Raw genomic sequence first — 1,153,433 nt, 5'->3', positions numbered from 1 at the left:
CATCCCGACGTCGAGATTCCATTTCTCCGAACACTTGGCCGGGGGTCAGAACGTCGCACATTAAATCAGCCCGGCCGCGATTTCATGAATCGACAGTCGAAGTTGCTTGGCTGGCCGTTAATACCCTCGTGGACCTAGCCTCGCTCGTGGATGCAACAACGGTAAGGGTCGGTCTCGTCGAATCAATGCATACGCGTTGAGGGAACAACCGAGGGACCGAGGCTACCTACATACCTACCTACCTACCAGCCGCAGTCTCTACCTACGTACAACCATCTCGTCTCTCGGCTAGCGAAACAGCCAGCGGTGGCTGCTGGCAGCAGCAGCAGCAGCAGCAGCAGCAGCAGCAGCAGCAGCAGCAGCAGCAGTACCAGCAGCAGGCAGGCAGGCAGGCAGGCAGGCAGGCAGCTAGCAACACCGGCTACCTCCTCCACCTCCACCTACTCCATCTCCTCTCGCTGGTTCTCTCCATTTGCCTTCTCCCCCGTGCTACACACGACCTGTCTTCCCCCGTCCTCCCTCTCCCACTCTTTCCCACCCCCTGTGTGCGCGCGCGCTACCCGTCGACCTCCTCCATATCGTCGTCGTTGAAATCACCACCACCATCCAGGACTACCTACCTACCTACCTACCATACCGCTACCATCACGGCACGGTACACACGGTACACTCTGGTACTATTCCGGAATCGCATCGCGGCCACTCCAGTTGCATTGCGGACAACGCCGATCCCCCCGCGTGCACACGCGCATGTACACACATGTACACCGTGTACATACGCGTACACCTACCTGGCCGTACACACGAAATCCGTAGCCGCGGACGCTCGCACACGATTACGTACTCATACGGTACGGTATATACACTCGTACCGAGCGATGCATACGTGCATACGCGTGCGTACACAAGAGCACAACGGCCTAGCGTTGCCCTCTGCCTCCGGCCAGAGATATCGTTAGCATGCCTTGCTAATCACGGACTCGATAATAATACCGTGATTGATAGGACGAACCCCGTTCCTCCACCACCTCCTCCTCTTCTTCCACATCCACCTCCTCCTCCGCGACCACCACCGCCTCGTTCAACCTACCTACCGCCTCCTCGAAACGAGTAACGTTCCACCCCTCGGAAGAGATGGAGAGAGAGAGAGAGGAGAGAACAGAGGAAGAGAGATAAAGGAAGAAAGAGATAGAGACCAACCATTCTGCACCCTTCTGACTTTCTCCCGTCCGTTCTCTTCGCTGATACCCTCCCTCTCCCTTCAGCTTCACCCCGCTGCGATGACCTATTGGTCTTTCTCGCTCTTTCTCTTTTTCATTTCGCGATTTTTTATTTCCTCCTTTATTTCCTTCTCGTCGGCGAGAGGCTACGCGTGTCGTGTTCTTACCGGACGACCCCGGTTCGCCTCGCTCACGGACGGGTTTCGCTCGCCAGACGCTGCACTTTTTTATGTAATTAGAGCCGATATGCGCGAGAGGAAAGGGAGAGGGCAGGCATGGAGAAATCGTTGATCCGCACTCGAAGATCTCGCGGCCGGCGCATTTCGTTACGTTCCCGATCGTTTAATAATCCGCTGTCAGCGAAAGCCGCCTCTTTTCCCTCTCCCTTTCCCTTTCGCAAAACGAATCTCGCATCGTTCGATGATACTATTCCCTCAATTTTTCAACCCCCACGCGCAAAAGCCTTCAGCTCACTCACGCGCTGATTTGATCTTCACCTAAATGCGGCGGGTAATACAATTTAGGATGATAAAATCATATCTCTTCGTATATATATATATATATGTATGTATTAAGTTTGGACGACGTAATTTGTCGAGCGTAGAGTAGAAGATAAAAAGATCTCGACGAGTTTCTAAATATCCGCGAGTCTTAAAGGAAGAGTTGGCGGCCCCGCGATAGCGGGATACGCATGACAAAGGGTCCATCAAGGATCAAGCTATATTAAGCGCGCGCGTTAATCTCAAAGGAGTATCGGGAAAAGTTAAACTTTGAGCCATTCCGCTTCTAAAATTTCAAATGAAACGCATTTATGAATACACGTCGAGCTTGAACTTGGGCCCTCATTAAAATAAGATCCATTTAAAATTAATTAATAAGACCTCCTTCCTCTCTCGTGTCTCGTATTTGCATCGTCGATTTTTTGCCAATTCATTCGTAATAAAAAAATCCCGACGTTAAATAGTTCCCTGAATATAACACGTCTTGGATCTCGCTCGCTCGTGGGAGAGGAAAGTCCGATTATATTTCGCCGGAGTCAAGAGAGAGAGAGAGAGAGAGAGAGAGAGAGAACACGCGCTCGTCGTCTTACGAAACACCTAGTATTGTTCGAGACGTTTTTTTTTTTCCAGGCATGCCCCCGATGTCGGCCATTCCTCGCTCGCGATAACGAGAGACTTACATACGGCCGATGGGATATATAAGTGGAATACATTTCCTCGCAGTATTACTGCATTCTAACTGTTCATCCATTGGATCTCCGAGCTGCGCTATACGTGGCTGCGTGTGCGCGAGCGAATCAAGGATCAAGATAGACGCTCGACAAGCGTGTGTGTGTGTGGAGTGTAATGCGCGTACGTTTGTACGTGTGTGCGTAGGTTTTATACACGGTAGCTGTCTCTACGAACAACGCGCGCGCGCGCGCACACACGGGAGAGAGTACGAGCCAGCTATGCTGGCTATGATACCATTAGCATCAGTGATTAATGTATGCTGCGGCCTGTTCCATGGCGATGTGCGCGAGTTTCGTGTATACCCAGTGATTGACTCGTAGTCGCGAGAGAGAGAGAGAGAGAGTGCGAGAACGGAATGGAGATGAGAGGATATACGCGATGAGAAAAGAGACGCAGGCTTCGAAGCTTGCTTCGAACTGTCTCGATAGATCGGCAGGTAATTAATGGCGAAATACCGCGCGCGCGTCATCCGGAAAAAAATCCACAGGAAGGGAAAAAAATTCCGCCTCCTCCGCGCGAGCACCGAACGAATCCCCCGGTTTCGCGCATGAAATTAATTTAAAAATTCAAATATACTTTCGTGGCAGAGTATAAAAGAATGTTACGTACAAACGGTCAACTATCATTCTTCAGGTCATGTCAGAGAATTTTTGGCGAGTGAAGGAAGTTTTCCCTCGTTTATTGCTTGAAGAAAAAAATTAATTAAGCAATTATATAATATATGAAGAGAAGGAGAAAATTATATAAAGCTCTAAGACTCTTTTTCTTGTTTCTTCAATTGTTGCATTTTAATTTAAAACAATTTTTCGAATTAATAGATAAATATATATTTCAAAATCTTATGATATTCACTAAAACGATTATGTAATATAAAGAGGAAGAGAAAATTATATAAAGCTCTAAGACTCTTTTTCTTGTTTCTTCAATTGTTGCATTTTAATTTAAAACAATTTTTCGAATTAATAGATAAATATATATTTCAAAATCTTATGATATTCACCATCAAAACACATCTGAAATATTAGAGAAGCCAAAGTTCAGCTCTAAATAATTTACACATCGGTATATAATTTAACCAATTAATGGTACTAACATACCATTTGGGTTAGCAAACATCGAGTTAACATAATATTCTCGTATATATCAACTCACGTTAACTCTCCGCGTTGCGATATTTATTGTTACAATATGCGGCTTAGATTATCATTGCCGACGTTTCTCCTACAGCCAGGAGAAATCGGGCACGAGGGAGATCGCTATCGGCGCACCACCCGGTAGACGAGCCAGGGAGTATCTACGCGATGGATTACACGCACGGTGCGTGCGAGCGTGTTCCGTATTTTAGGCTAACAGGGGCCGCGGAATCTCTTCGGGATGGATCGATGATGTCCAGGTAGTTTTGATCTACGATGATCCGCGCGGTGAGATCTTGCGCGAGCGCGCGCGGAGCGTGTCCTCAAATAGATATTCCGGCCGCCCGAGGAGGAGCGGAGGAATTAATTACCGAGAAACATGCGTTTCCATTAACATGCGCCGCGCATACGAAGAAATTAATAACGCTCCTTTCACGCCGGGAAAAAGTCAGGCCGCTGGTAGATGGATAGGCTTTACTACGGTGTTGTCGATGCCTGTATTAACGCGAGCGCACACAGAGCGCGAGGAGCGTACCAGGCGCGTCGGCACGTACGTCATTCCACCAATCGCGATTACGTCCTGCGAGAAAAAAAAAAAGAAGAAACGCCTAACAATAGCCGGAGACCTACATAGGATTCGAGAGCACACATCGCAGGCCACTTCCGCGATGAACTCGCAAACATAATTTACAGCCAAGTGCCGTTATAACAATATATAGAGTGTCTTATATTAGCTCTCTCTCTCTCTCTCTCTCTCTCTCTCTTTCTTGTTTCGCCTTTGTACAGGGTGAGGCTTTTTAATCTTAACAGGCAAATGTTCGACATGGACAAAAAATTAAAAAAGCATTTTGTAGCTTGGAGTTTCAGCTTTATCAATAGTTTGTAAAATTTTTTTATTTTTCTGTGTTTTAAAAAAGAATACATTGCTTTGTTCCTTAAAATTATGTATTTTTGACATTCTATATAAAAATTATTGAAATACCAAAGATGTTTATTTCGCTCAATCTGAAAATGTAATAGAAAATATGGATTTCCACCTGAGAAAATTAAATTGACCTTCATCTGACACTTAAATAGACATTTCAACATCAAACCAAGGTCATACAATTTTTATATGAAAAGTTTTTTTTTTGTAAAATCGTATATTTTCGAAATATTTGCTGTTAAGATTAAAAAGATCCATCCTGTATATCGTAAATCTTAAAAAAAAAAATCCAAAAAGAGAAAGAGAAATCGACTTTCTCTCTTATCGTTAATAAAACAAATTTATTAGTTGCAGCTCTTTTACAATATAACATTTTAATGTTTAACTTGGAATTTCCCTGCAAGTAGGATTCGAATCAAAATGAAAACAAACTGCAGTTGAAATTAAAGAGTAAGATAAATATTTAAATATCAATTTAATTAAATTTAATCCGTGTTATAAAATTTAAGAGGTTGAAAAAAAATTTCTTACCACGAGAGAAGGATTTACGTTATGAGGATTCTCGCGGCCTGGGCGGATGCTTCGCGATCGTAATATATTTTCTACAACTCTACTCGGACAGTTATGACAATCAGCTTGCCGGCGCGCTTTTTCCCCTCAATAAAAAGAGACGCGGCCTCATTTACACTCGGGTAAAACCGCGGCCGCGTTAGCAACGCGCGATTAATACAGAACCCAATTACGAGACAGGAATGAAGACGCCAAATGACGTCATAAATAATACTTACGCAAACGCCGGCCTCACCTTAACACCGAATAAATATTCGACGTGCCTTCGTGCATCTTTGAGGACGAGAATAACAAGGAAGATGACATTTATATGTCGTTTTTAACATCGACGTTTATATATCTCGCTAATTTATACATCTATAAATATTAATTGGATATCGTCGCGATATCGACTCCGTTTTTCGTTACAACAGAAATTCGGGAGTGCCTTTCCCGGAACGAGCGAGGTGCCTTTACCTCGACCTGGCACGTCTATAAATCATTCCTTCGACATGTTTAAATTTGTCTAAATTGTATGTATTTTTAGCCAGCGAGGTGTTCGATCGATCTCACATGACACGCTTATATAATTTCTCAAATCTCTGAATTTTTTTTACCACAGGGTGTCTATTCTCTGGAAAAAAACATGGATCTCAAATTTTCAGGAAAACTTTTTGTACTTGAGAAATTAAAAAAAAAAAATTCTCTCTTTAATAATTTTGTTTTTATACCGTTATCAGTCTGTAATCTGCCGATAAATCGTTGTGAATTATTTATGATATTTAAATATAGATAATTATATATGTATTTCTGTTTATGTATTTAATGTGTTTAAAAAATATTGAATATGCAGTAATATTCTTTAATTTAATTGTTAGTAATAAATAATGATGTTGTATGAAATTAAAAATTTTTATCTTAACAAAAGCTACTTTTAAAAATTTTTATCTTAACAAAGCTAAAAGCATGAGTAAAAAGCGTTAGAACAGACAAGAATTTATTTTAGGAAGTTGCGTCGAAAAATCTTTAAAACGTTCTCTCTTTACCCGGAATTTTGAATAAAAATATCTGAAGGATCAGAGAATTTTCAGGAAATTTTCTACAAGATTTGAGAAGATAGATCTCGTATTAATTCCGACACACAACTAAAATAATCTACCAGATTTATTGCACTGCGGGAATTTTCGGGAGATATTTTTTTTTTTTTCCAAAATGCGAATAATCGCGATCTCAAAGAATGATACAAATAAAAAAGTAATACAGGGACAATATTAATAAATACATAAATTAAATATAAATACATACGTATCTTATCCAAGGGAAGAGAGGTTCCTCCGAGCGCGGCTGCGATCCATAAAAATGTCGGAGCTTTCGAGTGACGGCCGGAAGCTGGGAGACGGACAGGGCCAATTGTTTATATTACTCGCGGTGCAACAACAATGGGATTTGTTCACGGTGGTATTGCAATGCATACCTCTGGTATGTCGGTAGTGCTCCATGCATACGCCACGGTGCTTGCATTCCTTTTCCGGCAGTTCGACCGTGCGTCGCTTGACGCGATAATGCCGACTAATGTCCCTCTCCCCCCGTCGCCGTTCACGCTCGCCTGATTCTTATCGAGTTCACCTACGTGCCAGCGGGAGCCGGCGGATCGTGTGTGTGTGTGTATCGAGATTTTACCTTCTCGCCACGTGAGACGGCTCGCGAGCGAGTCAAGCTCCAGTGACTTCCACTCGGCAATTGACTTACTTTGTTTCAAGCTCTTCTTCTTGGAATTTTTGCCGAATTTGTCGTTATTTTTTAGGAAATCTAGCGGCAGCCGGAATGTCGATAAATTTTACCTAACATCCAATGTCAATTTTTCAAGATCCTTAATAGCGTTGATTGCTCGATATATAACGATACATTACCTACGGTCTTTGATGCAAAGAGCGAAATTCTCAAGCCCAACCCTTGGTATTAGCGTATCGATTACGCTGGCATAATAATCGCGAAACATCGATGAAATTACCGTTTTATTGCTATATTTATCGTAATCTTTCTACGAATCGTTTACCGGAATAAAGACAAGCGGTGCAATTCTTCGAGGAATGAACGGAGGACAGGCAGGGCCAAAATTTCACTCGTGAAATTTTCACGAGATCGAAAGATCTCCGGGTGAGAAACGAGAGAGGATAGAGAGACGGAGGAGGGGCGGGAGGGCGGGGGAGGGGAGGGGGTAGCCAGAGGGAGAGACAAAGAGACCGAGAGAGGGGTTCCTACCTTTACGGTAAAGTAAAATCTACAGAGCGCCGGGCGGGCTACAAAGCATGGCTGGCCATTACGTATTTATTAACTTTAGAAATTTATAGATGCCTCCTGGGCGCGCGGCCCCTCCCCCCTCCCCCTCGCTCTCGTCGGCCCCCCGCGACTAGCTACGCTCCTGTCTCTCCTCGCCCACCCCCGCGCCTTCCGTCAACCCCGCGCGCCTACCCCCGGTCTCCCTTGCCGCCGTCTCCACGCGGCGGTCTCCACTCCCGGGAGGGGGCGGGGGCCGCCAGCCAGTATTAAAATGAATTATTTAATATTAAACTTGGTAATTTTTAACCGTATTATATCAGAAATTATTTACGCGCCGGCTTCAGCGCGCGGCTATTTCCCGCTCCTCTTATCCCACCGGCTCCCCCTCCCCTCCCCTGCTCCCCCGGCTTTCCTCTCCTTGTATCCGCGTTTTCCCTCCCCACCCCCGCATCGAGATTCGCCGAGGGTTTATCAGTAAATCATGCCCCCTAGCGGTTTTTTCGTTCCGGATTATTGCTGCGAGTGCGAGCCTACTGATGTCAGCTGATTCTCCTCGAAATGTCACTTCGTCGTTTGTTCGAAGCTCAAAGTCTTCAAAGTTTGTGGTTACATGTGAATAGTTATTTATTTATTTTTTAACAATTTGATAAAAATGATGTTATCTTTACGCATATCTTCAGATACAGAAATATTATAAATCTTTGATATCTTTATAGATGATCGTTGATTTCATTTGTTTAATGGGATCGATACTAACGAGGGGAATTGTTATTCAAGCCTCGATAATAAGACAATTTCATTTTTATCAAACGCAAAAGTGATAGAAAATCACCAGCAACTTATTATATCAAAATCATCGAGTGTACGTCATGAAAGATTCGTGTAAATACCGAATAAGGGATAAACTCCAAATTTATCGGAGAATCAGAAGATTTCCGTTAGAGTTTCTGGCAAATGATAAATGCCCTATCCACTAAATGATACAACAATTGTAATTGAGATCGCTTGCAGTTCTCAATACTTCAATTGATTACTCTTTAACGCGTGCGAAAATGCGAATGCCTCGATAATACGGCGGATAATGTTATCACGCGTTCGACGACGGAATTATTCTGACAAATAACGACAAATAAACGAACGGTTTGTCCACGCTTAACCATTCTAGCAATTTCAATCCGCCGCATCTCTCCCCGCGACATACCGTATAGATAAATCGAAAATACGAAAGATATAATTTTTAGGGCAAAGGAATCGGCTGAGGAAAATGTTCTCCGCTCAGAAGCTTATGAAAAGCTCGAAAGAAGGAAAAGAGATGAAAGAATTTTTATCAACGATAGTAGATTTGAAGAAGAACGAGAAAGATTACGATGGTTAACGTTACCTTTGCTAATATTAATTAAAATCGTCGATAATATCAAAACTGTATCTAAACAAATGGCCGAGCACTTGCAGGTCTTGCAGGTCGTATGATTAGCGCTCGGCAAATATTGGCGCGCTCACATACAGACGTACACATACGTATATATACAGGACGTTTGGAAAATTAGCATTTACGAAGCGTGCAACAACACGCACGCACGCACGCACGCACGGCCGCATGCTTGGTCGCCCTCGGTCCACGTGCGCGAGCGCGCCGCGAGTCCGCGATATTAATTGTTACGACGGGAAAGGTAAATAATTATTATAATTGTCCGGTATAATAATAGGATTTCGCGTTGGAGTGCCGCTTACATATCGTTCGTCGTAATAAAGCGCCCATGGATTTCGAGCTCTCGTCCATCGATATCAATATATATCGGGGGTGGCGGTGGGGACGGGGGTTGGTTAACGCGGAGAGAAGGAAAGAGAGAGAGAGAGAGAGAGCACTTTCGGTGTGCGAGGGCATGCGTATGAGCGTTTATGTGTGCTCGTATAATTATACACGTACATGAATACAGGGAGGCAAGGCACTAACTCGTACTCGCGCGCACGCCCGTGTATAATGCATATCGAGCGGGGTTATATTATATGCGCGCGCGCGCCAGCGCGCCTAAACGAAAAGCCTAAATATACCGGGCGGCGTGTGGGGATCACGCCTATAGGCGGCTATTTGAGCGATAAACAAGCGCGCTCGCGAGCGCCACGCGGATGTGTGTGTGTGTGTGTGTAGGTTGGTTACGGGTCCACCCGATGTGTCACACGCGGCGAATGGTAAAATGTATACACACACACATATATATATGCATACCGGGTGGTACGCCTCTCCATTGTGCGCAGCACCCGCCCCGTCGGTGTATCAATTGTGATTAGGGACAAAGATCCGACGAATTATTCCCGTTCCCGGTCTCTAATCTGATAGCCGTGGCGCTCGTGCGCGCACACGTCATTGCATCGATTGTTTCTGCATGTGGGAAATCATAAAGGGCAATGCGTTCCAAGTGTCTTCATTGTGCGATAATAATGAAACGCTAATCAAGTGTATCTGGGCGCCAGCGAGAGCTGGCGTCCCCCCCCCGCCCCCTTCGCCGTTTCCACCGTCCCGCGGATTAATTACCGGCTTTGCGATGCTTAAATTATTTTCCTCCCAATCGAAATAAACTCACCTATCGCGAGGCCGAGTAACTCTATCTGCGCGGCTAAGGGGATCGCCCGGGAGATCGCCCCATAAATCGAGAGCCATTCCATTATACGAAACGAAACGAAACGAAATATGTACGTACGTACGTACGTACTTTCGGCCTCTTGCGAGCGAGAGATCGAACGATCTCGCGATCAGCATTTTGCGCTGGAAAACGCGGCTGTGTTTCTCTTTTTTCCTTATCGGTCCGCGCCATTGTCAATCTTGGATGGATCGCCGAAGGTAATTGAACGGTGGATATCGCCCCGGCAGCGCAGCTTTTTTTCTAGCTCGACCCCCTTAGATCTCAAATTGGCTGTTGCGATATTCCGATGAATGACACGTGCAATTAGGTATGCTCGATGGGATTGTCTTATCGCGTTCCTGAATTATGATAAACCGATGATGGAATTACAATTTCGTGGAGGCTAATATTTTATCGTCGTTCCTTCCATTTTTATTTATTTGAAAATATTGTCAAACTTTTTATATAAATAAAATTGCAAATGCAAAAAATTACGTAAGATATTTTCAAAATTGAATAATTGTTTCGTAAATTAAAAATATTTCTAGAACTACAACTTGTCAAAATGATACACAACACATAGTAGAAAAAAGAAATACATTCGCAAAATTACATGAATAATAAAGAATTAAATTATAATTAATAAATAATAAAAATGTAAAAAATTTCCATTATTTATCGTGTAATTTTATACATATTTATTATTCACGTAATTCCGTAATATTTTTTTAAATGTAATTTTTAGAAAAAATATATTATTAAATTTAATTATATATTATTAAGATTTAATTTCATATGATTATTGAAATTTTTCAAAGCAGAGCTTACACTTTTTTTTTCACACACTTTATCTATTTTGCCGAATCTGAAGGAAAGCTTGTGAATGACACGAGACTCGCTTGCAAATGTCTCATAAAGATTCTTGGACAACCCACGGTGGTATTTTTATGGCTTCATCGAACCGTTTCCACGGCTGACACCGTAATAGTATAAGAGAAAGAGAGAGAGAGAGAGAGAGGCGCGCCCCAAGGGTCGAGGGATGAAAAACCGAGGGATAGACGAACGAATCAATCGCAAACACGGGAGGGTTTCGGCGTTTCCAGTGGTGGGTCACGACACTGGGTTACCGGGTGTATGCACCCCTCACTCGAAGCTGCTATTTCGCTCTTCACCCATCGAAATTTGGTTCGCGAGAATTCAATGTCTCGTTCACGAGGACGATTGTTCACGTTCGCAATGAACCGTGAATCGAATGGTTTTTTACCGGATGTCCCATTTTTGTTGTGTCATTTTCATTATTCGCCGAATTCTCTTATCAATTTGGAGTTTTTTTAACCTTTCCTCCACCAAAATTGGTTGAAATCTATATCGGTCGAATAAATAGCTAATAAAATTAGAAATAATACTAAGGAATAACCAACTATTATTTTAAGAGACAAGATACGATAAGAATGACGAAATCAGATATTTCGAGTAATATTAAATGAATATAATTCTAATTAAATTTCATTTTGCAGCTTATAATTGCAATATTCAAAGGGGAAAATTAGAAAATAATAATACCCTTAATCAATCATAAAATAAAAAATAAAAACAGCTGGCTTATATAATATCAAAAAGTTAAAAGCTCTTCATTTCTCGGAAAAAATAAAGTTGTAGCATTTTATACGTAACATATATTAAATTTTACATACATATACACTCACACATATATCAACATAAATAATTACAATAAAATGCTCTCCAGAAATAAATTAATATCTAAAAAATAAATTAATAAAGAAAAATAAATTATAAATTTTAATTTCGACATTTATATTAATTAATTAATATTATATTAATATTAATTAAATTGATATTATAAAATTTGGATTAGCTCATCATCACTTATGGGATATGTGGATTCTCACGTGATTTTTCTTACGAAATATTTATTTTCATTCCCGCCATGCGGGATCGCCATCAAACGAATCGATGGTACAAAACCAATTCAACTCGCTGTCCAAAATCGACGCGCCACGTTACGTAGCGGTTTTGCATTGAACGCGAATCGTAATTCTCCTATCGCGGATTATAAAACCCGATGATTCTATCCCGCGGGATATTGTTTGTCGTGTAAATATTACCAAAACACTTCGCGGCCAGGCGACGCTGGCCGGCCGCTGCATTTATACAAGCCCCGTGCGTGGAGGCTTCCGATACCGAGCTGCGAACTTTTGGGTTTCCATTTGGCGGCGCGTCCCGATTGGACGAATCGACATTGTCAGAGGGTCAGGCTCCCTCCCCTCCCCGCCCCGCCGGCGCCCCTCCCGGACACGTCACGCACATTCGCGCGGACTTATGGCATAATTCGACGGTATTATTTGCGAGGGGGAAAATCGCACGAGCGCTAACCCAGCCGTGTGTGTCGTGTTTTAATCCACAACTACGCTGTGTTTACCGGCCTCTTCTACCCTTTGTCGCATCCCTTGCTCCTCGGCGAAGCCCCTCGAGACTCGATCGAACCGGGGGGGATTCATCAGTGACCTCGATTCGCCAAGGGCGCGGATGCGCGACAAGTTCGCCAAAAAGTGATGAAAATTTACAGGCAAATTAATGTGTGATTTAAATATAAATTAATGTAGGTATAATTAAAGTAAACAGGGTGGTGTCTATCCAAAGCTTGTGAAAAAAATTTCCTGATTTTTCAGACAATTTGTCCAAAATTCCAGGTAAAAGATGGAGCTTTTTTAAATTTTTTTTTTTTTTTTTTGTGTTCTCTAATGCTTTTCACTCAATAACAGAAAAATAAAATACTTAAATTTTAAATATTAAATTTAAAAATGTATAAATTTAAAAAGAACTGATTGACTTGTAAGATAAGCATTTTTCATTTTCTATCATTAATTGTAAAAATTACAATAAAAATATGTACTCAGTATTGTGTATTTAATATTTTTTGCTATGACAATAAACAATGTAATCAAAAAAAAAAAGAATATTAAAAATATTATTATAATTATAATTAAAATTATAATTATAATATATTTGAAACATATAATTCACAATCAGTCGCCAATCGGATTGCCGATGCTTGCAATATCAAAACAAAATAATCAAAAAAAGAATTTTTGAAAACATTCCCCAAGTTCGAATAAAATTCCATGAGAATTCTCTGATTTTTCAAGAAACAAAACTCCAAGAATTTTAGATTTTCTAGATTTTTCCAGGGAGTATAGGTGCCCTAAATAAAAATCAAGTCCAATTTTTTATTTTTATTGATATTTCCAAAATATTTATATTATTTTTTTTCTATTTCATCGGAATATCAAGGAGGATAATACCTCGTTGAAGCAGTAAAAATTAAGAAAAATACAGGCAACACTTTCTAAATTTTCTGATACTGTCAGTAAGTATATAACACTGTGTAGTCGGGAAAAGCTTTCACTCGTCGCATTTAACAGTCGCTTTGAAGCGACAGTAAGACGTTAGAATTTCTATTCCTTTTTCAGACTGTCCGCGAGCAGACACGAAAACACTGGGCAATTACAAGCATGCGATGCCGGGGAGGGAAGCGACGAGAACGATAGAGAGACGGAGAGAGAGTGAGAGAGAGAAAGATAGATAGATAGAGAGAGGGTACTTGCAGAAGAAGTGCACAGCCGCCAATCACGAGGTGTCAGCGACGGCAGGCTGTCATTAGGCGATTAAATTCCCGTAGCAGCCGATCTGTCTTCGTTCGCGTAAATCTTCATCAAGTTTCGATTTTCCGCTTGTATTTCGGAGCGAGGCGACGACGGACGGCGGCGTCTCCGCGTCGAAGGGCAAAAAGCACCGTCACCCCCGCGGCGCTGATCAATAATACATCAAAGAATAACGGTGAGAATATCGGGTACGGCCGGCCGAACGTGGCTAAAGATAAACTCTATCGGGACGCGTCCTCTCACTCGCGCTGAAAAATATTTATAACGACAGTCCATCTCCGCGAAATGCACACGGGAGAAAATAAACGCTTGTTATTATGGTTTCGTGTCCTCAATGTTACACGTGTAATTAATTCCGGCTGATTCAAGTAGAATCGACGATTGAAATCCTCCGGTAAACAAGCTTTCGAAGTTTACGCTTTACCTTTTGACAATTGTGACATGTTAATAGTTTAAATTAAGAGCGTTCTAATGTCTCATTCCACGTGTCTTTTGTAAATAAAAGAAAAATAATGTACGCCATTTTTTTTTTCCAAACGTCAAAGAACGATATTGCTTGTTTCGAGAAAATTATAAACGGATGCGTGTAATCGAAGGAAGTGTAGTCTAAATTCATCGGAGATAGCGCTAATTGAAATATTTCGCTATCGCAACTTGCTATCAGACTATGCATAATTAATGAAAGAAATTACTCGGCGCTATTTACCTCAGATAATCGCGTAAGCAATGTTTTATGGTTTACGCACGATGGCGGGTCACGACCCGTTTTAATAATAAATCGTCATATGTGCGCATTTAATGATTTATATCGAATCGATAGAATGAAATTTATACATTGAGACAATATGTTTTGTGTGACGACACTTATAAATATTCAATTATTTCCAAGGCCGGACAACGCATTTACTTTATTGTCGTGCAATACATTAACTATATTATTGCATTTTTTGTTTATAATAAAACGCCTATTTTTTTTGCCTTGATCTTTGACTGTTTTAGTCTTGTGCTAGAATTTATTCTCTATTTCTGATTGACGTATAAAATTTATATATTGTTTATGTGTAAATTTAAATATACTATATATATATATATATATATTTATTTATAAAATATATATAAAAAAATATATATATATGCATAAAAAATATGAAATTTATACGTCAATTAAAAATCTGGAATTTGAATACTCATATATACAGTGTATATATATATATATATATATATATATATATATATATATATATATATGCTTTTCTTGATCACTGTAAACTAACGTTGTTTCAGATTTAATTGCAAACTATAAATCACAATTTTTTCCAATAAATATCCCAATAAATAATCTTAAAATGAATTTGCGCGCACAGTTCTGTCAAAGATTCTTAATAAATAAAATTATTTACCGGCTCGAGAATTTCAACAATAATGAAATAGCCGAATTTTATCATTCATCTCCTTCTGCGTCTTTAATTCCGAAATTATCAGCATCTCTCTATTCTCCGTAAAGTAAAAGTGCCGCGAGAAAGTCCCTCCTGACTTGGCACTAGTCGCGATAATTTACGAGATCTCTCTCATTTCTACCGATCGATCGATCGATCGATCGATCGGTCGCGATCCCAGCATAAGTGTAAGCGTGAAACACACGAGCGTGTTTGCGTAGCGGCTGCTTAAAAAGGCGTGTCCTCGGTCGCCGCACGGCAATCACCGCGAAAATTGCGCGGTTTCCAATTGCGCGTATTGAAAACGGCCAACAAACCGTGGATGTTCTACTTCCCCCTCCCAACCCACACCCCCACCCTCCCTTCGCCCCCTCTCGCTCTTACCTCGCAGGGACCGGGATTCTATAATATTAAAGGTAAATATCCTTGAACGCTCGGTCATTAGAGCGAGCGATGCGTCCCCCGGCCCGGCCCCGCAATGATACGGTACGGCGTGCGTCTTATGTAAATTTCAAGGCACGCACTTCGCCGGGGAGGAGAAAAATTCATGCCTGTCCATGGCGACCAAGGTCCCGCTTCCTCTTCCTGCGCGCGAGGCAGGACCCGCGACGACGACGGGCCGGGAAAATCCCGAGGAGATGGGAAACGAACGCCGGAGAAAGATTTACGAACGGGGGACATTAGGGAGCTCCTATCGCTGTTCATTAAAACGTCATGTTTTTTCTACTGATAACGGGCTGTTCCGCTTCAGGACGATTGTTTTTTTTTTCTTTTGTTTCTAATGTCTTCATAATTTCACGCGTGGCTATTTTACCGTGGCCGCTCGCTAAAGTCGAGTAAAGAAAAATAGAAACGCGTTGCTGTTTGAAAGCTTTGACAATTGAAAGTCTTCATTTATTGCAATTTATATTATATAATTAATTAACTACATTATAATTAAATGAGTTTCCGTCGTTTCGCGGCGAAATAATGGGGAAGAGGAGCGAGCGTCCGGATAAGACAGGATGGAGAAAGGAAAGACAGAAGAACGAGGGCGGTCGAAGAAGGAATCAGAAGTGGACCACACGCACACACGATTTGCGCGACGCGCAGACACACACAAAATATACATACACACACATATACATACAGGCGACGGTCAAGCGACGAACGTGATCGAGGCGGACCGAGTTGATATTGTAATGCGGAGGTATCTATCCATCCCGATGCATTATCGTACAGTCCGCGACAGCAGCAGCCGCGCACTGCACTCCGCTGCGCTTCCGCGAGCGTGCTCCCCGGCACGGAACGATCGGTATATACACGATCGTGACACGAACAGCAGGATTCTCCCTGCCACCCCTCCCCCCCCCTCCCCTCGTCCCCGACACAGAGAAACCGAGACGATAAATCCTCGTATAGAGCGCGATACTTTTATAAAGCGACGAAAAAATTCGCGACAAGCCTCGTATAACGCGACCAATCACTCCCGTAGATATGTTTCAAAGTTTTTTTAATTTCTTTATCTAAGAAATTCTTATGTATTCTCTTATATAGTTTAATTATATATATTCGTCGTGCGAATATTACATAATGAGGAAATTTTGTTAACTCTTCTGTTCTTTTTTTTTTATTTAAATAAAATAACAAGAATATATGTTTAAGAAAAAGTTTATATATATTTGTTTATCTATTTATTTATTGTCCAGCAATTGCGAGCTCTTGCTGTCACGACATGTACGTGAGATGAATCTCGCGGAGCGACTCCCTTCGAGCTAAAGATCGCGAACGTTGAAGGGGCGAATGGGGGTGGAGTAAGGGGGGAGGGAGGTCAGGATGGATCTTTGGGGGTATTCGAAATATGAAGTCGTAACCTGTCTGTGGCCAGATGGGTGGTCGCATGTGAGTGGGTTTGCATGCACCGTCGCCGGGCAAATGCAAAATCGTCCGTACGTGCTCGAGTCCGTCCGTCCGTACGAGCGCGAAAGTGCACTCGTGTGTGCATACGCCGTGATACGGACGGATACGGACGACGATTAGAAAACCGGAAATGAGCGTGCGGATCGAGCCAGTCCGCTCGATTGTCTCTGTCGTTTTTTCTCTCTCTCTCTCTCCCTCTCTCTCCCTCTACCATCGTGGGATCTCTTATGGAGATCTGAGGGGGAGGGAAAGGGGCGAAGGGGAGGGGGGAGGGGGGCGAAGAATGGTAATCAGTCCGGCCGCGACTGTACCGAGATAAACGAATCACGTATTATTATAATGGCCAGTTGCTAAATGGTTTTTTTCAATCCGTCCATCTCCGTCCGTCTGCGTCGGTCGTTCGTTTCCCTCCCCCCTCCCCCTCCTTTCTTCCCTTTCCCTCCCCTCCCCCGCGTGTCCCCCTGTTCCTACCATAGAGTCTCCTCCGGACTCTCGTCCATCCGCCTCGCCATTAATACTTCATTATAACCGTAATGAAAATAATAAGAAAGATCATTTATCCGAGCCCGTGTAGTTCGCTATTTCTTCTTTCGTTCTTTCTTTCTTTCGTCCTTCGTCGAGTCCGCTTTTCTCTCTCTCTCTCTCTCTTTATCTCTTTCTTTCTCTCCCAGTCGTCTCGCCTTATTACTTTATACATATATTGAATAGAAATCATATTCCCGTCCCTGATGAACGACTTGCCCCGTCCCTGATGGAAATCGCAAAATGTTCATTAGACGCAACGATCGCCCGGATAGTAATAACTTACTAATACTGATAATATTAATAACTTCGTATATTTTCGAACGCGATGTTTGCCAATTGCGTGTTTCGCTACTTTCCATTCTCGTTGCTGGAAACTCGAGCCATCTCGCGTTTCTCTCTCTCGCACACACACACACACACACACACACACACACACACACGTTTACTTATAAATCTCAGAAAATTTTTCAACAAATTTAGATAACGCAACGCGATAATTTCATGTCCCACGGTGCCCGTAACCGTGAGATCCCTTTCTGCTTCTTGACCTCAACATCATTTCATATTTAATTTCGTTAATCCACCTCTCATAAATTCCTTTTTATTTCTCTAGCGTATAGAGGAACGCATCATCTCGTGCCTCGCCGTTCGTTTTGCGTGCGATTCCTTCTTGAAGTATTAATAAACGCACATTCGGTTTTACACTATCATCATGCATCGTACAACGCATTCGGCTTTGCCGCATTCATTTCGCTTCTCCGGGACATTATGATACGTTCAATTTTACAAACCGACCGCGGTCTCGCGGCCCCGAAGCGTGTCCTTTATTCCAGTAATGATCGACGGCGACGACAACGAAAAAAATCACCGGCCGATCCTCGACGATTCTGTTCTGACATTTAGCCTGCCGGAGAAAGAGAGAGAGAGAGAGAGAGAGAGAGAGAGAGAGAGAAGGAGGGCGGAACGAGGCATTTTCATTAGCATAAGGTTCTTTTTAGTAATCTCACATAATGCCTCTCTCTCTCTCTCTCTCTCTCTTCGCCGCCCTCCCCACCCAGCCGGAAAGCGGGAGCGGGCATGCCAGAGCCTATCATTATAGAGAAGGAATCATTGGATGATCTTAATCATGCGAACTGCTCTCCGTGCCTTCGTGCCGGCCAATCGCGTCGGCCGATTTCGAATAATGGTTTCCAGCGGCGTTGAAACTAAACTCGGAAATGCATCATAGTGATGAGGGTTTCGAGGGCGAACGTTGTCCCTTCGATGATTAGAAAGAGATATTTTCAAACGTGGATAATAAATTTATTAGCGATAGTCGCAAGTAAAGCCCCCTGCACTTATCATATATAATTAATTAAATATATATCGGAGAAATTTTTGAAATTATTTAGTAAATAGATGAAGCAAGAAGATATATCATGATATCGTGATATCAGACGATAAGATTACATGCACGAGATAAAGGAGATTATATATATATATATATAATATCTACAATTCCTTTTTTTCTAATTAATCATACAACTTGATGAAAAAAGGAAACGGACGCGAAGGAAACGAATGCGACGCGAACAGATCCGGTACTACCCCCTTTAAAATCGGTCGCGGGTCGCTTCTCTCTTTTCTCACTCCTTTCCCTTCTATCTCTATCTCTCTCTCTCTCTCTCTCTCTCTCTCTCTCTCTCTCTCTCTCTCTCTCTTTCTCCGCTCTTCCCGCAGCCCCTAATCGCGAGAGGTCGGGAGCCTTGACCGTGGCAGCTCGACCTATCTCAATCCGTAACGCAGGCGAAGGGACGGGGAGACCGCCGCCGCCGCCACGCCGTAAGGGCTTCCACCCTTAAATTCCGGACAGGAGCTTTGTGGCCGTTAAGGGGCGGCGTGGGTACGGCGTGGCGCGGTAGGGGGTGGGGCAGGGGAGAGGGGAAGGGGAGGGGGTGAGGGGAGATAGAGGGTGGCGGCGGTGATGCCGGCGGTTTCGTTGCCGTGGAAGTGGAAGTGGCGTGGGACTCCACCACACCGGCTCGACCACCGCGCGCGTTTCATCCCCGGGAAAACCCGTGAAAACCGCCACTTGTTGCATTACCTGCTCTCTCAGTGTGCCTGCGACTGAACGAATATATATATATATATATATATATATTTTTTTTCATCGAAGCGTATATTTATATACTCGTCAATCCTCCCTCCCTCAACCTCCTTTCGCCGATTGATTCTGTTTCGGCAAAAATCGCGCGCTTGTATTATATACGCCGGTAGCTCAATGACATTTGGAATATCGCGGGAAAAGTCATGTTACATCAATGATTTAGTTTAGTGAATTCTTTCTTAATTCTTTCGACAAGATACGTGGCTCGATAAAATAAATCGGTTTGATGAAGATCATTGAAGAGATGGAGCAGAATATTATTTCTTGAGATTATTATTACTCTTATACGATGACAGTTATGTTCACGAGAAGGTCGCGTTCGGGAAATCCTATTTTCGACTGTCTAGGATCGACCTTGAAGACTCGGAAGATTCCAAAAATCGAATCAAGCGTTGAATGAAAGGAGTGGCGGGCGGGGAAGGCGGAGGGAGGAAGGATCCCGGTGCTTCGGTAAAAGGGGCCGACGATAGGAAATGAGAGGGGGAGGGGAACGGTAAGCTTGGATTTGCATTCGAAACGTGCAATTTCCGATGTTTTTGCGCCCGATTTCTGCGCGATTTCAAACTTGTCGGCCCCGATTTCTCGATATAGGTAGCTCGATTCTATCCCCCTGCGCGCCGTACACCGCTCTCACCCCCTCCTCCCACTCTCCTCCCCCCGTCGACGTATAAAGAGTCCACACCCTGCACTTACTACCGGCTAGACGCAAAAATGTCGACTTCGACATCGACGTTTTCGGGAATAAAATGTTCCCTCTCTCTCTCTCTCTCTCTCTCTCTCTCTCTCTCTCTCTCTCTCTCTCACTCTCGCTTTCTCTCTCTCTCTCTCTCTCTCTCTCTCTCTCTCTCTCGCTCGCTCGCTCGCCGTGATTTTCGATGTAGGCGCTGATCACGGGGAAGAGGGGGTAGGTAGATAGGTAGGTAGGTAGGTAATATCAGTGCCCCGAGGCCGCCACCGTCCAAACAGCGCGCATAAGGGCTACGCCGATCATGCTACCGGGTATCGAAGCCGCCGAATATCGAAATTACCTTCCCCTCCCCCTTCCCCCGCCACGCCGCGCTGGATTCGCCCGCCCGTGGAAGTAAGACCTCGATCGATATAATCATCGGTCTCTCACCTGCGGCCACGAATCGATACGCGCGCCCCCATACGTGCGCCCCATCGTGGAAAAGGTGGCCCCAAACCCCCTCGTCGAGAGCCTAGCCGAAGCAGGAGTTGTGAGATCGAGGGAGACTGCGGTACAGAGAGGGAGGCCGGGGAAGTAGGACATGCCGAGGGGGGAAAACCACTGCCGCGAATCTGAAATCCCATTCAGAGAGGCGAGTTCCGAATTCCGTGATCGGCGAAAACTTATATCCCACGTCAGCCACCAAAAGTCTTCTTCATATTTCAAGGCCTGACTTTATAAACTCCTTTGCCCGTATACATATATATATATATATATATATTGGAAGATTTATTATATGTATATATAATTCTTTTATACACACAATATATTTATTATTATATTTAATCCCCTTTTCATTTATATATAACTTCTTGTACGTTTATATATTTTTTTGCACGTAAGCTAATGCAAATATAAAAATATCAGACAAGGCTTACATTTGTAGTCTTGGTTTTATAAATAATTAAACATATCGATAATCAATTTATAAGCCGAAATCGCACACGAACAAAAAGACTCACCTTCCTATTTAAATATTGATAATTGATTAAAAATCAAGATCGTACATAATGTTACTTATAGAAGGATTTACCTTTACGATGATTAAATATTAATATAGATGAAAAATAAAAATCTCTCGATGTTAAGAATTGACAATATCAATCGCTAGGGAGGGAGGGGGGAGGGGAGGGAAGTGTCCTATATAATCGTCATTTCTTATTAATTCCCGGAGACGAAGCGTTGCAGTTTTTATCGTTTCTTGTTATAGTATTACCTCATCTATTAAGGATGACAGCCGATAAATAATACAGCCGCGTACTATTGTAAGCGCGGCAGTCCAGAAAATGACGTAAGGAGGTTAATCGAGTCCTCTCGCATCGCGATAAGGAAACTATACGCTCTTGGCGCCTACCAGACTCGATTTCCGCGTCGGGATGCTTCGATTATCGATTAAACGTAACACCAATATTATTCGCGACAACGCGTACGCGTGTGCCTGCGGTATGATTAAAATCAAACTTTCCAACGCGATGTGCGACGCGCTTCCGCGAAAATGCCAGGCCGATTGATCCGGGACCTCGTTAATAAAATAAAAGGATAATTAATTTACCCTCTACACGGATTAGACTTTAATCCTTAAGAAAACTAAATTATATAATTAGAATTAATAACAGCAGTTAGATAACTTCATAATTAGATTTATATAACTTTAGCAATCGAGGATGTAATTGAATAATTAGACACATTTAGCTAGTCGTTGCGTTGAATAATTAGATACAGGGCTATTTAACTATTCTAAATTATAGATTTAACGATAATTACACGGTGGCGGACACGAGCAAATTTTTGGAACAATATTCTAAATAATATGTACTCTAAAAATATTCGTCATTGTCAACGATGACGTTTGAGCGTTTCCGCGCCTCGATTCACCGTATTCAATACGGTGTCCCCTGAATTCTGGGTCAGCCGTAATGCATTGTTGCCTATATACTGAGACAATCGCGACGTTACTCGTACAACACACGGTGCATAGCATCGCGAAGCAAGCTTCGTTCCATTAAATCTTTGCACGGCCGACTTTATTGGAATAAAAAGTGCGATATTAAAATTGCAAATTAACTTTTGTCCAAATCTCCCTCCCCTCTGCCCGCGCCCCCCCTCCCCCCTCCTCCTCCACGCTTCCATCCCGGCAACTTGCCTCATGTTTCGCGGTAGAACGGCGGTAACGTCGGCGAATTGGACTTGCATATATATGCATAGAACGCGGCACAAAGAGACGTTTTTAAAACGACGGAGGGGGCCGTAAAAATTTCATCGTAATAACCTTAGAAATTTTATAGAAGTCGTAAATTTGCCGGGGCGGCGCGCTCGCCGATCTACCGGCACCGCGAAGCCGGCTACAATATTTAAATGCCCTTCAGAAATAATTGGCCGACTGGTTGTTCCACGGTAAAAATGCGGTCCGAATGCACAAGGACGAGAGCAAAGGGTTAATTACCGAGGAAAAAAGAAAAAAAAAAGAGAGAAAGGAAGAAATTCTTTTTTTTTCCCGCGCTTACGCGAAAATGACGCGAAATAGGGAGGCTCAAGGAAATATGAATAAATAGACTTGTATATGTATATTCGATCTCGGAGCTCTCGATCGAGAAGAGCGGATTGCAAAAATAAGATAAGGGCGGATCGATCTCCGTATCGAGGGGGATAATCCGTCAGGATCGAGGGAGAAAGACAGAGGGAGAGAGAGAGAGAGAGAGAGAGAGAGAGAGAGAGGGAGAGTCCGGCTGTAAATTTCGCGCGAACGAAGCGCGAGATGCGCGCGGGATAATGATATGGTATTTCTGGTATTCCGATAATCCGCCGCGATAAATCAGGCCTAAACGAACGCTCGCGATGTAAACACACGTTTGCGAAGCGCGTACGTCGATCCCGAAAGTCGAAGATTAATGATATTTTATAAGTTCATCGGCGTGGCATCGCCTCGAAGATTCGAGGGACGCCCGCCTCGAACAAGAGAGTCTCGTAACTCGCTCGATGACTTACTTTAAGGACGAGATGATTCGCCAAAATCCCTCTTATTTATTTTCTAGGAAAATAAATAATATTTATAAATCATATCAATAATATTAATAAATAATATTCATCAATAATATTAATAAATAATATTAATAAATCAATAATATTAATCAATAATATTAATCAATAATATTAATAAATAATATTAATAAATCAATAAAATATATTAAAATAATTTCGCTCGTATTTAGTGCTACCTTTTTCAATACAATCGAACGATAATTTCGACTGTCTTTAACCTTCATAAATAAGGTCCGTAAGGCAAGGAACAAGAAACCGAGAACAAAACGTCTTTATCATTTATGTCAGGAAGAGAATATATAAAAATATATATATATATATATATATATGTATAATATATGCATACATATATGTTTCACGGCGGCGCAAAGACATCGAAAACCGACGTCAAACGTTCCGCATTAAATTACATTGTATTTCCATGGCGGATAGACGAGGGACGCGGTGCATATGCATACCTGTCCTTTGTCCATGCACCAAAACGATATACCGGGTGGCCAGTCGCGAAATTGCCACGGTCATCATCGAGGCTACCGCGAATCTCAGGAAGCCATCATCACTCCGAAATGACTAACATGAGCCGACTCGGAATTAATTTTGTTACGATGCGCCCGTAACTGCATTTGCATAGGGCGGCGATTCGTGTCGGATAGACGTATCTTTACGTATCTCTCGGCACGAATCGTCCCGAGAGAATCCGGCAACTGGTTACTGAAATTCGCACGCACCCCGTAGACCAGGAGGGTACACACAGAGGAGAGACGGACACATGTATAAGGAGCGTCTCCGGACACGTGGTAGTTAAATCGAATTCCCCTGCTGTCCTGTCCGCCGGAGACACAAAGCAAAGGTTGCCGGAGTGGATGGGTCGCCCTGGGCGACCATCTAGCAAATTGCGGTATCTAAGTGCCCGCTGGAAACGGTCCGCTTTATCGCACGGCTCTCGACGAGAATTTCGAATTTCGGAAAGTCGCTTTCTCGGGGGTGAAGGGGTGGGGAGGGAGGGGGCAGGAGGAGGTCCTCCCCGGAAGCGCGGAGGGAAGATTTCCCTCGAAATCGCTAAAGTGACAGAAATCTCGACGGATTTTCATCGTTTAAATTACTACACTCTCTCTCTCTCTCTCTCTTCGTCGTGATAATTCAAGTCGCAATGTGTGAGTGAAACTTAATGACGGCACCATATGTGGAGAATTTCTTATTGAATTATTAAAAAAAAAAAAAAAATAATAATAATAATAAAGATGTAAATATTACTCGTAATAAAAATCTGAATAAAGCAAAAAATAAAAAATTAAATTAAAGATAAATATTGCGTGATATTTTGCAATGTACAAAATAATCATTAGAATTGATAGAAATCATTTATTAATTTCGCAATTATTCCTTTCTGCGTTTAATAGAGGTATAATAGCTCGGTCGAGCGGAACATGAATCAACCGCAAAGTATACTATTCATATCCCGTTCCGGTGCACTACTCATCCTGGCTCCGTAATGCGTTTAGATGCGAGTAATGCGAGAGCCAAGCATGCGACGTAGGGTTAAAACAACAAGTCTCAGTGACAGATCGGGGCGGACGGACCACCGGGCCGGGGTGAGCGAGGGATCATTAGGGACAGATTTTCCGCCGCGCGATTCCCTGATTGCTTCACGTACGACGGTTACGCGCGCGATCATTCGGTTCAATGATAATTCCTCGAGCACGTCCGACTTGGGGACGAGAGAAGGAGGAGGAGGAGGAGGAGGAGGAGAAGGAGGAAACGGTGGAGACGGGTGGGACGGATCAGGACCAAGGGGCGATCTCCTACGATCGTACGCAATTACATGCTGAATCTTTAATGGAACGTTTCGAGCCTGAAATTAGTCGAATGCCATGGAAAGCCATCGCCACGTAATGCAGCTATGGTATTTCTCTCTCTCTCTCTCTCTCTCTCTCGCACGCGCGCGGGTGAGCGGGCCTTTCTTCTGGGTCTTACATGCCCCGAGTACGTGAGTCCCGGAGACGAACTACCGTCTTCTGGATCTTCTAAGTGATGGGAACTCGAATGAACGCATTCCTCCCGCGGATCATGGATCATCCATCGAATCAATTAATAATCGCTATTGAAAAGAGCTTTCGAGAATTGGAGACATTGAACAATTTAATACTGCCAATTAATTTAATTCTGCTCATATACCCGTATTATTGTATTTGCAAGATTTTTATTTTATTCGAAATTTTTTACATTTAAAAATTTTTCACATCTTATATTTTTTATATTTCAAATTTTTTTTTACATTTAAAATTTTTCAACATTTCTGAGAGACGAAACTTCTTTATTTCACTTCACTAAATCTTGTGGATAATTTTAGAACGTAAATTACAGAGTCTTTATGTTACACATGTACGGACGCACATCTTGACTCTTTTAATTTTGTCGCACGAATAATTTTAGCCACGCTAAATATTATTCTTAAATTCCGTTCGAGAGATTACGGAGACTATGGAGAAACAAGAGGGTGGGAGGGAGGGGAGGGAGGGGCTCGAGTAAACGCGTGAATACGCTCCTCGTGGTCTCGGCCGCCCAAGGTGCACGCCCGTACGTCTCTCCTTTTCCTTTTTTCTCTCCACAGAGTATTATTCCGGCATTATTCAGAAGATCGGAATGCAGGTGTACAGTTACGGTTACCAGTAACGCGACAGCATAGGCCCCGCAGTTGACAATGCCGCGACTTCTCGCGTCGCGGGGGCCTCCCCCTTCCCTCCACTCCCCCGTCGTCGTCGTCGTCATCCTTTCTTGCCCATTCTTTTCCACGCGCCGAGGCTCTTTATCCTCGGCAACTCGTTCTTCCCCTACCACGTGGCCGCTACACGACGCGTGTCTTTAACCTCCGTCCACCTCATTGTCGGGTTCGTGGGTGCGTTTGTACGCGCTGTACGTGCTCGTACTTAGGACGACAATCGATAACGTCGTCACGATCGCGGAGGACACGCACGTTCCTGTCCCCTTATGTTAATGAGCTCTTAATATTCCGCGCGTCCGACTTCTTCTCCTCCTCCTCCTCCTATCCTCCATCTTCTTGATTTCTTCATCTCCCTCGCCCGCCGCGCTTTATCATCTCCACCTCATCTTTCGTCCTCCCCCGCGCTCACGACACGTCCGAGCAATGTTTCGCCGTTACAAAAAGCGAGAATTGATTCCGCTCTAAAATCTGTCCTTACCAAGTTGTTACCAACTTTCGGCAAATCGTCGCTGACGCGTACGGTCGCTTCCGAACGAAGCATCGCGAATCTGATGATACTGCCTCATCAATCCGTGATTTATTCTTATTTATGTTAAGTGTTCGCGTACAATAAAGACAGAGGAAGTAAAGAAATAATCATGGCCTTTTCGGAAACTTGATAAATATCGCTACCATTGATTCATAGATAGATCGACTAATGAAAAACGAAAAAATCTAAATTGTAATAAAAAAGAAACAAAAAATATCTTCTTGTTTTGGATTACACAAGTTCCTCTACGCAGCGAATTTGGGTGATATTGATTTGACATCGTCTTGTGGCCGATATTCCTTTCAACACCGGAAACGCAGGGGGGAGGCCATTCTCCTCGAAAATAAAACGACGGCCTTACATAAGAGCGGAATCCTCGCCGTGAGACGAAGAAAAATAAGTTTGCGACACGTTCCCGCGTCCCGTTTAAACGATTCTCCATTCTCCGTCTCGTATTAGCCGTTTCATCTCAGCCCCTGCAAACGGGCTATTTATCATCGTCCGATAGATGGACCGCCTGCCTCGATCGAAAAATTACCATCAACGCAATAAATAACGCCGCGAATTACTGGACGTCTTCGCGGCTCGCCGGCCATCAATGGTTGTCCGAGATATCCCGAGATATCCCGAGAGGACAGCTTGCTCCGCGAATTCTCATTTGTTTGATCGAAATGATTCGTTAAAGCTTGATTAATTCTGTCCGTTACTTTAAAAAAAAAAAAAATCTCTTCCTGCCAACATGCATGCAACCTCGTTTGCGAACGTAAAGACTCTGACGTTTTCGCTTCTCACAATTTTGTCCTTGTTTTAAATTCAAATTTTCTCTTCTTTTTTCTTTTTTTCTTAGAATTTTCGAAATATATTCCAAGTGTGTTTCATTGTAATTATATCGCAATTATATTTTATTGCGATTGTCCCGAATAGCAGTCTTTACGATTGTATACTCAAATCATTTCTCTGCATATTACATTGAATTTTTCATAGAGGCGTTCGGAAACTCTTTTCAAGCCGGAACAAAACGATAATTGACACACTAGTCGGCTTTCGCGTTCTTCGGGAATCGAAGAGGTTGACAACCGCCATTTGGAGCACGCATACGAGAGAAGAAAAGAGTGTGTGAGAGAGAGAGAGAGAGAGAGAGGACAGGCGCGAGGAAATACACGGGTATAAGTTAGCCGTAAGTAAGTATAAGCGTCGTTCGATCGGATATCTCTCGGGCGCGCGTTTAAGCCGCGGTAAGAGAGACCCGATATCATTAATAATAATTATACAATTACATATAGGTACGGTATCGAGGGCCCCCTGGTATAGTTTAGTGCCGTGTTATTATCCCGTTCTCGTCTCGAAGGCGGCGTGAGAGGCACAGCCGTAGAGAGAAAGAGAGAGAGAGAGAACTCGGCTCTCTTGCCCCGGTATAGATATATGTTATTACTTATAATATTTCATCTTCGGAATTGGCGGTTGCGCTTTGTTTATGCCATGGGAACGTCATAGGCGGTTATAACTAAGGGTGGAAAACGAGCCGCGCTCAACGGAGGAGACGAACGTTGCAGCACATTTGCACCGACTCTTTTATATACACTCGTCCTCCCTTACATCAAAAAGAGAGAGAGAGAAACGTATTTTTGCGGCGAGTATATACGGTGGCTTTTTTAAATCGTTCGTCCGCCCGTAGAATTTAATTAAACCTACTCTAGCCTCCCCCGACCTCGTCCTTTACGCGGCGAATTTTTCGCCCAAGAATCGCGCACGCGCAACCGTTTTACAGTTATGCAATCATAATGCACGTAACTAAGCTTTGACTGTCGCTGAATAATGCAGCCAGTTCCACGAATTCCGCTCGCGGCGGAGAAATATTATGTACACAGTGCGGCGGGTGTGTGTGTGTGTGTGTGTGTGTGTGCGCGCGCGAGCAAATAGTAACGCTGCGCGCGTCTTACAATTCGATCGTATCGCCCCGCCTTTCCCGTGGATGAAGCACAGCCGTAATTCCCTTCAATTGTCATTCAGTAATTACTCGGAAAGTGTGGAATGAAATGAAGGGCCCCGGGGCGGTAACGCGATGAGCCACGCGAGAGTGGAAAAAGCGTGTGAGGCTCGGAACAATATGTTTATGCTTAGCATAAAGATCATAATTCTTCGGGTCTGCTACGTTGCAAGAGAAAAATTAAATTCCTACCCACACACATGCACAGCCTTAACACATGCCTTCGTGCGCTGAGGAAACAATGCTCTCCATCGTACGGTATATGTACGGACATGCTTCTATTTTCATGCGATTTCATTGACATTCGCGTGAACTGCCTTTACGTAAGCAATGGCCTTTAACAAATATTCTATTCAAAAATGCGAGAATTGCGTGAAATTCGAACAGAGACAGAGACACGCGTCCATTGAATATATTGCTACGTACGGTATACTTATACAGTGTGTGCCGTTCGTACGCGCCGAGCGACTTTTAAAGGAACGCCAGAAACGCAGGAGCGAGATATCGGCTCGACGACAGGGCGACACAAATTATAGGAATCTTCGTGTATTTCCCATAATACATACACTTCTTGGGATCGAGGCATCGGGTGTATCATTACTCGCGCGTCGATTACCCGCGGTTTTTTTTTCTTCTTTTTTTTTTTCTTCTTTGGCGGCGAGAGCGCTCGCTTTACATACGTCAAGTATCATGCGGAAAAATCGGATGCGTGTGTACGAGAGAATCGTCGTTCGCCGAACCGGACGGATGTGCATTCGACGTTTGCACTAGGAAAATTTATAACCCGACTGATTGAATATAGGCGGATGCGTTCCGAGAAGTACTATGCCTGATTAGAAAGCCCGGCATGCACGCGGCAATGCATCTGCAGCCCCGCCTATCCCGCGCACTCCTTCGTTCGTACCCTTTTCTATATGTATATATATATATATATATATATATATATATATGAATATATATGCGTTATACAGGGTGGCCCCGGGATACGCTAAGGTACCGTCATATAAAGGTATTTTACGAGACATAACAAGCTGGCCTCATAAAATTCTTTACTCCACAATTTTGTTTTTTTTTTCTTTTTTCTTTTTTTTTTTTTAGTTTATATGTCCCTTTGCGCTACACTTTGATATTATTTTACTTCTATTTTGTGCGGCAGTATATTTTATATTATTATATTAAAATATAGTACACTCGCCGTGAGATATATAAACTAGAAAAGAAAAAAAAAAATTAAATTGTAGACTAAAATATTTTATGAGGCCAGCTTGTTAAGATTAATTATTACTTTTCAATTTTTTGTCGCGTTTGAAATTAATAAATCTGTCATTTGTATATCCGGTTTTTCAAGATATCAATCTCGATAATATGAAATGCAAAAATACGCAGAAAATTCGCATAAAAATCTGAGCACTCTAAGGTACGCAACGCTTAGGATACCTTGTATACGCGCGTGCGTATATAGAAGCGTGCCGGAGCTACCGCGAGGGGTGGAAAATGATGGACCTTCCACGTCGTTCCCAAGCACTCTTTGAAGTCAATTTCACGGTGGATGTTGGTGGGGGGAGGGGGAAAGGGGGGAACGAGAAGTCATGGCGCGCGCAAAAAGTCGCGTTCTTCGCGGAGAGTGAGAAAATGACACGCAAAGCCGCTCGTTCATGCGTGAAAATAAAACGTCCTGTTTTCCTCCCGTGGGCTCTCTCGCGTATTACTCGCGAAAACTTGGAAGCCGACTACTATTTCAAGAAGAAAAGAGAAAGGAAGAGAGAGAGAGAGAGAGAGAGAGAGAGAGAGAGAGAGAAGATAGGACTTAGCTCCTCCGACAACGACCTTCGGTCGTCGCTCTTTTAAACGGCACTTTAACTTTCGTTATTAATCCCATCCCCCGCATACTTGGCTAATAATTTAATAAAAGATAAAATAATATCGAGGAAAATCGCAAGCTTCAAATGATCTATCCGTTACATTTCCTCGATCGAAGATCAGACACCCCCAATACGACGGAGAGTTGATTCGACAATCCCGGTCCCCCCCCCACCCCCTCCTCTCTCCCCTCGCCTCGTTGCTTTTGTCAACGTTTAACCTGCCAATTTCTATCGGCGGGGCAAAAGCTAGGAAACGCGGTTAGGTGGTCGATCGAGCCTGTGCGTCTAATCGCGCACGTGCACGCGACAGCACGACGACTACCGGCGGCGGCATTTCATCGACAAGCAGCGCGTAGGGGGTTTGCGCGAGTCGCACGATGTAAACTAATTACCTGCCACTTTGCACACCCGAGCGTCCACCCCCTCCCCCTCCCTCCCCCTCTTATCCTCCTCTCTCCCGTCCCCTCCCCCGGTGCGTTTTAATCACCTTTGGAATCTTTGGTCGGTGGCTAATTGACATACCGAGTTACCTTTCGTTTTCTTTTTTTCTTCTTTTTTTCTTTTTTTTTTTTTTTTTTACAAGTGGCTAACTGATATTTGTGTTTCGATAGGAGACGCGATTGCGCACGCATTTAATTACGATTAATTGCGACGGAGAACACATAAAGATAACGTTGAAACGAGATGAAAATTGTGGAAATTTGAAGCTAGAATATTGTTTCTTTGTCATTTTATTTCGCTGACAAAACTTGAGCTCCTTAAAGCAAATTGGGTTTCTCAATTTTGTAGAAATCATCACACAGGCTCATCAAATTCAATACCAAAGGTCCTTTAATGATATTCTATTTATGTAAAAAAAAAATGTAACACGATATCTCAAAATTTGCGAAAGCTAAAACACTTCTCAAATAATTCTAAATTTTATAAAAAAATAACTTTCGCCAATTCTAATCAATACTAGTCATTCTTTAATGATGTTCTATTTGTAAGAAAAATTTAACTTGATATTTCAAAAATTTCGAAAGAGATTGTACATGCAATATACAATTCATACATACATACACACATATGGAGGCTTGAAAAAAATATAATTTTTCAATGTGGAATATTTTAAACATATTGGCAAAAAGAATTTGTCACGAAAACAAAGATTCTTCTATGAAGAAGCAAAATAATAAATCGTTTCTTAAATGATCCGCCTCTGGCGGAGATATTAGAAAAATTCATTTTTTTTTTTTTTTGCACAATTAATTGTTTTATAAAATTATTATTTCATCTCGAGAGCTTACTGGATTGCGACTTAATGCGTGTATCATAAACGGGCATCCTCGGTACGCGTGTTTCCTCGAGTCAGTTAGACGAATGTCGACACGCGTGTTGTGTTCATCCATCGCTGGGAAAGCGCTCGTAAATAAAACGATCAGCGCAATATCTCACAGCGCGATTATGCAATAACAATCGCGGTCGTATTCGCGACCATTACGCCGCGGCGGCTCGATACCCGCGGCGTTATCTAAAATCGCTTTACAAGTATGCAGCCGTCGTTCGGCTTATCGTTGCCCCGATAAAAATTTACAGCCCTAAAATTCTAGGGAAAACGGACGCGTTTTCTTTTCAGTCAGCGATATTCGGAAATCGTAAAGATAGCGCGCGACGAGATTTCTCGACGATGCGAAAACTCGACCGCCAAATTAGAATAAAGAGTGACAGAGCGCAAGCTTTTATGGAGGCGAGAATCTTTTCGCGAGTATAGAGAATCTGCTTTTATATCTCGCTCCATTGATCGATAATTCAACGGGTCTACGTCAATCGTAAATCTGCCGTCTTCTTTTTTTTTTTTTAGAAAAATAATAATAATAAGTTCGAAGTTATTTCTCGCAGCGTTCAAAATGTTTTCCAATATACGAGCATTTATATATCTACTCTCATAATTTACGGCTTTCTGTTAATAATTTTTGGAGGACAAACCTCGCGTATATCTCCTCTTCTTTTTACTTTTCTTACCTTCTTGTTTTTACCGGATGAGCGTACACATGTACATAAAATACATACGCTCGTACGAGATGTACGACGAGGTCCGCTCGAATTAGGTCACTTTATCCCGCTAATGGGAAATATAAAGTCGTATGCACAAAATACAAGCGTAAATTAAATTTAACAGCCGTCCCGGCGATACGTGTGATTTACCGTTGTGTTTGTGCTTCGCATACAGCCACGAAGTATGTAATAAAATAAACGGCATTCGCAGCAAAGTGGCCGGGGGAGGGGGAGGCACTTTACAGTTTATCCGGTGAAACTGTGCGGTTACAATAATTTACACATTTGGCCTCTTTACATTGTTTACATATGTATATATAAAGGAAGAAAGGAGGCGAAAATGGGCGCGACAGCATTACGTCGGAATGTAGTAGCAATATTGAGGCTGCCAAACTCCGCTTAATACGACGCGATAATTGAACCTGCTTGTGGGTGAAATGTCAATGGTGATCATATGTTTCAAATTTTTTTTGAAATCAAATTTAAACATAAAATATATTTCATTTGTGATATATTATAAATTATTAAGAAAATAATTTATAATTTTTTATTATATTCTTTTTTTATTCTATTTTATTTTATTTTTACATTTTATTTTTTATATTTTATATTCTTCATATTTTATTGTATTTTAATAAATTCTATTTTATTTTAATATATTATATTTTTTCATTATTTTGATATATTCTATTTACTATATGTGTATATCATAATTAATCATTATTGTTATATATATTTTATTTTGTTACGCTATTTATATATATTTGTTTTTATTTCTTTTTTACTTATATAAATTTCTGTAATTTATCGTTTAAGTAAAGAAATATATTAATAATTTTTTTAAAGAATGACGAATGTTGTACGTGAACTTTGTCCATTCACTTCTTTCGTTGCTTTTCTTATTAACGATCGACTGTCCGAGCGGAAAAAAAAGCGGCTGTCGGACGCGGTGCGTCCTCGTCTCCGAGTGCGCTTCCATTCGCGATTGTTATTGCTCGACGAGAACAACTGTTGTAATTTCAGATAATTCGAGCGATCGCGGCGGATCGGCCACGCTCGAAACCGCTCTACAGCGGTACAGAGTTATTTGTTGCCGGCGAAGTTGGCGCACGGCGTAGAGCCGATCGCGCCGCGTGTCGAGGGCTCGAGCGATAATATTCGCGCGGCGAGTGTTATGAGAGAACGCTCATCCGCGTCTGTTATTCTACGAGGAAGTACGCGGACTTGTTCCTAACCGGCCGCCCCGCATATCGTCCATTATCGCTACGTAATACGCGTGTAAAGCGCCCCCCGATCGATTCTCACGGCTCTGCGCCGTGGAAATATTCAAATTTATCGCCGAATATGGATATGTGAAGTTCATCTCATTCGTCGGTACTTTGTCGAGCGAAGATCTCGACGGGGAGGTGAGAATACGTCGGAACGAGGCCTGCATATTTTATCGTAGCCGAAAACGATACTGTTATTTAAACGATGACGAAAGAGAGGAGAGAAAGAGAAAATATTTATTACCCTCTAAGATAAAATCCTTTCGCGGCAAAGTGAATCAAAGTGTAAAGTACGTAGATATATGTATAATAGAGAAAGGAAGGGAGGGAGGGAGGGAGGGAGGGAGAGAGAGAGAGAGACAGTAATATCGCAAATAATAATTGAAAAGATACAAAATATATGTAACAATATTTTGGAAAAATTCTAATAAAATATTTCATATTTTTTTCATAAACAATCGTTCTCAAATTTTGAATTATTCATACATTTCAAACGTTTTACAATAATATAAAATATTGTATTATAAAATATTATATTGTAAAATAATATAAATTATTATATTGTAAAATATTATAAAATATTATATTATAAAATATTATATTACAAAATATTATAAAATATTATATTGTAAAATAGTATAATTATTCAAAGATTTAAACATTTAATATACATATATAAAAATTCTCTCTCTCTCTCCCCACACCCGCACTACGTGCATATATAAAAAGGAGAGAGGATTTTCATATATATTAAACGTTATAATAATGCTACATATTAATAAAAAATAATTAATAAAATTTAAATTTCTTACTATTAAAATATTGAACAATTTTTAATTATTACTAGAAGTTGTCTCAAATCTCTTTCTCTTTCTCTCCTTCTCTCTCTCTCTCTCTCTCTCTCTCTCTCTCTCCTGCTCGTCGGTCCGGTCGTTACGCATCGACCGAATCCGCGATGGAGAATGATCGATAGCCCTACGCGCGCATAGATATTCATACAGGTATACCTGTATACGTGTATATATATATATATATATATATATATATATATATATATATATATATATATATGTATACGCGCAATCATTTCCAGCAAGCGTTATCCGTTTCAGGAACGGCAGAGTGAGCGTGGATCATCCTATATAATTATATCGCGACGGTGATCATTATATTATTATAACGTCACAGTAGATACAGCGTTACGTTAATAATAACGATCATTATTATTACAGGGCCATTTCGAAATATGGCATACCGTCCTTCTCCCTCGCGCGCCCAATATGTATCACACCTCTCTCCTCTCTCTCTCTCTTGCTCGCTCGCTCTCGTTCATACGCGCGGATGCATATACACGTACGCCGCCAGTGTCTCTGTTATGTCATTGTCGAGGGACCGGCGGATAACGCTTGTTCATCTTGCTCGCGGTATATAAACCCAAGTAAGTGCGCGCGGCTGCGTGCGGCCGTCGTGGTCGTAAATCGCGAATGATTCCGCCAAATTTCCACCTCGTCGAATGCGAGATGATACTAGCGGGCGGAGGGGGAGGGGGAGGGCGCTTGGAGCAGTAGGGGTTGGCCTCTCGTCGATGCCGGTGGATGGATAATGTACAGGGTGAATGATGATAATGCCGCGTGCGTTTCACGGCGGTGCCTTGCTTGCCGCGCGCGCGCGTTGCATTCCTTTGCGGGATTGTTCGAATGTGGAAAGGGTGGAGGGATTTGGCGGGGGATGGAAATTTGGGCCGGGAAATGCCCGAGCCCTCTGAATTTAGAATCGCGAGATTTTTGTAAAAGAAACCAGACTGCGCCTCAAAACACGGGCGATACAATCGCGGGGATTATATAAAATAAGACAGGAAGAGATATTTTGAAAGTGCGCGTGGATGGAGAGAATATATGCGATTAAAAATATTGCGGATACTTGTGTGACTTCCGTTTAAAGCCAATAGTTTCGATATAAATACGCTTATATAAGCGCCAAGGATCCGCAAATGATATAGGATGAGAGAGAGAGAATTAAAGAAATTATTAGGAGCGCTAAGTAAAGATTATGGTACGACGCTCGTCTATAATTAAATAATAATAGCAGCGTTTGTGAAAGAGCAGCGCGCGCACACATATATATATATATATAATATATATATATATATACATAGCTCTCCTGCGCGTTATATACTTATCTCTCTACTAAAGAAACCACGCGAAGCGTATCGATGCGCCGCGCGCATTTTGATTCTAGGAAGGAAGACGATTTCGCGCAGAAACACGCCCGATCATAATGCGCCGTTTGCGCGCCTCCTTGCCCTTACGCCGCGTCGGTAATTTTGATAATTCTGGGTTACGGATAAGGGCCCCGCCTGGACTACGGCTACCAGTCTTTACTCGGTCCGATTTTATTATTCTTACCTCAAGGGTCGTCCTGCGATGCGCTGATGCATCGTATCGATGCATTGTATCGGTAGCGCGGTAGCCGATCTTTGGCCGTCCAATCGCTCTCTAATTCCCCCTCACGCCGATCCCGTCCATCGATAAACTTCCCCAGATATTTGAATATTCCGGCCGACGTATAGTATGATCAGAAGTTCAAATATTTCAGGGATCTCGCAAATCTATCATATATGTTTTTATTGAATAAAGATAATGAAATTTTATATCTATATTAATTGTTCCAATATTTAAAATGTGTCATTATGGTCGGAATAGTCGAAATATAATAATAACAGTTTTTCAAATGCAAGTTTCAAGAGTAATGTTTTTGTTGACATCAGAATCGGACGCATAAAAAATTGAAGTGCCTAGTAGAAAAATTCATAAAATTAGAAATTCATCGGAAGAAAAATATTTGTTAAATAATCTATTGTTATCCTCGATAAGAGCCTGACACTCTGCTTAAATGGAATTTAAACTAATTTAGGACGATCCTATTTCATATTCTATATACATATACTATTATCTGTCAACATCAGTTGGAAAATTCCGAGTAAGTGATTTTTTTTCTCTCTCAACTCGTCGCCTCCTTGCCGCAGAGACATAAACGAGATATAAGAAAGTTAGCGGTCTCGCGCATTGTAAAGGGAAGTCTGCCGAGCCCGCGGGACACGTAGGGAAATAAACTTTTTGTAGTCATCGGTGGCGGGAACGTATAAAAGTAAGGATCCCCCGAGTCAGCCCACCAACCAGCCAGCCACCGTCGTCTTTAAGCTTCCTTTCCTCGGCGGTAACTTTCACCGCGCGCATCTTCGCGCGCGATAAGAACGACGGCGGCGACGGCGACGAGAGAGAGCGTTATCCAAGAATGGAGATTTCGTTCGTTTACGGCGCGAGCGGCCGATAAATCCCCCGAGACATCTCCATCGCGGTCGTACGGACACGACACGTGAAGACCGCAGACGCGGATGGGGGGAATAATAAACGAGGGAGAGCACGCGGCTGAGAGAGAGAGAGAGAGATGGGAGAGAAAAAGGGCGAAACGACGCGGTAGAGGGGAAGGCGGGGGGACGGAGATCGGAGCCGGGTGCACTTATGCAGCCCGCCTTTATGCACCGTACCGGTCCCTAGCAATGGTCGAGTCGGTCACGAATATCTAATCAATAATTATTACCGCGAGACTCTCTATTTTTGCAAAGAGAGAGAAAGAGGGCCGAGGAGGTTCCCCCCCCCTCCCTCCCTCCCTCAATCCGTCTCTTTTTTCGCCATCGCCCGCTTCTCCCTACTACGCAGAGGCCCCGAGACCCCTGTTTCCCTCTCTCTCTCACTCTCTCTCTCTCTCTCTCTTTCTCCCGCGCCCGGACTCCTTACCTTCCTCCCCCTCCCCGCCCCCTTACGCCGTGCACCGTGCCGCGCCATATTTGCATATTTATAAGGGAATGTAATCGCAGAGCTCGGTTTTCGCCGCTCGTCGCTGCCGTGGAAAGAATTCCCGCAAGATGGCGGAAAGATTCGTGGTAGACATGCGATCCGATTTCCTACTCCCCACACCCCCCCTGCTACCCCCTCCCGCCGCCCTCTTCTTCTTCTCTCTGCGTAACGTATCATCAGCCGCGCGCGGCCGATCTAGAAGAAACAATCGTCGGTTTGGTTGCGAGATCCATCCATCGAATAGCGGAGATCCACGGAGAGAGGCGGATGAATAAGAATTAGGCATTTTATGCACATATATCGGGGGGAGGGAAGGGGGGGGCGACTTATTAAACCGAGACCGAGGAATGGCGATCTTCTCGTGAACGGAGAGGCGGAGGAGGGGGGAGGGGAGGGGAGGGAATCGCACGGCGCATTAATTCGTTAACGGATCGTCGATAAAGCGTAACGCTACGTTACGTTACCTCTCGTCGTCTGGCAAAATACGGTTACGTAGGCGAATCGATTAATGCCCGCGACCATTGTTGTAATGCTATAATAGAAGCGTACGTTTTAACTCGTACAGCATCGTTGAGCGCTGATATCTAACGAATTGGATAATGGATACTTAAAAATTGGCGGAGTTACTATTAGAAGCGCAACGAATATAACATGAGAGCACGATATGAACCTAATAGAAAAATGCATCACGAAACTTCGTCTCGGAATCACTCGCGACGGTTTGCCCCAAGCTTCGATTAAGCACGTCGATATTTATATAAAATAATAATATTATTAGAATTCACTGACAGAAGTGCGACAGGAAATAATCCAATGTCCAAAATATCTATTGTAATTAGAGAGCAATGTAATTGAGCATCAATTTTGAGTCCGTGTGCTTATCCTTAAGCAGTGGAAATTAGCGAAGATAATTAAAACAGCAAGCGAGATAAACTTGACCCCGCTGTGACACTGCATTATTATCAGTGCCTGATTGGAATAAGTTCAATTAAGTATTCGATATGAATTTATTAAGTCTCGGACAATAAAGTATATTGTATTATTCGATGGCCTTTTGAATTTACGTCATATTATCGTGTCTGCCTTGCATTTTGAATCTTATGCAGCTGAATAGAATTCTCAATTAAAAAAAAGCAAGAGGCAAAGTGAAACTTATGAATGTCAATTTATGTCATAGTTATGTCGAATCCTTTCTGAAAATATGTTTTTATATGTATAATCAATTAAGATCAACAATCTTATAAAATCGCATTGTTTTATACGTTTCATATTTTAAAAAAACGCTAAAACATAAAAATTATTTCTACCCCCTCCCGCCTCTTCCCCATTTATATTACAACTTTATTTATATATTACAATTTTATTTATATTTTTATTTATATTTTTAATTTTATATATTACAATTTTATTTATATTTCTAATTATATTTATAATTAAAATTAATGGAAAACAAGGTGATCGGTAAGCTAAGAGCTAATGCTTGGAATATGTTGGATGGAGAGGAAATGGTTTCAATTTATCAGACAAGATTACAATTTCGGTGATACTGCGAGAGGAATGTATAACGAGGGCGAGCGCAAACGCGACCCGTGCCTTCGATATTAATTTATTAATACCCGTGCGACCGAGGATCACGCTAATACGTTATATTATTCAATAATTCGGCGTTAGGGCGTAGATTGAAGTTCGGTTAATACGAATGCCGTCCGCGCTATATATCGGAAGACGTGATTAAAACGTCGGTCGCGCACAGAGATTAGAACGAGTGCCCGAGTGCTTTGATCGTGGACCTATCTCCGTTATCAAATTACTAATACTAGTTATCAATACCGGTGCGCATTATTATCGATTAATTTATTTAAATCGTATCTTCCTCAGCATCGTCAACTAGAATTATATATTAATGAGTCGCCCGTTTTATGTTATGTCATTCTCGTCTCTCTATTAGCAAAAAAATATTTTAATTTTTTAATTCAAATAGATATCTTGATTTTTTTTATTCGAGCTGCTTCAAGTACAAAGTATGAAGAAATTTAAATAGTTAAATATATTCATATTTATTTATTTATTTAAACTCGATAAGATCTTATAATCTATCTTATAAAAAGAAAAGATATATCTCGTCTTAGAAATATGATTGTGACGATAATTTTGTTCAAAAGATAATGATTTATCCAACAATGATTCTTAACCAATTTTTTACTAATATATTTTCCTTCTAGGAAAATTACATCAATAGCCACACGTATTGGTAGCAAACGCAGCCGGAAAACTCTATCCGAGAATCAGCTGACTTACGTCAAGAGGCGCGGGCACGATTAGCGAGCCCTTCAGTATCGAGGAGTCTCGAGACTTAACGAGAGTTATCCCGCTGACAGTATCGAATCCTTCGACAAGAAGGATCCTTATTTACGCCGGCGTCGTTAGCGCATTCTTTTCCCTCCGATATCGACACGATAAACTTCCCTGTCAGTCAGTCAGTCAGTCAGTCAGTCAATCGGTCGCTCGGTTGGTCGTTTAGTTGCTCGCATGTTTCTTCGTTCGGATTCGTTTCCTTCTCGTCATGCCATCGTGGCACTTTCCATCTCTCCGTACGTGTGTCGCGATCGATTGCCGGCATCGATCGACCGGCTTCTGTGCATTCGCATCGTGTCATGTGTAAACAGAGAGAAAAGAGAACGAGGAGTCTACGTGTGCGAGCTGATAATGGTGTCTGATGCAGGTTACAATGAAGGGAGGCCATAGTACTTTGCATTTAATCACAAAAATATATCTATTAAAAAAAAAATTGTCTTAGAATTCTAAGGTAATTCTATCCTTCATTCTTCGAGCTTCTTTAAATTTTGTTTGATTTATAGTCAATACACTATGATCATCAGACATGTAGTTTCAAGCGAGGGAGTGATGAAAAATGAAAGAAAGAGTCTGTAAAGAGAGAGTACTGAGAATAGGGAATGGAGGACGAGGTGAAAAAAGAATTCAGAAGCGTGAAAGGGCATGCCTATCGAAGCGGCGCATTATTGTGATTCGAGCCGTTACACGCTCATCTCGCAATCCATAGTTTTCGTTCCTCTCTTCCATCACATTTCCATCTTTATATATACGATCGCGCATGGACGTTTCTAAATCGACTAAATCGTTGAACCGATTTGGTGGTGAGCCGGCCCGATAATAAGTGGCCGCGATAAAGTGGTAGTTCTCTCTCTCTCGCTCTCTCATTCTCTATTCAAAGGAAGGCTATTCCGCCAATGGGACAGTGGATTTCACCGGGTGCTGCAACAGCTCTCGCGAATAAGCTACCGTACGAAAGCATCGAGTCACGATCGGCTTGTTACCCGCGCGGGTTTCCCTCCACCGCGCACCTCTTACCTTCTTCACCGATCCTCCCCCTCGATATATTCGCGGATCATGAAATCACCAAGGATCATCTACCCACTGAAGAGCCTCCGCCTATATCGCTCTCTCTTCTCTTCCCTCACCTCCCCCCCCTCCTCCTCCCCGCTACCCTCTCCCTGCCCCCCACCTCCCCCTCGCAATTGCCGCCACCGCCGCCATTTCGGCCGATCATACTGCTTAGCGAGTGCATTCGGCATAATGCATAATTCTATGGCCCGCGGTCTGCGCCTCGATGCCGCTGCATTGCCTATCGGTTACCGATCATCCGCGCAATGATGCCGGTGATTCGCGATCGCCGGCTTCCGCGAGGAAGGGGGGGAGGGAGAAGGGAGGCCGGGACGGGGAGACCGTCTTCTTCTTCTTCTTCTTCTTCCTCTTCGTGAGAGAGCATCTAGCGTAAGAACGCTCTCTCTCTCTCTCTCTTTTTCTCTCTCTCTCTCTCCCTTCTCGTATTTATCGTACGGAGTACCACGTACGAATTATCCGATCGATCCTCCTCCGTTGAGGGAAATCGTGAGAGAGATCGTTTCGAATATTCCACGAGAGAAAAGTTCGACCACGATCCATCGCTCGTAGCTTCGCGCGATCCCTCCCCCTCGTGTCACGCTCTCGCCCCCCCCCTCCGCCGCCTCTCCCCCTCCCCCTCTCTCCTCTCGCGAAAGATTTTTTTTTTTTAGACGATCAGTTGAGCTCGCGCGAGTTGGTCGCGGGGTCGAGGAACGCTAGATTGAGAGTACTTTCAACGGATGATTACGCGAAAAAGAAAAAAAAGCTCCTTTGCACACTTTCTCCAAGATGGAAATACTTTGTCTCTTATGTGCGGCTGAATTATTATAAGTATATAAATCGTATGTATAAAAATACTTTCTTCAAACTCATTGAGATCTCAACAAGGGGAACAAATTCTCTCTTTCAATGTTTTTTTTTTTTTTTTTTTAATATATATTTCCTCAAGAAATCGAAAGCGGAGTATAAAACACATACGTAAAACTTTTGTATTTACATTTATATTTAATATTTAATCGCCGCATGATATTGAAACGAGATGCAAAAAAAGTATTCCCCAAAATACTACTTAAACTACTCGGATTTATCACAAATGCGGAATTTTATCACGGAATAATAATAATAATAATAATGTCATAGCGGGCACGGGCACTCGAGGGAAAATTTGGCCAATCTTAGGAGCAACTGTTCAACAAGCTCTTAGATCCCATTACATCAAGTTCCACGAGTTGTTCGGCGCGTATGCCTATGGAAATTCACGGTTATCCTTCTAACAACGTGCCCGAAATCGAGTTTCGGCAGATCGGTCGAGAACCGGCACCCCGGACAGCCAATTCGTACCTCGGGAAATGCGATTTCGTTTGACGGGGGAGGGAGGGGTCGTTACCTCCCGTCGTAATCTAACCTGCAATTCGCAGTAGGCACTGATTTTTGCTCGGCGGGAGGTCGTCGCAATTCGGCATTCAAAACGTCAACGAGCCTCGGGGACGAAGTGTCTCGAGAATTATACTTCGCAAATCAACTTATACCTCATCCAAATCACGAATCAACGGAACGCCGTTTCATACGGTCACTTTATTACGATCAATTTATTTTATCATATGACAAAAAAAGTTTTTCCCCTCAGTTTATCGTAAAATATTAATTTATAAGTATTTCATCGAAGACAGAATCAAAAAATCAGTGTTTAAGTTTCTGTGAAATCATGATGAATTATAATTAAGTGTAATTTTTATAACAAGCGTTTTAAAAATATTTCAATAAATTATCCTGTATTTATTACTCTTTAAAAATCTCTATTGCTCATTCTAATTCGTTAGAGGATTCTGAATAAATAATAATAATAATAATTAATAATAAAAATCTCTATTATTTTATTCTGATAAAATAGAAAGAATAAGGAGTACAAAAAAAAAATCGAGACAGTGCGAATCTGCATCCTTCAAAACAAACCGTTTAAGTATCTATGAAATCATGATTAATTATAATTAAATATTATATAATTTTAAATATAATAAATTTAAATATAATTTTTATAACAAGCGTTTTAAAAATATTTCAATAAGTTATTCCGTATTTATTATTCTTTAAAACCTCCATTGGTCATTCTAATTTACTACAGAAGAATTATAATAATAAATAATAATAAATAATAATATAAGAATAAATGATAATAATAATAATAATAATAATAATAAATAATAATAAAAATCTCTCTTACTTTATTCTAATAAAATATTGTAGAAAGAATAAGGAATATTAAAAGGAAATCGAGACAGCGCGAATCTGCAGGCTTCAAAACAAACCGTATCCGTGGCACGGTGATAAATATTAGTCGACAAAGTGCCGAAGGGAGTTTCCGGTCACGTCGAGAGACGCGGCGTCGCTGGGACTCGTGTCAGGGGTAAAACTCGACGGGTGGTGGCTTCGGGGGTGATGCCCCCCCGGGGCCCCAGGGATAGAGGGCGATTACTCGGTTAAGAGAGCGATTACAATATCTATTCCCGATCTAGTTGACCAATAGGAAATTTAGGAAAAAAAAAACCCGCCCGCGGGGCGTTCGAGTGGCGCATCTGTCAGACGAGCGAGTCGGCGAGCTTTCTATACGAAAAGGAAGGGAAGGGAGCGGGGGACGGGGGGGGGAGGGGAAGGAAGATTCGGGGAATCAGGAGCAGGCCACCCTCCTCATCCCCGTACACACGTAGATTCGCTATAACCAAGTATATCTAGGATAAATTCGATATGCGGAGAAAGTTGTCGCGGTTTCGCGGCTGGGTCGGCTCGACGACTGCGGGCTCAACGAGCCCGAGAAATGCGTAATCGCTCGTAAACCGACGTCGTGAACCTTCTCGACCCGTACCAATCGAGCCGTGAGAATCGGATACGATGTTGTTCTAATAATCCGAGGGCTCTTCGCGTCGAGTCGAGCACGTTCCGATGAAGTGGAATACCGTCGCTCGAAGCAACCGTATGATGCTTTCATTCATAATATAAAATTACGTCATTTGTTGCGAAATATAAAGATCGTATAAAATTCAAATTTAAGAGACTGCCCTGGCAATCTCTTGAATTGTAAAATCGAGTTGTCTTCTACAAGATTTGAGAATTCAGCGTGATTATAGTTGTTAACACATTAAAAAAAAAAAAAGAAGGTCCTGTGCGCGAATTAAATTCTAAAGAGATGCAAGATGTGAGAAAGAGAACGATATTTCTTTAACTTTAATTTAAAGTAGAGATTGCATTTTCATAAAATTCAGAACATTCTTATAAATGGCTGAGAAACGCAGAGAGTATCACGATTATTATTCTAACTTGAGGATCGATAATCACAGAACGCTATCAGATATCACGTGGCAATATTCTTGCTGTCATTCCTACAGACATAATATTACAGCATAACCGCGTCTGCGAAAGCATCTCTTTTTGCTCCTCTCGACGAGATCTCCTTACGCCAATGAAAAACGCGTCCTCGCTTTTTATGTAAATCAAATAATAATCGTCTTCGCGTATGGAAAGCTAGAATTGTGTTAACGCCCAGTGTTATGCAAAGGACTACAGTTCCTATTAACTATTTACATACAATCGAATCTATCGCGCATACATTTACATACTGCGTAAATGGGTCGTCAAGGCTAATGAATATATTATATAAAATATTGTCAGACAAAGATATATATATATATATATGTTAAATGTTCCCGATGACTTTTCTAATCTTTCAAAAAGTGAGAAATCCTTTTCCTCAAAACCCACATTCCTCGAAGGATCGTCCGCTCGATCGATCTTTGATCTCTCCGCCGCTCTGATTTTTCCCGCGAGATTACTCGTCTGTGAAATGTCTTCACGTACTCTCGCCAATTTCACAATCCGATCGGCGAGCTATTTCGCCAATCTTTTTCAGTATTGCACATATTGACATCCTATTTAAATTATCTAATATAATTTATTTAAAATTTATTTAAGTATTATTAAATTTATTAAAATATTATTAAATTATTAAATTTATTATAATATATAATTTATTTAAATTTATTTCATGTATTGTCCATTTCAAATTCCATCTTTCTTTGTATGCGATATCAAAATTTTAATTCAATTTTCATATATAAATCAATAACGATATATTTTCAATTTTGTGTGCGCAAAATTGCATTAAATATCTCGATCTACTTCGACTTAAAAAAACTCTACCTAAAAATCCTAAACCTAAATATATTTGAAAGTAATGTTATTGGCGAGATTTTCAAGCTTGAATGGCTAATATGAAATATGAAATATTAATACGAATTATATTAATATGAATTATTTCAATATAAATGCGTTATACTTATTGCGTTTTTGAATTTTAAATTTAATATAGCAAACAAAAATTAACTGCGAGTTCGACGAATCTATTATTAAAGGGGCAGACGGCGAACTTGGGACAACCCGTATAATTGCCGCTATCTATCAAGAGCGCAACCCGGTAATTTTAAGTAATGTCGCAAGTTAATACGAGTGTTTTGTGCCGTATGAGCGTTTCTTATACCGTCGTACAGCAACGTAGCAATCTCAATAAATTTCAATAATTTTAATTAGCATTCTCAAATAACTGTTATTGTCTGCATATGCTACTATTACATGATCTTATACCATGATGTACATTCATATCGTAATATTATACCGGTTTATTGCAGCATTATAATTGCAATAATATCGCATATCTATAGACTAACGTCACAATCGCGTTCTCATTCCTTCGCTCGCATACTGGGAATAGCATTTCCTCAAATTAAGAGAAATATGACATCTTTAAATCACTGCATTACATAATTCTCTTTTTCAGGAATGTATAAATTTTCCTTATATATATAAATAAAGAATTAAAATTACTGAACAATTATTGATTTTCATTTTTTTTATAAAAGATTTATATGTTATTTATATAGTTGTATGTGTGTGTGCTTCCTTAGGTCTTGAAAAAAAAAATTTATTCTAAATTATAGATTGTGATTTATTCCAGTAAACTAGACGGATTGGTGCATCACAATTTTCTACAAAAAAACTGCACTGTCATCGTCCCCGATTTATTTTTCAGATTCATCAATATATCTTTCGATCGATGAGGATCAACAAGCGGAAATGTCGAGCAATCTAGGGGAATGGATATTCAGTGGATTTGTTTTCGATTGGCTTTTCTGCGCGAGGCATTGCTGACGGCACGAGCGAGAGGGAACGGGAAAGGAAGAGAAAAAGAGAGAGAGAGAGAGAGAGAGAGAGAGAGAGAGAGAGGAAAAGCGACGAGGCGATAGAAGGCAGAGAGGGGTTGGCATAAATATTAATATAATAGCACTGATTGCGCTAGATCGCGGGGGTGCGAGAGCGTACGACACGTTGCAAATAACACGCGGCGGGGAGATGAGGCGAAGAGGATGGCGCAACGAGAGGAGGACGCGAAAAGAGAGAGAATGAGAGAGAAAGGAGAAAGCGCGAGTTGGTTATGTCGGTAGCATAGTGACATATCCGAGAGCAACAACGTGATGACGCGAGAGCGAGAGCAAAGGGGTGGCAAAAGGGGTTGGAGGGTCGGCAAAAGGGACGAAGTGCGATGAGCGAAGAGAGAGAGAGAGAGAGAGAGAGAGGCTGAGAGAAAAAGAGAGAGAATGCGAGAAACCAGGAGGGAGATAAATAGACAGATAGATGAATAGAGAGAGAGAGAGAGAGAGAGAGAGAGAGACAGAGAGAGAGAGAGAGAGAGAGGCACCGACGAGGGAAAACGAGAGGAGGTGGAAAGAGAGGGAAAACTGTTCCACGTCGCGGATGTCGGGCGGCTTTTCCGGGCGCCGCGGGATGAGGGAGGGGGCGGGGGAAGGGGAGGGGGGGGGATGGCACCACGGGCATTAAATATACACGCTGATTTGTCGTCCGCGGATTGTCACCTCTGATAGCTTTCATTTTGTTGTATATCGGTGCTCGCGTGAACGCCCCGCGCTCTCGCGTCCCGCCGCGCTTTTCGACGTAATTCGGCCCGCTTGATTGACTTTTGAGCTGGCCTTTATGACGATATCCGTGCCTCCCACCGCCCTCTCCTCCTTTCCCGCCTAAACCTTTCCGCTCTCTTCTCTCGTGCCCCCTTCCCCCCCCCCGCCCTCTCCCTCCCTGTCGACGATTTATCGGGTACCGCGCGCGCTCGCGCTCCTCGTTCTCTGCCCCGCTTTCCCGCGAACTAGGTTCGGGTGCCCCCTTCGTCAACTAACGAATTCGGTGCCCAGGGCGCGACGTTCTCGGCAACGACACCACGGGGCAAACTGACAATACGGGGGAGTACGTGTCAAAATGATCGCGCGAGAGTACGCGATCGGCACGATGATATCTCCCCTCCCCTATCCACCTGGCTTTTTCGGTAAAATTTATACTCCAACTCTAACGTCAATCAGTGTAAATCCGTATTATCCGGAAAATACAATTAGCGGCGAATAATGACGATAACGTAAACTATTGCGTCCGGGATACATTTCAATTTTATCGTCGATAGACGACAATTCTTTTGACAGTCGTCAATTTTATACCTTTTAATTATACGAAATATTTATAATTGCAGTTGTGTAATCGATTTTTCTTCAAAGATTTCCCTTCCGATTTCCGAGAACGATTATTCTCAAAACGGAAGTTCCTTTGTGCGACGACTCTTGGATACTTTTATTCGTAAATCGATGTAAGCGCGATGCCGCTCGATGCAAATTATTACAAACAGGTACAAACGAGCGTTCGTTGTCATTTGCAATTCATTTACGTGCGGCCGAGTTCCTTTTCTTCTTTTCCCCCCCCCCCCCCCTTTTTTTTCCATTTCATTTCACGAAGCGTAAACTCGTTCCGGATTAAATCGCGCGGCTTTTATCGCGCGCGAGCCACCATTCGTTTCCTTAGTTATCCTTATCGCAGCCTGTTTCCACGAGCCGCGTCGCGGTATATTTTATCAACAGCGTCGGTACTCACAATGATTTTGAATAATACGCGGCCGACCCTCCCCGCATTTGTTGAATGTCCGAAGAATTCCGCTCGTATTGTCCGTCGCCGGAAACATCGCGAGTTTGTTTCCCATCGCGTTTGTCTTCGTGCAAGAGTCGCACCGTGTCGAAGAAATAAATATCCTTAATTCCTCGAAAATCATAAAGCGCCTTTTAAAGCCTTCCACGGATTCGCGATAGGTTTCATCTGTACTTTTTATCGGCAGAAATATTAATTTATCGTCGCTAAAATTAAAACGTCAGAATCAGCTGACCATCCATAGATGTATATTTTTTTATACGTCGACTTTTTTTTACGCTTGCACAAATGAAAACAAATCATCGCTCTTTAATTAAATCGCTCGTTGGTCGATGATATTATAATTTTGGAAACTCCGCTTTTGTGATTAGAGTTTTTTGACAGATATGATTATTGTATCACGTTTCGGCGTGACACGTGAACGTCTCTCCGCGCTTTTACGGGAATGAGAAAATCATCGGCCCTAATGAAATTAACCCTTAAAGCTATCGATCGACTATAATTTTGGAAACTTTGCTTTCATCAAAATTGAAAGCTGATAGATACACGATTACATATTACAACGTGACACACGATGACACTTCTTCTTATGCTTTGAATAAGAAAATCATCTGAATTAAATTGTTCGTGAATCGATTATAATTTCGGTGTCTATTATTGGCACTTCTTTTCTCTCTCCCCGATAGATGCAACGTTATATTATTTATACGTGAGATCGTTTTACGGATAAGACGGAAAGAAAGACATCATTTACTAATCATCGTTCCATATACAGAGTTGGCAGTTGCAAATGCAAAAATTGTTATATGTGTGTGATTGGCAAAAAACTGCACGCCAGATGGATAAGATGAACGACTGATGAATAATGCGATTGGACGCTGATGAATAACGCGAGGGACCGGCATTACGGCAAATCTACCCTTTCTTCCTTCTTCACGCATTTCAGCCGAGACTGCGGCATTAACCCTCTTGTCGAGCACAATGGTCACTATAACTGCCGTCATCGCAAAAGTAATGAAACGCGTTCGTCTCGACCCGATATGGAAGATAGTAAAGTAATTTCTTGAGATAGCAAAAAATAAAAAAAAAGTGCGCGAAGCAATTCATTTATTTGCTTGTCAAATTATTCAACAGTCAACAAAAGAGCAAAAAAATATTCTTATTTACTCTATAATTCATTTTTAATAAAAATTTTATCCAGAGTATCTAAAAAATTCCCTGAGAATTCCCTGATCTTTCAGGTATTTTTAATTATTATTTAATTATCATTCTTATATTTTAACTAGTATTTAAAATTCCAGGTAAAAAAAATATTTTAATAATATATATTATTACAATCTTTTTTATCTGGAATTTTATATATATATATATATATTTAGGCTTTCTATCTTTTAATTCTTAAAAAAAAATTCCTTGAATTCCAATAAAATTTCACAAAAATTCCCTGATTTCTCCAGATAAAAAAAAAAAATTTTTATATTTTTCTAGAGAGTAGACACCCTGTTATCAAATTTCGATATAATTTTTTTCTGAAACGTCGAGTATAACATCGTTAATTACAAAGAAATCAAGGCCTAAGCAATATCGCGTAGAATTTAATTTTCGCGCACGAATCGAACACGTTCCGGGAGATTTGCACTTGTGTGCACGGCCTGAACAACGGAGCGAAACTCTTATCGCGGCGTGCGTGTTGCGTCTATGCGAATTACGCGGCGAGTCGCTTTACGTCTCGCGACGAGAGAAGTAGACGGCACGCGAACACCAACCACGGCGGCGCGCGATAAGCGATTTTATTGTTTTGTCATTCTATGCTCCAGATAGCGTGGAATGCGAACTTCATGACTTCTCCTCTCGCGTTATATTGTCGCGCGCATGTTGCCCCGATACGATATACAAATCGCCGTGACCCCTCGGGGCGATCCGTGCTAATAATTCGCGACAACTCGTTCTCGCAGCTAATCGCGAGTCGACCTAATCACCGATGCTGTGTATCTCGCGCGGGGGATCAACTGATCATTTCAGACGGAACTTTATTTCGTACCAAGTAATTTACAAATTAAGAGTGCAATCGTAGATCAGTTTTAAATGACATAAAAATTTTTCTTTGTTCCGATGTACATATAATTATTGATATTATATCGATAATAAAATTATATTAGAATTTTCGTATGGTTTTTCTTATCAAAAAAATTATGATGAAAAATATCTTAGATCGATTTAAAAAAAAAACTGTATATACGAATTTTGGCAAATTAATGTTTCGCTTTTATTTTTCAGGTATTTCTCTTGACAGTTAGCGGAATAAATAGAACTAATTTATAAAGAAGCGGAAGTAAGCCTAGTTCCTAACTCGAAAAACACATCTCGCAGCCCTATTCAACGACCTCTGATAACTCCATTCCGTAGGTTAACTCGCGTAAAACAGATAGGGCACGAGCCGGCGACGAGCGTCGACGGGCGACAATCGACGGAAACGAAGGGTGTCGCCTCCTCCTCCTCCTCCTCCCCGCCCCTTTCGGCCTCGCCTTCTCGCGCTGGTCTTACGTTCGCCTATCGCCCCGATAACGGGGCGCGATACCGCGCGTTGCCGGTTATTGGAAATAGCCCCCGTTCGTTCGTTCGGTCGGTCGATCTACCCCCGCCGTTTGAAATACACACAAGTCTAGCGCGCGCGAGCCTACGTCATACCTTGGCGTGTGTACATTATTCATGGCCATCGGTGAAAAGGGCGCCAGCCGTATTACGTATGCCGCGGGTTATTATGCCCACTAAATGTTTAATGTGTTTGCCTTCCTTCGCCGGCCACGGACGTGGCTTTATGTTTTAGTAAGTAAATTACTGTTTTTTTTTTATTAGTCCTCCTACCGTTTATGTTAGTTCAATCGATTCACGGCTCTGCCTACCCCCTTCTCTCTCCCCCTCCCTCCCACTCTTTCTCATCATCTTTCTCTCTTTTCTCTAGCGTATGTCTGTATAAATATATACATACATACATCATATACATATACATATATACATATACATACATATATATATATATATATATATATATATATATATATATATATATATATGTATATGTATATGTATATGTATGTATGTATGTATATATTTATACAATGTAAATATGTATGTTGTGTGTGTGTGTGTGTGTTCGTCGCATCTGTGTGGTTCTCTCTCTCACGCGGCCGACTGTGGTGAATTTTTGTTTCGCCGCCGCCGCTCTCGGCGAATATTTAATCGCTCTGTCTTATTCATTTTTAGTGCGTCGTACCCGGCGCCCTTCCCCCTCCTCCTCCTCCCCCCCTCCTCCTCCTCCTCGACCCCGAAATAAGGGCGACGCGCTTACAATGGCGCGCAATGAATTTCAAAGTTCGGCCTTCCTTTCACCGAGGGGTGGAGGAGGAGGGGATGGGGAGAGGGGAGGGCATCGCGCCGGTCGCCGGGAACAATGTCGGAAGGAAATAGGCGACGAATCGCGTAATTGTTTTGCAAGTGCCCCCTCCCCCACCCCGTTCCCCGTGTCGTCGGGGAAAAATTTCCGCGGCTCGCCCCGTTCGCGAGATACGCTCCCGTAAGTCGTAACGACAAGAAGAAGGGGCGGGGGAGGCTCGCGAGATGAACGAAGGGGGCGTAAAGCTTCTCTCGTCGACGCCGGAAGTTCGTTATTTACAAAATTAATATCCGGCAGAGCTTTTCCTCGGACCTCCGTTAGCCGAACGAGAGACTGAGAGGGTAAGGAGGGGAGGGGAACGGATTGCACGACGATATGGATGGGGGGGGGCGGAGAGGGTCGTTAAAACCGCGATCGCAAAAACGCGCAACGCCGAAACGGCGAAGCTCGGCGAAAAGTTTGGAATTTACTGCCCCGACATATTGGCTACGAAAGCACACGAAATTAAGGCTAGTAAAACACTCGGCTGACACGTGCCCAACCCCCGGCACACGTCGAGACCCCCTCCCCTCATCTATCTACCTACCTACCTACCTACCTACAATCCGCTGCCTCTTTCGCTCTCGCGTACGTGTCTCGCGGGCGAAACGTTCGACGGTCGGTCGTTCCGGGGAAGACCGTCTTTCGCGTCGGAAAAATTTGCGCGTGAAATATTTCGCGACGTCGACGATGGCGGTGGCGGGAAAAGTCCGCGGCCGTTTCCGCTAATTCGTCTGAAAGGGCGCCAGAAATGTTTTGCCCGGATCTCGGATACACACAAGTCGCGCTCGTTCGCGCGATGAAATAACGCGACACGGTATAAATGCGATTTAATTTTTCATCACGTCAGACGTCGGGCGTGAGAGGGCGGGGGCTTTTATTTTTTCCGTTCTCCGTTCGAGGATCGGCGTCCCCTCTTTATTCGCGATGTACGTGCACGAACTCCGCTCGTCGCGCCGTTCAACGAAACACTCGATATTTTTGTATTTTGTATCTTTTTTTTTTTTCAATTTAACGCGATATTTTTTATAACATCGTCGAAAACGACCGATGTATCTTTAACAATGATGATCGCGTATAAATTTGATTTGCTGCACGTTTGAAAATGCCATGTCTCTTACTCGCGACTGGCATAACGTAATCGTTATTTCGTAACTTTGCACAAAATACAATATTATTCATTATAAAAAATCAATAAATTTCATACTATATATTAAGTTTCTTAAAATTTGTTTCTGCAATTTTTGGTAATTTTTCTTCAACTCAAATTCATTTTCTTACAACGATACTCATATTTGATTTTGTAATACATATAAATAATAAAAATTCAAATTATCTGAGATTATCTGAAAATATTAATAATAGTATCTTTAATCAATTGAATGTTACTGGATAAATTCGCTTCGATAAATGTTTCTATTTTTAGATCTAAAAGTTAAAGACTAGTTTAGTATGAAACTGATGGCGACATCTTTTAGCTGCGACGCGAGCTGCATTCCGATTCTCCGAAGTTGCACGGTAATACAGACGATCCACCAAACTGTTACAGTCGACTTAAATATTATTTTTTGATTTCCATGATTCCATAGTTTTTTGTTGATATAAAGAATGCGAGTGATGTCATGTTCAAACGTATGAAATCATTAATCGCATATATAAATAGATATGAAATATATATGTAATAAATGTGCAATTAATATGGGACGACATAAAATCAGTGAATTAAATTAAAAGACGACGTAAACAATACGTCGAAAAGGTAAAGATAAACAAAACATTGGGCTTACCAAAACGCTGAATGAAAAAGAAGTGTGAGAGATGCGGGAATGTGCGAGGAGACGTGTGTGCGTCTGTAACAACGGAAAAAAAACGTTTTGTAAATAAAAAATGTAAAGGAAGTTCGAGGATATTTCGATCGAGTAATCAACAACAGCTCTTGTTAATTATCAGATGTCAATTTATTTATAAATGTCACATGTTACACTCCAACATCGTCATCGATAATAAAAGGGAAAATTTGCTGTGAAGGAAAAATCGTATTTTCACAACTTTATACAAGTCATACATTTTTAAAATCATTTTGTTCTCCTCAAAAATAAATTTTAGAAAAGAAATGACAAATGTTTACAATAAATTTGATTGCAAATAAAAAAATTAGTACATCATATCAAAAATTGTTAATAAAAATAAAATTTATATTTCATATTTGCATCTCAAAATTTAAATTTCTCAAAACCTTCTCTCTCTCTCTCTCTCTCTCTCTCTCTCTTTCATCACGAGGTGTCTCTATATATGCATCAAAATTGGAAAATAAATTATAACAATTTTTTCTATAAAGAAATATAATATTAAAAAAATAATTCACATCTGCTCAGTCTATTTAATCTAATTATTCAATAATAGCTTTCGAAATATAAACAAACAATTTAAGAATATTTATAAATTATATATAATGAAAAATGATTATACCGAAAAGTGCAGAAATATTTACAAGAGAGAGACGACAAATGCCAAAAATGGTTTCAAATTCAAACGATCAGAAGAAATCAAGGCCCGGTTGCTTTGGGTTGCGCGAAAACAGCTCTACCGCAACGAGTACTAGATGCGGCCCTGCTGCTGGGACGACCGGATCCTCTCGAGATCGTGGCGTCGCGTCGCGGCGCGGCCTGCGTCGCGGCGGCGCGGCGGCGTGACGTTTCGTCGTCGTCGTCGCGCACGCACGTACGCACACGTACAATTCGCTCGCTCATTCATCTATCTCCACGCACACGGACACACACATACACACGCGCACCGCGACGCAACCACTTGTGGATTTCCCGGTGGCGTCGCGACGCGTCGGCGGACCGCGCGGCTTTATTTCGACACTGCGGCGTCCTCCCGGTCGGCGATCCCCGCACGCGTTGTCCGGGACAACGCGCGGGCGCGCGCGCGCGCGCGCACGCTACGTCCGCGAAAATCGGACACGGCAGGCACGCGCGCGCGGGTGTCAAACACACGGCCATGTCAAACTCGCAGCGGCACGGCCGTCGCACGCGAAAAGTACAATGAGACCAGCGGGCTTACCGAAACTCGTGTGATCGGCTGGGACCGGCGAGTCGTCGAGAAGCGTCCCGTCGCGAAAGCCGTCTCGCGGAAGCCACGATAAAAATCACTGCGAAAAAAAAATCTACTGCGAGAAGTTCGGCGCGGCGAGACGTTCCGCATATAAGACAACTTCATGTACACACACTGCGACGGTGGCGCCGCGGCGCGGTGGAGCGCGCCGCGACGCCCGAGACACACTCGCACTCGACGGAGCACGCTTTTCTTTTCCAAGCTCGCTCTCTCTCCTCTCGTTCCACGAACGTCACGATGCGTGTATAAAATGTCACGCATGATTCCTCGCAGGATGCGACGAAAGCGCGCGCGAAGCGTCTCCTTCTCTGAGAGCCCCACTCGATACTGTCAGCGAATTATTGTATAGTTATGTTTATGTTTTCATTTATGAAATGAAAAAAGTAACATCCACTGTTGTATAGCGAGAACTGTAAAGGTAAATAAACAAAAAGAATTTCGACTAATAAAGAGAGAATTTTTGTTTTTATTATTCGCAATATAGATTTTATATAATTGGATATGTAATATATTCAAATATATAATTAGATAAATAAATTATAAATACACAGCTAATGGATGCATGCAATATTATTTACCGACATAATGCAATATTATCAGCTGACGCTAGTTTGGCGCGTATAATTCTGTCACTTTCAAGAGATGACGCCATATACCTGATACGCTAGTTTCTCGGTACATATTCCTATGTCGCTCGAATGAATTATTTAAAATATAGTGCGCTATAATAATTGAACTTGATTATGTATATTCCAATGGATAAGATTATTTATGCAAATATGTGCTTTACAGTACGAGAATGTCTGATAAAAAATTTCTGGTTCTTTTTTGCTGTCTTGCATGTAATTCCTAAAAATTTTATATTTTTTATTAGTGTGTTGCATGCACTTTAATTACGTTCTCGCTAATCAATCATTTAACATTAATATATTCTATATTAATAAAAGTTAGAATATTTTTATAATTATACATATCATGTATTTTTCCAAAATTATTTTCTCTTACTGGGTATAAAAAGCTCTCAAAGTATATAAATTGTTATATATATATATTACTATAAATGACATTTGAGTTAGAAGCACGAATTATTTCGAAATGACCATAGAACTCTCGAGCAACGCCGTTCCTGTACGGGCACCGAAGTAGGGTCAGGTTTCGATGAATTATATATCCATCTCTTTTCACGACCCGTACGCGCTTACGAGAGAAGGAGACGAAATCATCGGGCGAGTCGGGACGCAGCAAAGGCCGAGGAAGGGTGGTGCGCGGTGCGTCACGGCGCCTTTCAACATGGCAGCGAGCCGCGTCTGAGTTACGAGAGGGAAATGAGCGAGGTTTCGGGGGTGAGCGTCAGTGCCGGGTAGATCGTCCGCGAGGGGGGTGTCTCTCGCCGAGGGAGAAGAGTGCGCGTCTTCTTCGAAGAAGAGGACGATAATCGGATCCCTTCGGTGAAAGAGCGGCGTAGAAAGAGATAGAATCATCATGCGGTACCGTGGCGCGGGACAGGCCAATCCGGTGGCGGTCATTCTACCCCGTGTCGAGTGACAGGCTGCTTACGTAACGGATTATTCTCGCTATGATAACGACACTCCAGGCGCGAACGCGACACGTCGTGAGACACAAGCAGCGGATCATCGGCATCGTCGTCGACGCGACCCCGACAAAAATAATACCGTCGACCCGAATCCCGGTATCGCTCGAATACCACGATACCCGTCCCTCGAACTGAGCGTCGCGACGCCCAGCAGTTTTAATCACGAACGTGCGATAAATGATGACAGCGTCAGTCGTCATGGAGAACGTTAACTGGGATCCCGGTAAGTGCGGCGCGAGGGGAAAGAAGCGGCACGATGTTCTCGGCAATTCGGGGATGACGGAAGAGCGGCGTCGAAAGTTTTTCACGTGTGATCGATTATTGACACGATTGGATGGCGTATCGAAATGGGGGTGGCGGTGGCTCGAGTGACAGGAGTGACTTCGATCGAGTTATTGTAACGTGCTGATAAATTTTTTTTTCATTCTTCTGTAAAAAATAATAGAGAGAGAGACAGAGTTATTGGAGCAGATTGCAGAGTATGATCCGATGTAACTCTTCAAAGACACGTATTAATAAAACGTTTGCCGAGAGGGCACGAACACACACGTTGTACGTTATAAATATAGAGCGGGTAAAACCGTAGGAGGTAAATAAACGCGATCGCGAATAATGTGACGGGGTCTGCTAATAAAATCATGGCTAGGAGAATACGCCGCATTGGCGGATATTCTAACCATCACTGCACATTTCCGCGTGCTCCAATTTGCTGAATGGAGAGAAGGTCTTGGATGAGTGTTCTGTGCTTAGAAATTAATTTATTGATCGACACATAAATGACGAGAGAGAGAGAAATCATCGTATTCAGATTAAAATAATTATGGAAATAAGAGAGAATTTATTATTTATTGTCGTTTCTAATTTTAGTATTCTCACATCGCATTAATTATGAAGAATAAATTAATATAATTGATCATAATAATAAGTATATTAATAATAATAAAAATATATTAATAATAATAATAGTAAAATTTTTTCAAATTTATTTTGTTTTTGATTTATACAACATTTTGGGAAATTTTATTTTAAAATCGGTTCTCTAAAATTGGCGCATCAAAGTAGATTTAAATTTTTATTGTTGTTAATCAAGTGTTATTCGCTATTGTCAATTATTTCAGCATTGTCCAAGCTGCTAAATTCGCTGCAGGAAAGCAAATCGGAAATACCCAGCTGTACCGAGGAGGAATTTGGATTTTTGAGCGAATTATTACAATCGAAGGAACTTAACGCCCTGGTGAACGTTCATAATAAGATTCTCAATAATGTCAAGGATGATAAATTCTTTCCCGTACTGTCAAACTCAATGGATATTGACGTCGAAGTCCTCGATTTATTGTCAACCAAAACGCACATCTCGGCCGATTGCAAGGAGCTCTTTCACCTTCTACAGAAGCCGCATATTCAGGTAGCAGAGCGCGAGATATTTTGATAAAATATTTTACCAGTTGATTTCTTCAGAAACCATAACACATAGTAGCATTTTTTTTTTATTTTGAGGAATTCATTTTCACTCTCTTCGTAAATTATATTTCCTATTAATTCTTATTTATTATGTATGCAAATATCTTATAGGAATATATTTTTATCTATCTTTTTCGTAATCTCTATATGCCTTTGCAATTGACAAGATCTTTGTTAATTATCTTGAATGAAAATTTATTTCTGAAATTTATAATTTAAAAATTATTTTTGTAAAAAAATGACATTTTTAAACGAATGCGTTTTGTATAACTTTCTTTATCACTCAAGGGTCTTCTGTGCGCTCACGACGCGGTGGCGCAAAAGGACTATTACCCGAGATTGCCAGACATCCCATTGGAGGTGGACGAAGACGAGGAGACGGTGAAGATAGTCCAGCTGGTGAAGTCGAACGAGCCCCTGGTACGTCAGATCAATCGGCATTTGTGATAACGATATCTCGTTCTGAACCTCCTTAACTCGATTAATGCAAGAGTGTTAACAAGAAGGAGAAAAGGGTGATCGGTTAAGTCGAATATACACGTTTGCGTTTAAAGGGGAAGAGGAGAGGGGAAAATTTGAAGAGAAATATTTTATGAAAGATTTGTTTTTTTTTTCCTCCACATTTTTTATTGTATATTCGCGTCGACTTGCATGAGACGCTGCTCCCCAGTATCGACGTAGACAGACGAGTCACGTATTTGCGTATTTAGTTTGCGATTTTGATATCGCTATCCATTCTTCTCGAGAGTAATGAGAGAATAGTCTCACGAGTACAAGTGCCAAAAAAAAAAAGAGTAACCAAGTAATTACGTGTTTCTTTCATCGTCAAACTTGCTTCGAAGGGCGACGGCGGCGTTGAACCGATCGTGGTAAGTCGCCGTATAGAACATATGTACTGAACACCTGTGATACGAACACCTGACTCCACGTACAAAATTTTTGTTTTTATACTTTTGCCGCTATTTTTTTATTTTTGCCTCACTTTAGGACCTTATGACAGGATCGAAACTGGTAGAATTTTGATGAACACAATTTTCATTGTTAAAGATAAGCGGAAATAATAATGCAATCGGTATGCCAAACAAAAATTTAAATTAATCAAAATTAAACCGATTTCAGTTCCTGCTCTAGCCATCTCCAATTCCTCGTTAGTGTGTTACGATCACAGGATATAGATTGAGCTGTAAATAAGGCAATGTTATGTTTTTCTCTTTTGCATAAATTTGATTCTGCTATTCGCTTCTGTTGCGTCCGTATATAATTATTTGTTGAGTTGTTTTTTGATATTTTTGCTCGTAAATAAAATCTGTTGTCTCCTGTATCTGTTGTTATTGTCCTGCATGAAAATGTGTATTTTGAATACTAATGAAGTGGAATTATTTATCCTGACAAGAGAGAGTATATTTTAAAAATATACGTGACTTAAATATTTTTTACAAATAAAATTTAAGCTTGTAAAATTATTTTATATTTGAAGAATACAAAAAGAGACCCAAAGTTTATATTTTTGTATGATACAATCATCATTACAAATAATTGCACTTCACCTATGACGTTTCTCGAGATGCAATCCGATTTCCGATATGTTTCTTTTGCAAATAGTTGGAATGTCTGTTTCTGTTTATCTCGGGAAACGTAACGAGATAAGAAACACTTCAAACAACACAAAATGAGCACACAAACAACATCAAAAAAGATTTAAGAGTCTTGTAATAGAGATAATTGAAAGATCTCACAGACCTTTTAGATATCTTTCCGACGTCATTTGAACACTTGTATTATCTAAAAACTTATCGGCACGCAATCTTCGTCTATATTTTTGTATTTATGATTTTTCAATCGATTGATCGAATCATGAAAATTGACGAATGCGCTCCGATCTTATTATAAATCGTGTCGCGTATCCGCCTTCCTTCACGAAAAGGCTTTTCTTTATTTTTATTTATTTTTTTTTTAAGAAGAAAAAAAGAAGGCGTTCCCCTAGTACGCGTTCGCGCGCGAGAGATGCAACGCAATGACAATACTAGTTTACACCTTGACATTAGGGGGCGACTATAAAAACCTGCGAGGTCACTGGCAAGATTGTGATCGCGCGGATAATGCACGGCGGCGCGGCCGACAGATCCGGTCTCATCCACGTTGGTGATGAAGTCTGCGAAGTCAACGGAATCAGCGTCGAGGGAAAGACGCCTAGTTTCGTCCTGCATATTTTGGTAAAAGAAATATTTTTCTCTATCTCGTTGTGAGCAAATTGTGCGACGAAATTGTGCACGGAAGAATAACACGTTCCAATTCGAATTTTCAAGTCTAAAAAGCGCAAGAAAATTTAAAGATTGCGAAAATGTGTGTAAATTATTTTTATATTTATTATTTTGTAAAATAAGACATACATTATATTTTATATTTATTGTATGATTCATCTAAAGGCAGATGATTGATTAAGAATTATGCAAGATTTCAAAACTTTTAAATTACTATATAAATGCTTTGCTTTTAAGATATAATAAAGTATTTATTACAATAGCTTAAATTTTTTTTAGACTGCTTAATAAACAGATGGGTATTAATAATGATTTTTACAAATTGAATTTTTTCTAGCAAAATTCGGAAGGGACAATCACCTTTAAAATAGTACCCGCGGATAGTAAAAGTGGAGTCAGGGAGAGCAAGGTAGGTATCAGTAGATGTGATAATTGCAATAGATTTCTAATACGATAAAATTTTTCTGAATATCTATAATCTTTTAGGTTCGCGTGAGAGCGCATTTTTCGTATGTGGCAGCCGAAGATCCTTATATTCCTTGCAAGGAAGCCGGATTAGACTTCGTCAAGGGAGATGTTCTGCATATTGTCAGCCAAGATGACGCCTACTGGTGAGATATGATTTGTTATCAGAAGAATATAATTTGTATGTGCATCTTTAACTTATAATTATGATTCGATAGGTGGCAAGCCAGACGAGAAGGTGATCGAAATATGAGAGCGGGTTTGATCCCTAGCAGAGCCCTTCAAGAACGTAGAATTCTCTTTGAAAGGCAGCAGAAGGAGAAACCAGATGGTGAAGATAATATAAGTACGTGTTTAACAAGTTTATTAATTCAGATGAATAATTCGCTTTGTAATCATTCATCTCATCGAATCAAATAACGTTGTCGACAGTATTTCCATCTTCATAATGTTTTCATTGTGTTAGCGACAGATCAATGTTGCACGAAGTTTGCAGTTACTAAAGTAGTATAGATGCTGTTCGGAGTACCTTGATGAAATTTCGCGCTTTTAATAGCTTCATATTTCTTTCATTCTTACTAAAATTTACTTTAAATTTTTCATAGATATATTTTCTTTAAAGTAAAACTGAAAGAAGATTTTGATTTTGATACACGAAATGTCAATATACTCCGAGAACGCTATGTTTCAATGCTGGCTAATGAAAGCTTGATATTAACACTGTTTAAACTCTAGCAATGTTGCATAATGAATTACTCGTTCGTTAGTGACCACCTCAAGTGTAGGATGAGTCAATGCTCGATTGTGTACGCGCGACAGAGTTGTGTCCGAGGTGGTTACCCGTTAATTCGGTAAGCTAATCTCGGCTGCGCTTCTTTAATGGATGGCCTGACGACCTAACCGTCGGTTAGGCTTGTGTTCTGTTCCAGTGCCTTTGCCCGCATTGTGCCCCCGTCCCAGTACCTCTTTGCACGCTTCGCCCACAAAGTGCAACTTGCAGGGAATTAAAACTAAAAAAATCATGTATGACGCTGCAGAGAACGACGACTTTGACCGGGAAGAGATACCGACCTACGAAGAGGTCGCGAAACTCTATCCGAGGCCGGGTCTGTATCGACCGGTGGTTCTCATCGGGCCACCGGGAGTCGGCAGGAACGAGCTCAAGAGGCGGCTCATGGCGACCGATCCTGAAAAGTACAAGACTCCTGTGCCCTGTAAGTCTTTTTCTCAAGACAAAAAATTTATTGTAATAAATTGTATTTATATTCATATTTTTATTTATTATAAAAATTTATATTTATATTTATTATAAAAAATTATAAACAAATTTATTATAGAAAGAAAAATGTAAAAAGATTAAAATGTACAAAAAAAATTAAATTTTTGAATCTTTTTCTACTTTTGATAAATTTATTAAACTAAATATATTCACATACAGAGTGAATCACAAACCAGTAGTTTAAGTAATTAGAAACTAGAAATTAAGAAATAAGAAATACTAAGTTTATGCAAAAAATTAAAATAATTTATAAGCGTATAAAAATTATAAATAAATTTTATGGGATATTAATATCAAAATAAGAAATTTTACATTAAATAAAGCAATTGTTTTGTTAGATACGTCTAGGCCACCGCGACCAGGTGAAATAAACGGCAAGGAGTATCATTTTGTTACTCGGGAGAATATGGAGGAAGACATCGAGGCTGGAAAGTTTATCGAGTACGGCGAATACAAGGGAAACTTGTACGGCACCAGTTCCGAAAGTGTCAGTTCACTCGTGAATGCTGGATACGTGTGTCTTTTGAATCCTCACTATCAAGCTCTCAAAATGTTGAGGACACCGCAGTTAAGGCCGTACGTCATATACATAAAACCGCCGACGTTCGAAGTGCTAAAGGAGACTAGGAACGAAGCCAGAGCGAGATCGACCTTCGACGAGAACAATTCTCGAGGCTTTACGGTATATATATATAAGCTATTATTAATATCACAAAATAATTTTTATTTAATTTCTATTAGACATCATTAACACCTAACATTTAATATTTTTATTTTTGTAATAATAATAACTTTATTTTGAGTCTACAATTATAATCTAAGAGACTAAAATTGCATTTGTCATTTTATTATTATATTATTTATTATTAATCTTATTTCGTTGCAGGATGAAGAATTTCATGAGATCTTGCATAGCGCAGAGAGAATAGAGTTCCTGTACTCTCATCTCTTCGACGAGGTGATAGTAAACGCTGATCTACCCATGGCATTTGAACAACTAGTCAATGCTATTCATCGAGTCGAATCTGAACCGCTTTGGGTGCCAGCCTCGTGGGTTCAATAAAATGATGATCTTCGAGATTCAAATGACAAAGCATCGCAAAGAAAGAGTCAAAAAGAAAGACTTTCGTCGTTGAAGATACGCAACTGTTCGTTCTGATATGACGAGATCGGGCGTTTTTCGATGCCACCTTACTTCCACTTTCGGTCCACGAAGGATGCTCGTGTTTCTCGTCTATCATCTCACCGAATTGCAATTTACTACCTAGTGTTTTTATCGCGTATTTAAAAAGACTTCGTACTTTGAGCGTTTGCGAATCTTTGTCGATTTCACACAAAGACAAATTAAATAAAATTTTCTATTACGGGATGCCATCGTTTGTTGTTGGCAGTGGTTGATAATCGTAACGATTCATCCATCGCGACGCGATGTGTCTTTTTGATGACATCGTTGCCATAAATTAAGTAGCCAAAAGTACGAGACGTTGAGATAATTTCGCAGATATTGTGATTTGAAGTCGTCCAAGTTCCGCAATTCTTTTTGGGTAACTATCAGATGTCTTTAGTAACACACTCTACGCATAATCCTTAGAATCCTTACTGCCAGAAGCTTCGCCGCTAGCGAGAGATCTCGCATATATGATCAGACGGAGGAGAGCGATGTGATTTCGTCACTAATCTATCTGCGTATCCTATCAACGTGTCATGAAATTCCATTTTTGAGACCTTGGAAATCTCGCATACTTTGGGATCAACGCTCGCGAAATGATGATTGTGTCAAAGTTATCTTCAAAGTTACACCAAAGTTAGGAGAATCGTTATCATGAACGATCTTTGATCTCGATTGTTGTTAATTGTTGCCAAATAAGTATTGTACCTAAAGTGCGACCTGAAGAGTCGCTCCACACTGTATTTACCGTATTTTCCACTCGATCGATATTATTATAATATCGTTGCTATTTTATTTTCTTTTCCATGAGAACGGAATGCCGATATGGAACAAAATGAAAATGTTCGCACTATCGAGTTGATGTTGCATAATTCATCTTTGATGTAAACTCTGTATGTTATCGAAATATAGCATTGAACTTTGAACGTGTGATTATGCTAATCCTTTTTCTTATCGTAGATATGATTTGAATTGTAAAAGGAATTTAATTATTAATAACTATAATCTTAATATTACACATACATAATGCATAGGTATTATATTGTTTCACATCACTGTACGCTCTCACCTGCATTTTTCAATTAAGCAAGCAAATTAAAAACGTGAGAGACAACTGAAATATTCTTCTGAGAAAACTTCTTCCAAGAAACGCTTTCTCGAGTTTGCTTAATAAAACATAACAGGCCTTCGTGTGAGTTTATTGATGGACAGCTGACGTGTTTCACGTGCCTTAATTTCGTGTAGCAACTTTTTTCTGCGTCTATTATTTTCAAGGTCAGTGTCAAATGCCTGTCAAATTGACCAGTCGGTCATCCGGCAGAAAAATTACACGGATAAGTGCGACAAGATTTTGTGCAAAAATAAATGGCCTAGGCATAGTTTTTATTTATCATAGACTTTTGAAATTCTCACATTGTGTGACACAATGTAAAGAAAATGCGCATTTTTTAAAAATATATTTTCTTATATAATTAACAAGTGTAATTATAACATTAGAACTATAAAAAAATCGAAATCATTAATTTTAATAGTGGACTTTATTTTTATTTATTCGATTTTGAATAAATTAATCAAAAAATAATCATTAGCGAAGGACAAAGAGAGAGAAAACTTTAGGTTTCTTTTTATTAGAAATAAATTTCTTTTTTGAAAAATAGATTTTTTATATTTTTTAGGTTCCAGGATTAATTGATGTATCTCAAAAGACTAATGCCGCAATAATAACAGAATAATGAACATACCTGCACTCTTTAGCGGGGCTAATAGCTCGTCACGAGCAGGCACGGAAACTACTTTGCTCTTCGCGCCAACGACTTCCTTTCGAAATTACAGGCTCTTTCATTGGAAGTGCCGGCAAATATTGATTCTCGGACGTGGAACGCTCGCGTGCGAGAGTTTGGCGCTCATTTTCGCCGCGAGATTTCAGAATTTCTCGGGCAACTTTTCGCATGCATGAAATCTCGCTGTTGTTACTTCACGTGTAATGCAATCTCGGATCGCAGGCATGCTTTCGTTTCGTTACTGTTGCCTATCGCTTTAGTTACGGAGAGATTTCCTATGTCCATCTGATTAATGTATACACAGAATTTGCAAAAATAGTAGCGATAATTTGTCGAAGAGATCGTGATTCGCACAGAAACTCAAACTTTACAAGATATGCTTTCTAAGAACACTGTGTATAATATTAAATAAGTATAAATATATGTTTTACAATTTCTTTCTATTTTAATTGTGATTATGGTTTCAAATTTTTGAGACATCTAAATATAAGTTTATTTTAAAATAATCGAAAAAAAATATTTTAAAAATTATTAAAACATATACGTATAATTATTATATGGCGTAATTTTTTGTGTTAAAAAATGTATTTTTTTTTTAATTATTACTACAAGTATTGCCAAGTTTATAATATCTATATGAAAAATTATATATATAGATCCCTCTCTCACTCTTTCTGACTCTCTCCCTCTCTCTCTCTCTCTCTCTCTCGCTTTCTCAAAAACAGAATTGTAACAGTATCGAAACGAATAATACTCGAAATTTATTTATAGATGATTCTACAAACGCTGCCAACTCGAAGTGTTCAGTGACATTTGCCATTATCTCGTGGCGAGACATAAAATTATCCTCACAATCAGACCAATTGTCATTGCTGCGGCTCGACGACACGTGTCTACAGGAAACACCATGATCGGGCGATTGGAATTTAAAGCAGCGCGAAATCCAATTATCCCCTGATTTTATATATATCCAGCAGTGCGACAATTTAAATCGCTGCGGTCGATATTTTTCTTGACCATCATCGTCACATCATTTGCTTTTATTAATGCACGCACGATCCACAAAGGAACGGTCAAGCAGAAATAGCATACGCGCCGCTCACCGGCCGATACTCTCTCGTCTCCGCGCAAGATAGAAGCCGCCGAGCGCCTGTCACTAGATCACCTTAGTAGAGAGTACGGCCACATACAATGCACCATAACAATTCGGAAGCGTCCGCCGTTTACGCGAAGCGCGTGTGTTGTACGTATTTCCGCGACGCAATCGCTCGTGGTAAACCGAGCATGATCTGGGACATCGTCTCGACGTTAATAGGTGGATCATCAATTGTGTGGACGTCCTCGGGCAACATTATGTAAATGTTTCTCGCGACATCCGACAATCCCGGTTAACGATAACACCGACAATTGTTACAGTTTGTAGTCAGGAATTTCGGTAAGTTCGCAATTTTGAATTATATGTACGTATCGGAAAAGGATATTTTTTGCTAATATCATGTGTGTACATATCAATAAGATTATAGAGCTCGATAAAATTCTATAGTTTTTTAATTTTTATTTTTATTATTTTTTTATTATTTTTATTTTTATTTTTAACAAACTTTTTTGCTAGGTGTAAAAAAGGGTTAATGAAAATATTTAAGACAGTGTCATTTTAATGTAGTGATGAAGTTTTCTGAAAACTTTTATGAAAAAAAAAATATTTACTATTTTTTATAAAAAAAAATATATCCACTCTTGACTCTAGTATCAAAAGTATCGATTTCCGCTGGATTTACTCAGCTGTCGCGTCTGTAAATAACAGTATGATAACACAGTATGACAATACGGTATGATAACACCGAAATATCGTTGGTACACAATGAGAATTCCTTAATAAGTTCCTTCATCAAGTCCATGATACTTTTCAGTTCATTAAGTCCATGAACGTTTACAATATTTCAGAAAAGCGAAAGAAACATTACGTTCTTGCATCGTAGACAAGTTTCTCGTTCGAGTTCCTGTCGAGATACGAGGCGTCAGACAGCGAAGATACTTTTTAGCAAGTCCTCGTAACCTTGACGAGTCGTGCAACCTTGAAGAAAAATTTAAATCAATATCAAGGGAGGATTTATCCAATGATCTTGTCACTATATTTTAAGCTTCGACAGATTTTCTAATTGATCTTGGATTTTCTAATTGATCTAACACATCGGACGAGCACGTGCGCTTATCGCGTGTCGCGTAAAAATATAATGAAAAATGAGAAAGGGAGAAATTTAATTTTGTCTTGCTACATGCGATTTTCCGATCAGACATCGTAAATTCTGTGACATATAAATGAACATTCGCCGCTAGACTTTTAGCTGACATTTTATTAATCGTCTTAATTAAGACAGGGCATTTTGATTTGACAAATTATAAAAGACGATTAAATGAATAAAATTATTGCAAATAAAAGCAAATATATAAAAGCTATATTATATATATATATATAATTATATAATATATATATAATATATATATATATATATATATATATATATATATATATAATATATATATAATATTATATATATATATATATATATATATATATATATTATAATATATATAATTATATTATAAGCGAAAATTTAAAAGCGAGGAGGAAAAAAATTTTGTATGTCGAAACGTAAAGTTGGATGAAGAAAAATAGAGCTTTATTTATGACATCATCCAGGAGTGAAACAGGTATAACTCCTATAAGTTCTCGATGGTGTAAATATACAAAAATAACCCCTTGCGTTTAATTCGCGGAAAAGCGCGCGAATTGACACGAGATTTATTTTTCCGCGAGAACTAGAATTAAGCTCGTTAAAATTACACCCCGAATTTGATTCCCGTTCTCCGTTAAAATAGCGCTTTCGTCTCGCTGCCAAATGATCCTTCTGCTTTAATCAATTTCAAATCGCGCTACAAATCGAGACGCGATTGAAGTTTCGCCGCGAGCTTTTTCCGATCATCTGGGAAACGCGACGCGGCTCCTGAAATTCGCTCGCGGAAGCACATCTTAATTTTCCATCAACGAGGCATCCTGACACCTGGCTGAAATTCGCGCCTGCGTGATGACGGAGGGGGGGCCTCGCTCCAGCCCTCGTGAGACTTTCGGTGCGAGGGTGCAATTTAAACTTTGGCCCAGTAGCCAATCAACCCCTTGACGAACGGACGATCCGAAGAAAGTCGGTCGGTGGTGGAAGCAGATCCGATTCGCGCGACTCGACTTTTACTGCACGCGCAAATGGTGCCACTCGTGCCGCGAACTTTGTCGCATTGTTTCCATAAAAAGACTTTCGCGAGAATTGCATTTCGATCGTAATTCAAGAATTAAAGACATCGATTGCGTGCAAGGTAATGTTTTTGATCTGATTGATGTGTTTAACCTCGGTTAAATTTAATTATATTTAGACGGCATTTTGAAAAGAAACAGAATATCTCGTTTATTTATAAAAAGATCAGAGAAACAGTTATATATCTTAGGATTATAAGATATTTTAACATTATATATTTTTAAATTTTAGAGAGAGAGAGAGAGAGAGAGAGAGAGAATGTCTAAACTATATTACATTCTAAGAAATGTTATAATATATAATTATATTATTTACCTAATTATATAAATATAACATTATTATTAAAATTTGTAATTATATTATTTAAAACTCGATAATATATTTAGTAATGATGCATATAATATTTATATATTTATTATTATAAAAATCTTAATGTAATCGCAGTAACTTTTGAAATTTTTTATGCACAAGACGCGTGAAGAAGCCGCGACGAAATTCTATCGCTCGCATCTAAAGCGCTTAATTATACGCTACGGATTTAGAACACGCATGGCGTAGAGAATATCTGGCCGCGTAGACACTCGCGAAAGAATCATGTTTCAGACCGTGACCCAGAGCGCATCCATGAGATTCGGTTTAGCCGAGAGGTCAAACTTTTCTGGCAGAGTTCACTTCAAGTTTCGGTCAAGATCGCAATCCAATATCCATTGAAGCGTAATGCACATTAAGCGCGAAAAATCTTTTCGTAGTTTATTCATTAATGTTCAATAGAACACTGACTTCTCATTGCATTTTTATTCCTATTTTAAACAATTAGATATTTTAAAAATAATTACCAAAAAATTATTATATATAACAATTATTTAGTTTAAAATTAATATAAAAATATTTACATATTTTTATCACACATTTATTATGATAAATAGACTAAAATAGCGATCTGAAACAGAGAAAGCTTTAGTAAAATCTAAAATTAAATTTAATCATTAAAAAGGATAAGGGAGATAAAAGCTAAATAATTGAAAAGGAGGATGAGTATTAAAAACTTGATTTAATGGTTTTAATTTTTTTCAGTGATTCCCAAAAGAGAAGATCATAACGTGAACGGGCACGGTCATGGTCTTGAGCGAAACGCTCACAGACTCCAGCTTCTTGGCTATCACACCGTTTAAGATCAAATTTAAACCGGTCAGTAAGATGTCTCTTCGAATATATTCATATTGAGAACAATTTTAATGATTGAATGTGTCGATTTTGGCGAACATAATTTTTCTCGAGATTGTTTCTTGAAAAATTTCAACGATACGATGCGTGTTACTTCGAAACAAACATTATTATTATTCCAGGTGATATCGCGTGGGGCGTCTATTAACACTTATTAGTAACCTCGAATTGGCACGCGAGAAATCTTAATAAGCCGTATCGCGTCTTAGTAGATTCGTCAAGGCTTTCCTTCACGTTCGCTTCGTATGGCATGTTGGCATTCGGCCGCTCAATCTGATTACAATTATTAATTAATACCCGCCGCATTTAAATACAGTCATCAGATAATATTTAAAATCATTTTTCCTTTTCTTTGTTATTATTGCATAAATAAATATTTTTTTATGTTGCCAAATGGCATAAATCTTTTTTATTTAAAACTAATTTTAAAAAATAAAGCGCGCAGAATTTATTTTATTGTATGTCACTAGTAAGATTAAAAGAAAATTTTTAATGTATATTATGTGCGTACATGAAAATATGAGTTATTTTAAATTACCATAAATGCTTATTATATTATTATCTTGAAAGATAAGCAAACAAATTGCACGACATAAAAATTCAAAATAAATTTCAAAAGTCTTGGTCATTCGCAATGTAAATAAAAGTCCTTTCGCTTCACCATAAACAGAGAAGTTCGTTCACATCTGTTAATTAACAAATTATATTTTTAATTCGGTGTCCCGGAATTAGAGTTTCGCAGAATTCGCGTGCGTGAGCATTGTTTCGAAAGAGGGCCCCCCTTTCCTCCTCCTCCCTCCCTCCCCCTCTCCAGTTCTCTCTGAGTTACTACAGCTGAGTGATTTTTAACGAGGGATTTTTTCGCGGCCAAAGAGATGTCCGTTCGAGTTCGTTTGAAACGCTAAACTTGTCGAGGGTACCGACCTTGGCACGGAAAGCGTCGCGTCTCTCTTCGAGACGAAGCGATTAGAAGCTCGCGTGTTCGGTTTTACACGCCTCACCCTCCTGTCGTTCTCTTATCAGAGCTTTCTCTCCATTATTTGACACACGTTCCTCATCCATTTCTCGATTCTCGTCAAATAGTCTTATCTACTTATAAATGTCACTCACGAATGACGTTTGCCACCAAATGTAATATTTTCTAAAATAATTCTCTCTATTTTCCTCTTCAAATACGCGGCTATTTTTTATTTTTTTTTTTTTTTTTTTAATAATTTTACTTGTAATAGATATTATTTTTGTCTCTAATAATAAATATTACTTTTTTTTCTTATAATAAATATTATTTTTATCTCATTTCTTTTTCTTTTCTCCCTGATATATTTTATTATCAATTTAAATATCTGTATAAATCAAATATTATTTTTAAATTAATGTTAACTTTCGATTAAATTGTAATATTGAAAAGAATTTATATTACAGTCTACTGCGAGATCAATAATCATTGCAAATTAAAATCAATAATCCCAAAGTGTCGAATACAAATACAAGTTATTTTCATTCGTTTTGAAACAATAACTCAATTTAGTTTCTGATGCGTTTATTCGCCTCTTTCGTAAAACGGCCGTGGCTAATGACAGATAAGGTTTGTTCCGCGTTCGAGATTTCGAGTAGGCATTACGTACACCGTAACGTAGTGGCTGGCAGAACAACGATTTCTCATGCAGCTCGGTCAATCAACGTCAAAAGGCACGCACAGCTGAAAGTCAATCAGACGAAGCTTCCGCTGATCACTGACGTTTCCGCGATCGAGTTATATACAGCGGCTGAAATGACGCTTATAAATCAGACTCGCGTAATACATGCATTTGTATCAATCCCGATGTGGCATTGATTCCGGATATTCTTTACCCGAACTTTGTTAATGCAGTCGTGACGCATATAAGACGCCCGCTGTTTCTTGATAATTTTAAGAAATAATAATTATCCCCTCGTTATATCCGGCACATGAAGAAAGTCGTACAGGGTGTGGTACCTCGCGTATCCGATGACAAAGTTAATAACCACCTCGATAAAAGCATACGCAATAATATTAATGAAGTTTTATTACTTTCGAAATAATTCCAGCTGTATGTGCACGAGAACGGGAGACAACTGTATACAATATGATATCAAATTGCGATACATATATACTTGATTAGTATAGATCGAACTCGACAAAATACGTGTCTTAAGCGTCTGTAGGATGATAGAGTCCCGCCTGACGTCATATTATTGAAATTTTAACTGCAAGCTAGCTCCGGAGATATGACATTTACGTGCCGGCGCGACTAATCTTCCGTCGCGATAATATACGGCCGCTTTGATTAATCAGCTGCTCTTATCGTCCCTCGCGCCGACTCGCTTTTCGAGGGACGCGAACGGTTTGCATAAACGAAAATGTCGGGAGAATATGAAATTTGTTGCGCTCCACGAGATCTTTTCTCTCTCTCTCTCTCTGTTTGTGATAAACGACGATCGTTCTTCCGGCCATTGATCATCGCGTAGAGGACCATCCCTCACGGGGATGCATGTGAACGTCATATTTTACAGCATCCGATATTGTTCCATACGGTCGGCGTGCTTCGCGCCGACATCCAACGGAAGCTTTCACGGAGCGACGCAATTGTTTGGATACGAAACGGTCTATTCAGGGGGGAGGAGAGAGAGAGAGAGAGCAAACACGGGAGAATCGAGCGATGAAAACTCGATAACTGGGGCGATAACTATGTGCCCATTTACCATAGTCGGCTCGTGCCAGTTTCGTTCAATTCACGTAACGAAGCGAAATCTCGAGGCCTCCTATATAGGGGGTCGTGATGTGATAGTTATCGCTAATTTCTCGCAAATTCTCTTCTTCGTCCCGGTATAAGCTACGCGTACCTCCCGAAAATTATGGAGCGCTCGATAACCAAAAGTCAAATGTTTCAAAAATTTTATTACGTCTTCTTTCATTATTTCCTATTTTTATATATATATATATATATATATATATATATATATATATAATTATTAAAAATTTAAAATTATATATAAATTAAATTATTATAAATTAAAATATATATATATATATATATATATATATATATAATTATTAAAAATTTAAAATTATATATAAATTATTTATAAATTAAATTATTATAAATTAAAAATTATATATATATATATATATAATTAATCTAAAAAATTTAAAATTTTGTTTATTTTCAAAATTAAAGAAGAAAAAGCTTTAGAGTTTTAACAATAAAATTTTGCACGCAGTCTTTATTAAAACCTTGTCTTTTTCCAGATATTATCTCGGTTCAAGGGATCAATAGATCTCCAAAAATGAAGGAAGATCGAAGAAGATCGATACATGTATACATATCGGAAAATTCAAAGTATTGGCGAGTGGTAAAAAATTGAACGATTATTCAGCAGGATTACATCGCGCTCTGTAACGATACCGAAATAACCGTACACGCGTTAGAGAGATGAAAGGGAGATTTTATGCGAGTATCGCGAGAGTGAGATGGGTTTTACTAGTGGAATCTCGCCTTGCTCGCTTTTTTTTTCGCCTAGGATTTGGAGTAATTTCCGCCGGTCGTAAAGTTAACGGCGCGCCGACACGAGCGCAAAAGAGAGAAAAAGATACGGAACCTTCACTTGATTAGAAACGCCGAATAAACGAACGAAATGGGAAATTTCTCCTTTTGATCGATAGACAAAATAGATATTTATTCTGGAATATACTCTTGAGAATCCTATAATCTTGTGTGTGTATTATGATTAATTAAAAATGTGATTAATAAAATATATTGCTTATATAATTTATAACTTGACATTTTAAAATATTTGTGCAAAAAGTATAACAGAAAATTAAAAAAATTTTAAATGTGAAAATTGAAATACAAATTATTTTTTAAAATGTATTAAGGAGATAATTAAATGCGATTGAGTTAAAATAATAAACACACAAAAGCGATTAATAATAAACACTTATTAATAATAAACAATCAATAAACGTTATTAATAATAAACAGAAAAAAAAGGTAGAATTCTTTTTCTCAATTTGAAAAAAAATTATAGAAAATAAAAATAATCTATAGGTACATCAAATTGCTTGCTCAAGCATTGTCGTATATTCTTCATGATTTTCAACGTGTGTGCGTCGATGAATCGTGGAACAAAAGGAGATGTAGGTCGAAGAAGCGATTCCAACGCGCTTTGCCGGAAATCGCGACATTTACGTGACAGGAGAGACGATTCGCGTGGTCGCGGCGATAAAAGTGTCTTCCAGTGAGAGAGTGCGTTTTAATTTATATTACAGCCTCCACAGAGAGTACCACTATAATTCTCGGTCAAGCGTAAATCTTGTCCAAGGAAATATCGCGAATAACGGGTCCCCTGTTAACAAAAAACGCTCCTCTTTCCTCGTTGAATTTTACGATTTTGTAATTGTATAATGTCAACTTAAAAAGAGAAAAGTACAAAGATTTGGATTATATACAAGGTGGGCCCAGACATTCCTCAGACTTTGAGATTTTATAGAAAGTTTAAATCAGTTTGATCTCATTTGAAAGATAATTTAATTCTCCACAACTTTTGTTTTGGCGCTTTTCATTAAAAAAAAACGCATATTTTCCTTAATATTTATAAAAATGTATAAAATAACCGTGATTTTCAACGCTAACTTTTTAAGTTAGGAAATTTTTCGTTCAAAATTAAATTTCCTATAAAATCTGAAAATCTGACCGGCACGCTCAGCCTAAACGTCAAACAGAGTTTCTCTTTCTCTCTTACGTCAATTATACCAAATTATCACCCTCGAAATCGCACGCTATTGAATTATAATTATCAAGCTTGCGATATCTTTTTTTCCAGCCTCGCAGCCGATCTTCGACGATGGTGGGCGATCGTAAAATGAAGCTTGTGGCGAGCAATGGAACCACCACCACGTCGATGGACACCGGCCCCAGCAACCACGTTGCCTCCACTGTACAACCGACCACCACTCATCAAGTAAGCTTTCTCTCTCCCTCTCACTATCTATCTCCCGTCGTGAATTCTCGTTTTCATTACGTCGACGCGTATCATCGACGGATCGGTCGCGCGGCGTCTCGTGGCCTCGAGAGAGCCACGGTAGTCTATCTCGCGGGACTCCTCCGCAAAGTGTCGCGAAGCGCGGTATCGCGCATTCAACGGACGCAAAGTTGCACACATTGTATGCGTGATTATTCCGTAAAAACGAACGGACACTCTCGTTCAGTTGACAGGCACTTGTGCGGTGCGCGCGTGTAATGAGCGAGATGCTCCTGCGTCCTCGAGATCTAGATCGCTCCCAAAGTAAGTTGCTCCACTTTTTCGCGCTTATTGTCAACGGTAATTATATTCGATCGAGATATCAAGAGCGATGGCACCTTGTAGTGTCGTTAGAGGAAATATTGTGCGTCTCTATTTATTGCGATTTCAATATCCGCGAATATTTGAGCAATAAATATATTAATAATATAAATTTTAATTAATAAATATAATAGTAAAACGATAATAAATTTTAATTATAAAAATTCACAAATTGTGATATAATTTTTACTTTAATGAAAGAAATTATTTTCTCTATTCAAGCATCTCTTGTTGATTTCTTTAATATAAATTATGTGTTTATTTACGATTCAATTTTTAAAATCACAGTAATTAAATTCTGAGATTTAATTAAAGGCACTCTATCTATTTTTTACGGCTTGTGATTTTTTATCAATTATTTCACGACTCGCGGGATTTCCGGAAGTATTCCAAGACGCTTAGTAAGTGCTCAGGATGAAATGCCCGAAGACGCTCGCGAACGTAATAGGAAAACGCGAACGTGGTTTAGTGCGTTAATGATTCGTGTGTGTACGTATGCGTATACAAGGCACCGACCGACTCGGTCTTAACTGACGTATAAATAGCGCGTTCAAAGAGAGCCGGCTAGAATTCTCTCGCGTGTAAGTCTTGTGGGCCGATCAGGAAGGCGCGAGTCGCTTGCCGAGGTGGATCGCGCGACTGGAGAGGATCCAGCGATTGGAGGCTGTGCGCGATCGATGTTCACGGAGAGTTCGAGATCGCGAAGAAGGAACGGTCCTTTTCAAAGTGCGCCTCATTCGTTAATTTCGCTTCCTTCATATTTGCGACGTTCGATGAGGAATTTGTGATGTGAGTAAACAAGTGTGAGACGAACTGTACAACCTTCGTTGATATCGTTGACATCGTTTATGATACGCGTGTCTCGTAAATAGAGTGATGATGTTTATTATTACGGTGGAGAGAAAATAAATCGAAACAAATCGAATGTATATTCTCGATAATGACAAATCCATTGTCATCCATTATAATTACGTAAATTCTTTCTGAGGTTATATTATAATAGTTAATAATAATTAATAATTAATAATAATTTATAAATATTAATAAATAATTAATAATAATAAATAAGTAATTAATAATTTATAATAATTTATAAATATTCATAAATAATTAATAATAATTAGTAATAAGTAAAATTAGTAATTAAAAAGACAGAAAAGATTAAATATATAGATATTTAGTTGCGCATTTTATAAATTAAGGAACAATATGCTATTAAACAAATTAAAATAAATAATGTTTACGCATTACATTTTAATTGAATGCCCATTTTTATCGCAAATATTAAATTTGAAATTTCATTAAATTACATAAAACTAATCAGAAAGATCTTATAAATTTAATTATATTATATTTTAAATAATAAATTGCAAATTTAGGCAGATATAAGCAGTAATGTAGTTTATTGGATTTGCGATTAATCCGAATCGAGATTAAAAGCAAGCTAAGACCCGCAGTTCGCGAATATCATATCTTTTTCTGTGGAAAATAAATTGCTATTCTTTCGTGCATCCGACAGAAGGTTCAACGAATTCTCGAGGAGCAGGCCAGGTGGCAGGAAAACGGTTCACGTAGACGCGTCAAGTGCACATCGGGCACTGCTTGCTGCGTGGTTAACAACTACAGCATCATCGCCTCTAGGGGCGAACTCGCTCGAAATAACCGCGTCACGAGTGAAACAACGGCGACCAGCGTCATCGCCAAGAAGCGGGCATCGTCGATCGTCAACGGGAGGATCCACTCCAAGGAGGAGACCGCACGGAACGGCACCCTCGCCGAAGAGGAATCAAGAAGATTAAAGAACGCGTCGAAGGATTCGACAAGATCGCGAGGCATCCAGCGAGGAATAATCAAGTCCGCTTCCGTACCTAAGGATTTGAAGGAAAGTACGTTGCATTTAATTTCTTGAGATTGTAATCGAGATTATACAGTGTGTCCGTAAGAGAATATTTTTTTTTTTTTTTAATTTTCTGACACGCAAATAATTTTGCAGCCGTTTCTTTTGACACTGTTTTGAAGATGTTTACTTAATTAACAAGCAATATTCATATTTGATATTTAATGTCTGTTAAATTATATGTAATTATGCTTTATGACAATGTAATTTTTTTTTTTTTATCTTTAATGATAAAATTTATTTTAAAAATTGTTGTTGAACCGTTATTAACTATTTGCGTTTGAGTATGTGCTAATTTGCAAAGGAATAATTTTTTATGGAAATGTTAATTTTCTGTATTGTTAATACTTTCTTAAGGACTACTTAATTGTTGAAAAAATGACAATGACGTGCATGCTTTGTATTTTATATTTCAGTTTTCTTTATACAGATTACTTGCAAACAGAAGCTAACAATATTTCGTAATTTCTGATTAGAATTGCAAACAGAATCCTTTCAACTTTACTTATACTCGTGAAACAATCATAAATATTATACAAAATAAATTAACTAGAATAATTAAATGTCACTAAAATTATTCCATTTGGTACAAGATTAATCGAATTAATCATGCAAAGAATTTTTGTATTGGAATGTAATTATTTTTGCAATTTTCCTCAAGGAAACTTTATTTTTATATATGCGATTTAAATTTTTAAAAAATTTATGCAAATTAAAACTTGCCGAACCGGAACAAGAGAAAAGTAAAGGTTCATTTTTGGGAAGGATAATAAATCAATTCACGGGACACTCACGTTATAATATATTTGACGACAGCCTACATGCGCGAACATCTGCATGCCGTTTATACGCGTCTATTTGAACTCGCAATCAACGTGGACGGAATGAGACACGCCTTGCGAAGTGACACCGGCCAAATATAGAACTGTGTGGCTCGTGCAGGTCTTCCAGCGAGAGAGAGAACGTTACAGCGGGCGTCGGAGGAGGGTATCCTCAAGAGGTCTTCCGCCTTCCTCACGAGCTTAGCGCATCCCTCCAGCAAGCTCGTCGCCGAGAGAAACTCGCCGGACGACGAGTCGATCAAGTTCCTCAGGCCATCCGATCGCTACGAGCTTCGCGGTACCTCGGGTCTGAAGGGATACTTCTCGATCCTGACGAACGGAGACGCCGCCCAAGCGCGAGTCCTACGACAGTCGCCCAGCGTTCAGACCCTGTCGACGAGCTGGAAGAAGAAGGGCGTCGGGGTGAAGAAATCGGTCTCCTTCAGCTCCGACACCAGCTTCGAGGAGAAACGCGCGCCTTACCGGAAGCCCGCCGTCCACGAGGCCAAGATCTATCGCAAGGGTGTGCTCCAAGGTGAGTTACAGTACCCAGAGGAATTTATTAACTTTTCTAATAAATAAAACTGAATTTATATTAGCAAATATTATGTTTTAATAAGAATTTATTCTTTTTTTGATACTGCTACTTTTTTTATTTAAATAGTTAAATTTTATTATAAATTTAAGATTTTTTTATTATAAATTTATTATAAATTTAGTTATTGGATTTTAAATTTTAAAGTTTAAATTTTATTATAAATTTAATTTTACTATTTTTCTATACAAATCGATGTAGGATCATTGATTACGTTTATGCGTCACCTCTAGTCTGGTTTAATAACATTCGTAGTTCTAGTCACAACTATTCCCCCCTCCCCCTCACCTTCTCCTCTGAAGAATGGAGTGATTGCCCAGTTTTAGAACTACGGATGTTATTAAACCCGATTAAGGATGCCGTGTAAACACAGTCACCGAATTACGTAAGCAACGATGACTTGTTGATATTTTTGATATGCACAAGCTTCTCGTTGACACGCGTCACGTTTGTTAGGGAAATTGATCTCAATGTGTGACTTTAACCGTGATAAAGTACACTAACTGATAAGAACAATGTTTGAATCTCGATAAACGTTCGTCTCGGCGTTGGGGACGGCGGGGTGGGGGGGATCTCAGAATTTAGCAATGACATTTTAATAAATTGGAACAAATTGTCGATATAAATTAGCGCGAATTTTGATTTACATATAAAATAAATGTCTATGTAATTTAATAATGAAAGAGACAGTATTCGTCTGGAAATATTAGATGCCTTTAAAGTGTCGCTTGCGATTTATGACCGTGAAATTTGGAGTAACATGCCAACTTCAAATCGCGCTCCTGTATATGCAGAACACGATTGTTTATTCAGTAATAAACTTCTGATGCATCTCGGGCTGATATATTAGACAGTTAGTGCTACACAGAGTAACCCAATAGAGCTTATCCGCGTGATTAAAATGTCATTCTTGAGACGTCATGAAGGTATCGCGACAAATATAAATTTTGCAGATCGCGTGCGCGAAGAGACGGCTAAGACGAAAGTGCCACCCTCGTGGGAAGTACCCTCCGGGGGCCCTACGGCCCTCCTGAGGGCCGCCAGAGAAGCGGACGACAACGGTCTCAAAGAGATCGTCGCGCAGGCTCGGAAAGTAGGACTCAAGGGCATGGATGTCAACGTAGTCGACAGTAGCGGCAGGGTAAGTGAAATTTTTCTGATTAATCTTATTAGTTAATTAATCTTATTAGTCTGTAATTGTCATTTCGCGTTCCGTAATTTTTAAATTAATATTTGTAATATTCTCCGTTTACCCTTTCATACTGTGGGGCAAAATAAATAAGAAACCTTATTCTGTCAAGCTTACAGATTGTCAAAAAAAATATAAAGGAGAAAATTTAAAAAAAAAATAATAAAAATTAAAAAATCTTTTAAATGTTAAAGAGAAATTTAAAAAATTATAAAAATTAAAAGATGGATAAAAAGCTATTAAATGTACACCGAAAAGATCGATGTTCGAAGTTTCCTCAACCATTGCAGCACCATCGAAAGGGAGAGATAGACATTTTTGGATTACGCTAAAACGAATCCGACGGATTGGGAAGCCGACGGCAATCTGTAATTAACTGCGCGCGATTTGAGATCGATGAAAGTGCAATTAAGGCCGAGCGAGTCGTGCGCGACGGCAGAAAACAAATTTCGCCTTCGAATAAATCTATTTTTAAATCACTGAATTGTGTGTGTACATGTGTGGCAAGGATTCCCGGCATCGATGCGCGCGAATTTCGTCCCTCGAAAAATGCAAGCAACTGCGACAAGTCCCTGCGGACCGTCCGACGATTGATTGCTGACGAACGGGAGTTAACTGTGGCGTGAAATATGGAGATGAATATCTCGTTGCTCTTTTTATTTTATTTTTCTTTTTTTTATTAATTAAAGCAGCATAAAAAATAAAAAACTTTTACACCATTAATATAAAAAAATTTGTATTACATTATTTTATATATGAAAAAGGTAATAAATTGTGAAATAATTTCTCTTTATTTTAAAATATAAAACAATTATTTCTTACTATCAACAAGATTTAATATTGTTTTTAATTTCAATATTATATTAACAAATAATTTAAAGAAAGAATGAATAATGTATTCAATGTAATTTCGCGATTTATTTATTTATTTCATCTTTAAAAGCTTTTTCTCAAAAATATTCATTCAATTAATCTACGATGATTCAGTTGGTTTCGTGCTGCTTGGCACTGCGGCACACCTCGATCAGATAATCGGCGTAATTATCATAGCACGGTGTGTTTGAAGAAGTTTTCTAATCACTGACGAAACTCTGTATATAATTAGCTAGTCGGTTTTCCTGCCAGCTTGCAGATTTAAGCCGGTAGAAAATCGATCCGACGAAATTTGACGGATTTTGACAGTTCGCAGTCAGGTGATTTTCCGACATTACGACTCGACCAAGAATTCCACGCTCGCGGTGGTTTCATTAGCGTTTACATACGATCCTCCTGTGCATATAGCCTCGTGGAAAAATACCGGATTGCTCGACGACACTCGACTCCGCGACAAACCAAGCGTAAAATCGCGAGATATATAAAATTACCACATTTCGTGAGCAAACATACGATATCGCCCTGGAAAACGGGAGGGAATATATTTAGCGAATCTAGAATTATACCTTTATCTGTAAAAGTTTCAGCGAGCGCGAGCTTATAATTATATGTGGACCTCTATTAAGTATTTAGGAAATTTAAAATACTTCGCTTCAGAAGCGATAAATTTTCTCCCAATTAAAATAACTATATTGCCTTTCATAAAGTATGTAACGCGAAGAGATATTACCAGACACCGTAATTATTCTCGTCTCGAAGAATACTCTTGATAAGATATGATAATTTAATATCTCACAATAATAATTCGCAATCATTATTATCAAAAGATTTTTTTGCAATCCAACAGCTTCGAATTCGCGCGCGGTTTTTCCAAACTAATCGGCACTTTTCATTGCGTTTATGTATTCCGAAGGCGCGTATAATCTCGATCCCTTACGGGAATTTTTCCGCTTCGTGTGACCGCATTCCTCACGCGGCGACGTCGCGCAGCAATTAAAATCACTTCGTCTCGTCTGTCGAAGGTAGAATTACGGTCGACCTTGGCTGCATTAAGGTCAGAACGAAGGGAGGTAATCCTTCGTTGTGGGTATTCCGGATAATCTCGATTTCTAAGAGGATGATCGCGAGTCGTCACAAAGCGCGTCGCGACGAGAAATTACGATATCGATCTCGATCATTACAACCCTGAAATGACATTAGAGAGATACTCGATTTCCTTAAGCGAAACGAGATGAATGTCGATGATTCAGCGAGGCTGCGGATCGAAAGATTCGCGCGAGGTTGACATGAGATTTGCAAAAAAATCATTGAAGCAATAACGATGTAGATTTATTTGTTATAAAATTTTTTTATTTTAAAATTAAGCTAACTTTAAACAATCTATGATTAGCAACAGAATTCAGGACAGAATTCTATCTATAATTTTTATGTGTGTAATATATACGACACAAAATACGCGCGCGCGCGTATCAGAAAATATAAGATATAAAATTATAAATAGAATTGTGATCCAAATTTTTTTATAAAAAGAGAGAGAGAGAGAGAGAGAGAAAATAGAGGAAAATGAGAGAAAATTGAAACGCTAGGGAAAAGTTAAATATCTCTCGAGTACGCAAAGTATAATCAGTTTTTATTTTTTAATCATTTGAAACTTTGTGTTGATACTTCTCCTATTTTTAAATAATGAATAAGAACTCTAAAAAATATTTTAGAGGAAAGAATTGAGAATGATGTAAACTGTTTAATTCGCTCGTACGGTCTTGTTTAAATTGAACAATTCGTTGTGTGTTTGTCGATTTACATTTACGATCGTCTTACAAGCAAATGCGTCTTCTTGCGATCGTTTGTTGGCATAGCTCGCGTTTTATGTTTGTATTCTGGCGCATGCTGACGCAAGCAAAGCAATAATGTTCAATAGCCACTTAATAAATTGATTTTTAGCGGATATTCCATTGTGTATTCCGATGTCGACGACGGTAGCAAACAATGGCGGAATGAGAACATCTTCCTACGAGAAAACATGTTGTACATTTTAACAATCAAGATCTGAAACATGATTTTTACTCCTCCTTTTCAATATATTTACATGTCAATCGGATATAGTAACATGTGAATAACATTTAAAGATAAATCCTTGATTAAATACTTCATTAAAAAATATAGCCATTAAAAAGGATCGCTTAATCGATTTGGAAAATTAATTGAATTAAAATCAATGGACTTGACTTAATTTTAATTTAAAACAAGTTTAATCATTGATTTAGATTTAGCGGATTAAATTCCGCAAACTATAACATCTCGCGTGGTTTTTCGTGTCACGGACAAACGCGTGAAAGAGACATTGGCGATCTGAAGCGGAGAGGCCGCAAAAGTGAATAATGTTTCGCTCGAAACGCGAGTTTACGTAATCGAGAGCGTGCTTTCAGTGTAAGCTAAAGCGGAATTATTTGTTTACGATTGCAGACGGCCATAAGCTACATGGCCGGAAACGGTGCATCGACGATGCTGGAACTGGCGCTCTCCTTCGAAGGCGTCGATCCGAATCTGCCCGACAACGAGGGTAACACGCCGCTTCATTTTGCCGCCCAAGCCGGTGAGTGCGATCGATTATGTTATGAATAATATCTAAATACGTGATGCTCGTAACATATTACATAAAAAAAATTAAATGACCACATTCTTTCTTCTGTAGAAAAGGCAATTTTCAAGTGCAACTTTGTTTATAATGGCATTGAGATCAATAAAGAAACGTTACTTGAAGCTTGAAGTTTTTAGTCAAACTTAATTCTTATTTGTTACAAAATTATGAAAAAGTGACAGTCGATTGATCAAATTTTTCAAAAGTTTGACGAGGAAAAAAAATTATATTACAATTTTGTCAACTGGATTTTGAAAAGCAAAGTGCCAGTATTTCTCTTTAAATTGCTTTTTTAATAATCATTGTGTGATAATTTTTTTACTTGTTACGAACGCTCAAAGTCAATAGAGTTCGATTTTACTTAAGTAGTGAATGACTCGGCGAAAAAAAATAATAAAACATTTATTACAAAAACAAAGTAAAGATAAAACTCTGCTCTTTAAAATGCTCTAGTTAATAAAATTGTGCTATAATTTTTTTTTGTCAAACTTTTAAAAAATTGTGTTAATCGACAGAACGTCACTTTTTCATAATATAATTTTGTAGCAAATAAAAAGAATTAAACTCAACTATAAAATTCTGAAATTAAAAATTTCAAGCTTTGTAGCTTTTTTATCTCAATCCAATTATAAAAGCGTCAAAGTTGCAGCTTGAAAATTGCCTTTTTATAGAAGGATGGAAAGTAGCCTTTTTTTTTTTATTGTACGTTGATCTAATATTTTAAACTTAAATGAAATTTGGAATTCAAAATATCTTCGACAATTATATCCAATGTTCCAAAAATGTATCTGGCAAGATACGAAGGAATAGAGCTGGCTGCGTTTCACTCATAGGAAAAGTTACAAGAATAAGTATTGCATCAATCGACCAGCGAGCGTAACTATCAGTAGGCGTCGATGATGATGCGTTCCAATTTTCGTAGGAATCTTTAAAATTTGTTAATTCCGGAATAGCCTCTCACCCTTCCTCGCAGCTAATTTGGAACATAATTTATCTCGGTGTTTATATCTGCTTCTTTTCCGTCACAAGTATCCCTTCTTAATGAGTAGTAAACGGCAGCCACGTGGTTGCTAAACCACTCTCGATACAACCGTTGAATCAACCATAGGCATAAAAATATAACGAAACGAAGTTCAAAGTACTTGTTTACGTTTATGACTCGAGGTGTTTATAGTCGCAAATAAAGTTAGAAATTAATGAACAGTTAAAAGCTTTTAGCGCATTTTCTCTCGCTTTATATTTTATTTTATAACACTACTTTTTTTATTATACGTATATATCTTTTAATACAATAAAGTAAAATATAATATATATTACTTTAAAAAATAAAAAATAATGATTTATTTAAAAAATGAGGACATTTAGTCATATAATTTCTTGTCTGCCAGATTTTTCAAAACTCTAAGATTATCCGTCATGTTATATTTTTATGTAAATAAAAATAATGTTTGGCGCAGTGATATAAAAAAATCGTATTTAGAAAATATCGGGGATCTGATCTAAGCCTAATGCCAAGTCTGGCGGCAGAGTTTTCGTGTCGGCACAGGGATCCCATCGCGTCACAGGCGCCGAAAATAGCGAGAACATTTTCACGCTGCTCCGCGATGACGCGTGCCATGAAACGTTGCCGAAGCCAAAACATTGCGAGTTATGAAATATAATCAGCGATCGCGCGCGAAAAAACAAACGGCATCGATGATGTCATGTACATGTTCCTTGTCACATGTCTGCGGACAGGACAGACCGAATGCCTCAACATCCTCCTGCAGAGATGTCCGGACATCGAGGTGGACGCCAGGAACATCTTGGGCTTCACGCCGCTCATGAAAGCCGCCCTTCAAGGTAGAACCAAATGCGCCAAGATCCTTCTGTTCGCCGGTGAGTCTAAAATTCAGTGCAATTTTAATTAGTGTCAATATTAACTTTAGAATATATATTTAACTGATAATTTATAAAATTTATACAATAGTCCCGTAAAATTCAGCATTATTTAATATTGCATAAAATATATAAATTAATTACACATTGCTCAGAAATATTTTTTAAAATTTATTAGGCGCCAATCCTACGTTACGCGATTACGGTAGAGGTTTGAGGGCCGAACAATGGGCGAGATTCTGCGGTAGATACATGTGCGCCGAAGTGATCGAGAGATTCGCGAGACATCGTCTATTGGAGAGGACGACGTCATGCCGTTGGGGCAGCGAGCCCGAATTGGCTGCGAAAATATTACAAGGAAAAGTGCGTTGTCATTGAATATTCTAACCGGATCTCGTTATCGCGGAGGGCGTAAATTTTTACGTAAATTATGCAGGTGACACCCATACCTACGACGCCTCTACCGCAATCTTCCTCGGGATTGAAGTCGAAAATACGGAAGGTCTTTCGCACTACCTCAAGCCCAGATCGAACATATTCTCTGGTATCGCAACTCACCAGCGCGGCTCTCTGCGCGAGCAGTCCAGCCCTGCCGAAACCGTCACCCGTTGTAAAGAGTCTTCTGCGTCCACTGAGTGTGCCCCAATTAAGGTATGACGTTCATTAGCCAAAATTAGTCTCGTCATTTGCATAAGTAACATGTAGATATTCTTCGCGCAACTTTCAAATTATTTATTAAATATTAAATAACTTAGATGAGAAAATTATTAAAAAAGAATGTGCTATTTTTCAGGGTGACATTAGTTTCGCCGCAGGATTTCTTGGACAAGACCTCGGAAAAGTACGGGACAAATTTTACGGGTAAAATCGAGAACTCCATCGCGAAGCCGCAGCGCTCGAAGAAGAAGAGCAAGTAGTCTAACGTGAAGCTGTATCGCGGCCTCGAGTCGCGTTTAGCCCGTTTTGCGTCGAACAATCGCGAAGAGAGATTATGCAAGCATGCTTGACGTAAGACAGCGAGATAAAAAGAGTGATTTGTGATCATATGTTTGAGATCATTTACATTTACGTGTTATCCGATTTCACTGTTGCCTATAATCGAACAGTCGATCGTTGCTCGGATCTGCGATCCTCTAAGTAGATCTCTAAGTAGGTTTCCCGGTTTTACCTCGCCAAGAAAATATTAGCGATGCATTTTTCTCGGACGTGGACGTTCGCGAAGATCAAAGAGAGAAGATTCTCGAAATCGCTCCCGATAAATCACCAATCGATTCGGTGTTTGAAGTGTTTTCACGTTTACGGGGCCCGTACTCGAGATTGTTTTTGATGTAAACCATCGCTACGGCCGGATGCGCGAACATTCGGGAAAGTCGAATTTTATTTTTAGTTTAAGCTTAGAATGAATCGTGTGACGTGGAAAGAGAGTGCGCAAACGCGATTACGGGAGATTCTGCGAAATTACGCTGAATGATCGTGATACTGGAAGATTCATTAAAAGACTTCCCTGCCTTCATTGTCTTACCGGTAAATAGAATTTCGATTTTCCCAGAAAACGCAAGTGTGATCTTGAAGTCGAAACAAACTCGAATGAGATTTACCGGTTAAGAAGAGAATAAGAGAGAGAAAAAGAAGAGAGAGGGTTATGATTGAAGAGCGAACTTGCGATCAACATATCGCAAGTGTTCTTCTAACTTATAATACACGTTTTACCTACAAGATTTTATATCGATGCAGTTATTGTCAGAGATGGTTGTTTAAATAAATGTCTTATTAATCAAATGCTTGATTGAGTTAATTATTCTATTATATTTCAGATCGGTATTGGAGATTTTTTTCATTGGTCCACTAATCTTCAAATTAATATCATGCACGATTTATTCATCGGAACGGCGATTTCGACGTTGCCTGCGAGTTTTGGCCTGCGACAGAATCTCATACGCCTGTTGGATCTCCATGAACTTCTCCTGCGCCTTGCGTCTTTCCTCCTCTGATCCTTTAACCTTGTCGGGATGATTATCCCTGGACAGAGTTCTCCATCGCGCTGTGACTTCGTTCTGCGAAGCGGTTTGCGACAGGCCCAGGACCTGCAAAATGATAAAGTGTCAGTTTCACGCATATTTTATATATTTTTTATATATTTTTATAAATTCAAATCTCTGATGAAGTTTTATCAAAGACTGTATTCGACCTTATAAGCGTTTATTTCGCCTCGAGGATCCGTAAGGTCCACCAATTGCGCCCACGTTGCCCAGAAACCTTGATGTTTCGCTTGATTCCACGTGGCTTCCAGACTTGCCTGTCGCACGGCAAAAATAACCGCTTGTAAAATTTCTTTGAAGATTGAACATTATTGTGTATCTACCTTGAGATCTGTCCATATCGGCGAAGTTAGAAAGTGCTGCACCGCTTCCGACAGTTTGATTTCCTCGCCTTCGCTATCCGTGATAACCGCATTGAAATATAAATAACTGCCGATGACGAAGAAGTAAAGCATAAGAGCTAAACCTAAAACCGTCATCCGCCGGACAAAACTTCTTTTCTTTTTCGGTTTCAGTCGCCATTGCTTGCTGAAGGAATCGAAGCTCAGACTCGAAGCGATCACCATGAGAAAGATCCACATGGAATCGTCGCCGATGTAATACAAGGTCGGGTACAATACATAAGCAGTAACAAGGGCTACCCATATCGAACCTTGTTCTCTCCCAATGTTTCCGACGATCCATACACCTTTTGAAGCATTAACACTGAATAAAAACTTCGCTAAAATGCCTGTATATATATACATTTTTTTTTTCTAAAAAAACTTTCTAATTATTGATATTTTTTTTTTAAATAAAAAGAGAATTTTTTTATAATATATGTTTATAATAAATTTTTTACAAAAGATATTTTTATAATAAAATTTGCATGAAATAAAGAAGATCTAGAATTTGTTTCTCTACTTAATACTTTTCGTTGACTCCTGATGATGTCATATATTTTTAACGAGTATTCTACGTTGCTATCGCGGCTATATAAAGCATTATCATTCGAAGAAATGATAATTTGCAAGGGAACGCGATAAGAAAACGTACGACGCTTTGTGATTTCTACTTTGTTTCTATTCGAATTCTTACCTAGTGCGATCACAGCTGGTATTAAGATCAACAGATGTCTGAAATTGATGCCGTATATTTCCTCCTGCGGAATCGCGCTATTGAACAGCTCGGCCCAAAAGTAGGCGACGGCCGTTTCCGCTATGAATCGCACCGTGGAAAACGGCGGCTGTAAAGCAGCAAGTTTAATTTCGTCATCACAAGATTTACGAAGTTTTCAATCGCGAAATCGCACACGTATGTACACATATTTGCGTTCATCAATTTCGATTTAATGAGAATCGTATTACCCAGCGTCATCAATTTCGAGAATATCGGACACGAGAAGCCATAATTACGAAAATTTATGTTAATGTAATGCACTTAGGTATTTCAAGATCAACAGCATCAATCGCAGCTGATTCTAAACGAATATTTCTTTACCTTTCGATTAGCTCTGACTTTTCGCTTAAAATCCTGAATAAATGCCGGATCATCGTTTGCATCGGCCACGTACGCGGGTATCCTGTAAACATCCCTGAGCCAACCGAAACCAATGTAGCCGCCGAACGTGCTGATGTACACAAATGCCTGGTCGTCCCTACCGAGGTACACGTGGTGCGCTCCAAAAGGCCCGCCAAACAGCCATAAGAAATAAGCGAGGAATATCGATTTTCTTTCTTTATTCTCGCTCACCTCGATGATCAGTTGATCTTCTTTCGCTTTTCCCATATTAATATTCTCTAAAACTCTAAAGCAACAAGTCACAAACTGTTCATCTTGATTTACTGTTGATCACGTGGACGGATGGTTGGCGTCTCACTTGATTTCAGTTCGTGGATTAACGGAATCGCGCGAAAAGGCGTGTCCGCGTGTTATTTACACATTTTCACAGATGATATGATTTCTTTTTACCGATCGTGTTACTCAGGTACCTGTTCCGTGGCGTATCATGGAATGACGGTCGCGATTCTCCTGCACGTCTTATGGTTCAACGCTCCGCCAGTTGAAGTATAACGGTACCGGTTCAGGAACGTAACAAGCACGAGTACATTAAACTTCCTTAATAAGGAGATTGGGTAACAATCCGGCAAACGTCAGCGAAAAGCAAATTGGGAGGGTATATGTGTGTATAAATATTTATTAATAATTTAAAAAACTTACAAATGTGCATCTTTTTCTTTTCTGTCATGACATTTGTAGTTGATCAAATATATATTTTAAACATATAAACATATATTTTAAATAAGAAATTTCTTTATATTGTTAAATATTAAGCTCGATTTATGCATATTTATGAAATCAATTGTGTATTATATTTCATAAAATATATAATGGAAAGAGACCGTAAGATACCGTTTAAAAACATTCAATTTTGCCAATGTTAGTAGAGAAAAAAACCTGACCACGTCCTCTGATTATTTACAAGACAAAACATTCTTTTGAATGTTGACTGATATTCGCAAATATTTTCGATAGTTTTTTGCAATGATGCAGTTTCTTCACTGTAAACATATCAGACATTATATTACATCGAAAAAAGCAAAAATTGGAATTAAAATAATTATTGTAACGCTACTGGGTACGGCAACATAAGTTTTGTGAATAAATTCATACATATATACTTTACCTAGATCTCATAGACGATTTCAGTTCGAAAATGATAAATCATAGAGTGACTCCATCTTTTAATAAGATTACAAACTTGTTGGTATTAATCTTAACTTAATCCTTGGTACATCTTACTCTTGGGATAACCATCTATTTTTTATACTTAAAATAATATACAATGCTATGTATTTAATATCAAAATATTTGATAAAGTATAATATATATTAAATATACTATCTCTCTCTAATTAAACTTAATAAAGAAAATATATATGTTCAATGCATTCAATTAATACACGACTTAAACAGAATTTGATGCTGTACCAAGCATTGATATCACATAAATAACATTTTGCGATCATCTCCCATATAATTATCCTTTGCTTGAGACGAGTTTGTACATCGACGATTAGGTCACATCTTCGACGCTGCCTGGAAATCAATATGGCGTCGGCCATGTGTCGTTGCTCACGCCGAGTCCAACAGCTGGTCGCCTTTCTATTTCAACGAGATTATTCTTGAGTGTCCTGTATATTATCGAGCATACTCGCTGACGTTTCTGAGGATGGAGGAACATCGCAAGACGAAGCCCAGTCATAAGGAATGGCGTCGTGTCGCGAAGAGGGAGCGTCGCAGACGTATCCGACAGAAGGCCGCTCAGGAACGTGATGTCAGCGAGGAGAAATTGAGGGCAGCACTGATGTCCAATATGGAGTATTTGATTTGGCGCGCCGAGCAGGAAAAGGAGAAGAAGGAGAAGGAAGCGCGGGAACAAGAGGAACACGAGGAACGGAATAGACTATGGTTGGAGGAGGAGGTAAATACAAATAAAGTGTTTTGTTTAATTAATTTAGTTATACATATGTATCTTGTGTAATTATTTATTTTTTCAGTTACGAGTTTCTTTAATTGATTTCTGATTTTCTTTTATAACTTCTTCATGTGTATGTGTGTAATATCTTAATAATTAAGATTTTATTAAAATATATTTGGATATTTTAATGAAGAATATTTGTTATACATTATATTTAAAAAAAATCAATTTACACACAGGAAGTGCTATAAAAAATTATATATTTTCATATATGAAAAATTAATTACAATTAATTATTTAATTGCTTAGCAATAGGTTATATAATAGATATACAAAAATCTTAGAGATTTATTTATATAATTACTTATATAAATATAATTACATAAATGATATTACATAAATGAAAAATGTACTTCTTGTATATATGTTTGAGATAAATTATTAATTTAATAACTTCTTAATTCAAATATTTGATTTATTATTTTTTAATTGTTTAGGCAAGAGCGCAACAGAAATGGCAAATTCTTCAGGAACAAAAGGCAAAAGAAGAGCAGCAAAGACTCGAGCAGGAGATGAAGATTCGTAAAGAATTTGAGGCAAGGCTGGAAGCTATACAGAAGAAGAAAGAAGAAGAAAAGCAAAAGCGTGAGGAGCAACTTCGAAAGCAGGAACAATTGCAGAAAGAGATTGATGATTACATTGATAATGGAATGAAAACACCTGAAGCTTTGCGAGAAGTCATTGACAATCAACCTAGCAAAGACATCTGTCCATTTTTTACGAAAACAGGTGTTTGCCGGTTAGTATAAACAGAGATCTTTATAATATAATAATATTATAATTGTATGCTCTGTTAAATATTCATAGAAATTCAAAAATCATTTTGTTTACATTAAGATTAATTAAAGTTAAATATTTTTGTCTTTAATTTTCAAATCTGCATTTAATTTTTATTGTTTTTAGATACGGAGATATGTGCTCAAAGAACCATCGTAGAGTTTTTTTGAGTAAAGTGATTCTTATACCCGGATTTTATACACATTTCTCGCTCGAGAAGAATTCGGCAGAATATGATACCGACATTGGCCTCGAATTTGAAAATTCAGAGACTTGGCATCATTTCCGCGAATTCTATGAGGATGTAATAACCGAGTTGGAATCATTTGGTAAAATCAAAACGCTTAGGTGTTGCTGTAACACCGAAATCCATTTGCGTGGCAATTTGTACGTAGAATATTACACGGAAAGAGAGGCGGCCAGGGCTTGGAGAAATCTAAAGGGACGCAGCTACGCTAGCAAGCAACTCAACTGCGAATTCGTCAACCTGACTTCCTGGAGGAATGCTATCTGCGGTATGCCCAAGTGTCCAAAGGGTAGCAGAGCTTGCAATTTTCTTCACACTTTCAGAAACCCGCGCGATGAGTATAGTGTTAAGAGTCCGCCTCGACGGGCGAAAGGTACTTCTCAAGAATCGAATAACAGCAAGAGAAGTGAGCGCAGGTTAGTTGTTATTATTTATTCTATGCTTATATATCAAAATAATATATACATACATATATACATACATACATATATATATATATATATATATATATATATATATATATATATATATATTCTGTACAATATTGAATTTTATGAAGATCAAGTTTTTCTGCTTAAGATTTTTAATTTAATGTAATATAAAATAGTAAATAGATAACATTAATGATAAAATAAATTTAAAAGAAAGAGATATAAAGACAGAGAATAGATATATAAAGATTTAAATAAAAAGACTTAATTTTGAATGGGAATGGGAGGGAGGAGAAAGAAAGCTGCCATTATTATTTATATACGTTTATTTATTTATTTGTTAGTAATAAATCCAAATTGGAGGAATCTATTCGAGACGATAATGGGAAAGATCGCGATTGGAGATGGTCTTCCGAGTCTCCGGAAATTGAAATAAACGATTATTCGGAAGATTCAGAAAGGAAACGTTCCTATTCTACAGAGAGAAGATCGCATAGATCTTTACGTGATAAAAGACACTCTCAAAGTGAAAGATCGAGCAGTTCTAGAAAGAGAACATCATCCAAAAAACGTCGATCAAATCACTCCAGGAGAGTTTATGATGATGAAGACCAGGATAAGAAGGCAAAATCAGACAGGAATTCATCCAAAAGACATGAAAAAGAGTCCAAGAAAAGAAGAAGTGATAGTGAAAATGGCCATAAAACCTCAAAAAAAAAGTATTAAAGATATTAGAAATCATGGATACGAAAAGAAGGAATATGTAAAGGAGGACAGTTCCTAAAAAAGATCCAAAGATAAATTATAAAGTTGAAAGTAGTGCTTTTAATATTGCAAATAATTTTATTAAGATGATAGAATATGTGAAAACAACGAGCGACAATATTTTGTATCTGATCTTATTTGGTCAGTATAATTTTTTTATTTTTTTATTTTGATTTTAATTTTGCCAAAAACTGTTATTCGATTCTGTCTCTTTACATATAACTATAATATAAATAAGATAATGTTTTTATAAATGCAAACCGATAGGAATATTAAAAAATAAATCGGCTGTGATTAATTATTTCTTATTTGGATTAATTATCTAAAACGATCACGACAAAATAATATAGATTAAATAAGCTTTCGCTTAAGATATATTTTATCTTAATCTGTGCATTTAATCATAACACTTCTTATCTAGCGATAAAGATTTACATCCGTGTTTGTCGAGCAATACGTTTTAATTGCTAACCCTTGGACATTCCGTAACCGTCAGATTTCTTCAATCACGATTATTTAATCAATGTATTATTTTCTATTTTATCGGAGTAATACAATAAATATTATCGGTCGTTCATGAAAGATATCGTATCGATGATTATGGTTGATCATAATTGAAGAAAATGGTAAATATTAATCAGTCGCATTTAGAGCATCCATCTAGCGTGCTTTGAAAGATACACACGCATTCTTTGTTCTATAATTAAAAAGATAGCAAGTTATGATTCGATTAAATGTTCTGTTGCTTGTTTTGTATCTGATTTATCCACTCGTGAACGGGGTAGGTTTTCGTGGATTTACTTTTCAAGGTTTGGAAGAGCCAGTGCCACTAAAAAAAGATGCGGACAAAGATATAATCGAGGGTTGGATCACCCAACCCCTCGATCATTTCAATTATCGCGACAATCGCACCTGGTTAATGGTAATTATTGTCTTCCACATGATTTTTTTTCTTTAAAGTACACATTTTTTTCTTAAAAATTGATATTTATGAATTATTTTATAGCGTTACCAAGAAAATTCCGCATTTCTGAGAGAAAATAGTTCTATTCTAATTATGATCGGTGGAGAATGGGAAATATCAAACGGATTTCTGCAAGGTGGATTGATGTACGAGATCGGATCGAAATACAAGGCATTAATGTATTATACCGAGCATCGTTATTACGGAAAGAGCAAGCCAACGAAGTATATAATCTATATAGTTTCTCTATTATTCGAAATTTTTAGAATTCTTTTTAAATCAATATTGCGTAAAACAAATTTAGAGACATCAGCACAGAGAACTTGCAATATTTGAACGTCGATCAAGCACTCGCCGATCTCGCTTATTTTATCGAAACGAAGAAGAAGGAGAAGAATTTAGAGAAGAGTAGTGTGATAGTATTTGGCGGTTCTTATGCTGGAAACATGGCGGCATGGGCACGGCTTAAATATCCTCATCTTATTCAGGTATCATTTTTGAATTTTCTATATTTATTTATTTATATTTATTTATTATATATATTTTATTATATATATTTTATTATATATATTTATTATATATATTTTATTATATATATTTATTATATTTATATTTATTATTATTATATTATATATATTTATTATATTATATTTATATTATGTAATCAAATAAAGAAAGATATTTCTAATAGGGTGCATTAGCTAGTAGCGCTCCAGTTTATGCAAAGGCTGATTTCTACGGTAAATCATATAATTACTAAATATGTTTTATGAATATCGCGTTAAATAATGTTTTATTTCTTAGAATATTATGAAGTCGTGACAAAATCACTTGGTAAATACAATGAAAAGTGCGTTGAGGACGTAAAAACGGCATTTGACTCGGTGGAGGAATTATTAACAGCACAAGATGGTCCTGACAAGCTTAAACTATATTTCAAGTAAGATTAAACATAAAAACTCAAGCAATTTGCTAATATTTTAATAGGATAATAAAATAAATAGATAAAATAGAAAACAATTAGAAATAATAATGCTAATTGCTAATAATATTGATTTTAGTTTGTGCAACGTGCCTAATGTAAAATCCCCTAGTGATCTTGGTTACTTGATGAATACACTGGCGGAAGTACGCGAGTCATCATTATTCATAGCATCGTTTTATCTTTTTTACTAAATTGCGTTTTACATTTTTATCCTAAATTGCAATTGTAGGTATTTGCCGCAATCGTTCAATATGATAATGTCGTGGATGGTCAAACCAAAATTGCGGCATTATGCAACACAATGACAGCGGCGCATTTAGGCAGTCCTTTACAAAGACTCGCGCGTGTTGTTTCGAAACCGGACGTGTGTCTCGATGTAAATTATAATAATTTTGTGGAAAAGTATCGAGACATTTCGTGGAATTCGTCGGTGATCCAGAGTTCCAGTAAGTTAGATTAATTAGAATAATAGAATAAATTAAATAGCAATATGATATATGTGTTGCATAAGAAGAAATGATCTCTCTTTGTGTGTACAGTGAGGCAATGGTATCATCAAACTTGCACGGAATACGGTTATTATCAGACGACGAGCTCAGATAAATCGATCTTTGGAACGCTGTTCCCGTTAAGTTTTTACATCGATATGTGTACAGATTTATATGGAGATTAGTAAGTACATTTAACATTATATAATGTTCTTTCACTTTTCATCGCTCATCTATTCCAATATTTGTAATTCGTAATTCATTATTTTCTCAATAGGTTTTCCAAAATATTAAACAATTCTTGTATTGAATGATCTATTTGATTATCGAATGATTTATGTAATCATCGGTTTTTTTCGTTGAAAAATAATAATCTTAGAATTAATTCCAGCTTTAATGATAAAATATTGGACTCTCGGGTCAGAAGAACGAACATAATGTACGGAGGGCAGTTACCTGATTTAACAAACGTCATTTTTACGAACGGCGATATCGATCCGTGGCATTCATTATCGGTATTGGAGGATCTAAATACTTTTTCTCCCGCTATCGTTATCAAAGGTAATTGTACAGTCGAGTGGAAACTACAGTATAAGAAACTCTGTTTTTCATAACGCCAGAGAAAGAAAAACAACAATATTTTTTAGGATCTTCGCACTGTCGCGATATATACAGCGATGAAGTCACGGATTTGGAGGATTTGAAAAAGGCCAGAGCGAGGATTCGTGAGATAATCAGCAAATGGATTTCTCTGTGAATGTTTTCGAATTTTCTGCTATTTTTTTAGACTTAGAGTGAATAATGGAATTATATTTATTTTTTATGCATTCATTGTGATGTATTAACAAAAAATATGTACAAGTATACATCTGAAGTATATATATATATATATATATATATATATATATATATATATATATATATATATATATATATATTGTAGTGCGGTTCTAAATAATATACACACATGTCAGTGATATCTCTATATCTCTACATAGTACAAAAATAAAATTATATCCTCTTAATACCATCTAAGATTGTAATTTCCAAAGCAGTCTGTCGCGATCTCGCGCCACTTATTATCTAGATAAAAATGCATTTAGCAAAGAGTATCTGGTGTGCATCAATCGACTTCGAGCTTCCGGAAAGATCCGGTTATTCCGTATATCGCGGAATCATTAGAACCCACGCTGGAACAACCGAATCCTTGTTTCAGAGCCGAGACGGCACCTTCTCGCGCCTTCTCCGAGTACAACTCTAGGCGGACTCTCATCTTATCGTTGTTCAATAACATGGGTCTCATCGCTAATACTTCTTTTCGCCACAGATCTGTATTAAAGTAGTAACATCGAGAAAAAATTTAGAATTTATTATCTCTAAAATGTAATATGATAAGAAATAATACTCGAAGAGATGTGTACCTATCATTTCCTTCATGGGAATTGTGCCACCGTATTCCTTGGGCAGCATGCTCACATCCATCTTGTGATTGATAGCGTCCTCAAGACTTGTATAAATCCTTACGCGACTCCTAATCTTATCAGAGATTAATGATAGTCCGAAATCCAAGGCGAATTTTAACGAAGGATGCGAATTGATAGCGTGGACTTCCTTATGTCTCATCGGTACGGTACGCTGAAAGAAATCACTTTATCTCTGTCTATTTTATCCTTTAATATTCTTTAACCGAAAAAGAGCAATTCACTCTTCGAAATTGTCTAAGGTGAAAATAGAATTGATCGTTATATGTTGAAATGAAATTTGTAATTACTATTTTCTTACTTCGAAAATCTCGATAAAAGACAATAGAAATGGAGCATTTGTTTTATGTTTCAATAAGAGACTTATATTTCTGCTAGTGTAAAAAGAATATTAATTTTCTTTTGAATAGTTGAAGGATTTATGCAAATGTATACTCTTTTCAAATGTATAACTCATTGATTTGTCTAATTCAGTAACAAATTACATTTTAATGTTAATATGAAGTTATCTTGTTGCTGCCTAATTATTTTTTGTAGGACTTTAAATAGAATTATCGTTCAATAGGCTTATGAGAAAGATAATATTGAAGAACCTAAAAGAACCGGTTTATTGGCTGATCTTTGGGAAGCATTATGAAACTCATTACATAATGTCGCACTTGGCCCGTAAAACGTATAGTTATGTCAATTATGCCTCAATAATGAAAATGATGATTTTTACAGAAATTTGGAACTTAAAGCTTGATATGATTAATAATGGTTTGAAAGTAAAGCCACAACGGTGTACCCATTTAATATTATCTTTGACAGATATTAACATAACTAAACAAAATTAAATCAATATCTACGTTTTAGAAAAGTTTTAGAAGATGGAGAATTTGAAATGCTAACGATTAGCTTTAGTTCAAGACTCACTTGAATAAATTTGCCGCACTATGATGTTCATACATATATACCTGCGTATATTAATTTCTATATATAAAATTCTTACAAAATAAAAATAATTTTTAAACATGATTTTTTTGGAAAAAAAAAAAATTAGAATTTTAAAATAAGAAAAGGACTATTTTAGAAATTAATAAATTTGAAATAAAACTTATTGCTACTTTAAATTGTTGATATTTAATTATCAAAAGTTTTATTTTACTTATTGATTATCCATAATAACAGTTTTATTCATAATATAACATTTGTTACAGTACCTCGCCATTTTTCACGATGCGTACAGCTTCTTTTGGAGTGAACAGAGTCAGATGAGGGAAACTGACACCGGCCCCATCGGCAAAATGCACAAAGCCACGTACTTGATTCTCCTCATCTTCCATTAACGTCTCGTAAGTAATGGCATGAATTTTGCACATGTCCACGTTTGTATATTTGTGAGGATCAAAAACACCTTAAATTGCGTATTCAAGTGATTAGAATAAAGTAAATATGATGAGAAAGAAGATCCTGAGAATTAGAGAATAGATTTCTCTTACAATAGAATTACAATTTTTATCATAAAAATCACTTCCTATTTTTACAATTACTTTTATAATTATAAATTTATTATAAATAATATACAATTATAAATAATATATAATAATATATAATTATTATAATTATAATTATAAATTTTTATAATTATAATTATTTTTCCATGTTAAAAAATAATTATATGGTCAATGAAAATTATTTATACTGATTTACATAATTTTTCTTGTTAGTTTGTTTTGCTCTTAAACTTCAAAATGAATTTATATGTATGAGATTTTTCATATATATAATACTCAGCGCATTTTATATATGAGAGATAACATGTACCTGGTCTAGCGATGATTACACGACGACCTTTTGCATCACGGTCAGGTGCGGCGAAGAGATATCTATAAAAAAAGAGATTGTGCAAAAACGAATAATTTTAGTGGTAATAAAATAATTTAAAAATATACTCACCCCAATGACAATAACTCTTCCATATTTGGTTGTGTAATATCCAAATTATGAAATGCCGGTTGATACACCTGACGAAGTAACAGGTATCTTTCTGTAGCTTCCTGGGCCATCGGGACGTTGAATTTTTTACATCGCAAAAACTTTAGAAGAAATCGTGCATCTGATGAGAAATAACAATTTAATACCAAATGTCAAATCACTGTCTTATAAGGTAATTATTTAAATTTCTTTTTCAAAAAAATTATATAAAATAATATTATAATTTAAAAACACTTGATTACAATTCTAAAGTAATTAGATATATGTTGTCAGTTAAATTATTATGCCTTTAGTATTTAGATTTTTTTTTTACGTAACGTAAAAACTATTTTTATATCAATATTTGTGTCAATTACAGGAAATTAATTATAAGACGGAAATTGCAGTTTTACCGAGACGGCAATTTTGAATGCGAGGATTCATCTTGATCCAATTGCGCATTTGCTCGAGAGCTTGATCTCTGGTGTTCTTGTCCTCTCTAAGCTCCTCCTTAGCGATTTTCTGAGTCTCCTCCGAGAGAGTACACACATATTCATCCTCATCGACTACCCATTCGACCGCTCCCATCTTGGTTTTGTTTTGAAAGACTGGTGACCTATTTAAATCTGCAAATATCTGGAAAAGTTTCAACAAAGGCTGTTGCGTAAGCACATTTTCTATCGCTATATTTTTCTTATAGAGATAATAATTATTTCAAAAAATTTAATTAAAAATTAAATAATCAAAAATTAAATAATGAAATTTAAAAATTAAATATTATATATATATATATATATATATATATATATATATATATAATTCTCTTAAGACGCTTCTATAAATAAATATTTTTGTTTCTGTTAAAATAAATTTTTATTTTTTAAATAAAAGTCTTGGAATAATTGTAAAATTTAAATGTAAATATTTAATTTTTAAATTTCATTATTTAATAGATGGTTTATATATATATATATATATATATATATATATATATATATAAACCATCTATTAAATATATATCTATTAAATATGTATAAATATATGTGTGATATTTTTGAGTAAAATAATGCATAATTGAAATTTTTATTTTTATTATTTTCTCTCTATTATTTTCTCGTAAATATTCAGCTTATTTAATTATGCAACTGAAACAATGCGTATTTTCACTTTCTTCTGAACCGCCAGATATCATATAACTGACCGGCTGACCCAGTTCCTGTTCAAAGCCACGGCGAAGGTGTCTTGAAGAAATGCGTTTGTCTTTCTCTCTCTCTCTCCTATAAAACGGAGTGGATCGGTTACGTTGTGAGTTGGCTGATCGCTGATGGGAATTCTCGAATCTTTCGTCAGTTCGTGACATAACGATTATCGAAGTACAGCCGAGTGTTTCATCTCGCACCACGTGTATGAGTGTGCACCGGCTCGTTTCGCAATCGCTTTCTCCGATTATGCAATAAGCTCGTAGGTTGTTCACCCATCTTTGTTCGCCGAAACAAACATAGTCGCGCGTCTCCAGAAGAAGTGTCATTATCATCGCGTTATTTTTTTCCTACTTTAGGTCGCTTCGCGCTGCTATTGCGGTAGAGATGCAGCACCGATTTTTCTCGCTTTATGCAACATAAAGTTCTACAATTGAAGAAGTGGGAAAGATCTGCGTCTTTAAGAGAGAAATTGGAACGCTGCCTATTATGCAGCGAGATAATCATTTCATAATGAACGTTCATTCTTTTTTGAATACGCTTATTAACTGTATGTTGTTGAGAGAGTTTTATTCTCCCGTCTCGCTTCAGTTTATTTCTTCGACTAATCATATATCATATTCCGGAAGATAATTAGAATTGTATAACTTTATTACAATCCTGCCTTTGTCTAACGCAAACTTTCTGGAACGATAAAAATTTTATCGAGTACGTAATATCCCTAACGTTATGTCACCGTTCAAGGAACTTCAACCGAAAGTGAAAAATCGGACAAGTATATCGTGACGAGTGCATATAATGTTTAATCATGAAATACTCGCTAATCTTGATAAATCGGTGATAAACGGAATGACTGCCGGATCGCAGATACATTATATGTATACGTTACGTTTACTCTTACATACACTTACGTGGATAAAAGTAATTACGGTCGAGCTCTCTGCACAAATGACGCTGTACTACGATGATTATGATGGAGCTGGTTAAGGGTATGGAGCCGTTCTTCCGCGTAGAAAGTGCCACTTATCATATTATTGCCCGCGAGCTTTTATCTCTCCTCGACGTCTATCATGCTTATAAAAGCTTTTTCATACGGACGTTTCATTATGACGTCGATTGCGTCACGTCGTGTATTTAATTCCCTTGATTTTTATAACAGCGTGACTCAACGTTGCATCTCGTTATTCTTGAAACACCGCGATCATGCAACGAAGGATTCCCGCGCGTTCATATTACCAAGATTATGTCATGGTGCTTTTCATACTCTCTTGCAGCTCGTTTGCGGTTGATCTCGAAACGAAATCGCCAAGTCGAATCCCACGCGATTTTCCGACGTGTAAGTTTCCTTCAGCCCGCGAGATCGCACGAATGACAATTCGTGTTTCCGACCTTTACTAATGTCGACCTTTACGATCAAGGATGAGATGTATTGCCCCGAAGATTAAAATTCGCGCGACGTTTCGACATTTCGTCGATTCCACACATTATTCTAATGAACGTGATCGGACAGTTTAAAACTGACGTCACAGACAATGTCATTACATACATGACGCATTTTTGTAATAGCTTTTAACTTTTTTCAAAATAAAATTTAAATAGATAAAATATTAATATTTTAATATTTTAATATTAATATTAATATTAATAATTTAATATTAATATTTTAATATTAATATTTCAATATTTTATATAAATAATTATATATATAATATATAAAGTAATAATAATATAACTTAATATTATTGTAGTATGCCAAAAACACACAAACTCTTTCTTTATTGTCCGCGTCCATGAAAAAAGTAAGAAAAGAAGTGGCAAAGTACTCATAATTATAATTGCAACATGAAATTAAAAAGTATTATTCAAAAAATAATTAGTACCTTTAAGATATTGCGAAAGCATTGTGTGTTTATCTTTCACCTTTAGAATTTTGTCAATTTAAGTTTGTCTTATAAGATCTTAGAATAAAATGTTTTATTTACTTTATTAAAATTAATATTCATGATTTATTAAGTTATATTTTAAAGTTCTATCAAAAGGCAAAATTGAGTAAAAATTAGTCAAAAATTATGATCATATTATATACATTTCTATTTTTAGAATTGCACTCTTGCCTCCTCAAATCTTTTAAAAATTTTATTTATAACTAAAAAAGTATCAAAACATTGATATTGGCATAATCTTTTCATTTAATAGGACATTTTATATTTGAAATTTTTAAAAATATAAAAATTTTTTTTATAAAAAGTTATATTGCTTAAAAAAAAAATAAAATAAGTAAAAATGAAAAAAATAAAATAATGGACAAAAATAAAAAGTAAAATAAAATAATGAATGTAAAACACATTTTCTAGAAAAAAATTATATAGAATTAATTATATAGAATAAATTATATAGAATAAATTATATAAAATAAATTATATAAAATAAATTATATAAAATAAATTATATAAAATAAATTATATAGAAGCTATTACATATATTATATAAGAGAGGAATTGAAGAGTGATTTAAATCCTGCTTTCACGCTTACTCAATCCGCTTATTTCTTAGCCACATGAGCCCGAGATCTATGTCTCAAGCACTATTCTAAATAGATAATATTCTATTTGATTATATGAACATACCCCGATCGTGGTGCCCCAGGTGCACAGTTGGAAGTGACTGCCCCACTCTCGTCGAACGTTCGCTCTTTTATAATTTTCTGCGACGCCCTTCCTCTCCACCAAATGTCGCCAATTGCGCCTGTACCTTTACGAGAAGCGTGTCCTCAGAGCGAAGACCGAATCCTTCGGGGTACAAAGTGTAGACCAAGACGCTCTCTCGCCTTGATTTCCAACACACGGCGTAGATCGAATGTAATACAAACTTTCTGTTATTGTCCGCACAGGAACTTGCGAACTACGCTAGTTCGCTGGTCTCCTGCCTTCTTTTATAGATATCGTCGATAGAAACGATGCGCGATATGATTTCGTAACGCGAATCCCCGTTTGTACCTGCAATCGCTCCCGGAACCGGAACTTTCTTCGAAAAAAAGTAACGAGTGGGCATTAAAAAGGTTTAAAACAAAATCTCGCGATCTCCCATCTTTTTTGCATCGAACTGTAAATCTGAATTAATAAAATATTGTTTACTGGATTTTTTAATACAATGCAGTAAGTGATATTATCTTTTCCATTAGATATGAAGGCAATAACAGCAGATGAAATATTATTACTAAAAATATTAAAATTTTATTTGACAAATTTATTATTGCTTTAAAATTAGTTAAAATTTATGCCATTTTTTTTGTATTTAACCATAAATTTATAAACAAGCTTTTGTCTCTGTAGGCTCTTGTTTTCTGTTATTACCGATATTTTGCAGAATTTAAAATCCAAAGTACTTAAAAGAATGCCTTTTATTCTATCTTTTTATGTCGAATAAATACGTGGCCTTGTCAGCTGTCTTTATCTTGCATACTTTTAACTTCTTTTATTGTAAAGTTTAGTTTACAATGAAGGTAAGTTCTGATAAACGCTCAAGTTTTTATTCTATGTGACGGATATTTGGAATTTGATTGGTACTACAAAAAAATTTTCTTTGATAGATAAATATTTTTCTCTCAATACCGATATGTCAAAATAGAGATATTTTTGCCCAAAATATTATTAAAAAAATTAAAATTTATCATCAATATTTAAAAAAAATAGAGATATTATTTTAATATAATTTTTGGAACAATTAATAAACATTTAAATTTTCTTATTATTGTAAAATTAATTAAAATATTATTTAAAACAATTTTGATTCTTAAAATTTTAAATCTTTTTTCCCAATTTTTTACATCAAATCTATTCTAGTGAGAATTTTAACTCCATTATCGATTTATTCATCTCGAATTATTTTGAAGATGCTTTACAATTAAAGACAAAAAATTTAATTTTAACTTGCAAAATGACACGGACTCCTTATACATTCCTCTTACTTTTTCATCATAGATAAATTTATTGTTAAGATTTAAATACCATCGCACTCTGATATATCCAAGCTTGTTTTTATTTTAATGTCTGGCTTCTATGGTTTTGATTTGGTCGTATGTCATTTCGCACTACCTCATTGTAACCGAGCTTATCTCTGCGTTTAAACAGTTATGTCAACGAACTTTATTACTTATATTGCGGCTTTTATGATTTTAAGTCTTTGTAATATAATTTATATATGATAAGAAATCTTTTTCCCTCCCTCCCTCTCTCTCTCTCTCTCTTTCTCTCTCTCTTTCTCTCTCTTGCTGTCGATGATTACGTGATGATGAATTTTAAGAATCTTTTTCATTTATTATATGCTTATATATTTTATTATTTTTAGCACAAAACAAAGAAATAATTTATTGAGTTTGTTGTCTTTATTTCGGGAAGACGTGACAGTTAATTTTGAAGGACAAATTAAAGAAATCTTCACCATCTGTTATTTATTTGTAATTATTCTATTTATTCTGTTTATTTAATTTTATTTTTAATTTACACTAAATATTTGTAATTTTTCTTGAACGATAATGTCTACAATTTTATGTAATTATATTATAATTTTGCATTGACGATAGCCGCTGACTTTGACTTTCTCTAATGCTCATTTCATTATTCATTCTTATCATCAGAGCCTTGACTTTTCTCTCTACATTGTTTGACGGACACCTGACCGATCGTCCGAAAATGAACTTGACGAATAAGATATTTGTACTTGGTTCACCGCAATTCCGACAATATATCGCGACAATATATTTTTCTCTGCTCGAGCGGTTCCATGTTTTACGACCTCGCACGTAAAACATGCGGAGCGTTGCCGCATAATAACGCCTCGCTGAAACATTACATAAGGAGAGAAATGGAAATATATGGCTTAAAATAATTGATCAGCCGTCTTAACGTAGCAGCGAATTTTACGACGACAAAGGATGATTATATGAGACAGAGGATGATTATATTCTCAAAGGGAGAGATTCTCTCATTGTCTCTCATAACTAGAATGACGTGACACTGATACGATGATATTTTGTTGCACAAGGAACGCGCTCGAACCGGGAAAGCGATTATCGCATCCGATGTCATCAAAAACGGACGTTGTAGATGATGATGATGTCTAGTAATCAAGCTGCAAAATTGTCGGGTCGCATTTGCATGTGTCTTCGTACAACTTGACTGATGGAAGAGACGAACGAAACTCCCGCGGCTTGTCGGCGCACATACATAACATGCCTGCGTATCATGTCATGTGTCACTGCAACTTTAATGAATCGTTAAAACGTTTCGTTTCCTGACAAACAGGAAGCGTAACTCATCGGTACAATTTTACTCAACTGAAATTGCTATAATAAAATAATTATTAATTTTCTAGAACGTAGTAAAATTGTAAACATTCAAGGAAGTGGGATAACGGGACGTTGAAAGCGCGCGCGGTGTAACGTAGGCATTATAGAACGAACGTAACTCCTGACCAGTTGCATCATCATCGATGTATACGTAAGAGGCAAATAAGGTATCTTCATTATAAAAAGACGTAACACTATATGCGGGCACAAAGCAAAAATTTTAACATCGATTGATCTCTTTTTAAGTGAGAAGATCATCTAGAGTGTAATTAAAAAAGAAATCAGTAGATAAAGTTATAATGTAGGAAATTTTAATTATTAAAATATATTTAATATAAAAATACTAATTCAAAATCAATTTATGTGAAATATTTGAAGCACTTTTGAGTTTGTCTCACATTTTTTATAACATATAATATTAAACAAATATTATAAACAATTAATTATAATATACAAGCAAATATCTCAGGTAATTTTTATATAAGATAGTTTATAAAATTATCGCCTAGAGTTTTGTATTAATTTTAATACTAAATTAATTACTTCTTTTAGCAAGCTTTTATTTATATTATTATATCATAACAAATATTATTATTATATTATTATATTACAAATATTATTAAATATTATATCATAACACAATTCAATCAAATTTTTGTTCGTAATCTAAATTTTTTTTATAATAATTATTATAAATTACAAAATAGAAAAATTGAGCAAAATATAGTTTTAAAGAATTTAGCAAGTTTGATGTGCTTTAAAAAAAAATCTATTATAATTATATAATTCCATTTTATATAAATAGATTACAAAAGAAAGATTTCTATTTCTCTCTCTCTCTCTCTCTCTCTTTTGATATTGTAGATATAACAATGTAGCGTAGATTTATACATACGCGATGGCCTTAATTGTTCGTTTATAAATTCAAGCAATCACAGAAAAAGAAAGTTAACAAAAGTCCGAGATATTACGTATATTCGGAGTCCTAATGAATGTAAGGTCGCTTAACCGTGCGTAACAGCTGATTACGCGTTTCACCGACGTGTATACTAAACGACACATTACACGTCATCTCCTACAAAAACCACCGCTCGTTTTTAATCCGGAAGTGATGCGTACGAAAGTTTCATCACGCGCTCAGAACAATGGACCATGACTATGAATTACCTGCAAGTTGACTTTCATCGAAATTAAAAGTCACATTTCATTGATTATCGCAGGTAAATTTTTCTTTTTTTTTTTTTTTTGACACTGAAGTAATATATCAATGATCTAATTAAGGAACGCGGAGGAAAACGCGATTCGATACGCATCTAGAAAATTAAATTATTTTTGCTTATATTATATATATAATAGAAAATATATTTTGCCATCTTATGATTATTGCAAATTAAATTAAATTAAATTACAATCGAGAATGTATACAAAGAAAACAAATGTTATTTAATTGGATATTGTTAATTCAGATTCACAATCAATCTTACCGCAAGTTCAAAGAATAAAAATGTAAAGAATAAAATATTTTATTTAATATCATATATATAAAAGCTAATGCACAAATTACAATTATCATATAAAATATAATTTAAATAATATTCGCGTTTATCATTCACAACATATATCTAACATTTAAATGATTAGCTTTAAAAATAAAATAACATTTACAATTTTCTATTTTTGTGTAAACTTTAACGCTAAATTATTTATTTTATTTGCATTGTTTTAATAAAAGAATAGCAATTTTTCAATTACAAAATTGATCAGTAATAATAACAGTAGAGTAACATCTAATTGAATATTACTAGATTATAAAGATTTTTACATACGTAATAATCGCGATCATTCGTTTAAGAAATATAAATTGATTACAAAATAAAATATAGCAACAATACAAGATATTACTTATGCCAGTTTAAATTAATATGAATTTGTTTAACCATTCGTAACAACACACTGATTCAGTGCTCTATTCACGTATGCGCTAAACAAATTACACATTATCTTCTACAAAAATCACCATTTGTTTTTAATACAATGCAAGTAATGTATACAAAAATTTCGTTATGTATTTATTATCAACGAATTATAACTGTAAATCATTTTCAAATTGGTTTTTAATGCAAAATTAAACAAAATTATTCGTTTCATCAAAGCCAAAAGAATAATAATTTAACAATATAAAATGCAATTCAATATATTTATTCAAAAAATATGATCAATAATTTGTAAATATTGGAATATGTTACAACTAGGAATGCGTGCATACAAAAAAATTGTTTGTATATTGTTCAATCGAATATTGTTACGTCGTACTCAATATAATAATTTAAACAGTCTTGTCTTCTGGAAAGTAGTTATATATGATCTTTATAGCAACCATATTCTTTTTGACAGTTGGCAAAATCATCTATTAAACGTCGTTTATTATAATCGATTTGATCTTGAGACAATGTTTGCCCGATATTTTCCGCAGTGTTTATGATGTATTTTTCTAATGCGTCTTCGCTCAAAGGTTGGAAGGGAATAATTTTCATAATAATATTTGCTTCGATAAAAATATCTTTAACTTTGTTTATAACGTGGTTAATATCTGCACGCGTCAAATCGTCATCAATCTGTTCAACTTTAAAAACGGCCACTATGGTAAACTCCTGATTGCTATATGCTTCTTGATACGTTTCCACATAATCTATAACGACTGTAGAATGCTCTGCTCTCAAATTCTCCAAGACAATAAAGCTCGGAAGCGAAGGTGAGAAACTATTATTTCTCCTTTTGCGTAAACTCTTTTTTATGATGTCCACCGTGTATGGTTTGTCGACGCTTGTCTCACCGATGAGAGCTATTACTTTTAAAAGAGGTGTATCTCGCTCAAGATATTCGGTCAAGACTCTTACGGTTGCATCGTGATCGAGTATCCCTTCCTCCACTTCAACAATGGCAGTCGCAAAAGGGTCAGCATGCTCATCATTCTCATTCTTACGTACAAGTCCAAAAGGGAAATAAAATAGAGATATAAGTACGGATACAATTGGAACTAATAAGAACAATATTTTGACGAAATATTTTGACGAATATATCTTTCGACAAACTTTTACTTTTGTATTGCGAATGTCTTCAGGTTTTTTGTCTTTTTGAACTTTAAACAAATTATCATAATTATCATAAATTATCATAAACATTGGTTTGAAATGTCTGAGTTTTTTAATAATCTCGTGCATTACTGACATTGGTAATATAGAAGTAAAAAAAATTATAAATGTTATTAATAATTTTGATTTAGCGATTACAAGTGCCCATTGCAATAATTCATACGTAGACATCTTCTGATACTTCTGACGATTTTCTATTTTCTTATTTTGACACTCCTTTGATTTTTGGTCGCTTTCACTGCTTTCGATCATGTTGTCTGAATTGTCCTCTTGAGGGATTTGCTTCATATAAGTCGTCATGAGTTTATGCTCAGCAAATGGAAATTCTAAATTCTGAGTTATGGAATAGTTAAGAATATCTTCGAATCTTATTGCAATTTTTTTAATTTTTGTACGCGAAAAATCTAATATGCAAGGTTGTTTTGACTCGTTCAGAGTCGCTTTCAATGATTCCGTAAGAGAAGATTCTGCAGAGGACAATTCCGTAGAAGACGGTTTCGTACAATGCAATTTATCATAGTTTTCCAATTTCTTATCACTTTTAATCGTTTGAATGTCTTCTTGAAGAGAAGATTGAGGCTTTAGCTCGAGTGCGGATTTTGATGAACTCGGTTTCGCGATTTCGGTAGCGCTCGATTTCGTAGTAGACGATTCAGGTAAGTTCATTGTTTCGGTTTCAGGTGGATTACATTTCTTAACATTTGCGTCTGCATCATTGTCTGCTACTTGGCCACTATTGATTTTAAATAAACGAAGAAGATTCGTTAATCATATGTAATATCTTATATTTTTTTGTTACTCGCATGTTAGACCTCCAATAGTCACGTTATAAAGACAAATCAAACTTTTAATTATAAATAAAAAATATTTCTAAATTTTATTTTTGATGATTACAATAAATGTAAACATTATTATTTGTATAAATAATTTGGTTTCTGCATTCCTATTATATTAAACGATTTAATTTGGTATAGAAATTGTTTTGATTGCAAAAATATCTTTCATAGAAAATTTTAATTTTTAATTATACAAGAAAATAATAAGCGTACATGCAGTATATTATTCTAAATAATTGAAAAATTATAAATTATTAAAAAATATAAAGGCAAGTAAATAAAATTTTGTTTACAGATTAAAATTCATTACATCATCAATTTTAACAATAATAATTTTTAATATAGTATAGTATGCGATATTAATAGTTTGAAGTAATTTGAATAAAAAAATATAATACCTAGCTTGATCCTCTTTATTTGAGGAAGTCTGTGTCTCCAAAATATTATGTTCCGGTATGGAAGGAGACGATGACTTTTCGTCAGATTTGGAAGAGTTTTCATTGTTCGAAGATTCGTGTTCCGTCTTCATAATATCAAATTATAATGGTTTTCTATGAAGAAAAAAATCGTTTTGTTAATAATATAATTACATCAATATACGTTTATATTACATTTATATCCATTTTGTAAATCAAAACATATATTTAAAAAAATTTTATTTTTATTTCATATTTGATTAATCTTGTAAATAAATGATGTAAAGCGCTTATATAGAAATCATTTTTGCAAAATAATATGTGTGTGAGACAAAGTATATTATCGCGTTAAGATAAAGCAGAATAAAGCAAAAAAACGTTTTTCAACTCTGCGATATTAAGATAAAATACAAATAAAAAGTTTTTAATTATTTTAACTTTAAATGTTATTTTCTAAATTTTTGAAATATTTGTTTGTGTGATAATTATTGCATTTCAATATTACTTTTTAGTGAAGAAATTCCATCTTTTAAAATATTTGCCAAATATCCTTTTTGTTAATTTTTGTAATCTTGAAATACATTTCTCCTAAAAATATCCATTATATTTACCTTCTTTACCTAAAATCCGACTGTATGTTCTTGTCTCGATTATATAAATGATGCAAATATGTACGAAAATCGTTAAGAATCCACGAGTCGTTAAGAAAGTAATTCGATCTTGCAAATACAATAAGAATAAGAGAGTTTAGAAATATGTTAGCACACAATCTAGTCAGAATATAACTGCCATCATATTGATTGAAAATCGGCAAGTGTCCTCGAGACTCGCAAAACAAAAATATGTTATATTTGCTGTTTTTTTTTATTATTCTACACGATTCTCTGGCTTGTTGACAACACTTATTATTAGGTCAAATATGTCTACGTTTCATCAAAATTTTCTTAATAAATCTTTAAATTCTCTTAATAAATCTTTAAATTATCGGGTAAAAATTGATTTTGAATAATCAGGAAACAAGACTGTCTTTTCTTATTCAATCATTTTATTCGTTGAAAGTAATACAATTATATTTGTTAAAATATGTATTTTCTTTTGCTGGAATACACAAGGAATTAATAAAAGCGCGTTATATGTAACATAGTTTTCTGATTGTAATTTTATCGGACGAATTCAACTACAGATTACTTGCATCATTATTGACACACACACACACACACACACACACACACACACACATATATATATATATATATATTTGACGATTTTTTTTATTATGGTATCCTTCGTTATTTTCATTATTTTCAGTTTGGTACAATACATTGATTCAGACTAAACTGCTACGTCTAAATAATATAAGAATTTTTTATACACTAACTCATCTTTAGTAGAAAAAGTTTTTGATTTGTGAAGATGATTTATGATCATGTTTAATGGTTCCATATAAAATGGTTTCCTAAAAGTAGATTCTCCCAAATACAATTTTAGAGAATTCTTATTCTCATTTCTCATCTTTTTAATCAATTCTTGATAAAATTTTGTTTCCACTGAAGTCTTCGCAGATTTAAATGACAGTTTCTCCTCAGTCTCTTGATGACGCATTTGATGATTCTTTCTTTCCTTATTTTGATTATTTTTCGATCCTTCATCGTTTTCATTGCTTTTAATCATTCTATCTGAATTGAGTTTTCGAAGATTTTGTTTACGATCATCTATTGAGATTATTGTACGTTTTTACATATTCTGACATTTTTTGAGTGTATAAAGTTTCTGTCTTTTGAATATCATCTAAGATCATGTTCCATTGGGTATAAAATAGTTCCGTAAAGGAAGACTCTGCAGAAGATGATTCTATAGATTTCTCATGGTTTTCTGATTTATTTCTCTGACTCATTTCTTTAATATAAGCTCCAAAAGGAAATGTTTTTTCTATTGCTTTTGCTTGTTTCTCTAAATCATCGGTGATATTTCTGAGAATATTTCAAATTTTTTATATAACTTCGGAAAATCCTCATTCCTCTTCTTTATCGATTCTTCTGTAAGGAAAGACGATTCCATATTAATAGAGTACGATTTCTTATAGTTTTTCGATTTATTGTTCTTCGATTTTTCGTTGCTTTCACTATTTTGGGTCGAATTGTTTAATTCTTTATGTTCTTGAGGTGTGCATTCAATTCGAGTTCCAAGGAGAATTTCATTTCATTCATTATTATTACTTGCCTCTTTAAATCATCATTTCTTTGTCTTATTTTTTACTCATTGTTCAAATTTTCCATATAGTTTGTGAAAATGTTTATGCCTGTTCTTCATTGTGTTCAATTTTTCTATAAGGAAAGATTTTACAAGAGACGATTCCATGGATTTTTTATGGTTTTTTGATTTATTGTCACTTTCAATTTCTTGAATGCATTGTTGAGAAAGTTCGGAGGAAGAATTTGAATGTAGATTTTGATGTTGGTCGCTCTAATCTAGTAGCATCCGATTGCATAACGTCGTCGTCAAAGGCAGCTTCGAAGCGGGAGTCATAATACTTATCAAAGTTCAATGTTTGAATCACATCATGTAGATATTTTAACATCTTTAGGTGTTCTTCATTCACCGACAATATCCGGTTGCTTTTTTTAATGAAAAAATGCTTGATTAAAGATATGTGATATTATCTTTCTTTGTTACAGCATGTGTTAAACTCGAATTGTCATATTACATTAATAATGACAGTTCAAACTTTTTTACAAATTAAAAATATTTCTAAATTTTACTTAAATGTTATTACTTGTGTAAATAAAATGTTTGCTTAGCATTTATCTCAAACAATTTAATCTTGTATAGAAATTATTTTATATATAAAAATATATTTCCTCAAAAATTATAATTTTTAATTTTATAAGAAAATAAAACTCGCACAAAGCAAAATGCGTATATATATATATATATATATATATATATATATATATATATATATATATATAGTATTATTCAAAACAATTTTTAATAATTTAAACAAAACCGAATTAATAAAAAATACAAAAAAAGATGAATAAAACTTTGCTTACAGATTAATATGAATTTCGTTACAAATTTTAATATTAATATTAATTTTTAATTTTGCGTAATGTGCAACAGTTTGAAATAATTCTAATTGAAGAATATAATACCTATCGTAATCTCCTTGACTTGATGAATCTTGCTGGACGAATGGCTGCAAATTATCATGCCTTGGTGTAGAGTGAGACGATAATTTAATAATCGTTTAAATAAATTAATTAGTTTCTTGTCGGACTCGGAGATATTATCGAGTGAAAGCAAAGTATTCTTTTCGACGCGACGTGCGTCGATCCTTTGTGATTTGAATAGAAATAGAATGGGAGATGATCAAAAGCAAGAACAAATGTAGCCAATCACTATATAACAGTGGATATTTGTGTTCTGCTTTTGCCAATAGTGATCATAGCAAGTAAAAAATTCGCAAGTTTTATAAATTACATGAATTTTAAAAAATGAATATATCTAAAAAGCAAATGACAAATATTTTCTACCATAAAGAGACAAGTGTGTACCAAATAAAAATATTGACATAAATTAATACCGCCTGAAAAGATCATGTAAAAAGTCAAAAGTAAAGGGCAAATAAATATATGAAAATTAAATAATTATGCAAAAAATCAAAAAATCATATTTAATAAAACAAATATATAAATGCTAATAAATAAGATAAATTATAATTTATATTTAAATCTTTATATTAACATCTTCGTTTATCATTCACACTATATATCTAATATTTAAGCAAGAGATTATCACGAATAATAAATTATGATATTTACAGTTTTGTCATTTTGTGTAACTTTTAGTATTAAATAAAATAATAGCAATTTTTTAGTTGTATAAAAATGATCGATAATATCGACGTAATGTAGCGTAACGCTTAATGATTGAGCATTACGTGTTATTATAAAGATACATATATACGCAATAATTGCAGTCATTCGCTTCAAAATTATAAATGTAACAATTACAAAATAAAATTTAGCAACGATAATTATACGAATATGAAATATTACCTATGTCGGGAGTCCAAATCAATGTGAATTTGTTTAATCATTCGTAATTGCGCGCTGATTCAGCGCTCTTTTGATGCATTCTAAACAATACACAATTCTAAACAATTACACATCATCTCCTTCATAAATCACCGTTCGTTTTTAGTGCAATTTAAGTAAGGCAAAAATTTTTATAAAAATTGTATCACGTATTTACGTCAATAGATTTAATTGCAAATCGATTTTGTAAATTGGCTTTTAAAAAATTATTATAATTTTTAATTTTATAAGAAAATAAAACTCGCACAAAGCAAAATGCGTATATATATATATATATATATATATATATATATATATATATATAGTATTATTCAAAACAATTTTTAATAATTTAAACAAAACCGAATTAATACAAAATACAAAGAAAGATTATTATTTGCAAAATTATTAACTGCAAAATTATTAATTGCAAATCAAATAAAGTTATTTTTTTGACCAAAATCAAAAGAATAATGAATATAATTTAACAACGTAAAAACATAGATCAATGTATTTATAAAATTCGGAAAGTATCAATTATATTTCAATTTTAAATTCGATTACGATATGTTACAATTGGAAGCGCGTACAAAAAAAATGCACATTGTTTAATCGAATATTGTTACGCGGTACAATATAATAATTTAAACAGCCTCATTTTCTCGAAAGCTGTTATATATATGATCTTTATAACAACCATATTCTCTTTGACAGTTGGCAAAATCTTCTATTAAACGTCGTTTATTATAATCGATTTGATCTTGAGACAATGTTTGCCCGATATTTTCCGCAGTGTTTATAATGTATTTTTCTAATGCGTCTTCGCTCAAAGGTTGGAAGGGAATAATTTTCATAATAATATTTGCTTCGATAAAAATATCTTTAACTTTGTTTATAACGTGGTTAATATCTGCACGCGTCAAATCGTCATCAATCTGTTCAACTTTAAAAACTGCCACTATGGTAAATTCCTGATTGCTATATGCTTCTTGATACGTTTCCACATAATCTATAACGACTGTAGAATGCTCTGCTCTCAAATTCTCCAAGACAACAAAGCTCGGAAGCGAAGGTGAGGAACTATTATTTCTCATTTTGCGTAATCTCTTTTTTATGATGTCCACCGTGTATGGTTTGTCGACGCTTGTATCACCGATGAGAGCTATTACTTTTAAAAGACGTGTATCTCGCTCAAGATATTCGGTCAAGACTCGTACGGTTGCATCGTGATCGAGTATCCCTTCCTCCACTTCAACAACGGCAGTCGCAAAAGTGTCAGCATGCTCATCATTCTCTCGCACAGATTCAAAAGGGAAATAAAATAGAGATGTAAATAGAAATACAATTAATAAAACTAATAGACTCGTGAGTCTACACTCAGCAAGCTGAATTTCTTCTAAATCCTGAGTTATGGAATAGTTAAAAATATCTTCGGCAGACATTGTCAATTTTTTAACACGCGAAAAATCTAATGTTTGAGGACGTTCTGGCTTGTTGGGAGTCGCTTTCAATGGTTTAATAAAAGAAGAATTTGCAGAATACGATTTTGTAATAGACGACTCCGGTAAGCTTATTGTTTCGGTTTTAATTACATAATTACCTTCCGCAGGTTTTATAAAGTTCTCATCATTTATAGTTTTTGGTTCCTCATCTATGTTATTATTTATTTCTATTAATTCCGATACTTTTTGATTATATGAAGTTTCTATTTTGCGAGTGCTATTTGAGATCGTGTTTTTTGGCGTCAATGATTTCGTAAATGAAGATTCTGGAGACAATTCTGTAGATTCCTCATTATTGTCATTCTCAATTTTCTGAATACATTCTTGCGAAGAATGATTTTTTATCTCGAGTGCAGATTTTGATGTACTCGGTCGCGCTGCTTCGATAGCGTCCGATTCCGTAAAAGATGGTTTCGGAGTAAACGTATTTTGTAGTAAAATTTGTTCTTCGTCCTGCTCGACTGATGACTCGGTTGTACCATCTGATTCTTTAATGTCAAATGTTTCTGCTTTATGGTAGTTCCTTTTTTTAATTTCTAAATACTCTTGAAGTTCTGCGAGCAGTTGGCGATTACGATTTAAGACTTTTTCACTATTTTCGATTGTACCGTTTGAATTAAGTTTTCGAAGTATTTCTACATAACGATATATGATTTTATTTAAATCTTTTTTAGATATTTCTGGAGTTTTTGTTTTACATTTTGAGATCATGTTCTTCAGCGCGCTCGATGATTTCGTAAAAGAATAAGATTCTGTGAAAAATGATTCTTCCGAGTTTTCCAATTTTTTGCCACTTTCAATCTTCTGAGCGCATTCTTGCAAAGATTGAGATTTTAGCGCAAGTGTGGATTTTGATATAATCGATTGATCGGCGATTTCACTAGAGTCCAATTCCACAGCAGATGGTTCCTCAATAGGCAATCCTGATAAGTTTGTCTCAGTTATCAATGAATTGTTAGTTCCCGTAACATTTATGTACGCATCATTTTCTGCTAATGCGTCGTCTCTGTTTTTAAAATAAAAAGAAAGTTAATGACACTTGGCGTTTTTTTAATTAACCGCATGTGTTAGATATCTCATATTGTCACGTTACGTTAAATAAAGACTAACTTTTAATTATATATTAGAATATTTCTAAATTTTTAATGATTACAATAAAGACAAATATTATTATTTAATTCTTTCGTCCTGTATTTCTATCTTAAATAATTTGATCTTTTATAGAAATTGTTTTAATCGTAAAAATATTAAATATTAAAAAATATAACAGTAAAGTAAATAAAATTTTATTTTATTATTATAAAATTATATTATTATAAAATATATTTTATATTATTATAAAATAATTACGTAATATACAATATTAGTTTGAAGTAATTTTAAGAATACAATACCTAACGTAATTTGTTCGACTTGGTGAAGCCTGCTCGACTGATATCTCGCTCATATTATCTAAATTGTTTTCTTGATGGTTTTGTTTAATATCATGTGATTGTTTGTTCTCTCTTGATTCACGGAATTTTTTTCTCTTTTCAGATAAGTGTGGAATTTCTTCGAAACGTAGTTGATTTAACGTGTTCGGTGACGCATACAATGGTTCCGTAAAGGAAAATTCTTCAAAAGATGACCCCGTAGAGTATGATTTTTCATTGCTTTTATTTTTCCATTTATCGTCGTCTTTAATTTTCTGAAGGAATTCAAGCACAAGAAATTTTTGCGGATTACGTGCAGATTTTGGTGTACTCGATAATATAGTGATGCACAATTCTTCTTCTGGCTCTTCTTTTGATTCTTTTTCAACTGTATCGGGTTTTTTAAGTTTTGCTTCCGGAAGAATATATTTTTCAATATCAGCGATATCAATAAACGATTCCGATTCAGTAGACGGGCCTGGTAAGTTTATTGTTTCGATTTTAGATGGATAGTTAGACCCCGTATCAGTTATGCGTGCATCATCGTCAGCTGACACCTGGCGCGTACTGTTTCTTAAATTGAAAAGTAGCTTAGTTAATGACATGTGATAGCTTATGTTTCTTAAGAGTTTATGCCTAATCAGAAATTTTCAAATTTTTGATTTGGAAATTTTACATTTTTTAAAATTATATATATGTTAAATCTTAAATCGTCACGCTTCGTTAAATAAAGATAGTTCAAACTTTTAATTATATATTTAAATAAAATTTAGAAATACTTTAAAAATATAATTATATTTATATAATTTTATTTATATAATTATTATTTATATAATTATTTATATAATTATAATTATTATTTATATAATTATTTATATATTTTATTTATATTATTATATATTTATATAATTATATTTTTAAAGTATTTCTAAATTTTATTTTTGACGATTGCAATAAATGTGAATTATTATTTATGTAAATAAATTTTTGCATTTCTATCTCAAACCATTTAATCGTGTATAAAAATTATTTTAATTGCTGAAATATTTTCTTGGAAAATTATATAATCTTTAATTATACAAAAAAATAAACGCATGTATAATGTTATTCTAAACAATTTTTAATAATTCCAACTCAAATTATTAAAAAGCATGAAAAAAGTAAATAATATTTAGTTTGTAGATTAATATTAATTTCATTATAAATTTTAATAATAATATTAATTTTTAATATCGCGTAATATACGATAATAATTTAAAGTAATTCTAATCGAAAAATATAATACCTAATGTAATCTGTCCAACTTGAAGCCTGCTCGACGGATGTTTCGATCGCCATGACTAGTTTGATTTTTCGATAGAGTTTATTTTCAAATATATTCAGTCTTTTATCCATGAATAACGTTTTTTTACAGAGATAATTATTTTCTCTTTTTGACGAGAGAATCTTTTCATGTAAGTCGAGAGTACTGTTTAAGACGTTCAGTTGATATTCTATCTTCTCCAAGATAGATTTTGTAAGAGGTGACTCCATTGAATATAATCTCTCATAGTTTTCCCATAGATTGTCATTTTCATTTATTTTAATGCATTCTCGAAAAGATTTCGATGTACCCGGTCGTGCGATTTCAGTAACATTCGATTCTGTAGTAGACAATCCCGATAAGTTCATTGTTTTGATTTTAGTTGAACAGTTATATTTCGTAATATTTACTCCTGCTTCGTCTGCTAATGTCTGGTCACTTGTTTTTGAAATGAAAAGAAGATTGATTAATGTCTTATCTTTGTTTTGATAATCACATGTGGTAGATTTCCACTCGTTAAGTTATATTAAATAAAAACACATCAAACTTTCAATTATAAATTAAAAATATTTCTAAATTTTATTTTTCATGATTACAATAAATACAAATATCATTATTCATATAAATAATTTAGTTCTGCATCTCTATTATATTAAAAACAATTTAATCTTGTATAGAAATTGTATTGATTGCAAAAATATCTTTTTTAGATAATTTTAATTATACGCGCATATACAATATTATTTTAAATAATTCTTAATAAAAATTCAAAAATGTAAATTGCTAAAAAATATAAAGGCAAGTAAATAAAATTTTGCTTATTAAAATTAAAGATTAAAGATTAAAATTAATTACATTGTAAATTTTAATAATAATAATTTTTAATAAATATCGTATAATATGCGATATTAGATTGAAGTAATTTCAAAGAATATAATACCTAATATGATCTTCTCTATTTGATGAAGTCTGCTCAACGGGTGTTTCCGAAACACTATGTTTCGATATAAAAGGAGACGATGATTTTTCATCGAATTCGGAAAAATTTTCAACATCCGAAGATTCGTGTTGCTTCTCCATAATATCAAATCATAAAATTTTCTATAAAGAAAAATTTCTGTTAATAATATAGTTACACATTGATACATGTTTATATTTTATTACGTTTATATCCATTGTGAAGAAATCAGAACATATATATATTCCAAAAATTTTTAATCTATAAATTTATTTGATATTTGATTAATTTTGTAAATAAATAATATAAAGCTTAAAAAAAATGTTTGCAAAATGATGTCAGTGAAACAAATAAATATATAATTACGTTAAGATATCGTATTATATAATCTATTTTTTTTATATACATTATTAATATCTCTCTTAACTTTACCTTCTTTATCTAAAATCCCAATGTTCTTGTCTCGATTACGAAACGGTGCAAATATGTACGAAATCACAAGTCATTAAGTATCTTAATTTGATCTTGCAAATATAACAAGAAAAAGAGAGTTTAAAAATATATTAGCACACAATCTAATCAGAATATAACTGCCATCGTATTGATTGAAAATCGGCAAGTGTCCTCGAGACTCACAAAACAAAAATATGTGATGTTTGCTATTATTTTTATTATTTTTTTCGCGATCCTCTGGCGTGTTGAGAACATTTATTATTAGGTCAAATATGCCTATGTTTTATCAAAACTTTAATAAATCTTTAAATTATCGGGTAAAAGTGGATTTTGAATAATCAGAAAATAAGACTGTTTTTTTCTTATTGAATCATTTTATTCATTGAAAGTAATACAATTATATTTGTTAATATGTATATTTTTTTTTTATGGAACACACAAGAAAATGAAAATACGAAATTAATAAAAGCGCGTTATATAGTTTTGTGGTTGTAATTATATCGAACGAATTCAACTACAGATTACTTGCATCATTATTGACACACATATATATATATATATATATACATATATTAACTTATTCTTAGACATTCGTGATATGTTCAATGGTTTTGTAAAGAAAAAAATCTGTAGAAGTTTTCATAGATTTTTCATAGATTTTTTAAATTTATTGTCATTTTTAATCTTATTAAAGCATTCCTGAAAATTGCGATTTTAATTTAAGTACATATTTTGGTGTTGATATCAACAAAAACCATAGAGTCCATAAATTTCATATTTATAGTTTGATTATCTAATATAAATGTGGATAAAATATTTGTAACATTTGTTATTGAATCTGTGGATTTTTTTATATATAAATTTTTCATTGGAACATGCACAGATCTATATGACTGTATATCATGAATTTTCTGATATATCTGACGATTTTTTTTTTGTTATGGTATTATTTTATCCTTCATTATTTCCATTATTTTCAGTTCGGTACGATACAACGATACATACAAAAATTGTCTACTAATATAAGAATTATTTATACAATAACTCATTTTTAGTAAAAAAAAGTTTTTGATTTGTGAAGATGATTTATGATCATGTTCAACGGTTCCATGTAAAATGATTTCATAAAGATAGATTCTTCCAAATGCAATTTTAAAAATTTCTTATTCTCATTTCTAATCTTTTTAATCCATTCTTGAAAAAAATTTGTTTCCACTGAAGTCTTCGCAGATTTAAATGACAGTTCTTCATCAGTCTTCTGATTTGACAAGTCCTTCTTTCCTTATTTTGATTATTTTTCAATCCTTTGCCGTTTTCATTGCTTTTAATCATTCTGTCTGAATTGAATTTTCAAAGGTTTTATTTATGATTTTGATTTTCTAAGAGAATATTGAACATTCTTATATTCTTCGGACATTTTTTGAGTGTATAAACTTTCTATTTTATGAATATCTAAGATCATGGTCCATTGGGTATAAAATAGTTGCGTAAATGAAGATGATTCTGCAGAAAATGATTCTATAAATTTCTCATAGTTTTCTGATTTATTATCGTTTTTAATCTTCCAAATGCATTCTTGCGAAGATTGGGATTTTCCTTTCATTAGAGCGTCCGCAGATCTAAACGATGGATATTTCATCAATTTTTTGATACACCTGACGATATCATTTTACTTTATTATGATAGTCCTTCGATTCATCGTCGCTTTCACTATTTTGGGTTGTATTATTTAAAATATGTTCTTGATATGTGTTCAATTCGAGGTCAATTAAAGGTCCAATGAAAAGTTTATTTATTATTTTTACTTCCATCTTTAAAAAATTATTATCTTTACTTACTTTTGACTATTCTTCAAGTTTTGAAATATCCATGTTTATTTTGTCTTTTCTGCTCGATTTTCTCAGAGCAGATGTTGGAAGAGCCGATTTCATAATTTGATCTTTCATAATTTGCAATTTATTGTAAATTTCTTGAATGCATTGTTGAAAGTTCAATGGAAGGATTTGGATTAAATGTAGATGTTGGTCGCTCTACTCTAGTAACATTCGATTGCATAACGTGGTCGTGGAAGTGTGAGAAAAGATACTTAAACTCTGTTTCTTGAATCGCAGCCTGTAGAGATTTTAACCTCTTTAGGTGTTCTTCATCCGCCCTCAACATCCAGTTGCTTTTTTTAATGAAAAAATGTTTGATTAAAGATATGTGATATTATCTTTCTTTGTTATAGCATGTGTTAAACTCGAATCGTCATATTACATTAATAATGACAGTTCAAACTTTTTTACAAATTAAAAATATTTCTAAATTTTACTTAAATGTTATTATTTGTGTAAATAAAATGTTTGCTTAGCATTTATCTCAAACAATTTAATCTTGTATTGAAATTATTTTATATATAAAAATATATTTCCTCAAAAATTATAATTTTTAATTTTATAAGAAAATAAAACTCGCACAAAGCAAAATATGTATATATATATATATATATATATATATATATATATATATATAGTATTATTGAAAACAATTTTTAATAATTTAAACAAAACCAAATTAATAAAAAATATAAAAAAGGATGAATAAAATTTTGTTTACAGATTAATATTAATTTCATTAAAAATTTTAATACTAATATTAATTCTTAATTTTGTGTAATGTGCAACAGTTTGAAATAATTCTAATTGTAGAATATAATACTTAATGTAATCTCTTTGACTTGAAGCCTGCTGGACGAATGGTTGCAAATTATCATTCGGTGCATCATTATCACTCGGTGTAGAGGGAGACGATAATTTCTTGTCGGACTCGGAGATACTTAAATATTGAAATTGATCCATCGTAATATGAGATTTTCTACGAAGAAAACACCAATTTTTTACTAATATACATAATTACATTGTTCATATTTTATTATGTCTACATCTATTGTGCAAATCGGAAAATGGACTCGAAAAATTTGTAATCGATAAACTTTTTCGATATTTTTTTAGATTTACAAATAAATAACTTAAAGCCTAAAAAAAATTTTGCAAAATAAAATATCAGAATGAAACATAAATATATAATCGCGTTAAAATAAATTAAAACAAATAAAATAATAAACGTTTTTTAACTCTGCTATATAAAACGCAACACAAAATCAAAATTTTTTATTATGCTAATTTTAAACATTTTTCTAAAACTTTTAAAAATTTATGTGTGATAATCATTGCATTTTACATTTCAATATTATTTTTAGTAAAAAAGTTCTCTTAAAATATTTGCCAAATATCATTTTTGTCTCATCTTTGTAATCTTGAAATATATATTTTTCCTGAAAATAAAAATTAATCCAGAAATGTTACAATCTGTGTTAAAATTTTTTTTTTTATACTTTATTAATACTTCTATTATCTTTATTTCTATTACCTATTATCTTATTTCTATTATCTGTTTTATCTAAAATGCAACTGTATACTTTTGTCTCGAGACAGACGATGCTAATTCGATCTTATAAATGGCATAAATTTGTATTTATTAAAACAAAATGCAACGAAATGCAACTAAATTATGACTGTCAAATATCATGTTAAAAAGAAAAATATGTGAAACATATCATTGATGAAAAAATGTTGAAAACGGTAAAATTAAATTCTTGAAACTCACCACAATGCTGTTTTTTTAGTCTGATGTTACTAAATACGTGCTCACAATTTAATTTATCAGTGGATTTATCAGCAGATTCACGTTCCTTCTTGCGACACTGTTAAGACTATATTTTATAATATCAACGCTTGTAAAAATATTTTATTCTAATTTATTAAAATATTAGAAAGCCGAATATCGTTCCAGAATGTTACGATCGTCAAGCAAAACGTAGTCTAACTGAGAGCGATTTCAATGGTTTCAGCTTTTCGGGATGATTCTCTTCTTTCAGATAGTGGCGACCCTCCTCTTTCAGGTAGAGGCGAATGAAAGCGAAGCATTCTTTCCTGCAGCGTGCGTCGTTTCTTTACGATGTGAATTTGAAAAGAAACAGAGTGGGGGAGATGACTAGCTCCATAAGTTAGCCGGTCTACATTCATTTTTATAATTTTTCTTTTTTTACAAATTGTTTGTTGGTGATTGTTGGCCTAATTACAACGTTTGTTGGTTAATATTTTTTTTTTTGAAAACACAAAAATAAAATTTTCTGTGAGATTAGCCGGAAAGATATTATTTTTGTTTCAATCTTAGTTCAAACGATGCACAATCGTTTGTTGGTCACGGAAAAACTAATTAAAACGTTTGTTGGTTCATATTTGCCTTGTCGCTCGTTGCTTATTAAAAAATTATTAACAAAAAAAGTTTTAAAAAGAAATATACCAAAGTACATGCATAGACAGGAAGCACGCGTGCGCGCGCGCACACACACACACATACGGCGGGAGGGGAGGGTGCAAGGGGAGCCTTCAGCCCCTCTCCCGCACCCTCCCTGCCGTTAGGCAGAGTGCACCTCGTTTTACAAAATACATGCTACGTTGTAAAGCAAAGTCCACCCTGCCTACCGGTGGCGAGGGTGGGGGAGGGGGGCTAAAGGCCCCTCTTGCATTCCCTCGTGTGTGTGTGTGTGTGTGTGTGTACGCGCGCGCGGTTCCTGTTCATGTATGTACTTTGATATATTTTCATCAAATTTTTTTGTTAATAACTTTTTAATAAGCAACGGGCGACGATTAAATTAGAAGGAAAGGTAACTCAGAATTATGCCCTTGACAACATATATCAAGGTCATTGAAATCGGTGAGAACGCCCTTAATTTTAAGTTTTAACAATCCCTTTTTCGCCACCATTATTATATTAGTTTTTTTTTTGTTTCTATAATTATATATTACAATTTTATAATCATGAAATGGAAAGTAAAGTAAATCTTGATGTAGCCTTTTATTAAAGTTTGATGTCAAATATTAATGTTAAATTATATTAATAAACAAGTGTTTATATGACCAAATTGGCAATTTATTATTTGATTATTCTATCACGACGTTTCGACCATATGGTTTTGGTCCTTATCAAGTGAAACTAAAATAACAATACTATAAATAATGATAGTCAAGTTACAATGAAATAAATAGAATTAAGCACTTACGTTATAATTAAAAAGTAGAAAGAGAAAAATCGAAATGTCAAACTGACATTGTGTCAACCACTATGTTTGGAATACTGAGAACGACTAAACGACCTTTATTAATTTATCGTATATGTTGTTTAAATTCTCTGTATCTTTTTGGGAGTTAATAGTGTTGTCAAATTTTTTAATAAAAAACATTTCAGCTATTTCTCTCTTTCTTACATGTTTTTCGTTATGTAGAATATCAGGCGCTGACCAATCGAAGTCATGATCAAATTCTAATTTGTGTTTGCTAATTACGGATAGATTACTTGCGTGCATTTTTATATTATTACAATGTTCCTTGACTATCATTATTTATAGTATTGTTATTTTAGTTTCACTTGATAAGGACCAAAACCATATGGTCGAAACATCGTGATAGAATAATCAAACAATAAATTGCCAGTTTGGTCGTATAAACACTTGTTTATTAATTTATTTACTGGCGACATTTTTAAAATTAAACATAATAATTAAATTATATTATTACTAATAAGTAATCAAAAAGTCTGCGTGTCGATCTTGATACTCTGATATATATATATATATATATATATATATATATATATATATATATATATATATATATATATATATATATATATATAACAAAAACATTGGCGCGCTAATGTTTAATGTTTTATTTATCGGCTTATCATTCGCACGGCGACCCTCGATAGTAAAGTAGTAGAGCGCGAGACACTCCGTCAAATTTCATTTTTAAACGCCATCGCGGCAAATATCGAGAAATAATTTGAAATGATAAATAATTAATTATCTTTTACCTTAAATAATACGTAATTATATCGCAACGATAAATGTTGAGGCGCATATTTCGGGCGTGATGTATGCATATATAATCAAAAATCGAAGTGACAAGAATCAAAATTATAAATTATAAATTATTGTTTGCCGCGATTTTTCTTTTTCTCTATAAGCAATAATTATTTCTTTAAAAATAGTTAAAGTTGAATTATATCTCGTCTAATACTTTATCATTTCTTTTCGACGATTTAAATATAATTCGAATTGAGAACGCGTAATAAAATAGTTGAATCGCAAATCCGAGTAATTAACATAATGATAAGCTCCGCGATACATTAATCGATTATTAAATAAACTATAATTTAAAATAACTTGTATAATTTAATATTCCATTTATATATACGTTATAATACGCAAAATAATTTTGGCTGCGAATTAACAATAATATGGTGCGGTCTTGCGGCATAAATAATAGCACGCTAATGTTTACGTTTTACGGTTTGTCTATTGTTCGCATGGCGACATTTTAATAATATTGTAGTAGTGGGGGAGACACTTCGTCGAATTCCTTTCTCATTCTCACTTCTTATTGTTTATCAATCGCATGGTGATAATTAAACAGTGATATAGTAGAGATGCTTCTTCAAATTTCTTATATTGCGATGATAACTTCGAGACGCGTATTTAATTCGCATAATTAATTTTTTTAATCTTAATTAAATTTTATTTTATTTATTCAAGTAAAGGAAACATAGTGTTAAAAGTTAGAAGTTCCAAATAAAGTATTATCATTGTGTTGCTCTTTCTTTATGAGCAAAAATTATTTCTTAAATAATATTTATTTAAATATAATCTAAACTTTTAAATTAAATTTAAATTAAATATTATAAATTTAAATATAATTCTTCCGGAATTTTATTGTTTGACTCTTCGACAATCTAAATATGATTAACATTAGGAAGCGTAATTAAATTAATTGCAAGATGGAATGATAAACTGAACAAAAAACTTCGTGATACATCCTACTGATTAATAAATAATTAATCTATAATTTAAAATACTTATAATTTAATATTTTATATTAAATTAAATGATCAATTAACTTTTGATAAACGACACAAAATTGTATCGCGATAATAAATCTTTATCGAAGAACTGTACATGCGATTGTTCTGCGGTTGGGAATATCGTGTCCCACGATGTCGTATCATCATCATTCGAGTAATCGTAATTAACGTTTTGTTTTCGCGAGTAAATGTAAGTGTTATATGGATAGCAAAGGAACGAGAGAGGAAAATTTGACGATGGACGGAATAACAATATGTATGGTAAATAATTTATTTCTATTTACCATCAATTTCAAAATATACACATTGCTCGGTTTTTTTTCGTTTCTTCGATAGTGTATGAGATCCAATCTAAATTATCATATAATATAAAGCATATATTGTTTTTTAGAAGCATATCTGCATTTCATCTCTTTTAATCGAGAGAAAAGAGATGAGATATAGATAATCTCTCAATTATGAAATAAATGTATTTCAAATCATTATTATTATTTTACAAAATTATATACATACAATAAAATTTCTCCTTGGGCATAACCTTGACGGGATGGAAGGCTTAAGTATCTGGATAGTGCCTTAAGGTCCTAAGCGTCCTAAAGGTTTACTGTGAAGGGGAAAACCAAGTGCACAACGCCGTCGTTGCTGTCATCGCGCCGCGGATGGCTCGTCGTATCGTTGATGCTGTCATCGTGCCGCGGACGGCTTATCGTGGCGTCGGTCCCGTCATCGTGTCATCGCGGATGGTTTACACGTCGCGTCGCGTGTCAAGAAAGTATTTTTTAATAAAAGTGCGGAAGTGCCGTTTAAAGTATCGCGCGTGTGAATAAATCTGAGAGGAGGAGGAGGCCTAGGAAAGGCATCGAGTATCAGTGGAGCAGCTCTGTGGTAAGTAATTTGTTATTTACAAATTAATTATTTATTAATTGCGTGCAATTTGAATTGAGCAATTAATCACGTAATTTAGTTTTTTATTTATATGATTTAAGCAAGAGAGAATTAGAGAAAAAGATTTTTATATAAAATTTAAAATCTTATAAAAGTTTCTACTTATAGATTATAACTTTATATGAAAATATTAGAGTTATTAGTAATGTTTCTTTTTATATTTATTATTTTTATTTTGTTAATTTATTTATTATTATATTTATTATTATTTATTATATTTAATATAAAATTTAATGTGTATAATAAATTTTTTTTTAGTAATTATCTTTTTTTTTAGTAAATTATATGAAATTTTTAAAATTTTGCTATTGTCGGGTTCGATTTGCCTCGACTAGTTGGTACCCGAAAATTATTTGTACTCGTATATTTAATACTAGTTACAATAATGATGCATGTGTTTTAAATATAATCGTTCGTAACCACATTTTATAAAATCGTTATATTCATTTATTTTTTAATATAAAGATATATTTCTTAATAATGGAAGAACACATTTTCTCGCGGAAATTTTAGTCTGAATTGAGGATAATGACAATGGTAACTGTCATTGATTCATTACCGAAATCATTGCTATTGGGAGTAGTCCGGAAGCTCCGGGATTTGTTCCTTCCTACAGCGAGGCCCTTGATATTCAACGGATCACAACTTTTCTTTGCGGATTGATTTTGTGAGATTTGATGTGGAAGTAAGAAGTTGATCGTTCTCCATCTTTAGGATTGTTATTATCTCTGTCGAATGTTAACGACGTGTTATTTGGCGGAGGGACCTTGATCTGGTCAAACTGTTGAGCCAGTTATCCTCCATTGAACTCGGCAAGAATGTATAATTTTTTTTTTATAATGGTATTTTAAGACTTACATGATTTTATCTTGTTTAGTCAATCCTCCGCGAAACGGTACATATATCTTATTCTCAATCGCAAAATTTAATTTAATTTAATTTAATAAAATCACGCATTTAAAAATAAATCGGGCATTAGATTTTCACAAGACATGTTCACAAATGTCTTTTATTACAGACGCGATTATGAAAAAAGCTCCAAATGTCCGTCGGAACATTTTGTTTAAATATGTAGTAATTTTATCGTTTCTTTAATTGCATGTACATTGAAATCGCGAATATTACAATTATCGTCGATTTATTTATTCAACGTGTTTTTTTTCGCAAATAAAGTGCGGTTTGTGTTGTGATTTAATCGTTGATTTACATAGAATCTTTATCTATCTTTTCGCGTTTTGAATTTTTTCTTTGAAAGTCTGTGCAAAATGTACTAATAGTTTTTTTCTTTTACAATTAAAAAATGATTAATAACGTTATTAATGACTCTTTTGGTCGCGATTATTCACATTATATAACCCTTATAAAGCTCTATAATTGTATGTTGATTATTAATTATAAATATTGCATAATAAATTGTTGCTAAAAAGCCTTGTCTATTCTAAAAATTTCTAGTAAACTTTTTATTATACACATATTTTGAACATTTTTGTGTAATTCCGTATAATAAATTATTTTGTATTAAATTTTAAATTAAATTTTGTAAAAGGCGAAAGATTTATGCGTAATTTGAAGGAAAATCAGAATAGATTATATTTTGTATTTTTGTTTTTTTAATGAGAAAGAGGAAAAAGCTTATCCTCACACATTTTTCCTCCTCGATGGTATCTCCACCTTAACGAAGGCATCTGCCGGGTGAGGAGGTTTGAGTTCTCTAATGAACCTGAGAGCTACGCCGGCGGTAATGTATAGCGTTTTCGAGTGAAACAAGTTTTGATCGATTATTGACATCATATATCTTGGTTATTAAAAATACTTGAATTATTAGATTAATCAATGAAATATTTCAAGTAAGCGTTTGATGATTAATCAGGGTAAAAAATCTTATTCTTTGAAGTCAAAATAGCAAAAGTCAAAAACGCATGAACTTTATATTATTTATATTATTATTAATATATATATATATATATATATATATATATATATTTATTTATTTATTTATATTTATATTAATTTATATTATATATATTTATATTAATCAAAGTCTCTCATAATCTATTTTTGGTCGAACATATATTTATGGCAAATTGGATTTAATCGCTCAGAGCGATTAAATCTGCTTCACTTGAAACATCAAACTTCACTTGAAAACACTAATAATTACCGGTAGGGTCACCCATGTCGGACAGATCGAAGGGAAAGAGTCAGACTAAAAGAGATACTTATTACATATTTATTGTATCAATATTTTTAAATAACATAAAAGCAAAAAAAAAAAAATAGAAATAATTGAGAGAATTAAGAAAAAAAGGATTCCAAATTATTTTTATACCCCTCTCGGAACTTTTAGATATATCTTAATACGTGATACGGCATACGACATACAAAAAATTTATTTATTAATAGTTAATACACATATTACACATATATAATTTTTTTATAATATATTCAGATTGTATTGAATTTATAATTTATTCTAAGTTATTTCAAGATATCTCCATTCAGATTTTTCTTAATTTACACTCAATATATATACATTTTAATCTCTAACATTAATTATTTATATTTAAAAAAAAACACTTCTTTTACAAAATCTATATTTTTATTTATAGCTAATAAAAAAATACAAAACATTTTTTTCGGAAGCGAATTTTGTATAAGAACGACATAATAGCAACGTTGAGCAGCGTTAACATCTAACGTTTCGGCTAGTGTTATTACAAAAATGTATACATGCAGCCGGTAGTGTAAGTTTGCGTATTGCTTTCACAATCATACTCAAATAGCAAAAAATAATAAAATAGAAATAGAAGTAGACATAGAATTAATAATAACACATCATGGATCATTTCAAACAAGTGAGACATTTCGACGAACATTTCTCTCGATCAATCTTTTCTTTCGTATTTTGAAGTGAGTAATAAAAATAAAAAGTTCTATTTTTGTTTATAAATTATAAAACTTTTAGATTAAAAATTAAAGAAATAATTAATTGACTATTTAATTAAGCAATGCGAAATTGCTATATGATATATTTATAAATTTTGAAAATATTTTAGTTTCAATAGAAACTATCTGTTACATGTCATAATTGTGAATGTATATGGAGGAAAAATATACATCATTTAGTATTTATTAACATTAATTATAAGTTTTATTAACATTAACATAATTGCATATTGTTAACTCAGACACAGTGTTGCTAATCTTCCTACGAGTATTTTCTATTAAACGTCTTTTAATAATATCACTCTTGTTTTTGGGAAGTCTGATATCTTCCTCCGTATTTGAAATATATTCTTCTAAAGTTTCTTTGTTTAAAGGTTTGTAAGGAATAACTTTGATATTAATATTTGCTTTGATGAAAGCATCTTTTACTGTGTTTATAGTTCGATGTAAATCTATACTAGGCGTGAAATTGTAAGCCTTGTGTTCGACTTTGAAATTCGTAATTATGGTAAATCGGTTATCGCTGTTTGATTTTTGAAACCTTTTTATAAAGTTTATGATACATTCCGTAAACTTTATATTATAATGCTTGACTCCCAAGTTCTTCAGAATAATAAATTCCGGATACAAAGCTAATGGGAAATTCTCATTTATTTTTCTTCTGCGCAAACTGTTTCTTATAATGTCCACTGTGTACGATTTGTCGCAGTCGCTCCTAGCATCGATGAATGCTACTACTTTTAAAAGAGGTGAATTTTGCTGATGATACTCGGTCAAGAATTGTACAATTTTATTTAAATCGAGAAAATCTTTTGTCCATTCGCCAACAATGGAAGTATTATTGTCCTTATGATTGTCATTATTATTGCTCTTATGGAAAGAAACCGTATATTGAAACATAAATATCAAATATAAAAATAACAATATGATATAACACGATATGATAGACATATAAAACATCTTCTGTACTTTTGGCAGACAAAGGAACGGAACCTTTCTTGGAACGAAAGGACAAATTTTATTTTTTGTACTTTGATAGTCCAATGGTTTTTTGTTATCTTTGTTTTCATCCATACTGTTTAAATCATTTTTTCTTGCAACTTTTTCACTCATGAGAATCGCATCTTCTTTTATCTCTAAGGGCTGAGATTTTTGCGATGATTGGGATTCTTTTGCCACTGCAGCGTCCGTAGATCTAAATGACGGTTTCTCATCAATTTTCTGATCCATGTGACAATTTTCTTTTTCTCCATTTTGATAATTCTTAGATTTTTCCTCATTTTTACTGTTTTCGGTCGTACTATATAAATTGTCTTTTTGAGAAATTTGCTCAGTACGAGCTTCAAACGGAAGTATTCTCTCAATTCTCGCTTTTACTTCTCTCTCTGTTATATTATCGAAAATAATTCTTATTTTTGATAATTGTTCAAATAGTTCATATAGTTCATGAAGACGTTTATTTCTTTTCTTTATTGTGTTTAATTGCATCGCGGAGGAAGGTTCTGAAGGAGACGATTCTGTAGAGTACGATTCCTTACAGTTTTCTGATTTATTGTCCTTTAATTTTTCGTTACTTTCACTATTTTCAGCTGTACTGTTTAAATTGTCCTCTTGAATAATCTGATTCATGTAAATTTCATAAAGAAATTGTTTCTTAATTTTTACACTTGCTCGCATATCTACGAATTTATCGTATATTTTGGATACTTCTGCGCATTCTTCTAATTTAAATATGGAGTCTATATTATATTTGAAATTTATATTATTCTCGTTTTCTATCGCACTTGCCGGTTCCATAGAGAAAGATTCTGCAGGTAACGACTCTATAGAGTATAATTGATTAGAAGTTTCCGATTTATCGTCCTCCGATTTTTCGTCGCTCGTACTGTTTTCAAAGAAAAATATATCGACAATTGCTTTGGCATGTGTCTCTACGAGATCATCATATCTTTTTCTCACTTCTGACAATTGTTCAAATTTTTCATATAGTTCGTGGAGACGTTTATTCTCGTTCTCTATCGCGTTCAATTGTTCGGCGGTGGAAGATTTTGGAGGAGACGAATCCACAGCTGATTCCTCATAATTTTTGCCTTTATTATCCTTCGATTTTTTGTTGCTTTCGCTGTTTTCAGATGTACTGTTTAAATTGTCTTCTTGAATAATTTCCTTCATACAAACTTCATAGAGAAATTGTTTCTTAATTTTTTCACTTGCTCGCATAGCTATTAATTTATGATACGTTTCGTTTATAAGTGACGTTTCCAAATTTAGCACGCCAAAATCTTTTATTCCTTTTCTCATCACGTCCAATTCCTCGTTATACCATTCATTAAAACTGTGAATATTCTGTAAGTATTCTTGAAAACGATCGGAATAAACGTTCCGTGATCCGGCAAAAGAAAATTCTGCGCGAGATAATTCCATGGATTCCTCATTTTTCGATTTACTGTCACTTTCAATCTTCTTAACACGTTCTTGCGAGGATTGGGATTCTTTTGCCACTGGAGCGTTTGCAGATATAAATGACTCCTCATCTATCTTGGGACGCATTTCTTTATCTTTATTTTGATAATCATTCGATCCTTCGTCGTTTTCATTGCTTTCGGTCGTATTGTTTAAATTGAGTTCTCTAGGCATTTGTTCAGTACGATCTCGAGAAAGCAACGTTTCCTCAAATATTGCTTTTACTTGCTCCTCTGAATCTGCATCTGCATTCTTCCTTCTCATTTCTGACAATTGTTCAAACTTTTCATATAATTCGTGAAAACGTTTATTCCTGTTCTTTATCGCGTTCAATTGTTCCATGGGGGAAGATTCTGCAGGAGATGATTCCGCAAAATTCGATTTTTTATAGTTTTTCGATTTTTTATAGTTTTTCGATTTTTTGTTACTTTTACCGTTTAAAATGTTTTCTGGAAAAACTTGATTCATACAAGCTTTGTAGAGAAATCGTTTCTTAATGTTTACACTTGCTTTCATAGCTATTAATTTATCGTATATTTTGCTTATTGCTAACAATTTTTGAAATTCTATTTCGAAAGCTAATTCTCTCCTGTTCTTTATGTTTATTTGTAAATAGAATGATATGTCAATAATCGAATTTAGAAAGTGCCAACTTGATACCTTTATCAATTTATTATCACTTTTAATGTTCGGAATATATTTTTGAAAAAAGTCAATACAATTTTTTTTGTAAAAAGAAATTAATTGAACTTGACAGGATAATAATTGCTGAAATTCAGCGTTCGAGGATATACGATACCACAAGATACGCTTCTGTAATAAACATTCTTGTAAGTTCATTGTTTTGATATTTAATAATTGGTTATATTCCAGATTGTATTCTTCATAGTCTCCAAATATGTGGCCTCTATTGTTTCTTTAAATAAAAAAAAAAAAAAAACACTTGATTAAAGACATGTATATAATAATTTATCTGTTTTTGATAATCGCATATATTAGATATCATGTTACGTTGAATAATGACAATTTAACCTTTTAATTATAAATTGAAAATATTTCTAAATTTTAATTCCGATAATTACAATAAATGCAAATAATATCATTTACTTAAATAAAATTTTTCTTTAGCATCTGTATCTCGAACAATTTAACTTTATATTGAAATTGTTTTACCTGTAAAAATATCTTCTTCAAAAATTATAATTTTTAATTCTACAAGAAAATAAAACTCGCACAAAACAAAAAAACGCGTGCATGTTAGTGTTATTTTACACAATTTTTAAAGAGATCTCTCAATTATTAAAAAATATAAAAATAGATAAATAAAATTTTATTTACCGATTAATATTAATTTACAAATTTTAATAATAATATAATTTTTAACTATCGTGTAATGTGCAATAGTTTAAAGTAATTCTAATCAAAGAACATAATACCTAATGTAATTTGTCCGACTTGGTGAAGCTTGCTGAGTGAATGTCTTCAAATCATGATGCCTCGGTAGAGATTGGAATGATTTCTTATCAGATTTGTAAGAATCGTCGATATTCGAAGATTTGGGCTGCTTCTCCATAATATCAGTTTGTAAAAATTTTCTATAAAGAAAACTGATTTATTAACAATTAATTACATAATAATAGTCACATTGACATACGTTTATATTTCATTACGTCCATATCCATTGCGAGAATTGGAACATGAATTCGAAAAATTCTTAGTTAATGAACTTATTTAATGTTTTTTTAATTTTGCAAATAAATAACATAAAGCTTAAAGAAAAATTTTGCAAAATAAGATGTCAGAATAAAACAAGTAAATATATATATATGATAGCATTGAAAAAAAAAAAAAAATAAAACAATAAACGTTTTTTAACTTTGTTATATAAATATTTATTATAAATGTTAGCGAAAATCTTTAAAAATCAGGATGACAATAAAATAAATTAATATATGTACAATAATGTTAATTCTTTAATAATCTTTTATAAACATTAATCTGTAATAGTTGCATTTTACGTTTTGAAATGATTATTAATCAAAAAGTTTATGTTTAGTACAATTTTAAATTTTCAGTTATAGAAATATATAATAATTTAAATTAATATAAATAAATAATTTTAAATTAAGTTTTCAGAACAATATAAATTAGGCCGAAAGCGTTAGAAGATCTGCTTTTACACGTTTTATGAATAGTATAGATGGATAATCCAGTCAATTTTAAATAATCAAATTTCTTTATTCAGGAAATCACGCATCACGAATACGTGAATAACACGACATTAAATTAAACTATCCTCTTTGTTATCCCTCCTGTCTTCATTTGACACATGAATGAATTCTTTTGTCTCACTTGGAATGTAAATATGTAACCACAGACATCTAAATCATAATTTGATCTTACTAATGGGACAAGATTTGAGCTTTAATCAGCAATTAAATTCTGACTAAGATCATGTTAAAAAATATGTCAAACGTATCTTTGATGTAAGAGCGTTGAAACTCACCGCAATGTTTGCTGTATTTTAGTTTGATGTCATTATGTAACGCTCACAATCTAATTTATCAACAGTCCGAGTTCAGGAGTTTTTTTTTTTTTTCTCGCAGCACTGTTAGGCCTATACTTTATCTGACGATATCAACGCTCATAAAATGATTTTATTCTTGATCATTGAATAATAAAAAAAAAAGGAATATCGTTGGAGAACGTTGTGATCGCCAAGCTAAACGTAGCCTAACTGAATCCGATGTCAAAAATTCCGGTTTTTCGGGAAGATCTTTTTTTCCTTTCCAGCTACCTGCGAGCAAAAACGGAGCGTTATTTTGATGACCGCGGAAATGCCAAAAGAGCAGGTGCAGCCACTCATCGTAGTGCAATGTCTGCTGCTTTTGCCAATACATAAGAATTCGCTAGTTGAATATATGGGTTGGTTGCACTAAAAATGCAACTTTTAGATGACGCATTTATTATTATTAATATCATTAACGCGTGTTTAATGACGATTTGAGAAAAGTTAGGCATTTCTCGAAATGTCTTAAAATCTAAAAACTATTTTAATTTATTGAAGCTTTCTTGAAAAGTTTATGGTTTTGAAAAATATTTTGAAAAAATCATAAAGTAATAAAAAAAATTCGTAATTATAAAGTGGAAAATAAAATAAATCTTGATATAGTTTTTCTTTTTTTTTTTTTTAATATTCATGATAAATATTACATGCAAATTTATGGTACTAACAAACAATCGAAAAGTCTGTCTGCTCGACGATATTTCGATACTCTGGTGAGAGAAGAACGCGCGCTCTCGTTTGAGATCGTCAATGACGACAGAGACGATACCAAAGAGATATTTTTTGAGTAACAATTATATAATTAAATAATTATATTTTTCCTTCTGTGAGATATTGACTCAGTCATGACTTGTGCGGCTGCATCGTGATCTAGAATTTTTTTCTCCAATTCAACAACAAGCAGTTGCAAATGTCAGTGTGCTTATCATTCAAAAATTCAGAATAGAAAAAATGATGACCTAAACAACATTATGAAATTTAACATGAAAGAATATATTTTGACGAACATTTTATTTCTTCTTTTTATTTGGAATTTTTTTCCGTCTTTCGTCTCTTTCAATCTTATCAGTTTTTCTAACATTTGATTCTGGAAGAATATATTTTACTTTACGAAAGAATTTATTTTATTATTAACGGTCGTTCTGAAATCTTGGGTTCCCGCAGCGATAATCCATCCTCAGCCATTTGTGTAAATAACCAGTCCATGCAATCCAGAGGATCCTTGGAGCCCGTATATTTCTCGTTCGTAATATTTGATTGATTGTCTGATGTAGATGAATTTAATGTAGTACAATGAATATTAGTCGTTGAATCTGTAGATTTTTGTGCATCCAAATTTTTCGCTGAAGCGTCCGCAGATTTAAATGATGGTATGTCAGTCTTCTGATGCTTCTGCCACTTTTTCTTTTTTTTCTTTTGAAAATCCCTCGATTTTTCGTCGTTTTCATTGTGTTCAGTCGTATTGTCTAAATTGTCCCCTTGAGGGATCTGTTCAATGCAGGCTCCAAAAAGAAATACTTCTTCAATCGCCGTTTTTGCCAGTGCTTCTATCAGATTTTCGTACTCCTGTCTTATTTCTGACAATCTGCTAAGTTTTTTATTTAGTTCATCTAAACGTTTATTCCTGTTCTTCGTCGTGTCTAATGATTTCGTAGGGAAAGATTTAGCAGCAGACGATTTTTTAGAACAAGATTTCTCATAGCTCTTTGATTTATTGAGCTTAGATTTTTCATTGCTTTTACTGTTTTTGATCGTATCGTTTAAAATGTCTTCTTGAACAATTTGATTTTCACGAATCATGTAGAAAAACGTTTCTTCCATCTTCACTTTTGTTTGCGTAACTATGATCTGATCGTAAATTTTTCTTATTTCTGACAAATGTTTGAATTTCAATTCGGGAACATTTTTTGTCTTGTTTCTTATTACATTCAATAGTTCCGTAAAGGATGATTCTGCTGTAGACGATTTCGCAGAGTACGGCTCTTCATAATTTTTCGATTTATTATCGCTTTCAATCGCCTGAATGTACTCTTGAAGAAGTTCAGAGAAGAATTTCTGCTTGAATGTGATGTTTAATATTGATCGCGCTAATTCAGTATCATTCAATTTTGTATCGAATGATTCTGTAAAAGGTAGTTCCATAGAAGATGATCTCGGTAAGTTCATTGTTTCGCTTTTACCTGGGTAGTTACATTTCATAACATTTTCGAGTCCATTATTTTCAGCTAATACCCGGCCTTTACTGTATTATTACATAAAATGAAAAAAGATTAAAGACATATTATATCTTATCTTGGTTTGTAAATTGCATTTGTTAGACATTTTTGTTAGACGTTGAAGACGTCACGTTACATGAAATAATGACTGTTCAAGTTTTTAATTATAAGTTAGAAACATTTTTAAATTTTATTTCCGATGACTACAAAAATGCAAATACTATTATTTTTGTAAACAAAATTTTTAGTAAGTATTTATATCTTAAATAATTAAACCTTATATAGGAATTATTCCACGTGTGAAAATATATTTTTTTTTAATTCCAGTTTTTAGTGTATATATAATGTTATTCTAAACAATTTTTAATAATTCAAACAAACCCAAAATATTAAAAAATGTAAAAGCAAGTGTGTAAACGACATTTCTTTTATAGATTAATATTAATTTTATTATAAATTTTAAAAATAATATTAATTTTTGATATCGCGAAATGTGGAATAATTTGAAATAATTTTAATTTTAATTTAATGGACAACATAATACCTAATGTAATCTGTCTGACTTGATGAAGCTTGCTTGACGGAGGTCTCCAAAGTATGATATCTCGGTATAAAGGAAGACGATAATTTCTCGTCGGATTTGGACAAAGTGTCGATATTCAGAGCTTTGGGCTGCGTCTCCATATCAAATTGTAAAAATTTACTATAAAGAAAACATTTATCTGTTAAAAATATTGTTATATTTACAAAAGACGCAATCACGGAATTTATAAAATTTTAGAAAAATGTTTAAAGTTAAAAATATTAAAGATTTTATGTTTGTGTTATGTCTTTATACATATAACAAAATTAAAAAATGTTTATTGTTTTATTTGTTCTGGTTTGCCTTAACGCGATTATATATTCATTTATTTTACAAAATTTTTCTTTATATTTTACATTATTTATTTACAAGAAAATTTTACATTATTCATTTGTAAGAAATTAAAATTTTTATTTTTGTTTATTAGTTATAAAAATTATTTCTTTTTCAGATTAAAAATTAGAAAAATAATTAACTGATTATTTAATTGAGCAACAGGAAAATGTATTTCCAATGCAAACATGTTACCACTAAAACGTAATTAAGTTTTATAAATGACACAAATTTGAGATCTGACTAACACTAAATGCAACTGAATTATGACAATCAGAGATAATGTTAAAAAGAAACAAAAATATGTCAAACGTATGTTTGGCATAAGAACATTAAAAAAACAATGAAACAAGATCTATGAAACTCACCACAATGTTTGCTGTTTTTTTTTTTAGTTTGATGTTACGAAACACGCACTCATAATTTAACTTGCGAACAAATCTAATATTTTTGACAGCACTGTTAAGACTATATTTTATGACAATATCAACGTTCGTAAAATGATTTTATTTTGATTCATTAAATGCTACATAGAAAAACGAATCTCGTCCGAGAGCGTTGCGATCGCCAAGCAAAATGTAGTCTAACTAAGTCCGGTTCCAGCTTTTCGGGATGATCTTTTCTCTTTCAGGTACCGGCGAGCGAAAAACGAAACCTTCTTTTCGACGCGGTCGATTCTTTGTGATGTGATTTGAAAGAAAATAATATGAGAGATAACCAACAGGAAATGCCAAAAGAGCAGATGCACCTAATCACTGTAAAGTAATACATATTTGTCTGCTGCTTTTGCCAATTGTGATCATTGCAAAATCATTGGCATATGCATACAAAGACTGTAACATATCTATATTTTAACATATGTTTATCAGAATATTAATAAATTTTTTAAATAATTATTGGATAAAAATCTCATTTGATTTAATCAGAAAATAGTAATCTCTTATTAAATTATTTTGTTTGTTAAAATTATTATAATTATTTTGTAAAATATATTCTTTTGATGAGATAAAATAAAAAATGGAATATTTATAATATATTTATAATATATATATAAAGCACATAATAAATATTTTTTATCATAAAGAGATATAAAACTGCATTAAATTATTAACACAAACTAATCTATTACTAACAAACTGCGTGAAAAAATCATGTAAAAAAGTCTAAATAAGGGACAAATAGATATATCATAGTACTTATGTAAGAAATCAAAAAATTATATTTAATAACTCATACATATATAAATGCTAATAAATAAATTATAATTAAAATTTAAATAAAAACATTGTTGGTCATTCACATTATGTATCTAATATTTAAGCTATTATCTACAAATAATAAATTAAGATTTACAGATATGTATTCTCTGTGTAATTTTTAAGTTACTTATTATAACAATTTTTCAGTTGTATAAAAACAATTGATATCAACGTAACGTAGCGCAACGCTTAATGATTGAGCATTAAGTGTTATTACGAACATATATACATACGCAATAATCACGATTATTTGCTTCAAAATACAAATGTAATAATTATAAAATAAAATTTAGCTACAATGCGAGATATTACCTATGTCGGAAATTCAAATCAATGTGAATTCATAATAGCGCGCTGATTCAGCATTCTTTTGATGCACGATAAACAACACGTTACACATTATTTCCTTAAAAAATTAAGAAAGTTCGTTTTTAATACAACGCAAATAACGCATACAGAAATTTTATCACATATTTACATCAATGGATCATAATTATAAATCGTTTATAAATTGGTTTTTAGTGTAAAATTAAACAAAATTATTATTTTGAATCAAAGTCAAAAGAATAAAGAGTATATAAATAATAATATATTTAATAATTAATAATTAATAATTATTAATTAATTAATTATAATTAATAATATATTTAATACACAATTAAATATATTTATAAAACCTAGAAAATATTATTATCGATTATTTTGTAATCTTAAATTTATTATAATATTTATAATTAAGAATGTGTGCGTACAAAAGAAACGCACATTACTTAATCGAATATTGTTACGCCATACGTAAAACGTAATATATTAATACATTATTATTTAAACAGTTTCTCGTTTTCTCAAAAGCGGTTATATATGATCTTTATAGCAACCATATCTTTTATTGCAATCTGTGAAGTCTTCTATTAAACGTCGTTTATGATAATCGATTTGATCTTGGGATAATGTTTGCCCGATATTTTTCGCAGTGTTTATAATGTATTTTTCTAATGCTTCTTCGCTCAAAGGTTTGAAGGGAATAATTTTCATAATAACATTTGCTTCGATAAAAATATCTTTTACTGTGTTTATAACGTGGTTAATATCTGCACGCGTCAAATCGTCATCAATCTGCTCAACTTTAAAAACGGCCACTATGGTAAACTCCTGATTGCCATATGCTTCTTGATACGTTTTCACATAATCTATAACGACTGTAGAATGCTCTGCTCTCAAATTCTCCAAGACAACAAAGCTCGGAAGCGAAGGTGAGGAACTATTATTTCTCCTTTTGCGTAAACTCTTTTTTATGATGTCCACCGTGTATGGTTTGTCGACGCTTGTCTCACCGATGAGAGCTATTACTTTTAAAAGAGGTGTATCTCGTTCAAGATATTCCGTCAAGACTCGTACGGTTGCATTGTGATCTAATATCTCTTTCTCCAATTCGACAATAGCAGTCGCAAAAGAATCAACAAACTCATCATTCTTATTTGTATCTAAAGATTTAAAATAGTATAATAATAACATCAATAAAATCAGGAATAATATTTGTGACATTATAAAACTTAACAAAATGAGACATTTCGATGAACATTTTATTTCTTTTTTTATTTTGTCTGGATATTCTTCCAGTTCTTCGTACTTTTGAGCTCTATCAGTTATTCTATGTTTTGGAGAAATGAATTTTACAATTTCAGTGGTCGTTTCCAAAGATTGATTGAGGATTTCTTCTTGTTGTCTATCTTCAATTATTAATGTTGGTAACCATTCCGGAGAATCCATAGCATCTATAAATTTCTCATCACTTTCAGTTTTCGGTCGATTATCTGATATAAATGTAGATAAAATGTTTGCAATATCATGAGCATTTAAATCCGTAGATTTTTGTACTTCCAAATTTTCCACTGCAGCCTCGGCAGATTTAAATGACGGTATCTTATCAATCTCCTGAGGCTTCTGGCAATTTTCTTTTTCTTGATTTTGATAATCCTTCGATCCCTCGTCGTTTTCACTGCTTTCGGTCGTACGGTCCGAATTGACTTTTCGAACTTTTTGTTCAATATTTTTTTCGAGATTTTCATGTATTTCTATAATTTCGGACATAGTTTGCATTTCTGATATTTCTATGTCGTGAATGAATTTTAAATACATGTCTCGTACGAAAAGAGAATCGTTAGATATTAATCGATTTTTTTCTTTACGATAAATTTTTTTCAAATTTAACAAGCATTGATATTTTGCACATAGTATGTAAATACATTTTGACGTGTTTGGTGACGTGATGGATAGTTCTGGGAAAAAAGATTTTGCGGAAGATGATTTGCTAGAGCGCGATTCCTCATTATTTTTTAATTTATTGTCACTTTTCTTCTGAATGCATTCTTGCGGGGATTGAGATTTTAGTTGCAGTCCTGATTTCGACGTACTCGGTCGCGTAATTTCAGTGTTCGATTCTGTGAGAAATGATGATTCCATAGTAGATGATTCCAGTGAGTTCATTGTTTCTTTTTTTTTCAATAGACAGTTACATGTAGTTACGTTTATGCTTGATGATCGTCTGTGAATACTTGATTTCTATTGTTTTTTTAAACAAAATAACGATTGGTTAATAACATATGCGATAATACGAAAGCGAATAAATAAAATTTTGTTTATAGATTAATATTAATTTCATTAAGTTTTTTAATAAAATTAATTGCACAAATTTTATTAATAATATTAATTTTTATTTTGATATGCAATTAATTTGAAATAATTTTAATTAAAGAATATAATACTAACTCTGTCTGACTTGGTAAAGTTCGACGGATGTCTTTATTATGTCTCGGTATAGAAAGAGATAATAATTTCTCGTTGAACTTAAAGGAATTGTCGATTTGAAGATTCGGACTGCTTCTCCACAATATCAGATTGTAACAATTTTCTATAAAGAAAAGATTTGCTAAATATATTTGCTAAATAATATATATTATATATATTATATATATAATAATAATTATATATGTTATATATATATAATAATAATTATATATGTTATGTGTAATATAATAATTATTATATTTATTATATATTTAATAATAAATATATATATTATAATAATTATGTTGACATATGTTCATATTTTATTATGTTCATCTTTATTCTGCGAATTGGAAAATATATTCGAGCAATCTTTAGTTGAAGAATACATTTTATATTTCTTTAGTCTCTCTCTTTCTTGCAAATGAATAATGTGAAGCATTAAACAAATAATTAGCAAAATAAAATGTCAAAGTAAAAGAATTAAACATGTAATTACGTAAAAAAAATGAAATAAGATAAATCAATAAATGTTTCTAAACTCAATGACATAAAAATATAATATAAATAAATTTATAAAATTCCTAATTACAATATAATTTGAAATATTATTTTAATCTTGAATCATATTTTTTTCCAAAAGCATAAATTAATCCAAAAGTATTATAAAATCTGGCTTTTTGTACTTGCTACAGTTTTAACATCTTTATTTTTACCTGAAATGCTCTCGTATACTCTCGTCTCGATTACAGTTGGTGCAAATACGTACGAAACCAACGTCGTTAAAATCTTGATTCGGTCTTGCCAATACAAGGTGAAATAAAGAGCTTAAAATTATACCAGCACACAATCTAATCAGAATATAACTGCTACCTCATATTAATCGAAAAGCACATCGAGTGTCCTCGATACTGATGAAGCAAATTTAACGAAAATATATGATACTTGTTGTTTTTCTTCTTTTATTATTTTTCACAATTTTCTACCGGCTTGACAACATATTAGGTCAAATTTTCATATACAAATGCTCACTATGTTAAAAGCTTAACAAAAACGAAAAACAGATATACCTGAAAATAGTTTTTTTCCTATCTATTAGCACCTGTACAATGACATTGTAAGAATTATTTGTAATTAGAAGTAAAGTTTAACATATCCATTATTAAACCTTAAGCTGTTCTAGTTACATTTCAATTTTTTTTTTTATAAAAAAAAAGCAAAGCTTATACAAATGTTTTTTTCTCTTTTTATTTATTCTCTAAGCTACATTATTTTTATTATTGATTATTATTTTATTATCCTCTTTTAATTACTTTTAATTACGTTTACGTTAACTAAAAAAGAAATAAAACAAAACAATCGCAAGCGGCTTTTCAGTTGCAAAAATGATGACAACTTAACGCAACGTAATATTTAATGCTCGAACACTTCATATCATTATGATGAATTATACATACAACGATCGTGATCATTTGCTTATAAATTCAAATGCGTTTGCAAAAGAAAACTTAGAGAAATTCAAGTATATTCCGTACGTAGTAAATCCTAATCAATGTAAATTTGTTTAACAGAATGTAACAGCGCGCTGATTACACATTTTGTTAGACTTTAAGCAACACATTTTGTACAAAAATCATCGCTTGTTTTTAGTACAATTCAGAAATAAATAATTTCATCGTGTATTTTTATCAATAAACCAAAAAAATTACAAATCAAACGCAAGATGAGTTTCACTGAGTAATAAAAAATTCTATCTTTGTTTATTAATTACAAAAATTATCTTTTTTAGATTGAAAAACTAAAGAAATAATTAATTGACTATTTAATTAAGCAATACGAAATTGCGATATGATATATTTACAAAGTTTGAAAATATTTTTGTTCCAATAGGAACTATCTCTCATATGTCATAATTGTGAGTGCATATGGAGGAAAAATATTATTATTTAATCGCATATTGTTAACTCAGACTCAACATTACTGTAAAGCCTCCAATCAGTATCCTCTATTAAATGTCTTTTAATAACATCAATCTGGTCTTGGGAAAGTCTCAGTCTGATATTTTCCGCCGTATTTATAATATATTTTTCTAAAGTTTCTTCGTTTAAAGGTTCGTAAGGAATAATTTTGATATTAATATTTGCTTCGAGGAAAGCATCTTTTACTGTGTTTATAGTTCGATGTAAATCTGTACTAGGCGTGGACTCGTCATCCATTTGTTCGACTTTAAAAACTGTAAGTATGGTAAGCCGTTGATCGCCATATGCCTTTTGATATCTTTTTACAATGTTTATGACACATTTCGTAAACTTTATAGAATGCTCGTCTCTCAAATTCTTCAGAACAATAAGATCCGAATACAAAGATGAGAAATTATTACTCTTTCTTCTTCTGCGTAATGTGTTTCTTATAATGTCCACTGTGTACGATTTGTCGGAGCTCGTACCACCGATGAGTGCTACTACCTTTAATAAAGGTGAATCTTGCTGAAGATACTCGGCCAAGAATTGTACAATTTCATCCAAATCGAGAATTTCTTTTTTCCACTCGCCAATAATAGAAGTATTATTGTCCTTATGATTCTTATGGAAGGAAACCGTATATTGAAATATAAATGTCAAGTATAAAAATACCAATATGATACACATATAAAGCATCTTCTTTACTTTTGGCAGGCATCTTGGAACGAAAAGACAAATTCTGTTTTTTGTATTTTGATAGTCCAGTGATTTTTTCTCATCTTCGTTTTCATCCCTACTGTTTGAATTATTTTTTTTCGCAACTCTTCGTCTCGTGAGAATCGCATCTTCTTTCACCTCTAAGGGCGGAGATTCTGGATGATTAAGAGCAGAGCTTAATGTTTGTTTGTTTACAACAATATTACAATTGGACACAATCCGGGACTGTAATTCATCCGTAGAGATTATTGGCACTAGTTTTGGTAAATTCATATATTCTTCACATATTATAAGATTCATAAATTCTTCAACTTCCATAGCTTCCGTCAAAGATGTAGATATTATTGTATCATGGTCACATATTATTGTATGTTCCGTTGAATCTATAGATGCGTAGGATGTCATATCGATCTTTGCTTTTGGATCCAAGGATGTAAATATTTTTATCGTGAATATTTTCTATCGAATGTGCATGGATATGGATATTGTATCACAACCACATCATTTATCTTTTTGTGCACCATTTTTATGTCCTGTTATATTCATTCCATTTGATTGTCAATAGATTTAAACGCACCTGTAGACCATATCGTTAATATATAAACATCTCTCAAGATGCTCTGGAATTATTAAGTCGCATTCGTAATATTTTCTTGAGTTTGTTCATTTCTACTTGCAACTTCCATAATCTTATTTAATCCCTGGTTCTACAAATAAAGCGATATTTAATTATTACCATTTGATATGCTTTAGATAATTGCATATCTAATACTTAAATTATGTTAAGTTAAATAATGAATGTGTCACATTTAAATTTCGCTAAGATATATAGATGAAACAAAGCAATCAAAACTTACCATGATATTTGCTGTTTTTCTTTTCCTTCTTTTAACATGATTTTATCATGAAACGTGCTCAGAATCAAAGTTAATCGGGTTAATTGCACTTACTTCTTTTTAGACGACACAATCTATTTATTATTATAATCGCTTAAATGCGAAGAAATTAAGGAAGGTCTTGAGGTGTTTTTATTCTCGACTAAACGAATCAACGATTATATTTAACGAAATTATTCTGTAGAAAGTATGAAAGGACGCCGGCAACACGTGTATCGTATATTATGATTGTATAAGATTTCTCTCTTTCTTTCTTTCTCTCTCTCTCTCTCTCTCTCTCTCTCTCTCTCCCTCTCATGGAAAATAATATCGATATTGCAATGTCATCGCGTATCACGCGCGATAATTTCGAAGCATATTACATATATGTAATGCTACTTAAACTTACTTCAAAAGAGAAAATTATTAATTTTGTTAACTTGTTATATTTATAATTGATCGGTTAATAATGATTAATAGACATAACTTAATAATTGCACAAGATATTTTCCGGGGTAAAAATTAGATTTAAAACTGTGATAAATTTTATCTTCTTATATGTCAGAAATTATGATAATTTGCATCAATATAATTGTATAGAAAAGGAATAAATTAAAATGTTTTCTAGAAAAATTCGAGTAATTTTAGTCAAAACTGTTTGAGGTAGAAAAAATTTTTAAAAACTTGTAATTTTGATAGAAAATATCTAAAGAAATAAAATAAGGAAAAAACTAAAAGCGTGTGATGTAACTTTAGTTTAATGGCATTACCAAACAAATATTTTTTTTTTGCATCACATTATCAATGTAAAAAGCAAATAACAGATACCTATATCAAAAAAAGATGTAAAATTATGTGCAGGCTTAAAAGCTAACAATAAGTAAAAGAGAAATAAATAGATTATTAAAAAGAGGACATTTAGGAAAGAGAATTACTAAATCATAAGAAATTTTATAATATCAGATTTAATAAATCAGATTTAATAAAATCAGATATATAACTTATATGTTACTTCTATTATTATTAATATATTACATATATGTTTCTTGTAATGCTAAATTAATTATTTTTATTTTACTCGCAAGCACTTATCTAAACGTTTAATACATTTTTTTAATTTTTAAATATCATTAACTTACTTCATAATTAACATTTTATTTTACACACATATAATAAAAAATTTATTCATATAAATATATAAAAAATACTATTACAAGGTAATGTTTATATATATTCAAATTATTGCTCATAATCGAGACATTATTACGTAATTACGTAATTATTCTTATAAATTAAAAATAAAAAAAGTCAGTGAAATATAGTTTAAAAAAATTAAGTAATAGATTCAAAGCGGTTTTTCTATATATTTATATAGTGTAAAAAAATACGTTTTTAAATAAATTAAATTAATATTGATAGTGTAATTTGTAGAATTTTATAACTAAAAAAAAAAGAACAAAACAATTGCAAATAAACTTTTTAATTGTATAAGAACGACCGATGTAATATCAACGTAGCGCAACGTAAAGCCTATGTAAGAGCATTACATATTTACGAGGATTTATACATACGGAATGACCGCGGTCGCTTGCTTATAAATTGCCATAAATCCATAAATGTGATTAGGAAAATAAAATTTAGCAAAGTCGGAGATATCACGTATGTCGGGAGTCCTAATGAAGGTGAGTTTGTTTAACCGTGCGTAGCGGCACGTCAATTACGCCGAACGTACGAGTGAACAATACATCACGCATCATCTCCTGTCAAAAATCATCGTCCGTTTTTGATACAATCCGAAAGTATATTTTCGTATACGAAACGCATACGAAAATTTTATCACGCGTTCACATTAACGGATTATGACTTATAAATCATATGCAAGTTAACTTTTAATGCAAAAGTGAAAATCTTGTTCTTTTCTATTAGTTATAAAAATTACTTTTCGAAAATTGAGACAATAAACTAACGGTCTAATTAAAAAATGCTAAGTGCAATTCGACATATTTATGAAACTAAAAAATACTTTCAATTAAAATCCTATTTAAAAAATAGCATGAAATTATTTCAATATGTTACAATCGAGAATGTACACGAAAATAAATACTCATTGTTTAATCGGACTGTTATATCAGACGCAATAATTTTTTAAAATACAATAATATTAGCAATCTCATTTTCTTGGAAACAATTATGTATGCGATTTTCACTGATCTTTGATGCAATCATATTTTTCTTGACAGTAGCTACGATCTTCTATCAAACTTTGTTTAATATTATAGATCTGATCTGGAGAGAACGTTTGTCTTAGTTTTTCCTCCATGTTTATAATATATTGGTCTAAAATAGTATCGGTTAAAAGTTTATAGGAAATAATTTTGAAATTAATATCTGCTTTGATAAAAGTATCGTTTACTCCTTTTATAATTTGATTTAGTTCTAATCTACGCTTCAAATTGTCATTCATTTCTTCGATTTTATAAACTGCCAATATCGTAAACGGCCGATCATTATATACTTCTTGAAATGTTTCTGCGTAGTCTACAACGGTTAAGGAATGCTCTTCTCTTAAGTTCTCCATGATAACAAAGTCCGGAAACCAAGGTAAAGAACCGTTTCTTCTCTTTCTGCGTAATTTTTTTCTTATAATGTCCACCGTGTATGACTTGTCGATGATTGAATCGCCGATGAGAGCTATTACTTTTATAAGAGATGTATCTTGATCAAGATATTCGTTCAACATTCGTACGGTATTATCTTCATCGTATATTATCTTCTCCAATTCAACAACGGCAGTCTGAAGAATGTCAGTATGTTTATTCTGATAAAAATTCAAAAATCCAAAATTGTGTAATAGAAATATTAATAAAGATAGATATATTATTAACGAGATTAACAAAACGACAAGACAACATTTTGATGAACATTTTATTTTCTTTTTTATTTTACTGTCTGATTTTGGATCATCTTCCGGTTCATCGTCTTTTTTAGTCTTATCAGTTGTTTTAGATTTGGGAGAAATATCTTTTACAATATCAGAGGTTGTTTGCAAAGATTGATTGTTATTCTGAATCATTGATGTCGTAGGATCCATAGCGTTCTCTTCCCTATCGCTCGTAGTTTCCGCTTGATTATCTGCTGGCACAAATGCGGGAAAATCTAATATAATATCGTGTACATTTTCCATCAAATCTTTAGATTTCTCTGGTCTTGTAGAAGACGATTCCGTAAGGCACAATTCCATAGGAGACTTTTCAATGATTGAACGATGTTTTTCTTCTTTCTTATACAAATTGTCTGTCGACTTAGTATCACGTTCATTCTCCTGAATGCATTCTTGTAAAAATGAAGGTAACTCGTAGGCAGACCTTGATATCGGTCGCACAATTACAGTAGCATCCGAATCCGAATCGCACAATTCCGTGTGCAACGGTTCCGTAGAAGACAATTTTGTAGGAGACGATATCGTAGGAGATGATTCCGTAGGGGACGGTTTCATAGGAGACGATTCCGTAAGAGATGGTTTTGTAGAAGACGGTTCCATACGAGACGGTTCCGTAGGAGACGATTTTGTAGGAGATGATTTTGTGGGAAACGATTTTGTAGAAAACAATTCCGTAAGAGATGGTTCCGGAAGAGACGGTTCCGGAGAAGACGGTTCTGTAGGAGATGGTTCCGTAAGAGATGATTCCATAAGAGATGGTTTTGTAGAAGACGGTTCCATACGAGACGGTTCTGTAGAAGATGATTTTATAGAAGACGATTTTGTAGGAGACGATTTTGTGGGAAACGATTTTGTAGAAAATAATTCCGTAAGAGATGGTTCCGGAAGAGATGGTTCCGCAGGACACGGTTTCGCAGGAGATGGTTCTGTAGGAGACGATCTCATAGGAGATGGTTCCGTAGGAGACAATCCTATAGAAGATGGTTCCGTAAGAGACGGTTCCATAAGAGATGGTTCCATAAGAGACGATTCTATAGAAGATGGTTCCGTACGAAATGATTCCATAGAAGATGATGCCGTAGGGGATGATTCCATGCGAGATGGTTCTTTAGGAGACGATTTTATAGGAGACGATTTTGTAGAAAACGATTTTGTAGAAAACAATTCCATAGGAGATGGTTCCGTAGGAGACGGTTCTGTAGGAGACGGTTCTGTAGGAGATGGTTCTGAAGGAAACGGTTCTGTAGGCGACGGTTCTGTAGGAGACGGTTCCGTAAGAGACAATTCTGTAGAAGACAGTTTCGTAGGAGACGGTTCCTTAGGAGACGATTCCTTAGAAATTGTCTCCTTAGGAAACGGTTCCGTAGAAGATAATTCCGTAGAAGACTTTATGTTATCAATAGTTGAACAAGGTTTTTCTTCTTTCTTATACTGGTTGTCTATCGGTTTAGTGTCACTTTCATTCTTCTGAATGCATCCTTGTGAAGATGGAGATTTCAACTCGAGCGCAGATTTTGATGTCGGTTGCTTGATTACAGTAGCATCCGAATCTGACTCGGACAATTTTATGTTAAATGGTTTCGCAGAAGATAAATCCATAGGAGACGGTACCATAGAAGATAATTTAATAAAAGACAATTCCTTAAGTAATTTTGGTGAGTTCATTTTATCATAAGGATCGATCTTTTCCATAATTGTTGTCCTTCTTGCATAGTCCGCGAACGGTTCACTATTGTTGTTTTAAATGAAAAGAGCGCTTGGTTATAGACATGTTAAGTCTTAATTCTCTTTATTAATTGCATACGTTAGACTTTGAATTGTCATTTTTACGTTAAATAATGACTGTTAAAATTTTTAATTGTAAATCAAAAATATTTCTAGATTTTATTTCTGGTGATAAAAAATAATTTTTTCTTAGCATTTACATCTCAAACAATTTAACCTCGTATAAAAACGTTTTATTGTAAAAATAACTTTTCTCGAGAATTATTTCATTTAATTGTACAAGAAAATAATTAATGAGTCAAAAAATATAATACCTAGGAGAAAATTCACTCATTGATAAAGAAGAAGACAATGATTTCTCATCGGTCTCATGTTCTTCGATATTTATAGATTTGGACTGCTTCTCCGTAATGTCAGATTGTGAAGGTTGGCTATAAAAAAATATCAATTTGTTAATAAAATAATTAAATTGACATATATTTATATTTTGACTGTCCTACAAATACAGAACATGTTTTTAAGAAACTTTCAGTCAATGAATATATTTTATATCTTTTAGTTTTGCTTTCTCTAGCATATGCAAAACTTATGTAAAACTTAAAGAAGAAATTAAATATCAGAGTGAAATGAAAGAATATATAATTGCATTAAGACAAACTAGAATAAAGCAAGAAATGTTTCTCAACTCGCTATTGTAGTATGCAATATTATATACTTTAAAGTTATTCTATTCGAAGAATATAATATTAAACACGATCTTTAGAGATAAATTAGAATAAAGCAAGAAAAGTTTTTTAACTTGATATCGTAATATGCAATATTATTTTAAAGTTATATGTTTCGAAGAATATAATACCTAACAAAATCTTCTTGATTTAATGAGGCCTGCTCAATGGGTGTCTCCGAAACATCATCATCCAGTATAAAGGAAGATGACGATTTTTTATCGGATTCGTTGCTTTTTTCCCCATTTGTAGATTCAGATGTCTCCTCCGTAATATCAGATAGAGGTTTCCTGCAAAAAAAAAAACATTGATTTGTTAATAATGTAAATTGATTGACATATATTTATATTTTGTCCATTTTGCAAATCGGAATATGTTTTTGAGAAACTTTTAATCGATGAATATATTTTATATTTGTTTAATTTATCTTTTTCTAGCAAATGCATAATGTAAAATTGAAAGAAAAAATTAAATGTCAGAGTGAAATAAAAGAATATATAATTGCATTAAGACAAACTAGAATAATGTAAGGAATGTTTCTCAACTCACTGTTGTAGTATGCAATATTATATACTTTAAAGTTATTCTATTCGAAGAATATAATATTAAACACAATCTTTAGAGATAAATTAGAATAAAGCAAGAAAAGTTTTTTAACTTGATATCGTAATATGCAATATTACGATATTATTTTAAAATTATTTATTTCGAAGAATATAATACCTAACAAAATCTTGAAATAATAAAACCCTCTCGCTGTATGTCTTCAAATCATCCGATATAAGGGAAGATGACGATTTTTTATCTGACTCGTTGCTTTTTTCCACATTTGTAGATTCAGGTATCTCCTCCGTAATATCAGATAGAGAAGGTCTCCTGCAAAAAAAAAAACATTGATTTGTTAATAACATAAATTGATTGACATATATTTATATTTATAAATTTATAAGGGAAGATGACGATTTTTTATCTGACTCGTTGCTTTTTTCCACATTTGTAGATTCAGGTATCTCCTCCGTAATATCAGATAGAGAAGGTCTCCTGCAAAAAAAAAAACATTGATTTGTTAATAACATAAATTGATTGACATATATTTATATTTTGTCCATTACATTTGTTTAGATTTTCTTTATTTAGCAAATGTATAATGTAAAACTTAAAGTAGAAATTAAATGAGAGAAATGAAAGAATATATAATTGGATTAACACAAAGTAGAATAAAGCAAAATATTTCTCAACTCTATATCGTATAGTTTGCAATTTTATTTTTAAAGTTTAATTTAAAGAATGTAATACCTAACAAAATCTTTTCGATTTAATGAATCCTGCTCGACAGGTGCTATATCATATATTACTGAAAGGAAAGACCAATCGAACTTATTTTTTTCAATATTTCTAGATTCGGCCTGTTTCATCGTAATATCAGATTGTGAAGATTTGCTGTGAAAAAACTAAAATTAGTTACTAACATAATTAAATTGACATATATTTATATTTTGTCCATTCTGCAAATCGGAATATGTATTTGAAAAACTTTTAGTCGACAAACATATTTTATATCTATTTAACTTTTCTTTCTCTAGCAAATGCATAATGTAAAACTTAAAGAAGAAATTAAATGTCAGAGTGAAATGAAAAAAATATATAATTGCATTAAGACAACTAGAATAAAGCAAGAAATGTTTTTCAATTCAATATTGTGATATGCAATATTATTGTAAAGTTATTCTCTTCAAAGAATATAACACCTAATAAAATCTTCTTGATTTGATGGAGCTTGCTCGATGAATGTCTCATGACTCGGTATAGAGGGAGACGATGATTTTTCATCGGACTCGTTGCTTTTCTCCACATTTGTAGATTTTGGTTGCTCCTCCGTAATATCAGCTTGAGAAGATTGGCTGCGAGAAAACATCGATTTATTAATAACGTAATTAAATTAATATATGTTTATATTTTGTCCAATCTGCAGATCGAAACATGTATTTGAGAAACTTTTAATCGATGGGTATATTTTATATCTGTTTAGATTTTTTATTGTAGCAAATGCATAATGTAAAACTTAGAGAAGAAATTAAATGTCAGAATGAAATGGAAGAATATATAATTGCATTAAGACAAACTAGAATAAAGCAAGAAATGTTTTTTAACTCGATATTATAGTGTGCAATATTATTTTGAAGTTATTCTACTTGAAGAATATAATACCTAATAAAATCTTCTGGATTTGATGGAATCTGCTCGATGGATGTCTTCGGAACATCATGACTTGATATAGAGGGAGACGATGATTTTTCATCAAACTCATTGTTTTTTTCCACATTTGTAGATTTGGGTTGCTCCTCCGTAATATCAGATTGAGAAGGTTGGCTGCGAGAAAACATCAATTTATTAATAACGTAATTAAGTTGATATATGTATATATTTTGTCCATTCTGCGAATCAAAACATGTATTTAAAAAAATTTAATCAACGAATGTATTTTATATCTGTTTAATTTATCTTTTTCTAGCAAATGCATAATGTAAAACTGAAAGAAGAAATTAAATGTCAGAGTAAAATGGAAGAATATATAATTGTATTAAGACAAATTAGAATAAAGCAAGAAATGCTTTTAAACTCGATATCGTAGTGTGCAAAATTGTTTTGAAGTTATTTTACTCGAAAAATATAATACCTAATAAAATCTTCTTGATTTGCTGGAGCTTGTTCGATGGATGTTTCTGGAACATCATGACTCGGTATAGAGGGAAACGATGATTTTTCATCGGACTCGTTGTTTTTCTCCACATTTGTAGATTTGGGTTGTTCCTCCGTAATATCAGCTTGAGAAGATTGACTGCGAAAAAACATCGATTTATTAATAACGTAATTAAGTTGATATATGTTTATATTTTGTCCAATCTGCAAATCGAAACATGTATTTGAGAAACTTTTAATCGATGAATATATTTTATATATGTTTAGCTTTTTTTCTAGCAAATGCATAACTTGTAAAACTTAGAGAAGAAATTAAATGTCAGAGTGAAATGGAAGAATATATAATTGCATTAAGACAATTAGAATAAAGCAAGAAATGTTTTTTAACTCGATATCGTAGTGTGCAATATTATTTTGAAGTTTTTTTACTCGAAAAATATAATACCTCATAAAATCTTCTTGATTTGATGGAGCTTGCTCGATGGATATCTCTGGAACATCATGACTCGGTATAGAGAGAGACGATAATTTTTCATCGGACTCGTTTTTCTGCACATTTGTAGATTTGGGTTGTTCCTCCGTAATATCAGATGGAGAAGGTTGGCTATGAGAAAACATCGATTTATTAACAACGTAATTAAGTTGATATATGTATATATTTTGTCCATTCTGCGAATCGAAACATGTATATAAAAAACTTTTAATCAACGAATGTATTTTATATCTGTTTAATTTATCTTTTTCTAGCGAATGCATAATGTAAAACCGAAAGAAGAAATTAAATGTCAGAGTGAAATGGAAGAGTATATAATTGCATTAAGATAAACTAGAATAAAACAAGAAATGTTTTTTAACTCGATATCGTAGTGTGCAATATTATTTTGAAGTTTTTTTACTCGAAAAATATAATACCTCATAAAATCTTCTTGATTTGATGGAGCTTGCTCGATGGATATCTCTGGAACATCATGACTCGGTATAGAGAGAGACGATAATTTTTCATCGGACTCGTTTTTCTGCACATTTGTAGATTTGGCTTGTTCCTCCGTAATATCAGATGGAGAAGGTTGGCTGTGAGAAAACATCGATTTATTAACAACGTAATTAAGTTGATATATGTATATATTTTGTCCATTCTGCGAATCGAAACATGTATATAAAAAACTTTTAATCAACGAATGTATTTTATATCTGTTTAATTTATCTTTTTCTAGCGAATGCATAATGTAAAACCGAAAGAAGAAATTAAATGTCAGAGTGAAATGGAAGAGTATATAATTGCATTAAGATAAACTAGAATAAAACAAGAAATGTTTTTTAACTCGATATCGTAGTGTGCAATATTATTTTGAAGTTTTTTTACTCGAAAAATATAATACCTCATAAAATCTTCTTGATTTGATGGAGCTTGCTCGATAGATATTTCTGGAACATCATGACTTGGTACAGAGGGAGACGATAATTTTTCATCGGACTCGTTTTTCTGCACATTTGTAGATTTGGCTTGTTCCTCCGTAATATCAGATTGAGAAGGTTGGCTGTGAGAAAATATCGATTTATTAATAACGTAATTAAGTTGATATATTTAATAAGTTGATATATATTTTGTCCATTCTGCGAATCGAAACATGTATTTAAGAAACTTTCAGTCAATGAATATATTTTATATCTTTTAGTTTTGCTTTCTCTAGCATATGCATAATGTAAAACTGAAAGAAGAAATTAAATGTCAGAGTGAAATGGAAGAGTATATAATTGCATTAAGACAAACTAGAATAAAGTAAGAAATGTTTCTTAATTCGATATCGTAGTATACAATATTATTTTGAAATTATTCTACTCGAAGAATATAATACCTAATAAAATCTTCTTGTTTTGATGGAATCTGCTCGATGGATGTCTCCGGAACATCATGACTTAATATAGAAGGAGACGATGATTTTTTATCAGACTCATTTTTTTCCATATTTGTAGATTTGGGTTGCTCCTCCGTAATATCAGATTGTGAAGATTGGCTGCAAAAAAACATTGATTTGTTAATAACATAATTAAATTGACATATATTTATATTTTGTCCATTCTGCGAATCGGAACACTTGAAAAATTTTTAATTGACGAATATATTTTATATCTGTTTAGTTACTCTTTCTCTAGCAAATGCGTAATGTAAAACTTAGAGAAGAAATTAAATGTCAGAGTGAAATGAAAGAATATACAGAGTGGCTCCGAACGTTTCAGCCAGACTTTGACATCTTATAGGAAATTTAATTCTGAACAAAAAATTTCCTATAGACATGGGTCAAAAAATGCTTCCTTATAAAGTTATCTTTCAAAAACCTCTGATAAAGAAAGAGCAAAAGGAAAAGAAAATAAAATAAAAAGAAAATGAAACTTGCCAATTTCAGATCGCGCAACATTGAATGGCGCCCTACCGCATGCAAGCAACGTACCGTATTTAGGTATGCGCATCTAACAAAAGCACTTTTTGTACATTTGAAACTGGTTATATCAAAATCTATGGAACATACAACAATCGTTTTGATTTCATTTGAAAGATAATTTAATTTTCTGCAACTTTTGTTTCGGTACTTTTTGTTTAAAGACGCACATTTTCCATGATATTTGGAAAAATGTGTAAAATAATCACGATTTTAGAGGTTTTTGAGCGATAACTTCTTAAGAAAGCATTTTTTGACCCATGTTTATAAGAAATTTTTTGTTCAGAACTAAATTTCCTATAAGATATCAAAGTCTCGCTGGCACGTTCGGTGCCACCCTGTATAATTGCATTAAGACAAACTAGAATAAAACAAAAAATGTTTCTCAACTCGATATTGTAGTTTGCAATATTACTTTGAAGTTATTTCATTAAAAGTATATAATACCTAACACAATCTTCTCGATTTGATGAAGATTGCTCGGTTTTATCTGGAACATCACTGCTCAGTATAGAGGCAGATGACGATTTTCGATCTGACTCGGAAAAGTTTTCGATATTCGAAGATTCTGACGGGTCCTCCTTAATAACAGAATGTGAAGATACGCTGTAAAAGAAACGCCTATTTATTAATAACATAGTTACATTGATATTTGCTTATACATTTGTTATATCCATATCTATTTTGCAAATCGGAACATGTATTTGAGAAACGTTTAGTTGATGAACTTATTTTATATTTGTTAATTTTAATTTTCCTCTTCTACAAATAAATAACATAAATATTATAGAAAAATTTTGCAAAATGTAATGTCAGAGTGAAACAAATGAATATATAGACGAGTTAAGACAAACCAAAACAAAACAATAATCTAAAATAAACCTTTTTCAACTTTGCCATATAAATACACAGCATAAACACAAAATTTCAAGTTATTTTATCATAAAAATTATTTTCTTAATTTTGTAAATATTTTTATATATAATAGTTATTGCGTTTTACATTTCAATATTATTTTTATTAAAAAAGTTTCATCTCTCGAAATAGTTGCTAAACATTGATTTTATCTATCTATATAATCTTGAAAAAAAAATTCATCCCAAAAATAAATTAATCGAAAAATATTACAAAATTAATATTTTTTTTATACAATTTTAATCTTTGTTATATCCTTACCTCATTTGTCTGAACTCCGGTTTAGAATATTTCGAAGATTTGGGTTGTTCCTTCATAATAGATTCAGATGTTGAAGGTTTACTGCAAAAAAAACAATAATTTGTTAGTAACATAGTTTTATTATACGTTTTAGAGTCCAAATCCATTCTGTGAATCAAAACATGGATTCTGAAAAAAAACGTTAATTAATAAATTTATTTGGTATGTATTAGTTTTGCAAATAAATAATATAAAGCTTAAAAAAAAATTTGCAAAATATTACGTAAAACAAATATTATAATTGCACTAAGACAAACAGGAATAAAATAATAAATGTTTTTCAATCCTGCGATAAGAGACAATATAGACTTACGGTTTCTAATTACATTAATCTTAAATATTTTTCTAATAGTCTTAAATATAGTTTTTTTTCTAAATTTTTTAATACTTGTGCGATAATCGCTGCCTTATAATATAATTTAATGCGAAAGAATTACAAAACTTGATACTTTTAATTTTTTTATTATATTTACCTTTTTTCTTCGAAACTTGAGTTTGGAGATTTCCTCTGTTTTTCCAAAAGTTTTTTCCGAAGATTTCTGCGAAAGAATGACGTGATTTGTTAATAACGTTGACATATAGTCACATTCATTTATATTTTTTTACGTTCATATTCGGTTTGCGAATCAAAATATGGATTTTTAGTCAATGAATTTATTTAATATTTTTATAGTTTTGCAAATAAAAAGAATAAAAATTAAAAAAAATTTTTGCAAAGTAAAATGTCAAAGTTAAACAAAAGAAAATATTTAAAAATATACAATTTTTAATTATATTAACCTTAAGTATTATTTTCTAAAGCTTTTAATATTTTTACGGTAATCGTTACATTCTAATATAAATTAATCCAAAAGTGTTATAAAAAATGATATTTAAAATTTTTTTATTATCTTTACCTTCTTTCTTTGAATTTTTCTTTTTCTATTGGAGATTTTTCTACACCTAAACAAGTATGTTTTTTGGAACGGTTTCTGTGAAAAAAATACTAATTTGTTAATAACATTAACATATAATTACATTGACATTCGTTCATATTTTTTTACGACCATATCTATTTTACGAATCGAAACATAGATTTTTAATCGATAAATTAATTTTTTTAATTTTGCAAATAATTAATATAAAGCTTCAAAAGAATTTTTGCAAAATGAAATGTTAAAGTAAAATAAAAAAAAATACATAAAGGTATGCAATTTGTAATTAAATTAACTTTAAATATTATTTTCTAAATCTTTTAATACTTGTGCGATAATTGTTGCTTTATAATATAAATTAATCCAAAAGTGTTACAAAACTTGATACTTTTAATTTTTTTATTATCTTTACCTTTCTTCTTCGAAACTTGAGTTTGATTTGCTCTGTTCTTCCATACTACTAGATTTTTCAGGAAGGTTTCTACGAAAAAAATATCGATTTGTTATAATATTTGATATAATATTAACATATAGTTGCATTTACATTTGTTTATATTTTTTTACGCCTATTATGCAAATCGGAACATAGATTTTTAATCACTAAATTTATTTAGTATTTTTTTAATCTTGCAAATAAATAATATAAAGCTTAAAAAGAATTTTTCCAAAATGAGATGTCAAAGTGAAACAAACGAAAATATTTAAAGATATACAATTTCTAATTATATTAACCTGAAATATTATTTTTTAAATCTTTTAATACATGTGCGATAATCATTGTGTTATAATATAAATTAATCCAAAAGGATTACAAAACTTGATATTTAAAATTTTTTTATCTTTACCTTTCTTCTTCGAAATTTGAAGATTTCCTCTGTTTTTCCATACTATCAGATTTTTTAAGATTTTTAGGAACATGTATTGGAGAAACTGTTAGTTAGTTGGTGAATTTATTTGACATTTATTGAATCTTCCTCTTCCCTGCAAATAAATAATGTAAAGATTAAAAAAAAAAGTTTTTGAAGGGAGATGTCAGAGTGAGCATATTATCGCGTTGAAACAAACCAGAGCAAAACAATAAATGTTACTCAACTCAGATATAAAGACACAATGTGAATAGAAAATTTCTATTCTTATTAATCTTAAATATTATTTTCCAAAACATTTTAATATTTGTTTTTTGCGAAATTGTTGCATTTTACATTTCAAAATCATTATCAGTGAAAAATTTTTGCTCGAAAAATCGACTGACACTATCTATAATCTATCGGTTGATATCTGTAATCGATTTTTATCTATCTTTGTAATCTTGAAGGAAATAAATTCCCCCCAAAATAAATATTAAACTAAAAGTTTTAAAAATCTGCTTTATTATACATCTTTATTATTTTAATTATCGTTACCTTCTTTTTTCGAAATGCCACTATATGACCAGAATACTGTATTTCTTGTCTCGCTCCGATAACAGAACGTTCAAATATGAGTAAAACCACAAGTCGTTAACAATTGTAATTTAATCTTTTAAGTACAACGGGAAAGAGAGAATTTCGAATTATACCAGCACACAATCAAAATATAACTGCCAGATCATACTAATCGAAATACACGTAAGGTGTCCTCGACACTGATGTAACTAAGCTAACGAAAATATCTGCGATGTTTACTGCTTTTTTCAATCTTTTTTATTCTGTCGTATCGATAGCATATTCTCGCATACATGCTTGAGAATATGTTTTGTCTTATTTTCCAACGGTTTGATTTTAACGAATTTTTAAAACAATTGTCGAGTAAAAATTCCGTTTAAAAAAAAAAAAAAAAAACAGAACATGACTATCCGCTTAAATTGAATAATTTTATTTCTTAAAATTAATATAATTGTTTTTTAAAACATGTAAATATTTTTATAGACCATTTAAGAAGAAATAGAATTATGGGATTAATTAAGTTATGTGAGAAGATGATATGAAAATGCATAAATAAAGGATATATAAGTATAATTATGAAAAATGTATATTTATGCAAAAAATCATATTTAATAAAACATACATGTAAATGCTAATACGACTAAATTACAATTAACACAGAATATTTAAATAATATTCGCATTTGTCTTTCACACCGTATATCTAATATTTAAGCAATTATCAATAAAAATAAATTAACAGTCAGTCAATCTATACAGATTTGTAATTGTGTGTAATTTTTAACGCTAAATTATTTATTTTATTTGCATGGTTCTAATTAAAGCAATTTTTCAGTTGTATAAGAACGATCGGTGGTATATTAAAGTAGTGTAGCGTAACGCTTAATGATTGAGCATTATGTGTCATTACGAAGATTTTTACATACGCAATAATCGCGGTCATTTGTCTAAAAATACAAATGTAGTTATCAAATAAAATTTAGCAACAATCCGAGATATTACTCATGTTGGAAGTTAATCAATGTGAATTTGTTTAACCATTCGAAACAGCACGCTGATTGAGCGCTCTTGACATATGTTAAACAATTACACATTATACATTATCTCTTGCGAAAATCACTGTTCTTTTTTAATACAATTCATATAAAATTAATGCATAAAAATGTTATCACGTATTTATATCAACGAATTATAACTGTAAAATTTGTAAATAGGCTTTTAGTAGAAAATTAAAGAAAATTTTTCTTAGATTATAAAATCAAATAAGAATAATGAGCTGACGATATAATTCAGAAAATGCAGTTCGATATATTTTATAAAACCACAAAAATACTGTAAATTATTTTTAATCATACATTTGTTACAATCAGGTATGAATAGGAAAAAATATACATTTTTTTAATAAAATATTGTTATGTCAGATATAATATAATAATTTGAGCAGTCTCGTCGTTTTGAAAGCAATTATATATGATCTTTATAGCAATCCGTATCCTTTTTGGCAATCGCTAAAATCTTCGATCAAATGTCATTTATTATAATCGATTTGATCTTGGGACAACGTTATTTTCCGCAGCGTTTATAATATATATTTTTCTAATATGTCTTCGGTCAAAGGTGTGAAGGGAATAATTTTTACCATAATATTTGCTTTGATAAAAGTATCTTTTACGGTATTTATAACGTGATTAATGTCGGCATGCGTCAAATTATTATCGATCTGCTCAATTTTATAAGCAGCCAATATAAGGAACTCCCGATTGCCATATTCTTCTTGATACGTTTTCATATAATCTGTAACAACTGTAGAATGCTCTGCTTGCAAATTCTCCAAGACAACAAAGCGCGGAAGCGAAGATAAGCAATCGTTAGTGCTTCCCTTATTGCGCAATCTCTTTTTTATAATGTTCACCGTGTATGGTTTGTCGACGCTTGTATCACCGCTGAGAGCTATTACTTTTAAAAGAGGCTTATCTCGCTCAAGGTATTCGCTCAAGGCTCCTATGGTTGCATCGTGATTGAGTATTCCTTCCTCCAATTCAACAACGGCAGTCGCAAAGGTGCTATCGTTTTTGTCCATACGCACAAGTCCAGAATGGATATAAAATTTATATAAATATGGAAATATACATAGAGATAGAATCAATATGGACGGGATTATAAAACTGAAAAGACAAGAAAGAGAAAATTTTGATGAATTCTTTGGTCTTCTTTTTATTTTGCATCGAAGTTTCTTTGGTTTTTCGTCTTTTTCAGCCTCACCAGTTGTTGTAAGTTTTGGAAGGATATCTTTCACAAAATCGTCTTTTTGAGCCTCACCAGTTGTTGTACGTTTTGGAAAGATATTTTTCATAAAATCGTCTTTCGTAAGAGGTGGTCTTGTAAAAAGCTGTCCCAAAGGAAACTTTGTATTATCAACGATTAAAGGATGTTTTTCTTCTTTCTTATATTGATTGTCTGTCGATTTAGTATCACTTTTATTCTTCTCATTGCATTCTTGTAGACATGAAAATTTTAACTTCAAGTCATATTTTGATGTAATCTGTTGTTCTTTTATAGCAGCATATGAATCCGAATTAGACAATCCCCTCTCATCCTGATTTTCATTCGATTTATTGTCACTTTTATTCTTTTGAATGCATTCTTGCGAAAATTGATTATCATTAAAGAGTTCGGAGGACACCATAATTCTTGAATAATTCGGCATAGATAATTTCGTGAATTTAGAAGAATTGTCGATATTCGAAGATTCATTTTGCTTTTTCAGACAAGATAAAAAATAAGAGTGTAAAGAATTTCTGCAAAAAAAAAAAAAACACCGATTTGTTAATAAAAATAATTACATTGACATATATTTATATTTTATTACATATCCATGCTGATAAAATTGGAACATATATTCGAGAAACATTTAGTCTCACGATAAATTTAATTAATCTTACAAATAAATAATCTAAGGTTTATAGAAAAAATTTTACAGAATAAAGTAAAACAAATAATTATATAATTTCGTTAAGACAAAATAGAATAAAGCAAGAAAGGTTTTTTAACTCGATATTGTAGTGTGCAATATTATTTTGAAGTTTTTTTACTCGAAAAATATAATACCCAATAAAAACTTCTTGATTTGATAGAGTTTCCTCGATGGATGTTTTCGGAACATCATGACTTGGTATAGAGGGAGACGATGATTTTTCATCGAACTCATTGTCTTTTTCCACATTTGTAGATTTGGGTTGCTCCTCCGTAATATCAGATTGAGAAGGTTGGCTGCGAGAAAACATCGATTTATTAATAACGTAATTAAGTTGACATATGTATATATTTTGTCCATTCTGCGAATCGAAACATGTATTTAAAAAACTTTTAATCAACGAATGTATTTTATATCTGTTTAATTTATCTTTTTCTAGCAAATGCATAATGTAAAACTGAAAGAAGAAATTAAATGTCAGAGTGAAATGGAAGAGTATATAATTACATTAAGACAAACTAGAATAAAGCAAGAATATTTCTCTTGATATGTAGTATGCAATATTATTTTGAAGTTATTCTACTCGAAGAATATAATACCTAATAAAATCTTCTGGATTCGATGGAATCTGCTCGATGGATGTCTTCGGAACATCATGACTTAATATAGAGGGAGACGATGATTTTCCATCGAACTCATTGTTTTTTTCCACATTTGTAGATTTGGGTTGCTCCTCCGTAATATCAGATTGAGAAGGTTGGCTATGAAAAAACATCAATTTGTTAAAAAATTCAATAATAAATCAAGTAAATCAATCGATGAATATAATACCTATCATAAGCTTCTAAATTTGAAGCCTTCTCGATGTATGTTTCCGGAGCATCATGCTTCAGTGTAAAAAAAGACGATAATGTCTCATCGGAGAAGTTTTTGGTATTCGAAGATTCAGATTCCACCATAAAATGAATTACTATGCGTTCTCTGCAAAAAAAAAAAAACAGCAATTTGTTAATAACATAGTTACATTAACATATGTTTATATTTTACTTATTAAGTCTTTCTGCGAATCAGAACATGTATTCGAAGAACATTTAATTAAAGACAATACTTAATATTATCTTCCATATTTAGTGAAGCCTGCACGATCGATGTCTCCGGAACATCGTGCCTCGATAAAGACGATGATTTCTCGTCGGACTCGGAGGCATTTTCGATATTCGAAGATTCAGGCTTCTTCTCCATATCAGATTGTGAAGAATTGCTGCGAAGAAAATATTGATTTGTTAAGGGGATCCTTAAGCAACTGGCGAACTCCGATGGGTTAGCGCCCTCATCTAAACGTAACTAAAATTGCCGATAATAACGGCATTTGTAGTTCCGCTATTATCGATAGTATTCAATTAATTTAAACATGCATAATAGAAGATGCAATTTTTGCATTGTGTTCCATATATTCAAATGAGAATATTACAATATATTTTTACTGCTTTATTTATCGTCTTTACTTTAATTATGGAAAATGATTTATCGATATTTATAATAAACAAAAAGATTATGCATTTTAACTTAATATTCGCGTTTTGATCGGTAAAACAGACCTTAAGAATCCCCTTAATATCATATTTTCATTGATATATGTTTATATTTTATTATATCTATATCCATTCTACAAATCGGAACATTTAAAATTTCGAAAAAATTTTAGTCTATACGTTTATTTGATATTTGTTTAGTCTTGCAAATAATGTAAAAAGTTGAGACATACCAGAAAAACAATAAATGTTTTTCAACTCTGCTATATAAAGACACGATGCAAGCACAAAAAGTTTTAATTATTTTAACTTTGAACATTATTTTCTAAATCTTTTAACTGCTTGTTTGTGTGATAATCGCTGTATTTTGCATTTCGAAATTATTATAGTAATGAAAAAAAAAAAGTTTTATTTCGAAAAATCTCGAGAGGAATAAATAAATTTCTCCAAAAAGTATAAGTTAATCCAAAAGTGTTACAAAATCTGCCCTTTTATACATCTTAATTATTTTAATTATCCTTACCTTCTTTTTTGAATTCTACGTACTCTTTTATCTCACCCAGATTACAAGAAAATGCATATGCATACGAAACTGCACGTCATTAATAATCGTAATTTGGTCTTGCAAACACGATGCGAGAATTTTAATTTATTCCAGTACACAATCTAAATTGAACTGTGACTTCCAGAGATCATATTGATAGAATAACATATCGAATGTTCTCGATTCTGAAACGAGGAACTAAGAAAAATATCTGAGATATTTATTTTGTATTTTTTTTTTTTTTTTTCACGCGATTCTATGTCGTATTGACAATATATTAGGTCAAATTCTCCAACGGTCCTTATTTATACGTTTTTTTCTTCTTACTACGTTGTCAAGTTAGTCATATGGTTCCATATCAATATTATCATCTTTCGAGATTTCAGTTTCTGCTCGAGTGTTGATCAGCGAAAACGAAGTGTTCAATAAGTTTTCAATAAGCGCTGTTTAAAAGGCCTGCAAAATATATATAGTGTATATTATATATAACACGATACGCATGAATCAAATAATATTGTATAAAATCGCTCCTGATGTTGCGGTCATTTTAGAGAATTTCGGAGAATATTATATGTCACGTTACTTTGTGTCATTTGAGAAAAGGAAATTATTTATCAATCTGTCACATTTGTAATTAGTCGCAGTTAATATACTTGAATGATTACGCGAAATAATTCTTGTGTAATAAATTTTGTAAGAGTTATATGTGAGCGTGTAGTGAGCTGTGGACAAAAAACATTTGCATTCAAATGCAAATTTTTGTAGAAATATATTTCTACGCCTTTTATCTGCTTAATTTATATTACGCAATTTATTGACTTATCTAGAAGCAACAAGCAGTTTCCAGGGCAGTGTTAGCTTAATTCAAGTTTCTAGTACGAAAAGTGAAATGACAACAAGAGATAACACTTCCGCTGAACCACAAGCTGAGGGGATTTTTTCAGCAAGCTCCGAAGTTTCCGAGTAAGTTTTTTCAGAAACCGCGCTGTATAATTCAATACCAAAAAAAAAAAATAATTCAGGTTTCAAATAAAATATCCTTAAGCGTAACATATAAATGCATTAACAAAGTAAATATATAATTTATATACTATATAATAATCCGGTAATTTTTATAGAAATTATTTATGAAGACAATTTGTCTTTGTCTTCAATAATACCGGCTATATCAACGATATCAGCTATCAGATATTAGTTATTTCATTTTCTACTAGCGATTATATTACTGTCAGAATTATAAAAGAAAGCTAAAATAAGTCTCCGCAAATTGATAAATCTCCGCGAATTGATGCCAAGTGCGAGCATAAATCTTATAATAAATTAATGTATAAGCAAGCGCATATAAACTAAGCTGTTATAGAAAAAAAAAATTAAATACAATTCTCGCAAATAAGAATTTTATACATTATTATTTTTTTAACAAAAGATATTTGCATTATTAATTAAAGGAATAATTTGGAAGTCTGTAAGATATGTGAACGTACTTTCAAAAATAATATTATCAGCAGACATGAAAGAGCCTGTATGGAAATAATGAATATGAAGAGGAAATTTGTTTCGAATCAGAAGAATCAAACTCGACCCTGTTGCCAAAAAAGCCAAGAAGGTAAAAACAAGAGGTTAGTATGCTTTTTTCGTTTATTGATTTATATCTTGCATCGGCGGTTTTTTTTTTATTACAAATTTTATTGAGTTATTTAATAATCAACATAAAAAGAAAAATCATATGGCGATTCTTTAAAATTTGCATCACGTTATTTTTAATCTATTTATTTTTAATTTATTTTTAATCAACGAATATCTTCGAAAATCGAAAAGCTAAAAATATAAAAAATGTATAAAAGAGATAGTGTAATATAATTTTTGATGAAATTTATGTCTTATAAGGTATATATTTCAAGATTATAAAAATAGATAAGAACAATGTTTAGCAGATTTTTCAAGATAAAATTTTTTGAATAATAATAATCTTGAAATGTAAGAGGTCAACGATTATCACACAAGTACTAAAAAAATTAGAAAATAATGTATAATAAGATTTTAATAATTAAAAATTTTTAATTACTCGACAATTGTTTTAAAAATTCGCTAAAATCGGATCGTTGGAAAATAAGACGAAACATATTCTTAAGCATGTGTGCGAGAATATGCTATCGATACGACAGAATAAAAAAGATTGAAAAAAGCAGTAAACATCGCAGATATTTTCGTTAACTTAGTTTCATCAAGGTCGGAGACACTTTACGTGTATTTCGATCAATATGATCTGGCAGTTTTGATTGTGTGACATAATTCCAAACTCTCTCTTTCTCCTTGTACTTACAAGGTTAAATTACAATTCTTAACAACTTGTCGTTTTGTATTTAAACGTTCTGTTATCGGAGCGAGATAAAAATACAGTCGCATTTCGAAAGGAAGAAGGTAAGGAAAATTATAATAATAAATAAAGACGTATAATAAAACAGATTTTGTAAAACTTTTCTATTAATATATATTTTTGGGGGAATTTATTTCTCTCAAGATTATAAAAAAAGATAATTAAAAACCGATTATAGATATCAACCGATAGATTATAGATAGATGTCAAACGATTTTTCGAGATGGAGCTTTATCACTAATAATGATTTTGAAATGTAAAATGTAACGATTTCGCACAAACAAGTATTTGAATGGCTTAGAAAATAATATTTAAGATTAATAATAAAATTAATAATAATTAATAATAAAATTGGAAATTTTGTATTTATATTGTGTCTTTATATCTGGGTTAAGTAACATTTATTGTTTTGCTCTGGTTTGTTCAACGCGATAATATGTTTACTCTGACATCTCATTTCAAAAATTTTTTTTTTAATCTTTACATTATTTATTTGCAGGGAAGAGGAAGATTAAACAAATGTCAAATAAATTTACCAATTAACTAACAGTTTCTCCAATACATGTTCCTAAAAATTCTAAAAAATTTGATAATATGGAAAATCAGAGCGAATCATCAAACTCAAATTTCGGAGAAGAAAGGTGAAGATAAAAAAATTAAAATATCTGGTTTTATAATCCTTTTGGATTAATTTATATTATAAAGTAATAATTATCGTACAAGTATTAAAAGAGTATTAAAAAAATAATATTTCAGATTAATATAATTAGAAATTGTATATCTTTAAATATTTTCTTTTGTTTCACTTTGACATCTCATTTTGCAAAAAAGCTTTATATTATTTATTTGCAAAATTAAAAAAAAAATACTAAATAAATTTATTGATTAAAAAAATCTATGTTCCGATTTGCAAAATAAATATGTAAAAAAATATAAACAAATGTCAATGCAATTATATGTTAATATTATTAACAAATCGGTATTTTCTTCGCAGAAATCTTTCTGAAAAATTTGATAGTATGGAAGAATTGAGCAAATCTTCAAACTCAAGTTTTGAAGATAAAAGGTAAAGATAATAAAAAAATTAAAAATATCAGGTTTTGTAATCCTTTTGCATTAATTTATATTATAAAGCAACAATTATCGCACAAGTATTAAAAGATTTAGAAAATAATATTTAAGATTAGTATAATTAGAAATATATCTTTAAATATTTTCTTTTGTTTCCCTTTGAAATCTCATTTTGCAAAAATTTTTTTAAGCTTTATATTATTTATTTGCAGAACTAAAAATATAGCAAAATATATAATTTAATAATTATATATTTAATAATTAAATATTATATATTTAATAATTAAATATATAATTAAAACATAAATTTATTAACTAAAGATTTTTCAGAATCCATGTTCTGATTTACAGAATGAATACGGACATAATAAAATATAAATGTATATGTCAATGTAATTATGTCAATGTAACTGTGTTAATAAATAAATTACTGTTTCCTTTACAATCTGATGTTATGAAGAAGCAACCGAAATCTTTGAAAGCTCATTTCAGAGAAATAAGATAAAGATAATAAAGATATTAAAATTGTATAAAAAAAGAAACAAATTTTATTTTGCAGAATGATTATGGACAAAATATGAACATATGTTAATGTAACAATGTTATTAACAATGTTATCTTCTTTGTAGCACATCTTCAGCATCTAATATTATGAAAATGCAATATGGGTCATCGAATATCGAAAAATGGCTCAATGAGGAATCGTCTCTCTCTATACTGAAGCACGATATTCCAGAGACATCCATGAAGCAGGTTTCATTAAATCAAAATATTCACACAAATTGTTCTGATTGTAGAACTCAAACAATTTGTCTTAATTGTGTCAGGTATTATTTCCTTTGCTGGCACTTACTTCAAATTAATATCGCATACTTTAAATTAATATCGCATACTATGATATATTAATATTCAATAATATTATTAAAATTTATAATGAAATTAATAGTAAATTTAAAATCTAAGCGAGACAAAAATATATCATCGCATTTCAACAAAAAAGCTAATGATAAATAAAAATAGAGATAATAAGATAATAAATATAATAATAAATAATAAATATAATAGTAAATAAATGAAGATAATAAATAGAAACATGTAAAAAGGAACAGATTTTGCAACATTTTTGGATAAATTTATATTTATACTTTTGGAAAAAATATATTTCAAGATTATAAGGATAGATAAAAAGGATTTTAAAATTTTTTGAGATAAAGCTTTTTAATATAATAATAATTTTGAAATGTAAAAAAGCAACTATTATCAGACAAGTATTAGAAAATATAGAAAATAATGTTAAGATTAATCAAAAATTTTATATTTATATTTTGCATTTATGTCGCCGAATTGAAAAACATTTATTGCTTCATTCTGTCATCTCACTTTGCATTTTCTTCTTTATTTATTCATTATTTGTAAGAGAAAAAGAGATTAAACAAATATCAAATATATTCATCAATTAAATGTTTTTCGAATACATATCCCGATCCGCTGAATGGGCATAATAAAATAAATATATAATCAATATAAATATTGTACATTATTAACAAATCAGTGTTTTCTTCACAGCCAAATTTTCCAAGATTTTCTTATAAAAGCGCAGCTCCATTCTTCGAATATCGAAAACTCCCCCGAGTCTGACGAGATATGGTCATTTTCCTCTATACAAAAGTATGATATTTCGGAAATATCCGTTGAGCAGGCTTCATTAAATCGAGCAGTTTACTTCAGGTATTATTTTCTTTGATTGTATTTCAAATTAATATCGCATACTACGCTATATTAAAATTTAATACTATAATTAAAATTTATAATAAACATTAATTTAAAATCAAAGCGAGATAAGAATATATAATTGCATTTAATAAAAAAAAGATAAAGATAATAAATAAAAATAGCGATAATAAGATAATAAATAAATAAAGATAATAAGTAGAAATATAAAAAGGAATGAATTTTGTAACACTTTGGAATGAATTTATATTTTTGGGAAGAATATATTTCAAGATTGTAAGAATAGATGAAAACTTTTTTAGTAGATTTTTCGAAATAAAGTTTTTTTCAATAATACTATTTTTGAAATGTAAAATGTAACTATTATCGCACAAACAAGTATTGAGAAGATTTAGAAAATAATGTTTAAGTTTAATTAAAAATTTTATATTTTTTATTTTATATTTATTTTATATTTATATAATTTTATATTTATATATTATATTTTGCATTTATGTCGCCGAATTGAAAAACACATTGCATCATTCTGTCCTCTCACTTTGTAAGCATTTTTTTTATTTATTCATTATTTATTTGTAAGAAAGAAACAGATTAAACAAATATCAAATAAATTCATCGATTAAATGTTTCTCGAATATACATCCCCATTCGCTGAATGGGCATAATAAAAGATAAATATATAATCAATGTAACTATATATTATTAACAAATTGGTGTTTTCTTTCTTTACAGAGAAATTTTACAAGAATTTTTTATGAACGCGCAGTATCGACTCAGATTTCCGAATATCGAAAACTTCTCCGAGTCCGAGGAGAAATCGCCATTTATCTCTATTTCAAAGCATGATGTTCCCGAAATATCCCTCGAGCTGCTTTCATCAAATCAAACAGATTGTCTCAGGTATTATTTTCTTTGATTGATCTTACTTTCAAACTAGTATCGCATGTCCTACGCTATATAGAAATTTAATATTATTATTAAAATTTATAATAAATTTAATATTAAATCTAAAATCAAAGCGAGACACGAATATACAATTGTATTAAAGAAAAATATAAATATAATAAAAATAATAGAGGTAATAAGATAATAAATAAAATAATAAATAAATAAAGATAATAAATAGAAATTTATAAAAAGGAACAGATTTTGTAACATTTTTGGATAAATTATTAAAATTTATATTTTTGAGAAGAATATATATCAAGATTATAAGGATAGATGAAAACTATATGTTTAATTAAAGTTTAATTAAATTATAATTTGAATGAGAAACACAGAGACATTAATGCGATTATATATTAATTTTTTCGCTGAGATTTACATTAATTATTTGCAATGAAAGTAAGTTAAAAATAATATAAAGTAATATCATATAAATTTTTGGAGAATTTCTTAAATGCCTGCTTCGCTTCACAAGATATAGACAGTTGAAGTAAAATGTAAATACATATCAAAGCAACTTGAAACTTACATTATTAATAAATAGATTTTACATGTTTGCAGAAAATCTTTCGAGATGGATATTGTAGATGGCAAAATCGAAAATATATATACGGATAACGTGAAGATCGAAGATTTATATGTTGAAGATGATTCTTCCAGTTTAGAGACAGCATCAGATAAAGAATTAAAATCAGATAAAGAATTAGAATCGGATAAAGAATTAGGATCAGATAAAGAATCAGGATCAAATAAAGAATTAGAATCAGATAAAGAATTCGAATTAGAAAAATTAAGATCAGCTAAAGAATCAGGATCAGATAAAGAATTAGAATCAATTATAGAATTAAAATCGGCTAAAGAATTAGAATCAGATAAAGAATTAGGATCGGATAAAGAATTAATATCTATCGAGGTAATCAGAATTATTTTTCTATGTAGTTTGCAAATTCGTTTATTTTATTACGTGCACATTTAGAATAATATTTGTGCCAATCATCTTTTCAATTTAATAAAAATTTAATTATAATTTTAAATAAAGATAGTTCATTACAATTAAAACAATTTACATAAAGCTTAATTGTTTTTGAAACAGAAAAAACAAAATAAAAAATTTACTAATTTTAATTATAAATATTAAATTAATTGTTAAGATCAAAACAATAAAATTTAGATTTATTTTTAATAAGATATATTGTTAATAGATTCAAAAATATTTGAACGTGGTGTTTTCATTATACGACACATGCAAAACGATTCGAAAATTGGAACATACGATTTTAAAAAGATAAGATGTCATATCACATTAATTAATCATCTTATTATTTTTAGAGTCTAGAACTAGATAAGGCAGAGATACAAGAAACACTTGAAATGCAAGAAAGAAATTCGAATTTTACATCGATCGCAGAGTGTTATTGGAAAGAAAATGATTATGAATTTAATAAATTACATCCACCATCCATTTGCTCAAATTTGTCTCGGAAGAACTTAAAAAATAGGCAAGAATATCCTCCATTTTCACCTGTATCATTAGATGATGTAGATGAAATAGATAGCGCAAGTATAGAAAATATGGAAGCTACAGATTATACGGATGTAGAAGATAGCACATCAGAATCTAAAATGTTTTTGGTTAAATTACGGTGAGGATAATTCTAGTTTATTTGAATTAAGAATGTTTAAAATAACATTACAAAGTATTATATTCTTGTATAATTCAAAATTATGTAATTTTCGAGTACAAATATTTTTGCAATTGAGACAATTTCTATACAAAGTTAAATTATTTGAAATAAAAATAGAAAAATGGAAAAAAATTTATTTACAAAGATAATAGTATTTGTATTCATTGTTATCATTGACAATAAAATTTAGAAATATTTTTAATTAAGAATAAATATTTGAACACTGTTTTTATATTTTAATTTAACGATTATTCGCGAGGTTTAATCCATACAATTAAATAAAAAAAAAATAAGATATGTCATTAATCAAACTTATATTTAAAAATATTAGACAGGTAGAAGCAGATTTCAAAGCACAAACAAAAGATGTGGAACTTTATAGGAATTATTCAACCTTACCCATTATCTTGAAAACCGATAAAAGGAACTTATCGGAATCGTCTATTATGGAACCTACGAAATCTGCAGAATTTTCCTGTATGACCTCCATTGAATCAAGGATTGCGACACTGCATACACTAAAAGTTGATTCTGGGTACGCTTCAATGGAAATTTCGGGAAAAGAAAAATCTGCAGATTTGGTGACAAATATTAATGATGCAACATTAAATCCATCTACGTCTATGTCAGATAATCTATTCAAAATTATAAGCGATAAGAAATTTATGGATGGTACAAAATCGATATCGGAAGTAGAGAATAGACTATCACGGGATGAAATCAACAAATCTTTAAAAACGAAATTGTCCTCTACGAAATCTTCTATGGAACCGTCTTTTACTAAATCATCTCCTATGGAACCATCAGAGGACGATCAAGTGAAAAATATGAAAACTCAGGAATCTAAAAATTCGACAAAAAATGTATGCGTTAATACACCAGATTCACATGAATCTGAACCAGCAGACAATCAAGCGGAAACTACGAATAATAAGAAATTTGAGAACGCTATGGATCCTGCATCACTGACCAACCAACCTTCGGAAACAATCCCTGATATGGTAAAAGATATTCCTCCAAAACTTAGAACAACTGATGAGACTCAAAAAACAGATAATCAAGTGGAAACTACGAGCAATATGGAATTTGAGAACGCTATGAATCCTACGTCACTGACCAATCAATCTTCGGAAACAATCCCTGATATGGTAAAAGATATTCCTCCAAAACTTAGAACAACTGATGAGACTCAAAAAACAGATAATCAAGCGGAAATTACGAGCAATATGGAATTTGAGAACGCTATGAATCCTACGTCACTGACCAATCAACCTTCGGAAACAATCCCTGATATGGTAAAAGATATTCCTCCAAAACTTAGAACAACTGATGAGACTCAAAAAACAGATAATCAAGCGGAAATTACGAGCAATAAAGAAATTGAGAACGCTATGGATCCTGCGTCACTGACCAACCAATCTTCGGAAACAATCCCTGATATAGTAAAAGATATTCCTCCAAAACTTAAAACAACTGATGAGACTCAAAAAACAGATCAAGCGGAAATTACGAGCAATAAGGAATCTGAGAACGCTATGAATCCTACGTCACTGACCAACCAATTTTCGGAAACAATCTCTGATATTGTAAAAGATATTCCTCCAAAACTTAGAACAATTGGTGAGACTCAAAAAGCAGACAATCAAGCGAAAATTACGAGCAATAAAAAATTTGAGAACGCTATGTCACTAACCAATCAATCTTCGAAAATAACCTCTAATATTTTAAAAGATATTTTTTCGAAATTTAAAACAACTGATGAGACTCAAGAAACAGATAATCTAGCGGAAATTATGGGCGACGAAGAATTTGAGAATGCTATGGATTTTACGTCATCGTTGACCAACGAACATGACAAAGAACCGGAAGAATATCCAGACAAAATAAAAAAAGAAATGAAATGTTCACCGAAATGTTGTCTTATTATTTTGTTAAGTTTCATAATCTTAACATTATCCCTGTTTTTATTTATGTTGCAATACTATTCTAGACCTTCAGATATAAATCAGAATGATGAGTACGTTGATACTTTTGCGATTGCTATTGTCGAATTGGAAGAAGGGATATTAGATCACGATGCAACTGTACGAGTCTTGACCGAATATCTTGAGCGAGATACACCACTTTTAAAAGTAGTAGCTCTCATCGGTGATACAAGCGTCGACAAAACATACACGGTGGACATCATAAAAAAGAGATTACGCAAAAGGAGAAATAATAGTTCCTCACCTTCGCTTCCGAGTTTTGTTGTCTTGGAGAATTTGCGAGCAGAGCATTCTACAGTCATTATAGATTATGTGGAAACGTATCAAGAAGCATATAGCAATCAGGAGTTTACCATATTGGCCATTTTTAAAGTTGAACAGATTGATGACGATTTGATGCGTACCGACATTGATCGTGTTATAAACAAAGTTAAAGATATTTTTGTCGAAGCAAATATTATTATGAAAATTATTCCCTTCAAACCTTTGAGCGAAGACGCATTAGAAAAATACATTATAAACACTGCGGAAAATATCGGGCGAACGTTATCCCAAGATCAAATCGATTATTATAAACGACGTTTGATAGAAGATGATACCGATTGTCAAGCATGTTGTTATTAAACAATAATTTGCATGATCGTTGCAAACAGACTGCTCAAATTATTGTTTTGACATAACAATATTATATAAGACTATTAAGTTTGTACTAAAAGCAAATCTGCATATAACTTATGTCTCGATTCGTTATTGTAAACACGTGATGAAATTTTCGTATGCATTATACTACTTTTGAATTATACTAAAAACAAGCGATTGTTAACATTGATTGTTCTTATATAATTGAAAAGTAGTTAGTGATAGTTCCATTTTGCATTTTTAGCTATATAATTATAAAATAGTTTGATTCATAAAAATCGTGTTTTATATTATGTACATAAATAACTTTAAATTAAAATGTTTGTTGAATATATATATGTATACTAAAAAAACTGCGAATATGTCCAATCTTGAAACTATACAGAATGTATTCACAAATTTGATAAATATTTTATTATCATTTATTTATAAATAGATTATAAGAAAGAGTATAAGTTTGAATATTTTATAAACGTATATTTATTATAACATTTTGATTTTAAGATTTTAGGAAATTATTTTTGTAAATACGCATTAAAATTGTTCATTAACTTTTTAAAATTATATTTATTCAAATAACTTATAATTCATAATTTACATAATAATAATTGCATGTACATAAGAAAGTTTAGATAATAATTAGATTAAATACATTTTATAAACATTGCGATTATATATTTACTGAATGAATAAATTATTGAAACAAAATGTTAATCGTGCGATGAGATAAATGATACATTTTTTTTAACTAAATATTTTTTTAGATAAAAACTTGCATTTGAAATATAAATAATTGATTAGAATAACATTGACGAGCTGTTTCTTGCACTTTAATTTATTATTTTTCTTTGTAACACCATTTATGCCATAGAAAGATAGTGCTTATCTAAAACTCCTCGCTGATACTCGAGCAGAAACCAAGATCAGAATAAATTGATAATATCGATTAAATCTGATTAGTTCGAATACTGTAATAAAGAAAAATATAAAGACAAACTATTAGAGAATTCAGCCTAATATGTTATCAATACGGTATGGAATCGAGTGAAAAAAAATTATCTCAGATATTTTTATGAATTTATATAATATTTGTTTAGTCTTTCTCTCTTTTTCTTGCAAATGAATAATGTAATATATTAAAAAAAATGCCAATTATGAAATAAATGAATATATAATCACGCTAAAACAAACCAGAATAAAGCATTAGACAGTTTTCATCTCAGCGAGATATAAAGATGTAATATAAAAACATACAATTTCTAATTATATTAATCTTAAACATTATTCTAAATCTTTTAATACTTGTTTGGGTGATAATAATTGCGTTTTATATTTCATTTATATTTAAATTGTTATCATTGAAAAAGCTTCGTCTTGAAAAATCTACTAAACATAATTATATCAAAAATCACACTCAAAGAAGTTCAAAAAAGAACAGTGTCCTCGAGTAAAATAGAACTAAATAAAAATTCTTCATATGTTTGCTATTTTCTTTTATTTTTAGAGCAATTCTATTGTGTTGACAATTGCGTGTTGACAAGCTTGATATGATAGGCTCGATCAAATTTATTCGTTCTTTTCTTACACAACATTGTCATATTTGATTTCGATGTTTCCAATGTTTCGAGACAGTCTCATTTTTCGTTTCGATACTGATCACGAGAACAAAGGACTCTTAATGAGACGTATTTTTAATGCTGATTCAATTACTTTTATTTTACGCGCAAATTTTTATTTAAAGTACTTGTTTCACACACACATAGTCATTTATTTGTAAATATATAAAAAATACAAATATAAAGTGGCAATCATAATCTAATTTTTGTCTATATATAATCTAGTTTCTTATTATATACATATATTAATTCTTATTACAAATACATATAAATAAAAAATAAAAAAGATTGAGCAACATATAGTATTAAAAAATACTAACAAACTCAATACGCTCAACGCTTCTTAAAAGGATTCATAATCTAAAACATGAATATTTGTAATAATTAATATATTCATAAGGCACTAAGGCGCACGCTTTTTTTGTATCTATTCAGATTATATTCAATTTACTGGTTTGATATAGTTTATTTTCTGTTGTTTCAAAAGATTTCATACATTCAGATTTTTCTTACTTTATATGCCTCTTCTTTTATCTATTTATTCCGATTATATTAAATTTATTGAATTTATAGTTTATTTTCTATTATTTCAAAATTTCACACACAGATTTTTCTTAATTTATATTAATCTTATCTCAACATACTTTTTAATTTATAACATTAACTATATAATATAACTATAATATATATTCGAAGAAACATGTCTCTTAAAAAACAAAAGTTTATAGTTTTTATAATTAATAAAAAAATACAAAACATTTTTTCACAAGCGATTTTGCATAAAAACGATCGCTGTAATAATGTCACAATATAACTATACACAGTAGTATCACTGAGCTATCAATATCTTTGATAGAGTTGTCTCAATTCACATATTTGTCGCATAAAATTGTATAGAGCTTAAATTTGACATACATATATATATATATGCACAAAGGCGTCAATTGGATGACCGATGCATGTGTACTAAAAATTTGGTCTTACAAAGAACAAAGACACTTGTATATAATTATTAATTATATTGTCACAACATAGCTACTAAAAAAATGTAACGTTTGAGCATTATGTATCATTATGGAGATTTATACATATGCAATAACTTTGGACACTTGTTTATAAATCGTTTTAAATTAAAATGTGATTACAGAATAAAACTTAGCAAAATCAACTTTTTAACAAAAATATTTAAGATATTATATTTACGTATGTCAGGGAATCCTAATCAATTTAAGTTTATTTAATTGTGCAATGCGTTATACATTTCGCCGGATGCATACTAAACAATACATCACACATCGTCTTTTACAAAAATTATCAATCATTCTTAATACAATCTGGACACAATGCATACAAAAATTTCATGTATTCAAACCAATGAATTATGATTATAAATCATGTGCAAGTTGAGTTTTTAATGGACTGACGATTTAATTAAGCAACATAAAAATGCAATTCGACATATTTATAAAGCTTGAAAAATAGTGTTTCAATAGGGGAATTACCTTTCTTAAGATTATTACAATATATTACAGTGAAAAGTGTAAACAGAAAAAAAATATTGTTATTTATTATAATTATTTTATTGAATGTTGTTATATCAGTCACTAAATAATAATTTTATAAGTCTTGTCACCTCAGAAATAATCACATATAATCCTTTTATTGTCTACCAATCACTTGAATTTTGCCATAGGCTCCTTTGCAACCGGTATTATTTTCTATCAATTGTTGTTTAATAAGAGCGATCTGATCTCGAGAAAGTGTTAGCCTGATATTTTTTGCTGTGTTTATAATGCATTTTTCTAAAGCATCCTCGCTCAAGGGTTCGTAGGGAATAATTTTGATATCGAGATTCGCGTCAGCAAAAGTATTTCTTATTGTGTTTATACTTTTGTTCAAATCTATACTGCGCGTCGAATTGTCATTCATTTGCTCGACATTAAAAATAGCTAATATTGTACCATATCGATGGCCGTATGTCTCTTGGTGCGTTTTTACAAATTTTATAGTGTCCAACAAATGTTCTTCTCTCAAATTTTCCAATACAAATAAGTTTGCGCGCGAGTTAAAGAAACGATTACTACTTCTTTCATAAAAGTTCTTCCTTATAATTTCCGCCGTGTATGATTTACCGACACCAGTACCACCGACAAGAGCTATTATTTTTAAGAAAGGTGAATCTTGCGGAAGATACTCAGTCAAGACTTCTACGGCTCGATCTTGACCGAAAATCTGTTTCTTCAATTCTACAACGGCAGTCACAAAAGTATTACTGTGCTTATCGTTCTGATCATCTTGCAAGGATACGAAAAATAGAAGTACAAATAACAAAATTGCTATAAAAGATACACGAAGTGCTTGTTTAACTTTCGAACACTTTGAAGCATTTTTCGGACAAATTTTTTCTTTCATATCTTGATAGTTACTCTGTTTCTGTTCATCCTCAATGTTTTCCTTTATGTAATCTGGATTGTTTTGAGTCTTCCAGAGTTTTCGCCTTGTAGGAATCGGTTTTGTATCTTCGTTCGTTTCCGAAGGTTGGGATTCTAAATTGTAAACAGATTTCAACATTGTCGTGTGTGGTTGTGCGATTACAGCGAACGATAATGATTCTATAGAGATTGTTTTTGATAAGTCCATGCATTCTGCAGGATTCATAGTATCCATAAGTTTTTCTACTTCCATAGCTTCCGTTCGATCGACCGTTTCCGTAGGTGCGGATGTGGACGATATAGTATCATGGATAGATTTTGGTGAATCTGGATATTTCTCTACTTCCATATATTCCACTTGATCGTCCAAAGGCATGGGTGTGGGGACAGATGGTGTTTTATCGATCCTTGGAGGCCAGAAATGTTCCAGAACTTTGTTATTGTCATAAAAGATATACTCTGCTTTTTTTATGCGTGCCTGCATCTCCGATAATATTACCGGTCTCCTGATTTTAAGAATAACAAGATACTTGATTAATGCCATTTGATATCTTATCTTTTTCTGATAATTTTTCAATTCTCTAATCGTCTTGTTAGATTAAATAAAAGCACTAAGTTTTTTACTCTTAAAAATATTTATAAATTTTATTGTCGATGCTAATAAATAAATATATTACTATTAATATTAATAAATTTTTTGCTTTTCTATCTTAATCAATTATTATGATCTGCATAAGAAATGTTTTAATTATAAAAGTATTTTTATTTAGAAATTATAATTATAAGAATTTAATAATTTAAAGACTATTAAAAGACTAGCAAATCAAATTTGGTTAATAGATATGTTTTAGAGATATGATTTATAGATTGATTAAGAGATATTAAATTTTTGCATATCATGCAATATTAAATTCGTAATAATTTTAATCAAAGAATATACATATAATACCTTGGGTAAATGCTCGGATATATTATTTGCTCGCTGTAATGCCTGTCCAGCTTGGGTAAATTTAATTCTTCGGAAGCCTTGATAAAATGGATTTGGCTAGATGGAAAACTAAACGTCCTGATTATTCTACGCGGTGATTCCTGTTCCGACTCAAGGGAATCATCGATATTCAGAGCCTCGAGTTGCTTTTCCATAATATCGAATCTGAAAGACTTCCTGCACAAAAGAAATTAATTTATTAATGACATAACCCTCAAGTTACAATGACATACACTTTACTCCGTTCGTCTGTGTTCTGCAAATCGAAACATGCATTCGAGAATTTCTTTTATCCAAGAATTTATTTCATATATCCGTTTACTTATTGCGAATAATTAATGTAAATCTTAGCGAAAAGGCTTGAAAATTGAGACGTCAGTGAGAGAAACGAATATATAGTCGCATTAGATAAACCGGAACAGAGCAATAAACGTTTTTCAGCTGAACGATATAAAAACTAAAACACAAGTTTTCGAATTATTCTAATCTTCAACATCACTCTCTAAAAATCATTTGGGTATCTTTTATGTAATAATTTATTATCAGTGAAAAAATTCTATCTTGAAAATTTTATCGATCATTTGCTTGCCTTTTTAAATTTCAAATAAATTTTCATATAAAATAGAAACTACGCCTAAATCTGCTATTTTTCACAGGTCTCATACTTTATCGTCTCTTCCTTCTCTTTTGAAAACGCGACTCTATATTTCTGTCTCCGATTAGAAGATGCAAACACGTACGAAGTCGCGGGCCGTTGAGAATCGTATCTCGGCCCTGAGGACGCCAGACGAGCTCGGATACTTACCAGCACACAATGGAAACGAATTGTAACTGTCGACGATCATATTAATCGAGAGACACGAGTCGAACATTCTCGATCCTGATGGAACCGAGCCAACGAAGCTCCCCTCGACGTTTGCTGCTTTTTCTCCTTTTTTTAGGACGATTCTGTCATGCCGACAACACATGCTTGACAACACGACAATGCCCGGTCGAGTGTCGGGTTCGCTAATGGCTCGCGTTCGCACGTTCCTCCTTTTCACAGGCGCTGTCATGTGTCACGTGTCACGTCAGTCTGCTTCAATTCCGACGTTCCCAGCATTTCGGGAACGCTCTCCAGTCCCTGCTCGGTTATCGACGAGCGAGGGTCGAGTGTTCTAGACGCGACGCGCGCCGATTCCCTGTGATGTGACACACGAGACACGAGAGCGGTGATACAGCCTACAGCTGGAGAAGACAATTAGCGGCGGTGCCAAGAAGAGAGCCGAAAAGATGCGGTCGAACGTTGTCACGCTGACGTGTGTATGTCTGTCGCTTCTGCTGATGGTGGCCGTGGCTAGTGCGAGGATTCACAAACTGGATATACGGGTTGGTTGCGCTGGAAATGCGATTCTTTTTGCACGACACATTTATCATTATTATTATTATTATCGCGTATCTAATTGCGATTCAGGAAAAGAGAACCTCCAAGCGTCTGCGTTTTCGTTGAATCGTCTCGACGGATCGGAGATTATTTTGTGTCGCATAACGGAATAATCCTGTGAGAAATGAAAGGCGAAGGACGCCTACAATAGTGCATTGTGCGTATCGTTACATTGCGATCGTACGCGCAAGAATTTCTCGGCAAAAAAATAATATCGTAGGAAATCGCCCGTGGCATTGTCATCGGGCGTCATGCGCGATAATCGCCGAGCATGTCATATGTCATATGCTACTGTACGTCATTTTGAAAGAGAAAATTATTGAAAATTCCTTTATCGATTCCTTACATTTATATAATTAGCCACAATTAGATATGTCTGAATAATTATAACAATATTCGAATATTCTTCGAATATTCGTGCTGGCAATTGCTGATAAAAAAAAAAAAATCAAATCAAATAAAATCAAAGAAATAAATAAAATCCAAGAATTTTCGAGACGCGTGCGATCTGTAAGTCTGTCTATGCTTTTATCGGAGCAACGGTACTTTAATCCACGCTGCACTTTGTTCCCTTTGCCGCTCTTTGGCCGATGCATTTTTGTTTCCGCTCAAAGTATCGTTCGTATTTCAGAAAGACAGAAGGCATTACATCACTCTGAGCACATTCGGTTTCTACAAGGGTGGCATCTTAACCGTAAACCTCACGAATTTCAAGTTCGAGCCAGCAGACGTAGACAAAAAATTGACGCCGGAAAGTGCTAACAAGGCTGTGGTGAGTTGCAATAAATGCATTTTTAAATTATTTAAAGCTTTTTGAAAAATTTGAAATCGATCTTTGCTTAAAAAAAAAAAAAATTTTTTTTGGAGTTACGAGCAATATTATGTGAAGTGGAAGATAAAGTTAATCTTGATGTATCTGTTTTTTCTCAGAGAATTTTTTGAAGTAAAATAATGCACTACTATTATGCCAGAGTCATATAAGAATTTTGCAACACATTCTCTCTGTAATTTCTATAATTCACATATTTTTATTATAAACTGTAAATTTAATTACAACGTAAAAGAAGATAAAAATTTCAATCTGATAGAAGATCTCTCTATTAAGCATATTAAGCTCTGATTACAAAACAGCGCATATACGTCGCTTTGCCGACAGACACCTGTTTCTGCGTCTTCCGTACTTTGATAGTCCCGCCGAGATCCCGCGTTTATAAATAAGCGTCCAGGATGCTTGGTATGTATGTATATCATCGACTTGTTAGACTCGTGAATGACTTGTTCACACATACAACACTTGCAACATAGAATATAAACTGGCATATGAAACTTCCTCGTGTATATCGTTACCTTATCTTTGAAAGCATTCATTTAAACAATTTATAACACACATGTTTCATTATTCGTTCTAGACGAAAAGAAAGAAAAATTAATTTATATATAATTTATATAATATAAAAATTAATTTATATATCTTTTTGCGGAAATAAACAATCATTTTTATATTGTTACAAAATGACATTTCTATTTTGATTACAGTTCGGCTTCAGCTTGGGTCGAACGCTCATCGACGCTATCAATCCCTACGTGCACAATCATCTGGATGGATGTCTGCTGCAAAATGTTTCGACCCTCAGGACGGAGCAGAAGGACGACAGTTCCATTATATATTTTACCATGGACTTGAAGAATTTAACGTAAGTGACGCGACGCAATCGCCAGCGTTAGATTATCCCGGATGAAGAGTTAATCTCCATTTGTAACGAGGAATAATTCGTAAATCGTTGCAGGATGCAAGTAAACTGCAGTCGCAATGTACGAGCGGCACATATTTATAGAGACTCCAGCACAGTGCTGATGTATCGAACAAAGAGGAGCTCGCTGTCGGCGAGATTCAGCGATACCGCTCTTCCCACGGAGAAAACGAAACGCATCGCATGGTGAGTCGTCGCGTATGATGTTAAATTATGTGCAAAGTTATTTTCATTTCATACACGTAGAGGCGAGAGATATATACGCATAACAAATATTCAATCAATCACGTGTCTCACGCTTCATCGATTTTTACGATCTGATTGGTATATGTAATGCGACCAGCGTTTCTATTTAATTTTATATAACGTTGCACAATGTAATAAATTGCGAGCGGCAGTTGCAACATTTGGCATATGCTTAAAGACGTGGTAATTATGCGAGAAGATGTGATGAGATAGAGCGAAAGATATTTGACTTAGTCTCCGCGAATTGCGCAACTCAGTCAGAATTACTCTAGACATGGTCCGCTTCGAAAATTTTCAATCTAATACGTTGCTGTTCGCTATGAATAGAGTAATGAAATTTCGCATAGGAGTTAAAAACGACATCTGGTAAATGTTATCAGCGATACATGCGGTATATCGAAAATAAACCATCACAGCATACGCCAGATATTTTCGACACTTCCTCACGGCCTAATATTAGAGATGTAATTCGACTGCAACGGATAGAACAGGTGTAAACTGGAGATTTGGCTTATGATCCTTCGCAATGCAAACATATAAATTGTCACGCGTAATTTATTATCCTGACACAATTTCATTATAATGTCAATTATTATTTTCTTAACGAAAAAGATGTCTCAACGTGAAGAGAACAGGTAACAATAATAACGAATGTCATGCGTAATAAAAAAGGGAAATTTGTAATAGTTAGATTACCATATCAATGTAACTATTTATCATAAATCATACATCATATATCACGCATAAAGATGTTTGAAGACGAAATGTCATAAACTGCTGTAAATGCGATTCGAAGAATTCGTGCGATGGATGAATCTATAACGATCGAGACGCATTATTCACGCAGAAGATTTTAACGATAATCGATGAGCGACAGCATACCGGTCTCGAAGCGACAACGTCGATCGAAGCATCGCCGCAGATGAGAGACGCTATAATTAACGCGACTCGTCCCCGATTTTATAAATAACGCGAAACTCAGGTATTTTTGTGAAGGTTCCGTTAGGTAACTATCTTTTACGCTGAGTACACATCTCCATCGTCATCTATATCTTGCCTTAATCCACCTTTATTGTGTCGTTGAGGAAAACAACACATCCACGAACAATTTAATGATAATGAAATAAGATCATAAAGGAACCCTTACTTTTTCATAAGTTCATCAGATAAAAATGTTTTTATGCAGCGATCGAGAAATCCGTCGTGTTCAGCGATGCCCCGAGACTTGGGTCAGAGAGCAACGCATGTTCTCATCTGAGATTGCCGATGACGATGGAGACAACGTCGAAGGGCGAAAGATCGTACAACACGAGCTTCGTCATGTATGTGGCGAGCGAGGAAGAGGAGGGTCTGTACAATCTCTATTTTCACAACTGTCAGAATTATGAAAATAATATGGAACCGCTGCTTATGGATTTCACGGTAAGATTATCTGGGTATGATTAGGAGATTAGAGGCGCGATTGTTTGTCATTGCAAGAAATATTTCTCTCGTAGGTGGAAATAGCGGAGATTAATAACGACAACTTCCTCAGCGCCGGCGAGATGCCTTTGCCGGCTTTGTACTTTACGATGGCACTGCTTTTCTTCTTATCAGGCTGCTTCTGGGTGTTTATTCTTAACAAAAGCAAGTAAGGGAAACAGCATTATAAATGTAATGATGATACATTAGCGCGGAACAGAGAATTAATGCTACTTTTGCGATACAGGCATTCTGTATTCAAAATCCACTATTTAATGGCGGTCCTGGTGTACCTGAAGTCTTTCTCATTGTTATTCCACGGTATAAATTACCACTTCATCCAGACCAAGGGTGAACACGTAGAGGCGTGGGCGATTTTATACTACATTACTCATCTTTTGAAAGGAGCCGTTCTCTTCATTACTATTGTACTTATCGGCACGGGATGGAACTTTATAAAGCACATTCTCACAGACAAGGAAAAGAAACTCTTTATGCTGGTCATACCGTTGCAGGTAAAAATATCAGTTTTCTTTACTAATATATAATTTGTCATCTTTCAAATATTTTTTTTTTTTTTAATTTAAAAATGTTTGGTAAAGCAATTACATAATATATGATGGCTTTAAAGACGTAATGGCCTAATAGAAGCTCGTTTCTTCTCTAGGTATTGGCAAATGTGGCTGAAATAATAATCGAGGAAAGCGACGTAGGTAATTTGCGCCGCGAGACTTCGCGGGACATGTTTATACTTGTTGATTTGGTCTGTTGCGGAGCAATTCTATTTCCGGTAGTGTGGAGCATCAGGCATTTAGAAGAGGCTGCCCGCACGAGCGATAAGGCGGCCATGAACTTGCGAAAGCTCATGCTGTTCAAGCATTTTTACATTATGATAGTTTTCTATATATACTTCACTCGAATTATAATGTACATACTCAAGGTGTGTGTTGCGTTTTATGATTTATAGCGATTTATATATCGATTATTCGCAAAATTGATATTTTGATGTAAACTGCTCTCGCACTTATAGATCACCGTACGCTTTGATTATCAATGGCTGGACGAAACGTTCCGAGAAATGGCGACCTACGCATTCTTCGTCCTGACAGGTTATAAATTTCGCCCAGCATCCGCGAATCCATACTTCACGGTGCCGAGTGACGAAGTAGAGCCGGACGAGGACGACAAGGTTGACGTCGTGTATGTATCTTAAATTAATTTGCCACAAATGTTAAAAAAATTCTTTCCTTTCTATATTACTCCTAATTTAAATAATTTCTCTTACATTTCCATTGTTTTATTATTTTTAAATATTAAATTTCTTATCCAATAATAATAATATTCATAATATTTAAAACAAAATATATCAAATTAATACATATTTATACTTATATATTTAAAGGATAATATTTTGCATAGATTTTGAATAATCTTTACGAACAGTTGACACAGCTTTATTTCATTCTTTCATCTTGAGGACTATGAAGTTTAATATGTCAATATATTTTTCAGTATTTCCGGTGGTAACGGAATCAACCGGGATTTCAGTAAAGTGAGGGCGGTTAGAACCTCAAAGGTTCCGTCTACTGAGGAGGAAAGGCATAATCTCTTCCACAGTACGGAATCTTCTCGCGAGTACGACTGAAAATGATGGAGATAAATTGTGATAGATCGCGACACGTGACCAACACGCCTGCGAATCTTCGAGGCCACACTCTACGGATTGAAGTGGGGGTTTATATAAAAGCGTGATGAAAAGAGAAATTAATGAGAGTGCGACTTTAGCAACTTTTCTATCTTCAGACTTATTTTATATTCCTCGGAAAAAAAATACTGGTTTGTATTCGCGAATCACTACGTCAATGCGTCGCGTAGCAACTGGATAAAGTTATCTATTTCATTGGATCGCCGATTTCTCGATCCTCTTCCGCTTTCGTTGCCATTCAATCCGAAACGTTAGTGAGACACTTCTTCCTTTTATCTTTTTTTTTTTTCCTCTTTAATGAGATATTTTAAAATAGATGACTGTTCATCTTTCTCTCTCTTTCTCTCTCTCTCTCTCTTAATCACTTAATGTTTCATGATACGGCTCCAACATGAGAACGCGAGCAGACGATAAGTACGCGTGCTTTTTTTCGACGCGCCTCTTGTAGTCATTTTTCCGTAGGCATTTAGAGAAACATTTCCATTCTCTTCTTTCCCATAACGCACGCTTGATTACCTCGGTAAGAATCTCATTTTGCCGATGACGCGGGTACTTTTGTATCGTACTTCGTAATCTTACGTTTAGACAAGGACCGAATTGAACGGTGCAATAAACTTATCTAACAATATATGTCCTCTCGCGATATATTACACGAGATATTATAATACTAGAGTTAACGGTACCATTGATAATATTCAGTGGCAGATCTATCGGTCAGCTAAATTTAAGTATTAGGGCCAAAAAATCCTCGGCGGATACATGTATCGTTTCCTAAGCTGTAATGTGTTTTTATTTTCTTTTTTCCAAGATTTATATTAAAACATATTATTTTCTTAAATAATTTTATTTTATTTTATATACTTATACAGGGTAGTTATACATATATAAAAACCTTTCTTTGAAACATTAGATCATCGAAAATATATACAGATCCGTGACTGATTATTATTACTTGGTACTTATTATTATACAAGCGTTGTCGTTTCGCTGTCGTTACATCTAGGGCCATACTTACTTACAGCTGAAAGTTTCAAGAAATGTTCGCCAAAGGTAAATACGGTCCTAGTTACATCTGTTACTACCAATAACTGTATCGTATATATCGAACGGGACACGAATAATTGAAAGAATAAAGCGGATATTTTTATGAAATATTCATATTTCATCTAGATCTATATTTATTTCTTCCTTTTGCCGATACGATAAAATGTCGTCGCGTGAAAGATTAGACTTATTGTTAGTAAAAAGTTCGGAATAAAATTATCAATTTTGTGTCAAAAGTCAATTTGAACTTATCCTGAAATTAATCGGAAATTTTTTGTCTCTTTAGTCATAATTTAGTCATAACTGAAACCTTCATAAACTTATTGAATGCCTCCTAATACTTGCAATGTATTGTATTTTTTATCCTCTTTTATACCTGACGTGTACACCTATTTAAATCACCTAGATACATCTCGATAATAACTATACTTCTCTAATGATATCTCATTTGTCAAAAAAATAAATATGAGGCTGGATAAGATGAAAATTCCTTGCTCGTTTCCGGTGACGGATCGACATAACAATACATTGTGCGTTGCGAAAGAAGGTACCATTCTATCTTCAGTTCTTTAAATCGATTCGAATCATAATAAATTAAATTGGCAGCCGAGTGTTTAAACGATTTGGCTCATTCGATTTAACGCTTCGCGGTGAAACCGCGGCTGAAAAAGGCCGCGAGGCAATAAAATAGATTTAAAGCGACGCCACTTCCATCGTACGTCGTATACACGTAAGTTTTTATGATTGCTATAAACGTCGCCTGCGGTTTTGCATTGAAACGCCAACGGGGGCGGATTGTCAGTTTCCCTTCGTAAAACGTGTTAGAGGCGAAAGTTAAAGAGATCCCGCGGGGGCCTCGCGCAGTTTCCACAGCACATGAAACATGACAAGTACACACATCTAAGGAAAGAAAGGAAAAATTTACCGCGCAATATATAGCTGATAAAACTTTTATTACAACAGACGTCATAACAAAATGCATGGGACTGATAAATATTTTATTCTCCGAATTCGCGACTCAATTGTTTTTACAAACTCTGTTCTGTCAGTCCATTTGTAAAGAAATATTACTTTTGTGATATGTAACATCACCATACGTAATACAAGATATAGAAAATAATGACAGAGGTAGAAAAAAATCGATAAAAATTAATCAATTAACCAAAATTAATCATTAATTAATTAAATAATAAATAATGTAATAAATTTTTAAATTTAATTAATAAATTAATGTAACGCGTTACTCGAGATTAAATTATGTGAGAAAGAGAGGTCGGTATTTCCTCGCAGTATCATCGTATGGTCGCCATGATTCATTTCCAGATAAATAAGCGTTTTAGAATAACGATCGAATATACGAGGGTTTGATGTTCTTGATAAAATCTATATTCATCACGATAATGAAAACATTGATTCTACTGAGCTGCATTGGCAGCTTGCCACGTGTTGGAAAGTACGTAGAAATCTCTTCTCGTCGACCCCATGCCGAGTACATACTCTTAAGAGTCCTACTCCCCATGGGACGAACGCACAATTCGTCCCGTTCACGGTCAGAATAGCCCTCCTGAGGATCTTTTCGTGCGAAACACGCCGATGATGTCGGGCTTATTACGTTCTTGTTCCAACACGTGATAAATATCATTTATTTATGACATTTATTATGACACTCGAAACTTACAACATTTAGCACTTAGGGTCGATTACAGGATCTCTCCTGTTTTCTAAGGAGGATTAAATACGGAATATTGATATCTCAGTTTCTCTTTATATGCTGCGACGAAAATAAAAATTTACGAAGTACAAATGTATCGATGAATTGGACACAGGAAATGTAATTAATAATTTCAAAATTATTTCGAATTAATATTTATTCAAATTCTGCTTTGTAACACATCTTTTAAATAATTTGTAAAATTTGCATTGAAAAACATAGAATTTCAAATTCGAATTTTGAAGATTGAGAGAGACAATATGGATCATATAAATATCAAGTCCCGAGAGCTTCCAAATCGAACGGACAGTGGAAATGTAAACGTTCTACTCTGCTTCCATTTCTCTATCATCTTAATATTTCTAACTTTCTCCATCTACGTCATAGTTAGCGCGACGACTTGAGAAAGGGATGGGAAACTGGAATTAGTTAATACTTGTTCGAGTTAGAAACTACCTGGGATTAGCTAATCAAGGCTATCTGAAAGGGGAAGACGAGGGAGGAGGAAAGGGCAACTGACCCTTTTGCGAGTCGGAATGTGAAAAGTTCGACGGTGAATCATCGAAGGATTCGAAGGTCATAAGAGACCATCATACGCAATTTACTATGTCGATATGAGACCAACGTTCTCCCCTCTACGTAGTCTGTGCCATTCAGCGAAAATGCTTACGAGCCATAAACCTCAATCTTACGCAGCGGAACGACGTCTAGTCGTCCAGGTAGCCGAGACGCACAAACGTATATTATTTTGTCCCTTTAAGTAGTAAAAGTTATTCTTGCGCGTCGCGCAATCAAAGTAGATTAGAGGCAATCGACTCGATCGTTGAAGTCTGTATGAGACGTGAAATTTTGCCACCCCGAAACAATACATAGTTTTATAACTTTTAAATATAATATAAGTAAATAATTAAATATAATATAATTTAAAAGGAAATTTTTTTTATATTTAATATGAATTTTATTAAATAGATAAGAAACTTTTCATTTAAAAAATAGTTAAATTACTAATAAATAGTTAAATATTATCAAATTTAAATAAAATTTATATTATATTATATTAATAATAAAATTTCATATTATTAATAATTTAAAGTTTTATATAAATTTATAAATTTTCAGAACTTTTGATAAAATTGAATTTTTTAATAATAATTTTAACACACTTAAACATTATTTTATTTATAACATATAAAGTAGAGGTAAAATTTTATTTCATTTTATTTCAGAATAAATTATGGAAATAATACACATAAAAAAATATTAGATGATTTTATCTTCATGTGTTTTATATATATGCAAAATATCTAATAGATTATCGAGTCATGTAAAAAGAACTTGAACACGACTCTTCTTCGAATCTCGGAAACAATCAAAAAAAAAAAAAAAATTATACTATAGTTGTAAGTATATAAATATTAAATAAAAACTCAAGGGTGTGATACCAATGCGTTACGTATCAGATTAGGAATTGATATTTATAGATAAAAGCCGGCTCGTCCGTGATTAGGATCATCTTGTTATCCGCGTTTCGCAACGTCATCTCATTAATTCCGCCGCCGTCACCGAGATAAATCCTCACTTTCGTGCGTGTATCAACGAACGGGGGGACGTATCTGATCTTTCAATCTGGATCGCGAGTCTTCACGCGACCCTACGATCTCTTCCTTATACGATGATATCACGGAACGTTTTTCCAATATTGTGTCAGAAGTCTCTCCTTTCTTCCATTCTCCCCCTCGTTTTTTCTTGCGAATCTACAAAGGCGAGAGAGAGCGACGCATGCGTCGCGTAGCTGGACCGGCCGACTTCTCGTGCACTCGTGAAAATTCTCCAGTTAGCGCCGCGACGCGCTCGAAGGAGCCCTTGTTCGTCGGACGGTGGTCCGTAAAAAGCGACGACAAAACTTTTGTCAACATTCTTGTGATAGCGGAAAAGAAAAGAGGATCCGGGAGAACAAAAAAAAATGTTACGCGAAAAAATTATTTTCCGGAAGTAGCGCGCGCGCGCGCGCGCGATTCAGCCGCGAAAAATGCAACCGGTACGCATCGCGAGGTAATTATAGCACACGTTTACTATCCGGAACGTTTCGATCGTCAAATCGATCGAGACGATCCGTACGGCCTGCGAACATATGATTTTCATCGTGCGCGCGAAATGATTTGCACGCCGCATGCGGCGATGCAATTTGCGACAGATGATGTATGTTAAGCGTTTCATTCTAATTGACGAGTGAAGATAATGAGCAATTAATTATATCATTTAGCGAGCCGCAAATAGACGCTAATGACAATTTCTTGTTCATCGATTCGTACTGTTATCGATGCATGTTTCTTCTTTCACATTCTTTGACAGATCAAAGATGACAGATCACGATGCGACAACTGTCATTTATTAATGTAATTCACGATTCAATTTTGCATTATATAAAAGATTTATTCCATACAAAAAAAAAAACATTCTTGTTGGAATGATTTTATTTAAGCAACAATCAATAATATTTTATATATATCGTTATTTTTTTTCTACTTTAGATTAATTAATTTAAATAGCAAAAGCTTGTTTTATTAAAATTAAAAAAAAAAATTGAACAAATTCTGTTGAAAATATTCAAGTCTAGTGTGGAATTTAATTAGCGCATATTATAAACGGCCGCGGTTTGGAATTAATATTTCAGTCAATATAAAATATTTAAAGGATTACCTTCACCACGCGATTGCATTGCGTAGCGGGCAAGTGTGTGACGTAAATTAAAATATAACGCGGCTTTCAACGGCGACGGGTCAGACGGATGGTTCGCGACAGAATATTCATATATTTCGCGTTTTCGCGCGAATATTTATTGTCTATACTTAAGAAGTTTTATTGTGTAAAAATGTGCATAACGCGGTTAAAAGAGAAAGAAAATAGAAGAGGGTGAGAGAGAGAGAGAGAGAGAGGGAGAGTCGCGTGCATCAATGACGCCGCGTAAAATTAGATTCGGCTAAAAGCACACTCGACCTTCGGCGTAAAAATCACTTTATATCTCGTTATGTGTATGAGAGAGTGCGAGAGTCGACGTTTAAATTGTGAATGCAACGAAAAGCACCGGCGCCTCTTTCTAGACTGACCCCAGGTGCACATGAAAAGTAAAGCTGCAACGAGGAGGCAGTCATAGAGAGAGTACTTTTCTCATCGACGAGTTCGTTTAACCATTACACGCAGTTTGAAATGAGTTTAGTTATCTAAGAAAAATGACTTTAGTTATCTAAGAGCTTCGAAAAAAAATCTTAAGGTACGATATATATATATATAATAATAATAAAATTTCTTTCTCATTGTTGACATGGATATCAGCAACATTGTCCATGATTAATTATAATCGTATAATTTAGAATCTAAATAGAATGTCTTACGGAAAGGAAGAGAATATTATATTATTATAAATATAATATAATATAATATATATTAATGTAATAGAATTATATTTATTTATATTTTACGAAAGAGAGAAATAGAAAAAGAAAGGAGGAGAAGGGAAACAATAAAATGTTAGCACAATTTTTTTTTTCTCAATGCAAAAGATATAATGATCCGTTTAAGAATCTAATTTATATTGCTTTATTTAAAAAATTTTAATTTGTTCCTTTTGTATCGATTCGAAAGCACGATTTCGGAAAACGCATCACTATAAATCGACGCTCTTTACGCGCGATCGAACAGAGATAAAAGAATTCAGGTGATGAATGGAGATTGTTGTCTGGAATATATATATATATATATATATATATATATATATATATATATATATATATATATAGAGAGAGAGAGAGAGAGAGAGAGAGAGAGAGAAAACGAGAGGGCCAAATAAAAAGTATATTGCACGTTTCGAGGGATCTTCTCAAATGTGCTCGTTGAGCGGAGATCCTTGTCAGCGCGTGCTCAAGTGCTTCTATCTCGCCAAGTTTAAAGGCCAGCTTGTCTCTATCATTTACTGCAACGGAGAATCCGGGTTCCCGGATCAATCGAATATATTTCGAATTCTGTATGAGCTCGCTCGTATATCGAAATGAGAAAGCGGGATTATTATTCGTTTACCGGGTACACTCGAAATTGTGATCTAACAACGAGCAAACGTCAAACGCGATCATCATATCGAATTAGTTAATTTTATATACGTATATACAGGGTGCGGAAAAAAATATCGAAGCCTTTTGTATTTAAAAACTTTTCTATTAAACATTTTCCTCCAAAATCTGTTCCCTCCGACATATTTTAGGGTCCCCGTATTTTTTCGCATCCTGTATATTAAAATATATATATATATATATATATATATATATATATAAAAAAATATATATATATATATACAATATATTTATTTATTTTTCGTGTACGCGCGCATGCACAATGCATACAATAGAAGACATAATAGCGCGGATCAACGACGATAAGCTAATAAAGTTGGGGCCGGGGCTTGTTAACGTCTTTTTTTTTTTTCTTTTTTATCGCGAGAACGTGCCCCACCGAGGGCGCGTAATTATTGCTGTATAGCTGCGGCGGCGGGGCGATTTAATCGCCGCGTCGAGCTGCAACTTGCGCGCCTCAAATAATCTTAAGCGAGCGCGACTCTCCGACTCTCCCCTTTCCTTGTTCCTGCCACGCTCGCCGTATATTCGGGTTTTAGGGTCGTATTCGAAATCCGGCCACGATTCGCACAGTGGGCGGAAATTTTTTTTTCTCCCCCACCCCCCTCGTCGAACTTAAATTAAAAATGTTGGCGGGCGCGCGGACGTGACGTGAATGAAAAAGCGTGTCCCACTGACGGAATACGTACACGGATGCGTCGCCCCTTGCTATCTCTCCATCTCTTTTGATAGACGGTACTGGTAATATTTATAGAGAAGAAAAGGAAGAGGGAGAAAATGATAGAAATTCATAATACTGCCAGCAATGTGTCGAGGAGATCTAAGTACAACGTGTGGTGGAAAAACAGATGGGGATGCAATAAAGGTTGATTAGACACCTGACGGGGGGTTATAATATCTTCGATATGACATTGATGCATTAATATCAACGTAAAAGGGTTGAGTACGACAAAAAAATATCGATATGTCGATCAAGAATCGTATTGTCGCCACGCGCGGCTACTGGTTATATTTTTTTATATTTGTTTTCTTTTTTACTTTATATATTAATTAATTTGTTAATTATATTAACTAAAATAATTGTCTTATTTTATTTTATTTTATCTTTGACAATCTTGATAATTTTGTTTTTACAATTAATTAAATATTACCGATTTAGTTAAATATTTTAAATTTAAAATAAAGAGACAGCCAAAAAAGGTTTAATTTTTGAAATACTTTAATCTAAATTCTGAAAAATTAATATTTTTAAATATCCACGTAAAAAAAATATAAATCTATTATAAAAATAAAATTAACGAAAAGAAATTAAAAAATTTTAAATCGCGCGTTCGAATAATAGAAATATATAATTTAATTAAATAAATTTCTCTGTCAAATGCTCGATTATTTAAGTCGTGTATTTTTACAAAATTATTATTATTATTATTATTATTTTTTTTTTTAATTTAATGCGTACAAATTTGTGTTTTTAATTTAAAACACTGCAATGTATAAGTAGAGATACATACATCTCATTAGCCGGCAGCAATAGCTGTTGTTAAAATTGCGCAACTGGTGCGCGAAATAGTCTTTCTTCACCAAACTAAGATTCTCCAGACGTCTTTTATCAGCGTGAAAAATATTCCGTCGTGAAAGCTCGCGTAATCACGTTTTAGCCGCCATTGAGGATAATTGCCCGGAGTTCTCTAAGCAGATCTAATAAGAAATTCCCGGAGCGCGTCCCGACGTACTGCGTACCTAATTAAAAACTTAAATTTCGCTAAAATTCCTCTGTGTGCCAGGCAGAATTTCGGTTCTTTTTTATCTTTGAAACCGAGGTGGAAATGAAAGTTCCCTAATCTTCCGGCGGAAATCTCAATATTGCAAATGTTCCTCGCAGGATCTTCAAACGGAGCGATATCATATGATAATTATCTAAGCTAGGAGAGACAATTAAAAAATTGTGATCTCTACATTTGATATAAAAATATATATTTTTCTGGCGAAATTATTCGCGAGTGATTTATCACGTTTGTCACGTAATTTTACCCCCCTCCCTCTACAGCATAACTCCATTACCCGTTTACGGGAAAATATTGTGCCAAAGACACAACATCTGATTTTGATGGATGCGAAGATGACACTTTAAGAGGTTCAAAAAAAAATTCCTTTTTACGTTCGGCATGCATGTTCAATGAATATTGAACGTCTTCCGTTGACAAGGAATGGCATTCTGCGGTAAATTTGCGAGGACAAAAATTGGGCGGATGAAACCCCGGTCAACTCCAGATTGATATCATCGATTTGCAAAAAGATAAGATCGAAGAAAAGGAAGGCGCGTGTGATATCTCATCGAGAATAAAATCCGTTGTGCAAAAATATGACTAGCATTTATTTAACGCAACTCAATGTCGATCGATTAATTAATTTCGAATGTCTTTTCAATGAGAGAGAATTCAGATTTAAATTTCAGAACAAGAGAGAGTGAGAAAGTGATTAAATTCAAGGGCGACTCGAAATGTCTTATTGCGGTGGTTGAGTGGCTCGAACAAAATCCTCTTCTCGATGAAGTACAAGCTTTTATCAATTGTTATTTCAAATTCCAAATTGCTCGTAGATCGCAGATTGTATTCGAGTTAAAAGCTTCTCATGCTAGATTATTTCTGATCATATATTGAAAGAGAAATATTCTCTCATAATTATCATAATTAATATTTATCTCAAAGAAAAAAGAGGAGGATGTAAAAAAAAGCCGTTTACTTCTTCTTATATAATTTATAAATTTTAAAAAATTTATAGATTTTTAAATCCGCTGGCTCTTTTCGATTTCGATTATTTATTCGAACCACGCGCTCGATAATCGCGATCGAACCAATCGAGGGATATGGAGCAAATATTGCGAGAAATGTAACCGTCACAGCGGATCTCCCCAGTTACTTGAGATAAAACCAAATAAAATCCTGTCCCCAACGTAGGTCTTGCTTCCCTCATTATTATTCCTACCGTGCGTTATGGAATATTATAGGTAGCAGAGAGAAAAATTTCGATGCGACGGTGGAAAATTCGTGCCTCGCTTGTCGAATCTGTTTACGAATCCTAAAATTTTATCGCGCATAAATTCCATTTTACGGCCAAAAACATGTAAATGAGAGATATAATTGGGTTTCTTGACGACAAATCTGTGAAAATAAATTAACGTCAAAAACGTGTTCTCATCCGGCGCGCCGGATGAGAAAAATATTCCGTCGTGAAAGCTCGCGTAATCACGTTTTAGCCGCCATTGAGGATAATTGCCCGGAGTTCTCTAAGCAGATCTAATAAGAAATTCCCGGAGCGCGTCCCGACGTACTGCGTACCTAATTAAAAACTTAAATTTCGCTAAAATTCCTCATTCAATTCCTATTCCTTCACATTTAAAATATGTTATCTGGCTGAGTCATTGCAACGGCAATATAATATCGCTGACAGTTTTTAGAATCTATTTAACGTACACAAGACGCCACTGTTGCAGATCCGAATACCGGATGGGCAATAAATTTTATTGCTCGCCAACCCGTCCGAAAATTTTCAAGTGACGTTATCAGGAGTTGACCCGATAGTACAGTATTATTTTAATTGTAAACAAAATCACCGAGGACGCTATAAAATTGTTTAATTAACACGGTCATCACCCACATGACAGTTTAGTCCGCGCGTGGCTTTTCCCATATCTGTCTCATCACATTTCTCTCTCTTTCACTCGCATTTTTCGTCTTTTGTCTGATAAAACGCGCGTGCGTCACTTCGTTCGTGAAAGCTTTACCAAAGCAGTTAACACACACATCGACCCGCCAATGTATATTTAATCGGAATACACAAGATACCACGTCGTGCGATCGAAAATCATGTTGATTGATTGTTTTAAATAGCTGCGGAAGTTGATGCATAGTGATGATATTAAAAAAGTGTAATATAATAACGCAATGTAAACGTAATATAAACGCACCTTCCCTTCCTTCCGTTTCAAGAGCAATACATTTATTTAAAGAGAAAGAAAAATTCGAGAATACTTACTACCTTCGGGAAAATGAAATTTTAAGGCTTAACAGCAAAAAGAAATTCTTGAAATATAAATATGCCTGTTGAATAGACATCTCCCTTTGGAAAAAATTTCCGCTCTTGGATTCTCCTTAGGATTCTTGGATTCTTCAAGTTCAAAACTTCATTTCGAGACAAAGCAAGGAAAAATGAAGTTGTATTACAACTAAAATAACGCCCTTGGCCGCCTTGTCTCCGATTTTTTTTCTGAATACGCGCATAAAGTTGGTGAAAATTAAAAATTTGTTTCCCTATCTTAATATGATGCCGATAAAATCCGGATGTCATCCGCCCGAAACGGAAATTTCCATCGCCATCATATTTATTTTACTATTTGCCCGTATTAAAAATTTTTTCCCACCTGCAAACAGCAACAGCTGATTACAAAACAGCTGATTCCGATCAGCTATCCCGATTCTTCCTATAAGGACTCACCGTTCCGGGCTAGAAACATCCTCGTGAAAATGAGCATTCTTGAAATTGACAACGGCAACGATTCGTTTGTTCAACCTGCCCTTAGCTTGCAAAAAAACAAAGAGTCAACTTTGCCCCTCCCCTCTCGCAGCGCAATTAGTTCCGGGCGACGAGGAAGTTGTAATCGCGTTCGCGGCCGTTCGCGAGTTTCGTCCCGAGGCTTGGCGTGGCGAGTTTTTTTCCTCCCCGGGATTTGCGGCACCGACCCTGTATTTCCTTCCACCGCCTTCATTTCCCGCGTCGCGGCCGCGAGTAACTCTCCCATTTTCGTAGCGAATAATTCTCCGGAGCCATTCTCGCGGAGAGATCGGTCGCGCAAACTTTTCGTTTCATAATCACCCGATAATTATTAAGAAACACGGAATTTCTCAAATTTCTTCATTGCTATGCTTTCTTTTTCGCGAGCTCCCGCGATCGAGTTACGCGAGAACGCTATTGCGCTCCCAGACTTTGTTCATTAATGACAGCGCTGAATAAATAAGGGGCAGAGAGAAGGATATTTTTTTTCTCATATATAATTTAACGTTAAATAATTCCAGCTGTAAAAAAAATTAAATCTGCACTGTTTATGCCATCAAAATTAGACTTTTAGACATGATGTATGAGCAATCTTATAAGAGCTCGTATATAAATAATTATAATAATTATAATATTAATAATTAAAAATAATTATAATAATAATAAATAATTGTAATAATTGTAAATAATTATAATATTATTAATCAAATAATCTTTTTTATATTTTATTGTTTGTACAAAATTTTAAAATTAAATCTTTCATTGTTTCGATATCCTAGTAATTGCAATCAATTTGTTCATTCAAATTTGAATGAGAAAATTGATTTGCAAGAATTAGAAAATGCTTGAATATTCTTACAGAAAGCATGACATATATTCTTTAATAAAATTTAAAAACATGTTTGCTTACAGAGATATTTGTATTTATCTTTCTGAGATTAATCTAAATATTAATATTTACAATGATAATGATAGCGTACAATTTTTTTACACAAATTTCTTCCGTTAATCGAAAAAAATCTCATATTATAAAGGCAGTTGCTGAAAATTTCGATTGAAGCTTTAACGAATAAAGATACGACATTCACGCACACGGACAATTTTGCAGAGAGCTCGATCTCCCGCTTTAATCTGCGCTTTTGCATCTCCGTCCCAGATGCTGCAATTGTCACGGCGGCGTCTTAATGATTTCCGCGTCGCTCTGTCTGGCACGAGGCGTAATCATCCCGAGTCTATCTAGCATTATCGATACAAGAGGAGGACAAGCGCTCTCGTTAATTAGCTCCAACGATTTTCCGGTCAGCGACTACTCGAGTGATTGCAATTTGATCGCGAATCGCGTGTACGTTTCTCGCGAATCCATCTCGGAAAGTTCGACGGTGTCTTCGTCAATTACGATGTAATAGCTGCGTGAGAGAATTTACAGGGAATCTCAAAAGTCATTACTTCTTCTACGAGAATTAAAAATCAGTACAATATCGCATTAATCGGCAAGAGTTAATTTTAAATAAACATTATGTTATTAAAGAAAAAAAATATTCTGATTATATAAAATAGTATTAAAATAATATTAAAATATAAAATAATATTTAAAAAAATCTAATTAAATAAAATCTATTAAATATTGTTATTAAAAATATATTTTTATTAAACATATATTATTAAATATATATTAAATATATATATTAAATGTACATTATTAAATATATATTAAATATATATTATTAAAAAATAATATTAAAATATAAAATAGTTAAAAAAATCTAGATATTAAAATTTTAGATGTCAGAGCAATATTAAATAAAAAATCACAAGCTGCCTCACGCGTGCAACATTACTCACAAACTTAAAAGATCGTAAGTAATCCTTTTTAATGAAGTGACAGGAATTTTGCGGAGATCAAGAGAGAGAGAGAGAGAGAGAGAGAGAGAGAGAGAGAGAGAGAGAGAAAGACGAAGAAAGGATTACTGATGATCGATGTAAGGCCGAACGCGGATGTCATCCTGTCGTGAAGGGAAGAGACGTTTTATGACGTACGTCTTCTGATATATAAAAGTGATATATTATTTTATATCTGAGATATAAAAGTGGATCTCGTTATCTCGGTTACTATCGCGACATAATCCTTTCGTCGCTCTCGCCAATCGGCGAGTGGCATCGCGGTGTAAAGTTTATCACGCGTCCGATACGGCGCCGTCCATTTTCATGTGTCAGATTCAGCGCTACCTTGCTCTCTCTCTCTCTCTCTCTCTCTCTCTCTCTCGTTCCTAAGAAAAAGAAAAGAATAAAAAAAAAGGAGAGAAAAAAAGAGGGACTATTGCTAGTCTTCGATCGAGCCGCGCTTTCCCAGGTAAGGGAGCACCGTCGTGGAAAATCCGCGACGCCCGCGATACTTCCAGACACTTCCAGCTCTCCCACTCGAATCCCCGTGATGGATATAACGATCCAACAATGATATAACCGCCATTTATGTCGCAATCGTCGACAAGTAGTGGAGAGTCTCGTCGCGATAAAAGCGCGCGCGCGTTCGCGGAAAAAAAAATGGAGGGATGTAGAGGGGAAAAAAATAAAAAATAGATCATTACTCCCGATTTGACCCCGGCCAAACCTCTCCCACGATTATTTCGCATTTGTACGCGCAAAGCGATTTTCACGTAACGATGACGATGGCGATGAGATTACGAGGGACGCGCGTAAACCTCTTTCCCCATTTGCCGATTAAACGAGCGCGACGCAGCTTTACACGCTGACCATCGGTTTTAATCACGCTATCGATACCTCGATAAGCACCCACTAATATTTTTTTACCCGTACCTTGGCCGCGCCGACCTAATTTCGCTACCAGCGATAAAGTTTAATTACCTCTCAACACACAGAGAGAGAGAGAGAGAGAGAGAGAGAGAGAGAGAGAAGGGAGGAAATCAGCGACGGATCGCGTTTAAAAAATAACGATGATTTAAATAAATCGTTCTGTCAAAGTGATTAATCAATATGTATGTATATAAAAACAAAAGTTCGATATGGTAATATAAAGAAGCCTCGAAAATAATATAGACGTTACTTTAATATGCCGTACGTTGCGCTGCATTAAAATCGAGAACCTCGTGAGGGGCGGGGAGGGAGGGGGAGGGTGTGGCGAGGGGAGTAATAAATAATGAAAATTAACGGAGGCATTTCGCGAGCGGAATAAATTCGTTAAAGAATTAAGCAAATTATTGGCGTAATATGCAAATGGCGCGCGCGTGGGCGTACAGCCGACATAATTGAAGTGCACGCGCCAATAACGCGCAATTAATTCCATGTATATATATTTCCGTCGGCTGTTGTACGCGCGAGTTTTGCAAGCGTGTTACATGATAAATAATGCGCAATATACAATGAAGAAATAAATTAGATGCGGCGCGCGTGTCGCTTGTCCCGCGTTACTTTTCGCGATAAATCTCTTCTTTCCTCTCGGGTGTCTCTGTTCCTCAACTTGCAAGATAAATTTCTATCTTTGTAATACGCGACATCGTGATTTATTCATCACCATAGGAGACTAGACGCTTAGTTATCAATTATTCGCGAGGCGCCGCTAATTTCTTCCACTAATAAAAGAGAAAAAAAGGGAGCGAGGGAGAAAAGGTCAAGAAGCGCGCTTTGTTATCAAGTATTTCAACAAGCTCTTCACAATAAACTTTAATCTTCAGGATATTCCATCATAACTTTTACAATCATTTTAAGTGAGTAATTATTGACCAGACTATAAGAAAATATCGAGCGCACAAATTGCTATCGGAAATGCGATGACTAACTGTGTAACTTGAATGTACAATATTAGGTATACTATATACAAGTAATATGAAATTATTATTTAAATTAAACAATTATTGATTAATAAACTAAATTATTGATTAATAAATTAAGTAATTAAATACTTCATGAAATAATTATTAAAATAATTAATTAAAAAAGTAAAAGCTTAAATAATATTTAAATAAAAATATTTAAATAAAAATTATATTAAGTTATCGTTGAAATATCTCTGATACTGATTTGTCGTTGTCAAATGCATAAAGTATGTAAATGGGAAAGATATTAAGGAAATGGGAACAGAATATGCAACACCAGGATATTCATCAAAATTATTTTGAACCATTATGGATCCTGGAGATTAACTTTTCCCCGAAGAAGATCGGAAAGAGGGATACGCACAGAGAGAAATTCGGAGTAAAACGGAGCAAAGTTGCTCGAGAGTGCTCGCGAACTCTATATAGGATCAACGACCTACGCCAACCCATCGAATAGCGGGAAGACGCGTTGCGAGCCGTAAAATCGGCTCGATTCCGTACCTCGGTGCTCCTCTCGCCCGCGATTCGGAGGGGAAAAGGAGGGGGAGGAAGGCGGGGGAGGTCCCCGCGGAAGGCGAATGCATAATGTCTCGGCATGCCAGAGTTTCGCTGCCGCGTATTTTAAGTCACAGCTGCCGCGTGGATTGAGAAGCCGGGTACGAGCATGATGGGAGACTCCGGGGAGAGGCCTCTTTCCTGCCCCCCTCCCTCCCTCCCTCCTCCCCGATGCAAAACTTGCAAGGGGAGTTTGTCACCCCTCCCCCCTCCCCCTCCCCCCGTGTCGCGAAACACACTCGCGCACGTGGTCGAGGAAATTGCAAAGTTTCCTGCGGCACTTTTGCGCCACATGTCAAATCCACAACGCGGCTGCGCTACTCTATGCACTCCCGTCCTATGTATCACGCCGGAATATTAACTGCCGCATATTTGTTGTCTTCTACATTTTTTTTCTTTTCTTTTTTTTTTTTGCTTTTCTATCTGTAAGCATCCGGATGATGATAAAAAAAGACGGCTATTCTACAAGTGGAAATGGAGAACCGCCTTGCGACTCTCAAGGAAAAGAGAAAGTGGATAACAAAAAGAAAGAAAAAGAAGAAGAGTGAAAGAAAACTCCCAAAGTGCTGTTATTAATACGTGTTATGTCAATCAAAGTTTCACGTCATATGTTATACTTAACTTTCTTTCTTTGTTTCGCGTACGTGAAGAGTTGCACATTATTAATAAAGTTAGGACAAGTTCAAAGGGTCAAGGTTGAAAAGATTCGAATGTGGAAGGGACGGTGCCTTGTAAGTCTCTTCGCGAGAAGGTCTCGTAAGAAGATCCCTTTACAGAGTAAAGTGCATGCGACCTTATTTTTACAACCTCGCGTTTCCTCGAACAGCTCATGATTTATCGCCGGGATATTTTTGCAATGCACGTGACGGCCACGTGCCGGCGAATAACAACTGACACGTGTGTACACGAGGATCGAATTGCGAACGTTTTAACGTAATGATCGTAAGCGTTTGTTTCGCGTCATTATCAGACGACACTCTTCGCATGCCATCCATGCATCATTTTATATCATTTTATATCGTTTTATAGAATTTTCGCCATTTTTGAGCAAAGATTAGCGGCTTGATAAGTCATTTTGATATCGAAAAAGGAATAATAATTTTTTTTTGATGATGATAACCGATAAGATCGATCCTTTGAATTAAAAGCAAGACGATTATTCTAATTTGATTAGCGATAATGAGAAAACGATCATGAATGGGACTCAGAATTAAACTAAAGGAAACAATCGAGCAGTCTGATCAGTAGGCAAAAAAATTCTATCTTTTTTTTTGTCTTCATTTGACTTGCCATCGAACAACTCGATTTAATGGAAGCGCTATGGTCTTCTTAATCCTCAGCGGGCATATTTTCTGACTGTAAGAGCACGAGCAATTTTTTTTTTTTACAAAACTTGGCTTGTACTAAAGTTGAAACAGCAAAATCGACATAAAGCACCTTGAAAGAAAAGCTATCTGTTTTAAAGACGATATTTGAATATTTCAAGAATTTCCTGCGAATACAAATTTTAGCAATTTTAATCGCGTTCATCCCAATTCCTTGAATATTTATCTAACATTATGTTAATAATATTCCAATAACATTCGTGCAAATTCGTAATTTTAAGCTTGTTGCCCGGGTGATAATGCGTCGGAATAATTCATCGGGATCTATCGAGTCTACAGCCCCCGTTTCTCAAAGAGAGAGCTTCAGAAACCTCAAAGGCTAATTCGCTCGTGATTTACTCAAAAATTTCGTCACGTCCTCTCGCGAGTTTCGGGAACTCTACGAGCAATCTCATCAGCCCGGGTTATGTTCCATCAATCCATAGTGCAATTTGACGGTCTACCGATCGCGATTTTATAGCTTATAGCGAGGAACGAGGTCTATTAGACCGTAAACTCGTCGCCTCGAACGCACGATCGAGGCGAGAAAAGATATTATAAAGAATTTTGCGGCGGCGACGCGGGGCTAACGTGACTCGGCTAAGTGATCGATAAGCTATCCGTGAAACGGCAGCGAGCACACACGCGCTCTATTTGCTTTATCGCTATTGAGTTTACGATCTCGGAGAGGAAACTCTCTTGCGCGTCGAGAAACATTTGCGAAGCAAAGCGTAAAACGCGCGCGGATTTGCAGAACCGAGTTATCCCGGAGGATTAATCATAGTGATCCCCGTACACGCGCAGGCTCGAGTAATCTCCGTATCTCGACGAACGATCTTCGAGCTGTCATTCTTGAATTTATTACGACAGGCGGTCGATTATTTTCATATTTCATAATCTGTCGATCTTATATTATTCTTACAGGAATTATCAATTTTATGAAGTGTTTGTGAATTAATTTACATTTTTCAATCGCGTGATGGATATAGAGATCGTAGAAATTTTTTTTCTTCAAATAAGGAATAATAATATATTAAACAAGAAATCATTTTTTTTTATGTCGAGATAGTTGCAATTTTTGTGACTCGTAAATAGAAGCTTTAAAAAATTGATTAGATAATGGGAATAATTATATATATAATTATAACAATAACAATAACAATAAATAGCAGAATTTTACGCAGCCCAAAACTTATATAAAGTAATAACCGTTCAAGATGTATTTTATAGCGTTGCCGTGCATTAAATTCTCAGTCGCGAAATACGAAAGGGTTGTTAAGCCGCTGCTAACCCCGCTTGCGGATGAGCCTTTTCTGATCTATCTCTCTATTTCTCTCTCTCTCTCTCTCTCTCTCTCTCTCTCTCTTCACCAGACTAATCTACGACACGACCGTGAAAATGCTCCCTCTTACAGTTTTCCGTTTACGATCCTCGTGGGCTCCATAAGGCGCGTCTTACTACGAGGAGCGGAAATAGATTGGGGACAGCTGTCTTCGTCCTCGACACTTGGAGAAGAGAAGACATTTCTTTTCCCAGACTGCCGATTGCCGACGATAACTGATAGCATCACATAATATTTCGATTCTACATTTAATGGCAACAACATATTTTGTATATTTTTCCACAAATATTTTCGTAAACTTAAGAAATATTTTCACGAGTAGAGACAAGAGAAGCTAATGCAATAGAGAGCTGCAAGATCAGCAGGAAAGAAATTGAGGGGGAATATTTTGTTTTCCCCGCATAAGAAAAATCGTTCCAAACTCTCCGTGGAACTCCCGTTTCCCAAAAACTTTTCGGGAATACTTCTCGCGAGGAAGTTCCCCGGAAATCGCTGCGCACCAGGAACGTCACCCAAGTGAAACGCCATCCCCAAACTTCGGGGAAACTTTCGCGAAAACGCACGCGGTGAACGTAGGAGGATGCATTTTTAATATTGACAGCGAATCAATAAATAAATTATATAGACAGGATGCACTTTGGGCACTACACGTAACGCGTTTTCCGTTTGAAGTTCGAGTCGCAAGATTATAATATTCGTTTGCGAACGACAGGCCCCCTCCCCTGCCCCCTCTTTCGCCGTCGTCCCCTTCATCGTCGGCAGGAAAATATTTCAGCTCGAAGGAAATTCGCGGGTCGAGCGTCTTGAATATAAACCGGCTTAGGGAACGAGGGGGGTCCGTGGTTGCTCGCGCCGAGAAGTGTCACCTTGGGAGGGGAGGGGGGGGGGCCCCTGGATAGGGGGCTGCCGGATGGACGCGGAAGCGCGCGCTATCCATTTTCGCTCGGCATCTGAATTTCAGCCCCGTTTTCTGAACCGCAAACTCTCGAGATCCGGAAGCGGGGACGAGAGTCGGCTGCTGAATCGAAGTCCGCCGTTGCTAAATCTGCCGCTGCCAGCAGCAACAATTTCCTTCCTGCCACGAGATCCCGCGGATTTCTCAATCTCCTCCGCGAGGGTAGAATCAACGAAGAATCACGCCCGATTCATTAGCCTCCCTTTCGCGACGGAGGATGTGCGGATTTTACTTCCAATCATCTCGCATTTTCGCAGTTTCCACAAATCGTGGACATAAATTTGCGGAGAATACGTGATAAGATAGATAAATCTCTATCTCCATCTCTATCCCTCTCTCTTTCCACCCAAAATAACTTTATTTAATTCAATAATATTATTTATAAAATTAAATAAATGGAATTTAAAAAAAAAAGCATTAAATTTTGTAGCAATTGTAAATTCTAGAAATTAATAACTTTTGCATATCCTCTATATTTAATTAGACGCTATAAAAAAATATTTTATCTATAATAGAATATTATTTTGTATGATAGAAATAAATTGCGCGAATATTTTTTCACTGTAAAGCAGATAAAAAACTCGATTATAATTTCCCGAACGCAAGAAGTACGCGAAGAAATATATGTATAAATATATCGCCGTGACAAATATATTAGAGATTTGCAGAGGAATGCAATACTGTTTGTTTTCAGGATAGCATGGAATAGCGCAGCTGCCGCTCGAGGATGGCGGCGTACAAATTGTCATGGAAGAACACGTTCGGATTCCTCGGTGAAAATAAGCAGTCGCGGATATCGAGAGTAGTAAAGCCGCTTATTCGCTCCGACAGACTTGTTCGGAACTTTCAGAAAGAGGTACTCTCTCTCTCTCTCTCTCTCTCTCTCTCTCTCTCTGGCAAAATGAAACTTTTGTCACACCTGTTGCACGACAGGTGTAATTTTGACGGATGCTCGCACGTTCTGGATCACAATGTGATTCGCTTCAACGTCGGTCTAAGGATTCCTAATTTTTATCAATTTTTTTTCTAAATTCGATTCGCGATGAGATGTCATCGACCCGCGACGTCACTAAAAAATTACGGCTTGTGTGAACGAGATGCGCGGAGATGTGCGGACGGTGGTTGAGCGAAAGAGTTCGAAGATGGGCTCGCGTATACGGTGGGACGGGAAAGTTCATCGCTAATTGTGAAAGGTGCTGAAGAGAACCGAGGGAGTGTGGCAGGCAAGATGGTGGACGTGTTCAACGTGAGTAAGAGTCAAAATATTTGCGTGCTGCCGGAGGACTCGGACATACTGGAGGACCCTCGAACGCCGACTTTGAGAAGGATCAGTTACGGCATCGTGCTGCCGACCATTTGTTGCTTCGGCATCATCGGAAACATCTTGAATCTCGTCGTTCTCACGAGAAGAAACATGCGCGGCACCGCTTACATCTACATGCGAGGTGAGCATCATCTATACAGGATGGGCCCAAATGTTCCGGCCGGACTCTCAGGTTTTATAGAAAATTTAATTCTGAACAAAAAAAGTTTTCTATAAACATCGAAAAATATTTCCTTAAAAAATTAGCGCCTAAAAATCTCTGAAATCGCGGATACTTTTATACATTTTTACAAATATAGAACGTTTGCGCCCACCCTGTATATTTATCATTATCTATTTCCTTATCAAAGCCTTGTTCTTTCCGTAAAAATTTTCATTACTTTGTAGATAAATTTCTTTTTCATTAAAGGAATAATAATTATTAATATAGCCGATTCACAAAAGTTTCTTTCCACTTTTAATTTTTTAAATCAATTTTTATCTGCCATAAAGCTATTCGATTTTTTTTTCTACGCTAAAATAGAAACGATCTCACGAAAAGTAAGTTTGGAAGTATCTTTCTATGTTGATGACGTCCTCTTTTAAACCATGAGGAAGAGGCGAACAAGGTGTATTGAAATAAGAGACGAAGGGGGGAAGAAGCGAGATGCCATTAGCAGAGAGAGCGGTGTAATAGCTTCTAATATAATTATTCCATGTTTACGTAATAGCGGTACAGCAAGCTCAATTGCATTACTTTTCATAGAGTGCATTATCAGACATACCACACAGCGTGTACGTTCGCGTGCAATGTCATCGTTAACGCGCGCTGATTATCCGCAATTTTCACGATTGAAATCTAAATATCGGAAAAAAACACAGAATTGAGAGAGATTCGAATACGTATTACGCGTCTCAATACAATATCCGAGAGAATTTTTCGACTATACGCCAAGAATGTATTTGGTTGTCAAGCATAAAAGGCGAGTACTGGAATTAGAGTTGAACTAGATAACAAGACTAGTTTTGATATTGTATTGTCTTATTTCGAAATTCGAGATAAGATTAAGACAAGATTTTTAATTAGTTATCAAGGTAATATTAAAATTAAGATTGTCAAGATTAGAGAACTCTAAAAAAGCTACGATATATATATATATATATATATATATATATATATATATATATATATATTGTGTGTGCGTATAATTGAGATGAGAAAAAATCACTGTATTATATACAAAATTAAAAAATTCTATTTAATAAATAAAAAAAAAATTATATTAACAAATTTATTATAAAAATAATTGATGCAATACAGTAAACGAAATTAATTATATAAATTAAATCTTAAATTATTATACAATGTTATATTATTAAATATTATTTTAAGCAATTGTTCAATATTGATAAAAATTATTAGTACAATTAAGACAAGACAAAATAAATAAAAGAAATAAAGAGATTTTTGCAAAAACCAATTTAAGTTTCCAAAAATTTTTAATACCAATGCAATATTTTTATGAATTTTTACGAATTGTCTCGTCTTGTGCAACCCTAATTAGAATATCGGGGATGCACGCGTTTCTCTGATATAAATTGAACGATCACGCGTCTGTACAGCATCAAATTTATTTCGAAAAATTTCAAACCAAACGTCCTCGACCAATCCTTCCTTATTCTCTCTTTGCTTTCGGAGAAAACACTCTATTCTATGAGGTCATGCGAAGAGCTCGCCCGCATTTTTTGGCTCCGGAAGCAACGAAAAGATATTTTCTGGCGCGTCGAAAATTTGACATTCTACGTCGCGTGAATAGATGGCGATAAGAATCCCAATCGGCCCAGTTGTTTTTGTTATAAATTGATAATATTATTATACTAATAATATTAATAAAATATGTATATAAGTTGTATTGAAATATTTATTTTTTTATTTACAACAACAAAAACATGACTTCAGTATTTTCTGTCTTTCGATATAAGTACGTAAACAAGATTACACTAATGGAATATTGTTGGTACATCAATAAAATAAATAAATAATAACATCTAAATAAATAAGAAAGCTTATCTCTTCAAATAACATTCCTAATAAAATATAAAATAGACCATATCTTGTACTGTAAATGTGAAATAGATTTTTTGGAATAAAATTTATTTTTTACTACCCACGTATTGCAGTACTACTATCAATTTTACATATATTGCCTCTTATCTAATCATACATTACATGTGTAAAGATCTTTGTGATACACAAATATGCTTTATGAAAAAAAAAAAAATGAAAAAAATATTCTTAAAATGCAAAAAAATGCAAAAAAAAAGAATAATTTTTTTATGACTTTTGACGGTCAGATCTAAGTCTAGTTTATTTCTTAACAAATGATATTAAAATAAAAAAAAAATATATTTTTATATTTTTAAAACTCTATCTTCCATATTTACTAAAATATGAAAGAAAATGCACATATTAAAAAAAAAATTTCATCTTACTCCGAAAATAAACAGCGAGATTCCCGGGCTGATAATTAACGCGCGCGGATTCGAGTTAAAGTTGGAGTTGGCTCACGCAGAGACTGCGCGATTATAACCGGCAAGCATCGCGGTACTGGAGACGCGCGAAAGTATCGCCAAGTAGACACACAAGGTATTTTGACACAAGGCCAAAGTAATCGGAGTCTCGTTTCCGCGCGTCCGCCCGACCGAAATTCCGAAATGCTTACGTCCTCGACGATCCGAGTTATTTTTTTCTGATGTCGCGCCATTGTTTGTGGCCGATTGTGCCGCCCACAATTTCGTCCATTAGCCCCATTTCACCCTTATTAATAGCCTTTTCATCGCCTCGTATATTTATAGACACTTCGCAAATCAACAGTGCTATTGACATTGAACCTGTTGGCGTGGCGGTCGCCCCGCGATAAATTAATTTCTCCTAATTGTGAGTGGAAAATGCTGGAAAATTCGTTATAATATACATTTATTAGACTCACATAATCTCTTTACTTATCGAAAAATATATCTGCAAAATCTACCTAATAATAAAAGTCGATATCTTAGCTGTATTCATTTAATAATTTAATTTCTCAATTTCCAAAAGAAAAAGAAATAAATATATTTTTATAAAATAAAACATTTTCAAATAGCAACAATTTTTCCCTCTACATATATATTTCACAAAATCATCGAATAAAATACTTCGCTTTTGAAATCGATAAATTTATTTTTTAATTCCGAGAGTGGTGGAAATAAATCCGCGTATGCAGAACGTGATTGCTCCCGAAGAGAAGCGCTTCGGGAACAACGGAGCCGAGAAGGTCTTGATGAGATCGGGACACGGGGCTTTATGCGTTGCTCGCGGCGAGCTGTCTCTCTTCGTACAACAAGCTTCCGTCTGTTCTCGGGGCAGAGAAGATTTGGCGGTTTTTGCGGCGCCGTCGACGTCCGCGCTCGTTTCCGGGGCAACGAGAAGCCGGTGCATTAGGGAGGAAATTACTCGGCAATTCGATTTTGGTATTTTCGTTGACTGGCGCGCCGTACCGTTTCGAATGGCACTCCGGGTTGGGGTGGACACGTCCCCGTGTCTTTATCGCCCGGTCGGGTTCCTTAAGGATTATAGATACGCCCCACGACCGTAACACGTTCCCGCGTATATGAGGCTTTCTCCTCTTAACGCTTAACTCCGTCGCAGCTGCGGCAGCCGCGGAATATAGCCCCGAGGCGCTCCGCCTCACCAAATCGTGCCGCAAGAGTGCAAAGCCGGCTCTAAAGTGGCTTATGCCACCGAGATACGCTCTCTGCGAAAGTATTGTGCTCACCTAATTTCGCCTCATCCAATCGCACTGACTTTTTTCTTCTCTGTAGCCCATCGTGAAGATCTGAACCTCATCTCAATGGATCGAGAGATAACAGATTCATATGTCACGTTTAATGAGATGAGATTAAAATTCCAATTGTCAAATAAAATTATATAAGAAGCCTGAAAGATACGTGACCTGTGGAAATTCTTTGTATGAACCTTGAATCGCGATCCTCTCAGCTGAGAATATCGCGAGATTCAAGGGTGAAGTGTTGCTGATTCGATATCGATATCCGATAGAGTTATCTCGATATCAGGCGCCCGAATACAAGAGATCGCGCGAAATTTCCGTTTTACTCGATTTTCTCGTACACGCGAGAGACATTGGAAACGTAGCCTTATGAAGATTTTAGAAGAGATTAGAAGAGAGGCGAAACAGAAAAGAAGAAAGAGAAAGAGATATGATAGTACGATCTCTCGCTCGCTCCGCGAAACTTTCTCTCTCTCTCTCTCTCCGATTCATTCTTTTCCTTTCTCTTTCTTTTTCTGTTCTCGATTACCTTTAGCCACACATATATATATATATATATATATATATATATATATATATATATATATGTATTCTAGATTTTAATCGCCTTCCTTCGAGTTTCCGGCTCCGGGTTTCCGTTCTTAATCCCGGTATCTATCAAGGAACTTGGTATCCGACGTAAGTGCGCCGATACGTCTCTCCCCATGTGAAAATTCTCACCCGCTTTCACTATCAGCTGTTCATCAAGATTAATGATTTAACTAACAGTTCGCGGGTAACGGCTAATCAAATCTCATTCAAGAGTGCCATTGCGGATAACATGACAGCTCGTTATCGAATCGCAAATTACAATACGTTACTCGATAATGAATAATATTATCAATTAGTATTAAAAACTTATATTTTACATTATGTAAAAGAGCGTTCCATGAAATTTTCAGAATATGACATTAAATACGCAACCCAATAATTACGAACGTCTGGCTCCGTAATTATGAAACAAAAGAGATTTCAAGTCAGCTTCGAGACAATTATTATCGAATGATAAGAGCCGAAGAATACATACTACATACATTTTCCTAAAAGAAAATTTTTCAAGATAACTGATTAGGAGATATATAATATTCATTTACGAAATATAATTAATTCGTAATGAATTAAATTTTGTCGATATTAAAATAATCTGTGATACAAAAAGATATATATATATATATATATATATATATATATATGTATATATGTATATAGTATACATATAACCCAGATTCATGAGGGAGTAGCGGAATAAAAATTCCCATCCCCTCGCTGGCGTAATTCGAGTTTCCACAGGCATCACTGCCCTTGTGATCTTGCTATCAAACAAGATACTCAGATATGTGCCTACGCACAAAGGAGATTCGCAAGCGGGGATTTGCCCCTCATAAAATCCTTTCATCATACATCCTATATTGGTTAATGTCGGAAAAGAGCCCGAAATTTAACTGTAATTTGCGAAATGTCAATATGACAGGAAAAAAGAAAAAAAAAATTACCAATAAAAATAACAGAGAAAGAGAAAAAATAAGGTTTTGTAATTTTTATTACAATTTTTCATTATTAATGTTTCCGCGATGTATTAATATTAATATCTCTTCAATTATTTTCATCCACATTATTTCGATAAAGGTCAGTGTCATTGTGCTATCATTTATCAACGTTAACTTTTATTAACTTTTTATTGTCTGAGATTCTAAATAAACTATATTTAATTATTGTATTTTTTTATTAATTTTTTTCTTATTTTTATGTATTTATTTATTATTAATGTTTTATGCGCTTCATGATGAACAAACATTTGTCTATCAAATAAAGAATTCTAAAAATAGTTCTGCAAATCAGTTGGCAAGTTCTAGAAATACTTTAGAAGATTCATCTTACATGACAAATAAGATACAAAAAAAAAAAAGGTTGAAGAGAAAATGTAACCTTCACTATTCCACCGATATGACAGACGATGGCTTTCGCGTCATTCTCTATGGAACAGGCAGTCACTTATACATACAAAAATGCGCATGCACCGAGGTCGTGCCCCATCGTCGTTAGAATTCCGAAGAAGTCGACGCCAATTCCGTTAGATAAGCGAACGTGCAGTGTACCGACGTCTACGTATCCGTATACGCCGGCCTGGGCATCAAAATTCCAACGGCATGAGATATCAGAGCGAGGAGCTACCACGTCGACGCGAGTTACACGTCACGACGCTCCACAAAGTGTCAAAGAAGGGAAAGAAAGGAAGAAAGGACGCAAGTCTTTACGCAATCCCGCGCATCACGTGTACAATACATACACACGCATCACATACGTATGCACCGACTTGTATGCAAATAAGCGAACAGCGGCGACGTGCCTCGTCACGTGGAGCGAGTGCATCGATATGCGCGACGTACGTCGCCGAGGACGAGAAGGCAGGATGAGAGGATGTGCAATCCTCCCCCCCGTCCCTTATCCCCCGAATGAGGGGTAAAGGGACGTGCCTTTGAGTCTGGAAATATTGTGCGAATCGCGGGATGCGTAGGATTTGTGCGTGAAGAGGAAAACGTGCGCGGAAAACGACGGATGAGTCAAGGCACATTGGAGGAGATCGTCTCGCACTCACAGATCATCGTCGACTTTACATCCCCTAATGGGATGGATGAAACATCCGCGATATGTGCGCGAAAACTACGTCGTTAAAATCATAAGAGATAATAAAATAATAGAGATGCCGCCTCGCGAGATAACGCTCGCGATGATCGCGACGATATCGAATCAAAGGCGAGGATAGATACATGTGTCCTTCTATCGCGCCCCCATAACCGTTTACTGTATTCCATTTCTCGAGATGTTCCCGCCCGTGACCCACTTCGTCCTCCGCTTCCTTTTCGAATGTCACACACGGTAGATAAGCGATCGTCCGCGTGTCTCCTCCGGTTCTCTTCTTCGCTCGCTTCTCGTGCCTATTGTTGTCGCGACTGAAACACAGCGGCTTTTCTATACCGCACCAGATGGAGTCAAGCCTCGCAGTTGGCGAAATTATTTCAAGAGCGCGTGCCGACGTCACCGGGCGATTTATTTGGAATTCGCTAAATCTGGCAAACAGCGAGAATGCGAAACAAGTGTGTATTATGAAGAGAAAAAGATCACCTTTCAATATTTATTGATGGATGAAAGACGCGCACGCTGATGCTCCCTGAAAGATTCTTATTCGGAACTCGTCGAATCATTTTTTTTTTTTTTTACAAAAGAATTGCGGTAAAATTGCAGACCATAAACAGTCCTTGTTGAGAGAAAAAAAAGGACAGGACTCGCGTTCTTTCAAAAGAATCTTTTGTGATCTCTCTTACAGTCCAATGATTGATACCTACATCGAGAGAGAAAGGGGGAGAGAGAGAGAGAGAGAGAGAGAGAGAGAGAGAGAGAGAGAGAGAGCAAGATAAAAGGGACCGTCCAAGTTTGATTATTCTGCCGAGAAGACAATCAAGCTCCCGCAACACGCGCTGATCAAAGGAATTATCAGGAAGCGGAACACGCATCCGAAGTAATTCCTTTAACATGTCGCACCTGCGCGCGCGTGCAGATTTATTCTATTTTTGACAGTCCGAGAAATCTCGTCGCGCGCGCAGTCAGCTGAAAGAATGGGAGATTCGGATTCGGATTATAAAAAAAGAAAGGCCCATTGTCCTTAATTTTTAAATAAGCAGCGGCAATTTAATGAAAGGAATTGCTCGTGGTCTGAATAAAAAAAAAAAGGGTAGTCGAAATAAAGCACGGTATAATTAAATGTACAAAGAGAACTGAAAGTATTATTTCGTCAAGATAATTCGAGGCGTAATAATTCTCTACTAATTAATTTATTCGCACCAATGAAAAGGAAAGTATCGCAAAATTAAATTAGTGTTTCTAAAAATTTTAATGACTGAACTTTTCTCCAAATTTTTCTTATTTCTTTTCTAAGGGAGCATTTAAAACCTCGAAAAATGAGTACATTTTCTAGATTCTTTTTGCAATGCAACGATTTGATAAAAATTTTTATTTTTTTTTTTTTACGATATTATTAACCACTCAGATAAAAATTTGCAGCTTAAAAAGAATTTGTTTTTTAAGTTACGCGAATATTCGCAAAGCTCCTTCAATTTTATGATATGCATGAAAATGTTAATTTATTTAATTAAATCAAAAATACATATTTTTATGCGATTTAATCACGACAAAATAATTGAATAAATGCACGTATAATAATTATGAACCATTGCAAAAAAAAAAGCGGCATTCCGTCATCTGAATAGTTAATTCACGAAGCCATGTCATGATTAATTACGAAAACAAAGCTTGGAGAAGACATAACATTTACAAAGCCAGATATATTTATATATAAATGCAGAGGTAGAATAAATAAGCCCCAGTGGGAACAAATAAGCTTTGTATCCATCGAACTGCGCATCTATAGAGTCTCGTTCCCGAGCTCTTACTTGGGAAAATATTTAGGAGAATACTAGTATTAAAAGGAAGAAAATATCCTTTCTGATTCTTCGGAGAAATCATCTGACTCTCGAAATCTATTAACCTCGACTCGCGATACAAGGTCGCTGGTCTTCGCCTGGCTTATGGATCTCCCGCCCTTGTGTTGCCAGCGGAAAAATCTGCTGAATCTACGCGGCCTGTCCGTGTTACAGATCCGAATAACAGCGTACTCGAGCTACTTCTGGGCTTTATGAATATTTACGATCGCACATGAGAGCACTGTCGCCGCGTCCATTCGGGCAATATTAATTCTACCAAAAGCTAGACGAAACTCGGCCAGAGCGAAATAGTATTCGATTCCGAAGGAGCGATGTGATCGTTACGTCAAAACAAAACTCCGAAATTCATCCGTCATTCGCGACGTGTTTTCCTTTGTACAAGTCGACCGCAAAATTATCTCATAATTTGCTATCGTCGTGCTGAGAGATGGATGTAGCGTTCGCTCCACTTCACAAGAGATCGACGTTTGCCTGCGCGAAAGATAGGTCAAGATATAATAGCGATACTTCTTATTTCGTAGTCGCCTTCGCGTGTCCACGTATCGTGATGCTTGGTCTGATAAAATAATATTATAGAGACTCCAGGGATACAATTTTCCGCCTTACCGTGGTCAGATAAGAATGTAATACGGTTAACAAATCGACTTCAGAAATCGCGGCGATGAATGTGACGTATTAGTCGCGTAGGCAGCTTTTTTAATGCGAATTTATTTTTTCAAGAGTATACTATAATTTAATCTCAAAGAAGCTTCTCAAATTTTTACGCGAATAAAATTTTAAACTTTTTTTAAATCAGAGATAATTTTTCCATTTTGATAAATAATTAAATTCAATGAAAAAGAAAAAAAGAAAATAAGAAAAATATGTAAAATCGGATTTTTTTCAGTACATGTTATATGTCAAATTAATATTTATTAAAAAGAATTAAATATTTCTTTGTAAAATTGAATCATTAATTATTTTTCAAAGTTTCGAGTTGCAATAGATTTTGCAATTTATCTGCGATGATTAGCGAGAGCGTTTGTCTCGGCTTATCCGAGAGGTAACACGTAGTCACGTGTGACAGATGGCTCGACGTTGACGCAGAATGATGACAAAGATAGAACGGTCAGTCATATAAAAAAATCAGTTATCAGAAACTGCACAATCCAAAAAATATATCTTTATTGAATAATAAATATTATTTCACTTTTGAAAAATTATATATCAACCGCGACTTTTCCGTATCCGTCATTTCTGCAAAATGATATATAAAGTGATAATCGATCGGAAATTCATAAATTCATAATATCTTCCACGATGGTGTCGACATGGATTTAAGGATTCGATATAACGCCCATATATTAAGAAATTGCGGACCATCTGGCCCATAAATATTCATGCTCACGGCATTATCGCTTAAGATAATAATTAACAATTCAATTTACTTAATGCCGCTGTCACGATCGCTTTTTCTTCGCACGACAGGGAATCTCAATATCGATACAAAGGTCTTCGAGTTTTCTCAGCTTTCTTTTTTACAAAAAAGCCAAAAAAATCCTGTGCAAATATATTTTAGCGATGATTATAAGAAGAGAAAATTTGAAAAATGAATATTATTCAATTTTCTCTTTCACGTCTCTCTTCTTCCTCTTTACTTTTATATGCAAATGATAATCCATCTTAAGGCCGCAATATCATATTTTTTGCGTTTAAATTTTAGTTATTGAGAAACAATTTATAATTACCAATGTGTTTATTTTTTAAAGAATATATGCTACTCCTACAAGAGCACGTCCCAGCACTTTCCGAAGCGGTTAAACAGCTGTAACGTCGTTCGCTTAAACCGGGCATTTGCATGACGGCGACATTGCATTTCAACCGGCGACTAAGGAGATTCAATGGCTCCGATCTTAAGATAAGACATCTTGAGATTACGAGGAATAAACGAACGATTTGCGCTCAACAGTTCCATCTCCCTATAATTCTTTGCCCCATTTAAGGGGCCAGGTGGGATTGTTCGCGAGCCATTAAAAATTCATCAAAAAAAAAAAAGGGAAGCAGAAAAGATCGTGTAGTTCTTTCATGAGGCATAGAACATAAATAAATTATCGTTCCATAATAGTTTATTTTTCCATTGTATATATATTTATCGCTAGACATTTATTTGATTTTCGTCGAATTTCGTTGATAATCGTGATCAGCATAAATAAAGAAACAAAATTTATATGATTACATTCTGCGTTAAATGTGCAACGAAAATATTGGCAAAGCGGATGATTCCGGTCCTTACAGTCGGTCTTCGATATATTACTAGCACGTGATAATCGAGCTGCACGTAGGCTGCACACTGAGAGACTATTATAGCTTCACTTAAAGTTCCCACACTGCGTCATTCCAAACCACACACGCTGTACATTTTCACCGTATATATATATATATATATATATATATATATATATATATATATATATATGGCGAAACCGCTCCTCATGTGTGAGTTTTCTTATTTCCGCGCGTGCTATACGTCAAGGATCGTAACGCTTATTTACTAAGGGAGGACTTGTCGTGAAGCTCGCGAATTTACACTCTCATTACACGGTTTAGTGAGAGGAAAGTTACTGGCAGGAATGCTTCAAAAGATACGGAAAGCAAAAAATTAAAACGACGCGCGAAAGTGTTCATAAATAATAAATGTAAAAGAAAAATTTATTTCAAATTTATTAATTTCCAGATAATTATATTTTTAAAATTGTTTAAATTATTTGTGATATAAAGATATATCCAAGTGTTAGATAAATATGAATAAGTAGAAGTATGGATAAGTAGATTTTATTTTGTATTTCCGGCTTTTTAATTTAAGTTTTGTGCAGCATAAGTATCTCTCTTAGTCTGACTCTTCCCCTTCGACCTGTCCGGCATGGGTGACCCTACCGGTAATTCTTAGCATTTTTAAGTGAAGCAGGTTTGATCGCTTTAAGCGATTAAATCCAAATGAATATATGTTCGATCAAAAATAGATTTTGAGAGACTTTGATTAATATAAATATATATAATATATATTAATAATAATATAAATAATATAAAGTTCATGTGTGTTTGACTTTTGCTATTTTGACTTCAAAGCATAAGATTTTTTACCCTGATTAATCATCAAACGCTGACTTGAAATATTTCATTGATTAATCTAATAATTCAAGTATTTTTAATAACCAAGATATATGATGTCAATAATCGATCAAAACTTGTTTCACTCGAAAACGCTATACATTACCGCCGGCGTAGCTCTCAGGTTCATTAGAGCACTCAAACCTCCTCACCCGGCAGATGCCTTCGTTAAGGTGGAGATACCATCGAGGAGGAAAAATGTGTGAGGATAAGCTTTTTCCTCTTTCTCATTAAAAAAACAATAATACAAAAAAATACAAAATATAATCTATTCTGATTTTCCTTCAAATTACGCATAAATCTTTCGCCTTTTACAAAATTTAATATAAAATAATTTATTACACGGAATTGCACAAAAATGTTCAATATATGTGTATAATAAAAAGTTTACTAGAAATTTTTAAAATAGACAAGGCTTTTTAGCAACAATTTACTATGCAATAATTATTATTAATAATCAACATACAATTATAGAGCTTAATAAGGATTATATAGTATGAATAATTGCGACCAAAAGAGTCAATTAATAACGTTATCAATCGTTTTTTAATTGTAAAAGAAAAAACTATCGATACATTTTGCGCAGACTTTCAAAGAAAAAATTCAAAACGCGAAAAGATAGATAAAGATTCTATGTAAATCAACGATTAAATCACAACACAAACCGCACTTTATTTGCGAAAAAAAACACGTTAAATAAATAAATCGACGATAATTGTAATATTCGCGATTTCAATGTACATGCAATCAAAGAAACGATACAATTACTACATATTTCAACAAAATGTTCCGACGGACATTTGGAGTTTTTTTCATAATTGCGTCTGTAATAAGGGACATTTGTGAACATCTGTCTTGTGAAAATCTAATGCCCGATTTATTTTTAAATGCGTGATTTTATTAAATTAAATTAAATTAAATTTCGCGATTGAGAATAAGATATATGTACCGTTTCGCGGAGGATTGACTAAATAGGATAAAATCATATAAGTCTTAAAATACCGTTATAAAAAAAAAATTGTACGTTCTTGCCGCGTTCAATGGAGGATAACTGGCTCAACAGTTTGACCAGATCAAGGTCCCTCCGCCAAATAACACGTCGTTAATATCCGACAGAGATAAGAACAATCCTAAAGATAGAAAAGGATCAACTTCTTACTTTCACATCAGATCTCACAAAATCAATCCGCGAAGAAAAGTTGTGATCCGTTGAATATCAAGGGCCTCGCTGTAGGAAGGAACGAATCTCGGATCTTCCGGACTGCTCCCAATAGCAATGATTTCGGTAATGAATCAATGACAGTTACCATTGTCATTATTCTCAATTCAGATTACGATTTCCGCGAGAAAATGTGTTCTTCCATTATTAAGAAATATATCTTTATATTAAAAAATAAATGAATATAACGATTTTATGAAAATGTGGTTACGAACGATTATATTTATAGATAAAACACATGCATCGTTATTGTAACTAATATTAAATATGCGAGTACAAATAATTGTCGGGTACCAAGTGTTCGAGACAAATCGAACCCGACAATAGTAAAATTTTCAAAATTTCATTTCAAACACTTTGTAAAATAAAATAAAAGTTGACATAATTTTAAATAATTAATTCTAAGCTATTTTTCTGTTTAAATAATTTAATTTGTCGATACTTTACTGATATCGGGGTACCCATTCGACTTGTCTTGAAGTTTTTAAGTATTCGCACACTTTACATTCATATATAATATTTTGTGACAAAATACTCAAAAAAAGTATAAAAGTTTTTCGAAATAATATATTAATTTGCGCATGTATTTTATTATATTTATAGAATGATATATCTAAAAATAACTGTCCAGAAAGCGGGAAGTTCACCTGCAAATAATTTCTTAAAAGAAATCAAAACTATGTTAATATTTTCAGAACCTAAAAAGATTTTCTAAAAAAAAAATTATATTAATTAAAAATTAATCAATAAAATACATTCGTTTGTAACCATAATATTTGTATTAAAAAAGGTTAATGAACAAATTGATTACAATTTGAAATTGCTTGAAAAATGAAAAGTACCTACAAAATAATTATATTCATGTTCAATCTATTATTAAGTCTTTTCAGCATTAATACAAAAATAATACTAATATTAATAATAATAAAAGAACAGTTTCAACAAAGAAAGAGAAATATATCTTTTCTTCAAATTTAAATTAATTTCGATTTCAAAAAGGCAGTTGTCGTTGAGTTACTATCAAAATCATCGCTTTTAGAAAGCGCCAGGAAAATCTGGGTTTAATTCCAATCCTGCAACGAACGTCCCTAATTTTCAACAGAACATCGAATTAGACGTCACGAATAGATCTTACAAAAATCGACAAGAAATAATTCTTCACGATGAAGATTGTTTCGAGTCCGCGCCGATACGAACTACGCAATTTTGCTAATGTTTATCTGACGAGAGGGACAGTGATAAGGCCTCTAAGTTAAGACAGCGATCGCGACTTGAAGAACTTGGAAAGAATGCGGTGTTTTTGCAACGTAGCTAATTAATTAATTTAGCGAATATTTAATTCTGACACAAAATATCAATGAAATCAAAATTATACCATGAAATTCGGAATAATTTACTCACGATTCTGCAGTGTCAAAAACAGTTGTCAAATTTCGTGAACGAGAAGCTAATATTTAATCGTTGACTTGACATCAAATCTTCACACTTTTATTCTTATTTTAATAATTTTTCTATTAAATGCTAGAAAAATTTGCGAAATGCGTGATATTTATAAAATTTGAAATATAATTTCCCGAAATTATCAACAATTGTTTGATATAAAAATACAAAGTTTTTATATTTATAAATATTTTTATAATAAATAATATTGAAATTAATATTTAATAAATATATTAATTTAGAATTTAAATTATATTGTCATTATACACATTTTTTCGATAAATTTTCGTGTAACTTTATGTAAACAAAAAAAAGAAAATTATAATTTATAATATTATTAATATAATTATACTATATATAAAATTGTAAAATATATATAATAATTACATATAAATTACAATCATAACATAATTATAATTACAATTAAATATTGTACAATATAACATAATAAGAAAATAGAATTTACAATTAATGATGCTACCAGCATCAGAACCAATATATCTAATGATGCAGATAATTTAGTACTGACAGCATTAATTTAAGTTCAATTACATACATGTAAATAATAATATTATAAATATATATATAAGTTTAAATTTATATAAAATAAAGTATAACATACCTCTTACATTTTATTTTGTACATAATAAATATATATACGCAATTTTTGATTTATTAAAAAAGTATATATGCCATTTTAAAAATTTTTTATTATTAATTCTAACTTTTTTAGTTTTCTTAAAGATAATATTTATTTAATTTTTCCTAAAAGCAATTTTAATTTTATATTTATAATCTATACAAATAAATTTAAATTTTATATTATTTATGTTTTATTTTTTTGCTCATTTGTCCATATTTTAACAGTTTTAATATTTTTTTAATTCCTGCCCTAGTAAGTATTTAATTTCGTAAGAATTTTAAGGAATTAAATTCTTAAGAAATTCAATAACTATTTTAAGTTAAGATAGTTCTAATAGTTCCAACAACCCTATTTTTGCTGGCTAAGCCAGCGGGAATTCGGGATCAGCAAAATTTTGGGTAGGGTGCCCTAATTGCGTGCCCTAACCGCGTGTCCTAACCGCGTGCCCTAACCGCGTGCCCTAACCGCGTGCCCTAACCGCGTGCCCTAATCGAGTGCCCTAATCGCGTACTTTAAATTTACTTTATGTATCTTTTGCTACGCATTATGGCCAGTATTAGCCACCTATTTTGCGCAGCTTATATCCATTCTTCAGGCCAGTTGGACCTACCTTTCGTTGCTCCTGGTCACTTTCTGAATTGATCTCTAGCCAGAAATCGAAAAAGGAGATGCATACTCCTTTTATGGCTGGCTATTTATTAGCCGGCGAATAATCGCAAGATTTTTCTTGCGCTCGTAAGGAGATAAACTCCTTTTGGCGGCTAATTATTGTCGCCGACAGATGAGCGTAAATATCTCACGCTCGTTGACGATCATATGATTTTACGATCGTTTGTTCGATATTCATTTTAATATAACTTTATTTTAACCGAGACAAAGCCAAATTATCAATCAAAATTTTGATTAAAAAATTATAATAAATTATGATAAATATATAAATTGGAGTAAAATTCAAAATTTATATAACATAATAATATACAAAATTAATTTATCTAATAATATATAATTTATAATAAAATAAGATTAATTTTTACACAACAGTTATGCTGTTTATTATCATATTAAGGTAATTTAATTGATTGAACATTTGGTCTTATATCAATTAAAACAAAGTTTAAGAACAATCTACAAACAAATTCTACTATATAGATGAGCTAATATGAAATTAGGATAAGATTGGCGTGCGTTATAAAAATAAATTACCATCATATATATAATTCATAAAATTACTAGCGTTTTTTATTTAATAATTTAGGTAAAATCTGATAAATTGGAAAAAAATATTTTCTATAATCTTTTTTCAATTTTAACTTTAATTTATTTTTGCAATAGATGTAATGTATATTAACAGAACTTATTAAATGTTATTCAACTTAATCCGTTTTAGCTCATCCATTTTAAAGCAACGGATTTATTTACAATCTATAATCTACAATGTACATCTACAATCTCTAATAATCCGTTACTTTAAAATAAAAAAAATTTATCACTCACCGGCACTGATGCGCAACAGCGGAGTTGTTGGACTTGAGGCTGCGTTGTCTGTAACATAAAAATATACAATCCAAATTATAGCAACAACTTATAATTAAAATTTTATGAAGAATATCTTATATCCGATACATACAATATTAAGAAATTCTATATAAATATGGAACAATTTTATAAATTATAAAAAGACTTTTTTTTCAAATAAAGGCTTTTATAAGATTTATGTAAAAATCATTTTTTTTTAATTTTCTCTTCTCTCTTTAATTTATTCCAATAAAGAGACTGATTTAATGCGCGTACGTGATTTAACAACTCATATACAAATAATAAATACTCACCCTAGGGTTGCTCCGCTGGTGCAGGATGCCTTTCCTAAGTCCTCCTCCTCCTCTCAGGATGTCGATTGCTACATTGATCTGTAACATATAAATAGAAGATCCAAATTAGTTCAAAATAATTATTAAAAAAAAATTTATTATACACATTGAATTTTATATTAAATATAATAAATAATAATAAATATAATAATAAATAAATTAACAAAATAAAAATAATAAATATAAAAAGAAACATTACTAATAACTCTAATAGTTTTATATAAAGTCATAATCTAAAAGTAGAAACTTTTATAAGATTTTAGATTTTATATAAAAATCTTTTTCTCTAATTTTCTCTTGCTTAAATCATATAAATAAAAAACTAAATTACGTGATTAATTGCTCAATTCAAATTGCACGCAATTAATAAATAATTAATTTGTAAATAACAAATTACTTACCACAGAGCTGCTCCACTGATGCCCGATGCCTTTCCTAGGCCTCCTCCTCCTCTCAGATTGATTCACACGCGCGATACTTTAAACGGCACTTCCGCACTTTTATTAAAAAATACTTTCTTGACACGCGACGCGACGCGAAAACCGTCCGCGACACGATGACAGCATCAACGATACGACGAGCCATCCGCGGCGCGATGACAGCAACGACGGCGTTGGGCACTTGGTTTTCCCCTTCACAGTAAACCTTTAGGACGCTTAGGACCTTAAGGCACCGTCCAGGTACTTAAGCCCTCCTACCCCGTCAAGGTTATGCCCAAGGAGAGTTTTTATTATATGTATATAATTTTGTAAAATAATAAATATGATTTGAAATATATTTATTTTATAATTGAGAGATTATCTATATCTCATCTCTCTTTTTTCTCGATTAAAAGAGATGAAATGTAGATATGCTTCTAAAAAATAATATATGCGTTATATTATATGATAATTTAGATTGGATTTCATACACTATTAAAGAAACGAAAAAAACCGAACAATGTGTATATTTTGAAATAAATGATAAATAGAAATCAATTATTTACCATACATATTGTTATTCCGTCCATCGTCAAATTTTCCTCTCTCTTCCTTTGCTATATAACACTTACACTTACTCGCGAAAACAAAACGTTAATTACGATTCGAATGATGATGACATGACATCGTGGGACACTTTGCACGACACTCTCAACCGCGGAACAATCGCATGTACAGTTCTTCAATAAAGATTTATTATCATGATATAATTTTGTGTCGTTTATCAAAAATTAATTGATCATTTGATTTAATATAAAATATAAAATTATAAGTATTTTAAATTATAGATTAATTATTTATTAATCAATAGGATGTATCACGAAGCTTTTTGTTAAGTTAATTATTCGAACTTGGATTTTTAACATTAAAAACGCGCAATTAAATTATTTAATTGCGCGTTCCTAATGTTAATCATATTTAGATTGTCGAAGAGTCAAACAATAAAATTCCAGAAAAAATATATTTAAATTTATAATATTTAATTTAAATTTAATTTAAAAATTTACATTATATTTAAATAAATATTATTTAAAAATAATTATTGCTCATAAAGAGAGAGCAACACAACGATAATTCTTTATTTGGGACTTCTAACACTATGTTTCCCTTACTTGAATAAATAAAATAAAATTTAATTAGAATTAAAATAATTAATTATGCGAAATACGCGCCTCGAACATTATCATCGCAATATAAGAAATTTGAAGAAGCGTCTCTACTATATCACTGTTCAATTATCACCGTGCGACTGATAAACAATAAGAAGTGAGAATGAGAAAGGAATTCGACGGAGTGTCTCCCCCACTACTACAATATTATTAAAATGTCGCCATGCGAACAATAGACAAACCGTAAAACGTAAACATTAGCGTGCTATTATTTATGCCGCAAGACCGCACCATATTATTGTTAATTCGCAGCCAAAATTATTTTGCGTATTATAACGTATATATAAATGGAATATTAAATTATACAAGTTATTTTAAATTATAGTTTATTTAATAATCGATTAATGTATCGCGGAGCTTATCATTATGTTAATTACTCGGATCTGCGATTCAACTATTTTATTACCCGTTCTCAATTCGAATCATATTTAAATCGTCAAAAAGAAATGATAAAGTATTAGACGAGATATAATTGGACTTTAAGTATTTTTAAAGAAATAATTATTGCTTATAGAGAAAAAGAAAAATCGCGACAAACAATAATTTATAATTTTGATTCTTGTCACTTCGATTTTTGATTACGTATGCATACAACACGCCCGAAATATGCGCCTCAACATTTATCGTTCTGATATAATTACGTATTATTTAATGTAAAAGATAATTAATTATTTATTATATCAAATTATTTCCCGATATTTGTCGCGATCGCGTTTAAAAAAGGAATTGACGGAGTATCTCGCGCTCTACAACTTTACTATTCGAGAGTCGCCGTGCGAATGATAAGCTATAAGTAATATGTCAACAATAGCGCGCCTATGTTTACGCCGTCAAGGCTGAATACTATGTTATTAATAATTGGCAGATAAAAATATTCTGAATTTTATAACGTATATACGCGCCTCAAGATTTATCGTTGCGATATAATTACGTATTATTTAAAGTAAAGAATAATTAATTATTTATCATATCAAATTATTTCCCGATATTTGTCGCGATCGCGTTTAGAAAAGAAGTTTGACGAAGTTAAATCTCTCGCTTTATTACTTTACTGTTCGAAGGTTGCCGTGCGAATGATAAGCCATGAGTAATACGTTAACAATCGGGCGCCAATGTTTACATCGCCAAGGCCAAATAGCATGTTTATAATTTGTTGTTGAAATATTTTACGTCGGTTATCGACAGTAGAGCTTTTTAAAAAGCTGATTATCTCAAGATCTATAAAACATACTACAATTATTTTAATCTCATTTAAATGATAATTTAATTTTCTACAACTTTTGTTTCGATACTTTTTATTAAAAAACGCATACTTTTCCTGGTATTTCTAAAAATGTATAAAATAATCGTGATTTAAATATTAAATTATTTTTAAAAAATTAATTTTAAATATTAAGGTAAATTTTTTCGCAATTTGGACTTTTTATTTAAAATTCTGGGTAGCATCTCATGAGATATAGAAGAAATTAATTACAATAAAAATGTGTTCTCTGATACCAGAAATAACCGGAATTCTTCGACACAAAATACTCGTCCATTTTTTAATTCGATTTAATTTGGTGCCAAAAGAATCACTAAGGCTGTTAAAAAGTAGACGACTACACTACTTTTCCGCGACAAGTACAAGCAACTTTTCCGGGAGAAAAATTCGCGCCACGTTGTCCTAGAGAACAAGATCCGTCTTCGCCGACAGAAATATCCGTCTCAATGTCATTTAATTTTTTGATATAACGAGACCGAGGAGGGGACGAGGACCGGATTTCACGGGCGGTTATATACGGGCGCCGGTGTCCGATTGCCAAGCGCCGAGATTTAGGACAACGGTTAATCTTCCGGGAAAGTTTCATCGTACCGTCCGACGTTCGCCCAACTTTTCTGACACTCGACGTAGCGAAGCGCTCAATCGCGGCTGTCACGTCTTCCGCCCGCGATCCTTTTTGTCCTACGAAACTTTGTCCGCTTCGCGGCGGACGACGACGACGACGACGGTCAATCGTAATTTCCGACATGCCCGACGTTTCAGCGCGCGCCCACGTGGTTGCGAAACGTCACACGATCAACTGGATATATCCAGCGACCGAGCGAGATCCTAATTTAACATAATTACATATGTTCATGCTCGCTGAAGGGAAAAAGTTACGGGACTATAAATTCTGATCGTTCCGATCGATATTTCCGTCATAAGCTCCGTGCGAATATGTCTTCGGTCGGTTTATTCTGATAAGACCACGCTCACATTATTGTCGGCGCCATGTAATGTAACTTTGTGAAATTACGACAACGACGACGAATAAAGTTGAATTTTACTACTTATTGTTAGCCAATTAAATTGTTCCCCGAGAAATTTTTCCCCCAGAAATAAATTTCGTAATATATTGATTAAAAATAAGTCTATATACTTGCTATTATTTAAAAAAAAATATATATATATATATTTTTTATTTACAAAAAATATATAAATTCCTTATATGTATATACTTACAAACTAAACACACAAATCTCAAAGATAAAATATATGAAATACGTTGGAGAACGTTTTGATCTTGCAATAAAAGAGTTGCAGTAAAGATAAAGTTTGCGAATAAGGTTGGATCCATCACGTTGTTCAAGTTTAGCGTCATTCGTATCGTCTGGAGCTGCAACATTATTCCGCGAGTGCATTCCCGTCTTGCGTCTCGCTCCGAAGAAGTAATGGGACAAAGGGCGCTACGATATTTCATCAAACTTCGTCCCTCTGTACAAGGCGCGATACAAAACGAAAATCCCACCACGGCGAAAAGTTTGTCAAGCCGCCAACTGTCAGTATAACGGAGTAAATTGAGCGCCGAGTAAATGTAACGCCGGGCGTCCCGGCGTCGACGTCCCGGAATCCCGGATATGGATAACGATTTAATTCCTTTCGCGCCGGAGTCTATTCCCGGACGTAAAGCCCCCGCCGAGGGGCTCCCACGAGAAGGACGACCGCGCAGTAAAAAGGATAACGAGAGCCGGCGGCGCGGAGAATGCACTTTGTATGCAAACGCACGGGGGATGATCGTTAATTCCCCCGGCAACGAACGAACCGAGCGAGCGCTCGTCTCCTTAGATAACCCCTCATTATGTCGAATGACTAGTTAAAACTTCTCTTCGACCGCCGCTGACTCGGGGCACTTTTCAAATCCACGGCGCGCGCGTTAACGTTAATGTCATGAAATGATCTCTTTTGTCTTGCGAGAAATTATCACGAAAATGAGAAATACAGCGAACTGTCAAGTTTGTGCTATTTACATATTATTTCAATGACAGATAGAAAATAAGAGAATTTATTCTCAAGAAGTTCTTACCATCTTTTCGAATATTTCATATATTTTAATCGAACACGCGCAAGTATTGAGCCGAAATGTCATTTTGACAGTCGCGAGGGTAACGGGAGGGAAAAGAGTTTGAAATTGTAATCCCACGCGCGTCTCTATCTAAGGACAATTCCGGATACTCGGAATATCGAGCGATATGCTCGATCTTATTTCCCCGGGGATGCGTGTCGAGGACACGTGCGAATTAGATTCTTTCAATCGTATCAACGTGCACTTTTATCGGCGCTGTCGCTTGCAATTCACGAGCATCGACGAGATAAAGATCTTTAAACGTCTCGATCTAAATCGGTCACTCGCGATCGCCTCTCCTCTTTCTCACCTCCGCCGGAAGATTCGATGGAATCTTCGCGGAATAATATCTCGATATTCGCGAGATATTCCACGAGATTTATCTGAAATCTCACGGAGACGCGTCTTCCTTCAATCCGCGAGCTTTCCTCACGTCGTCGAATACAAATGGCAATTAAAGGGGACGACGAAAATTCCCGTCGTGAATTACTCCGGGTCCGCGACTAATGTCCCGCGGACCCTTTTTTCCTTGTTCTCCTGCACCACGATATTACCGTGGAATGGTTTATTACCGAGTGTGTGCAATATTGCAGTACTCACCCTCTTTTCTCCCGTGCTCTCCCATTTCTAGTCGTTATGAGTTTCCAACGACTGGGTCACTGTCCCGGTTTCAACGTTGGTCTCTTTTCGTTCCTCTCCTCAACAGGTCTTCCCTCCCTCCCTCCCTCCCTCCCTCCCCCTCCCTTCCCACGATGTCAACTATTTCTTTAATAAATTTTACGGATCGCAGCAAAGTGCCACAGATTGTCCTCAGTCGTCCGATAATAATAAGTCATCCGTTCTTAGTTTGATCCCATCTGTAACAAATCATTAATTTATTTTAAATTTATATTATAATTTATATTGAAATGTTGACTAATTTTTGTTATAAAATTAATTAATTTAATTAATTTTATTACACATCGTAGATTAACAGAAATCCTATGATATGTCAATCAAACTATGGATATGCTCACGAATATCTATTCCGTAAAGCGAGTAAATGGATCGAGAATGAATTTCGCAATTTCAAAGCAGAAAGACTTAGACATTGCGTCTACAAAAAGTAATGGAAACTTCGTACTACGCGTGTTTTTCAACAGGTGGTGTAAATGCCGGCGAAGGCTGACTATAGGAAAAAAGAAAGGCTTTTTTTAAGGCAATATTAAATATTTTTCATCCTCGTATAAATGAAACGTAATTTAATAAAATCTCTCAATTTTTTTCTCATAATTTTTTAAATATTATTTCATATAAATTATATCAAAAATAAAATTTACTTTTGCACACAGCAATTTGATCTCCGTTTATTTGATCGAGATGTAAATTTCGTCAGCCTTATAGCTTTCACCGAGAATAACGTCAAATGACAGGCATTCGTCTTGATAAAAAGACATTTCTTTCCGATATTATTTTTCGATACAAAGGATCGATGTATTCCATGGATGTCGGGCGATGGTGATCTCGACGAGGACCATGCCCGGCTTGCTTCGTCTTAAAAATTAGACCGCAATTTATTATACCGGAACACGCGTGTACCTTAGTCGCTGCGACGTGATAAATGATAGATTAACGATCCGCGTGGGAAACAGAGCTGCTTTTATGGAGTTAAACAGCCGTTCAGCCGTACGCGACGTCATCGTATAGTTTCGTCGCGCGGATCTTGACAAATGGACGCGGCAGCTGGCTTCTCCCTCAGGATTTCAGATAAATTAAACATGCCGGGAGAACGCGATTTGTAAAATGTCGCCGCAGGATGCCGAGCAACAACGTCGCCCGACGAGACATCGCGACATTTTTCTTCATTCTTCCTGCTTTCGTCGACACACACACACACACACACACACACACACACATAACATTTGCATACACGCAGAATGGATGCAAAATATTAATTTTGAGCATGCGATATCTCTTGCAGTAATGTATAATATTCACCAGAAAATTTTAACACGCAATTTAAACATGACACATAATCGAGTTGACAATAATTTCATAAAAGTATTTGTATATCAATATTTGTTTTATCAATTGCGCTCAAAATTAATTAATATGACTCATTAAATTAGATTTTCATATATCGCAAATTTTTTTTAGAAAATATATTAATATTTATCATTCCTATAATTATTTCCTCAAAAATTCAAAATTTTATAAAAAATGAAACCTGTCACTAACCTTCATTAAATTTAATACCAATCATCCTTTAATAATATTCTAATCTATAATAATCTTTAATAATATTCTAATTATGTAAAAAAATATTTAACCAGATATTTAAAAATTTACGAAAGTTAGAGATTGTAAGTACATTCTGTACATACATATGGACATTTTTTTTAAATATGATTTTTTAAATATGACGTTTTGCAACTTCTTCTAAACGTATTGGCATAGAAAACTAAAAAAAAAAAAAAATTTGCCACGAAAACAAAGCTTCTTCTGCGAGGAAGGAAAAACATTAAAAAAGGAAGAAAATTACATCCATCAGCGAGAAGATATGCGGATGTTTCGAGATAAGAACATCGGCATATTTTGTGTGTCGCTCTCCCGAGATGGGGGATGAATATTGTAGGATTTATTTCTATCGAGCGATTCTTCTCCAATCCAGATTTGTTACATACATCTCTCGCCTCTTTCGTGTCCCTACGTCTCGACAGCGTGTGTACGAGAACGAACAAGAAAACGCCGGGCCGAATCGGCCAATCAACGCGATAGGATTTGGTAAACGAACCGTGACCCTAAAACGGGTCACTGACACATTAATTCCCGTCGCAAGCGTCTGCGTGCGTTAACGAGCACGACGCCTACCTCATCCGCTCTTCCTACCGTCGAGAAAAATGAAAAGCGCAGATCAGCCACGGTGGTTTCCGGTAAATGAGAAGAGCTACTTTGGCATTGTTCCTCTTATATGCAATTTAAGAGACAGAGGTTCATGTTTGAAAGGGGAGACCCCTGGCAAATGACTCCGTTCTCCGTATGTAACAAGGGAGATAAGTCAAAAGTAACGATGGTTTTAGGTATCAAGTTTACACGTGAGCTAAAAAAGCTTCAATCGTTTAAAGAATTTAAAAATTATATATAATTATAATAAATTTAATTTAATTAATTTAATTAATTAAATGTAATTAATATTAAAAATTATATATAATTATAATAAATTTAATTTAATTAATATTAAAAATTATAATAAATTTAAAAATAGCTTTAAAAATAATAATTAATATTTCGATTTTAAATGACTTTTCTTTTTATATTATTTTTTATATTATTTTTATATTCTTTACATTATTCTCTTGTATCACTTTAATCGATTATTTTACTCAGTTAAGATAACATGTAACAATCTTTTCAATCCTTTCTTTTTTGTACAAGTGTCATAATTTGAGAGCAATGTATTATTACATGCGCGTGTTACACAAATGAAATGTAGATTGTGCCGTTACTTGGATTACATAATTTTGTTCGAGCACTCTTGCCTTTATTTGCCTAAAGTAAAACGTTACGACTCATATTTATATTCGTGTTGCGTTACGGAATGAGTTTAATCAGACGAGTGATATGTCAAGGGCTTTATTTCCGAGAAAATGAGAAAACGAAGGGAAAGGTTCTCGAAACTTTCGTGAACCAGAAACTCGACCTCGCCTGCTCGATTCGCGAAAAGATCTCGGCGGGGGACTTAATAAAACTAAGCTAGTTGTTGGCCGTTGCTGACGGACGGTAAGAAATTGTAATTTAAATGGAAAGATGCAATTTTACTTTAATGCCGGGGCTGCGGCGTAAAAGTTTTACCAGCTCTTACGATGCGTTGTGTGTAGTCGGATGGAAAATCCTCCCGACTTTCATTCGCGCGACATTAGCCAATTTCCGGCTTCTCGCGGCTTTCGCATCCCCCCAGCGAGCGTGTATCGCGCTCTTTAATAAACTTTAGGGGAAGGATTCGAAACAGAGAACTCTCTCTTTTCTCCGTTTCGTAATTAAGGTGCCTGCCATTCTACGAGAGAAGCGCTTAAAAAGGCTCTACGAGAGGGAGAAGTTAGATCGGATGGTAACAGTATCGACTGACGAGGAACTGAAAAACCACCCCTTTTCCTCCATCACTCGGTTATCATCGACCACGGAAACGTGTTACCGGCGAGCTTCTCGAGTTTATCGGCGGCTGGGAGCGGCTCGAGGGATGATAAGCCGAAGCGAGGGTTGATAAAAGCACCTTTGCTAAAATTTGTCTATCAGATACATTAAATCGAAGATAATCCAGAAACAATTTCCATATCCTAACATAAGCAAAGTTTACAAATTTTTTTATTCACGTTTTTATTTATTTTATTTATTCTATCATTATTATCATTATTAAATGAGACAATAATTTAAAGAATTTGTTAAAAATTTTATTGTATTGAAATAAAATAAGGAATAGAAAGATTGTCTTTTTTAAGCAACAAATTTGCCGTTAATGTACCGTTAATAATTGAAGAAGTTTCCATAGGTCTTTTATTGCATTCGCAATTTTCTATGGCAATTATACGGTGCAGGAGAGCAGCGTCAACAACGTCTAATTGCTCTCAGGGAATTTCGCGAAACAGTACGGTAAATACGGGCGTTAATTGGTGTCAATGGGCAGTAAAAGCGGGTAACACGAGACAAGGAGCAATAAGCAGCGCGGTCGACCATATGATAACAGTAAATCGGATGGAAATTGGCAAAGAGAGCGTATCCAATTGCGATTATCTGGAATCGCGAGCAAAGGTAGATGGAAAATAAAAAAAAAATGCACAATGCAAGAAATTTTCTAAAAATTCAAACATTCATTTTTTTTTATCTGAATTTTCAGATCTGAAAGAAATTTCAGACAATCTGTCTTAATCATCAGAGTTGTTTTTCTAAAAATTCAAAAGAGTGTGTCTAAAAATTTTGACAGTTCTAGAAAATCTTTTGACAGTTCTAAAAAATCAGACAGAGTATCTAAAAAAAAAAAAAAACTACGGACATTTTATCTGAAGTTTCAATCAGTTTTCTTTTACAATGCATTCACGCAAATAATGCTGACAACTGACTGACAGTAAGCGAAATATTCGCGACTTTTATGAATATAATTGAAGTATCGGACGCGCGAATAAAGAACTGCCAACGATACCAAACGAAAGGACAAAGAAAAAGAAATGCGAGTAATGACTCGAAGTAAATCCTGAAAAATAATTTAATCCCATTCTCTCGTTCCACGCGAAGCGGGATGAAAAATTTCCCGGCGATGTTCCCGGGAATATTCAGGAAAGTCGCGAGAATGATTAAGTAAATCGTGTGCCATGTTCCCGCTGTTTCCGGGTTTATGAAATCAAGTTAACTCGATCTCGGCGACCCGGCTCTTATTTTTCCCCGTCCGACGATGATTCTTCTTAATCCCCGGACAATCCGCTTCTCTTTTTGTTGCAGGCTATTCAGCGGCGGCGCTTCTCGCGATCCTGTTCTGCATCCCGTTCGCGCTCAGGGTTCTCATCCACAAGGACATCGGGGGATGGAGTAACTGGCCGCAGGCCTTCTATCACGTTCACCTCGAGCTCTTCCTAGGCAACGGCTGCCTGGGTACGGAACGAAACTTTGTCGAGAATTCCGCGCGACTCGCGCTCGAAAATTTCGCGGAGAGTCCAAGAGCCAGGCTCACTCTATCTCTCTCGCTCTTACCTTGCGCGTTTCCTCTCTCCTATTAACAGCATTTTCACGGAAACGACTGATATGATTCTTACAGAGGAAATGAATTTATCCCGTTACCTTCTCTCTCCCTCGCGCTGTACGCGAAAGAAATAGAAGATGCTCGCTGGAACTTTGTTTTGAACGCGACGAGAAACTTTTGCTCTCTCGCATCTTGGAGCTCTTTTAAGTTGCAGCGATGTGATAACGATTAGAAGTTTGCCTAGATGCAGTCTAAAGAGGCGCGTCGGAGTGAGGAAAGAGGGATGGACAAAAAATTAAACGACATTTTGTAATAAAAAAGAATTGTGAAACTTTTTCCTTTACCATACATATACACATGCATGCGTGGAAACGTACACAAGTATCCGACGACAAGAGCTTTTAAGGCCGACACGGGCACTATATTTGAGGGATATAGAGGTTAATTGTATGCATAGGAGTTGGAGTAATGATGCTTCTGGCATTGACAGTGGAGCGTTATGTAAGCGTCTGTCACCCCGGACAACACACGCGACCACTCTGCGGACCACCTCACCTAACAGTGGCGCTCATCCCCCTGGCTACATTTCTCGTTTATCTGCCATGTGTATTTCGGGGTGAAGTTACGACCTGCCTGCTGGAGCCAGACGGTCCCCTAATCTATCAGAAGGGGGAGAATCGCACGTTTCTTCATTCCTGGTACTTTCAGGTAATTTATATCTCTTTCCTTGTAAACGCTATGTCTCGTCCCGCTAATAAAAAGAGATCTCGAAGAAATATTTCAAAGGCGAATAAAATATGTTTATAATTTATCCGCACAAATAAAAATATCGTTAACGATAATTATACGAATATTAGCTGGAAATTGATACAAGTACCTGATATTTGAAAAAAAAAAAGTAAATCTGACATTTAAGTTAAGGTCAGAATTTGTGGAACGCTTTACATATTTAATCCCATTCTGTTGATGATCTTAAAATAACTGTCCACCGTATTTAACTGCGTATCGTAATTCGATGGCTCTTAATCTGCGATGCAAATGTGTGCTTCAGATTTACAAGATAATGCTGGAAGTCGTTTTTAAAGTGGCACCGACGATCCTTCTCGCCGGATTCAATCTGAAAATAATGATAGTGTACAGAAGATCCTGCGAACGACGTCGAAGGATGACCTTATCGAGAACCATTAGCAACGATGAAGATCCGAGGACCTTCGCCGAAGAACGAAGGCTCATTCTTCTCTTAGGCAGCACCAGCATCCTATTTCTGGTCTGCGTCAGTCCTATGGTTATCTTAAACGTCACTCTCAACGAGAGTAATCTCAATCATTACTGGTACCAGGTAATCAGATCCATTTTTTTTTTCTTCCTACGTATTATTTCTCATTTTCTCAAGAATGCACAGAGTATACCTTTACACCTTTGTTTATAATTTAATATCAATAATACAGCTGAATACTGAGTTAGAAATTAATTTAAAGCAACAAATCCATTTCCTAAATCCTTATCATTTCATCGTCTTGAAAGAGTAATTTACTTAATCAAAATTCGCTTATCCTGATAAAACGGTTCAATTATTCCCCCGCACGTCCTCGCCACCCTAATTCTCGCTTCATCAATTATGAATCCGTCCATTAATTCGACGCATTCGGTTGCAGGTGTTCCGGGCGCTGGCCAATCTGCTAGAAGTGATCAATTACTCGATCACGTTTTACATTTATTGCCTCTTCTCCGAGGACTTTCGCAATACGCTGATACGTACCCTGCAGTGGCCGTGGGTCAAGAACAAGCGGGATGGTAGGAGTCTGCCCATGAAACGTTCCCCGATACCGCGACCCACGACGACTACGACAACCCCACCCACCACCACGATTGCCACCCCCGGACATCTGGCTCGTGCGAGCGTTTAACACGCATTTCTTTGCCATCGATGCCTGGCGAATCCGTGATAGTATTCCGCTGATCGGATGCGGGAGAAAGGACTCGAATCTAGCGCGAGGTCACCGAGAAACTCTAAATGAATTGTACGAGTAAACACTCTCTGTAAATTAAGCCGAGTATCTCAACGATGTACGAAAATACGGTTGACTGTGCACAATAACGTTGAACAATTTCGCTTATATGTGTACAGAGGCTTGATAGTGAAATATGTAGTAAATCCTTGCGGAAATTTCTTCTGGTTGAATATCCGTCGTTTCTTTTTTTTTTTTATAATATAATTATTGACGAAAAGACAAAGTCTCTCGAATTGCGTGCGTTATTACAGTTTACCGCGACGCTCTCTGAGAATTGCTTGATTCTTAGGGGCCGATCTACGGAGGAAGTATCCGAACTATGTGTATCCTGTGTACCAGCGAACTCTGGAATAGTTGCAGACTACCGAAACAGCCGCATCCACGAAACATTCCTGTGTATAGCTAAAGCCGGGTATGTCTACACCGGGCTGCTGCTGATGCTAAACCTGAACGTCCGACTACGACGATCAAATCGAGCGGATCTGATTAAACAGCTCGTATCCAAATAATTCTCTCTCTCTCTGTCAAACGATGTACGTTTAACTCGCCCCGCGAGATCACGAGCACTGAAATCGGCGGGCTCGATGAGTTTTCGCGAGACAACAACGGAAATACATAAAGGCAAGAGATTGTGGGTAAGCCACCCGTTTCAAGGATCCCTTGGGACCCTCTTTTGCACTTTAAAGTACAAGCGGGGAAAAGTTTTTAGCATTGTCGATCGAGTTTGCAGGAATGAGAGCAGAGAGGGAAGGAGACGCAGACGAGAAAAAGAGAGAGAGAGAGAGGGGGAGAAGAAACCGCAGACGGGAAAGAGCCACCGCAATGCGTCCGTGTGCATTGTGCGACCCGAGGAATTTGTCAGAATTCACGTGGAGACGCGACGACAAGGCTTGTGCATTGAATCGCGGGCGATCGAGCGTTGAAAATTAAAAGCACGGGCGCTCGTGGGAGCGGCGAGCGGGAAAAGGGGAGGACGAGAAAAAGGGAATCTAAATGTGTCGAGTACCTGAGAATCGTGGGAATGTTTTTTCTCAAAAAAAAAATCCACGCGAGCTGAAACCGAGATGGATGGAAATCGCGTTAAATTTCGGAATCACCGGAGATGGAAGGCACCGACCGGAGAGACGCGAAGTTTCTCCGCCTGGAAAATTTAGGATTGCAAATGAATTAATGAAGGCGACGTCGTGAGAGATTTTACGCTACGTGCGAATTCGTCGTGATTTATTTCCGAGTGTTATGCGCCCCCAATGAGAGGGATAATGAAAATGGCGTCTCGTGTAACGCGTTATCATCATTAATCTTTTATACGCGATATACCCTCTCGCTGGCCGATAAATTACGTATCGTTCGATTAGATCTAAGCAATTTATGTACAGCGTTCGATACCGAGATGGGAATTGAATTTCAACGAAATCTATACATTTCCGCGCCGTATAAAAGGAAGGAGAAAAAGCGCCATGCGAGCGAGCGTATACATATCGTTGGATTCGATTTTCGAATTTAGTGAAAGGACTACGCTGCCGGCTACGATAATAATATTCCATCGAACTCTCCAAAATAAACCGCTACCTCTCGGTTGCATTGCGTTTCCAAAATAGACACTGTATTCCAGAAAGATATTCTCTCTCTCTCTCTCTCTCTCTCTCTCTCTCTCTCTCTTTCCCGGGGAATCGATAATTAAATTTGTTGCAACGGTCCGTTCGCGTTCGATGGTAATATTATTTCGCTCATTTGCATACGTAAATCCCGACAAAGAACATTTTGCAACTCCTCCTCCGGCGTCCCAGTTAACTTTGCGAAACGCGCAAGTAAACGGAGAAAAATAAATTCAGAGAAATATCTCATCTATATTTTCCTATCCTTTCCCATAAATCTTTATCTTTATACGAACTGAACGATATGTCATAAGAGTTTCGAAATAATTGTTTAAAATTTAGAAAATGCTGATACAAAAAATAATATGAGGGCTGTTACTCTGTCCTTTCTTAATTTCTTATCCGCAATTCTCGTTGAAATGTGACACGCAAATTTTATAAATTCCACATTTGCGAATCAACCATATATATTTTCCTCTCTGCCTCCGAGTAATTTATTATTTTCCGACGACTTGAAAAAAAAAAAAAATGTCCACGAGATGCTTCACGAACACTCGTCACGTGTCGAATGTGACAGCAGCGGTTTGCTATCGAACCAGATGACGAGTGCATGACGAGCGCGGTCGGTGTACACCCAGCCTCGTGGAAAGAGCTCGTGCAAACAGACCGCGTCCGATCGTTGCTTCCATCGATTTTCGCGTCAGCCTGTGAAATTTTCATATTTACCGCGCGGATCGATAAATCGCTCTTTCTCTTTCTTTTCCTCTCGCCTATGAAAAGCGAAGATGTAACGCGCCGCGTTTTTACAACAGACAGCAAGGAGAATGGTCGGTGGACGATTTCCGTTGCATTGACGAGCACGTGGGAAAGCTCGTTTCTGGGACTCAGCAAAAAATACGAATAGAATTTTCGCGGAGTTGAGGCAACCGAACTCCTATATCGTCATGGTTCGCCGCTATTTGGAAATAATTCAGACCAGTGTACGGAGGGGTTCGTTACGGGCGCTATAAACATGTCGCGACGGTCGAAATGTATCACATGCATACGCAACAAGGTCGGTCGGTGGGTTGGAGCGGATTGGATCTGTCATCGTTCGAGGAATAATTTAAGCGAGCGCGCATCCTCATCCGGCAAACTAACCGAGAGATATACGTGTGAAGTGTGTTACGGGAGGCGGCTGTACATGCCGTATGTCATAATAAAATTTCAAAATAACGTCGGCGATATTTACCGTCCACGTTGTATATCACGCGCTCATGTTTGTAACGCCAACGCTCGCTCTTTCCCGAGGCGAGCGGCAAGATATTCCTCCAAAAGGGATGGCGAATGAAATCGTTTCGGAAGTTCAATAGTCTAAGCGATAAACTGGGAATATGACCGGCGGCTTCGATGGCGGAGGTTTAGTAATGCCCCTCGTATTTTTTATATAAAGCTGTACGCATGGAGATGTACAATACAACTGACGTGAAAAATTTCGCCGCATGATTTACGAGGATATTTTCGGAGGAAAAGAAAAAAAGGACAATCTACACTTGTTCGTTCCCGTGTCGTAGCTTCCTTTCATTCAAAATTGTCTCGTAAATTATTTTTCCGACTTTGTTACGCTAATCGTAAATCACTCGACGAGATAGAATTCAGAGAAGTATGTTGTTCCTGGCACGATATAATTCAAATCTCCCAGCCTACATCTCGACGTATCGCATCGCGTTTTCATTATCGTATTCCCATGTTTGTCCGAGTCTGTGTCACGTCAATGTCACGATCCCAGGATCTGTCAACAACGGTCATTGCCGCGCCGACACATTCGGTATCGTGGCCCGATCACGTGGCGAGCGGATAAAAAAGCAGCAGCGATTTGGCGCAACGCGCTCTGAAATTTTTGGACCAAATGGTACCCGTGGAGGTCATCCATGGGTGGGGGTTGCTCTTTGGGTGGGCGTCGCTGGGTCGATACAGGGTGGCTTGGTTCGCCGACGAAGGCACCACGAGGTAAACGAGGATTCTGTCTACCCTTCGACTCTTCGTTCGGTGACTACGGACAGTCTTCTCCTGGCAAATTAGCTCCTTTAAAAGCGTTTCATTGCTTGTCAAAGGAAACGTCAGTCAAGATTATATCTTAAAATTGCACGTTTGTCTAGTTTATTAATTGCCTTACTATTTTTTATTTTTTTCTTACAAGCAATGTGCGAGTTTTCTTTAAAAATCGCTAAGAAAGCATTACTTAATTTATACAGACGTGGAGCTCGTCTGTAGAAACATAATAGACGCTTAAATAAATTTGAGAATTATTTCAGTGATTAATAATGATTATTAACAATTTACAATTACAGATAACCTACATTGATATTCAATATTTAAATGATTAGTTATTTCACAGTATATTTCTACTGGAATTTTTTCATCAGACATGCATTTGATTAATTATACGATTAACTGTAATATCATAAACGAGCTTGTACAAAAATAATATCAATGTGATATTTAGATTAATTATTTCGCAGTATATTTCTATCAAAATTTTTCAATCAATGCGTCTAAATTTATATTAATTATGATTAACTATAATATCATAAAGAAAATTATACAAAAATCTGACTAATAATACGATCAACATCGATTGTAATATCATAAAAAAATTTGTACAAAAATAATATCAATGTGCGAAATTGCGAGACGGATAAATTCACAGCATTATAAATAGTTTAGCGAAAAATAATAAACGAATGCAATCAATATAAAATTCCAAAAGTATATACAGAAACCATTCGCACGCAACGCATAATTCGATTGAGCCTCTCGATTTACCTGCACAACGTAACGCGCAGCGATAAAAAAGGAAGGAGGAGGAGGAGGCAATAATTAACGTCCGATAATTATTGCTGAACATTTATTAGGGTGTAAATGGAACCGCGCGCGCGCGCGCGACAGACTGCTTATATCGGCCTGCACATATAGTGCAGCACGCGCGAAATTGACGGCCATGCAAATTGCTCGCGTGCACTTCGCTGCCCGTAGTTAACGACTCTTCCGGTCGGCTGAACCCCTAACGAAGCCGCGCGCTTGCTCGCACGCGGCTGATAAAGAAGCGACTGCGTAGCGACTGATAGAGACAGTCGACCGGAAATAGTTCGATAAATCAGTTCCTAACATTATTAAAGCGTCGTCTCTCTCTCTCTCTCTCTCTCATCCTAATTGCTACCGTCGTGAAGACTCATACGCTAACTCGCAATTACCCTAACTGTCATGAAACGTAAATGAGACGCATTTACATGCCTTAGAATTGTATATCGAGGATTGTACACGAGTATTGATTGCGTCAATAATAATTATTTATCATTTCTGAACGGCAGATAAGGAAAATAAAGAATTAAGGTAAGTTAAGTATCTCTGTTAATTATCTAAATTGAAGAGCAACGTCTCTTTATTTTATTGTAAGTGGATATTTGCAATTGACAAATAATCGTAAAAAGAACTTGGTGTAATTAAATTTGTAAATAAAACTTATTAAAATTTTATTCTTTTCAAAACATATTGGATATAATATAAAATATATAAAATAAAATAAAATGAAATAAAATAAAATAAAATAAAATAAAATAAAATAAAATATATATATATATATATATAATTAAATAAAATAAAACATACACAAAATACCTACGTAAAACAACTTTCAATTTACTGGGAACCGACTGAGAAGCACGGAATTTAATGCAAATGTAAATGGATTAGTCGTCGCACGGGAGCGACTCAAGAGTTGACTTTAAAGTGCTCGAAATTCGAGTCGCACCCTCTTGAACTGCGTTTGAAAGAATACCGACCACTGCCCGTTTGCCTCTCGCCTCAAGCACGTAGAGCTACAAACGCCAATTAAACAAAGGATCTAAGCAGAGCCGCCAGTCGACTGTGTAATCCTCAGCCGGTCCCATATTTGACCATGTAAAAGCAAGATTCCGACAAAGATAAGCTACAATCGAGTTTATCCCGCAATTAACGCAGTTATATATCGCGAGAATGAATCCCCGCGCGGATCTCTATCTCGCGGCTGCAAAAACTAAATGTGACATTTCAGCGAACTTAACTTGGCGGATGGGAAAATTACCGGCCGAACCGTGAAAGATCAAATTTTCCCTATAGAATTTTCCTGCCCGAGATAGTTAAATATATTTTGAGCGACGGATTAATCCGATTTTCGCGCAAACTTTCTGCACGCACTTCCATAATTACTTTACTTGTTACTTACAAAAATGCTCAACACAACTGCGACTTTGCTCTCCGGCTTAAGAGCTTTATATATCGCCGGAATAAGGAAATAAAATAAAAATAAGAAGGAGAAAAAAAAAAGAGACAAAGCGCAAAACAGCAACAACATAAATTCGAGCGATGCGTCGTGGCGGATATTCAGATTAAATATAGCGGCGCCGCAATTCCGATCGCCTTCCAGGTGCGTTTTAGCTTCGCGGATTCAATTTTTCGCTCGAAACACCCCTCAGCCATATCGCTCATATCGTCGCCTCTCTTGGTCACCCCAGCAAATAGAATCATATATCGGTTGGATCACGTTTCCCCGCGCGATTTATTTCTTCGGCGAATCGAGCAGCTCTTACCGCAATTTTCGCGCGACACCCAGGCGAAAAGCTCGCCAAAATATCACCGAGATTTCCTTCCAATTTCATCACCTTGCGACAAGGAAAGTACTGCTGCATCAGCAAAACTTTCCTCTTGTTTCTCTTTATAAGAAGATTAAATAGATTGAGATCAATTTTCAACTTTGAACGAGCACGAACAATAAGTTGCGAAAGATATAAATTAATGCCGATAACGCCGATAATGCCGATAAGGATTTAAATATTATTATTTTATTTTAAATATTAAATATCTTATAAATTAGATTATATTATAATTATTTTATAAATTATGTTATCATAATTAATATATTTTTTAAATATTAATTAAATATTACTTTAAAATAGCTATAAATTACTATTAATATTGTATCAATAATTTTGGAAAAATATTATTATGCTAATTTACATAACTGTGTGCGAAAGAATAATTATATACTCAATTATTTATTAATCTACTATTTCGTAGAACAATTATATTGAAAAAAAATTAATATCGTATATGTCTGAATATTTATACTAGCTAGTAAAGAAACAGCATTTTCTTTTCTCGTTAGCGTACTTTTATCCAGCAGGTTGATGGTCTAAGATACGACTTTAATTTCATAGAACACAGCATGGATCTTTCTCTCCCACACGCATTCCTGCCGAGACGTATATTTTTAGCATCTTTTTAAGATTTTAATAAAGCAGCGACGCGAAGCTATCAAAAATTCATTAGGCAAATATGTCGCGTATTAAATAATAAAAATCTGCGACGCTGAGAAATTGCGGACGAATAATACGAGGATTAAATCGTCGTAAAAACCGTGATGTAATTTGCACGTGACATCCGTCACGAGGAAAGTGTCACTTCTTCACGCTGCCGCGTCAATTATCACAAGCGCGTATTTCGCACTTTATCAACGTACCTCTTTTCCTCGAGCATAAATCGAAAAATATCGCGCGCTCTAAGCTGAAGTTGAGGAATCGTCCTGCGAAAGAAAGGACGTGGCTATCACGCGGGATGAGCCGGCGAGCGAGCAATTATTCACCGAAGGATCGCGAACCGGCCGTAAACAGTTTGACAAATCGCAACACAGTTTTACGCTCGCCCCACGACAGATGTATCTGTTATTGCCGTCGTCATTGTGTTGTTGATCGTTAGGGGGAATGGAGGGGGGGGGGACGATTATTGACGTTTTTATGCCGAGGATCGTCGGGACCGCCGACGTGCTCCACTTTGGCGTGCGCTTTGTCCATTACTGTGCTCGACGTATGTCGCGTCGGGCAACTTTTGTTATTACTTCATGAGAGAGAGAGAGAGAGAGAGAAGGAAAATGGCATGTTTTCCAGAACTTGATACGTACTCGGTAGTTACGGCATTCGTGGCTGACCAATAAGAACGGACTAGAAAGTAAATCGGATTCTCGCAGCATCCACGATGGCGATGGTCAGCGAAAAACTGCACGACTTCCTTCGCAGAAAGAAACGCCAACGCGCGCTCTTGGGGCTTTTATCTCGAGAAGATAATTAGACGTCGCTGAGAATTTATTACCGCGACGTCGCCTGATTAATTACAATCGCGTGAGAAAGGATTAAGGGTAAAAGTAAGCCGTAATGGGGGAATAAGCCACTCTCTGTGCGAGTGACTGCCAAATATTTCACAAAATATTTTTTTAAAATATCGTGATTTTTGTTTATTACCAGTCATTATTATGATTATTAAATCTAATATTAGTTATTATTATTAAATTTATATTAGTTATTATTGTTATTAAATCTACATACATTGTAAAAAGATTGGCTGGAACTTCAGACAAAGTGTCCCCAGCTTTTTTGCGAGATATACTCTCTAAATTTTCAAACGCACTTTTCTGAATTAAAAAAAAAATTTCTAAAATAGATTATTTGAAATCTTTTGAAACACCTAGATCTGAAAATTTTGACAAAAATATATTCGAATTTTTAGAAAACTTTTTACAAGTGGTTCATCAATATAATATATGTGTAGGCAGAGCAAGCAGTTATTTTTTTCTTTTTTTTCGAGCATTAGCGGAGGTAAAGGTGGAGATTGAAATAAATCGTTTTGTCATCGAGCCAGCGGTATCACGCAAACCTTTTCTCTTATTCATGGATCCGTCGGCGTATCCGACTTAGATCCCTCGCCTTGAATTTGCCAAACAGATCTATACGGTCGACGGGCAAAAACGAAAATCCGTTGCCGCTGAAGTATACACTACACATCGAACATATCCTCCTTTTAAGTTTCGCTCAATCGAAAAATGTTATTTCGCGCGAATACGTTTCTCTCTCTCTCTCTTTCTCTCTCTTTTCTTACAGATTCCCGCGGCGTTTTTAAGTGATTGATCTCATCAGGATGAAGCACCGGGTAGACTTTCGCCGCCTTTCGCTCCCCCATATTTTTTTTACTTTACACTTTATATCTTTTTCTCTTCCATTTCATTCTCGGAGTAAAGCTATCAGCGCGAGATAGCGTGGTCATTATTAAGGTTTATTTTTTTTTCTTTTTTCAATTTCCCAGAATATTCTTTTGAATAGCGCAGCTGTGGATGAGTCACGTCACTGTGAAAGACCAAGAGAGGTCTCATCATGTTTCTTTACCTTATTACTTGTTCTCCATGATACGTAATATTTTCCAAGCTAAATCTGTCAACGTATTTTATAGTACGGTTTCTTTTTTAGTTTAACAAAAATGGTCAAAAATTTCAAGCGCCAAAGCGGATGGACGGAGCAACCCCCCGCAAAGTGATACTTATTACGGTTCGTGATAGAGTTAGAAACAGGAACACAGCCGAAAGTAGCTACGAGAGGACAATGATAAATAATAATAAAAACGCGAATTCCCTTTTGACTACGAATATTCGCCCGGGTTAATTTCATAATAAAAACTTCACGAGGCACGTCGGGGCGAGCTCGAAGTTTTCTCTGAATGCGACTAGGCGCTAACAATATTTGTAAGACAAGAGTTACGGTCAAATGGAAGTGAAGAGGTAAAGGCATTTCGTCACAGAAGAACGAGAAAAAAGGGATGAAATGGCAGAAAAGAATCCGCAAAAGAAACGGCGCGTCACTCGTGCGAGGAATCGAGAATGGAAAAATGTTGCACGAGAGAAGGAAAAGGAAAAGATGACAAAAGTGGACAAAGGGAAAGATTGGGAAAAGACGGACAAAAGTGGAAACGACGCAGAACGCGATCGACCGAGACGGCGAGAGTGTATAAGGTACGAGAGAGAGAGAGAGAGAGAGAGAGAGAGAGGAACGGAGAGAAGGAGAAAGCGCGAGGAGGATCGAAGATGGTGGAATCGGAGGAACTCCGTTGTAAAGGAGGGAAACCGGGGTGAGGAGGGAGGATATTCGAGCATCCCCCTTCAGGTTCGAGTGACGCGCTTGCGCTATCGTAATCCAACACACATCCACGTAATGCCACCGCCAAGCCAGTCTGACGCCAGGCGCCGCGACGTTATGACGTCACTGGTCCGCGCTTCGACGACGAACGTACTCCGTCAGTGGTGAGAGAACTCATGAATGAAACCCTTACTTACCGTCGTCAAGTCGCCGGATAGAGTCCTCGTGAAGGGACGCGCCTGCAACGCTCGATCGCGCATCGACGGGACGTCGTCCTCGATCCTCGTCTGGTTTTTCGCTCCGCGAGAAACTGGGACCAGTTGGTGGAGGCCAGTTGGTGTTCGCCAGCCGTTGGTCGGCGCAGCATCTGTTTTCGCTAATCGTGTCGACTTGCGAGTGGTAAAGCTGATCTCGATCGATTTCACGCGATGCGATCGCGATGGATCGTCGACGGCAGATTCCAATGATAGTGAAAATTTCGATTCGCATCCGCGGATGAGCTTCCGTCGAGCGAGCGTGTCGAGCGATAAGCGATCTATCCGAGCGGAACGTTCTTCATCGACCCCTGTCAAATATGATCTCTGTCAATGAGATGAATCTTTAATCGAATAACGCGTGCGTTTCACGGTTGACGCGAATAACGTTCTCCCGCCCACCAGCCCGCCATCCTCCTCTTCATTCAGAGGCTCGATGGCGTTCTCCACGACCGTTCTATCGACGTTTTGTACAAAAGTTGCGCGAGCTGCTAGTGGTACTCGCGACGATAACGTCCTTTTAAACGCGCGCTATCCTCTCTATCGCGATCGAACGCTGCTCCGGACACACACGACACTTTAGTGCACTTCGGAGAGCAGCGGGCTCGTCGATATCCGGTTTGTTTTATGAATGGGCTACGCTGCTGCGCTAGCAGAAGCCTCTCGACAATCAAGCTTCCGCTACTTTTCAGCGCGAGCGTTCTCCAGAGGATGAGAGAGAGAGAGAGAGAGAGAGAGAGAGAGCTGGAGAACGCGAAATTGCAAATTGCATGTCCACTCTTTTGTCTCTCTTTCGTCTCTCATATCTTCGTCTTTTTCGCCGCCAATCGGTTGAGGCTCTTCGTTACGACGTAATAATAAGCGCGGAAACGCATGCTCCGAGTGTCATCGCGATGCGGCGCGAGGTCAAGGATGTAGCACGACCTCGACCGCAAGTTAATCATTCGGCAAGGCTCTCCCTCTCGCGTCCTTCGATATTCCCGAATTCTGTCATAGGAACTGCCGTCGACGAGCTTTCCTCTTATACGAATCAGTTTCCGCAAGACGCGACGTCACAAAGGCTGTCACGCACGCTTCCTTGCGGAGATAACGCGATGTCGTATATGAATTCGCATTAGCCGACTGATCTGCATTTAAATTCGTGGATGCGCTTACTCGCTTCCTCTTCCCCAAGAAGTAACCGCGTAACTCTCACATTCAGAGGCTTCTGCGTATTAAGGGGAAAGAGGAGTGAACTTTGCGGTAACTTCATTCCCGCGTACTCTCGGAGAGACGACCATTGTTATTCGTCTCAAGTTTTTGCCAAGTTTTCGACGTCAAACGGACATGGACTTCGTCCCGAATCGAATGATTTTCCCTCCTTCCTTTGCGAATAAAACTTTCCCTTTTGCTGAAAATTTTCCTCGCCTTCAATCGCGATTCATTAATCCGTCCGACGAGCGACGTTGCGGCAAGATTACGGAATAGATATAAAAGGCGCGGGGAATTCATTATTCAACCGCGTTAATGACTTCGCGATAAATACGCCGATATGATCCATGAGACTAGATAATTATCTCGATTTTAACAGAAATTGATTGCTTTTTTCGCTTTCCTTGCTGTAGATTTAAAAAAAAAGAAAAAAATCTATTGATTTCTAATTTTTTTTACCCAATTTGCAGATATTCAAAGCGCTTTCGCTAAATTGTTTTTAAACTTCCCACATTAAATAGTTTTATACTTTATTTCTCTTTTACTTTTTTTTTTTTTTTTTACTTTACTCATTTCATCGTCAGTTGAAAAATCCGTGTAATAAGCGAAAAGGAAACATTGGAGTAATGGCTATTGCTTCGAAGTAACAAACGATATAATATTTTTTCGTGGCATTCGAAAAGCGGAGTAGGATTAAAGACAATCGTGACATTAAGAGCTAAGGAAATACATTTAGTGGAAATTCCGTTTAATCCTAGGATAAGATGGGCGATATCGCCGCATTGGCCTTTAAAGTCCAGCTCATATAATAGCCTAGGAGGAATTGGCTGAAGGTATCGGTCCTCCGGTCTTATATGCCATCTTTGAAACTTTAATACGATCGTTTTGCGACAACGATATGTATTGTTGCCGATTCATTCTCATTATACTTGAATATATTCAAAGATCGCGTCACGCGAGAATTAAAGATTGATTTGATGCAAATATTATTATAGGAGTCATTTAACCTTTGTCACAGCAGTTCGAAATAAATTTATCGATTGTGATACTCGGTTGATGAAATTCCCGAGTCTTTTCTCCGAGTTTGTCTTAATTTTCCGATACGATCTTTGCGAATTGGAAGCTCGTCTGCGCGCTGCGAAATTGCTTCGAAGAGACCGAGAGAGGCGCGATTAATGACTCCGCGAAGCTCATTTATCGCAATCGGAAAATTATTTCCCCCCCCCCCCCCTACCCTTAATGCGTAATTCGAGCTCAATGTCAGGCCTCGAATTTTCAGCTCTGAAAAGGCTTGAAAACATCGCGAGCGCATCGAGTGACAAATGAAAAGTTTAACCGATTCATGGGAGAGAGAACTCGCGTTCTCATTAAAATTCTCCCTTCTTCTTCTTCTCCACAGAAAAAGCAATATCATCGAAAGGAAAATCTACGTGGGAGGCATGTCAACGAATTGATTCTATAAGAATAAGACGATAAAAATGGAATGATCCCGCGTAATTAAATCGATTAATTTGCGCCCTCCTCCCCGAGGAGCAAATTAAATCAAATCCCATTCGATCCTTCACCGCGTCTTCGAGATCGAAGAAAGTTTCGCGCCTTCCTGCAAACCTCCCAATTGAATCCATCGGCGAAACTTCTCCCGAGACATAGGAAAATCGACTCGGCTCAACGGGGGACGGAGAAAGTTACAAACAGCAAACTTATCGAGTGAAATCTGATAGAGCACCTCCGCGACCTCGAAGGAGGAGCCGAAGAACCCGCGTTTGAGAGAAGAATTCTTTCTTCGTTTCTTCCGTTGTCGGAACGTGACGCTATCATTTCCGGTCCCTCCAATAATCACCGAGAACATCAAACTTTATCTTTGTTCCGTCAACCGCGATTCGGCGGGCTCGGGAGATGCCAGCTGGACGGTGAGATTTCTTAATTAAAGAGAGAGAGAGAGAGAGAGAGAGAGTTTCTCACAACGTGAGACAAAAAGTCGGCGATTCAAGAGGCCGGTGTAAGTCGCACACGCGTTAAATTAACGCACAGCACGAGGCTACGAAGATGGGCAAGAAGAACAGCAAGCTCAAGCAGGATACCATCGATCGACTCACCACCGACACGTACTGTAAGTAGTAATAACCCGCCGTAGCCGCGCCATCCTATCGGGCCCGTTTATCATACTGTCGTGTGCAAAAACGCGTGCGGATTCGCATCGCCCGCGAATCGTGCATATACGATGGAGACTATCGCGCCTGTGCTCGATCCATAAATTTTTGCGTGCTAAAATTTTTGCGGTATTTCCATGCTCGAGTGGAACGTGGAATTAAATTCGCTCTCGACGCTCTCGGCTCCCTTGACGAACGGCGTGCTCCCTTCGGCGTCTTCTCTTTCTCTAAAAGTGGTTCTTCCAAGTTCGCGGATTCTTCCGCGCGAGCTGATGAGAGGATCTCTTCCAAAAGAGGAGAGAGGGGAGAGGAGGGGGGGGGAAGGGAGGGAGTGGGGGGCTTTTTGGTTTTTCCGACTGACCTACCGCGTTATTTTGAGGATCCACGCCGCAGCCTCCAGCATATTTGAGCGGCTTTGTATCTCTCTCTCTCTCTCTCTCTCTCTCTCTCTCTCTCTCTCTCTCTGTCTGTCTGTCTGTCTGTCTGTCTCTTTCTCTTTACATTCCCTCTGTCTGCACGCTAAACGCGCATCGATCGCGGTCGTTCAATATGTACGTCGCAACGACGTACTGCCTCTCCTGCATTCGATAAAACGCGTTTAATCCATTCCACTACCGTACAAAGTTTGCCTGCCGGAAACGACGAGTACACCGCGCTTTCCACGCTTTCCACGTGGCTTTGTTTCCGTCGAACGAGAGCCCGATTCGATAGCGAAAGCGACGTCGCCACTTCTTCTGTTTAATTCAGTAAAAAGTTGCGCTAGCAACTGCATTTACGATCGAGTCTAATATTTACGTCGCTGCTTTACACCAAACTGGAGGCGAATGGTCTGTTCATCGAGTAAAAATTAATCGCGTTCCTCGATAATTCTATCGTGAAAATTGTCGCGTCGTTAATGAACGGCTAAATATTTCCAGCCTCCAGCCCACAGGTGGACGGCGAGTTATTCGGGTGAAAATGCGAAGGGCGATTGTATTTTAACATAAATATTTTCAAGTGACTTGCGTCATCGACGATAAACTTCGTAGGCCTTTACATAGACTTTCATCCTCGCCACTGACAAGTGCGCAAACAAATTTAATTAATAAATATCATATGTAAATCGGTTAACAAACTTTTCCATAAGGCAATAATGACAGATCTGCAATTCCAGATCAGCTCTGCTTTTTCAAAGGAAACATTTCTAATGCCAATCGTACACGTATTGTAATAAATAATAATAGGTATCATTATATTATATGCTAAAACAATTATATTTTATATATTTTATTTTATAATTTTTATTACAACATCTTGCCTAATTTTTTGTTTTTAATTGGTTATTAAATATTAAATTTTTTTTAAAAACTCGATACGTAAATTTAAAAATAAAATTAATTGAATTAATAAATAATAATAACAGACATCATTGTTAAATTCAAAATATATATTTTATTTTGTATTTTATATTTTATAATTTTTATTACCATCTTTTGCAACTTATTTTTTTAATTAATTATATAAACGTTAAAAATTTATATATAAAAAATTGACTGAATGTGAAATTAAAAATAAAATCAAAATTAATAAATTTGAATTGATGAATTAAAATAATAAAATTAATAAATTAATAAATAAATTAATAAATTTAACAAATTTGCAGATTTTAAATCGGAAACATATCGCTAAACAAAATTCATATTTCTGAATTGTGTCATTGATAGATGGTTTCCCTAGTGAGAGGAAACTATATCGGATATAGACAGACGAACTATGTATACAATCTGACAGCTTGGTGGTCGCGGCCTATTTGCCTTTGCACTTCAATACCTGCCAATTTGTTAACTCGACCGACTGGCTGACCCAGTATAATAAAAAGTTGCGTATACGCCGAGGGATATACCGCGAAATATACAACCGTTACAAGCTCAACTTTATTAAACCACGTATCTTCACGTGAAGTTTGCGGCTGCATCAATAATGCGTGCCAATGTATTCTATCGACGAGTCGCATACATGTCACGCGTTATACACCATTGCTCACGTCCCTGCGCTTTGATCTCGAAAATGAAGTACATAAATCCGGCCGGATTGAATGTAAAGTGTGCATACGATAATACACGTGTAAAAACGTTTACCTTGTACTTTTTTTTTTTTTAAAGTATCAATATAAAATATTAATTCCGTTAAACATTAATTTATCGACATATGAGAAAAGTAATCAAGTTTTAATTAATTCACAGTATATATAGACTTGTCTTTCTACAAATGTAATAACTAGAGCGATCTGGAATAACCTTCGCGTCATTATCTTGCTTATCAGACACGCCTTGTGCATAATATAAATTAACTAACAAAGTGCGACTGCTTGTCGAAGCTGACTAAGATCTGAAAGCGTTTATTATGCTGTCCATGTCGAGCGGCGTCGACGGAAAAAAATGTAATCTCGTTCGACAATATTCTCCGGTTTGCCGCTCTTCTTTCCAGCATCCCCAGAGGGTGGCCCAGCGTGCTGTAAAATTCGCACATCCACGTTCGTTTACCGTTCCACTTCTGCCATATTCGCCATGCAGGAATAATCATCCAGCGCTTCATAAAGGCCGCGCCTAACGAACATCAACCTTTCCTTTGTATTGTGCGTCGCTTCCCACACAACATTCCATTTATTTGTTCGCATTGCAACGATGAAAGAATAATTTCCGCTTTTCATATTATCAATTTGTGCACATCGTGAGTTACATGCGCTTCTGGTTATGAATAAATTTTTAATATCAAAAGTTTATTGGCATCTTTCTATTACAATGAAATTTATTACAAATTTTTGTGAAAAATTTTCTCTTTGATTATATATTTTATAGATTTAAAAAAAAAATGAAAATTGTGTAATTTAGAAGCTTTCTCATCATTTTATTTCACTAAAACTTAACTTAAACTTCTTAAAGCAAGGGTTTTTGATTTACTCATAGAGGAAGATATCTTAAAATTTGCAAAAGTTACAGCGTGCAGACATTTCTCAAAAAATTAAAAATTTTATAAAAAATTAATCCTTTCACCTATCCTCACCAAATTTAATATCAATCATTCTATAATATTTATTAATTTAAAAAAATTAGCACATCGGCATAAAAAACTTGAAAAAAATTTTGTCGCGAAAAGAAAACTTCTTCTATGAGAAAATAAAAATATGATTTTTCTTCTTTCTGATTCTCCGATATATCCGATAATATTTAACGTTTTGAAAATAAACTTTTAGTTAAAATTAAAATTAAAAATAAAAAAACTTAAAAATAAATTAAAACTTAAACATAAAATTATAGTTTATATTATCTGTAATGATGCTGAATTAAACAAACAGAGTACGTGAAGTTAAAATAATAATGTCTTCCTCTCTCTTTTTTTTTTTTTAAATTGATAAATTAAAATTAGTTTTTTGCCAATCCAATACAAGATGACTGCTACTGATATATAAGTCTTTACATTCTTGAAGAAAGTCACACGACACAAAAAAGATCCGACCATGATGGATAGCGTGAAGCTTCAAGTAGTTAGACGCGAGTTTAAGTTCTCCTTCCCTTAGGGACATTTAAAAGAATCTTTGTCAAAAATACGCACACTTTGCTGCTATCAGCAAGTTTAAAAATCTTCCGCTTGCGTGTCTATTATTCGCTTTGGATGAATAGATCTTTTTACGCCCTGCTTTTTCGGTAACTTGCAATTCATATACGACTCATCGTCGGAGGGTACTCACTTCCGAGAGCACTTTAAAAATCCTTTAAAGAAGTTTGATGACGGAAATTCGCTATAGATTACGTCGTTTGCAGCGGGGCACTTTTTCTATCGCAACCGAGATTTTTATATATTATTTACGTGAAAAAAAAAAGAAAGAAATCTCTTAAAAGTCCTCAGAGAGAGAGAGAGAGAAACGTGTTAATTGCGATCGTCACGTTGGCACTTTCACGAAAACAAATTTAAATTGCGCGTTGCTTTTCGCGTGTTTAACGCGACGGAAAATACCTATCTTGTCCGAGAAGCAATTTGGGAGTTTGCAATTTCTGAAGCAGGATCGATCGATAGCAGAAGGGATTTTCGCCAATACCTTCGTAAAAATTTCCATAGACGCATGAATAGCTTCGACAGATAGATCGGAGCATGAGGAACGATATCTCTGACCTTGCACGAAATTCAATCTCAGATTAAAGAGCGTCTCGGCAATGAATCGTCGATTACAAAAATTGACGCAATCACCTCCACGCCGATATCAAGTCTCAACAATATCTTTTTTCTAAATCACATTAACACTAGATGTCAAAAAATATATTATGTGTGTGTATGTGTGTAATAAAGGACATGTACAATGCGTTAAATGTCTCTCTCGATGTGGAGACAACACGGCATAAATTACAAAACGGATGAAATGGGAACACATGACGCTATAATATTCGTAACATAAATCGTCACGAGTGGATGGTGTTGGCGATGCAGCCGGACGTGATGTTGGCGTAATACTCGAATTATGCGCGCCCTATCGATGTAACATCTCCGCGCGAAGATACGCGAATGTCAAGCGGTTGGCATTGTTACGGTTTAACGCGATAGCACGAGAAAACGTTCCGTGTGTATAATACCGACGATAAATTTGTCAGTGGGACAGAGGGAAAGATGCGGTGGTCTCGTTACGAGAATAATAGCTATGAAATTACGAGCCATTACGGATTACAAGCTCGTTAGAAACCGGTCATGAGAAATTTCACACACCAATACACCCTTAGCCGCACCCGCGCTAACGTCCTCTCGGATTATAAATTCTGACGTGGCCGAGTACGCTTGTAACCCGATTCAACTTTCGCCGAGCGAGCGAGCGAGCAAGCCAGGATGCACCGCCCGGCTGCAATTGTTGTGAATAATTAACGATTAGTATTTAGTATTAATTATGAGCGAAGAGTGTTTCGCGAATATTATAAACCCCTTAACCATTGTACTTATAGGATATTAGCAATGGGGCGCATAAATCTTTCATGAAATTTCAAATTTCCTTCAAGCATCCTTCACATAAATAGAAAATATCTAAATGCGGGCGTAATGGCATCGCCTCGCGTACGCGGTTATTATATTTAGCGCGGTCGCATTTACAGCAGCCCTCCATCTGTAATATGTTCGCGCGAGTAAAATTCCATTTATTAACCATAGCGTCCAATATAACAAATTATTCGATGCTGTGATATATGTATATACAATTATTCGATATAGACAGAAATTACATGATCAAACGATATACGATTTTATTATTTATTTGTATGCATATTTTTTTTCTCGCCATGTAATCCACAAAATTATGACAAATAATGCAATATGTTGCAATGGCAAATTTGATAAAACAATATTACATCAGAGAGGCGATAAAGAGAGAGAGAGAGAGAGAGAAGTAGCACTTTAATCCTATTTAACGCTAGTGTCCTACAAAGAAAATTATATTAATAATTAGATTCAATTAAATTTTAATGTAAAGTAAATCGAATTAATCGTTATCTACAGTCGAGCAATCTCAGATCTTTTATTTTTTCTATAACAAGAAATCTTTAGTAAGAATAAGCCGTTGCACATTATATAAACAATCCCATATTTGTCGAAAAAAGATCTCACTCGTTATCATGGCTTGATTTTCGCGAACAATAATGACGACGATTTCGTTGATGACATATTCGTAAAAAAAAATTCGAAATAATTGTTAATTATCCTTCAAAAGCTTAATGGAATATACACTCTGTGTAATGAAACTCACCGCATATTTCATAACCCCAAGCTTCCCGAAGCTTCATGCATCAAGACAATAAGCGTCATTGTTCGGCCATGCAATTTCCTTTAATAGAAAATTTTCCATCATCGTACCATAGAATCATTCCATTAAATGGACGATATATGAAATATCATAAAATCGATCTCGAAATAACTGTTATAAAGTGTCTTTCAAATCGATGATTCGAGAGGTAAATAATATACAAAAATAAAAAATTTGCTTCACAACATTTTGCAACTTATCATTCCAAATGAAAAAAAAACCTAATTCTAATTAATTTTCACTTGCAGGTATTCAGTCATGAATTGAGTTTCACGACATTAATTTGGCGTATTTAAAGAAATAATTTATGTCTTCCCAATAGCAAACTACGTAAAGCTGCTTAAATAAATCTTTCAATTAATTTTTATTACACAAAAGTACCTGATATTGTAATCTACTTACCGGCAGTAAATGTCCGGCTGTACGAAAATTTCGTGCTTTTACATTCTCGTAAGGGATCGAGCATCGTTCGCGCAGGGAACTTCCATTTAATCCGCTCGCGAAAATCAATATGTCTGCAAAACAATGTGATTCGACTAGGCAACATTACAATCGTGCATTACAATCTAAACGACGGAGAAATTATGTGATTCGTTTTCGTGATCACATGATTCGCGCCCGGCGTTATCACGGACGGTTTATTAACTCTTGTCACGCGAGACTTCGCCCTTAACGCACTGTCGCTTCCCCCGAGTTTTATCTCGAGAGTGCGTGGACTTTTTATTCCGGCTTATTTGTACTTCACTTTTGCGCGCAATTTATCTGCCACGCAGTTAATAATAATTCGCGCCTTTAGCCTCTTCGTGATACACACGTACGCGCACACGCGTGACGGTGTCGTTGAGAAATTGTGGGAGCCATCATTTATCTCCGGTTACTCGCGCGAGTGCTTCCGTTACTCAATTTCTCTTCGAAAGAACCTAGCCGAAGTACATATCACCAAGATGGACGATCAAGTATTGCTTACAAGGAAGTTTTAAGTTCTCTCCAATTCTTCCCAGCCTTTTCTAACCGACCGAACCAACATGTTTATAGCTTCATTTACGAGCATTTAAAATGAACGCCGGTTAAACTTCCCTGATGTTTACTTCGTATTGCCAACTTTATTCAATATTGTAAGAAAGAGGGAGAGAGAGAGAGAGAGAGAAAGAGAGAAAAATTGAAATACTTGCGCGGAAAAAAGCCGCTTTTATTTTTATTACCGTATGCCTCTGAGACACATGCCCTTGCACCTTATATAGTTTTCTTATACACTCCGTTATGTGCCCATATGGTATTGAATACTTCGCTTCTACGTCATATTACCAAGTCAACAGAAATAATAAATTCGCAGACACTTTTACGGCCCGCATATCTCCCATCATTTTTTCCGCATCAACTTTCCGCCCAAGCGAGATCCTCACTAGCTGCTGGAAGTAATACTCGCGACTTCAATCCTCGACTTAAATCCCGTCCGCCGAACGGCATCGATCATGAATCATCCAGAAATTCTCGCCATCGCGTTTCGTCTTTTGGGAATAACGGGAGCGAGAGAGAGAGAGAGAGGAAGAGGAAAAACTTTGTACGGTAATTTCGTCCCACCCGCAAGATTGGCCGCATCAATCGCAAATGGTTTATTTAGGATCGCGTTGAACGCTATTCTTATCGGCGCCATCCCTAATCTTTCTCGAAGAAAGACCAGGGAGAAGAAGAATCGAGCACAAACGTATCGCGGAACTCGGCGATATTGGCTTTGATTCGCGCCGACAAAACGCCTACGCGACGCGTCGGCGTCGCGTTAACATATAAGACCACCCGCGCGACTTCTCGTCGTCTTCGATATCTCTTTTTCTTTCCCCCCCCCCTCCCTCCCCACTTCCCCTTGTCACCAGAAGGGAGGTAAACGGAAAGGCCTGGGTTGGTTCCCGCCTTTTCCCATCCGTCTTTCAACTCTCGACGACGCTCCAATCATCCTCCGGGAATGAAAAGGGCGATACGTAAAGTTTGAGCGAACATTTCTTTTTTCTCTCTCTCTCTCTCTCTCTCTCTCTCTATCTGTCCTTTATAGACACTAGGTCTTCGTATATAACGCAACGTTATTATTCATTTGCGGCGTTTTCCCAGCCGACCTCTTCCTCCTCCTCCTCCGCCTCTCTCGCCGCCACGGAACGTCCAGCCGGATCGTCGTCGTCTGTCACGGTGAACGATCGATGCACGTGATGCTTTTCCACTCGTCGCGCACATCTAGCAGCCTGTATGTGTATGCACATCGTGACATGCATACGTGTACGAGCCAGACGATTACCGGCTCTAGCCGCAAATGTAGTTGCCTCTGTCGAGTTTCGCAATTTGCAGCGAGTTCTACTTTGCACGCGTGTGTCAACTCCGCGTCATATCATCTATGTCAGAGATGCGCTCAAGCAATTTCGGGATATCTTTCCGTTAGCCGCAGTTGGGTAGAATTAAATTAATTTAAAACTCCATTTTCCACGCTAGCGCATTAATGTAGTTGCAATTTTGCGCATTGCAGTTATATGTAATTTAATATTTTATCTAAGTTATATCAAAATATTTAACTTCACATATACATGAGCGCCTAACAAATCCACTCTTCCATCTAAATTAAATCGATGGATGTAACTCAAGTAGCATGAATAGCTAACATTAAAAGAGTTCGTATTCTTTAAAGGTAAACATTCATTTAAATGTGCAAATTGATGACTATGCAAAATTCAACATGAATCGTTAGATATATTCCCTTTAAAAATGTTAGATATTATTCCCTTTAAAAAAGCAAATGTATAATAAAAGTTTCTCTCTCTCTCTCTCTCTCTCTCTCCCTGAAATAATATAACTATTAAATTAAAATGTCTACGAAATTCCCGTAAACTTAGCCAAATAAAGTTTAATAAAAAATCGCCACACGCGCGCCAAGTATTTTGAAAAGCATGCCAGAGAATGGCTTGTTTATTCCTTTGAAATAAAAAAAGAAAAAAAAAACAAAACGTCAACCGTAAACGTAAAATATGCTTTATGGAATGCCACGCTATCACGAAATGCTCCTAAATTTTTCATTCACATACGAGCTTGGGCGTGTACGGATTTAATTTAATTTCTCGACGCGGAAAGTGCAAACTCTTGCACGCGCGTCGTTTAGGTCACATTATAGTTACATCTCCCGGGGCAAAATGAGTCTTTGCGGGATTTCGCCTATTCCAGCGACGGCATCAGCTGACTGATGAGGAAGACACGAGCAATCCCAGCAATCAGTTCGACGGAGAGTACACGTAGTAACGCGACGAGGCAATTACATTCTCCATGGAAAATTGAATATCCGTGGGAATAATGTCTCGAATAAGCGAACAGCAACGAACGACATAGTCTGGAACGCTCGCAGGCCAAACGATTTATCGACGATTTATGTGTGGGTGTGTGTGTGTGTGTGATTCGTTAAACTAGCGCTAATTGACTTGAAGCAATCGGTCCCTTCTCGCACCCCTCGACCAACCGATAACGCGTCGGCCGAAGTTTCGCCCAACTTCTTGAGCGAATGCAATGGCATCTCGCCTCCTCCCTTCTCCCCGCCCCTCGATGTTAATTTCGCAGTCCCTGTAATTTCGTTACAGTCCCCAAACGCGGTTAGAACTAGAATCTAGGACGGGACGATAGATACTCGCTCGCTCGCCGAAGGAACCGGATGTGCTCCGAGAATCCCCGCCCTTTGTTCAAACGAGGGTGAATTTATGGGATCGTACCCATAATTCTGCGAGCTCTCGCGGCGCATACAGTGCGCTGATATCATCGAATGTCCCGTTAATGATTCATACGTCAGTGGCGAGAGTACACTCGGCGAGAGAGAGAGAGAGAGACGCGAAATTTCTATCGCAATGGAACGACTGAATAAAAATAAAATATCGAAGCGCGCGAGGTAGCGTAATTGCTTTTCGCCGAAAGTATGCAGATATTTCCTCTATATCGCGGCGCGAAACCATGTACGAATTCGTATACTACGATATTTCAATCTACGCTAAAGAGCATTCTACGTGGAACAGTGGAATACATAAAAGGAGTTTATAATACCATGGCGTGCTTAAGAGACTTTTTATTAAACCGAACAAAAATATCATTGCATTCGAGTTATGACGAATAAATCTTGTCGGGGAGAGATAATTGAATTTGAAAATATAACTCGCGTTCCTTTTACGTACTGTAGGATAAAGGCGATAAAGATAAAATGATTGCTAGTATCATGATTATAGCAATGAATCTGTTTACCGACGATTCTGAATTAGCGAGATTATTTGATGGGGAAAACTTTTTATCCCTTATATCGGATAAGAATAGACCTTTTTTTCCATTCCAGAGTTTAATAGTATCGGATACTGTTATATAACTTTTATCGAGACCAGGAAGCTGTTTCGCGATGAATGTTGGAAAGATCCGATCCGGCGGTCTACATATAACCTTTTGTAGGCTGATAGTAGAATGGGAAAGGTCGCAGTAGCTCAAAGAGAAATATATCGGACGCCGGAAAAATACCGTCGCGACTCGCGTCGAGAAAAACAAGGCGATTAAGATACGGGGTAGATTGTAAAAATTTTTAGCGCTTAACTCACTCCAATCACCGCGCAGTTTTTTCTCGTGAGAGATACTGGATAGATTATGCGTACTTACATTTCTTTACAAAATATCACGTATATATCAGATTTCTGGAAAAATTCCGAAGAATCCCGAGCGTTTTAACAATTTTAACGAGATCAGAGCACTTGATCCCCGATAAAGAAAAATTGCCCTTAGTTACCGTCCGATCGATAATGGAAATTCGATTAATGATCGTGAACGAGTGTATTTTAAGCAAACCGGAGAGAAGAATCCAGCTCAAAGACATATCCGGGCGGTCGATTTTAATAGAACGATGGCAAAAGCCGATCGCCTTTTATAACGCGAAAAGCGTGGCTTTACGTAAAATAATATTAATTAAATACCTATCGATGAAAAAAAAATTCCAAACCATCTCCGATAAATCACAACTACGTTATCACGTTTTTTGAAAAATAGATTTTATCATCAACCGCTGTATCAAGTTTGCTCCGCTATGTCAAAGGATACAATGCAAAATTTTTGCGCGATATTTTTGGCCAATATATATTTTCTGCGGCGTTTAAAAATGCCGTTGCAAAAATTCAGAAAAAGAAAATTGTGAAAAAGAATAGCTACATTAAACTCTATTAAAATAGTTTCTTTTCTTTTCATATTCGGATAGCTCCTCATTCTTAAGCCATCGAACTCCATTTCTTGTCGTCTTTCAAAAATAAATAATCGAGATAAATCGAATCATTTCATTATTAATATCGATATATTTACGGGGACAGAAAAGTGACTTTTATTAGGAATAAAATCTAGGATATCGAGTACCAGCGGCGGTACACTATAATATTTAGCCGACTTTTAATGCTGATCACGTCTGGTCTTGCGAACTGATGCGGGTTTCACGTTGCAGGCACATAAAAGCACGAATGCACTTTGCTGGAATACATACTGCGAACTACGGATAATTTAAAGTGGTCATCGGCGTAGATCTTTCGTTTTCTCGAAAAAAAAAAAAACCTCCGCGAAAAAATATTCTTTGTTTTTTTGTGACACATTAATCTTGTTGGCACTTGAGGGAATTCAACCTCGATTCTTTCATGAGTCGCGAGTTTTTTAAAAAGTATTGTTATTTTAATGAGAATTTCTTGTAATTGCATTTAATTATTATTTACAGAAAATAAACATATATCCATTTAAAATTCAAGATGCCCGAGATTTAAAATTAAATACTTATAAAGAGCACGCTGTATAGACTCTATGTATGTTATAAAGAATTCAGATATTATCAAGAAAAAAAAAGTTATTAATTTTTTTTAATTACAAGCTCTTTGTTCCCTAAGACTTTGTTAATAGAAAAATTGACACTTCTTCATATTCAATAATCAATTAATTGCAACCTGGTTTCCTTGGAAACTTATATTTTGTAATAAAAGAAATAATAAGAAATTTCGAGATAATATAAATAAAAACATATTTATTCGGAATGTCATCTCGAAATTCGATTCGCGCGAGATGTTTTTTCACGGTTGTTCGAACGCATGTATCACACGTTATATGCGCCTGCCATTTCATCTCCAAGTGATTTGAGCAGTAAAATCAGAAGGCAAGATGCACTCCATCGAAGGCGCATGCATCGAGGCACCGATAGAGTACGATAGTTCTTTATTCTAAGAAAATGGAATAGAGATGAGAGAGCTAAGTCTCTTGCTACGTGCCGGGGCCGCCTCCTTTCTTCTTCTTAGAATTCTCTTTCCCTTTCTTATGACCGTGCAAACACAATTCTCATTTTTATGCCAAGAGTGGAAGATGAAGATAAGGAGAACAAGGGTGACGGACAATTTAGTAGAACAGACAAATGAACGAACAAACGAACGAACGAGCTCGTTCGTTTGTTAGATCTTTATGCAAAATTTCACGATTATTACTTCTCTTATATTTTCTATTCCCTTTTTAAGTTCATTCTTTTTTTTTTTTTCAAAAACTAAAGCCACGCCACGAGAGATTTATCGTAGCCGGAAAAATTTATTCCGAGAGTCAATTCTTATTTACGAAATTATTTATGAATTTTATAAGAGGATGTATATGTCGGGAAAAAATATAAAAAATATTCAAAACACTTTTGCATTTAAAATCTGGCATGGTCGATTCGATGAGATCAGAAATATAAATCCTTGTATGATAAAGTAAACGAGAAAGCGTCTAAAAGACAATTCCCGTGATAATCCAATCATCGCGTAAGTAATTATAATATCGCTTTGTTTCATGAATAATAATGATATTGATGCAGCAGCGCATATCTAACTAATTAATAAAGTTAAAATAAACAGACTCACTCGCGACGTTAAATATCTACCAGTTGAAGATCACTCGTTCACTTGCGCGATGAAAGACGACTAATTACGCGCGTTAATTAACAAGCTAGGATAACCCGACATTTGGTTCGGCATTTCATTACGCGTGCGAGAATCGCTTTCGAGTAATATTAATGAACTCAGACGCAACAATAGCGGCGATATAGAACTGCGCGCTTTAATTAACGATCATTGAAAATTTCATAATAAAAGTTTTAGACATTCTCTACATTCATCCGCGATGCGTTTTACGGATACCGAATATCGAATCGCTAATGAATGATTGAGATCGCGCGGCGCTTTGTCCGACACCTCCTATTCGTTTGAACGCGGCATTTGAATTAAGAATTCACGCGGGAAGAAAATGCGACGCGATTCAATAGGCCGAGCAATTGAAACCTCAATTTGCCTCGTCGCCATTAAAAAGAGATTTAAAAATCGGCTTGACATCATCCCGTTCGATTGGACGTTTCTAGCACGTGCGACTGATGCGTGCCGTTGTTTTGTCACATTTCAACAATGGCTGCGTTTCGTGTAGCACCGGAGCGCGAACCGCTACGCGCGCTTCCATCATCTGTCAAAGCGATACGTGTATTCGGACAATTTGCGAGAGAAGAGATAAGATACAATGCGTGAGAGTCAACATGGACGCAAATCAATTATCGATCCGCGAATCTCCCAAATGTTTACTCCGCTCGCTGTTGAATCGTATTAATTCGGTGAAAGAATTAATGTATTGGCGACAAAGATTTTTCATACGCGATTCCCAAATGACATAAACAGCTGATTGAGCGTGTAGTCCTAATTTATTAATAATTGTTATTAATTGATTCATTCCATTATTGTTAATTAATTGTTAATTAATTGTTAAATAATTGTTTATCATCTCCATACAAATTATTACTAAACGTTAATTATTCAAACAATTGCAACATCTAGTCAATTGTTTAATAATGGAGCCTGCAATAGTATAACTGTGGATCTAATATAATTGAATAATATATAAATATAATAATGATACAATGTTTCATAGAGAAAGAATAAAAGCTCTTTGATCTTCTTTACATTTCTCGTTGGCCACTAATTATGTATACAGATCCAATATCTCGCTAGACCGCACCGTGCACGAGCGACTACAAATTTAATTTGCAACGCGCCGCACGTGACTGTCATATCTCCGCCCAACGACGTTTTATTACAAAATGAATAATGTAATAGAACGCTACGTTTAGCTGCGTTTTCCACCCTCCGTCCGACGTGAGTTTATGGCGCGCAAAAAAAGAAAAAAAGAAAAGAAAAAAAATCGTAACAAGGTAGCTCGGGAGTCGTCAAGATCTAATTCAATCTGCCCTCTATCAACGCGCGGCGAAATATTGTTCCAATTGTATTATCGTGATCGCGACATACGTGCACCGCGTTATATTCGGCCGCGTAAATAGTTTGCGCGAGTCGTTACCGTATTCGCATCGTGGTACATCGCGATGCGTTTTCGCGAAATATACTCCGCTGAATTCGCGTTACATCCAGGACAACGTCGTTAATTCAAGCGTACCATTAAAGTGCACTTTATAAACCGTTGTTCTAAATGCGAGAAAGTTGCTCGCGCATTTGTTCGCCAAATTAATTTAAATTCGAGTAAATTCATTTGAGAAATCACAAGTGTGTTTCTTCAACTAATGGTAAAAAGATGATTACACAGAGTGTTTCTAAAGAAGGTGAAAAGGGGGAGGTAAAAATTAAATTTCTTTTTTTTCAAATTTTGAACAAGTGAGAAAAATAAAATTTAGTAGACGTTTTCCATTGGTTGAAAGGATACTTATTAATATTTTTTTTTTTTTAATTTTCCCCATTTTTTAATTTTTTTAAAAATTTTAATTATCATTATAAAGGGATAAAACTAATAAATCCTAATCAATTTTTTATTTTTTCTTTTTTTAAATCAATACTTTTCAAGAAAACATAAAATAAAATATATTATTACGCAGCACCTTACCTAACTTAAATGAATACGAGATAACGAAGTGTCGATGAAGCGGGATCCCTCCTTGAGCGCATTAAGATTGGCATTTGCTCGCTAAGAAACAGCCGCGACAATTTTACGGTGCGGCCGTTATCATCCCTTCGTCCTCGTCGTAATGACGCCGGTTATCGTCGCAAATTGCGGAGGCGTGTGTTACAACACGTGCACGTGCATCGGATGGCATCGTAAATTGTCGATGCCGTTGATAACGAGAAGGGGAACGGATCGCGCGATCTGCATAGCGGCAGACTAAGGTGGACCTCGATAACGCCCGCTATGGAAATTGAATTCCGCCGGAAAGAAACGAAGAGACTCTGTCGCCGAACTGCGGCTCCTGTGCAACTCCACCGATCGGGGGGGGAGTTGCATTTTCGTGGATAAAACCCCCTCAACGAAGGAGCCGCAGTTATATATTTTCACGGAGATAAAATTGCGCGATTACGTTCATAGCCTCTCGTAACCCTTTCGGCCCCTTTCACCGTTAATAAACGTGGCCTATAATAATCCCGATCAAAGGGTTATCGCACGAATATCGGATTCCCTTCGTTAACGCTTCCGCTGCGATAATTCGTTAAACCACAAGGGTCGCTTAGATCGACGATTGCGCGATAACCCATTAAACTTACGGCCACTACGCAACAACACCACGGGGGGTGGATGGAGCGGGGACGAGGAGGGGTGTCTGCATTTCCGAGAAACAATATACATAATGGCGAAACTTTCGGTTACCCTTTATATATATTCCACGTACGTTTCGTTCCAATTACCGGGGGTTCGAGAAGTAAGGGGCGCGCGCATGTGCTGGGTAACGCCATTGGCGAAGAGAATTCTCGTAAACGTACAACAACTATGTGCATAAATTGCGCTTGCACTTGCGCGCATAATAATCCCGAAATTCCACCCTCGTGTGAAGTTACCGTCCGTCGCGTATTCGCGCAATCGCTGGCGTTCCCTCGCGCCTCGCACGTACAAACGGAATGCACGCTGCGCCTCCCTAAGTATGCGCAGCGATGATGCAGCCGCGGCTGCAGATTTCGCATTTATGCACAACCGGGCGTTGTATATCCCTGCGGAGCGGGCGGGCTTATGTGCAGTAGCGCGTATTACGACGTACTGCACATTTTGCAAGGATCGCGGGCCGCACATATTGCGCCCTTTTTAACAAACCGTATATCTCGTCACGCCACTACACGCCGTGAAAGAATGAAAAACAGCATTTTTTTTTTTTCACTCGCAGCAAAAATATTTGTTTCCTTTAATTCTCTACTAAAACGCGAGCTTTTATATCCCATGTTAATTTCTACGCAAATTCTTTGATTGATCGTGTTTCATATATCCCGATTTTATTTTTTAGATTAATTGGAAGTGTTGATAATCCGAAATATATATCTATTTTGTACATTCATATATACTCCTTTAATATTCTTTTATTATAATAAATATGACATATGCATTATTGCAGACTAATAGACATTTAATTAAAGTCTAGGAAATTTAATTAAAAAGAAATTTAGGTAAAAAGCTTTTTTCGTTCAAAAAGTAATAAAATAAAATAAAAATATCGTGTAATAATTGACGGACTTAATTTTCACTTTTCGAATAAACAGACAGTTTTGTCGACACTTTTTAATCGCAACCATATTTTACAAGCCATTTATAAATTGGTTTTTGACACATTGCATGTAAAAATTCATTTTTATTTCCATCAGAAAGACATGCACATATTTTTCTCACAATATTTCATTTTGATCTATAAACATTTAAAATCATATATATATATATAATATATATTATAATTTAATTTGATTAAATTAATGAAATTTATTTTTTTCAATTAAAAAACAAAATTTTTAATAATTCTGATGAACCATAACGCGGATAATGACTTTTCGATTATGTGTCTCTGAAAGCGTAAATTACGTCTTCCGGTTTAACGAGACTTTGAGAGGCTGGGGAGATTAACCGTAAGCTTTCAGAGAGATCGCCTTTTGTGGGCGACAGCCGTTGACATCGCTCGAAAGTTTTCCCATCTCCATGTCATCGCGCGCATCCCGACACGCTAAAGTTTTCAAAAGCTATTTTAATTAACGACTCCGGGCTCCCGGAGAGACATCTTAACGCGATCGAAGAGGACGCGGGACGCTTTTTCAACTTTTACGAGCGATTATCGCGAGAAAGCGCCGTCACACGCGGATAAAGTTGCTCAATTATCCGCCGCAGTTTTCTCTTAGTCGACTACTTGTTCGTTATTTTCGATTCATTTTAAGCAACTCGTCTATATGCCCTTCGTTACCGCCCTTAATCGCGCAAAGTTATCCGCCGATCCCCATTAACGGGAATCATAAAAGACGGAGAATCATAAAAGTACGCGAACAAATGTCTAAAATTTTATCACGCACTTTATTACAATAATATCTGAATTAATAGATGGAATAAGTAATTTATCTCCGTCTATTTGAAATTTTTTGTAATGACCTCGACAAATAATTCTGCCGTTTGATTAAACTTGCCCGACCAGAACAAATCTCTCTGGCAAAAGTTTTTATGCTTCCTTCCAGTTTTTCGCCACCGCTCCCGCTCGTAAAGAATGGCATGACCTGCGAAAAATACACCGGCGACAATCGAACGACTCGAAGACGAAAGAGGCGAGAATATCCTATTCAGCATCCGTCGTGAAAAGTGGGTAGCTATCAGATCGGGGATTCCTTCACAAATTTCCATCTGATCTTTTTTTTCGCCATTATCCCGGCCGACCGGTTTATAAAATTCGCGCGAAGGCCAACGAGGCTGGCTTCCTTCGGGGTCGCAGGATGGATTTTATAATATATAAGAAAGGATCAGCCGCGTGCGATCGATCGATATTCGTACTCGGCAAATGCGGAAGATTCTCGGGAAGATTCTTCGTCCCCCCCGGTCAAGAAAATAAGCAGAGATAACGTTCGTGAAATAAAAGCGATATATATATCGAGATGAGTTTTCGAAGCAGGTCTTTGAAAAGGTGCACTTCTACGAAAGCTTCCTTCCGCTTTTGTTTCCTTTTATCTACTGAGATCTACTACTAGTGTGTTTCAAATGATTAAATGGATCTCGGAGCTCGGCAAATTAAAGTAATTAGAAATAATATTTTTTACCAACACTTTTTTTGCACGTCTGTCTGTTCATCGTAGGAGATAAATTGCGACAAAATTGTAAAGTTCATTCAAAAAGCTGTTAAAATATTTCAATTCGTGCAGTCATGTTTAAATTATTATAAAATGTCAGCAACCTGATTTAAATGTTTGTTTCAAATTAATATCTGAAAAGTCATTAATAACATTATATGTATATTTAATAAATTCGGAGAGAGAGAGAGAGAGAGAGAGAGAGAGAGAGAGAGAGAGTGGATACTGTGAATTAACGACTTAAATATTCATTTATTTAAATTTGATTGTTATTTAATATATTTGTTAGTAAAATCAAACATTAAACACACATGCTTTTTTGATAATCTAAACAACACATTGTAGATAAATTGTCAAGCATGTAGAAAATTAAAATCTCTAATATCATCATAACATATATATTTTTAAAAAATTATAAGTAAGATATCGCGCGTTTGAATCCCCAAAACGAAAATGATCGCGTCATTTTGATAAATGCCTCGTATAGGCTTGACTGGTGGCACGCTCGACAGTATTCCCTTGATGAAGCAGCGAATTTGAATAACGGCAAAGCGTAAAGGAAGCCGAGCCCCGTGGAATTAATTCAAGATACTCGGGTACTTATGACGTGCGATTAACACACATACAGCTTTATGCCTCCCGATACTAAATGCAACGCGCAATATATTATATATATATATATATATATATATATATATATATATATGTGTGTGTGTGTGTGTGTGTGTGTGTGTGTGTGTGTGTGTGTATGTATGTATAAAATATGCGTTTACACATCTGGTTTATATCCTATCTAAAAATTCATTGCTTCTGAACTTTTCCGATATCCGGCGTTTGTAAACGTCGTTGTCATATGTACGCAGCGTGTCTGTTCGAATGAATCGCAAGTAGAAAATATATGACACACGAGAATACGGAATGATGCGATTTGCAAGACGAAAGAATATTCGCGCGAAGCGCGAATGTCGATTGGTTTGACAGTTTCGACTTTATATCGTCCAGGCGAACGAAACGGACGGCGGCAAAAAAAACGCCAATCTCACGCAAGCGTCGGAAAATAAGCTGAGATTACCTTAGAACGGTGAAAGAGATGGTGACAACAAATATCGTTGAATTTCTTCTCTTTGACAGTCCTCGACAGCTCCTTCATAACCCTCTCTGATGAGCGTCGTTGAGTCTGTAGATTAGAAAAACTCGCGACGACGGAGGATGCCCCCGAGAAAAGTGGCTCCCGAGATTATTAATGGATGGAGACAGATGGAAAGAGAGAGAGAGAGAGAGAGAGAGAGGGAGAGATGGCACGAAAACCAACGCGCGAGCGAGTCTGAAGGAAAAATACCAAATGATACGTAAAAACATGACAGAGATCTACTACCCGCGACTTCCCAAACACTCTGCCAGATAAACAACCTTTAACTGAAGGTCTTGGCAAGCTAAACTGTGTTGTATTATCTTTTCATTCTTTTGTTGACAGTATTGCGCTAGAGACAAAAACTAAATACAGACATTTTGAAGGGATTCCAGGTGTTTAACAAAGAAGTGTTTCTATTTAAATTTCAGCCCTTATTTTCGGCAAACTTATATCACTTTAAATGTAAACGTCAATAAATTTTGCTTTCATTCAATACTTTTAATTGTTTCCATCTATCGTCACGATGAATAATCTTTTTTTAAAAAAATTTTTCTATCAATTTACAATTTATTTATACATACTTACGCATATTTAGAATTATATATTCATTTTTATCGAAAAACTCTTTTCCTTTTTTAAATTGTTTAATAAATATACAATTCATCAATTTAATTATTTAATGAATATATAACTCATCATTGATATATACAATTTAAAATATAATGCAGTGATTTATATACAATATGTCAACTCTTTTTACATATAGTATCTCCTAAAATTTGCATTCTCCATTACGTAACTGATTTCCCCAATATTTTATTGCAGCGATTAAATATGCAAGCGTACCGTAATAAAATAATTTAAACAATAAATACCACAAGGTGGTTACAGGGTCGGCTAATTCTTACTCCCAAGTTTATACGAATTAACGCGATAAACTGAATTATCATTTAGAGAGGCGCGCTTTTTCCCGATCGAGGATATTGCTTCCGCAGCCAGAAGGATATCGAGAGATTTAAGGGACGGCAAAAGGAAGGAAATGGACGACGGAGAAAAAAAAGATGCAATTTAGTCCATAAATCCGAAGTCCAGTGGACGAGTAACTTCAGTCAATTAAACATTTTCGATCCTCAAACCAATTACAAGATTCGAATATATCGATGACGCGATGATATTATATATCTGTTTCATATTCTAAAATTATTCGTTGAAACGAGCAGCCACAAAATAATTACCATTATACCGCTGACACATGCGCAAGTGATTAATTAATCAAACCTCGTGAAAATCAACGACTTACACGTCATTTAGAACCTCCGCCACGAGTCAATCGCGTGAAAAACGAAAGGAATTCTCATTCCCATTAAAACGTCCACCGTTTTTCGAGAGTTGCGTGACTCGCTGCTACACCTTTATACATGCCCCGATCAAGTTCACTTAATTAACGAAGGTTCCATGTTGGAAATGGCAAAGTGCTAGATCATATTTGAGATTAAATACGAAATTAATATCCCTCGAGATACGTGTAATACTTTTCATGAAATGACATCGCGCCGAAACTGACAGTTAACAGCTGATCGATCCGCCGAGCCCCGACCGTAAAAAGTCGAGAACAGGACAATATCCCGAACAAGATCAATCGATTTATATCGGATATCGTGTACTGCGCAGACTACAATGGTGATTCGAGTTTTAAATAAGTTTTTTCTTGCGGCGTCGCAAAACCGCGAAGTCACGAACACAACGGAATCGTTTCGCCGACGATACCTCCAGGGCAAATTTTATTTGCATTGCAAAAGTATTTTAGCAGTCTATTGTTATCGCTTCGTCAATTTTGAGGAATAACGATTGGTCTGCGAACTTACACGATAACGATCCGTTTCGCTTAATTCTCGACGAGTATTATAATTTCTGCGAGCGTATCTAATAAAACAAAAGTGATTTGATTTTCGCGCAGATAAAAATGTGCTTGAAATAATTTGTTCGGCGGTAAACAATTTTTCGAATATTCTTTCCGTCGAACAAAAGAGAGAAACTATTCTGATAATATTTTGATTAGGCAATCTCTGATGAGGTCGCATGTGTTTTCCGAAACAGTTGGAACACTCTTCTCATGCGAGAGAAGTTAGTTCGCGCTGTACTATTCGTAAAAGCTAATGGTATACGGGGTGACGCAAGATTATCATATAAACCACAAAACTCTTCACGTTCTGTCGTAGTTCTATCGACCCCGAATGTTCGTCCTTCGCCCTTTACCCTTTGCCCATCCTACCCCACCATAACACATTCGGCTCAGCTGACGTAGGAAGCAAAGCGCTTTCCTCACGACACGTGTATTTGACAAAGTAACTATCATCTGGTTACCAATTAAGATAAAATGTCAAATGTCATCGTTAAAAAATTTTATTAAAAAATTCTTTTGATAAAAGAAAATTATGCTTTAAAAAATATGTTAAAATCTTTTTGTGCGATTTTGACATATCGAATCGCATTAATATTTTCCAGCTTTTATCAAAGAACAAACGCTTTGATAAATGTAAGCGCTTTTATCAAGAAACAAGTTCAAGAAACGAATCGGCAGGATGGAAGACTGTAATTGCCATTCGTTACTAGCTAATCTCCCTTTTCTATTTTGTCGATTCTTTTCCTCGATCGCCGCCGTAAAAGAACGTCGAGTAATCCGTTCGCTTAAATACAAAGATTGGAGGGGAAACTTTCGTTATTCCAGCAGCAATACACATCCGTCTTGGGAATGCCGTTATCGATTGTCTTTCGTGTTTCTCTGGCTTAAATAAATTCAATCGACCGATTGAATCCTTCTGCATCGCGACGATCCTTCTTTTTTTCTTTCAATCCATCACTTCCACCATCGCGATACATTTTTATTCCGTGTCCGAAGTAAAAGAGAGCGACGTTAACAGCCGGCTCTTCGCCCTTGGACTGACACAACAAGGAACGATGCCCGTCCACATCCACATCCGCACGGCGCCGTATAAAAATTTGATCGAGACAATCGAGTTTTTCAATGAGACACAGTATCTCCGTACTGAATTTACCGAGAAAATCCGTCGTGCAATAAATCACACGGCAGTTGATACCACGAGCCTGGCACAAGCACCGGAGAACAATAAATAATTCTCTCTTTCCCTCCCTCCCCCCCGAGTTTCTTCCTTCGCGATTCTTTCCCTCGCGCTTTTTCTTACCGAACACTTTTCACGCGCGGAATAACTCGATCTTGCCATGCGTGGGCCAATAATTAATTACCTCTCCAAATCTCCTTTCTTGTTTCTGTTACAGTCACCGAAAAGGAGATTCGTCAATGGTAAGTTTGACCCTAGGAGAGACAATAAGCCATTAACTGAACTTGTACAAACTCGGACAGGATGATTAAAGATTTCGGCGATAAAAAATTAATTTTGTTGACAGAATTATCATTAATTTAAATCTATGTCAAATTTAGATAAAAAGTTATTAGAGAACAAATAGATTCTCAAGAAATTATTTCTTAATTATTAACGACGCAAGATAATGCATTTTTGCTTTGTAAATAATTATTTATATTAGGACTGCTTTATATTATTTAGGCACAAAGGATTCTTGAAAGATTGCCCCGATGGACTGCTGACAGAACAGGTATTTATATCTACAGTCAATATATATTAAGTGCATTAATTTTCTCCTTCTCTTTTGTTCAGTTTACGAAAATTGTTTGTAACAAAAAATAAAGATTAACAAAAAGTTTCAAGCTAATGTGTGAATAATTGAATGTATTACTCTATAAAAAAAAAAAAAAAATATGCACATCAATCACACGCCACGTGGCAACAACAGAGGAGGAAAGGGTTAATCACCTCCCCCAAATAATCAATAGCTGTGTAAAAAGCTCGAGATATAGCACGAAACTCGCGTGATTTTCAGGGGTTTATAAAGATCTACAAGCAGTTCTTCCCGCAGGGTGACCCGTCGAAGTTCGCCTCCCTTGTCTTCAGGGTCTTCGACGAGAACGCCGTGAGTTTCCTGTCACGTGTGTACACATCGCGGCTTTCCACAAACTCTCACGCTTCTCAAATTTGCGTTCGCCATGTCGGCGATTGCGTGCAAAGGACCATCACGCGATTGCGCTTTCGACCATACCTTGCACAAATTATTTTCTCCTCTCTCCCCACCGTAGCTGTCGTTGCCCCCGCAGCGTCTTTATTGCCGCGTTTAACCAGCCGGTTAAGCATTTATTTAGTCTGGCATTAGATAAGAATAGGTTGTTAATTTGCATAGTAAATCGTATACGCTGAACGAGCGCTCGCGATAAAGCACAGACGAACACGAATCAAGCCGAATCGCGAATTGATCGCGATGTTTAATCAGCGCTGGCTCGCTTTCCGAGTAACTGAGTGATGAATATTTCTCGCCGCAAATCGACTATATCTATCGAATATCGAAGATACTGAACGATATTCGAGACAGAAATTTTCCACGGATTTCTCTCGCAAGATTAGTCGAACTTGCGAAGTCCCGAGAGAAGATGAAGATATTCCAGAGGGAGGAAATTATTTGCACAGTGTATGATCGATAGTCGCTAGACTTAGCTATAACCTGGTTGCTGTTTGTCTTTGAAGAATCGCGATCGCAAATAACTCGCGATTCTCGAATAGTTTGCGATCGATAGGGGAAAAAAAAAAAAACATCTCGCGTGCGACATCCGGGGCGAAATAAGGAAACGTCGGAATTGTTGTTTCAGGACGGCACGATAGAATTCGAGGAGTTTATAAGAGCGCTGTCGGTGACGTCACGCGGCAACCTGGACGAGAAGCTTCACTGTGAGTACCTTGTTCCTGATCCCCCCGCCCCCCCCCCTCACCCCTCGAGAAAACTTATCCACTGGAATTTTTGGGGGAATTCACTCGCGAGCTATGTTGTTTGCCCATCTACTTTGGATACATCGCACACGCAATCGTCGAGATCCCTCTATATTCCCCTATTTGATTTATTCAAGATAGTAGAAGCCTCGAGAACTTAAGTCATTCAACTTTATCTGAAAAAAAAATAAAAAAGTTCGCCGCTCTCAGCTTTTCATGATTAAAACAGAAATTGTTAACTAAGAAGTGGATCTCACAAATAAATTGCTTTTGACATTTCTTTCAGAAAACTGGTAAAATTGTTGATAAATGAATTTTCGATGAAATTAAATTTAATTACGTGGAGATTGACTTTTTTTTACTTAAATAATAAATTCATATTCATATTTTCTGCAAAAAAATTTATTTCGCGAAAAAAAAAGGATATTCGAGATACTGCGAAGAAAAATTACACATAAAATTCGAGACAAGCTATGAAAAATGATCATCGCTATGCGAGACGACGAGACTCTCTCGACTCTTGTCCTTCTCCACGAGAATAGCTATCGATGAACGATCGCAATCTGAACCAGAAGTGACCAATGAAACGTATATAGCTTCGCTGGGGTTATCACAAAATTATTATTGTATCATCGCGGAGAAAACTTGCAAGTTCGCGAGAGAGAGAGATATGAACGCGAAACGAACTTTCTCCTCTCCGAACAAAGCGCTCTTTCGGACATCTTCCCAGAAATTCAGTCGCAAAAGTCAATAGCGTTCTTCTTCCCCTTTTCTCCTTTCTTTTCAGGGGCCTTTCGTTTGTACGATGTGGACAACGACGGCTTCATCACGAGGGACGAGATGTACAATATAGTTGACGCGATATATCAGATGGTGGTAAGTATATCCCTTTCAACGTGCTTAGCCCGCAAGGAAATCTTTGACGTGAAACACATTCCATTGCTCGCGTCTCGATTTTGTTAGCCTCCCTTCATCCAATCCTCTCAAGGTAACATAGACCTATCTCCAGACAATCATGAATTCTTGGCGAGGAAGCTGCTATTAAAATTCTGATAAAGATGAAAAATAAATAATCTATTCGTATTTTAATATTACACTACTCAATTGCGTGTTTCGTTTATTGACAGCTATAAATAAAATCGTTTACGATGACAGTTAAGATTTATGTGGCTGCTTAAAGACTTGCTCGCTATAATGTAATCGCAATCACTGACGTGCTCAATATCAAGCTAATATTTTATCCCAACGAGCGCGTTATATACGTGTAACCTAGCGGAAGTTATAATCCTATTGCGCAGCTTCGAACCGGCCAACTGCAAGCGAGTTAACGACACAAACTATAACGTCACCCGTCCTTGCTGCCGCTCCCGACACAAACGCGATCTACGCGACATATTTGAAGTTACACAATGTGTCACCCCCCCCCCTCCCCCTTATTATGCAATGCTCGCTATAATATTTCTGCATATTAACTCTTTAATTCTTTCATCCCGGCGACGACATCATCGGGCGTTGAACGAACGGAAAATAAGTACCGGAGGACGTGCACTTCTCCCGGAAACAGGCATTACTATTATTCACAGTAATTCCCCGCGTGCTCTAATTAGAGCACCGACACGCTAAACAAGGTCGCGCGCGTTCGTGATTGCGCACTTTCCAGCCAAGCTTTACTTGCACGGGGAACGTTAACGAAAAACTCTTCGTGGAGGGAGCGAAATTTTCCCGGAAGGATCAGGCGTAATATAACACGTCGACACTCACCGGGTGTTGTTGTTTTGCGCGGATATTGCGCGCCCGATGCGAAATTTCAGCGTAAAACTCGTTGGAGCGTGGCTGCGGAAAGTCCGTCGCGCGACAACGATTCGCCATTAATCACTTTGAAGCCTCGTTAATATTAATTTCAAAGAGAAATATATATACAGTGGCGCGTTATTATACACCCGCAAGAGGTTGGGCGGGGGGGTGGAGAGGGGGAGGAGTGGGAAACTCACGCATGGTAATCCATAAACATGCGGGTTGCGGACGAACGGAAATTTTATACGTCGACTTTGAAACAATAAGCGCGATCGTATTATAATACGCGATTGAAAGCTAAATGCAACTGATAAAGCCGAATTACATTATCGGGAATTAGCGGGCGATTTTAATCAGAACTCGCGAGATCAAACGAATGCGTTAAAAGTCAATATACCGTGTCATAAACCAACATGGACACTCATCGGCAATAAATTCGCCGCAATAAGATAATAATTGATAATAAAATTCTATCCCTTTCTCATGTCATCGAAGTGACAATAAAAAATTCACGATGCAATTAAGTTCTCTGTTGTAATAATTTTCGCATATTTAGAAACGAAAATTTGCAAATAAATCGTTCGCGGGTAAATTTTTTTTTTTTTTTTTTTAAATAATCTCGCTGACTCGTTTTCAGTTTGAAAAATGCATGTTATTTATAGATTCACATAATCTGTAATAAAGAAGCGCTTTAGCACGCTCCTGCTCTCTCCAGTAAGGATAACATGGCAATTTGGAAGCCCCATTAAGTCCCGTCGATTAATTAAATTCCAAGGGGAGGATAACGTGGGGATGTTCCAGGGACAGCAGCCGCAAGCCGAGGACGAGAACACCCCGCAGAAGAGGGTCGACAAAATCTTCGACCAGATGGACAAGAACCACGACGACAAGCTCACGCTCGAGGAGTTCCGGGAGGGTAGCAAGGCCGATCCCAGGATCGTTCAGGCGTTGTCCCTGGGCGGCGAGTAACCCCGATTTCCATCATCACAGACGGCGCACGACCCTTCGAAATCGGAAGTCTCCACGCCGTCGTCATTATCGTAATTATCGGCGCGAGACTGGACGAAACCGCTCGTCCCGATCGGCTCGAGCCGATGAGAAACGATCCTGAGTAAAGGCAAGTCCACATCCGCGCGGTTTGCAATGCACGTATAATAGAATAGCGTGATAAAGCGAATGTGAGATGTAGAGATTCGCGACTATTTTTGAAGAAATCTCTCGTCAAAGAATTATAATTCTCTCTCTCTCTCTCTCTCTATCTATCTCACGTTTTTCTACCTTCTATCTCTTTCTCTCTTTTTATCTCGCTCTCGGAGAAGATCGGTTCTCGTTCCCCGTTGGTGAATCGATCTCTCCATCTCCATCTTAATGCTCCGATTTCGAGAATCTCGATCCTAATAAATAGATGTGTAGCGTTGAAATAATCGTAGCTTTCAAGGAGACTGGACGTGACAAATTACATTCTTAACTAGAGAGCATGCGGGACACTTCGATATGAACGAAGATTGTTAGAGTACGAACGATGAAGATAATAAATCGAGATAGAAGGGAGCATTCTCTCTCGCCTCGAAAGAAGCTTCTTTTGTCGCGTTATTCCTCCTCTGCATTTTCTTGCTTATTCCATCGACAAAGCAACGTCACGGTAATGAGATAACGAGTAAAATTCAGAGAAGGCACTCAACGAGCGCGACGCTCGAATTTCAACGAAGCTCCACCGGCGTTATTTCCGATTATTGTAGCGCGGTTCTATATTAGGTGAAAAAAAAAAAAGAAAAAAATGAAAGAAAAACGAAAAGGAGTAAGCAGGAAAATTGCAGCTGGGACGAGCATTCAAATGCAGACACAACTGATCGCGCATTGTGCGGCGTTGCGTGGCGAGTACGAAGAAAAATTCCAAAGTCGCACAACGAGCACGTACATATCTCGACAATACCGACAAAAGAATCGGGAGGCGTGCGATTTTATTTTGGACGATGAATGGCGCAATAACAACGAGAAAGTGCAATTCGTCCCTATTCTTCTACCTTCTCTCTCTCTCTCTCTCTCTCTCTCGTTTTTTTACGCAACGCGCTCCCATTAAATATATTCTCGTCACTCAATCAAGAGTATAAATATCGCGATACGTTTGGAGACATTTATATAATCCTATTTTATATAAGATCAATGCTTCAGAAGCGCGCTGTCGATTATTCACTTTTAAATGTCAAAAAAACGATGTCGGATATTAACGAGCATTGCGTGCCACTAACTAAAATTGCACCAGCCATTTGATCGCCCGGTCGCACCATTTGCGCGTGCAAGTGATTTCTTAACGAATTGCGGCGCCATCGGCTCGCCTTGCGTAAGATCACGGCATTAGACGGCGTGGCAAAAATTCGGCGGACGGTGACTAGGCAAAGGAAAGAAGATGGATAATGGCAATCTCCACTCTTTCCTATATTAATGAGTGTTTTACGTCACTTACGCGACCGTACAATTTATCCGCCGCGGTGCAGCGTATCATCAATAGAATCCCCGCCGGATTGCGGAACGAAGAAAAGCGCGGGGAACATAATTAAAGTAAGTATGGAAGAAGGATATACACGCTTGCCTCGAATCGCAAAATGCAAAGTTATGTTATTATATTGGTCGTGAATCTCGCAAAACGTACTCCGATAATGGATATTTTATTAGAAAGTGTACAAATATATAATTATAAAGAAAGCGAGGCTAATGAGAAGATAATAAATAAGATTATTAAATATGAGTACCGCGTTGCGATAACGATCGACCGTCGAATATTAATGAGCAAAATTACATCCACTTCGTAGACCTCTTAAATCAACGTGCTTTAATTATAATCATCGACACACTCTTCAAGCACCATTTCCAAATTTCAACGATCTAATTTTCATTCGAGATGAGTAGAATAAAACTTGCAATCGATAAAGAGAAGAGTACCTGGCGTCACTTGGAACCGGCACTTTTACCTACAATAAGCTGATTAAATAAATAAATAAAGACTTTATTTATTACAAATAAAAGGAACAAGACTGAAAGAGCACGCGATAATCTATATTTTTCGCGTAATGACGATCGATTAATCATTATGTAATGTAAGACGTGCTCCCATAAAATATTAAAACAAAGTCAAAGTAAGAAAGGCGGAAGGGATAGAAATATCAGATTGAAATAAAGTGAACGTCAAGAGTGATTAAGGTAAATGAGGGAAAGATCGAGCTCATGGGACGGATCTGTCTACATTAGGCGATTAAAAGAAACGAAGGAGAAATAATTTACGTCGAGAATTCGAGTCTCGATTGACTCGATTGATTGTCTATAATCGCACGGTGTATGGAGGAGACAATAAAGCGAGGGGCACACGGGGGAGGAGAGCGAATAGCGATAACGACTTGCATTTAGTTAGTCGAAAGCGCCCACGTGGCGTGACATTATTGGTACACGGATTTATCGGAATTTCAGATCTCTCCTATTCTCCGATATTAAGGTGAGCGTCAGATGTTCGTCGGATAAGAGCGGGGAAAATCCAACGCGACAGAGCGAGAGAGCCAAGGACGATTAAAGGGAGAAGCTAGACAGGAAGTAGGTATGTCAGAGACGCGCCAGACATCTCCTGGATCGATCCCTTATAATACTCTGTGTTCCGCGAAATATAGTCGAATGACTTCGAACTTACGGGAAGGAGAAATAGAGATAATCGCGCGAGAGGGAGAGAAAGCAAAGAAAAGCGGAAAGCGAATGCGCGCTTAGCTCCATGTCGATGGCATCTCTTATAGACGCGAGACCGGACGAGGATAGATTCCACAATAAGGAGACCCCGGTTGGCGCGGTCATAAATCTTGCACGGTTCACGACCTCTCGGTCAGCCCTTTTAAAGAATAAACCGACGTTTACACACGTGGGAGAGGAAGAGAGTTGTCGCCACCACGAGGAAATTGGAAAACAACACGTGGGAGAGGAAGGGAGGAAGCAAACGATGGACCGGCGTATGGGAGATAACGGAAAGTTAAATAAGGTCCGAGAGGGCGGATCGGCCGACGACTTATGAAAAATGCAAAAGCACACGATGCGGTGCCGCCATGCAATATACAGGGCGTTGCTGCCAAAACACGTCTGGCTGTACTTTCGCACGTAAAAACCAAAGGAATCATGAATTCGGCGAAGCTTTTTCGGAAACCAACGAGGTCTGCGAGGAGTCTCGGTTCTTATTCAGTGACGCGGTCTTCCTTTCAATCTTCAAGTTTCGCATCGTCCGAGAAAAAAAAAATATCTTGTTTTGAAAATATATTTAGTTTCAATGTGGAAATCTTAAAATGAAATTATATTGCCAAGAAAACTTGCTTGAATAAAATCATTTTATATAATTCAATCGGGAAAAATATATTCTTATTATTTAAAAATAATTTTCTTGAATGGAAAGGAAAAAATATTGTATAACATATTTTTAAATCGAAGGTTATAATAATAATTATCAAGATAATTTTATTATGTTTTTCAGACAAATATATTGAAATAAAAATAATATTGCTAAAATTTAAGATCATCAAATTCTTATAAGAAGATTATAAATTCCTTCATTCATACGAAACAATGGATACGTCAAGTTTTGATTTGACATTTCTTTTTTTTTTTTGTACAGAATCTGAAACGCAATAAAATTGCGAGAAAACGAGAAATCCACTCATTTCAACTAAATGGATAAAATAAATACGAATGTGTCAATAAGCGAGATTGAAAAATAAATTTCCGACACATGCTCCCAATCTTAGTGTCGCGGAAAATTAACACGTTAGCAAAGGAAGAAACAAAATAAGTTTGTGCAAAAGTGAATAAAGAAAGAGATTCCTTTGAGAAGCTGAAATGTAAGGTATCATTGAATTTTCAAAGCGGGATTTCTATCTTTATCTATCGCTGCATCGCTCGCTCTATTCTACGACTGGATAAATATAAAGCAAGAAGAGATACGAGTCAACTTGCACAGGAACGAGTCCGTGACAGAGAGAAATGCCGCATAACCGGCAACAAAAATTCGGCCTGGAATATATCTAGAGATTTAAATGCGACGCTACGAGAGAAAAGCATACGTTATTGTCCCAAATATCATTCACATATGCATATTTGTAGGTGGATAAAAATATTACGCACTCGATACCCAGTGCGTAAAAATAAGCACGATTGACATAATAAAACGATATTTGGCTTATATAAGAGGCAAACATTAAATTCGCAAAATGTATTCGGCAAATTTGCGAAATAAATCACCGACTGTTATCCCGCGTGATTTATAAGATTTAAGAACCTTTATCCATTTCGCGCACGAGTATCAACGGAATGCAATACAATGAAGTTCCATGAATCTTCCGGGCTTGTTGTTTTTTGTTGGACACTAAAAAGCTAACGAGCTAGCGCAATGTGTTCGATATATTTTTCGTTCGTTTCAGCATTCCATTTAATTTCTTCACGCGCGAAAAGTTACGCATAGACCCGCACCGAGTTTTCCGCATAATTTTCCAAAGAATTACGAATGGTTCGCCTAATATTGATAAATACCTTCGTCTCGTGCGAAGCAATCTCTTTTTCATCCGGCAAAATAAAAAAAAAAAAACGGCGATATAAAAATTCTCTACGTAACTTGTCGCGACGAATTTCCTCCGCGCCATAAAAGCTGCTAGCCGCCCATATTTTCGCGATCCTTATCTCCGCGTGTCGCGACGACATGTCGTGCTAATTTTTTTTTTATCTTGCCGCGCCAAATCGATATCGTGTCCCGTCAGTGTATCCCTCGCGCATCTCCTTCTCTTAATTTTTTTAGAGAAACTCGCTGTCGCGTCGGCTCGCCATAAATTCAAGGCGCACGTGCTCGCGCCTTAACGTCATTCCACCCCGACGGGGGGTTTATTCCCCTCCCCCCCCCCGCCCTCTTACCCCTCCAATATTCTCGCCTAAGTTCTCACGTGGCTAGAATTTCAGTTCGGTGGGATAAGTCTATTTCCGGAATAAAACTTGAACGACGTCCAAAGCGCCTTCGGTTCTCCCAGGCCCTCGAAACTCATTTACCACGTAATGTATATATATATTCGACGGTAATGTTTCTCACAGCTCGCGGCCCCCCTTTATTCCACACCGCTAATTTCGTTGCCCGCGACTACTACTAGTTGCTAAATTTTTCCATCGCTCGAGATTTACAGCTGCCTGAAATTTCAGCTATTATTTATTCCCTCCATCCTTTATTTTTCTTCCTTCAGTTTCTATTCGTAAAACTCTCGGGCATTTTTCATCAGCCCCCTGTATACATATTTTTCTTTTCACGCTTGCTTTACTCCTTCCCTCGCTCATTTTATGCGTTTCTTTATCGAACGATGGCCTGCAGAATGCATAGAACGAGCAACAATGCGGTCAGCGATATACGCGCAGCGTTAATAAAAGCGCGGCGATAATAACAGGATGGCGGAGGAAATCCCAGGATATATGTTTGCATACTATAATATCTCAGCAGCGAGGAGCGCAACGATTAATTATACTCACGATAAACTCAAAAACCGTTCTCGACCGTCTCTGTGTTTGTTCGTAACTTCACTGGTAACTTCAGTTTTAAAATTCATATCCGTACCCGACACTTTTCGTCCTTTTCTCTCTCAGAATTCCAATGATGATATCATTACTCTCATTTATAGAGTATTATAGAGAGTGAGCAGACGTTTCGGCCAGACTTTGAGAATTTATAGAAAATTTAATTCTGAAGAAAAAGTTTTCTATAAATATCGAAAAATGTTTCCTTAAAAAATTAGTGCCTAAAAATCTTTGAAATCATTTTATACATTTTTTTAAGTTATTAAGGAAAATATAAATTTTCTAACAAACAATAATTTTTCATTAAAGATGATTCTTCGATCCATCTTCAACCCATCCTATATATGCGATTTCAAAAGATCCTTAAAACAAACAATACGCCGCGCAAAGCAATCGCGAAATTAGCATCGCGGTCATCGCGCGACCTACTCGCACAAGCAAATATTAACCAGTCGCTTGTCCTGCCTACCATTTGAGTTGACTCGATCCTTCGAGGCCGAAATTAATCGTAAGACGACGAAAGGATCGATATATCGGAAACTCATCGAAAACGTCATATGACGTCCGCGCGCACTCAGCAATATCGCGCCGATCCAGGTATCAATCGTTCGTTACAGATTGACGTGTCCCCTCTATTTAGCCACGCCAAATATTTACGATACTCGGATACTCGCTTGAGTTGGGAGAGACACGCGTGTCCTCGGCGAAATAGCGCGGACGGGCATTTTCTCCGCGTGACAGGCATCGCGGAGCGATGCTCGATATTGTCAAAGTTCCCGACTGTATATTTTTTTTTTTCCCCCCTTCTATTTGTTTCCTTCGCCAGCATCTCTTCGAGAAGCTCGAGTCGTGTTGATAGAGAGACAGTATTGGCAAATATCATTCGACGAGAATATATGACATTAACATTATTACCTGCGATTCGCTACGAAAAGCGTGCGATTGCGACTATTGACCGCGATATTCGCTTACGTAATTTCGCAGGTCAGGGATTATGACGCATCGCTTCTCGAGAGAGGAACCTTTTATCAATCCGCGGGATACGCAATTAAGAGTCCTCGACGCGTACGTCAATACCTCGTCTTATATGTTTCGAATGAAGAAATTCAAGTGTTATTAAACGAGAATTACTTGCGAGTGAATTTTTAACATCACCTCCATTAATTTCCGATACAATAACGATGAGCGAGTGTGGGATGGATAAAGTGGACGCGGCATCATCAATAACATGCACAATAGCATCGACTTGTTGACTTGGAACGTAATCGTGAAGTAAAGGGATATTTTTCTCGATGATATCGCGTCCGTCTCTCGAGAATTTATGTGTCATGTTTGCGTGGATGGGAATTTTTACGTAAGTAGATCGCCGCCGCGGAACTTTCTTGTATAAGGATCTTACGTTAAAATCCCCAGACAAAGTCGCTCTCCTTTTCGTTCCGTCATCCGAGTTAGTAGACTCGGAGTTTTGCGCTCTCGCAAAAGTTGAAATCGACGAAGCTGGCAAGCGGATAAGCGGACGGTAATCGGGCGCGGGTTTAAGTCGTCGAATCGAGCCGGAGAGTATTCGGAGATGCAACCCTCTTTCGAGTGATACTCGGTCCGGAAATATCATAGCGAGGCTAAAGGACATTCCGAAGCCGGCGCTCCCGATACTCGCTCGATTGAGAGAATTGCTGCGCTAACTTTCGCGATGTTACGAACTTTACAGCGGTGTCAGAGTTCCGCTCCAGATCGCGATCGCATCAGGAAATTTGCCAAGCGCCTTGGGCTTGTCCGTGTTACCTCGCAATATCTTCATCCCACGCAAACAAATAAATTGTTATGAAACTCAATGCTGCCGATATTTATCGTTATTTTTCGCTTCTATATCCCAGCCAGGTCTTAACCAGTCTACACGCATCGCATGATGATAGCAAGTCATGTTGGCAATATGTATTATATACTTTCTACCGACGCGATGAAAAAGAAACACGGCGGAGACAATATTTATAAATCCAGAGAAAATATTTTATAAAAGCAATAACGGTGGAGAAAAATATTTCGAGCGACAGCAACGTCAGAAATTGGTGACGAGACGCAAAATCGAGCAAATGTTGGCAAAACGCCGAAAGCGAAAGAGTTTTGATAACGCAGTTTACGGAACCGCCTTGATTGTCACGCGCGGATCTATCTTTAATCACTCTTGAGCAACAAATAAACAACAACAAGCTGAGATGTTATCCGCGATGTTGACGCGCGGTTCGCTTGCAGAGCGCAAATTCTCCTAACACGAATATAAATATTAGCAAAGATCAACACGTGTCGTGCACGCGCATCAGACTTTAACGGAGCTCGCGGCAACCCCATTTAAATAACGACTATTTCATGACTCGTATTTTACACCGGTGAGCAAATTTACCCACGTCCCGGTGCCCCCGGTCGCCATGATTTATTCGAGAACCCGTCATCAGAAATGTGAAAAATGTTTCGTATTATTTCTCGTTCTCCAGCGCCTCGCTAATAGGCATCACGTAGTTATATTACTGTCAAAAGCTCAGTACTTTCTTCCTTTTTCTTTTCAAGTCTTTTCGAACACGATTTTGGCGTGAAAATTAACAATGCAGATATTGCATTTCATTGAATGGTCGATCCCAAAATAAAAGTGAAAAGTCTAACAGGATATTTATGTGAGAATCCTAGAATAATATATAAAAATGAAAGCAGTTAAATTATGCAGCGAAAAATGATTTATCAAAAAATTATTATCTTCATCGTTCGTACGCGTAGATTTATATTCCTCGAGAAATATATTAATATTGTTACCACACTACAGTATAAAAAAAAAAAGCGTCATGAAAAATAGTACTTAAGGAAATATATCTTGCAATTTAGAGAGGATTCAATCTTATCACAGTCGCTTGACTTACTTGTGCATTTTCAGTCTCTTACTTTGAAAGTTACTCGCACGTGGAACTCTCCGGACGAATCGTCAGCTCGTTATTTTTATGCTTCTACGTTACAAAGGTACTTCAAGGTAAGACTTTAAGCTCCCCGACTTCACATTTACTATCACCGTACTACGTATGATAACTACATTCTTGCTGACGACACTCTACTTCGTAAGACTTTACAATTTATTCCTCGCGGACTTACGTGCGTGCTTGCCTCGCGGAATCGTGGACGTGGCTTCTGAAGGGCTGCATTCTTTTTTCGTATCAATCATGCCTCGAGCATGTCCTGCCTCTGACAAGTCGGAGCGAGAAACTTTTCGACGCGAGAAAAGCGATTTTTTTTCTCTTCCTACCGAGGTGGAGACAAGTTGCCGAGGAGGAAGGCCGTCGATGGACGGCTTCGTTCGCTCCGACCTGTCCGAAAGAAATGGATGCGGCCGCGTTTAAAGACTGCTTCGAACGCGGCCTGGATATCACTTGAACTCTAGCAATAATCGTGGAACACTCTGTTAGATCGTGGCGGAGGTTTTTAAGCGCTGTCGAGCGTTAAGTGCTGGTTGCACCAGCATCAGTTAGCGTAAACTTAACATTTCCTCTCTCTCTCTCTCTCTCTCTCTCTCTCTCTGTCTGCGCGCAGAGAATTTCTTGTAAATTTTGCAGCAAAGTTTCAAGCTCGTATATTTTGATAAACTTGGAGAATATTGAAATTTTGGCATTAAGTATCTTCCCCCCTCTTTCCGCCCCCTCCTACTCTCTTAATGTGATCACGTCTATCAGATTATAAGATTTACTTAAAATAAATTGCAATCACACTTGAGATCAATCGAGAAATAAATATTTTATTATTTATTTATTTCGCTGTAATTTCAATTTCACTTAAATTAATCGAATCCACTCTCCAAATTTATCAAAAAGTTCTTCATAAATAGTATTATCCACCCGGAGATAATTAATTACTGATCTCATCGACTTAATTAAATCAGACTTATGGTGCAACTCAGCCCAAGTTGCGAGCGATGCGTATAGGACGCTCGCGCGTCGAGCTCGTCGAGGGGATGGAATCACTCCGGTGATACACGGAGACGATCGGGGTGAAGAGAGAGTCAACCATCTGATCTCCCGCAAAAAACGAACGCTTCACCAAGAGAGAGAGAGCCTCCCTCTTCCCGCAGTATCTTCAAATTTTTTTTACGAAGTTGCCGCAGCAATCGAAAGTTTTATCTCTCTATCACGCTATCCGATTTTGCTCGCAACGCAGCGCGCCATCCGCAGCATCGTTGCGTCAAAAGTTGCAGGAAGAGAGGGAAGATCGTTGTCGATCAGAGAAGAAGTCCTCGCGACCGGGATTTTTATTCGCGCATCGATCTCGGCACCGGCAACGGCTGTCAGATGGGAGAAAATTACGCCAGCAGAAGTGAACCACGCGCCATAATGAAGAGAGATTTTTCGAAGCGTTTTAATGGGAAAAGAAGTAATCCATCAGCTTTAGTAAGCTTAGCTTTCGCAATATCCGCGGCTGCCCCCGCGTCGATTCTCCTTTAAAAGTTGGATCTGAAACTGTTTTCCCACATTGGCGCGATGTTGACCCCGCCTGATGGACTCTCACCCCCGGTCTTCAGGATAAACAGAGGCGCAAGACACGGAAAGACACGCGCGAACGGCGTATCGGTATGTGTATCGAGTTAAGTTTTTATCTCTTCGTATAAGAGATTATTAAATAACAAAAAAAAAAGAAAAAACAAAAAAAAAGAGAAAAAGAAAAATGTCGTTTTAAGCAATTTTTACAATTTTCAACGGGAAGCGCATAAGTGTAAGAGCCAAATCTCGCTTAGTGAAATTCCTAGATGCTTTTCGTGTTAAATGAATTCTCGTAGCAACGCTTTGTACGAGCTGAGGGTCTCTTGTAGCTCGCGTGAAGAAGAAAAGGGGGAAGGGGGGAGGGGGAACGGACGAAGGGAAAAAAGGAGGATAAACGTGACGAAAAGTGGTGGGAAGCAAAAGGGAAGGAAATAAAAAAAAAAAAAACACTACGTGCCTGCTCCAGGCGATGTTCTCCAATCTCTACGTTCATCTCGGCGCATCTTTCTCGCGAGCGACCGCCCGCACGAGGTGTCAACGTATAATAATTAGCAATTAACAAGCTCGAGCGCGTGTGATCGTGGTGGACGAAGAAAACGAGCAAAATGCGAAAAAATACAATAAAGCGATAAAATCCCCGCGGGGGCCCCATTATGTAACTATCAACCCGAGATAATCATTCCATTTGTATTCGTTAAGCTTGTTTTGCATATTTATTTGTGCGAGAGGCAGCGCGCGCTATAGAATACCTGGTTGTATCGTTTGAGCAGCTTATTCTTTACGATTTACATAATTTTAAACCGCTCAAACCGACTCGATTCAAACCATTTCGATTGTGCTAATGGCTGTGAAACAGGAGTTCTCAATTGCAAATTTAATTCAGCAAACAGATCCCCCGATGTCACATTTATTCGTTAATGGCTCGCGGCCATTCGTCGCGTACAACATGATATCCTTGAAGCGCGTTACAGTAATTAATTTAAGGCTGCTTTAATGGATTTAATTTTATCATATTATGATGAAAATGAGATACTGGTCATTTCGCAGATAGCTTTCCCGAGGATAACTCTAGCTCGGCTTCCGCCTCTAATTTGCGACAAAGGTTTTGACGCTACCCGGAGAAAGAGGGGTGAAAGAGGGGGAGGGGGGAGGGAGGGGTGGAGGGTCAGAGGGATACGCTCTCAAGAAAAAAGACAAGTTTTTCAAGGATAAAGCCGACGGATCCGTCGCAAATTCGCGGAACACCCGTCCATGAAATTGCACCGCTTTAACCCCGAGATTTCGGAATTTTTATCGCCGTCTCACGCGCTTGAGAATACGATCCGTGTTTTCAATGCCGTATCGCGAAAACAAATGGAACGTTTATGGTGATTAGATTCGATCGATTCGACGCAGAGACGGTTGGACTTCCCTGTGTAGGAGTTCCCAAGACTTACATACCGTATATCTACCGGCCTTCATTCGCTTATTCGGTATTTTTATTAATGGTTAAGAGAGATAAATCTGTTGCAGTTTTACGTGCCACGAGGACATTTGTGAAGATTAACCTTCCATAATCCATTTTCCGACTGTTATTGAGCCACTCTGACTATATTACTGTTCTGGAAAGTGTTTGATATCATGAAGGTGCATGAGTCACAATATATCTATCACGATAACTTGAGTTATAGAAGGTTAATGTAAGAAGAACATCTATATGATTATGTAAAATGTCTTAAAACTATTATTACTTCTTTCATTTAACGAATTCTCCCATCATTCTCGAGTCAATCTTTTCTTAGCAGTAGTAAATCATTTTAACAAACAATTATATAAACTTTCAAATTAATCCCCAAAGATTCAAATGATTATGAAATTTCTTAATTAATTCGAATAATTTCAATATCTATTTTGACAGAATTTTGCGGCACTTAATTGTCAAAAAAATATTTAACGTTAGCAATTAAAAAATTATACAAATCATCATCAAAGTTATATAAATCATTTTAACAAGCAATTATATGAATCTTTAAATTAATCCCCAAAGATTCAAATAATTATGAAATTTCTTAATTAATTCGAATAATTTCAATATCTATTTTGACAGAATTTTGCGGCACTTAATTGTCAAAAAAATATTTAACGTTAACAAAAAGTTATACAAATCATCATCAAAGTTATATAAATCATTTTAACAAGCAATTATATGAATCTTTAAATTAATCCCCAAAGATTCAAATGATTATGAAATTTCTTAATTAATTCGAATAATTTCAATATCTATTTTGACAGAATTTTGCGGCACTTAATTGTCAAAAAAATATTTAACGTTAGCAATTAAAAAATTATACAAATCATCATCAAAGTTATATAAATCATTTTAACAAGCAATTATATGAATCTTTAAATTAATCCCCAAAGATTCAAATAATTATGAAATTTCTTAATTAATTCGAATAATTTCAATATCTATTTTGACAGAATTTTGCGGCACTTAATTGTCAAAAAAATATTTAACGTTAACAAAAAGTTATACAAATAAAAATATCACACACATATCTTCTATAGAAATACATAAATTATATTGATAGAAGAACTCGTAGATGAAAGAAGTAACAGTTCTCTGTGTATTTAGGTTTCCCTCTTATTTAACTGGCCGAGTTAAATACACTATTCTATTATAAGTCTGCGGAATGTAAATACGACGATCGATGTTGTAAATTATTTATATGTTTCCTTTGATAATCACATTGGAGGACAAAGAGCTCTAGGAGGCGATAAACGTAAAGGAATTGCAATGGAATTGAACAGAGATACATATTGGAATATAAGTGCGTTGATTTTTTTTCCAACATTTTTCTCTCCACCATTATCTCTCTCTCTCTCTCTCTCTCTCTCTCTCTCTCTCTCTCTCTCTCTCTCTCTCTCTCTCTCTCCTCTCTCTCTCTCTCTCCTCCTCTCTCTCTCTCTCTCTCTCTCTCTCTCTCTCTCTCTCTCTCTCTCTCTCTATCTCTCTCTTTCTCTATCTCTCTCTATCTCTCTATCTCACTCGTTTCACGCATCAGTGATCTCGAACAGAAAACTTTTCGATATGCTAATGTTAAATGGAGAAAAGTATATTCTATTATAGTAAGATTACTATTCATAAGCACTGCGAAGTACGAGGAGGCTAACTCTAATGTGTACCGTTGTACTTATATCGCTACTTGTACCGCTACTATTATCGCTAGTATGTACTCTTACGCTAACTATATATATATATATTGTTACTATATTTGCAGCAACGCGCGAAACTTTTCCGTCTAAAAACACAATATACACGAGAGGCACGCCCATATAAACGTACACGCATACATACATATACATATATATACATAGACACGTACACGCGCGCATATATATCCGAACATTGCATCCGTACAGGAGAAACACGAACAGTGACACTTAATAAACGTCAACATCATTGTTTTACGAACTTTCTGTGATAATTATTAACAATCACTAAATACGAAGAGAAACACTAAATACGGGAGTGAAGCAAAATGGGGAAGGTGCGAGAGAAGCGAAAAGTCAAAGGAGGGATGGAAAAAGCATGCTGAGACGATGGGGGGAGGGGGGGGGGAGAGAGTACGATGTTGAGAGATGGGACAAAAAAAAAGGCTTGTTAGGTGATGTGAAATTATTGTTCCGTAATTTGTTGTACGCGAACGTATGATAAGCTAAAGCGATTGCAATTGCTCTGATTCGATACGATAGTGTGGAAAGAGAAAAGGAAGAAGTAAGGAAGCAGAGAGCGAACGCAAAAAAAAAAAAAAAAAAAAACGCGACCTCGAGACGTTGCTCGGTTATCACAAAAATCTAAGCGCATTGTTATTTTGTATAGTCCCATGCGTTTTTTCTAAAATGACGAGACATCGTGACATGCGATATAATGGTGATTAATAAAAATAACTTCAAGCACACCGACTGTCTTTTCGTATCTTTCGTAACCTGTGTGTTCTTGGCCGTTCCCTTTCAGTAAAATTACTCGACTTCTTAAACATGCAGTCCACGAGCTTCATTCTGCTGGTAAGAAACAAATAAAAGTCTTCTTATGTACTTCTTTATAAATCCATATAAAATCTATCTATATTCCTATCCTTTGCTTATAGTTTTTAATAATTTTATAGAGAACTTGGAAGTCGCACACAGAAAAAAAAATATTAGTATTTAAAGAGAGAGAGAGAATTCCAGAGATAGAAAGAATTTTTCTGTACATAAGATAATTTAAAGAACTCCATTCGCACGGGACTATGATAAGTAAATTTTAAACAACATCTAAGCGATTACGTAATGCTTTCCGCGCACAACATTGTGTGATGCCATATTTATGCAAAATTTAAAATGAGTTAAGTCCCTCCTTCTTTCCCTCTCTCTCTCTCTCTCTCTTTCTCATTAAAATATGTTTCCATAAAAAAATATTTTCCTTGAGAATAATTTATGTTCGATAGATAAAAAAATATCCTGCACTTGAACGTGAGATATCAAATTATCTCAATCGAAAAATCGAAGCGAGCATATGTAATAAAAAAAAAAGCATGATTGATCACAGATGACAGTATCCGTTAAATGTGGTCTTGCAAAATCGCTCTCGCAAATTCGACTCCGGCTTACCGCTTGAGCCGTCGCAAGTGCCAGATGCAGCTCGTGCAGCTCATCCGCGCGCCGAACGTCCTCGTTCAGTGCCCGTATTCTGAATCGAATCTCCTGAATAGCCATCTCGGCGATTTTCACTTTCAGCCGCTTCTCCTCGGTCTGCAACATAATCGTTCCCTGTAGTCGTTCAATCTTACTCTATATATATATATATATATATATATATATATATATATATATATATATATATATATATGTCCAAGTCGGCGAATCACGTACTTCCAGTCGATGCAGCACCAATCGATAATCCAGCTCGTCCCGCAGCTCCGATTGAAGCAGATCGCTCGCGTCGCGATCCCATAATCCCACATTTGGAATACGCGACCTCGCGGTGTCGTTCGCGGTTTCCACATCCAAGTCGTTTGGCGGATCCCGCAGCGATGACGCCGCGCTCTCGTGAATCTTGGATTCATCGCATCTCCCTCTGCGACATATCGAATCGCGAATGTCTCGGGTATGAGAAGGGGCGAAATCCTCCATCGGCAAATCTTCCCTGCTAGTTGCGGGAAAGACGCCTTTTGCGTCCGATGGCTCCGAGCACGAAATCTCGCTTCGCCACGCGAATTTCGACGGTGGAACGATAGATTCTTTCTTCGCCGACTCCAATTTCCGGCGCGTCTCATTTTCCCTGCTGCTAATTGCACCGTCGTGATTATCGGTCTGCCGGGGTTGCAGCAGGAAGCAGCGTCCTTTTGTCGCGACTGCAACGGCCGGGAAAATGGAATGATCGTCGTTCTTGCGTTTCTTATTCGGCGATCCAGCTGATGGTTGAACAGAAAGATGAAATGTTTTTGTCGCCAGCGACACGCCAGCGATTTGTCTGTCTGCGATTTCGACTTTCTTGCGACCATTTTACTCGCTCCCCATCATGTGAAAACGCATTTATCCAAGCGCAAAAAACATTATCTTTCTTTTCAATAAAATAAATTTCCGTCAGATTGAATGTAATTGTACCGCATTTATCGTCAACGATGAAAAAAAAAAAAAAAATAAAAGTAATTATTAACAATTATTTTTCGTGGCGTTTACGAAGAACGCAAAATTGGCAAAGAAAATCGAGAGCCGTGAAAATTAAATTAAATTCTATCACCTGAAGCGAGGGAAACGTTGCTTTGAAAGGAGGATCTATCTAATGGCACGTCGCCCTCGCGTTTTCTTTTCGGCTGCTGATTCCGATTGAAAGGCTGCTCGGCAGTTCTTTCCGGGCAAATCACCGATACGGTGACGCTATTGTCCATGGCGTCGGTGTTAGACACTATCACGTCGGTGCCTATTGGTTTTTCCGTCTTATGTTCTATCACATTCAATGACTTTGATTCGTCATAAACCTTACTTGAAAATCTCTTTTTCTGCGACATCTCCGAACTAGATTGATTCTTTCCAAGTGAATCTAAATCTAAAAATTATATATCCGTTAACAGACGTTCCTTTTTTTTTTATATAATATAAAATTTGTGAAAAAAAGATAATCTATATATATATATATATATTATATATATTAATATATATATATATAATTAGATATATATCATATTTTTATATATATATATATATATATATTTTATCAATGGAAGGATTAGAATTTAAATTTTATAAAAATGTCATAGAGATATGAATCGCAATATATCGAAGAACGTACATGTTCGATGGGATAAGCGATATAAAACGGCGAATGGCTACTTATAAAGGCTCCTTTTACGACGATAGCCCCATACGTAAGTCTAAAAGGTTCGTGAAGAAAGTCACGATATTCTTTGCTACTCTTAACGATAAACGAGTAGAATAATAAAAAGGATAAAGAACTGCGGAGCATTATATTGAGCCTCTTGATAAAAGCAGACCGCGGTCTCGGAACGATCGAACGAATTTAAAGAGAAAGCTTATCGACTCTCACGAGAACTTGACATTTTTAAAGAAGCACGAAATATTCTTTAAAGCGACGACGACGACGACGACGACGACGACGACGACGATAAGCGAGCCGAGCCGTAATAAGGATAAGGAAGGTAATAAAACTTAGGGCGTCTTAGAAACGGCCAAGTGCTTCCGTAGAAGCGGCTTATCGTCACGACACACGCTAAGAGATTGAAAGTTGGAGATATTTTTCGAAATGCCCTTCAAGCGACGACGCTGATATTAGAGTGAAAAATAAGACAAATAAAAAAAAATCATTATTCTTTTTTTTTTAAATATTATACGTAAATCATGTAATACGAGATTCTTACGCTGTCGTTAATAAAAAAATCATTCCGATGTTCGTGATATCAAGTGTACGGCATAGTTTCATTTTTCATGTTATAATTTAGTGCCGTAATTTTATATTTTAAATCATACCGTATTCTCAGATATCTATCTTGTTAGACAATCCTATTTTACAAAAGTGAATAATTATATGGCGAAAAGGATCGGTAGACGGATTAGACTTTAAAGAGGAGACATTGGTTTAAAGAGGAAGGCGATAAGCGAGGGACATACCGGTGGAGAGAATCGTCGTGGCACTTAATTTCCGGAAGAACGTTCCATTATCCCCGTATATCTGACGCTGATGACATCCTGACTCGGTGACGTTGCGCGGCGACGCGTCGAGACGAAGGGAAACGCAAGGAGCGGCTGATTCCTTGGTGATCTTGGTGATTTCGAGATTACCGCGATTTTCAGCAAGTTCCGAACGTAGCGGCGACTCCTCCATCGCTTCTTTCGAAGTTGCGTTCGAGTGTTTCCTTACGCCCTGTATAATTTTTATATAGCCAATCGAGATTTTACACGACCAAGAGAATTTGCGGTAAGATAACAGCGTGTAAGGATACGATAAAAAGGATGTAAACGGTATTTTGAGTGACTCTTGGCAAATACTCAAGCACTTTGGCACGAACGTGCCAAATCGTAAATTCGGCGGGCTATGTAGCTCGCGGAAAGCGAAAACGATCGTCGAATGAGAGTCATCTCTCTCTTGCATAACGTCTAACGGACCGTACAATAACGCGCGAATTATTATATGTGTCTAACTTATTATTATCTTACACGAGTTTACTCTCATCCGCTTCCAGCCACCGCTCGCGAGAACGAGAATTAAAAAAAAAAAAAGTCAGGAGAAAGGAAAAGAGCACCGATAAGAGAAACAGCCGAAGGCTGTCTCCGAGAGAAAAAGACGAGCGTCATTTAGCAAGGCGAATTTCAGGTCAACCTATCGGACGCTAATTTCATGCGAGCATTCCGTATGCGAGAAGAAATCCTTTACCGTCTGTGCTCTCCTGCCGTGGTACTTGTAGTTCTGCCAGTACTTCTTCAACTGGGCGGAGGTCTTGCCGGTGAAACCCGCGAGATGAAAATCCCGCTCGATCGCCCGCCAGATCTCCCGGCGATCAAACACCGACGCGCTCGTGTCGTCTAGCAACGGCGCGTACTGGCTCATTATGTTCAACAGATGCAACCGTTCGTCCTTGCTGAACTGATTCCTCCTCCGACCGCCGTCCTCCTCTTCGTCCTTGGGGAGACGGCGTGGCAGCATCCTCCTCGCGAGATCCGAGGTGATCCCGAATTTCTGCTCCCGATAAACTTTTCCGCCAGACCCGACTTCCTCGCCAGGACTCTCCGCGGCGAGTCACGTGCGTCGACTTTTATCCCCGCTTTTGTTTCGACATGCAAAACGTGCTATCGCGATGCGCAGATTTTTTCTCCACGCAATGCGTACTCGTTATGCCACGTATACGTTGATTTGACAAGCGTTTTGAAAACGCTTGACCCGCGCGGCAACGCGATGGAGAAAAGAAGAAGACGAAAGAGATGCGTCGTCAGGCTCGATTTGATTGAAGATACGGCTTAACTATCTTGCGCAATCCCTCCTCGAGATTGTATTTTTTACGTATGCCCTCGAATGAAATAAGTAGCAATAATATATTGTAATGATTGTATACGCGGATTATCCATCTCTTCCCTCCAAGCATCTTCACGATACTTATCCGTTACTCCGATATTACAGGAGCGTATCGCTGCCTATTGTAATTGTATGCCTACGGGACACTTAACTTTCTATCATCCGAACACGCGTCTCCTGCGCGATGACTACATATCGTTGTTTGCGTAATGTTTGCCATCCTCGGCTTCCTCAAGAGGTCTTAGCCGCGGCTGCGGGCGACCAGGAGTTTAACGCAATTTGCGGCAGTTCGGGAAGTAGTTTCCAAAAGGAAAGAAAAAAAAAATCGGTAAACTTTATTTGCACGGCAGAGAGAAACCAAACAGGGTGGGGAATACGCGAAACAAATGCCACGAGTGTCGCTGCAAACGAGAACGGAGGATGAGAGACGACGAGCCTGCCAGGAACATGCATAACGAATGCAATCGATTATCGAAATTTCTCTCGCAAAAAATTTTTTTACCATTTCATTTTTTTCAATCTTTATCCTTTTTTTTTTTTCTCGCACGCGACGACCGTAACATCCCAGGATCATTCGGTGTTCTAAAAAAGAGCGTGGCGCGAGAAAGTGACAGCTCTTTGTGCGCGACCGTAGTAAGGTCGTAAAATGTGCGCGCGCGCGCGCGCGTGCAACCGTCACGGCGAAACGTTCAACAATATCCGCTGATTAATTACACATTTTCTCCGCGGTCCACCGCCGGCTCGAGACTTTGCATAATCCCGGACGAACGACAGGTGGTAACCCAGAAAGCGAATCGATAGACGAATCGTTCACGCTTCAGGAACTTCAAAGAAGCAAATTCGTCTTTAGCTCCTCTCTTAGCGCGCCTCATTCTTTCCTACGAGATTTTTTCGCTCGTAAAACACGGCGTCTCGTCTTTGTGTAGGCCGTATTGCATAGAGCGGAATAATTGGTGGACGCGAACAATCGCGGGAGAGAAAGAGAGAGAGAGAGGGAGATAGAACCATATTGGATATCAGTATTGCGAAAATCACAATCGAACGACATCGATGTGGACGAGATTAGTGTCCTGGCGAGAAAGTGCGATATACGTTATAAGCTGTTGGCGAGTAAACGGCCGGTATTGCACGAGAGAGTTTGCGCGTATACCGCAAAATGACGCGGATAAAGCGAGACTGCTTGCGAAATTGCTCGCTCCAACAACGCCGAGGCAAATACGGGCTGGCATGGATTTTTCGGGACGATAAGGAGCTTGTGCACAGCGTCGCGTGAATTTTACGATTCCGTTTGATACGCCCAGTTTTTCAATCTCGCAATCCCGTTATCATTATGATCCTCGGATTTTTCCTCGGTAAATCTCTCGCTTTCCGCATTCGCACGGTAGAGATTAAAAAAGTCTAAGCGTATGTAAGGACGTAGCGGAACGCAGCTTCTCCAGCGTTATGGCAAAGCCAATATTCTGAACGTTATAGAAATTTTTCGATTTAAATTGAAACCGTAAATCAACTTTGCTGATCCCGCGTTGCACATGTTCGGAAAACGGCTCGTTGAACATCAATAATGCATTTATTAAAAAGCAGAGATTGCATGATTTTCTTAACGTCGTCGAATAAAGCTAAGAAATTTCTAAAGAACAAAATAGCGTTATAAGAATAAAATTTATAATAAGTAACGCCGAGAACTTTCACCCAAAATCTCTCAATCGTTTATTAGGAAAATACTGTTGGCAAGTTGATCCTATTCATCGTCGAAGAAAATCGCTGAGTGATAAGTGCGACTCGGGTGAACTGATTAGCTTCGAAATATTGGATAAAGTTAAAATAGCCATCGGATTTTCCTCGCGGAAAAGCGACCGAGTCGTTTTTCGTCGTGACACAAATTAATTTGCGAATTATCGCTTATCACGATTAGGAGGCTGTCGGCGAAATTTGATCCTTATCTAGGAGACAAGCGCGCCAGCTGGGGGCCGGTAATCTCGGATTGAAAGCGCAATCGCGTTATGTACGAGAGGAAGCCGCGCGCCTCGCTTCCGGAAATATCGCGAAATAAATAACGAAATAAATTTCATCCATACGCGTGCGAATATTTGCATTGCAAATATCGCGTCTGGCGAACTAATCAACCAACGGAATTAACGCGCGATGACCCTCTCCGTTACGTGCTCATGAAATATTCGCGCTTATAATATAATACGAACGTGTAAAATGTACACAATCAGCTCAAATCAATACAAAATTTAAGATAGAGCCGTCCTCCCTCTCGCTCCTCCTTCCTTTTTGCTTGTAAATCGGCCGGTATAACATTTACAGATCAGAAATCGGTTCGCGAAGTTTACGTGCCGGATGTCGGAAAATTGAGCCGGAAGCAATCGGATATTAAGTGCTCGTTAGAACTTGATAATTATCACGAAACTTATCCGAGATGCAGCACCGCGCACGATTGATAGCCGTAACGTAGAGATGCCGATAATTAATAATCTCGTGCTTCGAAATGGAGGCGAGCAAGCACATATCCAATTTTGCCGACGGCGTGTCGCTGCGCGATGGGGACCGTATGTTTCACGTAGGGGGACAACACTACGGAGGATTATGATGCCAAGTGATTGATGGCAGGTAGTTATCATACGCGAAGCCGATATGACGCTGCGTCGACCGTTTCGATATGCACGCGGGACATAAGGCGCATGGAGATCCAGCCGGATTGTGTAAATGTCTCTGTCCCGGCCGTAATGCGTCCCGGCTAATGTTTTCATATCTCACAAATAATTCCGTGCGTATCTTATCGTGAGAAACGCGCGGCCGAACATTACAATCCAGATTAAAGTCTCCGACAATCAGATTCGCTCACATTTTTCCTCGGTTTTACTAGTGAATACTCTCGGTTTACTGTTTTTTGTAATGAATACTGTAATAAAAAGCGCAATAAATGGAAATCTTTTTGCCACGTATTATTGATTTGGGTTTTTATCGCGCCGCTAAATACAGAGCTCTCTGTTTATTTACTATGTCGTAAATAATGGTAAACTACACATTAAGGAAAGACAATACTACATATCATGGAAAATATATATGTTTGTTTCAGAACAAAATGATCATTTCTATTTCTTTTTCCATCTTTATGCTTTAATTTGCAACTTATACCTTTGTTTTCCTTATTCCAAAATCACAAATTAAAGTTTCGTATAATATCATTCCTCTCTCATTTATTATATACATATAAATATATAAATATAAATATATATGTATATATATATATATATATATATATATATATATATATATATATAATCACATTTATATTCCATATTTCAACATAATTTTATTTCCATATATTTCTATATTTTTCCCCCTTTTATGTTTCTAAACATACGTAATACGCGTATGTCTTTGCTTCATTATCTGTCTTTAAAACATATGTTTAAGACGTCATAATCCGCGAGGCTCGGATAATTTTTCCTCCGCGCGCAAAGTGCACGGAGGTAATTGGTGCCAGAGCACACATGATGGTTTTATTATTTGACGCGGGTGACGTAATGGGGATGCTTGGGAGAGAATTACGGTAACGAGAAATAATTACATAGGAACGGGTAATGCATCGATTACGCGATAACGGATATTATTGTATTCTTAAACGTGCGGAAACGAGGAACCGCTGATGGAAATATATTGTATTCTTAAATAAAATATCATTATTCTTCCGAAAGGAAACGTGAGATGTGAGATGATTAATTTCATTGCATTTCGCGCCGTAATTTTCATCGCGAGGAGCTCGGCCTTGCGCTGAGAAAACGTTGAAGCGAGGAGGAGGAGGCGAATGAAACTCGCGAAGCGTGAACAGCGCGTGTGTGTGAGTAATCCTAAGTTATCTCGTTAAATTTATTGAGCGCACCGTTGAAACGGGACGACTGGATTGCGGCTCGCCGTGTGCGCGAATTATTCCGGAAAACGATTCTACAAAGACGCGCGCCAATAAGACAGAGAACATTCTCCCTTTATTCGTCCGTTTCCTGACGATGTTGCGGTTGCTTAACCGATAATTGCGCCGCAGACCACGGGAGAAAATTCTAACCACGCCGTTAAAACTTTTTCCTCAAGCCCGAACGTAACGAAGAGTAACGCGACTTAATAACGCGCACAAAACAGACGTGTCGATATGGAGCGCGGTATTATTACAAGCGAACAGCTGGTAGGGCGTTCTACTATCGCTGCACTTTGTTGCATTTCGTGAAATTGCACGAGGAGACCGGGTGAAATGCATCTCCGAAATGTTCTCGCGAAACCCGGGGTGTCTAATGACACCTAATGACGTATGACAGCGCCACGTGCATCGATGCACTCGCATCGCATTTACTACCCTCGCGATTAAGCTCTCTGCACACGTTGAATGTCAAGCTGATGGACTGTTGAATTTTTCACAAGAAGATACTTCTTTCTCGCTTTAAAGTTTCTCGCGAAATTTTTGATCGACAGTCTCGACGTCGTGGTTGGTTATTTTATCGGACAATCGACGTGCCCATAAATATATTTTCGTCTGAATTGTTCCTACATCCACTTTCTCTTTTATAAAGTCGTCGTTCTCTCGGTTAAAGGTCGTCATAAAACTTTAGATTTTGTCACGAGTTTAGTTTTCATCATTCCATATTTGGTCGAACGTGATTCACATAAGACTAATCTCATAATCTTAGTTACCGTTAACTAAGATTTGATCTCTGATTCTCTTTATATCTCTTTATATTTTTTTCTAGAAAGAGACAAAGAAAAAAATGCACCACAGAAAGGAATGTTAAACCTCTTTTTCATTCAATTCTGGATGATATTTACAGCAATACCATATATATTAATAAAAAAAAAAAAAAGACAATAACAGAAAATTAAATTAGGATTAAATGATGCTAAATCATCTGAAATTCTAACATGTTGTTTTTTAATAAGCACCAATGAAACGTGGAACGATTCATTGTATCGAACCCGTAAGCAGCATAATTCCCCTTTATTACTTCATTAATTCAACTAATATAGATGCCATGTGATTATCATAGAATACCAAAGAACGTGTTTCAAGACACAGTTGCATAAGAATAATCATACGATCCATCTGTTATGTGATTATAAACAAATTTAAGATGGACAAATTAGGTCGCGTCGGGAAAATTTATTTATTTATTTAGCAGAAAAAGACAAAGAAATATAGATTTCCCATCGATTGCCAAATTAGGAGCGTACTTTATACCCGGAAAAGATCGCGGTATCGTCTCTCCTTGTAAGGGGTAACAAATCTCTGTGGACGTAGGAGTTCATATATTATCGTCATTATTCCCGAATGTATGATTAAGAAAGCCACTCTCTGAAGCGCGAATCTCAGAAAGCGATGGAGCACATAAATCATTTAACAGGTGTTCACATTGATTTGCATTTATTACACGGAGCACTCAATCAAACCCTTGTGGAAGATGTAGGACGATGTACATGATATTATTTTTACACAAAAGAATATTTCTGATGTTTTGTCGATGACCCAAATTGTATTTATGTCGTCTCAGAATTTTAATATTTTTGTCTTTATATGAACTGAATGGAAATATTGAAATAGTTAAATGTACGAATAATTGTAAAATATACTGTTAATTATATAAGTATAATTAATTAACAATAAGATTATGTAACATACACAAAAAATTGTAAGAAATATTATTTCATGAACGTACGTCGCATATAATATTTTGTATTTAATTTTTCCCATGTCTTTTAAAATATCTACTTATCGCTGAAAATTAATTTCTTCGCCGGTATCGTAAAATCGAAATATTTTTTTAAACAATAGCATTAAAGGAGGTAATTAATTTTACGACAAGGCTAACGACAAAAATGCATAGGCTGTAAACTTGGGTGGAACTTCGAATGTGGGATATTTTCGCCTAATGCAATTTCGTCAGCGAGTGCTTTTTTCCTCCCGTTGATGATAAAATTACGGCAGGCTCGGTGATGGCACGCTCTTTCTACAGAGTGTGCCTAGGTAAGGGGGTACAATACCTATATAAAGCTTGAATGAAGATGCTCCCAGCTATTCACTCTCACCTTTCTCATAAGCGCGCGCACAGCACAACGTAAATCTTCCGGCCGAATCGTGAAGGAAGATCGACTTCGGTGGCTACTTGGCGGCAATAATTTTCCGCGGAAAGGATTTCACTTACAGGTGAGTTTGAATTTAATATTTATTTACGATATCGCATCAACATACGTTCGAGTAAAGAAATAAATGCAATTAATATTAATTTATAAAATATTTTATGTCATTTTCCTTTGGCACACGATATATAAATATATGTTGATTATTTTATTCTCTTTGAGTATGATTAATTATTTTTTCTCGTGTTCATAACATAACAAAATATGTACTTTAATTCTTATAAATATTAACTAAAGAAATGGATATATATATGTAAGTCACAAACATGTTGTTTCTTATTCAGGTTGACAATAATTCACATTAATTAACATTAATGGTGTTTTTTTCATAACCAGTGCTCATCTTGCACTTTTAGATATTATCTAAAAGTGACATATAGATATATATATATATATAGATATATTTTTTAATAAAATCATTTTATTCGTACGTTACTTTCCTCAAACGTATGTGATGTCAAAGCCGCAGGCAAACCTCAATTGAAGGAGAAAAGAGAAGCGAGTGTGAGAATCATTGTGCGAGAGTGAGAGTGAGAAATGATGATTGCTCGTTTTGGTCACCGCATCCTCGAAGAAAGTGAGTACGTGTGTGAATATAAAGATACACGCACACACACACACACACACGCAAGCACGATAGTGTGGATGCACACTTGTTGCACGTAGGAAGGATACGGATGCCTTCTTGTTTTTCGAGTATCCGCGGCAACGAGCAGTCAAACACGTCACAAGTATCGAGGAACAAATGACAAGTCTTATAGAGTGTTCGCTATTAATTGAAAGATAATCATTTCGAATATTTTCCTTCTTGAAAACACTATTATTGTAATCATAATTAAAAAATTTCTTTTTGTACATAATTTAAAAAAAAATAAATAAATCTCAGTATTCTTATCTTTTTATATTTTTTTGACTAAAAAAAATAATACCATGATTCAAGAGCGAGTTTATTTTATTTTTCATCCGCAAAACGTGGAAAGAAGATAAAATCGTATCGCTCATTCGTTTCTAAAATCATCTTGCATTGTGACTTCACGCACGAATATTAAAGAAAAAAATAATTATTAGAGATATTACTTGTCTCGTGACATTTATCTTCGCAAATTACAAAATTTGCGCGAGAGAAGAAGATGAGTTTACGACATTCCTTCGTACCCCGATAAAAATGTAAACGCAATGATGCAAGGATGACGAAAAAATATTGAAAGGTGTTTCAACTTGCTTTATGGCACATCGTGAAATATGTCATTATTACTTGTAATAAAGCAATTATTAATTATCTTTCAATCCGCCACGATTACATCGCGCTCATATAGTTATAGAATTGCCGGCGAATTAGATTACAACATTAAAAAAAAAGAAAAGAATTCGCATACAATTTATTCATGTTAAGTAATATAAATCATCAATTATATGAATATAATAGCATGCGAGGAGAATTGTTGTTGTGCAATATATAAACTTTCTAGTAAAATTCTTGCCATCGCGATTGATTGATTTCGAGTGCTCGACTGAAAATATTCTCCAATATTGGAATATTATATATGTCAATTATAATTTGACCAATTTTATAGTAGATGGGTAAATTTATCCGAGAAGAAAATAATTTCGCTTTTATCGCATCGACAAATCAATGGCCTACTTCAAGAGATGACATTCGAAAGGATTTTTAGACTAGATATTTTTTGTCATAACAGAGATTTTAATATAGTAATAACTCAGGTGGCATCTAGATACGTCATCAATGTTTCCCTTTTGCAATGTTTAAATATAAAAAAAAAATGTTAAATGTTAAAAAAAAAAACTGTTTTAAAAAACAAAATGTTTTAAAAAACAAATTGTACCAAAAGCAGATATACATATAAATGTTTTTCTAAATTAATTGTGAATCACGCATCAAAATGATCTCGCAACGTTTACAGCGTCGCTTTATACAATGACATCCTTTCGCTAGTCGCGGTACTTAAGATGCGTTTTCTACAACTACTATACACGATAGTAAGGACACGTGCGTCAAGAGGTTGACAAAAAAAAAAGAGAAAAGATGGTAAACATAGAGGGAGACAGGAGAGAAAGAGAGAGAGAGAGAGAGAGAGAATGGACCATGCTCGTACATACGCAAAGAATATTAAATGTCAATGAACGGGCTTGAAAACGCTCGTGTCTCACCATCCAAGGAATTTAACAGCAAAGTTCACGCTTTCCCGCCGTGGGGCACATTTTTGCATCTGAATAAAAATTCGCAAACGACGCTTGTTGAAAGATGATTGTCTCGATGGGATAAAACCTCACGTCAAATTCTCTGCCGAGTAAATTTGTAAATTTTTGCGAGTCGATAAAAAGAAGCGCTCGCCGTAACGCCGTATCGTCGATGAGACGAACTGAAAAAAAAAATAAACGCGATAATCGTTTCTCGCGTCGAGATCGAAGGGGCTCAATACCGTATGTATAAAATCAGGAGTCAATTAACACGGTGAGAAAATTCCATTCTCTCGCATGTGAAATTTTCGCCGAATTCGGATGTTGGGATGAAATGCCATTTTCTCGACTGTCGCGCATTATATACGGAGGTTACGTATTTGGTGTTCGCTGCCGATTGCTGACATTGCACGGTAGAAATCACGGCGACGGTGATTTTTCACGTCGCGCGAAACACGGCCGGTTTCAGCGCGGGCGCACATCAGCGTGTACATACAGTACACAGTATGTGTACTGCCGATGTATAAGGAAATCGATGTCCTCGTAACCCAGACCTATTGGACGTAACAGTTTTCACTGCGCGAGATCCGCGGCCGCAAATCGCTGCCTCTACTTAAATCGTTTCGTCATTAGCGTCATTAACGTCCGGCGCATCGCGAGCGGATTGCCCAGCTTCGTGATTTCGAATTTAATTGAAACGCGCGTTACATACAATTTCGCGCGCGCATCGAGATAATGCATCGCCATAATTTCATCTTTACGCATTATCTTCTGCAGCACCGTTGGGAGAAACAATTTCTTTCTTTATATGAATAACGCCATACCTTTCTTTATAATATAATAAAATATATATTTCTGCATTGAAAAAAATATTTTTGCGAGAGCGATATTAAAAAAAAAAAAAAAATTATATAGCCACAAATACAGAAAAGAATTGTGATAATCTCTACAAAATGTAGAACTCTGTCCCAGTCATTAGAAACATATTAGATTTGAAATTTCATGAGAAGAATTTCACTGTGTTTTAATGAAGTTTAATTCTATCCTCGCGGAGTCGCATTCAGCGACTAGCAGCTTGAATTATCATGAATAATAAAATCGTTCCTTATCACAATTGACGTTCTCAGCTCTCCGCTTACACAGTTCCAACGCTGTGTCATCTATCCAGAAGATATTTCGACACACCTATTAGAGGGACCCGCGTTCGGGAGGGATCCCCGTTATAATTGCCAGTCGATGACCCCGAGCGGGCTGTTTAGATGTGCACGCATCGATTCTTAAAGTCCGAATAATAACCCCGAGTAGCCCAGTTTCCTCGGCGCGGGACGCTCGTTATGAAACCTCCGTAATAAACGTGTGCCTCGTTATTAAAATGCCGACATCGACGACGATGTCGGGCCGGCGAGAGGAAAACCGCAGCTTCTCAAGTGCATGCTACACTTGCCTAATCGCGCGACCGCAAAACAGCAACTTTACGGCCGGGTTCGCCTGCGCAAAAGCTACACGAATTTCGCACACGATAATTGCACGACGCGGACGCGAGCGACGGCCGTTGTTTCTCGAATTATGATATCCTAATATACGACGCCGGAGTCGGTGAGGATTTCGAAAGAGACCGCCTCTCCCCACGCAATGCCGAGGAGCACGGCGGGCAGAGACGGATGTTAATTAGAACGTAATTAGTACCGACGCGTTAATTTGATTTGCGAAGTGACGCGACAAGAGGGGTGGAGGAGGGGGAAGGAGGGAGAGTCAAATCGGGAGAGCATCGTCGCGCGTATATCGCGTACATCACGAGTGTAATGTTTCATTGGCCGAATTACGGGAACAGAAAGAAATATAAATTAAATGCGTGTAACAATTACGTTGAATAATTTTCTCGGACGTGACATGGAGTGCTAACTTCGTCGAGATGATGACGATTTGATCGGTCCAACGCGTCACGCTAATCTCGCGTGACTTTTTCGTCCGCGAAAAGTTTGTCAAAAGTTTGTTGGAGAGTATGAAAATTATTACAATGTGCAGCGATGTGTTACGCGATAATCTCTCTTCGTTATTCTCACCTGAATCAACTGCTCAAATCGCAACCGGTTTTATCTCACCATCGCGCTCTCTGTACACATATGTGATTTTTAATTTTTATTTAATTTAACTTAATTGGAATCTCATTTGTGCAATCGATCCTCTGCTACTATCGCAACGAAAATTCTTCTCTCATAGTCATTTTCGCAATTAAATATATCGTGAGACTTGAAAAGAAAATGTTCGCCTATACGCGTGTCGATTCCTGTAATAATTTTCGATTGAAAAGTTTGCAAAATTTATATATTTTATAAAAGTAGGGATTTATAAAATTCTAGATATATGAAACATATTGATCATACGCGGAATCACAGATTCAGAGAAACCAGAAATTTATGCTATGAAAATTCAGCGGAAATCCAACAGCTATATATCTACGACCCATAAAATATGAAAATAATATTCAGGAAAATCAAAAATCTTCTACGTTGTCAATGTGTGAAATAAATAAACCTATAAATAAAAAAGAAAAAATAGATTGTAGAGGAATTTATCGAACGATAGATATATCTCGCGATGCGTATACGAAACACGTGTAAAATCAAGACGTTTGCCGGTACCTATACGTTCCACCAGCCGGCGCGGTACGACTTTCACCTTTCACCTCGCTCGAGCACGATTCCACTGTTGACTTCTCGAACTCTTGCTCCACCGATGCAACGATCCGATGCACCATCGGCTCTCGGATACATCCGAATGCATCGTACGAGTGTTAGACGAGCGCAGAGACGGCGCGTCACGATTCAGTTTCACTGATGAATTCGTGGCGTAAAACTAAGGCGATGGAAAGCATCCGCGCACAAGCGCTCTCCTACAAGTACGTACTTTCGATTTAAAAGTTTGCAAAATTTATATTTTATAAAAGTAGGCATTTATAAAATTCTAGATATATGAAACATATTGATCATACGCGGAATCAAAGATTCAGAGAAACCAGAAATTTATGCTGTGAAAATTCAGCGGAAATCCAGCTATATATCTACGACCAATAAAATATGAAAATAATATTCCCGAAAATCAAAAATCTACAACGTTGTCAATGTCTATGTACGCGACATCGGATTAATCGAAAGTGACCGTAAGATTTCGCGCTCGTTGAACGACGAGTTGATGATGACACTCAGACGCAAGATAAAAAAAAATATGTTTGTTAAACCGAAAGAAGCCGCTATTTTTGCACGTGTATTTCGCAATTACTTGCGAACGTGCCGAAATTATCTATCAAGTGTGCGAATGATTAATGCTACGCAATTTAACTGCCGCAATTATCATAATTTCAATTTCAATATAATGATTATTATTATTATATATTGCGTATGCGTGTGAATCATTAATATTTATGAGTTATTAATTTATTTATTGATTAAATATTAAATCCAATTGTATTTTAATCGATAATTGTATTTCTCACATTTTCATCTCTGATAAATATAACAACATTGTTTTACGCGAGACTAGAAAAGAATTAAACGCGCGCAAACAAAACAAAAAAAAAATCCATAGTTAAAACCAGATTCGCAATAATTCCGGTCGCTATAATATTAATGAAGGTCGTCGTCCGTGAAAGGATGCCGCTTTATTTTCACGGAAGAGAGCAGCAGCTCTACAACATTCGTATGTTCGAAAATATGAGAGATTAAGTGCTCATGCGAACACGTCCATAAATTATCTCAACAAGATGGTCTAGAATTTATGAGACGTGTGAGACGAGACAGCGCGATTATGCTGTGCGTAATCCATCCTGACGAAACATGCCGCTAATACACAAGTCGCCGCACGTGAGAAGAAGCAAACAATAATGGAAACGGCGCCGGCTCCTAAAGTAAAAGAAAGATATTTAATGATCGCGATCCGAGATTAAAGCAACGAACTCCATTACTCGCACGCAAAATTTTCCGCTAAAGCTCTGTCGAAATAATTGCGCGCGATTTCTTTTTTTTTTTTTCCTTTTTCTACGACGATTAATTTCGCCAGCACGCCGGAGGACCTTGGAGATCACTCAGCCGGCTGCAACTTGCCCGGGACAATTATCCGTACAGTCATCGCTTGCCGAAATGATTCTCAGACGTCAATCTTTGCCAGATGAATTTCATTTCGCTTGCGCGATCTCGAACCTTGGATATCCGCCGGCAATTACAAGCCAATTAGAAAACCGCGAAGATGTTACTTTCGAAATGAAAACAAGTCGAGCTAAAGGGGAATACGCTCTTTACATAGCATTCCAGCACGCACGCGGAGACCTTGAAAAGGCGTCTAACGCGCGTCTAACCGTGTAGACATTTTCATAATCGCGTCGTTGTTTTTCGTATACCTACACCGTCTTAGAACGCGGAAACCGAGACCTTGAGGAGAAATCACACGGCGCGCATCGGCTCTCGCTCCTCTTCTCACAATAAGTCATTCCGCCTGCACGGTGACGTCAACTGTCAAAAGCTGCGATCACGGCCATAGATTTCATAATGATCACTTTCTACTTTCGACGAGGAGACCGGTTCATCATCCTTGAATATACCTTTAGACGTACTATTTTCAACCACGTGTCAATGACACTTGACCCTCGCGGCGTGATCTCACGGATCGATTATTTTTAAGGATGAAATTTCGCTCGAAAATCGAGAGTGATTGACATATCGTGATTCTCGCGGAGAGAACAAAAGATTTCAATTATATTAAATGTAGAAAAAAAATTTACAGGACGGTGATGAGGCTCATCGCGGTGATCCTCGTCGTCGCTTTTTCGGGTGCAGCGGTGGGCCAGGATTTCGGCGGTCATGCGCTCTTCGTGAGAACCCCGGACGCGGATCCCGGTAAGAAAAAAATGCGAAAGGACTCTTGCGAGTCCGCTCGGCGGAGGAGAGAGGCCATACAGTTGTTCTACGGTGGCAAAATACGAACCTGATCGCAAACTGAATGGTTTGAAATTCATTAGCTCGCTCGAGAGTCCAGCGGGCTGCTGCCGCGACATCGCCGGCAGACGTGATGGCGCAAAATATCCTAGAGTGGATTCAGGGGATCTACCAGCAGGGCGCACGTAAAAGTAGGTTTCCGACTTTCAGCCGTCGACGGGAAACGGCGAGATACGAAGCCGCCGCCCCATCGCGCGAATAACGAGTATTCCTTCTATCTTTTTTTTTTTATTACTTTCCACGACAATCAAATTTAGCAAATCTGACGATGCGCGCTGATTTGTAGACAGTTCAGTGTCGCTGATGGTCAGAGGGACGCTACTACCCCATGGACTGGTAAATTGCGATTTCATGCGCAAAAAGCTGCGACTATGCGCAGCCGACGCAATCGTCGCACCGATTTAGATGCTATAGACGCGCAGAATTATTAATCCATAACTGCCCTGCTGCTAATCAATCATTTCTATCATGATACCTTGACGAAAATTTTCTCACGCTCGACGCTGAGATTAGCTTTGATGCACGCTTAATCCAACCGACAGCAAATTATTTTCACTTACAGCACACGCGAGTCAATGCACTCTTAATTAACTCACAAGCACATATATATTTCATTATCTTTATTTATATTCTTAAAAAATGGTTTTTGTATTCAAAGAGACTGAGAGACGAATACGCACAAATATTTATAAAAATTAATTTTATAAAAATTTATTTAATACTTTAATATCAATAGCATCGATACGAAAAGTATTGCAATTGCATTTTTAATTAGAATCATTGTTCAATATTATTTTATCAACAAGATGCATAAAAAATATTGAAACACTAATCGACATAATTTTGCATTTTACTTAATATTTTATTTCTGTTGCATAAAACTGATAAAAGATTATCGTATAAACATTTTTTTTTTGAAAAGATTTTCAGTCACAATACTTCTCATTCACATCGTCGTTATGTCGATGAGAAGCATCAGTGGATTCTCACTCTCGACGAGCCCACGTTTTCTTACAGCTCGCCAACAATCGGAGTCAAACGCGTACTTGCCGCCGTTCAGCACCCAACGACCGCCCGAGAAACCCCGGCCCTTCCAGCCATCAGGGGTGACGAGTTTTCCAATCCAGAGGCCGTCATCACTCTATACTCCGCCGAATACCGGTGGTTACCCGGGCTCCGTACAACCCTCGTACACCCCGAGACCGAGCTTTCCCAGCAGCCAGCAACCTACGTCAACGTATGTGCCGCCAAGTTTCAGCGGCTCCACGTCCTACAACCCTCGGCCGAGTCAACCTTCGTACTCTAACACGGGCTCGTCGGCCTTTCCGCCGCTGAACTCCCCGGAATCGTCGAGCACTTACCTTCCGCCGCAACCGCCGTCCTTCCCGTCGACCAGTCCAAGACCCGCACCTTTGCCCGGGTCCATAAGTGGGGCCAACGGCTACCAATCTTCCGTCGGTGTCGGCAGCACAGCGGGAGGATACTCGCCTGGAGGTACTCCTGGAACATTACAACCGCCGGTTACAGGATATTCGACCCCAGGCGGCTTCTCCACATCGTACGGCTATCCATCGGAGCGGCCCACGCCAGGTTTTCCAACCCCGGGCGGTGGAGGATATCCTAGTTCAGGCTACCCTCCAAGCGGAGGGGGATCTACTTCGACTGGATATGCACCCTCCACTCCCGAAGGACCAATCCCTCCCTTCACTACGCCAGGTGAAGCTGGCACTGGTACTGCTGCGCCAGGGGTTCCTGGTGCAGAAACTGGAACTGCGGAGACAGGCACTGCTTCTTCAGAAGAAACTGGAGGTACGTTCTCCTTTTTATTGTGAAGTTACAATATGTATAGACACACGTGAGACTATATAATTTGATTTTATCATCAAGCCGTCACGGATGAAGATCTCAAACATCCCCCGCATATTCATAGTCTCGACGTCGAGTGCAGTAAAACCATGATGACGATCAATATCGAATTCAATCGCGCTTTCGACGGCGTTATTTATTCTAAGGTAAAACATCAAAAAATCGAGAATTCTTTGTACCGAAACTCATCGGTAATAATCTCTGCCTTGAATTTCAGGGATTCTATATGAACCCGGAATGCAGGTATGTAGAACAGAATTCGGGTCAAACGAAATATTCCTTTACCGTGAGTCTAGAGTCGTGCGGAACTCAATTCATCAATGATTTCGAGGGTGAAGCCGGTCAAGCTTATCTGGAGAACGTTCTTGTATTACAGGTAATACGGGATCAAGCCAACAAAATTTATTACTTTTTCAATTCCTCGATTTACCTTAGAAAGAAAAAAAATCGCCTTGATATAAAAAATATTCATCGCTTCAGAACGAACCGGGTATACAAGAAGTCTGGGATACAGTGCGAAGAGTACGATGCCTCTGGGAAGGAAACATTAACAAAGCCCTAACAGTAAACTTCTCAGTGGACATGTTGAACCAGGAAATCGTTACCTTCAGTGGCGATACGGCTACAGCCAAATTGGATATTCAGATCGGTAGAGGACCTTTCGCACCTGCAGCTGATGGACTAGTAAAGATCGGAGAGACAATGACCTTAGTCGTTTCCGTGGAAGGCGATCCCGGCTTCGATCTTCAGGTACGCACCAACAATTAATAATAAAGTAAAAAAAGATGAATATAATAAATAAATAAAAAATAATAATAAATTGGTAATTACTTCTCGACGTTCTATGATTATTCTTTAAATGACAAAGTTTTAGGACAATTTCTCCTTCAATCACAAATAAAAAATATAAATTAAAAACAATGTTTAATTATATATAAATTATTTTTTCAAGGTACGCGATTGTGTGGCGCGAGACGAAGCCTCGACCAATATGCTGCAGCTCACCGACGAAAGAGGCTGCATCTTGAAACCGAAATTGTTCGGTGCCTTCCAAAAGACAAACGATACCGGAAATACAGGCGCTTCTATTATTGCTTATGCGTTCTTCCAAGCTTTTAAATTCCCTGATGTTATGGATCTATTCATTGAGTGCAATATCGAGCTATGTAAAACGGATTGCGAGCCTTGTCCAGGAGAGCAAGTAAGATGCATATAAAAGTCAGATGATAATTTTCTATTCGTTAATATTAATACGTGTTCTAAAATCTAAAATATTGATAGCATATTCCAAAAAATTTCACATTATTCTACATTTTTTAATTACTTTTCATTTTTTATATAGTTTATATTATATAAATTAATTTGTTTTAGCAAATCGAACCAGGTAGACGTCGTCGATCGATAATGTACACATCTACAAACACTTCGACGAATCCGGTTTTGCTATCGGACCCGGTTCGTGTCGGACGTCGTTTCAAAGTGATCATGTTAGATGACTTGAGCACAGCATCCAGTCAGATCTTGGAGAGCATGGAGGAAACGGCCGTCGAGACGATGACAAAGGCGAAAGATGTTTGCATGAGTAACGGCGGCTTTTACACGACTTTCTCTCTTATGTTGAGCACGCTCTTCGTCGCGACCATAAGCGCGGCTGTGCTTTACATTAAATTGCAACGGATTCGTACAACAAAATTTGTGGATTCGTAGAAGGATATTATTTACAACACCTCGATAGTTACTATCGTAACGAAGTTAGAAAAGAAGTTGCGTAGCAAACGATGAACGCGTGCCAGTAATCAAATAATGCTTAAGCAGTGAACATTACCCTTCATCGCTTCGTAATCATTTTTCCTGCAAAAGAATTTATAGAGAAAGACCGAAGAAAAAAAAGTATACACCGAGATATCTGGAACAAATGTTATTACAATTATGATAAATTAAGACAATTTTTTTTAATTCGTTGTTCCCGCATATCTATAAATTAATTTTTTTACCGGAATATATGCTAATTTCATTTTACTCGACAGAGGTGTGCAGCCATATTTTACATATCAGTTTACGAATATAATCTAACAAACTACTCGTGCAATCCTCGAATGACGATAGTGCTCATTTTGCGTAATATTGAATACCGTTACGATATGGTATTTATTGGATACTTTGATATCAACAATGTAGATCTTAAGGATTTTAAATAAATTATGATATTTGTAAAAAAAAGCTGTCTCGTTATCATTATCCCCTTTTACAAACGCACATGATCGCTATCTCTTAATTCCTAAAGATGGAATAAAAATATATGGATAAGGAATTATATTATATTTCTAGGGAATATAATATAATATTATATTGCAATTTTTTATGATATATATTTTATAAATAATCTAAATAATTACGTTATACGCATATAACAAATATATACATGATTCAAGTAAATGCAATGTTCCATCTTCAGCATAATTCATCGCTACAGAAATTAATTGAGTATATAAACACATAAAATCAATGAAGTAATATATCCTATTCTTTATACAATATTAAAAGTATAAAAGATGTTATATCCCTAATATTTATAATATATGTTATATTTCTTTAATATAATGTTAATTTATTTCATCTGATCTAACTTTACAAAAACGTAAAATATATAAGTACTCTCCTCTTACTTTCCTTTCACGAATAATTTTACCAGACATACCTAATTTTTGGAAAACACTCAATATATATTCGGGATCATTTTCTTTAATAACGACCAAATAAAATAAACCTGCGTCTGATAAGATTTTGGGAATAATAGTAAATATCTGTTCCATAACTTGCCTACCATTTTTGCCACCTGCCCAAGTCTTAAATATAAGTCTATTGTCTAGCACTTCTTCATATTCTGTAACTACATATGGTGGATTAAATAAAATAACATCAAATGTACATCTAACCTGTATACAATCTAACAAATTCATATGGAGAACATCTACATCAACAGAATTAACTATACTAGTTCTTTTAGTGGCCCTACATGCATCAGGATTTATATCAATTGCAATACAATGAGCATTATATCTTTTCAATGCCATTGCTAGAGCTGTGATAACTATACCAGAACCGCTACCTATCTCTAAACAAATCACAGGCTTCATCGCATGCAGAATCTCCAAATCTGCTTCCAAAGCATCTATTAAAAGATACGAATCTTCAGAAGGATCATAGACTGTTTTGAGTTCTTCCTCTGATAGATTAACTACTGGAGTTTCCATTATGTATGATAATAAAAATAATAAAAAGTATTTTTTTTATAAAACTTGTGAAGTAGTTAATGTTGAATAATAATTTGAAATATTAATAGTATAGTTAATTACATTGAAAATTATTGTTGTTTATCAGCTTCCACTTTGGTTGATTCTTCTTTATCCGGGTCAACAATAGTACTACTATACGCAGAACTATTATCTAAGAGTGTCTTTCTCTTAGCTGTGCTCTTTTCAACAGCTTGATGTATTTTGTTTAATCGCTCTTGAGTGGTTTGCAAGATGTTGCTAACAATGGTAATTTTATGTTTAGCGTTGATGAGTTTCTTTACATAAGAATCTGTTTCCAATGGATATTGTAATGCTTCATTAATTCTCTGAAGTTCCTCTGTTAAAGATTCAATCCGCTGCTTCAATTCTATTTGACATATCCTATAATAAAAAAAATTTATGTATAAAAATAATAAACTCTTTATAATTTTTGTGCGCACCAATTCAATATAAATTAGATGAACAAACATAACCTTTTACAATAATTTCAATAATTGTACACAAAGATTGAAATTAAATTTTAAAATATTTGGGAAATCTTGTAAAGCTATGCTTGTCAAATAATAATAAAATATATTTTGTATGCGAATAAAAAAATCGCCATTGTTCATCATCACGATTCAATAAACAAACCTGTATTTTGCAAATAGATAGCACATCTCATGAAAGAAATGCGAGAATAATAAATATACAATCATAAATTTTGCAAAAAAAACGCGAAAAAGAGAGAATAAATGTTATTACTGCGTGCGCGCGCTGGAGCGAATCGTAATGAAGAACTTGACATCACCTTGTGGCGCGAATTCTATCGTCCAGCTGATCCACTGTAGGTTTCAAAAGACTCATAAGACCCTCCGTTAACGCATCCCGTGTAGGATTTTCGCAAAAGTCGTCTATTTTGTCGTCGATAGACGTATTGTCACTCGCCGTGTCCACGTCCATGTTATGGCGTAGTGAATAGTAAAGACGAAAGAGAGAGAGAGAGAAAGAGAGAAGAGGAAAAACTCTCGCCTCTCGCCGCGAGAGGCGCAGCGACCTGAATATCGCCACTAGATTGCCACTTGGTGACTTTAAATATTGCGCCTTCATTCGCCATATTGATTGATTCGATACTTCGAGAATCGCAATATTTTCGATAGATTTCAAATCGCAGTCATAGAACGGTCGTCGGATCGTGCAGTGGCGTCCGAACTGAATCGCTTCGTTCTCGCGATTTTTACCACGAAGAAAGACGAATTTTTATCACAATAGAATCTCTCGTGCGAGAAATTATTGCAGGTATCACGTGAAGTGTCGTATGTTCCGGGTAACATGTTAAATTCCATATATATAATTATTATACAATTATTACCACTTCTCGGCATCGACGATATCCATAGTTCTCGATAAAAAAAAAATTATCTTTACATATTTCAAGTTATCTTTCTTTGCAAAACGCAACGAAAGTGTATTGAGAGTAAGATTATTGCCAGATAAAGATCATAATTATTTGCGTGTGGCCCGAAATGATATTAACGAGGTACATTACATAAGGTATGTAGTTTCTTAGTAAACGGTTAAGAATTTAATTTCTATTTTGTAAAAAATAATTCGAAAGTGATATATGCAAAAAATAATCATATATATATATTTACTTCAGATGCTGCTGCATTGCTCCTCGTACTGTTTAACTATTGTTGCAGGATGATATATGGCTTTTATATAAAGACTGGTGAGTAGAATAATTGAATTTTGCAATAATTAATTATTATATGACTTGTCTGTATAAATTATGATATAAATTTATATTATATTTTTATTATATAAATTAAATTATTATATAAATTTTTATCTTAATTTTTGCAAAAACATAATTTAACATAATTTTAAATTTTATTTTATTAAAGATAAATAAGAAATTTATATATAAATTTTGCAAATACATCAAAATCTACATAGATATATAAATATTTTCATAATTTATTTTAAAGACAGTTTGTTGTTTATTTTTATGAAAAATATCTCTTCGTGAATTTCTATGGATTGACAAGTCACGTAGTAACAAATTTCCACAATATTATATTATAATATTATTGTTTTGCGCGGAGGAAAACAAAAGGCCAGAAAACGATATCAAAAAACACATTAAAAAAGGAAACACTAGCTGTCTGATAACTTTGAACTTTTGAAGGTTTAGTTAAAGATGATTTCGTAACATGATCAGCAAACTTCGATATTCCATTATTCTTTCCCTTTGAGTAAACATTTTTATAATTAATAGCATTACAATCTGACATTAAATCCAAATCTTCAGAATCCATATCGATAAATTTGCGATGTTTTATTGGTTTCCTGCACATAAATTTTTGCTGTAAATATATTTGCTTAAATATAATGTAAAAATCGAAAGAGTTTTCTATATATTTTACGAAATAAATGTATTACTTTTTCTCTCTTTTCATTTCGGGAGAACTCCATTCAGTTTCGGTACATCGAGTAGCATGATAATCACATTTTAATGTTATGCTTTTTAATAATGTGGCGGAACGTAGATCATCGTCAGTAATTATCTGCGATTCGGTTGTCGGTGAATCTTCTTCGAGTTCTTCGTCAGCATCCATTTCTGAACTTTTCTCGGGATGCCAAATATTCCTAAATAAAAAGTATTTTTATCTGTTGTTTATACTCTAAAAAAATTATTATATCATATAGAATATGTCGATATCCATTTTTTGAAACATTTGACTTACATTGAATTTTTGGGAACAGTTTGCAATATGTTTGTAATATTTACTTCTTGATAGTCAGCTACTTTCAATGTTTCCTGTTTCAATATTTCTTCAAACTCACTAAAATTATGCATTGATGTAGAGATTGTTTTGATAATTTTAATTATATATATTTTTTGCTTCAATAAGACAGAGAAAAAGAGATAAAGCATTAGTAAACAAATGTTCCAGTAAATAATCATTTTTATTAGTAATAAATTAATTAAAGATAAATAAATATATATTATATATCCTTATGTTTAAAAATGTAATTATATTATTTTGATATCTATATAAATAAATATAAAAAGATGTAATGTTATTTTCTCTTTCCTTAATAAGATTATATACTGGTAACATATACTGGTAACATTTATTCTACTAATTACTCTCTCTTTGCCAGATTCTCTTATTTTACTATATATTTAAACACTAACTTTTTTTCTTCACTGCATTCCATGGGTAATTCCATATTTATAGAATATTTTAATTTATTCCTCACTGGCACTTTTTTATTCTGTTATTTAAAATTAATAAATTTAAAAAATAAGTATATTAATACATGTCTTAACCGATAATAAATATGTCAAAAAATTATACTGAATAAACGTGAGATTCTTCATATGCAGATGAAAATGAATTAGGCTTCATGCGCGGAATTTTGCTAGCCTTATTTTGTGAAATATGTAATTTTGCATTTTTATCAATTTTATTAGAATTTTCTTCATATGAATTTCCCGTTCCTTGAGATGCAACTACGTTCATAAAATTTTTATCATTTTCTGCTACTTCTGGCAGCTTCTGAATGTCTCCCGAAGGTATCAAATTTTTCTAAATATTACATAGATTAATGCAAAGTTAGTAGATCTAATTGTAAGAAAAAAAAATTGTTAAAACAAACTTGATGAAGATTAAGCGATGCTTCGCGACTCACAGTAATAGCGTCAATCTTTTCTTTTACAAAACTTTCAACATCACCAGTAATTTCCGAAGTAGATATCGATTCTTTTTTAATCTCGACGACATTGGAAATTTGCTGCGGTTGAATCTTCGTAATCTTTTTCGTTTGTATTTTCGATTTAAAAATGCCTTTCTTTTTAGTAGTTACATTCTTTTTTCCGCGAGTATAAAGATTTTTCTTTTTGGTCGGCGCCGATAATCCGTCGCTCGAGTCCGACCAGCTCGGATTCTGCGCATTATCATCAATTTTCGAGGGAATATCGGGTTGACTAATAGCTGCCTCATAATCATAGGATATGACCACGGGCTTTGATTCCAATTTACTTTTCGTAGCAACTATCGTGTCAGTCGGTCCTTTATTAATTGCATTTTCGCGTTTACTGCGATGCGATGGTGGATTCATCGTATCTCCAGCATGACTGACGCTATAGCTAAAATCATTCGTTCATCTCAATAATAATTTTTATTTACTTTTATATCTTTCACTTTTAATTTGATAAAAATTCGAATTTTTACACGAAAAAAATTATAAAAAATTAAAGCGTTTATTAATATGAAAAATATTCGAAATGCACAAAACATTTTGAGATTATTTTGTATAGATCTATATTGATATCTTAGAGATGTTGCTCTAGCGTTAATAATAATAAAGAAAATTCAGTTATTATATTATTTACTTTTCTATTTTTAATTTAAAAAATCCAGCAATTTTCGTTATATTTAATTCTTACTTGGAAATCACGGATTTGCAACTGTTTGACTGCGCTCGACTTTTAGATGATTTGCGTATTTTAAGTTTAGCCAAAAGTTTTAATATCGCCTCAGATCGCCTGCGCTCGATCTTGTAGGAGTAATCGCGACACGCGATGACGTTTACGCATTCCGCCTCTTTGTTTTGCTTTCTTGCATTTGCTTTGCGCGTTTGCAAAAGCGGCGGCACCAAGTGATTCAATTTGTATCGAAATTGCGGTCGAAAACGATGCTGTGATTTTCGTGATCTCGCCAGTATCTCACGCGAGAACGTTCACATTTTTCTTGAATACTCTCATAAATTCCGTCGTCCGATTAATCATTTCTTTCTGTGACGCGTTGTCATCGAGCTCGATAAAACTAATCGCACGTTTCAATGGCAATTCGATTCGCGAATGATTCCTTGATTTATGTAATTAATTTCAGGCTGGTCAGCTTGACGTATATCTTTTTGATTGATGATGATTAGCATGAAGTATGCAAAATGTGCATTTAATTATTTAACCCCCAGTATCATATATAATTATATATATTTTATATATAATTTCATATATAAAAATGATCAAAAAAAATGAAAATTGATATAAATTCTTTTAAACTTTTAAGAGTGTGAAAGAGATCTTATTGTAATAATTTTAATATTAATATATTATATTTGTGTCCCATAAGATACAAAAGAAATAACATTGGAATGTATGGAATTTCTATGTATGTATTTATATTTATAAATACGCATTTGATTTGAAGATCGTGTAATTTAAAATTACCTAATAATGTCATTATTAAAAACAAATCGTTATCTAAGAATAGGTTTATGTAAAAGTATGCGGAAAACGAATCGTGCGATCTTTTCGTAAGCCAAAAACATCAAGGCAGCTGTGAGGACAGTTTGCAAAAGTTTAGCCTCCATTCCTTTGTACAGTCCAGCCATCCCTTGCTTCCTGTATGCAAAAATCACGCGCTCGTTAACGGCTCACAAATTATATGTATATAAATGAAATATATAAATATTTTCATATAAATAAAGAAATTTTCACTTACTTCAGAATGTAGAATAGTATTTGCAACGTGCCTGCGTTTGGAGGTAAATTAGGATACTTGTGTCCATGCTGAAATTACAATATCGATTAGAATCGTGCAATAATTTTTCTAACCAAGTCCATTTGTTAATTAAAAAAAAAAAAAATAATAAAAAAAGTCATTAATATTATATGTTATCGATACCCTCAATTTAGTTTGCACAAGCTGCAGAGGATATGTTAATGACGTAGCAATCGTTTTCGCTATCGCCCCGATAGCGAAGAAGACCCATGCCGGTGGCTGAGCACCGTCGAGAGACACATTGATTCTTCTTTTAATACTCTCGTACGTCATAAATTGTATAGCGGGATTCGCGACAAGCATGAGACTCGGCAATGTTCCTGCCCACAGCTGTTTCAAACCTTCGTGTTTCCATATATGCATGAGACCATCTGTAAAAAGTGATGATATAAAGTAATTTATCAATTAATATATCTATCAATTAATAGATAAAAACAATGTGCAGATAGAAACAAAACTGACAACTATATTAGCACTATATTGCAGAGTAATTTTAAAAATAAAAATATCTTTAAAAAATTTTGATTTTCGAATATATTGATTTTTAAAAATTTAAAGAATTATATATTTTAAACAACGTATATTTAATAACTTATTAAATGTAATCAAATTTAATACATTTAATAAATTTAATTAAATTTTTGTATAGATAATTTGATAAGTTTAGTTAAATAATGTATTTAATAATTTAAACATATATAATAACTATTTTCTTTCTTTTTTTTCTTTCTCTTTTTTTTCTCTAAAATTCCGAAAATTACCATGTTTATTGCAGGACTCAGAAATTTATTTGCCGCTAATAAATTATTTATACGATTTTCACTGAATATGCAGAATTTCTTGTCTGATACATTTTTAATTAGCATGTATATAAATGCAAGAGAAGTGCGCTCAATTTTTACAATAATTTCAGTTGATAATAAAGCTATTTTTAAGATAATTATGGATTATTTAACTTTTTTATACTACATTTCAATATTTATATCTTATTTCTTGTGTTTTTTGAGTTTATGAACTCGCAAGATAATTCACTTGCTTTCAATAAATGCATGATCACGCCACTTATTGAATGTCGTAAGCGCACTTTAAATAGTGATGCAGACATTCCTAACATAATTCCTATGCTCATTTTCATATATACATATATCAGCGACATACATCACATTAGATAGGGGACGTATACGCATTAATATTAATTGAGATGTAAATAAAGTGTTATTGAAATTGAAAATATAAAAATTAATAACAAATAAGTATGACATACATATTTAAATACGTATTTGTATATTTTTGTATGAAATACCTACCGTACAAAGTAGTATATTCGTTATTATTTCTTTCTGAAGTATCTTCGATGCCTTTCATCTTCAATCTCGTGTTTACAACCCATAGAGGTGTTGTTGTGAGAACGTTGATTATACCTGGAATAGATAGATGTAGATTTAGAGTGTCTTAAAGTTTCTAACAATACATGTAGTAAATTATACTCTTTTCTCATATTTTCCATTTTTCAATTTTCCAATATAACGTGCTTTAATATTTAATTTTAATTAATATTCACTTATAATTAATAATATTATATGTCATCGTCACGTTAAAAGTCCTCAATTAAAATTCTTTTTTGTAAATAAAGTATATTTAAAATAAATTAAAGAATATTATTAGTATTATTACATTTATTTTAATTAGTTTATTTTTTCTTAATTGCTTACAATTTTTAAAAACTTTTAATACTTTACTTATCTGCTATAAAAATCGTATGTTATTATGCAAACCGTGATTTTGCAATATCAAGCAATTCTCTAAATAATTAAAGAACTGAAATTACCAGCGATCGATGCGATAAACAAGTCGTTGCCAGCCGTTTGATTTCTTTTGCTTCTCAATTCTTTTAAACCATGGAATGTGTAGAAATAAACAAAATTACTCGCGCATAAGCTTTGCAGTACAGGAACTATACCTCTGTATAATGTGCACCTTGAAGAAACGAATGACAATTAAATTATTTCAATCATATGTTTCAAAACTTTGATAATGCAAAATAATTTCTCATCCAAGTTTTTTTATCCTAGAACTTTTATCCTATTTTTTAGAAATATTTATTATAATTTCCATAGTATTTTATTCATAGTAAAAGATACGTAGATCTCTCTTCACAAAAGAAAAACAAATTTGTAAATACGTACGATCCTTCTTTCGCAACAAGTTCTCGTAAAATCGCCAATGTATTTTTCGACTGTCGTGCCTCTTCCACTATAAATAGAAGAACAAGTTGTTTATGAGATTATTACGTAAATCAAAGTGTGAAAAAGATGAGACCTATATAATCATGACTTATTATATATATATATATATATATGAATATTTGTAATGAATGAATTTATATGCAAATAGTGCCGTTTTTTACAAAGCTTTCGCAGTTTTATGTTTCTATTTGTCGTTCATTATAAAACATTACAATTATTAAAATTGTTACTAAATTATCATTATCATATTTCAAATGTTTTTATATAAAATATATATATATATATATATACATTTTATATTAAATGTTCTATATCTTATTCTTATTATATCTAAAATAAGAATAAAATATTTTCTAGTTTTAAAATGTCTCATAAAAATTAATTATAAATAAATATAAAACGGTTTCAGGAATAAAAAACAAATCTATAAAAGGCACAATCAATGAATATTCACAATTAAACATGATAACGCAATTAAATGTGACTGCAAGCGTTAATGGTAATGAAGTCATGAGAATAACAGAATATTATATGAACATCGCGTTTATCGAAAGCTTGTTGTCAATATCTCATTTCAATGCACATTGTAGAGGAAACAAGTACAAAATTGGCATGTCATGTATGTAAATTCGATAGATATAAATATGGATTACATTGTAAACGACTTCGCACGGTATCCAGAGGGTAGAAGGCTGCCATCGCGATCACGCTACCCTGAAATGTCGAAATGTCAAAGTTACTTTCGGCATAGAAATGGCATGTGTACGATATCGTGTAAAATACAATATACACACCGCTGCACCGGATATCGCGTGTACCAACGAGTCGTAGGTAAAGATGCTGTTATGTCCATCGGCAACCATTTTAAGGAGTTTCGAACGCGAATTAGAACCGTGAATTGTAATATAAACTTGACAGTTCACTCGCAATCTCGAGGAGCTATTACATCGCGGATTAATTAATACGATTCAAACCGCATCGTGACACATAAATATTTCGATTCGATCGATGACACTTTTAAAATTTCTTCCTACAACATACTATCTCCTAATCGTCCTGGAAAAAATTAGGTAAAAACAAAATATATATTATAATCTATCAAATTTGGAATTTGTTTCTGAGATTCTTCATCTCTTTATAACATATATTGTAAACGATTTATTTTTTTTTTTTCTCTTTAATTCTTATGTTCTTTTTATAAAAGAATAAAATTTAAAAAATTATAGAAAAAAAAATTCAACATTTTTTAATTGTCTTAACTCGATTAATTTAATTCCTCAATTTTTTATTTCCAATGAAACTAATTCTTGCTTTTTGAACATAACAAAAATATAATCTCTAAAAGATATATATTACATATACAAAATTTTTTTTTACTTACTTTTTCAGCATAGCAGAAATATTCTCGTTCTATTTACCACTCAATCTCATAGAATTCACACAAATCTAAATAAAATTATCTCTACGCGGTTTTTATCCTATATTGCGATTTTATGTCTATTCATAATTCTCACAATTGCACTTGCTTTAAGCTTTTTGTAATTATCGAATCAGCCGCGACTATATACCGGCGAGCGTTTATTTATCGCGACTGCTCACTGCGTGACGAACGCACTGAAACTATCATGTGTGTATAAATTCCGAGCCGCTTATATAAGAGGAAGTCCATGACACACTCGTTCGGTGCTAGGTCTTTCGCGACCAACGCGCGACCTTGCGCAAACTGCTGTAACGATACGCTACGTATGTTATTTTCCTTCAGAGAGCGCCTATCGAAATTATCGTTTCGTGACTTTAACAATCTTCGCCGTTGTTCGACCGCATTGATTCGCGTCCACCAGCACTCGAGATATTGCCAATGTGGCGGACAGACACACAGCTAACACGCTTGCGCTCTTAACGCGCGTATTTAGAAGTGCAGAGGTCGATATAGGCAACGACGTGCATGCGCGTTGACGAAAGGGGTGATCGTTGGTTTTAATAGATAACATCCTCTTGTGTTTTTAAAGGGGAAAAAAAAAAAAAATAGAACGCGATTTCGAAAATTATGTGAAAATACGTATCGCTTTTTGCGGGCAAACGTTATGCCCGTAATATGATTTTATCAAATATTTATAATCTCAGTTTTCGCGTTTCTGTGAAATTCGCAACGTACATGGAAAAATCTTTGGAATACAATTTTGAAAAAAATGTTGAGAAAATTTTGAAACGCAAAAATTGCGCGAGAGTATACGTCATTTTAATTACAATTTTTATAAAAAAAAAATAAAGATGTATTGGAGAATTTCAGGATATTAAAGAAAACGTTAAAGAAAAATAAACTTTTTAAAATATAAACATACTTATATAATTCCATTCGAAATATAATAATTGGTGCCTCAGAAATGTATTTACGCATATTTACGATGTCAATATAGTTTCATATAATTTATATTATTTCATTTCTAATGGAGGGAAAATATTTTATATTAATTAAACTGAGTTGCGTCAATAGCTTTATACAAAAAATTAATATTTTTTAACATTACTATGTATACTTACTATGATTGCGAATAGGATATATTCTGCTATATGTATTTCCCATAAGAAAAATCTTTCCAATCATAAAAAACGTTTGGGCAACTTATTATTTCATGTTTAAACAATAGTTTTTTTTTGTTTTCATCGAAACTATCTTCTAAGATAAACCACGCTGTGCGTGGAATTAAATTTGAAAACCAATATCGCAGTTCGTTGCAAAGATATAAATTCTACGTATACATAGAGATTTCTCTGTTGTGTCGCACATTGTCTGGAATTCTCTCTAAGTTCTCGTCAGAGTTTAATTAAACATTCCACGACTGTGGAATGCGTATGTTGTGCCCTTCTCCTAAATACAAACTGCTGTTAACGGTGATGGCTTTTTTCAAACATCCCATGAGTCATGCATCCTTGACAAAATATAAATTTTGAATCAGAGAAGTTGAAACATCTTCAATCTTTCATCGAGAATTTCCCGCGGGAAATCTACATGATATATATACATATACCGTCATTAAAATTAATGTTAATACTCATGTTTATTATCAATTTCTTTGTGCATATATTAAATGGAATTTATCGTTAAAGCAATTAGCAAAATAAAACAGGACAAATATATATAAATAAAATATAAATTATTATGTTTTATCGATAAGCATTAAATTAAATTGACTGCAAAGTCGTAACAACAGGTTTCTGTTGTTTATATGAAAAATAGCAATATGATTGAAAAATATAATTTAAATGTCAAAAAAAATATAGCAACATAATTGCAGTTTACAAAATATTATTGAATGATATCATAAAATGCAAGATATATTAATATCGAAAATTTCGATTGGACTTGTGAGGAAGTAAATAATTCTAAAATTATTTATATATAATAAAGTTAGTTTTATATTATTAAATTAATTCATCAAGTTAAAAAAAGATCTTATTGTTGGCATACTTTGTGAGACGCCGTATTTTTAACACGGTTACTTCGAGTGTACTATTTCTGTGCGTCGCTGTTTTCAATCAACAACGAAAACTCATTCACTCAATCTCTTTTTGTTCTAGTTTTATTGGACTCTTGCGCTTGTGCTAGTTTTCAGATCGATTCTTCTAGTGCTTTTAATTTCAACGAGAATCGATGATCTTTTCTTATTGAAAACGTCAAAAAATAAATGCTCAATTTTTATTATAAAAATCGTATCAGTTAAATATATAGTTTCCTTTTTCCTTTAATTTAATTCACGATATAGATTTGAAAATCTTTAAAATATGACTTTAGAACAAAATTTAATTTAATTTAACGAACAAATTTTGAAATGCGAAAAAAATACATTGATTTAATTAAAATACTTATATTTTCAAAAGAATTTTTTTTTTATTTTTATTTTTATGACAGAAATATACATTGTATAATTTTGAAAAATTGAAAAAAAAATTATAAATATACAATTTTAAAACATTAAATTATGTGATATCATTTTATTATTTTAATATCATTTTATTATTTTATTTATATAAAATCACGATCAAATGTGTTTCTGCTGAAATTATCACAATGCGCGATGAGGTTTTCCCGAAAATTTAATGCACTGAGGTTTATATCGTTTTCATCTAGTTGTAACAATTATTTCTATTCCGCCATATCAAAGCAATTAATAGTTGAGAAAATTCGATTGAAGAGTTATCGATCAAACCAATAAGATAGAATTGCCGAAGGTGATAATCGACAAATTGTAGCCCGCAGCGTTAATGATGAAAATCTGGTTTAAATCCATTTCTCGCTCGAGGCGATCGAAGCACAAGCGTCCAATTATTAAATCCATATCTCGCTTTGGGAACTGATCGCAATGTTATCTTTGGTGTGAAAAAGCTTCTTTTCTTTTTTTAGAAAAATGCAGATATATCGGTTTTGTTTGGAGACTAGATACAAGTACGGCTGAAAAAATTGTAAAAAGACATGGAGAAAATGTCATTTATTTGATACAAAAATGCGAGCACAATCGCGCATGATCGCGACTATAATCATTTTTTTTTTCACTTTGTTCTTAGCGATTGCAGCAATGTAGCTCTGCGCTTGCTTTCGGTTGTAATCGATTTACGGGCCGCCTAATTGGTCAAATCATCGATTGTACCTTAGAGAGTAACTATGGCCGAGTCTATGGAAAGAGAACGGATTGCTTATCCATATCTCGGATACTCACAAATCTACATGTGCCTATAATGTCCCATCGGTCCAAATGCATTTATCGAATAAATAATATACAGGAAAAATGTAATTTTTTTAAACGGACGAAAAAGTTTCTCACACACACACACACATACACACAATTTCAATAAATTCATCTCTCTTTTCGATAATTTGACAAAAAGAAAAAAGAAATTATTATTAGCTTTTCTCATAAATAAATTTTCTATTGTGTTGCTAAAATCTGATATAAAGTATTCAAATTTAATCTTTGTAATCTTTTTATCTGATTATTTTGCTTAATTATATAAGCAAAAAGATTAAATTGTATATTTTTCAAATGCATACGCGATAGTAGGAAAATTTTCACATGTTTGCCAGACTCGTATTAACAGATTTAAGATGCATAAAAAAGAAGGTTGAGATATTAAAAATATCGATTGACTTTGTACGAACGCATGTAGAATGTAATGCATGGTCTCGTCACTGACAAACCGAGCACGAACGAAATGTGCCATAAATGTAATAAAATTTATTTTAGAGCTATTTGTCCTCAACAAAAATTCGCTAGATATATACAGAAAAATTCAGCAAAAGAAAAAAGATGAAATTCATTAAATCGAGTGCAATTAATGAAAGTAATTTTAGGTTTTATGTGAAAGTGAACGCTCTCCTCCAGAACTCGAATAAGACTACGATGGGCGCAGTTAACCAATTCGATAAAAAGCTTTTTTTCATCGTGTCTTTTTGCAATCTCATATAATGACATAACGCTGACAAGTTTCGATCTTGCGCTATCGTCGTTCCATCGTGAAGAATTCTCCAGAATAATTTCGATAAAAATTTGTTCTAATAGGAGGAGTACGTGCTCTCTTTCTCTTTTTTTTTCTTTCCTTTTTCTTTCTCCCTCTTGCAACTCAATCATCTTGCTAACCGGAGAACCCTCTGATCAAATGTCAAACGATCTTATCCTCCTTAATCGAGGCATCGATTTCCCATTTAACGTTTGATCGAGGACGATTAATTAATGTAGCGGCTTACCTCTCTCAATCTCTCTTTCTTTCACTCGATCACATCTTAAGTTAATTATACATATTTACCTTCGGGACATTACGCTAAAGCTATATTCCGTTAATTAATTAAGGCGAGTAGCGTGGTCGGTTTAAATATGATTTTCCCTTGCGATCTTCGTCCGCGAGTATTCGCTTCGCGTTATCTGCATATTACCAGTGAAGTCTGACAATTGTAGACCTAAAAGTTTCGATCGTATATATGAGGTTTCCATTAACACAAAGTTCAGTTATCACTATCTTTTTCGTCCTGCAAGAAATATTGGAAGAAGATCGATTTCTATAAAAATTAAAATTAATATAATAATAACAATAATAACGCCTAATTATATACACAATAAATGAAGATAAACATATTACACACAGTTATAGTAAAATTATAATAGGCAAAAGCATACAAAGATCGTATAAATAGAGTGTATACTCGTTTCTAAAGATCGCTTTAAAATCGCGTTATCATATTTATCATATATCTATAGAGATTTGTTTCCGCGCGCGTGACAACTTGTTTGAAATATCACTGTATCGTGCAGGCCTTCCTGGACTCGATTCTTCCTGTTCTAAGCGTGATCCTGGATCCCGGCGTGTTGTTCTCGTTCGCGGCCGCGAGCGAGCACGTTTTCGTCCGCATGATCATTAAGTCCGTTCTTATGCTGGGACGTCGCACGTTCGGCGCCACGACGCCGCAGGCGTCGCTCAGCCGACGTTTTATGCTGAGAGTGGCTTTGTGCCGCGGCTGGAAACAAAAAGCGTCACTCTTTGAGACTCTTCAGCCGTCGTCCCTCCTCCTCCCCTATCGATATCGTGAAAGGTAATCCTCGTTTAATCGATCGCGATGCGACACCGAAAGGACAACAGACCCGCGTATCGTTCCGCGCGCTTCGTCGACCGTTAATCGGATTTTACGCGAGGCTTTCAAATACAAGAGTGTTGTTCGATTAATCATGGGAAAATTAAATAATTTGAGGAATCCTTAAAAATGCTATTTATTAAAATCATTAATTACCTGCGACGGCGGTAGCATAGTCGGCGAGCCAAAGGTAAGCGGTACTTTTCTGTGATGATTCGGTGCCATCTCGAGAGGTAGACCTGCCACTACGAATAACTGATAAAATAATTCGTCCACGTGATAGTTTCGCTTCGCGGATGCCTCCACGAAGATGCAGCATTCGTCTTGACTTACGCAATATTGCTCGGCCTCTTCTACCGTGACCGTTCTGTAATATAAAGGGGGGATTTGTTGAAATAATTACATGATTGAAAGAAGCGATGGTGAAAGGATATTATTCACAAGGCCAAGGTTGAAAATGGGGGGAAGAGAACGTACTTTACATCTTTATCACATTTATTCCCCACGATGACCATAGGGACCTTCAGACTGTAGTGGCTCCTTCTGCTCTTCGTGGCACTTTGAGTCGCGCTCACTTTAGTCTCGAGGATCGCTTCCCTCAGCCTGATGGCTTCCTCGAAGGACTCCCGACAGTCCATACTGAACACAACGACGAAGAGGTCCCCTGCCAAATCGATTATCGAGCTGGTCAATTCGTCGAACGACGCGCTTACTCACACGTGTTTTTATTCTTAGAACGCTAAATATTATTGAATATATAATGTTATGAATAAATACGGCCCGAACAATTTGTATTTTTTACATGAAGCTTACGTAAAGCGAGTTTATGTTAACGGTTAGTCTTGATCTCGTATTAACAGATTTAAGATGCATAAAAAAGAAGGTTGAGATATTAAAAATATCGATTGACTTTGTATGAACGCATGTAGAATGTAATGCATGTCTCGTCACTGACAAGCCGAGCACGAACAAAATGTGCCATAAATGTAATAAAATTTATTTTAGAGCTATTTGTCCTCGACAAAAATCCGCTAAATATATACAGAAAAATTCAGCAAAAGAAAAAAGATGAAATTCATTAAATCGAGTGCAACTAATGAAATGTCTTGTGTCGAATTCCGAAGATTTTTAATTAGTTATCAAACTTAAGATTATTAAGATTATTGGTTTTAAGAAAAAACTGAAATATGTGTGTAAATTAGATAAAAAAAAAATCACTATAATGTAGACTTAAAAAATTTTACTTAATAAGTAGAAACATTTACGAACATTTAGAAACAATCAATATAACAAACAAAAAAAAATATAAAATGTTATACAATTATTTAGTTAAACGTGCGCTCGCACGTATTTGTGTAATTTTTTGGAAAGTAAACAAATATAAATAGCAATATTATAATCATCTTAAATTATTCTTTAATTATTAAATATTATATTATATTACAAAATATTATATATAATTATATAATTAATATATATAATATTATTATATATATAATAATAATATATATATATATAATTATATAATATATATTATATTAAAATATTATATTACAAAAATTCTGTATATTGTAAAATATTATCTTAAAAAATTGTACCAAAATTCATTCAAAACCAAGACAAGATTCAAGTTTCCAGAAATTTTCAATAGTAATAAAATATTTTTAGTCTTGCTAACTCTATTAACGATATTTCGCGGTACGCGCAAAATACGATTTTAAAATATCGAATCTCTTTCGCATGTCTCTTTCGAGTCTCCATTATTACGCGACATCGAATGCAATTATTTCGAGCTGGACGGGAGAGTCTTTACATACACGCTGTTGCATACGGACTAATTATAACGGTCACGCGAGTCACATGCGTGTGCTGCAGATTATGAATATTTATCCTGACTGATTTATTTCCATAGCGACAAGGTGCGGCCTCTCTCTCTCTCTCCCTCCCCGTATATACTTATTTATAAATCCACCCTAACGACGGTAGTGTAGCGTGTAACGATTCCGGGTCTCGTGTTTACGAAGCGCACCGTTTCCGCTTGTTTCCGACAAAAATGTCGCGGACAAAAAGGCGAGTAGGATCAACTGGCTGCTCTTGTGGACGAACAAAAAGCTTGTCCGATGGGGAAACTCGACGAAGCGAGCATATAGAACGTAAGCTCGGTAATAACGTAGCTTTATCAACACAGGGTTCCACTTGCTTTTATTATCGCATATTTTCTCGCTAAAAGATGCCGCTAAGTATCTTATGTAATAATAATAATCGTCTTTAATTGCGCGTTGGTGGGATGAAATTTGAAAAATATTTTATGTTTTGCTATCAAGAATCTATCATAATTTTATATTATTATGTAAATTTTGTCAATTTTAATTAAATTAATAGTTATACGCTATTATAAATTGAATTACTCTTTTATTTATCTTCCCATTTATCTCTTATTAATTTTATGAAACGCAACAGAATAGCTTGATATATCAAATATATACTTTTCCAATTTGATCTCACGATAAAGGCATGTGTCAGTGCTAAACTCTGCTTGTAAGCGTAAAAATAATTTCTATTCAAGATAAATTTATAATGTGATTAAGTCACGAAATTCTATATACGTCACACTATTAAATGCTTAACGTTTAATTTAATTTCATGAGATACATTTACTTTTGTCTTAAAACTTACTGTCTATAACAAGATTCCTCTCGCAAATACAATTTTCAATCAACAAAAATAAACCATTAAATTTATCTTTGCGCTTCCTTTTATCGTCGCTACATTATCGAGGAGCCTTTTAAGTTCAACCTTCATATTTCGAAAATCCTACCCACTCATAGCTACCACGTGGAGCGTCACAAAACATTTTACTCCCACGAAATACGCCAAGCTGGTCCGATATTGTCCTTGCGCCGCGAGATGAAAATATATGTATGTCAGCCATTATGCGGCAAAGTTCGAGTCTTTGGTGTCGAAAGGAATTCTCTCTTCTCGCAACAGCCGGAGCCACGTCTGAAGGCTCATTGTCTTCGAATCGGGGTCATATCGTTCCTATATGTTCACGCATATTCCGACGGATTCTCGTAAATCTTTTTTACTCTCTCGACACGCGCAAGTCGCTCTTAATTCTGCGAGTCATCGCATTTGTGGCAAAAAAAAAAAAAAAAAAAAAAATGACGTCGCGCACGAAATTATTGCACACAGCAAAATCATTATTATTAATATCGTTATATATTTATGACTTTATATATATTAATTATTATACCAAGAGAGGATTCTCGAAAAGAATTAACCCGCAATTACATATTTATAATAAACGAATAATTCTTGATATGAACGCGATGTTTATAAAATACGCGGACGTATGATTAACGTGGCGAACTGATATTGATGGATGAAATATTTTCGACAATCGGCCGAGAGATTTATGAATTATTAAAAGATTTCCGTGGAGCTGTGAGAAAAATATGACCGAGGAAATGTGGAGTCGTGACTCTTTGCCGAATGCGCGGAATTTCTAAGCGGCACGAGAGTCGGACGGAATACAAAACTAAAAACGCCGCGATGAAATTCTCATTTCGACGGTGACTCTCTTGATTTCCGCACGCACAGACGGCAATTTAAAAATTCTTCGGATTTACGTGTCTAATTCTCGCCGCGAGCTTCTACGTAAGGGTCACCTTCACTGGCGACATGCGACGATACATCGTCATTTCCAGGCTCATGTAGAACAAATTCGCCAGAGACTACTATCGGTTCTGTCCAGTGCAATTTGTACGATACCGCTCCGACAAAAAAGAAAAATAAATAGCGGATTGGGGTCTACTTACGTTAGATCACAGGAGAAAAGTATTGCTACCGAGCATTCTCAACCGTGTAAATTTTAACGAACGTTATTATCTCTTTTTATATAATTCTAGAACTGGAGAGAAATGTATCGGGTATAAAATATTAACCGTACAAAGCCAAGGAAATTGTTGCTGTAATAATTTCGAAATTCATTTAATAAAAAAAAAATAATTGTAAAATTAATATAAATAATATTACATATCTATATATATTAATAGTTGTAAAATTTCTTCAAGTACAAAGTCTATTTTTAGTATCTTCCTGTCTAAATTGTATATCACGCTCTCCTGTAACTTGCCATTGTTTTGCGGGATAGCGTCGTTTTGGGAATTGTGCGTTATACATAGATAGCAACTTAGATTATCATAGTTCCGCGCCAGTCGACGTGACGGTTTGCGCGTATGTACGTCCGAGCGTAAATATGTATTTTCAGTTCGGCCCATCTCCCATCATGACAAGCGCGATGCTGATGCAATTGTTGCGCGTCCAGCGGCCGGCCCGATATCAGGTTATCAGGTGCAGGTGGCAATGTGACGTGACGCAAGGGACAAGGCAGATCTACGTGGAAAATCGATAGAACACAAACGACCTTGTGTGTGCCGTAGGGACAAAGCTACCAGATGGCAAAGAAGGGCGAACGAAACTGAGTTATCGAGCAAACGTTACCCCCTTCGTATACCTTCCCTCGCATTTTCGCGAATACCAGATCCTTCGATACTATCAGCCACTTGTCACAAGCGTCTTCACCCTCGTCCCTCACGGACTCACGACCCGTTTACCATCCCGTTTTCCACGCTTAACGCGTCGAATATTGTGACGAACTTTGGAGATTGCCACTATATTGGATTGTCGTGTCTCTCTAATATATAAATAGAATGCAATCTATTGTTTGAGATTTATATGTACACTGTGTAGAAGGTCAATTAGTCGAACAAGTATAATCGAAAAATTCATTTAAATAAAGAAAACTATCTAGTTTAATATTGTTGTTAATATAAAAAGAATGTAAAATATATAAGAAAAAAGATTATATAATTTATTGAAATTTATTTAAATGATAATCTTATTTATCATTTAAATAAATTTAAATGATACAATTTTTAAAACATGCTAATTTCACTCCATTATATTCAACTTTGTAATAACATGTTTTTACACGGATATAAACAAGACGAGAAATAAATAAATAAAAAATAGATGAGTTACGACCGTTTCAATATTTATAAATTCGGCTATGTATTTGTGTGACTGTAAACTGTTTTTATTGTCAAAAATTGCATTTTTTGTGTAACGTATAAACCTCGATTTTGCAAGATAAATCGAAATTCATGCGATACTTTGCGTGTAACTTTATATCTCGAAGCTTGCAGAAATTCCGGTAACAGCCGACATTACCCCTGGCAGGCTTTCCTCGAACTTTTCCCATGTGCACGGCGGGCGTATAGCAAACTATCGTTGCCGGGGATATGAGATTTCGCAAAAGTCGTGAAACCTGCGAAGCCGCAAGTTTGACGATAAAAAGTGTCGGTGAATTTTTTCATTGTAAGATTAGTTGTACGACGCTAAGCATCTTTTCGCTTCTATCGAGGAACAAAAGCTTCTTCCGCCGTCGAAAACGCGCCGATACAAAATTCAAGTATTAATTAAGTAGGAGCGTTAATCCTTAGACGAACATCTCGTCGTATATCCCGCCGCAACCGCGTTCGCGTGTTTAAAGATTTAAGGCGTTCAAAGATTTACGAAACTCTATATACACGGGCTAAAAAAGAGTCTGAAGGTCTTCCTGGTTGATCCACCTTCCATCCACCACAATCTCGCGTATTCTCATACAAAATGTATCGCGCTATATTTGCACATCGCTCGCAAGCGTGCAATTTTTCATCCGCTCGTTAACAAGAGTTAAATGTCCATTAAATTTTCCCGTGCCATTAAATAAAAAGCCAAACATCATTTTGTCCGGCATTCTTGGATTCTAATATCGATAGAAATGTAGCTCCTCGAAAACTTTTCACGGTGCCATAAATGCGAGTCATCTCCTTGAGACGAAGCAGAGCATTTCTCCCCAAGGGGAGGTAAGTCGACGGACTTACCCGTCAGGAAGGACAATCGTCGCATTGCCGGAAACGGATGGTTTCCGCTTGTATCCAGCAAATCAAGCTGGTGAATCTCGCCTCTGATCCTGTAGAGTTTCCTGTGAAAATCCTCTATCGTCGGCGTGTAACTCTCCTCGAATTTGTTGAACAGAAATCTGAAACGTGAGTGGCAGAAATTTTAACCGCGCGTTTCCGTTTCATCATTTCAGGAGAAAGAGAAGGAAATCTCTATGTTTCTTTATCCTTTTCTCTCTATTATATATAATAATTATTTTTTTAAATGTATAGTTATGTTTTGAATTTTCAAATTAAGATTTACTTCTATTTCTGTGAAATATCTTTTATACAACCGATTAAAAAAATAGCAACAATTTTATATTGTTAATTTAAATATAACTATTGCTAATTCTTGTAATTTTATAATGTTCTCTGTCACCCTGAATGTTGTAAAAATTATATATATATATAAAAAGCTTTTTTCCCCATTTAATCAAATACATAAACGTATTTGCGAAGCAAATGCAAATCTAACGAAGAAAATAAACGTCTATCTTGCTTTTTGAAATAAACTCGTTGACGGTTGTTATGCACACGTGCGGACGAAAAATGCGCTTAGCATTTAAGGATCGCATAATTGCGATGGATTCCGAATAGTCGACATAACTTCAAGCTAGCGAAGCTACAAATTTTCGACATTTCACGAAATTCTCAGCATTCATCGAGCACAATATCGAGCGGCAAACGAACGAGCGAGAGTTTTTATCGTTTCTATAATAACTCGAAATCGCTCTCTCTCTCTAATTTTGTCCCTCGATGAGAAAAGAAATCTGATTAGCTCAGCAATTTTAGCAGGCCGATGCAGTTGAAAAGAATTACGCTTTGTTCCTAGGAACACACGGCGGCCTCGCTTTTTTCGATATCATATCGCGCGATGGCAGCGGTCATATAACAATAGCAAACACAATAATGCGGCACGTAGCGGTGAGGTCGACAGCACGGTTCAAAGATTAATTGAATCACATTGTTTCGCGCTATTAGTAATCGATCTGCGAATGAGAGCGCGACGAAGAGAATTTAAATGGAACGCAGAGAAGGCAGTAACAAAATTCGCACAACGCAAACAAGTCGATCGGGAATCTGACAATTATTCATGGAAAATATTGGAGAGCCAAATAACAATTATAAACAAGATGAAAATTAAACACAAATTAAAAACTTGCATTTTATTTCGTTCACAAAGTTCTTAAATTCTTTAAAATAAATGAGTTTTTTCAATTTTGACATAAATGAAGATATTTCAAAATTTGCAAAAAATTATTGCGTGTACGGGATTTCTCAAAAAATTCTAAATTTTATAAAAAAAGAACCCTTCCACCGATCCTTACCAAATTCAAACCATTTTTTAAACTCTATTTATGTAAAAAAATATTTTATTAAAAAACTCTATTTATGTAAAAAATATTTTATTACATTATATTATGTAAAAATATTTATTTCTTTAAGTATAATTTTTCGACATTTTAAAACATTCTAAAAACAAATTAATATTGAAAAATCAAAAAAAAAAAAAAAAGTTTTCTCATGAAAACAAAGTTTCCTCGATGAGAAAACAAATTAATAAACTATTTTTATTTAATATTGAATGTAGAAAATATTTATAAGCATATCCGAATATTTTTATAAATATAAAAATATTTATAAAAATATTTGGAGGGAACGAGGACGAGTAAAGGAGGGAAACTCTCGTCTCAAAGCATCGTTTAACGTCGGTTCGTCAATTTTGCGCCAGTTTACCGTGCTACAATGGCGGTCTTTCCAACACGAGCGCTGCCGAGCATAACGAGGCGGTAGCAGTTACGCGGCGGTGGTTTGCAGGCGTCCTCCTGCGACGAAGTGGATGCGGGACTCGGGCTGACGGGCATAGCGAGCATTCCATCCTCCGGGCCCGAGGGACCCTGACCCTCCACCAGCTCCGGCTCCGCTTTCGCTCCTCGACGACCGCGTACGTTGATCCGATGCTCGGCGGGCTCGTCGGCTGCACTTCTGCCTCTGCAGAGCCTCTGCACGCAGCACAGAAGTCGGCCGCACGCCTCCAGCTGTGGAGGAAATGGAAATTTACACCCTACGCGAATGCGGTATTAGCCCTTAATCCCTTTTACTCTCCACTCTCGGGGACTCACCCATGTATCGCGTTGAATTTCAAAGTTCTCGCATGATTTAATTAACCAAAATGAGACGGAAATTCATGCAGAAATAACTTGTATTTCATGTAATAGAGCGCTATACTGTAAAAAAGTTGACTGAAATTTCAGAGAAAACGTCTGCAGTTTTTTTGCAGACACACCGTCTGAGTTTTCAGACACAATGCTATCAGATCAATAATTCTTATATATATACGTACACTGTAAAAAATTTTCTAAAAGTTTAGACACCTTTTTATGTGAAGTTAATCTGAATTTTCAGATACACTTTTCTGAACTTCAAATTAACTTCACATAAAAAGGTGTCTAAACTTTTAGAAAATTCTTTACAGTGTACGTATATATATATAAAAATTATTGCGTGACACTTTATGTTTCGACAATGCACTTTTAAAGATACATTAGATTAAAATACTCTTTTTTATTTTGTAAAACCACAAAACCGACAATTAACAATAATATTAAAAAATATTTTTATCAAAATAGATAGTTGGTATTGTTTACACGTTTCAATAATAAATGTTGTTTGCGATATAAATTCCCGATTGTTTACGTTTCATATAAAACTTCAATAATAAAGAAATTTCATTAAAGCGAAACTGCAAACAAATTTTAATCAAATTTCGAAAAATTTATTGAATTAAAAAATTTATTTGTGAATTCAATAAAATATTACATAGATCTTATTTTGCACAACGTGAGGAACAATGTTGTCTCTAATAGTCTCAAGCTTGGTTTTCCTCCAATAAAGGAAGAAGAACAATCATGTCCAGACATGCAGACGATATCGTATCCCGTAGGAATTGCGAGGCGTAGAAAGAATGGGATATTCGAGATCCAAGCATGAATGCACGGGGCACGAACTCCGATTGGATTTTCTTGGATTGATTCGTGGCAGAAGACTTTGGTAAAAGCATTTTTATTAAAGTGCCAAGGGAAAATAAAGTGCAGGGCAAGCACTCCAGATACCAGTTTTAGAGTCTCATGCAAGTCCTCTTGAATATTTTTCTTGCTTTCTGCTGATATTAGAATATCTGAAAGTTGTTCGTGCAATAATAATATCGAAAAAAAATTTCATTTCATCAAAAGAATATGAAACATGACCCTAAAATGTAGCGCAGGGTATTTTTATTTTTTATTTTTTTATTCAATATGATTTTTACGATTAAATTCTTTACGATTCCTAATAAATCATTGCTACGCCCTTCATGGACATTACATATTTTACAAAGTTTAACGAGGGTGTTTGTTATATCGGCGAAAAAGTTTCAAGGGAAAAAGCTAAATAAACGTGAACTTTGCGCGATAGCGTAGGTGCCATGGGAATCGGAGGGTTCCTTAAATGTGCATCCAGGAAGATCTTAAGATAAATTTGAAATATCTGACACACACCTCGCATATTCATGCATGTTAAATTTAGCAGACAAAAACAAGCATCGCATGATCCACATAATTGAAAACTATTTATGTACCTCTATTACAAAAATTATTATAAAGTACAAAGATAAAGAAAGTGCAAAAATATTTTTTTTTTTTTAAATTATACATATTATTCAAAAAGAAAATAGATTTTGCTAAAATTATCTTATTTCTTAAAACTTGCACAGTTTTTTTTTTTTTTTAAATATTAAATCTTCGAAAACTTATTAAAGGAATAATACTAGAATTTATTTCCGTATTTATTCACGAAAATCTACGTCCTTTGAATGCTTATATCCTTCGAATGTCTGTATCAGGAGAGGCTTGGCACTTGAGCAGCAGGGATCCCTTACGATAAACGATAACATTCTTCTTCGTGTTCGTCTTTGGAAAGTTTATTTTCGCGACTTGGATTCGCAGACGCGACTCAGTTGCAGAAACTGGCAGGATAATAGAACGCGTTATACCTTTACCATAACGCTGCGCATTTCTAACTTAGACGCCCTGAATGGAGGACTAATGATTGCAAGGAAGCAAGTTCTGTGAATATCGCTTAACACCGCACGATAATTAAAGAAGAAGACTTATTAGAGGAGACAAAGACAGTATTATTTTTACGAATGATAGCGACGTTGCTATTCGAGCCGTTTTATCTAATTATAAAATTTCTCTTGGGGAGAAAAAGAGAAATTAAATAATTTTATGTTTTTATTAAAAACTAAACATTTTTTTAATGTTATTAACTTTATAAAAAGCATTACATCAACTTATTCGCAAATAATTCACCAATAACTTCTAATACCGTAAATATCTTCGATTTCTTTTCATTTTATAAAAACTGTAAAAATTCGTCATCAGTCATACTAATCGTCAAATATAAATTAATTCGAATTTTCCGCAAAGATTGAATAAATAGAGAAAAATTGTAGAATACGATACGGATCGTTGATCGAGGATCCCCGCGGACGCGCTTCTTTGAAAAATACACGAAGTAAACTCGATGCCCATCACCATTGCTCGGCAAATTTACCTCTCTGGACAAAGCTTTGCGTACTTTAGTTTCGAGACGGTACGCAAGAGGTGAAGCTTTATAAATATTTAAATAAGACACCTGATGCCCGCCATGCTAAGGGTGTGGGTCGCAATTATTAAAGCTCCCATTAAAACACGTTGCACGTACATTGCCTCCTCTTTTTTTTCCCCCTCTCTCTCTCTCTCTCTCTCTCTTTCTCTTTCTTCAGGAATGCGGCAACCTATTTCGAACGTAATTGAACGCGTTCCATCCTCGCTACGGTACACACAGGTGACAATTATAGGTACGATTCACTCTGACACGTTCGTTGTAATTTAACGAACGACGAGACGTAAATCACGCGGCGAGTAAGAGGAAACTTCGTTTCGTCTTTATTTCGCGCAACGTTCGGGAGCCCATTTGTCCTGAATTTCGGTCATTAACGCGTCGTCGAGCTCTTAAACCACCGAGAGAGACCAAGATCGCAATTACTGACCGCAATTGTTTTAGCGTCGAGGGCTTTTACTGCGTCTATGCCTCCGAGCTTCTATTTCTGTTCCACGTCGGAAAAATGAAAGGTTACATTTATCCTCTTTCGTCGAAAAACGAAATACGGGAAAGGCATATGTATATTAGGCCGCTTGAATCGCTTCTAACGTCATATTTTATCTCCGCGCAAGTGTGACGAGTGTTATTCGTCTCGCGATACGTCTCAGTGGTATCGACGTTTTTCTTCCATTCGTGTATCTTTTCCCGTCGCGCGAATATATCTCGAAATAAAAGTCGAACGTGTCCCTCTTTACTATTTTTAGGATTTATAAACGCTTTCAGCAAAGTCGGTTGACTTTAATCTCGCATCTACTATATCTTTTTATTTCCTCTCCTGAAATTAGATTTAATACATAAGAAAAGAAGATTTATATTTTCTCTCTTTTTCAATACTTCTGCGTGAAATTCTAGAAAGGGACAATTAAACTAAGGTAACATTAAATCTTTTATCACATTGAACATTTTATTTTTCTAATAAACCATTTTTTGCAAAGCAAGCATTTTTAACTTCACAAAGGAAAAAGATGTGTTTCTATTAATTCCACTCCTTGTAGAAGCAAAAGGTAAAAGTTAAATCAATCGATATTCACGGATTGACATGTTGAGATTTATGTGAATGTATCGCGAGATGATTAAATCGAGATGTTTTTTTGTTATAACTCCCGGATCTCTGCCGAGCACAAGGACGATCCCTGAGCAGAGTAATAACGATCTGCTTACAGTCTAGTAATGAATCTATGTCTGCAAATGGTAATAGACAGCCCTTGATGACAGGCGGATGGAAACTAGATTAAACTACGAAGACTGTAAATGCAGATGTTGTAGCTTGTCACCATCTCTTATCTATCCGCGAATGAGTCATGGATAATCAATCTCAATTGAAAATATCGAAAGAGAGTTTCGAGCTACTCAATCGCACGATGTATCTTTTCAGCAGTGACATTAAAAACTTGCAAGCTAAAAAAATCCGCCGGTGAGACATGCAGATTTCGATGATATCTCTCCGCTTTAGAAGAGATTAAATTAAAAATAACTGAGCTGTTGTAAATTTTAATCTTTATTTAACGATTGCATAAAAAAAGAGTAGATTAATAAGAATTCCACGTTCCCAAAGGCTTCGTTACGTTCGCGAAACTTAAATCCTCTGATACACTTTACCGTATCGTTCCTGTCATTGATATAATACCAGGTAAAAAGTACGAGCGACAAATGTCTACCTATGCATGTGTGTGTGTGTGCATTATCGATTTACGATTACGGGCAACGACAAAGCTCTTATCGGCGCACGAGAGTTTGAGGAACATTGATCTCTTAACGCCGGCGATCCGTCGCACAGGCTTCTGATACAAGCGAACAACAAGGCGTATCGATTGCGTCCGGATAGTGTCGGCAATCGGATTATCATGGACGTTATTCGACCCATCCTCGGATGCGCGGTATCAAACAAAGCTACGAGTGTATCGCCAAGCGTTATCCTCTTAATGTTACGCACCTTAATCGCGCTAAGCGGATTCGTCCGTCAACGTGCGTTGAATGTCTCCCCCGCGCGTGTTTAACGACTCGGTGACATAATATTTTCTGGGCAAACGAGATCGTAGGCCGAGCGTAGTGGTGGCCGGTGTTGTTTGCGCAGGTGTCTTAGCCGTAGCTTAACAAAACTTACGTAATATGCCATTATTACGCCATTCGACAGTCCTAAGGGCGATCGATTATACGCCGATATAACGTTTTATTCATCGCTAGTGGTACGCGATAAATTTTGAGCGCAATTTCCTCCCCGTTTTCACATATCGCGTATATATTTGTAATAGTACACATGCATTTATAAACCACTTGTAATCACACACTCTGGATACGTCATGCGTTTCGCCAGATACACCATCCAGTGATATTTCATATTTAACTCCACTGTATATTTTATTTCATAAATAATTAATTATTGTGTTGACGATAATATATACATATTTCATTTATGTATTAATCGTCGAATATTTCATACGCTCGATTTGATACGCGATTAAAAACTTCCGCACCACACGCGCTTCCTATAATATTCCATAACTTTCCATAATTTTTGCCGCGACGGGCAGTAGTATTACATGAACCTAGAGTTATGCAAGTATATAATTACGGCGGTAAACGATTACTCCGCCCCATTTAATCCTAAGGGTGATACTACCCCCGCCCCCGCCTTTGCCGTCAGGTCGTTCCTTCTGATATCGCCTGAGCCACGGAAACAAGGTGGTTAAAGATGTCAGTTAAAAGCCATTCTTCCAGAAATCTTTCTGTCCAGAAGGTCCGAGGAAAATTATCAAATATGCAGCGCGATTTTTCTATTTAATGTTTCGCTTATTAATTACTTATTTAATTTTTACTTCTTTAATTCATTACGTATATAAATTTATTACTTATTTTGTAATTAATTGTTTAGTTTATTCATTTATAATTTAATTTATATATACATATACTATCTCTCTCTCTCTCTCTCTCTCTCTCTTTCTTCTCTCTCTCTCTCTCTCTCTCTATCTCTCTCTATACAACACACAAATATTGCCAACAGAATGTGGTAAATAGCCTTTAAGGTCTGCCTAATGCATGCGATAATCGAGTAAAGATGAATCCCCCGGAGCTCTCAATTTGCCAATAAATTGACCGTCGTAATTAGGCGGTACAGATACGCTGTTCCATCCGTTCCGAGCAGAAAAGTGATTTCGTCTCTCTCACTTCCGCCTCTCTTTCCCTCCAGAACTCTTGCAATTCGCCTCTCGTTACTTAACTCGGGACTAACTATTCGCTAACGTACTGCCACTGAGTGCTTTTGCTTGCTCGCCTCGTAATTTGAGAGAGAGAGAGAGAGAGAGAGAGAGAGATTCGGCTCTCTCGCCGACTGTGTATTTCGTTTGCGAGTTTCAGACGACGTTGTTATAGCGAGTATTATTGTTATTGTCGTCGTTTCCTACATCCTTATCCTCGAGTTGTAATGTTTGAATAAGCAACAATCTCTCCGATAACAGCGAGAACTGAGAGATTCATGACTTTACGAGCAAACATTATGTAGATAGACACATGTCAACGTCAGCCGCGATAGCTAAAAGAGGCCCGCGCTGACGTACCGGAAGTAACTTCAGCAACACCCGCCTGTATAGGGATGTTCTAAATTTTATGCGCGTATTTTTGTTAATTAATACAACAACAACAAAAAAAATCCATTTGAATCTGAAGTAGATTCGTTTTGAAGAGAAATATATCAATCAATATAATTCCGAAGTTAAAGTCTAGAACATTTCATGAAATAAAAATACAATCGCTTATTATCCAGTTAATTTGAAGTAAAAGTCAATTACGTTAGGAATTTAAAAAAGAATTGGAAGAGGTAGTAGAATTGAATTATGCCCGATTAAATTTTCATTAAATTGTCTCTAGAAAGAGAGGTCAAGGAAATAGCGGACGAAGGGAAGTGACCAAGGTACTATTCGCTATACGGATCGTCGTCATCGTCGTTCACCCGCGAATGTATGCTCCTGCACGTGGGATACGATATTTCGCGTATAAATATATATATATATATATAGGATATATCTAGCGTGATATAATTTTAGAGGAGAAACTGGACGTCAAGCTGGACGCAAGTTATTTTCAGCCCGCGAGTCGCTGCGAGTAAGGAGAGATGCTTTCGCCCGATGAAATTAATCGACGAAAAGCTCGGCCATCGAATTCCGACCGACACGCCAGGTCACGTCCCGGTAATTAAGAACTTGATTGTCTCTATTGATCAATAATCGCGATTCAACAACCGCATTCGTCGCGCTTCGAACGGAGGACTCGCCGCGCTTTTATTCATATACGTTTGTCTTCCCTCCCCCCTCCCCCCCCGTACCTTTACACGTGTCAGAGATGGAACGCAAAAAGAGTGCAACAATCCCGCATCGCTTGCTGATGAATCGATAATCGATTGTAATCAATCAGCCGGGCGTAACTCGACACGTCAATGTACAACTGCCGTTTTTAGTTGCCTGCGGTAAACATAGAATTTCGTAAATTAAACATGGAGGTTTTTTACACGCGCGTTGGAATTTTTAGCTTTAATTTTAACGAGAGAGACTGATCTGCGATCAATCTTCTCTTTCACGAAAGTGTAAAGACCGGCTACCGAGAATATCGTTGTAAGAGCTCGAAAGTAAAAGACCTTTCTTTCAAACTAATCCTTTGAGGAGAAATTGAATAACGAAACTTCATTGTCCATCTAGTCTCAAGTCTGCTTCTTGAAAATTTTAATTTGACCAAGATATTCAATATTGAATATATTAAGAAGCGGAATTTCGCCAAAGGAAATATCGATAACCAAGCTCGATAACCAAAAAATAAACTGCATTAAATTAAGACCGCAAATATGATGCCCGCAGCGCATACAAATATCTTTTTATTTTGTATCCGCTATGCCACGCCCAGCGTTATTTCTTGCGACACGGGATGCGACAAGATTACTGCCCTATTGAGTAATTGTCATTTGAACCGAAAATTCGCGTAACTCCGATGCATCGGAGGCATGCACAAAAAGCGCATTGCACAGAGGCGCCGTGCTCGACGTACCGCGAGAAATTTCACGACACGCGGATTATTGATACGGAAATTTGTGCTTCTTTTTTCTATCGCAAATAGTCTTTCCTCGCAAACAGAGTTCTGTTTCGAAGTTCTTTCATCGAACTAAGAGAGGCTTCGCGTCCCCGCGGCACAATTACGATTCGTTTGAGATTCTCGAGACGACGTTCGTGTGAATGCATTTACAAGTGTTGCAGATAATCTTCGCGGTAGCCTACTTTCTGAAATAGCTAGAGTTTTCCCCACGACCTCTACCCCGCAAGTGCGATAAATTTGGTTATTGGGTCGAGAAATCGAGCGGATTTCAGAAATAATGTCTTTGCTTTCTATGCACTCCAAAGATAGTTTCTGTCCAAACTTGTTTCGAGAGAAATAAAAAAAAATAATCGACATGCGTTGAATTAAAAAGATAAACACACGAAAAAAGAAACAGAATAAATGTATATATTTGCATATATTAATATTTGTATGCCAACTGCATCTCGCGAAGTTAATATTTTCCGAATAAATATATTTTCCGGGCAAACTCTTCTCTAAACTACCTACTACTTTTTGTCTATGAGTCGACACATTTATTTATATTTTGCCTAGGAATATGTATTTCGAAAAAATGAGATTTTTAAAATTACTATAGATAATTGAATGTTATTGATATTATCAATTTTAATAGCATTGTATTATCAGCTATAAAAATCATTAAAATGAGAGAATCCAAGATCTTACAATAAATGTATATCCCCAATTTTTTATAATAAAAATAGCCTTACATAAGCTTAAATTTAGAAACATTTATTTGTCTCTTGGAAAAAAAAAATTATATTTCATAACGAGAAATAAAAAAATTGAGAGAGAAAATAGAGATACAAAAAAAAGCTTTCAAAAAATATAATGTTATTTATATAATATCGTTTAATTTCAATTTTAATTCACTTTAATTAAATTCTATTGTAATAACACGATAAACGTTATAATTAACATTTATATTGTATTTGCGTGTGGATTTACCTTTCTATTTTAATAAAATTAATACATTAACATACACATTCATCCATGCAAAAATAATAGAAATAATAAATTTAACTTAATTTTCCATTAATATAATATGCAACAAAACGTAACGAGCAACAAAGAGTTTCATCTGTCAATATTTCAAGTTTAAACATGAAATTTATATAGTCACATAATATTCATAATTTCTTTCAATACTCATAATTATTCGGTAAAGAAGCGTCTATTCGCGGTAAAATTCACCAGTTGCAGCGCGTTACATCCGTTGACGATGCAACAAGTCGGGTTAACAGCTGTTTCGGCTGAATATAGTTATATGCACGACGACGATAGTGCTATGGCATTTCGATTTGGCCCAAGTCCAGGCCGAGTTTACAAGACTTTAGTGAACTTGGGCGTTACGTTCGTTGAATAGCGGGAGCCCTATCAGTGTACGTATAGAGCTAAGTTACAATGAATGAAATAATTCTCAAGTTTGAAGATGGGTGTAGCGAAGAATAAAATAATTACAGTGCGTAGTAAAATATAAGAAACATTCTCGATACTTGATACAATAGTGACACTACGATAAGCACGCTTACGTTAGCATAATTTTGGAGTCATCGGAGATAAATCGCAACACGTTCTTGGATCTTTAATAAATATATAAGGGAAATAATTATAAATATATATATATATATATTTCTTTCATCATTTTACATGTAAAAATTCGCATATTTGCAACTGGCCTAAAATATGTATCGATTATTGAAAAATACAGGCATGAGCTCCCGATCTCTCTGATTTTTCCGGGATTGTAAAGCTACAAATGTCACATTTTCAAATACGAGCACGTGTCGTAATGGCTTATTACGAGGTGTACGATGCGACCTACGGCTTGCGAATCAATAAAGTCCGCGTTACACGGGCACATAATTATTAACTCTTTCAAAGCCGCGCGTTTTTCTTGAACGAGAAAAAAAAAATGTCGCGTAGTATGCTTTATACGTGTGCAGACTTTGCGCTATTTGCGGAAGGCGAGTACATAATGTGCGTATACGTAGGGTTTTCAGAGATTATCTCGACCGCTTAGCGGAAAATCTCTATGTTCAACGAACAGCCATGGGGCTTTTTTTTTGATTAAATCGGTTTTTGCGGTAGATGCGATTTATAAAATCCACGTGGCTGCGGTTTGAAGCTAATATTTACAAAAAAATATCAATTTCTTTAATCTTCCATCTATTGTATTTTTGTAGAAAGTACATTCGTCCATGAATGTAACTCAGTTACTCTTGAATCCTATATTTATAATATTCTTACGTAAAATAAAAAATTCGGAATAAAAAAATATACAAGTAAAAGAAGGTTTCTATTACTACATAAATATTTTTGAAGAAATTAGTATATATTCTCTTTAAAAATCATGGATACATTTTTTGTTGATAAATGATACACTACAGTAATATTAGGCAAAATTTGATAGAAAATATTTAATATTTTAAAACTCTAAAATATTAAAGAGATTTCAAATAAAAGAATTTGTCATGTGTCAAATGATCTGTCCAATTAAAGATAAAATATGTAACAAAAATTAATAGCTGGATAATTAATAACTACATATCTTTAGAAAAATTTTTCTCTTTGAGATTCTACAACTTCAACAATGAGACGCCTGAAAAATTTCTTTCTTTCAAAGTAACGAGGTAAAGGACTGAAAGTACAGAAAGACTCGAATTTATAGACGAACAGACAGAACATTGAACAAATAGACGATCAAATCATGAATTGAGGATCTTCTCTTGAAGACGTTTCTCGCACTGCCAATATATCACGGGGTTGATATATGACACTCAAGCGAACGTTAAAGCGGCACGTTTAACACGTTTATGGCCGTATTCAATCACGGTCGCTAATCATCGAGATTAATTGCGACATGATGTAACATGTGTTTCTCAAACGTAAATTTAAAAATATAATACTATAATATAAATATAATAATGTAATATGGCAAGTTTAAAATAATATAAAAATAATATAATTTCATAATTATTATGTTATAATCTCGTTGGTAGAACGACTTTTTTGAACTTTTTATTTCACTTCGTCTCCAAAAAATATTTTTCCCATCTTACAAATATTACACAAAGTTACTTCCATCTATCATCTAGTGTATTAGAAAATGATTGATGAGCAATCTGTCGACATTAAAATTAAAAGTTTATTAATCACTTTCATAATTCATATCGACTGAGAAGAGTTGTAAAAATGCTTTTTTTTATTGTGAAACAATTGAAGAACCAATATGATTACAATATGAAACGATGCGGTTGAGAAAGATAAATCTCATTATTCTCTTATATATTTAACTTGCATGCTAATTGCACATAACTTACCTCAGGAAAGTGGACAAAGCGTTGCCGGAGGAAAAACTGAGAAGCGGGGTCCGAGACATGCACCGTCCTGAACGTTAAGGACCCGTACAGGTCCTCGATTCCTTCTTTCGATCTCGTCCACGCTTTGACACTTTTCGCTGCACGTCGTGGAACACTCTCTCCCTCGTTCTCTCTCTCTCTCTCTCTCTCTCTCTCTCTCTCTCACACTCTCTCTCTTTCTCTCACCCTTTTCCTAGCTGCAGCGACAAGTGGCAGCTTTGATTCTACCTCTCGTTTGATTATCGTCGCAGCAGCTCTCTTTCTCTCGGCGATTCTCCCGTTACGATCGCGACTTTACGATCGCGGTTTACTCGAACGAGGCCCGGATATGTGCCTGCCGATATGTCGCGGGCTCATTGATTTCGCGAGACGACTGGGGGCACGCGACGATGGTCGTGCACGAGGACGTGCCCGATGGGAATCTCGAGCGAGAAGCGAAGCGAAGCGACGCCGGTGCGAAGCGCTGACTGAACCACTGGCGAGGCAAACGAGGGGTGCTCCGTACCGTGTGCTCCGTGTTCCCCCTTGTTGCTCTCACCCTTGTGATCACTCTCTCTCTCTCTCTCTCTCTATCCATCCTCCCTTTCTCCTCCTCTTCTATCGAAGCATCCCTCCTCCCGTTTTACTCTCCCTCTTGCGCGCACATTTTCTCGTTCCTCCGTGCCGTCCCTCCTCCTCCCCCGAGACGCGTACAACCCTCTCTACGCTACTCACCGTCCTCACCGAGTTATAATAGTGTACACACGCAGGAAAGCACAGGGAAGCACTATGCGATCCTACGATCCTGCGCCCTGACTTTGCAGGAGGTATCTGTGTGTGCGTCCTTCTCTTTCTCGCACGCGAGAGTCGGCAAGATTTAGGTCCTCCTCACAGGGCGATGGGATTCTTAATCAATGCGATTTCGTATATACCGTTGCTCTTACTCTCTCGAAATCACGAATGCGGAATTGTGCAGCTTACTGCTATTGTTTTTCGAAAGTACTAACAGAACAGGCTTGTAATCAGGGTCTTCGAGTATTCAATTTATTATCCGATTGGACGAACGTTAAATAATGAAATTCTTTTTATACCGATACTTTTATCACTAGTTTTTAACAATTTTATAATATATATATATATATATATATATATATATATATATATATATATATATCGCACATTTTAATTCAACAATCTTTTATAAAACGATTACATTTTTTCGTACAGTAATATTTAATAAGATATTCTGTTACTATCATGTCGGCTTTAAATAAAATGCAATAAAATTATAGTTCAAAGTGAAAAATATCACCCATTCGAGTTCCTTGAGAATGACAATATGTGCGTAAACGTTTTGCCTCGCTTTACAAACAGTAAATAAAGAACATGAAGGGAGATAGCCGGAATTAAGTGATACAAACTCTTCGTTTTAATCCCATAATCCTTCATGACACGTGAAGAGTTTACCCTCTCGGCACAGACAAGAAATTTAATACTAAAATGAATATCGAGGGGATACAATAGAAAAGGGGAAATTTTTTTCACGGATCTTTTACGGAAAAATCCACAAAATAAAATCATGACGATACAATACAAAATGTCTAAAATATTTATAAAAAAAACGTCTGACGAATATAAAAATCAAAACACTTAGTTTCCGCGATATATTTAGATTATAAACGTAATTGCTCAATTTAATTTTTTTTTTATATATTTTAAATAAACGTATAAAAAGATTCAAATTCCTCGCGCGTGTAATTCATATACGTAACGTAAGCATCTTTTAAGAGTTTCTGAAGATCAAGAGATGCAATATCGTCTTGATGTTCAGAATATAAAAGAGGTGTATGATCATCGTATCTTTAACCGTCAATCGCTTTCCCTTTATTGCAATCTTATGAGAAATATTTTACGATCGTGATTTTTCAGAATCTATCACATACACACACACACAAATCCGTGATTATAAGTTTAATATATCTATCACGATATCAGAGCGACTGTAGAAATGTTTGTTTCAGAGAAAAAGAAAGAAAAAAAATGTATGCCATTTTTCTTTGTATAATATTTTTTGATATAAAAATTAATGTTTCTACAAAACTAAAAGAAGAAAACTTTTAATTTCAAGATGAAACTGATTTCACAGAGAGAAGGGACACTCACATTAGATGGTATAATAATTTACACATTTATTCGAATAATAATTCTACAATATAGGATATAACAGCTGTGTATCATAATATAATGCTATGAAAATTCATTAAATGAAAATTCATATTTTATCAAAATCCGAGACATAACGGATCGTCTTAACTCGCGGGTCGTCCGGTCTGTAAACTAAATTAAAACCCAATTAGCATCAACGCATTAGACTACATCAGAGTAAGTGCCAAATGTTATCAGCGATTCTGTTTTATCGACGTACACGCTCACGATTGCATAATGATTACACAAAGTCCGATGAGAGTTCGAAACCAGAAAAAAATAAACTCGAAAAATGAATGAATATTTCATTACTCACTTCTTGGCGTTCGAAAATATTTCGGAGTCATATCGTGCGTGCTAGAATAATGCCACGCATAACAAGCCAAGGCAAGGCCTGTTAGCATGAAGAACGAGCCTCCCATTATCACTGGCACCTCTATCCATCCTTTGCGCCAGAAATATTTCACTTTTGTCGCTGAAATCAAACGACAGGCGATAAACGATAGTCTATTTGCGTCTGTTATTTATACGACATTTTTGACAGATGTATTCGATCTTACCAAAACTAGTCCCTCGTAGAATATTAAAGTCCTCGGCGGTCTTCCATCGTATGTTGATTTTCACCATCGTTACTATTTCACCGATATACCTGACAACTAAATTTAATATAAATAAATTAACGCGATTGCTAATAAATATACTGAGAATCCACAAAACCGATTCAAAGAAAAAGATTGACGGAGCGCTTTGAGGTTAGGAGAAACGGTACAGCTGTTATTTTTGTTGCGCGCGCCGCAGACGATGAAAACTGTAGTCAATCATAAAATCTAGTCGATACAGTCGCATATGTTTTTAAAAATTCCGATTATTTTATTGATGAATTTTTATATGAAATATTAGAATATTTAAAAAATCTTATATATAAATATTTCGAGTTTCCGTCAATTATATTTGTAGAGATATATTATAAATAGCATATATTATTTATTTGTTTATTCTATCTAAAAAAGAGAGAAAGAGTTAAATGGATGAGTCAAGTATTATTATATATATATATGTTATGTACATATATATTTATGTGTGTTTTTAATATTTAATTTTTCCTGATAAATGCGTGCTCGAAAATTAATAAATGTATTTAATTATGTATAGCCACTGAAAGATATTTAAATGTTTAAAATATTAATCAAGTATGTGACATATGTGTGTTTAAATGTGTTAAAAATATTTTTAAAAATATTAGATACATTCTATTTGAATTAATAATGCAGGATATTTTCATATGCATATTTATGTGTGAATCATTTCTCGTGTGTCAGTCAGTTTTATTTTTATTGCACTATTTTATAACTGGTTTGATGGCATATACGTGTACAATAAAAATGAAATCATTCCGACTCATCTCGTCTCATCGTCAGAGATTCCGTTATCATTGGAGCGCGTCGCGCGCAGCGCCATCTCGCGAGCTTCGCTTCAGTCAGACGGGTCGACATCAGTATGGCCGCCGTCGCGATACTTTAACGAACGACGAGTGAATCTTTCCCGTGTTTTCGCAGTTCCTGGGACGAGGGAGAAAAACGGCATCCGGCCGCTACGCCTGTGACAGACTCCTCTGGATCCCGATGAGTCGGTGAGTGACGAAATCCGATTATATTAACGGCGTGATAAACCGCGAGCGAGCGAGCGTACGAATCTCGCACCCAGGCTCAGTTTCCCACGCAGTTCCTTTTTTTGCGACACTTATTAGCGACGATATCGTCGGCTCGTCTGTCGGCGGCCTTCAACGCGCGCATTCTCGCGCGGGAACGCTCGGGCGTCAAATCTCGCGAGAGCGAGATTGACGGAGAGTTGACAAGCTCGGTGTTACGGTACCCGGAACAGCGCGCATTTCAATTATATCTTATCGCGAGTCGCGCCGCGACGATAAGTAAACATTTTTTTTGTTTTGCGTCCCGCGAGACACGCCCGTGACGTTTCACGAGATTGAGGAAGGAGCGGGCGAAAGTGCGTTTGATCGATCTGAAGAGACAATCTCGCCTCGATGTTTATTGCATTTTGAGATTTCGGCCTCCCACATTGTCGGAAGGAGAGATTGTCGGTTCGGAATGTGTGTATCGAGTTGACGACGTACCGCGCGATGTCGCCACGAGGGGAACAGCTGGGTGTAAAGATCTCGCATCTCTCTCGGTTGCAAGAGAATCGTGCATACATAATTTTTTCATTTACTTCTCGCTTTTTTTATTTCGCTGTACGGATTATATTAACATTTTGCTTATCTCGCAAATGATTGAAATTGCGCAACGATCGATTTATCTATCTGTCAATTTTTAAATACATGGTTTATCTCGCTATCGTGTCAACAATTTCGTAGTAGTTTCTTAACGATAATTTACTGTTATCTTAATTGATAAATGGCATGGCATTTGTGATACTTGCACAGTTTATTTAATTTTTACATTCCTGATTATCACGGAAATATTTTAGAATATTATATTAATCGTGTAATCATCACGATAAGCAGCATTCTTTAATAATTTCACAGCTGTTGGCAAATATTTTTACATGCAAATGAGGTCCAATGCTCAAGAATGCTTTTTTAATAAATTAAATAAAGTAATTAAATAAGTTTTAATATTATTTTTTTTTTAATTCTGTTATTATATATATAAATTTTCGAAAATATAAAAAGAGAAAAAAATTTATATACAACTTATTATATATTAATATATGTTTTTATTATATATACGTATATTTAAACAAAATAATTATTTTAAGTAAGGTTGATACACACACATAAGGAAATCTAAATTTATTTTGAAAAAATGCTTACGAAAATGTATAAGTTTTGCGATTATCGTTAGAACATCTGTCGACATTCTGAAATATGCTATGATGCTGAAAATGTCACACGGCGCGAACACAATCATGTCACACACGGTATTTCTGTTTTACGGAATATGTGCCAAAAGATGATATTTATGTCGTGCTATTGTATCTTTATGAGATTCGTAGATTAAAAATACTCTACTAAAATTTGACATTTCACGGTGGCGAGTTATTCCAGAACAAGATTAATTTGACCAATATCGATTACAATTATTTGTAATAAAGAATGACATTTATCTAAGATAATATAAGTTGTCGGCAATTTTCTCAATTTAGGAAGTAATTATTTTTAAATCAGAAATAAAAAAAAAATTATTTTTGTTAAATTTATGACAATTATGTTCTTATTGCAAGATAGAGAAAGTTATATTATTGTTGTATGAATCGCGTGCGCATTCATTATTTTATTATAACTTTATCTTGCTCGTCGTGTCGAAAATGTTTAACGGGAAACGAAAGTCTGACGAACAAAAATCGATACCGTAGAAAGATCGCGTTTCACGATAATCTTCACCGTTTCTTACCGCTCTCGCGAATTCCACCAATCCCGAAGGGAATCCCGTTGGCGGAATCCGTGACTTTGGAATTTCGGGATTCGGCGTCAAAAAACGGGTTCGTTTGCGCGAGAAAAAGTTACGCTCGCGTTCGACACGTGCCCCATCGAGACCACACACGTGGTTCCAAGCAATCGGAAAAATGCATCTTTTTCGACACTTTTAATTTTAATTCTCGTGCTTGATGACGCGCGAAATTTTATCGTATTATTTCAACACGCGTAGACTTACTAGATACATGCCTATTGAAACACGTGGTTTGATTGTTTAACGAATTCCGAGTGAAATTTTTCTTATCGAGATCTGCGGCGCTCATTATCTGTCGCAATTTTTATGTATCATTTTTTATGCGTGTTACCCAGAGACACCTGATACTCTTTGTATCAACCTGTGTCTAAAATCTTTACAAATGTATTCAGATGAGATCCTTGACACATACATCTCGATATGCACTATCTGGTCGAACTGATTTATTCATGAACTTGCCTACACAAACGCGTTTGCACCTGTATCGAAGTCTTACTGTGCCAGCGATAAAATCTACGGTTAACGACACGATTCTTCGATTAGTCTTATCACTCTTGTCGAATATATTTATGTCTCTCTGAATCATCTGTTGCCGTGAAAATTGGTCTCAATTAAATACGATATTTAAGGATAATTATTAGAAGGGGAAAAAAAAGTTATTTAATTCGCTAACAAAATATTAAATTCTATATTGCTTCTAAATTTTTAGAAGCAGCAAATGCAAGTCCTTGTTGCCTGACTTGAAGCGCAAAAAAACGGAAAAGATGTATCTTCATTGTATCTTGGCGTTAAAGACGTGGATAGATTACACATTCGCGTGGAGTGAACGTAACTCGAGATAACTATTGGCATATATTAGACAGCGGATGAAAGGCTAACACGCACCTGTCCGTCGTACGGTATTCATTCGCGAGAGAGCTTTTCCTTCGAGAGCTTAAATCGCATCGCAAGGGTTAGAAAATCCGACAAATCGTCGTCGCTCCCCCCGTTCCTTGGCACACACAAGCAACGGTACGGCCGATTATTTATTCGTTGCCTGTTACGCAACGACTCGGGACAGCCGACAAAGCGTCAGCCGACAGAAAAACGATGTCGAGTCGCAAGAGAATTGTTGCTAGAACGACGTGTCGGGGGTGGACGCGCTTCGTGGAACATTCGGGTTAGATTTGCATCACAAACGGAACCCGTTTTCTTACCTTTAAGCGTCTTGTCGACGCTTTTGTGGTGCTCGTTTTTCGCCGTCCGTTTACATTCGACGACATTTTCCGGTTAGCCGATGACATTAGAAGTGAGAAAATTGCATCTACATGCGCGAGAGATAATTCCCGTAACTTGTATTTACACAAACGGTTTTTCCTTAACGGAATCGTTCTAATTTTATAGAATAATTTTGCAAAATATATTTTTATTTTCGAGCTAATAATTTTGTAATATATTAAATATATTTTCTATAAAATATATTTTTATTATCGAGCTAATAATTTTGCAATATATTAAATATATTTTCTATAAAATATATTTTTATTATCGAGCTAATAATTTTGCAATATATTAAATATGTTTTTGCAAAATATATATTTTTTATTGAATTAATAATTTTGCAATATATTAAATATGTTTTTTGCAAAATTTTTCATATGTATTTTCTCTATTTTTCGTCTAACTTAACATGAGAGCAAATATTGCCAATTCTTCCCGATATGTTTATAAATGAAAAAAATATATACACAAAATTCCCCGCTCTTTTGCTTTTCCTTACCGAAAGCTCGACACATAAATTAATCTGATCGTTATCCTCCGTCGGTTTTTCACGCGTGTATTCTACAAGAGAACTCACTGAATCGCGGGTACCTTAAAGCGTGCACTACAGTAAATCACGGAAATCACATGCGCTGCCAGAACGACAGTAATACTCAACGGTACGACCTACGCTCGTGTATATTCCTCGCATAATAATGCGCCCCGGCGTGCATATAATCCGCGCTTGGTTCTCGCCATTGCCAAACTGAAAGTACGAACTTAACTACCCAGGTAAGCGTTCCGCGCTTCTGTTCGCCGATGATATACACGCGGTCTCTTTTTGCTCGTCGCGAAATGTGTCATCACCGATTAATCAAAATCATAATTTAATATCATTGTTGCGTTGACGCTAATCTTATACTGAACAATATCGGAGTGCATCCGACTTTGTAATAAAATAATTTGGAAACGTGTATCTTTTTTGCGTCTGAATTATTTTACAAATTTTAATTTTGTTTATTGAATTATTTTAATTAAAATTAGTATTTTTTTTAATTTAATTTAGATAAAATTATTTCAAGTGCAAGAAGTTGAAGTACGGACACAATTTATAATGCACTTACAAAACATAGTGATTTGATCAAGCAAATCAAGTCTAACTTTGTGTTTTTCGAAAGACATTTCGACTCGTCACATTAATAACGTGTAACCTTGAGAACACATAAACACAATGATCGGCGATCGTTTATCGTCACGGTACAAATTATTGTAGGCGTATCGTCGAAAGAGCGCGTGTCTCTTCTTCGTCTCCCTTCTCACTTTTCCATCCTACCTTTCGTCTCGCGGTCGTTCTCTTGAAACGAGACTGCCACAAATCTCCCGGCGAAAGGTCAGGCCTCTCCGACCTCGCGAGGTGCACGCAGCGCCCGGGTCCACCGGTAAATTGCGTATTAAATTATTTTCAAATTGGCCTCACCGCTTTTTTATCCGCGCACCTTTTCCTCGCTTGTCAACGCTCGCGATAATGGATCCGTCCGGAGGCTTTAATTTCACGTAATACGCGTCGTTATTAATTTCGTCGGGTCGCGCGTAGTCGCGGACATGCACACGTCGATAAATCACAATTACCTTAAGGAGCGAACTGCGAACTTTTATCGGGCTTAATCATCGCCCCGTGGCGAGATTGTATTTCGGACTAACTTCGCTTCTAATTAGAGACTCGCGACGCGTTCCGGGATATCGATCACACCTGTCTTCCGCTGTCCAATGTCCCGCATCATTAAAAGAGACACGCAAACCATTGTGGCTGAGGTATGTAGATATATAGAAGCGATTCTTGCGAAGGACGATTTGCTAGATTTCATCTAGATAGATAGAAGTCGACATTTCTTCTGAATTCGAGCATAAATTCGAGTTTCCATAATAAATGCCGTTAATTAACGAATCGATTAAGCTTGAGATACCGTAAATAGAATAGATATCTTTGTTTCTTAAAATAATAATTGCAGAGAAGACTGCGAGTAATCTATAGTAATCTTCGAGATAAATAGATGCAGAATTATTTTTTAATTAATAAAAAAGTACTTAATACAAAAGAAAAAAAAAGAAAAAAAGAAAATAGTATGAGCTAAAATATTTCAATTTTTGTTTCTATACAAACGGGTTATTAAGTATTATTTATTTAAGTAAAATTAAAGACCATTTTATTGGATTTGGCATTCTGTGGCAAGCTTACTTTTCCGACATTGGCGCACACATCTTGTTAGTACAACATTGTTGCGCGTTGCCAAGGTGTGCGAGAAATTCTCTTGTTACTTATTTATCACACGTCTGGCTGTTTATGGAGCATTTTTGGGCTGACTGAATTATTGCGTTCGGGCTGCAATCTCGAATCTTCGCAACAAAGACGAGTTTCGGTCGTGGAATCTCGCAACGCGGTGAGGAGGGTGGGGGGAGAGGGGAGGGGGCGCGACGTAGCAACGCTGAAAATTAGAATCGCGAGTCGCTGCGCTCGGGGCCTATATTAGAGAATCCGCGCACACCTGTCCGACTTCGTCAAGCCTCTAGCCCGGATTATTAGCTTCCGAGTGGACCGCGCGAGCTCGCTGCAGATTCACGTCCGTGTATGCGGATGAATTAGTCTGGCAGGTGGAAATTACTGTTTCCGAGAGAGGACAGCAACGGCCGTATATTCGCGCGCCGACATTTCGTACACGAAATTATTTTACCGACGCATCGATGTGAGGCGACAAATGTAAAGTGTCAGGCAACCGCATCGGATATCCTTTACACACAAAATTAGTTTATTAATTCGTCGCGTCCCTCATATTCGTGCTTGACAGAGGACATCCGGCGGATTTCGAGCACTTGATATATAATTGCATATGTATAAAGTCAATCCTCCAACTTCTCTCGCTCCAAGTTGACCGTAAAAAAAAAAAGAAAGAAAAGAAAAGAAAAATATGTCTGCGTCTCGTCAATCTTTTCTTCTTCCCTCCCTCTTTCTTCCTCGCGCCGCACCAGGGGGTAAACCAATTACATTATTTATAATCCAAAACTAATCTGATTACGCGACGCTGCCACGCGTTTTGTTTGTCCCCGTGAGCCGATGGCATCGGGCGTTTCAATTTAGAGCTTCGGCTTACCTCGGTCACGAGCATGAGAGAGGCGAAATTGAAGTTGTCTCGTGTAATTATCAGCGTGAGGCAATTTCTCCCGTCGATATTTATCCCGTCGTTAAAACTTTCGAATATGCAGTAAGGTTACGCAACGCGTCTTCTCTTTGAAAATAATAAATAGGCCAAGTTGCAAAGTTCACGTGACCTTTTTTTGCGCTTGTTTTCGGCCGCGCAGCCTTCCCGTGAAATTTTAAAATAAGACCGAGCTTCTCTTTAGTTTCAATAGAGAATGAGGGAGGAGAAATAGATCATCTCGACCGTCGAGCTGTCGGCGCGAAGACGTCAGAGGATTAACGACTAGGTCAAGAATGCAAGAGGGGTTTCTAATCGTTTAACACTCGAGAAGGTTTGCCGGTTTAAAAAATAATCCCCTATCTTGACGCGATGCAAAAATAAGAATTGTTTTCCACACAATTAAAATTTAATTTCTCTTTCTTTTTAATTTTTTTTTTTTTTATATATATATTAATTTTAATTAAAATGGAAACAAATATTTATAAAAATATTTTCTGGCTAAAGATTCTTTTAATTGTTTTTTTTTTTTCTTTCGATGTTTTTTCGACAAGCCAAATAATGCGATGAATATCGAACCTTCGACGAGCGATTTGCTGCGGCCGTACACAAGTCTCGTTTCTTTCGTTCGACAAGACGTCCCTTTTCGTCGAACTTTTGCTAGACGTAAACATATAAAGTCGGCACGTATAAATGCATCTTCTCGCCTTTTACGATCGCCGTCTGTAAATTTCTGTTGGCATCGGCAAAACGAGCGTCCAACGTACGCTATGTACGCGCGCATGCCCTGTTGTTTTATGCAAAAGTTCAGGGTGTGCCCCGTCGATTCACGACGCCTAAGGAAAAGCTTTGTTTTTCTCCAAGATCCGCTTCGCCAAGGCCGCTCTAGATTTGTCTGAAACTATTTCCGTGCCGCGAACGAACGTTGCGCGAGAAGGAAACGTGAAATAAAATGGAACAACTCTTTGAAAAAAAAATTAATGACAACAATAAATCATCTAGCAAAATTATAACAATTTTAATGAAGTCATATCTACTTAATAATCAGGATTATATTTTTTCATTTTTTTTTTTTCTTTTTTTATAGATAGCGTTTATTTATCTTACATTTGTAAGACGCGCGATAGATGGTACAACCATCTATTATCCGCCCATAAAGAACGGTGTACGTGTATTGCCAATGCGTTGTAAGGCATTTACATTTCTAACATCGAGCATTACCACCCACGCGGTATCCGCGTGCATAATGCAATCCGATGCACAGTTGGCTTAATGCGAATATGCACACACACATGTCTACTCCGATAATATTCCGATATTATTTATTCGCTGGTATTTAATTTTTAATGCAGAAAATCACGTCGCAAATAACATCATTTTGCTTTCTCTTTCGTATTTGCTGAATTTTGTATTCGATCGAATCCGACTTGGGGTATTTTATAATAATAATAAAACGCAACTAAAATTATTACACTCGGTAGCGACCAATCGCGGTCCCTTTCATGCTTTACATATAATTCATACGATAATACGAAAGGAAATACACTGTGGGTGCTATTTGTCCTCGTCGCGGGATAAGCTAGCCGGGAGATCAACGCCGTAAATCAGGATTTTATTTTCGTGGGAGGAAAGAACGAGGAGAGAAAACGATGTATATGAACGAGCGAGTCTGTTGCGAGAAACAGATGTTTGGGCCGAGTGGCTTAATTAAGGGATAATTACCTATCGTACGGCGCTCGGTTCGGAATACATCGTGAAATTTTCGTTAAATACGCGCGGCAATTAATACGAGACGAAATCTCGTTTGAAACAGAGAGGACACTTTGATGTTTTATTTTTACGAAATTTTTTATTCGGCTCTTTTTATCGCGAAAGATGAGATCGTGTCTCTCCGAGATAACCGGACGCGCGTATATTTGACGAATAATTTAATCTCGCGCGCAAACGCAGGTGTTACGTTCTCGTGAAAGGGTATAAAAAGCGGGTTTTACGATCCGCCATATGCGTGGTGTAATTTTAAGAAACGAATTCATTGTCAAATTATTCGCGGGCGACACACACATGCACAGATCGCAGGATGATCGCTTTTGGTCGCGTGATGCATACAATATCGTTTAAAGAAGCGTCGAACACAGAAAAAAAAAGAGAAGTGATAAAAATACTTTTTACGTAATCTTCATATATCTTCTATGATACTTCGTTGTTCACGTAGAAGACTCCACTGTTGCTTATTGACAAAAGGCTAATTTTACACCGTAGTGGTTATTTGCCACGCCTAGCTGCATCTGTTTTCTTTTTCTTCACTCGCCGATTCCTATTCTGAAAAAAAAAAAATCTGAAAGACAATTTAATCTTTCATATATTTTCTCTGTACCCAAGATACGTCACTTTGCAATCTATATTATCTTTACGTCATCCGGAACGTTTAGGATTATATTATCGATAATATTTGTTTAAATAGCTAATAAAAAATTACTCATGTATATTTTTATTATTAATTACTCACTGTATATTTTTATTATTTATTATTATCTCTATATATTTTATTATTACACTCATTAAGTAGCATATCTTAATTCAGCACCAAGAGGATTATTAAAGGATTCTTGACCGACGATTCATCGTGAGTTATCCAGGTTTTATAAGGTGTAATTTATTCAGTCGTCGCCGATTGGTATTGTAACTGTGCGGTTACGACAATAATGAGACACGTCGTTCATCGTACAATTCGAATTGGCGCGCATTTCGTGGCCAGTTTATCGCCATTAGCACCTTGTAAGTCGCGCGCGGACAATAGAAGCGATACGGATTAAGGATGGCACGCGCGGTGCCCGGCTATTTGCGAATTAATGTCGTCGTTTTATTGGGACCCCGTGGTTTGACCTCGCGAGTAATTGAACGTCGCGCGACTTGGCACTTAATCGTGACTCATCGCGGATTATCTTGCTCGGGAAAGATTATCCGCTCTCGATGAAGCTGGAATACGAATCGCCGTTACGGATGCGGCGCGGCCGCGAGAAATTACGGGTATTACACGATAATGACGTGTTAATACGAGTTTAACACGGCGCCCTTGGTACCAATCGCGCAATTTTTCCTTTTTTTCATCTTGCCTGCTTTGCTTTATTTCTATTAATGCAATAAGCTATCCATTATCCTTAAGTGATGCTGCAGCTCGGAGCAGATCTTCGATCGAGATAAAATAATCGCGTTATATCGACGTGAGATATTTGAAAAATATTTGAAAAATGAGGATTATATGTATATATATATATATATATATATTTTTTTTTTTGGCACCGCGTGTCACGCGCGTAGCTAACTGACGTTTGATCCGCGAACGTTGAATTACGACGGTGTCAGAAACGAGTGGCTGCCTCGCTAAACTGTCGCACGCGTGTCTCGCAACTGGCGTTTACACGTCGTACCGGGCGCCGACGTATCGATGCGTGTCACAAAAATCGATGACGCCATCGCACGGGTAATAACCGCGAAAAATCGAGGGGCGGAGACACCGATGACGTTCGTGTTTGTTGTGAATGTCGGAAAGGCGCGGGGTATTTCTGGCCACGATGAGTCATGCCGCCCACGCAATCTCACGCACACAGAAATGCGATACGACAGAGAGAGAGAGAGAGAGAGAGAGGAATACATACACGTAATTACTTACCTTGCTGCATTTCGCGAAACGCGTTCAGCGCCTGGGGCGGAACATTTTTTGTAGAATTAAAGATTAAGGCTCCGTATTCGCACCCCATATTTACCGCTAAGTACGGTCGTTCGGTTCCGAGTTTTATTAGCATCACGCGATGCTCGCAAACAATATTACCCCGAGCACGGCATCTCAAACGATCGTAATTAAGGCTAAACGTCGGATATGAAGGCGCGATAATACGCAAGATAATTAATATTTCACTTTGCGTCTAACGAAAAAAAAAAAATAATACGACAGATCGTGCTCGCCCGAATATTTTTCATCGGAATTACTCGTTCAAGGTTCGTCGAACTTCCGTCAACTCGCGTAGCGAGTGCCGTAAGCTGGTGCACTTAGCGCGGTATAGATTCCCCGAGAAGATATTAAAAACAGCTGGGTCACGTTACGCTCGTACGATCCGACGTGTCGCTTACAAACGACGAATTTATCGCCGTTGCCGCGAATTTAAGTACCTTCCCGCGCTCGCGACCGACGCTTCGTCGCTTTCGATAAATTGGCTCCGCTGCTCTCTTCGAGGCGCGTTTAAAAAAATAGTCGGCTAACGAACGCTCGCGTCCGTCGTATGCGTTTTCGAAGAATTGCGGGAGTTCATGTAAGATTATCAGTTAATTCTTTACATTTCACTGATGACATAGCTATATGTATGCATCATATCAATTCACACAGTAGAAAAATTTAATCGCCTATCAATAGAGATAACTTTACGATGTTCCATATCAAAGATTAAATTATCATTATTTTATTTAATGTAATATATATAATTTAATGATAATTGAGAGATTCTATCAGATTATATATATATATATATATATATATATATATATATATATATATGATTTTTTATTTAAAATAAAACTTTATTTGATTTATTCTATTATCATTTTAGGATTTTATATAAATTAAAAATTGAAAAATTAGAAAAATTTTATATTGTATTAAAAAAGAATAATTATACTGATGAAAAATACGTGTAAAAATTCTATAAGAAGTTATTTATGATTCTAATTTTATTTTCTAAAACACTAAGGGATTTTAACTGATTATTCTTTCAACTACTTTCAACTACCTTCAACTATCTCATTATATCGTTTTACCATTTCTATAATAATGAAACCAGTCATCGCGTCTCTCATCTCATTACAATAACGAATATAACGTCCGTTAGTGTTCCAAAGACGGGTAAATGATGTTAAGAGAAGCGAGAGGAGAGACGTATACATTCGCGGCAGAGATGCTGTTGCTGCTGCTTGCACACGCATATTACGTCACGCCACCGCCACGCCACGCGGTCACCAGATCAAAAGCAAACGAGGCCTCGAACAGCGCCTCGAGGACAATAAGGCGTTGAGTACTCGTGGCCGCGACTCGATTCGCTAATTACCCGAAACAGCTTAAAGCATCGTCCAAGAAAGTACGTCGGGCGATATCTAGGTCGATCCGAAAATAACTCCGATACCACCGCGTCCACCCGCCTCATCTCCTCCTCCTCCTCTCGCTCTGAATGAAACGCATCTTCGTCTCCCGCATCAGGCACATCGCGCGGATCTCTGCCTCTTTCCACCCTTTCCTCTTCGTCGTTTTCTTCGCCGTGCGTTTCTTTTTTTCTTCCCTCCCCCTTCATTCTCTCTCTCTCTCTCTCTCTTTTTCTTTGCCACCGAGTTCTTAAGAGGCGATTAATTTGCGAGACCGCTACTTCGGAGCGAGACTCGATAGCTCTTAAATCCGACACTCTGTATCTCGCAATGTAGGAGCCGCTTCTGGTAATGCACGATTCGACTCGGACCATTTGTAATGACGCAATTCGTGATTCTCCTTTACGGAGGAGGCGCTGTTGCGATTATTTACGATGCCGTGCGCGGGTTCCACGCGGGTGCGTGAATTATCATGGAGGCGCGAAAATTACTTAATTTTCGATTTTGCCGATACAAGTCGCCTAAGATGACGATGGGCCGAGACGGAAGGAACGTAATCCCGCCTTCTTCGTTATTGCAATCGTCGTGATACGCGAGTGCAACATATTAATTTCGTCCGTGGTCCGACAATTTCTTGGCTGCCGCCTCGCGTTTGCGCGAAGAGGAAGCGAGGAATGCTCGCTTAAGAGAAACGCGCGTTTTACACACCCGTGGCATCATTAAAGGGACGAGGCGAGAGAGAACGACACGTGGCTGACGACGCCTGTACGTTACTCATGAATTCTTCCTGAATTATGGCACCACTTTGTCCACTCGGCCAACCGTCGTCCGTAATCCCTGTAATAACCGTCGGTACTTAAAACACGCGCGAGAGCGAAAAGAGGAAACGCCGATGTCCGCACGCAGTCGCACGCTCGCTCCCTCGCTCCTTCCTTTTTATCCTTCATTTCCTTACCGCCTTTTTCTTTCCGTCGCCCTTCTTTCTGTCATCCGTGTATCTCTCGCGTTCGGCGACGCGGATCGTTTTGCCGCAATTAGTTTTGCGACCCGCGCCTCTAAAACGGGCAACGATCGTAAATCCGCGCCGACACTTCGCGACTCGAAAATTGCTGCGCCGCGGAAAATTGGAGCGCATCGCATCGCCACACGATGCAGCTTTACCGCGGGGTGGTCGGCGTCAAAAATTTGACGTTCTATGCCGGAGGAACGGCGATTTTTTCGGATATTCATTTCGCGATCATGCGTATTTCTGGCAGTCTGGAAGACTGCTCGATGCCATTTGCGTTTACTTTGCTACGTGCTTCTTTTAATCAATGTTTCCGGAATCTAATTTTCCGGATATATTTATAACTATTATGAATGAAGAATCTTGAAAAAGCATTTTTTTCCCCATAATCATCTCTAAATTTTGAAAGACATGTTTTATATTTTTATAAATTTTTGACATGTTTTTAATTTTTTAGTAATGTTTTAATATTTTTATAAATTTTTATAAAAATTTTAAATATGAAATTTGTGATTTTATAAAATAAATCTAAAATAAATATATTCATCTCGATAAATGCATGTGTTATATGACAACTCTTTTTAAAGGGAACATTGTACTCTATAATTACGTGAATAGGAAAATTAGGAAAATTTCACTGCACAGTATGATGGATCGGAATCTGCGGTGAGTTTCGGTTCGGTCGTTGACGTGATGTCGTGTGTGGATAATAGTCCGTTCGAGAAGGCCGCTCGTGAGAAATTAATCTCGGCATTATATTGCCACGGCGACGTCTAGCTGCCGCTTTATTTCGGACTTTTGGCCCATCCTACCCGTTACAAGTATATCTGGCTACCGAAAGTGTTAGCACCTTCTTCTTGTATTCCATAATCAACAAAGCAGTGCATGCCGCCAGATGATATCTCGTACAATGCGAGTCTAAATTCACCTTGATATTAAGCGCTCTCGATCTTTACTGAATATTTTTTCTTGCGACATACATATATTTGGCGATTTTTTTTTTTTTTTATTAACGAGAAAAATCAATTACTAATTTCTCTTAAATTCTTCCTTCTTTCTTCCTTTTTTTTTTTTATTAGATTACGTTCGGATTTTACGAATTATTTTTCTGTGTCCAATACATGCCGAAATCGTTCCATCGACCTCGATCAAGATGTTATCGATTGTTCGACGTGTATCTCAATGTAGCGATTGACTGACGTCCCCATAATTACGGGAAAGGCGCGTGTCGCTCTACCAAATATAAAGTTAGTCTCGACTTCGCCGCGAGATAACTTGTCGCGCTTTCACACGCTCCTTTCTCACGCCCCCGCGTGTAACGTGAAGCCTTTCGAAATCCACACGATATATATGCATATAGATTTTGACGATCAAAACCGATAGCGCAAGCAACATCTGTAATTTTATCTCTTATTATTATTGCGATAGATTGCTAATTTGTTCGAGACTGATATGATGTCGGTATGAGTTGAAATTTTGACATTGTACAATCATAAGAATTGTTTATAATTGTTTATGTCTATTTATGACTCTAAAAATGCGACTCTAAAAGAGCGTGAATTATCAGTAGGGATGAAAATATTATAATATATATTTTTTTTATAATATAATATTATATAATAATACAGTTATTTTGATGTTAAGGAGTATAAGCTCTGATGAAAGGGAATTTATAAATCTCTTAGATTATAATTATTATACGAATAAAATATAATTTTGCGGAACAACTCCATATATAGCTTCGTCTAGAATTTAGATATACAGATAGAAGGTAATAAAATCGTAGATGGATCCTATCCCTATCATTCGCTATAATTTAGTGAAATTTGAATTCCGCTGGGAAGACGCTTCTTCAGAATAAGATTCTTATTAAATATACTTGTATAAGGAAATCATACAATTTATAGATTGTGTTATCAGACCAAGCTATCTCACGGTTTCTTCACCTTGAAATACTAGGTTCGCTGAATCTTAATTTTTTGACATTGAAAAAATGAGCAGTTTATGCAAATTTAATTATTTGACTTTTAATTAAAATATATATTCTGTAGATATCTTTTTTTTTTTGTAACTTCTTTTTTAAAAAATATTTTAATAAAAATTCAATTATAGAAATAATTAGAGATGACGTAATTATTTTCTAACGTTCTAAACATCATAATTTATATAACAACAGAGATACTTCGTGATTAAGAATTCTAATACATAAGTGCTAATCACAAACTTCTGCAAAAGATATTTCTATTATATAAATGTAAATATTTTGAGATTTTAAAAATTTGATACATATTATACGCACCGATTATAATTATTCGAATGTAACATTGGCGTACGAATTGGGGGAAGGAGGGGGAGGGAGGGGGACAGGGGATGAGTCGTGATCGTTACAAAAACACCCTCGCAACGGCCGGCTGCTGTCCGTTTGATTCACCGTTTCCTGCGATCGTCGTATTTTTGTCCGCGCGTGCCTCCACTTCGTTTCTTTCGCTGCTGTCTCTCGCCTCGTTCTTTTTCCTCCCTCTGTCTCTCTCTCTCTCTCTCTCCTTCACTCACTCAATCTTTTCCTCGCACTCGCTACGACCCTGGTCGTATTTTCTTACTTTTTCAACCCTTTCTTTTTTGCCCGCGGCGCTCTCAGCCCTCCCACGCGCCGTGTCACTGCTCGCGCGTTTATTCGTATGCGTACGTTTTCGAAAGGGTGAAGGCACGCGCGTTCGCGCGTGGAGGTGAGCCTTACGTAGGTTTAATGAGCGCTATTATGACCTAGTTGCACTCGACATCGCGCGCATAAATCCTCGCGGCACATTAATCCTCGAGCCCAAGAGTCTCTCTCTCTCTCTCTTTTTCTCTCCCTCTTTCTTTCTCTCTCGGCGCGCCGAGGGTAGGCAAGCCGCGGAGAATTTATTAATCGCTAACAAAAGAAAAGGAACTTCCTGCACGGAAGAAGAATGATCGCTCGCGTCCGGAAGTGATGAGCGCGGATCGCCGGCGCGACGCGAAAAATTAAGAGATTCGTGAGGAGATCCTCGACGAAACTCAAGCAGCCTATAAATAAGCGAGCGAGTCGAGATTTCGGAAGCGCATGCTTAAGAGAACATGATTTTTGACATGTCTATTATAGATTGCACTTATTTCATCATTAATTAAATGTCATACCGAAGACTTTGTTTGCTAATTAATGCCTGATACATCATGCGTTATCCTCGGGAGATTTTTTCCCCCGAAACGGCATAAACTTATCTTTTTATCTGTCTAGTTGACTCCGCGAGTACATTTCTGCGAATTTAAATTGACTGCATAAATCTTTTTATCTTCTTCGATCCTGGCATATCACGAAGATACGATGTACAACGTGTGAGAAAAAAAAAGAAAAATAACAAGCGTACGAAAAGAAATACAAGAAAAAATAAAAAATAATTCCTCTATCTCTCGTCATCGCTTTCTCCCCGGCGGCATGATTTACTCCCGAATTCTCTTCCTTAATTAGATCAAAATTTTGATCCCCCTACTCGTACGAGGGGAAGACACGCAGCTTTCGAAATTTACCCGCGAAATTCGCATCGCGCACTCCGCTTAAAACCATTCCATGGTTCGTTATCTCAACTAAGAGACCGCGTAAACTTGCCAAGCTCGCCTAATTAATCGTCTTTCGTTAGTATCCTTTCGCCGTCACCGCCGACCATTATTACGCTTCATCGGTAACTTTGTGCGATTCGCTCTTCACGAGAGGAGAGAGAAGAAGAGAAAGAGAGTGACGTTTAACGAAGCATGATACGGTAACCGACGACGGCTTAAGTAGTAACCGCCTTCTGTGCCCTGGTTGGTCAGCTGTTGCGTACTCGCGGTTTACCGAAGGCCGTTCTAGGCCGTTTGGTAGTCACCGTTAGGCAATGCTTCTTGTGCACCGGTTACCTTAAGCGTTCGCCTCAGCGCGCCCCGTTGTCCTTGCAAAGATTCGAGTCGCCGTATATATCTCCTCGAAAAGCGCGCGCGCGCGCGCGCTCACACATACACATACGGCGATATGTACGTAATCACCGTTGACCCGTGACTGCAAGAAGAGAAAAGAACGAAAGGACGCTGTAAAAGCGTTCGCGATCGAGTAAAGATTTATATTTTCTTCCCGTAAAGGTAATTCTTTTCTCGTACTTTGTTCGAAGACATCCACACTACGACACGTTTTTGTTTCTTCGCGACGCGTTTCTTTCGCGCGCATTTTAAGTCCGCATCCTTTCTACACGCTTTGACAGGTCTCTGACGCTATCTTTACGATGCCTTCCTTAGATCGTAACTCGCGACGCTTTGCCGCTTGATTTACACGACGGGACGAGAGCGCCGCGCGTTTTTATTAATTCGCGGTCTTATGGACGCGCGATTTAGTGAAAGAGCCGACGTCGTTATTTTTCGCGGTAAAACGTGAAATCTCTCTCTCTCTCTCTCTCTCTTTGTGACGCGTCGTGCGGGCGCGAAGATAAAAGCGGCGACGGAGATGGTCCGGGACGCCATCGTGGTACCCCCGTCGCGCCCGGGAGGGAAACTTCGGAATTTATTAACTTGTAAGGTACGTTCTTGCGCCGGCAACACACTGCCACCCAGAACTCAATAAAATGTACTTTCGTTACTTTCTCGCGGTCTCTTTTTCTCCCTGTTCTCTACGCTCGTTTATTTGTTGGCCGCGCGATAAAACTTCTCTCTCCTCCCCTCTATCTCCCTCTCTCTCTCTCTCTCTTCGTTTCTTTTCCCTCATCCGGGCGTTCTTCCCCCTCTCTCCCCGCGAGGTCTTTTCATTTAAATTGCCCGCCGGTCATAAGAAATAATGCTGGAAAAAGTCGTTGCTTGCTCGACTCAGTTACGAGATATCCTTTTTAACGATCGCACTTAACCGCGTCTTTTGACGCTGACGTACGACGTACACAATATTCGCGATTGCAATGGGAATTAAACCCGATATAAATGCAGTCCCTTTGGTGGCCGATACGATGGTGAACGGAGGTACATCGTATACGTTTCTTCGTGCTTTTATAACGTTCGCGTAACGAGTTCGCTTCTCTCGATCCTTTTTTTGATCTCCTCTTCTTTCGAAAGGGGATAAGCGTGAAAAGAAAATTTAATCGCCTTGTCAGTAAGGGCAATATTAATCCCATATGTATATCATTCGCGAGTGGATTATACGTAAATTTCTGTAGGTCGATCGCAGTTGTTTTTGACGAACGTCACTTTCGAGAATTATTCCCCATCCACGCGCGATGCTGGAAACGCAAATGGACCGTGATAATGGTAGGTTTTTTTTTTCGCGATTCCATAATACACACGATTGTTGTACAGGCGAACGGTAGCACGGTCTACGGTCAACTATAAAGGCCATCTGTTCGCTTTTAGAGTCTCCTCCTTTATACCGGCATACGGTGACGTCACTCTCGCGCCGAGATAAATCGAAATGAAATCGCCCACTCCAGCTACTATCTAGTAGTCATGTAACACCTTGCGCTTCTCTTTGTCTTTTCCTCCTTCCCCTCCCCTCCACCATCCTTGTCGTGTTTTCGCGAAGAGCTATCGAATTTCTCAACGAGTCGTATTGACTGACGCATGTTATACGAGACGGGACTTTAACGAGTGTTCGTCTAATCGTCGTGAACTGAGTTTCGAGGAAAGTTTTAGGCGAGCTTGAAGATGCTCTTGGCACGGCTATTGTCATCAACGTCATTGTTGTTCGTAAATCATTTACCTGCGCTCGTTTCGGAGCGTTTCACAGCGTCGTGAGCACTAAGTGCTCTGAGAGAAAACTCGTCGAATCTGCAAAATATCAATACCCCGCTTTTTCATTCATCTGTCTTTTTTTTTTTTTTCTTTTTTTTCCGAAGCAAAAGATTTGTCAGATGAACATTTAGAGTGACGAGACATTTATGTGCGAATCAAGAGATGCGTATATTGTTCTAAATAACGCACATAATCACATTTTACAAATAGATTCTATCTGCGTTTCGAGATTTGATTTTTATCTTACCTTTGCAAAGTCCAAGTATTATTGATTTCACCAAATTAGTTTTTTTTTTTTTTTTTATTATATATTTTATATGTCTAAACATTAATTGAAACATTTTAATGACAAATAACGAACATATCGTTGAAAATCATTTGCGATCTCGTGAGAGAGCACTCGGCGGGGTCTGGTAAGATGGCGTTAACGCGCCTTCTAGCGAGGATCGATCGAGTCGGAGAGCCTTGTACGTTGGCACGACGCCAGCACAGGCGTCCCGACGCTTGCCGAGATGGTGGACCGAGTCCGGCCGAAGGCAGCGTCCCGGCGTCAGCGTCGGCGTCGGCACGACGGGCGTCCGTCAGTGCGCGTGTGACATGGCTGTGAGGCGCTACTACGACGACCTGGACAACGTCCTCCATCTCGCGATGTGATACACATCCCGTGGCACCCTCGCCTACGATTCTTGCGCCACTCGCAGCGGTGTATCGATAACCCAATCGATACGGGAATGAGTCATAATCGTCGAGCGTTGCCAAAGACTATATTGTCTCGATGATGCAGTCGATCGTGTGACACTCTCGATACATCAGGAAGAAGGAACGAGGATTGGAATCGCACGGAATATCCTTTTATTCATTGTTGACGTTCTCTCCAAAAGATCTTATCCGAGAAACGGTCGTTTGTGTGAGAGACGAATCAGAACGAAGCTTGTTCTGAAAGTTTTCGATATATTTAATAATTATTATGTCGGGCCTTTGATCGTCGGGGCGTGAGGCACGGTGATTGCGTGCCGAGAGATCGAGACGCGTGGACAGGAAGAGCGGAACGATGTGAGAGATAAGTGACACCAAGATGACAAGTCGATGAATTAATCTTTAGCAAGTGCGATTCTTATCTCGCGTGTATGAAGGCGCAACGTAGCATTCCTACAGATAGACGAAGCTGCATTCCCTCTAATCTCGATCGCGGACGAAACACTGTTTTCGAGAAATTGTACATAAATGCTCGCGCGGAGAACGCATAGCATTAGCTAGCGCGTACTCTCGAATTCCTAATCGAACGTTAATGATTCATTTACTAAGGTTCGCCGCTATTCAGTGCTACACATATCGTGGTCATTGTGGCGCCAAAGAGTATGACTTATAAACGGCTATGTAGAAAAATCGAAAAACTCTGTTGATACGCGAGCTCTATCGCTCGCGCCAAAGCTCTACATGCCTAAAACTTTTCTAATCTAAAAATATACACGTGATTCGGATAAGACGACATAATTCGGATGAATCATGGCAGGATTTTGAGCGCGGGCAACCGCGAGGATCCGATTATCCTCGGGATCGATCATCGCGGACAGTGTGTAATACGAGCTGCGAGCTGCGCGTCGAGACAATTATTCCCTCGGATCTAACTAGAATAATAATCGGGCGCGTCGCGTGGAGTGCGAGGGAGGAGAGTGCATGTGAATGTGCGCGCTCGTGCGTGTCTGTGCGCGAAGTGCATAAAGCGACGATGGGATATCGGTGAGATCACGAGGTCACCGCAGAATGCCTGAGCCTAGGGCAAAGCGCTGTAAACACTGTGACGGTACGGCACACGCGTGACTTGCCTGGATCACGGCCGGATGAGTGATTACGTCCCTCGCTAAAACACCTTAACACACCTCGATTGCCGCCACTAACATCTGCGTCGACTAATAAAGAATGTTACGTTTGAGATTGTGTGCACTTCAGTCCACCCCCCCCCTCCCCTAGCGTCGTATATTCCTGTGAGAGACGCGCTTCGTTTGCGCAAAGTCGATAAATAAGTAGCGTATTTAGTCGCTGAATGTAGGCAAGTAAGTAACATCCTACTTGATTCGCCTCCTTACACGACTTCGTCATTAATCTCGCGTATATTTAAAAAAATATAATTTCCCACGCTCGTACGAGATTTTAATTAAATTTGTTAGGATTGAAATTAAAAATAATATAATAAAGTTATTTAAGAATTTTATAAGAATTCTAATAAATTGAACGTATGATAAAAAATTATTTAATTCGCGTGGCATTTTAATTGTAAGCGACTTTGATTCTAATGAATATTTAAATAATTTGGTGGAGCGCGAAAGTAAGGTTCTTTCACTAATACGAGAGATCCCAATCGGGATGGGACGCTATTTTATTTGTAGGTCATTTATTCCACGACTGCGACCGGACATTTGGACCGCGTTTGAGACGAATGAATGCGTAAAGCGCATTCCGGATCGGGCGGCGACCACGTCCAACTGTCCTCCTCCTCCTCCTCCTCCTCTACCTCTATCTCGTTCTCTTCCTCACGCTTTTTCTCTTCATCCCTCTATCCTCGTCTTGCCCTTTCCCCCCCCCCCGTCACCTCTCGCGCTCTACGCCATAGTATTTTTATCCACGGTTATTCACCCTCTTATCTCGTAGATTCTCGCGGCGATTGACGTTTATCCACTTGGAATAGCCATCGGATTTTGCATATCTCGCGTAATCTTCCGGAATATTACGCGGTATTTGCGAATGATCGCGTCTAAAAAAGCTTTTAGAAATGTAGCTTCTATTTTAAGACTCGAATTTAGAATGGAGATCGTGGTAGCCGGGTTGCGCGATGGTTTATTTAAATTTCTTTCGTGATTAAATCGCCTGTAAACACCGAGCAAGTATGCTAAACGATCATTCCTTTTCCCGGTATTGGCCTACTTACTTTCCTCAATAATTTCACGCCAGGATCGCGTCCGCTATCTTTATTGCCGTATCTGTTGGTAGTTTTATAAACAACGTTGTACGAAAGACAGCCAAATATTCGCCATAAGTGTCAAGTGGCACGGCTTAAAACTCATATTGCTTCCTATCCAAAATGGAAAATGTCCCTTATTTCCCGGGAGGACCAACTTTACGAATGACAAATGAACCGTATTTCCGTTTCGAAGAGCTAATTATATATCAGATATACGCAAAGTAGGTTTTTTTCCAATGGTCGATCCTAATTCAGAAAGCTTTCAACCTAACACGATGATATATGATATTTTAAACGCCAGGCATTTTTTTTATTCTCCGAGGAACAAGCATTAATAAATATCTTAATAAATATCCATTTTTCTTTTAAATCATCAATCGCATTAATTATTGTATAAGAGAGGCAAAATATATCAACAGTCACGTGCAAAATCGAGAGAGAGAGAGAGAGAGAGAGAGACAGAGAGAATCTTCTACTCTAATCTATAAATTTATACATTTTACATACAAAGTTTAAATATATATACGGAACTTTGAGTATACTTACAAAAAAACATTTCTTTTTACATTTTACGAATTTATTTATTTATTAAATATATTATTAATAAATTATTTAAATATATTAAGATTTATGCGCATTTTTTACACTATTTAATTTTTATTTTGGATAGGTACATATCAAAATCTTTACGTCATTCCATGAGTATAAAACAAACGAATCATTTTATTTTCTGAATGTATTGTAGAAACGATGATATGATCTTGTTGAAAAAGATGAAGATTGCATGTTTAAGATTCGTCTCATACGAACGCGCACAACGACAATATATCGTTCATTTTTTCTCGTATTTCAAAGAGAAATGATAACTGGAAGGACGACAAAATGCTATTTTCTCGCTCTATCGGACTTGGTTTCTCTCTTTTTTTTTTTCTCTCTTCTTTATTTCCGTGTCTCTTGATCGCACGGTTGCGTAACGCGAAGCTTATTTCTACGCTTTTTCCTCGCGATGATCACCGATCGTCCTCGCGATCAATAAGCATAAAATCGTCGGCAATCGTGGGCGTTGACAATCGTATTATCGCGAGGAGGCTCGTTTGCCTTGTCGTAGGAGACGATCGATAAATCCCGATCTAAATTTATCCTCTCCTCTCCAAGGTGTTGCTCGTAATCCGCGTGATGCTTTTTTTCGATTTATGGGCCGGTGCTTTCCAACGGCAGTTTTACAGCTTCGCGCTATTGCATAAGCACGCACTATTCCGTAATTTCGTGGCAATTGCTCAGCCGCCATCGGTGATTATTATAGCGCTCTCTCCAACGAGTGGCAGTTTTTCTCTTTACTTAACGCACGTCCGATTTCTGGAGGCGAATTTTTGGACGGCCTCTTTCGGACGCGAAGTCTTAGCGCCCGTCTCACGACGGTATAAAAGTGATTCGTAGATACGCGAATGGCTCATAAACATCGGGTCGAGCAGCTGTCGATGGAAAACACGGGTCTATATTTAAGCCTGACTATACGTCGGCAATCCCATGGCCCGGTCTTGACAATAGATCGGACACACGGAATTCATTTCGCCAAACGAGATACGTGCGTAATCGAAACACAGATGTGATTAATCGTTTTCCTAAAAACCGACGCTTTACATATATATTGATAAGCCGATCGATAGCCAGAGCGAGGAAAGTATACCGACGTCTAAATATTATGAGAACAGGTCTAAGAATTTCGGGACATTGACGGCGCGAAACGGCCCGCGGCGTACATTTAAATGGCTTTTAAAGAGCAAACTCTTTTAAACGACTCGGAGTTTACTGTATAAACATTATAAATCTAGGCCCGTAGGCGAGGGTGTGATCGCGAACGCGACGCGCCAACAGGTGGATCGTACATCAATTTTATTTATCCTCCGTTATTATTACCCTCCCTCCCTCCCTCCCTCCCTCTCCCCTCCCCCCCCTCAACCGTCAACGTATATGCGGTTCACTTTTACGACGATCTTATGTATGAGCGAGAAAATCGAAATACAGATCTCTCGTCCAGCGACGGTGCGACCTTCGCGAGGATCCGCTCGCGACGTCGCCGATTCGTTCGTTCGCGGGATATGAATTTGGCAGCTCATGATTCTGGACGACTCTTTCGATTATTTATCGGCACGGTATGCGCGAAGCGTGGGCGACGCCTTTCCCCCTCCCCACCCCTCCTCCCTCCTTCGTCCTTTCCCGCCGCTTTCTGGCCGGACTCCAAACGGCAGCGACACCCTCACATCTATGGATTATTTCTCAGTACGACGTATTATATGCGTCTGCCACACTGACGCATTCGAGTTGAAGTCTTACGCATGAACGCCCACACGTGCACGTTACAGGCTTACACGCATTACGTCGTCGCGATTACGTGCTTCTTTTGCGTATCGCGTGGCCATGCTTACCGTGGCCGTGTTTACGAACTTTCGGATGTGCACTCGCGATGTTGATTGCACAAGCGTTACAATTCATTAATCATATCGAGGCCTGTTTAATAAAAAGGAGATATAAAAATAATATTCAGGCGAAAAATCTTGTCAGCGTGTTTGGAAAATATATATATATATATATATATCTGCGTTTTTTCTCGTCGAAAATTTCATTTTTGCATTTTAATTAGACGAAAATCTTTCGAGCGATGGTCGAGAAATGGGAATAATGATATGCCTAACAGAAATGCTTACGAAATGCAGATTGCACCAGATTGGAACCACGAAAATAATACCGTGAAATCGGTCGGCCGACTATGCGCCGAAACTATGCGTGAATATTAAATTGTGTTTGTAACTGGTTCCAGCTTGTTTATAATAACATTAGCTGCATCCTCGCACGTTTCATATGTACAGTTATTGTCTAAGATTTTTTATATCACTAATATATATGATGTCCGATTTCAAATACTATTTTTTTTAGATAAAAAAAAAAAAAAATTATATATATAACTCGCAAATCTTAAGTTAAGTGATTAATGAATTAATGAGAAAAATTATGACAATGAAGGAGGATTTGATAATTGCAAATTAAAAAATTATAAATAAGAAATCACAGATAAAAAGAATGTATTAATCTTTCTTTTCTTCTCTCGGGACGTACATTTTTTTTTTTTCTTTCTGAAAAATCTTTTTTCGTTCTGATAGCGAGAATCACGACACGAGCTCGTTATTTCCGTCGTCGTGATTAAACTTGTTTATGACGGTGTGGCACGAAACGAGGGTAATCTCATTCAAACAAGGAAGTCGAGTCTATTCGATATATATATATATATATATATTTAACGCTGTACGTCGTTGTCGATTGTTCGGATGGAGCAACGTAATATCCGCCGTCTTCCTTTCCCCGTAGTCTTTTCCGCCTCCTGTTTGGATGCGCACGCGCCGCGCGTTCCTCTGTTGCTCTTGGCAGATACAAGCGTGGTTTACGCCGTAACAGCTGTGCGCGCACGCACTTTGCTCGCGCAAAACATTGCTAATGGACCGACAACCCCGAATCCGTCGGCCTCGTATATGCTTATATGTATATATATGTATCATGGCGCTTTATCTACGTCTCTTGTATTTTTATCGTTCCTGAGATTATTATCGATGAATGAAGACGCATGAAAATAAAATACACCCACTAACGAAATCCGCACATTAATATCTTTTAACGTTAAAATTTTTAAGAGTTATATCTGTATGCAGATTAATTCATATATTTTTTTTTTTTCTTAAAACCGAATATTTGAAAATAAATTTATGGTGGATTATTTAAAGAACTCTGAGTGATTTACTTTAAACAACACTTAATAATAATTTTCATTATTAAGTCTTCTCGACTGTGTATCTTAAAATTCTACAGGAATTTACTCTCAGATTAACAAAGCGGATTTCAACAGGAAACTGCCGCGGAATGAAGAGTAAAATGAAAACGTTCGGGCAAACATGCCTCGTTATCTATAAGCTATAGCGTTCGTTTTCCGCGATTCGGCACGTTCGATTTTGCCATTGAATCCCGAACGTTTCGCGGGCGCTGTGAATGGTATTGCGCGTCGTGCAAATCATCGCATTTATTACGCACGCCAATGAAACTCGGTTCGTTACGTAGATATGCGCATATACGTACGTATGTATAACGCGCGTATGCCCGATGTACCGAAGCTAAACATTCCGCGGAGCATTCACCCTGGCATTGCTGTAAAAATAAACGGATCGCAGTAACGCGCTGCACACACCCGCCTCGTATCTACAGAGATCTCCGTTTCATTTACGATACCGAACGTGTGATATCATCCGTTCCCTATCTCTTTGGCTTTTCCAAATCGACGAACGACCTTCCGCGATCGATGACTCCGACGGATGTTGACAGATCACCCTCCGGCGAGAATGACATATGAAATGGCTATCATAACAATGGCATCTAGGACGCGATTCGGTCTCAGGATAAGTCCTTAGGCGAACGTCATGAGACGCGCGCTGTGCGATTCCTCGATTTCTCTAGACGATACTCTCTTCTACTCGAGTAGAACACGAAAGTCCGCGTGGCCTTCGCGCGATCCGACGATCCCCCAGTATTTTCCGCGAAACGAAAGCGAAGGAAAGAATACCGGCTATCGCGGATACGTGCCAAGTGAGTCAGTGAGCTGGATGGCACACGAAATTAGATCGCGTAGCTATTACGCGCGCGACCACCGACGACGTCCGGCTGTTCCCGTCCAATTTGCATCGTTGGAACGATACCTGTGTTGATTCAGCGGTCGAGTCGCGGCTCGTTCTTCACGTTCCGTCACACCTATTACATTGTCGTCTCGCGCGCTAATCGAGGCTGTCGGTGAATTTTCGACCACGCGACGTTTTGCTAATTACGCGCACTTGTCAAAAGAGCATTGCGAACGAAGCGTTCATTCGGGCTACAGCGTCGTCGTTGCCCTATCGCCGTACATCATTCGCTATACTTAGAATCGGACGAGTGCCTTTTGCAGCAGGCGAGAGCAGCGAAAATATGCGACTAGCTGATGGTCGGAGGCCAATCCGCATTGCTGCAAACTTCTTTCGCCCGTAAATCAGACGAGGACACAGAAATTGAGGAAATATTTCAGAATATATATGTATCTTTATTAAGAAAAAAATTTCACTAGAGAAAGAGGGAAGATACATATTTCCGTCATTTTATTCGTTAAATTCTCTATGGAGATATAATTATACTCGGTGATATTTAAATACTTCAAGTTTGACGAACGGACAAATCTGTACTGTAAATAGTACGACGACAAATCTTTTGGCATTACTTTGTCGGCGCGCGCGCGCGAAATATCCATATACATGTACTTAATAACGTGCCGGAGTCCGCGAATGGAACAACAACGGAATCCGAGATGAAAAACGATGATGGGACGAAGATATGACGATGCCTGGCGTGGACTTGGCGAGAAGTCTAGGAAGCGACGCGGCTGTTGTTGGCCCTTAATGAGCCCAACGTGAGATCAGTCCAGCCTCTTTAACTCCGTCGCTTCTGTCAACCGTCTCTATCCGCTGAGAACTTTCACTGTCTTCTTCTTCTTCTACTCCTCCTTTTCCTTCTCTCCTCCTTCTCCGCCTCTTCACTTTCGTCCGCGGCACGTCGTCCGGAGGATGACCTGGATGGTACCCAAACGAAATACCACCTTCACTCTTTCCTTTTTCACGAGCCATTTTGGAGAAACTGTTGCCGTTCGTTGCTCCAGCTTTCTTGAATTATAATGTTTTAGGACCACCGAACGGATGCTGCAACCTCGTTTTATCCTTCGAGGCGCAAATGTGATCATAATGTACATTACTAGTTTCTCGATTTCTTTCTTTTTTTTTTTTTTTGAGCTTTTATGGTACTTGTAAGATTTCTAGAAATATTTATTTTAGAATTGAAGTACTTTCTTTCCTAAAAATATATTATAACAGTAAGTTCTATTTATTTACTTTTTGTTTTAAATACACAGAATATATACGTCATACGCTTTAAAGAGTGAATCTTTTTAACATATCTGTCACTCGAAAATATGATTGATTGCGTTTGGTGAATTGGCTTGACCGCGATTGCAACGTGCCAGAAAGTTGATTGAATAACTTTACGTTCTGCGCTGATATAATTTTGTCGGGTGGATCGACGTCAGTGCCATTGAGTACTATTGAGTGCCAATGAACTGACCTCTCGATATCTATGTAATCGTTTGCCGAGGGTTAACGTACTTCTAAACATCATTTTCGCGCATTTCCGATTGATCATAACACCTGTCGCATAGATAGATTAATTGAAGGATAGGCAATAGGCGCGATTTCGCGAAACTTGGCACGAATTTTGCCAAAAAGCTTTCCCATTATCTACTTCCTGTTAGCGTCATTGTATACTCGCTAGCGAGTAAACTGTAGCCACGAATTGGCTGCCTTCCGGGCTGCGTTCTCAGTCGAGTTAGCCGACACGAAAATCGTTTGCCATGTCGGCGAAGGCGGCCAATCTTTGCGACAAATATTTTCAGATATTTTTGAGCTGATTAGACTAGACAAAAAATATGGCTGAAATATATGGATAAACGACGAGAATGTATGTGTTGAAGGAAATATTTTGAGCTTACAAATAACTGAGAGGACACTCGAAAACTCTCGGATATCGATTAGAGCGTAAATTAAACACATAAATTTCGGATTGAGAAATTTATGAGATTTCTCGATCATTTTGTTATCTTTTAATGAAAACTAAAATAATGCTACATTAATTAATATTTCGTATGTGTTGACAAAATTTTAAATTTTTCTCGTTCAATTTTCTAATTCATTTTGAAATTAGATATCTGTCAAAATACATTTTGCATTATATGAAGAATCTGAAATCTTTTCTTTTTTATTTTATTTTATTTTATTTTTTTTTAATTTTAGCTTGATATTTTCATCAGAACATAATTATCCGCACAATTATTGATAGAAAGATCTATAAAGACATGCAAATGCAAAGATTTTAAATATTTTATATATATTTTATGATTTTATATACATACGTCAGAGAGAGAGAGAGAGAGAGAAGTTGTAAATATTCATTAGAAGTAAAGTCGTATTTCGCAGATATAGTTACATAATTCTCGAAAGCAACAACATTCATGGCTGGGCGCCACCCACGTCCATCAGGCATCACTCATAATTCTTCGTTATCCTGTGTCTTTAACACGATCTTTAACATTTTGGAGCGCGTTGTACAACACACGTGTCTATCTCTAACTTTCGCATAATGTTTACTGATTTTATACTGAAGCTGTCAAATGCTATTATAGGGCAGATTAATAAAAGCGGAACGTATATGACGTATATCTGATATCATGATATTTTGGCGGATCGTGAATTCAGGCGCCGCAAAATAAACAAGTTGATCGAGCCGTAGAATCGCGTGCTTCTAGAAAATTAGGCGACGAGATATATTCCTGTCATGATGGCGGCAGGTGCTTACTCCCTCGCACTACCTTATAATTCGCCGATTATTTCACGTAATAAATCCGTTGAACAATTGTTCACATATTAATAATATCGCACAAAATTTCTCGATATTAATATGAAATTTATTTGTTTTTATATAATGTTATTTGCGTGAAAATAGGATCGTTAAGGAAATTTATTATTTATATATTCTTTCTTTTGGAAAATAATTTTATTATCCATAACTCTATCAATTTTTTTCATAATTTTAATTTACACTGTACATAGTTTCAAGGAAAATAATTTTTATATTTCTTATTACTCTGGGGATAAATTTGCAATTAATTTAATTATTTGCTTTACCTGAATAAAACCCAACCTTGAAAATTAATGGGCGGAGTTTGTCGCACGAGCCGCAATATTCGTCCGATTTCGTTAAAAGCCGCCGCGTGTCTTAACTTGGCTCTCGACTACATTGTTGCTGCGAGTTGGCCTAATTTCGAAAGGCGCCGATGTACAAGTTGGCACTAAAGTCCATCTCATGATAAAGTTGAAACATGTCTACATTCTCGCGAGACGCGATTATCCAAGATCGCGTTTCCCCTCGCGAACAATCTTGTACTTTATATACATCGCTGCGAAAATTATAACGATTCCCGAGCGAGCTTCGTATACATAATTAATCAGCTGTTTTTGTCGAGGTAAGTAAATTCGTAAATTCGTATTCGGTCGCAATCGCTCCGACGATTGCGTATCCCAATGTTGTTATAAGTCGAGTAAGTTGCGAAATACGATTCAACGTGACGATTCCAGGCATCTTTATACGAGTTACCGGACACCCACGACCGTGTTGATCCGCTCCAACTCCGACGAAAAACGGGAATTTGTCTCGAGTTGCCGCGCGGATGCGGCTTGCACGCGAATGCTGTTTCGTACACGATTGATGTCTTATCCGTTTATTCGATTTCACGCGCAGATGGTGCACCATTAATCAGCGGGGAAAATATAAATCCGCGTCACGTACAAGTTACTACGCTTTTAAGAGATGGCCGTGGCACGCGGGCGACGAGACCCTTCGACATTTCACCTACGCGCGAAACGAATCACATTTGGCCGCATCTTTGCGGCGCGTTGTGAGTCGATGAGCTGTCAATCGCGGGAAACAACGACTCGACACAGATATATTTTGAATTTTAATGTCTACATTTCGTCTCGAGCGAACGCGTGGGTCGCATCGGATGCACGTTACATTTCGGATTAAAACGACGGCAAGTCGAGCGTCAAGTTCACGAACGGGCCTTAAAATGGCAAGTCTGACGTCGGCGAGTTTTCGCGTTTACGCAAGCGGAAGTTGCCATTTGTCGCTCTTTGATACGCGAAATTCCGCGAATCCGATCGCTTGCGTGTGATTCGCGACTGAAGGCTGAAATTTACTTTCTCGCGTTTATTTTCTCTAGATGGAACATTTATAAACGAGAGTCGAGACCTCGCGCACACGCTTATCGAATTCGATTCGGCCGAGAATTGCGAGAGTCGCTTATCTCGCGCGGCTTGGAAAGCTTGGCTCGAATATTTCGCGTTCAATGCGAGCGGCTGAGCTAGAGCCGCCTGCTTGTCCTTGCATTACGGATATTTCCGTCCAAAGTATTAGCCGGTATAAAGGCAGAAGGTCTCTCCCCTCTGCCATTCCCGGCATGGCCAGACGTTGGCAAATGCTATGTAAAGCGTCCGAGCGACGCCTTTCTGCCCCTTTCGTGCCTTTAAGCGCCAGCAACGAATAACGCCCCTTTTTCGTCACTCGATATATTACCACGAGTATTTTCTGCTTCGTATACTCACATCATCTATCGCTAAATATAATTATTAAGTTTAGCGTAAAAAATATTCTGTACCAAGTCAACATTAATTTAGAATATATAATTTAAAATATATTAAAATCTCGATTTTTTGTCATGAACGATTATATTTATTTATCGCGGAAAAAGAGGGATGAATGCAAATATTTATTTTACATTTGTTCATTTTTTTTTTCAGAATAATAATTTAATAATTCAATAATTTAATAATAAGATATATTATAATAATTTAATAATAATGGTCATTTTTTCGGAACAATAATGTAATAATTGTTCTTATCGAGTCGATGTCGGTTTCGCGGTCGCCATCGGCAGAAATAGCAAAGTAATTACTCGGCAAACGGCGCGAAATTGGTACGATGCAATTTTCATGAAACAGCGAGAAACGAGACGAACACTTTCGATAAATCGAAATCGATCGCGACCCGTAACGAGATTCGTAAAGTTCCTCGTCCTCACTTTACTTACCGAGTTGCTTGTTATCGTTATCAAAATCCGCTCCCGTCTTTTTCCCTCTCTCCCTTCGCGTCCGTGATTTCGTTACTTTTAGATACCTTTCTGCTTCTCTCACCTGTCGATAAGTGCGATATTACGAGCTCGACACGAATAAGGTAACGATTATTCCGTCGATTCTCTCTCAATTGGCGCACACTCGCTCGGCAGATCCGCGTGTTGTAGGTTTTTCTTTAGGACTTGAACCTGTTTTAAAACGTTTAATGTACGCATGGTGTTAGACATATTTCTCATCGGCGAATACCTATGAGCGCGCGACAATGTTTACATTGCCGCCGTACTATAAACAAAGCTAAGTACGATGCTGAGGGAGGGCGTAGTAGATTTTTTTTTCGCATTCCATCGAACGTTCGACTTGCCGTAATTGCCAGTTGCTTCCCGGCTTCCACCAACACAAGTTCGCAGATTCAGTAACATCGGCAATCGGTGCTAAAGTTGTTGAAATATTCCTCAATTATGACAGGTATGCTAGTGTAAAGTCGATACGGTAGGCGGTTTAGCTATATGTATATTAAAAAAGTATATTATGATTATCAAGTGAGAAGATTTTCTTCAAGCTTTTATAAGAACCAGTGTAATTACGGACAATTTAAAGTGCAAGATGTGAGATGAGATTGGTCAATTCTAAGAAGCATATAAAAATTCACATATGTAAATTATTTATAATGGCTAATCAGCTGTCATAACTCAGCTGATTGTGACATCTTTTTTCTCAATTTTAATGTTTTATATTATATGTTAATTTAGTTCCTAATACGTCTTTTGATTGTTTGTTAGTTTTACAAAATATATCTTTACATTGTTTCTGATATACAGGGTGGGCCCAAACGTATCGACTTTAAGATTTTATATAAGAAATTTAATTCTGAACAAAAAGTTTCTTATAAACATAGATACATCAACTGTTATTGCAAACTTGAAAATTTTTGGAAATAATTGCAAGCGACTGTGTACGTCGTTACGTGCAGAACGAATGGGTACGTGAGTATAGTCGCGATCTCGCTTGTTAAACAGTGATCGATCGATCGTTCGCAAAGTAATTCGAGAGCGATTAAGTGCATTATCGAGCGTTGCGGAACAAACATCAACGGAACGAGTTCTTCCCCTGTGTTCGTCATTCCGCCGAGACGATCGAGGCGAGAGCGTGCAAAATTGAGCGAGGCGAAGAGTGTGTGCGAAGGTAATATTTCCTTCGACAGGAGGGGAGGACTTCTTTCCCCGTCGAAGTAATTTTCTCGCCGTCGCGGCGGCGGCGGCGGCGCGTGATCGCGGATGAATTTTAGTTATAGAAAACGGGCCCCAACCGCAGTTCCTCCTCGCGATGGTCGTTCTTTTTAGAAAAATACGGGAAACCTGGAATTGTCAGGGAACTTTTTTGTACCTGCAGAAATTAGGAAATGCTCATGGATTTTTCTTTTTTGTTTTTGCGATAAAAACTGAAAACGTTACACAAGTTTTTTATCAACAAAATTTTTATCTTAACGAAAACTATTTAGTTTTTTTTTTCTTTATTTTTTTTTTGTGTGTGTGAATAAAAAGCATTAGAAAACGCATACAACAAAAATTTATTTTAAGAAATTGCACCAAAAAATCTGCTCTCCTGTAGTTTTGAACAAAAATATCTTGAAAAGAGACTTTTTTTTCACGAGATTTGAGTAAACACTCTGCGTTCGTTTATCGCTATTTTATTATTTCGCATCGTTATCTCTCAAGAGAGAATTATCGAACGCGCGATATATTTATGTTTTATAATTGTGCGTTTTTTTGCCGTTAAAAATAATCGAGCGCCGTCTGGCGATTATTAATTATCCGAGCGCGTTTTCATCGCCACAACAACAAGCGACGCAAAAAATGCGAGCATCGTACGTCTCGTATGCAAATTTTGTATACGCGGGGCGGCCGTGACTTCGTAATCACACGAGAGCGAACGGTCGCGCCGTACAACTTTTTGGTGCAAAGTGCAAACGAATACTTATACACTCGTTCGTTGCCGATCGATGGATAAACAACTCTTCGCAGCGACCAGTTAAGACATTATCCCGACGGTTTTGTAAAAAAAAGCTATTACGAAACGCATCGACAACTCCCGTCTCATCGACGGGCATAAATTTGTACTTTCTTATCGGATAGCCTCGAATTCGTTTCGCTGCTCGTATCATAGCCGCGAGATACGATAATATACATAACTTACGAGCTGATATACGGGCCACAATTTATGAAGCAAAGTTCGTTAAGAGTATTATTTTCAAGTAATATATATTTTATATTCCATAAATAAATCATTTTATTTATTTTCTGTCAATTATATTTGATATTATCTTCCGAATTAAATAGATATATCATAAATATGATTTAAAGAATTTTTTTAACATAAAGATCTAATTAAATAATATTTTATTTTAAATAATTTTTTTAAACACACTAAAAAGGGGATTTATTTTCAATTCGCGATTTCGCGATTTCTGTTCGTAACGTGAAACGTGTGAAGAATAAAGAATAAAATTTTCGAATTACTCCTACGAATGCTCCTGATTCTTCAGGATCCGAGGACGTGATCTCATCTTGCATGCTCGGATACGCGTCGGCCTCGGGGAACCTACACGCGTCCGAGGATTATGCACGCGTCTGCGTACCGATGGGAGAGGCGGGAGAGGACGGCGGGGAGGAGGGGAGGGGAGGGGGCGGAGGGTCATGGGGAAGGGCAGAAACTCGTGCAAACATTTCACTTTGCGGCTCGCCGTGTTGCCGCGCGCGAGAGCGTGGGCTAATATTTTTATTTAACCCTCGTAACGAGATCGCGCTCGTGAAATCTACGGGAATATTTCTTTTCGCGATGCCATTCCCGCTATTTTTACGCGCGACTCCCGCATTTGTTGTGCGACGCGTGTCGAAGTCGCGCGGGTGCGAAAATCCAGGATATACACATGCAATTTCAACGCGTAACGCCTTCATCCGAGCGCCTTCGTACGTGAAATTTGACACTGCCTCTTTCTGTTGATGCTTTCGCGTCCGCCTCCGTCCTTCGATGTCGAGAAATAGAAAATTGAAACGAAATTATCAGTCTGGAAGCATTTGGGAATTTGTCGTAGCAGCACGAGTCTCGATAAAGGGTGATCATTGTTTTTCCGCTCACTGAATCGAACTGAAGTGAATGATGAATTTAGAGATATGTGTGTCTCTTTCGCGCAAAATCGTCGTTCTCTCGTTGTTTTTATCTCGTCGTTAAACGTTGTCCTCGTGACCATGGCGGTCTGGGTGCAGTAATTCAATTTAACGCCCCCGCGTGGAATTTTATTTATCGAAAAACTTCTCTCGCCGAAGATTCGTCATCCGACATTCTCATTCGTACGTAGTAATCTGTTTTTCGCGCCCATCGCGAGTTATGTCATAAATCGAAAATTCCAACGTACATGGAAAGGAGAGAAGAAGAAAATAGCGACGCGACGAAATTACTCATAACGCAAATACGAGCCACGCGACATTCTTCGACGCATTAATGAGGACTGGGAATATACTCTCTTTTTTTTTTTTTTTCTTCTTCCACACCAAAACTATTTTCGCGTTCGTTTACGCGTTTTACGGCAACCGCCTGTCGCCGGTGGAAAAGATGGATGGGCCGAACGACAGCGGCCGAATTTAGATATCTGTTAGACGCGATGAAATGCGGCGGGCAGGTGGCGCGAAAGAAATGGAAGTGTCTCGGATCGACGATTTCTTTATTCGCCGAAATACGAGGGTGCGAGCGAGCGGCACCCTCGACTTTCTCTTATTCGCGGACGAGGAAGAAGCACGGTAATCGCGCGGGGCACTGATTTCATAAAGCTGTCGTCGCCGTCGGCTCCCCCGTAACAGAAATCTCTGGGGGCGATACCCCGGCGGCGGTGGAAAGTAAACATTATAAGGCCGAGGAGAGAAGAGAAAAGAGAAAGGACAAGTCCCCCTCTTCGCTCGATGCTCCGATAGTTTGGCCGGCTGAGTCATTGTTCATTAATTTTCTTTTTCACTCTTCCGCTCGCTCTCCACCTCTCGTTTATCGCGTCAAAATATCGCCTTGATGCGTTTCACTCGGCCTTTTTATAAATTATCGATATTATTATTTGAATATTTATGGTAACGGTTGATTTTGCCCGTAATTTGTTCCGCTATAATCTCTAACTCTTATCAAATTTCCCCTGACTTTTATAGCAACTTATATCCAATTGTAAGATTAGCGTATGTGACTTTTTATCTGTAATGGATGCGCCGCCGCGTTCGACTCGGCGATCGCGCGCGATGATGGGCAACGAACGGACGTAGGCAAATGCGAAAAGTGTCGGCGGGGCGAGGAGAGAGAGAGAGAGAGAGAGACGGGGAAAGCTATGGGCAGACGAAGAGAGAGACGTTGGTTGGTAAGCGCGCGCGCCAGGTCCAACTTCCCTCTCGATCCGCCTAGCAAGACCGTTAGGCTAACTTGGGCGTTCTATTTGCGTCTTTGACTTCTTACGTCTCACTCCACTTTACTCCCCCCCCCCTCCCTCCTACCCTCCCTCTTTCCCGTTTCCCTCTTCAGCATCCCTCGAAGAACCCTCGCCTCGGTCTAGCAACGCGGGGCCGGTCAGCAACGCGGTCAAATCCAAACCCGAATTACCGTTGCTATCGAGAGGAAAATGCTTGGGAAACGTTCCGCAGCTTTTTCGATTCGTTCTACTCTCCCCTCTGTTTATAAACATTCAATTTTTGTCTACGCGCGATTCGTCGCTGCCATCATTTGCAATATAGCCGGATGGGCTCAAGCGTTCTGGTCTGACTTTGTGATTTTCAAGGAAATTTAATTCTGAACAAAAAATTTTTCATAAACATGAGTCGAAAAATGCTTTCTTAAAAGATTAGCGCCTGGCTGGATCGTTTGAACTCACCCTGTATAGAAAATATTTAGAGACTTAATTTTAACAACAGACATTAATATAAACATAGAAGCTCGTATGGAGAATTGAGAACAGTAGCAATTCATCTGTCATCACGTTTATTCATCGAATTCAAATTTTCACTGCGCGATTACGATGTAATCGATAATGAACGCATATTTACATATCCGATATATCCGTCCGATGAGACGGCAAGTTTCGATACTTTTTTTTTTTACTCTTCATTACGCATAAGATGATGCAGTTGATGAATCACGCGCGCGGAATGCTCGCGATAAAATTCGGAATAGGTTTCAAGAGTACTCCGCGATTTTAACGAGCGGCTCCGAGGCTTTGCGAAGGCGGCGGGAGATTTTCCCGTGGCGTTACGAAATAACTGGCACGGTAAACCGGCCAGTATCGCGCTCGCGCGATCGCGTGCGAGGGATGCAGGTAGAGGAGACTCTGTAACTCTCTCGGACTCATGGAGGAAAACGAAATGAGAATAGATTCGTGATGCGCGGCCGCAACCGTCCGAAATCTCGTGGCCTCCGCGAAAACGCGCGCGTCTCTTGGAGAATCAAAGCAAAGCGCGGCTCGTCGTGAATATCGCGCGAGCCTCCGAGTAAAACATATTTACACATCCACTCGCGTGTATCTTTTGACGAGGTATTACGGGTTATGCAATCCCGTATACATCCCGCTCGCGTCATGTGCATCTCCCTTCTAAGATGCATGTTGCATTTGTAATAAAGCGCTGTATAAATGTTCCGCCTAGCGAATCGTTAACCAGAGTTCGAAATAATATGAAACAACGTTGAAAAATTATTTTACTTCTATACAAATTTTAGAAATTTTTTTTTTTTTTAATTAAAAATATAATTTTTTAAAATAAAGTAGTTTATGTCTATAATAATTTTTAAAAAATTTTTTAATAATTTTTAATCAAATAGTTTAGATTTGTAAAATTTTTTAATAATTTTTAATAAAATAGTTTAGATGTGTAAAATTTTAAAAAATTTTTTAATAATTTTAATAAAATAGTTTAAATGTGTAAAATTTTAAAAAATTTTTAATAATTTTTAACAAAATAGTTTATAACTAGTAATAATTTTTTAATAATTAAAAAATAATTTTAATAATTTTATATAGTCTCTTATAATAAATATATAATAATGAGTGTGTGAATGGAGTATCGACAGGTTCGATTTGGCTCGAGTCCGCGGAAAACAAATTCAATTGACAGTTGTTGGCTGCTAATACGATCCGCAAATTGATCTACGCTGATATCGAACAACATCGGGAATATATTAAACAGGGTAGCAAAAGCGAATTTCTGTCGGAATCGTTTCGTTCTCGCGCGGACCATTGGCAGCCTCCGCGTTATTATTTTAACGTGAATGTTTTGGCGATCGTCACCAAGATAAATAACAACGCTTACGTAAGGGGCATGTAATGACTCCGAGGAGAGAATATGTGCGTATGTCCGTTCTTAAATGTTCTATTGCTCTCCAACGCTTACTCGTAGCCTCGCACTTTAATCGCGAAATAGCTCCTTCGGCGATTAATCAGTTCGTTAAATTTGGCGGCGCGATATTTGCCGCCAGGTCGCGTCACATAAGCCATTCAGAATTCGCACCTCTTCAATGACGAGGTATGCGAAAAAAGATCGCGCCGCCGATCATCGGGTCTCGCTCTCGGTATTCGAGCAGCGAGTTTAGAAAGGCGCAGCCTTGAATGCGGTGGAAAACCGCAAACAAGCTGAGGAATTTCTCGAAACTGAGGCGATATCTACGAATGGGTCCTTGAGTGTGAAATAGAGAAAAACCGCGAATCCTTAGCCCGAAGGAATGTTAATTTCACCGCGATCTTGACATGCGCGGTGAAATTAACATTCCACTCGACAGCTTGATCGTAACGGAATCGGCGCTTGAATTCTCGCGAAATGCATTTTCTTTCGAATACATAACGCTCCGAATATAGAGCAATAGCGTGCATAAAATATGCGAGCGATCCAAGACGCGCGCGATTCGCGAAGATTAATCGAGCGGAACAAAATGTTCCTCGGCGGGTAAGCACAAATAACCAAAAGATGGCGACCACTCTTATACGTACTATATTCTAACATATTTGCGCTTTTGCTGCTTTATTAGCATATGTATATACGCAATCTAATCATTTGTCATATCGATGCAACGCTTCTCTTATAACAAGCTCTAAAAGCGAATGCATGACATTTCAACGCGAATTGTTATGATTTTATAAAATAATACAGTTATACTTTTTTTTTACATAAAAATATCATGTGAATTTTTATATAACTTATGAATTAGAAAATAATCATTATTTTTTTTTTTTAACTAATAACACGTTTCTCACGCAAAATTAACGGTTTTCTAAAGAATGTTATCTGAAGAGTAGAGTACATGAGTTGAAGAATAGTGATTTTATTCAAGAAAAGCATAGACTCATCTAACGATGTTGCTTCATTCACTAATATACCGGTCCCATTTTTCTCAAAATCCCGGCACGAGCCTAACAGTCGACTACCGGCGGCTATGAGACAAGATGAAATTTTCTATTTCCGTGTCCGTACGTCCAACGAGTTTGTTGACGACTACGAATGCCTTTTTATTCATTTGTCAGATGACGCGTGGGCGTACGAGCGGGACCGATAAGGTATGTCAGCCTCCGTTAGAAGGGCCGCTATTAAATTTGTCGTGGAAAAAAACGAAATAAAATTGTACAGCGAGAAAGAGAGAAAGAGAGCGGGAACGGCTTTTTTTTCGTTCCGCGTGTCTGGAGGAAGATCACCGTCCCGAATTCCTTTCCGTGCCGGAAGCCTCGCATCAGTCTTCCCCATGTCTCATCAAGAGATGGAATAAATAAATATAAATTTATTAGCTTTTATAGCATTCTTATTATTGACTTTTTAAAGATGATAAGACGGAATGATTTAATTTTAATAAAAAAATCGATTATACTTTTATTGAATAATAAGAAATATTTGATAACTGTCAAACGTAATAATTTCACAAATTAATATTGAAATTTTATTTGTGACAGTCTCCCTCTTTATTGAAATTTATTTATTTCTTTCTACACACACATCTATAAAATTCAAAGCTATTCTATTACCAGAATAAGGTATTCTAGTTTTTATCAAGCATTCCTTTGTATCTTGAAAAATACCTTACCTTCTACTATGTCTACATCTAGCATTGGCACAAAGCGCTCGTCTCTTCTTTTCTATTCGCGTTTCTGTCACCTGTTACGCAACCAATTCCCAAACTGGGTCTGCACTACCTAACACATCCGAGACACGTTATGCCTGAGACATTCCTTTACACTCGTTGGTCTTTCAAGAATATTTTCGGGAAGTATTCTTCATTATTTCGATATTTTTGTTTATCTTTATTTGTGATTTTCGATATTAATACTTTCACATCCGTCAATTTTGTCTTTGACCTAAAAAAAGTCGCCTGCTCATATTTCTAGTCATTAGCTATACAAAATATCCTTGGTGCGTCGAGAGACGTTATGACATTCTACAAATAATATTTGATATTTTTCGTCGCTCCATTTACGTGTAATAATCATTGAATGCGCGCGCTCGAATCGATATATTTTATCATGATCTTCGAACACAATATCCTTGACTCCCATAATGATATAATATATGCCTTTCATTTCTTTTCGTTCGCTTTTCGCGCAGCCGATCGCGTTGTTGATTTTCGAATACAATCGGCCTTTTTGCCACATTAAACATATAATAAGAGTCGCAATCGGTGACTTCAGACGAAGGTATAAAGGCGAAATGACGAAATGGAGAGGAAGGGAATAAGGTGGGCGCTTTGGTGCGAACTTGTGCGCGAGTCGGCGAATCGAAGGAGCAAAGGAGGCGAGCGCCGTTTAATTCTCGGCTGAGCGAAACGGGTTGGCGAGGGGAGGATGGAGGAGGAGGAGGAGGAGGAGGGGGGGGGGAGAGGCGCAGGCAGGCTCTGGGCTCGATGCGTTACGACCCTGGGCTTGAAATGAATCGCGAGGAGTCAGCGAATTTTCGAGAGAGAGAGAGAGAGAGAGAGAGAGAGCGAGTATGCCGGGCTCAATCAGTCGCCGCCGCCGCACGGACGTCATTAACTGCCCGTTCGAATATTAATTACCCGGTCAGGTAACGCGCACTTATCTCGCACTCCGCAATTCCTACCTCCGGGTGCAACCTCCTGTTACGTTCTCGAATGACATAATCATTAAAGTGGCGCGGCGACTAGTAGCCTCGATTATCTCGCCGTTGCACCGTCTGTTATCAATAGCGGCGATATTGTTTAGGTTTAATTCTTGAAAATCTTGTTTAGGGTGTCTGGTCTCTGGAGAAATCATGGGAATTATCGTGGAATCTTATTGGGACTCGGGGAATTTTTGAAAAAATTTTTGCTTCGATAATTTTGCTCTTATACTGTAAACAGTAGGCAATTCGCCAATACGTTAAGTTATGCGAGTCATGTATTTAAAATATATTATAAATATTTATCTATCTCTGTTTATATATTCAATGTTTTCAAGAAATATTGAATATGCAATACATATTTTTTATTTTTGTTTTCAATGATAAAAAATGAAAATGTTACGCAAGTTAAAAATTTTTATCTTAACGGAAGCTATTATTTTAGTTTTTTTAAATCTATAATTTTGAATCTTTAAATCTAATTAAATACATTTTTAAATCTAGTATTTGAGACTTTGTTTTTTTTTATTTTTTATTTTTTTTTTTAATGAAAAGCATTAAAAAATACAACAAAAATACCTTATTTAAAAATTAAATTAAATTAAATAAATAAAAATAAAATTAATAAAAAAATTGCATTAAAAAAATCTTTATCTGGAATTTTGAACAAAAATATCTGAAAAATCAGAGAATTCTTTACAAGATTTGAGTAGAGAGGCATCCTGTTACATTCTTTCTAGAAAGATTTATGTATTTTATATTCAATATTGAGGCTTTAAAATGCAGCCAAGTTTATAGATCATTTTTTAACATATCCCTGCAGGCGTGATGTAAACGTCGGCAGCGTTTTTCCAGCTTACATAGATCTTACAATGATTAATTCAGAGCAATATGGATATAAATGATGATGCGTTCCTCCAGGTCATACTCCGCTTTCGCGAATATGAACGAATATATAACGTCGAATTGTACGTTTGCTCCATTTTAGCGGCTCTCCGGGGACAAACGAGTAATGGTGTACCGCCGCCGTTATTATTATAACGGGAGGTCATTTATTTCAGTTGTTTACTTTGGGCGTTTGCGAACATCGTTCTGTCGTTCCCGCAAAATTATTTACTTCAAACAAATTCATCGCGCTAGCATTATAACCGCGACACGAAAATCGCGATCCCAGTTGACTGTTCTCTACCAACATTTACAAATATGATGAAGCGGTGCCTCGGGTCAAATTATATTTTACACTTTGCGAATACATCAACGAATATTTGTCGTGCTCATGAACCTCGCAATCGTTTAACTTTAATTCTCTTATTTAATTTGGATATATATATATTTTTTTTTTTTATGAAGTTTTTTGCAGATTTAACGGTCGATGTCAAAAATCTATCTACACATATAAAAGCGCAAAATTATAAAATCTTTCATATCGTTTAACGCTTACAATTTTGAAAACATTTATACTTAATCACTGTTTGAATATATTAATAAAAGTCCCTTGGATGAGCTCGCGAGTCATCATCGGCCTTTCAAAATTCGCGTGTCGTGTCAACGCGGACACACGCGAGAAAAAGGCTTTCGGCACGGCGTTCTTTTTTTTTTTTTTTGATCCTCTATTCAGGTGTCGTCGTGACCTTTTCGTTCGAACGCAGGGAAAGGGAGGATACGATTGGTCAAAGGCGCGCTTTCCTGCAAGAACAGTGCGAGAATGTGTACGAGGATCGTCCTCGGGACGCAACAATGCGCTTAATGAACCTCACCCCCAGAGAGGCGGGGGAGGCTTATTACCGCCGTATCTCAGGACCGAATACTCGTCTCTCTCGCTCTTGTTCATTGTCCGATCCTTCCCGATCGTAACTTTTCACTCCTCGCGCGAAATTCCCGATGTACAGGGTGAGTCCAAGCGTTCCCGCCGGACTTTGAGATTTTATAGGAAATTTAATTCTTTTTAATTTTTTCTCAAAAAACGCATATTTTCTCTAATATTTGTAAAAATGTATAAAATAATCGTGATAAAATAATCGTCATGATTTCAGAGGTTTTTGGGCATTAACTTTTTAAGGAAACATTTTTTGACATATTTTGACATTTCCTATGAAATTTTTAAGTCTGACCGGAGCGTTTGGGCTCACTCTGTATACGACAACAAGGACAACGATATGATAGTAAGAAAAACGGTGATTCAGCTACGCTCTCATAATAATGGCTAACGAGCATGGCGTCCGTCTACTCATCGCATTCGCGAATTGCCGTTCAAATTTTGACGACTTTCGTCACACCGTCGCAGGAATGCCGAGTAATTCACGCCACGATATACGCACCGGTGATGGAACGTACCTTCGAGAGCGGGACCGCGAAAGATATCTTATATCGATCGTAGTCTCTCGTTAGTTTCTCTTTGCGCGCCCGTGATATCGATAATTATTTTTCTTCGCCGGTAGAGAAATCTGTCGCGGTGACATTAATAATAATTCAGTCTTTTGCGCTTGCAACCGATATCGCAGAATTGCGTAAATATAATTCGCGTGCGAGAGAAATATAAATATTTAATCCTTGTTAAGGTTAATCAATTGACTGGCTTTCTATAGTAGGAAAAAAAATGGCCTTCTCTTTTGAAGATCCCCTATCTCGCGCGTAACTCAACGTAAAAACGTCGAGTGATATTTAAATAAAATTTAAGAGTGCGATTCTTAAATCGATATCGCGTTTACAAAGCAACAAAATTATCGCAATATTTCTCTCGTTGATATTAATTAATTTCTACCACAAGATCTGCCTCACAAATCTTGGTGTGAATCTTTGTACTAAATTAAGATACATATTTTTGACAATTTGAATAATAATCGATCCGACTCGCCATATTACGAATCGAGAGGCTTGCTCTTAACAAAATGTATATTAACTGGACGAGCAGGAGAGCGGGAGGAGGGGCATTTTGGGAGGCAGACAAAAGCGGAGGCTCGTCCAATTGTGTCACCCATTCCTGAGACTTTCGCCGGACACGGGGAGCGGGTTTCACCACGATGGATGGATTGAGGAACGATTCGCGGGCCGAGGGGAATAGTGCCAAGAAACCAATCGGCCGCCTCGCCCAGCTATTTCGTTTATGCGAGCGCGCGCCTCTCTCTCTCTTCTTCCGTAGAGAGGAGAGAGAGAATTGCGGCATCATCTCGCGCGCGCCGACAGAAGGCGAGACGGTGTCTGTATGTGAATTGTTACTGCATCGCCGGATCTCTTTCGATCAGTATTTTAACGAGCGAATTATCGAAATAAACGACTCGCATCATCTATCGGGATCTCGCGCCTATTTCTAACCAGAATGTGCACGATTCGACTCGCATCTCGTTTCCCCGCTTTTTTGTCTAGGCGAGACGGCGACGTAAACCTCGCGAGATGGGCGCGATACGTACGAGAAATCGCTCGTGTATCGCAAAATTTATCGCACGGCTATGCAAACGGAATGAAACGCGTTGCTCCTTCTTTAAATCGAGTGTATTACAGGGTATCCACTCCCTGGAGAAACATGGAAGACCTGGAATTTTCAAAGAATTTTTTTATATCTGGAAAAAACCGGGGAATTTTCATTGAATTTTGTTGGGACTCGGGAAATTTTTGGAAAAATTCTCTCTTTGATAATTTTGTTCTTATATTATATAAGCAGTTAACAATCCGCCAATAAGTCATGTTGTGAATTATTTGTTTAAAATATATTATAAACAGATATATATATATATTTATATATATATATATATATATATATATATTTATTTTACTTTAACTTTTAGTGATAAAAAAAATGTTATGCAGGTAAAAAAATTTATCTTAACGAAAACTATCCAATTTTATTTTTAAAACATTATAAAAAACTTAGAAAATTACATAAAAAAATATTGAAAATATTCTTTTTAACTGGAATTTTGAACAAAAATATCTGGAAGATCAGGGGAATTTTCAGGGAAATTTTTTACAGGATTTAAGTAGGCATCCTGTATTAATTTATAAAAATTGCGCGCACTTTTCGCAAAAATTTTCTTTCTGTATCAATTTTATCACACTTGCGTGAATTGTAATATTGCGACGTATTTTTTTCCCGCCAGAAAAATGCTTGGAAAAAATTCCAACGGCCTTGCGCATCGTTGTACCACAGCGACGAATGACAATTGTTGACTTTGTCCTCCTCAAGATAGGATATACGAAAATAGTAGGACAGAAATAAAATTACACATATTTTATTCGCGCTTGAAAAAAAAAATTGTCATAAAATTTATACGATCTATGAAAAGAACTTGTGATTCTCGCTCGCTATAAGTGTACGTCTATTTTATCGTGTCTCAAATTCGAGATGCGATGACGCAACTTGGAAACTTGCATTTTAGAAACTGAACGTGTCGAGAAAATTTCTTCTTTTCCATCCGTAATTGACTCGGAAATTACGGACTTACTGTTCGAATAAAACAAATTTCTATTAGACAGTTATGCGAAATCGGAATTTTGATCGTAAAATCAAACATGAATTATCAATAGAATCGCGCGAGATAAAACTATATTATTACGATATCCTAGACGAGTTTTGGCATGACGTCTTCGCAGGGAAAGCCGGGAGGGCCCGATTCGCGGCGATCGTAAATCAATAGACCGCGCGCGCGCGCGATCGACCGTGATCGCTGCCGGCAGATAATGCGTACCGGTGGATGCGATTTCACGCGTGAGATCGGTACACCTCACGCGGAATCCTGCGCGGAATGTTGCTTTTCTTTTTGTACCCCGGCCGGCGCGCGGGCCTCGCCCAAGAAAAGAGGGCCGGGAGTTTACGGCACCGCAAACGCGCTCTACGGACTTGTAACGATTTGTAACGACTGATAATGCCCAGAGACACCGACACGGCTGTCATGAGATAATTGACAGTCTGCGCGCGCGCGATTGAATATATTATCCATTTTATCGTTCCTCGATTTCGTCTATCGATGATATTTCCTTTTTATCGCCTATATCGTAAGTGACTAGTTCGAAACGAATATACTGTCAATTGGTATTAACATTGAAGGAGAAACATTTCATCTTTGTATGGAAAAAAAAAAAATCAAAATTTTGTTTTATTTTTATTTCACTCGTTTAATTTTTTTTTCAATGATCATATCTGAGTTCATAGTCGTGTTTAACAAATTCCTCCCTTTCTGTATTACGTAACTATAATTCACAACTGATCATTCCCGATAACCCGAAATTAGTTAGCTCAAATCATGAATATGGCTCGATTCATAATCAAGTGATAGCCGGACGCGAAGGAAAATAAATATGATCGCGCGGGCAACGAGTGGGTTAAACAATTGTAAGGCAAGGCTGCGAAAGCCTATTTTCCTCGCTCTAACATAAGCGGCACGCACGCATGCGCGATCGCGTAGGCGTCGTGCCGTAACAGCCGAGAGACCTCGTGCACGTGATGATGGCGCTAGAATAGAGATGCATACAGGGGTGGGGAGGGAGGGAGGGAGAGGTCGAAGACTGTAACGATGGCGAGCGGTTACATTAAGCGAGCGAGAATCGTTTCCCATGGCCCGCTTGCCTCGGAACGTGCATCGCGAGAGAGACAGCTCCGGCAACCGGGCACGGTTAATCCACGCTGTAATTACAAAAGGAGGAAATCCAGATCATTAAGATTATGGCCGACGTTAAGTTGCACCTTGTGACCGGTACTTTGGCAAATGTATGGGATGGCGCGTTGATGCACGCGCGCATTTTATGTCCGGGGCGCAGAGAGAAGAGCGCCCAATCGCGAGTTTAATTTTATCGGCGCGCGAGAATGATTTATCATTGATGTTGCGAATTTGTAATTTCAACCCAATTTACGCAATTTTACCATTATCTTTACTTTTATGATATAATGATATTCACGGTACGTCGAAAATATTGACATTCGCAAAAGTCGTAAAAATCGATTTTAATTTCATTGTTCACGATATTTTTTTTTTCACAATAAACGATTCCGATAAAAATGTCCCGGACCTCGTCTGGCCACATCGGAATGTTACCACTTAAACGCGTACGCGAGAGAGGAACCGATAAATTCTCTTGGTAAACTCCGCTATAATTTATGCGACTTTAGCCGCGCGCCTTTGCAACAGTGTTTCGTCCGGGCGTGTGCACGTGAACACGCTCGCGAAAGTGGTTCACGGCGCTTGATTTGTGTACCCGGTAGGGAGCGAGAGAAAAAAACATTCGTCGGCTTAATGTACGCTCGGTCGTCCGAATCGAGTCCGCACGTCACTCGGTATGAATGGAATATTACGTTTTCCAAACTATATAAATAAATATTAATTCGTTAACAATCCCGTGTCCAGATAATAATCCTCGCGAACCGATTGATTAACGATAATTATCGTAGGTGAAATTATTTATCCAACGAATCGAATCGCACAGTAAAACGAACGCGTTTTCCGCTACATCCTTGTCTTATTTTTAGAAAACAATGTTTCGTTTAGAGCACGTGCAGAAATTCGAAGTCGGATGCGCACCCGATATTTGACGTACAGAATACAGAGTGCGAGAGAGGGAGAGGATTTATAAAGCGTTCTACGCCCGTGAATCGTGTTTACTCTGCAAACTTGTCAGCTTCCTCTTGTCATCCTTCCGCGATTGTAACGATCTCTCGAATCTTGCGAATCTGTTAGAAGGTATTCTATCTGAAAGTTGGAAGTGCACGAACGACGACATTAATAAACCTTAGCGCTACTTTCTTCCGTGAAACACAATGTTAATGAAGCGACATTACAAAGGTTTCCTCATTCACTTTCGTGCGATAATAAATTAGCCGACATTGCATGAGATTAATTTGACATTCGCGTGACGAATGTTGCGAGGAATTATTGCTAAAGTATTTGAAGCCATTTATGGGATCGAGATGCCAAAGCCAGCCAATCAAATATAAGAAACGCTTGTATTAGTGCATCTAAATACCCTTTTAATATATATATATATATTTTTTTATTTTTTTTTATTTATATATATATATATATATATATATATAATTTCTAAATACGTCGAAAAATATAATAATACAGAATATTATATTTTGAAAGCATAAGGAGTCACGTGTATATAACATTTATCATATAAATTTTAATTTTTTTCTATATTTTATGTGTCTTGTGTATACGATTATAATAACGATTATAATTACGTAAAATTTTTCTTATCATATATTTTATTATGCAATATTGTACGAGGGACATTGTCGTGCGCACGCGTAAACGACCGCTATTAAAATACCAGATTCATACAGTTCGAGATCCGGAGGAACGATATAGATTGTTATCGGTAGCGTTACCGAATCATACCAATTCGCTCGGCATATTAACGCATACGAGTTTCGAAATAGTCGTATTAATCTCGAACATAGGAGGTGTTCGGCTTTATGCTCCCGCGATTACGCAAAGCGCAGGACAACAGGCTCACGATTCTCGAATGCTGGAACATTTTATCAGTCGATCTTACATTTCTTCGCGGAGGCGTAAGCAAACCATAAGACATGTGAGTAAGTACGAGAGCAATTGGAAAACTCGACGATCATTTCGATGAGCGTGTTTCGCAGAAACTTGTCTAATTTCGACAGTAATTGGTCGGTATAAAAAAATTTTTAATGAATTGTAAACTTTTTTAAAAGGATAACATAATATTCGATAAAAAAATTAAATTAAAAATAATGATATATATATTATATTATTATAATAAAAATAACTACGTATTTTAAAATTATATAATTTAAATACAATGTAAGATTCACCAGAAAGAAGTTGACGCAGTTAAAAGTCAAAAAAGAGCATTAATGAAGAGAACGCGCGTTAAATGAATGCAAGAGAAAAAAAAAAAAATACAAAGATAAGACGGTTGGATGCGATTATTCGACAATAAATTGCCGAGTTTATTTCACCGCGTACCGCTGTGTGCGTGTATCCGATTATCTGTTATATAATTTCCAGCGTAACCATCCCGCAAATGCCGCCAAAGAAACCGAGCGCGGACAGGATTTCGATAATATTTGCGGCGAGACCTCGTAATCGACCGAATTACGTGCTTATCTGCGTAGGAGTAGCCCGAGTCGAGGAAGGAGCTTCAAACAAACTCGGCCGCCTATGGCGATTTTCGGGATTATTTTTTTAAACAATCGCGGTCGTGCGAGGGGGCAATATCTGGCTTGTGTTGTTACTAAATTCAATTCATGACGTCATTGTACGCGTTCTATGCGTCCGCCTTTGTTATTACGCTGTTGCAGATGGAGTGTTTCATTATAAGTGCGCGATAGGAAGCATGTGACTATAAATTATAAGATATAAATATCTTTTTTTTTTTTTATTTCTCTATGTAAAATGCGTACAAAAATATACCAAATTTCGCAGAATATACATTTTCCATTGGAATAACAAATTCCTTGTCGAATTTCAGAGCAATTGTGTATTTGCTTAGGCAACATTCGCCGGTAACCATTTTTTAAATATATTTTAGGTTTGTAAAATTTTTTATAGGCAATTAAATTGAAATTTGTGAGAAATATTTCTTTTCTTATATGTATTCTTATATTTATTAGTTATTTTCTGCTATAAATTTGGTCCATAGGCATCAAACGTCATCAATATTATTTGATAAGAGTATCGATTTTATTTATCAATAGAATAGATTGCACGTCAACAGACAGTAATCGCTTTAGCGTGAATCGAAACGCTGTTCTTTGAGCCTGCAATTCTTTATTATGTCAAGATACAATACGTGCGATGATAGAGAATTATCGGGTGGAAACTAATTACACCGGCTAATTACTGCCGCTCGAAAGTATCACCGGCTATGCCTTCCATTCTCCGACGATTGTACAATGAAACAAGGTCGGCGCTTGAGAAACATTGTCGTCACAATCCTACAGATCTCATTCAACTAATTGGCTTAAAAATTATCAAAAAAATATACTTATAAATAATTTTCTTTAAAAGCTGAATTATAAATAATAATTTGAAAATAAATAAGCCGTACACAATCTTAATCTTCTTCTCGAGAATTAAATTACCTTAGCGATCCTCTCGATACGCGCTCCACGATTGCATCAATAATAGAATCAAATGATTTGAACGGAGAGCGTAATCGTTGGCTTGTGGAGCTTCGCCGATACCGCCATCAACGCGACTCGCGATTTCCATGGGGGGTTGTATACTTCTTTCTCGCGCACAATAAGATATTTATCGTTCGCGTTAGACGGGAGTTGAGGCCGCGTGGCCCGAGGAATGCCCCGAAGTCACCATTGTATCTACTGGGGAGTGATGTATGGCCATGGAATTGGTAGGAATTGAAACTTGTTACCGCCACGAGGAGAGATACCGCCGAGATTTAAACCCTGTCCTTATACCATCGCCGCCGCCACCGCAACTTGCCGCGCCGAGATAACAGCCCCCTTTCGCGAGCCTGTAATAGCAGCTGCGGCAACCAGTAGAGCAACGAGCTCGGTTCCTCTTCTCTTGACAAAATTCACTTTGAGCTAAGAAATCCGTCTTTGACGTGCGCTGACTCCCTCGGCTAAATATAAATCAGCTGGTATCAGATATTTACGCTTCTCTTCTCGAAGTAAGATTTTTATCATAGTAATTATATCGTAAAAATCTTTCAAATTTTTAGTTAGACGAATTTTAAGAAATTTAATAACGACAATTTTACTCAATGTCAAAATAATAATTTTGAAGCTTTTAAATTGACAATTTATTAAGATGATTTATTATGACAGTTTGGTATGGAGTATGAAGATTTTTCTCGATTTTATTTCGCAATGATTCTCAGCTCCAAGGACTCGATCCTTGTTGTTTCTTTTACACTCGTTACATTCGGCATCGCGAAGCCGAAAAAATTTCTACGACCGGTCGTCATTATAGAGATTCGAGACAAGATTCCACCGCTTCATTTTTTAACTGTCCCGAGGGCCGCGCCAGCGGTTCTCGGATAAAGACAGACATTTGTTATCGGCGATTTCCATCTGAATCGCGATTGTAATTCGAGATACGTTTTATCAGGCTAACGGGTTAATTCGAGAAGCTCACGAAGCTCCATTTCATGGCGGCTCTCGTAAAGAATTTAATTAACAAATGATGTAGCTCTGCCTCTCTCGACCTTTACGCCATTTAGAAAGTTCTGTTTTACTTTACGGACATTATTTAGCAACAATATTATTTTTGATACGCAACAATCGATAAAGTGCTTTATGTACCATGTGTGATCATCGTCCGAGTCCTTAAAGATGGCTAATGTAATCGTGCGTAGGCAGGAAGCGTGCGTGGGCTGTCGAGAAGCCGTGGCGCCAGTACAACCCCAAAGGCGATAGCGAACGAGGAGCAGAGAGCGTTCGCTTAATTAGCAATAATTAGTAATCGTTCAACACGCGCATTGATTAGCAGTCGCAGCAGCGGCGAGGCCAATTATCACCGGCGGGCCAAAGAATAAGATACTCGCGCTTTTTTTTTCCGCCCGTATTCTTATCAAGCGACTTATTAATTAGCCGCGAATATAATATTAGAATTTTTTTTATTATCGCATTATTTTACTTGTCCTCTTTAACAGTGATTCGACGCATAATCCGAAGGAGGGAAGAAAGGAATCGACACACGTTCACTGTCTACGGTATTTTTTTCCCTCGTAGCCGCTTTCGCGGAAAAAGCGTCACAATTTATATTTTATCGGCGCGATTGTAAATACGGGAAGTTTATTCGCGTTTCTAAATTGTCGGGCGCAATAATATAGAGTCGGTCGGATATCTCGCGCGCGTGGGTGGTGACGTTTGTCACGATTTAAATATCTGCGTGAGATCGGCCCGCGCTATCGATTTCGCTTCGCGGCTGAGGAACTTTTAAGGGTCATAAAACAACGATAAAAAGACTCGACGGTGATATTTTACTATTTTACTAGACGTCCTTGTCGGCCGGGAACCCCCACGTGGAAATCGCGCGGAGTGCGTCGAATATTCCGTTATCGGCATCTCTCGTCGGGATATCGTTTACGCTTTCTCTCTCTCTCTCTCTTCCTCTGTCTTGTTCTTGATGCGAAATATATGTTTATAAAAAAATGAAGGGACAAAAGTGTACACGGCGCGAATACGCACTCGAGCGCGATCGAGCAATGATTCCCCTCTGCCTTTTCCAGTTCTTCCGTTTGGCGGCTGACGCCATTAATAACGTACGAATTTTTCGTGCCTCGACAAGACAAATTGGCGCCCAATCGATGGTGGCCTGGTCTCGATTAATCAAAACTCGACCGTGGTACGAAGCACGGCTCCTCCGCCGTTCATTATTCCGCTTAATTCGCTACCAAGGTAGGTGTACCGTAACGAGTTTTATCGCGCCGACAAAAGTGCCGTTTAATCGACGATATAGTGTAGCCGAACCCCGCGCGTTTCTTCTATACCAGCGTAACTCTTCCTGGACTCGTGTTTCTTATCGCGCCGTGTTATTGGTCGGATTTTATGTAGCATTTAATCATTGCGGTCGAGACGTTATTACAAGTCGATATAGCCCTTAATTGAATTCCTATAAATTGTATATTAATAAAAATTTTAAATAATCAGTGATAAGAGCGATAATATAACGATTATAATAGCGAGGAAAAGAAAAAAGTATCACGAAGTAGAAATTTAAATGAATGCAAATTATCTTCAACTCGGGTATCGCAAAATTTTCAGGCGATCCTGATTACAATGACGAGATAAAATCGCGAAATACCTACGTACAACAATTAACTTCGTTCTCTGTGGAGCATTCATTTATTAGACGCGCTCGTCGCTTCCGCCCACGATGCCTCTTTTCGCGCTCGCTTTCCGTTCGATACCAGCTCGATCTCCCGCGTACTCGTATCCGGCGTGGATCTGATAAAGCCGACATAAACGTGTTAATGGCACCAGCAGGATACTGCGCGTTATTACGTTGCTCCAATCCACGAAACGCCACTCCCGGATAGATAATCGTGTAAACGCGTCTTCCTCTCCGATCGCTGTATGTACGTCCCTCGTAAAAGATTACGTTATTTACGTTAGTTATAAGCGGCGTCTTATCCCGTCGATCTTGCTCCGAACAACGAGATTCGCCGTGTAATAGCTATTACCGGTAACTCAACTATCGTTTCGCCATCGTGACCATTTTTTGATACAGCTAAAAAATAGCTAGACAAATATCTGTAAGAACATAAATCATACATAAAAAACGTAATATGTGTAATTATTTTAGCAGTCAAGAAACAATTTGGTTTTCCTTTACCACATTTTTTTTCTCTTTGTTATACGGAGTAAGCGCTCCAATCAAGTGATCGAGGTACTTTAATAAAGTATCCGGTCCCTTGATGAAAAAGTACCTTGGCAGCGTTTATCGCGCATCGTTACGCACGTACAATCTTACGCTATATAAATATTTGCAGACACGCGATAAGGCTCATTTAGCGCTCTAACTAGCGTTTTAATAAAACATGCCCGCGCGAGAGTTGGAACAATCGAGCGAGCTGACAAAACATTTGGCCGACGAGCGAGCTGACATTGCCAGAATCGCAAATTTCGGTCAACGATCTGTCAGAATCCCGCGCGTTACGCTAGATGCTAGATCGATCCGTTCGCGCCATTTTATTTGCGTGCCACGTGTTTTTGAACATTTTTTCTCGATCGTGCGATCCCCACAAGCGCGAAGTCCGAAAATCATGCGACGAGGTTCTTTTGTCGGCGCGCTTTCATTTTCGCACCATTTTTGGCCGAAGGCCGCTTTCGCCGGTTATTAGTTTAATTTGAGATATAATGCTGATGTAACCCCTGCTTGCAATTAGTTACCGACCTTATCGATTGCTCTTTACCAGTCACACGAAGGCCGCCCGTGAGCCGCACTTTCGAAAACGTACGCTCGAGCCTCGATTTATCATCATTGAACGCCTGATTACGATTTACGTTTGTTTGCCCGATGAATCCGGTGCATTCTGCTGGAAAGGAGGATCGAATCCCTTCGAGAATCGCGCACATTTACGGCGGACGTTTCGAACGGATCGCGAGGTGTAGTACGACGATCGAGGAAACGAGAGAGTGTCTCGCGAGAGAGTGAAAATAATTTATAGAAGCCTATAAAAGATGGGGGGCAAAGTAACCGTGAAATTTAACGACTCTAGTGTGACTTAGGAAAGTTCGGGGCGCTCACTTATCGCCGGACGGGGTAATACCTACTATCTCCCTACCCACCTACTTGGACCGAATCGTTATTCACGCGATCTTTATCTACCTCTCTCAGGATCGACGTTTATTTCCAAGAGAGTCCCGCCAGGCGCGTGGTGTATACGATTTCCTAGTCGATGCCGGTTCGTTTCGAAGCCAGCTCGTTAATGGAGCACGCGCGCGGCTCTGTAAAATAATATAATGCCGTAAATGATCGTTATCGCATTCACCGTATTATGCGCGTTGAAAAGAGACGGCGAGATACTCTTCTCAAGAATCTACAGTTTCGTCTCTATACAAGAGATTCCTTTAAATCCCCTATATTTTGACACGCGTTTAGAAATTTGATACACGCGAGCTTAATTACAGTGACCGTACAACCTATTAAAAGTAAGATGTTACTTAATTTTTTTAACGATTTTTCTCTCTCGATTTTGTCTCTTTTTTTTTTTATATTCGACACCTCGTCGTTGCTGTAGCGATATAATTTTATTCGCGCCACGCGCCGCCACGTGGCATTAGGCTTACGTTCGTACTTTCCTTGCCGTAGGTCTTTCGTCGATTTATGCGTAAATAATTTACGAGCGCACCGGAAACGCGCGCGAACGGCGGCGAGAGAGATTATCTATGAAACACCGTTATTAAGGGGACGTTATTAATGAGATACCGGCGGCTGCGCGCGTTCTCGCCGCGCAGCTCTGATGTAATGGTGGGTTTTCAAGATAATCGCAGACGCGCGCACTCTCTAAGCGACTCGCGACAGGCGATGACGAAGAGGGGAAGGAGGTGGTGGCTGATGAAGGAGCGAGAAACGACGAAAGCAGCGAGGGTTCCAGCGCGAGGCTGGCTGGACTGGCTGGCTGGCTTTGGCGCGAAGGTGTCGATGGCTGGAATGCGGTATTACCATATCCAAACCTGACGTAACTTTCGTTGGGCAGTGACCTAGAGACGATCCTTTCGCGTGCAACTGCGTCTCTCATTTACGACACCCGACCGCTCTCTGTCGCGCGCTCCATTCCTTCCATCCTTGCTCCATTCTGTTTAGCGGCCTATCGCTCGGTCGACCGCAATCGAAATGAGAGAAATGATTTCGTGCGGATCTATCAACGTAATCGTTCGCTGATTATCGTTCTCTTTCACTTCTCATTGATTGATGTCGCAATTTGATTCCCTCCTCTTTTTCCTCGATGATCGCTAACATTTTTTCACTGGCTTTCAAATTATTTACATTAATCTAAATTGTTTTTAATAATTTATTAATTTGTGCATCTTATTAATTTTTTGCACATTTCTTTTATTAAAGAATTAAAAAATTAATTTTACGAAATAATGATTTATTAGTTATATTACGGAGATTAATTAAAGATTGAGATGATTCAATCATTTATTTCTCCGCGCTGAAGCTTTCTAGCGGGATATGCTATTTTGCACAAACAGTCGCGCTTTGTTACGCGTCGCGCGAAATATACGTGTGACAAAATCTATCAATTAAGTATTTTCAAGTGACAGTCTAGTGGCGCTCGCGGCTCGTAGAGTACACTATGCGTTTGTTGTCATTAATAATATCATCCCGCGCAAGATATTGCGATGCTTGGCTGGCATCGCTTTTTTTATTCTTCTCCGCTAATGCAACACAGCTGGCTTAGATGACGTCATGCAACTCCTACGTAGCCGCGAGAGTAGCGATGTACTCAATTATGCTGAAATCGCCACGGAGGATGATTACTTAACTTTTGATCTCTGCATTTTTATCCATAACAGTTTTCACAATCTCATTCTAGATTCAAAATCATTATTATTACAAAAAATCATGTTTATCTTTCAAATCGCCAGTCTTTAAAATATCACAGATAATAAAAACAATTTTACGTTATCACATTGTGATGAATTTAAAACATTCTTGTAGGCACACACACATCACTGTCGAGCTAACAGATAACGAAAGGAGAAGAATTTATCTCAAATTAAGTATTTTCCTAATCAGAGTTTAAAATCGCGCGAGAGATCTCAAGTTGCGATTATATTACGGTAAAGTGAGACGCGCCGATTCGTTTTATGCCGCTGTTAAAAAAAAAAAAAAAACTATTGTTTATATCTTGCGGTGCAATCCTTCGGTTCGCCGTCCGTATGCATCGCCCACGGTGCGCGCGCCAAAGTCAAACGTCGCCTCGTCGCTCGAGAGCCAGTGTTTGTCAGTCATCTCGTCAGGCCCGACGAGTGTTTGCGATGTTTGCATAGCCTCGAGTGAGCTGGTTAATGCTCGTGCGATAAACGCAGTCGAGTGATTCTTCGCCGCTCATCTCGTTTCCTTTCCCTCTCTCTCTCTCTCTCTCTCTCTCTCTCTTTCGCGCGCGCGCGCGCCTTCATCGGCCACGTCTCCCTCGTGTTTGTACCTCTTCGTGTTCCCCTTTCTACCCTCCGCGTTCTCCGCGAGGATAACGTTGTAGCCGTTTAAGCGCGCGACGACTTTGATTTATGAGGAAATCGAGCGTACTCCGTGTTACGCGTCGACTGGAGCCGCGAATCCGCGGATAATATTTTCGCCCGGGATATCATAATCGCGAGAAATCTTGCTGCCGCTCCCTCCGACACGATATGCTTCCTGTTTTCACGATTTTAAATTTATCCTCGGCTACTTCGTGATACGAACGCGTAGAATTATTTTTGAACGGGCAAACCACGTTTGATAATAGAATAGGTACGTCAGTGAATGCTTTATTATTTATCAATAGATAGATACTGAAGCTATGATTATATATTATAATTTATAAATAATTCTATTTTTTTTTAATATTAAAAATATTTGTTAAAATATATATTAACGTTTATTACAATAATTTTTAATTACATATACGATGGTCTTGAATTTTTTTAAATTTTATCACGAGATGATAAATATGCAATGATAAATATTATCAAAATTTCAATTTTTTTTTTTTTTTTGTTATTGATTTTAGTTACGTATATGAAATCCAAATTCCTCTCTTAATCTAACAAAGAATTGAAATATTAAGAATATTTTGCAAACACTCTTTCACTGATGCAACATTAAAAAATAACTTTCTATTGATGCGATTATCATAAAGGTGAATTGATTCATCGATTCGGAAGTAGCTCTCTCGATCGAGAACAAGGAACCGATACTTTCCTTCCACGAAATTCGTTATCGGCAGCGTTCAATCATCCCGAGGATCGTGTTCCTCGCTCGATCGATCCGCGGATGCTAACGCGATGCGCATTCTATCGTTGCCCGTGAGAGAGAGAGAGAGAGACAGAGGACAGTCCCCGCTTGTTGGTACATGCAAGAGGAAGGCAAAAGGAACCCGAGGAGAGACTTCCTCCCTTTCGCGCCTTCAAAGGCATCGGAGCGGAGATCAGATAGGGCACCTCGGCCCCGCGGTCGGACTACAAAGTGATATCCGACGGAGATATTGTGTGTGCACACCGTGTTCGCCGATTACGTAACTCCGCGGCAAGGCTGATTCACCGCACGACCGCTCGCAGGGCCGGTCTGCGATGCAGCAGTCGGTGCAATTGCACAGAGTCCCGCGCACCTAGTTGTAATATATATATATATATATATATATGTAATAAGGAATGCGTGTGTAACGAGATATGAATGATAATGGCACGATATATGTATATATAATATAACAGGAGAAAAAGGGCTGCGACGGACTTTCTCGCGTCAGCGTTTTTTTTTTCAGATTGGCGAGATTAAGGAGGCGCGATATTTACGAATATCGAGTGTGCGAGAAGGGTGTGTGCACGGTGCATAACCGGAGCGGTAAACACTTATCACGCTACGTGCAATTTTAATTAATCAATTTGCATTAATCGGGACGCGCCGCGTCATCAAATAATTGGACTGGCGAAATAATTTAGCGACCGTCACTCCTCTGAGTGACGGACGATGTCCGGTAATTGAAAAATGATGTTCGGATTGAAAGTCGAATTTCGCTCCTTGAGGTTAATTAACTTTATCAATGGGCTTGTTAGGCACGCTGCGATTTTTCACACCCGGCCCCCGATGTGTCTGTCGTATGTGTTGCTAGGATTTCATTATTAAAAATTTCTCGACACATATTACACACAGAGTTGTCACATTATTTGTTTTTTTTTTTCTATTTCGTAATGAATCATGATGGTGACTTATCACATGCCAATTAACGCACACATAAATCTGTTCGTTTGTCGTACAATCTCAATCTGGCCGATTTAAAAAGACTTTTCGAGAAAATAAATTGAACCCAATTTTCGTAAAATTCTCTCGTACAATCATAAATTTAAAGATCCAAGATCCGCGATCTTTCGTCAGGCGATAAGGCGATAAAGGCGCCCCTGAAAAACGCGAAAACGGGATATATCGCTCGGTCTCGTTTGGACGATAGTGCTGATGCGTCCGCGGGCTCCTCCTCGAACCGGCACACGGAGCAGCGCCGATCTTATCTCGAAGCGCGTACATACATACGACCGCGCGTACACGCGGTATCTCGATCGTGCCTTCATCTGCATGCCGCGGTAATAATTCGGCCGGGACTACACGAGGGACGCGATGCGTTTGTATTACCGGTCCTCTCGTCGGCCGGGGCCCGGCCGCGGAGAAAACCGGGCCAGGGATCGATCTCTCGCGATCCCTCTTTATCCTTTCCCCCGCTGGCCTTTCCTCTCGCCGTCTCTCCTTTTCTTTTCTCGTCTCCGGCCACGACGGGATCAACGTGTATTCAATTACCCCGACAAAATCGCATCGAGATCGCTCCGGCTCGAGAGGTGGTGGCCATTTATATTAATTCACGCCGGTGATCTCGAGCATTAATGACAAATACCCGTTTGCCGTGGCCTGACAGCCACGGGCAGCTTGTCGTAATCGATATTTTTCCATCCGAGGCGCTATTAGACGACTCTCGTCGATTGCAATCGCGAGATTTGCGAGATCGCGAAGATTAGAGCAACGCGTGAAGCAGACATTTTTTTCATAAAATTCTTTTTTTTGTTTTTTTTTTTTTACTTAAAAATAAAGTCTCTAGAAACTGATCTAAAGTAAACTTAAAAGAATTTTGTATGAATAATCGTTGACGATATTAATTCTATTTATTTTTATCGTTATTTTCCCTTTTTTTTTTTTTTTCAAAGCGTGAAATCAGATCTCTGATAATTTGTCTTAAGAACGGTGTTGATGCGAAACATCAGACACGCGAAAAGAAGTATTTCTTCGGAAGCTCGTCACCGCATAATTTACAGTTTACATAGACGAGAATTGCAGAATTAATTATGCGGAACATTGACCGCGCCGCGGGAAAGTTTGTTGACAATATCATTTAGCGTATTTCCGGCGCAAAGTTTACGATCATTTTTTACACAATCATCCGCCACTTTGATATTCATGTTTGCAGTTGATAATTATGACCGTCAAAAATTATTTGTGCGCGCATAATTTTGTGCCCTTATATATATTTAATAATATTAATAATATTATTATTAATAATTAATTAAAATATTAATTAATATTATATTAAATATTAAAAAGTTGCAACTTTTCAACTTTTTATTATTTAGTAATTTTTCTCGCGTAATAATAATTTTAAAATCAGTATCAAGAAAAAAAAGTTATAAAAAAATTAGTTAAATTTGAAATTTTTGTTTTACAAAACACTTCAAAATTATAATAATAATTTAACTATGAATTATACTGCAATTAAGACAAATCTTATATCTAGATGCTTTTTTTATTCCAAACAAAGTATTATATAATTTAATTCTATTTATTTATTTTTAACAAGGGATTTTTTAACAGGGATAAATTAAAAATAATCATTCAAAATAAAAAAAATATATACGGCTGAAATTTTACAATACTCGAAACAGAGCTTGAAACGATAACGGGATCATCATTGCGCGCTAGAATTTATTTTTTATTTCTTTTGAGGGAGAGAGGAGTTATCGACCTCAAGGTAATTTCCACGCGTGGGCGGACGAGAGAAGAGCTTTCCCGACGCGTTGGCTCTTTCTTCAATCGAGTTTACGAGTCTACGCTTACGAAGTGATTCGCGCGTAATTGCGAACCGATCGGCTCGCGCCACGCGAGTGTGAATACCGACGCTTAGAGAAGATTTCCTCGTCTCGAGGGAGACGAAAGAAAGGCGAGAGAGAGAGAGAGAGAGAGAGAGAGGAGCGTAGGCGTACCCATTGATAATCCGACAGCTGATGTCTGAGCGCGACTAAGCGCAATCTCGCGCGACTCTCAAAGACACACATTTCCGAATGCCGAGTGTATGACTTGCAAACGATCGCGTGGAGAGGAAGGTCTAGAGATACCCGTTATCCGTTCCTTATCTTGACTGGCGTTAAGAGAGACCGTAGATATAATCTACAGAATTAAACTGGGGGGAAAGGGTCCGTTTTAAGAGAAGAGATTTCATGGTGTATTGTAATGATACGAATACAAATTATATGTGGACCACACCGCGTTACCTCTCCAAAAAGATTAGAAATCTCGCTTTCATGTTGGAAATTTCTACTTTGCATATTCTCTTACCTTCTCCTCTACCAATCAAATAAAATACGTACTCCTTGCATTATGAATCTCAATCGCCACGCGCCGTTCACTTTCATTGCACATAGGGAGGGGGAGAGAAAGAGAGAGAGCGAGAGAGAGAGAGAGAGAGGGGGAGGGGGGATGTTTTCTCATTTGCGTTCGGGAAATCTATTTTCTGAAGGCGTATAAGAATTAAACGACCTTGCGAGCGGCTTGACTCCGGGCCGCCTCGAGAGGGAAAGAGGGACAGCGTGTCGATCTCTCGAGAAGGCGCGTGGGCGCGTTCATTGATAGCGCCTGGTAGTCGATGCGTAACCGACTACGCTCGCTGTACGCCGATTGATCGAGGCGATCACGCGCCAAGGCGCACTCGCGTGCGTCGTTAATTTTACGTCTCCGTTTATTGCGAATTGAATTTTCACTATATATATATATATATATGTATGTATGTATGTATGTATGTATGTATGTATGTATGTATGTATATATACGCGAACGCGACACAACGAGTCGTGCTCGAACGGAAGAACGTGACACGGCCACGGGGCCCTTAATATCGTGCCGCGGCTGAGTGAAAATTAAAATTCAGTCCGCGTGTAAGCACGCACGTCGTGCCGAGCACGCGTATGCAAACCACCTGTCCTCGGCTCTTTCGTCCCGCTCGTTTCCCCGTCTCTTTTTCTCTCCTTCTTCCTTCCTCTTCTTTTTCGGTCCCGCACTCCCCGCTTTTTTGATTTTTTTTTTTTGACGGCGCGCGTTTATTCTCTCTCTTTCTCTCGATTTTATTACACCTCTCGTTTTGCACGCCGAGAGCGTGCGCACTCTCCTCTCGTCACATCGCCGGCACCCTTCAAATTCGAGAGGCAGTTTGTACCTTTGTACGTTAATTGACAGCTAATTGGACGATAGAGTCGGCCCCGAGAGCGTAATCCGAGCTTGTAAATGCAGATTCTTTTTTTCTTTTCTCTTTTTTTTTTTTATTTCAAGTCCCGAGAGCGCAGAACGAATGCGAGACGAACGCGATCTCACGCCGCATCCGCGCATTTCTCATGTTAAACCTTCATTAACCGAAGTAATCAAGGCGACCGTACGCTTGAAAGAACTGGATTAACGAACGCGCAGCACGCCTCGACGCTTCGTCGTAATAAGCAGATTAAGTGTACCTAACCGATTCCCGAGCTTGAAAAAATAATTACGAAACCGCTACGACGGACAGGCAGAGTTCCGGGGGAGGAGGGGAAAAGACATCGGGGATTAATCTGACGGCAATATCTCGGTGGAGCAACGGGGCGAATTAATTTCGTCGGTGCAATTAAGATATCGTCGAAGGTGGACCGTCCACGTGTCTGTGTGTGTGTGTGTCTCACGATCGATCGATTACTTTGAAAAAAAGCAGGCCGGGCACGGGTATATACGCGCTGTCAAATTCACTAAGTAATATGTACGTTCGCATTGTAAATCGGAATCGACGTGTTATTACCGATACATGCACTTGTCGTCATAAATGCCATTCCGTGTAAAGATATATTGCTTGCTTATCGTATCTGATATCGATCCGTTTCGAATCGTTACGTAATTGAATTCTAATATCGCTTGACAAGACAAATGTACGTTCCCATCCGTCAGAATTAAAAAAAAAAAAAAATCTAAACTTCTATTTCGCTGTCCCTTTATTTGACACAAAATAATCTTTATCTCCTTCAGTCTCAATATTTTAAATACGACACGTGTCAAAAAAGACAGGCTCTTAGTTACCGCTAATACGGGGCGCCACTCATTTCTTTATTGTGACCGATGATTTATGGATATCTGGACATTTTCGAAAAGCGCTCACCTAGTAAGTAGCGAAGGCATTTATGACGATATAATGAAAGTTGTCTCCCTTGCGGGATAGACGACGGCTTACCAATCTGGCGTAAGCCCCCGACACTTCTCCTGCCTACTTGGGATTTGTCTAATGGGTTGACAAATCGAGGCCAGCGACGGTAGCTCGATGCACGTACCGTACTCTTTGCTTTCGTGCTCTTGCTAAGTCGGTAGCTGGAGAATAAGAGAAATACAAGAGAGAGAGAGAGAGAGAGAGCGAAGGAGGCGTTGAAAATGGCGGTCGTTAGAGTGGCTCGTAATTAATCCCGTCTAACGAGACGTCGTAACGAATACTTTCAAATATTCCGCGCCCCGCGTTTTTTTTTGCATCGCTCTCGTCGAGAGTAGATTTTTCGCAAAAGCACTACGAGATATATATCGATCGTACGGAACGGCGCATAAGTTACATTGCAACATTCGGCTGTGCGCCCCGTGTAACTGTAACGGTTAGATGTAAACGTCAATGACTCGTCACGACCAGCAGTCGATCACCGATTTCACGTTGTTAGATCGAGGATGCCGATAGCGCATGTTTTGGCATAATCATCCTTCATTAGCATGACTCTACGAAACGCGCTCGTTCCGAGGTGGATGCAGATGTAAGCGTGGAGAGAAAGTGAGCTCTATCTAAGAATAAATCGAAAAGATAGTTGGCGTCACGGCGATCATTGTGACAACTTGATCCGGCGACAAGATCCGTAATAACGTTCGGGGGGAAAAAAAATGTACGACGTCAAAATATTAAATTCGTATCGTCATGGTACAAATATCTGGCTTGTATTGCGCAGAGAATAGCAGTATTAGTAAGAATAAACGTCCGACGTATGTCAAATTATCTTTGGCTGGAATTAGTAGATTTTCTCTTTTGTAGAAAAGATCAGCTGATTTTTACGTTATATGTCATATGTCAAAACATGAAAATTTTGTAGGTTGTTTTACTATTTTTTCTAAATATCTGTGCAAATCTGAGCACATTTCTCTTAACGGTTTGATAATTTTTTAAGTTTTAAGTTACTTATTAATTTTTATGGAAAATCATATATTATAATACTTACTCACAAATCTGACAAAAAAATATTGCCACATATATTAAGAAAATTTTAATAAATATTTGCAAAATTTGACATTGACTCGTTTAAAAATTAACTAAAAAATTCACTAAAAATTTAAAAAAAAATATCTGTCTCTCTTTTTCATTCTGCAAATTCCTTTTTTTTTTATTTTTTTCAAGAAGCATTTATGATCAAAAGTCATAAATTAGAAAAAAATATTACAATTAAAATAATATTTTCTTTTACGAAGACGTCAAAAACCATATTATTTTATGATACTTTAATTCTTTTTATAATCTGGATTTAATTAATTTTTTGAATAATATAAATATAAGAAAAATATAGAAAATAAGATAAATATAGAAATGTTTTTTTTTTTTTCTAATTTTAACAGGCTAAATTTTCTGGCTACTATTGTACAGCCAACACATCCTTAAATACTTTTGCAAATTCAACTTTTATTTTTTCAAATACATGATTAATATTTCGCGGAAAAATGATTTATCGCGCTGTTTCACTCGACGATTCTGGAGACAAGTTTATTAGGAATCGCGGTCTTTTCATGTTTTTTTTTCACGCTAAGTATGTTAGAAAAAGAGGATTGATCGTTCGAAGGTTACGCCTTTCCCCATAGCGGGACGTATCGGTCTTGCCTATTTAAGGTGGAAAATTCACTCGTTCGTTACTATCGGCGCGATACGAGCCATCTGCGTCGAGGCTGTTGGATCGTCGGCGCGCCGATCACGCACGTATATACACGCGTGTGCGTGTGTCCCGTTGCGTAAGAAAGTAGATGCTGGACTTTAAGATCGCAACAGTTACATTAACGACAAACAACTCGCGATGAAACCTCGAACGCAGTGATCTCCGATTCGCACATTGCAAGCGTATATATATATATATATTTTTTTTTTAATGATAGAATTAACTTAGAAAAAAAATTATTGACGGTCTGAAATTCTCACCCCTATTATAGAATAAAATCATTTTTTTTCTAATAATTTCTTTAATAATTATTTTTTAATAATTTGACATTTGAGCTCAATATTTAACAAATGTGTTAAATATTTAACAAAAAAATTTTAATATATTTTTTAATAAGGAAATATAAATTTTTTAACCATATAATTTTTATTTTAATAATAAATTGAAATAATTAATAATTTAACTTATAAAATAATTTAACATATAAAAATAAAGTTATAAAATTCCAGACGTCCTCTAAGTTTTGCTGCAACTAATTTTATCGTTTGTATATTTTATTGTTTGATATAGATCTATACATCGTCGTATATATTAACAATGTCGCAACGACAGACATTATTTTATCTCTCAGTGTTTTCCACGCGAGCTAATCTAAATATTTCTACTGTAAATAATAACTGAAACATTTAGCGGGCTTTTGGCAACCGCGATCTTTGATTTAGCGACTTGTCTAGCAAATGTAATTGTTGCGCAACTTATTTGCTACCAGATCTCGCTACGTTATCCTCCTGTTTTTACGCATATGGACGATCACATCATTTGTATCTACCGATAAGGATTTTCTACGCGACACACTTGAATCTACTTTGCCGCTTTATCTATTATTATGCCGTTTAGCCGCACGCCTTAATAGAGATTCGTATGAAACTTCGATAGTCGGGGTCTTAAGCTCCGAATACGAGGAAGCATAAAACCCGAACTTGGTAGTTGGCGTTGCTGATTGCGCCAGCGGACAGCCATGTCGCGTTTGTGACGAGCGGATCAGCTTGTTTTTCTAACGCAATTGAATTTCGCCTCGCGAGACCGCCATTCCCCCATTCCCCGTAATTGATCACCGTCTCTCGCCGTTCCCTCGTACGTCGTATAAAAAAAAATCGGACAGGGCACAAGATTTACCGATTCATTTTTTCCGAAATTTGTTGCCACGAAAAAAAGTATCCCCGCGAGCAGCCCGCGATGAATCGTAGTATTATATTATGATGGATGCGTGTAATTTATTTCGTTGCGCCTAGAGACCGAACAATGTCGGCGATGTCGCGATAATTTATTTACGAAACATTTTCCGAATCTTGAAAAATATTTACGCTGCGGATATTACTTTGGAAACCGAAAAAGAATCGGGAGATATCGTCGTCCTTGACATATGTAACTGAGTCGTGTGTGTGTACGTTACACAAGCGCGGCAGCAACGGCCCACTCCGGCGATAGGCAGTAACGATTTGTTTTATTTACTTAGGAGATCGAGATTGGTTCGCATCTCCGGCATCGTGTATTTTTGTTCGCTGGGATACATCGATATATGTTCGATATACCTATTTATGAGTGTGTGCGTGAGAGGATTTGATACGAGCTTTCCTGTATCTCTCGGCCTCTGTTCATCTCACCAACGCACGCCGAGATTGCTGCACGCGCAATATCGTACGGTGGAATTCCGATGGGTAATTCCTCCGAGAGCACGATCGCCTAAAAGATATATTTTTAACCGCGCTTCTCTCGTCGGAGAGAAGCCCGTTTTCTATTATCGGCCGGCTCGATTGTTTTCTAAGCGAAGCGAAATAATCGACGTTATGAGAATACATTCTCTCTTTCTCTTCATTTTCGTATAAATATATTTAATAAATTCAAAAAAAAAAAAAAAAAGAGATCGTCTTGGAAGCAGCTTGGATTGCAGAAAATTACAAACGTCTTTCAGTTTTTTTTCTTTTTCGCCGCAAAAAATATATTTCTCAGCTTGCATGATGAATCTTCTTTTCTGCACTTCATTCTCACTTATCTTCTCACGTTCCCCTCGACTCTCGGCTCATTCTTTTTCTGGTGGTAGCGTGCTCGCTGATTGCGATTTATAATGTCAACCGAGCCGGCAGTCAAAAACCCATTGTCGAGGGATCGAGAGAATCGGTTTCGGTCTCGTACGTATAGGAAGCGATCGGGACCAGTCGTCTTCTCCGAGCTGCGTGGGCGTGTAAATTTCACATTCCCGCGTACGTATATATATTCAATCTTCCGAATCTCAAATTTTGATCTTCTTAAAGTTTATTATTTTTCTGAAAGTCAAATAAAAGTTAAATTTTTATTATTTTTTGAAACATCCAACTTCCACCCTTTCACGCTTTCTCCCTTTGTTAAATTGAATGTGCTTTAAATTGATTAAACAATTCATAGACGAAAGATATTCATCGCGATACGTTTGTGCTCGGGAAAACTGAATCTTCTCTCGAAGAAGTCCTCCGCGAACGGATGTCGGAGGGAAAGGGAATACGGGAGAAGATGACGAAGAGAGTCTGCGAAAGAGAGAGAGATAAGGAGAGCGAGCTTGTAAGACGGTGGGAGGGAAGGGGAATAAATTAAAGAACGGGTTCTCCCTCACCGCAGGACCTCATTACGTCCAACTTCATTTGTTTCCATTTTAATCGGGGCTTGTCCGACGGCGGTGGCGGCGGTCCAGAATCCAGTACCAGAAACCAGAACTGCAACGAGTCCGGCATCACTGGCCGCCGCCACCGAATGCACCGGAGCCGGATTCTAGGGACGAGAGGGAACAGGATGTGCTCGGCAGCGACGCCAAGTACACGCGATCGGCGACGAATCGACGCGTTTTCAACCGGGAATCGATCGACAGCCCTGTATCTAGAATATATTACGGATGTGTGTCCGTCCACTGCGGGAAAATATTATCCTCTCGAGATGCACGCGAGAAATGAAGAATTACATCGTCCCACGGCTGTCGACACGTCGTCGTGTAACGGGTATCAAAAATAATTGCCCCGTGAATTACATTCCGCGCTAATTGGCGGCGTGAATAAATCGTGGCTATAACCCGCCGTAGTGACTTCATTTTCGTCATCCCGCGTGCATGAAAGATGTCATGCTTGTAAATTAAATCGTAAATGAAAAAAATATCTCTCTCAATATGCAGGGTAGGCCCAAACGTTCCGGCTAGACTTTGACATTTTACGGAAATTTAATTCGGAATAAAAATTTTCTTATATAAATATAGATCGAAAAATATATAACTGAACGCCGTTAAAAAGTGTAATATTGATGATCGCTTTGCACGAGCGAAACGCGCATATCGAAGACTTCGTGACATCAACAACGAGACCGCATTCGCAAAGTTAAATGCCATGAGTCTCGGTCCTAAATTCCATTTTTACGGCCGAGCGAAGCGATTTTCCAGCCGCGGAGTAAAATGATCCTTAACAATGTGGCTAACTTTTCTTACCGGTAGTGGAGGGCTTGTGTCAGAGAGAGAGAGAGAGAGAGAGAGAGAGAGAACGCAGAAAACGCCAGTATGCGCCGGCACAGAAAAGAGAGAAACGTAGAGACGCGGCGCGGTTGAGATAACGAGAGTCGGTCGCGTAAGGTAAAGAAGAGAGGAGGGGAAGGAGGGGAGGTTAAAGACAATGGGGCAGGGCAAAGGAGGAAGCCGCCTTTATTACAGAGCACGGGCCGCGATGGACAGTCAAATGGACACCTCTCCCCGACTTCTCCTTTTATCGGTCCACTTCGCTTTATTACTGTTGGCGAAACGTGCGGCCCAAATTAAACGCGTTTCATTAAAACGGAATTCGCGAATTTTTAACACTCACGCCGCCCCGTAAATCGCGCTCTCTCTTTCTCGCTCGCTCGTGCTTAATTAGAGCAAATACTCTCTCGGATCGCTTTCGCAATCGCAATGACTCGCTGCACCGAATATTTTCGAAGCATACGTTTTGAAAGCGGAGACACTGTCTCTCCTTGACTTTTCGAGCATGCTGCAATTTTGGTGATCTCAATTTTCGTTGCTGTAGATAAAAAAAAAAATAAATAAATAAATTTGAAAAATCAAGTCTCTTACGTTGTAAATTTTGACAGAGAGAAATTTGATATCCATCTTATACGAATTTTGTGTTGAAAAATTTAAATTATACATTTTAAATTTCTCTCTCCAAGCGCATTGCCAATAATTGCGAGTTGTTAGAAAGTCGAGGAATTTCTTTTATTTTCATTTCATCTGCCGTACGTCTCAGCGAGACTGCGCTTTTTTTTAAATCGACATCACGTCCCGCTTCTCTCGCGCGAGCGTGCCATAGTCGCCGATACCAATGGACGCCTTATACTCACGACTGAATCATCTGACGATTAACCTTGCCTGCCTTAATCAGCGATTAATTCCGCGGGACGAAAGTGCCGCTCTCGGCTCCTGGAAATTGGAACGGAGGGGTTGTGCGTCGTACGTGCGTCGAATCGAATCGATCGCTTTCGCGACAGAAATCGATAGTGGACCGTGTCGACATAGCTGCGATTTCGTAGAACGCGATAATATATACAGAATGAAACACAGATGTTCTAGGTAAATGATTCGTCGAGCTATAGGCCTTAACCCTTTCACGCACATGTATCTTTACTCTCGCAACATGGCTAAGGCAATGTGAGTAATGGCTGTTTTCTATGAAACAGACAGATGTAGAAGAGACGGATATAAAAGACAAATTGTCGTGTTCTTCAGATGATTAATAATAATGATTGATGTATAGAGGCGAAGAGAAATCAATGCGACTCGAGAAAGGAATGAGATTGAGTGACTATTTATTCATCTAGCCGAGTGTTTATCACGAAAATATATTCATTACGACTCTTATGAGCCTCGAAAACACTTTAGCGCGATACGAGAAAAATATGTAAGATACGTACATAATGGCGGATAAACGCTCTTAGAATGTGCATTCTTCTTACCGCTAGTTGTTACATCAGACATATACGCAGCTACGTTAGATTAAGGAAACTCGCGCGCGCGATCGTCGAATCTCACGGTTAGCGGAGACTTCTCGAGTTGAAAACCTGTACGGGCAAAAGGTTGCGAAATTAGTCGGGGAAAAAAAAAAAGAAAAAAAATGAAAAGACTCGTGCTACCGGCGATGACAAAACTTTCTTGGAAACCGCTGACCGGTGAGTCGCCTTTGCCCTCGAATTGTTGCGGCTCTTGCGAGTTTACATGAACGGAAGATTTTTAATTCTACGCATTTAAAAATTATTTTAAATTACTTTTACTTTATTTACTTTTTTCACCTAATATATAATATAAATATATTTATAATATATAATAATATATTATTATAATCAAATTTTTTTTTTTTTTAGTAAATCTTTGAGAAGACCTTGCGGATTTTCTCTTCCGAAAAATACGATAAAGTTCGGACACTCGGTATAGCTACAAATTATTTCCGCAATGTGCGTAGGGCTCTCGCCATAGTCGATAAATAAAAGAGTCGCGCAAAGCCGCTGGGAAATATTTTCGAAATCTCCCGACCCGGGCGGATCGTAAATATCGCAAATTTTATTGCGACGCGGACTTAAGGCAGGGCAGAGAGCAGCTCGCGACGTCGCCGCGAGAGAGATATCGACAATAAAAAAGTCTCGGGTGGCGCGTTACACGCGTCCCGCGTACGGATACGCGTCGTTGCGGAGCCCGTACGTCCGTTCGTTCATTGCGACTAAGGTTTATTTTATCGGCGGAAGTCGATGTGCGTATGTGCGTGTGTGTGCGCCCGCGACAGGCAGTAAAATCAAGTGCTCCAGTTTTATGGTGTCGGATACACCACCTTAACACATGTTTACGTGCGAGTCTCGTCCGCGTCTTTTTTCTCTCCTTTTCTCTCTCTCTCTCTCTCTCTCTCTCTCTTTTTCTCGGCGTGTGTCCACGCTCGGCTGGGCGTGTGAGCGGTCGAGATAAATCGCGAACCGAGTCCTTTTGACTTTTTCGCCGATAACGCAAACGCGCGCTGGACGACGACGCGACGATCGCGACGCAAAGGCTCCTTTCGATACGCGGGCTGAACGCGCGTGGATACACGCCGGCGCGTTTCCTCTTGCGCCGGCCGTTCTACTTTCACGTTATCGCGCGCCGGCGATCTTAATTCCGGAATAAATCACCGCGCCGCGCCGAAGAGAAGTCGCGAATTAATCTCGCGGTCTCGATAACGCTTCGCGCTCGAATTTCAATCCTCGTCGATTTTTCACTCTCGCGTAGATCCTGCCAGCTCCAGCATCCCTCCTCGCTGAATCCTAGCATATGATTTTTCATAACTCAGTCGGCTGAAAAGAGAGTTTATTTTTACAATAATTTATAATTGTATGTTGCAATTTGTAATATATATTAAGGTTAAAAAAATTGATATTAACTTCCTCACTCTTCATTCTTATTTTAGAATACGATAAATAAAGATAAAAAGATACGTAATTAATAAAATAAAAATAAAACAAAACTGCTTAATTGAAGTACATGTAAACCTCATATAAGTGCAGTATGACGTTATTCTCGCGCAGTGAATAGCATTTCGTATTTTTCCTTTATCTCGAGTGCGAATAGAAAAATCTCGAATGGGAGAGGAAAAAAAAAAAATATTAAATTGCCGCATTTGTGCAAAGCAGCCTCGACATTTCGACTAGACGCCTCCGATAGGAGAGAAGTCTCAAGCGTACTACGTCATCGGCCAGTTTTACACCGCTCCGTCGCTCTCGGGTCATTTTTTTTTTTTTCTACGGCGCCTTTCCACCTCCGTGAGTACACCCGATCGTCGCCCACGATCGCTAATCGGCGGCAGTTCGCGCGTGTCCGATCCTATACGATCTGGTGGACTACGTCATACAGGTGAATGCGTCGGCGTACACGGGTCCGTTCCGCGGTCGACGGCGTGGCCATAATTTGCCGCCTTACGAACAGGTATCCTTGCGCCGTGAAAATATTTTGCTAATGTCTAACGGGTGCGTCGAAAGTATCAATCGGATTCTTTTTTTCTTCATCCGAGCAATTAAGAAAAAAACGTACATAATATTTATATATATATATATATTTTTTTTTTTTCGAAGGAAACACGGGAGATTAAGCCTCGTAGAATTTAACGCATGTCTGACGCAGTTGTTTCGGTCTAAAATTATTTCTGCTCAACTGAAACTAAAAATTACGCGCAAAATAATAAAAAAATTGATAAGATTATCAAAAAGCATCTTGCGAATCCCATTCGAGCGTCTCTAGTTCGCGACATCGCGGACATCCGTTGGACGCAAATTGCGGAGGCAGTCAATCGACGGAGGTAGATGCGGAGGCAGAACCCGTCGTGTGGGTCGTCACAGAGACAGCCTCTGCCCTTCCCAGCTTCGGAAGAATCGTGCGAGAGTCGCGATCCCTCTCGGGAGGTGCCACGCGATCGCCAGTGTTTAGTGTCATTCTCGATCGTCCGCCAAACGAAAGAGAGAGAGAGAGAGAGAGGGAGGAGGGATGATAAAGTGCGTGCGTGTTGCAACGATCGGTTAATAAAATTCACGCTTCGTTACATCTCGGCTAACATTATCGCGGTAAATGAAGCGTTTAAAGGATAATGCGATTCAAACGCATCCGAGTGCGGCATTGAAGGGGAATCGACTTGGCACGGCGAGTGAGAGGCAAAAATCGAGAAAAGTCTGAATTCGTAAAGGAACGACCGCGGGAGGGGAGACGAGAGGTACACAAGAACGGCTCAAGAGAGGATCGTCCAATAGGGAGGATCGATCGGTCGAGAATGATTCGAACGGTGGGGAATATCGTCGCTGCCTACACCCAACCTACGGACGATTGCTTCAAGGTGACGAGGTATAATACCCCTGCCCCTGTCTTGAAGATCGAGAGGCGGCTTCTGTAACACGCGCCTTTCGAAATTAAGCTAGATGGATCTAGGCGCTCGAGATTTTTCAGCGTCGTCGATCGTGGATACGTCGGGGCCGCTACTACTCGGTAGCGCCCGCGTTCAGAGATAAGATCGAGACGCGTGTGGAAAGAATTCTCTCAGCTTTATCGATCGTTAATGTCGTTTATAATTTACTCTCGCGGCTGATCGACATTATTTTAATGAGCGTGCCTCTTCTAGCAATCTTCTTCCCTTATCGAATATATATTTTATACTATTTTAATTTTTATTAGCCTTTTTCTGAAAATTTTTTATATAATTTTTTATACGCGCCGATATCTAATATTTCTCTATTTTTTTAATATTTATTTTTATAATAAAAATGTATTATTTATAATTTTTGTTATAAAAATAAATATTCAGTACTTGTTTTATAATGAAAATTAAATAAATAATATAATTATATTATTTATAATTTTCATTATAAAATTCAATTAAAAAATACCTCGTAAAATTCAATTGTACTTATAATTTTTATTATAAAATATAATTACATTATTTATAATTTTCTTTTATTATAAAAATGAAATATATAATGAAACAAAATCTAAATAATTAATAAAACATGATTCAACGTGAAAATTATAATTTGGAAAATTATTCGCCAAGTTCATTAGCCGCGTAAATTGGAACTTGGTAGATTTGAACTGCGGAACCGAAAACGATCCCAGACGCGTTTCCGTGACTCTCATTAAGAAAGATTCCGCAAAAGATAGAAGGTATTCGTGTCGGGTTACATCTTAATTTTCGAATCTCCTGTCGTAATCCACGCCCATCGCGTGCCACGAGGTCGTTAAATCATTAGCAACCGCGGCCACGTGGCCGACAATCCGGGCTCCTCAGGAATATAGCGTACTGTAATTTTACCGGAGTCGAGATGTTTCGGGGAACATAGGGACGTTGCTGTCTCGTTGCACTTATTTGTCACACCATTTAATCGGTCGCTCAAAAGAAATTTTGATGTAATATCAGTCTTCAATTTTAAAAGCATAAAATATCTGCAGATGTAAAATATTGATCGTTTTTCTTTCGAGGACCGGTACTGCTTATATCGAGATATTAAATTTAAATGCCTCGTGAGCCAATGCGGTCACGTCAACCAATCACTTGTCAACGGTTACCGTTTTCATAATAAAAAAAGACTAGTTACATCTGCATATAAATCATGATGCTAATCGATATCGATCATACTCGCTCTCTCTTTCTCTCTTTCTCTCTCTCTCTCTCTCTTTCTTTCTCTGCAGCTCGTATACCTTATAAAATAAAACCGTGAAGTACGAAACCGAATAAGACTGCCATAAGGAGGTAGGAAGTGGAATACCGATCGATTTCTAAAGCGCGTTCTATGATATATTCTCGAAATATAAATAACCGGTTAAGGCAATTCGCATTTAGAAATGAGATTCTGATCGTCGGATAAATTCCATCGAATTCCCACAGCGTGACTCGTCCGTCCCAGATGTAACCTTTACGCGGAATCGTCAGGAATATCGGGAGGCTCGCATTTTCTTTAATTAGGCCCGATCACGCGATCGCGATCACATTTAAATTCGTGTACAAATATCGCTACCTTCGCTACTCGTCGTCCTCATCGTATCTTCTCCTTATTGATGTCTCGCCGTTTTGTTTTATTCTATTCGTCGCATGAATATTGATACGGTGCAATTTAACGTAACGGATAAGATCGTAAATCTCGAGCGAAATTAATTAAGGAGCCTTGAAGAAAAGAGAGTAACACGACGCGCGCGCGCGCGCGCGATCCGAATTGTACGCGCGCAGAGGAAGGCGGGGGGGGGGGCCTCTCTCATTTGCAGGGGTAATTCTGCAAATCGTAATTGAATTTCGAATCATTCGTCAAAAAAATGAATGGGCCGGCAAACGATTTTCTTCCTCGACGAAAGGCGCGGGCGGGACGAAACGCAAATTGATCGGCGCGCGTCTATCCTTTCTTACGCGCGATATAACCGCGTATTTATCGCGACATGGAAATTTGAAACACCTTGTATCGTCGATCGACACGAGATATTAAACGGACAAAACTGCAACGATTTGACGATGATTATAATTTCTAGTGTTGTACGCCGGTGGCTTTTAATCTTGCTTAGATCGCATTTCTTTCGAAAAATTTGACGTATCTGTTATTATTGTTATTATGGCGTATATATGAAAATATGTCAAACTGTCAAGCCTCCGTCCGCGCGCGCCCACGTCCCGAAGAGAGAGAGAGAGAGAGAGCATCGACAATCAATCGGATCTGCGATTGCGTATCGCGAAACGCAAATATCCGCAAGAATGATGAATTCGCGGCGCGCGGCTGTCCCATTAATTTTATTCGAACCTTCAATTATGCGGATGTGGCGTTCTCCTCATTCTGCTGTCACACCGCGGCCGCGAGAGAGTAGACGTGTGAGAGGCAATTCGCAATCGGGCAGAGATATTCCCTGTCAGACATCCGGCCGTAGCGAAAGTTTAATTTGCACCGTCCGAATTTTAATGGATCCCGACATATTGTGTCCCGCGCAGGTAATTCCTGTCGGATTTAAAGGAACCGCCTGGCACCGTCGGTGCGCGCACAACGAGACTGCTCCCGAGTCGCATCGGCAATCAAAAAATCCCGAGAGAGAGAGAGAGAGACCGACCCGGTCTTGGCTCGTTGTCGGGGCGAGATAAAGTCAATCTTCGTGGCACTTTCGGCCGCTTGCCGTTCTTACCATCTCTCGCCTCCTCGATACGTCGCTCACCGATATCGCAACATAACGCGCCGCCACTGATTTCTCTCTCGTGTCGGACTTTGTATCATTATGTGCAAACTTGAAATTTCGCGATCGAAACTCTGTCGGGAGGAAGGCGCGCAGCGAGCATTAAAAGTTAAATCTCTTTCTACTCCTCTTTTTCTCCTCCTCGCAACGAGTCCGCCGTCGTCTCGATAATCGCTCGCGCGATGTAGGTAGATATCGTCAAGAGCGATATATTCGATACATCGTAAATTCAGACGGGTAACGAGGCGACCGTCGAAAGTGACTGGAAATAAACGACAGGAGGAGAGAGAGAGAGGAGCTCGCTCTCTTCCACCCTCTTCTTTTTCATTTCCTTCTTTTCGCCTCTGCCCGAATGCTCGTGCGCTCGACGTTCGCGAACGGTCGTAAATCAAAATGCGCGACTCTCCCGAAAACTCTCCTCGCGAGAAGGCGAAACGTGAGCGGGAGAAAAGGAGCAGGAGAGTTCTCCGGAGGACGATGCCGCTCGAAAAGAAAAAGGGAGGATGCGGGAGTAGCGCGAAAGAGGATCGGAAGCGACGTTCCCGCGGGATAAATCATGGACGGTGTAAATTAAAGCGGACTGCCTTACCACCGTCTTGGCCGTATCTCCTTTTCTTTCTTTCTTTCTTTCTTTCTTTTTTTTTTTTCTTTTTCATGTGACTTATCGAGCGAGATGCCGAGTCCACGAATTCTCGAAAGTGTCGCGCGGTCGTGATAAATAAAATCGCGCTTCGGACAAATTGTATCGGCGTTACAAGCTGCTCCAGACAGTTACGAAGGAGAAAGATTAAAGCGAGAAATACGAGCTATGCTTAATTCAATTAGCAGGCGGAGACACAACGACGCAAACGGAATAAGACAGGAGAAAAGACTTGAGCCTCGACGATTTCTTGGACAGAATGGGTCCAAACGATCCGGCTTTGAGATTCTATAGGAAATTTAATTCTGAAGAAAAAGTTTCCGATAAACATCGCAAAATATTTCCTTAAAAAGTTTGCGCCCAAAAGCCTCTCATTTTATACTTTTGAAGTTGAATCTTATACATTTTTACAAGATCAATCAGAAAAAGTATTCGGTATTTTTTTAATAAAAAATATTTTTTTATTTAACAACAAAAATTGAGATAATTAAATTATTTTTTAAATTAGATTAAAATAATTATAGCACGTTTTGAAATAATCACTTTCAAAGGTATACAAAAAAAAAGTGTTTTTTCTCTGCTGATCGATGGCTATCCTCTTCCTCTGGTGATTGATTTAAACGATGCTAATTTTTCTGACAGTCTGTATTTCATTTCATATTTTAATGGGAATGGGAAAGCAAATCTTCTCACGCGATCGTAGATACTCTCCGTGCTTTAAGCCAAACGACACACTCGAACGCGACGATGTCTTCTCGTGGCTGTTTATCCTGCTCCTTCTTTGCACGATTATTATCGATTTGAGTAGCGACATTTCTCGAATGCTTTCGCGATTCCCACAAGTCTTATCTAATTTTTTACGAATACTATATTTTTTAACTCATCTTAACTTCGTCGGTATAAAAGTGTGAAAGATATAAAACTCGCATTGTGATTTTTTTTTTTTTTTTAATAATGAAAAGGTGACAGTGAAGAAGTTAATCAATACATCGCCGCTTAAAAAAAAAAAAATCCATCGATTCTTAAATGCCACGGCGAGCGCGCCCATACAAAGAGATCGCAAGAACAAAGATCAAAGCAAGTCGCGCATCTGCATTCCGACGGTATAAGGCCGATTGTAACTTACCTAGGTCTGACTGCGCACATGCAGGTGTCTCTAATTGGTTATTTATAAGCGATTCTTATAAGTCGGCGCTGATTTACTGCGCTTAGCGGCACGCGCAGATGGATTTTACACGAGCCAATTACAATCGGCACGATTATCTTAGTCATCATCGGTCACTTGATCTGAGGAGATCTGCGGAGGTTCGGGATGGTTGTCCGCGTCGAAGATCCTTCGCGCTAAATGGACATGTCGTCCTCGATGATAAGGTCGCGATACGCTTTCGGAATCATTCGAGGAAATTTAAAATTAATCTTAACAATTATATGCTCCAACTTTCTTGCTTTCGATTTATCTTTAGATATATCTAAGCACAGGTAATTTCACGAAGTTCAACTCTCTTCGTGTTACAGAAAAATGTATCAAATGTCAATCGGCGTAATCGTGAAATTTTTGGCTATTAATTTTCCAGTAATACATAAAATGGTAAACCCATCGATAAGGATCGATCGAAATTACACGGCGGTGTTTCGTTCGCCGAGCTTAGATCACGCATCCTCGCAGTCGCGCTAAATTGCTAAATGATGGTCAAGAGTCTCTCTCTTTAGGAGAGACCTTAGAAAGTCTACGACATCCTGACCGAGAATCGTCGTCCGGCGTGCTTTACGGCGTGCTTCGACGTTTCCGACGTGGAGGATCGTTGTCGTTGGCGGTAGCGCAAAAAGTCGAGTGATTTAATGGAAATGCGTTCCCACGCACACGCGCATCTTCCCGCGTGTTCCGCGTCGCTCTTTTTTCACGCTCGTCCCTCGCTCGACTCGCGCGTTTCGCATGCGATTTTTGTCTATTCCATATTCCGGCTTATACGTAAGTCGCGTTATGTGCAAGCTTAAAGAACATTTGCCGTTATACTGTAAATATACTTAGGGGAGATTTATTTCACATTTATTTCAGTAAGGTCAAGTGGAATAATCGAGTTCGCCGAGTGAAAAATGTACAATATATTTTAATATTAAACTCTTGACGGTTATATATTGTAATATCCGTTAAAAATAATAAAGGATAATAATTTTATAAATAAATCGGAAAAAATTGTTCTTTCAATGACGCAGCTATTAATTTTTCCTTCGTCATTGGAAGATGTTGAGCTATTCTACTTATCCGCATTTCAATAACCATAATTTATCTCGCGCTTTCTTACCGCGTATTTGTCAATCGATTGAATACAATCTTTCTGATCGATCGCGAGGGAATCTCTCGTTTATAATTCTCTCTTGAATGTATCTGAGAAGCGGCGTTTTCATTCATCGATAATCGATTATTATATCCTAACGGGAAACAACGCATATTCTGAGGATAAGAGAAGAGATGAATGAAATGCAGGACGTGCTCCGTTACGATCGATAATACGATCGATAAATAATCATTTTAGCGGTTACAAAGGCGTTTTATCATATCTCGATCTACGCGTTACTTTCTCAATTCATCTAAATTCGATTAGCGTGCGCATCGCGCGCAACATTAAATAATGATTAAATATTAAGTGACTGACGTAGCTAGTGAGAGATGTAATCTCAGTGATAATATCGTCAGTTCAATTAGAAGACGATTATCGACTTATCGACGCTGGTAGTTGAACCGGTATCGGATCGATTTCACAAACGGAGATTAAATTTGAATTTTGATCGCACGTGCGTTATCACAAATTATCGACGATTTGGTCTATTGTTCGAATACTCGTTTCTAATTGCGGTCAGCGAAACGGCCTGTAATTGTGCGTGACCATTTGCTGAAGAAACAGGAAGCGATAAATTACCTAAACTTGTTCACTTATTCCCATGCCGGGCCCTCGGAAAGCCTGCAATTTTCTATTAGTATTATAATTAAATCAGAAGTCAATCTTCAACATGTAAGATGAAGTATCAGATGATATTTCTTTGTCTCTGCGAAAAACAAAAAAAAAATTATAATAACAAAGAAAGTAATTTATTAATTTTTTTTTTATTTAAAATTCATAAAAAAAATTATTGTTTTCTTTAAATAATAATCTTAAGTATCCTTTTTGCCTTCTGATGATTTTCAAGCTCTTTTAAAATATTTGACGCAAAGTTGTTCTCTCTCTCTTTCTCTCCTTTGTAAAGAGAAATTTTACATAATAATGAAAATGATTGTACTGGAGATAACGAAAAAGAAATCTTTTCCACGTTTCGGCGGATCGAAGTTGACTTTACGAGGCAACCACATGTTGTATTTCATAAAAAGACAATTCCACGCTTGACAGAAGTAACGGTGCCATGCCGAAGGGCCCGCTGAGACGTCGCGGTAAAAAGAACGGGGATTCTTCGAAGATTAAAGGATCGTCGTTCGAGTAACTGCGACGATGCTCATCAAGACTCGCCTTGAAGTCGTCGATTCCTCGGACAGTAATCGAGCCAGTTACCGGTCATTGAATGACGTATAACAACATTAAGGATAACTTATAAGCAACTTGAGCGCATCTATTGTCACCTGTGACTTTCCGCATTAGTAATTCACGTCCCGCCACGTAGAAAAAGAGAAATGTCATTCAACTTTTGTTAGCATAAATTAGCCCATAGCTGTCATATAGCGTATCGATTGAAATTCGCATGGCTTGCGAAATTTTTTGACATATTTAATTTCTTATTCAATGAACATCAGACTTGAAGCTGCATTGCGTTTATATGTTGCGAAGCGGGAATTACAATACAATCTTAATTCTTTAATTCTCTTTTGATTCTGCGAACTTTTTAATCGATGCCGTGAAATAGTTTTGCGGTCAAGGAAGAAAGAAGAGTGATGCTTGATTCGCACGCGAATCGGATTCACGGTGATGATATTATTAAAGGATCCACCCGAGGAGTGGATGGGCGCCATCAAAAGGACTAATGAATCGCGTCTTGTCCGAATTCGAAAGTCCTCGGAGACAGAATAAAGCGCCTCCTTGTCGGCACGCCGAGATCGGTTCTCGAGGCTCACTTTCCAGAGTCGGCGAGCTTGGGCGCTCAAGAGAGAGAGAGAGAAAAAGAGGGAAAGAGAGAGTGAGAGAGAGAGAGAGAGAAGGGCACAAGAGAGCCGCTGATCAATAGCTATTGGTCGGCGGGGAGCCGTCGTGTCGCCGGCGCGGTGGCGATGTCGTCAATTTTTTTATTACGAGTCCGGACACGAACGCAGGCGCGCACGCACACATGCCCGAAGGAGCTGCCTCGAAGGAGAGTTCCTTCACATCGGATTTCACAGATCGCGATCCCCGCTGACTCGGTTGTCTCTCGGGCTGTATTATATGTCGATTGGTACTTTGTATCTATCAAATGCTATCGCGCGCGACCGGATCAACAACATGCAATTAAAAATGATCTAAGTGATGGAAAATGCGAGAGTTTAAAATAATAAAAAAAATTTGAATATAATAGAAAGAAAATTAATAAACTTTGATATGAAGTCAGTTTTTTTATTTTTCTTTTTTTTTTTTTATTTCGAAAAGTAAATGCATATTTTCGTATACTTTATAAAAATATATAATCTGAAATATTCTTCTAAAAATTTGTTTAATTTAACAACAAAGAGAATCTAAGTATGAAATAACATTTAGAACATTTTCTAACGCACACGCATAATTTCACTTCGTATTTTACTGAACATTAGGAGAAACAAGTTTGCCGTCTATAATTCTATCCGACTATTATAATATCTCTTTCGGAAGCTATTAGAACGGCTTGCTGGACGTGTACTTCATCATAGATCTACCTTCTAACAAGCGTTGTGTGTATACGTCCTGCCGAGTGCCTTAATCCCCGTTCTTCCTCGCCTCCTTCGGGAACAATAGCCGCTCCGGCAAGGGAGTTAATCTACATACGCAAATTCCAACGATAGATCTTAAACGGCGAGAGAGAAGGCGGCTGCGTATTGCGGGACGTACACGCGTACGTCTTCAACAATAGGTTCCATTTCGCCGCCCTGGCCGGCATCCCCCTGAAGGAAGGACAATAAGCGCGGCTTGATGGTTATTGTACCTAGTCGAGTTTGTGCCGAGGGGAATCGACGCGAGAGAAGTCGACGCCCTGTAGAGGATAATGAACAGCTTCTTGAGCTTTAAACAATTTCGAAGTTGTCGGGCAGCGCTAAAAATATTCCATATAATAAAAAAAGAAAATATTTTTACGCTGCTTCTGTGATAGCTTTAAAATTATTTTCAAATTTCTTTAAACCTTGTTAGAATTATTAAAGTCAGGCCTATCCTAGGGCAATCTCGTAATGTCATTCTCCGGTCACGGGCTCGCGAGCGCGTCGAGATTTTTTGCCAGGTGTGTTCACCCATCTCAAGAGGCGCAGGGGGAGAGAAAAGCATTTCCCTCGCCTTTAGCCGCGGCGCGCGGTGACCGTAGGTCGAGGATAGCGCAACGACCTTAGAGGTCGATGCACTTCTCCTCGTGTACAATCGGTCTCGAGGCGGCGCGGCGCGGCGCGGCGTGGCGTCAAAACAAGACCGGCTGACGTGCCGGTTCGCGTCCTCGTAAGCTGGTGGGAAACGGTTCCCACCGTCTAGTCATCCGGGTGCTCTTGTGACGCAAGGGGGAAAAGCGGGCAGACTCCTCTCCTGGCCATTTTCCATATCTCCTTTCCAGCTCCTCATCATTCTCTTCCTTGCGCGAGTATCCGCGCGATTCTCGGAAATTCGCGGAGGCGCAGCGCTGTCTGGTCGAGTCTAGGATCCAACTCGTCTGCGTCTATCTCCGTGGGTACAAATACCCACGGAGATGCCGTGAAGAGGGTGAGAAACAGAGATGAGGAGGAGGGAGAGGAAGCAATGATGGTAGAAGAGGTGATGAGGATAAAGCGGGACGGAGAGAGAGAGAGAGACGGTGAGGAACGAGTAAAACCAGGCTGACTCGTTACCTTGCCGCATAGAAGAGAAGATATCTACGGTATAGAAGAGAGGAGTCGCTTCTAAGTAGCTACGTGATCAGCGATAATAACGCGAGTTGGAAACGTGGAAGATCGTATACTTCCTAGCCGCTCCGACTCGCCTCTCTTCCCCCATCCTCTTTTTCACATCGGGAGCGTGTGTACGGAGTTGTATATCGCCGGTTGTTTGGATTCGCGCTACAATTGACGCAGTGCCGACTAGAGTAGGAGGTTTAGGTCCCATCGTAGGTGCCCCGAGAGCATGCATTCCCAATTCCCGGAAACGACAAGGTAACGGCCATAGCGTTGCTTCGCGTTCCACCTGCTCTTCTTCTCCTTCTTTTTCTTCTTCGTCGTCGATGTCGATCCGCGCTCTCGCGATAAAGCGCAGAACGCGACGCACTTTTACGCAGATTTACGATGTTACGAAACGTGTAAGAGGGAAAGAGAGAGGATCGACGTTCAATATCAACGATCTGCATTATTAATTGAATCGTTGAGCGAAATGGCACACGTGAATAAAAAAAATAATATTTTATTTTTGAGAGTATTTTTTTTCTTTTTAGAATTATAAAAAAATTGTATTAATAAAAATGGTTAAACATTATATAAGATACTTTTATAAAAGGCTCGATATTTAAAATGCCATTGAATAAGGAACGAACTAGAGATTTCGAAAATGTATAATTCCCCTCTTTCTTCCTCGTAATATTTCTTAGCGTTATATAGTATTAATCTGTCTAGAGGATAATTATAGACTCGCGATGAATCAATGGAACGTTGGGATAGTGATTAGCAACTCGACGAGAAACGAATTCTCGAAGCTACCGATTTCTCGATCTTAATCCCGATATACGCAACGAACCAGAGAGATTACCCATCCTGTTCATTAATTCGGACAACTCGTTAATGTGAAGGAACGATGCTCGCGCTAAATGAATTTCAGCGATCCGTTTCGTGAAACACATCCCGGCACATATACATATATATATATATATATATATATATATATATATATATATATATATATATATATATAACATTGGCCTGCGGCAAATTGACGTCAATCAAAAGCTCATGGGGATTAGACACGGTTAAACAAATCCTTCCCCGATTATTCTCGGTATGCGTTAAATACATTCAACCCGCGGCGAAGTGTCGGTGTCGCCGACTGCATTCTCCGCGCCGAGGAACCAGTCCTGACAAGAATCCCGGTCCCGGTTGATCGGCGGAGCTGGAGTGCTATCCGGGGCCTCTCGGGCCGGTATTTCCAGCTTATATTGGAACGGTTAGGTTTCCGATACAATAGGGCGGCGATCGTTTGTACCGAGGGCCCCGGCCTTTCTCCTCCTCTTTTCCTCTCCCCCTTCCTCGCCGCCGTCGTCGTCCTCGTCGTCGTCGTCGGGAATATCTAACTCGCGTTGCCGATTTAAACCGCGATTTTGCTCGTTGCGCGCCCGAGCCAAAGTCCCGGGATTCCAGAAGCATCCATCAGGTCTCGTCAAACCAGCCAGATCGGCGCGCATCAGCGGATCGGCATTCATTGGCCACGGACGGATGGAGGAGAGAGGAAGAGAGAAAGAGAGAGAGAGAGAGGAAGCGCCGAGAGAAGAGACTTCTTTCGAGAGTCGTCGTCGTTCGTCTGCACAAAACCTCCTCTCATACCTTCGATTCCCTTTGGTAGCGAGCCTCCTCGCATACGGAGGCGAGACGATCGCATGCGGTAGCGGAGCCTCGCCGCGCCTCGCGCCGGCAAGAAAAGCCGCGGTAAAAATATACGCGGCTACAATCAGCTGACAGATCACAGTGGGCGCAGTAAATATTCTCATCGAGTCAACGCGCGGCGAACGTGCCTTGTCAAAACTAACGATATTCTCCCGGTCACGGGAACTTATCCACGAACTGTTAGTGCGAGCGAGCTCACTGTCTCACTGTACTGTCCTGACGTCTCCGCGATCTCCGTCACTACGGTGCTCCTGGCACGTCGATGACGTTGATACTGATTGGCGACATGGGATGAGAAAGTCCTGAAATCGCCTTGCGCTGTCATATTGTAGAGGAAGAAGGAATACACATGAGAACTCGTTACATTTTTTATTTTGAAAAAATATAGATAATCATATAAAAAAACGCGTTTAATAAAATTATTATTATTAAATAAAATTTTATATATTTTTTAATATAAATGTATAAATTATATATTAGTTATAGTTAATACAGATTTGAATCATTTTTTTTAACAGCAAATATTTAGAAACTAAATCGGCTTTAATTCTCAGGAAAACGATTCGTAAACTATTACATATTAAAAAGTTTTGTATTTTTATTAAGCATATATTAAATGTTTACAATTTTTATTCTATCTATCTTTAAGAAAGAAAAGGATTTTTCTAATATTATTGAGAAAAAAGAAATTTTCCCGCATTACACATTTTTCGTGTAAACAAGAATCATCGTCATCCTCGACGTCTATGTGATGACACTTGACATCCTGTGACGTTTCGTGACGAAAGTGCGTCCCAGATCGTGGCTCGGGTTTCGTAAGATGCGCGTGAGCGAATCCGGAGTGGAGAGAGAATCGGCGAATAGCAATCAACGGCGACTCTGAAAACGGATGCGCGGCATTAGGGCGCCTTGATGCGATGATAATGGCTCTGCGTTACTTGGGAGCGGTTTAGGATCTACGATGACAGGTGTATCCGCTAATCGTTTGATGGCTCCCGCGCGGCGCGACGCTATTACGTTACACACAGAGCTCTGTCTGTCATCCTCGTTTGCGCTGTCGCTGACGAAAGCAGCTATGATAGCCGTAATCGCTCCTAACTGCCTGATGGCCAGTAAATGGATGATAATTGTGCTAGAACGGCACGAAAGAGAGTGCCTTCGCGGCAGTCTCGATGACTCCCCCTCCCCCTCCCCACCCTAACATTCACCTCGACCGATGTCATCGTCGTCTTGTGCCTTACGTTCCGCTAGAAAGATGAGATTGTGCATGGTAGACTCTGTGCCTTTCGCAGTCTGTAGACATTGCCATTGACGTCTAAATTCAATTCTCTTTATTTATATCGCAAACGATAAATAATCGTTTACGCATAACAATTATATGTGAATAAGAAAAAAAATACATATGTGAAATTTGTTTAAAAATTTTTTTTTGTTATACATAATTTTTTTGTTTATAAATTATATATAAATAATAAAATTAATAATTAACAAAATTTTTTATAATTAAATATTTTGATACTATATCAATTACATGTCAATCTCTCATCTTAATAATAAGATCCGCGTTATCCTTAATAAAGATAAAGCTTTTGTTTTGTTAAAAAAAAAAAAAAAACAATGCATCGCTAGAAAATTAATTCAAGCAACATTCTGCGATTGTCACGTTGAATTCCGATGATACCGGATTACCTGCAATCATCGTCGACGCCCCATTCGAGTTCGCTATCCGCACGTGCAACGGGAGCATCATCTTTTTTTATTTTTAACAGAGAAGAATTTTCTGCGTAGAGTAAGACTCTTACTGCGTACGTGATAACGAGAGACAAACCGCGTAGAATCGCGAAGCGTTATCAAGGGGAGAAGCCGGTCCAGACAGCATAGCACTCTTACTCTGGTTAGTTGTCTCACGAGGCACGTCTCTCTCTACCAAGAATCATCCGGACAGTCTCGATGACTCGTTCCTCATCCTGGTATCCAATGTGAGCGAAAGACGGCTCTTCCCCGATCTCTCTCTCTCTCTCTCTCTCTCTCTATTTTTCCGAGGGTTCCTGAGAAATCACCCATCAATATTATTAAATTTTACATATTCTCGATACATTTTTCATATATATTTTTCATTTTTATTGCTCAATTTTTATTTGACATGAGCGATCGCAAATTTTTTTTTACACGCTAAAAAATTATTGTTTTGCAGATAACTTAATAATAATTTTATATTGCATTTATTCTAAAATATATAAATAAGATAGAAATATAAAAATAAAAAGCCATTTATTTACAGCAGCTGAAAAAATAAAAAAATATATAATAGAGCTTGCTCTCATGAGTGACTTTTTGGACTTTCTCCTGCGAGTATACACACGTCGGAGAGATCTTATTTTGAAGCACCTCTTCTCGGGATGCGAGAACACGGGCCGACGGCGATGTTACGCAACGCGTTATCGAATCGATGAATCTTCGGCGAGGTGTAATCAGCGCTTAATTGCGCGTTTGCGACGACACGTCGGAGGAGACGCCCGGTAATTTACACACAGAATCTCGCCGCATCGTTGCATATACACTGTCGCAAGTGTCTCCAGTGTACGAAATTTGTTTTTCGGTCAATTTCACACATTACGACGCGACACGCATCTTGATCATCTCATCTTGATCAATCTTATCTAAGGAACAGTGCGCCGCGGACTGTCGACCCCTCCCCCTCCCCTCCCCCTCCTTTCCCCCCCTCGAGCGATAAACGAATTACAATATACCTTGTATACTCGATATACTACGCCTAACAAGTCAGCGTACACACGAGACGGAATAAACGCAGGGTGTGGCGAGGAGTGGCCGCATTAATCCGGAGCAAATGTTTGCGACTCGCGGCTATTCGGCCTTGAACCCGTCGCGCTTTAAACTCCCGTCGTTTTTGCGATCCATCGTGCCCCACGATCTTCTTCGTGCGGTCGGCGTCCCGCGGTTAGGCCGCATCGAGATTCGGAGCGATTGCCATAAAACATATAAAACGATGGAGCGCGCGAGGAAATGGTCCATCCGTCGTCCTCCGGGAGGGCCGTTTCTTCCCGTCTCGTTCGCGGTGTACGACGTCGTTACTCAGAACCTCGACTCGATCATTCGCAGCATCCGTCGCGGATAAAGAGAGGAAGCGGGGCCGCTCTCCCATAGCGACTGTTGCGTCAGTTGTGCAAGCCACTTTCGCCTATGACACCCGTTAGATGGAATCTCCACGTGTATCGGTTCGTCGAGATTTTATCTCTCTCTCTCTCTCTCTCTTTCTCTCACGATACCCCGGATCGTAAATTCAGAGGCGCCGACCGCCCAAGGGACGCGAAGAAAGAGGGTAGGGCGTTCTTTTTTTTTTTTTTTTTCTTCTCCGGGACGCACGCTCGCGCATATAACGACAACCAGGTCCCTCCGCTACCGTCGGGGTTTTACTTGCAAATCAACTCCTAAGCACTCGCGACTCGGTCGCCGGAATTCGAGTACCCGTGCGGCTCTCCGTGCTGCGGTCGAGGCACGCTATCGCGTTTCAGGGGAGTTGCCGCCCGTGTTTTATCCGACGTTCGTTATGCCCGCTACCCGCGGGGCTCGTACATCGGGATATCGACGTGTACCATGTTTGTAACGGATGCTTTACTGCCTCGCGAGGCAAGCTTCTGATGGATCCCCCCCCCCTCCCCCTCTGTGGGTGACGACACGTCCCGCTGATCGCGTTCCCCTTCAAGATCGTAAGTCGTCGCACACGAGTTGAAGGGCCGTATTTTCATTCGCGCATTTAACGCTAAGTGCGGCCATTTGATACCGTGTTTTATCGGCGAAGCGCGAAGTCGCCTTTAATATATAAAACTGATGCAATTAAATGCGGAGAGCGGAATAAAAACCGTGATGTGTCGAGTAATTTATAATCATGATATAACGCTCAATTTATTTGCATTTGTTTTCACGAAAGATAGTTTCACTTTGGAATATCGCAATTTTGCACAGTATATTTATTTTCTTCATCTTTTTGCGTGTATGCAAAGAATTATGATTCTTTTTTTTTATTCCCACCAATCTGATAAATTAATTTTAGAAGAGATGATATAATCTCGATCTTTTCATCGAAATTACATTTACTTTTTTTTTTTCTAGAGAATATTTTTTTATAACCATTATTTATTTATGTAAGATTGTTAATTTATACATTTTTTATTTTTTTTTTTTGTTTTTCATTATGTTCGTGATGACTAGAACTTTGCTATCGAGGATAAGGTTGAACGAGAAGATGATTTCGTGCGTGTTGGAGCTTGGGAGCGAATTTTTAGCGTCTGAATTCCATCCTGTATCGCGATCTAAAAACACCGTGAGCCCGCGGGCCAAAAGGGGTACGCAGAATATCAATCGTCATTTTGTTTTGTCGCGAGAACCGCGCCGAGAGACGCGTGATGTATTACCGCTGCTTGGCACACATTCCACGGACATTGGCCACCGTGGCAGATTCTTATCGGACCCGTGTTCGCCGTCTCCCCGCTCTTTATCTTCTCTTCAAAAAGGTGGAATCCCGGAAGACGGCGATAGCGGCGCGGGAAGATCGGCCGAAACGAGTTTACACCACGGTGCCGACAACGAACGTATTTTTTCATTAGTTACGAGACGTAATAGCAATAAGTAATATCATGGAGAAAAAGAGGGAAAAAAATTCTGATTCTCAGAAGTATTTTTTATTTTCAAAATCAAAGGCATTTCTTGCCGCGATCTTTTCTCCAACCTTACTTCTTCGAAGCGCAAAAAGTGAAAGCTTCGAGAAAAGCGAATACTTATTAATCATATATTTTTACTTTTGCATATAATTTATAAATTCAATTTTTTTTTTTTTTTTTCAAAGAAATCGATCGTCGAAATATATGCAAAACCTGTTGCGCTCAAACAGTCGAAGATATACGACTCCCGAAACTCGAGGTGAAATTACTTTGTACGTTACTTCGTTGGCACGATATTCTCGATAGTCGGAAAAAATAACGAACTTCTCTCGGACCATACATCGATCGTTCTTCTCTTCGCGAAACGCATTTTCGAGTCGATTCGTCCCGCCGGCGACGAGCGGCCAGTACGAGGATCGCTTACGAATCGTCTCGTTGGGGCCCCGCCGGCTCGGAACTCGCGTCGCTCGGCTGCTCTCGGAGTTCTCTCATCGAGAAGGTAACCGATGGGAAGGTGGAGGAGGAGGAGGAGGACGAGGACGAGGACGAGGAGGAGGAAGCGGTCGAGTACCACGGGGGGAACTCGTTTGTTAGTTTTTGCCCGCCTACCCAACGACGGCCAACGATCGCCGTAGTTGCTCGCCGCGGTTGCTCGGCCCTGGCAATCATCGATTTTTATAATTTTCCGTGTCCGCCGTTTTCAGAGCTTCCAATACCACTGTTAACGCACGCATCTCCCCAGAGACGAAGCATTCCCATTATCTCTCTCTCTCTCTCTCTTTCTCTCTTTCTCTCTCTTTTGGCCTATATTCTTATGACAATTCTTCCGGATACCTAAGGAGTGTGCGAAAAATTTTTTATTTTGGGGATTCATCATAATTGATTTATTTTTAATTATAAATATCAGCTTAATAATTACAAATATTGCGTCATTAAAATATCATACACTAGTGATTGCTATCGCAGAGATTGTTGTGACAAACTGGAAATTTGCTCGTGTAATGAAGAACTAATGAAATTTATAATTGAGCCGCATAAAATGATTTTATTTAAGTGTGTATCTATTAATTTGAGTCTTATATTACATGAAATAATGAATCAGAGACAGATCTTCAAAGAAAAATATATGCTTTGATATCGATATATATTTTTTAAGAGACATGATAGAGCTTTTAATGCATATATCCGGACCTTATCGCGCGACGACCAACACTCGATCTCCGGGTTGTCGCCCGGAGGAGGTACCGAGAATTTACGAAGAGATCTCCCTCCCTCTCTCTCTCTCTCTCTCTCTCTCTCTCTCTCTCTCTCTCTCTCTTTCTCTGGGAGCGACGGTTAATTACAATTGGCAAACGTAGTGCGCGCGCGCGCGGGGTCGTTGCGGCAATTAGTCATACACGACAACGGCATCGCGGACGTGTAGGATGATCGATAGCGATGCTATCGGCCGATGGGCGCCACAAACTAGCGGATCGCCCTTATGCCGTAATAATCTTCCCCTTCTCGCGAGAGCGCGCGAGAGGAAACCGTGTGATTAATACTACCTCGCCCACTTAATCTATCGCCGCGAGGCGCTTCCCGACAATCAAACCTCCGTCCTGTGTATCCCTCTACTTTGCCTTTGCTCGCACGTTGCACTCCGCTAAATTTCAATAAAAAATAAAGTAGAGAAATATCGCATTTTTCGAGACGTTTATGAATTATTATTTCTTTTTTTTTTTTTAGGCGCCAACTGTAATCTGGCAAATTTTTCGTTTTTGTTAATAACGCGATATTTATTCGCCTTTCGACACGTGGTTTTTACATTCTGTCGCGAGTTGGACCGATCCACTTTCTCCGACAAGCGACGACGTTGCAGGCGCGCGTAAGATTTAAGGCGAGCAAAACGAGGGGAGAAAAGGTCGACCCCTTAAAGATCACGGGAGCACGCGCGGCCACTGGCCGTGTGCGTAATTCGGCGATAAAAGCGTCGTACCCATGCACCGATGGAGCATCGAGGCGATCATTTAGGTCAGCTGCTTCGTGACGTCTCGGGCGTGCAGCTTCTCGTGGACCGAGAAAGAAAAAGCAAAGCGAAACGCGCGAGCGGCGGATTCGTTCGCTTGCTGCGATCGGCTCGCGATTCGTGCGAGAGAGCAAAAGCAAGAGAACGAATGAGAGACCGGTGGATGGGGTTCGAGCTGACGGTGACCGGCCCCAGACGGTTTCGCGAATCGCGCGCTTGTAACTTGGACTTTTATATCCTGACCGATGCAATAAAATCCTTCGTCGGTATTTTGGCTTCTGTTACGCTTCTCTCTCTCTCTCTCTCTCTCTCTCTCGCTCTCCTCGTAGTCGCTTTATCGCGAAGAATCGTCCGCGTTTGTTTTTATGGACGTCCTTATGTCAATTTTCAATCTTTTCGATGCGCCTTGACGTAATCGCGTGTCGAAAGTAAATATCGAAAGAATTCCAATAAACGCGCGACGTAAAAAATTTTATCTTGAAATACCACAATTATCATCGATATAACATACTAAATAATACACCATTAAATTATACGTAATATTCATGATAATATAATGGAATTTTTATGACATATTTTTACGCAGGTTGATTCGCGTATCTTTTTTCCTCGCAGCTGACAGCTGTCAAGGAGTTAATGGCTAATTTATCGATTAGAGGAAATTATTTAAATCTATTTGTTAATTAATATCTTACTTTTTTCTACGCCTAATCCTTCTCTCGATCGTTCGCTCTTCGATTTTGCGAAAACTTTTGCGAAATTCAATTAAAAAAAAATTCAATTTGAATAATAGACGGGCCAACTGCATCGACCATGCACGGGCCGGCTTATTGCTGCCTCCAAGGGTTTCTGTAATTACTTAACGTGTGCACACACACACACACACGCGCTATATCAGAGTGAAATATCTCTCGGCCGCCAGTGTCTCAGGTCAAGAATCTTGTCGCGTAGCGATACGTTCGCACGCGAAGGTTAAACACGCGCGGACTTTCCCCAAAACTTGCATCGGCGACAGTTTGACGGCGAACGGACGACAAATTTCGCAAAATCCACCTCGCAGTTACTCACGTCTCTCGCGGGAACTCGTGGGCGGATTTTATGCGAAATCGCGTTGACGCACCGTGTCGCGCTGTTCGAGTATTTTACATCCTCTTGTTAAGAGAAAATACAACGCGTGTATACGCTCACCGTCTTTAACATACGCGCGATTAATCCTCCACCGAGGTAGAATCTCGCAGGCTCTCGCTAAAAACTGCAATTTCTCCTATGCCCGTGAAATGAAACATTGCAGTCGACACGTGTAATTATAAATTTTATTTGCTATCACTCTTCTCTATTACAAGCTTGATTACTTAACAAGACTGTGTTGCGGGAAGTAAAAAGAAAAAGTTTTTGTAAACTGTATACTATACATAATTCATGTGTGCAACATGAGTTAAGCGCGACATTTTTCAAATAATCGAAACATTGAATGACTATTTCATGAATCGTCTCTTCAGAATTTTCATAAAAATTCTCCAAATAAAACATGATGTCCATTCCTTGGGAAAATATTTTTTTTTTTTTGGTAGGCAATTCTCATGGAATTTTATTGAAATTTCCAGGGAATTTTTAAAAAAATTCTCTTTTGATAATTTTTTTTTATATTGTAAACAATTGGCAAGCGAAGTAAATTATGTGTTTGAAATTTATCTATCTTTCTCTGTTCATATATTCAATGTTTTAATAAAATATTGAATATACAGTACATATCTTTTATTTTAATATTTAGTAATAAAAAGTGAAAGTGTTTTGCAACTTAAAAATTTGTATCTTAACGAAAACTGTATACTTAATACATTTTTAAATCTAGCACTTGAAACTTAAGTGTTTTTTGTATGAATGAAAAGCATTAGAAAATGTGAACAATAAAAAAAAAATTATTTTAGAAAATTGCAGCAAAAAAATCTTTAAAATGTTCTCTTTACCTGGAATTTCTCGAACAAAAATATTTGAAAGATCTGGAAATTTTTTTACAAGATTTGAATAGACACTCCTATAAAAGATAGAAAAAATGCTTATATCAGACAACGCTGTATGAATATAAATATGAATATTAAAAGAGAAATAAATAATCGTTTATCTGCTGAGAAAAAAAATAATTTGAATTGCAAGATAGTCAAGATATCAACGTACGATTCGCCTTCGAATAGTCGCCTCTCGTTCGTATTGTGTATTTGACTGTCGTGAAAAAAAATGAGTCAACTGGCGAACGAGTAGTCGTCCTGAGAGAGCGACGAAAGAGGACGAAGGAGTCACTCTCACGAACTGTCTCCGAAGTACCTTGGACGGGTCCTCGGTTGCGCGATAGGTGGGTCAACCTCTCTTCTTGGCCGGTGTTGTTCGTCTCGGTGAGTCATTCCTTCAGGCCCCGCGGCATTGCGGCCTGGCGCCAACGTTGCGCAACGTACGCGAGACCGGCACCCTTGGCGCAGAAGATCCGCGCGGCCCGCGAGATACAACGCCACGTTATCCAATTTATCACGGATCGACGGAACTAAAAGGGGGATCGTGTGCGCTCTTAATTCACTGCGAAAGCTTTTAATTCGCGAAGAGTATTGAGAAATTTTTTCTTCAAGGCGTTACTCGAAATAATCGAATGTTGCGTCTCGAGAATCCTTCCCTGAGGATTATCTCGTGAGAGGGACCAAAAACATTTATCTTTTATTTCTGTCGACAAAAATATATTACTACTCTCTGAGAAATTTAACATTGCAAAAATTATTCGTCTTCGTGCAAATTCTGTCGATATTAAATATGAAAATCTTATCTTATGACCGAGGCGCGCGCGTTAGGATGGAGCGTGATGTAACGTATGTCTCAGCATTATTCGTATGAAGGAGAACGCGCGCAGTGATAAACTCGAGAATATATTTTCTTCGTGATACGTTCATGCGCGGCGCGAGAGAGGAATCTCTTTATGTCGAGGCTCGCTTTCAAACAGCACGATGTTCCAAGGTGGAGGCGATCGCTGTCTTCGCCGACCTCTGTGAAGGATAGTGATTTGCGCGCTCACAAAACAATCGCTGTCTTACAACGTAATGCGAGACGAGATTACCATCGACGTTTACTTTTTAGACTCTCGTTTTTTTTTCTCTCTCTCTCTCTCTTTTTCTTTTCGTGCTAGCTAGTAGGTGCGAATTCGCAATTCAGCTTCTTTCGAAACACCATACCATGCCTCGAAACAGCAATCGTTGTTCAATGTGGTCGCGCTTTTTATTTTATTTAAAGAGGCTATAATTTCGCGCAAGGTATACAAGCTACATCCAGTGTTTTGTAACACCTGAATTTTATGACGGCCTACGTAGCACGAAGTTTTACATCGACTTTCTTTCTCGAGTCTCTCATTTCGCTTCTTCGAAATAGCGTCCACACTTTTACATCGTTATTTTTTTTATATAAATATGTAGAAAAAGATTTAGGGATCCGAAATATAAAGATGATGATTCTCTCTAGGAAAAAAAAAAAAAAAAGAATTGATTTTATCGCTGCATAAAAATTGATAAATAAATATTAAAAATAAATAGTCAAAATCGATAAATAAATAGTCTATTTAGAGAGAAGCTATAACTTTAAAGTTTGCCAACGATAAAATTCAGTTAAAATTCGATAAACAACGATTTACAATAAAAGAGCTTCAACACATCCCGACAATATTTCCAGAGATAAATCCTGTTGATGAAGCTTAAAAGGCGAACAGCTTACACGCACTCTCGCACGCAGGAATGGGAGTTCCGAGTCTCACGCCTCCGCTTTGCATGGGGCATGGGTTCCTATGAGATTTCGAGAGCCACGCGAACGGCGAGAGTAACTCGACTGGATCGAAGGAAAACGATGAGATACGTCGAGCTCGGGGAGAGAATAATATATATAATCGTCCTTAATGAGGTTAGACGAGAGGGCTTCAGTAAATTTGACCTGCGCAGAGGCGGCCAATGATTTGTCGGGGCATGAAGTTAATAATCGTTAGGATATAAAGGTATCAGGTATTTAGATTAATAATTTTCGATATAAAAGGAGATAAAAAAACGTTTATTTCATTTAAAAAAATTTATGTGAATAAAAATAATGAAAAAGAAATAATTAAAAGAAAGTTATTTACCTGTGCAAATTAAAATGAGAAATATTTAAATAATAAAGTAATTACGTCTGTGAAAATAATAAGAAATATGTTAATATAAAATAAAATATTAAACAATATTAATTAAAAACATAACATGAAAAAGACGATGAAGATAATTAACGGAAAAGATATTAAAAGATAGGTGTTCTCTTTTATTGCGGTAAAATTTTTGAAAAAATCGAGACATATTTTTCTCTCAATTATCGCTTTCTGTTAGACAAGAATTTAAAGCTCAAAAGGGATTTAAACTTCGTTAGCTTTCGTACAACTTCGTCCCTAGAGGCGTAAACTTTGCTCATCGCGAAACGGACAACCGTTTATCAGCGATGATTTTCACGACCACCCACAAGGGAGCAAACTTACTTTCGGTAATTGATTGCCTTAAAAAAAGTGCTTCTCACGTTTCCTCAAGTCTTTTGCCCGCCGTGTAAATGCATATTCGATCGATCGAAATCTGTGAACCATCGGCCATTTAACAATTATTTCTCAATTAATCCATAATTTATACGCGCGTTGTCCTTCGCGTTTACCTTCTCAACAAAATTCTCAACCATCAATAACGAACTTAAAACTCGCCTCGCGAGTTCGAGAGGCACCTACAAATATTCGGCTCAAATTTCTGTGGCGAGCAGTTATTATCTTCGCAAGTGAGTATGCGTTTAACGACAGTATTCTGGACGGAGGGGTATTGCATGTCAAGTCGTTTGCATAAACAAATAATACAAGTGGGTTAATTTTCATGTCAGGGAACCGCTTTCGTCGTCCGAGTTGAAGTTTTCATGGGTGAAGAAAGGGACTTGGGTGGGGAAAGGGGGAGGGGAGGGAGGGGACTAAATGGGGTTGCGCGAGGTTCTTTTTACAGTGATTGGGTAATTTATCGGTCTCCTCATTACTAACGAACGAGAAGGGCAGAACGAGAGGGGCGGGCTCACACAACAGTTCGTCGACTTCGTCGGTAACGTATAGCGCGTCGAGGATATCGCAATGAATCTAGGCGTCTCGAAGAATAATCGTTATTGCTAGCATCGACGGCGCTTCTTGATATCGTTTGCCGGATAGAATCGATGACGACAAACCGATTGCGAATCCGTGCAAGACTACAGATTTTCACGTTTATGAAAATTATCACGAACACTTTTTAAAACAATTCTCACATTTAAAAATTATTATTTAAAATAATCATTAAATATTAATTGAAATGATAACTTGATATTAACATACATTAACTTAACTTTATTTAATTAATATTTATTTAAATATTATTTATTTATTTATTTAATTATTTAATTATTTATTTAATATTATTTATTACGTGACTATAATAAATTTTCTATAATTATATTCTATAATTAATTTTGTCATCGTGAATTTTAAATTAAATATTTATCAAATATAATATATAATAATAATTCATTTTCTATAAGAAATATATCATCGTTTATGAATAACGTCAATGATAAATTAAAATAGGTGATAAAAATCAAGATATTAATATTTTTAAAATCTATTTTCGATTTTGTTCGCTTTCGATTTGTTCTCGAATCTATCGGCAGACGAGGATGAGATCACGTGGTATGGATGGCGAGCGGCGAGAGAACGGGTAACGAAACGAAGCCCCCGGGTGGCGATCAGGGACTATAGGTGCCCGGAGAGATGCTCATAAATCTTGTCTTAACGCGCGGTTTATTACTCGTAATCAAGCAACCATGAATTCTGCTGAAATCACCTACGTTATAGTCAGCGGCCTTCTACTTATCCGCCCTTGCGCTTCGTATAAGCGACCCCGTAGCCGCGGCCGACTACCGAACCGATTCCTAAGAAACTTAGAAAAGAACGTTCGCCTCTTCGCGGAAGAACTTTCTTCCTCGGTTCAGGTGAATGATGGGCTTGCCAGATTAGATTACATGTATTACGCGTTAACGACATTGAATAAGCTGGCCGATTGAATAAGCTCCGCATACGATAGGTGGAACAAGTGGGGAGGGAGGGAGGGGGCGCGAGTCAATATAACGCGAGCAAATTTCAATCCGGCGTCATTTTATCGAGATCGAATGATGATTTGATAGATCTTGTTTTCTCTACCTTGTTAAAAATAAACTGTAATTGAGCCTGAGAAGAGTAGAGGGAAGATGCTTATGTAATGTAAATAACTCTTGCATTTTATTAAAATTTTATTAAATTTGTTTCACAAGCAATATGTATAGTATTCGAATAATATTGATACATACTAGCTAGATTTTATAATTAACTCTTTAAAAAGAGTGTTAGATATTGATGCGTGTTTTCAATACGTGACAAACTACATACTTGTGAAGAATCTGATCCCTACTCTAATTATTCATCCCATAAATGGTTTCATACAAATATCTTCGATTTCACATTTTTATTTGCCGCGAGATTTAATTGCCTGGCGTGAAGACGATGCATCTAATGATAATGAGGGTTCGACGGACCTTCTGCATTTACGAGAACTACTTTGTTTTTAGTCTCTCTCTCTCTCTCTCTCTTCATATTTCCCTTTTCATCTCCGAGATTGAAAAAAAAAGAGTGAATTAGTAACGGCGAGTTAGGTAGAGGGTACGTTAATTCCGATTGGTGTTCCTCCACCTTCCATCGATCTTGATCCCTACTCCAGATACCGGGAGACGAGAAGGGACCGACCGGCTTGCGTAACCGCGGTATTTAATAATCCGCTGTGCGTGATAAATAACGTCTGTTAACCTGAGTGCTCGTGATATTCAAAGGAGCCGCGCGTCTATTTTTCCCTCCCTTTTTTTTTTTACCCCATCTAATCGACTGGAGAATCTCGACGAAGTGTCTGTCGCGCGGGCCTTCCTGCCTTCGCCGTCGCTCATTATCACCACTTAGGATAGACCGTAATCGCACCGAATTAATTTAATCCGTATAAACGGAAAACTCTTGCGTGTAAATAGAATCTGAGAAAGGGAACAAAAGAGAATTAAATATTTATAGAGAATTAAATTATCTTTTAAATGAGATTAAAATGATACGTTCCACAAGTTTTGAGATAACCAGTTTCAAATGTATACGAAAAAGTTTTTTTTTTTTTCAGCTATCAAGTAGAGCTTTTTAAACCAGAATATTTGTACTCACCCTGTAGAATAACACTCGACGTTATAAAGATTTTTGTCGAGCGTCAAGTTTTTGGTGTTGACAATATACGTGCCGCTAACTCGGCACGTATATTGTCAACACCGCCTCTCTCTCTCTCTCTGTCTCTCTCTCCGAGATGATAAACACAACACACGCAAAGGTCTTATCGCGCGGCTCGTAATCTTCACAGTCAGTACGACTCTTCGTCAGTTATAGGACACATCGTCTCCCGCGGAGTTTTCGCAATCGAAGCGAAGCAAGCGCGCCGATCTTTTTTTCGCGCACGTGGGACCCGCTCTGGGGCCAAGTTTCATTACCTCTACGATCAATCACACCGCTCATTATCTTTCGAGAGCGGCGTTACACGGTGATCCTACGCTCGCCCGTTATACAGAGGATCGACGAAATGGAACTTCATCTTTACTTTGTAATTTCGTTGACGTTATCGGAGAACTTCTCAAAGTGCGGTCCGGTCGGAATTATCCTCGATGTCTCCAACAGCACGTTCCTCTTATCCGCGCCTCAATCGAGAATTCGTCGTTGTTGGAGGTGAGTGAGAAAATTTCATCTTCATTTAAATCACCATTGAAGGAACGATCAATTATGAATTGCTGGGTGACACAAACTCAATGTCATGACAATTACACGTGCTCGAACGAATTTTATATGCTCTGACGGACGCCATTATTTATTCATGCTTCAGAATTCGTGTTTTTACGTTTTAAAAATTTCGAGAATTCGTATGTTAAAAAAGTACGAAAGGCTTAAATTTTTTATAAGCGTCTGAGAATCGCGTTTAAGAAACTTAGATCGATAAAATAATCGCGGCGATAGATAGGGTGCAACTCGAATCATTTAACGTCTCTCGTAAGCTGATGGATTCGTAAATCAGTAAACTTGACTTTGAAACGCGTACGCGCGGCTCGTTTCCCCGACGCGATAGAGGCGCAATTAGTACCTGTCCGTGATCGATTAATAACATCCCGGTGTGTAGCTAGAGCTCCTCGCCGTCGACGTCTTCTTGGCATTCGACGTGCCGTCGCACGACGAATCCACTAATTAATCCGCATGCGGACGCCGGATAATAATTAATCACGTCTCCCTCCCTCCCTTTCTCTTCTTCTTTCTCTCTCGTCGGAAATTCGTCGTCTGTCACTCGATCGACTGTTCTCGCGCGTTCGATTGGTTCTATTATCATCGATATTATTATAGACGAATAGATGGGCCGATCTCGCGGAGGTCCTCGACTTTCGATTCGACACGGTCGCCCGCGAAGAATGTCTTTCGCCGAATAATGCTCGATTGAAAACCCGCTCGGGGATAATAATTACGGCCTTTCTCTCTCTCCCGTTACACCGGCCGACCGCTTAGAAGACGCGCATTAGGAATAATTGTCGGCTGTCACGCGCCTCACCTCGCGTCTGACCCCTCCTGTCGTATTTCACTCGATAATAATTGTCGGTGATAATTCATTTTATCCGACACGAAGCGAAGTAAGAGCGTATTTTCCGGCAACGTATTAATTACGGCGGGGCATCGCGCATCCGAGGAGATGTTTTGAACGATGATGTTTGATGTCTCGCGCCACGACATCCCCAACGTTGCGACGCATTATCTTTGACAACGTACGTGGTGGTTGTTGACGCTCGACGAAACCACCGTAACGGTATTAAACGTACGTCTCGAGGTAGCCGATTAAAGGTGGCTCTCGGAGATATATTTTGTAGCGTGCGGCACGCGAACGCGCGCCGTAAATACGTCATTTTTTCGTACGCGAGGGTGAACTCGGAGAGAGAGAGAGAGAGACAACAGATCCGTCGTAATTTCAGGCACCTCTATTCGACAGCGGAGATCGCTGCTTAAGCTTAATAAGAGGACGAAAGGGAAATAATGGTCCGTCGCGAGGCACTGTAGCTCGCGACACGTGACACTCGACGAGTCACGAGCAAGCATTTCCGCAGCGGTTCCGCAGACGTGACACGGTCTCTTCCACCTTCTTACGTGCTCATACGTCGTTTCTCTTTCTCCGTCCCCTTCCCGCCACTCTCTGCTTCGTCGAGAAGCAGGGACGAATCGGCTCAAGTTATATTTCGCTGTTTAAAATTTTTATTTTTAATTTAATTCTGTTTTATTTTGGATGAAAAATGAAAAAAAAAAATTAAAAATTTTTTTTTACGAAAGATTTTAAGACCTTTATTCAATTTTTTATAAATCTTTTTTTTTTAAATTTTGATATTAATATAAAACTACAAAATATATTAATTGTATATATTATTAAATCATTATAATTATATCATATATAAAAAAGTGCGTATATAAAATATAATTATCTAAATAATTCATATCTCTATAATAGCGATTTATAAATGCTTTTTTGTTTTTTTTTTTCTGTTGAGTCATATTATTAATCCGTTCCTGGCGAATTATTGGTACGGGAGCCCACGTGATATTCGGCATTGGAAATGCACATCGCGAAACGCATTCTTCAGGCAACTCACGTGCCATTCGGCGACGATTTATAAACGTTAATGGGTTAATAACGCCGCGTGGTTCTCGGAGAAATACACTCAGGAAAGGTCAGAGAAAAAGGACGAGGAGGAGGAGGAGGAGGAGGAGGAGCGATATCTTCAAATGCGCGGGCTCGATCGAAAAACGCTGATCGTCGAGATAAAAAGCGCGGCTTGATTGGGCTACGCTACGTATAATCTATAGCTTCGCATTTGACGAAGCTACGATCATTCGCGATAAACGTATATTATAATTAATCACGGCACGTACCTGAACGAATAATTGTAAGCAGAGCTACTTGAAGAGAGGTTTAAATTATTTATAAAATATATAAATAATCAATTAGAGGCTTATACGAAACATAGAGCAGTAAGCATTAGATTGGAATAGAAACGCTCTTATCGCGCGATTAATAAAATACCGAGCGAAAAGGTCGTGGGAAAGTCGCCGCTTGTGATCTCGATGGATCGTATGTATCCGCGAACGAAGAGCTGGATCATGAAGAGAAGCAGCGAGAGATGAGGGGGACGCGAGAATCGCCTCTGGTGGTCAAGCGAGCAGACAGGAATCCCGATACTTTCGTCGGACTCGCGCGTACCTACGCGCGCCTCGACAAGCGGGATCGATACGATCGATACTCTCCTGTCCCAGAGAGATACGTACACGCTGGACCGGCCTCGGATTGATGGATCTCCTCGCGCCGACGTTTTCGTAGTCGAACGCCATTGTGCAAGCAGCGTCATCGCGAGAGAAAGAGAAAAAGAGAAATTACCCGAAGCGAAACCAAAAATCTATGACAGAGCGCGTATTCTCGCATATATTAAACAGCTGATTTAATTGCCTCAACTTTCGAAACAAACGCGGACATTAAAGTGCAGTTTCATGTCGCATCTTATATCTCGATTAAGCTTTTTTCAAAAGCAAAATCTCGTTATATGAATTAAATAATGATAATGATTTCTTTTCATATTTTTAATAATGTCATTTCTTTAATAACGAGTTCTTTTCATTATGAATATTTAATATTAATCGGCTAAAAAAAAAATCGTGAGATTGTGAATAAAATAACTGTGATTTCAGAGGTTTTTGGGCGTTAACTTTTTAAGGAAGCATTTTTTTAATCCAGGTTTATAGAAAAACTCTTTATTCGGAATTAAATTTTCTATAAAAATCTCAAAGTCAGGCCGAAATATTTGGACTCACCGTGTATACAGAAAAGTTGCTTTTCGACTTCGTTACGGCGTTATTTACAATTGTAAAACGATAAAGGGGACGATCGAGGTATGTAAAAAGTGGCGGCTTGTTTTCGCTCTATAGAATACACGGCTTCGACATGGTCGACAAACGTCGAAGGCTATGACGCGATGGCAAACGACGTCGATCGTGCGCGATGTTGTATACGTAGAGAAACACGTAGGGCGGCGGAGGAAAAGGATGATCGCGAACCTCCTCAGCAGGCCGGTACAAAGACGCGCCTTTACGAACGATCGGTAGATCGCAGATAAACGCCGAGCGGACGGGAACGTATCTCCTCGTTTGCGCCGATCACGTCGGACGAACGCCGCCGAGCGTATTACGCGAGAGCTCAGCGACGAGTATCGCAATCTTTCGAAACGCGATACGATAATGACAACATTAGCGACGCAACGAGAGTTCGATTTGCAGAGAGATGTCCGGTTAATCTCAAGGTACGATCGCCAAGAGGAGAAATCAAGACTTGTATTTAGAAAAAAAAAATATAAAAATTGTTAGGGATCTAGTAAACACAGACAGCAAAATTTTTATCAAAATTTTTGATAAAATTATATTTTAATGATTTAGATGGATAATGGAATTTTATTAAAAATTTAGCAGCTTTTTTTTAATTGATTAATCTTGAATTCGCAATTTATTCATCGAAATATTTGACGTTGAAGAGTTTTCGCTTTTAACGCCCACTTTTTCGCAACACGAACCGTTGAATCGTCATCGCCGCTGTTGTTGGCAATATTTTGATTGCGCCAGCTTGAATTGTCGGACACGCGAAAATCGGCATGGCAGCGAGAGAGACCGCGCGAAGAGGAGGACCCCAGGCTTCTCCAACTCTCTCTGATCAATGGCTCGTGGTAGTTGCAACGCGTGACTATACGCGGGCCCGATCTTTAACTTGTTAGCCGGGGATATTGCCGACCTGTGATTAAGGTAACGGTAGTCATCAATTCGGCCACGTGATCGTTAGGCTGTCAGTCGGCGACCGACATTTATAAGCGGCCGCCGCCGTGAAATCGTTCGACGGTAATTTGCCACCGTTCGACGGCTCGGGTGCGAAAATGACCTTTTCGAATGTATTCACCACGATGATTCTCGTTCGGGCGGCGTAACTCGAGTCCTCCGCCCTTCCTTGAAAGAGGAACACATCGTCGACTATGTCGATGCAAACGCGCCGACGTGCGCGACGAAATGCGTCGCGTGAAACTCACAATGTTACGTTCAGTGTGATGACGTTGAATGGATGTTAATTATTTTATTCCTTTACATACTGAACGAGTAAAAAAAAAACGTTTATATACTTTGTAGGACAAGATGTATATAATAAATATTCGTTATGGGAAGAATCCGTGTGTATCTGATAGAGATAAATCGATATATAAATTTTTTTAACATTTACATACTAAACAGATAAACTGCCATTTATCTTCTAATGTTACAAAAAACGATGTAAGATGTGTCTCGGAGATCTACTATTCTTAAAACATAAGCTCGCGCAAATCCCGGACTTACGCGCTCGTTCATCCAAAGGCTGGAAAGCTTCTTTCATGATGTCGGGAGAAAAAGAAATCATCGCTCATTTTAACGAGCTGCTAAAGAGGCAAGATTTTCTACCTTTTTCGCCTGAGATTAATTGCATTTGTAAAAAATTAATTGCTATGCAAGCGTTAAGTATTCGAAGAATGTCTCAGACTTTGATTTTATTCTTAATAAATTTCTAAATTTTCATCGATTAAAAGTGTCATAATTTTTTTTACAAGTCGCAATCTTGCGATTAAACTCAAAATATCATCTACACTTTGATTCATTAAAATATATTCAACTGCTAATAAATGTTGGCGTTAGCAGAATATATTCCATCAATTGCGCACTTTAACGTAACACGGTGATTAATTCGAAGCGGATCTACGCTTGATCTATACGGATTACATACGAAATCACTCGCGCATTAATATTCAACTTTGGACGGAATGCTCGACTAATGACGCGAATGTTACAGTTTATCGATGATTCGACGACGTGACGAAGGAGGTATCGTGGGCGAGCTGGATCGATCGCCGGAAAACAAATTCTGTTCGCCTTTTTTTTTTTCTCTTGCTCTCACGTACTTTTTCGTTCCTGCAAGATGGCTTCCGGAGACGAATCGCGCCGATTGGTGGCCATTTTGTCGCGCAATTATGGACATATCGTGGGCGAGATATCGCGTCTCAGGCTGCGCGCGGATTTATGCGAGCTCGCCAGGATCGGACCGGACTGTCATTCGACGCCGTTCGATTACGTCGCGTCTCCGTCTTTCGCAATACGCGCGTTTTCGATCTTCATCGATCGCGCGTGAGTAACGTGTTTTACGACTTGGAAGAATCTCCGAGGCTATAACTTTATTTCTCTCACGCAACTAACGAATCGTTTCTCTTTGGTAAGGATCGCTTAGCGTCTTTTTGCCAAGTCCATTGACTTAATTTTTCATCTTTTTCACGATGAAGATTACCTTACGATATTTTTCTTCCGACGGTAGATAATTCTCTCTCGTGAGAAATAAATTGTATGGGATACAAGATCTTATTTTTTTATATAAATGTTTTATCGCCTAATAATTACGAAAGCAGGAAAAGTCGTGTCACAAAATATACGTAGTTTAACTGTCTTTAAATATATTTCTTAACAATATTTATAGATCGATATTTGTAGATGTAATCAGTCACGGAGTGACTGATAATAATGCCTCTTTTTTTTTTACTTTGAGAATTTTTTTTTTTTTCAATTATTTTCTTCCGCACAGATGAGCCTATGCGTATCGATCATGCATTGAGTCGTCGGCGTCGAAAATCGAGTTCGCGCCACCAAATCATTAATCATCGTTGGCGATTAATAGCTATCTACGGAAGTGCGAACAAACGGGTTTGCAAGTACAATAGTGTCACGGCGATGATTAAGATGCCACGCCGTGATCCCAAGTGTGAGATCCAAGGGGGCGATATATGCGGTACGTACCAATTTAAATCGAGATACCGCTCGATCGTTGGTGCGATCACGTGAAATCCGCGTCTAAGAGAACGGATAATTCCTATCAAGACGAATGATGCGACGTTTGCGATGTTACCGCGCGCCGTAATCCCAAAGCGATATTGACGGATGCTATTGCGACATTATCTCCCATTCGTCGGTTATCAAGTCGCCGGTTCGCAACCGCGCTATCTGTCGCTCTTGCCGCGACGTCAACAATCCATTTGACTGACACTTGACGCTTTATGATTTATTTGCGCACCGAATATAGAATGGACGGGAATAGGCGGATGAGAAGTTGGACCTTTAACCCGCGAGTCAGTTAAAAGTCACAAACGTCGAATATAAAATTTTCTTTTTCTTAAAGGATGAAACAAATTCATTTATTGTAAATAATATAATTATTATTATTATTGCTCCGGCATAAATTAATTTTTTATAATTAAATCAATCTTTTAATTATATATAATTTATTAAATTGATTTATTTAGAATTTATTTGAATAATATAATTTAAAATGTTTTTCTCGAAGTAATTATGAATAAAATATTGACTTGCGTAAACTTTCCACTGGAGGCCGCAACAAGACCTCCAACCGTTCATTGAATTTATATACGCTGTATCGAAGCGTTAAAGGCCGCATTATTTAGATTAACGAGGGAGATAGATTATACGGATTTACTTTATTAGAAAATTAATACGATGCCGCGGATATCTTAACACACGATGCGAGTTTAAATGGATGAAACGATCAATCTCGAGTCTCGTGTGAACCTCATTCATGTGAACGAGTGCCGAATGTCAGATAAACGTAACTGCATCGTCGTGCTTTGAGCACGGCCGATCATAGATTAAGACACGTGGAACGGTTACGGCTTATGACAAATGTAATCTAGAACTTGACAGCTCAATCGGCGCGTCTAGAGCATACCTGCGAGGGTAAACATCGATGCTCGTGTTTTCTCGCGAGGCCTCCGACCGTGTAGATCGGCCGATATATCGAAGTAGGTTATCCCCAGTCGTTCATTTCAATTCATCGCTTGTATTATAGATTTTGATCTTTTCGAGAAATTATATTAATTTACAGAGTAATTTTGTGAACAAAGGACAACTAATTAAATTAATTTTTGCTGAAAAGCTATTAACTGATTTATGAAAATGCTTTTCTTTTTGTCAAATCGACAAAAACGCATTATAGATGATAATTTTTTTAATTGATTAAATTGGAGAATTTTTATTTTACATCCATCTTTAATTCTTTCTTCGCCGTTTTTTTTTTTCAACCGTGTTTCTCGAGGTTCCTTCGCGCGCGGCGTGAATCTCGAAAATACGCGAGACGGAAAAAAAAAGAACGTGAACGTTCGAAAGTGAAAGAGAACGTGCATGCGGGGAGAAGGGAAAGCAGCTGGAGTTAATTATACGTCGTGCGAAAGAAGATTTATCGGGCGTTTCCACGAGGATTGCGCGCGCGCGCGCGCGCGATTCTCCTACGCTCGCTCTTCTTCTTTTCATCCCTTTGCAGCCCTTTCCGCTTCGTCCTCCGTCGACCGCGTGGGTGTGTCATCCTGACGACTCAATATTACCACTATACGAACCACTCACACGCAGCCACGTTACCGCGGACGAGAGCAAAACCACGGGCGCGTACCGTGGACGCGCGACGCGACCGTGAAACGAGATAAGGAGCCGAAACGGATCGCGCGAAGTGTATACGCAGCAGTACGATGAAAAAAAGAAATACGATGAAAAAAAAAAAACAAAGTGTCGGCGGATGACGGTCGTGGTGCGACGGAGGAGGCCTCGAACGGCGCCTTAATCTCGGCAAGTTACGACGACGGTAAACCCACGCCGGGATTCGGGAATATTTGCTCGCGGGGCATCTCGGAATATCTTCGATGCGCAAGATAAACAATCTCTCCCACGCCACGAGATCGCCGATCGATGCTAATGAAGGATCTTTCTCTCTCAAGAGAGAGAGAGAGAGAGAGGAGGAGATTTCTCTCTCCGCGCGTACATCTCCCTTTAGTGAATGGCGATTTTCTCTCCTCCGGATAGAATTCGCCACGCGAACCGCGCGAAAAGTTCCTCGACGAGACCGACTTCGCGTTTCTAACGTACCATAGAAATTTCAGACAGGATCGCTCGAATTCTTCGGGTCCTTCGCCGCCGCGTCGGCATCCTCAGAATTCCTTGTAAAGTCGCTCGGCGCGCGAATATTTGCGCGCTCGTGAACGTAAGGCGGATGATGCGATTACACGCTTGAAATATTTGCGAGCATCCTTCCGGGATTGCGGCTACCGAGATATTTCAATTAAATAATTCTGAAAGAAATGTTAGAATACAAGAGAACTAATATAAACGAAGGAAGCAGTATTTATTTTAGAATAATTTTTACGTAACGAATTAAATAGATTTAATAAGGAAGAGAAAAATATGAAATATTTGTTAGATATTTTAAAATTCTCGTCATACGGAAACGTCGCTTTTCTCCGTAAAGAAGAACGGCGATCTGCCGGTTAAATCCGCGGCGTAGATTTTAATATAATTTGGTTGGAGAGATGCCGGCGAGAGCGAATAATCGAGACAGGCTGATGCATGCTTCGAGGTTCATTGTATTGTACCACGGGAGAATCCGGCATAAGGAAGAGAGAAGGAAGAGGAGGAGGAGGAGGAGAAGAAGAAGAAGGGCTCCTTTGTGAAAGCAGCGTCAGGAAATCAGGATTGATATAGGGCTGCGGTAGGTTCGCTCGTAACTTTGTCCCGCGGTACCTGGGACTCGGGGTCCCCGATCCATTAATCACCCTCGTACGAGGCCTGAACTCTCGGGTGATTAGCAGGCGTGAACACCGGCTCACCGGGGATATATGCGATTGGCCGCCATTGTCGACCACCGCGGATGTTCCGCGACTCGGCGATTGAGATGTCCGTCTTCTTCGTGGATTCTGAAATCCCCTGACGACCGGAATGAAATCTTCGATTTCACGGCCGTAGCTCCGTGTCGTGATTCTCGTTTGATCTTCTCGCAAACAATTACGCGATCTCCAAGGTCTATTGAACGTTAACATTAGAGACATCACGGTAGTCAAATAAAAATTATAAACAAGCTAAAAGTTGCCTTCTTATACAGGGTGGGCTATACTGGGAAATTAAATTCTCTATAAAATCTCAAAATTTAGCCGGAACGTTTGGGGACCACCTTGTATATCGCGCACTTTTCGCTACTCGTTTTCATAAATATTCTCGTGATCCATCGCGTGATGGTCGAGCAGAAAAACAGATAGCGCACAATGCAATATTAATCAGCGCTTTAAAGCTTGTTTACGATAGGTATGAAAAGCGACGTTGGTTGCGCGATGCTTCACAAAACGGGCGCTCGTTATTCTTATCTGTAAACATTACGTTCGGCCTTAAGTCATTCCCCCGGTTTGTCCGGCTTCGTGATACTCCGCGAGGCGCTCCTAAAAACAGGCGCTTAATTGTATGGCGATTTAACCGGGAGAGAGGAACCACCCGTAGAGACTGCCAAAGATTCTCGCGAGTCTCTCGTGGGTGTAACTTACGAGGTAATTAATGCGGCCGTAAGTTGCGAGCATGTCGAGGGCACGGGACTTTTGCCTCGTGCTTCTTGACGTACTAAAGCTACAAACTCGTGGTAGTTAATTATTTAGCGCGTACATTTTGTACACACGTAATCGCATTTTATCACACATTTTTACGCTGTCAAATTAAACTTTTTAAATGCTCGTATCGAATTATGTTCTTAAAAAAAAAAAAAAAAATAATATAATTTTTTGACAGTTTATTTTTTCTCAAAGGTTATTGTTTAATTTAAATGTTGCATTGTTTCCTTCCCAAACATTGCGTGCGTGTTTTCCTTTATTCTATCCTTTTCTGCCTTTCGTGCAAATTGAAATTCGCCGCTCACATATACCGATCTTTCTTCTATGCTCTATATTCATGCATCGAGAACGATCTGCTTTTCGAATCCGTCGCAGATATCGGACCAACGTCCGTTCCTTCGTGGAAGCGAAAGCTTCATCGAAGATCGCTCCGCTCGATTTTAACGACGAAACCGGCGGATACGTCGAAATTATTAATTAGACGTTTCTTATATCCGCGTCGCGCGGCTCACAGTGTGCTTCGGAAGGAGGGGGCGGGGGCGGGGGAGGAGAGGAGGATCCACGAGGATATAAAATTTGCAATTTTATATACTATACCACCGCGCCGTTCGATCGAGCCGGTTAATTCTCGGACTCGTGCCAATATCGATTATTGGACGGGTTTTTTACGCGCCCACGGACCACAACCGTCATATCGACCGCGCGATGAAATTTTTTTCTCACCCTCGCGAGGGTCCCCTTTTATTACCTCGCTTAATTATCTCTACGAGAACACGATCGCGCGATATCTTTCTTCGCGATGGGAATTTAATTAAGAATACGTTTATCGATGATACTCGAAGATGATTTCGATATATCGTTATCATGATGTGTCTGTCTCTTTCTTGCCAAACAAACGACTTTCGCTTCTTTGCGCGATTCTAGAAAAGGACTTGATGGATTTCGTAGCAGGTACACACCTGATGCACCCACACGTGATAGGAGCACGTGTGTGCTGCCTATCACGCCTCCTCGCGTGACGTCACATCTGGCTATATCCGTTCGAAGTGCGCGGAGAGGAGGGAAAGGGCGAGTGAAAAAAAGGCCTCGATGAAGGGAAAAAAAAAAGGAGTGACCCGAACCGGTCCACGGCCAGGTCAACAGCACGCATACCACCCCCGTAAGACCGATCGTACATCGGTCTGATGCGCATCTACCGGGTGTACGAGCGAGAAGATATCAGTAGAATCTCTTAACGCGTTGCGTTTTCGAGAAAAAGGAATTTTAATTTATTTTGTAGAGAAAGAACTTTTTTATAAGCTATAAATATTAATAGAAAATTTAAATAAAATATCGAGGTATATGCACGGCGTTTTTGTTTGCCTCGCGTCATTAGTGTTTATTACATCTTACGCGCATCGATTACGCGAAACACGCGATTGCGGTTGATATATCGGCAAAATCTGCCGCCGCAGGCCTAGAATTATTTTAAAGGAAGGCCCGTCAATCCAGTCCGATAACAAGTTATTAACGCAAATCATCATTAAGCTTCTCGTCACCGAGCGTTCTTCACATTCGAAGAGATCTCACTTCTCTCTTTCTCTCGTTCGCTTTTATCGCGATTTTACCGCCGTTCAATTACCGCAAATATACGCGAATAATAGTCGCGTGATTATTGGCGGCGTTTCGGATGCCTTAATGAAAAGGACGAATGAACGAGCGAGTATTTAAGTCTGGTAGCAAATTATTCCACTCGGCGGTCCCCAACCCTCGAGAGCAGCCGGCTTTTACTACTTCGGCGCGCATCCTGCCATTTATCATTTGCAACGTGCAATCGAAGACGAAGGCAGCGCGTAACGAGAATGTTGTACACGATTCCGACCGCGCGTGTGGCGTATGTGTCTTGTAAACTGACGACTGGCGAGAGGAGAGCCGAAACCAGATCGCTATCGAGGAGCCGTTAGGCTGTTTGTCACCTCTCACGAAAACGCGTGGGTGCTCGCGAAAACCGTGTTTGTGATTTTTAATATTGCTGTCCCGAGTATCCTGATCGTCGCAGGCGAGAAGCCTATTCGAAGTTAATCCGATTGTATTCATGTAATAGCATGTGAATATGCATTTATCGCTCAATTTTGCATGCTCTTTACGCGACGCTTTGCATTTTTTTTTATGTAGAGATATTTTAGATAGATATGTGAGAATCGCGAACAAACGTAACAATGCGAAGAAGATAAATGTTTTATCATCTTATGTAATTTATCGTGAAACATCGGGGTAATTAAATTATAATTTTTGCAACAGAAATAAATTAATGCAAATAAATTTTTTATTACAAATAATTTAAGTGATTTAATTATTATTGCTATTAACTATTATATATAATTTAATCTCTATTATTTAATTATTATTTAACTATAATTTATTATAATTTAAATTAAATAATAATTAAATAATTATTATATATTAAATAATTATTAAATAATTATTATTAATTAAATAATAAAGAATATAAAAGCAGAAATTATAATATTATAAGATTCTAGTCTTGATAATTTCTAATTATATTATAAATATTATTATTCGAATATTTTTTTATTTGAACACTATTTTTAATCCCAATCACATCCGTCCACATTTTTTTTTTTCTTTAAATAACGGGGGATAAAACGAAGGGTATATTACCCGGTAGCAGCCTATTAGCAAATCGCTGCGAGGCTGTTCGTCATCTCATGCTTGGCTAGTTATATCGCGGCATAAGCTCGCCTCGCCGACACGCGATCTACACATGGCGGGCGCGCGACAGCTCTCGCCATCCTTTTCCCACCCGTGGAAAAACAGCACTCGCTCTACGGGCGTCCTACTCGCTCTTTCCCCAACCCTCTCGACGAGAGATCTTTTCCCATTCCCTCTCACCGTTTCGCGGCGTGCAGCTCGCGATGGGGAATAAGACGGAAATAAGATACAACACAGCTGATACGCCTTCGCCCACCGATTACGCGCGCTAGATGTACGCCGGAGATTGTCGATGATGTCATTTTCAACTATATACTCCCGCGGCGAGCCAAGTGCAGGACGCCAGTTGGCCGATTATAGAGGCGGTCTTGTCGAGAATATGAAGGGCGTCGCGAGGGGAACTTTCGATGAAACGTGCAAATCTCATTATCAGCTCGTGACTGATACGAAATGCACTTCAGTTAATAATTGAATGCTTCAATAATATTTCGAGATATAGTTTCAACACTTTGAAGAAGACGAATGATTTAGCAGATAAAAGAGAGAGAGAGAGAGAGAAATGACATGAAGTGTCAACGATAAATTTCCAGTTTTTTTTTTTTTATTATTAACCAAAAGAAAAAGATAGGAATGATAAATTTAACTGTTAACTAAATGACATAAATATCTGTATATTTCTGTAAATACTTCTTATCATCGTCGTAATTTATTTAATCGACTTCATCTCCGCGATGAGCGAACCCCGACGAGATGAAATTCGTGTCGGCGACAAAGTGAAGGGAGGCTCGTGTTGTCCAGCCGCGGTGCGGGCTACGCCAACGATATCAATCATCATGTGTGCCGAGAGCGTGACTTTCACCGACCATTCGACGACGACGACGACGACAATGTCGGACCGTAACAAAACTTTTCGATTCGAAAAACATCCGGGGCTCTTCCGTGCGATCACCTCGCGCGATCGCGTCCACCCACGATTCATCATCGCGCTACCTTCGCCAAGGAGAAATCACGCGGCGCTCAATGATATCCGTTGATCCGTTCCGCACGGCGGGGATCGGTAGCGCGCTCGATTCAGCCGATCGAACGTGCGCTCGATCAGGACGATCTCCCGCCTACGCGCGATCGCCGAGATAGCGCGCGATGAAGAAATAAGCCGAGCGGAAGGAGAGTATAGAGTGTCTTCTATTTGCCTCTCGCGGATGATTGCGTGAATTTTTAAATTTATTCTCCCGTTTCAGAAAAATCGTACTTTTAATTTATTTTAAAGTTTTGTTAATATACATAATAATATATACAGTAATATAGAGTATTTTATATAAGTAGGATAAAGATTGGTACTCTACTGTACTTCTTGTCATAAAATAAGAAATTTTATCTTTTTTCTTTTTTTAATGAAATAAAACGAAATATCTTGAAGACGATGTTAATATATTATTTGTTGACAAGAAATTATACTAGATATAATAAAATATAATATATAAGTATAATATAAATATAAAAATAATATAAATAAAATAATAAACATAATAAATAATAATAATACAAAGTAATATCCTATATATATAAGAGAGGCTAATATCCTATATATATAAGAGAGAGAGAGAGAGAAAGAGAGAGCGACATCTTATAGATTTGTATATATATTACAAAACATTTAATACTAAATCTCGAGAAAATGAAATATAAAAGAGGATGTGTTAAAAGCTGCTGCGCTATATTTCTCTGAGCGAATTTCATTACGAAAGTTAGACGGGAAGGGTTGCGGGAGGAGGCAGTAGGGCGGGAAGTATTGAATTCATCGGTACGCATTGTCGACAAGATATACGAAGCTGGGGGTTACGGGTTAAGTGGGCCCTGGTACCTCCGGTAAATAAGTCTCCCCGCGCTCTCTCGTACGTGTTTCACGCGAGAGAGCGCGAGCGATTCACCTACCTGTGTGTTGTCTCTCGCGTGCCCCCGAGAGTGCATACCGGATGCCCTCGCATAGACCGGCCGCGCTTTCTCAGGGCAATTTATAATCGTACGGGTTCAATGCGAGTCGTGTGGGATGCCCGGGAACAAAGGGACACCCCGTACAGCGGGTAGACAAGAGGATACGTGCCGGTCCTCTTCGAGAGGAACGCGCCGCGGACGCCATCTCCTCGCCATCAGCGTGTCATTGATTAGTCGCTTGAATACGAGAGTACGAGTGTACTCGTTAGAGCGATTCTTCGGCATCCCGAACGTTGATACCTCTCTCGAGATCGCTGTCTCTCTCGCGTGCCGCGTCAATTAAAACTTTACGACCGACGGGATGTTTAATAATTGAAATGCACAGGCATTAGTCGCTAGATACGTCCGGAAATGCATTCCGCGATTTATTTGTTTTACGCATCATTATTGTCTTTGCAGTAATATTTATACTACCCAGGGAAAACCGGTTTCTCTCTCTCTCTCGCGCGCGCGCGAGTCACAGAGGGAGAGAGAGAAAGAAAGAGAAAGAGAGAGTAATGATAAATCAACAGGAAAGATTGTATTTGAGATCCATCGAGCCGTGCGATTGACATTCCTCGAGAGATATTTGTTTCTTAATTTTTTTTTACGTCAACTTTATCCTTTATATTGAAAAAATGTTATGCTTATCAACTTGTTCGCGGCGAAAATAAAGGAAAGGACATGTCGAATTTTTTTGTCGTAAAAGAAGAAACGTTACGCGAAATATTAAACGTGCGCATACGATTTCGATAGAAAGGAATTAACATTGTGTTGAGTTTTGAAATCAGAGATTTTATATCTATTGTGGTTCCCCCGTTGTAAAGCGATCTCGGTATAATCCAGGGAAAAGGGATATCTCCGCGCGTGGATATTGTTTTGTATGTAAGTTACATATACAGGAACGAAGCGGTACAAAGCGGTTCCACGTGACCCGCGACCTCGCCTCTAATGAGCGGCAAAGCTTACGGCTATTGTAAGAGAATCTCCTCCCGCACTCGAGAGGATCTCCTCTCTCTCTCTCTCTCTCTCTCTCTGTTTTCTTCGTGCTCGGCTCTCTCTCCACCCAAATCCTTTCTCCGACCTGCCCGCGAGGCTATGCTCTCGTACTTTTAACTCGAGTATACAATAAGACAGAAGAGAATTCAATCCCTCTGTGATTCCACTTGGAAGTGCATTTATCATAGCTTACGTATGCTAATTTGCTCGAGCTAAATTACCCAAAAGAAGAATGATAAATATGCATTTAAAAATTAATATGCAAATCGTCATAAAAAAAAAAAAAAAATCTCGCTAGTTTTGGTGATTTTAATTAAAAATAAAATTTTTCTTTCCACTTAAACTCAAACTGTCAAAACACAATCTTGCAAATTTTTAATTAAAAAATGAAATTAAATAGACTAGATTATTCAAACATTTTTATATTTAATTAAAATAAGATGCAGTTTAATTTTCCCACGCCATAAATTCAATAAAATAACTGATAAAAGTTCTGACGTTTCCAAATCGCAACGATCGCGCGATTATCGTAGAGAGGAGCAAGGTCTTGGGTGATTCCACGAAGAGGTAAGGAAGAAAAAAAGGTAGACGCGCATAAGAGAAAAGAAAGAGAGAGAGAGAGAGGAGGGATGATTCGAAGAGCAAAGTCGTGCAGCATCGTTCTTGTCGAACGGATCGACGGTCGCGATGAAGGGGAACACCCTGTACATGCCGACGACATTCCCGAAGTGCAACGCGCAGTTTTTCGCGGCTACCAGTGCGCGGCGGGTAGCCTGTGACGAGAGGGAGCGAGTGACTCAGAGGACTCGAACGAGGTAGACGCGACGAGAAACGCACGTGCTCTTTCTTTCTCTCTCTCTCTCTCTCTCTCGTTCTCTCGAACGCATCGCGAGGTCTACGTATGCTGTAACGAGCATACGCGTATGTGTACGCGCGCATCCGCGATTGTATCGCGCGATCGCCGAGAAAACACAACGGGGGGGGAGGAGAAAAAGGGGTGAAGGGAGGCGCGAGATTTATTTGCCCGAATTTCGTCGGCCGCCGCCGCCGATGTCGCTTCCGAGGAACGCATCTCGCATTCAGAATCTTTCGCTAAATATGTTCGGCGAGTAAGAAGTTCCCTCTTACATGCGTTCGATCGATCCTCTTCCATCGCTGCTGATTTCGTTTCTCCCGTGCATTTAGAATCTTCGATATCTATTTCAAACGCAATGTCAGAAACGGGAAAGAGGAAAAATACTCGAGGAAAATATTCAAGATTTATATTCGATAATCTTGTGAAATATAAATATTGTGTTTTGGATTTATAGATAAGAACAATTCGAGCCCTAAATTATCGTACTCTTGTTATCATCGTCCGATTAATTCTAAACTTGATATATCGCTTGACTAATGTCGAGTCTCGTGTCGTTAACCCCGAGCTGGATCGCGACGACATCCGATAAATCTATTCGATGAACGATCGGAGAGACGCGGATCCGCTCGTCGATGATGTATCGCTTTACGCCGTGGATTCTCGAATCGGCGCTATTAGGCCATCGGCATCGCCGATACGCTTTTTTGTGGGAGAGGAGGGGGATCATGCGGGATGGACCCCGCGAGACGTGTGTGTCCCGTAAACGACCCGGCGACTCTAGTAACTCGCGTTTAACTAATGTGTCGGACCGGTTAGGAGCGTGTATTGATCGGCTAGATTTATGTCGGCGAATGATTCACGGCGCGTGATTTACAGCGGATTGTCCGCCGCGCGCGCATACTGATTGAGCATTTATATTTATACCGCTCTCCCGGCACACTAATCATTTATTGGGTTAAGGTGAAATTCTTCTTCCCTTCGTCGCGGGATCTCTTGTCCCCTTTCCGTCCCTCCTCGTGTCTCAGCGCTAATCGGCCAGAAAATCAGATGACGTATTTATGAAAATAATTAATAATTTTAATTTGTGTGTATAACAAAAAATGTCTTAAGATATAGCAAAAATTGTGAAATGATACGTTTACAGATATTTTTTCAAATTTAATTAGCGGGGCTTTTTGATGAGTAACGTATTTGATTCGCCGCGTTTACGTTAAAAAAATATAGAAACACGACGGCCATGCTTACATTTTAGAAAGCGCGTTTACCCTAACGCGGCGTAGCGCAAAAATCGCGTTTCTGTCGCCGTCCGGGATATTCGAAAGTCCCTTGAGAATAACGCTCCTCGTTTTTCATCTTCCACTGTCCTCTCGGGTCGCGATTACGCAGGCTGGGCACGCGTCCCGCCCGTAGAATGTCGCCGTAACGAGGAGAGAACCTTCCCCCTTTTTTTTTTCCACTCTCATCTCCCTTCTCGCAAGGATTGTGACGCGGTCGTCGAGAGTCGTCCTTTGCCTCCTCCAGCATCCCATCCGGGTGATCCCTCGGTGTACTCGACGAACGTTTAAATTAGGCAGGGAATCCCTCGGAATGCGCGAAAGAAACCAACGAGACCGGCGTGCCGCGAAGTTTTGATACGCCTTTTGGGCGTATCGTGCTCGTGCGGCATTATTAGCCCTTATGCGGCGACAGGAGTGACTCTTAAGGGCCCCCGATCCGCGATCCTTCGCGCCGCGGCTACGAAACTTGCGCATTTTAAATCTTCTCCGCGCGCAGCGAGTTGATATATTTACAAGGTGCTCGCTCCTTGGAAAAACAGGGAAAATCTGGAATTTTTGGGGGTTAAGAGATTTTTTTAGAAAATTTTTTCTTTGATAATTTTTGCTTTTATATTTTGAACAATCGACAAACCAAATAAATTATGTGCTTAAAATATATTAATTTAATATTTTTTTATAATTAAATAAATTATATAAATTATTAATAAAATAATTATATAAATTAATAAAATATACGAACAAAATATTGAATATGAATACATATTTTTTATTGTATTTTTAAAAAACTATTTGTATTGATAAAAAACTAAAAATTTTATACGAAAATGAAAAATGCTTATCTTACGAAAATTATAAAAAAAACTTATTTTAGAAAGTTGTATATAACAAAAAATATTTTAAATATTTTTTGTACCTAGAAGATCAGAAAATCTTTTTACATGATTTGAATAGACACCCTAATTTATCTCGTTACGTAGAGTCATGTATATATATTACACTATCATATTAATATTAATTAAATAAATTAATTTTTTACAATATTGTTTCAGAGTCTGGCCACAGGTTGGACAGCGGCTCCCCGTTCTGGAGGATTCAACTCGATCAGGACCTTCTGGATACCATCAGTGCGATCTATCCGGAGTGGTTTAAGGTAAGCTTTGAAACTTATATTTCTCCCCGGCGTTATCAGAATCGGCGGCATCGACCAGCCGACCGATCTTTTTGGCGCGCTCGTTGAACGAATGCGGGATTAACGAGGTGTGCGCTCCTCGTACAGGATTACACTAACAGCCGAGCGGCATCGGCATCCTCGTCCCCCACGTCTTCGGGCGCTTCCAGCGCGCAATCCTGCGACGAGAACGCCGCCGTGGTCGTCGCCAGCGAACGCGGCGGCGAGCACAAGATCGCCAAAGGCGACGCCAAATCGAGACCCAAGGTGAAAAAAGCGGACGGCCACAAGGATAAGGATCGGGACAGGAAGGATCCTAGGCGCGACGCCAAGGACGAGAGGTGAGATAATTTGCATGCCGCGCGCCGTATGCGGATCGCAACGACACGGAGCGAGAAGGATAGAGAGAGAGACTCACTCGCCGGGAGAGAAACTCGAATCATATCGTCCGAATATTAATAAAACCTCGTGAAATCGCGAAATGAGGAGAATATTCGAGTCGCGTTATCACTTTCTACGTGTGTGCGAGTATAACCGGTACGCGCGACATCCCGTATAAATAGAACAAAGTATGCGCGCGATTTCTCGATCGGCGCGAGGCCGAGGTGTTATCGGGATCGAAAAATAGACGCGTCGCTCGACACCTGCCTCTCGATTATTTTAACAAGCTCCGAGAGAGCGAGCCTCCCTAACGTTTTGTCGCGCCTCTACCATCATTACTACCTCGGCAGACATTATTGCTCTTAATCCGCGATCGCGGTCGCAACAGAAAAAAGACAAGTTGTTAAGAGCGAAGATTATCGGAGATCCGGGAGAATCTCCGAGACACGCTGAGAACACAAATTTGGAATTAATATTTAATGCGAATAATATTGGAAATTATCATATTTAATGCTAGTGTAATACACATTTTTTAACAACACGATTACGTGGGGGAGATTTAAATCTTATCAATTTGCGATAACACTCGAATATTTGATGATAATATCTGATTTCACGTAATAACTAAATAAGATTTATACTTTTGATTTGAGAGAATCTTGATAGGAAAATCCTTAAATGGGAGGGATTAGGAATTACTTCTCGCGCACGCCTTGGGCCTCCGCGTGCCTTAATCCGCGGCTGCGAGTTGCGAGATCGCGCGTTTAGAGCCCGCGCCGAGCGAGCGATTAACCCGCAATTTAGTATCGGTACCGCGTGTAATCGTTACGCGAGAATATAAACGCTCTTTAACGACCGGCTTCCTATCTCCAGCTGTGACGAAGTAATCTTTTCTCGCAACTTTCCCCTCGGGATCTTTAAACTACCTCGCTCGAATCTACCTGGCTCTCGATGCTTTAAAATCTTTAATCGACTCGCCACTTTCCTACCTATCTACTTACGGACCATGCGTAATTTTCTCTGATATTTTCGCGAATTTTTTACGTGACATTTTGCTCGCGCGACGCACGATCTCGTCTTTAGGTGCGTCGCGAGCCACCTGGACCATCGAGATAAATGTTTTCACCCTCCGATGACTAAAACGGTTATTCTTACCCTTTCGCCGGAGGAGGGACACGACTCGATATTCCCTCTATTATACCCAAGATTATTCCGCGACATTTATTTTACAATATTTACGCGACGTATCCATTTTATACGGTACTTGTGTTATCTGAGAATGGATCGATAGAAAATATATTCGTTATTGTGGAAACTTGAGGCGCTGCGATATCGAATAAAGAATTCCATTTCTTGCAATTCTTGATATTTAAATTTTTTTTTCTTTTTTTTTTTTTTTGTTCATAGTAATTTGAATTTTTAATTTATTCAAGACCGAATGTTATAATATATTCGTGAAATTTTAATTTCAACAAAAGATATACATAATATATTACTATAGATTTTTAAAATTTATTCAAATTTAAATATATATATTTGTATGTGTGTGTACACACACTCCGGATACAAATTCTCGATGTAGATACAATTCGATATTGTGAGAGATATTTCTTACTCGGAAAAGATCCGCGTCTTCAGAGAAGAAAAGAGCAAAGTCGATGCTTTTTGATGAAAACGTCGTCCGATTGAGTGTCGATTGATCCGTCATTCCATCATCCGCGACAAAAACATGCCTCGACGACGAAGGATCCGGGATCCGATTGACACTCCGATCGGTAGCCGGCGCTGAAACGGTCCTCTCTTGGAACCGACGCGACGCGACGTGGCGCACACGCGGCGATGTATGAAAGATTAATTCACAAATCTCATTTTGCTCGTTTCGGGGCCTGCAGGGACGCTGGAAACGGTAAGAAAGGGACGAGGCCCTCGCCGCAGCAGGATAAAGCAGCGGCGGACGCGGCAGGAAGGAAGGCCGCCGGTGCTGCTGCTCCAGAATCGGGCTCGGAGATGGCCGAGGGCAATCAGTCGCCGCCGAAGGCGGAGGTCGACGATTCCCCTCTCCAGCACGCCATGGATCGCAACAAGGAATGTGAGTACAAATCTTTCATCGGCTCTGACCGAATATTAACTTGATGTGAAAACTACTTGAGGAAGCAATCGAATTCTATCGATTGGATCTTAATTTGTTAAATTTTTTTAGAATATTCTATAAAGAATTCTTATACATATATACAGGACATCTTGTATAATTCATTATGTAATGAATTATATTATTATATTATTTAAATATAATAATTATAAATATATAAATTATTATATTATTTATTAATTATACTATTATTAATTATATTATGATATATTATTATTTGAATTTGAATTTTAATCATACTCTTCCAAAGAGATATCTGATTGGGTTGATTCGGTTATATAAAATAAAAAGTAGATTTTGGAATCTTGTTTACAAATTAAGATTCGTCGATATTAGGCTTTTCTTCACTTACAGTCTACTTTACTTTGCCTTTCGAACTTTTTACTGCCGCATTCATTTCGCGGCTCGTCGTAGAAACGGAAACGTCGCCTCTCGACGTCCGGAATAAACGATGAATAAACAGTTAACGGTTGCGATCGCTTCCGATCGAACAATCGCGCGAGATTCGATTATTATGCGATGCAGTCCGAGCTATCTATCGCGCGTGTGCTCGTTCATTGCAGTTATACATATACTGTTATAATACAATGGAACGAGCGTTCTCTCATTGTTTGTAAGGAAAGAGTTAAATGCGAAGGGGGTTCTTTTTTTTTTTAACATTTGCGGGCAACTCGCCATTATATTCCACGACTATAATCATCCGCTCGTTATTCGGCGCTCGATCGTCGATTCGGAGAACCTGATAGCTTTTTAAAATAAAATAAAAAATATGCGCCGCGTGGTATACACGAAATTTTTATTTGCGCGCAACTGCTGTCTTCCATCAGGCCGTTCGCCACTTCCGTTATTACTACCGCTACCGTCCGATCCTTCCTCAAGTTAGAGACTCGTTTTGTATTCGGAACGCAACTTCCCACAAGTAGAATAGACACATCGGTCACATCGACGCTACCTTGCAATTGTATATAATTTTTTTTTTGTACGGCGAATTTCGAGCGCGAATAATTCCTGACTTTCGATTTTATAAATTGATATAAGAGTTTTGAAATCAATATAATGGTTTCTCATTTTTAAGAAACTCTTTTTTAAAGAACAAAACATAATTATATTTATTCCGTAGTTCTGTTTTACAATTTTACTTTCTAAAAGCAAAATCTTTTTTTTTTTTTTTTTTTTTTGGTTTTTAAATATTAAAAATTTCGTAAAAAGCTGACGTATCATTTCGTGGAAACTCGTAAATAATTAAGAGTTCTAATTTTATTGTTAAGTTTTATAATTCTTGATAGTTTAAACAAATAATGTTAAGGAAAATCGCAGATCTAAGACAATGTAAACTTGACATTTCAATTTATCCTGAGACATTTTTTAAAAATTTATTTACCGAAATAATCAAGACTATATAAAATAAAATTATTGAAAATATAAAAGGAGAACTTTTTATTATTTATGAATTTTTATGAAATAATAGAGGTCAGCTTTACGTACATAAAATTGTTTTTACATATGTTATCTGAGATGTTTTTAATTTACATGGATTGAAAGAAACTAACGTCAACATTGTCCGTACGCAGGTATATAATTGATGCCTATTTCAAAATTTTTAGACAGATTTCTACAGTGTGATGAATCGTTCGCGTGCCAAGTTTTTTTCATTCACGAGTTCCACGATATATATCCACAATAACAATTCACATAAACATAGATTTACCATCGCGAGTCTCATTAAAACTATGGAAGCATCGGAGGGACACTCTTTAGAATCTCATTTTGTCGCTTTATCAGTCTTTTTCTGTAATTATTTCTTGCCATCAGGCTTTCTCGAAACGCTCTCCCTTCACAGGCAGTGAAGGACGCGCATCATTGTTCAATGATAGTACGCAATGCGTGTGTGCTCGCTTGAACAATGTGCACGTACCACTTTTACGTGCACCTGAAGGAACATTATGTCCGTGGACGGCCATGGAAGTTTCATTAATGCCATTCCTTATATCTTTTCAAGTAAAATTTCAAAAACGTATCACAAAAAAATCATTTAAAAAACATGTAAATCAAGACATTGATATATAAAAATATGAATATTATTTTTTTAAAATATGAACATTATTTTTTAAAATAAAGCGATCACTTTTATTAAAAGAAAAATTACAAGAAAGCAATTTTTAATAAATTATTAAATCTAAAAAAAATATAAATAAAATAAATTCAATTATAAATAAAATAGATTTCTGCAAAATGGTCCAATATTATTGTCAAGTTTCGGAGAAATTTGGTAAGCATGTCATCGATATTACGCGATCATCACTATATGTGTTTACGCGTCCCTTAAAGTTTACATGTGTGCGTGGCGGTCTGCAGGAAAGAGACAGTGCCCGGACAGGTAGGTGCAGATTCGCGTGTGCGGATCGTGTACACGCGTATGTTGCGCGCACGCGAGAGACAGGAGGCGTGCCTATTTATAACGGTGATATCATCGCCGATTACCTACGCTTTCGCGTGGACAGTCGTAAATTCTCATAGCAGGAGGGTGCGGGGCCGATTTGAGGCACTTTACAAAATATCCGTCGTAATCCTTTTTCTTCTCCTTTCTTCCCTTACGTCTTCTTATTTTTCTATTTTTCCACGACTCTCATTTCTATTTCTTTTTCTGACCAGATCGAGTGTGACCCAAAATTTTTCGTGAGTAATTTCTCGAATCTCCTTTGTTCGACTATAAATATCTTTTTTCATTGACTTTTACGAACCAATTATATTATTATTTATTATTATCCAATTATATCTACGATACTTCAAAAAGGCGATTAAAGAAAGGGAAAGGAAAATAAGAAGACATAAATTTGAGATAAAAATAATTTTATTAGTTTTAATTATACCTTTTCGTAAAAATTACAACTAATATTACGACTGGCGATAAAATTGAGATATTGACAAATATTTTTAATTCAACGATTCTTTTGTATTTATTATCGTTCTACATTTTTTTCTTGATCGCTTTTCCGCACCTTTAAACGATTTTCACAGTTTGCAAATTATTACAACAGCATCGTATTACACATCTCTGTAGAGATGAAGTATTCGACGGAAGAATATTGATAAAGTAAAGATATATTCAGTCTGTCTCGACCGTATCTCTATTTTATAACGCTATAAAAGGATATAATGAATTTCTTAATGCTCATTCGCGGGAGTATCGCGCATTTAAGATGCGAGCATATACCGGTCGCCGATTACTGGGCTAATTATCCTCGGCTAAGTGTCTCGCCCTAATCGACGACCGTCCATGCATTCGTTATGTCGGCTCGCGCAAACCTCGTTTCGTAATGGAAAATTATGTCAGAATTATGCGCCGTATACTCGAAGGGGTCTCTCTCTCTCTCTCTCTCTCTCTCTCTCTCTCTCTCCTTTCCATCCTGTGAAACCGATAACCTCGAGCAGCACTGCAATCGCGTGTTTAATGAGACATCATCATTAATGGAACGTCCCACGCGACAAGCTCGTTCGATCGTTACAAAAATGGCCGTATTTTTTTTCCAATAACAACAGCTCCGGATTTACAAATAAGTGCGATTAGAGTCTCTGTTATTCTAAGAATTCTTTAAGAAAAATTAAGCTTTTTCTAAATTTATATTTATTTATCCCAGAAAAATTTTTTAATCTACACAGGTTTATTTTATAAATAATAAGTAATTAATTTCTGAATAAAATGTCATTCTATTGAATAAATAGTGACAGAAATTATCGTTTTCGAGATATCATCGAAGGAGGTCTGTTGCAATTATTAATAATTTCTTAAATTCTCTAAATCCACCATTGCGTAGAAAGGGAAATGTTTTTACCGTGAAACGACTCGAGCGGAAACGAATTTTGTCAAATGCTAATTGGCGTCGGCGATAAAATGTATAAGATACTTCGGAGGTTTCGTAATTAAAAAGAAGACAGAGACTCAGCTTCTCTTCTCTTTCCGTAAACTCGTATCCTGATGGCGGAATCTCGCGCCAATCGACGAAGGCGATATACTTTGAGTGCTTCTTAGGATAATTTTTTTATCAGTGTTGAAATTTCGCTTCCTCGTATCGTCAGTATATCGAGGAAAAATGGGTTGTGTATTAAGATAAGACGTTCTCTCGACGATTTATTGCAACAGCTGCTGAGTTATGAAGACAATTTTACACTTAACATATGTTTAAATTTTTCTTCTTCCGATTTCTTCTCCTTTTCTTACATTAACATTGATTGCTTAAAATACGGATTATAATTATTCGACAATAAATATATATTTACTTTTTATCGATAACCGTTTCGTTGACCTCTTTGTGTAAGCAAGTTAACAAGATGGATTTACGGCATCGATCGTTACTTTTGATTCCGGAAGGTGCTTTGAAACAAGAAGAAAAACCGATTCGATTAGCACATACACATTCGCGCTTTTTCCTCTAAACGCCGAAAGCCACGCGCGCCTTTACCGAATTTAATTATATGATCGTGTTCATTGGTTCCACACTTTGAAAAGTCCACCGATGGCCAATTACGTGATCGCGGAAACCGCGTTTTTCATCGTCCTGAACGACTTTCCTCGCGTAAATAATGGTGCACAGTCGCCTGATTTTCGAGGGCAGTCGTGTACGATGATCCGTGGTCATCATCGGCGATGACGGCGGTGAGATTAATTAAATTGAAAAACAAGATCGTAACTTTCGGCTTTTGTCGGGCCGTAAAAGCGGGTCTTTTACGGTTCTCGCCGAGACTTAAGGCGGCCCTGAAGACACGCGCGTCACTGAAATTAACAACTTCGTGCCTGCAACAACCCTTCACGCCAAGTGTTTTGTCCGTGAATTTTTTATTTTTCGTGAATATAAACGTAAAACGCACACGCTTAAAAATTTACGAAAAATATCCTTTACTCTTTTCTTTCATATCCAGCTCTTTATTTTAGGCTAAGATGATTGATCTCTTAGTTATTTTTTTATACGACAAGGCAAAAAAAAATTTCAATTTGATATATCGTATACTACACTTTTACTGGATGCAAGACTTTTCCAACGTCGTCGGCGCGATCTTGTGTATTTCGACCGTAAAGCGCACGCGATTTTCCGCTCGCGATCGCCGTGGAAGGATCGATCTCCCGGCGTCATACTTATAAATAAATCGCGGCTTATCGTTGCATATTCATACGGGCACCGCGGTGCCCCGGGTACACGTGGGCGAACCGGATCGAGATATGTCGAATCGGAGCCGTACGTAGCCAGAAAGTATCGCATTGAAACGGACGAGTGTGCCGCGGCGCGGACGCAAAAATCGCGCGCGAAAAAAAAGAGGCACACGCTCTCGATGGTGGTTGCGCGCACGGCCTACGCAACGTAACACGCTGTTTTATAACGCGCCGCGCGCTCGCTCGCTCGGCCACGTGCCTTGGAACGATCGGGACGATTATTTTCCTTCGAAGCGGTTACCGCCCCTTCTTTTTTTTTTCATATTATCCTCTCCCTCTCTCACGAGCGGTTGTAAAAATATAATAATATGGGCAAACAACGCAAGTTAAAAATTTCGCCATCTACATCGAATGACCGCGGTATATTATATGTGGAGTAATATTTTATTTATGCATGCAAATTTCAGGGAATGTAAAAATGTTGAAACAAAGTTCGAGTTCACATCGTCAGTTCTTGGAGTATTAATTTCACAAGTATGTCGCATATGGGGAGTAATATTTTTTATTTATGTAAAAAGTGTTACACGAGAGATGGAAAATTAATTAAGAAATCTACAGCGTTGATTTTCACTTTGGGGAAATTTTCGGAGCAAATTTCGCGCGGGGAATATCTCAGGTATCGCAATCTCGAGTCGCACGCGTGACACGTGAGGGCGAGGAGAGCGACGGAAGAATGCGTGCATGGAAACGGGACGGCGAATTAAAATTCACTGGCCAACGGCGACGGAAAACAACGACGAGAGGAAGGAAGTGACGTTCGTTAGTATTCAAGGCTGGCCGATCGAACGGCCGCGAGCAAGTTGCGATGAGGAAAAGGACGAGGAGGGTGGTGGAGGACGAGAGCGAAAGAGAGGGATCTCTTGAGCCAAAGAACTCCGGTGACCGAGTGTTAACGTTAGCCGCCGCTCAGAATCGATTCTCGTTCACGATGCCCACGCGTGGCGAATTAAACGGGACATCCTCTCTTCCTTCCGAGCGATCGATCGTGCCCGGAGACGCCTAACTCGATTGTTCGCCGATCGCCAATTAGTGCGACATACTCGTATCATGCTTAACAAATAACTAATGAAGATAGATAATTATATAATCAATGAAGTTTCGGATAAAGGAGGTTAATTTTAAATCAAAAATATTTCAATTAATTATTAAATAATTAAAAGAACGAAAACAGATTATGTTTATTTTTCTCTTGAAGAATAAAAAAATTTGTTTAATCAAGAAATGTGTGTGTGTGTGCGGCGATAGAGCGACGCGAATCTCACGAAAATCTCGCCGCATTTCGTCATCGCCACGAGAATATAAACGAGGAGATGCAGCCAGCGCGCGCGCAGGACAATTCCACGGCCCACGCGCTATTGTGGTCGCGGCAAATCAGTCGGCCACCTGGTCCGATCCCGTCGCGTCATCGCGCGATACAGCGGCCTTCCTCCTTTTTTTTTCCGTTCGCCGTCTCGTTCTCTCGTTTCTATCCGCAGGGGATATCGCCGTTGCATTATACTCTGTACACCTGAAGTAATTCGGTGGCTGAGAGATGATTATCTCCTTAGGTAGGATTTAAATCACGAGCGTTATTCTTACTGTATTGGAAGAGAAAAGTCTCTCGAGGATTTTTCAAGTAGAACGCGAAATATTTCGCTAAACTGACAGTACGCACGTGCCTACTTATTTCTTATATTTTTTTTTCTTTTATTTTATTTTTAAATTATTCGATTAGATCGATAGTCCTTCGAATCCTCGAACGTGTCCTCTTGAATTTTAGTTAATCGCATGGGCAATTGAAGCGAGACGATTTAAGACTCACTCGACTATTTAAGATTCATATCGCTTTTAAACACTTAAATCCGTCACGCTGGCGCGGCGGCGATTTCTTACCGCCGGCCACGGCCGTGCGCACGATTTCCCACATTAGCGACGTAATGACGATGGTCGGCGACTGTCCGTCCCCGAATCGCGAACGTAGTTATTACCATTTCATTACCTTGCGGCGAAAAGGCGGCGAGCGACGCATAAATTACGCATTCGTGACATAAAGTACGCCCAATTTGCCGCTCGCACGTATCGCCGGCACGAACACGCCGGCGCACCTGCAGACACTTTTCACGAGTGTATCGCGATTAATTGTCGCGAGTCCGCGACCCTCCCGCGCGACACATCGTCGATACTTCGACACCGTAACGCACCACACACGATCTCGATCGACGTGACCTCCTCTCTCTCTCTCTCTCTCTCTCTCTCTCTCTCTCTCTCTCTCTCTCTCGGCGAAAAAAGGACGTCGAGGAAGATAATTATCGGCCTGCGAGTAATTATTCGCACCGCGCGAGAATCGGGCGAAAAATGACGCTCGATAATCTCGGCTTTTTTTTACGCTGTTTTTCCGTCCATTTTTTTTTCTTTTTTATTATTTTTTTTTTTGCATGCACTTTCACGAGTTCCGATCGAGGCGAGAGCCAATCCGCGAGACTTTCCTGGCGTCAAAATACGCGATCTCGAGTGCGACGACGGTGTGGGTTACGCAAGGGAAGGGGGCTCTTTGATTGAGGCGAGATACAAATTGCTAATTACCTAATTAGACCCACTGACCCACAATGGGTGAGCGGGCGACCACCCATGGGCAAGCGTGGTGCGAATTACGTCGAGGAATCGTGCCTCGCCTCGCGCCTTTCATCGTCTTTATTCCTGCAATTTTCACCAGGTAATATCTCTACGAAGCCTTCAAGCTCGCGAAACACGCTCGACGTATGATGGAATAATCTTGCGACGCGCTGAGAGCCGGGATTTTTAAATCACATGTGTATTTATTGATAAGAATGCTTACATATTTATAGAGACTCAATCTCTCGTTGGCCATTGAAATCACGGTCGTCAAATTCGCGCGCGCATCCTTTCTCCTCGCGCGAAAACGAATTTCACCGAGCGGCGACAGATAAGCCGCGCAGCAGTATGGCGTCATAAAGAAGCGATTATCTTAATTAACTGGAGAATTGTTTTGGCCCACGCGTTTTGCGGTACGCTACCCACGTGCGTAGTGTCTCGATGTCAGAGTTTGTGACGTCGTCGAGACGCAAAACGTGTCTTCAAGAATGCCGATTGTGTCTCTATAAAATTTGTGACGCATTTTAGATAATATTTATGTTAGGCATGTTTTTTTTTTTTTTTTTTAAACTTTGACTCGTGAAACGCAGTTTAAGAGTTGTCGCTGTAATATCCAGTAATAGCTCGCGATCGACACTGTTAGCTGAGAATGCAAAGTGATAGAATTAATTACCTCTCATCGGGCGATATTATATTTTCATATCGCTTAAGTATCATTGCGCAATCTCCGAATAATTAGTCGCGAAACTCCGAGTCTGATGACGATTCTTACACAATTACAGGGGCGGTATGTCTCGCGGTTAGCCATCGCCGCTTCTACGGGGAATTATTTTATTCTCGACTTGTGTTCTCGCGCCGCGCGCGAGAAAAACGGGAACGAGCGGAGGAGGATGTTTACCTCAGGTGGAGCTTTAGCTCGTCATCGTCGAGGTGACTGCCGTTGTCCACGCGTTTAAGTCCGCGTGATAATGATGGTGCCGGGATGCTGTCCTTGAGTATAGCTAAAGGCCACGTAGGTGGTGTACGACACGCGGAAGATGGAAAAGCCGTTCTCCTAACGCGTGTGTAGGCGAAATGTATCAAGGCTAGCGCGATCGTTCTGTCGACACTTGTCGACCGTTCGTGACGTTTAAATAGGTGAACCCGCGTGACAAACGATTGCAATGAATGAACCCGAGAAAGAGAGAGATAGAAAAAAAAGGAGCAAACTCGGTCTCTTGCGTGTTCGATTTATCCTCAGGATGTCTATCCCCTGGAAAAATATGGAATATGGGAAACAGGGAATTCTTTTGTATGGAAAAATTAGGGAATTCTCATAGAATTTTATTGGGATCCGAGAAATTTTTTTAAAAATATAAATATATATCTATTCTATTTATATATTCAATACCTTAATAAAATATTGAATATTGCATATTCCCTTTACTTAAATTTTTAGTCATAAAAAATGAAAATGTTATGCAAGTTAAAAATTTTTATCTTAACAAAAACTTCAGTTTTTTCAGTACATTTGTAATCTAGCATAAGAAGCTTAAGGCTTTGTGCTTTTTCTTTGTATTAGTAAAAAAATATTGAAAAACGCGTATAATAAAAAAAAATTATTTTAATAAATTGCATCAAAAAATCTTTAAAATATTCTCTTTACCTGAAATTTTGAATAAAAATATTTGGAAGATCAGGAAATTTTTAAGGAACTTTTTTACAAGATTTAAGATTGAGATGCACCCTAATATCCTGCATATTGATAATAATCACAGGTCATTTAAAAATTCGACGAAACTAAAGAATGACAATTGCCTTTTCGAATATTTTAGTTTTTAAATAGATTATTAAATATGAATTAAACGAATATTTATACTAAAGATTTAAATAAAAAAAAATCTTTAAAAATCCTTATGATCCTTTCTGCAGAAATACAGAACACAACTTTATATTTTCATTACATGATGAATATTTCTTGTAATTACGTTAGTTACATCTCGCGAATACATGTTTCTTTCATGTTTATACGTGCATATCGTAACACGCAGTAAGAAAGTAACGTGAAGGTACCCGAGGTATTTTCGAACATCGTGATTGAAAGACGTTTCAACGAGCTGGTGCTTGTACCGTACGGCGAAACATATCTTTATTACCTCAGTCGGATGTTAAACGCGCAGGAGAAGAGTAAACTGTCGGCGTCAAATGTCTTGTTGCTACCGAGAGGAGGAGGAGGATACGTCCCGCATTAACGTCGCGCACTTAACGCTTATAAGTATTTCGTTAACTCTTATCCCCGGATTCCATTACTTTAATAACGTAACGTCGTCGGGCGGAATTTATTTTTTCAAGAATGATGACTCGTGCTCGGGCATGTTCTTGGCTGTCCAGAATTTCAAGAGATTTTGGTCCTCCCGTATCCTTCCCGTTTCTTTTTTTCCTTTCTCTCTCTCTCTCTCTCTCTCTCTCTCTCTTCCTCCTCTCGAGGAAGGGGAGGGAGAAGACGGGTGCTGTAATAACAGTACGGCGCAGAAATTTGCAATTAACTTCTGACGGTGGTGTCGCGTCGGCGTAATTGGTTTTGCAGAAAACTTTTACGTGTTTTCGCGACATTTGCATAATGTGCGAGGTGAACACGGCCCGATCGATCGGTTAATTTAAATACCGAATGCAGAACGCGCCGCCACCGCGGCGCGTACCGGACGCGCGAGCACATCGCCTCCATTAGCTTGTAATTATCGTTAGTTATTGCTGGTAAATGCCGGCTGGGGCCGGCCGATCGTCCTATACCTGTCGATGCGTAAACTCGTAAATCCTCGATCGAGACTTACGCCTCGATCGTGCTGCAGAATGTATAGATTAGGGTGGAATAGAGTGATTACGATTGATATATGAAAGAATATGTGTGTAGAAGAGAGAGAGAGAGAAATTTCATTACATTTTCCGATAATATTTTTTATGCGTAAATAAATTTAAACGCGAGCTTTTTAAATACCGTATCGTCGAAAGTCACGTTTTTTTTGTAAGGCGTTTCTTATCCTCCGTTGTATTTCGACGAGACGGATATCGCGTTTCGCGTTTGAAATTCGACGTGGCGGTGAGTTTCGTGAGGAAAGAGAGAGAGAGAGAGAAAACAGGCCCTCCGGGGGTATATACGCGCGCCGCACCGTGTCGGCATGTTTCGCAGTTTGGGACCGAAAGGCTCGCGTCCGACTCTCGACGAGCACACAGAGACCGGCACAAAAACAGCGGGGGGGTCAGAGGGGTCAGCAGCCGGGATCCTGTGTTCCCGTAACTCGTCTTGTCATGCGATATGTTGCTCGTACATTATGATAGTGGCGTCAGTGAGCCACGGAGCCCCGCTTGTTTTGTCACTGACAATGCTTCGCGAGATACCTTTGTAGCCGCGCCTCTCTCTCCGTCGTTCCCTTTCGTTCTGTTCGGGAGAGAAAGAGAGCGAAGGCAGAAGAGTACCGTTTAAGAAGAAGAATAATAGCGAGAAAACGGTGCCGCGTTAGTCCCGACTCCCCACGCATTAGAAATCGTCCGATGTATGAATATAGACGTCTGTGTGGCCGCGTCTGTGACAGACGTTCGTCCACGTGCGTCGTGGCGAATCTCGAGTATTTTTCACGAGTACCTTGGGTAAAATGCCAGGAATTCCTCACCCAACGACGGTCACGCGAGCAATTACTCTTATCGTTCCTACGTATCTCGCCGCTTCCGGGGCTGCACGCGAGATAATCAGCTGTCTTGTCGCGCTGATGAAGACTCCCTTCGGCAACTCGCGGTTTATAAAATCGACATTAGTACAAATTATATCTAAATGACACTACTCGATACCGATATCTCTGCTTAAGTTCTAGCCGATCTCTCTTGGTCCATAAAGTACGGATTGAATTTTTCAAACACGCGACTTTGTAAGAGAAAGATGCCTTCAAGTGTAGATGTAGAGTATTTTGCTTCTCGAAGAGAAACGTAATTTGTAAACGTTAACGGACGAATTGTTGTATCTCGAGAGGAACAGCTTGAATCTAGCGGGACCGGCTCGTTGCTTTTCACTTTGACCGACACCCCGTGGACACATTTTATGTATATCCAAATATCGCACACGCCACGTGCATTCTTCGTGGATGCTGCGGGGCCGCCGAGGGGGAGAGGATACGATGTGGTAACGTCGCACGAAGGGGGCGGGGGGAAGAATCCCGGTACAAATTTATCTTTGTTCCAAACTTTCACGCAATGACAGCGACGCCGTTCATAAAGTCGAACGTGACACACCGGCGTTATCCGGACTATATTTTTCTTGCTTTCTTTTCTCCCCGCGCGTCCATAGACACGCACGCATACACACATATGGTATTTTTCTTTCACCGGCGCTTGCGATGTTCTAATAGTGAGAGCTGACTCTTTCTGGGATCCAAAACCGCGGTTCGAGGAGATTCAAAGGAGATTGAAAATATTTTATTTTTTAATGCATGCATTGCAGTTGAAATTTAATTTTATACATTGATTTATCTTTAATTTTTATAGAATCTATTAATCGTTTGTATTCCGAGAAAAATCAAAGATTATATTCAAAATAGTTTCGGAAAAAAGAAAAAATATATGTTATCAATAAAATCGTAAATATTTCCTAATTAAATTTTTTTCGAAAATATTAGTCCATTTTTTGTCGAATCTAATCAATTTACATAAATCTTATCATACATGATTGTGGTATATTATTTCTCATCGAGTGAAGGGAACATTGTCTTATATCGAGGACGGATAAACGCGTGCCCGTCGGGAGAATAAAGCTGGGTGAATCAGCGCATGCAAAGTTCACCGCATCCGCACCGGCGATCTCGCGAGTGCGCGCGGCGAGGACGAGCGAGGAGAAGAAACGGAAGGAGAATAGCGGGAAAGAAGGCAAAGTCGGAGGAAGAATCTAGAGAGAAAGCGAGAGAGAGGGAGAGAGATAACGAACAGAGGAATAATAATAAAACGAGATATGTCGTACGTGGGCGGTCGTATTGTTAGCGCAACAAGGCATGCGCGGCGCTTCTGTGTCCTCGCGCGCTCTCATGCGCTGCCTGCGCCCTTAATAAAGGACACGCGTGTGCGTGCCCGCAATATATACATGCGCTCGCGAGCGCGTTTAATAAGAAGGAAAGCCCCGCGCGCGCGAGATGTGAGTGCGCGCGGGACTCGGAGCTCTCTCGGCCTTATGTAAATCGGTCGGGCCCATCTGCGTGAGAGGGTCCTCTCCTTGCGTTAAGGAGAGAAAGAAAGAGAGAGAGAGAGAGAGATAGATAGAAGAGAGTAGCGCACGAGCTGCTGCCCCGGCATCAAAAGCGGTGCCGCCACCGCCACCGCCGCGATAAACACGCATTTATTCCGGTGTGTGCTACGCGAGGCGTGGGCGCATGTGCTCGTGCGGTAGCGCATGTGCGCCGCGATAAGGCCGCATTCACATCGCGACGCCTCTGACGTTCCGTAAATCTTGCTCGGAAATTCCCGACCCTCTGCGATTCTTCGTTTTTCCTTTTCCCCATTCAAATCATCTCCCGGATCTTATGTGATCTCAGATTTAATGATTCTTTTACGAGTTCCTAAAGGAGATCGTTCGAAATCCGAAAGGAATTTGACATTTATCGCGTATTGTTTTGGTAAAATGACAGGAAACACACGTTCTTCTTTTTTAAAAATTTTTATTTCATCATATTTCTCTCAACGTCGTGCGTTTTATCTCTTGTGTGAGACGACGTTAAGATCGGGAAAGAGACTAGGCTGCTATCGCGACATTACATTGTGTTTGTATCCTAACCGCTGTGGAGACGCATGCTGATGATTTTTTCGCGGTCGGCAGATAAGCAGATAGGTGAATGGGTGTACATGTACATGTAGGTGCGCTCAGATAACAACCAAAGACTCGAGATGAAAGTCAAGTAGATACTTGCACCGCCGTATGATTTTTTCACTTGAATCCGACCGCCCTGACATTGTCGGTGAATTCAAGAAAAAGCTCCGGGATATTGGAACTCTGTTCGGTATCCAACTTAACATAATAACTCAGAGATAAGTTAACATTCTAAGAATGTTGAGCGATAGTGGAATTATTGAAATTTGATCGCATCTATTGAAACTTTATTCTCGAATTTAATTAGGCATTATTTTTTGCAATTTTCGACATTAAACATGCCGATGATTAAATTTTAATTGAAATTCTATCAATTATATATGTATTGATGTTTCGAGATACTTTATTAAGGAAAATTTCACAAACGTACGGTTTTCGGAGAAGGAATATAATAATACCAAAAGTATATTTTTTATTATTATTTGCTTTGATAAAGTTATTTAATAAATTATCTCGCCTAGGTTTATTGATTCGAACTCGTTATACTTACTCTTTTTCGAAAAATTAATAGGTCAGTTTTTCCTTGAGATGCAGCGTGATTAAATAACCACGATTGCTTCGTAAGTTACGCACAGCATTCTTTTCTTCGATCGTAGGCAGGTACGTGTAAGAGACAGAGGCCTTGACCCATCTAATAAGTCGAGAAATTATCCGGGGCCCACGGAAAGTCCTTCGAGAAATCATTTTGTTTTTTAGCTGACTCTCTTGCTTGTATTTTCTTTGATTTATTCGACTTTTTTTTGGAAACTAGCTTTTCATCATAACAGCAGTACTATTTCATTACGCGTGTCGATGAAGTAGAAGTATATTAAAAAGTAATTCTAAAAAATATTATGGGATTATTCAATTTTTATATTTATATTTTCTCTATCGTACAAATGGATATTATCAATTGTAACATTTTTTACATTAATATACCGCTCAATTTATTAATTTACAACCAAGTCGTTGAAATGTAATTGTAATTTCGAAGTAAAAAAAAAAAAATCGTATTTACATTAATTTTAAACGGAACATGTCCCAGAAATTGCGGTTTTGACACTTCCCGTGGAGGATGTGGCGACGACCGGTATACCAATCTACGAGTAGCCGTAACGTAATTGACGTTACCAGTTTATCGCGCGAGATTACGGCCGACGCATATAAGGAAGTTTGCAACAAAGATAGCATCTCGATTAATCGCGCGCGATGGTGAAAGTGTGCAGTTTTGGGCGAATTTTCTTCGCGATTACCTTCCCGTATGCGCGCGATAAATCACGCTCGCTCGTTCTGCCTGACACCCAGAAGGTAACTTTCGGAAGCGTAATTAAACGACCGCGGCGTGGGCGGTGCTCGTCTCTCACGCGCGATTTCTTTTTTCTTTATTTTTGTATATTTCTTTTTTACCTTTGCATCAACTCCTCGCGCCCACTATAAAAGTTTTTCATAATAGACTCCAGTCATGGTTCAGGTCGCTTTGTCTGATCAGGGATATAAATACGATGGCGCTAAAAACAACATAAAACACGTAAAGCATATATTAAAATTGACATTCATTTAAATCGTCAACCGGCGACTGTAGAAAAATATATGAATCTGCAAAAATCTGTCTAGATTTAATACCATAATTTTTTAATGATTTATTTTTTTCGACAATATCAAAATATCTGCGAGACAATAATATCTCGATTAAAAACCGTTTATTTTTTAAATTCTATACTGCAATATTTTTTGAAAAAGTCATAGGAATCTATTTCTCTTTCTTTCTCTCTTTTTCTCTTATTCCACCTGACACACTTAAAAAATAAAGATACTTGTACAAGGAATTTTTGCGCGTTTTTCTCTTAAATGCTTCGATTCGAAACAGCGAGCAGTGCATTCGCACTCGGATCTTTTAGACGCATTTTGATCGATCTAAAATCTCGCGAATTGTTATTAGGTCATGCCAAAAATGAAACGCTTCTAATTGAGCGGAAAGTTCCTTTTTACGTGAGTCATCGGCGTCAGATATACGAAATTCAGTTGCTCCCGGGTGTCACAATTTATGAAACCAGATGGATTATATCAGGAGCTCGAAACGAGGGCAATCGGTGTCTCATTCTGTGGAAGTAGACGAAGGAGAAGAGACACCATGAAATACATAACAACAATCGCGTATTTCGTGACTTGAAATCCGATGAACAGATGTCTGGGGGAATTTTTCCTATCAATTTATATTCGATTTCTTTTGACATTATTCTAAGCGCCTTTTTATAATTTTTATACAGGTTTTTACCTTTGTGCAAGAAAATTCATGGGGTTATAAATATCAGACTATAATGAATATATATTTTATTGTCAATATTTAATTAAATTGACTGATCTTTTTGTCAAAACTTATCTCTGCATTTTTTATAAACCTGTCTTAAGCAAGACGGTATTTTTTCTAAAGTCACAATATTCTAAAAAATATTTCTGGTCTCTTTAAAACATTAAAAATTTCACATACTTAGCTCAATACTTAATTTTATTACAATTAACTGCTTAGGATCGGCGTAAAAAGTTTAAACTTTGGCTGTAAGATCGCGAGGAATGCGCGTGGGATCGGCGCTCAATCTTCATCCTTCGACCGTGCGAAAGAAAATGGGGGAAGAATGAAAAGACAGCTTTCTCCGTGATCGATAATAAGTTGGTTCGACACGCCGTCGAATTAACGGCGTTAACCGACAAGGCGGTGGATTCCTTTGCGATCGCGTTACTTCACGAAAAAGCCCATACGTCGTGTATCGCAGCTGTCCGCCCGTCTGTCTGTCCGCGGTGTGTTGCTTTATGTCTTGGCGTCCCGCTTATTCCACCACGCTCATTCGTGCACACCACCGCGAAAGTTCCCTTAATCACTGCCCTCTCATTAGTAGGCGTCAAAGGCACCGACGACCAGGCGCAAGAGAAAGAGAGCTCAAGTCGCCTTTCTTCGCGATTCCCTTTAAACTTCGATTCTGCCTTTTTCTGTTGGCGATCGGGGCCCCGTGAAACCACGGGGCGGGCAAGCGCACCGCATTGAAAGAAGATCTCTTTGGACTTAATGAAGCGTAGGAGCCGCGCGAAAAGTTGCGAAGCGCGCGATAAAAAGGTACACAGCCAAGCCTCTCCAACCTCGTACAATTCGGTTGTGCTTCACGGTCTTACGTCGTCCTCCTCCTCGTCGGAAGCAGAATGTAGAACCGGAAGTTTTCAAACGGATGAATTATTATTTTTTTTTTTTTTTAAGAAAAAAATATACTCTCTTTAGGAATTGCGCCGAACTGCGATTAATCTCTCGCGTTTCAACTCCCGCGAGTGACATTCGATAACGCGTGACGTATTATCGAGATTATCCATCGCATGTAGGACCAAAGTGCGGTTACAATAGCGCCGCTATATTTTCCCTCGACGCCCACGCGCGATACGCTCTCCGCTTTACGATTTGGCGAATTGTGGGTTGGGACGTGTCGAGAGCGTCTTCGAATAGTCGCAAAGAGAAAATAAACTTCCGTCACACTCGCTTCCCTTTGTCCCCTCTGTGCCGTCCCTCTACACGTGGATTATGTGGCCCACTCTGTGCAAAGTCGGAATCTATTCCGAGAGCTATTTCAAGTTGTCTACGATGGGTGATGCGCGAGCCGCACCGCCGTCTTATTAATGCAGCGGCGCTACTCTCCGCGCGAGTATATAGTCACTTGTGACGATCAACGGGGCTAACAGCTGCGCCCTCAAGATACTTCTCTATAATAAAGGACGTATACTTAAAATCACATTTCGAATCTCTTCGTCTTTAAATTTCTTTCTTCTTCCATGTCGCTATAACATCCCCCCCCCCTCCTCCGCCCCAACCGGTGACAAAAATAAATTTTCAGATAGTATTTTGTTTTTTATTTTTATGATTTTTACACAGATAAGTCATTCGCGCATGATTCTCTCAAAATGATAAAAAATTATTGAAATTATTACGCTGAGAAAATCAGAGAAGAACTCGAGCAAATGGCATGAAAGAAAATTGGCTTTGAATATGGTGAGAGCAAGTAAGAGATTGCAAAGCGATTATCGTGCGAGAAACGAAGAGAGAAAAGAGAGTGGATCGGCAACAAACGACTCGCAAATTCTCACTGTCAATTTAATCTCGCCACGAATCCCGAAGAAATGTTAATAAGGACTACATTCTCCCTCTCTCGCAATGCTCTACGCAGGGACACTTTATTTTCGCGCAAAGATACCGCCGACCACGTGGAAATTGTGTGCAAAGCGAGCCTGCTGCCGTCGTCGGTTTCTCTTTTCCCGGCTCCTTTTCTCCTCTTTGCTACCCCTTTCGGCCTTCCACCCTCGTGGATTTATCGCGGTCATGCGGTGGACGCGCGCGGCGAAATCTGTAGCACGCGAGATAGGAGGAGGAAGAGAAAGGGGGAGGAGAGGAGTGGACGAGAGCGGGGAATCCAGGATCCGCAATACTATCGTTTTGCTTCGATCATTCGGTCCTCTCCACCTCGGCCACTTTGCAACAGAGTGCAGAGCGATGCGATGAAGAGATCGCACGACTCTGGATGCAAAGGAAGCGCCGCCAACAACACACTGATTTTCGCGCTCGCCCCTTTAATGGGACTCGCCGGGGATCGCGAAGAGGATCTGGAAGAGAAACAACTGAAAGATCTAATGCAGTGAGTGGGGAAGAGAAAATTGCTCAAAAGAGATAGAGAAAATAAATATGAATAAACGAGCATGTTTAAGAAAAATTCGCTATTAAAAAAAGGCATCTTTAGACAAAAATTAGATAATTATGTTAAAAAAAAACAAAATTATTTGTTATTCATTTAAGTGTCTTTTTGTGTAAATTTGAACTTAAAATGACACTTTAATTGAATATTGATACACGCGAAAATTTTACTTTGACTTTTATCCCCATATTATTACTTTGTCCAAATATTTAATCGGGCGCGGCCGATTTTGGCACGAGACAAATTCGACAAATACGTTAATCAACTGGTTACATCGTAAGAAAGATAATTCCGTCCAATTATCAAAGACTCGCTAAGTATACCGCGTGGGCGGATGTAATTGGCTCGCGGAACGGTTACCAGCGCGCGTTTTACGTCGTGACAATTCCTTGAAATGTGTTTTTAGCGCAACACCCATGAGAGAGCGTTATAACATCGCGCGTAATCCGCTAAAATTTAATTGCCCAATAAAAAGATCGTCGATGCGATTTATTGAATACATCAGTTACACGGCAAGCTTTTTATTGCTCCGTGGCGGTTATCACGCGGTTATCGGACGCCGAAATACATTGGCGGTAAATACCTTTCTTTTTTTTTTCTTTTTTTTTTTATCACGGAAATATTTTAAGTGCCTCCGCCGCCCCCCTCTCCCCACCCCTCCTCCCTCCCCTCTCATATATTTCCGACGCGAGAGCGGCGATGAAATAATTTTCTCGTCGCAATTATACGAGACTTACTTCCTAACGCGCATCGCTATACGTTTTAACGATTTCGTCGTCTCTCTTTCTCTCGTGAATATAACGCGATGACTTAAGTCATCCGTTTTAATTAGGGGAAATTTTTACGCGCTCGTATATCACGGGACTCTCCAAATTGTCGCGGCTGCTTGGCGCGAGCAGCAGGCACACCGTGTTACACCCACAATTAACCGGTCATGTGTATACAGCCCTCCTGTTTACAAGCCTCTTCAGCGCTTCCACGTGGTGCGACGACCATCGATTCTTATCGCGACGTTGAAATCTGGCTCCGTATATAGGTCAAGTGCCGTCTGAGGATATGCGCCTGCGTGAGAAAAGATTTTCTTCAATCTTTCTCTCTCGTTGTGTAACCCTAACTGATCCACTCTGCTTGTTAAACAATATGTGAAATGTAAGTAAAAGAGAAAGTTTATTCATACTTTAAATGTAATATATTGCAAGAAAGTCAGAGAGAGAGAGAGAGAATTTTATTACAATGAATGAAACATTATCGTCGTAAATGTTTCGATTTAAATTTAATTTAAGAAGGATAAAATTAACGCACGAATAAAAATAAATGATTGCAGCGTTGCAGGAAAATCGGAAAGATCAACGCGACCGTTAAACCTCGTGTCCTAATTTAACTATGGCGATTTAACGCTTCGTTGCCAATTACTAGAATGTATTTCGCATTTAACGACGTTTCAGACTTTACTATCGACGTTCGTTGATGGTCTCTTCGATATCGCAAGTAATTAAAAAAAAAAAAAAAATCCATGAGAAGCATCCAACGCTAAATTATACTTCGTTATCAGAGATAAGGACGAAATCTTCTAATTGATCCCGGATGTTTTTATAGTTTAAATCAGCCGTGGCGTTCCGGGCTTAACAGTCGCCGCTGATGCAAGCGGATGATTGATTATTGTTGTCGACGATAGAACTCCTACGTGAAATCGCATAAATGCCAGAGAAACATAACAATATTTATGTAACATCGACGTAACGAATGTTTTGCTCGCACGATAATGGAACAGGAAGCGATTCGAGGGGATTCGCGTGGGCTTTTGCCGATCATGTACGCGCGAACGCAATATTATTCCGGCTGATATTCGCGGGCGAGATCTTTCGGCAAGTGCCTCGCGAGGTGCCATCGACATTTCAACGAGTGGCTACTTAAGGATCGAAACCGGACATCGGATTACAGAGCGCGACAAAACGAGGAGAGATGGAGAAGCGAACGCGTATCATTAGACATTAGTCACGACGAGATCGTATGTCGACGGAGCCCGAAAAAAAGCCCCGTGAGATAGATAGGAAGATACCCGATGCGAACGATTTGTCGACTCTCTCTCTCTCTCTCTCTGTCTCTCATCTCGCCTCAAGCCCTATTTTCTTAATCCGCCGCGTCGATGCAATCGCTCGATGCGGTTCTTAATGATTTTTGCGAAGCGAGATTAGCCGGCGGATTCGAACGATCGCAGGACATGCGTGCATTAAACGTACTCGTCATTTTTTAACAAAAAAAGAAAAAAAGAAAAATCTTTACCCATCGATGTGTTACGTAGCGGAAAAAAAAACGTATCGAGAGCCGGAAGTAATAATAAACCTTATCGAAAATTAGGGGGAGCCACCCGATCGAATATTCAACGCGTCGCAACGTTTTCGATATATACGCAGACGATCCATATATAGCTTCTTTTCGTGTTCGCGACGATTCGGTTAACATAAAAATCTAGTGTTTTATTGCGAGAGGACAAACGAGATAACATCGTCATCTGTCGAAATTAGGAGACGACGTGATCGTCTCTATGAATATTCAACGCGCCGCAATAATTTCGGAAACGATGACGTCCCACATGTAGGGTCCCCTTCGATAACGGTAAGAGAGGGGGGGGGGGCAATCTCCCAGAATCGCCGGACAGACGCGTGGCTCTCTATCCGCTGAACTGTCAATGGGACCTAAACGGAACGTGGGCGAAATGAGACGGTTATTTCGGCAACCGGGCCCCGAAAGACGGATTCTCGCCGCGTGGGCGCATCGCGTTAAGAACAACCGAGCAATTCCGAAATCGACTTTTCGACTTACAAAACATTAACCGAGTGGTGGGCGAAGTTGGGACTGGTCGCGAAAGATGGCAAGAAGGGGGGAAGGGGGAAGGGGGAGGGGGAGAGAGAGAGGCAAGGGGGGCTACGTGCGCCTCGCCAACACGTATCCCCGTGTCCGTGGTCCAGCCCTGTCTATCATTAGTCGAATCGGTCGCGTGGGCGATCGTTTCCGGTTGAATCACGGTCAAATGAAAGTTTTTGAGGTAGCAAAATATCCGTGAAGTTGCTTAATGATCGGAGCAATCGTTTTGAATTAACGAGCCATCATCGGCTATTATTTTTCTTCAGCAGAAAGCATAAATTAGGATTAATCATTTAGATAAGAGAAAAAATAATATAATCTTAAAATTAAAAAAAAACAAATTAGCTTCTAGACGATTGGAATAAGCTATTTATCTATTTGCGCACACATATGTACATGATACATGTAACGGAGAAATCGAAAATTAATTTTAAGGGGAAAAGAATAAAAGGAAGAGAGAATATTTTAATTCTCTTTTACAATTTAATTTTTAATAATCCAATTTTTCCAGTAATTATTCATAGAAAATTCAAAAGATAATACATTTTTTTTCATTTCATCATCACACAAAATATACATAGATACACATACACATCTCAAGATAATTATTTCGACATGATGACAGTTGGCAATTCTTCCAATACCCAAGAACCTTTCTCTCGATTATCCTCGTGATCGATTCTTTCTCTTACCGCGATTGCAAGTGCGTACTGATAATTAATGCAGAAACGAGGCGTATTCATCATTCAAGTATCCATCCTCTCATCATTTGCGCCACGACACGTTTAACCTTTTCTCTGCGGCGATCGCACTTGTCGGCAAACCGTTTGCATCGTTAACACGTGGAAACCGAATAAATACGCGACTTTTTCATTAACTTTCCGCTGAGACCTTGCTTACCACATACACATGCACGCAGTAAGAATCGATGCTTACAATGCTTTCTGCGGTGCGGAAGGGTGATTATATTAACCCTTAACGGTTTTTTTTTCCACAACGCGTTGCATCATGCAATTTATTCGGCATTCGGTTAAATATGATTTTTATAAAATTTTTAGTTGTGAAGAAGAGATGTAATACGATTATAATGAATCTAATGCATATCATTACTCTTATCTATTTTATTTCTCAGTTTATTTAACAAATTTTGCGTAATTGTGTGCCTGTCAGTGTTTTAAATTGCATATTTTTCGAAAAAAAAAAATTGTAATAATTATAAGCTATAAAAATATTTAACTCTTAAAAATTTATTCATGATTCAATGATTTATAAGTGAAAAATAATTAATTATTTCAATATAAAAAAATTATTTATATTTATTACAATATTAATAGTGTTTGACAGAACGTCCATCTTTAAAATATCCAAGCAGATAGTCTTACAATAGACACCTTTCTTTTTTCGAGGTCGATATTTCGCGCTTCGAGCAGCTGATCGTTTATGATTCCATCCGGCTTCCACGGAAATTTCGACTTCCTCGTGGGCCCGGTCGTTCCGTGATCAGGCAATCGCGTCACGTGCCATGTACTCCTCGCTTTTGTACCTTTTTTTACCTTCGGCGAACGAAAAATTACGCCGTGAACGACGTCGTGCTTGACGCGGTGAGTTTCCGCGACTCTCGACGATATTTACGAGTCTCGTTTATGCTTTTAAAGCACCTGAAGCCCTTGCTTCCGGTTAAAAACTGTAGTAAGAGGTACTATTTATATGACCATTAACGTACAATCTTCGTTTACGTTTCTATAAATACTGCGGCAACCAACGGCGCGATGCAGTAGACTCGTTTCGTCATCACTCGTCGCCGCGGCGACTCTCGTAAAATCCTCCTGACAGTAAAATCTGGCTCTTGTCTCGATCAGCGTCTTTTTATCCGCTCTCCCGCTCGTGTCGTCGCGGGAAAGTCCACAATGTCGCAAACGACTTAAAATTCCACCGGTACGGTTTTAATTCCGTTATTCCGCGCCAATCAAGCGAAGACGGAGATCATGATGAGCTTCACTTGTCTTCATGCAAGCAAGGCCCAATCAGTGAAATCCTTAACGAAAATATTGTATGTCTGCTTGATGAGAGAGATATTTAATATTTTCTTCGTTTTAATATAAAAGGAAGAAATTAAATGAAAATTTAAGAATACACGCGGAATTATTTTCAAGAAACTTCTCTTTTTTTAGAGATTTTTTGAAATAAATAAAAAATTTTATACAAAAATAATTTCATAAAGAAAAATACAGATTAAATTTTCTCATTTTTTTAAAAACAAATTAATGACAAAAAATATTTAGCATAAAATGTGATATTATTCGAGACATCTGAAAGGAACATCTCGAGTTCCATTTTATTTTGAGAAACGCGAGAATATGTTCTGAAGGGTTTGTTCAAATGAGACATGAATTCCGTACCGCTGCAGCATCCTGCTCAGCTCGCAGCGAGTCTGAGAGCGGCAGTCATCTCGCGTACGAATGACTAAAGGGGCGCGTGCCCGACCGGTTCCCTTTAACTCGCCTCTTCCACGAAATGTTCCCCGTGACCATTTAGTTCCGCGTCCCCCGGATTGCGTCATCGAAACTATAAAAGAATTATTTCGGAACAAATTGCTCGGCGTCGTCGCACTTGTCAACTCGCGCTTTACAACCGGCCAGGGTCTGGCACGCTGCGGGGCGCGCAACATTAATCGCTGCAACATATATATACATATATACATCTCTCTCTCTCTTTCTCTTTCTCATCGCGCTAGTATCTAACGTACCTTATCTAGCAGTTGTATCTCGCTATCTTGTATACCGTTAACTCTCTTGCTCTTAACGCTGTTAACGCCCACGTCCCGCCGTGCATTTCCTTCGGCTTTCGCGTACCGGCGCGTTTCCTGGCTGCTGTTCGCCAGCATGATTGCATCTCTCTGTATTCGTTTTTGGAAGATTTTTACAGGAAAATGTTAAAATCAAATTTTTTTTGTTTTTGAAGATATATATTTCTCCATCTCTTATATACATAAAATATAGTATACGATTAATATTATATTATAAATTTAATATTAATATTAAAGTAAATAAAGTATATAATATAAATTTTATAATCATGTAATATTATGTATAAATTAATATATTAAATATAAAATCTTAAATATAAAATATATAATATATTAAATATAAATAAGTATAAAGGAAGATTGCGCCTTTGTAAAAAAAAAAAATCACAATTGTATTAAGGAAATATTCTCATAAGAATATTTCAGGAATACTGAGTGGCTTCATAAAAAATGAATCATTATAAAGAATGACGAAGAATGTACATTTATAATGCAATTATATTATTGAATGAGTGCAAATTTTTAAAATTTCTAACAATAACTCTCGATAATCGGCTTGAATATCTCGAATGTATTAAAAGTCCATAATTTGCATGATCGAAAGTGTGTATATTGATCCGCCTATATGCGGTTACGAATAATCTCTGAATAAAAATCAGTGATTATATTCATCGCGATGCAGCCACGTTATCAATCGTGCGTAGAGTAGACCAAGCTGACTCGGGGCACGCGCCCGACAGGGTCGTAGGCCGCCCTACCTCCTTACCTCGGGTCTCCCTGCGCCCTTGGGATCCCCTCCCCCTCTACCCCACCTCACCGTATTTTCCCGCATCAAGTAACATCGCGAGAGAGAAAGAGAGCGAGGAGAGAAAGAGGAGACCGAGGGAGATAGCCCTACTCTCGCTGGAAGCGGGGCCCGCGGACCCAGTCCTCCCACTCGGCTCTCCCACCCCCTTTTTCTCAACGCTTTCCTGTTCCCACTCTCACGTACGATTCCACCACCTCTGGCCCCGCGATCGACGGCAGTTCCCCTCGGCCCGCCTATGCCCCGCTACACAATCCCTATGCGCGAGATGCGAGACGGCACAGGCCGACTTGTATTTGCGGCCTCTTTTTCCCTCTCACTCGCACACACTTCCCTCGTCCCCCTTCTATTTCTCTTCGATCTGTCCTCGCGCTCCTTATTCTTCGCTATCCCTGTCGCGCCACTCTGCCACTGGTCGGTCTGCGCTCTTGCTCCGCGGAGTGTGCGGTCCTACCTCCTGCAGGGGACTGTGTCACGTGGCCCCCAGGCCGCAACGGCACGCAGCACGGGCTGTGCTCTCGTGAGCCGCGCACACGACACCAGTCAGAGACGAACCGAGAGACCGGACCGACAGATTGCACTCTTTCTCCCAGGAAGCGCGTGTGGTGCTTTCTTCTCCCTCCCTCTATTTTCGATTCTTTCTCTCTCTTTCCTTTTTTTTTTTCCTCGCACTCTTTCCCCGCACACTACGCTCACTCTTCTCTTCTTCCCTTTCTGTTCCTTTTGTTCCGGTGAACGCACGCGCGATACGTCCCGCGTCTCGGAAGCTGCGCTGCACCCCCGCAGTTGCTTATATCAGCTACGTGTAATCCATCAGTGTTGTGTGTTTTTGACAAGGACCGACGGATCGGTCAGCCGGTGGCATATTTCGTGGTTCACCGACTCAGGTGGTGCCGGAGGGGAGGAAATCACGCGAACCAATCGTGCAAAGTGCGATACACACGTCGTGTTCGTTCCCCCATCATGTCGAGATGGAAACGACCTTAACTAGTGTGACTTGGTTGTGCCGATATTCCACTGTGTATCGTCGTCGCCGTCGTTGTTGTGAATTGTGCGGATCGGTGTTGTGTGTCAGCGTGTCATCGACGACGCGATCGCCGAGACGCAGAGAGAGTTAGAGGCCGCCGTGGCTCTCGTTAGAACGACCGACGCTCCGACTGGCCTTCACGGATGAAAATGAATGGTGTGCATTCTGCTTCTCTATACGAGACCGATCGATGCGAGATCGATCGTCGTCGTCGGCTCGTGCCTCTGTGAACGCGTCGCGCTCGGATGTTAACGCGTTGAAGATGTCGGATAGAGTTGATGGAGATCAACGATCGCGCCGATAGCAACATTAAAATCTATCGCGATATTTCGTGTTGCGCTAATGACATTCGTCGATATTCCTATAATTATTAAAAAATGCATTCGACATATAATTATTTAAAAAATTATTAAAAATAATTATTAAAGTAAATATAAAAAATAATTATTAAAAATAATTAAAAAAACATTTGACACGTAATGATTATAATATAATAAATTGATACTAATTTCATACATCGTATTTCATATACAATCAAGAGATGCATAAATCGTGTTGATTTACCGCTGTTGTTGACGCAAACGTCAACATTGATTACAAACGATGTTTGTAAATAATTAACGAATACGACTACCAGTATCGTTAACACAACAGAGAATATCGCAAACATATTCCGCTTGTAATGAATGAGAAAAAAAAACGGTGTTTTGGCAGCTCACGAGGTTCAAATCAAACGTGACGCTGTGCCTCGCGAGCACGCAATTCCTTGAAAATCAAGCTTGCCAAGATCGTGACAGCTTCGATCTTTGTGACGATGACAGCAGTGACAACGTACCGTCGGATGTCAGACATTAGGTGTGCTAATTGCGTTTGAATGATGGGGGACGACAGAGGTCTCTCGCTAGCACTGCTAGATCGATTTTTATCGAGGTATGCCGTAATTTCAATCAGGATAAATTGTTATCGCGACGTCGCGTGATAAAAAATCGGGGATAAACGTGATAATGAAACCTAACGCTGAAAACGCGTGTTTACAACCGACGAATATTTTTACGTCGTCGACTCTTGGTCGTGATACGCGAAAAGTGCCTGCGATAAAAAGCGCGTATTAAAACCTAAACCCTCACATCCGCGTTTTAAACTCGTTAAAAGAAGCGCATACTTGTCACATCTTGGCGGTCAACATACGAGACAGATAAAATCCGGCCATGATGTAGGTTCCAAGAAACTCGGATTCGCGCCTCCGCGAATCAACGTAGGACTAATGGATCGCGATAATTACACGGTGTCCATTTCGGAGCGACGACGTGTCATTTTTCTCTTTCTCTCCTTCGATAGGCATCACAATCTGACTGGAAATATGGCGCGCGCTTAATGAAGCGATTCCTATCGGCACCAGTTGAATCTGATAATTAAATCAAGCGCCGGGGCCAGTCGTATATTAATTGAATCGCGATTCCTCGAATTCGATCTGCCTCGTTTCGCAAACATGTCCGGCAGACCCGGAGCTCGTTCGCGACGGCTCATGACGCTCTTCTACGCTGTAAGATCGCAGATTACGGTCGATTCAGTCATTCGGACCTTTTCTTACGCTCTCGATCCTTCCTTGAGCGGGATTCATCTTTCGATCTGCATCGAAACGTATTAACGGGCTTGTTCGGATAATAGACGGATTCAATAGTCCCCGCGATCATGTGTTTCTTCATTTGGTAAATTAATAATCGAGATGAGATCAATTGTGTCAATTGTGTTGAAAATTGTCAATGTCATCTGAGAAAGCGAGATATCCGGAAGAAAAGCTAGAAGGTGAAATATTTTTATTTGCAAAGCGTTAGATTGATTATACATATTTTTTTCCATAGATTATATTAAAGATTAAAATGTTGAAACGATTAAAAGATATTATCTGATATTATTTTTTGAATATTTGAATGAATTTTGGACATTTTTATCGTTGATATCTTGTTTTATTATTTGCAACATCAACGTGGACGTTGAATAGATAACAGGATATTCATCAGAATGTTGGAAGTCGCTAATCAAACTCTATTTTTTGATAATACTTTGTAATGTAGTATATAAAGTGAATGTTAAATATTGTGAATGTTTACTCTTTTCATATTTACAAAAGTTTTTATTATTGTTTGTCAGAGGTGCTTGAGTATTCAGGAAATTATTGATACATATAAAAGATTTAAATACATTTACACATAGTTGATTAATTTGACGAAAAGGAGGATTTCAAAATGTGTTTTTTTATTTTATAAGATTTTATTAATCATATTTTTAATAATATAATTCTAGTTCTTTATCAGAAGAAATCTCTCTCTCTCTCTCTCTCCGTGGCCTTATTTTAGTTTTATAAGATATGACATGCTTATTTTTATTGCGCAAGTTTTGAAAGAAAAAGAAAAGATAAACATATCGAGAAAGAGAGAGAGAAAGAGAATGTCTCGTAAACATAATCGTAAACATAAACCGAGCTAAATTCCTATATCGATGTCTCTTAATTAATTCGGAGCATTACATCGTTTATCGGAAAATGTCCCAAGGTATTAATCGCCAATTAACGTTCTGTCGTAAAAAGATATTATGGCCGCGGCTGCGCGTTATCGATATAAAGTCGACGTCAAGAGCCGACAGTTAAAGTATCACAAATCGTGATTCGGCTTCGCCGATACTCGAATTCGTCGCGGGAATAAATTCGCGTGTGAGTGGGGCCTCTATACATCGGAGGAACATGAAGATCGGCACGACGAGATAAGAATCGGCTTGGTACTCCGGGGGCTGATGGGACCGTGACGAAAAGACTCTTTAAAAATGCGTGTCGAGGACGCCGCCTTCGTGGGAGGGGTCCCGACTATTCCTTACCGGTGCAGGGGGTCCGTTTCCCGATTTCTCTTTCGCAACCCTTCTGCATGGGGGCCGTAACGAACGCATACCGCGGCCGCTTGTTTATCGAAAAGCGCTCGAGAGTCTGTCATACAATAAAAACGTCCCGTAAATTAACGCCCGGTGACTGTCACGTCAGCCGAGAGTCGCCTTCGTTTTGCGGTCGAAAGTTTTGCGCGCGAGTAGCGCTAAAGAAGAGCTTGATAATTTAACACTCCTTCGCTGCGATGTATCTTTTCAATTTGGAATAGAAATAACAGTTTGATATTTATTAATTTTTTAAATTCTAATTACATATTCTTTTATTATCAATTTATTTTTAGTTTCTGCATTTTATTCTTTTACTTGTTTTATTAATATTGTATAATATTACTATTTATTTTACTTTTTCTTTATACCTAAAATTTTTATTTTTTATATCAATTTATTTTTAATTTTTATTTTTTACGAATAATAAATTTCTTGATATTATTAAATGCGTAGCATAACAATGTATTAGTTTCTCTCTCTCTCTCTCTCTCTCTCTCTCTCTTTCGCTAAATATCCGATTAAATATTCGGCGGTATAAAAATAAAAAAGAATAGAGCGCACGGGGTTAAACGAGGTTCGCCGCGGCAGATACTCACCTCATCTAGATCTGCCGCGTTAATTTCGTAACTTGATACATCATTAAAATAACAAACGGCGCTATTAACCTGGCCACGGTTAATTAGGGGAGGCGTAAATAAATGGCAGAAAAGTTCCGCGAATTAATCAATGCTCGATCGCGCGCGACGGCGATTGCGCTTCTTCCGCTTCTTCCTCGTTCCTCTCTTCCTCGTACCTTCTTCGTCCGTTAATAACCATAAGCGCAATAAGTAGGTTGAAAATGGAGATGAAATAATTTTGTGGACCGACCCGCGACGAGTGCAATATTAACGAACGGCCGGCGGCGGAACGAGTGCATTATAATAGTAATTACGCTAATTACACGGCGTGTAACTACTCGACTAAAGTAAAGATAGCTCGATAAACTTGATTGTAATGGCACAATTCCATTGTAGGACGAGTTAATTCGACGACAATGTATTACGTACACGTAATTTCAGTATTTATGTGTAACGAAGAGTGTAAAAATATGATTTTTTTAGTGAGATGTCCTGTCACTATAGCCGACTGCGAAAAGTATTAATTTGTAACGTAAAAAAAAATTGAAAAAAAAAACATTCAATAAAAAGAAATAATTTTATTCGATTTTATTCAATTTTCTTTAGATTAAATAATTTTTCCAGTTAAAACTGGATATTATTATTATTTTTTCTTGTATATATATATATATCGAAAAACATGACACATGGAGAATTGGCTCCACGCGAATGACCTTCTCGTCGAATATCCAAATTTTTATAAGCGCCCATTCGAATTAATTGCCAGTGCCGTAATTAAGAAGATTTTTTTACATAACGATCGAATAGCAGGAGAGTAACGGTGCACATATACGCGCGTAGGCGGTTATTTAGTACGTGGACAGTGCGGAGCCGTCTTTAATAATTTCGGTGTTAATTAAATGCCGATGCGTGGGTGCCGGTGGGATCACGAGGCGAGAGACTCCGCGCACAGGAGGATTCGAATTCATTTTGTCAACTTTCACTGCGGCATCACCGCTCTTCTCCGCGAGCGCGTCTTTATAACTCCCTCCGTTATGCTAGTTATTAAACGCTGAAGCCGGTCGCGCGCATCCGGTGGCAAATTGAGTTTCACCTCTCGAGCATCAAATAAACCGCGATAATCGCTTAATAATATTTCTCGCACCGGCGTCCGATATCAATTTGTTGATCGGGAATATTATACGAAGCTCGAAAATTCGTTATTATTTGCTCGTGGATTAAACCATCGCTGATCGATCGAGTACAGGTAAATCTTCGCGCTTCGTGATTTCGCTTATCGCGGCGCGACGCGGCATTTAAACCGGTAATAAACGGCCGAACGTTCGGTAAAAATATTCAAAAACTTTATTCACCGGCGATGAAATATTTTTTGTCTCGCTTTCACCTCTCTCGATTTTCCTGAATGAGGAGCCGTGCGGCGGCGGCGGCGGCGAACGCGCTCTCTGCCTCTCACGTTTTCGAAAGTTACGCGACTCTCGTTCGTTCGTCCGCTCGACTCCGCTCTCGGCTCCTTTTCACGTTGCCGGTAATTTTACCGTAATTTACGACTCCGGAATGAATCCCTTCGCCCACGCGCCGACCAAGGAGAGAACACGGGAATGAGTTCGCGGCGCGGTCGCGTCGCCTCGATTCTATTAATTCAGTACGATTAGTCCGTACGACTGCCCACGATTCTTCGCGCTAATTGCCCTGAGGTAATAGGGCTACCCTCATGAGGAGCTGGGGAATGGGGAGGAAGGGATTATCGAGGGGATTAATTAAATTGAATCGAGCTTAATTAGCCGTGGTCGCTCGTGACTCCTCGAGGTGCGAAAGGGCTCGCCTAAGATGACAGTCGGGATAAAAAGCTCGACGATGAATTGAATGTTTGATTACGAAGAAAAATACTTGGACATTATAAAGTATTTAGTTAAGAGTCGAACGGTATTTAGATAACAAAAAATCACAGATTTTTCTCTAAAGTTTTGTAAAAAAATTTTTGTGCCATTAGAATTGGATCAATTTTTTTTCGAAATTAACTCCCGACTTTGTATTATCCAATAGTAAAAAAAAGAGCGTATAAAAAATTTCTCTGATATATCTTCGTATATAATAATATCGATTAATAACATGATTATTATTCGTGCGTTAGCGAGTTTTTTTTAACTCGAGCGCTTATTCGCGCTCGTGTCACCACGAATGCAAATTTCTCTCAGCCGTGATTCATATAAATTATGAAAGGCGAGCATATAACTCTGCTCTCTTAGTACAAATAATCCAGAGAATTGACAAACGCTCCGCTGTCGTTCTTATTTTGCATGAGAATATCGCGTGCGCGCTATCCATACGTGGCACGAGTCAAGAGCTGTCCATTAAACGTTCGTTTAATGTCAGCGGAACTCGCCCGCATTATCATAATTCGTTTCCCCGAATCGCAATATCGAAGCGATATGCAAATGATTAGTGATCTAACTAATAAAAAATAAATATGCATGTCGCGCCACGTCAACGTTTGCGGTACTCGCGTCCAGCTTGTGACGCATTAATGAATCAAACGCAAAATAAGTTGTCGAGAGAGCATTGTATATTAAAATATTTCTCTCTCTCTCTCTCTCTCTCTCTCTCTCTCTCTCTCTCTCTCTCTCTTTTGTCGAGGAGAGAAATTCAAGTGCGAAATTCGGACGCGATGGCGTAAGAGATTCAGACAAGTTTATGAATGAAAGTGTTACGTCATGATGAACGATTATTTAATTACGGAATTAGTCAGGTATTAATTAAATCGTAGCATAAATATTAATTGTAACGCAGCAAGTGCGATGTTCCGAGGTGCAACGTCCACTTTCACAGAGGCTCGACCGACAGAAAGTATCGATCTCGCGGAAGCCAACGTACATTAGGAGGCATTGAATTAAAATTAAAGTGACATCTCGATATTTTTTTTTTTGGTGTAAAAAAGTTTACTAAAAATTATCTCATCGCGCTTTGTTAAATGCCTCGTAATGCTCACACGTAGAGTATCGTCGGCGAATGTGTCAATAGTTGTCATCGCACTCGATACTCAACGAATCGTCAATTTACAGGAACCGTTAAACGCAGGAGCATCGATCATCGTTCCGAGGGGTGGATCGAAAAAAATAATTGTTTCTCGTCGAAAGAATCGTCGTTCATTGACAATTCGCGAGATCAGCGATAAACGCGCGACGCGTGTAAAGGAAAAAGAAAATCAGTGCACATCTCTCGTGGGTGTTTGTGTGTGTGTGTGCGTCTCGTCTCGTTCTTCTTCTGGAGGAATATGTATTTCGCCGAAAATGTGAGACGAGAATGAATCCGAAATGAGTCGCGCGTGAAGGGTTAAAAAACGCAGTTAATACATATAATCCTCCGCGCGTGTGATAAGAATATAATTTATCGAGCCGTGCACACCACGTATAACACACCACCATGGTTACCTTGGACACCGAGCAGAAGCCCGAAAGGCAGCACTGCGGCCGACGTATGTGCGCCATTTGCCGACGCATCAAACGAGATAAAGGTAATGAACGACACGATTTTTATCTGCCACGTCACACGTCGCTTAACGCGTTATTCGCGCGTGCCCTGACATAATATAATAGGACCATCATTTTATTCTTTCTTATTTCTCTATCTCTCTCTTCTTTTACTCGCGTAATCACAAACAACTTTCGATTGAAAATAAGTGTGGACCAAAAGTCCGATCCTTCGATTACTTGAAAACGTTATCTGACGGGCTCGTTATCCGACGTCGATCCATTAATATCGGCAACTTCGACGGACAATTCGCCTCGTTTCGCGCGGAATTTTAAGAGCCGTTATTAAAAGCGTTTAATTATTTCTTTTTTTTTTCCCCCGTTGCCGTTGCGCAATAATTCATAGCGTGCGTTGCATAAAAACCAGCAGCGAGAATGAAACGCGTGACAGAACGTTTCGCGCTATTTATGTAATGAAGGGGGACCCCTTTCTCCTTTCGTTCCCCCTCCCCCCCCCTTCTCTCTCTTACCCTCTCGATCTTTGGTTATTACTTTCCGCGTGTGTTCACCTGTCACTGTACGCGGTATAATTACGGACGATGAATGCGTTTCATGAAATACACTCGACAAAAATATATCACGAGATTGAAATACGTTCAAAGAATCCATCAATAACCATATTAACATTCGATGATTCTTGTCAGACATCCTGCTGTATTTTTATATAACAATATTCTGTGCTATTTAAAATTAATAATATAATAATTATATTGTTAATTAAAAATATAATTGCATCAAAATTAATCAATTTCCATTATAGAGAGCTTTGTCATTGTTATTATTAGTACAGCATATGTTTAATTAAATTCACTGCAATTTCTCTCTCGCGCTGCAATATTTCGAAAAAAGAAATCAAAAGAAGAAGAGAGGATAGGATACTTAGGCGAGCCTATCGGCTTACACGCATTATAGAATTACGAATGTGTATCGACGCGATTCGAAACTGGTTCGTTCTCCTTCGTCGTGCCCCTCTACGTCACCGTCGTACGTCCTCGTTGTTTCATGCAAATCGCTCGTTAGTCGAAACACCTGAAATTCTCGTGTGGGACGCACATTGTCTCTCTCTCGGGCGCGGGCGCACGCATACGAGGCTCCATGGATTATTCATCCCCGTGGCGTATTCGTGTTAAGATGACAGACTGAGTGACGGACTTACGAAGAAGGGAGAAGCGAAGGAAGCGAAGGGAGGTACCCTTTTGCGCCTCGGGATAATGGCTGTCCGTCTTGTTCGATCTGTCAGCGCGAGGAAATCACGCGGAATAGCACAGGACACCGAACATTGAAAATTTATTTCTTCAGTTAATTATTTTCCTTTCGAGAGATAAATCAAATTTTATTTCCTAAACGAGATGAATTGATGATAGAAATTGATATCTTTTTTAGACATAATTTTTTAAATTTTTATACATTTTTATTTTAATATTTATTATAAATATTTATTATAAATATTATTTATTTTTATTTTAATATAATAATCTTCCAGTATTTATGTATAAGAGAATTTATATGAAAATTTAATAAATAAGTAAATATATATATTTATTTATTATTTATATTTATTTTTATATTGATTAAATATTATATGAAAAGATTATTAAATTTTATTAGATCATCACCCAATCGTTGAATCACTCGATCAATTGCAACAAGGTTGCCTGAAATCTCTCGCAGGTACTCGCGTTGAGGAAGGATCCCTTGAAGGCGTGAAAGGGCGCTTACGAAATTGCGCGGGCGCGTGTATGAATGGAGGAACGGCCGTCGCGGTTTCATTCATCCGCGACACGCAGCACGCACGGCAATCCGCGTAATCGTCATGGTGATCGAATAGGCGAACGGACATGTTCGATTTCACGAGCAACCTTGCTCGATGTATGCCTGGGCAGTTATGGCAGGCGTGACTAGGCCGGAGGTCCCGATTATGATAAAGCGCGTGGGGGCTCGCCCACGCTCGCCCTTCGCTCGTTCATTCATAAATTCAACTCTCACCGCGCGCTCGCGCGCACGTGCGCGTGTCTTTCGGTGGCTCTCGCGTTACACCTCGTTGCTCGATGAAGCGTGTCGTCCTCGCTTCTCAAGTAGGGTCGTTTCATCCGCTAGCTATACGAGATTCGCTCGTGATCCAGCTAAAAAAATAAAGGGACGTGTCGCAGACAGAATAGAGAGATGAATCTTGCTGAAACTTTCGCGTTGACAATTAACAAAAATTAGACGAATATATCAAAACAATTGACATTATGTATTAAAATTTAAATATTATTTTTTTCACGTGTTAAGTGTATTATATATATATATATATATATATATATATATATATATATATATATGCTGCGATTTATATCGACGATAAACAAATATTAATTCGCGTATCTGAAAATTTATATTTTGCTGCTTTCTCGCGATTCGCTTGATCTGATCGACTAGATGAGGCGTCATTTTGAGAAATGTTTTCCGAGATGAAGCAAGCGATCGGACCATATGGGTTCCTTTGTACATGGACCCCATGACGATATCGCATTTCCAAAGCGATCTCGGAATCGGCGTCCAATTATACGGTCTATTTCTAGAAGCTCGTCGTCGACGTATATACTAATTATTTTTTATCGTGTCGTGTCGTATCTTTGACGGACGAAGTAAGAAGCCAGATAATACAGAGATGCAGAAGAAGCGTCTGATACATACTCGAAGATCGCAACCCGGGATCTCTCTACAAGAGAAAGAGAGAGCAAACGGGAATGGGGTAGGGCGACGGTGTATCCCATACCGACAAATCCGCGAGGTATCGCAATCGAGTTTGCAGCGAGCGAGAGAGAGGGAGGAATGAGGGGAAAGCGACAGAATCATCGCGGAGATGAGCGAGAAGGAGAGAGCATGCCGAGAGCGATGGCGAGGAGGATGGCACGAATCGGAGAGAACAAGCGTGTTTGATATCGCGAGAAAAAGAGAAGGAGAGAGGCGGAGAAACAATTGGCATTCTGCACGCACGCCCGATCGAGGGACGAAGGGAGACGAGGGGGAAGGTGAAGGGTGGTAACGATGATGCAGTGGAGGAGGGGAGGTGCGGGGTACTCACGGTGGCATGCACCTGTGCATTGCCGCCATATACGATGCGGAGTTATGGCGTTTTTCTCCGCGTACGGCCCCGCCGTAACGATATGTGCGCTCGCGTACACGTATACGATCGTATCTCAAGCGGCGAAACCAACTCCATTTCTGGAACGATTCGCGTCCGTCCGTCCGTCCGTCCGTCCGTCCGTCCGTCCGTTCGTTCGTTCGTTCGTCCGCGAGCGCTGAACCTGTATGAGAGAGCGCGACTTTAGACCGCCCCGAGAGGTAAATTAATTGTCCGCGAAAAGCGTGTGCATAACCGCACGCACGTTCGCGTTGCATCGTGAAAAAAAAAAAAAAACTTAACTCAAACGATGTTAAGGAAGAGACGCACTTGTATTTATTAGACACGCTAGATGAGTGCCTCGCTTTCCGCGGAAACGAGGTCTCCGTCCTCTATCTTTCCCTATATCTCCGTCTCTTTTTCATCAACCACTTTTTCGTGGGAAATGACACGAAGATGAACGCGCTGTTCGATTCTTGTTAATATATTTTTAGTCCAAATAAATACGAGATATTAAAAATTTGTTAGGAATTCGTCATAAATAATATTGTAGAATAAATCTGATTTTTCAGAGATTTTGTGAATATCTAATCTGTAAATTGCAAAGCAATCTAAAATTAAAAAATTATTTATAACATCAGAAGAAAATATTTTTTTATTATTTTCATAAATTCGTGTGTGGCAATCTTTTCAATTCATTATGAAGGGAAATAATAAGAATAGACTTGACGTTGCTTTACCAGTCCATTAACATAAATTATAATGCCATTATTTATTGGGGTCAAACAAGCCCCACTATATTAATTGGCGATTAAATTTAATTACTGTTTTGAAAATTTAATGAAAATATGGAAAAGCAGTCGTCACGTATTAATTGAAGAAAATATCAAAACGGTATTTTTCACTTTCCCCTATATACTTCTATATATTTTTAAATATCTAGAAATTGACATCGATTGACAAAGAAACGATACGCTTATCAGAGGGCGACCATATGTTCGCTTCCGTGTTAGCCGAAAACCAGCCAGCCAGTCAGCCGGCGTGCTGACGAAGTGCCCGGGCAAAGTGTGTACCTACCTGGCGTGTGCCTCTTCTCTGTCGCGGCGTAAAGTTGGAGCGTAGTTGTGGGTGTAACCAGTTTCCCGTGGGCTTAGCTGTCAAGCCCACGTGGGCCGCCCACGCGGACCAGATATATTACTACGTCGTAAGAGAAAGAAGACGGCGCGCGAGCACGAGCGAAGGAGCCGCGAGGGGAAGTGGAGAAAGAGAGAGTAACTGACAAGAGAGAACCCTTCGGGAATGAGAGATGCGGCTTGCGACACAGGAAACAGTTTCACCTAGAGGGGCGAGCGAGAGCTCCAGCACGCAGCATCCAGCGACCAACGTGAAACTATAAGCGCGGACATGTGGGTGTGGATGCACGCGCATCGCCTTCTCGACAACTTCGACGAAAGGCTGCGTGGATGATGATTAGCAAAGGCAGGTTATCAAGAATACTGACGCACAATAGTGGCATTTTAGAATTTCTTCATTTTGAAAATTTTTCACATATTTTCCTCGAAGATGCGAACTGTCAAATCGTGACAGCGATTTTTGACATTATTATGAGTTAATTTTTAAAAATCTTTATATACATCCGGAGAGAGAAGCTCGCGCGATTATAAAATGAAAGCCTGATATTTTTCTCTTTATTACGTCCTCTAATATTCGCGACTTTGCACATATTTTCAGATGTAACACCCCGTTATTTATGGTTATCCCACCTTTTAAGGGATAATGACGATTGCGCGCGATTGACTCTCCCGATCGGGTCGGCATCGCGCGCGCGCGCGCGCGCGCGCGCTTGTTCCTGTAATAGACCTTGCGAAATCATTCGCGAGACAAAAAGCCGTGAGTGAGTGAGTTCGCGACGTGATACGAAGTAGCGCGCACGATTCATTTCTCGCGCAATTGCTAATTAATATACCCCGAGGCCGACTTTCGCCGTAAGAAGCCGCCGCGTCTGTCGCGTCCAGTCGGCGGCAGGTGTTTATCGCGCAAAAACACGTTGATTTACCGGCACGATAGTCGAAATGTACGACGGACGAACGATTTGAGAGACAATGCTAAGGCTTTCGAGCCGTCGTATTCGTATTGTCAGCCGGCTTACACGCGTAGTAATTACCGTTGACACAGGTATCGGAAATAGTCGTGCGATTTCTCCCGGGCTGTCTCTCCGACCGATTTATCACGGCAATCTAAATACGCAGTCACGTAATCGCGGAACTAACTTCTCGCCAACTCGCCGTAATATTCGAAGGTTTCTCGGTTACTCATATCCTAATGAAGAAATTGTCGTAATTTAAAAATACGAGAAAGAAACGTCGTTAAAATCCGTTAATAAACAGTATTTATTTTGTCTTATCGTCCCAGTGTCGTTTACGATCTCTCGAAAAAATACGCATCTCGGATACGCCTTGCGTATAACATTTAAATGTGCGATGAGAATCGTGGAAATATCGAGAGTAACGGTGAAGTTTTACAAGCTTTGAGTAAGATGTAAAGCGCCAGACGCCCATTCGGCACCTCGTATGTGCCGAAGACATTATCATCTCCAGTTGCTCGTGTTGCACGTCAAACGTCATCGCCGTCCTCTTTCGCAAAGAGCGAGACGAATTGTCAAAGGAAAGCACGATATCAAGAAAGGAGAATAAAAAGATGACAAAGACAGTGAAGGACTGAGAAATGGATTTCACTGGATGAGAGTGCACTCGTGCTGAGACTGTCCCAATCCGTAAAATATATCAGATTGTCACAATATTTAATTTATCTAAAGTGATGTGTGTATGTGTTGCTTCGATTTTAACGAGGTACCAAAATGGACTTTGCATCACTTTCACAAGACGACTTGTACAATATAATGCAAAATATTAATTTACATATATAATTTTTTCTTTCGTCCGATGCGACAAATTTTTACGGCGTCTAATTCGCTAAAAAAAAAAAAGAAGCAAAAATATGATCGAGAAAAGCGACCGTAGTCGTGGATGAAGCGGTGAAGGCAGGAAAAAAGGTCTTTGCGGGAAGAAACGGAAACGGGGAAAAAAAAGGGAAAAGAGAAGGAAACTTGCCTCGCCGATTGATATAGCGCTCCGATTTGCGTAATATACGCACTGTCGTAAAGCTTCCGGTGATTTATCCCGCTAAATAAATAGATTTCGGTGTTGTTAACCCCATTTTTATTGGTGGAATCCGCGCGCGCATGCCACACGCGTTCCTCATCCTGAGAGTCCTCCTCGCTTTGCGTACTCCGTCGTGCGTGCGTGCGTGCGTGCGTGCGTGCGTGCGTGCTTGCGTGCTTGCGTGCGTGTGGTGCAACGTTCCCCGTGCGTGGGTCGCGAGAAGGTGGAGCGCGAGAAGAAGCGCGTTCGCGCGCGCGATTAAAAATACTGGTTCCTCCTCGAGGAAAGAGAGGACGGGGAGGGGAGCGAGGAAAAATAGAGAGAGAGGGAATCGTGATATTTAAGAATTTCGGACAGAATTTACGAGCGCCAGACGGTCGACTCGATGTCTCCCTCCCTCTCTCTTTCTTTCTTTCTGTCCTTCTCGGAGCGGCATAGTAAATGGTACAGATGCCGACTGGACCGACTTCTCTCTAGCTGATTGACTCCAAATTCTTTCCACGCCCATCGCACGCGATGATCGTACGATCCGGAGACCTATATTGGCGTTAAATGCCGGGTACGAAGTCAAAGTATGATAAGTCAAAGAATCGTATAATCATCTCAGAACTAAAATTATATAGCAAATTGAATTTATTTTATATTTTAAGATATAATTCTAGGATAATTCTCAGCGATTTAATAAATATAAAATATATGTTAGACATAACAGCATAGAAAGAGAGAGAGAGAGAGAGAGAGAGAGAGAGAGAGAGAGAGAGGGAGAAAAAGACAGCAGATTTTGAAGAAAATTTATAGCGCGACACTTATTTAAAAAAAAAAATTATATTTTAAAATTTTATTATTATTACTTCTAATTGCAGGAATGAAAATATGTTGATATATCTTATATTTGTTAACGGAGGTCATACATTTGACTGCGTAAAATAGATGTTTAACAGCGACGATCAATAAAGATATTATTTACTCTAATCGATGCATTAGTGCGTATAAATTGATCGTAAAGTGCGCAGAAGATTCAAGATACGATACACGCTCGGTGCGCAAGGATCTCTCGTAAACCCAGGAGAAAAATGTAAATTCACGCTTCTCTATCGCTCCGAGGGGGACATTACGAAAGACAAGTGCGCACATCAATTAGAAGGCGTAGCCGATAGGCGGAGCGTGCTGAAGCCGTGTTAAGCTTACATAGAGCTCTATAATATACGCGGAGCGGGCGCGAGAGCGAGCTCTATAAGTCACTTATAAGTACGTGCGTGTCCGCGCTTGTGTGCGTATCGCACGATCGACGCATTAAACGACGTTCCTCCCGGCTACCGCGCGCGACGCCAAACGATCCATGGCCGCGTCCGGAACAGCTGGAGGAACATGTAGGCGCGCTGGCTCCGACATGAAAATGAAGTAAATCGCGTCGGGTATTCTCCAGCACACCGATAATTATCCTATTAGCGAATTAACTAGTAAGATGATTAATATGAAAGTTATACGCGCCTCTTATGCGCGTCGCGATCGAGAAGATACGCGAGTCTTCGCGCGTACGGATCGTATGTAATTTGCCGATGGCGGTGTGATTTTATATTTATTTTAGTTTGTTTATCGTACAGATTGCCAGATTTTAAAATAAATCAATATTATTATTTATTTTATTGAAATAATATTTGTCCCGGTGAACAAATATAATTGAATATGTTAATTAGAAATATAACAATTGAAATTAATTGATAAAAAATAATACATTATCATCTGCATTTTTCTCTATGTTTTGTTCATTTCTTTTCATTATTTTTTTTTTATTTGATATATTTTAATTTTTCTCTGTATTTAATTTGTAATTATTTTATGTATATTCTAATATTATATTGCTTATATATATTTTTTTATTTTTGTTTGAAGAAATATTTTGCATCTGTCATTATTATTTGTACGATTCTTAGAAGATTAGTTGAATCAAAAATACGAATACAAAAGCATTAATGTGATCTTTTGTAAGTTTACAACGTCTATGTATCCATACGCGAATAACGCACGGGAATGTCAATTAAATATAAATATGGGATAATGAGCGGAATATGAATTGTGACGAGAACGTCAAACGGACGCCATCGAGCATTCGTCACGACGATATTCACGATTGTAGTCCTTCGCAGTCCTTCCTCGCGCTTTGACGTAAATGCACTCTTCGTCCAATTATGCGTGGGGAAAACAATAGCGGGAAACGCGCCACTTTGAAAAATTCAAGTGGTTGCGCTCGATAAATTCATCGATCAATTTTAATTAGTATTCTCGCAACGACGAATCGGCCATCAATGTGTCAGCCAGTAAAAATTTAAACGAAATCTTACATTTGTCGATTTGTATGATTCGCATTGCGATGGAAAGATAAAAGTAAATCATCGAAGATTTTATTAGATCATACGCTGACGTTAATTTAGAAAATGACAATATGTTAAATTAAATTAAATTTCCCTGAACTCAGGCGCGTTTTTAGAAGACATTTTATGGTCCATGAGGGAATAACGGAAGATCAAAATAGTTTGCCAGAGAAATTACAATGTCTCCATCAAAAGTTTCGCAATCGTGTTGATAAAGTGGACTGTTATTTGGGGAATGGAATATTCCATGGGGCGGTCACCGGAGACGTGTGTTTACGCCGGAGATGTGTGTTTATGCCGCTCCATCTCCCGAAAATCACGTAGGCGTGGAGGAGCAGGAACGGGAGGGAGGGCTTTCAGTTTCTATTTCGAAAAAAAAAAAAGTCACATTTCGCCTTGTCTAAGAGGAAGACGCGAGGAAAAGAAATAGGGATCGCGCGCGAAGACATGAGTGGAATTAGAAGATCGAAGACCGTAAAGCGGTGGACAAGAGAGATAAGCGATTGCGTGAGGAGGAAGAGGACCGGGAGGATGGCAGGGAGGAGAGAAGAGAAGACGACAAGACAACTTCTCTCGCGATCTCCGGGCTCGCAGGCTTTATTTATACCCAAAGCTGCCGTATTATTGGATCACCCCCGCCTGACACGTAAACGTGTCTTATGCGGGCTTACGTAGTCCGCTTTTCTATTTCGTGAATGCCCGACTTCTATCCATCTACTCGGTGTCCCTGAAAACGCATGATTCTATCTGACGATTGTAATCTCTTGCTCTCTCCTAAAAATATATACGGCCCTTAGAATTTTTCCGAGTTACGGTCATTGGCATGCCCGTTGTGTGTGGATAATGAAATCTTTTGGAAAGTACCGTGTCTCGGTAAACGATAAATTTATCCGAGTGAGAGTTCAAAATTGCCATGACAATTCATGATTACCTAGCGTTTACGGCACCGTACGTACGCGTATTGCGAAAGCTTTCAGCATTCATAGACCTTTGCACCCAATATCGTCCGGAGGATAATTTCTATCTGCGCGTTACAAGAGTTGTCATCCTATTAAGATGCAATATCTTGCGGTCGCGGAGGTCTATCCAATAAGCGCGTCACAATTTACCGTATCCGAAGCATGACATATACCCCCGAATATTCATGGACGTGTTTCTACGTACGGTACGGTATCGATCTGATAATAATTCTCGCTTAGGCGCTGTAAATTGTTCTATTAACGCCGGAACGTAATATCTTCCGGCTACAGACAGGGTCTCCGGTAAATGCATCGCGATAAACGTAAGCGTCGCGTTTTATGCGCGTTTCTTGTGACACAATCTCGAGAGGCACGCGAAGAGGATGTCGATGAACAGATGGTGGAACGCGGCGGCAATTTGTCGAATTGGTTTAAGGATGAGGCCGAAAATTGGGGTCAAAACGGTAGCGTGCGGTAGAAACGAATTCACCAAGACTCTAATATTTATGGGATTGTGTCGAAGGAATCCAGTGTCTTCCGGAATTCTTTAACGTCGCGTTTAAGATTCCAGTCTCCGTTGATTTATTTGCCGATCGTCGTAAAGCAAGTGTCGTCGTAAGGAACGTGTTAGCGAGATGATCGTAAAGCCAGCGACAACTTTCGATGGCATTTATAGGTACATCGTAGATCTAAATAATCGAATATCGATTGCAGACGCAACTTGCGTGTGCACTTTGATAGCTTTATCTCTTTTGTCTCGACGAGAAAAAACTTTTATTGAGTCTTATTTCATTTTGCAAATCGATTGAGAAAAAGCAAAATTACATCCATTAACGATACTTATCACGAAACATAGATTTTATCCAATTTTCTACGATATCAGAGATAAGATTATTCCTATGATTATTAGCCACCCGTTAAATTAGCACGGCGATTCATAAGAGCGAAGCGAGAATCAAAGTGGCAAAGGCTGTATTCGAATGCGCCATTGAGGATAATCGCCTCTCAGGAATGCGCCACGCAAATTTGCATTCTACGGATGTCGCGAATATTTGCGGCGGCGCACATATGTGTGCTTCCCATATCTCTCCCCGCGGCCTTTAGAAATTTATAGCAATTAACACGAGCCAATGCGTGGGAGAGTCCGGTAATGAATTTAGTTCGAAATATACACACCTCGAGACATTCGCGTAACACGCAAAGCGCGCGCTCGCATAAGAACGAATATACGTCTCGCAGATCGATGAAATGCATATGCGCGTAAAGTGATAACCGTAATAACGTTGATACGATGTTACGCAGTTGTAAGTTTTATTGCAATCGTAAAAGACGTGATTTATCGTGTTGACTGTGTAAATATTTGGAAACACTGAAATATGATAGATGGCTCGGCCAATGTATCGCGATCGTGTTTATCACTTGCGTGTATTCTTACACGCAGCTCCACATAGATAATAACAGCTTAAATTGATGGAAATATTATAATAAAAAAAATAAATAAATAAATTTCAAAATATTATAAAAATCCTTAAATACCTCGAATAACGAAGTCTGTCTCATATATTTCACGAAAAAAAAAAAAAAATAGGAAACGAGATGGACTATATTATTATAATATTAATATTATTTATTTCAAAATATTTTACCGCTTTTCCGTTATATATTTTGTGATTATATTCAACTTTATTACTTTTAATATCTTTTACAATCTATTCGTAGATCGCGGAATATTTATTTTAGAGTGTACGAAAAATTTCAAATAAAATGTTTGCAATTTTTTCGCAGACACATTATTTAAATTTTCAGGCATATTGTTCTGAACTTTTAAAATAATGATTTTGATTAAGACAGATTGTCTGAAATTTCTTTCAGACATCCAGATCTAAAAATTCAGACAAAAATATGTCTGAATTTTCATTAATTTTCATAAGAAAAAAACAACATGTTGAAACCGAATTTTGCATATAATTTGGAGGATGCTCGACCCTGCGGGGTTAAGAAATTAGTCGTTGCAGAGAGGTTTTAGCGAGGCGAAACAACGCCGGAAGCTCCCGGAAATGCGAAACACGGTGGAAATTCCGCGTTAAGCGCGATCGAGCCACGCGTACCACGAAGTCGTAACCTGCCATGCCATCGGCATACACGGTACAACTATGCACGTGCGCAGCTATGCACGTGCGCACGAGAGGGCTCGAGAGGGAAGAAAAGAGAGAGAGAGAGAGAGAGAGCCTCTCGTGATGCGGCGTTTGGTCCAGCGTATCTCTCGGTAGCCAGCGCCGCTGCGGTCGTTAGCATCTATCTTCTCCGCGTCTGTTAGCCTCCCTCTGGTGCTTCCGCTCAGCTCTCTGTCCGTATCCTGCTTTGTTTCACTCGCCAGACAGAATTTTCAATCTGTTCGAATCCTCGTCTTTTGATTATACGTGGTCGGAAATTAAAATCAAAAATTGGAAAATGGAATAAAATTTGAAATTTCTCTCGATTTTCGAACTCGCAGAGAAATTCTGTCTAATTTTTTAAAAAATTTGACAGATGTTCAAAAATTTTTGGCTTGTTTATATTTCGACTTGAGCATATATATTTCAAGGTTTTATTTCATCAGATACTCTAATACATAACTCATAAAACGCGGTCATAATTGCAACAGAGGTAAAAATCGATTGGCCATAAAGAGTAGCGATATTATTGCGACATGTTGCTGAGCCTGCGTTGTCGTGTTATTAAGAGACTAGATGAAGTTGAGCCGGCAAACTTATCATCGGTTTCGTACAACCGAACGACCTAATTTAATTCGACAGCACGGAATCGCCAATTAGCGCGAATTATTACGATACTCGAGCGATAGTCGCAAAACACGCCGATTCGTAATCTCGCTCGAAGGGACGAATTATTATGACCGTAGATACAAGGTGCAAGCAAATGTTTCAGAGTCTTATCGACGCGCTTTAATCGCAGTTTTATCTCTTAACGAGCATTCCAGATCGGTATCCCCGTTATCGATTCTGGAAATCATACTTGGAACAAGCATGGCGTTGTATGCGCAATTGCGCATTTTGCATAGCTTGTACAAAGGAAGCATTGGCGTTTCATAGAGATGAAAATTTTAAATATTAAAAATACGCTTTAGAAAGCAAAAAAAAAAATTATGAAATGTTAAGAATAGATTTTAACGACCATGATGGCACCAACTAGCACGAAAAGAGCACAAAAAGACCGAATTCCGTGATAATTTCGTCTCTCTCGACACACACACGTTGCCTATGTGAGCGAGACGAAATATATGTTAGCTCCAATAGATTATATTCTGTCTCATATGCAGCATCGCGGACTCGTGTTATACGATTAATGCCAAAATACAATGTTGTCCAAAGCCTCAGCAATCACATTTTAATCTCGAAGCAGTTGTAATTAAATTCTTAACTGCAATTGTGCGACGAATTAAATGTGCTGACTTTTTAAGGAAGCATTTTTCCACCCATGTTTATAAAATTTGTTCAGAATTAAATTTCCTATAAAATCTCAAAATCTGGTGTTTCCAGAACGTTTAGGTCCTCCCTGTATACGCAATTGATATACAGAAATTTTACGTCGCAATATTATAAGCATTTTATAATTTTTGCCAAATATCGACGAGATCGTGACTGTTTTCAAAGACGTAGAAGATCGAGAGAGAATTGCCAATGTAACACGTTTGTTGACAAGTCGAGGGGAACCTGAATTCTGTTAATCCAGCAGCAGCAGCAGCACATAAAGTAGCGAATCTCACCGCGGATGAGCCATTATGCTCAAAGGCAGTACGCCAGGCATTTCGCCAGGATATTGGCCGCTTTGAATTCAGATTGCGCGGCCATGCGGCCTCCGTGTTTTCGTTCTTCCTCTTTCGCAGACAATTTATGCAATCTGGCCCGAGCGTTGTACGCGTATTTATAACCACCGGCCCTTTGTGTGTTAATTCTCTACTTGTGTGTTACTCGATCCTGCGCGGGGAAAAAGACCCGTGCATCTCTTCGACCTTTGATTCCCGGTGCGTTTTCGCGGCTCTTTGTATCCACATTTACAATTAGCGCAAATACAGATAATTAATTGAGGAATGTTAAGTTAAAAATATAATAGTTTGATTAGAAACTACTTTTCGTTTAAATATATGAGAGAAAAATTAATGTCATTACATAAAATAATAAAATATTTTTTATCAGAAAATAACACACATAATATATTTCATCTGTGTAAATTTTTCAGCTTCTTAACGATAAAGACCTAAAGACTTTTATTTTTGATACTCATAATTATGTTTATATATTGATTATATTATTGTTTAATATGTATTTTAATATATAATCTTCCTTCAATTACATCGACTTGTTAGAAAAATGTGAAAACATAAAGCCATCGTCGCTCTTTAAAAGGATCAGAAAGACGCGTACGGTATGCGTAAGGAAAGAGATCCAACAGGAAAAAAATCCACGCCGAGTTAGGGCGAATGATCGACTTTGATCTCCGTGATTTTTATAGAAGCATCTCTCGCGACGCGCGGCCTGATATTTTGCGGCTGTCGCGACTCTTCGGCGGAAATCCCGCAGAAATTGGAGCGGTGCCGTCGAGAGACGGGAGGATTTCGCGAACGGCCTGCCCCTCCCCCCTCTTCTCCCTCCTCCTCCCCTGCTTGTTGCCCGATGTCTCGCCCCGAGGTGCAATGCACTCGTTGAAATAAAAGTTCCACGAGGATGGAGGAGGCCGCTCTTTCGAATGGCCCCCTAATTTCTTCCCCATAACTAAGGAGACGCACTTTATGACGGGCGGCTCGCTTTTTCTGTTGCAGCGTTAAAGGTGAAGCTCATGCTGAGGCGACCCATCAATCAGCTGGTTGCGCAAGGCATCATGCCATGTAAGTGTTGATCCGTTTGTTTATTACGCCATTTATATTTTTTTTTTTTTTTTTCATTTTTAAATCTTCGCCGATATTGCGACGGTTGCGATCTGCGCAGCTGTTGTTGCGACCCGTTATTGGACCCGTCATTGCCGGCCGGTCTCCGCGTTCTTAAAAACATTTTCGTTCGGACAGATTGATGCATGTATGTCATTTATCGAGCCTTTATCGGGAATTATATACATATATAAAAAGTAAGGCCCTGATATATCTAGGACAATTGTAGATTGTGATAAATTGCTTCGCGACGATTAAAGAAATTGATAATTATTATCAATCGTTTTTTGTGAGTTTTGAGAAGTGAAACGAATTGGGTCTCTACCGAGTCAATTAATCTTGTAATAATTAAATCGATCTATCTCAGAAAAAAAAAAAGAACACAAGTTGACTTCTCTACAGAATAACAGCTGCAAGAATATTCTCGCTTCTTTATAACGCTTGCCTTTCCCCCAATAAGCGATTCGATCATTCTTTTTTATTATATCGTGGGCTCAACTAAATTCTCGTGGCATACGAGCAGCGGGCTAAATGAAGAAACAAAAGTAAAAGCAGACTCGCGCGACGCGCTCGTTCGCACCCGAAATCCCCGAAGCGATCATCACGGTATAAGAGTGGCAGTCTCTAGTTGCCGGGTAGATTTACGACGGATAGCAAATGTTTACCAGAACGAGAGCATCCAGTAATTATTTGGGTCACACCCTAAAATATTACTCTTGTTACCGCGCCGGCGCGTTTTATAGCGCCCGGTATACATATATAGTGTGTCGGCCTGATGAAAATACGCACTTTGATAGGCCTCGTTCGCCTTTATGCGCATCCGTGTATACGCATTTCCATACCGTGCGGGATTCATTCATTTGCAACTCCCTTGAGGCTTTAAAGTCGCTTCGCATCTGCGTCCGAGGGTAATAGTCGCTTTCGCAGAAACCGACCAGGGAATTATGTTATAAATCCAGTTTCTTTCCAGAAATCGATGCATTTCTGCGAAAAGTTTTTTGGAACCAGGAAAGTTTCTCATTTATCACAATCATTACTGCCATTCGTATTTTACTTGAATATTTTCAATGTTATTTAAAATTTCGTATAAAATTTGAAATTTAATGAGAAGTAATGATTATTAAAATTTAATATTTTCTTACATCTTTCGTTACAATTTTTTAACAATATTATTTTATTTTTAAATCTATGAAATTATATTACATATGAAAAAAAAAAAATTAGTTATTCTATTCATAAATTATATACATTATTAAGTGTCTATTAAATATAGCGAAAATGTTTACGTGTAAAAAATTGCTCGTTAAATAGCTATAAATACGTAGTTGAATGAAAAATTATATATTAATATGTTTACAATGATATTAATCTGTTCATATTAATTTATTTACGAAGTTTATTGCTTCGCGAGATGCTTGCCAGATTTGTATCGTATCATCAAGTGTGTCCGCATCGTCATACGAGTATGCAACGAGCGAATGCAAATAGATCTACACGATTTGCTCCCGAGATGTCAATCGTCGCGTAGAGAGAGAGAGAGAGAGAGAGAGATCGCAATTTCGTATTTTATTTCCCGAATCTTGAGCTCACTCCAACCGCGGAAGACGACGTTTATTGCGGCAAATTAACGACACCCCTCAGGCACTTCGCGTGAGATTAGAATAGGCGTCGCAAGGACGTCAGACGTCTCGGTGTCTCTGAAATCTCGCGCTAAGAAGGGAACGAAATGAGGAAGCGAGAGCTAGATATTTAAGTACTGCACGTATATACATATAAATAATTTATAATCATCCGGGATATTTACAGTACAATTTCGGAGCGTGTAGCGCGACAAGTAGCTTCTCTCTTTTTTTATTTATTCTCGCATCTTTGTAACAGTACCGTAAATTCTCCGTAATGAGTCGAAGAGTAATATTCGAGGAAACGTTGCATCTCTCGCGGGACAACGACATGCAAGGGAATTGCATTTGCGATTAATCTCGAAGCCGCTAAAAAAAACGCGATAGGCGGGGGAGGGGGGAGAAAAGAGTCACCGGCGTGTCCTGTCCAAGACGAAAACTTACGACGCGCGATACGTTAAAATACCAGGACGGGCTCATGTATTTTCACATATCCGTGGCTATACTGTTGGCGACGAGGAGATCGTAGATGATGCGTACACATGTTTTTATTCCACGCAATGACAACGTCCGCGGCATCCGCGTCCGGAAATACATAGCGGTAGAAACACGCTTCGGGGATCATTTATTCGGCGACTTAATGGCGTTGGGGAATGCGAGAGTAGGAGGGAAGAACGCGTCATGTTGACATGAAAATGGCGCCATGCGGACGCATTTTGAGAGTCATCATTAAATTGAATGCTTGCAACATGCGCCATCGAGGAAATGGGTTTTTTTTTTTTTTTTTTCAAGGTAATCTAGTCCGTAAAAATTGCGACCCAGAATCAGAAATGAAAAATTATGACAGCCTCGAATCAGTCCCTCTTCTGCGATTGCTGATTATTCCGTTATTTGCGAAAAAAAAAAGTTTGCGATGAGACGTACTAGCACGACATGCCGTGCGTAAAATTAATCGCGTCGGAAAGAGGAAATAAAATGCGATATAAAAGAATGTTTTCCTTCTCGCACACGCAGCGCTGAAAACGCCACCGGCGTTTCACGAGCAACGGAAGCAGCTCGAGCGGGCAAAGACAGGCGATCTGCTGAAGGCGAAGATCCAGCAGAGACCAGGTAGGGACGAGCTCGTCCGACAGCACATCCTCGAAGATGTGGGTCACGTGGATCCGAGTCTGGCCGAGCGGCAACGGATGCTGAAGAAGGCCAGGCTAGCCGATCATCTCAACGATCAGCTCAGTCATCGACCCGGACCGCTCGAGCTCATCCAGAAGAATATCCTTCATACTGAAGAGCCCATCGAGAGGGCAGTCAAAGGTATCTCTATCTCGATGGCCTTTATTAAAATTAAATAGCATTATACGATACGATTATTTATGATATAAAAAAATGCAATTTATAAAAATAAACAGATTTACTATGTTTTATTATGATATTATATTACGTCAGAATAATATTAATTTCACGATTAAATTCCTTCCCCAGAGGGCCACATTCCCTTCAAGGCCACCTGTGAGGGGCAAGTGACGAAACCCCAACATCCGGACCACTACATTACCTTTGAAGATGACTCTCAGAGCTCGGAGGGCGCACCCTCGCCGCAATTGGAATCGCGATCGTCGGATGTCCTGGAAACCGCGGCGGCCTCCGCGGGTATCGTCACAGTTTCTCTCAGCATACCCACGACTGGCGGCGCCGTTGTGGTCTCGTCAACGTCCCCTGTGTTCCAGCAGACGTCCACGGAATCGACGATACAGACCTTCGCCGAGCTTTGCAACACCGTTGTAGGCACGCAGCAGCAAAGTCAACAGCAACAGATTCAGCAGGTCCAGCAACATGCGTCTACGCAGGTAAATTTCGAGCAACGGCGGTGATGAAACTTTAACCGCGTTATCGCAGCAATTTCTTCAAGATTGATTTCTAAATATTTAAACGACAATAAAAGCATTAATCGAGCAAAGATTGATTGTAACGACGATAATTCCAGTGCATACTTAAGTTGTCATCAATTACGTTCGATAGCAATTTATAATGCGGATGTTATTATGGAAGTTTGAAAAACTAACGGGCGATCTCTCTGTCTCTCTTTTTAGGCGAGTCAGACGACGAATGGCCCATCGACAACCCTCCTGCCATTGGCGCCGGCGCCGAGCCCGATGTCCCTCGGCTCAACCACATCCAGTCTGAGCCCTCTGTCCAACATCTCGATAGCGTCGCCCCCGGCGCCGCCGCCGGCGGCGATCACCCCGCGCCCCCAACCGAGCCCGATTGCCGCCGCCGCCGTCACCACGTGCCAAAGGAGCGACGCCCCCGGAAAGGACAAGAACAGAAAGAAGTCGAAGACCAAGAGCCAGCCCAAGACCCGCACGATTAAATTCCACGAGTATAAAGTAAGTTCGCTTTCAATTTATTGTGTCAACATTTCGGCGAGACCAGAACAACCGTGTCATTCTGTATGACTTGCACAAACGAGAGCAATACGCGAGACGTACACGCGTCTCATTTCTTTCTTTCTTTTTTACTTTTTTTTTTTTATCGCCAAGAGCTGCAGAATGATACTGTTCGTTCTGATCTGGAGATATCGATTTTATTACACGGAGCGCATTATGTTTGAATAATCATTGAATCGCGACGAAAATTATTAAGGGATATTCTCGAAGAGCGACGAAATTTTGACATTGCTGTTCACATTAGCTTCGTGAATCTTTAGATATAATTCATGTTACGTAATAACAAGCTTGATTGATGAATCCAAAATTTGCATTTTTTCTTATAATATATCTATATGTACATAGATATTAACACAATCAATAATTATACAATAATACTCTATTAAAATAGAAACAAGAATTTCTACATCCTATATTTTTTTATATACTAATTAATTTAATGGATAAAATCATGGGTATAAAGATTAGCAATTACTAGTGAAATACAAGAAGATTAGATTTACTAATTAAATATATATAAATATAACTTTCCATTAAAATATTGTTTTTATAAATATAGTAGGGTATTAAAATTTCTCAGCTTAAATTGCCTTTCGATATAAAATTTGAGGGAAAAAAAAATTTTACCGGAAATTCCTTCACGATAAACGGCCAAAACGCGACGGACGAGATGCAAAGTATCTTCTTCGATCCGAGGCACGGCCTCGAAGTGTATATACAGAGGCGCGCGATAATTATCGTGTACTCGGGTCTGCCGGGTGGCACTACAAACTAGTTCCCGTGCCCGGCCAGTGCGGGCTAACGGAGAGCCGCATTTCGGCGTGGCAACAAGCACGGCGTGGCAAAAAGATGAGACGAGCAAAAAGGACCGGCTCGAGAGCAAGAAGAAGAGAGAGGAGGAGAATAGCAGAGTAGGAAGAAGGCGAGGTAAAAACGAATACGGAGCACGGACCGTGAATCTCGGTTCCAATGGACCGCCGCGGCGGAAAGATCGGGGCCCGGAGGAGCAACCACGAAGGGAGATCGTATCGGGTGATTAACTCTCGCGATCTTCCGAGAGAGGGAGAGAGAGAGAGAGAGAGAGAGTGAGAAAGAGGTGGACTCCAGACCCACCTCGTTAGCTCTGAGTAATTCGAGCGCTAATTGCACCTAAGAGCGAGGAAGCCAAGGAGCGAGAGCGAACCATCCGCGCGGGATCTCCTTCTCCCCCGATAGATCCCCGAGCCGAACCAAACGGAGCGGAGTAGCCCAGGCCCCCAAAACACCCGAGATATAGTTTGGCCGGTGTGAAAGCGAGCCGGGAATGGGCGTGCAAATGAGGGCGCAGAAAACATCTTGATGTATCATTTATCACTCGGCGCGGCCTGAAGCGGAGCTGCGTCACTTACCTTTGCCCCTCTCCTCCTCGCGATGCACAGCGAACGCCAGACGGTGATGTCAGAAAAAGTATTTCAAATCTGTTGACGAAGCGTGAGTAGCGTTACGTTAATCGAGATGCACAAAGACGAGGTTTATTTGTCGGGGTTTTGTGAGTCGTCACCGATCATTTGCTGATCAAGCGAATGAATGCGCGTTGGGTTTCTATTTTCTTCATGATATAACGCAACTTGACTCTTTGTTGTAGGGTCCGCCAAATGCGCAGAAGACACCGGTGTCGTCTAGCACTTCCAGTCTTGGCGCCACGCAACCCGGTGAGACCAGTTACGAGCTGCTCCTGCAGCAGCAGCAGCTGTTCCTTCAATGGCAAGTCGAGTGGCACCACAAGGTATTGACTCACGATTTGTAGCAGTCAATTTTTTTTTTGCAATAAAATATTCTACATTTATCTCAATTTTTGGTTTTTCGTACAAAATAGTATTTTATCATATTATATTGTTTTTGAAAAACTTTGTTGAAAGTATTTCTAAAGTCATTCTTTGAATATATTAAATTAGCATTTAACACGAAACAAATATTGTATTGATAAAGTTACAAGATTAAAGCATCTTTCTTTATTCTTTTATTTAGTATCCACACATCTTGCCGGCCGTGCAGAAGCCGCTGTCGCTTACGAGTAGCGGTGTAAGTGACGCTGGTAGCGTGAGCGGAAGTAATGCTAACGCTGCCAGTCCAGCTCCTTCGAATTCCTCGAACAATCCTTCAGAGCAGCCTCCATTGAGGCCCCTGGGCAAATTGGAGGACATGAAAGGTACCAAACACAGTACTAATACGAGAAAAATTCGCCATAAGGAGCAAAAAATTATTTCGCGCATCGCATTCGCAGTGAGCGATCTCAAGGTGGAATTGAAACGACGAAACTTGCCGGTATCGGGATCGAAACCGCAACTGATCGAGCGATTAAAGCCCTTCACGGAATCGTCTAGTAGCAACTCGATCTCCAACGGACAGCACGTAACGCATATGGGCCATATCTTGATGGACACGCCTGGCCCGATGGCGACGGACGAGTCCAGCTCTCAAGCCAAGAGTCCGAATTGTATCGTGAAGGACGAGCCGCATAGTCCAAGAACGATCTCGCCTCACAGTAGCGAGCACGACGATCCATCGAGTCCACCAGGTAAAAAAACGTCATCTCAATATCTCTTTGTTATGTCGAACACCATTTTAAATTTTTGGAAAGATGATGAAACTTTCGAGCGAGGCCATTGATTCGAGAGACAGCACACACGTGGGTGTTTTTACGATGAAGTTCGTGTTTCAGGAGATGATATCATCAAGGTGCAGAGGAGACGGATAGAAGAGTTACAACGTGAGCTGTACAAATCGCAGCAACAGCTTCAACAGATCCGCCAGACGCAACCAGCTACGGTGCGTGCCGAGAAACTGGTCCTGCAACAACACCTACAAAACAAAATGCAACAACAACAGTTACAATTACATTTGCAACAGCTTCAACATTTACAACAGCAGCAGCAGCAGCAACAACAGCAGCAACAGAATCAACAACAGTCGCAACAACAAACGCAGCAACAAGCCACGATCCAACAATTCAATGCGAAGGCGAGTCTCGCGGCCTTTTTACAGGCACAGCCAAACAATGCGACCGCTATTCTCGATTCCGCGACTTTAACTGCGATCAACAACAAGAAGAATCAATCCAAGAATAGCACAACTGTTCAAATACCTACAGCGATCGTTCTGAATCTGGCAAAGCCGACCAAACTGAATAGCTCGCTGCTCAATGCTCTCATGGCGCAGGCACAAGTTCAACAGCAGCAACAAACAACTACTACCTCCGACGACATCAAGCCACCGCCACCGCAGTACGATGAAGCCGCTAAGTTGCTTAAGGTGAGTACAATCATGATTTTTAATTATAATTTTATTTATTGTATATAAAATAAGTTTTATAATATTATAGTATATAATTATAATTTGAATTATAAAATTGTAATTTATTTTTTGCAATGTCTTCTAATATTTAATGTATAGCCTTGTAATGATGCGTTTTATTTATATAAGGTCAAAATCGAGCCAGTCCAGAAGAGTCACATAAAGAGTCAAGTTGTCGACGATGTATTAGAGATTCTCATCAAGAATGGTGAATTACCGCCGAGTGCCGCGCAAGATCCAGCTACTCCTACGACTCCGAATCGTCAGCTGCAGCAGAATCTGGTCTTCACCGCGCCGGCGGACAGTCCAACTCAATCGTTGGTCTTTACGGCCGCTAGTCCAATGAGTCCGATCAGTCCGATCAGTCCGATACCGATGGAAGTATCCCAGAGCGGTTGCTCGAGTCCATCAACCCCGGCACCGCCGCCGCCGCCGCCATTACCGCTAACGGCATTTTCTATTCAATTACCCAACGCGTTACAACAATTGCAGCAGCAGGAGGAGATCTCGTCTTTCAATACGGATCTCTTGACTGCCGAGGCCGAGATGGACACCACCATGTTACTCAGTCCACAGTCGACGCAACAAACATCTCCGGATCCTCAGCCACCACAAGAAGTAACTTCTTCGGACAACGCAAATTTGGATCTCAAAGTAAGCCTTCTTTTTTAGGAAAAAATTAGATTGAGAATATATAGCTATATTTTGGCGTAATAATTACAATAATGTAGTATAATTATTCAAATTGATATCTTATTCCTTACATAGGAACTAGGTCTGGACTTGGAAACATTGGATCCAATGGACTTTGTCCAGTTGGATTGTGACATGCCAATGGATATGGACGATCCCGATTGGTTAGACTCCCTGATGCCGCAATCGCCCACAACTTCTACAACATTGTCATCCAACCATCAATCTACCACACCGTCGATTAGTCTCTCGTCTGCTACAGATATCTATGATCCGCTCTTAGGAAGCAATCAATACTCTTTTGATCTCTTTAACATGGAAGACTCTGACTTCAAGATGTCATCCGACTTATCTCCAATGACGTGGGACAAAGTAGATTTCGCGACCTAGCCCAAGATATTCTTTCATAATTCGGCGTTATGTACTTAATTCTCGGTAAGCAATCAAAAATATAATTCGAGAGAAAGAGACAAAAGGATGCGGACAGTCAGATTATTATATTGCCGGATGTTTTGGTGAGATCTATCCGGTGCATTTTATATAAATCATTTGGCGACATCTCTCTTTACCTCTGATGCATCTTATGACTTATATCGACATTACATCGAATATGTACTTACACGCGCTCATCGAGACAAAAAGTATTTCAGCACATTTTTTACAAATTAAGTGAAAACATAATCATACTGCTGAAAAAGATATAATTACACTCGATCGTAATCGTAATTAACAAGCAAAAACGAGAAGAATATCGAAATATGGATCAGTTTTCACAATGTTTGACGCGCGTGTGTTACCGCGTATTCTTCTTCGATCGATGATCACTAACTATATAACGTTCTTTCGGTCGTTAAGCGATCGTTTTGGCGAGAAAAATAATATCTGATAAATGCTTGAAATGAGCTTTGTGAGTATTATTCTTCTTGCATTCTTGCGAATTAAAATCCTCGATTAAATAGCAATGTGCAGGAATCAGGATGCGGTGAACGCTCCTAAATATTAAAGGGAAAAAGGATGATAGTTCCGGACACAATTGCGATACTTTCAAAATTCTCCAAAGAAACAGTTTACGATACATTTCTAAGCTAGTTTTTACTGTTCAGTCGTGTGTTGCTTGAATTTTAATAATTGCGAGAAATAGCGTGTGTGTCAAACAAAAGAAGACGAGAAACAATACTTCGTATATATGATCTTCTCGAATAAACCCTCCGCCCTTTAAATCGCTATCCTTTGCTCTTCTTCAATTATAATCAATCGTAACATAACCGCATAATTATACATACTTACAAAATCTAATATAATACGATAGTAATAATAATTATTGTGTTAAAGTATACATATGTACACACACTTATATATATATATATATATATATATATATATATATATATATATATATACGTATACACACACATATGTAAAATATATTTCTATATGCGCTTAATGTCTGCGAGTCGACTAACATTCGCATATGCGAGTTCGAGGACCTTTCAGCGCAGCTATAAATATTTTCTAAGCCACAGAGCATGTGATGTTAGGAATTATTGCGTATTTTAATCGATAATCATTAATAATAAAGATGAAAGAAATTGTGAAAAAGGCTGCGCGCGAACGAACTGCACAATCGTGCCGGGATCGGTTGCCACGGCGCGGTCCTTCGATCCTTCTTCCGCGACTAATTAATCTTTTTGATGTTTTGTAACATTCCATGTTTCCAAACTACGAACAAGAGAGATCAAAGCCACGCGTGTCGCGAGCCGCAACTATTTACGCACATCGCATGAGCGATCGCTATATTAATCGGAGGATCTCGTCTCGGGAATGCTGTGTCGGGTCATAGTTACTCTATAAAACTCTGTCGCCATGCATCGTTTCTGAAATGTTCTTCGAAGACCAAGCGGTTTCGCGCGTCGACGTAACGACGAAGGACCACGCCGACGAGCTCGGTTATAAGGGAAAAAATATGTATGTATGCATGTATGTATGTATGTATCTGTATGGAAGATTTGAAGCGCGTTTTGAAGAACGTGAGTGCTTATCTGAAGGAATATAAGAGAATCTCAGTTTGATTACAACATGAAAAAATTGTAACATTTGCATGATAAATCGATATTTGGAAAAAATCCGCAAACGTTTAGACAACGTATGAAAAATATCTGAAAATATTTTTCATATAACAATAATGTTTTCTTCTTTATATGATTTCCTATTTTAGATAGTATTTATCTAAAAATTTCTATTTCTATTATTTCTAGTATTTTTTAAATAATATTAATATTTTTTCATAAGATTTAATAATAAAAACATCGAAATTTTGTTAAGATGTTACGAATGACTGCAGATTTTCTTCTATGTATGTATGTGTATGTGATATGTATTAATGCTTATGGACAGCGATGGTGCTAATCGAAACCCCAATACATATTGCGATCGACTTTCTTCGAAAATATTGTGGTTATAGTTTTTAGAAAGCCTTACATAACGTTCCGAGATTTCCTCGCGACGGACATGCCTTGAAATGTCAATTCGCGGCGAGCTTTTTAGTTCCATGCGGGACTGATATTATTATAGTATGAAAAGAGAAAGAATGTGAGAAAATATTGTATTCGAGTTGGTAGTTTCAAATGAGAAAAGAATAACGAAGTCTGTTTCCACGGTCTCATTAGTGAAACGGCATATTGGTCCGCGATCATCATTTCCTCTTTCCGCGTTCACCAGAAGTAGCAAAAGAAAAAAATGCAACATTCCAGACATATTCATGCTCTACGGAGAATCCTTAAAATCTCGAGGTACTGCCATGTTCCGTGTGCACGAGAAAGCCTGATAGAGAGATGAGGAACGCGATGGGAGAACGTGCATCGTAATGCACTGTTGAGTTCGTCGAGACACGCGCAGAAGTAATTAACCCGGAACTCAGTGCATTTAATTAGGAGCCGGTTTATCTTTCCTTCCCCCAGATGTTCTGATTCTTTTATAGCCGGTCGCAAAAACGTTTCTTTTTTTTTATCGGACTGATAAGCGAACTTGATTCTGCAAAACTTATGAATTTCATAGCCCATTTGAGATATTAAACATATCAATGGAATCAATGTATCGAACACTTGATACTCGCTTGGATACTTTATAGATGCTCTTAAAAGAATTTTTTTCATATCAAATGGCTGTTATTAATCAATTTGCAATGCTGATTTATCATAAAGACCGCTTTGTAATCGCGTTTTGCTAACATTTGCATTTAATGTTTCGCTATCGAGTCGTTTTCTTCCGCCGTTGTCTGAAGCTTTCAATCCCGAATCGTATTATTAAAGTTCCAAGTTAATGATACTTCTAAAAATGAGTATGGCCTGAAACAGCGATATCTATCCAATTCAAAATCAACGGAACATGGCATCGAGGTGAACAACAAAAGGTGCCAAAAAATGAATATCCCTTACTATTTTAGCATCACTTAGAAAATCATCACACATCTCACCATCCCTTGCCATGACAATAAAAGTTTTATTGTTTTGTAAAATATTGTATATATATATATAATATTAGAAAGAGAGATAGTGCATGTGTATGATATATGCGTGCTTGTATGTGTGTATGTATATGAGTTATGCAGCGGCGAGCTTGACATAACGAATTTATTTAAACTAATCGAAGGACGCGCGCGCGATCAGATAATAAAAAGATTATATTATCGTAAAAGGCCGCGCCTCTACTTTATCGAGTTTGCGTCGCAGCGAGCACCAACTGCTTAACGTTGCAATCGCGTAATTATTTCAATTACAAGTCGTTCATCATGATTTTGCCGATGATTGATCGATCTGTCAGGCTGTGCGAATCTGGTAGTCTGTCGTTTGTAGTGCGTCTGCGGTGTATGTGCGTATACGTGTGAATAATGAATCTTTATAACTTGCGAGAGCAACCCAGGACGAAATAAACGCAGCCAAGCAAGGTGTAAAGCACATAAACCGATCGCATCTATACATATATACAAAGCTTCATCAAGTATATAATGAACCGCGCGATTGCATCAAGGGGAAAGAAATAGAATAGTGTCGCACGTGAACACACATTTTATACGCGCATTGCAAGAAGAAGGAGATGGTATACATAAGTATTTTGTTATTAAGTATCATTGAATTTATTGTAATGATATACTCTTAAGAGTAACGATCACGTAATATTATTGCTAGAGAGAGTGTTATTTATTTTTATTTGTTGCGAATTTATCGATTGCCTTCCATTTGAGTAAAATAAATAAATACAAAGTTATTCGCTAAAACTTCATATCTTTTTTCCATCTTCTTTTTTCTTTCTTTATCGATAGAACTGTACATTAAAAAAGTATTAGGGGAAGAAGCATAAAATTCATAGATTTCAAGATTTTTCTAATTCGTATTACCTCTTTGCTACTTATATTTTTTTGATACTTCTCGATTTTTAAAAGTTTAATTTTCCCGATTCAAATTATCAGTATTGAAATTTTAGGAATTCCTAGAATTGCGATTCGTAGACGATTTAATTCCAAGAATCGTGTTTCTACAATTACTACTAACAATTTTTAGAATGGAAAAATTTAAACTCTTGAAAATCGGAAAAGTCTTAAACTGATAATATTTAGTATAATTGTATCGTTTAATGTAATCGGTAAGTATAATGAAATATGTATAAAGCATGTTTTTCAGAAAATGATTAATGTTTTAACATGAATTTAAAGATAGAGAGTATCTTGAAGATTTCGAACAATATAAAAAATTTTGATGATTTAATTCGTATAAAATATTTTGCAGCGTGGCAAGATAAAACAGTGGTCAGCTATTTTCGGGACATTGTAATTAGCTATTGTCGGAACATTGTAGCTGTTTTTGGAACACTGCAATCAGCTGTTTTTAGAGTATCGCTGCGATCAGCTGTTTTTAGAAAACGAAGTCAGTCGTTTCTTCGCGCGGTGGATTTATCTCACTCATTTCCCTAAATTAGTGTATTTTGTTTGCGTGTTCCTGATTTATTACAATGTGCATAATTTAGAAAATACATTATGGGATGCAGTTAAAATGCAAAATATTATAATCCGATAAAAACAGCACCGTTTGACACATGTGTGCTATAGGTTAGAATTAACCTCGCAACTAACTGGCAGTATAAAGTGTCAAAATTGGGTATGAGAATTATTATGTATTTTGGCATTATTTGCTATTTATAAGATAAATATATTTTATAATAACTATAGGATGATTTTTCTTCATATCTATGATTTTCGTTTAAAAATTCTGTAATAATGAAATAATTAGAAAAATATTATTTGTAAAATATGGTATTGTTTGTATATATTTACTTTACATGTGTAGGTTTTTTTACGGTATTTAATAAGAAATTAAAACCCCTTAAAATTGTGATAATGAAACGTAAATTTGAATCGGATATGAGTAAATCAGCGACTTCAAAAAAAGGTCACTGGTCTGCTGGTTTACTTACATCAATGGAGGATCCTGAATGTATGGTCAAGGAAGATGATAAAATAGTTGTCATTAAAGATAAGTATCCTAAAGCACAATTTCACTATTTGGTTTTACCAAAAGAGAATATCCTTTCCATACGACAAGTGAAAAAGAATCATCAAGATTTGCTAATGCATATGCATGAAGTTGCTCGTGGTCTTGTAGAAAAACACACAGATCATGAATTCATGTGAGTTTTAGATTAAAATAAAACAGTAATATTAATAATGTAATGACAATAATAATATAAAAATATAAGGAATTTTTTTTTAATTCTAAGATATATATATATAGATTAATTGTCTTTGTATATATTTTTGATTATATATTTGAGTATATATTTTTGATATATTTGATAAGTGAAATTATGCTTTGAAATGTTTATAATTCTTGTAGCATGGGTTATCACGCGATGCCAAGTATGCAACGACTACACTTACATGTAATAAGCACGGATTTCTGTAGTCCTTGTCTTAAAACCAAGTACCACTGGAATTCATTTACGACACCGTTCTTTTTACATTCGTCAGGTTTGGACCGATATCATTATTTGTATAAGCGTCTTAGATACAATTAGATATAGATTGAATTTTAGATGTATCCCGTCAATTGCACGAGGAAGGCGAAGTCAAAAATATTTCTCCGCAAAAATGCAAAGATTATTTAAATACGCAATTGAAATGCCACAAATGCACACTACAACCAAAAAATATGCCAGCTTTGAAAAGACATATATTAACACATATTGATAAACAAAAGCAATAAAATACTGAATGCACGTAAAATGTAATCAAACATTTTTCTCTTTGATGTATAAATTATTTCCAGAAAATAAATTATTTTTTACAACACATAAATCGTGTAAAAAAATTATATATATGTCGTTCCGTATTTATATGGCTCGATAAAAAACTTGCAATTCTCAAAGTAATATTTGATGATGTATTTTGTTCGAAAAATAAGAAAAAATTATTAAGTTTATAAGATACACTTTAAGATTTATGTTACATAAATTATTTTTTTTAAAGAACAAATCTTTAATATTTTTCATAATTATAATCTTACGTAACAAATCGTATTTAAGGATCTTTCTGGGATAGGAATTTCAGTTTGCAAAATGAGAGAACACAAGTTTTTTTTTATGCGGTATTTCGGAAAATTTACTATAAATAAATTTGATGTTATCCTTAATAGATCTTGGCGCCTATAATATCAATTACATTCTAACTATTTACAAAGTCTTCTCGTAGGTTGCGCGAGTGTACATTGACGATGTGTGTTTGTACGTATAAGTGTATTATAAGTGTGTCTGTGTGTACGTGTCGTATATATATTATAATTAATCTGTATACATTTAGTAATACTGCAATTTTTTATAGTTGAAGCGTTTCTGCTGTATCGAAACAATAGGCATCTGAATATTCGCAAGGCCTTGCTGTTATTGCTTGCGTATTTCGCAGATTCATACGGTTCCGCGGTAAGGATTCCGATTTAAGTATTCATCTCCTCTGGGCGACTCTTTCTAGCTTAATTAAATTAACTATGTCTTCTCTTAGTAAACGTAGCGCCCCGCCATGTCTCCTTACGAAGTCATGTTCGAATCGACTAACTTATTATGATATAATATAGTGAGAAGGGGGCATTTTTTAACGCACTGAGTCCGAAGAAGGCGATAGGAATCTCGAGAGCGATGTTTGACGATGCAAAACAAGATGTTTGTCAATACCTCTAGCCCTCTTCGAAAGATCGATGCGTCATCGATTTCCCCATCGACTACCCCTGAGAAGAAGCACGCGTTCCCATCTGAAAGTTTGCAATGCCTACATAAAACGTAGAACCTGCAAAGTTTGCCGCGATGGAAACGACGCGCTCGATCCGTTCTCCCTATCTCGTATATAGAAAAGGAAAAGATTTTGACATATGTATATGTATATGTGTGTGTATATGTGTATATGTGATACGAGATTGGCGATCGGATTTGTAGTTCGTAGTCTCTCTCTCTGCGGAAAAGAAGCACAACGTTGATGCGTGTATGATATATATTTACATATACTGGGAAATATATTATATATAATATATTATATTTACCTACGTTCGAAAAAATATATATATAAAGACTTCGCGCACGATATATTTATATATATATATATATATATATATATATATATATATATATATATATAAACCAAAGGGTTCCGCGACAAAAGCACGTGCTTCGTTTGCGATGGAGAGATTACGATGCTGCTAAAATCGAGGCGCAATTCACTTGAAGCAAAATTTTTAACTAGGATTATTTTCTCTCTCGCGATCGGTTCTCACTAGAAAAAAGAAAGAGGAGTCTGATCGGGACACGACGATGGTTGATCACCCGTTCTCCGTTTTCGTCCGCTCGCACCGTGCGCGGCCCGCCAAAAGCGGTCATTTTGACAAAGCCACTGGGCAAGCGAGGACAATGCCGATCCGTAAAAAAACGAATCACCATTTTTTCGAACATTGCACGGCGCAACGCGCGCAACCACCGATCAACCGTTCCAATCGTCCTCCCAATACCCTGTTTATGTCTCTGCATCGTGCGAGAGAGAAAGAAGGGGAGGGACGACTAAAGGAGATTCTTTCGTTATAGCGGAATCGCGAACGAGCCGTACCGAGGATTAACGAGAATTAAATCTAAGCGCGGTTTTTTAATCTACGAAACGTTTATACACGGTGACTTTCCCTATCTATTATTCACATTTCTGTCTCATAAATATTTTATACATATGTATATATAATATATCTGTATATCTTTTCTTGGGCGTATATATTTAGTAATATACAACTTTATGTACACGTTCGGTTTACGGCTCGATTGCGATATTTCTAGTCGAATCGCGCCTCGATTTTCCCTCTTATCAACGCGGCAGTACGTATTTACAATAAACGTTTATACTTAAAAACAGCTAAGTCTAACGACAATAGTTGACGTATAATATAGAATATATATAATATATATATGTACGCAGTAACGTATAGCAACAACGCAGTGGCGATAGTAATAGTAATAGATAATAGTAGTAAGAGCGATATATATATAATAAGATAAATAGTAAATATAGTCGCAGAGTGTGTATGTGTGTGTGTGTGGTAGTAGCGACATAGTAACACTAGTCTCTGTAATCTCTATCTACGACGAGTGCGCTACGATTCTCGCGATATTTAAAAAGAAGGAAAATAATAATAATAGAAAATAAATAATTCGAGGCAAGTAAAGATAGGAATAAATTAACAAAAAGCGAGGTCATATAATAATTAAATATCTAATTTATATTTTATATGCGAGGGAAAAAATGAATACTCGTAATACTCGTATGCATACTCGACTGCAACAATTATACGCGAGCGATAATAATCGTAATTTCGCTAAAAATTATATCATAATAATCGCACTAATGACAACGACAATACGCTCTAAACAAATTTTACTAGCGTCTCTTAAAGCTAGCAACTCTCAAACATGAGTCCATATTGCTATCTAAGGTTCTTTCTCAGGTGTGTAAAGTCTTTTGCAAAGGAGGGAAAACGAAGTCCTTTTTTCTCGTTTCTCGTTATATAGCCCGTGTTCTCCACCGCTTCCTCTTTGTACGAACGAACGTGCGGAAAGGAATACACAAAGACCGATCTCTCCCTTTTTTCAATAATTTTCACCTAATCACCGATCGCACACGCTCGAGTCCGCGAAAACCATGACGAAAAGTGGAACTAGGCAGGGACAAAAACATATCATTTGGTAAGACAACGATACTTCCTTTTTTCCTACTTACGTATTTACTATGTTACAGGATAGTGCTTTTACGCGGCCTGCTCTTCGTAGAAACGTGCTACAAAATAATATTTACAGAAAATATTTACGAAGGGAAACAAGAGTACGAACGAGAGTAAGGGGGAATGACGATGGACAATGTGACGAATACTATTTATGTGTGTGTGTGTGTGTGTGTGTGTGTGTAACAGAGCGAAGAGAGCAAAGATCGCCGGAACGTCGCGAGATTCCGGGGATCCTTTTCAGGCAACGTAAACATTTCGTTAAAGCTGCATAGTAACTTGTTATCCTCCATTGCATTTTTCGTTTACTTTTTGGCTAACCTCGACTAAATTGACTTCTAATTCGTGGAGCGACGTACGCTGGGATCTCGTTTTTAATTTTACCTAAATATTGCGCCGACGCGTGTGAATTTGACTACACTTAGGAATAAAGTATAATAAACTATAATAGCGCCGTGCGACGCTTTACGAGATGCCTGACGTGGGCTGTGATTTCTCAAAAGCTTCCAATTCGAATAAAAATTTGATCATATATGGGATTACGTGTGTATCGCGAGAATACTAAACAAATCGAAATTTATGGGTGTGTGGACTTTATTTTTCTTTGCCCCCAGGCGATCTCGATCTCACGCCTAAGTTGAGTACGTCGCACGGCAGCAGATGCTGCGAATACACACAGCCGCAAGCCTTAGCTAAAAATTTCTCTAATCCTCCGTCGTTCTTTCTTTTACACGCGCAGCTCGGAACAGCCGCGCGTATCGTGCGTTTCTCTCGCGGGTGATGCGATTCTTTTTAAAGAGTCTGACAATAAATAACGAAATGTAAATAAGATAATAAACATCGCACAATGATTCTCGACGACGGAGAGATCGTATTTCGGAATTTTTACCTAATGAATTTTTGCCTAAACTGTACAGAGCGCGGTTCAGCGCGCGAGTCTACTAGTCTATTTTTTACAATGGGCTATATACGCGAACAATCGGTTCGCCGTCTTTTCTCGTCGGGAACGGATCGATCTTAGTGATCGCCACTCACTGACTTTATCATTGCTCACTATATGTTCTGTGTTTCGAATCTCTCCCGAGCGTCCCTTTCTAAGCGGCGGTCGTCTCCTGCAGGCCGTAACAATGGACCCGCATCTCTTCGATAGCTCTGCACCATTCCAATGCAAATCCCTCGGGATCTTCGAGATAGTACGTCCTGTTTGGCTGTAAACAGTAGGAAGATAGAAATTTAGATATGTTGCATCTTCAATATAGGTATAGATAGAATAGTTTGAAGCATCTTCAAATACGATTTTGTAATTTTTATCAGAATTGTATAAAAATACAATATGTGTGCGTGTCTCATCTATTATTTTTCTCTTACTATAATAATTCAAAAACACTCACCGTATGAACGAAGAAGATTTTGAAATTTTTCGGCTCAACCCTCAATTCAGGGCTCCAGGGTATCTCGCCTTTGAGCACCATATTGATGGGATCAATGTAGTATAGATGCGGTCCGGTAGTGAGTAGGAGCATTCTCCGTCTGGTGAACAGACCCTTTCTTTTGTTGATAAAGCCCTGCTTCAATATCAGATTGCCTTCGACGAAGGTGTCCCACTGATTCGTGGCGCGTTGTTTCTCCAGCCGCATCCTGATCTGCTCCGGCGTCAGATCGGCAATTTTGGCGCCGCCGTCGATGTTGTTGTTGATCCGTCTTCTTATTGGCTTCACCGCGGCCGTGATAGTCTTGCTGACGGGTTTGTTGACGACGCTCTGTTCCACACCGGTAGTATTGGTGGTGACATCATCGTCATCGTCCGTATCCTCGCCGATGCCCAGTCCTAGGAGTCTAGTGAGCTGTTTGTCGTCCAAACCGGGTTCGAGATTGTCGGGCACTCTGTACTGCGATCTCAATTCTTCGTGCTCCGACGTGCCAGGAAGATACGGATAGATTGGTGGTGGTGTCTGCTCATGGAGGGTCTCGAAATCGACGCCCTCGAAGAAGGGATGCGCCCGAATGCTGGGATAACCGGCGCCATGCTCATCCAGAGCGCCCAATCGCTGTGTCGGCTCCAGAACTAGGAGTTGACTGACAAGCGACTTTGCGAGCTCGCAGAAACCGTCCGGTATTTCGTATTCGAGTTTCAGGATCTTTTGGAATATCATGTACTCGCTCCTGGAGCGGAAAGGCGGCAGGCCGGCGACCATCTGGTAGACGATACAGCCCAGGGCCCAGAGATCGGACGCCCTGCTCGCCGTCTTGTCGGTCAGTAACTCCGGTGACACGTATTGAGCGGTACCGACAAAGGAGCCCCTGCGTTCCCTGCGGTATTGCTGTTGCTGCTGGGCGTCTGGATCTCCGTCCGAGGCAGTCGTCGTCGTCGTCGTCTTCGTCAGCACCGTTTCTGGATCGTCGAGAATCTTGGCGCTGCCGAAGTCGGTTATTAGCACGTGCATCTTCTCGTCCAGCAGAATGTTCTCCGGCTTGAGATCCCGGTGAATGATACCGAGACCGTGTAGGTACTCGAGACCGCGCAGAATCTCGGCCGAATAAAACTTGGTGCACTCGATGTCGAAGGAGCCCACCTTGTTGATGTACGGCAGGAGCTCGCCGTTTTTAGCGTACGACAGGACGAAGTAGAGTCTCTCACTATCCTGGAAGGTGCAGAACAAACGCACGAACGAGTGCTTGGCGTCCGCGAGCATGTTCAGCACATCCTTCTCGCGCTTCACGTACTCTGACTTCTTCTCCTTGAGTATGTGACGCTTCTCGCATACCTTGATCGCGTACTCCTTGCTGGTATGGATATCTTTGGCAAGATAAACCTGTCGAGTCGAAGAAAATTCGTGCTCAGTTATTTCTTCTTTATTATTTTCATAATTAATTACAAAAATCTCTTTTTACTTTATATTAAATATAAAGAAGTGCAAAAAAAGAGACTTACGGTAGAGAAGCTTCCTTCACCAATCACCTTGCCGAAGATGAAGTCCTTTGGAGTACGCTTGTGCGTTGGTGGGTTGATGGTGGTGAGGGTCGGGTTCGTCGTCGGTGGAACCCGGGGCGCCAGGGTGCTGGGAGGCGCCACCACACCATTGGTCACGTCGTTCGTCGGTGGAGACATTCTAGACACCGGCCCCTCCACCGTTACTGCCGGCTGTGGCGAAGCGGTAAGCGCCTGGTTCGCCACACGCTGCAATCAAATATACACCACTTGTCAGGCACACTGTCTTTGATCGTTCTATTTTCGCGAGCGGATAGCGATTTGCCAAGTGGAACCTACAACCTTGTCGACTTGTAACTTTATACTGATAACACGTCGGCTGTAATATAAACTTGATAATAATGTCGCGAGTCAAAAGTTACACGCGTGATAACTGTCGTTTTGTTTCCAATTGCGAGATTAATTTAAAATTAAGGCAGGTCTAAGTTTCTCCGATTATCTTACGGTCGAGAATGAAGAAAAAAAAAAAAAAAGAAAAAGAAGAAAAGAACGAGCGATAATCGCGGGAATCGGAAAATCGCGGGATTCGACAACGTTAAGACGATCGCCTCTTCGCCCCCTCGCCGCGCACGTTCGCGCGCTGCGGCCTCATTATCCTTTCCGCTCCGGAAGACGCGAGAGACATTCGCGCAGAGGAGGAGGCACGAACCTCCCGTGTCCGGCATTTAACTCCTCTCATCCGCCAACGGTCGTCCGGTACCAGGAAATCACGTACCGGAAGCATGACGTCAACCGCGACTGACCGACCGACCGGCCGACACGTGGTCGCGCCGTGCGGGTCAGAGGATGATGACAGAGGCGGGAGGAGGACAGAGGCGTCGTCGTTCGAGCCACGCAGAAAAGTAGAAACGCATTCGCGCGTGCACGCACGGCCCACGCGCACTAGAAGATCAAGGCTGCACACACGACCGAAGTCCAAAGTTTACGAGATTAATCGCGCGCGTTTCGCCATTTCCATATATATACATATGTATATATATATATATATATATATATATATATATATATATTTATTTATTTTTTTGCGGAAGCGCATCCGCTCTTTCGAAACTCACAAGCTATACATGTATATAGACGAGGCAATATTTTAATCCGCGTTAGAATTTAATGAGTAGCGCTGGTTGAATACATTTGCACGTTTGCAGAATGGTTTTATAATGATGAGAATTTCAAGATGTATCGAGGGGAAGGGGATGAGAAGCGCCGCTACCGTTAACAAGATTGCGACGCAATATCGGAAGGAACAGGAACGAGCCGTTTTCCCCGACGGATTTCCTTCGTTACAACGGAACGATATTATTGTCAGCTACCTCTTTCTCTCTCGAGACAGAGAGAGAGAGAGAGAGAGAGAGACAAAACGTGATGTAGTGCGTAATTGCGACCCGTTTGCGAGACGCTCTTTATAATACGCTAAACGACTGGGCCGCTCTCTCACGCGCGCGACCTCCGGTTCTTCCTCTTCTCGTAACAGAAAAAAAATCGCAAAGGGATCGGTACTGGAGTGTAAAAAGGTATTATAGCGCGATACAGGTTGAGCAACAGATGTTCTCTACCTGGTACCTGCTCGCAGGGGGTTGAAGACGTATTAACTACTGCTACGTTTAGAGAGGTATGAAATTCAATGGTCGAAGGGGTGAGAAGATCTGAAACCGGCCCCCGGATAGAACGTGTCGAGTGCCCGAGTATTTCCGTTCCCGAAGAGGAAGGATCACGATCCGCGCGTGTTCTCGCGAGATAAATGTCCCTTTACCGTGCCGTCCTACTAATCGTCCCTCATTTCCGGCTCGAAAGACGATCGAGCTCTCTTCTTTCCGCCGTCATTATCATTGCACTTCCGCCGAAAAACGATCCCCGTAGAGTCTCGTATGTACAAAGCATCGCAACAGGTTTCCCGCCCTCGACAGGATGCGCGGCAATTCTTTATTCATCCTCCTTTCTTTCAAGAGTCTTCATATTGATAAAAAAAAAAAAAAGATATTGTAAAATAGAAAAATCTAAGCTTCAAACTTTGAGCTAAACAAGATGTCCTAAAAATCCCCTTTCTACTTTTACAGTGTTTTTTACTTAGCGAGTCTTTTTAATTAAAGGAAAAATTCCAACAACTCGATTGCCATCGTCACAAACACCTGTCGCAAAATAAAATAAAAATAAAGAGCACCAAACGTTACAAACTCGACTATACATTCTTGATTATATATCCATATCATTAATCTTTGCGGATAACTTATCAGAACTAAATAATGACGGAATAATTACGTCTACTCTACTGGAAATCATGGGATGATGGATGACGCGAAACTGCAACTGGCGACAGCCTTATATCCGCAGCTCGTTGAATCCAGCTTTACGATTATTTGCGACAGCTGTTCGACAAGGAGAAACACTCCTCGCGAATCTGTTTCTGAGTCCGTAGCGATGAAGAATCGATATCCGATAAAAATAATAATAATCGCGGACAACAAAGTCACGCGTGAGGAATGATATGACGAGAGAGGAACGATCGGTAATGAATTGCTCGCGAGCCGAGTTGATCTCGGCTACACGTGTTTTCGCAATTGTTTTCCCGAGACGAGCGATTTATCGCAGGCTAGGGGCGATTTCGGCGAGAATTGCATAAGTCGACGACGATAAACGCGGATCGGCATTTCTTATTTTACCCGCCCTTTTCTTGCGGCCTGTCGTAATTTTCGGCGCGCGAACCCCTGGCACGAAGGGTGAAAAAGAAGCCGCTAATAAAAATAAACCGTAAAACCCTCTCAGAAATCGTAAAACGAGAGAATGGACGAAAAACACGGACGGGCATTGTTGTTTGTATAACAACGGTGCAGGCGAATGAAGTTTTATCACTTCATCGAGCATTCGACTTTTTATGATTTTCCCAGCTCGCCTTAATGAAGCACTTCGCATTTGTTAGAGATGCAACGAGGGCGACGATGACCAACAAATATTACGCATTACTCCGGCGTCGAGTTTCTTCGCAGATGAAGAAAAGGAAGAGAGAAAAGCGTTTCTCTAAATCTTGAAATAAGTATCCTCTTAAAAATACAGTGACAGAGAAAAAAAGAGAGAAAATTAAAAAACAAATACTACGGATATATTTGTATCGAAAAATTTTCTTTAAAATCAAAAAATTTTCATAGTACAATAAATAAGATTAGAATATTAATGAAATCGTTCGGCAAGAAAAATGCATAAAAAAATAAACAAACAAAAATCTCGCTAAAAATTAAAAAAAAAAAAAAATAAAAATAAACCGACGTATATTTTTGCTGATCGATTTCGAATAAACACATCGAGTGTCTCTTAAAACAATTAATTGACTCTGGTGGAGTCAATAATAACGAAGATAAAAATAGAAATCGAGGAGGCAATAAATCGCGGGGTGCGAAGAAGCCACGGATTAACGGCGCGCGAAAGAAATCTAATAAAAAATATCGGTCGTGTGTCGTACAAGTCATAACGGCACGAGAAAGGGGAGAGAAACGGACGGACGATAAAAGCCCAGGGTCGGCGACGAAAAGCCGCAGGTACGGTAAATAGCGGCGAGATAGAAGCGATAAATACGCAACGCCCTAATTTCGTGCTACCCGCCCGTCGTCGTCGGCCATCGATCACTCGTTTACGATGGATGGAAGAAAGGGGGGAGAAGAACCATATGAGGTCGACAGAAATGGGGATATATAGTATATACTCGAGGAAGCACTCGCGGTGTACTCAATGGAGAGAGCTAAGTTGATAAGAGCTATCGATGTCACGGTAAATCCACTCAAAATCGGTCGAAGAATAAACTGCTCATTTATCTTGAAGGTATTTAGAGAAAGCGATCGCGGTAAACTCTGTAGAATTATATATTTTAACGTCTTCCCTCTATAATCTATAAAGAGAGGTCTAATACCGGACTACGGAGGGGCTCTGCTGGCTGACCCAGAGTGATCACCGAGCCGGGTGGTACCGTCTTCGCGGAGGGCGAAAACCCACAGCGGCGGGCCCTTTCCTTTCCTCTCTTTATCTACCTTTTCTCGTTCTTCTTCTTCTTCTTCTTCTTCTTCTTCTTCTTCTTCTTCTTCCCAGGCCGGTTACGAGGCGGGCCCCACGGCGTCAACCATCCGTGTCAGGCCGTCGACCTCGTCGACGAGCATTCGCCCGAGAATCAGCGGCCCTATTCGCTTTCTTCTCTCTCTTTCTCTCTCTTTCTCGCCTTGACTCCGCCTTGCCCCGCTAGTTTATTTATTTGCTTATCTATTCCTTTTGCCGCCAGTTCTCCTTCACATTGCCTCCCCGCGTGCCGACGACGAAGACGACGAAGACGACGATATAATTCAACCACCGAGGCACCAAATACCGAGCGTTCCGCAAATGCGAAGCCTCGCCTCGATCGTCAGATATCGAGACGAGGTGGGGACCTCGAGTATATCGAAGAAATAATCGATACGCGAGCGACAGTCCACCGTGGAATGACCTAGGAAGATTTGCTTAGATCGCAGATACCGTGGCGGTTTGCGCGAACAGGAGTGGGGTATTTCGCTGAAGTATTTGAAAAGCAATCGGCGATATTTGAATTTCGGCCGATTGAGCAAAGGCCCTCCGAGAGGATGTGGCCGGCGACCCACGGTCCCGCAAAATTTTGTAACTGCTATTTATAGAACGAGTACGCGCGCGAGGATCGCGTCAGTGGAGGATTTAGAATCTGTCGGAGTCCTAAGTAAAAGAATATTAAAAAAAAAATATATTACGGGCATAATTTTTTTTTTTTTAATCACGAGAATATTTTTGCCAGCATTACTTTATCATTGTTAATGAGAGAACGAATAATTTCTATTTGTAGATTCCAGTAATCGAATATAAATATAAATAAGTTATGAGAGCACAAAAATATCGCATGGAGAAAATAATGTTCTATTTGAAAATAGCACACTGTGCAAATCGCGCTAGCGTTACATACACTATTGCAGTGACTACTGCTCTATTCGTTTCGTATCTCGCGACGAAAAGGTTAAAGACTATTCTTGGAGCGCGTCGATACGCGAATCTATTTCCGACGACGAGAGTATAAAAGGCGTGCGAAAAAGGAGCAGCGCCGGAGAAAAGAAAATGGCAAAGAAAAGAGAAAGAGAGAGAGAGAGAGAGAGAGGCTTGCGCACAACACACACAAGATCGACCGCTTTCCGGTACCCCCAGCATACCGAGTAGGCGCTCGTTCTTCGTCGCATATCCGCTACGCGTCCTTAGGGGCCTCGTCCCAGGACGAAATAAACTATCCGCGCATATCTTTACTCTTTCCTTCTCTCTCTCTTTCTTTATCTCACTCGCTGAATCATCCTGTATACGCCACTACCATCCAGCGGCATTCCAACGGACATTCTAATTTTAGCCTCGTGCTCGTCTCCTCTTTCTCTCTCTCTCTCTCTTTCTCTCTCTCTCTCTCTCTCTCTCTCTTGTACATTCTGCCGTCTTTTCTCCATCATCGTCTCTTCTCTTTCTTTCTCTCCTCTCCTCTTATGACGTTCTCTCTCGATACGCGTAGTTTTACCATTTCCTCTCTCTATCCCTTCGCGAGACGAGCGGAGGATGAGGGAAGGCGAAGGAGAGTGCGATGCTCTCTGTATATCCGCCGTCGTCGCCCACCCACCTCCCCTCCTCTTTTCTCTCGCGTCCTTTCTCTCTCTCTCTCTCTCTCTGTCTCTCTTTCGCGCGCCGCTACTCTCGTTTTTGCCGCTCTCGCAGGTAAGGGACTACGCCTATTGGCGCAGCACTTTTGCTCGTGAATGAGATGTTTTGCATTCGCAGACGCTGAGAAACGTGTCGCGAGTGAGCGAGCGAACGTTGCTAAATTGGATCACGCGCCGCCGATGCCCGACGAGTAAAAGCGTTCGTTTGACGGAGAGAGACCGAGGGAGAATGGAATTGAATAGAATACGGTTTGTCCGCGGCGGTTCTAGTAGGACATAAGACTCCCTCTCGTCTCGTCGCGAATGCAACGAGACAAAGATAGGCTTACGAAAAATAAGCATATTAATAGAACGAGAACAAATAGTAAGAGAGAGAGAGAGAGAGAACTCGGTATATACATATTCTTAATTATAAAACTCATTAATTAAAATTCGTTGATTACAAGCGAGAGAGAAAATATTTATTAGACTTTGCAATAAATGTTTTCCCCGAGCGAATAAATGAAAGTACAAAGTACGCGATACGTGTGCGACAACACGAGTAGTGATAAATAAAGAGCCAGACTTCCAAGTATCAAGAAAAAATTAGGCGATAAGTTCAAAATATAGATCAATAATATCGTGTTAGTGGAAGAAATGCGATAAGACTTGCAACGATATGTTAAGTGTTTATATCGATCATAATATTAATCGCCTTATCAGAGATCGCGAAATCAGATAATGAGATTCTTTTCTAATTTAGATTTTCGGCCATTTTATGGATCTATGTCAATGAAAAAATATACATGAGTAATTAATAAGCATGAGATTAAATTCTACTTTGGAGAAGAAGGTGGCTGGTTACAAAGTCCTTCTACGGGAAAGTCAAGTGCGTATGTAGAGGCTCGATTTCAAGGGTAAGAGATTTTAACAAAGCAACAGTCGATCTATGTAATATATTTCGACTTTGTTGCTATCTGCCTCGAAAACAGATGAGACGCTAGTTCGAGGTCTTAAAAATAATCTTTTTATTCGAAAACACACACGCTCTATCGAAGGTGTATTTTCCGAACATAAGCGGGATAAGGGTCAAGGAGGAAGAGGGGGATAAAGACGCGCGGCAACAACGTTTCTAATGCACGTATGTACCGTTATTGCCGTAGAGCGTGCATATAGGCAAATATATAGCTAAGTGTGCATATATATTGTTAAATTGGATACTTGAGAATTAACGGGACCGCGATACACGTATAGATATGCGATGCGGAATAAATGTGAAATTAATATAATAAAATATACTAGGTTAATTTCTAATTATACAATTCTAAAGAGTGCGCTAATTATGTAAATTATATATATTTTTCATTGAAAAGAAAAGTAAAAATAAAGAAAATGCGAGATTGTTTAAACATAAGAGCACTTACAATATCGCGTAGTTTCGTTGCACTACGCGAGTACCCTGAATTGTTTTTCCATTCGCATGCAACTCTCGAGGTGAGTTTCCCGCGTTTCCTTGCTCTCCATCGTATAACCCGAGCAAAGTTTCGAGAATTATGCGCTAGATACGAGCAGGGTGGTTTAATCCAGAGTGAGGTAGCTTCCCCCTCACGTAGATCATAATTTTGCCAGCGTTGGTATTTGCATTATGATACATTAATAGGAGCATTATCTACCGTAACGTTCGCGCGCACGGTCTGTTTGTGTTTACGTCGAGTAGCGTCAGAGAGGAATTATACAAGCGGCGGGATAATAACAACAAAAAAAAATCGACACTTCGCCAGCCTCTCTCATTATTTCTTTTTATTTTTATCTCCGCAACGTCATCGAGATAATGTCATCCAATGATCGAGGCTCTCGAGGCCTTTAAAGTCTGTTTTCCTTTTCACACAATATATCGCATAAACGAGCGATCGCGGACCAAACATGTTTTTTCGGACGCCGCTTATACAACGGCATTCTCTTCACACGCGGGCGTGACGGAATCTCGTTCGATCATTCGCGGTTCACGTGCCATGACCTTACGGCCTCCGGTCAGTTTTGATAATCTCTTTTTTTTCCCTTTTTTTTATTTCTATTTTCGGCCACCGGACAGGATATCGCACGCGCGACAAACTGATAGAGTCGGGGAGAGAAGACGCGATGCCTGTTATCAGATTCGTATCCTCAAGTTTGCTACTTAAATAAAACGGCTCAAAACCTCGGCGAGGTGAAATTTCGATCGAAATTATCGTCGCAATTATTGTCGAATTTCTGCGAAAGAGTCGAGATCAATTTTTCGATTGACAAATGTGAAATGAAATTTTTTTTTTTTTACAAATTGTGGCTTTTCTCCTATCGTGTTATCCTCGCTATTTCCTCGCAATGCTATATTATTTCTAGCTTACGTCACGCGTTGTTTACGAGCGTTGCCGCATCGCGCGTTGACTTAATTGACGGGTCTCTAAGTAATTTCGCAGAATAATATGAATAACCCCGCGATAACGAACGTGACATCCGCGATATCCGGCGAATTCGTTTAAAATTAACTGCGACTGTAAACAACTTTCGAGGGTCCTCCCCCCCTCGAATCGACCCCCGGTCGTACGGTTTTTCGAAGTCGACGGTGAACGAATTTATTTAAATTCGAGCGAGTGTAAATTATTCATGCCGCGAGGCAGTATATTAACCTCTCGCTTTCTCTCTTTCTCCCTTTCGCCCCTCCTCGTCCCCCGTTATTTATTTTATCGAGAACCGTCCGTTTCCCTCTTTCTCCCGAAAAAGAACGAGTTTCGCTCTTCGTCAGATCTCGCATTCACTTTTGAAGTTTAATAATACTTGCGTAAACACCAATTTATTTCGCGACTTATACGAGCGTATTCTTGTTATCGAATATATATATATATATATATATATATATATATATATATATATATGTTTCATATCAAAATAAATATTGTTCCTACAGCTAGCGAAGAAGAATGTGGACTCTGTAAGAAGATACTTCAAAGTTTCCGCATTCACGGCGAATATTTCCTGATCGAGCAAACGGGAAACGTTAGACGCTAAATCTTCGCCTCGGCAACATCGGCATTTACAAACAGCCTCGTCATCGTCGCTTGCTCCGATCGCTTATCACGCGCGCGTTTCCTCTCCGTGTTATATATACATATGTACGTATATCGAGACAAGTCAAAGCGTTTCTCTCTATCTCGATATATAATCCTACTTGCCTCGGCGTCTCGTTCGAGACGCAACGATGGACGATCGTCGAAACCAAAATTCAAGCAGATCCATCCGAATTTCGAGCCATTACATCGATTACCGCATATCTCTACCGCGAGTAAACTGTCACACTGATCTCGCGTTTCTGTAGCGGAGCTAACTACTTAACCACCGTATGTGTGTATACTATCGCGCCCCTTCGATCTGCCTCAAGACGATTTATTATGATGAGATATATACGCGAGACGAATCGACCGAGAGAAGAAAGTAAAGGTCTCTGCTTACCTTGAATAGTTTCTTAAGCCTCCGGTAGCCGCGATGTAATCGCGACACGTACTGCTTGTTGGAATCCAGTTTGATTGATTAAAGCCACAGTTGCGGGAACGAAGATGAAGGACCGAAACCGAAATGACGGGGATGATATTGTTGTAGAGCGGGATGGAAGAACAACTTTTTTTTTTGATCGCGGAATTGGGTGCGAGTATGTAGACGGATAATGATGTAGCGATGAAACTTGAAAAGCGGATCTGTGTCGCGGTTGTTGTTGTTGTTGTACGATCTGACTGTCACGTCGTCGTGGTCGCCGATCACCGACTGCGTATACCCGACGACAGCGTTGTTTCTCGCGGGTCAGTCTCGGATGGTACATATATATTGTCGTATATATATGCATGCGCGGGAACCGAAGAACGAAAAACACGTTCGTGGCCGTTAAGAGCCGTTCGCTTACTGAATCCGACGGTTGGCGTATCCCGGCTGCTAACCCGCGCTTTCTCCCCACCACGGCAGCGCCCGAGTTGGCGGCAAGCGTCCTCCCCTCCCTGCCCTACCTTGGACCCGACCCGTGTTCCCCACTGTCGCGCCGGGATCCGAGGGAAGCCGGCGATGGTGGGGAGGCCCGCGCGCCAGGGGCTCCCCCGGCACCCCTTCCGCGCCGGTAATCTTACCGCGGATCGTAAAGCACGCTTACCCCTGCGGTCAAGTGCGAAAATTGCAACGAAAGCACCGGGAGGACGCGTCTCCTCCTCGTAGTAGCGCGCTTCCTCGCGTCGTTTCCCGCATTCCACGCATCGACAGTTTGACAATCGATGATCTCGGGAATGCGTCGGGGAGTTTGGGAGAATGAAAATTATACGAGCCGTCGTACGGCGTTAGAGAGTATATAGAGACCTCGATGTATAGCCGCCGTTAGAGAGAGAAAGAAGCGAAATCGATTCCGAATCAAGGATCGAGATGCCCATTTTCTCTATTAAAGTTGAAGGATCCTTCTCGCGAGTATTCTCCCTTCGCATTATCGATGATGAACAGCGTCGACCGTTTGTCACATCGCTCGCGACGACTTTACGTTGCGATCTCGAGCGAGCACCGCCGGAGGGGAAGCTGTGCGCGCGCGCGCGCCCATATGGTAGGGGACAGGACGATTTCGCGCCCAACGGATGGGGGAAACCAGGGAAACCCCACGCACGGCGCATGCACCGATCGCCGGAGTTGGTGGAGTTGCTCAAACGACGGCGCCAGAATCCACCCCTCCTGTCCTCCTATCTCCCTCTCTCTCCTCTTTCCCGCGTCCGGCGGCGGGGGGAGGAGATAGGGGGCGAGAGGGGTTTGGTTCCTCGTCGGTGCATTCTCGCCTTGGAAGGGAGCGCACTGATCACACGCGCGGCGATATTCGTTCTCTCTCTCTCTCTCTCTCTCTCTTTCGTTACCTCTCACGCTCCCGCCCCTCCCTAACCCTCCGACTCCGATGTGTTTGTTTGTTTATAGTCGTGTTCTGGGAAATACCCGATACGAGTAACGGAGTCTCATACGCGCGCCATGCCATGCCATGCCATGCTATGCCGTCGTACCGTGCCGTGCCGCGCGCTGCGTCGCTTGCATTCCCATTCTGGAGTTGCATCCGGTCGGTTCTCGGATTCCTCCGAGACTTCGAAAAGCGGCCGTGATGCGTCCCGTGGTGCGGCGAGGTTGTTGGTATGCGCCTCGGCCCGGATTTCGGAATCCTCTCGGAGATCCTCTCTTCTCTTCCCGCCCTTTTTTTCCCGTTATCTGTGTGTGCGTGCGTGCGTGCGCGTGTGTGTGTGTGTGTGTGTGTGTGTGTGGTGCGTACGCACTCTTCGGTGCCTTTCAACTTTTTCCAGGAAAAAGAGATGATTTTTTTTTTTTGAATGAACGTAAAAATGCGGACGTCTCCGAAAAAGAGAGAAGAACATACATCTCTACTTATACATATATACGCGTCTCTCCATTCGATCATTAAAATAATCGACGTAGTAGAAAGATATACTTTCTCGTCAGAGATTTCTGTAGAATATTGATCGAAGAAAGAAACTGTCCTATATAATACACTCATATATTTTTTTTTACATTCCACATTCCAATACCCTGTAGTCCAGTTACTTCGGATATCCCCGACATCCGTCCGTTTATAATTTATTAATACAAACGGAACGATCGAGAGTGCACGGAGTGTGATCGTTGATCATCGTCGACGGCGCGGCCGCGGGTTCCCTTCTCCGTAAATCTTCCTGACGCCGTCGATAGATAACCCTCTCGCCCGCGACTCTCGTGCGGCGGACAAGCGTCGTGTTCCCGGGATCGATAGAGGAGAAAGAGAGAGAGAGAGAGAGAGAGAGAGAGAAGGCGCAACCGTTTATCTGGCTGCGCGTTTCGGAAAAGTAGTCTACCTGTAATCTCAGGAATGCACTACGTCATCGCCTGGCAATCCGCGTAATGTGTACACGCTCTCGCTCGTCTATATATCTGCAAAATCACACGGCAAATATTGTACAATGATGTTGTGTAATGACGCATGACGGTGGCGTCTCTCCGCGTGATCCGTACGAGGAAAACGTTAGTGGATGCGTGTACGACGATAAGGCAACCAAGGACGATAATTAATTAGGGGGAGGGGCGATGCCCGGACACGCTGAACCTACGGAAGGCGCCTAGAGGGATTATGTTCGGGATGAACGGAAACTTTCGGGACGTTCCTTTCTCAGCTTTCCACCAAATTTTTCCGACACGGACCTCCCGTAGTTTTTGGGACCTCGTGTGTACATCCGACAATTTTCCAAACCATATTTCCGCACTCTCTCTGCCCGCGTCCTAAACAGATCTTTACAATCCACGGAGTATACTTTAGATAACGTCAAACAAATAAACTTACGCAATCGATCTATCGGTTTGCCTACGGCTTGAGAATGCCAGCTGTTCCTCCTGTTGTTTTTCCGTTTTTATCTAGTTTTTCAGACGGAGGAAGGTCGGCTCTGGCAGGGGGGAATGTCCACACGGCGTGATATATCGAAGCGAACGTTTCCACGACGAGAAAGAGAGAACTCGCCGGAATGCTTCAGCGCGCATAACAACAATATATAACGACCGGCAATTATTCACCGAACGCTATAATAGGCTGCGATTTGCGGAAGAGTCGACAACAAACGCGGCGGATATTCCCTTGGACTTTGCCGTATCGTAAGAGAGATGGTCGCGAATAAATAAGACATATTGATGAGCGAAAGCGAAACAACAACATTGTTCGAACAATTGATAGAATATTAATTGATCGCGTCGATTAATCGGCAGCAACATTGACGAACAAGATGATGACGTGTTTACATTCGTGTAAAAATATCCTCGTAAACGATCGTTAGATTCAAAGGACCGGAACCCGCATTCGCTTGCTGACCATTGATTGGCAATAACGTGCGCGAAATATGTACATCATGTGTGTCCCGGGCTTGTAAAATATTTTAGAAAGACCGGAAGTGTGGTGTAAAGAAGACAGGGGACACAAAAGAGAAGAACATCGTAAAAAGTTTTTTGACTTTGGCGGTTTTTTTTGTTTTTCTTTAAGAAACCTCCGAGGCCGAGAAACTGTTTACGGATTAAGCGTTCAGATGTCTTTTAAGATATAGCCGTATTGCTTTTATTGTATAACCGAGACGTGAAAAAAAGCCGGAGAAATCAATGCTTAGACACAAGGCCGGTCGGACGCGATATCAAGATATTTTGAAAACACGAATACTATGAAATGTATTGTGTGAATGGCGTATCATTATAAGACCTATCCTCGCGTAAATCGCAAAAAGATTTCACGTTTGGGAAAATATTGTTGATGATGCAATAATATTTTCCCCTACGTCCATTTTCACGAAATTCAAAATATTTTTACATCAAGCGGGAGGAGAGAGAAACATGCGTGACAACAACAACAACAACAACAACTTGACACGTCGTATGCTTTGCTGTCGTAGTCCGACACACGACATAGAGAGAATTTCTCCGCCGAAGAGAATACACTTTTTGCGAAATCAGCCGGTTGTTCTGGTATGTCAATGAACAGAAATCCTTGTTCCCCTTCGGACGGATTCCCCCGCAATTTCCGTCGCGTCCCATCCCTCCCCCGTCGCCCCCTTTCTCTTTCTCTCGATCGCGGCTCTCTCGGCGAAGGCCGCTCGCAATTTTCAAATACGCGCAACACGGTGAGAACAGTCGAATCATTGTTTGCATGATCGCGTCGTTGTCGTCTCTCCCCCTCTCCCTCCCTCCCTCCCCTTCCCCGGTCCCTTCCACGTTCCTAATCGTCTCGTCGCCGTCAATCTCCTCCTCCTAAGCGAAATGATGATAACGCAGATTCTGAAATTCGACCGCGGAATATTTTCTTTTCGCGCGTCGTTGACATCTTAGTTCTCTTCCCTTATAGTATTATATTGTTCTTTGGCTATGACAAAAGGATTAGCAAGAGATACAGCAGTATTTTAAATAATTTGATTTAAAAAAAATAATGCAACGGTGATATTCTTTCTCTTATTATTTAGCGAGGTTTGACAGTAAACGCCAGGGAGCATGAAAATTTATAAAATATTTATGGTAAAGAAAATAAACAAACACAATAATACATACGCAATATCGAAATATCGATGGGAAAATTGACGTATAGGAAGTAGAGCACAGAGTGTCAGACATGTAAACGACTTTCCTTTAATTTCGCAATTCACATGTAATAGAAGATGATCGAGTCGCGCAGATGCGCGAGCTGGATGGTGGTGACTGGCGTAATTAAGGATGTGCGAAATCGGGGTCGCGCGACTCGAGACTCTACCCACGGCGCGGCTCGACGGAGTCGCCTCACAATGCGGAAGGGGCGTATTTAGCTCACCCGGTATATAAGCGGATGGCGCGCGTCTTCTCTAGAGCGGCTTTATCCGCATCGCTTTACATAGATACGTCGCGTCGGTGCCAGAAAATCTGCTGGAAAATCGGTCACGGATGATTAATCCGGCCGGAATTGCCGCTCGCGCGTTCGCGATTGTTCCGCGGCTCGAGTCGAATCGTGGGAATCGAATGGTCAGATCGGTGCCGGGAAACCGGGAACGCGAAAGCAGAAATATATGGCGCATTAAGGCATCATAATTCATTCGCGATGCAGCAGACGAGAGAAACGATCATCTCTTTTTCCTTCTCTATTTCTCTGTTACAATTTCTCCGGAATAAATTCCGTGAATAGATACACAGATAAATCATCCACAGTAGAATTTTTTCGAATGAATTTAAAAACTGTAGAATTATATTTAGATATAATTATAAATGTATCTGAGATTATATTCGTTAAAAATTATAAGTTTATCCGTTCAAATAATTCTGAACAAAAAGTAAACCATTAAGAGAGAAATAAATATCTAGAATGGATTTAGAACGGATAAGGATATTCATATTATTTAAATACATGACATCCGAATTGCTTCGAATATATGACGGTGAAGATAATTCTCGGTACTTCGTGAAGAAACTACTTATATCGATGATTTACTGATGATAATTGTACGGTAATTTAATTCAGATTTTTGTTCAGAATTCCGGACGAAAATGCTAGAATCGAAGAGAGAGGCATTATAATTCCTTCAACCCCCATATTAGACCTCCATACTGAATGTACACAAGCCATGTTTCGTGTGCGTGAGCTCGTTATTATTCATTTATCAGGACCGTTTATTACGACGGCGAATGACTACCGCTTTACGAAAGGAATAACGTATCGTGGCTTTCTTAACCGCAAACCGTAACTCGAATATACGTAGCTATACACAGTGGTCGCGCCATACCACCATAGGAAACGTAGCCCCCACGCAAGCAAGGTGCACCGTCACACGACGCCCGTGTGTCATAATGATACGCGATAAAATTATCGTAACAATAACTATCTCGCCTTTGTTGGATCGCCGAGCGAGCCGAAAGAGCAGCGGCCACACATTCGTGTAACGCTAAATAAATGCACGACTAATTAATGGATGCGTGCAAGAGAGAGAGAGAGAGAGAGAGGGAGAGATCTATGGAACGGCATACAAAGGCGCAAATAAAGGAGCGTCTACAAACTGTGTCGCGCGCAATTGTCATAATAATCGAAATTGCGTCCATTGCAACATGCATTGCGAAGCATCAACATTATTTTTTACTCTTTATCCTCTTTTCCGACGAACCTATTCGATTGTTATTAATTTTTACGATAATTAAAGACCTCTCTCTTTTTTTTCTGTTATGAAAGCATTGACTTTAATTCCTCCAGAGATATCAATTTAAATAAAGTGAATCTCGAATTACACAAGACTTATAAGACATTGCATTCTTATTTTCTTTACAAAAATAAAATTCCTCGCGGTATTTATGTTCTCTGTGTGTTGTTGTTTTGATACGATCTCACACGCGTCAATTAATTGGCAATCAGCTGTTCATCGAGTCCATCTACGCAACGATCAACGTCCACTGCGTAAAATTCCGTCGCCCGATCATCGAATTCCAGAGCGCGCCGATTGTCGGTTACGGGATTTAGCGCTTACGTGACTAATTAACCGGGAATTCGAGCGATATCGCGTCTTACGGACTGTGCTGATAAACGTTCTCTCGAACTCTCGACTGCGTTTTATCGATCATAGCATCTTACAGTGAAGGAAAAACAAAACCGATCGCGGCTAATTACCGATCGCCGCGGTTAGAGCATTGCGTGACTTTGTCAATTCTTGCGTTAATCGCGGAAAAAACGCGTTATCATAGCTATAATTCTCAAACTGTTTGCTAACAGCATGCGCCATTAAGCTATTAGAATAACAAGGAAGACCAATCTTAATGTATTTTTATGGTCACGCATTGGGGCGATTGCTTTAATTTGGATATTTTCCTTTCATTATTAATTTTAAGAGCGATGCAGTGGAAAAGTTTAATCTTATATATAATTAAAATAAAATTAGAAATCAAATATAGCAAGATACAATAATGCAGGATACCATAAGCGTCTCGTGAATTTTTCCATTAGAAAAAAAAAAATATACACCTCTAACGTGGAGACAAGACGTTTGATTGGCATGACTAAGGAGTGAAACGAGATAGGACGGATTAATCGGCGGAGCCGCTTGTTTGTGACAAACAAGCAGCTGTTTGCAGCCGGTCTATCGGTTGTTTATGACGGGCGGGCGAAACTCTCACTTACAGCAGCGTAGTAAATCGCGTAGGCAGCGTGAATCATTCGACGATCTTTGAACCTCATTCACTCAGTCTGACACTCGACAGCGATTGCTATAATCGTAGCGGCGGCGGCTCTTGAAATTGCAGAAATCACGTTTCTTAATTAATCCCCGAGCGAGCGAACTTTGCACGGACGATGGACCCGATAAGGCGCACGTGGTGAACAAGCACGAGGAGAGGGAAGGATCGGCAACGGAATAACGTCTACCGAGTTGTCTCGCGTTCGCCTTCACGTTACAGTGTGTCGGCAGCAGGGAAATGTCTTCATCTTGAAACCCTTTCTTTCCTCTCTCGCACGTGCGAGGATTAAAAATATGCTGTATATTTATAACGTATATTTTTTAGGCTGTAATTACATTAAATATTGGCGTGTTGGGTCATCACAAAAATAATCGACACGTACAAATAATATATCCTGTCTTATTCGCGTACACGTGTTAAAAAAAATTGCAATGATTGACTTGCCAGCGAATAAACAATAATTTATTAATAAACGGCGACAAATTTAGTCACGAGCTGCAAAAAAAAAAGGGGAGAAAAACACATAGATTGCATCGGCGTAAATGTTATTTGCGCGTTAATCGAACGCGTGAAAAACAACTCGCCGGTCTAAAATAAGCGTGATTACGCGGACCGGAGCGGGGAGTCCGGGATTTTGCCGTCGCTCTTTCCCCTGGATTGATCGATCACCTCCGAGATTTATCGCGACGGACAGCGTGGTCCGGTATCCTCTCGGATACGGAAACGAGACTTTGATGGTCGTAGATCGTGACGTTTTGCCCGAGAGGAGGTACCGCGGAACGAAACGGCCGTTAACGAAACCGTCACTGTGTCGACTGTAGTTAGATTGCCTTTCGATCTTTGATTCGACCCTTCGCGGCTGTCGTCGCCTCGATGGCGACTATTTATTGCCGATCTGCCAACGGAAATTTGGCAGCGAGGCTATTGGGATCATGATGATGGTCGGCACTTGTGTGTAAATGAATGAAGCAATTAATGTTTGTAATGAATATTTTTCTCCCAAATAATTAGCATATATCAGTCTTTTCAAGAAATGAACAAAATTATAGTGAAAATTGAATTAATTAGTAGATTTTCTTCGCGTGGGGGAACATATCTCTACTTTTAAATCGGACAATATTTTTTTTATTTAACTTCTCTTTATTTATGTTATTGTGTCATCAATTTTTAAATCTAATTTATTAACTTTTATGTCGCGGTTTTGTTTTTTCTATGTATTTGATTGTTATACGAATATCTTTTATTTATTTCTTAAACCCTTCTTATCGATTGTTTATTAATCTAGGAGCCTTTTGTTATTTTATTATATTAATATTTTTTTTTTATGAAAGATCTTTTAAAGACTTCCATTTACTAATCAATTAAGATGCAATGTATAATGGGATTTATTCGTTATTTTCGTTAATTGTTAAAACTTGGATTTAGCAGAAAGATTAAATTCCTCTCTCTCCTTATTAGCGGTCGCGACCTAATTTCCGCGAACTCACAAACCTTGAACCGCCTTTAATGATGCAGAGGTTTAAGCGAGAGATCGGATCTTGAAAATGCAGCTGAATCTTCCTAGCAATTAAGCCCGATAATTTGACGAACGTGAAAGGCAAGAGATTCCGTGGGGCGATAGCGATTACCGATCGTTAGTATCGCGGCAAAGATATCGCAAAGACATAGAAGGGGGATAGATTGAATGAAACTTGAACTTCATAGTCCAGAATATTGATCAGAAAAGTATTGAACCGTTTCTTTTCTCCAGCTACTGTCATGCCCCAACGTGTTATGTTGTTTCTCGTGATAATAAAGTAAATGATCCTCGTCGTATCGGGGGAGATCCCTCGATCGATCGTGGGTGGCCGCACATTCGTTGCGGCAACTTCCGGCAGCCAGTAGTGAGTGGACAGAAACGGACAGGTATTCTCCGCGCGAGAGGAAGCCGAGAGGTGTGTGTGTGTGTATATATATATATATGTATATATACACACATAGATATCTATATATGAGGCAAGCGGTACATATACCAGGATGACCTGATTTGTATTCGCCGACGGAGTGCCGCGTTCGCTAACTCCGACGAAAACCCACATCTTCCGGAGAGTTTCGGCGCTTCTCTCGCTATTGGTCACGCTTTGAATGCGAAAGCGACTGAATTGTCTCGACAATAGACAAAGGAGAGCGTGTAATTTTCTGCAAGTTTCAGCAACGTCAAGCCATGCTGGAAATATCGCCGAGCTTTCGACTTCCCCCGGCTTGCCGTTTCTGGGACAGACACGCGCGCGTAAAAATAAAGAACGCCGAGGAGGTAGGTAAGAGGTGTATCGGCCTCCGCTTCCGCTTCATGTTTTCACGACAAAATATTCGATGAGCTATCAGTGACGTAAATAACGCGAATAATTCGTTTTATTTGCCGTATCCTACTTTTCAAAGATCTCAGGGCATATGATATCACTATATTCATATCACTATTCATATTGTAATAGAGCATATGATGTATGTGATTTTATTTGAATCGTCTTTCAATTAATTAAATAAAAAAATGTAATTAATAGAGAAAAACATTTTTTATTTTATAAAAAATCGATTAATATATATTTTATGATAAATATATATATATATATATATATATATATATATATATACACATACATATAATATTGTAGAAAATAATATTTTAGTGAAAAAGTCAATTAATATATATATATATATATATATATATATATATATATATATATATATATATTATGCGTTATGCGTAACATGTTAAAGATGTTAATTTTAACGCGTAGAATACGATTATTTGCGACGCAATTATTTGCTCCTGCGCATAATTTTCGCGTCCCGGTAACATCGTATATCATGTCCGTCTGGCGAGGCAATGTCGAAATCACACGAGAGTTTCGGGGTCGGTTTAAACAGCTCGTCGCCTTGTAACCGATGCAATTCGGCGCAATTTCGGCGCGCCCGGACGGCCAGACGGCCTGGAGAGTGCGAAAATATTTTTTTTTTTTCGCCTTCAACTCTCCTGCGCCCGCGACGACGTGTTTTCTTTCCTCGGTCGGGATCACGCGCGTGAACAAACTGACAATCGCGACATCGCACTTCACGGCGGCTTATTCGAGCTTATTCGTGCGTCATCGTCACTCCGTCGTTCGCAGCAATAACAAACCCGCCGTCGAAGAACGGATACTCCTTGACGGCAAACAACGATTGAGCAATTGACGCGTTACAAAGATCGATACGGTGCGGTACGTGCCACCTGTTAGTGAATCGCGATTATCAACGGCTCTTTATGCGTATCATCGATCACCGTCGACGATCCGGATAAACACCTAATAAATAGCTCCGACATATTTCGAGAATGAGCTAAGACGTTTTTTAAGCCTACGACGGAGAGTAAAGTGTAAAAACAATGTACAGGGTGGGCCCAAACATTCCGGTCAGAATTTCATTCTGAACAAAAAGTAAAAATTAGAGAAAAAATACTTTTTTGTAAACAATTTAATTCTCTACAACTTTTGTTTCGGTACTTTTTGTTAAAAAACGCATACTTTTTCTGATACTTGTGAAAATATAAAATAACCGTGACTTTAGAGGTTTTTGCGCGCTAACCGTTTAAGGAAGCATTTTTCAACCCATGGTTATAGAAAAAACTTTCTGTTCAGAATTAAATTTCCTATAAAATCTCAAAGTCTGGCTATAACGTTTTTGGCCCATCCTATATATGTAATGATTTATTCTTTAATATGCTCCGAAAGTAAATTCTATTATCACTGAAATGGAGAAAAAAAAAAGAAATCTATAGCTCAGACTCATTTATCTATTCCTTGTTCCTTATTTTTATTGAATTTATTTACTCGACAAACAAAACAAAATGAAAAATTCCAAACCCAAGTCGATGCGATACGTAAATAGAGGCAAAAAAGAGAAATATCTGAAAAATACTTTCGAAGATTCTTCGTCATACTGCATGGTCATATCCTTATCATATCATTATCAAACATATCCATTCATCTAATTATCGGACACATTTAATCGACGAACGAAACAGAAAAAAATGTTGGAGTAGTGCGTAAATACAAAGGAAAAAAAAGAAAGATACTTTGAAAAATATTTTTCAAGATCCTCTGTCGTGCTGGACATCATTGTGACTGCGTCCGCTTTGCCTCTAATTATCGGACATGCTACAAGGACACCCAATCTTGGGCTTTTGTAAACGGTGCGATTGGCGGCGTCGCTTATTTTCCCATAAGCAGGTATAAAAATTTAAAAGGTTCACTACGCTTGGGCGGAATTTGAACGGACGTCGAAAATATTTTTGAATGCAGATGCCGGTCAGGTGGCAGGTAGGCGCCGTAAATCAAAAGAGAACAAATAGAGTGTATCGTCTGTGCGTCTGGCGGCTCCCCATCGGTAACCGAGTTAAGTCGCCGGCGTGCAAACAAAGGAAAACGCGGAGCGGATCCTGGACGAAAAATATCGTAAAGTCTCAGATGCTCGTCAACGGCGCAAATAGCCGTCTACGAGCAAATAACGGCACCGTTAACTATTCAAAATCTAATTTTATCGTAAATCCTCTTGCAGTGCCTGCCGTCTCGAATCGAGATGAGTCGATGACATTTTCCTCGTCGTTCGCGTTTAAATAGATTATCGCAGGCATAATGAGCGCTGCGTAAAAGCACAAAGTATTTAGTATTATTAAAAATTATATGTAAAAAGAATATGATCTTTCATTTTCTTGACCGTACTATCTACTTTCAGATTTGACACGCGATGCATTGTGATATACGGAGTGATCAATAATAATTCATCTTTCTCTCATTCGTAAGACAGTTGAGTCATATCCTTCCTGCAATGTTTGCTTTATTTATAAAGTAACTCGGAATTATTTAGGGCTTTGCAAGGACGGTAGCAGTTTCGGGAAAAGAAACTAGACGGTAACTTCATTACTAAAAAGTGAGGCGTACACAAGATGCCTGTGGCTTGACGCTAATACTTTATTTATGATGCCGTTACATTAGCTGCAGTCTTCCCATTACGTATTTAAGCGCTCAGCCTCGCCCGTTACATGTTTAACATGCGGCTGCGAGTTTGCGCGTAAATACAAAACGCTAATCGATGTTAAGGATCCATATTTTCCATTTATTAAGACCATTATTGCTTAGAGGCTGAGGAGTCTCTTCAAGTTTTAACTCCAACGCGTAGAGATAGAATAGCTCGCTCTCTCTCTCTCTCTCTCTCTCTCTCTCTCTCTCGCGTGTACATCGTGCGATCCTCGAGCTTAACTGGATTATTAACAAAATACAATGCGCGAAGAAACGGTCTCGATATAAATTCGTACAATTGCGTAGAAAATCGCGCGTATGGCGTAACGGCACTACACCGTCTGGGAGAACCGTCTGGCGAATTATCATTCGTCACCCCCCTAACGTCGGCCGGTCACGTACATTCTTAGAAGTTTAATACGCGGCGCGACCACGCGATCTTCATTAATTAAATTCGTCGCGCGTCAGCGAGAAGTGCGTCGAAAGATAATGTGCGAGATGCGCGCCCCTCCCCTCCCCATCCCACCCCACCCCACCCCACCCCACCTCACCCTCTCCCCCGTATCCTCCTGCTGCTTTTCGATGCACTCGGACTATTTCATCGGCGCTTCCTTTGCGCCCGCGTTCCCATTTTCCTCCTCCTCCTCCTCCTCCTCCTCCTCCTCTTCCTCTTCCTTCCTACCCTCCACCCCTTCCCCGTCCCCCCCTCGCCGCCGCTTTAATAATACCGTGTTTGCAGTCGGCGGAATTATGCGCCTGGGAATATAAAAAAATGCGGCACCGCGCTCGAAATACCACCACCGGACACTTTGCATACCGGCGAGAATTCAACTCTCGTTTCTAACGTTATATTATGCCATAAAGCACGGGACAAAGAAGAGGGAGGGAGGGAGGGAGGGGGATAGGGTTGATGCATTATGTGCACGCACACACCAAAGTCTCACGTGCAACTCGATGCCCGGCTCTAAAGAGGCCAGTAATAGCCACCATAAACAATGATTTCGAGTACGTCTACAATCGTGCGTGCGGCGCGCGACGATTGGATTAAGGCGGCGCGAAATTTCCGGTCATTTTACGTACACATCGTCCGGCAATGTCCAGGAGAGATTGTGGGGCCCTAATGATATCGATCCTGTGCGCCAGGACTCTCTCCATCCTTTCGCTCGTTTTGTTGGTTTCTCTCCTCGTAATAACATATCGTTTCGCGTTCGAGTGTGTAATCTTCGAGAAACGCCTTTCGAATGTTTCGCCGAGTATATTTGAATATTTCGTCGACTTTAATTTTAACGATAAGCAAATTGACAGTCTTGAATACTTTCCGAAGATATTAGCGCGCGAGATGCCAGCAGTTTCTCGAATTATGAGAAATTTCGTTCGAAAATTAATTACCCCGTGATGTTTTATCTTATTTTTATATACGCTCGAGGCTTGAATTGTGTCAACAGAACGAGATGTTTTTATTCTTTAATAACGGCCTATTCATAGCCATAACACGCATGATCACTGAGATAGAATGAATCGATACGCGCGAGGAGTCAATAAGTATCTAATTAACGATATCTCGTATCAATGATTGTTTCGACGACACGGCGCCAGAAATAGAAACGACCCCGTCTAAATTTCATTCATTATCACGGGACAACCGCAGGATCGATCGATTCTCCTTCTCACGAAAACGTGTTCCGAATGAGATTTCCATGATTATCTGAATGATTTGCGTTACGTAAGGTGTCGGGTATTCTACGCCGGAGGCATTTTGGTCGCTCCGGAACAAAATATTTACGTTTCCCTAATCGCGATGTCACCATGACGTGCGATAACACGCGCGACAATTGACGCATGGCTGCGTGGCCACGACACACACACGCTGCCAAAAAAAAAAAAAAAAAAAAACGAAAGAAGAAATAAAATCCCCCATAAGGTTGGATAATTTACGATGAGCCAGACGATCCGAACGCACACATACCCACGCACGTTATCGAAGGCGTATTTCTATTTCGTAATCCGAGAATTATGAGAAATACGTATTTAAGCAGCGTAGCTTTTGCCAAGGGATTTTTATCGCTTTCTGGTTTCTTCCATTTCTCGGATGAGAAATCAGAAGTGTATCGGCCGTTACTAAACTTTCTTATCTAACTCTCGCTTTCCTCCCTTTATCCCTGTTTCCACAGGGACTTTTCCTATAGAGAAATATAAGATAAGATGTATAAAACATTTTTCACGCACACATACGTACGCAAGCTCGGTGACATTAATTAATGATATCTTAATTGTCGTTCATTCATTAATATTAACTTTTATTTTTCGATAAGGACGCATATTATAATAATAATATATTTAGGAATAAGGAAAGAGCGTGATAAATCGGATATTGATAAAAACAGGAAGGATGGATCTCGTTAAGCAGCTTTGCATAAGAAGTCGCCAATTCCGACCACGTCATACCAGAAGACGAGGGAAAAAAGCTCCTGGCTTCACGTCGACGAGAGTAACTGCGGATGCGAAACGCTTTATTTTTCCACGCGGTTTTGCTCTCCCGCGCGAGCCTTTCTCCGCCGCGCGATAATCTTTCCGGATCGGCCACTCTCGCATCTCGCGCGATTATACTTGGCGGCCGTGGCATCTGGCGCGCGCGCGCCGAACAACATCCATCACTTCTAGCTTTCTGGCGCTTTCGGAGCAATTAATCACGCGGCCATTGTTCGGCATCCCTCCCTCCCTCCCTCCCTATGCCTCCAACCTCCTCCCTCCCCAACCCCGACCCTCCACCTCCTCATCCTCCTCGGCCCCCCAATGACGCCGTCGCGCGGCTCCGTGATAACGCGTTATCGCGATCCAAGGGTGCGCGTCGTCGAGCCATGTATAAATACGTGTCGATAGTATCGCCGGCGGTGGTTCACTTTGCGCGGGATCTCTCTCTCTCTCTCTCTCTCCCTCCTCGTCGCGAAACTCGTTCGCCTGTCGATATAATCTATGATATAGTCCCCCCCCCCCTCCCCTCGTCTCTCCCGCCGTCGTTACTTCTTCTTTCACCGATTATTTATCGCGTCTTCGCAACGTGAATCTCTCCCGCATTCGCAACTTCTTAGGAACGATGCGGGGTGCAGGTGCACGCAGCCTGCAGCGCGCATCTTGCAGCCGCGGATATTTAATGCACTCACACGAGAGATTTCCCGCAGTCTCTCCCACAGCCTAGATATGTATGTGTGTGTGTGTAGAAACGGCGCAAAATGTGCACGTGCGACTACCACGTGGAATTTGCTATTGGACGATCAAATCGAAGGGTAGAGAGAAACGTTTCACCCTCCACCCTTCGTCCTCCCTTCCACACCCCCTCCCCTCCCCTCTCCTCCCCCCTTCCTCCCGCTCCTTCATCTCCCATTGGCAGTCTGCATTCACGACGTTTACCCGGGGCAAATGTTTGACAGTCACGTGTAAACATGCAAATTGTGTAACTGCCCCCTGTGTGTGCGCTCGCGCGCACACGCACGACCGGCTTATAAATTTATCGAATCCATAGATCGAGAAGATGGTTGAATTATATTCGCGTTTGCCACGAATCGGCAGTGTAAAATCGGGTTTGGTTACAAAATCGCCGACTGTGAATAATGTAAGCACGATTAATGTAACGCGATTAATATCATGATGTAATACGACGAATTATAATGACGACGTGTAGTATTAAATTCTCGTAAGAGATGCAAAGAGAAAGAGAGAGAGAGAGAGAGAGAGAGAGCAAAAGAGAAAGAAAACATTAAAAAAAAATTATTCTGTAAAATTTGTCATACTGCCTCTGAAATTCATATAATTTCAGCTTCTCCAATTTCTAAGTTGATGATATATGGAGATATTTTTCGCATAAATCCGGTTCGTTAATATATTGATTTCTTCAAATTTATATTTAATTATTCCTATACTGCACTCTCATAAAAAGTATTGACTCGGTGTTGCAATAAAATACCGCTATTAATAGATTTGGCTCGTTTGTAATTAATTTTTGATTAATAAACAAACGCGAGCGATTGTGCGATAAGATTTTGAGTTTGAATTGATTGAAGATTTTGAATTTGAGTTTTGCGACAATAGCATCGCGAAATTCTTCCATTCCCAAAATAAAAGATTCTCCTGAAAAAAATTTATTCGCAAATGTTTCGCGAACGCGCGCAATATACGTCAATATTGGCGCGAACGCGTTTATCGCGTGCGACTAATGAATTACTGTAAACTCAATTAATTTTACGTTACAATTATCACGGTTTTACGCAAAACGAGGTTAACATGAATCCCAATTCGGCGATCGTTCTCGCATAGCGTGCGCGATCTAGATCCACAATTTTAGAGCATCGCTAACGATTGGGGAATTATTTTATTTTTGGAGACTCTAAGTATAGAGGATGCACGTAGTAGTAATAAATAAAGTGCTCGTATATGCGTGTATGCGTGCGCGAGATGAGCAGCCAAATGGGTCTCTCGGAGTTCACCTGAGAACATATCGATATTACATGCCTTTATACCTGCCGAGAGTCGCCGAGCGTTTTTGTAAGTTTCCGACACGCGTGACCTCGAGCGTGCGAATTTAATGGAGCTTAAATCGAGTATTTTGTGATAAAATGTTATTGCCGGGATCTCGCGCGTCTCTCTTATTAATGAGCGGACAAGTATTGTCGCCGCGAGACGTCATCGCGCGTTATCTATCGCGACTGACAGATCAGCACAGCTGCGAATTGCATAATTTCTGCTTATTTCTGCTACACGATTATGTATTGTATATATCGTGACGCGCATTTTTATCAGCGACATTATATGTTTTTCCATACGTGCGAAAGATAGCATCGTTCGAAACGTCGTGCGTGTCACGATCGCTCGATAATGTGACACAGGTTAATTTAATTTTTAAGTATCAAGCTCGGCGCTATCGCGAGCCCTATTATCGCTTTGGCGTTTCACTTTATCTCGCTTCTGATTTAATCTCCATTCGCGATTCGGGCCTGTCGGCGAGACGACAGACGAAATTTGATCTATATGCGGGCACACATTGACATTGTTTTTATTAAGTATACCGTACGTCTCATTCTCGCTTCCAACGTGACGTCGCGTGCCGTGCCGTCACGTGAACACGGAAGCGCGTGTAAAATACTCGCGAATGTGTATTAGTAACCGGGCCGATCGCCAAAAAGCCGAAAGCGTGAGAATCTGACAGTCGATCCTTGGAGAATCGCGCGTGTTGGTAAAAGTTAAAATTATCGGCTAACTTATACGATTATATCAGTTTATAAATGTGCCGTTATTTCGGGAACGAGTCGATGATCATTGACGGATCGCTGCTTTCATACGCTTTTAAATTCGTAAGGATTCGAAATTCTGTTGTAATATAAATTAGATCTAATCTGATAACGCGGAGCGAAAAATATACCCTCGTACTCTCCCCATTCATAGTTTATCGAAACGCTCGAAGAAGCGTGGAAGAAATTCAGCTTTGTAACTTTTATGACTCACCGAGAAGTCTCCTCGACGTCTTCGTGAAGTACGAGGACACATTATGGCACTTCTTGCAGGCCATCGACAGAGCGATGGGGGAACTGTTATATAGCGTGAAATTTTTTTCTCCCCCGCTGACTCTACATTTCACCCCTCCCTTGTGTACCCCGAGAGATTGTGTACAACGCCATATTGAAAGCCATAATCACAGATTCGCCTCGCGGACAATTGACGTGAGACGTGTCGATGAGTATCCGAAAAAACGGCGTTCAAAAAAAATTAAGAAATTTACGCTACAATATATCCGAGATCTCCTGCGACACATTGGCCACGCTCCAAGATCCAATCTACAAAACGAGGCGAGAAACTTACGGCACGAGGAACTTACGTGATGGTAGTGTTTCGGGCACGGATTCGCGCTCGCGCTCCAACGTAATATCCCTCCTGTCAAAACTAAGCGCCGTCGTCATCGGCGACGTAAACCTAATCGGGAACTGACAAACTGCGGCGGGAAAGCTGGCAATTAAATGTGCCAAGTCGACGGGTAACATCGGCGACGTCACAACGCTCGCGAGCGTTTCGATCTGCGCGTCACACAATTCCGTCATCTTTTTATCGCTTCGATTGTGTCGCGCAATCACAATGGGTGATCATGGATCCCGTAAAAATCCCGCGGTCGCAACAATGCATAGTCGTAGATTTACAGCCGCAGTAATAATAATAACAATAATAATACACGGCACAATAGGCAATATATAATATAGTAATAACAAATGCAATGTAATATCTTAACAAACTTGAAAAACATGAACTCTCGTGGAATAATTTGGAGAATCCAGTTAACATCGACGATGTGAACCGCTCTTAATTATCAGCTCTTAAAATCAGTCATCGGGTGCATAGCGGTGCATCGGGAAAGAAGTTTACTCCGTGTGACTCGCGATGCATCGATGACGACATTCGCAACACGCGCCTTTCGTTTTGTGACGAAAGTGCGTGTAAGCGAAGTCGAGAGCATCAGGCTTCCTCTCTCGCATCCCGATTGAAGACAGACCCTTGCCTTTCTAGATAGAGTGATGTACAAGTTGAGGAAAATTAAGAATCTTTTATTATCCTGGAGCTTCTAATCGATAAAATAGAACATCAAGTATAACGCGTAGAACGAAAAATTGAAATCGCAAAACAAACTGCATTGACAATCGACGATTAGATCTAAAAAAAATGTAAAATATAATAATATATAAAATAAAGAATCAAATATAAAAATAAGATGAATAAAATCGTAATAACATATAGATATATAAAATAATTAAAAAATATATAATTAACTATAATTAAAACTATAATTAAAAAAATGATATCATGACTTGAGCTGTGAATATCAACTGGAATACTTTATTTATATAAATTGTTTTTATTCGACATCAAGACATCAAATATTAGGAAGGATCAAGTATCAGATTTCTACTAAGTGATTCGGCATTTGAAGAAATCGATCCCCTAATTACTTACTAAAGAAATATAATAATTCCTGGATTCTAAGAATACGAAAAACAGAAAACAAAAAGTAAATATTTGTTGTACCCTGGGGTAAAATCGAGCACGTTCGCCCGACTTTCAGAAAATTCCATTAGCTTCCTGAATGTGTAACGGCGGCGAGAAATCGTATAACGCTGATATGTCGGTTTCATCAACAGTGTTACGAGATAAAATTGTGGGCGGACAGATAGGATTCGATTAGACCGCCGGCAACGTCAACAACTACGGCGTTAGATAGTGTTACGGTAAAAAAAAAAGAGCGTGACGTCAACGGCACACAATCGATGAAACGTGTGCGAGCTACAATAAAATGGCATATTTACGCGCTTTTTATCAGCAATAACAATTCCCGTACTCCTCCCATCGGTAAGCCTATGTAGATAATCTGCATACACAGTGTCCCACAATTTTGATTTAATGACGGATTCTTCGATGTGAGAATTTAAAGTAGAGACAAATCTCTAACGGAAAATATTCCCCAACTCTCGAATTCTTAACTCGGGTATCTCGACTTTGTTCCCCACAATTCGCGATACGTTAACTCGTTTTGCTCGTTACGCATGCGCGGCATTATTGTCAAAGCAAAGGCGATATCGCCTGCGAAAACAGGATGTTATTCGCTCTTTGAAAGTGGAAAGATGTACAGAGTCTCTCGGAAATCGCCAATTGAAAAATAAACAGTCTCGCGTGCAACGCTATCTCTGCAATGGAAAACTCCCGTCATTCTCGGTGTTCTATCTCCCGATCCCGGCTCTGATCGGAATACCATTATGTTACTAAACGGTTTAATCAACTTTCTTAATTATTATCTTACTTATTATTTTATTTATTATTTATTATTTTATTAATAAAAATTATTATTTAATTAATTCTTATTTGTTATATCCCTGACGAACTAAATTGTGTAACACGATAATTGTACGGAATAAAAGAAGGCTTTCTAAATTAATTATATATATTTCAAGAAATATCTTAATTAATTTCTTAAAAAAAAAACGAATTTTATAATCTGAGTTTATTTCCCTAATATATTCAAATATCTGGATATTCTTTTAATTCACCATTAATATTTTGATATTCGTATAATGCAATAAATTCAAATTTGATTTAAATAAAATTGTTAATTGAAATATAATTCGAATTTATGCGAATTATAGAAGCTATGCAGCATAACCGAATAATATGGCTATTCAACCGTTCGGTTCGTATAATCAAGCGAGAGCCGAGATTAAATGCTAATTCGCGAGCATGTTGATGTGCGTGAAATATATATAGAAACTTTTATACATACATGTATATATATATTAATAGAATAGAAATTTTAAACACTATGTAGCAATACTCTTATGGAAGAGAAATAGCACCGAGCGATAATGTGTCGCAATATTTAATCAACGTGCCGCATTATTTGCGCACGTACGTATATATTTGAGCGCGGTTGAAAACCGCCGCGTTACGCTGCAGAATCCGCTGCAAACCGGCGCAGCAAAAGTCACACGATCGGAGAGTCGCGTAAAATTGAAAATTAATTAACAATCTTGCACTGTTGAAGCCGCCGCGGGTCGCTTCAAGTAAGCGAGGCAAGAAAAGTCCGCCGGGGCCCGTACGATGAAAAAAACCGTCCGGTTACGGTGCATCATGCCGGTGTGCAGTTTTATTCCACCGGAATGGTGGAATAAAAAGGTGAGGTGCGGCGCTGGCAAGAGTATCCCGGGACCCGTTCGCGTTCGTAGAACTTTCTTTTCCAGGCCGTTTCTTGCTCGCATAATTAAATTTCTCACGGACAGATCGACTGTGAACAAAGCCCCCCGGGTCCCTCGAGTCCGGGAACACGGCGGAAAAGGAGAAAATGAAAAACCAACCAACGCGCGCGGGCGGTATATAATACACACCCCAGCCATGTGAGGGATTGGGGGAGGGGGAGGGGGACGGAAAAGCCCGCTGGCGCTGGCGCGACCGTTCGGCGGGAAATTATGTGTCACCGTGTAGGAACGCGGTACGGCTTAGACGACAGATAAAGAGATAAAGCCTACTGGAAAATCTATTTCGCGTACTCGGTCCCTGGTGAGTCCGGCTCGCTCTCGAAATGCCAACCAGACAGCGATATTTCCTGGTCCATTTCATATGAAAGCTGATCGAGAGAGGAAGAAAAAAAGAAAGAAAGAGAGAGAGACAGAGAGAAAAAGGTTCGATAAATGTTATAAAGTAATTATTTCGCGCGTATCGCTCATCGGACGCCACTTTGTCCGAAAATGTGCTCTCTCGTTTTTCACATGACAATATCATTATTAAAAAAAAAAAAATTAAATAAAAATTATATATACATAAAAAATTAAATTATATACATATAATTTATAATAAGATAAAAAAGTTAATTATATTTTATGTACATTTATGTACATATATGTAATAATAATATGTAATAATAATAAATATAAGAAGAATAATAATTGCGCATGCGGAAAATAGAAAAGCTCTATCGCCAATATGGAAATGTCGCGCCAATCCTTTAAGGAGCAACCTCGTCGATTACTATACTTCCTCTTTCTCCTCTGTCCCCTTTGACGGCATCGTCGCGGCGCGGTCGCTATATTTAACGTAGGAAAAGTCATCTTACCAAGTCGAGTAAGGTGTCGCGCGAGAGTATAGTAGCCGATGCACCACCGGAGCCGAGTGTGCCTTCGGATAAATCCGGTTCGATGCCAGAGGACGACGACGCGTGGCATAAACATAGGCCGAGATAAACGTGAGAAAGAGAGAAAGAAAGTGAGAGGGAAGGGAGACAGAGAGAGTGGCTTCCACAACGGGCGAATTTATCTCGTTGCACGATACGCGAATTAAGACGCTCGTGCTCGTCGCTTTCCTCCAATTAGCATGCCCGCATGAACGAGACGAAATAGTGTGGCCGAAATATATCGACGATCGATCTCGAGAAAGGAAGATGCGACGATAGTTCGCGTATATCGTCGCGCGTGATTTCGTCTCCCCCTCGGGAGAGAATATTTCTGGCGCGTGTTCACTGACGGTTGCGTCAATTCTCTCTTAGATTATGCCCGCCAGACATAACACGAGAATTAATAACTATTAGTCACACCCGATGTTTCTTGTATATATCGCCGCGAGTGATGCGGAAATTGGAGTGGACTCTTAAACTTTATGGTCAATACGACCCGCGCTCGTATCCGTGTTATTAATTATGCGATATTATCACCACGATCTTAAAATACGATTAAAATTCCAGTTCTTTTTTTTTCTTTTTTTTTTTTTCAAAGAGTTTACAAGTTCTATGTAGATCGACAGATGGATTTCCAAGCGCGCAATTAGCGCCATCAAAATTGTATTTAAAAAACGTGCATGTTAACTTTTCACATTCACTATCGCGAGACTTTTAAAGAGCAACTGGAACTCTTTAACCGGAGTCATCGAATTTTAAAATGTCGAGGTGTCAATTTCACAATCGCGTATTATTGTGCCGGCGCGATATACGCATTTGCAACGATCTGAAAATAGACGGCGACAATGCATTAGCTGGCTAATAGCGGATTCTATTCACCGATTTCCGGCTCGTTTACGCGTGAGTGGTTTTGGATGACGCAAGCGCTCACGATCAGGAATTCTGGTCTTCGTGTGAATGGGACCTTTACGTATTTTCGTAGACCCAGTGAGGGTAAAAAGAGTAAAGATAGCATCGCGGGCACGGACTCTCGACTTAGTCTCGCTACGAGAGTTAGGTCGGCTATTTCTGTTCAGGTTCTCTCTCTCTCTCTCTCTCTCTCTCTCTCTCTCTCTCTCTTCTCTCGCGGGGTTCACGAACCGTGGCCCTAACACTCTCTCGTGACGTAATACGTCACAGTGACGAGCAGGTGAGGTCGGGCCTGGAATTGTACTCGGCCAAATTTAAACGGAATCTAGCAATTATAGATAGCTCCTTCCGGCGAGGGATTCTTCTCTCGCGGGACTGCTCTTCTTGAATCATTAGTTTATCAAGTGTATTCCGTTTGATTTGACTAGATTGGAAAGGATTTAACTATTATTATCGTAGTTAAATTTTTTTGTACATTAATCAACTTATTTTTATATTATTATATAATTAGCGAATTATTATTATATTTGCATTATTATCACAAACTATATTATTTACATTATTATCAAGTTATATAGTAATTATCGAATTATTTTAATAAAGATTTTAGTAAACATATGATATACCTTGATTTTTATTACGCATATAATTAATATTGTATAAATAATTTTGACATTTTTTCGTTGCAATTCTCGAAAAAAGGGATGAAGGAAAATAAAGCATTGTAGAATTGAAAATCTACAATCTTTCCGAGAGCGATAGATTAATTGTGGATATAGTTTCAATGAGATTAACAATGAGGACGAGCGATAATTAACTGAGAAATTGAGCGAAAGTCGGGAAAGCGCATGCGAATCCGTCTCTCGTCAGGTATCGGAATAATCTCGGAGTCGAGAGTCGAGAGTATCACGGTAATTTGTTTACTTCTATTCGAGACGAGAAAATGCTCAGCAGATGTACGAGCTGCCGATACACGTATTTTAGATTCGGACAATGTCGCGTGCGTGTTAAAATTATACAAGAGAGAGAGAGAGCGGGCCTCCTCTCGTGCACGTTTTCCCGGAAGGAAGAAAATTCTCTCTCGGGAAGACACGACATCGAAACCTTCCGGCGGAGAATTCCCGCATTTTCGATTCTCCATTTCTCTGAGGTCCGTACCGGAACCTGAGACCTGTCGAATATGGTGTCTTCGGATGGCATTCCGTGGACCACAAGTGGCGGTTAAATTAAACTCCGTCGTGTTATCGTTCTGAATTCGGGACGTAAAGTAACAATTTTGCGGCGAATTTTACGTATCACGACGCGGACGTCGAAGTCGAGAACAGAAGCGAGAAGCAAGGCTCTTTCGGCCTTCGAATTTGAATAAACTCGCGCAAATTTTATATTTATCAGAAAGTATCGTCTATCTTTGGAGATGTAAAATATGTAGAGACGAGTGACATTTCGAAATCTGTGTAACTCATATCCCCTTTGAACTTTTCGAGAATATATTTATGTGCATTTTGAGATCTACTGTTACTTTTTTTTTTATTAAATTAGTCATTTTTGATCAGCCATCAATTTTTCATCAATATATACCTTTCGAGTCAACTCAATAACGAGATCCGTCATGATGCTACATGAGCGCAAGACGAATCACCTGTTCATTGTCGCGCTACGCTGGCAAATTGTATCGCGTGCCATATAATAATCCGATATACGAGTAAGACCCGCGAAAGACCCGGCAAATGTACGCGGAAAATCGCGCCGAAGCCCTCGTTTTCTTGATGTTTTCAATGAGCGTCGTCTCCGTGCTCAGCAGCCGCGAGGGAACGGAAGAGGAGACTCCTCGTCTCCTCCTCACGGAAAGAGAGCCCTCCACCGCTCACATACGTACGAACGACAAATGCCAGGCGTAATAAACAGCGTTTTGCTCCTTTTTTTTTTCTCCCCCAGGAATTCCCCCCAGTTTCCCTTACCCGCTCTCTCTCCCGCGTACGCGGGCGTTCGTCAACCTCGCAATTTCTACCACATTTATGTGCCGCTGTTGCTGCTGCCCGGGCTATTTTCCACTCGTCACGTCATCTGGCTGCACGCGTCGGGAAAAGGGAGGGGAGGAGGGCGGGAGGGGGGGGGCAGGAGGAGGAAGGCGTGTGGTGCAACCAACAATGTATCCGCGTGCAACTCAGGAATCGGTATACACATGCCGCTATACAGAGTCAACGACAGTCAGATGGTCGCTCGCTCTCCGGTTGTATGCTTATACCGAGAGAACCCGTAAGCCACATCCGGTACACGATGCATTTCTGCCGCTGCAACCGTTCCAGATAAATAATACCGGTGTATATGCGGTGACCGTCACCGTCGCGCTATCTCCATGCTCTTATCCGGACAAATCAGACTCGTTACGCGACGAGATTTCTTATTAAAACGCAATTCGCGGTCGGCTTTTTTTCTATCCCACGATGCGACGATCCCGGCAATGCGGTGTGTATCGATATTATTAGATACTGCGACGTGTTACGACGCAAACACGCACGATGCGTACGCTTCGACCGTGACGATATTTGCGAAATTGTTCTCCCCGCAAGTCGATTTTCGCAATTTTCCTCCTCGCGGCGCAGCGCGACGCAATATCACCGACAACGTTCTTGTTTTTTACCCTCGTATATCGATGTCGATGAAGTTCTCAACATCGTCAAAATATTTGTGAACACTTAGCAAAATTTAAAATATCATTGATTTTCAACGTAATTTAAATAACGCTGGGCGGCACTTCTTTTTTTTTACTGAAAAAAAAAACTGAATAGTTTTCGTTAAAATAAAAATTTGTATTTATTTTTATTAGCATATCATTTTCATTTTTTACCACAAAAAAATTAAAATAAAGTATACGTAATAAAATTACATGAGAATTCCCCACGTTCTTCCAAAAAGTAAACAAATAATACCTTGAAATCAAATTTCCAAAGCTTACTAAAAATTAGTAAAAGCGTTTTGAGAAAAGAGCCGGCTATCTGCTTGTCGCTTGTAGCGCGCGGCTCGCGTGGAATGCCTCGCGGGCCTTTTGCGGCATTCCCGGACAGTTATTCGAGGCCAACGTTCGAGAGCGCGGGGGCCCCGCGGGGCCCGACGAACGTCGTGTTAGCGTCGAAAGCGGGGAGACAACGACGACGAAGGGAGAGAGCGAAAGGGGTTCCGCAGCGTGGTTCGGCGTACTCGATTTCCATCATCGTCGGAATGCGGCGATGTTCTGCAGTTTTCTCTGACGCGCGGCTAATATGCGCAGAATCGATGGATGCGTGCTCGCCAAATAACAAGGTGCTAGGGTAAACGCCAATCAGCAGCCGGGGTAATCGCGCCTTTCATGATACCGCACACAAGTTTCAGGCTTGAGAGATTCTCTCTTTTTCTCTCTTTCTCTCTCTCTCTCTCTCGTCATTCCTCCCCGTCTGCGTCTCCGTCAAAACGATCGCGCCGGACGTGTAATCAAACGCGATGCCGACGTGTGGGAATATATTTTCGCAGAGGGGTCTATCGTACAGCAAGGAGAGCATATTGTGCGATACGAGACTATATGGTTTAAGCGAGACCCAGATGTTAACTCGTGAAAATTTAATTATTCTTTCAAAAGATGTGGATGTAAACGAATTTAGAATTTAATCCAAGAATTAACTTTCCATCAATTCGATATTTGCTTTCAAAATTAATTCGCGCACTGATGTGTTATCTTAATAAAAAAAAATAAATAAATAAAAATAAATAAAAAGAATTAAATATTAATTTTTATTATAATTACATATGGGTTCAATAATTATATATATATATATATATATATATATATATATATATATATATATATATGTATATTCCTTTAACTTTAGTCGAAATTTTTCGAGTGTAACATGCACTTTTAGCCAAAGATTTAGAGTCCATTTTACAAGTATCGGCGCAAGAAAATACTTTACGAGCGTTATTCACTATTCGCCTTATTCTACGAACGACCTCGATCCCCTGAAAGCGGAGCGATCGGCAAGCGGCGTAGTCAAGCTCCGAGTAAGCTCAAAGTGGCTTCGTTTGCATCGTGGTAATTAGTACGGCCCGTTTCGCGCCTCGGCCTTTGGCGCACACCTTTTCACACTTACACACGCATCGACAGCACGCGAGTACGCGTGCACCTGCGCTAGCGAGCAGCGCGGAGATCCCGAGGCGCGCTAATTGACACGAATAGCACGGATTGTTCCCCGAGGACAATGTTTCTCGAGACACTTATTGAAATTATCCTCGACCGGTTTAGTAAACGAGAGAATTTTAACGATTAAACGATGAAGTGCTTTTTCGCTTTTCTATATTATATATTAAATTATATATATTAATATATTAAAAATTATATATATTAAATTTTATTATATATATTAAATTATATATATATTAAATATATTATATATATATTAAAAAAAGAAATTGATTAAAACTTCAGACTAAGTGTCCGCAGTTATCTCGCAGACATACTGTCTGAATTTTTACACAGAAATGTGTCTAAATTTTTATAAAATTTTTTATATAAACATGCCTCCTGTATATTCTTCGGATTGCAAGTATGTGTCGCTTTGACGGAGAAATTTTAAACGGGAAATTTTTCAAGTCGCGAAAAATGTACCGGAGCAAGGTTTAATAAATAGAATGAAGTAAAACAGCACATTTTTTTATTCAACAAACATCAACAATCTTAATGAATTCTTTATCAATTTTCACAATATCTCAAAAATTATGTTTTTAAACATTTTTCTAAATAAAATCATCTCAACTTTCTTGAAGAAAAGCATTCCGCATGCCGTAAATACATCGCAGCAGGACACGCTCGATGCAAACGATCATACAAACCCGCCCGAGAGATCGTTATATAAATTTCTTCGCTGTTCGCTCACACAGCGCAATACCGTGCTGAGACAGCGATCTCTTATAAAAGATATGCTGGCCACGTTATCTTCCTCTTCCTCCCCCCCCCCAATCCTCTCCCTCTCTCTCTCTCTCTCTTTTTTCCCTGCAGTCTACACTATACTATTCCCTCATCCCGAATACATTGCAACCGAAGCACTGAACGACGTGTGTCGTTCTACTACTTTATTTTCTCGATTTTGACATTTATACTCGCGAGCGGTGTGTGTAGTTTTTCATGCCGGAGGCATGAAAGGAGGCTTTACCGACGATCTACCCTTTGATTCGGAGGTAGATTTAGATTCCCGCGAGAAAGAGGGACGTTAAGCGAAATCCCCCCGCGATAAATCATACTTATGTTGTGTCGCGCGAAGGAGCGGATTACGCGAGACCGGCTGTAGAGTATCGCGCGATCGCGATACTCGCGCATTCCATCGGCGACGAGGAAGAAGAGAGATTACGTATCGCGCGCGAGCTCACTCAAACGTCGATCTCTCGATTCCGCTGACTTCTGGTTTATTCCACCGTTTCCCGTTTCCCGCGACCCGATCCTCCCCGAGGGGAGGAGAGAACGAGGGGAGGGGGGGGGGGCGCGGGCGGAGGCTCTCCTCCGCTCCGGGTTGGAACGGAGATGACATCGGGGGCCTCCGCACCGCGTGCTCCGCCGGATATTTAAATGCAGTTACGGCGCTTACGTGCTTCCTCCGCGCGCGTCGTCTCCGATTGCGTTGCTATTTTCTCGAGGCGTATCCGCGCGGACGACGAGGACATCCGCGTCCGGCGCGACGTAAGCGATTCCCGCGGCGAGGTCTCGCCTTCCGCGGACGACACCGTTTTCTCGATTCAAAAGCCGTTTTACGCCGTTTTAGCTTTTCACGCGAAGATAAGATCGGACGACGAGATACGAATTACGTGAGTTTTTAATCCTAATAGTTTTCAGAATAATTAAGAAAATTATAATTAAAAATAGAATTTTTATATGCGTTCCACATAATTGTGTGTAAATAAAATGCAAACTATCTTTTTGATTTGCTCGATATGTGAATTACTGATGTGATTCACTTAATTTTGTAATTCAAAAGTGTATAATAGTAATGTATAATTTTTATTTTTCTGAGAATATAATGGAAATTAAATTGCAATATATCTCAAATTTCTTCCTCTTTTTTTTTTTTGTCACGATATTTTCATTTTCTCCTTCATATCAACGCTCCTATATTTTTGTTTCAAAATTTAAAAACATTTCACATTGCGAGAAAAATAATAAAATAAATTAAGAATCCTGTTATACGAACGATATAGATGTTTTTGTATAGAAAATATTTTAATGAACGCATTTATTTACGCTACCTATTCGAGAACGGCTGCTCGACTCGATTGCCTCCGCTCGTCGTTTTCGCTGAGAATTCAGAGTCACTCGATATCCCGCGCGTGGCTGACATTCAATCGCCGTCGCGATTCTAGTCTCTCGCTCGCTGTTTTCTCCGCGGGCATTTCGGAGAAGAAGAAGCCAGCCGAACGTCCCATTTGATCGCGTCGCTCGTACGCAGAACGTGACCTGCGCGAGCAATATGTGTCCACGGAGCTCTCTTTCTATTTATCTTCCTCCCTCCCTCTCTCTCTCTCTCTCTCTCTCTCTTTCGGAGAACGACTTTTCCTCGCTTCTCCCCGTTTTAATAGCACGAGGAAAATGTCGAGGCGCCACGCGCGCACATTTAGCATCTCTCGGTGCGCGCGCGGATGCGGTTTCGCATATCCGCATGCTGCTTTTCCTCGTAGAAGCCCGCCGCGGCGAATCTCGGTCAACGGCTAACTCTCCAACACTGGCGCGGGTGACATATGTCCCGCGTCATTAACCGCGTCATGGCCAACGCAGTTGTTATTCGTATTCGCTAATTTAAGGCACCCTCCCGAGGACCTTCTCTTACGAAATACCGAGAGATTTATTTATAACATTCGTATAAACACGCTTTTTCCCGCAGAATTTCTTCAAACCTAATTTACTCTCATAATTGTATGTGAATTTATATCTACGCAAACATATAGTTTTATAATTAGAATTATTAATTATATAGAAATGCATTTATTACGCGCATATATTTATCTGTATGACGAATAAATGGAATATATCTTTATTTAAATAATAATCATAAAATGCAAATATTGCAACCATAACAGGATTAAAAATAGCGATCACTTCCGATTTACTCAGTTGTCATTTTGAAATATATATTCGTGTATAATTTCGAAAAGATATCCAACAGTGATAGCAATGCGGTATTCGCTGCACTTGCTCTAGCACGAGCGCATATCTCGAGTGCACTTTCCTCATCGATGTGCCGTTCCCCTCCCCTCGCACGCGAGACGCGCACGGTTTTGCTCGAAGCAAAAGCAAAGAAAACCTTTGGTATCCCGAGAATGCTGTCTATGTAGGAGCGGCCCTCGCGCGAGGACACGCGACGATCTTCTTCTAATCGTGAATTCAATCGCTCCGAATTAGGGCCGAATTAAGTGTATTGCGGATTAATTTATATAATATTTATTACTTGTGATTTTATTTAAAAATGTCAGTTGACAAGACTATGCTATTAATAATCATTAAAAATATCGACTCGTTTAAATATTATACATATATTACAAATATTATGTTTGTCAAGTTTTTCATATTTTTTTTTTATATATAATTATATTGACATTATTGACATTATTGCAATATATATGTTGTAAATATTTACGCATTTTACTAATATATCTCATAAAGTGATGATATATACTAGAGATATGCAAATTATCTCAATAATTCAATGAATATGCAATATAAAAAAAAATCAATATAGAGTGGAATGTCACGCGGCACAAGTCAAACTGAGAGTGATAAGAGAGAATGTAACTGGCGCGTGCTAAGCAATAATCGTAATGAGATCGAATCAGGGCGGTAAAAGGCAATTATTACGACGAGGCGACCATTAATCGACACCGATAACATAATAAACTGAGGGAATGATTTCTTTTCTCAAGATATAATGAATCATTGATGTATCCAATCGCGAAACTTTAATCGCTAAATAACGTCATCGAAAGACGTGATTGTTTATCGGCGAAGGCAATTGATAGACGCGCGGCTGGCATCCATTGCCACACATTGATGGATGATGATGGCAATGAAGTCATTAAAGGTGCATAGGACTTTGCGAAGGACGTAAAGAGATAGGACGGGAGATGTCGGCTCTCGCGAGGCCTCTTTGCCGAGTCGTTTGACTTCGGCCTTTGATCAGCGCGTACACGCGGGTCGTCTTCATCCTCGCGAAGCGACCTCGACTCCCCCCTTTAATAACGTCCAAGTCGTTAAGCGCACTACTCCCGAAGCGAAACTTCGCGCCGTAAATTCGTGATTTTTGCCCGCGAACCCGCAAAACACAGTGACAAGCGACTAAGCACGGCTAAGTCGAGCTTGGCCAGTTTGGTTTCGCGAGAGCTAGCTCAATTAGACGGTTAGAAGCTTATTATTACTTGGCTTTTCCATGAAAGTCATCTAGCGGCTATGAAAAATTAATAGCGCGATGATCCGTCGCGGCGCGGCATCAATTGAGCTATTAATTCGCCGATAGTAATAACATCATCGTTAAAAATATTCCTCTCACCGCGAATTTACGATCGTCCGAACAAAGTGGACTTGAAACGTCTCGCCGAACCGTCCCGTCGGCGGCCATTACGGATGCACGATATCCAGCAATTTATATATTGATAGTTGATGATAGTAATAAAGTCGCTAGACTGACCCTAATGCCGTGTGCTGAGCGAGCGAGCGACAAGAGAGAGAGAGAGAGAGACGAAACTGGCGAATCGGCTTGCACGTGATCGAGCATACTTTCCGCGGGCGCCCTTTGATCAGCGGACATCTACAATCTCGCACAATATAGATTTCACGGTTTCTACGAATTTCGCGCATTGATATATGGCGGTGGTAAGGGAAATTGCTAGGTTCCCCGACGGCTTCGAGTCCGGCTGGTGCCCGTGGAAGATGGAGGCGCCAGGTAAATTTCGCACAAAATTAAAGCGCCCCGTCGAAAAGCGAAGCCTTTCGCTAGGCTCGCTAGGCGTCGAGACACGATCGACTGATCGATCGATCGATAATGATAGTGATAAAGCTCCGAGTTAGAATCTTCCTCGAGTTTAAGAGCGGCTAAGTGCTTTCTCGGATGATCTAATGTTAAATTATGACGTTATATCGACGCTTTTCGTCAACTTGTAACGAAGATAACAGTAGCGTTTTAAGATATGAGAATCAATTATCACGGGGACGAATAAGCGTATTGTTCGTATTCTCCGATATAGCCGATACGCAAATGTCGAGATGATCAGTTTCATCGACATCAACTCTGATCGTAAATTAATTATAAATTTAATATCATAATTTAATTATAAATTTCAATTAACTAACGTTGTAGCAAAATCGACGTTTTACAATAAGGAAGGCTGTCGATATCATGATAATTTTAGCGCGTACAGATTAATTCTAAAGAGTAAAAGCACTCGACGAGAAATCGTGCGAGAGATTAACTTGGCAAAGTCTTATAACTTCGATTAACGGCGTAAAGATGCGCGGCAAGTTTCCATCGCAGAGTAGAGACGTTTATCATCATTTAATGCATCGACAGATAATAATAGTAATAAAATCGCCTGGTCATCGAATTCGTATGCACTATTCCTTCGATCATCGTGACGAGTAAATAAATTCTCGCGGAAAAATCGAGACGAGATCCTCGCCTCGTCTGTCTGGAAAGCATCCCTCTCGACAATAATTATATATTATACGAAGCGATAGACGCGTTCGCCGCTGATATATACATATATATATATATATATATATATATATATATATATATATTAATAATAACGGTAATAAAGCAGTTAGGTCACTTGAGTCACGCCGCTCACCGCCGGAGGAGAAAAACGTATCTCCTCGTAGATGAAACGCAGGCGACACTCGGTTCTCGATATCGATCAGCAAAAACAGAAAATTGACAATGCTCGCAAAATTGATTGCCAGCTGATGTGTCGATCGATAATTTTAATTATTAGCGGTTAAACGTTCTTATGCTCGATCGACAGTCGTTGAGACAAAAAAACCTTTTAAAATTTTAAAATCTTGTTTTTTTTTCTCTACTTCATCTATCGGATTATTTCAAGAAAATGATCTTGAGGTAAAAATAATCTTGATGCGGATAAGAACGATTAGAATCTCGCAAATTTCTGAAGATCCAAACGAGTTCTCGGTAGAGACCGATAAGTAGAAGACGGCAAATAGTTGCAAGAATCTGGAATTTCGCTCGCGTTATCGGCAACAGACGCGAGTATATCGCGTATAAAGTTCTGCTGGAAGCAGAACTACGAAAATAAAAATGCATCCGCGTTGCAATTACCTTTCACACCGGCTCACCTTGTACGTAGGTACGTACGCTCGCGGACGAACGTTATAACGGAATATTATTAAACAATCATTTCTAGAATATGTTCCCTACAATCGCGAGCCTGGCAGAGCTGGCAATCTTTATCGATAACGGGCGCATAAATTCCGATTAAATTAGTATAGGCCTATGGTTTTGCGCCTGCTCACTTTTACTTTCCGCCAGTCGAAAGAGAAAGAGAAACCGAGTGGTGTGTGCGAGGTTTCGATGACGACGACGACGACGACGACGAGGTGTGTCCGCCAGCGTCCTTCATGTCGGAATACACCTTTCGCGAATCACCGATTTGTTCCGTCATCGGAGGAACACGCTCTCTCGTTCGCTCATCACTCTCTCTCTCTCTCTCTCTCTCTCTCTCTCGCGCGCGCGAGCGCGTCGCCCTGGAATTTCGTCGATTCATCGTCGGCTAAATATAGAGAATCTCTCACCTCGCTGGTATCACTCGTAAAAAGAGCAACGAAAGGTCATAAATGCGCTGCCAATAGGTGCACCTTGAGCCAAGATCCATCTCGAGAACGATCAAGAACGCCTCTTTGAGCTCGCTCGCGAAAAACCATCGCGGAAGATGCGATTGTCTCTCTATCTATCTTTCTCTCTCTCTCTCTCTCTCTTTCTCTTTCTCTTTCCATCCTTTGCGAAAGACTTCGCTCAAGAGCGCGACGATACCTTTCATCGTCCCAACGAGGTAAGAAGTATCCCGCGCCGCGAGGAGGAGCGAGAGGATCGGAACGACGACGACGCTGGACGGAAAGGAGTGCGAGGGGGGGAGGGAGGCGATAGATAGATCGCGGATAGGAGCAGAAGTGAGTGGAAAAAGGTGAGGAGAGTGGCGAGCGTTTGCTCGACGCGGCCTTAGAAGGTCGCTAAGCTCGAGCTAGCCTTCTTTAGCATCCTGCACGGCGCTCTCCTTTCTTCCACCATCTTCCTGCGCGCCTCCCCCCCCCTCTCTCTCTCTCTCTCTCTCTCTTTCCCTTTCGCGCGATCGTTCTCCGTACTCCTCTGTTCTGTACTATAGCATCTGCATCGAACCGCGGCCAGTCGCAGGCCGTGCACTCGATGCACGTATGCACGTGTGAACTGACCTCGAGTCTACCTCGACCTGAACTCCCTCGGCCGTCTCTCCGGTTCATGTGAGATATATACGAGCGAGCGAACGCCGATGGTGGATGCACCTGCGCTCGAGTATCCGGATGCAAGGTGCTCCGGTCGGTCAGAGGCTCCTTTTCCTTCTTCTTCTTCTTCTTCTTTGTGCGGCTTAGGCATACCTAGCTTTGCACGGGGATTATATCGGAGCTGTAAATTAAGTAACGAGAATCGCATTCGATGTGTTTTGCGTCGCGTTAAAAGGGGGCACGTGACGCGATGAAATTACGAAATTCAACTTTCATTTCCCAGACTGATACTTCGAGGCTCGGCATAAATTATTATTATAACAGGAGAAAAAAGAGTGAGAGAGAGTTAATTATGTAAATTACACGTAAATCAAACATATTACGTAAATAAATAAAAATAGAAAAAAATGTAAATAATAAAATTGAAGTTAATATATACTAAAAAGTTTCGTATCTCTCTAAAAAAAATTAATGAAGAAATTATTATGTACCGTGCGGTGTTCCACGCTTTTCCACGAAAATAGGGCAGTACTTATTGAGTCACGTGAGTTACAAGAATATACAAAGTGATATTTTATACTTGCAATTAGAGTGTTGTACACAGCAAGACTTAATTTAGCTAAAAGCAATTAGCGTATCGTAGGCGATGCGATAAGGACCAGATAAAGGTTAAGTAGGGCTTACCGTATGCAAAATTACATTCGCGTATACATTAATTATTATCGTACCGTGCCAATTACGAACTCAACGAACGATCCCTCGCGTGTACGAATTGAATGCGCAAATTAATTAAGAACGTCGCGGCGAATGGCTTTGGTTAACGCGAGCGCAACGGACGGGTATTGTCGCCAAACGCAAGGTTAAAATTTTCTTCTTCGCCAATCCATTTAGCTCTAAATTTCGCGAAACTTTCTTTAATTGATAAACATCGATTCTGATATTAAAGTTGCATCTTCATCCATTAAAATTAGAGAGATTATTTTTGTGGCAACAAGTTGACATTTTATAATCTCTCATTTATTAATCTTATTCTTTTCCAAATAAACGAAATAATTTGACACTACATATTTCCAAGGACAACGACGTAACAAAGGGAGAGCAAATAAAGCTGAATAGAACGAGGAAAAAGAGGGGACGAAAATCCTGCTTTGACAATTAAAGGCAGGTGATTGTTACGTCGAAGCCGTAGGGTCATCGAACTGTAGTGTAGTCATACGCAGGGGATGATTCCGTGAATCATGCCGGATTTCGGGATAGAAGCTATGCGTCACCGTTTTAACGGATACAAGAAGGTAAAGAGAGAACGACGGGAGGGGAAGATGGTGGGAAATTCGGGCCGCCCGCGGGTCTTTGATGACCGCCCCGGGAATCCGAGGACCGCGCTTGATCCAATCGACGGAAGTGAATTAAGATATCGGGGATGACCGTGCTGTGGCTCAGCTTTCGGATGAGTCGGTCGATGCTTACCGTGCGTCTCGTAATTAAGAACCACGAGCCGGGAACCAAGATAAGCCACGAGGCACCCAAAAGTACATATCCAGGGTATCCTGGGACCATCGATGAAAGAGAGCAAATTAAGAAGAATGAGAGTTTCAATGGCAAAGCATCAGCAATGTTGCGGGATTATTCAATATTAAACATTGTGAGTTTAATTTTCTCTAATTAGGTATAGGTACACACATTATGTGAAAAATATATAATATTTTAAATGTCATATTTCCTCAATTTAGAGGAATAAAAAAGATCTAATAAAATACCTAAAATGTAAAATTCCATCATTTTCGTTGCATTTCCATTTATAGAAAAAAAGAGAGATAGATAAAATAAGAGTATTTGTATGATGCAAAAAGAAAGAAAAGGAAAACATAATTAAATAGGAGTGGAAAGTGATATACGTCGACGTTTGAATTTTAGATCGCTATCGTACCATCAAGAAACATACTCGAGAATAATATCACGTCGATAAATCCACCTGATAATTCCGATGCCGGTGTTACGATCGGCGCGCGGGGGTCGCCGATCGCTTGTTCGGGCTTTTCACAGAGTAATGCGGTGAAACCGCTAGCGCTCAAAGGAAGCCGATTCGTCCACTTTCGCCGACCGATGATTGGTCATCCGATTGCGAACGGCACGATGCCATCGGATCGATACGGATTCGCGATCCATATCGGTACACACAACCGCGATAAGATCGTCTTTCTCTTTCTCGCCGTTGCGCTTTCCGTACGCGATCCCGTGGCGTGTTTCCTCGCGCCTCGATACACATCCGATCCAGTTTCGTGGATCGTGCGAACCGCCTGCTATCGAGTTTCGCACAAATCGCGCGCGTAAGCCAGCTTTATGCTCCATTACACGGTGGCCGCCTGTGTGCTTTCTATTATAACGCGGCTGCCTCTTACGGCGCGTACGGCTCTTATCGCAAACTGCCAACGTGACTTCCTCCCGCGCAGGTAGATCTACCGCTATCACGCCATGGCGATTAACATCCTAAAGCTTGGCGTATTTTTAAACATGCCTTTAAATACCTCTCTGTATTTCTCTACCGGAAAAGATTAAATTTATGTGCCAAATAATATAATAAATAAATAAATAGCAGTTGCTTTATGCGTAGAAATAAAAATAAAAAAATTAATAATAAAATAATTAGTGAGAGACGCGCATAATATTGAGCCACCGGGATCGAAAGATTCACAAAAGAAGAAACGCGGGATTAACAGCTGCGCGAAAAGTACATTAACCCTTTCGAAGCTAACGATCGTAATCGTGCGAAATCTCGACAAATTCCTCGGATTATCGTTCGATGACGCGTCGTCGAGTTTGATGACAGCTTGGCCGGAATGCGACACGTGCCACGAAATCGTGCATTATCCCCGAACGCGGCGAAACGATAACCGAGAGGAGCGATAAAACATAAAGGACGTTCCGCTAACCTGCCTCCGCTGCAAGTTCTTTTTTTTTGTCTCGCGACCGGATGCCGTTGTGATATACACATAGATAGTTAAAGTCTGTCGGTTAAATGTGTGCGAAACCGCGGTTATAAATTTTCATTTTACGGCTTTAAAGAGACTCGCGCGCCGTTCAACGAGATCGGTCGAAACGATCGTACGTGGCGAATACAAAAAAAAAAGTCCACGGGACAATAAATACGTCAGAGTGTAGATGTATAGTGTAGTCAATTATAATTGTCAAAGTGATGCCTTTAATGTATAGCTATTAACGGTAATGCGAATAATTTCGCAGCAGAATCTTTGAATGTGAATAATTGCTCATATTTCTTTACGAGAGGTCTCGAAGAAATTTATCGAATTCGTCGCAAGAAAGTCTCGCGTGTCGCGATTAATCTTTGCATCGTTTGCGTCGTTAAACAGTCAAAACATTTTTTTTTTTCTCTATACATCATTATACGTTTATATCATATATCAATCATTCCTCGAGACATAGTTGCAACTCTTAATTATTATTTCGTCGAGAGTATCGTAAACATTTAAACGCGGTAAACGGATGCCTTGTCAAATTGGTTACGACAGTCCATCCCTATCCAATGACAAATGAAGAATTAATAAGAAATTTAATGCTCTCCTTAGCATACGCTGAAACTATCAAATGTCCCTTTACTTACAGATCCTAGGATAAAGAAAAAATTATACACATATACACATTTTTTTGTCCTTTTTTTTTCTTTTAATGCTCGAGTGCATAAAATATTTCAACAATTAAATCTCGAGTTGAATTTCTGCTAAGAGAAGAACAAATTAAAATTACATAACATTACATTCTATTACAATCCCTTCCTCGACATTTAATTAAATTCCTTTGCCGTTCGATATTAAATAATTCCGATATAATAATCATATCGCCGTTCGTAAAATTTTACGAATACGTCAAAATTTTAGCCATTTTCTTCTCTTTCATCTACCATCTTTGAAAAAAAAAAAAAAATCGACTTCAAACTAATCATCCGAAGCATTGAAGGAGCGGCGATTGTTCCGCCCCCTCGCCCCGGTACATATTCACAAGTCGCGCATCAGCGAGCTTTCGAGTCTCCTTCTCGTGAAAGTCACCGTTCACCGTCCAGGGGGAGGCGGCCGTTTACACGCTCGCGCGTGTGTCCTCCCTCCCCTCCCACCCCCTCGTTTCTTCCTCTTAGTGACCTTAACACGACACGGCGGAGATACTTTCCTCGGTAATCCTTTCCCGCGGCCGACCGTCGTCGTCGGGAACGGTATCGAGAAAGCCTCGAGAAAGTCACCCGCGAGCCGATCGTCGATCATATTCGTCCTCGGGAATGAAATCCGGCCATTTCGCGTTGCCAGGTGTGAGACTTTTTTTTCTTAGCGAGTTCAACTCAGCTAAGTTCCCTCCTCCCTGGTCTTCCTGGTCATTGGCACGACCGAGTTGAAAGAGGGGTGGGAGAGGGGGAGGGGAGGGAGGGGAAATAGACACGATCGTAACATCGAGCCGGTCCTAATGTTTTTAATATCGCATACACACGGTCGAGACAGGAGCCTCCCAGCTATACGTCACATTGTCTCGCGCGGTGAAAGGATGTCCGGGAGGTGTGCTGCTGCATCGGCGCCAATCTCCGGATTTACATAGGAATGAAGCACTTCCTGCTTTTATTCTTGACTCGACGATTACGTTCTCGATTATATCCGCTTTTTCGTACGAGCGATAGAGAAGAGGGTGGGGAGGGAGAGGGGAGGGAGAGGGGAAATAGGAGCAGCACGCGGCGCCACGTGAATATTGCATCGCCGTAAATAGACCGGCGCGGTAATAAACCGTGCAAAGCGCACTGACGGGAGAAACGAGCTTCTCGCGTTGCCGAGTCATCGGCTCGGTTCTTGCTCAGCTTCCGCGGTACCGTCGTTAATTCTTGCCTTTTCGGCAACGGCGAGAAGACGGAAGCGCGCGCGAAGCCGAGCCGTAAAAGAAAGTAACCGGTCGATCCGTTAGACCCCGCTCCGAGACGGACGCTTAGAACCGCGATATGTGTGGTCTAAGACCTCTCTTCGTACTTCTGATAAAACGCGCGGTGAAAGGAGTGCGATAAAGTAACGTTCGCGAGATGCGAAAAAAAAAAGAACTCGTCTCGGAAATCGGCTCCGGCTTTCGATAATCCGTTCGACGAATCGTCGATCCTGCAGGCGTTATATCGTCGTTAATTATCGCGTGAATTATATCGCCGATAGATCGGGAGCGACGTGGTATGCAACCAGGTAAATACCGCAATAGGGCCTGCGGGACTCGCGCGTAAAAATCTCTCTCTACGGGACTCGCGATCGTATCTACGCGGTATTTAAATCGACCAGCCTCCGGAGTCAGTCTGCCGCGCCGACGGACGGACGGACGGACGGAGTCAAGGACCTCTTCTTCCTCTCTATATACCCTCCGATCAGAAAATCAGCGGAGGCGTTCATGCGCTTTCATTCAGCCCTTCCCATTGTTCGACGCTCGCCGGGCCTGGCCAGACCTGTCTGACGCGAATTATCGGCAGACCCGATTTAGAGTTTGCTTAACGAACGCAGCGCCCGAGTCGATTCTCTCCCGGCTATCGAATTCCGACAAGGATGAATTTAGATCATCCGCAATAATTGCTGAATTGTAACCTCATTTTATCGTCCAAAACTGACAAATTTAGTTAAGGGGACATATCCGCTTGAAATCTGGAAAAATAAATACACTTTCTAGATTTTTTTTTTTTGCAGCAATGCATCTTGATAAAAACTTTTTATTTTTCTATAATATTAATACAATATTATTATATACCTACTTGAATAAAAATTTTCAGCAGAAAATTTTTTTTTTTTAGTTATGCGAATATTTGCAAATTTATATTTTTATGCACGTGTGATTTTTTTTTTTTTAACAAAAAAATGACACTTAAAAAAAACCTTTTTCAACACGCCACTATTTTTTTTTAATATTGAAAAAACGCTTGGATAGTAAATATAAATTGTATTGATATTTAAAAAAAAATTAAAAGAAAAATACACGAAAGAGATATTACTTTTAATACACGTGTTCATCTTGCTTAATAAAATTGTGGAAAAAAAAAGCATGCTACTGCAACGTCCACATCTTTATCTCGATCGAAATATCTCTTATCAGAGACTAGCTCGGCCGAGATCCGCGCTTGATCTCTTCGAAAATCTCCGGTGTTTACGTCTCCGTTTAACCGTCCATTGTTCCCACAAAGGTGTAGGGAGTATCTGTCTACCGAGAATACCCGTCCATCTAACTGCCGATGTAGGTTATCGCGAAATACACGATTTAAATCTGACAATGCGCAACCTACTTTCGGGGGGGGGGAGGGGGGAGCAGGGGCAAGAGAGAGGAAGGTAGGGGAGGTGAGTGCACGGTATATGCAATACGCGTCCCGTATTTCAAATTCGCGGGATGGAAACACGCCCGAGTTCCTTTACGCCCGCGAATAATAACCTCCTCCTCATCCTCCTCCTCCTCCGTAATTTCCGAGCGAGATCGTAACTTTTGTTTAATCCCCGAGCGAATGGCGGCCAGCTGGTCTGACTAAACGATCCGTTACGCTCATCCCGTATATAACGTCCGACGTTTTTGTCTTATTCGCGACCGCGTATCGCGAAAACTGGTATCGCGACCTGGTCCGTGGTCTCAGTCGAGTGACTGCTGAGGAGGCATGGGCCTTCGGCCAACGACCGATCGTATGCCGGCGTTATTTAACTAATGAATCGCTATATAGACTACGACAGCCGTATTTGTCTTCCGCCCTGCCTTGCCCTATCTCGTCCTGCCAACAGCTGACGTCGCTTAATGCTTTCACGATCGACGACGAATCGTCTGACACCCCCTATAAATGCAGTTCTGAATTTCCTGTTATTTTTCCTGCGATTTCCATGCATCTTCGAATGCATTTCATATATCATTATTGCGGGTATCATTACCATTGATAATTTTCCAATCGTTGTATAGTATGTAAAAGATCAGCAGAATCGTAAATAGATATATGTGATTATATAAATTATTAATGAAAAAAAAAACAATTAATTGTGAATAAAAAGGTACAAAGAATGCATTTCTAAATCGCCTAAAAACCACATGATAAGAATCACGCTCTTTTCACATGAAATTTAAAATATTTGTTATAATTATTGCTTCAAAGATTTCTTTTTTTTAATTTTAATGTTTGTCGATAATAATTTTCCTTCTTTCATTTCTGAACGCGATTATAACTCGATTTTTTTATCATCGATCTCTAATTTTCTGAATCTCGCAAGCCGATTGAATGGAAAATGCAATATGGAATTCACAGAAGAAAAATATTACCCGCATACTTTGTTATAAAAGCAGCTACGTCACGGATCTGAACGGCTGTCTCTTTTGTGTCTGCAACGGAGTTGGCAGTTTCCTCGTTGCAGTCTGCATCGTTTCGGAACGCAGGGACCCAGAGTCCAGCAGAAGCCTGAATCCGAGCGTAGGGTCGGAGGAGCCGTATCAAGGATACGTACTCGATCTCTCATCTCCTTCTCTCCCTCTCTCTCTCTCTCTCTCTCTCTCTCTCTCTCTCTTTCTCGTGTGTTCGTGCGTACGTATGACCCGCCGCGGGGCCGGAGGATGCGGAGAGGACGGGGTCCAGAGTGGCAGAGTGAGACGGGAAGAGCAGCCCACGGAGGCGAGACAGGCTTTATACGAGCGCGGTGGTCATCGGGGGGAGAAGGGAGAAGGGAGGGGGAGGGGGACGCCTCCCCTCTAATGTTTGATAGTTGTGTGTGGGCCCTGGCCGGCCGCCGTCGCCGCCGCAGCGTGAGAGAGGAATGCGAGGATGCATAGTCGACTCGTGTTGCCGTTTCTCGAGTGCAACGCGCCCGAACGCGGCGTCGTCGTCCACCACTTCGGGACAATCGACAACGCTCTTCTAGAGCGTTGGCCACGGGAACTCGAGACGTGCGACCGTTGTCTCTCCTTCTCTCTCTCTTTTGGTCTCCCTTTTTCTTTCTCTCGAGATACATGCGTGCAAGCATGAGTCATGCTCTCTGTCTGTTGACCTCGGGACAGTGCTCATTGATTTCGTAATTCGGCGGGAATAAAGGATATACGGCCGTTTTTCTCTTTTTCTTTCTTCTTTTTTTTTATTCTTTTACGAATGTATCAAAATCGCAATCGCGCGCGAATTTTTTATAGCACGCAATTTCTTACGCGACGGGAGAGCCTTGTATAACGAGACGGGTGATCTTTGACGCTATAAAAGAAAGACGCGCAATATAGCGCGATGTTTATTTTGAAAAAAAGTGCTCGTTCGCGCGAAATATAACATACAATCCACGGTTTATTCGGCGAAAGGAAGAAAAAAAAAGGCCACGCGATTTATCTCCTCATCACACTCGTTAGCACATCGACGATTTATTCGGACAATAGAGGGAGTCTAATGGAGCGTCCGCGATTGAGAAGAATACGTTTGGACCTTTCGATCGATGGCCGACATTTGGAAAGAGTATTCGATCGAATGCTGTAAGAAAGGACAGGATCGGACGGAGGGGACTTTGTGGATTATTGCCTTTTTACGTTGTCGATATTAGTTTCTCACACCGACCGCTCCGGTTTTTTTTCTTTCTTTTTAACGAGCGATAAGATTATAAGGGCCGTTAAAACCGTTTTACGTAGCGTACACTATATCGAGGTAGCCTAATTAAGCGTGTGCAAATACGGTTATAAAATCGCGGAAGCAAGAAAGCACACACAGTTGAAACTGTATGATCCACTAGAATCATAAATCTATTTCGCATAATAATAACGTTCACATTGATTTGCAAATGATTATCCAAAAATTCAAAACTCATTTTTTGACAAACGAGATATATAATCTCAACATATATGCATACGCATTTATACACGCGCACGTGTTTGTAATATATCTTCTGATGTTGAATAATTCGCTTTTCATAGAAAAAAACATGCTCGTTTGTATTATATAAAGTTATTTATCATATAAAGTATCGCATTATACAGATTGTCTTGTTTACGAGAAATTTATCTTTTTTTTTTTTTTTTATTCGAGAATATATTTCAATATTAAATTTTATTTACGATTCCATACGTTTATTGTCAAGATTTCGATCGACTCTGTGAAGGTTTACTTTTACGCACATATTTATACAAAAACACGCAGTGTTTTGATAGTAAATGCATTTATTAAAATTCCCGAAAATCGAACGATAATTAAACGAAAAGTTGGAAGGAAAAAATTCCATCGCAAACGATCGTTGATCTTTATTCACACGGTGTCGGTGAATAAGATAAGCGGATTCACCGACTCACTCACGGCCGGCGACATTTAACTCCCGACGGTCATCATCGATCGGAAATGCGAGATTAATATACGACCGTCACTTCCGCATTCGTTAATAGCTCGATTAGCATAACCGCGTAACGCGATTGAATTAGTTTGCGGCGACTGTTTATCCGGAGAACCGCGTTCCGCTCCCGTATTCGCATTCCCAGTCGAGCAAAATCGAGAATATCCGATACGTTTTCGGCTCGGCCGTGCCAAATGTGTTTTTTTTTTCCCTTCCGCCTCTTACGCCAGATATATTACGGTAGAAAGTAGAGACTCTCTCTCTCTCTCTCTCTTTATCTTTCTCTCCGCACAAGCTAGTAACAGCTTTGAAACGCTCGGAATTGTGCGATGCCGCTCTCTCGGCATCTCGCGAGAAGAGGGCGAGAGAGATCTTCCGCCGCTTCTTGAATCCCGTGACTCGTACTTTGCCAACTTGGCTTATCGGCACTCGGCTTTTTACTCTCTGCGCTACACCTTTGTGAGCTGGTCCAAGAGCCATAATTCTTCCTCATTCGCCACAGGCTTCTCTCTCCCTCTCTCTGTCTCTCTCTCTCTCTCTCTCTCTCGCTCTTTCCTCTCTCTATCGTTTTTCTCTATCTCGCCACGCGCTCTTACGTAACCGGTGCGACGCGTCGCGGCGACGGCGGCGGTCGTTTCGCTGCCAATTCTATTATCGCTAAATATCGTATGCTTTATTATGTCCTGCCCCCCCGACGGGGATAAAGTTTCGGCGTCCATTAGTCTACCGGGCGATATTTTATCTATCTCGCCATTCCCGACATCGTATATTCTCGAATGAACGGTTGCCGGTGAATGTATCCTATCCTAGTTTTTTTTTTTTTTTTTTTTTTTCGAAATTCCGAGATTAGGTATTTAAATATACTTCAGTCCGGTTTATTGAAATTTTAATAGATCACATATAACAAGTTATCTCACACACACACACACACACACGTTGTACTTGTGTTAATTATAATTTTAGATTATTCATCATATTTTATATTAATTGATTCATTATTAGTGATTATTTAAAATAAAAAAAAAATGAAAAAAAAAGAACAAAAATGTACAACTTTGCGCTTCGCAAGATTTATAAAAATCACAGAAAGATTCAAAACTGATAAAACTTATTAACTATAATCCTTATTTTCCAAAGCAATGTTAACTTGGAAGACAAATGGTCAACATATAATTTAATTTTTTTCGTAACTTTTATATCTACATTTATATCTTAATAAATTTTCTTTCCTCGTTTAAGATCAATCCTCGGTAATATATCAGTTAATTGACCATGTGACCGTCGAGCGAGTAAGCAAACTTTGATCGGAAATTTTGATATATCTCTCTCCGTGAATAGAAAGCGTGATAGAAAGCTGCGCCTCGAGCATAATGGGCGGTACCAAGCGTCTCTTTATCAGGTTGTCACTATAATTAGTTGAGATCGCGAGATGCAAGCGACTATCGCCGACTATCGCGATGTATGTACACAGGAACGGACCACCCGTGGACTCGAAAGTGACTCATTGTCAGAGGAAAGGATCGTGTCGCAAAAAATCCATGATTATATAGGCCGCTTTTGAAATGACACAAAGTTATCATTAATATGACGGAAATTAATTCAGACCCATCTGTAAACATCAGAATTTACATTCGCGCACACGCTCGACGTTTATTTATATCATCGATGGTTATTTATAATTCCATTTAGCGATGCGCGTACGTGATTTTTAACGTTCGCCTTATCAGATTTTGGCGATTCGTAAGATTCGGCGCGGATTGTGAGCATCGCCTTCGATATTTCGTGCCTTCGCTATCAGGAGAGATCAAGGATCCGTGAGACCCTCGATCCGCACGTTCGCCGACTTGGTAACAACATAACGTGCTACTCGGTTGCAGTCGACACTCAAAGTTGGCCTTGGCAAATCGGACTTGGCTTAATAATACGTGTTCATTAACAAAATTGACTGAGTATTATCGAATTAACGACTGCTTGTTTCAAATTCGCTGAATTTCGACGAATACATAATCGTTCTCGTGTACTCGGCGGTGAATAAATTACTCGATTTAACAACGCCTTCCAGGGAACAAACATCGTTTCGGCTTCTTCGTCATCGTCGTCATCGCCGTTTTCTCTCCTTCGCATTTGTCCGTGCGCTATACCCGTAGTAATATAAATTATTCGAAGAACTCGGGCAGACGATCGGTCCTGCACGGGAGAATCCGCGACGATCTCGACTTCCATCGGCACGACAACTGGTTCCGCACATAATTATCGTGGAATAAATAACGCGAGAATAATGGGAGACAACCGGTCTCGCGGTATACAAAATTTCCATATACCGCGAATGAATTATTTATGTCAATATAAGATATTTTTGCAATACCATTTAAGTCCGACCTCCCCTATTTTTTTTTCCTCCAGTTATTCTTAACGGGACTGCTAATAATAGTTGAAGGCTGATCACTTTCCTCGGAGTAAGATTGTCGCGACGAATATGACAAATTTTTTTTTACATGTCATCTTATACACGTTTAATTACGTGAGTTTGAAAAACAATTTTGAATTTTAATGAGAAATTCCTTTCAAGTGTCATATATTAAATGTTTTTCAGATGTTAAATATAACTTTCGAGAAAATATATTTACATATACATTATATAAGATGTGATAAGTATTTATTTTAATTTTTAAAGGCATTAAAAAATAATGTGTCTATTATATATTTATATGTTATAAATATAAACTCTCGGAAAGATATATTTATGTATATTATATAACATGCGATAAGTATTTACTTCAATTTTTAAAGACATTAAAAAATAATGTGTTTATATAAATATTATATCTTTTTAATATAATATATTCTTCTCTTTCGAGTCAATCAAAATCAAAACTCTTTTGAAAACATTAATAATTTGCGGTCCTTTAAATTGTTAATCTAATACAATCTAAATCTAAACGCACGTCTTTTTAAAGAGCCTTTAATATAAAATAAATCGCTAATATCTTTTAGTAAGAAAGGCAAGAAAAAAAAGAAACTTGCTAATTAATTTTCATGCATCGTATATATATCTCTTTGAATGTGTAGCGCGAATGCAGCGTGTATCGTGCTTCGATATCGATAAATTCGCGGTAGTTGTAATTCTAATAATTCGCTTGGCCATTAGCACAGCTAACGAACCGCTGCTAAAGATCAAGGCTGTCCGCTGCAACCAAGGCTGATGCCTCCTCCTCATGCCGATGCACTCGCGTATACATATAAACATGCGTGCCGAGTTTACACGCGGATCCGCATACGAGCTCTTCGTGATACTCACACGATCGCACCTACGTGAAATATTTCAAGGCCAAGGTGTGATATTTTTTACGCCGGTGATCTTTGACCGGACCTCGCGATTAGGGTGCGAAACTCAAATTGGCTTAAAGCTCGCGCCACTATTGTCTATCTCGCGAATCGTGGAAATCTCCGTTCTCGGCGAGGATTATCGTCGAGTTAATTAGGAATTCTCTAAACTATTTTTAAAATCGCGACGTTAATTTCAGGCAGCCTTGAATGCCGTTCTCTCCCCCTCCTTTCCCGAGTTTTATACGCGTCGTATCTTAATACATGTGGTTTAAACAAATTGAGGAATTTTACAACTTCCTTATTCGCTCACGCAGCATTGGCCAGGCGAATATAAATGTAATACGGTACGTCTTAACTGCTCGTCGCCGCGTACATACAAATTTGTTCATTTCGGGTAGTTTTACTTAACGTGAAAAAAATTCCTTTATCTGCCTCTTCGTAATATCTCTCGTGACGCGCGCACGAGTGATTTCAAAAATAGTTGCGATAAGCGCTTCCTTCTTGTCACACCGCGGACAAATATATGCTATTATCGTTATCGTCGGTTATAACACTTCGACGTATATACTTGCATACAAAAAAATGGACGTAAATATAATATAAATCGACAAGAATAGAATTTTCGTTGGTTATCGCTGTCGTATAATCGATACGTTCATTTATGTCGTCATTATATCGGTAATAAGCCTTGCGCGTTAAATTTTTGTTAAAAATTTTTTGTCACTTTTTTTTATTAAAAAAATTATTTATTTTTTATAAAATACTAAAGATTTATTGTGACATAAATTTTAGTATCTGAAGATATCCTAGATATTCAAAGAATTCGATGACTCAGAGAATATTTCGAGGAAATTCATTATTTATTTATACTTTCTAATAAGACAAAATAGGAAAAAGACAAATAGATATTTTACATTAAGAATTTGAAAAATTAAATTCCACTTATATTTAAGTGAGCGATAAGGTTTTGTTATTTAATCATGAATCAACGATTAATATAGGAGATTAATATATATGATTAGCAACGCTGGTTAATTATCATCTATAAACTTACTTTCAAAAAATTCACTTTTAATGACGTGTATCCCATGATTTTTGGTACATCGATAAGAAAAGATCTATTCGAAGTTATCTCAAGAATCTGCCGATAGAAAGCTTGGGGTAGCCTAGTAGCTCGCCGGATTCGTTCAAACGGCAAAGAGCAACGCGCGGATTCACGTAATGGGACGACTCTTCGTCGACTTCATCGGGACACGCGGTGCTCTCTTTTCTTTTTTTTATTTTATTTTATCGCGAGTCGACGCTGCTGACACCGCAAGCACGATTCGCACGTAGAGATAGCTGGCGTAGTACGATTCACGACGCCGATAACAATACTCTGGGGGATAAGGTACGACCGCGCGCTGCACGCACATATACTACACACAGATATATGTGTATGTGTGTACGTACGAGGTATCCCATGTGAAATACCCGCGAGCGCGACACGTGTCCACCGGCGTGTGATAAAGCCCCCTGTATCGACTCTCCGAAGTTACGGGCGAGCGTTGCGCGATTGAGAGAGTGAACTTATAGTATGTAGAAGAATGCTGTTAAGTTTATGGGGAACATTATGGGAAATGCCGATCTCGGAAGGAGGTCTTCGGACTAAGATATTTAACCAGACGTACTGGTTTCCACAAAAATGTCCTCTTTAGATGTCTTCCTTCGAACGAAATTATTTTCTAATTTAATTTTCTAGTTATGTATATTAATAAAATTAACAAAATTAATAAAATTAGTAAAATTTTATTATAAAAATATATAAAATAAAAATATTTAAAAATATAAGTCAAACTTTCAAAAAGTTTCAGAATATAAAATATAAGATATAAAAAATATAAAATATAAAAAAATATAAATAAAAAGTAAAAAATTCTTACAAAAATTAATGCAAGCTTATATATATATTCTCTCTGGTGTAAACATCTTAAGAGACATACGAGTAATGCGTTAACGCACGAGCAAATTATGGCGGTACTCGTGAAAACTCGCATCAGACCAATGACCGGGAATGACGTCGCATACCCGAAAGACGACGCGTCTGGATCGTCGAGGTGGTCTCCCGGAGCCGAAGCAAAGCCGATGACCGGCGCAAGCAAGCAGGCAGGCAGGCAGGTAGGCAGGCAGGCAGGCAGGCAGGCAGGCAGGCAGGTACGCAGGCAGGCAGCGTGCAAATGTCGCAAAGAAGGAGCAATATAGGGATCTCCATAGTGGACCATAGTGGATCTTTGGATTAATGGCCAAGGATCGCTTTGGTTCTAGGTGAAAGATGCTGCATAACTTCGCGAAAGGAACGCAGGAGATGAAAGAAAGAAAGAGACGGCTTTAGATAGAAGGAGAGAAGAAGAGAAAGAGAGAGAGAGAGAGAGAGATCACACCGGCCGTAAAGAAGCAAAGCGAAGCACGAAGAGAAAAGAAGACAGACAGAGGGAAAGAGGAAGGGGGTTGGAAAGGAGGAAGATGCTTGGAGTGGGCAAGACAGGAGAACGAACGGAGGACATCGAACTGAAATGGCCTCTGGGAGCACATTCCAGTATTCCACTCTCGCTACCTTAGGCCATCCCAGCCTCCTCTGCCCCTTCTCCCCCATCCCCTTCTCCTTCTCCTTGTTCTTCAGCATCCTCGATCTCTCTCGCCTTCTCGTGCCCGCGCCTCGTCCTTCGCATTCTTTCTCTCTCTATTCTTCTCTCCACTTCTCCTTCTGTCTTTCCGTCTCTCCTCCATGCGGCTGGCTCTCTTTCTCCTGTCCCGATCGTTGTCCTCTTTCTACGCCACGATCTCATCCCTCTCGGACCGAAGCTCCAGCATCCTCCTTTGGACTTAGAGTCCTTTTATTTCGCTCCTCCGCATTCTTGAGTTTCCGCTCGCTCCAGCCGACTCCAGCGACGGACTTTCCTCCTTACGGCGACAATGCGGACGAATCCATTCTGCGAACTTTATCGAACGCATCTTCCTTTCTTTCATCCCTCTCCTTCCCTGCCTCTTTTCGCGGATTTCCCATACCTCGTCCGTGGATCTCTCGATCTTATGCTTACTTTTCGATTAAGTCCGGAGATTAAATCTCTCTCGAGGAAAATCTTTTATAAATTTCATGTCGCGAGCGAGAAACCGGACGTTGAGAATCCGTAACGAGATTCGTAACCGGCGATATCTCGAAGAGATTCTTGTTGGATAATTCAATTTAAATCGGTCTATTGTTTAAGTTTTCTTTTTTTCTCTTCATTCGCAGCTTCTTACGCATTCAAAGGATTCGCCCTTTGTCGGCGCGATACGTTTTTAATTCGCGCATTGTGGTTCTTCCGCGCGCGTTTGTCTTTCGCTCTCTCTCTCTCTGTTTGCGTGAATTAGTCTCTCGTACTCCGCGAATTCTTCAGGATGCGGCTTAGCATCATTCGATAAGCTTCGAATCCTTTTGTTTGGCTTCGCGTTCTCGGAATTCCATTCTCTACTTCGACCAATTTTATCCCGCAATCTTTAATCAACATATTTCGAATTTATATAATTATCGATTAAAATCCGGATTTTTTATCCTTCTTCTACTTGATCCATTAACGATGTATAATTTATTTTTCTCTTTATTTTAATATTTATTTTTCATGTTATATATTATTCATGATATATAATGCATAAAAAAAAATATAGTATAATTACATTCATCTATAATATGTATTTAAATTTATTTTTCTGCCCTCTTTCTCTCCAATTACCAGGATTGTTATCGTTTCAATCCATAATTAAATTAGCGCATTTGAAATATTTCTTTGGCACATTTTCATTATTACCGTGCTTTCAACACTCGCTCTTTTTCCTTTCGTCGTCGAAAAATCGAATTTTCATATCCGATGTTGCAGATAAACCCGTAACTTTTATCGGATAGAAGCCGAATTTCTGGCCCCGAGACCTGACATTCCTAAATTTTCATTTTCGATTTCATTCCCCGCTCCCTTTCTATACGGTGTTCAGCATATTCCTTTGATGCCAAAATCGCCTTATATATATTTCGTCCTCCGTGTTCTCTAGTGTTCTATCGCTGACGCCGGCAATTCCCACTCTGCAATCCCTTTCCCAGTGATTTTCCGTGACTGGTAATCCGTTTGGTATTCTTTATAAGATCGTTGTATCTCAATGATATATATTATACGATTTGCGAAAATTCCTTGCCGCGATAAATCGAAAATTGCTCCTCGCTCGTATCTATATCGCGCGCGCGAATTTTCATCCTCGAATATTATATGTGTGTGTGTGTGTGTGTGTGTGATCTTATCTCTAGTTTTCCAACTTCTCTCTCCATGTAATACACGAAGAATCGATACCAATCGAAATTGTCCATCGAGCCACATCCACCGACATTTTTTTTTTTTTTCCCTTAATCTTAGAACTAGAATCTGTTAGAGGCTGTTTGTAAAAAAGTTGCAGAAAAAATGAAAAATCGATTTTTAATCGATAAATAAATAAATTTTTTTTTCTACCGTTGGCATTAATCTGTTATTGAGAATTCTATTTGCTGCGAAAATCTATTCTACTATTTGCGCGATCTAAATAAGTTAAGTGATATGTGTGGGAGTGCACATTTTTTGATCTACGAATTGTAGAGAAAGGAAAGCTGCAGTTCCTCGTAATATTAATCGAGACAAAGTTTATAAAAACACGCACTTGGCGACTGAAAGGAAAAGGCACTCAGCGATCGCAATGACCGGTTCAGTCGCTCCGGTGTTAAGACACGTGCAGCAAACACATCGTCGATGGTATTCTAGCCACTCGCGCCTAGGCGACGTAAAATAACTTTTATTACTCCGCCGTTAGTTCGTGAGTTACCGGCAACCTTGGCACGTGTGGTAATACCCGAGAAGAGTGAGGAATTCTCCGAACAATGCTCCATGCAGCGAAATTAAACTCGACGTCCCTGAGTCGGCTAATGCGTGTCGATTCCGCTCTGGGAGAACGTCCGCGCGCCGATTATGCGACCCGTGGTTATTATGGTGACACCGTGGCTACTATCGTTCGACGTATAACCGGATGATCAAGTGGGTAATCTGATTCGGGAACTTTCAAACTGGCAATGAATTAAAAATATATTTCACGCTGAAATTCGTTAAAGAGACGCCGTTCCTGCGAGAATCGCGAGCTTAACGCGTTGCCTCCAGCCACATTTCAAGCGTCGTTAATTTGATTTAGGGGGGATAAGCTCGCGCGCGAACCAAGTCGATCAGGGCATCGATTAACAATAAAATATCATCCTCCCGCGCATCAAAAGGATGATTCCGCGGCGGGGGTAGGGGAATGTGTTCCCTAGGCTAATATCCTTACCAGGGCATCGAGGGTGCGCGCGGAATTTAATGGTCGCGTCAGAAGTTCTCTCCGCAGCGAGATCCCCGCGCCACCTGACCGGAAGATAAATCGAAGCCGCTTTTGTTCTCCCTTTGCAACTTTCACGAAGGCGATGCCGCCTAAACGTGGCCTCTGGGCTTTCTGGCGGTGTTACAAGGCGCGTACGTATCGATCCGCGTGGTATCCATTTTAACAAGAGTCATGAAATAATAACCACGAATCTGAATAGTCGTTTGTTTCGGCAAAATCAATTGTTGTCGAACAATCTCGCCAATAAAAATATGGAACGTAAACATTGAAACGCTTTGTAAACATGCGAGATTATCTCCCCAATTTTCATTTCATTATTCGAATAAAATATCGCTTTTGTTATTATAAATTTATTTTGAGACACATTTATATTATTTTGCCTCTTGTATTTAAGTAAGCATTGTGTTAAAAATGAATGAAAATTGTCTTTGATTTTTACCGAAATATAACGTACCGCTTAATTTTGATGATCATTTCGTGACTCCTTGCCATAAAGCCTCTCCAGATATATACGGATCAGTGCGCCTTTCATTCCCGTGATATTGAATCAACCTCGTTCCATTTTTAATGAGCGGCACGCTCGACTTTCCTATCTCGCCATCTGTCGTGCCAAAAATCGCCGATGTAATCTCGATAATGGACGTCCGATGATGATTACGTGGCGATTCGAAAACCCAAGAGCTTGAAATTCAATTTTCTAAATTGTACTACAACGCAACGAGCGTGAGAGGACGTCTTTGGCGTTCTTCGCAACATTTTCGTTGTAATATGCATTCTCTGCATCCGTTAGCAAAGACACAAAAATGGCAATCGACCGGTGCGATGCCGCGCAGCAGATTGCCCGGAAAGTTTTTAATTAAATTTTGCGAGACGCGCGCGTATATACCCGGGGAAGGGTTCGCACGTCGCGGTGGTTCAACTATAACCGTCGGTTACGAAATGGTGTGTTATATAATCATAGGCAATAATTCTCGGTACTTCAATTTTAACGGAAACTTTGCGAGAGATAAATGCCGCGCGGAGTGAAACCTCCGGGCGAACCGCGACATTTGCCCCGTTTCTTACGCGTCTGCTCTTGTAATAGTCGCGATCTTATCTCTCCTCGCCCTTTCATTCCTCTAAAACATCTCTGAGTATTAAAATAAAATGTTTATACAGTATTCTTTGGCTATATTTAGCATAGATTGTAGATTTTTATTTCATTTCTTTAATTTGTAAATGTACAAAAACGATTTAATTTTTTTTATCAAAAAAACAGCCTTGCAAAATTTCATACAAATTTTTAATCGAAGAATTTTTAACACCACTGCTCGGTGAGATTAGAGAGAACATTTTGAAAAAGTTTAATTTAGAAATTACACCATGTTCTTCTTTTTCTAATTAACTAGATAAGAAGAATCGACTTTTTCACAACTGACGTTTCGATCTGTCAAAGTTTTAGCGCGCATTCTGACTCGTTGACGCGGGGATCTCTCAAGAAATGCACAAAGAGTAACAGCGCGACTGTCCGTTGCTCGCGCGTTGTTCCTTTCGTGAGAAGCCGAGAGAACAAATTACAAAAACCCTTTTCCTCTCGTGAAAAGGGCCTCGTGTGCGACTTTCGCGACACACGTTCGAGAAGGAGCGAAACATCTCGGGCCGGCGGCGTGTGCGTTTCGAGAAATTCCACCGTTAGTTCAGCCATTACCATTCGCTACATGTCGACAGCGACCGACCAGTTCGCGAGCGCATTTTAGCGTGTTTACGGCACTTTTCGAAGAAACGGTTAGCCCGCTCTGTTCCCCGCTCCTTTTGGCCCGCCTTTATGCCCGCGATCGAACAACGACGTACGAACGTATGTTTTCATTATTGCGATCGTTTTATGACAGCGGGAAAACGCGGCCGAGAGTCGCCGCGGGGACGAAATACCGTTCGACTTACCGTATAAAAGCGAATCGATCTTATCATCGGAAACACGCCCGGAATGTGTCACGCGTGTTTTCTTAGCAAGCTCATCGGCACATATGTTTGACGACAACTGCGATGAACAAAGAAATAAATAATTAGCATAATGACACGTGTAGTCATAACGAATAGATATCTTGAATTTTTCAAGATAATTTTAAAATTTTCTGTATAAAATAAGTCGTGTAAAACAAGTAAAAACATATCTCTAAAGTTTCAAAATTTTATTCAGAAGGAAAAAAAGAAACGTAAACTTTTTATAAAATGTCACGTTACTATTTGCATGTTAATTACTTAATTATCTCGACAACTATTAGGCAATTACAAAAATACATAATGATTTATTGATTAAATTAATTTTTGATAATTGAATACACAAATTGAAAGGCAATACTAACATTAATCCTTTAACGTCGAGATCAAGTATCGTTTTAGCCACGTTTTTCTTGCTATAGGTCTATGATATATAAGCAATATCTACTTGACTGCTCTATGTATCGGTGTGACAAGAGTGAAAGCGTGAAATCTGCGAGAATTATATGCTTCCTCGCAAAGTTAGCGCGGAAAATCAGTCATGAGAGTATAAAAGCGCGAAAGAGTTGGTAAAAATTTTAATTTCGCTATGTTTTTTTTTTCTTTTTACAACGGAAACTGCAATTAGCAATCAATGAGCCGATCATAGTCGATACTATTTAATCGGTAATTAGAATCTGTTGGAATCTTTGAAATAGAAAATATTCATTTGCTGTTTGAAACAAAACAAGCTCGATCGTTAATAATAAATCGGTTAGGCTTTAATTTTAATTATTGTCGTCTTGATTCACTTGCAATTCTAAATAAAGTTAACAAATCACTTAAAATAAAAAATTAGTGATAACGATGAAAGTTGACGTTTAAGCGTTTTGACATTTAAATGTTTCGACGTTGTCAATCGTATGCGTTGAATTAAATCAAACATCAAGTTTTTCCGTTATGTGGCTATCGAAAATTCCAGCTCGAAGAATAAAAAACTCTTCCCAAGATCTCTTTCCGACGAAGTTACATATTACGAAACAGTCAGGAAATTCCGATTACGAATCGGCATGCGATGCGTCAACAGTCCCAACGATTGAAAATCAACTATTCGGGTCCCCCCTTTCGTCGAAACGTGTGGCCTCGCCGCGCCTCCTCGCTTGATCGGCCATCGAAAAATTTATAACGAGCTCATTCGCATACATCTCGACGATGTGGAGTAAATAAGAGGATGTGGATGAGGGAAGGGTACGGTCGACGGCTCGTGAGCCGGGTTTCTCGAAAACACTCGCAATCGAGCGCGGTGCGAAAACGGGGCCCCGATAATCCGCCGGGCGATGATGATGGGTTCGCATTCCTCACGCCGATCCCCGAATCGATCCGATGAGATACGCCGATCGTTTCCTTGAGTCGATTCCTTCGTAAAAATATTTTTCTTAAACAATATCGCAATTTCCGACCAAAATTCAACGCGTAACATCTGTATATATAAGAGGAACGCTCAATACAAAAAAGAATATATATATACACGCGTCGTAAATAAATACTCAACAGGTTACTTTAGGCATCTTATGGAATGCCAGAGAATTCGGACTCATGGGCGAGAGAGAGAATCTCCGATGAAGGAACTCTGCGAGACAAGTGTGTGCGGTGACCGGTAAATGGATCGCGTATCCGCGATTTCGCGACATTCCTTTCATGCTAAGCGACGCCGCGAAGTCACTGCGAAGTATAATTATCATAACATGTTTCTCGCGAAAGGTAAAACCGCGATAATTTTTTTTTTTTCTTCCAGATTTGACCCCCTCGAACCCGGCAGTGTACAGTTTAAGGCACAGGTTTTTAACGGGATATATAAAATACCGACGGCTTTACTTATAACCGACAGGTATGATTCGCACGCTTGTAAAGTCGTTCACTCTGTGTAATAATATAATTCTCGCGAGAATTATTCAAATGCGTTATACAATTATACAAACTGCGGTGACGAAATCAAAACGATCGGTTTTTCAACTCTTTAGAAATCGTTAACGTCGCGGAATTAATCGCCGTGTATCCGTGAAAACGGCGTGAGCGCCTGGGAAGAAACGACAAACAAATCATCGAGCGGCAATAAGCGGGCTTTATGCGTGAACTCGCCGATGCAGGCGGCCGGCGAAGAGAAGCGATTGCGCGCAATAAGGCCCCGCGTTCGTTTCGTGGCAGACGCCGTGGCTAACGGATATGCCGTTACGGGGCCGCATTCCACGGAGCCACGCATGCGCGACGCGACACATTCCATTGTCTTTTACATTCTTCCAGGCCGTTTCTCTTCACGGTCGGTATTCTTAGCACGCTCGCAGCCGCCAGCCGCCCCTAACGCAGAGACGTAAGGCATGCGAGGCTCCCTTCCATCCCCCCCCCTCCTCCCTCTCTTTAGCCCTTATCGGATATGTGTATCGTCTCTTTCTCTCTTCTCTGTATTGTCTGGCGAACACTCTCGCGACATCGACATTTCGCGTCCAGCTGCGAAATCGGGAGTTATTTTACCGCAAACGCACGCGAGGGGATATTTTTTCGTATCTTGGCATTTTATTCCAAGACAGAGAAAATGACAAGCGATGTATCTCGTTGCAACTTAATCTTTTTGCCGAAAGAAAGCTGATTGGCCTTCGATATTTGTCTTAAGAAATTATTTAGATTAATACACGTACAGATAAAACTTCAATTTTTGGATTTCTCCTTCCGACATCGCTCCGACTGGCATCGCGGCGAGAGCAACGTTTTCTTTTTTTTCTTTTTTTTCTTTTTCTTCGTTTGCCGGAAAAACCGAGGGCGAAGGAAAGCGACCCGGAAAAAAAGGCGAGACTTCCAGGATTTCGAAGGCGGCGGAATTCCGTTCGGCTACGTCGTCTGCGATCCGCAACGATGCGTGTACGTCGTTCGTGCTGCTCGCCTTCTTGCGCGCGTCCGGCTCCGGAATACATACTTACATGTGTATGTGTATGTGTATGTGTGTGTGTCTATATATACAGATAAGAGCGAGTGCATGCGCGATGCAGCCAAGTGTGTTCACAATGCATAATCTTTGCGTAACTCGCCTGCGAGAAGGTACTTTATTGCCGATCGCGAAATGATCGGCTCGCTGAGAACCAGGATATGCTAATGATCGAACGCCGTGCCTCTCATTTGCACGTGTGCCTTAAAACGCTCATATGTGTATGCGCTTCTCGCATAACTGATACACCGACGGATACGCGCCGCAAGAACCGGAAACGGCTAGTAATGCCGAGCGGCAAAATCAAGAGATCCGCTCGATGATCTTAACGAAGTGAATGTACGAGGAAGATGCAGTAAGACGTTGCAATCTTCGGTTTCTTCCTTCGCTCCTTCGGCAAAAGATAATATAGAGAGTTGAGCCAAGAATTGGAGAAGAACTCTTTCTTTGCCCTGCCAAATGAGGCTCTCAAGTTTTTAGTGCCTCCAGAGAATTCGGAGTAGTACGCGAAATAACGAGAGTCGTTTCTTTTTCCTTCAATAGCGATATTCTTTGATATTGGAGCGCGAGGGGCTTTAAAAATTCGAAATAATTGCCTGGCACATCGTTATACCGAATCGACTCGGTTTATATAATAACGAACGTTTGTTTATATAACGAGAAAGAGATACGCAGAAAAAACCGAGTGGAGTTAACACAAGATGCGTAAAAGTAATTCCCACGAAGTGGACCAGAGCCACTCCCTTCGACATCCACGACGATCCTTATCTTGTCTGCGGACGCGACTTTTGTGTTCTCACGTGACGTCAACGTCAACGATTCGATCGATACTTGATTTATAAGGGAAGATCCGTCACAAGAGAGTCGAGGGACGAGTTTTGACAGGCGGTGGACCTTTTATGGCAATCGCGCGCGCGACCCCCAGTATCCGCCGTCTCTCTCTCTCTCTCTCACACACACACACACGAATTGCGGGACAAGGATTCGGTGACCCCGAGGAATGCGCGTATGTTCCCGCGCCTAAAAGAGTGCCCGCTTTATTAGGCAAGCGCGGTTTTAAATGACAAGCCTCTCCAACCGACAAGCTCTCTTTCTGAGTCAGCGTGATCTCAATTAGCCGAAGCGATTACCGGGCGCACCACGTCCGGGGGCACCGAGTGTGTGTGTGTGTGTGAGTGACTCACGTCGGAATCCTGGAGTGGCACAATGGCCTTTGACTACGTAGCACGCGCGTGTAACGTGCCCGAGAGCCTAGGAGAGCCTCGCTCGGCTCTCCTCCGCCACTGTCCGAGACTGGAACGAGGATTTCTCTCTCTCCCTCGAAAGTATGGCTAGTATGACTCGTCTTACATAACGGATTTCGTTAAATATGCTAGGAATTTGTCGCGCACCACGACGAGCGTTCATACTTTGGCCGCGAGTTTCTCAAGCGCATTGTTTAGCGGTGGTTCGTACATTGTTACGAGTCGCGAGTTTTGCGACGCAGGTACCGCTCGTCTTGCCCGGAGAACGACGAGCAACGTGAATCCACAAGATTCTCTATGTACGTATCATCCGCGAAAGAATCCGTCTATCGGGATACGGTCTATCCGTGTGTTTATACGGCAGGATCGTCTCCGCACGCGAGTCGCGGAGAAATGTTTTTGTTCTCTGCATGCCTGGTGTCGCGGGGCCGCGTAAGCGGCGCGCTCCTTTCTAAAGAAACGGCTGGCCCGAATACCACCGGTTGAAACGGCCTTGCGCGACTCGCGGTAAGAGCTCGGCAAGGCTCTCCGGATTTATGCAAAGACAGCGCACGCCGATCTATCCCCGCGCGAATTTCACAGCCGAATATCGATACGAGAAATTGCCTTGAATAGATTATTGAATAGATTGTTTGGCGAGATTATCTATCGCGTCGATTTATTACTCATACTTTTCTTTTGAGATTTTCGTATGTACTTACCGATGCTTCGGATTTATCCTGAAACGATACACTCTGTGGTACTCAACCGCAGTCTTTTTATTTTCTGCAAATCATATATAAATTTGCAATGATAAATAAATGAATAAATAAATAATATATATGCTTTTTACGAAATATATTAATTCATATAACAAATTTTCCTCGTTTTTTTTTTATAATAAAAATATAATACTTTTTATTATATATAAATATAATAATAAAATCATATGTATACATAGGCAGGAAAATATTAATTTTTGATCAATTATTTTCTGGATCAAAATTAATATTTTATCATGCTCGATATTTAAATAAATAAAATTGATATTCATCTTAAAACATCGCAAGTCTTTCCCAAAATAACATCAAAATTCAAACTGACGTGTCCCACTTTTAGCACACACGAAATTTCAAATATTTTCATCCCAATGAGTCTAATTTCAAGTAATTTGATTCTTAGATATTACGTGGTTTTACAATCGTCCCGTATCCCTCTCGATGTCCTATTCTATCAGTTTTATTCATGCAAGAGGGAGAATGTGATTCGGCAATCTCGTCATCATCGCATCGATCGTTTTCCAGTCTCGAGAGAATTCGCCATTCCGGAAAATGCGCAGAGTTAATGCGATATTTTTCCTCGGCTAAAGGTTCATTCAGAAAAACTTGACGGGAAATTTGCGATCGCGTTGCACGGCCATTTGGCTATCGTGCCCCGGCGAGCACGAATTTTCCTTCGCAATTCAGAAACGTCGAGGATTATACGACGGCTGGCAGAGAAGCCCGTGTTCTCTCTGCCTCTCCTTTTCTACTGGAAGAAGCTCAATTATCCTCGGATATTGGAAGCGTATCGTCGCGATGCAGGGGAGGATCCAGGTCAGTTCGGACGAACGCAAGTGGAGCTCGGATCGATTTTTCACGACCGGCCGCATTGTAATGTCTTTCATGTTTCGTAGTTACAAGGAAACTTATCGGCATGATTTTCACGAAGCTGAGCGGAATATTTTGTGTGTGAATAATCGATGGCAGATGCGGCCGAGAGAAATACCTTGAGCTCTCGAGCAATCTCCAACAACAACTTTGAGATTTAAGTCAGCGAAAATATATACATAGCGTCACTAATCTCGCTTTTAAACGTCTTCTTTTCCGCTGATGCAAGAATATCCGGCGGAAACAAGCATCGGGAATCTGTCGAATATGAGATGCGTGTAGGATCGACCGCGTGCCGCGTGGGATCGACTCTCGAAATAAAGTTACTTGAGTTATAGCCGATCGGGAGATAATTCGCCCGTAACTGCCTTAATCGCTTTTATGCTGTACGGTGAGTCTATCTTTACTTATCTTTCTCCGCCTCTCGCCGACAACATTCCGCTTATAAAGTTGCGGAATTAAAAGTCACCTGTCTGTTTCATGCATTCGGGATTCTTCATTCTTTTCGAGAGATTTAACGATTTCAATTAATATATGGCACGTCTGCTATATATTTGCAATAATAATATACAGGGTGGTCCCAAACATTCCAGACTTTGAGATTTTATAGGAATAATATAATAAATAAATCTATATAATAAATTAAATAATATGTATATATATATTTAAAAATGTATATATAAATTCATTTCCCGAATAAAATAAAATTTAAGATATTTTTCAGCCTATGCCAATTTATCTTAAAGGAAATTAATTACGGTGAGAATTTATTGTGTTCAATTATTGAACAACAAATGGAAAGAAAATGTTTCATTTGTCAGTTATTTATGAATATCGCGTGAAAGAGCGCGTGTCTCAATTGAATTTGTTGCCCGGAAGGGATTAAAATCTAGTTATCATGAAATTATCACTCCGGCCGGTCGCGCGTGTTTTAGAATACGCCGGCGCTGCAATTACGCGCTCGCGAGATATTTATCTCGCTTAGAGAAGAAAGTGTACTCTAGATACAGCGCGCTCGTGCGGGGGGGAGGGCGGCGCGAATAGATTTCTGTAGTTTCATAACTTAGCGCGGCCGACATTCCGCGGAATTGCACCACTAATAATGGCTATGACATCATCGCGCGCGCGCGCGGCGGCGCCCTTTCCCCTTTCCCCGTAATTGGCTCCATAAATTAGAAATATTAGATTTCCCCGGGAGCACAGATCCCCTTTGTCATCCGCCGATCTAACGGTGCCCCGAACGTCGATTTACGCCGAGTCGGTGTGCTTTCTAAATTGCGTAAAAAGCCGCCAAACGGTATCATTACGCTCGCGAATTTATTACGGGAGCAGGAATTCTCGCGAGAGTATCTGTCGCGGAGCCGGGAAGATCTATTCGCCGAGATTCGCCTCTTGCGCAGATAGATAGCTCTCACGTAGCATTTATTCCCCACCAAAGTTGGCGATACGTTGAATTTATTTATCTCTATCCAGAGGAGAGAATATCCGCGGCAGATTATCCCGTGTATTGCTGCACGATTCATCTCTTATCACTTATCGACATGATAAATATACTATTCCATGTTACTCCATTTTCCCTTTAAAATTAATTTATCCTATTATCGTTTATTTTTTAAACAAGAATATTTTTTTCATCGTAATATATTGTCCATCCTCTTATAAAAAATTTTTATAAATTGTATACGCTTATTTATTGCCCGCAAGATAGGCTTGGGTAATACGCAATATTAATAACACAGACTTCACATATGGATCGTTTCTCGTCGAGGCCACTCCAAATACACGTATATCATACGGGAAACGATCACACATCATGATGGGGACAGGTACCGTTAGAATTTCGAAGGTAACGAGTCGCTGCTATAGAGCGATAGATACGAATCTGGCCGCGATGGATCAATCTGTATTATTAGAGGCCGCCTAATAGCTTTTCTATTCCGCGGCTCAACGTCGGTATAGAAGAAGAAAAAGAAAAAAAAAAAACGAGAAAAAAAAAGAAAAAGGAAGAAAGAGCTGCGCAATACCGAGGAGACATTTGATCGACGCGGTTATGGAACGGTTTCGGTGTCCCGGGGCTGATTTCTTTCGACAATGCCGCGCAATAAATCGCGCGAACGCACGCGCGCGCACGTGCGTGCTTGAGACACAAGGTGAGCCGTGTGTCGCTCTTTTGAAAGTCGAACCCGAGACGGAATTCACTTTCGCCGCGTTTCGCGTTCGCACGCTCGCCGCCCTCTTTTTGTCAACTGTTTCGTATCTCGCTCTCGAAACTCGAACGAGAGACTGGGCGCGAGGCCTACAAGAGCGTATGAATTCCCTCACTCGGCTGTTATTTATTTAAAGCTACGGGAAATTGGGGTGATTCTCCGGGACCAGAAAGAGGACGATGTCGCCGATTGCGTAAACAATGGTGTCTTAAGTGAGCGCAGTCCTCTAGTCAATAAGCGGGATTTAGCGCTTCTCTAAATTTATAAACGCCACGGCTGTTTACAGCGCGTTTCTAAAAGCAGCGACCCTCGCTAACCGTAGACGGTTTTATTCGTGTCGGAAGTCAGGCCTCGACGTCTACTCGTTCCGGGTTTGGGGCGCGTTTCCTTGACCCGCGACGAAAGAATGCCGCATAATGAGATTATGAGAAAGTCCCAAAATAAAATCACGCGGTGTAAAATTAATAAACATTCTCGGATATCCATTAAATGTTTCAATAGCAATATTTTAATAATGATTAGATGTATTATAATTATAATTAAAAAATATCTTTTTAAATTTATTTATTATTATCGTGAAACTTATAAGAAAAGGAATATTTATTCATAATTATTCTATAATAATTTAGCATCATTATACCTTTGAAGAAAAAATCAAAGTCTATTGCCTACAAGTCCATGAAAGATCTTCGCATCCGTTTTACTCTCGACGAATACGTTAACGTTATTTAACGATTATTGCCGATCGTTAGAATATTCATTCGAACTAATAAGTGCCGTCTTGTTTTTGCCAATTATACCGTGACGTTAAAACACTTGGCTGTTTCGCAATTATTTGCATAGACGACAAATATTGTGCGATACCTCAAACTCGTCACGAAAGTCTAGACACGGTCCCTCCTGTGTTTGTTTCCTTAAGAATTAACGTGTCTATAAATAAGTCGGAGTTTCCTGTTATTCGAGTTTCTTGCTATTCGCATATATTGTCGATTGCAATGACAACGATCTGTTTTGCAAAAAAAAAATTCTATGTCATTATTGTATAACCTTGTTTCTCCCTGTATCCTTCATTGATGTTCGAATTTTATAACGCACGTGTTTAGTTTTTGCATTTAAAACATATATTTAGCATTATTATTCCTTATTATATTATGATATTAGCATTATATCCTGCCGATTATTTATATTATTAATGTATTATTTATATTTATTTGTTAATCATTAATCAGATTGAAAATCCATATTCCGAAAAAAACTTTGCTTCACTCGAAAACATTATAAAATACTAAATAAGACAATAAAAAAATTTAACTAAACACATCGCATTTCTCTTGCAATGCATCTCCACAAAATACAGCGTCAAACCAACTTATCCATGAATTCTTCTTTGATTTCGATGATTGAAAATCTCGATATCGCTGCGACACGTAGTAGTGTCTCTCGCATGAGTGGCGGCGAAACACACACTTTCCCGGGTTGCGTGCGGACCCGAAAGAGAGAGAGAGAGAGAGAGAGAGAGAGAGAGAGAGAGAGAGAGAGATGGAGCAGCGGCGCTACCAACTAACCGGCAAGATTAATGATCCAATATAGGTATCACGGCGGCTACAGGCGTCGTATGGTGTGGCGGTTCGTAGAAGAGATGAGCCTCGGCCTTGCATCTCGCGCGAAGATCTGCCTCCGCTAATTGACTGCGACCTCTTCCATCGCGCCGGCCAGGATCGACCGAAATCGCCGGAACGAAACGTGAACGCGTTTCCAGATCTTCGCGTGACGTTGTGCTGCCGCCAGTCGCAAAAATGCCCGTCGAAAGTTTGAAATGTAGAAATTCGATGTAGGTATATATATATATGATAACAATGGATTGCTCGATAAGCTCGAGATCCGAACGACGAAAGATGGAAAAATTCAAAAGAGAAGCGCGAGATTACATTTGCATTCTCTCCGTTGAATAACACTCGCGTGACTGCTGCTATTATTGAATCGTGTAAATTACGAAAATAACTCTACATTTTGCCGCGAAATTATTTTCGGTCGTTTCTTAGTTCACGCCAACTATCTAAAATTACCTTTACGTGTTTTCTAGGACTATTAACGAATTTATTATAGAATGGGAGTATAGTAGAGAATACCGCGTAATCATTCAGCGGAAAGAGATAAATGCTCAGAGAACTTTGCCGATCTGGAAACCCTGATTTTTTAATGAAAAACTTTACAGAGGTATCCACACAAAACGTCTACTATATATTTAGTTACTAAATGCTTTCGTAAAAAATAGTATATTTTTTTTTTTTATTCTAGCATTTACCTTCTCTTTGAAAAAGAATTTATGATTTTTAAAAATACATTCGTAAAAAAAGAAAACTAGCCGAGAAAATGTGAAAATATTTATGGCAAAAAAAATTTGATAAAAAAATGCTTCCAGTTCATCTCAATCATTTTTTAAAAGGCTTTGAGATGCGATAAATATTTTTCCAAGATTTCTTCAACAACGTTCGCAATTATTGATGTAATAAAATGATAAAGCCATCTCTCTCTCAATTAGTTAAGACTACGAATTACAGTATGAGTTTTCTAAAAATAATTGCTCGCTGAAGAAATACAGCTGAATTCTTTGCAATTGTAACATTTTCTCGTTTCTCGTCCAAGAAGGAGTTACGAAAGCCCGATGACGGGCAGTCAAGCGGCCAGACAATCGCCTGGTACGTGCGAAAAGAAAAAGCACCGAGCTCATTCTCTGCAGCAGTTGATCTATTTATATAACGCGCAAATCCAGATCTGCATAAATAGTTAGACGCATTATGCAACGTCACAGCCGGCATTGCGGGTCTGGCGTTACGACGCGATTCGCACGTATAATATAACTCCTCAATAATAAAACCCTGCGAGAGCGTCGCGGAAAAAAAAAAAAAAGTTGCGCCTTCTCGCTTCTCTCGTCATCGTTCATTCGCACCGTCCGTCCGCGAAATGTTATAAATTTACTCGCGACACCTTCGCAATAAAACCGGCAATATTTAAGGCAACAGCGGGACGTCGTAGCCGCCGATCATAAAATCATCGTGAATCATCGTAAGCGACGGGTCTGCCAATTCGAACGTGTTCGGAATCGACGGCGAATTGAAGAATTTTAAATGTTCCCAGCACGGCGTTTCTATATTTCTTTTAACATTATTGAAAAACTAATAGGAGTGTAATCGAAGCATTTTATCGAATAAATTAGAAATGAAAAACTGCGTAAACACAAAAATGAATTATTAGCTAATGATTGATAAAGGCTCTATTATATGTACGAAGATGTATTATGTCTGGATAATTTGCCACTTATATCGATCTATATATTTTTAATGGACGGTATGAAAGAGATATGCTGTATCGAAAGCGTGTACTAATTAATTATTTACTTTTTACGGCACGCGCGTAATTAACCGCGTGTCAATCCTACGCAGCTGTCATAAATTATCCCGTCATCGTGAAGCCGAGACATGAGTCACCATAACTGACATACCAACTGACTCGATTATTATTCACTGCTTACCACGTATTTCCACGGAATGCGGCGAGGATGACGCTTTCGCGGAGATCATCCTCCAGAGATATCCTCGCAATGAATCGTCAATTAGAATCGTCAGATATAGCGACGTCTATTCGGGGAAAAGAAGGTTTTAAGAAAAGCAGAGTTAACATGATAATAAATCATTGATAATCTCCGTTAGATTTCTAGATAGAGCGATTAAATTCGACACGGGAGAAAAACTCGCGTGCGACCGCGTAATTTGTCATTGACAGGGTAATTCGCGTCTTAAAGGGCGCACCTGCGTTTTAATTAAAATATTTCGGGAGTTGTGGCCGAACCGATCGACGATTATAAAAGAGATCGTACCGAGTCATACCGACTGGCAGGAGACAAATGGCTCGTTCATGAATGCGTGCCTGCAATAACGATAAACGGGACGTACGGTGAACTTTGTCTTGCCTCGGAATAATTCTTATCAGTGAGAAGCGTGCTCCTCGAGTATATTTCTAGGTATCCGCAGGTATTCCCGCTCGGGCGAGTACGCGTGCGTACCAGCAAATACTTTGATGCGAGCGTTTCGAGGGATCGAATGCTCTGTCTTTTGAATGCGAGAGCGCGAGAAATACTTGCTTCGCACGCCTTCAAGATTCCGATCGATGGGTTTTGATTGTGTATGTTATATATATATATATATATATATATATATATATATATATAAATACATGAGAATGTTATAATTATTAATGCCAGAATAAAAAATTTGATTCTTGGAGATACTATTGTCTTTCCTCCATTTCTAATGTATTTGTTGTAATGAGATTTAATATCTAAATGTCTAAATGTGTGATTTAAATGCCGAATAAAAAAAGATTTAATTAAAATTCTAGGTTTGAGAATTTAGCTTTTTTTATGTGTAAATTGTATATAAATATTTTGAGTATATAAAATTTATTGATATTTAATATTTTTTAAATGTACTATGTAAGATGGATATAACGTGGAATAGAAAAGAATAATAAGTCAATCTCTCTGATTTTAACGATTAAAAACTCATAATCTCACAAAATAAATTCCTATTAATTCCTTTAAATCTATTTCATTTCGCGGAATAAATGTATCCTCGTAATTAAAGACAAGAACACGAATACTTTGCCGGATCCCATGAACGCGGGAGGAAGCGCTCATTAAGGAATTCATTAGCATAATTCATTCGCGTCTTTCGATGCACGCGAGAATACGGTAGTTCTATAAACCCTTACGTGTTCCGCCGACGTTTGAAAAAAAAAAGAAGGAAAAAACGCGAACGTTTCGTCACACTTCGCGCGCGTCGCTCGTTATCGCCGGCGCGATATCGAACTCCCGTCTCGAAAAAAATAGAAACGTCGAGTTTCACACACGCAATACGTACGTCGTTTCCATGAATGAAACGCGCGCCGTGTACACACGTTCACACGTATATACGCACACGGCCGTCTTTTATCAGCCGTAACGAACTCGCGCGCTTCGATGTGACGACGCGGTGTATTTGCGCCGATAACGCCGACTCGCTTATCGTCACCGCGTCGTTCCCGACGCCAGCTGGCTTAGTTTTACAATTCCCGATGCTGTCCCCGTCTCCCCCTTATTTCATCCGAACGCGAAGGGCCGCCACCGCTGTATTCGCCCACGCAAATTAGATTGCTCTCTTGACGCGCCACGTGTGCGAGTAAACAAGCGGCGACGGGAGGAACCAGCGGTGGAAATCTAGCAAATGTTTTATAAAGAAAAAAGATGGATTCGAAGGAAAACTTTTATATTCAAGAGGGGAGTTCCCGAAACCAAAGAAAATAAATGAATAATAAAAAGACTGGTAAATATCAGTATAAGAGGGCGGGGTATTTTCTCATTGAATTTTTCAATAATAATGTTATATATGTATTATTGTGTGTGTAATTTAAAATCCTCAACTACGAGCTTGGCTATTCTAATCTTGATTATAAAAAAGATTTTATCGATATTATATATATATATATATATATATATATATATATATATATATATATATATAATGCAAAACAAATGTTTGTATAATGTATTAGTAGCTGTAGTGCCTGAACATTTATTAAAATATTCAAATAAATTTTTGAAAATATATACAGAGAGAGAGAGAGAGAGAGAGAGAGAGAAATCAAATTTCTTGAAATTCTGTCTCCCTATAAGATAATTTGCATAAATATTTTTATTTTGCACAAAAGTCTTCACCGTAGAAGAAGAGGAACAACGCGTTTGACAAACGGATTACAAAGGTTACGTGGCCGTCATCGTTATCCGGTTACGGTCTCGTATTACATAACGGGTGAGATGCTTGAAACGGCTTCCTCTACTCTCCCGCAAAGAAAGAAGATCTATTAAAAGCGGGCGTGACTGGAGGCGCGCTATATTTTTGGCGGGCAACCCATTGACCGACGCTCTCGCACGCTTTAGTCATCATATGACTTGGTACGTTGCCCGCGGGCGCATACTTGCGCAATAATATATCACCAAATCGTAAAATGTCAGAGTATATTCTCCGTCTTCTTTTCCAGAGAACGAACATAAAAATCGCTCGCGCCCCCGCTTTCCTTTGCAGAATTTCGCAGTCAAGGTTGAATCGAGAAGACGACGTGACTTTTGTTCTCGTTGCCTTTCGATAAAATTCCGTTTCATTTCCGTTGCGATATAGCCTCCTGGAATTTTCAGAATTTTCATCTTTAACTCGTACAACTTATTTTTCCCGTTTCGAGAAATGACGAGGACGGAGAGGTGGTAGCGAGAGAATTTGCTAATCGATAGTTATCTACAAACGACCGATCGTGCTTCGTTCATTCCCGGAAGATTATCTGGCCGCGATTGTGAACGTCGGAACGTGCGTAACGTGTGAAACGAGTTTGCACCTTTCGCGCGTATCTTGTCGGTCGCCGATTCCAGGTACATCCGCTTGGCCGTGCAAATTGCATCGCGGATACGTGGAAGTTTCGCGCACTACCTTTCTCATTCCCTCTGTCTCTCTCTCTCTCTCTCGTTTTTCCCTCTCTCCCTCTATCTCTCTCTCTCTCTCTCTCTCTCTCACGAGCGCGGTCGCTATCGATTCCGCTCCCGTTTCCGGGAAGCGTTTGCACAGCCTCGATCAATATTTACAACGAGACTCGGAGTTCCGATTGCACGCCCCTTCCTATTTGGCCGGAGTCTCTCGCGCCCGTGATTCTTGGCCGACTTCCGGCGATATTCACAAAGCGTGGACATTGAGCGAGCATCCGGATGCGCAAAGTCGCGTTTATGGCCCCAATGTGCTTTATGGGGTTGCTAATACGACTGCCGTCTGCGTTACCGAGGGTCGCGTCACGATATTTAGCATGCCGATATATGACCTTTGCGTATGAAAAAATATTATTTAATTATGTCTCAATGTTGTATTTAATTCGCGTTTTTTTCTTCTTCATTCAAAGATTGACGAGGCCACAATTCAATAAACGTACTTCTTTTTTCACTATCTCGCTTTCTGTTGCCCTTTATCCGATATGTTGTAGTTGGTTACCGCGGAATGTCAATATTGGCGGGAAGTACCTGTTTTTATCGAGTACACGCCGGTTTCGCTTGTCGTCGATAAGACTTGAGTTTCTTTCCTCGTGGTCTCCTAGCGCTCGGATACTCGTTTCCGCAATAAAAAAGGAAAAAAAGAAAAAAAAAAAAAGAAACAGTTGCGATGGCTTCGCTACGTGTGTTAATTATCGGCACGTGATACGCGGATTGACGTAATAGAACACGATGATAATAGTAGTCGGCGTTGCCGATAATTAGATGCACGCGCGCGTTGTGTAAGCAAGGCTGCGAAAAAAAAGGGCAAGGCCGTGGCTCATCGCGACCGCGAGTCTTCGTGTTATGTCATCGCGATTAAGGGATTAGCGAAATAGGCGTGCTTCCTTCTTCTTCCATTGAGCGCGCTGTGACATGCGCGAGCAACGGCGTCGCGGAAATGGCGCGGATATGGCGCTAACAGTTAATCAGCCTCGACATAAATCAACCGGTCGACGAGGCACTCGTTATTGAATACGGTCATTAAAACGCGCTGTTATACCCGGACTCCTTTATTTAAATGTCACCTCGATGAAATCTAATTAATCACGCGCGTCCGACTTCGTGCGCGGCGCGAAACGCGAGCGGCAAGTAATTGCACGCCGCGATCGCGATAAGAAGCATTGATCGTGACATCCGTGGTTGGCTAAAATTAAAAGCTAAGCACATCCTTTCACAAGCGGGCTTTTACTTTCTTTTAAATTACATACGCGAATATCGATATTCGCTCGTTTAATGACTTTTAGATACGCGTTCCGCGGATATCAACTACAGCATTTATGAATGAAATAAATTATATATCTATTACACTACGGCTTGCGTATCTCTAACCTTTCGCTTTCCGTGTCAGTTTTATAATATTAATAAAAATAATACTGCGGAAGCTCCTGCGAGGTGAACAAATGGTCGATGATCCGGCAAAGCGCGTTATAAATTACACAGCGAGTTTTGATGGCATTAATAATTTATGGGTTACTTGTCGCACGGTATGTCGACGATAAATAAAATAAAACTGCACCCCCGGATCCGAGAGGAGGCGGGGATAAGTTACGGCGGTGAGAAACGATGCGTAAAGAATGCGCTTTAGAAAATGCGAATGCTCTTCCTACGATTCAGAGAATTGATTGTTATAGTTTCATAAAATCTGGTACACCGCTCGTTAGTCGATGACCTAGACGCTGGCCTCGCGAGCACGGAATGTGAATCAGCTGTTCGCGGTGCTCCCACGGGCGTTGTTTACAATGTGCCGCGCGACTGAAATGCACATACGGACGTGCGTGCACGCAGTCATTATTAAAGCGCAGTCAGATATGTATGTGTGTGTGTGTTGTCGGTGGTCGTGTACATCGTCACCACCTGTACGAGGAAAAGTAAATATAGAAAGGTTTGTTTACGGCGATGGAATGACGGTTAACAATAGTCGACGATAAAAAGAGATATTAATAGACGCGCAATCGGCAAACTGCGTACACAATGCATAAAGCAATACGTGATTATCGCCGCAATTACACTAACATTACGTAAACAAAATCTACGAGGATAAAGCGAGGACATGATTCGCGTGACATATTGGAAAGAAATTGCTGATATGCAAATGTCTAAGCATTTACGCATGAAATATTTACAAAGTATAATTAATCTCTCTATGTATATATAACTTTCTATTCATGTTATTTTGAAATTTCCTCCTCTAAAATACCTAATTTTTTTAAAACGACATTACGCAATTGTATTCGTATATATTTCCGTAAAAAAAAAAAGAAAAAAATCGCTGTAAAACCGTCAAAGACGTAAATCCTCTCGATCGCGCGTTACAATGGGACGGAAAGATAAAACGGAGAGAAACAACGGAACACATTATGAATTTCAAATAAACCGATGTATGCAAATGCGACATTTATAGGCGCGCGTGAGTGATCTTCGCATATTACCGATAGTATTAATCAGATGCAAACGCGCGATGAGGCATTACGATGTTATTTATGCCGCCGACGCTGTTATCCTCGCCGCGCTCTCGCCTCTTCCCCTCCGCGCAATATCTCACGTTTTTCCAAGCGGAAAAAATTACCGTCTCTCTCCGGCTGGTTCTCGCGCGGTTTACGGTTGACCCAGGTCAAGGCGAGAACGTCTATCTCCTATCGGAGGCCGCGACGCGTACAGGAAGCGTCGTGACAAGTGCGAACAACTCCGCAAATATCGCAGGACCTGCTCCGGGGCAGGATCGTGAGAAATAATCGCGTTGATTATTATTCGCGAACGTGAGGGGACCTCTCGACGAGTCTTCCTGTGGTAGTTTCTTCCTTTCAAAATTTTGCCCCGATTTTTTTCCTTCAAAAATTTCGCTTCGATGAATTCGCGAGAAATATGGAAAAGTCGCGTCCCATCCTCGCGCATAATCCTGTTATCGCACGTATTATATGTATCTTCGCGATTATCGGATTTATCCCTTTTCCCCGTAACGTGAGAATTGATCGTGACAAGCGGGACACGATACGTTTTAGCGTGAAACGGCTGTTTGGAGTGCAGGCGCGAGTGAGAAATCCGGCGCAGTTTACTTTGGCATGATTGGCGCCCCCTCGCTCTTCTCGTGTAAATGCGCAATCGAACGACCACGGTAGGCCTCCGTAGTCATAGGGGCGTGACACGATTCCTCCCACAGATTCCGAGAATATTATTACCAGCGTTAGGCGTCTACGCGCGTAGTTACGCGGAATATGTCTGGACTATCGCGTCACACATCATCTAAACGGAGGAGTGAGTCATTTGTTGTGAAAGTGGCGTCCGCACAGAATTTAAAACACTACTAAAACTGTACGAATGACATAAATAAATCGCGTAAATAAATGCTACTGATGACTGAAAAAATGTCTATTTCCTATTCCTATATTATTGTCCAATTTATACACGCAAAATGGGGATTTAAGTATTTATAGGCACGTTTATTACTCAAAATAGGATCGAACGGGGTTTAAAAATAGGTGTTTCAATGCGCAACACCTAGATATGCAGCACTGATTACACCGCAGAATGCGATCCGATCGGAACAATTTGCACGTGGCAAGATTTAAGGGCAGTAGGTCAGTCCCGAAATGGTCAGACGTCCTATTGATCCAGGACGGCGCGGGCGGTCTCGCGCTTAAGTACCGACAATTACTATTATTTAAATTGGCAGATCGTTAACGGGCACGATATCGCCGAGCCTAACGACGAGCCAGCGCCGTTGGAAATTATTACGCCCAATTGTTATGGAATATTCGAGAGACTATACTCTGAGCGACACCATTAATATGTGCAATACCATTAGCTGAATCGGCGGCGGTAGTTGATTTATACGGGGGCATTTGTCAAAGAGAGAGGCAAACATATCTCGCATAATAATAATCTCGCCCGGGACACGTGTGCAATATTCATGAAAGTGAGACGGGATATTTTGTAGGGAAAACGTACCTACGTAAAATCGAGCCGTCAACATTGGCATCATATGGCGCGGCGTGTTTCGCCTGTTCGCGTTTAATTGCCAAAATCGCGAGTTAGCGCTCGCCCTTACCATTTATCTATGACGCGCGTACGTCACGCCCGGAACGTAAGTCAAATCACGCGGAGCACGCGCTGGGTGAAAATCATAGAGAAAGAGAAAGAGAAGGAGGGAGAGAGAGAGAGAAACGTCAAGCGTGGCTGGAAAAAAGGAGAATATTTCAAGACCGCACAATTATATATAGGCGCCGCACAATTTACGGCGGCCTCGCAATTATCTCGCGCCTTTCCTCCGCAATTTCGAATGACAGGAGAACCGTACAAAGCGCTCGCTCGCCGTAAGATAGTAATTACCGTTTGACAATATTCGCCCGTGCACGAGCTAATAACATGTATCGCGCCAACTCGATATCGCTACAACCGCATGCTGATTTTCATAACGCGCTGCTGTCCGCGTTAATCGAGCGATACAATTAACGGCGCGGAGAGAACGGATACTCTCTTTCCTTTTGCGTGCGACTGTCACGAGAGTATCCGAGCTAGCGCCGCCGTCACCATGGTTATATACCTCTACTAGGAATATCTGCCGAAGCATTAGAGCGGCGCGAGGTTTGGTGGCCGCGACGGATCTATTTGCGGAACACGGCATCAGACACACCGGACGCGACTCATTCCCTCGTGTCTGGGTCGAGTGCAGCAGACGCGTTCGTTCGGCTGCGCGACCCGAGAGGCTGGCCGGCGCAAGTCGAGTAGGTAGGTCAGTCCGGAAATAGTCGAACAATCGAATCGGTTCTCCTCTTAGTCAAGCGGTGACTTCCTCGCGACGCAAAAAACGCGACCGTCTTACTAATGCGCAGCGTACGCGCGCGCGCGCGCGCCTTGCCTCTGCATGTGTGTGTATGTAACGCTATTATAATTGCGACGCGCGTTTATCAAGTCGCGAGACGATACTATACATCGTATCGCGCCGCTATGCGAGTTCCCGTTAAGCGCATTCGTTTACGGTAAGACGGGATTCGTTCCGGCCTCCCAGCAAGTTGAGCGCGGTCGGCCGGTACAAAACATCGGTTTACTCAGACGGATGTGATAGATTATTGTAAAGTATATAAAAAAAAGGAGCGTAAAAAATTATATTCTTTCTGTATCGAAATCCTTTCACGTATTCCCGGCCTTATTAAAATAAAGTTATATTATTGACTCTTATTTTTAAATATACAGAATGGGCCTAAATATTCCCGGCAGACTTTGACATTTTATAGAACAATCTATCGATATGGCCAAAGAAAACATTTTTTTTTTGTACATTTGAAATTGATTATCTCAAAATTTATGGAACGTACTACAATCATTTTGACCTCATTTGAAAGATAATTCAATTTTCTACAACTTTTGTTTCGATTTTTGTTAAAAACCACGTACTTTTCCTGATATTTGTAAAAAATGTATAAAATAACCGTAATTTTAGAAATTTTTAGGCGCTAACTTTTTAAGGAAGCATTTTTCAACCCTTATTTATAGGAAACCTTTTGCTCAGAATTAAATTTCCTATAAAATTTCAAAGTCTGACCGGAATGTTTGGGTTCACCCTGTATATGCATATGTTAACGATATTTTTTATGTATCTTGCATAAGATTCTTAAACGATTTCTTAAATAAAACTTGGAAACGATCGTGCATCATAAATGTTACTATGAAATTATGACTTTTGCAACTCTTATTACGTTACGGCGCTTCGTATCTAGACAAGGAGAGAAAGAGAGAGAGAGAGAGAGAGAGAGAGAGAGACAGAGATAGAAACCGAGCAGGATTTCATCGGAGGCTTATTCCTCGCTTTATTCGCGAACCTAACGACGAAACGGACATGGCGCGTAGCCGTTCCGGTCTCGAGCAGAGTGGATCGAATACGCTCGAACGAAGACGGCGACAATGATGCCGGCGACGAGGACATCGACGAAGGCGACCTGGTCTCCAAGCGCTGCCGCGTCGCGGCTTAGAGACAGTGGGTCAAGTAGGTCGTTCCCGCAACGCGCTCAGACGACCGACAAGCGCGCAAGCGGAGATTACGTAACCCTCGGAGGGAGAAAGTCTGCACTGCTTCTCTGTCGTTCTCATCGCGTTTCCTCCTCCTCCTCGTCTCTCTCTCTCTCTCTCTCTCTCTCTCTCTCTCTCTCTCTCTCTCTCTCTCTCTCTCTACCACCAGCAACTACTGTTATCGCTACCGCCTCCTCTCCTCCCTTCTTCGCCTCCTTTTCTACCTTCACCATCATCACCATCGTATCTTCACCAACTGCGGTCTGTTTACAAACAAATCCCCCCACCCTTCCAGCAGATTTTACGATCGTGAGCCAACGAAGCCTCCTGGACTGGCTTCCCTAGATCAACCTGCTCGAAGGAAAGAACAAACGAGCGAGTAACAGCCGTAACGTTTCTGCAGCTGGTGAAGCTCACCAATGCAGACTGCATTGCGCAAAATTGCAGACAGCCGGAGTATCACCCGGCCAAAGAAAGAGATTCTCGTCTGTGAGCGGGCGCTTTCGCTCCCCTATCCTTCCACGTACCAGACTCGATCTCGCTCTATTCTCTTCATTAATACGCCTCGCTTTCTCACCGCCGTTACTTCTCTTATCTCTCTTTATCGTCCTCTCCATCCCTGCATCCCTCGATCTCCTCTCTCGCGCGCGTGCTCTTCTCCCCTTCCCTCCCCACTCGACACCGTCTCGTCACTGTCGAATGTCGTCGTTTCTGTCTCGAATCGACTGCGAAAGACTCCTTCGAGAACGAGATGAGAGATAGAATGAAGAGGAAGGAGGTGGTGGATGTAGAGAGAAGAGACCGGGACGAGCAAGCGCGCAATACCGCTTACTTTGCTTTTTACAGTCGCGTTCCAGATTCCTCAGAATCCGGTGCGCTCTTATAACTGTAGTTAATTGTTGTTTAGGTCGCGGTGCCTCTCGGTGGCAATGAGAGGCGGAAGATGAAACGTTGGAACGGAATGCCAACGACTTCCGGATCGACGGGCTTCTCACGCGAATCGATGAATAAAAATATACCTCACATAATTTTATATCGAAAATTACGAAACGTAACACACACGCACACATACACATACATACACAAGAGGTAAACGCGTATTTTATTAAAATTATTTCAGTATTAATTCAAAGTAAAAAAAAAATATCGACAAGAAAAATTTTATTCAGCAGTAAGTCGCGCTTATATAAATCGTAGACGTAAACAAGACACAAAGCGACACATTAAAGTCAAGCTTATGCATTTCTGTGCTGAAACACATCTAGATTTATGAATCGTAAACTAGTGGATGGTAGCGTAAACATTTTCAGAGTAATTTGTTTTATCATTTATACAATTTACATCTCATTGTTAAATCGTATAGTACAAATTATGCAATATAACAAATCGTATAAAAAAAAATTCTTTAATAATCTCATTATTTTATACAATTTATAAAGGGTGTATATATTAAGTCGTACAAAAATATCGTAAAGCATAACAATCATCATGTGTACAATCCTCATTCTATTTATCTAGTTTCTCGAATCATTGGGAAAGCCGGCAACTGTCTCTTCCATACGGATTAGATGCCTGTTCGTGTTCTCACAGCGAGAGAAGTCGCCGCGCGATCGATCGTTGCATAATTTACTGCGCCGCGGAGCGCGCGTATAGACGATCGCGTCGCGAGGAGAGCGCAGTTAGCTTACGAGCTCGAAAGAGAAGGAAAAAAAAGAAAAAATGACAAAAAGAACGAAAGGGAAGACTGAAAGGGGAAACGATCGATACTCGATTATGCCGTGGAAAGGGTGGCGGGGCGGGGAGGAGGGAGGGAAAGACGTGCGGCGGAAAGCGAGCGTATTACGTATCGTCGGAAGGCCGGGTGGTCTCGTTAACGTCGCAATTATTCCGCCGCGGCGCATCCGTTTCGTCGAGGAGCGCAGTCGGGAGAGAATCATAAGAATCGCAAGAAAGGTCGATTGCGCGAGATCCGCGCGCAAGTGCGGAGAGCGTGGGCGAGCGCGATTCCGCGTCCTCTTTCCCTCCCCTCCTCCCGCCCCACTGATGCATACCGGACGACGGGAATTTCACACAAAACATAACCTGCATATAGAAACGCAGACACAGTGGCCTAGACAAGTAGGTCGCGGCGCAGTTCTCCCTGCTTGAGCTCGCGTGCGCGAGCTACATCCACGTGTATACGCGACTTACGTATTGGAAGAAGCGTGCGCATGAAGAGGAAGAGGGGGAGAGAGAGAGAGAGAGAGAGAGAGAGAGAGAGAAGGAGATGGGCGCATGCATTTGCGTGCTGCACACACACACACACACATATATATATATACACGATGGAATGATGTACCTACGGTATTACATAAACTAGGTGCTCGCTGCTACGCCACACACGTTACATAGGATAGGCGCGTAGCGGAGGAGAACGAGGAGGGAAGGGTTGAGGCCGGTGCGGGACAATGGAGCAATTTTTTTGTCGGATCATCCCCCGCGCGATTTTTCTTCGAGCGTGCGCTGTTATCGATCCCCTCGGTGCAACGGGGGAGGAAATTTCGCTACGATCGCGGATATGAGGAAAGTTAAACTCCGAAGAGATCGACTGTGAGAGAATAAAATGTGTAACAAAGTATATGTATATATTTATTATATACTTTATACGAGAGCACTTTAAGGTTTCTTTTCTCTCTCTCTCTCTCTCTCTCTCTGTCTCTCCTTCTTCAATAGCTCTGAATAAAGCAAAAACGAATAGATCGATTTTTCTTTTCAAGGGTATCTCGATTAATTTGTCATATTTACTTTCAATCATGTAGATAATATTGTTATATTACGGTAATTTGTATACGCGTAAATTATCGTGTATTACAGCCGTAGAGAAAAGCGAAATGCTGCAGCGATAATAATTATTGGCCGCGTAATATTAGCGTTTGGCAAATATAATTCCAAAACGCTATCGTGACGTCGAGTTATAATAGCACACTGTCGAGTTAAATTCACTGTTAGATTTTCGCTATTCAGGTAACGGCCCAATCGAAGTTGCCGCAATAGCGAAGTTAATGTTCATACATACCTCTCAATGCTGCAACACGTACGTTACGTACGTGTGTGTCGTATTAACATAACTTTGCCGTTGCTGCAACTGAAATTCTCCGTTTGTGCAACAGGGAAGTTCCGGCATAAAATCCAATGTCGCCATCGCATTGACACGAAATGGTGATATTATTATGACATAGTTCTTTCTTTTTCTAAATATCGAGAGAGAGAGAGAGAGAGAGAAATCTCTCTCTTCATCTTTCTCCTGGACGAGAATTTCGTTTCGAGCTCACGTTTGTTCGCGCTCTAAGATGGTATGGAGCCGTCATTCTCGTCGCTCATATGTATCGCACGTAAGTGCATCGTAATGTAGAGTGCGCACACAAGTGAAAGACGATCGTGTGGATGGAAGGGAAGAAGACGAAGCGGTCGGTCGGTCGGTCGGTCGATCGCTCGCTCGCTCGCTCGCGCAAATTGTCTCTTGTGTGCGTCGAAAGTTTACGGTGAATTATTGCGACGCAACATCTATACGTAGGAGGCCTTCTCTTCCCCCGAGAGTTCGCCGACTATCTAGCCTACTTCCATGTTTTTAGCCGCGTCGATTCGTAGTAGCACGCTTGTATATTCGCGCGTAAATAGCCGCTAGCTAGTACACAGGTGCTCTCCTCTCGTTCCACGACGCTGCGACGTAGAGACCGCCGAATGAGAGCGCGTTTGTTAGACGTATTGAAATGCAGGTGAGGCCTTTATGGAAGGCCCGCGCGTGCTTTTCTTGGCGATGATCCTACAGTGGGCCGACGATGACAGATGCCGGTGAACCCTTTAAAATATCACCGATTTCACTCCGTCGAGTCTCTATTGACGGCGACCGTTATTCACGTTAAACCTCGTCTCGTTTCAATATTTTAGAATATATATATATATATATATATATATATATATATATATATATATATATAGTATATATATATATATATATGTGTGTGTGTGTGTGTGTATGTATATGTATATATATATTTGTAGAAAGAAGCAAAACACGTGGAGAATAAATCGGATACTATTGTGGCGTCATAAGAATACAGGATGTGTTTTGTAACCAGAGATTTTAATTTTAAATGTGTCGTTGGAATTAAGTTTGGTCGTTCTAGGTCACGCTAGGCGCGTCTAAAGATCGAAAATAATACGGATAACGATATTTATCGGCCTGATAAATAGTTCTTACGAAATAAAGAGCGCTCCTCTCCTTGCTCTTATTTAACATTTAACATTTTCGCCGCACTCTCTAATAATGAATCGCGGAAAATTGTATCGCCGACCATAACGTAAATGGTTTCTGGAAGGTACGACGACGTAAGCAGTGACCTTTTCGACGATTCGTTAGAATTTAGAGAATCGACGGTATATACACTACGCGCGAGAGAAGACGATCGTCTCGGCCTCATCCGACACTCAGACAGAAGAGAAAGGGTGAAGAGAGAATATGATCGTGAGCGACGTTTACCTCGATGATTGATCGCATAACCGGTCGTCGCGACGCTGCGTACAAGTCGCAGTCGGATTTTCTATAATTTTAGCCAGCAGTGTCGACGGAGAGCATCACTTAGAATAACTTTTCAAAGGTCGGGAAGCAGCATGGACTGCGTAGCATACATTGCGCAAATGTTTGTCATTTATGCGCCATCGTTGTAGACAGGTCATTGTCTGATTTCAAAGCAAGCTTGTCATCTTGGAAAATCGATCAATGCTCTATTCTTATTTTAATTTATTGGCATATTTAAAAATTGTAACCTTTGTCATTTATGATCTCCCTAATAGACGTTAATGTGTGTGTGTATCTGATACATCTGTAGGTATTTTTAGAAGAAAAATAAAAAAAAATATTTTTTATAGGACTTATTTTTTATGCGCCTTTTCTTTTCTCAATTCTTTTAAAAGGTATCATTAAAATTCTATTAAAATAAAATCTCAAAATTAAGTAGAAAATATCCATTCTATTGATCGTTGAAGCTTTAATTTATAAAAAATGGCTCGTTTACAATTCAAAAATTATTTATATATTATTGTGAAAAATTGATTCTGAATTGAACAAAGAATTCCTAAAAGAAGCCTGTCGGTGATATGCGTTAGAAAAGATCGTAGTACGTGTAAAATTAGCATAAACTGTCGGTGACACTAAAAGAATAAAGAGCTGGAGTTAAGACGTTCGCGGTCAACGTCGACGATTGCGAGAAAGGAATGTATCTCTTTGCGTATCGCTTTTAAGATTCCATGGCTAGTTACTGCGAATAGTTTCGCTAAAGGGCGAGAACGCCGGGAGTGTGCCAATAGCATTGTGCAACTATCGACGATAATGTTGCACATTACGAATGGCGCCGGCCGCGATTAAAGGATGCGATTACGCCGTTATTATCTCTACTCGCGCGCGCAGATTTGTTTAATTTTAAACACGCGTGGAATACCGAGAATAGCTCGGAGAGTATCTAAAGGATAAGGACGATCGTGTGTGGCTTGCGCGAGCAAAGTCTCCACCTGACATTATATAATTGCCATTGGTACGCCGAGGTAACGGTGAACAACGCTCGTGCCTTCGTCCCTCGACTCTTTCGTTTCGACATTCACGTCGTTTTACAAATCAAATTGCTGGGGAAGAAGATGTATCTCTACACGGGGCGAACACAAAGCTTGTCGCTTAACCGCGTGAAAAACGACGCGAAAGACAGAGGCGAAGAATTAATGGAAACGGAATTTACACGGTGGCAAATGTCGTTGCGTTATCGAAACAATCGTCGGAATGTTGGTATTTATGACGTCATGCGGAAGAAAATGCGAAACGCAAGCAAGAGTTTCTCGCTTAAGTGCGACCTGGATAGGTAACGATACGTACGCAACATTGTGCAATGTGTCGGTAATTGTTGACAACACCGTTGAGAAGGATGTCGTCAAAGCAATAACCGCTCGTAAACAAACTGACACTCTTTGACGCAAATGCCTAACAGTTTCAGCTGTACATACATATGTAAACATTTTTTTACACCAAAAATAGATCCATAATCAAACGTTACAATCTTCTTTTACATATATTCCTTTAAATTACTTCTCTCTAACTTCTCAATGTATATAATTATTATGTATTTATGATATAAGCTCTCAATGATGTTGCGTAACGCTCGACGATACCGTAAACCGAGTATCGTTATTCATGAAGTACGCAGGCATCATCGAGGGCACGTTTCTCCATATTTATGTAGTTCTTCGCCGAGCGATCCGCTCCATGTTATCCGTCAACATCTTGTTCAAGTTCCATTCAACAGGGTCCCGCGCGATTACGCAACATGGTGTAACTCGTCCGCTCTCGATCCAGTCTACGGCGATATGTAAACGCTCGCCGTTACAGCTGACGCAATTATCGCCCGCTATCGATTCCCAATATTGGCAATCGCCGCAATCGCGACGGACGCTGATTGCGGCTGTCCCGCTGTCGTCGTTATCGAGACTCGTTTCTTCTACTCAACATCGCGCACCACCATATGTAGATCTAGGTTCTATAATGATTGCGCGAGATTGCGTTAATCCCCGAGAGAGAGAGAGAAGCAGATGGGCCCATAAATATCATGTAATTATCCAAGTGTACTTATCTGTCAATATCAATCGAAGATTTCAAAGTTGTATATTACAATGCAAGGCTACTTCATTAGAATGGAATTTCTCGACATCGGCCCTTCACATGTGGAAGAATGTCCTAAATTAAGTTTAATTGACTCTAGAGGATGGATAAATTGGCATACATAAATTGTCATGGATTATAATTATAAAAAATAAATATAACTGTATATAATTAAAATTCAGTTTTACCGGATAAAACATAGGCCTATTTAAATTCTGAAAAAAAAAATTCTGGCGAAAAAGATAATCTCCGCGCAACGCTAATTTTTTTTTCACCACAATATATTCATTTGCCTTGTCAAATTTAAAACAGATATTGTTCGAAGTCTTGTTTTGGCCGAAGCACCTCCGTATTCTCAAACGATTTTGTCGAGGAACACGTGGCGCTTCACACAAGAGCGTGTCTAACGCGCATTGCTTAATACAATTATGCGGTATACTTTTTTTTTATTGTGCACAAAAGAAAGGAAAAAAAAAAACAACCGCACTCGGGTCGTTTGCAATGTTTCACGGCCGTGCGTAACGGCGTGGGATTAAGGATTAACGCGTGAATTACGTGCGCAAAGTCGCGTTACTCTCTCGCGAGAAAAACACGCGTTTAACACGGTTATTTTGCGCGTACTTAGCCGTATATTTGTATTACGTTTTCATTATGATACGCCGGAGACATATTTCACGCGCGCGCGTTGCCGGCTGTTGTTCTTACGCATGCGAGTCGGGTGGAAGAAAAATGCAAAAGAAAAAAAAAGGAAAAAAAAAAATTCGTCCGCGGGGCATGAAAATTATCTCGATCCCGGAAGTGATTATTATCGCTTTATGCGACGGAGATTGCGCGGATGCGCGATAATAGAGGTAACGCGTTGCATTTCGGATAATAATAGAACACATCTACCACGACAGAATTCCCCCTTCCTCTCTTCATCTTTTTCCTCTCTTGGCTCCTTTCGATCGGGGGCCGATGCATTGCATCGCACCACCGTTCTCGGAAGAAAGCCGCTCTCGCATCTCATTACCGGCGACGTTGTAAATAACGGCGATGACGCGCAGGAAATTCCGCGGAGTCCGGCTATTTATAAACGCCGCGATAACGCATGCATCGCGGATGCGGACGATCGTTAGATATTCCCGTCCGGGGCAAACCCCACGGGGGAAATTACCTTTCCCGGAAAAATTACGCGCTCGCAAATGTTTTTCTAGCTATTTCAGTTGTTTTCGAACTAGCGCATATTTTTCACCTTATCTCCACGTGATTATTTGAAGATAAAGTGTTTCCTTTTCTCTCTCTGACTCTCGCATTAAATATTCCTCAATATACAGCATATCTTTCAATTTTAAATTCATGAAATTTTATACACACATTTCTCTCTCTCTCTCTCTCTTCCTCTTGTTCTGTTATTTCTGATAAATTGCGACACAATTTGTCCGCAGTCTTTCTCCTTTCGATGTAACATACGGGATATTATTTCATTCCTCATGGACAACGAAGCGAGGACACAAGCCTTGTACATCATACATCATTTGCGGCGCAATAACAATAGCGATATAACCGACTAATCGTAATTACATAAGTGTGTCACGTAACAGTTTCAGCACGCGGTCCGCCAGTTTCTGCGTGGCACGTCAATGGCTTTCTTTTTACGCCACGTGTTTACCTGCACGAGGTAAACACGCGTGACGCCGCACGGTTTCACAATGTTAAGAAACTCTTTCCATTTGACGCGCAATTGCTGTCATTTATAAAAGACATTCCTAAATGCGAATTATCATCTCCTTCATCATTTTACAATCGTTCAAATAATTACATTCCGTCATAACGAAAAGAATTTAAATTACTTCCTCGTATTTTCTTGTTGACAAAAATAGCTTGTTTATAAATATTAATATATCGAAGAGATAAGAAAAGACATGGGTCATACGTGTGTGTGATACTATTTTGAGCAAACGACGGCCACGATTTCTCGATTCCCACCGATGCGCTTCGACACGCATTTAGCATCGCATTTAACACTGTTTCGCGATCAGAGATCTCGCTAAATTTGTAGCAGACCATCCATGGCTCGCGTTATACCTGCGCGAGTCGAAATAATAAATTGTAATTAATTAATCGAGAAAAAGAAAAGAAAAAAAGTGCGCGCGCATAAAAAAGGGAGGAGGTCGACACGCGTCAGTTCGAAGCGCAATGTATGCGCGTTCGTTCATATTTGTAGCGATGAATGAAAAGCCAAGAGAGCATTCGGATCGCTTTTATCATCGCGGAGAACACGCATAGATATCACGTGCACCGCCTGTCTGTCCCTGCGGATCCCCGCGTTTTCATCGCGCGCGATTTGGGAAAACGCGTCCGATATCCCCAAATTGCGACATATCAGGCTGACGCCTCGACTCGGCGAACCGCAACACGTGTGCATGGAATGTCGAAACGAGAAAATGATTTCATCATGTGGCGCATCATCGTGTTTCCAACGGTCTCCGGTCACGTGGCGGAACGCGAATCCGCGAACGCTTCGCGTTTTATTTTTATTATTTTTTTTTTTTTATTGCGACGGACGTATCTCTCGACGTATCTCTCGATTGACGTTTCCATCGTACTCCGCATTGGATATTGTACGCGTGTATGATGCAACAGTGAGATTAACAAATCGTTTCGTAAAGCTTCTAAAGATGCAGAGGCAATCCATGTAAATTTGTTTGACAATTAACTCTTTTAATTTAATTAAAAAAAAAAACCTATTATTTATCAAGATATTTAATGTTAAAAAAAATTAATCTATCGAATCATTTCTTATCATTATTAGCATACTGGCTAAACTGTAATTTTTTTAACTTGAATTCAATAAAAAATAATTTTGAATGAATCAATAAAGCTCAATCGATATTCTGTCTATAAAAAGCGTATTCGCATAGTGGAAAATAGTCCGTATTTATGAGGGCCATATGTCAGGCGTATAGTTTACTTCCTGAAGATAATGCACACACGCACAGCAGGCGAAATAAGGTCAACTATCTGCGCAACAGCTCTCTCAATGGAAACGAGTACGTGGCCGCCGTCCGAATGACACGCATCGCGTGTCAAGGTTTTTTTTTTTAACTCGCCGAGTTGCGCTATTCAGTTCTTCCTGAAATAGTGACGAATTCATTTTACAAATATAATGTAACTTATAAATGGAAAAGCTTCGATCCGATTACGTAATTCGCGGTAATCTTATTCCTTTCCCAAAAATGCGATATATTTTTCTACTTTGACAAGGGCCTCACGTTTATTTATACTCATATTATAATTATTATAATTTAATTCGAGAGATAAATAAGTAATTAAAAAGAACCTGACATTCGAGTAAATCGCAATTAATGTCACGCCCAGCCTTTTCGAACGGCTAAACATGTAAATTGGCAACCTGTTACAAAATCTGTACAAATGACGTTTTAATGAGACATAATATGTATCCATCATTCGTGTGTCTGTCGTCTTTAAATCAAGAAAATATCCGGCATAAAATATAATATTTTCCAGACTATTACGTTCCTTCGGTCGTCTATTAGACGCACTCTCGATGACTAGGAAAATTCTCGCAAACGGAGAAACTGCAAGAGGAGAATTATGCTCCCTTCTCCTCCACCTCCTCCTCCTCCTCCTCATCCTCGCGAGGAAGCACAACGCAATAGCATCACGAATAAAACACGATCATTACCGCGCTGATGTAATCCGCCCGGCGTTTACGACGAAATAAACATTGCTCGGCGCTGCAAACGGCGCCTCGGTAATCGTGATGATCGACGTCTCTTTACCGAAAGTCTTCCTGTGTTGCGGCGTTCGCGTCTCTATCTTCCTCGCGGCATTAATGTAAAGTTGGATAAAATTTTTTTTTTTTTTCATGCTTCGTGATGATACACGACTCTTCTCGTGATTTGTTTTCGCCATCATGTCTATTCTGTAATCACGGGTATAGTAGAAATCGACCTTCAAACGTAAAAAAATCGACAAATGAGACAAAAATCATTTAAAGATATTTTAATGATGAGATATTTTATAATTATTACGGTAAACAATCTGCAACTATATATTATACTCTGATAAAATAATAATAATAATAATAATTGTAGAGATGAGAATATTAAAATGGAAATAAATTTTTTTTCTTTCTTAATTTATTAATATTTCTCTCTTCTCTCTCTACGAAACGCAGGTTTATAGCAGTGACTGTTGATAAATTTGCTATCGACCTGACGTCACACATTAGCGAAAACCATGTCAAAAATCGTTGTCGCGGACAAGAAAAACAAAGGGTTAGACGTTCATCCCTTACAAATGAGGTTTCTTTGCGAGTGGCACATCTCAAGGGACGGACTCCCGAAGACCGGTCTGGCCCCGGTAATTGCGTGGGGTTACCCTCTCCTTTTTGAAGTTGGCACGTTCGTGGTATAAGTTTACCGGGCTCAAATGTCAGCGCAGCTTCCTTGGTCTTCCTCGTCCTTGATTAAGTCCTCCGAGATTAACTCCCGGATGGAGGCGAAATTATTTTATTTCCGAGTTAGTGTGCGGAGCCGTTGCCATTATCTTTCGCTCCGAATGTGTCCGAGGCTGATATCGAGGATGGACTCGCCGTTTATTTACTATTTGTGGCAGAATCGGGCGTTCTTCGGACCTCAAAAGGAGTGAGACGTCAAAAAAAATCCCATCGATCTTCTGTCTATATTTTGAGCTCCACGCGTGTAGTAAATTTTTTTACGATTCAGTAAAAATATTTAAAAGTCTATTTTAGCCGTTTGACGCGTTTTCAGATAAGAACTCATGTTTGATAATAAATCTATCGCAGAGAAAGCGAGGCGTAATAAAGATGTGGCGCGCGCGTGGCAATGATAATATTACTACAATAATACGCGAGAACTGGCTGATAATATTGATGGATATAAGTTACTTGGAATGTGGAACAATCAGCATTGTTGGATTTTCGTTATCTTTTTAGTGGGAACGGCTTGCCGTTATTCTAGTTATTCTGCGAACGTTACATTTCTTTTCTCCTTTTTGTCAGAATTATGAGTTTTTCGTCTCCTCGCGATCCAACAAGAAGAAACCGATATTGCAGCGCTGTGTGATTTTAATTTTAAGGGAATCCACGTTATCGAGTTTGTGCAAGAGGTATAGAATTTGTAGATAAATTCGCTGCTTTCGTCTCCGTTTTCATGTTTTTTCCCATATCTATAACAAATATATCTAATAATTGATAAAGAATTCTGCAAAGAATCCTGCTTTAATTTTCGTAAAATTATTGCTACATCAAATGATTTTTATTTAACATTTAAGAGGATTATCGCCGTATATAATCACTACACTTGTGCTTTTATTTTATTTTCACTTCCCCTCCTCCAGAATTTTCGTCTTCGTAAAATAATTTTATATAATGACATAACAAGTGGTAAGAAAGAGTTTATTCAGTCTTCTATTCTCGTTTCTCGATACCGTCTTGTCATAGCATAGGAAAGGGTACAATTAAAAATAGTTAATATGGAAACATCGATATAATCTAATTTCATTTGCAAATTAGAATTTCAAATACTCTCCAAGAATACAAGTTTCATGGTTGACTTCATCGCAACTTTAACGTTGATTTAACCAGAGTTGTCGATAGAATTGCTGGTGCCTTATTGTTTAAAATTTGCTTCCTCAAATAAATTATTAAATAATGAGTATGTTAATAAGATGGAATAAATGTTTGCGAGGAACGCGATCGCGGAATTCCATTGTTTAGTATCGATAATGCGTAAAATAGCAATACGACAAATATTGGTCTGTTTGCATAATTTAATCGTCGTCATAAAATTGTGCCGCGGGCATCCTCGGTATTTCCTCCACGAGAAAATAATCGTCACTTTTCGTCGATAGAATATATATCATCCTGTGCGCCGATATCATATTTATCGGATAACGTTCAACGTAAACAACAAGGTGGATAGCGAAATTATGTATTGCGATTTCATCGTACTCTGTTTTGCGTTCCGCGATCTCGTTGCGCGGAATTAAAACAATAATCATAATCGGAGTCGCATTATTAGTAGAGCGAACGTAAAAAAGTTCACGCTCGATGTTTATTAAATGTTTTGCTCCAATTTTTTTTATCTCTGCGCGCACGCGTTATTCCCGGAAAAATATTTACAAAACTAAACGAAAGAAATTGAATTATTATCACTTTTGCGTCACTTTTCCCTTCTGTTATTCGCTAATGCGCTACTTCAAAGGCAGATGGATAAAATAATGGTTCCCGAGGTAAATCACGATGAAAAAAATAATGAATAAATAATAATCATTTTCTTTTTTTTTCAAAAGATAATTTTTTATCAAAAATTTACTTTTTTTAAATGTCAAATAATTTTTTTCTTTTCTGCATTTTGTGCGAGAGGGAAATAATAATTTTAAAATAATGTCCAAAAGGTGCGATTCGTTAAATTTTAAAATAAAAACCAGGGTTGTTTACCATTGTCTGCTATAATTTCGTACACTGCTGCGCTTGCGTCATGTAACGATGTTTGCGCGTATTCAGCGTATCAGTCGCAGGGAAAGAAGACGGTCGAGAAAAAAGTAAACCAGACAGATTTACACGAGTAAACGCACGCGTGCCGCCTGCATGTCGCAGATAAGTTACGCTCGCGGAGGCTTTCTCTCTTATTCTCCTACGTGTTTCCCTATCGCGCTTCTTTTTGCCTCCGCACCCACGTGCTTCCAACGCTCAGTGTCGCTCAATGACAAGATTCTCAGAAATTGCTCGGCAAATGGAATTATTCCTAAGCGAATTAACTGCGCTTTATATTAAAAAATCAGCTTCTTAATCGCAAACTCGCCAATATACTTAAGATAGATCCCTGTTTTTTAAAGAGAAAATAATATAATTTGTAAGAATTTTCTAATTTATTTTTATGTCTTTTTTTAATTATTTCTTATTTTTTATAAATGATATATCCCACGTGAGAAAATTGATAGAGATTTGATTAATAAATTATTATATGTTTATGCATGAGAGAAAGAGAGAATTTTCTAGTATCTCATTTTAATAAGAATTAAATATTTTATTTAAATATAATAAATTACAGTATCAAATTAAAGTCAATAAAATAACTCACTGTTTTTATTGGACGGTCCAATAATTTGGCTGGAAATTCTGGAAAATGGCTTTCTGACAATGCACAATGCGTTCGAAAATTGAAAGGATTCGCCACATGTCGCTAAGCTGGAGAAGCTGTTATTATATACGTCGCCAATTCAAATCCCATTTTCTAGTAACTGGTTTTCCGCAGTCGACTATATATATATACGACAGAAGGCACGCGCGACGGATGCGCACCGAGGGGTCGAAGTATGAGAAGACCTATCCCCATTTTGCCACCCTCGTGAATATCACTGCGCGAATTCTAATTTCTAGCTTTCTGCACTTTGTCCTCCCAGGGGGAATTTCCGGGGGACACGTGCAGGACATTCGTTCGTGACGTTTAAAACGCGAAGGCGGCGGCCTTATTCCCTCGAGAGGTATCTCGATAAAAAAAAAGTACCAAAAGTACTCACTCGGTAGGGCGAGTTATTGCCGCTGTTAAGGCCGCCGTGCAGCTTTGAACGTGCAAGCTTAGCGCATGTGAAACGTCTTGTGTGCACTTCCGCATACTCCTACGCGGCGGTGATAAAAGATCTGCAAACGGCCCCGACTTTAAATGTGGAACGGTCAAGCTAAATCTTAATTTTCCACTTCCGCTTGCACATACGAATAATATAAATGTATTAAAATTGTGTGTTCGAAGCAAGAGAAAGAAAGAAATATTTATTGTGTCATATAATTAAAACTTCATAAAAATATTGTTACAATTATTTCCCGATGATGTGAGAGACTATCGATCTATTTTCAACACGACTATCCTTTATCGATATAATTTACGAACAGTGCGTCAAAAATCTTTCGACCGAATAATATTATCTCGCGATGAGAGATGAAATTCTTTTCGGACTAAAATAAATTCGATAAACATTTCGAGGCGCTTTATTTAAATTCGATTAAGACCGCGTGCTTCTTTCCACTCGAGAATCTTGTTTTCCATAGAAGACTATTTCAGGTGCGAAGGTGGGCTCGAAATATGAGAAACACATCCCGCGCGTTTTCATGCTGAAAGGACTATGACGAAGCCGTCATAATCGCGTCGCCATAGGTGAAGAGCCTGGTGCAGTACCTGTGGTGCAACAAGTAACACAATTCAAGGAAAGTTCGCGCCGCGTCGATAAGGCAATTATTCCAGCCGCGTCGCGCTTCGACGGAACAATAGCTTTTGTTGGACGAAGCGTGGCGAGAAGGGCTCACGGCGGTTCGGATGATAAACGTCTTAGGACTAACACCTAACACTGTGTAGAAGTCAAATGCGCTCGCGAATGCAGTCGCGGCGCCGGCGGCCCTTCCAAGTTTCGCGAATTCATCTCAAAACGGGAATCATCATACGTCAGATCTCGCAGTTCACTATGTAAAAGGGTGGAGAGAGCGTATGAATTACATTTTACACAGAAAGATACATACGTTCAAACTGTATTAATATTATCTTGCAGCAAATATTATTTTATAATGTAATGTAAAAATTATATAGTAACGTTAAAAATATATTTGATATAATAAAAGATATTTTTAATGTTACTATAAAATAATTTAATAATTTAATAATAAAATATAGCGCCTAATTGCAATTATTTCAGTTAGCGAGATATTAAAATGAATAAATTTTTTTCTTATATGTGTTTCTTTTTTTTATAATCCATTTTCTTCTCAATTAAATTTTCATATTCTTCGAAAATCCGATCTAACCCATGGAAAACTTCGGTCCGTGACCCCGTTGCGATGCACGAGTAGTTCGCGGAGACGAGATCCGGAGCCCGAGAGATGTATTTCTGTATACGACGCCGGTTTGCGCGACGCCAGGACGCGGATAATAAGGCGCAGCGGTGCGCAATAAACGGCTTTACGGCGGTTCGAGGAAGATGAGAATTTTATCTCGGCGGCAGAGAGCGGCAGCACGGCGCGGCGGCGGCGGCGCTCCGGAATTGATTCAGCCGCTCGTATTCGTGAACGAAATTTCGCGGAACGCCGTACTCGGGTGTTTATTAGCCGCGAGGAGATGCGCCGAGAGCTAAATCACGCACCGGGCATATAATCTCGAAATGAAATTCGCCGCTTATTACGGCTCGCCAGCATATATATATACGGTGTTTCGCCGCGCTCAAAATTAGGCATGATTTCGTCGATTTCACGACGAGTGCACACGATGAAATGACAAATAACGACGTCGCACAGTCGGAAATAATTCTTATTTTGCTAAATAAATCTTTAATAATTATTAATTATTTAATTATTTTTTATTTAATTTTATTATTTTTTATTTAATTAATTATTTAATTATTATTTTCTATTTAATATGATTTATTAATGATTGCACACATACAATCGTGAAATAATAATTAAAAATGTATATATGAAAATAAGAATCATTTAGATCGCTCAACTGTCACCTGCGTCTTGCATTCTCAATCGACCTCGATAAATATAAGCGAGATGTGTAGATATGTAATTGGCGAACGCGGCAATACTCGCGGTGTATTCGCCATTCGAATTCCCGGACGGAGAAATTCTAATGATCTTTTAAGACGCGTGTCACTCGAGGGTAGAAAGTTCTCTTACGTGAGAGAATCTTTTGCTAAGAGAGCGTTAGTCAGATTTGTTTTTGTCGGATTAATATTCACGCTCGCGCGCAGAATTAATAGCGCCGCGCGATACGCGTGCAGGGAGCGATAAATTAGCGGATACTTAGCCGCTCGTCCAAGCGACGAGGATTCCTCTCCACGGACATCTTTAATCTCCCTCTCGCCTCGCCCACTGCACGTATACTTTCCAAGCTTCATTCCTAAGTAATTGTTACGGAAATGGAAGAGGCCTCGTGTTCGGAAACGAGAGAGGAAAGAAAGGACGGATATCGGAATCCTTCCCGACGCAATGCGAACCATGGACGACCGTACATACCGTGATACCTAAAATAATCGCGAGGAATCGTCAACGAGCGCAATGCGATGTTAATAACGGTGTGTCTGAGAAAAGCATCGCGGCCCAAAGCCGTAGATCTCGCGGCGCGGGAGATCACGTTAGAGAACCGGATGAAGTCGTTCGGATCTCGGGTCGCGGCGGCGGACGCGTGATGGATGAAAGGTGTTCCAGTTATATAGATTTCGCTGTGAACGGGATGATGAATGAATCGCGAAGGCGTCCGAGTTTCAACGTTGCACTCGCGGAGAGAGAGAGAGACGGAGAGAGGAACAGAGAGTACGAGAGCGAGTTAGCGAGATGAAGCCCCAAATGCGACGAGATGAAACGAAGTCGTTCGTATACGGCAGTTAATTGGACGACGAGCCCGAATCCGGATGACGGATGACTGTGTCGCCCGTTAACGAAACCGCGCGGTCGAATTGAAGAATACGAAGCGAGACGCCTGCTGCTCCTTCGCATCAAAGTCCCGTATCGTATCGTCGACGTGACAGCTACGTGTCTTGTTGCGACATTTCGAAGGCTTCGCCGATGTGACGTTTAACGGAACGGAGAAAGCGCGGCTATCTCGTAGTACGTTTTTCCCTCAATTTTTCTTACAATTAGAAAAAATAAAAAAATTTCTCCCTCGATGTAAACTCTCTCTACAGGACGTGAAGGACGTGAAGAGAGTTTATTATAGAACGCTATGCTATTGTATATCCTATGCTATTGTAGAAGGCAACTTGGCGAGTATTATATTTGAGTATGTCACTAATGATCATATTATTAACAATTGTAAGAATATTAAATTATTTATGTTACTAATGAGGGACAAGTTGTAAAAATAATGACCGTAAAATGTCATCGATCCGTTCCAGGCCTTTCTTAATAAAAAAAATTAATTCTTAAAATAAATAAATAATTATTTAATTATTACAAATTCGAAACGTTCTATTAATTTGGATGATTCCAAAGCATAAAAAAGAAAAGTTTTAAAAAAGAGAAACTTTAACGCAAAAACATATTAACAGCTCGCACTGTGTCTTGTATGGAATTTTTCGCCCGAGATGCCAAAAACTCGGAAAGTCGTCTAAATCAATGCAAATAGGATTCGTTGTTATATTTATGGCGTTTCACAAGGCATAAGAACATCCGCGCTAAGGTTTCGCTATTATTGACTGACCGATAGGTTACCGTGTCAATCTGTCTAGACCGACACGTGTGTGCGTGATCGATAACTGGCCCCGATATACTTCTTTTCGATTACTGGCCTTTCTCAAACATAACAGAATAATTGCAATAAAGCCGTGAAATTTATAACAATCAAACATCGTTAGAGTGCTATGTCACTAGATACACGTTCCGATCTAGTAAGATAACGTAGTGATATAAAAGGTAATTGTGTGATAAATCGTTTCTCTCTCAAGTATACTTCAAGAATTATTATACCAAAAGACAGCCCAAAAATAGTGAATAATTCATTTCAAACAGAAGAGATTATTTCAACGACATTACCAATGTCAAAGCAATATAAATCAGTGATTAAATAAGAATCTATATACACATACGTACATACAAACGAATAAATACAAGTATTAATGAAAGGAAAAAATATTAAACCTAAGATCTATGATGAGCATTAATATGTAAAGTTAAAAATCAACAAAAATATGTATAATAACAGATATATAAATATCTAAAGCAAATAAGATTGGTATTTCTCGCCGAAAAAAATTCTTTAAAAGCTGCCGCGGTAAAACATTAATGGGCAAAGCAAATTTAAATTTTTTTACCGATGGTATTGGAATATTTGAATATTCCATCATTTAAGATCGGCAGAAATATACCGGTATCACCCGGAAGACATGAAGACCTTCTCACGCTCCTCTCTCTCTCTCTCTCTCTCTCTCTCTCTCTCTCTCTTTCGCGCACATTCTCCAAATCTTTCTATATTTAAACGGATGTGTGTAAGAGGGATCATCGTATAAACACGAGAAAGATTCCGAAAACTGATCCCACGACGCAACATTGCCTCAGAGAGAAAATATTACTGCGCAATATTAATGGAATATCGTGATTCGTTTTCCGAATTCTACGAAAAACCGTATTGACTGTAAACTCTCGCGAGGTCGAAACCATCGAAGAGAACCCGGAGGAGAGCACATTGTATGGGTCGAGATAATTCATAAATATTCTTCAGAATCACGTCAAGGGAAACGGGAAAGAAGTGGAGATAGAGAGAGAGAGAGAGAGAGAGAGGAGCGAGAGAGATTCGAATTTCTTCCTCCCGCTCCTCTCGCGAGCGGCACTCCGGGAGAAGCGCTTAAGAGATTAAACCGGACGGTTCAAAGTTCTTGTCTCCCGTGTAAACACCTTAATGGACCGTAGGAGCGGCTGCACCTGTTGCTCGCGCGTTTAAGACCGAAAAATATTTTTGAGATTCCGACACGCGGCCCGGAGAGACGGAATCTGCTGTTTCGTACCTTAGGTACGCGCAAAATTCACGATGATCTTTTAAACAACCTGTTATCTTTACGCGACCGTTAATAAATCTATCATACGCCAACGATGCGCATGTGTCGATTAAATCGGTCAGTTGATAGAAACAAGTCTCTAAAAAATAAAAAAAATGAATTAAAATTCTCTAATTATTTTAGATTATATTGAAAAATTTTAATTGGCGATTTATAAGCAATCATATGAAATCTACACATTAGAAAATACGCGACTCATTAATATACTGACTCATGCTGACATGGATCATTAAGTTTACCACGACTTTTCTTTCTTAAGGTTGATTTAACGAAGTGCGGAATTAAGAACAGCGCTGTTCGGTATTGCTTTCGAATCTCGGATACCAATGACGAGCGATCGTCGAGGTCGTCGTATCACGATTACGTCCCTGTAATTTCCACGTGATAATTGCGTTGTTGTCGCCGAAAGATGTCTTGTCAGCGTCAACAAGGTGAACGAGGCGACGGATCTAACAAACGTTTTGAAACCGTGAATCATCATCAGGCAACTGGAACTGGTTTTAGTCGGATGACGACGACGATTCGTCGCCTCTGATAATTGAATTTCGCGAATTTACATGTGAATCAGTATATAAATGCGGGACAGGCGCCGCTTTTCCGCAATTTGGCTAGAAAAATATCGCGCGGATTGTTTACGAACCGTGTTACGAAAGGCGCGTAGTGTGCTAATCTTATAGAGCTTTACAAACTCATCGTATCACGTGAATGATAACTAACCTTCTGGCATGGGCACGTAATAACACATCTGCGCAACAAAACGGTTGATACGTATATGCATATCTAGGAAACGCTTTGATAATCGCGCGCCGTTGCTACGTCACCGAATCTGACGTGTCAATGTTAGAAAATTCTCGGAGCTCATGTGCGCCGCAAAGATCAACAAGATAGCTTTCGATGAAACTCATTGATCTTTGGATACTCGATGGAATCGTGAGAAATTAAATATCACATCTTTTTATCAGCACAGATATGCCTGTTTAATAAGAAAATAAATAAACAAATAAATTTATAACACAAGAGCGCAACAATGTTTAAATTTCTCTAATATAAAATTGATAAAAGTGTGTATAATTCTCTATAAAAAAAAAATTAAATTAGTTTTTAATTTTCATTACTCTGATAAGAAAACAGAGATTAATAAATTTTCTCGTAAAATGTAAAACAGAAAAAGAGACCGTCAATCTTTTTGTTCTGCTCTTGAGGATTAAAAGCCAAGCGGAATACAGGTGGTCAACCCTCTCCTCTTCGTTGCGCACCTCATTCTTTCTTTACCGTTACGACGACGCGGCCAGCTATTTCAGGATCAAGTTCACGACTTGTTGGTATACAAACGATCTACGCAAACAACGGCACAACGGAAGTTCCTCGGTTGCACGACCAGTTCCACGAATATTCCGGTATCTTGGAGACTCACGCGACGCCCTCTCTCTCTCTCTCTCTCTCTCTCTCTCTTTCCCTAACGTCCGGGATTTCAGCCCGTTTTCCTCTCGTTTATTTTCCTCTCGTCCTTTTTTGCGGTTTCGCAATTACTGCCGAGGCCGCTCGTGGCGTCAATTGAGAGCTGTAGAGTACATTATTTCTCGCGATTATTTGATTATGTAGGTGGTCAGCTCTTTCAGGCGAAACGATGGATATTGGGTGAAAAAAAAAGACACGGTTTTCAAAGCCAGGTGTTAATAGACTTTAAATATCGCTCCTTTCTACGTGTATATACTGAATCCGGAAGTTAGCTTTCGCGATTGGCAGTTGTATTTACTGTAACGTTCGTGAGAATAAAACGTATATTTCTATCGAAGAAAAATAAATAATTCGTGTTAAGAGGTTTGACACGAATGACACAACTGATGAATTCTAAGATGTAAAAAAGATGATGAGAATTTGTAAACTCTCTCTTTCTGTAAATTTGTTCACATACTTGATATAAATATTTTCTTATATATATTATTCAATATTACATATATAATAAATATAATATATAATAAAATTAAAAGTAATAATTAAAAGTAACAAAAAGTAAAATATTAATAAATATATATCACTTTGTATCATTAAATATATTTATTACGTTCTAATACAAGTACCATCGTTAATTATTAATTGTTATTCTCTCAGAGTTCCTTCGATAAACGCCATTAATTTTTCAAGACACTTTCGGTCGGTATTTACGGTTGTTAATAAAGTAAACGCACTTGCGGTGAAAACCGGTTCGCATGACTAGGCAGGAAACAGCTGATTATGTTCGCGAATAAACGCGCGAAGATAAGCGGTCTCAGTTAAATTTTAGGAAATGTCGGGCTTTATCGACGACAGGAAGTCAATATTTTGATAGATACTCGCTGACGCGATCGATCAGCAATCGCGTTTATCGAAAGTAACTGCGATAATTCAGATTTCGTAGTTTACGATTTCCAAGGAATTTATTCTGTAATTTATTAATGCTTACTTACGATCATATGAGAGATAAGATAAATATAAGATAACTAGTATATTTACTGATTTACGATTTCGAAGAAGAAGTTGTGACGTCATCTTTTACATTTTTTTAAAGGGTATAAGCTAATATTTTCAATCTAATGTATTTTCTTTATTTTTCGTCAAAAAAAAATATGCGATACTTTATTATAAAATAATCTAATCGAGCGTTGATCCCAGACGATCATATAAATGGCTCTAAAATATTATGAAAAATGGATCGAAAAAAATTGACGATAAATTGGGCGAGCCCGTGAAGACACAAATGGTGGGAGAAATATATGCCATACCACCACATACGACACGTGCTCGCCTACTTGCGGTATGGCGTCGTGTGCATCGCTCTCTCCTTCGTGGAAACACGCACGCCCACGAATATAACAGAAGAGACATGCGCCGCGGCGTAAAACCAACAAGCGCGCTAATCCGTAGAAGGCTGAAAGCCTTATTGCGAGACAATAAGACCGATTATATGGACACGTGGGTGCATATACGCGGCGATGATGACGGCGTGGGCGCTTACGGTGCATTCGCGCTCCCGCAAAAGACGTTCCCGTCTATTGCGCTTTTTCCCCCGAGCGCATCGTCCGTACATATACGTCCATGTCCTACTGGCTGCATTGTGCCACACCACTGTTACTCCCCTTTTTCCCACCGAGAAACGAGAGACAAGTTGGAACCGAGGTTGGTTTCGGCCCTCCGGTTTTGGCGCCTGGAGTTTCTCCGAATTTAGGAAAGAAAGTCTGCGAACCGTATAACGCGAATCGTTATTTCTCCCATTTCCTTAAAAGCAACGTAATATACTTAACGGTACATTAATTCAATTTAAGTAGCGCATCGAATACATTAAATGATAAGAAGAGCATTTTCAAAGAAGAAAGCATCTGCAATTTTTTATGCTGCAATTATATTATTGTGTTCTCTATCTTTTTTATTTCGTAATAATAATAATGATGATATAATCCAATAGTAGTATAATATGCATTTGTATGATTTAAAAAATATTTGAAATGTAATATATATATATATATATATATATATATATATATATATATATATATATATGTGTGTCCTTCTTTCCTCATCTTCTCTTATTTTTTTATGAAAACAATTTACGAGCATAAATTTATATCGAGATGGTAATTCTTTGCAAGCTCTCATCACTCATTATTTTTAATATTAATTTTATTTTTATTTTTCGATGGCATAATATAATTGTCGTCAACTCGAACAGTTTCGATATCTACTTCAATATGAATTTTAATTCTTATGACAGAAAAATCAATTATAACAATCTTAATAAAACATCAATAATATTGAATAAAATCTTTTAATTAGAAAAATCCATCGAGGTCGCAATATTTTCTTTTCTTTTCTCATAGTAGAATTTTTCTCATGTTATTTCGCCAACAATCTCGAATCGCGAGGATCCGTATGTACATACGGAGTATCGACGATAATGATAAGCCGGATATCGAGCCCCCGAATTTGGCGACACCGACGACATCCGGCTTTGTGAGGACCGCGCGCGCGGAACGCGATCCCAATCCGATCCGGATCTACTGTCAGAATCCGATCGTATTTACATACAATCGGGCGTTATCCGGCCGGAACGCGCGCCTAATTTGCATGGCACTATCATCATCGGCCCATGACGCGATTGGGTCACTCATTGCGTCAGGGAAAGATATATCCGCACTTAACTAGACTGTTGGTCCAGACACACTTATACGTTGTAGGAATGTCTGGCCGCTCGTAAGAAGCTTTATCGCGTATGACGCTCAAAGGAATCTAATTCTATCGTATTTTTCATGCATTCAAACAAACACGTGTAGACGTCATTAACTGTACATTCTAGTGTTTACTAATCACGAACAATTCTCAGCAACTGACAGCTAAGACAGCTAAGACAGCTAACGATAAGTTTGAGAGTATACATTTTTTTTTACGCGAATAAATTAATATAAAAATGCAAATAAATAAAAAAGACGGAGGAAATATATTAGGTCTGCGTAACAAAGAGGGCTAAATCTATTCATTTTAAATTTAAAAATGCGATCGATAAATTTTACATAATAAATAATTATTGCGGAGGAAAAACTTAGACTTGCCAATCTTATCTAGAATCTATCGATGTTAAATGTATATGTCAATAATCTATCGCGCGTTTAGATACACACACGTAACCGATAAATAAATTCCCATTACTATCAATAGTCAGATTAAGTAAGTCACTCCCTTCCATCATGTCGAAAAAATTATCATGTTCCTCGAACGGAACGGACGTCGTTTGCGATGTGAGCAATATCGCACGGGATGTTTGCGCGTTATTCGCGGAATGCGTGATAGAACTCCCTTAGAATTGCTTAGTACGAAGAGGCATCCTCAAGGATTTTCGATTTATTTCTCTCAGCATTTCAGGTCATCTGAACCTATACGACTCAGCACATGGCCTGTACGAAGAAACGCCGCTCGCACAGGAAAAGAAATCAGATCCGTGAGGAAAGACGATCGGTAGATCGCTATCAATGTAAGTTCGTTGCAAAACTCATCCGCAACTTATCTTACAGTCTTCTTGAATGAAGGGAATAAAAAAAATCGCGCTACATTAAACGTAATATTTGATAGTCATCAGCTTCTCAAAAGAGCAGTCGCTGCGATGCTACAAGAGACGGAATTTCGAGTACTCCATTATATAATGAAATTAACGCGTGATAGGTGGCAGAAATATAAAAAATAATAGATATTATTCTTTCTTAATCGACATGCATTATCTCGAAAGCGATAAGGTAATATAAGAGTGGCACATATATTGCGTCACAGCGAGCGATTGCATTTCTTTGTTTAGGCACGGCCACTCGAAAGCTAAATGTGATGATAATGATCTTTACTTTCTTCGAAAGCACGCAAACACTCGTCGGATTCCTAATTGCCGACTAGATAATAATCAACGCGGACGGGAAAGGAAAAACTAACGGCGCGATAATAAATATTATTGCGACGATAACGGTTTCCTTTCGATTCGCACGTTCACGAAGGAGTACCGCAAAACTGTGATCGTGAACGCATGATTCATTGAATGAAGGTTTCGCAAAGCATATGTGCTATTGAAAGCGAATACTCTCTTGAACGTTCTTCTTGCAGCCGTGAAGAATGCGCGCTAGTAAGAATGGAAACAGTATCTTTTTATGTATGTAAATATATATATATATATATATACATAAAAATAAATTTACATAGATATCTTGAAATCGACCGAACAAGATTCTTGTTTGATTCTTTGTCGAAGGAGAAACGGTAAATATTTTTCTTCTTCTTCTTCCGTCATCGACGGCGACATCAAAATTAAAACTCGTAAAATTTCACGCATTATCAGAAGTGAAAAATGTCAAACGTAAATTTTTTGTATCTCTCTTTTCATACGTCACAGCCTTCGTGTTCAATAACTTATAGAACGCATTTTAGTCAATAGAAAAATTTCCTTCCTCTTTAAATTAGTTCTAGACCAGAGAATATGATTAAATATGTATAAAATGTGAAAAAATATAAAATGATAAAAATGTTAAAAATTCTAGAATTTTAGAAACATTTTCTCCGTATTATTATATTCGCTGCAAATGTCCTGACATTGACTCTTAATAAATAAATCACCCTATGCGATGCATCAAGCATGCATCGTTAAAGTTTATTTGTTCTGGACTCTGTTTTTTCCGCGATTTCGCGGGAAAGACATGGATTTCGAAATGTTTCTGGCGAACGCGCGCTTTTAAAGCGAGACGCGCGTAAAAGCAATCGTAACTTCTCTTATGTGCACCTTCCGCGAAATGATCTCGCACCTTTTTCTTGCGAAACTTTGTTTATGTGTAGCATTCTCTTCGCCTTTATGTAGAAAATGTCTAGTGAATGAATAGCTCATTAAGTCGCTTTAGTTTTTCCACGAATCCTTGTAGACACAACATAGTATCTACAAAACAAACATGTAAAATTTGTATTTTAAGCTTTTGACTAATATTGCTTTCTTTGTAAAATTATTTACATAGAGAGACAATTTTTTAAGAAAGAAGCCTTTTCTTCTAACAAAATAATAATAATAATAATTTTACAAAGAAATTAATATTAATTTAACAAATTTATAAAAATATAAATTTCACGTGTCTAGCAAATAAGCACTTGTCGTTTAGAATTACGGGTTCGGCCGTTTCAATGATATACTTGATGCGATTTTCTTGAAGCACGATAAACGGGCCATTTTATGGTCTCCTCGCCCCTCTCCCCTGAGTTAGCCGTTCGGTCCTGTACTTATTTCCGCCGTCTGCACCGACCAATAAAAATCATTGATTTTCCGTGTGTACTGAGAAGCCTTAGCAGCGACGTATAGCTCGCATTGATCGGATTTACCAATGGCTTTCTTTGGTCGTCTTCCCGACCTCACCTTCCATTCGAATCGATTACTTGACCGGAGGTTTTGGAGAGGAAAGCTCCATAGTGGCAATTACGCGGCAGGTTTATCAAGCTTGCAGGAGTGCCGAGTACGTGGAAGATTTTCTCTCTCATTCCCGAGTTTTGTCCATGAAAACAAGAAAGAAGAAAGAGAGAGAGAGAAATCATAGATAAGAAAAAAAAAAAAAGAAAAAAGAAATATACGATGAATACTTAAAATAAAAACATTATGTTATAGATTGTAAAATTTAATTCGATTTTTAATGTTTTTACACGTTGCATAATAGATATGGAATTATACGTTTGCTTAAATATATTTTCTCAATGTCTTTAAAAGAGCCTTCTGCCAAGTTTCACTTCTAGAGCTAATTTAATATTGCTTTCAAACATAGATTTTATTCGGTTCGATGATTTAGATGAAAGAAGAAGATTTATGTTTATTGTTTTTCTAATTTACGGCGCAGTGTAATAAAAAATGAAATTAAAATTACTAATTAAAGAAAATGAAATAAATTATATATAAATAATCCCTGAAATTCTACAAGACTAGAGAAGAGTTAAAAATTGGGAGAAAAAAAAAATGATAGAGAAGAATTTGCCTTAGCACGTGATGGAGAGCCCCTTTAATCCGTTATTAACGATGTTTAATCTTTTTACAAGGGGAAAGTTCACACTCCGTGCTCGCGCTTTGCGCAGTTATTTGCACGTCTCAGTTAACTACGTTTCTCTCGACCGTTTTCTTTCGACAGAGTTGAGAAACTGATCGATGGCACGACCGCGCGCATTATTACAGATGAAATAGAGAAGCGTAAAATAATCTCCACTGCTACTCGATCGCGAATTTATCCATGTGCTCGAATTATCGATCTGAATTTTTTCAGACTGCATCTATACTGATCCTTTGAACGAGAGACCAATTTGTTCTTAAATTTTATAATTTTGAAATAAAGCCAACATCTTGAGCAAATAATAGAAATCTGTAGAATAATTTAAATAAATATTTGAGGAACAAAAATAAATTTTTTTTTCACATTTCGACAACAAAATTTGCGAAAAAACTTTTCCATTAAAATCCGACTAAAATCTTTTATTATTTTCCATTTAATACTTAATATTTTACGATGAAAAAATAAGAAATATTAGAAATGATGATTTTTATCATTAGAGACAGTGCCATTATATTTTCTATTATCAACTCTCTCGATCATTGGATGTTTTTCTTTTTCCTACAACGGAAAATTTTACACGTATTTCAAAATCAAACAAAAAAAATTAATAGAAATACATAATAGTATGCTCTATCTATGCAAATATTTCTCGTAGACTCTTCGATGCATCTAAACTTTACTAAAGCCAGCAATAACACTTTATATGATCGAGGGAAAGCGTATTCTCCAATCGGCATCGGTGTTCCCGATTAGTTTCGATTTCAAGGAAATTTTGAGGAGTCACGGGCAAGAAGGAGCAGGAGGATGGGAAGGGGAAGCGCGACAACGAGTCGCGACCATCGTGGAGGCATTTCGGGAATTTCGCCAATTAAAATCGACAGGATGGCGGTGGCGCGCGGAAGTGGAGCTCTCGAGGCTCCTCGGCGGAAAAGGTACTTACGAGGAATGTTCTTTGGTGCGGCAGTTTCGCTAATTGAAATCGATTATCCGGAGCCGGGAGTACCGTTTTTCCGCGAAGACGCGTCCCCCTACTTATACCGATCACTCCCTCCCTCCCTTCCACCCTCACCTTTCTGTCCCGCGACGCGATCTCGAGGGGTTGAAAACGCCTCACAATTACCGGGAGCGCTCGCTTCGCCGCTTCTCGGATATTCGTATTTCACGGGGAAAGCACGCGTATAACTTTGAAATCGAAAAGTTTTTCTCCGTCCAAGCATACGTGCGACATCTCTCAAGGCTTGGATGTGAATATTGGAATTTCCAACGGATTGTACATCATGATCTGTTTATTGCAAACGAGCACGAAGATCAGAATGCATACTAAAAGAAATGTAATTATCCCCAAGGTCATCGTTAATATATTTTTTCTCTTTATCGTATGTGTAATCTAAATGTAATTAAAATATAGCGAAAAATTAAAATACATGGAAAAAATATACTTTATAGAATAAGATTAAGAATTCATAATACATTTCATGGGATAGAATTAATAATTCATCTTTAAAAAAAAAAAAAAAAAGATGTTTTACGCGAAACCTGCCGCGAGCGAAGTGCATCGCATAATTGATGAAAGGCTCACGAGCGTCTGCGTAAATTAAAGATATCCCTTTCAAGGATAGCGAGTAGTGTCGCGTGCGGAAGAGAATTTCGCGCCGTTCCTCAACGACGATATTTCATGCAGCATGACACTGCGCTTCTCTCCTATCTCGCCAAATTTTCTCGCCGTATTCAGGGATCGTTACTGTCACGCGGTCGTTTCCAACAACGCGGTTGACGCCGCGACAACGTTTCGCGCAACTGGTGTCCAATGACGCGGCGAAAAGGCGAGGATCTCTTGAATGCGCTTACATCCTAAACTTAACATATGCTCACCTCCTCCGCGTTGCAAGTACCCCATGCTCTCTCTCTCTCTCTCTCTCTGTTTCATTCTCTTTTCGCTCATACACCCTTTTCGCTTCTCTTTCTCGTGCGCCTGTGGAAACATACGCGTTTGCCACACCAACGTGTGTGCGCATTGATGTCGATACATTCACGCGTTCGTGAAACACACCAGGAAGCAAGAGAGGGAGAGAAAGAGAGAGAGAGAGAGAGAGAGAGAGAGAGAAGAAAGGGTGGCTAATCCGCACATATGTGATGACAATCGCGAACCACCTGTTGAACGGCGCCGATATCTACCGGCGCGCCGCTCTCTACCTGCTAACCATCGCGAAAGGAAGCTTCAAATCCGAACAGGAGCGTCTCATCGGCCGCATCATCAGTGTACTTCATTAAATCCCCCTCGATCCAGACACTGCCGTACCTCAATCCTCCCAGTCACTCCGCTCCGATCGACCGTAGCTCATCTTTAATTTATGCAAACTCCAGCCGCGGTTCTCCACACTCGAGGCGAGAAATACTCTCGATTTCTCGTGCATATTTAAAAGTGCGTCATTTGCGACTCTGTAACATCCAAGTCTGGGCTCACGGAAATTTATTTCGGTATCGATTGGATCATACGCACAAATATAATATGTCGAATTGAATCACGATTCTGATATATATATATATATATATATATATATATATATATATATATATATATATATATATAGCCTTGCTCGAAACAATTTCCTGTGACAGTTGTGCAAACTTCGAGAAACTAAACTTGAGCTAAATAAAAAAATGAATAATAAAATTATTCTTTCAATCAACGTTAAATAAGTCTAACAATGCTCTATCGTTTTTTCGTTTGTTCTTTCTTTTTCTTTTTTTCTTTGACCTATTTAAGCTTGGTATACATATTCGTAACGTTATTGTCGCGCATCAAAATAACATCGAATATTCTTATACGAATTTCAAATGAAGCAATTAATATACATTACATCGTCACAGAACTGGAAATGTTTTCTATCATGTATTCAAATCTATATAAAAGTATTTGACGTTACATTGTGAAAGATATATTAACGTTAAATTGATGTTACCCAACTAATGTCGCTGATATCCCGCCTCCTTGCACGCGATGATTAAGATTGTGGTCTATGAAGATGTATCGACGTAAACAATATGAAGTGGAAAATAATATTTACGATTTATCGATCACGCAGCTCACTCGTGACTGATCCACGTGTCTATGAGAGATAGTCACCATGCGGTTGATTTCTGCGAAGTAACGATGGGGAGGAGGGAGGGAGGGAGGGGAGAGGGAGGGGAGAGGGAGAGGGAGAGGGAGAGGGAGGGATGATGAAAATAATATTTTCAATCTCGAGTTTCCTATCGCACGCGGTAAATTAAATTTTGCCTTATTTGCCTTATTGTTAACATCATAATGTAACTCTGTAATAATAGTTTTTGTCTGATAAAAAAAAAAATCTCGTTAAATTTTGGAGATAAAAAGAAAAATTATATTTATTTAACTGTCTCATTTCTGTCAATAAAAAAGTTTAAATTAATCAGAAAAGTCAAAAAATGGCATAAGTCGCCAATCAATTGGAGATATCACATTGTTCGGATTCTAACGGAAGCATTCGATCGAATTGCTCGAATGACGAAGCGCATAATCGTCGATACTTAAAACCGATTTCCTGGTGACCGCGAAAACGGCATTAACATGCCGGGATCCTCAATCGGACTTACGCATATGCATGGCGCATATAACAGGCTTGTGTGCTTCCACGATGGATTGACGTATGTGTGACGCGCGAATTAAACGGATGCGACGCGCGACAATCAATGCTTTACGAAAGATGGAAAATTTCGAATGTCGCAAAACAATAGCGAAAATAATCGTAATGTTTCTCAAATGCGCACATATATGTAAAACAATAAAAATCACCGAGTCATCTTCCTCGCCTTCAACGAAGGCTGATTGCGATTCTTGTGCTTTTCGCGATTTGAGAAAGCGTGGGAGTAAACTATTGCTTGAAAAAAAAATAAAATAAAAAAAAAAAACAATGACATTAATTTTTATCAACGACACTTATTTATATAAATTATTTTGAGAATTTTGAGAAAAGCTAAAAAATTATTGTCCGATCAATTAAATTTCTGAAAGCCAGGTGCATAATCATCAGCGAGATGTTTCTATTTTTGTTTTATCTCATTATTTATTATTATTTTATTTATACTCATTTTTTAGTAATTAAAAATTATATTAATGAACAGTCAATCTCCATTAGCAAAAGCGTCGAAATTTTTATTAATGAAGAAGAAAAATTTTAGCGACTGCTACGAGAAAAATAACGCGAAACATTTAAAAAAATGGCGCTGAAAATAGTATCGCATAAATTTATGATTTCTAAAAATAAATCAGGCAGCGCTTATCCTCGGCAACCATCGCGACCGATTTTTTATTGCTCATTTGAGCTAGCCGTTCAAAAATAGACATTAAAGCATTTGCGTCGGTGGTGATCGTGAATGCTTATCGTTATCGTCAACTATCACGCTATATTATAATACCGTGTACATGACGCGAATATTAGAATAACAATAATAATTTAAATAAACAATGAATAGGCCACGGCCACACACACACACACACATACTCTGTGCAGCTTTTGCCGTAAAGTGCGCTCCGTAAATACGAGTACAGGCACGGATTGCATCACGACGTACGCACACATGCAACAATAACACGCCGTTATCAGCGGACTTCCCACGGCGCGTACACGCATGATCGCTTATCAAGACTATCGCCGCGTCGTCGTGGCTTGTGGCGCCTTTATGTCACCGGAATGAGCCGGCATATTTTCGAAGCGTCTTCTTTTTTGACAACGACGACGCACTATCGTAGAACGACACGTCGAGAAATTCCAATCGCGTCCCGTTGCAAAGTCGCCTTCCCATAATATCGTCGCGAAAAGTTCGCGTTGAAGTTTCTCCGCGCTTTTGGATCAAACTTTCGTTGCAGCATGGCCGGCGGAGACGTGACGCGATAAAGTATCCTAAATCCGGGGGCGGAAACGCTTGCCGTCTTACAGCCGGCGTAAAACCCGGCGATTTTGTCAACCGCTCGTTTCGCCGCTGCATCCTTATGCCGTAACCGCAACGATCGGATGCAACTTTTTACTTCGCCGTCAAGTTCGAGTGTTTCCACTCGACCGAGAAAGAAATTCTTTATCCAACAATAATTCTTTATAAGCGATGTAACTTCCCGACGGAATTATCGCTTCTACATAAATTTCTCGAAATGTCGAGCTCGCTTTTTTTTTATAAATACTCGAAAATCATGTCGCTGACAAATCGCGAACATTGAATGCTAGGAAGTATTTTAGAACAAGCTAATATACATACATGTATTATAGAGAATATCTAGAAAAATTGTAAGAAGATATTAAAAGGCAGTAGAAGAAAATATTCATAATCTCATTTCCATGAAAAATAATTTTTAAGTTTTTGGAGGAAAATTAAATATAAAAAAATTATATTAAAACTTTCTTGTGTGAAATATATATGTATCCTTTTTTTTTTTAAATATATTTGAAACTTTCATAGCAACAAAATAGAATACTTAAAATCAATTTAAAATATCAAGCTATAAAAAATATGGAAGCTAAAATATGTATTCGACATTATCGTGCGACAGAAACTTCAAGAATTTAACAGGATATTACGATGAGATATCACGGAGAACGTACGTGTTAGTCAATTAGTACACAAAAAATACTACGCCGGCGCGGTTTGTGTGTGGAACGTGTAGGTATGCGAGTGGTGTAATCGGGCCCTTAAAAGGTGTGTCAATATTGAAGCAACCTGGATTTTTCCAGGCATCTTAGAATATCTCACACATCAGGCCAGTCGCGTATTAATCGTGTTATATACACTGACGTGTATTTATTTTCTTATTAAACTCATGCGTATTTGTTGAATATGTATACATAATTAAAATAAATATACGTACATACATTTCTCTCTAAAAACTCATAATTCCAAAAAATTATTCAACAATCTCCCTGCAATCTGCATTGATACGATCGAGCTAATAATAAGGTAAGCTAGGAATTTGATAACTTGTCGTAAAACGAGCGGCTATTGCACGAGTCCTTTTATCCGTCAAGTAATTTAGCTGTCTTACAGCAATAATTTCTTCACAAAGTCGAGGCGCTCTTAAATTACAATGTTATACGTAGGCGTATTTATAAAATCTCTGTATATCGACGAAACGTGACTTAACAGACCGTCGTATATGCCTCTATAATGTGAAATCTGGAAGTTTGCGGGCGCACGGAGGCCGCCCCCGTGATCTAAAATTTAAATGTCGCAGGAACGGGCGCGACGTTGATTCATAGCGCTCTCGAGGAACACGAAACACACGCAGCCCGGGCCGGGAAACGCCGGAAATCTGGTTTTCGAAAGCGACGTTCACTTTCGGAAGGTGGACAAAATAACAGGATAAGGCAGGGGAAGACAGATAGGCAGGTAGAGATAGAGTACTTATCGAAATGTGGCGAGCCTCTTTACATTCAATTCATGATCGCGTTTCGTAATTTTGATGAGGATGATAGTAATAATAATAATACAACATCTCCGAGATATAAATCAAACGGAATGAAGAGATTACATCAGGTAACGTATGATTTGGTTCTTAATAAGATAGATCGAGGTGTACTAATAATTTTAACGGTAATTGAAAAAATTACGATGACAATAAAAAGTCAGAAGGATAACGTAGAGGAAGAAGCACAATCGACCTAATAAAATAAAAATATTCGACTAGAGACTCGACGATTTTTTAGCCAGATGACAAACAATCGTGCGTCATTTAATCAAGTGTTTACGGGAGATTGTCATCGCCGTTACTGCGTTCCTACGCGCTGCGTAAGCGAGAACGTGTAAAACGCAACGTTTTTATCTGTTTATGTTAGATTGCACGAGATTAAGCGATCTAGATCAGTGGTGTTGGCTTCTGAGAATTGACGAGAGAACATTCTAAAAGTGTCGGGAGGTTGGGGAATACTCAACGATACGACGCATTAACCTGACAAGCGAAAAGAATAACAAAGATTTCGATATTTTATGTGTTTGTTTGTGTATGTGCGTGTTTCTAGCATATTTTTTACCGTTTAATTAAGCGTGTATAAATTCTGTATAAATATTTTAGATAGTCGAAATAATTTTTCCGCGTCATCACAAATAACATAAAATTTCCAAGCTAAAAATAGTTAATGCCAGGTCGATCATATGATTTTAATTTTAATTAGATTGTTTGATTTTAAATTTCGTTAGATAAAACAATCATTATATGAAAGCAAAAATAGATTTCGACATGATAAAGGGAGAGAGAGAGAGAAAGAACTTATTTGAAATAGTTCCTCTATGCCTTTTGCCTTTTTAACCCTTTTAAAGTTTCGTTTTTAAGAGGCCGGAAGACACACACGCTTGCGTAGTTCCTCGCCTTCGGCTATCCTGCGATAATGACACGCTAATGACGTTCTAATAGCGGATCTACAGAGCTTCTATTATTACGCGACACTCTTGCTACACGCGTTCTTCCTTCTAATGTTAGTTCTTTTCTCGCACCGCCTTTTCTCTTCTCAAAACGTGTCCAGAGGGCAAATGTTTCTTCGGAAACGATCGACGAGCAGCGACGAATGCAAACCAGTGATTATCGTGACTTTGTAACGAACCGCCAGACGGATCGCCGAACAGCGTAATTAGTCGCAAAGGCAGCGGCTTGTTTATTTTAAGCAAACATTATATCAACACAGTTTTTTTACTCATGAAATTCTAGTTTCACTCATGTAAACAAAAATAAATCTATGGAAATCGATTTTATGGAAAAATTATTTCGCTAAAGGTAAATGACATCAAATATTGTATTATTATAATATAAATTTTCGTTATTACAGATAGAAGAAATCTTATTATTTCAGAAAAACAGGAAAAGAAAATAATTTATAATATAATAGTAAAGCGAGAAAAATAATAAATGCATTCAAATTATGAATTTTGCATGAAAAGAAAATCGATAATTTTTATTGTTTATTTTACTCAATAATTTCCTTAAAATCTAAGAAAAATAATACGCATATTTAAAAAAAAAAAAATTACGTTCAGACTTTCTTTTCATTAATAATCTTTATGTGATAATCAGAAATCAGGACTTTTTTTTTCTTTCACCGATTGAACGAACCAACATATATATGTGCGCGCATTTGGGGGATCTGAACGTCCGGAAAAATCTATCTCTGGAAATTCCAGCGGGACCAGAAATCCGGCCAATACGTTCTTCCGCTATCAGCCGCGCTTATCACGGGACCACGAGAGCGCGCGCTTTCGCAGGAGTTCTTCGTCGGACGAGGAAGGGGACGAAAAACGAGAGGCTTATCGTGCCGAAAGAAACCGCAGATTCATTCAAAATTCCCCGATGACTGTGTTGAACGTTTTGCAAAGCCACATCCTGGCAGTCGTATAACCGTATACGTCGAGTGGTCCAGATAAAACTTTTGGATTTAGAGCAACTCGAAAAAACCACTTCTCTCTAGGACGCTTATGTCGGAAGTAAATAAAGATACTATATAAAAAATTATTCTATTTCTTTCTCTTGTTGGCCTCCCTCCTTCTTTGCGTAAAAAATGTATAAATTATATATATTAACGAAAAAAAATAATACAAATCTCAAATATCCTTAGATTTTATCTGTGATCTCAGCGTTTCTTAGATGAGATCACGCTAAGCCGCGAGACACAGGCGGATTTTTAATTTAGCGCAACGGTCGCTATCGCTTCTAGAAACCGGCTTCGGTTTCTCCGTCAAAAAATGCGCCCGTTCCTGTATCTTAACGCACCGATAACTCCGATTTCCTCGTTCTCTTTCAAGCGGGTTCCGCGCCGCTTGCGTAAGCGCGCGCGAGCGTGAAGGAATCCGCGAGAGGCTATTTCGAGCGCGCGGAGCGAGCACGAGACTTTAACGAGCGACTCGACGCGCGTTGGTGGTCGTTAGTTAATTCGAAATACCGGCTAATCGCACGTACCAGCGCGCGTGAGTTCAGTTCGCCGCTCTGTTTCACGAGTGTAGGAAACTCGCCGCTTTACTCTGCCGAGAACGTATGTATGTACGCGGCGAGCCAGATTCCTCGCGTGCCTTTCAAGGTCTCTCGCGATCGTAGTCCACGGAGTCGAGCGCCGCGTCGCCGTCCACAACGAGATCCCCTTCTTAAGCCTCTATCAGACTGCGCATTGAAAATTCAAGATTCAAGATTGAAGACTGGACTTTGACTCATCGGAAAAGAAACTAAAATTTCTTTTTCCTGCTTGGGCAATTTTCAATCTTCAATGTCAATCTATACATAGTCTGAGGTTCAGGTTTTCTTGCAAAACAGCTTTATGACTATTTTATTTGTTAAATCTTTTCTATGAGTATATTAAAAAACTGAGAATTAGAATGGAATTTTTAATGATATTCAATGATATTTATTTTTTTTTTTTTATACGGAGGCGCGCCCGCAGCTATGCGATTTCCCGATAATATGACAAACTTTTAAATAAACGGATAGATGCGTGTATCGCGATAGATAGTAGACACCAGATACATGTATCTGGTATCCTTGATCACGTCGGTTTGAACAGGCTATAATGCCAGCATGTACGAAAGTATTCCGTTATTAAACTCGTAAACAAACGCTATGTGAGGAACGCCGCTTTTAACGTTATCTACGAGTCTTGCTTAAGTAGCCTGACATATGGTAAGTGCTCGTTCCTTACGTAATGGTACGGTCGACGAGTGCCGAACTGTTGAAAATATTAAATAATAAAGGGGTCGATAATTATATGCATATGTTTCGCATTCTAGATTTCTCCCTCAGTCTTTTTAAAATGAAGTTGCGTGCGAGAATCGAAATTTAAAATCGTAAGGGCTTGTAAATGCGTTCGCGCAAAACGCGATGATAAAGCGGCTGATCATATCGCTTTTATTATATGCAGACTTAATTAATTATATGGAATATTTATATATAGAATACCTTTCTCCGCTTCCGAATCATTCGCAATGTGTTACGAAGAAAATATATGCGAAAGGAAATGCGTAAAAAATTGTGCCGACGTTCATTCTGTTTCTACACAGTGTCCAACGTTAATTTGTAATGTTCATTTTTTGTTTCCGCATCCGTTACAAAATCTTTTGATTTATAAATACTTAATTTGATTTATAAATACATCGCCTCACATTTACAATTAGGACATCCAAAATCACTAATTAAGTCTGTTTAATAGTTTAGTGGAACCAATTATTCCCCCCTCGGTTTGGATTACGAAAATTTCCGGCGGTTAGACAATCGGAACGTAGCATGTTTTATTTGTATCACGCTATATATCTACGTGTTTCTCGATTTAATAATAATTCTATACAATTAAACGATTTAAGTTTGCTAATTAAGTCTTTAATCTAGTTCAATGAGACCATTTACAGAATCGGATAACGATAAATTTCCAGTCAGGTGGCGGAACGTAATCTTTTTTTTATCTCCTGAATTAATACACAAACACAGATCAAAGACGAACAATCAGAGAGTTTATCAAAATATTTATCGGCAAACGCAAGCGATCAGGTCACTTGATAAAACTCGCCGAGAAAAGACGAAGAGAAAAATAGAGAGAGAGAGAGAGAGAGAGAAATAGAAAAGAATAAATGCATGGACAGAACGAAATTGAATTGTCCGAACGGCATTGCAGTTCTTGGCGTTTTCTGCCGGCAATATTTTTTCGCAAACATATTATGTGTCCAGCGACATTTTTACGAGACATCGCAGCGTCTTGTAATCGCATCGCGAATAATGGAAGGTGGATCTTTCCCAAGACGCAGCTCAAGACGGCGAAACGCGACGCATCGAAATTAGGGGAGAGAGAGAGAGAGAGAGAGAGAGAGAGAGAGGAAGTCGGCACGAAGAATTGAACGAAAACCGTTTTTCTTCTCACGGGGATATATAATCTTATCTCTAGAAATTCTATTTATTAGTTCTAAAAGATACGAGCGCGATCTCTCCCGCTTTGCATCCCTCGAAGAGATCTAGGGGCGTAGAAAGAAAGAGGGAGAGAAAGGGAAAAACGTGGCTCTCTCGTTTTAAACTCGACGACATACTTACGCCGCGCACGTAAAATGCGTTTCATGCGAAAAAAGCGCGAGGATTTGCATGGAATAGATATCGACGAATCGCGCAACGAAAAGTAAAAAGATATGTAAATATCCTCATGCTTTCCCGGAATTATGTTATCCGTTACGTGTTAATTAATATTAAAATTGCAGAATGGACTTCCCCTCTGCATATGTTTGGCTTCGTATTACGCGTCACGCATAAAGTTTAACTATATTTTTCAGAATAAATTCGCCTCGCCGTTACGTCGTTGTGTTAGGAGGAAAAAAAAAAAAACAAATAGTCATAAAAGAAGTCGTCTAATTATAGTGTAAGAATTGAGATGACGCGAGATTTCTTTCCTTCGTGGATAAACGTCAGATTTATTCGCGTATGCTGTACGTTGGTTAAACATCGCAATCGATTGCCTAACCTCCCCCTGTTTAGCATTCTAACCGAGCCTTAATCGCGAGGCCGCGAAACGGAAAGCGTGGTACCGACGTTTCTTTAATTATTTCCTTCTTTCTATTCCCCGTCGTACGACCGTCGCACGTGACAGCCAATAACTAAAAATTGGAGCATCACGGCAATTAATGTTCCCAGATCGATATACAACGAGATAGTATTTTACATGTCGAATTTAAACGGCACATAGCCGCGCAAAATATGCTCTGCATATCGATTCAAATTTGCAAGAATAATTACATTTATTTTTGAATGACGTCGATCGCGAACGTTTAGTCGTGATACGGCGAAAAGAAGCTAAATTAAAAGTTAAAAAAAGAGAGAAATTCGTAGTTTTGCAATTATAAGCATGCAAAAACAAAATGCCGACACGATCGAAATATGTAAAAATTTTGCGATTGTTTAACGAATAAATAAAATTCCATCTGTGAATAGAAAGATAATTGATTTACAATAAACATACAATATACATGTATATCTGGGATATATTTAAAATGTAAAAATAAAAATGTCTTTAAATAAATAATCTGGAATTTATTTCATAAAAATGGAATATGAATATTAAAATTATATGATACATATACGAACAATTTTGATTCTCTCATGTATGAAAGAAAAAATCGACTTTCATAATTTTCCCTTTCCTTATTTTCTTTTATATCTATTTTATTAACGATTTTAAAAACAAAAGATCTGCACGTAAAAATAACGTCCAGTCTTTTTGACAAATAAATTATTTATCGTTTCGTTGGATAAATTTTTGCAACGGTGCTTTCGCATTGGCATGACACGTAGGATGCGACCAGGAATTAACCGAACAATTTCTATTGCCGCTATGCGACACAACAACCTCTTGTAACAATTGTCACGTCGAGGTCTCGACGATTTGTCGTCTTCGATCGCTTTTTTCTTTCTCCGTCCGTTTGTTACTGGCGACAGTCGATATCTCGTGAAGCGAACTCACGACAATTAACGTTGGCACGTAAAGGTTTGAACGGAACGTGAGATGTTACGGAAAATACGGAGCGCGAAACGAAAATAAAATTTCGATAATATTACGAGCTTTTCTTGCCATGATGACCACGATTGTGTTTAAGATTCCATTCAATTTACCGTATCGTTGGGCATATAGTTTCTAGTTAAATATTTGCAAAAATAGTTGAAATCTACCCGCAGTTCAAGAGTGACATTAAATTCCACTCTTAAATCATCCAGAAAGTTCTTGAAATTTTTAGGTTCTTCCAGTCACGTGCCGATTCACGAAACATCATTCTTTATCGCGACGCCTCTTTTGCACGAGCGGTTCTAAGGACGATGAGATACCCGTAAGGAAGAAGAAGAAAAAATAACTAGAAGGATAATCCTCAACGGATTAGTCAAGAAAAAAAAAAAAAAAGACGAGTAGGCCGAAAGTGCCGAACGCAGAAATAGAAGCGATGCTCCTTTTTAATCTACTGACAACAAAGGATCGCCTGGCAATGTCCGGCGATTTTCTAGGAAGGCAGATCACTTCGGAAATTTGAAACGAGAGAGGCGCTGGACCTCCGCGGCGCGCAGTAAATTATCGGCCGAAAATGAGTTGTTGTTTTAGGAGCGTCCGTTTTTTTTTTTATCCGGAGAGAGATATCGTCAGATAACATTCAGTTACGCTTGTTAGACATTAGAATGGAAAAATAACATATTGAAAAAGAAATTAATATCAATTTTTCTGTCCCTCTCGTAAGAAGAAATTATATTACATATTTAATTGTCATGTGTCAGATCGAGATATATTTACATATATTTTAAAAAGTTAAGATAGCTCGAAAGCAGCAAAATAAACAGCTTCGCATTCGAGCAGAATCGATAGAGGAAACGAGCGTTTACAACAGCATACACGTTTCAACATTTAATTATTCATCGTTTAACTATTTTCTTCTTATTGTCAGCCGAAGGCGCCGCAGCGAGAATGACAATAGTTTGCAATTCTTACGCGGAAATTGCGGGCAAGCAGGAAACGAACGGGCGTCTCCCGTATCTTTCTTTCTCTCCCTCTTTTTTTTTTTTTATAGTGATATGCGTCGTTGGTACCGTTAACCGTTGACAAGCCGATGCATCCTGTCGTGAATCATCAGAAAAAAAGAAACGCGAAGGTAACCACTAATAATACCGGGAATAATGATTACGTCACGTCCTGTAAACAATGCTTACGATTTGCTGATTCCGTCGACAGACTATAATAGGAATAATCGCAATCTAGCAGGTTACATCCTATTCTCAAGCGAAACAAGCGGAAGTGTTGAGAGGAAAATATCAGCTTTAAGAATAAAAGAGAAAAAAAATTCTTTAATAAATAAATAAATAAATAATTAACGAGTATTAAAATACATATATATATTTAACACTTGCCTGTGTGGTCTACAATGTTCTTAGAAGATTTACCGCGATAAAAATAAAAATAATTTGCTACCTATCTCCTGCCTAAATTTATTTAATCATCAAACTAATGTCATCAAGAATTAATTATTTATTTATCTTAATTGATGATTATTGCAAAGTTCAAATAGTTGACCCAGACCCTTTATAATCTTTTATACGTTTCTATCATTGGAATTAAAACTCTGTTTATTTGCCATTTATCATTATTAATTCGCAAGCGTTTCTCGAACTGCGACATACTCTCATATTTTATATCGCTGGTAAACAGGAAAGGATTACGAACTTAATTGAAACAAGAAAAAGACCGGACGTAGAGAGAGAGAGAGAGAGAGAGAGAGAGAAATCGAGTCTTTAAAAAAAAATTGTTACGTTGGTAAGAGTAGAACAGATAATTATTGAGTTGTATAGTATGTGCACGTTTACACACGCCGGTTGATCGTCCGGTGAAACGTTGCTGCTTGCATTTTAATGAGCCTTTAAGTACTCGTTAAAAATTCGCTATCGTGTAGACGCGCGTAATTAGCAACATTCCTTTATTTAATTAGCAATTTATCAAATATAAGAGAGATTTCGACAATATATTCTAGTTAAAATGTATGATTTATTCTAGTTAAAATATATCAAATTAAAAGAGAAATCATAAAAGGATCACAAAAAGAATAACAACACACGGAGCGAAGCGCGCCACTAGCTGTGTGCTCGCCATAAATGACAATAACAAAGCGACCGCGTGTAAACAACACGTAATACGACGTTCCCAATTTTGCCTTGAATTTTGCCTTACGTACAAAATTGTTAATCAAAAAATCGAATTAAAAATTCAATTTCACTTTTCTTAGGAAAAAAAATAATCAACTATTTAAATTTAAATTAAATTTTAAAAAATAATTTGTGCGTAATAAATTTTTTAAATATTAATAAATAATAAATGAATAAATTTTTTAAATATTAATATTAATTCTCTTTAATTGTATTATATGTTATATATAGTGTATAGTAGTGTTATACATACATTTTATATCTTTTATCATATATTATAAAATCATTAAATTTTTTTTCTAAATTTTCAAATTACCTCAAAACTATCCATTTTTCATAATTTGAACAGCGTTATATCTTATGAGGATAATTACTCAGGAAAATGAGTTTCACGAGTGAACAAATCGGACGTTTATCTACATCATGTTCCCCTCGCGCGAGAATATATTTTTCACAGTAGCAGCAAAGAGGAGACGGCGTGACGTTTCTCCAGGAAGCGATCTATGATGGAAAGAGCGACAGTTTCGAGGGGTCCATTGGATCTTTGTAACAACGACTCGTTCTTCTCGTTTCGCAAGCTATAGCGTAGCGGAAGAACGAGCTCGCTCGTAGGCAATTTTTCACGTTCTTCCGAGACTCCTCTCGACTCCACCCCTCCCTTCCACGCCATCGCTAACTCGACTAGAAGAAACAATATTTTTCGAAGCCCGAGCATAAACCGGCCATAAATTTTCCGGCTTCAAGTAGAAGAAGAAGATGGCTTTGTACATCCCGCCGCGCTCATGTAAACGCGATTGCGCGCGCGAACAAGGCTTATAAGACGTAGGGGTACATAGTAGATAGGTAGAAACGGTAAGGAACCCTTTGAGAAAGTATCTTGAGACGGTGACGACGGTGCAAGGATGTAGGCACGAAGTCGCAGTAATTTGAAGTCGAGCCCCGCGGAGTCCGTGACTGTGGTAGCAATTATCGGGAATTAAATGTCCGGAGTTCTTGGACGAGCGACGAGTTGCCACCGCCAGGTAGACGTAAAGACGCCCGGCGTCGGTCGGAAAATTTTAATAAGACTCGAGAGTTTCTTTAATAGGGAGGAGAGGGGAGGAAGAGGGAAGACAGGTTCTCCGAGGACTTCTCTTCCGCGAGGACGATCGTTAGAATACTTCGCGATGAAAGTTTCGATAGTCATTCTCGAGTGGCGCGTAAAGAAGGAAAGAAGTATCGATCGGGAACCAAAGCGAAGCTGTCGGACGGGACAAAACGACCGCCACGATTAACATCGACTTTAAAAATCGGTCGGCGAGACGAATAAAACGGAGATGTCGTTACAGTTTAATTACGAAACTAGGTGTCGCAAAGATGTTCTAGATTCAATCTCCGGTCTTGAAATCAAAAACGAGAATCGACTAGAAGAGCCTTGAAATGTCTTGCGACACGAATGATATCCGCTTTTCTTTTTCAAAACGAATCCTTGACTTCGAGATTATGCGACAGCTGCTCGTCACATAGCGATTTTTCTCTATTATCGGCTAAATACTCCTCCTGCGGTTTTCCAGCGGTTCAACAAGTGGCAGGTGCCTCTTACACAGATCGAACATTGACATGAAAATATCCAAGTGGGAGGGATAGGCGCGACCGAGACCGAAGATAAATCGTCGTCGATTACCATTTAGTTAGATCTGTCCACGTGTACACACAGGCTTTACGTGCAAGTCCATAATTCACGATCTCGAAAAGGACGCTCACCGGGAAAATGGAGATTAGGTCGAGCGTAGCCGAAAGAAAAGCGAAGTGAAGGGAAGATTTGTCAGATGATTATAAAGCTCGCTCTCGTATCGCAAGGAATTAAAGATCTACAGAAAAATTTATTGCCCACGAGATAACAAAATGTGTGATTTCGAATAGTATAGTGATACTCGTAAAGAGAGAAAAATAATTAATAATTAAATGTCATTTGTCACAAATCAGATATAAAGAATGTTGATTTAAAAATGAACTCGAAAATTATGATTAATTAACTGATGTGTTTATAAAATGTTTTAATTTACTTTTATGTTTAATAGCGGATTCTTTAAACACACGCGCTTTAGTCAAATCTTTTCATAAGTAATAACTAATTTTTTTCTCATTTCAAGCTGTAATTAAAGAGCTAAAATGTAAACAGTAAGAGCTTATGCTTTATTTAAATTTCTTTTTCTTCCAGAATTCTAAATCAAGACTTATTTACTATCCAGGATATTTAAAATCAAGATATTTAATATCAAGTATACACATTATAAAAAAAATTAGAAAAAAGTTTAAATTATAAAAAATTATAAAAAATTGCAAAAAATAATTTTCCTCCCCGTAATCTTTACGATGAAAAAAGAAATTCCATATTCGTTAAAGATTCCCTTATAAGTCGCTTCTTATCAAAATTAAGAGCATATGTTTTATGACAGCATATATCACATATAATATGTGACGTACATCATGGAGCGTTCATCGTCAAGAAATTTATGAGGCAAAGCGAGAGAGACGGTTACCAGTCAACAGGTGCTTTCTTGCAATCTGCCTCTGGCTGCGTTCACACGTTCATATTGACCCTGCCCACGCGGGGCCAGGGCCCTCGCCCTTGATCACTTCTACAACAGAATACCGAGAAGTCTGATGCTTATTGGAAAAAAAAAAAAATGACAGGAGGAAAAGCAAAGCGAGAGCGGGCGGTATAGGTGGATTCCAGTCTGAAATAGGAGCGTGCGGCAAAAGAGCCGCCACTGCGAGGACCGGCGGGGCAAAAAGAAAAACGTGGAACGCACGGAGGGCGCAGGCAGGCAGGCAAGCAGGTATATTCATTCACAGAAGATCACCGCGCGGCATTAAACCCAAGGAGGGCACTCCTACTCAGCTTCACCTTTTTAGTTAGGAAGAGAGGACCACTTCACAGCACGAGCAAAAAGTCAATAATGCCTCGCGTGAGAATGGCGCTCGTATACTACGCCGAAACGAGTTCCCGCGGTGCGATTAGTACAATTCGAGAGGAAGAGTGCGAGATCTCCGTAAAAAAAAAAAAAAAAAATTAAGAACTTTTCCGACGTAAGGTCTTTGTACGCGTTTCGCAAATGGAGCGATTCGTCGGTGAAAAATGTGACGAATTCGTCGGTCATATTGGGCAACGAATGACATTTGGATTATCAATGGCTAATCGAAGATTGTAATATGCGTTTGAACGTTAAAAACGCTGAGAAAATATTGTTGCATTGGACGATACGCGGTGTAACGTGCCGAAGATTCGTACAGTCTTCCCACGCGGGCGGTTTGTCTCATCTCCGTAACCCATCTTCGATCATCCTGCGAACGCAGTACCGAGAAGCGCCCGAGGAGGCGATGGAATGAAAGAGAGGAAGAAAAAAGATAGCTCGGGAAGAAAGTTGCAATGAAGAGGAGGAAGAAAAGGAGAAGGTTAAGAGAGAGATCGAAGATGAGAGAGGAGAGGTGAAAGAATTTCAGTTTGAAATCGGAGTGCTCACCAAAAGCGCCGCGTCGTCTCGCCGCGGTGGAAGGAGGGAAGGAGGAAGAGCAAAGAGAGAAAGAGAGACAGAGAGAGAGAGAGAGAGAAAGAAAGAGAAAGAAAGAGACAGAGACCCTAGAAGACGCGAGAAAGAGAAGAGGGGATCAGGTAGATTCATTCACAAGACCCCCACGGTTCCAACCGCGGCGCCCCACACGATCACGTCCCCGACGCCAGGCCCCGCCAGATCCCGTTTTGCCCTCCCCCCCCCCCCGCCTCTTCGCTCTCTCCTCGCGTCGACGCTGGGCCCGCGGCGGGTCCCACTCCGCCAGACCACCGGTTCTCGCATACCGCTCGTCTCCGCGGCGGGGACCACCAACCGACAACGAGACGAGAAACTCTCCCGGCCTTCCAGCACGTCGTTTCTTATCCATCTCTCCCTTGCGAAGAGCGTAGACCAAACAAAGGAATCCGAGAAGCGGCCCGACGACGTCGGAATTTCAGGGGCTCCTCGCGCTCCTTACTCTAACGCTGTCCCCGCACTTCCTCCCTCTTCGCGGTCTATCTTCCCTCTCCGTTCGTCATCTATAATCCCTCCAGCCTCATCCCCTTCCTCACCTGGAGCGTCTCTCTCTCTCTCTCGTCCGTGGTGTTTGCGGCTACCTACGCGCCACTCGTTCGCTTTCTGTCTGTTTCTCTTTCCTTTGCCTTCGACAATATCGATGTTGCCGCCGCCCCCTCCCTCCCTCCCTCCCTCCCTCCTCTGGCTCGCGAATTGTACAACGGAATCCCCGGCATCCGCCTCGATAATGCGCCTTGGCTCGCGTGTTATTCCGCTTTGTTTTATGCAGTAAGAGGCGCTCTCGCCGTGCTCTTTCTCTCTCCAATTGCGAGCAAACCGAATAAAAATTGCGTGCCACAACGTTGCGTTGATTTACCGGATCAGACCAGCACGTATAAGTAACATCCGATTCGACGCTTCTATTTAAATGTATCAGATTCACACGTGAATGGATGAAAATATTATTAAATTGACAATATAAGCAAAAAAAAACAATATATATTTAGATATAAATAAATAATATATTTTTGCATCTCTTAATTATTATAGCGTTTTTTTACCGTTTTGCGAAGAACGGAATTTTGCAAAATTGCGCGATAGGAATTTCTATATTCTTAAGAATTCGCGTAATGCGAGCAGTAACTAATGTTACTGAGGAATCGCGTTCGTCGTTCATTTTCTGGATCCCCCAGCGTGTACACATTCACCTATTAATATCGACTTGGTCGCTTTATAGTACATGACATTCCATTAAGCGGTACACGCGTCGATACATTGTAATCTAGGTGACGAGTAATAGCCATCCTGGGAGTATCCAATGATGCTAGACAAGCTCCGAAATGCCATTTATATTCATACACAAATGAAGCTTATTTTATAATTTATTTTTAATATAATTTTTACGCCAATATTATATTTTTATCATATTTAGTATGTATGTATATTTAATAAATTGAAAAGTTAATTAATTAAGAACAAACGATACGAATCTTTCCTTCCCAAAGCCAAGCGGAAGAAAATAATACCGTACATTTCAGTGTTTTTTCGAGAGCAAGAAGAATGCTGGTGTTTAAAGTCCACCGAGAGACAGACGAAGGTCGAGGAAAGAGTGAGCTGCGCGACTTGTGCCGTTCATATCCCGAATCCACGCTTTCACGTAATGCAATGATTGCATCGTTTTACGACGCATAAGATCCCATTAAAATCTGCCGGCGGAGCATACGGAGATATATTTTAAGGACAGACACGCGGGGTCCGCAGCTTCAGGTGATTCCCAACGCGAGGCGGCAGCCGCCTCGCGCAATATACATAATGCGATACTCGTCTTCCAGTCGAAAGCGTTTACAGTATGTACATATTTGCCTTTTAGTATCAATTTCACGGTTTTATGGAACATGGAATTCCATTAAGCCGCCGAGCGCCATTGGTACACATCGCATTAGTTGAGGAAGAGTGGCGGCTGTTAGTGGTCGTTGTACGTGTACGTTATTACATCTCGAAGGCGCGATTCGATGGTCCGGAACGGAAGAGAGAGAATTGTGCGAGTCTCAAAGAAGCCGATCTTACCCGCCACAATGTATCCTCGAGAAGGTATGAATATCTCAAGACACCGCGATCGCCGCGAGTTGCGGTTCTCGGCCGTTCCGAGTCATCGGATTTTACGAGACCGGCGATCGGCCAAGATTGAATTCGCATTGTTAAAGACTCCGACTCTCGCGCGGCGTCTTGTTTAAAGGCGAGGGCCTCTTCCACGCGATTCGAGAGCGGAATCGATCGGCATTCGAAATTCCCATTTGGACGGGCGCACAAAATCACGAGCTCGCGAGAAAGCACGCGTACTCGCTGAGGAAAGAAAGCGTCACGCGCTGACTCCAGGTGGTTACCGGAGAGCAGGTACGAGGTACGTGACTGCTGGAAACCTCACGACAAAAAATCCTACGTCTTTTGGGAACGTTGCCACGTATATATTCTTCCTTCACATATTTATATAAGCGTAAACATACATATAGGCGCGAGGCCCTGTAACCGTTGCATCGTGCGCATCGAGATGCAACTCCGTCACGCGGATGTTATTTATGTGTGAGCGCGCCTATCTTCACAGCCGGCTAGTCACCGTGCGCTTCGGAGATTCTCTTCAGAAATTTAAGCGCCAACGCTATAAGCTAGCCAACATTCTCAAACATCGAGAATATCGTATTATAAAGACGCTTCCTCGAGTCGAATCCTTAAAATAATCATTTTTCTATTTTTTTATTCAATCATATTATATTGGATATAAAAAATGAGATTTATAAGAATGGTTTTTATAAGATTATTTAAAAATGCCAATGTAATGTAAAAATGTGTACACAAAACGTTATAGATTACTTGTGTATTCGATAAGTATAAATAATTTTAAAAATCACTTATCGCTTGTAGAGCAAATTTTAGGAAAATAAAGTTATCTACATATCTGTTGTTGTAATAAAAGTTTTGTATCCTCTGTTCGAAGTTGAATATGTAAAATTATAGCATCTCGCACAGTTGAGGATAATTAAGTACGAGATATTCACGCTAAATTTTTATTTTAAATCTACATAATTATTTTATGCCGCGTCATTAAAAGTTGACGTAAAAATCTCGGTATGAGAATGTATAGAGGAAGTTGTAAAAATAAGCGTTCTCTTTAACTGTACCTCCTAACTTTCGCCGAGACGTTCGCACCCTCTTCCAAACACGCGAACCAATCGCGCCGACAATCAGGCGCGAAATAAAAGATATGCTCGCCATTAAAGACTAGGAAAGAAAGTCACGCCGGATGTCGTAAAGAGAGTGAAGAGAGGAAAAAGAAAGAAAGGGAAAGAGATAAACTCGCGCCGTTTCCTCCACAGTCGGACGGCGCTGAAACCAGACGGACGATGTCATCCGAGAGGCTGCAAAATTGCGAGAAGTGAGAGAGGAAGTTAGATTCTGCGTATGCGAGAAGTGTGTACGAACGATGCACATCCCGTCATCGGGATGAAATTGCATTAAGCGACCGCAGTTTCTTTACAATCTCGTCTAGACGCCACGCTGCGCGCGACACGTGGTGCCTCGACGATCGCTCGGTCGGTCGTCAACCGCCATTTTTTATCGCTAGGATATCGATTCAAGGCCAGACGCCGCAACGGAGCTGATATGATCTTTCCGGGCGTGGGTCGCGTTACACATCGCGGGACGTCGTCGTCTCGCTTCTCCTCCTGCCCTTGTGCACTCTCGTATGCGTGTTGTGCGGGGCCTCGTTCAAAAATTCATCGACTATTACATCGGCCATTGAAACGCGATCATAATACGAGCGTAATTACATTCGGTGAAGCATCGGTTTCGCGCTTAATTTCAACGATCCTTCGAGTCGAACGGAAATTGCGTTCACCGGATGTCTTGAACATGGGCTGAGCGTGTCGCGGACGCGCAGCGGATGGGAAAAGAAAACGGAATCAAGAAGGGGCGAGCTCGCGCGGATTAATTAAAGGTGGAATTTATCAGAAACGATATACATAGGCGGCGCGTAACCCAGGCTGCAATTATCGTTAATGCTCCGCTCCGCTACCTCGTAAGTTACGAGTCGTAAATGTAAATGCGAGATTTGTAAAACGGCGCAGCTGCCCTTGGCGCCGCCGGCCGGGGTTATTAGTGCACTTCGGGGCAAAGTATCGTGGATGTAATTAGAGGTGGTAAATTATTATTGCGGGGAGAACCCGCGTGCATCGCCGGTGAATTTCTCCCTTTTCCTCCTCCTCCTCCTCCTTCTTCTTCTTCCTTTTATTTATTTTTTCTTTTTTTTTACATGACGTTCACGAACTGGCAACTCGCCGCGTAAATCCGCTTTTCTCTTCCCTCTTTGACAGCTTTATCGAGTGAAATCCCTTTCAATTGCGCATTACGACGATATATAGAGTGGATTAAATTGTAATCGCGGATGTGTAAGAGCGCCGACGCTGACAAAGGTGTCGTTCCGTCACCGCTTTATGCAAACGCGAATCAAAATAAGTTGCTAACTGCGATCGTATGTTTGATATACATGCGATCGAACACGTGTGTGGTCCCTCCTCCCTCGTTGGCGCGTGTTTATTTCGCGTATTTCAACACGTTCCCGCAAATAACATTTAATCGGATACCAAACAGATGCGCGCGGCAGTCATCTCGGCGCGGAATGTCAACTCGATCCGATTAAAAACTAAAAACGAAGAAATAGAAGCGCGGAATGTGACGTGGCGGGACGAGCGGCGCGTGCGAAACGCGAGGCGTGACGTCCGACTGCAGGAATTCAAAACGTTTTGACGCGTTCAAATCGCCGCTGCGTAAAGCCGTTTTCGCTTCCGGCTCGATCACGAATCGAACGAGTGACATTCCGAGGACGATCGTGCACTCGTCCATCGGTCGCGCGTCACCGATACAGCCGCGGTTCCTTCATTAATTCACCAAGATTGTAAATGGAATGAACGATATTTGCATCGCGGTCGCGAAATTAAAACTCTAGCCTTATGAAACAGTAGATGTAGCCTGTCATATGTATATCATTGTATGATGATCGATAAAATATGATTTTATTTTTTATTATATGATGATCGGTAAAATATGATTTTATTATTTGACGTTTAATTAATTGCCAATATAAAATAGCCACGATCAAAAAATATCAATTTTTTCATTTATATCTTCGATAAATTTTTTGAACCAACAATACGAAGTATTTTTTATGTTATATATATACATACATATAAATTTAAATTAATTTTTAATTTTTCGTTAAAAAAACTAGTGTTCGATCCACTGGGCGAGACATATCCTAAGCTTACAAATATTGTTCGGTTTCATGACGTATAGTAAAAAAAAAAAAATACAATGAAATAGATGGGAATTCGTGATGGAATTTGATACAGCATGCGGGTTAACGGCCGGAAAACCTGTGCGCCGGTTGTCCATTGGTCAGAAAATCCGGATCCCGGTTACGGAGCGATCGAAATGTTACTAATCCAAAGCCGATTACAGTCTATGGAATTCTTGCGTCAATATTCCGACGAATGAAGATGACGGCCGCGCGTTGGAACGATAGACACCTATGAATAGACCGACGCAACACAGAATGACGCCATCAATGCCGGATTTCAATCCTCTCCCCGACATACATGTGTATAATATCGCCCGCGCGCGGGCGTTAGATGAAATGCCGACGATATTACGCAATCGCGAGACTTCAATTAATGATATCGAATATCGATCGTTGAAAAACTCACCGTGCGAACACCGTCAAATAAAATAAATTTAATTACATTTACAGCCGTGCTTTTATTTACGCGAAGCAACGAAAGTCGAGAAGAATGAAGAGTATACGTCTTTTTTTTTTTGCGACTCATACCAGGTAACAATCAAGAGGCTCTTTATCGCGGTTGTTTGTCTTCCGGCGCATCTCCGCACGGGCGATCCCCACCGCCCCGAAAGAATGCCACAGAATGAGAGAGGAGAGACACACCGGGTGAAGAAAGAACGGGGAAATCCTCGGGTAATTCCGGATAACGGTTTTCGCGCCGCTAAACCGTCGTCGAATTACAAAGTAACCGACGCTCGTTAGCCGCGTTAGCATTAATTAACGGACGCGACGGGACGCACCTGCGCTTCGTCGCCGCCCCGCGTTATCGACCTTATCGAGGATATATGCGACACACGTGACATTGGGCAATAATTAGAAAACGCGATGACACTTTGCGATCCGTCATGAAAATTCGCGCGCAAAAAAAAAAAATGTGAGCTGCTAACTTTCCTCTAAGGCCAATTAGTACTCCTTCTCATCGGTAATATCCCCTCGCGATCAAACACGTGGAATCTCAACCTCGTCGTTTCACAATTATGCCGTAAAATTCTGGGAAACGCTGTCCGCGGGAATACTTACGAGTCTTACCGACATCGCACTTGACTCGTAATAATTAACCCTTCCATGTACCTTCGCCTCTCACGGGAATATTACGCGGTATAATTTAGAATGCTAATTTTAATTCGAGGCGGCTAACGTAAGCACAATTTAGTTACTAAAAAATATATGTAAATATATATATATATAATAAATATATATAATAAATAAATATATATATATATGTAATAAGTAAATATATATATATATATATATATATATATATATATATATATATATAAATATATATAAAAATATAATATTTGCAATTTCACGTTTCTAATATATCTATCATTTTCTAAAGTCTCGCGTTAATTCGATTTATGAATATTCATATTATATAATTTATGTGCGAATCGATTTTGCGTCAGCAATTAATATGCGCATTTAGTGAAAAACGTGCGTAAATCCGGGCACTTGGGGACGTCGATATAGCGACAGTGGGAATCGGGCCAAGATCATCGGTTGGCCGGCCCGTGACATCAATCTTTACCATCGCGACGTAGTACACTCGCGCGTGTACGCACTCACTCACGTACGCGTGTACGCACACAGGCGGGTATCTACGTGCGAGTGTGTACGCGGCTGCTTACATGCCGTGCAAATTGCGCAGTAACTCACCGATTGCACCATCTACGGCAAACGGAATTGTCGCCGACGTCACGGAATTGCGCGCAACCGGAGAAAGAAGGGTAATCCGGCCGGCGGCGACGAGAAACTCGTCGTGAGATCCTCGGAGCGCCGCGATTCTATTATGCGACATTATACGATTTCACCGTTCTCGTCATTTTCTACGTCGCAATTAGTATCTCCGAATATTTCAAGGTTATCGATGCAATATCCGCAACTCACGTTCAATCGAACGGGAAATTGCGCGCATATTCCGTCGACACGCGCGTGCAGAGATACGTAATGCATATTCATAAAGATAAAAGAAAGAGAGAGAGAGAGAAAGAAATCAATGCCAAATTTCTCGAATTATTTTTGTGTCGGATACTAAGCAATTATAATATGATTAAATCAGATGGTCATTCTCTTAAAAGCGTGTTTTCTAATTTAGATATACAGTTGTTTAAAAATATCCACAAAAACTAATGATTTATGTATAAAAAGTTTAATTATAAAAAAATTCTCACACAGAAATGTCATTCTCGAAAATCAATATTTCCATTCATAAAAATATCATTAGAGATAAGAAACCTTTTGAGGAAAACTCGACTCTCTCGTTATTAACAGATTCTAATAATATTATCTTCCTCAGGGGATATAAAAATGAGAACGAGCATCGCAAAGAAAACCGTAAGGACGGGAGGGAAAAAACGGAAACAATGAAGTAGAGAGAGAAAGAGAGAGAGAGAGACAAAGAGCAAATAGAGGAAAGGATGAAGCAGCGCGGCTTGATTAGACCAAGAATTACGGAAACTCTTTGATCGCGAACGGTGAGATTATGTAAGGCTGTGGTAGGGCTGTAAAAACTGGACGCAATCGCAAACTACTGGCGCCTCCTAATTGACGTGCCTACGCCGCGTTATGGCGCGATGATAATTGTTTTTGGCGTTTCGTAACAGCGACTCGCGCTTTTTTCCTTTGTTTTCACCGCGGATCTCTCCCCCGCTCCGCATTCCCCTCCTACCGCCACTTATATCTCTCTCTCCTTCGTTCCTCCCCTTCCGCCCCTGCGCGCCCTCCTCCTCTCGCATCCGCGAGGAAGATTGGCGCGAAATATTGCGCTACGGCGCGCCGTAATTTAATTTCCATTAAATTTTATGATTGCACCGAACAGCGGCAAAAGAGGCCACGATCGTTCCTCAACGTACCCCGAAACTTTGGAGCAAGATATTCCGCCAGGACCGTCGAAATTATAATTAAAACGACGGACGAGATGCATGTTAATCGGGCGCGATTCGAATCAAAGAAGCGTCGTCGAAGAAGTTTGTGTATAGAATATTTTAGATTTGTTGTTTTTCGGAAATATACTCTCTGATGAATTCGGAGCCGATTCAAAATTTCGCAATAATTTTTGTTTCATCACACTTTTAAAGTTTTTAATAATAAGCAATTTTCTATTGATTTAAGATCGACTTGAAATTGATAATGTTATTTATTTTACATTCTTGAGAAATTTAATTCTTAAAAATCTTTTAATTTTTTTTTCTTAAAAACTATTTCTTTTTCTCTCATCTTGGATAATCATTCGTTAAAAAAAAATGTATCACGAATGTATATAATATTTGGTATATAAAATTTTTAATTTTCTCTGTACACAGGAAAAAGAATGCGAACGAAAGAAAGAAAGGCGAATGTACACTGCTAGGATTATTACAAATTTAATTTTCGTGCAAATTTAAATAGTCCACCGAGCTCGCACAATATAAGGAAAGACCTTCCGTTAAACTCGAAAGATCTTGAAGTGTACACAATGCAAGAGAATGGGAAGAACACGTGAATATCAAATGAAGTTTTTCTTCCTACGAGCTCTCGCTATTTTACTTTCCAGCTGCGCCCCCAATTTCCACTTTAGACGCTTTTACAACAATTGTCCAAGCAGTAAGAATATTCATAATCACATTTTTGAAGACACTTTCATTTATAATTAATTACATAATGTTAGGAAAATGAATTATATAATGTTTAGGAAATCGAAATGACTAGTTAAACCAATCCACTTAATTAATCTCATGAATTACTCGAGATATAGACAGACTCACGTTTTCGAGATATATACATTAGTTTACAAATATACAAACGACATGATCAATTAGATATTAGTGTACATAGGAAAAATGTTATTTATTTAAGAAGATACGCATGTGACGTAACACAGATAAGGTACCCGCATTCGCGTCTCCTGTACATCGTTCACAATTTTCCGGCACAATGCTAGGCGCACATGTGACAGGCTTATTAGCAGCCACGTGTATGCCCGCACGTATATACGTAGAACGTTGTAAATACGTACAGCAGCAGCAGCAGCAACAGCAATAACAACGAGGCACCGTATGCGCTTCAAGGCACCGCGTCATTATCGCCGTGCTGTTTCCACGAGGCTTTGTTTATCATACGGCTCGTCGGGATGAGGATAATGGACCGATCAAACGGATGGAGGGATATTTAGGTTACGCAACTCGTGATGTGCGTTCGATTTTTTCAAGGACGGCGAGCAAAGCGGTCGTCGTCTGCTTAAACGCCTCGCGCGTTGCACGAAATAAACCGATTAAGTTAATTTTCCTTTCTTCCCAAGAGACATACGCAATATTGTTTAAGTTTGAGGAGTTTTTTCATCGGGTTGTCAGATTATCCAGAATTAAATCGTTCGCCAAGCAATATTAGTTGTTAATAGTTAATTTTAAGAAAAAGAGAAACAAAGTAAATATAGGAAAAATGTTTAAAATGAGAAATTTTGCAGAAAATATGTTTGTAAAAAGATTTTCTTCTTTTTATATTAAATAACTTGGTTATCAAGGCTCGTAAATTGAATTTCCGCGCAGCGATGAAGTTTACATGTGATTAATAAGGTGTTGTTATTTATTTGCGCAGGGGGAGAGTCGTTAATTCCGCACGGGTACGTGGAAGAAAAGGGTTCAGTCTATATTTAGAGCTAACCGATAGTGGATAAAAATAATTCGTGTAACGCGATACGATATATAAATACGATAATAACACGTGCGCTAAGGCGAGCTAGTAAGATTGAAAATGCGTGACGTTGCCATTACCAAAGATCCTCCGTTTCCGTCATTGATCGATGTATCGAGCTTTATCTGATTTTCGTGGGATGGGGACGAGGGACACGCGCTTCTTTCGAAGCCCCGCCATATGGGCCGCAGATTTTAGAGAACTGACTTAGGGACGCGGATCGATTCAGTCACATATTTCCCCGATAATCGGCGTGATAAGATCGCATCGGGCCTTAGAACCTAAATCAACAGAACAATTTTTCATTCTCGGAAAAACCTGAGAGCCGACGAGACATACGAATAGCTCGATATACATCTACTACTGACGACTCATTAAAGACGACGCGCAGTTTCGAGGGTTCGTTTCTACTCTTATCGCGCATCGATAAGCCCCGGTCGACGGATATACGGAATGGTTCGATAAGAGAAATTATTGAGCGGCATGTTAGGGTATGTCTCTGAGGCTCGGAGTGTTTGATGCCAGAGAGATGTTTTCTTAAAGATGCTCAAGCATTTCAGTCGAATCTCCAACAGTATCTTGTTCAAATTTGCATTATGTAACGTTCGACGGCTTTAATCATCGAATTAGTTACATAGATTTATTTAGGTTTGATTTCCCTTAAATTATCTCTTCGGTAGAGAGATATGTCATCTGCTTTATTTATTTAGGATCCTATTTCCTTTCTCTCTCTCTCTCACTTTCAATGATTATCAATTTATATTAACGCTCTAAAAGTTAACAAATTTATCGTTTAAATTTTACACGCAAATCTGCTGCATTTTACACGGCGCCGCATTAGTTGCGTAAAAATTTCGCAGCTATGTAAAAAGTTTCTGAAGTAAAATTTAATTGGCCTTCATAATTAGAGTAACAATGTTTGAAGTTATAGGCGGGCAAATTGACTCTCTCGTATGTAACAATCTCTCTTCTAGTATTTCGAGGGGTAATGGTTAGCAATATTTAATATCGTTGGTTTAAAAGTTTCGCACTTTGTGGAAGAAAGTTTAGAGCGACCCGAATATCCAAGTCGGCGCGGCAGAGATTGCATTTTTGTAATAACAGACTTTTATGCGAGCGTTAAAAAGCGTCGGAGTGAATAAAAATACGTCGAGTAATTTCAGATTATTTCGCTCTAGTCGGGAAAAAAAGTCGTGGGCGGAGAGTCGCGAGATATGAGACATGTATTGAAGAGCGTAAGACGGGGATTGAAAGTCCCAACTGTAGAGGGTTTTTCCACATTGGCTCACCGAGATTGTAAAGAAAGAAGAGAGAGAGAGAGAGAGAAAAAGACGGGGACGCGTACAAAATTCTCTTCGCTGCACGGCCACAGCTGCGGAATCAAGGTTTGCACCTGCTCGGTTGGAGATACGACCGAGATGGAAGTCTCGGGTCGAAACTCGATTGCGCGAAGAGACTTGACATTGTGCATTGTCCATTGAATATATCTGAAAGGTACCCAGATGTGTGCGAGATGCTCGCTACGAATTGGAGAACAAATCCAAACATCGACACACGTGCGCTTATAAATAATTCCATCTTTATTCGATAATTTTGTACAATTACCTCTGTTTTATATTAATTATAACAATTATAGAAAAATATATAAAATCATTATCTACAATAGCTTCAAAAAAAAAAAAAATATATATATATATATATTTTATGCAATATAAAAAAAGATTTTAAACATCCCATAAAAAAATTAATAAAATGATAAGATTTGCTATCACTATCTTGTTTTTTTTTTTAATTTGGATGACTGCGTTTGGATTAAACAAGCAATTAACAGGGAACGGGACAGGTGGTGCATCGCGCGCGCTATATTAAAGGCAATTCTCCTCAGTCAGACTTGGAGAGCTTTCAAAGACCGGACATAGTTATAGCTTTCCGAGAATGCATCGAAAGGATCCGAATAATTTTAGCGAAGCTACGACAATAAAATTCGATGCATTATGATTGCGATTGTCGCGCTATTTCCCGAAAATATTTTCGTAAAATGACAGTTCGATATGTAGGATATTATTAACAAAACACAAGCAAGAAAGATCAGGATACTTTACGTGTGCGATGGCAATAACTTCTTTTAACATTCTCCCTGTGTCTTTTAATCGAGCAGATGTCTCGATGAAAGTTATCAAATGTTTTATTAAAGGACTTATCAGAGTTCGCAGAAAGCAGGTGCAACGACCACCGACGGTTAATGTCCTTCAAAATTCTCTTAAAATTCTTGACTAATTTTTTTCTATTATTATAAAACTCATAAATATTGTATATGACATTTTTTTCACACATTACGAAACAATATTTTCTAAATTAACATTAAAATATAACCAATAAATAGAGAAATCAAAGATTTTTTTATACAATCAAGGACATTCTCGCGATGCTTGAAAGAACATGGTAATTTTAAAATCTGTGAATTTTATTTAAAAAATCCCTTGTAAATATATTTAATGGGGGAGGAAGGGGAGGCTATTGCTAAACGAGATACCAGGCGAATTCGTAAATAAAAATGACAGCCGACGTTTCTTCAAGCGCCGCCAGATGTGCGCGATGTATCGTTTTTTATTCTTACCAGACGAACGTAGTGTAACACCTCGACGGCGAGCCTCCGAAATCAACTCTCGCACCTGTGCGTGGCACGATCCCGGCAGGTTGCAGGTAAATGCAATGCGCCCGGATGCACAAAGGTTACAAAGTGCCACCTGCTGAAAGCAACCCGGTGCGCGCCGCTGCAGGCGAGCAGCAGGCGGCCGGTGTGTAACTATATGTTCCTTTTTTCCTTCCTACTTTCGTGTACCCTCTCGCCTTCATCTCCTGCTTCATTATCTCGCGACAACCGACCCGTATGTACGCAGCCTCGAAAACGAGTATACGGCCCCAACAAGATTTCAGACCCCGCAACCGATACTTAATCGCAATTTTCAGACATACAGATGCGCGCGCTTGAAGGTATCTCCGGGGATGTTAATAATCCCTAAGAATCTTACGAAAATTCGGACGAACAAGAAGCGAAGAAACGATGCGTATAAGATGCGAAAAATCGCGATATCTTTGATTATATTATATATGATATTGAATTCTAATATTATTATTTATATTTGACACATATAAAAAAGATATGTAATGCCACATCGCGAAATCAGACACTCGTTCGCCGTGACTTCAAAGAGAGAGAGAGAGAGAGAGAGAGAGAGAGAGAGAGAGAGAGAGAGAGAGAGAGAATGGAATATTCATGAAGGGAGAGAATAAAAGACAATGATTTTTGTCCGCCGTATACGTGAATATTTCGCGCAGCATACATCAAACGGCGAAGCTGCCCTTTCTCGCCGGCGCAAGTTTATCAAGCGATCGACGGTAAAGTCGCTGCTGCCACACTTCCTGCTTCTGCCCTTCCCCTTTCCTACCCCTCTGTGGAAACGATGGTCGTTCAACCCTCTCTCGTGGCTGATGCCCCCCCCCACCCCCACCCCTCCGGGAGTAGATAGGTATAGGTAGGTAGGTAAGGACCAATAAAAATACAATAACTTATGTACCTTCATTTTTACTGCGAGGATCAAAGTGAAAACCCTCGGTTAAATCGCGGCCAAAGTAAATAACGAGCACTAAATTGGGCGTAAAACTTATCTTACGCGCGTTTATCCGTTAACTCTCGAGGGCGCCGGCCAGTCAGGCGGAAGTTTAATAACTTGGTTAACAAAGGCATCGGTATCGGCCCCCTCGATATCGATCGCTCGAGATATCGCACGTTATGCTAGAGATTACAAGTTCCATTCGCGCTGCTTTGAATCTCTGCATCTCTTCCTTACGATATTACGGATATCTTGAAGTCACTCGAAAAGAAAATTTTTTTCTTATCACTTTCGGTAACTTTTCTTTCTTTTTTTTTTTTTCTTCTTTTATTTGACGCGCGAAATCGCGGATGATCTGCATATGCCTGTCCGTTCCGCCCTTATTGCGGGGGATGGTCGTTCAACCTTTTCGCCGCCCGGCTTCCGCGATAGGTGGTGACCTCGTCTGCGAAGGATGGCCTTTTGCCAAATTGAAAAAGTTACGTACAAACTTACGGTCAAAGTGATAGATTAATACGAAAAGGACGTGAGGGATGGTGCCGAGGCAAAAAGTAATTTCCGTTAGCTTTATTTTAACCGCGAAAAGGGAAGTTCGCCCCCCGATTTCAAAACGTGAAACACGAAAGACGCGTGAATTGAATAATAAATAAATAATGAAATATAAAAATAATATTACCGAAATGTCGACTCTGAATTTAATCAAACTAAATAACGATAAATAGTCTACGATTTTTATGGTAATTAATATAATTATTAATAATAATTATTAATAAAAAGAAATAACTCCATTATAAATTGCAAACGCGGTAATGTCGATATTTCTATACGACATGAGACGATTTTAAATAAGATTTGACTCTAATCGGACCAAACTGGCTGCAATCGAGACGGTAGACCGACCGCCGACATCTTCGGCGTAACACGTTTATAACGTAATAATCAACACCGAGGAGAGCCGGTAATATATAAGCGAGGTAAAGTGGTTAATGCCAGGCCAAGCGATGGAACCCAGGGTGCATACGCGAGTTAGCGTATATCTCCTAACCGCGAAGATTAAAGCCCGGCTATACACGCGCGACTCGGTTTCTTCCCGAGAGTACGCGCGCGACGCGGCTAACGGCATCGCAATTAAAGAGGGAAATGGCCGTTCCGTTAGGAAGCCATAATTCCGCGGTATTTTAATGACCGTGGCCAGGCGACGATGGTGAATACGTGGAATTCTCGCAATCAGGCCTCGAGGCGAGAATCCCGCGAGATAGTCTCGTTCAACGAGAGGAACATGACGCGCGCATGCGAGCTTCGACGGCGATTCTCGAAAGAAGTCGTCTCCTTTTATCTCGGCCGATCTCCTCCCGGGGTTAAGGAACCAGCCGGCTGAAAGATCGTTGCAATCAGCGGCGGCGGCTGCATTCGGGGGATCACGTGCGTTGCGTGCGCGTCGGCCGGGCTAGGGCGATGCACGCGGATGCACAAAGGGCCCAAGCCACGGAGCATGTCCGAAACACGGGCCACCTGCCGACAGATGTTGAGTCTAGCGACCGAGACCCTGGCGCTGCGTTAACTCCCAGCCGGGGCCCGTACTCTCTCCCTCTCTCTCTCTCTCTATCTCACTGCTTCTCCTCCTCTCCCCCTCTCCCCACCCATCCCTACCTCCTCTCTTCTCATCTATCTATCTGGCCCTCCTCTCCTCTCCTCTTCACTTCCCTCCTTGCTTCTGGCAAGTCGGAACCTTCCGATTCTCTGCATCGGAAACCTTTGTCCGCCGCTCTTCGCCTTATGTGAATCGCATCCAGTATTCTCCACCTGCCTCCCTGGACCTCCTTCGGATTGTGTTTTCTTTCGAGCCCGAAAAAAAAAAAATAATGCGTCTTCCACGAAAGAAAGCATTCCAAATGTATTTAAGGTTTTTAATCGCAAATTCCGAGATTGTACATTTTCGGAAGCCTTTAAAATCGAGGAAAAATATTTCGAGATTAAAAGTCAGAGACAAATTTTTTTTTAAATACTTTTCCTTTTACGTATTATATATACATATATTTTTTTTTATCTCTCGGCGATTTCGAAACGCGCAATCTCGAGACGCGAAGCGTCTCGGCGTGATATAGAAAAAAAAACATCTAATTATTTTTCCGCGGACCGCAGAGGAAGGGTTGGGTTAATTATCGGAAAAACAATAGAGCCAAGAACACGGAGGTCGCGTGAAGCGAGAAGACGGAGCAAGGACAGACGAGCTTAAGTGGGCAAGCAGAGGAGAAAATAACCTAGGGTACGCAACGGCGCCGGCAGCCTTTGTGTTTACCAGGGCCATCGCGTGACGCTCACGTTCGCCTTCGCTCCGTAGCCGTTCGCGGTTCGCGGATCCCCCGAGTGTGACCCGTAGGTAAGGCGGAGAGCGAGCCGCTCTAAATTAAATATTGCGTGCTCGAAAAAAATGGCGGTCGTCAACATCTGCAGACCTGCGTGGAAAGGACCTCGAGTCACGCGACGAACGATATCTCTCTTTCCTCCCCTCCCCTGCCCCCTCCCCTCCTCTCTCTCTCTCTCTCTCTCGCTCTTTCTGTCCGCAGCGATCATTCCTCCTTTCTCGCGGTTCGCGAGATGTCACCGAGAGAATTTCCGAGGCATATCTACTTCCCCTCATCACTCGCTTTCTCGGGATCGCACGAGCGCCGCGGGAATAACAAATTATTGCCGCACGAAGATCGAAGACGCGCAATTTTTCCAAATCCGTACTGACGGAAGAGGGTTCAGTAAACGCGAAAAGGACAGGACAACAACATTGGGGAAATGGCGCGAGTCACGCGAGTGACGCTTGCCACACGCACTCGCTCGCTTTCTTTCTTTCTTTCTTTCGGAGCGAGCGCGAGTCGTTCGCAAGATGTCATCGTTTCCGGTGCGCGACAGCTGTCCTTCGCCCTGTCGCACGACGAGATCGACGACGTTGACGAAGATGCATCGACATTCTCGGGTTTCGCCTCGTTTATATATGCGCCCGAAATGAGGTAGCATCTCGCGAGTTTGCGTATACTGGGAAATCGGTCGACGATCGTAATCCACTTAAGAGATCCACGGTGCATCTTTGGCCAAGCTGCATACATTATGCATCGCGACAATATTCGCTTTTCCGCGATTTTCCGTCGACACAAACAACTTTAACGACCGACGTAGCTATGATTCATGGAAGAGCTAGCTGCGTGCTTGCTGCCAATACTCTTCATATCGGAAAATCCTTTTGAAAAATAAAACATAAATCTCGCGATTTTCTATAAATTCTACAAAGAATTTCGTATTTTGAACCAGACATACCATTGAGATTGTCCGTTCAAGGAAGAAAAACTGTAATTTCTCACATATGCCATAATGCTTTCTGTCATGTTACTAAAAAAAAAAAAATATACAGAGTTTGGCCCAAATATTTCGGCCGGCCTTTGAGATTTTATAAGAAGAATTTAATTCTGGAAACTTTTTGTTCAAAATTAAATTTTTTATAAAATCTCAAAATCCGGCCGGAACGTTTGAGCCCACACTGTATATTTCAAGATACCTAATATCTCTTTATAAAAAATAGAGAATTTGCAAGAGAATTAATGATATTTTTATATATCTTTAAATTTTAATATTTTATTTCTCATAATTACGGCGCTCTAATAACATAGTAAAATATTGATTAATCTGTTCGAGCGATTTCTTCAAACTTTTCCTCGCGGTTCCGACGCATGGACATCCGTCAATACAATTTCTGCAAAACAAACCTCAATTACGAAGTTGTTGATTGCTTCTCGCGTATATTTCGGAATCGCTTTTCGCCTCCTCGATGGGAGGTAACGTCCGAAGGAGACAAGGAACGAGATCCTTTCCTCTCTGTTATACTTTCACTTTCTCTTACGACAGCACCTCCTTCGCCGTATTTTCCCATCCCTCGCCCCTCTCGGACGAGATTCATCGAATGTATGACGCAGTCTCTCCGCCGTCTAGTCTAGAAGCTAGGATATTATTTAGACTTTCACCGGTCGGAAGTGCCCACATTCCACCATCTGTTATCTCTGCGTTCTTTCCTCTCTCTCTTTCTACTTCTTCATCGAAATCTATCGATATTGCTAATTGTAATAATATTTATAATTGTAAACATTTTCTTCGAGCCATCAATTTATAATCCTTGTAATGTAGTAATTCCGATACAACATAAATTTCTTTTCACAAAAAAAAAAAAAAAAAAATTCTTAAGAGGAAAAATGTGTTTGTAGAAATATAAGCAAGATATGGAAAGAAAGATATACAGGAGGAAAATAAAAGATATCCTAGAATGAAAAATAAGTCAGAGTGTTTTCACGTATAAAAAGTGACTGATGTTAAAGAGAACTTATCAGGGACATATCTTATCAGAGTCTAATCGCGATTGGAAGCTGATTCCTACAATATGTGCGGAATTGTGAATCTTACGGTTAATCCCAATGTCATCCTCCAGCATTTCCCGATGAGCTCACGATTCATTCGGCCGGTCAGGAGATATTTCGAGATCGCGGAACCACTTTCCAATCTCGCTCGAGAAAGGTCGTCGGCTCGTCGGAATTAATAGAGCGTGATCGAAGCGAGAAGGGATCGACGAGCATCAATCGAAAATCTCGCTCGTTGTACCTGAGACAATACGACGTGGTCACGCATCTAAGGAGCGTCTTGTCAACGAAGATGCGAGATGGTAAGGATACTGGGACACAAATTTCATAAACCCGAAACGTCATTTCGATCGGTCTGGCGGCCGCAAAGCAAAAAAAAAAAAAAAAAGATGGCGTATTAATTTGATCTTATATCAAAGTGAAAGGTCCTAATGAGGAATCGTTAAAATCTCTGCCCGGAGATGCGTCGCAAAAAGAAGCTCGCTTCGGATTAGAAGCGAGGGGATTAGAAGCGGGGAGAATAAAAGGACGACTTCTCAAGCCGAACAGGAGGTTTCGTGAAACCGACGAAGCGAGCGGTCAGAACATCCTCGGCCATTTCGACAAAGCGAGTAAGAAAAGGAGACGAGGCTCGCAAACACAAGGCGCCGGCCACGTGCCAGGCAGGTGCGAGCGCATGAGGTTTCTCGAATAACAGTCGGCATTTATCTCCGCCCTTTCTCCTCCGCGGCGCGTCGACCGCGCGAGTGGAGCCTCTTCCCCTTTGTTCGCCCTCTCCTATGCCGTGCATTCGGCTTTCCTCGGGTAAGAGAAAAAAAAAAAGAGAGAAAGAAACTCGAACAAATAGCGCGGAGTCGAATCGCTTAGAAAACTTTCAGCCTGGATCCGAGGATCCGGGCCATTTTGCTGAAAGAAAACTAACGAGGTAGATTCGTGTATCTATGAAAGGAGAGGGATCGCTATAGATTGTCCGAAACGAGGGGATAGAAGGGAGTTAGGAGCCTACCTCGATTTTATCCCGAATCATCGAGCACGAATTCGAGACTCCCTTGCAGCGACCGCGACGACGTTATCGTCGTTGGCTCGTGCTCTTGATTCGATCGATTATATCATTAGCTCTGGGGCGACGACATGACGACCGATACGACAAATAATATGTACTGGAAATCCACGTGTTTTTTAATCAATCGTACGACGCGTACAAAGGAACGATATCGCGCGAAAATGCCTTTCACTTTCACGAAAGTCGACGAGTCTCTTTCTCGCTGATAAAACGTTAGATAACTAAATTAAGTTGTTACGGATGCCTGGATCGATTTGAGGAACAGCTCTAGTGAAAAAGGAAGGGAAGAGAGAGATGCAATTTGTTTAATGTTCTGTAACGTATATTCCCCATGGGTATTCTGTGAAAAGATATGCGATGTAAAGAAAATGTCTAAAGCGTAAAAGCACGATTGTCTCAGTATAATTGGAACGTATATATCTGTAATAATAGCTGTAACACACAGCGTATAATAATTAACTATATTTTCAAGCTCTTCAATGACATAATAACTGCGTATTCTTAAATAAAATTTTATAGATCAGAAAAATTAAATAAATCTCTAAATTATAAAATGTCAAACTAAATTTATATCCGTAGAAAAAAAATCATAATTTTATTAAATAATAACATAATTAGATAATGCATTTAAAGACAAACGAGGCTTAGAATACAAATAAAATTAAATAGAAAGAAACTTGAATGCTTGCATATAAAATTAATACAACTTTCTTTTTTAAATGGAGATCAAATATGAGAAGTGCGCAGATGGAAAGTGCGCGTTTGGAAAGGATGACCTGGCAGGATGCTGAGAGGAGAGCGCACAAACACGATGAATTTATTTCTTCATCTGACTCGCGGTGGTTCGGTCACGAAAAGGGACGGACCGGGCGAGGACCGGTAAAAGGGAAGGAAGCGTAAGGGCACGACGCGACGCGAATAGGGAGAGGGAGGAAGAGAAGAGAGCGAGAGAGCGCGCGCGCGCGGGGAGGGGGTGAGGGGGTACGCGCGGGAAAGAAGGTTGGAGCATACGACGGAGCAACATCTGCCGGGTGCAACAATCTCGAACACCTGCCGTCTGGTAGTCGCGTGCTCCTGCACCCCGGAGAACAGGGTGATAGAATAAGACGACGACCGGGAGCCCGAGCCCGATCCTTGCCCTCGTAACTTACTCGAACGGCGGATGGAGGAGCGTTAGGGGGAGCGCGCCCAGGACCGGTGCCTACGCACAATGGATCTTCTGGCCAGATCGAATCGATTTCCAGCCGCTGTCTGGTTGAGATTGTCGTTGGCGAGAGATACGAGACAGTTGTTGTCGAGAGAGATCGTGCGCGGTGATACTTGATAATAATGATCGTTTCTAATTTTATATTGACATGGAATAGAAGAGAAATGGTGAAAAAAATTTGTACACATTAATGTATTATTTACAAACTGTAGATAATGATTTTTTATAATGGAGATATTAAAATATTAAATTTCTTCTAAAAATCTGTCAAATAATAGTAATAAATGATTATAAATTATTTCATATATTTGTTTCAAATGAATATTTTTTAAATCAAAGATAATTTATAGATAATTATGTATTATCCCTTGATTAAATAGAAGAATTTATAATATAATACAAGTCAAATTTTAACTGTAATAAATAGGAAAACCGCACGTAAAACATTTTTCATAAAAATATCAATATATAAAAGTTATTTCACAAATATAATAAGCTGAAACTAAATTTTGTGTACTTTTTTTTTCTTACAAAGTGTGCACGCTGAAGCCGGATTTCTCTGGCAATAATAATTAAGAGACAAGAGCTCGTTAGAAGAAAATCAGATTATAAATTGCAAGGCTCGCAAATAAAACATGGCAATTATCCGCAAGTATTCGATCGCCACGACGCTCATCGTCTGTAACTTTGCACAAGAAACTAGATCAAGTAGACGATCGATCGCTCTACTTTTCCAACGCGAGCAAACGGCGTAATAACCGCTAAGCGTATTTAGATAACGCCTCATTCGCGGCGAAGGTTATTAGTCTATTAGCGGCCCCTTGTAGGCCGACGGAGCGTCAGCGTTAGATATCCCAAGGCCGGTCTCGAAAGCACGTTTTATTAATCGATTAATCAACCACGAGGAAGCATGGTGGCTTTCGCCGGTATTACAACGTACTCTGTTAAGAGACGGCTAAGACGGACACTCGCGCGATCGATCGATCAAATTTACAAAAATTACGACGACGCACGGATAATTCTCATTTTTCATCGACCGTTATCGCGCTGATTAATCGCGACGCTAACGTTTCGTGTCTGATTCGACAATTTTCTAAGCACGAGACGCGCGAGATTGTCGGTTAAATTTTATGCACCGCTTGCGAGGCACGCGAGCACAATAAAATCACTTTAGCCTGGGCCAAGCCGCTCGTGCATGAAAACAATCCAAAGCTTTTATCCTACGAAGAAGGCAAAGTATTCCGAGGAGCTTCATCTCGGAAAATTTCACTTCTCCCATCTTATACACGCGCCTCTGCTGTTCGCGACCTCCTTCTTAGCTTAGGTCGCCGCGCCGTACTAGCTTAATCCTGTGACCCTCGTCTATAGCAAGCAGAAGGCCTATGTATAATTATTTCGGTACCCGAGGCTATTATTATCGCATACAATACACAGAGGCAAAGTAGCGGTCGACGGGGTAAATTTCGTCTTTGCTCGCTGTGGGTGTAAGGAATCACACATCGGAGGAAGAGAACGAAAATAAGGGAAACTCATTATCGTAATGACATCTGCTCGGCGTAGTAATCAATTTTCAATTTCCACGAGAGATCACTGCTATTTGCCGCGCAATTATTTCTCGGTCTTCATCAGTCGTCACGCGACGAATCGTGATGATCTCGGGACGGGGAGTTTTTCGCGACCTAAGTAAAGACGAAGGAAAAACAACAACAATGCGTTGTACACGCGATCTTGCGGGAAACGCGACGCACGTGATGTTCCGCTCTTACGCGGCTTATATATTCCGCCTCGTTCTCTTGAAAAAAAATATTACGGCGATCCGCAGAATGCGACGCAGAATCTCTGACATTATCGGCATGCATCGGCGACGGTCGGGTTTTCGAGACTCTTTTTCTAAAGGCGGGTTCACGGGTATTTTTAGACGCATTATTCAGGCCAGGTGGCACTGATTTAGCAGTCGCCAGTGTATTACTGGTGTGTGCGCGCACCAACCACAAACGGCAACAACGAGAGAAGGAGAGAGAGAGAGAGAGAGAGAGAGAGGGACCTCACGTGTACCGGTCGGATTAATTTATAATTCGCACGTCAATTGCTTTCTAGTCCCCGTTAATGTCTGCGGCTAAATCTACCGAAAAGGAGAATGACACCTCGGCAAATGGAATCGTCCATAATAAATATCAAGCTCACGAGTAAACAAAACATCGATATTCGAAAACGAGATTTTTGCCTTTATTTCTGCTGCTGAAAAAATTTCAACGACAATACATGTATATGTAAAAATCAATCAAAATCAGATTGCACAAAATTAATGAGATAAAACGAGTTTGTTTATTTTTTTTTTTTTCTTACGATAATTACGCTTTGACCTCGATTTAAGGAAAATTGGCTGGTAGTTATCTACGCTAAACCATTGATTTCGCAACCCTTTAATTTACGTAGATGCACACCGTGACTTGGAGATGCGATATATACCTCTTTCCGTGTACTCGTACGCCATATCCTTGCACTATTCGCGACGAGAAACTAGTTCAGTGAAACCTCGATTGTAAACATCCTTGGATTGGAAGGTTGCATCCGTCACTTAGGCCCGTATTTACAAATCTGTTGAATCTCGTCTTGAGAACATATTAGATGAGATGCGCGGAATGCAGTTTCATATCTCGAGAGAAACGAAACAATTATCAACGCAAAATCTAATTTCACATCAACTGTTTGAAATTGGTTTAGAATTTCTTATATCACTTACGCTGTTAGAAATTGATTTATTTTACTTAATTATACTGTAAAAGACTATTTTTTTCATCTAAGCAAATTTTGGTAACATTTAAAAAAATCGCTAATAAACCTTTTTAATTGTATAACTGTACAATTTGTGTAAAAAATGTTATAATATAAATATTTAATAAAATATTTTTAATAAATATTTTTATAAAATAACGAAAGAATAAGGCAAAATTCTTACAAAACCTAAGACAAAAGAATGCAATTTCATCTATAAGAGAAACTTAAAGTTTTTATGAAACGAGTTAAACATATGTCAAATGAAAAAATGTTAGAATGAAATATTACATAAAGAACCATACACAATGTAAAATATTTTTCAAAAGAAATAAAATTTTTCTTCCGACATGTTTATATGAAACTTGAAAAAGGTTCATTTAGATAAATACTGTTGGTTCGCTGTTTTATTAATAAACATATAAGCAGAAAATTATAGTCTAACATTATCATCCATACACCGTCTATAATTCAAAAAGTTTAAATCGCAATTTGCAAGTCAAATCATCTATTGCGTTATTGTAGAAAAAATTAGCTTTGTTCAAATAAATGCGTGACTCGTAAAAATTGATTTATAAGACTCTAAAAATATTTAATAAGATGCGCGAATGTTTTATATATTTGAAAATCAATTAATACAATTAATTTATTAAAATTTGCTTCGAACAGAAAGCTAATATATTCACGTTCGTGCCGATTGGCAAATTTAATCTAAATTCAATCTAAAGTAAAAATCTCTCATAAAGGGACGAGAGACCCTTTTCTTGGTTGGACTAAACGAAGATGAACATTTATATTCGAGTATTTCCCGTCACCGTCAGGAGTATGTCTCGAGAATCCGTCCACCGTGCTTATTCCCGCTGAGTGTTTTCAACATTACTCAGTAACATAGGCACTTGAGTTAGCCGACAGCAAGTCGGTGGACACTGTCCAAAATTAAGTCTAGGACCAGCCGCGCACTCACGATGGGACAAGGACTAATGTAATCGCGGGTGCAGACGTTTCCGCAAAAATAACGCCCGTACGCCCTTTTACGAGAATGCGACATCGACAAACTGAAAAATGATCATCGAAAAGAAATGCTCTCCCTCTCTCTGCTCTACGTCTATACGAGTAAGTTTTCTTGTACATTCGCGAAAAGGAAAAAGAAAAAGGCAAGCAATATCGTAGATCTTTGCGAGCGAGAGGATTGAAACGTGTATTTAAAAAAATAATATTCGATGTATTTAATCACTTTTATCGTTCGATATTGACGCGTATGCGCAATAATTTTATCACTATTTTAAATTTTTGGCAATATTTTAAAAACGTCTCTCTCTTTAAAATTTCTCTGCTGTAAAAATTTTTTCCACCATTTTTTAAAACTATCGTTAGCTTCTGATATTTTTCCTCTTCACACATTTTCGCGTTTTTCTCTATTATGTTAGTTTCTGTTAGAATAAATAAATGTTTAAAATAACAGTCATTTTTTTTAATTGGAGTTATTTAAGAATTCATATTTAATAATTAGATACGCTTTATTTCTGTGTTTTTTTGAGACTCCAAACTTGCATTAAATATCCTGGCGCGTATATAAAAGAGTTATTTAGCTCGAACAAGAAACAGCCTCTAGTCCATTCCGTCTAATTTTGTGAACTCGAATCAGTCGCATTATCATAGCATTGATAGCGCAAACGAAGTCACGGACGTTCTCGCGATTTCATTTAACACCAGTCTAGCGGCGATGCGTCCGAAACGAATGGCTTTCCGCTCCGTAATTAGCATAGTGCTGGTGATAATAAATTCACGATACATAATTTTTAACAAGCATGCATTGCAATGTTGCGCGCGAATGAGACTCTTATGCTGAACACCCATATATAACCGGGAATTCGATTAGCTTTCATAATAAACACATATCGCACTGTTTAATGAACACTGACAAGTGCTTCGACTTGTCAAATCGTCGTAGCGATTAATTTACAAAATAAAAAAAATATTTTTCTTAAGGCTGATAACTTTTGAATTATTTAAAATAGATAAATCTTCCATCTAATAAAATAAGAAAAAAAAAATTAATTTTTAACATTAATTTGCAGAATAAAAATTTTTATATTTGCTGTGAGAAAAATTTCATTTCTAATACGAATTAAATATTTACAATGTAATATTCAGGATTGAGAGAGAAAGAAAAAAAGATTTAAAAAAGTAATGATTAAAAAGAGATTTAACCTATCGATATATTTTATCTATTATATTCTTCTGGCATTCTAAATCATTTTTCATCCCCTTTCGTTAACTGATGCAATATCAAGACGTTTGTATTCTCGTATAACACATGGGGCTCCTTTCTTTCGTCACCGACTCGCGCTCCGGCTGTGTGAAGGTATTAATTCCGTTTACACGAACGGTTGAGTCATGCCCCCATCGTTGCAGATAAGCCACTTTCTAAATGCATTGGTGCCGGGACCATAAATAGCCCATAATGACTCCATTCGCAATGTAATGGGAATGTATTGTACCAAGTACGCTGTGCCAACTTTACGATTTTCGTCCCGATCATCGATAGATCCGCTCGAGACACCTGACTGTTTATGACGCTGCACACGTGCGTATCCATTTCAACTCGCTTTGTTAAATGCTCATTAAGCGGCTAACGTACAAACATCGTCGTGTAAAAAAGCTTGGCGCGCACAGTCCAAAGGTTTCTTCGCGGCCGAAGGTTTTGTTTATATTGCGTTCTATCTTTGTCGCGTTCTATTTTTGTTACAATGCGAAATTATTCTTGCGTATAGGATGTATGAAATGCGCATTGATTAGCGCATAAAAGAATGGGAGAAGCGTCCGTATCAATCGATGAGAGTATTTATCGCGCCGCTAACGTTGCCACACATTGTGTCAAATTTACAATCTCGACGCGCAAGTCAATCTATTATCGTCAACAAAATTGTATTTTGTAAACAGCGTTCGAGATTAATGAGACACGATTAACGAGCGACGACGAAAATCTTCCCAGATAGCGATTATCGTCAGATGTCGATGATACATCAGGCGCGCGTTAGCTGCGAAGAAGGATTTCGCTTCTCTCTCCTCCGTGTTTAGATCGGAGCAGCACGAAAAGCGCGGTGTAAAAAAAAATCACATTAATAACGGCAGGACACGAGACACGATCGTTCGCCGGCCGTAATTTATGGCGTATCGTTTCGAGAATGATTTTTTTTTTTTTTTATTTTTTTTGAAAAATCACATCCGCCTTTGAATCCGCGAATTATAAATAGCCGGTACACGCGTGCGTCGATGTGCGTCCCGATGTATGTGTGTGCACGCGCGCTATAATTTGCAGTTTATTTAAATATACGCAGCCTTCGAGCTACAAACTAGTTGCCCCCATTAATCTGAGCGGAGATACGATAAATAGAATGGCGCGAGGAGAGAAAGAAAGAGAAAGAGAGAGAAAGAGATAAATAGCTCGCCGCTAATCGACGCCGATAAATAATGATGCACGTCTTTACGAGTATATTACAAGCGCGTTAGTCGCCGACTCTAACCGATACATCGTTTCGGCGAGAGTTTCACATTTCCTGCGAATGAAATTTCCGAATCGTGAGAGTGAGATAAGTGTTACGATACACTCGGGGTCAAGAGAGAAAATGCTTTATTCATAAAGCAGTCGAAATGGTGAAATGATTATTTCGCGAGATGGGAATATATATAGGCGTTCGTGCGGGGGCGCGCGCGATTTTCGACGCAAAATTATGAAATATACGTGTGCGGAAACGAGGATATCTCGGAGTAAGTTACTCGTGTAAGTTACTCGTGATCTCGGGCGACCGTCTTGCATTTTCCGCAATATTGCAGCGGCGGACCACGAGGCAGGAGGGGGAGGGGAGGGGAGGAGGGGGGGGGTTCCGCGATGCGCGGATATTACTCGAAGCGTTCTATATAATTGTGGTATTTGTACTGTAATTTCATTATACACACACACACACACACACACACACACACGTGTAATACTCCTCTCGTAAATTACACGATACGCCTGAAATCTGAATTATCATTTTTCCATCATCGGCATTTTTTCCCTCCCACTTCCGTCTCTCAAAAATATTCTCGCCCACCGTTTCTCACGATTATTATCGACCGGTTATCAATTTCCTCGAGCAATCTCCGCTTCATTCTCTCGCTTCACTCGATTATAATTAATAAATTAGCGTGTAATCGTATCTTTCCTTTGTGTATCTGTCGAAAGGTACCTCCTAGATAATTTTTCGATATTACATGTTCGTTTGCCTAACAAGCACTCGAAGAAAGTTTGAAACACCGTAATTTTCTACCTGTTGATGTGAAATGAGAATATCGTCGATGAGAAAGAGAGAGAGTAGGCGCCGATACATCATCAACGAAGAAACGGTACTCGAAAAACAACGATCGCGCGTACGCGCGTGCGTTGTGTGCGTGGACGTATCGAGGCGCGGCGTGAGTCACTCATTCATGTCTGGGCGAGAGAGAGTTGGTGCGTGGCTCCGCGGCGGGCGTCACACGATTACGTAAGGTAATGCGTATATATACCGTACGAGTGGGTCGGGGATGGGAGGAAGGGGAGAGGGGCATTAGCGGCAACGGAGAGAGAAAGAGTGCGAGAGGGACTCACGCTCTGGGAATGCAGGCCTTAAACAACCGACAATAAGCGCGAACGCGGGATTTCGCGGCCGCGTTTTAGAATTCGTTTCGAGCTGCAGGAAGTGTCGAGTTAAAGGAACGAGACGGCGTTGCAGCAACCGTCCGAGTTTCCTCGGAGAGCAACGAGTTTTTCATCTTTCTCGCTATGAAGCATCACAAACCTCTCTTTCTCTCTTTCACATAGATTTGAATTAAAATAACTGTGGAGAATTTCTATTTCTCTAGTTCCCCATAATTTTAACTTAATTGTTTCGGGAACAAAAAATAAATAGTACAATGACAAAAGTTTCAAAAAAAAAAAAAAAAATGACAAACGGTAAGGTTCAAAATTACTGTGAATGATAAATGTAGTTGAGAAAATTGAATGTGCTTATAAAAAATATTTCGTATACATACCAAATAAACCTATTCGTTAATAATCATTAATAACATTTCAGATTGTTTACACCTAAATGTAATCTGTCTTAGACCGCAGTCAATAAAATATATTAGATATTTTTAGCAACAGAATATTTTATGCAAATAACGTGTGCATATGATTACCACAAAGTATCGAGAGATATGCAATTTCTTATGTAATTTCTTAAGACCCCCATTCTTAAGATATAAATGACACATGGCAGATATCATGCATACTTTCGCTAGACAGCGACATTTTCAAATCATTAATTAATATGTTTATGTACATATCTAAAATAAAAAATCGCGCGCGAAAAAAAGATCTGTCTGACACTGGTGGACCGCAACAAGCGTGTTGCGGTCCAATCTGTATACTAATCGAGAAAATATAGTAAGTTAAATTCGTGCGATCTCATCAGAGAACAAGGAACATTCGAAACAGTTCCAAGTTCGAAAACCAGTTCAAAGTTTGCGAGTTTAACGCTGGCGATCATCGTCGCGTCATGCAGTTCCCAGCTTCGACGCGGTTAAGCAATCGCCGAGTTCGCCCTGGGTTGCATCAAAGGGTCGACCGTCGCCCCTCTCCCCCCCTCCCCCGCCCCCTGCTGTCCTCAAATTAATGCACTTTTAATGAAACGATTGCGTGAGCTCGTCATTTTACGCGTTATTTTTAGATCGCGCCGGTACCAGAATAAATCCCATGGAATCCGTCGGGTAAATTAGGAGCAATTAAAGCGATTCGTAGTCGGAGCGGCTCGATTCGTTCACGTCTTTGTCCTCCTCCGTGCCTCAGTTCCTGCCTTCATTTTTCGCCGCGAATAAAGCAAGACAAGCTCATACTCTCCCGCGATAATTTCTTACGTAATAAACGCGGGAACGCGTGCACGAGGTCAAAAGTATCGTTACAAGCGTTGCATAGAAAGAGCGTGAGTCACATAACACGTGTAAACAGATTTTTTCCGAGACCGATATTATTTCTCTCTCAATCCAAAAAGAAAGATACAAATTTCGCATTTGTATCTTCAATGTTTCTATCTGTAAACGTATTCTAGTAAGAAAGAAAGGGAAAGAGAAAGAGAGATGACTGTATTTTAAATGAAAGAATTATTAATAATTAATATTCAATATAATAATCTCACTTAATAAAAGAGAGAAAGAGAGAGAGAATTCATTAAGATCTGATAAGGCTCTTAAAAAATTATATAAATTATATTCTCTAATATGCTAAATATGAGAAGCAGGGAAATATTTCGTTTTCTCGATTTCACCGTTTATACCCGCTCGAAATTTCATCGTCTCTCTGCGGTAATAACGCAAATAGCTTAACTGAACAACGAAAAAGGTACGAGGGGTGGTGAGGCTTCGTGTTATCCATGTTACGAGGGGTAATATGAAAAATCGGCCGCTGCCGCGACCCCTTACGGGTACGATTTGCCGGGTACATGTCGCCGGATTCGAGGGGGTTGACAGAACGCCTTCGTGAGAGGCCTAAACCTTTCGTGCGAGGGGTGGAGAGTAGAAAATGACGAGTCATTCGATTTTACGGCTTTACGGATAACGCGTCTGTTGGTTACGACTCGAAATGAAGAAGATCACGAGAAGAGAAAGAAGAAGAAGAAGGGTTTTCCCCTGACTTTACGTCTTCCTTCCGATACGTTATTTCGATTTTCGATTACGGCCACATTGCACGGTATCGTAATGATAAGTACGTTGAGACGGAGATGCGTTTCATGTCACAATACGTTACTTGTCATTTTTCTCTTTGTCATAAAAAGACAGATCGCCCTGTCGAATATTTTTTCGGTCATTATTATAACAAAAAATTCATAAGTTTAATTATCATTAAAATAAAAAAATTCTTTTTAATATATTGTTAAAAATTATGTTTTTATGCAATAGTAGAGTATTTGCATCACATATTTTAGTTTCTTTTTCTCTTTTGTTGAATATTCGTACTGATATTTCTTTGTGATAAAAAAATTTAAAATATTAAAAATATTATAAAATCATTTAATTTCTAATCGAAAAAGAAAAATAAATAAATTTTTGTCCCGGAGGATTGTGTCTATTCAGAGCCTTGATTAGATAAAACATGCTTCTTGGCGTGAGAATGAGAGTCTCTCGAGCATGCTTAGCGCGTCGTAACATTCGTGTTTTATTTCCCGAGCCGTATGCATACATGCAAACGGTTCTTTGTGCTTTTGTGCCTCCGTTGTCGGCTGCGTATACGAGATCGCGCACCCGCAACAAACCCGCGCCTTGTACACCGAGAAAAGGAAAGAGAGAGAGAGAGAGAGAGAGAGAGAGAGAGAGGAGAGAGAAGGAACGAGTCACACAGTACAAAGCAAGTATGTGAGCAAGATTCGCGTAGGCGAGGAAAGTTGTTCCTTATGTTGGAGTTTGTCTCGCCGTCACGTAGAAACTTGGACTTCATAGTCGACGGATGAATTGGCTTCGAGGCACTTCTGGCGAGTAGACGCGCGATAAACGTCACTCTCTTAGCGGCTTTACCGTTCTATACCGTTACTCCCACGACCTCACACGTCTACGACTCTACATGGAAAATCCTTCATTCGACATACTCCTAAGACTATTTCCTCAAGATAATAGTACTCCCTTTCTCTTTGTCCCTCAGCCTTTATCATTTGACACGTGCGTGTACGTCAATTTAAAAACATTTTTCTTTTTCCCACGCATATATTTTTATACTCCTTACTACATATTCTTGATCACACAGAATTCAATTCTAATTGTCTCTATTTAATTATATATATATCCTATTGTGTGTTCTCTGCTTTCTACTTTCTCTCTTTTTTCAACAAATTCTTTTCACAAAGTTCTTGACAAATTTCTCTTCGCCTCTCCCTGCCTCCTACGATCGCACCTACGACGATCCTCAAGGACGCCCTGTCTCCAGTCACCGCGAAATCTTTGATCCGGATCGGAAATGCGAAAAAGTGCGCGCGCTCGGTACAAATAAGGCCGCGTACATACCTACATACGGCCTGCTCCTACGTACATCGACATCCGTGTACACGGAACTATATATACATTTACACACCGACGACGACTTCCTCTCACGGATCCGCGGATCCATGAATGGTCCGTGGACTATCAATGGGCCATACGCTACCCACACGCATTCGCTGAGGGCCCTCCGCCTCTCCCTCCCGCCGTCTCCTCCTCTTCCCCCTCCACGCCTCTATAAGCATGCTCGCGCTCTCACGCGATCGCTCCGACCACGAACGACGATTACGCGTGACGACGATGCGTATACACGAAATTACAGCGGAATACACACACACACGCGTTATTTTTTCCTAGCTTCCTCTGCTTTCTTTTCTCTCTCACGAGCGAGAAGGATTCGCCGAAGGAAGGAGAGAAGATCGCTCGCCGGGTTACGACCTCGCGACCGTGCGTGCATTTTTACATACACTCCCCGAAGGGAGAGTCCGCTGTTCTGGGAAAGACTTTCTCGAAGGGGACGTGCGAAAATCGTCTAGATCGCGCTCCCGAATGCGAAATAAAGCTCGCCGTGCCATGGATGGCGTGCCACTGTTTCTTGTATCACTCCATCGTCGGTTTCACGTTAATACGCATTGTTTCGGCGTCTGGTTCTCTTCTTTTTTTTATCCCGCGCGCTTCTCTCTCGCGCTCCTCTCATACCACTTTTCTTTAGATAATTGTATACGATATTTGGCTCGCGATAGCATCGAGGATTGAATTTATTCCTATTATATTTTTCATAGCATTCATTACAACCTCTTATTCACAGAAGCGAATGTTTCACACATTTCTTTTTTCAAGCATTAGTTTTAATAAATACCTTCAAGCTTTCGTTCCACACACACACTTTTTCTTATATAAAATTTAATGTCTCGTAATTTCATGTATTTTTTTTATAATAACACCTGTTTATATAATTCGATTTATACCGTAAGATATTGTCCATCGATATTCATCTATCTCATATTAAATAAAGTCACTGAATTGCAATCATACATCTCGCAGTCTCCATGGGATTTTCTCGCGCGGACAAGCAAGGATTAAAGCGCCCGCTTATGCCCGTAGCGAATATAAGCGCGTGTATGGCATATTCGAGAGAAGTGGCTGATGCTCCCGAGGGAATTTATGATTTCGATGTTTCTCACAGCGCGGCCACCGCGACTCTAAACTCACACCTGCACACCTGCTCGCCTCTCATTCTTTCATATATTCCCGGTATATCTAGTGTATGCGGGTGGCGGCGTGTAGAGCCGGTCAAATCGCACGAAAGGAGTAAACGAAGAACCATAAATAAAGTCGGCAGTATTGTCCGCGAGCACGGAACGTGCGATCGATACAATTTTCGGATGAAATAACCGCCAGCCATTGACGTCGTCGACGTATCGATGGGAATTCACTCTGTGTATCTAGCGAGCTCTCTAAATATTCATACCGACACGTCCTCGCGATTATCGCGTATATAGCTCCGGGGCCCAAGTATTTTTCGTGCGTACGCGCGACGCCGTCGACGCAATGACGTCCGCGCGACGATAATTTAACGATACGAGCGCGTTCAACGGCCCCGGCAATGGAAATCGCGTGCGCGTTAACATCTTAGGCGGAATAACAAAGTAACCTGTCGCGCCGATGGAATCAATCGGGCCTATTTGAATGATGAATTACTTATGCAAATGGAGTGGGTTATCGCGAATCTATTGACGTCGTACAAAAGAGACTTTAAAAAGAGACTCTCGAAATACGTATAGGTATAAATAAAAATTACTGCGTACTCGTGTAAATAATATATAATCGCAATATTCGACAATTTTTCTTTTACATATTTTTTCCCAGTGACATTTTACTCGAATGTAAAAATTTTTAATAGCGCCTCATACTAATCGCTGATATGTCTCGATTATTGCGTGACGTACGGTGCCGTGTTTGTTGCTGCATTAAGCGTATACCTTCCTACTTGCCATTCGCCTCGACGTTCGTAACGCGCGTTGTCCTCGGGAACATCGCGACTTCTTCCTCGCGACGCGACGTCGCGCCGCGCCGCGCCGGTGCAATGCGCTTGTCCCTGCTGCAATGCGGCTTTATGGGAACCCCGTGGCACGCACATCGCCTGTCATTCCATGGGAATGACGTGACATGGTAAATGGCGCCGTGCGTCGATGTCCGGAAAGCGCGCGTGCACCGCGTATAACGCACGCATCTCGAGAGAGAAAGAGCCGTTTCCCGTCCCTCTCCTCCCCTCCTCGCTGCTCCAGCCGATTCCAAGACGGTGGAGATCTCCAAGACGGCGCTACGGCACTCGCCTAGGTAATCTCCGGCAAGACCCTCAGTCTTTTTATAGCCTCCCGACACGGTATTCGTGAGGATCAAAGCCCGCCATACGATGCCACGAGAGAGAGAGAGAGAGAGAGAGAGAGAGAGAGGGCCCATGGAAGTACTTTATATGGTCGGATGTGCCATGCCGCGCGTAAGATAGCGCATCTCCAGTCACGGAGGTTCTCAATCGCGGGCGTTTCTCCGAATGAAATACATTGTTAACGGTATCACGACGGGAGATTATCGCATACACATTGTGAAAGATTTTTCAGCAAAATTTTACATGTTATATCGTAGACATGGCAAGGTCTAAATTAAGATAAACGATTATTACGACTATTCGTAAAAAGGAAACAAAGCTTTATACAGATTTTCACGAAAGATCTTTGATATTCCCGTGTGATCCTTGTACCTTTTCATGGTTTTGGGAACTTTGGCGCGATAGCGCAGCTACAATACAAATAGACGCCCTGGTATCTGATCTCTATTAATAAAATTCAACAAGATCGCTCTAATGGGCCCCAAGAATGTCGTCGTCAGCGCGGCTTCGCGCGTCAAATCACGTCGGGACGATCACGAAGATTTATCACCGGATAAGAAACGTCAAAAATGCGGAAAGAAAAAAGATGAGGGAAAGAAAAGGAAGGAGGAGGGGGGGGGGCAGAGGCGAAAGAACACACGCGTACATATATATATACGGACAGAGGGGCGAGAGGGGAGCGGAGCGGGGAGAGGCGGACGCGCGACAGCTGCGCGTCGTCGAAGGCAGCAGGGCGTTGATCCTTAATCCAGGTTGAGTGTGTATTCGAAGATTTCGTCGCGGGATCCTACGCAAACAGACCGGCCATGCGACCCGGTGTGCGATCCCGGGGAGAAAGGTGGGTCCCGACCGACACTACCGGATGATAAACTGTCGCGCTGAGTCGCCCGAGGACGACGGGGGCGTACGGCGGGCTCGGTAGGTGCCATTATTGTCGTGAATGCGTCGTTGCTGGATATAGGATAGGCTTTTCTCGAGAGAAGCTTTCTCTTTCTTGCAGCTCCGTGCGCGATCTATCCGAGCGAAGCACGGAGCGGAGATGCGAGACGGCGCATATGCAGAAACTCGAAACGCGAAAATAAGAAGGTATCGCGGAGACTACTCGGTGCTTAGTTTCGGTTGATCTCTTCGCGTCAGTTTTATATTTCGGAAATTTTGTGTACGATACAAGAGTAGTTATTATTTTATTGTAAGAATTTAATTCCTTTGTTTTATTTATTTTTCACATTTGTGTAAGATATAATAATTATAAGTGAAAATACTAGTATTTATGTGAGAAATTTATTTATACTAACTTGTATGTTCTACTGCCATTTCGCGTGGGTGTTCTGGAAGAATATAGATCGCGACTGTTAGCGTCGAGCATCTACCCGTGATATACGCTTGGACTATCTAGAATCATCGCTTTGCCAAGCAGTTTAAGTAAACAGAGCAATGAGAAGCGACGACTACTTACTGTTTGTCTACTTGGCTTGCGCATATAAAGTGATGATTTAGATAGGCTACACGTTGTAGACCGGCGTTGCTTACATGTAGACGTATATACATACCGGTAACGCGAACTTGCCATAGCAATTTGTATTCATTCATCGGACGAGTCTTCAACTGCGTCATCGCGGTTTCGCGGACGTCGATCGCGGACGACGAAGGGAGCCGATACGCAAATTGCGGGCGGAATGTGCCGAGCGCAAACGGGACCCCGACGCGGTATTAAAGCGTGGGAGTATCCGGGCCCTGGAATTTTCCATCGTTTTTCCTGCAAAAAGTCGCCGCCCTCGCCGCCGTTCGTCGCCGGGTGGAGGGGGAGAAACGGATCGTCGCGACAATACCACCGGAAATTGACGTTTCCATTGCATAATGGCGCACTTCCGCTTCCCCGCTAGAAATGACTCCGTCCGGCTTGTCACTTTTGTAATAGCCTTTAAAAACCTGAATGGCGAGAGCTCGGCTCCTCCTCTGTGCCCGTCGTACGAGCTAGGTGGATCCCCGCACGCTCGTCGTCTATCGCACTCATTCACGAGTGTAGGGGAGAGTAAAAGGGAGAGGCGGACAGAGAGAAGAGCGAGAGAGAGAGAGAGAGAGAGAGAGAGAGAGAGAGAGATCGTGGTAATGGGATCAATCGAACTCGGTAACAGGAAGATTTCGGTCGCGTTTCCTCAAAGACGGATTTATCACGTTTTATTTCGACGCGATTATGTCGATGCTCGTTAATGTCAGCTTCCGTGTTACAATGTGACTTTCAACTAATATTCGATTTATATGAAAATTTCTTCTCTTTCATTTTATTTCTTTGAAGAAGAAAATGTAGAGAAATGCTATGTCGTTGATAATTTACACACAAAGATAAAAATAGAGAAGAAAGAAGAGAGAAATATGTATAACAAAATAATATTATCAGACCTGTTTCTCTCATTAATGCATTAAAACCGTCAAATCACAATAAGATATGACATTCGGAAAGAGCAGCAAAGATTAAACAAATATTTGCCACGTTGATTTATGTACACATAAACAATCATTCTAATTTCTTTGCATCTTTAAGAAACCATGCGTTGCTATTACGTAATACATAGGAAAAGAACAGCGTGCGTAAATATGTTAATTAACACAGCCGGTTACTTACGTTTCGTAACGTTTCAAACTACATTAAATAATTTACATAGCCCGCCAGCACAATGTATTTAAAAAATAATAGAGAGAAATAATAAAGAAATAGCCCTCCGGGGCTATAATCTCAATTAATTAAGAGTCCGCTACCAAGCTTCGTTAACCTCGTGGCATCGTTACTGATTAAAATTCCGAAGGAAGGCGCAAGCACTTTAAATTCAAACTTGTCTCGTTCACGTAGAATTGAGATCGGATCTTAAGATCGATCGATCCCCGATTTTCAGACGGTTTATTGACAAAGTTGCGCGATATATCTAACGACTAGGTAACTCTCGAACTAAGCGGTGACTCGGTGAAATCCACGCGTGGTCGCGGCGTGATGCATCCGGGTATGCGAAACCGTCGTCGCTCGCCGTTCAAGCGAACCGTTTATCGAACCGAGACGGTTCGGCGTGCAGGACTTCCGTGTGGGCGACCGGTTCTGGCCGAGTACGCTCGCTCGCTACTTTTGCTTTTTGGCGAAAAGTCTCGTCCGCGGGATCGACAATTTCTTCGCCTCGGGTTAGGTATTGTCGGGCGGTGTGCCGGGATGCTGGGTACGCGGCCGCCGGTCTCTCTATTCAGAACGGACGTGCCACCTAAAGTGACACACAAAGGCGACCGCGCGTCGACTACCGGTCAGATCATAATAAGGAAGTACGGACAATGCGTGCGAGGAACTTCTTTTTCGTCACGTTCATATACGCGCTGACGGTTCTCAATCGCGTGCGCGCTTCTCGCTCGACTGCGACTTTTAACGACAAGGTACAGCGAAATAGAAATCATTCCGTGTCGACGCTCCGAGTTATACGTACATTTATACGTAACACACAATCGCAACAATGTGGCGTGCCAAGTCCGCGGGACTTAGTATTCGTGGGACACGACATGCTGTTTACGCGTAATTACGGAAATTGCGAAAGAATGCGCCGGACTCTCCTCACGCGGTAGCTCACACTCCAGTAGCTCAAGTCCTCGCTAATGTGGGATTAAAGCGAGGTAATAACGCCGAGAGAGCTAAGGCGAGTCCCGAGAGAGAGAGAGAGAGAGAGAGAGAGCACGCGATGGAAATACGAGAAACGATCGTCGAAAGTGGCGAGTTCCGGTGAACACGTCGGGAGAGAAAAGCGAGCGGATCCGGGCGCCTCCGCGCGGCAAACTCGCTGATGGAACTCGATCCAAAAATAAATAAGAGTTCATCAACGAGCGGAGCTCGCTAAATGAGCTTCTGCGAAATCCCTTGGAAGGGCGCGCACGCAATCGTGCGCCGCACGCGAAAAGTACACGCCGCTCTGTCTGTACATAGACGCGCGTGTATATAAGTACGTATATGTGTGTGTATATATATATATATATATATATGTGTGTGTGTGTGTGTGTGTGTGTAGACGCGCGCGTGAATCCCGATCTCCCGGATGGTAGAAAAACGGCGCGCGGAATGCAGTAACGCGAGAGCGGCGTAGGCGGTGATTCTGTCTTGCGGTTCTCGTTTGTCGGCGCCCACTTCAACTAAATTCCCTTCTTCCTTCCCCTCTCCTGTAAGTGCACGCCCCTGATATTAGAGCGCAAAAACCGATACCGGTCCGATCGGAATTTATAATCGGGGCTCCTCTCTCTCTCTCTCGTTACTCCCAGGCTTTCCCTAACCCACGCACGAGAAACACAAGCCGTGCCATTTTTAGATTAACGATACGAACGAGGCATGTTTATTGGCGTTTTCGAGTTCTAAACGCTTCCATTACCTTATTAAAATTAAAGAAGAAATACTCTAAATCATTTTACGCGCTTTTTCACACGAATTTGTAACTCTTTTACAGCGATAAAAATTTGATAAGGACATCTGTAACAGAATGTTTGTAATAGTTTTGTGATTATTTTTAGCCCGCATGTCTTTTCCTCTATTCGATAATTCATTGGCAAAGAGATCAGATTCGTCTCGAAATGTGGAATTTCTGTATAGTAAAGATTTAAATCTTTTCGTGCGAGACAAAACTCTCCGGATCGCCGCGTTCGTTTTCTGATTTGTAAGAAGAATTTCTTTATTTGCCTGGAGAACTCTCGCCTCGAAAATAAGAATCGCAACATTTTCGCACACTCGCTCTCGAGCTCGCCACAGGCCGAGCTCGTAACAGCCATAATTACTTAACAGACGAGAGTTCGTTCAGAGACAACTGGTTGTGAATGGAGCTTTATACAAGCTCGGGAACGCTGTGTGTGGTGCGACGCATTCCTGTCCGCATTCTCTTTCGTCGCCTTCTCTTTCTCTTCTTTTTCCCTGCCTTTCTCTCTTGATTCGAACATAACCGACGGCCCGATCCCTTTTCTTCTGAAGAGAGAGAGAGAGAGAGAGAGAGAGAGAGAGAGAGAGAGAGAGAGAGAGAGAGAGACGAGGTGGAAGGCCTCGGCCTAAAAGCGTTTTTGTTAATCTCTCTCGATTCCTGGAACAAGCTGCTTCGCACCGGACCCCACGGGGCCTGGGCAATGTTTCAATTAGAGACTCGAGAGAAGGAAAGAAGAGGAGAGAGAATGAAGCTCGTTCTCGATGGACAGGCCCTTAAAGGAAGTTCAAGCCTTTAACCGTCAGCATTAGACTGCTGGCCTGTCCGCTTAAGATTAAAGGGTATTGATGAATTAAGAGCTTAAGGGGTTCGAGATATGACTTTTAAAACGCCTCTTTTAAATCGTCTCAAAATTTTTGACAATTTGTAATATGCCAGAAAAAATACGTACACATTTTGTGATACGTCAATTAAAAAAAAAAAAAATCAATAAAAAATTATAAACGCTACTGTCTTGAATCTGTTTTGAATTTTGTACTCTTGGTTTAAATCCAATAGAAAATTGCCTTTAAAAAATTTATCAACGCTACATAAGCACGTTTTGACTCGCGCTCGACGTGATTATTCAAATTTCGTTCAATTTCGCAGAAAAAAAAAAAAAATGTGAAAAAGGAGCATTCGCGCCATTCTAACATCTTCTACTGTCAACTTTTCGTGTACTTTTCGCGCACACAAATGGGGCGGTCATGTAAACGGGGATTCTTGACTGCGACCGCGGGGTTTATGTTGTGCTCCACTTCATCTGGAGCTGTTTGCACGTTTAGCAATGTCGCAATGGATACTGAAAGGTGTTGAGTAGCCGATACGGGGATTGAGCCACCGCGAGATCAAAGCTCGTTACGATAGAGGCCGAATGGTGGTGCCGAGGTGAGGGATGCGAGCGAGGGAGTGTACAGCCGGGTACAAGCAGGGATTATATAGGGAGATTGCCGCTTTGGCTGGCGGGAAAGCATGTAAACCTCGCTCGGTGAATTCTCTAGCAAACCTGTACGACAAGTGCTTCAATGTAACGTGATAATACATTAGCAACTATTCATTTATTTAGTGCGTTTTGATCTTATAATTATTGCTAAAAAATATTTTCAATATTTTATAGATGGATATTTAAATAGAATATATAAATATAAATTCTTGGGTGTGTGAATCGCTTATTTAAGTTGATCTTTAAATCAGAAATATCAAATAATAAAACTATCAAAATATCAAATGATAAAATGTTACTTTTTAAATCCTTCGTTATATGAAACATTTTAAACTAAAATCTTTTAGTCATAATATATATATATATATATATATATATATATATATATATATATATATATATATATATATATATTAATACAAAAACAATTTCTGAAATATCATTACTTCTTGACGTATCTCACATTTTATAACTCACACATATAACGCACACATACACACAATTTAACACAATAAAATATATTTGTGATAAAGGCATGACGCGTAATTCTCTCTCGCGCGAATTTCTGCGAAATTGTGCGTCGTTGTTTCTCATTGTATCTTATTTCTACGTCACGTCCTGACGTTTCACCACTACCACAGGGGAAGAAGGTCGAATAAAATGAGGATGGGGACGAGAAGAGGGGGCGAAGAGGGGGGGAGGGGGGGAGGAGGAGGAGGAGGAGGAGGAAAGGTAGTTGGTGTGTGGCAAAGTAACTTCGGAGATTCGAGTTTCCACGGTCCAGCACCGAGATGGATAGGCCCGTTGGATTACCAGCACGGTCCGGAGCTCTTTCCATTAACGTCCGGGTTTCGCGTCGTGCTGCGTCGCGACCCGACATTTCTAATCGGCCGTGGATTTCGGACGGCGAAAAAAAGCCTTTTCCCCGATGGCCGAGGACGAGGGTGGCCGTTCGAGGCGCGCGAGGTTTCCTCCATTCAATTCGAGATAAAAATCGCGGCAACGAATCAGATACAGAATCGGCCAGAGTCGGTGCATCACCCCGGTGAATAGCCCCGTTATTTCCTCGAGGAATCGAGCGATCTTTCGAGAACAGGATGGACGCCGACCAGCCCGATGATCCGTACGAGGGCGGACTGCGTCCGGAGTCGATGACGTCGCCGATAACGATCGCGTCGTCATACCGACGCATTAACGCGGCTTGTGACCGAGTTTCAGAGCCGACCGTGGGTCGTGAAGCCTGCCACGCGGGAATGCAGGCACGTCCTCTCTCACGATGAAAGAAACGCGATCTTTAAAACAACGTGCTCGCTCGCTAATCGACTTGTAATTTTTTACATACATTTTCCGCCAGCGTACGCGTTAACTGATTTATTTAAGTATTTATTTTATTTTGAATATAAATCGTGCATGTAGGTATACACACATACACGCAGACGCGAAAATTGTCGTTACTGAAATATGCTACTTCAAAGCCCGCGGCACGTGTTCCTATCTAGTGGAAAGGCGATCATCGGCGACATTCTGAAAGCGAGCAGTACGCGTTGCTGCAGGGAAAACCTGCCATCTCGTCGCGCACCATTTTCCATTTCGAGTTTAGTAGTCGCGAGAGACGGAGGCACGGACCGTATTGCGCGTTCCATTGAATGGAGATAGACCACAATGCACCCCCGAGTTTCCAGACGTTTGGCCGAGAGAGCGGATGGAGATGGACGTCGATAAGTCGAGGGGGAGATTCGGGGAAGAAATCCCGATTCGAGACTGCGATACCCTCGGCGATCGGTGAACGGTCACGTTTTATTCCCGGAGATAGCGTCGCCTCGTGGGATCCCGGAGGTGCCCCGGGGTTATCTGAGAGCGAAGAAATTTGTCAAATCCCGAGGAGAGAGCGCGACAAAGACCGATCCGATTAACAGACGACATGCTTCTCTCGCCTGGTCGTACAAATGTTTCTGTCGTCACAAGATCGGCACTTTTCGAGACCCTCTAAATTTTTTAAATGTTGTTTCTTTTTTCACAGTTTGGATAATTTGATTTAGAAGAGCGTAATGTATTAATCAAAATCGACAAAGTCATTTATAAGTCAAACTATTAATTTCTATTTAATTAATTCACGTTAATACTGATCGCTTTTAATCCTATAATTTAAAGAAGAAATTACCCGCGATAATTTCGGCACACTATTATGTATGTATTAATAGAAATCGATTAAAATTCTCACAAATGATTTAATAATTCTACTGCGTGTATTACTAATGCGAAAATAATACATATTAACCGGATCTAAAATACTTTCGGTTAACGGTTGAGCTCTCGTAGAATTCTCAACCTAAGTGTCTACACATGAACATTCGATCGGATTTGCAACGCGTCATTATCCTCTAAGTAGTTTAACGGTACGGATCAGATACACGAAACGCCGGAGATAACATTTCGAAACATCAAACGCCAGTCGCGCAATAACCGCGAATGACGCGGCGTTATTATAATGAATGCCGGGGTAAGCGAAATTGTTCGCATATAATAACAACAATTAGATGCGTTACGGGCTCGTTATACGTCGGCAAAGGAGATTAAACTAAATCCCGGGTCCTCTCGAGAGATCCGGAGAGAGGGAGGGAGAGAGAAAGAGAGAGGGGGGGAAAGGGAGGGGGTATTAAGTTGTTCGCATACACGGAGAAGCATCACTTCCGCTCGTTACCTAAGCACTAACAAATGGCTGCTCTTCCTTCCTTCGGGTGGGGAGGGGAGGGGAGGGGAGGGGAGGGCCCAAGGCTGTTCCAGGTCGGCGATGCCGCGTGTTTACACGGCTTTCGTTCTCCTTTAGGGACAATGGCCATTCGGAGGCACGGAGTCACCGGTCACGGTGAGGGGACTAGCCGCAGCATAAATATTTTTCAACATTCCTTCGCGAACGCTCTCTCTCTCTCTCTCGCTAAAGCTTTCATGCCGCTGGCGGACCGTGAAAACTTCTTCGGGCAAAATCGCATCGCAAAATCTCGCGCTTATACAAGGTTTGTGTTACTCGATCGAACTCGGTTCACGAGTCTTTTTCTATAGGAAGTGTGAGTTTAGTTGAGCACAACACTTGCATCAGATTTTCAAGTATATAAATACAAATTATGTATAAAATAAAATGTGTAAAATATTATGTAAAAAGTAAAATTAAAATAATTTTCGCCATAAGAAAGCAAAATGCAAACTGATTAGGAAAGGTGTGAAAAATATATGGGTTTTGACATACATTATGTATGTATATCCGGACGTAGAATAATAACGATAATGAATCGCCAACGTCAAGGAAGCGTTCAAGCCCTCATAAAGAAACGAAAAATGATTTCCCTTGCGTGACAAGGAGTTCCTATCGACGCATCGAAATAGATCGGAGATCGGCGCGAGTGACACTGAAAAATTAAACCTGTGCTCCCCTTCGAGCTAGATATAAGAAATTAAAAACGATAACTCTTATAGGAATAGAATATAAGCGAGCCGTGACAAACAACGAATATACTTTAACGAGCACAAGCGAATAAACAAAATCCTTTCGGCTTACCGTTACGAAGACACTCAAGTGTACATGTTAACGATTCGTCGACACGCACGTCGTTAAACTTGATTGATTTTCCCATCTACTTCTATTAATATTTATACACTGTCGTTACGCGTTCTCGAAAAACTTGAATGATTTTCTTATTATCTAAAAATACGCCTTTCCGACAACATTCATCATTATGTAAATGTAAAGACATTCGCGAACACGAGGCGATATTTGTCCTCTCTTCGCGCGACTATTTTCATAAACAAGAGTTTCACAAGGTACGCGCGTGGCCTTAATCTACACGTCGCGCATGCAATCTATGTCACCGGATTGTTGTGATGATTGTTGACTCTGGAAAACATTTTATCGGGACGGCATATTCATATCGTGGACAAAATGTAAACACACATGACGTATAGCAGACCTTGGGAATATCATATTGTTGCACGCGAAATGTAGAACGCAACGTGTAGTTTTTCGCGAGACTTTCACCAAGTACGCACAGCTTAAATTTAAATCACTGAATAATGGTATAGCAACCTTCGCTGTATCACAGCCCGCGACAAGATAGAACTCGATAATGTTTTATTTGTTTAGTCTGCTGATATTCACCTCGCGGGCGCAACATAAACGTCTGACATGAACAGGAAGACCTTCGGAATATCATTACGGCGCGAAAATCGTGCCAAGAGCGAGAAAAATTTTCTTTTCACCGGTGTGCCTCTCGTAAAATCTCACGGGACAATGGTTACGCGCTTTCGCCTGCACGTATGCGCTATTTTCAACGACAATTTTATCGCGGCTCTCTCTCTCTCTCCCCAAGGAAACGATTCACTATTATATTTTTCGAAATCTATATATAAATTTGTGCACGTTGCGCTAAAAGTCAGAGCTACGCGCGAAAATAGAATAGAATAGAATATAGAATGACGCTTTATTATTAGAGCTACAACAGTGACAACGCACGTGTGCGCGAATTTAGATCAGTATAAGATTAAAATTAAATGTCTCACGTTGCACGTTCAAAAATGCAGCATAAACAAGAAAGGGTAAATGAGCAACCGAGATAAAATTATCGTCAACTTTAAACGTCGATATTTTTTTTTTAATAAATAGATGATTTTTCTTTTGTTCATTTATATTTATGGAAGAACTGTCAAAAAGAGACAGATAAATGCACTCGGATATATTCTGTGCGCCGTATTTAACCGGAAAAAAGAGATCCTAAGAAGACCCTAAGAAAGACGTGGAGTATAACGAACGGAATGCGAGAGGTGAACGGTCCCATACTGTCTAACGAGCCGGAAACCGGACGTGCCGCGTAAGAGTTGCACAGGAATCGCGTTCAGCGGATGGTCCCGAACTTGTCGAAGCGATTCGACTTCCGTTTCGGCGTAAGAGTGAGACGTTGATTCCGCCTCTTCCCTTTCCTCTCGCCTCCCTCCCTCTCTCTCTCTCTTCATCTTATTTCTCCTCCGTTCTTCCTTTCGTCGACGGAAACCGGAAGTCTGTGTACACGCATTCGCGATTAGCGTAGACTTACGCGAGCAATTAACGCTTGCCCGATAAATCTACTGTCTCGTAAAACCAACGATGATTATATAAACAAAAAATTAAATATGTTAAATAAATAAAAAACAAAATTAAATTCAAATTAGACTCGATGACTTTCTTTTTCAGAAGCAATTTAAAGTATTAGATATTTCATTTTTAGGAGCAGATAAAAAAATCAGGAAAAGGGAATGTAAAAGATCTACGATAATATTCGAGCAATATATCGCAAAAAAAAAAAAGACTATATCTTGGAAGTTCAAGACACTTTATCATCTTGGCTATAAGATTGGCTATAAGATCTTGGCTCTTAACGTGCACACGAGGATGCAACTGCGCATTCAGGGCGTTATACATTGTGCAATCGGCATTGTTCATTGGCATATCGCAAATGCCATCTCAACACATAGAGATATATATATACACACATTCGCTTTCTAATTTCATTGCGCGAAAGCCCTCTCGTGCGCGCACTCGGAAAGAGAGGAAACAAATTACTTCATTATGTAAGTCGTTAAAGCTTCCTACATTAAAATGCATATAAATCGGTTGCATCGACAGAGAGCAGCGGCCGTGCCCGTAACTCGTAGACACACGCGTGTATACTTACGATGCGATGTAATCGTCTGCATGCAAAGCGCGTAACCGCCCGTGTAACGCAGAGACAGAGGCGTGAAGGGGAGAGAGAGAGAGAGAGAGAGATGAAAGAGCAAGAGTCCAGAGGATGCGTTTGCACGGGCGGAAGTTGTACGAATTTGTACATCATGCGCGTATCGAAACGCCGTCGCCTGAAATAGCAGTGACATTTTCTGCTTCTTTTTTTTTTCCTGGAACAACATTACAACCGTGCTCCTATTCATGGCTGCATCGTTTCGCTAGCTGATGACCATTTGTATGCGCGCGAGACGCCGATCGTGGAGCCCAAACAATTCCAACGTAACGGCGGATGGAAAGTTCCTCGATCAATGCGTTAACGTCGCTAGATCATGACACAAAGGAGTCTATTTTTATGGATAGATTTTTTTTTTTTTCAACGATATCGTAACTATTACATTATTATTTGCGTCATCCTTCTCTATGACGTTGAAATGTCAAATTTACGATATAATTATATATTTGAATTTTTTATAATTTTGTCATCGTCGATCCTTAAATGCAGCAACATCCTATATCTTCTCTCTCATCTCATTTTTCAAATATGTATTAAATACTAGTTGATGTAAAAATGATCGAATCGTTCAGAGTACTATAATGGTAGGAAATTTATATTTTAATAATAAAATATAAATATTTATTCTAAATATTGATAAATAAAATAAATAATAATAATAAATAATAATACATATAAATATTTTAATGTAGAAAATAACGTGACGCGAGTTGTATGTAAAATAAAAATTATGCGTATAAAAAGTCATTCGCCGAGTCATTCCATCAAACAATTGTAAAGTCGCAAAGGGGAATGTTTTCCGTTGCGAGAAGTCCGGTTGAAAACAATCGCGAAGCCTGGCACGGCCTCGTCGGTTTCATAAGTGCAATGCGGATAACGATGTTATTATTCCACCCCGTTTCTTATCGAGTAGGTCATCATCGTCATCATCGTTCTACCTCTCTACTGTACGGCGCGCCCTCGTATTCCATTCATGTCACTCTCTTGCACTCTCCGTCTCGGTTCGCCCTCGTCGCGTCGCCGCGCCGGTATTACGCATCGAGAATTTCAACTGTCCGCGACCGCTTCAACAATTTCCCATTGAATCCAATTTCTTTCACGGGCAAACAACAACGTGAGAGAGCGGCGCGAGTACGGCGAACTTGGTCGTCGATGCGGAGGACAATGCGTTTCCTATTACCCGCCCCATGCTATCCGAACGGTGTGTATACCAAGGCGTTCATACCGATCGCAGTTGTTTCAATTATCGTTCCCGTTCCTTGCCCTCTCGAGATGACGGCGATTCCGTTTCGATCCGCGTGCCAGGATGGAATGCGAAATTCTTTTACGATCGTATCACGCGTGCTAATGAAATACGATGTAAAAATGCTGGTGCTACGAGCAACAATCGCGTTTCGATCTATTATTAGAAATAAATATAGCGCTCTAGGCCGTAAGAAATTTCTCACAATCGCCGGATAATAAATTCTAATGAGAGTGTGGAGAAACAATAAAGGTGGAGTAGAATAACGCTTTAAATATTGATATTACAGCTTTCACGAATAATCCAAGAGGATTGATAACGCGACGTCTAACAAAGACAACTGATTTCGGGTTGCGCAATAACGTTCGTTGCTGCTGCACTAATCCTGTTGCGACGAAGCCGGATTTCTTACGCAAGTCACCGTCGTCACCGTGATAGCCGCGACTTACACCTTGACCCGCTTCCACAGGCGGATTTAAACCGGACACCCGGTACATACGTGCGTCACCAGCTTAAACCCCCGACGAGCGTTTTGTACTTTCACGAGGCAACGCGTTTCGCAATACTGACATTTCCGTTGGTCCAAACAAGTACCAATTAAACATTTTGCTGGGAGAGACTATGAGGGCAATGACTATCGCAAAACCGAGATGCCGGCAATCCCGATGCCGTTCCGATGAAATTTATAGGACGGCTTAGTCTTCGAGACACTCGTAAATTTCGGAGATTATCCTCCGACGCCCGCGTTGCCGTTTAATTGCGGCGTATAAACACGGTACGTGTTATAAGGGCGAAGGCAAAGACGATTCATTCGAAATCCGGAATACTGACGTTAAGTTATTGGCAATTAGCATTATTATTGTTTAGCGTATCTACATTGAAATGAATAAAACCTTATATTTATGGCACACTTTTGAAGCTGTGCATCAGTCGTTAACATATTATTAATTAAAATGTGATTAAAATATTACGAGAGATAAATATGAACCGAAAAAAAAAAGTATCAAAAAAAAATTAAGCCAATTTACATGAACCAAGGCTATTGCCTTTCTCCTTTTATATTCTACTCGTCGTTTGGAGAAAGAACAATCTGTCCCCTGTAATGTATGTCGCTCGGTCCATTCGACAGACGGACACGACTTTTCTCGGCTCCTAATTGCCACGTGTATGATTACGATATCTATCGCGCGCGTCCGAGCACGCGCCTTGATCTCGTACATATATATGTACCACCATGATGGTGGCGGTGAAATGGAAACAGGGCCGTAGGTGTCTGGTTTCCACGCGCGTCGGCGACACAGCCTCATTAATCTGCCGTCCCACCGCTTGCATGCCGCGCCGTCCCGACGATGAATGCACTTCGCGGCTGCGGAAACCGTCGCCGTCGCCGTCGTCGTCGTCGTCGTTGTCCGCGGACACTCTCCGGCCTCTCACTGCGAAGCGTAAAAGGCGCGATCTCGCGCGACGAAATCCTCGCGTCTCGTTTTGTTTCGTTTTCTCTCGTCTCGTCTCGTCCCGTCCCGTCGTGTCGCGTGTCGTCTCGACTCGTGCCGGCGACGCGATAGAAATAGTTACCGTACGACGACATCCGTAAAACGATTTAAGTGCTATTCTCACATCGTTTTCCTCTTCTCTTCCTCGTTCCTTCCGCCGCTGCGCCGCGCCGGCATTCAGACGCTCGTCCACCGCGATCGTTTTATTCGAATATATTCGCGAGCTATCTCTCTCTCTCTCTTTCTCTCTCTTGTCCCTCCGTACCATCATATGCGATTCTTCGCGTTATTTTTCCCGCAAACATTGTTGTTCTCATGTCTCATAACACGACAGTTTCCGGCAAAACAAGTCTTTTCAAAGTGCACAGTCGAATATTTAGTTATAAACAGGAATTATGTTATAACGGAGGGATTTAGAATTCTTTAAAAAAATAATATCTCTTTCCCTCTCTCTCTCTTATATAAAAAATATAAAGATATTATATTTAAAAAAATAAAACAAAAATTAATAAAATTTAGAAAAGCAATCTTATATTAAATCTTTAAATATTGATAAAACTATTTAAATATGAATATTTTTTATACAATATTGTTTGTATAAATATAATAAATTCTCTACATTATCCCATTTATTTCTCTAATTCTACTTTTTAATGCTTTTATCGTAAATATCGTTTGCCTAATAATGAGCTACAGCGACATAAATAATCGTGTCGGATTTAAAAATGACGGCTATGGAGATAAACTTTTCTCGTAAAGCAGATGCTCGTTTATTAGAAACAAGACGGGATAATTACCTCCCGATGATTGGAAAATTATTCGTTCGCCGAGCAGTGTGGTAGTACGGTGCTCGTCATGAGCAAAAGCCGACTACTCTTGGCGCCGGGACACGATCGTTATTACTTGAGCGGTAACGGCCCCGTGGCGCCAGGCGTTACGTTATTCCGCGGCATAGCGCGTTCTGGAAATGGTCAGGAATATGATTTTCGATACGGCGACGTCGGCTCGTTACTCACGTCGAAAAAGAATCGCGATCCGTGCCGGCTCGCTCGAGAAACATGTTCCACGGTATAGCATCGACGATTTTACTAATTGTCGGCGACGGGCATAAATGAATGAGAAATCAGTGGTGCCGCTAATTGCGCCCGGGATTTATACGCCCGTCGATAAAAGCCGCACGATAACGAGCGGAATGCACGCGTCCCGTCGCTGCCATGCATTTTATTAACGTCGACGTATAGATATAGGCATAATTGACATAATATTCATGCCCTCGTACAACTCCCTCCGTTTCTTTGTCATTCGACGCCACGTGGTACCGTTTTCACGGATGGCTCCCCCGAATTTGCATTTATCGCGTGTCACGGAAGTCACGCATCGTTAATACGCACTTGTCATGCTTTTCTCTCTCTCTCTCTCTCTCTCTCTCTCTCTTTCTTTCCTTCGCTCGCACCGGTGCTCCCACGGTGTACTCGCGATAACGGCTCGGTATATTTATTAACAACAGAGGACCGAAAGAGCGAAGCATCGACATAAATCTAGCGGCACGCGAGAGAGAAAAAAAGAGAGAAAGCGGAAGAGAAAGAGGAGAGGAGAAGGGAAGGAAGAAGACGCTATATCTCTTCCTTCTTGAGGAAGAGAGGCCACTTATCTCTCGGTGAATACGCGAAGTCATTTATTTTTCGCGGTCACCTTCCTCCAACAAACCTTTCTTACAGACGCGTCTCTTCTACATCGGCCCGGATAAATTGGCAATCTAAAAAGAGAGAGAGAGAGAGAGAGAGAGAGAGAAGGTTAATCCCGCCATAACAAATAAATTAGTAGACCAAGAGTAAATCGGAGCGGATGTTATCGCGGTCTGCATATATATCGTCTGAAAATTGCAGCGCCGTAAATTTTCCGGTCACGATGCAGGCGATGACGTGACTTCGACTTGACTCGTTAATTACGATCACCGTTTCGTACCTTGCACATTTCTTATGCAGATGCGCGCGTAAGATTCGGTCGAGCAAGCTTGCGCGATTAGCGCGGCTCATCTCTAATGGAATCGTGAATCGTTTAAGTCGATAGAAGCGATCATCATAGACATCAATAAGGATATACCGTTCGTTGGACTTTACTGTGCACGATATTGCAAGTTTACCTATTCACTATCCAGATAGATTCTGGGAAAATATAACGTGAGACTCATCGTCAATTAGAAATATGAGAGAATGCAAAATAAGATGACAATAATCCCGATTGAAATTATTATTATTATTATTATATACTATTTTTTAATTTAAATTTAAATTATAATCTCTCTCTTTCTGTCTCCTTGCATATAAAAAAATTCAAGATAAGATATAAGATTAAGGTTAAAATACTGAGATTGAAAACTGAGTAAGTTTGTTAGTAATAAGCAAGATAAAAAATAATTATTATAAAAATTAAATAATTTATTTTTGCATTTCTCTCTAGAATAAAGTTTCTTCTGAAATCATAAAAAAAATAACTAGAATGTCTAATCGTCCTCTTTTCCGCTATTATGCAACTTTTCCTAACATTATCATCGAATTAAATTCTGATTTCAGGGCGTATTTTGCGGCGCCAGAAAGCAGATAATGGCAGTCAAAGGCAGATAGTGTTAGTGCCAGGAGGTGCTAGGCAGAGCTAAGCGCCGCCGATGTGCCGCGAGGCGAGCTAATGAATTGAGTGTTTGAGTGGCGAATAATGATGAAATCGCAAGAAACATAACAACATCCTCCAAAGGGGGAGAGTAGCCGGGCCTTTTCCCGACCCCTAAGTGACAATGATTTGCCTCGTACGTTTCTCTCCGCGTCAGCGTTCTCTGTCCGAGCCACGCACACGTGATCGTGAATCATATCATCTCATCGAATAAATTGTGACAAGTGAAGGCCGGATTTTTCAAGCAGATACCGAATCAACCATGCATGACGATTCTAATTCAAAGGCAAATTTAACATACGATCTAATCGCAGACACAAAATGTATTTTATCTTCATCATCTCTTGTTCGAGCTATTGTGCATAAAAGCGGAGGGACTAAGAGTACGAAGTATTCTTCTAATTCGTAATCATGTATGTATACAAGGTGGGCCCAAACATTCCGGCCGGATTTTATGATTTTATAGGAAATTTAATTTTGAACAAAAAGTTTCGTATGAAATATGGATCGAAAATTTCGACCCACCCTATATATCCCATTACGTAATAGATAGCATGTATAAACTGTAAAATAATATGAATTATTTTTTGACCGCATAATAAAAACAAACAATACGTAATCGTATTTTTAATGCAGCTGCCTACTTTTGTTCTCCCTTCGTTCTAAATAAAACACTTGTAATCACAGATAGAGGAAGAGCGCAAATCTCTATTTATAATTAAATCCCTTTGCGTTTCAAGACGCCGCCGTAGTAGGCGTATAAATCATTGCCCGGTATAGAAAGGAGCCTCTCGATAAAGTCGAATAAATTTGCACTTAATAAAGCCGAGCCGATTCATCTTGCGTCACGATCTCGGGCTGTTTGTTCGCGGGCATCCTTGCAAAGTTCATCGATCGCGATACAATTGTGTCGCGATGCGGGAAAGCGCTCGCGTTTCAATCGGGGATTAGCGAGGCGTACCATGTGGGAGGTCTTTCTGATCTTTGATATTCCGATTCGTAATATCGATTCATTTGTTCTACGTTCCAGCCTCTTCCCATCAACACACGTGTCGTCGCGCGCCAAAGTTACAACAGCAAGAAGGAAATCGACAGTTCGATTATCGATGCAGTGGGGTTTATCGAACGGCAATGTCACATAAATTACAAAGAAGTCCAAAAGTCGAATTCAAATCCTTTTCTGTCTCCGTCTCTTTCGCAATCAAAATTAATTCCCGCTATTTTCATTTGCGTAAATACGATAATTTATTATGTACCTTCCCACTTAACTTTCGCGTGTTTATTCTTGTTTCATTAAATACATTAATTATACACATTCGAATGAGTATTAAAAGTTAAATATTAATTATAACGATCATGACTGTTGATTCTTTTCTAAAATTGTCGGTATAAGATCGTAAAGATCTATATTGACTAGTTTTGAGAAATAAATAAAAATTGATAAGATTAATCGTGGATTTATTGAACGATCAATTTTTTTGATGACATTTCTCTTTAATTATTTCGACACAAAATATCTCGCATTTATCGCTTTTTATTGCAACATAGGGAATAATCGATTTGTCAAAGGCGCGCTATTTTCGCAAACATCCGATTTGATAACAAGGCGCAATTTAATCACTCGAAAATCTGCTTGTTCATTGCTTGGAACACGCGTGAAAAATATATATACGGTTATAAACCAATTCAACGTCGAGATGTGCAGGTCAAGCGAGACTTGTCGCCATTCGGTGCAACCGGAATGCATTGCCGCTAATTAAAGAGCACGCTTACGCCAATGGGACACATATACGCTCCGCTATAAATAGCCGTGTTTTGCCAGGAGTTTTGCGCGTAACGCGTGCAAGCACGCGCGTGTCGCGTTTGACTATATATCGCGCGGCGGACACGTACGTGAAATCGTAAATACACGATGTACGTTAAAGGAGCACTAACACGAGATGACGTCAGCGGTGGCGGATTGAAACGTCGCGTAATTGGAAGCCATCGATGCTAATGGCCACAAGGATCAAAGGCAAAGCGACGACAAAAGCGAGTCGAATCAGATATCGTAGAATTGTTCGCGTACCCATTGTAATTGCTCCGATAAATAACGAGAGAGAGAGAGAGATATTTTGATCGAGAAAAAAAAGTATGATAATATATTCTCAAGTAAACGCGTGTATCGAGGAAAATTAAATACCAGACACCAGATAGTGATCGTTCTTCCGATATGATTGTGCTGTAATTTAGCTCGAAATCCGCGTATCCTGGAAAAGGTGAATTACTTCGGTATATCTCGTTCGAGATATATTCTTCCGTTTCCTTATACATACGATGCTTGCCAAACTTTTCTTTCTCTCAGATGGTTATTTATCGATGCGAATACAATGGTGGATACGCGGGCGTGTTTCGCCATTTAGATCCGCGCGCCGTGATTTAGAGCGGATCGGACAGTAGATCGCGCAGTCGGGCGCAGAAGCGTGGTACGATTAATTTCGACAGGTGGGTAGAGTACCTAAACACCGCATCGCGCGCCGACGATTTTCGATATATATATATAGAGCCGCCGACAAAGAGTCGAGTTAATTGTCGGCCGCGAACGAGGAGGGGTCGCACACGGTCGATTGCTTTTTCGGCGAGTAAATATTTTAAAAAAGTGGGTTGCTGCGCTCGCGGACGCTAATTCGCGGACGTACGTGTACGCATGTATTTATGCACGCTCGCGTTTTTTTCCGCCAGTATAGCCTCCTGTATCTTGGTGTACGTACATATATGTGTGTGTGCGTGCTCCGTGTGTGGCGTACGCTCGTGTTTCGTCCCACGTGGAGGGTGGCAGATCGATTGTCCTTGCCTCTCAAGGCTGCTCCGCGGAGGGTGGGTTGGAATAGAATTTATAGCATACGCCGCTGGCATATTAATAGAACCGACAACAACACGTCTAGCGGCGAAGCCCGCTGCCAATCCAATTTACACGACGCGACGTGCCAGTACGCGAATATACGAAAATAAGAGTCGCATGACGACGATGCGCCTTGTCGCGCAACCGTCGAAAAACCGGCGGAGGGGAAGAGGGGAGGGGGGAGGGGGGGTACATTTCGTTTCCGCGAACGTCGGCGTTTACATCGATTGTAATTTCAACGACGGGAAAACCAAGGACGCGGCTATATTATATACGAACGTATCGCACGCGCCAGGAATTCACTCGTCATCTACAACGCGCACACTTGTAACAACTTTTGCGTGTGTGTGTGTGTGTGTTTATATTTAAAAGGCAAAGATCGACAATGTACAATTAAAATCTTAATCGTTCACGAGGGCTCATAGGCATGCACGACGCGACTGCGGTAGCGGCACGTCCTCTCGGGTGACCATCGAACTAGAAAAAAAGTATGACCGATGATGTCACGCGGAGCATACACGCGAGCGACTACGATGGATGATTCCCATGGGGAAACATGATGGCACCGCGATTAACGTAATCCGTTTCATGGTCAAAGTCGTCGGTTGAACCGCGGCTTCTACCAGGCCTCTTCCCGGCGCGAGGCTCGCTAAACATTGCCCGGCGCTATCAAGGAAATATTGTACAGCGTTGGGCGTTGTACGTGCGCGTGTGTATGTGTGTACGTGTATGTAACGCGCGTAAATAATACTGTACCACAAGAATTTTCTTTACAGTATGGAGATACAGCTGGTGAGCTGGAAATGTGGTAAATACTATGGAGCGTTCTTTCGCGAGAGGTGACAAGCTGGATCAGTACTTAGGGGACTCTATAATGAGACTAACTCAGGAGAGACTAACGTGTAGTTATACTGTGCCATGAATTTTCGTACAGTAACGAAGTATATATGCCACGCGATACTCACGCACACAGGGTAACTACGGGCTACTATCGCGCTTGTGTGTGTCATGTACGTGCTGTACTCTCATCTCGCTACTACGACGTATACATCATGTCCGCGACATACACAAGAGAGAGAGAGAGAGAGAGAGAGAGAGAGAGAGAGTGCGGATGGAGATTACTATGCGGGACTATAAATCGCGCTCGACGCGACGCCCGGTTCGCGCTCGTGAGCGTTTAAAATGCATTTTATACATCACCGGAGCGCAGGAGAGAGACTCGCCGCCGATGGCTTTCGCGTGAATTCGCTTTGGAAATTACGAGGTAATTCGAGCGCGCGTCAGCGAGTAAAACGCGCGCGATAAAAAGTAAAAGGGACAGTTATTTATAATCAGGTTAAATGGGACTCGTTTGATTCCAGCTTTCGATTAGAAATGGAATGTTACCGATAATTCTTGAGATCTCGAAACAAAAAATTAAAGAGGCATAGCCGTTCGAATTTTCGAAATATGAGTACATTTTCTAGACTTTTTTTACAGCGCAGCAATTTGATAAAAACTTTTTTTTTAACCATATTAATACAATATTATTAAATATCTAAATAAAAATTTTTATCTCCAAAATTTTTTTTTTTTAAGTTACACAAATATTTGCGTTTTTCAATTTTAGGCTAAATTAAGATAAAGTAAAAAAGAGAAAAAAAATTTCAACATGCTGCCATTTTTTTATTTTTAAAAATTTTGATCTGATTATAAATCTGTAAATATTCGCATAGCTTTAAAAAAAATTTAAGCTAAAAATTTTTATTTAAATATTTAATAATATTATATTGATATTGTAAAAAAAAAAAAAAAATTTATCAAGTCGTTGCACTGCAAAAAAATCTAGAAAATTTACTCATTTTTCGAAAGTTCAAACGGACCCCCTTACTGGATATATATACATGACGGATGTTCGCAAACTGCACGTATTTTTCACGTCGCTCTTTGATACATCGCTAATCATGTATAGCCGATAATTAGTTACGGGATCCACGAAATGCAATTATTTTGCGGCGGCGGTGCCGGCGGGAAATCGCGTTTAATAGTCGCGAGGAAATAAAGAAAACCCTTGTCATATATCCTGGTGGAGAATCATTTTCGTATATTATGGCGTACCATGACGCATTATGATGCATTATTATGCATCATGACGCATTAGGATGCACTATTGCGCGTTGGTAGCGCGCTTTGTGCAGTGCGGCGATGTGTCGGACGGTAATGTGTACTACAAGTCTTTCATAAATTATATACCGGGTGCTGTTAAAATATCATTTCGCCATCGCATTGCCGTATTTAAAACGTGTCGAGCGTGCATGAAGATCCGTCTCAATTCGTAATTAATTTTAAAATCTAATAAATACATGTGTACTAAAAAGAATATTTGAATACTTTCGAGTCATAATAAATTTCCTTTAAGGTGACAACGCACGTGCGTTTCTTTAACTCTTATTCAATATTTTCTGTTGATATTTAATATGTTAGCATTATCGACTTCCAAGAAATTTTAACTTCCCAGAAACATTACATATAATCAGATTGTGATAATTTTGCGAATGATACTTATGCGTAAAGTAGTAGATTAATATCGAAATGTCATAAAACGCAATAGCTAAGTGATGGAAAAAAGTATTGTATCCGAATGCCACTGCGCGAAGAGGAATATAAAATAATTATCTTTATTCGATTGCAACGCGCTTCGGTGCATCAAGGCCGACGATAATTACACAAATTATACCTGGTAATCCCGGGGAATTAAATACAAGGTGATGAAATCCGAATGTGTATACTTCGCGCGAATGTCTGCTTAATCACAAAAATATCACGAAATGACGATAACATCGGAGATATATAAAGACGCGTGTTTGCGGTAAAATTGTCGTCGCAAAGAAAAAGAGAGAGAGAGAAAAAGAGTGAGAGAGACAGAGAGAACAGCATCCTTTCCTTACTCCGGCGCATCGTAGCGCGACGTTTACCCATGCATATACACAGGAAAAGAAGAACAAGATCGAGTATATAAGGTGACTCGAAAAGAAGGGAAGTTGCGCCCACCCTCCGGAAACGACGTATGAAGCCTGATGTTAGTGCAGACTTGCGTGCCGTCTCGAACCCCGTGTACCGGGGCTACATCAAACTGCACATTATTCCTCGCCACTACTGTCACGCGGTATTGCAGCGGAAAATCTTCCTAGATCCGTCGCTGATGCGGTGAAAAATTATTTTTTTTTTAATCGGTTTTATATATAGATTGTCGAAATGCTAAAATTAGTAAATATCAAATAGACGATTATATTTGTTTCCAAAAAAAATATTATCTCTGTTCCAATTATTTATTATTATATTATTTCTGAAAAACTAATAATATATTTCTTATAATACGTAAAAAAAAAATTCTAAAATTCTATATATCTGCAACTTAAGTTGTGTGATAAAATTCATTATAGAATTAAACGCGTTCGAGATCGAAATCACGTCATGACATTGTGATGCACTTCGTGCACGTCATATCGGGCCGGCGCTATTAATTAATGGATCTCCCGAGCAAGGAGCGACAAGAAACGCGAGATCTCGTTTTCTCCGCAAGTATCCAATTACGCTCCTCTTTCTTTCTTCTTTTCTCTATTCTTTCTTTTTTTATTTGCACAGCACGATTAACCTGTCAAAACTTATATACAGATCGCGAGATCGGTGATAACATCGAGAATTAAGTATTCGTCACTAATTACGATCAATTAGCAACTGATTCGCAAGACCTCTTTTGTTGCCACGATACAAAAATAATATCCGTTTAAGAGACGCTCTTTTAATTAATATATTATTAATAACAGTTAATAACTTTAATCAAGAAGCGTACTATTAATTCTCATCGACATCGCGTTATTTTCTCTCTCTCTCTCTCTCCTTGTTCGGATAATATATTTTAAACGAAACATGAAAAAAAGAAAAGAACGAAAACGAATCATTAATTTACGATTAACGACCCCAAAGCCATTATCTAATATCATCAATTAAGTTGCATATTCAATTAATTAATAATCTATCGCTAATTGCGACAATCGTTTACGGGGGACAATCGTATTAGCAGGGAAACGTTTTCCGTGTCGACACGTGTCGTCTGAAATCGTCACGGCGGTCTGATTACCGTGTCACGTCACGGGCCCTACGCGCGGGCTGTCACGGTCCCGGGACCACGTGGTTCGTTACATTAATGGAGGGCTAGCGCTCATTAAAACCTAAGGATAGCGCTCGTTATGCCCATCCGATAACAGCACGGTACAGCACCGATTATTATTCACCGATTACATCGTGCAGTGTTTTGTTTCGCCTTCGTTACCGAACCCCGAAGCAGGACGATTATTACGGGAGAGCTTCTTCCTCGTTTTGCCCCTTCTCCCCTCCCATACCTCATTCTCTTTACTATGTTTTTCATGACGATGGCTTTTTAATGCTCGACGTGCGTGGCTCTAATTACCGCGGTGTGAAATCGTATCGGGATACAAGGTCGGCTTCTTTTTCCCTTGGTCTTTTCGTTGCGGACAGTTAATTCGAACGCAACATATTTTTTTTTAAGACAAAGCGCAATAGATTCGTGATACGAAAGTTATCAAATTTTCAATTTAAAGAAGCAGTTGTGTTTCGCGGAGGTGTTTATCGGCCGCTGCCACGTTCTTTACCCTCTCCGTATCTTCATCCCCGCATTTTGCCGACGGAATTCCCGGGTTTAATAAGTGTCGCCTGAATGACGTGAATTAGTTCAATATGTCTGAGGTCCCCGAGGTAGCAACAATTCAGGGCCGCTGCATCGCGTAATTAAAATTACTCCGCGCGTCATACTTTATGCCGAGACGCAGGCAGGCGTGAGAAGGGGTAGAAAATGTGAGAATGTCGCTATAGCAATTCAAGGATCGGCGAAGGCCTCCCTATGCCGAATTCTTCAAAATCGAACAAAAGTTATTACCCAAGTATTTTATATTTAATGACTAAAAAAATTTAATTAAACAAATTTTCCGAGGAGCAGTCCAACTCCAGATTTTTTTTTTTTTTTCAATTTTCGTATCTTGCATATATCTTGAATTTTGATTATTATAATAATTATTCTTATTAATATCCAAGTGTTTTTTATAAGTATACTTTTGTACGCGATTTTTAATATATTTGAGATAAAAAGTACAAAATAAATAATCATCAATAAATTAATTTGTAATCAGTTAACTTGTAAGCAGCAATGTCGCGGATGATCTCAAACATAGTTAGTATTTTTAGCCAATTAGCAGATTCGGTAAAGCGAAAATAAGCATACATATTTCACGGACATTTTCTAACAGGTAGGAGAGACTTTCGAGCATCACTACTCAGTCTCTCGGAGTGGGCCCTTCTTCAGAGAAGTACCGGAACGTACAACTGACTGCACGAGCTTCTCTTTCATCGCGTCCTTTAGCGAACGCCATTCCACCAACCCCTTTCAACCCCCGAGGAGAGTGGCGCTCTTAAGAGATGGCCTACTTTCGATACGCCTGCGATTGCATTTCCCGGCGCCACTCGAAGACGATACGTAGCATGTACAAGCGAGCACGATAGAACACTTAATATCAAGCGATCAAACGATATTGTAAAACAGAGAGAACAAAACGTATTATCGTAAAAAGATGGCTCGAAGTGGGAAAAGAAGATGTTTAATGTTGCTTAAAATCATTTTTGTGATAATCAAATATGAAAATGTGATATTATATTGTCAAATAATTTTATTTAATTTTGAATTATATTTTATATTATAGATATGATATTATAGATCGCTTTGTGTGGCATTCCGATACTAAGACTACTCGCAAAATTATCCCAATCTCAGGAAAATTGTTTCCGAATATTGACTGAGCACTTACCTTAACTGGAGAACTGCTCGCTGCACTGCATTCTTCGATCTGGTGGCAAAAGAAAAATCAAAGTTGAAAAAATCTATATTATATATTTATGTGCAATAATAATTATTATTATTAAAAAAAACGTATAACAATAAATCGAGAGGAAGATTTTAAAAGTACGTAATTTGAACGCGGATCACGATTTATTCATCAAGCGAAAAAAAAAAAACGCCCGTTCGAGAATCTACTGGTCATGAAAATGAGACGCAACAATCGCAAAACGCGGGTCAACAAACCTCGAAATTGGATTCGACGCGAACCAGAGTTCGTGTCTTTTTTACCGATGCAAGAGATACTTGGCAAGGACAAGGCCGGAGGGGAGAGAGGCGCATCGACATATCGCGAAATTCCTTACGGATGGAATTTGACGATCGTTGACTCGTGAATACACCGAGCAAGGAAAAAACTTTTTTTCTGCACAGTCAATCTGTTCTCCCCCCTTTACCCTGCCTAGACTAGAATCGAAGGCCCCCATATTCATTGTCAGCGTGCAACGGCCGTGGCCAATGGCGCGTGGCGGTGCTAATGAACTTCGGTAGCACGTTACCCGAAAGCACGTGGTAATTTCGTATGCGCGCGTGGAGGTTTGCGCGGCAATTCCGGGAGCTAAATAAACGAATTTCGGGAATTTGAGCGGAATAAATGATTGTTACGAAGCTGCGGTGTGATTCCTTAATTCTTTCTTTCTCTCTCATTTCAAAAATTGTTTGTAAATATTTTTTTTTTAATTTTGACACAGTTGATATCTCTATATATTGTTGAATATAGCATAACATGTAATATATAATAGTTCTAAAATTAGACCACTGAATAGCTCGATTGCCCGTGAAATTCTCGAGCGAAGGACAGCGATAACAGTGTTATTAATTAAATTCCATGCGTTCGTGACTAAACCACCAGATGCGTTCCACAATTGATAAGCAGCAGAATTAAGCATCAGATAATCGCTGACATCTCAGATTACAAAAATCACGTAACACGAGTTTTATTGCGCATCAAAATTCCAAAACGTTCGTACGTGCTTACATGTCGATTAACTAGGTGGGAGAAGAGAGGAAACTTCCGTATTCGAAAAATCATTTTCTATATATATATATATTATTCAATATGATAATTCACATTAAATTGACATCAAGAGAAATATTAATGTGATTGTCATTCTCCCTCTATAACAAGTGTCCATTTTCTCATATAAAATTTTAATTCCAAGAGTAATTCTGATGGCTTTTCTTACTAAAAATTCGAAAATATATCTGACATTAAATTTTTGACAAAGAAATGTTCAAGAGTGTAAATTCATTATTGAAATTATTGTCGCGAGAAGAAAAACGACTCCGAGTTCAATTTCGAGAATATTCCCAATCGTTTTAATAGTTTTCTGCGAAATGGAACATTTTTCCGTGTAACAAAGGAATCAATGACTGCGGGGCGAAGACGAGAAAATATCGCGTAAGACCGCAATTTGAGGCAATCTTTGTGCGCGCGAGCACTCCGGGATTCTTCCGCCATATTTCGGGCGCATCGCCGGCAGACGTGACTCTCCTCAAAATCCCTCTGTAATCGAACGGGAAATCCAAGAAGAGGACTCCAACAGAGTCGCCCGCACGTACCGGCGGGGAATAACAATGAAGAGGGACAATAGTAATGGAATTATCTTCCTGGATAGTCGTTCTCCCATTGGCAATACAATCGTCGACGAGACCGAATCTCAAGTGTGTTCTCTCTATCTTTCGAGACCGTCGCAGGCCGTCCCGGCTCGGGTCGTCGCTCAACCGATGGCACGTGGCTAGGTGCTAATGAACTCTCCGTGAGTCACGTTTTAAAAAAGACAAAGACGAAGAAGAGGACACGGACTCCTCTCGCGGAAACGCGAGAATCCCGAAAGCCAAAGTTGCCGAGTTCGCAAATTAGTGGCGTTCCTGCAGTGTCTGCGTGTGTCTTTACAAATTTTTTTCTCCTCTTATACTTTTTCTTTCTCTCTCTCTCTCTCTCTTTTTAACAGAATTGCGCTCGTAGCAAGAAATTCTTCTTCCACTCTGTGCGTTAATGTTTTTTAAGCAAAAATAGAAGAAGTCTTCAAAGTTTTGCCAAAGTTTGCGAAAATCGTACTTGCGAGCTAAGTTGTTGTTTACAGTTTCATCACGATTCTTCTTTAGAAAAGCAATATTCAACTTGCAATGTAGATATTGTAAATTTTACATTCAATATTTTTCGTTTAACATGTGAACCTTACGAACAAACATGCGAGAACTTAAATTAATGTAACCATAATAGTGACATAAAAATTCCATGTAATTATTTAAACATAAATATCGTAAAAAATAAATTATCAAGAAAAGAAATAACGCGATACAAATATGCTCGCATTAAACAATCGCGTCTTAAATAACGGTTCAAGCTGAAGCAAAAAATCAACCACGGGATATTGAAATACTAATATGTCGAAGATAAGCATATGGGAAAAGAGAGCACGTCGTAAAAGAATGCAAATCAACGAAGCCGCGGACGCACGAACGGAATGAAAAATAATCACTCGATCGACTCGAATTAAAAAGAATCCCTCGGTCGAACATCGATCTCACTTTGGTTACCACCCGTGGGCAGCCGATAGTAATTAATCAGCGCACGCGGTGCACGCCGATAATTAGAGGTACCGATCGACGGGCAATTAATACGCCTCTTAACCGCGATCGGCGATCGATCATGGAAATGTTATTCCCGCGGGAGATGCAGCACGAGAGAGAGAGAGAAGGGTTGAAATCTCGCGAGTTATAGTGACAACGGATTAGCATACATTAAAGACGATGGAAGTTCCGGGAAGTAACTTTTACTGTCTACAGGAAAAACCGCGCGCGAGTTTTCGCGGAATTAAAAATTTAGAGCTTTCAATTTACAGGCAGTTCATAAGCCGCACGCCATAGTTGAACCTTCTCGCAAGTGTTCCAAGTGACGTGAAAGCGAGCGTAGAATTGATCTAAAAATAATATTCCACGTGCGATTAATATACGTGTATACCTCATCACATATCTCTTTCTCTTTCATACGGGCATAACTTTAATCACGGGTATTAATTTTTGACGGGCATTCGCCGCATTCCACGTACCTATCTATCTATCGCAATTCGCAGAAATCTATCCGGTTAATTTTTAACATCCGATCGCGAGAACAGCCAGTATTCCTTCCCACGAAATTTATCGTCGCGATAATTCATGACAAATAAAAAGAAGGAGGGAGAAAAAAAATTCTATTCATTGCGGAAAATTTGCGAGCGCGCTCATAGTACTGCTAATTAAAGGAATTTAGTACTAGTAGTCGTAAAATTATAAACATCAAGAACATCAGGCGCGTGAGCGTGAGAATGTAAATTTCGCTTTAATACAAATGTTACTTCAAAGGCGTTACCTCGATTTTTCGCGACTATTTGTGTCATCTCTGTCAGAATAAAAATTCATCGAATATTAAAGTCGTCAGAAACGCGCCTCGAGTCTAGTCTCTCGACTAGAAGAGCACCATTGAAATTGACGGCAAAAAGTCTGTCGATCAAACTGTCGAACCCTTTCGAGAGGTACTATTAGCGGCTATATTTTTCCATCGATCGTCCCCGAACTCGTCCAACAGCTCCTTACCGGAAATAGAAAGTCAAAAAGATTCAACCCGAAGCCGGGGCCCTGGTCCGACATTGTTTTCTGAAAAAATAACGGAAGCGTAAGACGTTTCTAGCACGCATGCACGACGAAAGAGGAAACGCCAAACATCTTTATCTTCCCTCCCTCGTTTTTCTTTCTCCTGCCGTTCCTCGTTCCTTCCGCCTCTTTTTCTGGGCATGCACCTTCCTCTCTCGTGCATAACGCATCCGTTGCATTCTCCGCTCGCGAGTTTAAAAACCTTTCTGCGCGTGCGGCTTCTACAGAAATGGTCTCAAACAACTAATCGCAAGAAACGTCAAGTTTCTTAACTTGTACCAAAAATCTGGTGAATTAACTCTTAACTTTTAGTAAAAATTCATGGACGCGTTTCGACGTTTGCAACATATATATATACGATATAACACACACATTTGTACAAAGTATAAATTTTTTAGCAAATAAAAATATAATTTATAACAAATATAATTTTGTGTAATTTTGTGTCGTAATGTATTATAAAATTATATATCTTACATAACGTAAAGAAAATTATAAATTTATTTAAATTTATAATTTTTTTATAAATAATTGATTTGCGCTACAAGATAAACATTCATGACAAGTGCAGTCTTTATATATAAATTGCGGATAAATCGCATATATTTTATGAGACAGAGATCTCTTTCTGGAGCAACCAAAGTAGAACGCACACCTGATTCTACAATAATTCGTTACCGTGACAGTTTAAGGGCGAGAGCTATTTCAGTTTCGATATCACGTCCGCATATGGTATTTCTGTCCAAAAGTCAATCGCGGCATATAGTTGGGAAGTGACTTCAATTGAATGTGTCTCACGTACGTCAATCAATGTGTTTGAAATAGACCGATAAATGCAGCTTGCAGCCTGCCTACAGTTACGCGAAAGACTCATTTAACATTCTAAATTGTTTATCGCATTCAAATCATTATAGATAAAAACATATGCAATCTACAAATAACTTAATACATACGTTTCATGCAAAACATAATATTAAAAATACTGCTAAATCTGTTATTTAAACCAGTTACGTAATAAATATATTATCTCCGAATATTCTTTTTTCATCAACTATTGTCTATTTAAGCCTTGTAATATTACTCTGTATCAAAGAAAGTTGTCTTTCTCCCTCTATCAAACAAATAAATAAACAAATTGTAACTATATAATTTAATGCAATAATAAAATCGCATTCTATAAAATATTTCTAAAATATATCGAGACGAAGATTTAAAGTCAAAATTAATGTCGATATTTCGTATTTGACGTATCGTTCGCAGACTTGGTGAAAGTGTCGACTGTAGCTCGACTGAATGCTTCGTAAAAATTCACGTTTCGCATATTCGTCTCCGGTATTTCCCATCGTAACAGTTAAATTACCCGGTCTGTAGCGACGCAACTTTTCAATAAAGACGTCTTTCCTACCGTATGTCTCGCGCAATGAATGCTGATCGAGACAAGCATCGTCTGTAAGTAGGAAATAAAGAACTGCGGGAGAAAGAGGAAAGAGAGAGAGAGAGAGAGAGAGTGAGAGAGAGAGAAAGAAGAAGAAATGGGAGGAAAAGAAAGCTGGGAGATGTATAACGTCAGAAATGCCGGCTTATTCGAAACCCAATCCACAGAGTTACTGGCTACTGGCAGACTTCATGGGGTATTGAAAACTCGATGGGAAAGAATGGTCGCGAGCGGGGGAGAGGGGAGGAGGGAAACCTGTGTAGTGGTTAAACTCAGGCAATGAGAATCCAATGAGAGGATATAAGCCTGCCGTAAACAGATGCCTTTGAAAATATCGGATACGAGAAACATGGAAACAAGGTGGACAAAGCGTCTGCTAATAATTTCGTAACTGAATCGTTCTACGATTCGATGCAAAGTCCTATGCGCGATCGTGAAAAAAAAAAAACTTTCGATGGTAAAGTGTTTCAAATATTTTCATTGTATATGATTTTAAACAGATATTAATTAAAACATAAGATTTTTTTGTATTTTAATATGTATTATCAATCAGTTACAAAAAAATGATAATCGTGTTGTAAATTACAAAGTAAGTAATAATAATAATCATAAATAAATGATAAAAAAAAACACAAATTTTATTAATATCTTATTATATTATTTAATATCGAAACACACTGAACTCTTTTTATTTCACTATATGTTTCATATCGAAAGTTATCAGGCTACCGTGCATTTATCGTCATCGTAACGAAATGTCGGAACGCTTGGACGACGGTACTCGTAATACAGCATTCCTACGAATGCCGATCGAGATCGCGGATCGTAGGTAAGTGGACAAGGAAAGAAATAAAGCTGCGGAACGCGTCAGCGAAGCTTCGCCCTCCCCCTCCCGCACTCTCACATTCGGAGCTCGCCCGCGAACGTGCTTCAGGACTTCGCAGACGTATCTCGAGGACCGGTAGGAAGGATGACCGTAACGGAGGAGAAAGAGGGAAGAGAAGAGGGCAAACGGAGGGTGGCTGGTGGCGGCTTTGGATGGCTCGAAGCAGTTACCGATACGACAAGCGAAAGGGGTGAGGAGGAGGAGGAGAAGAAGGACTTGCGCGGGTGGACTTGCCAGGGTGGGGATAGTTTTTTCCGTTTTTATCGGAAGAAAAGAGTGGCTCTTCGAGCCCCTAATGGAGTCCAGGCACGTATCCGTCGTGCACACGCCAGCAGAGCCCGCGGCTTTTCCAGTCACCCCCAACCCCCATCCCTAATGTCTCGCCCCCCGCGATTTTTTCTCTTTTTCTCTCTCTCTCTCTCTCTCTCTTTCATCTCCATCCCACCTGCAAGTTGACAGACCGACATTGGATCCCCTCGTACACGAACACACTATTGCACAAGTTACACGATCAGTAAACGCGCTCGTCGAGATATCTTATAGAATTTCCAGCACTCATCGTGCTCGATCATAATCGCCCTTGTAATCCTGAAGATAGAGAGGAAAGAAGATATGCTGAGTGGGCGGTACGCGGCGATATTACACGTATGTCAGATACTAATGTTTTCCCGAATCTAAAAACCATCCAAAAACTTGTCTATAAAAAGGTCTATAACTTGATGCGAAAATATCTCGAAACGTCAAAAATGAAAATTTTAGAAAAGCCTTTATTTTCAGACAATATTTTTCTCTCTCTTTTTATATTATCCTTAATTACGTATCTTCTCATATATTAATGCTCTCACAAATAGAGTTTATTCGCACTTCTTGACATATAATGAAAAAAATAAATTTAAAATGTGTGTGTGGTATATAATATAATTTTCCCTTATATATATCTCCAAAAAATCATTTACAAACTTTTCGGATTGTTATTTACATTAGCAGTAGAGAATTGTCGCTGCTTTGGTCGACAGGAAGAAAGACCGCTCGAAATCGACCTGATCGAGGAGTCCTCGAATGCCGCTCGTCGATCATCTTAACGTTTGCGAATGGACGGCCAATCGGCCGCATGAAAAGTCGATTTGTTCTAATAAAGGACCTACGATAAATTTCTCCCACGGTCCACCTAACAACGGTCTCCTAACGACTTCATCTGACGACATTCTCTGATCGCTCGAGAAAGGAAAGATCGTCGCAAGAGAATGATTGTAGCCTTAATCGGTCGCGAACTCAATAGATACAAATAGCCTAATGTAGTTTATGTGTTATAACAGTATACGTTGACGGCCGTTTAAAATATTGCGAAACAGAGCGTCAGATCGTAAATTTTTGCGAGAGAGGCAGAGACTCTCTCGCTTTTTAAGGTCTCAACTTTCCATTTTTGCGCGAACCCATTCGGGCGAGTATCAATCACTGAAACTTTAATAACTCAATTCCCAGTCAGACTGATAAATTACGAATCGGGCAGCCCGAGTCTTGCGCCATTTCGTTATAGGATGGCAATTTTCGATCGACAATCGCACGTCGAAAGTTCGATTCACGCGGCCGATATTCATTTTTCTTTCCCGGCCGCACTTTTTTCTCCGTTTATACCAATCAACCTTGCTATTTGTCGTAGCTGATAAACTGTACAAGCCTGTCAGCAATATTCGCGCTGGTACGCGGAGTGTAAAGATCCGTTCTTTTTTTTTTATTTTTATTTTTTTTCCGCTTGGTCTCGTTGAATGTTTTCGACGCGCTGGACCAGCCGGATTCTATCTGGTGACCGCTTAAAAAAAAAGAGAAAAAAGGCGAAAAAATCGTCCGCACACGCGAAAACGAGAAGCGACCGGAAAAAAAGAGGAAAGTGCGAACGCCGTGCATCACGGTGAGCTTTTAATACTGCTTGACGAGTGCATGTTTAAAGGCTTACCCGCGCGCGTCATCGACGGATTGTCGTGAAACCGATCGGATACAATAAGCGCCGCATGCGGCGTGATTACGCAAAACACGAACGACTGTATGTGTATATGTTTATATGTTGACTCACATTTACGACTATTTTCCAAGCAATTTTTTTTCAGGGACGTGACATCGCGGATATTAATGACACCGTAAAATATATACATGCGCGTCTAAAAGAGCAGAGATATGCAATTGATTAAGGAAAATGACATTTGACTGCAAAGTGCGCGAACACTTAAAAACTTTACAGCATCGCCATGATTTTTTACGATGAGTATTTCATGAATATTGATGCCTTTTATGTATTTGTCAATTTAAAAAAATATAGTTAGATGACAAGTTAAATGCGAAAGTGTTATTATCTGTTATACTAAATCTGATTTATCGAGATCTTTTATCCTGGGTTAAGGACCTCTAATTACATTGCAGCACGACATTTATCAGATATATTCGCGCCAGTGAGAGTATTAAAAGTTCACTAAGGAAACGTTACGAGATCCTAGCATAGAGTTGAATTCATCACGGTCGGCATTAACGTTATCTTTTTGGCATCAGGTTGTGAAAATGCTCCTTCTCTCTCTCTCTCTCTCTCTCTCTCTCTCTCGCTCTCTCGTTACTCGCACGAGACTTTTATTCAGCGGCGACGGGGAAGAGGGCAACCGAGCGGTTTGTAGGTCGTTAAAAAGGCGATCCCCGGCGCCCCGGTAGCGTCATCTTGGGCCGACATTAACGTCGGTGAGCCGTGAGGAGTACATAATGTTGCGTTAACTCGGCGCCCGAGGGGAGATGGATGAGCGGTACGCGTCGCAACTTTAATTTTTTTTTTTTTCCCCGGCGGCGGTGCTGCTTTCGGGTTGACCCGGCTATCCCCCAGCCCTCCCTGTCAGCCAGAGAAGGGCCAGAGGAACTTTTTAAAACGCAAAGTCGCGCGGCGCACTGTGTAGACGCAGGAGGGTGGCGCGTCTCCGAGGATAGCGAGGCGGCGGCTCTTTCTTTCAGGGGGAGAATGAGAATACCGGGGAGGGGCGGGGGAGAGGAGGAGGGCGAATACACGCGCAACATCGTGAATAATGCTCGTTATAATGCTCCGCAAGCCCACTTCGTTTCTTATTGCCGGCAACTGCGGAACTTGACGTATGAAACTTGCAGAGCAAGCGGCGGAGAGAGAGCCTAATGGCCGCTAACGAAAATTGGACAGCGATGAGTACTCGAGAGGCCGAGTCTCGGCCGTGAGAAGCGGAACGAGAAGAAGGAGGAGGAGGAGGAGGGAGGTATGGCGGGGGAAGGGGAGAGGATCCGAGTCCAGCACACTCCGGTTTCCAAGATAGTTCAATGATTAAGGCGGCACACGAAAGTGTTAATTCGCACGGGGACGTTTAATCTGCTAAAAGCAATGCTCGGCCGTATTATGCGGCTATTCTTCCGCCTTTATTATTCGTCAACGTACGCTCCTTCCATACGGCACGCTTCCGCGAATTGTTAATTTCCTCCGACATCATTAATTTCCTTAATTAAATTAAGATTAAATCAAATTAAATTGAAGTTAATCTCGAACCAAATTTCTCGATTAGCAAGAGGAGGAGGTTATAAAAATCCCGTTATATTATCCCAAAGAAAAATTGACAATTTGCATAACTTGGCAAATGGCGCCAGATTACGAAATCCCCGAGGCACGATATATTGGCGGCAGTTCTTTTATATATATATATATACATGTATAACTTTTATCATCAGTCTTCCCTTCATTTTTCGCCCTCCCTTATATGGAAGCTCATGGTTTGCGAAAAAAAAAGAATGAGAGACCCGCGCCTGTTTTTTTGCCAATCAATCATTGTCAATCGATCGATCTATCCACGCCCGAAAATTCTTTCTGATCAAAGTAATGTGTAGTGTGTACAATATACTTTGATAACTTATCTAAAAGGATACAAAATTTGATATATAATAATCTTAAATCTTGTATTTATAAAAAAAAAAATATATATTCTCTTATTACATGTAGATATATTTTCCATTAATATAGAGGCCATAAATTTCTATTATAATAATAATTTATATCGCGTGAAATGAACGGCGACTGGGGCGCGAATGTTTGCAGCATCCTCGTCGTGATTTAATCTCCCTTTCTCTCCCTCTCTCTGTATATGAGTGTATATATGACGCGCGTATGAGTGAATCGAAAATATACATAGACTTTCCGTGTACATATATCGTCCGAACGAGGCACCGCCACCGATAACCGCGTTGTAAATGCTCGCAGGCGGTGCGATAAAAGCGGTCGCGGGGACGCTTGTTGCCAAAAGCAACCGAAACGCGAGCATAATCGGCGCCTGCCGGTTCGATGCACTCGCCTTGTCTACGCGCGGTGCTTTAAGCGATTGGCCGGACGGTGTGTATATTTGGTTGGGCGGCGCGAATAAAGACGTATCTGTCCACGATGCACACACGTGATCGGGTTCAAGGTCTCCGAAGATCAAAACGCGCGCACGAAACTCCTATGCGTAGTAGTCGGCGGCGGTTTGTTGCCCTATTTGGCGGCAGGGCGGCAGACAGGCCAGGGGAACGAGGGGGAAACGGTGGGATGACGGGGAACGGGATGGGGACAGGAGGGTCGGTAGTAGCGATCGTGGAAGCAGTCCATGGTCGGAGAAACGTCGGTGGAACGGGGCACTGGAAGGCACGCATCTGCGCGCGCAACTTGGCGGGAAACAATAAGGGCCAACCACCGGCAGGAAGCACCATCTTCTTGGCGGGAACGCAGAACGACGGTGGTACTCAACCTTGCTTTCTTTCCCCTCCCCTCTCTCTTCTCTTTTGTGGAAATATTAAAGTAGTAGAAAGTTACGAAATAGTCGTCCTCGATGCCCGAAGCGTTTCCCAGCATTCGATATAAAGGCTCGAGATTTAAGTCAGTAAATAGAATTTTTTAAGATAATTGATGAATAAATAAAAATAATGTACAAAAACAAATTCAATATATAAAATATTTTTCTATTAATTTTCTTTTTTCCCTCTCCATCCTTTATTTTTTATCTACATTTTCTATCTTGGATTGTTCGAGAAATTTTTATTTAAAAATTTTTTTTATAAGATTTTTTTTCTCTCGGTCTATCCATGAGTGGAATATTTGGTTCAATTACTGAACCAAATATTCCACTCAATACTACTTAGGCTGTCTGATATTGGCACATCTACTGCATAAAATTCTAATTAATATTTAATTATGCTATCAATTCATATTTTAGATATATGTAAGAGACATGAATATTCGACTTCTAAAAAGTTACGTCTAAAGTCCATCACGAGGTTCAGATAGCATATTTTATTATTACTCCGCATTAATAATGGATGCGTTAAAAAAAAAAAAAAAAACAAACCATCAGGACACATTTACATACTTCATTACGATTCATTATTAACCCTTTCGCTACTACGGGTGACTATAGTCACCCGCCACGAAACGACACGCATACCCGACGGGTGACTTTAGTCACCCGCTCGAAAATGGAACCAAATGTTAACACATCTTGCTATATTATAATTATAGTTCCTATATTGTTGTATAATATAAAAATATTAATTATATTGTTGAATTAAAAATACCTCCATGGAAAAATTATGAACACGAATCATTTTGTTTCTAAAAGTAATGTCACAAAGTCGTTTTTGAGAAAAAGTCTTGGCCCCGAATGCTAAAGACTGCGCGCGCTTAATGTTCCCACTTTCGGCACGGCGCTCCGTTCTAGACGAGGCACTCCGCGGCAAGGCCCGCCGTAGCGAAAGGGTTAAGGCACTATAGGTATTTATGCATATCGATAGGCGAATGATACGTTAGACAATACTCGCTGGACCGTAAACGGTAATTAAAACGGAGATCGAATGTCCATGTGCAACATCCTGTTATTAATAAAAGACCGCAGAGACACCGGCGATGACATTTCGCGGCATGTATCGATATGGGGGATATATAACGAAAACGACATTCCCGCGAAGAACGATAAAACCCCGACGACACGGTGTTTGTAAATCGTCGAGGAACGATACGAGACGCGAGAGATCTTAACTACGACAGGTCAGGATAAACCCCGAACGGTCGTAGAGGGCGAGCTGACGTCTAGACATGTTTTTTGCTCCAGTCGGCCCCAGGCGGACTGGGAGCTCCGGAAACCTAACGTCCGATCGTCGCGGTTCGCTCTTTGTTGTCTGCCTGCATTCGAACCTAACTCACAATCAGTTGAGGCACAACAACAATCCCGGGTAAGTAACCCCGGTTTTTAGCGATTCGCCGTCTCCCTCTCTCTCTCTCACTCTCTACGCACATTATAGTCTTGTGTGGTGCGTGATACAGCAGAAAAGGAAAACTTACTTAACTAAAGCTACAGAGAGAACGTTAGCGCGATTGGATATCCCGTGCGAAACGAGACAGCCCCCTTCGCGAAGTACAAAGTAGTCAAGAATTTCAACGATTAATTTTTCGCCGCGGACATTGCCAAGCACACGAGCATAAAGCAGATCTCTCGAACCCGTTCCCGAGGCTTAGCTCGCCGACGCGGTGGCAGACGGAGGAGCCTTCGAGTGCGTTGCACCAACGACGGATTGACGTGGAGGGAACGGCAGGAGGGAAGTCACGCGGTCAGGCACGCCGGTTAGTTAGATCCTCTCTCTCCTTGCCGCGCGCCTTGGCCCTTCTTAACCGATCCTCTTCCTCTACCTCCTCACCGACAATGCAACGCATATTACACGCACGCACACAATATCGCTCGTACGTTCGCTCTTTCTACGCGTCCCTCTCTTCGCCAACCGACCACCTCCCGACAACTTGGCGGGAAACCAGACACGTGGTTCTCATGGCGTTCATTCTCGAACAAAGGACTCCCACCCGTGGTGTCCGTAGTACTACGTCGTCCCACGCCAAGCGACGCTAGCTCATCTTCTCGTCAAACGAACGCTTCGAGGTGAGCGACTGCTCGCTTTCCGCTCGAAAGCGACAGTTTCTTCGACTTGGCGGGGGTGGACACGAATAACGGTCGTTTTGAATCAGGAAGGGATCTTGGACGTTAAGAGTCAGGTCCAGACCAAGCAAACAAATCATGCATATAATAGAATATCAATAAAGTAGCGGTATCTTTAATAAATAATTATATGCAAAATTATGTTGCACAAAATTTTATAATTAATTATCTCTATATAAAAAATATTTTTAAATTAACAATTCTTTTTTATTAGCTTAGTCAATATTAGATCATGTTTGTTCGTTTAACTGACATCCGGTTTTAGATATAGATTGACAAAGAAAAGTCTGAACATGTACATCTTTTACCTCTTATACATATATTGTCTTTCATTATCTGATAATTTATTAATTGAATTAAAAAAAAAAAATTAACTTAAGAGAAGAATAATAAAATATTCTTGTGTCATAAAACTATTATTGTATCATAACACAAAATATAAAATAGATAAACTTAAAAAAATATCCGGCATCAAATTATATTATAATAAATATTTGTTAATAAAACAGTTAAAGGGATCAAGTTTTTATTCAAATTACAAGAGATATTGGAAATATTTATAATCTTCCAGTTTAGTTCTGTTTTACACAAACTGTATTAAAGGAAAGAAAAGAAAAACAGTTTTTCCCGCATGCTCCGCCACTCTTTGATAAACACAACAAACTATTATTATTGTTTTTTATATGTTTCCGAATCAGATGGAGATAAAAAGAGTGACGCTCTCTCTCGATAGAAATTTTATAAAATTAGGAATCCGATACGTTTCGTTAAAAATATCATTGCGGATGCAAATTAATAGAAAAATCCTCAAAAGGAATAATTTAATCGATGGGTCGACGCGAAGACAATAGTAGAGCACGTGAATGACGAGAAGTCGAAACGATCGGCGGTTTTAACAGACCGACATTCTCAACGAGCGTTTCTTCGTTTCGTGGACGGTTAACGTCGGCTCGCCATTTTCAACGGAAATTCAATTAAGGTATAAATAGCCAAAGAGAGAGAGAGAGAGAGAGAGCGAAAGAGAGATCAGGTCATTAAAATGGTCGGCGCACGGCCAATAAGAAGACACACCTCGGCGCTTTGTCTGGGCCAGGCCGCGCGCGTACGATCATCGTTCTCTTCGCTTCCTCGCCATACCATGCCCTGCCTGCCATGCCACGGTGTTACATTACGTTCCACACACTGTGTTCCAGACCTACCGCAATCCCGAACCTTCGGTCTAGACTCGTCGAGAGCGAGGAACGGCGGCGGTCACACGTCGGTCATTCACACGTGTGCGACTTGCGCCCGAGGAGGTGCCAGCAGCCCCGCGTGCGAATCGAGCCGACCGGATCTTGCTCGATCGTCGTCGTCGTCCTTCATCGACCGCTGTTACCGCGACGACGAGCCGCCTTCGATCGCGTGACAAATGTCTCCCCACGACAACGTTTCGTCGTAGGTCGTTCACGGAAACCTTGAACTCGCAAACGACGCGTCGTAGTAACTGCGTATCCGCCGGATACGCGAGCCAGTCGGATTCCCGGAATGATTCTCGCGCGAGAAGAATCGCCGAAAATGAACGCGCCCGATTCCGATTCTCCGTCCAAGGTCACAGGTGATTTTTACGTGGAAGCGGGCCTTCTCACCGGCGCCGGATTGCATTAGGTGTGAATATTTCGGTGAATTTTCGCGAGACCGAACGTCAAGGCGTCAGCGAAAGCAAGTACCTCCTGCCCACTTAATCTCTGTTTGACAAGAATGACATAAAAATTTTTGTTACCTTTGGAACGGTTGAATGGAACATCTTTCCTGCGACGATTATTTCTATGTTTTGGAAAGAAAATATATTGTCTTAATTAATGGTTATTAATTGTGAAAAAGAGGAAAGATAAAAAAATAAAATCTATAATATAATCCTGGAATAATTAACTCATTAATTAATATATAGTTTATTCAAAACGATTATGTTTGTTTCAAGGATGCGGATCTCGAGTTGCCGCGATGATGTCGCGCTTTTCAGACAGCTAATAACGTAATTCGAGATCGCAATCGCAAAGTCGAAGGGCATAATTTGTAGGCCGCAGTGACGAGCTCATAACGAAGGGATGATGGAAGTCTTAGAAAGGCAATCGGTAGACAGGGACAACGAACAACGAAGCTTCCTCTTCGTGACCAAACAACCGGTTCTGGTTTCACGGTCCTCGTCACCTGCGACCTTCTGTCACCGGCGAGCCAACGACACTACATCGGTTCAAAGGAAGTCTGGTGCCACTTTAACGACCTGCGCCTTGTACCGAGGAGGCTCAGGGTCAGAGGCCAGACGGACTACCAATACGCATGCGAATACTTACGCGGTATGGAACGGGAAGAGGAGACGCACACGCCTTGCGAACACACGACAGCAGGGAGCGAGCCGCGGTCGTCCCGTACTTCTCGATTTATGTTCTCGAACTGCGAACGAGCGCCTGTGTCTTGTTTACAATCGACATCCGTTGTGTATATATACGACGTAACCAATAACGTAAACAATCGATTATTGTTGATGTCTTATGTTATATGAATCATAATAATAAATGTAAAACAAACTCTCTTCCTCTCTTTACATTGACATCTTCTTTTCAAAAAAGATTTAATCACGGAGGTATATTTTTTGAAATTAAAAATTTTATGTATATACCAAAGTTTTAGATAATTATATAAACAGTAAACAATTTTATCTCTACAACAATAATAATAAATTAATTTTTAAACTAACATTAATAAAAATGTAATTTATAGCCTTCATTGTTAAAATGATTAAAAATAAAATATCTTATTTTTTTGCGTGCAAGTAAAAAATAGAAGATCCTATAAATATTCTACGAAAAAAAATATATTTGTAATAATAAAAAAAAAAAAAAACTTGCTATTAAAATTTGATGAAGTTTGAGGGTGAAACATCCCGCGTGGAGAAACTTTAGTTATCCTCGAGAGATTTAATTCAGATTATATCGCGATTCGTCTTGAAAAAAGGATGAGACGGGCGAGGATAAGGACCAAGCCGGGATTGCTACGTTACTGCTACAACTACGAATACGAATGATTTATTTCTCCTCCCTACGTCGACTCCTCCATGCATTCTGCGAGCGAGCATTCTCGATCGCCCATGGGAAAGATTTTCGGCGTATAATGGGACCCCGTTGTCGTCCTCCGCAACCTAACGGAGAGGGCTTTTATTAGGATTTGGGGTGCGCGCGCGGGAACTTCAGCGAGAGAAACCATAATAGATTCGCGAATCTGTCTGGCCTTTACGTTTGTCCTGTAAGGGGTTCATCGAAACGAGCTTCGTGAGGCCGCATTGCCGTACCGAGCGAATGTTCACGAAATTCCGCCCCTACGATAATATACATACATGCATATGTGCAAGGTAAAAGGCTAATTAACATATACCGTCTTTCGGCGTATTAGCGCGTCGTGTTATATTCGCAAAGACAACAGGAAATTATCTGTTAGTACGCAGGTACATAAACAATCGCCTCGAGGAGTCGCAAAGCTGCTTTTGCATATTGTTGCGAATCAGTCCGGAATCGATTTTATAATTTCTGATTTAAAAATCAATTCTCGTCTATGGGAAAAATTAAAAGAAAAAAATCATTAATCTACATCTGGAAAGAGCCTAATCCATTCCTAGATTAATTTAATTTAACATAACGAGACAGTAGAATTACGAGAGATTGTATTGTATTGTATTGTAAGGAAATAAGATTGTGTGCGCGAATGGAGTTTCGCTCTCGCCCGTTTTGGTATACTATGACCCAAGTCATGGTGACATTGATTGCGAGACGGATTAGTGGATAATAATAGATGCGGCCAACTCTCGCGAAGGACTCTCCTCGCTCGTCATCCACGCGACGTGGCGATTTATGTCTCTCGAGCGTATATACGAACGAGCACGCTCGAAGGCGAATAAGCAAGCGGCGGAGAGACCTTCGCCGCAACGCGACGTCCGTTTCACCGTCCTTCTCCATTTCGCAATAGCGAAAGAGCCGGGCTGTTTACCGCTAGAAATAGATAGCCTAGTTAGGTAGTGTATACGTTCTCGGCTCTATTCTTGGTACACAGGCCAACTTTTTTCACGCGCTCCCAGCTTGCACTTAGGCTCGTGCCTCTAGGTCTCGCGTAACTGCGCTACGATTGCCTCACTCTGTATACGCGATATTTGCGACGTTCCATTATACACAAAGTCTTTTATATACACGTCGCATCTAAATAACGATAAATCATTGCGATGCGCGCCGTGAATAAGAGACGGCTACCTCGTAAATTAGTTGTTTTCCGCGAACGATGAAGGCGAAAGATTACTTAATTTTCGTCATATTAAATATTTTATGTGCTCTAAAAAGAATATTTTAAAAAATTAAACGACCTAATATAACGGACTAATATATGTATCAAATGAACAAAAAAATATTTTTTCGGCTATCGATGGTAAAGCTATTTAAAAATATTCTACAGTGCTATTAATTTAATTTAATTTAATTTAATAATAATAATTTAAATAGAAGAATTATTTTATTTTGATGAAAGAAAAAAATTCTTTTTCTTATTTTTATTTATTCTTTTCAAGAAATTTAAGTTTCATTTTCTTTTTTTTCATTTTCTATTCTTCCTGTCATCCTTCTATAGTGATTGGTTTAAACAAAGAAAAGTAAAATTTTTTTAGTGGAACAAAATGACCAAAAAAATATAAAAATATATAAAATAATTGTGATTTTAAAGATTTTTGGACACTAACTTTAGTGATATTTTTCGAACTTTTTATTCAGTATTAAATTTTCTATAAAATCTGAAAGTCTGGCCGGAAGATTTGGGCCCGCCCTATATAAAGGGTAAAAGAAATAAGAATCAGTATAAATAAATTCTACGATATTTTCCGAGAAAAATTTGTCTAATATTGCGAATATATTATTCGAACAACTTTTCAAGCTGAAAAATTCATATAATATCGAATCACATTTATATAATATTTCAAAAGAAAGGGAAGAGATAAGTTTTATGCTGATTTTCTAAAAATCGATAGTAGGTCACGAGCAATTTATTACTTTCGCTTTCGCATCGTATTCCTACCTACTTCCCTTTGCGGCCATCTATGCCCGACGATTTCCGTCTTCGTATATTCGGCCGTCTTCGAGGCCTTGAGGAATTTTTTCTTTGGACCTAACCCACGGTCCCGCATGTTACGGTCTTTGTTCCGTAGACCCGATCCGCCGACGGTTTCCGAGAACGCACTTCGCATCGGCCGAAATTAAGGATATTTATTGGTCTGGCGCTACACTAGAGCGGAATCTGAGACCCTAGAGCTCTAGCAAAAAGAAGAAAAAAAAAAGAAAAAAAAAAAACAGCCGGGAATAACCTTTTCTTTACCGGTCCTCGAGGTCTTTGTTCCATGGAAATGAGACAACCTTGATCATAAAACGGGTCTAACCGATTGCGAAATAAGAGAGAGAGTAACGTGGGGAACATTGTAAAGGCTCCGGTGTTGTAAAGACTCACAGGTTTAAGCTACTACATATTTCCGCGCGACGAATAACGTATAGAATAAAATGTTTGTATTATGCAAATATAAAATAGAATTAAACAAAGAAGAATAGCAATTAAATATGACAGATGCGAATACAAATTTAAATGCTAAACTTTCCCTTTTAGCTCTATAACATCTTCCCGTTCGCGTAATAGGAAACGTTATTAAGCGAAGAGAGACGGAGTCTTTACGACGATGAATTTTTGCGATATCTCTGCGAAAGCAACACACGAGGGAATGACGTCAAAAGTAATTGCATTTCTCTTTCGTTGATGGAAATGCAGTTAATTCTAGGCATACTTTCAAAGAATCCTTCAAGATAAGATCTTAATGGCGCTCCGTACTTCGCGGCAGAAGTGAGGACCTCTCAGACGAAGTCAGTTGATTTAATCACTTAACTTGTTCGTACCAACGAAGAGACACCTTTGAAGTGGAACGTGTCTGATGAGTACATCACCGGAGGGGCCTTCAGTGGCCAAGATCATTTTCTGGAAAGTACCCGGGACAGACGTATCAAAGACCTGATAGAATGTCGCAAGGTCGGCCTTATCGAAGAGAACGAGATGGAAGAGAGCCAGACTGATTCGCATAAGTAAAGTTATGTATACGTTGCTTATGTCTCCAAGTGATTAATAATATCCAATTCATACCTTCGATGCGATACAAATTTTCATTTTCCGTGCGATTAGATGATTCTTCGTGACGGCATTGCGCTAGCGGCAAACGAAAGATAGAATGAATGAGCGCGTGAGAGAGAGAGAGAGAGAGAGAGAGAGAAGCAAAAAACGGTGCAGAACGACGAGCATTTATAAAACGCAAGCGAACAAACGCCGCAATTAAAACAAAGCCTACGGCATTTGTTCGGCGCCCCGGCGCGTGTTTCCCAACCGTCACCGAGTCCCACGGGGTCGGCAAAACCACCCACGCTGCCGCCCCGCCCGAGGTGACGGAGGGTGGTTTTGTTGCGCACAAAAAAGAGAGAGAGAGAGAGCGGCAACTTTTTCGGGGGTAACGACGATTATTCCAGACCGGCAGAGAACAACCGCCTAGGCTGCGATCGCGGAGGGTGACGAATTCACCAAAGTGCGAACGACCATTTCAATGTCCATTGTCTTCGAGACGGCGTCATTAAATAATTAGACGTTGATTACCATTCTTTCGCGAGGGGTATCTCTACACTTTTCTTATTATTTACGGCATACCGACAAAGGAATAAAAATTTAACTTGACAGGTATTGTCATGGAAACTCAACAATACGAGGAATATAAAGAAGCTCGTTAATCTTTTTATTTCTTTTTTCTTTTTCTTATTAAGAAACCTGTAGCATCCCCTCGATACGACCGCTGGTTGCGAAATTTATTTTCATAACGTAACTACAGTCTCTTGAATTCAATTAAATTATGCATGTTAGCCATATTTTATTAGGCGATGGAGAATAGGGTTAAGCCAATATATTATCAATGTACGCAAATACCAAATGACGTTCCCTCCTCTCCGATATGAATTATTAGCTAAGCATGGTCGCATTTATTATAATCGTATTGAGGGAAGACTTCCGTCCCTTTTCTCTAAGCCGTTATCAATCATTCGAAGTCTTATTATAACAGTATTACTAGTCTCGCGCACGCGAGCATCAATTAAAATCATCACAGACCCGCCCGCTAACTGTAGATTCTTCGGTCAATCATACACAATACACAGGGTGTTCCCTGTAAAAATTGACTCATCGCAAACTCAAGTGAGATCGGTAGGTAGGTAGGTAAAAAAAAAAAGAGCAGCCGAGTCCAGGCACAAGGCTGACTCCCCTTTATTAGTCATCCCTGGGTAAAATTAAACCGCCGCTATATTAATTACCTTCCACGAAATAGACGGCCAGACTGTCTGCGATAAAAAGCCACGATATCTTGGAATTAGTATAATAGCACATTATCGAATACGAAGCTATATATATGTATACGTATAAAAAAGTAATACAAAACTTATTTCATAAGTTAAAAATATTATTTGCGTTAAATTATATGCAATTCGAATTTTGATTATGATTTATTTTACCTTAAAGCAACGATTCCATCTTTTTCATCGCTCAACGTAATTAAATATTATAATTCGATGAAACTGTTTGTGTGTTATTTATTTCCTCTCCCCCTCCCCATCCCCTTGCTGCCTTTTCCGCCCGCCCCGTGTTTGATGATCCATCAAACGCGAACCGTGTTAAATTCGCCTTTACTCTGTTGTTTTCCCCGCGAAGTAGCTCTCGTAGCATGCGACAGGAGCTTGATCGAGTTAGCGCGGGTTAAATCACCTTTGTGAGACGCTCGCTCGCGACGCGTCCCGTCGACCCCAACACTCTCTCCTCCCTGCCCCTCCCCATAGCTCGCTTGTTGCTCTCTTCGTGTTCTCCTATCCCTCTTCAATCCCCATTTTCGCTATTCGATAGTACACACATGTACAATCCGCTCGATGTGTTTAGGATAGCTAAATTATAGCGAGCTACACCAACTGCCAGCGAAGACGAGCGAGCTCTCGCTCGAGCGTTGAATCGGAGGTCGGGGAGATGACGGGGCGGAGACGAGGGAGAGCAAGAGGGTGTTAATCCGGTTGCTTTATTGCTACGAGAATCCCTCCGGAGCGCGGCAACGCGTCTGCCAGCCAGCTCTCCCCTTCTCAGGCTGCGTATCAGGAGGGTTAAGTTCGTTTCCACGTAGTTCGACGACCTACTGCTCTACGGGGGCGGCGGCGGCGGCAACGATGGCGAGAGGAGTGGGAAGGGAGGAGGAGGAGGGGGAGCGAGGCAACGGAGTCTCTCGAATCCCATCGGGGCCACCCTCCTGCTTCCTCCCTCTCTCCCCCCTCCCACCCCTTTGGAAACACCACGTCCGTTCGTATGTCCGTCTGACCTCGGCTGACCGCCCCCCGGCTTATTACCGCGCACCGACATTATTACCCTTGCGCCCCCCGTCGCATTTCTCGGGCCCGGAGATTCCGGGAAGCGTCGGGGACGTCCGCGCGACCCGCGCGGTCGCCGATTTCGATGTATCGGGGTATCCGACGCGGATTGCCGCCAGCATGCAGTTTCGTGCCTCGCATACGAAGCCCGTGCAAGCGATGCAGATCGTTCAGAGGGAGGAACGCTGCCGTGGTATGGACTTTATCCCGCGGAACGTCCAACTGGAAATCCAAACTCCTCCTTTCTCCCCTCCCCACCCCACCCCTGTCACCCCTTTCGCCAGTGAAGCGTTCCGTTGTATCAACGCTACGGGAGACTGACAAGAGAATCGATTTAATCCTGTAACTTCGTTTGAATCCAATGATTCCAATCGACTCGATATGCATCGTGATTTTTTATCGTATTTTTGCATGCACTAGTTCGTTTAATATTTCGCAAAATTCTTTGCATTCTACAATATATATATTTTTTTTCTTTTCACGATGACAGTACGATTAATCATCAGTCTTGTCATCATCCATCATTAATTTGGCTATAATATGATTATCCTTTTCATGGAACCCTACGATAAGCTACGAGTAACAGCGAATTCCGAGTTTCCTTCGAATCCTCTCGCAATTCAGTCCCTAAGTACCATCTGTCGCTGTCCTAATTAGACGGCTTATCACGCCCCGGCAAATTGCCGCGTGTGCACGACACATTTGTTCATAGACGCGGAAGGCGCCAAAACAAGAGACGTTAATGCATACAGCACGCAATATGTCATTAAAAAAAAAAAGAAAAAATAGTAGCGGAAGACTAACGACGAGATAACGTCGGCGCCACTTCCGCTACACGCAATCAACGCGTCGATTTGTTTTTCTTCGTTTCCACGTGCAAAAGAAAATAGATCGTTATGAATTATCAACATTTTCGTGCAACGAGTCGACTGGACATCGACTCGGCAGCTCGCGATAAGAAGGCACGAACGCACACGAGCGCGAGGTTTTCGGACTCGGTAATATTTTTCTATAAAATGTAATGGTGCACGCACTCGCCGGTGCGGTTCATCCGCAGGGACCGGCATATTTATTCCCGCTGCGTTTAATCCGCGCGCGTATCATACACACCGCGCCGCGCAAATGCCGAGTTATGAATATACATTATTTTTCAGTAACATTTTCGCGCACATCGCAGACGGCCCGGGGGGCGGCTCCTCGAGGGAGAGCACGCGCAGCGCGGTAATTCTTTCTCATCCCGTAATTAGGAAACGGACCCTTTTTCACGAGGGACATAAATCACACGTGAGCCACGGAGCGACAAAAAAATACGTCGGAGGGGCGAGGAAGGACGAACGATGTCGCGTTGAGATGGAAAAGCCGGGGTTAAGGGCGCGGGCCCACGGACGAGAAAGCAAGTAACGGACACGACTCGTTAGAGAGAAACGCTTATAAAAATATCGCGACAAACTCTTCGTCGGTGCAATCACCTTGTTTTAGGCGAAATGTCGAGAAATTATTGGTCTGATTTCTTTTATAAATCGAGACGCGCGAAAAATGTAAATATATTGTTAAAAATATGTAATCTTTATGACGTTCCTCCATGGATTTTTCGTTATCTTCTGAAATAATTATATAAAAGTAATTTAATTTCTTAATTTGTAAGTTGCAAGGCTAATTAAATGTATATTTTATTTTTTGATAAAAAAAAAATTATAAATAAGTTTCTAAAAATATATATTTTATTCTGTTAAAACAAATTTATAAATAAGTTTTAGAAATTTCAATTTTTGTATCGATTAATAGTGTGTGACAAACAAAATTAAAATTTATAATTAATTAAAGTAATTTCAGAATCGATCAAGAAAAAAATCGATAAGCCGTAACAAAGAAAGTATTCTATGTATAACTAGACGTAATAACGTATTGATTAATACTTTAATTTCATGAATTCTACTTCCGCAAGGATTACTATCCCGCTGCCATGTCTATTGCAGAGCGAATAAATTCAAAGGATCTTTTCACGCACTCGAATTTGTTCGTCGCGAATTTATCCTCACTTGCATTACTTATGTCGTGCGAACACAACTTGTCCAACTGTCTTTGTCATTGCATTTGTCGCCGCAGGTGAGGGCTGGAAATGGCGGGAATATAAATACAGCGTTACGTACATACCATGTATTATACCTAACGTATATGACTTATGACTGTGAGTGATTCCAAGAACGTCTGCGGTCGCTGTGTGGTCAGCCTATATATAAAATCTAACCGACGTCTTACGGGAATAAATAATACTCCTGGAAGAGGGAAGAGGAGGACGGGCGGTGCGAAAACAATTTTTTATCATTCCTGCAAAATACATGTGACACGCATGCATGCTCTACTTGATGCCCGCATACATATCTCGTGCTGTGAATATACAAAATCACGATTCCGTTAAACCGTGTTATTACTTCGCATCTACCTGGGAAGATCAAAAATTTGACGCGCTATCTCATTTGATTAAGTAAACAAGAAAAGGAAATACGGAGGGAAAAGGAGGGAAAGAAATAAAATCGCGCGTAGAAATCGATATAGAGTGATTCTGTGGGCAAATAATATTTCTCTCAACATTGTTCTTTTGTATATCTTATGAAACAATGCGAATGTATTTGCCATATCTAACCGGCGAGCGGTCAATGATCGGCGCTGCGTAAAAGTCACGGGGTTGCACGTGAGTCATTGTTGCGCCAGACAGGGCGGCTACGAGCCGGCCGGTCCCCGCACTCGTTAGGGGATATTTTAATGGGCCGCCGCTTTAGATTTGCCGGTGTTTAATTACAGGGGCTCTCAACTAGTGTCTACATGCGTGTAGAGTGATCGCGATTTTTGAAGGAAACAGCTTGAAGCATCGCAATTACACGACGAAGAAATGACGGAAGGGAACAAACGCTATCGTCGAATGTAATGTGAATATGACTATGTTTATTGAAATCGAAATCGTTGCGTTCTTTTTCGCAGTAAAAATAACAAAGAATCAGCGCAAAGTATCTCGATATTAAGAAATACTCCAAGTGGCGAAAAGGGTGGAGCACGACACGCTTTTTGCGCTTGTGCCACGCACCGAAACGCAATAACGCATGGCGCAACGTAAACGCGAGTACTCCACCCTTCAATGCCCCTTCAGTGTAGGAAGGGATGAAGGAAGTGGGCGAGGAGGCAGAGGAGTGAACGGAGGGCAGGAAAGAAGGGACAGGGACAGAGTCAGCGAGGGGAGAGTACGAGAGAAAGAGAAAGAGAGAACAGGCGGGAAGCAAAAGAGACATGAAGAGAAAGAAAGAGAGAGAGAGAAAGGACGATAGGTACTTTACCACCCCATAAAACGGGGGTGTGAGTGTTGTGTCTGGCGCTGGACCCACCCTAGGGTGAACGCCCTGGAACCCCTGCGCACAGACGATTTTTCGTCTCCTTCCCGTCAAGGCGCTTCAGTTCCGTCTCCCTCACCCCGTTCTCTCACCGTCGTTGATCTCTCCCTCTCTTGTCGGTTCGCCTCCCTCCTTCCCCTCCCTCCCCCTCTCTCTCTCTCTCTCTCTCTCTTTGTTTCTCTCTTCTCCGGAGCTCCGACAGACTCCGCAAGGTGTCTACACTCCTGAACATAAATGAAACGGCAGAAAAGGGATGGCGACGGGCCGAGAGGTGTAGGCCCGTTTCACCAGGGATTTTCTATTCCCACAGGCATGTCTGCGATGTGGCTTAGAGCGAGCCCAGCCGGCTTCTCTCCTACCGTTTCTTTTTCTCTCTCTCTCTCTCTCTTTCACAATATGTTTAGATTTATTCGCGCGTGGCTGATATGTTTCTCGCGACTATCGACTGTGTACTCATCGATAACATCGCTGATAAATTTTTCTATAGGCAATATCGCGACGCGAAAAATCAAATTTCTTCCCGGCGTGAAATTCTCTCGGAGCATACACGGTGTTCCAAAATCGAATTGCAATAGGAATACAAAGGCTTAACAATCTGTAAGGCCATACCTAAGAGACTTATATGTTTTCGTTAGAAGAAAGAGAAAAAAAAATTGTAGACAGAACGGATCTCATGCTTCGCTCTTTTGGGAGACAAAGTTCCAAACGTGATTCAAAAATTTGAAAGTGTAATCGGTCGGGAAGCTTGACGGCGACTAATTAACGCCAGGTATAACACGCGAAATTCAGGCGATACTATACCGGGTGGGCAAACTCTCGAGGAGCGCAAAGTTTTCCCGTAAACGGAGCGATTTATGAAAGCGGACTTAATAACGTAAACGCGAATGCAAAGTAACGCGGTTCCACGCGTGTAAGGTACTCGGCAAGTTTCGCCAACGTAAGCTAAACGAATAACCGCCATAAATATTACGAAATTTCAACAAGGCCTGCGCAAAGAGCTTCGATTTATGGCCGACCGTTTTCCCGCGTCGTCTATATGTCTACCTCCCGCACACGTCCTCACTTTCTATCCTTTAATCGTTATCTACCGCGTTTCAATTACGCAAAAATCGAAAAAAAAAAATGAGACTCGTCACTCGCGTCCAGCAGCTTTAGATTTATACTCGGGCTTTATCAACGGGAATTATCGTCGTGTCGCGAGCGACGTAGCCATTTTCGTTTGCTCAAACGCGAATGTTATGATAACGAAGTGGAGTGCCGGCGCTGCTGGGTCACAGAAGGTCAGAAATTGAGCAAACTGGGGGATGCGATATAGAACACGGACGGGGAGCGAGACAGATCGGTGGTCGAGGGTTGATGGGGAAGGGTCCGAGGACAATCACCCCTTGCGACAATGCGCGCGAGTTGAAAACTCAGTCCGATGTTACATACATACACGTACAATATACGTGTACACAGTTACACACACGTACGCGGCATGAACCTTCCCGCTAGTTTCTCGATGCGCACATACATAGTGGAAAGTTTTCAACTTTCACGCAACTGCGTTCTTTTTTTTTTTTTTACACGATTGTGAACGCCGTTATTAAACCTTTCAAAACGAAAGAGATATTTCAATCGAATTATGACGATGGCACGAGCCGCTGCATAAACGCGTATTCTAAAGATCTACACGCAAGCAGGCAAATGTCACGCGAGACAGTTTGACAGTTAAATTTTTAGGGGAAACCGGAAGTCTTCACGAAATTCCGCCGCGTATATTCTGTTTAAATGCGACTGTTCATCGCAAAATACAAGTCTAAGAAATCGCTTTATCTTTCATTCGGCCGCGTTTCTATCCTTTAGATTACCAGCGATAGGCAATCTAAAGCACAGGTGCATCGCGAATACCTGCTATAAATCGCCCGATTAGCTCGCCAGCGAGCAAACTGGTTTTCTATGTACATCTAATTCAAACGAAGCAAGATCGTAAGTCTCTTTAATATTTTAAATGCACCGTTTGGCGGACGTTTATGCTCGTGAAAACTCGCATTTATGTGCAACCGCAATGATAAATTTTATGGATAATCTGTGATTCTTACGAATTAACTATAAAAAGATCATAAAATCTATGTTAATTGTATATAAAATTTTCAGAGCAAAAAAAAAAAGAAAAAAAAAGATAGAAACAATTTATTAATATTCTAGAATCAATTACTTTAAAATATGTAACAAAAGTATTTTAAAATATTTATGTATTTCATCAGCATAATGAAAGTTAGAGAAACTATCATACTAATAGCATCAAAGAGTAATATGTAAATTATTGCAATTAAATATAAAAAAGCTAAACTATATTTATATATACATATGAAAAGTAAATAAAATTTTAATTTTAATTTTAAAAAATCTCTTTCAAACTTTCTTAGAAATTCAATTATTATTCTTAAAAATTCCTTAAAGCTTACTAAAAAAACTTTTACAATTAAATTTCTAATATTATTCTGTGAATATATTTTAATTAAGTATACTTTTGTATATTTCGCTACTGAGTAATATAAAATCTTATAAAAAAAAGATATAAATCTTACCAAAAAATATTATTAAAATACTGTAAAATACGTCGCAGATGGCCTCATTATTACAAGAAAATTCTGTTTAAAATATATGGAGGCCGCCTCGAATAACCACTATGATGGCAAAACGTGGTGAATAGGTAGGAAGAGGTAGGTAGAGGAAGAGGCCTCTCTGCCTGCATCGGTGTAACGTTCCACCAAAGGGACAATAAACGGCTGCGTAGGCCATAGACCTGACGGGCTTTTGCGTCCTGTTTCATCCCTCCCTCACCCTTTCACCCACGTCCGGCCTCTTTGCTGTTTGTAAACACAGCCGTGCTACTTTCGAATGCAGCTCCATTTCAACGGCGATGGCCGCCGCCGCGTGCAGCGCGCATATGACTTTCAATATGTGACGCGCACGTGTACGTATACGTGTCGGCGACTATAGATTACTTTGTGCTGGATGAAAATTTGCAGAATCGATTTTTAAATCGACGGTTTACACAGAACTTATCCCACACGTTCGCATTCTGTGCGCTTTTGCATCGCATCCTTGTACAATTACGAAGCTATTAGTGAAATGCAGCGACTTATGAACGAAAACAGCAATGGAAAAGTTTTGCTAATTTGAACACTTGCCTTACTTAGATTGTCGAGGCAACCGATAACACGACGATGAAGACGGCGACGGCGAGGATTCGCCGAGAGGTGCCGACAATCCTGTAATTTATACTTCGCTTTAACAGCGACAACTCTCATTGCAATTTAAGACAAAAACTTGGTATCTTTTGTCCGCGCGCTTCCCTCCAAGTCGCTAATGTATCAAGATTTCGACTGTATTATGCAAACTTAAAAGCCAGCCCATTACTCCGTAATTGCGCAATTACGACGATTCTCTCTTCTGCGTGATAATAAAATATATCATGGCGAGATTATATTTCAATATCAGCTATTAAAATTCTCGTATATTGTAAGTACGACTTAAGGATTTTCAAACAAAAACAATTTTCCTCTTTCTCTTTTTTTCTCTCTCTCTGTCTGTGCTTTTTTCCTCCCTGTTTAGAATAACAAATAATATACACGCGACTTTAATTTAATGCAAAAACTAGTGCCACATATTAAGTGCCATGCAAACGTAATCGATTGACGTAATTATCCGATAGGTCAAATATCCATGTGCATAACGCATCTAGATGCATAAACAAGGCGATTAAAGCGGCGCGGTTACGTGCATACGCTTATTACGCAAGCGTTGACGCGTTGAAATATTGACCTGAGTTTTCACACAAGGCCTGTCCGTTCGCTAACTTTTGCATAAAGCCAATCTTCATGCATGTGTACGCCTTTAATCCCTGAACTTGCCTTGAACTTTATTACGAGCGCGTGGCGAGACGCCTTGAACCGCGCAAAAACGAAAGCTTTCGTAGACGCGATGTCATAGAGAAGAATTATCGTTCGACCATCGATCCTGTGCAATGCTCGCGCGGTATAACGCTATCGGCAGGAAAATTGATCCTAACGTAAAACGATCGATGGTGGATGCCACCGGACGTAGATAATCTCGTCTCGTTACAACCGACAACATCGATACCTGTTCTTCTGTTCTATCGGTTGTTTTTTTAATCCCCGCAAGAATATCGCTAATATCGCACGAGTTTAAAATCAATATGTCGAAAAACGCCATATTAAATCATATTATATATGATATTAAATTATTATATGATTAAAAAATTTTTATGACCTCAATAATCTGGAATTAAGATTTTTTAATCTATTTTATTTCTAACATATGTTATTAAAATATTATCAGGAATTGTGAGATACTTGGTATATACAGTTCGAATATAAAGGATAGTTGATATTTTGCAAAAGAGGCGGCAATGATAAAAGTCATCTAGGGAAATAAATAGCATTTCCATCTCTTCATATAAACGATGTGAAAAGAGAACGATAAGATCCTAAAGTGTTTTTTACACTTTTTTTACGATATATATGATTTAAATGAAGGCGAGATTGAAATCGGGTCGCCGCAAAAATTTAACGCGATCTTCTGGGAAGAAGCTGGAGTCTCATCCGTGAGTAGCTTCTCTCTCGGTTTCCAACGGCATGGCTTTGATCTCCATTCGAAGGGTTGCCGAGGGATCTAGCCCCGGGATCCGCAAAAGTTCGTCGGATCCGTCTGACTCGGCGTGATTCGAGCTCAAGGCATCGGCCTCTATCGAACGACCAAGTAACATCCGCGCGCCACCGTCGGGATGGTGGCGGTGGGGTGACGATGGTGGGGTACGCATCGCCGGAAGAGAGAAGTCGGCGATGGTGTGGGAGCCCGGTATGTGCGAGAGACGCGGGCAAGTGCGAGCGAGACGGTAAAAAGGGAAGTAAACCAGGAAGGATGGCCGGGGCGCCGGCGGGGTATACGGGGGTACGGAGAAGAGGGGGGAACGGGGAAGAAGAACGCGACGGCGATGGTGGGGTAGTAACGCGGCAGCGGCGACGACGGCGGCGAGCAAGCTCGAGATACGGACGGCGGGAAAGAGAAGAGAGAGGGGAGGGGGAACAGTCCTGGGGATCAATGGACGCAACCCCGCAGGGCACTACACTCTCTCGGATACTACGTAGTAAGCCCGCCAGTGCGTAGTAATACTATGCCCGCCGCTACGTACTACGCCCGCCGCTATTATACCGGGCGGTCGTCCGTCCGTCCCGCGCGTCTCCCTGGTCCCCCTCGTACACCAGGGGTCCCTCTCTCTTCCTCTCTACCGTCGCCGCCACCACCGCCCTCGCTCGCCGACTGAGCACTTTCCCCTCTCGTCCTCCTCCCTCGTCGACCCCTCTTCGTCGGCGCGGCACGACGAGTACCGATGGCCTCCCGCGCTAACTTCGATCCGCCAATGGCGACAAGGCGTAGGTTGCCGCGCGCGGGAAAACTCATCTCTCCACGCATACACGCACCGTCGCGACTCTCCCTCGTCGTCGTCATCATCCTACGTGTCCCCCGCCCCCACTCCCGTCCTCTCTATTCGCGGGCGACGGGTGTCGGATACACATCCACGAGGTGGTGGTCGGACGCGCGGGCGTCGTCCCCTGTCTGGAGATGAGAATTCAGTCTCAAGTATATTCGCCGGTGGCTGCCGAGTAATCGGATTATCCGACTACCCTTAGTGATGTAAGCTTTTTCTAGCCTTCCAAGAGAAATGTAATTTCATCAATTAAGCCGAAACTTTATTTCGTCCCGCTTACTTCGTTATTAGGCGCGGTTTCGCTGATATCGAGAAGAGATCGGGCGTCCGTACTTGAGACAATACTGATAGAATGCAATGTCGCTCCTAGAATACATAGCGCGTGTGTCTTAAGTGGCTCGAACAAGGCTAATAAAGGTCTGTTTTTCGCGATATATGAAGAGAAATTAAGATTCAAATGTATGTATATTTATCTTGTCATTATACAAAATTGAATTTCATCGTGTAATGCTTTTAATTAATTGTCTCATATCTATATATACATATGGCTATACATTAAAAATACTTGAATGAAAAGACACAAAGTGAATTTTTATCAGTCTGAAAGTTGTCTATTAATTATGCGGAAAATTTTATATTTTATCTATATGCATAAATCTATATGCGTTCCTGACAAATGTACGCGTATAATTAAAATTTAAAAAAAGATTTAAATACAATATTAAACTATTTATTTTTATCATTATCACAAATTTGATACCTCAAATATTAAAAAAAAAAATTCTCTTCTCTCATACATTCTCTCATACAGAAATCATTTACATTGAGTATTAAATATAATAAAATTATATTTAACACATTTTTTTTTCTAACACTAGTTTGATCGAGTACTGAATTTGACTGAGTATTTTAAAGTGGCTTTGGATCGTAAAAATAATTTTCCATATGAGCGTCTGCAGGTGAGATGGAATACGCATACAGCGGTATTATAATTTCATACACGCGAAAAACGATATGCTTCTCAAGTGTATTCATATAACAGGTCGTTAATCGGATTATCGTATTACGCGGGTTGCATTCTTCTGAAATGTAATTTCATCGATTGTGAACGGAGTATTAATATCAACTCCTGTTTTATGAGAAAGATTATCCCGAAAAAGAGGATCCGCCGCGCACATCCGCATTTTCTTTCTTTCTTTCTTTCTTTTTTTTTTTTGCACCGTCTGCACAGCAGGAGCGCAAACACACACGCCGGTTTATCCGCCGTAAGATGCATCCGCATATATACGTTGGAATTGCATTTGAGTGCGACAACATAAGTCGCTACGTAGAAGGTAGTACAATCGTAAAGCATTCTTCGACTCGAAAAAAATAACAGAAAAAAAAATCGAAAGCGAACTATAGGAAAGAGAAAGTACAATAGGGGAGAGAGAGAAAGAATCGAGAGAGTGCGCTGCCACTTTTACAACGTTCGGCCCTTAATTCACCGCAAAGCGACGCGAAACCTCGCGTCCGGCTTCATTCTTTTTCGAAACGCCGTCTTTTTTATTTCTTCATCCCGTTCCTTTCTACATCGAGCTTAGCGGTTTTTTCGACGTTCGTCGGGAATTTTATCCTGTGCCCTAATTCTCGGTAAAGACTCATATAATCGTCTGACTAAATATGTATGCTCTTCATTATACGGAACATCAAGTTCCGGTCTATTATTCTCGCTAAAGGAGTCTATTCCAAATTGGACATCGTCCAAATCTCGCTATCTGGAATAGACGTATAGCAGAGCAGAATGGCATAATTGAAATCTTTAGGTAAATAAGATAATAACGCGCGGTACGATTATCTTGCGATGAAATTAATTAATAATTATTACATCTCTCGAGATTTTCTTTAATGGCTCTCTATTAAATAAATATAATTTTTATCGATTTTATAACTCAATCTCATCATTGGACAAACTGTGGTTAGGCTCTTTACGCGACGATCTCAATTACCCCACTTGACCCCATCTTCTTTTACTACTAGTCATAATAATTTATTCAGTTCAATTGCATCGACCGTAAATCGAACGCATGGTCGATTGTTTTCGAGCGGATGCTCAGCGCTGATTAAATTTCCTCGGTGAATATACGCGCTTGCCTTTGTCAAACCGAAGCCAGAGCGATTCGATTACACAACGAGACGATATCGCCGACGAAAATAATCTATCGCAAAATAAACTTTCGATTTTTCTAAGTGCTTTGCATAGGGAAGGGGAAAGCGATATCGCAACGAGATACTTTCTCCGGCGATCCCGTACGTCTCAAAAAAGGGCGCATCCAAGAAGAGCGTAGTTTATTACTCGCATAGCCGAGCGATCCCCAAGTTTACGTTCCTCAACGTTCCTTAATTCCGGAAAGCGTGGCCGTTTACTTCCTAACATCGCGTCCTCACTCTCTCGTTTCTTCCCCATCTCTCTCGTTCTTTTCCCCATCCATCCTGTCATCCTTTTTTGCGAACTAACTCCGGTCGGAGACCGCGGTATGACCCCGGCAGAGGAATTAACGAAGCGACGATAATTAAGAAAAGAAATTTTATCCTCTCCATGCGTATGTCATTTCTACAAAATTTTATTACGCCGAGTGCGGGAAGACGAGAAAAGAAACTGCGAAAAAAAGTGGATAGTTTGTGGATAAGGATTGTCTGTATGAATTTCTCTATTTTAGCTATCCTCTTTAAAAAGGACTTTTAATCTTTATTTAGCAAATTAGAAATTATCTTAAAATATGAGACACGCACCATTTATTATTTATCAAAGGTTTAAGAGTGACTTATACTTTGACAGATGAATCTGTCAAAAGCTCGATGCGCGAATTATTCTAGAATCAGGAATTCGATAATAATTTCCTGCGAACGGGGAACCACAAACGAATCTTTATTTTTTCCTAAATTTTACCTCTCAGATCCGGTCCTCTGTCACACCTCCCCCCTTTTACTCTCTCGACAACCAGTTATCGAAACTAAATTCGAGCCACTTCCGATCGATCGACTCTTGAATACCGATAAAATTTCCTCCCTGCTCTATATATATAATTTAACATTCTCCTAGACATTATCGAATACCCTTAATATCAAAGTTATTAATAATTAATAAAATTATTAGAGTCATTATATGTTCTGTCGTATACTATTTATTATTATGTATTATTCATAAAATAAAATTAAAAATTTAATTTGTAAAATTATAATTTGTTAATAAAACTAATTTAAAATAATTTTTAAAATAATCTAGAGATGGGAAATTGATTTTACAGAAAAAAAGTATGATCTAAATGTAAAAAATATTACAACATATATCTCTTCATTTCACAATTATTATTTCCCGCCATCTCTTCTTCAGGAGTATATCCCTTTATGATTCAGAGATCGTCACATATAGTTATTGAATTTTACATGTTATATATAATACATGCGAGTTCCTTTCACTTGACTTCGTCGACAAGACGAAGGGCGATCAACGCGAATGGATAAGAATTCGACGCGCATAAATTTTTATTTCCATACCCTTAAAATTCCCAGATAAAAGGGGCAGATCGAATGCGCGATCTATGTTATGATAATGACCAGCTTCTTTGGCAAAGTCTTCGCTTCTCGCTACCTGATGGAGTATATAGACGGCACCCTCTTAAGAGTAAAAATAAGATTCTCATCCAGGTACAGATCTTAAGCGTCTTGGAAAAATTTATAGCACCGCGAGTTATCTAATCTCAATTCGCATTAAGAGTCGTTGCTTCGATTATAGGCGATAATTATAAATTTACCCAAACTTAATAAAGATGGACAAAAAGTATTCATATTTAAAATTATTAATATATAATTTTTAAATAATTGCAGAAAATAAACATTTACATTAAAATTAAAGATTAATATGTGCGTAGAATATAATATCTACAATTATGTAAAATATCTATTTGAATATATTATCAATATTATAATCGCCAAATCTTTAAATCTATTCATTCTATATTTATTACGTGTTATATTCCAAACTTTAATGAAATTAAAAATAGCATATCACCACATTTATCTTAAGTGTGTGTGTAAAACAATTGGAATAGTCGCAATTCTCTTTCTCGTTATCACGTTTCATGATCGTAAATCTGGGCAAAGTTATTCGAGCGCGCATCGATTAAGCGGGAAAACGGACAGGTACAATTCACACGAGCTTCTTCCTTTAAGATCGTGAGAAAACGGTCGTCGGGCATGGTGGAGGCACTAAGGATGGGGGAGAAGGCACAAATTGTCTAGAGATAGGAGTCAGGTCGACCTCTCAGAAAATAAGAGAACGACAGAGAAAGGGCAAACGGGAGAAAGGAGGCAAAGCGAGGGGGCGGGCGATGAGATGGACGAGGGGCAGAGAGGTGAGAGATCTCGACTTCCTCTATTACCAATTCATGCCCCTCTATAGGCTGCCGATATATTCAAACCTTGCCGAGAAAAGGCCAGTCATTGTGTCGGCCTCTTTGTCGTCCGCGTGCCTTCCTACTTCTCTCGTTATCCACCGCCGTCGTCGTTGCTTCTCCATCTCTACTCTCTCGTGCTTTCGCCTCCTCCTTTTACACCTCCTTTCTTCCTCAGTCTCGTTTCTCTTCCGTGGAAAGAGAAGAACCGCATTCCTGCGCCGATGGTAGATGCGCGGCCAAGACGTAACCGAGGAAGAAAGAGAGAGAGAGAGAGAGAGCAAGGGAGAAAGACAGACGATGAGCCTGGCGGATGAGCGAGAGAGGATAAGAAAGGAAGATAGAATGAGTGAGGAGTCTGTTATGAGGTCTTTGAATACCGACGCGGATCTCGGGAGGTATATAGCCGGGAAAGGTGAGACAAAAAAGACGGGGAGCCGGGGGAGAAGGGTGGGGGAAGGTGGAGAAGAAGGATGAGGTGGAGCGATTGAATGAATTGGATGGAAAGGGGTTCCTCAACTCGGAAGGAATTAGCAATCGGGCCATCCCACCGTCGACTCGTTTCCTGCGACGCGTGATCCTAAAATTTCAAACTTCTCTCGCGAAGGATCGCGTATCGCTCTCGTGACAATCGTCACAACGAATGCGGGATATTTTTTCCAAGTATCGATCGAAAGATGGAAAGAAAATAACCGTCCGATGGTCGAGCGAAACGAAAATTCGGATCGTCGCTTATAAAAAATTTCGGAAGCGCCGGCGTTTAAATATAATTCGCGTTCACCGCACGTAGTCGTCGCGTCTTCGACGCGACAGGGCTTGTCTTCGCCGTTCACTTCGTCGACGATATTCTCTACCCGTGACAGCGAAAAAAGGGAGCATCACGTGAAATCATCGTCTGGCCTCTCGAAACGCGTGCCACGCCTGACAAAAGGAACTGCAGGGATGCGTCTGCGTGAATCAGTGGGTCTAGACGTGCAGGGTCATGAACCCGATGCAATTCAGCCGCAGCGTTTAAGAAGCTCTTTCTCCTTCACCGTTAACGTGGGCTATGCGAGGATAAATAAAGGCGGGAGCGTGCCGCCACGAGCTTTAAATGACGGGAACGCAGCGTCGATACGCTAGACTAAAGAAGAAGAAGAGCTTACGCTTCTATATCAAACACACTCGAATTTCAACTTTTGAAATCAGGCGCAAGACTGTAAATATTAATGCATTTACGAAGCTAGTAAATATTACTGCATGTTTGTCCCTCTTAGCAATTCGCAAATACGCAAATTAATTTGCATTTCTATGTAATATTATCTTCGATTTGGCTTTTAAAATATATAAAAGTGCGAGGATAAAGATGAGAACACTTAACATAAGGGTGACATGAAAGGATGACATTCAGGATGTCTGGTAGATTGGCAATAAGTGGAATTATCATATGTAAGACGCACTTAACTCTAAAGTCGCAACTATATATACATTATATTACATGGGAAATGCTAAATCCTCGATGTTATCAAAACAGCCCCCGCGATAAGCCCGGGCAATGAAACAATTGCGTCGTAATTAAAACCGCATCTCGTTAAGCAACGTTCTCATCTCCACTCGCTCGTGTCCCGGCGAGGTAGTCGAGAAATCTCTCGGATGTAAACTCGAGGCGTCCTCCGTAATGGTCGTGAATTACGAGTGAGATAATTACGCGTCTCGCAGTGAGAAAGAGAGAGAGAGAGAGATAGAGAGAAAGAAGGATGCATCTCCATCGTGCAACAGAGTTCCTCCAAGAGTTCCAAGCTGCGCTAATCCGCGTCGAAGGCGTTCGGCGCCCGGAATAAGAAAAGAAGAAAGCGCGAAACACACTGGCTCGAAACGTACATCAGTCGAGATGCAAATAAGGGCGAGCCGGCTATAAAATTATCGGCATGAAAGATTGGTAAAGATATTTCATTTAAATTCTTAAATGAGAAAGAAAGACAGACGAAAAGCTCGCGTAAGACTACTTTAAATAATCGCATTTCTTTCACGATAGTACAAAAGGTCAAATGACATCAACGGCAAGGTATATTGTGTCCTATGCAATATTCAGATCACGCTGACCCAACGACCCTTCGGCTTGTCCGAGGGTTTCCTCGAGCAGCCGAATCTCATGACCCGTCCGCCCCTGGATGCGCCGCAGAAATTTTTTTATCGCCAAAGTATTCGCAGTCATAACACGCGGCTTAACGCCCGGGCTGGATCGAGAAAGAAGAGGAGAGAGAAAGAGAGCAAACTGCAACACGACGTGGCGTATCTAAAGTTAGATCGCGCGTCACGCGAAGAGCGCGCGTCCATCGGAGCCGGGCATCGTTTAATGGCGGGATCTTCTATTCGGAAAAAGGGCCCGCGTGCAAGAGCAACAAATCGGCTCTTGGTAGGTTTTAATCGGGACTCTTCATCTCGCAAGGCGAACTAATTAAGCTGAATATGCCCCGCAACAAGGTATCCAAAACGCCTGCCGCTTCGAACTGGTTGCCGGGTTGATCGATCGCGTTGCTCCCCGAGATTCTCGACCGAAGATCATGCTCGGAATTCACCAGAGCCGCCTCTCTACTCGAAGGAATCGAGCTAACGCAGAAAAATGCCGGCGATCGATATAATTTGCATATTTTCGTGCGCGTTCGGCGGCTAACGCGGACATCGATAATAGTAATCAATAGCAATCCGTCTCTCTCTATCTATTTCTATCTCTCGTTCCTGTCTTCGCGAACTCGCGTGATAAATAAATTACGGCGAGAATCATCCGGCCTGATATCTATAAAATATCAGTCGCGCGCAAAGCGCGGATGAAGAGAAAAAGCGGCGATCGCGCTATACACAGTGGCGCGAGAATTTCAATGTCGCGTCTCGGGAAAAAAAACCGAAGCGAAACGCACTCGAGGTTGTTACGGGGGGTGAAGCAGAAAAAATGGAGTAGAGGAGAAGGGGAGGAAGAGTAGGATGGTCATTCGCAGACGCTGATGCCTCGGCGGATCGTAATACTCGTGAAATGGTATCCTTCTTTCTTCCTTCCGTCCCACGAGGTATAAAGGGTAGCCGGTATAAAGGCGACGCAGCAGTAAAATGTGACACTTGAGGATTTTATCCCGCGGCGGTCAGGGAATATACGTGTATCCTACATACGTATCCACCATCTACCGTATATATATTTACACACGCACAAAACGCGCATTGACGCACGTATACGCGATCGATCGGCCGACCGATCGAGTCACGATGCGCCATTTGCCGATGGCTGTATATGCCGCGTCTCCTTATGCCTTTACTGCGCCAGTAATACATATGATGAGCGAGCATGAGTATAAAACGCCTCGCATCGTCGCAGCTGGATCCAAATTTTACGGCTAAAACGAAACGCTCCCCGAAAGCTCCGCGAGATCATCCCTCTCGCCTCTCCATCGTTCTCCCTTCCGATAGCGAGCTTCTAATAGCGTGCAAGAACAAATTATGTAGCGTTACCATAATTTTCCATCCCTTTCTCGGCGCGCTCGCGAGCCGCTTTCGCTACTCTCGAAGCCGGAATCGATACCCGATACTCCGTCCGAAACGTTCCGAAACGCAGCGTGACATTAGGTGCTTTATCGTGACACCCGAGAAGACAAGATCGATCGCCGCTCTGACCCTCCGCTCGCGCCGAGTAACCCAAGAATATCGACACTGGAAAAAGATCTGTTCATCCACGTAATGGATCCACGCGCGCACAATCGAGAAAGAAAAAGAAAGATAGAAAGAGAGAGATGCATTTCCTGTTTCCTGCAGGAGCACCTCGCGCGAGTCTGTCACATTGAGAATTCTAGAGTGACTCGACCCAACGGCACGCTTGAGTGACACTTCCTGGCTTTTCTCCCGCCGATGGAAACGCGGCACGTGGAACACGCGACCTATTTCCTATTATTAAGACACTCTCGTCGTCGCTATTCTTCGCGGTTACGACTTTGATGATCTCTCCTCTCGCGGATATATATTTTGAAAACGACGGCGTTTCAAAAAATCTACCGCGTCAAATATGGCAGCGAGTGATGGCGGAATATGGGAATCCGCGCCACTCGGCGCTCCTCTCCCGAGGGAGGGAAGAAAGGAAGAGAAAGGATTAGCTTTCGCGCGCGCCAATTCTGGCTTCACGTCCATAATTAAAAGCCTTCGAGAATGTTAATTCGTTCGTTCTTATTCAGGGCCTTAAATCCAGTTCTTGTCAAGGAGAGGAGGAAAGCCTCCCTCGGCGTTACCATTGAATTAAAGGAGCGACCTGCCTCGCGGAAGGGTGCCAAATCCATTATTTCATCTAAGTGAGTTATCACGATCCATCCGAGGTATATTCATTCTCCTTCGCCGAATATACGTTCGTGATTTCTACAGATCTTGTTCTTGACGTTTGTCTCATTAACGTGTAAGACGTTTCTCGTCCCTCGAAAAGAAAAAAAAAAAAAAATTACTTCCAACATCCTTCAAATCTATTGTCTCATTCATCATTTTTACGAATACAGGCTTTTTTTGGCGATTAAAATTATGGTCAACGCGCAAATATTTCAAAAGTATCATAAAGATGGAAATAACCGTGCGTCTCGCGTCATAAATCGGGGATCGATTCGGAGATGCATGGACCTTCCTGAGCGAATGATTTACAGTAGGTGTCAGTTTTGGTAGACGAGGCGGAAACTTGCGTAAAAATTGCGCCGCAACAGGTTGCCCGTATGTACCTGCACCGTATATGGTAAACGTGTGCGCGCGAGGCCATGTATTCGCACGCGTATGCAAAGGCTCTAGATAGAACATCGATGCTCGCTATCCACGCGCGATAAATGATATGCTTGCATAACCGTAAGGGGCATAAAAATGCAAGCACGCCCGCTGATGCAACATTCGATCGTTTGCATAGCTCACCAGGATAACGACGGGACGGACGGACGGGTAAAGTTTACGGAGGATACGAGCGGGTATTTTTACGGGCGGGCATAAAGAATATTCTAATTTCAGTCCCGAGGATTTATTACGCAAGATGGATTACGTCCGCGTCTTCCGCGATTATTACGCGACATTAAAATTATGCTTTTGTACGCGCGATGAGCGCGATATAACACATATCGGGTGGTAAACAAGTATACAAGTGATTGGCGATAAATGGAAGAAAGCAATCGCGATTAAGCGCGCCGATATTAAGCTTGGTTGGCAAATCATGGGTGAACTGAAATCGAATTCGTCATATTGTTCAAGGACGCGCGATTCCACGCGAAATCGTTTCTCGCTGCGGCCACGCCAAAAGCATGTGACTAATTTAGCGTTACACGTTACTGTAATTGCGTGTTTCGCCGTGGCGTATAACTCCTCAACCCGGGCTTCGCCCGGTCAATCCTCCTCCGTAGATCCACCGACAGCGCGCGGCCAACACGGACGGAATATACTTTTTAAGCCAGTTAAATACAACGTTCCGACGACGTGGCAGATGCGATGCGTTCAGAAATAGCCTCCGTGTAATAACAGTTTTGCGCCGCAACGCGTATGAGTTCTGACTCATCAAGAATGCACGCTTTATTGCAGTTGCGGAGGTTGCAATCGACGAAATAGAATTATGTCCATATCGTGGGCCACGCCCCCGCCATTCATTATGCACAAATTTGTGCAACAATTTTGCGCCAAGTATCCTGAATCTGTCGAGTCAATGTGCATAAACGCGAAATCTTTGCCTTGTTATCGAGAGATTATTCATTTCAAACAAAATAAAATATTTAAAAAATATATTAATATAATAAATAAAATATATCTATTTCAATTAAAATATAAATAAAAAATAAAATATCTATTTCAATTAAATCGAAATATATTTTGCTCTATTACTGTAATTTCAAAAGAACTCTTAATTCGAGACTTCAATTAGAAATAGAGAGTAGAAAATGATATTTTAATGCGCGTTCCATACATATGTTCCCGAATAATAATCATTTTTCAGTTAATCATTTCCTATACATGTGACGCATTACGTTATTATAATATAATGCTGAGTAATGAAGCAGATGCAATCATCATTTAAATATAATGTGTATACGCCTCGTCACAAAGTTGCAGAGTAGACTCGAACGAATTATAAACACGTTTTTCCTTCCTCCTTCTTTTTCATCACACATGCAATTCACGTTCCGCGTCGCCGGCATCCCCGATTCAATCTAGAAAAGGTCGAAGGATAGGTTCGGTCAGAGAGACAACACACGTCGATGCGCGGTCACGGATAGATGCATATGTGCGTCAAGAGACGGGTGGAAGAATTCGCGTTCAAAGACGTTCAACTTTGCGAGCTGGCGAGGCCTTTATGACTAAAGTTGACGGTGTTATGCACGGATGGACGAGCAAAATGCTCGCCACGTAACATTCTTGCATTCTCCACCGTCCCCAAGGTGCATAGCGGCTCATATCCGGCGGTGGTTCTTCTTAAACCGTCAGCTGCGAACCAGAACCGCGCTCCCCTCGCGTAATATTTCATTCGTAAATATAGGATCTAACTTCATAAAATTGCTATCAACAATTTCGCAAGTAATAATTTAATTGCGATAAATAATTTGTACGTCTTTCTATTGTCTTTCAATACCAGATAATGATTAGATAGAATTTTATTACAAAATTATCCAAATAAATCGATAAATTTTAAATTAATCTTTCCTTTAAAGGGGATATACCCGCTTGAAACCTCAAAAAATGAATACAGATTCTTTTTGCAGCGCAACAACTCGATAAAAACTTTTTATTTTTTTACAATATTATTAAGTACTTAATAAAATTTTTCATACTTTCATAACTAAAAAAAAAAAAAAAAATTTTTTTGAAGTTAAAAATTTTTATTAGTGATTAATATTGTATTAATATTGCAAAAAAAAGAAAATTTTATATTAAATCACACTATAAAAAAAATCTAAAAAAATGTACTCATTTTTCGAGATTTCAAACGAGTGTGCGCCTTTAAAAGTATTTAACTTTGACCACAATTGTTTAATTTGTATGTAGCAAAAAATAGCGAATAAAGTCTCCAATGAAAATTCTAGTAACACTGAGATACTTCTCAGGGCTCATTGATCCACGATATGTATTAATCATACACGATACTATTTTATTTTGAGAACGTCCGCGCGTCCTTCTTTCTTTAATATCTCTCGCTATGCATGCTTTTTCAACGCGTGTCGTGAACGTTAAAGATTTCACGGCGGAAGTGTGTGTCGACAATGTTCATCTCTGGTATTATTACAAATGATGAAAGGAGAATGGAAACGCGCTACATGCGTCTATGTGAATGAAATCGCAATAGTCGAACACTTCGCGGCTGATCGTAAAAAGCGCAGCGTGTATGCACATGTACTACTCGTTGGCGTACTTGAATGGCGCGATACTGACACGTGCTTTACTGAAACTCGCATCCTCTCGGCGAAACTGCTTTTACGCGCACTGAAAACGTACAATATTTATCTAATAAAAGCAAAATCCAGTTATACCCCGGTATTACTATTGTTCCTAGTATAAAGGGATACATACACTTCCCTGTATATGTACACGGATGTGAACTTGCTAGTCTGATATAATGCAAATGTACATTAAAATTAATAAAATCATTTAAATACATTTTTCGTATAATATATATATATATATATAATTAAAATCATAATCTTCAGAAAATATGATAATATTGTTAATAAAAAAAAAATTTAATTGAAAATGATAAAATGACAAAACAGAGAAATATTTGGGATGTTTAATAATGTTAGCAATCAACACTTTGTATATCGATATGAGAGCACACGGTAATGGAATTTTAGAGAGAATTTTAGAGCGCCGTTAAAAATGTAGGATGTACGCTTGAGTGAATATGGGAGAGAGAGGCCAACATGGAAATAGCAGCCGCGCAAATCCGCCAACTGGACAGCGTCGATTAACACAAGATCGTTTTGCTTTATTTGTTTTTCGTTTATCTGCTTTCGAGCACGATAAAAGCGCATCGGCGCGCGGATTCGTACGGTTACCCTTTGACAATACCAGTCGAATCAATCGCAAATTGCTTTCCCTGCGCTACCGCCGATTCGCCGGCAGTACCTGTCGCGACATAAATGCAACATTTCAAAATTTTAGAGCTCGTATTACTAATCGATGTAAAAAAATCGAGCGTACACGAGCGTACGCGTCTCGAATTTTGGATAACGAAATAATTACGAACGGCTCGTCGTATCGAATTACGGAGATATAAACGCGAGACGAGAATTTGATAGACACTTTCGAGAGACTTCTCGAGCGACTACCGAGAGTGATCCTTCCTTCTAGGCAGCCACTTATGCGTGCTTACATATGTGGTATATTATGTATATGCATATATGTTGACAGCGCGCGCATGTATCCCTGATCTCTCTCTCTCTCTCTCTCTCTCTCTTTCCGGAGATGTCAGCTTACAAATTGCCAAACTTCTTACGAAAGCTTGTTCAAAAGATTGAGAAAGGAAAGCAGAACCATCGACAGGATGAAAGGACGGAGAGAGGAGGCACTTGTACGATCGAATCAGGTCTCAGGCGCAGATCAAATTTCTCTTACAATATAAACGAACAAAATAGTATATATTGGTTCGAAATTGACTGTTTGCGGCCAATGAGATTAAAGACGAATTACATTAGACCGAAATAAAGTTTTTAAATTAAGAGAGATTTATTACATGCAAAAATAAATTTTTTATTAAAAATTCGTATTACTATCGAAGGTATATAACTTGTGCACATTTTAAAGTTTTATACAAAAAGAGTTAATACAGTAAAAATTTATACTCTTTTCATATTTTCTCTCTTTATGTCATATCGAATAAAATAGAATAATAATAATCTTCTTCCATTTGCCCCGCGCTTCGATACTTTTGCTTGCGAAATATGAATTTTAGTATAGGTGCAGTAGCCTTTTATCTGTCCTATATATACATAAATGAAGGAGTGTGTGAATACCGTATATTTGTGCGTAATGTAACACGTAGCACGGAAGAAAACAGCTTAAAGTCCTTTCCGCGCCTTTAAGGGTGGAAGATCCTACATTAGGGGACCTCCAGTCCCATCTTTATTCCACCTTATGACTTTATCCAATTCTCATGAATTCTCCCTCGTTCTCCGCTCAGAGCAATCGCGTCCTCGCCCGGACTTTGCTTAGACGAGATCCTCACCGCGCCAAAGTCCTCGCCGTGCGTTATGCGCGTTGAATAAAGAAGCGAGAAGACGACCGACGACGATTACAGTCACGAGTAACGAAAACAAACGGTCGTATCCTCGCCTGAGCCGTGCTGAGACGAAAAGTTTGCAAATTGCGATAAGTCGAAGGAAAATTTAAGGGTCCGAGAGATCTAGGATCAACCGAAGTCAAGCTGGTCGCGAGAGAAGGTCCGAGTGACCTTCGCCTCGTTTACGACTTTCGGACTTTTCCTCGGGAGACGTCCGTCCCTTACCTCCCCCTTTCCCTTTTCCCTTCCGTTCCCAAACTTCGCTCGCCCCGCGAATCTATAAATTCCAACGGTAAAACGCATAAATCAGGCATGCGTACACGAACGTGCGTTATACATAGCCGCGGGCAGGCGGTCTGACCGATTAGAATTCCAGACACGACGAAGGGACCTTTCGCGTTGCAAATACAAGATCGATGTAATCATAATGCGCAAGGTCCGAAACCTCCCTCCCTCCCTCCCTCCCTCCTCTCCTCCAAGCAGTAGCAATCAACGCGATCCCCGAACAAATAATCCATCAAGTCCTCCAATGATGCGTCCTTTCGTCGGCTCTCTATCTCTCCATCTCTTTCTCTCTTTCTCATGGTGTGAAAAAAAAAGGCCAAAGGGGAACGTAGACAAGTTCGATTGGCCGAGTATCCATCGCGCGTTCCGCAGAGTGCCCCAAATCGTCTCGACTGTCCACCGACGGGAGCAACTCGGAAATGATCGATGCTCGACAGATATTGGATAGCGACATATGGAGTGGCAGTATCCCCGCCAGCTTGCGCGCCATAATGGGTGACGTCATAAGGTTTTTTTTTTCGCGCGCCAAAAATATCGCGCGAATGGATCGGATGTTGGTTCAGGATCCTTGTCTAATGATCCGTCGGCAAATAGAGACGTGGTCGCGAACATCTGTGAGAAATTGACGGAATTCGTTTTTAAATTAAACAAATAACAAAGCGCACGATACGATTATGTATAAGAAATTGGAAAAAAAAAAGTATATAAGGTAGAAGAGATGAATCGTGCGACAAATAAACAACATGTAAACTGTTTAATATTTATGTAATATTTGAATATGTATGAAATAATTACCAAGATATATGTAAAATAAAAATGATAAAGTATTCAAACGAAATTAAATTTAAATTAAGATCTTTATTAATTTGACGGATAAAAGGAAAACAAGTTCAAATGCCAAACAACATGCACATAAAGATACGGCGCAGCAGCAACATAAAAATAGGAATAAGAAGCAGATAGATTGTGCGGGGGAAATGAAAAACAAGCGGAACAAAAAACGGAGGGAGCGCGCGAACAAAATAATGAGGGTAGTCACGTGCCCCGTCTTCACCCTCGTCGCTCTCAATCAATTATTTTTCAAATCGACCATCCTCGCGCGCGTCTTTAGCTGGATAGAAACGAAGATTCCTTTTGAAAAATTGATCCAGCGCCTTTGTTTAACGCAGTCCTCCACTGCCACTTTCTCCACCCTCGCTGAAGGGAAGTAAGTAGGTCGACGATGCACACAGGCAGGAAAGGGCTGTCAGGTCAACGGGATCCGGGAGGGGAGGGGGAAACCCCCTCGTGGGGACGGCGGGGATGGACGGCAGGAGAAAAGGGCGTGGTGCTATTTAATTCGACGAAGGAAAATCGAACGACGCAATTTCGCGCGGATTAGGATCGATCGATTCCACGCAGATAAGCTTCATTAGACGTCGAGATTAAACAAATTGCGCGCGAGCGTTGGAAATGAAAAACGTCGGGATGATTTTCCGGTCTCGCTCGCTCGCTCGCTCGCCCGCTCGGTACGGCATTCCCATAAGTCTTCGCGACACATATTAAGAAATTTCGCGTCGCGCGCTAACGTCGGGGTAACTTCATTGCCGTTAATCCCGCGTTTAAAATGGGCGTGTGTCACGGGAGTCGCGCGCGCGCGCGGATAGGTAAATGTATATCCCGAGTCGTCGTGAATCCGCAGCTGTAAAATTTTGTAGCGGAGCGGGAAAGCGTCGAACGGCTTTATTACGCGCCGCGAATGTTTATTCCAAATAATCCCCGACGATTGACTCGGACAAATATTTGCACGCGCCCGGCCGGAGAAAGGGTCGGCGAAACCGAACAACAAATAACCAGGAAACAAATTAACGCTCGCTGCATTCGATAGAAAAGCAACAAAAATGGATCGAACTGGATCGCTTCGTTAGTTAGTAGTCGTGCGGCAACCCTTTCCTTTTCGCTTATCAATTCCCACACTCCTTCTCTCTCATCGATGCACTCGTCCGCCAGCGCGAGAAAAACGTAAGGGCTCCCCACATCGAATTCTTCAATCGTTAGGCGCAGAGGCTGTGTAATTGACGTGATCGAATAATGGAGTGCGCCGCCGATGGGCATAAAGGGCGACGGAGGAGAGGAGAAGAGTGGCTTAAAAACGAGATAGAAGAGGAGAGCGAGGGAGGGAGAAAAATGCGGGCGACGCGTGTTGAAGGGTATGTCGGTCGGCCAGGAGTAAAGTTCCTTGCGATCCGAAAGGGAGGCGAAACGTTTTTATCCCGTTTCCAACCCCTCCGTCTGATCAAGAAGACCTCTCACGACACGAGTGATTTATTCCCACCATTTCTGGGGATTATTTTATATATCCAGAGGGCCCCTCCTCTCTCTCTCTCTCTCTCTCTCTTTCTCTCCAGAGCGCGGACTTTCCCCGATCACCGTCGTCGAGACTCTCGCCCGATGAAATCATCCCGCCGATGTTCCCTCGATTCATCCGCGGTTTTGCCAAGGGAGAAAAAATTCCGCGAACTCTTGACGTAGCGAGCCACATTTCGAGTCGAGAAAATGGCACTCGTTTATTAACCCTCAACTCGTGCTGTCCATCACTGTGTCAGTGAACATGTCGCGTAAGCAAATGAGTGCAAAGTAACATTTCTCGTCTCCAATGTCATAGAAATTTAAAACAACTGCATTTATCCAAATTTTTTAACAAATTCTCAAGACTTTGCAAAAAAATCATTTATATAAATATATATATATATAAATACGTAATGCGATATCATATAAAATCACATTCAACGTTAAACGCTAGCGGCGACTGCACGCACTTTCTTCGCGCGCGAGTTCCGCGAAACTTGCAGATTTTACGGCTGGCCGATTTTTCGCGAGGGGATGAGTGCGCCACGGCGGTGCCATAAGTCCTGAGATTTGAGAGATACCGGCGCGACGGCGGATTCCCGGTAAATCACCGGCGATCGCTCATGAGATTCTCGCGAGATAAGAAGCGCGCGAGGCGTATCCCGTCGTCTCTCGCCGAGACAAGATTTCTTTCGCTTTATTTCTATCTTTGGCACGCAGCCTCGACCGGCAATCGGGGGATTATAAACGACGGTGCAAAAATAGGCGAGCCGCTATGTCGCGCTTAGAGTGCATGCTCGTTGAAATTTACCGAGGATGTACATCGAATCTCGTCGGCGAGATCGCGTTTGATGGATCTTTGCCGGTCAAGGCGCGCACGTGCCTCCAACTATTTCGTCATCCCGGTTGCATCTGATTATCGTCCACGGCGACTTTCGCGATGCGGTGTACCAATGTCGGCCATAAATCTTATAGCGCGAAAAGGCTAGGCAGAGACAGAGGCGATATCGCGCGGCGCGAGTGTCATTGTCGTCGTTGTGGTAAGAACGCGCTTTCTCGATACACGAGAGGACACGATAGGATAGAAGCGCGAATGAAATACCGCGACTCGTAAATCAATCTCGCTAGTTCCAGAATGTAACACGCGGCTCCGTGCGTGTATCATTAACCTTTCGCGAGGACAGTTAGTCTCCGCCGGGGAAAGGAAAACTGCTGACTCTATTTGTCGAAAATAGATTAGCGATGGGAATTCTCTCAATTCCTAAGCCGGTTCTGTTCTATTTTATAATTTTCCTGTGATCGCGCCGTTCTAAGCGAGAAATGACCTATTAAACTAAATCTTTACATAATTGATTTAATTAATAAATCTATAAATAGATAGAGGTGTCAGATTTTCATTTTATAGAAAATTTAATTCTAAACAAAAAGTTTCGGATAAACGTGTTTATAAAGAATTTTTTGTTCGGAATTAAATTTCAGAATAAAATCTCAAAGTCTAATCAAAATGTTTCGGTCCACCCTGTATGCAAACACACTTACTTGAGTCTATAAACTTTATAAATCATATGATAATTTCATGAAAATATTGATAGCTCGCGAGACTATGAGGAACAGTAAAATTGCGATGTTTTCTAACCCTTTCTTCGTCCATGTCCTTCGGTAAATTTCAAAGAGAGAACGTCTCTCGTAATTCACTAGACGCAACGAAACGGCGTGCGGTTCCCGTTCCTCCAATAATGTCCGCGGGACAAAAAGCGGCAACGCGAGTTAAGTGACCGTTCCCGACCATTATAGCGTTAAAGTGCCGGGAAATGACGTCGCCGTGTGCGAGCACGCGTCGCGGTATATTCATAGCCTTCGGAAGCGGATCGGAGCAAAAAAGAGGACGACTCGCAACAAATCATCCGATATCTTAGAAGCCACGCGCGCGCTCCGCAACCGCCATCGTGAGCGAACCCCTCGAAATGAGAGGGAGAGAGCGAGAGAGATGATGCCCGGGTAAGAACTTTTCTTATTTACGAGCGAGCTTATTTCCTCGGGCTGCTGCATATGGATATCAGGCCAGCGATGCCTCCTGCGCCGCGAGGCTGCCAGCAACGCGTGCAACTTTAATGGCAGAGCCTTCCAGGCCCTTTCGCGTCACTGGTCCATTCGATCCTCCTGAAGAATCGCTTATTTGAAAACTCGCGAAGGAACGAGCCCGAGGGCAAGTATATATTTATATACAAATGGTGTGTTTCTATATATATATATGAATGTATGTATATATATATGTGTATATGTGTATATATATATATATATATATATATATATATATATATATATATATATATAGACGCTGAAAGAATAAATTTCCGGCGAGACAAAGCCGCGAATGTAAATTGCGCGAGTGACAATGTTGGGTATATATTATTGAGTAAACAATTTCGCACGTGATCGAGGGCATTTTTCCTTTTTGAGGGATCGTACAAGAGAGAAAACGCCGCCCCGATATAATTTGCAAAGAGATTTCGTGAAAAACGGGTACGATGAAAAGGACATTCAATTTTTTACGGCGAATTTGCCGCGGGCAATTTTGCAATGTTCCCGAGGAATTTTAACGCGACGTTGCTTCGCTGCTTAAGACACTGTTAAACCACCTCATAGTACACTTATTTTTACGACTGGGATTTCCCCTACTCGTAACCATGAAAACTTTGCGCTCCGCTCGTCCGAAAGTCATCCAATAAAGTCGAGCTACGTTACTTTAAGATACTGTTTCCCGACGCGGGGTATGCAGCGAGACGAAGCCGTGCTTAAAGAAATTAGCCGCCGTGAAAAAAGACGAACAAACATTTTCGCGACGAAAATTTTCGTCAAGCGTGTCACACACATATTCGCCGGCTGAAATGAAAATCGTATTTCGCGAGGCGACGACTCCTGCTGAATACTCGCTCGCTGCTCCCTAATTAGAAAGGAGATTTTGACGTGAAGAGAGCGACTCGGGAAATACTGGAACACGGAGATCAGAAGCATCTCGAGCTTGATTAGGCTTCTCAAAGTCGGAGCAAAATGCGAACGATGAGGTCACTCGAGTCGTTAGTTTGTCGTTGCCTCTCTCAATAAACCAGCTATGAGGCAAAAATATTTCACTAGCAAACGCGCGACCGAGTACACTTCGTCATCTCGATTCTTTCTAAAAGAAGTTTGAAAAACCGTATCTCTCCGGCGGAATAATTGCCAAGGAAATTATTCGTTTATATATAAATCGCGCACATTTCTTTTTCTAATATTTTATTTGTTACGCGCATCGAATTTTTACGTTGATGTTGATTTTCTACTCGCTACAAAAATAAGATCAATTCTCCTCGCAAGACAATCTAAGAAAAGAGTTTAGTTGTTCTATATCCTGCGCGTTTATCACCTTCGGCGCATTCCCACCCTCCAATTAATTTCTATCAGCTGCTGTCGACGCAAAACGGAGCAACCATCGAATTGATTGAGTACAGACGTCGAGGACTATAGATTGATCTCCTTAGAAGGGCCAGAAATTCGTTTCACGGTTAGCGATGGACAAGATTTGTTTGACTTCTGGGCAGAAATCCCCAATCATTCTTGGACAGGAAAGGTCCGTTCGTCGAAATTGGATGCAGGATTTGCTCGTGAAATCAAAAGACATCGTCACGCGTTACGGACCAAAGCAAAGAGAGCAAAAGAGGAGGGGAAGGATAGGGAAGTTTGAACACGGTGGAGAGAAAGAAGCGATCTATATAACAGACGATCCCTTACTTCCGTTTTTTTTTTTTTTTCCGATTCCGCAAACGGACGCAACTTGTCATACATGAATACGGAGCGCAAGCAAAAAGAAGGGGGCACCGAAACGACTCTCTCCGATTCCACAAACATTATCATATAGATTGTGATCGTTAATTCATTATTTCGGAACGCACTGGTCATCGTTTTTCTAACGTGAACAACGAAAAAAGCTTATGAAGAATTTGCAAGAGTATTCTCGTTAAAAAAAAAATTAAATTTGGCAATAAATTTTATATTTCAACGAAAACGTTAAATATATATGTCAATGTTTGAAAATATTTTTATGACGATTTAATAGCGATTTTATCGTTAAAACAGCTGAGCGATAACGATGTGATATGAGACGGATGTTTATCACGACGCGTTTAATTCGCGTAATAATTTATAAAGTGTTGTAGCACTACTATCAGTAGTTTCAATAGATAATACCGCAGTGTTGTCGAGGCCTAACAAGATTACGCAAAAGAAATTGATTATAACGCGATTACTCAAGACTCGACAAGGGGTCTTTAATTAATTATGCAAACGAGAAATCGTAAATATCGATTCGACGGTTATTATTGATAATTGAAAAGGGAATTTCTCGTATCAAAGTACTAGCGATATTGGCGTAAATAATATTTATTGCAAAAATATTAAAATATTTTAAAAAGATATGCTAAAAAAAGTGTGTCACGTACTAATGTTTAACACTTAATAACTGAACAAAGAACAAGGAGTGAACTGGTGGATATGAGAGCGCGAGATTAAATTCTTTCCTTACATAAATTTTACATAAGTAGCCGGCTAATTCGTTGCGCGAATGTAAGTTTTAAATAAATGTCTCTTTAAAATGTCACGCTAAACTCCACTTCCCCTCTTCCTTCCTTCCTTCCCAAATCTCCAAATGTTTAAAGTATATTTTTATATATTTAGCATCTATTAATCTAATAATTATTGTTAAATTATTTTCCAGTTACACGATTTGTTTTACATTTTTTTTTTCTTCCAACAATAAAAATACTAAATTTTTCTGTTATTCCTAAATTGTAACATATAACAATATTATCACACAATCTAGAAATAAATTTTGTCATCTAAAAGTTCCACGTATAAGCATACACGTAAACGCACTATTGGAAAAATAGAGGAATGTATAAATGGCGCATATTCACACGTAGACTACTTTATGGAGCTAATCGCCACGCATCTTCGATATCAAAACAAATGCCTTTTAATCTTACGAACATTTGCTGTGCCGCTCATGTAGCGGCGTACTTACGTACGCTTATATGCGCGCTACCTAACGGCATCGCCATCCGCGGGGAAGAAACGAACGGGACGAACGGAGAAAAAGCTACGGCGGCGTGTAAAAGCGGTTTCCCCGGCGTGTAAGGTATGAGTGTAAGGCTCTTAAATGGTTATTGGATTGAGACTCCGCACGAACGAGCGGCAAGTTACTTGGCGATATCCTGTTGCGGTCCTCGGCGGCAAGGTGTGGAAGGGGTTGAAAGCGACGGGGAGGGAAAACGACGAGCATATAAAAGGATGGCTCGTCGTTCTCGGGTACACATGTATCCACGGAGACGAGAGAAGACGAAGATACGATGAAAGAGAGAGAGAGAGAGAGGAGCCGGTTATGTGAAAATTTGTATGCACCGGATGCGACCGCTACCACGCGCTAAGTCGGACGACCAAGTTTCCTCGACATGCTATTGCCTCCCGCGATATCATTTTATCGGCAAACGCAATGTATATTAAATATTTAGGCTTTTTGTGTTTTCATTCAGCGTAGCTCGAACTTGTTTTATGTTTACTAACAATAAGATAATTTTCGCGCTTGAAAACAGAAAGATCGAAATCACATGAGGCACATTTAATGTTAAACGCTTGAGCTTTATACTTTCATCAACAGACATATCCAGACATAGAATATATAGAGATTAATTTTTTTGAAATTCAAGATATTTTATAACTATTATTTATAGTCACTGTATATATATAAATGTATTACTACATAATATTTATATATATGATTTCGCGTATTTTTATAACGAAATAATAATAACACGTGATAAAAGCAGGATGTGTGACGAAATTTCGAATGTCTATTACAAGTAAGCGCATACTCTCGTTTGACGCATAATCACGTAATATCGTCTTTCATTATTTCTCTTCCGTTATATTTCTTCGTATGACGCATGTGTGCCGTTAATTAATGAGCTCTTTCACGCGGTGGTTGGAAATCGAGAAAGATAGCTCTCTTCAAAGCACCGAAATGTCGCCGCAATCAGATACCGTTCTGTCGGAAAAGCAGAGTCTCACTGTGCGCAGAGCGATTTCATTGTGTAGCAACGGAAATATTCATAATCCGGCTAATATCTGCTGAACGTATCTGCCAAGCCGCCGGTTCGCGAAAATATCGCGAAAGTCGACATCGTATACATTTGCCAGACGAGAAACGACCACGAAAATATAACAAGACAAATCGCTTTATTTTTCAGGCGAAACCTGTTTTTTGTTTACGCATGCAAGCACACTTTAAACGCGACGATGAGGCGACTTGATTATCCGAGTGGTTGAACGTCACATCGCGAAATAGCAATACACACTGTGAAAAAATTTTGTGTAAAACATTACACCGATGATAGTGGGTAATTTTGAGACCCACTGTGATAGTTGTAAATTTCCATGCGTTTGTAAATTTTCAGTCTGCAAGTAAAATAAATTTAAATATTTTATGTGATTATCCAAATTTTTTTGTAATATTACACAATACAATAAATTCTATGTATTGCTCGAATACGGCGCGTCATATTGTGTAATATTATCCAAAAATTAGGATAAAATTACATAAAATATTTAAAATATTCTATTGCTTATGTAATTTTCCAAATAAATTAGATATATTTACACATAAAAGACAAATTTACATAATTTTTGTAGAATTACTAAATTTCTGTAAAATTACATGATTTTTTATATTTATAGGACTAATCATGTAATTTTTACACTTATTATTTGTGTAAATTTACTGAATTTTTTTTACAGTGCAACTCTTGTAAAAAGATACATAAAAAAAATGATAAAAGCGTGTAATAGCTATTTATTGCAAAAATTCGTTATGACTGTTGACGCGCGACGCGTTCATTATGCAAAATAAATTATTACGCACAATCGCAATTATGAATCGTTCCCTACGTAAACGCAGAATCTCACGAGACGTTAGTTAATTACCGCTATTCCTCCCACTTTCTTCGGAACATCCAAACGCGACGTATGTTAGTACTTAGACGCGCACTAACAGCAGCAACAAGCTTTCGTAGCAAACTGTTACCGATATTACTCCGGCATTTAGTTACCAATTTACTCGACCCGAGACTAGTTGCGAAAGCAGTTTCGACGATCCACGTACGTTTACATGTAAATCCGGATGTAAGCCGAAGGGTCATGCCCAGTTATTGCCTCGGCAATTCCACCGCCTCCACCTCCTTTCCACCCCAGCATTGCCATTCGGAGTACGTTTTTAGAACCTCGTTGCCGTCTAAGCGGCTCTAATAACGGTGATTAACTGTCTGGGATTTGCTCGGACTAAAAATATGCACTCGTTGCGAAATATGGGCGATCCAAGCTTCCATTATGTCCATTTCACCAATTTAAATTCTTACTTTTATCGCAAAAATTAATTCGAAGACTTCCCCTGGCTTGGTTCGAGTAAAATTTTTTTAATATCATGACACAAGAGAGGATAGAAATTTATTGAACGATTAATAAGACGATTTCATTTTGACTTCAGTAAGAAAGTTGACAAGAAATATAATTAAAAAATTATTTATACATAAAAAAATATCTTATTTGCATAAACATTGCTTTTAATTTTGCAGAAGAGAAATGGATATAAAAAGTGATATGTCTCTAGAAAAAAAAAAAATATATATATATATATATATATACTTGTACCGCTTATTTGTATTAATGTGCGGAGTTTAGAGGTAACGCTGCGTCGCAGCTATAAAAGTTAATGGAAAAATTTTCATTTCGAGATTCTCATCATAATCTATGCGTAGATGCGCGCTCCGCAAGCAAAACGTAAAGTAGAAAGTTATTACGTATGTATTATCTTATCATTTCAAATCGCAGATATATCGTGCCGTCTTAACACGTAATAAATTACTCAAGATGGTGGAATTGTTCGCGCCATTGTACAACAAATAGTTGCAATGCACAATCTGCGGGGAATCGGAGAAAGACCGCGGTAAACTTGTGCCAAAAGTTTCCGTCGAGAATCACGAGCTCGCCAATTAATTCGAGTGGCGTGGCGCAATTAATTTGTTTCGAGCTCCGGATGCTGCTCGTAAAACGTGCAGATAAAATTAATGAAACGGGAACGGGAGGAGTAGACCGCACCGCCGCCGCCGCCGTCGTGGTTACCAAAGGGCAACCAGAGCGAAGAGATAGCGAGGAGGATAGAGAAAATTGTACAACTGTGTATGAAAAACGGTTGGAAAGGCGACAGGGCGAAGCCGAATGGAATAGAGCTGTGTCATAAATAATATTCGCGAAAAGGAAGGGATGAGCTTCCGAGAGGGGCTGCCATTGCTTTTTTTTAACGATCTCAGAAATCGCGTTTTCGTCAAAGTATAACTCGTCATATGTATGGTATGAAATAATTAATATATATATATATATATATATATTACTTATTAAGAAAAATAAAAAATAGATATGAGAAGAAAGACTGTTTCGCGCGTTTTAAGCGACTATAATTCTAATCTGATATATTGTAAGTTTGACGAAATATTATATCTTTAAGCTGAGAGAAAAAAAAATTCCTCTTTTCGCCGAGTTCAAAAATGGATACATTAAACGAATGAACGTGAAATATAAATTTTTGGATATTCATATTCGTTTCGGTCATGTACTAATTTTTTTTATCATTGCTAAACGAATCCTTTGACGTACCGTCTTATAAGTGAATCGATCCAAATGACACAATCGTTACAACGCATACATCTTTGAAATTTTAACTTTTTCGTTATTCGTTCGCTCATGTACATATATCCTATATCTTAAAAAGCGTCCCCGCGATCCTCGAAGAAACCGATGAAGCTTCTTTTATTTCTCGGCGAGCTAGGCAAGGGATGAGTGAAAAAGAAGTGAAGTGAAGGACATGGAGCGCGAACCGCGATTACTCTGATCGTAGCTTGAGCGCTACGAGTAAACGATCCAATTAAATTTCGCGCTATTGTAATCCGAATGGGCCAAGTTGTATTGCATAAATAAATTCATAACGTTATATCTCTCCGCCTTTCCGTCGCGAGTCTCGCTCCCTTTGTCTCCGGCGCGCAATTTGCCCTCCTTTTCCCCTTGTCACAAGAGTGCTCGCCCCCGCAATTTATTTATCTCCGCACGCTCTCTCTCTCTCTCTCTCTCTCTCTCTCTCTCTCTCAGGGCCCGGGGACAGCAAAAGACCTCTTCGAATTTGTTTAGCTCTCGAGTGAAGGGTTGTCAGTCTGGAGGAAACGCCGGCTCTACTCGGGCACGGAAGAAATATTGTGCCGGCGATAACGAGGATATTAAGACTCGACAAGACGACCTCGCGAATATAAATCGCATGCCGGGCCAATTAAAGGGGGAACCAAACTGATATAGAAAGGGAGAACTCAAATGGCATCACAGAAACCTCGCTCTCCGCAAAAAGGGAACGGTACGATATGCTAAGAACTTTTGCCATCGATCTAGCATTTTTATCTCATATATTCAACGGTGTGTGTGTGTAATTATCTTATTCGAAATATTTTTTAATCAAAGATGGAATGATCGGCTAATTTAAATGGACTAGAATGCAATTAAATTATTTCTTTAATCAAATTTTTATCTTAGCGAAAAAAAAGTTTATATATGTGTAATATAATTTAAAATAATATTTTTATAATATTTACGCAAAATATAATCCAAAATTGATATTTAAAAAAAAATTGTAAGAAAATTATAAAAAAAAAATTATTCTGATCCTTAAAGTGTATAGGAGGTTATCAACACATTAAAATAATTGAAGTAATTAAAAAATAACTGTGTTTAAACGCACAGTCGGCAACTCGTAACCCCCGTTGCCCCCGTGTTTTAAATATCGCCTGACCCTTAAGAGCGCCTGGAGAAAATTGAATCCGTTCTCGGGGCAGTTATTTATGCAAAACACGCGCTTTTTACGCGATACACTACGACAAGACCGAGCCTATATCCCGCGGGGAGTTCGTTACCAGTAATAGAGAAAAATATACGCGCGTGCGTATAGTGCATATATGGATATATATGTACATGTATATTCGTGTATATGCGTGAGCGCGCGCGCGCTGAAACCGCCGGCGACTGTTATTTTTTTCGTCCTGAGTAAAACGACGCCGCGTTCGGCATGCAAATTTCATTTTAGCACCTTAAGTGCCTCCGAAAAAAAGGCGAACAAGTGAAGAAGAAAAATGCGGGAACGATCTCGACGACGACATGTTGGCGACTTGGTGGCGAAGCCTCCGGGGGCCTGACGCGGCTGGATACCGCCGCGCAAATTATTTCTATCCCTGGGAGAGAAGGTGGCGGAAATATTGGCGGCGACGATATTACGCAGATGCGTCTCTCTCTCTCTCTCCCTCTCTTTCTATACATATATAGTATACATGTATCTCTCGCGTTAGTAAAATATTTCCCGCGCGGTAAAAATATTTTTCAACGGGCGTATTCCTTGCGATCTCGCGTCGTCGTCGAATTGTCGCGAGCAGCGTGGCATACTCTCTTCACGAAGGGTTGTTCGCCCGAAACATTTTCCACGTCTCCCCCACAGTGCAGATCGACGTTTCAGACCGAGCCTATCCCACTAACGTGAGTTGGTAGGTGGATCCTGGTGGATCAATAGCCTCTGTCTGGCCTCACCCTCTGCCGCCAGCCTCAGTGCCCTCATTCGCCGACAACTCAACTCCAAACTCATCCCCTCCCGCACCCCTCCCACCCTTTCCCATCTATCTGTCTTTCTCTTTCGGGCTGCCTGTTCTCTCCGTTCCACCATCGCGAGACCGCTTTTACCACTCCTACGCATCCCATAGATACCGCACATCACATACACACACACACACATATACACGCACACATACGAGCGAGGTTCGCGAGGGCGTACGGCGCGCGTTCGTGGCTTTATAACGGGGTGGGCGAGAGAGGGGGTTGCACGCAGAGACGTATGTTCTCATGCTCGAGACGAGAGTTTGTCTCTGTGTAGCGAGAGAGCGCGCGATGTTGTATATATATGTGTATGTGTATAGGCGCAGAGGGGAGGGCGACCGTGCGCGGGGTGACCCATTTTTTAGCGTTTCACCTGTTTTGTCTTCCCACCCTTTTTACGCCAGAGCCCTACTTTGTTAATGGCCCCCACGCCGGTCGGTAGACGCCAGACGGCTTCTCCGATGCGAGAGTAATGGCCGTCGTCGTTTTTCATACGCGCACTCGGCTCGTTGCGTCGTCGTCGCTCGGACGTTTCGTAGAGACGAAGAGGGGGGGAGGGGGTAATATCGTAAATTTGTGGGAAATAAATACGGCGCGACTTTCGATTAACGATCCCTAATGTCATCGGTCGATTTCCGCCGGCGACAAGCACCAAATGCGCCACGACGTATCACGTAAAACGTGATTAGATAAATAATCAAGACGAATTATTTTATACGCGAGAAATATAAATTTGATAGAATAATTTCGATCGAGATACGTGGTGGATAGAGTATTTTTCTGCGAGTATGAATGGCCCTTTAATTGCGTTATAGATTTCCCCTCTCGTCAAAAATACATATTACATATAAGCAACACTTGTGATAGATACATATGGGGTGTAAACATTAGAGAACTTTCTCTTATGTACAGTTATCTTCTCTTATACATAGTACACAGATACCTTGACGGAAGTTTGATTGGAAGCCGCGATTGGGCGCAAGTTTTTAAATATCTTGACGTAACTAAACCGCTACAAATTTTCAGATTCTATTAAAGTTAATATGATAAAGAGAGAAAGAGAGAGAAAAGGGAGGGAGAGAGAGAGAGAGAGAGAGAAAGTTATTTCCATATATATTTAAACTGTAACTTTCAATCGCTCGTCCCGCTCAAGAGCTATCGATCTCTGTCGACAGTTTCTTTCAGCTTGGCCTCTAATATCTGTGCCTAAGGGAAATCGCGCGCGATATCTGATATACCCGACGTATACGCGACATTTTATCTCCACGATCGACATCGTGGACTTGCGCGACAGGACAAAGTACCCCTCTATAAAATTTTTAGTGCGCTTGTATAAATATATATATATATGAAAAAGTTGTGCGCGCGCAAAATTGAGACGGAACGAAAACGAAGAGACGAAAGAACGCGAAGTAGAGACAGTCCCGGTATACTGCCCGACAATGATTCGTTCCGTTTCCCCAGTGAAGCGAATGTAGGACTGGAGATATCTATTCTGTATAAAATATTTAATATACAGAGTGCTAACTTTAACATTTGGACGCTAACTTTTTAAGGAAGCATTTCTCGACATGCATGTTTATGGGAAACTTTTTCGTTCATAATTAAATTTCCTATAAAATCTCAAAGTCTGGCCGGAACGTTTCGGTCCACCCTGTATAGAGTATTTTGACAGTCGGAGGAAATTGACAATATACAGGGGAACGGAACGAATCATCGTCGGACAGTGTACAAAAAAAAAAATCTTCCATCACCTTCCAAAATCTTTTTGTCACGCGAATGTAGAGCCCTTCTGAGTTCTACTCTCGGATCGCCGCAGCCCGACGACGATCAGATCGTAAAACTCAGCGTCGCGGTAATAACCACGGTAATAACTGGGCGCAATAACGCGTACCGGGATACTCGAACGCATGATGCGTCGAACAAAGTGGTGGAAGGAAGGAAGCGACCAGAGAGAGAAAGAAGGAGAGAGAGGGAGAGAGAGAGAGCGAGAGATGCGGCAACGGGCGTAGCTTAACCCTCCCGTCAGAGAAACATCCCGATTTCCACGTCCCGGTTTTCGCCTTTTCTCCCGTCGCATTCACGTTTTCGCTTCAATGCTCACGTAACCCCCCCCCCGCCACCCTCCCGCATCCGCCAACGTACCGAGCGTACGTCGCGGCGTTACGAAGAGAGATGACAACAAAACGCCCGAGCATATCCAAGACAATGAGCGGCGATGGGCGTGCACAGTACGCGCTACACTGTACTACAATAATACGAGGTTTCGTGTACACGTGCGCCGGAAGTGGGCAGAGATATTGTGCCGTGCCGCGTTAAACCGCGTTCTTGAAACGTTGTTGCTGAATCTCGCGCGCAACTTGCCGAAGAACATTCGAGTTTCCTGTTCGCTAAGTCTCTACGTGGGCTATTATTTCCTCCCTCCTTCCCCCTTCCCCCCTCTCTCTTTCTCTCTACGTTATATTTATTAGCTTTGTTTTATTAATTCCGCTTGTTTTATTAATTTGGCTAATGGACCTGTTGCCGCGCAAATTAACGATTAATCGCAAACTAAACACGCAATTTTATCATTTTATTTTTATATTATGGCATAAATGACTAAAAGCGTATAAGTTTCAAGAATGCCGGATTAATATCAATATGCGAAATATTCTTCGAAAAAAATCCCGTATAATTTCTGCAATTTTTCTCCCAACGAAAAGAGAGATGCATGTAGCGTGTAATAATGTGAAATTTGATATTTTCACAAAAATCGAAGTGATCCGCCTTCATGAACTTGCGGCCACGTAGGATCGGACTGAGGTTACGTTCCAGTCTTGATATTCTGGAATACGACGCGATTCGAGTTCTCTATAACGTTACTCGGGTATCCACGACGTTGCGTATTACGTATCACGTAGATACGCGGTATATGCACGCTTGGTATGCATTGGAAACCCAGTGCAACGGGCGCATTGTTACGAGGGGGCGCGAGGGACGACGAGGGTGACGAGGCGAGGTAGCGGCGTCGGTGGCGGCGGTTGAAACGGGTTAGAGAGGGAGAGAGAGAGAGAGAGAGAGAGAGAGCGAAGAACGGTCCCGATAACAGGAGCGAGAGGGGAACGATCGGCCGGATTCCAATCAACATTTTACTGCCTGTAAAACTGTCCCATTTCGTAACATTGCTTCGTGGGTACGGGCACCTTTAAACTCCGCGTAAGTTCCAGTCTATTACCAGCGCCAACTCAGGATTACGCCGTCGCTCTTTAAGTCGCGCACCGCCGCAAATAGATATCCATGCGCCGAATGTGATATGTCAAAGAACACCGCTGTCGCAACATCGTCACACCCAAATCGTGCACGCGCGCGATATTTCAACGATTTCAATTTTAACGAACTATGTCGCGTGTGTGTATGTGTGTGAAAGTTCACATTCCGAATATATCTTGTAAGGATGTTCACCCCCTCCCTCCCTTCCCTTCCCTCCTCCCACGAGTGTGGTACTCGACGCTACTCGCGAAACGAGATGAAGACTCGTTCTACGTTCGAGAGATGGAAACGATCATTATCGCTTGCCGATGTGTCAAACTTCAAATTATGTTGAAAATATGATGGACTCTGATAAGATAGGAAAAAGATTCAGTCAAGTAAATCAGATAATTTTTCGAAGATATAAAAGTATAATATGATATTACAATTTTTCAATTATCTTTAATAACCTATATAATCTTTATCACCGGGTAATGTCGCGTGTTACTCTGCGCCAAACCACTTTCATTATACCCTTCGATATCTCGTTACTTTCGTTGCTCATAATTTTTTATACACGTATCTCTTGCGCGTGATGGCACGTATTATCCCCGAAAGTGTCTTAACGCGACGCTTTTTTTTTTTTCCCCCCCGAAGTAACGACACACACACGCGTTCTCGCTCTCGGGAGTCCGCTGTAGAAGATCTGCAAGTGGACGACGGCTCGTTTGGTCCGGTGCTTTTGCGAAAGAATCCGTGATGGTGGAAGGCCATCTTGCCGCGCGACAACATCGTTTCAGTTACTGTGCCATTATCTCCGAGTCTTTCCAGCTCTCGCGTGCGCGCGAAGGTAGACAGCGGAGTGTGAGGGGAGGGAGGGAGGGGAGGGGAAGTCTCCCGACTCTTATGTCAACCCCGAGGTACGCAATCGATGCGACATTATGGATCTTCGTGGTATAAATTTCTGATCCCACGAGTGCGGAATGAGATAGCGTCTACTCGCGACTACATTACTGTCGTCGCTTTCCATCTCTCTTCGACGAGCATGAATAATTTCGAATCAACACCGGGCCGGGCGTATCCTGGAAATTGGCACGATACGTCGAACGGGAGGCTAAGTGAAGGATTGGGTAATAATTAAAATTTAATACGCAGCAATTAAGGCTTGTCCGAAGCTTCAAACTACGCGACACATCCCATTCACCGGATAATTCACGAGATTGGAACGAGCTTATGTCGAAAAGACGAGACATGTAATATCGATCGATCGGAAACACGATTTAGGCGTTCGTCGTCGTCGTTATGTCGCTAAGAATTCGCAGTCGCGTAGGAAACGCGGTCGCACGACCCCTTGGTTAGGTTCACGGCCCTCGTTACCGTACCCTTTACGAGTCGTACGTGCTCGCCGGCCCTTTCGCGTATAAAACCTATACGCCAACACGTAGGCGAAAATATATGTCGGCGTTTACTATTTTAGATACACCGTAGGAGGAGTAGACGCCCATGGTCGCCATGACATCGATGAGAAAGTGAGTGAGTCTCCGTGAGGGGTAATATATTTTTTATTGTTAATCTACGGTGATTTATGTCGCATCTCCGTAACGTGCCTTTACCGCGCCACCGCGCCTTCTATCTCTCCCAGCATCTTTCATCTCTTATATTGACCCCAACAATGAGAAAGCTATCTCGCGACCATCATTTACGTCTCATATACACGCTTGCTTCTCACTAGTTTTTGCACCTTTGCGAAAATTCGCAAAGAACGATAGCTATTTCAATGTTTATAAAAATTTCACAATTTAAAATCTAAAAAATAGATAGAGTGATTTCTTGAGATTTGTTGTTAATTTTAAAGACTTTTTACTTTGCTGTATGTTTGAATGGCAAAAATTACATTTTCCAAGAAAAAAAAAAAAAAAACCAGCGATAATTTACTAAAAAATTAAAAAAGAAAAATATCCAAAACACGCGATATACAGATTTTGGAGTAGGACTAATCCAGGAGATATTTTTATGCCTAGACACGCGTAAAGTAATCTCGCGGATTTTCTTTCCGTGCGTCATCGGGCGAAAGGAAGAATTCCCGTTTGGTCAGCAACCCCAATGCCGCTTTATATTCATGATGCGCCATCGCGGATTAGAATGTTTGCTCGTAATGTATCTCGTTATGTGGGGTAAGCGGAAGATACATACAGCCGAGACCCACCCTTTCTTCGGACGTGCGCTAACTCGCGCGATACTACCCTTCCCTTCTCAATTTTAATAACTGTACGCGAACCCGAAATCAAGCCACGCGGCGCTTTTTTTACGATGATTGCGTGCGCGGCTGCTTATCGAAATATACATTTCTTAGCCTTAGAGAGCCCGAGGTTCTTTCCTTCTCATTTCTACATTCCCGAGGAAAATCCGGGAAAAATCCAATTGGACGTCGCCGTTTTATGCGTCGCGCGCGCAAAGGGGGGAAGGGTAAGAGGTCGGTTGTTTGGAGGTAAAGGGGAGAAAATAGAGTAGGCAGCTTTACGAGAATCCGGGAATCGTGAGCGTAACTCCGAGCATTTTGTACGTTTCTTACGTTTCGCGTAAAGTGTACGCGACCATTGCCGCCGCCGGTCGCCAACAGCATACGCGAAGATACGATTTTAATCCGCTAACAGCGGCGGCACGATTCGTTTGCGTTCGCTTGATTTAAAAGGCGAGCGAGCGGGCGGGCAGAGACCGAGGGTAGGGAAGAGCGATATACGAGCATCTATACAGGGTGGGCCCAAACGTTCCGGCTAGACTTCGAGACTTTATAGAAAATTTAATTTTGAGCAAAAAATATCCTATAAACATGGGTCGAAAAATATTTTCTTAAAAAATTAAAATCCAAGAACCTCTAAAATTATAAAAAAATGTTTTTTCGGTTATTGATGTAAGGCTTCTTAAAAATATTCATTTTTCCATGTTTATAGAAAATTTTTATTCACATTCAAATTTCGTATAAAATCCCAAAGTCTGGCCGGAACGTTTGGGCCCACCCTGTATGTAGTACACGACAAGCACTTTCGAAATAATAAGCCCGCGGGTCTCGAATATTTATGCGAACATTAAATAAGCATTCGTCATAATGATCGAGCCGACCATCAACGACATTCGACGACGTCTCGCGACGAATACATCAGACGCTCTTACCTTTAAATGGCAAACAGATGGGCCCGAGGATGTAAAACGCTTCCAATGATGGGAATTTCTCCTTTGCGACACAAATGCTATACGTTTCGTCCGCGACGTAAAGACGAGCTATTCCGACATTACGATGAGAATGCGAGAGAGCGATAGAGTGTTCTATTGCGCATGTTATGACCCGACGATAGATTCGGCGCGTGAAAGTAAACAATATATATAAACAAATTATATAAACAATACATATACAAATTTGTATTTATAAAAATGTAGACTTAAAAACTTTCGTAAAGGATATATAATCCCGTTTGATATGTCGAAACGTGAATGAGATGCGATCCCCATCGAACGTAAAAAAATAAGGAGTCGCGCCAAAATCAAAGATTGATTTGAGCGACAGAATTAACGGAATAAAAAAATTACAAACTTTGCGAAAATCTATTCTGCGAGATTTTTATCAGCCATATTTCGCCCATATATTTTTTAATGCTCTTCAAAATTTTTATAATTTTTTCGACATTGTTTTACGAATGATTTCACAACATTACGAAAATTCGATGATTATAATTTTTATATAAAAATCCCATCAATGAACAGAGACATGGCAAATTGAAGAGGAATCTCGATTTATTCGATTTTTAAAACAATAAAATCCCTTTATCTGCTGCTAAAAATGTTTATCGACTAAATATATTTGGATCTCTTGAGAGCAAATAGCGCTTGTGCTGAGCAAACGGGGAGACGTCAAACAGCAAACGAGGATTATCATTGCAAATGCGCGGGCGAAAATAGCGAGCGTTCCTTATATTTTAAACCGGGATCGGCGCGGCAATAAAGTTTGCCGTGATTGCGTCTTTGTGCATGGCATTACACTTTTCTTCGTAATGAAAGTATCTCGCGTAAGGTTATTAGGGACACAATTCCATCCGGAGAGGCATGACATTCTCCCGTTTGAGGCAACATTGCAATAGCCTATGCAATTTCCTTCTTCGCAAAATTGATCCGGCCCACGCAAGGGGAAGAAATACTGTCGGGTATCGGAGGAGTTTCTTTCGCATTCTGCAACCCCCGCGTCGCATCTAGAGGGTGTTGCACACGTAACGGGCGTGGGCGCAACGCCGCGGAGGCGTGCGGAGCTGATGACCTTCTGCAACCGTGTGGGTGTTAATGATGCAAACGAGAAAGGACATCTTTAATCAGGAATGCGGAATAAAATGTCTGAGGCAATCGTTGTAATCAGGATTTTCCGGCGTAGGTGTACAAAATTGACGTGTTCCGCGTGTTTATACGAGCGGAGAACCTTTAGGATTATCGCAATTTCAATAAAACACTTGACATTTAATAAAACACTTGACATTCATTAACGTATGTTAAATCGGTCAAAAGAAATACGTAGGACAAAACATATTGATAACGTGAAAAATGTAAAGCTTGCATATATACATTGCTTAATAATTAAATATATTAATTAAAATTAAAATTAAACTTATTGCACACATACATATATCCTATATTTTTATTAATAAAATATTAATAAAATAAGTTTTTTATGATAAGAATATAATAAAGAAATCTTTATTGTTTATAATAGATATTTTTAATATTTTTTCGTATATTTTCTTTTTATTATGTATTTTTCTAGATCAAAAGAATTATTTAATAAAAATAATTCTGTTTGTTGCAATGCGCATTACAGTCAACATATCAAATTAAACAATTTATTATATTTATGATCCTTTGATAAATAATTTTGCAATAATATCAATAATATAAACGGTAGTAAAAATATACATTAATTGAAAATATACGAATGTTTCCGAGTCAACCGTTAAATTCTTCGAATTATATAGAAACCATTCTGGCTTGGAAAGCTCATCGCAATAATTTCCCCATAGCTTACTGCTACTTTGATGTAAGCAAAGGAGCATCGGCGACCACCCATGGTGAGATTAAGTAAGGTTGGCATTCGATGCGATGCACGTGAAATGTAAATATTGCCGATGCTTAAAACGAGACGAAAAGGAAACGTTGTAAAAGGTCGTTCGTGCACTGGAAAGATCTCGGGAAGAAAATCTTCGAGAGAATTCAATCGCGGAACAATGATCGATACGCGTGTTATAACGCTCGTCGCAACTTTGTCGTTCCCGTGAACTCTGAACTTCCATCGCGCTCACGTAACACCTTTCCCACTGACCCGTGAACTTTCAGGTTCGACGCACTCCTCCTCTCTGCGCCATTCGTTGTCTCCAGCTGTTTTCAATTATCGGAGAAGAAATTCGTTTAAAAGTCGATTCTTGTAATTGCTAATAAAAAAAAAGCTTTTAAAAACGTCACTATATTTATATACAATCTTACAATGTTTCGTCGTCGGGCTAACATCGTTAGATATTCGCCAAGATATTCATGGATGTATACAATTGATTCACGAGAACACGCAATCGAAGAGAAACGCGGGTTCGAGGAGGGAACGTATACGATGACGGTGAAAATAATAAAGCGACATCGAGACTGAAGCCTATTTTTATCGCGCTGACATGTGTCGACTTGCATGATATAGGACGCTTTATCGGTATCATTTAACTCGGTGAAATAAATGAGCCACGTCGGAGCCAAGGTGCCATTAGGCAAGTTCGTCGCCGAGCGACGAGGAACGCGGACATTCGGCTGACGTGATGGTTGAAAACGCGAGGCGTATCAGCCGGCGTGTCACGAAATTTTGAAACATCCCAGTACGTCGTTCGATCCGGCTATCGTAGGCGTCGAAAAGCCTGCGGAACTTAATGCGAGACGACAATAATGCGCCGCATTATTTCCACGTCGCGACGTACAACCTGCAACAGCGACGGCGATCGCGGAAGGCACGCGATGACCCAGACAGGATGGCGACTTTGTGGCGGAACCCCCTTCCTTTTACGCTTATGTTAGTCGACGATCCGACCTGCCCGGAAACCCCTTGCGAAAGATCGGCGCCACCGCGTGGTGGCCACACCTATATTATACCTGTGTATCTGCTTCACGGACTTGCCTTTCCCGGAATCGTTCGCGGGTACACGATTTGTTCCCGTTGCACAAAGTAAAGAAATCGCTACCGTTTGCCGATTGTCAATACGGACTCGCCACGGACTTATCTCGATAAATAATTAATCGAGAGACCACTTCCGGATCTCGTTACGCCATTTATTTAGCCGCTATCTAGCCAGCACAAATTGCGTTCGTAATGTGCGTCGAGAACGAAGTTCGCTATGACTAACGCCTGTGTTTGCCACGCAAATTGATGCAGTGGACGTTGATCTATATTGAGATGGGTGAATATTAACGATGATGCTTATTATTTTCTTACAACGTGCATCGTGTTTATGGCACTCGTAATAGAAAGACTCATCAATATTCCAGTCTACTGTAAGACTTCTCGAGAACGATGAATCATTTATTTGCAGCAAATATTAAATTAAATTGAAGATTATCGTCGATTATGTACACGAGAATATACCGTATCATGATTAAATGTCGCATTTTATATTCTAAACGATTAATCAAGCAACTAACAATCTCAGATTCGAAAGCTCGCGTGTCGTTTTGTACAGAACGCAAAACGCGAATAAAAATCTTTAAAATATGGGCTCAAATTCTTGTAATTTCAAAAATTCCTATCTGCCATTCGCGACACGAATATAATAAAAATTCATAGAATAAAAACTCACTTAAATTAATCATTAACAAATTATAAGATTGTCGTGAGTTCTGTCGGAGTGCCGTAACATTCCACGCTGTTCATGACGGAACATGAGGCTATTACGGTAAAGCTACACCTCGCGTTCGCTCTTTTTATGCGACACGCTAAATTCCGCGGATTTTCCAACCGTAGCACCGACCTACTGACTCTTGATATAACGCACTATTGGCACGCGTTCGTCTCGTTCTGTCGAGAGCGCTTTTTCATCGAACCGCCGCAATTTTAAGCAAATTGCCTGGCTGGATCGATGATTTGAACAGCGATCAGTTTGACGATAATACAGTATTTAAGGGGCGAAAAATAGGAGACATCTAGATCGTTTTAGACATTTTAACGTGCCGTCGAAATAAATCGTATTAGAGAACTGAAAATGCCCCAAAGCATCGACGCGACAGCGCCATCCCCTCGATCCCCGGGTCGGCGACCCGTTTCAAAATCCCGTTGCTCGCATGGGGTATCGCAGACATTCGTAATTGGACACTTGCTCCCCTCCTCTCTGGCTTACAAGCGAATAGGGGTCGATTTAATATAATTTGAGTTGCCTAAGGTTGTCCTAATTTCGGAACGTTTATGCAAATCTTCACGAAAGAGAGAGACCGCGTTCCTTGATCCGCCTGCGCGCTGCCATTTTCCGCACCCTCGATCCAATAATTTTTTTCTCATGAAACATCGTCTTCCCAAGCTTATGGGATTACCGCGAGCAAGATCAAGGTGAGAAGTTTTGGCGGGACCAACACATCATCCCTTGTGCAATTAGGTTAAATATAGAATATCACAAGAAATTTGTCAATGTATTATTAACATAATCATGGATATAATTAATTTTGCAGTGTTAATGTACAAGTTGAATACAGTAAAAACCGAACATTTAAATATCTTTTTCAAATAAAAAAATATAATGCAATTTTTGGACAATTTTAAATATTTCTAATACATTTTAATATATTTAAATAAAATAAAAAAAATTTTTTTGTCTTTTTTAAAGATTTTCTCTCTTCTATTTTTTAGATTTTTAGAATGCCCAAACATAATATTTCTTTGTAGAAAGCATTATAGGAAAGAAAGAGAGAAGGAGAAAGACGACATGCTTCTCCGTGCTCTAGTAAATCCAGACATCGCGATTTCTAGAAATAATAATGATTATATTACAACGGACAGAAGACACGGAGTCGATTGAGACTTCACCGGCGCCGCGATGCGAATTTATTTTGGACAGCTGTGCTATGCGCGATGTAATTTCACAATGGCTCTATGAAAGCCAGCGGGAAACTACGGGCATCCGCATTCCCACAGGCGTATAAACGCGCGTGGCAGAGATGTCACGCAGCGAGGACGCACGCACGCACGCACTCACGCACGTATATGCGTGTAGGATGGACGAAGGGCGAGGTGCGAGGTCAGGGCGCCTATACAGGACGTGCGTGTTGGCGCGGAATCGCGGGAAAAGTGCGGTGTCTTTCCGGGCGATTGTGTCACACCGATGACCTCGAGACATAATAACTCTCTCGTGATCGACGGCAATATCCGAGCGAGATAATCGAGATAAGAGACAACCGGCCGTTTAGTAATAACGTATCGGCGCAATCGCGCTATCGATCGTACTAATGTCCGAAAGGCTCGCGTGCGCGATTCGCGCTGATGCGGATGCATTTTGCCGAGCGCCTGCTCGCGCTTCGTAAATTCGTTGTGAGCCGTGCACAACGAGCGAGATCAAAAGCACTACGGGAGAAAATAAAAGAGAACTCGCGCGTTCATTTAATAATACCGTGGCGGGCGCGTGAGAGAGAGAGAGAGAGAGAGAGAGAGAGAGAGAGAGAGAGAGTCGAACGTGCAATGATTATCTGGGTCAGTGGAAGCGCTACTTCCGCAGTATCGGATAGCCGCTCTTTGCCAGCAACTGAAAAGTGGATAATTCAAATAATGCATACGCGTGTTCCCGCCCCGCCCGCTGATGGGGATCAATGGGAGGATTAAATAGTAAATCGTCCATTTACCGCGGAAAAAAAGCGAATGTATCTAAATATTTCAATCGAGCGTTACTTCAATTAGCGATCGATTATATTTAATTGATGAAGAAATTGATGTTTCTTCTTTTTTTTTTTTGCAATTCGAAATAGATCTTTTCTGCTCGAGTTTTAGGAATAAATGCAAAACTCACGCGCTTGCAATAATCGAGAAAGAAAATATCGGTTCGTTTTCCCGACTTTCGTCAACTTCGTCGATGGAGACACCTTCTAAAAGCACACTTATCACCTGTAAAAGTCCCGGCGCGCAGTGTGATATTTTTCCTACGGATTTCTGATTGCGGAAGGGTTAAACCGTACGAAATGCCCCGCCTTGGCCGTGTATCAATTTACCGGGCAGTTTGGTCTCGTAAACACGAGCCCCGAGCCGTAACTATATACCATCCCTTGCGGTTTGCCCCCGCCGTGTGCGAGTCGCGTCGCGAGTCATGTTGCAATAAAATTCTAACAATATCGGAGGGCATCGATTTCTCGTTCCGACATCTCTCCAAGATGAGAATGCAGGCAGTGCCATTTTTACGATTGAAATTCATGCATATGCGCGCGCGTTTGGTACATACATATACAATCCTCTCTCTCTCTTTCTCTTTCTCAACGATAAAGAAAGTTAGCGTATGTGTACGGTTGTGTGTATGTGTCCTACCCTGTGGAAAATACGCGTCCCGAATTTACGTGTCCTTTTACCGCGCGAGCTATACATATTATTCCAGTTCCAAGTAGTCTCCCTTCGTTTCCCTTTCTCTCCATCTCTCTTTCCCCTTTCCTACTCTAAGAAACACCCCGAGGAAATCTCATCCCCCGTGCCGTCGTCTATCTTACAGAACGTGGCAGGTCCTCCGTTTTCCACGGAGGATGCGGATGTCATAAGTGAGCGAGAACCGGGTCAAACGTAGCAACAACCGTGTAAAATGTCTCCCCCTACCCCTACTTCCGTCGCGAAGACGAAGAGCCTCTCGCCCGTTCGCGAAACCGCTCTCGAATTCCAAATGCTCGTGTCTCTCGAGATTTTTATATCGACGAGCGGCGTCGCGTCCTTAAAATCGTCCGAGATTTTTGGCAAGCGCGACATTTCACTTTTCGCTCAAAGAATACGTAGAATTTGCACGTCTCTTTGGCGCATTGTACATTAACGATGATTTGTCAATCTTGCAAAATATATTTTATAGAAATAAATATAATATAGATTTTATATAAATTTAATTCGGAACAAAAAATTTTCTATAAACATGGATCGAAAAATGCTTCCTTAAAAAATTAACACCCAAAAATCTCTGAAATCACGGTTATTTTATAGAAGAATTACATTTTTATAACAGAATTAAATCTCCTATAAAATCTCAAAGTCTGACCGGAACGTTTGGGCCCATCCTGTATACACTTGGAATGTGTGTTAGTTGAAACGTAAGAATTGCTTATCATTTCGATCCGCAGACCAAATGGGACCTCGATATTACCTATTACCTGCTACCAAGTTTAATTAACACGCGCAGTCCGTAATTCCGAGGAGGGAAGTCCGGACAATCTATTTAATTGTTAACTGGCTGCTCGGAACACGGTAATATAGCGCGCATTTCCCCGCCGCGAGAGAAGCGTACCGGCCAGGACATGAGTTACAGCGTAATCCTTCAGGAAGTGCTCGGCGGATGCTTTTGGAGCGGAGAACGCCAGGTGTAGCGCTGGACGATGAGGATAAGAAATGCCCGGGCGCCTCCGTCGACCGGCAAAAGCGGTGATTGAAATGGCCGGGGAGAGAACTCAATAGAGGAGAGAAAACAACGGTAGGGAGAAAAGACAGAGAGAGAGAGAGAGAGAGGGGAGGGAGGAGGGGCGACGCCTTTGACGCGAAATTTCATGACTGGTCCATTCGTCTCCGGCTTATCCTCTGCCACGTGCCTCTCTCGCCTTCCTTATCTGCCAGCACACGCACTTTATCCAATATCGTGGGATATCTCCGATCCGGCGCGAGAAATAGCCGCGACAAAATCAACATTCGTTCTCAAAGACATTTACGCGGTTAGAAAATTGTGTGATTTACTTTAAGTTAAATTATAAATTCCGTATATATATGTACATTGTTAATATTAATTTAAGATGTATAAACTTCTGTGTGTATCTTCGTTTAAAATATTATATCTAAGACATATAGAAAGAGATTAATTGCGTACTTTATCACGCTGTCAGATTAATTGAAAGAAAATGCATCTGCAAGTTTAATTATGGTAAATCACATATTTATTTGCAATATTTTGGTTTTATTCAGCTAAATCACACGATATTTTGTGGATACGGTCACTTAATTTTTGGGTCATTGACCGAAGAATGAAGCTCGTGGCTGAAAGAGGAATTCTGAAGGGGACCGTTGGGCAAAATTGGAACGAGCATGGAGAAAATGAGGCGTGAAAGGGGGAGTTGGTCGAAAACATTAGGAATGCCCGGCGAACTAGGAAGGAAATCAAATTTGCTTATGAATGGCGGCGATTAGGACTAATGCTCCTTGAATTAGACCATGGCATTGTCAAATCCACCCAGTCGTGTCATTGTGATTGAATGCCGCGGATGGACGCGATTGCGATATTCATGAAAAGATCGACAGCGCGAGAAACAATGAAACTCGATATTACGGAAAATTGCGCGAGATGTATTTGTGCGCGCGATGTAGAGATAATTTATTTTAGCTGCTCTTGTTACATTCATCGATCGCATTTAACATTGGAGAAAGGTAGCCGCCGAGATCGCCCGTGAAAGGCGAACCGCAACGAGGTGATCGAAAGGGGACGATCCCGCAAATACACACACGATAATCGATCTGTCGAGGACGCGAGACCCTACGATAGGGAACTCTATCGCTTATTTTTCTCAAGCACACACGTGACCGCGTAACCCAGCATACGCTGCATTTGAATACTGAAATTTGTCGTGCCGATAAAGAATCTGTGCGATACACGGGGTTCACGTTTACCGAGAGAGGGGAGTGGAGGGGAGAAAAACCCAATTCAAAATCCAAAATTACAATTCCACGCACGCATCCCCGCGTGCGCCGCCCTTTTGAAATGCCACGCGAGATACAAGTCGAACGGATTACTCGCGCCACGTGTGTCGCGCGTGTCACTTCTAAGACATTTCTAATACGCGACACTCGTACTGAGCCATCGTAAATTTCCGTACTGCGTCTACGGCGCATATTCGCCGCCTCTTCTTTGAGGCTACATCGCGTACATCTCGTTAATAATATTCATACGTCAGCGATACTAATAATTTCGCGAAGATTTGCGCGAATTAACCGCGCGTTCCTCGCGCGTTTATTCCGAGAAAGCGAGAGATAAATTTCACAGTACGCGTCTCGAGAATAGACTTAACCTTTAATAGAATTGCACCTCGCGTGTTTTACCCTCCCGTAGGATATTTCTGCCGTAGATCATCCGCCGTTTCGCCGGCGAATTAGCGCCAAGCCCAAAGCTGCTCGCATATGAGTCTGTAAGAATGTATGTATATAACACATACACACACACACATATGAGGAACGTATAATCGGGCCTAGAACACAATAGATCTCGTTCCACTCGCGCATTTCATCTTCCTTTCTTCCGTGAAGCATTATCATCATCATCGCGGTATCACTTTCCATCACTTATGGTATCGCCGTGGCGTACAACCCTCCGTAACAATCCCCTTCGGCCAAGCTAGAATTGTCGGGAATCCGAGGCTATAATAACCGAGTAAACCCTACGACGATTCGATAGTCCAACGCCCGCTTCCGGATAATGATACACTTTACGTCCATCGAATTTATCGTCGTGACGTTTTCGCTCGTATCTTCAACTAACGTTAACGTTTCTCGTTAACGTCTCACTCAATCTCCGCCGGCTCGAAAGATACGTATTCATCGATTCGCCTGAGAAACGAAGCGTGTATTGTTAGAACGTCGTGTTGAATACTTGTCATTATTCTCGAGGCTGACGACATTGACGAAAAAATCCACGGTGAACGATACCGAAATCTCAGCAGGGTATCCATCTTCGTGACCCTACGAGAAAGGATCGCGAGAAGGGAACGACACTCGCGGGAGAGGAGGGAAGGGGGAGGGTTAATGACCCTTGGCCGCACGAGGCAAAAACTTGGCATTATCCCTAACAGGCCTTTCCGCCTATAATGACGAATTCATTTATTCGATCGCGACCAGGTGTTCGCAAAAATGCGATTTCGACACCATATATTAGAGAACGAATGCTTTCATAATCATAAATAACAAAGATGACTGTGTTCCGTTTAAATTGCTTAAGCATTACTTGAGAGATTTTCTTTTTTTTTTTTTTAGATAAACTGATAATTATATGTAAGTACATAATTGTATATGCGCTAGTGTATCTATCGCTAATATATATTTATATTGTGTGTGTGTGTGATTACGATAATCTTTAATTATTATATGGTGTTAAAAATTGAAAAATCAACATAAATTATTTTTATCACATTTTGATTATATAAAATTTTTATTTACTAAAAATGTTGAGCTGTTTAATAATATTTTTTGCGTAATTATTTACTAGGTCGCATCCAGATTAAGAAATGTCATGTATTGACACGTGACACATTAATGTAAAGACAAAATCCCTTAGGTTTCGAAAACAATGATATCCCGAATCCTCGCGTTTCTTCGCCGGGAATGTTCGCGATCAAAGCCGAGTCACCCAATTCTTCAGAAGATTCGAGAGATCGCGCGGTCGTTACCGTTGATTACCGTCGTTACCATCAAATTACCGGACTCGAGCGCAACGAAATCGTCCGCCGGTATGTGGGTGCGAAGCAAGCGAAAAAAAGTCACTACACCGAGATACGGGCGGCGGGAGAGGTGGAGGGAGTGGGAGGATAGCGACGTCGTGGTACGCGAGATCTCGTTAAAAGTGTCCTCTAGCCGTCGACCTTCTGCGCGCGTTTCCAGATGCTCGGCGATGCTCTCTCGTCGTAAGGGAGAGAGAAAAAGGGAGGAAAAGTGGAACGGCCGCGGAGAAGGACTTAGAAGGGGGTTGATCGTTCATTAAGCGACTCGACGAAACCTTAAAAGCTCGATTACCGGTCTTTATCGCCTTTGCGGGCCGACCGCGACCACGGCAATAACATCTAGTCAATCATGGAAAACAGATTTTATGTCCAATTATAAGGATGTTGGGCGGTGACTCTCTGAACCGGGAAAGCGACGGCGAATATGATTCAGTCCACCGTAGCGGGATGTATATGGATCATCGAGGGTTTAGTGGGCTCTAAAAATCTCAATTTAGATTTTACGAACATCTCGGTGTCGGGGTTCGCGATTCGCCAATTGTGTCCGGCAGTAGTGACGTTTTTTATCTAGTCTACACACAGAAAGTAGACGAAATGCATGATGCTTTTATGCGATGATTTTATGCTCCTACATCCCGCGCGTTTATGATCCATTGAATCATGGGGCGCCGAGGATCATGCATGCATTTGGGATAATCCTAGATTAAACATGATTCCCATTAACTTTTATCGCGCGAGTATATTATATCTCTATATATTATAGAATATACTATATACCCTCTAAAAAAAGAATAAATCGCACTGTGAAAATTTCTAAATAAAATCCGAAAATTATCTTTTCCGACGCGTTTCAGCAATTTTTTTTGCACGCAAAAAATGAAAAGAAAAAGAGAGAGAGAGAGAGAGAACTGGGCGGGCAGTGCGATTCTCCAGAATACATAAGTGTTTCTTTTCGTTCGCAATTCGAGGTGTAATAATGAAAGCCGAGCTTGCTCGTGGCGAAAAAGTACGTAATGCAAGTAACTCGGGCCATTCATAGACTCGTATTGCGGCGTGGAATAGATGGCTGGAAAGCACCCGTGCTAGAAGAGAGCGCGAAACCTAACCAACCGACCGACCGACCGACCGACCCCTCCTCCACCCCCACCAGGCCGGGGGGTGGCGTAGTACTCGAGGAGGAGAACCGCGTGTATCGACCACTGACGTCATTCATCCCCACTAAACTACGTCACGTATACGCTACCTCGCCGTCGGCGATGGTGCTGGTGGTGGTTGACGCAGTGCCGTAGCGAGTTTCTGGAACGGGGCCGAACGGGGTGGGTGGGGATTTAGGATTTTAAACCAAGTGACGACTACGACGTTTTTATTGCGGCCTCGCTATAAACCTCGATTATTCGCCTGATTTGACAAACATCAATTTTTTACCTCATGCGACGAGAGAGATATACATATAGAGAGCGCGGCTCGGATAATCCTCACCCTCTTTATACGAGGCGGAGAATTATTATAAAATCAGATGCATTAACATCTTCGAGATACTCGACGCGGTCGCGTCGCTTTATCGCGTCACGAAAATTGCGTCACGAAATTTGCGATTCGTTTTGATAACCATATAGTAAACGCGCGGAGAACGATGCGTCGTACGATATGTGGTCTCGTTACGTTCGACATTCCTCGTCGCGACGCATAGTATATAACGGAGCATACGCGCGTAAAACGGAAACTCTTAGGTGTTGATACAATATGTTTCAGTAAAGTGAGACGTATGTTCGCCTTAATATCTGTGCACAGTCGTGTGCTGTAATCGAGACGCCACAAGTGATATAGAGCGCGCGTTCCAGCAAGAATCCAATTTAGAGGAACAATTAAATCCACTTTCGTAAGTCTTCACTTACTCCGCTAAACTTTATAGCTTGTGTGTGTGTGTATAAAATACCAAAGTCTTTTTCTCAAACATGCATAAGATTTTTAATATAGAATTCGTATATATAAATAGCAATATTTTTCGATAAATCATGCGAGAGAGATCATCTCTGACGAAAAGTTTCCTCTGATTGTTACGTTTTCAAGGACGCTCTCGTGAATTTATTCGTACTTATAGTGAATATATAAGTCCTGACAATAACGGAGATAAGTAATAAGGAAGATCGGAAATACGAGAAAGGTGCGAGAGTGCCACGATGCCACGGCCCTGAACCCGAGGGAGCTCGAGTGCAAAAGTATTGATCCGCTTCACCCCCACTCGCAACTACCCCCGTCATGTCCGTCGTACCTTCCCGTAGTTTCTCTCCGCACTTTACCAACCCTTCGTCGTCCTTTCCCGCCCTTTCTGGTACACGTGAGAGAAAGAAGGACACGAGCGCAGCCCGTGAGGGAGGGAGTGGTGGAAAGGGTGGAGGGGAGAGGAGAGGAGTGACTCGGCTCGACGAGGGGGCGAGCGCGGGAAAATTCGCCCTCCATTTTTCTCGCAGGACAGCAACACCGACACGAACCCTTCTCCGACGCAAAGGAAAGGGCTGGCTCTTTTGTTTCTCCTCGCTTCGTTTGTTTTGCTCATTATCCGTCTCTCAGATCGTCGATATTCCATTACGTCCAGCGGCTTTCGAGAGAAAACAATTAAGACGCGGTGCATGAATCTTCGCGCTTTTTATCGCTTAAACCTAATCAAACCGCGATGACAATTGGCAAATATCTAGTTTACTTGTGACGAGATCTTTATAAAACTATTTCGTAAAGAGAGAAAAAAAGAAGAATTTTGTTTAATATATTTCTAATATATTTCTAATATACAAGAAACAACGTTTAATTTATCTTTAATATAACATAAAATTGAAATATTTTTAGCAAATATACATTAACATTTTGTTCAAATAAAAAAATTTCAAAATAGATAGGTTTTTTTAAGCATTTTCTTTCAAATTTTGTCAAAAAAACTATGACACAAATAAATAAATGTTAACACACACAGACATTTCAATAACAGATAATAATTTAACTATCGCTGACAATACTATGTATCATAAATCGTCACAGCAACTTATGAAATAATTTGCTCTACAAACTATTCTTTCCGTTACAGCCCATTAGTAATCGTCCAATTCATATACGTATGTATAGTTTGTCCTTATTAGATTGTAAATGTGCACTGTATATGTAGAACGGCACGTGAACCACTGGCGGCACGTGTCGCAATGCCGTGATGGCGCGGTCCCGCTTGATTTCCTCCACTTCTACATCGTATCCTTTTTTTCTCTCGTTCCCAATTACCGCGATTTAAGTATCTTCATGTCACGCGACGCACCGCTCGATGCGTTTGCGCAAATGCGCCTTGCTATATCACGTGCATATGTATTTAAGGATCGGCCACGTCAAAAGTTAATAAATCTAAAATCTACATTTTGAGATTTATAAATTTGACATTGCGCAAAGCGCACCCCCGTTTATTATTTTAAAATATAAAATTAATCATTAATTTGCTAAAGTAAAGATTTGCCCTATAAAATTTTTAAAAAATTTTTATTTTCATAAATTTCTTTGTAGTCACTATAAAATTTTTCTGATACTGTCACTATACAAAAGTTAGTTCAATATAAAATAATATTTACGATTTTAAGATAGAATTATATTTTATAGAGCAAATCTTTTTACTTTAACTCACGAATTAATTATTAATTTTATATTTTAAAAGTGCCTAAAAATGCCTTGTATATAGTTTTAAATAAATTAATTTAAAAAAAGATTATATTGTATAAATGTATTATTAATTAAAAGATTAAAACATAGATCATTAAAATTGATAATGTCGAATTAACTAATAGAATAATTGCGCGATATTAAGGAAACTAATTTATCTGAGCTACCAAGGATGAATTACGCTGTTACATATTCTTGCAACATATATTGCAACGTTTCTTGATCGCGATAATGTGACGTCGGACGCTATCGCATCGGCAAGTGCATTATTCAAAAGTACCTGCGCACAAAGCTACGATGCATCCCGGCCTAGGGCGTCCCTCGTACACTGGCGCTCTTTACAATGCGCCATGTTATTATTTATTGTATTACATTACGGCGCATTGTATCCCTCGTGCGTTATTAATACCTGGATTGGATACGAGCTGACCCGCTACCATATTAATGGGGAGGAAAAGAGAAGGGTGAAAGACGGGGTCATAGGTAGATTGAAAACTAGAAAATTAATACGCATTTTGCGAAGATATATTCAACAAATTTTTCGTAACAATCACGAGGCGAAAGAGTCGTGAAGATGGGGACGTTGCTCGTCGTATTTAACTTAAAAATGCAAATATTAAATAATTTTATATTAATATTATTTTACGAAAAGCATGATGCGCGAAAACAATTAAAGTGTAAAGTAATATTAAACGTTAGCTATTATAATAAGAATTTTTTCGTCGATAAATCATTTGTTTTATTTGTCTTGTATACGTCTGAATTTTCCCATGTAACAATTGATAATTCGTCGCTCGTAGAGAATCGCGTCACATTATTTGTCATACGGAATGAGAAAGGAGCAAAGGGGGAGGACACCAAGGGGAAAAATGCTTTCGTCCCTTAGATGAAATATTTCCGATGACTCGTGCGAAAAAGCGGACAGTGTGGCACGAAGTAGAATGAAGTGGAATAGCACTTCATCCCTAGTGGATGGATCGGCGAAGCCATAACAGTAACAGTAATAACAATGGAACCTAGGGAGGGTGTCCGCGATTTCGGGTATCGGTTTTCCGCGCGTATAAGGATGGTAGAAAAGGCTCATCGTCGGAGAAACAACTACACGCCCGGATGGAAGCGTGTAAGATAATGGCTAATATTATTTGGCGGGATCCTCTTAATGTCAGAATAAAGCGAAAAGCGCGCCAATTGATTGTTAAGGATTCGTTATCGCGAAGTTATCCGCGAGTCTTCCGCGATAAGAATAGCAATTGTGCGAATTAATTTAGACACGTGTGCACATATCGCGAAACGAACGGCTCTATCGTCGAAAGTCGTAACGTACGAATACGCCGAAAAGTTTCGCGATCGTTTTCGTAAATTTCAGGCCCGGCGTGAAATATGTCCCCTTTGTCGTACGTACGATTCAGAACAGTTTTAATTTCGTTAAGAGCATTCGTGTGAGGCACCTCGATAAATTCCTACGGCACCCTGTAAACTTTTAAAGCGAATTTTTGGGGTCTGACCCTACCGTGGATCAGGCGGCAGTTGATGTAGGAGCATCGCGAAAACAATGCTCTCGCTTCAATTTCTCGACGCCTTTTTTTTTTTCAAACGAAGGTCACGTGCGAAACGTCAATCGGTCATTATTGAAAAGTGAAAATTGATCCGTGACGGCTTAGACAGAAATGTCGTGCGATCATTTTTAGAAATTACGTTGAAAAGATGAAAGACTTTGAATGATAAAATCGTATTTCTTACAAATAAATATACAGAGTGACGAAATAAAAAATTAAGCGTAAATCGTTAAAATCGATAGCGGTGACATTTCAAATGTTCTTCGCATACAAAATTATAAAACAGCGAAATGCGATGTGAACAGAGCGATGAGAATGAAATGCGAATGCGAAAATGACTTCGAGAAAGATTGCAACGAGAACGTTGCCGTTTCGATAGGATCGTTAAAATTAACGAGCATGTACCAGTGCTTCTCGTACAATCGAACGGTGATTCGTAAGTCATTTTCAGAACACATTAAGCAAAGACGGTAGGAGCGACGTCGAGAATATTAATCGATGCTCTTAAAGATAAATATATAATAATTTTACACGTGTCGTGACATGCGATTTTATATGCAACTATAAATAGACACGCAAATACCGCAACATCAAAACACTGGATGTGCATCGTCACTGTGATTGCTAATTCGATGCAACATCCAGGCATATGCGTCATGCCAGATACAACGATGCGTAACGCGTTTCCTGCAACAAGATGTTTATTTTTTGCCTCGAGAGTATTTGTCGCGTCGATTTATGTAAATAAATGAAGAAACACACTAATGGATTATAAAGTATCGCCTCAAGTTCTAACGATAATCCGCACACGATCTCTTCGAGATATAATTCGCATTCGTGATACGGATGGTCATATTTCGCATGCAAGCGATGTGTATGAAAGCGGTATAATTTACGTTATTTGTTAAAAATGTATAAGCATTATACTAGGGCGTTCTCTCATTATGCGTAATGCGCCCGCAATATTAATAGAAACAGAGCTCTGTCATCAGTCGTGTTTTGTGAACTCAGTAACACGGTAAATAATAAAGTCGCGCGTACATATAATACAGATAACAAATGAAAATTATAAGATATTAAATTTGTAATTATTTGACACGAACATAAGAGATTTCAAAGTAACGAAATAGCACCCATAAAATGAAAACAAACAAATACATAAATAGGCTTAAGAAGCACGCAAAAAAATAAATAATGAGCACACGTGAAAGTTAATTTCTTAACGAAATTAAAATTAAAATTTGAATTTAAAATTTAGAAAAATTATTAAATAAAAATAATGAAAAAAAAATGAAAAAAGACGAGATAAGAGATTTCATTTAAACTTGTCATATTCAAGATACACTCTACCGCGAGGATCTATCTGTCAACTATAACAACATGAATCGCATTTCTGAATTAATAACGCTCTCGGGACCAATGCATGCACCCTTTGCGTGGCCAACTGATTTTTATCGTCGTGTACCGCGTCAATTTCTTATAGACGAGGTCGGGCCGCACTCTCGAAAATCTAACGACCCGTGCGCGTAAAACGAGATCCGTTACCAGGATCCCTGCGAATTAGGGTGCACAGGGCCGAGGAAAATGTATGTGTATGTGCGGCGGATAGATATGTCAGGTCACGTGGTGACGAATACGATCGTATTACGGCAAAAGGTCCGCCTTTATCGCCGCATTACATGCTCGCATTTATTCGCGTACCCCGCCCACGAATTCGGGCCGTTGATTTGACGTTCGGTTCCCGGAGAATACCTGAACGTTTATATTTCTTTGCTTTGCAGAGTTTAAATAAAGGAAGACAAAATTATAGCGGCAAATGCTCTGTGCGACTATCTCTGGAATAATCTTCCGTCCGTTATTTAAGATTTTTGAGAAAAATAAATCGCAAAAAATTAACAGAGAAAAAAACAGAATATTTGTGTATATATAGTATTTAATATTTGTATTACAAAACAAAATATATTGCAAAATAAAAAAAAAATAACGTTTAAAATTCTCTGACAATAAGTATCGAGAACATCCTCGACTAATTATAAGGAAGAAATGAGCGATAAATATCGATTCGAAGACAATTTAATCGGGAAAATGGAAAAGAAGGGAATCGCAATTCCCGACGTTAAGGGCCGAGTCGGGAGTTGTTTCTTTCGGCGATTCGACACAAAATACTTGGCATTGTGCGCGCCTGCAGCTAAAAGCATTCCACGAGGTCGAAACGCGAAGGAAAGCGCCAGTGTATGTAGGTTAAAATCTGTTGATGTACGTCTCATATAAGAGCGGAATCACCTTTTCCTTCACATAGTGTATCCTTTCTCCTTCTTTTTATCGCGCGCGTTTCTTTCTTTCTTTCTTTTTTTTTTCCGTCGACTTCTCGCGCCTCCGAAGCGACGAGAACCAGATGGTGGGGTTAATGCGCGCACACGCCACGGGGGGTCGACCAATTTCCGGGTTCAACTAATGCACTTATCAGACGGCCAGAAAGGATCCCGAGAGAGAGAGAGAGAGAGAGTCCGTGGGGAGGAAAAATAATTGAGACATCCCTCTCTCATCGCGGCTGGAGAAAGTAGCGCGGTTGTGTGTGCAGGAAGAAACGCGCACGCCGCAAAACGAATTTTAACCTTTTATAATCAGGAGCGTACGCGTCTCTCCTAATTCGACGATGAGGAACGCCCAACGGAGATTGCTGACGAATTAACCGAGTTGAGAACTCTCGTCCTCGTAATTGGAAAGTATCCAGTAGAGAGATGACACTCCCAGTGGCGCTCTTTCTCATCCTCGCACAATCTTAATCGGAATTAACATAATCTTCCATTGGTACCGTAAACGGGTTTATGAATTTAAGTTGAAATAAAGCGCTCGTGGAATTCGCGGAAGGATCGAACTATCCGCTTACAAAATTAGACAGCCATAACGACGGAACATTTGACTGACGCACCTGTCATCGCGGCGATGCCTCAGAGACACTACGGCCGTTTAATTGGTTTTTAGTAAAGAGCTCAAAGAGAGAGAGCGACGGCGCGAAGAAATTGGAAGGAGAATGCAGCTGTCGGACGGACGCGTTACGACGCGTGCAATTCTTTGAGATGCCGTCGTAATTAGATTCCTTCGGTGGGTCCAGAAAGAGCAATTCGATGTCTCGCTACACGCGCCACAACCTGAATCTTTAAGTCTCGCTTTGATCGAGTTCCCCAACGGGGAATCGGATGAGGGGGGAAGAGGATGCGAGAACACGGGAGACGCTGTGCCCCTTCTATGTCCCGCGACTCTTTGAGACGCGTTTACGCGCGAAGATATTAAATGTGTAAAGCTTCGGATTATGAGCGAGATATTTTTACGACATGGCGATGCTTTCATCGCTCTTTATATTTTGCCAAGTACCAATCATGCTTTATACAATTAGCAATAAAATACGGTTTCAAACGCTTATATACAGGGTAGGCCCAAACGTTTCGGCCAGACTTTGACATTTTGTAGGAAATTTAATTCTGAATAAAAAGTTTTCGAACATGAATCGAAAAATGCTTCCTTAAAAAATTAGCGTCCAAAAATCTCTGAAATTATGATTATTTTATATGTTTTTACAAATATCAGGGAAGGCGTTTTTTAATAAAAAGTACCGAAACACAAGTTGTAAAGAATTAAATTATTTTTTAAATATAAGATCAAAATGATTGTAGTACGTTTCATAAATTTCAAAAAATAAAATAAAAAGAAGATACTTAATAAATTTCTTGGAAAAAAATCAATAAAAATAAAAAACAAAAATCTTTTTCTTTCATAAAAATAAAATTCTTCTTTTCAAACTAAAATAGCCCTGTAGGATATTTTTTAAATAGAGAGTATCTTTAAAAAGCTATGTCGACAGCAAAAAAATATTTTTTTCTACATTTGAAACTAGTTATCTCAAAACTTATGGAACATACTACAATCATTTTAATCTCATTTGAGAGATAATTTAATTCTCTACAACTTTTATTTCGGTACTTTTTGTTAAAAAACGCATATTTTCTTTGATATTTGTAAAAATGTATAAAACAATCATAATTTTTCGATCCATGTTTATAAAAAACTTTTTGTGCAAAATTAAATTTCAACATTTCTTAATTTTGACTTTTCTCCTTTTGAGGCTCTAGATATCAGAAAGCATTAGTGACAAATTTCGCTCGTAAGTAATGAAAACATCGCGAGAGATACTTCCCGAAATACTTTCATAAACGATGTTCAACAACAGCTGTTTTATCCTGTCTTTATTGCCAAATCTATTTCTGTGTGTAATCACAATGGCACTCGCGAGGAAAGTACCAAAGATGCAATATGATACCGCGAACCTCGGACTCGCGCGTGTACACCCGTCAATGTTGAACACATATGTGACACAGCGAGAGGACGTCATCGGCGTCGCGACGGCGGTCGCCGAAAATTTCTCGGATTACATAAATCCAAATAATTCCGTGACTCATTCTAATTCTGGTCGACAGGATTGCACCGCTGTCCACGTGTTCTCTCTCTCTCTCTCTCTCTCTGCTTCTCTATCCATCTTGCTCTTAACCTCCTCTCCCCGTTTGCGTACATTCAGCCTTCGTCCCGTCATCACTCCGCGTCTGTCTGGCGCACAAATAGCCGCGACGCGTATGTCGTTTCTCGCGCGCACACATGGCCCACTTTTCCACGTGGATCCCGAAATTAGAGAGAGCACCCGACCGACACCGTTTGCCTTTTCATTTTCGCCGCGACCAACGCGCGTTTAAACGCGCTGATTTTCCGATCTCGTGTCTCTCCTAAATGGCGATGTCTCATTAAAAATTTCTGTTAGATAACGACGGAATATGGAAGAATTTTTATTGTCACGTCGACGAAACGCAACATGGGATATTCCGATCTCGCTTCGCAGAACAAGGACGCATTATACATCGCTCGAACGAGTTTATTTGCGAGTACATATTTCTGATTGCGAGAGAGAACACAAGCATAAAACATTTCCGATTCACGGTGTTTCAACCTTTTGAAACGTGCAAAATGTCGAATCAATTACTTAATTACGTGAGATTACCGCTCGTTGCCGCAACGTGACGCGAAGACTATAACAATATTATCCGGAGTCGTGTATTTTTAACCGTCGCTTGGGCTTCCCACTTCCGGCGGGAAACAATCATCGGCAAAAGGGAATTTTCGGGCGCGAGAGGCTCTCCTCGAGCGTAAAATAAATAAAGTAACCGCGCACGCCATATCGCGTGTCGTTGTGAAAGTTCAACGATGACTGACCGACGTTGAATGCATCCCGCACTTTTTTTAGCGATAATGCGACACATTTTGCCCGATGTACGATCGCATTGATTATAGACAGAGTTGTGGGATTCACTAGCCGTCCCAAATCTCCTATTCACGGTCCATTTTCACGAAACAACGATGATCAACCACGTGTCACGACCTCGTGCACGAGGTCGCAGATAATGAGAATCGTTACGCTTTAGCTGCAACTTCAGTCCCGCCAGGACCGTGTACAAAAAAAACAATCCAACAGAAAAATAGCCGGATTGAAAACTCGTTTCATCAATATTGACTTCAATCTTTAAAGCAAAAACGGAAACAGAGTAAGGTTGTGTAATGGTCAAAGTTAAATGCTCTAAGATTTTTTTAAACACATTTTTTCGATTATTAAATGAAAAATTAATAAATCCGAAGTTTTAATTTTAATTAAAAATTAATTGATGTCTGGTCATGTACGGTCCGTAATATTTAAATACAGATAATTAAAGAAAAATCAAATACAAAATATGTATATTTTAGCGCGAATATAATTACACGAATCAAAATATATTTTTCTCAAACGAAAAAAGCGTAAATACATCCCTGACAAGTCTTATCAGATTCACACATCGGTATAAAAGTACCAGCCCGATGCGATTCGGAAGGAAGTTGCCAAACGGCCTCGTGCAACGATGACGAGAGCGGCGTTGGTTGTGATTCTAATACTCTTCTCGATCTCTAGTGTGAATTTTGTCGATTCCCTGGTGCAGGACAACTGGGGAAAAATTCTGGGAACCTTTAACGCGATTAAACAGTATATTCCGATATTGTTCTCTCTTTGTGCGAAAAAAAAAAAAAAAAGAAAAATATTTTTGTTGCCCGTTGCGCGCACTGTGTAACAGCACTGTGACTTTCCTTTCCAGAGTGAAAATACCTGAATTGCTGAATCAGTTGTGCAACCAGTCGCAAGGTTCTAACGCGAATTTGCGACGCGACGCTTGTTACGGTTGCTTCTATCGCGCGAGTATCTTACCACAGGGCTTCTCCATGCTGGCGGCCATGTCCACGTGCGCCGACGATTATCTCAACAACACCAATTACGGCCATTGTCAGGCTTATTTGCGAGTATGTACATAAAAAGCCGATTGTTTATTTTCATTCTTTATACATATAATATATTTCGTAACTTTCTTTATTTATAAATTTCACGTTTCTCCATTCCGTCTAGAATGCGACCAGTATGCCTAATACGCGAAGTCCTATGTTAATATACTGCTCGTTCCTAGAATGCATTCGTCAAGTCAATAAGAACAGTTTGGTAAGCTTGAACTTTGAACCAATAGCTTAGAACGTTATTGCCTCTATTTTGCTTTACTGCTCTTAATACAACGCGTCCTCGTTGAATGCTATCTTATAACTCCGCTTACATTATCACGTTTGTAAATATTTTTTTGCTACTGATAATCGCAAATTAATATTTGAAAAAAAAAAAAAAACTCATATATTTAGCACTTAATTTTATAAATATTTTTAAAAATTTGCAAAAAAACACGCCTCTATTAATCGAATATTATTTTTCTATTTTTAATGCATGATTATTTTTGAATTAGTTGTAAATATTGTAAATAGATAATGAGAAATCTGTTGCAAATTAATTATTCAGGGTATAGACATCAGGGGACCAACGTTTCGAGGAGTAACACGAATCAAGCAAAGTCCTTTTATATTCTTGAAAATTCTAGCACGGAAGACACAAAATAGCGTCTGTATAATTAGAGAGACTACTGTTGGCCCCAAAACAAGTTCTATAGATCCGCGGGGTCCTCGAGCAATCTCTCCATATTCTTGAGGGCCAGGATTTTCTACCTCGTTGGGGATGCGACTGACGACGTGAGATTACACGGATACCTCGCACGTAATTCTCGAGCCCTGTAATCATCCCTGTATTATACAATATTGTACAGTTTCCTCCGTCGTGCACGATAACTGTTACCTTACGGATCTCTCCAGCGCACCGTAAAAATACTAACTCGAGAAATCGGCAGGAGGGAGATAAAAAAAAAAATTCCCGCGAACTGACGAATAGCTTTCCGCAGCTTAGGGAGTGCGTCGACGAGGCGGCAAGAATGTTGCCCGGCTTCCACGGTAGCTACGCGAATTACACGAGCGTGCAGGTCGCGCAATTGTTCGTGAACGCCACCGCCTGCGTACTGGCGAAGACCCGTTGCTCCTTCACGAATCCGGTGACCGGCGAGATTCAGGATGCCGACATCGTCAACAGGTTACACCTACCCTCGCTCAACGCCATCCTCGTCAACACCGACTACGATATCAACATCGTTCAGGTGCCTTTCCGTCACGGCAGCGTCGACGCGTGCACGAAGTACAGAAACGTCCACCAGGCGATTTGGCCCAGTGTCGTGTGTTAATTTACAAATAGATATTATCGCGCCAAGAGACGGCGGTATCTTTAATGTTAAATGAGGCGCGGGATCGTTTTACCAAACGACCGTTGCAGAAATGACATTACCGTACACCGTTGTCCGTAATAAAGATTTGTATCCGTTGGCGCCAACATTTCGATCATTTTTACCTCTTGGTTTCGCGACTATTAATAATACAGATTCTTGGCAGAATTATGCGGCACGTGCCAAGAGAATAACGCATCCGCATTCTTTCTTCCGCGCGATATCTGTCTCTTATGTTTGCACCGCGAGCGAAGATGCACAAAAAAAAAGAGAGCAACGATTGCAATATACTTTGCCGAATAATGTCGATTAAACGACGCGAGGTGACGTTAATGACAAAGGATAATCTAAGTTCGCGGTGAACATCATCGTTCGAAAGAAGCGCGATTTCTTTTTTCGCAGAAACAGTCACATGTTCGTGATTCGAATAAGAGAGAATGTTATACGAAATATGCAAGATAAGAGAGACGCGTGTAAAAGGCATCGCGTATGGGATGCATATTATTTTCTTCGCGAAAGAAAAGTTTCTTTTATACGCGCGCACACGAGCGAGCGAGTTTCCATTTCAAAGATCACGCCGCCGAGTATTTTCCACATAACTTTTTCGCATACGCGCCATCCGCCGAATCCCGTAGAGAGGAACCGATACCGCGTAATCCCCCTTTCTCTCTCTCTCTCTCTCTCTCTTTCTCTTTCTCGTCTTGTCGCTCCTTCATCGTCGTCTCGAGACGCGCTTCATCGTTTTCTCGAGACTGTGTCGATAGGTAGATAGGTACCGGCTGCTTGACGAGAACTCGGCGTGCAAACAACTTCATAACGAATTCGGTCGTCGAGCGTGAAAATTCGCAAATATAAACCCGACCGAATGCCATCGAGGAAAGGAGGAAGGGGAGGGGCACCGTCACGTAATTTTTATTTATTTTCGTCGGAGCGCGCGGCGGATGCGAAAAAACGTAAATAAACACGGAAAGACGCGGGCTCGAACAAGTCGAGCAAAATTTCCCCTCGACATTTAGACGCGTGAGAGAGTCCCCGTCCGTGAAAACTTCTCGACGAGCTTTAAGATTTCGCGAAATAAAATTCGCGAGCGTGAAGACGCGACGAGCAAATATTTAAATGACACGCTAGTACAATTTCGTCGAGTCGTCCATTACGTGGACGCGCGAGAATGTTCCTTCCTTCAAAATGTGTTCACGTGTGTGTGTGTGTGTGTGTGTGTGTGTGTGTGTGTGTGCGATTGACCGGCGGTCAATTTCTCGCGAAGAAATCAGGAGGGCTCCGTTTGTGGTATCGATTACGCGATGAATCCCATCCCTCGCCAATGCGCATTCATGTGCTTACGCGGACAGGAGAGAGAAGATTAAAAAAGACAAAGAGGCACTCTTAGATAAACCGAGAGGTGGAATCGCTCCATTGCGCAACGCTCCACTTAGCATCTTCCTCGAAATAATTTGAAATATGCAAATACAATTGGCGTACGCATTTGCGTGCGATGTGGAGAGAGTTTGTATCGCGAAGAAAAGAAGGAGAAAAGCCGAAAGAGAGAGAGAAAGGGAGACAGGCTGAAGACTGCGCGCGTATATACACACACACACACAACACACACACATATATATATATATATATATATATATATATATATATATATTGGAGTGGCTCACGGTTCAGTTCTCTCGGAGTCAATCTAACTTAACATGCAGATGCAATACGTGGAATTGAGATGGGGACGATGGGGCGAGGGAAGACCGGAGTCACTCTTGACATCGCTGTCCTTTCCATACGTTCGCCTTTACCGCAACGTCGTACTTTTCTGATCGATAGTTGCAATTATCAAGTCATTAATTAATAGCTAATGAAAATCAAAACCGAGCGTTTATTTCAAAAGTTTGAAATGTCAGAAATGCGTGGTATCGATTGATTATAATATATAATATTACAATTTTGAAGTAAACAATGCTGCGAAGACTGATAATTAAATTTTATGCACATTGTGAGTTAGAGTTTTATATCTCTACTTGAAATATAAAATACAATTACTGTTTTTTTTTTCCAAAGAATACGGCCAGATATTAATGTCAAAGATTTCCAAGCTCTTTCTCTTGGCAAAACTCAATGCATATACAAATGACACTCGTATATCAATTAAGAATACAAGAGAAATATCGAGGAATATTCATCGCGAGATTAATTCAATAGCACTCGTGAGCTTAGCGAATTTCGCTTTCAGACGCAAATACAATTGAGAATTAAACGGAAGAACATCAAGGCGTATTCAATCCACAATTTATATAATCCCCCTTTCGCGGGTATCTCCCGCAATTGCGCGCTTACGATACAATACACTAATCACTTTAATAAATGATGAAGCGAACCCGTGTGACTTTCGAGAATATTTCGAGAAACTCCCCGCGGGGGTACCCCAATAGAATTTCCTTTCAGACAAAGATAGCTCTCGTACCAATATCCACTTTCGAATTTCAAGTAGGTCAGCTCGATTACGAACACCCTGTGTACCATTACTATTTCCAGCCGATCATCGCTAGGAATGCATCGCGGGGAATCATCGACAAATCCGTCAGTGACAATCACCGTACGACCTCGTTTTCGCGGAATCGACATCGATGACGCCGTCGACGTTTCGCGCGGGTGAATCATGTGAAACGCAAACGGCGATTGCGCAAGCGGCAGCATCATCAGCCGATGCGAAGGCGTCGGCGTATGTACGGGTATAAACGTCTCGGTATAGATAGATCTGCAGAGAAAGAGAGAAAGAGAGAGAAGTCAATCGAGAGGGAGAACACGAGCCATGCCATCGAGACCTCGCGAAACCGGGACGGCTCGTTACATTTCCATTTGCTCCAATTCGTGCACGTCCTTTCTAATGCGCTAACGAAAAAAAGATACCGGGCATAAATTTCGATCCGAGAAAATTCGGAAGTTCCTCTTCGGATGCACGCGAAAATGTAAACACGTTATCTAAGAAGTCCAAGAATTTTGATTTTCTACGGTTCAGAGGTTAAAAAAGATTGAGGAAGGGGCGAATTAAGCCTCGCATATGTTGGATTTTGTGTATTAACGATTTTCAGATAATTTTTTTATCGGAAATAATTCGATAATTTCGAAAATTTAAATTGTTTTTTAAACGGAATATAATTCGAGACTAATTTCGCAGAATGAAAACTTAATTAGTCACGCACACATTAAAATATAATTTAATATTTCATCGCGAAAGACAATAAAAGTTATGGATGCAGCAATAAAATAAAAGATCGTTCGCTGTTAATCGAGAAGCTTCTCAGTTCGTATGAATTGGGTAGGTTCCAAGAACGCAATCTTCTGCGATCTATATTCTGTAATCTATATTCATACATAATCGCGATGTAATCTCTCATAACTTAGCGTGACTGCCTGGAATAACGTACCGCTTCCGGTGCATTTTTATCTCGTTCTTTTAACACCACACAATGTAGTATCTACTTTCTACTTTTCTTTAAGCGCAATTGCTTCTCATATAACAACCTGAATAAATCGTCGAGATAAAATCAACGGAAGAATGTAAAAATTGGAACGAAATATAGGCGATTAAAAGGCATTATTTATTCGCGCGAGTCTTAAAATAAATTCGACATCAACGATCGTACAAAATTCGAAATGAGATATCTTTTCAAATCATACATATATTGCATACATAAATCAAAATCATGGTGCAGTTTAGTCGTCAAATAAAAAAAAAAAAGTAAATTATTTATCGAAATAATATTACAGTCGGGAAGAGGCAATTTTTATCTCAACGAGAATATTCTTCGCGAAATGACACCCGTGTAATGCTCGTGAGTATAATAATGGCGGGACAGTATGGTCAGGCAGGCAATGATAATGATCGTGTGCGAATGTGCATTTATATCTCACCGGAAAACGCTGATGACGATCACCAATCTCACGCAATTCTAGCGCGACCTGGACCCTATCGCGTTCCGATTATTTTTTCCGACCTTTACCTAAATTCTCTATAACGATTCCTTCTCCCTCGATTATTATACCCGTACATATTTTATTTAGCAATATAAAAAAAATTTGCGCGTTCTAAGATAAATACAATATCTGATAAAAATAATCTCTGTTCAAAAAGTTTTTACGCCAAATTATAAATATATTTCCGCTCTTTAAAACGCATTGATTAATTTTTTCTCAACTTCGCCATTTTATTTCCTACCAAAACATCATGCGAGATAAATATTTGAATTGTATCGATCGGAATTTATGTTACGTCAAATCGTGAATATTGCAAAAATGTAGATATCGATGGTCGTGGCGACATCTACGAGCGACTTGGCGAGATCTCGCGTCGCGAAATCTTCGCTAAAAATATTCGCGGCTCGATTCGAACCGCAAATCGAACTGGTTTCGAGGATAGCCTCGGATAAACCGGAAATCTTGCGGGATTGCTTACAGACATTTGTCTAACGTGGTCACGCAATTTGTCTCTTAATGGCAACCCGGAAATCTCGTACATTTCGCCGAAGTAAACTAACTGCAATTTCTAATCCAGCTATACGAGCCGATGTTTTAAATCGACCACGATAAATCACTCCTCACCGATTTTCCTCCAAGCTATGTAAACGCATTGCAATTCTACGGTAGTAAATATATGCCAAACGCTACAACGTCTCCGAAGAACCTATGAAGCAATTTAATCACGATATTTCCTTGAGTAAGGGAAAGCTTAAGAGAAAAGAAAAAGCCCTTCTAAACGGATCTCAGAAACCAATAAATTGAGTTCACAGATTAAAATGGTTTAACTCTGATTTGTCTTCGTTATGTTTCGAGAAAAGTCGCGCAGCAAAGCCATAAGATACATATATACAGAAACACAAATACATACAAAGATAGAAAAATAAATTGTATAAATATTGGTATTGTATAATAATTGGTAATTTGCTGTATTCTCCAGTAATAATCAAGGGAAAAAAATGCAATTAAATATTTTTTTTTTTGCGACATTCTGTGCAATTCTGTGACATCCAGCAAATTCAAATTGAGATCAATATTTTAGTTCGATAATTGGAATATTACTGCATTCGTGATAAATTTCTGTTTAAAAAATTATCAAAATTTAAATTTTAATTAAATTAATTTTATTTAATTTTATTTAAATTAATTTTATTTAAATTTTTCTCTCTTTTTATTTTTATACAAAAAAAAATTAATTTAAAATAAAATTTAAAAATTAATTAAAATAATATACATAACATATTAAATCATTTTCAATTTTACAATATATGACAATAGAAAAATATCGTAGATACAGCTGACACTTTTGTTTTCTAAAATTTTTAAGCTTTTAAATTATATTTTTCGCAATATATTCAAAACAAAAATTATCAAACAAGAATTTTCCTCAAAATAAAAATAAGTTCCTTTATAATAAGTATATCTTTACAGTGTACCTCGATTTTATGGAATATACAGTAAATTACTTAGTTTAACATTTGCATGTAACAGCCCTTAACAAGAATGTTCGTCTGCCTTATGCAACATTATGATGCAATCACGTTGATTGCCATCTGACGTAAGCGAGCACCGCGTAATACCAGCATCATCTATATTATAGGTCCCGCCTACGTCATACCATAAATATGATGTCATCTTGAAACAGACAACTAATTATTTACCTCAATGCGCGAGATATTTAATTTTTAACACACAAATGACCAGTTCCTAAATTTTTGACATACAAATAATCAATTTCTATTTTATTTTAAAAGAAATATTGTATCTATTCATTGTGTGCTACATTCTTATAATTTCATTTTTTTGTTCTAAATTAGTAACTAATGTAGTATATTAATAATGGTAATAAAAGTACAATAAGATCTGGATAGGTCAGATGAGTGTTAAAAAGATCGAGATCGAAGTAAGAAACAGTGCGATTCTACGGGAGACTGGGGACCGTTGACGTCACCGTTGTCAGTGACGTCATCAGGAACAGGTGATAGCCGCTGTCAGGGAATGACGTCAAAAAGCGGAGCGGACATCGAACCTCGACCGGCGCGTTTGCGCAGATTGCGCATTTGTCGGGATGCGGGATGCACGTACGTGACATTTGACAAGTGAAAGAGAGAAATTTATATATGCATAAAATTATCACGGACAAACGATTTTTAATGAGGCTTAAGAGAAATCGCGTATCGCGGCAGCGGCAGCGCGAAGTTGGCGCGGAAGCGCCGATGACAGTCAGTAACCTCGCCGCGGTCCCGAATCTCTCGCATCCTCCGATCTCATCTGGTGAGAAATGTCATGACTCACCAGTGGCGCAGGATTGTCGGTCATGCTTCGGGGTAGCCTGCGGCGGCAGCGGCGTCCTTGCCAGACGATGATCCACTTGTCGAAATGCACGCGCACTCACAACACTGCACTCGAATTCTCGGAAACCGTCGCGGCCATTTTAGCACTACGGCAATGTTATACGCGACGATCGTACGTCACGATGCGATCGGTCATCGAGCTGACATCTCGCGACCGCGAATAAAACCGACATATCGAGCTCGCCCGAATAATGTTTCTCTTTCCCTTCACTCGCTATTTTCTTACAGATTACTGTAATTCCCACACTTGTTAAGTAACTCCATTTTTGGCTGTTACCATCCATCCATCTTTAATTCCGCTTGTCGAGATGGCGGTAATACAAATTTTTAACGGTTTTTGCTAACTAACGAAGGATGTACTTGAAAAGGATCCATTTGAAATTACAAGTGCTTCGTTTGATCGAACAGGAGAATCCTTGCTCCTTTTATGATGATCGATCAATCAAGCAATTATAACATCAAAAGCATCCTACTATTATTATTAGGTCAAATATACGAAAATATACGAAAAATATACGAAAAATATACGAAAATATACGAAAAATATAATCGAACCGATTAATTAAAGAAGGATGATTTAGGCGCGTTTGACGATAAAATCGCGCATTTTCACTATATAATTTGACAAGAAAATCACTTCTTGAAGAAGGTCCGACGACGATTTCGGCACCGAGTTCCGGATGCGAATCGTCCGATACCGATTTTCGCATATATAATAACGTTTGTGCGCGTTATTCGACATCGCGACGAATATTTGACATTTAACGACGCACTCGCGGTAATTGTTCCCGCGGGATTCACTTCTAGACAACAATAATCGCGAAAAATACGGAGCTATTCGAACCCGACTCTCCGATTTGGACGCGATGTTCGTTACTGAGGATATTTCGAGAATCGCAATTTGCCTGGCGCGATTATCGATATATCGACGGCGCCAGCCAATCACATCGCAGCAATCGACTCTGCTCCCTCTAATTACACTTATTGCCCTTGACACACACATATACATATTTCGAAAATGCCAAAACGCGCGAATAACGGATCTAATATTTAATAACGAAATAAAATTTGAAGTAATTGCGATAGCAAATCAAAAATAATATAATTATCATAATTAATTATAGAATAACGTATATATGTTTATACGCCAATTCTACTAGAGACAAAAATCACCGACCTCGAATTTACAATAAAAACAATTGTTTATTGATGATTACCTCTTTTACGACAAACTGTCTGACATTGTATGAAAAATATTCGGGATAATTTTACGGGTACGAGATATTTTAGACACTTGCAAAAAAATTACGAGAAAACTGTGACGTGATTTGAATATAATCACCGCGATGTGCACCATAACCATGATTTAAGAATTATCAAGATATGACATTGCGCGCAAAATTTGAAATATTGAAACGATCAAAACTGTAAATCAATCAGATAATGCAGCGATGTGAAATGTACAAACAATAATATAATACAATAGTACAATAATAATAATATAATAATAATAATACAGCTAATTTTATAAAGGATTTTTGAATTTGACGTAAAATTAGAGAGTAAAATCATTTCTTACGTAACTCGATGCGCTTCTATAATATTTTAGTTAATGACTTTTCTATTCATTACATCACGATACATCAGTAGAAATATATAGTGCAGATTTTATTTTTATACGACAGTAATTTTAGAAAACTCAGGCGGACAAATAAATCGGTAGCTTCAAGAAAATGACAACAATTGCAAGACTCTCACAAACAAATATCGTGCAAGCTACGAGAAAGCATACAGCTACTGTATTTTTCTTCCATGGTTCCGGTAAAATAACATAGCAAAATCTGTCTGGTCATGTAATGCAAAATAAGCAAAAGAACGCAATTAAACTTTTAAAGTAAAATTATATTGCTTTCTCTTAAATTAAAGCAAATAAATACTGCATAATATTGCTTTAATTGTTAATTATATTCTATATTATTCTATATTCTATATTATTTGCAGGTGGCACAGCAGAAGATATCAAAGAATGGATTGATATTCTTAATAGAGAAAAATTGCAGTTTCCACACATAAAGTTAATTTATCCTAGCGCACCCAGTCAACCTTATACACCAAATGGCGGAATGGTACAATTATGGATGGATTAATCCTGGAACACTAGACAGTTTTTAATTAATATTAATATGTAAAAAACATATATTTATAACTTTTTAAATGTCAGAAGAAACAATTCTGTACTTAAGGTTCCAGGATTGAATTTATTCTTTATATCTTCTTTTATATAGTAAGTTTTTTAGTAAAGTTACTAAAATTTTATTGTAGATACAAAATGTGTGGTTTGATCGCATGGCAATATCTAATCAAGTACCTGAACATATAGAATCAATTGATTCTATGTGTCAGAATATATCAGACTTGATTGATAGAGAAGTAACCAATGGAATTCCATTTAACAGAATAATTCTAGGTGGTTTTTCAATGGGTGGTTGCCTTGCATTGCATTTAGCATACAGATATAAAACATCTATAGCTGGTTGCTTTGCTATGTCTGCCTTTCTAAACAAAGGATCTATAATCTATGAGGTATACAATATAATTATTTATACAATAAAATTATTAATATATAAAAGCAAATCAAAAATAAAATTTTCAAAATGTAACATTTTATGCACTGTGACCAAATTCTAAAAATATTTTGTTGAGTATAAAATTATATTATTATTATTATTTTATTTATTTATTAACATAATTTTAGTATTTAAAAGCAAGGCCAGAACATAATAAGGTACCACTTGTTCAATATCATGGTACGATAGATACTTTGGTTCCTATTGAATGGGGTGAAGAGAGTGCTAAGAATCTGAAAGAACTTGGCGTGAATGTAAAATTTATACCGCTGCAAAATATTAACCATGAATTGAGTCGTTCAGAGATTCAAAATTGGAAAGATTGGCTCCTCAATATCTTACCAGATAAATAATGTATGTTATTTTTAAAAATATTAATATTATTATTGACAGAAATGTAAAACAGCATGTTGAATATAGTTTTTGTTTTTAAAAATATATCTATAATTTTATCAAATATAGGAGACAGGCATTGGAATTACTTTATAAAAGTAACTCGTGTTATCATTTTTTTTTCTGAAAAATAATTTGTTTCCATTATTTGTCATTAATCTCAAAAAGTAATGAGTTATTATAATTTTTGTTCTTTTTTTTAATATAAAATATACATATACACATATACATCAAATTTATATTTTTAAACGTTTTTTTACGTTAAAATATAATAAAATTAATATAATTTTACTATTAATATTGATATTAATATTAATATTATTATACCAATATCAATATTGATATAAAGTATATATTTTGGATGATTCTAAATTTTATTTATTTTTTACTTATAAGACAAGACATTGAAAGCAATATTAAAATAAATATTAAAATAAATTTGTTGCACTTGAACAAAAAAGAAATAACAATGAAAATCATTTAGTTTTGTTTAGCAACAGCATTACAAAATTTATTTGCAATGGAAAAAATAAATTTGGTGCATTTATTCTATAACGAATTTGTTAAATACTAATAAGGTAAATTATACTGCATTAATTTTTAAAATAATTGTTGAATTTGTTATTTGTTATAAAAAAAAATATATCAAAATTATTTTTTCTGTTACAAATAGATGTATTAATGCTGAAAAAAAAAGTAATGTATAAAACTGTAATGGCATTACAAGTAACACGTTCCCAATTTTCCAACATTATAATAGAAATAATTGTATAGTTTCTTCGATATATGTATATATATTAAAAATAGATTTTATATTATGCATCATGTTATTACTAAAAGAAACGATAAATTTGCAAAATCTCTTCTAACTCCTCTATGTTAGAACATGCTACTATAGTATTATTAAACAATTATAGTGCATGCATATAATGAATAATATTAAATTACGGGATCGATAAATTGACCTTGACCTTCAAAATATTATAATCGTTTCGTGTTTTATTATTTCATTAATTTAATTTCTTTTTTAAAAATAATACATTGCTTTAGAAAGAGAATTAAAAATTTACAAATATAAAAAAAACTGTAATGAATTAAAAATTAACAGTATTCATATTGTACTAGATTTATAAATGTTGATTGATTTGATAGATTTCAAAAATTATTTGATGATAAAAAGTTTGTTATTTAGCATAATTATTAATCGCACAAAACTATGAAAAAATTTTCTTAACTCTATAAATATCTCTATAAATCCGTTATTTAATAAAACCGAGAATTTAAATAAAATCGATCCTATCCACTTGACCCGCTTTTTACATGAAACGAGTAGGCGTGCTTGTATCGTTAATTTATCTGTAATTATTACATGCTTATTTCACAGTAATTTTCTGGCGCTAAATCAATTCTGCTTTTCAATTTTTGCATTATTATTTTTCAGAATATTAATTGATTGTATCCATGGAAAATATCCTTACATTTTATTTTATCTGAACAGATATCGAATCAATCCTTGGATACTCTTCCTTGAATTCTGAAATAGTCGAGGTGCTCTTAAATGTCTGAACATTAATCATCGAGCTTCGGAATATATGTATATGTATATATATAATATTACAGCCTGACGACAGAGAACAAGTAGATCTGCTGTAAATGTGTTATGATATCGCAGATTAACAGTTTGGAGATTTCTAAAATCTGGATCTTGGATCGCTTAGCCCTCGATATCGTGGAAAAAAGTAGGTCTGCATTAACGTCGCAAGATGATTGCAGTCACCCTGACCTTTTCACTTCCTCTCTCTCTTTTTGCTGTTCTTATATCTTAGAATTTGGCACTCGCAATATCGCTTTTTGTATTTGAACTAAAAATTGCTTGTGAGTTATGGTTTTTGTAAAACGATACTTATAAAACTACAAATATAAAATTTAAATGTCTTTAAATTAATAAGAACATGCATATATTTCGATTTAAATTTTAATGCTAATAAAATTTAATTTTTTATAAGAAAAGAGAACATGCAGACAAAAATTAATAAGTTTTGATTAAATCTCTCATTCTTTTGGATTATACAAATTATTATATAAAATTTATATAAAAAAATAAAAATTATTTATATAAAAAATGTGAAGTAAAATATATTCTTAATAATCGCGCGTCATAAAATATTTGGAGAACACATGTACTGAGTTCAGTCGACTGTCACATATATATTAACTTTGAGTTGCATAAATTTTTTACTTAAAAAATTGATTAATTGCAAATTATTATCCGATGTTGTCAATGATGCAATTACTCGTGTCAAAATTTTTAAATTGCAGTATTTATCCGCATCGGAGATTAAGACCATCACCCTTCCTTCTCTAACTTTCCTTGCCATCCCCTTCAGCGTGCATATATACGCATGCGACGAGAATAAGGAAGGGGAAAATCGCGCCGACGAGTCCATCGGCAACGAGTGCGCAGTGAAACGAAGAGGGTGAACTGCGACGGGATTGCTGCGCCCTTTGGGTGACTCTGGATAGGGTGGGTGGTGTATAGCCCCACTGGCTTGGCGTTCTCGTTCTCGTTCTCGCTACCGATGTCGTGTCATAATACGGACGTTTATTTTTCGTCGCAGTATCGACTTTTATGAGAAAGATATAAAGCACACATTATCAGTTATTAGTTGCGATACAAAAAACCCCGATGTGTGCGGGATCGATGTTTAACAACGAGGAACTTGCGAAGAGGGTGAGCGTGAAGGGGAACGGGTTAGTGCGTATTGAGCTAAGAATATTCCTGTAGGGAAAAATCTTTAAAAAGGAAAAAGAGATAAAACCGATACACACATACAAAATACATTAATATACATACGGGGTGGAAAACTTATATCGTATAACGTGGAACCGATATACACAATGATGGTGATATTTGCGACGAGCAGTTTCCGCGGAGTAAACATAATAAAATCGTAAGAAGAAAAAGAAAGGGTAGAGTGGACGCTCGTCGACGCGCAAATAAAGTGATTAAGGTAGATGTGGCCTGAACGTCGAGAATAAATCTGGGTCATCACTCATGGATCTCTTGATGGATAGAACGAAATAAGATTTTATACCAAAATAACGAGAACAGAAATTTGAATCACTAGTATAGATACAGTTGAGTGTTGAATACTGAAGATGAATTTGAATTGTTAGAGAGACTTGTGTGTTTTTCATCGATGAATATAGAAAACAATCTTGGACAATATTAGAAAACTTAATTACAGATTAAAGAAACGCGTATCCTCGGAGAATAATGTAATTGCATACAACGTAATGCGATGAGAAAGACACATAATAATTAATAAAATTTATTATTATAATTATATTTACATAATATTAATTATATTATTATATGATTTAATTGAGACATATTACATAAAGCACGAGATAATTATTGATGATATTAATATAATAAAAGTTAAACAAGAATATGTGATGATATTCGAGGAAGCAATATCTTCCTTATTATCTTTTAAGTGCGTCCGAAGACGGTGAATGCTCGTGGTAAATAATATGGCGCGTGTTGGTCTGCAGTCGCTGACGTCAAAGACTGAGAGGTATGCCGATGGTTCGATGTAAAGAGGCTGGGCAACGAAAGTGGATGCAACTAAATTTCCCAAAGGACGTAAAGTAAATTTCCCGAAGGAAAAAAGAAACGAAATCAATATTTGTATTACAGAAATAATAAAAAAAACATGGAGAACGTTCTCCATATTACTGAAGCAGTGGCATAATAAAGCTTTTTTAATTATTTTTTGAATGCATAATCTGTCTTTGAAGAAATCTTTTTCAAAGTAAAAGGAATGTGAAGCGATTCATCACTCTTTATCTCACAAAAATAAAGTAAGTCTCTTCTCCCGTCTTTTTAAATTTTTTCAAGATTTCTTTTCTATGTATGAAACACATACTTTATAATTATTTTGTACATACTTAAACATTGTAATATTTTAAAAAACACTATTAACAAGTCATTTCTTCGAGGATAGAAAAAATGTAATGCGAGTAAATATGTATTTTCCTGAAGAAAATCTTAATGCATTTTTCTTCTCAATTTTCAGATAAAATTTCTTTCATAAATAACAAATGCGAAAAATTTTTCTTAAGAGAAAAGAAAATTAAATTGATTGTATCGATTTTTCACTTGAAAGATTTTGAACTATCTTGAAAAATAGAGCGGACGTCTAAGAAAATAATGGTGAAGGAATAAATCAAGATAAATCTCAAGGAGAATAGTGCAGCAATCTAAGGGGTTGCGGTGTGCAGGGTTGCTGAGAGAGACAAGAAAGCCAAGAGCGGGGTCGCGATGAGTGGCGTCCCTCCCGATTGAGAAATAGAGATATCGTCGGAGAAGCAGCGCAGCAAGTTGATACATACAAAGTGGGGACGTTGTGGAAATGGGTCAAGAGTGTTTCTGAAGAATGGCGATGGCAGTGTTCTCGGTTTACATTTGATGTGCCCCGCGTCGAATATACCACGCGAGAAATCGGTGCGAGTTATATCGAGTGCTATCGCGGACAGATTAGATTTATGCAAGAAAGAGAGGCAGTCCTCTTGGAAACGGCGAATACAAGTTATATCGTTAATGTAATAAAATCGAAGTAAATGTACGGATTATTTGTTTCGATGAAACTATAACAATCCGTCTAATTGTAAATAAATTATATTTTTTTTTTATTTTACAACTGACCATTTTTATTAATTCATATGTGTGTAAATTATATGTGTAAATTAAGAATTCACGTGAAGTGATTTGATTTTTAATTCGGAGTGCTGCGGGTTAAATCGTGTTCATTTTCTCGTGATTTACGATCCAATCAAAGATCCGTAAATGATTCTGGATGTTAATTTCAAGATTAACGAATTTAAAAAAAGTGCAACGATGTCAGGGAGCTAGCCAATCTTCACGATTTAACGAAAGGCAAACTCTTTGGAAATACAACGAGAACCACAACGCAGATAGACAAGTCCGATGACGCGCAAGAAATGTTTCCTTTATTGCCGCAGGAATGCATCCGATCAAAGTCGATCCACATGTTGAAGACTGTGGATTGTCATTGTGATTGCGTCGCCACTATTATCATTATTACTGTTTCTCTCGGGGAAACATAATCCTCTTCTCTTTCGCCGAAAGATCATCAAATTCTCAATCATTTTCATGGTCTACGGGTCGCGCAGAACCGCGGAGTCAGCAACTACCACGGGAATCACTTGGCTTCACAATATTACTGCCCAAGGTAATCATTTTTATGGGATTTTATTTATATTACAATAAATATGCTTGTATAATGAGTTTTATATAAATATTGTAAATTTATTGACTTATTGTGTGTGTGATGCACGCTATTCGCATTTTGCACATATCGTATAATTTTAATCTCGTTTTTTGCAATGAAATAAAATGCGAGTATATATTTATAATGCATTATGAAATATAAAGATATCAATATAATGTATTGCAGATTATTAAATTACTATATAAAAATCCAGAAGATAAATCATAGGTCATATGAATTGAGCATTAAATAATACTGATTTATTTATATATTTTTACATCTGTTGTAAATTTAATGAAACGGATAATTTTGATGTATATTTATTGATCTTGCGAGATTTATAAATATATAAGAAACAATCGAATTATTTTTTAGAGTAAATAATTTAAATAAATAAAATGCTAAAATGATAAAAATAGCATTTTCCTAATTTGTATAATTCTTTTAGAGATTGCCTACGCAGTTGTTATTATTATTTCGTCCCATCTTTATCATGTGTATAGCATAGCAAGAGATTACTAATGAATATAAAAGATAGTATAGATTAAATAGATTGCATTGAAATGATTTGTGTTACTCTGCTTAATTAATGATATCAATATAATAAAGTAAAGTAAATTTTTTACAACTAGCATTACTTTTATAATAATAATAAATTATATATAAATTTAATAAATTATATAAAATAAAAGATAACTTATAATAAATAATAAATTGAACTTATAATAAATTGATAATAAGCTTATATCACATATTAAATGATTTGTCAAAATGCAATATAAAATATATATTTCAATAACAATAATATATCATATTCAAAATAATACTTTATAAATAATAAAAGATAGAATTTTTAATTTCTCATAATATATAATTATTTATGCAAATAATTCGACGATGATACAAATTATTGCCCCATCACTTTCTCGAGCTACAGTCAATTTCTTATCAGCTTGTATTTATTTTTTTAACGTTATCTTTAATCTCGCAGTGTTGCGCCGCATGCTGGTCATGTAGATTAGACGATTGTTATAAAACTTCTTTACACGCGAACGTGCGCAATTGATCGACTGTGTCCAATGCTTGCCCTACTCTCTCGGTGCCTATGTAATATTACGATCACCGCATAAAGCTTCACTTTCACCTTATGTCCACCGTCCAGGGTGAAAACTATGAAATTCGGCCTATTAGCATAAGAGAGAGTCCACATAGGTAACAGTTACGTCGCGTTTACATAACATTCATCATTATTTGCAAGATATATAGACAAGATAAATAATAACTAAGTTGACTAAAAAAGTTATATATATATATATATATATATATATATATATATATATAATTTAAATAATTAATTCAGAGGCGCACGCACGCACACATATACTCCAACTGTATATTATTATATAAAAAATGGATTAAAATATCTCTAATTTTCATATTTGACTGAAGTTTATTAATTTTATTATTAAGCTATTTTATTATAAAAATTATAAAATTATGAGAAAAATCTTGTAACTAAACTTTCGTTAAGAAAAATGTAAGTCCAGATATATAGATTAAAAAATCTATGAAAAACTTTTAAATCTGTAAAAATGTCTTGTATATATTTGCCCAACATAACAATAAGCATCACATGAAAAAAGTACAAATGTTAATTTAAATCGCAGGCGAAATGAGCAGCAGCGGTGGATTCGGCGTCGGCGTAGGCGTCGCCGGCGGACCGTCCCTCGCAGCCGCTCAGCAGGGTCAAGGGGTGGCTGCCCTCCTGGTGATGCTCGCCGTTCTCTGCTTCATTTTTGCTTACTGCTGCTGGGGTGCACCCTTCTGTCGGTCCCTGTGTAGACGACATTGTTGTTGTCGTTTGGAAGATCCCGAACCAGATCCGCGGTTCAGCGGCAGCGATCAGGCCATGGTTGCAACGCCGACGATCATTCTTTTGCCACATGGCAGAATGCTCGTCGTTGACGGTACGATCTTCACACAGTTTCAGGCCGATCCTACAGGTAAAATTTAGAATTTCACGTTTCCAACTAGATGAATAAAATTAATTAAAGTAATGGAATAGATCGTATCTAAAAAACAGCATAGGGAATAAAAGAAGAAACAAACTTTTCTAGAGATATAAAATATTATTTTTAATTCTTTCTTTTTTAAAAGAATATACATAACATGTATGTCAAATAAATAAAAAAATAAATAAATTCTGTAATCTTTCATTATGAAGGAAAAATTATTAATTTTGTTAAAGAAACTGGCTGAACACACATTAAGGAAATAGTTTTACTAAATTAAATTTATTTATCCTTATAAAAATTTTATCTTTTGAAATAAATAAGAGATGTGGGTTTAATATTTTTGATAGGTTTAGACTTAGTGGAATTAGGCGATAGTGTGTTGCGCGCTCAGAGAAATCCACGAAGCGTGAATCGCCATCAATTGCAAAGTAGTCAGGGTAGCATCCTCGAAATGGACGCCGAGACACCCAGTAAGGATAGCTTAGGCTCTGTAGGATGTTTTCCGCCACCTACTTATGAGAGTATTTATGGCAAAGAGGAAACTGATATGCCTCCCTCTTATTCTGATATTCTCTTGCACAGGTATATAAATACTGGTAGTAATATATGTGTAAATTACAGAACTATTGATTGTTACTGTGCCAAATTTAATTCAATTCTCAGATTCGCTAATCTGTCGCACGAGATCGATATGCGCGGTTACTGTCGCGATAGCAAGGAGGAGATCGAAATGCAGAGCTTGGACAGCTGCCCACATATCATCGGTAATCCACTGAATTCGGTACCCGGGTATCATCCTTATGCCACGGTGACGAGCCTATCCAGCTTGCAAAGCTACCCACGACGGAACGTCTCACGCAATCCATCCATCATCAGCAATCCACTGGACAACTTCTACGTGGATAATGAGCTTGGTCTCTATCGACTCAGTCGAGAAACAATGCCGCGTGTTTCTAGTAACGATGCAAACCTTGAAACTTTCCGCGCATCCCATGACGAAGTATCGTTCCGCGTTCCGCTCGATGAGAATGAAAATCACCGGCACACCAGTCGCAATAATTACCAGGTCGCCGGCAACGAACTTATGAACACGAGAAATCGCGCCCGCAGCGCTTCCAGGCTAAGCCAAGACAGCCGCAGGAATTCGCTGAATCGAGACGGAGACCAACATCAGGTTTTCGTCAGATTGCCCGACCCAGAAGATATCGAAAATGCTACGCGAGATAGCGAAAATCAGCGATCTCCTGGGGTGTATCGCGAAGATCAAGGTACCAGAAATCCACGCCTGGATCATTCACAAATGCAGGACGAAGTCAACCGCAATGTCGTTGATAGCGATCCTAGGTACTTTGCGAGGAACAGACGATTAGAAAATGAAGACAGAAATCGGGATGAAGCCGAAGAAATTGAATTTCCCGACGAAGAAGCTGGCAACTTTGGCGCGCTCGCTGATATTCGTGAAAGCAGAGTGTAACTTAACTTTATAATTGTGCGTAATTGTTTTTCGAGTGATTGATAAGAAGAACTTAAGATCGGATTTCCTCGAATTTGAGGTGAGATTTTCAAGAGTACATATATAGAAATTCTGTTTATAAAAGGTTATAAAAGTTCTCTAATTCAAATGTAAAGAAATATTTGCACTAATATTAATTTTATTTCTTTTAAGAACTTTCTTTGTAGGCAAAAAAATATCATATTTTGATTTACAACTGATATTTTTCTTTATTTTTAATTTTATGCAAAAAGTCTTAAACTCATGCTCTTTATACCAATTTGATAAATGTTATACAATATTTCACACTATAGATAAGGTGTACGAAAATCAGGTGACCAATGAAAGTTACTGCAATGAATTGACAGGTAGGAGTTATTAGCATATTGTTTCAATGTTATTCACATAAATAAATTGAAATCCAGAATTAAAATTTGGAGTCGACAGAAGTTATAGTTATAAATGTCGCATTGTGCACAGAAAATATTATATCATGATGTTAATATGAAATGAGATATACATATATGTGACAATATAATTGTATGTAAAATCCGTCACACACATACATGTACACATACATATGCAACATATTACTGGCAAATGATCATACCATATGAACTGAACAACGACTTTTTTGAATATTGAAAGAAAGTTTTTGCGTGATGAGAGAGAGAATCAGAAAGCACATGAAGATAATCTTTAGTACTATTGAAATCCTAGATGACGATAAATATCAAGAATACCAAACAGTTATTCTCTTACAATATAAAATATAACTAAAAAAGATTTTAATGACTATCATGCATAAATTATATTACAATAATTAAAATCTTTCTTAAGAAACTAAAACTGCAAAAGCAAAAATTGGGTGATTCATAATATAAAGATACTTTCATACACTAAAAATTATTTAAGTTTAAGCAAACAAATCATAGTAAAATTAAATTAATCCGTCCAGGCTTTAACAAGTCTCTTAAGTTTCACCAACATTATTGACAACAATTTGAATAATGTTTTCCTTTTTTTAAATATTTTATACATAAATTAAGTAAATACTATGATTATTAAATAATTGTAACATGTTTGCTTCTTGTATTATTTGTAGAATAACGTAAAATATTCTTTGAATAATAATATCCACATGAGATGCAACACACATCAAATAATTTTAATATTTTAATATTTAATGCGAAAAATGGTAAAGCAACAATGATACTAAAACTATAATAAAAGAAAAAAACAAAAATTTGCATTTAAAGAAAAGAAATGTATCATGCATTGATAGAAGTTCAGAAAATAAAGAAAAAAATTGAATACATTATATAATCAGATACTAGCAAAGTATCAAAATGTTGAATCACATATATGCTCCAGAAAGTGAACAATATTGACAGTTGGTTTTAGATACATTTGTTATGTACACATTATGTAAGATAATTATAGAGAATTATATAAATTGTACACATTATTATTGTTGTCCTGTCTCATAAGGATAAAAATCATCAACCGAGACACTGAAGGAATAAAATCTTGTGTGAAGCATAATACTATGTGCCTTCCTAGTTTTTAGAATGCTAAATGGAGAATATATGTAGACAATGGAATTTTTGTTTTACAATGGCTGATTATTTTGACCAAGCTTTTTTCTTTTCTTTTCTTTTGAATCTAATCACAATAATAAAACATAAAGATAGATAACAATAAAGAAAGATATTGCTTTATAAGATAATCTTAATCTGAATCCAAATAATATCAATAAATTAATAAGCATTAGAAAATTGTTTCTCACAATAAGAAATATCTAAATTACATTGTACATATATTATTATATCTAAAAATTTACTGAATCATAAAAACGAAAAATAAAATGGATCATAAAAAGGAAGGCAAGGCCAGTTATAGCATATGAATATAGCACAAATATAATAAATTGATAAATTATAATTTTTAAAAATTCACAATGTGTATTTATACATATTTATCCAGAAAATATCAATGTTTCGAGTTGAGTCGATTATGTACATAGTTGATAATCATGATTTTTTATAAGATTAACTATAATTACCTGGAAAGAAAATCATATGAACAAAATTTCTTGATTTTCAATCCACATCACTATTCATGTCCTCAGGAGCTGACGAAGATTCTTCTTCTACATCATTTTTGTCCCAATCTTTCAGTTTTGCTCCCATAACAAAATCATCTCGAAGGACATCCCATATTTTATCATCCTAAAGAAAAACCAAACATATTTTCACCTTTATGCACAATTGTATATTAAATGTAAAAATGTGTACCAATAAACCAATTATATATGGCCTTGATAAACAGTTTACGAGTTTAATATTTAAAAAAATAAATCAATAACATATTGCTATATACAGATATACTAATATTACAAAATACATATTTTGAACATATTTTAATTAATTCTAATTTTAATAAATTCTATATGTTATATAAAATAGTACATAAACCTTACTTTGTTTTTATTATTTGTCTCTTCTACAAGTTTTTTAGATTTGACATTATTATCAATTGGTATGCTTTTACTGCCACCCATAAGAATGTCAAGAAAAGCATTTTTATCAATGCTTTTGAGTGCCTGCTCGCGTTTTCTTTCTAATGGTCCTGCTTGTGATAATTTTGTATTAATACTCGTTTGTTGCTGTTTTACTGCATTAAATAATTGCACAACTCCTCTACAAAATATAACAAAAAATTTATTAACAAACATAAAAGCCAATGAGAAAAAATTTGCAAATGTGATATAAATTACCTTGTGGCTATTTTTTGCAGCATTTTTTCACGTCCCTGATCTGTAATGGATGGTTTTACTCGAATGCCAAAATTCTTCTCTTTTATTCTCGCCTTAGTCTGAAGAGTACCCTCTCCTGTCTCGACACTAGATTCTTCTATTTCAGTCACATTTTTAATACCATCAATTTCAAAAGAAATCTCTTCCTTTTTTTCTTTTATTTTTACATCGCACAATTTCTTTGCCTTAGCTAGTACTATTGTCTTTTTCCTCTTTGGTTTATTTGTTCTTAAAATCTTTTGCATAACATTCGCCCATCCTTCTTCATTCGAAGTAGATTTTGCATCATGTAACGATTCATCTGTATTGTTCTCCATTTCTAAGTCATCAGATTCATCTTCCTGATAATCATTGTTATCCTCATTTACTTCTTCACTTTCATCAGAATGCTTAAATCCCATTTTAGAAATGTATACGGATAAGATCACATGTAGAATGTACAAAAACTTTCTCTCTTGCAAAAAGCGTGGAAAAAGAGAGAACCAGTTTCAGCGCCACCTATTCTCGAATATATGACAACTAAAATCGATCACGTGACAAAGAGCGAGGAATAGGAGTATGTTCGAAAATCCTATCCATGGAATAGTAGCGTTTAATTGATCAATCAGGAGCAAGATTTTTTCATCTTTGATTGGTCAATGAAACGTTTCTTTACCCGTGGGTAGGATTTCTGAACGCAATCTAGAACACGTCATATTAAAAATTACGCGCAACATATGCATATATATATATATAATTTTCTATATATATTTTATTATTATTAGCATATTAAGTGAAGATACAAATTGCAGTGCAACTTAGATAAGTAAAAAGATCCTTAGATAAGATTTTATTATAAAATAATGTTGAGATAACAAAAGATTGATAAAATTTGAGATATGCGATAGAATTTTCATTCTAAGATTAATCCGATGACACTATTAAAGAAATAATAATATATATTCTTTATTTAGTACAATTTTTTTTTTTAGATTATTCCGTCCCATGTTTTCTCGACGAATGAATGCGGAAAAAAACCCAAGTTGCATGCGAGATATAATTATAAATCTGATTTCATCGTGCGCAATTAATTTTTCCTCACATTCAGTGCGTTTGTCAATTATTTGATTGCACTGGAACCGATTAAATAAATTGACTAAATATGTGATATTTGCGACTCAGCGAGAATTATTACGTGTTACAATTGCCACCTTGCTTTGCCGCTTGTAATGACTAGACGTAGTGCGAATGAAAAGAGCAGAATCGACAATATACTCATGTATCCGTGAGTCAGTCAGCATCAGTCGCAGACAGACGCAGATAGAATCCGGTTCAGTGTAGTCGAGTGTATATACTTGATTGTAAATTGTAATACGACTTAGTCTATCGTGAGTAATCGAACAGAGCAGAACGCGCGACCGACGCGCGTCCCGTAAAATGGCAGATCAAAATCGTGCTGCGGGTTTGGCGCTCCTTTTTCTGGCGTGTTTTCTCGCGCAGGCGACGCGAACAAATTCATTGAATTATGACGACTCGGTGCTTGGGGTGCCAGGAATGTTGTGGGTGAAGGCGTTCAGGGCCCTGAATAAACACTCGCCTACACATCACCGGTATAGCAGCGGCCAGATGATAAGTGTGCAGGAGTTGGTGAGTTACGCCCATTCAATTTCGTGAAATTTTTGTGATGAAATTTAATATCTTATTGTACAGATATGTCAAGTGTGATGTCTGAGATTTCGTTGCATTTTTGTTTTGTTTTACTTTTCCAAGATGATTATGTGTCACATGGAATCTTATATATATATAGATGATGATTTAATCTTCCTTTGTTTGATGACAATCAGCAGCAGAAAGGACTTTGTTTGCAAATATAATGCATTACAAAAGCTAAGCTGCAATATGTAACATCAATCTATGATAAAAAAATTATTTATACAAATATATCACACAGTTTAATTTATTCATGTTTTTATGTATAATCTTTTACATAAACAGATGATAGTATAAGAATATACATATAATAATTATATGTTTCCTTGAAAATAATTATTAGATAATATTTCATATAATATTGCTATCATGAAAAATTTCTTGTATAAAGGATATATATAAGGAACTAATAATGTGTCAGATGATTGCATAATTATAGTAATTTTGTTTCCTGGAAAGATAATTGATGAATATTTTTTTCTGAGAATCAAGATTCAGTTTCCAAAACTTTAAAAATAAAAGAATGTTATTTCTAATTTTGTATCAAATTCTTAGAGAATTATTATTAAAGCAAATTTATTTACAGAATATTATATTCAGACATAATGTTCTATATGACATTAAAAATTGATGTACAAATTAACACAATTTTATAATATGTATATTATAAAGAAACCAAAAGAATTTGATACAAAATTAGAAATAACATTTTTTTATTTTTAAAGTCTTAGAAACTGAATCTTGATTCTCAGAAAAAAATATTCATCAATTATCTTTCCAGGAAACAAAATTATTATAATTATGCAATCATCTGACATATTATTAGTTCCTTAGGCAATAAACAAAAAGGAATTTTGTTTTATTTGAAACTAAAATGTGTAACTGTTATAGGCTCTTGCAAACTATTTCATTTCCTTCAGTAATTAATGAGTAATTTTAATTTTAAACAAAACTTCTAATGCACTAAGATAACATTTTATATTTTATTTTTACAGTTCATCAACGTATGTATAAATGTTTTTCTTCATATATCTGTACATTAATTTAGCCAGTGTACTTATATTTCTGTACATGTATCTTGAGGCAATGATAAACTAAGATAATGATATTCTGGGTTATCAGGTCAGCTTATACTACTGAGTTGAAGAAATATAGAAAGAGTGTTACTACGCAGCAGATTACTGGCTTTACAAAATATATTTCCATTTTATATTATAATTACATAACAATTGCTATAATATAGCCAGAATAATAAATAGTGTTTATTATTCTAATCATAATAATGATTATAAATTATCTGAGATAAAATTGATTGATTATGATAGTTTGCATTTTACTTAGCATACAAATAATTTTATTATTATCATTATAGGACGAGCCGCCTTACAAGCTGTACAAGTTTACATTTTATATGAAACCAATATGTGGAGCGGAATCTTGTCCCAGGGAGGCCTGTACGATCGATTTGAAACAAAAGGGCGATATAGGAGACGACAATATAGAGGCACTGAAAGATTCTATTCAGTGCATGTACTTTTATACGGCCGAAGCGCAGAATGATACGTCGCAGGAACAGCAAAGTTATCAAGATCAGGAAGACTCTCAGATCACTCGGGAGAGCTTGTTGGATCACGCAGGAGAGATTTTTGTTCATCAGACTGAACAGGTGAACAATAATCGAAGCGTCGAATTGGATCATGAGATTGAAGAGGCTGGAGATGAGAATGTCAGACCATTTATTGCTATGCGCGCTTCCAGCAACAACTACTGTCCAGGTTGTCCATACGAGTTGAATCCAAATTTGCCGAGTCTTCTAGTCTTTGCCGATCAAGCATTGAGATCGATAGACGAGCAGACCACAAACGATTATAAACACAAACTGATGAGCATCGTGAAAGTTACCCGCTCGGTACCGGTCTCGTCCAATATGATACAGTATCAACTGTTGTTATTGATAGGCGAGTCAGAGTGTCTAAAAAATGCTTTGGAACAGGAGCAAGAATGCCTGCTGCGAACGACCAATTCGATCAAGCTGTGCCTGGTTACGTTTGAGCAACGACCGTGGCAACTGACATCTTCTAAGATCATCAGGAATAATTGCACGGACGCGGAAGATTCTCGCGTCAACATTAGCAATCAATCTCAGCAGCCAGATTTGGAGAGTCAGTCTCTAGTTACAGTCAAATATAATGAAGGGCAATCATCCAATACCGAGGTAGTTGACGCCTACGAAGGCTTGAAAAATATTCTCGACAATTATACCTACGCATTTTCGACGCCCTCGAAGCAATCTGAGGAAGCTGCCGTGACAGAATCTATGAACATAAAGGTAGTGCTGAACAGAAGTCAGGATGACGAGAAAATTGTTGGTTTTACTGACAAGGCAAAGGAATTCGGAGAATTCTTGGAGCATTTTGATCTGCCCGTCAAAGCGGAAAATGCACCCGATATACAGGAGGCTGTGAAAGAGGAGAAGTTTCAACGAAAGAAGGTTTCTACGGAGGATTTAAATATCGAGAATGATAAAACAGATGTCGTTAATAGAAAGAAACGAACGATAATGAAAAGAGGGATACCCGGTGCACCCATGGCAATATCTACAAATGATTCTGAAATTCAAAATTACGTCGATAAAGCGCTGCTCAAAATTTCTGAGGAATCAGATAGTCCGAATGAGCCATTTATAGTGGAAATCAGCGAGGCAAGTGTTCAGGTAGTCGCCGGTAGCCTTTATAAAATCAAGGTCAAACTGAGCACTAGTAATTGTCCGAAGGGCACCAAAGATAACTGCCAGTTGCAAACTGGAAGCGAAGTGAAAGAGTGTCTGATATCGGTGTGGTCGCGACCGTGGATCGATCAAGGTTCACCCGAAATAACAATCACATGTCCTCCGTTACCGACAAACAGAAAGAAGCGATCTCTGCGTGGCGTTAATTACAATCAAAAGATGCTACAGATTGCTGAGGATGTAAGAACCGAGCAGTTGTTTAACAAGTTCGTAGCAAACTATAATCGAACATACTCCACGCCGGAGGAGAGGAATTTACGGTTTGAAATATTCCGGGAGAATCTCCGTATTATACAGCTGTTGCGACAAACCGAGCAAGGAACCGCTTTTTATGACATCAATATGTTTGCTGACGTATCACGCGAAGAGTTTCGGTCGCGTTATCTTGGTTTGCGACCGGATCTGCAATCAGAAAACGATATTCCTCTGCGTAAAGCCGAGATCCCGGACATTGAGCTGCCACCCAAATTCGATTGGCGAGAGAAAGGCGCCGTGACTCCAGTGAAGGATCAGGGCATGTGTGGCTCTTGTTGGGCCTTCTCGGTTACAGGTAACATCGAAGGCCAGTATGCGGTCAAGCACGGCCAACTCCTGTCGTTTTCCGAACAGGAACTTGTTGACTGCGATGACCTAGATGAAGGTTGTAATGGCGGTTTACCAGACAACGCGTATAGGTCCATCGAGAAACTGGGCGGTCTCGAGTTGGAATCGGACTATCCCTATGAGGCAGAGAATGAAAAGTGTCACTTTAAGAAAAGTTTGGCCAGGGTACAACTGGCTTCCGCTGTCAACGTCACGTCGGATGAGACGCAAATGGCGCAGTGGTTGGTACAAAATGGTCCGATTTCTATCGGTATCAATGCCAATGCCATGCAGTTTTATGTCGGCGGCGTGTCGCATCCTTTTAAATTCCTCTGCAATCCGAAGAACTTGGACCATGGCGTGCTTATTGTAGGATATGGCACAAGTGGTATGTATCTCTCTCAATAGTTTTTAATAAACCATTGAGAAATTGTTGGGAAAAAATTTTTAAATATTTTCTTATAAAAATCTAAAAAAATATTAGTTAATAATCTTGATGATTATAGTTTATAACTTAATAGAATTTTGTTTGTAGATCTCTATTCTGTTAATATAAATATAAATCTAAGACTAAAAAGTTTCGATAAAATCAATATATTTTTAACTTACATTGTCAAAGAGATTCACTAAAATAACATTAAAATCATTGAACGTCTATATCATTAAATCTATATTTTTTCAGAATATCCACTTTTCCATAAAAAACTACCGTATTGGATTATCAAAAACAGCTGGGGAAAACGTTGGGGCGAACAAGGATATTATAGAGTTTATCGCGGAGATGGCACTTGTGGGCTTAATACGATGGCTACAAGCGCCGTGGTTGTTTAATACTGAAATTGATTACAAAATAAGTTTCTCATGACAATTAACTTATTTATATATATATATATATATATATATATATATATATATATATATATATTGTATATTCATTCTAAACGAAGTTACACATTAGACACACACACACACACACACACATATATATATATATATCTTTTTTTACTAACTTTGAATGTCGAATTCGGATACATTCACCTGCCAAATATTTGACAAGTGCGACTTTATCTTCACACTATCCATAATATATATATATTATATCCACATTAAATATAATTCAGCTTAATTTTTCAAATATTTGACAAGTGTATGAATCTTCTAGAGTCATTTAATATATGCCTAAGAATTTAATCGGAGCAGAATTTAATTTCTTCTATTTACATTAAAATGGAAACGATACAGTCGTTGACGACAATCCTATTTATTTGTTGAAAAGTTCGAGATTATATAGTAATTCTGCAAATCTTTTGCAAAATAAAACAGATAATATATAAATAATTAAAGTATGTTATTAAGTATGTAACAATGTTGAAGCGTTAGAACAATTGAAAATATTAAATGTTAAATAGAACTTTGCTAAGTACATTTTAAAAGATAAAAATTAGTAAAACCTTGATACATATATTGTGCAATCTTTTAGTTAGAGACAGCTAACATTTTTTTAAAGGTTTTATAACAAGTTCCAGCTTTGCATAAATCCTGGAAAATAATTTTGTACGATTTGTTAACTCAATCAAAAAATAAAGTAGAGAAAAAAATCATTTATAAGAAAGTATCAATGAAACAAGAAAACGTCTGTAGTGTCGATTTATTGAACGCAATATAAAAAAATTATATGAAACTATGTCAATTTAATATATTTGAAATGTTTAACATATTCGAGTAAATATATTCAAAACTAAAATTGGTGTTATTAAACCTTCACAAATTATGTGTATGCGAAAATGTATGAAAATGTTGAATATAAATTTGAAGTTAATTTATAAAATATATTTTTTTTCTTTTTGTACAAAATTTTTTTATTTATAATCAAGCGCAAAATTTTTGCGAAAAACATTTAATTGCATTTTCAATTTTAATTATGAATACATAGATATATATATTATTGAATAAGAGATCAAAACATATCTGTGTGAATTGCGAAATTATATCAACATATAATCATCAATAGAAATTCTATTTATGGAAATAAAGTGTAATTGCAATTTAACTTAATAATTACCAAATGTTACCGAAATATAATTGATATTTTATGTATCAATTATACTAAAAGTAATAAAATCTTTAATTGTTGATGAATCATAAACTTAAAATGATATGAAGAACAAAATCGACAATGTTTTTTAGAAATTTGATTCACTATCATTTGTAAGTCAATATGTTGCAATACATTGTAAGATACAGTAAATTATTGAACTTTGTTATGCAACAGTTATTATAGCATTATAATTTATTAAGAGTCATGGAGAAACATATATATGTATAATCCCATTAAACTCATTTTCACATTCAGCAGCCAGCAACACTGTGAAATTGTAATCTTTAAAGTGAAAACATATATATATATATATATATATATATATATATATATATATATATATATATATATATATATGTATTTATATCCCAAATCTGTACATGCCAGCAGCAGTTCTACTTTTGTTTTTTCAATCAAAATTTAAATTTTTTATATTTGAAATATATTTTATTAAATTATGTTTTCTTTTAATATAAAATATTCTAATTCTTAATAAATAATTCAAACTGGGTAAGAATTGTATTAAAACAATTAAATCTCGATAATTAATTTTCCTTGATGTGAAATAAAGTAGGAAAATACAAGTAACACACCAGGAGTAAACTTCTGCTAACAGATGTACAGTTTATTCGATATACATGATGATATTCATGCAAGACGTCAAATATTGATACAGAAAGAGATTGATATACAAGTTTTCATTGTATCAAGATACCGAGATATTTTTAAATGTATTTAATAGTTTCTCTGTCCGGTGATTTCTAAATATCGCAAAAATAAAATACTAAAGAATGTACAGATACATATAATTAACAATGAGTTTTAGAAGTCTTAAGGGCGATTATATGATCCATATTAATAATAGTTGTAAGATCCCCATTGATTGTAAGGTCCATAAGCTTGTGGTCCACCTTGACCATATTGCCAGTTTTGATAATTGGCATAATTGGGATCTGATGGAGGTGGATACTGCTGGTAACCTTGTTGATAACCACCCTGACCACTGTACTGTCCACCCTGAAATTGTTGTGGCGATTGGTAGGGCCCGCTCGGGCCACTGCTGTACTGGTATGAAGATTGTGAACCCACGGACGGAGGAGGTGGCACACTTGATTGATCAGTTTTCGCTTTTTTCGGAGGCGAAGAATCACTGTAATATATAAACATTATATCATTCTTTATTAAAAGTGTAATAATAATATACTTTTAAAAAAATTCTGTAAGTATAAAAATATATATAATATATAGTTACTTTAATTAATCAATTTTAATAAAACAGGAATGATATATTAATTATATTTCAGACTAATCAACATATTTAAGGTTATATTTGGTAAAAATTGTCTAAAATTATTTTGTAAGATTAGCTAATGTAGATTCCCACTTTGTAGATTCCCTGCAAGTACACTTACGTTTTATTGTCCTCGCCCTTCGTCTTCTTCCTTTCCTTCGCTTGCTTGATGCATTTCTGGAATTGTTCGTGAGCCTTCAACACTTGTCGAATGTCGGGACTAAAATCCTCCAGAAATTCTACTTTACGTTGTGCAAAAAGTACTCTTTGTTCGAGATCCGCATGTTCTCTTTCTATAAACATGTCCATGTAACCTACTATTTCTAAGGTGTCGACTGGCGTTCGTTGCATTGCCAAGTCTATTAACTGCAGATATAATCTAGGATTATCTTTGTCTTTATCTGTAGCCTGTAAGTAATATAATAGTAATATATTAATCTCGCCAAATGCAGGCATATAGATAGTTGATAAACAAAATAATTTTAAACATACCTTCATCAGTACTTTGATCGCCTTATCAACATCATTCTTAACTTTACATAGGAACCGTGCGTATTTCACAACGATATTATTAGCAATTGTTCGGTTTTTGCTATTGCTAATATAATTCTCATATAAAGTACACGCTTTCTCCAAGTCTCCGCGACGACGTTCCAAGTTTATTCGTCGGTATGCCACTTGTAACATATTTGGTAATGCATTGTCAATATTTTCTAATATAGCGGCGGCTTTTTCGAAATTATCCTGACCCTCTTCAAAGATCGCCCATTGCAAATGCAAATTCGGTTTCTTAGGATGATGCACCATACAAGCTCTCGAATACACATCTCGGATTTTTTCTGTGTTATCACCTTTCAATGATTCCAAATAACGCACAAACTGTACAAAGGAAAAAAAAGCAAATATATATATATATATATATATATATATATATATATATATATATATATATATATATATTGTTTATAGCAATGTATACATGTAGGGATATTTACTTACTCGCATCCAAAACTCGTCATAGAGTGCACAAGCTATAAGACATCTCTCGAATAAGATAATTATTCGATTTTGATCCTTTTGTTCAATCTCAAAATCGAGATATTCCTTCCAGTTTTTCAACTGGCACCGTTCTAATGGTTTTACATGGAAATATGGTCTCTTTATCTGTTAATCATACAAATCATGCAATATCACTATATAGATTTCGTAAATTCGTGAATTAATTCAAATTTTATTTGTTCAATGTGATATCAACTTATTTGAGATCTTTTAATTTGGAATATATTTTTTTTTACTTACTATGCAAAACATTGTAAAAGATTGACTTTTGTATTACAATGGATCCACATTTACTGCATGAATAGGTAATTCTAGAACTTCAGTGAGAGGGAGTTTTATTCATTTACAGCAGTGAAACGTTTCAGTACAATGAAATTGAAAAGTCTAATTTTATTTAATATTTATAAATTTAGTTTTTATGAGTATATATAATTCTAATTGAATGTGATACGCACCCCTTCCTCGTAGGACCATCTCGCTGCTACCGCATTGACATTCGCCTTGTGCATTTTGCGTCTGCTGCTGATGATCTTCTCACGGATGGCACGTGTCTCCTCGTCGGTAGGCGGTACTTCGTGGGGTGGCGGTTCCTCACCGGGTGGCGCATCATCGGCAGCAGATGTTGCAGTGGTATCATCCGATTTGAGGAGGGCTTTCACTTCAGCACGCAGCGCAAGAAAGTCGTCAACACTTAGGATGCGATTCGGTAAATTGGACGATACGAATTCCTGGAATGCTTCGAAGTGGGAGATGTAACCAAGGGTAGGCGTCGTCAATAAGCGATCATATAATGCTGTTACTCTGCTCAAACGTTTTCCTTCCAATTCCCACTTTATGTAGCTCTCCCAGAGACGATCCGATCTGTTTTATGAAAATATTACATTACTCGATTATTTTTTGCTAATCATTTATTACTGAGATTATATTTACTTATTGCAAGAAAATACTAAAATACTAAATCAATAATTTATTTATTTTTGAAATTATATTGATTAGTGGAAATATTTATATTTCTAAATGCAAATTTAGAAGAAATTTTTAATTTATTACCTGAATTCAAGCCCACAAGCTTGTATAGCTCTTTCATACTGTTCCCGGAGCTTTTCTTCATCCTTTTCGTAGACGGTTTTACAGTGGTTGATGTAATGGAGCCATAGGTCGACACTTAGCGAAATAGCTTTCAGACCTTGATCGAATACCTGATAACGGATTTTCAGATCGTATTTTAGAACAGCTTACAACTGGATTGGACTTATCGGCGGGTAAATCTTATACCTATTTTGCTTTTAGCTTTCGTTAAGCATTATGGTTTTTTTTCTTTTTAGCAACGTGTACTCACATATCGTACGCGTACTGTAAATAAAAAGATTTAATTAACACAGAGATTTCAGAGCATTGTGCATTCACCTTAAAAGTCAGGGGGTGTTCCGATCTGGGCGCCACTGTGTCTTCCGCCACATTCTCTTGTTTCCTCTCTGGCACGTGCACGTGTCCTAAGTCTTTGTCTCTGACTTTGACTTAACCCCCAACCCGACATATCTTACTTACATAAAGTAAGAATAGCGCATATATCTTATGCTTAAGTTTTACAATACTTTCTGTAGTAAGCTATGTGTATACAAATGCTTACAGTAAATATAACACAGTTTTTCTTTTTGTAATCAAGACAAGGCGCTTCGCAAAATAAATTGGAAACAACTAGCTCATCGTCTCGCTTGACATATGTATCGTAATTGATATATATCGGTAAGATAATAAAATATGTAATATAGCATTTTTTGTATCGCAGAATAATAAGTAAATAAATAACTATTATAAACGAAGAGAGTCGAATAGGTGCCGCAAGACGTGCTATGCTGTTGGAAGGGAAAACCATATTTATGTGCGTGCACACTGCCCACGCGTCTTCCTAACTCGAGCTATTTTCATTATAGATTAATATTATAATGATATCATGTGTGAGAGATAGCCTAATGAATATAATATATAATCGTACTCACCGTTTGGACATTTTCGGGGTTGCCTTTCTTCTTCTCGTAATCGGCGAACTTTCTCCAGTAACCGTAGCAATATGGATAACGCTCCAAGAATTTGGTATAAGCTTCGCGTGCAGCCTCTGCATCATTCTGCGATAGAAAAACCAAAATTGTTTAAATGATAATTCATCTAAATTTATATATTATATTTGATATTCTTTATTTATTTTTTGTGATGATACTCTTGTACTATTTTTTAATCTCCAAATTGAATATTAAAAATAATTAACACACCAAAATTGAATTTTAGGATAAAATAAAATTTTAATGTGAGAGTTTTTTACTTACTTCTTGATCAACGTATTGTAAAAGATATGTCCATCCTGTAAAATCAGATGGATCTTCGTTGACAGCTTTCCAATACTTCTCTAGTTCAGGTAGTGTTTTCTTTTTCGGTGATGCTGGCTTGGTCTCTTGCTTATCTCCCACATCTGTTTCATTTGATAAAGCAACCTTTTTTGCAGGTGCTTCATCATTATTCTCAGATGTTGGAGAACTCGGATCATATTCTCCTTCCGCGTTCAGCTTACGTTTGGCTAAAAGTACAAGAAATATATAACCCTAGTAAACATATAATCAGTTTCAAACTATAAAAATTTATGAAATGTCAGAAATAATACTCACTTCCACCTTCTGTTTTGGTTTTCTTTTCAGGCGTTTTGTTTAATTTTGTTCCTCCCTTTTTCTTTTTGTCGCTATCCGGTGGTAATTCGTCTTCGGATACAGACTCAGTTTCACCCAAATCTGCTGGAGCAGCAACTGGTAGTTCTTCATCAGAAACTGCTTCAGTTTCAGGCTCCTGTAAATTTATTATACAAAATGTAAAAAGAATGTTAATTATATATTCTTGAAATGTAAATGTAATATAATCTTACCTTTGTTGTAGCTTCATTTGGTAGCTCATCCTCTGACACCGCTTCCATATCAGGTTCCGTTTTTTTCGCATCCTCATCATCGGCATCATCCTCAACGACTTCAGTTATCTCTATACGCGGGAGAGAATCACTCTGTGATATTTCCATATCAGGTTCTAACTTGCTCATAACTGTGTCTACATCTTCCGATATTTCTTGTTTTGAATCTTCAACTTCCATAACTTGAATTCTGGTAGCAGTATCCGTGGATATCTCCGAATCTACCTCTTCTGTTTCTAGGATCGTCATTGTATTGCCGTTAATGGCTTCTTTAACTTCATTAATAACTTTTTGAAAATCAAACAGTACATGTTGCTGATTTAAATCATTATTACCGATGTCTTGACCCTCCATCTCTTCAATATCTTCTGTCAGCATTTCCACTTTCTCCATGCTACTATCCTCCATAATTATGTCTTCTGATCTTATGTTAGAACGGCCCTGTGTGACAAATTGATTAATTTTAACAATATTATTTATAATGTTTAAAGATATTTTGTGTTATCAATTGATATAGTAGCAATTGATAAAATACCAAAATGTTTATTCATCAATTAAAAAATTAACAAAAATAAAAAAAAATTTTCTTGATTTTGCAATTAGACAAAGATTATCTTGTATATTATATACCATGTCTTCTACATCTTGCTCTATCTCTTCAATTTGACCCATGCTTATTTCATGTATATTTGTGTCTTCAGAATCCTCCAATTCTAAGTGCAACATGGGTGTATCCTCCTCACTACGTTGTTCAATGATAATGTCTGATAACCGTTGAACTCCATTTTCAGGCATATTTTCCATTATACCTTCTTCTAAAGTAGGTCCTTCTTCCTGCAATTACATACATATTGTATCAAAAAGCTCTTTTGATCTAATCTAATTCATGTTTTTCTTTAGTAATAACTCTAAAGACTACTTTGACCTAACTCCAATTAATTTAATTGTTGATTAATCTTATATAAAGACCAATATAAGAATTTCTAACAATATAATTCTCGCGTATATAATAAAAATTTTAAAATTCTTTGGTTGGTTTGTAAGTTAATCAACGATAAAATTAATTAACCTGAATTTGAATATCATAGAAACACTGAATATATTAAAATGAAAAAAGAAAACGAAGTCAGACTGGTACGCTTCATCAGTTGAATTTAGTTCAGTGGACAAATAAGAAAGCTCAAATTAACCAATAATAAAGCTAAACAATACCGGTGCAACCGGTTGCGAAAGCTTGCAAAATCTATACCTCAGGCTCTTCGATCTCGTGAATCTTTCTGGGGGAGCGCGTCGCCCTGGCAAGAAGCTTCTTCACTGGTGATTTTTTAGCCACCACTGTTGTTTTCCGGACTCGACCCGATCTTCGTCTCACTGAAAAAGTAAATGAAATATTTGTATCGTTCTATACACAAGACGCCACTTCGAAATGGCGGTCCCGTGGGCTGGGCAATCGCGCCGAGCGCACGTCTTCGACGAACGATTGCCTCGGCAACGGCTTGGCAATCGATCGGACTGATTGACAATTTAACAGAATTCCTTTCTTACCTGGTTCAGCTAGCGCGAGCTCAGATTCGTCACCGCTTGCAGAAGACATGTCTTGTATTCTTAATACGATCTCCGGAATGTTAAGCGTAGAATGCTGTAGTGAACTGTAGCTAATTGCAACGGAAAATGGCGGCGCAATAGTCCAAAACAGGCTCGCCAACTAACACGCAGTTTCGGCAAAATCAGCGCAATTACAAGCGTGCTTGTTTTGTCCTTTTTCAAAAATATTTAGCCGCTATTGTGTAATTTACTTTACCAACGGTCGTGCATCGATTACTGACACTTGGTAAAATATCAGAGAGAGGTATGTGAAAAAATTATATATTAAAAAAAATGATGAAAGAATCCAAACTTTTATATACATATATATATTTTATTCTCTAAGAGTACATATGAAATATAACATATAAATATCTGATTAATTACAAGCACATTACTTGATGTTTGATACAAGAAGTTAAAAAAAAAAATGACAGAAGTTACAACTTCAATCTTTTAATATCTTCTGGTCGAAAATCTATCCTTAGAGAAGCGATACGTCGAACTTCAGACGGTGTTAATCGCCATGCTATCGCATCCGCGCCGCAATAATCGGCGAGTTCCTCCACTTTTTCTATGCTCAGAATAGTAGCAATCTGCGTTAAACGCGCAAATTTGTCTCTCACCGACCATGATGTGGCAGCTGCCAAATAGCTGGCTAACGATCTTATTTCTTTATCTAATATCAGACCTCCTGCCTAAAGTGTGCAAATTTATTTCATCAATATTATGTCGAGAAACTGAATTAAAAAATACAAGCTATTCATATGACATTAAATAAAACTATTTATAAAAAAATTAATAAAAGATTATAAAACAAAAGCTTAAATTAGTGTACATACTCGATTAAAAGTCGATTTTAAGACCACCTTCTCTAAACGGGCTGTAACTTCTGCAGTTAAAAGTCCTATAAGTGCATCATAATTGGAGGGTGTTAAACTATCTTTGAATCCTTGAAGTAGACCTTCTAGATTCATGATTAATGTCTGAACAAATGGCTCATCTGTTTCGTATCGCAACAATTCGTCCTATATATATCAATCATTGTATTTAAAGACAGAAACAAAATTTTTTATATTCCTCTAATGCAGAACACATACTTCATTAATATGATGATCTATAGATAGAAATGCATCGACCCATGGAGTAACTCTGGGTTTCACAGCGCTAACGCGCAACTGTTCCAGACCACAATCGATAATGCCTCGAAAAATCAGTATAATAGCTTTTAGACTGGCTAAACAACTATCGATTTTGCCTCTATCCTTCTTTTGCATATTGGGGAATGTTGCATCTATCTCTGCATTGAGACTTTTGTACAATGTTTCTACATACTCTGTGCTTACATCGGTATTATTTAAATATGCCTAAACCATAAATAAAACAAATAATAATTATAAATATATAATAAAATTAAGTAAAGAATTCAATAAATGTGACAATTATATTATTGTACAAATAACGAAGAAATTGTAGATTTTGTTTTACCAAGAATGTAAGACGAGCATATTCCGTATCCGATGTTTGCAAACGACCATGCTGTATACTCGTCTGGAGAGCGCTATATGCTTGTGCCAGATCCAGATAACCTGCGGGATACCCTTGGCGTAGTTTATTTCTCAATTTGTTTGCAAACTCGCCTTCCAAGATGCCGCAAGCCATATTGACGACGGCGCAGACGCCGTCTATACTCCAACTCGACATAGCGCGTCTACAGAAATTGTATTATATTTTTCAATTAATATAAACATTATATTGTATGTACAAGAATCTAGCCGTACATACCGTATGCATTTCCGTACTATGAAGAAAACATCATCAACCATACTGGAAGTTTGCTGATCTGGATCTAGTGCATCCATTCCTAAAGCCTTATTCACGCTCTCCTCGAGGAAATATCTCTCTAATGCAAGATAAGCACCAAGCAATTCCTGCATGCCATGCGCCAACTCAGAATTATTCATAGCTGTTTCAAAATCATTGAACAACTCTGTACGTTGTGTTTCATCTGTTGTACTAATCTCTATATCATTCTGCAAACATATATATATATATATATATGTGTGTGTGTGTGTTTAGATTTTCTTAATTATATAATATATTACAAGATAGATAATTAATAAAATTTTTAATATATACCTTAACTCTTCTTTTTAAGAAACGTATATAAAGTTCTGCTCTCGCATGCATTATAGTAATTTCTCCCAAATGAAGATCGAGCTCTTTGGGATCAAATCTTTCAGGATTCGGTTTTCGTAAATATTCATTTACCATTTGTATATTCTTAGATATGCATCTATATTTTGTAAATACTGTAATAATCTTCTTGACCTGTCTAAATGTAAAATAATTATTTAAAATATAATTGATTATTATAATTGATTATAAATTGATATACAATCTGCCAAATAAGCTTACCTATCACATTCCTTTTGTAAAATCAAAACTGTCGTTGAAAGTCTACCTGGACCATAATAAGTTTCAATGATTGGTTGATGTATTTCTATAATACGTGCAATTCCTTCAAATAAAAGAGTCATAGTGTCAGCAAAAATAACATCTGCTCTCTTATCATTATTTTTAATTTCTAGTGCCGCTTGTAAATTCTTCTGTGAAGTCTCCTGTAGCTAATATTAAAAATAAAGGCTTGAATATATGTGTATGTATCATCCCCTTTTAAAAACTTTATTATTATATTTGGTAAATATGTATAATCTTAAAATATATATATATATATATATATATATATATATATATATATATTTAATACATATATCATACATATATTACATACTTTAGTACACAAGTAACTGCAAAATTTCTTTAGTCCCTCTAAATGCATCCCTAACAATGGAAATATCTTGAAAAATCTCTCAACAGATGCCAAATCCTCAGACTTTACAGCTTCATCAAACTTATGTGTAACAACAGCTCTCAATTCCATTGCAGCTTGTTGTAGGGTAATCAAAGAACTACTAATACTAATATGATCCCCTGATATATCCTCAGCTGTTCTTTCTAGCAATTGCTGATCCATTGCTAAATAACGATGAACATGAGCAGCACCCTGCTCATAATCTTCATTGCGCAATGCAGTTGCTACCCCTTCACTGCATAATTGCAAATCTAATATATCATTTACTCTACTTTGACATTCACATACTCTGCTCTATTAGAAAAAATTATAATATTTGTAAATTTATGAAAAATTGCAGAGACCATAAATTTCCATTTAAATATGATATTGATTAAAATAATAACTTACTCTTGCTAAATCTAATTGCCTCACTTTGGCACTAACATTCTCTGCTAATTCATTGGTACGAGTGATCATATCACGAAACTTTTCTGCTTCTGTATGTATTACTAAGACATTTGGCAATACTTTACCAATACTTTGTAGCTTTGCTTCTACATGACATTGTCGAGCAAGGATTGTATCCAGATTTTCCTTGATAGAAACCTGTCATTACATTTACTTTTTATTAAATATATATCATAAATTAGCAATATAAATTCAGAGAAAATATGTACATGAATAATTATTTAAATTCAATAGCAAAATAAATATAAAATAAATGCAGTTTTTAATTACAAAATATATAATAAATGATAAAATTACAAAATATTATTTGTACAAAGTTGCACATATTGAATACAAATTGATATGTAACGAATTCTCCGAACCTCATCTTCAGACAATTTATCCAATATTTGTTGCAGATTTTCCTCATTTACTGGTAAATTCATTTTACGAATAATGTTTTTGCATTAATTGGTAATTCAATAATTTTATTTTAATATATATTAGAATTGTATTTGTGATCGACATTTCCTACATGTACATTATCTTAATCATTTATCACATCAAGAGCTCTATGTGATACAATCAGATACAATTTGACAGTTGACAGGTTGACACTTGACACAAATCAGTCGGTATGTTCATTTAGGCGGCTTTCAGTATATTTCGAAAAGCTACCACTCTAAATTGTCCAATATTCAATATCCAATAGGAAAATTTGTTTTCGAGCGCCGAAATTATCAAGAGTTCCTAGAAAGAACTAGCCGCGACCAATAAACGTACGACGCAGGCGCATTAATTCGCGGCCGCCAGTGACGAAAAAAGCATGATAGTGGTGGGGGAAGGGTGGTTGGGTCTCCCTGCGCTGCGCATCTTCTACGCGTATTCCCGTACTGAAAATGGCCGCCAGCTGTCATTCGTCTACGAAGTGTGGCTTGTTGTGAAGGAACACGACGCGAATTCGGCGCAGGACGGTTCCCCGGGCGCGCAGGACGCCGCGAGAACGCGATGCAATTACATAACGACGCGTGGCTCGCTGGCTGAAATCGAACGCGATCGCTTGAGAGAGAGAGAGAGAGAGAGAAAGAAAGAAAGAAAGAAAGAAAGAAATAGAGCGTGAGTGGCAGGCTAGAGGAGAGCGGGGAAACGAGAAGAATAGAAGTGTACGACGCGTTAGGGACGGGGTCCTCCACGGTGTTACTTCGACGTTGCCATGAGAGTGTGGCCAGTACGGCTGTTTACAGTTTTTATTTTACACCAAGTGCGCCGTGGCTAGTTTGCAACTACGCGAGTCGACGGTGCGGCTGATTTTCTTCCTCTCCTCCATCTCTTTCTCCTCGATTTACTCGCCGCGCGAATCGGTCTCGCTACAGCGTTCTAATACAGTACACGCTCGTGCCGTCGCGATACGAGATTCCCTCAGGATTACTCTCTCGATTTACATTCTAAACCCCGAGGACAGTCAAGGTAGGATTTCATCTGTTAACGCGAAATTTTTCTTGAATAACCGAGTATTATTACTCCGTTTGTGTTGAAATGTTTATTTTAATTAAAGGATTTCTTGTTTCATAGTCATATCTGTACACTTTCTTATAATTTTGAAGTGATAGCAGTTTAGTACATATATACGATGTTCGCAGGCATTTTTTTTTATATATAAATTAAATTTTTTTACTGAATTAAAGCAAAATATTAATCAATATTATGATTAATATAGAAGGAAAATAAAATAATTGTTTTATACTAACAAGAATATACATACTACTATGATTATTTTTATTTTTATTTTATCTTATTAAAATTTTAATTAAAATTTACTGTATTGCAATAAAAATTTACATATTACAATCTAAATATTCTAACTAGAAATTTATTTTTTATTCACAGAAAAGCAACATGGGTTCCAGTCAGCAATTCTCTCTTAGGTGGAATAATTATTTAAAACACATTACTTGTGCTTTTGACACATTAAGGACAGATGAAGATCTCGTAGATGTCACTCTAAGCTGCGAAGGCAAAAGGATTAGGGCGCATAAAATGCTTTTGTCAGCATGTAGTACATATTTTAGAGATTTATTTAAGGTAAGACAATTTTAATTGTGGTTTATTATTTGTGCATTTAAATATAAATATATATCTTTTACAATGATTGTTTGTTATATTATAGGAAAATCCATGTCAGCATCCCGTCATAATATTTCGTAATGTAAAATTCGATGATTTGGCTGCCTTGGTAGATTTCATGTATCAAGGCGAAGTAAATGTTGTTCAGGAACAGTTAGCAAGCTTTCTAACAACGGCAGAACTTTTAGCAGTACAGGGCCTTACGGATGGCACAGGAAAAGATAATGATAGTTTAGTAGAGGTAAGATGTAAAATAATGTAAAATTGTACATAAAAATAAAGATATTTAATAAATATTACTTATATATTATATTATCATCTTCAGGATGACATAGAAATTCCCAATGAGCCTGAAGTTCAACTGCAGAATACTTCTGGCAAATCTACAGGGGATAGTAAGAGGAACAAGTCACCATCCTCTCCGATGACATATCATGCCATCGAATTGCAGCCTGAAGTGCCGCCAAACAAAAGAAGAAAAACTCGAGACAGTACGAACGCAAATACGGAAAAAAATTCAGGGAGTAATACGAAAGATCCTGATGGAAAAACATTGGAAAATCAGACTGGCCCGGGTTCCGATCCAGTCGAAATAATTCCCCTTATGCCGAATTTAAAACTGGAGATGCCCGAATATCTGGAACAAGATGGTAGCAGTTGTAGTTACGAGGATCAGAGTATAGGTGACAATACACTCAATAAAATTACAATAGACGATACATCGTCGAACACACCTGATCACGAACAGAAGCCCGACATCAGTCAGACGTTTTACTCAAGTCAATCGACATCAGATGGTTTGGATAGCAAACATCAATCAGATGTTGGTAGGTATCTGTATACATGATAATTTCTTCGAATTTTTAATTGCTATTTGTGCATATCTTAATAAGTTTTCAATACAAATGTTTTCTTGTTTGTTAGGACACCTGCTTTCTAAACCAAGTACTTCAGGAGAAAGAGTGACGCAGGAAGCAGTACAGGGTGAGTGATTATTCACTTTTTCTTATAATATGAATTATATGATGTAGTTGTTGTTTTGCCATTACGATAATATACACATATGTAATTACAATATGGAATTGCTATAGATTTGACAAATTAATTTATTGTATAGATTATTTTTATATTAAATTTTTGAAAAATTTGTATTATATTTTAAGTCATAATTTAAAATGTAAATTATTAAATGAAAAAATATACAAATTGTATATACAATAACTAGGAAAAAGCAATTTATCTTTATCTAAATTTATTATTTTATTGCTTGAAATAACTATAAAAAAGAAATTATTGCATAAAGTAAGCAATATATTTACATATACATAGTGGACAATAATGGCAGTGCAACATACATCAAAGTTTTGTATCCACACATGGTCCACATATATAAAAAATTGCAATCTTTCTTTATTATTTGGAGAAATACATCTATATATATCTAAATATTTAAAATATTGGATGTTATAAATTATAAATAAATTTTACACATTAATTGCAATTATGTAATTATTTTTTCATACACAAAACTACATTCTAACTTTTATGGTGATGGATTAATTGCATGTATTGTGGGTACAAAACCAAGATAGTATTATAAACACCTTGATACATGAAGCGTTAGTATTAATACACAAACATTTGTTTCATGGATTAAGGTTCTGTAACACAATTTCTCAATAATGACAAGAAGGAAGACGAGAGTTCTTCTTATTGTGATATTGTGATCTATCAAGTTTGAGGGGTAGTTGATTGAGTTTCACATCAAACTGTGCGATGGTTTGGTAGTCTGTGCAGCTTTGCATCACTTACATGCACATAATGATAATTAGAGAAACGGATTAAGTTAAATCTGAAGGAAATTATAAAATGTTCAGAATGGAAATATTTATTATTATCTTACAACGCGATAAAAGTATTTGAGGGCTTACTCATAACTTCTCTTTTATCTGTAGATCTCTGCTAACATAACAAAATGTTTCAAAATAGTAAAGAATTTTAAAATAATATTTCTACAAAATTTTATGAAAATAGCATTATGTTTTATACAATATACTTCAAAAATTCTATTTACTATCAAAAATTTATTAAATTTTGCTATGCTCAGTAAAATACTGTCGCGTTGCTATTTGATTTTTGACATGATTTCTCCTTGCACTGAATTTAATGAAATTGAATTTGCAAGCTTATTATAAGTGAATTTCTAATCATTAACGATTCGGTAAATACTTATGTGATACATTTCCTGTTGTGGAACAACTACATTTTCTTTCCAAGATCATATCGAGATTTACATCTTTAGTGTACAGAGTGCATGGTGTTTTGGATGTAAATGTATGGTACAGGCACTCGGGTGTAGGTTGAACTGTAGATACTAGTAAGCATTGCCAAGTGCTGTATGTGTGCCGACAATCATCAACATTCCTTTTTTTTTAATAACTTGATCAAAGCCACCACTATATTCCTTATGCGTACTAACTATAAGCATATTTCTGTGTACATACTAAAAAAGAAAAAAATACCTTTTGATGCTGGTTCAAGGAAATTTCTTCAAAAAAATATCTAATTTATGTATATAGCGCGAATATTTTTACACACACACACACCACATATATATATACACACACACACACACACAATTTATTTGCATGTAATTTGTTAATCTTAAATACGTATATTAATTTTCGAACATTAAAATGAAACGCTGTGAGTCATGACATTTATGGTATTAGTATGTGCTGCAAGAAATCGATATATGAAAAATCTTTTTATTACATTACTTTACAAATAATTTGAGGCATTATTTGTTTATAGAGCATTTATTTATAATAAATTATTTTTTTAATAAAAAAATAATTATGCTCCAAATATTCTAAATACAATTCTTTCGATATAAATATCTTTAAATTAAAACTTTGTGATTTGATTAGAATAATTTTGTCAAAATTTATTTATATTTAATTAATAGCAATATATAAACTTTTATCAAACGTGAAACATATTTTTTTTTTAGAAAATGTTTTAAAATAATTTTAATATATAATTGTACAGTATAAGTTGGCTAGTAGTATTTGTTATTAAATTATTTCACTTTGAACGTAATTGTGAATTTTATTTGTATGCTTTCCAAATTGAGATTTTTTTGTGATCTCAGCATCTTTATAAATATAAGGCTCGAACAATGTTGAAACTGAAAAAAATATAGCGATCGAAATTTTATCGCGAGATATATTTTCGCGTAATTAAATATGAACTAATAATTTTGAAATATCCAGATGGTGGTGGTACTCTGGTGACAGTGGCATGCGTGCAATTTTTTCTTAATATTTGATAACTTGAAATTAATTCTTTTTCTCCTTGTATTTTATAACAAACTCTATATGGTAAACATGGCTGCGTGTGGGAAGTACGACAATTAAGTTTAATCGGTACTCTTCCGAAATCTGTTGTTTTCTGGCATTATTGTTTGCTTTAGAAAGATTGATATTGACATATTTTCGTATGATTACGAAAGAGAGAAATCCAAGTTCAAAGATATTGAAAAATAAGATTACTTCAGCAGATGCAATGTTGCGTACACATCAACACTTATATTTTATTTTATTTTAAGATTGTCTAAATTTATATTAATGACTTTTTGCATTTATATAATGCACATTCATGAGAACAGATGAATTTTTTTTCTCTTTATAAAGAAAAAAAGGTCAGATGAATTTTATGAAACTGTAAAATGTTAAAAGAAAAAGTTTGAGATTGATTTATATTATTATCTAGATCTAAAATTTTAAATTTCTTCTAATTTCTTAATAAATGTTTAAAAAGGATTATTACGCTTTTTTAATTTAGTAAAATTGAAAACCTTTTTGGCCATTATTAATAAATCATACAGATATATTCGGATTAAAATAATTCGATTGTAGTTATGAGTGATAAAAATTTTAGAAAACGTCAAAATCAATAACGGATTTTGTAAGAGTGTCGACGTCCGATATGACATTTTCCTTGAGAAACTCACGTGTCTAAGAATTGTGGAGGAATATTTCTTGACCAGACTCGAAATTCTTTGGTTGCCAATATGTGTATAGCCGAGAAAGAAAGAAAAGAAAGACAAAAAAAAGAGAGAGAGATGAATATGTTTCGGCAGGTAGGTAATCCAAGCAATCTCAACAATGATTGCTATAAAGCAAAAGCATGAATTAGCTAGTAGAGAGTCACGAAGACATCAAAAAGCTTGTTCCTTCATTGTTCAAGTGCTAATGTTATTATCTGATAACGCGACCAGAATTGCGTTTTGCCTCGATTCATACACACGAATATTTTAAGTCGCTATAATATAATTCGCAATTGTAAATCAACTTATAAATACATAATGAACTGCGGATTGCATTCATTGAATACTTCGGATTTAGAGTAACCAGAAGCATATTATTAGCGGCTTGGAATTAGAAAAAGACAAATGTTTAATGCTATCTGTTCTTATGCCATCAAATCGTACAAGATCGATATTGATTACAATAATTTGATAGAATGATTAATAAATTCTTTATTTTTTAATGTTTATTTTCTTTCTATTTTTAAATCATGGAAGACACGCTTATTTCTGGTTCATCTACTTCCAAGCCTTTATTATCGTTCGTTTCTCTATTTCCGAGGTAAAGTACTCATTATATTTGAGACGTTTCGATGATATGCGGTCGATAGTCCTGTGGCATCGCGAGATTTACGACGCATTGTTGCTGAAGAAGTCAATGAAAAATCAAACAAATATATCGGATGATGAGTGCTTGTATGAGAGAGTTTGCGTTTCGCATTTATAAGAGTGAGTCAATTCCTGTAATTCGTCTCTTATCGAAAATCGAATAATAATGTGAACGATGAATATCATAAAGATGATGGACGCCCGGCTTTCAACAATAGAAGCAAAATCGTCGAGGTATTGATCTTTCGCGAATCGCGCAGCAGGAGGTCGACGAAGATGTTCATCGTCGAGAAACATGAAAGGCTGGACACGCGAGTCGACGAGCATCCTAATCGATTATAAGTAATCAGCGTCGTCATTCCAGTGTCGTCGACCGCACGAAAAAAAAATCCCTCTTGAAGAAGATTTTTTTATCGATAATCATTAATGATGGAGAGAGAAAAGACAATCTTCCTTGGAAGATCCTGCGAGCAATGAAATTTCCGAAGATTATTTAATTAACAAAAAAGACGATGTAAATTATTTTTATTATTGTTTCTATATTGGAGAAACAATCTCGAAAAGATCAGATGAAATGATCGAAAGATTGGTCAAGAGAATGAAGTTCTTAGAACGACTCGCAAGTGCTACGTATTATAATCCGTGGATTTGTTTCTTCACATGTCTACATGTGTTGATCGAAGGAAAGCTACTGTTGAATTCATAATGAACCCCGTAATCAATCCGAGCATTTATAAAATAATCGAACAGATCAATATACAGGGGAGTGTAAAAAAAAAAAAGAACGCATCGCGTGAATTCTCCTATGAAGAGGGAAATCTTCGGAACGATGCAAAAACCCGCACATTGAAACTAGCACATGGCAATATTATCATATACATCATAACTCGCGCGATGTAAAAAAACAACGACCGCGATGAGAAATGAGGCCGGTGATATGTCACCGATGACACACGCTGTAGACACAGCTTTTCTAGCGCCTGCTACTGCTGTTGCTGGATAGTGGGATTATTGTGGTTGGTGCTGGGGGATCGGTGCTGTTGCTGCTGCTGCTGTCGCGGTTTGTTGTTGCTGCCCGGGGTATTATGTACACAGACAGGTCTTACTTTTATTGTTGTTGTATAACTATATTTAACCAATGGTTGCCTCTGCATGCCCCTATACCGTGCCTACTACCTTTTAAAAAAACTGACTAACCCGACACAGCCCGACAGTGCATTGTGTTTGTTGTTGGCCACAACACTGTGTTTCTCTCCAGGAGGGTTTACGTACGTATCTGGTCAACCGCATAGCCTCAGCAAAGCAAACGGCCACGGGAAAGTGTGCGTGCACTGCAAGCAGCGCGGCATGGTAACGTCACGCGGCAAGCTCAGGCAAACCCGCTTCAAATGCTGGCCCTGCAATGCCTGTTTGTGCCGCTGGCCATGCTTCGTCGATTATCACAAAATGCGCTCGATCCCTCATATTCCGCCCCCCTAGCACCAACCCCGTCGAAGTGCCTCGCCGGCAGCGAAAAAGGACTAACGTTCCGTCCGCCCCGCGATCGGGCCAAGCGCGATGAAAATCGGTATAAAAGAGACATCCTCGATATCTTTTCATTTCACCGAGAGAGAGAGAGAGAGAGAGAGAGAGAGAGAAAAGAAAGAGAGAGAAAGAGGAGGGAGCTTTGATTAGCTTTGTATGTTCATGCGATGCAGACAAGTCTCGTGCTTTTTTTATACAGGTGAGATGTAACTCCGTATATGTAATATCGTAATATAGAACTGAGCCACTGGAGATTGACATATTTAGCAAATTTTTAGGGATTTAGGGATTAATAACGAACATTTGCTATAAAATTTTACTTGGTTTTTTTTTTAATTAAAAATTTACAGAGATTTTTATATTACATCGCAGCGAATTTGTGTTACGTCAATTACATTAAAAATAATCTTTTTTTTTTTTTAAAGGCTTTTTTGAACACGATGACAATTTTTTTCAAAATAGAAATCTGTGAATATTGTGATAATTAAATTGCATTTTTGTCGACATTTAGTAGACAGAGGATACAATTCGCCGACTTTTAAGATATATTTATTAATAATTTATCCACACATAATTTGCTTTCTTTGCATTTCACGTTAGATAATATATATATATATATATATATATATATATATATATATATATATATATATATATTTATACAAGATGTTTGAATTAACTAGATTTAACTTGCGATGCGATTATAAATATAATGATATTAGAATTAGTCCTCTAATATATATGATGAAAATAAAACGTTGCGTACTTATTATTTATATTACTAAAAGCTATGGACATGTTGCTTGTGATAATAATCGCATTGATAACACGGCTTTGAACGAACCATGGTATTTGGCATGATGCTGTGTTGTAAGTTACATGAAATTACTGTTTTACTCGCTTGAGAATGCAGTCGAAATTAATTTGACATTCCTATATCCAAATTTTCATAAAATGTGATGTCGCATTTATTTAATATTTATACGAAAAATTAAGCATGCAAGAGAAGTGATAAATAATTACGTAATTATGAAATGAAACGGTAGCAATTTCAGTCAAGTAATGTAAGTTATTAAAATTGATATAATAATAATGTTATGATAAGAATTAAAATGTGAATTGTTAAAAAATTATTAATTTAATATTTTTTTTTATATTTATATTATTGTGAGAAAATATTAATAATTCTCTCTTTGTTTCTCTCTTTCTCTACAGTTTGCGAGAATTTGACCATGATTGTCATTGTTATATACGTCATTTAATATTGAGACATTACAAATTTAAGGAAAAATACAACGAATTATATAAGTGACTCAACTTATAGCGAAGTAAGATCAATTTAATTTCGACTTTTTCCGTAAGACTGTTATCTTTAGCCTTATCAATAAAAATATTGATTATTCGTCAGTTTTATCAGTCACGTGCACCGTGCGGATATCCGTTATTTATTCCGAATCTTCTACAGAATAACATCATCGTAAAGATCTGTAACCGGTTCGTTAAGAAAACGTTAAGTACAAAGAATAGAGTAATTTTCTACGCGCTAGGAAAAATTAAGGGAGTTATCACGATTTAATTTGTTACACTTGGCATAGTCTCCAAACTTGTACAGTATGTAACAAATGTAATATCTTGCAAATTAATTTGGTGCATTATGCTCTTTGCACACAGATCTCTTAATAGGATAGGTCTGAAATTTCATATTAACATTGTTTATTTAACTATAAGACAAATCACATACTCTATAACTATTTTACTATAAATTACTATAGACTGGTATTTTTATTACGCAACATTTATTACTTTCACCATTTACATGAAGCTTAAAGAGCGAATACATTTTGAATATTTTCTGTCATTATTTTCTTTCTGTCTCTCTTTGAAATTCTAATCCATTGTAATAGAAAATATTTGAAGCGGACATTTATTTTAATCAAGAGATAATATACTCTATTATAATAATCTCTTGACACAGATAATAAAATAATATTTATATTTATATAATAAAATAATTTTATACAGGAGCTTAAAGAAAAATTTCTAGACAATTTTTCTCTTTCTTAAAAATTAAGTTTTGAAAATATTTAATTTGAAAGTTTTTTGAAAAATTAATGCGCAAGTTTAGAAAGTGAGGCAACTTTTTTAATAAAATAATCAAAATAATTATTAAAGCAATTTGTAAAATAAACAGAAGAGAACAGACACAGCAGCATATTAAAGAAAATATACAAGTTATATTCCTAAGAAATCTATGTTTAAAATCCATATTATTAAACAGTCGATTAAAATCGTAAGGAATGAATTCTTCTTTGATATTTTCGATCGCCTGGGGGTTTAACGAGCTTCTGATCTTTCTTCAATGGTGTCGTGTGTCTTCTATTTTCTCTGTCTGATCTGATTAGGCTTGCTCTACTAGCTTGCGCTTATTACGCACTTTGTAGAAAAAGAGCGTGTACGGTTGACGAGGAGAAATGAGACATGATATCGCAGTCTTGTAGATATTTGAAAGCACTTTCTATTTTGTTTTATCTTCTTTATTTTTCTCATACAAAAATTATATTATTTATATTATATTATTGCAATAAAATATTTTTATATGATATTAAGTCATCTATTAAGTATATATTATAATGCAAATATATACATTTGTATTTTACAAATGAAAATTTTATAATTTTATTTTATTTATAAGCAAAAAGAAATTTTTCTGTATTAATTAAATATTTTTGTGTTTGGAAATTGATTATATAACAATGTAATACATATTTTCGACACGTGTAAAATAACGAAATATTATTTTCAAAAAGTAGACACTAATCATAAATAGAAACAAATTCAGATTTTATTTACCGAAAAATCCACAAACCAGTTTTTTCCTATACAATAAATAAATAAAAAATAGCAAAACATTATTTTTAAATGACAAATTTTAAAAGATTATTATCTAAAGTCTACAGCTCGATATTTCAGATAGCAGCATGGCAGAGACTTTGCCACAAGTGCTTTCAAGTCTTTAAGGCAGTCGCGATGGCGATAGAACTTTTCTCTTCGACAATCAGCCAGGCAATTTTTCACGGGATAGGTATTAGAGCTTTCTCGAACGAAACACAATGGTTGTCGGTGAAGGACACGAGACGATGCGTTATCAATTAGCCCTTGATTTGGCTCTGGACGAATTCGCGCGTGCGCGTCGGCACTCGTGGCTAACAATGCGTGGTGACGTTGTGTGTTTGTTGTTTTCTTTGTAGAGCGAGCCGCGGGAGACGCCGCCGCGGGTGGCGACGACGATGACGCCGACGCCGTTTCTGCCAGCGGCGTCGCCGAGCTCGTCCCGGACGATTCAGTCGGTCAGTCCGGCGCTGCGGCGGACGCCGGCCTCTTGTTTCGCTGTAGAATTTGTTGGAAGGGTTTCAAGCACCCGATGTCGTTGACATTACACAAGGATTTGCATACAGGCCAGACCAGGTGCCCGATTTGTCAACGCATCTTCAGTCGAAGTTACGACATGAAGGCACACTTGCTGCGCATCCACCATCGTCAACACACGTTCAGTGTGTTGGATGCAAAATCGAATTTTTGAAAGTGATGATAACTCTCTCCCTCCAAGCACCCGGTCTTCTTTTTCAATCGTTTCTTCACGATAGTTTTATATCAGTTTTATATCAATGAAATCTCATTGACGCGAGAAAATATTATAATGGCAGATCTCTTGTGGTACTTAGCCTCGATATTAGCAGATATTTTTATTCTGAGAGAGTATTTGAGAAAAAAAAATAAAAGTTAAAATATAAATAAATGCAAATAATATAATATACGAGGATAATAGCAAGTTTCAAAGGTGATTTAACGGAAGTTTAATTCTTAATCTGATCGTTATCAAACACACTTTGCATGACCGACGATATCACACAATCTGATATTAAAATATAATATTAAACGTATAACGTCAGTAATTGAGAATGAAAGGACAAGCGAGAGATGTATATTATTATTCATTATAAAACAGAGAATAAAATTATGCTTAAGAAAGAAAAAAGTTAAATATTTACTTGTCTGACCAAAAATTCTTATGGGCCGCAACAGTATTAACATATCAGACTAAACGACAGTATTTCAATGAAATCGTGCAAAAACTAATTGTCGGATCAAATATACGGAGCATCCACGAACATATACAAGTATGTGCAGTATAATGGTGTGAAATGTATATCTGTTGTAGAGTCATTAAAAGATTTGGTAGTCTACCTAACTAGATGTCCACTGTCTACTAAATACCTAAGCGATATTCTGGGAGATGAGCATCATGATAGATCTCCGAATCGGATTACAACGAAGAATATGTCACATCATAAATTTAAAAAAAAGAAAGGTCCGGCTACACAAGTAAGGAAACCCTGTAAAAAATGTCACGAGAATAACACATCATTAGTTAAAATACCCGTTGTAACAACATTTTGTACTGATTGCGATGGCAAGCCTCACTTATGTCTGCGTTGTTTCAATATAATACATCGGATTACGTCCGATGATTGAAGTTTCTTCACACAATTTCCTTACAATTTCTTAAGGGCAAATATTCCATGATTCGCTGGTGCATATATTTCAGGAAACCTTTTTAGGTTTCAATATTTATCAAATATTTTTTATTTTTATTTTTTAATTATTGATATATTTTATGAAAATATTTTAATGCAAATATATATATATATATATATATATATATATATATATATATATATTTTTATCGATATCAACAATATGATTACTACAATAGCGAACATGTTAATATCGAAAATTAAAATGTTTCGCGTTAATAATAGTTCCATTGATCTTATGGCAAAAGAAAATTTATTTTTAGATTAATCGAAAGTTTAATAATTAAATACATTTTAATGAAACTTTTTGTATACAAGAAAGACACACAAAGGTAGAATCGGTGTTGGCCAAGATTGAAAATTACGTAGTGTTGCATAAGTATTGCGAAAAATTTAAAGAATTTTTAAAATATTGTTTATGTTATTATTTATGAAAATCAATTAGTAAAAATTTTTATTTTAATGTTACTTTATTTTTACGTTATAAGAGCTCAAAGATCTTGCCAAATTAAATTTAACGGTGTATATAAAAAGTATTACTTATGGAACACTTTTTATGAATGGAAAAATCTGTTATTGACTTAAATGACGTGCCATGAAGTAGAGATATGACGTTAAGGATGTAACGAATTTTATTATTTTAAGTTTTTAGATAGTTGCTTTTATATATAAAGAGCTCCTTATGGCATTAAAACTGCAAGACTGTTAAATACGTAATTAATACGTGTAAAATACGAATATTTTGTTGTCTATCATTATCAAGAATTTCATTTCTTAGAATTTCACTTCTTGGTTTTATATATCTACTAATCTGTATCCTCGCTGCACATTTAGCCCTAAACGTGACTTTGTTTTTGAGATTTAATATGTATGACTATTATGCATTTAACATAAATATGTAATATATTTGTCCTATTTAGCTCTAGATGTGTAATGAGAGAATAAAAACTATATTTTACAATCCTATGTTTGAAAAACATACATCCACCTCACGAGCAAATACGCGAATATTATAGATATTATTAAAAAAACCTTACATTATACAATTGCTTGGAATGAATGCATTGTGTACGTATGTTTGTCGAAGTGTTGTCATGTGTCATCATGTGTTATTCCACGTGCATCTATAATGATTGTGCGTCGCGCGTTCCGAGGTGTTTATTAGTACGTTTAGTAAGCATTATTTACATGTTTTATGAATTCTATAATACTTATTTGCGCGTTATTGCACTTTTGATTGATATCCGATATCATTTTTCTAATAAAAATATTACAAAAAACAATTGTCATGTTCCTTGTATCAGAGCGACAAGCAAGACTATTGTAAATCTGTCATATTAATGACAATTGGAATACTAGGATGCGACGAGCGACAAATTAAGGAAAATAAAAATTCGCAGATTGCTCAAAACGATACGAATTGCCGTCAGAATTCCAAGATGTTACAATTTCGAACGGAAGAATATATGTCCCTTTATATTAAGTCACAACAGAAATAGAACTTCGCATGAATCTCGGTATCCGCAAGCTTTTTGACATTTCGGCACTCCCAACAAAATTCTCCTTTTCGTTTCTGGCTGGAAGCTTCATTTGAACATGCTTATGGGGACTATACCTACTTACATTAGTTATATGAATTCTTAACACAATATCCCGATTGTATCGATGTACGGTACACATACTCGACACAGAATGCGTTGGCGAGTATAATATAAAGAGCCGATCCGTTAATTATAAATATAATTAAAAACAAAAATCTTGATCACATTTTAATTTAATACTTTCTCATCATTTTTCATAAATTCAAGAGTATTTTGAGCGAATCACAGTGCTATCGTAAAATATTTATTATAATTAGATTTTACTTGAATTTTTTTAGAGAAACAATTCTTTTTATAAAGATCGGGGTTATTGAATAAATTTTATAATTCGACAATTTAAATGCGATAAATTAATTTATTGCAATGTAGTTACATACGATAGGTCTCTTTCTCTCTTTCTCTTGTAATATTGATTCTTTCAAAAATTTATTTAGTATATACGTATACAGTTGAGAATAATTCAATTTTATATATTACATAATATTTTATACACATAAATTTTTGAAAAATCGATTGTCGCTTTTATTTTTTCAAAAGTGAAAAGTCCCTGACGGCCTGAGACCAAACTTTCATCTAAACATACACCCGTATGATATCTTCAATCTAATAAGCTTTGGAATCTTTGACTTTTACATAATCTTCATATATTTAAAAAAATTTCAGAATTCAGAATCTCTAAATGATTTCGAATTTTATATATAATATATTATATATTATTATTATTGAAATAATCTGATCTTTTTTATTTTTTTTTTCAATAATTTTATTGCTTTAAATATCATTTTAAATCACCGGTTTTTTTTTTTCAAAATTTTAAGATTTATTTTTGTCGATGCATAATTTGATTCACATATTAGTATATGATTATTGATATTATTTCTATATTCCAATGTGTATCTAATATTTCATCTCTCATATATATCTCATATATGCGTTATCATATAATCTCCTCGCATAATCCCAAATATAAGAAGAAATTTACTGATGCCGTTGTGTGCTTATCGGGGTTGTCTCATTTATCGTATTTTCGCGCGCTGAGAGAAATAACAATAACCGACACATCAAAACAACCAAAACCGCGAACTGACGCAGCACACAAAAAAGACAGGAAAATATAAGAAAAAAAAAAAAACGTCCTCGCGCGCACGATGAAACTATTACATAAAAGTATGAGAAACGTGTGTGTATGGGAAACACTTTGGATTGTGTGCGCAGAATCAGAGCACAATTACGGGAAGCATCAACCGCAACCGCAACAACAACAGCAACAGCAACAACAGCACGCGAACCCCGTTCACGACGGGGCCAGGCGCAGGTCTAAGCTGCACTACATGGTGGAAAGCGGTCGCTGGGTGTGCGACGTCTGCGGGCGAACCTACAATCGTGGCGATTCCCTAGCCCACCATCGCAGTATACACAGGGGTGATACAATCTGTCCGATCTGTCAGACCGTCTTCACGCGAAAGTACACCATGCGCTGTCACATGGTGAACGTGCACGGGGTCAAGTAATCGTTAAGACGGCCGTGGACGTTGTGGGGTCGAGGACTCGGTAGAGAAACTCGATGAAGGATGGAATCAGAGTCTTCGTCGTGTAGAATTGAGCAGATATATGTCATCCGCGAGAAACTAGATCGAGGATATTAAGATGTATCTCCTTTAGGTGTTCGTGTTATATCATAGATATAGAGATGTAGGAAAATATTTTTCTTCTATACACACTATGGACATATATCGTAAGTTATGTCATGCACGAATGTTTGCGTCGTTAAAGATGTGACACATTATCTCGATTTTTGAAGAAATGCTAATCTGGTTGTTCGCGGATGATAATTAAATTACATATATGGACGATAAGGTCCTTAAATGATTGGAATGTTGTACAAAATAATTGTGAGGTATTGTATTTTATAGGTCTTGAGATTCTTGATATCACTTCATGAAATTTGGAATCTTGATTTCCGGATATATTGTACCGATGGATTATTTCTTTTTACATTAATTATATCCAAATCTTTTCTCGCAAGAGATTTTAATTATTTCATTTTCTACTCAATGCGTTTTGATATCATTCGAATGTATTCAAGCAAGATGTTTTTCATTCCATAAATATACATAATGATTTTATACTCAACTATTTAGTATTATCGATTATTATTTTGATGGTTTTATATTGATAATTATAATCAATTTTTATACTACATGCATTTGAAAAGATTTAGAAACTCAATTTTTTTTTACTATTTATTACCGCGTAAGATTATAATTCTATTGCTTTTTGAATATAAGAATCTTCTTATCGTCTTCTATTTTTAATAATTGATAGTCATATATTGAAGTGTTCAATTTTTCCGTGTGATAAGTAATCATGTATTTTTTTATGTACGAAGTTTAACATGAAAAAGGCGAGAACGACAAAATAAGATCATTTTAAAAGAAAGAATAGTTTTATTTGATTTTTTAAAATTTTCTAAGCAAATAGAAAATTACAAATATGGTTTTCTTTCTTTTTTTGAATCTTCTATATTTAAGGGAGGATTATATCCTGCAAAATTAATAAACTTTTAGCATCAATATTTATGGCGTGTCTGAGTAGCCCGTGTATTAAGGCTCTTATTAAAAAAAGAGATAAAGCCCCGATTGCTTTTTGCAGAATTTTATCTGCATTCTTCCAAACATGAAATTTAAATGTGTACATAATACATATATATGTAACGAATATAAGATAGGATAAAGACTTCTCCTCTTTCGACAAACAAAGCTTGCAATGCATATGGTACTTAAATATAACACAGAAATGTCATCCTGTCCTATCAAAACTAGATTAATCATGTTAAACTTTATCGAGCGATCTCGATTAACTACACAAAGGGGAATTACTGTGCTATTATAGTTACTATACTTGGCGAAAACAGAATATCTCAAATATCCGTAAATGCATTATCAATGAACAGTCTATACGAAGCTTTGTTAGTCTTTTATTCGTGCACAATTTATTTAAGAAATGCCAGCTTATCTCCATCCCCTCAAAATAGCACAAAATTTATCCATTAAACGTAATTTATGTACAATATTTACGAAATACAATTATTATACATTGATGTCATATGTATAAAATGTATAAAAGCTGTCATTTATATGGACGTTTCTGTCTCAGCGCGAAACTTAGACAATCGTCGATCACAGTCGGATCGATCGATCTTATCGTTGTATTTAATTGTTGTGACTTGTCTCTCGATAATAACTTGTAAAGATGTCGATACAGACAGGGAATAGATTTTCGGTGTGTACAGAGTTTAATTGCAACATGTATTCTTTGACAATCATATGACGTGCAATTTCTCTCAAATTGTACGCGACAGTAATGATTGACGTACAGCTGACGTATTTTTAATAAACCTGATATATCCCGAGCACAAATTATTTTTTTCTATTATTCGTTTGTCACTATTATTTTATTGTTTTTTTACATAGTACTATAATATATATATATATATATATATATATATATATATATATATATATATATTTTATTGCGGAAATAATTTATTTCGATTCAGAAATTAGTGTCCTAGTGAAGATTGACACAGGATATAAAAATACTTTCTTCCAAAATACCACCATATATAAGACCAATCTCGAAAATCCTACGAAAACGAATAAGCCGCTTTCGATCGCCGTTCGAATTTTACTCAAGTCCGTCTAAGAGTGATTTACAGCGTTAAAGAATTTCATTAATTTGCAATATGAAAAATCGATGTCATAGTCAAAATATCGTATTACATGTAAATTATGACGTAGCTGTAGAATATGTAAGACATGCGAAGTGCCGGGTTATACATTTCTTTTGTACTTTGCATTCTGGAAATAAAGCCATGATACGAAAACCGTACGTGTGTCCTTTGGGCCGCGAAGAGTGCATCATTTTCTCACATGGAACAATCGAACACTTTTCGGAAATCATCTTCCGAAAATTTTCGATAAACGAATGCACTAAGATTTCGATATAACATATAACGAATACCCGGTAGAACATAATTCCTATTTTGCGATATAAAATTTAATTTAAATTTAATTTAATTTATGAAGAGAGAAATTAATTTATATATATATTTACAATAATATGCATTATATTATGTATAAATTTTAGGAATATTTTTGTATATTTAACATATAATTTATGGCTGAAAAAAGAAAAAATTTTATTATAAAGTATTGAAAAAGGATAACAAAATCTTAACAAATTATTGATGGAATTTATTGTAACAAAATTTAACACAATTCCTAGCGATAGAAATGTCTTATCATAGAATGCACTTAAATATACTTTTATATATAATTTCTGTCAGAAATTTAACAAACATAGTACTTTAAACATGCGAATGTCATAATTTATAAATTGTCAATTCCTCCCGCATGACACGTTGCCTTATATGTGCCAAAATATAGTCGTGTATGCGATACACGTTCGATTAATAGTGATTCAAAGGAATACATATGATTGTCGGTTCACTGCAAAAAAAATACATGCGAGTAACAGTATATCTCGTGCCATAAATTTTGGGCCCGATATTCGGCTTGCAAATGATCATGATTTACGAATTAAATCTCGCCCGAATTATGTCTATGTGTGTTGTGCATGAAAATATTGAACATTTTGTATATTTGTATTTGTTCTGTTTCCGTTTTCTTTCGCTATTGTTTATATTATGCCGTTATATTCACAGTTTACAGTAGCATGGCTGCTCCGAGAGTATTATAATTACTGCGTGTGTTGTCATTCTCGTGATTGCTGTCTCTCTCTCTCTCTCTCTTTCTCTAATCTTTCTCTCTTTTGCTCCTGTTTGCAAATCTCACCGTGTGCGTTGCCTTTCCTCTTTTTTTGTCATTGCCATTGTTGTTATTCTCTTTCGAGAGAACGAGTGAACGAGTAGAAAAAGTAGATAGAGAAACGAGAGTGAGACGCGAAATTTTTTCGAGTGTACGGATAGCTTGCTACTGATATGCGATTTGTCTCAATGTTTCTTCTATTTTTTCTTTAATTACCGAAGATTTGTACTCGCAGCGTCGCGTGTCGTGATCCACACAAGTGAGACATACACAATTGAATTTTTAATCGATGGATTTAAAGTAAAACGGAAAAGAATGTAAAATTGATAAAGTGTTGTGAGAAAAATTTGTTTCCGTTTTAATTAATCTCGGAGAATTTAAATATATATATATATATATATATATATATATATATATATATATATATTATCTACCAAATGTACAAATACGAAAATTATTTGCATTTAACACTTGTTTATGAATAGGATCCTTTTAATATATAAAGTTTTGTTAGCCGCATGGAATATTAAATGCAAAACGAAAAATGTCACGTTTGCGGATCGTGAGAATACTCGAGTACAAAAATCAGTAAGAATCGACAACGTGTCGCGGATAGAGAATCCAGGGCCCCCCCCCTGGGAGAGCGAAAAGGCGGAGGGGTCCGGTTCACGCGCATCCGGTACTCGGGCCCGCGATGCTCGGCCACGACGTAGCATGAACGTTTGTGTCTGATTTAGATTCACACACGGTGGTCATCGAACATCCGTCACACTCGTGCAAACTCTGCGGTAAATCGTTTTGGAATCGGGACTCGATGTATAAACACATGAATATGCACAAGGGCACAACCCAGTGCCCGGTATGCCACAAAGTGCTCAGCCGCACCACTCACATGAAGCGCCACTTGAAGAACCGTCACGGCTGGCACGGCAGCGTCGGGACGACGACGACGGCGACGGCCGCGGGGCTGGCAGGCGGCGTCGAGACGCCGGCGCCGATCTCCGTGTCGTCGACCGCCCAGGCGATCGCTCAACAGAATGCCGGCAGTCCGTCGAGCATCGACGCGAACGCGACCTATACCACGATACGCATTAGGGAGAGCAGCGTGGAAAGAATCACCTCTAGTCCTATTCCTTAGTGCGAAGATGCCCTACCAAAGAAAGAATCCCGTCGACGCAAGGGAGGATAGACCGGCGATTCCTATCGTTATCCGATTTTTTTACTGTCGGTTAATTAATCGCGTATAATTTTTTTAATTGCTACATTTTATCTCTAAATATCTTGGTTTCATTGATCATCAACATTCTTTCGAAGAGAGATCGGTAATTCGTTTGATTTGGAAACGAATAAAAATAAGCAATTATTCGGTATTTATGAAACTAATGATTAAGAGAAAATATACGTAATATATTTTTTATTACGGATAATGAATTCTTTTGAAATATATAAATATAAAAATTGTTTTATTTAATAATTAAAAAAGATATTAATTTATACAATTAAATATTAATATTAATATTAATTTATACAATTAAAATATGTGATAAAGTATCATGTTTTGATGCATATTTTTAAATTTTAATGAAATCAATTTTGAATGAAATAATAAGAAAGACAAACGTATAACTTATCGCAGTAGAACTCTCGCGAGTAGGTCAGACAATGGGAAAAAGAAGAGTCGAAGGAGACAGAAAAGAAAAGATCGTGTGAATAGAATTTCTATATTTTATGTATCATTGTAACTTTTTTGGTTAATATTTAACCAACATAATGCAATTTACATGCAATCAATATTATGCGAAAGAACCGATTTTTTCAACAATTTTCTACAAAAGGTCAAAATTTTCATTCTTGTTTCTAGAGCTCGTATTAATCGCAATTATAATAAGATGAATACCTGCTCGCTCATACACATCGAATATTATATTTATTAGATTAATTTTAACGAGCAGCTCATTTTCTCTCTTCTTTTTTTAATAGACTTTAGTTAGTGTGCCATATTTTTCTCGAATTTAATTTTTATGTGATACAATCAATCATATTTTACAAAGGATATAATTATGAAAATGATAGCATATACGATTATTTGTTATGACGTTAATGATGTTTTGTCAAACGTTGGGCCTATTCTACTCTAGTCGTCGACGAGGAACTTATATTATGCCTGTCTTAAATTTCACACCCTAGTCATTTGTACACATACATATATGTGTATGTATATGTATCTATATGTGTATAATGCACATGAGAAGAAACACGACATTTACACACAACAAGCACACACACATACACACACACACACACACACACTACACAAATATACATTATATACCCATATAAGCAAACACATTTTTGTAACCAAAGATGCGAAGGGAGAACAGAAATGATTTATTTTATCTAGTCAAATTTGAGTTTAGTACTTAATAGCGTAAGGAGGAATGTGCATTTTTTTCGTGCAATCGATACGTTTCAGCGATTGGTTCTATTCAGATCATCGATTTGAATGATCGATCGCTAAGGATTCATGATTTACGCGATCATGGTAAAATTTTTCAAATTTAAATTTAATTTAATTTAATTTAATTTTTTAAAAAGATGTCTTTTTGTAGAAATTTAACGGGAAAATTATCGATAAATTTAATTAAAGAAACAAAAGCAAATAGATAAGTACAAATAGTAAATTTTTGCTTGTTTTCCTAAAAGAGAAACCGAGTAATGATGCCAAAATTAACGAGCTATTAGACGCTGTTGTGCGTGCTACAAAGAGAGAGAGGAAGAGAAAGTACATATTTATACAATACAATTTTTTAATAATATTTATTTAGTTCTCTATAGCGGGTTGCTTTCCGTACTAATGGATTCTAGGAGCGTAAACATGATTTGTTTACGTCTCAGAATCGGTTAAGAATCATGTTGCATAAGAAGTTCTGGATTTCATTTAGTTAGTTAATAACTAGAGCAATTCATTATCGAGAGCAAACTAAATATGATGAAAAATGTATTGTAAGTACTTTATAAAATGTATAGTATATGTAATATATATCTAATGGTTCGTATTAATTTTAACATTGCTACATTGATTCATTATATATATATATATACATATTTACATGAGTGATTTTTTTATTATATAATATTTTCTCTCTTTATCTCTTTATTATACACAAACGTTTTACTTATATATGTATATTATATTAAATGATAATATATATTTATATATATTGAGTAAATTTTCATCATGATCGATGTGAATAACGTGCCGAGATAGCAGATTATCTATATATATATATATATATACGTTGACACGTTTAATTTAAAAATAATGGCACAGATTATTTATATATATATATTCTATGCCATTATTTTTAAATTAAACGTGTCAACGTATCGAAATTCATGTTTTACGATGTCTTGACGATTGGCTGAGTATCTCGCTGAAATCGACGCGTTTCCATGTTTTTTGGGATCTTTTCCCGATCCTGAAATCGCAAATCTTTATGATATTACGCATAACTCACGCGTGCGCTAGTTTTTAAGGACTCAGAGACTTGCCAAAAATATCTAATATATACATATAGTACACTAATTTCATTATGTATGTATACATATAGTAGACGATATATATAGTATGTATACTATATATATAGTACACTAATTTAATTTTAGTTTTATCCCGCGAATGTTAATATCATATTGTATTTCGTTTGTTTATTTTGTTATCGTTATTGTTTGTTTTATTTTTTTTTATCAGCTCCGGCTTCGCGATATAAAACAACGAACGGTGCAATGGATACATTTCTTTTCGTCATTATAGAATCATCGATAGTCACGCTTGCGTATCTTTGCAATTTTTACGCGATAAAAAAATGTTTAGTGTAATGATAGTTTAGTTAATTTATTTATTTAAATATTACAATAATGCCCATAAATTCGTGAATAAGTTAGAAAAAGACTTAAAATTATTTGAAAAAGAAAAATAAAGGTTTATAAATTTTTTTTATTTTTATAAAAAAATATATACACTTGCAGCAGACGTAAATATAATTTTACACTATTCTCTGAAAAGAGAAATTTATGGAATATGATGCAATATCCGCAAAGTGACTATCGATAAAAATAAATGATTTTCCATAAAGAGGCTATTTTCTGTTTTAAAACGATTATACCTACTTGCATAATGATCTCTTTTTGAGAATGATGTTTGTCGATGTATTAAAGTCGTGAGTATATGTATATCACCAAATGAAGTGAATGTACAAATCGACGCTAGTTTACTAGGGCGTAACTTAGTGCAATTACATCTAGTTCAATTGCTTGTGGATGCAATTTTTTCTTTTTGGAGAATTTCTTTCACGATTTGGTGCAATGAGATGAACGGAAAAGACTTTATGTTTTGTAATTGTCCAAGCTGGTTTAGGAAATTTTACTTACATACACACATACAATTATACAATATACAGAAGATTTTCAGATGTATTGAATTATTTTTGAATTACTTTTCAGCTACAGATTCTGAAAATAATTTAAAATTATTTTTTTTTAACAAATATTTTATTGAAAAAAACGTATAACCCATAATTTAAAAGATTTTTAACATTTAAAACTTTATCATAATTTATTACCATCAAATATAAATAATAAAAAAAAAACGATAGAAAATTTTAGAAAATCAACTTTCATACAAATATATGTATAATGTATTGTAATTTACTGCAATATATTACAGTGAATTGCAATGAGCTTTGATTAAACCAGTTTGTCATTGATTGCATAATTTGATTTATATTTGATTAATAGGAGATTAGTACGTCGTATGAAGCACAAACTTGGGATGTTATTAATTTATGTTTTTTAACATAAAAATCTTCTTTTATTTAAGTTTTAAGTTATCCTTCGATATTATTTTTTTTCGAGGAGCTACAAGATTCATATTTATCCGCGTATTATATTTACATATTCTTACATACAGACATACGCATACACATATGATGCGCGCGAAAGTGTAATTAATTGAATGATGATGTTTAGTCACATACACATACATGAACACGAGACATTATTTTACTATGAAAGAGAAAGCGAATGTGCACATTCCTCAAGAGCCACGAATGCGAAATAAGTACAAGATCGCCAATTAATATTACTCTAAATGAATTGATATTCCCTTAGTTGATTATTTATAAAAGAAGAAAGAGATGAGACATATATATGTATACATAAAGTATAAAAAAAAAAAATATATATATATATATATATATAATATATCATTACGTAATCCTATGTTTGGCTTATGCAGGCTAATAATGTAAGTGGACATATGTGTGAATAAAGTTGGAAAAAAATATCGATTCACATAAATAAGACTCTCTCCTCTTTCCTTCTCGATAATATCCGGCTTGTGACTATTCGGTTCATCGCTTGAGTCATCCTGTTAATTTTATTGATTTTTCTTTTTCCGAGCACAAATTGCACAGACTGCGCGAAATAATGATGACTGAATGGACCGCTTTGTGCTTTCATTCACGCAACACACACTTGTGTCGAAGAACGATGACACAATCAATTAGACAGATTGCAGCATTTGCACTTCGCGATACCTCCTAATATCCACTTAATTAGCTATAACTGTAAATTGAAGCGAGTGCAATTACTTACATGTGAATTTATGCCGGCGCTTTAGTTAAATAACGCATTGGCATAACAATCATGTCAATTTCATTGTCCTCACGATGTAACTATACAATCGTATTTTGTTACGATGTATGTATATCTGCGATATGTATTATAATGATGTTGACTGTTTTAGGCGATATTGGTGCATTTGTGACGTGTGTGTTTAAAGCAGAATTGGGCAGAAAATACATAATTATTAATGATTACTGAATAATTAAATTAATGATTAGTGATTATGATATTGAGTAATCATGACTGAAAAGAACAAAAAAAAAAAAAAATTAATGTTAAAGTTATTAATCGAAGAACATTTGTGTGTGTGTGTGTGTGTGTGTGTGTGTGTGTGTGCATATTTTTTTTTTAATACATAAATTACAAATTAAAAATTTTATTGAATCTATTTATGTAATTTCGATAAGTTTTATTCGAAAATAATTTTTCTCAAATCATTTTATGATTACTGATTACAAAATAATACTTTATGTTTATCAATTACGCGAAAATAATTATAGAAATAATCTACCCAAAACTGCTTTCAAGGATAAGAGTCGTAAAAATTGATGGAAGATGCGATATCATGCATGACGGTCTAACTGTTGTACTATATAGAGTGACTCCGTCGTTAATTTGATCGGCAGTATTAATTAAGCTCAGTGAGAGCCGATCGAAGAGAATAATTTACACATACTTGGAGGAGGATCATCAGTCGATCACGTGCTCTTTCGGGGGCGTCCTACTCGGCGCCTGCTAACACATCGGCTAATACAGTGCACGTTGACCCCACATCGAATATAGATCATATGTGGACTATTAAACACGCGTTCCTCGAAACAGATCGAGCGCGAATCTTGACCCTTTACCTGCGTAGATAATTTCACCCGATTCCCCACGAGGCCAGCAACTTGGAAAGAGCATAATAAAAATAATAACGGGGGCAGCAAAGTAAGTTGGAAACACTCTTGCGTGCTAAACATAATTAGCGATCTTTTCGTGTATTAAATTTTACAATAACTTGACAAATTGAGTAGCAGTTAAATTTTAAAAACCATCTAGAGTGATAAATTTACGCTTCGAGATCAGAATTTGTCACCAGAGTCTCACCAGTAATCGACTGACGATCCCCTCGCAATGAATGGCCTGTGTTAACGTGTTCCCCTCTACCCCCCCATCTCCTCGTATTTCCCTTTCCTCTTCCTGTTATCCTGCCCTTCACATCTGTAAGTCCATTCTCCCTGACTGTGAAATTCCGTTGATAATTGATGATGAGGAACCGGCGGGTCACGTGGCTGTGTTAATGTGTTGCAGGGGGGGTGGGACGCAATCGGAAGCACGTTGGCGATACAACTGGTCAGGTGGTGATGCAAGGCCCGGGGCGTTTTCCGTGCCGGCTCTGCGGAAACGTTTACAGGCACCTTGCCTCGCTGACCCAGCACCTCGAAGTGCATCGCAACCAGACTACCTGCATCGTCTGCCACACCACTCTCAGTCGTAGAACCGACCTGCGGCGTCACATGCGTCTGAAACACCAAATACCCTGGCAAAAAACGATCCACAGGCAGCGCAGCCCGAAAAGCGAATTGGACTCGTAGATAAAACGCGCATCGCACACATACTTTCTCTCGAGATAATAGATATCGATCGTCGTGGAGAATTAATGAACGCCGTCTTATCTCCCCGATTTACGTTTGCTTATGCGAGAGCTCGCTGTTGTCGATCGGGACGGTGCCCCTCATCACTTTCATATTACGCGTTCGAATTTCTCTTCCATGTTTTTCATAATCTTGTGCGAATCACTTGAATCTAAAGGACTTAAATTTTGCTTCGTAGAAAATATATATTCGCATTCTTTAATTTGAAATTAAAGATATCAATCCATTTGTCTGTATAAAAAGTAACAGAAAATAGGTGCCTATATTTTTCAATTTCAAACTAATATGTTTTGAATTAATTAATACTTCAAAAAAAAAAGAGCATTATAGGTGTCAGCTACTTGACAATAGTTAAGATGATGATCGTTCAAGTCATTTGCCATTTTTCAATGAAGGGGTGTAAAACGAGGCTCTCGCGAGTGAAAAACTTATGCGCCCCTTTTCTTACTTATCTCTCGACGATAATTGATGTGTGTATATTGAACTTCGGAGAATACGTTCTCTCCAAGAAATACATTTTTTTTATATATTTAATCGAGACATCATTTTTTTAAATTTTATTTTAAACAATTATTGTTTTGTTAAACCGTGTTGTTTCTCAAGAAGTAGAAAAGAAAGCTTATTGTCAGACTCGACGGATTGAACACCATGTGGGACATTGATCTTGCATTTTATTTTTTTTTCTCCGAATAAATAAAAAATATAAGCATTTGTTGACGTACATTTTTAACATTGTTTTCAACCGGAACTCAGTTATTATTATGAGAGCGGACTTCAAATAAGAGTAACGATGCAATTATCTAAACATGCATATTTTAATTTATTCAAAGATCTCTAAGTCTGGCTAATACGATATATTTCTATTCTGGAATATTAAATATTTATATAATCATAATATATGTATACATATTATTATCTTTGTTGCTGATGCATTTAGATAACGCGTTGAGATCCGTAGAATTGTCAGCGATTTGCAAATTCGTTACATTTAACGAGTATAAAAGCGGTGGGTGAATGAAATCGATGAGCGAATCGAGTCAAAATTAAAAATTCATGTCGTAAAATAGATACGTGAATGAAATATAAAGATAAATGCTTTTTGGCGATCAGAGAAGCGATAAATCTGTTCGAGGAGCGAGTAAAAATAATTTAGCGAGCGATTCTCTTGTATTTATAATTCGATTTAATTTAAAGTTCATCGATTCCGTTCATCCGCCGTGGTGAAATTAAATAGAATGTATTTGACATAGGCGGCAATATTTACATGGAAACATTTTCTTCGTTTTCGCAGAACATGGAATTTATATTGCTGTATATTTCAGATACACTCTATGTATTACTGATTTGCTGAGAGATAGTGGATAGTCGCGCTTTGATGTTTTGATTTTGCGAGAGAGACGATCGGGACGGAGTTGACGTTTCGTGTTTTCTTTTGGCTCGATAATTATTATCAGCACGCGGTCCACACGTGGTCCGTTTAGATGCGTTTCCGCAAGAAAATTGATGTCTAGCTTTGCCGCGTACGCGTGTATTTATCTTCGCTAAGTGTGCAGTTAACGCAGTTAGCGATTGTGTTATATTAGCGAGTTACGCTTTAGGCGTGTTAAAAGGCGAGAATTAAGTGATACGTGTTTAAGGATCTGATTGTGAGTGTTGTATACGTCACCGATGAACAGAGGTGGCTCTATCGCGAGGTCTCGATTAGGATCTCGACTTTACAGGATCTTCCCTCGAGCGCGATATGCGACTAAAGAGGTACCCTGTATGTGGAAGGATCATGTACATAATGTTGCTGCGCCAAAGCACAGTATATGCACATGGCGGATCCTCATACATGGGAAGATTCTGGCATATAAAAGGATCAAAAACGCTTCTCTGAGGATTTTAATGCTAAAAAAAACTCCGCGTAAAAAGAAAGAAATTTCCCGCGCGGAAAAGCATCTCCTCGCGTTTGTAGCAATCCTTTTGATACAGTGAAGTCTTGTATTTTCATGTAGAGAGCCTGGCTAGCTGTGGAGTCGCCTCTCCCCCGGTTTAATGAATCGGTGATCTTAAAGGATTCTAGTCATTATTGTACGAGACATTAGATTATTCAGATCTCTATCGCTAGTTCACACAGAACTCTATAACAAATCGAAGTTATTTTTTGATACTCCTCGATACACCCGGGAGCTCTCTCTCTCTCTCTCTCTCTCTCTCTCTTGCGGCCGCTATGTCCTCGCAGGACATCGCTCCGCAACGTTGTAATCCTCGCAACCATGACCTCTGACACGTTACACGGACTCTGTTTACACGTTTACCTGTGCCATGTGCCGAATTTCTTTGCGAACGTTTCTTGGGCTCGGTGTACGCTTAGAAAGGTTTATTCAACCGACGATTTTGTCATTCTATTAATCCTAATTTTGCGTAATTTACGCAAAGCAATTACGCAAGATCACCTTCTCTATAATTAAAAATAAAAAAAAAAAAAAAATAACGATTGTAAAGACAAGATTTTCTGACAGGATAGCATTGAAGTGAGATAGTGTAGCTTCTTCGTATGAAATGATAATGAAACTTTTAAGTGTACAACGAGTCTCAGCTTCAGCTGTCGAGACAGCGTATAGACAGTGCCTTACACACAAATACCTGGTTTTACATTTTACGCATTGACTTCTTCAGATATTTACCATAGACAAGAATATATCTAGCGATGCAGAGCATCCGGAAAGTAGCCGTAAATTTTGTTACCGGCCTCGTGTAAACATTGTCTCTGTATGAAAGGGCGAAAGCAGTGTTTCTCGTGAAGAGTCTCATATTTCGATCTTATTTATTTCGCTATATATTATATATTATAATTTTCTCATTGCAATTTAAAGTTTCTAATTTAAATTATAATTTATTCGTTATTTATTTAGACTATATAAACAATCAAAAATTCATATATTGTAAATTTATATTTTAATTATTCAGCGTAATATATAGGAAGTATACACAATATTAAAATATTAAAAATCGCGAAATATTTATTTATTTTTAAGCGAGATTATGCTTTTTTAATATGATATAATTCTACGTATAACATATCTAATGTATTTAACAATAAAAGATTAATATATAATTTAAAGTTAGGGAAACGCTGATTTCGACCGTTTGCGAGCTGTGTCACATGTATCCAAAGACAGATCTGAATATAAGACATCACCGTTACCGTTATTGTTGTTATTAAATAAGTAATCTACACATACACACGGGAGCGATTTCGCAAGCGGGGATACCTTATTTTAGTGAGCGCATTCAAGAGTGTTATGTAACAAGTAGTACAATAATCGCGAGTATACGACGCATATACGTGCGTACGTCCGCATTTCGTTTAGTTTTCAAGAGTGACATCGCACTTTGCGCACCTGACTATTTACTCATAGGCATAAGTGATCGTAATTATCGTAATTATAGTTGTTGATCGTAGTACGAGAATACGCGTCTATTATAGAACGAATGCCTCATTTTAACTCATTAAATGCCATTTTGGGGATCGCGCTGCGGGATGCAGTTAATATGTCGCGTTTTTAACGTTTTTATCTGATATCTTTAAGGATTGCAAAACCGATGCCTATCGAAGAAAAATCTATATAGACTTATTTAACAGCAATCGGTGCTACTTTTACATGCGAATAAATGCCAACATCGCGAAAATACAGCGAAAGACTGGAACCTTTGGATTGTAAGACGATGAAAAGTGTCCTGAATCACATAACGAATTGTCGAGATTATCATTGGAAACATTGTAATCAAAATGACTGCCCGATCTGTTTGTCGATAAAAAACAGGACTAATTTTTATCTACATATTTTTTTGAATTAGCTTCTGCAATTCATTTAGCTGATCAGCCAAATCCGAGATGAGAAGAATTTAGAGCAAACAATACAGATAAAACGATGTTGTAATTTCCGCGATAATGATTGGCGCTTAATGGGTTAATATATATAATATCACCGCCGTGAAAGAGTGTACAAGTATTTTTAACCGTACGTGGTTGTATATCGCAGCGAAACTGTATCAGGGATTCTCAAACTTTGCGAAATTATATACTCTTAATTCTATTAAGAAATGTTGCATTAATGGTTCCATTTTATGTTTCCTTTGCAAAGAAATATAAGAGAATATTAATTTTTTATATACAGAAGAGAGAGCTGTGCTCTCTATAAGCTTCGTGTCACAAAGCAATATTCTATCTTTATAACAGTAAAAGAGAAAAATATAGGATAATAAAAGAAAAATTAAAATACACACAAATACATTCAAAACATATCTTTTTAGAAATGAAAAGACTTCGCAACAAAATTTAAGCATCTCTGCAACAGATAAATCGCGATGTGTGTTTCAAAAGCAAAAAATTGTGCAGACTGGATGCACGAGAAAGATATGAAATGCATAAAAAATCAAGACACGAATGAATCTCGACGGAAAATCCTGAAGCGGAAAAGTATTATAGTCTTGATATGATAAAACAAGGATAAACGGAGATAAAAGTAAGATCGATAAAAATAAAATTGCTTGGACGTAGAACATGAGATATGAGGTACGAGTTGTCAGCGAAATGAAAGACGAAATCTTTGTTCTTACAAGAAATATACGAAACATGGTTCTGTCTGCATAGACGTGTTTGACGTTAAAGTTTTGATGCAAAGATTCAGGTAGTAGTATCTTAGAAAGAGAATAATTATAGTATCTTAGAAAAAGAGATGTAACTGAATTTAGTACTGACAAAGAATATATAGACGTGGATAAACTCATTATACAGCAAATGCAAAATTTTACCTGTAAATTTCTAGGAGTGATAGAGATATATGAGGCGAAGAATTAAAAAAAAAAAATTAAAATTGTCAATTTTGGATCGCGAAATCCTTGAAATCCCAGATTCGCGAAGTATCTAATTTTTAATTATATATAAATTATTAAAAATTGATGAACAAAAACTTTGCGCTTGACACTTTCAGGAAAATTGTTTTTCAATTGCCTTTATCAATCCTAGAAATTTATTGGCTAAATCTGCTTCCACATTTTGCGAAAAATCGAAGAAGCTGCCCTACGAAAAAGCTGTTTAACCGTTCGAGACGTAGTTTTACCCTAAAGGTACTATTTCGAAATCCCTGTTTGAAAGAAACTACCATAATGTTGAAACGAGGATCTCAAAAAAATGGTGTTTCAGAGTAATAACGAATTAATCATCCGTCTTTTGGCTCGCATGGGTTAATCCTCTGTAGAAAGAAGACAGCGAATATATGTAGTCGCAGCGAATTTAGAAATTAACTATAAATATCATGAGACACCGTTGTCGGTAGCATGAAACATTGCGTTCTTTATTCAGGTATGTGTTACGTTTCGGTATCGTAATTGTGAGCTTGTAACTTAATTAAAAGATCGTGTAAGACTATACGCTTTCAGATGTTATCGCAGTAATGTAAATAAAAGAATTTCTGATGGATATATTCGTGTATTTGAAAATTCGTATTTCATAATTAGCACTGTATTGTATTTTATTTTTAATGTGAGTTAATTGCTCTTAGAAGAATTATAGTAAGTTTCTTTCTTTATAAATTTTCCCTTACATTCTTCGCTTAATTTTATATATTTTAATGGTTTAATATATATTAAACATAAAAATTTATCATGTTTTATTATAATTAAAATTTATAGTAAGAGCGATTAGTCGTATTTTATGTCTTCTCTCGACGAAAATTACGCAGTTTGCCTTTAATTTTCGACGGTCAAAAAAATTCGTCATGAATTCACTAGTCACAAGATAATGATGATCAGCCAGGACTTTTATGGAATCACATTATGACAAACAGGTAGTAGAAATTGCATTACATATATTCCACACTTTGCAATATTATTTTAAAGCGAATAGAATGAATTATTAATGTACTTGCAAGTGTGCAATAAAGTTTCGCAATGTTCGACATTGAATGATGAAGTGAGATAATTCAAAAACGGAGCCAGTAAAATTAACTATCTACGCGGTAATGAGAAATGTATTGTCACATTTTTTATTAATAAAAATGATTTAATGCTCGTGTAAATTAACATCGCTCTTCATAGCATTGATGTTGAGAGAAATAAATTAATATTCATCTCTTTTTTTTTATAATTTTAACATCTTTGAAGAAGGAACAACTTTCCAATTTTTTGAATATATTATCATATTTTATCTAAAATTTTTTTCAACTAAAAGTTTTCATATTTGAAATTAATGAAGGAACAAGATTTCACTATTTATTCGTCAAAACTCTCTGCTTTTCAATTATTGTAATTTTAGATATATATAGATGTATTCGTCGTGATATCGCAAATTTGTTGATATGTATTGCATCTAATGTAAAGATATAATGGTCAGAATATCGTATAGCATAGAGCTCTACTTAGGTAAATCGAGGACTGCATTTCTAGAGTCGTTGAAGACGGCATCGACCAGAAGCATTCATTCGCCGACTTCGTATTGCGACAAGTGCGGCGTTACATTTACGACGCAGCACGCTCTTCTACGACATATCACTTCCAAGCACGAGGACTCGCCTAACTCCGCGGTCTACTGTAACATTTGCCAGCGCGTCTTCAAAACCAAATGGAGCCGGGCGACGCATAATAGCAGATATCACAGAAACTGATCTGAAAATCACCGATTTCCGCACGGTTGTAATGTTACATCATATCGTAATATTCCTCCAATATCGGTAATATCTTAAGTTGATATTCTTGCAAATGTTCATTACTTTTCACAACTTAAATTTGATCCTTAAAGTTTACTCGAAAATAATTAATTTTGCGACTATTTGTTTTTACTAATTTAATAATAAAATGTACAGAGGAAAAACGATGTATTGATGGAGCATTCTATTATTAAGTTTACTTATAAAGTGATAAATAATTTTTAAATTATATAATTGTAAAGAGACTAGATATAAGAGAAGAAAAAATAATTATAATTTTTATTAGTAATAATTTTTATTTAAGGTATAGAATATTTATTAAAATCATAGAAAACAGTCTTTAATTCTGTAGAATTCAAATCTCACCTTACGCATCTCTTTTTTTTTTATCAAAATTATATTTTCTCCAAAACTATTAAATAGATAAACATATCAGCAAGAAAAATAAATAAATTTTTTTTTGTATACTTGATGTTTTATATATACTTATTTTCTTCGTATCATTTACTATAATTAAATCATATTGATAATATAGATTTTACTCTTTGAACATTACTAATGTTTTTTCTTTTTTTCTTTTAGCTTGAAAATCATAAGCCACCATTTGAAAATTATAATATTTCTAATGTGATAAAATAATTAGAATGCGTAATTTAAAGAATAATGGAAAAGTAACAAAGATCACATGTGTGTATTATTACTTTCTGTTACATGAGAAATTATTAATTTCTAAAATAGAAACAGTGGTCATGTATATATTTTTACGATTAAATTATATTTTATTAAATATTTATTTAGATATAAAGATCACACGTAGATTCTACGTTATTCTATCACATAGAATAACATAGACTCCTCCTTCAGCACAGATGCGCTTACACCAGCGATGAACATATTGTTTTTCCTTCCTATTAATCTCACATTTAATTAATATTCTCTTATATTCGTTTATAAACGAGGAATGTATTTGCAACCTCCTCTCAATGCAAGTACCAAATGTAATACCGAACCTCCCTGGACTTTATAATCTTGCGCCGTCTTTTCATCGTTCCTAATATAAAAATACAATAGTCATTAATCCTCCAATATTTGAATTTGTTGTTGATTGATTATGTCTGAATAATTTTATATGTAAAGCAAATTTTTTTGATGTATAAAAAAATTTATATTTCTTTTTATTTATTTTTTACTTAAAAAGCCTAGTTAGAACAGGTAAGATTACACAAATACACATTTCATTTAAAAATCCTGCCCAAGTATAAAGTATCGAAAATAACATCAATATTCTCGTTAAAGGAACAAAAATGGAAGGACGTCATTTCTTGACATGTAAGTAAAGTAAATCAATGCTATGCAAAGTATGTATGTCAAAGGGCTTGAGAAAAGAATTATGTTATTGTTGTGTCTGTGTCTGTAACATATCTATATAATTGCAAGCTATAGGAATTTGATTTCATGTAATAAAATTTATATATATTACATACAATTTTAATAATATACATACATCTGTTTGCCAGAGAATATCAATCGCTGTTGCTGTGGTGGTATTCCTTCTTTCTCTTCCACTCTTTCTTTAATTCTCTCTACCTTATCGGTAGGTTCTATATCTATTTCAATCTAAAAGAATAATGTTATTACTTACAAGTACACACATATTCATTTAACATAGTTACTTATTGAAATTAAATTTATGCATACAAGACGTTTTTTTCTACTAAAAATGATTATATTAAGAAAAAATAATCAAAATAAGATGCAGCTTTCAGCAAATTTATAATAGATTCTAGTTATGCTTATATATAAGCTTTTAAGATTGTGCCTATTTATTAAAAGTATGACTTTCAAATTTCAATTTCTCAAAATATAACGAGATTTCAGAAAATAAACTTAAGATATCAGAATATTTCTCTTTGATCAACACAACAAAAAATGTGGGTGATTCTTGCAATAAGATTAGTATAATTTTGTATACTGATCACACAACAAATCACTTGATTTTATAAAATTCTTTGATTTCGGGATACTTGCCTCTTTTCCAGTGAGGGTCTGAAACAAAATTAGGATTGATATTATTAGGATTGATTGACAAACCGGCGTAATTTACGAAGTGAAATCCGACAACTTGTCGGACCATTATAATTACCTTCACTTTTATCAACATCTTTCAGCTATCACTATTTATGATAAATTATTACAGTTTTCAATTATCACCGACTGCAACTTGTCAACACTACAGAAAAATAATCGGATTAAAATTGAACGACGAAGTACGATTACTACTAAAGGAATAACCTCAACCGACCTAACCAAATTTCGAGTTATGGCGCGTGTCGCCGTCTGTTGGTAACGAGTGTTATTAATTGATAAAATTATATACTTTATAAATGTATTATATATTTTCTCTTTTCGTATATGTCTGGTTTATGTTAAATTATCGCAAGTTTTTTTATGTATACTTTGATATAAAATATTTTATTTCCATTTTTACATTTCTTTAAAAGTATAGAGCAATTAATTCTTTTTAAATCCATATATCACATTTTTTTTCTTGTAGTTATTTTTTCTAATCTTGTAATACATAATGATTGATACATCATGACTGTAATACATCAAACATTATGAGTTTCTCATCAAGAAATTATACATGTAATTTGTGAAAGATATTTATCACAACTTTTGCAACTGTATATCAGCATAATTGTACCAATAAATAATTGTCCAAAGTTTAATAATGGATTAGATAAGTTCTTAACGGTCTGTCACAATCTTGAGTTTTTCCTCTTGGGCTATCAACTGATTCTTGATTTTTTGCAACAACTCCTTCTTCACAGAATCTGGCACAAGCGTGCGAGCTCTGGTCGTCACTGCAGATAGCAGTGTATCATAAGTGATATCGTGACCATGTTCCTTTATCAGTTCCTTCGAGATTAATTTTACTTGATCTCGCCATCCACATTCAACCAATCTACGTCTCAATAATTCTTTTAATCTAGAAATAATTTTTAAATATATTATATCTATCTATTTAGTTACTAGATAATCTGATTGTATTTGTAAAACTGAATCTGTTTTAAAATTGTTTAAATAAAAATTTTAACAATTTACCATGAAACAAAATTTATGCAACTAAAAAAATTTATTTTTTGAGAATTATTTAGGTAATCTATTTTAATTGTGTAAGCAATGTGAAAAAATGTGAATATAAACAATTAACTTATATTTTACCCATCACGATCGCCAACCATCACTAATCTTTGATGTAATGCAGTCTTCATCAATATATAAATTTAATTGTATAATATGATTTTTTCGTTTCTTTATTCTGAATTACTTAGTTTCCATTAACCTATCAAGTCAATAATTTAAAGCAATGTTTTAACAGACGAGTAATTTTATCCTTATATTATTCTACTTCTAGACTTCGATGTGTGATGTGTCATTCTTTGGATGCGAGGATGCGTTCGGAAATTATACCTGATGGCTAGAGTAGCACTCAATTGACCAATCACGACGAAGAAATATTATTCCTCTTGTTCTGATTGGTCAATTGAATTATTTTATTCTACGAAAATTTTGATCTCCCTTCTACAACTTTAAGCCGGTGTTTCATTTCTTAAGTTTTACCAAAACGCAAATTGATTCTAAATAATCTTGACTTTGTACCAGCTGATAAGATGTAAATATACTTTCTATATGTTATGTTAAATGATGCATAAAAGGTATGCATTTTTTTAAAAGCTTGTAACTCAAAGATTTCAACACGGTTCGTCTGTTTACAAAACAACTACTTTGCTTTAAAATTTTATTTTTAATATTTTTCGTATATTAGTACGTAAGTTTTATTTTATTGTAAGAAAAGTATGGAAAATTTATTGAACAATAGCTTCTGAAAAATTTAATATAAATTTTATGAAATATTATAATATTTAATATTTAATATTTTATTTGTGTGTATGTGTGTGTGTGTGTGTGTGTGTGTATATTTTTTTTTTCTTTTTTTAAATTTATATTAATTACTAATATTAATATATATCAATTTTTTTAGGATATGGCATCAACAATATTAAGCTGTATTTTTAAAAAAGATACTTAATTGTACCAAGCACATCACATTGCCTTAATGTTATCCCTAAACACGATGTTTGGTATTCAACGAAGAAATCTGTAACTAACATTGAACTCAATGAAACCGACACAAAGGTACAGGTTGGCACAGCAAAAATAGGTAGATAAATTTTAGATTGTACAAATTTATATTGTACATTGTTATAAATATTGCATATATTTTTTTTCTTTCTTTAGTCAAAGAAAACTTAAAATCTACTGGACAACTAGGAATAATAATAAGTGGTATTGGAATTACAGCTTTTGTATTATATACTTTATTTTCGGAATTATTCTCCAGTGAAAGTCCGGATGCTATTTATAGCAAAGCTCGGGTACGTTGCATGGAACATCCAAAAATTATAGATCTGCTTGGTGCTCCTATAAAGGCTTATGGTGATGAAACAAATCGTAGACGCAGGAGACGTATCAAGTATGTTAAAATAATTTGCTATACATGAAATATCAGTAATTTTTATATATATGTGAATTTTTGCATAAATAAGGAATTTTGATTATGAATATTTGAAGAATTATGAATATTTCTTATATTTATAATTTCAGATATATAAAAAATACTTTAATTATTTCTTTAAGGATATGAACAAATTTTGGAATAACATATCTTTTTCTATTTTTTTTTTTAGTCATATGTATTTCATTAAAGATGGTATCAAACATATGAGATTAAAGTTTTATTTAGAAGGAACAAGACGACGTGGAACAGCATTTGTAGAAGTAAAGAAAGTAAGTTTACTAATAGTATTTGCAAAAATAATAATAATAGATATTTATGCAATCATATTTAATTCTAATTATAGAATGAATCTGATAAATATGAATATTCTTATCTATATGTTATGGTGAATCATTTTGGAATAATTGCAATAGAACCTGAACAGGATGTTGCTGATATGCAATAAATTTAAGAATTTATATTGGATTTTAGATGAAAATACTAATATAAGAGAGAAATAATTAATAATTGTATAATATATCAAGATATGTAAATAATATTTTATATTATTAAACTTGTATAATGTAATTTTATAAAAGATTGTAGTTTTTTTATAATTTTTTTTTTTGTACTTAAATCGTTCTATTTATTTACTTTATACTTTAAGGTTTAATTTTTTAATTGGCTTTGTTAGTGGAATAATAGAAAACTACTAAATGTTAATTAATCATTGTTCCTTAAAATATAAAAATCAACTAGCTCTTTTTAAATAAAGCTGCAATTGTTTAATATACTTTCAATACATCGATCCTTTTTCACAATTTTATACTCTTATAGTTACAACACATGTTATTATATATATATATACTTTCTTTTTGTTAGTGTGTGGAAAACTATTTATTTTTAGAATTTACGTCATTTTATTTTTCTACCCTAATCTTGAACTCGATGATGATGAAAGAAAGACTCACACACAAAAGTATATCGCGGGATGTTCTTGCTACGGAAACGGAACTGAGTTACGAAATTCGCAGAACAAATTCTTGTGTTACGTGGACGCTAAAAATATGCATTATCCTCGCTATCATTTACTTATGCCGTCGCACGAGTCTATACTTACGCATAGTAGCGTACGTTATCAGACATCAATAATTATTAATTAATATATAACATGCTATATAATAATAATACTATTCATTCTTTTCTCACACTATTATATAATTATGTCAGTTAAATCATTACGCATATATTATATACTTATATACGCGTACGCGTAAAAAAAAATGCTTCCAAAAAAGGGAAGTTTACGTCTGCGATTCTTCGACATTATTAATTATTTCTAATATCAAAATAAGCAATATATTTAAATTAATTATATTATTTTATTTTATATGAATGTAATATAATATAAGCGATTTTTTTATTAAAGATTAAACTTTCTATAAATAAATTTTCTCGATCTACAGAAAAATCATACTTTTAGAGAGGAGATATTTATATATTTGTAATGATATTTATGTATTTATAATGTTTTATAAACAATTTCAATATGAAAAATCAAAAAGAAAAAGGAAAATGACTTGATTGCTTTTTTGATTATTGATAAATGAGCACAGCATCCACAGAGGCGTGTCTTGTAATTCTATCGTGATATATACACGTATTACCAAGGTATGCGATGGTATAAAGTGCCCACGTTAACGTGTATTCGCATTTCATTATGCTATTAGTTCCTAAAAGTTAACCGAAGGTTGGCGGGAAATACATTATCGTTTGCTTCACTGCAGCTGATTCTTACTGACAGTCGTCTGACAACCGGCACGGAGAGTATAACATGTTATTCCAATCATCTTGCACACACGCGTTAGAAATGTGCATAGTGACGTGATATATGTAAAGTTATTTGTGAGAGAAAAATACTTCAGATTGTGTCTTGCACAAGGTACGCAGCTGTCAATTTTATTTTAAAGATATTATATATGTAATTATGGAAAATATTCGCATTTATTCGATAAAAGTATTAAAAAAACTAAAATATTTACTGTTTAAAAATTCTTGAAAATTTTATATATTTATTTTTTATATTTATTTGTTGCGAATATATAAAGGATCATTTATCACATTTAAAAGTATTATGTATACAATTTAATAACTTAAGTTATGAATAATTTTTATATGAATTTTATATACACGAATTTTTAGTAAATTTATAAGTTATTAGTAGAAATATATGTAGTACACTTATTTATTCGTTAATTTATCATATTTTTATTATATCAATGAGTCATTTACATTTTGTTTTAAACGATTTTTACTGTTGTTGATTATATGAAGATTTGTAAAATGTAAATTAATGTAAATTAATAAACACATTTTATCAGTTATAATTCATGTATGTGGATCGAGGGACGGCGTGGAAGATATAACTTTTATACGGATAACGTCTGCATCCCTCTCGATTATTACAATGATAAAAAAGTGTTGCCCGTGTTCGTGTCTTTCTGGATTTAGGGCCGTGTTTCGGCCCCAACATATCAGATCTTTACAGACGCCACGACCGCCTTCAACCACTGTCCCCGGTAAGTTAATTTTGTGCTAAAATGATTGCTAGTTGTTAATTAAATGTACTAACAATTAAAATAAAGAATGAAAAAAATATATTTTGAAAAAAAAAAATTAATAAATGCAATGCAATGTGTACATAATATAATAAATATTTAATAAAGGAAGCTATATTCCAAGATATATTTGCCCTGACACGTAGTCAATTGACCTCTTTGAAGGCAGAGTGCGGAGATAGGACGAAAATCAATTAATATATAAAACGAGAAGATAAGAGTCGTCTGCGACATGAATCACGAGCGCGTAAAATAATGCGGTCCGTATTGCATGCCTAAAAGTAAATTGTGACGGAGGCACGCGTCATATCAAAATAATATAACGAAAAAAAAATGAGTTTTGAAATTATGTAACTATACAATAAATACGCTAGATATTAGCGGATTATATGTTAATTTTACTATTAAATGTAAATTAAATCAAGGGTTGACCGTTCGAATACGTGCGATAATAAAAGATTAAATATCCAAGATATCCAGTTAACAAGCAAAGTGCTTTTCTAATATACTTTAAACTAAAATCTATTTTCGGAATATCGGTCAGGGACAAGATGCTGAGTTCCATAGATTTTGCGATACGACACGTGCTAAGAAAATGTGCATTTAATTAACGATTTTTGATATGAAAAATGCAACAGATCTGATATTGTACTGTACGTAACGTATGATGTCATTATCATCATTTCGAAAAAAATGCGAGGTTTTTTTGAATTCGATACGTCGGCGATGCTTTATTATCGCGATTGACGAGATGAACATTAGCATACGTAGGCGTGAAGATTTTTATCCGTTTATCATTCATAGCCTCGAATCAAATATCGTTAATTTGGTGATGATGTTCTGTTATGTAATACTGACTTCAAATTAATCAAAAAATATAACATTGCAAAATACAATTGTAGTAGAGACAGTATATTTTTCACAGTCTAGATTTGCAACTATTTGTTTACGCCTGAATTAGATTTACAGAAAACTTAAGAAATTCAATAATATAAATTTTACAAGGAATGTAAGAAGTACTTGGAAGGATTGTATTCTCTCATGTTCTCGACAGAGAGTGCTTGTATTTTGACAAGCGGCCGAAGGATTTGTAAATAAATGCAGATTCCATTGATGTAACGCGCAATTTGTTTTTCGTTCAAGCATACTACTCTTGATTTATCGATCTCTGGTTAAGAAAATATATACTCAAGCAAATGGGAAGACAGCTTCCGCCTCTCTTGCGAGATACCGACCTTCATTAACGACGTCACTTTGCAAATTATGTATATTTGAAACGGTTGTATTATTCATTAGGTGTATCTTATATCTGTGTATGCATTTGTATCTGTTGTTTTATCCTGCAAGTATCATTTATCATTCGTCATAGATATATATGCGCGGAGTCAGTTAATTCTTTTAAGACGCGTGTGTATGCGTTAATCAATCAGACGTAAAAAAATAATGCTTTCGCATCTTTTGTTAAAAAGAGAAAATTTTTATGATTCAAAACTTTTTGATTTCTAAAATCAGATCTTGAATTTATATTAACAAATATATTTCTCAGTCTTATGCTATCATGAATGAAAGTAAAATTACGCAAAAGGCGCCGGCGCGATGATATTCAAATGATGTGATTGTTAAACGGTGATGTCATTTTCGCTGAAGTGTAAGCTTATGTTATTATCAGAACTTTTACTTGAGAATTATTTAAATTAATATAAAAATATTTTTTATTTAAATTAAAAAAATTAAATGTTAAAAATATTAAATATTAATTTAAATTTTAAAATTATTAATTATTAATCAATAATTTAAATTTTAAAATATTAAATATTTAATATTAATTTAATATTATGTATTAATATTAAAAATTTTATTTTTCAATAAAAATATAATTTATATTATTTTAACAACGAGAATTTAAGTTGTTTTTTTTTTATGAATCGCAAGTTAACTGACAGATTAGTCACGAGTTTTGCGCCGGCTCGTGCTTTCGTGATTATTCGTTTGAGACTTTCAATCGGGGATTCTCCTCATTAAATCACTTTTTTCTAGATAACTTATTCCGTTGACTCACTTTCTTCTATATAAATAGCATGACGTGTAGCAAGCTACTGGACTTTTGCTTTTCGACGCAGATTTATTACACCAGTAAAAGGCGGTGCTTCTCTGATGTCTAGATAATTAAAATGTCCTGATATGTATCTCAAGTTCAACAAGTTGTTCGTGGACGATATCTTGTATGCTTCAAATAAGAATTATAATTGCATTTCTTGGATGACATACACATATCGACATATACGCACAATGATAAATACATTAAACGCGAAACAAGCTTACTAATTTTTTTTTTTTCAAAAGAGATCAATCTTAAAATGATCAAAGGAACAATCGATGGCGAGCAAGCGCGAATGATGTCAATCCACAGCTCTTATACTTGGCCGAGTTCTCGTCGTTATTTTTGTTCGGAAACACAATACTTACGCACGTTTGTGATACTAATCTCATTACTGAGTCATTTGAATATCATCATTTCATATTAAGACTGATGAAATAAGCGAATTACAATGACAATTGGAGCGCGTATTGTTATTTGCGAATAATGCGAGTAATTCGCATAATCTGTCTTGTTGTTCAAATCGCATCTTAAAATAAGTACGAAGTAAATAAAGATGAAATAGCTGAGGAAATAACATAATTGTTGTCGGCGAATCGATGATTAATTATAGAGCAATCATAACATTTCTATGTTAGCAAACGTAAGAGATAATTTATAAGAATCGATCTTAATTACCTATCGTGCTATGTTTTTATCATTTCGTTACAAGCGAATTGAGTTTATCTATGTAATTTTGTCCTAGAGCAATTATATCGTTTCATAAAAAAAAAAAAAACATAAAAACTGCAATTTTCATGCAACGCATATTTTAATCTTTAATATAAAGCATTCTACAAAAAATGTAATTTAATCTTTAACTGTATAAATATTATTAAATATAAAATGCATTTCACTGCGTGTATCTTCAATTTGTTTCTAGTTTTTTTTTTAATAATAATGCAATTGTCAATTTATGTTTTAAGCAACGCCTTCAAATCAATTTATGTAGGTAAAAGTGAATGACGCCGATCAATTGCTTATACAATGACAATGTGTCAGCGCGAGAAATAATATATACGCACATTGAAATCATGCGTAACAAGAAGGGCACTTCTTCAAATTGTATATGTGATTGTCGCAAATTGCTTTCTGACTAATACGGAGCACACCTTGTCTTTCTTAAATGATAAAACTTGATCTCTATGCTTGACCTGAAATCCCGCAAATCGATTGGCTGTCAATTTCAATGATGTATTAAACTGTATCTTATTAACCAGAAATAGTAGTTATAAATTAATAAAATGATTTCCTCTTGCATATGTTCCTAAACCGGTATACGAGAATAGAAATAAACTCGTTACATTGGAATCATTAACTGAAAAAATAAATCGATTAAATGAAAATTAAATAGCAAGAAATGTGCAATTTTAATAATAGAATTTAAGTATAAAATTTAGTATTTTTGAACAATTAATCACAACGGAGCTAAGAAAAAAATGATTATTAGTTATTACCGTAGTATAAATTTTAAATAATATTTATATACTGTGATAACTTAATCATACATGAAAAATTTTGCTCGATTATAATTTTATAATAATTATTTAAAATGTAAGCGGTATTTATGTCATTATTAAAAAAACTGCATGCAATTCAGACTAATAATCGATCTTTTTCTGATTATTAATCGATGTCGTTCTGATTTGCGGAATTTTATAATCTATGGGATTGTGCAGATCTTTCCCAATAGTAGATAATCCTTTCTACATTCTATTTGGTTGTAATGACTCCTTTAATAAGCATGATTATAAATTTATTAAATTGATCCGTAGGTGTAAAATCTTTAAATTACAAAACTTATTCATTTCTGTAGGCGTAACTAATTTTCGTAGTCTTGTTTGTCGGCATTTTAAATGAATACTTGCAAAACTTTGATTCGCAATCATGGAAACATTTATAAATTTTAAATAAAACAGTTAAATATTTGTGGAATTTAAATCATATACATTATAATTCTGAAATTTATAAAATGAGAGAAAACTTAAATCTTGAAATTTTAAACTTAAAACTTTAAATTTTAACTAAATATTATTTAATTTATTAAAAAATTGAAGGGAGATTTTAATCGAAATTTACAATAATCGACTACGATTATACATCGCCCATTAATTTATGAGAACGAAAAGTGGGTGATTTTCTCTCTCTTTCTATCATTCTTCTATTGACGCGGGTGTCACCGATGACGCCATGTATGGTTGCACCCGGCGTTGCAGCACGTTAGTCCTTGAAATTGCTCCTAGAACGCATTAGCCTAGGTTACAGGTATTTTTTCCTTCCTCTTTTTGTCGTCGCCAAAGCTCCTCAGTCAGTCGGCGAACTTGCGTTCGGTGCGTTCCTCAGTCATGTATCCAGCCTTTCGTTCGCATCCGCAGCCGGTGCAGCCGGTGCATTCGGACCGCCGTGGGATGTTTTATAGATTTTACGATCGCTACCGGATATTCAACGATCGGCGCATCCGACCGTTTCCGTTTAGATTTTATTGTGAGTCCTGCTCGAAGAATTAAAAGTATAATTATATAAAGAAATATAATTACATAAAGAAAAATGGCATTTAAATTACAAAACAAACTCGTCAGTTTTTTTTATATATATGTTTAGCTAATACATTTAGTTTAGAAAAGAATTAAACTGTCAATATCATAAATTTTCTGGCAAAAAAAAAATGAATTAATCATTAATCACTGAAGATGCTTTTAATCAACTGACCAAAGACAATCCTATTCCAAGATTTTTGCAAATATTCATCATTTAATTATTATTTGATATTGGAATAAAATTCTTTTTTCTCTTCCTATATTGTATTACAACATTATTTATCATTTTAAAAATGCTGTTGTTTATATACAGGGGAAGATTTTGGCGTTCCAGTATTGACGGTTCATAATGTAGATCCTTGCATTGAAGAGAACGGTGAGAATCATCGCACATCCAGATACGAACTGATGACCCGTCGAGATGACAGAGCGAGGCTCGTTGTCAGACGTGGTCAGGAATTTTATCTGCATCTCAGCCTATCTCGAGATTATATTTCTTCCATCGACGGGATTTCTATTGTCTTCACTCTGGACGGCATCGAAAGACCGCAATACGGACACGGGACACTGGTTGCAACCGCTTTACTTAATCCTGGAGAGATTTCCGAAGCTGCTTGGCAGACCACCATTGATGCTAGAGGACAAAATTTTTTAAGGATAAAGGTAAGTCGAAAGCTTTCCGATGGAAATTTTTTATTACTGGAAATTCGATTCTGATTGAACATATGATCTCGTTAATGAAAGCTGTTGCTTTTAGATTGTACCATCCGCAAATGCGATTATAGGCAAATGGAAAATGGAAATCGATACCAAGAATAAGGAAACTGAAGGAGCTGTCAGTTACACGATGGATCATCCATTTTATTTAATTTGTAATCCATGGTGCGAAGGTATTTATTCGCAAATATCTTAATCTCTTTTGTTTTTTAATAGAATGTTGAGCAATATATCATGCAAGTTTTCGATAGAAAATAGTAATTTAATTCCATAAAAAATAATAATTTAATTCCCATAAAAAATTATAGATTATCCAAGAAAGAAAAAAATATTTTTAATTATATTAAGAAGCTAAGAATTGAAAAATTTCAAAATATTAGCAATCTCGAATTTTGCGCAAAATATTTTCTATTTAGACGACGTGGTTTACTTGGAGAATGAGGATGAACGTCAGGAGTACGTATTGGCGGAGGATGGTTTAATTTGGCGTGGAAATCGTAACCGTTTGCGACCCACTGTATGGAAGTACGCGCAATTCGAGCGAGATATTTTGGATAGCGCCTTGCACCTGATGAATCAAGTCGGCAAGGTTCGAGTTAATGGCAGAAACGATCCCGTTGTCATAACACGTTGTTTATCCGCCGCAGTAAGTTATTATTTCTCTCATTGAACCGTATTTTGAGAAATAATTTTTAAAGCACACTCTTTATCTCTTTCTTTTGAAAATATGAACAAAGTTGCGTAAAAATAGAATGCTTAGACTGTTTTTCGTAAGTGCCTTCGGTTTCTAGGTGAATTCTCCCGATGACAATGGGGCAGTGATGGGAAATTGGTCGGATGATTACGAGGGTGGCACACCACCTACGAGATGGATGGGCTCGCAGAAAATACTTCAGGAATATTACAAAACAAAGAAACCGGTCAAGTACGGACAGTGCTGGGTCTTTTCCGGCGTATTGGCGACAGTTTGTCGCACTCTCGGTATACCCTGTCGAGTGGTGACCAACTACTCGAGCGCTCATGATACTCAAAGCAGTCTAACTGTGGATTATTTTGTGAATGCTGAGGGCAAGATCATGGAGGAACTCAACAGCGATTCAATATGGTAATTTGAAGAAAAAGAAGACGAACAACTTTTAATTATTTATGAATCACAAACAAAAGAAAAAATACTTTTAATAAAAATAGAAACAAAATATATACGATGAGTTTTATCAATCAATGTAATAACGAGCTATCTCGTTATATGATTATGGTGATATTAATTTAAAATTTAGAAACTTAATGAAATTAAAGAATTAGATTTATTTAAAATATTCGAATTTCTTTTTTTTTTATTCTAAAAGGAATTTCCACGTCTGGAACGAGGTGTGGATGAAACGATTGGACTTATCGCCAGATTGTTCGGGATGGCAAGCGATTGATGCCACTCCTCAGGAATTAAGCGAAGGAGCATATCGTTGTGGTCCAGCCTCCGTGACCGCCGTGAAGAAGGGCGAAGTTCTACGTCCCTACGATAACGCGTTCCTCTTTGCCGAGGTGAATGCCGACAAAGTTTTCTGGCGTTACAACGGACCTACACAGCCCTTAAAACTAATTCGCAAAGATATGTACGGGTACGTGCAAAATATATTTTATTTACGTTGTAATATCAGTTAATATCACTCATCTTCGATTTTAAATCAATAATTATCCTAATTAAATTGAATAATCAGACTCTATGGTATTTTTATTACAGCATCGGCCAATTGATTAGCACGAAAGCGGTTGGAAAATGGACGAGGGAGGATATCACACACACTTACAAATATCCAGAAAGTAAGTGGATTTTTAACAGAAAATTATACAATGAAAAGGAATGTCATATTCATTAAGAAATAAATTATTTATAATTTTATAATATTACAACCCCCAAAAATGTATCGATTCTAATTATAAAATATTAATATATTAATATGATATCTAATTGGCTATTAATATGAATTGTATAAGATCATATCTCATAATAGGTTCTGATGAAGAACGTGCTGCCATGCTGAAGGCGCTGCGTCAAAGCGAGTCTTTATTTAGCCGTTATTATCTTAACGAGGAGTTCAACGACGTCATGTTTACTTTTGAACTGCGCGATGACATCATAATCGGACAGCCATTTAGGTATTTAATTTGTTAATAAAACTAATTTATTACGTTCGCGATATTTTCAAAATAATGTAGCACATCTTGATAATATAACTTGATTTGTAAAATTCTTCAAATTCTGCAATCTATTTTTTCTACTAATTTTATTTTAGATTATCTTTTTTTTCAACGCTTTATTTTATTGAATATAACATTTATTCAGAACCTTTCCTTTATTTTTTTATAGTGTTGTACTGTTGATTAAAAATCGGAATTCGATAATGGAATATCGTGTATCCGTAATCCTGAGAGTGGAGACTGTCTTGTATACCGGTCGGGTGGGCGAACCGGTGAAGAGATTGCACGTCGACAGATTAGTCCGACCAGGAGTGCTCGAGGAAATTCGCATGGACGTTTCTTGGGAGGAATACGGACCGAGATTGTTAGATCAATGCGCCTTCAACATCGCCTGTCTCGCTACGGTAAAGGACACGAACTTCGAGTATTTTGCACAGGATGACTTTCGCGTCAGGAAACCCGACATTAAAATCACGGTAATTTTATTAGGCTATATATATATATATTATCAAAATTCTTATCAATGAAAAGAGGAAGATTATGAACAGAAAATAGATATGGCAATTGACATATTTGTATATATATTTAATTTCATGATTTAGTTGCATAACGATGCAATCGTCGGTCAGATTCTTAACGCCTCGGCCAAATTTCGCAATCCACTACCAATTCCTCTGAAGAAGGGTAGGTTCCTTATCGAAGGACCTGGTCTAGACGAGCAGTTGAAACTGAAACTATCAGAGTCCGTCGAGGTGGATGCGGACGCGGAATGTACCTTTTCCATGATACCGAAATTAGAAGGACGTGCCAGAATAGCGGCGAAATTTTATTCGAAGGAATTGGACGATGTTGATGGACATTCGAACAATTTTATAGTCAAATCGGCAAAAATAGCCAGTAATTCTGAATGATCGCGATCTTCTCGATACTTTATTTCTCGAGGATAATAATTTAACATATGTCGTTCTTATATTTTTACATAATTTATATACATATTAATTGCGTAATAATAATTTTTCAATGAATGTAATAGAAAAAGTATTAATTGTTGTAAAATTATGATAAATAATTATCATAATTGCTTAAATTCCAAAAAGATTTTAACTGAGTGCAATAATATATAGAGTGAATATATAAAGTAAAATTAATTATATTTTTTTAATTGTATAAATGTATATTTAAATTTTATAAAAAAAAAGAAAAATCATAGGAAACAACTTTAGTTAAAGTTTACAACTTTTCTTTTAACTAAACAAGTACTATTATTTAAGGCAAATATTTATCTCGAATCATGAAAAAATCAAATTTAAAAGAAAAACATAAAGTATATTCATTTATTAACTTTATTTATTTATAACTCGATTGCAAAAAGGCAGAATTATAAATATCAAATTAGATAAGTTAAGTGCACAATCAAAACTATTTTATAACAATTTATAATTTATAACTTTTTCACATAGTTATATTATCTATGCTATACTATATGTGTTCATAGAATGTATTTAAGAAAGCATAACATTTATATTCACATTATTTATGTATATAAATAAAATAATATGCAACATATGTTTTTTATTACCTTTGTTGTTACGGTGTTATCAATCTTCAACAGAGAAAACCGCTCTCAGTAATCAAACGTGATTGGCTCTTACTTTTAAAACCTACAAATTAATGTCGAGTATTAACAAGACGATAATTCAGTGTTTTCTCTGCTGAACGTGGCCATTAGCTGCCAATAGAATTATCAGACTCCGATAACTGGACTCTATTTTTCAATCGCCAGATGTCATTAGCATCGTCCGTGGTTTGTCTTATGTATGAAGTGTGAATATACTATGTGAGTATTATTGCGGCTGCAATATGTGGTCCTTTGGTTCTTTTATCTGAAGTGTTCTGAAAATATCGAGAATAATTGAAATTCATTAAAAATATGATAAAACGTGTCCCTCGTCTTGTGACCTTTGACGTTACCGGTACATTGTTGATGACGAAACTCGAAGAGCATTATGTCGAGATTGGCTCTCAACATGGTTTATTCGTTGAGCCGAAAAAATTGGCGCGAAGTTTTGCAAGCAATTTCACGCAACTTAGCAAGGAGCATCCGATATATGGCAAGCACAGTGGTTTGGGATGGGAGAATTGGTGGAGAACAATTGTGCATAATGTATTCAGAGATCAGCATGCTTCTGTGTCAAAGGATAAATTGAACAAGGTACTACAGATGATTATATTATAAAATATAATGATACTTATATAAACTTACTATATATATATATATATATATATATAATAAATGTAAAAATAAAATCTCTCTTGTATTTATTTTATTTTTTTTTATATTTAATCTTTAAATTTTTATTTTCTTTATTTCATCATTGACTCTATTTTATTTTCCAGGTTGCTGACAGCCTGATAAGTTGCTATGGCACTAGCAAATGCTGGCACAAGTATCCTGGTACTATTGATCTACTTGACTTCCTGCGAAGGAAGAACATCATAATGGGTGTCATCTCCAATTTCGATGAACAATTAGAATCAGTCCTTAAGGATACTCAAATTTATCAATATTTTACCTTTATTTTAACTTCGTACAAGCTTGGTGTAGAAAAACCGGGTTTGCCGATATTCGAAGAAGCATTAAGATTAGTAAAGCATCTTCGAGAAGAAGAAATATTGCCTCAGGAAGCAATGCATATCGGTGATAGACTGGACAATGATTATTTTGGAGCGAAAAACGCTGGTTGGAATGCTTTGTTGATTAAACATGAGGATAAGATTGATGAGAGCAAAATACCTAAGGAAGATATTTTTGGAAGTTTGATGGAGCTTCAAGAACATTTTAGGAAAATATTTGAAACGAATTACATTGTGCGATGATAGTATATCTATTATTTAAATAATATTAGATTTATATAATAGAACAATTTTATAACGATATAGAATTATTTTAATTATATTTATATTTGGTAGCAATTTGCATGAAAAACAATTTGATCAAGAGAAATAAATACACAAGGGTAATTTAATCTTTCTTTATCTTGTATTCTAATCTCTGTATATATTTAGTGTATTAAGTTATTATTTATAGATATTTAAACATGAATATTCGATAAATGTAATATATAATAAATTGTATAATACTTGTTAAAATAATCAAAAAGAATTTTTAATCTGGTTTTCACAATAATTATCAAATAATTATGTAGATGTAAAGAAACAATACCAAAACTGTATTATAGGACACATTGTGAAATTTTTAATTATACATTATAGTATTACTATTATTTTTATTCATAAAAAAAACTAGCAATTATATATAAAAAAAAGAAAGAAAAAAATAGATTTTTTTTTCGTAAGATAGAAGAATTGAATAATACAAGACAAAATACAATAAGATTGTATATTAAACATGGATGGTATCACGATATCGCTCATGTTCTTTACGGGTACAGCGATAATCGATTTTGCTCTGCATCAAAACATCTTTATAATCTAAAATAATTATTCACATAATTGTCACACAACTTACTATACAGAGTGTAATCCCCATAATTTTATTCTTTTTTTATAAAGAAAACAAGCTTTGAAAAAAAAACTATGTGTATAGCAAAAAATAAGTTTTTATTCTTTTATATTATATATATATATATATATATATATATATATATATATATATATATTACATATATTACAATATAAAGTCAATAAGCAAAAATATTAAAACGTTTTTTAAACTATTTTGTAATATGTATATTTCATATTTTTAAAGTAATCATGTTATATGTAACAACTCTATAATGTATATGAAAAATGTTATATATCATAAAAATAACAATGTTACATTGCAGTTATGTTCGATGTAATAACAAAAATGTAATATTTCATTATTATACTCATGATATATTGCAGTTATATAACATACAAATAACTTGTGTTATATTATTTGTTATATTTCCATGTTGCATTGCTGCAACAAATGGTGTTTACTGGGAAGTTAGCAAAGTATATTTAATATTAGATAAGCGCAATTTAAAAGTATTCCGAGAATAATCAAAGAAAGAGCATTCATAATTATAAATATCTCAAAAAATATGCACCAACTCGTAATAAAAATATATACGATAAAAATATATACGATGCGTACTGTACCTTTCAGAATGAGGTACACTCTCTATGTCGTATATACATATATAATTCGCGGCTGGCGTAGGCGGGATGCACGATGTAACATCACGTATCACGTCAGAGCGAACTGGCGGGATGGGGAGGATAGACTCGCGTGTGAGCGCGAGCGGCGCGCCGTTACTCGTCGGTGGTCCACGGCGAAGTGAGCTTACGCGTCGTCCAGCATCCCGATCCTTTGGAGAGTTATTGGGAGATGCACAATCGATAACGCGATCGTTCGACGGTCGTGGTGATCCTCGTCGATGGACGGACGCGCTGGCTAACCTCGAAACAAATTTTTGATTCCCATTGGATTTCGTGAACGGTTAGAAGATTAGTGCGTGTCCGAACAGAGAGAGAGATATATACATATATCTCTTTTCGAAGCTAAGATGAGAGCGTGTGTGATATGGGCTTCTCTGTTGCTTGTGGGAAGCTGCGTCGTCCTTGCGGATCCCGAAGCCGATCCTTCCGAGGAGCTGTTCAATCGCCTTCAACAACCCAAGATTCGAAATGAGGACAAGTGTTATGATGAAAACGGCAGACCGCAGGTTTGTCTCTTTATTTTGTTTATATTATTTAAAAGAAATATTTGTGCGAAATACAAATTTTTGTAGAAATAATCTTGTATGAGAAAGAAAAATGTATAATGTTTGCTAAAAAAAACTTAGCACTGTATAATATATATTTTTATTTTTTTATGTTATATAAAATAATTCCCCCCAAAAATACAGAAAAAATCTGCAAATATTTCTTTTATAATCGTATATATACATATATCAGATATATTTTTTTTCTTTATATATCACAAAGTGATATATAAAAAGTGTTTCATTTTCCTATGGTGATTAGCTTAAGCAATGCAGAAAAATAAAATTTTTTTTAGTGGAATAACAAGCAAGATAAAAATTAATTAAAACCACAATTTTACGACTTTTATTTCAGTACTTTTTATTTAAAAAATGTATATAGCATATTCTTCCTGATATTTATAAAAATGAAAATAATCGTGATTTCATTTTTTGGGCGCTAACTTTTTAATGAAACATTTTTCGACCTATATTTATAGAAACTTTTTGTCCAGAATTAAATTTTCTATAAAATCTCAAAGTCTGACAGGAACGTTTGAGCCTACCCTGTATAAATATTTATTAATTTCTTATAAATATAACATTCATGTTTTTTTACACACACGCACGCGCGCGCACACACACACACACACACACACACACACACACATATATATAATATTACTTTTCTATGTAATTTATTATTGCTATTATATAATACATATATATTAATTTATATATTAATACATATATATTAATTTTCTACACGACACTCTCATTATTTTTTTAAGAAAATATAAATATTATAGTTATCGATGCTGTATTTTTCGAATCATTAATTAAATCAGTATCATTTCGGCAACTTTAGATTTTCTGAGGACGTTAAGGTTATCACAGGGTTATTCTCGAAGTTACTTGAACCCACAGATAATAATATGTGAATGATATGATATAAATGGATAGATATCTCGTTCTCAAGTCTGCGAAATATATATTCTTTATGTACATAATTCGAAAAAAAAATACCATTACAAATTTTATTTTAATTTTGATTTAATTTAATTAATGGTAATAAATTTATTGTCATTTTATTTAAAACACTAATATAATATTGTTTGAAGACATTTATTAAAACTTTATAGGATAATTTAAATAACTTAAATAATTTAAATAAATATATGTATGTATACAAGCGCACGCAATTATTTTTTATTATTTAATAAAATACATTATATATATATATATATATATATATATATATATATATATATATACATATATATAAACATATACAAAATAAAAATGTAATATAAATTATAAATTAATAAAAAGAATTATAAAAAGAATTGTAGAATAACATCGTAAAATTAAATTAATGTTACACATGATATATTTGGCGTATTTTAGAGATGCATTCCGCCGTTCGAAAACGCGGCTTTTAACGTTCTGATGGAGGCAACCAACACATGCGGCGAGGACCATCCTATCGAATTCTGCAAGCAGACGGGTGTACAGAAGAAGTCATGCGAAATTTGTCGGCGTGGCGATCACTCAGCTTCCTTCCTCACTGATCATGATAATAATGATAATGCCACTTGGTGGCAATCGGACACCATGTACGAAGGCATCGAATATCCTAATCAGGTCAATCTCACCCTTCATCTAGGTACGTTCTCGTAAAATTTCAGATGCTTCATAGAAGATTTTTACATCACTGAGAAACGTTCATTTATATTTATGCTATCTTTCTCTTTCTTTTTCTTTCCTTTTCTCCTTTCCTCTCAGTTTTCATTCACATACGTGTGTATATATATTCTTTTTCTCTCTCTCTTTCATCCTATTTCGTTATCTACGAGGATGTATGCGCGATGAGATAAATCATTCAGTGTATAGCGGATGATGGAGAAATCACAGTCGACCTCTTGAAAACTTTAGAAGCAAGTTTATTCTTCCTCTCACAACACAGTCGATTTAGAATTTTTATTTAGAAATTATTTAAAAGAAAAAAAATTTGAACTTAGAAAAATTAGGACGTCTTCTTTAATTAATTCAAACAATTTTTCGACCAATTTTATAATTTTTTCGAATAAATTTATAACTATTTAATTAAATAAAATTATATTATATTTATTTTAAATTTTTGAAATAATATTTTTATTTGGATTAGTGTATATGTATGTATATTAAAAAATTTAGCAATTTATTGTAATTTTAATTTGTATTTATTTGATTCAGCTTTTTTCAACCTAAAAAAAAATATTAGGAATTTTATTTTAATCAATTGTATGCCAATTGGTTAGTTTCAATTGTTTCCTTGAGAGACACTGAAAAAGAGAGAAGAATATACACGATGATTGAAATTTTTCAATCTGTACGCCATATGTTCATTCATGAAAGCATTCGTCTCTTTTTGTCTCCTTTTTTATATCTTATACGATTACATTATCGTATTTCAATAATCTTAGAAAACATTTCTTACAAAGATTTGTGTAACATTAACTTCATAATAATTTTTAAAAATAATTATACATATATATTATTAATCGATGCATTTATAAAAATAATATCAATCACGCGCGCGCGATTTATATTATTATTTTGTGTATAAAATACATTATGATAATAAATATAATTTATATATTTTATTGTATTCAGGCAAGACATTCGATATAACATACGTTAGAGTGCTATTCGAATCACCACGGCCGGAAAGTTGGGGCATCTACAAGCGGAAAAACGAGAAGTCGCCGTGGGAGCCTTATCAATTTTATTCAGCAACATGTCGAGATACATATGAGTTGCCCGAGTCTAAAGAAACCGTTCGTGGTGATGACACGCGCGTGTTATGCACTTCGGAATTTTCTGACATCTCCCCACTTACCAAAGGTATCGTCGCTTTTTCGACTTTGGAGGGCCGACCATCTGCTTATTACTTTGAAACCAACCCCGAACTTCAGGTAATTAACAATTAAAAAAATATATAATCTCATTTAATTTATAAAATCTAAAAAAACTTTTTATTAAATTTTAATTATTATTTGGAAATTCTAAATTAAAATTGATTGGAAATTAATCCTTTTCTTCTTGTTGAGGACAGGAGATTACTGAACTGATTAAATTGCAAAATTAAAAATTTTTTATGTATAATGTTTTTATTTATCATGATTATCTAATGTACGATATGACAGACGCGGTTTTCTTTTTTTTGTTATAGGAATGGGTACAAGCGACAGACTTGAGAATCACTCTGGACAGATTAAACACATTTGGCGATGAAGTTTTTGGCGACGCGCAAGTACTGAAATCTTATTACTATGCAATAGCCGATGTAGCGGTTGGTGCAAGATGTGCTTGTAATGGTCACGCCGGGGAATGCGTAAACAGTACCAGTGTGGACGGTAGAACTCGCAGAGTATGCCGGTAATAGCTTATACCTCACTCAATAATAATTTTTCAGCATTTATAATAATATATTTAGATTTATTTATTTCTTTTTATTTTTTTAAATTTTAATTGCTGCAGATATTCTGACGGGATTTTTATATATAATTCATGTTATATCTTGTAAGAAGAACTTACATTGTATTCTATAAAGCAATAATCAAAATTAGTGTCTAAAATTAATTTTAGTTTTAAATGAAATCAGAATCCTCACAATATTAAATATAGGAGTAATCCTCAGTTGCCATTTTATATTGAAATTTTAAATAACGCTAAATTACAGCTATAAATTAAATCTTCTGCAGATGCGAGCACAATACCGCTGGACCAGACTGCAATGAATGTTTACCTTTTTACAATGATGCTCCTTGGGGTCGTGCCACAACCACAGATGCACACGAATGCAAACGTGAGAATTTAATAAATATTTTATAAATTTTTATTTTAATATTTTTCATGAAAATCCACTTTTCAAAAAATTCATATTTAAATCTTTAGTATGAAAATCTATGCATTGAAGAGTTAATTGTTTTCTGCATAACATGATACAATCGTAATTTAACCGAGAACCATGACGCGCATTACAAAAACCATAAGCGCGCGACTGTACCTTCACCAGTATTACCTGATACTAGCTTTACCTTTTACGTGCATCTCTTGCTCGCTCGAGTGGGGATGCTCGGCTTGCGGAGAAGGTGCACAGCCGCTCGATGCACTTTTGTCCGCATTCAAGAGACCGCAATTAGAGATAGATTCTCGAAGAATATATCGAGGAAATATAATTTTAAACGAGATGTTTGTAACGTTTAAAGTGACAGTGATTTAAAAGACGTACTTTAAAATAATAACACATGATTGGACAGTTATAAATTTGTGTAATTAAATATATAGTTATATAATTAAATAATCATAATTCAATATTGCGTACACTAAATGATAATAATAAAAATTAAATTATAAAATAGTGCCTCGCATTGAGAAAATGAGACTGATCGTATTATTAATGATAGCGGATTATATATCGATAGGAAATGGAATACTCTCTTGGTATCCGGAATCTAGTAATTAATTTTTACATCAGATTATTTATGTTAAAAAAATATAATTACTTATTACACTTCATAATTATTGTTTATCAGAAGCATCATTCTTATTAAGCATTATTCTCTTTCAAGTAATTGCATTATTTGTATTGAGAAAAGAGAGCTGGCGTCTCTTTTCTTTTCATTTCTTGCGTTTCTTTTTTTTTGCATTTAAAAGTTTTGCAATTATTCCCTAACATTGTTTACTATTTATCAATCTAATCTTCTTTATTGATTCTTACAGCTTGCAATTGCAATGGATATTCGGACAGATGTTATTTCGACAAGGAACTGTATAAGGCGATGGGTCACGGAGGTCATTGTTTGGATTGTCGAGCGAATCGCGATGGTGCCAATTGCGAACGATGTCGAGAAAATTATTATCAACGTCCTGAAGATGATTATTGCGTCGCGTGCAACTGCAACGAGATTGGTAAACATAATCAAGATTAATATTTATTTTATGACTAAATACCAAAATAATATATAATATATAATAATAATTAACAATATTTAATAAAATAATATTTTTTAATAACAATACTTTTATCAAAATTTACCAATATTTATATCATGTAAATTGGAGTTTACAAAATTATCAAAATTACATACATTTATGTGCCTGGAAAATTAAAATTGAAATTATATCACGATTTTTATCACAGAAAAGAAAGAACAAAAAAATCCATTTTATATTTATATAGCTTTTAAAATCCAGATTATAATTAAATTATAATAAGCTTATATTAAAAATCAACTTTAATAGTAATCTGGGAAATTTAAATTAATTATTTAAATTTTAAATTATATAATAATGATAAATTGAAATGTATAATAAATTGCAGGTTCGAGAAGCTTACAATGCAATAGCGAGGGTAAGTGTCAGTGTAAACCTGGCGTGACAGGGGATAAATGTGATCGTTGCGCGGCTAACTTTTACAATTTCGTCTCGCTGGGCTGCACTTCTTGCGAATGTAGCCTATCGGGTTCAGCGGACAACATTCCTAGCTGTGATCCTGTCACTGGAGTTTGTGTTTGCAAGGAAAATGTCGAGGGAAAACGTTGTAGGGAGTAAGTTCTGTTATGCTATTTTATTAAATCAGAATTTTTTCCCTTAGAAAATAATTCATACACACACATTTATTTATTTATTGAAGAATTGATTTTTCTTTAATAAAGATCTCAGTTCCTTGAACTAGTTTTTATTTAAATCTGACTTGTTTGTTTCTCCTTTCTCCAAAAAAAGTCAAATTCGAAATTGCTCCAATGTTGAAATTTGCTAGGTGTCGACCAGGTTTCTTCAATCTGGCAGTGGACAACGAGTTCGGCTGTACTCCCTGTTTCTGCTACGGCCATTCCTCAGTCTGTCGATCAGCGACTGGTTACTCAAAAGTATCCATCGAAAATATGTTTGTACGAGGAAATGAGCGCTGGTCTGCATCCGTGGCCGGTAATCCCATTCCATTGTATTATGATGCGTTGACTCAGACAATTTCCGTCAATGCGCTCGATCGCGACAATGTGTATTTCCTCGCGCCCGATAGATTTTTGGGAGACCAGCGAGCGTCGTACAATCAGGACTTATCATTTACACTGAGGATAGGAGAAACTGGTCCGGCCCCTACGGCTCGTGATGTAATTTTAGAGGGTGGAAATGGCGAGCAGATCACGCAACCAATCTTCGGTCAAAATAATCGCTTACCGACTGTCACAGTAAGTATTTTTGCTTTATCATCTTTTATTTTCTTCTCTTTTATCAGTATGCACACAATATCTATGATTATTTGCCAAATTATATTTAGATTATTTATATTTCCTGTAATTTCAATATAATACAAATGTTAATGTAAATTTTACTTTTGCAGCCTCAGGAGTATCGTTTCAGATTGCACGAACACTCCGGCTATGGTTGGCAACCCCGATTGTCTTCTCGAGCTTTCATGTCGATTTTGTCAAACTTGACCGCAATAAAGATCCGGGGGACGTATACTCATCAAGGCCGAGGATTTTTGGATGACGTAAAATTGGAGACGGCTCATCGCGGCGCAGCCGGTGAACCAGCCGATTGGGTGGAGCATTGCCAGTGTCCTCATGGCTATGTCGGTCAGTTTTGTGAATCGTGTGCGCCCGGATTCCACCATGATCCGCCCAACGGCGGTCCCTTTGCTCTTTGCGTTCCTTGCAATTGTAACGGTCACGCCGACATTTGCGAGGCCGAGACAGGTAATTCGATTTTATCGTCTTTTGTATTTTATATTTAACTTTAACTTTTTTTAATAATTTATATTTAAAATATATAATACAGTATTTTTCATACATTTTTTCAGGCCAATGCATCTGTCAACATAATACTGCAGGCAGTAATTGTGAGTTATGTAGTAGGGGATATTATGGTTATCCATTGAAAGGAACTGCGGATGATTGCAAACCTTGTCCGTGTCCCGATAATGGACCTTGCATTCTTCTGGGCAATAATCCTGATCCTATCTGCTCAGAATGTCCTAGTGGTAGAACTGGTAAGCATATATATAATTTTATATATATATATATATATATATATATATATATATATATATACACTTGATTATTCTTTTCTTTATAAGTTTATAAAAAATATTTGTTTTCTTATAGGACCTAAATGTGAAACATGCTCCGATGGTTATTATGGGAATCCTGAAAGAGGTCTGGCTTGCCGTCCTTGCGATTGCAATAACAATATCGACTTAAATGCAGTTAGAAATTGTAACCATGAAACAGGAGAATGTCTCAAATGTGTCAACAACACAGCGGGCTTCCATTGTGAAGAATGCCTATCCGGTAAACATAGTCTAAAAAAATATGGTCTTAAAAGAGAAATACAGAGTCTATTAGATAAAAAAATATATTCTAAAGATTTATAATAAATAAGATTGAACAAAAAAATATAATATCTTCAAAAATCTGTAGACTATATTATATAGTATACTCTATATACTATATGTATACATGTGTATATGTATATATGTATATATGTATGTATATATATGTGTATATGTATATATAATGTTATTATTTTATATTATTATTAATTATATACTGATCTGTATCAGGATATTATGGAGATGCATTATCGGATCGCAGGGAAGATGGATGTAAATTATGTCAATGTTATCCACCGGGAACTTTAGAACTTGACGATGGAAGAGTTACGCCTTGCGATCAATTGACGGGACATTGTGCATGCAAGCCACACGTCGTAGGTCGTAATTGTGACAAGTGCGAGGAAGGTTACTATCATATCATGAGCGGAGAGGTAAAGTCTATTAAAATAGTAGAAATAATTATATTTTAACAAAATGAACGATATTATATATATAAATTCATTATAAATTCATTAAATTTTATAATATTTTTATAATAATTTTATTTCATTCTCATTCATATGAAGTGTAACACAAATTTTCAATTTTAATACATTGTTATAAACAATAAAATATTAAAATAATTATGTTATTGCACATTTATTTTAATTCTACAATAATTGAATATATAATATTATCATTGTTAAATATTAACTATTAATAATAATTGAATATTACTGATTAAATAATACTTTTATCTTAAAAATATATTTTTTTTTTATAAAATATTAATCTCTTTTATTTCTCAATTTGTAATATATTTTCAAATTATACATGAAAAATATTATATTATTATATCTTTATTTTACAGGGTTGCACCCCTTGCAATTGTGATCTTGAAGGTTCTTACAATCGAACCTGTGATCCAATAACGGGCCAATGTCAATGCCGATCTGGAGTCACAGGTCAACATTGCGATACTTGTGAACCATATCAGTATGGATTCAGTCGTGAGGGTTGCAAATCTTGCGACTGTGATAGCATTGGCTCCCAGGACTTGCAGTGTGATGCAAATGGACAGTGTCCTGTAAGTCTCTAACATATATTTCTATCTCTAAAAAAAAGTTGGATTAACATTCTATACATAAAAATAAATTGTGCAATATGCAAAATTGATAATATAATTAAGATGTAAATTCAAATTACTTTTTTCTTATCTTGCTATATTATAAAAGTCAGTAAAATTGTGCGTTTTTAGAGAAATTTAATTAAAATTATATCTTTTTAATCCTTATTTATCATTAATTCTCGGCAGGATACAGATTTTTAGTAATATGTTTTTTTTATTTTTTATAATTTATTTCTGACAATAACTGATCTGTTTTTTAATTTTATTAATATTTTTTACAATGATTGATAGTGTTTGACGAACGTTGAGGGCAGACGTTGCGATCGTTGTAAGGAGAACAAGCACAATCGTCAGCACGGTTGTGTCGATTGTCCCGACTGTTATAATCTTGTACAATCGGCAGTCAACGATCACCGACGACGTTTAGCTGAGCTTGAGAATACCCTCTATAAGATCAATAGTAGTCCCACCGTCATTAAGGATTCGGACTTCGAAAAAGAGCTCAAAAATGTCCAGGATAGAGTAAACACATTATTGACTATTGCCAAGCAAGGATCTAGCAGTAAATATTATTATCTTTATTACTTAAATATTGATATCCGAAACTACTTAGACTGAAATTTTTTGTAGGCAATAATAAAACGTTGGTGGAACAGATGGACGAACTGCGTGAACAATTAAATACAATTGACAAGATCTATCAGACTGTGGATGTAACAGCAAGTGATGCACGTGATATAACAGAAGAAGGTTTGATAAATATTGATGAAGCAGAGAAGGTTTTGGATAAAATCTACGAACAATTAACGGTAAATAAAGTTTTGTTTCTATTATTTATAATGACTCGATAGAAATTGACTGAGTATCTTAAAAACTTTTCAAAAAATTACATATATATATATATATGTAATTTTTTATTATATATATATATATATATATATATATATATATATATTTGTATATATTATATATATATGTTTGTATATGTTGTATATGTATTGTATATATTATATTATATGTATATAATATATATATATATATATATATATATATATATATATATATATATATAATAAAAATAAATTATTCACAGCAATATAAATTAATAATATACTTGCTAACATACGAATTGTAAAAACTTTTTATACATATCTGTTCTATTTTTTCTCTTTTACTATAAAAAAAAAATATGGAGTTTTTTAAAAAATTTTATAAATAACTATATTAATTGTTAAGGATATATGTATGTGTGTGTGTGTGTGTGTGTGTGTGTGTATGTAATTTTATAATAAATGGCAGGAAGCGGATGATTACTTAGCTACGGATGGAGCTAGCGCTTTGACTGCTGCTAAATTGCGGGCCGAACAAGTCGGTCAGCAAAATCAGCAAATGACATCTATTGCACAGGAGGCTCGCTTACTTGCTGAGGTGTATGTATTTTACATAGATTTCTAATCTAGTACATGTATCAGTAGTAGTTAAATTTTTTGTAAGGACTTTTCTTTAAAGATAGAAAATAAAAAATTGATACTAAATTATCATTAAGCAAATTTATTTAAATTATATGCATATAATTTTAATTTTTGATGATTGTTGTTATAATGTTGTATTGATTATTTATTCAGTATTGTGAGAGTGCATCTTTTTTTAGAAATACTAACGAAGCTAAAAAACTACATATGTTAGCTGAGCAAGCACGAAATACGACATTAGAAGCTTACAATCTTGCAAAGCAAGCGATATCACAATATTCTAATATAACGTAAGTAATACTTCCTTCTTTTTTCTATTCTTTTCTCAATTATTGATTCATATTTGATATGTAATGTACATATAATTAATAATTTTATCTATAATTAATACTCTCTAACATATATAATTTTATTATTTTAATATATAATTTATTTTATTTCTCTTTCTTCTAATGTAGTAATTTTACTATTTAATATTTGCAATCTTTCATAAACACGCGATATCTGAGGTATTGAAAAACAAAATGATTTTGTTTTAGAGATGAAATTAGGGATCTGGAGAACAAGTTCGCACAATTGGAAGATCGTATAGACGAAGTGAAAAATCTGACTGCTATCGCAGCTGCTAAATCCTCTGCTGTCTCTCAAGAAGCATTAGATTTGCTAATTCTTGATCTAACACTTCCTACAGTCGATCTCGAGCAATTGCGACAACAAGTAGAAACTGTTAGCAATGAGGTAATTACAATACTGTAAATAAATGAATAGAAATCGAAATGCTCTCTAGTTATATACACTATATATATATATATATATATATATATATATATATATATATATATATTAATCAAATAAATAAAATTTTTTCATAAATAAACTGAAATATTTTTTGAAATATATTTTTTATTTATACTTTAATATAAAACTTAAATAATGTATGTACATTTCTTTCAAGGGTTTAAGGATAAAAGAACAGGCACAACTCTTATTGGAACAAAACGAGAATTTTATCAAAGAAATGTCTGAAAAAATTAAAAACAGCGAAGAACTTCTAGATCGAGCTCAAGATCAACAAGCTGCAACGGCCGAGCTTCTAGCTGAGTTAGACGAAGCCAATGAAACGGCGAATGATGCCGTTAAACGTGGCGATCAGACCCTGAAAGAAGCTCAGGAAACTTTGAAGAAATTAGGAGGTATGACTTATGAAAAAAAAGTTTTCGTACATAATTATTTTATTAGAAAAGCTGAGCGCAAAAAATTTTATCTTTATTTTAATTTTTTATATTTTATTTTAGAATTTGATGCCGAGGTACAACGCGAACGTGTTAAGGCTCAGCTTGCTTTGCAGGACATTCAAATTATTGAAGAATTGATTGATAATGCTAACATGCAAGCTAAAGAGGCAGAGACAGTGTTAAACGGATCGGAGGGTAACGCTAAAAGTTCTCGCGAAATAGCACAAAACGCTCAGGCAAGAAAGAATATTCAAACTTGTTATTGAAAAAAAATTATTTAAATTATAATTTGTCCTTATTGCTAAAATTAAACAGCAATTCCTATTTCTTTTTTTTTATCTTATATTTTGATTTATTGTCTAACGATATATGTATGTATGTATGTATATATATATATATATATATATATATATATATATATATATATATATATATCGTATAATAAAATTATAATGTTAGAGAGTATTAATTATAAGTAATAATAAAATTATATATGTTAGAGAGTATTAATTATAGATAAAATTATTAATTATATGTACATTACATATCAAATATGAATGAAATATATATATATATATATATATATATATATATATATTTCATTCATATTTGATATGTAATGTACATATAATTAATAATTTTATCTATAATTAATACTCTCTAACATATATAATTTTATTATTTTAATATATAATTTATTTTATTTCTCTTTCTTCTAATGTAGTAATTTTACTATCTAATATTTGCAATCTTTCATAAACACGCGATATCTGAGGTGTGTTGAAAAACAAAATGATTTTATAATGAAAATATTATTATATAATTATATATCATTATATAATTTATATTTATTATTATATATTATTTGTTATTCCAGACTTATGCAGATAAAGCAAGCGCTAATGCTAATGACATTAGAATAGAGGCGAATAAAACCAAAATTGAAGTTCTACGGCTTGGAAACGAAGCCGAGAAGTTACATCTCAGAGTTGATACTACAGATTCGATGATGAGACAATATGAGACCCAAATGGCCAAGGATGCCAATGTCACCGCTGAGGTAAGAATATAATTAATTAACACAAGAAGGGATAGTATATCGGAGATAAGAAATTCATCAAGCGATAAAAAACAATTGTTCATAAAAATTGACTAGGATACATTGAATTAAGTAAATAAAATTTAAAAAAAAAAGACTATTATTCACTAGAATAGCAAATATATATTTATATAACACTGGAATGACCTTTTTTTCTAATTTGAACGTCTCTTGTCGAAAACGGAAGTAAATCATATCTAATACTATTATCTAACTTTTAGGCGAACCACAAAGTGGGACAAGCGAAGACCAACGTTACTCTCGCATCGCAACAAGTTGACAAAGCCTTATCCGATGTGGCCGCAATTATTAGAGAGCTCGAGAATTTACCAGAAATCGGTGAGTTTTTTTTGTTCTTTTTCGATTTTTTGAACTTTAAAATTCATTTATTATCAGAAAAAAAATTATTTTTTTTTTTAAATTGTGTTTTTACATATACATATACATATAATATTGGCTTATTATGTATTTTAATTGTTTTGTGTGTATATTTGTTTGCAACATGCAGAATATGTAAAACAATTTCTAAAGGATTAATCTAGAAAAAGATAAAATTGGAACATTCTAAGAAGTCGAACTCAAATTTTCGACATTTTGAATCTTAAATAATTCCATTTTATATATCTTAAATAATTCTTAAATAATTATATTTTTTATCCTATATATAATTTTTGTGCATGAACTTTATGATTTTACAATTTAGATGACGTCGACTTGAATCGTCTAGAAGAACGTCTATTCGCCGCCGAGAAGGAAATTAAAGCTGCGAATTTAGATCAACGGATCCGAGCCTTGATAGAGGCGAAAAATCTGCAGACACAATGGGTTAAAAATTACGAAGATGAAGTCAGCCGGCTGCGAATCGAAGTGGAGAATATCGATGATATTCGAAAGGCTTTACCAACTGATTGTTATCAGCGCGTTCGTTTAGAGCCTTGAAATTAATCTTCTTACGCCATATCAAACACATTTTTGCATAAGTTTTTAAAAATATTTTAAGGCATATAAAACATTTTTTAAATCCTGTGTATTCTTAGGATTAATTAAGAATCGAGAATCTTTAGCTAGATCGTTAAAAGTCATTTTGTAATTCTACAAAAAAAATTATTTGTAAAGATAATAAGAGACTTTTGATTTTTCAGTAATAAATTTTTTAAATAATCTCAATTTTAAATACTCGACAATTTACATAGATTCTTACTAAAAACTTTTGTGATACGAGAATATTATTAGAAATTTTCCTTTTTAGAAATTATTTAATATGCATATATTTGCATATATTTCAAATAGATTTTTGTTTTTTTTTTTTTAAATTTGAAGTTGCAAATCATTTAAATCATTTACTTAATGATTAAAAAGCATTTCATACGATAGGCTAAAGATAAATTCTATGCATATGATGGCAATAATAAACGCATTTTATACCAAAGATTTTTTTATAGTATATACATTGGGATTTATATTGTCATTTATCGTTCGATTAGCATATGTTATATTTGTTATAATTGATTATTAATTATGTATAAATATGTATATAGATCTGTATACATTTATAACACTTAACTGCCACATTAATACATTATCTAGGATGATCTAGAATTTAAGAGAGCAAGGTGCATATGTCAATTTTAAAAGTGTTCTTTGGTTTTTTAAAAGTAGTAGAATATTTTGGAATATAAAATATCCATCGATAACAAAAATAATAAAAGATTTGTAAGATAATAAGAAGATTACAAATATATAAGAAAATTTTTAATTGATTTAAGAGAAAATAAGAAACTACAATTAAAATATACATTTTTATCTTAAAATAAGGATAAAATAATAGAAAATTCTATTTTCTTATATAGCACTGGCTGAAAAAAAAATTAAATGCAAAAAATATATATATATATATATATATATATATATATATATATATATATATATATTTGAGATTCATAATCAAGTTTAGCTCGCGTCAATCATATTTTAATATAGAGACAAGATAGATAAGAAGAAAGAGCATTTTTATACGAACTTTAAATATTGTAAACTGTACCGTTTGAAACCAATAAATATCTTAAAAGTAGTAGTAAAAAATTAAAATTATTATTTTTCCGCTTGAGCAACTTTATAAAATATTATATATCTTCATATTGCAAATAAAAAAATATGTTTATTAGAGACTTTTTAAGGGAAGCAACAATTTTAATATATTACAAAACATACAACACACAATTATTACATATAATAAACGATAGTAATAAAAACTTAGTCATCAAAAATTATATATAAAATTGCATCTACTATTGGTGTGAGAAACATTTAAGAAGAAGCTGTCGTAAATTTATTTTATAATCAACTATTTATTTTTTTTTTTTATTCATAAAATCTCACTATATTAATAATATGTAAGTATGTCAAATGGGACTTAGATTACATTTAAAGCTACAAAGAGGATCTCGCATATCCTTATTATAGAAAAGGAAGAGAAGAGAGAAAAGGTGGGAGATGATTCATTTAATTATGAATAAAATGATTAAAAACACCAATATAGCAGTCAACACTCCAATGGCTACCCATTGTCTCCGATCTAAAACAAACGGAAAGTAACATCACATGCGTCACTCGTGATCCTCTACGAGATTAATGTGATTTACGGGATCAAATTATGATTTTATAGAAATATTCGTATCATAATTAATGATAATTAACATCCTGATAATAGAAAAATACATTACGATGCTGGAATTCTTAATACTTATTTATTTTGAAATTATTATTATATAATAATTTTGAATTTATAGAATATAAAATTTTCTCATTATTTAATTTTGTAACACGACAAAATTACACAAACAAAAGTAAAACTATGTAAAACCTATAATATATAGAACATAATTAAACCAATTATAAATTATACAATTACTCATAAAAAATTATTGATCAAATGTATTAAAAATTTCAAAATCTATTTAGAAATGTGAAAATAATTTTACATAGTTAGAGTGTTCCATTTTAAATTATGTATGCGAATATCTTCGTTATATTAATGATATCGAAAATGTTTTAAGCTAAAATTTAATGGTTCTGAGCTGGACATAATCTGATGTCAAAAGTTTTTTTTCTAAACAGAAGTGTAAAGAAAAAATAAAAACCAACCTTAGATTTTTTTAATCATGTACTTTTAAATGTATTAATTTATACATTCATTATAAAAACGTATTATATTATAATTTTACGAAAAGTCATTAGTTAAGGAGATATTTTAATTTTAATGTTATGGAGTAGATAAATTCTAATCGGTTAAAATTTTTTTTAATGTTATACATACAAATGTATGTATAACATATTTTTAAAAACATTTGATTATTTTTATGAGTAATCATAGATATAATTTTAAATAAAAAATAGCAAGGAAATAGGAGCATTCATAATTATTTTCAGTTCACAATACACAAATTGGTTCTCATATTTTATTCGTCACTGTATTCTATTCTTTCTTTTTTCACAATTGGTCATCGGCGAGAAAAAGAGATAACAATTAAACTACATCTCCGTTAATTACATTTACAATCTACGCTCTTCTCGATTCACATAGATATTTTCCTTAGCTTTGTCATGCACGATCTGTCTTCTTCAGCGAATAAATTCAACTTTTTAATTTATTTTCTTTATTTCTTCATAATTCCTAAATTTCTGAATTCATTTTTTGAATTTCCAAATCTTTAAAGGCTTAAATCCTCTATATATTTGATTTTATACTTGTAGATTTTTCGATCATAAAATTCTAAAACTTTTTGCTTTACAAATTTTTAAATTTTCTAAATACTTTGCTTTTTAGGAATATAAGGATTATAATCTTTAAAATCAATTTTGAATATTAAAATCTATCTCCAATATATATTGTTAGCTTTTTGAATCCTTAAAGTTCTTCCCATTTTTTTCTGATATTATGTTCTAAAATCTTTATTTTTCATCACATTTATTTTTTAATCTATTTTTTTATTTTTTTCAAAAAGAATTAAATACATGCGACTTTTGGAATAATCTATACATTCTCTCAATACTTAAAAATTATATTCAATCACTGTGCTATATTCTGCAATATATGATTTTATTAAGAATATTCCTTCAGGAATATATGTCTAACTGGTCCGTCCTGATTTACTACATTCACGATTTCTGAACAAGATTCGATATTCTTTGGTAATTGTAATAAACTACATTATCTCTGTAGCAACGATTAAACTTAACTAACTAGGTCTTTATTTTCTTCCTTTTTCTAAAAAGTTTGCAGATATAATATATCAATTTATCATGTTCCATACTCTAAAGTATTATTCATTTGGATCTAATTAAAGAATCTTAATTTTTTTCTTATTGTATTTATATCTTTATTTTATTCCTACTTATAATTAGTGCTAATCATAATCAGTGAAAAAGGATAACAAAAATGCAAAATGTGATTAACATTGCTATATGTTAGAACAGAAAATGTTAATAATGGTTTAAAACATTTAGATTAGATAGATTATTTTTTATTAGTAACAATTATTTATAAGATTAATTATTTACTAAATTTCTTTGTCTAAATTATTTTTAAATATTACAATTAAAAGAGAAAGCTAAATTATTTTTAATTATTAAGAGTAGTATGTGCATAATTAATTACATATATATAACCATATTATAATTATATATACCTACATATAACCATATGTTAATTAATTACTAATCAACTAGGCAATCATTTTCTAAAAGTTTTTAATAAATTATAAACAAAATTTGCAAACAAAAAAGAAAATTATGAAATTATTTTTTGATATTAAAGCAATTCAGTAAATAATATAATTATGTAATATTGATAATACAAAATGTAATTAATGATATAATTATATTGGCGCAATTGATAAATTATATATAAATAAATTGTTTTTAAAGATAATTTAGGCATAATTTAGTAAATAATTTTTTAGGACAAAGATATTACTCTAGTCCAGATTATACAACAACTAATTTTTTGCAATAATATATTACATATAATATGTAGGCTGCATTTGCAACATCATCCTTTGTCTTTAGAACAAATAAAATTTTTAAAGAAATTTAGAATTAATATATATTTATGTAATTAATAGATTTTTGCAATTTTTAAATTTCTAGACATTCCTAATTATGATTAATATGCAAGATATGAACTTGCGTTACAAATTTATAAATCAAAGTGCACTCTCTTAAGATTTTAAACAATTACTTTCTGTAGCTAAACAATTTTACAAAGGATAATTGAATTGTTAAAGAATTCGACATCAACAAAAATACTGTAAAACTAACTTTTTTTTAAAAGAGAAGTATTGTTTTTGTTATATATATTCTTATTTATATATTTTCATATAAGTAATTTATGTTTTATATTTGTCCTTTTATATTTTATTTATATCTTTTTAAAATATACTGCTAATAAAATAATATTTTAAATTGATTATATTTAAAAATGCCTAAAAAAATTACAATATTTCTCATTGATGTCTCTTGAGTTATCTAAAGATGCACAACAATTAATCATTAGAGCATAGGAAACAATTGGCAATTGTGGTGGATAAAGAGGAAAGAGAGGAGGGCTTGTTATCAGAAATGAGATCAGTGACACTGGATGTCACTGGGGTAGTGGGAGCAGGAATGTAATTGTTATAGTTACCATTACTCATGTGCAGCACCTTGGCCATCTTCTTCATGGTAGCATCCAGTTTGGAGTCTGTCGTTTCCAGCTCGTTTCCGAATTCATCCAACATTCTGCAAAAGATGTATCTTAAAGTCTCGTAATAAAAAGATGTAATAAACAAAAGAAAAAGATGACACAGATAAAAAAATGAGAGAAAATTTTATTTACACAGCTTGCTCATCTAGTTCACTGTTGATTTGCCTGGACACTGTTTTTAATGTGCCAACTGTTTCCCCAATCATATCTAATTGTTCATCCTGCTGCATTATCATAGTGTTCTGTTGCTGCATTGTATCACTTAGAAATTGCCTATTTGGACTATCAATTTCATTTTCTAGTTTGCTGTATTTAGTGGTGCCATGATTGGTAGGTACTCGTGCTGGGCTGTTATCCAAAAGCGGCTAAACATATATACATATAATACATACAATTAATGTAGGTATATAACGTATGATTAATGTTGCAGAAATAATTGTAAAATTATATTTATTTATATTTGCATATAAATGCATATATATTTATATTCAGTGATTTAATAATAAAATAGTAATAAGGAAAGAAGTAGTAAGGAAAAAACGTAATAAAGAACAGATAAGTATAATTCTCAATCGCAAAATTAGTAGAATTTATCATAAATTAAATAATATATAAAAGATAAAAATCATGTTTCTCGAGATATGTAATCGTCTCTTAGATAAATGTTAGTGTACATAATTTAATTTTTCCCTCTCTCTCAAGTTTCATAAGAAAAATTTTTTTGAATACCGTGTATACCATTGTCGTTTGCGAGAATTGATGAATAGATTTGTCAATTTTACAACGTGTGAACTGTCAAAATAACACTAATTACAACCGACATGATAAATCACTCTTTACAGGTTAGGAATCACCGAACAAACTGAAATGTCATAGACCAATCGCAAAATGAGATCGTTCAATAATGGTACCATGAGCTACCTACAGATTTCACTGTCCTCGCTAATTTTTTTATTCATGCAGCACATTTCAAATAAGATGGTCCTATATGCAAAACAAGACAAGCGATTGTTGTAAGTTAATAATAAAGCGAAAGCAAATCATGTTTTATGTTTATTATTATTTATAATTATTAAAAAAAATTCTCTTAAATCCTTACTAAAAAATTCATACAAATTAGGAAATTTTCCAAGTATGCTTTTTATATTTATGCTTATTTTTATTTTCTCGCTTGTATTTTTTAGCTTCTCTCATACGTTGTTATTTTATTTATGATATATATATATATATATATATATATATATATATATATATATATAATTTTAATTATATTTATAATTTATATTTAATTTAAGATTTTTATTTAAGATTTAATTTAAGATTTATATTTAAGATTTTTTAATACAAATACTACGTATTATATAATGAAATATATAATTAAGGTATGACAAAATACGATATGTACAAACCTGTCTTGCCGTGTTATCACGATCCCGGCTTCTACTCAAATTCAATTTGTCCTTCATGATCTGTGGAATTTAATAAATAAAATATATAAATATATAAATAATAAATCAAGTTAGCATTAATTTTGTAAATGATAATATGATTTTATGAATGTATCTCACGAGAACATTTCCTTTTTTTAAATTAAAACAGCAGATATGATAATATAATCTCAGTCATTATAATATATAATTATTTCTTATAAACTATTTATAATTAATTACCTTGACTTCTTCTCGTGCTTGCTCGATGAAACTTCGTTGAACGGTTAATTCCTTGTTGTCGATCTTAAACTTCGTCGGATTTTTCTCAACAATACGTATATATGCGTTAAGTACAATATAAATAATTCAAATTAAGAACCGTTTTCTCAATCCTATAAAAAAATTCATATTTCATACAATTTTTTTAAATTCGTATATTTCAATTTATCTTCAATTCGAGTTCAATATCCAAGTTTTAATTTTAAACCCAAACTCACAGAAATTAAAATTCAAAATTCAAATACAAGATCAAATTCAGAGACTCATGTACATATTCGGGTTTAAATCGAATACAAATTCATGCAGAATTTGATTGAAATCTTTCAGATTGAGGAAAAGGATATAGATGGTGTCTTCAAGGTCGTCGAGGTCCCACTCGATGGAGCGTAGAGCTTTTCGCAGCTCAGTAGTGGTCCAGTCAAGCTCGTCCGCACGCGAGATCGGCGGTGCCGTGGCTGAACCGCTTATCGGCACACCTCCGCCTCCGGTCGGCGACGTGATTCCGACCCCGACATTCTGCAGCTCGCTCCAACGGCCGTACAAGCCGCGATTCTTGTTCAACGCCTTGCACACCTCGCTGAAACATAACAAGTCGCACGTGCAAATCAATTAAGTTGTCCTACAGCACACAATATTTATGATAAATATTCTTTTTTTTACTATCAAGTTTTTGAAATATTGTATAAATATTTTGTATACATTAAGAGAAGAAATCATAAAAACTTTATTCGATATATTATTAAAATATAGTCTAAATATTTTATATAATATTTATGGTAAAGAAAAAATAAATATTTATAATAATATTTTTCTAAATATTTTTATAAATATTTTTATGATATTTATGATAAATATTTATAAAATATTCAAATTATTATAAATTTTGTACATATTTTATAAATATTGTGTGCCTAGATAATACTTATCTAGATGACAAATTTGCGCAGGCATTCGCCTATGATTAATCAATGACACATCGCTTCTTATATCAAGAAAAGACACGCGCAAAAATTTCATATTGACATTCAATCCAAGTTAAATTTAAGAATTTAGAGTAATTTAAATATTTAGAATTATACTTCAGATTTCCAAATTCAAAGTTATCCCAGATAGCAAAAAATATATTCTTTGACTATTTTATTTAGCGTCAAATGTATTATTTTGAAGATATTCCTGCAGAATTATCTATGAAGTTTTGTAGAATACTCTCGTGTTGAAAGAATATTTTTTATAAAGCTGCTTAATATTTTTTATAAAGCTTAAGATATTTATATTTCGAACAGTTTCACGTTGAAGTTCTATGCAGATTCATAGATCGTTTTTTTTTTCACTTTATTGGAATATTTAAATATTCATATTATGAAGAATATCTATAGAATAGATTCTGGGATATTTAAATTTGAAATTAACTTCAAATTTGTGCATTTTTATGTTAAACATGTGATTGATCCTAAATATATTTTTGAATGCTTACAATAATTTCTATTTTTTTATATCATGACTCTCTATAACAAAATTATTAGGTAATTATACAATTCGCAGTTCCTATTTTTTCTTTCATTTAAAAAATACTTCTTTTCATTGCGCATACACATACTCCGCGTCTTTGAATTTAAATGTCATGTTATGCATCAATATAATTATATGTAATAAAATGTAATTATTAAATGATGATATCTATTATATCTATAACAATAATAATATAATTGTACTATTATATATAAGCTGGCGAGTATTTATTCGCATTAAATCTCTATAAAAAGAGGTTATGTTCTCTCTTAGATATAGCACATGTCCGTAAACTTTTTAAAAAACAATATTTTTTGTTTTTCGTATATTACATATTAAAATATATCAGAAGAAAATATAAGAAAAATTTGATATTAACAATATAAATTTATTTATGTCAAAACCTTGCATGGTTTTATTTTAAAGAATGTCAAAATATAACTTGAAATTTTTAAGAATCGTATGATTTGAAAGAAAATTTCTATCATATAAAATTCACCCCATTTAAATTCCTTTTTTAGATATATTTTCGTGTCTTAAAAATAACGGAAATATTTAAAGAAATGTTTAGAGAAATATAAAGGTAACATAAGAAAAAAATGATATGTTTCATACAAAAAAAAAACAAAACAAATTATAAATTATTTAATAATTATTTCACGAGTTTATGATATACAGTGGTGATTTACATCTAATTTTCATAAGAATTTACAGTACTCCAAATAATAATTTTTTATTTAAGAAATGCTAAACCATAAATCATTCATTTCACTAAAATGTCAAATCTGTCAAAGACGCAACATCGTGCAATATTTATTATACACAAAATCTGCATAGATTTTGTGTATCGGTCTGTCATACGATGACGAGCATTGCCAATGCCATCATATTGAAGCAAAATACATGTGTCAGCTCGAGATAACCTGCGCTATAAGATACGCTGTTCTTTAAAAAAACAAAAACGATAACGCTTCGACAATCGGTCGTCGCATCAATTTAATCCGCGATATCGCACCTTCGAGCTCTTATCGGCCGCGTCGTTATCAACATGTTTGCAGCCTTTTCTCATACGCACTCTCTCTCTCTCTCTCTCATTCTTTATACCCCTCCTCCTCCCCTCTTACGAAAAATCCCCATGACAATATACGCATGGGATCTACGCTCGAATCATTGTTCTTTTTTTCTTTCTTTTTTTCGGGCTCGCGACGCATACATATACATATACGTTGATCGCGTGAAAAAATCGATGCGCTCGTTCCTATATCGTCAACAAAACACTTACTCTTTGACGACAAAGAACGGGTTCTCCAGCGTCATTCCTCCGTCTTTGAATTTAAAGCCTGGGCCGCGGCCTGTCTCGCCGCGACGGTCGCGCGACACCCTCGGTGGAAGCGCGATCGCGCCCCGGCCGCGCGCTCATCGGTAGAATAAAATTCTAGTAGCCTATCGAGGTACGGCGTTTCCGTGAACAGAGATGAAGGAGAGCCCGCGCAACCTGATGGTGCCCTACTGCTATGAGGGCGGCGTAGGGGAAGGAAAAGCGAAGGATCGCGAGCCCCGCGACGTCGCAAGTATCCGGCACTCACGACACTCGCGATATCATTCGACGTCTGACGTCTGCTCCGACTCCGGCGTCGCTCGCCACTATTTATTCGATTTTCAGGGTCGTGCGCGCCCCGGCGCGGCGCGTCGCGACGCCACGCGGTGGCGGTGGCGGTACGATTTATTGATTCGCCGCGCGAATATGAGGTAGGGTTCGTATGATTCGACTTTACGGCGGATTCAGATTGTCGATATAGGGAAATTTCCAACAAGAAAACGTAGACATAATAGTCACGTAATTGACTTAAATAAAGAATTTTTTAAAATCCTAAAATTTTTTTATTTGACAGCTCATCATATGATTTTGTATTTATGTGTGTTTCTTGCTGGAACTTTCACATTCAACAAAAGAATATTGGCGCGATTAGCTATATTAAATATAGCCTTTAACTGATCAATCACAGCTATTCCTCTGAAGAATAGAATGACTGTGATTGATCACTTTTAGAATTAGAAAATGAAGAACCAATCAGAACAAAAGGAGAAAAAAGTTTGTTTCTCGTGATTGGTCAGCCAAATGTTTCGTGCTTTACCTCACCAAGCGGAATTCATCTTCTATATAATAATGTTCTATGATTGTTTTCAATTATCGCAGCGTGCACGCCACTTTCGTTTAGTTTTGAACAACAACAGTTTTGAATTCGTAAACTGCGTTGTGAGTTTAACTTAGTGTTAACTTTGTGAATTAAACTTGGTAATGTGTGATGTGATTTAATTGTTTGTGACTTCTGAATTCTAAAGAAAATCTATTGCTACTTCGAGATTAATCCTACGTTTATTGCAATCGCATATTTCCGGCTCCGGTAAGTACTCTTTTTTCGTACCTTATTTTAGTTTTGTTCTTCTTTAAATCTTAATTATATATACATATTTATTTCGTTTGTAATACACAGAAAATATAATATACTATATAATCTAAAAGAACACACAGAGATTCTCACGTCATGTGCGATTGACAAACATAACCTATTTGAATATTATGTATAAAAAAATCAATTATGAAATGTATCGCATTTTATTAAGGAATATTTTATATAGGTTGCAAATGAAATATTAACAACACAATTTATTTTTGTATGTTTTTTTTTCTTAAACTCTCGGAATCATATAACAGTTCAATATAATGATTGCTAAGGTAGTGCTGAAAAAGTAAATATACATTTTTTTTATTTGAGGAATGTTTCAGTTTTCAAGTAAAATATGTACAACGCGTTAGCTAATTATTAATTAAAAATATCGATATATTTAACAAAAAAAAAAAAATACATATATATATACACATATAATATATGAAAATAAAGATAAAATTAAATGTTTTAAAATATCTATAGCGTAGTTATGTACAAGATGTCCCATCAGAAAACTGAATTATCACAATATTTAATTTACTCGCCTTTATAAGTGTGACCTATACTGTGACAATATGAGAAAAATATTCCAGACTCAATATTTATATAGTTTCAAATAACTAAGGATCTAAAACATTTCTCTATATTATTACAACTAAAGGAAATAATAGTTTCCGTTTTCGATGGCACATTGTGTAAAGTCTTTTCCAACAAAAATATATTTTCTTGCATATATAGAATCTTAGTCATTTTTATATTAAATCTTGTAATTTTTCAATAATTTTATAGTTATTAATAAATGAATTAAATTGGCAAATATAATTATTATTATAATATTATATATAAATTAATAATATATAATATTATATATAAATTAAATTGCAAAATATTAAAAAAAAACAAAAATGTAGAATGTGAAAGAAATAGTTAATCTCCTTGATTTCTAAGTTTCATTTTAATAATTTTGGAAGTTGAAAGATAAATGCTCTGTCAAAACTGATAATGCTTTCGATAAAGCGTTCGATATACATGCAAGCATTACATTTAACAGTTTACTCAAGCAATAGAGGATTTTTTACATCTAAAGACAATTAACACAGGCCTCCTTCATATTCGTCTTCTGCCTCTTCCTCTTTTTGCGCCGGTTTCGATTGTGGCGGTGGTGCAACTTCCGATTTCTTTTCAGCCACTTCTTTCGTTGACTGACTAGTTACATCGACATCATTCTTTTCCTAGAAAATCAATAAGTGTCATTAATATACTAGTGAAATAATGAATAATCAGATATTATAAATAAATGTTAAAAGAAATAATATGCGCGAATGATAACAAAACATAATAATCAAACATACATTAACTTCTGCTTCGATGGTAGCTTGTTCAGTGGGTTTGGACACGTTGGGAGAAACGTAGGATTCCGCGGCGTTAGCCCTTATTCCAGCTGGCGGAACTGCATATTCTTGTTGCGGCAAGGGCAATCCTCGCGCTAGTTTAGCATATTCTACATCCATGTGTTTGATAAAAGGGCTATTAAGGGCTGCCCGAGCTGCGTTTGCATCCTCATTGTCATAGGCCTGCAGCAACATCTCCAATGTTTGTACCTGGATTAGAAAATTATATTCTCTAATTTAATTAAGAAACACTAATTGAAATGATCTTAGTAATAATTTTTCTCATATGTTTTTGTTACTCAGTTAAATAATTATTTTTTTTACTTCGGGAGGTTCGCAGTAATTCCCCCATTCTTTGAAGGCCTTTTCGGCCGCCACTTGATCACCCCGCGCCAATTGCACGAGTACCAGGGCTACAGTGAGTCTCCCAAGTGATTGCCAGAGTTTTATTTCTTGATACATGCCAATTTCGCGACGTATCGCATCCGCCGCCTCATCATACATTTGCAGCTTCACCAGTAATCTCGCAGCTTTACTCATATATTCCGCTGCGTGCCGCGGACTATCTTCGCCCTGAACAATTATTTTCCATTTTCTTTCAGAAAAAATTTTTTATTTCTCAAGATTTAATTTTTTTAAATTCTCAACATTTTTAAAATTTTCTCTCTTTCGTGAAACTTTCAGTCTTTAAAATTATATATCTATGTAAATGAATTTTCAACAATCTTTTTTTAGTACATCAAGGTTTTTACAGGATTATAATTAAATTCATTTATTGTTAACTTTTGCATTTTATAGTGTATGTACTGCTTTACCATGATTATATCAGCTGCACGTTTAAACAGTTCTAGAGCCTGCTGAGGCTGTGTAGCTTCTAGCATCTTGGCAGCCTTGTCAAGGGCGGTTACGCCAGATTCAGGAGAACCATGTTGCTGAAAAAGGGTGCAGGCACTATGAGCTAGTTTCGATACCTCTGAAAGATCCCCCATTTCTCTGCAGATGAGCAGAGCTTGTTCAATGCTCCTGAAAATTGCATTTATATAATATCAAAATATATATTTACATGATAAAATTTAATTTTTTTATACATACTTTGCTGCATGGAACCATCTATATTATGATAAAATTGCAGTTAAGGAGAATTAAAGAATATATAGTGTTGAGAAAATGATATTTTCTTGATTTAGGAAAAAAGTTAAAAAAAACATTAAATTGATAAAAAAAAAATTCATTCATTTTTCTTTGCACATAATTTTTTCTCTTACAAATAAATATTAATATAATGTAAAACGAAATAAGTAAAATAAAAAAATAACAATTCTGTATTGATATATTAATTCATGTTTTATTAAAATAATGAGATATAACAAATGAAACTTTTGAATCTAATATATCAAATATATCAATTTATCAATATAAAATTGAGAAATTTGAAATATTTTGTTTATACTATTTCAAAGGATACGCTTTGGTTTGTTTGTAACAATTAGCTGCTTTCACCAAACATTCTTTACATTGTGCATATGACTTGGCTATTCGAAAGCATGTTGCTAAAGTGGAAAAATGAGAAAAATGTAATTTTAATTGTAATGTTTAGAAAATGTTTACAAAATTTTGAAACAATTAAAGTCTTGCTTTGTTATTTGGTGCAAAATCTTCAAATGAGACCATAAATAAATAGTGCATTAGTATATTTAAATTGCGTATGATCTTTTAAGACTTAATTGAAAAAAAATTATTGATTCATTACATGTTTTAGTATTATTTTATTGTAATTATATTTTTCTTATTTTTACAATTACAATATTTAACATACCTGCATGTGAGTACTCTTCAGCTGCTACTTCGTAATCAGGTCGCCATTTCAAAAGAGTAGGCTTTAAGCTATAAAAAATTGAATACATAAAATTTCAAATACTGTGTAATTTGATTATGTTCGATTTGAAAAATGTAATCTTGAAAAAAATATTGTCACAATCGATTCTTATGCATTATTTCTTTCTCATACTATATTCTGTTACACTAGATTTATATATATAATTACCAATATAATATAATCTAATACAAGAACGCCTATATATATGCACTTTTTAAATTTAATAATTTTAAGACTACGAAACTACGAAGTGTGTTACTCCAAAAGGCCAAAAAAAAAAAAGTCTCCGAGTGAGACGAAAATATTTGCGAGAGAAAGAGAGCGAAATGCTTACGCTTTTTCAGCCTGCCTTATATGTTCGTTCGCCTCCTCGATTTTTGACATTTTTCTCCGTATGGTGCCTCGTTTTCTTCTGGTCAAACACAATGGCGACGAAATTATGCGTCGCGATCCTGAAATTATGTATGTCAGTTCTGTAACACGGAATTATTCACACTCTTCCGTCAAGGCACTGTATGTATGTTCATGCATACAGACGCCGAAACTAATCTTTACACTTCTCGTTCATAAAGACGACGTTTTCGAGATTGCCAAGCGTATAATCAATTACGCTCTCGTACCAAACCTAACTTAACGTAACTTAACATAACCTGTTTCGCATTCGTTATGTAGCAGTGATCGCAAACGTGATTGGTTCTTGCTGCTGTAGCTTCAGGCAAATTTGTACTACTTTACGCCGTCTTCATTCGATTATTTCATGTCTATTTTTTTTGTGTATGTCGTGTGCATTGTGCATGTATCATACATTTTTCTTTATTTAAATTTTTCTCGAACATATAATTGCGCATTCGATAAAAATGTAATGTTGTATTTTGCCGTTTCGCAAATGTATCTTCCAATTTTACAAAGTTTGATGTCACGTTGATTCCCACTGTATTTATGCACAGTGAAACTGCTTCGTTTTTTGTACAGATTGTAATCTTTTCATTGAACTCGCTGGCGGGAAAGATCTAACCTCGAAGTCATTGATAGATAAATTCTAATACATTTTTAAGATCAAGGTAATAATTTCTATTGTAATTTCTTTTTAAATTTTTTATAATTATTATTCTATAATTTTGTTTGTGTAATTTTTTTGCACTTCTAGAGATTTTATTGTCGCTTATTTAAAGTAACCTGAAAAAAAAGTAACTTCATACTTCACATTTTATAATCACATTTTTGTTTTTATTTTTTAAATATATTTACATTGTATTTTACGATATTGAATTATAAAACAATAATTTAAAAATGTAAATTACATTTGTGTTATAATTTTGCATTTTATGTTGTTTTTATTTTAAATTAAATTTTTTTGATCATATTTTCAAATACCACAATAGTTGCATAGATTTATAAAACTGTAATATCTTACAATATTAGATGTATGTAAGATTTAAAATATGTATGAATGATAATTAGATGGCTGAGCGATTAGAAGATCTGAACCTGCCCAATGCAGTTGTAACAAGAATTATCAAGGAAGCTTTACCTGATGGAGTGACAGTTGGAAAAGATGCTAGAACAGCAGTAGCAAAGGCTGCATCTATATTTATACTCTATCTTACATCATCTGCTAATATAATAGCCAAGAAAGGCAATCGCAAAACCATCAGTGGACAAGATGTGATTCAAGCGATGGTGGATATTGAATTTGATCAATTTGTTGATCCGCTACAGGAATCTCTAGAGAACTTTAGAAAAGTTCAAAAAGAGAAAAAAGATGCAACATCAAAAAAGAAGCAACAAAAGAGAGATGAGGATGATATGAATGGTGAAGATGAAGAAACAGGGAGGGAAATTACAGTTTTCTAAGAATTAGGTTTATTATATTGTTTATAAGTGTAACTATATTGTTAGTTTAATTTAATAGAGTAATAATAATTTGATATTTATAAAAAAAATTAAATTCTCAACATAATATAAAAATGAATGCATTAAAGCAAATTTAAAAGAAAATTAATATTTATTTCATTTATTTGATAATTTTATATATATACAATATATATTTTTTAATGATACACGATACATATTAATGGCTTTAAGATAATCATAATATAATTAATTTAGTATAAGATATTGATGCAAATAGGAAGTTAAGTTATTTATTTAAAAACTTCAGAAAGAAACAGACGCACAAACGAATTTTATTATATTATTTAACAGAAATTTTTTTTTTAAGACCAAAACAATATGTGACAATATTAATATTGGCATTAAAAAGTGAATTCAAATTACATTGATTTAAAACAATTCCTACATAGAAGTAATCACATTTATATAGAAATTTTGTCGTAAAAATTATTTATTATAAAAAGCTTATTATATACTCTAATTTTTCACTTCTTTTTTTGCACTCTATCATTAACAAATCTTATATTATCCTCACTTTCTCTCTCTCTTTCAAATATATTTCTAACTTTTTATATGTTCTATAGTCTACAAGGATATGTTCGCGATTTATATGTAGTAATTATGTGTAAAATATGTCAGATATTATATGAATGCAAAATATGTCTAATCTGCAGTTTCAGATAGTTTAAATTCTTAATTTTTTTCTCTGTATTTTCAATTTTTTTTAAAAACACTAAATTTCTTTTTTTTAAATACATTTTTAAAATATTAAATAATTTTTTTAAAGAAAAAAAAAGAAATCCAATAATTTTATGAAGTCTATATATAATATTGATATATTTTCTATATATGTATACACATACAAAGTATTTCATTTTATTGACAGCTACATATTTTGTAAACTTGAAATTTCGTTGCTGTTTCCAATAAAATGGAATGCCCTGTATATATGGAATCGACGTTAATATGAGCATTATATTACCAAAGGTAAATATAATTGTGCGCATTATAAATAGCTATTATCGAAACATTTCGCACACGCGTAAGTGTAATCACAGTCAAGGAAGAATGGCGTATATTTTTATACCTTTAAAGATCAAATTAAATTCGAGAATAAATTGAATAAAATTGAATTTCGCGAATTTAAGGCTGCATAATTCGAACTTTGCGTTCTATTGGACTCCTGCACATTGGACATCCTGCAAAAACTTTGTCTGCACAAGTAGAACAACAGCAGAGATGTCCACAAGGTAGAAAAATGATCTCACACTACAAAAAAATATAATAATACAGTATTAGGCATTAGTTATAATATAGTGATGAGGTTTTTTATTAATATCCTAAAATTACACACACACACACACACATGTATGTATGTAGAATGCCCAGTAATAATTATATCATCTCATGTACAGGTAAAGTGCTGAGGAGAAAAGTTCTTTTTGCGATTTCGAAAAGACTTTTCTTCTCATTTCATTTGCTTTACCTACACATGAGAGCTGATATGATTTATTATTGGACACTCTGTATATTTGTTCCTGCGCACACGCGTGAAATTATATTTATTTATAAATAATTGAAGAAAAACATACTTGCAAATCGAAGCAAATTACACATTCCATCATATTCTGAACAAAATTGTAGTTCTGATTGCTGGTCGACGCTTCTTCAAGAGGCGCAGAAGGCATTATGGGCGATGTGGATTCATTTAGTTTCATCTCTGTCAGATAATTTTCAACTGCTAGCATTATAGCAGTACGATCTCTATCGCAACTTATGCCTATCTGCAAAACAAAAATTAAATGATAATTAAAATGTACAATAAATCTTAAGTTTATGTTTATGTTTATGATGTATGGCAAATAGACATGAAAATATAACTTCTTTTTTAAAATTTTCAATGTTTAAAGATTTAACAATTTTAAAATTTAAGTAAAAAAATCCAAATTTGATTTCTACAAATCTATAAATCTCGCAGTTCGTAATAAACATTAAAGTTTAATTACGAAGAATTTAAATATAAAAGACAAAATATATTCTTAAATTCTCTGATTTAAAAAAAAAATATTTATTTTTAGATATATTATTATATATTGTGAACTCTGTGTGTAAATTATTCTTTAGAGTATTGAATTGTTCCAAGAGTTACATACATCTTTTAATTTTTCATCGCTAATGTCTGGTAACAAAGACGGCAACGTGGCCAGAAATGGAAGACAGTGCAAAGCTTCTGCTATCGCTACATGCCGAACTAGCATAGGTTCCAACATTTCCAGTAATCCTTGTGGTCGTACTTCCATTAGAGACTGATACTGCATTAGCCAGAACATACTGCCCCGCCTCGCATTCTATCAAAATTTGTTATATGTTATTAATAAATATTTTTTAATGAAACCTTATTCTCAATTTTGTTAATATTTTTTTAGTCTCATGAAAAAGGAATAGATTAGTGGAGATTAAATGATCTAATAGAATATAAAAACACAAGGCTAATATATAGCTATCTTTTGTAAAATATTTAAAAAAAAGAAAATTTTTCTTTTTTATTGACAATTTAAAAGGAAAGAAAAATATATATACAGAAATGCATCGCTGCTGCTCTATCGTATTAATTGTTTCCAGTAGTTGGTCTCTCCTGTTCTTTTGCTGTTCCAATAAGTCAATCAGAATAGCTGTTAGGGCCACGCGTTTATCAGCGATCTCATTCTAAAAAAAAAAAAACTTATTTTATCACATAATCATATTTTATATATTTATGAACTCAAAAAATTTGAAGAGATTTTTTCTTTAAATAATTCTTTTTAATTCTCTTTTAATGCTTATTTAGAAGCTAGCACGCTTACAAGCTGCTGGTTGATCTCCAACTTCTTTCTTTCAAACTCGATATTTGTAAGCGCGGCCAATTGCGACTGGACTAGATTTACTTGTTGAACAATGCTCCAAGAACGCGCATCACTACGTTCTAATAATGTAGCGACTGCCGCTTTCTGCAAAACTTCGTCCTGTCGCAATCTATCAACGAGATCTTGCCTATTTTTTTCTTGATCCTGCACTATCTGTGCCAAATGGTCGTTGTTCTTTACCTCTCTGAAATAATTTTCCTGAATATTATTTTTAATCATATTAATTCATTTTTTTCTTATATACTTTTTACTTTTGAAAAACAAAGCAAGTTTATAGTTTATACTGACAGTGTAAGCAAGGATTGCATCGTATAATCTCTATATTTAGTATGCTCTTCCAGTTTCCTCGCTTTGCACATTTCTTCTTCCAACAATTTCTCCATTGCAACTGCAAAAATAAATCAGTTATATGTACCACTATGGACTATTTTAATTTCGTGTATTTTTATAAGATCAATATTTACAAAGAGTATCCTTCATACGTAGCATGGACTGTTCTGAGTGGCAAGAACTTAACAATTGCATTTCTTCCTGCTTCTCCCGTTCTAATAATTCAGTTTGACTTTGCCTTTCTTCTTCACTAATTCTTAGAAATTCTTTAATTACATTATCAGCTTCTTTTTCAGCTAAAAGGAAAAGTTTATTTACATTTTGTGCAAAATTTTTGTTAAAGATAAATGTTAAAATTGTACCATTATAAACGTATGAAAGCAAACGCGCTCTATTCGTGTCTCTTTCTTGCTGCACTTTCTCAAGTTCTTGTTCCAATTGTATCTGTTGTAATGCTAGATCTTCCAGAAGCTGAAAAGCACGAAGAAAATGTTTCGAGTTCTTTTTTATATCTGCATTTGTATAGATAACATTTAATAACATTAATAATCATAAAAATGTATAGTGTGTATATATATATATATATATATATATATATGCACTATACATTTTTAAGATATATTGATTTCTTTTAATAATATTCTTTTAATTAAGTTTCTCTTTTGTTTTGTTAAAGATTGTATGAGATATACAAATATTACAAAATATAATTATTATCATACATGTATTATGTATGTATAATATAATCTTTAACAAAAATTTAATTGTGTTAGCAAAGCAATAGATTAATAATCTGATATTTTCAATTACTTTCTTTTTATGAACTTTGAGCATGGATTGCACTTCCATTTCATATTCCTGCTGCTGTTTTATGTTCCTCTCCACTTCCAATAAGGCATTTTGCCGATGTTCCTATCGAGAATAACTTTTATTATCGCTATATTGTCATATGATATTGAATCATATTGAGCTGATAAAATAATATATTCGTTTTTTCACATATATAGATTCTTATTTCAATAAAATGAAAGAAAGAAACGAATAAATTTTTTTATCAGTCTAATACAATTAAAATCTTTATGGAATTATAAATTAACAATGGACTTTTTTAAATGAAAACTTAAAAGAGAAAAAAGTAAATTAAATGACAAGAATGTAAATATTATATGTATAGAAAAGAAATATTACATACAATATTCAATAATAGTATGAAGAGCATAAATGCAAACATAATTAACATTTAAACATTTTAACAATGTAATTAATAATTGACCATATAAATAAGATGCTCAGTGCATTTGTCCAAAAATAGAGGTAATTAAGAAAAAATGATTAAGATGGGGTGTAGAAAGGCTAGAGATAATTAAATAGTGATTTTCTTTAGTTATAAGAAATTATGTGATATGTGAATGTTTCTTGATCAAGTTTTTTCATTTTTTTCATTTGATTAATTAATTTATTTATTTTTTAATAGATTATTACTGCACTGAGCATTATTAAAAAAAAATCAGTTTATTAATAAATAATAATAAAATAGATTGATAACAAGTGGGAAGCATACGAAACTCAAAGAAGCATCCAACATGCCTTCATTTTGTCTAGCTTCTGTAATATTGCCTAAAATAGAGAAAAAAAAAAGAAATGGTGAATGCACAAACAGCAAAAGCACATTATGAGTTAATTATAAGTACTCACAAAATTGATCAAACAATAAAATGATGGAAAAGAAAAAAAAATATAATACGTATAAAAACAAATGTTTATAACTTATATGTTCAGGTAGAAAGATATATATATATATATATATATATATATATATATATATATATATATATATATAATTTTATATCTATCTTTTATATCTATATATTATATATATTTTTTTTTCAATTATTTATTTAATTTTTAAATATATTTTTAATTTATATATTATAATTATAATTTTATTATAATAATAGTGAATAATTAATTTTATATACATTATTTTATTATAATACCTGAACATCATTACTCTTATTGTGATGTACTGTTTGCATGTCATCTGAACTTATATCCCTCGAAATATCGGTCTCTGATATCGAAGTCTCCGGCGAGTAGTCGATTCCATTCTCGTTCGCCAAAAATGCAATAATCACTATTGTGCCACCATCTAAAATATCTTGAGGTGGATACGATAATTTCAAACCATCAATATTTAGATTTGTCAATTGCTGAGCATAGCCCAGAGATATGGGCAGCTTTTGCAATGATTTATTATGGCTAATATTAAGAGTAGTGAGTTGCTTCTGCAATTGTCCAATGCCATTAGGCATTTGTTTCAGATTGTTCTTCGAGACATCCAGAATTGTTAATTTACTCAAATACATTATCTCATTGGGTAGTTTGCGGATGCTATTGTCTTGCAAATAGAGCTCCTAAGAATAAAACACAGTATATATTTTACTATCACAGATATCACATACAATAGCATATGATATATTATTTTATATTGTCAAGAGGATTTACATAATACTGTCTTTTCTTTATATATCTTTTTTATTGTGAAAGATATATAGGGAAGAAATTCACCTTGAGAGAAGAGAGACACATAATATCAGGGGGTAATGTGGTAAACTCATTCCCATGAATGTCTAAAACAGTCAGTAGCGACAAGTTACTTAAGGCACCTCCACCCGAGAGTGAGCTCAGCTTGTTGTCGTACATTAGTAAGGTTTCCTTCCGAAACACCTTGCAGAGTGAATAGATACCCGATGGCACATGCTTCAAGGCACATTCTGACACATCAAATATTGGCTCTGGATTTTCTCTGGCCTTTAAATTATAATACACACAAAAAGAGAAAATAAAGAAATATATACCAAGTGAAAAATTAATATACATCGTCTTTTACCAGAAATTTTGCAGTTTTATTAACTTCAAAGTTCTTTTAATCACATTTACAAATTATCCATATTTTGTTATCCATAATTCTAAAGTTATCTATATTATTTATTATGTAATGATACTTATATAATTAATAATAGAATAGAGTTGACACACTATTTGACTTCTAATTAATTAGTCATTATTAGGATGCTTCTAATTGATTATTTAAACTATAATCGTCCTAACCTAAAATGCATAAATATATACATACCAAGTACAATTTGTACTCGAGTCGCGCCTTGTAATCGATGTTAGCCTTATTCTCATGCTTCTTTGACATCTTTGCTCGCATCCGTTGTCATGACAAGGAGATGGATAAGAATCTCATTTCGCGAGATGAACACGGTAATAAATGATGAATGTAATGATAATTGATAACGCTTATAGCGCCGAATCATATAATTACACACGATTAGGGTGTTTTCGGAAATGTTTCCCATGGAACTGAGTAAAGCGGGGAGCACAGACTTTTGCATAAGCGCATAACCATAAGTATAAGGAAATTGATTGGTCCACAAACATATGCCTAACGAAATGAACCAATCAATTTCCTTATACTTATGGTTATGCGCTTATGCAAAAGTGTGTGCTCCCCGCTTAACATTTGATCGGATCAATCAGGACAATGGAATCTTTCCTCCTCTCGTCCTGATTGGTCAAAATATATACCAATCGGGGCGCAAACACGTGACGATGAGCGCAAATGACAGCTTCGTGCGCGTATCTACGTTCGCGCAAGTGCATAGCAATTGGACAGTTCATATTTGAACTTTGCTTGGAAAAAGATTATTTTACTTTCATCGAGTCCGTTGTGATCAATGAACGGGAGCAGAGGTGTTGAGACGCTATATAATGCGTGTTATTTATTCGAAGTTAATTTGTATGTGTGTTGATTGAGGATCAAAGAAATTAATTGATAGTTGCATGGTTAATCCTTTGTTCAGTTGCTAATCCGAAAGAAGAAAAAATACTATACATCAATGAAGGAATGAGTTCAAATTTGCTTTTAATCGGTGAGCATGATTATTTTTGACATTCATTTTGCGTTAATTATACAACGAATGTTTTAAGGCTTTTCATTCTTCACAAATTTATATATGGATACATGATGGATATGTGTATACCTTTATATGTGTACATCTTTATATATAAAAAGGAAAATATTCACATATTTCGTAGAAAACAATAAAAAGGAGCATATTTGTACAAGACGATAAATTATATTCATTTCATATAGTTACACTTTCCTCATTTCTTTCTCTTTTTTTTCTTTAATTTCTAAATATATATTTTCGGATAATCGACTAACTCGATAAAGTAAAAATAGTCTCAGTTGATTAAAAAAGTATTTAAACATTTTATAACAAAGCAATCCAATGTATTTGCTAATTTTATTGCAAATCTTGTGAATATTCCTTCTGTCGTAATCTATATTCCGTCGGTGTTAGCATGCCTCTGAAAAATACTTTTCCAATTACTTATGAGTACATGTAGATTATTATGAATAATTTAAGTTTAATAAATTGATATTGTTTAATGCAATGCTATGTTATTTTATTTTAGTTATTTTGTTATGCAAAAGATTTTATTATGCTATTTATTATTAATTAATTATTTAAAATTTATATTCATTACACTTTTTAATTTCATCGATAATTATCCATTACCTTAAAACAGTGTCAAAAGACACGTACACTCCCTTATCGCACATCCGTCTGTAGAGATGCCAACATTCTTTTTCCTTGATCGTTTGAAAATGCGGCTCTGACGGCATCATCTCTCGCGGTGTTTCTTTCGCCGGCAATGTTTCTTTAGAAAAGTGTTCGACCTATATATTTTCACATAACAAATAAAATATAGTATATAAAATAATATTATATTATTATATAAATTTGTTTCAACATGAATTAACATTATTCTCTTACTTTTGAAAGCGGAATATCAATTGGCGGAACTGGAACCGCGACGAGATCAATTCGCGACATTGCAAGACACGGTCTCTGCTCCTTCATTTCCATCGGTACATTATTTGTCTGCTCCGTTATTCTGTAAACATCAATAATGAAAATATCGAGGTAATCAAAATATATTAATCGTATCAATAAAAAATGCACGCCTCGCTTAAAGTATTCTCTCTAATATCGAATTGTTTGTGAAAATAGAAGAAATCGCGAAAATCTCTATCTAATTGAACGAAGCGTCTTCGAGTCATAAATTTGCCAAATTTAGTTATTTCAGATTTCTAATTTTATATAAGCGATGTACACGTCGCGCGGAAGACATCAAATATGATGATCGAAGTTTGATGGAGGCACCAATCGAAGGACGTACCACCATCCGCGGGATGCAACATTCACGGCCGTACCAGTCTGTTACAAAGCAACCTTCTTCTCTCCCTCCCCCATCATCGGTTACATCATGTTACCCACTTTATTTTTTTCCACGTCGATATCATAAATCGTCGACCAATCGAACTTTTTCTCCCTTCTCCCCACAACTTGTATATAGATTAAGATACAATAGAACTCGATTACACCACTCGCGCAAATCGACGATCTATTTTATTTTGCGATTTCTTCGACTTGCTTTCATTAATTTTTTCAAAATTTTTGTTATTCCATAATATTGTATGTGATGTTTACATTCTCGAGAGAATAATTCCTAAAATAATAGAATTTCTATTATTGATAAGTCAAATAATTATTAACTAATGAGTACTGGCCGGAGTAGAAAGTTTTACGTTTATATTATTTTATAGAATTTATATTATATTATATTATTATTATGTTTATAGTATTATATTATATTATTATTATGTTATATTATATATTAATAATATATCATATTATTTTATAGAATTATAATCTCGCTTACATCGGACGATTTGGTATACTCCGCATTCGTAGCAGCTTTCGCTTCTTGTCGTGCAGCTCGCCGATCGGCACCGCCAGGCACCTCTTCTCGCGATCGGTCAACGGTGTCTCTGGCACCGCTTTCTCAGTATCCTGCGAAATCGACAGCACGGGAACGGCCACTAGAGTCGGTGTCGATGGTGTGACGACGTTGTCGACAGCTTGATCCTGCTTATCCGACGAATCTTTGTAACCGTTTCCGTGGATGACGTTGAGGGTGAAACCGAAGTAAGGAGGTTGAACATTATTGGCGATCCGCTTCTCATCCTTGGTGGGTTCCTCATCGAAAGAGTCTCTCTGAAAGGAGACTACTCAGGCGATTTAATACAAGAATCGTTTATTTATAATTTTACGAATTAAAATTCCTCGAGCAAATAATTTTATCTGATTTCAAAAAATTACGAAAACTTTAAGATGAGAAGTAACAGTTAATATAGATAATTTTCTCTCTTTCTCTGCGAAAGTAAATCGATATTGGGCGATATTCGGCTCACAAAGTTGCCAATAGTAGAAACAGGTTATTCGACAAATAAACTCGGCCCGATTGCAAAAAGAGCCCAAACTTTTGATCGTTTACGGCAGTCTATTAATCCCAACGATCAATCACGATATCTCCGCGATGCGCTGCATTAACTGCACGCCCGCATGCAGGATGGGTCGTTATTAGTAATAGAAACTGTGTGAGGCAGACTGATAATTTTTTTATTAACTGTTTTTTTCTTGTCAACGAGAGCAATTTTGAAAATTGAAAGATTAATGATATCTTTTTGTCATTTTTTAAAACTCTTACTAAACTCTCTTTTAATCATCTTTATATAATTATCTTGCTATATAAATGCGATAGCAATAATGAAGTCATTGAATTTCGCTCTGATCAACTCTGATTGCAAGACGAATGCGTATTGTGTAGAGAAGCCGGCATTTGAGAATTCTAGCTATGTGTTGTTCGCGTGTCTCGTGTCTCTCTTAATTAGTCGGTTCAATTATAGTTCTACGCCTCTTCGCCTTGCTTGTTGCCGCACGCGTATACATTATCAAATGTTATCTCTTAGCACGATCAGCTAAATAAATATAAATTTAAAACAAGTATAAAAACTTTGATTCATAGAAAGAGCTTGACAAAAATTCAGATCTGTACTTGAACACACATATAAAAAAATTTGTTATTCGAAATTTTTATATAAAATTTATGATGACTTTATTCATTGAATTTTTGAATTTATAATTAATGTATATAAAATTAATAATTTACGTATATAATAATTATATTATATTATATTATATATTATATAATTATTATAATTTATGTATATAAAATGTTTAATTTACATAAAATATTTCAATTTATATAAAAATAAGAAAATAAAAAAGCATACCTGACTTGATAGGTTTTCTCGGTACAGTATGGTTGGAATTGATGGACGTTTTAATGATAGGCATGGTGGGTAGCTTGCTACGTAACTCATTGATGAGCTTATCGTCGCCTGGCGAGTTTTCCGCGTCGCTATCGCTATCAGCCGAACTGACTAGCGATACCATAGTTATCACGTCACTCGTTCTCGGATCCACAGAACTCTTCCTTCGTCCTCCACGCTCCTCGTCCTTGCATCCGCCTGATGAAGCGAGAAGACGCCTCTTCGCGCTCTTCGATCTCTTCTTCAGAGGCGCTGATCTTATCGATCGCTCACCTCGCAATATCTAGAGGACAGTTCGTGCGATCCCTATCTTTATATATTTTTTTATTTTTTATTTATACTCTTTATATATATTTTTTTTATATATCTTTGTATATAATTTATATACCGATTCTTGATTAATGTGCGTAAAGTGATAAATTGAGCTTGATAAATTCTCAAGCACTCTGCAGAATCTTAGATAGAACACAGGCAACCCCCTACCTTCGTCGAATTTTCCTCGATTTTTTCCACAGCGTCTTTTTCACTCTGCATTTTTCCGCAAACGATCGACTTATCTGTGGCTTCTGTAAGACCAGGCGCGTCGATCACGATATTTACTTGAACGCGCGTCCCTGGTGCAGGTCCCAGATTACGTCTTTGCGGCGGCGCGGAACTCGTTCTTCTTGTTTTCTCCAAACTCGTCGTAGACGAACTTCTCGCGAGGATGGTGCCTTTGTCGATCGGCGATCTGGTCGCGGCCGAAGCGCATCTGATCTCGATCGATTTCGCCGATGCGATCTTATCTTTCACTTCCGTGATCTCCTTCGAAGTTTTTTCCGATATCAGAAAAGCACGATTGGTACCGCTCTGAAAACTCGCGCGCTTCTGCCTCGCCGAAAAATTATCATTGTTTTTCGCTGGATCTGCGTTTTCCGGTTTTAAGGACGGAAAGGTCATTGAAGAATGTAATTGATTTGTCGAAAGATGAAGGCTTGTACAATCGATGTTTATCTTTGTCTTCTTTTTTTTCTCCTCGATATCCGAGTTAGTTTGCGTGTTTGTCGTTTTCTGAAAAGATCGATAATATTCCTCAATTAATTTTATTTTTTTATAGAAAGTAATGATATTTATTTATCTCGAAAAAGAAATCTATCATATAATATAGAGATAATAATATATATTAATGAAAATTAAATCTTTTTCTTTTAAAACAATGTTAGAAAGATTCTTCATATTTTTAAATTCGTGTAAAAAGAATTTATCTTGTATATTTTAAATATAAATATGAAAGGATCAAATATTTGTGATGCTATATTGAATTTACAAGATTTTATTAACTGCTCAAAAAATAATGAAACAAAATCGATATCAGCAATTGTAGAAATTAAATAATTATAGTAAATAATTTATACCTCGTTCTCTTCTCTCTCTTTTTCCATCCCTTTTGTCACATTCTCATCTTTCTTCATCAACAAATCATTTTCCATCATTGCAGATGCAACCTCCAGCTTCCTCTCGCATTCTCTTTCACTTCTATTATCAATTTCACTTTTCTTTTCTCGGTCTTCTAAATTGCCAGATATTTTTAGATTCTGCGAGCTTTTCCTTTCATCTTTCATCAAATCAGACTCCTCTCCGGAGAATGGAGTTGGAGGAGTAGACATTGATAATTCAGATTCACAGCGCTCTTCTACGGCCACGTTATGTGCCAAGAAAATGTCAATGTTCGCTTTGTTCTGCTCGCGATGCTTCCACGCGAGCCGCAGTCTCTCGGCGAGCTCCTGCCGCGAATAGAGAATCGATGCCTTCTCCGTGGTGGCATAAGTCCTGCCAGATCGGCCCGTGGTGGGTCTGGATCGGCTCGGAATCTGCCGAGCCACCACTTCCACTTGGGCCAGACCATCGCAATCGTGACGATCGTCGCCCCAGGCGACTCGCACCTGCCATGATTATAATAGGTGCAGATATATAATAATAATAATAAAAATGATTATAAATAATAATTATAAATAATAGATAAATATATATATAATATACAGGACGTTATAATTTTTCAGATGATGAAACGATGATAAATACAGTGTTCTAACGATTAAGCAAGAGATTCCAACAATTGCACCTTGGGCTTGTCCGTCGCATTTGTGACTACTCTATCACGTGCAATCGGATTTGCATAGATCTGCAAAGACTTGTTACAATCGTCCTCCGCTGATTTCTGTCGTCTAATGTGCTGCCGACGCGGCGCAGGCTGCTGCAATGACAGCTGCCTGACGGGACGTGTCGCTCTTCTACCGCTAGACATTTCCGAGCAATCGTCTTTATATTGTCAATGCATTTTCTCGACAGAATCGTCAGTATCACTCTTCGAGTAGAATTTATTGATCGATTGATTGATTGATTTGTTATTTAGTTGATATACATCGGTTCTTCGTCTAATATAAAGTGCTTTCACTCCACTAAAATATTGCTACCTGTTATTAATATTATTAAATTAAATTTATCATCTGAAGAGTAGCAGTTATATAATGTAATAACTTTAAAATATTTTTAAAAGGAAAAAATCTCATCAAAACTATAAGCTTATTATAAGCCTGTGTCCTAAGAACTTGTAAGTTAAAAAAATAAGCGCATAGCTCGTCGCAAATTTGCTAAACTATGACTAATCCTACGCGCGAAAAGTTGTGCCAACGTTTTAAAAAATGCGCATAAATATACTTACTTACGTTTTACAAACATATACTCGAGGCTCTCTTTTAGTTTTCGATCCTCGAGCGAAGAATGCGAAGAGCGAGGAACGAGTTGTCGACGCCGCGACCGGGCGCCGACTGACTGACTACCTTCATCTATTGCCATCACCCTCCACCCACTCTCCGATGTGTATCAAATCCAAGCCCGGTTTACCAACACACCTGTCAAGCACAGATGTATCGCCATCTCTCTGTCCCTTTCTTTCTCTTTCTCTGCTTTGAACGGCGGCCAACACACTAATACTATGATTTTACTAGTACCATTAACCCCCGTCATTACGATCACTGTCAGCGCTGCCAGGGTAGTCGAACTCCTCGCTGACTTCGTACACGCTGCCCTCGAGGCCATGGTGATATAACATCACGATATCTGTATATATGCAAGTGTACATACCAAATGTCTTAATTTGTGTAGTTGAAATGTTTTTAATGATGCGGAAAGATAAGCAAAAAAATTATTTGCTTAATATTTTTAAAAGGGATATTATATTGTGAGCGCAATCTATTTTATTGATTATACTATTTTGAATTAATTTTTTATTTGTGTTATTGCATACTATTAATGAGAATTATAGCTTTATTGTGATTATAATATATATATATATATATATATATATATATATATATATATATATATATCTTTTTCTTGAGCGAATAATTATTTATTTTTACGCATTATTAAAATAAGAAATATAAAATAATTGAAGGGAATTTAAATGAAGATAATTCTTTTATCAATAGCAAACTTTAATATTTGTGGAGATTTATTTCGTTATTTACTGCTTCTGCTTTATTTTGAATGTTTAGATATCATATGGACTTAATAGACCAGACTTTTCCGAATATATAAAAGCAACAATACGTCGATATTGCAACCAGTAGTCGGTGCCGTTTTTGGTCGCTCGAATTCGTGATTCAGGGACGAAAAATTAGCATCTCTCGATCGAAAATCACATCGCTCAAATCCATCCTCCGTGACTCAGCCTGGTACACGTCGCTCGCGCAGTCACGTGTCGGAACCACCCTCTCTTAACCCCTTTACCACCCCCTGTCCTTACTACCAACCCAAGTGGCCACGTGCTGTTGTTTGGAGTCGTCGAAATCACCGTTCGCGCGACTCCGTATATCGAATTCGAGAATCGCCGGCACAGGCGGCCAGTCACTGTCGGTATTATTGATCAAAACTCTGCCCATCATCTGACAGCTTGTTGTCCGCAGTTGCCATGGCAAGTCGACGGCTCGATCATTCCAATTCCTGGGCTGGGATCGGCTTCTTTTCTCGCTCGTTCACCCTCCAACTGCTCGACACCCCGCGATTATCTTTCCTTTTCTCTCTTCTAGGAATTCTTCCTATTTGTACAGTCTTGTTGAATTAACAAAAAGAACTTAGACGTTCAGAGTGTCTTCTCCTTATTAATTTTTGCAAATATGCGCTGATTTTTTATGGTCGTTTTAATCTCTTTTTTTATTAATTTTATATTTATAGGATTTCAGAAGTCTCTCCAATTGATTTGTCCGCTTCTTTTTTTATTCTATAATGTTTAATATATAATTAATATATCAATAATAATTATAATAATTTTTTATTCTACTAGACTTAATATTGATCGCAATACTCTCGTTTCGGTAATTCTTATCTTTAATTTTGTTATATAGAAACACTCGTAATAATTAAAGGGTTAAAGGATGAAGGGGTTGAGAGGGAATTTCAACAGATCGACTTTGCATCGACTTGATCGGTTAAATCCTTTCGAGAAGTGGGTTACAATTTCGCTTGTCGGCGATAGCGCAGAAATTGCAGACAGAAAGTTTTGGCAAATCGGCGATTAGAGAGCTTGGAGCTGCCTTAATTGACGTCCTTATCAGCAAACTTCGGCAACCTCGAGCATTGCCAAGAAATTTTCGATTTGTTCCGCTTTTACCTATTATTCGCGATCAGGAGGGGAGAGGTCTGATTACATCTCCCCCTTCCCCTCCCACCCTCGTTGATCGATCTTTGCATCGAAACTATTGTGAAAATATGCGAATACTACTAGCGAATAGTTTGAATTATTATATATAATATATTTTATCTATTATACTTTTAATTAATCGATAAATTAAATCCATAAATTGTATTTAAATTTCTTTAATAGCAGGAAAAATATTTATAAATACTTATAAATATTGGAATAATAGAGTAGAAAAGAAAAAAATATATTAAATGTAAACAGTTAGTAATAGTTTTTTTCTGGGATATTCATACGTTAATCGATAGATAATTCATTTTTTATGTATTATTTTATATTCCAGAATAGGATGCACAGAAAGATGTCATCACCAACTCATACAATCAGCGAAGCTTTTAGCTATCAGCTCGAAAAAGACTTCTTTGACTTGGACGATATAGACAGCCAAGTGTGCAAATTACAAATATCCTTTTAATATACAAGATGATTTGCTGGAAACAGTGTACTCAAATAAAACTTTAAATTTAAAAATATATATATAAATACTTATATAATCTTATTTTAGTATAATAATATCTCATCAAAATGATTAATCCTTAATGCTTTTTTCAATCGTTAAGCGTTACTGGAAAACGAAGATCTTGCTCTCGATACGGAATTCTTGCTACAAATTTTGGAGCAATGTCTCTCCAGATATACAGTTGAGTCGCTTGACGAACAAGTTTTCAAAAAAGTTATGCCGAAAGCTCATCATTTTCTGTCACAAGTAATTTTATAAATTATTATTATTATTATTATATGTAAATACATTTTTTAAATATTTTGTTATATATATATATATATATATATATTTTTTTTTTTTTTTTTTAATTATATTTGTGTATGTGTTGTATGTGTTATAAAATTATAATTATATTGCATGCAAAATAAATTTTATCTATAATTTGATTTGATACTTACCGCTTTATCTTTCATATTGAGATATTTTTTATTTTTTGCGGTACCAAAGATCGTGAGATCCATAGATGACATAATAATGGGTGATAATGTGAAAATCGATGATCTGAATGGCGTTATGCACAAACTGCGTATCTGTGATGGCGTGCTTACCTTCTGGAAAAAATGTATAGAACATGTATCGACACTTGGAAAAGTTCGAGCTCTCTATGTCACATCGTTATGCGACATTTTACCTGAAACGATAAAAATCATTTTCGAACATTGCAAAACCAGGTGTCTATCAGTTATTAAAATATTACTCGTGTAAAGAAATAAATTGTTCAGAATTTTTATGATTTTATATAATATATAAATATATCGATTAATACATAAAATAAAGAGAGCATTGTCGAAAAATTATTATAGCCCAAAGTACGGAGTGTTATTGAGCGGTGCGATGCAAGAATTGAAGAATTTGTTCACAAAAGGGGGCGTGATCTTTAAGCTATTCTTTGCCACTTTGAACAGCATAATCGTCTTCGACACGGATGTGCAATCGGAAACGGAACTGTTGATGAAAGGTAAGAGCGATCCATCCATTATATCCTAACGACTTTTTAACCTGGGAATCTTTACTTTCGATCTTATCGCAAGTGCATTTACTCTTAAGGATTTTTTCAATGTCATTTAGATAACAAAAAAAAGAATATAGAATGATTTACATGCAAAATTAAAAAAGAGAGGAAGCGATTAGAGAGTTTCATAAATTTCGAAAAATTATTTGGAAATATATTATTTTATAGAAATGTAAAGTATCTCTCTCTCTTTCTTTCTCTATCTCTTACTAAGTGCATTTTCCAGCAGATTCAATTCTAAATCGATTTTCTTATAGTTAAAATATATGATGGAATTTTTTTATTATATATTAGAGAGAACTTTATTATTAAATTTTATTAACACATTTAATTTAATTAATTTCTCGTATTGACGTTTGTCGGTTTTCTCAGTAATCGACGCATATGGTAATATTGCTTTTATTGCAAATGGGATGGACACTAAGACGTTTGTTGATTTATCCGAGGCATTTGCTAAGCTGGCTCTTATTTATCATGATAATATCAAACCAAATAGCGTCGTGATGCATCTCGCTCAAATGGCGAAAGATGTGTCTCGTCTTTTGTCCACGATCAAGGTATATTAACATGCGATTCTAACAGAGTATATGTTATATAATTTATTTTGGTGCGAATTTAAATGAAATATATTTTCATATGATGATATTATGGATAGTATAATATTATATATATATATATATATATATATATATATATATATATATATATAACATTATACACATTATATTTATTATATATTATATTAACAAACATGGAATATTATATTGATTATTAATAATATTATATATCAGAGTAACAATTAGATTTATTATGATATAGGATCAAAAGGATAAGAACGCGGAACGAAGTATATTGGTTGCTATGCGTTTATTAAAAATCCTCGAGAAATTAACAGCTGTTTACAAAAAATGTCTCGCAAACGAAACGATGTCATATCTAGTGGAACTTTCGGCGCACATGCACGGGTGATCAATCTCTTGTCGATCTCTCTCCCCTCATTAATCTTTCGAAAAAAAAAATAATGTTTAAGTATTACAAGAATTTTTGCTTATGTGGATGCGTGTGTATTGCATAAAATTATATGATAGTATTATTATACATATATCGTATTATAAAATAAAATATATTATTAAAAGGATTATTATAAAAAATTATAAAAAATTTTGTCATAGATATTCATGCTTTAGTTTAACAAAAGCGGACGAAAGAACAATCTCAATCAATGCCACATCTTTCTTAGATATCATCTTTAATCACGAGGATTTCAAACAAGTACGTGATTAAAATTTAATTGAAAATAAAATAAATCGCGTTTATATTGTCATTATTATAAGCGCACATACACATACACACTACACAAAATTATATTTCTTTGTAAAATAATAAATAATTTAAAATTTTGACACAAAATAGCAGAAAATATAATAAAATAAAAAATATTCTTACATTATTATATCATATTAAAGAAAAAAAGTGAGAGACATGAAAATTGGCAAATTTTGCAAAATTATATATAAGTTATTTGTATTTTAGATATATTTTCAGTATGGAAGGCAAATTGTCTCACATGATCAACATGTAAATTATCATTTATTGACAATTGCTATCATGGAAAAACTGAACAACATGCCATACGAGCATTATTCCAAATGGTCTCTAGGTTCGGATTCAATCTTGGATATTGCGCTAACATACATAGAATATCGTAAGTGACACAAAGTAAATACAATTCCAAAATGTTTAGGAAATTTCAAGGATTTATAGAAAAGTTTTACAAATTTAGAATATCAAACATTTTAAGAATTCTAAGAATATTATGTATATAAATTAAAAGAAAAAGATTTTTAATTAAATTATATTAATATTTTAAAAGTCACAACAAGAATTTTTTAGTCGGAGAAGAAATCTGCGTCGGAGAATTAAAATTATCAAGTACTCATGAAATTAGTGGATCATCACGATTAATTGGTGTTTATGAGGCAACTCTGATATTTTTTTGCGATCTTGTTAGTAAGATTCGACCAGAAGACTTTCACACACTCGAGAAACTTCTGCTAAAGTATTTGTTGTGTGGTCACTTTTGGAGTTCTCTACTAAGCTCGGACGTTTGGTGCTTTATTGGCAGGTGCAAGTCTTCACATTAATATTGACATTAGCATTAATATTAATAAAGTTGATTAACAAAATATTAGTAAATATACTTAATTAATATATTATTAATTAATTGATAAAAAAGTAATATTACGATTTATTTATTCATTAATATTTATTGATAGATAAGAAACTTATTATTAATACGTGTAATTAATTGTTTAATACAATTAATTGAATTAGTTAATTAACATAATTATGATGAATAAAAATAAATTGGTACCATCCAACTGATTTTTTGCATATTGTTATGTTTAAGGCTCGGAACTTCGCAACTATGCGCCGATCATATCAAACATCTGATCAAAATCTCCGGCACTTTATCAGAAAGACGTGACAGTATAGAAGCGATCATGTTAGATTACATGATTATCACTCTATTCGAACTATTGACTGAAGACATGAAATCTACTCTTCTCAAGAATCTTGTCGAGAATCTAGATACAAATAATTACGTACCTATCCTGTATTTACTAGTAGCGAAAACTAAACATTTTACGTCAGAACGATTGCGGTATAAATTCGAGGACTTGCCGAAAGCTTTTTTGGATCTGCAAGAACATCCTTCTATTCGCAATTGGAAACGTCTCGTAAGATGTGACTACATTTATCAATCTTCTATATTGGAAAAAATGGATGAATTTTCTTATTAATTTCAAACCTTGATTAATGTCGAAATTATGAAAAAACTTTTAAGCTCAAAAGTTTTCATTTATTTCCAGATGCAATCCATATCCGCGATGATAGCGGTGGATTATAGTGATAACAAGGACATTATTGAAATCTTAATTAAATTGTGGACTTTTGTGGAAAATGCGATTATTGAATGCGAAGGCAAACAATTAGATATAGTGTCTGATTTATTCGTTAATCTGCTCGATGCCACTCGTCTTGGAAGTTTTCAGGATAACATGTTTTGTTCGGTATAAGTTTTTTATTATTTATTTTTTTTTTTTTAGGGTAAATATACAACATTCTTTGGTTGCAGAAGTATTGAAACATCATATTTGATTTTAGATTTTGAAGTCTATCGCGACCTCATGCGTCTATCTGCCTTCACGGGACAAAATCAAGATCTGTCATTTTGTACGACGATACATCGAAGATTTCGATCGTTGCGGAATCCAAAGCGTAGCATCCACCTTGATCGGATTGTTCGTTCATCTACTAGAAAACGAGAACCCCTGGGTACGCCAGGAAGCCCTGGAGACTTTCGAGCATATAGGACAAAGATGCTCGGAGCAATTGATCGCTAAAATAGCAAAGGCTCTGGCTAAAAGACCCAACATCAATAGCATCATGCAAGCTTACTTGTCTTCGAGACCGTATTATACCCTGGAAGGCTTCGCAAACTTGCAGGATTACTTTAGATACTTGGCTAAAGCTATCAAAAATCGCGACGAGCACACATGCTATGAATACAATGTAAGTATGATTAAAGGCACAAGTTAAGAAATAAAAGATAATTATTTATTTTAAGAATCAGATGTTTTTTTAAACTTATGCACAAGAGCGAATCCAACAATTTATAATATAATATCTACAAGTTCATTTTTTTTCAGCAATTTTATCGAATAAAATTACATTAATCAAAATGTCAGAACGAAATAATTTTGATTTGATATATTTTTCTTTCTTTTTTTTAACAATTAGTGTATAACATATAATTTTAGAAAGGTTAAAACATTTCCTTTGTATATGTAAATAAAGCGCGAAACGCTGTTATCATTTTATGGTTATTATCTAATTGCAATAAATAAACACAAGGAATCCGAGAGAGAGGAGAAGATACCGAGGCTAGAAAAAGAGGAAAACTCGTGTGATGTTATTATGCCGATATCAATACAACTGGACGAACGAGCAGAGGAATTGTGCAAAGGATTAGCGGAAGTGTTGGAAGGTCGAGCCGTTATCAGCGATGCTGTTTGCAGAAAATTGATAACTGTACTAGAAAAAATTCTTCGAGTGAAATGAAATTTCGCGGAACTGATACTTATTTCACATGATAAAGAGAATAATCTACCGGTGATAAAAATGAGAATTGGAAATAGCAATGATAATTGAAAAAAGGACAAACAATAAATAAAATGTAAATTAGAAAAAAATTATTTTGTAAAGTGAATATTAAAAAAACGAAACAAAAAAGAAAGTATTATAACATTTAAAAAAATTGTATTTTATCGAAAATGACAGTAATAATTTAAAAATCTTGAAAAATACATAAAAAGTAAATATAAAAATTATGGAATATAAAGCAAAAAAATATTAAAATATATATAAGTGTTTTTTCTCGCTTTCTTTCCTTTTCTTTCCCGTGGTCATTATTAATATTTATTGATGAGTCATACTTAATAGAGCTCTTGCTATGGAATGTCTGGAATGTACTGGAACATCAACGCGTCAAGGACTCTCACACAAGAAGCATCAACATATGAACAGCAAGAAATGAAAGAGTAGAAGATGATTGGCTAACGCATCTCGCTTTTGCGTAACACATAACGTGTGCAAGAGCCTTTATTCATTGGTGTATAAAAGCAACGTACTCGTAGCAAGAGCATAGTAGAATCTACAGTTCGATGCAATCGAGTGCAATTTTATTTATATTGCAATTTTGCAGTGAATAATTCATAAAACAAATTAATTATTGATAAAAAGAATCAGCTCTTAAAATCTCCAAAAAAACTTATTGTGTTAGTATTATATTGTATTAATAGTACTGTACAAATCGCAATTTTTGCGATTATTAACACAGATCCATCGATCTACGCTAAGATTACTTATATTTTTCGCTTGGTGAGTATAGATAAAAAATTGAATTTGTATCAGATGCAGGATTTAATTATCGACAATAATGTATTTTATCGTAATTTATAACAAAATGATATAAATACATAATAGCTTTTTATTATATAAATTTTTTATTAATCCAAAATTTTTTAAAATTTATAAAATAAAATAATTTTTTTATTATTAATAAACATGTAGACAATTTAATTAATATATTTTTAAAATAAATTTTATTTTTTTACATTGATATCTGTTTTATAATATTTGCTATTTACTATAATAAATCGCTATCTGTTTATAACAATTTATTGCTGACCAAATAAATACCAGATTTATTATTCGGAATCAGCGAAAATCAATTTCATATGTATATATTTCTGCATTTACATATTTTTGATCAACATTTGTATCGACAAATTTTATCGCAAATGGCGGTATTTGTTGTAATATTACGTCTTTTTCATATTAAAGTTGCTTGTTTATCGTTTAAAAGTTATTTATATCGCATATGCGGATATGAATATGCTGATAAATCTGCGTTTACTGATTAGTTTCTCAGAAATTTTGCGGAAATAATAATATATATAAACTTTTGATTTGATTTATGCACTATACATATTTATAATGAAATATTCATGCACAGTTCTCTATTGTAATAATTACAAACAGTATACTTCAATATTTAAAAAATTTAATTTTCTTTGAATTTGCAAAAAAAGAAAAATTTAATTTAATTAAAAAATATAATTCTTTTTAAATATATTTTATTATTTTCTACTTTTTTTCTTTGGCTTTCATTTAAAATATATTATTTATACATATACATTTTTATGTTTATGAAATTACTTAATTGTGTATGGTAAGTCTTCATATACTTTATTTTATTGCAGTAATATAAGTATGATAGCATGGCTTTGCAATAATAATAATTTAAGATTTAATAAAATTTTAGATTTAAAAAATTCTGTAATTGTGCAATAATGCAAGACACAAATATCGAACGCTATCTAATTAATGATGAAATATTTAATAAAATAAACAAACAATTTATAAGTTTGGATGTTGATGATGTGAAAAATCAAAATCAGCATTTAAATGAGGTATTGTAAAAAGATTGATATTTTTTATTCGAATGATATGTTTTATAACCACGTAATTATTAATACGTTTGCATTATAAAATCTATGTTTGTGTCATAGGTTTTTGAGAAATTAATAAACGCTATGCGACGACAAAGTCCGCTTTTTGATAAAACGTTTCAAAGAATCGTGTGGGCCGGCAGTTATTATAAAAAAACTCGAGTCGGAGAGCCGGAGGAATACGATTTAAACTTTGTGATCAATTTACCCTTTAAAGAGAAAGATATAGAAGTATAATATATTATTTTGAACTCGATAATGTGTGACATATAATGTTAAAAAATAATATAAGTTTAAGAAAATATAAAGAGAAGAAAAAAGAAAAGAAAATGCAAATTTTAGCATATTTTATTAGTTGTTCAATTTTTTGAAAATTAAACAACTAATAAAAAATAAATTTTTTTTTTAATTTTTTTATACAAGATCTTGTATAAAAATTTTTATTTCAAATTTTTACAATTAATATCTATCAGGATTACACATGAATAGATGATATTTTATTATTTTGTTAACATATTATACAATATATTATTATATTTTTTAAAATTAAAATATAATTTTTGCACGTGCGTATCGAATAATAATAAGTACTTATATTAATCATTACAGTTTATCTCAGATTGTCCAGCTTACATTAAGATACGTACGACTTGGAAAGATAGAGATATGTTGCACAAAACTTTATCCTTAGAACAAAGAGCATTACGGTAAATCGTACTAAAATGCTTTTTATATTTAGAAAAAATTTAGAAAAGATTTAGAAAAAAAGAGAAATTGTATTTTTTTTCTGTTTAGAGAACTCAATTATTTCATTGATGATAAATCGTATCTAAATCAAGATAAATTTCGTTTTTGGATGGAAGGAATTTTAAGTAGAGTGGCAAACGAAACCAGTCAAAGTAATCGAATTGTATTGAATAATTATATTTCAGTACGTAAAATATTAATATCTATATATTATTCTAGCAGTGTACAATATCGTAGTGTAGTGCATTTTGTGTCAAAAGAGCATCCAAACTAAATAATTTTCTCTTTTTCTAGATAACGATAAAAAAAACCGGACCAGCATTTACGCTTTCGTTTAAAGTTTCTGGAAAACCAATTGATATTGATGTGGTTCCTGTATTAGCTTTTTCGACCCGTAATCCACCGCCAAAATGTTCAAAATTATCTATTTTAAAAAAAGTAACATAAAATTAAAATATTATTATATTAGTGCAAAAGATTTGTCATATGTATCAAACAAAAATAATAATAAAATTTATAATAATTTTAAATAGTTAATAAATAGTTTTGAAAAATACAAATTTATTATTCAAAGAAATAGAGAACTAATAATTATATAATTTTTAAATCATGCGCGTATAATTAGCTAAATTGCACTTGCAGTATGAGCCGGGTTCTAAATATTGGTCTGCAGTTCCTAAACCTTTGAATAATAGTAAGGCCAAATTTAAGGATGCACCACATCGTTATTGGCGATTATGTTTTTACGAGTTTGAAAAAGATATACTCGATAGTTATGGACGAGCCAAACCTATAATACGTCATTTAAAGGTATGATATACGATACATCATAAAGTAATAAACATCATTTATTTTTAATATATGGAAAGCAAAATAAATAATTTAATTGCATTTTTTCAGAAACTTAGAGATACACAAAACTGGAAAACTATTGCAAGTTATTATATCGAAACATTATGTTTGAATGAATTGGACATTTTTAAGTTTTCAAATAAAAAATCAAATACTTCTTTGTTTTTTATGGTAATATATTGTTAAAATTCAAATTATTTCCTTTGTTAAGTTAGTTATAAAATAACAATATATTTTGTAGATGTTACAAAAGCTTCGCGAAGCTTTTCGCAAGGGTACTATAACATATTATTGGGACAAAAATCTTAATTTGTTGCAACATATTGGGTCCGATGAAATGAGATGTTTGACAGGAAGAATAAATCATATTATACAAGATATCGAGAGAACTATTGCAAATGATAAGTATGCAATAGCAAAATATGTTTGTGAGTATTTACTTTTTAATGAAATATGTAAATACAGAGGGACATAAACATAATATATTTATGCAAAAACTGGTAATTAGAAAACTGATTATTTTTATTATTTATTTATCAAAATACAAATATTAATAATGTAGTACATAATATTATAATTTCGGTTAAATTTTTTATTGCAGTAAATAAAAATGAATTTGCAATCTTGCAATCCAATTTAGAATCATCACAATCATCTGAACCTGGTAAGTATGATACATATTTCAAACCCTTCTTTTTTTTAAATTATTTAATATCGCGAGTATTGTGTATATATAAATTGTTTTATATATATATATATATATATATATATATATATATATATATATATATATATATATAGAACAATTTATTATTAATATCAAGATATGATTCTCTCATTTTCAATTAATTTTTTCATTTAAGAATATTTTTTTATTAACACATGCACATAACGAATAACATTATGAAAAATATTCCGTCGAAAGTTTTTCACAAAAAGCATTAGGTCCAATTATAATTTTTTGGCTATAAAAAAATTTGGAAATAAGTTTTTTATTTTCATTTGCATTTTCAAGAAATGGCATATTAAAAATATATACAATACTATCTTAGTCGCCAATTTATTCAGTCTTATGATATAAAATATATGACTTTATTTTATTTCAACATTCTGTATTAAACTTATTTCATAAAAATAAAAACATAAGTTTAGCTATCACAAATATAAATAAAGTTAAGTACCTAAAGAAATTGATTTTGTTAATATAGCTGATAAGAAGGTTAATAGTCTTATCATAAATTAAAACAGTTTTTAAAAGTATTTTAAAACAAAACATGTATAATTAATTAAGAATACTAAATACTTTAAAAGTAGATATAAACAATTAAAACAAGCTTAATATAGCTCCATTTCTTTAAAAAAATTGCTTTTTCATAAAATAAATTCTTTTTTATTCTCTTCTTTCCTTTTTCTTGATTCAAGAAAGAGATAAGAATAGAATCCTATTACATTATTACTTACATTCCTATACATTATTACTTACAAAGAAGAGATTCTCATCTTTTAATATTTTCCAATATAGAACTAGAAGCAATTTTATGCCATATCTGATTGTACATAGTTTTCATTTAATTTAAATATGAATAAAATTCATTTTAAACACTTCTTTCATATATAATAAAAAAAAAGCTTACACAATTCTTTCACAGAAATAAAAAGCTTTTTCCAATTTTTTCATATGTGTTACAGAAAAATAAATTTAAATTGTATATTATAAGTAAATAAGTAAATGAAAAAACTATAAATAACAATTCAACATGCAGTAGCTATATACAAAGTGCAATTATCCTATAATAGATTATAATTCACTCTGCATAGTTTATAATAAATTATAAAATCATATATGTGATATTAATTTTTATATACATACATATATACATACATATACATATATATATATATATATATATATATATATATATATATATATATATGATTCATTTCATTTTATGATTTAAAAGTTATATATATATATATATATATATAATATATATAAAACTTTTAAATCATAAAAATGAAATGAATCATCAATGAATCATATTTTGTTATCACAAATAGTCAGACTAATATTTGGACTAATTTCTTACTTAGATTAATATTTGTTATGAAATACAAGTTATGAATACTCTTTTGCATTTAATAATTTAATATATAAAAAGATGAAAGCTTTAACAACATTACTTTCAATTTCATATACTAATTTTGCATCTTAATTCACAATTACATATATCCTCTTTGTACTGTACGATTCTGTAATTTTTTACTCATTATGTATCATTTTTATTATCTAAAATCTAAAATATCATTTAATAATCTTATACTATACTATTTTTTTACAGCAAACCAAGGGTATTGCATGATGGTCTGACCACTCAAAGAAGAAGTCGACAATATTAGTAACGCAACGTATCATGGCAAGACAGTCAGCCTCGGCCGAATGCTCAGCAAAATTTGAACCAAACATATATTCATAAATGGCGCCGAGTTTAAGGCTGACTGGTCTTTCCCATCCGAAATCCAATTTCTTCCTTGGATTATTTTTTTTAAATGGTCGTTCTACAAAACCAGCCTCATGCTGCCTCATTATTTGATTCTCCGGCGTTTTTTCATTATTTTTTTGTCTAAAATCCTTCGACGATTCAACATCGATGTCATCGTTATACTCCTTGTTTATATCATATTTCTTATTGTTTATAACTTTGATATCACAAGGAGATGTTGCTTGCGAAATAGATGTGGCATTAATTTTAGCCTCTTGTTCCATTATTACCGCATCTATATCTAACATGGAGAGCGAATCATTGAATTCATCATCTAACAAATCTTGGACTATCTTTGGTTCCAAATCTTTTTTCTTGAAGAAATCTTGAAACATCTTCCATGTATCAATGCACAGAATTTTGTCATCAAAGATCTTTAACTGCAGAAAATTGTTATTGAACAAATGGAAAAATAAATAGCTGACCACTTTTAAAATTAATTATACCTTATTTATGCGCTCGAGTTCCTGCAAGAATATTGGATAATCAAATCTGTTGCCGTTATGTGCTGCAAAACAAACTGGCGGCGTAAGACGTTGTAGAAAACACTTTATTAACTCGTAAACTTCACATTCAAAAGGCTGCAGTAGCAACATGTCCTCGTTAAATAGTTCTACAAATTTATATATAAGAGATTATTATATTACTATATTATAGAATTTCCTCAATTTAGATTTTCTTCAATGTTATTAATGTATTAATCAATTTAAGCTAACAAAGCAACTCACTTGTCATGTATTCTACATTTGGTGGTATGATTTTTTGGGGATTAATCGGAAGTATTAGCTTATGCAAGACTCGCGGCGAAGATGCTTTGTTGCTATTACGCATCGACTCTCTTGTAACTGCAACTAAAGCAATTTCCGTGATTCTTGGCATAATCTTTCCCTGAATCAGACCAGTCGTTTCTAGGTCAAAGAATATAAATGTTTGAATTTCCATTATTTTATATATTAACTTAATGGGTTTTTTTTTTTCTTATCTTCTCCGCATTAACTTTTCATTATCTGATATGATGATTTCTATAACAATGAGATGATTTCTATAACAATGCAATTATTATAATTTTAATCGTAATAAAAGTAAATAGACAATTTTATCTTTTAAAAACTTTGGTTTTACATACCATAAAGCGTCGAATAAACACGTTTTTATTAAAATCTTTGATAAAATTTAATTATACTAAACATTTCATTTAATCACTTGTTAAAAATTTCGTGGAATCAAATTTCCACGTGATACAATATTATAACATCATAAGATCACGTAAGATCTTTTCTAGTAAACTCTCTATACTTTTCATCTTTTATCTTTACTTCTTTCTTTTAAGATTAATGATTGAACACAACCATATCAACTGGAACTTAAGCGGGGAGCACACTTTTGCATAAATGCATAACAATAAACATAAGGAAATTGATTGGTTCATTTTCTTATGCATACATTTATGGACCAATCAATTTCTTTATGTTTATGGTTATGCGCTTATGCAAAAGTGTGTGCTCCCCGCTTTAAGGTAATCAGCGCGATTGACCAACAAAAGGCCTCATTTTCAACTGGCCAATAAGCATTACGTCCAATTGACATTCACATTTGGATTGGTCGTTACAGTTTCAAACAAAAAAATAAAATGTAGACTAGAAGAGGTTATATGATATGCTCACTTTTATTATTATATATTTGTATGAAAGTAAAGAATTTGTAATAAATAAAAAAGAAGGATGTCGATAAACGATAGCCGTCTACACACGGTGAATGACATATTTAACAGAATGTCCAAGGATTTCGTAACTGTCGATGGCAACGTGAAGAAGATTCAAAAGGAGAATCTAACATCGTACAAAGTAGCAACTGTTATTTTAATTAAAGTTTATTGTAATGAAACTACCAAAGGTATATTCCATGCTATTGTATTCTTATCATAATTGAACTAATATTTTTATACATGCTAATATATAAATGTGTTGATTGTAAATCTAATTTGATAATATTTTGTAGCAATTGTGGAGAGACGCGATTTTTGTTTAGCATCGTTGAAGCTAATTCAGGTAATCACTTTACTATACAAATGCCAAAACAAATCTCTTTATTTCATGTATTAATGTCTATTTTCAGTCAGCAGACATGGAATTGACCGCTCTGTTGGACATGTTATATGAACCAGAATATGTTTTATATCGGTTTGCTGATCAACTAGAAGTAGAACTGAATATCCTGTATGAGAAAGGAGTGGATGGGTTATTAGATCTGTTTGATAGTCTTCGCCGATTAATGGAACCCAAGGATCATTCGCTTTCATTACCAGCATTGAATAAGAATTCTGTTCTTGGGCTATACGTTCGTAGGATGCTTATCTTTTTCGAGAAACTGGCCTTTGATCAAGTAGTTATTCTCTATAATGATCTAAGAAAATATATTGAGAGAAAAATCAGTAATCCAGAAAACTCTGATATCTCTGTAATCTCTAAACAAGAAGATTCTGGTCCACATAAGTAAGTTTATGTACCAAGAAAATTATAATTACCACATTATATTGCATTACATTATACATTATACATTATATTATATACATTAGATTAAACAGATGTGACAGCTGTTTTATGAATTAACAATGATATTTTTTACAATAGAGTAAAAACCATTTGGGGTGGAAGACAGGCAGAATTACTCGTAGCACAGCAAGCGCATGCATTACAGATTGATGAGCATAAAGCTCTGCCACCAGTAGATCTGCAGGCTCTTGTTCAAGATCTTTTAAAATCTACCCCTTATAATGCGGATGCGGTGAGTGTGAATGCAAAATCAATATAAATGAAATAAGTGTTCTTGTGTTTAAATTTAATAATGAAACCAAAATTGTTCTTTTTTAGCATTATTTGAGTTATTTAAATTGCATTCGCGTAAGTGATTTTTGCGGAGCAGTGGACAGTCTGTATCACTGTTTTGATAGACTGGCACCTTTGGAGAACCGATCTACACCAGAAGATCGATCTCGTACATTTCGATATGCAGCACTCAACCTAGCCGTTTTACACGCCCAATTTAACCACAAGTAATAAATTAATCTTTCATATTTTGAAGAGTTTAACTTTTTATTTCTTTATTAACAAAAGAAATATATGGTTTCTCTATCATTTATTTTACATATAGTATTACATTTGTTTCACAATCAAGTAATACTCGCGGCTTTCTTGGAAAGGGAAATAGCACAATATGCTTTAAAGGAAGCTATCACATTAGCTCAGGAAGCTGGAGACAACGTGTGTTTGCAGCTTGCGCTTTCTTGGATGACTTATTTGACCAACGAAGAGAATAAGTAAGCTAAGTAGAAATTTTTCACTTTTTACCTCAAATATTTTAACTTAATTTTTTTTGTAGTGTCTGTATAATCTATTATTAATAAGCGAGTGATTAAGAAAATTAGTAAAAAAATTGATGTTTTATATATATTTATATTTTTTTTATTATATTATTTACTTTTATATGTATATATGCATCATTCAATTATTTAGGGGACCTCTCATAGAACGCTCGGTCGGCAAAGCGAGTTTGCTTGGAATTACACATACGACAGGCTTAAGCCTCATTTCGCACGCACATAATTATGCTCTGGAGGCCAAGAATCCTTCACAAATATTCGAGGTATGTAACTAGTCGAGAATCATTTGTATCTCCGATATATATGTGCAGATTTATACATTAATAATTAATTTATTGCAGATATTGATGAAATCAGATATGTTAAATTGTCAACATTCAATGTCCGACTTAATGTCTATTACATTTGCTGAGAAATCCGCATTGTGGGCGTATTATGGTAAAATGGAAATGGCTTCTCTTTGTGCCCAGTTGTTGCTACTCCATAACACGGGTGACAAAAAGCAGCACATGTTCAACGGGCCGTCCACATGTCAAGCGATTGTCACTGTCGCCAATATGTTGATTGAATTGGGCGAATATATTATCGCGGATATTGTGCTAACTCATGCCAAGAAGCGATTTCCCAACAGTCCTTGCAACAAAGTAGGTTCTTTAATAGATAAAATATATCACAGAAAAATTACATGGAAAGAATATTTTTGTTTTAACAAAAACATCGAGACACGAAATATAATTTCTGAATTTTAAGTGATTGAAGAGGAAAGGTTTTTTTTCTTTATTGCATTTTAGATATGGATGCTGAGTGAACAGTTGCATATGTTTACACAATTGATGAGGCAAGAGAAATGGAGCGAGGCGGAGGCAACAGCCAGAAGTATTTCCAGTTTAGATAAATTGGAATGTAAACTCAAGTATATAAAGAATTCATTTTATAAACGTTTTTAGCATTTATATGAGAGATCGTACCTTTTAATCTCATAATTTCCAGATTGGCGGAAGTTTGCTTGGCAAAAGGCGATTTTCCAAAGGGACTTGAACACATAAGTATTATCATGAAGGATGCAGATGTGACTCCATTGTATGTAATACGTGCAACACTTCTCTTCAGCCAAATTATGTGTGCTTCATCTTCACCAGGCAACGGTTCAGCGGTCGCCACTAATTGCATAGTACGTCTTTGTTCTGCCTTGGAATTAGCCACAAGAAATCATCTGTCATATTACAAAGCACTCATTAAGATGCATCTCGCTAATGTACAAGTAAGTTTTCTCTGTTAGAGATTAAATTGAATTAATCGAATTGAATCGAATTTGTTATTTGAATCGTTATTGTTTGTAATAATTACAGTTGTTGATGGATTTACCCACATTGGCCTTAAATCTGGTGGAGGACGCTATCCCCACAATCCTAGGTCATGGTGGTTGTTATGATCAGGGCAAAGCGTTCATGTTGTACGGAAAATGTTTGATAGCTTCGGCACCGGAAAATCCTTCCGAGGCGCGGAAGGAGATAATTTTAACCGGGATAAAAGCTCTGTCAAAGGCGCAGGCACTCTTCACCAAGGTTAACGCCATTGCGAAAGTCAAGAGCACTTTGCATCTGCAAGCAGTTTTTTACAATGAAGTCGATCTTCTACTTGAACGTAATCGATGCGCCTTCGAGTTTCGTCAACTAGGCGAACAATACTTAATGGCTTCTACCAATCCGTTTGTGTATTAAAATTTATAACAGACTGTTCTTTTTTTACATAAAAATATAGAAAAAAAAAACAGAGTTTTAAGGTGCTTCTTTGCAAAAAGGAAATTTTTCTTTTTTTTATTATTATTTCCTTTTTTGCAATTCACATTCTCGTTCGTGTACTTATTTATTGCTTCATATATGTCAACTGACCATACATTCATAGAATAAAAATTATTAGCGGGAGAAAGAGAGGGAGAGATTTGCTAAAGTCGAATCATGACACGCGTGGATATGATTGCGCGCGCAACAAAATCTTCATTCTGCGCATGTGCTATTAAATTATGAATGAAGAGCGAAAGAAAATTAAGAATATAAGATCTACTCAGCTCCAATTATTTAAGATTAGCTATTTTGAAGATAGATAATACTTTTTATTCGCTCATTTCAAGTTATACTGCTATTCTGTCTCCCTTTTATGGAAAAATATTGAAGCAGGCTACCGAATTATTTCTCGACGCACCTGTTCTCTCTTTCTCTCTTTGTGTGCGTGTGTATGAGTGTACAAGAAAGAGAGAAAGAGAGAGAGAGAGAGAGCTATTTAGATTACGAAGCTACAAAAAATGCGCCGATGTAGCGCGTAATGGCACGGAGCAGAACAGCTGATTCCTTAACGTTAACGCAGCGGGTATTGAAGTGCAATCGTCGTCGTCGTCGTCGCCTCAACGTTCTGCCGTATCGGATCGCAAACGAGCATCGTATCTCGTACGCAACGATTATCGTTCGCATATATAAAGAAATATAATAAGCGAACCAACCCGGCTTTTACTGGCTCTCGTACAGAAATTCGATATCGCGAACTAACTAACTAACGTTCCGCACGATTCCCTTTAAAGCCCAAGTTCAATTGTTTCCCGGAGATTATGGCCAGTCCGGTCGTCGGCACCGGATATAACTTTAAAGTGGTTTTACTTGGCGAGGGATGTGTCGGCAAGACTTCGGTCGCTCTTCGATATGTTGAGGACAAGTTCAATGACAAACATATTACTACGCTACAGGTAAATCGTCTATTTGTGTACTGAGATTCGATATATTCCACGGATCTTTTTTATTTTGCTGCTCATTTTTATTTCAATTCTAGTATAGTGTACATATAACGTGAATATTTTTTTAGATTCAGTTTTATATAAATTTATTTGCGTGTGTTGCTTCTTGTTTTTAAAATATAAATCGGAAATAATTTGTAAAATTTTTTTCAATAAAATACACAAGTCTTTTAGATATATATTATGTAAATATATGGAAAAAAGCAGCCATATAAATGTATATAAAGATTTATTAAAATCTAATTTGTGTACACCCATTTGCATTCTCTAAGCTTGTATTGTGAAGAATTTTCTTATAACATCTCAAATATTGAGTTTTTATTAATTAAACTGTGATTGTAAAGTTTATATAATTTAAAAATACATATCAATGTTATACTTTGTTTCAGGCATCGTTTTTGAATAAGAAATTGAATATCAATGGAAAAAGAGTTAATTTGGCGATATGGGATACAGCAGGACAAGAGAAGTTTCATGCATTAGGACCAATTTACTACAGAATGTCCAATGGTGCCATTCTTGTTTATGACATTACGGACGAAGATACTTTTCAAAAAGTATGACTTGAGATTCAATTGTAATCATAGAAGATAATTCAAAATATCTTATCAGATTATTCCAAATATGGAATAATTTGATAAGAAAACAATATGTCATAAATAAATTTTAGTCACATTAGTAGTACTCTGCTCTTCAGAGATTTATCATATAAGACATTATTATCTATTATCATATACACACAATTAAATTAAACTTTTGTAATATAATATTATAAATATTTTGTTCATTTATGTTATTGTTAGGTGAAAAACTGGGTGAAGGAACTCAAGAAGATGTTAGGTAGTGAAATTTGCTTAGCGATAGCAGGTAATAAAGTTGACCTAGAGAAAGATAGAAATGTTGCCATAGACGAAGCAGAAGAGTAAGTGCGACGATGTTTCTTTCTTTTTTTACCAGAAATAATAAACGTGACAATGATAAATTTCCTTCATCAGATATGCCAAACAAGTGGGCGCTATGCATTTCCACACGTCAGCTAAGTTAAACCAAAACATCGAAGAGATGTTCTTAGACCTGACGCGACGTATGATGGAACGCGCGGATGAGGCTGAACAAAAATCTACTCTTACGAGGACCAATAGTACACGCCGCAATGTTGTAATGGTAGAGGACGAAAGCGAACAGACGCAACCGAGTAGGAGTTCCTGTTGTAGCAGTGCTGGCGGTGGCAGTGGTCTTTCGTAGATCTCTGAACGATTTACATTCAGTTTCAAATAAGGTCTAATTTCTAATCCACGAGTTATATATACGGGACGAAGCATTTTAAAAAGTGACAGATTAGTATCTCCATAAGTGAATTCTCTGTGATAATAATTTGTCACATTATGAATGTTTCATTATTTGTATGCTTGCATATGCATTATGTATGTGTGAACATGTATGTATGCTTATATATATATATATATATATATATATATATATATACATATTTGCGAGAAATATCTGTATATATCCGAATAACCAACAATTGGCTAAAAATTAGCTAATTTCAAGACAAATACTTTAGCTGATGCAGCCGTATCGTGTATTGTGAATTTTTAAAGAAAATTAAGAAATACGCTTGTTTGGCTTTTATCTAAAATAATATTTTAGAGTTTAATGTACATACATAGTAATTATTTCGTTGTACAATATTAATTTGAAATATTTGTTCAGTATCATTGCAATACGTTAATTTGTCTGAAATTATATAAATTAGCAATATAATAGAGTTGTTGAGTATAAAGTTTAAATTATTGTTACTGTAAGTTATTTTATGAACATAAAATGATAAGTTGTAATAATGTTATGGAAAGAAATGTCTCATTTAACATTATACCATAATCCCATCATGCTCCAAAAGTACAGTTTGGATCTTATTCATGAATATTGTATGTAAAAAGTGAAACTGAAGATCTACAAATTAACATGCTTTATTACATGCTCTTTTATTGACAACAACAAGGAATGTAATCGAGTCACATCAGTTCTATACAGGTCTGGGTTAGTCTTTTCGATGATAGAGAGCAGAGATATTAGGCTCTGTTGGCCTATATTTTATCCCAGTTACCCATAATGGCAGGACTATTTAAAGGGATATACAAATTTGCGGTTCGCTCCGCGAAAACTGCTAAATCTCTTATCTTTACATCTAAATGATGGAGAAAATTAATTTAAAAATATTGAACTATACATGACATTCATTACATGCCAAGCTTTTTTCTCTTTTTCATTCACTCACTTTCTCTCTCTCTCTCTCGTTTTTGTATTTTTTTTTTTTATTGTAAAAACGATCATGTGACATTATCAAATCAAGCTAGTTTTCTTTTCCCGAGATCATAATTTAAAAAAGAATATCATAAGAACATTAAAATTTATACACGATGACTGAGTTATCACAATAGCCATTCTAATCACTTGTTATCATGTTCACGCTTGCTTTTTAATATTATGTTAACTCTAAACGGTCTAATATTTTACTTATAACTATTGTATATATATAAAGAATGTCATGAAAGATGGGATGAATAGTTTAATACAGAAAATATAATTCAATATTTCTCTAATACTATCAGAGTGTTCTGTTTTATATGAAGAAATAAATACTCGTTTGAATTGTTTAGAGTTAACACAATGCCTTTCTATATTACATGTATAAATTTTCCTGTATTACAGTATATCTCGCCTCTCTCAAGTCAAATACAATATTATATATACTACATTTGTTAAACTACAATTTATTTCATATGATTGAATAATCAATTTTTTTCAATATATACATAATGTGATAAATACGAAGAAAATGCCAAGTATTAAAGAGATTCATTACTTATGATTCTTCTATTTTGTACCAAAACATTTTAGAAACTTTTTTTTTTATGAAACTTTACAATGATAATAAACAGAAGCTGGTTGTATGCTATGCAAATATGTACATATTTTTATTAGAATAAAAAATTAAATCGATTTAATCTAAATTTTTTAATTGATAAAATAAGACTAATAATAAACAACTTGATAAAGTTCGAAAAATTATAGATCAAAGAAATAATTAATATAATTTATTTTAATAAATTATCTTAAAATAGAGAATTAATTTATTATTTAAAAAATTCATTTAATTCGACATTAAAAAAGATTAATTAAAGCATAAGTCGGAACAAATCACGGTCCATGATCTCATGATTTCAGCGGCATCCAGCCGAATATTTTTTCGATTCTTGAATATATTATTTTCTACGTTTTGTTAAATAAGACTAAACACTATATTACTAGATAATCTTACATATTATATTTACTGCGTGACGTTCTCATATATCTTTGGTATTTGGTCGTAATTTTTCTCTAGATATACACACAAGTTGGCTGGCGTTCTACATCGCACAACTGATATCCATTCGGACGTTTTATTTTCTCGTTCGGAAACATTATTGTATCTATTCATATTAAAAAATCTTGTGCAAAATTGTGTGTAAACGAACATTAAGTTTTTTCCTGTATGTAATCTCTTATACCTCACGTCGGATATAAAAATATTTTAGTAAAACAAGGGGTGCGGACGTTGTACGCGTGATTATGTGAACAATCGAATGTATTACAATTAGGCCCTCGATGCGTTTAAATAATGAAAATCTTATCTTGATAAGTAAATAAAAAGTCTACGAATTGATTGATAAATCCTATTGCTGTGAGGGACATTCCACATGATGGTGGTGCTCTAACTAGATTCGGTCCAAATACGACCGCCAGATTGCTAGAAGTCATCTTATTTAGGTCGCATCGGTCCATTACCTATTATAAAAAAAAAATACAGAAATCAAAAAGAGCTTTTACCTTGCTTTTGCAGGAATTGTGAATATAAGCTACGTACCCTCGATAAAAATTGTACAATGTATTTAAGGACTTGGTAATTGTCCTCGGGTAGTTTTTCCAATATTAATATCTTAACTTTACGCGGACGTTCGTCTTTCGATAATGCTATGATACAAATTCAGAAAATGCTTTATCTCGTTAAATAAATAATAATTTCGTTAAAAAAAGAAGGAAAACATGCTTACTTTGAAATTGCGTGATTTCATCGTATAGTTCATAGGTCATAAGAGGTTCGTCTAGCTCACGAAGAAAGGTCTTGAGCAGAACCGCAGCAATGTGCGGATCTCCTTGAAAATCAACGGGTAAACCTTGATTACAACGATTTTGAAGTTCTTTGATCACCGCTACGTTGGCCGACCTTCTGAATATGCCTTCCGTTTCCAGTGCTAAAAACACGATCAAACGATTATTGTTTCTCCATAGGAGAGTTTTTTATCGAAATATCGTACCATCTGGTGTATCGAGAAATTCCACGCATTGCCTTAGAATAGGTGGTATCGGATCGCCATTATTATTTTCCTTTATAAATTGCAAACTAGCACCGAACTGAGTCGTGCCAACCGGTGTAACCACCGTGCTTTGTGGCGGACTTACTGGCAAATATTTCTTATTCTTTATCAATAGTTGATTATTATGTCTGAAAAAAATCATTTCACATGTAAATTGAATTGATATTCGCGTCAATTAATGTAAGTTCTATCATGATGCCAATATACTGTTTTGTATAATAGTATAATCAAATTACATACTCTATTACTTGAGGAGGTATAATTAATTGATCCAACTTAATATAGTGTGCTAAATCTTCCAGATAATTAACATACATCATTTTTCGTCCAAATTTGACACTGCAAAAATACAATTTGCCTATTCATACATAGTATATAATAATTCAAAGCATTATGTACAAAAGAAAAAATTACATACCTAATAGCCGGTTTAAATATTTGCCACACAAACCTAATAAAGTTTGTGGGATGTACTAAGTAAAGGGCTTTGAGATTTTTTTTATATTTTCTATCAAATGCTTTGTACGCTTGCCATAGCCAGGATAAAGGTGGCTTATTTTTTGATGTAAGGCCATAATGAAAGTAAACGAGACTATAATCCTGTTCCACAAATGTGTCCAAAGTATGCGTAAGATACCTACAACAATAATGTCCATTATAATAAAATCTATTTTATTAATAATTAAAAAAAGAAATACATTATCAAAATCGAGAGAGTGAATAAGGACTTTATAAGCGATTCATTAACAATACTACAGAATGACATGGAGATCCTTAAATAATATTTACAGGCAATTATAAATCATTATTCACGGATCAGATAAATGTCTCGCGTGACATCTTGCAACATAGACATATCGCGGACTCACCTAAGAAGTTTAGCGTGATTGAAAACCTCCTTCCCTATGGGAGGCAATTTGCAGGCTGACACAACAATTATTTTGCGACCAGCACTGTCATCGCCAACTACTTCTACGATACCATGTTTGGATATGTCGAAATAATCTTCCTCATCGGCGAGCTCTCCGTCCAAAGCAGCTAGATCTTCCGCTGTCCATTAACAAAGACTTTTCATGTAATATAAAATTTCAGAATAGACACACATTTCAGGCATATTGAATATAAACTTGTTTCAACTAAAAACACCATTAAGGCAAAATAATTCGAGCTCCTTAGGAATAATTTTTGTCTCATAAAAGAAACATATATTCCATGAACAATATCCCACTATCCTGCTTCATGAGGCTCAAACGTAATGCTTGTGCATTATGTTATTATGCAAAATGGATTAAAAAGCATAACAATTGTTACTTTTCCTTTGTCATCCTTACACCATGCAATATAAAACAAGCTGTACAATGTTCTACACATAATTCACCTGCTATGCCCTGAGAATGCCATGACATTTAGTTGCTATTAACAGAAGGTAAAAGGTCACACACCAGATTCGATAACTGGAGCATCTACCAAAGCTTCCTCAAAGTTTTCCTCAATCGTCCCGTCGCTTACTGGGCTTTCCAAATAATCCATTCCTCCAGTACCAACTGTGCTGTTCATCAAATCCAATTTGTCTTCTAAAAGGCGTGCAGCTGTAAAAACAAAATCAATTTTATATAAAAAAGTAATGCAATAATAGCTATATCGCACAAATTAATCTCTATAATATAATTGAGAAAATTTTGAAAATGAACAAAAAGAGCAAATATACAGATTGTCAAAAACAAACTCATATACAGATTAGATGTCTCACCATTGTTTGAAGTAGTTTGCAATTCTGTATCATCAAATTCCAAATTCGGCTCATAATCGTGATAATCTGACAGACTAGGGTAAGGATCTTCACAGTCGTTGCCTATCCCTATTACATAAAGTATATGTCAAGATAAATCTCTTGAAACAATAAATAAATAAGAATAATAAAGTAAGTCGATGACATTTTTACTTATTTATGCAAAGAATATCTTGAAAAAAGACCGAATCAATCTTGTTCTACATTTAACAACGAACTCTGCCGATTGCATCAGAGAATTTGCCAAAGCTTTTTATTTGCTAAATATTACTGCTAAATATGACGAGTCTCAACTACAAAAGAGAATGATACAAGACATCGACTATAAAAAAAAAACGGCAATAATATATAAGATTTTGACGTAAATCTAATAATTCAAGTCAAGCAAGTCGCGGATAAGCAGCCTTCGTTTGACACAAATATCGTCAACAATCGCAACTATCACACGCCAGCTCACCTGTCAGCGTCCGCGACGGGCTCAGTGGCGTCGGCTGATAATCCGCTTCCATTTTTCGATCCGTCGTCGATACGTACATACAAAACGATGCAGTGTCGATGTTAACTTCTTTTCTTCTATAAATGATCCGAGATCTTCTCAAGCGACGGCATTATTATCTCTTCCTCGCGAGACGTACCTTGGCAGAACGACGCGCGCTACGGATCACGTCACGCTTTCATCTGTCGCTGTGTTGCGCTGTAGTGTGCGAGACTGCAGATATCGATATCCTGTTTTGAATAGATATTCGATATATCGCTATTCTACAAATAGCACCTTTGCATATAAAATATTTATATTTATTTGAATATTTTATAAATATTTATCAAAATATTTTATAAATATTTTTGTGATCTTAAATTTAACAGATCATAAAGATTTATAAATGTCAAAAATATATTTATAAAAATATTGAGAGAAATCTTTATGTGATGTCAATTTCAAAAGAAATCCTTGTCAAGGCCAATTCCTTCCCCTTCTCTTCCTTTTACATATATATATCATAAAATATTTTGACATGTGAAATTTTTTCTATATATACATGCGATTTATTTCAATTCTTATAAAATTATCTCGGGTATAAAATCGAATTGTATGATCCACGCAAAAATAACACGATCGATAAGCGAAGCAAACGCGTCATCGTTCCCCACATATGATTCTTCGCGAGCATTCAACTGTACTCGTTTCAGCATCATTCAAAGATGAGCGATCCGGCTCGTAATTGTCAGTATTGCGCGACTACTGTTGACTATCGCTCCGAGAGTCTGTGAATTGCACGAGTTATTCTATGTAGAGTATAAGGAGAGATCATATGATCGAGAGCAGCCAGAGACGATATTTTGCCTTGTGGGAACAAGAGCGATGTCGATCGTAACGTAGAAGTATCCCCCTCCGAGGTCGAGTCAACTGAGGAGACGAAGGAGAGGAGCTTGAGAATCTTATTTACATTGTCGCGAGCACACCAACTGACACGTGAATGGATTGTCATCTGCCTCGCGTACCGATCTTGCGACAGACGTGAGACATATCATGGCGAGCACGAGCGAAAACATTACTTGCGGTGGCTTCGTGTTTTTCAACAACTTTGACTCGGCCAATCTGGCTAAAGTGGAACAAGTGAAAATACCAGAGACTTCTGAGAAAGGTAATGAAATTATTTAATTTGACGTTTCATCGATCTAGATTGATTTTGTGCCTATGCGTCTGTGTGTGTATGTGTGTGTGCGCATTGATATAAATAAAACAAGTGTATTGTTCAACTGGAGAACGTTTGTTTTTTTTTGTAAACGACTAATTGATTAAAAGTTGATCTCTTACTATCTATATATTTAACTGTGCATCATTATGGATTGTATAACACTGCGAGTGTACTTCTTATGTAATGCAATAACTTTACTATTTTTAGATATTTACGAAATTGAAAGTAAATTGTCCAATAACTCGAATTCTAAGGAGATAGCAGATTATGAATTTAATCTATGGACAAAGCATGATTGTCATGGTACACAATTTCAAAACAACAATAGGACTTGGTTTTATTTCGGAGTCAGATCTAATTATCCAAGTGTCTTGGTCAGGTTCAATATAGTCAACTTGAACAAGCAAGTCAAGATGTTTAGTCAGGGAATGTGTCCAGTTTTTAAAATTGTACCAGGACATTTACATTGGGAACGACTTCGTGAAAAACCTACATACACTGTAATTATATTATATATAATTATAGGAATCTGCATATCTAAGATTGTAGCAAGATCATAAACATATGTATAATAATTATTTAGCATAGTTATATACAGTGTACTATTTTTGTAACATTGCAGCTTGATCAGAAAGGAAATGACTTTACTTTATCCTTCCTCTATTACACTCCAGAAAATTCAAAAGCTATTACTTACTTTGCTTTTACCTATCCATTCTCATATACAGATTTACAAAATTATTTGAAAAGGATTGATGCAAGAATGGATAAAAGGAGTGTAATGTGTGCAGATGATATCTATTATCATAGAGAATGTGCAATAAAATCTTTGGAAGATCGTAGACTAGATGTATTAACTATAAGCTCCTATCATAACATATCAATGGAGAGAGAAGATAGACTGATTAATATGTTTCCTGAGAAAAGTGAGGAGAGGCCTTACAAATTTCGAGACAAAAAGGTACACTATTTGTATTACATTAATTAAATGTAAAAAATGAATATATTTTTAAAAAGAGATATATCTACATAATTACGTCTGCACATTTAGGTAATTTTTATTAGTGCTAGAGTCCATCCGGGTGAAACACCATCTAGCTTTGTTCTGAACGGTTTTCTCAATTTTTTGTTAACTCGTGAGGATCAGATTGCCATACATTTACGTCGCCTATATGTGTTCAAATTAATACCAATGCTCAATCCAGATGGTGTCGCTAAAGGTCATTATCGCATGGACACTAAGGGAGTAAATTTGAATAGAGTTTATCTAAATCCTTCTGAAGTAGATCATCCAACGATATATGCTGCAAGAAATTTAATAAGGTAAACATTCTTACTCTGATTAAATTATTTACACAATCCAATCTTTTTATATATTTTTTTTTAGATATTATCACAATTTTTATCAAGTACCAAGCGAATTAATTGACGACCTGTCAGATATAAATTTAGAAATTGTAGACAGCAAACTAAACATTATAAATTCAACTGCTTCAATAGCAAATGCTGTACGTGATACAACTACAAGACTGTTGCAACAAGTATGAAAAAATTTTTATAAAATTTCTCTTAAAGTAATATTTCTTTATATTGCAAATAAATTTGTGCAGAAAATTTCAAAAAATGAATGTGAACAACAATTGTGAACAACAATGTTTTATATAACATCAACATTACACTTTTAGCTACAACATTACACTTTTAGCGTTATTATTGTTCAAATAGGTAACATTTATGTCATTGGATGAAAATAGATGCACTCAGGAAACTAACGAGAAATTATTGACATTGGAAAATTTGGACAGTACAGTTATTGGTATTGATATTTACTTTGTATGATGGAATCTTATCATATCTAATTTCTGATTAGTTTATCGTGTATACAGATGAAAGGGATGAATTATCTAAAGAAAATGGTAAGAATGATAATATCACGGAAGAAAGAATAAATGACAAAGTAACTTATACAGCCGTCGGTATGGGCGAGATATCAAAGTCTTCGGATAATTCTGGATTGTATTTATACATCGATCTACATGGTCACGCTTCAAAAAAAGGTGTATTCATGTACGGAAATCACTTTGCCGATCCGGAGGATACTATTGCATGTATGCTATTACCTAAATTGATGTCTATCAACAATCCAAACTTTCATTTTACATCCTGCAGTTTTGCAGAGCGAAATATGTACATTATGTAAGTATATCTTTATTGTTGTTAGAATTGATGTAGACGTTTTTATATTATCGAAATATTAAATATTTTGCATAGAGATAAACGAGATGGCATGTCGAGAGAAGGTTCGGGACGCGTAGCAGTTTACAAGATGACTGACCTAATACGCAGTTATACTTTAGAATGCAATTATAATTCTGGTCGTTTGGTGAACATAATACCAGCTAGAGTTCGCGATGGGATAAACAAAACTATGAATCCTATGTATGTTCCTCCGAAATATACCCCAGCAGTTTTCGAAGCGGTAAAAAATCCATCTTATTTTTGACTTGTCCAATCACATTCGTATAACAAAATGCATATTGCTAAAATAATAAAACATGCAGGTTGGCGCAGCGTTAGGCCCATCCATTCTTGATCTCACTGGAAGCAATCCCAATAGCCGATTGCCAAACAGCCAATATCGTTCTCTAAGAGGAATAAAATCTCATTTAAAGTTAGCATATGTGAACAATCTGTCCTCATCATCCAACAAATCGATGCGTAAGGTAAATTTTGATGTAAATAGTGGGAGTGACGTTTGCAGTGTTGACATAAAGCAGTGCATAGTATCATAATCACTTATTCCGTTCAACAACTAACTTGGTATGCTGTTTAGCATTACACTACATCACATTAGTCTGATCGAGCGTAAATTTATTTGTATATAACTAAGAAAGTGGGAGAGAGATTTTGTATATGTTAAATCTTGATAAATCGCAAATTTTTATGTGCATATTTTGAATTATATTGAAATCTGTACTGAGATTTATACGAAAACGATTTCGTATTTTATATAATTATATATATCATAATCATAGTATTATATAATTATATATAATTGAAGTATATTTTCGGACAATAATATAAATTTATTGTTATTTATGAGAAAAATACATATTGTAAAGCTTTCATCTTTACATTCTTCCACAAATGAGTCTTCCACAATTTTGATTTATATATAGATAAGACAGTAATGTCTCACTTTTCTAAATAAATTTACACATTGTGCTTGTGTCTCAATTAATTATTTTGTGAAGTAAAATAATCTAAATTTAATATTTATACATATATAATTTCCAAATTATGCTGATGAAATGTCCTTATTTTCACTGTATTGATTGATTGATATTGATTTAGTTGATATTTATATATATACACCATATATATATATATATATCACACAAATTAGTTCTTTTTTAAATTAGGATGAGAATTAAATTAGGTAGTTCAGAGAAATACAGGTGAGATGGATAAATAATATTTTGCACTGGTCATTCATTTTACATTGTGACTAATTCAGTAAAGTCATCAATCATACACGCTTTAATGCTTCAATAATCAAATCTGACATTAATATAATACTTGTTGGTAAATAATCAATTTTTATGCACTACATTTTTCACGCCAATCATATATAAAAGTGCACTTATAGTCACGTGATTTTTTTAAATTTAATCTATGCAGTGGTAAAATGAAGAAAAATTAATCTGTGTGAGTTGTTATGAATAAAATGTGTTAATACTGCATATACTCACACATATGTAATTAATTATATCTATTTCTTTAGTGAAGGGCACAACATGGAGATATAAGTGGTTGAACCATTATATCTTTGGATGATGAAATTGTTGGGATATGGCGACTTGTTAATTAAAATTTAACCGTATTAATTATATATATTATATATATATATATATATATATATATATGTGCATATATATATATATATATATATATATATATATATGATATGTGTGTGTGTGCATATATATATATATATATATATATATATATATATATATATAACACACACACACACACACATACATATATATATATATATATATATATATATATAACACATATATATACAAAAAAAAGAATATATTTTATAAATTATAAATTTATTATCTATTGGGATTATTATAAACGAAAGAATACAATCTTAATATTTTATCGAATAAATAAATTCAAAAAGTCAGATATATTAAATCTTGATCTCGACAATAAGCTTAAATTATCATTTGCTTAAAAATCATTCCGAAATTCAAGATTCCGTTTCATATTATGTACGCATCCATGTATAAAAACTTCATAATGTATTAGATACACGGGTTTACATATCCAATTGTGTTAATAAATATTACAGTTTTTTAGCGACCATTTATTTCTCTTACTTTTATTTGATTCCTGGAAATCCCGATCAAAGAATATCCTAATAAGTGTGAAATAACAACTTCGCATGAATTGTGCATTATGTTCGTAGGTAAAAACTGTGGCAAATTAAATATATATACAATAAAATATAATAATGCAATACATAAAAAATATTATACTGCATTTAAAATTATTACTTGCAAGTTTTAAATGCCAATGAAATATGTGAATAGTAATGCTACATACATTTTTTTTAAATGTACAGTATTCTCTAGTATGCATTACATTCAATAAATGTTCCTATTGAACATTAATTTTATAGAAATATATAATAAGAGTTTCATCTAATAAAACATTTTTATTATCAAAAGTATTTTTATTTGCATTGCGGGCAATCTTTTTTGCTACTTTTGCTTATTTTATAATTTTCGCTGAAGTTTTTATATATCATACATGTAGATATGTGCTTCGTCTTTTTAAAAGTGTATGATATGTATCATATTCCGTTCACTCTCGTTATGCATGGCAACCGCAGTAGTGCGAGGGGGTAAGTCATTATTTGCATAATTATACAATTGATAATGCGAAATCAATCTCTCTCTCACACACATTTATTTTTTATGTTATTATCATAATCAATTGTACTTAAATGATATTTTTATGATGTATGTATGAAGCGATCTCTCTCAGATACAAATCTAAACATATGCGCCCTTTATTTACAGAATAATAAAGGTATCGTCGCGCAAAATATTTGCATCCTGAAAGAATTGGAGACAAAGCTAAGCGACGCGGTAACGGGAGCGAAAAATGCTATTAAGAGTGAAAATAATTTAGTGAAGAAATGCATTCTACGCCGCAGTGCCTCTCTTTATGCAGCGGTAAAAAGAATCAAGAGTAATAAGAAGCCTCGGCAAACACTTGCTCGTCGAGCGTTAAAGAATCATTGTTATAATAATGTGGAGAACAGCGCGATAATCTGCGCAGTCAAATCCAAAGTGGAAAGAAAAACCTTCCTAAAGACGATCGATCATTATCCATCGAATAAATCTAACGTAGGATCAGTGATCGGTGACAATCTCGAATCGCGTTTAAGCACAAGTAAGAGATTAACGAATAATTCTGTGAGGATGCATATATCTTCCGAAAAAACAGCGGCTGTAAAACACGGTGCGAAAAGATTGAAGATCATTTCGTCCACTAAGACATTCAAGGCTCTCCCCGAGATCAGAGATTCTAACGTCATGGGGGAAACTGATGCGAAAGTATCCTTGAAGATAACACGTACTTACGAGAAACAGAATGCTAAAGGAGTGCACGATAAGGCTAGACTTGGTGGACACATCAAACCAGATAAGTCCTTTAGACTGAAAGAAACAAATAAGACTGCTGTTAAAGAGAGTTTCATATTTGAAGGAGGTAAGAAGCAAAATTCTAAATAAGCTTCAATGTTGAAAAAGAGTTGCTAACTTATTTCGTTGTTGTTTTTCTGAGGCATTGTCTTTTCAGAAACATATTTTGCATATTGTAATATATAGGATGAGTTATATAATCCCAAAAAAACAAATACTTTCTTATAAAAAATCTAATAAAAAGTATATATAAGTAAATTTTTTATACATTCTGAATATAATATGCAAAATGTATAGTTAAATTTCTTATTTATATTATACTTTATGATACAAATATGTAATATTGTATCATTGTATACTATTTTTAATGTTTCTCTTTTCAAAAAGTGATATATTTATTTGCCTTTTTAATTAAAAAAGGCAATAAAACTGTGAAATTGCCATATAAATGTATATATCATGTTATTAATATATATTAGACATAAAATGCTATCCAATTGACTCTATGTATAATGATTTATTATTTATATACTAACAATAAGTCTCTTTTTTCTTTAATTTTCCAAACAATTATATTTCAATAATGTTTAGGCCAAAAACTTGTCACAAATTAAAATTATTTGTTTATTTTGAAGAAGATATTTTAAGGTCAGCATAATCATATTCTCTTTTTCCATATTTAAAAGATGATTTATGTAGTGTAAATATTTTTAAATTTGGATTTTTGTTATATCGGTTTTCTTAGATAAGAAAAATGTAGAAGAATAACTTTGTATAATAATATTCTGTTATCCACTCTAGTTGAATATAAAAAAAGATGTACTTTTTTTATATCTCTCCCTCATATAATGTTCTATATAAAATGATAAACAGATTTTCATTGTTTCATTATTTATGTATGAAATTTTTGTTGGCAAAATAAAAAGTTGCATATATATACAAATCTTTATTTTATTCACTTGTTAATTTTCATCTTTAATAATCCATAACTAAAAAACTTTATTTATTAATTATGTATGATAGTTGTTAAATAGTTATTAATAGAAATATATATATATATATATATATATATATATATATATATAAAACATGAGAAGAGAGAAATAAAAATAAGAAATATTTAAAAAAATGTCATATATATGTAATAAAATGTAATATATTTTATTATATTTACCTTGATTGTTAAACTTTATGTTTTATCGATAAATATTTCGGGTCGACTGATTTCTTACATACAATACATTCGCGAATAATTATCTTCCATTCCAAATAAATAAATTCAAAAGTATCCAGACTCAACCTTGAGTAGCGGAAAAGAGTGCGTTCAGAAATCCTAATCATGAAGTAGAATATCATTGAATTGACCAATCAGAATAGAAAAAAATCTCTTTTTGTCCATTGGTCAATTTAACGCTACTTCAGTCCACGGATAGGATTTTTGAACACACTAAACGGGTGTGCGTCATACGTCACATCCAGCATCCAGTCGTGATCGACGCGAACAGATGGATGTACGCTGGGTTGAGAGCGTCGAGTCATAATCGGCGAAACGGCTGGTCGGGACGCAGGACGATCCGCGGGAAGCTGTAATCTTTTGAAATGGCCACCGCGGCCTACTGTATCGGGGCGTTTTTGGTGATACTCTCGTTGCTGATGAAGACAGGTGAGGTCAACGCACAATTATATTGCGACAAGTATGTATGTTGTTACTGCCGTCCTGGGCGGGGCATAAATTAACCCTTTCTCACCATCGATTCTTTTCGCGTGTCATCATTCGAGTAAGCGGGAAACTTGAGCGAAATGTAAAAGACAAGCCTGCAAAAAATATTTTATTTTCATTTTACGCAAAAATAAATATTTTGAAAAATAAAATTTATCACTTTATTTATTTTATCAGGAGAATGATTACAGGAATGACTACAGGAAGAGAGAGAGAGAGAGAGAAAATATAAAAATTAAATAAAATTAATATAAAATTTAATATAAATTTGCGAAGTGTATTTATCATGCCAAAGTGCAATGTATAGATATATTTGATTATTATATCAGTATGTGTGTGTGAAATTAAGTGATAACAGCAACGATAAATTATAAATTATACATTCTAATAATAAGATACTTGATATTATAATAAATGGAGATGAGGAGTAACTAAGAAAAGCAAATAGTAACAGTTCATATTTTAATCGCTGCTGATATTAATGACTACACAAATTCACGGTGTATTTATCTCAATGATACAACTAAAAAAAACTTATATGTACTGTTTTAGTTATAAATAAACTTAACTTCCATTAAATATTTATAATAAAGTCAACATGCAAAAATGAGCTTCAATTGAATGGAATAAACATGAAAATTTATAGTTACAATCATGGAATTTATATACTAATATCTATATCATTTTTTTTCCATCATTTAACGCAACAAAATCACACATGATCCATTTCTTGCACAGTTTGATAAATAATATTCTTATTACATAGGACATAGCATCCAGTGTTACCAGTGTACTAGCATCAGCAATGAGGATCCTTTTCAATGTAATGAATTTCTAACAAGCGACGTGGATCTCCAGCCGAAATCCTGCGACGATGTTTACGGAGCGCGATATTGCGTTAAGCATGTAGGCCGTTTCGAGGGTAAACAACGCAGCGAAGATATTTCGCATAATCTTCTTGGCTTGAGAATCTAACAATGGCAGTGCAGGGGAAATTAATTAGAATCATGTGCAATTCATGCGCAAATTAAGATCAAGCATGCCGGCGATTCTGTACTTAATTATTAAATTCTTTTCAGATCTTTTTGCTGTTCCAGAACAATGCTTACACATGTGTAAGATCTTAGAACGCATTCACAAATCGTCTATAAGATTTTTTTAATACATATACGCGCTTTATCTTATAACGATAAGATTCCCCTCATAAATTGCGTTCCAGTGATCTAATACATGTATGAAACACATTTATTAATCAAAACTACTTTCCTATCATTATCATTGTAACACATAGGTCATCATTTATGTAGGGGCATGCAGATAAGAGGGAGACTTATCTTTAACTATTATTTTATGATACATAATTGGAAAATGGTCACATATAACATCAATCAGATGTAATTGATTGGAAATTTAATTATTGTTTTCTTAATTAATCAAGCAATTACCTTGGATTGCTATCAATGCGCATCAGAGGATGAATGGAAATGCATGGACAGTGGATTGGTTGAAAGTGCCTTGGTGCCGACAAATTGTAGTCATGTTTATGACGCGCGTTATTGCGTCAAGTCAATCGGCCGTTTCGGAGGTTTTTATATCATGTTTCAGCATTCTTGTCAAGTGTGCACGAGTGATCTTTCCTTAAGCAATATTATTTTTCGAAGCAGAAAGAAATTTTTTTCGAATTTTAATCATCTTTATTATATATTTATTTTATATTTAATATTTAGTTCTAGAAATTCTAAGATTAAAATATATTAAGAAATTTACACTATTTTTTAAAATATATTCCTTCAAATATTGATCTGCTATATTTTCTGCTATGAAAAATGTCTGCTCAATGTGTGATAATTACTTTATTATGTATCTTCTTTTTGGACATTGGAAGTAACTTGATAAAAAAAATAGTTTTTCATTATTGAAAGAAATCGATGATTCATATCTTTCTGCTTTAAAAATTATTGTACAAAATGTGTGTAAAGGATCCATAATCTTTTCATTTTTCTATATATCATGGCCATGGCTATTTCTTGCTTTGTAAAAAATGCACAACTTCATCCATCCAATGCACTCATCCATCCGTTTTCAGTAGTATTTCATTTTTCTTTACTGGCTTCAAAACATAATAGCTTCTATCTAAAGAAATTTATCAATCTATTAGAGAAAAGAAAAAGAATAATTATGCTTACACAGTAAAACTAGTACACATTGTATTAACAATGTATTCAAAAATAGGTGGCATTGGTACAAAGCGATTTTGTTCAGCTGTCGACATGGGAAACTACTGCGATTATGTGAAGCAGCCGGGTGATAAGTTAACTTATCGCACCTGCGTTTATACGTGTACTGGTCACGGATGCAATCCAGCAACATCTTCCATGCCGAGTGCAACACACACGTGGATTATACCTATAGGTTTATTGGTAGTCTGGAGAATGATACTTCAGGTAGAAGATTCTTAATATTTTTGAAAGCCTTGATGGGCTATTCAACTGTCTGATGAATTTGTTATTCACTGTAGTTGATGAATCTCCTGCTTAAGATTTAAATACTTAAATTTTATTTCATTATGACTTGTTTATCTATTTCAAAAATTGCGCAATTCTTATAGTACAAAGACTCTGACAAATAATTTTCTCATATCACATAATGTCAGAGGAAATGTTTTACAAGTTTTTATTTACACTTTTCGATATTTTTTAATACTTGAATTTAATATTTTAATTTTTAAGTCATTAGTTATATTTGTATATATTTAATATCTATATATTTCATATATTAAACACTTATACTAGCAATTAATACAATATATCAAAGTGACTGTATCCGTCCATTTGACCAAAGTGATTGTATCCGTCCATTTGACTAAGTAAAAGAGCATTGTATAATTTAACAATACATATTATTTATCAGAGAGATATATGTTGCACATAATAAATTTTAAAATAAACAAAATATTTTTGCATCACATATATTAATAATAAAATTTTTGACATATACTCTGATTAAATATTCTTGTTTATTTTATCATGAAAGTCTTGCTTGCCATATATCATACATACAATATTTTCTCTAATGTTTCTGTATATAAATTTGTCAAATAGGTATGCGCTGGCAATAAATTTGCCTGTATTATGCAAGACAATAAAGCTCTTTGGTATTTTTTTCTGTTTGGTATTGTGTAGTTGAATCTTAATTATATATATATTCGATCGATATATAAATATTATATATAAATTCTGATACGGGCACATATTGTGCGGCACAATATTGCATTATAAGCATTTATAACTCATAGCAAAATTCATAAATCTCTTTTATTGTATGATATCTATCTTGAACATGAATAGTTACCTTTTTTATATATATCATATTTTATATATCATGAATATCATTGCTTTGGATGTAAATGTCGAAAATATATACTTATATAAACTATACTTTGCAATACATATTTTTTTATACTGCCTGTAAAATGTACTGCCTAATACAATACATGTAACTCTCTGCTCTCAATGATGAATGATAGGTGTGCGTATTTAGAAGAATGTCTGAATGAAATGTATTATTGTGTGTATATTAAATCTACAGTTACAAGTAAACAAACTAATAAAGAAAGACTAGGGAATGCTACGTCACATGTTGCTGTATCAGCAAGTTTCAGGACTTATATTTAATATGTTCACACTACGCGATTAACGAAATCTTATACTCACTTGATCACAAGCGATATGTGAAGTGTAGCATTCAGGTACTATATTTATCGATCCACAATAAAATTGCACACTGTATGAAAAATACATATATAAACGTATAAATCACTACATGATTTGATTATTGTTCTTAAGCAGAAATATTCACAGAATTCCTTACGATTTTTGCAACAAGAAAATTAATAATAAAAATATTCTAATACATTTGCTAGCATACCATTTCTTTAAGCAAGTTCGGCTGAAATTAAACCCACATTGAATATAAATGCCGTCTTTCTTAAAAATAAACATTTACAATTTTTCTATCATGGCATTAATTGTACGTGATTTAATAATCTTGCACACACATATTACTGCACATTTACTACATAAGGAATTGTAAGATAAAATTTTCGAAATTTATCGGAATTAAATATTATCATTACATAAGTTTGAAGATCTTATTGCCATCGACATTACGGCAGTGTAGATGGCAGTGAAAGATATATGCGATAGCAAAATGCTTATTATATTAATATATTTGTACGTAATACAACACAGTAGCATTATAGGACATTGATGCATAATATGACATTCATCTGTAATAGATCAACAACAAAATTAATTTTATTTTTTGTAAAGATAAATTCAAATAAAAATAAGAATTTATAACATACATGATAATGTGTAAAGAAATACTGTCTTCTACATAATTTCTATCTTCTAAATATTGTGTAGTAATATATTAAATAATATATTAATTAAATAATCAATAAACATGAAAGAGCAATAAAAAAAATAAACAATGATTAACAGACTAGTATCAACATATCGTTCTCAGAAAAAGTACAATGAGTCATCAAACTAAAATATTATATATGAATTATTCATTTGTCAAAAGATACTATGCTTCCTTTAATTTTTTAATCATGTACATATCCTTATGTGATATACATACATATATCCAACTTATGCATCCAGCTATATGTGAACAGGTACGATTTTCACGTAACAAATGCAGCCTGCTTTCTCTGATCCCTTGTAGTCGATATCAATGCGACAAGTTTTATGCTATATAAAAATTGTAGACTAACGGAAAGTCAGTCAGAATTATTCTGTGCGAATATATCTTTGTGTATATAAATATCATAGAACTAAAATGTCCTAAGCATATAAAAATTTCTCAAAAGCTTAGGCTTTTTCTTAATAAATTGTTAGTAGTGCACATATATTCTATAGGTTTTAAGTAACTGAACACTATAGTTTAGCAGTAAAGCTGTGCGAGTCTTACTCAAAGCTAGTATTGAAGCGAATTTGCTGCAGCTGTTACTTGTAAGCTTTATTGGCGCTGCAATTTTCGTATTTGGTCCTCTAATTCCTTGACGCGCAGTTGACTATTAGCAAGCTGCCGTCGTACTAGCCTCAATTCGTCGGTTTGACGAGCAAATGCTAATCGAAGTTCCGCCTCATTGTTTGGGATATCCACACTCTCCATAGCTTTATTATCATTAAGTGGAGAGGATATAATATTCTTCTGACAGAAAAAGATATTGTCAAATATAAATTACAACATAATTCTAAATCATATGCTATATTCATACCTGCATAGCGACATTTCCAAACTTCTGCTGTAGTTGTTGAAACTTTGTGCTTTGATTGCTGGATGTCTTCTGACTTTTTTCCGACATGTCGTGTAATTCCACCGGTCTGTAATCCGGTATGGTCTCGGTAGACAGAAACGCGAATTTCTTTTTGTTATTCAGATCAGTAGTCGGAGGTAATTGTGGTGGTTTGTATATTCGTGGCTTATGCGTCGAGATGCTTCCACCTAAATAAATTGCACAATATTCATTAACGTGATTGTTCGCTAGAATTATACTGTTGCATATATAAGATCTTATTTTAAATGAGTCACATAAATATATTGTCGTTGTATGCTCGAAACCTTAAATTTAAATTTTTATCTGAAACATTTTTCAAATATCCTAGTTTAGAATGGAATATCCTGTATACATCATATAGTATTAATTTAAAAAATATGAGACCTGTCTTAAGAGAGATTAATATTGGCGGATTATTCATGCCGCTGATCCAATCTCTAGCCGACAGTGCGGGACATGTTCCGATTGTATCAGGGTACAGATCTTCTTGAAATTGATCACTCTGAAATATAATACATCTTTTAATCGATAGAGTTTTAAAAGAAATAATTCAGATTCTTCTTATAGCATTATATTAGATACATAAAAAAAATAATGAAACATTAGAAATATAAACTTGCCTTTCGAGGAACTATCATCGAGATTGGCTCACACATTCCGCGAGTCGCGTGTAGCTTGTAAAATCTAAACACTTCACATATAGCAGTATTGATGCCTCTTTTTGGCATTACGCCTAAGCCTCTCTGAGGATTTCCAGATATAAATTGACTAAGATAATACATCCAAGGTGCTTCATTAACTACTTCGTAATATCGAATATTACCGTCGCCCTGCAAAAAAAATAATAATGGAGTCTTAAATGATTCGTATAATGGTTGATATTTTATATATTTTATATCTTCCTTACCTTTCCTGCTAAGAACACCATGTTAGTATCGTTATCGTAAAATGGAAAGACCACCCCACTCGAGGAATCTATTGTTTCACATATTAGTGAGACAGTTAGATCATGTTGACTCCATATTGCGTACTGTCGGTCTGAATGTCTGCTAAATCCAGTAGTCAAAAGACGTCCAGAACTACCGAGAAATACAACCTTGCTCGCTTTAGTACCGGCATGACATACCCCTTCCTATTGGATATAATTAATGTTATAATATGAAAAACTTTATTTTGCATTTAAAACATTTAATTTGTAAAAATAAATATATATATTTTTTATATTATAACAGATTTTTTATTATACACAGTATTTCAAGAAAGAAATTCAGGCCTTTTGAAGACTGTCACAAGTATTTTCACTTACTGAAACGACGATACCGGACCTTGGTTCGAAAACGCGCAATTTTTTATCCTTGCAAGTGGTTGCCAACAAACTGCCATCGCGATTCAAGGATATGCTGTAGATTACATCAGGATGCCTGTCGATAACACTCACTGCCTCGCATCTGTTTACATCCCACACGATAACAAGATGATCGAAGCCGGCGCTGAAGAGTACATTTTCCGCTACCGGATGCCATTCGATATAAGCGACGCGTCGTTTGTGTCCTTGCAACTCTACCAACCATTCAGTCAAATTTCTCGACAATCCGCCATCGGGTATATGCCACAATTTTATCTAAATAAACAAATTGATACATTCAATATTTTATGTTCTCGATCAATATTTTGTATAAATTTCCCGCTCATGGGAAGATTCTTTTCAATCCCATATGCAATACGTTTCTTACAGTGCAATCATCGGAACAGGATGCAATGATGTTGTCATTAAATGGATTCCATTTGATGTCCAAAACGGGACCGGTATGTCCAGTTACTCGACTGGCATTGAAGTCGAGTCGTCCGGTCTGTAACATTAAAATAATAAAACGAATATTACTATGATAATATTAATAAATACATGATGAACCTTATGATTAATTAATAAGCCTTTATATTTAAGATGTATGCTATTTTTTTTTTTTTATCAATACTGATGCCTGTGATAATCTAATTTTCTTGACCGTACTTTATACGATACAGGCTTTTTTCCAAATAAGACAAGAATCAATAAATCAATGACATGGAGAGATAACTCACGCGATCCAACGATAAAACCAGGAACGCTCCGCCACCTGCGACCTCCGTCACAACAGCCAGAAACTTCGGGTTTACTGCGCAAAATTGCGAATCGTGGGCGTTCTTCGTGATCTTGATGTTATCGTAACATTTCTCCCTCTTGGCTGGCACACCATAAACATGTCGAAATTTGCTGCTTCGAACGCCACGGAACCACGACTGCAAATATGTTATTATAAATCCATTTTTATCTTATTTTTCTACGTTAATTTCTTTTTTAAATTTAATGCTTCAAAAGAAGTTGTCGAAACAAAATCATGTAAATGTGTCATTGCAAATTTGCGAATGTTATAACAAAAATAATTTATATAATGTAGTCAATTTATATAATGTAAATCATGATCTAAGAAAATAAAAAATAATAAATAAATCATATATGTATTATTTAATAATAATTAAAAATTATTTTATTAATAAATAATATTTTCTTACATCATGGTGTAAATGTTTATTATATGATTACATATTTTCACCGCAATAAACTCGCGTTGCATTATATTTCTGAAATACGAGAACGTCTCGTGCATTGCAATATATAATATGCGCATATAATGATTTCGGAGAAACGTTAAAGAAAAAAACATACTATTCATGTATTATCTTCGGTAAAACTTTCTCTTGCTCAGAAACCATAAAAAAGAAAGTTACTGGTATCGTGAATGGAAACATTGATACCCTATTATCAACCGATAACTATTAGATTTTCAACGAACGCTTCTGAAAATAAAGTTCGGAGTCGAGAATACGCAGCGAGGCAATAAAAATGGTTGGAAGATGAAATATAACATTGCATTTTATGTAACACTCCCATTACGATGTTCGTATTATCATACGTAACATAATTATTTCGTTCTGACAAGTGAATTATGCGACATAATAATTACCGCCTTTTAAAATGCCCTAAAAATTAAAACTCATATTTCTTCTACTTTACTTTTAAAGATCTCATTTTTAGTTTCGCTTTTTTTTTTGTTCCGCTATTTTTAATTGTCTCGTTGTATATGCACGTGGAGAAACAGCAAAATCATGAATATGAAATTTTTCGAATTCGCAAGTCGACGTATTTTTACCGGCACGTGCAGTGTAGTGCGGCGAGACAGATCGAATTATGCGACTTTTTCTCATGAAGAAATAAAAAAATAAAAAAAAAAGAATTGAACGAGTTAAAAAAACGTAGGAATTAACTAAAAAGTAGAAAAGAATAAGATCTCTCAGATGTATTGAGATTCGAGCCATCTTTTTGATTTATTTAAAGTTGAAGATCAAAAGTCTGCTTGTGAAATTAAGTAGAGAATCTGAAAGTGTGCTTCTCTCGAAAAGCCGATCAATTACAGTCGCTGAATGGAAATCATCATCTCTTGATGTTCCTATAAAAATTAACTGCAGATTGATCAAAGGAATGTTAGATGAAGATGGCTCGAGATATCTTATACTCACTAACAATAAGTAAAATATTAAACCAGGATCTCAATAACTGGTACATTATATAATATGTTGTTTTCAACTTCTTACTGCGCAGAGACATGTGATACTTTATACCCTTGCTTATTTTACCTGAATCGTTTACCACAAAGGATGCACGTTGCATTTTCACACACACGAGTTAAGAAAGTGATGTATTGATTTTTTTTTTTAACAGAAGATTCTTTTTATCATTATCTTAAAATTACATATAATAATAATTTTTTATTATCATTTTATTATCAGTGTTAATCTAAAAAATATTTACGCGCGCATATATACGTATACACGTCACGGTATATGCGTGCGCTTGAATAACAAGCAATTGGAGCGAATGCAGCAATTCATGACAATAATAATAGGAATAACACTCGCTTATTCATAATTAAAATCACTGGAATGCAAATATAATTGCAATGATTACATATATAAGATGTAAAATTCATTTACGTATATTTTTTTAGTTACTCTAATCTTCACATTATTATTGTGAATTTCTATGTAAAATATAAATTATGACATTGCGTTTGCAAATAAAAATTATTTGATCATATAGTCTTCAAAAATTTATCCTGTGAAATAAAAAGGAGAGAGCGGAATCATCTCAATAAAAAACTATATTCATTGCAATATAATATTGCAAACCAGAAGTAGGACGAAAAAAGCAAGAATAAATAAAATAAATTAAGAATAAATATAGAGACGTTTCCGATTCCATGTTCATCTGTCAAACGTCGCGTTTTCCATGTCACTTGCCGTCTCTATGTTTACAGCTGAAACGAATTAAATTCACAATTTGTAAGAAAAAAGATTCAGCGATCTTCTCCCCAAAACACAAATTCCAGATCTCTGACATTTGCACAAAAGTCTTTCAAATTATCATATGCGTTGTAATTTTTCGAAATCGATCTTACAAATCACGAATTTGATTCATTCCAGGCACAGACGTCGTATTCTCCTCCGTTTTACGAAATCGTACGAAGCTCTACTCACCTGCTTATTGTTGGTCATGTCTGACGTTAGTCGGCAACTGGAGACAGCCGGTGCTCGACGAGTACACGTGCGCGGTGAGACGATCGTCGCCAGTGCACAACGGGGACACGGTAATCGACAAGCCGGGACCCATGCATGTGCAGGTGGTTGAAGAAGAGAGAGAGAGAGAGAGAGAGGGAAAGAGGAAGGGAAGAAGGAAAAAAAAAGAGAGAAAAAAGAGACACAAGAGATATGGATAATATTGCAACCAACTACACAAGTCGTTCTCTCACGTCGCGCTTACTAGAAGAAACAAAGGGAAATGAAACACGCGTCTAATTAGCAAACCATAAAATCATATATATAAAGTGGCATGGCTGTATAGGATAAAGGTTTCTTTCATGGTTTACACGTCATGCGTGCGCTATGTATACACAGGGTGTCTATAAATCATCGCATGTCCGTCTAATGATCAGATCTCTGTAGTCAATTCGATCAAAAATATCGAGGCATAAATAATTGTCAAATTAAAAAGAGGCTTAAAAAAGGGCTTTTTCAGGGTGTGATAATAGTATATTTCTCTGGATAAAGTTTTATAAAATTTTGATTCAAGGCTTCCCAGGCCCATCCTGTACACAAAAACACGATAGGAAAAATTAAAGAGTCGCGATAAAGGATGATCTCCATTGTTTTTTTCCTCTTTAGGAAAAAAAAAACCGCATTTAAATGGACTAATGTAAGACTAAAAAAAATCTGTCGTTAAAAGGATATGTTATATAAAATCATTGTCGTCCGAGAAATCGATCGTTTTCGTTTGATTCATCAATTATGAGTCAACTATCCGTACGTGCGTTTCACGCGATTTTGTTACTCGAAAAGATTGTGAAATCGAATGTACAGGATCAAGAATATACAATATATTATATCAATCGCGCTTGTGGATTTCAAAACTGACAATTTTATTTCAAATGTCATTCCTGATATATACATATAAACGCACCATGCGGGGAAGAAATAAAATTGCGTTTCACTATCTCACGCGTGCACTTATAGCGATTGAATAACAAAGGTATTACGAGATCGGGAAAGATCGCGATTCACGTGCGCTCGCGCAGAGAATCAAGAAATACGTAATGACAGTTCGAAACGTTCAATCGCATCAGCTGTTCAGTTTCTACTGACGAGTGATTGTCTAGTGTTGAATGTTGGTAAAGTGCTCGCGCGAAATCTGACGCTTTCTGTCACCGGATATTGTCATTGCGTCAATTGCGTTATCACTTCGAATTTGATACTGTTACATTCTTCCTCTCGAATATACGTTTATGAATTATCGATAATTATACATATTAATTACTTTAAATTCAAGATTCATTTAATTTAATTAAGCCTTTAATTCATTACTTAATTAAGCCCTTAATTCATTAAATTAAAAAAATACATGTTTTCATTAAAAAAAGATTTCGAGAAAAATATTATTCAAAAAATTTATATAAATTTCCAGAATTATTTATCATTTTTTTTATAATTAGACATGTTTATTTATCTCTTATACTAAAAACGGCGTGTGACAAAAAATTATTGAACGTTCTGTATGTCGTTGATCTCATCACAGAGTTTCTTATCCTACGGTAGAGTTTATGTTATAAACTATCGAATGCATATATGTCAAACATAGCAACAAAACACAGACGATAAATGAAATATTTATATCGTTTGTTTACATACTATACGATTCCGCCATGACAATAATTTAAAATTCCTTCACACGTGAAATGCGATAGCTAAATCAAAAAACCGCGATTATATCAGAATGCAAAGCGATTTGTAAATTTACAATTACAAGTAGTAACATCGTGCAAAACTACGTTACGGATTATAAAAAAAAAATAAAAAATCTACGTTAAAACGTCGAAGAATGCCAGACAGCACACAATATTTATGATAAATATTTACAAATATTTTTCACTATTTATTTTTTGCAATATTATATATATATATTTTGTATACATTAAGAAAAATGTCGTAACAACTTTATTCAATATATTATTAAAATATAAACTAAATATTTTATATTAGTAAAAAAGAAATATTTATAATAATATTTTGTAGATTTCTCTAAATATTTTTCTAAATATTTCATGATAAACCTTTATGCTTTGTTAAATCTAAAATCACAAAAACATTTATAAAATATTTTGATAAATATTTATAAAATATTCAAATAAATATAACTATTTTGTACATATTTTATAAATATTGTGCTTTCTAGGATAGCAAAAATATCGTATAGAGCATAAAGCAGAGCGCACTCAATATAATAACTCGACGCAAATAATGATCGTCTTTGTACTCACTTTACCGCTAGGCTTGTAACAGGCCCTCGCGTCTACCATGTTGTTCATTATCGTGTGCTGTTCCTCGGTACCGTCGAAACCCAATTTCTCCGCCAGTTCCTCCCTCGTGCGTATCATCTCCCAATGGACGACGTTGTATCCCATAGACCCGTGATCCCCGAGCGAAATTTCTTCCTTTTCCCAAGGACGCTTATCCTTCCCGGAAGTTGATTTACGAAGTCAGTTGACGCGCGCGAGTGAAACCGTTTGTCGCTTCACCGGCATCGCTTTTCCCCCTCGACGTCTCTCACCGACCCGTCAATCGCGAAAGTACCGAGAGTACAAACGCACAGGTCGAACACGTGCTGAGAGAACACCTTTGATCGGAAATTCATTAATCGTAAACTCGTATTATATATATATATATATATATATATATATATATATATATATATATATATATATGAACACGCACACGCACACAGTATCGATCTGACGTACCGCGTGTAAACACCTATGATGCGTGACACAAGTTAACGCCACAAAAAATGACAGCTAACGATCCCCTCTATGTTTGCATAACTTTGAGAGTCACGATGTACATAATATATCTAGAAGAACAAATTTGCACGACTTGCAAAATATGCGTATGACAGAAGAATCAACCAATCGCATGTCCAGATTACTAAAGATTACTGATTGGCTCCCATTGCAGGAATCCTCTATCTGATAGCCAATCAGTACATTCGACTTAATATCGCTTTTATAATATTTTATTTTTCGACGCACCGATTGGCTTAGTGTACGTTTGTCATATTCAACATGACTTTTCGCGAGGAGCTTCGCGATGACGTCACGGTGTAAGGTTTATTTATAAAACAGCCGACGACGTTCTTCGCGTACTCGTACTTTGAACTTATTCGTGCACCTGGCACGTCACAGAAGCCGCAAGCCTACATTCGCGTATTCGCATCGTCCTCGAGAAAAGTACGTAAATCTATAAATAGAATTTGAGCCGACAAACAAAATTTGCTGCCGTTTTTTTCGCTAATCGTCGTTCACGCCAGCGTGAAAATTGTCATTGCTGAAAAACAGGTTGGATCTCATTCGATGGAGTTACAAATATCTAATCAACTACTACAAATAATAGTTAAAAATATAATAATCTGACGCATCAAAAATATCGTTGCTTCCGCGATTTCTGATACTACTTATCAAACATCTTTGGTTTTGCATTGTTATAAAAGATCTGCCGATAAAAACAGTTCCGAACGCCAACAATTTGCAGATCATCGCGATTCGTCAATTTCAACGACGTGACTTTTCTCCGTAAGCGCATTGGAAATTTTTGACATTTGATACATATTGACAGAATCTTAACGACGCATGTTCTAAATTTCCGTAAATCTGGCGTACATTTCGTAAATTGATTGATATTGCGTAATATAATTGATTTGTTCGAGATTCCACGTCATTCTTTCGTTTCATTCATCGCGCAGAGAAATCTTGCATATACTTATTGTCAGACAGTTATAATTAATGTCGCAATACTGTGAGTCGATTTTTTTTTTCTTTCATATAATTATCGCATGATCTACAAACTTTTTTACGTATGAAAGTAATAAGCATTGTGATGGACAATAAAATTAATTCGATAAAGAAAAATTTCACAAAGTTTGAAATATAATAATGAAATATTAACTTGTGTTTTATATTATTTTCAGATACTCACACACATAAAAGCAAAATTAAAAATAAACATGAGTTTACAGTGGACACTCGCTGCCGGTTTTCTCTATATCGAAATTGCTATAGTTCTTCTTTTGGTATTACCAGTAGCTTCGCCAACTAGATGGCAAAAGTTCTTCAAATCTCGCTTTTTACAAAGTATAACTAACCAAGCTTCCCTTTATTTTATAATCTTACTTGGTGTCTTGGTTCTTTTTCTATTGGATGCTATACGAGAAATGCGAAAATATTCCAAAAGTGGAGATCACGCTGATCATCATTTAAATTTAGAATTGCAAGGTAAATTATTTAGTTTATATATTTGTCATGTATTATTAATATCAATATTCTTATCTATTAATTGCAGCGTCGTTTTTATCTTTTAATATATCGTTTTTTTTGTTTTTATAGAAAATATGCGATTGTTTCGTGCACAGAGGAATTTCTATATATCCGGCTTTGCGCTATTTTTGAGTTTGGTGATACGACGTCTTATCACTTTGATATCCACTCAAGCTACATTACTGGCGCAAAATGAGGCAGCCATGCGGCAAGCTCAATCTGCGACCAGCACAGCCAGAAGTTTATTGTCCCAGAGGACAACTGGAGAAAGTGCACAGAATGATTCTAATGAAGCACATGACAAACAAGTTTCAGAATTGAAAAATCAGATCAAAGAATTGCAAGCTAAAAATCTGGAACTTGAAAATAATTTGACTAAAGAGAAAAAAGATAAAGAAGCATTAAAGTCACAGGCAGATTCACTTGCAAAAGAATATGATCGTTTGACTAATGAGCATGCAAAACTGCAGCAATCGAGTGGCGATAAAAAAAGCGATTAAACATGAATATTTTTTTCTGTTTTCTTTTTATTCTATGTTTTGCTCATATTAAGCCTAAAATATTGTCATGTTATATTTTGTGTTCCATAATTTGAACAAGATCCGCATTTCACAAGTTATTGTTGACATATATTTACAAGTTTCATTAAAATGTTGTATATAAAAATATTAATATTGTAATGTGCCTCGTAATATATACTATCATCCTTTTTCCAGTTTTGTGCACTTTCTGCATATAAAAGCCTATATTTTATGCGTCCATATTTTGTGATTTATAATATTCTTATATGTAAGTTAATTAAAATTTATAGGTTAAAAAATTTTATAAATAAAAAAAATTAATTTATATTTTTTTGCAAAACTGATACAAATTTTAATAGTAAATGTTAATTTTTATCATTTTACACTATATGAAAATGATTTCAATCTCTTGTTAAATACTGCATATAATGTCATACATTTGGTAAGTATTAGTGTATAAATAGAATATTTTACACAGTTTAGATATTATATTTCAAATGAACTTCCAATCTTGCATTTGCAACATTTTCATTTTATATTTACTCTTACAAAATCGTATATTAATATTATTTTAGATAATGCTATACTGTTGTAGACCGTTATTTAGGTCATATACCCCAGATTATGCTGTATATATTTTAATCTATGAATAGAACTGTACTAAGAATCTCAAAATAACAAGTTCAGGTGTTTTCATAATGCATGCTTTCCTGTATAAATATTACAAACCTATTATTTTAATGAACGAATCTTGTGCCTTATACAATATACATTATATTGTATTCTGTCATCCAGCTGTGGAGAAAAATGCTTTTAAAATGTTTTGAAATGAAAGAAAAAATTTTATGTTCGATGCTTAACAATATTTATCTTGCATATGTAACATTTTTCACTTTATTATAAATTGTAATATATATATTCTTCAAATAATTTATTTTTTACATTTCTCTCCTTGTGTTTTTTGTTTTATACTACTTTCCATCAACAATGTTTTGCTGAGATTAGAAGCCTTTCAAAGACATACCTTACATCATACAATTTATTATTTGTTGACTAAATGTTCTTTGAATTCTTGCTGTAATCTGTATATAATGAAGCACGTAAGTAGATACAACATATTACGAACGCGATTCAATCACACGTGTATGGTGCACAATTAGACAATTTGCAAATTCTTCTACCAAGTTTGAACATTTGAGAGTCTCCTTGGGATGTTCCTGGAAACACTTTATGACTTTATTACTATCTTCCAGACATAGTTGTACTGTAGTCGGGACATCGACACTTCTTTCCTCTATAACAATATATATTTAAATTTAAATATAAAAAACACAACATTTAACCTTATATTTAAAGCATTGATTTAATATCTCTCATATCTTTATAATTGATATAATTTGTGGACTCAATCAATTAAAGTAAAATATACTTTTATTTAATTATACATGAAACTAATTTTTTCTCTGCATTATCAAATATCTTAACAAACAAAATATTAAAGTAAGAAACAGATTCTAATATCAATAAAATTTTCTTAAATATAAAATTAATAACTGCTTGATAGATATATATAATATAAATAGTTAGCAAATTTTTAGAACATAAATCACATTCTTAAATGATATCTAAACTCTCACCAGCCTTAGCTGCAGCTATTTCAGTAATAGCTTTCTTGTACTCCTCCTCTAAGATAGAATTAATTTGCTGGTAACCATCTTCTAGATTCTGCAATCGCCTCTGCCAGAATTGATCTTGCTTCTTCAATTCTTCTTCCATTTGTTGTTGTATTTGAAGTGCGGACATTGTTAATTCAGGCTGTTGCTGTCCAGGCGTCGGCTGTCCAGCTGTCGCATTATTCGCCGCAGTAGGGACTGCACTAGGAGGTGCTGGATGTTTGTTAGGCAAATCGGCTCTTGTGCCCGTGAAGGATTCGCCGGCCCCTGAACCGTCCCGTTGCGCGAGACGCTGAACAATCGCATTCGATACTTTGATCACCCCGATTTCTTCTTCATTCGAAATGGTCAATCTGCGAGCACTCTGGCCGGAGCCCATCTTCGGGGTCCTAATTTATCAGCCCGCGGGAACTTCACAATTTTGAGAGTTACTCTGCTCTTAATCTACACAAAAATAATCGTGGTCTTTTTCAATGCTATTACTTACAGCATTATTTATTCATAATCTCATCCAATCCATTGACAACGGCGAGCTTCTACAGTTTTGTCAAAAAAATGAAGTTACATAAATATTCTGAATGATGACCCTTCCACCAATTTCACTACCTCCTAGGATTGCGTTCCAAAATCTACTCGTCGAAATAGCGCAGCTTTTGATCGATCAATCGGAATAAAAGAAGCACAAAATCTCTTTGTTTTGATTGGTCAATCGCACTTGTCTTCTGCGCCGATAAGTACATTTTCGAACGCAAGTTAGTATGACCATTTTATTCTGACCACGAGGTTGGTGTCTTGTTTTATTGGATTATTTCTCGCATATTTTTTAATAATCGAGAGAAGATTTTCTAAATAATCTAAAATAAAAACTTTAAACGTTGGATTTTGCCTACAAGTCGGAAAGAAATTAAATTTTATCGAAAAAAGAAACTGAATTTTTTAAAATATAACCTAGAAAAGAGATTTCATGCCCATAATTTATGTATAAAAGAATAAAAGGATAAAAAAAAATTAAGAATTTAAATAAAAATAAAAAATAAAGAAAAAATAACTTTTAATTAAAATACAAATAAATGAATGCATTTTAAATATTACATGTGGAATGTTGTTGTATGCTGTCTTTATTAGAAAATTTTGTTGAATTTCTCTAGAAAAATTACATACAAAAAGAAAAGGAAAATGTATTATTTAAAAAAAATTGATATTTGTAGGCTAACAGTACACATATATAAATGTATACTTTATGAACTTTTTACTTTTTAGTTATATACAAACATATAAAATGGAATACATTCAAGTTTCTGATGCAGCGCAAACAAAAAGCACGATGTATGTATATAAGCTGTACAAGATATTCTGATGAGATAAAAATTAATTTCTGCATATATAAATGATTGTTCTTTATTTGCAGTCTATGTTGCGAATGTGGGACTGTTATCGAGCCAAATCCTGCCAATATGTGCGTAGTATGCTTGCGTAATCACATTGACATTACAGAGGGAATTCCTAAACAAGCTACCTTACTGTTTTGTAAGAGCTGCGAAAGGTTTGATATTTTTCAAATATCTTTGAAACTTGGTATTTATATAAATCATGAATAAATAATGATCAGATTGTTCAAATATTGTACTTACATAGATATCTTCAGCCACCTGCTGAATGGATTCATGCTGCATTGGAATCTAGAGAACTTTTATCGCTGTGTTTAAAGAAATTGAAAGGATTAAATCGCGTAAAATTGATAGATGCTGGATTTATATGGACAGAACCACATTCCAAAAGATTAAAAGTAAATTCCTATGTAACACATTTAAAATTGAGAAGAAAACTATGCTATTTATACATAACTAATAAATTAGAATTAAATTAGTACTGATTTGGATCAATTCAATGTTAATTCAATTATTAATATGATTTGATGATACTTAAAATTTATATATAAGTATACTTTGTTATATTTGTATTCAATGATTATATACATTTGCTAAAGATGGTATTTATAATAGAATCTAATAATAAATTATTTACTTTTAATATTTTTCTTAGGTAAAATTAACTGTTCATGCAGAGGTACTTGGTGGTGCAGTTCTGCAGCAAGTATTTGTAGTTGAATATATGGTGACTCATCAAATGTGCAATGATTGTCACCGTACAGAAGCTAAAGATTATTGGCGTGCAAGTGTAAGTTTTAACCTTCAAAACAATTTAAATGCCAATTGATTATACATGATTTTTTTACACACACATACACATGGCATGTATGTATGTATATCTCATGGTTTTTTACAGGTACAAGTTCGGCAAAAAGCGATAAACAAGAAAACTTTTTTTTACTTAGAACAGCTTATATTGAAACATAAGGCACATGAACAAGCACTGGGAATAAAGCCTATTCATGGTAAATGAATATGAGAATAAGAATAATAACTTTTATAATATTAAGAATTACAAATATAAATTTAAAACTTTTTTTTTAATATTTACAGAGGGTTTGGATTTTTTTTATGCAAATGAAGCTATGGCTAGAAAAATGGTTGATTTCTTAGTAACAGTCATACCTTGTCATTATGAACATTCCAAAAAATTGATTTCATTTGATTGTCATAGTAACATATACAATTATAAATTTACATACAGGTAAATATATATATATATATATATATATATATGCAATAATATATATTTTAATTTTATTTAATATTTTTTGTACATTGAACAGTGTCGAAATTGTTCCAATTTCCAAAGATAGTATAGTCTGTCTACCACTTAAAGTTAACCCAGCAATTGGGTGGAATCAGTCCTATTTGTTTAGTATACAAAATTACAAACTCTGTGCACCTTATAGATGTTTCATCAGGGCAAAGTAAGTCATTTTAGCACTAATTATAATGATAAAAATTATTTGATTAATGGTATATAGCAGTTTCATCTTTTTAGTTGCTGAAGTAAGCGCAACTGTCTACTGGAGATATAACTTTAACAGTATATGTAATCCGAAACAATTAACAGAATTTATTGTGATGGACATTGAACCAATAAAACATACAGATATAAAAACTTTTCCAGGACAAGGGTCTATCTCTAAAAAAGTAAGTCTTTTTGTACAAAATATTATCAATTAGCCACATTTAATTGTCTACATTATTCAAACTTATTGAAAAAAGAATTTGTCTGTAATCTGTATTATTTGATGATCAGATTCAAGAAATAAATACATTTCTACAAATATATTTGATTTATCTTCGTGAAAAAATTTATAATAGGTATGTGTAATTCACTGTAGATGAAAATACATGATAATTAATTTTTAGCACGTCATAGCAGATGCGTGGCTAGTGAAAGCATCCGAATTAGGAATAAATGATAATCAAATTCACACACGTACACATTTAGGCCATATACTTAAACCAGGTGATTCAGTCTTGGGGTAAGATTATAAAAAATAATTTATAATAAATCTAAAATATGTAATAATATATAAATAATATTATGTAAATATTTGTTGTGTCTTGTGGGAAGCACTGGGATTTAGGAATTCGGATTCCGCCCAGAAAGAATCATCAAAAACGTCTATTTTAATAACTTTGAGGTTTCTTCGAAAACTGATGTAATACGCTATTTTTACAATCAGATTCGTAATCAGCTAAAAAATCTATGAGAAATGACTTCGGGAAAAGTCATAGAATTTAAGGCAAATTTAATGTTGAACAATGTTGTTAATTATTTAATTAAATTATTCAAGAATTAAATATCTCTTGAACAAAGCGTTTGCGAACATACATCCAGAGGAACATTTTTTCTTGTTTTAAGGTCCTAAATTCATATTTAAAGTTTGGCCATTTAACCCGGGGCACCCTGTATATACATACATATATATGTATACAGGGTGGCCCCCGAATGTTCCAGCCAGACTTTGAGATCTTATAAGAAATTAAATTCTGAACAAAAAATTTTCTATAAACATGGGTCGAAAAATGCTTCCTTAAGAAATTAAAACCTTTGATAAAAGAAGAGCGAAAGGTAAAAAGAAAATGAAATAAAAAAAAATGAAATTTAATAAATTTCTTGAAAAAACGATAAAAATAAGAAATAAAATTCTCTTTCTTTTATGAAAATAAAATAAATTTTTTTAATTAAAATAGCACGTAATAGTAGAAAATGAATAAAGACGTGAAAAAATTAACTGTTCTCAAAATTGTAATTAACATACCGTATTACGTATGCGCATCTAACATCCGAGATATATATATATATATATATGTCTATGTATTGATAATGTAGTTTTTTTAATAGTTTATTTAATCATATTTGTGGTATAATCAATTCATCAATCTTTGCTTATGTTTTATGTTTATCGCGGCGGATTTATCGGATGTTTATGCGTACGCTAAGCTTAGATTAGATAAATATATATATTGCTTGATTTTGCGATACTGACTCGAGTTTCACTTAAATTATCTGCGATTGATAATTACGAGTGTTTGTGTTTTGTGACATACTATTCAATTTATAATTACGATTACCTGTCGCCTTTGCGGTAGGTGATTTTATTATCTCCCTTTTGATTAGTATTTTGGAGAGGATTGCCTGGCGATCTGGCGGTAAGACCCAAGTGCAAACGAAGAAGGTTCAAAGTCGAACATCTTTGCTTGTAGTTATGGAATTTCTATGCTCGAATTTTTAGTCGCTTAGTCTTCGCTCATGATTCGTTACGTTAGCGTTTCGCGCGATTAATGTTTATAATTATAATTTGGAAGGCATATATCTTAATCAAAAGAAATAATAATATTATAATAATTTGTGTATATCTTTTTGAGCTATAACATCATATCATTATAAATATCATTATAAATAGGAGGATATATAAGTTGTTTCTTTTTTGCACTGTTGTAGTTATGCTCTGAAAAATAGTAATATCAATGATACTAATTTCGATAAATTAAGCGAAGATGTAGTACCCGATGTTATTCTAGTAAAAAAAAATTATGGCCATGATAAGGCTGCCCGTCGCAGAGCAAGAGTATGGAAGTTGAAACATATCGCTGACGAAATATTCAGCATGAGTACCGAAAATAAGTAAGAAACGATATATATACAAAATTTAAAATACATTTTGTGTATTACATGTTATCTTACATGAAACGATTTTAAATTACAGCGAGTATAATGAATTCCTCGATGACTTGGAAGAAGACCCGGAATTGAGACAAAACATCAATATATTTCGAGACTCTAGAAAACAAATTCCTGTTGATACTGACGAAATAGATCCGAGTATTCCGCAGATTACACTCGAAGAAATGCTAGATGATCTTGTAATCGAAGATACCGAAATGGCCGAAGTTTCCGAATAAAAGGACATATACTTGAAAGAATAATCTTTTTTGCAAATTACATTAAGCAAAAATGTACTCGCGAAAAATTTGGCGATGAATCGCTATCACAATTTATTTCGATAATTTATAATAATAATTTATGATGTTTAATATTGTCGGATTACAGGAAATTGATATATTATGTCATATCATTTTAACGATATATATATTTTATGTATGAATTCTCGAAAAAAATAAAACGAATAATGTACTTAGATGAGCACATTTGAATTTTTTTTCCATATTTATGCAATTATTCAAACATTTAGATGTATATTGTTCATAAAACGTTTGTGGAATGAGCAATCAGTATGTTCAGTAAAAAATATCGTTATTTCAATCTTGAGATGTAAGAGAAAGTAAGTGTACTCTTGATATGTTTTCACGTGATAATTTGTTTATACAGATATTAAATAGATTTCTTTGTAAATACATATAATGTGTAATATTTCATAAATATTTTTGTCAATATGTATGTTGGATCAAAGTTTGCTATATAATAAATAGTTTCAGTGTTGAAGAGGGATAATCATAATAAAAGTGGGGAATTATCTTAAAGATATAACAACGCTCTCTGGCACAATCGTTTTTTATTACTACAGTGAGATGTACTGATACGGACTCAGTTGTATTAATATGCAGTTCTATAAAGTATTATTCTTTGCACTTTTATTAAAAGTTGCAAATGGTGATGGAATCAATTATGAAGGTATGAAAAACTGTTAATGTAATTACTCTAACAGTATTTTTATTTCGCGGTAGTTTTTTATCAATTGTTTTTATGAAATACATATTGAAATAATAATTATTTAATTAATAATTTATATTATCTGATCGGTTATAAATCCAAGTATCAACAAAATATTTCTTATTTTATTTATTTATTTATTATTATTATTATTATTAACACATTGTTGGTCACCGGACCGGTCACGAGTTAACTCGTGTTTTCATGCCCAAACGTTGTTGACCGGTCACGAGTTAACTCGTGCTTTCATGCTCAAACGTTGTTGACCGATCACGAGTTAATTCGTGTTTGCACTTGCATTAGATTGTTTTACCTCCACATTCAATTACGAAATAATAGCCGGTGACATGAGATAGTTTCTGTGTAAAATTGCCGGTCAACAATGTGTTAATAAAAAAGTAAGTGAGCAAATAATTTTTTGAGTCACTAAAAAATTAAATAAAAATTATCAGTTTACTATATGTTTATTTATCAATTAAGATTACGCGCATTGATAACAATCAAAGTCTATATAAGTGGTCTTGATGATGTCATTAAAAGATTAAAATTATCAATTGTTGGCTTTATTCATCAATCAAAATTGCGTAATGTTAACACATGCACACATTGTAGAGAAATATATCTCATAAATATCTATTCTGGAATATTTCATACAACTCTAAAAAAATAATCGCTCACAAACGAAAACAGAAAGCATTATATTTAAAAATGTAAAATACATTTTTATATTTATTGTTTATCATATTTTATTTTTTTATTATATTTATTATATTATTATTTATTACTACAAAATATATATAAAAGATAAAGAATTTATTTATATATAAGATAACGAATTTATTTATATTTTGAACTGTAGAAATAATGTGGTTTATCTGCATTTTGCAGATGAGATGATATTACGCTTTACCAATGGAATTAATAATTGGATAAAAACAGGAGAAGAATCTGAAGAATTTCAACGTTTGCTCGATAATCTAACTCTTCTGACTAGTTTACAACATGCAAATTGGCATAGTTTTACCGGTAAAGAAAGCACGGCTATTTGCATAATATGTCGCTCCGTTTTAGATGTTTTCATAGAATCTCGTAAGAAAGGCATGTCAGCAGATGATATAAAATCTAACGTAATTACACTTTGTACTCGAATGAATATTGAAACCGAGCGAGTCTGCAATGGTTCAGTGACTTTAAATTTGGTAAGTATAAATTATTGTCATACTGTCTTATATATTTTATAATATATATATATATATATATATATATATATATATATATATATATATATGAATAAAGTAATGTTAAAATTGAAAATTTTTATCATGTTATTATATCGTAATATGTACAAGTTTTTCATGATGATTGATATGTTTTGTTATAATTGTTATCTAATATTATTATATATGTTTGTATTTTATGTTGAAAAACAAATATATATTCTATCTTTTATCCTTCAATCTCTTATGTTTACAGCCAACAATTTTGTATATCATAGACTCAAAACCGAATTTAACAGGGTCCACCATTTGCGGAGTTATATTAGAGTCAAAATCTTGTCCGCTTATTAATGAAGAGTTCAATTGGGCAATCAATATTGATAGTGGTCCTCCAAAATTAATTGATGTTGATGAGAGCAACGAGATTATAAATATATTGCAAATAACGGATATTCATTACGATCCTAACTATGAACCTTACGGTAACGCGTATTGTGATGAACCAGTATGTTGTCGAAGAGGACAAAATGATACAAATACAAGTAACGAAGTGGCAGGCTACTGGGGGGATTATAATCAATGCGATAGCCCGTGGCATGCCGTTGTTGATGTTCTAGAACAAATTAGGGATACACATGAGGTATGCAGAAAAAAATCTGTATTGTATTTTATGTGTAATTCTTGTCAAAAATATATCATTGTTTTGAATTTAAATCCACAGAATATTTCTTACGTTTATTTCACTGGTGATATAATAGATCATGGTGTTTGGGAAACCTCTATCGATGGAAATGTCGAAAGTATTAACAAGAGCTATTTTCAAATTTATGAAACATTCAAAAATATACCTGTATATCCTATTCTGGGTAACCATGAGCCACATCCTTTAAATTTGTAAGTTTTCTGATCATTTATACACAAATATATAGATATATCTTTTGTTATGATTTTCATCTATATTGTCGCATTTTTAGATATTAATTCTTTTATAAAATTTTTTCAAGATTTGCACCTGATACTATCAATGATAATGAAATAAACACACAATGGCTATATAATATGATGGCTCATTTATGGATTAATTTTGGATGGTTACCAGAATCTACTCATTCTACCATCCTAAAAGGCGGATATTATACACTTTCACCTAAAAAAGGATTTAGAATTATAGCGCTAAACAGTAATGTATGTTATAGTTACAACTGGTGAGTCTACAATTTACCTTTTTTTAATCTTATTCAACAATTAATTGTTTTATATATATGCATTTGCTTTTTCTTTCTTCTATCTCTCTTTATCTCAAAAAGATGTATGCATATACAGGATGATTTAAAAAAAAGAATCAATAAAAATTAGAACATGTTATAGAATATAAAATATATAACATAACATTGAATTAGTTTTGATGAATATGCGGGTAATATTTGCTTACTTTGCCGATATTCTTGTATCTGTTTATCAGTTTAGAATAATCACAAGATAAGTAAATATTGCATTCATTCTATATATATATATATATATATATATATATATTTCTTTTTTAGATCATCATATATTTACTTTATCTTACAAATGCAAATATCATAAGATATAATACAATTAAATATATTGATTATATATTTTTTGACATAATAAAGAACAATTTATAGGTGGTTGTGGTATCAACCGAAAGATCCTGATGGTCAATTGCAATGGTTAGCAGATACGCTTTTGCAGGCCGAAAAAGACGGCGAGTTTGTGCATATACTGGCGCATATCCCAGCTAATCAAGAGTGTCAAATTACATGGAAAAACGAATATCTTAAGATTGTAGATAGATATGCCCGAATTATTAGAGCGCAATTTAACGGCCATACACATAACGATGAATTACAGTTGTTTTATAGTACCAACAATAGTACAACGATAAATAATGTTGCTTGGAATGGCGGTAGCGCAACTGCTTTCTCGTATTTAAATCCCAACTATAAGCTATATATTGTTGACAGTAAAAATTATGTAAGTGTCTTATCGTTTCTCAGTAAAATACAATGTGTAGACTCTTAAACTTTATATTAACATATGATGAAACTATTACAGGCAGTAAAAGATATAGAAAACTGGATGTACAATTTAACTTTAGCAAATGAGAACGCTGCTCAACGGCCATTATGGTATAAGTCATATTCATTTAAAGAGGAATATGATATTCCTGACTTGTCATACGATTCATTACATAGTTGGCTATCTAGATTAGCACATGATGACGATCTGTTAAGTCGCTACTATAGGTAATATATAGAAATTTATATATCAAATATTTATTAAATATTATATCTTATTTAATAATAATTGATTTAGGAACTTTTTCAAACATGCTGAACCATCACTGCGAAAAGAGTGCAATATGAAATGCATGAGAGCTTATATGTGTCATATAATTACAAGCTTAGGGGATCAAGCAAAAGATTGCAATGAAAATTTAATGTCGTTTAAGAAATAGTGTTAGTATCTTGGATTTATAATTATAGATAATTATCAATTTGATTTGATGCAAATCTATTGTAATAAAAATACCGTAAAAAAAAAGTATTTTTAAAGAGAAAGTAACACTTTATAAAAAAATAATGTCCTATATTTATTATTATATTTTTTTACAGTAATTTCTCAATGTTTTATTATAATTATTATATTTGTATTTACAAGTATGCATATCGATAATTCTCATCTATTAAATATATATATATTAACACTGTAAAAAGAATTAATATTGATGCTTACATATATCTTTTATGTCTATTAACTTAAGAACAGGTTTCTTTAAAATTTCATGAGATGGTAAATTATCAAATAAACAGATCTGCAAAATGATTAAAAAACGAAACAAGTTAAGTGACATTTTTAGAAAGTACAACTACATCAAGCAAGATATAGCAAGTTATTTTAATTTATACCATTAATAGAATAAATTGCTAAAAATAATATGCATCATTAAAACTTACCTGTTTTCTAACATAAATGATAAGGGTTTCAATGTGTTCTGGATTATTGCATTCTAAATGAAAGAATCTCCTCCATAATGCTCCTGCTAACACTTTATCATCAGATTGTATACCTTCGTCGTAACCTATTAAAGCAGCATTGAATTGTTCCGATATTTCTTTTATTTGCTTATTCCTAACTCTTTCAGTGATTTTCTGCAATTACCATATTTAATAATCAGTACAAAACTATGATATGCATAATATATATAGAAAAATACATAATATAATGCACTAAAAGTAAAATGTTACTTACACCAAGATTTTCTGCTCTGGCATTCGTATCTTGCCATAGTGTAGAAACTACACTATTTCTAACTAATTTGCCAGCATCACCTTCAGCCATGTAACGAATTATTATCATCCATACATGAAGTTCTGTCACCAGGAACCATGAGAAAAATGTATCTGCCATGTTGAAATCTACCGAGAACACATTTAAAATTCAGATTATAGATTATAAGAGTCAAGATCATATTTGAAAATTATATGATATTGTAATAGAAAAAATAATCAGAGAATATAGCATAACATTTATTAATGACTATTTTTAATTAAATAATGATTATTAAAGTAAATAAATAAATATTTAATGTTATTTTTAACAAAACATTTATACAATGTATATTTTAAGTTGTACATATTTTTTCTTGTATGTTTAATTTAGTGTATTATAAAGAAAATATAAGAAATTTATTATCAGTAAAAAAATCTTACATTTGTAGAAAAAGGGATAATCTATTTGAGCTACTACATTTTCATACACTTGATTACCAATTGCCATATATCTCTGTAATAAATTAATAAATTATTAATATAAATTTAACTATTTTAGTCAAAATTTAAAACATTTTTATCATTTTGTAACAACAATGCATATCGTACATATACTAGCCGCACTATCTTTGTTTTGAAGTAATAAAAAAAAAACCTAATATATAGAGAAACTGTAATTACATATTTCTGGATGTCTAAGAGACCAATCTTTTTTAGCATTCTTTCTATACGTCCTAATGGTTGTATAACTTCAACTGTAGATTTGCAATGTACAGTTGTATAGATACTCTTAGGTTTTAGTAGATGCATCGTAGAAACTGCTGGTAGCAATCTGGCAGTGCCAAGATCTCCATGAATCTGAAGTGTTTTTTGCGTTAACGTTAATGCCGAGTTCTAAAAAATATATATTAATAAATATATATTTATATATGCAACGGTTATATGATAGGAACTTAATATTTTAATTTAGAATGTCACAAAACACAGGAAGATATATTGAATACATAATTACGCAGGTTACATATACCAATAAGTAATTAATAGTCATATAAGCATACCTTTAACGGGGAAAAGCTCCGCGCGGTAAACATTTTGATATAAATATCTTAGTTGCATTCACCGACACGAAGAAGAGGACGATGAGGATGCGCGTGTACGGGTATAACTAAAGTGCTGCCCGTCAAACTTTTGCCAAACGGTAAACGGGAGAACTTCCACGGGAAAAATGGAGGTCGCGCAATAATGAGATTCGCGATATACGCGGCAGCATTTAATAAAGAATTTCTCTATCGTACGTGCATAGAGTCGCACGTCGTTGCCCGAATCCATTAAAGCCGTTCATACTCTCTCGAAATTGGTTGACATGCAAGAGATGAACATCGAGCTTGGCGAGTAAAATGAAGGAGAGACACATGCTCGTCGATCGCATCTCCTCACACTGTGGTACCTATCTGGGAAAACATTACGTTTCTGCGAATTTTTTCGGACGCTCGATAATCGTACATACGCTCTCTACGGATAGATGAGAAGACGTTCTACCATTCTCGCAAACGTAATTTTAGGGAACAGCTTAAGGTATGATTTATATCAGTATTCAGTATATCAGTTTCTTTGAGAAAATGTATGTATATATATATATATATATATATATATATATATATATATATATATATATATATATATATACACACACACACACACACATATGTAAGCTCATTAAATTTGATGAATTTCACATATGAGAGTCACATTAGGAATTTTTTTATTTATTTCCACGAGGATATTTTTTTATGTAACATTGTGCACAAGTTTTGCAGTATGTACTAATTACAAAAGTCTTATGTGTTATGCAATTAATAGTGTAAGAGATCTGTATATAAATATTGTCAGAGATGTGTAACGGAATAATATACAAGCCACTCTGTATCAAATATGTTAGATGTATTGTAAGAAAAGCTTTAAATTATAATTGTTACTAAAAATCTGTAAAGGCTTTGAAAATATTATATATTGATTGAAAAACAACTTGTATTTACAGAAGATGAAATCTATACAGACCAAGGGTAAGACCAAGAAAAAAAACGAGAAACTTGGCAAAATAAAACTTTCTACCAAGGATACAAATAGTATAGTTAATCCTGATTTATCCAACTTGCGTAAACCAATTGACACAAGTGTATCTGATCTTTGCCAAGTTAGTAAGCTCCTCGAGAATGGCACTGACGAGGTTAAATCTATCTTATCATACGAATGCAATATTATATACGAATGCCGTACTTGTCACAGTTTATTTAGGAGTATCGTAAATTTGATATCTCACAAAAGAGAATATTGCAGGAAAAAATTTGATATTACACTTCATAGGAGTATACTACACAACTATAATGTAAGTAGAGAATGCTTGTTTAAACATTGTTATTGTTATTAGCTACATATATAACAAAAATTTTTTTATTAGCACTCTAGTAAAGAATCAATAATCCAAATGTGCAAAACGGACCAGACAAGAATTAAAGAGAGCATTAAGAATGATAGAATACTTAGGAGTCAAGTATCAAAAGAATCACATAAAAAAGATCTCAGTACTGTAATAGAAATGCTCAACAAAAAAAGAGAAGAAAGTATGGATAATAATGTCTCCAGTGAATTAAAAAACACAATTTTTCATGCTCCAAGTAACCAACATATTTATTTGGAATCTATAAACACAAACCATTCTGCAGTATATCAAACTGTTAAATCATCAAACACAATGATCGATACTAAAGATTTAATGAAAGAACAAGTAGGTGCTATATTAATCCATTAATTTTTGTTATCTTTACTTATCATCTTTTATTTACAAATACACCTAGAATTACATTGCACATATGATTATTACACATTTTTATTCCTATAATGATTGTAACATTACTTTTTTGACTTTTAGGTAGCAAAATTACATAAGACAGATCAGAATACCATCATATTAAAAGGACAAACACTTGAAAATCAATTGGAAAAGAGTGATAGTCCTATTCAAATGGATATGAGCGACGAGGAGAATGAATTATTAGCACATAGATTACCTACAAATAACTTGGCTTGCACAATATGTAAATAAACGATTTTTATTTTTTAATACAATTATAAAATATTTAATAAATCTGAGAAATCTCTTGTCTTTATTTATAGGTAATGCAAAATTTTCAACAAAGAAGACATTAACTTTTCATATGAAAACACTGCATACATCTAAGCGCATATGTTATCCTTGTCCTTGCTGTACAAGTACATTTGCAAATACATGGAGCGTTTATCGGCATTTATATAAAGGTTATTATAAAGGTTATAAACATATGTTGCATGTAATATATATTATTTTGCTGCCAAAGTTTAGCACATTTTTAAATACACACTGTAGCAGTACTAAAAAGAATTTGAAATAATCTACCTCTGTAATTTTCAAATTACAGTTCATAGGAAGACTAATGAACAGGTGCGTAAATTAAGATCTCATATTCAAGAGAAAGCATTTCACAGAGAAACAACTATCACGGAAGGTTTAGAAAATGTTCGGGCGACCAAAACATCTGTTTTGGAAAATGTAACAATGAAGAATAATGATAAAACTCAGGTAAATTCTCTGTTAATACTTTTTACTAATTTTTTTTATCGTAACCGAAAAGTACACATTAAACATAATAATTATATCTTTTATAGAAATCAATAAATCATATAGAATCTACTGCAGAGCTTCAAAGTTGTGGCAGGCGTAAAAAAAGATTTAAGACAAGAGCAGTTTTCTCAACTCCTTTGCAATATTTTCAAATACCAATTGCTGCATGCAATGAAACTACAACTACAATCAGACAATCTAATAAAACTTTAGCAGACTCTAATACTATGTTGTGTGAAAAAGAAGACACCGATGCAGCAACTATAATTGTAGAGCAATCTGGTTAGAAAAATATATTAGACATTAATAATACAATTAATAATAATATTAACCAATTAATAATAATGCATTAAATATATATTAGATATTCACTCTGGATGTACATTGTCATCTCCCGAGATTTGTGAGGAAAATGAAACATCTATTCGTGTTCAACGTGTTTCTAGTCTTAGTAAAGAAGTTTGGGATATTCTACAAAAAGATCTTAATTTTCCTGATAAGTGCAATTCTGTGGACAACAATAACGATCTTCATAAAATTACACCATTGATAATACAAAATGTCGATAATAGCAAATTACAGTCTTCTGAGAATGAAAATCAAGATAATTCTATGTCCAACACAAATTTACAATCATCCGAAGTTGTGTGTACAAATATAAGTGAAATTAATTCTGTCACTACAAAGATAAAAAATAACAAAGAAAAAATATCAGGTCACCAATCTGATGAGATACCATTGACTGAATTAAAAAGTGAGTAATTTAATTTGTAATTATAATAAATTTTGGTTACATATACCTGCAATGAACAAATGCTTTATTTAAATAAATAAAATATATAATTATATATATATATATATATAAAATTTAAGTTTAAGAGGATAATATATATATATATATATATATATATATATATATATATATATATATATATATATTATCCTCTTAAACTATCATGTAAATCTGATATTGTCTTTAGTTTATCAAATTAATCAAATTGTTGTAATGATTTTTTAAATTTTAGAAAGAGATGTGATTGAAGTACAAGAGGATAATTCCAAGTTGCAATCTTCGTGTTCAATACAATCAAACGAAAAGAGTCAAACTTTATTAATGGAAAAAATAGCCACCATCGCAAACTTTCAGAAACTACAGTGCCTTTTATGTAAACGAAAATTTACATCCATGCCCAATCTACGTAGACATATGGCAACTCATATCGGTTGGAATCGATATCGTTGCAAGTTGTGTGATTTTAAATGTTTCGTCAAATGCGATTGCGTTGCGCATTGCAATAAAATGCATAACGCGCAAAACAATCGAGCAGTTATAGCAGAAATAGTAATCGAGATACCACAAAATGAATATACATGTAATGAAAATATTGTCATGAATGTAATGAATACAGAGGAAAAAATGAATGATCCCGACATTATGGATTTAACTGCATTTCAGTCGGAAAAATATGTAGACTTAAACAATTCAGATAATTACATCGCTGTACAAAATGAAACTACTACTACTATAGATGAACAACAAGAGTCAAGCAAAAATATCGAGTATCAAGATATTGCTGAAGAAGAAGGCGATAAAACTGTGACACAAAATTTAGCTGAATATATGATGAATAGCGGATCAGGAAAATTAGATGCTCATCCTGATCTTAAACGAATGGTGATGGAAGTGATATTCGGTTCAAGCGACACAAGTGCAATTGAACAAACAGATTCCGATAAGTCTGCATTAAAATCTGATAGCGATGTGAGAGAATGTATAAATGATAATGAAAATAGCACTGCATCCAGTGACGACGTTAAGGAAGCGCCTCGCTCGATATCAGAAATACCTTCTACGCTTGATAATTTGAAGAACCAACGTCCTATACGCAATCGAATGAAACCTCTAAGCAACGATTTCGTGTACGATTTGAAGGAAATTACATTTCGGAAGGAGTGTGCCCTTTTTAATGATTCTGCAACATTGCATGTGCGAAAAAAAGCTAAATTGTACAATTGAACGTTTGATCATAATTATCAGTTGATTAACGTTGTTTGTTACTAAATATATATATTTAAAAATATTTGAAAATATATACTATATAATATATATATATATATATATATATATATATATATATATATATATATATAATATAGTATATATATATATATATATATATGTATGTATATAGTATATAGTATATATAATTATAAGATTATACAAATGCACACTCAATAAATTAATTAAGAATATCAATGTTCACCTGTTTGCAGATAATGCTTGACTCACATAGTTTATTTAAAAATACAGTCACTATATTTATCATATTTTAAAAATAATATACTAATCGTCAGTAGGGGAGGACCAGGATCGTTGCCTTCGATTTCAACGAGCTTTATGTATTTGTTTGGGATACTAATCTGAAAACAAAAATTCTAAAGACTAACAATAAGTATTAAATGATGTCGATTTGTTATTTTATTTCAGTGCTTCTTTATAACTAGTACCTACTCCAGATTTAAATCACATTCAGATTTAATTCACATTTTATTAAATTTAAGTTTTAACGCAATTAACGATAATTTGTGAATCGCCCTCTATATACACAACGTGCTATCGGTGCTATACGCATCGATGTTCGAAGACGGCTCGCGATTGGTCCACGATAGGGCGGTACACTTGTCGTCGCGTTTCGTGTTGCGCATGCGCGGCGATCCTTTCGCGCCGCCGAATCTCCTGCGCGATAAATGCTCCGTATGTTCTATGCTCGCAGATGCGCGGCAAACGGCGCCGAGCGAGCATCGTTGGAGTATTTCTCTCTCTCTCTCTCGCGATCACATCCTCCCGGTGAGATTCCCTATCCCCCGTGACGCGCGGTACGAATGTACAGACGTCCGGCGCAAAAAATCGGAGCGGTTGAATCTCTGACGACGAGCGCGTCGCGTCGCGTCGAGGAGCGGTTTCATCCTCTCGCTCGCTCGCGGTGTGTTGTGCGCGAGACTCTAGGTCGCCGACGATTTGTGTTCAGTGCAACGGGTGCGACCTTGTCCTGAAACAGCTGCCGGAGGAGAGAGCAGGAGCATTATACGTAAGTTGAGAAGATGAGGAGAACGAGATTACAAGAAAGAGAGAGAGAGAGAGAAAGTTGTGTATGTATGAAAGAGAGAGAGAGAGAAAGAGAGTGAGAGGATGGCGAAGGGTGGGAAGGGCAGGAGGATGTAAGCTTAAGCTTTCTCACGGCGGAGGATGCACTCTCGGGCCTTTCTTTTGGAGGCTCGAACAATTATTCTTATACATATAAACTATATAAAGTACTCGCGACAAGTTACAGAGATCCTCTCTCTCTCCTTCGTCTCTTTCTCTCTCGAAATACGTCGATAAAGCGCGTGTTCAGCTTGTTACTCTCAACAACTACATCTTGTTCTTGCGAGAGAGAAAGACGCGAATATAATATCCTTTTTTTTCGCATCGAAATGATGAACACGCTCTACTTGAATTTATTCGAGTCGCATCGCTCGACGAGCCCGGAATGTTTTGGTTCGGATGGTCCCTGAGGTCAACTCGCGAAGGTCGCGAGTCGGCAACACGAATACACATGTACATATAGCGTATTGCGTATGCTCACGAGAGAGCGAAATTCTTCTCCCCCACCCCCTTCCACCCTCGCCCCCTTCCCCATGAAATTGATACTTCCGTGCAATCACGGCTCCTCGAGCAACGGCTTACACGCAATTAATACCTCGCGCCACTTGTTGCTGTATTACTACCTGTAGACGATGACGTATAAATGCACGCTTGACTTAACGAATGTCGCTCGAGGAATTTGTATAATATATATGCTATAGAATAAGCGCGCGAATGATAATATTTATCGGTCAATCAGCGTCTGAGACACGACGAGGGGAACGGAGTATCTTTCTCATCCCCGATCGCTTGCTCCTGTTTGTCGTCGGGAAATGCGACATCACGATGTCAACGAATGCTTTAGGGAGGTTATATTCGCGGGAGAAGTAATTAAAATGTCTTGCACCACGCGATTAAGTAATTATCTCGTTACAAAGGATGGGCCGAGTCGATCAATCGTGACGATTGCACAATAATAGGGAAGGAAAAATAAATAACGTTTGGATCTTATAAAATGCGCTGGAATAATAAATATAATAAATGATACGCGTTTAGTATTCACTTAAAAAAAAAAATAGTTTTAAAATTGTCAAAGAATTAAAAAGCGGTGTAGCAATAAATAATTCGGTTAGTTAATATCACGTGTAATAAATTAATGAAACTTCTGTTCGCTAAAGTCTCAACAAGTGTGGCTTCCAAGGTTAATTCTGTCACTAAATCATAGTCTGATATGCGGATGACATAATTGAGACTTTTTTATGCATGAGGTACGCGATGAATTAGAGATATAACTGTTACATTCTTCTATTACAGCTTCGGAATATTAATAAAAATTATACACATAAAACGCATATATATATATATATATATATATATATATATACGCGCGCGCTCTATATATTATAATATGATATAATATACAGGATGCGAAAAAAATACAGGAATCCTAAAATATCTCGAAGGAAATAGAGGGGTTAAAAAAAAAAAAGAAAAAAAAAACATTACATTACATTAGGTTTGCAAGATCGACTTTAAACGGAAAGATGTAAAACTATATATTCGTAATGCGTATCTAACGGTGATGATCTCACGTCGTAAATGTTTGCAAGAGCATGCGGATAAGAATTGGATCCGCCTGCGAGATTCCCATTGTGCCAAATGAGAATGACCCGCGTAGATTCTCATCTCGAAGCTATTTTTGTTGTGTTGAATTGAAATGTGAACATCGCGGCACGTCCTCGGCTGTAAATGGATACATCATGGCCTGGAAGAAATATAATTAAATTATGATCAGGGAGAGAAATAAAGAGGGAGGAGAGGGGGGGGGGCAGTTGTCAAATAATATATACTTGACTTATATGTACGTGCAAAATATCAGCGTGACTCCTTTTCAAAGCTCACGTAGGCTTCTAAATGATCCTTCTACGAATGACAGATAGATGTAATTATGATTAATAATTATGACTAATGTAATGTCTCTTGTCCAATAGACAACTTCGTGAGCATCCAAGGCTTGTCATTGCGCGTGTTTATGTTCGAATAAAAACAATATTTTAACGTCCCGTTTTAACATCTCATAAATGTATCCTAGATAAATGACACGGTGTAAAACAAGAACCGTTAATTCTCATCTCGGTTTTCATTTCGCTTTCATCGTACAGGTGGAGAAATATATAGATATCGGTGTTGAAAATCTCACACGCACGTGCCTTTACATTATGTTGATATTTTTAGCAACCGAGCCGTTATAAACATCAAAGCTACACGCTTGGAAGAGGTCAAAATCCGTTATTAGCGGTTATTAGTCGAACGGAAACGGTCTATTCTAGCGCAATTTAAAGCGCGTAGCCGCCAGATTATTCCTGTCAAAACAGTTTCAATTACACCGCCAGGATGACTGTATAAGTTTTGGGTCGGTTTGACACATATCAGTCGATATGTTCCGACATCCTCGACGTATTCGAGGAGTCTACAAGAGATAATTCAATTATAGCAGTCTCCTTCGCCGCCCGGGAATCTATTTTATCACGAACAGTCACTTATATCGATCAGCTAGCGCCTTACTATGCTTCTAAGCGATACCATTTCATTTTTTACGTTTTTTCTATTTATTATTTGTACACATTAGAAGTCATTAATGCCATAATATTTACGTTTTTGATTCATGTTTTTAAGCATTTTTAAAAATATTTATTCCGAGCTGCCTAGAGTTTTGACGTTTGTTTATCTTTGACACATGTGTGTGTGTGTGCGAGAGTTTCAATATAATAGTAAATAAATAATCCATTAAAGTAAAATCTACTTGAAATTAATTAAAGGGAGAGAATATGGTTCTAAATTATATTTGTTTTCTTCTGAAGTTTTCTTCTTAATATAAAAAAAGCCCTTTACATTCTCTCTTAATTATAATTGCTATTTTCGGGGATCTCGATGTTTTCGTAAATGAAAAGTAGCTGAAGAATCGAAAGTTAGCGAAAGCGTCTCTTTTTATCCTTTCGTCTAATGTTAAATGTCCTCGTCCGATATGACGCATCCGCAAGCAGTGCACCCCTCGTCCGATATATCACACAAAGACCACCCTAACAGAATAGATTCGCAGGCCAAATCACCCCGTCGTGCGCGAGCGCTATAGCGCGCGCGAGGAAGAGAGAGATGCATAATGCCCTCACAATGAGAGGGCAATGGCATCGCAAAGCATACCGCCTGTCGTTATGGTAACGTAAGTCCACCACAGGTCGCTTTTCTTTTAGCATTGTCCATTGGCCGTCCTGTACGTTGTATCTCTGTTTTTTTTTACCCCTACGCTTCCGTTGCTACAACACTTTTATAACAATATTTATCGTTTCCGAAAATACTATCAACATCATCCTCCGTATTCCTGTCTTTCTCGATTTTTCTTACATATTCAACTTTTAAGTTATTTATTCTCGTTCGCCTATTTCGAACGAACATTATTTAATAATAATACTAAAAATAATAATAATAATAATAATAATAATAATAATACTAAAACGATAATAATAATAATAATGATAATAAAAATAATAATATAATAATATAATCATAATAATATTATAATAATATAATCATGATAATTATAATTATAATAAGAATAATAATCATAGAATAATTGATTATTAAATCAAAATGTTCAAAGTTTTAATAAATAATTCAGAGAAATATTTGTAGAAATTATTTGATTTGACGGAGTAGATGAAAATTGTGCTTTAGGCAGAAATGTGCTTAAAAAAATCGCGATAGCTCGTAAAGATTGCCGTTAGTATCTCAAGACCTCTCGTGTATAAGTTTTGATCTCTTTTATCTTTCTTTCAGCGAGTTTAAATCTCGTTCAGCTTTTGTTTCCTTCCCTTTAAAATGTCTCTTTGATGAAAATTTATCATAACTTTTTTCTTATTCTATTTAATCTTCCAAACTTTTTCTTTTGCGTTAGTTAATACTTGAAAACACACATACACATACATGATCGAAGAAATGTTTGATGTCACGCGAAAGAAGAATGCGAAAATTTGAATATCTATGAAATAATTTTACTTCAACGTTATTATTTTTTTATTAGAAAAGAGATTATTTATTTTAAAGAGAAATAAGATGATAAGAGAAGAAAGGCGCGAAGAGAATAATCGAATCGCCGATATACGATAGGTGTCTGAACGACTGAAGGGAAGATTGATTAAACGAATCTCATTAAGCGGGGCAGTCATAAAGCTTCTCGTGTGGACGAAAAAAATTTCTCGAACATTTTTGAGAAGTTTCGAATCTCTCTCGAATAGGATATCGAATGATTAGATGACGCTTGTCGATTCGCACATTCCATTCGCGATTATGCATCGTAAGCACGAAGACAAAACGGAAGAAAGGGGTTACCGACCGTCTTCCGTCACGACACCTTCCCGTTCTCTCGTTCTCAACAGCCACCTCTCCCTTACGTGGTACATCCGCGTAAAAACCACATTCCGACCACCGAGACTGCCCCGAGAGCCTTCCTTAATGCTCTTCTTTTTTTTTCAACGCCACTCCCGTTGCACCTGCTTGCACACGGGATGCATCTGCTCTCTCGCTGCATTCTTATTATATTTGATTCCCGAGGGAAGCTCTCTTTCTCCCTCTTTCGTGTATTACGAGATATGACGTCCCGCGACGCTGCGCCGCGGGGAATAAGAAATAGACTTGCATGAATTCTATTGCGATGAGAGAGAGAGAGAGAAAGGATATGACAATTTTTATAACAGATGATTATCCTCGGTGATCGAACGCGACAGAGATTGTCGAGTACATTATTCGTGATGCCTTAAATATTTTTCGCGATCTGTCAGCTTAATCGGCCATGAAGCAATTCGCGCTTGACGGAAATCAGCTGAGCGCGTCGTGAAATAATCAGGAAGCTATTATAGCACCGGCTAACTGGAGCTGTCTCGTTCGTTCGTTCGTTTCCTCTATATTTCTGCGAAAGATTGATGTTAGAATTTCGTGTATTCCGAATCGATGAATAAACACCGACAAAATATTATCGATTATAGCGAAAAGATATAATCGCGAGCGTATAAAAGCAAACGATACGCTCGTGGATAATAACAATTGTAGGTAATTTTCCACTATGTTGACTGATTTTTATCTCTCATTAGGACACGTGATGGGGAATATAATATATTAAGTGCATAAAGTTAAACGTATGTTCGCGTGCAATTATACGATTAAAATTCTAGCTACCTAGGGAGGAACCACCCTTAATTAATATTCGTGTAATATTAATGTTAATATTTTTACATTTTTTAATCTCTCTTGCAAAATGTTGAATAATATGTATACAGGACGATATATTTATATAACACGTAGAATCAATTCTCAAAAATGATCCATCCTATGTGTAAGAAATTTATTTTTTTCAATTTTTATTTATTTTATTTATTTGAAAATTCTGCTTTAGAATTCTATATTTATATATATTTTTTCCATATAAAATATTTGACGTTTAATTGCACATTTTTTCTTCACGTGTTGTATATCGACTTTTAAGATTGATTAATTTCATTTAACTGAAATTGATTTATTACGATATACGATTTATTTATAAAGAAAAAAGATTTTTATAATTTTTTACCTCTAACATCATAATCTTATACAGTCGTAAGGAACCAGGAATCTTTAGAACAAAGGGCAGGTTTACACACTTGATCTACGAAGACGCATTACGTGAATCCGCTTACGCATAATAAGCGCGTGTACGCGCGGATGTAGTACGTGTGTTGATTGCACGCTATGATGATTCGCCATTGTGTCGTGAGAGCGTTATAACAGCGTTCCCTTTTACCACCCACACATCCTCGCTCGCATCTCGTAATATTCGTGAGAATTTCCCGGTCCAACTTGCATATCTCCATTTTCGTCTTTGTCGCGCGAAGGAAATAGCATATTGACTCCTTACGATTGAATAAATTAAATTTATGATCTAATAAATTAGCGTTAAATATCTCCCCCCTCTCTCTCTCTCTCTCAATCTTTCTCATTCGAATCTTTGACTTGAATGTTCAATTTCAACTCGTTACACTCGAATCGGTACTTACGTAAGTTACATTTACGATCGAAACGCGATCGTGTCTTTTTAGTAGTTTTTATCGGCACTAAAAAGCCGACTGATCAGTGGCATTTCGTCGTCGGTGAAAGCGCGCGTTACAAAGTCATCGGGGGAGACTTTTTGATATGGAAACACACACGTGAATGAACGGCGGCGCCGTGCAACGTGTACCGTTGCTTGGTTAAAGACTGAGGACGCGATATCGATCAAGAATCCGGTATAAGATAATTGCGCGAGAGGAATCAGCGAGAATCGAGGCATTTCCGTATCAATGATTTTTGGAGAAAAACAAACGAGCAGAGTGTCTTATCAAGCACGCTTTTTCTTTTTTATTAAAGGACACGAAATTGATAAAAACCAATTTGGTTCCGCTTTCTCGAACGCGAACGATGACTCTTTTTGTGGAAATTTGTTTTATTACGGAATATATTTTCTCTTTTTTTTTTATATAAACGAGAGAGATTCACTTCAGGTATCCTCAAAAAACGAATATAAATTCCGCGATTACATTACGGAGTTTATCTGTAAAATGTATATTTTAATAAAATGATTTAGAACAAGCCTATATACGAATATCTGGAAAACAAGTTTGTTTTTTTTTGCCGAAGAATGTAATGAAACGTTTTTTTTCTAGCATTCATTGAAACGCAATAATAATTACTATATGCACGCGATAATAATTACGACTATAATATATGCAACGCCATCACTGATGGTTATACATTAGCATGCATTGCGGGATCAGTTTACCTTGAAATCTCGCGACGTAGTTCGCGACGACGAAGCGGAAACGTCAACGTATATTCACGGTGCGTCGCGTGTCTATTGTGCTCACAGCTGATTATCTCGATACAAAATTCGTTCCAGATTTGTCGCTTGCACTCTCGACTGTTCCTATGAAAAATTATGGAAATCGTGCTCGTTTTTGAAGAGCGTAGAAAGGCGATACATCGTTGTTTAAATTCACTCGCTCAGATCCTTTGCGAGAAAGTCGCGCCGAGAGACACTCTATACGACATCCTATATATATATATATATATATATATATATTGCTCTTTTTTTAACGTTTAAAGAAGAACGGAGTTTTAGTGAGGGCCACGTCGTGCATACAATATTAGCGCACGTTTTGCTTCCCGTTAGAAAGGAAGAGAGAAAAAGAGACGAGGGTCCCTTTTGACAGTTAGATTGATTCAATTTTCAAGTAACGCAAATTTAATTTTGAGACAATTATTTTTCGACTCATGTTTATAGGAAACTTATTGTTCAGAATTAAATTTCCTATAAAATCTCAAAATCTGGCCGAAAGCTGTTTGAACCCACTCTGTATAGTGCGGGGAAAAAACAATTCGCAATGATTTCTCGCCTCTGGCGCGATGTCGCGATCCGGTATTGCCCGCAGTGATGGATCACCGTCAAACAACATAAATAAAGGGAAAACGCGAGGAGATGCAGCTTCTTGCGGTACAAAGTCGGGAGAAACCGGGGACTAAGGGGGAAGGGAGGGAGGAGGAGATTCAAGCGCGCTCGATCTCGCGGCGGAGTCGACCTACTGACCTGGAACCCCGGCATCTCGCGCGCTATCTCGGGTGATCCAATTTTCCGCACGTCGTCTCGTTTCTCCCTGTCGGCAGGACGCGCGCGGACGTTTCGCCCCCGGTAGTCATCGATTTCCGGGAGGAATGCGGGAGCCTGCGGTCCCTCCGGGTCTCCACGCCGGAGCTCTACGACGCTCTCGATTTTCCCGGCGATGTCGTTCCCTCCCGTCCCGATCCCCCTCGTCCCCTTTCTCGTATGTTCTGGTTACCCGTTGAGAGATTTCAATCGGATGGCCGGACGAGTCTTGAGCGTGCCATGTTTGTCGCGTTGAAGATTGCGAGGCCATGGAAACTACGCGGGGATGATGCGTGGTTTTCTCTCTCTCTCTCTTTCTTTCCCTCGAAGAACGAGGACCAACAGCTGCTGCAGTTCGCAGTCGATACCGCGCTGCGCCGAAGCAACACGAGACGACGGGGAGGATGAAGGGAGTTCTCGTGCAGTAACGAGAACCGTGCTCTGGATATTTGATATTGGATCGCTTGATCAAGCTTTTCCAGCTTCAGATCCTTGACGATCTTTGGTCGACTCGAATTCGAGTAGAACGGAAATCTCTCGACGATTCTGACGTTTTTTATTTTTTCAAGCGAAACGAGGAAATATCGAGGAGATCGTCGCACATTTTAATTCCCAGCGCTGAATATCCTGTGGGAAGATAGAGATTTCATAAGCGACACTTCCATATTGCTCGTGTAATTATGATCTTTGCGAAGAAATAAAAAACTTTGAAACTATGAGAGAACCCCTCTCCCCCTAGGTTTTAATCTGGACAGAGATCTGTAGCACAGTCAAGGACGTCGATTGCCAGAATCACTTTAATTCGCGCGTCAATACGACGGAAAAAGGAATAAACATCCTTGAGACTGATTGGCAACTCTAGCTGTCTATGTCTCTAATTCGGACAATTCTCTCTCCTCATTATTTCCCGCCCACAACATGCGACGATACGTTTGTGCGTTCGCCTACGCTAATTAGTCAGTCGTCGGACATATTTGTCTCTCGCAAAATCAGCTTCGAATCGAAGCATATATGGACGACGATAAGAAGTTTTAAATGTATATAGCTTATTATTAGTCACATTGCAGTAGCGAGTCCTATAATTATATTATATTTATTCTTTTTTTTCTTCTTTTCTTTTTTTTTCTTTTTTTTTCCCTTTTATTTATTATCATCTCGCTTTCTTATCTCTCATTCTTCTTCTTCACCACACATTTTGAAAATGCTATTAACATCATACATTTTGAAAACGCTATTAATTAAATATTGTTATTAAAAATCTAATTACTAATGCATATTAAAGATTTATAAATTATATATACGCAGAATGTGTGCAAGGCATTTTTCATCTATAAATACTTTAACTAATTTTCCTTAGCAAAAAATTTCGAGATAGATATTTGCCTTTCTTTTTAAAATTTCTAAATATCTTCTAATCTTCAAATTATGAATTTATCAAAATAAAGTTTACTTGAAGCCGAGAAATCGCTCGATTCTAATCGTTGATGAGTTAGAAACGTCTCTTGACGTTTGCATTAAAGAGAAATTAGCTTCGAATTGATTAAAATATCCGTAAATGAAAAATAGATGATTTCGATAAATTTAGAACGTTCATGCATATAATTAACAAACGTATTAATTTATTGCAGGTGCAGTTGAGAAATTTGCTGTGAAAATGAGTTGCGCGTCGCAGTGCGCCAAGTACTTTCTCTGCTTCTTCAACTTCGTATTCTTCGTAAGTATATGAATTTTCGCATAATAATACTGATCTGAACCAGCGTCTGCATTTCCTGCGTCTGCACTTTGCGAGACGTCGCGATCGCGCAGCTGATAATTCATCAACGTCGCAACTGGCCACGATCCACGATCGCGTAATTGCACTTCGCTCAAACCCCTCGCTTTGGGGACCATCACATTGAAACATATGTCTCACTCGTTTCATACATACGAGCAAATTATACGTGCCTGATAGGACACTAATATCTCGAATTATGGGAGCGTTAACGTTGTAAAAAAAAAATTGCTATCTATCTCGTGACGAGAATAAAAGAATATAATTGTGTACTTTCAAAAATCTCTTTTAACAAAAAAAAATCAATTTATTTATTTATCTTGGTTTTTTGTAGATTATTTTATCAGAAGCGAACGTATAAAGTTTAATTTCGCATGTTGGATAGATTGATAAAATGTGTCAAAGATTTTTTCATTTTTCACGTACCCTTTTGGGACAGATAAATATATAATTTATAATGTGCCTGCGTTGCGATCGCAAATGAAAATTGCCAAGCCCGTGCTTCGAGTTCTGGGCCCCGCTTCCTTTGATCAACCTTCAAGTCCATGAAGCAGAACGGAGATGTACACCGAGATACCTCGTGTTTTGCAGGTCGCCGGAGGAGCGGCACTGACTGTCGGCATTTGGCTTTTCGCCGACAGAAGCTCGTTCACCAATCTCATTGGGAAGCTCGACGAAACCGACATCTTGGTAAGAATGTGAACAAATCATATAAATTGTAAAAATGGTAGCGCACGCCAAGTGTGTATTTTTTCTGTCTTACTTCCGAGAAAATCATTATGACTCACCACCTGTTTGCGCGATCGTACGCAAATTGGCCAAGCACTAAAATAATGCAAGCGCTCCGATGTTCATCTTGCAAATACGTGAATAGAAATACGGCGAAGCCAAAACCTCGCTATTTTAACTTTAAGGGGGCATACCCATTTGAATTCTCGAAGAATGAGTACATTTTCTAGATTTTTTGCACCGCAATATTTTGATAAAAACTTCTTTTACAATATTAATATCATTAAGTACTTAAATAAAAATTTTTAGCTTAAACAATTTTTTTTTTTAAGATTATACGAATATTTGCATATTTATATTTCTTTTTAGTTTGGAGGACTTCTGCAAATATTTATATAATTTAAAAAAAAAATTTTTTTTAAGCTGAAAATTTTTATTTGAATACTTAATAATATTGTATTAATATTAATATTAATAAAAAAAAAGTTTTTATCAAGTCGTTGCGTTGCAAAACAATCTAGAAAATGTATTCATTTTTTAAAAATTCAAAAATGTTTTCTTAATTTAATTAGTAAAACGAAATCTTTCGCAAGATCGCGATCGAAGATAGAATATTGTCACTTTCAATATCTTGAGGAAATTGGACAAAATAATGGTGAAAATATTGGTTTGTATACGAGCGTTTCGTTGTGCTAAATTACTGCTGCAGTCTACGAGCGCTTCTCTATCGCTTTCTTATTCAGATAAGATCGCGATAATTTCCATGACCGATGTGTATCCTGAAATCTTAGACGGAACAGATTTGAAGCGAAAAATATTTAATTAAGCGTCTCGTTTTCAAAAACTAATAGTTCTGTCGACGAATTCTAATTACACTCGCGATTAATCAATTTTCTTTGCTAATCTTATTACAATCGCTACAAGCTTTTCAAAACTCTTTCACGATTCTTCGCTTCTCTCGCAAGAGGAAAAACTTCCGAGCAGAGTTTCCGATCTCTCCGCACTGGCTTATATGTTAGAGAAAAAAAATGCCTCGTGTGCGTATTCTTATAACTGGCTATTTATATCGCTCCAAGTTTCTTTTGCGCAATCTTGGTAATTATGTTGTAAGTTGGTTATGCAATTTAGAGGTAGGTGCAACAAGAAAGTTCTTTACCTGAACGGGACTGGATTTGGTGTTACTGATACACGCGCGCGATTATTGTTTATCGGTAGAAGTATCTTTTTCTCATTTAACTTGTATATGCATTTCGCATACATAGATTATTCTTGACGTTTACTTTTGCCAATAAATCCCTTTCGTTAGCATTGGAAAACTATCTGCATACTAGCGTGGCTTTTATTCATTAACAAGCACGTGTGAGAAATGCAAATGTGTAACAAGATATGCGCGATGTACTATATACGTATTGTAATACAATACCATTGTCTGTATTATCGATATGTCAGTGTCGCGACGACACGCGCGTATTAATTATTAACATGATTTTCCTATAATACGTTCTTGTGGCGAAGCGTTTTTCTTTCATGAATTCTTTAATTTCTCTCGATTTTTTTTATAAAAATAAATTTCTTACTTTTTGATATCATATACTCGAATAAATAAACAAATTATATCTTTCTCCAAGTTTCCGATGAGTTTCAAAATCTCTATAAAATTTTTATAGGAAATTTGTTTTAGGTCAACTTACCAGAGGTGAGTTTTTCTTCATTTTTTTTCTTCAGAAAGATGTCAAATATACGATAGAATATTTAACAGTCATAACGTACCTTTGCTAGGCTTTCTTAACTACAAGTCGCATACAGATACGAGATAATCTTACGTTTAACGAGGTGCTTGACTCTATAAACTGCGAGGAGAAAAGGCATAAAAAGAGCTACTTGCCTTAAAGATCGTCACGATTAACGAGGACAATAGAGAACATATATACTTCCTTTGAATAATTATTATTGTATGTTGCTCTCTTTTATCCTGCGCATCTAATTATCTATTATTGACGACATCACGTGCCTATTTTTTTCCTCGGTTCTTATAGCATCGTCATAAGGCGCACAAAAGTTATATAAATTTTAGTTTTACGTGCGAAATCAAATGTGTCCCTATTTAATACGGAAGATACGGATGTAGAAAAAAGATATAAAGATGTTCTCAAAACAAGTAAAAAGGAAAGAATCCTTTTCGCACAGTAATTTTCTTATACCGGCAAACGTAGCGTAGAAAAGTGTATGCGCTGTTAATTATTATAGTTAGAGGATGACCCATCGTAATGTCCACTTTCTAATACGTTGTACTTCTGCTTCGAGAGTCTTCTTATCACTCGCTTTAACATTTATTAATTAACATTTATTCTGTTAGTTTTACTTTATCTTTTGAATCTTGTTTGCTCTTGATTGCAACGATTATTCTCGATTTGATGCCACAAAAAATAATGACCCTTTTGAATTTCATATATACAGGCTTATATTCTGAGAGATGATTTGACAATTTGACTTTTGAAAATTTATTACAATATCCTTTTTTTTTATTTAAATTGGCAAATATCTTAATATCTAATTTATTCATTTCTTTTTTGTGTGGGAGGGGGGAGCCTAGCAATCGAGTGAGTGATAAGAAAAATCTGACTGGCAGATTGTTTGCACGCGCAGCGTGATGTACGACGTAGGTAGACGGCAATGCTACCGCAGGGAGAGAAACCAAAAACATAATTATCGGTACTTGGTCGTTGATGAGATGATTGCTTGTCACATTAGCGGAATGCGTGGGAGGATCGGGGTGATCTCCATCGCGGATTCGTAGTCCACTGTTGGACACGTATAGGGGCCAAAGCTCTCGAACGGTTTGACGTTTCTTTTGACAATCCGCGAATATCCAGTCTCAATGGGGGACATCGTCCCGAATTTTTTTTTATATTTACATCACACATTGCTCACGATGATGGAGGAGCTAGATAGCGGAACGCCAGGAAAAGTAAAAGTGCCACTTTCGTTTTCCACGTATTTCGCGTAAGCGGCGAAAGGATAACGCGCGCGTTTCCTCGTGATAAATTAACTTATTACAGTGATAAATATCTATTTAAATGCTCGATATATATAATGTATTTTTAAATTTTTTGTGATTTATGATTCTATTAAATATAATATGAAAAAAAAAATTAACGCAATTAGTATTACTTACGCGTTATTAGCGAAGACTCAAGACGCTTAGAAAGTCGCTTCTAATCATTTCTAATCGGAGACGGACTATAACTCGTAATTGTTGTCTCTCTTACAATTAGAAACTCCTCGCGAATAGAATTCTCGATTTGAAAATAAAGTGAGTTAGTTGCTTAAGATGTTGAGCCTTATCTAACAGTCTGTTGATTGCTTAAGATGTCAAGTCTTAACTAGCCTGATAGTTGCTTATCTTTGGAGAGAATTTATTAGGTCAATTGAAAAAGTTAGACTTTTTGTCGGAAAAAAAATTTTGAAAGAAAAAAGTTGACCTAAAACCGAAGCAAAGAATTTTGACAGTTTCAAAGGAAATGCGCTTATACAGGGTGAACCGAAATGCCCACAAACGTTCCACAAAAAATGTATAAATACTCTGCGTGTACAGAGAATATAGTAAATGTGCGGCAACAAGCGGACGTGAACGTAAAGACGAAGGACGATTAAGTGCTTCATCCTGGAGTACTGTTATCACGCGACTTAACGAGAGATAGTGCACTGTCGAGAGATAGTGACTTTACATTTCCTTGACAATTCTCGACTCCATTTCCTTTCACGTTTTTCGTCGTCATTGAAATTCAACGGGACATCTCCGATTCGTGATACCACGATATTAATTGCCGCTAAAGAACCGGAATCGACGATAACAATCTCAATCTTGTGCAATTGATTATGTATCGGCTAACGTCGCTATTGGCTGAGAACGATGATAAACGAACTCGGCTTGAAAGTAGAAAGGAAAATTTCTCTCTGTGAAGGAGACATTTCGGGTGTTCGATTCTCGCATAGAAAAACACGCGTCCTCTTTTCTCATCAAATATGCGCGATGCATCGACGAGCGTGAGCAAGGAATTTAGGACGTATTTAGGACGTACGCCGTTAGCTCCAGAAAATGCATTAACTCGCTGACGCACGCGCAACGCACATCCATGTACTGTAAATGCATTAAATTGGGTCATTTCGGAGCGATGTTGAACAGCTCGTGCGCGGGACGACGATAGAATTCTCTCAGCGAGAGAAACACCCTGTAAAACTACAAACTAATATATTCAACAGATCTCTGCAAGAGATGTTGAAGATAATCATATTTGTTTCAAGCCGAAGTCTGGGCTGTATAGTTTATCACTTGACTGCAATCGGCTTTCGATCAATCTGGCGGAACAAGTCGGTGAAACCGAACACGAGATACCCTTATTAGTCCTTTCACCTGGTGACCTGATTTTTCGCGGCACGCTTCGTGCCGTGCTAGTAGTAGAGGTCGTTCAGACGCGCCTATACGAGAGGCGACGTCAAACTAAAAATACCTTATATCCGTTCAACAGGTGTTCGAGATAAGAATATCAACGTGCTAAAGTAATCTTGTAGAGACAGATACAATATCGGCAGGTCGGTTTAGACCGCTTGCCTCGTTCCTGCGAACATAAAACAATGAATTGAATCACGATTAAATCATGATTGCCTCATCTAACAGCAGAAGTCGTAATGCTACGAAAGCGGTTATTTTCGCGTTATCTCTCGAGTGATCTCGTAAAAGAACGCGATAGCGCAATTATCTCTTTTATGATTCAAGGCTCACTCGAGTCGTTAATCAATTGCTACGGTTATCGAGATATATATTTTTCGAATCTTCAAGAATCCTTTCGATGGGGATTTTCGCATGCGATTGCGATCAGCACGGATGGGAGAATTTTTTGCGCGATTTCTAATTTTAACAAACGTCATACCGGGATCTTCGGGTCCAGCAACCATCGGTGGATGTGCATATCTCGTCGACGCCCAGCATAAAGGAACGTCTATGCTACCATGCTCTGTTGATCTGCCTCGTGAAACTCGATATCCATCATATGTGACGGAGACGACAGTTTACATGTAGTGAGCTTATAAGTATTCTAAATGCCCCTCGCGAGCCATTATGTCATCCTCTTATATCGAGCATGTTTTGTAACGACGTACAATATTCGCATGGATACTCGGTGATGAGTCGACAAGCTTGACTTAATAATAATTGTTTGCGACTTACATGCATTGGCATGCATATCTGCACAGTATACCTAATAATAAATATACAATAAGAACAATACAACGATTAGCAACAGAGCATTATTGATATCTTAATTTATGGAAATGAAATTACCGTTGCATGAGAGTTTGCACGTTGAATTTCATAAATGAATTATTCAAAGTGTTACACAAATACCTCATTTGTTACCTCAAATTACCGAGAATCTGATGATTTTTATAATAAGCGATTATAAAACTTTTAAGATATTCCGAGCGCGAAAAATTGCAAATCAAGAGCGGCTGCGTTTAAATTCTCGAAAGATTGACAAACGAAGATCTCTTTCGTTTTTTATAATTTATATTTTTGCAATCCCCGTGTGAAGAGAATTTCTGTGGCTTATATTTCTTATGTAAACGACTTACATGTTTGTTAATAATTAATTGTAATTGTGTATTGAATGTATCTATAAGTACTTTGATATTATGATAAATATACACGACTTCGATAAGATATTTTCAAGTTACATACATGGCAATCTTACATCCCGCATTCAATGATGAAATATTCATTGTAAGTTCGATTTGCATTCTCATCGTACCTTTCTTGTTTTGCAGAACAAAACGGACGCCGATGTCATCAGAATGATATCCTACATTCTTATCGTAGCCGGTGCTCTTACGTTTATCGTCAGTTTCCTTGGGTATTGCGGTGCCATGTTCGAGTCTAGATGTCTTCTCTGCGTCGTAAGTCCGTTCTAATGAAGCTTGTTTCATTCAAAATTCTCGACGTGATGTTTATGTACTCTGAAATGATTAGATATATCATTGAAAAAATATATTGCAAAATATAGAGCAAAACAAAAATACGAGTATCCAAGCTGTCAAAGTTTAAGTATTTCATTTTATGTTGGGGTTTTCAATTTTTTAATGTAAAATCATTACCCTTTTCCAGCTGTATCGGGCGGAATTATACAAAAGAATTTTCTGTGATTACAGTACGGCATTCTAATCTTGCTGGTTTTAGTCCTGGAGTGTGTGGTAGTTGGCCTAGCATTTGGACTTAAAGGAGATGTGCGTATTTATATAACTTTCCTGTTTTCTTGCACAAACGCGTGTTTTCATCTGCTGAGATCATAAGCTCGAGCGATTACGATAACCAGTGCGAATCGAAAAAATGACAATCACAAATATATTTGTAAAAGGCTTACTTTAATATGAAATTTAAATACAGGCCGAGGAAGGTACGCAGAACTTCTTGAAGTCGACCATCAAATATTATGCTGCCACCGCTGATAAAGCTGAAACAGTAACAGTCGCGTGGGATGGTATTATGAGCCAGGTAAATTTATCAATTATTATTTAATGAATACTTAATTAATTAATTGATTATCATTAATTAATGACAATAAATTAATTAGTAAATTAATCGGTACATCTTCCGGCTTTCATTTTTATCTTGCATCTATAAACGCGATTAATTGACTAAAGTGGTTCGCTAACTGGCATTATTATTCAGTATAAGTGAAAGTCGGCAATATTAGTCATATTAGGGAGTTATCACGTTCACTGTATCCTGCCACTTTGTAGCAAAATTACAAATCGCAAAATTACTTATCTTAAAACTTATCAATAAATTATGGAGAAAAAAATGCGTCATGGAAAATGTGACATTTATATTATTTATTGAAATCGATAGCTAGAAGTTATCATTAGTTTACCAAGAGTGTCATTAAATAATTAGCTAGCATAAATGATATAAGGATAGATAATAGTTTATCTAATTATTCGTGAATATATAATATACTTTCTCTGCATTTATTTCGATTATAATAAACGAAAAAGATAATATGCTTATAAAATGGTCAATGACACATGATAAATGAGCACATTATTTGATATTGATGGAAACATTTTCAGCTTCATTGTTGCGGCGTGGAAAGTTACCAAGACTTCAGCGAATATACGAATCTGACTTCAACCGGAAAAGTGATTCCCGAGGCCTGTTGTATAAAAATGAGCGAAGGATCTAACATTCTGAAGGATCCTTCATGTCCAATTAATCCTACCGCGTCCAATTCGTATCAAATGGTAAAAACTCAATATTTTATTATTTCACTGTGATCTTTTCTTTGTTACTCGGCGTATTTAAAATTGGGAATAGAGTCATCCGATACATTAGTGTAATTGTTGCTAAAAGATAGATGCTCATGATACGGACATGTATATTTACGTCTATAGCACACTTTCTCCTTGACAATTTTCTGAGCGTGACTCGGCAGTGGCATTGCGTGCTTCTAGTTCTTGTACGAGGCATCCGTAAAAATGTACGTACCAATTGAACGAATAGTCTCGTGCTATACGTGATGAAGAAACATTTATATAATTTCCATGTATAAATCTCACGATTATTTTCAAATCGGCGGCAAAAAAGATTTGATATTTTTAAAGTTTTATATTTTATAATATATATTAAATATTCCGTTTTGGGAATTTTTGGATTAAAATTTTGGAAAAAAGTCAAATCAAATTTACAGTTGAAACTCACTTGTGAAAAACAAGATTGATACCCGAAATTTTCAATCTCGATATTTTTCTTACAAAAATATTCAAATATTTTAACTAAGGAATTCGTACATAAAGTTACATTTACGTAAACGGAATATATCACGTAAGTTAATGATTGCTTGTTGCTAGGGTTGTTACAAGGCCATAATGACCACCATCGAGGAGAACGCGGCGATAGTGATCGGTGTGGCCGCTGTCCTGGTCTTCGTCGAGGTCTTGGTCATTATTCTGGCGCTTTATCTAGCCTGCTGCTACTGGCGTCCACAACATGGTAGGCTCGGTGTTAAAGTCAGTTATTAAATAAATCTATTATATAGTAATACCGTGCGCGCGCGCAAGAGTAACTTACGATATTCGTTTGAACGATTTCCCTCGGCCGTTAGTGATGCCTCAGTTCTCTTAATTGACGGTAAAATATGACCTCTTTAACACTTTGCAGTTTATCGATGCGTAGAACCTTCTGGCAAGGAATAACCTCGAGAGCAGAATGTGCTAAGCTTTCTGCCAGCAGTTCTTTTGAACGCAGTTCTTTTTCCTTTATGGACTTCGCGAATATACCTCGAATGTGTTTGTACGTGTATCATGTAACATACATGTATACACATACAAAATGATCATATATGCAGGCATGCATATATATGTATATATACATATATATATATATATATTATATGTATATATGAATATGTATACATGTAGGTACGTGTTTTCGTGTGTTTTCCAACGCAAAGACGACTCAAGTCGAATTCGGTGGCATCGCATCGACTGCATACTACACTGCATACAATTTCAGAATTATGACGTAAGAAATCGAAGGGTTGCGAATTGGAAGTAACGTACACATGAACTCTGTATTCAATTTCGATTGGAAGATCAATAATTGATTGACTTTGATCACTATTCGAATCCTTCGATTATGTTTTATCGACGGCATGTTAACGTATGAATTTTCGCGAAAATTGCGTTGAGCGGAAAAGTGCATTTTATAAAATAATTCATCCAATCATCGACAAAGCCTCGATTGCATGTACTAATTCAATCGCGGTAAGAGCTTCACTTCGACAGTTTCAAGTGCCAATGTATCAAATTCGTATTCATTTTTGCTGATTGTGAGATTCAATCGTAAAACATCATTGTTTTCGATGCCACAAGTACTCATTGATCGTTCAACATTTCTCGATGCATACATGAAATCTCTCCTTTCTTTAGCGAGAAGCTAAATAAAGGAGACACTTTACTTTCGCGACGCGAAACGGGACGAAGATGCTCGGAAATTTCTTTTCATGTCGCACACATACATTATTAGCATAAACTTTCGATTTCTGTCCGCTCAACGCGCGCTTATCAATGACTATATGAATGTGGTCGTCGCACTGTTCACCGTGCACATTATTCAAATGCTTTTAATGCTCGGGCGCGCAAAATGACCAAAAATAATGTAAGTATATATCCGGAATATTTCTCGAACGCCAACAGCTTCGAATTGTTCAAGTTGTTTTTCGAGATAAAGGCTAAAATGCAAGATCTCTACGCATTTAATAACACGTACCAATTGCTTATATCGGTTACGGACGGCAACTACCCGAGAAAGAACAAATAACTTAATTTCCTAAGATTCTTAATATTCATCGCACGTAGTTATTTCTAATATCTCACATTCCGTTTTGTGTCAGTACGAAAAAAAACAAAAACAAAACTGTTGCACACGATTTTTCACGTAGCGTTATAGACGATCGAAAGTGTTGCAGCACAGTTTCACACGTTCAGATCCTAGAGGAGGACGAACGCCTGATCGCAAATGTTAAAGTCACAATTTTATAAATGTTATTATACGCGCATATCCATATTCGATTTTAATCATGCACGATTTATCCTATTAAAAGTAGATCCTTTCCTCACAATCGGAAAGCATTGACAAATGGACGTTCTTTTAGCTTGTGTAGACGTATCATCAAGGCAGGCCTGGTGAGGTGCTGAAGTAAGGATGATGATTTTGATGGGGTTTGCTTTCAAGTAAGATGGAGGCTGAGGCTGTCAGTTGACAGCTGATCCCTCTCACGCTGCTGCTTTGCCGCAGCGTCTAGATCTATCCTCAATTTCTACTCTACAAACATTCTTTCGTGAATTCTATTGAGGCATGGTAGCTTTGCTCTCCACCCTTGCATGTTCATGCTGTTGTATATAATTTGACAGAAAGAGAGAGAGAGAGAGAGAGAGATATGCGGATATATGCGGAGGCAGGAGGGAGGCCCGATTGCATCGTTACGCAGCGCAACCTGAAACAGGAAGTGCGCTTAGCGAGGGATATCCTGATATAATATCATCGATGATAGATTATCACACTGCTTCTAGGGTGTGAATTGAAATAAGAAATAAATATTACAAACGAAAAGATAGAAGTCTGTAAAGTAGTCTAATATGTAAACTAGACGTTTTAAATCTGTGCAATCGTTGTTTCATGTTTATATCTAATCTAAAAAAAATGTTAATTATTATAATTAGACAGTCTTCGAGTATATAAAGACGCGAAATAAAGACATTGTTTCTCATAATTTATCCACAAGTAAATTACGAAGCAATAATTATAATTGCTGAATGAACGAGGCCAAAGTTGACAAAAATATAGATCGCTCTAATCGAAGCGTTACTTTTATAATATTCTTTTTTAACTTATACAAATTTATCTTTATATAGATATATATATATATATATATTTGAGCGAGAATTAAAAATTTTTGTTCTATCGCGCACATTATTGAATTTGCGCTGAGAAACTGAACGTATTCGTGCCAAACGAATATGCAATTGGGCCAAGCTTTAGCGTTACAATTTCATTTCATTTCATGATTTGTTCATACTCGAGTGACTACATCAGCACAAGTTATTAAACACACGTGGCGAAATTCTACTCGGAATTGTCGTACGCAGATAATAGAACATTAACTGTTTCTTTCCGTCCCTCCCCATTTAATTAATTAGAGAATAACTTAGTGATTCTATCGTCTCAATGTTGCAAACGCTATATACGTACCTAACAGATACATCACTGATCGCGAGATGAAAGAATCTCATTCACGCATAATATGTAAAGAACGTAAAAAAAGTTTATCACCGTAAATGTGGGTACAAACGTACAATTTCGAGGAGAAGTCCAATACCTTGATAAGAAATTGATAATGTGTATTAGTGTATATTCTCAATGTTTAACACACACTGCTGTATACGCAAACTGTATACGTATGCGCACCAAACACACACGCACAGAGAACGAAAGCAACAGATTCTAAGACTGAAAATTAAGAAATTAAATTTAACGCACATACATTACAATAATCTGATGATATGCGGATTTTACAAATCGATATCATTTTCTATGACGAGATACGTGTATTTAGATAAAGTATATTTTTGCAATTTTACGATATAGATAAAAACGAACAAACTTTTGATTCTTTGTTCATTTCGAAGAGTTTATATAGAAGTAAAATCAAATTTTGTGTTATGTATATTGCACGTATCTCTCGCAGGCGTATGTACATCTGTATACGTGTCGAAAATGCCAAAAATGCCAAAAAAATAATGATGCACAAATAATCTTACGCTTTTTCTTCGGTACCTTCGGTACCTCTCTAGATTTTTAATAACGATCTCTGATAGAGTACGTTTGATTTATGTCGCAGTAACATTGCGTAATCTCATATATTGTAGTGCGATGTTACAAAGAGAGTTGTTGAGAGAGTTGGAGCAACGTATCTGTAACATTATAATTTTACAATTGAATACTCTCTGCGCGTGTTGTATAATTACAGTGCCAATTATTCTAATCGCGCGATATCGGCTGAAGAAGCGTGTTTTAAATACGTTCTTTCTCTCTGTGTTAGTATGCGTGCGCGTACGTACACGACCGACACATAATTCAATTTTACGATGCTCTTTATACTCATGGCTACTAATTGTTCATGCCGCACATTCTAGACATTTTCGTTTCCAGTGTTAACTTGTTGGTGCTGCTGTTGACGAGGCATTAAGAGCATGGAACTGTTGAGTAGTGCCTCCTAGCACGTTGAGAGCCCTTAGTGTGCTCCTGTGCCTTGCTTGCTTGCGAAACTCTAGTTGCTAGCCCAGCCTAGGCTAGCTGAAAAATCGACCGACAGAAAAAAAAAAGATTCTGACACGCTTGAGTCAACGAAACGTTTTCGGAAAAATATTGGCAGTGACATAGAAGATATGAATCAATACGCTCATTATATATCGCGTTTCTCTTAAAAAAAAATCATTATCTAATTATCCTAGGATACATATATCATTCTTTTTTATTCATATATATTATATATGTATAGTATATATATACATATAATACATAGAGAGAGCGAGAGAAAACTTACGCGATATAAAGTTTCTCCAATGTCACTGTAAGTTGACAACGTTTCGTCTAGTATTTGTATTATGGAGGTACAAGCGTTTAAAGTAATGGAGAAACGGGATCGGAGATATCGTAGAGCTGACTAAAGTATGCTCTGCAATAATGAATGTTTTCTTTTTCATCTTTTCTCTTATCATCTATATCTTAATGCAAATATTAAATGTCGATAACAAATAATGAATGTATATACGCAAAATACGATAACATTAGATATTTTCATAAAACATTTTAGATGCTTGTATCATAACTCGGAATACTCATACGCGATATTTTGTCCATCTCGAAATGAAAAAAATAAATAGTGGAATATATTTGACGAAATATTCGTGAGACAGGAGGCCGATGTATACTTCTTCGGCATATCTTTTTCGCTATTTTATTGCATTCAACAGAATTTTTTGAGAACTTTCTTATATACGTACACTTACTGAACAATCGCAGCTTTACACACGAGATCTATATATTTTGGAGTAGCATTCGAAAGAACAGCCAGATAAAGGCGTTGTTAATTCTTAAAAGAAATTAAAGTATATATTTTCATGCGGGAAAAATATTTCATTCGACATTATATTATATTAAGGATATTATATTAAGGAGGAAAGAGAAGATACATGCGTACAAATTCTGTAACAGATTTATAGTAAAGATCTCGTGTTTATATTGGTACTGATTTCATCCTGATATATACTTCTAGCCTTGTATTTTTCTCATGTACCTGATTAATAAAAAAAAAGAGATTATCAGATATAAATATTTCTATGAGAAACGCGGAGAAAAATGGCGTATCATTGCTGATAGTATAGATCGGGAAGAGCATTTTACATACATTCACATTTTGTGAGCATCAAAAATCATAAGCATTTATATTTGAACGTTTATTCTCTTTTCTTTGTCAATTGTCCTGTATGAAAATGTGCTGCACATCACTGTGTTCCTAATAGAGGAATAACAATCAAACCTCCTTTTACCTCTGACACGTGCGCGAGAGAGCATCTTGAACTTAAAAAAAATATATATATAATATGTATCAAAAAATATTTTATCGTACATATACTTATAAATTATGTAATGTATAAAACAATGTCATAGCTATGATTGTATGCTTGCGTAAATACATTACGCGAGATTCACACAAGCTAATTGGAGGATTGAAACTCTCATGTAAAACTCGTTAGTTGTTAGTTTAAAAATATAATACACAGTAAAATGCTTATTTTTTTGACAATGTGCAGTTTAATTTAGAGATCAAGAACACGTTTTTTGCATGCAATATGCACTATAAAAATAATTATAATTTATTTTTAAACGTTCGCATAGAGAATGTGTCTGTCGAGTATATTAAAATAATGTAAAGGTTCTTTTTATTGCAATTTGATCCTTATGTAAATACCGATATTGCAAGTAAAGATCTAAGAGGATTTATTTCTCTCTCTTTGAAAAATTAAAAAATTAAAATATTTTTAAATATCTATTCTCAAAATCTCATCTCCTGACATTCTTATAGCCCATACATAAACTTGCATTTATATTTGAAAATTAAAATTTGGAATTAGATAGGGATAAATTGCAATATTGATAACCTAACTCTTATAAAGCTGTCTAATATGTAATTCCATAATATTATAAATGTATAAATTTCAGAAAGGCTATTTAAAATCAACAAAAAGTAATGATGTGAAAAAAACATGAAGCCTAAGACATCAGTTTAGAATCTTGTGTAGAATTTGTGGAAGTCGAGTCAAGATTAATGTGTTTATTCTGGAGTTGCGATAAAATAATGAATAAAGCGCGTGTTGTAGTTGTATCCTACGATAGTTTCACATAAATTAATATAATAATCTACATTAAACAAGTATCTTTTTGGTACTAAAGATACAGATCTATATTGCAGAGAGTTATTTTTGAAAGATTATGTGAGATGTTACAGTGATAAGATTGAAAAAAATGACAAAACAACACAGACACGGCCAAGAATGCATGATATTGCTTAGTTTAAGTTCAAAGTTTAAGATTTTTAGTAGGTATATTCATTTCTGTTTCGATACAATTCAGAATTATCATGAAATAGTTGTATCAAGATGTATTCAAATTTTATATACAGAGACTGATACCTGACCTAAAAATGTATATATTTGAGATGCGATTATCGATATACAGTTGTATTCCAATATATTATTATTAACTGTATGAGTACTGTACAATTGCATATATTAAGAATATAGTACGATTGATTTTTGTTAAGAGTATTACATGTTTTTTGTAAAAAAAAAGAGCTGTACACACAGAACCAAAATAAAAATTTTATATTATTCATAAATCCCAGATAAAATATGTAAGTAATATTTGTGCAAATTATTTTATTTTATCGATTTATTCCAGCCATTATCTCCATTGATTGTGGAGGTAATTAAATGTCAAAAGAATAGATTCTTTGTTAAATCCATGTACTATAAAGCAGATAAATGAGCAAGTATAAGGTTATACATTTGAGAATAGATTTCATATCTTTTGTATAAATATTTAGATTTTTGCACATTTATTTGTAAAATAATATTAAACATATTCATTAAAAAAATAGAATTGTGTTCACAAATATTATATTTGAAAGGCATATAATATGTTTTTTTCTTCATACATCTAATGAACATACATTTGTGAACATTTTTACATTTATATCTTTGCAAATGTTTTTATTGTGCAACAATGTTGTAAATTTCGCTCTTTTGTATTCATATTGATATATCAGACTATTTATATGTTACAAAGATACTTATCTCAGTAATAGATTTGTACTTTCTACTTACGTACAGATAATTTTTAATGAAGAACACCAGTTAATGTCAAGCAGAAAGAAATTTTCGATGGCAAATAATTCTCCATCAAATTTCCTTAGTTATATACTAATACAACTCATACAACTAATACTACTCATATAATACAATTTATACATTCTTTTTAGTGTTTCATACTTGTCACAAATAATGTATATACATAGTCGACTGTTAGCTGCGATGATAAGATATGCAATGTGTATCTGCAGTAGCGATCTCAGAAATGTCAGATTATCTATAGAACAGAGCTCAATGAGTCTCTTTTTATTAACTATTTGTCTCTATCTTTCTCAGATTGAATGTGGCAAACGTATAGAGTCATCTCTCTCTCCTAAAATCTTCCCCATAAAATGTAAATCTGCTCGTGATGGAAACGCGCGCGTCTATTAGGATCGAAGTTTACATTCCTAATTCGTCCACGTCGGATGATTCGGCAGACAAAGGGGATTAGGAGAGTAAAGCAAGTCCTATTGAGGCGGGCCGCCCATCATGCCCATCTGCATACTTTGGATTCCGTATGGTCCCTGCGGTGGTCCTTGACCGCCAGCCATAGGTGAATGCATTTGCATCGCTGCGTTCTGAATCTGCTGTGTGGGAGGTACCTGATTTCCGGCGGGAGATGCCACAACCTATTATAGACATTGTAAGATAAATTTTGTATATTTCCATTAAAGTTCCCATAAAATTATTTCTTGTTTTATTAATAACTTTTAGTTTCCAGTATCTTATATTATCGAAAAAAACAAATCGTATACATATATTATCGGAAATATTCCATTAAGTTATGGTGAGGAATAATTTGTTTCTATATATACGCAGCACAGAAAAAAGATTTGTGTAATTTCTCATGATCTAATAATTGCAACCAAGAATCAAGAATCTCAAGATCTTTTTCCATTTAGCAAAACATTATACCTGTGATATACCCGGCGGTTCCGATGGCAGCGTGAAATTAGCTAAAAGATCCCTTACAGCAGGGAACAGCGAACATTCCGATTGATTCGCGCCATACTCGGCGAATCTCTTTAGCTGCATGGACGCTGCTGTAATCGCCGGACTAAGATCTCTTCTTTCAGCTAGTTGCGTTAAATTCGTGGTGACGTCGTATACAAATGGTAGTACGAAAGACGTTTCTCCTGGATACGACATACCTATTCTCGTAAGTTGCAACTGCAAAATATGCAAAATTATGTAACGATCAGTTGAATCTAAGCAAATTCCAAGTGCTTCACAAGTTGTACTCACAAAGAATAAAATCTTGCTCCTGCAAACATGTACTCCCTCTGATCCCGGAGGCACTATCTGTCCAGTAGAAGGTGGAATACGCAAGCACAGTTGCACAGACCATTTTAATTGCTGTTGCTGTACAAGACCAGGAACCAGCTCTAACTTCATTATTTGCACGAAATCTTTCAATACTTTGAATCGTATATTAAGCATCCTTCCGAAGCCAGATAATGTGTTATGTTTATAAGGCGGGGCAGCGACTCGTGTATCAAAGAATTTTTCTATAATCTACAAATAAGAGGAGTTATTTCAATAAATAACGTTGTATAAAGACGTAACATGCGCTTTAATTACTTACTTGTAACTCTTCCAGATTCCACTGATCTTTGTACTCTGGAAGTGGTTGCACTTTAATATGAAGAGATTGAAAATATTGCGGATTTAATCCAACCCTACATTGTAAGCTTTCGACTTTAAAGTGTACTACGCCTGGTTCAGTGCTATTAATACCAGTTACCTGTAATTTATACATATGTATTATATTATTATATGTATTATATATATATATATATATATATATATATATATTATACTTCTTGGAAATATTTATATATTTAGACACATAAACTCGCCAAATATTTATTACTAATATTCTGATTTATGTTATAATTTGTACACAAGTTCTCTTACGCAATCATCTGTCTGGATAAAGCGTTGCAATTGTCTTCTCATGTAGACGCAACCCAAAAATCTTTCGAGCGGTGACATATCTGGACCAGGTAAGCCGGACGGATGGGGTGAGGCGCAACAAAGCGATTCTAGTGCTTCGTGTGTGAGAAGCGTCGGTACGGCACCAGCCCAAGATCTTGGCGGTAATACTCTGGACATATGACTACCGGTCTTGTGATCGGAAGCTTGTGGGCTATGCAATGCCACGTGACTCGGACTTTGTCCAGGTCTCGCGGGGGATGGTCTCGGTACGCTCGGAGATCCAGGCCAATTGGAAGCAGCCGGTGAAGCCATACTTTGAGAAGACGGGAAAGGACTACCGTCGATATGACCTGAATGACATCTCGTTATTATTAAATTTCTTTTATAAAGATTAATTCGCACTGACAACTATCATTATCATTGGATTTAATACTTCGTTTTTCAAAAGTTTTTCAAAACAAGTGTATAACAATTTCTGAAAGTGAAAGTCATTATTTCTCGTTTATATTTGTTTTTTTCAAAGTAATTCAAAATTCAATTCACGGAAATGCAAGCGCTTTTATTTAAGGCAAATATAAAAAAAAACTGAGAACAAAATATAATAAAATTTTGAAAAATACAAAGAAAATATTAAAGATTGAAAAATATATATAAAAATATACCTGTTTGCATAAATGAACCAGCGGGAGAATGTCCTACTTGAACATTACTACAAGGTCCTGGCGATGACGTTGGCATGAGACCAGCCGGACTAGGAACGTGCATCGGATTTAGAGGACTGTTTGCAACGAGTCCTGATCCGGGAGACGGATGCGGTAACATGTTAGGTGTATTCGGTGGTAATGATGGCGGGGACGCTAAATTAAACGATGTTGCGGGACTGCTTCCAAAACTTTGATGTTGACTGGCCTAAGAAAAAGAAAAAGAGAAAAAAAATATTTTTATAAACACAGTCGAATAATTTACGTATTATCTTAGTCAAGCAATCTACCTGGGATATATTTGTGGTATGAGGACTGGCCGGTGTGTGAGGATTACTGCCGGATGGTGGTGTCAGCGGCGGATGAAATCTTAAACCCTCACGCTGTTGCGCGGGCGATTGCGGTCCGCTCCTGTGATGTCCTAAAAAGCTTCCTACGTTGCCTCCACCATCGCTATCCATAGTGACGGGGGACGGTGGATTATCGTCCTCTGATTGAGATCTTCTTCTAAATACCGCGTTTTCATCGACATATTTCGATAGAAATGCCTACAATACAAATATGTTTAGCTATGTCGTTTCAAGCATTTTGTTCTTTATTAAGAAGGAAAACATATCATTTATCTTACCTTTAAACCTTGCGTGGGTGTAAACTCGTCGACGACGTTACTTTTGTCAAAATGACTATAAGCACCATCACGTAAACTCACCAAACCTCCACCGCGCAAACGCAATTCCAAACAATACATGCCTTGATACGCTATCTTTACTAAACTGACACATTGTGGCATTATAGTAAACGTTTGTACTGGCACTCGTGGTCTCTGTAGAGAGGAATTTATCCGTAAGTCTGAACCAAAAAAAGGCAGATACGCGCGTGCACTTACCGCATGCACGCATAACTGAGGGATTGTCGGTAATTTACTGATCGACGTAAGAGGCTGAAGCGTTTCGTTAAGTATATGAATAATCTGTGCCAAATTCTTGTTTCTATTTAAATGGGCTTCTAGCTGTTCCTTCATTACAGAATGCGCATTAGTCACTGTATTGGTTGGACCTAAAAATACAAATAAAATTTTTATTATTACACATTTCCAATAATAATATATGATGTATGTTATTAAATTAAAATCAATATAAAAAAACTTACTTCTACCAAATACCAGTTTAAAATTTGCTTTATCATTCCATTGTACAGTTACAATTGCAGCATGATTTGGACCATATGCAAGAACTAGCTTGCTATAACTGTAAGACTTAATGCTAACCATGTTGCGTAAATTGTACTTCTCTAGAGTGAAAAGCAACATTAAATTATAAAAACGTAATTAATATATGACATATAACACACTATATAAGATTGTAACATATATCTAACATACCCATTTTGAAATATTCAGCTAAATCATGGACAAGTGAATACAAATGTACTATTTGTGCCCAGTCATTTAATAAGGCATCTACAGTGCGGGAGACGGTATCGGCTGTTCCCATTTCATACTGAAAATAAACTGGTCTTCGCACACCTATAAGATTCAAATATATTTGCGCTCTATATAATTTTTATTATGTACACAAAAAAAATTACAATGTATTATTTTATGAATTCATTTACAACAAGAAATCAAATTTTACTCAGAAATCGAAGCAGAATTAATAATTAACAAAAAAAAGTATCTTTGGAAAAATATAAGAACTTCAAAATTATAAAACTATAGTGTCTAAATATTTATGATAAACCAACACCTGATTAAAAAAAAATAATACCTTGTTCTTTGGGATGATTACTGGAGAGAGGACTACCAAAAAATACAAATTCTACCATCCAAGTTTTAGCCATGCCTTTGCCTTGAACTCTAATCGAAACGCTCAGTAGCCTTTTAAGAAGAGCGTGCCAAGCACTGCTTGAAGCGATAGACAGCGATGGCGCAGGTAATTGAACAAGTTTAAGTACCAATGCTGTGGCATTTGCTTCAACCTGTAGCCCTTGATGGGCTATCTCTCGTCTGGTAAGCTGCAAATTAATATTAAATGAAGACAATTTATAGTATCACGAAAAAAATCGGTTATTGTTATATAGGACGCCCCTTACAAAAAAGAAATCTTTTTTCTTTTAACAATCTGTAATATAAAAATTAATGAAAAATTTTGATCTTACTTCTTGAGCTAGAGTCACGAATGGTATCCGCTCGTCGCACAGTGCGACAACATGCGCCAATTCCGGAATGAAGTAAGCCGGATGTTTTGCTCTTCTATTCTGTGATGTTCCCACCGCGTCTGTCCTTCCTCCGACCCCAGTGCTTCTACGTTTGTTGGTCGTCGTCGTCTCCACCACTTCTGTAATGCACCCCCCATCTTGATCATTATTCCCTAAAAAATCCACCCGTTAATCCCCCTAAAAGTAGCAGAAGTAGTATACCACACTGAATGTTGCCAGATGTTAATTATTATTTATACACACTATGTTATAATATATTAATAATCGAGCAATCGAATATTATTAAGGATTAGTGAGAAAGCTTTTATAGCACATCCAAGGCAGAATCAATTATATATATTTTATACAAAAGGAACAACAAATTAGAAAAATAACTGGTTTATACATTTAACTAGTTTTTACATCATGCTTGTTCAAACTTTAATTTGCAAACAAAATGCTTTTGTTTCTTCTTCAGTTTTGCAAAATCAGAGTAAAAATAAAAAATAAAAAAAAAAAACAAAGAAGAGATAAAAAACCAGTTAAGGTGCCGTTTATAGACATAATTCCAGGCATATGTTGTGTTTGGAATCGATTAATTGTATCATTAAAAATGATTACAGCAACATGATTTGCAGATGGAAATAATGAGCTTATTGTTAATAATGAACTTGAATAGATTTGACGCGTAATCCATATGTATATATAAGTATACACATTTATATGTTACACAATACTCAGTGCATAGAATAGATCAAAAGTTGGAAATTGTTAATAAAAAGAGATAGAGAAGAAAAACAGACAGAAAGAAAAACGTTATTATAAAATACAAGATTATAATAAATCTCATATTACAACTAAAACTATATGCTACTAATATATATACTTTTTATTTTTACCTGCAAATACTTGCACATCTATATTAATAGTATATGGTAACAAATAAACTAAACTCGTAAATACACATGCATATCCATATACACATTTTACTTATTCATATAATGATTTAAAATGAAAAACAATATTATTATATTGTTATTCAATATTATAATATTGTCAATAATTGGTAGTCAATTCATTTAAATATATAAATTATTTGAAAATAAAAAATAGAAGTTGAGAATATAAATATATAAAAGAAATAAATATAGAAAATATTACATAAAACATGTGTGGATATACTCACCACTGTCGACGCTTGTAAATGGGCCATGTGTAATGACAAAAGTGTCAAACTCAATAAGACTCTGGACTTTTAAATACATTTTCGGTATTTCCGTTTCTATACTATCATCGTGTGGATCATCTTCAATAGAACTATGCTTCACTACAGCGAGATAAAAGGAACATTCTATTTCACATGGTGAGTTTTCTTTTTCTTTAAATGCAACAATCTAAAACAAGCAATATCGCAATACATATACTCTGTAATATTAATTTAGTATTTTTATTATAATCATATAGTCAATATTTCTTTCAAAGATGATTATTATTATAATCCTTAAAATTGAATTTACATACCAGTATAACATTGGGATGTCTATGCAATTGTATAAACATGCGATGTCTACTAATCTTAGACATAGGGTGATCCGGATGATGTAAGACAGGTAAACGTTCATGAGGGGTAGCAGCTAGATGCTGCAATGTTTTTTCGCAACGCCTTTGTGTTATCCAAAATCTGCAAAAAAATAAAATAAATTATTGATAATTAATTTTACTTTAGAAAAATGCAAAAAAAATATCATAGCCATATTTGTACCTCAATTCAGATATAAGTGTCGGAAGACGTGAATGATCCCCATTTAGAGCCGCTGTCAACTCTGGTACAAGAGGCGCATCATATTGGGGGACATGACACTGTAGCATACCAGTATGAGTATCAACTGTAATTAATAGAAGCTCAGCACGTAAGCACGGCTGTAATATCGGTACTGACAAAATAGCTGGAGATCCCGCTAAAGTACCTACAAATATGAACATTACATAAATATCTTTTTATTTGATTTAAATATAATGTGAAAAGTAAAAGAAAGAAAAAGAAAAGAAATCCTTAACTTACATTCAACGTCCTTTAACATTGTTTGTAATTCTTGTTTCAGTTCGGATAGACGACTTCGCGTCCGAATATAAATCGTATGTACGAGTAAACATTCCATTGATAACTGATCCGATCTAATAGCTCTATGTGCTATTTCGCTTTCCTATGTAATATTACCATAATGTATTATTATATAAACATTGTGAAAACTTGAAAAATATAAATGTATTATATGTTACCTTACTACCCAATGACGGAATATGTACAACTGCAAGAGGTCTTGCAGGATCATGTTGATCTACTTGAATGGTCAATTTGTATCCAAGCTCTGATCGTGGATCCTTACTTGTTAATTCCCTAAAATGATTTCATTCATGAATATAAAAATTCCATGTGTATCTGTGTTTACAATTTTTTATGCTGTTATGTTTTTTTCTAAAAGATGTTATATAAGTATATTATACATTTTATTATTACCTCCAATAAGATACAGAGAGACATTTGCCAGGTATATATTCATCTACATGAATATGATCATCTAATCTATCCTGAATCAACCTTAATGTTTGAGAAAATAATACTTCTAGTTGTAATGATTGGCAAAAATAATGCAAAACAAAATACACTTCTGACAATGGATTAGTACTTTCAGCCAATCGTGATTGAATAACCTGTTATAGAAAAAAATTCTATCTGTTAAATACATCTGATAACAGTTTATACCTTTATTATATGATATATACCTGATGTACGTATCGAGTTTGCAAGGGATGCACTAATGCTTTTCCATCTCCAGTTTCTCTATCCGAAACCAAAATCTCCAGTTCTAACAATCTCCATGGGACTGTTGGTCCATCACTCATAACTGTAAGAGATACTGAAAACTCTTGCTCTACAAGAAATGTCACTCTTCCTGCTTCAATCTATATATTAATAATAAATCAAAATCATTATTATGGCTATATAAACAGCAAATATTATATTAATTTTTGTTCTTCAACAAGTAATGTATACCAACTTTGCAGAATTTATTTATATCTTTATTGTTATTTGTACATTTAAATTATACATGTACCTTTAAATTACGCATCTGCGGCAATAAATTTCCAGTGACTAATCTATGTTGAATGACTTGATTCAATCTTTGCAATGTGCTTCTTTTTTCTGCAGGTGTAATGGGATCTGGAGGCACTATTCTTTCCTGTTCAAATATATTATAAATGCGATATTTTCATTAATTTCTTATATAATTAACACTTCTTTTAATGCACAATACTTACTCTAATACAAGCTGGTAATCTACCATAGGTGCCAGTAGTAAGTACTTCTACAGCTGCAGGGATATGAAAATTTGGAAGTCTAGCATGCACTAAAGTTTCACGAGCCATTCTTGCCAGCATATCCGCAGTATCAACAAAGAGCAATGATTGTTTATCCAAAAATGCCATAATATGCTAAAACAAAAAACAGATATAAGTTATCAGATGGTATATTTTAATTATCTAACTAACAGAATATATGAAAATGTATATCTTACTGTAGATTTATCCACTTTAGATGCACTATTTGCCCATTTTACTAATGCTAATAAGCGAACATACAATTGTCTCGTTCGAGCAGAAAAATTATAAATTTCGATTTTGCGTTCCATATCTGTTTTACGAGGTAATCTAAATATACAAAAAATATGTGAGATAGATTATCATAATATGTTAATGTATGCCTATTATTATCTTGATATCTTGTTACTTACAGTTCAGCAAGCACAGTAAGTTCATGATATGTTCGTTGTATTATAAAATCTATGAGCATGCCTAAAGAGATAGATCCTCCACGATTACCCTCTTGAGGTATATTATTTGTAACAGGAGTCTGATGACCTTCTAAAGGTACGGGTGCCATTTTGAAGCTATCTTCTATAAGAAATACTATGTCAATCTGATATATATATATATATATATATATATATATATATATATATATATATATACCTATAGATAAAAAAATCATATGTAATATTTCTTCTCTTTATCTGTGTATCACAAGATATATTGATATATCTTATATCAATAATATTAGTTGTATATACTATATATTTGTAGAAATTTACTTACTTTCTATTGCAATATGCAAATGTTTATATAGTAAATATTATTTAATTTACTACAGATTAGTATTTTATGATTCTGGTCACAGCAGATCTCTTTTAGATTAATATTCAATTTCTATTCTTATTTTTTTAATGACGCCACGATATTCAACATCATTAAAAAAAGCATATTGTGACAATTCTATTATTTCCTCAGTTTTACAGAATGGGCAAATACGTTTTATTTTCCGCTGTGATTTTATAATTCGAACACATGGTTACAATACATCTGATAACAATATTTTTTAGCATATTTATTCGTAATAAAGTTGAATCTAACGTATTTATAAATGATATAATACACTAACGCGGATATTTATTTTAGCAATGGAATAAGAAAAAACTGGATAAACATTCACAAGATTGTAACATTTCATCCGCTACGAAATACGAAATGCTACGAAACACTGGACCATTAAATATAAACTGACATGAGAAGAAGAAGTTGTCGTCGTTTCAGGCCAAGATAACCATAGAATATTTCATAGAATAAGAGAAAAAACTGTCTTGCAGAAACATGACACAATAGTCGATCAATTTTCTTCCTTTCTTTGGAAAAGATAGATAAAATATTTACATTAATTATTGCATATTTAATATACGTAAAAAAATATGTATAAATTTCTCTAATATTGTTTAATTTATTATTTTGTTTACCATCTCGGATTAGATTTTGCTTTATTTACCATCGGATCAAAATGTATAGTAGCGTTGACGTTGGAAGAAACGAGAACTAATCAAACCGACAAATGGTAATGCACAACACAAACTGTCATCAATTTTGACATAACGCTGTATAGCATTGTCGAGTATTTCTCATATAAAAAAAAAACAATTATATCATGTGTGATTTTAATTATATTTTATCTATCTGTTTATATCTCTATCCTTATTTATAATATTCTTTCATCTTGCATGATTAAAAAGAGTAATATACAATGATCAAGTTTGAGTGAAGAAGAATCTCTGAAGAAATTATACTGAATAAATTACATTTACTCATATTTATAATTACCTGCCTCTATGATGCATAGCGGTTGGAATAAGTTGATTAAAAGTAACGACAGTTACAGATATGAGCCTAGAGCCAATATCGAAAAACAACGTACAACCAGATCCAATTTCACACAAATATCCTTTGACCACAATGAGGAATGCTTGATAGTTGTAGACGCTAAAGGATACCTGCATTGCATTGAATTGTCTGATGAAGTTCCATGTTACAAAGTATTCGGGAAAATCGGGCAATCCACATTTCTGGCATTTAATCCTGTATATAAGGGAGAAATATTGATAGGCCTAGATACAGGTGATATAAAGATCTGGAAGCTTTATGCGGACGTCAATGATTTCTGTCTGTTATCCGGTCATAAATTGGCACCGTCGCATGTTTCCTTTTACAAGAACTACTGTCTAACCGGATCTCGGAACGAGGTAATAATATGGGATCTGCAATCTTATAACAGAGCTCATCAACTGAAAGTTGACATAAAGAATGCTGTGATCAAAAAAGCTATCTTTTCGAACGCGGGTCACATTGTTGTGCTGTATCTCAATGATACTATGCAGACTTGGACATTTGGACAATTGCATAAAGACATTAAAATCGATACAAGCACATTTGGAATACGTTATATCAAAGATTTTATCTTCACGAAAAATGCAAGAGCTATGATAATGGCTGGCGCAGGAAACATAAGTATTCTTAATACATATGATTGGAGTTTGCTAAAAAAGATACATTTATCTAAAAATTTTGTCGAGGCGAAACAATTATCGATTATTCCATGCCCGTTGGATGGTGGAGCGAATAAAATCATCGCATTTCTATCTTCGAAATGTACTCTTCAGATTTATGATATAAATGCGTCAAGTTTCCTTGATACATCTATTTCTGCTGATAAAATTAAAAAGTTTATAGTTTCGTCCGCTGGTAGATATATAGTATACATAGATCAAGAAGGTTGCTTAAATATAATGTATGCTGATAAAATAATTTCAAGAAAATATCATCAAATGAAAAAAACGTTAGAGCCACATGGAAATCCACATGGAAATCCACATAGATTATATGCACATAAAATAAGCGATCATTTGGAATACATTAAACAAAGTATAAAACAAGAATTGGATATAAAACGATTAATGTCTATTTTGAAAGAATTTGGGGAATTTCCAGATAAATATCGCACATTAATTTGGTCTACTATTCTAAAACTACCAGCCAACAAAAATGCATACATCGCCTTGGCAAGTAAGGTAACACCTGGAAAACTTACATCAAATACTTTAAAAGATCATCCATTGGCAGACAGAAACAAGGCATCATTATTAGCCATGATAATGGATTGCTTGTTGCAATGGTGCCCATTGTTAATACAAAGTCCGTTTCTGCCCAACTTGGCTTTTACATTTCTCGTAGTATTTCAGGTATTCCCTTTTATTCCATTTTGTGAATCTATCAATATTCCTTACTTATCAAAAGATATATTAAAATATATTTATTTTTGTTTCAGAAAGATCCTTTACTTGCCTTTGAGTTGATTTTAAGTATATTACTAAACTATTGCCAAAAATGGTTTGAATATCATCCATTGCCACCATTGAACATTCTGGGAATTATTGAAAATATTCTTTTGGAAGCAGATTCTGCACTACTAAATTTCTTCTGTGAACATGGAATTACAACTAGCGAATATGCGTGGCCGTTACTACAGACTGCCATGAGTGAAGTGTTATCGGGAGACGAATGGCTGATTCTATGGGATCATCTAATATGTTTTCAAAAACCTTCCTTGCTATTGATGTGTGTTGTTGCTTATAACATTTATTCGAGGGAAAATATAATTTCTTTAATTAAGTCGTGTCCTGAAGATATCAAGGCCTTTTATAGCTCTCAGAGTCACATTAGAGCCAAGGATCTATTGAAAATTGCGAGAAGATTAGATCAAGAAATACCGGAACGAGTGCATCCTAATCAATATCTAAGGTATTATTGCAATAATATATAATCATATATATGATGATCGTTAATATTAATAAATTTATTTCAGGGATAAACTGTTGCAATTAAATAATGCTGGGCCTTATCTCTCGTTTATAAAGAAAGAATACCCAAAATTTCTCACTGAGAATCCTAATCTCAGCATAGCAGACTTGAGGAAATTGAAAACACAAGAACAATATTTGCACGAACATAATTGTAAGATTGCAGAACTTGCCGAAAGAAAAAGATTATGTGCAGAAACCAAAGCTTTTGCGAGACAAATTCATGAAAGAAGATTAAATGGTATACAATCAAACTTATACAAACTTAACTTTTTCGTTTTGATTTCCTATATCTTCTTAGCTTAATAGCATTTAATTTTAATTCATATGACACATAATTTATATAAGTATAGAAAGAAATCGTTAATTGATTGCTTGCATTTCAGAAGTACAAAAATGTTTTCAACAGCATATTAATAATTTAGATTGGAATTTCGACAAATTTACATCAAATACAAGAATAGGAAAATCCTACTGTCATTTGTGCAATAATATTGATAATTTGCACTTGGAAAAGATACAAGAATGTACTAAATGCAAGATTACAGATGATAATCTCTCAAATTTTGAAGATAATAAACCAAAGAATTACGAAAAATTGCAGCAAGATGTAACAAAACTTGAATATGAAGTACAAAGTTTTCTAGATTCATTGAGATCTCGTAGATCAGAAGATAGGTAGAACTAATTTTTTTATAATGCAAAAGTTAATCTCACTAAATTTAGGTAAAATAAAGTAATATCTTAACATAATCATTACAAAATACATATAAATAATATTACATTTTAATTGTGTATATAAATGTATATTTATACATATATTTTTTGGAAATTATATGTACAGATTTTTCAAACAATTTTATCTCTTATTATGTTTGTATCTTTTTTTACATTTTTATAAAATCTAAAAATCTTTTGTATATGTATACAAATATATAAGAAAATATTTATTTTTGTAAATGCAACATGGCAAAAATGTAATACATGCAGTACAAGGTAATACATGTTATTGCATTATTACAATTTTATGTTTGCTTGTCCGTACATTAAATGTTTGTACTTACAAATATTATGCAAAAATCATTTGTTAATCGTATTTTACAAAAGAATAAACAGGAACTCCAATTTTATCTCGGCCTTTTAATGAAGTCAATTCCATTATCACCAAGCATTCAACTACATCAGCTCCTGCTGATTGTATTAAATGCACAGCAGCAGCCATGGTACCTTTAAATAATATATATTTCATCCGTTTTTAAATATATATTATTTTTAAATATATTTTAGTTTTTAAATATATATTTATATATTTTAAGTAACGTACATGTATCATACACAATTAAAAATTATTTCTCATTTTACCTCCAGTTGCCAGCAAATCATCAACAATAAGCACTCTGTGTCCCGAATTAATAAACTCTGTTTGCAATTCAAATGTGGCCTAAAAAAATAAAATAAAATTGATTTATATACATTAGATGTGAAAAAAAATTATTTTCAATCAATATTGCGTAAAATTTTTAAACATACTTCACCATACTCTAATTCATATTTCTGTTGAGTAACCCTGCCTGGAAGTTTCCCTTGTTTTCTAATAGGCAAAAATGGTTTGCCCAATTCCATACAGATCATAGGACCAAATAGAAAACCACGTGAGTCCAGTCCTACAACTATATCGATTTCGAGGAATAAAATATGCTCCACGATTAAATCCTTCATTGCCCTTAATGCTGTGATATTTTGGAACACAGAAAATATGTCCCTGAAAATAAGTGACTTATATAATACAATAAATGTAAAACAAGGAAATTGACATCAAATTAATATATTTCTCTATCACTCTCGTAATTTTTTTAGAAATTTTATTTTTTTTCTTTAAGATCGACTTACCGGAAAATGATTCCAGGCTCAGGAAAATCAGGATAACTTTTTATAGCATTTCTCAGTATGTGCAATTTATCATTCTTATCCATCGTGATGTGTATAATTGTACTTTTATAATAAATTTACTTTTATAATAAACTTACTAATGATATGGAATGTGTCGAAATAATTAATTGATAATGTTAGATATTGATTCTCTATTAAAATTTAGAATTTATTAATTATATACGTAAAATTTGATCAGTCAATTCGATTATCAGTTTGATAAGATATATGTCTGAAATGGCCGCGTTCAGCAGAGAAATCGTTTAGTTATCGTCTTGTCAACATTTGATAAGTTATTAATTCTAAAAATAAAAATCACGTTTGCTACTGAGCGATTTTCTCCACTCAACGCGGCTGACACTTGTTGAATTGTACAAATTTAAGGTTATGGGAATAATGTGCGAGAGTGTAACGATTATATCGATTATCGATAAAATAAATCGTAGAAAAATTATTTATCTGTTTCACCTCAACGAGCGATCTATGTTTTATTACCGACAATGCAAAAATTTAATTATCTACAATAGCGCGTAGCAAGTTTTTTCCACGCTATAATATTATGACGCTAAGAATTTATTTTTCAAATTTACCGCGCAAAATTTTACGCACAACTTCATTGTTGTGTAATTGCATAATCGTAATGGCGGTTGCGCAATGTGTATACTCACTCACCCCCGAGCATCCCCGAGAGAGGTATGATATATATTCAAAAATATTATACTTCTTTTATTGGACGGAAAAATGAGAAAGATATATTCAAAACGCCGGATGTTAAACAAGAATTTATTTATACTTGTTTCTTTTATGTAAGACGTATCTGTATGTCTCTTAATATTTATTAGTAACGTAAACAAAATACTTGCTCTCTAGCTCTTTTTCTCTCTAGACATAGTAAAAAATATATAGTAAAATATAATTATTATTTTACAACAATAAAAAAAAACGATTAAAAAGTCATATATTTACAGTATTTAAACATACAAACGGAATTAGTAAATATATATAAATATATATTACAAAAAATGAGGATAATCTTTCCTCTTTCAACATCGCTCGCAGAGCCGGCGTGTATTTTCAACTCTCTTCCCGTCCCTCCTGTTTTATTAAATTTATATAAAAATATTGAGTAAAATTTATTGTAGAAATAGTTCGTTATGTCTATGAGATGTTTAGATAGATACATCGAGAAATATTTTTAATCTATAGAACAGACATTACTTTTTATAAAAAAAAACATCCCTATATAAATTGACTCACATTAAAACCTATTGTACATATATATATATATATATATATATATACATATATTTTTTTTTAATTTTTAAATTCTAAATTTTTAATTCTACATGAATAATGTTGTAGATTCGTCATCAGTATCCGGTTGGCGTTAAACTTTTGTTGTGGCCAAAAGCTTAATATAATGTGCCTTGTGGGTGATCTCGAATTCCTGAGCCGGTAGAAAGCACTGCGCCTGAATTCTGGGATGCCGCAGCCGTTTAACAAGGCTGCGACCAAGCATAATGAGAGCGATGAGAAAGACGCCGGTCACAGCAACCACAGCCACTGCAACGAACACCTCAGCGTTTTGTCTACTATAGCCCTGCTCAACTACTTCGACGCAACGAAATCTTTCACGATCATTTATCAGGTTGTTGGACATAACAAGAGTCACGTCAGCGTGTTCGTCCAGACTGGCGCATACCTTATAGTAACCTGGCCACGATACTTCTACGTCAGTGACGAAGGTGATGCTGCAGTTGAGCCTCTGCCGATGAATTGCGGAAATTTCGTCAAACACGACAATAGATAATTCGCAGACCGATGATGCGAGGGTCATCTCCTTTGTTCTAGAAAGAACTACATCTATGTGCAGATTACCTTTATCAGATACGTTCACGTGGACGTCGGTAATTTGAGGATAAGAGCCAAGAGGCGACTGCGTCGAAGACGTCGAAGGATGACGATGTTCTTCGTTTGGCGACTGCTCTTCCGTTGCTATCTTCCGCCGTTTCAAAGTTTCCTCCAAGACGATAACATCGCTACAATCGAGACCGAGCGACATGTCGTCGTAGGCAGTGGATACCAATAGGACCACACAGTAACGGTATTTATGACCTAATTGTAGATGCACAGAAGGTATGGTGACCGGCAGAGTGCAGGGATCTCGCATCATCCGGGAATCGCAATGCAACGGACTAGATTCCGTCTGGACTTCGCTGTCGTCGATTGTTTCATAAATGATGAGCGAGTCGCAAGTATAATGCTCGATACATTGCTCCATATGCCACAATAAATTAATGCCGGTCGATTCGTCATAACGGAACTCTTTAAGACTTAGTTGCATTTTCGCCAGGGGCGGTTGAGTCATCATGGACGGCGTGGGTTCACCGCAGAGCAAACTGCCCGGCGGTACTTGCGTCAGGATGCCGTTTTCCAGAGCGGGCGGTGTCGCGCACACTGCCGACGACTTGTCTTCCTCTAACAGGCTGGAGTTTGTCAGCCAGTTGGCGAATTCCAGTAGAGTACAGTCGCAATTCAACGGATTGTCAGCAAGTGAGAGTCGCTTGAGACGCAGCTTCGATGTCGGTACGTCGCTTGCTACGATCGTGATCTCATTGTCATCTAGTCGTAAGTCCTGCAAACTTTTTAGCGGCACCACTAAATCGGCCGTCAACGCTCGTAAAAAGTTGTGCGTTAAATCTAAAGTGGTTAGCTTCTCTAAATGCGCTAGGGAGGCACTGGATACAGCGACGATGCGATTATTCGCTAGATCCAACCGCGTCAAAGTTGACAAGTACTTAAACGAGTGATCCTCCAACACGTCAATCTGCAAATTAACAATAATTTGTTTAAATTTATGCAAAATAATTTTCAAATATTTTTTTTCTGATATAAGCAAAATTTAAACTTAACTCTTTAAAACAAATTTTTGTTTATACTATTTCAAATAAAATCTAATTTGAATTAAGCTTTTAAGCCAACACTTGCCTGATTGTGACTCAAGCTTAAATAAGTAAGATTCCTAAGACCCATAAGAGCTCCTTGCTGAACGTTGACAAGACCATTCTCCGACACGGTGAGGAAGTGTAGTCTGGGCATTTGTGGTAGCAAATTGGGACTCATTGGACCTAGCAGTAAATTACTCGATAAATCTAGTTCCTCCAAGCGTTTGAGACCCCTGAGCGCGGATAACGCAGAAACGCTTAGGCGATTTCCGCGCATTCTCAGCGAACGTAATATTGGCAATGCCAGGAAAACTTGCGGCGATAATTGTGACAGCAGGTTGTCGCACAAATCTAAATAAGTCAGGCTTGACAGTCCCTAAAATCGAAGAATGTTTTTTACTCTCATATATATAGCAATTTTTTCAAAATTATTTTTTATATAAAATCTTTCGTTTATCTCATATATATTTTATATTATTTATAATAATTATTTTATTATTGTCATTTACTGTTTTTCTAATTCATAATTTTTTAATTTCTGAATTATTTCTTCTTTCCTTTATTAAAATTCAAATCAAAATTTTTTTAATGTGACACAATAAAGTTCAATTATGCCTCAATAACGATTTCTTTAATTTTTTCCTTTCATTCCTTTTATTATTTTCGATGATATTTATAAAAATGAAACACTTTATATGCAAATTGCTAATTAATTAATCGTACCTCAAACGAGTCCGCTTCTAACGTCTTCAACTTGTTATGGGACAGATCCAATCGATCTAAACCGATCAGATGCGATAGCGCGGTCGTGGGAACCGAATCTAGAAGATTGTTGGGCAATCCAAGCGCCTGTAACGGCCGTGCCAATGCTGTGAACGCGTTCTCGTGGACGCGTCTCAATTCGCCGGTAGAGACGACCAGTCCGTGAAGCGCGATGTCCTCGAAGAAGCGTGCCGGCAATATGGAGATCCCTGTCACGGTCACATCCAGCAGCGATATCGTGTCCGGTCGGTTACGTTTCAAATGCTCGCTGATGATCTAAAAAATAACAATAGAGACAATAAGAACAATCTCTTCATTCTTTCTTAACTCTCTCTATATATTTGCCATTTATCTCAAAATTTACACACAGATTAGATAAAGTATTAATTAATTTTCTATAACAATTTTTAATCTAAAAAATATTAATAATTATTAATTATTTTCGAAAGATACATTTACAAATTTTTATATCTGAATTATCTATAATATCAAATTAAATTATTAAATCAATATATAATCTGCTTAACTATTATTGCCGCATCTTTTCTAATTCTAAATTCTTTTAATAGATTCGCAAAAAGAGAGTTGCTGCGAGTGCAAACGATATTTGTTGCAATATCGTCAAATATAATTGATAACGGGATATTCGCACGACGGAAAACAACAGATGTATGCAAAGCAAGAGAGATAGATCAATTGAGACGAGACACGAGAATGAGAGGAAAAGAGAAGTGAGCACAATGGACTCTCTTGAATAATATATGTATACGACTTGTATTTCATTGGCAGTCTATACCACCCACGTTCTTCTTGACCGTTCTTCTTGTACGTTGCTTAAAAAGTAACGACCTCGATTGCGCTGCGAAGCGTAACATTAGAGATTGAGCTTATCTCATTTTGCAGTGTCTTTCAAAATTTTCAAAGACGTTTTATTTTCTATTTGTATATAAAAGATTGTTTTTTAATTTTACTTAAAAAGCTAATTTTTTTTTAAATTTGAATATAAATTAAAATAATTTTTGTAATCTTTTAATGTCTTTAAATTTAATAACATTGATTAATTTTGTCATGCGGAATTACTTGTAGCGCCGTTCTATCGCCAGTACATCTGAGCGTATGTGGAAAGTCGCAGGAACATTCCACGCCCGCTTTTGTAATATTTGGACACTCCCAAACCACATCGAAGGGGAAAGATGAGGATGACGGCGATGCATTTTCCTCGGTAGCGATTGTCGTTCTGGATGTATTCATCAACGTAGACGTCTCCGTTGTCGTCGTGTTGGCATCGTTCTTCGTCACATCGAGACATGACGCCGTCATTATCAATGTTAAAATGAGCAGGTTTCGAAATGGCTTCGGCATTCTGAAAAAAGACATGTTTAATAAATGTATTATATTTGCAATTTTTTAGTATAAAATATAAAAGATATTTTCCGCACGATATGACAAATAATATTGCTGTAAAGTATAATAAGATTTCGATTTTGTTTCCGGCTGACACGTGCAAATTCATTCTTAAACGCCAACCGCTGATAACCACAGTTTTGAATTGACAAATTCGAAATTGCGAGTATAAAACTACAAATTCCTATTACTATTATTATTTTATATCCGCCTAAAAACATACATCTAATTCCGAGATGTCTCACGTTTATTATACAGAATTATGGCTTATCACGAGAAGCGATTTAGAAAAGTTGTTGGAGCTCGAACGAAAATTGCAACATGATAAGCCACAAAATGACAAAACAGTTTTAAATTCTGCTTTATCTGTGTATTTAAAGTACATGCTCAAAAATATATTGATTTTATAAAAACATTCAGCTGTAGCAAAAATATTAAATATCGTAATATTACATGATGTAATATCAATAATTTCTCACTTTTATTTATAAATATTTTATATTATATAAATTAAATTACTAATATACTTATATTACTAATATAATTATATTAATATTAAATATTATTTTATTTAAATATTAAAAATTGTATTTATTTATAAATTAATATACATAGATATCGTAATCTAGTAAAAAGACTCATCATGTGTTACGACCAAATGGTGCAAACGCAAAAACGGGAGTTAATCAAGAAAATATTAAACTGTGCTATTGGACGGATGCTAGAATATAAAAAGGAGATTGTCAAGATGGATTATAAGAATTATCAGTACGTTCTTTTTCTTTGCTTATTCAAATGTCTAATTAAAAATTTTTTTTGCAGTTTAAAGAAGAAAAAATTAAATATCTCCACACTACAAAAAATATTTGTCACACAGATGGCCCGATGATATCTTAAATAGTATGAAGTTCACGCCGGATGATATCGAGATATTTGCATCAGTTTCAGGCCGGGAACTTCTCGAGGAACGCAGGAAGTTTATTCAGGAGTTAGTGGCGGAGAAAGGTACGCAAAACCATTTTAATTAATAAGAAAATTGTATTAAAACAAATTGTATTAAAACGATATAAATTAATTAAATTTGAAGTATAAATTTTATAATAATATTATCTAATTGCTATTTGGAAATAAACATGTATAATTTTTAATTTGATAATTATCCAGAAGCACCAGTAAGAGAACGCAGTCTCTCGCAAATACAAATGGAAATGGCCGAACTGGAGGAGGAAATATTGAAGACGCGTGGGTCGCGCAGAAGAATGCGCGCCGTTCCCTCAAAGGTGGAAGTAATCCGCGAATCGCCCGAAGAAAAAGCCGCCCGAGAAGCAAAGCTCGCTGCCGAAAGAGCCATGCACAGTGCGATATTGCTAATACAGAGTCATGAGAGGGCGAGGATGGGACGTCGCATCGGAGCAGATGGTATATTTAGACAAAAAAAAATAGATAAGATTTTTCAAGCAGAATAATTTTGAAAGAGAAAAACTTCGTCCAAATATTATCTATCGTAATCTCCTTATGTAAAAGTACTAATATTAAACTGTTTTTTAGTGAAACGTACATACGATTACGATAAGAAAGTAGAGATTGGAGAGATAGTACCAATAAAAATAGATCGCTCCAAGTACATTAAGTCAGTGGAAACTATACAACGCGCGTGGCGACGCTACGTCGCGAGGAAAGCCACGAAAAAACGGATTGCGCGTCTCGAAGAGATTTTGGATATGACGATACCAAGCTGGCAGTGTCGCAAAACGTTCACAAAGGACGAGGAGAATTTTCAGCGACGACGTGCTCTAATGTCCGCATATGATGTACATACCAAAAGGGCAATCAGCGATGAACGTACGAGGGTAAATTTTCCGATAATTTTCGAAGGATTTTGATAGACTGAAGATAAAATTTCTAATAAAAAAAATAAAAATAAAATTTAAAAAAAATTTAAAAAAAGGAAAATAAAGATAATTTTAAACAATTTTTTTCCGAAAGCTAATGAGAATTAGAGGCCCCGGACTGATGGAGGATATTACTGACGAGATTTTCGAGTGGTTCGTCATCTGGTACGACATGACAGGACAATACGATGTATTTCCGGCGGCGAATCTCGGCGGCAGCGTGTTGATCGTGACCGGGCAAACTACAACGCCGCAAGAATATTTAATGGATACATTGAAAAAGAAAAAAGAGAAAGACAAACCGAAGCGCGAAACGGACCTCGAACCAAAACCATTAGTCAAAGTTGAACCCGTCAATGGTTGGAGAATGCCACAAACAAAAGCTCTGTCTTGTTTGGAAGAGGCAAACGATGATTTTATCCGAAACTGGAGCCTTCGCGACGAAAGTGACAATCCGGATCAGGAAGAATACTTAGATTTGATTACTGAGAAACTTTGTCATGAGTTGCAGCTCGAGATGAGAGAGATTGTGGATGAGCTGATGAGAGCTGAGTTAGAATTGTTAAATAAAGCGTTGCTAAAAGATGAAGGGCGTGATAAGAAAACGAAAGACAAGAAACCAAGAAAGGATAAAGGTGATTACTAGCAAACTAATAATCAAATTCATTGTCATCTGATGTTTCTGATTGAATTTTATCTCTCTCTCATTAGTTATTTCATAATAGAAGTTCTGAAAAATTTTCTAAGTAATCAACCATAGCTATTACTTTTAATGTTAACTAGCTTTTAAATTTGTGTTTGTCTAGATATTAAAGATGAAATTTATATATTAATTATTATAACAGCTAAAAGAAACGACAGAATATACAGAAGAAAAAAAGGTATTTTGGAAGGCATGACTATCGAAGATCTTTTCAACGAGTTGTTGCAAGCCAAGATTATTAGAAACTATCCGATCGTCTTTTTGCGCGATTGGCTAGGCGATCTTTCCTATCAAAATTATGAAGCGCGTCGCGAACTACGGGAGTATAAAGAACGGCTCGGAGAGATTAAGCAGCTCGTTTTGGAATATTGCGTGTTGCCCTTAATGTCCAAGGAGACGCATCAAATAGCACCGCTCATACGTTCCGTGTGTATCTATGGATTACCAGGAGCCGGAAAAACTTTCCTTGCCAATGCTATTTGCTCAGAGGTAGAATTCTTTGATTTTCTTTGTGATTACACAATGAAAAAAGGTGTATGATATACAATACAAGATATTTTTCTTTAATTATAATATCACGAATTAAAAGAGAGCAAATTACTAATTAAACTTGTTCTCTAATTGAGTTGTTTTCGTAAGGTCGGCGCATTACTCTTTGATGTATCGACATCCGTCTTGATTGATAAATACATGAGCAAAGAAGAGCAACAAAGGCTCATGGATATTATCTCCAAAATAGCCCGTCTTTACGCACCTTCCATCATTTTTCTCGATGCTGGCGAAAAACCTTGGCTGAAGACAGTTCCGTTGGCAGAACGGCATCTTCATCCCAAGCGATTCGCAAAATATTTTACCAAATTAATGAAAGGCATCAAGCCAGGAGATCAGGTAAATAATTAGATAAATTTAATTTGATATTATAATATTTGATATTATAATATTTGAAGACATCAGAAATGCATTTTGAATCGTAAGAACTCTTGAAATGGCACTCCTAAATTGTAGAGAGCTGCTATCGAGCAGCGCCTACTTTGTAAAATTCTTGTTTTTCCCGTTTGAGATCTTTCTTCAATATGAATGAATCGTTGCCGCCGCCTCGTCAAGTCCACACATATATAACCAGCTGAATCTCTCTTTCTCTTTTTCCTACGTCATTCGGACCTCTCGTTTCGATCGCTCGAGGTTGCTCATCAATGAAACACCTCCTACTGATGTATATAGTAGTATCGCTGTATGGAAACGTAGGTGGCGGGCGAGCTAACGTAGGATTAGAGTATTTCCGAACAGATACTGTTATTCACTTGAGTAAATAATACTATAAAAGATGGATTGATATTTTTATTTGAAAAGTCTGCTCTTCTGTTATTTTATTTTAATTTTAATTAGATTTCTATGAAAATTAAAATTAAAATCAAGATTTATTTTTTTTATAGCAATCAATATGAGAAGAAAGAATCAAACAGTAATAACATACTTTTGATTGTAATAAAGATAATATAAGATAATATAATTGTCCGTAATGCACAAAAATAAAAAGGAATATTTGGAGACATATTCATATATACACACCTAGAACACATACATATAAAACTGAAGTTTTGCAGGATTTTTCTTATTAGAATATTACGAATTCATTCAATAGATAATGTTTCTCTCATTGTCTGAAGAACCGCTAAAGGCAGATGCAGCCTTCCTTAAAGTGTACGACAAATTTATAAGAATACCTACTAGTGACTACAATACGCTATATATGTACTACAAGAATCTGCTAATGAAATATCACGGCGTCGATCGCGACATCGACGTCTCCTGCTTGGCCAAAATGTCTGTCGGAGTTCCTCTAGACTTTATCCGGCAAGCCGTAGAAAAGGTGTTATCGCTGAATCGAAGAATCACTCTCAAGTTCAATCCGTTAAAACCGATCGAGATCATGGACGAGATATTGACGTACCGATATCCTACGGAGATGGTACAGGCGTTAGACAAATTTGAAAAACAAACTCCACTTGCCAGAGCTGCTTTGCGAGCTCTGAAGAGGAAACGTCGCGATTGAAATCGAGCAAAAAAATGAAAATCTACGTAGCCACGGAATCAAAATTCGTTTGATGCGTGTTTACACGTAATGGAAATCTCTGTTAAATATTTTGCGTCGCAATTTGACGTATAGCTTATAAAGATACAAATTTAAAATATTTCTATCCATTGTAATTACATATTTTAATATTTGCAATATTAAATGAAAATATTAAAACAGCGTCTGCAAAAAAAAAAGATAGAAATATTTTATTTAAATATTAGATTATGTATATATGTTGTATATAATAAAAATGACATTATAATATGATTATAGTGCTGATATATACCTATATTGTGCGATGTGCGTCAGTCTCGAGCAACCCCTGCACCTTCTCACACCTGACCTCGGTCTCAGAGCGCAGGAGGAATCCAGTAGCACCCACGCCAGTCCAGTGCCTGTGAGTACATCGTGTGATCCGTTCTACAACGGCAAAGAATAGTCTTCAGAAGCTGGGATGTTTCCTGGTATTGTGATCTTTTTTCAAGATTCTTTGAATTTTATCTTATATTATATCAAGCTTGACAAAAGATACCAAGGCCGAAAGTTCTAATATTGTGATTCGATATCTCTTATCTCTCGCGGTATCGCCGCATTATTGTGACACGTGATTCCGTATCGAGGAATCTTCGCGGCAAAGATTGGCGATCTCAACAATTGATGGTGATGAATTGATCACCGTAAAGTTTGATTACAGAAATTTACACCATCGCGCGCGTCAATCTTTGGACGCGAATGATCGCGCGGAAAACGGACATCGCGTCTTCCAAAGGATCGCACGGTGACACGAATGCCTGGATAACACCAGGATGATCGCATGGACGGTGGTCGCACAACATGCGTGTTGCGAGATACTGTGCGCCGAGAGCATGCTCAGCGACCGCTTCCAAAGAAAACGTCGCCTCCATCGTCGTGTCCATACAGTGGGGACTCCCCCGGTCCGTCCGTCCGTCTCTGTGTGTCTCTCGGTTTCCACATAGCATAGCCATGTATGGAACACGGGACGACGTTCTCTCTCCCGGTCCTTACGCCCACTTGCCGTAGCCGCGCTCTCCGTCGAACTGGAGCAGATATCGTCGCGATTGACAACGATGATGAGAAGAACGATGTCGTCTATGAAGGAACTCTTAAAAATATCATGCTTTATCATGCATTAGTGATGCTTGTTCTAATCCACAAAAAAACTCCGCCAAGTGATTTAAAAACATCAATGAAGGTATAATTAAAATATTTTTAGTTTTTTTAGTTCATAAATACAAACATAGTCCCTTTTTCTCTCTCTTTTTCTAATGAGAAAGGAATATTTTGTAGCTAGACATCCCACATTTTCTCCTTCCATGTAAAATAATGTATTTTTTTTATCTACGACTTTATTTATTGATCCATCCACGATATGAAAAGTAGCAACGAACGATCTTCATACGTGCTGTTTTCGTATGCACGAGAATTTGGGAGAAGATCGGCCGAGGAGCGAACAAGAAAGAAAGAGAGAGAGAGAGTGGGTGGAGTAATAGGGGCCCCTGAAGGTCTTTGAGATCCTCGTGAAACGCTTTTTGATACTGGAAATCGGTTCGTCGTCGTCGTTACGAAATCACGTAAAACCGGGCCTCTACGCCCACACTGTAGCGAGAGAGACTGGCGTAAAGAGTTGCGGTGAAAGAAAGTCCGACTTTTTTAATAAGCTTGAAGCGTGTTTATAACACGCCAAGTCAGAACGATGTTGGATCTAAAAATAAAAAAAACAGCATATAAATACTTGTATAAAACTTTAATTACTCATCGCGAAATTAATTCTCATGATTCGACTTTTTTTCTAAATTGATCCACGCATCGCTCTAACGAGAACAGAGCAAGAGTTCCTTTTTTCATATAGCAAAAAGACGAAGGTAGTAGATTGTACGGCTGACAGTCTGATCGAGAGTTTCATTGTATACAAATGTTGCTGGAAAAAAAAACGCATTTAAGAGGCGCTTGCATAAATAGTTAATTTACGTCCAAATTAGAGCGCATATCCTTCGAACGAAATAAACTGTCATTATTACTATAAAATCATATTAGGATGATTATTTTCTTGTAATATATCACATTAGGTATACAACAAACATAAACCAAATAACAATATTTTTAATTTTTTTTAAATGTTAATTGTAGTGTAAGTGCATTCGAAGATGAAATAAAAATCTTATTAATAATACAGCTATAATAGAATCGTCTTGCAGCTCGGGATCATTCAATCCCACGATCGAGGTTCATTATTGATGCGCGATTCTATACAAAGGCGAGTATTTCTCAAGAGCGCGACGTCGGAAAGCGCCGTACAATTCCATGAAAGACGACCGTTCGCACGATATACTACCCTAAGGAACTCTGCTTGTGTGCTTGCACAAAAAGCTGAATCCTCCGAACCGGCTATATTGGAGCCAGTTGATCGATCTCCATGCTCTTTCGAAACTTTACGTTTATTACTTTGACGATATATTATATGTTGCAACATATATAGTACATTAAAATTGAATCATTCAAATCTTTATCAGGAACTATATAAATAAAAAAATACAAGTAAAATATTAATATAAAAAAATTTAGCCAGTTCGCAAGAAACGCGTACATACACAAATGTTTTATTTATTATACTTACAATTACAGTTTTATAGAAAATATTATTTTTATGTTTTATTATATTACATATTGCAATTATAATTCTATAAAGAAAAATAGAAAATAGTACAATTTATAAATAATGGTACAAAAATAAGAAAACGCTTTATGTTGCTTTTCGAATATAGATAATTGCACAATCATCTATAATATTGACGATTTAAAAATTCATTTATTTTAATTCTAATTTTAACACATTATGAAACAACTAAGTGATATCTTCACTGAAAATCAATCGGCTGCGTCTTCTTGGAAATTAAACTTTCTTAGCAATTAAAGTCTCTTCCATTATGTCAATATAATCTTTGACATCGTTTATATATTTTCTTAAGAATTTATGGTCCTTTTTTATATTCTTAATTAGACTTTTAATATCAGTTTCTCTGTAAAAATGAGAGACAGATAAGAATAGTAATTCCATTAAATTTTCAATTCGGTAATCCATTTCTTCATGAATTTACCTTATTGTACCTAATAAACATTGAACATTTACATCTTTTGAAGTAAGTTCATCGAAACGTTTTACTTTAATTGTAACTTTCAATATAGTGTCCATTTGTTTGCTTCGAGACACGAATGAGATGCTAAAATAAACATGTTATTACTATTTCATAAAGTTAATATATATGTATTAAGAGAGATATTATATTTTAAATAATAGAATATCTCATATTAAATATAGTATAGCGTAACATAATATAATATAAATGGATGTAAATAATTACTGATCATAAGTAATTTCCATCAAATTTAAATTGTCCAAATGTTTCAAGTCAAACATGAAATTCATTGCTAATTTCACATGTTCTGAAACATATTCTAGCATTGGTAGGATATCCTCATGAGTTCTGCATTTATACATAAGTAGTTCTGCATCTAATTTTTCCAGAATTAATTTATGAACTATCCTTACTAATATACCCGAATCATCTGTCAGAAAAATAAAAAGAAAAATATAAGAGTAAAATATTGCAATTTTGTCTTCTAATTAATATTTGTATAATTACCTGAAACGCGGGAAATAATCTTGATCTTTTCAATCAGATTCTCTTCAGAGCAATTAAGATCATATGATAGATACATTGCTATCAATAAAGAATTCGATATGAAGCCGAAAACAATCATTTTTCTGTCGATATTCTTATGATACATGTTCCAAATGCAATCATCCCTGTAATAAAATAATATTAATTCTTTTCGATTTTCCTTCATTGTAAAAAAATAAAAAAAATTATATACCTTTCGCCATGTGTTTCTAATTTCTGTAATAATGATAAAAAGGGATCTTGCTCAGTCAAAGACTCATCTTCACTCGCGCTAACGCATCGTTCTATTGTGAGTCTTTCTTCTGTACATTCTTCGTTTTGTTTCATTTCTGTCACGCTTATTTCGTCATTTAAATTCGCTTTGCAATTGTTTTCAGAATTTAATTGATTTTCAATTGCTTCTATCCTTTTGAGACTATCAGTGTACTGTTCTATTTTCAGTCTTTGCACACCTGAATATTTTTCTTTCTCTTTGACATTATTTTGTGGGTTTGCATCATTATTTATCTTTTCTTGGATATATTTTTCTTTAATTATTATTTCGCTCTCTTTGATAATTGGAGATTTGCAATGATCAGTATTTGTCTCTCCATGTTTATTATTCTGTGTTGATAATACATTTTCTGCATGAAGATTCTCTATATTCATTGTACAATGATTGGATTCATTAACTTGATTGTCATTAATAATTATTCTTCTGATTGCTTGGCAATCATCTTCTTGTTCAGTTTTATTTGCTATAGTTCTTCTATAGCAATCTTCCATTTGAATGTTCTCGATATTTATCGATTCATTTTCTCTTAAAACTGTAGAACTTTTATTATCTTTTGCTACACTTTTTCTCAATTCTGCTTTATATTCTGGAACATTATTTATTACTAATTGGTTCGAACTATTATGTACATTATCAATTGTTCTATTATCAGTCGATATCTGATTATCTTTGCATAAAGAGTCAGAAAAGGAATTCTCCTCTTTGTCACTATCTAATGATATGAATGATGGTGGTTTAATTGATTGCAACTCTTCGAAACTGTTTCCCAGAGTTTTTAACAAATTACATTCGCTTATTTCATGTAGATCATCTCTAAAATTTGATTTAGACAACCCAGTATGATCCATTGTATTCTGTACCAAACACTCATTATATCTAATATCATTTATATAAATATCATTAGGCTTTGGAGATAAACATACATTATTTTTTTGAGGAATGTCAGATTCCATAAAAGACTTGCAAATCTTTTTCGAATTTGGTTGTTCATTTTTATCAAATGTTTCGTTTCTACTGCTAATATTTTTTGAAACTGCATTCAAAGAGTGATCTAAATTACTTGACGCAGATGGAATAACAAAATTATTAGATAATTCATTGTGCATGTCTGTCGTTTCTATAAATTCTCTTGAAATTATGGAATTCTCATTTGTTGCACTTTTCCTCAATTTTATTAAATTATTTGTTGTTGAATGCTGAATTTCATTATCTCTAGAAATGTTTAAATTCTCTCTTTCATTTGTCGCATCTTGTGTAAGACGTAAAGTCGATAAAACTGTATCAGTAATTTCCATTGATACAGTTTGAATTGGTTTGTTTGCAGCTGTGTCAGCTTGAGATATCAATTCCGTTGAATTTTCAACAGGCAAACGTGCTTTTGGCATAGTTTGAGAGAATGATGTAGATTGTGCAGTGCAAATAGTATTAAGTGTTCTGTCATGATGCAAAGAGACAGGGACAGCTTCAGTAATCTCCATAGACTTGTATAATAATCTAGTTTGAGAGAATGATGTAGATTGTGCAGTGCAAACAGTATTAAGCGTTCTTTCATGATGCAAAGAAATAGGGACAGCTTCAGTAATCTCCATAGACTTGTATAATAATCTAGTTTTTTCATCAAAGTTTTTTAAATTGTCCATATAGTTTTCTTTATAGGTACTCTTTTCAGGTATTGATCTATTAATGATTGGGCAAGTAATTTCTTCTTGATTTTTTAATGACTTAGTCATTTCCATGGATACATCATGAAAGAATACAGTACTATCATCTTTGGATATTAATTCATCCATTTTCAAATTCTCCTTGTCGTAAGCTATCAAAGGAAACGTATTTATAGGCTTTGTTATTTGCATTACATCATTAAAAAATTCAGTTTTATCAGTTTGATTTTCTCTCAGATTATTTTCTTTAATTATATTTTCATCATGAGGATGTGAAATACTTTTGTTATATATTTTTGTTGATATAGCAGTAGTCATTTCCATTGAAGCATTAAAAGCTGTGTTGTTTGTATGACATATATCAGTGCTTGTGGTAGATGGCTGTATTATATTTGTTAACATCATTGATTCATTAACATTCTGTGTTGCATCCTGTATATGTTTAAAAACATTATTTTCAGAAGCAATATTAGATTGTAAACTTGTTGAAAATATCGTATTATGGGTATTATTTTCAGTGGTATAATTGGAACTTTCATGTTTTTGTATCTTTGAAATTTGTTCAAAAATTCCTAAACCAGAATTAACAGGTTTCACAGATGTTGGTACAGCCTGACTAGACATATTATTGCAGTTGCCAATCCATTTTGTATTTAAATTTAGGTTCAATGCACATTCATCTTTCTGTACATTTATTTCTTCTTCTGCATGTAAAGATGATAAAGATGGTAAAGATGTAGACACTGGTATAGTAAATTCCATAGACAAATCCTGAGCAGATGTCCTATCTAATTCAGAGTCGACATTGCAACATAACTCAGAATATAATTTTATGCCAGCATTATCTGCACTCTTCTCATCAGAGTCTCTGTATATAATAATATTGCTGGATGTTGCATTTTTAGATACATGAGATGTAGAAAAAGTATTTGTAGTATTACTTGCATTCTTCTCTTCATTGGAGTCTTTATATATAATAATATTACTAGATGTTGCATTTCTAAATATGTGAGATCTAGAAAGAACATTCGGCATTACATTTTGTTCAAGCTGAGACTCATTAGGTAATTCCACATATTTCTCATCTGTGTTGCTACATGCAGTAATGCCACTTAATGTTGCACCTTTTGATGGTTGAGATATTCCAGAACTATTTGGCAATATAATCTGTTGAATCTGAGGTCCTTCATCAAACAATTTCATTTCGATTGGATTAGTAAAATTCAAATCACAATTGTCATTATCCTTTCTTATGACTCTTATATTGGACACAGATAACTGATTATTTGTTAGATTGGAACTATTTGAACAGCTTGAATTACTTCCAAACATGTGTACATATTCATTATTAGGAATACATAGAGAAGCATTTTCTTTTGATTCAGTTTTAGCATTTGAATCTCCTACAAAAGATCCTTTAAGAAGACTAGAATCGTGCTCTTCATACGTATTATCCCATACAGTCCCTTGCTCTGTCGAGTGACAAAACTCTCTGCAAGATAAAATAATTAAAGAAAAGATATTAAAATAAAAATAAATAATTGATTAACTTTATAACAGTCAATACAATATACTTACTTGACATGTTTCTTATCTGCAAAGCTAACGCCTTTTAGTTTTTGATGGAGTTGAACTTCTTTCATTGTGTGGAGAATCAAAATTCACATTTTGCAACGGTTGTCGTGGTTTACGTGGTTTAAGGATCTATCAATATCAAGAATCATTAATTTTAAATATTAAATAATATAATTTTTAAATTAATACATTTGATCTATTAATATTTAATATTATTGTAATTTAATTTTTTAATATTAATATTATTAATATTAATTCAGACATTTTTTTGCAAAAAATGAGATAACTAAGCTATAAAATAATTGTAAACACTATAAACTCACCGATGAACGTCTAGATTCATTTTTCTTGGATTTAGGAGTACTACGAGGCATGATTAAAAATAGCACTCTTTCTTCGCGGAAGAATCACTTGTGCATATCACATATACATTCAACACGTACAAAACGAGGATAATTAAAATTATCTACAATTTATTACATATACCCAAGCTGATCCAAACAAACATATAGAAGCGGTTATGATTCGATTTGAAAAATTCTCTAAATTTCCTAAACCTATTAAAATTGTGCCAAATTAAGTCGAAATTCTAATGTTATGAGAAAAATGACAAATTTGAAAGAATAATCATTCTTATATTTTTCTGCCTCGTTCTATTTATTAATAATCAAGTTTCAATTTTATTCTATATTCTTTTTCCAATTTTTCCACGGCTACGCACATAAATATGTCTATCCAAGAAGTTTCGTGCTTTTCGGAACGCAACGCGTGAAAACTCGGCATAATTTTCGAGACAAGCGCGCGTAATCTGGGACCAATGAGCGATCGCCAAATGTGCGATTCTCTACAATTCCACATCGTGAACGTGTATGTACACAGTTGTGTTTGAGTGATATCAGATGACGTTTGTCGTACATACAACGGTGGCAGTGGATGATATAATTTGGTAAAAAAATTGAGAATTTCGCGCACGACAATTCTCCTCCTGTTAAATCAAAGAACGGCTATCTACCTCTCGAACGAACGAACAAATAAAAGAGAAGAATAACCAACGTCGAGCTTTCGATAAGCAACGGCGGCGGCGATTACGACGACGGGACGACGAGGGCAAGGATTATTATTAATCACTGTTGCTCGCTACGCCAGCAGCTGACCTCGAGCTGGCTCTGACGCGCCGAAAGGATGGCAGAAGCCGCCGTTAATCTCATCATAAAGGCACCGAATCAACAGATCAAGGACCAAGTGATCAAATGCGATCTCAGCTGGACCATTGGCCGTCTGAAGGAGTATCTATCCGAAGTCTATCCCAGCAAGCCAGTAAGTCGCGCGAAAGTGTCTCTATCCAGTGAAAGTAGTGTGACGTTTCTCGTTTTCTATAAAAACGTTTAAAAAAAAAACATTTTAGCATTATTAGCATTAGCATGTATTAGTATTGTATTAGCATTATATTTTATACAGTTTTTTGTATTATAATGTTTTGTTCAAAGAGTTGTACAGTTTAAAGATAAGATAATATTATATTATATTAGAAATATATTCACGATGTTTTTATGACATGGAAAGATATATCTTTTCTAAACATCATTAATGTTTACTGATTACAACTAGTATGTTCATTTATGTTAGTTCATTAGTATATACCAGGAACTAATTAACTAATGTTATGTTATTTTTTTAACCCTTTAAAATAATCATGATTTCTATATGAAATATTTCTATATGTATTGACTAATTTATATATTTTATTATTATTATTATTATTAATATATTAGAATCATATTTGTTACAATATACATATCATATTACTAGACAAATAACTGATTTAGTTATTATTGTTGTTTGTATAGGAAAGCTCACATCAGAAATTAATTTATTCGGGTCAATTGCTGAATGACTCTGCACAATTGAAGGATATCCTGAGACAGCGCGATGGCTTAGAAGATCAGGCATACACCGTTCATCTAGTATGTACACCACAGAAAATGTGTTCTGGTAAAACATCAGATCAAAATTCGACAATTGAAAAAAATACAGATACAACATCCTCAATGAGAAACAATCATATCAGAAGCAACAGTGTTCAAAATCAGAATCATGAGAATACTAATGTTACTGCACCTCAGCCTCAGCAAATGTATTTGCCCCAACAGTACTTTGATCCTCGAAATAGTCAACAGTTAGCCTGGATGCAACAAGCATACACACATTACTTCACACAATATATGCAACTGTAAGTGCACATCTTTCTTTTAAAAATCTTTGTAAAAGAGTTATAAAAAATGCATAAATATTTTACAATATGTTGTTTTTTTTTACAGCATGGCAGCGCAAGGCATACAGTTACAAGCCAGTATTCCATACCTGCAACAAATGAATATTAATATTAACGACAATACACCTCAACATACGTACACGAGCACCAACAACAACAATAATGTTGTTGACGAACAGGTTGCCCAACCAGCAGCGCAGGATGCGCCGGATATCAATGCGGGAAATAATGGCGCGGCTGAGGATGCCGCGTTTAATCGCGATTGGTTGGATTTCTTCTATACATTGTCCAGAATCATTGTTTTATTTGGTATAGTGTATTTCTACTCGTCTCCTCTCAGGTTTCTCATTGTCACATTCTTGGGATTTGCAATATATCTGTGAGTATATAATATATTGTTTTATATATATATATATATATATATATATATATATATATATATATATATATATTTCTATAACAATTTTATTTTATTTTTATACAAACATCTTTTTATTCTCTAATATTTTCTCTAAATTTTTTGAATATTATATATAGCTAATATATAGATAATATAGAGCGACATTCATATTACAGATATCAGGGTGGTTTCTTCAGGGTACAACCGATATTACTAGGTGAGAACAATAACGGTCGCGTAGACAACAACAACCAAGTGTTGCAAAACGAAGCGATGGGTCCACAGGCTGTGCCACAGCAACAAAATCCTCAAATGCCAACTCCGCAACCAGAAGCACGAACAAACGCTAACGAGGAAAATGAAGAACAACGGCCAGGTCCACTCGCCTTTACTTGGACTTTCTTTAGTTCATTTTTCGCCTCGCTTATCCCAGATCAGCCGAATGTCATTTAATCTCGCCCGATTTGTTATAAAATCAAATTTTTTTCTTCTACATTAAAAAAAAAAATATATATATATATATATTTACACAACCAAAACAGAAACGTGACATAAATATTAGAAATAATGGTGAATTATCATACATCAAATGTTGTAAGTATCATATAGTTTGTAAAATCAGAAATGCTCGCAAAATTATGCGATTTGAAAGAGATACATGTATTCCTATGGAAGTCTGATCAGTTTTATGATATCCATTTTTGTATCTGAATCTAATAGTGTATGTAAATGTTCATATATACAAATATTAATAATTGACATACACTTAAGATAGATGACATTTATCGCGAAACTCAATTTCCAATGTCATGTATAAAAATTATATATAATATATGTATCTCGATTGAACTCAACAACAGAATCATCACGAAATGAAATAATAGTCACGTTCTATTTATATGTACTAACACTAACTTTCCTTCGAAAGAAGATTGTTAGACTCGCCATCCCAAAGCTATTAGAATTTAATGTATAAAAGAAATTTTTTATGTTTGTAGAGTAATTTAAAGATACAACGAGATAAATTGTGTGCGTGTGTACATGCACGCGCGCATGTTATATATGCGCATGTGTGTGCCTATATAAATGTAAGAAATATGCGATTTTTGTGTAGAGTCTGTATTATATAAAGCGATAATATATAAAAAAGTAATAATAATAGAACGTTTAATTTGCTTAAATAATTTTCTTATATAGCAATAATATTATATTAATATAATTTCTGTGATGTTTTAATACAGTTGCAATATATCTAGTGTACCTTTTTAAAACGTGTCATACGCTATGTTCATATATATAAAATTATTATTTTAATATATAATTTATAATATAACTAATATATAATTATATAAATAATTATTGTATATAAGATAATAATTATGTATATAATTATCATATATATATATATATATATATATATATATATATATATATAATAACATATACATGATAAAAATATTTAATAAAATTTATGTAATTTTCCTAAATATATATAAGGCGCCGATAAAATGAAAAATGTATGTAAAGCAAATAAAACAATTTTTGAAATTTGTCTCGTTTAGTCATGTGTTGTTTATTTCGACGAACAAATTATGATAATGTTTATGAAATGTTTATTATTTAATAAAATATTAATAAAAAATAAAACTTGTTACGGAAGAATTTTATATATACCGCGCTGATCTGCAAAAGGCGCATGCGATGATACGATCACGTGTACTGTGACATGTTGATGCAATAATGCACAAAAAGTTATAGTTTTATTAATAGGAAAAATTATTTTTATATAATAGTTTATATCTCGTTGTATTTCGAAATATTGAATTTGTATTATTTAATTTTTGGCAACAATTTCTGTAGCATTACGTTAACCTCCTTTCAAACGTCTAGTCGTTTTATGCTTCATAAAAAAAAGAGAACGTAAGATATTTAAAATTCTATCTAATTATTACAATATTATTATGTGTGATAATGTTGTCAAAACTATATGTTATATTATAGTGTGAAAAAGTTTACAGAAATGCCTCGTTCGAAAGTTTCCGATTTACTTGGTATACTTAAGGGAGCACATAATGTGACAAATGCTCTGATAAAACATCAGGAGGAAGCAATCAAGTATACAATCACACACTCCAGTTTAAAAGATTTACCTGAAAAGTACATACAAGCTGCAAGAAAAAAACTGAGTGACATAGAACCAAGTAAGATTCCTGTAAGTCTTTTGAATAAAACTGATCAATATATCAATCTTTAATATATTGTGCTTCTCTTATAATGTTTGTTTTGTATAGGAACAAGTTGCAAAAGATTTGAAAGAAGCAACTGAGCGTGTGAGTGTGGTTGAGAAAGGTATTAGACAATATATTAGGATAATAGCTAATCAAAATTTGGGTATAAAAAATAATGATTATGCTCCCAAGAAGAAGGCAAAATTACATGTATATAATGCTGCAAAAGATCCAAAAGAATTGCCTATTGATAAAGAAGTCCCTTTACCAAAACATAATAATAATAAATTTACAATCAAAAAATCTTCAGAAGGTGTACAAAATAATACAACATGGAAATATATGACTGTAAAGGAGAAGATTGAAACTATTGCTAATTCAAATAAAGAGATACCTCAAATAGAACTCTCTGATAAAGATAAAGAAATCTTAAGGAAATTAGAATTGGAACACGAGAAAAATATTAAAAATAAGATTGATAGTTCTATTTCTTCCTCTACAATTAAGACATCTGAGAAAAAATGTGCAAACATTCAAACAGAATCTAAAGAAAGACCAAAGGCTAAATTATCAGTTAAACCAAAACAACTTGTAAGTATATTAAAATAAATTTTTAATTATATGTACATATATTTATTTATATTTAATTATTATGAATATCTCATCACTTAATGTACATTATAGTTGTCACCTACTGCCAGAGAAAGAAAAGTTCCTGCTACAAGATTGCAAAGAATGGTAAGCTTTGGTACCTTGGGTCTTGGTCTTGGTGTTGGTACTGTCGCAGAATATACACGGAGAACATTAGGATTAAAAGAGCAAAGTATTGGAGATACAATTGACAGCATGTTCCTCACTAAAGCTAATGCGGAAAGAATAGTTTCAACATTGTGCAAAGTGAGAGGTAAGATTTATAAAAATACTACATATCTATATACATATAAAAGTTATATCATTTTATCAAAAATACAGGTGCAGCTTTAAAAATTGGTCAAATATTGAGCATCCAAGACAATACTATTATAAGTCCTGAATTGCAGAAAGTCTTTGAGAGAGTCAGACAAAGTGCTGATTTTATGCCAACATGGCAAGTAGAGGTAAAAATGATAATAGATGTACAAATTAAAAAAAATTGTATCAATTATATTAATATCAATTATATTAATATGAATTATTGCAATTTCTAGAAAGTATTAAGTAGCGAGCTTGGACACGATTGGAAAAATAAATTGGCATTTTTTGAGGAGAAACCATTTGCAGCAGCATCCATTGGTAAATAAACATTTTCCTTTTTCATGTAATCTCAATTGAAAATCCTTCTATAATTATATGATGTACCTTAGGGCAAGTGCATCATGGTATATTATTGAATAAACAAGATGTAGCAATAAAGATTCAGTATCCAGGTGTGGCTATAGGTATTCAAAGTGACATTGAGAATTTAGTAGGCATAATGAAGGTAACAATATCTCAAATAACATGATATCATAGAGAATAGAGTTTAAATATTATATTATCTTATAATGTCAAATATCATTTATATATTACAGGTTTGGAATATGTTTCCAGAAGGAATGTTTATAGACAATGTGATAGAAGTTGCAAAACGAGAGCTTGCATGGGAAGTGGATTATACAAGGGAAGCAGAATGTACGAGAAAATATAGGGAATTAATGGTGCCTTATCCAGAATATTATGTACCTGCAGTTATAGGTATTGAATAAAAATATCATAAAATATAATTAACTAGATATTAAATGTTAGATACATCATAAAATTTCTAGATAATCTCTCCACAAAGCAAGTATTTACGACAGAGATGATAGAAGGCATACCTGTTGATAAATGTGTAGATATGAATATTAAGATTAGAGAACATATAAGCGAACTGATTATGCGTTTGACCCTAAAGGAATTATTTGAATTTCGATTTATGCAGACTGATCCAAATTGGTCCAATTTCTTTTACAATATTGATACAAAACAGGTATTATATGTACGAAATAATTATTGCTTGTAATTTTAATCAAAGATGTTCTTATAGATATATTTTTCCAGTTAATTTTATTGGATTTTGGGGCATGTAGATCATATGAAAAAGCATTTATGGACAAATATATAGACGTTATTAATGCTGCAAGTGAAGGGAATCGCGATAAAGTACTACAGTTGTCTCGAGAAATGAAATTTCTTACTGGATATGAGTCCAAGGTATCTTATCACACAGATATAATCTATAATATATATATGTAAAATATATATAAAGCAAGATTTATATATTGGCAGATTATGGAAAATGCTCATGTGAATGCGGTCATGATCCTTGGACAAGTATTTGACAATAATCACGAGTATTATGATTTTGGCGGCCAAGATGTGACAAGACGGTACATCTCACATTTTCATATTTAAATTAATATCTCATATCCGATAATAAAATAACAATTGCATATTATATGTGCGCAGGATTCAAGCTTTAGTACCAACCATAATAAATCATAGACTGTGTCCGCCACCCGAGGAAATATATAGTTTGCACAGAAAATTATCAGGGATATTTTTGCTGTGTGCAAAACTTGGAGTTAGGATTAAATGTCGTGATATGTTTCGGGAAATTTATGCTAATTATAAGTTTGGTTGATATATTAGTATTGATGTTAACAAAATATTGAAATGCCTAGACATTTTTTGTACAAATGTATATGCGTTTCCTAATAAAATTATAACATGATACTAGCAATTCTTATCTTAGCAACATGAAAGAATTCAATAGTACGTAATGTATACTTGTGAACACAGATGGCGTGATTCGGATTATTAATTATGGTGGCATATTGACACTGACGATGGTTGCCAGAGGTCTTGAAAAATATCTATTTAAATATATAATTTCTTAAAAATCTAACATATATATGCGAGTTATTTTCAATATCATTGTAAAATGTCTCAGGACAAGATAGGTACATTTTCGAGATCAATCAAAATGTCTTTGCATTAAACAATGTTGATGCCTGTTATACTACTTGTATCTGTTTCGTGCAGTTTTGTCGAAATATAAAAAAAAATTTGTTTACAGTTGGCATCGACATTTTCTTGGAATTTTTGGAAGTAGCATTTAATCACATATTATTTTTTCGAAAAATCTATCCTAAAGAAATTTTCGTTAAGAGAAAAATATATGGAATTACGGTATATGTGTCTGAACATCCAGAATTAAATGAGTACTTGCTAAATGTTTTGAACGCAATCAGGGAAATGATAAAGGAGGATGAGAACAGTGTTAAAACCGTCAATCTTACTTTCTACAATGAGAACAAGTTACCAATAGAAAAATTTGTCTTTGATACCATTAAACTACAAGCAGAATTTATAGAGTATGTTGAATGATTGATAAATATGTTTTTGAGAAAATTCTAATCTTTAAAGTTAATCTGTTCATTTTAAGGAAAGATCCATATTATTTAAAGACAGAAGAAGCATTGAAGACAATCTGTTTAAAATTATCAATGTGCGATACATATTTAAAACCTCTTCCTGATGGCTCAACATTCTCTATAGAAATTCAGACATATGAAACTGCACATATTATTTTAAGCGAGAATCCGAAATGTGAAGAATTTCCATGGATTATTGAAGATAATGCAGTAGAGATGACCAATAAAAATCTATTACCACTGAAAGATATTAAAACTGATTGTTTAAACTTACAGATGTATGTGATTGAGGACACAGCAAATAAAACCTAAGATCTAAGCAAAAATTTGTATAACTAATCTATTTTTGTATTTTTATTTTATATAAAACATAGAAAAATATGTATTTGCAGTTATTAAGTTTATCCTATTAGTTTAGATATAAGTTCTATCTCTATTAAAATGTTACAGATAGCATTATTAACTTTGTCCCATTAGTTTAGATATAAACTCTTTATCTCTATTCCATAAAATGTTGCAGATAGCATTCAGTTGATAAGAACAATCAAACATCTCAGATTTTACTGACACTTTACTGGCATCAATCTTAATGACTTTGACTTTCCATTTGTCTTCAAATTCCTTTATTTGTGTATCATCTATCACACAACTTGACCAAGGTTTGAACCTAGAAAATATTTGAATTAGATTATTTAAAATTTTTATTCAGATTAAATTATGGAATCATAACTGCATTACTTTGTGCCAATCACTATATTTGCCGGTTTCTCTTTTATCGCAGTCATGGTATTCATCAAGTATGGAACATCATTAAAACTTGATGCATCATCAAAAGAAAACACAGAGCACATTGCATCAACTTTATCTTTGCACGCCTGAAAAAAAAATAGTTTTTTATCTTATTTTTTGAATTAAATATATATAGCTTTTCTAAAAATCCTTATTGTTTTATACATACTGGCAAAATATGATTGTATTTTTTTATACTGCTTTCTGATGTGTCCCAGAATTGCAGCTTGAATAAAACAATTTTATCCCAGATTTTTACAGGCCAAAAAACGTTTGTTTTCCTTATACCATTGGTTTCTGTATAATTGTTGGATTCCAAAGTGCCTGCAAGTTTACCCACTACTGAAGTCTTTCCCACACCAGATCTACCTATCATAAAGATTTTGTAAGTGACTTCCTCGATGGAACTGGGTAATGATGGTCTCTCCAGAATACCTGAAATAAACAAAAAGCAGATCTTAGAGCAAAGAAAAGCAATATATGTTTTTATTATTTGTCATATATAGTTAATACCATAGAATCGTCTTTTCTTGGAAGAATTTACATAGAAATGATGGACCAAAGATTCTCCTTCTGCTGAAGCTAACCAGTTCATATTAATAGCATTCATGTCTCTTCACTACGAAATAAAGAAGCAATTAAATATATGCAGATGCATGTGTGTGATAAAATGCATAATTATTCATATAATTTTACATTATAGAGACTTGAAAAATCAATTGTAATCAAATCGATAATATGATCAATATTTCTGTGCGTTATCGACCGTGCGTACAACATCGATCTTTTATGAGAACCGCAACGACCAATTGGAAATCTATATTGCTTATGGCGCATGAAAAATCTCTTTTCCTTTTTTTATCTTTATGTTCTAATAAAACTTTAAAGATTCTTAAAAAGAAAATTTTCATAAATTTTCGTATTTGACGATTCTGTCACAATGCGAATAGACGTAAAAAAAATAAAAAAAACAAATAATATCATATACTAACCGCAATTCAATCTCTCGACGTCTTTTTTAAATTCACAAAAGCAGCACGCGCTCAAGCCAATGGCAGCGCATCCCGCCTTAGCGCGAACCAATCGTCGGGCACACTGCACTCGTTGACGAATGAGACGCCGGACGCGATTGGCCGTGCAAGCGGCGTCGTTTCGGAACGATCGTGCAGCCAGCCAATGGGCGCGACGCGCGCTACGTAACGAGATGTTTGCGACCGAGCCGCCATATTGTGTATGCAGCGCGGGTCGGTGGCGCGTGTATATGGGTCTTTCGTGAGAAATTTTCTCTCTCGCGTTAAACGACAGGGGTGCATGAATCTGTCTACCTGGCTAACTGGGCACATCGCGCGCGCACAATGGATCCGTCTAAATTGAAAGTGGTAGAGTTACGAGCCGAGCTGGCCGCACGCGGTCTCGACACCAAGGGCAACAAACCAGTGCTTGTCGAGCGGCTACGCAAGGCGCTGGAGGAGGAGGAGAAAAGAACGACGACACAAGAATGTAAGTTGCGCCTGTCATGCATCGAGTCTCTTCTATCTTTATTTCTAACATGATTATGTATAAAAAATTTCATCCTATTCTATCCATCTCTTGTGACATATATCGGTATTGCGCGTTCAGATGGCAAGATATTTTCCTGATGATTATTCTGTACTATCTTCTACGAATATGTTTATGATGATGAACTACAAAATGTAGCTGACGAGTAAGATTTACGTCTCTTGAAATTGTGTTGAAAAAGAGTCTCACTATTTATCTAAATATTATTTCTAATACAATGTAATATATATAATATATTTATACTTTGTAGTCTACAAATAAATTACAATATAAATTTCATATTTAGTTGTATTTTTTACAGATGATCAAGAAAAAGCTTCGTATACAGAGAATATAGGTGATACAGCTTTTAAAGAAATACAAGAAACAGTTGCGGAGGCCGCAAGATCTTCACAACCACCAAGGACACCTAGTAGAGCATCAAGAAGTTCTTCCATGGTGACTCCTACAAAAGTTTCTACGAGGAACGCATTAAGGACAGCTACAACTCCAAATTCTTCAAAGCAATCTACTCCGAGCAAACTTCAGTACACTGAGAAATCATATGAAACATTAACGATAATATCAGAGTCTACTTCTGAGGAACATGAAACACAACAAGAAGAAATATTAAAATATTCTCCTGAAAAGCTTGAAGAGAAACAAGAAAATACTGCGTCAAATATTATTCAGGACAAAACTCATTCAACATTGTCTGTAAAATCTCAGGAAGAAGTAAAACATATTAATATTTTAGAAGATAATAAATATGAAGCAAATGTTCTCCAAGTACCTGTGACAGAATCATCTGAAAAAGCTAGTACAATTGCATGTGTAGATCAATTTTCTATATCTCAAGAAGAGCATGAAACAAAATCTAGTATAGATGAAGTTTACAAAGTTCAAAAACAATCTGTAGAAACAAAAAGTCTAGAGGAGAAAGCAGAAATTAAGGAAAATGTCGATGTCGATAAAGTGCAAGATACTTCCGAAAAAGATACTGAAAATAAAATTTCAGTTGAACAAGAGGATGTAAATTATAGAGATGATACATATAATGATAAGAATACTTTAAACATTCCAGAAGTTGAACAATCACATGTGATACCTGATCAGGTAGACAAAACAAGTAATATCGAAATAAAAGATGAAAAGATTACTAATGACAATTATACAGTACAAGATGAAACAATGGACGTTTCTGTTAATATAGAAGATGTAGATGAGAAAATGGGTAATATTCCACAAGATGAACAGGTATATCTATATCTCCTGTAAAATATTAACTTTTTTTATATAGATTATCTCTTGTAGATTTAATATAAGAATCACTATTTTTAATCTTATATTTATTTTTATTTACAAAACAAGATTATAGAAATGTCTGAAAAAAAACAAGAAGATTTAAGCAAACTGGATGCAGAAGAATCAAATAAAAAAGAATACAATGACAGGAAAAGGAAAAGATCTCCTAGCCCAATGGAAGTCCATCGTGCATCTCCTATATCACAGAAGGGAGAAGATGAACCAGATTTTGATGAATCAGCTATGATCTTATCTTGGTGTAAGTTTTTATAAATACTGTGTATCTTTTTTTGGCCAGAATTATTTTTAATTAATTTAAATATATATATATATATATATATATATATATATATATATATATATAATATTATTGTTTTTGTAAATATTTTTTTTTTTGGCTTTTAGATGATTCTGATTTGAATTTAGTTATCGACAAAGAAGGATTTATTTCTGCTACACCTATGCATAACGGTGATTTCTGTCACATATGGGCGGGTGCAAGAGCATCTCATGGTTTCATAAATGGAAAAGTATACTATGAAGCCAAAATTACAGAGCATCATTCTTCTGACACAAAAGACGAAAAATATGTGCTTAGAATTGGTTGGTCAGTTCCCTTCACATCTATGCAACTTGGTGAAAAGGGATTGAGTTATGCATATACGAGTGCTGGGCAAAAGGGCACTGACGGAAAGTTCACAGATTATGGCTCGCAATTTGGCAAGGACGATGTTGTGGGATGCTACCTTGATATGACGCCCGAGAATACCGTAGAATTATCTTATACAGTGAACGGCAAAGATCTCGGATCCGCATTTAGCATCTCCAAAGAAGAGCTCGGCGATAGACCATTATTTCCACATATTCTGAGTAAAAACTGTACGTTTGTCTGCAATTTCGGGCAAGAACACGGGTGGTGCGAACAAATTTCGGATTATATCTTAGTGGGTAACGTAGAATCAAAGGACAGAATTGCCGGTCCTCGTAGACCGGACACAAAAGCACACTGCGAAGTGATAATGATGTGTGGTTTGCCTGCGGCGGGAAAAACTATCTGGGCGAGGAAACATGCAGCCGACCATCCAGATAAATTGTATAATATTTTAGCGCTCCACAACTTGGTTGAAAAAACAGGAGTAAGTATCTGTAAAATATAATAAAATTTTATATATACATATATATAATATCATTAATTATATAACAATATTTTTAGGACGTTGCTCTATCAGATCAAGAAAAAAATTGTCGGCGAGAAGTAATTATTGATAAGTGCAATCGCGCGCTCGATCAACTGATCGATGTGGCAAGTGGTAGAAGACGTAATTATATATTAGACCAGGTATGAAAAAATATACAGTTATGATTTAGATCACCAAATTTAAATATATCTTTTGTAACAATATTTTGTAATATCTTTTGTGGTAGAAGAGCAATGTCTATTCTTCTGTACAAAGGCGTAAAATACGAAATTTTTGCGAATATCAACGAAAAGCGGTCGTTGTCATACCAACAGATGAAGAGTACAATCAACGTTTGTCCACTCATAATACAATCGAAGGAAATGTCTCAGAATCTGATCTTAAGGAAATGAAAGGTATCTCTGTTGATATTGTATTTAATAATATATAGACCATATTCCACTATTATTGGCAGTAATATAGAACATGGCCATAGTAGACTGAAATCAATATAGATATATGCATTATTTACAATGTTTAATTGAAATCATAATTATAGCAAATTTCACTGCACCTTCGGTGGGAGAGAACTTTGACACAGTGGAATGGGTCGGACTTGATGAAGAAGAGGGTAAGAAGCTTATCGAGAAATATAATAAGGAGGGTAAAGAGGCCGGATTTGGTCAGCAATCGTCGACAACAAAACGACCGCGTCTTGACAAGACTGAGACTAGTAACAGAGAAACGCGCGATTCGCGGAACAATCGAGACACGCGAGATCATAGAAGAAATAATTGTAAGTACATATTATTCGCGGTTGCTCATTATGAACTATATGTAGTATTACATTATGTGCTTATGTGAAGATCAAGACAGAGTTCGCAATCCATCTTGGCGCGGTCCTAATATGGGAGGTTGGAGAGGAGAAAGACCACAAAGAGGTGGATATATGAGGCATACTGGTGGTTATGGACCTCCTCATACTCCATGGAGGCTTCGAGGACGAGGTGGACACGCAATGATACGAGGGGTCGACAGAAGAGTTGGTAATGTTGACAGGAGATCAGGAAATGATAGAAACCGATCTGTCGCACCTAGACAAGGAAGTTGGGGTCCTATGAGGTAATTGGCGATTAATCTTTATTGATATAATATTAAAACAGGTAACCTGATAAATCATTTTCCTGATAAATACATTTGCAATGATCTTAGTGGAAGTTATCAAGGATCACAGCAATCCGGTTGGGGTCAGCAGGACAATTGGTCGAGTAATCAAACCCAAGGTAATTGGAATCAGCAAAGTAGCTCCGGTTGGGGTCAGCAACAATGGGCAGGTGGTTGGAAAGGATACGGTCAAAGCACATACAACCAAGCGGCGGGATACAATCAACAGGGATATGGCAATGGTAATTGGAATAGCTGGAATCAGCAGTATTACAACAACCAGTATTGGGGCCAGCAACAACAGAGTGGTCAAACCACTGCAGCTGGCAGCCAAGCTGTAAGCAAACAATAATCCATCATCGTAATCTTACCGAGAATGGAAACTGAATGTAAGGTATAGACATATAGAATGCCGTTTTTGTTTAAACACAAACTTTCAATTATAATTGATATTTTGTAATAATCGATCGTGTTTCTAAAATAATATGTATTTTGCAAATATACATATCTTTGCAGGAGATTACAAGTGAAATGGTTGCACTGACTTCTACCAACATGGGAGGATATAATTATTCGCAACAATAACAGAGTCTTACACGCGAATAAATTGCCTGCTCACAAAGTACTGCAATCAACATACAAATCTCATATATATATATATATATATATATATATATATATATATATATATATATATATATATATCACGGTATTGACAAGTGTTTGAATTTCTTGTGCGATATAAACCTCATATATAGAATTACATTACACATTAACATGATAACGGACATATTGTGCTTTTGGTAAAGATTCTTTCACCCTCATGCACAAAAATATTATTACGAGCTATTAAAAAGAAAACTCTTTCTCATTGCAACAAATGAGAAAAATTATTTTAAAATTATAATATATTAACGAGTTTTAAAAATCCTTACCGGAAACACAGGTCTAATAATCTAAGTGCATTAAAACGATAATGTAACATTCACAAGAAAAAAAAATATAACTTTTTATCACATTTTCTCAAGGAATCATAAAAAGAGATAGGAGAAAGAGGAAGAGTACTACGTATGGGTACAAACTACATGCAAGTAGCATTAAAAGTCGAAAAAAAAAGAAAAATAGTTATTCTCAAAAGTTCTTGTAAATATGTACAGATCTAAAGAGAATTGTGCAGAAAATTATCAATCTATTTATACAAATATATATATATATATATATATAGCGAATTTGGTTCACACAATGAGTACTAGTGCATATTGGAGATTGTTATACACGAATATTGATATAAGACATTCATAATATGTTATGAATGCTTTTCTATATTAAAATTGGATGCGTGTATTGCCGCGTTCTGTCGCCAAAATGTGAGATGAAGCTATTAAATCAGCCAGACACCCAGCATAAATTACATCACATTGGTCAGTATATTATATGTTAGATGTTTCATCAGTTTACTTTTTTATACCTAATTAAATTAGTGTATGATAAGCTTTTTAATCGTTGCATGCCAGGCTTGTTAGTGCATCCAACCAAATTCGCTAATAATAAATCTTTATACAGTAGTGCCCTATTAGAAAGAAATATATATATCTTTATCTTTCTATACACCATTGATAATGTATGAGAAGAAAAAAAATATTGTGGCATAAATAAATTATTCTTTGACACACGTTTTATACATGCAGATCTTTCATTGCACAACACAACACGCAGAACAAGATCTCCCTTGCTACGATAATTAATTTTATTTATTAAGCATCCCAGATGTTTGTACCTATATTGTATCTTCTAATTACACGAAATACTTCTTTTTAATATGATTATCATGTACATGCATAAATATTATATTTTCTTAATATCGAAAATTTCTATGCATCTAATTTTGCTCATTGGTCTTACAGCTATTCTACATCAGTTATTGATTCACAATGCACTTGTTACCCTACGTACTTCCTCTGCTAGGATATATTTCAATTTCCTTACATCCTCTTGAAAATATAAAAAGCGAACACTTGACTATGTCCGTCTGCACGAAAATTTGTTTATTTCTATCTCAACTTCATCTGTATATGTGTCTCGCGACGATATATTTTTATATATATAAATATCGTTTATATGTTTATAAACACGATGTTTATTAACATCCATCCTGAGAATATAAAAGCGTGAACCAATTGTTCGTATTTACATACAAATTCACGAATTTAGTGAAGCGAACATTATATAATTTAGTAACGAAATAAATGCGATCAAGCATCTGTGTGTGTAATACAAATCACCTTTTCATTATGTCGATCGGAAGTAAATATTTGGAAAAATCTTGTGAACAAAATGGAAGACGATTTCCATCTCCCTTTATGAATTTGTTCAATTGTAGGAGAGAGAGATCTTTTTTTACGTTCGAATAATGATTGTCTTAGCTCGGTTTTTTTTCTTCGTACATATTGTACAGTGTGTACATTATACACTGTCTCATTAGCTCGTTTTTTTTCCTGCGTACATGTTGTACAGTGTGTGTGACATTCCGAGCTAAAGTACTTCTGTGTGAAATCGAAAATAATTTAACAATTAAGAATAACGATACGCAAAGTTTTAGATATAATTAAAAGATATTAAGAAAAACGATAGAAAGAAAGAGAAAGGTGAGCTATTTTTTAAGAAATAATCAAGAATTCTATATATTTAATCTACACATAGCATATGCTAGTACCTCTGTGTTACCACATAAGTGAAGAAAAAAATAGGGCAATATTCGTGTGGACCGTATTATATAATGATGATAATCAGTTAGTAATTTTTTTCTATATGAGAAAAAACAAAAAAATTAATAATAATAATCTATGTAAACTCTTAATTGTTGACACAAAAATGTACAAACTTATTCGTAAAAATAAAAAGGTTCTATTTATTTCGGCCTTTCACCTGCATCTTACATCTATAAGTAATGTGTAATTTTATGCGCTACACTGTTTTAAAAATAATGAAATTCAGTCTTGTGTAACACACATAGATCTATCAAAATCATTAAATTTATACAAGTACTGGTACTTTAGAAAGAGAATAGACGAACAAGAATAATATGTGTGGCGTATTATGTAAGGAAACTTTTTCACGTGTATTTGTGTTCATTAGAATACAATACAATAGTCTGTACATGCATCACATAAGCTGATAGCTTGTCGCAACAATTGTTTCTTTTTCTTTTGGTTATATCCAAATGTATTATAATGATTACTATATAATGAGCAAACTCAGAGGAGGCAAAATCAGTACAACATCCATTGTTACGAATGATTAATCTGAAAAATATCGTTCTAATGCATCACATTATATTATTGCTTTAATATATGTATATATGACAATTCAAACGATTAATTATATTGCAAAAATAAAATTGTTTAATAATGAAATAAACGTAGCGATTTCCTGATTAAAATGATTAAAGATGAACGTACGACGGAAATTATATTTCCAGAAATGACAAAATAATAATTGGATCTCACCGATTTCTTCAGTGCGAAAATACAATAATTCCTTTATTACAAAATAACAATTTGTATCATAATCGGTTTCTCATCAAACCTAGTCAATATAACATAAATTAATAAAATTATAATTGAATATATATATTTTTTTTTCGCTTGCATATTTACATAAGAGTTGAGTATATTATAGTACTTTTTTATATATTATGATATAAACTGTTCGATAAAATAATGATGATGCATAAATTTATGCATCACGGTATATGACTTCATCATAGAATATGACCTCAATAAAAAAGATTTGATTAATATTATTGTTACACAATAATTGTTAATGCCATTATTACAAAGTTGACAAAAAATTTGTTTACCTACAAACGCATGTAGATGAAAGATACTTTTAAAAATACTATTTATGTATTTGAACTCAGATAGCCAAGTTTATTAAAAGCAGATCGATCATATCTGCTATCAAAAAGACTACAAATTTGATAGAGAAGTTATTATTGGCGATTAGATCGACAAATTAGTGTCAAAAATCAAGCAGATAATAACTTCTATGCCAAATCTGTAATCTTTTTGCTGACAATAGTTGATAACAAATACTTGGCATAATCTGTTTTCAACAGACTTGGCTATCTGGGCATACATAAAAATATAAAAGTGAATGTATAATTAGTAAAACAATTCCAAATTGTTAAAAATATCGCAACAAATACATTCGTATATAATAATATAAACTCTATATGTAAAAGATCGTAATTATTGTATACATGAAAATAAAAACTGTATACTAGATAATTGCCAATATACTTTTTGATATTAATACGTTCATCGTTCGTTAATCAGGAATAAAAATCGTGTAAAAATAATCGAGCAAGATGCACCTGTATGTCATGGATAATGGCAATGGCATTCTGTTTGACATATTCCTGATTTAGTTGTTAAAACCAACATAAAGTTGGATCTCGATATATGTTAAAAATTCTTTTCAAGAACAATTCACACACACTGTATGTCCTTTTTATTATTATATCAGCTTACACAGAAGGCCAGCTTCAAAAATCCTCTTTTATTTTTGAATTACACAATATAATAAATATATTTCAATATTTTACTCATTACTAATATAGCGAATACATACAGATAAACAAATGCGTTTACTGCAAAAAAAATTAGTTTAAATAACATATATTTCTCATATGTGTTAAATTCATGGGAAAAAATATACTAATATATTAATAATATTTTTGATACACTTTTTGTCTTATATAAATATAAAAACGTAATAACAAAAGATATAATAACAAAATGTTTCCACAAAAATAATATACGCGTAATATACGTACGAAGATTATTTGAAAATAAACTTCCAGTAAGTTTGCAAAATAAAAAGCAAAAAAAAAACACATTTTATTATACACGAAAGTTACACGTATACTTTTCGACGAAGTCGCTATTGTAACAAGTAACCGTTGTGTATAATAAAAAGTGTTTTCTATTTCTTATTTTATTTTGTAAGCCTACCAAAGGTTGTTTCATAATACGTATATATAATTGTCTACATGTATATATTTAGTCTACAAAAAAGAAAAAAATAAATTTCAAAAAAAGAAAAAAATTAATTTTCATATCAAACGTGTGTTCGCATCACAATATAATATATATTTACCATACTGTGTAATGCAATAATAAATACAAAGTCCTGAATATATATGTACAATTTTGGAATTAGTGCGACTTATTCATCGCGCGGTCCATTATTCTCTCAATATATATCAATAAATTAAATACATTATAATAAAAATTCTTCTCAGTAAAGTGAAGAAAGTATATTACACGCTTGATTCAAATAATGCATCGAGATTATGAAAAATATAATATTACTTATGTGCAATAAAGCATTATAAACCGTATATATGTAAATACACACGCTCAAATATTTGCAATTCCCACACATGATTCTGCCCGCATTCACATCGATGTAGCATCTATTCTTTCGACCACCATCTAATTTGTACACATTTAGCTATGCTAACTCTATGAAAAGAATGTACAAATGATTTTCTATACAAATCCGCGAAATTTACTATTATATATATTCAAATTCATTAGATTAGTGCAATAGCCCAACTGTCAAAATAATTCATTATTTTATCGGCTCTCTATTGAATATTCTAATTATAGTAAAATGATTATAATCCACCTAGTTTAAAATACCTACAATACAAATTGCTTATGACATGATTTTTGCGGATGCTGTTATAAATCAAGAGTATGTTCTCACTATTAAAAAACTGAGAGTAAATACAAAAAGAGAAATAGATTTTAAAATCTAATCATCTATAATGAGACACATGAAAAAAAAATTAAAAAAAATATCGATTGACGATAATAATTGTCTCGTTTAAATAAACATTATTCCTGATTACGGATATCGATATAAATTACATCAATGGACGGGCTGTACGAAGAAGAAAGATTATCCCCTCTCATTCTCCTCGTTGAGGAGAGAGGTGTGAAGAACGAGGAGGTAAATGTACAATGATACATGGTATATATAATATTTATAGAATCAAGTTCAGAACGCGATTGAAACCATTTAGCCTATTAATCTGACTGAGATTTGTAGTGTAATTCTATAAATTATAACTTATATATACAATACACGATATTATCGTTGTGATATTACCCACTGTCACGGATTAAGCCCGCCGGGTCTCTTCCGGTTTCGCCTATTCCTCTCTAGAAGGAATGACAGATCTAATGGATCTTTCTTGTTCGGCATTCTCTGCAGTAGATTCAATAGAATACTATTTAATCTCTTCCTCTGTTCTTCCCTCTGCAAATGAAAATATGGCAAATGCAAATAATCGCACAATAACAAAAATACTTACCAAGCCTTAGATTCTTTGGCGCGATCATTACCTGAGCGTATGATGTTATAGGCGATGCGACTGTCAGGATCTCGCCCGATCTTCGTCTTGTCCTATTACCGCACTTGTGTTCTTTACTATGTATTTTGATATTATCGGATTCCAACTTTTGATTTCCGTCTATTTCTTGATTGTTATTCTTCTTCTTGTCCTTGGACATTTTGATTCCATCTAGACTATGAGGCTGAAAATAATGAAAAATTTAAATGTTAATCAATCAATTGTATTTGATGCATTGAAAAGTATTAATATGAAAATTTTATTGACAAAACAATAACCGCACTTACCAGATAGGTACGATAATGCTTTATACGTTGCGGGAAGGTTTCAAATGCATAAGGTTTCGTGCATACAGCATGCCTGGCTCTAGCCACCTTCGTGAAAAGCCGCGCTGCGCGATCCACACGATACTCGCAAACATAAGTATGTTCAGGAGTCGAACCGACTGGACGTCCTAAAATAAAAAAATTATTTTCGTTACAAAGCGATATATATTATATCCAATAAGAATCAAAAACAAAATCTAATATATACCTTTACAGAAAGTATGTGGATCCAACACCCAACATCGCTCAGCCACAAGATCACAAGGAACAGCCTCATATAACGGGGCGCACACGACTTCGTTCACGTAGAATTTGCGCGTTGGCTCGTGATACGTTTCATGAGGTCTAAGATAATGATGTCCAAAAACAAACCTCTCGCCCCTATTAAATGGATGATTTTAAGAGCAATATTTTAGTTTTTTAAATCGAAATACAATCAACTTATTCGTCAGTATAAAACAATCACTTACTCGTTATTCTTCCACAGACGTTCAATCCTAAAAATATCCATCTGCTCGTAATCGGGCTTTTGTATAGTTTTATATGTATGTTTGTCGGGAGTGTCCCTTAAAACATACACCGTGTCGCCCTGTCGAAGCTGTAAATCGCCCCGCAACAATGTCACATAGTGCTTTTTGCCTTCTTCTTCCTCCTCACCCTCTAATGGTATTTCCAGATCAACTTCGCGCGGTTGGCATCTCTCGCATAGATAAGACTCGATGCTCGTGTCAGCTTTAACGCAGTCGCAATGTTGCCAAACGAGACAACGCTCGCACTGGATCATTAAACCTTCATCTCTACATAAATTATCGGTGTAAAGACATATTTTAAATAAAGATAATTATATATTTTTAATAATATATAAAATAAAAAATAATAATTTACCTGTGTAATCCGCAAATGCATCTAATCACATCTTCTTCTCCGGCCGTGGATCCACGAGGTGGCAGGAAGCTCTGAGATGGCGGAGACCCCATCGCCTCCGTTATAGCATCCACGAAATCGGGTTTACTGCTCAGGTATAGTTTCCGGAGTCTGGCTGCAGCGATTCCTATCTCAGATGTTCTACCAAAGAATCTCACATTGTTGTCAAAGAGCCTTATCATATCGTGATCAAAGTGCTCCGCAGTCTTGTAATGACCAGTGCCAATACACTGATCTATTGTGCTCAGATCAATGGGTTCTGTTATCTTTTCATAATAATCGGACAATTTTCTCTTAGGGGGTAAATTTATGAATGGTGTACACAATGGCTGACCATTTTCGTCATTCGCCGTTGCAACGATTGTGTATAAATCTTTCAGTACCTGTAAAAAAAATTAGGACAATTATAATTTATAATTATTTATATTTATATTTTTCTTGCATCAATGTATTGAAAATAATATAAAAAGTCTCCACACACGCATCAACCGACCTTAGCTAGTTTTGCAGTCTTATGTACCTCCGGATCGTCCTGCGCCTGCGCAAGCCTACGAGTTCGTACGGTTCGCGCGTTAGTGTTCGTTAATGCGGTCAATTGCGAGAAGAACGCGTCAGATTGTGCCTTCGAATCTCCGGAACTTTTCTCTTTCGCGATATTCGCATTACCAATCTTTGTTTTTCCATTCTGCACCTGAATTTGCTGTACCGACGCCGATTTAAGCCGTCGTACTTTTTCCAGATTTCTCAGCAGGAAGCAGTGATGTTCGCGCGCAAAGCATCGCTGCTGGTAAGACATCGGTTTCAATTGTGGTGTATTATGCGTTAACGTCGGATCTCCCACTTTGCGAGATTTGCAAATGTTCTTGGAATTGGCCGATTGTACCGCATTCGATTTCCGAATGTTCTTCCGCGGTCTGCCAACTGATCTTCTTTCAATAGACTCTACTTGAGATGATGGTAAAGATGGAACACTTCTAGCCACTCTTTGACTCTTTCCACCTGCCATATAGAATTTACAATTGAAATATATCTGACATAACTTATCTTATGTGTAGACAATATATTTAATTTTTATTGATTTACCTATAACACCTCTACAGGCACTACTACCGCATCTACATTGCTGTCCTTCCGACGGATTGAAAAGCGCAAAATTGTAATCATACGTTAATTCCTCCCCCGGCTTGATGTTTCGCGATGCGAATAGTGCCATACGCGGTAGCCCGAGAACGCTCCATTTCTGCATCTCGCAATTGGGCTCGCACGAATGATTTACGAATCTCCCGTCACCGCCCATACGATGACCATCGATCACCAGACCACCGTCCAGATGCAAGCAATAATGATGTGTGTCATTGGCATACCTATCATTTTTAATTTACATTTTCATATCTATTTTTTAATTTTATTACAATATTTATTAATAATTATTATTTAAACTTGAATTTGCATATACAAATTGAATCACACCTGGTCGCCATTCTCGATTTAAATTCCCTTTCTGATACGACTTCGCCCACGTACTCGAGGATAAAATCTCCAGATTTGATGGCTTGCTGGGTCCTTACACCCCATCCCTTATCCTCTGTCATAAATCTTTGCAATCCCGGCGACCACTCGTGCTTTTGAATCTTTTGATTCTCGCATTTTTCACCACAAGGGCATAATTGCGGCGAACATTCGCTAAATACCATGCGATTAATACAATCGTCTCCGCAACCGCTCTCCGGTTTGCATTCACACGCTTGCGCCTCATAGAGAGTAGTCGGCTTAACATCGTAATAAATGTTTGTCCGAATTTTTCTGCAAATAGATGCAAAATTATTGTATAAAATTATATATATATATATATATATATATATATATATATATATATATATATATATATACACATACTTAATTTATTATATGTATAATACATTTTTTCTTTAAATTATTTTTTAATATATTATATATATTTGTTTGATATTTAAAGATTTCCAATATATTGATTCATAATAATCGTCATATCTAGAATTAAAAGAAAACGCTTTACTCACTTGTAATTCCACGATGGCACCAAATTCCGACCAGGTAGCCTTGATTGAGCGTGCAACCACAATAAATCGTATTGCAGTTGCAACTGTGTCTTCTTCTGGCGTAAGAGTTTCCCGGTCGGTATAATGTTTGGCAATTGCTCGGCAGCGGTATAATGCTCGCCAGTGGGGCAGATAATAATCTTCCTTTTGGCATCGGCACTGGCAAGTTTTTTAGACTCAAGATCCTTCTTGTACTCGGAGAATATATTGCTAGCCTGTAAGTATCGTTTCTTCCATTTCGACTGTTTCTTTCGATTGTGTACGGAAAGTCCTGCGGGCTTTCTGTTAATCTCTTGATCCTCGCTGGCTACGTCGCTGCTGGGTGGTGCCTCGCTTTCCGTATCGTAGCCTGCGCTCCTCAATCTCTTTGCGCTCCTACCGTAGAGATTGGAAGGACTGATCGAGCCTCTTCTTCTTTTGTGATTATTGTTGAAGCAACCAGACAATTCCATTTTGACATTCGCCGCCGCCTGAGCATTTACGCGTTCCAATTTCCTTAGGTTTTCTTCGTTCAGCTCCGCGATACGTTGGCTTTGATTATAACGCTCGAGGGATTCTTCCAGCGATGCATTCTCGTCATAGATACGACAGTCCGGTATCTTTTCGTATTTGATTAGACCCGGATATAGCTTTTCAGATAATACACTGCTATCAGACTCTACGAGATCTTTGCGAACTCGTAGCTGACCGGGACAAGATTCAATTACTTCGTCCGAACCACTTCGACTGGATGTCTCTTGCACCATACTGGAATTGTCCACGTTTTTCACATCACCTCTTACGACGTGCTCTCTATTATCATTGTTCTCCATTAAAACATCCCGGGTTTCTTTTTCTAAAGACATCTTATTGTCCTCCACATCTTCGGATATGTTTTGATCCTTACGTATCTCGTTAGCGCCAACTGGTGCAGTCGTTTTAGTCATCCCGGAAGAGTTAACAGTAAGCTTCTTCTTCTTTTTCTTTAGAGTAGGAAAGCCCGTGCGATTAATGGCTTTTCGTCTTCGTATTTTCTTCTTCGTGAGAATCATTGCTGCGGTATTATTCATGAGATTTGGCACGCTCGAATTACCGATTTGTGCTTTGCTTTCCGTGATAGTGTCACCATCATCGAACATCGCAGATTCGTGTGTCTCCGAGTCGACCTTTATAGTCTTTTCCATACGAATATGTTCAAGGTCTAGCTTGTCGTCCGATTGTGTTTTATCGGCCTTGATTGATTTTTCCGCCACTACTATCTTTTCTAATTTACTAGATTTTTCCGTGGTAGCTTTGGAACTCTTTTCCATTACCTTGTCAAGAATGCCGTGATTTTCAGACGGCAATTTCGTAACAGTAACACGAAGATCCTTAACGATTTTCTTCTTCCGACGTGGTTGAACTTCCAACTGGACAATGGATTTATCTTCGTCTTCACCCTGCTTCTCAGATACCGTACTCTCAGCGTCCCTCGGTCTCTTCTTGGGCGTTACTGGCATGGCCTCTTCATCATGAATGGAGGACGTTGAGCTGCCGCCACCGCCATATCTCGTAATAGTGGCCTCAATCGCTTCTTCTATGTGGCTCTCTGTGGAATTGGATTCATTCACATTTGCATCCGTGCAGCTCGCGTTCGAACTCTGCGAGCTATGCGGACTCGATATGTGATAGTGGCGTTTCTTCAGCGGCAGCCGCTGCTCATTCGGATTGGAACTTGTGCTAGTGTTTGCGCTGCTCTTGGAATCAGCATTCGTCAATACTTTTTCTTTCTTTAGACGCCGTTTCAATTTCTGATCCTCACTCGTGTTAACGTCACCGCCTTTCCTCTTTTTCGTGATTTTCTTTACGCGAAAAATTTGCGGTAGCTCTGAATGATTGGCAGTAGTGTTGTTTCTGCCCAAGCTACACGATCTTGCAAACTCATCAATCAGCTTCTCCAACTCGTGAAGGATGCACGAATCGATAATACGTATAGGTTTCTCTGGTGGTGTCAACAGTTTCTTATGATGCTTGTGATGATGACGCTTGTGGCAATGATTGTGCTGCATCGGCTGCATTGCTTTATCGCACTTGTTAGATACGTGCTTCATTATTTCGGCCTTTAATATGTCGCCGACTGGTAGCGAGATTAACGTCTGCACGCCCACGCCATTGGTCTCATGATTCGCCACGGTTGTTTTCTTGTTACATTTGTTTTCCTTTAAAACACGCCTGCCAACCGGTGGTGCGACTTTCTTCACTAGATTCTGCTTCTTAGATACAACAGCCGCTGCATTATTCCTGTTCTCCTTCGAACCCGTTCTCTTACCGGTACTCTTTTGATCTTTGGAAACTTGATGTTCACACGTTTTTTGTCGCGTCAACGGAACCGTGGTCTTGTTAGGTACACACGTTCTATCTTGTCTGACTTTCCGACAACTCCTACCATCGCATTGCGGCACAAGTTTGCTTGCGGTAGATCTGCTTAGGCACTTTACTCTCATCGGGGAATTCGTCGTTCCTGTCTTCTTGATCATCGTTCTCTCCTGCGAAAGCTTCACCGGATTACTGTAACGTTTCTTCTGATACGTTGTTGGTTGTTTACCTTTTATTCTTTTACTCGCAGGAGATACGTCCTCTTTTGCATCTCTTGATGCAATCGGTTTTGCGTTACCTCGTTTCCTGGCCAAAGACGCATCTTCTTTGGCGCTCTTCAAAGTCGATTCTTTCGTAATTGCTTGCTTCTTCTCCGTTAATCGAGAATCAGAATTTTTTACAGTTTTCGAAGACTCATTTTTGTCTTTTTCCGATTTTTCAATCTTTTGAATCTTCTCGACGATCTCCGGCCTTAGACGCGGCCTGCCGGGTCCACGCGGTTGAGCGGATACTGCTTTCGCTGGCCTACCAGGTTTCCGTTTCGGAGGGTACAATACGCGGTCAACATTTACCACCGGTTTAGTAGTGACCGGCGGTTGAATCGGTGATTGGGTAGGCGCTGGAGGACTGACAGGACTAACTGCCAAATGTAATGGACTGTTGTCGACCGATTGAATGCCAGAATCAGGCGACACATTCGACACGCATGGATACTCATTGTCGTTGTTTAATTTTTTACCGCTGCACTTGCTGCGTCTCTTTCGCGGCTCCGATAGCATGGCAGTCTTTTCGACAAACTGCTGCAACAAAGTAGAACTGTACACAGGCACGGGAATCTGATCGCCGTTCTCACTAGTATCCGAGTCTGCGCCGAGCGACATGCGTTCAATCGCTTTTGACACTAATCGACCGCTCTCAGAATCTTCAAATCCGTCGAACGGCGCGTCCTCCTGCTCGTGTGAAGGTACGATCGCAGTCAAATCTTCTTGATTAATTTCTTGTAGCGATGTACGATGCTGCGACTGTTGCTGCTGCGTCTGTTGCGACGCCACGTGTCCCGCAGATGAGTCCGAATCTTCGCTACTACATTCTGAGGACTATAAGTCGAGTGTTTTTCCAAATAGTATTTTTTCATTTAATTTATAATTATTATATATACAATAATTATTTACCTTATTTCCGTGATTGGTTTTAAGTTTCTTTGTAACGTTTTTCTTGTTTTTTTCACATTTAATTTTCTCGGAATCTTCCTTTTTTGGGCCTTTCATAGTGATTTTTAATTTCAATGCTCCCTGTAAATGTAATATTTTCCTATTATATCTTCCTATAAAAATCATTAGAATAAAAAACAAAAACTAATAGGATTGGAATATATAATGCCCCATTTCAGTATACTTGTTCAAAATTGGTTTCTTGAATGGAAAACGTTTGTTCACTGTGTTCGGAAGAACAGTCCGAATTAGATCCACTATCCTCTTCTTCGTCACCGCTACTTTCGTCGTCTGACTCTGAATTAGAATCTGAATAAGAACAACTGCCTTCGCTTCCACCAGAACTTTCGTCGTCAGAATCAGAGTCTTCTTCAGAATCGACCGAATCTGTTCCTATAAATATATCAAAAAATATATCAAAGAAAGTTATTACGATTTATTTATGCATGGCAATAAAATTTCCAAATAATCGAGATTTGCAGCTATACCATTAGGTTCAGTAGTAGGATCCCAGCTACCACCACCCTTTATGGCATCCATATCAACGGTTGAAGGGAGCTCTTTCTCTTGCTCCCCATCGTTTTCCTCCCAATTCCAATTTTGTAATTCTAAATCTGAGGGATGATGAATAACGGCGTTCCATCCTGAATCACCAGACATTTTTCAGCTTATCTGACATCCAGCTGGATCCAATAGAATACCATTCCTTATACTTTTGTTCACTCATCAAGCCTTTTTACAATAACAAAAAGCATATCTTCGAGCCTTGGTTTATAGAATATTCATTTGCGAATAATCACTAATGTCATTTTTCTCAAGGCAGGCAAATTTAGCCAGTTTAATGATTTCGTTGCACTGTAAAAAAAAAAGAATATTTTCATTACTTTAATATTAATTTTCGACAACATAATCAAATATCATTAAATATTATCTAAAAAATAGTAAAAAAATTGTAAAAAAAAATAAATTGCCAAGAATATCTTTATGTAACATAAAATATCGTTTCTACAGAAATAAACTTGTTAGTCAAAAGCTTTATACGACAAGTATATGTCAAAAGATTTCAAGGATTACTAGTCTGTATGTGTCAAACGCGCAATTGTGCAATTTAAGAGATGAAGACAAACATTTAAAATCCTAACAACAGGTATGTCTAAATTGTTATTCGGCCAGCGTTCTAAAAATTTCGCGGCCGCCTCTGGTGACGCGTCACACGCAGGTAAACAAGAAATACGTAACATTTGCGCGAAATCGGAGCTCGACGCTTTATCGTTTGTATCTGTTTCGGCTCCGCAGAACGCACGACTGTCTCGTCGATGTTTTGCAATTTTTCGATAAACGTTACCTGGCCTGGTGGACACGCCGATATTGTCGCGTACGAATCGGCGACGACGAAAACGACAGCTGTTTCCTCTCTTCGTGCGCCAGATGTGCGTCTCTCGAAACGTCGCGATTTGGCGCGAAATGTCGCCGCGCCAGCTCCGATATCAGGCGATGTCGCGTCGCGACGATCGCCAGGAAGGCGACGACGGTGTCGTCGGAGCGCGTGGGAATCGCTCGCGCGATGACGGGGTCGCCTTCCCGCCGCGACGAATACAATTGGAAAGTCCGATGTTTACGTCCCCCCTCGATCACAACGCGATCACAAAATGGCGTTTCACGGTGACGGTTGTTAACTCGTTGCGCCGTCTCTCCCGGCTCGTATCAGGGCACTTCAAGTGCGCGAAAGGGCTCACCCGCGCGGTTTACGCACGGCGACAGTCGCGCCGGCGGCCGAGACGCACGTTGCCGAGGACTCTCCTCCGCCGATTCTCCCCCCGGGTCCCGGGTACTTTACGCCGGACAGATTCGCGTGTCGCGTGTGCGTCTCAAGCGCGAGACGTGCGTCAAGATTCGCGCATCGCGTTTCGCGAGAAACTGCTTGCTCGCCGCGCGCCGCGACGTCAGCGCTACCGAGAGCGAACCACGTGTCACTAGTTTTCTTCGAATAACGCGAGAATGTTATCGGAAGATATCCGCGTGTCGATAACCGGTACTTTCGTTTTTTTTTTATATTTAAGATTATAAGAGCTTTCTAGCAAGGAACACAAATACAATGTCACGCAATTGGCTATTAAATAGAGAATTTTTAAAGACCCTAAAATATTTTTATTTGACAGCTAATCATATGATATTGTGTTTATGTATATATTTCTTGTTGGAAAGCTCTCCATCTCAAGTATGCTTTTAAAGATGCTGTGTGGCCATTTCATTGGTTTTTGAATGGGATCTTAAAACAACTCAAGATCAAATTTTAAATATAAATGAACGAACTATGAATACCGGTCGATGACAGTTATTTTGTCGATGAGACTCCGCATGATTCGCGCCTTGCGGCGCTAGTGTCACGACAATATATATTTTAAAATTTACGATAGTCAGTAGTCGAACTTTTGAGTACGAGTCGAGTAAATATATTCGTGCACATTTTTTACATTTTTAAGTATTAAAGAGAGAGAAGAGAATTACAACGAACACAGAAAGCATGAATAAGAGAAGAGAATTAACGTATGTATATAAATATGAACTTTCATAATTTAAATGTCAAAATATTTGTTTGAGAACAAGATAGAGAGAAAAGGAATTGAATGAATAAAACCTACCAAATGTCGATGGAACAAAAAAAAAAAGCAAGTACTTGTGAACATTTTATGTATCGCGTTTTTTCCTGTATCTATCGTTCCTCTGTAAATTTAAGGAGAGATTTGTCGGTCGCGAATTTTCATAAATTCGTAAAGTCGATCGAAAGAGAAAGGAAAAGGGAGGGAAAAATATGGCGGAGCAGAGGCAGGGAGAAAAAGAAAGTCCCTAGTCTTGCTGGCGGGGCCCTCTGTTAGCATTTCGCTTTTCGCCGTCTCTCGTTGCAGCGCATGCAACGCCGAAAGCACCGCCGTCTCGTATATATAAGAGAGCGACGTGTGTGGGTGGTAGGGAGTAGGAATTCGGAGTCGGCAATATGGCCGGCCAGATGTGCAGCGGCAGGGTGTCACGGTGGTGTTAGTGGCCGCGCGTTGGAACTGGAGATTACTCGGTCTCGTTATTTATATGTCGAACTATCGCAAGTCTTGTCCGAATCTCGCGTGTTTTCATGGGCTCGGTGATATACTGTGCAGGAGCAGGAATACGGCTTGCATGAGGGCATAGCACACGCTCACCGGCCAAGCAAACATGAAGTGAGTAATACATGCATTTGTAACAGAGTGAGAGAGAGAGAGAGAGAGTCGATGGAGCGAGCGACCGACCGTGACCGAAAGCTTCGCAGTTTTTTCCACCATCCCAGAGATCTCTCCTTCCAACAATCGAAATCGTCGCGTCCCCTCGACTCTTCGCCGAGAATGTTTTGTCGCCTTCATCGTTCAATATCGGAAGGGGCGATCGTCTCCGTCGCCGTCGCCGTCGTCGCCTCGAATATCGCGTCGACAATGTAAGACGCTATTTATTTTTGCCGATGGACGCGAGAAGGATCGCGAAGGACCGAGATATCGATCACGCGGCATCACTTTCAGGGGGCGGATCATTTGCCTTTAATTCGACCTTTTCGCTCTTTAAAATCCCGAAGGGTAACGGCCCTGTCTTGCCTCGGCTGGTCCGGCCCTCGAGGGCGAGCAAGGACCGTAACGATTTTTGACAGCACCGAACAATTTTCGACGAAGATCCCGAGATTCGTTCTCCTATCCCCATCTCCTCGGCTAGCATGCGTGCTCCGCTTTTACTTTTGTTTTACGAGCGACTTGTTTTTTTTCTTTTTTTTTGTTTTCCTTTCCTTTACGAGCGCTCCGCAAGCGTAGCGCTTGCCTTTCGGAGGCGGCGGCGGCGAGTCCTGCGTTTATTACGTCTCCTTCCTCTCTCTCTTTCTTCTTCTTCTCCCTTTCCAACCCCTCTTCCCCCTCCCTCCTCCTCATTTCACGCATATGTGTGCGTGCACGTCCCGCCCGTTGCACTTCTGTAAAGTCTTGGCCTTACATTTTTCAAATTTCTGATATAATTTATTTTCCCCGTAATCTCCTATCAATTGTGTACACATCGAGATTATTTGAAAACGGAATGTCAACCTCACGGAATATATCCGTCCTGCTTATGTATGCGTCTTTCAATTACAAAGAGTTCGTCCCCTTGTCTCATTTTCTTCCACACCAGTAAATATTGGGCGCTTTCGCAATATTTCTGAAACGCGTAAACTGTCACATTTGACGTAAAGCCGGGCTACATTGTCATGGTAATATTTCATTTCAGGTTTCTTTCAATCCCGAAGCTGTATCTCATAGCTTGTTTCCTTACCGCGGGTTATTCCGCGCAAACGTTAAAAATTTAGTTAATAGTTTGAAGTGTTGAAAATGTATCTTTTATTTTTATTTTTTTTTTTTTTTGACGAATTTTCTTAAACGATTTGCTTGACGAAGCTCTGGAAATTTAACGAGATTTGTCCGACTTTCCATTGTCCTGTCCGCTTCCTTGGAAAGGCAAGAAACCTTGCTGAAGCGTCGCGTTTGAAAGCACAAACTCAACATTCAGTTTCAATTCTATTCGCTACTCGTATCAGATTGCATTGATGCGTAATGCAATAGTGTATGTCGCGGAGGTTGCATGACGCGTTCAAAAATGCGAAGGTTGAAGATAACGCAACGAAATTGTAGCGTACTACGAGGCGTTTGAATGTCTTTCTCTCTTTCTTTTTCTGAGAGGAACGAGTTTAAGTCAAATTTTTACCAGCTTGATACATTCGCCGCTCGACAAATACTTATTCTCTCATTTGATTCCAGTGGAAAAATTTAAAATGTAAATGTTTGAAAATTCCTTTTCATGTACCCTTCAAATAATGTTGACAATTAATTACGATTTTAATTTAGATCGTTTCATGTAAATAAATCAAGCGCGTAAACATTAATGAGGGAAAACAGCCGAGGCTGCTAATATTTAATAATTATTGTTTCAATTTTATTTTTTTGCACCCAAAATATATTACAAATTTTCTACTATCATCAGTGTATTTTACATAATCAGTTTTACATATAAACATTTTTTACAGATAAACATGCATTATTAATAAATTTCGATTATGCCATTTCGTCATTTAATGCTTTTCGATTGAACAATCGATATATATATATATATATTAATACGTAGCTTACAAATTTAATGCTGCGCAGATTCTGCAATTTTCTGTTACTCCATGACTCGGGCCATTCGCGGTGCAATTATGAGAATTTATAATTATGTCCGACATTATATATGGCACAGGTGAACTCGGCAAAAAAGAATTTTATTACCTTATTTCTGAAAAAAATAGGATCGCGTGTACTATTGCGAGATTTGTCTAGTAATCTCGATTAATGTCGTACACTATTGTACTTACCGGCGAATGAAATATATATACATATATACATATATACATATATATATAAATCTAATTATTATATTTACATAGATTTGATAAAAAAAAATATATTCGACACCGTTTCGTCATTGATATATTGCATTCAGACGCAGATGCACTTAATGTCGCGAATGGCCCAAGTCTATAACGGTACAAAGCGCTCGTTAAACAATATTAGTAACAATATGGGCACAACAATGAGCGCGTGCCAAGGGTTCTGATTCAGAACTCTGATTTCGTCATGCGACACGTCGTATCGAGAGATATGGATCGAATACTTTCCGCGAAAAATGCGCGATGACTTCATCCCTGATAATCCTATACACGGGGTGTCCCGCTGATGATTCGCAGCAAAAAATTTAACAGAAAGCTATCATATCAGCGCGCAACAGCATGTTTCCGTCTATGATTTTAAATATTTTAATAACAGAATATTTCAAATAAACTTTCTACATTTGCTTCAAAATAAAACATTGAGACTGAAACAAAGCTAAAGATAAATTTTTATTATCTGTGTTTGTTTATAGTGTCACTTGTTTTCATTTCTTATCTCGTATAACTCTATAAGACTACAATGTCAGTTTCGCTAAAGAAGAAATTAATCTGAATTTTTTTTCGTCTGTAATTTTTTTCTTCTAGAAAGAAAAATTAATTATAATGCGATTTCTTTTTCTTACATCTGTCAATTACGAGAAGAGATGACAATTCTAGGAATTTGTTCTGTATGTCGCCGAGTATCGAGTGTGCGAGACGAAAAGTCTGCGCGGCGAAGGCCACGAGCGACTTCCGCTCAATTCCGCGTCATTCCGCCTTGCCTTCGCGGAGGCGGTGGAGACCTCCTCCTCGTCTTCGTCCGCGTTTTAATCCCCCTGCGGTCGATATATATATATATATATATACACATATACAAATTTCTCGGAACGTTTGGGCAACATTTGGGCTTACCCTTTATACGCGCCTCTCATGATGATTCCGTACTATTTTCTCGCCACTGAGCAGAGTTAATGACCACACCTGGAAAACGAACAGTCGCTCGAATAACGTACCCTATATTCGCGTCGATGTGTATGGATGAGGGTGTGAGTGTACGCGGTGCCCCCTTTAACGACTCTGCGATCACTGGGTCGAAACTCTTTTAATTGTGCAAAAGCGTCGTACCAATTTTCACACATAGACGAGAAAGATACTTTGAGATACAAAAATTATCTGTCTAAATTTATCTTTGTTTGCATTTAAATGCAAACATCGCTTCAACGTCGACGATTTTCTAAGAATTAAAAATAAATGTTCTATATGTAATGAATATTTTATTCGTCAACTAATTCTATTTTCTCTTTTTGTAATTATTAATTAGAATTTAATAATTTTAAAATATTATTTAATAATTAGAATTAAAATTCTTGTTAAAGGTAATCGAGATATTTAATCTGTGCCTCGGATACAGTTGACGATGGAACAGCCTGTACCTGGCGGAAATGTTACGTTTCGTACGATGTACCAACACGTTTTCACACACACAGACGTGTGTGTATGCGATAGATACATATGTAAAACGCAAATCACTATCGCTCCTACCAGGGAGAGAACAGACCGTCATATCATGTCCCACTGTCATTTGCTAAACCGTGGGTAAAGCCGTATAATGGGTCTCAATCTCGCCTTCAATAACCGAGCTTAATTAATTTTAATGCTGCAATATGGTGCAGATTGCACGGGTAACCCACATTTACCCTTCATTAATCAGCTCGGATTCGAAGGAAGAACTATTCGCATATTGAGTAATTCAATTTTTTTTTTGACATTTTATACAAACTGTGAAAAAAAATTACACGTATTAGATCCGTGTAAGTCAAACAAGTCAATTTAGATTAACGGATTGATAAAGATGAAACGCAATATTTTCATAAGCTTTTTGCTTATCTCAATTCCGAGCGAGTATCTTTAGTATACACGGGATATAACATGGCGTGCTGATATGTAGCGTCTCGGCATATATACGCGTGTAACCCATAGGTTGTACGTTCTTTTGTTAAACGTCCATTGTCACGCTCATTGTGTTGCACCTTGCGTCGACCCGGAGAAGATTCTTTTACTTTCTTCCGCACAGGGAATTTTTGCATAAAGAGGAATGGAGAAGGATACACTTCTCTATATATGCAAACGATGCAGCTCTATCGCATTTTTATTCTTGATATTAGAAAAGCACAAATATATGTTTCTTTGGAATGTACGCGTTACTTTTCAAGATTTTATATGGCATCTTGTGTTCTGTTCTTTTTGAAAAAAAATGATTAAAGTTATTTTTATTTATTTAATACCTCAAAATCATAGAAAAATTTAAAATATTTTTTTAAAAATTAAAAAATTTTTAATAATAATAGAATATCTTATCGCTGATAATCCTGAAAAAGAATCTGTTGAACATAAAAATTTTTTCTAGATGTAATATTATTTATATTCCGTCGTGTTATTAAAAGAAATTACGCTTTCGACTCGATCGGCTTGGATCCCTAAGATTTAAGGTTCGTGTTGCAAAAAAAAAAGTCCTCAGGACTCGAGTGTCGGAGCTTGACTTACATATCCAATTAAGGCTGATGCTACCTGCCATATGTCGTTTTTGTTTCCTCAAGGTAAAACCACCATAAAGCCATACGTCTTTCTGGTCGTTAAAAACCAGCAATTAATAAAATTGATAATCCAAAAAATAAAGGAACATAATTAATAATTATTAAGTGAATTAATAATTATTAACAAATAAAGAATTATCGAAATTTTTAACGATTAAAATATTTTGCAGAGATATTAATGATAGCGGAATATCACATGGAGTTTGGAGGCTGAAAATAATTCATAGTGACTGTGAAAGCCCGTATAAATTTCTCTCTAACTTGTCGCCCGGATCGTTTCAATAAACTAAATCTTATCTAAGACGTGACAGCGCTCGATGTTCAGGATCCCAACGTCATCTTTTGACACGACACGCATCGTTCGCGCGCGCGGAAGTCCGCCAAGGATTAATAATGGTGTCGTCACCAAACGGATTCGTCATTGTCGACGAGGCTCGCATAAACTAACCGGCCGTATGAAAGCGAAACGTAATGCGTGCTCGCACGTTGACGTAGAAGAATAAATTCGATATCCAATGTCGCGTGTCGTTATTTCATTCGTTCGTTGCTTCCTCTCTACCGTGCAGAGAGAGAATAATTTTCTTCTCTTCGTCGTCGTACAATGCAGCGAGATAATAAAAACGCGACGAAAACCGCGACGTAAAATTGTCATTAAAAAATCATACACGTGAGAGCGACATTTCTCTCGCTTCGAGAGGATAGTCTTTGTTCTCGCAAATTATATAAATTTAAAAAATTTGAAATATTTCGACTAAATTAAAACATTTCCGGCCAATAAGCCGTAATTTCAGCAATTCCGAGGAGAAATTTATGTCACAATTTAATATTTTTCTTTTTTTATTATTATTTGACATTGAAATCTGTTTCACATGAGTGGCTCGCGAAATTATAACGCAATATTCCTTGCGATTCCTATCGAGAGAATCCGATTGCGAGACTTTCCGGATGGACAAGATACGATTGTGCGATGTGATTATTTCATTTGGTGAAAGGTTAACGATTAACGCTCACTGAGCATTGCTGGAAATAAAACGGGGTGAGAGTTGTTTTCGCGTACGAGCTACATGTCGGTTACATATCGCGTGATTGAGATTTATGCTGTTTTTAGATTTACGCGAAATATACCTGCGAAAGAAGCATCTAAGGCAACGCCCTCCGATACGCATTTGTTCCACTTTTACAGACGTAATACACGGCGCTCTCAAACTTTGATCTATGTATACCGGTCGAAGAAAGGAGAGAGAGAGAGAGAGAGAGAGAGATACTCGACGTTATACTTCCGGTTGCTGATACAACGCGTTTGGCGCTTTATGCTCTAAAAGTTCCGGCATCCGAGCAGAGCGTGATAAAACCGCGCACGCGATCGAGAACGTGACGACGAATCCGTGATTCTGAAAGAAGGGCGTGTGATAAGTGCATTACGTGTCGCACATAAGCGATCATCTCTCAGAAAGTCGTGCAAAATAAGATACTCGTGCTGAAAGGACCTTTCCTTCAAGTATTGCGATGAGATTTTTAAGCCTCTAATCTCGCTGCTTATATAAACAAAAAAGTATTTTAATATCTGTATTAAAATTGTCGGAAAAAATCGACGATCCCTATAGCAATGCATACATTAAATTACGTACGCGTATGCGCGCTTGGGTCGCTAATTATCATATGCAAGGCCGTTCGGTCTCTGACCCATATACGTAATGCGGTAGCGCTAATTGGCAAAACCGCCGTACATATACAGGGTGGGCCTAAACATTCCGGCCAGACTTTGAGATTTTATAGGAAATTTAATTTTGAATAAAAAATTTCCTATAAATATGAGTCGAAAAATGCTTCCTTAAAAAGTTAGCATCCAAAAACCTCTGAAATCACGGTTATTTTATACATCTTTATAAATGTCAGGAAAAATATGCGTTTTTTTTTTTTTTTAATTAATTGTATTTTATTTAACTTTTTAAGGAAGCATTTTTTGACCATTTATAGGCAATTTTTTCAAAATTAAATTTCCTATAAAATCTTAAAGTCTGACCGGAACGAGTTCAGTCCTGTATATTTTAGTATCGTTGGCCAAAATCGAGCTTTGATAGTAGAATGTGTATAACGAAGAAATTTGCGATTATCGAAATGAAGGAGGAACAATCGCTCGAAAAATTGAATCCAGATAATAATAATAATGACAGTGACATATAACAGCTGATATTTTTTACGTACACCTGACAATCTTTTATGACACGCAGACTCGATCGCGAAAAAAAAGCCATCGACGGTGTTTTTTTTATCCGTTCTCTCTTCCTCGTTATCTTTCGCGTTGCAAACGTCCTCGATACACGGATCGCGACGGACGTTGTTGTGGCCGACCGTGCGTTATCATTCTGTTCCGACTGTGCACAGTAGCAGGACAGAACGGTCGAGGAAGTGGCGGTATCTCGCCACATCCTACCTCGTCCTGTTCCCGTTTTGCCAACGAACGGAGCGCGGGAGTTGTTGCTTTTCAGTCTAGTGAAAGCGACAGCGAGCGAGTGAGCGAGTTCTTCCGCGAATCCTAGATCGTAGATATTTAATTAAATCTATAACGAACGCCGTGTATTTCAATTCGCGATTTATCTTGCTCCGATAACGACGCGGTCACTGATAACGGAGTTCGATGCGACAAAGATGATCACCTAAGGGGAGGAGGAAGCTCTCCCTTCGAGCGATCATGTGGGATTCTCGCGCGAGCTCCTTCTCCAAAACCAACAGGACCAGATGGTCCTACGAGACCTATCCCACGTCCGAGGATCGGGACGCTTACACATCCCCCAGGATGCGTTGTCCCTCCGCGACGATGCAGGAGAGTCCCGTGTTGCCGCAACGTGCGAGCGTACAGCAGCGTACTACTGGCTATCGCCAGCAACGATCTTCCTGGCAGCAGGACGGCCGCTCATGGTACACAGCGATACACGTCGATTTTCTCTTTTGTGTCCTTCGCCTTCTCCCGCTCTATCGCTAGATCGGCGAACTCTCGTCTTGTCGCGAGAATCTAAGGAACGGACGTCGCTTGCGAGATCTTTCGTGACGCTTGCACTGTTTGCGTGTCACGTTGTTCATTTATGAGTGATTGCAAAGATGTGAAATCGGAATAAATCGGAGAAATTTGACATAATCTGTCTCTTTTTCCCGAGTTTGCGAATTATTATCCAAGTTGCCACGCGACTTTCACACACGAGCAAAGAGAGGAAGTAATTCTGGTGCTACCGTGTGAATTGTTTTTAATCCGGCTGTAATATTTACTCGGATTGTTTTGTTAACTCTTTATGTCAACAATATATTATTGTTTCTAATAAAATATTTTTAAACACTGCAAAATACTCTTTAAATTATTAGAGTATATTTTATTTATTAATTTTCTTTTTATATTAAATATTAAATTAGAAATACATTATTGTTAACCTTGACATCTTTTTAACATTGAAAGAACGATTCTCTCTTAATTTAACGAAGATCGCAAAGAAAAGAAACGAAAAACATGAAAAATCAATTGCAGAAGAAGTTAATTGACTAGAACGCAAAGAATCCATGTTTTTGTTTCGTTTACAGCGAAGTGAGCATATCATCCGCCCGCGCGTCGGTGATGGTGTACGATGATGTGAACAAGAAATGGATACCAAGCGGCAGCTCGTCCGGCCTGTCCAAGGTCCAGCTCTATCACCATCAGGTGAACAATACGTTCCGCGTGGTCGGCAGGAAGCTACAGGACCACGAGATCGTCATCAACTGCGCGATCCTCAAGGGACTCAAGTACAATCAGGCGACAGTCACGTTTCATCAATGGCGGGACAATAAGCAGGTCTACGGGCTCAATTTCTCCAGTAAGGATGATGCCGACGCCTTTGCCCGGGCGATGCTCCAAGCACTCGATGTAATTCACGTTCTCCTTTTTTTCTTATATCGTAATTATCTTATTGTTAGAATTAACTTGGATCAATTAATTATCGACGTAGTTTATAGTGTCGTAAATATCGCGAATAGTATTTCGTCTCGTAGAAAAAAAAAATTTTATATTTTCTTTGTTTTGGCATAATTAGCTTAGTTTATTAAGATATTATTAATTTATTAAGATATTGATAAAATGACCGAAGAATATCGTCGCTACGTAGATTTGTTGTCATGGAACATCGATTTCAGTTAGTTTGACAGTAATTTCAACAGTCGACTTTGTCGGATATTTTCACAATTGGATTTGTCATCCTTAATTAGCTTTTAATTATACGTCACGTGTTATTGCGTAGGTGCTGAGCAATGGCAGTAACATATCACGAAGTCTCGCTCCGACAACCGCCACGACTACTCAACAGACCGCCTATCAGCAGCAGCAGCAGCAGCAACAACAACAACAGCAACAACAGCAGAGCCAGGCAACCGCTCAATATGAAGAGGACATGGGATACAGGTATGCCTTTTCTTCCCCCTGAACCTCCTTTTCGTTTTTCAACAATTTACGGCGCGACTATTACCTCGTTACGGCGGATTATTTCCTGTCACGAGATATGATGCGACGCGCACAACAGGCCGAGTTGATTCACGCTACGTTTCCGAACAAAGGGCAGGCAATCTTGTTTTCTCTCTCTCCCGGCGTGTTTGAAATTTTTTCTTGTTTAAATATAACAAGTCAGTGTGGAAGAGACGAGACGCGAGACGATCTTGATATCTACGGCGTCGCGATATCATAAGATAAAAATGTGAATAGTTTAATTCGGGAGAGAGGGAAGGTGACGACTTGATTTACGAATAGGCCCGTTTGTAAAATTTTCCCTGCTTCGTTCATCTGAAACGTGAATCACACATCTGTCCTGACTGGTTGCAGTCAAGGGCGTAGCGCGCGGATCTCCTTGTCCCTGGGCCATCTGCCTACAGGAGGCCAGACGGCCCTGCCCGTAGGCTCCGCCACCACAACCCCCGAGCACCACGCGACCGTTAGTGGTGCCGTTGGCACCGTTATTCAAATGGGCTGCGCGCGTGGCTCACCGGGCGATGGACACACGAGGTGATCTTTCGCGGCCCTTAGCCCCTAATAACCAAAATTTTAATTATTTGTAATTAATTTTTTACACAACGTACAATTTCGTTAAATGACATGTGAAAAGAATATTAAGAGGCAATGCTTAAGCTGAGAAATATAAGTTTTTTTCCATAAAAATTTCGTACATATATCCAGAAATTATTAATTTAATAATATTACAAATTTATAACGGCAGGTTAATATGGGTTAAAGGCCATGCGTTTATTTAGGACGCCTGATTTCCTGTAGTGGAGGCTGCGGGCATTTAACTATATTAGAATAATCTCCCATCCAGCTCCTTTTTTTTCATTTTCAAGTAGTCTACGAAAGATCGCGATTCAGCGGTTTTAAATCGACTTCTGATTTCTCTTGTTTTATCTTCTTCTTTCTTCCGTATAATGGATAAAAAAAAAATGCAACGCGTAAAAAACGAGAATCGGCGGAAAGAAGAAATATTCGCGCGGTGTCGAAAATAAAATCGCAGAGACTGAGGGCAGGAGAATTCCACTCTCCGTCTGTTGCATTCCGCGCCGCTCGAAATAAACCCGAATGCATCGTGCGACTGAGCTCGCGGCATTTTTCCTTCGGTTTTTCGTGTCTTACGAAATTTATGATGCTCGATAGATTCGATATCCCGAACGGTCGTCGGGGTGGGGGGCGGGGGGGGGGAATAAGAAATTTTCTAAATATACACAGATTCGATAGGGATAAGATAACGAGCGATGGTACCCATATTAGTTCATTCTCTACGAAAGCTTTATGAAAGTTCTGCGTGAAAATATGTTGGACTAATATTTTCTTTAATTCCTTGGACCCGCATAAATTTAATATTGATGTTTAAATCTCTCGATGTGATCTGTGGTTTAGGGTAAGAGTTCTCTTCATTATTGTCGAAATATATAACAAAATAAAAAAAAATAGCACGATATTGTTCACGTAGTGATTGAATTTACTGTGCGATTAATTTATTTAATTAATGATAAACTTATTGTATGTGTGTATGAATATATTAAAAAATATTCTTTAAAATAATTAAAGCGAATTTAGTGCAATTTCTGTCTAGGATTGTACTATCTAGTATATAGGTCGTCGAATATGTCCATTATGTTAGTCTAGTTGGCTGGCCCTACTATGCTTTGCATTAATAATGACATACATTGACGAAAGAATAATTTGTATCTAATCTCAATTTTTATTTGCGCAGAACCATGACCAGAGAGGACGTGGCAATAATTCAGGAACGCAGAATGTCCCAGCAAAGTCAAGGTATATTACGCTTTCTCTCTTTTTCTCCTAACGCATGAATTATATATTAAATAAAAATATTACATTATATATTAAATAAAAATAAATAAAAATAACGAATTAATATTTTTTACAGCAACCGGCAGTCCTAATCCTATATCACCAAGCTGCCCGCCGACTGTGCAGCAGCAGCAGCAACAGCAGCAGCAGCAACAACAACAACAACAACAACAACAACAACAATCCGGTCACCATCGAACTTCGTCGGCACCGCCGGCGCCGCAGCCACCGCAACAGCAGCAATCGGCACTAATGCAGGGTGTCAGTGGTATGGCCCCAGTTCCTCCACAAATGTCAACTGGACCACCGGTACCGCCGCCTCAGCCGCCGATTGCACCCCCCGCCCCTCCGTGTCCGCCAGCAATGATGAACTTTAGTTCGTCCGCGATACCGGCACCACCGCTGATGATGAATCAGTACGCACAATCACCATCATCCCAATCGAACGTTGCAAATCAGCAGTCCCAATCTATCTACGTTACTAATCAGGCGAGTCAGTATGGTGCCGCGCCTACGAGTAATCAGTACGCAAGCGCCGCTTCCGTTGGCGGCACCGGAAGCAGCGGTGCGAGCAGCGTCGTGGGCCAGAGTCCAAACCAGTATCCGCAATCCAGCAGTCAGAATAATTTCTATGGCACTAACAGTCAGACGAGCAATTATGCTACGGGAGGGCAGGCTAATGCAGGTCAATACAACCAATCGACCGGCAATCAGGTCGCGCAGTATGGCAGCAGTGGTGGTAATCAATACGGAAGCAGTAGCTCGATAAATCAGTACGCCGCCGGTCCGCCACCGCCCGGTCCGGGAAGCCAATACGCGGTCGCGCAACCCGGTCAATCGCAGTACGCCAGCATCGTGTCCCAGGCGCAAGCACAATATGGCGGTACAGGCAATCAAGCAGTCCCCTCAGCAGGCACTACAAATCCGTATGGGACGCCATCAAACTCGGTGAATCAGTACGCCACCGGCGGACACCTTACGGTCGGCGCTAACGCTTACGCTCCTATTGTTAGCGGCGGCCCACCCCCGCCCCCAATGGGACCGTTGACCGGAATTGCCGCACCACCTCCACCACCGCCACCACCGGTACCTAATGCTAACAATTCCATCGCCAGCGTCTCATCCACCAGTTCTTCAAGCGATCCACCACCCGATACTAACTCATTAGCTGCCGCTCTTCAAGCTCGTCTTAAGAAGAAACAGGTAATTTTATCTTTTTTAAATTTTAATCTTCTAATAAGAATATAGTTACCTCTCGTAAAAATGCAAAATGGGAATTATTAATATTACGGATATACATAAAAATAACAATTATATATCGCAACATGCAAATATTATAACATTGAAACTTTTCTATCGATAGCAACAATCACAGCCTGTGGAAAACAGTGGCTCGAGCACTAGCAGTAGCGGTAGTGGAAGTGGTGGCAATTATGGTACTTTAGGAAGAGGTGGAGGCGGCGGAATGGCTTCCATGATGGACGAGATGGCTAAGACTTTGGCACGCCGTCGAGCTGCTGCCGAGAAAAAGCAACCTGAACAACCACCGGTATGTAGATATCGCGTAACTTAAATCCTTTATGCTTTTTTAAATACGTTCAAAGATTGACGAGAGAAAAAGAGAAAAGGAAAGATAGAATGATTCTTTCTACAGGAGCCGGAAAGCTCACCAGATAAGAAATCTTGGGACAAGAGTAATACATCAAATAATAAGTTCTCCAACGGCGCCGAATCGCCGAAATCAGTACGAAAGAGGTTTGGCTCGGCCTCGGAGGATACCCTTCTCAAGGTAAACGGAGTTAACGACGGAACTTCGTTTACCGCGCAAGAGATGGAGGCCTTTAAAGTGGAGATAATCAAGGAAGTGCGTAAAGAGTTCCAAAAAATGAAGCAGGAAATAATCGATGGTAGGGATTTATTTTTTATGGTTATAAAAAACTTTTTTATCGTTCGACAAAATGTGTAATGCAACATTTTTTTGTTTATACGATATTTTATATTTCTAGTTGTGAGAACAGAACTGAATAAGAGATAAAGAAAACGATAAAAAAAAGAAGCAAAGGAGCCAGAGTCGAACTCTCGAAGCCGACAAGAATAAGACGGGAAAAAAAAGAAAATAAAAAAGTAATTAAAGAGAAAGTTTTATGACTAGATCGCTCGATATTAGGGCGACATTAACGAGAACCACACACAGGTTTTTACAACGTATTTGCAACAGAATGTAGTGTGGTTACATTGATGTATATCGGACGTTTATGTGTAAGTAAATTAATCCAATTTAGTATTTTAAGTGACCGTTAATCTTTTCATTATTTGCTATATAAATAACAATTGTAACGAAAAACGTTGAATCAGTTGAGTTTCATTTGAGTTTAGTTTCACGGAAAAAGTCTCTCGGTACAAGCACAAGGGATCATAAGAAATCCTTACAAATCTCAAGCGAGAGAGAAACATTTTACAATGAAAATATAAAATAAGTACACGCACAATGAAGTACTATTAAATCGCTTTGTAGATTGAAGAAGATATCGATAAAGATCAAAAAATGGTGTTCTATTTATAATATGTATAAATAATATCAATCTCTATACACACATATAAATATCTACAGTAATAGCCACGTTTTGATAAGTTTATAATCGAGGTCAGTGAAGTGACAAAATTTGAATAATTAAGATTGATATTAATCAACTAGAAAGTTTTCATTGTAAATTTCATTTAAACCGCAAGAGACTCAATTATTTCAACGTCCAAGTTACGCGTCATATATTTTTTACCGTGTATGGTCAGGCAGGGTTTCTAAGACTTCTCTTGTATAATGAAACATTTTTTTACACAAGAACGATCTCATGCACAACATTCTATACAGAATTCTTTCGTCAATATCGTGGCATGTGTTTTCCTCGCTTTTTTTCGTTCTTCTTTTATTTTATCGGCGCGATGTTGTTACACGTTGCCGGCTTTAATCATTTATGCGAAGCACATTGCATTGTCGATCTCTATTGTGACGCGGATTCATCTCTGAATGAAAATGTAAATGGGCAAATACATTCCAAGATACATCCCATGTTCTCCGATACTGCGCTAATCTCCTAGACACGTTAAACATTGTAAATAGCAATAAATGACGGATGCCACGATCGTTGATTGTGAAATTCTCGAGGACACGCTATATTGCGCTCTTAAACGATATGTAGTTAAGAAAAAAATCTCCGTGTTAATTCATTCCAGGATATCGAATTACGACTCGACGCACATTTTAGAAATATGCGGTATTTTGTTCTTCATATACCAAACTACTATCGTACATCGAATCATACTTTTTTCGATTAAAAAAAAAGGAAAAGCTTTCTTGAAACCCGACGTCTCTCTAATCTCTATTTTCATGGCTTTCCATGTGATTAGTTTTCGGATTCTATTCAGCTTTCTTTCCACAAGCTTTTCTGTTTAGACAATGTTTTTTTCATTCGGGTAAGCTGCTAAACATTCATAATACGATAAGTAGTTTATTTCTTTTATCATTTCTCGAAGCTATTTGTTTTATTTTATCGCGCAAGTGACCAAATTTTTACACGAAAAGCCATGGCTTCTACCATTGAATCGGTTCATCAGTTTGAACGCGATATGCAATAATTATACTTGATTCGCTATCACTGTCATGATTGCGTGATCGAGAATTACTATTAATATTGAGATATTTCGCGAGAGAAAAAAAAACGCGCAAGATATATTTATCTTATACGCGCGCGCGTGATTTCGGTAAATCGTCCATCACCGACTCGCGTGTCATCTTCTTCGAAGGCTGAATTTTACACGATTTTTATTACACGCAACGCTTTACCGCGCTTTATTATACATATATTGGTACACTTGTTTTACGATAAATGTAATCGTAAGGATCCTTGATAATCATTTCGAAGGGATTAGATGAGAGACAGTTTTCTAGTCGAGTCATGGGAGTGTGAGAGATAATTTCGCAAGGAAAGGTACAATTTTGACAACGAGCGGCGGTAAAGCTTATCTTCGATATCTAAAATACAATTTGTCGTTTATCTTTTATCGATTAGTTCTTGTAATTTGTCTCTGTCTTCTCTTGTAATTTTCTGCCTAAATATCGGCTATAATTTTACCTAGCGTGATATCATTATACATTTATTTCCTTGCTGTATTTCGTGCGAGTAATTTGCATTCTGTCTCAGCGAAAATAACGCATCGCACGCAAATATTATATGCCGATAATCGAGAGAAGCGCGTGTATATGCGATTTGTAAGCACACAATTTGTGCGTGCGATTATCTTTTTATATAGAGGGTGTACTTCTTATCTTTCTACCCCTTCCTCTGTCCTTTTTTTATTTTTCTATTTTCTATACTGCATCTCTTTGTACATATAAATTTATCCGGTGTGGATCTTCCAGTATAATGTATTTATTTTATTCATATATTTCTCTTCTTTCTTCTTCGTTTTTTTCTTTTTCCAAAACGGCGGTATCACGATTGATGAGAAAGAGGTAGAAAATCTGTAGAAATATCTCGAAAAGCTTTCTCGAATATTTCTCTATAGACGCAATTACAGAGCTCGTTCTCTTATCGTTCTTTCGCTTGCGCTTTTTTCCTTTTCTTTGTCTTTTTATTTTCCCTCCCGCCGATATATCCGATGTTTCACGTGATTTTTGATAAATTAAAAATTGAATAAGGAAAGAAGGAAAAGGAAGGAGAGAAAGAGTGTATGCTATTATATTGAACAATAGTAAATTATGTGAAAAATGAATTTTTTAAATAAAAATATATATACTATATTATACACTTGTATTATATATTTGCTGAAGCTGGTTTCGTCAAGACAGAGCTCTTTGTCTTTAACCGCTTATATCTTGAAAACTATATTGGCATATCGATATCTTAGTGGAGAAAAGATTTTTTTCCAAATTGCTCGTAGAATCTTTCGTTAAAATTAAATGCAATCATCGTGAAACACCGTGTATAATTATAATACGAATGCGTGTAACTGCGCATTGATAGCGCCCTGGTTTTTTTCCCGTACTCTCGGTCGTCTCTCATTAATATAACGCATTTTTATCGCGTAATTATAGACGATATTTGCGACTACGCACTATCAAAGCTGCGATATGCATATTATTTGCGTATATATTTTTTTGCACACTTAGATACACACGCAGTACATATATTGAGTATATTATGGCGAAACTATAATTTTCATATCGTAGTTTTAAAGCGGGTATTGTAAGAGTGTGTTTGTGTTACGATTGGAAAAAGTTAGTTGACAGGAACGGGCCGAAAGGAAAAACTTGAATAATAAACGAGATAATAAAGGTTTGTCGCGACCGAGGCCATTAATAAGTACTGTGTATTGCGATGTGATTGCTATGTTAATGATCGAATATACATAAGCGACTCGAAATTTGCATTTAATACGAGTGAAACCAGCGACGAAAATTTTTCAGTAATTTAATCGACGTCGTTAATTTACCTTTGAGCCTTAAACATTCATATATATTTTTACATTTATATTTTCTTATTTATATTTTTATTTTTCATATACATTGTCGTTGTATGAATACGGCTAACGTCCATTATATTTTGTAAATGATAAAGTGTATAAATCGTAGAAAGTCGTTAGGGAGAGAAAGAAATTGATTGAATTCTAATATAATTAATTGGCGCGTGACAATGTAATCTCGCGAAAAAAATTTTCACTTGATATTTATACAAGAATCCGTTTGTTTTGACAATTCGTTGCCGGTTTCACTCACGCGAGTGAAAACGTTCATGTTTAGACTATTCTTAGGGCGTGGAATGATTGCGGATTAACGTGTGTAAAGCATTAATTATTAATAAGCTATGCCGTAAGCGTCACGATATCACGAAGAAATCCATCTTTGTGGTATCCTTCATTTTTAAACGTCGCTTTGTCCTGCCTTCGATATAAGCGATATGCGAAAGAATCGTTCGTAATATTAGATAAAAGAAAGAAATAGGGACGAGCGACTTGCACACGCGATACGTGTGGTGTCCTAGTTGTAACGATCAAATGCATTTTTCTCAAATGCAATTTCTCGATCACCGATATTTCAATAAAATTCGCGCGAGACACAAAGTTTCGAGAGCGAATTTTTTTTTTTTTTCATGTAAAATAAGTAAAGAAATTGATAAGCACAATCGTTTATGCACACAAAACGTAATCACGCGATGAACATGAATCAGGGGTCGATAAGAGGGATGGAAAACTAATTGAAATCGATATGTCGGCGAGTTCGGATTCCGATATGATACGAGAATGGGAATGATCTCTGTAATTATTCTCTCTACGAGGAAAGCAAAGGATATACACTACAGATCGCAGCGTTTGAACTCGACGAAAATTGTTATAGCTGTCAAAAGGAACACGTGCGCGAGGCTGCATTATGCGAATCATTAGTCGCCGTTATTAGCGTGCCGAACTTTACCTCGAATTGTGATATGTTGTGCTGAATGATCCGCGCGCAAATCAGACAGCGTCCGTCAACAGCCATCGACTGCCAAACTTGACATTTCTCTCATAGGTTCCTCGCAGCGTGTGTGTATTGGGATACTTACGGAGCGCAAGAGAGTAAGCTCGTTGACATATGATCAGCGCGCTTTTCACCAACTGGTTCTTTTTTTCTCCTTTCGAGTTCCTTTAGCGCGATAAGAACGAAATCCACGAGTGCGATTTGTACTTGCTAATCTATTGTTGTTGATCTATACATCGATCTTATATTCGGTATGAAAAATCTGACGACTATCGAGCCTGTTACATTATTTCAACTTTGCGATGCGCCCTCTTATCATTTCCACGAAGATTAGACTTAGGCTCTCCAGTATTTCTTTCTTTCTTTTTTTTTTTGAGAGGAGGGGGGAAAAATAATTTATTTTTTGCGCGAACTAAATCGCGAGCCGGGTCGCGCAAGGATCGCTTTTTCGGAAGTGAAAACGAAATGAGCTCAAGGACGCGGCGAATGTTAATATAATAATTTTAAGTGAATGAGATGGGGAGCGACGAAGCTACTTTGTATCGAGGAACGCGTTCTTTCTAATCGTAAGGGAAGCGCGAACTCTACAGCGAGCACCGAATATGGCCACTACTTCGTTTTCGTAAGACGTATCTTGAAAATATTTGTATGTAAATGAATGACAAAATAATAAAAAGGATATACGCTGTAAGGAAGATTTTCCTCTCTCTCTCTCTCTCTCTCTCTCTCTCTCTCTCTCTCTCTTCATATACATTCGTCCAAGTAGATGCGGATATATTACGTAAGTATCATCATTTTTTTCTTCTATTCGAACGAAATTCATTAAAACGCATTAAAGAAAATCGATATATTTATATAAAAAAAATTCTTATATTTTACAAATTAAAATTTTTGTATTTTGATATGACGTTTATTCGCGAATATATTGTCTCGCTCTCTCTTTTTCTTTTATTCGGCAATATTCTTAATAAAGCTTAAGAAACCATGTCCTGATATGTTTATTCGCCGCGGCCTGGTTTCTTGATAGTTATCAACGACTTAGTAAGGACTAGAGGGAAGAGGAGTCTCTTGATTAAAGGTAGGGAGATAGATTTCGTGTTCGCGTGCCTTCACGCACATGTCTCGTGCGAATGAAATGTTTCTCGAAGTTATTTTTAGATCGACGTCATCACGCTCCACAGCTGGAACAAAGTTGTACTTCTAATATGACCTAGTGCTCGCGACAAACATCAAATACCAATCGAGATATTCAATGTACAGTTCAATGTATGATAACATAAAAAAATTTAATAATATAATGTAAAAAAAGAAAAGAGAAGAATGGAACGAAATTGATGGGACGAGTTTTAATCAAAAATTTTTGCATAACGATTTAGTAATAAAAGCATTAAATTATGAAAAAAAATATAATAATATAAATTATATTGACTTGCAACTAAAAATTATGAACAAAATTAGATTTAAGCCAGAGAAAAAAGAATTTACGATATGTTATAAGACGATATACATCGACTACGAGTGCGTTTACCTCGCATCGATTGTCCGGCTCAATTCGGTCAATCGCCAGCACGATATTTTTGTTTTATTCAACGATCGATCTTCAACTCCGTTTACTCGGTCCCTTTCTTGCTTCGTCCGAGATTACCAGATCTAAGTTTGATATCTCGCGCGATGCGATCAACTATATTTACACCGATGATGGATTCTTCGTTACGTCATTAACATGCGCTGACTCAGCACTACATTCTTTTTGATTGCGCAATTATTTACATCGATATATAATTTATCATAATTTATTTGAGTCACGTGATAGTCGATTTCCAACAAACAGTATGACTTATAGTAAAATTATTCAGATATTTCGAGATCTAAATGTGCGAACATAAAAAAGACAAATAAAAATGAATACATAAAGTAAAGGAAAAAAATTTCCTATATGAAATAAAATGAAAAATCGTATATTTTATATAAATAGATTTTAATTTCTTCTTATTTAAGGTTTTTTCCGGACTACTTCTTTTGCTTCTATAAATTTTTCAATTTTTCTCTGATACATAATTTTGCTTTTATTTTGGAAATCGATTTAAATTGCAATTCCTAAGGATATTATGTAAGGCAAATAGAAAGATCCTTGATAAGGAGGTAGAGATCGTCGAGAAAACAACCACTTCGTGGTGTTTGCCATCACTGAGCCGAAAAAGCGTAACGCACAATGCAACCGAAAGGAGAGCACGGACCTTATTCCGTGTGTCAAGGTAACTGGCGACGATTCGTCGTGAGGTCGACCGGTGGTGGTTGCGCAGCGGATCGATATGGGACCGCGGTATCATGACCGGCGACATATAGGGCGGGCCAGAAATTCTCCGATACTCTTAGCTTTCGTCGGACGATAAAAAAATTATGCATTCGATTCTTTTTTTTACGATTGGAACAATAATACGCAAGATAGATTTTATTTGGGTCTCGCTCGTCGTTATCAATTTCCTATTCGTTGTGTTATGCGTATAATTTTGAATACCCTATGCAAACTCATCCCATAGAGATACGCGCGGTTTGTTCTCCTATATTTTCGGATGCTTCAACCCGCAATTGGGGTGGAAATTTTCAACTCACACTCGAGATTAAAATTTCGATACGCGCGATTATCAATACAATTCTAATTCCTGCAAAGTTTATGAAAGTGAGAATCTTCACTTTTAAAAATTTAAGCATTGTACTTAAGCCAATTTTTTGAATGTCTCGTATAAAGATAAAAGTGTCCACAATGATTTCTGAAAAATATTCGAAACAAGGTTGCAGGTTTTTTGTGGGGAAAAAATCTTAAAGAAAAAATAACGTGCCGTGAGGAACCTCACGGGACACCCTATATTTCGAGATGTAGAGTAATGTTTTCGTCCTCGTGATCCCTTCTCCTCCCTTATCGCAACGAACATCACGTCTCCTCTTATGTGTGGGAGGGTGCGAGAGAAAGAGCGCGAGGGAAGGGGTCTGTCACGGGGGGTGACACGGGGAAGAACGAGGAAGTTGCTTCGAAGGGAGCGTACTTCCCTCACGCGGGTCGGACTCGGGCGGGGGTTGCCCCTCCGAGTCGACCAGCGAGCGTGTGTTGAGCGGACACGATCGGCCGATTAATCGAAAGTCAGACTGCCGCGGACCGCCGCCGCGACTGGCGTCGCGTCGCATCGCGTAATATCCATTTCGAGGAAGGCAACTAATCGTCGCATTTAACGTTCTTGTTGTTGTCGTTGCCGCCTTTCTGCGGAGCGGAATAAAGTGCGAATGAGATTGCCGCATGCGAGCGTGTCTGTGTGCAATTAATAGTATGTCATTGTTTTCCTGCGATTCCGATACTTCGATAATTTATATATTAATTAAATAAATGTGATTCTCGAAATTATTTGATAGATTTGATTTGAACGATAGAGGATAAGAAACACCCAATGCCAATAGATCCAAACGAGTAGTGTACAGGATAGTGCAAAAGGAGCACAATTGCATAGATGTGTGTAACAAAAGTTTATTCTCTTATCTGTTCTTCAAATTCATTGTTCGAGGATCTAATTAATCTGGACGCGATGCGGTTGCATCCGGACGGACGCAATGCGCAAAGATATTGCAGTTGCATGTGCAAAAGTATTCCAATTTCGAGTGTGTAGTAAAATCTTCCCGTTTTTTTTTTTTTATTTGTGTACAAAAGAATATCATTTTTTTATTCGTGAATAAAAAATATTGCGTTATGAATATAATTTTGACAGTTGCGTTTCGGAGCAATATTGCTTGACGTTTTCACGCGAGATACTTTTTTTTTTGTGCGTTTATTTATAAAATTAACCGATGCAGATTAATATAATGCTAGGGACATCGAAAAGATCCCTTTTTATTCGAATAACAAAAATCGCCTTGCCCTTTATCAAATTAATCGATACCCAGCAGTACATTTCGAACTTTATAATCGGGGAAATATATATATATATATATATATATATATATATATATATATATATATATATATATGTATATGTGTGTATGTATGAATAAAATCAAGTCGTCTCTCGAAAAATGTGATCTAACAAAAAACAGATTTTTTTTGCTAATAATAAAAAATAAATAAATTGATTATTTAATTATTTAAATTTAAAATGTAAATTCCTGTGAATTAATTTTTTATTCGACCATTGTTTGCGAATGAAAAATAAAAAAAGCAACGTGTGTAATTGACATCGCGCAACAACTTAATTTATCATAAATTCTCTGTTAATGAGTTTTTAATTTTATTTATATTGGTTTTTAATTTTACTTATTCTCGGCTCGAAGAATACTTTTCGCGCATCAACGTGAGAATGTATGTTTATCTCTGTTTTTTTTTTTCAAGCAGCAAAAATACTGTCTATCACGTTTCGGAAAAGCGACCAACGCTTTTTGATCGAAAACAAGACTAGTTTTGTCTTTGACACGAATCGTCAACAAGATTCCTCGAGGTTTTGTAAAACAAAACATGGCGATTTGACTTTGACAGACAGTACGGGTTCGCGACGATAGATAAGGATACGGAACGAATGTTAATGATTAAACTACGCAATGAGCGCGAGAAAAAGTGAACGCGCAAACACTTTCCATGTGCTGGAGAAGGCGAAGCGAAAGTATAACGGCATTTAAAGCAAGACATTCACCGGGTTTCACGATTTCGTTTCGTTCTTTCGTCAATCGAATAGTGAACGTATCAATCATCGTCATTTGACGTAAAAAAAAAAAACAATTCTGTTGAACAGAATTGCCTTTAATAAGCATCAAGAGTTGAAAGAGAGAGAAAGAAGAAAAGCCGGTACAAATGCATCTGTTTTTTTCTTACTCATTATTCTAAAATCTTTTGGTGATTCACACTTATTGTAAGAACATTTTATTAAAAAAAAAAATTTATTTTCCAAATTTTTTCATTGCTTAATTTTTTATGCGTTTTTTTCTCGGCAGCTTTATAAGCTCTCATTGTTCTTTTCATGAATAACCCGTCCCATTGACCCCGATCTTTGATTGATAACTCGAGATTGAATTTGCATCACTTGTCAATAGATTCACCTCTCTCAATGATCAATAATTTTTTTCGAGCACGTGGTACACGCGTCTCTCTCTCTCTCTCTCTCTGTCTCTCTATCTTTCGGGCGAGGAAAAATTATGACAGTCGAGTGATAAGACATTGCCAAGGTTACTGGCGTGCAAGTCTCATTGTTACGTCCACTCGCAGTCACCTCTTATCACTTAACCACCAATAAACGACACTGGTGATAGCCGGCTACAAATATTCATTAACGCACGATGTGCAATTGTAAAATAATGTTTGTCTCGAATTTTTCATAAAAACAATATATATAAAGCATATAATAATTCAAAAAATTAGATGTTTAAAGAATTAAATTATTTATAAAATAAATATTAATATTAATAAAATAAATCTTTTAGATAAAAATCAAAGAAAATTTAATTAAAATAATATTAATAGAATCGGAAAAATTTTTAATTTAAAAAAATTATTTTAGTTCGAGAATCACATATGGAGCTCATCCTGATAAAATTTATTCTATATAGAAATTGATTGCGATAATCCACGTGGGTATATAATTGACATTATTCACAAAGAGTATATCAGTTGATATCAGATAACAACTTCTCTCTTTTCAAGTCTACTGATTTAATTTACTGAATGTCTTTGTTTCAGCATGATTTCACCTAGCTGTGATCCTAACGGAGAATGCAATGCTTACTAGCATATTAATCTAATTAATCTCAAAAGTAATGGCCGAGAAATAATTTGAAATAACTTCGACTTCTGATCCCAAAAGCATCGTACATCATGCGGAGATAGCTATTGAGGTGTTTCTGGCCTCTCGAATTTACTTCGTACAATTAAATAACATCATCTAAAAGTATCACACCTTTGTGCTTGACTATCGATAAGATCGTTATCAAGGTTGATCATTATCAAGGGATCTTGAAGAAGACTCGCGACTTTCAAGTCCGGTTTCACAGATAATCAAGTTGACAACATCTGCACTTGTGAAGATTGGAAATAGTGGAAAGAGGTTGACGCGAAGAAAGACGCGTGACCTCGAAGCGGACAGCCAAAGGCTGACTGACCCCGACTGTCTGATCGGTGGCGAGATCGCGAATCTCTCCTGAACAGAAGCGGAGGCATATGCCGGGTAGACACGCTATTAGACGACGACGTAGACGGATACGTCGTCCACCAGTGCCGTAATAAAGTGGCCCAGGTGGAGCCCAGGGTATATGCGCGGCGTATTAATAGCCAAGTATAGTGAGGTGGTGGGGCCGCGGTCGCTCGCGGGTGAAAATAGAAAAGAATGTTTTTGGAATCCAATTGGACTTGGTTGGCAGAACGATGGGGCAATATGGCCGACTTGGCCGAGCGGGTGGACGATCTGATATGCAGTTTCGACTCGACTGGTGAGACGACCATGGATACACTATCGATGCTGATATTCGGCTGGATGCTGTTCGGCTTAGTGGTGTTGTGTGTGGGCAAATACGTGTACAATCGTTTCGTGTTGAACGAGCTCGCCACCGCCGCTGCCACTTCGTCGTCCGTGCAGCTTGCTAAAGACAGCCATGTCCATCACGGTGAGTGGTGTGTTGGCGGCTACCGCCGTTGGAAAACTATTCGACAGATCCAAGTCGACATCACCCCCGTCAACGTCCTCGTCCTCGATCGTGAGGGCTGGTACCGGTGGTGCAGGTGGTACCATCGGTGCTGGTGGTACCGCTAGTGCTGCTAGTGGTGCTGGTGCTGGTGGTGGTGGTGGTGGTGGTGGTAGTAGCAGTGGTGGTGGTATTGATACCGGCGCGATAGCAGGTGTGAGATCACCATCGCCAGGAGGCTACGTACCACCGACACCGCCGATCAGGAAACGCCTGAGCAGGAAGAGCACCGGCGCCCTTATCAGCCCGTCCCGAAGCTCCAGGTCGTTGCATCTGCCGACCGCGACCGGCGCCGACGCCGATGCCGTGCGCTGGGTTAACGAACTCATCGTTTGGCTGCACTACGACCTCGTGATCCTCAACGAACTCTTGGCCACTTGGGTGGCCTCCCTCAACGACTTTACCGCTGGCTCCACCGACGAGGTGAGAAATATTTCTCGCTATTTCGATTTTTATTTTTTAAGCAGTTTGAGGCCAAGATTTTTTTAATTTTTTGTAACGTTTCCACGTTCGAAAATTAAAGATCTTAGGTGCTCGATAAAAATTTATGATTCTAGTAATGATTTTAATATAAAAATATATTCGTGTATATAATTATTCTATGGAATATATCTTCGTATAAAGCATGGTGTGTTAAAATTCGCCAAACAACTTTGTACGACTCGTCACGCTCGATAAGGCGAGATATAAACTTTAGTCGAGGCGTGGGTGACTCCAGCAAAAGAGTGAGAAGAGAAGGGGATGCGTTCGTGTGTATGTGTGTGCGTGCATGCGTGATTGCGAGGTCGAGTAGGTCGAGTGCTCGAGTCGAGAACACGATGATTCTCTTTTTAGACGCACATATCGCCGAGTTACAACAAAGCGACGAGCTCGTTTCGACGTTATGAATTCTCGGCAGTTATCAGCACACATTGTCTCTTTAGCAAGATTAGTCACTTGCGAGAAAAGTCTGTGTTTGAGAGTACAGAACACTCGGTTGCACAATTATTTTGCTTTCGAGACATATTTTGCGTGCTTGAAATTACGGGCACTTTTCCAAATTTCACTACTATCTCATGATTCATCTTACGAGAAATTGCAATATTGAATCGCGGAAATTGGATCCGATTTATTTAATTATTTTATATTCCAAGTTAAATCGTTGCTATTTATTTGCTTCGTGAATAAACGTCATTAAATCTATAATCCTTTATTATCTTTACCCTACCCACTAACAACTATTTTCTCGAACCCATTAATGCTAATGTTGATGAATAAATTAATTAGAGTAAATTAATTCGAGTTGTGCAAACAATTGAAGGATCGTTTAATAGCAGCGCATTACGAGAAGTGTTACATGTGACTATATGTTATTTGTCTCGACAACAATAAATTACGGCGAAATACCATATGTTGCTTTAGAACGGACCGCGTAATATTTTTTATTCGCAGAGAGACGACACCGAATGGCCATTTACATGGGTCAAGGTATGTTACATCATATTACATCAAAGGCCAATATATAAAAAGATGTTACGGTTCGGCGCTGTCCTTGCCACGCGTAACCGATGGCGTCACTTTGCTGGAATAATTAAAATTTCTTCAGAGCGCCAGTTCTAGGCTTGGCTTAATTATACTAGCTCATTAGAGTGCGCGTATTCATTTTCTTTATACGCGCCTAACGTTTTATTACATTTTATTATTATTTATTATTTTATTTTTATTTTTTTTGTCATATGTAACTATTAATAAATTCGATAGAAAAAAAAGGTAGAATGATTTTAATAAAAATAATAATAGTTTTTTTAATTTTATGAAATTTAAAAAACTTTGATATTAATTCTCTTTTGACTAAAAATGTATTTAATTAATAACAATCTGAAATATTTTTTCGTTGTTTGATTTATAGAATATCGGGTATATCTTGTTACATGTATACTGATTTTGTTCGTAGCTCACATATAATAAATTTAATTTCGAATGCAAACAAGTGTTATGACATGCAATGCGCGACTGCGTGCCAACACATCAAGTAATTAGCAAGCGTGTGAAAAAGCGTGGCGCAGGTGCACGCGAGTATAATCTTCATTAGACATTCTTTGCGTGTTACAGCACGGAGTCGGTGTCGAATTTGTCCGCGTTCTTCCCGAGACACATCCTCCAACCTTGTCAAACATCTTCTGCGAATGTGATTCCAAGGACGATGTGGTACGTATTTCATTTCCATTTTTGCTCTAAAACTTCGCTTAAAGTCTTGTCAAGGAAAAAATTCCATCTTTTTATTTCCATCTATTTAACGGCTCCCAAGTTTGAAAGGACCGATGATATTAATCCGATAAAAGCCATAATTAACGAGATTTTTTAAATTAAAATACGATGAGATCATTAAATAATTTATAAAATTTAATAATCGAAAATTAGAGGTACGGATTAATCATCGCGAGGTAAAATAATCTTCTCTCATTTTCAGACTATCACATGCGATTGCGAGGCTACTCCGGCTTTGCAGCTGAAGGCGTTTAGGCAACGAGGCGATAAGGTGGAAGTTAATCATTATCGGGTGAACGTCAATCGCTTTCGCGCTCGTCTCAATGTCGTCTGTATCACCGAGAAACTACTGGTCGATCTGAAATGCGACGGCTGGCCGGAGGTACGTGTGTTATCGACGGATTTCCTGTGATGCAATATGCGGAAACATGCGATCATAGCTATTTGTCGCTTGTCTTGAATTCAACAACAATACGTCGAGATTTTACATAATCTTCAGTCTATTGTGCCAATGTCGATACAAAAAGAGAACGCTTGACATTTGTTCGCGTAAATTTTTCGAACCTTTTTTTTTTTCAACCGAAAAATATTCAGACAAGAGACACGGAGATAAGAAATTGCGACGATTGCGGTATGATGAGGTAATATTATCTATTATCCCGTATCAGGTAAAGGTTTCTCTGGCAGCGGTTGGCACAATAAAGAAAGACTTGGACGAGAGCCAGTTACAAGAAGTGGTGACGGAAATTGTGGTGGGTGCCTTGCGAGGCATCAACGTTCACTTCAATCTCTCTCAATATCCCACCTGTCCCCGATTATGGAGAGAGCCGCCTCCTCAGCCGGGATTTTCGTATCCCACGCATTACGACAACGTGGTAAGCATCAAAATCGACGATTGAGACATTAAATGCATTAATGCATTTATTTATTTCACGAATATTATTTTTTCTTTTCTGTCTCTCTCTCTCTCTCTCTCTCTTTCTCTCCTTAAATGCATTTTTTTTTTCAATAAAATTTATATTTATTTTCTCTCTCTATTTTTTCAATATTTTAAATTTAATTTACTTTTATTAAAAGAATAAATTTTTATATTGAACGCTCTGCTTATACATTATCACGACATTATTATCGCACGCACGCTCGCTTCGTAGAACGTCTCGAACTCGAAGCTATATCAACCTCCGCAACAACGTCTTCAGGGACATGTCGCTCCTTCGCCGGTATCTATGCAATATGCGCCCGGAGAGAGGCGATTGCTCGTGAAGGTTGTGAAGGCGACGGACCTCGGTGGCCAGCAAGGAGCCGTGGATCCTTATTGCGTGGTGGAGTTAGATGAACCGCCGCAAAAGAATCAGACCTCTATAAAGAAGGACACTAAGAATCCCCTATGGGACGAAGCGTTCTTATTGTAAGTAAAAATTTATATAGTTGCAATCGCATTACTTTATTTTATATTTTGTCATTTTGTCAAGTTATCATTTTATCATTTTATCATTTTGTTAGTCTTTATATTTCCTCCAATTTGAAAAGATATCGACATTGGATAAGAAACTAAGCTCCGCTATGCAATTACAGCGATATAAATCACAATACGACCGAAGTATTGTTAGAGATATTCGATCACGTCAATAAAAGCCAAAGATTTTTGGGACTCGGAATCGTGGGCGTCGAGGAGCTTCTCGCAAATCCGAGCCAGCGACAAATCATACCTCTTCAGGCACGGCCATATGAGGAGGATGACATTACAGGCACCCTCACCGTAGAGGTAACTGTTTTTATCAATTGGCGTTCTAATTAATTTTAAATACGATATTGTCGAATGTAAAATATTCTTCGAAAAACGTATGAATACTTTCGAGTAGCTACTTCTTGCAATACATATGTTTGCATCCTTTATAAATATTCTATAAAAATTAATTTTATAAAAAGATATTTTTATAGAATTTATAATAATTCATTATTCAGTGCTGATCTCTATTCGTTACACTTTCATTCATTTCACAGTTTCTGTTTATCGAGGGTGCAGAGGTACCACAAATCGGGACCAAGCCCTACAAAGTCAAGGAGACGATAAAAGTACCAGTCTCATCACCTACCCGTTCCTACAGCCAGACGAATGTCATCGGCAACAATAGTCTAAACTATAACAATGGTAACAGTACACTTATCTTGTACGACTCTGCCGCACAGTCGGAAGGGGGTAATTACAGATCAGTTATCAGGCGTTGATGATGTGTGTGAACACCCCGAGATTGATTTTTCTTTCATTAGTATGTACAGTAACTTTTTGAACCCGTTTGAAGATAGACTCACGTATCTTATGGCCAGAGTCTGGTTTGAATCCTTAGTATAAAAACGCACTTGATTAAATTGTTACATTGTTTATCGCACGTTAAAACTGATTCTCCGATGTAGTTGGCATGAGAATAATTAGATTCTCGTCTTTTGTTCATGAGTAGAACATTACCCCGAATGCAATCAAGTGCAAATACCCGAAAGATAATTTGTTTTTTTTATCAGAGCTAATTAAATATACAGAGCATTTTCAGAATTCCATATATAGCTTTTCTCTCATTAATACTTCTCTATTACAATATTTCTTAAATTTTATCGCTTATAATGTCCTTATCGATAAAAATTGATAAAAAAATTTATAAATAAATAATGGTGAAATCTGGAACACTCTGTATAAGCTAGGCAAATATATCGGTAGATATGAAAGTTCTGGTACTTGAAATGATCGACACTTTCTTATGGATAGACAGAAAGAATCGAAGATCTTATTGAATGAATATAACAATGTCCGCACAAAAATTTATTAGAAAAATATTTTTGCAGATTATTTGACAAACGGCAACGTCGTAGATGCACCATACAAAAGCGGGCAGACAAACGGTAACAAAGGAACTTTGATTGTCCACAGCCAGCAGAGGGTAAGTTTGTTAAGCGATTATTACATACTTTTTACTGCATGAATAACGCTCGTCTGATTGTGGACAACTAAAAAACTTAGGAGTAGATTTTTATAAAAAAAAGACGAGTGGAAGTGAGAAGTCCCCAAATACTAAAATAACTTTGCAAAATAGTTTGATAAGAAAAAAATTTATAAATCGACACATAAACATTGTTTTGGTTCCCTAAAAATTTGCTTCAAAGATTATATGTCCCTGACGAAAATGTAATCTTCACGATTATAGCGATTTCCACTGAAGCATGATTTCTATTTGGTTTCTCTTGCAGCAACTGGAGCGGCAGATTGTAAAGGTAAGAAGTGTTATGTACTATTTTGCAATTTGTGTGGTCAAAATAATTTGATTCTTTGCTTATAACGCAAATTTTTTTTTATAAAAGAAATGAATTGATCTCTCGAGGCAAATTTTTCAACATGACATAACTTGAAACACACATCTGACATGTCGAAACAAAAATTAGCAAGCAAATTCGAAGCTTTCGTCAGCAAAATTTGCTCGTTTATTCTAAATTTTTCAATTTATTTATTTTAACATCGAGCATCTTTTTTCCATTTTATACAAGAATATTAACCTTGGTTGAGTGCTGTGTATTTACTAATGTAACAGGTCGCTCTGACGGAGAGTGGAAACTGGCAAGAGATATCCCCGGAGGTAAGTGAATATCGTATAATATCGTTCATCTTGTTTTAATAAATAAAATTTCCCGATAATAATAAAAAATTGATTTTTTTTTTTTGCATTTTATATAATTATCGAATATAAATTCTTTGTAGCACGGAACGAAGGATGTCAGCGCTACCTCAGGTCCAGAAAGCACGCCTAATTCTTCCAATTCAGAAGGTAAGATTTTCATAACAACAAAAATTATATTAAAATGATAATTTTAATGTTAGACTTTGTGTAATTTCTAATTATATAATTTTCTAAATATTTTTGTAACGATTTGCGATACTTCGACAGAGAGAGGAAGAACACGAAGAAAACGACGCGATTTCTTTGGCACCATAAAGAAGCGATTGAGCCGATCTAAGACGAGAAGCAGATCAGTGGGTCCTGAAGGAGAGGTCAATCATGAAGATGCTCATTCAAGATCCATATCTGCCGATAGAGCTCGCGATCCCGGTTCCGGTAAGATCTCTATTTATTCTCTGAATTAAAAGTGTGTGACATAGAGACATATAGTTTTTGTCGTAAGACATTTGTTTATAGCGATATCACGCGCGTGTTTGAAATCTGTAAGAAATTCACTTGATTGCAATCAATCGTTCGCGAGGTCTATTAGTTAGATTCTGGACTATCATCTCACTCATATTTCTAATTCTCTCATCTCTCTCTTATTGTACTATACTCATTTATACGCACTCTGTCTTGCTCACATATGTGTTACTCTCACGGTACTCGGTTTTGGTAAGTGTCTTCGCAAGGTAGGATATAGTGCAGCTTTTCATTTTGCTTTTCAGCAGTAGACAAAATCGATGACGCAATAAAAACTGGTATACAGCAATTTACAATTTAAAAAACATTTAATCTAAAGTAGAATGTCGAGTGAAGTTGTGTTGATTTTATTTATTTGCCTATCTGCTTCTTTTGTATTTTCCTTCATCGCGTATCTTTGTATATCTTTGATGCGAAACGACTTTCTTTCCGTAGCGCATTTATCGGTGCCAGAGCAATCGCGACGTTCGAGCTTGAGTGAAGCGTCGGGTATAAGTGGAACATCCACGAGGACATATATCAACGAAGCCTCCACGCTCGTTCTCGAAACTTTGGAGAACGGTATAAAGAAGTAAGTGATTTTTTCTTTTTTTTCCTCTTTTTGTATCTTTAAAATAAAATTTATAATGTCTTTTAAAATTTATAATTTTTTATACTAGAATAAAAGAGCATGCGTTTCTTTTTATTTCAGGCATTACCTCGTACCTCTTTCTCTCGCACAGAAGAATAAATGGAGAAAAAAGGGCACAAAGTTGCATATATTTAACGACCATACGTTTATCGCCAAACACATGGCTGGGTGAGTGATGTTTTGTCAATATGACGATACCCGATTGATCTTTGTCGATGTAATAAAACGGCTTTAAAAAAAAACCTTAGAACATATCGAATTTAAACGATAACAATACATGTATTTTTAAATAAATTAAAAATGATTAAAGTACCAAGTATTTTTTATTCCTTTCTTTCAGAGGAACGGTCTGTCAGGTGTGTAAAAGAACCCTCGCGCGGAGACTCGGCAAGCAGGGTTACGAGTGTAGGGACTGTCAGATGAAATGTCACAAGCACTGTCATGTCAAAGTCGACATAACGTGTCCTACGTCTACCATCCAGAGCATCGAGTTGTAAGTATCACAGAAATTCTAAACCAATCTGTTTCAGGCAAAATATTTTTTTCCATGCTTTAGTGAAGGCTACACAATTTTTATAGAATCGAGATCTTAAAAATATTTGAAGCGTTATTACGATATTTTATGTGTACAATTTGTTATATCTCTTTTTTATTTATACGCATATTTTATGCGTACACATCTGTCTTGATATTACGAATTATTTCTTAATACTACTTTTCTCACCTTTTCTGGCGTAAGGTCCCTACTGCCAGTACTGAGCGAATAGGTAAGATTCTCAAGAGTTTTGAAATGAGTGTGAATTTGTCTTATCGCGCATGAAAATGACGCCTGTAGATCAGTATAACCGACGTATCGGATAATCTGTGCTTGCGGATAAGTATTGATCCTGCTTGTGCGCTTTTATTCTTTATCCGGGTTTTTTTTTTATCCTCTGATATTACTGAGATTAAATTAAATGGTATTTTTTTCTTTGAACATGTTACGACTGGATGAAGCATGATACCGAATATATATGTATATTTATACACGTGTATCAATTTATTATCTCTACTTTCTCTTTTTCATCTGTCCTTTATGCAATTCAGAATTTGAAACATCTTACACAATGTTTATCATTTTTAGGTCATACATCAAAGTTCCTCCGCTCGAACGAAGGCCGTCTATGCTTCTCTGCTCGCGATAAAATTGCGCGTTACTCACGAGCGACACGCTACACTTCGAATTAAGCGATTTATTTTGTAACATAAACGCAAAACGATAATCTTCATTTATTAAAGTTTCATGTTTCACGTTATTATTCTTCCATTTTCGAGACGAAGTTTATAATTTTAAGTCACGCACTCGTTGATATTTTGCGAATACAGTTGTCTCACGGAAGAGACGGAAAGTTTGCATTAAAGGATATTCCCGTAACATATATATATATATATCGTTTCCTAAACTCTCTCCTGTCCTAATAATCGTGATACAGCTCGCGCTTCATTTATCGTCAAGTCGCAGAATTAATTTTGGCTGACAAAGGATCGTGATTGAATCAGACTCGATCGTACTATCTTTTTATTGAAAGAGCCAAAGACGCAATATTTCGTAGATAAACGAATTTTAAAATTAATTTATCAAATTCTTGTAATTCTCTGTTTTCCGCAGAACGCACACAAATACATTTATCGTACGTATAGTTTATCGCTGCGTTAGAAAAAAAACTAATAAAAATAACAATATTAATAAAATAAGTAACATTAATCACGGTAACAATCTTTATGATAGTAATAATCATGAAAGAGAATAACGTTAGTTATATAATTGAAAAACAGCTGCAAAAATGCACCAGATTGTTGCGTCTAATTCTGAACTACTGAATTAAAATTTATGTTTCCCTTGCGTTTAACACACAACTGTGGATCATAACTGTGTACCTGTATAATTTTGCCTTAATGCAAAAATGCGTCTAGTCGCACGTTATCGGAGAACGAGGCTGCCTTATTTTTGTCACCGTATATTATAGCAACGAAAGACACGTCACGAAGCAAGTTAATAAGAATGTTATCGAACATCGATGTAAATAAATGCAGATATTGGAGATAAGTTTGAATTTTTGCGGGCTAATAAGAGCCATGATAGGTGCGTCAGTTTCATAGAAAATTGCAGCTAATATCAAAAAATCAATTAATATTTTTTCGAGGAATAAGATGAAGCTATTACATTTTTTTTTTTTTTTTTAATTCATTGTGGATAATAAAATATTTTTTTAAAAATTATATTAATATATCACTTGCAATGTGCTTTGTAAAATATGGAAATTTACTCAACTTACAATTAGTGCATTTTTGCAAATTTTCTCGATACAATATAATTAAACTGATAGGAAGAGGCGCGAAAAAATTATGGCAAATATATATATATATTCAAATTTTCATCGATTACTTCATTTGATTATATTTTATACAAATTCAACGGATAGTCTCTTTTGTATGCCAACGCAGGGAAAAACATTAAATCGCTAAGATAATTTATATGATTAGATATATCTCGCTATAATAAATATTAGTCCGGAGTACAAAATGCAATCAAAAATGCATGCAAAGAATCAATCTTGGATCTAAGCACCTTATAAGATTAGGCATCGATATATAACGATACAACATCTGCAAGTAGAAATGACTTTAGAAAATGGGACTAACTTCCGCCCTAAAAAACCTAAAGCAATCGTGAAAATATTTCTCTTTGTTTCGCATTTTTCTATGTATTCTAAATGATGTACCAACAGCTTCAACAACTTTTCTGACCACTTTCTATAAGCACAATTAAACTGTTAGAAAATTTCATCGACCAACTTCATGATCAGTGAACGAACGATGGTAGCCAAAAAAAAAAAAAATGATATTACAAAATATGCATTCATTAATTTAACACGCACGCACACGTATCGAAATAGTGAAAAAAAAATGGTTAGGTGTAGCAAAAAAAAAAAAAAAAACGGTAAGGATCGAAAAACACGAGTTCTACTTTTCCGCAGGCTGTGAAACATTCTGCTAGCGAATCGAAAGTCATAACACATATTTTACGCGTGGGTTTTATTCACAAGTGGATTTATCTTTCCGTTCTTATATAGAGATGAGAGGAGGTTGTGAATTAACTTTATACATCTATATTATTAAAAATTATTCATTCAGCGACATAATATCGAAAGTATATATGTATTTACTGTAATATATTATTTAATTTATTATATTGATTTTTTATTTAACATATTTTGACAATAGGAAGGAGAAAGATAGATATAAAATTGATAAAGAACATATATATTTAATAGTCTCGTATATTCTCATATTGGTCGCTATATCTGCTAAAAATTATGAGGGAATCAGGAAAATATATTACATATTCATATTTTGAATATTTCTTCTAAAAATTTCTCTCTCATGCTTCAAAGCCTGTCTTTCTCCTTCTGCCTGTGAATCTGTCAGTGACAGATTAGAAACTCACGTATGATTTCTAGAGCGTTCAAATTTTATAAAATAACAATTGCTAGATTTTGCACAAGTAACTATTCTTTAAAAACACCACATAATCGAAAGTATGTATAGAACGATTTTGCAAAGCAATTTATCGTTGGAATAATTAATCAAGGTAAATGAACATTTCTTCACTGTATGCTCTGCAATACGCACACCTGCATTCGTATCCTCCTTTGTTTGCCGTAAAAAATATCGTTAAACGAATCATCGTAATTGTCATAACATCGAAACAAATTACGAGGCGTTGATTGCGCTAAAAAAGAAACGTATAAGCGACGACGAATGTGCCTATAATGAATGTTGTTACGTAATAATAATGTTATACACTTTTCACACATATAGAAAGTCTATTTATGGACGGTATTTCCAATTGTTCCGCAAAAGCTTTCTATTATCGATCCAACATCGATCATATATCTCTCTATATGTACGTCTAATGTAATGTAAGGAGACCATGACACCACGTCGATTATTATGCATTGCCGATTTATAATAATATATACGCGATGATAGTTATATATATATATATAATGTTACTATTAATATATAAATTATAGTGGAGATGATGAAGAGATGAAGATGATGATAATGTAACGTTACAGAAAGTAATATATTGTGATTCTACAACGTTATATCTTTTTTTATCCAATCCTTCTTTATTTTTGTTCCATCCAATATTTTCATACCGATTTTATCGATACCGATTCCTTCTGTTTATTAAAAGATGATCGATTATAATTAAAACACGTTGATGACAAAAACACAAGCTGACAACTAATAATTATTGAATATAAAATCAAAACAAAAAAATAAAAATAAATAACTATATATTTTTTAAATAAAAATATAAATGTGAATCCAGATAAATAATGTAAATACGTATAAATTCCAGAATTTGTGAAAAATGAAATTCTTATTCGTAAGATGTAAAATTCGTAAAATTATTATTGGCGAAAAAATATCTTGACAGTTTCCGAGTTTTACGCGATTCAGCAATAAACTTTCGCACAAAAATATTTATATTTATTATTATAATTATTTCGATTAATTTAACGATATAAATGTTTTATTTTATTCTGTTATTTTTCTCTCTCTCTTTTTTCATATGTATTGTTGTCTTGGCGTTTCATTGCTTTGTTCGAAACGGAAATTGCTGCACGTGTGAAAAATGCATGGCTTGTGTTCTTCTTCTTTCATTTGCTGATATAGAGTAAATCTCGCGCGTGTACGTAAATACCGGCGTGATCCGCGATTTTTTGCTTCTTTTTGATCTATCGCTTGCTAATGAGAAGCATTTCGATGCGCGAATTGAGGAAGCTTAAAGGATTCAAGATCTTGCATAATAAAACGAGGAATTTAGTAATATACGCGTTTCAATCTCAGTCTTTATTTCCTCGGGCAATACTTGGCAAGACCTTTCTTCCGTTTCTGCACGTGTTACTCACAACACGTGTCAGCTAAAGATATGCTTTGATAAAATCTTTGTCGCTTCAATTTTTCCTCCAAATATGTAATTTTGTAAAACAGATATCCTGTCTCGCGGATCATAAATATAAGAGTATTTAAAAAAAAAATTTTTTTAAATTTTTTTCTTTGCGTTTGCCAAATCAAGCAAATTTTGATAGTTTATGAAAAAAGTATAAAATTAAAGAAAATTAAAAAAAGAAATGAAAAAAAGTTGAAGAAGAAGAAATTAAAGTTAAAATTAAAGGAAAGGAGAACAAAGAAGATTCAGAAGGGAGAAATAGGACGTAGTGATGAATAAAGAAAAAGGCATGTATATTATATTGCATATAATATTAATGTGTTGTCAATGTCCATTTGTCATGTCATGTCGTTTAAATTTGCCTAATATACAAATAGATTTAAATTTTATATTATTTATGTTTTATTTTTTTGCCTACTTGTCCAATATTTTAATAGTTTTAATATCCTTTTAATTCCTAACAAGCATTTAATTTCGTAAGAATTTTAAGAAATTAAATTCTTAAGAAATTCAGTAACTATTTTAAGTTAAGATAGTTCTAATAGTCTCAACAACCCTATTTTTGCTGGCTAAGCCAGCGGGAATCCGGGATTATCACAATTTTGGGGGAGCGTCCTAACCAGGAAGTATCCTAATCGCGTATCCTAATCGCGAAATCCTAAACTTTATATACCTTTTGCTACGCATTTTAACCAGTATTGGTCACCTTCTTTGTCTGTATCAATTTTTTAGGCCAGTTGGACCTACCTTTCGTTGCTCCTGGCCACTTTCTGAATTGATCTCTAACCAGAGATCGAACAAGGAGATGCAAACTCCTTTTATCGCTGGCTATTTATTAGCCGGAGAATAACCGCTTTTCTTGCGCTAATAAGGAGATAAACTCCTTTTTTTGGCGGCTAATTATTGTCGCCGCCAGATAAGCGCAAATATTTCACGCTCGATGATCGTACAATTTTACGATCGTTCGTTGGATATTCTCTTTAATATAACTTTATTTTAAATGAGACAAAACCAAATTATTAATAATCAAAATTTTGATTAAAAAATTGTGATAAATAAATAAATTGGATTAAGATTTATATATTAATATAAAATTTATATAATAATATAATAGTATATAAAATTAATTTATATAATAATATATAATTTATAATAAAATAAGATTAATTTACACAACATTTATGCCATTTATTATGGTAATTTAATTGATTGAGCATTTGGTCTTATATCAATTAAAACAAAGCTTCAGAACAATCTATAAATAAATTCTACGATGAATGAGCTACAAGAAATTAGAATAAGATCTGCGCGCGTTATAAGAATAAATTATCATCATGTATATAATTGATAAAATTACTAGCGTTTTTTATTAAATAAATCAGGTAAAATCTGACAAATTGGAAAAAAATGTTTTCTATACTCTTCTTTTTTTAATATTGACTTTACTTTTGCAATTATAGATGGAATAGATATATATTAAAAGAACTTATTAAAAGTTATTCAACTTAATCCGTTTTAGCTCATCCATTTTAAAGCAACGGATTTATCTACAATCTATAATCTACAATGTATGTCTACAATCTCTAAAAATCCGTTACTTTAAAATAAAAAAAAATTATCACTCACCGGCACTGATGCGCAACAGCGGAGTTGTTGGACTTGAGGCTGCGTTGTCTGTAACAAAAATATACAATCCAAATTATAGCAACAACATATAATTAAAATTTCATGCGGAATATCTTATATCCGATGCGTACAATACTAAGAAGCTCTATATAAATATGGAACAATTTTATAAATTATAAAAGACTTTTTTTCAAATAAAGATTTTTGTAGAATTTATGTAAAAATCTTTCTTTTTAATTTTCTCTTCTTTAATTTATTCCAATAAAAAGATAGATTTAATTCGCATACGTTTTTAACAACTGATATAAAAATAATAAATACTCACCCTAGGGTTGCTCCGCCGGTGCAGGATGCCTTTCCTAGGCCTCCTCCTCCTCTCAGGATGTCGGTTGCTATGTTGATCTGTAACATATAAATAGAAGATCGAAATTGTAGCAGCGCTCAAAATAATTATTAAAAAAAATTTATTATACCCATTGAATTTAGTATTAAATGCATATAATAATAAGTAAATTAACAAAATAATTTTGAAAAAAAACATTACTAATAATTCTGATGGTTTCATAAAAAGTCATAATCTAAAAATATAAACTTTTACAAGATTATAGATTTTATATAAAAATCTTTTTCTCTAATTTTCTTTTTGCTTAAATCTAATAAATAAAAAAACCAAATTATGTGATTAATTGCTCAATTTAAATTGCACGCAGTTAACAAATAATTAATTCATAAATACAAATTACTTACCACAGGATTGCTCCACCGATGCCCGATGCCTTTCCTAGGCCTCCTCCTCCTCCTCTCAGGTTGATTCACACGCGCGATACTTTAAACGGCACTCCCGCACTTTTATTAAAAAATACTTTCGCACTTATACGCGCGATACTTCGAACGACACTCCCGCACTTTCAAATTGCGAACGAATCCCATTTCACGTGAGAATCACACTTCGAATCGACAAGTCGGGAATTCACCGATTATTCCGAGCGAGGGTTAAGCAGAAAAGGAAGAAGACGAAATTTATTTCATTGCACTTCTGACACTATGTTTCCTTTATTTGAATAAATGAAATAAAATTTAATCAAAATTAAAAAAATAAATTATGCGAAATGCGCGCTTCGAAATTTATCCTCGCAATATAAGAAGCGTCTCGAATTCCTGTATCATTGTTTAAGTATCGCCGTGAGAATGATAAACAATAAGTGAAAATGAGAAAGGAATTCGACGGAGCGTCCCCCCCCCCACTACTACAATACTATTAAAACCGTGGGAACAATGACAAGCGTAAACATTAGCGTGTTACTGTTTATGACCGTGTTATTAATAATTCGCAGCCAAAATTATTTTGCGTGTTATGACGTATTATACAAGCGAAATATTAAATTATACAAGTATTTTAAATTATAAATTATTTAATAAACGATTAATATATTGCCAAGTTTATCATTATGTTAGTTACTCGGGCCTTCGATTCAACTATTATTTATGCTATTTTATTTCTCTATTCGAATAATATTTATTATAAATTGTCGAAAAGAAACGATAAAGCATTGGACGAGATATAATTGGACTTTAAATATTTTTAAAAAATATTTAAAAAAAAATAATTATCATTTGTAAAGAAAGAGGAAGATCGCGAACCAATAATTTATAATTTTGAGTCCTGTCACTTCGACTCTTGATACATCACGCGCAAAATATGCGTCTGGAAATTTATCGTTGTGATATAATTACGCACTATTTATAGTAAAAGATCATTATTTATTTATCATATCAATTTATTATCCGATATTTATCGCGATCGCGTTCAGAAAAGGAATTTGACGGAGTGTCTCGCGCTCTAATACTTTACGGCTCGAGGGTTGTCGTGCGAATGATAAGCCATAAAGTAATACGTTAACAATAGCGCGTCAATGTTTACACTGCCAAGGCCGAATAACACGTAGGAAAGGAATTTGAGCGTCTCACCCCACTACTGTTCTATTCAAATATCTCCAAATGAATATTAACAAGGCCGTGATACGTAAACAATAGCGCGGCAATGTTTACGTCGCCAAGAACGAACACCATGTTAGGCATTGTTAATTTGCTGTCGAAATATTTTACGTATTACAAAATATATATGCGAAATATTATTAATATTATATATTTTAAATTATAGATCAATTATTTAATTATTAATATATCACTTTGTAATACATCAATCGTCTTATAAAATTCATCTTGTATAATTAAGTTATTGTTATTAAACGAGTTATTGTTATATTAATTATTAGATTCCGCGATTCGATTGTTTAATATAATTAATTAATTATTAATTATAATAGCAAATAATTTTTTCATACTGATCGCGATCGCGTTTAGAGAAGGAAATTAGGACGGAGCGTCTCGCACGACTACTTTCCTCGAGTGTAGTCGCGCGAATGATAACAAAGTCGAGATCGAGGTACGTAAATGATAGCGCGTCAATGTTTACGCCGCCAAGACCGAATACATATGTTATATATGTGTTAACAATACCACGTTACTGTGATAATTTGGCGTAGGGAAAAGGCAGGGAGAGGGAGAAAGAGAACGCGAAGAGAGAAAGAGAGAAGGACAAAAAGAAGGAATATAATATTGTTAATAGGTATTAATATGGTTAATAAATATTAATCCTTTTTTCTCTAAATATATCCCTTTAGCTTTAATTTCTAACGGCTTTTTAATTAAAGTCAAATATCGATTGTATGTAAAATAGAAGAAATTCACATTATGCTGACACGTGTTTATCTTGTATTGAAGCCATACATGTATCATTGATTTTTTCATCATTTCATTGATCATTTAAGTCTTCTCTTTTTATTTACACGATTACATATCTCAAGTTTGCGATATAATGTATTAGAACACGACACGTGACGTTTTTCCACATGCGCGGCAATTGGTCACGTTTTCCTTTAAAGTTCAGCCTTTCCTTGAAAATCAATCGGTGCAATTACGTTAAATATTGCGTAAATATCATGTGCAGCGGAGCATGTCACTCGTCGATATATATAAGATTGCCATTATCGAGAGAAGAGGAAGGGGGGGGGGAGGAATATTTGATGGAGAGATGCAAAAATATTTTTTAAAAGATTTTTTTCATTTTTAATTTTATATAAAAATATTGATGTGTTTTTTTTTATATATAAAAGAAATTGTATAATAATTGATGAATGAAAGATAGCGTAATATGAATATCTTTAATATTACATTTGCATCAAAATATAGCCGACGATTCTCTCATTACACACTCTCATTATAATTACAAATAATTTTTTTTCTTTGTCTTCACTTTTAAAAGAAATTTAATAATAATATGTATTATATAATTATTTTTACGATATTGTTAATTATTGAATTTTAATAAATGAATATTGAATTATAAACAATGAAAGGTCGAAAGCAATTATTTGGAGGAAAAAGAACATTTATGAATTATTTTCTAATGAATTTATTTTTATAAATAAATAAATCTATCATTATGCAACAGAGAGCCCAATCACATAGTCAGACATATGACAGCTGACATTTAAAAAAAATGCACGTTTCTTGGATTATATCATGTTCGAAAGATTTAGAGAGTGTATCTAATCTACTCAACCTTTTAATCGTGATGAAAATCAAAAATAGATCTCGTGCCTAATGAAATATACATCAACCGAGGGTAACGCCTATCAGAGTTTTCGTGAAGTGCTTTTAAAGGAGGCATATACCGTTAAAGGGCAAGATGGCATGTCGCTTGACATTTTGTCAGAAATTTAATGTGCGACAGTCACGCACATTTAACACACATATACGCACATATACATTATATACAATGTTCATGGACGCGTGCAATTTGATCCGGTAACATTCAAAATTTTTACCTGCATTCAGAATGCGGCATCGGAGAAAGGTGAAGAGAGGGGGTGACTTTGTGCACCAACGAGTCGGTTGCAGGAAAAAAGGAGGAGGGGAGGGGGATACGAAAGGGTCGTCCAGTGTCATAGGTCGACCCAATTGCAGGTCAAAGTTCCAGTTTGCCGTCGAGCGTGCGTGGAACGACAGAGAACTGGTTCGTCACTATGACGACGTGACGTAACGATCGCGTCATCAACGGCATGAAACTGGGAGGTCGACGAACCTTCTCGTTTCAGTCAGCGTTTCGTTCTGGCCAGCCGGCTAGACGCGACTGGCTGACTGGATATCTCTGACGGGGTGAATGAGGGGGACGATGTGGCGGATCCTCTCTTCTCCTCTACTCTTCTCTCCTCTCTCTCTCTCTCTCTCTCTCTCTCTCTCCATTGTACTCGATACGATCGATCTGAGCCCGGCGTCCTTGTCGTGACGTTGGCGAAACGTAATCGTCGGTTCTAGCACAAGTGCAGTCTAAAGCTTTGCTTCTATCTTTATAGATGCGGCCAAAATTTTAAGGCTTATCTAACGTCAAATATCAGATAATCAGTTTATTAAAAATTAAATCAGAGATGTAAATACGAACGAACGATGATTTATGGAATTTACAGTGTAAATCTCTTTTGTACAGAAAGTCTCATGTTTTCAAAAAATTTGAAAAATTAAAGCGATAATCTTTTCCATCTTTTTTTTTTTTTAAAGAAAAAACATGACGATAAAAAAAAGGAGACTCGGGCAATTGAGAATTATTGCGCGTTTATGTGTAAAAAAAAAAGAATTAAGAGAGTGATGAATCATATCACTGATAATATTCGCGGACTGAAGAACGGTAGGTCAATGCTGGGATACCTGACGCACGTACGTACGAAGGATGAGATTCGGGATCGACCGCAATAAAGGGTCGAAGGCTACGGGATTATGCCCCTGATCGAGTTCGTTCCGCGGCGGAATTGCCGTGGCGACCGGAACTGGGACGCGTTGTCAGTGGCCTCCTCAATGACGTGAATGACGTCACTATACGCCAATGGGAAACTGGGCCAAAGACATAGCGTAGGGGAAAGAGGAAGCGAAGGATCGGACAATCCGACGTGGAGTCCGCGTCGGAAGCTGCATCTATTTCGAGGAAACTGTGCGCGTTTCACGTGATCGATGGACCTTCTGGTCAAAAGGAGCGATTCTAGTATCTTGCGTAGAGGATTAATGGAATATTTGATTATTCTTTTTTTTTTTTTTTCTAAAAGGAATAGAGGATTTTTGAGAACTTTGAGATATTAAAATTCAAAAAATTTCAAGAAATTTTGAGAAATGTTTTGAGATATTCAGGTAGATTGATTATCATTATCAAAGTAAGTGTAAAAGTTCGATCATTTTCTGTTCTCGCTCGTAATACAATAATATTGTTAGAGATTTCGAAGTTTAACGTTGGTAATATTTGATGACGATAACACGATCTCGTTTTATTGAATCTGTCCGTAATCGCCCTACAGAGAAAAAGATAAAAGAAGCTTATTATTATCTTAAAGTAAAATTCATTTCAAGATGATGAGAATAAAGAAGATTTGACGTTGACATTATAAGATATCAACAGTGAAATTTATACGCATAACCGCCAATATCCATAAAAAAAAATGTTAAAATTAAATTAAATACAACAAATTAATATTTCAATCAATCTCGATTGACTTGAAATAAATGGAATCGAAAGAATTTTGATTAATCAGAAAATAAGTTACTTACCTTTAAAAGGAACATATATGACATTTAGTTTCAAATGACAAAGAATAGACGGACAATGGCGGAGAATAAACGAGGAAAAGAGATGCGAGTTAGCGGGGGAATCATTGAATGAACTATGGATATTTCATGGCACTGGACCGTACCGATTTGCCTTGTCGAAGACTCGTGAATGGGGCTACCGCGCGCAGGTATCTGACGTCACACAGAGGTGCAAACCCCTGTAACTAGGTCAGTCCTTAGTTCTGTCATGACCATGGATAAAAAAACATAACTGACATGTATCTGCACGCTCTCTCTCTCTCTCTCTCTCTTCTTACAATAAATAGTGTTTCCCATTGGATATTGTGCGCTGCAACCCTCAGAATTCTGACAAGCGCGTTTACGTTGATTACTGCTGACGCACGCAACATATATATCCTTCGGGAAAGACAACCTTCTATTGAGAATATGAATGAAGGATAGCAAAATGGTTTCAATTCAGCGATGCTCTTACATGAAATAATACTCGGGCTTTAATATTTTTCTAGAATCTATAAGATTTTTTACGGTAACGTTTTTTGTCATAAAAGAATTAAATATATATATATAATGATGTAAAAATTGTAAGGTTGAATATTACATCATTCTTCAAAAATTGAAAATTGCTAGACTTTTTTGTAAATTTAATAACTTTAATTATGTGTATTATTTCTACAACTATTTTTAACGATATTTAACATTTCAACTTTTTAACACGACAATGATTATTTTTTAATGAATATTGTCTTTGTTATGATAATTTTTACGATTTTCTATTACACAATTAAACTTGCAATTGTTAAAGGCTATTTTGAGGAAAAAGAATTGTTTTTCACGAGCAGAGATAATATCATGAAAACAAATATATTGAAATGCTTGAATCTAAAAATTAAAAATTCTTATTTATCCATAATTATTTTCGCGATTCGACGGAGGGAAAAAAAAAAGGAAACAACAATTTTAGAATGAAAAACGTTTATTTGAATCGTGAATTATGTCGACATAGACAAAACGATATACAAAACATTCAGTCCTGAGTATAATTGATCTTTATTCTTTTTGTTAGCGACACTCTCATACGGTAATCATTCGATACGATTGCATCCATCGTTCTTACATATATTTGATATTTGTAACAACGATCCGACCGTGGCGGATATGGTTTTATCTTTTTTGACTCTCTCGCACATTCGCCAATTGATAACATCTAATCGTACAGTCACGTAGTAGGGAAGTATCTACAAGGCACTAGAAATGAATCGCACAGGCAGATGAAAAATTCTCACGAAGTTTTACAAACTCCGTCGTAGTTCTCTCTGTCTCTCTTCCTCTCTTCTCGCAAATGACGAATTTTTGTCAATGTAATTTTTCCTTTTTTTTTTTCTTTTTTCATATTTCTTGAAGTTTTTTTCTTTTCTTTTGAGATTAATCAGTATCCGCCGGTCGTGATATCCTCGACGCACACTCGTACGTTTCCTCTTCCGTAAACAGCAATAATTGCACGTGGAACGCGGTTAATCAGCCAATTAGTTAGATTAGCCCTTGGTCGCATTTACGTAACGTTATCACGAAAAGAAATAATCGTGATTGATATTAACGAGGCATATTATGTCTTCGGTATACACATTTTTGATAAATTTAAAAGCAGATAATCCCAAATTATTTTTAGCTAGATTAAACTCAAAATCTAAAAATAATCTGTAGAAATAATAAATTCTATATAAATTTAGATATTAATTTGTCTCTTTTTGCCTGTATTTGACAATATTTTGAATTTTTCAAAAATCTGAATAAATAGATCTAACGAGTAATCGAAGCCAATTTTCTGTGCTCGTTAATACCTTTAAAAATTATGTATGTTTCTGATAAACAACGAGTCAATGTTTCGCTTATGATTTTCCATGCAGAGCACAGTAAGAGATTCATCGATCTTAATTTTTACATAATATATGAATGCACATATTCTCTACATAAATAACTTTACAAACGAGATATTTTTATGGCGCAAGAATTGTTTTTTTTTTTTCTATGCGAGACAACTCGCGTAGCTATCGTATAAGATGCTAAGGGCAGTTTCCTCATTTTTTATCTGAAATAATGTTTTGAGACACCAATCTCAATTTATTAAGTATTTAATTACTCAATATTTTTACTATCAATTAGATATTTTATTAAGTAGAATTTTATATAGTATTAGAAAAAATTTTACGTAGGATAAATTATTCTTAGAACAATAAAAAGAAATCTATTTTAAAAATTCTTTAAGAGGAATCTATCCTTAAAACATTCATGCACGAATTTATTCTAAATTTGTTTGATATCAGAGAGATTAATTTATAATCTATACGCGTCGATATAATTGACTTCTATCGCGTCTCTTGGTGCCGATAAAAATAGTAACGTGTTATTACGTGTCGATGGCGACGGATAAAGGAAACGGACAGTACAAATCGAGGAATAATCATCTCGATCTTCGGATGTACATGTATCGCTCTCGTCGCAACATTTAATTAAAGCCTTAGAGAACGCACCTGAGAGTCGTGTCTTGTCGCGTATAATTGAACATCTTTTTGCGATATTTTTCTTAACAATATTATCATCACTATTATTATTATTATTAAACTTCTCATATTTTTCATTCGTCCCAAAGCAATTTCCGAATAAACTAGTGGAAGTTGCAATAAAGATAAATAGCATATGTTTAATGAAACCCTATATTATTTTGCTGATTAATGACGAATTAATAATGTATTATTAAATCTATCAGTCTGCGTGTTCGTACGTAAAATATCCTTCATACGCTCAATCAGAGAACATTAGTCCGAGAAAGGTATCATTAGGTAAAATGTTACTATAATAATACGTGTATATACGTGTATATACGTGAGACAATGAAAAGTATCTTGGCTTTAAACATCCTACGACATTTGATACAGCAAAGATTTTGGTAAAAAGATGTTGCAAAAATATTAGAAAGAATGAGTCTCAATACATGGAGATCCAATTCGAAACTAACAATTTTATGTAATCCCCGTACTTTTACATAACTTCTTTATGTATTTATTATCGATTGATTCGATAATAACTTTACGCTCTTCGTATCGAGGACCATTTGCGCTTAATGTGCGCTCAATAAATATGCATATTTATTTAATTCAATTATCTTGTCCCTCAAATTTGACGTTTTTTTTTTTTTTCGTTCCTTTCTCATCTTCTGTCTCGACGATCGACCGATCTGTGAGCTAGTCGGCTTTACGCTTGAGCTATACTACTCGAGAACGAGAAAGCATCAGATTGGAGGGAATCGTTGATCGCTTAAAATAAACGATGAATTAGAAAAAGGACGTGAAATTTCACGAAGAGTCCGGAAAATCTCGCGGTAATCCCGCGCGTTACGTATGAAAATTCGTAAAAATTGTCGGCGAGAAATATACACAACGAAGAGATATGTCATCGGGCATAATATCCTTAACATATTATTCCTCCCCCTCCCTCGACCTCTCCCTCCTGCCTCTTCCTCTGGCAGAGAGTGTCTTGCTCCTTCGGTGAAATCTTTCCTAGTCCTGGATTTATCGATAGAGCTCGATCAGATCCTGACAGGAGCAAGCCTTTATCGTCTGTCATTGGGGACCCGAGTTTCGGGGGACCCTCTGAGTCGGCAGACCGGACAGTCCGCGGACGTACATGTAGGGTACCGGACTGCGCAGGATTCTCTTGGGGCTCTTCTTCACGTGCTTCTTCTCCTTGTTACTCTCCCATTTGGACGAGGTGAACTTGAGACTCTGAAACGCCCGGCGCAGGGTCTCCGTGGTGGAGGGCCTCTTGAGAGAATCGCTGTCGCTGCTGCTATGCGCGTCCGAGGGGCTGGACGAGTAGGACGAGGGTGAAACGCCACCGCGGGATAGACTCTTGACGTTCTCGGGGCTCGAAGTGCGCTTCGACGATCTCTGCACGCTGCTACCGAAACGCTCCTGGGATCGCGTCGTTCGTTCCCGCAATCGCTCCAGGTAGAAGTGCGTTCTCGGTGATCGGCTGGACCTGCAGAGACGTTCGCCGCTGCCGTGACGCGACAGGCGTTTGCCGCTTCCGGTGCTGCTGCCGCTACTGCAGCCGCTGTCGGTGCTGCACTCGTCGTCGCCGATCTCGCCCGCGGGCGTTCTACCTCGATGATGATGGTGATGATAATGATGCCGATGATGATGCTGCGATCGATGATCGCTTAGATCGGTCATAACTGATTGCAATTGTGTAGAATCCTCCATGTCGCTGGACATTTGTCTTGTCACTTGAAATCACACGCTTTCACGTGCGAGATCTCGCGCAATTCGAAAGAGTAAATCAGATGCGGATATCGTGTATATTATCGTGGATCCTCAGTCCAATCAGATCCTAAGTGATTTCGCACACAGAGAAACACTTGTTACACGTGACAAGCCTTCGAAAACTTCACTCCAACTTATTCGCTGTATTTATCTTCCGATATTTGTTCGATTGTTCGCTTGATCGCTTGGAATCTCTTCCTCGGTTAAGGCAATGGCTTACCTTGAAATTGCGAGATCAAACTGAATCCGATACACCCGACGCGCCGTCTTTTATACCGTCGCAGGTGAACGCGGCAACGTGCGCATGCCCCAGCATCCACGTGAGAGTGCGTGTGCCGCTGAGGAGTGTGCCGAGAGGGTGTCGGAAGCTGTGGGGGTTGCAGCTGCACCGCAGCGAAACGGGATATCTCGCCTCGAAAGATTCTTCGATTTAAAGAATATATACTAAAAGATCAATAATACTAAAAGAAACAGTAACGATCAACGTGACCTGTATAATTCCAGATATCCATGTTCTTGCACGATGACGATCAAATTTATATAATGTAATTAGACGAAACTACATATTTTTAGTAAATTTTCTTGAAATATATATATAACAATATTTTAAAAATCCTTTTAATTCTTCTAAAAATGTATAATATATAAAGTGTCTATTAATAAATTAATAAAAAAAATTGTTGTACATGTTTCAAGAAAACCAAATTTTAATAATACTCTATATAATATTACATTTATTATATTTATTAAATGAATAAATTTCTTTGTTTGCGAGTTTGATAAATCGTCGATGAGTTCAGACTTTTGGTGGCACTACTTATCATTAGTTATAGTTACATCGCGTATGATTACGTGGGTTTTGATATTTTATCTGGTAGGATTCTAATTATATGTCAAATACAATCGATATATGACGATCAAATAATGGCCCGTAACCGATATCCAGAAATATGATTTTAATTTTGTACTCTTGGAATACTCTTTCTTTTTTCTGTTCCACCCCCTTCTCTTTCTCTCTCTCTCTCTCTCTCTCTCTCTCTCTCTCTTTCCGCACATGGTATAGATAGATTTTGGAAAGTAGTTATGCACGGTCATTGAACTTACCCCACCGATCGATATCAAAGGGTGGACGTACCCGCGAGAGACTGTATTTCAGAGAATCAATACGTGCAGTGCCAATTATTAAGCAGTCAAAAGCATTTGCATCGTCATCAAATGAACTGAATGTCTTTATTTTTCTAATACGCGCTGAAGTTTTTTGAGCGAGATGCGACGAATTGTATTATACATGCATGTAATTAGCCGAGAGTTTCGACCTAAATCCAACCTATTTGTGTCATCGAGATTTCTCTAATTACACATGCTGAAGACGGGACAAACGGACGATTTTAATCTAGATGACGCATCACACTACAGTAGAAAAGATAATCGCAGGATGCAATGATAGTCGATGATATTGATGAGTTCGATATCTAATCAGAATCAGTTGATTCTGACACGTTGAATTAATTTAAATCACATGGAATGAAACGTGCGGGGCGTGTATATATTTACGTAACAATTAGAAAACCAATAATTTCTTTTTCCATTGCATTTGCGCGGAATTATTAACGCATTAAAGGATATCTATCTGTTGTAGTCATGTACCATATCAACTTTGTTAATTATATAATATCATAATATTTAGATAAAATATCTGTACAGTAGAAAGGAGGAACAGCCGGTAAGACGTTCAGATATTTGCTTTATTAACTAATTAATTAAACAAATTTTTTTTATTTTTTAATTGACAAAAATCACTTAAAATCTTGCATCATCGATTTTAGAATAATCAGATAAAGGTAAATAAGGGAAAGAGATTAGCGATAATGGTACAGACATTTTGATTTGACAATCGGTATATTTTTCATTTATATGAAAGTGCATGTTATATATATATATATATATATATATATATATATATATATATATTTACATATATTTTTTGTTACAACAATTAAAACATTAAGAGAGGTATTTAAAAAAATATCTCAAGGACAGATGCGAAATTTATCTGAAAAATCTGAGAAGACTGATCATTATTGAGTTACATGATCTTGGAAGAAAGTAATCTATAGAGCACGTGAACGCAACGTGATTTTCAATTTATAGTTTTTAATTCTTCTTACGCTCTTTTTCCGATAAAATTCACTCGTGCAAATTGCGAAGGTATTGTTCATCACGTACTGCGATATGAAATCACAGGAAGAGGTGTTTATATTAAATATATTAAATATAAAAAAAAAATAATTATGCATTGATATTGTCATAAGTATCAAAATAAAATTATTTCTAATTCCATTTTTACAAGTTCTATTTCAAAAATTAGCTCAAATTAATGGTAATGGTATAAAACAATAATTTGATGATGATTAAAAATTTGTAGGATAAATTAATGAGATCATTAAGAAAGCTTTTTTGTCAATACAAGTCACGTTTTGATCTCACTACATTCTTTATCTGTTTGAGCGAAGTCGACGATTTACTATAATTTAATTTTTTATCCAGGTTAATCCATA

General features: G+C 37.1%; 78 protein-coding genes and 2 long non-coding RNA genes across 168 annotated transcripts in view; 40 read left to right on the top strand and 40 right to left on the bottom strand.

Moving 5' to 3' along the window:
• LOC126849878 (protein bric-a-brac 2-like) overlaps positions 1 to 54,779 on the bottom strand; it is a 403,282-nt gene extending 348,503 nt beyond the window's left edge. For 2 of the 4 annotated variants that reach the window (XM_050592209.1, XM_050592212.1), the window contains exons 1-2: positions 54,605 to 54,778; positions 53,326 to 53,388 (exon numbers count right to left, since the gene is read on the bottom strand). The gene's annotated coding sequence lies outside the window, so the exon portion shown is untranslated. Of the gene's footprint in view, positions 1 to 53,325; positions 53,389 to 54,029; positions 54,549 to 54,604 lie in introns of those variants that run through there. The other 2 variants (XM_050592213.1, XM_050592210.1) reach the window with 2 other exon arrangements.
• A 1,139-nt stretch (positions 54,780 to 55,918) lies between these two features.
• LOC126849882 (MAGUK p55 subfamily member 7) lies at positions 55,919 to 63,809 on the top strand. Of its 6 annotated transcripts, none has more exons than XM_050592228.1 (11): positions 55,919 to 56,472; positions 57,368 to 57,654; positions 57,999 to 58,130; positions 58,553 to 58,579; positions 59,756 to 59,923; positions 60,309 to 60,380; positions 60,458 to 60,582; positions 60,655 to 60,767; positions 61,474 to 61,650; positions 62,054 to 62,397; positions 62,602 to 63,809. In XM_050592228.1, the coding sequence occupies exons 1-11, from the start codon at positions 56,427 to 56,429 to the stop codon at positions 62,776 to 62,778; spliced, it is 1,668 nt and encodes a 555-aa protein (XP_050448185.1). In that variant the 5' UTR covers positions 55,919 to 56,426; the 3' UTR covers positions 62,779 to 63,809. The 6 variants fall into 6 exon arrangements, with proteins under 6 accessions (XP_050448185.1, XP_050448184.1, XP_050448182.1 ...); XM_050592227.1 differs by having other exon boundaries at positions 60,655 to 60,782; XM_050592225.1 differs by having other exon boundaries at positions 60,655 to 60,782; positions 61,366 to 61,650.
• A 1,684-nt stretch (positions 63,810 to 65,493) lies between these two features.
• LOC126849879 (uncharacterized) lies at positions 65,494 to 86,227 on the top strand. 3 transcript variants are annotated; one of them, XM_050592214.1, is made up of 11 exons: positions 65,494 to 66,099; positions 69,047 to 69,160; positions 74,039 to 74,176; positions 76,077 to 76,443; positions 77,397 to 77,810; positions 78,824 to 79,011; positions 82,396 to 82,525; positions 84,308 to 84,448; positions 84,627 to 84,811; positions 84,885 to 85,099; positions 85,242 to 86,227. In XM_050592214.1, exons 2-11 carry the CDS (start codon positions 69,089 to 69,091, stop codon positions 85,363 to 85,365), a joined length of 1,974 nt encoding a protein of 657 aa, XP_050448171.1. In that variant the 5' UTR covers positions 65,494 to 66,099; positions 69,047 to 69,088; the 3' UTR covers positions 85,366 to 86,227. The 3 variants fall into 3 exon arrangements, with proteins under 3 accessions (XP_050448171.1, XP_050448174.1, XP_050448172.1); XM_050592215.1 differs by lacking the exon at positions 65,494 to 66,099 and adding an exon at positions 67,430 to 68,033; XM_050592217.1 differs by lacking the exon at positions 69,047 to 69,160 and having other exon boundaries at positions 65,495 to 66,099.
• Positions 86,228 to 86,234: 7 nt separating this feature from the next.
• On the bottom strand, positions 86,235 to 88,563 carry LOC126849896 (dnaJ homolog subfamily C member 22). 3 transcript variants are annotated; one of them, XM_050592266.1, is made up of 6 exons: positions 88,458 to 88,563; positions 87,967 to 88,273; positions 87,565 to 87,712; positions 86,811 to 87,175; positions 86,637 to 86,744; positions 86,235 to 86,532 (listed from the first exon to the last, which is right to left on the bottom strand). In XM_050592266.1, exons 2-6 carry the CDS (start codon positions 88,252 to 88,254, stop codon positions 86,323 to 86,325), a joined length of 1,119 nt encoding a protein of 372 aa, XP_050448223.1. In that variant the 5' UTR covers positions 88,255 to 88,273; positions 88,458 to 88,563; the 3' UTR covers positions 86,235 to 86,322. The 3 variants fall into 3 exon arrangements, with proteins under 3 accessions (XP_050448223.1, XP_050448222.1, XP_050448221.1); XM_050592265.1 differs by having other exon boundaries at positions 88,346 to 88,552; XM_050592264.1 differs by having other exon boundaries at positions 87,967 to 88,551.
• Positions 88,564 to 89,183: 620 nt separating this feature from the next.
• On the top strand, positions 89,184 to 92,475 carry LOC126849890 (U2 small nuclear ribonucleoprotein auxiliary factor 35 kDa subunit-related protein 2). The gene is made up of 4 exons (XM_050592243.1): positions 89,184 to 89,949; positions 90,444 to 90,745; positions 90,910 to 91,446; positions 91,806 to 92,475. Exons 1-4 carry the CDS (start codon positions 89,698 to 89,700, stop codon positions 92,185 to 92,187), a joined length of 1,473 nt encoding a protein of 490 aa, XP_050448200.1. The 5' UTR covers positions 89,184 to 89,697; the 3' UTR covers positions 92,188 to 92,475.
• Positions 92,476 to 92,799: 324 nt separating this feature from the next.
• LOC126849891 (putative serine protease K12H4.7) lies at positions 92,800 to 95,581 on the top strand. Its single transcript, XM_050592244.1, has 10 exons — positions 92,800 to 93,148; positions 93,233 to 93,414; positions 93,495 to 93,678; positions 93,882 to 93,930; positions 93,995 to 94,130; positions 94,252 to 94,318; positions 94,405 to 94,621; positions 94,715 to 94,847; positions 95,055 to 95,224; positions 95,311 to 95,581. The coding sequence occupies exons 1-10, from the start codon at positions 92,948 to 92,950 to the stop codon at positions 95,418 to 95,420; spliced, it is 1,449 nt and encodes a 482-aa protein (XP_050448201.1). The 5' UTR covers positions 92,800 to 92,947; the 3' UTR covers positions 95,421 to 95,581.
• Positions 95,582 to 95,633: 52 nt separating this feature from the next.
• LOC126849897 (alpha-tocopherol transfer protein-like) lies at positions 95,634 to 102,168 on the bottom strand. Of its 2 annotated transcripts, none has more exons than XM_050592267.1 (7): positions 101,927 to 102,168; positions 98,514 to 98,736; positions 98,083 to 98,242; positions 97,951 to 98,012; positions 97,347 to 97,540; positions 96,085 to 96,298; positions 95,634 to 95,992 (listed from the first exon to the last, which is right to left on the bottom strand). In XM_050592267.1, the coding sequence occupies exons 2-7, from the start codon at positions 98,686 to 98,688 to the stop codon at positions 95,787 to 95,789; spliced, it is 1,011 nt and encodes a 336-aa protein (XP_050448224.1). In that variant the 5' UTR covers positions 98,689 to 98,736; positions 101,927 to 102,168; the 3' UTR covers positions 95,634 to 95,786. The 2 variants fall into 2 exon arrangements, with proteins under 2 accessions (XP_050448224.1, XP_050448225.1); XM_050592268.1 differs by having other exon boundaries at positions 98,514 to 98,726.
• Positions 102,169 to 106,205: 4,037 nt separating this feature from the next.
• LOC126849887 (uncharacterized) lies at positions 106,206 to 109,846 on the bottom strand. Of its 2 annotated transcripts, none has more exons than XM_050592238.1 (3): positions 109,662 to 109,846; positions 109,033 to 109,185; positions 106,206 to 108,531 (listed from the first exon to the last, which is right to left on the bottom strand). In XM_050592238.1, the coding sequence occupies exons 2-3, from the start codon at positions 109,161 to 109,163 to the stop codon at positions 107,001 to 107,003; spliced, it is 1,662 nt and encodes a 553-aa protein (XP_050448195.1). In that variant the 5' UTR covers positions 109,164 to 109,185; positions 109,662 to 109,846; the 3' UTR covers positions 106,206 to 107,000. The 2 variants fall into 2 exon arrangements, with proteins under 2 accessions (XP_050448195.1, XP_050448197.1); XM_050592240.1 differs by having other exon boundaries at positions 109,671 to 109,846.
• A 3,927-nt stretch (positions 109,847 to 113,773) lies between these two features.
• Positions 113,774 to 124,139, bottom strand: LOC126849595 (uncharacterized). Its single transcript, XM_050591557.1, has 5 exons — positions 123,862 to 124,139; positions 118,287 to 118,447; positions 117,329 to 117,784; positions 116,026 to 116,616; positions 113,774 to 115,637 (listed from the first exon to the last, which is right to left on the bottom strand). The coding sequence occupies exons 2-5, from the start codon at positions 118,424 to 118,426 to the stop codon at positions 113,774 to 113,776; spliced, it is 3,051 nt and encodes a 1,016-aa protein (XP_050447514.1). The 5' UTR covers positions 118,427 to 118,447; positions 123,862 to 124,139.
• A 3,032-nt stretch (positions 124,140 to 127,171) lies between these two features.
• Positions 127,172 to 137,537, bottom strand: LOC126849594 (myosin-J heavy chain-like). The gene is made up of 7 exons (XM_050591556.1): positions 137,398 to 137,537; positions 135,773 to 136,879; positions 133,527 to 133,666; positions 131,393 to 132,424; positions 130,578 to 131,287; positions 129,855 to 130,478; positions 127,172 to 127,312 (listed from the first exon to the last, which is right to left on the bottom strand). The coding sequence occupies exons 1-7, from the start codon at positions 137,535 to 137,537 to the stop codon at positions 127,172 to 127,174; spliced, it is 3,894 nt and encodes a 1,297-aa protein (XP_050447513.1).
• Positions 137,538 to 139,716: 2,179 nt separating this feature from the next.
• On the bottom strand, positions 139,717 to 145,618 carry LOC126849888 (uncharacterized). 2 transcript variants are annotated; one of them, XR_007687467.1, is made up of 4 exons: positions 145,351 to 145,618; positions 142,532 to 145,200; positions 141,798 to 141,939; positions 141,035 to 141,590 (listed from the first exon to the last, which is right to left on the bottom strand). XR_007687467.1 is itself a non-coding variant. In XM_050592241.1 (3 exons), the coding sequence occupies exon 3, from the start codon at positions 141,513 to 141,515 to the stop codon at positions 139,884 to 139,886; it is 1,632 nt and encodes a 543-aa protein (XP_050448198.1). In that variant the 5' UTR covers positions 141,516 to 141,590; positions 141,798 to 141,939; positions 142,532 to 143,724; the 3' UTR covers positions 139,717 to 139,883. The 2 variants fall into 2 exon arrangements, 1 of the variants encoding a protein (XP_050448198.1); XM_050592241.1 differs by lacking the exon at positions 145,351 to 145,618 and having other exon boundaries at positions 139,717 to 141,590; positions 142,532 to 143,724.
• A 1,545-nt stretch (positions 145,619 to 147,163) lies between these two features.
• Positions 147,164 to 159,643, bottom strand: LOC126849869 (proteoglycan 4-like). 11 transcript variants are annotated; one of them, XM_050592174.1, is made up of 20 exons: positions 159,430 to 159,643; positions 158,872 to 159,007; positions 158,439 to 158,507; positions 158,009 to 158,083; positions 157,586 to 157,651; positions 157,074 to 157,154; positions 156,345 to 156,503; positions 155,316 to 155,474; positions 154,839 to 154,997; positions 154,372 to 154,530; positions 153,905 to 154,063; positions 153,437 to 153,598; positions 152,968 to 153,129; positions 152,508 to 152,660; positions 152,056 to 152,199; positions 151,720 to 151,800; positions 151,483 to 151,635; positions 150,891 to 151,049; positions 150,349 to 150,465; positions 147,164 to 150,038 (listed from the first exon to the last, which is right to left on the bottom strand). In XM_050592174.1, exons 2-20 carry the CDS (start codon positions 158,910 to 158,912, stop codon positions 147,572 to 147,574), a joined length of 4,725 nt encoding a protein of 1,574 aa, XP_050448131.1. In that variant the 5' UTR covers positions 158,913 to 159,007; positions 159,430 to 159,643; the 3' UTR covers positions 147,164 to 147,571. The 11 variants fall into 11 exon arrangements, with proteins under 11 accessions (XP_050448131.1, XP_050448132.1, XP_050448133.1 ...); XM_050592175.1 differs by having other exon boundaries at positions 151,735 to 151,800; XM_050592176.1 differs by lacking the exon at positions 151,720 to 151,800.
• Positions 159,644 to 160,039: 396 nt separating this feature from the next.
• Positions 160,040 to 164,677, bottom strand: LOC126849881 (TRIO and F-actin-binding protein-like). The gene is made up of 6 exons (XM_050592223.1): positions 164,479 to 164,677; positions 163,532 to 163,684; positions 163,255 to 163,404; positions 163,023 to 163,184; positions 162,558 to 162,719; positions 160,040 to 162,247 (listed from the first exon to the last, which is right to left on the bottom strand). The coding sequence occupies exons 2-6, from the start codon at positions 163,663 to 163,665 to the stop codon at positions 161,029 to 161,031; spliced, it is 1,827 nt and encodes a 608-aa protein (XP_050448180.1). The 5' UTR covers positions 163,666 to 163,684; positions 164,479 to 164,677; the 3' UTR covers positions 160,040 to 161,028.
• A 173-nt stretch (positions 164,678 to 164,850) lies between these two features.
• On the top strand, positions 164,851 to 176,284 carry LOC126849873 (uncharacterized). 3 transcript variants are annotated; one of them, XM_050592199.1, is made up of 10 exons: positions 164,851 to 165,462; positions 166,008 to 166,118; positions 167,376 to 167,517; positions 167,871 to 167,942; positions 168,577 to 168,774; positions 169,514 to 169,675; positions 170,411 to 170,578; positions 171,185 to 171,536; positions 171,953 to 172,266; positions 172,640 to 176,284. In XM_050592199.1, exons 3-10 carry the CDS (start codon positions 167,471 to 167,473, stop codon positions 174,915 to 174,917), a joined length of 3,591 nt encoding a protein of 1,196 aa, XP_050448156.1. In that variant the 5' UTR covers positions 164,851 to 165,462; positions 166,008 to 166,118; positions 167,376 to 167,470; the 3' UTR covers positions 174,918 to 176,284. The 3 variants fall into 3 exon arrangements, with proteins under 3 accessions (XP_050448156.1, XP_050448155.1, XP_050448157.1); XM_050592198.1 differs by having other exon boundaries at positions 165,948 to 166,118; XM_050592200.1 differs by lacking the exons at positions 164,851 to 165,462; positions 166,008 to 166,118 and adding an exon at positions 166,721 to 166,920.
• Positions 176,285 to 176,410: 126 nt separating this feature from the next.
• On the bottom strand, positions 176,411 to 180,766 carry LOC126849889 (uncharacterized). The gene is made up of 3 exons (XM_050592242.1): positions 180,634 to 180,766; positions 179,930 to 180,145; positions 176,411 to 179,486 (listed from the first exon to the last, which is right to left on the bottom strand). The coding sequence occupies exons 2-3, from the start codon at positions 180,121 to 180,123 to the stop codon at positions 178,208 to 178,210; spliced, it is 1,473 nt and encodes a 490-aa protein (XP_050448199.1). The 5' UTR covers positions 180,124 to 180,145; positions 180,634 to 180,766; the 3' UTR covers positions 176,411 to 178,207.
• A 12-nt stretch (positions 180,767 to 180,778) lies between these two features.
• On the top strand, positions 180,779 to 187,706 carry LOC126849885 (protein GPR107). The gene is given in 11 exon segments (XM_050592232.1): positions 180,779 to 181,336; positions 182,023 to 182,163; positions 182,928 to 183,085; positions 183,179 to 183,292; positions 183,294 to 183,328; positions 184,575 to 184,810; positions 184,885 to 185,018; positions 185,097 to 185,364; positions 185,517 to 185,789; positions 185,880 to 186,049; positions 186,362 to 187,706. Coding segments are annotated over 11 exon segments (1,758 nt in total). The 5' UTR covers positions 180,779 to 181,240; the 3' UTR covers positions 186,495 to 187,706.
• Positions 187,707 to 190,678: 2,972 nt separating this feature from the next.
• On the top strand, positions 190,679 to 238,747 carry LOC126849895 (probable G-protein coupled receptor B0563.6). Of its 2 annotated transcripts, none has more exons than XM_050592263.1 (6): positions 190,679 to 191,347; positions 206,725 to 207,475; positions 234,495 to 234,644; positions 235,190 to 235,440; positions 235,784 to 236,071; positions 236,388 to 238,747. In XM_050592263.1, the coding sequence occupies exons 2-6, from the start codon at positions 207,259 to 207,261 to the stop codon at positions 236,637 to 236,639; spliced, it is 1,158 nt and encodes a 385-aa protein (XP_050448220.1). In that variant the 5' UTR covers positions 190,679 to 191,347; positions 206,725 to 207,258; the 3' UTR covers positions 236,640 to 238,747. The 2 variants fall into 2 exon arrangements, with proteins under 2 accessions (XP_050448220.1, XP_050448218.1); XM_050592261.1 differs by having other exon boundaries at positions 190,679 to 191,361.
• A 7,807-nt stretch (positions 238,748 to 246,554) lies between these two features.
• On the top strand, positions 246,555 to 276,972 carry LOC126849906 (frequenin-1). The gene is made up of 8 exons (XM_050592288.1): positions 246,555 to 246,711; positions 249,157 to 249,867; positions 272,253 to 272,277; positions 272,540 to 272,588; positions 272,874 to 272,963; positions 273,691 to 273,769; positions 274,596 to 274,684; positions 276,404 to 276,972. The coding sequence occupies exons 2-8, from the start codon at positions 249,804 to 249,806 to the stop codon at positions 276,569 to 276,571; spliced, it is 564 nt and encodes a 187-aa protein (XP_050448245.1). The 5' UTR covers positions 246,555 to 246,711; positions 249,157 to 249,803; the 3' UTR covers positions 276,572 to 276,972.
• A 24,314-nt stretch (positions 276,973 to 301,286) lies between these two features.
• LOC126849877 (uncharacterized) lies at positions 301,287 to 312,687 on the top strand. Its single transcript, XM_050592208.1, has 9 exons — positions 301,287 to 301,421; positions 308,390 to 308,502; positions 308,625 to 308,732; positions 309,619 to 310,410; positions 310,489 to 310,613; positions 310,685 to 310,843; positions 310,948 to 311,217; positions 311,420 to 311,668; positions 311,839 to 312,687. The coding sequence occupies exons 2-9, from the start codon at positions 308,397 to 308,399 to the stop codon at positions 312,172 to 312,174; spliced, it is 2,145 nt and encodes a 714-aa protein (XP_050448165.1). The 5' UTR covers positions 301,287 to 301,421; positions 308,390 to 308,396; the 3' UTR covers positions 312,175 to 312,687.
• Positions 312,688 to 312,811: 124 nt separating this feature from the next.
• LOC126849904 (methyltransferase N6AMT1) lies at positions 312,812 to 313,721 on the bottom strand. The gene has a single exon (XM_050592284.1). The coding sequence runs from the start codon at positions 313,719 to 313,721 to the stop codon at positions 313,071 to 313,073; it is 651 nt and encodes a 216-aa protein (XP_050448241.1). The 3' UTR covers positions 312,812 to 313,070.
• A 110-nt stretch (positions 313,722 to 313,831) lies between these two features.
• On the bottom strand, positions 313,832 to 314,749 carry LOC126849909 (SNAPIN protein homolog). Its single transcript, XM_050592293.1, has 2 exons — positions 314,554 to 314,749; positions 313,832 to 314,144 (listed from the first exon to the last, which is right to left on the bottom strand). The coding sequence occupies exons 1-2, from the start codon at positions 314,703 to 314,705 to the stop codon at positions 313,832 to 313,834; spliced, it is 465 nt and encodes a 154-aa protein (XP_050448250.1). The 5' UTR covers positions 314,706 to 314,749.
• Positions 314,750 to 314,927: 178 nt separating this feature from the next.
• Positions 314,928 to 529,326, top strand: LOC126849871 (myocardin-related transcription factor B). Of its 10 annotated transcripts, none has more exons than XM_050592189.1 (17): positions 314,928 to 315,296; positions 315,403 to 315,474; positions 351,056 to 351,129; positions 437,891 to 438,003; positions 466,843 to 466,943; positions 467,070 to 467,302; positions 469,235 to 469,431; positions 516,860 to 516,925; positions 519,598 to 519,894; positions 520,063 to 520,427; positions 520,671 to 520,967; positions 522,652 to 522,792; positions 523,035 to 523,215; positions 523,291 to 523,584; positions 523,729 to 524,318; positions 524,490 to 525,014; positions 525,129 to 529,326. In XM_050592189.1, exons 3-17 carry the CDS (start codon positions 351,122 to 351,124, stop codon positions 525,441 to 525,443), a joined length of 3,723 nt encoding a protein of 1,240 aa, XP_050448146.1. In that variant the 5' UTR covers positions 314,928 to 315,296; positions 315,403 to 315,474; positions 351,056 to 351,121; the 3' UTR covers positions 525,444 to 529,326. The 10 variants fall into 10 exon arrangements, with proteins under 10 accessions (XP_050448146.1, XP_050448144.1, XP_050448152.1 ...); XM_050592187.1 differs by having other exon boundaries at positions 523,717 to 524,318; XM_050592188.1 differs by lacking the exons at positions 314,928 to 315,296; positions 315,403 to 315,474 and having other exon boundaries at positions 350,846 to 351,129; positions 523,717 to 524,318.
• Positions 315,833 to 316,605, bottom strand: LOC126849592 (uncharacterized). Its single transcript, XM_050591555.1, has 3 exons — positions 316,493 to 316,605; positions 316,244 to 316,394; positions 315,833 to 316,153 (listed from the first exon to the last, which is right to left on the bottom strand). The coding sequence occupies exons 1-3, from the start codon at positions 316,603 to 316,605 to the stop codon at positions 315,833 to 315,835; spliced, it is 585 nt and encodes a 194-aa protein (XP_050447512.1).
• Positions 317,283 to 317,889, bottom strand: LOC126849908 (uncharacterized). Its single transcript, XM_050592292.1, has one exon. The coding sequence runs from the start codon at positions 317,871 to 317,873 to the stop codon at positions 317,358 to 317,360; it is 516 nt and encodes a 171-aa protein (XP_050448249.1). The 5' UTR covers positions 317,874 to 317,889; the 3' UTR covers positions 317,283 to 317,357.
• On the bottom strand, positions 318,915 to 323,450 carry LOC126849898 (peroxisomal membrane protein PMP34). The gene is made up of 9 exons (XM_050592269.1): positions 322,949 to 323,450; positions 322,362 to 322,623; positions 322,221 to 322,281; positions 321,508 to 321,574; positions 321,150 to 321,298; positions 320,629 to 320,742; positions 319,445 to 319,692; positions 319,262 to 319,329; positions 318,915 to 319,161 (listed from the first exon to the last, which is right to left on the bottom strand). Exons 2-9 carry the CDS (start codon positions 322,428 to 322,430, stop codon positions 319,017 to 319,019), a joined length of 921 nt encoding a protein of 306 aa, XP_050448226.1. The 5' UTR covers positions 322,431 to 322,623; positions 322,949 to 323,450; the 3' UTR covers positions 318,915 to 319,016.
• LOC126849903 (dexamethasone-induced Ras-related protein 1) lies at positions 327,144 to 787,271 on the bottom strand. 2 transcript variants are annotated; one of them, XM_050592283.1, is made up of 7 exons: positions 787,265 to 787,271; positions 347,277 to 347,474; positions 335,911 to 336,212; positions 334,114 to 334,271; positions 328,664 to 328,850; positions 328,343 to 328,553; positions 327,144 to 328,072 (listed from the first exon to the last, which is right to left on the bottom strand). In XM_050592283.1, the coding sequence occupies exons 3-7, from the start codon at positions 336,045 to 336,047 to the stop codon at positions 327,854 to 327,856; spliced, it is 912 nt and encodes a 303-aa protein (XP_050448240.1). In that variant the 5' UTR covers positions 336,048 to 336,212; positions 347,277 to 347,474; positions 787,265 to 787,271; the 3' UTR covers positions 327,144 to 327,853. The 2 variants fall into 2 exon arrangements, with proteins under 2 accessions (XP_050448240.1, XP_050448239.1); XM_050592282.1 differs by lacking the exon at positions 787,265 to 787,271 and adding an exon at positions 560,606 to 560,613.
• On the bottom strand, positions 349,464 to 350,304 carry LOC126849911 (uncharacterized). Its single transcript, XM_050592295.1, has 3 exons — positions 350,060 to 350,304; positions 349,816 to 349,974; positions 349,464 to 349,631 (listed from the first exon to the last, which is right to left on the bottom strand). The coding sequence occupies exons 1-3, from the start codon at positions 350,124 to 350,126 to the stop codon at positions 349,567 to 349,569; spliced, it is 291 nt and encodes a 96-aa protein (XP_050448252.1). The 5' UTR covers positions 350,127 to 350,304; the 3' UTR covers positions 349,464 to 349,566.
• Positions 529,615 to 531,425, top strand: LOC126849905 (aprataxin). Of its 3 annotated transcripts, XM_050592286.1 has the most exons (5): positions 529,615 to 529,691; positions 529,835 to 530,203; positions 530,393 to 530,732; positions 530,939 to 531,072; positions 531,138 to 531,422. In XM_050592286.1, the coding sequence occupies exons 3-5, from the start codon at positions 530,443 to 530,445 to the stop codon at positions 531,305 to 531,307; spliced, it is 594 nt and encodes a 197-aa protein (XP_050448243.1). In that variant the 5' UTR covers positions 529,615 to 529,691; positions 529,835 to 530,203; positions 530,393 to 530,442; the 3' UTR covers positions 531,308 to 531,422. The 3 variants fall into 3 exon arrangements, with proteins under 3 accessions (XP_050448243.1, XP_050448242.1, XP_050448244.1); XM_050592285.1 differs by lacking the exon at positions 529,615 to 529,691 and having other exon boundaries at positions 529,762 to 530,203; XM_050592287.1 differs by lacking the exons at positions 529,615 to 529,691; positions 529,835 to 530,203 and having other exon boundaries at positions 530,398 to 530,732; positions 531,138 to 531,425.
• LOC126849880 (3-phosphoinositide-dependent protein kinase 1) lies at positions 531,675 to 819,658 on the bottom strand. 5 transcript variants are annotated; one of them, XM_050592218.1, is made up of 5 exons: positions 819,569 to 819,658; positions 725,921 to 725,959; positions 537,276 to 537,521; positions 535,735 to 537,156; positions 531,675 to 535,551 (listed from the first exon to the last, which is right to left on the bottom strand). In XM_050592218.1, the coding sequence occupies exons 1-5, from the start codon at positions 819,590 to 819,592 to the stop codon at positions 535,438 to 535,440; spliced, it is 1,845 nt and encodes a 614-aa protein (XP_050448175.1). In that variant the 5' UTR covers positions 819,593 to 819,658; the 3' UTR covers positions 531,675 to 535,437. The 5 variants fall into 5 exon arrangements, with proteins under 5 accessions (XP_050448175.1, XP_050448176.1, XP_050448177.1 ...); XM_050592219.1 differs by lacking the exon at positions 819,569 to 819,658 and adding an exon at positions 740,721 to 740,759; XM_050592220.1 differs by lacking the exons at positions 725,921 to 725,959; positions 819,569 to 819,658 and adding an exon at positions 546,467 to 546,951.
• On the top strand, positions 786,973 to 814,831 carry LOC126849900 (uncharacterized). Of its 4 annotated transcripts, XM_050592274.1 has the most exons (5): positions 786,973 to 786,996; positions 788,081 to 788,132; positions 811,718 to 811,919; positions 812,023 to 812,112; positions 812,891 to 814,831. In XM_050592274.1, exons 2-5 carry the CDS (start codon positions 788,107 to 788,109, stop codon positions 813,221 to 813,223), a joined length of 651 nt encoding a protein of 216 aa, XP_050448231.1. In that variant the 5' UTR covers positions 786,973 to 786,996; positions 788,081 to 788,106; the 3' UTR covers positions 813,224 to 814,831. The 4 variants fall into 4 exon arrangements, with proteins under 4 accessions (XP_050448231.1, XP_050448232.1, XP_050448230.1 ...); XM_050592275.1 differs by lacking the exon at positions 786,973 to 786,996 and having other exon boundaries at positions 787,609 to 788,132; XM_050592273.1 differs by lacking the exons at positions 786,973 to 786,996; positions 788,081 to 788,132 and adding an exon at positions 811,471 to 811,608.
• LOC126849915 (uncharacterized) lies at positions 812,501 to 812,920 on the bottom strand. Its single transcript, XR_007687469.1, has 2 exons — positions 812,788 to 812,920; positions 812,501 to 812,723 (listed from the first exon to the last, which is right to left on the bottom strand). It is a non-coding gene; the product is annotated as an uncharacterized LOC126849915 (long non-coding RNA).
• Positions 819,659 to 821,260: 1,602 nt separating the features above from the next.
• On the top strand, positions 821,261 to 824,663 carry LOC126849902 (lysophospholipase-like protein 1). 2 transcript variants are annotated; one of them, XM_050592279.1, is made up of 5 exons: positions 821,261 to 821,448; positions 821,629 to 821,753; positions 821,950 to 822,210; positions 822,383 to 822,608; positions 824,146 to 824,663. In XM_050592279.1, exons 1-4 carry the CDS (start codon positions 821,361 to 821,363, stop codon positions 822,605 to 822,607), a joined length of 699 nt encoding a protein of 232 aa, XP_050448236.1. In that variant the 5' UTR covers positions 821,261 to 821,360; the 3' UTR covers position 822,608; positions 824,146 to 824,663. The 2 variants fall into 2 exon arrangements, with proteins under 2 accessions (XP_050448236.1, XP_050448235.1); XM_050592278.1 differs by lacking the exon at positions 824,146 to 824,663 and having other exon boundaries at positions 822,383 to 822,894.
• Positions 824,664 to 826,013: 1,350 nt separating this feature from the next.
• LOC126849591 (uncharacterized) lies at positions 826,014 to 841,072 on the top strand. The gene is made up of 8 exons (XM_050591554.1): positions 826,014 to 826,514; positions 826,730 to 827,905; positions 829,612 to 829,947; positions 830,307 to 830,541; positions 830,623 to 831,427; positions 835,653 to 835,895; positions 837,331 to 839,716; positions 840,011 to 841,072. Exons 2-8 carry the CDS (start codon positions 827,827 to 827,829, stop codon positions 840,157 to 840,159), a joined length of 4,233 nt encoding a protein of 1,410 aa, XP_050447511.1. The 5' UTR covers positions 826,014 to 826,514; positions 826,730 to 827,826; the 3' UTR covers positions 840,160 to 841,072.
• Positions 829,803 to 834,788, bottom strand: LOC126849899 (RRP15-like protein). 2 transcript variants are annotated; one of them, XM_050592272.1, is made up of 4 exons: positions 834,231 to 834,767; positions 833,934 to 834,153; positions 833,517 to 833,682; positions 829,803 to 829,941 (listed from the first exon to the last, which is right to left on the bottom strand). In XM_050592272.1, exons 1-3 carry the CDS (start codon positions 834,668 to 834,670, stop codon positions 833,554 to 833,556), a joined length of 789 nt encoding a protein of 262 aa, XP_050448229.1. In that variant the 5' UTR covers positions 834,671 to 834,767; the 3' UTR covers positions 829,803 to 829,941; positions 833,517 to 833,553. The 2 variants fall into 2 exon arrangements, with proteins under 2 accessions (XP_050448229.1, XP_050448227.1); XM_050592270.1 differs by lacking the exon at positions 829,803 to 829,941 and having other exon boundaries at positions 832,761 to 833,682; positions 834,231 to 834,788.
• A 958-nt stretch (positions 841,073 to 842,030) lies between the features above and the next one.
• LOC126849875 (pre-mRNA-processing factor 39) lies at positions 842,031 to 848,434 on the bottom strand. Of its 2 annotated transcripts, XM_050592204.1 has the most exons (14): positions 848,272 to 848,434; positions 847,976 to 848,097; positions 847,357 to 847,560; positions 847,062 to 847,167; positions 846,688 to 846,962; positions 846,437 to 846,611; positions 846,101 to 846,348; positions 845,777 to 845,902; positions 844,827 to 844,975; positions 844,232 to 844,637; positions 843,717 to 843,881; positions 843,210 to 843,596; positions 842,839 to 843,125; positions 842,031 to 842,576 (listed from the first exon to the last, which is right to left on the bottom strand). In XM_050592204.1, exons 1-14 carry the CDS (start codon positions 848,318 to 848,320, stop codon positions 842,282 to 842,284), a joined length of 2,994 nt encoding a protein of 997 aa, XP_050448161.1. In that variant the 5' UTR covers positions 848,321 to 848,434; the 3' UTR covers positions 842,031 to 842,281. The 2 variants fall into 2 exon arrangements, with proteins under 2 accessions (XP_050448161.1, XP_050448160.1); XM_050592203.1 differs by having other exon boundaries at positions 846,688 to 847,167.
• Positions 848,435 to 848,647: 213 nt separating this feature from the next.
• LOC126849876 (conserved oligomeric Golgi complex subunit 4) lies at positions 848,648 to 852,224 on the bottom strand. Of its 2 annotated transcripts, none has more exons than XM_050592205.1 (10): positions 851,998 to 852,224; positions 851,576 to 851,773; positions 851,105 to 851,479; positions 850,729 to 850,937; positions 850,450 to 850,645; positions 850,096 to 850,343; positions 849,799 to 850,021; positions 849,411 to 849,677; positions 849,153 to 849,338; positions 848,648 to 849,008 (listed from the first exon to the last, which is right to left on the bottom strand). In XM_050592205.1, the coding sequence occupies exons 1-10, from the start codon at positions 852,058 to 852,060 to the stop codon at positions 848,751 to 848,753; spliced, it is 2,223 nt and encodes a 740-aa protein (XP_050448162.1). In that variant the 5' UTR covers positions 852,061 to 852,224; the 3' UTR covers positions 848,648 to 848,750. The 2 variants fall into 2 exon arrangements, with proteins under 2 accessions (XP_050448162.1, XP_050448164.1); XM_050592207.1 differs by having other exon boundaries at positions 849,180 to 849,338.
• A 234-nt stretch (positions 852,225 to 852,458) lies between these two features.
• LOC126849892 (broad-complex core protein-like) lies at positions 852,459 to 885,630 on the top strand. Of its 8 annotated transcripts, none has more exons than XM_050592251.1 (6): positions 852,459 to 853,081; positions 853,502 to 853,696; positions 853,782 to 853,979; positions 854,064 to 854,565; positions 854,663 to 854,722; positions 884,741 to 885,630. In XM_050592251.1, the coding sequence occupies exons 2-6, from the start codon at positions 853,511 to 853,513 to the stop codon at positions 884,956 to 884,958; spliced, it is 1,164 nt and encodes a 387-aa protein (XP_050448208.1). In that variant the 5' UTR covers positions 852,459 to 853,081; positions 853,502 to 853,510; the 3' UTR covers positions 884,959 to 885,630. The 8 variants fall into 8 exon arrangements, with proteins under 8 accessions (XP_050448208.1, XP_050448206.1, XP_050448202.1 ...); XM_050592249.1 differs by lacking the exon at positions 884,741 to 885,630 and adding an exon at positions 877,965 to 883,775; XM_050592245.1 differs by lacking the exon at positions 884,741 to 885,630 and adding an exon at positions 871,724 to 876,246.
• A 142-nt stretch (positions 885,631 to 885,772) lies between these two features.
• Positions 885,773 to 887,230, bottom strand: LOC126849914 (NEDD8). Its single transcript, XM_050592298.1, has 4 exons — positions 887,144 to 887,230; positions 887,029 to 887,046; positions 886,505 to 886,617; positions 885,773 to 886,051 (listed from the first exon to the last, which is right to left on the bottom strand). Exons 1-4 carry the CDS (start codon positions 887,159 to 887,161, stop codon positions 885,949 to 885,951), a joined length of 252 nt encoding a protein of 83 aa, XP_050448255.1. The 5' UTR covers positions 887,162 to 887,230; the 3' UTR covers positions 885,773 to 885,948.
• LOC126849912 (transcription and mRNA export factor ENY2) lies at positions 887,150 to 888,448 on the bottom strand. 2 transcript variants are annotated; one of them, XM_050592297.1, is made up of 3 exons: positions 888,226 to 888,448; positions 887,705 to 887,989; positions 887,150 to 887,230 (listed from the first exon to the last, which is right to left on the bottom strand). In XM_050592297.1, exons 1-2 carry the CDS (start codon positions 888,273 to 888,275, stop codon positions 887,749 to 887,751), a joined length of 291 nt encoding a protein of 96 aa, XP_050448254.1. In that variant the 5' UTR covers positions 888,276 to 888,448; the 3' UTR covers positions 887,150 to 887,230; positions 887,705 to 887,748. The 2 variants fall into 2 exon arrangements, with proteins under 2 accessions (XP_050448254.1, XP_050448253.1); XM_050592296.1 differs by lacking the exon at positions 887,150 to 887,230 and having other exon boundaries at positions 887,442 to 887,989.
• Positions 888,449 to 889,083: 635 nt separating this feature from the next.
• LOC126849590 (mitochondrial import inner membrane translocase subunit Tim21) lies at positions 889,084 to 890,159 on the top strand (the record flags this gene model as incomplete). Its single annotated transcript, XM_050591553.1, has 4 exons — positions 889,084 to 889,225; positions 889,303 to 889,537; positions 889,752 to 889,851; positions 889,926 to 890,159. Coding segments are annotated over 4 exons (579 nt in total), but the record flags the coding sequence as incomplete, so codon positions are not given.
• A 1,192-nt stretch (positions 890,160 to 891,351) lies between these two features.
• On the top strand, positions 891,352 to 901,192 carry LOC126849615 (annulin). Of its 2 annotated transcripts, none has more exons than XM_050591609.1 (11): positions 891,352 to 891,503; positions 891,943 to 892,140; positions 897,167 to 897,516; positions 897,611 to 897,743; positions 897,987 to 898,216; positions 898,362 to 898,675; positions 898,917 to 899,186; positions 899,309 to 899,388; positions 899,580 to 899,724; positions 899,936 to 900,242; positions 900,369 to 901,192. In XM_050591609.1, exons 2-11 carry the CDS (start codon positions 892,029 to 892,031, stop codon positions 900,675 to 900,677), a joined length of 2,250 nt encoding a protein of 749 aa, XP_050447566.1. In that variant the 5' UTR covers positions 891,352 to 891,503; positions 891,943 to 892,028; the 3' UTR covers positions 900,678 to 901,192. The 2 variants fall into 2 exon arrangements, with proteins under 2 accessions (XP_050447566.1, XP_050447565.1); XM_050591608.1 differs by lacking the exon at positions 891,352 to 891,503 and adding an exon at positions 896,617 to 896,800 and having other exon boundaries at positions 892,044 to 892,140.
• Positions 901,193 to 901,351: 159 nt separating this feature from the next.
• LOC126849619 (rhythmically expressed gene 2 protein-like) lies at positions 901,352 to 902,792 on the top strand. The gene is made up of 2 exons (XM_050591617.1): positions 901,352 to 901,978; positions 902,164 to 902,792. The coding sequence occupies exons 1-2, from the start codon at positions 901,697 to 901,699 to the stop codon at positions 902,641 to 902,643; spliced, it is 762 nt and encodes a 253-aa protein (XP_050447574.1). The 5' UTR covers positions 901,352 to 901,696; the 3' UTR covers positions 902,644 to 902,792.
• A 1,275-nt stretch (positions 902,793 to 904,067) lies between these two features.
• Positions 904,068 to 918,868, top strand: LOC126849612 (laminin subunit gamma-1). Its single transcript, XM_050591604.1, has 23 exons — positions 904,068 to 904,481; positions 905,907 to 906,165; positions 907,155 to 907,456; positions 907,714 to 907,919; positions 908,246 to 908,349; positions 909,267 to 909,455; positions 909,868 to 910,093; positions 910,306 to 910,735; positions 910,888 to 911,245; positions 911,350 to 911,538; positions 911,654 to 911,839; positions 912,112 to 912,314; positions 912,734 to 912,949; positions 913,283 to 913,553; positions 913,622 to 913,800; positions 914,291 to 914,421; positions 914,643 to 914,753; positions 915,003 to 915,201; positions 915,419 to 915,656; positions 915,759 to 915,934; positions 916,576 to 916,758; positions 917,019 to 917,136; positions 917,501 to 918,868. The coding sequence occupies exons 1-23, from the start codon at positions 904,323 to 904,325 to the stop codon at positions 917,734 to 917,736; spliced, it is 4,869 nt and encodes a 1,622-aa protein (XP_050447561.1). The 5' UTR covers positions 904,068 to 904,322; the 3' UTR covers positions 917,737 to 918,868.
• A 257-nt stretch (positions 918,869 to 919,125) lies between these two features.
• LOC126849618 (syntaxin-6) lies at positions 919,126 to 927,454 on the bottom strand. 2 transcript variants are annotated; one of them, XM_050591616.1, is made up of 7 exons: positions 927,041 to 927,454; positions 924,594 to 924,826; positions 924,211 to 924,305; positions 923,950 to 924,009; positions 922,673 to 922,905; positions 922,481 to 922,575; positions 919,126 to 919,372 (listed from the first exon to the last, which is right to left on the bottom strand). In XM_050591616.1, the coding sequence occupies exons 1-7, from the start codon at positions 927,073 to 927,075 to the stop codon at positions 919,296 to 919,298; spliced, it is 828 nt and encodes a 275-aa protein (XP_050447573.1). In that variant the 5' UTR covers positions 927,076 to 927,454; the 3' UTR covers positions 919,126 to 919,295. The 2 variants fall into 2 exon arrangements, with proteins under 2 accessions (XP_050447573.1, XP_050447572.1); XM_050591615.1 differs by lacking the exon at positions 919,126 to 919,372 and having other exon boundaries at positions 920,242 to 922,575.
• Positions 927,455 to 927,982: 528 nt separating this feature from the next.
• LOC126849620 (DNA polymerase epsilon subunit 3) lies at positions 927,983 to 934,375 on the top strand. Of its 2 annotated transcripts, none has more exons than XM_050591619.1 (2): positions 927,983 to 928,163; positions 932,937 to 934,375. In XM_050591619.1, exon 2 carries the CDS (start codon positions 932,937 to 932,939, stop codon positions 933,327 to 933,329), a length of 393 nt encoding a protein of 130 aa, XP_050447576.1. In that variant the 5' UTR covers positions 927,983 to 928,163; the 3' UTR covers positions 933,330 to 934,375. The 2 variants fall into 2 exon arrangements, with proteins under 2 accessions (XP_050447576.1, XP_050447575.1); XM_050591618.1 differs by lacking the exon at positions 927,983 to 928,163 and adding an exon at positions 932,246 to 932,536.
• Positions 929,247 to 932,057, bottom strand: LOC126849617 (gamma-soluble NSF attachment protein-like). The gene is made up of 8 exons (XM_050591614.1): positions 931,810 to 932,057; positions 931,416 to 931,483; positions 931,065 to 931,149; positions 930,692 to 930,709; positions 930,415 to 930,622; positions 929,924 to 930,172; positions 929,561 to 929,809; positions 929,247 to 929,440 (listed from the first exon to the last, which is right to left on the bottom strand). Exons 1-8 carry the CDS (start codon positions 931,857 to 931,859, stop codon positions 929,300 to 929,302), a joined length of 1,068 nt encoding a protein of 355 aa, XP_050447571.1. The 5' UTR covers positions 931,860 to 932,057; the 3' UTR covers positions 929,247 to 929,299.
• Positions 933,474 to 940,107, bottom strand: LOC126849616 (E3 ubiquitin-protein ligase LRSAM1-like). 3 transcript variants are annotated; one of them, XM_050591611.1, is made up of 13 exons: positions 939,738 to 940,107; positions 939,170 to 939,412; positions 938,599 to 939,015; positions 938,189 to 938,218; positions 937,412 to 937,513; positions 936,964 to 937,072; positions 936,736 to 936,897; positions 936,560 to 936,659; positions 936,212 to 936,455; positions 935,949 to 936,074; positions 935,522 to 935,716; positions 934,961 to 935,152; positions 933,474 to 934,637 (listed from the first exon to the last, which is right to left on the bottom strand). In XM_050591611.1, the coding sequence occupies exons 1-13, from the start codon at positions 939,816 to 939,818 to the stop codon at positions 934,512 to 934,514; spliced, it is 2,127 nt and encodes a 708-aa protein (XP_050447568.1). In that variant the 5' UTR covers positions 939,819 to 940,107; the 3' UTR covers positions 933,474 to 934,511. The 3 variants fall into 3 exon arrangements, with proteins under 3 accessions (XP_050447568.1, XP_050447570.1, XP_050447569.1); XM_050591613.1 differs by lacking the exon at positions 939,738 to 940,107 and having other exon boundaries at positions 939,170 to 939,231; positions 939,303 to 939,412; XM_050591612.1 differs by lacking the exon at positions 938,189 to 938,218.
• Positions 940,108 to 940,525: 418 nt separating this feature from the next.
• LOC126849614 (uncharacterized) lies at positions 940,526 to 947,003 on the bottom strand. 2 transcript variants are annotated; one of them, XM_050591607.1, is made up of 9 exons: positions 946,555 to 947,003; positions 945,955 to 946,306; positions 945,248 to 945,775; positions 944,337 to 944,903; positions 943,815 to 944,136; positions 942,401 to 942,746; positions 941,452 to 941,572; positions 941,194 to 941,354; positions 940,526 to 940,981 (listed from the first exon to the last, which is right to left on the bottom strand). In XM_050591607.1, exons 2-9 carry the CDS (start codon positions 946,135 to 946,137, stop codon positions 940,918 to 940,920), a joined length of 2,292 nt encoding a protein of 763 aa, XP_050447564.1. In that variant the 5' UTR covers positions 946,138 to 946,306; positions 946,555 to 947,003; the 3' UTR covers positions 940,526 to 940,917. The 2 variants fall into 2 exon arrangements, with proteins under 2 accessions (XP_050447564.1, XP_050447563.1); XM_050591606.1 differs by having other exon boundaries at positions 946,559 to 947,003.
• LOC126849613 (uncharacterized protein C1orf112-like) lies at positions 941,486 to 954,536 on the top strand. Its single transcript, XM_050591605.1, has 14 exons — positions 941,486 to 941,601; positions 948,875 to 948,994; positions 949,151 to 949,297; positions 949,541 to 949,764; positions 949,897 to 950,051; positions 950,478 to 950,662; positions 950,925 to 951,070; positions 951,278 to 951,377; positions 951,639 to 951,810; positions 951,999 to 952,230; positions 952,516 to 952,846; positions 952,979 to 953,179; positions 953,274 to 953,681; positions 954,024 to 954,536. The coding sequence occupies exons 2-14, from the start codon at positions 948,881 to 948,883 to the stop codon at positions 954,228 to 954,230; spliced, it is 2,622 nt and encodes an 873-aa protein (XP_050447562.1). The 5' UTR covers positions 941,486 to 941,601; positions 948,875 to 948,880; the 3' UTR covers positions 954,231 to 954,536.
• A 267-nt stretch (positions 954,537 to 954,803) lies between these two features.
• On the top strand, positions 954,804 to 960,269 carry LOC126849406 (cyclic GMP-AMP synthase-like receptor). The gene is made up of 11 exons (XM_050591190.1): positions 954,804 to 955,049; positions 955,996 to 956,143; positions 956,243 to 956,413; positions 956,792 to 956,889; positions 956,978 to 957,113; positions 957,224 to 957,367; positions 957,572 to 957,739; positions 957,830 to 957,952; positions 958,023 to 958,209; positions 958,383 to 958,445; positions 960,121 to 960,269. Exons 2-11 carry the CDS (start codon positions 956,024 to 956,026, stop codon positions 960,147 to 960,149), a joined length of 1,239 nt encoding a protein of 412 aa, XP_050447147.1. The 5' UTR covers positions 954,804 to 955,049; positions 955,996 to 956,023; the 3' UTR covers positions 960,150 to 960,269.
• On the bottom strand, positions 959,834 to 961,591 carry LOC126849409 (uncharacterized). Of its 2 annotated transcripts, none has more exons than XM_050591196.1 (4): positions 961,448 to 961,591; positions 961,050 to 961,343; positions 960,768 to 960,934; positions 959,834 to 960,695 (listed from the first exon to the last, which is right to left on the bottom strand). In XM_050591196.1, exons 2-4 carry the CDS (start codon positions 961,261 to 961,263, stop codon positions 960,102 to 960,104), a joined length of 975 nt encoding a protein of 324 aa, XP_050447153.1. In that variant the 5' UTR covers positions 961,264 to 961,343; positions 961,448 to 961,591; the 3' UTR covers positions 959,834 to 960,101. The 2 variants fall into 2 exon arrangements, with proteins under 2 accessions (XP_050447153.1, XP_050447154.1); XM_050591197.1 differs by having other exon boundaries at positions 961,050 to 961,363; positions 961,448 to 961,589.
• Positions 961,592 to 961,901: 310 nt separating this feature from the next.
• Positions 961,902 to 965,527, top strand: LOC126849397 (anaphase-promoting complex subunit 5). The gene is made up of 11 exons (XM_050591174.1): positions 961,902 to 962,214; positions 962,320 to 962,369; positions 962,437 to 962,813; positions 962,952 to 963,105; positions 963,192 to 963,373; positions 963,521 to 963,637; positions 963,834 to 963,963; positions 964,042 to 964,344; positions 964,492 to 964,613; positions 964,691 to 964,961; positions 965,050 to 965,527. Exons 1-11 carry the CDS (start codon positions 962,043 to 962,045, stop codon positions 965,419 to 965,421), a joined length of 2,250 nt encoding a protein of 749 aa, XP_050447131.1. The 5' UTR covers positions 961,902 to 962,042; the 3' UTR covers positions 965,422 to 965,527.
• A 424-nt stretch (positions 965,528 to 965,951) lies between these two features.
• Positions 965,952 to 968,293, top strand: LOC126849414 (ras-related protein Rab-21). Its single transcript, XM_050591210.1, has 4 exons — positions 965,952 to 966,437; positions 966,875 to 967,042; positions 967,289 to 967,407; positions 967,481 to 968,293. Exons 1-4 carry the CDS (start codon positions 966,303 to 966,305, stop codon positions 967,728 to 967,730), a joined length of 672 nt encoding a protein of 223 aa, XP_050447167.1. The 5' UTR covers positions 965,952 to 966,302; the 3' UTR covers positions 967,731 to 968,293.
• Positions 968,294 to 968,442: 149 nt separating this feature from the next.
• Positions 968,443 to 981,419, bottom strand: LOC126849403 (rho GTPase-activating protein 1). 2 transcript variants are annotated; one of them, XM_050591187.1, is made up of 12 exons: positions 981,293 to 981,348; positions 980,059 to 980,133; positions 973,153 to 973,421; positions 972,657 to 972,764; positions 972,349 to 972,495; positions 971,776 to 971,956; positions 971,325 to 971,543; positions 971,147 to 971,245; positions 970,847 to 971,034; positions 970,583 to 970,783; positions 970,396 to 970,502; positions 968,443 to 970,316 (listed from the first exon to the last, which is right to left on the bottom strand). In XM_050591187.1, exons 3-12 carry the CDS (start codon positions 973,229 to 973,231, stop codon positions 970,143 to 970,145), a joined length of 1,503 nt encoding a protein of 500 aa, XP_050447144.1. In that variant the 5' UTR covers positions 973,232 to 973,421; positions 980,059 to 980,133; positions 981,293 to 981,348; the 3' UTR covers positions 968,443 to 970,142. The 2 variants fall into 2 exon arrangements, with proteins under 2 accessions (XP_050447144.1, XP_050447145.1); XM_050591188.1 differs by lacking the exon at positions 980,059 to 980,133 and having other exon boundaries at positions 981,293 to 981,419.
• LOC126849393 (cytosolic carboxypeptidase-like protein 5) lies at positions 973,767 to 980,955 on the top strand. Of its 2 annotated transcripts, none has more exons than XM_050591167.1 (10): positions 973,767 to 974,338; positions 974,600 to 974,892; positions 975,015 to 975,353; positions 975,444 to 975,715; positions 975,780 to 975,933; positions 976,118 to 976,208; positions 976,279 to 976,588; positions 976,664 to 976,871; positions 976,954 to 977,115; positions 979,492 to 980,955. In XM_050591167.1, the coding sequence occupies exons 1-10, from the start codon at positions 974,224 to 974,226 to the stop codon at positions 980,206 to 980,208; spliced, it is 2,661 nt and encodes an 886-aa protein (XP_050447124.1). In that variant the 5' UTR covers positions 973,767 to 974,223; the 3' UTR covers positions 980,209 to 980,955. The 2 variants fall into 2 exon arrangements, with proteins under 2 accessions (XP_050447124.1, XP_050447125.1); XM_050591168.1 differs by lacking the exon at positions 979,492 to 980,955 and adding an exon at positions 978,177 to 978,293 and having other exon boundaries at positions 973,775 to 974,338.
• A 153-nt stretch (positions 981,420 to 981,572) lies between the features above and the next one.
• LOC126849420 (U-scoloptoxin(05)-Sm1a) lies at positions 981,573 to 988,574 on the top strand. 2 transcript variants are annotated; one of them, XM_050591220.1, is made up of 4 exons: positions 981,573 to 981,781; positions 983,277 to 983,423; positions 984,071 to 984,282; positions 988,439 to 988,574. In XM_050591220.1, the coding sequence occupies exons 1-4, from the start codon at positions 981,718 to 981,720 to the stop codon at positions 988,466 to 988,468; spliced, it is 453 nt and encodes a 150-aa protein (XP_050447177.1). In that variant the 5' UTR covers positions 981,573 to 981,717; the 3' UTR covers positions 988,469 to 988,574. The 2 variants fall into 2 exon arrangements, with proteins under 2 accessions (XP_050447177.1, XP_050447175.1); XM_050591218.1 differs by lacking the exon at positions 983,277 to 983,423 and adding an exon at positions 982,605 to 982,760 and having other exon boundaries at positions 981,592 to 981,781.
• On the bottom strand, positions 984,838 to 994,506 carry LOC126849401 (coronin-2B-like). 4 transcript variants are annotated; one of them, XM_050591185.1, is made up of 10 exons: positions 994,097 to 994,244; positions 991,764 to 992,045; positions 989,271 to 989,468; positions 988,922 to 989,038; positions 988,495 to 988,809; positions 988,096 to 988,320; positions 987,809 to 988,018; positions 987,573 to 987,690; positions 987,129 to 987,355; positions 984,838 to 987,061 (listed from the first exon to the last, which is right to left on the bottom strand). In XM_050591185.1, the coding sequence occupies exons 2-10, from the start codon at positions 991,779 to 991,781 to the stop codon at positions 986,867 to 986,869; spliced, it is 1,623 nt and encodes a 540-aa protein (XP_050447142.1). In that variant the 5' UTR covers positions 991,782 to 992,045; positions 994,097 to 994,244; the 3' UTR covers positions 984,838 to 986,866. The 4 variants fall into 4 exon arrangements, with proteins under 4 accessions (XP_050447142.1, XP_050447141.1, XP_050447139.1 ...); XM_050591184.1 differs by lacking the exon at positions 994,097 to 994,244 and adding an exon at positions 992,743 to 992,930; XM_050591182.1 differs by lacking the exon at positions 991,764 to 992,045 and having other exon boundaries at positions 994,097 to 994,506.
• A 391-nt stretch (positions 994,507 to 994,897) lies between these two features.
• On the top strand, positions 994,898 to 997,347 carry LOC126849413 (B-cell receptor-associated protein 31). 3 transcript variants are annotated; one of them, XM_050591207.1, is made up of 3 exons: positions 994,898 to 995,062; positions 995,800 to 996,103; positions 996,215 to 997,347. In XM_050591207.1, exons 2-3 carry the CDS (start codon positions 995,836 to 995,838, stop codon positions 996,643 to 996,645), a joined length of 699 nt encoding a protein of 232 aa, XP_050447164.1. In that variant the 5' UTR covers positions 994,898 to 995,062; positions 995,800 to 995,835; the 3' UTR covers positions 996,646 to 997,347. The 3 variants fall into 3 exon arrangements, with proteins under 3 accessions (XP_050447164.1, XP_050447165.1, XP_050447166.1); XM_050591208.1 differs by having other exon boundaries at positions 994,963 to 995,170; XM_050591209.1 differs by lacking the exon at positions 994,898 to 995,062 and adding an exon at positions 995,178 to 995,404.
• A 160-nt stretch (positions 997,348 to 997,507) lies between these two features.
• On the bottom strand, positions 997,508 to 998,961 carry LOC126849417 (MICOS complex subunit Mic19). 2 transcript variants are annotated; one of them, XM_050591215.1, is made up of 3 exons: positions 998,827 to 998,961; positions 998,304 to 998,750; positions 997,508 to 997,960 (listed from the first exon to the last, which is right to left on the bottom strand). In XM_050591215.1, exons 2-3 carry the CDS (start codon positions 998,716 to 998,718, stop codon positions 997,785 to 997,787), a joined length of 591 nt encoding a protein of 196 aa, XP_050447172.1. In that variant the 5' UTR covers positions 998,719 to 998,750; positions 998,827 to 998,961; the 3' UTR covers positions 997,508 to 997,784. The 2 variants fall into 2 exon arrangements, with proteins under 2 accessions (XP_050447172.1, XP_050447171.1); XM_050591214.1 differs by having other exon boundaries at positions 998,304 to 998,954.
• Positions 998,962 to 999,088: 127 nt separating this feature from the next.
• On the top strand, positions 999,089 to 1,003,926 carry LOC126849402 (60S ribosomal export protein NMD3). The gene is given in 13 exon segments (XM_050591186.1): positions 999,089 to 999,122; positions 999,600 to 999,665; positions 999,748 to 999,882; positions 999,975 to 1,000,125; positions 1,000,383 to 1,000,517; positions 1,000,626 to 1,000,734; positions 1,000,823 to 1,000,973; positions 1,001,056 to 1,001,101; positions 1,001,103 to 1,001,199; positions 1,001,274 to 1,001,425; positions 1,001,648 to 1,001,763; positions 1,003,230 to 1,003,412; positions 1,003,495 to 1,003,926. Coding segments are annotated over 12 exon segments (1,518 nt in total). The 5' UTR covers positions 999,089 to 999,122; positions 999,600 to 999,618; the 3' UTR covers positions 1,003,691 to 1,003,926.
• A 285-nt stretch (positions 1,003,927 to 1,004,211) lies between these two features.
• Positions 1,004,212 to 1,008,174, top strand: LOC126849399 (sphingomyelin phosphodiesterase-like). 2 transcript variants are annotated; one of them, XM_050591178.1, is made up of 8 exons: positions 1,004,212 to 1,004,420; positions 1,005,348 to 1,005,658; positions 1,005,933 to 1,006,316; positions 1,006,398 to 1,006,570; positions 1,006,681 to 1,006,881; positions 1,007,326 to 1,007,674; positions 1,007,756 to 1,007,946; positions 1,008,017 to 1,008,174. In XM_050591178.1, exons 1-8 carry the CDS (start codon positions 1,004,348 to 1,004,350, stop codon positions 1,008,156 to 1,008,158), a joined length of 1,824 nt encoding a protein of 607 aa, XP_050447135.1. In that variant the 5' UTR covers positions 1,004,212 to 1,004,347; the 3' UTR covers positions 1,008,159 to 1,008,174. The 2 variants fall into 2 exon arrangements, with proteins under 2 accessions (XP_050447135.1, XP_050447136.1); XM_050591179.1 differs by lacking the exon at positions 1,004,212 to 1,004,420 and adding an exon at positions 1,004,615 to 1,004,857.
• Positions 1,008,175 to 1,008,375: 201 nt separating this feature from the next.
• Positions 1,008,376 to 1,010,198, bottom strand: LOC126849411 (ubiquinol-cytochrome-c reductase complex assembly factor 1). Its single transcript, XM_050591205.1, has 6 exons — positions 1,010,031 to 1,010,198; positions 1,009,654 to 1,009,866; positions 1,009,414 to 1,009,486; positions 1,008,953 to 1,009,119; positions 1,008,658 to 1,008,852; positions 1,008,376 to 1,008,515 (listed from the first exon to the last, which is right to left on the bottom strand). The coding sequence occupies exons 1-6, from the start codon at positions 1,010,061 to 1,010,063 to the stop codon at positions 1,008,420 to 1,008,422; spliced, it is 777 nt and encodes a 258-aa protein (XP_050447162.1). The 5' UTR covers positions 1,010,064 to 1,010,198; the 3' UTR covers positions 1,008,376 to 1,008,419.
• A 195-nt stretch (positions 1,010,199 to 1,010,393) lies between these two features.
• On the top strand, positions 1,010,394 to 1,014,705 carry LOC126849392 (zinc finger protein 800). Its single transcript, XM_050591166.1, has 9 exons — positions 1,010,394 to 1,010,547; positions 1,011,011 to 1,011,358; positions 1,011,431 to 1,011,761; positions 1,011,906 to 1,012,067; positions 1,012,147 to 1,012,287; positions 1,012,428 to 1,012,588; positions 1,012,675 to 1,012,912; positions 1,012,995 to 1,013,384; positions 1,013,656 to 1,014,705. Exons 2-9 carry the CDS (start codon positions 1,011,014 to 1,011,016, stop codon positions 1,014,645 to 1,014,647), a joined length of 2,760 nt encoding a protein of 919 aa, XP_050447123.1. The 5' UTR covers positions 1,010,394 to 1,010,547; positions 1,011,011 to 1,011,013; the 3' UTR covers positions 1,014,648 to 1,014,705.
• Positions 1,014,706 to 1,015,393: 688 nt separating this feature from the next.
• LOC126849410 (tetraspanin-1) lies at positions 1,015,394 to 1,040,472 on the top strand. 6 transcript variants are annotated; one of them, XM_050591199.1, is made up of 9 exons: positions 1,015,394 to 1,015,723; positions 1,025,088 to 1,025,173; positions 1,025,822 to 1,025,920; positions 1,031,783 to 1,031,911; positions 1,032,164 to 1,032,238; positions 1,032,399 to 1,032,506; positions 1,033,085 to 1,033,255; positions 1,033,862 to 1,034,003; positions 1,035,667 to 1,040,472. In XM_050591199.1, exons 2-9 carry the CDS (start codon positions 1,025,114 to 1,025,116, stop codon positions 1,035,699 to 1,035,701), a joined length of 819 nt encoding a protein of 272 aa, XP_050447156.1. In that variant the 5' UTR covers positions 1,015,394 to 1,015,723; positions 1,025,088 to 1,025,113; the 3' UTR covers positions 1,035,702 to 1,040,472. The 6 variants fall into 6 exon arrangements, with proteins under 6 accessions (XP_050447156.1, XP_050447160.1, XP_050447157.1 ...); XM_050591203.1 differs by having other exon boundaries at positions 1,033,862 to 1,034,020; positions 1,037,724 to 1,040,472; XM_050591200.1 differs by lacking the exon at positions 1,035,667 to 1,040,472 and adding an exon at positions 1,034,172 to 1,035,428 and having other exon boundaries at positions 1,015,394 to 1,015,719.
• A 25-nt stretch (positions 1,040,473 to 1,040,497) lies between these two features.
• Positions 1,040,498 to 1,050,418, bottom strand: LOC126849387 (mediator of RNA polymerase II transcription subunit 14). Of its 4 annotated transcripts, none has more exons than XM_050591159.1 (25): positions 1,049,977 to 1,050,418; positions 1,049,616 to 1,049,778; positions 1,049,400 to 1,049,532; positions 1,049,143 to 1,049,316; positions 1,048,938 to 1,049,063; positions 1,048,606 to 1,048,785; positions 1,048,340 to 1,048,533; positions 1,048,102 to 1,048,219; positions 1,047,884 to 1,048,025; positions 1,047,584 to 1,047,788; positions 1,047,343 to 1,047,502; positions 1,047,008 to 1,047,215; positions 1,045,783 to 1,045,994; positions 1,045,392 to 1,045,638; positions 1,045,007 to 1,045,150; positions 1,044,775 to 1,044,915; positions 1,044,512 to 1,044,681; positions 1,044,254 to 1,044,448; positions 1,043,916 to 1,044,173; positions 1,043,587 to 1,043,833; positions 1,042,904 to 1,043,274; positions 1,042,572 to 1,042,730; positions 1,042,232 to 1,042,501; positions 1,041,902 to 1,042,156; positions 1,040,498 to 1,041,615 (listed from the first exon to the last, which is right to left on the bottom strand). In XM_050591159.1, the coding sequence occupies exons 2-25, from the start codon at positions 1,049,762 to 1,049,764 to the stop codon at positions 1,041,454 to 1,041,456; spliced, it is 4,620 nt and encodes a 1,539-aa protein (XP_050447116.1). In that variant the 5' UTR covers positions 1,049,765 to 1,049,778; positions 1,049,977 to 1,050,418; the 3' UTR covers positions 1,040,498 to 1,041,453. The 4 variants fall into 4 exon arrangements, with proteins under 4 accessions (XP_050447116.1, XP_050447117.1, XP_050447114.1 ...); XM_050591160.1 differs by having other exon boundaries at positions 1,045,783 to 1,045,961; XM_050591157.1 differs by having other exon boundaries at positions 1,044,254 to 1,044,681.
• A 378-nt stretch (positions 1,050,419 to 1,050,796) lies between these two features.
• Positions 1,050,797 to 1,054,189, top strand: LOC126849394 (TBC1 domain family member 31). The gene is made up of 4 exons (XM_050591169.1): positions 1,050,797 to 1,052,441; positions 1,052,528 to 1,053,000; positions 1,053,065 to 1,053,300; positions 1,053,446 to 1,054,189. The coding sequence occupies exons 1-4, from the start codon at positions 1,051,035 to 1,051,037 to the stop codon at positions 1,053,739 to 1,053,741; spliced, it is 2,412 nt and encodes an 803-aa protein (XP_050447126.1). The 5' UTR covers positions 1,050,797 to 1,051,034; the 3' UTR covers positions 1,053,742 to 1,054,189.
• Positions 1,054,132 to 1,055,337, bottom strand: LOC126849418 (adenine phosphoribosyltransferase). Its single transcript, XM_050591216.1, has 4 exons — positions 1,054,950 to 1,055,337; positions 1,054,590 to 1,054,821; positions 1,054,422 to 1,054,500; positions 1,054,132 to 1,054,286 (listed from the first exon to the last, which is right to left on the bottom strand). Exons 1-4 carry the CDS (start codon positions 1,055,030 to 1,055,032, stop codon positions 1,054,147 to 1,054,149), a joined length of 534 nt encoding a protein of 177 aa, XP_050447173.1. The 5' UTR covers positions 1,055,033 to 1,055,337; the 3' UTR covers positions 1,054,132 to 1,054,146.
• Positions 1,055,338 to 1,055,929: 592 nt separating this feature from the next.
• On the bottom strand, positions 1,055,930 to 1,065,205 carry LOC126849395 (leucine-rich repeat-containing protein 15-like). Its single transcript, XM_050591170.1, has 5 exons — positions 1,065,058 to 1,065,205; positions 1,059,776 to 1,060,058; positions 1,058,657 to 1,058,971; positions 1,057,977 to 1,058,309; positions 1,055,930 to 1,057,815 (listed from the first exon to the last, which is right to left on the bottom strand). Exons 2-5 carry the CDS (start codon positions 1,060,055 to 1,060,057, stop codon positions 1,056,376 to 1,056,378), a joined length of 2,370 nt encoding a protein of 789 aa, XP_050447127.1. The 5' UTR covers position 1,060,058; positions 1,065,058 to 1,065,205; the 3' UTR covers positions 1,055,930 to 1,056,375.
• Positions 1,056,947 to 1,059,923, top strand: LOC126849424 (uncharacterized). The gene is made up of 5 exons (XR_007687396.1): positions 1,056,947 to 1,057,092; positions 1,057,342 to 1,057,574; positions 1,058,702 to 1,058,940; positions 1,059,265 to 1,059,520; positions 1,059,782 to 1,059,923. It is a non-coding gene; the product is annotated as an uncharacterized LOC126849424 (long non-coding RNA).
• Positions 1,060,068 to 1,065,161, top strand: LOC126849423 (dynein regulatory complex protein 11-like). The gene is made up of 10 exons (XM_050591223.1): positions 1,060,068 to 1,060,478; positions 1,060,715 to 1,060,867; positions 1,060,977 to 1,061,104; positions 1,061,264 to 1,061,518; positions 1,061,648 to 1,061,949; positions 1,062,086 to 1,062,626; positions 1,062,837 to 1,063,183; positions 1,063,334 to 1,063,582; positions 1,064,337 to 1,064,813; positions 1,065,045 to 1,065,161. Exons 1-9 carry the CDS (start codon positions 1,060,336 to 1,060,338, stop codon positions 1,064,745 to 1,064,747), a joined length of 2,529 nt encoding a protein of 842 aa, XP_050447180.1. The 5' UTR covers positions 1,060,068 to 1,060,335; the 3' UTR covers positions 1,064,748 to 1,064,813; positions 1,065,045 to 1,065,161.
• Positions 1,065,206 to 1,067,578: 2,373 nt separating the features above from the next.
• Positions 1,067,579 to 1,072,493, bottom strand: LOC126849389 (putative leucine-rich repeat-containing protein DDB_G0290503). Its single transcript, XM_050591162.1, is given in 8 exon segments — positions 1,067,579 to 1,067,809; positions 1,067,888 to 1,068,010; positions 1,068,152 to 1,068,356; positions 1,068,434 to 1,068,597; positions 1,068,666 to 1,071,899; positions 1,071,986 to 1,072,012; positions 1,072,014 to 1,072,111; positions 1,072,306 to 1,072,493. Coding segments are annotated over 8 exon segments (4,029 nt in total). The 5' UTR covers positions 1,072,357 to 1,072,493; the 3' UTR covers positions 1,067,579 to 1,067,682.
• Positions 1,072,494 to 1,072,846: 353 nt separating this feature from the next.
• Positions 1,072,847 to 1,075,818, top strand: LOC126849407 (homocysteine-responsive endoplasmic reticulum-resident ubiquitin-like domain member 2 protein). Its single transcript, XM_050591191.1, has 4 exons — positions 1,072,847 to 1,073,299; positions 1,073,830 to 1,074,212; positions 1,074,301 to 1,074,633; positions 1,074,831 to 1,075,818. Exons 1-4 carry the CDS (start codon positions 1,073,165 to 1,073,167, stop codon positions 1,075,105 to 1,075,107), a joined length of 1,128 nt encoding a protein of 375 aa, XP_050447148.1. The 5' UTR covers positions 1,072,847 to 1,073,164; the 3' UTR covers positions 1,075,108 to 1,075,818.
• A 528-nt stretch (positions 1,075,819 to 1,076,346) lies between these two features.
• LOC126849398 (atypical kinase COQ8B, mitochondrial) lies at positions 1,076,347 to 1,079,615 on the top strand. 3 transcript variants are annotated; one of them, XM_050591176.1, is made up of 12 exons: positions 1,076,347 to 1,076,574; positions 1,076,673 to 1,076,866; positions 1,076,946 to 1,077,473; positions 1,077,567 to 1,077,786; positions 1,077,855 to 1,077,979; positions 1,078,070 to 1,078,154; positions 1,078,226 to 1,078,341; positions 1,078,433 to 1,078,595; positions 1,078,667 to 1,078,869; positions 1,078,941 to 1,079,093; positions 1,079,169 to 1,079,269; positions 1,079,349 to 1,079,615. In XM_050591176.1, the coding sequence occupies exons 2-12, from the start codon at positions 1,076,675 to 1,076,677 to the stop codon at positions 1,079,521 to 1,079,523; spliced, it is 2,061 nt and encodes a 686-aa protein (XP_050447133.1). In that variant the 5' UTR covers positions 1,076,347 to 1,076,574; positions 1,076,673 to 1,076,674; the 3' UTR covers positions 1,079,524 to 1,079,615. The 3 variants fall into 3 exon arrangements, with proteins under 3 accessions (XP_050447133.1, XP_050447134.1, XP_050447132.1); XM_050591177.1 differs by having other exon boundaries at positions 1,076,666 to 1,076,866; XM_050591175.1 differs by having other exon boundaries at positions 1,076,656 to 1,076,866.
• Positions 1,079,616 to 1,079,681: 66 nt separating this feature from the next.
• On the top strand, positions 1,079,682 to 1,080,651 carry LOC126849416 (mitotic spindle assembly checkpoint protein MAD2B). Its single transcript, XM_050591213.1, has 3 exons — positions 1,079,682 to 1,079,842; positions 1,079,959 to 1,080,256; positions 1,080,328 to 1,080,651. The coding sequence occupies exons 1-3, from the start codon at positions 1,079,824 to 1,079,826 to the stop codon at positions 1,080,626 to 1,080,628; spliced, it is 618 nt and encodes a 205-aa protein (XP_050447170.1). The 5' UTR covers positions 1,079,682 to 1,079,823; the 3' UTR covers positions 1,080,629 to 1,080,651.
• Positions 1,080,643 to 1,082,033, bottom strand: LOC126849412 (ciliogenesis and planar polarity effector 2-like). Its single transcript, XM_050591206.1, has 5 exons — positions 1,081,802 to 1,082,033; positions 1,081,619 to 1,081,724; positions 1,081,275 to 1,081,540; positions 1,081,055 to 1,081,191; positions 1,080,643 to 1,080,983 (listed from the first exon to the last, which is right to left on the bottom strand). The coding sequence occupies exons 2-5, from the start codon at positions 1,081,713 to 1,081,715 to the stop codon at positions 1,080,776 to 1,080,778; spliced, it is 708 nt and encodes a 235-aa protein (XP_050447163.1). The 5' UTR covers positions 1,081,716 to 1,081,724; positions 1,081,802 to 1,082,033; the 3' UTR covers positions 1,080,643 to 1,080,775.
• Positions 1,082,034 to 1,082,340: 307 nt separating this feature from the next.
• On the top strand, positions 1,082,341 to 1,089,202 carry LOC126849390 (heterogeneous nuclear ribonucleoprotein U). Its single transcript, XM_050591164.1, has 10 exons — positions 1,082,341 to 1,082,605; positions 1,082,967 to 1,083,901; positions 1,084,016 to 1,084,208; positions 1,084,355 to 1,085,085; positions 1,085,163 to 1,085,288; positions 1,085,375 to 1,085,543; positions 1,085,687 to 1,085,923; positions 1,085,994 to 1,086,249; positions 1,086,340 to 1,086,685; positions 1,086,808 to 1,089,202. Exons 1-9 carry the CDS (start codon positions 1,082,461 to 1,082,463, stop codon positions 1,086,641 to 1,086,643), a joined length of 3,096 nt encoding a protein of 1,031 aa, XP_050447121.1. The 5' UTR covers positions 1,082,341 to 1,082,460; the 3' UTR covers positions 1,086,644 to 1,086,685; positions 1,086,808 to 1,089,202.
• A 183-nt stretch (positions 1,089,203 to 1,089,385) lies between these two features.
• On the bottom strand, positions 1,089,386 to 1,101,409 carry LOC126849386 (histone-lysine N-methyltransferase ash1). Of its 2 annotated transcripts, XM_050591156.1 has the most exons (15): positions 1,100,934 to 1,101,409; positions 1,100,077 to 1,100,443; positions 1,099,773 to 1,099,981; positions 1,099,550 to 1,099,669; positions 1,096,005 to 1,099,474; positions 1,095,436 to 1,095,768; positions 1,095,049 to 1,095,329; positions 1,094,459 to 1,094,964; positions 1,093,927 to 1,094,348; positions 1,093,512 to 1,093,838; positions 1,093,250 to 1,093,422; positions 1,093,003 to 1,093,169; positions 1,092,708 to 1,092,899; positions 1,092,472 to 1,092,621; positions 1,089,386 to 1,089,593 (listed from the first exon to the last, which is right to left on the bottom strand). In XM_050591156.1, the coding sequence occupies exons 2-14, from the start codon at positions 1,100,246 to 1,100,248 to the stop codon at positions 1,092,478 to 1,092,480; spliced, it is 6,516 nt and encodes a 2,171-aa protein (XP_050447113.1). In that variant the 5' UTR covers positions 1,100,249 to 1,100,443; positions 1,100,934 to 1,101,409; the 3' UTR covers positions 1,089,386 to 1,089,593; positions 1,092,472 to 1,092,477. The 2 variants fall into 2 exon arrangements, with proteins under 2 accessions (XP_050447113.1, XP_050447112.1); XM_050591155.1 differs by having other exon boundaries at positions 1,089,386 to 1,092,621.
• Positions 1,101,410 to 1,102,459: 1,050 nt separating this feature from the next.
• LOC126849396 (protein enabled) lies at positions 1,102,460 to 1,121,167 on the top strand. 2 transcript variants are annotated; one of them, XM_050591173.1, is made up of 8 exons: positions 1,102,460 to 1,102,800; positions 1,111,199 to 1,111,520; positions 1,111,891 to 1,112,051; positions 1,113,865 to 1,113,926; positions 1,114,042 to 1,115,168; positions 1,115,329 to 1,115,514; positions 1,115,620 to 1,115,872; positions 1,115,972 to 1,121,167. In XM_050591173.1, the coding sequence occupies exons 1-8, from the start codon at positions 1,102,796 to 1,102,798 to the stop codon at positions 1,115,998 to 1,116,000; spliced, it is 2,145 nt and encodes a 714-aa protein (XP_050447130.1). In that variant the 5' UTR covers positions 1,102,460 to 1,102,795; the 3' UTR covers positions 1,116,001 to 1,121,167. The 2 variants fall into 2 exon arrangements, with proteins under 2 accessions (XP_050447130.1, XP_050447129.1); XM_050591172.1 differs by lacking the exon at positions 1,102,460 to 1,102,800 and adding an exon at positions 1,110,126 to 1,110,547.
• Positions 1,121,168 to 1,123,881: 2,714 nt separating this feature from the next.
• LOC126849391 (uncharacterized) lies at positions 1,123,882 to 1,138,395 on the top strand. Its single transcript, XM_050591165.1, is given in 18 exon segments — positions 1,123,882 to 1,123,978; positions 1,126,187 to 1,127,092; positions 1,127,094 to 1,127,607; positions 1,129,276 to 1,129,371; positions 1,129,634 to 1,129,813; positions 1,130,100 to 1,130,306; positions 1,130,583 to 1,130,839; positions 1,131,007 to 1,131,196; positions 1,131,436 to 1,131,631; positions 1,132,270 to 1,132,364; positions 1,132,672 to 1,132,695; positions 1,133,010 to 1,133,054; positions 1,133,177 to 1,133,243; positions 1,133,364 to 1,133,531; positions 1,134,054 to 1,134,189; positions 1,134,310 to 1,134,417; positions 1,134,590 to 1,134,742; positions 1,135,373 to 1,138,395. Coding segments are annotated over 17 exon segments (2,760 nt in total). The 5' UTR covers positions 1,123,882 to 1,123,978; positions 1,126,187 to 1,126,829; the 3' UTR covers positions 1,135,434 to 1,138,395.
• A 9,133-nt stretch (positions 1,138,396 to 1,147,528) lies between these two features.
• Positions 1,147,529 to 1,151,078, bottom strand: LOC126849415 (SKI/DACH domain-containing protein 1). Its single transcript, XM_050591212.1, has one exon. The coding sequence runs from the start codon at positions 1,150,825 to 1,150,827 to the stop codon at positions 1,150,174 to 1,150,176; it is 654 nt and encodes a 217-aa protein (XP_050447169.1). The 5' UTR covers positions 1,150,828 to 1,151,078; the 3' UTR covers positions 1,147,529 to 1,150,173.
• Between the last annotated feature and the right edge of the window lie 2,355 nt (positions 1,151,079 to 1,153,433).

This window comes from Cataglyphis hispanica, chromosome 5 (genome assembly GCF_021464435.1).
Source record: "Cataglyphis hispanica isolate Lineage 1 chromosome 5, ULB_Chis1_1.0, whole genome shotgun sequence".
Lineage (NCBI taxonomy): Eukaryota > Metazoa > Arthropoda > Insecta > Hymenoptera > Formicidae > Cataglyphis > Cataglyphis hispanica.
Note: the sequence above shows the minus strand (reverse complement) of the source record. Positions and strands in the feature narration are given on the sequence as shown.

Bases quoted from the DNA above. Each gene is read 5' to 3' on its own strand.
- LOC126849911 (XM_050592295.1), bottom strand. From the start codon at position 350,126: ATGGTGAAAATCAACATACGATGGAAGACCGCCGAGGACTTTAATATT. The intron at 349,975-350,059 runs GTAAGATCGAAT...GTTTGATTTCAG, and splicing joins TCTACGAGGGACTAGTTTTG to CGACAAAAGTGAAATATTTC. The intron at 349,632-349,815 runs GTGAGTAATGAA...GTTTTAATTTAG, and splicing joins ATATTTTCGAACGCCAAGAA to TTTACAGACCGGACGACCCG.
- LOC126849888 (XM_050592241.1), bottom strand. From the start codon at position 141,515: ATGAACTCACTGGAATCATCTACTATGGAATCATCATTTCTCACAGAA.
- LOC126849897 (XM_050592267.1), bottom strand. From the start codon at position 98,688: ATGGGAGCGGTCGAATGGGTAGTCGATGAGGATGAATATGTGTGTACT. The intron at 98,013-98,082 runs GTGAGTATATTT...CTTTTTTTATAG, and splicing joins GAAGAGTTATTGTCATTGGG to ATATCTCTTCGCCGCACCTG. The intron at 95,993-96,084 runs GTACACATCTCT...ACTTTAATACAG, and splicing joins TCCCATGAAGGAAATGATAG to ATCTGTGGCGAAAAGAAGTA.
- LOC126849401 (XM_050591182.1), bottom strand. From the start codon at position 994,240: ATGGGATACAACGTCGTCCATTGGGAGATGATACGCACGAGGGAGGAA. The intron at 988,810-988,921 runs GTAAGAAACGTA...TTGTTTATTTAG, and splicing joins CCTGTTCCGATGATTGCACT to ATAAAATTGTGGCATATACC. The intron at 988,321-988,494 runs GTAAGTGAAAAT...TATATCCAATAG, and splicing joins GGTCCGGTATCGTCGTTTCA to GAAGGGGTATGTCATGCCGG.
- LOC126849403 (XM_050591188.1), bottom strand. From the start codon at position 973,231: ATGTACGTATCGACGACGGATCGAAAAATGGAAGCGGATTATCAGCCG. The intron at 971,544-971,775 runs GTGAGTCCGCGA...TTATTGTTGTAG, and splicing joins AATCACGCTAAACTTCTTAG to GTATCTTACGCATACTTTGG. The intron at 970,503-970,582 runs GTAAGCATGTTT...TTTGTATCATAG, and splicing joins TGAAATCACGCAATTTCAAA to CATTATCGAAAGACGAACGT.
- LOC126849614 (XM_050591607.1), bottom strand. From the start codon at position 946,137: ATGTCTAGCGGTAGAAGAGCGACACGTCCCGTCAGGCAGCTGTCATTG. The intron at 942,747-943,814 runs GTATGCTTTTTT...TCGCCTGAGTAG, and splicing joins GAGAAAACCTATCAAGTCAG to TCTCCTTTCAGAGAGACTCT. The intron at 940,982-941,193 runs GTAATGGATAAT...AGTATTTTTCAG, and splicing joins TCTTTTGACACTGTTTTAAG to AGGCATGCTAACACCGACGG.
- LOC126849594 (XM_050591556.1), bottom strand. From the start codon at position 137,537: ATGGAGACGCAGCCCAAAGCTCTGAATATCGACACTTTGTCCAAATCC. The intron at 136,880-137,397 runs GTATTATGTTGT...GTAATAATACAG, and splicing joins AGTCAGACAGATTACATTAG to TAAAGGCCGGGTATTAGCTG. The intron at 132,425-133,526 runs GTCGGACAAATT...CATCTCCTGCAG, and splicing joins CACTCAGCAAGCTTCACCAA to AATCTTCCCCCATGGAACAA.
- LOC126849409 (XM_050591196.1), bottom strand. From the start codon at position 961,263: ATGGAAATTCAAACATTTATATTCTTTGACCTAGAAACGACTGGTCTG. The intron at 960,935-961,049 runs GTGAGTTGCTTT...ATAAATTTGTAG, and splicing joins AAATGTAGAATACATGACAA to AACTATTTAACGAGGACATG. The intron at 960,696-960,767 runs GTATAATTAATT...CTGCAGTTAAAG, and splicing joins AACTCGAGCGCATAAATAAG to ATCTTTGATGACAAAATTCT.
- LOC126849912 (XM_050592297.1), bottom strand. From the start codon at position 888,275: ATGAAGACTGCATTACATCAAAGATTAGTGATGGTTGGCGATCGTGAT. The intron at 887,990-888,225 runs GTAAAATATAAG...AATTATTTCTAG, and splicing joins ATGGTTGGCGATCGTGATGG to ATTAAAAGAATTATTGAGAC.
- LOC126849902 (XM_050592279.1), top strand. From the start codon at position 821,361: ATGACAACAATTGCAAGACTCTCACAAACAAATATCGTGCAAGCTACG. The intron at 821,754-821,949 runs GTACAATTATGG...ATTTTATTGTAG, and splicing joins ATACACCAAATGGCGGAATG to ATACAAAATGTGTGGTTTGA. The intron at 822,211-822,382 runs GTATACAATATA...ACATAATTTTAG, and splicing joins AAGGATCTATAATCTATGAG to TATTTAAAAGCAAGGCCAGA.
- LOC126849394 (XM_050591169.1), top strand. From the start codon at position 1,051,035: ATGATGCATAGCGGTTGGAATAAGTTGATTAAAAGTAACGACAGTTAC. The intron at 1,052,442-1,052,527 runs GTATTCCCTTTT...TTTTTGTTTCAG, and splicing joins CATTTCTCGTAGTATTTCAG to AAAGATCCTTTACTTGCCTT. The intron at 1,053,001-1,053,064 runs GTATTATTGCAA...AATTTATTTCAG, and splicing joins CATCCTAATCAATATCTAAG to GGATAAACTGTTGCAATTAA.
- LOC126849412 (XM_050591206.1), bottom strand. From the start codon at position 1,081,715: ATGAATGCTATTAATATGAACTGGTTAGCTTCAGCAGAAGGAGAATCT. The intron at 1,081,541-1,081,618 runs GTATTAACTATA...TGTTTATTTCAG, and splicing joins CAAGAAAAGACGATTCTATG to GTATTCTGGAGAGACCATCA. The intron at 1,080,984-1,081,054 runs GTAATGCAGTTA...AATATTTTCTAG, and splicing joins AATATAGTGATTGGCACAAA to GTTCAAACCTTGGTCAAGTT.
- LOC126849876 (XM_050592205.1), bottom strand. From the start codon at position 852,060: ATGAATTTACCAGTAAATGAGGAAAATCTGCAACAAATATTGGATAAA. The intron at 850,646-850,728 runs GTAAGCTTATTT...TTTTACATTTAG, and splicing joins TTACAAAAGGAATGTGATAG to ACAGGTCAAGAAGATTATTA. The intron at 849,009-849,152 runs GTATGTACACTA...TGCACACTTTAG, and splicing joins TAAAATCGACTTTTAATCGA to GCAGGAGGTCTGATATTAGA.
- LOC126849873 (XM_050592199.1), top strand. From the start codon at position 167,471: ATGGAAAATCAGAGCGAATCATCAAACTCAAATTTCGGAGAAGAAAG. The intron at 167,518-167,870 runs GTGAAGATAAAA...TTTTCTTCGCAG, and splicing joins TCAAATTTCGGAGAAGAAAG to AAATCTTTCTGAAAAATTTG. The intron at 170,579-171,184 runs GTATTATTTTCT...ACATGTTTGCAG, and splicing joins AATCAAACAGATTGTCTCAG to AAAATCTTTCGAGATGGATA.
- LOC126849906 (XM_050592288.1), top strand. From the start codon at position 249,804: ATGGGCAAGAAGAACAGCAAGCTCAAGCAGGATACCATCGATCGACTC. The intron at 272,278-272,539 runs GTAAGTTTGACC...TATATTATTTAG, and splicing joins GAAAAGGAGATTCGTCAATG to GCACAAAGGATTCTTGAAAG. The intron at 273,770-274,595 runs GTGAGTACCTTG...CTTTCTTTTCAG, and splicing joins CCTGGACGAGAAGCTTCACT to GGGCCTTTCGTTTGTACGAT.
- LOC126849396 (XM_050591172.1), top strand. From the start codon at position 1,110,321: ATGTGGGATTCTCGCGCGAGCTCCTTCTCCAAAACCAACAGGACCAGA. The intron at 1,111,521-1,111,890 runs GTAATTCACGTT...GTTATTGCGTAG, and splicing joins CGATGCTCCAAGCACTCGAT to GTGCTGAGCAATGGCAGTAA. The intron at 1,113,927-1,114,041 runs GTATATTACGCT...TATTTTTTACAG, and splicing joins AATGTCCCAGCAAAGTCAAG to CAACCGGCAGTCCTAATCCT.
- LOC126849896 (XM_050592266.1), bottom strand. From the start codon at position 88,254: ATGGGAAAAGCGAAAGAAGATCAACTGATCATCGAGGTGAGCGAGAAT. The intron at 87,176-87,564 runs GTAAGAATTCGA...ATGCTTCAAAAG, and splicing joins ACCAGCTGTGATCGCACTAG to GTGTATGGATCGTCGGAAAC. The intron at 86,745-86,810 runs GTAGATACACAA...GCCGTGCGACAG, and splicing joins CGATATGGACAGATCTCAAG to GCAAGTCTGGAAGCCACGTG.
- LOC126849887 (XM_050592238.1), bottom strand. From the start codon at position 109,163: ATGAAGACGGAACACGAATCTTCGAACAATGAAAACTCTTCCAAATCT. The intron at 108,532-109,032 runs GTATTATATTTT...TAAAATCAATAG, and splicing joins AATAAAGAGGATCAAGCTAG to TGGCCAAGTAGCAGACAATG.
- LOC126849617 (XM_050591614.1), bottom strand. From the start codon at position 931,859: ATGTCAAAAATCGAGGAGGCGAACGAACATATAAGGCAGGCTGAAAAA. The intron at 930,173-930,414 runs GTAAAGCAGTAC...ATAATTGTTCAG, and splicing joins GTGCAGCTGATATAATCATG to GGCGAAGATAGTCCGCGGCA. The intron at 929,441-929,560 runs GTATGTTTGATT...TTGATTTTCTAG, and splicing joins CCATCGAAGCAGAAGTTAAT to GAAAAGAATGATGTCGATGT.
- LOC126849411 (XM_050591205.1), bottom strand. From the start codon at position 1,010,063: ATGTTTACCGCGCGGAGCTTTTCCCCGTTAAAG. The intron at 1,009,487-1,009,653 runs GTAATTACAGTT...AATTTATTACAG, and splicing joins TCTTAGACATCCAGAAATAT to AGATATATGGCAATTGGTAA. The intron at 1,008,853-1,008,952 runs GTAAGTAACATT...TGGTAATTGCAG, and splicing joins CCAGAGCAGAAAATCTTGGT to AAAATCACTGAAAGAGTTAG.
- LOC126849869 (XM_050592174.1), bottom strand. From the start codon at position 158,912: ATGGAAAAACAGAGGAAATCTTCAAATTTCGAAGAAGAAAG. The intron at 158,508-158,871 runs GTAAAGATAAAA...TTTTTTTCGTAG, and splicing joins TCAAATTTCGAAGAAGAAAG to AAACCTTCCTGAAAAATCTA. The intron at 152,661-152,967 runs GTATTATATTCT...GTTTTCTCGCAG, and splicing joins AATCCAGAAGATTTTATTAG to CCAATCTTCTCAAGCTGATA.
- LOC126849390 (XM_050591164.1), top strand. From the start codon at position 1,082,461: ATGGATCCGTCTAAATTGAAAGTGGTAGAGTTACGAGCCGAGCTGGCC. The intron at 1,085,924-1,085,993 runs GTAAGTACATAT...GCTTATGTGAAG, and splicing joins AGATCATAGAAGAAATAATT to ATCAAGACAGAGTTCGCAAT. The intron at 1,086,250-1,086,339 runs GTAATTGGCGAT...CAATGATCTTAG, and splicing joins GGAAGTTGGGGTCCTATGAG to TGGAAGTTATCAAGGATCAC.
- LOC126849414 (XM_050591210.1), top strand. From the start codon at position 966,303: ATGGCCAGTCCGGTCGTCGGCACCGGATATAACTTTAAAGTGGTTTTA. The intron at 966,438-966,874 runs GTAAATCGTCTA...ACTTTGTTTCAG, and splicing joins AACATATTACTACGCTACAG to GCATCGTTTTTGAATAAGAA. The intron at 967,043-967,288 runs GTATGACTTGAG...TGTTATTGTTAG, and splicing joins ACGAAGATACTTTTCAAAAA to GTGAAAAACTGGGTGAAGGA.
- LOC126849395 (XM_050591170.1), bottom strand. From the start codon at position 1,060,057: ATGCCGAAGCCATTTCGAAACCTGCTCATTTTAACATTGATAATGACG. The intron at 1,058,310-1,058,656 runs GTACGATTAATT...CTTCGATTTTAG, and splicing joins TAGAAGCGGACTCGTTTGAG to GGACTGTCAAGCCTGACTTA. The intron at 1,057,816-1,057,976 runs GCAAGTGTTGGC...GTTAATTTGCAG, and splicing joins TAAGCTTGAGTCACAATCAG to ATTGACGTGTTGGAGGATCA.
- LOC126849393 (XM_050591167.1), top strand. From the start codon at position 974,224: ATGGCGAGCACGAGCGAAAACATTACTTGCGGTGGCTTCGTGTTTTTC. The intron at 974,893-975,014 runs GTAATTATATTA...GTAACATTGCAG, and splicing joins GTGAAAAACCTACATACACT to CTTGATCAGAAAGGAAATGA. The intron at 975,716-975,779 runs GTAAACATTCTT...ATTTTTTTTTAG, and splicing joins GCTGCAAGAAATTTAATAAG to ATATTATCACAATTTTTATC.
- LOC126849591 (XM_050591554.1), top strand. From the start codon at position 827,827: ATGGTCTACGGGTCGCGCAGAACCGCGGAGTCAGCAACTACCACGGGA. The intron at 830,542-830,622 runs GTATATAAATAC...TTCAATTCTCAG, and splicing joins TCTGATATTCTCTTGCACAG to ATTCGCTAATCTGTCGCACG. The intron at 839,717-840,010 runs GTATGTATCTCT...ATATTTTTTCAG, and splicing joins TGTAGGATATGGCACAAGTG to AATATCCACTTTTCCATAAA.
- LOC126849387 (XM_050591157.1), bottom strand. From the start codon at position 1,049,764: ATGGCACCCGTACCTTTAGAAGGTCATCAGACTCCTGTTACAAATAAT. The intron at 1,042,731-1,042,903 runs GTAAGAGAACTT...TATAAATTACAG, and splicing joins TTATCCAGACAGATGATTGC to GTAACTGGTATTAATAGCAC. The intron at 1,042,157-1,042,231 runs GTGAGTACAACT...CATATTTTGCAG, and splicing joins GGAGCAAGATTTTATTCTTT to TTGCAACTTACGAGAATAGG.
- LOC126849595 (XM_050591557.1), bottom strand. From the start codon at position 118,426: ATGGAGAAGCAACACGAATCTTCGGATGTTGAAAATTTTTCCGAATTC. The intron at 116,617-117,328 runs GTATTATATTTT...TTTCAATTTAAG, and splicing joins AGTTGGACAGATTACATTAG to AAACAGTACGCGCCAGGTGT. The intron at 115,638-116,025 runs GTATTGTATTCT...TTTTAAAAACAG, and splicing joins AGTCGAACAAATTACGTTAG to AGACGACGCATTAGCAGAAA.
- LOC126849399 (XM_050591178.1), top strand. From the start codon at position 1,004,348: ATGCAGTTCTATAAAGTATTATTCTTTGCACTTTTATTAAAAGTTGCA. The intron at 1,006,571-1,006,680 runs GTAAGTTTTCTG...AATTTTTTCAAG, and splicing joins GAGCCACATCCTTTAAATTT to ATTTGCACCTGATACTATCA. The intron at 1,006,882-1,007,325 runs GTGAGTCTACAA...AACAATTTATAG, and splicing joins GTATGTTATAGTTACAACTG to GTGGTTGTGGTATCAACCGA.
- LOC126849871 (XM_050592187.1), top strand. The intron at 438,004-466,842 runs GTACGCAGAATA...ATATTGTTTCAG, and splicing joins GAGCCCGCGGGCCAAAAGGG to AGTCTGGCCACAGGTTGGAC. The intron at 524,319-524,489 runs GTGAGTACAATC...TATTTATATAAG, and splicing joins AAGCCGCTAAGTTGCTTAAG to GTCAAAATCGAGCCAGTCCA.
- LOC126849398 (XM_050591175.1), top strand. From the start codon at position 1,076,552: ATGCTTCATAAAAAAAAGAGAAC. The intron at 1,077,474-1,077,566 runs GTAAGTATATTA...TGTACATTATAG, and splicing joins CAGTTAAACCAAAACAACTT to TTGTCACCTACTGCCAGAGA. The intron at 1,078,870-1,078,940 runs GTATTATATGTA...ATATTTTTCCAG, and splicing joins ACAATATTGATACAAAACAG to TTAATTTTATTGGATTTTGG.
- LOC126849618 (XM_050591615.1), bottom strand. From the start codon at position 927,075: ATGACGCTGGAGAACCCGTTCTTTGTCGTCAAAGA. The intron at 924,306-924,593 runs ATATCCTTTTCC...ACGCATATATAC, and splicing joins CGACCTTGAAGACACCATCT to GTATTGTTGAGAAAAATCCG. The intron at 924,010-924,210 runs GTAATTAATTAT...TAAATTCCACAG, and splicing joins AAGCACGAGAAGAAGTCAAG to ATCATGAAGGACAAATTGAA.
- LOC126849406 (XM_050591190.1), top strand. From the start codon at position 956,024: ATGCAAGACACAAATATCGAACGCTATCTAATTAATGATGAAATATTT. The intron at 956,890-956,977 runs GTAAATCGTACT...TTTTCTGTTTAG, and splicing joins TTAGAACAAAGAGCATTACG to AGAACTCAATTATTTCATTG. The intron at 957,953-958,022 runs GTAATATATTGT...TATATTTTGTAG, and splicing joins ATACTTCTTTGTTTTTTATG to ATGTTACAAAAGCTTCGCGA.
- LOC126849881 (XM_050592223.1), bottom strand. From the start codon at position 163,665: ATGGAGAAGAAGCCTGAATCTTCGAATATCGAAAATGCCTCCGAGTCC. The intron at 163,185-163,254 runs GTATTATATTCA...GTTTTTTCATAG, and splicing joins AATTTAGAAGCTTATGATAG to CCAACCTTCTCAATCTGATA. The intron at 162,248-162,557 runs GTATTATATTTT...TTTTTTTTGCAG, and splicing joins AATCAAGAAGTTTTTATTGG to AAATTCTTTACACTCTTATT.
- LOC126849612 (XM_050591604.1), top strand. From the start codon at position 904,323: ATGAGAGCGTGTGTGATATGGGCTTCTCTGTTGCTTGTGGGAAGCTGC. The intron at 906,166-907,154 runs GTACGTTCTCGT...TATTGTATTCAG, and splicing joins CAATCTCACCCTTCATCTAG to GCAAGACATTCGATATAACA. The intron at 911,539-911,653 runs GTAAGCATATAT...GTTTTCTTATAG, and splicing joins ATGTCCTAGTGGTAGAACTG to GACCTAAATGTGAAACATGC.
- LOC126849880 (XM_050592218.1), bottom strand. From the start codon at position 819,592: ATGACCGACAATCCTGCGCCACTG. The intron at 537,522-725,920 runs GTAAGTGCTCAG...ATTTGATTGCAG, and splicing joins CGAGCAGTTCTCCAGTTAAG to CGTGTGGCGAACCAGGCGCT. The intron at 535,552-535,734 runs GTGAGTGTTTTT...TACTGTTTACAG, and splicing joins AAATCTTCTTCGTTCATACG to CCAAACAGGACGTACTATCT.
- LOC126849875 (XM_050592203.1), bottom strand. From the start codon at position 848,320: ATGTCTTCTGCAAGCGGTGACGAATCTGAGCTCGCGCTAGCTGAACCA. The intron at 845,903-846,100 runs GTAAGTAAAAAA...TTTCTATCGCAG, and splicing joins TACAATACGTTGATCAAGAA to AATGATGCAGAGGCTGCACG. The intron at 843,597-843,716 runs GTAAGTAAATAT...TCCTTTGTACAG, and splicing joins ATGACGAGTTTTGGATGCGA to TTTGTGCGTTATTTGGAATC.
- LOC126849613 (XM_050591605.1), top strand. From the start codon at position 948,881: ATGCACAGAAAGATGTCATCACCAACTCATACAATCAGCGAAGCTTTT. The intron at 950,663-950,924 runs GTATATTAACAT...ATTATGATATAG, and splicing joins GTCTTTTGTCCACGATCAAG to GATCAAAAGGATAAGAACGC. The intron at 951,378-951,638 runs GTACGTGATTAA...TTTGTATTTTAG, and splicing joins ATCACGAGGATTTCAAACAA to ATATATTTTCAGTATGGAAG.
- LOC126849423 (XM_050591223.1), top strand. From the start codon at position 1,060,336: ATGTCTCACGTTTATTATACAGAATTATGGCTTATCACGAGAAGCGAT. The intron at 1,061,950-1,062,085 runs GTAAATTTTCCG...TTTTTCCGAAAG, and splicing joins TCAGCGATGAACGTACGAGG to CTAATGAGAATTAGAGGCCC. The intron at 1,063,184-1,063,333 runs GTAGAATTCTTT...TGTTTTCGTAAG, and splicing joins CCAATGCTATTTGCTCAGAG to GTCGGCGCATTACTCTTTGA.
- LOC126849909 (XM_050592293.1), bottom strand. From the start codon at position 314,705: ATGGACGTGGACACGGCGAGTGACAATACGTCTATCGACGACAAAATA. The intron at 314,145-314,553 runs GTGATGTCAAGT...TTTTTATTATAG, and splicing joins GATAGAATTCGCGCCACAAG to GATATGTCAAATAGAATTGA.
- LOC126849877 (XM_050592208.1), top strand. From the start codon at position 308,397: ATGAGGCTCATCGCGGTGATCCTCGTCGTCGCTTTTTCGGGTGCAGCG. The intron at 310,614-310,684 runs GTAAAACATCAA...CTTGAATTTCAG, and splicing joins ACGGCGTTATTTATTCTAAG to GGATTCTATATGAACCCGGA. The intron at 311,669-311,838 runs GTAAGATGCATA...AATTTGTTTTAG, and splicing joins AGCCTTGTCCAGGAGAGCAA to CAAATCGAACCAGGTAGACG.
- LOC126849891 (XM_050592244.1), top strand. From the start codon at position 92,948: ATGATTCGATTAAATGTTCTGTTGCTTGTTTTGTATCTGATTTATCCA. The intron at 93,415-93,494 runs GTATATAATCTA...AAACAAATTTAG, and splicing joins GGAAAGAGCAAGCCAACGAA to AGACATCAGCACAGAGAACT. The intron at 93,931-93,994 runs GTAAATCATATA...TTTATTTCTTAG, and splicing joins TGCAAAGGCTGATTTCTACG to AATATTATGAAGTCGTGACA.
- LOC126849620 (XM_050591619.1), top strand. From the start codon at position 932,937: ATGGCTGAGCGATTAGAAGATCTGAACCTGCCCAATGCAGTTGTAACA.
- LOC126849898 (XM_050592269.1), bottom strand. From the start codon at position 322,430: ATGGTTGCCGATGGACATAACAGCATCTTTACCTACGACTCGTTGGTA. The intron at 321,299-321,507 runs GTACGTATTTAC...CGTTTCTTCAAG, and splicing joins CTTGTTGCGAAAGAAGGATC to GTGCACATTATACAGAGGTA. The intron at 319,162-319,261 runs GTAAGTGAAAAT...TTTTGCATACAG, and splicing joins ATACTATTCTACATTCTGAA to GAAGCAAGGGATGGCTGGAC.
- LOC126849397 (XM_050591174.1), top strand. From the start codon at position 962,043: ATGTCGATAAACGATAGCCGTCTACACACGGTGAATGACATATTTAAC. The intron at 963,374-963,520 runs GTAATAAATTAA...TTTCTTGGAAAG, and splicing joins CACGCCCAATTTAACCACAA to GGAAATAGCACAATATGCTT. The intron at 964,345-964,491 runs GTAGGTTCTTTA...ATTGCATTTTAG, and splicing joins CCAACAGTCCTTGCAACAAA to ATATGGATGCTGAGTGAACA.
- LOC126849905 (XM_050592287.1), top strand. From the start codon at position 530,443: ATGAAACGTAAATTTGAATCGGATATGAGTAAATCAGCGACTTCAAAA. The intron at 530,733-530,938 runs GTGAGTTTTAGA...TAATTCTTGTAG, and splicing joins CACACAGATCATGAATTCAT to CATGGGTTATCACGCGATGC. The intron at 531,073-531,137 runs GTTTGGACCGAT...ATTGAATTTTAG, and splicing joins GTTCTTTTTACATTCGTCAG to ATGTATCCCGTCAATTGCAC.
- LOC126849889 (XM_050592242.1), bottom strand. From the start codon at position 180,123: ATGGAAAAGCAACTCGAGGCTCTGAATATCGATGATTCCCTTGAGTCG. The intron at 179,487-179,929 runs GTATTATATGTA...TCTTAAAATCAG, and splicing joins TATCCGAGCATTTACCCAAG to GAGACCGGTAATATTATCGG.
- LOC126849592 (XM_050591555.1), bottom strand. From the start codon at position 316,605: ATGCATAATTTTAGTGAGTTTGAAGAAATATTGAAACAGGAAACATTG. The intron at 316,395-316,492 runs GTAAGTCAAATG...CTTTTTATTTAG, and splicing joins ACTGTTCCCAAAAATTCAAT to GAATATTTGGCATCCCGAGA. The intron at 316,154-316,243 runs GCTACTCGATGT...TATATAGAAAAC, and splicing joins CATTAAAATGTGATTATCAT to TCTTTCGATTTTTACATTAT.
- LOC126849407 (XM_050591191.1), top strand. From the start codon at position 1,073,165: ATGGCAGAAGCCGCCGTTAATCTCATCATAAAGGCACCGAATCAACAG. The intron at 1,073,300-1,073,829 runs GTAAGTCGCGCG...TTGTTTGTATAG, and splicing joins AAGTCTATCCCAGCAAGCCA to GAAAGCTCACATCAGAAATT. The intron at 1,074,213-1,074,300 runs GTAAGTGCACAT...TTTTTTTTACAG, and splicing joins TTCACACAATATATGCAACT to CATGGCAGCGCAAGGCATAC.
- LOC126849899 (XM_050592270.1), bottom strand. From the start codon at position 834,670: ATGGGATTTAAGCATTCTGATGAAAGTGAAGAAGTAAATGAGGATAAC. The intron at 834,154-834,230 runs GTAATTTATATC...TATATTTTGTAG, and splicing joins CTGCAAAAAATAGCCACAAG to AGGAGTTGTGCAATTATTTA. The intron at 833,683-833,933 runs GTAAGGTTTATG...GTTTTTCTTTAG, and splicing joins AGACAAATAATAAAAACAAA to GATGATAAAATATGGGATGT.
- LOC126849415 (XM_050591212.1), bottom strand. From the start codon at position 1,150,827: ATGTCCAGCGACATGGAGGATTCTACACAATTGCAATCAGTTATGACC.
- LOC126849386 (XM_050591155.1), bottom strand. From the start codon at position 1,100,248: ATGTCTGGTGATTCAGGATGGAACGCCGTTATTCATCATCCCTCAGAT. The intron at 1,099,475-1,099,549 runs GTAAATAATTAT...CTCGACTTATAG, and splicing joins AAACCAATCACGGAAATAAG to TCCTCAGAATGTAGTAGCGA. The intron at 1,093,423-1,093,511 runs GTAAGTGATTGT...TCCATTTAATAG, and splicing joins CGTCTGTGGAAGAATAACGA to GGGCGAGAGGTTTGTTTTTG.
- LOC126849417 (XM_050591215.1), bottom strand. From the start codon at position 998,718: ATGGGCTCCGGCCAGAGTGCTCGCAGATTGACCATTTCGAATGAAGAA. The intron at 997,961-998,303 runs GTGAGAGTTTAG...ATATTGTTATAG, and splicing joins AATAGCTGCAGCTAAGGCTG to AGGAAAGAAGTGTCGATGTC.
- LOC126849418 (XM_050591216.1), bottom strand. From the start codon at position 1,055,032: ATGGATAAGAATGATAAATTGCACATACTGAGAAATGCTATAAAAAGT. The intron at 1,054,822-1,054,949 runs GTAAGTCGATCT...ACTTATTTTCAG, and splicing joins GAGCCTGGAATCATTTTCCG to GGACATATTTTCTGTGTTCC. The intron at 1,054,287-1,054,421 runs GTAAAATGAGAA...TATTATTTAAAG, and splicing joins TGATTTGCTGGCAACTGGAG to GTACCATGGCTGCTGCTGTG.
- LOC126849903 (XM_050592283.1), bottom strand. From the start codon at position 336,047: ATGCTCGCTATGCCCGTCAGCCCGAGTCCCGCATCCACTTCGTCGCAG. The intron at 328,851-334,113 runs GTAAGTCCGTCG...TCGATTTGGCAG, and splicing joins ACGATTGTCCTTCCTGACGG to GGGACCTCTTCGTCGTTGTG. The intron at 328,554-328,663 runs GTACGTTCTCTT...TTTATATTACAG, and splicing joins AAATGTGATAAAGATGTAAA to AACGGTCACGGTAGAAGAGG.
- LOC126849413 (XM_050591207.1), top strand. From the start codon at position 995,836: ATGAGTTTACAGTGGACACTCGCTGCCGGTTTTCTCTATATCGAAATT. The intron at 996,104-996,214 runs GTAAATTATTTA...TTGTTTTTATAG, and splicing joins TTTAAATTTAGAATTGCAAG to AAAATATGCGATTGTTTCGT.
- LOC126849420 (XM_050591218.1), top strand. From the start codon at position 981,718: ATGGCCACCGCGGCCTACTGTATCGGGGCGTTTTTGGTGATACTCTCG. The intron at 981,782-982,604 runs GTGAGGTCAACG...CTTATTACATAG, and splicing joins CTCGTTGCTGATGAAGACAG to GACATAGCATCCAGTGTTAC. The intron at 982,761-984,070 runs GTAAACAACGCA...ATTCAAAAATAG, and splicing joins GCATGTAGGCCGTTTCGAGG to GTGGCATTGGTACAAAGCGA.
- LOC126849616 (XM_050591611.1), bottom strand. From the start codon at position 939,818: ATGCGAGCAAAGATGTCAAAGAAGCATGAGAATAAGGCTAACATCGAT. The intron at 936,898-936,963 runs GTACAATTTTAA...TTTTCCTTTTAG, and splicing joins GCTTTCATACGTTTATAATG to CTGAAAAAGAAGCTGATAAT. The intron at 934,638-934,960 runs GTATGTTTTTCT...ATTTTTTTGTAG, and splicing joins TAATTTGCTTCGATTTGCAA to TGTGAGATCATTTTTCTACC.
- LOC126849892 (XM_050592245.1), top strand. From the start codon at position 853,511: ATGGGTTCCAGTCAGCAATTCTCTCTTAGGTGGAATAATTATTTAAAA. The intron at 853,980-854,063 runs GTAAGATGTAAA...TATCATCTTCAG, and splicing joins ATAATGATAGTTTAGTAGAG to GATGACATAGAAATTCCCAA. The intron at 854,723-871,723 runs GTGAGTGATTAT...TGTCTGATTTAG, and splicing joins GACGCAGGAAGCAGTACAGG to ATTCACACACGGTGGTCATC.
- LOC126849914 (XM_050592298.1), bottom strand. The intron at 886,052-886,504 runs GTATGTATATTA...TTTTTATATTAG, and splicing joins ATATTCTCTGGCAAACAGAT to GAACGATGAAAAGACGGCGC.
- LOC126849890 (XM_050592243.1), top strand. From the start codon at position 89,698: ATGGAGGAACATCGCAAGACGAAGCCCAGTCATAAGGAATGGCGTCGT. The intron at 89,950-90,443 runs GTAAATACAAAT...TTAATTGTTTAG, and splicing joins GACTATGGTTGGAGGAGGAG to GCAAGAGCGCAACAGAAATG. The intron at 90,746-90,909 runs GTTAGTATAAAC...TATTGTTTTTAG, and splicing joins ACGAAAACAGGTGTTTGCCG to ATACGGAGATATGTGCTCAA.
- LOC126849619 (XM_050591617.1), top strand. From the start codon at position 901,697: ATGATAAAACGTGTCCCTCGTCTTGTGACCTTTGACGTTACCGGTACA. The intron at 901,979-902,163 runs GTACTACAGATG...TTTATTTTCCAG, and splicing joins CAAAGGATAAATTGAACAAG to GTTGCTGACAGCCTGATAAG.
- LOC126849615 (XM_050591608.1), top strand. From the start codon at position 896,662: ATGTATCCAGCCTTTCGTTCGCATCCGCAGCCGGTGCAGCCGGTGCAT. The intron at 899,725-899,935 runs GTATTTAATTTG...ATTTTTTTATAG, and splicing joins ATAATCGGACAGCCATTTAG to TGTTGTACTGTTGATTAAAA. The intron at 900,243-900,368 runs GTAATTTTATTA...TTCATGATTTAG, and splicing joins AACCCGACATTAAAATCACG to TTGCATAACGATGCAATCGT.
- LOC126849904 (XM_050592284.1), bottom strand. From the start codon at position 313,721: ATGGAAACTCCAGTAGTTAATCTATCAGAGGAAGAACTCAAAACAGTC.
- LOC126849416 (XM_050591213.1), top strand. The intron at 1,080,257-1,080,327 runs GTATGTTGAATG...GTTCATTTTAAG, and splicing joins CTACAAGCAGAATTTATAGA to GAAAGATCCATATTATTTAA.
- LOC126849908 (XM_050592292.1), bottom strand. From the start codon at position 317,873: ATGAATCCACCATCGCATCGCAGTAAACGCGAAAATGCAATTAATAAA.
- LOC126849410 (XM_050591199.1), top strand. From the start codon at position 1,025,114: ATGAGTTGCGCGTCGCAGTGCGCCAAGTACTTTCTCTGCTTCTTCAAC. The intron at 1,025,921-1,031,782 runs GTAAGAATGTGA...CTTGTTTTGCAG, and splicing joins TCGACGAAACCGACATCTTG to AACAAAACGGACGCCGATGT. The intron at 1,032,239-1,032,398 runs GTGCGTATTTAT...ATTTAAATACAG, and splicing joins CATTTGGACTTAAAGGAGAT to GCCGAGGAAGGTACGCAGAA.
- LOC126849895 (XM_050592263.1), top strand. From the start codon at position 207,259: ATGGTGGACGTGTTCAACGTGAGTAAGAGTCAAAATATTTGCGTGCTG. The intron at 207,476-234,494 runs GTGAGCATCATC...TTTTTGTTGCAG, and splicing joins CGCTTACATCTACATGCGAG to GCTATTCAGCGGCGGCGCTT. The intron at 234,645-235,189 runs GTACGGAACGAA...TTGTATGCATAG, and splicing joins CCTAGGCAACGGCTGCCTGG to GAGTTGGAGTAATGATGCTT.
- LOC126849882 (XM_050592224.1), top strand. From the start codon at position 56,427: ATGATGACAGCGTCAGTCGTCATGGAGAACGTTAACTGGGATCCCG. The intron at 58,580-59,755 runs GTAAGTCGCCGT...CCTTGACATTAG, and splicing joins GCGGCGTTGAACCGATCGTG to GGGGCGACTATAAAAACCTG. The intron at 61,651-62,053 runs GTAAGTCTTTTT...TTGTTTTGTTAG, and splicing joins GTACAAGACTCCTGTGCCCT to ATACGTCTAGGCCACCGCGA.
- LOC126849879 (XM_050592214.1), top strand. From the start codon at position 69,089: ATGGTCTTGAGCGAAACGCTCACAGACTCCAGCTTCTTGGCTATCACA. The intron at 84,449-84,626 runs GTGAGTCTAAAA...AAAATTTATTAG, and splicing joins CAAGATCCTTCTGTTCGCCG to GCGCCAATCCTACGTTACGC. The intron at 85,100-85,241 runs GTATGACGTTCA...GCTATTTTTCAG, and splicing joins CTGAGTGTGCCCCAATTAAG to GGTGACATTAGTTTCGCCGC.
- LOC126849392 (XM_050591166.1), top strand. From the start codon at position 1,011,014: ATGAAATCTATACAGACCAAGGGTAAGACCAAGAAAAAAAACGAGAAA. The intron at 1,012,068-1,012,146 runs GTAAATAAACGA...CTTTATTTATAG, and splicing joins TAACTTGGCTTGCACAATAT to GTAATGCAAAATTTTCAACA. The intron at 1,012,913-1,012,994 runs GTTAGAAAAATA...AATATATATTAG, and splicing joins TATAATTGTAGAGCAATCTG to ATATTCACTCTGGATGTACA.
- LOC126849900 (XM_050592273.1), top strand. From the start codon at position 811,487: ATGACGAGAGCGGCGTTGGTTGTGATTCTAATACTCTTCTCGATCTCT. The intron at 811,609-811,717 runs GTATATTCCGAT...TTTCCTTTCCAG, and splicing joins ACCTTTAACGCGATTAAACA to AGTGAAAATACCTGAATTGC. The intron at 811,920-812,022 runs GTATGTACATAA...CATTCCGTCTAG, and splicing joins ATTGTCAGGCTTATTTGCGA to AATGCGACCAGTATGCCTAA.